The sequence below is a fragment of the Accipiter gentilis genome, chromosome 7, assembly GCF_929443795.1.
Source record: "Accipiter gentilis chromosome 7, bAccGen1.1, whole genome shotgun sequence".
Taxonomy (NCBI): Eukaryota; Metazoa; Chordata; class Aves; order Accipitriformes; family Accipitridae; genus Astur; species Astur gentilis.
In genome coordinates this window covers 14,915,405-16,033,784 of record NC_064886.1, presented here as the reverse complement: position 1 = coordinate 16,033,784, position 1,118,380 = coordinate 14,915,405, and the positions used below count along the sequence as shown (strand labels likewise).

Sequence of the window (1,118,380 nt, the reverse complement as noted above, 5' to 3'; positions counted from 1 at the left end):
CTGTAGTATTTAGGCAACATCAGAGGAATTGGGGCAATATTGAGCTGCATTTCTTTGCCATGTTGCAGAAAGGGAAAGAAAAGTCTGGATAAGAGGCTCGTGTGCACTGAGCGGTTCTGCTGCTGAAGTTTTATGATGAATATTTCTGCCCTGTTTCTGTTTTGTATATATGCATTTTTAATGCCCTCTGTTTGATCTGTTTACTGCCTGCTTCGACAGGTGACATGGGAACAGAAATCACCAATATTCCCTGGGGAGGCTCACTCAATGCCTGATGGGTTACAGGGTCCAGCAGGCAAAACTCGGGGGATTTTTCCCTTCTCTTCCCGATCCTCATCCCAAACCCTGCCGGGACGGGGGGAACCAGCAGAGGGAGGGGATGGAGCAGCAACATGCTGCTTGTCCAGGGGTGTCTGGATGGACGGTGGGGTGCAGGGGGCAGAGCACTGGAAGCCAGCTGGGGTGCAGGAGGCAACCCCCTCCCCACTGCTCTACCCCCCCAAAACAGCCCCCAGGACAGCGTGGGTCTGCGGGGGGCTCGTGGGGTGCAGGAGTTGATGGGGGAACCAGCCTCCGCTGGGCGAGACGCAGACAGCTCTCCCACACAGAGCTCCATCTCAGAGCTGGCATTAATAATTCCTCTTTCAAATCAGTATAACAGAGCGTTTGCCAGATCTTATCTGACAGAGAACACGGCGGGCTGACACGAACCTGGGGGAGAGGCTGGCAGCGGCTCGGTGCACAGATTAACAAAACAGGCGACGGGGAGCGGACACAGGCCCCCACTGCAGGGCTCATGCCGCATGCAGGCGCAGGGGAAACAATGCTCTTTCAGCTGCCTTTTTTTTTGCACAGATACTTCCCCCCCCACTTAAAGAGCCATTTGGCCTCTTCAGGGACAAATTAAAGGGGGAAACCCACAGAGAGCATCTTTGGAAGATCTCCCATATGAGAGGCTCGGAGCACCATGCTCCCACCTCAGTCGCTGGCCCCAGCCGCGCATCCCCATGCCCCTCCACTCCCGGCTGCTTTCCTGCAGTCCCAAATTCAATGCTGGGGATCAGGAATATACACTAGGAAGCGACTGCTTACTGAAAAGTCCTGGGATCCTTCCTGCTCCATGTGACGAGCTTGAGCATGTAGTGGGGGTATTTGTATGTAAACCAGGTTTTTTATTAAATAGGCAAACAGCTACAGGGACGAACTCAAATATTAGGTTTCCCAAGCTGTCATTATAATGATGATTTAACCCAAGGTTATGTACCAAGTCATCACTTTTTTTTTTGGAAAGCTGTTTGCAGTAATAATAGATGGGCTTGCAAAATCCAGCCACGAAAATTAGTGAGGAGCATCCCCACTCCAGCATGGCCTGGGAGCATCACATCGCCGGACCGAGGGGCAACAGTATGGCGCTGGGTCCTGGGGGGGACACAGGCTGCCCAGCTCCCCCCTGTCCCATGCACGTTGACCCACTCTGTCCCCAAACCCGTCCTGGGGTCCTGTCCCAGCAGCACCAGCTGCTTCTCGCCCCACTTCTTCAGCTGCCCCAAACCCTGAGCCCAAAAAGCATCAGTGGCTGCTGGCTGCAGGGTTCACCCCATTCCCCCTGTCCCCCAAACAGATTCTGGGCTCCTACTCTGCCTCTGCTACTTCTGCGTGTCCCCCTCACCTCCCTGAGCAGCTGTCTGTCTGTCTGCCCTGTCAATCCCATCTGTCCTATCTGACTGCTAACAGGAACCCTGCGATCTTTCAGCAGGTAATTAAATACTGTGTAACATGAGCAAGGGGAGCCTCAAAGCCTTCCTCCCCTGCAGCCTCCTTGGTCACAGCGTCTTCCAAGGCTATGGACTGTGCACAGGTTTTGTGGGGAAATAAACTATGTGGATGGTCCCTGCAGGCAGCTCAGCACCGGGAGCAGCCCCAGGCTCAGCCATGGCACACGGTACAGCCCAGGGACAGGGCATTGCTCCCTGGGCAAGTAGCTGGTGCTGCGCAGCCTGCCAGTCCCCAGCCCCGAGGAGATGCAAAGACACTTGCAGCTGGGTGCTGAGTGCCCAGGACCCTGTGTTATTGAGAGCAGCACCCAACAGGTGGCAGTCACCAATCTGCCATTAATTTCCCTTATAATCCCCATCTCCCTGCTGTGTTCCCCTTCTGGGTTCAGGCTGGACACCCTTTATTTTCAGGATAAATCCCCCCACCCCTCTGCACCCCACTTTTAGCAGACCGGATCTGCAGCATCTCCCGCAACCCTAGCAAGGATGGGCACCTCCCTGGCCCGGTGTGGGGGACAAGTATGCCCCAGCACACACCATTTGGCAGCACCAAAATTGCAGCCAAACGCACCAGATCCATCAGCATCCCTATCCCGGGGAGATGCAGGCAGCGCTGGGCAGGGATGCTGCAGGCAGTACCTCGTCCTTCTGCTCCCATGTAATGGGAGAGGAGCATACCGACAGCTCCATGGGGTGCAGGTGCTCCCCTCTCTCCCCATCATGCCACGCTAACGACGCTATGCAGATCAAGGTAGATCAGCCAGACAGTGCGGGGGGCAGAGGGGATGCCTGATAATCCGTCTGAAATCGAGCTCCCACCATAGCGTCTGCTATTATCCGCGGCATTCCCGCAGCTCAGGGTTGCAGCTCAATTACTGGGGCTTTGTGATTTGGTTTATATCTGTGTCTGGCATGATCTGCTGCTGACGGGATCCTGTAAATAGCTCTGTGCCTTTTCCTGGGAGCTGCCTCTGCACTTTTTTTTCCATTTTTTTGTCTTTTTAAAAAAAGCCATAAATAAATATCTCAGCCTTTGCGGGCACCTGTGAGCAGACTCTCAATTGCCAGTGTGCCGGCTCCTGCACAAAACTGCCCCACGCATCGCGTGGGCTGGGACCCCCAGGGACCCTCTGAAATGCCCCTGGTGCCACTGGGGACTGCCTGAACCCGGCTCCAGGGATCAGCTCTGCTCTGGCTCCCGGCGCAGGTGGAGGACTCGGTTGTTCCTTGCTTTCCTGGGAGTGAGAGGCTATGGGTGACATGGAGAAACCAACACATAAATAACCGTGACACCGGTGTCATAGTCAAGAAGCCCAAACAGTGAAGGAACTCCCAAATTAACTGTGCATGAAATTGGATAGAGACGGTGGCTTGGCTCATCCTTCACTGCAGAGATTTGTGTGCGTTGGCAGAGTCTCCCACCGGCAATGGGCTTGCTGCCTGGTCGGGAAGAGACAAAATCTTCCCATAGGACCGACTGATCACACCAGGGAGCAGCCATCAATGGAGCCAGTCTTCGGGTTCACCTGGATCCAGGAGGGGACAGCAAGTCCTCCTCCAGCACTGCAGTGCCCAGCCCATGGACCTGGTCCCCAGTGCCACCCAGGCACTTTGCAAGGAGCTGCTGGGACTCACGGCCCCAAGCATCAAATCGCTCTGCAAAATGTACCACATGAAACGTGCCCATCAAAGTGGGGTTTGTTCAAAAGACACTTCAAATGAATCTTTCCCTCTTTTTTCTCCCAGTTTTCCATGTCGGTGACCCCATGCACTAGCCCAATCCCTACCCTGGCAGGTGGCCCTGGGTCTGGATCACTTTTAGAAGACATGCGAGACTTCCAGCTTCATTGAGGTTGAGATATTCAAACCCCTCTTATGAAGACAATTCCCAGGGCCTCTCTGGGTACAAAGTGCTCACAACAGTTAAAAACATATTGTGCTAGTACCAATATACTTTAGGACTTTAACATGAGTAGCTATATGCATACATAGGACATAGGAAGAGAGTCACCAGTTTTGTCATAGCAGGTATCATCCACGGCACGTGCTCACTCAGCCACCCATCTTGGGAGCCTGGCAGTGGATGTGCCTTCCCAGACACAGCCTCCACCCAATCTCCCCATAACGATGTCTCTGGAAATGGCATGAATGGCCTTGTCAGGCCAGGCAATGCACAGATTAGACAGGAATGCCCTGAAATATTTTCTTAAATATTTCAATGCAATCATCTTTGCAACCGCAAAGAAAGATTAAGGGCGGTTGTATCTTCTCCACGTGCACAGAGCAGTGTTCTCCAACACCTGCCAGCCCCCAGGCAGCAAGACAAGTCAAAGAATACACTATAGGAAAGCGTTGGACTATGCTCATCCCACACCAGGGGCCACTGCAAGGGTGGCCACCATCATAGTGATGGGCATGGGCAACACCAGAGGACTATGGCCCTCCTGCAGGCATCCAGGTTGAGTTTAGAGGACTGTCATCTCCTTCTCAGTCATTGAAGACATCTTGGAGAAGCTCCTGTGAACGATGCTGGAGTGGCCTGTCTCCTCACTGAGGGCATTCACCAGTCTGGAAAGGATGGTGACCTTAAACTTCTTAAAGTCCTGGCCCATGAAGACATAGAGGACCGGGTTCATGCAGCTGTTGGAGGCAGCAAGCGCTGTGGTTATGGGGATGCTGATCTCAAACACTGAGCGTGGGATCATGTCGGGCTCTGTTTCTAGGAGGTTCAGCAGGTGGTAGGGGCTCCAGCAAAGGAAGAAGGTAACTATAATGGTGATGATGATCTTGAAAGGCTTTTTGGACTTGGCAAGGCGGTTTCGACGCAAGTTGAAGACAATGGCGATGTAGCAGAAAGTGATGATGGTTATGGGAAGGATGTATCCGGCGAGGAACCTGGTGATGTTCACCGTTCGGTGCCTCATTAGTGCCAGGGCTTGGTAAGACTTATTCCTGGAGAGGGAGAAGTTGCTAAAACAAATCACGGAGTTGCGGGCTTGTGCTGTGTCTCGGAAGACAAGAGATGGGCAGCTCATAATGATGCCAACGGTCCAGATAATGAAGCAAACTAAATATGCTAGGTTGGTCGACCGATGGTTTTGAGACCAGACAGGAAAAACCACTGACACATAGCGATCGAAGCTGATGGTGGTGAGCAGAAGGACACTGGTGTACATGTTGAGGATGAGGAGGAATGAGTTCAACTTGCACATGACTGTCCCAAAGATCCAGTTGTACCGCATAGCCGTGTAAGCAATGTTTATGGGCAGGAAGATGTTGAAGAGGAAGTCGGCGACAGCCAGGTTGAGGAACCAGATGGCATTGACTGACTTCTTCATCTTCAGAGTTATGATTGCGATGACAAGACCATTCCCCAGGATGCCCAACACACAGGACACGCTGTAGATGATGACAGAGAGGATCCTCGCAATGTCTTTCGGTTCGTAGGATGGGTCTGTCCACACGCTGCTGGTCTCCTCATAGGTGTAATCTGGGTAGTCGCTGTAGTTATCAACATCATCCAAGTAGTTGGACAAATTGGAAAGCGCCATTGTCTGTAAAAAAAACTACAGCCTGGTCAGTCCCGGGCTCTCCGGCCAGTGATGTTTCTCTGTGTGTTTCTGCTGAGCAAACAGATGGTGTTAATCACAGTGAGCACAGCCTGCCGGAGGGATGCCAGCCCTGCAACGTGCATGGGCACGAGGGGCCATGGAGAGAGGGGACAGAGCACGCAGGTACGGGGGATCCCATGGGGACCCCTCCGCTGGCCCCAGGGGAAGATGCTCCCGTGGTTCCTCCCTGGATTTTCACCCCCCGACCAAGAGAGATCAGCTCCCTGAGCCACAGGACGTGATTCAGTCCCTCATCTCCACCAGGATGTGGCTGTAGCCTCATCCTGCAAAAAATGTCTTTTACACGCCTACCTCCAGGGGAAAAACTAGGATGATGCTTATTAACAGCTCATTAACAGCTTTGAGACCTTCCAATCTGCAAAATATTATGGCTCTTCTCTTTTTTATTCCTGAGCACCCAGCAAATTGGACTAAAAATCCAGCAAGCAGCTCACCACATACCCCACCGATGCCAGGCACCTGGCCTGGTGAAAGTGGCATTTACACCGTCTCACCTCTCCTCTCCGGTGCGGCCGCCGTGCTCCCGGCGCAGCTGGATGCCTGGCAGGATGGGGGGAGAGGTGGTGGTTCAGCGTCCCACAGCACAAAGGCAGCTCCCTCCACGCAGGTCTAGGGACGGAGCTATAATATTAAAGCTGAGATCAAACAAAGGCCTTTCACCCTCGGATGTGGGGTTAAGGGAGGAAAGAGAGACTCAGCCGCTGCCATGATTTAACCCTGTGCAGCCTCCCTGGCAGGCTGGTGCTGCCCCACGCCTTGAGGGGGCTGTGTTGGCCTGGGGACCCCCTCCGCCACAAATCTGGTGAAGTTGGGGTCCTGTCATGATCCCAGCAGTTTTTGGGATAACCCAGTCCAGAAATCCTGTAATGTACACTCGGTACAAGCACCTGCCGCGAGCCAGCATCAGTAGGTAGATGCAAAGAACCCTACAATCAAGCCCACAGCAATGTTATTATAAACAATTAAAGCCATAAATATGGTGAGGTGCCTGGACTCTCATACGGTTATTCCTCTGATTAAATCAGTGCCCTGCATGTTTTAAAATGTTAATTGTGGTAACTAACAGCGTCATTTCCCACAATCAGAAGCCGGTCTCCACCAGCCACTTAAAGCCCTGTGTTAAATGGGTTCAACCACTGCCCATGAACAGTCACAGTGGGTTAAAGCCAAGAGCCACCCCAGCCAATTAGCAAAGCGTGAGCACGCTGGAGCGAGCCGTGGCAAGAGGGGCGAGATCTATGTGAGCCCCGGCATGGGACATCGCATCCAACCTTGTCCCTGCGGGAAGGATGTGGTTCTGCCCATCCAGGCTGGACTCTCCTGTCTTCAGGCATTTCAGCTCCAAGGTCCCCGTGCTTTGAAATCCCCATGGTGTTTGTGTTGTAACCTATTGTTTCTCCCTGGGCTTTTCCTCTGGTTCCTTCCTGCAATTGCTGCTGCTCCCATTGCTGCAGAGTCCCCAGCCGGTGGCTTAAATCACAGCCCCATTGCCTCCCCGCCTTGCCGAGCTCCAGGAGACAATAAGCAGCCAGAATAAATAAGGTTTTAGCGCAAAGCTTGTGAATTAGTTTGAGCTGGAAGGAGGCCTTGCCCCAGCAAAACCTTGATCATCAAAAGCATGAATTAAAGTTGATGATCCGGTGGCAGTAACAGTATCAGCAGAACTGGCTCTTATAGCGCTGACTGTTAATGTTCCTGGGTAATGAGCCATCCTGACCGCTGCCTTTACGGACCAGCAGTTTTCATGTCATCACCTTTCCAAAGGCAAAGCTGCAGAAAGGTGAAGGAGCCCAGAGTGCCGTGTCCATCCCACCCTACCCCACTGCATCCCATTCCACCACATCCCATCCCATCCCACCACACTACCCTTGGCCAGAGAGCCCCAAAGCTCCTGGAACTTGCTCTGCCACTGAGGAGAAACCCCCCAGAAATGCCACCCACCTGCCATTTCCACCCTGGTGTCACCCATGGGGTGAGTGAGGGACCCCCAGGGATGGACCATTGCCCCTCATCACCATGAGGTCAGCCAGACCCCGGGTTCATTACAGCACCCGGGGCGGGCAGGAGGGATTCCTGCAGCTTTACAGGCTCCTGTCCAATTGTGCCCACTTCTATATTTTTAATGTAAAATCTCCTCTTTATTATTATTTTTTAATCACTGAGTCCAGTGAGTACAATGACATTCAGCTTGACATTTCAAAGCTGTATTTAATGGATTATTTATTTGAATTGTGTGTTTATTTTGCTGTCATCCTCCCTTCACTTTTTTTTTTTGTTTGTTTGTTTTAACATTTGCCCTTCTCAAGACAGACAAACAAGGCAGGTGATGTAAAAGAACCCCCCCAGACCTCTACCAGGTTGGGCAGCGGGGTGGCCCTGGTCCTTGCTTGGGATGAGGGGGGTGAGGATGGCTGGAGAGCAACAGGAGCAGCAGGGTTCTACTTCCCCATGGGGTTTGGCAGATGATGGGTTTGTTTCCAGGGCTCATGCAGAGCTATCACAAACCCCAAGGCAGCAGACAGGCAGCTGCTGAACCTGCTGTGAACCTCCCAGGATGGCTCTGGGCACCAGGCGTGAGATAGGCACCAGGAGCTGAAGCCCAGATCCACTGGAAAATCATCCAGCAAATTCCCACCTGCATCCCCAAAACCCTCTCAAAAATGGAGTCTCTGAGGGGTGGCTGTGTGAAACCTCCCCATTTCTCACTGCAAAAACCCCCAAAGTTTGGGGGGGGAAAAAAAAAAGCCACATAATAATCATAAGGGTGTTTCAATGTTCCTCTCTGGGTTGAAAATACCAGGCTCGAGCCAAAACCACTTTGCTCTCCATTCGGTCTATTCATCTCTGTCCTCCTACCTCAACAAAAATGAGCACAGGATCTACCCAAAATAACCTTTTAGTCCAGCCAGCCACCGACAGCCCCATCATTCCCGCAGCTGTATTTGTCTTGGTACCCAGGGAAGGCTGAGTCCGGCCCGTGGGCGCTGGGGTGGGATTCCCAACGGGCGGCTCGCACATCGGCAGCATCCCAGTGCGCACCGGGGGAGGATGAGGTCAGGGATGTTGTTCTTGGGAAGGCAACAGGAAGCGGAGAGAACAGCAGAAAATGTTCAAATCAAGCTTTTCTGGGCAAAAGCTCTTCCGTGGCCAGCCCAGACAGGCGGGGGACGGATGTGACTGGGGCTGTGGGGAAATGGGGGGAGCTTGGCTGGATCTGTACGCCAGGGATGCAGACATGCCCAAGGAGGGCAGGGGATGCTCAGCCCCCCCCAGCAGCGGGTACCGCCCGGGCACGGGTGCTGCCCAAGCTCTCAGCTGCCTGTACCAGGCATTTACAGAGACAGGCAGGCTGCCAGCACTGCCTTCTGCCTCCCCCTGATGCCTGCGGGCAATGCTTTTACTGGAGGTATTGATACAGGTGGTGGTGGGGGGGGAAATCAAATAAAATCAAATAAAATAAGCAGACCAGCTTTTAAGCACACAAGATCCTGCCTGAGCTGTCAAAGTGCATCGTGCTTTTACCCGCATGATGCTATGAAACTGGGCTGGGACCAGTGTGTGTGCCTCTGCAGGGGTCCCCACAAGCACTCCCCCAGCACTGGGGAAACTGGGGGTGCCCTTGGGTTAGTGCTTGTCCTCCCACAGCACCCGCTGGGTGCTAAGGGTGCAAGGGACATCCAGGGGCAGGACAGAGAAACTCCCCTGGGAAGCAGGCGGATGACATGGGTGGTCTCTGCTCACCACTGCCAGCTCCTGTGCTCTGTGCCCCTGCCTGCACCACTGCCTGCACAGCTGCTGCCGCCCCCAGGCAGCTGCTCTTCCTTTTTTGCATTTGAGCATTTCCCCTCCTTCCCAGCAGTGGTTTCCGAGGTCCCATGTGCACCCCAAACTCAAACCCACTTCCTCCGGCATGCGTGGGAGGAAGGCAGCCAGGCTGCCCACGCGGTGCAGGCAGCCCCAGCACAGCCCTGCTCCATGAGAGATGGCAATTGCAGGCAGATGTTTTGGGGAAAACACATGGTTGCTCTTCTGAAGAGCCTTGAGAAGGGCACGGGGCGACGCAGCATCTTGATGTCCCCCTTGACCTGCTAGCACCAGTCCCCTCTGAGCCCTGTCGCAGCCCTGGATTTCCCCCCCGCCCTATGGCAGACGCTGGTCCTAGTCCCGTGGGTGCTTATTGCTCTGGTTGAGCTCGAGTGCCACCCTGCAGGCTGGATCCTGAGCACAGCGAGCTCCCATTGCTGTCAGTGGGAACATGCCCTAGGGAATACGGATGCATGCCCCATCCTAAGCTGGCACCTGAGGCCACCCCATCCGTCCCTCTGGCAGCCACATTTTTCCAGCCTGGGGTTACATGGGAGGGACGTCCCTGCTGGGATGCAGCGTCCAGTCCCATGTGGGGGATTGCCAGCACTTGGTGGGGCGGGGGTAAGAAGAAAAAAGGCATGGGAAAGCAGCTCTGGGTACCAATTCCCCCTTATTTTAGCCAGCAATTGCCATGGCAACAGCTGCTGCAGGGAGAGATGCTGCACAGCATCCTGGTCCCCAGAAGGATGCCCGGGGATGGAGCCTCAGGGTAAATTGGCCACCAACAACGTGCCCATCAAAAGAGAGCTTAGACCACAACACTCCAAAACCCCGAGCCCTGGCCTGCCCAAAAGCTGCTCCTTGGCCACGGTCCCAGCCCTGCTGCCCATCCCTGAACCCTCTGTCCAGCTCCATCTGGCTGAGAAGGGGACTGGGAAGGGGACAGGGATGCAGGATGCCACAGGAGAGGCAGCAGCATGCTGGGCATCCACAACAGCCTGACGCCGAGCACCCGGGCTCCTGCCAGTGAGAATTCAGGCTGGCAGCTCCCCCAGAACTCCTCCAAGTCACCAGCAGCAGCAGACCTCCAAGGCAAAGGGAGGGGGCAAAGCCAGTCCCCACAGGGGAGACTGAGGCACCGAGCTCTGCCCCAAGGCTGGCTGCAGGACGGACAGGCAGCCTGAGCCTTACCTGCTTCCATGGCACTCAGACACATCCCTGCTTCACTGCCGCAGAGCCTCCTCGCTCCATCGGGACCCCCATGCCTGGCAGCCTTCGGCACCCCTGGCTGCTCCCCGCATAGCAGTTAAGGCTTTGTCCCCCGCCCATGTGAATGAGAAAAAAAAGGAATAGCTGGAAAAGGCAGCCTTAAAAAAGCTGGCTGTGCCCAGGGTGGGACAGAATAACAGCATGAGTCAGTGTTTATCTGGGCAGAGCCGGCCAGGCTGCGCAGGACAGGACGGGTCGGGATGGGATGGGTCTCCCTGAGCTGCCCCCAGCCATGGTGTGGGGTCACCCGATGGTGAGCGTGCCCCAATCCAGCCAGAAACTGGTGCTTAACCTCTAAATGCAGGTCATGCAAGGCTCTTACCAGGGTGAAACTCCAACAGGAGCCGGGCAAAGGAACCTGTCCTTCCCTGGCACAAAGTGCCCAGGTTGTCCAGAACCACCCCGTTAGTAAAAGTCCAGCCCTTTGCTCCCCGTCCTTTCTGTTCTTGTGAATGGTTGAGTATTAAAGGGGAAAATCTTGGGCGTTTGTACCTACACAGGCAAAGATTTTCTTTAAAAAGGACAGTTTGTGTTTCTGTGCTGCTTAAGATGACTGGAGCTGCTTCCAAGCTAATAAAAGTTCTTTCATCTCCTCTTCTCTCCTTTTTTTTTTTTTTTTTTTTTTTTTTTTTATATATAGTTTGCTATTAATCCTAGGGTATCCTGGCACTTTGCAGGCAATAAAAAGGCCAATAAAACTCCCTTTTTGTGAGCATCCTCCCTGCTGCATCGCACCAGCCCAGGCGGGTAGGGTAGGGCATGAAACGCAGTGATCCCAGGGGATTTTCAAACCATTTAGGGCTCCAGGACCTGCCTCAGCCCAGCGAGGATGTCCCTAACTATGGCCCGGGCTTTAGCACAGCAGCTTGGGGACAAAGCCAGCACACATCTTGGGGACACTGTGTAGAGGCGAAAGGCAGCAGCTCGCATACCACCTGCGGGGCTGCTCTGGCTGCTCTCAACCGTTCAGGATTTTGAGGGTACGAAGAGGAAGGAAACCAAGAAAAAGGAAATAGGTCTGTCCCTCCTGCTGCCGGAGGGACGGATGTGACCGTGCCAGGGATGGGGGACGGTTGGGTCCGGCAGAGCTCAACCCCCACCAAGTGAGAAAGTCACCCCGGATCCCCAAGAGCATCCTCCAGCCTCCGGCTTGCAGCTGCGTGCCGCGCTTCCAGCTGCATGCTGATCAGTACAGCGAAGAAAAGCCCCCTGTTCTCCCTGTCCTCACCGAGGTGACACGGCCATGCTATAAGGACATTCCCCATTCCCACCCCCCCAAATTCACACCCAGTTCCTCTCCTTTCCCTGCAGCTTTCCCACATTGCAAAGCCACTGCGGGGGCTCCCATCACCGCAGGCTGCAAACCCCACCTCCAAAAGAGCTGGGGAATTTATGGAAAATTAGAAAAAATAGGGGTTTGGGCATAGGACGGCAGGCGGCAGTGACCTCTGGGGTCCCAACGTGCAGCACATGTTGGGACCCCAGAGGTCACCACCCCCCGCCATCCTATGCCATGTCAAAACCCAAACCTACTTTATAATAACAGGGGAACAAAAAACCTCAACTGGTTGCAAATCCCTTGAGCAAAGCAATGATTTCCAGCCAGCTGCAGCCAAATCCTCCCTCCCAAATATATATAAAAATAAACTCATATGTATATAAACCCAGAGGTATTTACCTGAGCTTGATAAATCCCCAGGGGTTTTGAGCACACGGAGGCTGGATTACACATCTCTGCTTCTTCTATTACCTCCTTAGGGCTGGCATGCAAATGACCCTGGGGTTATGTCATTTTGGCATCTGAGCGGAGGATGCCGTGGATATTGCTGAGCTTTCTCCCCCCAAGGAGGACGCCCACGTATTGCCGATGGAAGGACGAGAAAAAAAACACAAAACTGCAGCCGGTGGCATAAACCAGCTGCTGGGCTCGGCGCGGGGACGGGCAGTGCCTGGGAAGGGGGAAGCGATCTCGGCAGCAGGATGTGGGGGACTTTGGGTAGAGGCGCTTTCTTGCACGGTTCAGCTGGACACGGAGAGGGAACGGGGCAGCTGACTGCCCTCGGTGCTGTGTCCTATCCGCCACGGCCCCTGAACTGCCCGCAGCCGGCTCAGGAGTCCCACAGGACCCCTTGGGTAGGCTTTGGTCATCCCTCGCTGGTGCAAAAAAATCCATGGTCTTGTAGCTCCTGGTGATGGGAGAGCATAGCCAAAGAGTCCCCTGCGATCTGGGATGGGGCACCTCCACCCCGGGCTGGCCCACAGGACTCCCACGTCCCTGCCCCACCACCTGGGATGCTCCTGGCCTCGCACACGCAGGAGAAGGGTAACCCAAAGCCGTCCCTGGGGTGCGTGGCAGAAGGGAAGCGTGTGTCCCCCTTACCATGCTGTCCCCTCCGGCACGCTCACCCAGTCCTGCCTGTTCCCAGCTGTTCGTTCAGCTGTGCCCCACATGCCGAGGTGGATCTGGATCTGGTAGCGAGTTCCCGGCGATGAATCAGCCCATCCTGGTTTGCACCGGGACCCCAAGCAGAGGGGCAGCAGCCAAGTGCCAGCCTGGCTTCGGCCCTGTGCCTGCAAGTAGGTGGCAGTTGCCCGCGGCATGCATGGTGCGTCCGGTGATCCAGCGCGGGCTGAGCCTGGACAGCCGCAAACCTCTGCCCCGAGCCAGGGAAGCCCATCCAGAGGGAGATACACACAAAAAAATACATGCACATGCAGTGGCTGGACAAAAATCTGGCACTGCGCACCTGTGCCGGGAGCATCACGTTCAATGGGAGCCAGCAGTGAGCTTGGGGCAGAGCCCTCACCTGCTCACCATCACCAATATTGGTGTGTTTTCTGGCTCTCAAGCCACGCACAAAGAAGAATTTCCTCAGAGCTGGCGGAACCGCAACTGGAAAACTGCCACCCAGCTGTGACCCAGGGGACAGTGGGCAATGCCCAGTGAGGAACGGTGCCTCTGGGAAGCTTGTGCCGACCACCATAGCCCTCGCAGGTGGGGACATTAACCCTCATCGCATGTGGCCAAGCTCCCGCAGGAGCTGAAAAAGAGGAATTGGAGCCCAGACCAATGTCCGCCTTTGCACAACGCCATGTTGCAACATCGCCCGCAGCTGAATCAGGAGGAAACTTGATGCACCCGGATCAGCAGGTCCAGCCCGGAGAAAGGAGAAGAGACGCAAAATGTCCAGACATCTGCACTGAGTGGGGGCGTGCCAACCCAGGCGGCTGGTGACCAACATGCTAGTGTCCCGCTTCCAGGGGCTTGCGGGACCCCTGGGATGGGGCAGCAGCTCCACAGGGTGCTGGGTGCCAGCCAAGCTGCATAGTATGCTATGCTTGTGGCATTTGTGGCGTGCGACAGGTCCCCAGTGGGATGCAAACCCTTTGCACCCCAATGTGCCCGGGTGAAGCAGTCCCCTCACAGCAGCGGTAAATGCAGTTCACTCCCCAAAGCAATAAAAACCACGAGAAACATGGTCCTGGCTGGAGCGCGTTGCATGGGCTGGCTCTACCCCATCACTCTGCCGGCAGGACCCATCCTGCCCTCTCCCAGAGTAACACACCCCAGTGCCCCCAGTATCCCTCTCTCGAGCCTTCCAGTGACCTTTCCAAATACCTCATGCAGTGCCACGCTCTCCCACTGCTCCATGCTGGGAAGGACGATGTCGGGGTACCAGCGACCGGTGAGGAAGAGGAGCTGCTCAGCCCAACCCCAGTGCTGAAGGCTCACCGGACACGAGCAGGCTTTCATCCCCGTGCAGACCCCTGTGCAGCGGGGCCAGGCGCAGGCACAGTGCCGATCACCGCTGGTTTTAAGGGCGAGGGGAGGGGGAAGGAGTCGCAGCAGCATCCATCGCCGGGGTTTCTTGGCAGCACGATGCTCTGCGAGCAACAGCTGGGAGAGGGTGTGACGCCGGGAGCTGGGAACGCTGGCCCAGATCCTGCCGCGACCCAGCACGAGGAAGCAACAAGCTGCTTCCCAAGGGCCCTCCTTTCCTGTCCCGTCCCCCCCCCCCCCAGCTGGGAGCACACAGCCCTAACGAGAGCTAACGAAGGCTCCGGAGTGATGCCGGCCCCGGCTGGGGAGCCCAAAAGGAGGCAGGTGGCTGCCAGCCACCCCACCGCACTGTCTCCACCCTGGGTCACCCGCTGTCCTCTACTCCTTCCCCCCCCCAAACCGCCCCCAACTCCTTCCAAGACGTTGAGTCACTTCCCTTCGTCAAATCTGGCTCCCAAATGCCGTCGCTGCTGCTCAGGGGCTGGTTTCCCCGGTGGCTTTCATTACCATCAGGATGCAGCAGCTGCTTCCAGGCAGCACCCCCAGCCCCAGCTCCCCAGCCCATGGCAGGGCTCTGGGGTAGCAGCTCCATCACCACCGCCCAGCCCCATTAACACATGCAAAAAAAGTCTTTTTGGGGGGTGCCGGCGGGGTTGTGAGAGGCACTGGATTCCCCCAGGCAGGAGGGACAGGCAAGGCTGGACACAGGGGTGGGGTTCGGGGGGAGCCTGGCTCCCCAGCCCCAAATGGGGAGGAGACCGGGAGGTTTTCTAAGGCAGCCCCCGGTATGGGAGCGCTGACCCCCCCATCCATGCAGAGCAGGAGGTTCGGATAACTCCACGCTTGATGTGGCACCAAGAAAATCCCTTTCTTCCCCACATAGCTCCCGTGTTAGCCCCGGCCACCCCAGGCCCACCGTTTAACCTAGCCAGGATAAGAACCAGCACAGGATTTGGGTCCCTGCAGTTTGGGTGCCAAGGCATCGCCTCGGAAGCACAAGGAGCTTTGGGGGCGATGGCCCCGTTTTACTCTCCTCCTGCCAGCAGGACGCAGCCCGGCAAAGGAGCAGGATTCGCCCCATCAGGACACACCAGCGCTGGCTCAAGCAGCACTGGCACTGCCCTGGGTTTGCCACCAGCTACTTCACCCATCTCCGTAGCAGAAAGGGTGTTCATACATGAAGGGTAATTAATTAGGGTTAATTAATTATCCTCAGCTGTAAAGACAGCCCGCAAAGCATCCTGCAGACCAAGCCAGCAAGGGGGGAAAAATAACCGCAAACTAATGTTATGTCCTTCAGTATGCCTGGAGTCAAACAGTGTGACTGCAGACCAGCTCCTGGATGAGGCCTGAAAAGATGCACGGTCCAGGCAGTGCCGGGCGGCATGCAGCCCATGCATGGGACAGGCAGCGTGGTGGGAGCCAGGGGCTCTGAAAAACCACTACAGGTGGGGCTGAGGATGTTTGGCCACGGATGCTCCTGCATGTGGCCTTGCCAAGGGCTGACGTCAGGGCACAGCGCCGCAGGGATGCCGTGCTGCAATGACAGACAGCCTGGCAGCACCGAGGGGTCCCTTAGAGCTGAGGTTCCTCCAGCTTTGCTGACCCCACAGCACTGGGGAGGGAGCTGAGCCATGTGCCTGGGCAGGATCAGTCCATCCCCTTGCCACTGAGTCCTTTCCCAGGCACCTGCCATTTCCACTGGGCAAGGCAGGATGCAGAATCCTACTCGCACACACTTATTCCTGTGCTTAGCAAGGCAGTGAAGTTAAAAACACGCTGACTTGGGATAAAATGTCATATCCCGAGCGTTTGTCCTGCGCTGCGGTTTGGGGTTTCCCTCTGAGGCGCGCAGCATAGCCTGCTCAGCAAACCACTGCAAACAGCAGTGGACAAACACCCCATTCCCAGGGATGGTGACTGTGCAGAAACACCATGGCATTGCAGGAACAGCCATGGGGAACAGCTCGATGTACCGGCACGGGGCTGGCAGCTCCTGCGGCGATGCTGAGCACCAAAGCCAGCGGAGACTTTGGCATCCGTCACGTCCCTGGCAAACACACCGAGTGCCACCCACACTGAGCAAAGCAATTATAGCTATAAATTCAGTGATATCAGGAACTGCTTGATTTGGACTTATTATAAACCCGCAAACACTTCCTTGCTGAACCAGGGTGAAAGGACCAAGCCCAGCAGATCTGACCCAGCCAGTGTGGGTGCTGACACTCCTCTCCTCTCCTGTGCGGGTGGTGGGAACCCGCCTGAGTCATCCCGAAGCAGATGTCACACTTAATGTGGAAGAAATTGCATGAAGCTTTTCCCTCTCCAGGGGAGCTTTCTCCGTTATTCAGAAGCAATTTCTCTCGCCCCGGCCAGAGCCATAGAGAAAAACCACATGAAATGGCTGGAAAGGGAGCTGGGTTCGGCTGTGAGGACACAACACGGGGCTCCCACCATATTTCCGAGACCCAAACCCTGCCCCGTTTCAGGGCTGGGTTTATCCCCACAGATAACCGTTGTCCTGCCTTTCCCACGGGCGGGCTGTGGGGAGCTCACCCCTCCTGCTCTTGGCTTCACGACCCACTGCGGTAATGAGCTACGTATCCCATTACTGCCTTGCAATTCAAGTGGAAATGAAAACTCATTGCACAAATAAAAAGCCCACATACAGGATGTCAAATAGACTGCTCGCTTTCCCTGTTTCGCTGATTTGATACAATCACGGGAAAAACAGTCCCAACCTTGTGCAACTCAGGGCTTATAAATAGCAACGTGGCACGGGAACCCAGCAGGACTCTGCACAGCCATGTCTGTGCTGGGACAACGCTGCCGAAACCCACTGCAGTCCCACGGCTGTAAACGGTGCTGCTGGTTGTGGGAGGTACCGTGTGGCATTGCATCCCACCGCTGGGATGGGCAGGACAGGGCCAGCCCGGCCAGGACATCCCTGCACCGGTGGCGGGATGTAAGGCTTGCCCACAGAGCTGCTGTTTCAGCCCCAAACCACCCGCCCGGTACCGCTGCCCGCAGTACTCCTGGCACCTTCCACACCTCCATCTGACTCCAATTTTGCAGCATTTTTTCCCCAGGCTGTGCCTCCCTCTGCAGAGCACTGTCAGGTACTCAAGCCATGCTCAGAAACATGAGTGGCACATGCAGGAGAGCAATGCACACTCATGGGGCTGGGGTATGGCTCCAGCATTGCCCTTTGTTCCCCCACCCTGGCACCTGAAAAAACCCACCCTTTGCAAAGCAGGGCTGATACAACAGGTTGCAAATGTTCCTGGTGCACAGCTCTGCTGCCAGCAGGACCCTGCCCCATTGACACCCCCGTGCATTGGCCACCACCGACCCGCTTTCATCCCAAAACAGGCTGAGAAGGTGCCGCGGGGGCAGGATGACAGCTCACCCCTGGGGAGAGTGGCTGAGCCAGGGGAGTGATGGATGCACCCACACTGGGCGATTTATGGGTGGTTTCTGATTTGTGCAGGAGCTGTCAAGGGCCACCAACAGCTCCAGGTGCAGGGATGAGGGATTGCTGAGCACTGGAACCTCATTTTATTTTTAAATGCCAGCCCAGGACATCCTTTCCAGCATTATCAATTCACTTGTTTCTTGCCTTCAAGCCCCCAGCAGGTGACAGACAGGATGTCACCCGGACTGGTATTTATGAGCAGACGTAGCTCTTTGCATCAAATCCCAGCTGAGGTCTTGGGGGGGTTCCCTTTGAGGCACGGGGAGCACTCAGATCTAGCAGCACTCTGGGATCTGTCTCTCCTCGCCAACAATCACTTTCTGTCCCCAAGAGAGCAAGAAAAGTTTGTGATGAGCAGATGCTGTTGCTCAGCAGGAACCATCAACCAGCCTCACGCCTTTTCCGTGGGAGACCCTGCCTCTGCCCAGACCTACATGGGAGCGGGTGAGAGCAAGAGTTTCCTACATGTTTCCACCGAAGAAAATTATTTGGAGCAGTAAAACCCAAGGGGGAATAGCAATTCCTTTTGTAAATGGAGAGTCGAGGACCAGCACCAGGCTCCTGCACACAGTGCTTCATTCCCCTGGGCTCGTTAGAGGCTCAGTGCACTGAATAAGCTCCAGCGGGAATTAGGGGACATTGCAGGCGAGATGAAAAGCAGGAGATGAAACATCCTCAGCATGACAGGGCACCCTGCCTCGGGCTCCCTGCCTGCAGCCACAGGCAGAGCTTCCCCAATTCGGGTGCGGGTGACCCAGCCCCGCTCACACCCGCCGGCCTCTGACTTCTGCCAAGGAAGCAATTAGTAACAAGCAGGTCATCGAAACGCGAGCCAAGCTCACCTCATCTGTCCCCAGGGGCAGAGCTAAAGGCTTTGGTGTGTCCACACTGGGCATCCACACAGCTTTAGTCTGCTTTTCTCTCTCCTGCAGCTTGATACGTTACAAAACCATGGGACTGGTTTGGGTTTTGCTTTTTGCCTGCCCTGTACGTACCGTAGCTGCCCTGCAGGCAAGCAATGACAGGGGCACAGGTTGGTGGCCCTGGCTGGCACATCCCTGGAGGCAGCGCAGGCTCTTGCCCCATTGCCTCCTGCAGAGCCCTGCTCGGGGCACATCTCCTCTGTGCCAGAGACACGCTTCATCTCTCACAGAATGAAATCTTCCTTTGGCAACCACCCCAACCTGCTTTTGGCCCGTCTCTGCGGGCACTGCTCTTCCAGCGCTCAGAAACTACACCCCACCCCAAACAGTGACATGCCCAATAGCCCTTTGGTGAGGAACTGGAAAAACAAACTGAGATCCTGGCTGAAGCTGATATTTGGGGACAGTCCCACTATTCCCAGGCTCAAACATGCAACAGGTTTCCCTGGGAGCCTCCCCGTACAGGCATCCCCCAGAAGTTCATACCTAGAGCTCATGGTCCAGGATGAGGAATCACCAGCAGCATCTGACCCAGCAAAGCTCCTTGGGTCACAGCCTTGAGGATGCTCAGGGTCCCCACCGCAGCCCCAGGCTCACAGCCCAGCTCCAGCTCAGGGGCTTTGTGTAGAGCCAAAAGCCTCAACCCAGCTCCATTTCACCTTTGCTTTACAGGGGACATTCAGGGACGGTCTCTCCTACCTGGTTTCCAATTCAGCATCTCCAATTTGCCTCCAGCCCCGCAACTTGGGGGGCAACCACGGTGGTCACAGCCCCCATCCCCAGCAAAGGCGGTGTGAGCCCCCACCACAGCATCCCTGCAGAGGGTTGTCCCAGGAGGGCAGCAGCTCCCCCCCATCCCCAGCTGAGCACCAACCTCTGGACTAACTTCATCACAGGGCACAACCAGTGCTGGCAAGGTCATGCCCCCTTTTTATTGAGGTTGCAGGGTTAATTAGCACATGCTGGGGCTTTCCAGGGAGATGAATTTCTGAGGGTACAAAAGAATTACTCCCCAGGCTGCAGCTGAGCTGCCAGGGGATTTGCCTTCAACCAGCCCAGCCTGGGGAGAAAAAACCTATTTAGTGCCATTTTAAATTTCACACCTCAGCCCCTGGATTTTTAAGGCTGGTCTCACTGAAAAGACACAGGCCCTGGGGTGTATCCAAAAACCATCACCCCGGCCATGGGTTTCTTTGCCTTTCTCTGGGGAGGGCTGCTCTGATGTCTTGTACCAGGGTTGAGCTGGTGTTGCATGGATGAGGGAGACTTTCCTCCCCCCTTGCTGGCATTGTGTCCAAGACCTCTCTTGGTCAATATGGAAGAAGTTAAACCAAAAAAAGACTGATGAGTTGGCGGAGGAGGAAAGCAAGATGGAGAGGCACACGTGCACAGTGCTCATCTCTTTAAGATATCTGGCTAAAAAGCACCTGAGCACCGAGCAGTGCCGGTTCCCACTGGTGGGTGCCGAGGAGGAGTCTGGGCAGACACGTTTTATCCCCATGGCAGGGTACGCTGGATACAGCCGTGCCTGAGGATGGAGCAGCACAGGGAGAATTTGGGTTACACACATAGATGTTACATGTTATTGCTGAGCAGAGGCAACCACACAGATTAGGCAGCAACGGCGGGTGGACCCACAGTCTGCTCCCAGGGAGGTGCCTCCACGCTGGCATCATCACAGCACGGCAGCTTCATCGTCTCGGCGCGGCAGTTTCATCGTCCCAGCACGGCAGCTTCATCATCCCGGCACGGCACCTACATCGTCCTGGCAGAGCATCTTTATCCACCCCAGGCTCCTGGAGCCACCCCGCAGCCCAAAACCATGCCACGAGAGCGGGGCATTTCTGTTATCTCAGAGCAGCTGGAGAAATAAAATTCTTTTTATTTGTCTTCTCAAAGTTATTTTTATTTCTTGTCTCTGGACGGCATTTCCCCAGAGGCTTTCTAGTCCGCTTGCTGTAAATCTAGTGCCTCTCAGTGATGCTGAGACACCTCTGAGCTCTGAAATACTCTGCTCCCCCCAAGGAGATGGTCCCACTGCTGGATGGCTTTTTCGAGCCCATTTGTCATTTAAATTCTCTCTCATGCTTCTAATCTCTGGAAATTTAATGTCATGGCCATAAGCTGTAGTAAAGACACAGCTGATCCACCCTTAATAAATCCTGAGCTGTGGGAGATGCTTCAGGATAAACCTTCAGCCGCGGAGACTCGTGAGCTCCCAGGTCGGTGTGTGGATGGGCATCAGGGTAGGAGATCTCCATCATGCCCATCCGCAGGACAAGGTTCCAAGGTTAAAAACATGAACATCTTAATGTGACACATTTTTAAAGAGGTTTTTTAATTCCCCTTCCGGGTTCCCTTTTCTTTTTTACAGCACAACTGAAATTAAGAAACTGTGATTAAAACCCCTTGCAGCAGAAAGGCAATCCCTGTGCCAGGGAACGGGTCTGGTTCTGGCTGGATTTCATTAATAAAGGGGAAAATGCCGTTATTTTCTTTTCCACCAAGGAAAGAGAGGTGGCAGGCGCTGGTAGGTCCTGTGAGCCCTTCATCCCATCCGCCAGCCATACGGATGCAGCGGGGATCACAAAATGAGGCCACCAAGTAAGGGATTAAAACAACAACAGTTTTGGCTCCTTTCAGCGAGTTACGTATCAGTTCCTACCACCTCCATCAATTAATTTGAATTCCCCGCAGGATCCTCTCCATGTGTTTTGTTGTACAAGATTAATGGTGAATGTAAAATTACATTTGTCACCTTGGGACATCACTATAAATCTGCAAAAAGCCCCAACAAGCACTTCCCCATAAATATTCAGAGCCTGAGCGTACGGCCAAATCCTTTGGGATTCACACTTGCAAATGGGTTTCTCTGGGGCCCTTTGCATGCCGTTACAGTGCAGCAAACTCCTCCATGCTCCATCTCCTCCTGGAAGGCGGTTTGGAAACATGAGGGCCAGAAAGATGAATTTCTAAGTCCAGTGCTGCTCCTTCATTTCATGGTCTTTAGCTAATTTGAAGGATTTTCATCCCCCCAGCTGTTCAGCAGGGGCAGGAGGGAATGTGTCCAAGGCTTGCTATGGGCAGAGCAAGCTGGCACACGGGGGATGCTGTGCATGTCCGTGTGCTTACATTATCCTTAAAACAGATTTGTGTCCAGGCAGCTTCTGATATCAGCTCAGGTCTTCTCCCCATCTGCGCCCCCATTTTATCCCCAAATTGTTAATTTTGCCAGAACTGAGTGTTTTCTCTGGGCGCCGTGTTGCCCTGAAACAATTTCCCATGGAAAATGTGCCATTCATCTCTTTTTCTCCCCCCCAGAGTAGTTTTTTTTAACATGACATCTTTTGTGGGAAACCAATTCAGGCCAGGTCCGCTTGCATCTGCATCTCAGAAGATAAAAAAACCCCACAAGCTCTGGGTTTGGAAAATGGAAGACTCGGGCACTTGAGATCGTGCAAAGCTTAGCTGGACTTCAGTGGGTGCAAAGACGTGGCTCGGTGTCAGCATCCCTGCCCTCTCCCAAGGTCCTCACGCTCTTCATTTGGTGGCACAGTGGTCACCAACCCCTGGCCCTGGGGGAATTTAGGATGGAGAGGGGTTAAACGCAGCCCTGCCAGCTCTTTGGGATTGGATGCCGAGCATCTCCCTCGGAAGAGCGATGATGCTGACAGGTCTTCCATGGCTTGCGTTAGCTATGAAACTGCTGAAGCTTAATATAGGCTCATCTTTCGTGCTACACTTCAGCATCACCCTAAAAATCCTCAGGTTGTGCTTCTCCCACAGCCGGTGTCCCATGTGTGGGGACTGCAGCGGACAGATACAAAATACAGATAGAGGTGAGTATTCCTGTAATCTCACAGCCAAAATAGAACCATCGATGTGACACAGCTGAGAAACCCCTCGGGAAATACCCAATTATTTAAGGCACCAGCTGGATTTGTCTTAATAACAGCAAAGGGCTTCAACTTCCCAAACACTGATAAGAAAACCTTCTTTCTTCTTTATGTTTTGTTTTGTTGGTTTTTTGTTTTTTTTTTTTTTTTTAATCAATAAAACCAGTTTTCCTCGCAATTAATTTCTGGGCAATGGCCACTGCACGGAGCAAGGCTTTGCAGAGACAACTGTTTTGGAGGTTAGCTGGTGCTCTCCAACTTTGCCAACGGCCCCATCCTGCTTCCCATCACCAGCAGGCAGTGGGGACAGGCACGGGGGCTGCCAGGCATCGGGCATCGGGCTGGGAAGCGGCACAGCCACTGCTTCATTGCAGGAAGGCTCAGCATCCCTGCCAGGTTCCAGCCACTCCGGCTGCCGGCTCCAAGCAAGCAATGCCATTTTCGGTCTCGTTTTGGCCGGGGAGGTGGCCTTAGTGCAGGTCCCCGGGGCTCCGCTCCCCCCACACTGTTAAAAATAACAGCAAAATATGTTCTATTCCTGAGCCCATGCCAGCAGTGGGACTGTTTCCGAAGCGATGAGAGAGTCTCTAGGCAGTGCCGGCAGAGCCGTGGGGATACCTGTGCCCTCGCCGGGATCCCCTCGCAGCTTCTTCCTGCAGCCAGAAGCAGCTCGGGCATCCTGATGTCCAAAGCTCAGCCACATGCTGGATGCAATCCTCCCCTGGGACTGGCACAAGGGACAGAAGCCTGCTCCTGAAATGCACCTGTTACCTGAGAATTATTTAGAAAAATAAATAAATTTGGGGATCTATCAAAAGGGATTAATTAGTGCTGTTGATGGAAGCCAGATCCAGAATTTGCCTTGGAAAGAAAACAAATCAGAGCCCAAAAGGGAGCACGGGGAGGGAAAGCCGTGCCGCAGAGCTGCACGCAAATGTTCCGTGTCACATTATACAGAATTAATGCTTCAGCTTGTCTGTGCAGATGAAAAGGCTTTAACCTAAAGAATCAATTAAGTTTCCTTGCAGACAGCCTAATCTAACCCTGGGGGGACTTTGGGGGGAACGGAACCCCTCGCCTCTCTTGATGGCAGCTTGTAAATCCCTGCCTTGTTACAGCTCGGATCTTGGAAGCACCAGGAGCCGTTTGCCGCAGCTCCAGCCAGGTACAGAGTCAACTCCATCCAGGTGGAAACCACAGCCGAGAAATAAAATAATCATCTATTTATTACTCAGGAGATTTAAGATGAGGAAGAGGAAGCATGTGGCCACTGTCACCTTTACTGGCTTTGGCTGTCAGTGTCCTCTTCTGGCTGGAGCACTCTGGCATCTCCTGTCTGTCTGTCTGTCTGTCCAGACCGCTCCAACATTGTCCGTCCCTCTGGACCGCTCTGAACCCACTCGGAATCACCCTCCTGGCTGTGCACCCAACACTGGCTGTCTGTCCGTCCGTCCATCCACCCATCCATCCATCCATCTGTCCCGACCAGATCCAACACCAGCCAGCCATCCGTCTGTCTGGAGCAGACAGGACAGGGCAACACAAGCAGCACCGGAGCCCCTTTCCCTGCATCCCAGAGGCTTGCGTGCCCATTTACAGCCCAGCTGGAAGACACGGCTCTTCCCCCTCTGACTCAGGGTGATGGTTTGAAACATTTTTTATGATCTCAGACAGCTGCATCCTGCGCTGAAAAAGCATCTTCAGGATTGCCCGGAACCAGCTGATCCCGCAGCGCCTGTAAACCTGGCACAGTAATAAGAGGCAAGAGCATCCCTGCCATTGAGGCACCACAGGGAGTGGGACAGGGTGGCCGCGAGCAGCAGGACACCCTGCCACTCACAGCACATGCTTGCAGAGCAGCAGCAAATAATGAATAATGTATTTTTAATTATGGGAAAATAATCATTTCAGCTTTGTTCCCAGATGCGCAGCTCATTCGGAGCATGGCATCACCCCAGGAACCTGGGGGGTGCCTGGGATGCACCTCCTGGCCGAGGCTGGGTCAGGACTGAGCCCTGGGCCAAGTGGGGGACTGGAGGGGCAGGAGGGTGGCGAGCAGGGCTGGCAGCCCCCGGGAGCAGGACCAAAAAGAGTCACCTCTGCCACTCGCAGTTATTTAACACCCACCAGCCAGCAATCACCGCTGGGTAGGACACACCGCGTGGTGATGTCTGGGGCACGGGTCACCATGGTTGTGGCAGCTCCTGGGGGACATGGAGGTGATGGCCGCAGCCTGGCTAGCTCTGCACACACACATGTGATGAGTTGAGGAGGTCTCAGCTCAGACCCACAAGTCTTTCACCCTTACGGGTCTCGCAGTGAGTGGCAGCAAGATGGGGACATCCCCCCATCCTGATGGTGATGCTCCTTCAAGGTGGGTTTGCTCGCCTAGTGCTGGCCCCCCCAAGGCCATGATGGGACTGTGTGACCTGGGAGTGGGCAAATGTGAATTTTCAAGGGTTAAAGTAGGTGTAAAGCGGGCATAAAGCAGGCAGCCGGCACACCTACTCTGCTCACCCACTGCCATGGACAGTGCGTGCTCTTGCCAGTAACAGTCAGGCTAAATATGCATCAAGCCTGTGCCATGATGACAAGGGGATGTCACACAAAACATTCATAAATTAACAACTTGCTCAGATACTTGAGAGTTTATCGATGAGCTAATGGATATACCAGCTCATAACTGCACTGGTGACACACTGGTGACACTCTGGGCTCGCCATCCCTCACTGGAAGGTGCTCAGCATCATTTCATCCAATCCTATGAGGGATTTCTCTCCATGTAAGAGACCGATATGAAGGCAAAAGAACCCAGCTTTGACTTTAATAGAAGCAAAAACCCCTCTGCTAATTTTATCTCTGAGGCAGGCTATCATTAACATGTCATTATTCTTCAGAAAATTTTGATCCTGCCCAGCCCAAGACACATAAAGTCTCCATAAACTCCAGCGTGTGATTTATGGCTTGGCATCAAGGGACTGGAGTGAAGTAATTCAGTCCTGTCACTTTTTGTTCCTTTTTAAAGGCATGCCACAATTAATGTTTACCCGCTGTGAGACCTGCAGTAAAAGTGGCATCTGCCAGGTGGGAAAATCACCATTTTCATTTGACAGAGATGCATTCATCATAAATGCATCCCCCAGCAGAGCGGGAAAGCCCCCCAGCACGGGTGAGGACCAAGTCCGGGAGCCCCTGGCTGCGATGCAGGCAGGGACGGGCAGCTCTGGCAGCGGCTCCCACAGACCACCCCAATGGGGAAGTGACATTTTCAGGGCTTTTCTCCCCAATTTCTTCCTGTGTAGGGCCCCAGCAGCTGAGCAGCAGCACCGAAGTGCAGGCGTGGGGTGGGCGACGTCAGGATTGCTGCCACCTTCTTGCTGGTGCCTGCAAATTAAATTGGCCACTGGGATAATTCCTGAGGGCTTGGGCTCCCTTCATCCTCCCCCCCATCTCTTTTTGTGACGCCAGGACGGGGCGGTGGCAGGGAGGCTGTTGACAGTGCTGCCGAGTTAATTGGGAGCAAGAGGGACAGCGTGGTTAAAGCATGGTTTTAATCAGGCTGTGAGCATCTCCTGCCAGGGAATCACCAGGGTTGCATGCCGCAGCCCCCGATTGCAAACGGCATCTCGGCTCCTCTCCTGCCTGTCCTCGGCCAAGCGGAGCCACACCCTGGGGACAGCATGGGGACCCGTGGGACCCTCACCCACCACCCGTACGGGCTCCATGAGGAGGATGAAGGAAGGGTACCGGACAGGGATGAGCCCCGTGCCCAGGCTGGCTCTGAGCGGCACGGGGAGTGGCTCCTCTGGAGGATGCGCAGGTTCGGTTTTGGTTGCTCTGTTTTTTCTCATCAAACCTATGTCCCAGCTGGGGCCTGAAATGCCCCCGATGAGGTTTCGAAGTCCCCGGCTTCTGCATACCTGCTTTGGTCCCCAAAGCCCCAGACCCCAGCACTGGAGCCAGAGGTTCGGAGTGGCTCCTCTCAGTCCCAGCTGGCAAACCAACAGCTCCAGGCTCCCCATGCCAAGAAAAACCCATCCCTCCTCCGAGGAGATCGCTCCTTAACAGACAGATCCTGAACAGATCGCTCCTGTTCCGCCACCGCCCCAGGACGCTGCTAATCCCGCTGGCACCAGGGCTGCCCTGATCCTGCCTCGCTCCCCCAGTGTAAATCCAGAGCGGCTCTGCCGGGCTCTCGGCATACCAGGACCGCTCCTGCCACAGACTTTTACTCTCAAATCTGTGTGCATTAAAGGAGGAGCAAGGGAAGAAGCAGGGCCACCTGGGGAGCAGCAGGACCATCATTGCTCATGTTTTATCCCCTGCAAAAGGGATATTTTCTGTCTTTGTTCTTTTATTCCCCAGCAGAATCTATTCCCATCCTGCCAACCCCCTGGCCCAGCCGGGAGAGCTCCTCTCATCCACCCACTGTCAAATCCTCATTTTAATTACATGCCCTGCCAAGAGGTCTTCTGCAATTACCCAGCTATAATTTCCTGCAGCCACGTGTTCTCCGGAGCCTGGGAATCTCCCAGCCGGCAGCCCAGTGCTGGGCAAAGGGCCGCTCGCCTTGTCCTGCTCACACCTTCACAGCTGGGTAGAAAATTAGCAGAGATGATGTCAAGAGCTGGGCTCTTGCGATTTTTGCCCCATCCCTTGTTAGAGCCAGAGGAGGTTTTTGCCCATGGCTGCAGGGTTGGAAGCATGAGGTTTGCACTGTGCAACGTGCTCGCTTTTAATTAACCTGCAGATGCATCTGCATCACATCTTTTATCCAGGAGGCGAGGGATGAGGTGTAATTACCTGCTGCGGGCAGGTAGGAGCCCCTGTAAAACAAACCTCTCTGGCCACGCCGGGGACCAGGAGAGAAACCACTGAGCACCGATGCCAGCCCTGGCTTTTTATTGGATTTTTCTTCTCTTCCTCTGCAGGGAGGGACCTCCAGCTTCCCACCACCTCGCTTACACCCCACGGTGGAGGCAGAGGTGATCCGACAAGCCTAAGCCCCCCCATATCATAGCTTGGAAAATGCAATGCCAACGCCTGGCTTTGTCTGCAAAGAGACCGGAGCTGGGCAAAACAGCAGGAGAGAAAAATGGGGGATCAAGGGAGGTGCCAGGCTGGCAGAAGCAGAGCGTGGCTGGGCAGGCATCGGTGGCAGCTCCAGCCTGGCACGGGGGTCCCACCGTGGCTGCACCATGCTGGGGTGACAACCGGCCCCGCTGCACCACATCAGGCTGGCTGCCGGCCCCCCCAGAGCCCCCCGCTTGCTCCAGCCCCAGCATGGCAGTGGGGCCAGGCAGCCAAGCACTTATATCATTTATAAGGGCCTTGGCAGCACACCAGGAGAGCCAATCAAGTGGTGTGGTTTTGCATATTAATGAAATCTCATAAATTATACATACTGCACCAAACAGAGCTGGTGATAGCTGCTGGAACACCAACAGCATAAATGGTCTATTTAAATTACTTCCATTTTGCCTTTTTTTTTTTTTTTTTTTTACCTTGGAAGAAAGGGCTCTAACCTGAGCCCTCTGAGTATGAGGTATTAAACCACAGCAGTGAATAACAGGAGCTACATTTACTGTCTCCATTATCGACTGGGGCCGAAAATGGGAACCCCATATATAACTTTATTGCTTAGGTTCATGGTTGCCTAAAAATATGGTTTATGGGGGATGTATGGTCAAAGAAAAGGTACCTCCTGCCAGCCTGCCACAATCAGCATCAGCACGGCCCTTCCTGAGGCTGGGGCACCTCCCCAGGCAGGATCAGCCCCCTCCACGTGTCCTAAGAGCATCTGGAGCCTGGATGGATGGGTGGCGGTGAGGTGTCCCTGCACCCATCATCCCAGCCTGTGCACATCGGGTGCTGAGCAGGGCAACCCTGCTGCAGATATATTGAGCTGATATTATTTATCTGTATTTTTATGTATATATAAATGGCTGGAATTTTAGTTTGAAAATGTCATTACAGGTAAGGCAGAGGACATCATGGCTCCCTCTGACACTGCTGCTTAGAGAAAAGGTATTTCATAAACTGCTCACCTGAGATCCAGCAGAGATGTGCCAGGTGCCCTCGGGGACTGACTCCGGCCACGCAGCATCACCACACTGGTGCTGGCCCTGGCAGACACGGTGGCCATGGGCACCTCGCCGAGACACCGCTCCTCAGGGAGCACGGGGCTTATCAGCCACTCACCCCAGGCAATACCACACTCAAGAGCCCTCATCACAAGTTGTAATTATCTCCTGAGCGCTTTTCCTTGCAGAGCTGCTGTTTATTTGCTATGGCTGGTAGTCTCCGGTGGGGAGAAATATTATTCCTCAGCCCAAAAGTGCCCTCCCTGCGGTACCAAGTGAAGGAACACCTGAAATTTCAGCTGGAGCAGACTTTGAGGTGGCTGCATCCTCATCTCCCAGCATTGGGGTAGCAGGGTGGACTATGGTGAGGGGTAAGTGTACCAGCCCCACAGCATTGCTACCAGCCCTATGGTATAAATGCATGGAGCAATTATAGAGAAACAAGGGATGCGGGGGGTGAGACATCATCTTATCTGAACCTCTACGGCCCTCCTTGCAGCACCTTCAGGGACCATCTCTCAGAGCAGCCCTGTCCTGATTTCCATCTTGCAGGGTGCAACCCATCAGCAGATTAAAGACCCTGCTTCCTCGCTTCTGTTGAGGGGCTGCAGCACACCCAGCCCCTGCAGAGCCTTCAGGAGGGGGAATTTCGGGAGCAGCTGAAAGCACCGGCATCGCATCCATGTGGCAGCGCCGGTGCCGAGATTGCTGCAGATCCAACAGTGGAGGTCATGGACCTGCTCCAGGGCAGCTGAAAAGCTGCTTTCTACCAGCTGTAACAGTAAGGCTGGCCTGGCCCTTCTCTGGAGATGAGGAACAGCATCAATACTGGTTATCTGCCTTGGAAAGGGAACACCAAACCTCCCTGCCACCCCAGGAGACCAAACAAGCCCAGTGAGGCTCCTCCAGGCTGAACCACGCAGCCCAAAGGGCCTGTGCCACCTAGTCCTGGTACCCTTGGTGGGGTTTGGGGGGTTAAAACTCCACCCCAGAGCATGTGGGATGGGGTCAGTGGAGCCAGCTGGACCCAGGCTGTGGGTCTCGTGTATCGCCGCTGCACCCCATCACCCCGGGACCACGGGGATGAGCAACTGGCCGTGCCGATATGCCCAAGGGCAGTGAAGGGTGGCAGCCCGGCGATGTCTGTTCTGGCTCTCAAATGCATGGGGAAGGAGCAAGCTGGGCAGGAAGGTCTGACCCTGTACCCCCCTGCAACGGGGAACATCCCCTGTCACAGGGAGCACACCTTTCTATTTATAAGCAGATTTACTTTAATCACCCCTCGCCTAGCCAGACAGCCCTGGCATCACTAACGGGGATGGATACGGCACTCTCCCAAAGGATGCGGTGTGACGTGCCATGGCTGCGGTGCCATTCTCATCTCCTGTGACTAACAACGCTCCCAACGCCGCTGAAGCGGCTGCTCCGGCACCGCACCGGTGGGCAATGGTGGCTCGGCAAAGGGGTCTGGAAAGACGCTGGCTACGTCACCCCAGCCAGACCCAGGGAACGTGCCGCTGGGCGCAGGCAGAGCCGGGCAGCACGGCCACACTCACCCCTCCCCACTCTTGGCCTTTCCCAAAATGGCAGGAAATCCTCAGCAAATTGCTGCTGGGGTTTTAGAAACAGGCCACATCAAGGGGCCGCAAAGGTATTTTGAAATAACCAGCCCCAGGATGGGGGAAGCGGAGTCAGCAGCAGTGATGCTGCAGAGCAGGAGTTGGGCTGGGGACCATCCCCCAGGCGTGAGCCCCCTGCCCACATCCACGCTGACAGAGGGAACCAGCTCTGCTGAGTTTGCAGGAACTTCAGTATTTGCAGACTGTTGCCTTTTCAAATTTTCCTTTAAATAGCACCAAAACCATCCCGCCCTCCCCCCTGTCCTCGTGGAGGTGATGGTTTCCCTCTCCCGTGGATGTCTTCACTATTAATTATGGACCTCAATAAATAAATCTGCCATGAGCATCGCTTCCCTCCCGTGCCGGCTTCCCCACGGCCGGCGCAGGGGCTGAGCCAGGCTCCTTCCCTATGGCTCCGGGCAGCTTGGCTCCAGCTTTGGTGGGAGAAGAGCTGAGTCAAGTAATTTGGATCCTTTGCAAAGCTGGAGGGATCAACCACCTTCCCCCAGGCTTTGCTGGAGGGGCCGGCAATTTAATTCTTGGTAATTTAATTAGGTTTGCCTCTGCTTTATGTCCCGTGACACAGAGACATAATGAAATTTTTAAAATGCAGTAATTTTACACCAAAGGGTTATTAATACTCCAGCACTCACTAGGAAGAGAAAGTGAAATGATCAGGAGTGGGCTGCTCTCATTTTGGGTGGATTTCAGAGCTTTTCAGGTTCCTGACCCCTCATGTCTTCCCCAGCTGGCAGCTCCTGGCCAAGACCCAGGAGGTGACGGGGACGGCCTGAACCCAGCAGTGAGGGAAGGCTACTTCTTGTCCACGTATTTTTTTAATCTCCAGCTCCTTCAGAAATCACCCAACCATGCCCACACAATACGAAAAAAAAAATAATAATAAGAAAATCTAATAAGATTTCAAATTGCCTTCTCCTGAATTCAAATTGCTTCATATATTATGTTCATGATAACTCCCGCACTCCCCATTTTCCTCTGGTCTTTTCTTCATATAAGACAAATTCCTGTGCTAATGAATTCCTGATTTTTATTTACTAAATGTTGCAGAGGAAATCCTCATTATTTGTGCCTCGGTCAGCCTGGAGCAGACACAGAAGGTCCCCGCCACAGCACCCGCCCCGATGGAGTATGAAGCTCACGTACAGCTGCTCCGCATGCTGCCGTCGAGAAGGATTCAGTAATTGAAAAGACCTTATAAATCAATAGAACTAAATTGAAAACTCAGGCAGGACTCCACATAATTCACCCGCTCTCCTGTTAAGACTTCTCTTTACTTTTTTGGGGAAAAAAAAGGTTGGTAAAGGGGAACCTGGGGTACACCGGCTCAATGCTGCTTCCGCAGCACATCTGGCCGGGGAGATGCTGTGCGAGCAATTAATCCCACGCGGAGATCATCTGAATGTCAGGCGACCTCTGATTTATTCCCCTGTCCTTCAAGCAGAGGAATAAATTCCAGCCGCAGGGCCGAGTGAGGGCGGTGAGCTGCTTTTATCACTAGCAGGGAGCACAAACCCGCGCGGGTCTTTTGAAGCTGCCTTCAAGGAGGAACGATGGGGCCGTAATTCCCGAGGGAGAAGTAAAGCATTTTCCATTTTCATCCTCGAGTGCTTTACCCATGTGCCAGGGCATCCGCCATCCTCCGCCCAGCATCTCCCCAACCCCAGCGAAGCCCCGGGACCACTGGTGAGCAGTCGGTGCGGAGCTTCTGCTAAATAATTTGCCAGGCACAGAAAACAGCGAACTAAGGGGATTTAGGGGAAGAAGAACAAGCAGTCGGATGTAATCAGACCCAATTAGCAGATGGGTCAATTAAGCACTGGCCAAGCCCAGTGCTAGAGAGAAGGGCAGGTTGGCAGGAGGAGGAGAGGTGATGGAATCATCGGCACAGGCAGGGGACGGGCTGTGGTCCCCAAGGCCCGGCGATGCAGGGGAGCACAGCATGGTGCGGGCACAAAGCCGGCAGCTCCAGTGCTGGGCGCAGGTGCTGCTTGCTCAGAGGAGCCCGGTGCTGACGCCTCGCTCGTCCTCCATCGCTTCTTCTGGAAATTTTCACCAAGAACGGTTTAAATGAGTCATTTATCAATTAAATGTGTCATTTTGCCAGGCAAATTAAAATCTGTCCTCTTGTTTAATTAATAGGGCAGCTTTATATTCGACAAATTAGGGAGACTCTTGATGAGCTAATTTGTTAATTAATGGAAGCCTGGAGGCTCTTGTTTCATTAGATGTTGGCAAATCCTTTAATCTGAAGTATTGCTCCTCCTTCAGGACCCCCCATCTCTCCCGCTCATGGGCTCAGACCCCAAAACGGCCCTGGCAGCGCCGCTCACCATGGGAGAGCTCCCGGCACAGTCCTGGCCTCCCTGCAACAGGATTTGCGGCAGCGGCTCAGCATCAGCGTATTCTCCTTCGGGAGAATTTATGTCCACTGTCAAGGAAGAGCGTGAGATCGCCACAGCTGAGCTGCCGTCTGCCGCTGCTGAACAAAGTCCAAACCTGTCTCCAGGAAGGAAAGAGGGAAAAAAATTTTAAAAAAGGAAAGAAAAGCTTCTGAACCAGTTCAGAGTGAAAATTTCACTTTCTTTATTTTTTAAGACAAAGCTCCCTGCGTGCAGAGTTAATGAGTTAATTTACTTTAATAAGGGGGTTATGGTCCAGGGGGACTGTGCTGTGGATAGCGGGGTGTAAAGTAGTGATGATGCTGCTGGTGGGTGGAGGACCCTGGCAGACCCATCCACCGAGGGTCCCTGCATGTCTTAGGGGACCCAGCTCGTGCCAGCGTGAGGCCAGCCCATGCCCAGCAGTGCCCACCTTGCCGATGGCCAAAACCCACAGCTGGCAGCTCAGAGCAGAGTCCAGCCATCTACACCCAGATCGCCGCCACAGGAGCCTTTGTGGCAAATAAATCCTCCAGATATATCCGAGCTCCTCAGGTCAGCCCTTTCCCCCATCCAGGGTGGCAATAGGCACAGCCAACCCCAGCAACCCCATCCCACTGCTTCCAGTACAAACCAGGAGGACGGTGGTGAGGCTGGGTAGGCACCACTGACCTGCTCCAAAGGATGCCACGGCAAGAGGGATTGCACCAACCCCAGGGCAGGCAGACCCAAGCAAGCATGTTGGAACCAAAACCTCACCAAGAGCAGGACCAGTAACACCAGTAAGAGCAGCATGGCGGGAGGCACACCCTCACTGACCTGTGTGGAAAAACACAACATGTGCCTTGTGATAAATATCTCATTACGGCTGTTCTTCTTTTATACGGCACGGTACTACAAATCCTACTTTATGTTAAAAAAACTAAGTACTGTGATCTCCTGAGCTTGCACTATGGACCATTTTCCCCCAAACCAGATTAACCCGCAGCCCAAAGGAATAGTTCCTTCATTTATTTTTAGATATCAGTGCCTGCTGCGCTAGCCATCACGTTATCAAGTAAATATGGGAAGCCAGACGACTGCCAGCAGAGACGCACCCAGAGACTCTGTTATCTTTGTTTTTAATGGACTGTCAGTTCCTGGGATGAATTTACTTTCAGCCTTTAAAAAGAAACACCAGCTTCACTTTATACTGCATAAGTTTGCCAAGTTTCCAGCTTTCACTGAAACTTTGCTGTAGCAGGCCCGCACTGGGCAGAGAGCACCTCGAGAGAGGGCACAGCTCCCTCAGACTGAGAAAGCAGCAAGAAAAAAGAAAATCACATGGAATGGCAAATGCCTGTTACAGTTTCCACAAATACTTGGCAAAAAAAAAAATTTTTGCTGTTCAAGCCAACCCTGTTTGAGTGCCTTTTGCACAAGGGCACTGATGGTTTGCGCTCTGGTACTCCACCACTTATGCCTGCGTGCTGACTGGCTGCCGTGGTCAACAAGGACAGGCAAGCTGAAGCTCAAGCTGGGTAAAAGCAGGCTTGTATCTGGAGTTATTTTCATTAATCACAGATTAACTGAGGTTGGAAGGGACCTTGGCCTGAGCCTTTGCTCAAAGCAGAGCCAGCCTCCCAGTACATCAGGCAGCTCAGGACCTTCTCCAGGTGAGCTCCGAGGATCCCCAAGGACGGAGATTCCCACACACACACCGCAAAAGGCTTTTTCCTTTTTTTTTTTGCCCAGTGGAGCATCCCCGCCTGCCATCTACCTTTTGCCTTTCACTCTGCACCTCCAAGAAGAGCCTGGCTCCATTTTCTCTACCACCCCACTCCCGGGGGACCACAGCATCTTCAGGAGGGAGATTTATCACTGTGCGTGATGGAGCAGGACACAGCATTGCACAGCTTCCCACTCTTCCCCTGGGCCATCGCAGGCTGCCAAAGCCAGGGCAGTCCCTCGGGCTTTTTCACCTGCCCCGATGGGTCTGTGGGAGCCCCGAGCCCGACAGCTCTGCCCCTCCATGCGGCTCGATGAGCTCCTGAGATCAAAGGTGTCACCAGAAAACTGCTGCCTGATCCTCATTTATTCAGTAAAAGAATCGCCTGTGTTTGGGGATGAAGTGCCATCAGTTATTTTTCCCCTCTATTTTCTAAGACTCCAGCCTCAGATCAATAAATTAATTCAAAATCATCTAACGAGCACTCAGCCTGTAATTTATTTTTCATGTGTTAATCCAATTCCTTCCGAACGTTATGCCTTTGGGACCCTCACAAATTAGGAAGCTATTCAAGACACTTCCCCGACATTACTTAGGCAGAAAACAACATTAGACCAAAAATAATAATAATGCCAAGCTCTTTCTAAAGACGGTTTTCAGAGACCCAAAACATGTTTCATTTCATTTGATCCTCTGCTTTCTCTATTTACTGATGCACCCTGGGGCCCATCCCCAAGCAGTTCACTTCAGCCTTTAATAACCACTATAAAATGAGTCTTGCCAAAAGCCTTGATCTAATGTGGCTTTTATTGTGATCCAAAATAATGCTTATCGGGGGAACAGCTCCTGCATTAGCTGTCACAAGCCCATAAAATACACACGGATTTCAATCCAGGGCTTGCAATGGCTTCTAATTCCTGCTTGCATCGTGGTGACTCTCACTTAGGTTTGGAAAGCGAAGCAGACTCCAGGAAACATGAAGAGCTGATTCCAGGCTATTTTAAGCTTAAAAACAAGAAATACCACAGCTTCTCCAACGAGTCCAGAAGCCAAGAGCTGCCCAAACTCAGGGCTTTGTCAGGAAAATCAAAACTGAAACGGGAAAGGGGCAGGACGGCAGGAGGGTGGGAGGTCAGTGCAGTTTGAGGCCATGCTTTGTCCCCGCCTGCCCCCAGCACAGCCAGCCCCATGGACCGCATACTGCCAGCTCTGACTCTGCCAATGCCCCTCTCAAGCCCGTGAAGTCATTTTAATCAGACACTAAGGTGCTAAATTACATTTCTCCAGCCTCAATCTCCAGGCACAGGCCTGGCCCTGCTGAGCTTTCCCCTGCCGAGCACATTTTAAGCAGCTTCCCAAAGAAAACCGCACTCAGGGGCAGCAGCGAGGGATGCTCCGCACAGACGGGCAGCACCCAGGGAACCCCAGCTCTGTTCTCCAGGACTGTCAGGCGCAGGCAACTCAGCCGACACAGGGACATCTCCCTAATTCCTGCTGGAGCGCAACCGCCAAACACTTTTACTAAGGCTGGTGCATCTTCTGGGGGATTTCACCCTGGTCCAGCTCTGTGCACCCAGCGAGTGTCCCCTCTGCTGACACAGAGTGCATTTCCCACCCTCTGCCATGGTTCCCGACACATTCTATGCCCCAGCTGCATGGTCCTTCAGAGAAACTTCAATAGCAACACTTCAAAGTGTGTCTCTCTCTTCTCCAACAAGAAGAGGTACTTTTCAGAGCTGTGTCTTTGTTCCATTTAAGCGGCAGGTTGTGCTGGGAGCGGGAGAGAGGGAAACAGATGCTTTTCCCTCGTGGTTTGCATAATGGATTTCTCCTTCCACTTACTAATGCGGTGCACTTGGCCTAAAAAGAAAAAAAAAACTTGCCGTAATATTTACAAGCTAATTAGGCAGAGGACTGACTCGAACATCACTGGAATACCAGAAAAGAGCCGGTTGGGCTGGAAGGGCTTTAGCTGATTTTCCTTGGAAATTAAAACTGCAACAGGCTACTGCTGGCTCCAGCAGGGAGCTGGAGCTGTCCGCTGGGACCTCAGAGCTCAGCCCTGCTCCCAACCTGAGCAGATTTTGAATTTCTGTGCCATGGGATTAGAGAAAAATTAAAGCTATGCTTGAAAGAAGTAACAATTGCCTTCTATTTATATTTAGCAGCACTGCCTTGTACAAACCTCAGCCAAAATGCCATTGCCAATAACACAAATTTTACAGTACATAAAACTCTGTGCACCAAGGGGGGAAAAATGCAACACAGAATCGCTTGCTCCTTCCACACATCTCTTCATAGCATTGCTATTTTCTGCCCTGCCAGACCTTGGCCCCGCATGTCTGAGGCTCAGCAAGCCACAATGGGTCCCAGGAGCAAGGGATGGAGGCGTCTCTGCAGCCCCGAGGAGGTCTCTCCCCGCTGCGCTGATTTACCGTGTGGCAGGCGGTGGGAGTGCTCTGTGCCAGCAGATCATCATCCCCACCGTCACCCCGGTTATCCATCAGCCAGCAGCTCGCTTTCAGAGTGCTTGTCCCCCGTGACTCAGGAATTATAGATCTACCCAGCAAAGTCGCAGGGAAATAATTGGTTTTTTGCTGCTCAGCCCTCTGAAATTCAAGGAGAAAATGAGATTTTGCTTGCTTGCTTTAGATCATGGGGTTTTCTTCCCTGCTGTGCTTATTTCAAAACCCCCACTCCTCCCGTTCGGCTGCCAAACAAGTGCAGGGAGCTACCAACGGCATGACAACGGATGCCCCTGGGTCTGGGGGATCAGCCTGTCAGCTGGCTGCCAGCATGGCTCAGCACTGGGGAAAGCTTTGATGAGCCCAAGGGGGAAATTTCAATCCCACTTCGGACCAAAACTTATGAGATGGTGCCCACAGAGAGGTGGATTTGCAAAGCTTCGCGACTTCAAACACGGATTTAAATAGCGCCTGGACAAGAACCACATTCCAGACAAATAGAGATGTTCCACTGGATACATTTAATCTCATTAACCCAGGAGCTGTTTGTGAGTTTTTGTTCAATCGTGGCAGAGCAGGGAACCAGCCGCAGCAGCAGTTACGTGCAGAAGCCGGCAGGGAAGCTGCATTCAAACACAGCTGAGATTAACCTGTCTGCTTTTACTGCCCCCCCAAGCAGCAAAACCACTGCGAAATAAATTACCCCTAGCAAATTAGTGTTTCTCTGGAATGAGGCAAGCTCTCAGAAGGGCTGACTCCTCGGGCAGGCAATGCTCAGCATGGCCCGGCGGCCGCTTCTGCGGAGTCTGGGTCACAGTGCTGCCCACGGTGGGAGCACACAGCCACATGTGGCTTCGTGCATAATACAGCAACGATTTATTGGCTCTCCTGCTCTGCAATTCTTGCCCTGCCAGCCTCCCCTCCTCCTGAAGAAGAGCGAAGCAAGGACAAGGGAAGGAGCTGGAAAAGGGTTTTGATTTCAGAGAACGGGGGAAGATGGAAAGCGCAGGGGCAGCTCCAGCGCTGCAGAAAGCAGGATTTACAGCCCTCTGCCACAGCCTTTCACACCCATATTGCACCTCCACCCAGTCCAATTTAATTGAATTGATTTCTTCGAATGAGCAGCCACCTGAGCCAAGGGCCTTATCTTTTGAGTGACAGCACTAATAAACACCAGCAAAGAGGAGGTGTGCATGACCCTGCTGCAACCTGGGTGTGACGAAGGCACAACCCATCTCTGCTAGAACTTGCTCTCCCTCCACAAACAAGATTTACCGCTCTGTGACTCCCCCGGGCCTTTGCTGGTGCCAATGTGCAGCTCCCCTACCACGTCCCTTTGGCCCTACCCAGGTGCTACGCAGATGCCAGGGCTCTGACCCCAAGTCGCTTGGAAGCACTGAGCCACGGAGACTCTTCAAAGCCAGATCTGGCTCCTTGGCCAGCAAAAGGCAAACCCGGGAGCTTGGTGGCATCCTGCAAGGGCCGAGCGCGGCAGGGACAGGCTAGAGCTCCCCCTGAACCCTGCCGACACTGAAGAGCTGGCAGAAGCCCTTCAGCTCCCCTCTTGGCCATGCTGGGGAGGCTAAAGCAAGAAGATCTTCAGCAGCATTACAGCCTTTGCAAATGGCTTCTGTGCATGAGCTGCAGGCCTGCTGCCTTTCCTGCTCCTGCCTGATTCCTTATCCACTCTCTAGATGTCTTGCCTGCTAAAAAAAGACGCCTTAAAGCAAAAAAAGAACCCAAAACAAACCAACCCCAAACTCCATTCCAGATGGTCTGGAGGAAAACTCATATCATTTGCCAAAAAACTAGGATTTTGCTTTCTCAGTCCTGAATTTCAAGCTCAGAAAGGTCAGACCTCCCATAGAGACAACTGCAGTGCGCTCTACTCTTTTCTCATCACTAGATTCTCAAGGTTTGCAATTCCAACTCATTACACAAACCCGAGACTACTGTGCTCTTGTCAAACCCACTCCCTGCTTCTGCTTTCTGCCTCTTTTAAAGCAGAGACCACATACCCTGGGCATGCAAGGAGGCTGGGGCTGCAGCAGGGCACTCCATGCTAGCTGAATTCTGCCCCAGCTTCTCGGCTGTATGACCAGAGTCTGTCCTCTCACCACCCCAGGCTTCACCTGCCCCACCTGAAAGGAGAAGGAGACACATCCCAAGGAGTTGGTTAGCTGATGTCTGAATGATGCCAAGACCTTTGGTGCAGAACATGAGAAAAGAGCAAGTCACGTGCTCTCTTCAACTTCAGCATTACTGAATCTCGGTCATGCTGGAGGGACCCCACTGGGATGCATCTTGGCCAGCCCAGTCTCACCCGTCTGTTTCCAGCAACTCCGTGCTAGCATCCCCCTTCTCTGCTGTCTGGATCTGAACTCCTCTTCAGCACATGAACAAACCCAAGCCATTTTGGCCTGCATAAGAGTAACTGCTTGCAGGAGCTCTGCTCCAGGGCCACGGCTGGATGAATGCCTTCTCAGCACTTGCTTCTTGAGATTCAGAGTATTTTTCACTTCTCTGCCAACTGGAAATACTCAAGAACCTCCTTTCAGGTGCTTCACCTGCATTCCTGGATCCTCCAAACACTACTTGGGTGGAGAGCTGAATCAGAAATGACATCTCACAAACATCAAACACTCTGCCAGATGCTTTTGTCATCTTCTTCCGAAGCCAGGCACCATGAGCACAGTGTACTGGAAGGCCAGTCCACCAGCTCATTTACATTGAAGGAAACAGCTCCTACAAAGTGTTTACAACATCCATCCAGCATTTTCTCTGCTCTTATAATACCAGTAAACAGCCCTGTTAGATATGAAACAAGTCACTGGTTCAGCTTTAGCAGCTGCTGTGTTATTTTGACCTCTTGTACATCAGTCTTACCTGCTGCCTCATCCCTGAGCCCCAAGACAGCTCTGGCAGGGCACACTGATCTCAGGGACAGAGAGGTGGGAATGCTATGAGCTGCAGGACCTGCTACTCCAGGGCTCCCCGTGCCTGAGAAATTATGTCTGCATTCCCTGAGCATAGACAAGGTCTAAGAGCAATTTCCCCACCATACCCCATGGTGGGCACAGCTCGTTTCCCTCTCAAACACTTTGCACAAGAGGTAAACAAGAAAAGACCAAAGAGAAAATGAAATAAATAGTGCAACCCAGTTCTGAAGCTGGCTTCACGCTTTGAGGACAAGCAAAGGCTTAGAAGTAACTTTTGCACACTCGGGGGAAGCTGATCAAAGAGGCGCTGGCTGGAAGGAGCCCATTTATGGTTGGCGTTGTGTGATACCCGAGTACGCTGCCAAGCGTGCCACGGCAGTAAGGGTTAGGGGAGCTTCTCATGGCAGATCACTGCTGGGAAGAGCCCAGCAGAAAGGCATGCTTGAAATGCAAGGGATGTTCCTCAATGGCTAGGCACGCCCCAGAGGATCCTCAGCTCTGGTGTTAAACCATTTACAAAAGATCGCAAAGAACTGCTCCAATTGTTCATCCTGGTGAAATACAGGGAAAATAAACTTTTAGAAATCAAAGGCTAATGCATGAAGCAGATGTGCCAGCAATGATAAGGCAAAGCAAGGCTTTTAGAAACCAAATTTCAGCTTTGCACAGATTAGACATTAAAATGAACTCACTTAATTTCATGCCATATGCAAATCTTTACCAGCTGTCCGCTCTCTAGTCACTAGAGACTAAATGTAATAACTAAATGAGAAGAAAAACGCAGTGAAGATTGGGTTCTGCAGAAGCCTAGTTATTAGCAGGTTCATGGTCTGGGAAGTCAGGGAGCCTGCCCAGCCTGCTGCCCACGGCTGGTGAGGCACATAACCCAAATGCCAGCAGGAGCCTCAATTAAACATCTGCAAATAAAGTAACTGTAAAAGATGAGGCTACTACTTACTCCTGACATTCAAGGGTTCCCAGGCAGGCTGCTGTTTTCTGCACGATCTGACTGTCACTAATTTGGTAGCTGGACTAACGCGTGACCCAGCACTCCCAGAGCAGAGGCCAGGTAATCACCAGGCATCTTCCCAGACCACAGCTCAATGGGACAGCAAAGGGACACCTCCATCCTCAGGCTTTTCTCTTCCTTGGTAGCCCTGGATCTATGACACACATATGCCATCAGCCAGAAGTCCATGAATGCAGAGCAAGGAGAAACATTCCTGTTTCCCTCTAGAGTAAGAAGCCCTTGAATGCTGATCCCCACCAAAGTAGAGAGCATCGTCCTGGCTCACACTCGTACTGAGCACACAGCTATGCCATGCAGCACTGCTGGCCAAACTACAGCTCCATTCCCGAAGGAGCTGCACTGAATTATGACCCAGCATTGGCCATTTACCGAAACATTCAGCAAGCATCAGCTCCACTGAAGTAATTCCACAGAGCTCTTAGCTCTTGCCTGAAGCCATTTGCCATGTCTAGAAGAAATGGCAATCTTATAATTGCTTCCAAAATGGAAAAAGCTCTGAGAAAAGGGAGGCACCTCACCGCTTTGTGGGAAGGCACGGTGCTGGCCTAGCCAGCAAAAGCAACAGATGTGCCACCGCTTTCAGGACCTGAACTGCATCCAGCTGCCAACACCATGGGCTGGGGTTTAGGCTCACCTGGCAGTAGCTGATCATCAGCTACAAACAGCACAGGTGTAAGCCGCAGCTTCTGGACATGAGTGAGAGGCAGGCAAGGAAGCCGCAGCAAGGGAGGGCAGAGAGCCGGAGCTCAGCCTGACAATTGCTCACCACTGGAGAGCTGCAGGGAGGGGGTGGCACGCAGAGGGGTGCAGGCGTGAGATTCAGGTACCAGAAAGCAGGTAACAGGTTGGCTACGAGGCAAGAAACGATAACAAGAGTGCTTCATCGGAAAGGCTTCCTTTCGGCTAAGACAGCATGTGGGTTTAGACAAATCACCTGAGCTGACAGACAAGGCATGAGCCCAGATATGCGTGCCCTAGCTGCACTGTATTTATTTCCACACCACCTGCATTTGATTCCTGGGGAAAGGCACAGCTCTGTGCTGCTCTGCCAGCACGCTGCACCCACATCCCGCAGGATGAGGTTGGGATGGAGCCAGCACAGGAGCATCAGCACACCACACTTAGCTTTTCCCATCCCTTCACCCAGCCCAAACAGGAGCCTGCAGCAGCCCACCCCAGTATCACCCCTTTTGGGAACAGGCAGCCAGTAGTGAGGGCTCAGGAACAGATGGGGCAAGCCCAGCATGGTGCCAGGGCTCCACTGGCATCGGCAGAGAAGAGCTGCATGCGTACAGCGCAGCAAGGAGCTTCCACGCGATGCCGAGAGCTTGCGAAAGCAGCTCATGGTGCTTGCCCTACATACCAGTGCAGAAAGAGATTTACACACAGCTCCTGTTCCAGCTCAGCCTCTTCCTGTTGAAAGCCATAAAGCCCAACAGAGGAGATTTAACACTCCATCTCCAAAGTAATTAAATCCAGCCATATAAAGTGAAATGTTTAACAACTTTGAGTTTTGCACAGCGCTGGAGGAACCTGATAAAGATGGAGTTACACTGCTGGTAATAAACAGGGGCTGTTCTCTCCACCATTACTGGCAGGGGGGAGAGAGGAGTCTGAGTTTTAATTTGGAGGAATTTCAGAGGATGCATTTTATTTAGCAGCATGCAGGAAAATTAACAGAGCACCATGGAAAGCTGTGAACTACACATGCTCTTTCTCCGTATTTCCAAGAGGGGAGGGCTCTCCAGTCAGCGACTGAGCTGTGCTGAGAACAGCACAGATTGCTTTGCAAATCCGTTTCCTCCAACTCTTGCCTTGTTTCTGAGTGTAGGTGCTGAGAACACAGTTGTGCAGAGTTCCTGAGTTCAGAACTCTACATCAATGTTACTAACCATAGAGGTGCTTTATAAAGGATCATCCACTTGCTTTGGTTTGAATTTTTAACAATCAGCACATATAAAGAGCCATTTGACTATCCCAGGCTCCAGGAGCCCTTGGAAACTTAGATCCATGGGGAAGCAAAGCCAGAGTGGTCAGCAGTTACCAAGGGCTCTGCTCCAGAGCCCCTGCTTTGCTTCCTGGGATTTAGGAACTTAAATAGCTCTTGAACACTGCATTCAGGTAGCACCTCCATTATCAAGCACTGCTCAGGGCAGTCCCAGCTGAGCAGAGACCCTCGCAGGCAGTCCACACCAATCAAAAGACTAAAATGTTGGAAATCAGCCCAGGACCAGGACATGCTGGCCTCCAGCACCCAGCTCAGGCTCACGCACAGCCCCCTGAGCATCCCCCAGCACTTCTGCCAGGACACACCGGTGCCTCCCCAGCATCCCTGCACTGGCTGAAGTTGCCATGGTGACTGAGTATCATCCCCTCTCCTGGTAACTTTAAGGAAAAATGTCCCCCTGTTCAGCAGCACCCATGGCCCTCCATAGCATGTGGCTGTCCCTAGACCACCTGCTCTCAGATTCTGCCTCTCCCCTGGCCGCATCCTGCACCCAGGGCTCTGGCAGGCAGCAGAAGGGCAGCCTGGTCCCCCAGGACAAAGCGGGCAGGATGGGGACAGCTGCCTGTGAGGAAGCACCTCCACCTGGATGACACTGCTGGCTCCATTCTCCAGCTGCCAGGAGCCTCCTGCAGCTGAACATCACCAAGAAAAAAAATAATAAAGACAAGATCAATGAGGATCTAGTCATCCCCAGATCTAATCAGGGTGGGTTTTTTAAATTAAGTCCAAGAAGGGAAGAGCTTAAGGGCATCTAAGACTAGAAGAGGATCTCTGAGCTTAGTGCCCGTGGCCTCTAGGGCCACCACTGCCTCCATCCCCACTACAGCCGATGGCATTGGCATCTCCCTGGGCACACACACAGGCCCCCAGAGACCCCAATAGTGCCAGCCTCGTGCTCCCCACCTGTGGAAAGGACCATCTTCAGCCAAGTCTGTCCCACTGTTGCATTAGCAAGAAGTGCCACCTCCAAGTCTGACAAGCTGTTGCCTTGCCCTCCCAAATCTGTGCGGGGACACCTGCTAAGCTCTGACAGCTGTCAGTACCTTAGCAGGGGGCGAGCTGAGAATATTACAGGGTAAAATAGCTCCTTTTGTAATCTGCTCCTACAAAACACCTACCTTCTTGCCTGTTTTAGCCCTCCTTGTCCTAGATTACAAGCCCTGGAGGCAGCAAATGTGCAGAGTTCTAACTATTAAATGATGCATCTTGCAAATGTCTTCCCAGTAAGCATGCCTGCTGGAAAAGAAGTCTCTGCTGTGGCACAGACAGCTCTCCACCCTTCTCTGCCAGGCTGCACTGCAAGCACTGCCCTGATCCGACTGCTCCTCTGGCACCTGGAGAGGATCAGGAAGTTGTTTTAATGCCTGCATGGCTATTGGGAAGCTGCTCATCCTTGTGCCGTGTCCTAAGCAGGTTTCCATGCTCCTCGATACCCTGCCAGAAACCAGTGTGCCAGGAGGACGGACGGTGCCTACGCAGACTTTGACACTCTTAACAAGTATCGCTTTTGTTGCATTTTTAGCTGAACACCCCCCCAGCCCTGCTTCACTCAGCCAGAGGAGGAGGGAGGTAAAACCACAAGATTAACTGAGCATCTTATCCCAGAAGGCCTCATTATCCCAGGAGGTCTCCACTGCCTCCTGGAATCAATTACATGGACTGGAGTTGGGGATACCTGGCACTTCACAGGATCAAAACCCAGAGAGGAGACCGTGGGAGGCAATTTCCCTTCTGTTATTGACATGCAAATCATCGCTGCAGTAGCTCATGGGTTTAATATATTTCCAGATTGCCTGGCGTGGAGTCACATTAGTCAAGTATATGTGGCAGTTAGTCCAAAATTACTCTTATTATAGAGTCAGCATTTCCACCTCAGCTTCAAGGACAGGCTGGAGATGAGCATGCAGCCACTTGCCTTACCCCTCCCCCAGGTCCGCTCTGGGGCAGGACTCCCACAGAGTTTGGGGACTGCGAGTAAATGGCCAAGAAGTCCCTCATGAGGCTTGGTGCTAGAAACAGACTGAGGTCCCTGAGAATCGTCCTCTTCAACCTTGGGAACATGTATGACTGAAGCTTTCTATAGCCCTCAACTTCTGTAAAGCTGACGTTTCTTACCCCAAGGCAGGACAGCCAGCAAGAACAGGAACTGCCGTGAGAAACAGTGTTCTGTACCACAAAATATGTTGGGTTTTTCCAAGATTTTTCAGGTTTTCTGAAAAATTCATTCTCCATCGGTCCCAGCACCATGACTAAAAACTCTTCATGAATACTGGAACAGGGATGTGTTCCAGGCGCTGCCATTTCCACCTCTGATCCTGCCTGGGGACGGTATCAGCCCAGCAGTATTCACTGCTCCCTTTGGATGTTTTTCTCCTGTGCCCCACTGCCTTCCAGACCTTCAAACCAGCAGCAATGCACTGCTGATTGGAAAACTGTGCTGACCACAAGTGCAATAATGAAAGAGCTTTTCTTCCACATAGATGGGACTCCTTATTCCCTTCTTCCCTCTAAATTGCATTCCTCATTATACCCAGACATTGCAGAAGGGCTTTTCTTGGGACCTGCTGGTTGAAACAGGCTTACTGGTCTGATGTTAGAACAGCTCTGTCCCAGCTTAGCTGAAATAACGTTGTGCTCAGCTGCAGTATTGCTTTGAAAGTTATCCTTTTGTCCATTTATTCCCAGTGCCGCAAACCAATCTGTCGGAGAAGCTCGTTCCTCATTATTCCTTAAGAGAGCCAACAAAGCCCTCTGTTCCTGCACCCTCTCAGAGCTTTGTTTTCAGCTATCTATTCAGTCTTCTGTTTGTGCTTCTCAATGTTTGCATTAAGAGCTTTAAATCGTTCACTTAGCCTTGAACTCCCTCACTTAGTGAGGTTTGCAGCTAGAAGAAGTAATCACCACAGTGCAATCTAGCTCTTGCTTTTTGCTTACCCTTCTATTTTCTCTTTAATTAAAAATCCCTTTGGTCTTTGCACTGCTTACTAGCACTTGGATCCAGGACATGGTTTCCATTTGCCTTGCAAACAGTGCAGCAGAGAATGTCAAAACCATTTTTCACAACAACCTTGCTTTGACCTGGGTGACAGCTTTACCACCAGGCATTTGATCTCTTACTTGCCCATCTGTTCATTGATTAAAATCCCACACTTCAATATGCAATTCTGTCTCTGAATCCAGTAGCTTCTCTTGACAAGACCCTCATACAGACAAGGAGCCTTTCCCAAGTGACACTCCTCAAGCAGATCACTGCCTCCTCATTGCCTCAGTTTAACCCAACAACTCAAGGGCAACCCATTGCCAGCAAGCCCAACGACACTGCCCAAGAGCACAGGAAATAAAAGAGATGAAACCTGCACTGGAGGGGGACAAAAACAGACCACCAGGACCCCCAGCATGGCAAGGCTCACGGGGATGCTGAGCCTGCAGCGCTCTACCTCCAGCCGCTCTGGAGACTTGAGGCTGGCAGGGGAGGACAGAGAAGTCCTCTCTTTTGCAAAGATTTTTTTTTTTCCTTTTAACCTGCCACCCCGGAAAGTCAGAAAGAAACAACACTAACGTTTCTGCCTTATCACATCTTCCAAATGTATGTCAGGTAAGATTATTACAGGGATCAGCCTTAACAGGCACCGTCAGACACAGCACTGTGCAAGCTTCAGAGAAACACAAGGTCTGTGCCGTCAGCCACTGTTACACCTCATCAGCAATAGATCCCCAAAACCTCCTTAGTGCACAGAAAGGTGATTTTTATCCCAGTACAAACAGTTCCAAAAGGAAGCCTGAGCCTTACTTAACCTTAAAATATATTTTTCATAATCACTGCCTCTAAAGGCAGAACGTATAAAGGTCCACGAGAGAGACTGCAGCATGCTGGGAGGTTTCTACAGTGCAGCGAAATGAGTCAGTGCCATCTACCGGCTGCAGGGACCCGTCCACTTGCACACTCACCGGATTCAGACTCAAATATTAAGAAGAATCAACTTCTTACACGTCTTCTCCAGTGACACAACCATAATGCTTCCAGCGTCCCCCTGCAACGCTGTAACCAACGACACCGTTTCAAATGCAAATTCTCCCAAGAGCTTAAGGGTCCAGATCAGAGCCCTTTGGCACAACCGTGGCTCCAGACATGTCCATGTCCAACCATACAGAGAGCTGCTAGGGAGGCCCAGCGGGCTAATCCAGGGCTACAGCTCCAGCGTTTCACAGCCCTACTCTTTCCTGTCATCTACACTGGGATCTCCCTTCGCTATCCCTGACAAAATCATAAATAATTGTGACATATGATGTACTGGCAATGGCAACCCTTGAGCTGGCCCAGATCCACGCTGAGGAAGAGCTTTGGAAATGCCAAGTATCAGCAGTACTGCTGGCATCCCCGAGGGACAGCGTGGCACGGTCAGTTTCTAGCACAGCAGTCACAAAGAAGTACCACTCCAAGGCTACTGAGAGCCATCAAATCCAGGATGAGATGCCAGGCATTCCTGGCTATCAGTGTTGCTCTCCTCTGTTGGATCAGATTTAATAGGTGAACAGATTCTAAATGAGCTTCTCACCATTTTTAAAAGGAAAATATATCATCGTTCCATAATTATTCCAAAATTAGCCTTGGGTGCCACATCACTGGCACTGAGGAAAATACACATTTCTGTCAAAGCTTCCTCTTGAAGGGCAGATAGATTTGCTCATCCTTCAAATGCTAATTATCCCCCAAACTTCTCTTTCAGCATTAATGGGCTCTGGCAGGTTCCAAATGGCTGGAGGACATGTAATTTTGTGCTGCAGGAATCGCCTTGGGCTCCGTTTGCTGCTGAGTGCTCTCAGAGCTGAGGTGCCGTCAGTCTCTTTTTAGGGACGCTGGTTGAACTGAGTTTGTCAAGCTGCTTATGTCAATCCCAGTAAAATCAATAAATATCTGAGAGAGCCCCAACACTGAGAGAGTGGTTACTGCCTTTCCCAATGAAAATGAGCAAGAAAAGGAAGACTGTCTCTGGAAACCCCCATGTAATGCAACATCATTTGCAGAGGAAGCAGAACAGTGTAGGAGCAGCACAAAGCTAACCTGGATCAGGATGTTGTGCACAGACAGCATCCATACTATGGGACAGCAAGCCCCATACTGTGCTCTTACTTAAGCACTGGCAGCATGTTCCTTGATCATTCAGGCACAAAGGCGGCTTGTCCTCATTGTTGGAAGTCCCCCATGCAAAGAGACCACTGAACCAGCAGCTCCTCTGAAAGGTTTGGTTTCAAGTCACTGTTTATGAAAGGGACCCTTGGTGTATTCCCAACAGGCATGAAGGAAACATTGCAAGGCTGTGAGGAACAGTAGCCAAGGAGCAGAGAATACTGCATGCTCAAAACGTTAGGAGGGATTTCAGAGCTGGCTCCCCTCCAAGGCTTTGCAGCCTGTGCAGAGGCAGACACATGAGCAGGCATTAGGGCCTATTTTGGGGCAGGCATATTTCGGGCCTGAATTCCTCTTCCCGAACGCAGTACTTGCCTTTCTTGAACTTCACATTTAAGAACATCTGTTCATTTTACTAAAATAATTTAAATTTGCTCCTTTTTCTTCCTAAGGTCTTGCCAACAAACCCAACCCGGTACCACAAGCAAGTTTTAGACATGTTCTTTACACCTTCACCCCAGCCAGTGGTGTAACAGTAAGCAAAAGCAGAAAGGACACATGCTGGTAAAACCTCCCCCTGCAACACCCCACAGTGAGAGGAGCCATCGCAGCTAAAGAACATTTAAAGAACACATGGTTAAAAGACCATGCTGCACAGAAGCGTGGTGTGCACCGTCTGCAGAGAAGCAATCCAGGCCATCATCTTTAGCGTTCCGCTGGGCACATCGTGCAGCAGAGCTCCAAACTCTCACAACCCAAGAGCTGTGTTTACTGCACCTGCTTTTTCACTATTGTCAGCTACAAAGAAGAAAAAGAGCTTAAATTGCCACAATTTATTTCTGACAAACCAGGTTATTTTTCCCTGCCAGTGATGATTTGCTGTGTAAGCATATGGTAGAAAACTGTCTTACCAGATACTGAAATCTGAGTTACCTGCAATTCCCTAAACCAGTCTCTTTTCCCTTCCTTATGCTAAAGAGCGGGAATGGGGAGAGACTTGACAAAAGGTGAAGCAAAAGTGCAGAGCACCAAGGTACATTGCTGCCTTAAGGGGAAAAAAAAAAAAAAAAAAAAAAAAAAGAGTATTTTTCCAGAAAGGCCAGGAATCAGTGACAGAAAAGGGTTTTTTTTAGCATGCCAATAAACAAGCTGTGAGCACTGAGGACGGTTTGCTGTCCTCCCCACGCCACCGCACCCCAACAGAGCCCCGCTGGGGAAAGCTCCTGGCCACCCCCAAGAGAAGGCCACACCAGCCAGGTGCCACCTCCCGGCCCTGCCCCGAGCCTGAGGAAAGCGACGGGCAGCCCGCTGCCTGCTAGGCCGCGGCCGTCGCATAGCAACTGGGGGCGGGCTCCCCAGTCCTTAACTAGTCGAGTGGGCCCGCCCCCTCCTCTATCTTCCCTTCTCATTGGCTGCTCCTCCTATGATCGGCGTGAACGCTCACCACTTGTCACCCTCCACGAGCCTCTCCGGCGTCGGGGGTGTGGTGCTACCCGGAAGACACCACAGGAAGCCGAGGGCAGGAAGGGGGGGCGGAACACAAGAGAGAGGGATCCGCTGCGAGCGCCAATAGGAAAGGAGAAGAAGAGCGGTTCAGCCAATGGCAGGGCGCGGAGAGCGGGGTCCCTGGGGCGGGGCTATTGTAGCCGGCAGCCGGCGGCTCCTGGAGGCGGCAAAGGTGACGGGGGGACCCGGGGCGGGGGAGGAACCTGAGGGCGAGGGGGACCCCGGCCTGAGGGGAGGCTGGGGGCTGCGGGGACCCGGGCCGAGGTGGGCCCGGTGGTGAGGAGGATGCCGGCCTGAGGGGAGACTGGGGCCGGGGGAGGGGGGGAGGAACAGGGGGTCCTGGACAGGGAGGAGCTGGGGGTGAGGGGGGCCAGGCTGGGGAGGGAGACGTGCGGAGGGAACGGTGCTGGAGGAGGAGCGGCGGCTGAAGGGGAACAGGGGGGCCTGGGGGCGGATTTCCACACCGGGAGGACGCGCAGGAGCCTGGAGCCTTTGCCTTCAGGGGTCGCAGGGCTGGAGGAGGGCTGGGAGCTGGGGGAGGGAGGAGGTGGGTAGCTGCGCCATACATGTAGGGGACAGAGCTCCTTCAATACCTGCAGAGCCCGGTGCCCGCGCTGCTTATGGGCATCAATGTCTCCTCCTGCTGCCGCTGTCACATTAACATGTAGTGGATCCCATAAGGATTTGCGTTACGCCGAACACTGTGCGCACCCTGCCCTGATGTGCTTAGAGGTGGCAGGGAAAGGTGGGTGCTTGGGATAACTCCTAACAGCTGTGACAGAAACCCAGAGGACGTATGCACAAGTCCACGCAGGTGCCATGTCTCCAGCACCACGCTTGCCCCATCACGTGGAGCTCTGGCTAAAGCTGTTTCTCTTCCCAGGTCGGAGCAGTGGGAAAGGAGATGTTCCTTGTGTCTGCGCTGGAAGCAGGATGAATCTCATGTCTATGGCGACAGATCCCGAGTTGAAATGGATAACCCTGTGGGTCCGAATCAGGTGGGCGGCCGTGCTTGTGCTCCTTCTGGGCTCGCTCGTGATGCTGCTGCTCCCGTTGGCTGCTGTGGAAGACCAGTGCCACGCAGTGCTCAAAGGACTCTCCTTCCTGAAAAGTAAACTGGGTGCGGGCTCCTCAGGGGTCACCAGATACACAGGACAAACAACTGGGCTGAGCGTGACCTCCAATGGTCTGGAGCTGCTGGTGCTGAAAGGCAAAGCTTCCCCAGGTAAGAGTGTCCCCAGGGCAGGTGCAGGGGAACAGCTGATTCTCTGTATAATAACAACCCACATCTAGAGATCTGTTCCCCCCCTACCTGATGATGTCCTGTACCCCATAATGGTAACGAACTCTCACTGCCCAACTACAAATTAACATCAGCTGTAAACAACCCAGAGGTCAGACATGCCATAGCCAGCCTGACTGGATTCCATTGCCCTGCACCACAGAAGGGCGATGTGCTGGTGTTCTCTCAGTGCTGCTTTGCCTCTCAGAAGTTTTTCCTCATGATTTCAGTACTAATAAGTTATGTTAAGGTAACTGGAATACAGAGTATACTTAATACACAGTAACCTGGGGTACACGACATTAATCCTGAAATCCTGGCTGTCATAGAACTGCCTTTCTGGCAATGACAGGCTGCAGTCATTGCCTTTATTGGCCAGGATGTTAATTTGGAAGACAGTCAAAGGAATCATTACTATTCCAGCACTGTATCTTTGTTCGCTTTAAAGCTGTTATTGCTGGGAAGGTGTTTGATAGTTCAGTGAAAAAACGGATAGAAGTGCTGCAAGCAGCTGTGGGCTGTGCTGCTAGCAAGAGAACTGGCATTATTGCCAAGAGAATGTATTTAATACTCTGTGTCCCCCCCACATAAAGCAGCCTGGTGGCTGAAGCGAGTTTTGCCGGGATGGCTATACGCCTGTGGCCAGCTTGAGCCATGCTGCTCACAGATTATCCCTCACCAAGCTTCCTGCCAGGAACAGCTCTGCTGCCACGTACTCAGCCTGTAAACGTGGCATAAGCCTCTGCGCTTGTAGCCCAGCAAAGGCTGGAATACAAGTTCTCTGTTACAGTTCTGACAGACTGACTGGCTTTATTTAATTTTTTATCAGTGAACAGTGATGGTCTCCAGAGGTCTTCAGTAAAACTCACTACCCTGTTATCTAACTGTTATTGTTGCATTTCAGAAGTGAAGTTAGAAGCCAAAGCAGCTCTGAATCAAGCCCTCGAAATGAAGCGCCAAGGAAAGCGGGAGAAGGCGCACAAACTCTTTGTGTATGCCCTCAAAATGGACCCTGATTATGTGGATGCCCTGAATGAATTTGGTATCTTTTCTGAAGAGGAAAAAGACATTCTTCAAGCTGACTATTTGTACTCTAAAGCACTAACCATTTCACCCTGCAACGAGAAGGCTTTGATCAATCGGGACCGGACGCTACCTTTAGTTGAAGAGATAGATCAGAGGTATTTTAGCATTATTGACAGCAAAGTTAAAAAAGTGATGGCAATCCCCAAAGGCAATTCTGCCCTGCGCCGAGTGATGGAAGAGTCCTATTATCACCACATCTACCACACGGTTGCTATTGAAGGAAACACTCTGACGCTGTCAGAAATACGACACATCATTGAGACCAGATATGCTGTTCCTGGAAAAAGCTTAGTGGAGCAGAATGAAGTGATTGGCATGCATGCAGCCTTGAAATATGTCAATACCACGCTGGTATCACGGATAGGCTCTGTAACCATCAGCGACATCTTGGAGATACACCGGAGAGTACTGGGCTATGCTGACCCGGTGGAGGCAGGACGGTTCAGGACTACTCAGGTGTTTGTAGGACATCACATACCACCACATCCCCAAGACGTTGAGAAACAGATGCAGGAGTTTGTGCAGTGGATTAACTCAGAAGATGCCATGAGCTTGCACCCTGTGGAATTTGCTGCGTTAGCCCACTACAAGTTGGTTTACATCCATCCATTCGTAGATGGCAACGGAAGGACCTCGCGCCTGTTAATGAACCTCATACTAATGCAGGCAGGCTACCCGCCCATCACAATCCGCAAGGAGCAACGGGCCGAGTATTACCATGTCTTAGAAGTAGCCAACGAGGGCGATGTAAGGCCTTTCATACGCTTTATTGCTAAGTGTACTGAGACAACTCTAGACATGTTGCTCATTGCCACCACAGAATACTCCGTGGGCTTACCTGAAGCAGATGGCAGCACTGCTGGATGCAAACAAACTATCCCTGTCAAGACCTGAGGGTTGCGGACATTCAGGAGCCAGTGAACACATGGGAGAAGAGAACGCCAAGCCACTCAGTATTCCTGCTGGGAAATAACTCAACAGGAGGTGTCACTTTTTAGCATTTCATTTATTTAAAGTGTCTTACATTGGATTAAATTAATATAATTTATATACATAATGCCAAGTTGAAATGTGAACTGTTGATGTTGATTGTGCACTATAACTTGCTTGTGCTACTGGAAGGAGGTGGGGAGAGGTGGCAGAGGGGCTCAACAAGCTCAAGCAGAATTTAGTTTCTCCTTAAAATTAAGCTTTGAGAAGCCACTTCAATCACAACCCTTCACCTAGTCAGTCAGCTGCATCGTCTTACCTTGTTAAGGAGCTGCTAGGCAAGACAAAGACTTTAATGAGTTGTTGCTTTTGCGTTACCTCTTACCTGTTCAAAAAACCCAACAAACCACCAACCCCCAAAACGCAACCCTTGCAGTAACAGCACTTTCCCAGCTATATTAATCAGACTCTTTCCTGTCAGTCATACAAGTCTGACAGTACTGATCAGGAAGGAGGCTAAACTCCAGTTCAGCAAAGGCATCTCTCCCCTCCCACTCCTGTTTTCGGTAGCACTGTGCATGTTTGGTTTCAGTTGCCTTTTTTAGGGTGAGTTTTGTAGAACAAGTGGGAAGTATTTGGTTTAAGATTACAGATGATGTGACTGAACAAGAGAAGAAATGCTCTCTGACTTATTTCACTGAACTGCAGGGTGCTTTTGCTGTACTTCAGACAGAAGGACTACCTAGCATTGAGGCTTTGCCTCAGAGCCCAGGAAACCCTGGGAAACTGCAACTGTCCTTATACATTTCAGTTCAGGGTTTGAAAAGAACTTGCTTCTGCAAAGCTGTAGGCAGGAAAGGTTATTATACATAACTATGGGACAATTATCAATTTATTATTTATCAATTGTGCCAATGTGTTACCAAAAACTTCAGTTTCTTCAATCTACACAAGAGAACTTTTCACAATTAATTACTAGGTCATGTTATTACTGTGATAAACGCATCAAGAATCCCATGAAGCCCTTTGTGCTGCAGTGGCAGTTAGTATAGTACCTGAAAGCTACTGTGCAATTCAAAACAGCACACTTTATCTTTGTTTTTAAGGTAAAAGCACCTGCAGCCTAACATAGAATAGCTCACTACACCCCTGCTTGGCAGTTGTGCAACAGCGTAATTGATCCCAACAAACATCTCTAAGGTCAGAAAACTTCCATTCAATCCAGTTTAGAGTGCTGTGAAGCTTAAACCCTTTGCAAAACAGCATAAGCTATTAGACTGTTCCAGGCCAGTGTTAAGGTTCTTCCCTTCTAACTCTCTCTACTTGCAAGGTAGCCAGGGCACATTTTATACAAGCAGACAATAGGACAAGACCGGGAGTTCTCTATATGCTACAGCACCACTCCATGCTTATGTACCAATTACTGCTGACAGGGAAAGCAAACAATAAATGAGGAAGGTTGTTCTGTCCTTACAAAGTGTGCTTATATTTGTAGTGCAAGGTGAATATAAATAAAATCTGCACTTTAGAGCTCAGGGCGGGGGGTGGGAAATGTTATTTTAGTAACAGATTAATAAACTATTTTAATATTAAAAGTCTTTGTTTGGAATAGGCTGTTCTCAAAACACTCTGCTGCAGTGAACTAAAAAGGTGTCATAGCTCAGTTTGTGGAGTAGCAAGTTACACAGTGCACATCCTGGCTCCCTCAGCTGCCTGCAACTGTACTGCAGCGTGAGGTGTTACAGAAGGTTCCAAAGCAGCAAGTCCAACCCCAGCAGCCAAAGGAAGCTTAAGTGTCAGCCTTAGCATTCCCACCTCACAAATCAAAGCTTCTTATTGAAGTGTTATTAGAATGTTTCTAAGCTGATTTTGAGATACAATCCCACTGTATCATCAGGATAATACTGGATGGCTAGCCAAAGAGGCTGCACACCATACAGTGACAAAGCACCAACAGAACTTGCTCCCTTGCTGTATCACCGCAGCTGCCAATGTTACATGGTTCAATCATTTCAAAAGTAAAGCCAAGTCAAGTTAGCACAGAATGTAAGCACTGAATATAGTGTTTATTTGCAGCAGTACTTGTGTTGTACAAGTGAACTTGGTACTGGGGTCCCCCCTCACATTTGGCCCCTGCATGTGTTGACTTCTAGAGTTAGCGTCAGTTTTAGTCAGACAAGCAGTAATATTTCTGTCAAGATCACATACCAGATTATTTTAAAGTCTGAGGTGATTACTGAAGTGGTTCCAGGCTATTCGTACTAGATGGAATGAGCCACTTAAAGGTATGCAAGTGACACCATGTATCTTAGTGCACCTGAGAGGGGAGGTACATCCGTATTACCCAGCTGCCAAAGGTTAAGTGCAGTTCCAACACCCACATTTAAACAAAAGCAACAGTATTTATAGAAAACCTTTGAGAACTTGAGTTTAATAAACCAAGAAACATCAGCTTGCACTTCACATTTGTACAAAACCATACAGAAACCACCTGCAAAAAGACATGAGAGCTAGCTAGCAAAAACAGCAACAAAAAAAAAAAAAAATGGTCCTCAGCAACAACATGTACAGCTTATGGGAAACAAAAATTACCAGTTCTAAGTACTATCTCATGACACTTAAAAATAATAATTTGAATGTCTTTTACAAATACACAATATAAAAAACAGGTCAACTCGAACAGAACATTAACTGCTGAATACATATATATGTGTATTTGTGTATATACATATACACACATATGTATAGAAACTCTCCCAATACTAAAATAGGCCATTGTGGTGAAGTTACTAGCATCTGCCATTTAACTCTTAATGGAAGGAGATGAATGTCCCTGCGTGCGTGTGTTTGGGTGTAAAATGGGTTCATTATCAGAGAGAATGACTGCATCACAATCTGAACTGACCAGTGGAGCTTGACAAGGTTATCACTAGGCTTTCACATTGCATCTCATTCATTAATGAAAGAGAAATATTTATAAAGTATTCTTAAAACTTGATGTGGCACCCAACCTGTACAGGAAAAATTTTCCCCCCTCGTTACCCTCAATATGAGGGATCATATAACGCCATTTTACCAGAACATAGTTTAACTCTTTGCTCTTAGAAACAGAGGAGAAAAATCTGGATTTGTACCATCCTACACTGATCTCGATGAATGCAGTAGTCCAGAACATTATTTACACACGATTGTGACTGGCGTTCTCTCCTTGCTAGCATAAGGACACAACATGGCTTCCATAAAGGCATTTCACATTTTACCAGACCTGCTGATTGCAGACTTTTTGCTCACTTTTTCAGTAGCATCTTGGCAAAATCAGCATTGGACATCTTTTTAGGCTCCTCAGGGGGTTCCGATGAAGTTGCTGGTGAGTTCTGGACCATCCCATTCTCAGCCTTAGCCACAGGATTACTCTGACGCTGTAACGCACGCGGCATCATTGAAAGCTGTGTCCTTCCCTTTCCTCGCCTAGAGAACAAAAAGTGACATTTAAAAATATCCCAGTGCTCTTTGAACACACTGTTGTAGCTTAGGGAAACACAAAGGACTTTGTTCACTATGAAGAACACTCATTTAAATGTTATTTCTGTCATTTGTTTCAGTAATAAGTAGTGCAAAGCTTTCAATGGGTGCCCTTTGAAACAGTATACCCAAGTCCTGGCAGAAAACAACTGCCCAACAGTCCCCAGAAACTGAAGCTCTGTTTTTATCTACAGGGCACATGCAATACAACACCAATGCAATGCAAAGCAGCAGGAGCACTCTAAAAAGCAGCCCTAATGCTCACTGCAAACAACAGCTGGTTCTCCAGAATGAGAGGACATGGAAGTTATTGGTGCTTAGGTGCTAACATCAGATCCAACGGGATGTCCAATGGCTGATACTTTCAGTCACTACAGACCTGTTTCTGTCGTGAAAGAAGAAAAATCTGCTTTTCCTCATCAATCCAGCAACCCAATATTTTTTTATGGTTCAGCACCTTTTAAATGTTCTCTCACGTTCTAGAGAAGATTCCTACATTCTAGTGTATAAAGAAACCCAGTGTTTCCTTTTTAAGCATTGCCAAGCAGTCTTCCTCACCAATACTTACGCTCCATAAACCTGTCGTGGTACGGCAAATTGCGAGGCTCTGCCCGCCTCAGGCTTGTCTGGCAGTTTTCGGAGAGGTGGGTTACTGATCGCCACTTTGATGACATGTTCCTTCACTGTCAAGCCATCCATTTTCAGCACAGCCTGTGAGGCCTGAGCTTCATTTTCATATTCCACATAGGCCAGGCCCTAAATAAGGAAAAGAGGTAACCTACATTAGTTTTAGTGCTTCTATGTCTGCATGACTGCTTTTGCAAATAATTTGGCCAGCTGCTAAGAAAATCATACAGAAAGCAGACCTAAACATGGCTCAGAGTCCCAGTACTCCTTAGCTGGAAAAGAAATTCTTATTGACAAATCTACAACCTGCACTTCTTGACTCTTATTCATGACGCCCTAATTTGTGGAAGATGTATTAAAAAGAAGAAAAAAGCCACAAAAACAACAACAAAAACCCCAAAACAACAAAAAACCCAAGATACCAGTAAAGTAAATATAACAAACTACCATGTCAGTGGCGAGTCTTCCCTTTGAGATATATATTACATATATATCCATGCTGAATCTGGTATTGAACAGATTTGGATTCATAGTGGAACAGAAGATAAATCAATCTGTAGAGCTAGAACAGAAAGCTAGAACAGAAAAATATATACACACTCTCCTGTGATTTTTCACTAAGCTACAACTAAGGAATCAAGTTGCCAACATAGGGCCATCATGGCCACCTTGGTTTCAAGAGTAGTAAAACCCATCTTAAGCAGCTCCACCAAAACTGACAGGCCCCATCTCCAAAGAGACTGGCTTTGCTGCCCTGAGAACAGGGACTGGTGACAAAAGCGTTCTTTGCAGGAATTTGTGCAGTAACAGCTGCTAACCGCACCGCTGCTGGTGCGCCTTCGGTAACTGGGTCTTATTTCCAGCAAACAGACAAAAGGGCAGCCCCCAGCATCTGCTACAGCAGGCTCCTACAGCAAGTACACTAGATGGGAGGCATCACCTCTCAGTTCTGTTATTGTTATTCTTCTAAATAACATTCAAACCCTTAAACTGTATTTTTGGATTATCCCACAGGAAATACAGATATTATTTTTCTTGTACTTCAGATTCAAAGTACATTTATTTGTGGTTTAGACAGAATCCCAGCTGAAACTAAGCTCAGAACGTGGACTGCAAGACTTGGGGTACACGACAGCGCTCGTTACAAGGTATGCATGCAACAGGAACTGTACTTGAGATACTGCCTAAAGCAAGAAAATAGATCAACCCCAGGATGGCACCTGTTAGAAGTGCCCAACATTCAGATATGGCTGAGGTGTCAGGTAGAATTTTTGGCAGAGCAGCAGCTGGTTTAAAGTCTCTTATTTAACAACGAGTCATTTATTCCAGGATGGAAATAATGAGCCCTGTCAGAGAGACTTGCTTCTTTTCTCACTGGCATATCTATTATTGCAGCAGGTATTATGAACAATAGCCTCAAGAAACTGAAGAGAGGGAGGAAGGGACTCAGTTATACCAGATGAACTCTGTCTAATCAGTTACTTTCAAAACAAATATTCTTTGCAGACTTACTAACATCTATTTTTACTATACTGACAGTGCTGTAAACATCTTCCCCTCCATCCCCTTTATATCACACATACTCCTTGTGCAATTTAAGAAGTATTTTGGAAAAATTCTTCTTCCTCTCCTACTTCTTATTTGTTAGCACAAAGGCACACTGTGCTATATAAATCCAAGCATTTCTACAAGTTTTAATGCAAAGCCAGGTTGGCAACTTTTAAATACAAAACCTACTTTTTGTATCCAAACTTCATGAAGAGCTTCTTTTTAATTTCAAGAAATTCTTTGAAGAGTGGATTAAGGATGCCTACCTTGGGTTTTCCAGCTCGGTTGGTGACCAGCCGAATGTCTTTCACATTCCCATGTGCTTTACACACATCTTCCAGCTCTTCCTTAGTGCAGGAAAATGGCAAACCAGATATGAACAGTTTATGTTTCTCCAGTGTAGTGCTATACCTGAACACCTGAAGAAACAAGGCAGCTGTTAGTTCACAAACCAGTCAGAGACTCCAAGGATTTTAATCTATTACACCCCCAAAAGGTTATCAGAGTACTTCATATTTGCATGATCCAAAACTACCTTAAAGCCATGAGTAGTATCTTGAAAAATATTTGCATATAGACACAGGCACACACTAAGGACTTGCAAGTAAATGCTTCTAAACATCTATGTCTCCTTTACAACGAAGGCAGCCATTGATAACTTCTTCTTGCTCAGTTGTCACCATCTGAACATTAAGTTTTTCTGTACAAAAACTCCATAATGCAGGAAACCACTGATTACACAACTGATGTCTAGTACAGATCATTAACAAGAATGAGTGGGTTGTGTAACAAATGCCCACAGCTGTATGACTCAACCAAAAAAAGTACTTCACAGACCGAGATGCTTAGGTAAGAATCTGGGTACATCACACCGTTAACAAGGTGCTCAGATTAGCAGATTTCTGCAAATCTTGGAGTAAGCTAATGTCAGTCCTGGTTTATGGCAAAGTAACATAAGACGCAAGAACTCCCAGAAAACAGTTTTACTGCTAAGACATAAAATTACCATTCCAAAATAGCACAACATGAATTCATTAGATGCAAGCACTCTGGAAGCAACATACTCTGGAAGCTTTCCTATGCAGTCCCACTGTTCAACCTATTACTTGAAAGCATAAAAGTTTACCTTAAAGTCTGGATTCTTGTTCTTGTCAACACATGGAGAAACAAACATTGGTCTTCCCTCCACAACTTTACGATCCAAGCCAAGAGCTTGGAGAGCAGATTTTTCTTCCTTAAATTCTACATAGCAGTAGCCCCGGAAAATCCCCTTGTTGCTGAACACTGGACGGATTTCTGCTACCTCCCCACAGCTCTCAAAGAGCTCTTTCAGTTTCACTTCAGGATCTGCCATGTTGTAGGAAAGGTTGCTGACAAAGACAGTAACATTATCTTTACTGCTGTCATGTAAAACTTTGGGGATGTCTTTTCGACTGGTAGATGCCTTTTCCTTCTGGTTTGCTGGGCAATCTGGCTTTTCAGGTCCACTTCTTCCAAACAACCCAGTTTCTACCTCCATGTCTTCTTCAGGAAGTACGCCATCACCATCTCCCTTGTGTCTCTTGCTGGGCTGCTCTGCCGATTAATGAAATGGAAAGCCTTACTAGAAAAAAAATTACACTATGTCCTTCAGCACTGAAATTATGCCGTCCTCTATTATTACCACTACAGAGTTTGGAAATGGCATGTGAAACCACAAATACAGTGACAGGTATTAAAGACACAAAATAAAAATCTGCCTCAGGTTTTTAAGAACAAGTAACAACAGATTATTTGACCAAGACAGCAAATATTTAGATGAAAGCAACAGGGATATTTTTTCCTTTTTTCTGTCAATTACAACTACCAATTCATGTTCTTTCTCTTTGTCTAATGGGAAAAGTAAGAAACACAAAAACGTAAGAGCTCTCAAAACTCCCAGGGGCAGCAATCTATTAAAATCTTCTGTTACCATCCCTTCCAAGAGACTGCTACAATACTGAATTACCTAATTTAGACACATGCCTCAGCATCATTCAACAAGTCAGGAAAATGACTTTTTTTTTTTTTAAACAAAGAAGAAGAAAGCCAAAATCACTATTACTCGGAAATACAAAAAGCCCTATAGAAGTTCTTATAAACATATACTTCTGCTGATCAAAAACCATTTAGTCTTGCTTTCATTTCACTACCACAAAGATCTAGGAGAAAGAGAGCCTGAATAGATGGCAGCAATAAACATACCACTTCCTCACTGTCTCTAACAGAAGGGAGACAACCAATAACCCTGTTGCCATAGGTGTGAAGTTTGGCTTTTTTTTTTACCTTCTTCTTCTTGTCCCCATTCACCCTCATCATCATCATCTGCTTTGCGCTTGTCTCCAATCCTGTTTTTTTTAGCCTTTTTGGAAGCTTTCTTTTCTGCTCGAGCCTGCTTTCGTTGTTCAGCTTTCTCCTCCTCCTGCTTTGCCAGAGCAGCTTCTTTCTCAGCAGCCTACAAATATGCAAGATATTTTTTTTTCTAGTGACTGCAGATTGCAGAGCATCTTCTAGAGTACTGAACCTGGAGGGGTTTCTCCTACGGTACATTAAACACAGCGCTAATGGGATCATCATTTAAAGCACTTCTCAACTGTTTGCTCTTACAGCTTTCCCAGAGTGCACATTATTACTCTTGTATCTGTCCAAGGGTCAAAAGGTAAAAGATAGAAGAGTATCAAAAGAGGTTAACCATAGACTAAAATCAATATTTCTAAGGCTTTAAGACAATTCAGGCTTATCTATGGGAATCAACATTAGAAAACTGACATTCAGACAAGCATAATCTTAATATAGGTATTTCCTATAAACTGCTTAAATAATTCACAGAGTTCTGACCTTTGCTCTTTGTTCATTAACTCGAGCCAATCTGTTTTCTGTTTTTTGAACAGCTGCATCCCAGTCTTCCAATGTTCCTAAAGGATGAAAAAAAGCCTTGTATTTAGCTTTCCCATAATTTGAAAATACAATTCTGGAAAAATAAGAGTCAATGAGTTCATGGAACTTGCTCTTAACATTAACCATTACACATGAAAATTCTAAATATAATGAGTAGCCTTCAAAGAAAAAGAAAACAAAAACTAAGCAGAGCAGAAACCTCTCATTTATAATATGACACTCCAAAAAGGCAGGGAAAACCCCAGTAATTTCAGCAGGCTCCAAGTCAGGCCTGAAAAGAAGAAAAAAAGGAAAGAGCTGCTTGTGTACATTACAGCAGTGAAAAGAAAATAAGCCTTCACCAGAACACAAAACACTAGATCAAAATTCACTCTGTATCATTGTACACTAACTGGACTGGGTAAAACAAGATGACATGTAGTGAGTTACCTTCTATTCTCTCCAGTGTGAGCAGCACCTCACAGACGTGCTCTGGATAGTCACTTGTGCACTGCACAGCGCGATGCAAGGCCTTCCTGCAGTGCTGAGTATCACCGTGAGCTCTGCAGTAGGGAAACCATGGCAGTAAGGAGCAAATCCTCCACATCAAGATTACAAGACAGGACACTTAACTACATTCTATGCAAATGTTTTTCCTCCTTCCCCAGCAAACTTGCACTACACATTGTTGCTGTAATACTTCTGAAATATACTGCAGAGCTTCTGCAAGAAGCTCAAAAGCATACTATAAACCCGTATGAAGTATACCCATACTAAGTATCTAAGTCTTGTCTCACACAGAGAGGAAACTAAAAAGCTAATTAACTCTTCCAGCCAGCCAAGCTCTTACCTTTCTAGGTTGTAATACTCCAGCCACATGTTAGCGTATTTGGCATTCCCTTTAGTCATAATGTTGTCCCAGAGTTCTCTGGCTTTCTGCATGTTGTTACATAAGCGGGCCTGAAACACAGCATCCAAAGCACTCAGTATAATTTAGGATTATTTGTTCAACGCCATTACTCCCCAGCCTCCCCCCAACCCCCAAAACAAGAAACCACCAAAGATGATGCACACAGCCCCAGAAAGACAGATCTTCTCCTTAGAGCAATCAAAGCGAACACCTAACGCAATCCTACGACTGAATAATACTTCCCTGCCCACCTGTTACATCAATCTTGGTTTCTGGCTCCCACACACATTTCATTTTGGTCATTATAAAAAAAAAAAAAATTAGATAGTTGCTTCTAAACTTTTCCTCATCAGAGGACTTAAACACAAACCAAACCCAGTTCTCAGTCTAGAAGTTTTTAGGAAATGGAGCAGGGAGAAGTGCTTAGGAAAGGGCACAGGGGAAGAGGGGAAATGGATTAAGACACCCAAGGTGGGATTCACCTGATCTAAATGTAGAGGTACATGAGTACACTAGACAGCTGACTTATTAGAACTGCTTTAGCATAAGCTGAATCACACCTGGATGTATCCACTTTCTCCCTCCACTAAGTAGACAGAAAGGGAAAGTAATTAATTCAGATTCAGGCCCACATTGTTCAGGAGGATTACAATGCCCAAGACTTTGGCAATCCATCCCATGCATTATGCCCAGAAAAATTATAGCACAAAAGTAACATGACTAATCCTGATTTGTATGAGCCTGTGGCAAAGGAAGGAAAAATAAAACATCCACTCGCAGGCAGTGACTGCACCAGCACACTGATACCTGTACTAGTTCGAAACTAGTTAGCATAGGCAGCACTAAACTAGGCAGGATTCAAGGCAGTTCACAGACTTAGCGTGCAGTTCCAAGCCACTGTGGCTAGCCTGATAACCAAGTTACTACTCACAAATTTCTGTGCCATACTGCAGTCACAGCAGTACAAACATGCTAACAATCCTGACCACCTTCTCACAGAGAATGCTGTTTCTTTCCTGGGATGTTGTGCTTTCAGTCTGAATCTATACTACATGCTTGACCAGTCCAGACACAGGAGTGGAAAAAAGAAAGATACACTCATTGAAGCTACCCAGAGGAAATGCCAAAGTACAAGAGAATTGCATTCTGTACTTGGAACGTTAAAATGATCAATTTCCTCTAGTCTAGCAATTTAAATACACCAGATAGAAACATCACCTCAACTCTTGCCCAGTTCTGCATGATGGTGCAGGATGGATCTCCACTCTCACTGAATCCTGGGAATAAAAATAAGTACTGTTTGTGAATGGCTCTTGGAAATAAAGCGTTTACTAAACAAGTTTTACATTGTAGATGAAATGTTTATCTGTAGCTTTCTTAAAATGTGAGACCCTTGAAGACAAGTTAAATGTTGTGTAGAAAACTGGTCTTATAAAAAAATATTTTGAAGAAGAGAAAACAATATATCAGATGATTTAACTTACTCTCTTCTACTTCTTGTTTCAAGTACTCCACAGCACGTGCAAATGCAGACCGCAGCTCTTCTAGTTCTTTACTTGAGTCTTTAGAAGAAAGCAAGAATTGCCTTAGAATAATTTAATTTTCATCTCCTGTCCACTACAACCTCTCCCTAACACCCAGTTATTTTACTGGGAAGTGGGGGAATAAAAAAAAAAAAAGCCAAAATTTATTACTTCAGTAAAACTCACTACATGCATAATAAAAAAAATCAAGTACCTAAAATATAAGCCAGGGCATTTTTGCAAAAGCACAATCTATTCTGTCAGCAAGGAGCTGCTTTAAACCAAGTTCATATATTTTATAGACACTAACTGGCCAGAAAGTAGTTTTTGTGAAAGATAAGAAACTACTGTTATTTTTTTTAAAAAGTAATGCCACTGCTTCAGAGAGGTACATAGAAAACAGTTCAACTATTTATTCACACATATACCATATATACCTTGTGTAAAATCCACCCTCCTTCGTAGGTAATCAAGATATGCCTGCCAGATTTCTACGTAGTCCGTTGCCTGAATAAAACCTGCATTCAGAGCTTTTTCAAACATTTCTGAAAGAAAACAGGGAAAACACCCACACAAACATATTTACTTTTCAGATATTGACAAAATTAGCACGTTACAGTGTACAGCACAAAAGTATAGACACCTTACATTTCTAGGAAGACAGGAAAACACACGAAATCCTACATATAGTAAATTGGTTTAGAAAGTGAATTTAGAAGCCAGTTTAATTCTGTAATGTTCATGCAAGGTTGTTCATTGGTTGTTCAGAATTGAAGCTGCTCAGCAAAAGCAGCTTTGCCCTAGAAGCACACTACTGTACACTTCATCAGCTTTAAGATTGTTGCAGCAGGATGAAAACAAATCCTACAAGTCACCATTTGTCACACATTACTCAGAGTGCAGAAAGCAGTTCTGTACTGTAAAGAAGCTTTGCTGAGATGGTCTTTCTTTACCAGAAATAATGCCGTGATCAACTCTATGCCTCTCCATTGCCAAAAGGTATCTAATCCACAGTCCAACCGTCCAGGGACAGTTCCTAACAGCACGGTCATGAGCAGACAAGACCAATTCTTTCACTTTCAGCTGCCGGTCCTGAAATAACCATACAACAAAGTTTTAAGTTCCTGGTAGCCAGAGAGACCATCCGAGACAAATACAAGTTTACAAGGAGCCAACACCTTAAAAAGAGTACTTTCATTTTATATTTGAAAAACTAAGACAAGATGGGTATTTTAAATTCTGTATTCCTAAAAACCCAGTGAACACCTTCAAATCAGAAAGAATATGCTCAGGAGCAACACAAACAAGAACTCCACACCACATCCAGTCTGCAATACCTAACTGTCTGCTTTTAACCAAGCCAGTTAGGTATTTTCTGCCAATGAGATAAATATAATAAAGGCACCGAGTAAATTCCCAACTGTTCTTAGTACGTTAAGAAAAGGGAAGGAAAGGATACAAGAAAGAGGGTGCACACATAGTCTACTCAGGCAGTCGCTGTTCCACCCGCAACCTGCTGTCTTGGGCTGATAAGATAAAGAGACAATGGAGCAACTCAGCCTAGATAGGCCTCCTGTAGAGAGTTACACTGATCTCTTAATAGATTGCCCTTCGGTCCACAGATAAAGCCCTGCCTCTCAAGTTCAATACGATTTTCAAACTGCATGAACTAGCCCACATGTAAATATAAAGTAAACATCTGGGTTTGTTTCAGCTTGTTGGTAAATTAAGTTTTTTGTTCTCCACCATGAAACATTCTAGAGAGCACTGGCAACCCTCAAACAGGCATTTTCATTAATTTATCTGTGCCTCCTGAAGGACAGGCAGGCTCCCCAGTGATTCAGACAGCACTGAACTGCTTTGCCTACAACAGCTACAAGAAAAGGAGGGGCATCCTCAGAAGCAATGCCTCGCTACCAGAGACAATGCCAGGGCTTACAGTACAGCTGGTTACACCTAGTCAACCCTTTGCCAGACAGCACAAACCTTGATGCCCACCCCCAGTTTAATTCTGCAGAGAAAACACACAGCTAGAGAAAAAAGTGAGGAAATACTCACTTGATCAATAAACACACCACTGAAAACAGAAAGAAACCAAAAGGTGAAGTGAAAATCAGTTTCTGAAGAATTTAAAGCTAAGGGACAGGACTGAGTTAGAACTTACTGGTCATTTGTTTGTTAGCTGCCAAGATTAAAAAACCAAAAACAACCACATGCACACACAGGAAAATAAAACCTCAAACATCTGGTTTTTTCCTTACCAAATATTGGTTGTAGCGCGCCCAAAGATCTGGCACAAGGCAGTTCTCAGCCAAAGCCCTCTCATAGATCAACTGAATGCGAGCTGGATCACCTGCTTTCATTTCAAAATCAATATAAGCTTGATATTCTGCTAGCTTTGGTGTTTCAGCACCCAGCTACAAAACAAACAGGGATACAAAAAAATTAAAGTCGTCTAAATAAAGCACAATTCTAACAGTTCAATTGTTACTCAGAGTAGGTCTCACAAAATTTCAGACAAGAGCTTAGCCTCTAAGTATCAACAGCTTTTGATTTTCACATATCTCTGAATATCGCCCTGGTTCTTAAGCCATTCAGATCCCTACTTTTTATTCCTCTTAGCCCAGCATACTCCTCAATGCTGGAGGAAACAGCCAGAGTACTCATGTGCACCTTAGGGTGGCCCGACACAGTCAACAGATTCAATAGTTTCCAGTATACCCAGTTGTGAGGCTTCTTGCCATTGCTCACAGCTGAAAGAGTCACCTAGTAATACTCAGCTGCTTTATCTCTGTGACTAGGGAAAAAAAAAAAAAAAAAGGAGGTGGGGGGAAAATCACCCCAAAGCAATTAACTCTTAGTTTTGAAGCAAGGTATAAGTAACAGCATTACCAGTGCCTCTTCGTATGGTTTACACTTCTCCAATTGCTGTAGAGCTTTTTTGTAATTCTTTATTATTGTTTCTGGTATTGGATCTTCTGACCATTCCTCATATTCAGCATATGAAGCCTCCATATCTATTAAAACAAGCATGAAACACCATCAATAATGCACTTATGGGACTAAATAATCAGATTTCAAGCTATGTTTGATTCTAACACATATTTGTATTTTTATTTACGCTTTCGATCTTAACTGTCACACTACTGCATGCTTAAAGGGTTCAGACGCTTCATCTTATACAGTGCACTACGACACAAATTCAGGGCAAGTTATATTAAAGCTACCCATTTGGATTTAGAAAACTAAAGTGGCAAGATTCTCCCAAGGCTTTAAAGAAAAGACAAGAAGCCAAATTCTTTCAATATGCAAATTAAGTCAAAGAACTGTACTTAACTTTCTCCTATAAGCAAAGCAGCAAGAAAAGGGACTCAAGAAAAGGCACTCAAGGAGTTTAAAGTATGAGGTAGATATGGCAGGATTCTAACAACACAGCTGTCAGCATGTACTACTCCGTACCAACCAAGGTTCTTATGTAGTGATCATCACAGCTGAACTCCTAGTTCCTAATGGTCATGTTTTGTGCTCATTACTTGTTCTTAAATAGCATCAAATTATGTAATGAAGAAACAGATAAACCAAGTTTCAATGAGTAATAATATTTCTGAACAAAAGAGATCTGTGCATTATTCAAGAGGCCCTAAAGGCAGGCAAATGTCACTGATTAAAGAATACACAAGTACTACAGCTACAGTTTGTGTGGCTCTACCAAAAGAATAATCACAACTAATGCCTGGATCACCGTAACACGGCTTATCTGTGCCATCTCTCCAAGTGCACCAGCTCTTACCTAACAGCGGGATCCCCAGCTGGCGCCTGAACAGCGTGTGGATCTTCTCAAGCTGGCTGCAGAGCATCTGCTGCTGCTCAGGAGATGGAACGCTGCCAGGAGCCGGCTACAAACAAAAGGATTGAAATTTAATCAGTTCCCTCAAGCCCGAGCTGATGAACATGATGGCATATTTTTTTCTGAGTTGGGGGATCTGGGCTCCAAATGACTACATGATCCTTGAAGAACAGACACAGCCAACTTGTATTTCAGGTCACTGCTGTGAAAGCTGAAACTTGGAAATTGCTAGACTCAGAAGCTGGATGACTGTGAAAAGCATTCCTCACTGAAAGCTGACACATGCACAGGGAAATGATAACCTGAAAAAAAAGTAAGCAGCATGCGATCGTGCCATTTCACAAACCCACTGGGCTGCCAAATGGTTTTTCAATAAATCCCTGGTGGGTGCACAGATGATTTAAAACTTCCAGCTTTCTGTTTGTGAATGAAAGGCTGTTCTCCCATTACTCCTTTGTTACAAGCATTTCATAGAATGGGGTTGGAAGGGACCTCTAAAGATCATCTAGTTCCACCCCCTCCCTACCATGGGCAGGGACATCTTTTTAACTTCCATATCTTATGTAATAAGCTACAAAAAATAAAATTAAATGTTCACATTCTGGCTATCTTGTAAAAGGTACCTTTCATGGATGTCAAACTGCATGTTCCAGGGATAATACACTATCATCCAAAAGTCACAAGAAGTGTGAAATAATGAATGATTTAAAAGCTGAAGTAGAAAACAGTCTAGAAATGTAAACAGGACTATGTTGCAAAAATATTCACTGGCAAGAACATCATTTAATAATGAAGCTACTCAATTTAAAGCTATTCTTGCCAGTTCAAGCTAAAGCAACAGAGTTAAACTTTGCTTCTGGAGATGAGATTTTTTGATCTTATTTAAACACAAATCCATTACTCTATCAGCTAAATACATAGAATGTTTTTCCCAGACCAAAAGGCTCAGTTTCTACAGCTGAAAAGAAACAACTGTGTGACACCACAGCCTCTTTTCTCAGAAGAGACTGATGAAGGGGTAGCACAAGATGACTTCAGAAACTACACTACAACTTATTTCTTACAAGAGACCAGGAGACTGGCCTTACCTGTGCCGTTTCCAGTATGGCGTTCTCAAACTCGCGGTATGCTTCCCATAAAGCTGTTCCTTTCGTCACATGCAGTCCAACTGCAGTTAATGCTCTCTCAAATATTGAGCGAACTTTCTCAATTCCTCCTTCCTGACCAATGCCACCAATGGAATACTGGGCATATTCCAACCAAATTTCAGGACCTTAACAAAAGTTATGAGAAACAGATGACCTAATCCTCTCAAAAATAAAAAAGGCAACTCTCTGCTTCCCAAACACCGTATTTGCTGCATATAATTAGACCAACACAGGACAATTTTCTTTACCATTCAATGTACTAAAGAAAAGTTAAAATATTTTATTCCATGCACTTGGTTCAGCACCAGCAGCTAACAGTTTTCTTCTGAAATAAGTCATTCTTGTGGTTGTTACTGACACCAACCATATGCCACCTCTGGTATACAAGCTACATCAGAGATGCATCAAGACGTCCTAACAGCAACTTCACTTTTCTCGAGCACACATGCAGAGCTCGGACCACAAAGCTGTTGCACTCCTACATAACTCAGATTGAAGTAGGTCCTTTTCCTGTTTCCAGACTCCTATACTCACCTGTTCAGCAACTGCTTAAGCAGCATACCTATGAAGGTGAGGAGGAGGTGCCAGAATAGTGTTAGCTGCCTGGCACCTCTCCCACCAATAGCAGTCTCTGACCAAATTAGGTTCAGGGACCCCCAGTAGAGACTATCCAATGAATGGATGTTAGATTGCACATCTCAGGCTCCAGAAATTGTCCTGCCAAACCCCAAGTGCAATCCACCCAGCAGATCCAGAGGATGCCTCCTCTTAGTTCTTCACCTCTCCATTCCTCCTTCCTGAACGATCACCAACACCCTGCGAGGCCAGCTATGCCGGTGCTGTAATATGACATTTTGTATATAGCTTCTGCAAGGGATTTGCCTCAATGTTACCAAGCCCTCTGCTTCTTCAGGTTTCATGTTTTCAGCACCTCACCACAATACTCGAAGGGCATGCAGTTACTCTCTGTTTTAAGCTAAAAGTTTTAAGCTACAGCTGCAGGCAGGTCCTGACAAACGGAGACACAAGACACCACGCACTTCCCTCACTTTTAACGAGGATGATCAGGGCCCAGTACCACAGCACGGCTAGGGTTACCTACTTCACAGGGTTTCAGGAATGCTGTCTCCCAGACAGTAATTACAAACTGTTCCTAAAGAGCTGTCACATAGCGGAAGTGGCAGCAAAAAGACCATGCTAACTAACACAGAAGGCAGGAGTAGAAATCAGCCTCTTAAAAGCATTCACTTTCCTCAAAGAAAGAGCTAAAGAACCCATAACGGGTAATAGAGAAAGCATTCACTAAGTGAGCACAATACCTGCTGCTCTTAGAAACTAGAGAAGTGCAAAATATGCGTTTAAAAGTTCTTACATTTGCTTAGAAGATCTTAAAGACTGCAGTAGCTCTTAAAGCATTGCCTTTGAATGGCCTTAACTCCAATGCTTCAGAAAAACTGAAAATTACTTCACAATAACATTTTTGGTCCAATTTCTGCATTATATCAGAAGGAAGAAACCTTCCTAGAAAAAGAAAGCCATAAACTGAATGCAACACAATTAATTTTATAGCATACATTAACAACTTACAGATGTAGTCTTTCACAGCTCTCTCAAACAGTTCATAAACTTTCTCTCGCTCAGAGCTTTCAGAAGCCATTTTTATCTCATCCTTCAACCAGTCCAGCCAAATTTCTGAAAGGAAGAAGTTTAGAACACATCACCAATGTTCAGAAAGAATAAGTTAAATCCACTTGTTGAATTTTTTGTGAGAGTTTTTAATAACAATCTTAAAAATGGGGAGAGGGGCAATGGAGAGAAGACAGCAATTTTAGCCTCCACAACTACTCACAATTAATTTAAAAGTTTATTATAGACCTTTTCAAATTGGTACTAAACAAGACCACTTATATTAAAGAGAGCAGAAGGTGCAAGCAGCAATTTATCAGTACCTTGGGCAGAGGATCAGTATGTACCAGTAACCAAAGAGGCATCCAGAGGTACACCCTTCCTCGTGCTTTTACAAGAAACCGTAAATGGCTTTAGAGACTGCAAGTTTCCACATACATATTAGGAAACCTTCCCTTGCCAAGGCTAAAAGCACAGTGGCAGAGCAGCCTCTGCAATATTTACACTGCCTCTATGTTATGAATAAAAAAGAAACACCCACTTCAAGGGCTACCTTTAACTTCCACCAACATCGTATTTTTTTGCTGCTTGACTGTGAAATTAAACTTTTGGCAGGAGTTTGGGCTCTGAGTCACATTCACTGACTAAGTGACTGCAGCCTTTTCAGTGCTGCCATCCCACAGCTGTACGTTACCAGTCCTACAGCAAAGGCAGCACAAGCAAACATACGCCTGTCCCTGGGCTACAGCAGGTTGCGTCCTGGCAGCAACTCACCCAGCTAACAGACAGACAGACAGACAGACAGACTGGAGTAGGTCAGCACACACAAACACCCCCTACCACCAGTTCCAAGCTACCACAGCAGCCTCTGGCAGAGGACAGGACAGTGCAGTCACAGGTGGCAAGAACTCAAATTCCTGCAACAGGCTCACTACCCTGCATCTGGCAGATGCCAAGCTCAATGCTGGCCATTAACACCAGCAGCATTCAGAGTTGAAGAAGTCCCAAATCTGTTCTTTCAGGTTTCTCTGGACTGCAACAATGTTGTTGAAGCCTGGCACAAACATATTATTTCACTACTGAAACAACAGTATTTTACATGGATGATGGTTAAGCTGTATCAGCTGCAACGTGAGGAGAAGATGCTCCATACCTTCAGTAAGTGGAAAGAGCTCACTCATCTTCTGACGAGCTCTCCTGAGCTTGACCAGCTCTCCCTCCTGGCGGAGCAGCTTTATCAGATCCAAGTGACAGTTATAATCAAAAGCATTGATAGAAAGCTTTAAAAAAAAAAAAAAAAAAATTTTTTTTTAAAAGCACTGTTGAGTGATGGACATGAAGAAATCAGAAAACGTTTAGCAAAACAGAAACCTGATACTCTCTTTCGGGGCATACAAATCTCATAATGTGTTCATATAGCCCAAACACCACCTACCTCCCTACACAGTTGCACCGAACTTCACTGTTGTTTGCAAGATGCCTTCAGGTCACAAGCAAACATTTATAAAAAACACTTCCAAGTTTAACTGAGCTTTGAAGTTAAGCTTAGAGCTTAGCTTATGCCTCTAAGCTCTAAAGGTTACTGCTCAGCAGTGCAAATACCAACACCAGCAGTACAGCAGCTACCAGCTGCAGAAACAGACCCAAGAGTACAAAATGAAGAAAGCCTTTTTTAACAGAGCCAAATGTGTTTTGATTTCTTCAAAAGCAATTAAAAAAACCCAGACAGCTAACTGAGTTTTTTTTTTCCAATGACTGCAAACTGTCCCCTAGGGCTCTCCTCTCCAATCTCCCCCTCAAAAAACCACCCAAGCCCAACCAAAACACTTAGTTTCCACTTAAGACTCCAAACATTCACATCTTGACAGTTCCCAGTGTCAAACTACAGGAGCAGTCACACTGTTGGGTTTTTTTTCCAATTACCGCTATAGCTATTCCAGCAGGCAGTCACAAAAAGAAAGACCCTACTAAGGTCGGGTCTCCACGAGGAGAGGCCTTGGTTCTCCGGGACGAGCCTTCCCCGGAGCCCCGGGGCCGACGCGTCTCTCATAGCAACGCGGGCGGGCCACCGGCGCAGGGCTCGGCCCGGCCTCCAACGCCACCTCCCCCTGGTTAAGGGTTTGGACCGGGCGGAGGCCGCGGTGCTGCCCCACCACCTCCTCCTCCTCCTCCCCACGCCGCCGCCGGCCCAGCCGGGCCCCACCTGCTCCTCCAGCCGCTGGATCTCGGCCTCATTCTCCTTCTCCTCATCTTCTCCGTCACCAGACGATTCCGAGTCTCCCTCATCCTCTGAGTCGCCCCCCGACTCGGGGTCACCCTCCGGCAGCTGCTTCTCCTCCTCCTCCTCCGCCGCCGCCACCGCAGCCGCCTCAGCTCCCGCCGCCGCCATCTTATGCAGCTCCCTTCACAGCCAGCCGCGCTCCGCCGGCCGATGGGGTTGTCCCCGCGGCGCCTGTCCCTCCGCCGCGCACTGCCGCCGGGCGAGCGCTGCGAGAAGAGGAGCGAGCCGCCTCCCGCAGCACCCCGCGCTCGGCTACGCACCGAGGCCGCGCTGCGGTGAGGGCCGCCGGGGCCGGACCCCTTGCCTTCTCGGTTAAGGCGCAGGCGGCGTCGGGGGCACCTCGGGACCAGGTCCTCAGGGGGCCTCCGAGGAGGGCCGGGCCGTGCGCGGCACCGCCCGCCCGCCATATTGAGTGTGGCCGCCGCACATGCGCCGGCTATCGCGATAAAAACGGCGTCGTGGCTGGAAACAGCGTTTATTGATCGCTTTAGCGACAGCGCGAAGCTTTTTCCGCCAGGCGGCCTTCAGCCCTCGCCTCCTTTTCACGGCGAACCCCGCCGCGCCCGGGGTAAAACGTGGGCGCCTGGCAGCGCCAGGCCTGAGGCAGCGCGGGGGGCGTGGCCTTCCGCGCGAGACTTAAAAAAAAAAAAAAAAAAAAAAAAAGGCGGTGCAGCTCCGCCTACTCCCGCCAGGCTCAAGATGGCGGCGCTGAGGGCGGCAGGGGCGGCTCTGCTGCGGCCCGGGCGGGGGGAGGCGGCCATCAGGCTGGGCTACCACAAGAAGGTGAGGGGCTGCGGGAAGGGATGGGAAGGGATATAGGCACGGTGCTCGTTAGTGACGCGATGCCCTCGTAGGTGGTGGATCACTACGAAAACCCGCGCAACGTCGGTTCCCTCGACCGCAACGCCAAGAACGTGGGTACCGGCCTGGTGGGCGCCCCGGCCTGCGGCGACGTCATGAAGCTGCAGGTGACCTTGGGGACCCGCTGACACCGGGGACGGGGTAGGTGGGGGGGATCGCCTGGGGCTGTTGCGAGGCCCAAACTCGTCCCCTTCCCCTTAGGGGTGCAGCGCGGCCTTTCCTTCTCACAACCCCCCCTGAAATGTCCCCTGGGGCCCGGGCGGGCTTGTCCCGAGGGTGTGGTGGGCCCCAGGGCCCTGCCTGGCCCTGAGAAGGTGATTCTGGGGTGCCTGGTAGAGCTGAGCCAGCCACTGAGGTGCTGCCAACGCTCTCGCAGGTGGAAGTGGACGAGAACGGGAGGATTGTTGATGCCCGTTTCAAAACCTTTGGCTGCGGATCAGCGATCGCATCGAGTTCGCTGGCGACGGAGTGGGTCAAGGGGAAAACGGTAAGGGTCCCCGCCGGGATCAGAGGTGACACCATGGAAAGCCTTCAAAGCTTTGAACCTGCTTGTGTTCTCTGTTGGGACTGTGTAGGAAACAGTAGTCTAAGAATCCCAGTACTGACTTTTTGCAGCGCGGTACAGTGATGCAGAAAGCAGCGACTGTCAACGCTGTTAGTGGCCTGACTTCTAGGGCAATAGTTGCCTTTTCCAAGAATCTGTTAATCTGTAGGGAAGTACTTTGTGTTTTATGCAACAAATGAAAACACGTTGATCCCAGATTCTGGAAGAAAGCTTAATTATGGAGAATCTTTAGGTCACTTAGATCTCTCTTTCTGCCAAACAAGCAATGTGCTTCTGTATTATGATAGAAGATAAGCAGCCTTAGAGCAGCCCATCCAATAACACTCAGTCTGTAACACTGGTATGCTTTGGTTTGTTCCCACCACTGCTCAGTCTGAGACATTCCTTAATTCTGCCATCCTTTACTGCCCCTGGCAGTTGAGACGTTCTTCCGTGTGGATTCTCTTGGCTCTGAAAGCACTCTTAGTAAATGCCTTTGTAGTCCGTGTTGTACTTCATGTGACCGGTGACTATGTACTAACTGCATTTCAGGTTGATGAAGCGTTGAAAATCAAGAACACTGATATCGCCAAAGAACTCTGCCTTCCTCCAGTCAAACTGCACTGCTCTAGTAAGTAAAGGACTAAACGATGAAAGTTAAAACACAAGCTTGTATTTGAGAGGGAGGCTTCTGGGAATAGCATAGATGCTTCTGAATGTTGTTTTCCAAATAAAGTTTCTGCACAAGGAACAGCTAAGGTTAGCCCACAAGAAAAACTTGCTTATGTCCAGGTTTTGGGGTTATTTTAAGAGATTTCAAATCTCTTTCATCTCTTGGATTCCGTAGCTCAGCAGACTGATAAGTGTTCAGATTCTGACATTCTACTTCTGAGACGCTGGCTGGTGCTACCTGCAGTGGTGGTCACTGGTGACTGGTCTTGTTTTTACAGCATCTTTTGTCCTAAATTACTTTTAGCTGTCCTTGAAATACTTGTTTTGTTTGTAGTGCTGGCTGAAGACGCAATCAAGGCTGCCTTGGCTGATTACAAGTTGAAGCAGGATCCAAACAAAGAAGAGTCAGAGAAGAAAGCAAACAATGCCTAAAGTGACTGTAAAGCTTGTTCTCATTCCACTTAAATTTGCAGTGCAATTATTCTAGCTATTAGTAGGATCCGGCGCACTACTAAATGAAGCTGTAAGATACGCACAACTTGCGCACAATGTGTCACTGTTCATGTGTGTACAGCCACTCTTGTAGTGCTTACATGACTGGGATGTGGGTATTCCAGCAGCCTGTGTCCTGTCACGACTGTGTTTGAAATGTTTGAGTGAAGAAGACTGTTCAACTGCAGAGAACTTGGTGACTTCTCTTTGGGGAGAAAATCCTGCTGTTCTGGTCCTGGAAGGGCTGCACTTTTTTTGGAAGATGTATAGTTTTGCCTAATATTTTACAGAATTTAGTGGGAAACATTGCCTTGGTCTTAATGTTTATGTAGGAACTGCAGATCAGTCTGTGTAACAATGCAGTATACAAATGTGGGGCAGCACATCTGCCTGCAAACTTCGGCTGTGTCAGAGTTTCATTTTGCAACCTTTGTGCGAGTTCTTCTTCTGCGGGTTGCTGGGACGCTCCGGCAGGCACTAGAGGGCACTGACAATAAATACACTGCTGGGACACCAGCAAGTAGCAGCTGGGTGTCACTGCTCCAGGAAGCGCAGACCCAAGCTAGCAGGGCTTGATTCTGCTGGCATCCAATCATTACTAATGCTTGCTTGCTTGCTTTTTTTTTTTTTTTTTTTTTTTTTTTTTGAAGCTCCCATTAGAGGAACAATCTTAATTTTGGAGTGTCTTCTATAAGAATGGAACCCTTGGGATTGGCCAAGTACTCTGTTAAAAGAGAGTAAATGGACCCTCGGGCTTGAACCCAGGAGGGCAATAGCATAGCCAGGGTGCAGAGCTGAGGGGAAGCTCCTAAGGGAGCAGGGGTCAGTCTGTGCCCTCTGCAGATGATGCCTCTGCACCCTGCCGGGCACAGTTCAGATGAGCTTTGCAGGGAGAACGGGTCATGGGGAGAGCGTCACTGATGCTCACCTGCTCGAGGATTTGCACGCTGAGTGTGAGCTGGCTCCCTGGGAGCTGGGGGCACGCCAGCGTTTGAAAATGAAATGTTTTGCGGTTTGGCTTACCCTCCGTGCTCCAGGCCACTGTGCTCTCCTGTGCCCTCTGGTGGTTGCTCTTTCCCAGGGGAGTATTTCCATAGATTTCCAAAACAAACACAAAACACATTTGAAAACTTTGCCTTCTCTTAAGATTTTAAACCACCCCAAGAAACCTTACTTGCCTTCTTTCATACCTAGGGTGTTTTAAAAACATTAAAAACCTCATTTAAAAATTATGTAGCTTGTTCTGATGTATCTGTCCATGTTCGTTGGTGGTGTTTTTTTTTTTTTTAAATGCAGAGCAGGCCAAGTGTGGTTGCTGCTGTGGTTTGTTGCTTGCAAGACAGCTGTGGCAGTACCTCAGCTCAGCACCGCCCTGCATGCCGGCTGCTGGCCCTCGGCATGGCCCCTGTCTCCTGCCACCTTCCTGCAGCGAGGAATGTGCCTCGCTCCCTAGGAATGGTCCTGCGGTTTCCCAGATTAAAAAAAAATTAAAAAATCAGGGAAACTTCAGACCCCATGTCCACTTTGGGGCAGCATCAGCTCCTTGTGCTTGTGAGAGCCCCTCGATGAAAAGCAAGAGGGAAATAAAAAAAAGCCAGCATGCTCTTCCAAGGGGAGAGGTTGTCCTGATGCAGGGACATGGGGATGCATCCCTACCTGCCGCACAGCTGGGACAAAATGTGGGGTTGCAGGGGTGTGGGGATGCAAGGATATGGGGATGTGTTGCTTTCCAGGCAGAAAAGCCTCTTTTGTCTTGCAGGTTTGCCTGCTATCCCTGCCAGGCACAGCTACGTCCCAGTGCAGAGGCATGCGGCAGCAGTGCAGCCCGCCCCCCCCCCCCCCCCCCCCCCCCGCCCTTGGCTGCAGGCTGCAAGATAAAAGTTTCCCCGAAATGGCGTGTTGGTGTACAGATTTTGTGGACGATAAGCGCGTCCCCCGGCTCCCAGGGTTTCACCCACGCAGACAACCTTCACCCCGAAGCACCGCCAGGCCGGCTGCGCCTGCCAGATTCTGGGGTCATGCATGGACCCCACAGGGCTGAAGCTGAAATCGGCTCTGCACCCCAACAGCAGCGTGATGCAGGGAGGGCCCTGAAGGAGGAAAAAGTTGTGGGGACTGTGCCTCGGCCATCCCACAAGCTGCAGAAATAGACAGGAGAGGAGATCTGCATAGGAAATGTCTTTATTACTAGCTGAAGGAGTTAAGAAAATAAGGCAAAAGTCCAGCTGGGCTCTGGGCTGCCCTCAGGTCACGGCTTTGGGACGGAAAAATGGAAGGGTGGGTCCTTGCCCCTAAATCCTCTTCCCTTCTCCCATTAGCTGGGCAAGGATGGACAAGGTCATCCTGTCCTCGGTGGCTGCAGCAATCAGCAAAGCCAGCCCATGGTGCCCAAGGTCATAGCGAGCTCCTGCCCCGCTCCCCCGGGAGGGGGGGGGGGGGCAACTGCACAGACACACACCCCCAGCCATGGTCCCATGCCTCTGCCCAGAGGGATGCAGCTCCTGGCCAGACAGACCAGAATGCTGCTAATTAATAAAATAACATTTGGAAGAAAGCTGGTGACAGGTGGCAGAGAGCAAGGGCTGCCTGACACAGCACTGGGGGGGGCCAGAGCCAGAGCTGGGGGGGGAATGCACCCACCCAGTGCCCAGGGGGTGGGAAAAGCCCCTTGGGCAGCTGAAGCGGTGGGGCTGACGGTAACTCCGGCACTGTGGAAAAATACTGCCTGCCAAAAAAAAGTCATGGCTTTGCCACGGCATCCCGCCGATGCAAGGGTCAGTGGGCCCTGGGGGCGGGGGGAGTCTTGGGTGTGGAGCGGGGGGGGCCTTCATCAGGGCTTTCTTGAGCCGCCACGTACGTATGGAGCAACAAACCACCACGTCCATCGCGTGTCCGCGGGGCGTCCCCTGAGCCGGCGGCTACCGGAGCTCACCAGGGACCGGGTCCCTGCCCTAGACACTGGGGGGGGCCGGGGAGCCATCCTGGGCTGCATTGGGGGCCCCCTCTCCCCGTGCTCCCGTTGCACCCACTGCTTCCTCAGCACCTGCATTTTGGGGAGGGGGCTCGGCAGATTGCTCATCGCCTAACTTTTTGCTTCCTTCCTCCTCCTCCTCCTCCTCGGCAGGGGGTTTCTGCTCCCCCCGGGTCCCGTTGGCCAGCGGTGCCTTGGGGGGGGATTTGAGGTTCTGGGCAGCCGCGAGGATGTCTGCCTGCAGCTGCCGGCTGCAGTCGAGGGGCTCCTCGGCGCTGGGGTCAGGGGCTTTCTCGGGCACCTCACTAAAAGCCCGGGCCCCCCCAGCCTTGTCTCGCTGGTCCACGTACTTCTTCTTGGGGAAGGAGGAGGGGTAGTAGGCGGATGCCTTGTGCTTCTGCCGGACGATGACGGCGGCGCAGATGATGAAGAGGAGGACGAAGGCCAGCGAGCCCACCACCACCACCAGCAGCATGTATTCCTTGAAGAAGTCCACCAGCCCATCCAGCATGCCGCCCGGTGCCGAGCTGTTGGTGACTGTGGTCCCCGCCGCGTCCCCCAACGTCGGGCCGGTCCCCGGCGTCACGCGGTGGATGGGTGGCGCGGCCGAGACCTCCTCACCGTCCCCGCTGCCCCCGCTGTCGGCCAGCACCGCAGCGTGCCGGGGTGCTGCTGAGCGCACCGGGGCCACCAGCAGCAGCAGCAGCAGCAGCAGCCACATGCCCGTTGCCAGCCGTACCGCCATGTCCCCTGGGGCTCGTGCACGGCGGCCTGCAGGATGCAGAGGGGAGAGCAAAACGTTAACAACCCGATGGAGCAAGACCCCCGAGCCCTGCCACAAGCAAAGCCCCATGGTGCACCCACCCCAAGCCCTGCATGCCGTTCCAGCACAGAGGGACAAGCACAAGCGTTGAACAACCGACGGTTAGTTCAGGCGCTCGCTTGTTCACCCGGCTGAATTTGCTTAAGAAAAGCAAAACACAGCTCTGGTTTCCTTGCCCCGACACTGAGCAAGGGTCTGCGTTTATTTTGCAACGGCGCACTGCAAAAAATAGATGGAAACCAGCTGAATCAAATTGCTCAAGCCTGGGGGATGCTGTGTGCACGCGAGGAGACCGGGGCTGCTGCCAACAACTGGCTTCAGACAACGGTCATTTGGCTGATTAGAAAATTCCTGAAAAATTGAGGTTTCCAGTGGAAACTTTGACACAGGCGACGCTGCCGAGGGGCCGGCCCCCGGCACAAGCGGCATTTCCCAACCGCTTGTCCCGGCACGGACCGTTACAAACGATTCCCAGCTTGAACATGGCTAAAAATAGGTTGGCAGCAGAATTTCACCCTGGTGCTGCTGCGGCGGCCAAGCAGTGCCGGGACGGGGCATGGGACAACCCCTCCCCAAAAGTCTTTGTAAAGGGGCAGCCCTGGAGCTGGGTGCAGTGAACAGGGGGGGTCCTGGCTGCCTGAGCATCCCCAGTGAAGGGTGAAGGCCAGGTCCATTCCCTTGCTGTGCCACTCTGTGCCAGATGGGGCTGGATCTGCCCCTCACCGGCAGCCACAGCCCACAGCACATTGTAGGACACGGCATGAGCGTTTCCCATCCCCGCGCACAGCCCAAACCTATGAGCTGGGGCAAGCCCCCCGCAGGCTCCTCACCCCCGTGGGGTTCTGGAGCAGGGTGTGACAGTCCCCAGCACGTCGCAGCACATTCCTGGGGGATGGCAGTGAGCTTTTGGTCGTGCCATGCCACGTAACGCCATCAAGCCATTCCCAGAGCTCTCCCCTCAGCACGGCCCTATGGGAAGGTCTCAGGAACCAGCTCCCCTGGTCCTGGTCTGTCAGGGGGGACCCCCCCCCAGGACAATTCCCCCAACCTTGGGCCCCCCAAATCCCATCCGCTTCCCATTTTCTGCCCCCAACAAACCCAACCCAGCAGCGCTGCAAGACGGGAGGAACTCCAGCAGCGGGACTTGGCTTTCAGGCTCCTTCCCAGCTGCAAAATCTGGTTTGCATTAAACCAGAGCAAACAAACGGCGGCAGAGGCGGGAGGTGCCCCCGGACCCCCAGACCCCCCAACCCTCCCAGCTCACCACAGGCGTCGCTGCTGCCATGGGCTCTGGGCTCGCTGCAGTAACAGCGGCACTGCCAAGACAAGGGGTTTTGGGGGGCTGGGACAAGCCCCTTCATCCTCCCCCTCTGCTGCCTTCACCACAGAGAGGGGCCTCTCGGCTGTGGCGGGGAGACAGGTCCCGGGGAAGGTGAAGGGATTAATTTGCCATTAGCAAGCGGAGCTGATGAGCAGCCACGGCCGTGGAGGGGCTGACGGAAGCCCAAATCAGTGCCAAGAGCAGAGCCTGTTGCCACAGCCATTGTCAGCCCTCCATCCCCATCCCCACCCTATTCCATCCCCATCCTCACCCACCCCCAGACCCACAGTACGTCCCCAGCTCCGGCTTGGCCAGATGCAAGCGAACCCTGCTCCGCTTCCCTCCGCTCCCCAAATGCTTGGGAAATTCAGGATTTTGATGTTGTCCAAGCGCAGCATCCTCCCAACCATGCCCAGGCACACGGCTGCATGGCCGGCTCCATCCCACTTCCCACTGCGGGGACCATGCCCAGTCCTTGCCGCAGCACCCCCAGCCACAGGGCAGCCTGCGCCCTGCTCGGGAGCCACCCCAAAATTGGGGGAGCAGGCTGGCATTGCCGGCGGGATCCTCACCTCGCCTGCAGCCGCCGCGTCGGCAGGAGGGAGCCGGGACGACGGGATCTGTCCCGTACACCTCACCTCCTTGCGCCTCTTTCTGCTGCTTGCTGGGACGGAGCCTCCTCCTTCTCCTCCTCCTCCTCCTCCTCCTCCTCCTTCTCCTCCTCCTGCGCCGCAGCCAGGGACCAGCTTGTTCTCATTAGGGCTGGTTTGGGGAGGGAGTGTGGGAGGCCGGTGAGGGGCAGGCGGCCCCCGGCCCCCTCCCAGCTGAGATCCAGCTGGGGGCTGGGGGGCCTTCCTGGCCTCTTGCCCTGACAGCAAAGGGGGGGAAACCTGGTGCCCCCCATCATCCCAGCAGTGCTGCTGGAAGGGGCCACTTTTTGGGGTGCAAGTGGGGAAGGGGGGTGTCACAAGGGAGGGTTTTTGCAAAGGTACTTTATCCACGAGGGCAAAGGTGTTTTTATGCACGAGGGCAAAGGTATAAACCCTGTCCCCTGGCCAAGTAGCTGAGCCACCATGGTGGGACAGTGGTGCTGGCACCCCAAAAATGCCTCCGGGTGATGCCATGCCAGGAGCAAGCATGGCCTCCACCCAGCTGCATTTTTCTCTGCTCCTGGGCCCCCCCATCATGTCAGCCCAGGGCCAGATCCAGCCCAACCCCTGGGCACAGGCATGAGACAGTGGAGCACAGCCACTGAGGCCAAGCAGCACCCAGGGTCCGAAGGGGACAGTGAGGGTTTCAGGCTTGATGCCCCAGCATTACTGGGGGCTGGCAGCATAAGTGTGGGGGCAAACAGGGCTTGGGACCCCCCACCTTGATTTCAGGAGACCGTTTCCTAAACATCCCAGCCTGGAAATGCTCCGGCACAGGTACCTCTGCCTCGGGGTACAGGCGGGGGTACAGAAAACCACTCCTGCGGTTCCCCAGGCCAGTGTGGCAGCAGCAGCCATGCAGCTCCCCAGGGTACAGTCTCCAGGACGGGGGTCCCAGCCCCCCCGCAGTCCCCTCCGCCTGGGCTGAAGTTGCTCAAGAGGCTGCAGCCGCCGGCGGGTGACCTCATCCTCTTGCTATTCGCCTCTACTCCTCCCCAGGGACCCGGCCAGATCTCCCCCCAAAAAGCCATCGCCAATGCCCAGGGACTGCGACCACCACGGGGCTGGGGTGAGGGTGCCTGTCCCCATCGCTGCTGGCACCAGGAAGCCAGAGGGGAACCGGCGCCATTTAGGTTTCTCCCGGCGTCACCGAATGTAATCGTGGCTCCCAGAAATAACGGGTCCGTCCGTCTGTCTGCAGCCGGCGGCTCCGTGCAGCTGCTGGGGCGGCTTTTCCTGGCCTTAAACAATCAGTGCTGAAATCTTAGAGGGGAAGGGGGAAAGGCAAGGGGAGGCCCGGGGGTTGCGAGGGCGGCCGCGCTGCTGAGGCAAGCCAGCCTGGAGGAGCGCCAGCGGCATCCGGACTCGCTCCTGCAGCCCAGATGGGGATGGGGCTGTGATTCCCCGCTGTGGGCCCAGTGATGCTGGCTTTGGGCTGAGACTCCTTGTCTAGGGTCCCCATCCCTCCCTGGCCAGGGTCGCCATCCCTCCCTGCCCAAGGTCCCCATCCCATCCTGGACAGGGTCCCCATCCCTCCCTGGCCAGCGTCCCCACCCTTCCCCAGTTGTGGTCCCCACAGCCCCCAGTCAGGGTCCCCATCCCTGCCCTGGGCTCTTCCCAGCGCAGCGGAGGCATGGGGACAGGCAGCCCCCGGTGCCAGCACACACCGGCCATTACGATGCTGTTTTTGCCTGCGGCTGGGGAGGGCTCGGCCCCTCGGCACTGGGCAGGGCTGTGGTGCCCGGGCCCCGCTTTGTAATTTGGGGCAGCTGGAACGTTTGGACCCACAGGGCTCGGCTCAGCGGCACAGCCGGCCCGAGGTAACCTGCAATTTGAGACATTTCGGCCCTGCTCTGCTTGTAATTTGCTTCACTGGGCTGCACTTTGCTGCGCCAGCAAAATACCCAGTGGGGACTGATCCTGCAGAGCTGCATCATGGTGTGCAGAGCACCATGCATACAGCACCGTGCCACACACAGCACTGTGCAAAGTACCGTGCTCAGCATCATGCGCAGCACCCTGCACAGCATCGTGTACGGCCACATGCCACACACAGCCCCGCGCACCTCATGCTGCCAATCCCACTGCACGGCATGAAGGCTTGCCGGGGTGGCATGGCCTGAGGATCCTGCTGTGACACCGCGCTGGCTTCCTGCAGATTCCTCTGCCGTGAGCTGGGAGATGGCAGCCCGACAGGACCTGCTGACTATGCCAAATAGGGCGATTCCCAGCTCCTGGCAGCCAGCTCGTGCTTTGGTGGTGGAGGAAAGTTCATCCTCGCTGGGCTCCTGCTCCGGAGCGGCAGGCGCAGGACTGGACAAGGACGGGAACAATCCCTCCAACCTGCACCCATCTGCCTTTTTGGGACCTGCTGAGCCTCATCCTCACCTGGACCGGGGGGACGAGCCACTGTGGGGTAAAGCCGGATGATGGGAGCATCCCTTTGCCTCTGAGAGAAATTGGGGCTGGGGATGACAGTGGTTGCTGCGGGCTCCCATTCCCCAGCCTGGCCCCAACGGCCCAGAGGCACATAAACCTTCGTTATGGCTAAGCCATGAACTCCTGCGGCTGCTTTTTGGTATGCAGGGCGCTGTCATCTGCATGCATGAGGACACAGTGGGGTCAGATCAGGGTGGCATCACTGGAGAGCCCACTGCTGGGGCGTGCCATCCGGGGACCAGCCACCCCCACCGGCTCCATATCCCGTCACCCATGCTGACTCACCCATAAACATTTACATTTGCAGGAGGGAGCAGGGCTGGCAAGGCTGCTCGGCCCCAGATGGAAAATATCCGAAGCAGAGCATTTATGTAAACAGGCAGTGGGGCTGGGGCGGCCAGGGTGCAGGTGAGCGGCCACGCTGCCAACCCACCCGTGGGACAGTCACCCCCGAAAGCAGCTTTCAAGGCAGCTGCGCACCCAGGGCTCAGCTCGAGGACAAGACGGCACAGTGATGCCTCGAGCCTGTGCCGAAATGCTTCGCTGCCCAAGTGTGTGCTGCAAATGTGGAGGGCGGCATAAGCTGCGTTGTGGGATGGGGATGGGGCTGCTGAATCTGGCAGGGTGTGTGTGGGGGGGGATGTGGGGGATAGGGACACTGAGTCTGGTGGGGCAGGGATTGGGATTGAGCTATGGGGACACCGAGCCCAACTGGGGCAGGGATGGGGATATGGGGTCAGGGATGCTGACCCTGGCCAGGCCAGGGATGGGGATGGAGAGATGGGGATGCTGAGCCTGGCCCGGGCAGGGATGGGAATGTGGGGACACCGAGCCTGGCAGGGCAGAGACAGTCCTGGGCCATTTCTTCTTCCTCGGGTGGCTCCCCAGGGCTGGGAACAGGGAAGGGGTCAGTCTGGCGGCTCGAGGGGTGAACGACACCTGCACACCAGGGAGAGGTGGGACCTGGGAGTGAACCTGAGCCCCCTTCAGTCCCCGGGGTACAGGCAAGCTGGTGGGACCCTCGGTGGCAGCTCATGGCTTTGCTTTCCCCATCCCTCCCAGCCCCAGCCAGAAGCACGGAGGGACAGCCTGGGCCGATGCTGCCCTACGAGGCCGAGAGCCTGCGACCACCATTTGCCCACCTGGGAGGAGCCCTGGGCACACCAGCAGTGCACAGGACCACCCCGACGGGCAGTGACAGTGCCGGAGTCGTCCCATCACCTCGCTGTAGGTGACCGCAGGGCAGGAACACGTTACGCCACGAGCACACCCGTTCCCGTCCCTCCACCCCCCGGCATTTCCGCCCCAGCACCGCCACCCTTTCCGCTCCCACACCGTGGCACGAGGCCGAGCCCACGTGGGGAGGGGATCCTGGGGGCTGTGGTCCCCAAATTCCCCCCCGGGACCTGGCCCCCTGCCTCGGCCACAGGTTTCGTTTCTGCTCCCCTCCAGGGGGCGTGGGGCTGCTGCTGGGGGAGGAGGATGGAGAAGTGAAATTTTGGCAGGGGGATGTGGGCAGGTGGTGGAGTGGGAAGGTGGCCGCGGGGGCTGGCAGGCACCATACCCACCATGAAGAGACCACCATGTCCAGGTAACACTTTAATGGGATCAGCCTTGAGGGCTGAGCTCGCCCCGGGAGAAAGCAGCTCCCCATCACGCCAGTCCAAGTGAAAACACGAACCCAAGGGGATGGGGGTCCCCTGCCCACGGTTCCACACGCGGCAGCACCGGGGACTGGGCACCATGCCCATGGTGCAGCCGCTGGCCCCCCCGGTGCTCTGAGATGCAGAACCCCATCCTCATGGCTCAGGAGTGCTCTGGCAGGAAGCTGCTGAGAGTCAGATTGTCACCATCAGCCTCGCAGCCACCATCGAGCAGCAGCTTCGACCGCCGGGCCGGGCCGGGCTTGGAGCCATTGGTGGTCACCTCGCCATCAGGCAGCAGGGAGGAGATGCAGACCATCTCGGTGTGGCTGAGCCGGCGGTGGGCCGTCCGTGCCCGCCGCCAGAGCAGGGCACCCAGCACCCCTGTGCACACCATGAAGGTGGCGGCCACCAGCGCCAGCAGCAGGATGGCCAGCAGGCACTTGCCCATCACCCTGCTAGGGTCCCAGGAGACTGGGACTGTGGTCCCCTCAAGCTTCGTGTCCCAAGGGGCTGAACGAGTCGGTGGGGGGGGGGGGGGCCAGCTTTCTTGACTTTCTTGTAACCCGTGGTGGTGGGGCTGAGGGCTGCAGGGGTCACTGAGCACTGTCCCACGGAGGAGCTGCTGTCCGTGCCACCTGTCACTGTCCCTTCCTTGCCGGGTGACATGAGCTGGCTGGGGACGGTGGTGATGCTCATTTGGGGTGCTGCCTGTGTGCCAGGCTCTGCTGGCGGCGCAGAGGTCAGCAGCAGGTCGGGTTCGGGGGAATCGGTCTCGTCCAGGGGATCGGCCGTGGTTGGCACCGCAAGTGCCTGGTGCAGGCCGGCATTGGTGCCGGGTGCTGGTGGAGGTGCAGAGCTCAGCAGCAGGTCAGGCTCAGGGGAATCGGTCTCGTCCAGGGGATCGGCCGTGGTTGGCACCGCAAGTGCCCGGTGCAGGCTGGCATTGGTGCCGGGTGCTGGTGGTGGTGCAGAGCTCAGCAGGAGGTCGGGCTCAGGGGAATCGGTCTCGTCCAGGGGGTCGGCCGTGGTCGGCACGAGTGCTCGGTGCAGGCTGGCATTGGTGCTGGGTGCTGATGGTGGCACAGAGCCCAGCAGCAGGTCGGGCTCGGGGGAATCAGTCTCATTGCTGCTGGGCATCGTGGTGGCAGTGTGGCTGTGCCCCGGTGTGGCAGCGGGGGTGCTAGGCTGCTGCCCACCCTCAGCCCTTTTCCTGCGGGAGAGCAGTGGGGGCTCAGCCTGCACTTGCCTGGCCACCCCCCAGACCCACTGCACTCCACGGTGCTGCCCCAGCTCTGGCGCTGGCACAGCCCCACACGCCTGCAGGGTGCTCAGCACCAGCACCAGCATCACCAGCATGGCCCAGCCCAGCGCCATGGGACCTGTGGTGGGGAACAGAGGGGAGCAGATGAAATTGGGGCCCTGCTGCCTGCGGAAGGAGGCTGAGTTTCATCGTTCAGGCTGGCAGTGGCCCCAGGGAGGAATCACACATGAGCGAAACATCCTCCTCCCTTCCCAGAGAGGGGCCCTGTGGTTTGGGGGCCTGGAGGATGTGAACACTGACCTCCTCCAGCCGTGGCTGACAGAACCGAGCTTCCTCCACCTGCAGGAGCTCGGCCCCCGCCAGCTCCGCTTGTGAAGAAAGTTTTGAAAAGGAAGTTGAGTGTCTGGAAATGGGAAACGAGCCGCAATGGAGGCGGCTGCTGCGGGATGGGCAGTTGCAGGATGACTCCCCATGCAGAAATGAAACCACAGGGATATCGCACACCCTTCAATCACCCCCCCGAACCCAGGGTGCCCGTCCTCCCACTCCACCAGCCGGGGTGGTGCGGAGCTCCCAGGCTGAGGACACCATGCGCCTCTGCATCTGCGCCGGAGTGGGAGGAGAGGCAAACCTGCCCCAAATCCACACTAAATCTCCCCCCCACTACATCTGTCGAGCACCAATACCCACCCCCCAGCAGCCCTGGTGGGCAGAGGCCAGCGAGGTCCCTGTGGCTCCGCACCCAACAGCATCCAAATGCCAATCAATGCTCCCTCAGCACCCAGCATCCCCAAGAGGCTCCGACATCCCCAAAGCACCTACCCGCCTCCTAAACCTCACCAGGGACCATCACTGCACAGAGGGTGGCAACCCCCCAGGGACCCGCACGTGCCCCAAGGGGGACCCCAAGCATCCCGTTTGTACCCACAGCATCCTTGGGGCTGAGCCCCGATGCGGCACACTCGCCGACCCCCCTCCAGGGCTCACCTCTGCCAGGGGATGCTGCGGGACCCCGAGCTGCAGCACCGGCGGGCATCACCAGCGAGGGCCCGGCTGTGCCAGTATGGGGGCACGAGGGGCAGCCCCGGGGCTGGGCAACTGCTGAAACCCAAGGGGCGTCGCGGGCCGCCCTCTGCCTGCGCCTCCTGCCTGGGCGGTAAAGGAAAGGCGGGCACGGAAGAGCGGCTGTGGTTTCAGAGAACCCGACGGGGGAAGGACGTCATGCCATGAGCGGGGCCACTGCAGGTCGGGGGCTGCATGCACTCACCAGCGAGGGGGGCCGGGATGTGAGGTGTACCCCAAAAAGGGAACTCCTGCCCCTCTCTGGTGTGCTTGGCACCCCATGGGAGCCCACCCTGCTGGCTCAGCCCCACTGGCGGCTCCGCTGAGCTGTGTGATGGGGGCTCACACCACCCCGAAAGCAGAAGTGATGGCAAACACGGTGCCAGGGCCACCAGCCCTCCCAGGCACAGTGTGGCTACAGACGGGATGGGGGGGCAGATCATGGTGCCCCAAGAGGAGGCACAGAGGTACCCCAACACCAGGAAGCAGCATTTGCATGCAAGGATGAGGAAGAGGAGGAGGGTGAGGGCCTGGCTTGATGCATTTGCAGAGCCCTCGTGCTGGGGCCCTTCTCCCAGTACTAACATCCCCAGGACAGCAGCCTGCGGCCAAGGGAACTCTCGGGGGCCTGCAGGGGGCACCGGGCATCGTCCCAGCTGCATGGTGCTGCACCAGCTGGGCAGTACCCCACCCTAACCACAAGCACCGGCACAGCAGCACGCAGGAGGTGCAGCCGCAGGAAGGGTGCTGCAAGAGCACATCCGCAGCAAACACCCTGCGGTTGCTGCCGGGGGCCGTAAACAGCCCCACCGCCTCCCCCCACCCCCTGCAATAGGACCCTGAACCCTCCCTGTGCTGCAGGCTGGATTCACTGCATCCCTTCTCAAAATCTCCTGGCCGTGGGGGGTGGAAGAGGGTCCCAGTTCCTGCCACCCCCAGATCACTTGTGGGAAAACAGGCACAGAAAATGGGGGTTCAGGTCCGTGGGAGCAGCTGCGGCGGAGGGATGAGCATCTCCGGGGATGGGTCCAGGGCGTGCATGGGTGGCCAGGGAGCATCACCTCTCCGAGAGTATCCCTGTCCCATCCCCTGGCACAGTTGGGCCTTTGGGGTTGTGCCGGGGTCGGCGTGTACCAGAGGCAGCTGAAGGCGGTTGTGAGATGCCAGGTAAAACACCGTGGCCCCGGGGAGGCTCTTAAACCTGGATGGGGACCGAGCAATGCCATTTCCAGCCTGGGCTTTCTTTACTGTTGCAGGCTTTCCTGCGCCCTTGAAGCTGGTTTCAGCTGGGGAAGAGCAGAACAAGTCATCCGTGTCCCCCCCCCCCCCCCGCCCCCAGCTCCACAGCAGCCCCCAGCTGGTGCCATTCCTTTCTGAAACCAAAATCACACCCATCTCAGCTACCCTGAGACCCCCCCAGCAAGTCCATGCCATTGAGTCCCACATCCAGACAAGCTCTTGGGCTCACTTGCGGGGAAATCGCCAGCAAGTCCACATGCAACCCTGGGGATGAGCCCTGGCTCTCCCGCGACAGAGCAGAGGAGAGTGGAGGAGTCCCAGAGGACAGAACCCGCTCAGCCCCAACCCCACACGCTCAGGTTTCTGTCCCTGTGGTTAAGGATAGTGCCATCATTTAATAACCTGGTTATTGATAAAACCCGAAGCACAGGTGCTAGCGGGCAGTGGTGGGTGCAGGATGCAGAGAGTCAAAGAAAAAGCAAACCAGAGGAAGTTTATAATCAATGACTTTTATCTTTTGAAAATGGAAGCAAATATTTGGACAGATACTATGGCCGCTCTATAAGAGCGCATCTTTCAGGACTTCGCTGGTTCTCTTCTGGGATATCACGGCTACAAAAAGCTTCAGGCACTGACTCCGGTTGAGCCTGGCTAGGCATCAGTTCATTTAAATAAAATACAGGCTATAAACTAAAAAGCAGGGCGGCCTTTCCTCCGCCCTCCTCAGACTGTCTACCACACACCGATCTCCTCTGGGCATTTCAATCCAGCATCTCAGAATACTTATTTCCCTCCAATTAGAAAAAACAAAAGGTCCCCAAGCACACAACCCTGAAGTCACACGTACAAATCAGCACAGAGATCACCGTTTGGGGGAGCATCACGTTTGGTTTTGTTTTCCCAAAAAAAAAAGAAAAAAAAAAAGGTAATTAAAAATACACATCATCTCAGGCATTTACTGCAATACAAAAACATCACCGAACATTCAAATAACCTGGAGTGTCTGGACTGTGAATCCAGCATCAGTGGTCACAGACACAGGGCAGGGGACACTCATCCATCCCTCCTGCTGTGCTCGCCACTTAAAACAAAGAAAACCCACTTTTATGAAGCTTTCATGCTATGCAATTATAACACATCCTCTGTCTCTTTGCTTCCCATTCTCATGCCTCTCCAGCTACGTCGCCTGGCCGTCCTGACAGTGTGGTTTCACCTTCATACACACAGACATCCCTCCAGAACAGAGAATCCTTAATCTGTAAGTTCTGAACATGCAAACACTGGAAAAAATGGAGAATTTGAGGATTTCTAGCTAACCTAATGAAAAAAAAACAAACCAAAACAATAAAAAGATCACTTCAGCCTGGACGAAGGGACATGTCCCCCCGCTGAGCGGCAGCTGCCGATGCCCTGGGCAGGGGGACGCTGCTCTGGTGCATCAGGTCCCAAGCACACAGACGTGCACACACACCGGGGATGCAGTGAGCTGCTTCAGGGATCAATCCCCAGCTGGGACAGGTAGCAAGGCTCCTCAGCCCATTGCTCTCGGCACCCGATAGCCTTTGCCCACCTTTGGATTCGACAAGAGTTGCCGATGTTTCCCCGGTACTGCGGGGACGGGCTGTGTTGGGATGGGCAGCACCAATCCAGTCTGGCACAGCTTGCTGGGGTGGCACAGATCCCATTCACACTGCAGGGACACAGCCTGCGAGCAGGGACCTGTGTCTGCCCCATCCCCAACACAGGCAGCCCCCCCCTCGCAGGGAAGACCCCACCTGAGCAGAGGTTTGCCGAGCTGAGGCATCCAAGAAGTTCCATGAGGAGCTCGCAAGCCTGGCATGCTCACAGGGTCTCTCCCCTGAGGATCTCAAAGGACCGTGTGAGAAACCAGTTCTCCAAACTGGGATCAAAACCACCTTCCCCAGTCCCTTCCACTCTAAAGGCCTGGGAGTGAAGGGGGTCTGGGTATAGAGGTCACTCATCTGATCCAGGAACAAATAATTTCCTGCAAAGTTTTACAGCCGGGTGGGGTGATGAGGCAGGAATGATGGAGAGGAAAAAAAAAAACTTATAAAAAATAACGGAGGCATTTTGTTTCGGGAGACCCGTCATGATAAAGTCACCTAGCTGCTGCTAATGCCGCTTTGGAAGCAGAGTCTAAATTTCTAACATTAGCGCTAATGTGAGGGGCCAGAGAACTGCAAGCTCGCAGATTTCAAAAGCTTCTTAAAGTCAATGAGCTAAAGAGCGCGGTGGTGCAGCTCTAGTGCAGTAACAAGTATTTACAGCAATGCACACAGCTGAAATGGACACCACGGAGAACCTGGTGACTGCAAATGTCCCATGGCTTGCATCTCCTATGGCACACCTTCAATGCTGTACTCCATGGATAAATGTAAAAACATCTCCTGCATGAAAGTAACTTCTGCCTCAAAATAAAAAAAAACCAAAACCAAAACAGTAAGTACATGCCCATTTGGACATGGCTAGAGGAATCCAAAACATGAGACTATTTTAAAAGGATAACATGATGCTAGTTTAAAAGTTCTTCAGGGTGTAAAAAGGGAAGAGGCATTTTGTGGCATGGATCACCTTGTTCAGAACTATGGTTTTTTCCTTTAAACTGTCAGACAGTGGTGATGGGGGGACATGTTAGGGAGGCAGGAAAGGCAGCTTGTACTATCTCTGAGGGGTCTCAGCAGCAGCCTCAGCCACACTGCAAAGGAAATGGATCTGATTGTTCGAAATTGAAGATTTATACAAAATAGCTTGTTTTGTTCTCTGAACAGTATAAACACCCACCACGCACACACACACACACACGCACGCAGTGCTGTCCCTTTAAATTTAAAACACAAATACTGCAAAGTGGCAAATAAGAAAAATAAAAAGCAACTTCTTTTTTTTGGCAACTTTAAAAAATGGTTAAGAACAATGTGGCATTGGTCCCTAAATCTAGAAAAAGATATTTGGGCACAACATTGAAAGTCAGAATGGATTTTTTTCAAGAATTCATAACATCTGGAAAAAAAAAAAAGACTGTAAAAGTAGCACTTATTCTTTTTGACTTGTTTGACACAGTCACATAAATTCATTAAAACATCAGGAAAAAAAATCTTTCACTAAAAAGCTTGGCTTTTAATCATCAGCTCTTGTTGACGTGAATTTAGGAGAACAGGAAAGCTCGTACTGGAATGCTGCACGCTGCTGCTTGCTGAACTGGGGAACTGGAATGTGCCTGGGCCGGCAGCGGGGCCAGCGCTGCTCGCCCCGCTCAGTCCGCGATCTTTGCCATCTGCTGCTCCAGCTTGGAAATGCGCTCGTCTTGGTTGGTGATCGTGTCTTTTATAGATTTCAGCTCTTTCAAAATCTCATCCAATTTGGCTTCATTTTGCTGGAAGACAAGACAAGACATGTATTTGTTAGGAGAGCTGGCGGGATGAGCTCTGCAGGTGGGAGTTTTCAAAGGAAGGGGCTCCTCTGAATGGGATTCTTGCAAGCCGTAAGCACACCATGGTGCACAGGCAAGCAGGGTGAGTGTGTGCCACACACCTGGCACAGGCACTGTGGCGGTTGTGATGTGCAGGGCATGCACCAGCACTTCCAGTGGCAGCAGTGCAAGCTTCAAGGACGTACTGAACCAATATCTGCTCTTTAACAGCATTTAAGGACCTACTGGACCGACAAGCTGTCACTTCCACATCTCTGCGTATTACTATACCACGCATGAGCTACAGCCCCCAATTAGGGACTTGTACAACCTCCTTCTGGACTTGCATAGTCTGAGGTTTGTTTATCCCACTGTCTGGGCTGGGTTTTACACAAGAGGTGCACAGAAGCTCTCCCAGGCAGGTGGGTGGCTGGACCAACAAGCCAAGCTTCCCTTTGTGTCACAGTTCCCAGTAATCTCCCACAGCTGCAGAAACCTTGCCTGGAACACCATAACTCAAGTGCCACCTCAACTCCAGGTCATCCACCAGCACCCAAGTCCCAGTGTACTTGAGTCATATGTGCTTGAGCTTTGTTATAACTATTTCTGAAGATGCAGCACCCTGGTAATCACGTCTCAGGCCACCATCCCCAAAAGCTCGTGGATTTTACTCACAGTGTTTGAGGCATCAGCTGCTTTCTTTGGAGCATTTATGAGATCACTTTTCTTGTTTGCGGCAGGCTTGTTGTCCAGTATGTTCTTCTTGACCACCTTGAGATCCCTGTTCTTGCCTGGAATGTACCCATGCTTCAAGGAGATGAGAAGGGGATCGGCATTCTTCCCCTCAAACCACTCCTCTGCTTCCAGAGCTGCTTCTGGGCCAGCTGTATCAGGGTACAGGTCATCTTGGAAAAGGTCCGACTGCAAGCCAGAAGAGATGAATTGGTGAAGTACTTTGGGGCTGGAAGGCACGAGCTGGCTTCAAACCATATAACCAGGAGGTAGTGCTCACCTTTCGAGGAACCGTCATGATGATGGGCTCACATTTCCTCTCATGAAGTTTGAAGAACCTTTCAAAGAAAAAGAAAAGGTGTGACTTAGATGCGAGGACAGCCAACATGCCATGCAAAGGAGGCCTCGGTTCTGCTGCTCGTGCACAGCAGCATACTGGGAGTCAGAGGCAATGGAAAATGAGCAACCCTAAGGAGTCACAGCCGGGCTGCACTAGCACTTGCAGGGCCCTGCAAGGGCTGAAGGAAACCACCTCGGTGTGTGCAAAGCTCTCCTCTTAGGTACGGGGTGTCTTCAGAGGGTCACACTTTGGCCAGGAAAGGCTGTCAGTGAGGAACAGCCCACTGCTCAGACCCCTGAGACAAGCACCCCACCAGTGATTTACATGTACACACTAGCCAGCCTTCTGCTCACCGCTCACACGTCTCTCCACATTCCGGTTACCCCTTGCAGTCCCACTTTGGGCCAGTGCCACAAACTCCCAACGTCCTCAGCCTGGCGACCAGACACTGCTGCTGAAATATTCCATGTGCTTGAGGCAAGTGCAGGCTCTGCTCCCCTTCAGGGGCTCCTGCTTTCAGTAATAATCAGAGGAGCGTCAAAAGGCTTCAGGGGCAACATCCAGCATGTTCCCTACCAGCGGTGTGCCAGGAGCCATTGCACTGACACAAACCTGCTTTCCTGAGGTGCCTTCTTCCTTTGCTGTGTTTTCTGAATCACAGCTGCACTCTACTCACTGCACTGCTGCTTTAATTACTCTCTGAATTCCTGAAACCAGCTTCCAACCCACTTGCTGCGTACAAGCTGGAGACTGATATCAGACTTAGGCACCCAAAGTTTATCATCGATGTGTTGACAGCATAGGCGGGAACCAACCTGATGCTACGTTTTCTGCAGACAATTTATTCTGCTAGGTATCACTCATTCATTTAAAACAGACTCAGCTTAAGTTCCAGCACATTCTCAGGTTATATCATCTTATGCCCAGCAGAAGTATCGCTTCATGTCGCAGGTCCTAGCGAACGCTGCAGAAGCAATAGCGTGGCAGAGAGACCTTTCCAACGGCAGGGTCCTACACTCAGCAGCAGGACTTTCCATTTCTGAATGGCCAAGCTCGTGACGGGGTGACTTGCTAAGATGACACCACCCTCCCTGACAGCCTCTCTCCTTACCTGGCAATCTCACACTTGTTCACATCAAGGCCCCTCTTTGGCATGAACCCCATGCCCCTCTGCGGCTCTTTGCTGCTGAAGGTGTTGAGGTAGTGAACATAGGGGGATTCATCCGTGATCTCAAAGTAGCGAATGCTGCTGTCTCCCTGCAAGAAATGAAAGGAGGACCACTCCAGAGGCTGGAGGGACCAGCACACCCTGTGCCCGTGTGCCTGCTCCCTGCTGGTGTAGGCAGCCATTGGTCTAGCCCGATAGCTTTTCCTTCCACGAATGGCGCCACAGAGCAATGCACGGTTTATAGTTATTTTTTTTCAGGCTAAAACTTCCACTGCTTGCCAGTCGAGTATGCCTCATCTCAGGCTGCTTACAGCAGTTGCTATCAGACAGCACACTGCTGCGCTCTTGCTATCCATATGGCATCAGCAAAACTACCATAAAGCAGATCCTTACTGTAACCCAAGTACATCAGCTGAATGGTTTCTCAGCAATAAGTGCTGTTCTTCAAAATACTGAGGTACAGTGACCTGAGCTCATGCTTCAAGACTGGGGATGTCAACTTCCACATCTCCTCTTCTGAAAAAGCTAAACTTTCTGCCACAGTCAGGCAGAAAGGCTACAAACCAGTTTCTCTTTGATTCCAGGCAATTCTACTACAATAGCATCTCTGAAACAGCAGAAGAGGTAGCAGATATAAACCAAGTATTTCTCATTAGCTGTTTACAAAGATGGGATTCTTGAATGCACTTGTATGGATCCTCCTTCATAATTTCTCGTTCATCTTGTCTCTGGCTCCTATTTGTAGGAAGTCCAAAGCTGTGGCATTAGAAGCAGGCACTTTAAAGCACTTAATGCCTACAAATTGCTTTTAAAAAGGAGGACGTGATTCCAGTTTTCCATTAGTTAACCCTGCAACATTACAGTGAGTGCTGTTACATGCTCCATCATCTTCAAGCACAAGGTGGATAACATCTAAAATGTACCTTCCTCCCACACTAATGTACAACCATTTGGATCAACACCAACAAGAGATGTTCTGATTACGGTATCTGACTTGTTGCATTATGAGCAGCTTTACCTAAGTAAATCGATCTCAAAGAAACATCCAGTTACATAGCAGACCTTCACAGGGCAGACTTCACAGGTTCTCTGTATGGTCCTGCAGAGTGAGGATCAAACTGATTTCAGAGCAGCCTGATTGCTAATGTTTTGGTTCTACCTTTCTCAATTGAGACACTTGGGGAACATTTCACAGGCGTCGCTCATTTGAAAGGAGTCTCCTGCTAAACACACCCAGTCATTCCAAAAGCTTCTCTTTACCTTGCCACACAAGTAAATAATGTTGGTATCTGGATCGTAGAATGGCAGCAGGACCCCATTGCTGGTGTCCATCTCATGAAGGGCTATTGGCTCCTCCATGTTTTTCTGGAAAGAAAAAAATACCAGTGATGTTAATGAAGAATGAAAAAGCTCATGTTAATGTAGGATCTAAATTATTAACAGTTCTTTGTAGCTAGTGAACACGCAGCGGTGTCTTCACCACCCTGAAGGATCTGTGTGTTACAACAACAAATGATGTAAATGTTCACAAGCTTATTCATTCCCCAAGGACATTTTAATCACAAAATACAATAAAAGCAGGACCCCCAAAAATTTACACAGTCAAGGGAAAGATGTGACATAGTCCTGTTAATGAGTGCCTTGTGCCAGTGTGATGGGATTGCTGCTGTCTTGCTCTGCACATATAACGTACAGAATGAAGTGACTTTCACACAGCCACTCTGCTCTCTGTGTACATCTTCTCGGGCACTTCAAACGTGCAACTGTCAGCTTCGTCACTACTCTTGGTAAAGTGGGGATTGGTACAAGAGAACTCATTTCCTTTACTGAGTGAACATCCAGCCTAAGTAATGGCAATACCTTCTGGCTCAGGAAGTCTGTGTAGGAGCAGGCAGTAGATGGAAGAGGGAATATGCTCAATATATGAACTATGAATTTAGTGGGTGACTGCAGATTTGGGCTAGTAACTCAATGGACATTACAACAGCAAAGTAGTAATGGGACAGGAACCTACTGGATTCCAAAGGGCAAGCTGCCGTTCACTCATGCGGCTGAAGCCAGTTGTGAAGATATTTCCATCAGCGAGGAAAATGGCTCGCATAGGCCGGGCTCCCTCGTGGGTTTTCTCTTTCTCCTGAAAAAGAGATTGACAGATTAGCCTCTAGCAAGGAATAGGAAGCCCACCTGGTGGTGGCTTCTCTTCTAGCTGCACAGAATCCCTGGCAGAACACACTACTCCTCCACACAGGATGCCAACTACATGGAGCAACATTCAACTACCTTTGCCTGATGCTTGAGGGAAGAAACCAATTACTAAACTACAAAAGAAGTGGTCATTCCTGGCTCCTTTCAGCTTTGCCTATCAGACTCTTGCAAGGTTGAAGGAAGACTTCTTTGCAAGCTACAACACATATGCAGGCTGCTAAATCTCCACATTGCATACACAACTTTGGAACTGTAATTATACAGAAAGATTAGATGTGGCATTACACTCCTGCAGGTTTTAAAACTGAGCCCTAAACCCCTAGTTCAAACACTAATCCCAATAAACCCAGACAAATCCTTCAACCGCTAACATCCCTCCTGTAACTTTTTCCTTACTTTGAAAAACATGACTAAACATGGTATATATACTAAGCAAGAAGGTTCTTTGTCTATATGCTCTTGCTAACTCTCTGCTGGAGTGAAACCCAGTTGCTTCTTTAATTAGCATGCAAACTTACAGCAACAATTTCTTGTTTCCTGGGGTCAATAACTCGAACTTTTTTGTCTTTGGAAGCTGTACAGATTAGGCTGCCATTGCGATTCCAGCTCACATTGTAAATCATATCCACATGCATGTCATCCAAGTTTATGAGGGCTTCACCTGTTCCCACATTCCAGATGATGATTGCATTATCACAACCTAAAAAAGAAAACAGCGGCTAAAGTTACAACACTGGTGTATACAGAAAAAAAAACCACCCAGCAGCAGGGAACAAGGAATTAAATCTGCTGCAGCTCCAAAGCCTCAGATGCTGACTCTTAGACATGCTCAGTGCCCCACCATGTATGTGGAGCCCCAGGCAGCACATCCTCACTCAAATACAGGCTCACAGTGGGGACCAAGCAGCCAGAGAAGGCACAGAAGTCCTCCCTTGAAAGCATCGAGCACCTTCTCAGAGGTGCTGTAGCTGTCCCAAACAAAGGCAGTTTATGTGGGAGTATTTGGACACTGCTAGTGCAGCTGGGCACGACCCCAGCCAACATGCTGCCTGCAGGCATGGGGCAAGCAGGAGGGACAGGAGAGGTCCCCAGCAGAGAAGAAGCTGAAGGGAAAAGCAGGAGGTACTGGTACAGCTGAGGGAGGTCTGTGAGAGCGTGCCCTGGCCACTGCTACTGCAGGAGCTTTGTGCAGGAGCTCCTGGGTCTTGCATCAACTGCAGGACCACAGAGCAAGAGACACCAAGGGCAGAGAGGTGATGTTCTTACAACTCTATATGTGAGAATACCGGCTGGCAGCCAGCCATTGCCTTCTCAGCTCAGAGAGATTTGCGGCAGAATAAGTAAAAGTGGCACGGATGGAAAATAGGCAAGTAACAGCAGGAGAAACAGCAGAAGAGGAAAAAGAATGGCAGGCAGCAAAAGCTGAGGTCAGCAGTTTCACAAGAACTACAACCAGCAGCAGAGAAGGTTTTATTCAAGGACTGGACAGCAAGAAGACAAAGAATAAAGCCTAAGATAAGATGACAGCAAAATAAAGAACAGGATTGGAGGACCAGGTAAGGGAAGGAAAGCACAATGTATGACTGAGCCATTTCTCCTAAGCCTCCAGAGGGGTGAAAACATGTAATGAAGCAGAAGATAACAATCATTCTGACCTCCCAAAGGGCATGAAAGACACCCAAAATCAGTTTGTTGTCACTAGGAGGAACCCTGGAGACTGCAATGACCTGACAGCATCCCTTCTCCTCTGTGTTTCCTGAGTAATCTTGGCCGGACAGCCTGGACACACACATCTTGTTGCTTGTACAGGAGTCTGAGGAAGCTACCTAAGAAAAATCACCTTCTCCTTTTGTATGTTCTCACACTGAGTTTCATTAAATTAACTGCCACAAGGCCTGCAACTCCAAGCATTTTTGGGGAAACCAGATCAAAACCAAACTGGTACCTCAGAAGGCATTTATATCAACAGAAAACACACAGCGCATCTGACAGTCCAACTGAAAGGACTGGCTTCTTTTATTGGCCTCCAACCTAAAGGTCATGCTATGAAAGCCTCAGACCATGCTAATGGATAATGACTTATTCATTTTATTTCCATAATGATGTGACTGTTTTTCAGTGGTCAAAAGACTCTCATTGCATAGACCATACCAATCAAGGAGACAATTTTGAAAATGCTGAAAATGAAAGCTTGTGGAAAGAACAGCTAGACTCTGAGATACCTTGCAAGGATCAGCGAAAAGGACAAACAGTTGGGCCTTTTATAAAAGTATATGAAAACAGGGATGTGGAGAGTGCAGATGTAAATAGTTATCAGCGGGTGAAACTTGCAGATCAAATAAAGTCTGGAACAATTTTAATACTGTAATTCATGCCTCCAGACAATTTCCTGGTTCTTGTCCCTGTAAACTGAAGATAATAAAAGGTCAAGATAAGGAGGGGGCTGTGAGCCACGTGTCCCAGCGTTCCCAGGCACTGCCATTAGTCTTGTGATTCACCAGCCCTAAGCAGCCAGGAGAGGAAAGAAGGAAAAGGAGTCAACAAGCTTTTCTAGAAAAATATCTGGTGTGCAAGCAAAACGCAAGGGAGAGATGCTTGTTGACCCCATGGCCCTGATGCACCACTGTACCTGCACTGAGCAGCACGTTGCGTGCCGTCGGATGCCAAGCCACAATGCCGACTCTCTTGGAATGGCCTTCTAACACTACCACTGGCTCTGTCAGGGACAGGGTGAGTCCGTTCTCAGGAATCTGCCACACCTGGAAAGGGAAAAGGAAAGATGGTTAGCCAAGGGCCATCCCCCCTGAAGAGCACGTTACTTGTTTGGTTCCAGCATCCTGCACCGTGCCACAGCAGAAGTTCAAGCTGCCACTTCTCGATATAAACAGGAAGAGAGAATCAGGGAGGGAATCGTTCCCAGCCACCAATAAACCTTCAGCTGATCTGTGCGTAACATCCTTCCTAGCTCATGCTGCCAGCACATAACCACCAGTTCCTTATGCTGCAAACACCCTGTTATTGCTGCGTTCAGAGAACCATTCGTCTCAGATGCTGCCTAAGATGGATTAAAAAAATTTGCCTTGCAGCTCAAATTCCATCTGAACAAGCTGCTGTCTTTTCAAATTATGCTTGTCCATTGGAGGGACAATACTGCTGCTATACTGGTGCCTGCTTTTTATTTCTTTAGAAATACTGGCAATTAGTTTTCACATTATGTTTAGAGCCTCCTTTCAGATGCCATTGAACTAAGGAAGAGCAGTTTGGTCCTGGCAAAGGTTAAAACAATGCAAGTTAGCATTGCAGAAACTACCTTTGAATGCAGCGAACTGCCTGTTTGCTTCTTGCGTGCTCAGTTACACAACCCTTCTGTTGCAAGCGTCTTCAGGAAAGTGCCATCAAGAGAAGGAACAGACCCCCAAGGATTGCAGAGCACCGGAACTCCAGCCATGGAGTCAGAGCAGGTTTACACACTGAAGAAGGCAGCTTCTGCAACTGGCAGGGACCAGGGACTGGAGAGACAAAACCCATCACCCCATGCCCCAAGGCAGGATCAGTCCTACAAAACTATTCCTGCAATTCAGCACTGGACAATCATCCTTGAACTGAATTTGACCTACATATAGCGTATTAAAAAATTAAAATAGAAAGCCCATCAGTAAGCAATTATAGCTACCTCTAGATAGGTGGCAGCATTAGAGCACATTTGCTTCGCCTTCTATTGTTTGCTTTTTCTGGAGTTAGAGAATAGGTCTGGCCAGACCCTGCCCACGATGCCCAAGCAAGCTGTCAGAGCCAGCAGATGCGAGCTGAGCGGATTTCGGAAGCGAGGCAGACAGACATGTGTAAGGGCAACATGGATTTTTGCACTAATCCCAGTTTCTGCCTTCTCACAGGGATGGCAGCTGCTCAAATAAAAACGTCTGAGATGCAAAAATTCTCAGCGTGTACCAGCTTACCTCTAAATAGCCCTAAAATGATTTCGCTTTTCACCGATGCAGCTCTTGGTGCTGTCCCTCCCAGCACCCTCAGCATCCCAGGAGGAATGACCTGCGACGGGCACACGACCTCAGCAAAGAATTTCTCTGTGAGGGTTGCAAATCCCTCTTTCTCTTTCTGCCTGATAGAACAGGGCTAGCAACAAGATGACATAAACCGAGGCTTTTACCAGCAATCACATTTTAAAAATTGGGTTGCAAACTGGAGGCGCTCAGCTTGGAGAAGCAGAATGTCGTCCTGTTCACATTCAATTCCACACCAGTTTTGCTGGTGACTGCAGCCACAGCATGCTCTCAGATGACTGTGCTGAAACACAACACACCTTGCGAACTGCAACAAATCATTTCACCTGCTCATTACACAATAAAACTGGGTTACAAAGCTTTTAATTTTTATAGAAGCAGCTTTCTTCTTGCCAGTCAGGGAGTAACAACCTGACAATAGCAACAGTTTAAAAGATGTCTGCTGACAGGGGAACTTTCATGTCAGTCTGCTAAAACCAGTACCTGCACTTGATGTCATAACTGTATGCAGGTCTCTCAAATGAACCACCTCCAAACCCCCCGCAACTGTAAGCACTGATGCAATGCTGCAGAAAACAGGTATTACCGAAACCCAGTAAGAAAGCTGGAAAGAGAACATGAGAGCTGGAAGACCCCAGCAGAAAAGGCAATGCAGGAGAGCCAGGGGCTCTGGAAGCAGAGGTACGGGAGGTGCCCAGCAGAGCATTAGGTGACACTGGTGCAGGGGTAGAGGATGCTCAACACGAGCAGCTTGGGTCTGACAGCTCTCCCCGGCAGGCAGATGCTGGGGCACAGCTGACGTGGGGATGAAAAAGAAAAAAACCCAGCAAAAACACTTCTCCACTAAATGAAAAGGCCACGACAGCCAAGACTGACCTATGCAAGTATATGTTACACGGAGGATTAAGCAGGGAGCCAGAGAGTCTTCAGGAGCCCTTAAAAAAGGCAAGCCGTGATGAACACAGCCTTTTCTTCCCGAGAGAAATGGTGTGATAAAGTGGCCTGTCCCAACTCATTCAGCCTCATTCTCTTTGGGGAAGAAGCTTTGAAAATGGAATTTATTCACAAAGAGACCCAGGAGCAGCACAACCTTTTGGACCAAGCATGAGCTGCTGACAAGCCATGCAGGGACAGCAGCAGCAAGGTCAGAGCAGTTGCTACACCTGCAGCTGCAGGCAACCTTCCTCCCTGTTGACAGGCAGCTGGAGCAAGGGGACCAGGTCCCCAAGATCCCCGTTTCTCTTTTGCACTGTCTCAGCTGGGAACAGCGCAGGGATCCTTCTGTGCAAGCGCAGCTTTGTAGCAAAGTAACTTGCATGCCAAAAAAACTCCAGGACACATTTAAAAGCGAGCCAGCGAGTGCATGGGGTGGGAGAGGAAAGGGAGGCATTAGAGGCAAAATACCAAGGAAAAGGATTTTTTAAAAGCCTCTGGAAGACAGACAGACTTTTTTCTTTAAGGGAAAGGCCCTATAGTTTACAGCAGCTGCAGACCTGTGTAATCCTCAACAGATTACAGAAACTATTGACCTAATAATCCTGCTTGGTATTGCAAAAGAAAAAAAAAAAAAAAAAAAAAAAAAGCTAAGAGTGTGAAAGGTCAGGGTATGCTCCCAAGCGACCTGGCCCACTCATTCCTGCATAGGGTGGGGTGCCGGTCTTCAGCGTGGGATGAAATTAGAGTCACAGGGCAAAATTAAGGAACTTTGGCTTTAGATGCAGGACTCAGCCTGCTGAAGGTGAGGACTCAGGATGAGGACACAAAGGAAACCTTAAAATACTGCAAGATTAACTGGACATCAGTAACCATTTGTCAACTCTCCCACTTGTGGGGCTTTTGGGGTGGTGGGGGTTTTTTTTGTTTCATGGGGGGGGGTTAAGTTAACATGGCTGGTTTGTTTGTGATCGAGGAAGTGAAGTCACGCCACGGTGGTGTAGAGGTTTGGGTCTCAGAGGAAGAGCGGGAGGGAAAGGTTTTGCACAAACAGCATGTGAGAAAGAAAACAAAGCGAACTTTTTCAGCACTTTTTTTTATACCCTTTAAAGAGAATCAAAAACTGTCTCTTTTGGCTCTGCACCAACCTGCAGAGAAGATTAAGTCAATTTCTAGAAACAACATCAATTCCTATATTCAAATTACATAAGGAAACAAATGAGTTTGAGCCCTGGGTTTTATCTACCTCCCTGCTCTTGTATTGCTGCAGGAAAAGTCAATTTAGTACATCCATTTTTTGTACTTGTAAGACCTTCTCCACAGCTAGCTGGTCCTGGTTCATCCTGTCCTGGTACCATGTATTAACTGTCTGCTAACAGGTTGGTGTCCCAGGTCTTTGCAAGGGCTCTGGTTTAATTTTTAAAACAATTTGCTCAATAAAATGAACTCTACTCTGGCTATTACATGCCAACTCATTAGTATTCATCTTCTGATGAAGCAAATTTTCTGTATCTGAGAAAGGCCCTCTGATAGCATCTACAAGCCTTTATACAATCACATTTTCCAGCTGAATTAAAAAACCTGCAGTACATTACAGTGATTCAGCTCAATATCAAGCGTGTATATTTAAGTAATTCCTTATTTGTTGGCACAAGATAACAATTCTTCAAAGAGAACACCAGAAGAGGCCACAGAAGGTATCTGCATGCCATAGTGTTTTAAAGGAAATCTTTCTGAGAAGAACTCAGAGCAGAGGAGATGGGGACTCCCTGTCCTGCTCTTCTGCAAAAGATGAGAGAAATTCAGCAACAAACAAGCAAATGGGGCAGAGAGGCTGCTGCCATTACCTACATCGCACCGCTTGTCTGATTAAGGCTCCTGTGTTACACTGGATGTATGAAATGGGCCACATTCTGGAGAACTGAGAACAAGGCACAAAGAGGAAATACTTCAACACTTGCAGATGACAAGTATGTCATTATATCTCAAACCACTTCAAGCGATTTGTATTTGCCAACTCAAAAGGAATCTCTTGGCTTCACACTCCAACTGGCAAAGCCAGAAGGAGACAGAGGCCAACGCGTGCCCCGAGGAATACCCAGCGTGGGACGAAGGAAGAGCGTTCGCTCCTCCACGAGCCTACGCTCCCATAGAGAAGAAAGTGGGCCGTGTTCTGGAGGGGTCCATTCTACTCTTCCCTCTGCTGGGATCAGTCATGTGCTTATACCCACTGGCACCGTTAACTGCACAAAGGTGGTCTTGCAAGGGTGAGCTGTCCCAAGCATTGCCCCCCACTGCCTTTTTCTTCTCTACCTCCAGATAATTTCTGAATGCATCAGATGTGACAGCAAAATTAAGGAGCATATCCCCTGAAACTGTCAGACCATGTGCCTTTCATCAGAAAAATCTTGATGCAGCTACAAACAGTTAAGCCTCTAAGGCTGTCCAAGCTACAAAGCCCAGCAGTATCAGAGAAAGATGTCTTCTTTCCCAGTCCCTTATTGCAACCCCTAGGTCTAAGGATCTCAGAGGTTCAAGGTTTATATGCAGTTCACATTTCTACCTTCTACAATTCTGAGGTTTTATTTACATGAAAATGCTTCTAGCTTTTGAAGGGGCCAAGTTAACCTTCCTAGTGCAACGCAAAGGCTGCAGGCAGTTCAAAGTTATGGCTGTAGGAAATCAGCCCTCATCATCCCAGAGACATTGGTTAGATAGCATCTCAAAGCCATGCTCTGTCCCTCAACAGGTATCTAGTTGACGTTGATGAAATCTTTTGTGGCGGAGGGTAAGGTCCTAAATCCTTGAGTGCCAAGGCACAGATGGTCTTTAAAAACATAAGGTATTTTTTTAAAAGCAGCTGGCACTTCTGTGGAAAGCCACGTGATTTCCTCTACCACATCACTTTTTCTCATTTCACATGGGCTAATGAAGAGTATAGAGCTGATGAACAGCCACATATCCTTTAAAGTAAGATGAGTTTATTCAGTGACAGGCTGTTCAGGAAGCAGGACTCCAAAACCTTTATTGAATAAAAGCAAAGAAAACAGGATGCTAAATTACCCGTTCCACGACAGAAAAGCAGTTAAAAATGGGAAGGCTCATTAGCTCATGGAGTTTGTTTCCAAATAGTCCGGGCCATGGTTGTTCCTGACATACTCTAGCTCTGTCCAGCCCAGTTAACAGCTGTCCCAAATGATTTGGGATACATCATTTCCCATCAGAAGTTATGTGATACTTAACAGGAGATTTGACTTAAGTCTTTAGCTAGTCCACTTTGCTTTCTTCATTGCTACTACTGGCACTCAGCTTCACTGCATTTTAAACTTCCAGCTAACACGGACCTAACATCTTCCAAATCATGAGTTGTGTATGCTTGTTCCTTCAAGCGCAGCAAGGACTCACTTATTTCACCCTCCCAGCTGCTTGCTGCCTTCCACTCAAGACATGGTCACACAAACAGGTACCATACACGAACACGAGTGTGCAAACTCACAGCCAGCTACACCACAGTGCCTGTCTACATGTGTGTTGCCTCCAGGGACAGAGGGGAACCTCACCCCCTGTATCAGTGTGTGTGGATAAGCAGCAACCGCAGAGCAGACAACCTACTGTGAACCCACACCCCGCGGAGCTTGTTTGTGCAGTTATAGGCTCAGATTCTCGCAGACAGTTTGTGTCTACATTAGGAGCGTTTGGACAACGTGTAATTGAACACTGTTGGTTTTTCTACATAATTCAGTCCCCCTGGAGCCTCACAACATACTTCTCATTGCACTTGGATTAGAGACTTATTTTGCCTCCAAGAAGGCAGCTATAGACCTTAGCTTTGCCCACTTCTGTTGATGCTCATGTTTCGGAAACCTTTCCTTGCTACTCGCAGCCCTTCTGGATCCTGGTTTCTGGAGGAACATTCCTCCATCCTTCAAAGCTTAGTTCTAGCCCAGTAGTGAATGTTGCAAACACAGAAGCTTGTTGTTTTGTTTAATATTAAATATAGTACATTTTGTTAACATGCTTCAGCTTCCAAGACTGAGAGATCACAGGCAAGAGCTGTCCCAGGATAAGCCTCTTGGGATGAATCCCCTCCCAAACATTTTAACGATGAACAGAAGCAAAGGAATTTATCTGACATGATCTATAATAAGATTTCAATATAACATTCAGCCTACAGCATTTCTAAATATGGCCAAAGATCACTGAAGTTATTTGGCATTATTTCATCTTACAAGGATTTTCTTTCACTTATTCTGCTGTGTTTGCATACACAGGATTCCACATCCATCATGAAGCAAGGTCGTCTAATTGTTCAGCAGGCTCTGATTGAGGTAAAATAGGTCTCAGGATCAAGGTTGGCAGGTGCAGAATTTGGATTATTTTTTATTTATTTATTAAAAATCCCCTTTTGACATCTACTTACAACCTGTAGATACAGGAAAAAATTAAAGGGTCACCCTTAAATCAAGGGCTGAAGAAATTCTGAAACCTGATGATGGGCTTGTTCCCCCCCAGTCCCCACCTCTTCGCAACAAACACCACTGCATCCATTAGGATGTTTGAGGTGAGGAACGACCTCTGTCTTCTGCAAAGCACTACAAATCAAAACATCTCACCACTGACAGGCACTCTTTCTTCTCTTTCCTCTTCCCAAACATCAGACAAATCCCCAGGGGAAGGAAAAATGGAAGAGCAATTGAAGACAAAGCCAGGAAGACACAGGCCAAGTCTGTTACACGAAGTGCCATCTCAGTGCTGAAGAGATTCTTCTCAGAAGTCTGAGGTTGCACCTTCTCAAACAGTAATGTGAGAATAAAGTACCAATTGTGAGAGTCCAAATCCTGTTGTTTTGCAGGCAATAAAGCTCGCTTCTATTTTTGCTCCAATTTTTAGCTAGGTCCTGCAGCCAACAAAGCATCATTTTGTAAGCCAAGACAAAATGTGCAGAATGCCCATGACCACTCTCACATCAGCAAGGACTCTATCCTTGGTATCAGAACAGGAGATATCTTCATAAATACAAGTGTCACTTGCAGCAGCATTTTGAGCATGAAGCAAACCCCACCGCGCAAGACAAATTTAATACTCTTACCATGACGGTGCAGTCCTCAGAGCCACTGGCGATGACTTGGTCATTATGAGGACACCAGTCTATGTCCAGCACCGGTCCTGTGTGGCCACACACTGTTGGGTAGGACTTGTCAATTCTGCCTGTCTGAAGGGGGGAAACAAGAAAGGGAGCTGTAATACACAGCCAGCACAGAGCACATCTCAGAGCGGAGGAAGATGCTTCCCAATTCTCTGTTAACTCTTCAAGGATTCACAATTTCATGAAATTTGAATCATCTCATGTATCGGTAGAAGAAACAAACCAGCAACTCTCTTCTTCAGCACCAACTAGCTAGAAACTCCCAACAGTGCAAGAAAAGGCTTCAGACATTCAGCACAGGAGGGCTTTGCTGCCCCTTGGATGCAGGGACGCTTTGCTGCCCATATCTCAGCATTTGCTGTGACACCATCCCTTTGTCTGTCCCCAACATTTTGGGAAAAGGGCTCTGCTTGACCAGTAAAGCTCTGTTTTTGTCTGTGCTTCACAACGGTGACCAGCAACAGCTAAAGATAACCAAGCTAAAATTTTAATTGAAGGGTGTTGCTGGTCATTGAATTTACTAAGTCTGCTTGTTTTCATCATAGAAGTATTTTGTTTAGATCGAAAGTTTTTAGGACACAGTTGTGCAGAGTAAAATACCGTTTTCAGGAATAAATACTGCTGACGCAGACCGCCACAGCCACCCCCCGCCCCGACCCATACCTGCCTCTCTATGGCCAGAGGACCATGGCCACCAGCACGCTGCCAAAGTCAAGCTCACTACACAGATAAACTTTCCAAGAAAACAAGCTGAGATGTTCCCACTTAACTGAGACAAATCTAGCAATGCCAACACAGTTGTTGCAGACACCAACTTTGGCAACTGGGTCTACATTTTGCTGATGGAGCCCCTTCCTATCCTGAAGCAACTGACCCCTTCAAGCTGCTGATGCACCAAATACCCTCTGTATGAAAGGAAATAAAAATCACTCTAGCTAATCATCATTATCGCTCTTGGTCAAGTCTTGCACACAAGGGAAGCAAGTGGCAGGATGAGCAGCAGACTCCTGCTCCTCCAGGGCCAGAACCTGGGTCCCACTCTGAGGGGTTTTGTTTCCAGGGAATGCCGCAATGGCCTTTTCATGAGCGTTGGGAGAAGACAGACAGGAAGGAGAGGTCTGGGATGGGGTCATCTTCTTTCATGTTTAGACATGCAGAAGAAATGGTTGGCATTTCACTTCTGCCATTCGGTGGTAACATTCCCCAACCTTGGAGGTGACACCTCTTAATATATGCCTCCTACCCATCTCCATGCAGAAGGCTGTTCCTATTCAGCGTTGTCTTACATACAAAGAAACAGAATAATGCTGGATACTGGCTTTTGAAGACTACTGACCTGAAGACCTCTACTAGCAACAAAACAAGATACAGATCCAAACAGACTTAAGTTACAGAAACAAAACAACCATTATTTCCTAAATGGCCAAATTTAGGTTTCAAAAAAACACTGACTCAAATGCTTTTGAAATTACTAAAAGTGAAAGTGCTGTAGATGAAAAGCCATAAACCAGACATTCAAAAATTAAAGTCTGTGTAATCCCTCTTGGATGCCATAACGTGAAATAGGATTTAAAAAATTAATACATCCAACTGACATGTATAGTCCATCCATTTTAATTTATCTAATTAAAAAAAGAACCATCCAGAGCATATGCACACAAATGTATTTCAGAAGTCACATTACAAGCTAAATACAAATATAGACCTAAATGAAAATAAAAAATACGACTAATACCACGAGATGTCAGTGACTACCTGTTCTTGCTCCTAGGCAGGGCTCAGAGTAATCCTTGAAGAGGAGCCTATGGTAATTATTTGCAGGCTGCACGACTGCTTGTCAGTTTAGTTTAGAGTTTTTACAGTAATTTATTACTGGGGGGGGGAGGGGGGTGGGAATTCAATTTGAACAAATTAAACCACAAACTTCACCTTTCAGTTTTGATCACGATGAACCTGAACAGCATGAGCAGCAGCAGCCAACTGCCTGTGACAGCCAGCTGACCACAGGGACCAGGCAACCCCACCGCCTGCTTTTGATCACCTAAAACGGAGCTCATTTTTTAAACCAGCTATCTTGTACTTCCATTAGCTCACTAAACGGCAGTGCTCTGAAGGCAGCTAGAAAAACAAGACGACGGAGGCTCCGTGTGAGCCCGTGCTAAGAGGGAGCTCCCACTGCCTGAAAGCAGAAGGGACCAGCGCAGCCACAGGCTTCCAGCTCCCACGGGGGGGCAAGTCCTCTTCCCTTGGCAGGCAAAGCAGCAAGCTGGAGTAAAGCTCAGTCTTGTCACCAAGCTAGAATAAAACTCGGTCTTGTCATCAAGCTGAGGAACTTGAGATGGATGCACAGGTGCAGCTGTTTTGGACAAGGACAGCATGCATTTCTTGGGCCAGAGCCATCTGGATCAAGAAGAAATTGCAGATGCACAAAGGGGAAGTTAAACCAAACTGAGCAGAAATATCTTTGCACCATGGTACAGGTAAATATATGCTTATCTGCATCATCTGTAAAGTGCACCCTTTTCCTGCCTGGATGTGGCTAGTGACATACGAAAACCATTTCTAACAAGGGAACAGACAGAGTAAGGATGGGGAAAATGAGATGTTATTTAGCAGCAGTGTGGGGGATGCAATAACTTCAAGCATATTTATTCACAAAAAATTTACAAAACCAAGCAAGCACAGTACAAACAAGAGAAGGAGATGTCACACTGCTTGCAAACACAGCAGCTCCCCAAGGTCTGGCAGAGGAAGACAATGCCAGGGGAGATGCACAGCCCAGCAGCACCAACTTCTACACTTGGGCATGGCACTACTGTACGAGAGGACCAACTCAGCTGCTCACTAGGGTCCACGAAGAATAGTGTCAAAACAGCAAAATGAGAATAAATAAGGAAGTAAATGGACAGAAGGGCTTACTGGCCAAAAGGCTGCAGCGCTGCTCAAAGCTGCAGTTCGGCTAGGAGAAGTCCCACCACTTTCAGAGAAGCTACTGACTTGTGGTCAGAGACACAAAACTGTCTTCGCAGGGCAGAGGAAACAACGGTGCTTTCCTGAACACATAAGAAAGAGCAAGAGCTCTCCTCAGCAACGCTTCTAAATGCACTTCATCTGCTCCACTTTAAAAAACCAACACTTTTATTAGAAAGCATAATAACCCTTCAAAGGGGATTGAACGGGCTGCCGAAGGACAACCACCCATGTCACCACCCCAGGGTCTGACCCAGCACACCTTCCCCTCAACCACCCAGCAGGGTGAGAAATGAGTAGTTTTTTTAACTCAAATGTGTTACTTCACCACCTCTCTAAGCCAGTTTTGCAAATACCAGCCATGCAGGCTACGCCGCAGGCTTCCTCCTCCCAGCAGCTCTCCCCTCTCCGGAGTAGGGGACTCCTATTCCTGGCATTGTGCGCAATTAGCTGTGCACAGAAGAGCTTTAAAAACAATATTTGGAGGACTTTGCCAAAAGGGAAAGACCAGGAAGCCTGCAGTAGGGTATTAAAAAAACGCCAGCTTGTAAAATTACCAAATCCAATCTTTCTAAATACAATTCCCTCTAAAATAGATGCCTCTGCCACAAGAACACCATGAGGTTTGCAACTTTGCTGCCAAATGGGTGTGTTTTCATGTTACCGTAATACTCCCAGGTTTGGGGATTTATTTATTTTTAAAATGTAATCTTTTAATTAGTTAAGGATTTAAAATAAATCTCAAGTGCTGATACACAGCTTAAAATTAACTCGGTACGACTTCAAGAAATTAAATCCTTCTCATAATCCATTACGACTCTGGTTGAGCAACACATCACAGTAACAGCTTTTGAAACTTGGAGTTGTATTTTATAAGAAGTTAGCCAAAAAGGTGAACTTGAGGATTACTATTAATATGCTGGATGGCATTGACTAGAAGCACACTCAATATTAGGGTCCTTCAGCAGGTGGTAAGCTGACCTTACCAAATGGAATTCATTTAGTGATTTCACATATCCCAGATCAGAAAAAAAGGACAGATGAGAAGAAAGAAACCAATTGTCATTAAATCCAGAAGGGACAGGTAAGTGGCACAGGAAAACTGTTCCTAAAAGCAGTAGCTTTATGAATTAATTTGACTGTCTTACAATTGCGTCTCTGCCAGAAAAGGGCAATTGGTTGCAGGAAACAGCTCATGGATATGGATTATGGTAAAAATATCACTAGGAACAGCTGCTTCCCCCAACCCATAGTTGTACTCATTAAGATCACCATTTAAAATAGGGAAGTGGCATCAAGTTGCACAAGCGAAAGCAATTCCCCCACCCTTACTTTGCAGAAGTTTGAGGAAGGAAACCAGGTCACAACTGTAAAGTCTGAAATACAAACTGACTAGTACCTTTTCTCTGTTAAGAGAAAAATACTCCTTTTTTTCTTAGCCAAATTGTGCCTTTTCCTTACAACAAACTCAAGTTTCACAAAGTCCAGTCGAGTGAGGTTTAATGTGCTCTGGCTGCTGAACCTCCACCTCTGGTTGCAGCAGCTGGTCATGCAGGAGGCAGTTGGGAAAAAAAACTGCAGAAGGATGTAACGAAAGTGCATTGCACTCTCGTGACCATGACAAATAGACATTAGTCACCCAGCAAACCAATCAAGGCATCCATAACTAATTTGGAAGATTATGACTCCCAAAACGTCTCCTGTAATGCCATCCAATAAGAGACTTTTAGGCATTCATAACTACATACTGCTTTCAAACTAGACCACTACAAACATTGCTTGTGCCCTCCAAAAAACCCTCAGCAGTGCTCCTGTTCTCATTTTATCACCTTGACAGCTGCAGGGCTGTGACATTACAGTAGACATTACAGGCTGCTACAGAATGGAGACAAAGGTCCTTGTTCCGGAGTGCCCAGACCTAAATGGATGCACAAAGAGAAGGGAAGAAAAACGCGGTGACAGACAGGAATCCTGCACAAAGCCAACCCTGCCTGAGCAGCGAGAGCAGGGCTTTGAAAACCACGGCACTGCGTGGCCCCAGCAGATTTGGCATCGCAACTCAAAGCACAGTTTGGAGGGTTTCAGGCATGTGGGCAGCTGGGTGGAGCAGGCAGCAATGGTGAGGTTCATCTCCCACTGCTGGGAGAGGAGCTGCAGCAGCTGGGGGACTCCATCCTTTACAGCGGGTGCTTGCAGCTGACCAGAGAACAGAGACGTAAGAGCTGGTTGCAACTGCAGGATGCTTTACACTGGAAAAGGGAATGTTTTTCTGCAGAATCCTTCACAGAATTAGTTGCAACAATCAGCTACTCACATGCTGGCTTTAAAAAAGGAAAAAAACCAACACAAACCACCCCCCCAAAACCCAACCCGAACTGCCAACTCCTATCACTCGGAGCTGGGTGTGCAGCACAGCTCCAGCATTTCAGCTAATGTCCATCCCCATTTCTAAAGGAAAGCTCTAAACACATTTCAAAATCAAATTTCAGACTCAGCTAACTTTCAGCTGAGGAAGCCCTTCGGGCAGAAGATGCAGAGATTCAAAACAAAGAGACCTGTTGCCCAGAAATTACATTAAAATTAACAAGCTACAGAGTTGCTCTTTTGTTCCATCCCTAAAGTATGATTTCAAAAGCAGTCAATTCCCCGTACTACCTTTCCAACTGAAGGAAAACTAATCCGTGTCCTAAAAGTTTAGGGTTCTGGGATAAAGTGGTAAAACCCAGCTGCAGTTCAGGGGGCAGTGGAAGACAAGCACCCATCCAGAACGGGCAGAGCTGCTGGGCAAGGAGGCAGTGCCCAAAAAGGATCCATGGGGAATAACAGCCTCGTGTCGCCCAAACACACTCATCCTCAAGAGCTGGGGACAATCCAGGACTCCAGCACCGTCCACAGCAAAACAAACTGGGACCAGTAAAAATGCAGACGGGAAGGAGGAGACAGAAGAAAGTCTGGACAGATCCCAGGAAAGAAGGTGTTCTGTTCCAACCATTTCTGTTGAACTCATTTTGTCCCTGGACTTCCAAGATCTCAGTTTAGTTGGAAGTTTTAAACAGCTAAACCAGGATTTTACTCTCCATTTCAGGCCCACCTGCAGCCCTGCTCTAAGTGTGCATCTATGTATGGTTTGCGTATGTATGTTTGTATCCTACACAAACCAGTGACATTACACCATGGAGACAACAACTCAGAAATTCATGCTGCTGGCAGAGCAACATTATTTTTCATCTGAATATTGGACAAATACACAACTTCTGAGGACGTACTCCACTCCTTACACTCCGTTTTAACCACTGCATACAGACAGGAAGGCAGACCTTGATCATGCGTAGTGCTCTCCAAGCGCAACAATCTCTTTTTCATACCTGCTTGCAGACAAAACTATCAAGCACATCTTCCATTTTCATTATTGGACAAAGACTTAAAACTGCAACAATATCTGTACAAACCATTGGTTGACCATAAGGCAGGGGACAGGATTTGCTGCTTGCTTTCCTAGAGAAGTGAGATTTATTAGCCACACTGCCTGCCCTCTCTTTCCTAGTACACTAGAATCTGATGATCCATTGGAATCAAACTGACAGTGATAAATATAAACCTTGGGGTTTTTTTTAAATCAGCTTTAGAGAAAAATCTAAGGTGAAATAAAAGAAAGAAATCCAAATTAGTGCCCCATTAGGGAAGGTGCAGTTATAACTCAAGCCCACATCCCTCCCGAGTGGCACAGGCACCCCAGTTGGGCTAGTGAGGCACCCATGGGAGGTGTGCACGTGTTGATGGGCCAAGAGAGAAAGGATGTGTAGGGGAGCTGGGGAACATTTCCTCTAGGCAGAGTGGATATAGGAAAAATCTGCAAGAAACCAGGTTTTAGCAGTTCCACTAGTCACAAGATAACTCAGATCTTTAAAAACCACCAATGTCTTGCTTTTTTATTCAGTTGTTGCAGAGTTGTCTTGAATTTTAATCGCCTCCACCCAACATTCAAAACTAATTGGAGCTGCGTGGAAGTCTGACCAAAATTTAAGGGGAAATATCCCTTCCTAGTCTTCAACCTTGCCAACTTCTCTCACAGGGACACTGCTATGAATAAGACCCACAGCACTAGTACCGACAGGGGCTCCATGGCAGCCAAAGTCAAGACAACAGCAACTCATTTTAATTCACATTCTTCCATCCACACTCCACCTAAAATTGCTGGAAGGGCTCAATGAACCCATCACAGCAGTACCTCCTTATTTTATTTTACACACAATTTAGAAAAGGATGATTTTTTTTTTCCCAGTCCTTCCTGGAGGAATGAGAATCTGGAACAGCTGATTAACAACTTACATATGCCATGGTTGAACAGTAAGGCATGTCACTTGCAGAACAACATATTCCTTCAAGAAGATCATTCCTGAGGTGTGCACTCACCCACCCACGCGCTAATTGCCTCTCAGGGCACCCATCTGATCACAGCTTCTGTAGGAATGCTGCCTATGTAAAGGGAACGCAATATGAAGTCAGGCACACAAATGGAAAATCTAATAAAAGGTATATCCAAAGGGGACTGAATAAGCCTCTTCTAAAGGCCTTACATAACATGATTTTCAGCTGAAGGCATCTTTCTAGATGAACTGAAACAAAAAGGAGCCCTTTGCAGCAGCTTTCTTCTTTGCAGATACAAACAGCGAAGATTTTTCAAGGAGGGGGAAAAAAAATAATTGCATTCAGTTCTGCTGTAACGTAGACCCAGCATCAGAACCATGCCCTAAACCCAGGTATTTGCATGTCACTTCCCCAACACAACAAGAAACCCAGAAAATTTTCATCTGGGCTGTAAAACAGGGATCACCCATGGAGTTGGGCAGGTAGATCCCCCACAACCCCTCTCCTTTGACAGCAGAGGCAGGGAGATCTCTGTCCTGCTGTTTCAATTGTCATCTGAAGGAACACGAGCACACTGACCACTGCACAGCAAGGAGCACAGCCCTTCCTAAGAGCATCCCAGAGGATAACCCGCAGTCCTGAGTTCATTCTGCTGGAATGATGCATGGAAACAAAGACGACGAGCCCACCACCACCTGAACACCAAGCAACCTGCCCCATCCAGGCTGAGCACGGGAGGGCTGCAAGGGCCGACTCTCAGCCCTTGCACGCCACTGTTGTGAAAGCACCGACCTGCCAGCTGAGCTGGGCACTGAGAGCCACCGAGCACACACCCATTCTGCTCCTACCGGAGATCTCCACAGAATGCGAGCAGGAGAATCGCTTCTTCCCTTACCTGCCTGCCTCTTCCTTAATTCCCTAACAACAGCGACCGTTTACCATGCTGGAGGTGATCGTCATCTAATCTAGCAGCAAAGGCTGAGGCACGCACCACTTGACTGAAGAGTTTTATCCCGGGGTTCCTTCCCCATGCACCCGCTTTTTTGCCTGGGATAAGGCTCAAAGAAAACCAACTCTAGAAGCCTGCAAGCTTCCAGTTTAATGGCAATATTCTACACTAACGCTTTGCTCGGTACCAGTCAGCCCGTAGTTCAGAATAAACACGCAAGTTTTTGGTGTTTTGCCCTGGTGTGTACAGTTAATGGTGATACGCTTGACTCTCTTATCGCCTACACACCATCAACTGATACACGTTACAGCTTTTTAAAAATATGTAGTTCATTCCAAACAGAGGCCATCTCTCTGCAGACCAACCAACCTGTGGGAATTGCAATTTTCAGCAACTCAGACGGTGGCCGTGGCTATTGCTGGAGCATGGGAATGGCGAGTTCCTGGCAAAGACCCTGCACATGTGCATGCAAGAAAACAGGAAGTTCAGACAAAGCGTTTCCACTGCCAGCACGCCCGGCTCAGCTGCACCAGCCCCGGCTGCTGCTCCGCACCGGGCTCTGCGGGGAGCACCGGGGGATGGAGGAAGGGAGGACGCAGCCCCCTGCGTCTCCGCACACCTCTCCACCGGGGCCTGCCGGAGGGAGCCTCCCCACCGCCTCCGTGCGCCCCGGCGGGGGCAGGCAGCGGAGGAGCGGCGCGGTTGGGAGCGCAGCCGCGGAAAGGGGCAGGTCGACGGGCGCGGCGGGGCCGCGGCGGCGCAGGGGTTAATGGCCGCGCACTTGCCGCGCCGCGTCCCCGCCCCCACCAATCAGAGCGGCGGCGGCCGGCGGCCCCGAGCGCTGCCATGACCATATAAGGTAAAAAGCCGCGGCCGCCGCAGTGCCGCTGCGGCGGGAACGGCTGCGGGCGGGCGGGCGCGCGCCCCGGGGCGGGCGGGGCGGGGAACCCCGGCGTTCTCCTCCCCAGCACATGGGTGGCTCGGTGCGGGGTCCCGGGGAGCTCATCCCGCCCCAAAAAAACCACACACGGACCCCGCCCCGCCCCTCCCGACCCCCAGCCGCTGCCCACGGCCGGGGAGGGAGCCGGGAGCCGCCCGCCTGGCAGCAAAAACCCGCCGCCACAACAGCAAAAACACAATATTACTGAAACTTGGCAAGGAAAAAGACATTTAAAATGAGTAAAAACTGCTTTTCTGGGATTACACGGGCCCTTTGAAGCGCAGGCTCAGCTCACCGCTCACGGAAGGTCAAGCCACATTCTAAGTAATTCAGAGTGACCCGCACAGTGCTGGATTTGAGCGGACACGATACAATTAAGTTCTAGGAGGGCCATTTTCCCTGTAGACTCTGGCAGCCTCCTGAAGGCTCTGAAATGCAGCAAGTGTATTTTTATGGCTTAATTTTAAAATCATACCAAACCCATGTTTTAAAATTGACCCCCTTTTTATCATCCCCCCCTCCCCCCCCCCCCCCCATAACAGCAAGGGTTTTGCTGTGGGAACTCGATGAATACCTCTGCTAAACGGGCTCAAACAGAAATCAAAATTTTAGGGTGTTGAAGGAACTGAAGGAACAATTTCATCAGCCGAGGCTATAAAAATAAATGAGGAACATAGGAACTGGTTAGAGCAAAGCCAGCAACATGTTGCATTGCAAAAGAACGTGTCAGGCTGGGGGGTTCAGGAACAGAGTACTTCAAGGTTTGCATGAAACCTTCTCATATGTGAATATTAAATAGCTGTATAAAACAGGACAGGAACATCATTGAGGGCACAAATGCAATGACAAATACAGAGGAGGGCAGGAGGAATAACTGAATAAACGTAAAAAACCCCAAACATAAGATGGCACTTAAAAATTCAAAAGGCCAGATCACTCAGAATTAGCAAGAATTTCTGCCAGGGACTGAGAAAACACTGGGAAGTGAGAGAAAAAGAGGGATGCGCATCCTCTGCCATCGGCATTTGATTGTGCCATGATGCAACACGAGTGCAACTGCGTGCCGGGTTGAGCAAGGAATTTCTAATCGAGATCTGTGCCATCGTGCGTGGCTTGGGGAAGAGCAGGACACGTGGCCTTAAGATGACCGCAAACCAGAATATTTGCAAAGGGCTGTTAATAAGATAGCAAAATGGAGAGCTATTTAAAGGAGGCTAAGGGTTTGGCTTGCTTCGCTTAGCACAACTGAGGCATAAGTGAGAACTCGCTGCCTCTGTTCCTGCAATGCACTCGCCATGTGGGATGCTATATTCAATTCTGGTCACTATTTCTATATATAAACAGGGCAGATCTGCAAATGGAGCTAGGAAAAAAAGGACAGGGCTGATGACAGACTGAGGACATCTTAAGTGTATAGTTAAGAGAAACTTGAGGGTCACAAAGAAAATAATGTTACAGAAAAAGACTTTCATCACAAGAATTTGCTGGTTAAGCATCAGAAAGGGAGATGAGAGCACCGCCCTCCAACAAGGGTAAAAGAAAGATGCTCTGCAATTTTTTCCATGCTGTATCAGGGGTCAACAGGAATTTATTTCAGTCTGAGACACTGCTCCTGCTCATTTGCGTGCTTTTATACCACAGCATTATAAGAGGTACTGCCAGGAAGGCTTCTGTACCCATCTTCTCAGCCTCCTTCCAAACCTTTGATCCGACCGTTCTCATGGCTGACGGACAGGAACCCAACTTTTCCGCATATTTTGCAAAGCACACCCCTGGGGTTCTACAAATAAATTCAAAGTGTAAGGGAAAGTAGTAGAATGTAGATATGGGCTCACTGAAAGATTATTTATTGGAGACTTAGCAGCATTTTGCACAGTAGATAATATAAGGGGTGTTTCCCTGCCCATGATCAGATGAAGCCCCTCTCCTCGGTATGTCAGGTACTAGGGGATAACAAGATCTGGCTGAAGTATAATAAAGCCTAGACACAGCCTTGTGATCTGGGAGAACTGTGGGACACCTGCGGTGGTACTTGGAGGAGCTGTTTTCTTACCGAGATTATTCTTGTCTTATACCGTACAGAGAAAGAGTAACTGAAGGGGCTGGCAGCAGTCTAGACCAGCTGAGATGCCAGGGCCACGAGGCCCATGGAAATGCCTTTCTTGGAACCAGCTCGCTCCTTTGCATCCATCTGATACAGGGCTGCAAGAAGTAGTTAGGTTCAGGTGCATTCCTGAATTAAGAGACACTCGAAGAGCTCAGAAAGCCAAATCCCCGACAGCGCAAAAACCTGACCACTGCTATCATAAATAAAGAGTATTAGGAGTATGATTCATGAGGGGTATGAGTCTATGTAAAAACTTCTGCCATAAAAAATTGGCTCAGATTAGTCAAGCAAACCACTTATTTACTGTGTTTCATGTACAGGAAGCATTACACTGATTACAGAGACATTAAATGGATTCTTACATGGCACTACTGAGCAGCATTTGTCACAACACGGCAGAGACTTCACAGCCTTAATGTTATTCATAAACAAATGCCGAAATGACAACAAAGCTGAGCATGTCATAGCGAGAAACTTTCAAAAAGCACTTACCTTATGCAAAGGCAGCACCAAGAACGCTCCGCCACCGCTAGCATCTACAATTATTGCAACAAATCGGGGGTTTACTGCACAAAAGGAGCTATCCCAAGTAACACGGGAAACGCGGATGTCGTCGTAACACTGATCATTTTTCACCGCTTGGCCAAACACGTGCCGAAATTTGCTCTGTCGTACCACTCGCCTCATTGTGTCTGCAGAGAAGAGGAACGTCAAAAGAAGGAGATCAGTTACAGATGCAGGGACCTCCTGCTTGCCCAGAAGATGCCTGCCAAGGACCTCCACGGGACAGGACCCTCTCGCCTGCACCATCACCCAGCTTCCAGCAACACAGAAATACGGTTTCACTCACTGTTCCTGCACCTTGCTTTAGACCTGCTAAGTTCTCAGCCAGTTTTGCCTTTTGTTTTGGTTTTTAATAAAGTTTCAGGCTGTCTTGCACCAAACACAACTGAACTGCACTTCCAAGGGTGTTTTACAGAAAGAATTTGCCGGTTAAACATCAGTTTTCCCATTGTAAATGTATTCTCTTATTGCGGTAAAGGAAGTTCCTAATCCTAAAAGCAGTTTTTAGACCAAGTCTCCACATATTTTCGGGGATAAATCTGGTCTTGGGTTGAACTTGTTTACTTTCAAGTCAGACAGGGTCTAGAAGATGTAAATAAAAATGCAAGCTCTCAAAATCTGGTGTTCCTGTGAAATGGTTCCACATGTTCACTAGCTTCCATTTCTTTCTTCTAACTCCAAAATCTCACTAAAAAAATAATAAAATTAGTTTCCTAGGCAGAAAGGAGTAATGGAAACAAGCTAATGACTCAAATTAACTTAGTGTGTCTGTAGCACTTCTTCTCTTGAGAAAAATAATTTTCAAGAAGGCTTGAGTTAGAATAGAGGGAAAGAGACTGGGGTGGAAAATTCCAGCACTCGAGCCCTGGAAGAAGACACAGGCACAACACCACATACGAACACCAACCCTGGAAGACAGCGACTGTCCTGCCCTCCACACATGCAGCCTTACGGAGCCCTTGCATCTGGGAAGGACTTTTCCCGCCATACAAGATTTTCTCCCTCAATCAGTGCTCGCAGGAGAACAAGAAGCCTCCATACAGCATCTTGCTTTTACATATGAGAAAAGTATTTCTGCCCCAGTCTCTAGGGAAAGCAAAAAAAAAAAAATTTAAAAAAATAAAAATAAGCAGAGTCCACCTCCTATCTCGCCTCCCAGTAGGTCCCCAAGCACATGCAGAGGCTGGGAAAAACTGCTCAGCTTCACAGAGCTTCTTTCTCCAGACCCACCAGCCTGAAGCTCTCAAGTGAGAGACTCCAAATATGGCTTGAGCACAACTCCCTCTACACAGCCTGTCTGCAGCAAAAGTGATAAAAGGTTGTACGTCTGTCTCTAACTGCAAAGGCTTTGCATGAAACTGTAGCGAAAAAGAGACTTCAGAATGATGGGTGTTTTGTAGTCTTGGAGGTTTAAAAAAAAAACCACAAACCAGCAACAAAAAGCTGAGTAACTAGAGGAAAGCACTCATCAAAGATGGCAAATAAGCAGTCACATAATATGTCTGAAGAGTAGAAAAATGTTACAATTAACCTAACAGACAGCTATCAAGTGCAACACTTCAGTTTCCACATAGATAAGAAAAAAGATAATCAGAGTATTTGTCTTCCACCAGCTCCCCCCAGCCATGTCCAGCTGAAGCATTTGGGAATTGGCACTGGCCATCTCCACAGCAGCTCCGTCTCCAGCCTGGGCAGCTGCTGCTGACACAGACCCGCTGCTGAGGTGCAAGTGCCATCAGTGTCACCGGTGTGATGGTAAGAGCAAAGCCCAGACCAAGGGGCACAGTCAGCAAGTTACCTGTTCAGGGAAGAGCCAGCTTCTCTGCAGACACAGCTAATAAATGCACCAATTATGGGGTATCTATCCCCGGGTGTGGGGTGGAGGCCACCGACAGCTTTCATACGGGACAAGCAGATGGCAATGGCTTTCAGCCACCGATGACCTGAAGCCTGCGAGCTGGTGACACAGGCGCGAAGGGCTCTGCGTTTATTTCCAGCCATTGAGAGTAGGTGGGTTTTCTCCGCAGCAGTTCTCATGGTACCATTTCCATACTGATGTCCTGTTAAATCTCCCCAATTAACTCTTGTCTTTTCAAAGCTACAGAAGTGCCACAAACACCATTTTATTAAGAACTCACGCAGCTGACGAAAAAACAGGTGTAGTTTTTAAGTGCAAGATTTTGTGAATGCCTGGGCGCTTAAGAGGTCCACGTGAAAAAAGCTATATATAAATTAGTAACGATTACTATCATATTATAGATGAACTTAGGCTTCCTCTGTACTTAACATGTTAACAGAATTGCATAATACAGTTTCTGCCAACTATTTCACTCACAGCACAAATAAAAGGCCTGTTCCACGCTGGACACGCCTGGTGACACCGCAGCGTAATGGGAAGTCATAAACCAGGAGCTGCTCTCCAGCTCCAGCCAAGTACATACGTACTCCAGGTAAGAGTGCAAAATCCAGACACGGGTTTCTTCCTACACTCATAATGCACAGCAACACCCTGAGAGTTCACATTCCGCTCTACAACTGGATGGAGTAGGGCAGACAGTACCTTTCATGCAATTGGACTGTGAAATATTAGGAGCAAACCATTATGCAGAGGAGACAGATAATTAGTCACCTGGCAGTGAAGTGCACCCATTTTTGGGGGGGGAAAAAATGCAACTGCTCCGCTCGCAATGCAGTGCAGGTTTTTGTTTTGTTTTCAGGCAAAGGAAGAGATTAAGTTATCCAAAATGGATGGGAGAAACTCTGCCGAAGCAGATGGCACAGCGTGCCTCGAGGTGGAGCGCTGCCAACGCAGGCGGCTTGGTGGGCTCGCCAGGGATCCGCGCGTGGCCGTCCCCAGCGGGGAGGGTGGGTGGGTGAGGCAGGGCACAGCTCCATCCAGGGGCACCAGCCCCAGTCCCTGGGTGGATTCAGAGCATGTTCCCAGCCGAGCCCCAGCCCCACTGAATCACGCTCAAAGAAAACGTGAATTTCGACTCAAAGATCCCCGAAAGACAAGAAACACGCCGTACTATCGAGCTGCCTGAGGCCCAATTAAGATACATCATAAAAAAATGCAGTTCCACACCCAGTTACTAATTTATCTAGACTCATTCAGAGACCTGTCAGACATTTTCATCCCGAGAGGGCTCCTCCCAGCCGTAAGCTGTTTGGGCACTGCACGGCAGGCAGGGCTCCGCTGCCCAGACTTTTGCATCCACAGCTTCAACTCCTGCAGCCGGCGGCGTGCAGGAGCAGCATCACCCCCTTCCTCCCAGCCAGCTCCATCCCTCACTGGCAGAAGAGATGACACCAGGCCACCCTGAAGAAGCAGGGGTGTTCTTGCAAAGCCCAACGTGCTGCAACACCGCAGGAAGCTTGCAAACAGCTTGGCCCTTTCCCTCTTGAAAGCACACCTTGCAGCAAAACCCTACTCGCTCATCTGCCTGGGGTGCGTAACTCATCTACGAGAAGGGAAAAGTCCCCTGCTTTACGCACAGTCAATTTTCGTGACTGTTCACCCACTGGCAATGTTCCCACCCCACTGTGCATCAAGATTAAAATCTGATGGTTTAGAAGAAGGTAAAGCAAAGGCTTAAACCTGCCTTGCTGAGTTAACCCACAACAAATTGCCCGGTGTCAATGTATCCTATGCCCAGGGGTTTTGCAATTTGTCCACTTTAATGCTGGGAATGTGGATATGATAGTTAAGAAGGATTATTTGTATAGCTTGGATAATCATATCTTTCTTTCTCTTGATCAATACCAGAACACCACATACACACAAAAAAAAATGCTTATCTCAAATATCAGATACTGGGAGGTCTGCCACCCCTTCCACTCTAATGGAAGAGAAACACCCTTTATCCTATGGTGAAATTCTACTACTTTATTTCCCTCATTTTTACCATTTGATGGAAAGGGTAATTTTTTTGTTTTCTATAAATGACTTTTAAAAAATGCAAAGAGTCAGATGTATCCAAAAATATCCTTATTTGTTCCAAACAGATTTGATCAAGCACACCTTCGCTGCCCTCTTCCCCACCTACAGCTCATCATCCTTAGCAGGAACTCTCTGATGAACACATGGTGAGCAGCCTCCAAGTCCTCATTTCCATAGCAAAGGGAGTGATTCTTGGCGTTGGATCACAGCCATTTTGATCTGGCTGCTCTCCAGAGAGGAGGAGGGGGGGGGGGGGGGGGGGCGGAATGTGCAGGCTGCAGTTCTGAAGAGCAGCGACTGTGGATCTTGCAGCACACGACAGAAAGGGAGCAGGTGAAAAACAAGCCAGGGTTAGCTTGATCCTGAGCACTAGAAAAAAGTCATCTTCTCCCTACGCCAGCCTCTTGTTAAAATGTGAAGGGCATTTAGCATCCTCATTTGTTTCTCAATACCGCAGTGCAAAAGATCCCCTCCTCCACTATCTGCAAAAAAACCACAGCTGAATTTGGTTGCCACAGATTCTCTCAGCAGGGCCATGTGTGGCCATCAGTGGAGACAAGCTGCAGGCAGGAGCTCCCAGGTTGGCCACTTGTAGGATTGCCAGGTGAGACACCAACATCTGAAATGATTCACCATAAGGAAAGACTGATTCAGCCTCTATCACACATGCAAAAGCGTGATCTGGCCCCTTGGGAAGTGACTTTGGAAATACCCGAGAGGGCAAGCAAGAGCATCCATGGTTAATGGGGCTGTGCTAGGGATTTACGCTTAGGAAGTAGACTTGGAGCAAGAGTTTTCAAAAAGGAAGTTAATTAGATCATTGTCTGTGCTGTTAAATCTTAGCTACAGAGCTGGAACGATCTCCATACACTTGCTAGACAGGAAATATTTTCTTTTTTTTTTTTTGTAAAGTACAAATTTGGAGGATTTAAAACCTCACAACTAGGAGTTGAAAGGAGTTTAAATTTTGCCAGAGTTACAGCCCTCAGCAAAATTAAAACAGAAGCGTTAGACACCCTGCAAAGACCACTACAATAGAAGTGCTGACAGATCTACGACTGCGCTGATCTCCTGGATCCTGCTCCGCGACACACCGCATCTTACACATCCTGGTGGGGACATAGGGAAGAGCCTTCAAAACTCTTCTTCCCCCCCAAATGTCAAGTGACTTTCAGCTGAATTTTACCAAACATTTAACTTTGTCTCCTACTTGTCTATGCCTGCCGTACAGCTCAGCCACTGGCCTTTGTGTCAGTGTTTAAAAGGACCTTAGAAATGTAGGATGCCGTCAGCTGTGCTTGCACAGTGATACTTTTCATTCCATTTCTTTCTGATCTCCCATCATGATGTGTCACAAGAGTTACCATGAGTTTGCCCATTTTCCTGTTTATAAAGGATTTATCTGTCTCAAGAATCCAACAGATGTATTTCTGTGGCTTCGGAGGGTTTTCAGCCTGCTTATGCAAGAGGAAATGCATCCTGCTAGGGAACACTTACAGGAAAACCCCCCACTAATGGCAAAATCCTGCTCAGCCCATGTGATTGTGATCCCTTCTGGAAAGGGAGACATTTGAAATAAAAGGCTAGTTTAAGTCACAGGCAGCCAGGGAGCGAGGAGATACAAATCCACTGGACAGGGACAATGGCACTTACAAAAGGGTGGTACTTGGGACTGGAAAGGCTCTTCCTTAGGTGGAAAATGTCAAGGTAAGTTGCATCTGCTGATGGTGAGCCCCCAAACTCTGAATTAGAGCCTTATTGAAGAGGTTGGATACACTTCAATGGCAGCTTTGGAATAAATGTACAGTCTCAGGTAACTATTAACAAATGAGAAACTGGTAAGGAGAAAAAAAAATCCAGATACACTATAGGCAATGCCACCAGCACTGCTTACAAATGATGGTTAATACCAGGGGGCACCTGCCTCATTTGTTATGGGTTGGGCAGGGTACTGGGGCCAGTAGGAAGAGGGGACAATCCCACCGGTGAAACCGCAAGACAGGAGAGCCCATGCCACAGGTGCCTGATGTGGGAAACTCCAGAGGCTTCTCGAGTACCCAGGCATTGACTGCGCAGCCCAAGGGCTTTCCGAACACCTCGGCTGAGACGCTTGGGCCTCATCTGCAAAAGCAATGAGTGCTCAGAGCTGAAATCTTTTTTTTAAAAAAAAAGTATGTTATAATCATAAGCCAATCATCAGGCCATGGATGTTTCAACCTGAGGCCTAAGCAGAGAAAACACCTACCCTCAGAGCAGGGCTGAGCCACATCTGCAAAGCAGTTGGCCATCACGGAGATAAGCACCAGAGAAGAGCCCACAAGGAATCTAGTAATTCACTCTTCAGAGCACTTTGAACATCACATGGTAGATAAGGTACAGAGCCGCATATGGAATGGAAGATGTAAGCATTCAGAGGTTTTCAAGCCATAAAAAGACCACCATGCCATCGCACCTCCTGCTCCGCACAGGCAAGGCAGACTCCATCTCACCGTCGCGGCCATCACTGCGTGACCAACAGAGCAAGGGGCTGGTGGAGCAGGGACTGAGCTAACAGCCATGTGAAAAAGGGAACAAATACTACCCAGGTTATTTCCTAAGTGCTCACTTCTGGCATTTCTTAACTTCAGAGCACTTGGCTGTGCAACCTCCTTGGGTTCTCTGTAACCCATATGTGTGCACACCACATTGTACTCAAGCACACACACACATACATGTGCCTGTGGACATACACTGCCTTGTGCTTTGTCTAGTTGCACACATATTCCACAAAAATATTTTACAGCCTTAGCATACTGCACAGGACAGCGTCTTACAAATGTCTCAGAAGACTCACTGATCTAGAAGAAAAGTCTGCCAGATCATTTTAAGGACAGCATTTTTGAGAACACCTTTGGCAGAGGAAGGAAAGCGAGACATATCTATGGGGGAAGCAAGCAGGCAAGCATTTGCTGCCGGCTCCACCAGTTGAGCCATGCAGAGAGCAAGGAGAGTGAAGACCATCCGTTCTTTGAAACCAAATGAGCACAGACTGACAAGCCCCAAAGGAGCAAGCTAACCCCACGGGAGGCCACGGCGAGCACGTGTTCTACAGAGAGTCACAAGTGGCATTAGACCACAGAAGCAAATTGCCACCATTGTCATGGTGGAGAACCAGTATGGCACCAGCAAGGCTAAAGGAGGACTTCATCTCCTTCTCCAAGTACCAAGGGAATCAATGAATTCAGTCTCGTGATATTAAGTCTTGCAATATTTGGGCAACGTAGGAAGTGGGGTGTGGAGGGTGTGTGGGGGGAATCACACGGCCACAAAAATTTCAGCTCTCCCTACGACTTCACATGAAACCTCTGACAGAAAAAAGGAACAGCCATGAATACCTTGATGCAGTCCTCTACTTTTAAACATAATGCTATTCCCTCTATGGTATACCATTTCAAATCAATCCATATTAAGTCCATTGCTGACAGAACTTTTGTTTTCAGATGTTCAGCATTATTTAAACCAAGGGTGAACACTACTACAGATGGTCACAATTCCAAAATACATCATATTTGTGCACAGATTGTTTTCAGTCTTTGGTTACTTTAGTCTAGGTTGAGCAAGACCCTGCCATCTGATTTCACTTCATTTTAAAGACAAAAAGCTGGAATATGAACTTAATACTGAAATTTCCAGCTGTTATACCACTGGCGAGATTCTATTTTGGGATGGGAACCTAAACCACAAACTACCAGGGAATTCGATTATATCTCAACTGGGGAGCCTCGCACATTCAAAAATGTAACACAACCCAAACTTAAAATAAGCTGAAATTGCTATTCTGGACAAAGTGCAAGGTGTTGGTTCTAACCTGTGAAATACTTGATATGATTCTGTTTTTCAGAGCTGTACCCTGAAACAATCATACTAAGACCATTATAATATGAAGAACTCTAAGTGCCTATAATGCATAAACCTTCTAGGCATCATGAAGAAGCACATGTTATTTCCTAAGTGTTTACCCTGTGCATGGCTGTCTCAAGTGCGCATCTCCCATGCTGTGGCTGACACTCCTTTCACGTGCACATAGGGATGCAATGGATATTTTCACTTAAAAGATTTCCAGGAATGCAATTGATCTTCTTGGGGGTTCTTACTGCTCATACCATTTTGTAGCTTGTATCTTTATGGTCTAACATTACATCATTTACCATAATTTACAGGGACAAAAGGACACCACAGTTGAAAGTCATTACCCCAAACAGAGAGCACTGTCTGTCTTCATTTAATCTGTGTCATCTACCATAAAGCTAGAACAGTGAACACACACAAAAATCATTACACAAAATAATTTATCAGGAGGCCATAATGGGATGGGTAACCAGCAAAGAGAAACACTGCAGCAGTTACAGAAACCGTGGATCTGAAATGGCGAGGCAGCTGAGGAGCATGAATGGGTGCCAGAGCAACAACCTCCAAACCAACTTCCTTTTTTGGGTTTACATCTTTTATAGCACCTTTTGTCGGTTGGCACTAAAGCTGCCTACCTCGTAGGCAGCAATGTGTGACGTATTTGAATGATAGCAATTTAACACACACTGGGCAAAAAAGGTCAGCAAAAATGAAAACAGAAGGCAGAGGAGAGCAAAGGGGGGGGGGGGGGGCGGGAAGCACTGATACCCAGGACAAAACCTCAGAGAGGCAAAAGAATACATGGGGGAAAGAGGACTAGGGTACCTGTGGATTAAGCATCCCAGATACCAGAGCGCATCTCCACATTTCAGCTTCCAGTTTTGCTGCCACTGGAGACAGAGTTACACAGTTGGTGGGCACCAAACAAGCTTTACAGGGTAAGGAAAGGGAATCTTTGCACTGGAGTAGACAGACTCCCACCTTAAGACACCACCGACCACAGAAGGCCATAGCCTTTCATAAGCTCCCCACCAAGAGCTTTCATTCTCCTCTACTTTCTCCACTGGAATAAACACCAGCGATGCTTCTTTGCACACTGTATCCTCATCCACTGCCAAGAGACAGAGCAATATACTTCCAGAGCTGAACAACAGCCCTATGAACTTCAGCCAGAGACATTACACCAGCATGATGGAAGATGCTACTTACACCCCTGGGGACTGACTGCATCACCCCCACAGTAAAAGCAGCACATGCCACAGAGAGGAAAGCAACAGGGCTTCAGACCACACTTTGACCCCGAGGAAAACATGAGACAGAGAGCACAACCCCCTGTGTAGAGCTGCAAGTCAGCAAGCCTGTTACAACAGCCAAGCGCCAGGATTCCAGTTAAGAGAAGTATGCAGATAAAATGCTTTCTCCATAGAGCTGACCTAGTTCTCTTATCAGTGCAACCGAGCTAACAAGGAAGTATCAATCTGCTCAGTGCTGCTACCCCAATTTGCTGAATTCTTCAGCTCTCTTGAAGGTTACATGCAGGCTTCTTCCAGACCATATTCCTGAGACAGTCGCAAGCTTGCCTTTTTTGGGTTCGGTTTTTTGTTTTTGTTTTTTTTTAAACCTAATTTTGGGAGAAATCTTACTACCAGCTAAGGATGGTAGTTACGAATGGAGAAAGAGCACTTCCCCAGCATGGCTTCATTAATTTCTCACCAAATCACCACTAGGTCCCACCTTTCCCAACTAACCAGCTAAGGCATAAGCGCCTTTTCCTAACATGACAGAGTGCTAACAGTGGAAAACAACTGTATTTTCTCCTACAACTTGAAGCAATCAAGTGTGCCCAGATGAAATAAAGGGCAAACATAAGCCTTTCTATGTGTGTGATAGAGGAGCTCACCAGTAGCCACTAGACCTGAAACTCAACTCCCAATACAGGATGTATTCTGCCCTCTTCCATGATGAGCTTAAGCTAGAAGTCAAGCAGAAAGCAGTACCCAGGTGCTGGGAGCCTAAAGCACAGAAAGAATAACATGCAGATTTCCCATTCTGCAAAAGTCAAGAAGTGCAGACATGAAGGCAATTTGATTAACATAGTATTTTCTAAGGTAAGCACATTTCCTGTTAAACTCCAGTTGCTTTAAGACATTATTGGAAACATTACACTGATTCTCCTTGCCTACAGTTAATTGGAACATTCCTTAAAAAAATGACAAGAAGATTTATGAAATGGAGAAATCTCCAAAGGACTTGATAAACTGTTTTCTATTCCTCCTCAATTACAACATGCTATGGTATCCACAGGAAGAAACTATAAATGTTACAGATGTTTTAAGGAGATAAATGGTCTCATAGATAAAAGGTCGCAGGTCCCAGTTCTTTATGGGTGCTGTAGCATTACAGCCTGAGACCCACCATCAGGAAACCAGGACCTGCAGAAAGCCCTCCGCTATAAACACAGAGTTAGCTGGGACACAAATTCCTCGCAACTTAGAAATAAAGCAGAAACAACAGATCAGCACAACCGAGGCTCACAAATAGACCAGCCAAGTGTGAGTCAGACTGACCAAGTGAGGATGCAGCATTCTCCAGATGGCCCTGCGTGACCACAAAGGCTCCGCTGGTCTGCTGGATGGAGCACAACACCCAGACCTGCCGGGAGCCCGCTGAGAAGACACTGCTGCCTCAGAGGATGTGAGCAGAGAGGAGCAGGATGGCCAAGCGTAACGGCAGTGCCTCTTGGACCAGCACTGCTGCCATACACCGCTGTCGTGGTGTCTTAGGTTTGTTTCCAGCCCTGTAATGGCAAATGTGATATGCCAGAGACCTGGACAGTATCACAGTTAGACTGGAGTTACAGCACAGATCAGTGTGGTCCATCACACTGCAATTTTGAATGGAGACACTCTACTTCAAAAAGTAGTGATGGGTTTGGTTAGCATACCCTAAGGAACATTTTCATCCAAATGCTAGCTAAATCGAAGCCCAATTTCGCAGCTTTCACTTCTCAAGCTACGCAGTAACACCCACCCAACAGGTGAGGCACTCGTGTTGAACTGCTTTTGATGTTCTCAAAATAAAACCAACAATGGTTAATTGTCAAAGACAAGACAGTATCTTCAGCACAGAAGAACACAGAAGGTTCAAACTGGACAACGCAAACACATTTCAGATTTTAACGCTGTACAAATAAGCTGCAAAATGAATCTCAATTCTCACAGTTGGAACTGGCGTGTTTCTCCAGATTTCCATTTGCTGTCCTGCCAGCTTTTCTGGCCAAGCAGCCTATAATTCAAAGAGTACCATTGTCATTCTGTCCCATTTCCGTAACATGCAATTTGAAATCAGGGCTGGGGGAGGGAGGAAGGGACTGGGGGAGGCTAAAACTCAAATCCAGATAGTTCAATCCGCTAACTTGATTTTAAATCCCTATCTTGTGGTACCAATTACAGCCCCTCAAACATCTGTTTTAGCAAAGGGTTCCAAGTTCAAACACATTTCCTCTGTCCTACAGATGTTCTTTGTCGCTGATCCGTTTCAGGCCAAGGCTGCTGTCCTGTGCTGCGGCAGAGCCCCAGCTGCCGCACACTGTAGCTAAGAGGGCAGCAGCCTGGGCAAGCTGGTGTCAAGCCACGAGTGCAACACAGAGCACGTTTCTCACCTCTCTAGGCAGGTGAGGAAAAAAAAATTACTTAGGAAAGCTTATTTAGTTTAGTAAGTAGCTCTAATAAACATTCCTGCTACACTATGAAGAAAGATTTCAGATGCAAGAAGGAAAAACACTTTCCTACACCCACAGGCTCCCTGTGCCAAGGACGAGGCGTGTACCTGCTGTCTGTGGCACCCCCAGCACCCCCCCAGCAGCTCTCTGCCTACCTGATGGGGAGAATCGCACCATGATACATGCTGGGTGAAGGCTGATTTCTGGGGAAGGGACCTGCAGCTGGCTGCTCTCAGCTGGGGAACTTGTTTTCGGTTAGAGGCATGAAGAATTACAGCCCGTGTTTGATGACCTTTAAACTTTACTTACCTGTTGGCTTGACAGTCATGTTACTGCACGTGCAACCCACACTTCCAGCCCTTTGAGAGTCCCTGTGGCATTTACAGCAATTCTGGAGGAGACCAGCCAAAACAACAGGCAGTATTACGCTGAGATAAGCCCCAGCTGGTTTTCATGTGATCTTTCATAGTGCTTAAGAATTCCCCCAGTAGACCAGACAATCAATGTGGCAAGCACTGCATATAAAGAACAAAAAGATAACCTTTACCCCCAAAGAAACATCAGGGAGCAAAGTGGAGAGTATAGAGATAACACAAATGCATCCAAAGCATGGTGAAACAGGAGGCGAAACCAGGGTAGCCCACCTTTAAACAACTGCACCTTAAAACATCATGCAGAACTTTAACAAATTGCTCCAGAAAGCAGCAGTGGCCAGGAAAAAAAAGATGCTGGAAGGCACAACGACACTCAGCTAGAAGCGTTTCTTGCCTACACTTCACGCTGTGCTAAAGCAGAAGTATATATTGCTGAACTACGTCTGGCAACTCATGTTTGCCTAAGCTGGCTCAGAATTTTTTCCTGCCTTGCAAACTGATCTCAGCAGATCCAAAAAAATGAAAATAAACCTTAAAAAAAAAATCACTGAAAACTCAAAAAATTTAATACACCTCCTGTTCTGAACAAGACAGCTTTGTGCCAATTTACTCCAACCTCCAAGATACACTATAATTAATATAAGTACTGCAGTAAGAAATTAACAGTTGAAAAGCTAAGTGTAAGAATGGCCATTTATACACTCACACACAGATCACATCATGTGTGCTGGTGCAAAAAAACGGAACCACCTGTAAAACAAGTACACTTAGTATTATATGCTAGAAGTATTCCCAGCCTTGTACCTCCAAGACCCTGAGCAAAACGTTTAACCTCACATTTCCAACTTGAAAACAAGGATATCAATCTGTTTCGCTCAGGTAACTGCAAGAAACAACTGTAATGCTGACTGGTCACTGTATGATGAAAAATGCCAAGTAAATGCCAAGCACATACCCCGAGTCAGTTGGGCATTCAAGATTCCAGCATGAACTAATAAACTGTGGTTTTAAAGTATTTAAAGCAAAAAGGGGGTGGAGGGGTGTAAAAAAGGCAATTTCAAGAGGTAATACTAGCACTGAGCCGAGACCCTCACCACGGAGCCTTTGCTGATGACTATCTTCCGTATCAAGTGATCATCTGCCCAGCACTGCCAGTTTGCCCAGCTCCCAAGGGACAGAGTGCTTACTATGGCTTGAATTTGTTATTGCCTGCTAATCCCTGGTGGTGCTAATTACACTCATTATCAGTTTGTCTGATTGGGCCTGACGCATGTCCAATATCAAAATGTGCAGTACCCTAGGATGTCAAGTCCCTATCAGATTTGCAAGGCAAGGGGATGCTTCATAGTGTGATGTTTCAATACAGCAGGTTTATACATTTATGTGAGATAAACAATGGATTTTCAAGGACTCCAGAACACAGTCTCTATAGCAACTATATGCAGAACTAGGGGGATGGAGGGTGAGGGAGGGGAAGTTCCCACATTTCTAAATACTCTGACCAGAGTGATTTGAAGTTCATTTTCCAGGGACTACTTACACCAGGAACACCAGGTGAAATGTATTGCCTAGTTTCATACATGGATGCAAACATGGTCTAGTTCTAGGCACACCACTCTCCTCTAGTTTTAAGACATCTGCTTAGGCGTATTTGATAAGACTGCAGAAATGGTTGCCTTAATATTCAGCTAAGAAGAACTGTACATAGATTACATATATGCTTGTACACACATAGCTACAAAGATGCTACGGCCAGCTAAGATTTGGAGAGCCACAGGGAAACCACGATCCTGCCTAAGGGGAACACTTGGCCCTAAGCGCAGCTCAGCAACACTCCAGATGAAAGCTGCGAGCTCATCTCGACATGCCTGACTGCATCAGGCTGAACCTTAATCACTTTAAGTCAGATCCTACCACTGTTTTCATTTTACTTCCATTGCTTTTCAAATTAAACTATTAAAAGGGAAAACAAGAATAACCTAATTATGATGGATTGAGAGGTCCAGCTCAATGTCAGAGCCACTATAACTGATCCATCCACATCCAGCTTCTCCCACTGAGAGCCAGACCTCAAAGGAGTCATTACATGCTCATAGCAAAAAGCATATTATGTATCATTTTCTGTTATCATCAACAAAATTTGGATAAGACAAAGCAAATAACGTTGAAGCAGCAAAGTGATAGTGCTGAATAAACGCTATTATCCTTTCTCCAATGCAGGTGATTCTACCTTGGTATCTAACTCATTAACAAAGAAGAAAAGCAAAGAAGAAAATGGTGAAAGAGCCCATGTTTTAATTTGTCACCTCTAAACCAAGGAGAGCTCTTCTACTGATGAGCATCATGAGAGCAACAGCAGGCTGGCAGCCTTCGAAAGAACAATATGGGGTTTTTTTCCCCTTAGGAGGCAGCAGCAGATACCATTTTCATTATTCCTCTGTCAACTTCCTTGCTAGTTCCTGACCTACAGAGCAGTTACGAAGGTGTCTGCTGTAAAGAGATGACATCTGTCTTATTGGCATGAAGAACTGCATGGCTGAGGTGTAAAGGAAAATTATCTATTTGCCAACAGTCACCTTCTACTTTATAGCTACATCATTATCTCCACATCCAGCCACTAAAAATTCGGATCAGATATGTATCCACTACACAAACCCATACTGGCACATACACAACTAATGGTTGGTAATACAACTAATGGCTGGTATATTCTGTGAGGAACCTCTCCAGACAGTTTGCTCCTCCGAGGACCATCAGTGCCAGACTTGGCATCAGAGAATCCTCCAGCGCAAAGCCAGACCTGCTGCCAGCGGGACCTCTTGGGCTCATCACTGCTATGTCGAGAAGCCGAATAATTCTAGGGTCACCCTGGCATTTTACGTGCCTAAAGCCATCATCTAAAAACACCTGCAAAGTCATGTACCAAACAGTTATAACCTCAAAAAGAAACAAATAATCCATTTTTAGTATACTCACATAAGGAAAAAGTAGAACAAAGCAATCCTACTAGCAAATAGAAAGAAAGGGCCCAATAACTGATTCCCAGCTATACTGGTATATTCAACACATCCAGAATAATCAACTTCCAGCGCTAGCTTTCCTGAGTCACTTCAGCTAACCTAAATCTTTTTGCCTTAGTTTTGACTTGGCGTTCACCCCAGCAGCACCACCGCCACCACCTGCATTTGTGCATATCGTGACAAAAAAAATACCAGTTCATGTCCTGTCAGCTTAAAGCCACCGACAATCTGACTTTTCACATGTGGCTATATAACCAGGGTGACTATAAACTGAAGCTGTAAGCAGTTTCTAATCAGACTAATTTCAGAGTAAACAACCAGAATATAAGCAGACCAAAAATATTAGGTGGGGGAGACTACAGGGAAAGAGCTAGAAGAGAACACTGACATTTAATTCTTGTTCATATGCCCTGTAAAGGCTTAAACTGGGGCACTTCAAATCCTCAGTGAGTTTCTGTTCAACACATCCTGAAAGAAGGACTGAGATTATCACAAAAGCCTCAGTAAAACACAATCAAAACAAACAAACCCATACTTTAAAAGTCAAGTGAAAATCTGCCTGTGAGTTTGCCTAAAAGGACATTCCTAGCCCTGGGAGTGGTGCGCTGATGACCTCACCAAGCTGCAAACTCAGGCCAGGAAGTGTTTTGCTCATGTCTTCAAAATAGGAAGCTGGCATCCAAGTTATGGCCCTCGGAATCGATAATCAAATTAAAACCAATAACATAAATTCTCTTAACGATCAAAACGCAACGCTGTGCTTTAATGAGCCATTTTATGAAGCCGTCATTAAAGTCTAATATTAAACTTGAACATGATGCATGGAACAGTTACTGAGGGCAGATCTCTCCGCATCCTTTGCTGCATCACTCAGGAAAGCTGATATTTTACCCTTCTGTGCATTCCTTCTCATTGCCATTAAACTGAATCTCTGCCTTTTGCTTGGAGTGAATCCCAGAAGTGACAGATGCAATAAGCATGAAGATTTAACTTGAAAAAGTCCAATGATGTCTGAAAAGGCAGCTCACTAGAAGACAGAGTAATGCCAACATAGAGACACACAAATGCTGATTAAAGCAATCTGTATAAAAGGCTACAAGTGCCCACTGAAAAATTACTATTATGAAGTGCTATATTAAAACAAACACAAAGCAAATGCTCCCTGACATGTACCCGAGTGTGCCAGGTCTTACTATGGCTACTGAAAATACTAAAAACATATATACACAAAATAAATATGCATTAACTTGACTGCAACACTATCTGATCTTCTACCTTTGTGTACACAGCCTTTAACAAACATGAATATTAGCTGCAATAAAATGTCTCAGTGAGTGCACAGCCATCTGTTTTTTCCCCTTGAGCAGAAAAGATGATTCAATGCTTGTTATTCAAATGAAAATCGCATATACCCTCTCCTGCTTCACGCACAAGATACCCGCTGTTTTCTCTAGCCATCGCACATTCAGCACATATGAACACGCTTCTGACAGGATGGACTGTGCCAGTTCACACCATTTTCCCACACTTCCAGCAGGCACAGAGCTTCTCTCCTGCATGTGCTTAGAGCCGCGCATGAGGAGAAAGGATAGTGGCAAGTAGTTTGGATACAGCCTAGCCTAAAATTAAACCAGAATCGGTATCGGCAAACTGAAAAATCAGCCACAGCCTAGTATATTCAAAATGTCACTCTTTCATTTTGCTAACATCCTTGGTCTTGCTTACACTAATCCACACACACACATCTGCGTGAATAGGCTGAATAGACATGCTCAAACAAACGTGTACAGGACTGAAACTACAGCTATTAAAAAACCCACGATGCTAATGCGTATCAGTTATCTTTAACAATAAAACTGCATCAATCAGTTTTACTTTTGTTTCCAGTCAGCTTTCAGTCCTTTTTTTTTTTTTTTTTTTTTTTCAGACCTGTCTCCTGTGCAGTCACAGCATCACATTGTCTAGCCGGGGTACTACAGCTGAACGTTTGTGCGGTTGCATGTCGGGCATCTTTCCCTCTATCCTGAGTGGAGAAGCAGCTAATTTGACAAAGCACGGGTAAGTACTAACCTTTAAATTCTGGCCTTTGAGACACTGCTGTTAAAACAACGTGGCTTTCTGCATAGAAAACCAAAGCCCAGGAACATGTCATACAACCCAGGACTTTACACATCTCCCGAGCAGACTCAGAAGAGCCATTAATAACGGCGTGACATGCACCGTAAAAAAAAAAAAAACCCACAAAAAAACCAACAACCAACTAAACCCTCCAGTCATCTTTTGTCCTCTGCAACATTACAGGGTGGCAGCGGGGACGCGGGGGCGGGGGGACACGCAGGCACCCGGTGCCATCGAGCTGCTGCTGCATCACCGTAAGAAAAAAAAAGGAAAAAACCTGCCGAACAAAAGAAAAAACACCCCCCCACCCGTCCCCTCCTCGCAGAAGGCGGCCGGGGCTGGCAGCGGGCATCAGGTGTGCGGGGCGCAGGGGCTGCCCCAGGCGCGGCGGGAGAGCCCGGCCCCGGCCCGCCCCGGGCATGCCCCGCCGGCGGACCTGCGAGCCGCCGCCGGATGCCGGGGCCCGCGGCGACCCTGAGCCGCTCCGCTACCTAATAAGGAGGAGAACGGGGGAGAAACCCCGGGCCGAGCGCCGGGGCGGGGAGGGCGCTTCCCCTCACAGGCCCCGGCGCTGACAGCGGCCGCCGCCTCAGGAAGGGCTCGGCGGTAGCGGCCGGCCCCGCGCGGTAAGAGCCCGCCCGGCCGGACCCCCGCCCTGCCCTGCCCTGCCCTGCCCGGCGCCCTACCGCGGGCACCGCCGCCTCCCCGCGGCGGGCCGCCCGCCGCCTCGCCTCGCCTTCCCGCCCCGCCAGCTGCCAGCCGCCGCGCCGCAGGGCGCCGTTCCGCTCCCCGGTTCCTCCCTCCCTTCCCCCCCGCCCCCGTGCCGCGCACCGCGATCCACCAGCCGCCGCCTCCCCGCGTCCGCTCCTCAGCCCGGCGGAGCCGCCTCCTCCGCCAGCCGCTACCGCCGCCGCCGCCGCCCGACTGACCGCCGCGCTGGGCGGGGGCGGGCAGCGCCGGCGCGAGGCCCCGCCTCTTTGCGACCACGCCCCCGCCCGCCCGCGGCGGGCTACGCCCCCTCGTGAGGTGCCTCGCCTTCCTCTCCCGCCTCGCTCGGCGGAGAGCGGGGGCGGCGAGGTGAGTGGCGGCCCTTCTAGCCAATGGCGGCGCGGCGCTCGCTGCCACGCGTGGTGGCGCGCCCTCTCTCTCTCTTCCGCCCTCCCTCCCCTCAGCCGGCCGGTGTGAGGCGCGGGGCCCGGCAGCCACCCCTCGGCGGCGGTGGGGGAGAGACCCTGCCTGAGGGGGGCCGGGCCCGCCCTCCGGCCCCCTCCCCCCGCCGGTCCCCTCCCCGCTCCCCTCCCCGGCCCCGGCGGGGCCGCGGCAGCCCGGTTCCCCTCAGCCCCTTGCCGGCTCGGCGCCCCGCGGTGACCCCCGCTGCTCCCCAGCCTGCCTCAGGCCTCTTCCCTCGCAGCCCCAGCTGCGACTCCCTGCCGGGATGGGACTCTCGTCCTGTGCTTTAGGTAGCCAGGGTGCGAGCAAAGGTGGGGATGTACTGGCAAAAGGACAGGGAGGGTTGGTGGCTCTACGGCAACAAAACCCAAAATTGCGAGTGCTGATGAGATGAGTGAGGCACAATCCCGCGGCTGTGGTTCCTGGTGAGCCGGCGGCCACGCGGGGCACAGCCAGAGCCTGCTGTCAGCAAACGCAACCCTGAAGAGAACCAACGGTTCTGCAAGAAAAGCAATGCTGAAGAGAACCAAGCGTTCAGCAAAAAAAAGCAACACTGAAGAGAACCAACCGTTCTGCAAGAAAAGCAACACTGAAGAGAGCCAACCGTTCTGCAAGAACACTGAAGAGAATCAACCGTTCTGCAAGAAAAGCAACACTGAAGAGAACCAACCGTTCTGCAAGAAAAATGACGCTGAAGAGAACCAACCGTTCTGCAAGAAAAATGACGCTGAAGAGAACCAACCGTTCTGCAAGAAAAACAACTGTGTCACCTCGTTTTGTCATGCCGATTTGCTGGGGCCCGTTGCTGCCATGGAAAACGGCACTGCCAGCAAGACAGTGACAAAAGGAGAGCTTAAGCCCCTGCTAAAAATCACACTTTAATGAGAAGCGCAGGACAGTAGCTTGAAACCAGAGATTCTCCCCATTGCGCTAAAAGTAAAGCTGCTTTTGGGGATGCTGGCTTATGTGGTTGTAAAGAGGGGTTTTTTTATCTCTGCTGTTCAATGAAAGAGGCTAACAGTTATTAATACGGTACACAGTAAACAGTAAGAAGGTGAGTACCTGTGCAGCAAATACCTCAAGGCACGCAGGGTAATACTGCTCTCAATGGCTGCGTGTGTCTGTTCCTCCAGGGGACTTGAAGAGCGGATGAATGATGCTAGATCAGTGCCCACGTTGCACAGTGTTTACCATACATGGCCAAAACCAAAAGCTAGTCTAGCTTCCCTATACGCTTTGGCCAATATTTGCAAATTCATTTGCATGTGGTTAGGTGCTTAAGGGACCTAATTCTTCAGGGGACCAACACACTCGTAACTCCCCTCATAATCCTTCAGAATTTGGAGAAATATGTGTGTTGTGATGAGCTGAGCTGAGCTGAGAAGCCTCCTCTTCCCCGGTGAAACTGCGACAGGACTGTGGACTACGCCCTGTTAAGTGATAGCTGGGTGTTAAAACATGCGGAAAGCCTCACAGAGATAGATTTGTCCTGGTTTTGCTGGTGATTACAGCTGATGGAAACATCAGATGCCACAGTAGCTACAAATTAAACAAACCAATGTTATCCAACATCTGTTAAACTTTGACACTAGTTTAACCACTGATTCAATAAGCAGGAAAGTCTCTCCTACATACTGAGCAACACCTTGATTAAAAAATTATACACCCAAAGATTAGAGTTGCAAGCCTGCATCCTTGCCACGCACTGCCCACGGCACCAATTACCGTGAAATTAATACCTTCCTTCTGAAAGCCAGCCCAGCACACTTACTCTCCACCCTCCTCCCTCAAACAATCTCTTTAAAGCTAGAAAAGAAGAAGAAAATGAAAGCAGTTTGGCAGCCTCGGAGCAGACCCGCAGGTAATCTGTAGTTTAGTGGGTTTAGACTGTGATTCATATTTTCCACATAGGTACGTGACTTGCTGAAGGTCACACAATGAGTCAGTGATAGAACTGAGTGTCTTGACTGCCAGTCCCACAGCCATTAATTTATTAGGAGTCTTGAACCTGTGCATGTGGCTTAAAACTTTATAAAAAACTATTAATACAAGCATATAAAATCATACTTTAAAATATACATATGTGTAGCTCCTTCTAGCTCAAAACAGTGGGCAATCTTGAAATGATATTTTAATCATGTACCAGGTGGTGCTTTACCCTGGATTGAAAAACAACAGCAAAGGCAGCAGTACCCAGCACTACCCAACAGCTTGGAAGAGAAATCAAGGAAGATTTTTGGCATTCATCTAAAAAGAGAGCGGTGCACAGAGGACACAAAGTTAAATTTGTCCTGGGAAACCTGATTGAAACCTAATCCTCTCAGTAACTGCCACCTGAATGGTTGGTTCCTGGTTCATGTTGTCACTGCAGGGATGGATACACCTGCAGCACAGCTTGCTCGTCATGGCCTTGGAACAGTCACTAGGGTTGGACTCGAAAGGGAATGATACCTGTTGAATTTACACTAGCACTTCCTTAAACATTTGGGTGGAAATGCTCCAAAGATCACTCAGATCCTGACTTGGATTAGTGAGCCATTTAGATCACAACAGCTCACTGTACAAGGTGATGAAGAAATGACATGAAGAAATTTCAGGCTGAAGTCTTCAACAATGGAAGGAATGGCTAAGGTTTTACACATGCTTTTTGGTTCCACTGTAAACAGTTAATCTTCATCACTTCAGCTGAATAAAATCATTCTAACAAACAGTACTTAAATTATAGCCAGAGTGATGTAAGCCTAACAACTTGTCAAACTATATCGCAAATTCTAATTTTTGTAAAGGAAAATATCCTATTACCAAATTATTGCAGCTACAAGTAACCATACAACAAAATTTGTCCTTCTATTTTATCAGTACCAACATGCCTGATTATTAAATCTTGCAGAAAAGATTCAGAATTTATTCAAAAATAGGTTTCACTAGTTTTATCCATCCCACATAGTTTACCCTCCACTACATCGATGCACGATTGCTGCAGTCTATCTCACAGCCTTTATACGGAACAGCACTGTGTCTACAGACTCCACCTCTGAAACTTATGTCAGCAGCTATATTTAGCTTGCTTGCAAATATGCATCAATTCCATCACTGCAATAAATCATGCTGGTTTGTTCCTACAATGATCTTGACATGCCTTACAAGTAATGCATTCGGTATACCCCACAGCCTTCCTTGTTATTAGAAAAGGTAAAGAAAGATACAAACACCTGAGGCACCTCTTTCTATGAGAAATGTTGATGGCTTCTTTGGCCTTCACTGATATTATGCAATTTGGCTTGGAGTCTCTGAGCAATCTTCGATGGACGGCAGCCGAGTCATTCAGAACCAGTAAAGTCACTTGAGGGATGAATTTGCCTCGAACATTTCAATTTGCTTAAATCCTCACTGCTAAGTATATTCTGAATGAAGGAAAACGGCTTACAGAGGGTTTAGAGAGATCAGCACTTTAAAGTCCTGTTATTTTGCAGCTTAACTTTTAAGTCATGCAAAATATGCCAGACATGACAGTTTGTGTTTCGGAGCTTGGGTTTGCAGCTATTCAAGTTATACAACTTTTGAAGGACATTTGTGTCCACTATTTATCTATTTATTTCTGGAAGCCTTTTGATTTATTATTATATTTAAATAACTTTACAGGAAGCACTAGGTTCTCCCACCTGAAAGTTGCACGTTTTTATATTTCTTCTTCTATGGCTCTGGCAATTTATAAATGGAAAGCCAGACTGAGCAGCGTTGAGAAGAGGTGCTCCCATTGGAATCGGTGATGTGATCTTAGGTTTCATTTATCATTACTGAAACGTAGTGCTTTTTTTATGCAGGGTAATCTGAACTGATTGCAATGAAAAGAAAAAACACCAGGCCATTTTCCATGCGTGGGATAGCATTAGATTTACTCTTTCTGCCTTGTTTTCTCAGTGTCCATTGGGCACATATCGAGTGGCAAGGGTAACTTTATTAAACTGCTTACAAGCCTGATTTTTAAGGGACATTTCAACGATCATCAAATGTTGAGCAGCTGCCAAGACAGAATTGCACTAACAGCGACCACGTAACAGCTCTTGATTATGGCTAATCAATTCTGTCTCTTGGACGGGATTATGTGGTCTGCCCAGGGAAGTGTTGCCCTGTGCTGATCTGTTCCCCAGATCCAGCAAAGGGTTTGGCTGGAGAGAGAGGGAGCGCAAAATCCATTCTGTTTGGCTTTATTCAATCCTTGGCCAGAAAGGGGAGCTGTAGAATTATGGAATGAAGATAAGGAGAGCAATATGTTCGATCAGATTTTTAAAATAACAGCCAGGAAGGGAGAAGTGTACAAGAGTGTATCAGAGCATGTGGACAAGGAGGAAAGAGGAGGATGTGAATTAAAGCAGAGGGTTAGGCATCATCACCCCTTAGATTTATTCCCAGATCTGTCCCACCTTTCTGCATGCCAATGAATGAGTCCCTGCGCTACTTCCAGACCCGGTAAATTGGGCTGAAATCGCAAGCCCCCTCCCCAAAGGGTAATGAAAGTCCGCTGCAGTGAGCGAGCACTTGTGATGACATTGTTTGTGTGCTGCTTGGAATGGATGGAAGATGCCAGAGATTGATAAGTAATAATAAGTGAACATTAGGTCAGGGTGGGCATTAATAATTTATGCTATTGTTATTAATGATTTACAATACCTTGCATAAAGCACATTTATTACTACATATACACACTCTCATGCATGTTATTTGCAGTAATACAGATGTCATACACATCCCTACCAACTCATCTATAGGAAAGGCATAGAAATACATGCTGCCTGCAGCTTTTACAGCAAAAGGAAATATCTACACTAATTTCAAGCTAGCCTGTTTCCTCCTGTGTTTTCCTTCTCCATCATTGTACAGGATCGTGAAATACACTTTTCTTTCTTTTTTTCCCATTTTTGTGATGAAGGGGAGGTGGTCCCACTACCTAACTAAAATGTTGGGACACCAAGTAAAAATGAAGCAATTAGTTGCAACAGATGGGGTTTTCTCTGTTGCCATCTCCACTACACCAGACGATGAACTAGGAAGAGCGAGACAAGAAAGCAGAACACAAAAAAAAAAAAAAGAAAAAAGCAAGCTGTATTTTATTTACAACATGAATATCCTGGGATTGACACTTCCTATCATTCTGAATAGCAGAAAAAAACCAGCCAGGAACCACGTAAGGAGCAGGGGCTTTGAGCAGTGAGCAGTAACATGAGGCTAGGCGCTGTGATTCCTGCAGTACTCCATGTTACACTTATCACGTATCCTAGTCTCGTCCTCATTATTCAACCAGTTTTGAATCCTTTTGCCATCCTGTTCTGTTTCTCTCCCTGCTGCCTAGGATCAAGTTGGACCAAAGGTGCTGGAAAAATCAGAGGTATGAGAAATGGTAAATATACGTGAGATGTTTGTGTTTGGTTAGGCAGTATATGGTTTGGGAAGATACGTGTTTAGAAACAGATTTTAAAAAACCCCAATGGACTATGTCACGGATATAGCAAAATGAGAAGCTATTCCTACTCTCCTTTACTGCAACATTTTCACAGTTCAGCACTGAAATAGATTGTCTTGACCCTCCCTCCTTGTTTCTCCTGAAGAACAAGTAGGTAAACATCTGTCAGGAGTGATTTAGCTGTAGCCAGTATTGCCTTAGGGATGCAGCAGGATTTCTTGCAGTCCCTTCTCAACCCCTTCCTCTGTAAGATCACCTATTGCATCCACCTGCTCCTACTGTTCCCCGCAAAGGATGCATGCCTCATTGCTGATGAAAACTTCCCTCTGTCTGACCTGGCTGATGAAAACACGCCATATCAACTGTACCATTTAATCAGACAAATCTCCTGCTCGAGGAGGAGTAGAGAGGCTGCATATATCCAGGCACCCTGATAATGCCAGTACTAGCACTGCTTCAGGTACAGAGCCCAAGTCTGTCAGATGGCAGGGAGTTTGCAGTGACAAATATTTCACAACCCTATTTTTTTACATCGTGAGAATGATGGTGTGTCTTCAGATGCTTCCTGAGAGGCTAGGATCTGTTTTTCATCGCTCTAGGCTTTTTGTTACGCTGACACACACATACAAACTCTGTGGCAATATTCATATTCTGACTTGGTTTTGTGACTTCAGTGAATGAAAGTAGTTGACAGCACAATGTTCCAAGCACGGTGGGATAATCACACTTATTTTTTTAAGTAAACGTGCTGTTTGATTCAAAGCTAGCATAAATTCCCTGTGCCTTTACACATTTATTTTCCCTTATAAGGAAATCCACAATCACAGATTGTCAATAAACAGAAGATGTAAGTTAACCAGCCTGGGTCTGATATGCCCTTGTAGGATCCAAACTTTCAAACATTCATTTCTAATCTCTCCGTATTTCTGTATAACTGCTGTTTTACCAGAAAAATTTCAACAAAGTTCATTTATCCATAGTTTTTCAGTGAAAGGGTTTCCAAGTTGATGTCGTTCTCCTGAAAGCCTTATTCGGCTAAGTCACAGTGCAGGAGAAAAAGAACCTAAGGAAAATAATGCCTCCTTTCTATGCCATAATTAAAATAAAATTATATCGGCTCATGTAGTGCCTAGAGAGGCAGAGGCAAATAATCCCACATGGCAGTGGGAGAAAGTGTCATATGGGCGCTTCTGCACTGTATCTGTTCGGGAAAAAGCAGTATAGGAGTACTGGATATTATACTTACTTATATACAGGAGAGTCTTAAAAAGCAAATCTCTTTCTCACAAAGCAGTTTCACTGCAAGAAGTACTTTTACCAAGCGGACAGTAGACATGAATCAATGCCCGATTTTTGTACTGCCTCGTTACGACCATAGATCGCTAGACATGCCCTGAGCGCATCCCACCTGTTGCTCGGCCAGGACAAGGTAGCTATTTTCTGAAAAGCCTCACGACCGCCATGTTCCCACCTCCCCTCACCCTGCAGTGTGCTCCAGATCCACCCTGGCCCACAGAACCACGAGGCAGAGCCAGGATCTGCCAGCCTGCCCGCGGCAGAGCCATCACACCTCACCTTTTCTGGCAGTGCTGGCCGGTGGCGTCGCTGCCTTCCCCTCTGACGGCTTGGGTTTTTCGAAGGTTTTCTTTGCGTCGGCAACTTTAAGCACTTTCTCATCCTCCTGACTCTTCCTCCCCTTCCGCTCCGGCTCCTCCGAGCCCCCTCCTCCTGCAGTCCTGCCTCCAGTTCGCTGCTCCGCGCCTGCAGCTGCCCACTGCTCCTTGGCAGGCTTCGCTGCATCGCTGCGGGGCTCCAGCAGAGCCTCCGTCATTGCCACAGTCTTGCTCATACTCAAAGCCAGGCTCTCTTTGCTGTGGGACCTGACAGGAGGGGCCGGTGGGGTTTTCTTCTCGCTGTATGAATCGAGTATCCCTGCATCTGCTTCACCTCCGAGCTGTTCCCTGTTCTCAAGGAGCTGGCTGCTGCTCTGTCTCAAAAGCTTTCCAGCATCTCTAGCCACCGAAACATAATTTGCAACCCCAGAGACCATTCTCTCAAGGCTCTTCGCTACCCGCTTGTCTGGCTCGGGCTTCCTGGCCAGATCCTCCTCACCGTTCTGGCTGTTCTGGCAAAGGTCTGGAGTGCCGTCAGGCTGGAGGGCAAAGCTTGCTGCCTGCCTGAAGCTTTCAGCTGCTTTGCCGCTTTCTCTGGGGACGTAGGAAACAGATGTTGTTGCCTCCTGTTTGCTTTGCAAAATGTAATCCATGAGCATGGCATTTCGCTCGAAGCTATCTGACCTGATGGGGACACTCGGCTTGTTTCCCTCCGAGGGAGAGTTCAGGGTCAGTTTATTCACTTGTCTGTTCTCTGCACTGCTTTCAGAGTCCGAACGGCTTATCTGTCTCCTCAGGACTCCTTGGAAAGCATTGAGCCTGTTTAGGCTCGGACTTGCCGCCTTCCCATCCCCTGGGTAGCCCTCCTGACTCACAGGTACCTTGTGCTCTGTGCCTTCCCACTCCTCCTCAGGTTCTGCTTCTGCCTCTTCGATCAGGCGCCTGTACTCGCTCTCCTCCAGCCTGTACACCACTGGCTTCACCGTCCTGCCCGTGCCCGCTCGCCTGTGCCCAACCTCCGCTTCGTACACCTTCAGAGGGGCTTCTCCCTCCTCCCCTCTCCTGCACCCTTTTGTCACAGGGTGGTCTTCCAAGCATGGGTCCCCTGCCAGCCCCCGCTGCCCTCTCTGCCCGCTGCTGCTCATCTCTGACTTCTTGGCAGGAGTTCGTGTGTCGCTCCCAGGGTCAGGAAGGTCCCCCCTCTCCAGCCGATGCCGCAGGCCCTCCTGGCCAAGTTGCAGCAGGGTATAATCCTCGCATGTCCCTGCAGAGGCTCTCCGGGAAGTAGCGCAGTCTCCCCCCTTCGCCTTACTTGTGTCATCCTGTAAATATCCATAGTATTGCCAGGTGGGGGTTTCCATGGCCAGGAGCTCAGTCACTGTAATTCCTGGTCCAAATGCTTTGAAAATGGCCAGCCAAGATTTCTTCCCACCTTGGGTCTCAGCAGACTTTCAGCACCGCCTTCTCCTTCCTCCGCTACTGGGAGAGACGGAGGCAGCTTGGAAGCCTCCGTGCCTGGGTCATGTGAATTGGCATTTTTTAGCCTCATGGCCAGCAGAGATGAAAATGCATGTCGGTGTGGTGGAGCCCATCCTCTGCGGCAGGGCAGGACGCTCTCTCCTAACACAACAGCTGTCAGAGCTGATGCTACGCTGGTCCCTACCCAAATATATCCCACCTGAATAACTGTAAAAGCACCCCCCAGCTTCTAATTTGCTGGTCCGTAGCACTTTACGGGCAGGACTTGCTACCCATCTGCATCTTTCTTCAGGGACTCTCCTCTTTTCCCCAACCTGCTGCAGCAATAACTCCCTACGGTCCCATGCAGCAATCCTCCCTGGCTTCCCTCCGATCTCACTGCTTCCAGAGCGATTTATTGCCAGGTCATCTGCTGCGGCTTGTCTGGGCAGGATCACCTCCGTCAGCTCCTCTGTGGGTTTCACGGAGAGCTTGGAAACCCGCATCTGTGCCCCTGGCACTCTTCCCTGCCTCCCTGCCCTGCGCCCGACGGACACAAAGCGTCTCCCCCAGCACTCCTTCCTTGGAAGCAGAGCACAGCATTGGTCTGCGTCCCAGTGTTTTGGGGAGAGATACCGCCTGCACAGAGCACACAGGGCAGAGACGGATCGGCTGGAATGATCTGTGGGAATATATTATTGCTAAGGGAATGGCTGTGACACAAAAAAGACCACTCGAGATAGAGAAGCCCGACAGCAGCCTCAGACAAGTTTCCCTTAGGAGACTCCAAAACATAAGTTAACAAAAATCCCTATTAACGCTCTGGGCATTTCTCTAAACAATCCTCCGAGCAGAAAGTTCCTCCCTTTGGATAATCCTTCTGCCAAACGGGCTCCTGTAAACTCTCTGGAAGGAGGGGGAGCAGGAGAGCTGGAGGGCTCAAATCCATTTATACACAGCCGGGATGCCTGGCATTGCAGCGAACCGCAGCGGCTGCCATGGCTCCCACCCGAGCAGCTCTTCCCCAGCGCTTTGCCTTTTATGGTGCACGAGGTGCTGGCTGCCTGATCCCGATCCCGGGAATCATCCCGAAGCGGGATGCGGGAAAACACCTAAATGGTCCCTAAAGAGGCGCAGGCAGCGGCACAGCCTCCGCAGGCACCTCCGCAGTGACGGGGCTGAGTCAGGTGCTGCTTCCCAGCAGGGGCTGAGTTACCCCACTGTCAGCCCAAAGAGTTTGCAAAGAGCTCCCAGCAACCTGCCCATCGACCCCAGGCTAAAGGCATCCTGCTGACACTCGGTGGGCCAGAAAATCCTGCTGGAGCCTCATCCAGAGCCCCCAGGGACCCCAGCAGCCCTCTGAGCACAGCCAATGCTCTCACATGGGTCGTGCAGCTGACACCTGGGCCACGGTCTCTCGTGATGCCACCACCTCGTCCCCTGCTCCACGAGCCAGCTCAGGAGCGAGTGCTGGCTACCATCAAGGGGAAGGAGCAAGGGATGACGGTTATCCCAGCCCTTATCAGCCCAGGAGCCAGCCAGGCCCCCTTGCAAGGGATAGTTTTTTATCAATGCACATTGCAGAGCTGCTCTGCAGCGAGACAAAACACCATTTGTTACCACTGGAAGTTTTAAATCCCCACTGAGGCTGCCCAAAACAAACACAACCGCTTCCCAGCAGGACTGGGGCCGGCAGCCAGGCTCCTGAGCCGAGCAAGGAGCAGACGATATTCCCTGCAGGCACTGGCAGTAGGGGGGAACCTTGCAGCACCGATCCCACCAGGTACTGAAATGCTGCAGCAAGATTTGCTGACTGTTGTGCGAGTGACGAATTTTAAAGCCAAGTCACCTCTCCGTGGGATAAACTCACCAGCCTGAGGCATGCTTGACATTGGCACGATGACCTGATCAATAACTTGGGGTTTTTTCCCTTGAGCCAACGCCCTTGGTTCCCCATTCCAAAGCCAAATACATCCTAGGTTTCTCACAAACTGTCATGATTTGGAGATATCATCCTGATTTTTTTGGCCTGCCCCGTGTGGGTGTCAGAGCCCAGGGCTGGTGTGGAAGCTGCGCAGCTGGGTCATTGGACCTGGGTTTGCCCTACCCTGCTCTACAGTGTTTTGCATCACTTTCCTGTGAGCTGCTTATTAAACACTCAGGAAAGTCTGACATGGGAGCAATGTGGTTTCTGCTGCTGAACCGTCTGCATAAAAGGAAATGGCAGCTGCTGCAGTGTCGCCACTGCAGCGTTGCCGCTGCTGCCCCCGTCCTTCAAACCAGAGAGGAAGAGACTTTTAGGGAATATGCAACGCCCAGGGTGAGGGCCGAGGCTGGAGCAAACCTGACCGGCTCATCAGCTGCTCCCCAGCTGAGCAGCTCCCCTGGCTGAAGCAGCAGAGCTGCCGCTATCAATACAAAATGCATGTGTGTGTATGTGCACACACAGAGAGCACCTGCCACTGCATGTATTCCAAACAGCAGCACATTTACAATGTCTGGATGGACAGGGAGCCTCGCCGGCAGCGCAGCTTGGCCTGCGCCTGCTGCAGCCCTGCATCCACTGCCCCTCCATCCATCGCAGGAACCAGCTCGTCTCACGTAGGCAACGTAGGCAGTGCCCACTCTCAGCTTCTGCTTAGAAAAATATTTACATTTCTACCCCTTTAGAGCCAGCATGGCTGTCCAGCCACAACCCAGTGTAAAGTGACACAGAGGCATCACCCTGGGCTGCAGGCGGCTGAGACCCACTGCCAGAGCAACAGCTTCTCCTCTTTGCTGCGGCAGGCTGCTGGTGTTGAAGTGCAGCAGTGGCCCCCCCTTTGCATCCCTCCTGTTGCTTCTCTGTGCGTATCACTTTGTTCACTAAAACCAGCCTCACTCACCTGCCAAACCTGATCTTTTCCCCCAATAACATCATTATAATATCTGCTCACCACCCCTGCGGTCACCCAACCCCAACATGAAACAGAGAAACGCTGGTAGGGAACCACCCTCCTCCCATCAAGGGCAAAGAATGGAGTCAGAGGGTCTTCAAGGAGATCTGCTCCTTTCCAATTACTGCTCGGTACCACTTGCAGGCTCCTCCACTGGGCAAGTGAGGCAATGGATCTGGTCAGACCTCGCAACTTCCCACTGCCCTGGGTCCCAACCAGGAGGGCACCCAGTGCCAGGCTGCCCCTGCCATGATCTGCCCGCAGAGGCTTCATGCTCAGGCATCTCCTTTCACCAGTGAGGCTATAAATAAACCCTCTGACGGTCGTCGGAGAGAACGTGTCTTGCTCCAGATGTTGCCTGTCTTTGCCATAGCAACATCACAACAGGATGTAACATTCGGCCATAACAAGAACCGCTCCGTAAAGAACCAACTTTCAATCATAACAAGAACAAAAAGACACACAAACTCACCGGCAGTCACAGGGCACCCTCTGGCCATTCCACAGTCCTGTCTCGTGGTGCCTCTCTGACGTATAAGCTCTTACATGCAGCTCTTGAGATGCAAACCTGCACACAGCTACGGTGGGGAGATCTCCATCTTTGGGAAGCCGCAGGGAGTGGGGCACGTTGTCCTGTGAAGCAGCCAAGCATTGGCTAAGGGACAGACTCTGTCCCAAGGACCTCAAAAGCATGACGCAGCAGAAAGCTGTTGTCTCCCCAAACCAGAGGTCTGGTGTGTGGGAGCCTCTGGGGCTCAGCACGGAGCTTCCAGCTCTGCTGTGGCTCAGCACTGGAGAGAGTTAACCCCCAGGGTGTAAAAGTCGTATACACACACGCACACTCGCTCCCGTTGTTTTCCTTTGTGTGTCATCATATAAGCATGTCTGGGCAACCCTCGGAAGGCCTTGACACCCAGCCAAGTGCTCCGTGCCGGGGCGACTCAGCCTGGGGGTCTCTGTCCTTGATCAGGGGAGTGTCAGATGCCAGTTCCAGCTCCTGATGCTGCAGCTCCCGCAGCAGGTACCTGCTCACGCAGCAGCAGACCAGCTCAGCACCCTGCTCCCGTGTCTGGGAGAAGAGCTGCATTTCCACCAGAGATGCTCTGAGGTGTAAGGAGAAGACCAAAACCCTCACAAACCCATTCCAGGGAGCCCAGGCCTCTGCCCTCCGTCATTTGCAGATTATTTTCCCAGCTGGTGAACTGCTGTCCATGCGCAAGACCCTGTGAGTGCTGCCCAGAAATGTGTCGGTGACACGAAGCAGCATCAGCCAGCACATGCCACGTGTGACCCCGGTGTAAGACTCAGCTGCAGGGTGAAAGGAAGATGTTCCCCAGCTCCTTGCTCTCACACAGCGTATGGCTGCACCCTTACCACACCGGAATCAAACCCAGCCTCTGCTAAGGCCACAGTAGGACTTAAGTCACTTAATTCACCCTGAGTTTGTGGCCCAAGCTCCGTGCGCATGAGGAGTTGGCAAACGAGCATTGTGAAGTTAGCCGCAAGTGCCGGTTCCTGCCCAGGTCCGGCCGTCTGGATCCGGTGAGAGTGTCACAGCCCCTTGGGGCAGCCAGGCTGACCGCCAGGGCAGGGAGGGCAGGCAGTAAATCATGCTTTGCTGCGCTCAACTGATGGGTGACAGACAGCTGCCACCTCCAAGCCGAATCAACCCCCAAAAACCCTAAAAAGCAAGTATTTCTGGTGGGGGTTAATGACTCGTTAAGGCAATTAGCAAGTGTGCCAAAGCTGGAGAGCCATCCCCAGCCTGTGCTTTGCTACCCTGCCAAGGTAAACACTGACATGTTCCTCCCTGAAGCAGCCTTGAGAGTGAGAACAATCCCAGGCATAACAAGACTCCTCGCAGGCACACGAGACAGATGCTCGCCATTTGCCTTTAAAGGCAAAATTTTGTGAAAGCCCAGGAAGGGCTGGTCCCACCTCGGGGGGATCGTGGGGCAGCAGCAAGATGGGCTCAGGGCAGAAGAGCCACATCCCAGGATTTAGCTCCCTGGCTTTCACTCAGGGGCTTTGCTCTTTGGAGGAGGCTGTAGCACAGGTCTGTGGGAATTAAAAAGCCCACATCGCTGCGGTAGCACCAAGCCCCTCTCCAAATAAGTACTTTTCCGTGCCCCGTGCAGGGAGGGCTCAGCACGGCGCAGGCATTGCTTTCACACGCACGACCGCTCCACTGCCAACGTCCGCTTGGTGCCGGGGAACGCTCCCAAAAGGTGAGCAGCTTCTCCTTAAACCCAGCCTGAGGCCTCCGAAAAGAGGCTAGGCGGAGAATTACAGATTTCAGTTCTACTCCTACCTCCAGGAATTATGCATATTTCTCTTTCTTTCCCTTTTCCCCTTAAAAAACCTGCAAGTGAGTCCATGCTACAGCTCAGGTGTGTTTCTGCAGTGCTCACCCTCCTGGCAGGGCAGCTGAAATGCGTCCAGTGCTGCAAGGACGCAGTGAGAGGGACAAAGGCATCTCCTGGTCTGGCTTTTAGGGGTGGCAGAAAACAGCCAGGACCCAAAAACCAGGGAAGCGCAGCCAGGACAGACGGGAAGAAATAACACGGGGCAGGGGGCTGTGGGAGCCAGGCAGCGGCTGCTGCTCCAATGATACACGCCCATCGCCTCCTTTTCTTTCTGGCCCCTCCCGGCTAGTGGGGCCTGCTCCCCATGGCCGGGCTGATCCTTCCCCACTTCCACAAATGCTGCAAAGCACATTTGTAAAAGGAAAACAAAAAAAGTTTATTTTTCTCACGAGAAGCACATAAAATATACAGTACATTTTTACAAACGAAAGTAAAAAAAAGTGCATTATGCATCCCCTACCGCGAACGTACAGTACAAAAGATACCGCATATTTAAATATAAAACCAGAATTAAGAAATACCATGAAATAAAAGGAACATTGTTATCATAAGAGTACAGCAATGCACTGGAATAGCTACACGTTACTCACTCACCCCTCCTCTCCGGCTCTGTGGTCACAGTCTAGGAGCCGGCTCCCCAGCAAAGAGCTGGCGATGCCAGCAAGGGGGACAGCGGGACACGACCGAACCAAACACCACCTTCACGGAAAGGACAACCAGGACGACGGCTATTGCTATCGCACAGACCGACAAAGCCTGGACTGGAAATAAGGTGCCAGTTTTGTGCATTTTGGGTTTTCTGGCAGAACGGGACTGGGTTTGGATTCACACCCAGCAATCCGCTGAGCAAAGCGCAGCCGGCTGTTGATGAGACGTCTCCCTGGACACCCCCTGTCCGCGTTTCTGCAGCAATGCATAGATAAATGGGGGCACCAGGAGCTGCAGCCGGCACAGTGGCGTCTCAGCGCAGCCCTTTTGGTTTTGCCATATATAGAGCAGAAGGGAAGTGGTTAGCAGCGCTGAGCTCAGTGGGGCCGGGAGGTCAATATGTAGAAGTAGTAACGGTCTCACTGCCATCGGAAACACCAAAAGCACCAAGAAAAAAAAAAGAAAAAAAAAAGAACAGCAAACAGCAGAGTTTAACAGCTCAGCATAAATACACAGTATTTGTAAACTATTATTAAGGCACTCAATTGTAAAAGAACAATTACAATACGTGGGAGAGGACAAACACATCTACCTTCTCATGCAACAAATCTAATGAAGTCTGCAAGCATCATAGGTTTGGCTACAAAACCCTTCAAAATGGCACACTAGTGCTTCTAGCACACATTGGCTTTGAGACCGACTCCCACTAAACCCTGCCTCTATCCCGACAGTGTCATGATGACGCAGTGATGGAGCCCGATGAGTGAAGCGGTGAGGTTGGTCCAGCGAGAGCCGAGTCCAAGCAACATGCAAGGGGAAGGCAGTCAGTGCTGAGCTACGCCCCGGGAAAGCAGTGGTTCGTATGCAGCAGAACTTGGCAGGCACTCAAGAAAACAGGAAGGAAACATATATGTTTGCTTGCATCAGTTAATGGAATTTTTCTGAATTTATTCAAATCTGATGCCCCCACTTCTTCCCTTGGCCGGGCAGCAATGGGAAGTGTCTGCAGCGCCGAGAAAGGTGCCGGTGTAACATACAGCGGAGAAAGATAATCGTGCAAAAGGCCCTTGCAAGGCGAGGCTGACGATCAAACTGTGCTGGGATCAAACCTGAGCGCAGTGCTGCGAGGGCAGAGGCTTGCTGGGCAGGAAGCACAACGGACCTCCCAGGCAGCTGCCCCCAGCCCTGCAGGCATCAAACAGCCCCAGGGCCTCCTGTGTGCAGCTCCCCCCCCCCCCCGCCCCCTCCCATCGCCTGCCCCCTTTCATAAATCAGAACCTGGGTGTAAACAAGGGTAGTAAAGATGATACAGGAAATATAGGAAATTTATTGCAGTAGATGTGGATGTGCACATGCACCCATGGTATGCTGACGTCTGGTAGAGTATTTCAGTCCTACTCAGAACACGACCCAGCATTTTCTCAGCCCTAAAAAACAAAGACTTGTGCACGTTTTCCAGGGTCCCCTCATGCAGCAGCTTTTGCTTCAAACCAGCTTTCATGGGTGAAACAGGAAGTGTGCCTTAAGCTAAAAATGTACATCAAATTTAAGACTCTTTAAGGAGGGACATTTAGTTACTGATTGCCAGTCCCTACAATTCCTCACACCTAATATAAAAATGTGGGGTCTTACGCTTAAGGAAAAGGGCATTTGGGACAGCAAAACACATGGCTCCCTTTCTCAAGACAGTGGATTTTTGATTAATACAGACTCTGAGAACAATTGCTTGCAGCCCTGCTCTCTCCCCCACCTCAGGGAGGGGAATTTTTAAGAATGGCTTTCAATGGAGATCTTAAAATGTGGGCAAGCTTGCACTCACAGCCTGGTTCCTAAATCAGCAAATCCATCCCTTTGCCATCACTGTCCCCCGAGGTCTGTTCTGACCCCCAAACCTGCTTCAATATAGTACCCCAAAGGCACAAGCAGCCAGCACGGTTTCAGATGGGACTCAAAGCACCAAGGTTTGGAGCACGTCCCCTCCACGCTTCTCAAGGTCTTCCCTCCTGACTTGGCCAGGTACTGCACAGAGCAGTTCTTGATCTGGCTGGCTGTCCAAAATATTCTAAGAAAATGTGCATTTCATATATCATCAATGAACTGCTGCTTTTCAAGCATTTCCCACAGCAGGACAGCAAGAGGAAGAGAACACGGTAACACTGGTTTGAGACTGGTGCCCGAGAGCCAGCCTCTGGCGTGGGAAGGGACACGCTTCCTCGGCTACGATTGCTGCAGAGCGTGCAGCACCACAGGGACCTCACCAAGGGAGAGCACGGGCAGCCCCCAGCTTCCTCCCTGCAGGTCATGCCAGCTTTCCTCCGAAAGGAGATATCACCCATACCTTCAATATCCCTCTCCCTTTGGGGAGAGCCCGTATTTCTGTTTGACAGCTCATCCTGAAGGATGCACACATGGCCCTGAGAGCAGGATTTATGCTTCCGTCGCTGCTGGCAGGAGGCTGGTGCAACCCTGCAAGAGCTGGGACACGTACACCCGGGCTCCCTGCTCTTGGGCCACCCAGCCTGCTGACACCCAGCATAAATAAACCCCTGGACTTTGCCAACAGCTTCACAGGCTGCTGGCAAACCAAGGACGCAGGAACCGTTCTACCAAAACTAACAGCAATAATCAGAAAAGACACACGTTCACCTATTGCCTACTGGGATTTCAAATGCGTGGGGACACCAGGAGAGCCATGCCTCCTCAGCTGTCTCGCCGGCATGGCGTGTCACCAACAGTCTGATGAAGAAGAGTCCCCAACGCAGGATCCACAACACCAACACAGCGTCACACAAAGCTTCACTAGGGTCCACAGTCACTTACTGGCCAGGCTCGTCATTAGTACTGGGACATTACAAACCACAACGACAGCAAAAACACCCAAAGAACACGACGCCTCTCCACATGAGCGTAAGCCTGCAACAGCGATACAGTCTGGGCGTCACTCCGGCACCAACATGAGACTATGACAATTCACCCGGTTACGCAGCGAAGACGGACTAACGCCAGCAGGTCACACAGTCAACACGAACACAGCTTGATACTCCTTCACTTCACAGCTAAGTCACTCGGTGCGGTAAAGCCTCTGTCTCCATTCTCCTCCAGGCCTTTGCAGTTAACATTAAGGGAATACCTTCAAACAACGGTTAGTATTGTGGGGAAAGTCTTTTTTTAAAAAAAACCCAAGCAAACAACAAACCAAGACAAAAAGTCAGCAAGAACAGAGGTAGTGTTCATGTCACCATTTTAAGGATTTTTCCACAAGTGCCCTGTTTTAACTACAGACTTGTGTTTGTTCTGTAAAAAAAAAAAAAGTCATGACTAATCGTTTTGTTGAGTCATTGAAACAAAGTATTTCAGCATTTTATATATAGATAGATAAATAGATACAAATATCTATCTATATATACACACATACACAAAAACACATTATTATACTTGGCAAACAGTACTAGAAATAGCATCCTGCAGGACAACAGGCAATTCACACACAAAGTCCTCTTCTAAGCCATGCAATACATTTTATTTTCCCTTGTGCCATTCATCATGACCCATTATGTTTTTTTTCCTTCCCACTTAGAGTACAAGAAGGGGAAGAGGTGGCATCAGATGAACTACTGCAAGTCAGGTGATAAAACTGCATCGGTGCAATGAATAAATGCTGTAAAAACCCCCAAATCCACCTCCCTCCCCCCCAGAAGGCATCAACTTTTGCCCATCCAAAGTGTGTTCTTCAAGCTTCCAACTGCTGGCTTTGCTGCCAGTTTGGAGGTGACATCTGCACTCCTCAGCGTGGATTGTGGCTCACAGAGCACGGAAGACTCGCTTGAAACAGCCTCTTTTGAGTCTGTTATGGTTGATACATCCATGTCAGTTGATAAGTCCTCAGAGGACAAGTTAAGACATCCTAGCTTGGCGAGAGAATTGGACCTTTTCAGAGGAGAAGACACAGTCAAGCCAGCCAGCCGCAACCTGGTCTCGATTTCCTGAGTTCGCTGCTTCACCAGGCCGGGCTTGCCCCGCACGCTGTGGATACTGTCGCTGCTGGAGCTACGTGTCAGGTTGGAGCTCCGAGAGGAGGAGGGAGTGTAGCAGATGGTCTTCAGGAAGTCCTTGGTGAAACTGCTCGTGTGCTCCAACCGACACATCACAGGCGTGGAAGTTTTCTGAGAGATCCCCTCCAAGATGCGTTTCACCTCTAACTTCTCCACATCGTTTTCTGCATCTTCAGGTATCAACGGTGCTGGTCCCAGAAGAGGTACAAGGCTGTGATGTGAAATCAAATCCTCACTTTCCTCCACAATACCGGAGCCGACTCTGCTCAAGGAGCTCTCTCTGAGCAGCGATGAGGCATCTGAGGGCAGGCTTTTCAACCGCTCCAGCTCTTTGGTATGCTTCCTAACCAAGCCTGCTTTCTGCAACTGAATAAGAGACTCCTGATGCTGCATCAAGTAACTGTTTGCACTTGGCTTTTCCAAGTCTTTGCTGAACAACAAGTACTTCAGATCCTTGGTAGGTTTGTTGTCTTTTCTGGCTAGAGACTCTTCTTTTACCACTTCTGTGTTAAGGAAGCTCTTGTCACAGTGCGAGTTTCTCCTGGGCAGCAGAGTTTTGACTGGGGTTTTTGGTACATCTTTTCCTTTCTCCAAAATGCTGCAGTGTTGATCAAGTGATTTGCAAGTGCTGGCGTCCAAAGTATCAGTTCTGGCCGACAGAGGAAGCGGAGCCTTGTTATTTTTAGTTCTGATTGCTTCCTCCGAGTGTGCCTTGCTGGGCAGGTGGTCCGCCAAGTTGGAATTGATGTGGGAGAGGAGGGCTGGTTGTGTGCAGATGGTGGTGCTGCGACGCGGAGTGCCGGGGTTCAACTTTTCGCACTGGTCCCCAAAGGGGTCAGGGGACAAACTGGCCGAGGAATACATGCAGTCAGCGCAAGACTGATAGGAAGGCTTGACCTTACTGAGGATCCCAAATACAGCATCATGCTGCAAAAAAGAAAACAGGTATAGATAAATGTGCACAGAACAGGACACCAGCAATCAGCAGAGCGAGAGGCACACACTGCAGGATATATTTACAGCCAAGCAGATTTGAAACAAAACCCATTTCCACTTCTCTTAAGGCCCTGCAGCAGGTACAAAAGCCATGTACTTTCTCAGCAGACAGTATCGTCAACGGAAGAATGAATACCTACCGTTTAAAGCGATGGTCATGCAAGCAAGTTGCCCAAAGCAGTTTACAGGGCACTCACATGTGTGTGCTCTCTCTCTGGCATCTAAATCCATAGCTTGGGCAAGCAAAGACATGTTCAGAAGCACTTCGAAAAGGAAGAAGCTCATCATGGAATGAAAGGCTTTATCCAAGTCAAATGAAACTGTGCTATGAAGATGAGAAGAGCAGTTTCACTTGCAGTAGAGTCAGCCATGCTAATCACCTACATTTCAACTCCATACGCACCTCAAAATCCTCTGGGCAACTCCTTTTGCTGTTGTTGTTATTCAAGTTCTCTCTATTAAGCCTGCTTTCCTCCTTGTGCATGGACAAACGCCGCTTCCACTTCTCCATTGGATTTTCATCCCTGACACTGTCCTCCCCTCGGTCCCCGGGGCCCAGCACTATCCTTCCCTTCCGGGGGCTGAAGTCCAGTTTCTTCTTCACCTCCTTCTCGCAGAAACTGCTCAGCTCTGCCAGCGGCTCTGCTGTCTCCAGGGCTTTCGCTGTCTCCAGCAGCCTTCCCTCTGAAGGTGCAGGTGAAGGCTGTCCCACCAGCGAGGCAGTGCGCTCTGCAAGCGCATCGCGCTCCAGCTCCTCCACGTGGAAAAAGCCCTCCTTGCCACTGGGAATCTTGTTCTCCATCAGCGTGTCCGAGAGGCGACGGAAGCAGTAATTAAACCCCACAGACACTTCTGTGCTGCCGCGGTTGTCCAGGTATGCCGACTGCGAAGGCGTGTCCAGGTCAGCCAGGCGGTTTTCTAGGTCAATGTCTAAGCTCTCAAGTAAAAAATCGCCTGACCCAGTGGTACCGTCTGTGTTCTGGGGTAGGTTGCTCTCTGCCTGCTGCTTCCACAGCTTGTTGTGGCGCTGCTTGCTGGGGGAATGGACAAAGACACAAGTGACTACTGTTGAACTGTAGGATGCTCAGTTCCAGGAACGTCCCTCCCTCTCCACAACCCAGAACTGAAATGCTGACCGCTGGGTTCAGCCCTGCGGTCCCACTTGGACAAAACCATCTTTAGCATCAGGGTTTTGTCCCTCCCGCCTGCCCACGCCAGAGTGTCTTTGGCCCAGCAGACTCACAGCAGTGCCCTGCACTGCACCCATGATGGGAACAGCCCTTGGGAGGAGTCCCTCAGGGCAGAGGGGCACAGAGCCCCCCCATCAGAACAAAACACTCTGAACCAACATCTCTGCACATCTCATGGCACAGTTCCTGCTGAATCAGAGTGAAAAATTTCCCCCCTCTTCCCTCAGTAGAGCCCAGGCCAAGCAGAGCATGCAGAAACCCTTATTAGATACTACAGCACTTGCAACGACAAAGACTTGTGATTGGCATGGTCACCCAGAACTGCAAATGATTTGCCTCCAACCCTGCCTGAGCTCAGTTCTGCCTCATAAAACAAGAACAATGTTTTGCTGAACAGTACTGGCTGCTGAGAAATACAAACATGCTTCCCAAACGCAGAGAACCCTCACTGAATTAAACCAGAGCAGATCTCCCTAGAAGACAGCTAATTTCCATCCAGGGAGGCCTGGCATAGAAAAGGTTTAGAAAAAACACAATTAGCCCAGGCTTCTGCATCTGCCCTTCTAAAGAGGACCCTTCAGACTACAGCACCATGCTGCCAGCATCTTTGAGCATGACATGCATGTGTGCAAGACATTGGCAGAAGAACCTATTGCCTGAACAGAACTCCAAGGAGATTAATATTTTGTGATACAAAAACACGAGCAGTTGCCTACAATTAGCTCCTTTACTTCCTGCAAGTCACCTTTCCCTTCATCCTGTCACCTTACCTCGCATCTAAAATGCCTTCATATTCCAAAAGCTGTCTCATGAAGCCTGCATTTGGTCTTGCAATGCTGCGTTTTTGCTTCACATAATTATAGGCCTTTTCCAGTGACCAGCCAAATTCCTTCATTGCATAAGCTATAACAGTAGATGCTGACCGGCTCACACCCATTTTGCAGTGCACCAGGCACTTGGAGTGATTCTTCCTGCAGGACAAACAGGAAAATACATCTCATCTTTCTGTTTATGGTATCTGTTGTTACCGTTTTACATGGTGGAGGGACAGCACTTTGTCCCCCTGAGCACCGTAACACCATGGCTCAGCAGGTGAGAAACATTTTGGATTAAGGGGGCCATGAGAAGAATCTCTCTCCAGAAACGCTGGGAGTTAGAGAAGGGCAGCCTCAATCATGCTGCCATTTCAGAGACCACCATGAAGCCTCCTGCCTGCCTGCCTCAGTCTTCGGATACAGGGATAAGCAGGAACAACCCGAGTGTAAAAGCCCAGCAGAGTTTGACGGGCTCAGTCACCATCTCTTGTCTGCAGAGACAGCTGGGGCTAGTCCAACACAGACATGTTGGACTATTTCCAGAACTTCTTGAGAAGAGGAAATGTCCTCGTTTCCTTTTGGAAGTAAAACAAAATAATAAAAAATGTCACAGGCTAGGAACAGGTTAATGCCAGTATAGGAAGAGACAAGGTATGGGGAATTTCCAGGGACGCAGAAAACTCCTGGCAAAAGCAGTAAAGCAAAAGCCCTGTTGCCTCCTTCAGTGGTGGTGCAGTTTCAGGGAGGGCTCAGCTCCACGCTGGATGAAACCCGCAGGGCAGTGTCAGACCCCATGGCATGGATGTGCTCTCACACTAAGTCACGTCTCCCAGCCCACTTACTTGGCCTTGTTTATAAAGTGGTACGCCTCATTCCAGTGAGCCAGGAGGTCTGTTGTCTCCTCGTCATACACTCTGATATTGTGATATGCGAACAAACCGGGGAAAAAATTATCAATTTCCCTGGTCACATTCAAAATGTAGTCGATGCTGTGGAGAACAAAAAGAAAAATGAAGCTGAACTGCCATGGTCATGAAAGGGAACTGACACACATTGTGAAGTCCGTGAAATCTGACACAAACACGAGCTGTAAGATTTTATCTAGAGCCCTAATCCTGAACCCCTGGGACACCCGGTGACACAGGTCATGCACACGACATGCAGGGCCTGTCCGTTCACCCATCTCTCGCCACTGGCGTATCCCATTCAAAGCATCAAAAGACCTTGAGGTCTCGTGAGTACACCAGGAAGAAGTTTATTTTCTCCTGTCTGCCAAGCCTTTGTAACCCAATCAGAAACTCCTCGCTGTGTGCCATGAACAGCTTCTAGGGCGCGAAAGAAAAAAAGTGCATCAGCTGCAAGTGATTCATTTGGGCAAGAGGTGGGAACAGACCCCAGGAATCACAATTTTCAACTGCAGGCTTTAGCTGCAAAGCTGTCCTTTTCTCCTCTTTCTGACCAAAAATATGGAACAAGAGTCATGTGGTATCTCTCGATTCCTGCCAAAGATTACAGCAGGGATTACAATGTACCTGGAGAGAACGAACGTCCATATTGATTTATTACCTCCTATCATTCAGACAAATCAAGAACACAGGATATTTGTTTCAGAATCTGTCCAGCTTTGACCTTTAGACATTGCACGTCAAGATGCCTTCCCTGTAGGTCTGAAGTATTAATGCACTGGTTGATTTACTTGTTCAAAGATGTTTAGACATCTGTTCTCAAGGACTCCAAATTAAACATTTTTAGTCATGCTGTTGAGCAATATTTTTCAGTTTCTCACATCAAGGTTGGTGTATGCCTTGGGCAAGCAGCAAATATTTATATGCAAAATTCTCACTCGTCCAAAAAGCGTGAAAGTAAATCAAGACAAGAAGTGGTGCGGTGATGAGAGCGTGGTGAAAGACAGCCCTGCAGCTGCCTGTCTGGGCAGGTGAGATGGAGATTGCTCATCCACAGGAAGTTCTGCTCCATTTAGATAGAGTATTTTCCTAAGCTTAGTGCCGTAATATTTGCTCTTCTGCAGCCTGCAGGAATTCACACATGACACAACAATATGTATGGCCGTTTCACGCTCAGCTGCTACACATTGTGAGGGTTTCTGAGATCTTGATGTACTTCACAAACAAGAAGCTTTGTTATTTTCACTCTACATGTTATTGACAGAAATGAGGTAGGAAAGATTTCTCGACCAAGGTCTTGATGGTAAGTTACCCACATCACTAGGAATGGGCCCAAACTCATCTTTACAGTCTACAAACGTCTCATGTCACCGCAAGAGATCTGAATGTAAGTTAAAGGCAAACGACTGGAGGTTTCAGAGTCTAAGGCTGGTGTTTGAAAGGTGCTGTACTCACCCCGAGCCCTGCAGCTCCTCGAGATTGGAGGCATTCCACTCGGACCCCTGCAACAGCCACAAAACACACATTTCAAAGGAGCCCAAGAGCCTCCCTGTTTCCTAAGTTCTGCAATACTCCAGCCTCAGCAATCTTCCTTAGCTGCTGACTAAAATATTGATAATAGCCTCTGAAACAGGAATATGGCACCAGGGCAACCAGCGCTGCAGCTCAGCACAAAGATGTCCTGTCCTGAACAGGCAGAGACATCCTCATCTAAGGAGATAGTTCTAGGCCAGTGTGTGACTGAGCACATCCCAAATCACTGGCCCCGGCCACTCTGACTTTTTAAACAGAGATAAGTTGTGCAGGGGAAGAAAACAATTATGTGTAGCATGACTGGGATCACAGGTATATGAAAAGTGAGGCAAATCCTGAAAGGTATGGGGGTGGTTACACCTTGTATGCCCCCCATATCTGCAAAACAGAAAGCTAAAAACGGTTTAAAAAGCCGGTTTTGCCCTCAAACATGAGCACTTCCTCTGACTCTGTCCAGAACAAAAAAAACCCAAAAAACCAAACCAAAACAAAAAAACCCAAGCATAATGGGCACAAATGTGTTCATCTCAAGCAAGTCTTTGTTCTGCCTGGTCTTGCTTGGAGTACCATCTAGTGGCAAAAGTTTAGACAAAACACATACCGTTCCTCGCTTCTGCACCAAGTGCATATCACCTTTAGCCTTATTCTTTACATAGCTCTGGCCATGCCTACAGAAAGAACTTCATAGGCTCAGTCGACAAAAAACGATACGGTGACCCTAATCAGAGTCAAAGAGCAAATGGCTGTCACATCGGGGCAGCATCCACAGCTAGATCTTTGTTTGTCATAAAACAAAATCTCCATTGCTAGAAATAGAAAATGAATGTGCATAGACAGAAGTTGAGCTATGCCATGGTATGTCCTGAAACAGGATCAACCTGCCAGGAAAGAACCCTGTCAAGTCCCCAAAACAAGAACACAGCTAGAAAAAAAGGTTTCTCTACTGCAGGCTTTTACAAGCAATATGGGTCCTGGAGTAAAGTCTGCACAAAGGGTGGGATAGCAGGCTGTACCTCTTGGCTCATGCTGCACAAGTCAGCCTTGACACCAAATCCAGCTTCTGCTAAGCCCAGTGACTTGTCAGATTGCTCCCACTGAGCCTCCTGCTATTCAGGAGCTCCTAACACAGCAGCTTACCAGATATAAATGATCAAAAATCAGAGACGGTTTGTCCATCTGACCCAGGATAAGCAGCATTTCATTGTCTATAAATTCCTTGAATTCCTTCAAGTTGCAATTCATATGTTTCTCCAGCTCATTTCGTATCTGCAGAGCAGAAAACAAAGGATACCACCTAGAATCATGTCTGTCCAATAGAAACATTTGTTGGCACTCCTTTGTAAAACACTTTTTCTGTACTTCATTAAAAACAGCAAGAGGGATTTGACTTTTTGGAGACAAGGTATCTCACTACATGGCATCTCTCCAAGTATCCTAGGTCCTCAAATTTAAGATCTGTGAATAAAGCTTCAGATAACACCCGAGTTAAAAAAAATGTATTTTGGCGACCTGCTTCTTAAAAATAACTGGAGAGATAAAAAAACAAGACCTTGGAGAGCAGCTAACAAAAAAAAAAGTGAAACCCATTAGAAGCAAGGAGTGAATAATGGCAGCAGCATTGGTGGAGAGAGAGATTTCCAGTACTCTCCCATTTTAAAACACCAGGGCACAGACCTACAGTCCTCTTGCTGCACGTCAGCTTCAGGAAGGTGCAATGCAAAGCAGCACAACTTTGTTTAACCCAGCATGGAAAACGGTTACAGCAAATCAAAGCATCTTGACTGCACCAAGGGTTAAGAACACGTACACAGACAGACAAGTTCTCAGCTTACGCCTACAACTTGTAATGCTGCTGTTACACAGGAATGTATCCGAACACTTCAGTGCTAAGCTTTAGGAAGGAAAGCCCTGCATGTTTATAGCCTCCCTTGAAAAACAAACGAAAACCCAACCCAAAAAGAACTATTTCCATTTGCCCTGAGTATGTCTGCACTGCAGCTGGATGTATTTACACCAGCCTGGGATGGATCCAAACTAGCTTTAGCCTTGACTTGTGATTTTCCATCCATAAACTCACTAGCAAAATGTTGTCTGCAGGCCCCTCTGACATTTGTTCAGGAACAAAGAAAAAACCTTAAAATGAAGCCGACAGGAGAAAGGAAGGCACATACTGTGCTCTGCGCTGTCCATGAGCAAGTGAAGATCAGGACACTAACAGCTGCAAGGTCTTCAGCCACCAACTGCATCTTCTGAGTGCTGCCTTGTGTAATTCACAGGGATGCAGAGGAATAAGTGTCTGCAAATTCATTGCTTGGACAGGCCTCCATGTGCTACAACCAGCTGTAATGCAGGCATCACCTCTGATGCCACTTTTTTGGCAAAGAACCAGGCACTATGTGCTTGAAAGTCACATACTTGTTACTAAGGTCTTGAAAAATGCACTCTGATTTTGGTATTACTCTGATTTCCCTGCTGGGGAAACAGAGGTATAGCAAAGCCAAAGAGCAGAGCCTTTACAGAACAGTTGGAAACACAAACTCAAAGCCAATGACAACTAGTCATATGGTGTCTCCATCAGTGCAGCACTCTCTGGAAAAGAAGTCTAGCAGAAAGAATAAGATAGCAGGATTTTTTTTATTTACCTCCTTAGAAGTCACATTTTCCAGGTCTTTGCTCATCATGATGCTCCGGAGTTTGGCTTTAATGAGCCGTTCTGTTCGTTCTCTTTCAGTTGGCCTGAAAAGGAAAAGGAGAGGATGTTTCCAAGCTGGCAGCAAATGTACGGTGCAACTCATACTGTACAGAGGAGTGGTAGTAAAGACTTGTATTAAAAGCAATTTTTATGAGAATAACCAAAGAAAAACATTTTGAGACATTTATGAAGAGGAAGGAAATGAACCACTGGAGGAAGAAAAGGGAGAGGGGGAGATTTCTCTTGTGAGCCAAACCAACTTTTTCTAATAAAATTCAGAACTGACTTGTCAACAAACAGGGCTGGAGAGTCGGGGCGGGTGGACTCCAGGTCCTGCATTGCATTCCACTCATTGATGCAGCTCTGGTCGGAGCTGATGCAGCTTTCGTAGTATGTGGCCCAGACCAAGGCCATCCCACCTGGGAAATAGTTGTACCTTCTTGCAACTTCACAGGCTTTATGGAGGATCTGTAAAGCAGACCTGCAAGTTTGGAGAACAAATTTGTGCAGATGTGAGAAGCAGAAACAGACAGAGCAGGATCCAAATGATTTTCACAGAGGAAAAGATTTTTCAGCATTGTTTATTACAGTTTGCTTTTTGAGAGCAGCAGATGTATTGTATCAGAGTTCAAAGAGGGCACAAACTACACCTTGGAGGCCTTCTCAAGAGCTGGTCCAAGGCAGAGGCTGAAATCTTCTCCTGATTAACAGGCAAGCACAAGGCACAAGTCTCTCTGGGATCTAATCATTAGCTAACTTGTAAAGCCAGACCGAAGAAAAACAAAGAACATGGACAATTTTCAAACCACCTTCAGCAAGGAGTCAAACACATATTTACCAGCATTCTTGGCCCCTGACATGCTCCAGGGACAAGGCCCAGATTGGGTCATTTGTTTTTGCAAATTCTAGCATTACTTTTTCTTTCCTTCCCTCCTCTTTTTTTTTTTTCTTTTTTTCTTTTTTTAAGGCTCTACTCCGAAGATGTCATAGTACTGAATACATTAACCACATCTAAGGTTGCCAATAGGAGGGGCCAAGTTCAAAACTGACAGAAACAAGAGTTTCATTTGTTTCTGTACAAAATCATCCCTAGCATGACACCCTTCTCTACATCTGTATTTTTTCCCTATCAGATGCTGCACGGACAGGGATCTCTCAAGGCTCCAACAGGAGCCAGCAAACTGCCCAGACTGAAAGAGATCCATTTGTTCTGTGTGGGGCTGGGTAGCAGCCTCTTCAAGAAGGAATTTGCTGGCATAGCTGCTGCTGATTCAGCCACCTCTGCTTCAGTGTTTTGGAATCCCTGCACACGGGAGGGGTGACAGGAGCTGAAAGGTGAACAGGCACCCGGGGCGGCATGGAAAGTTTCCGAGTGGCAGGATCCCCAGACTGGCCCCACTAATGAGGCAGAACACGGGGAATGCCATCAGATTGGCAGTGGGTCCCGAGACTCCTCCCTCAGCCAGTTAGAAAAATATGCAGAGAGAAGAAAGACTGGGTTTGCAGCCTGATGAATTGAAGTTGGTCTTTCATATTTCATCATCTCACTAGTGCCATTTCCCTTATGTTGAAGAGCACATAGCTGCTCTGAACAGAAGCAGAAGTTCCTGTTTTCGGGTCAGTATTCTCACAGTCCCTATATAGTACTGCTACCTGCTGACACAGGGAAGCAGCATCTCTGTTGCAGCTCACTAAATACCAATTATGGAGAATGCTAAAATGCAGTTTGTTTATTTATTTTTAATTTACTCAAAGAAATGACAGTTTCTTTCTCAGTAAAGCTAATTAACACACATACCACATGGCTTGCACCGACACTGGCTTGAAGATGTGCATTCTCCCTGCAGTGCTCACGCTGAAGCCACTAACAAAGAGAGGGAAAAAACCCCAGTCAGAACCTGCTCTTCTCTGCATCATGGGCTGCATTCTACAAACAGCTACTGCAAGGCAGCTATAGGAGCACTCACAGTCAAAAAGAATGAGGGATTAGAATTTGTATCACCAATTTTCCAACATCCTCCCAATAAGAACAGCAAGCAGACACCCTTCCCAGTGTAGGCTGCCAGGGATGGGAGCTCCACCCCTCAAGTGGGATTTCAGAGAACATTCACTGGATATCACAGGTTCCACCAAGCAGTTTGAGGGCAGCAAGGCAAAAACTCACTGTCTGAGTCAGAGGACTGCAGCCGTGAATCCAAAATTGGAACTTCATTTGCAAGGTGACAGAGAATCTCTCCTAGAGCAGCCCCCAAGTAGGGAAGGACATTCACATTTATCCTTTTAATGTGGTTTCTTACCCATCACCATCAAGATGGATTTTAGTATCACTCCACAGACGAAGAACCATTCCTATAGTGCAGCTTTTACTGGAAGAAAGATTGTTATACAGGATGTTAAATATAGGCCACAATGTGGTCACGCCAATATCCTAAATTATTAATACTCTTTAATTTTTAAAATCCTCAAGTCTTGTTCTAGTAATTCCTAGTAATGTCTTAGGCCACCAAATGCGTAACACACAAGGAGACGGACAGCTGAAGTCTAAAGGTCTACTCTGATATTAGCATGCTGATCGCTTCACAGGACTGGAGAAACATCAAAGAAACAAGAATCAAAATTACCAGCTCTTCTCCCCCCTCCAGAGCCTGCCAGAAAGCACTGCAGTATTTGCCCCATCATCTTTCCTGCTCTCTCACCCTCATAAGCTCAGTGCAAGGTAGTTTCTAACAGGACATAAAAGCAGATCACGGCGATCTGGCTGCAGAGATTCAGCTCACTAAATCGAGGCAGAAAGCAAGCCTTGGTAGGTGGCAGAGCAGCCGCCTGCCCTTTCCAAAGAGGACCCAAGGGGCCTTTCAAAGGACTGCATGTTCGATTTTCGCTTCATCACTCTGGCTGGTAGAAAAGACAAAAACGGATTTTATGAGTTTACCTAACCCAAAAGAACACTTTCATTTCAGAGACGCAATCTGGCAAGAAAACCATACTATAATGGAAGCCAGTTACTTTCAACTAGTAAATAATTAAGCTACTGAGATATTAAAGTTTTAAAGGAAACTGGGATGCATTCAGCAACAGCCAGTTAGCAAAGAACTTAGGTTTTGTTTTGTTCTTTTCCTTTCTTTTTTAAGCCTTCAGCTTCTTTCTACAGCGGATCAAAGGATTTGACAGGCCAGTTTGAACACACATGTGGACAATTTGCGCTTTTAGAGCTTTGCGAGAAAAAATGGTTTTTATTAAACACATGTAAAAGGAATAAAACCCACAAAAGCGCCTGACTAGTCAAACTGTCAGCAGTCAGAACACTTACAGCCCCAACACAGAGCCATGGAGTCACTCAATAAAGTTGTTAATGCCAACTGACTTCCTTTATGCGTGAGACTTACCCTTAATTAACAAAAACTTTGGCTTTCAGGGGAGATAGCGATTAAAGTGGCAGCCAACCTTACAGTTAGAATGGATTTGCCATAACTTTTCCATCTTTCCTCTTGTCTCACATCAATAATCACCAGGAGCAAATTATCACAAAGTTGTTTCAGATTTGAAGATGACATAGCAAACGTTCACTGCTGTTGCACACTAAGTGTGCCATAAGGAAATGCTACATTAGAATTTCCTCCGTAACACTAACAGCAGTAATTTATCAGCAGATACAAGAGGCAGCATCAAAGCCAATGACAATAACCTTATTAGGAAGGCATGGCTAGGAGTTTCCCTACAGGTCTCACTGCAGTGCAGAAGCTCTCCCCTTCCACTTCTAGCCATGGAAACAACCACTAAGGTTTTCCAAAAAGAAAACAAAAGTCATACTGGCTGCACCAGTACAACATGGCAGCCTGCTATATCATCGGAGAACAGAACCAACAGTCTGGAAGCTCTGACTTAGCTCCAGCTCTGCCAAACCAGCCCTGTCTCTCCAAGCCAAGAGCTTTTCTGCCTCATTTACTCACCTAGAACTGGAGTAATGTGAGAGGGTCTGTGATAACAAAATATTTTATTTGCCTTTCAAAATATTATGTGGTCTTATCAGTTAGACAAAAGAAACAGCTCATTACTGACACATTTGTTTATTGGTTTTGGAGGAACTTTTGCAGTATTGTTTTTTGATGTTATTTGGCAACAAAGCTACCCCCCAAAAACCAGCTCCATTGCATCATACCATCAACAGATTTAAGTCTGGTGGATAGAATAAGTTCCAGTTCCAGTTTTGCAAATGTGTCTGCAAGAGCATTTTGTAGTGAGCAGACAGCAAACTACCACAGAAGAAGTAGATGCCACAGCCCTACAGATGGATTAAATGCTTTGCCCACAATTGCCCAGAGAGCCCAGAGATCCAAGAAAAGGGAAAGCTTTCTAGAACAAAAATAACCCCCTCTCCCTCATAACTGGTCAGAAGACTCAACACATGTCCCTTCTCTTGCTAGAATTTGCAGATACATGTAAACCAACTGCTTGGGGACAGTTTGGTGTTGACAGGCTTTCCAGAGAACCCAGCCTGCCTGATTTCAAAGCCCAGCCTTGCCTTAGACATACCTTTCCTTGCTGGAGAAATCCACACCCAGCAGAATATTCTCTTCTGTATCCTGTCGTCCGCTGCTGTATACAACCACCATGTATCGGACTCGGTCTGTCCACACACTTTCCAAACGGACAGCCTAGAGAAAGGTCATCAAGCTCTGCAAAGTAGCTTTTGGATAATTATGACTTCAATTGCTGCCTAATATTTTTTTTTAAGGTGTAATTGTGCCCAAAAGCTTTATTTAGCTGTGGTATGAAAGACACAGAGAAAGACGGCCCATCTTCCAGCAAGGCTAATTGCCAGTTTGACTTGGCATCAGGCAGGGAGAAGATTAGCCTAGATTACCTGCTCCAGTTTGGAGAAATACTACAAAATGTAACCTAAAGATTTGTTACAAAGAGGTTCAACTAGAAAGTTGGTAAAAACATTGGTCATGCATAGAACTGAAAACAGAGGCAGGCTCAGTGGATTCTTCCACTCACAAGCCTTCACTGAAATATGTTAAGTCATGCTGGAGGGGATGACTGACATAGACTTTTCTGCAGGGACTTTTATAGCCTCTGCAGATTTCTTTAAAAGAAAACCCAGCCCCATTTGGATGCAATTTCAAGACTGACTTAAGAGTGTCCACTAGCATCGGCAAGGTCCTGTCTCTTTTCCGGTATTAGTGTTTGTCAGCTGACTGGAAAATTAAATCTAACAAAACAAACACACTTCAGACAGATCAGTTTCCTGACCCAACTCGTTACCTGGATGTAAGGACCAGGGCAAAAGGAGTGGACAGGAGAACGGTGTAGGGCTGACAACCAGCACAGAGCGAAGCTGACTCTGAAACCTAGGATTTGCCAATGCTTTTCGTAAAACCCTACAGGTCTGTTTCAAATGCCTCCAACAGAAAGAAGGGCAGAAAAATCCATCTTTTCTTACCAGTTTGATCCTATCCTCACAGCGAAGGAGGTTGATCATCACCTGGAGGTGTTGGGGCAAATCACCTGGAGAGAAAGCAGAGAAAAAAAATCAGAAAGGGTCTCAACACTTGCTGCACTAAGAATGGGCAGAGTCTTGACCTTTAATGAAACTGGATGTTACTAAGTCAAAAAATACCATTTAAGGGAGGCCAATTAACTTTGCTGTCCCAGAGAATACTAACAGAAGTGAGCTTCTTGGATGAGTGTTATCTGGCTGTGTGAGAACTTGACCTTACGGTATTCAGAAGCCACCAAATATATTGAGACCATGTGTGACTGGCACAAATGATGATACTCTTCCTGTTACAGCATCTTAGAGAAGACAGAAAGATATGGGCATTAAGGACAGGGGAGGCAGAAGTAGGAACAACAACTCTGATTAAAAAAAATGGAACAAAGGAGAAAAGAAAAACTTTAACTTGTGAAACACACATAGCATCGTGGGATCAGCCCCACTGGCCTTATGAAGGGTATATCTGAACGCAAGACATTTCTGAGGAAGAAGAGCTGCAAGAGTGGCCTGGTTTGGGTGATGGATTGCTTCCACCTCAAACAAAGTGCTGTTCATGCAACAAGTCCCCTAGGCTCTAGAGCAGTGGGTACATTTCTGTTTGGTGAAAGCAAGTGAAAGGAACAAGGTATCTACAAGAAAACAAAACAAGTTCACATCTAATAACTCTGTAATGCACTTATAACTTTCCATACAAGATAAAATGCCTTTGTAGGATGTTTGCTGGGTATATGAAATTGCTGACAATTAAAGAAACCCAAAGCCAAGCTTGGCATTCAAACACCCTCTTTGTGCTTGGAGTGTTTACTAAGCAGCAGACACACAGTACCACACTGTGCCTTTCCCACATGCTACTGCTCTCAAAATGCCCTGATGATCTTATTTCTTCTTTCCTAGTAATCACTTATTCCAAAACTGTCAAAACCAGAAGGCATAAAAACACTGGGTAAGTAGAATCCACTTTCCTGAACACCCTATCTGCTTATCAATCCTTACTTACGCTCACCATACAACTCCCTACCCTTTCTTCCCACCAGTCTGGCACACTGGAGGGGACTGGGGGAAGAAGGACAGTCTGTTCTTAAACTGTGACAAACTCTTACAGGCCAGATAGTGATAAGTTAGCTGAAAAGGGGATTTTCCTGAAACCAGGAAAGGGGATATAAGGAGCTAAGAAACACACGTCTGTCCAGAGACCCAAATCCTGTTAAAACGTTCCTTTCTTACCGGCAACATCAAACAAACCCAGCAACAGGTAGTTTCAAAAGAACAAATGCTGTCAGCTGGCACTGAAAGTCCCAAACTTCAGATTATTGGGGGCTGGGAAAGCACTCAGAGAAATGTCCCTGCCATGCTGAATCAGGACCTCGATAACTACAGAAGAGGTGCTAGAGCCCTGTGACTCAGCCCATCCAATCTTCCTCCCCACAGGCCAAAGGGGAAGGCCAAGACCAAATCACTGAAGCACAAGTGACACTCCTTCATCTGCAGCTGTGGAAAACAGGGATACATATTCAGCACAGACCTTCTGGCTCAGCAGGCTTCCCTGCCTAAAGAATGCCATGCTGAATGCCGTAATGTCTGCAGAGAATAAATTTCTACTCCAGTTCTGAGATAATGACAAAAGTTTAAACAAAGACTCAATAATCATATGTTCCCATTCGAATCAAGTGGGCTGAAAACCTGGTTTTACTCAGCAGGTTGTACAAGGCCCACTATGACAGTTAGAGGAGTCATCCACCCACCCACGCATGCTATTAGCCTGTCCACATGGACAGGATGAGCAGCAAAGCAAGAAGGAAAAAGAATTTCAGTAGGTGATTTAATCCACTACCTGCATGTTTGTGAGGATGCTGGAGACTTCGCTGGCCCTGGGAGCTGTTTCCTTGTTGTAAGAAAAGGGCTGCACCTTTCACCATGAAAAAGCTCTCGCTTAGGCTAGAAAACAAACGACAGAGGAAGTCAACTGAAAGGAAATATCAGCAAAGTGCATGCTCAGGACTGTACGCCTAGGGAAGGAAGGGCTTCCCCTCACTAAAACATAGTAGGATTTTGCCATGAGAAGCTGTTCCCAAAGTTTGATCCTGCCACTTGCATGGCATGGCTCCAGGATTATTCATGGATTATTCATGTGTCATTTTCCACCAATATTTTATTATTTGGCCATTGCAGGAGATACTTGCCTGAGCTGTCATGGGCTGGAAATGACTTTATCATTTGATTATCATATTCTGCAACTTAAAACAGTAGAGGGTAAGACTTTTTACAGGCTTATAGACCTGTAAAATGACTGAAGATCAGGTTCCGAGTCAATCAGTTTCTACCAATTTCAGTTCCTGAGATTTCTTTGGAATGCAAAAACAAGAACATGCAACTATAAACTGCCTGCAGATTTAAAGAGGAAAGGAGGGGCAGACAAAACCCACGCATCACAAGAGAAAGGAAACTCCACTGAAACCTCAGGGGAAAAAACAACCGACACAATAGCAAAGATTTTGCTTTGCTCTGGCTAGATACAGCCATCCTGCAAAATACTACTGATAAGAAGGCAGGTCGCAGTGTGTGCAAATACATAACGATACTTCCACAGAGTCAACTGACATACAGGCCCCAGAACACAACTGAAAAGAAGGCTGAACAAAATCAGTAGTTACAGTAAGCACCAGCACAAGCCTAATTACATAGTACCATAATGCACTTGCGAGCATTTTAGAAATAGACTTGGACATAAGCGGCAAAGTTAGCATTTCCCACAAGGCTGAAAATCAACATCTACTAAGCTACCTTTTAGTTGCCACAGTAACTGCTTACACTGCATTTCCTACACCGCTCAAAACATCACAAGAGACATTCCTTGTTACAAAGCCCAATTTTCTGCCGCCCTACACTTCCAAACATAGATCATCATTAATTACTGTCTGCTATCTACTAAATATAAATGCTCCATTATGAGGTTGCACTACACGGGAGTTACTTACGCTAGAGAAAGTGATCCCACAGGAGTTACTACTCCCAGTACTCATCTATTCTGTACTTTATCTGGGGTCTTTGCCTTTGGGCAGAAGTGAGCACTAATGCTCCATTCTACCTTAGTGTTTTTGTGAAGACAGACATGAATTTCATGTCTTTTCAGCTTTTGCTGCAAGTTCAGCTTTTTCCTTCCCTGAGAACACAGCCAAGGTTCCCAGGCAAAGCTTCCTTATTTTTCAACTGAATCTTCAAGGTGCAAAATTCCAAGAAAAATCTGGATCAGTTTAAATTTGATATTTCAGCTGCTTTTAAAAAGTGAACTAAAATTTTCGCCTAACTTCCAGGCTCCACAAGTCATATATCAGATCAATAAAATGCCAGCAGGACAACTGCACTCCAATTAAAACAAGCTTTTCTCCATTTACACTCCCACAGTATTCTAGCACTCACCACTCACTTCGCTAGCAAGTTGTGTCTGAACAGGAGCCATGCAGAGTTTGCTTGTGATCCGAAACGCCAGCTCTGTTCTGCCTGGCACACAGGCTAATGGCAAGAACTTCTGCAGATGGGAATTTGGTTCATTCCATAAGTGAGCCAGGAAGAGTCTTGTTTCCTTTGCACACCAGATCTCACAGGAAAGCGTTAAAAAAGGCCAGACATTACACAAAAGCAGCGACACCAACACCACGTATAGGATATTCAGCTAGATACTAGCTTCACGCATACTCATCTTTTTTCAGCAAGAGGAAGGGAATGGCTAGGTAACTAACACACACAGAGACAGTTCACAGTATTCCTGTCCCAAGAATTTTGGGAAACATTTCTTTAGGAAAGTGAAAAAATATCCCAAAGGATATTCTTTTATCCCTAATAAAGTACTGCCTGAGATTTCTACAGCAGGAAAACCCTTGGAAGAGACAGAGCTCCTTCCCAAAGGCATTGGTAACTCCTGCTCCGATGGTTCATCTCACCTGACGTTCTCCTCTCTTGCATCCAGGAAATCTTTTACAATAAAGCAGAATGTTGCCAGTTGCAAGCAAAGGAGAAAGCTGCGTTGCACGAGCAGAAAGTGATTGCAGGAAAAGGACGACCCACATAGCAAAATTTTTGTCACCATGTATTCATCTGCATGGAAACGAACTGGAAAGCTAAGCCAAAGAACCTGTTAAGAACAAGATTTCTTTTTTAATTTAAATGTTTGTTTCCTAAACTGCACACTAACCTTACAAAGCACGGTTTGCCATGACTCGAACTGCCTGTACCTCCCCAGCACTACCCGCGCTCCCCGATTTCCACATTAGCTCCCATTTCCATACAACCAGCACGGTGCTGTACAGAGGTAACACATCCAACTGCCTCTCTGCAAAAGCTATTTTACACCATAACAAAACAGCAACATTACCCAACACTGTCCCTTATCTCCGCTCTAGGAACGCTTTTTGGTCTCAGTCACTTCATACAACTGCTCTAAAAAGACAGTTAACAAAATAAAAGGGAGAAAAAGGCAAGGCACAATATTCCAACCCAGTTTTAGAAACCCCTTTTAAATCCTGCGGTTCCTGTAAACAACTAAAACTCCAGCCTTTTTTAAAAAATCTCCTAAAGAACAGAGAAATCCTATCATTAAAGAATATCCCCAACTTTTGACCCTCAGCAGCAGTGATAAATGCTCTAGTAAGCAGCATTTGTTAGCAGCATAAAAACGAGTGGCTTATACATACTAATTTGGACTGGTTTTCTTTGAACAGCAGAAGCATTGTGCTGGCCCAAGAGTCAGACAGAAGTCAGTAAATTCAAAAAGATTCATAACTAGCTGTAAAACTCACATCCTTTTGCTTCTAAACCCATAAAAAAGAAAAGAAAATAAGGAAAAGAAAAGGTTGACCGTATATTCTGTGCGGAGCAGAGAAATCGTGTCTGTTGATGCTACCCAGGAACTGGATGACTTTTACAGAACACTGTGTCTTCCACTGATATCCTGGCTTGAAAAAGCACTTGTCCTAACATATCCTGATGAAAGAGGGCCATTCAAGAGGGGAAAAAACCAGCTGAGGCTCGTCTAATCATTCCCTCCTCCAGACTTGTTTGTTTGCTTCCTCCCGCATGCTCTGAAGGCAACGCAGCGCCTATCAGCAACCACAAAGTGAAGCAGCCCGTCGCTGTAGAAAGTCAGGACTAGATAAAAAGCATCGTATCTACTAATACCTGTTTGTTTCTTTACAATTAAACCACTGCATGCCACCACTGTAATATACATATGACAAAGGCATCAGCTGTCAAATTAAAATACTTCTTCACTTACTGTACAGCTACCACGGTTTGATTTTCGGAGTGACTCACAAGTTACTGAGCTACTGAATGAGGAAGTCTTTCAGGTGGCTTGGAATTTATTTCTTAGGAGCCAGCTACAACCAAATTCACTGAAGACTTGTTTCTTACAGACCCCTGACTAGTTCTTTCTCTAGGCTTAAACCATAATGACATACTCACGTTTCACCAGTACCACTAGGCTAACCAAGGGGAAAAGCAGCTTTCTGTTCAATTTTCACCCAGCCCAACTGGCATGCACAACAGAAACCACCCATTCCCTGGATGCCCTTCCAGGAATCCTGACCAGCACAGCTACTTTACAGGAGTTACTCCAGGCTCTCAAATAAACACAGAGCCCACGAGTTTTTTCACAGCCCCAGGACCCGGGTGCTCCCGGGTGCTCCAGTACAGCTGCAGACCAGTCCTCCTTCCACTCCATAACCTCAGCTTACCAAACCAATGGCATTAACCCCCTAAGACAGGTAAAAACCTATGCTTACAAGCATCTGGGAAATGCCAAGAGTATCAGCAGGAGGGTACAGACAGCTACAGTGCTTTGCTGTCCATAAAGCTGGGGTCCTTCTGCACCCATAGGGATGGCACCCAGTGGCTGGCAAGGAGAGGGTACTTAATGGCCACAGCACCGCTGGGAGCAGGCTCCAGTGCCTCTTGCTTCACTGTCCCCTGCTCCATCCGTTGGCTCCACGCTGCTCAACTTGAAAAGGAAATATTTCTTCCCCTTTGGGAAAGCTCCAGAAGAGCGTGGCTGCAACACACATCAATTACATTTCAAGTTGCTTAAGAACACAATAGGCAGTGCCTTTTAAACGTTACAAAATGCCACCCCTTGAGTCCACAAATGCCAATAACCAATCTGTTAAAAATACTGCGTTTTGGAACAAGAGACAGAGCTGCTCGTGTTACTGGACAGAGCGAGCTGGAAGCCAGCTGCCAGTCGCAGAACAATTTTCCCTAAGCTGTTTGCTTTGCCATTGTGGCTCAGGCTGTGGCACATCCCAGGAAGAAACCTTGTATGCCTCGGGTATTCGAGTTCCCTGGTTTAATGGGAAATCTCATATAAGACGTAATCATCTTGCAGGATACAAGAAAACAATCTACTAATGTATCTTACAGCTACATAACTCATCTCAAAATAAATATCCATACACAGAAGTTAGTAGAGAGAAAACCACTTTCCCTGGGAAGACACAGCCAAGCCTGAGGTTGATTCAACAGTCTCTTGCTAGTCTAAGAATTAAAAAATAGTATAACACTAAAAGAGGCAGAACACAGAAACATCAGAGTTTGCATCTGGCCAGGTATCCCTGCTGCTCCCAGAACTGCCATGGGATCACTCGGTGCATGGCATGCCAAAGGAGCCTGGCTTATCACCACACCCGCAATGACCCTCGGTATTTCTGGGGCAACAATGAACTTGTTCTCTTTGTGTTTGCTGCTGATCACAACTGAGCAGCCCATTCAGTGCAAGTGCTGTTCAGATCTGCTTGCTTACAGCTCTACTCTTAGAGCATACTTTAGTGCTGAGTTCATGTAGTGAACAAGAGCAGGCTTCCACTCTGCCTGGCTTCGCTTTGCATTTTCCCCAGGGATATGGACAGCCACGCACAGCCAGAGGCAGGTCCAAGGGCAGGGAGCTCAGGGAGGAGTGAGGGGAGCTGCTCCTCGCACACCCAGGCACAGACTGTCCTCAGGAGCAGCCCAGCACCACCTGAGGACCAAAGCATGTGTACCTCATGGGTCTCAAAAGCTTGCTTCAGCTAATATTCGGAGCTCACCTCTGCCTGGCCGTTACATTGAAGTTATATCCTGCTCTCCCAAAGACATATTTCAGATGCCCTTTCAAGATACGTGCTCCACCTGAAGCTTTCTCTGTTTCTATTTAACCTTTCATCTTGAGCAAATCTCACGTTGTTGACCTGTCATGTGCTTGTGCAGCTTGGGCGCAGAGCTCTATGTTCCAGAAAAGCTCTGCAATGAAGCCTGCCCAGGCACATCATGCTCTCCGGGCACTAAATCTCTGTCAAATTAAGTTTCTTAATTTCCCCCTCATTAATGGAACAAAACGTACACGTGGTGCGGAGGCAGAGAAGGTCATCTATCCATCAGGGCTGAGCCAAAACACTCAGGGGACAGCCACGGCCTCTGGGCTCATCTGACAGCAGACTGCCCAGGCAGCAGCGTTGGAGCAGGATCATGCCCTCACCTGAGCATCCAGCAATGCCATGGTTAGGAGCAGGCACGCTTATCCTGCCTTTCCTACCCACTGCATGCAGACCTCTCCCCATGCCCAAAGGAGCTGCCCTCCTGCAACCAGGTCTGTGTTTTGGGTAAAAACCCCCAAACCAAAACAATATTCGCTTCTCTCAAAATTGGTCACAATTTTACAAAGGCATGAACGTGGTAGTACCTCCCGCTTCCTTGGGTTTTATGGCATCTTCTGCTCAAAACGTTTCCAAACTGATGAGGTGAGGAAAAAACAGGCGCCTCAAGCTCCACAAAATTAAACACACTTCCCTTTTCCACAGCTCCTTTGATAAGGAGGAAGAGAACAGATTTCCCCCCCACCCCTTTTCTTCCCCACTGTTTTCTGCTCAGTCTGGAAAAAGCCCAGCCATCTCAAGGCAATTAAGCAAGAACACAAAACACAACCCCAGAGAGTGGGCTTCTCCGGTGCACCTCTCTGCCACAGCTCGGGGACCGAGCCAGTCCTGTCGGATGCTCCCGCAGCCTGGCCAGGCCCTTGACGTGCCAGAGGGTGGATTTTAAGACAGGGCACTGCTGTGGCGAGCCAGAAGGCCATCACGCAGTCATACCGAAATAGCAACATAAACTAAACTGGAAACGAGCACATCAAATAGAAAGGAAGATGTGGGGAGAGAAATAGCAGGAAGACAAGACGGCAGCTGCGCGGCCCCTGCTTCCCAAGCCAAGCTGACAATTAAAGCACGCTGAATGCTTGCTTTGGCTTGATAGGAGGCACATCAGATAACACTTCCTGACCAAGAAAGGGGCCTTCAGAAGGGGTCTGAGCAACACAAAACAAGGGAAAAATGAACTTCAAAGCTACTCCCTCACATGCTACTGTAGGACCTGAGAAAGAGAAATGGGAACCTTTAAAAGCAGCAACAGCAGGTCATTTCTCATGCTTTTAAAAAAAGTACTTAGTGTGTTTCCAAGTGGCTTTTGCTCTGTTTCACACACCAATCACGCAGAGTCCAGTGCCACAGAAAGATTAAATGAAACGTAAAGGAATCACCTTTACAAATATACCCAAGAATATCACCACAACCATCCCTGCTTAACTCAACATGGAGCAGGTTGCCACGCAGAGAGACAAGCAAAGCACTCCCCATGGAAAGTCCCAGTTTCAACACATGCAATGCTGTTTTAAAACAAAGTGCTATCGCATACGCACATAGACTTTGTGATATGCTGATAAACTGACCTGGGATCAGAATTGCAGGTGCCCAACACACCTGCTAAAGTCAACAAGAGCTGCTAGCATCACTTTGATTGCGGTGCTCTACCTCTGCCAAAATCTCTGCAGCTATCTTCAGGGTAACTTTTGGAAATGTTTGCCTTCTGAAATACTATTTTATTACCAAAAATGCAAGGCAGGAGAGCTCTTTCCATACTCATGGCTATGTTAGGGTGCAGCTTTGATGGGCTATAAAAAGCCATCACTCTCAGACTTCCTGAGCTGAAGACAAGTTACTCCAAGAAGAAACCCAAAACGTAAGCTGTGAACCACAGCAAGGTCTGATGTTCCTTTAGACACACGGAGAACATCTCCCCTTCCTCAGACACAATAGAGGCACCATCACACAATGCCAAAAGTTGCTTGCAAGTGGGTCAGGCAGCAGCCCCCACTGAGGGGGGTGTGTTGTAATGCCTCCCTGCAGGGGAAAACGTCTCCCCATCTATTTCAAAGCAGAGCGAGATGGTCAGGCAGGCAGGCAGGAAGACCCGGCAGGCTTCGCTCTCAAAAGGGGAGTCTGAGCATGCATTGTTCAGCTGAAAGGCGTGGGCCACATCCACAACGCAAGAATGCTAAGAAGGGTTGGAGACACTGCAGGCCATTCACAGCGCCAGATACAAACGCTCCTCGAGCACAAAGACAAAAAAGAAAAAAATGAAATCAATCATGAAGCCCACAAAAGCTAATTTCCTAACATAAATAGACTGCTGATGATGTGCCTCCAGCCGCTCCCGCACACCGGGTGAGTGATGCATCGGGCTTGAGCAGCGATCGCCCCAGCTCCTCACGGAGCTGAACTGGGGCAGCCGTGTGTACCCCACGCTGGGGTGGCACACAGCTCCGAGGGCAAAGCACGACCCAGGCTGTGCCTGCAGGCAACGCAGGAGCAGCTCTGATAAACCATCCAAGAGAAAGGGCAGGAAGAGGGAAGCAAACAAATTAGCAGGATTGTTCCCTGTTCCAGCAGACTTGTGCAAAATAAGTTAGCAGAACAGCTCCCAAATGGCCAGGAAAGAAAATTCTAGGAATCCCTAGTACTTGGATGGTGAAAAGCCAAATAAAATAAGAGATTGTTTCACAAGCAAAAAGAAATCCTTTTTGCTCATCCCATTAATCGCAGAGTTCAAAAAGGCACGAGGCTGATCACAGCACCATCCAGCTATGTGATGTGCTTGGAACGGTTTGAATCGCAACGAGCATTTCTGAGATTCCCACTGAAACATGATGTCATTTTTGTGATAGCCGCTGTCTCAGGAGGCCAGGGCCAGATCCTCTCCGAACCCCAGCCTGCATGACTGCCCATTCAATTGCTATAAAGAAACCTTTCTCTCACTCTTAGGAGAGGAGTATTAACCCTACAGAGACTCCCAGCATCCATGTCCCCAGCATGTGCCTGCGGACTGACCCCAGCCCTCTGCGGCATCCCCACGACCGCCCACCCTGCGGTGAGGGCTGAGCAATACTTCTCCATAAAGCTACACGGAGTGGCTCACGCTTGCCTAGGCTCAGGGACTCAAAGGGCAAGGCTAGGGAAGGTGGCAACCAACACAGGAAAGCACAAGAGGCATATACAGAGGTCCCAGCATTAGCAACAACATGGTTTTCCAGCCTAGTGCACCCTCTGCCATGCAGCATCCTGGTGGTCTGAGGGAAGCTGGCTATTCCCAAAACACTGGCTCCTTTCTCTGCCCACATTAAAAGACGCAAAAGACAGCCTCTGTTTTCCTACAAGTCGCTTTTTTTGGCTGTTGTTGTTACCATGTTATTGCCATAGCTGTTCTGTGACCACAGTTGGGGAGGAGGACAGACCACAAGCCTGGGAGTGCCAGGAAGGTGTCTCAGAGCCATGGTCCAAGCTAAAGGAGAGGTGGGATGACGCCGGCCCCCAGGGTCCTGCCATGGAGGGCACATCAAAGGCAAAGCCTCATGCCCACACTCCTGGGCAGGAGCCGATCCTGCTCCCATCCTCCTCCCCAGCCAAGCTGTCGGCACATCGGCCGATCCTCCTGCATTCCTCCCGTCAACTCATTGTTTTAATCCTTTAAACTATTTTACTAAGTCACCCCACTTCACCCACTCAGCAGTGTCTCCCGGAGACAGGCCAGAGAAACAAGTGGAAACTCTCCAACGGCGCCACTGAAAAAAAGAAAAGGAAGGTGAATAACAGTTTCAAGGATCAAGAAAGCAGCTTCCAAGCGGTGTGCGTGAAGGTCAGCCAGGACACAGACAACAGCACAGGCAGGATGACTGAGAACCCTACAGGCAGTGGGGGCATAGCAACCCAAAAAATAGCTTAGCTGCTGGGTTTCAGAATGACTCCAAAAAAGGCAGCAGAGACCAGGGAGTACTTGACACATTGGTAATGTGTAAAAACAAAATAAAATAAATCTAGATGGATCATGTGGAGTAAAAGCAGAGTGAGAAAAGTTCTAGCTCAACCCTGACACCCCCTCTAGTGTTTAGCTAGACCGCAGCCTGCCTTCCCAGCTGCCCAAAGGGTACACAGCCAGCACCCCAGAAATAGGGATACTGCCAGCCAGAGGCACAGCTACCTCAAGACAGAAAACTGTTGGTAAAAACCTCAGGATTATCCTTCTTTTTCCCCTCCACTCCAAACTCATATTTTACAATCAGAATCAGTACTGCAGAGAGAAGCAGACATCCATAGTCCAAGAAGTTTTACAGGGCTGGGAGGGAGATGCCCACACACAGGCACGCTGCGAGCAGCCCCACAAGCAGCAGGTCTCCACAGGGATGCCAGTGTTGGATGTGACCGTTTGGAAGTCAGACAGGGCAAACAAGCAACCTGGCAGCTTTCCCGAAAATCTGAAAGGGACATTTTGTCCCATTCCCTGCATTTGGATGCCTTGGCCCCCAGTGCTAAGCCCCAGAGGTTTTCTGCCCAGCGGTCAGCAGCACACCGCCACAGATCCCCCAGCAGCTGCCTTCACTAGTGATTCTTGCAGTAAGGATTTCTTCAAGAAACATAGGTGAGCTGGTGTGGTTTTGGCATGTTTGTGAGTTTGGAGAGTCCCTCTGCACTGGGTCTCTGTGCTAATGAGATAAGCGTCAGGCACACACTCCGGGTCCTACAAGAAATGTTATGTCAGTACTGGGACTTTGGGGAAGGGTTTGGTGCAACGAGCAATACCTTGACATACCAATGGCGAGGAGCTGCTGAGGTGGGTACAAACACACAGCACACCAGCTGCTCCGCTGGCATGGTTTGTGTTCCTGCTCCTGTCCCAGGAAGGACACAGGGAAACCTACCCCTCTTGTGGCAAAAGATAACCCTTTGCACTGGCTGCAAGGGGAAGATGTCTGTGCACACGAGCAGCTCCAGCAAAGCCGTTAACCACTGTCAGTTCACACCCTGGTTATGGACATTTATACCTCACATTACACAGAGCTGATGCACAGCTGTCCAGGCTGCACAAGCTCAACACCGCTGACTTCTGCCTGAACTGCAACTCCAAAAACTTTCAGAGAGGGAATGCAAGCTCTGAAGAGTCCTTCTGATCCTAGATAAACCTAAACAACTAATGGATACAGTTTGCATCCTAATCCATTTGAGGCTGGGCTTACTTTTGGCTTATTTTGCTTTCTGATTTTTTTGTGTAGCAGTAAAGTGATTCTGCATCAGGGATTCAAATGCTGCAGAGGGATACATAAATGTTTGGGAAATAAAAAACTCAACACTCTCTTCATTAAAAGTAAAGCTGTGAAGAATGCTATGAAGGCATTCTGTCCATTTCATGCTCTCCAAAAACATCTTAAGAGCATTTGTCAGGCAGACCACAGCTCTGATTTGTATGAGAAATCCCTGACTCGCAGATCTTGGCAACCGATTATCAAAGATTAAGGCATTTAAAAATCAAGAGGCATTTGGAACCAAAATATTTTTCTGACCCGGCTCTAACACCTAAATAAACAGTAACCACACTGGCCTTTTACAGAAAAAAAAATGTTCAGTGCAAAGCCAGTACTATTGATAACAGGGGCAGTTGTTCTGGTTTTTGCCAAACTGCTGCGGTTTCATGAAAAAAAAAAAAAAAAAAAAGGGGGGGGGGGGGGCAGGATTTATATATAATTCCAGAAAGGGTCTGCTCACCACATCTTCAAACTAGCAGGCCTCCTCCTGTTACTTTACCTACCTCCAAGTAAACTCCTCATTGCTCAACTTCAAGTCAGCAACAGTTTCCTGGAAAGGCCAGATCTGAAATAAGTGTCAAGTAAGAGCATGCTTCCTCGGCTCCATGGTCTTTGAATGTCCCACCACAAAATGTAAAGGCCTAATTATATCTCCATCGGCTTCCACAGCCACACCTACGGGCCAGAAAGCTACTGAGGGTCACAAGCCTGTGAATTTGCCTCCCCATTGTATGGAGCACGCTAAGGCAGGATGCTGCAGCCTTGCCAGGATGTGATTCAGCGTCCTGTTTTGAACAGTTAATAAAGTCAGCAACTTCTGCCCCAAGATCTCCCACCAAAAAACTGGGAGACAATAAATACTGCAGCGAGCTGGATTTGTCAAGTATGCAATGAGCTACTGTCCCCACAAATAAATCCTCAAGACAGCAGCCCCAGTGTACCCCCAGCCCCGTGTGCCTTCCCAGTACCATAAACACGGCCACTCAAAGCTGCGGATACAAGCCATTCACTCAATGCTGCCTCCAGAAAAACAGGCTCATAAATCCCTAAAAAAAGTTAAAGATCAACGTGTTAATAATAGTTATTGTATATTGTATTTTAATGCACCAAAAAAGTGTAACATATAAACATCCCCAGTTGTGGCAGGCACTCAGTGCAGCACAGAAGGAGAGCTGTGCTGAGCAAACACACAGCTGCACAGAGAAGAGCCTGAACAGCAGGCTGGAATTGCATTCGCTCTTCGAGTTTCCATACTGCAGAAGCCAGCCTTAGCACCATCGAGGAATCTGGTTCATTACAGTGATTTTAATCAAGCAGCCTCCTTCTAATGAGTCCTGTGGTGTGTGCCAGAATCATAGAACCCTTTAGGTTGGAAAAGACCTTTAAGATCATGGAGTCCAACCGTTAACCTAACACTGCCAAGTCCACCACTAAACCATGTCCTTAAGCACCACATCTACATGTCTTTTAAATCCCTTCAGGGACAGTGACTCAACCTCTTCCCTGGGCAGCCTGTTCCAGTGCTTGACAACTCTTTCAGTGAAGAGATTTTTCCTAATACCCAATCTAAACCTGATGATGCTCTGTAAAGAGTTTTTCTGCAGCAATTACTCATCCTGTTGATCATGGAGCTGCAAAGGCAGTTTTCATCAGCCTGAGGGCTCCAACTAATTCCTGCAGTGAACGCAAAACCAAGTCAGACCAATGCCCAGTGTAACTCCACTACCTTCAAAAGAGAAAATTACCTTACTTCATTAAACTACAACAAAAAAGCAGTAACTAAAGGAATTGTAGAGCTGGTTATCAAACCAGCATGGCGGAGCATGTTTGTTCCCGACTAGGTGATCACACAAAACACAAAGGCAAGTAAGTGAGGTGGAAAGCCAGGGGGACTTGGTGCCTTCTACACATCACAAACAGCCACAGGTTCCTCAGAGCTCAAAAGCTGTATGACTCTTACAACTGAAAGCTTTTAATGCTGAATAAAACCAAACAGACCTAACGCTTTACTCTGAGTGTTTCAGAAGATGAGCTAATAGTCATCTGCCAGGCTGCAGATGGGAGAAAGGGGCTCGGGAACATTAAGTAACTTGGCAAGGTACACAGGATGGCATCAGCAGAGAGGGAGACCTCCAGTCTCCACTTCTTCCTCTACCACTTCTCTATTCAGCAGGGCATTGGATGCTCCAGGCAGCACTCTCAACACAGGTTCTCCACTTCACTCTCGGCTGTGGCCATGCAGCATGTAGAGAAGCAGCAGAGCAGCATATACCATTAAAAGACTCTGCAAACGTATACAAGTCTGATCCTGAAAACCCTTACCTTCCACAGCTGCTCTTGCCAGCTCTTAAAACTGGGTTTAGTGGTGCCAAGCAAGAACAGTTCTTTCCATAATGATCTTCAGGCCTGATCAGAGGCTGGAGACAACTAACTCCCAGGCTTTTCTGCAGCAGTTTGACCTCCATCCCTCTGCAGAAAGTGCCTGAAAACACTCACCTGGCCCTGTTTCTGACCACATTGAGGCTGTGATTGGAAAGCCAATAATGGCAAAGACTACAGAATGACTAGCTAAACAAACTTATTTGTGTTTGTAATTAAAACCAGTCATTATCTTGCTGCTTTTGCCAACCGCATCTGAGAAACAGCCAACACTCACAACACGACCAGCTTTGTAAAACATCTCCTTTGACTTGGTGCTGAAGAGCCAACCAACAGTGGTGAGTGATGAAAATCAATCGGGTTGCACCAAGAAGCAGCATAGGAAAAATTGCACATAACCCATTCTCCCAGAGCAGTCTGCTTGAAAAGAGCTCAGCACTGCTCTCAGTCTCCCCCGCACTTGATACCATCTTCTTTGAGGTTGCTCTGAGCTAAAAGAGCACAACATGGCTCTGTGATAAGTTGGCAGGTACTGTGCACACAAGGCTCATGTTGAACTCAGTGGACCCTGATCTTGTAAAACTTGAGGTTGTGCTTAACTCTAAGCTAATGCATACTCCCATGGACTTGATGTAACCATGCCAGCAGTTTTATTAAGATTTGGGTGAGATGTCTCAAGGTCCTGTAGGTGTACTGCATCATTAGAAAAAAAAAGGGATCAAGCCACAACATCCCATGGCTGATTGGCATTCAGGAAGGAAGATTTCAGCAGACACAGATAATGCAGAGAAACAGACCATGCAAGCTGTTGTCTGCACCAGCTGCACCAAGCCTGACTGGGCTGTTACATCTGAGTCTGTGCTCTTACTTTTTCTTCTGCTATGAATCTTTACCCATCGGAGAGCAAAACAGACTCCTGGCTGTCTTCTGGAAACAGTGTGGATGTTACCTTATTAAGGCTTCTGCAAAATTTTTGGTAAGTGAGAGAAAAGGAAGTCTTTAAAGCACATTAATGTCTAAGAAAACGCAGATAGCAACAGTATCTTTAAAAGAAAAGCTGAACCTAGAACACGTTCCCTCAGTCTATTTTAGAGTAGAACGTGTTTCTGGGAGAAAACAGAAACAAAGGCATTTTGGAATGACAGAAACCATAAGGAAGGTCTGCTGCTTTTAGACCAGAGAGCAGCAAGACATGCAGCTGGTTATAAAACCATGATACAGACCCATTCCTCCAAGAAAGAAAATCAGATAGCTCACATAACCAGATCCAACTATGCAGTCTCGAATGAAAATCCTGAAATTTTTTTGAATGAATGAAAATAATCTGTTCAGCAAGCAGATGAGCAAGTTATGTCATAAATGTGTAATAGCACATTCATCCTGTACCGATGAAACGCAGTTTGAGCTGGCAGCAAGATGGGGTCTTGTTTCCAACAACCCTCCCTTTTTCTAACCATTAGGATCTTTGAGGTCTGCAAAGTCAGGCAGTGGACTGCTGACCCCTGCACTCAGGGCACATGTGACAAAACACAGCTGTCACCTAAGTCTCCAACAAGGCTAGACCAGGATTTAAAGATTCACAAATATCATCATAGCCTGTTCCTGCAGTTTTTTCAGAGGAGACCTGAATTCAGCTGTTGGAGAAGCAGCACAATGAAGTTGAACAATTCTGCCACCCCATGGGCACCGGGTAAAGTCTCAGCGAATTGATCTGGAGCAGCTGCTGGCAGGAAGGAGACAGGATCTACCCACCTTCCTGCGAGAGAAGCTTCATTTATCATCTACGCTGTGTCCACACTTGCGCCACACATTTTCGTCAGTCCTTGGCGGTGTTTCCTTTTGAGTACAGCAAAGGATCTGCACAAGAGCCATTCTGTTCTTGAGGTCTATCTAGTAATTTAATTACCAGATTCTTATCCTGAAAATTGTGTACAGAAGAGCAGCCCCAAGAGACAGAAGGACAGAGGAAGCTCTTGGGATCTCAGTATCTCAAGTCAGTGCTGCAGCATTTTTCAGTGGCCAGCAGAAAAGTATCAGCCTTTAAGCCCAGTCTCACTACATCCACCCCCAGGATTGCTCTGGCCAGTGATGGATGCACATGCCTGGCTTGCAAAAAGGCCAGACAGACCAAAGGTAGCCACAAAACCAACGATGTCCCAGCGATTTATCTGTACATTCTCATTGAGTTCATTTGTAATGAAGAGGGATAAAGTTTTATTTCCTCTTTCAGCACAAGAACCAAATACACAAAAGAAGAGGCTATCATACTGCTTGGTTAAGTATTTTATATTTTTAATGCAACTAAAAAAGCACAAGAATTAAGGATGCATTGCTATTCATGACTTCAGTGGGCTCCTGCTTGAGCCCTGAATTGCACAATATGCCCATGACCAAGCTGGGAGCAGAACCAGGAATCCTGAATTTTGCTTTAACCAATATAAAATGCATTCCCCCAAAAATAAACTAACAAATTACATTACAAACTGCCACTAAATGCCCGCACACCAGAGACCACACAGCAACCAAATATACAATACTTCTGACCCACGTGCTTGCAAGCAGGACAGCCACCAAATGCCAGGCTTCCCAGAGTGGGCTGCAGTCATGACAAATCCCCTGGGGGACACAGAAATGGCAAGGCCTGACACTTTCCTACTCCGTAAAGAAGCACCTTTGCTTTTCTGCTCTCTGAGTTCACTTGCAGGGTAAAGACAGTCTATGCCCTAACATCCACTTGCTGCTCCCAAAACCAAAAGGTTAACCAGACTTCCAATCAACTCCACTTTGTCCTACTCTCAGTCTGTCACACTGAGACAGAAAACCCACTGCCACCAGCATCTCAGTTTTATATCTTTGCAATAATAAGTCTCAAAGCATAAAACAGGATGGAAACGACGAGATCGAACTCCAAGCAGCAGCACGAGTGGCTTTGCTCTTACCTAAACCCTGGATAATTAAAGTAGGAAGTAGTAACAAGGAGAAGAGACCAAGCCTGCTGAACCACTGTTTGTGTTTTTACACTTTATCTCTCAGATTGCAGTTTACAGGTTAGAGGGTAAGAGCTGTCTGCAACAGCTGGGTTTAGATTGAACAATCCACATAATTACTCAGAGCCCCATCAGGCCAGGGTCCCACCAAACTAGCTTTATCATTACTACTTCTGATCTCTGCACAATGTCAGCCAGAGAAGCTTGTCTCTTCTCCAGCGGGATATTTCAGCCCTTTCCTCCACCCCACCGTATGAAGAAAGTGGCTCTACACAACCCCAAATATCGAAGGAATCAAATTCCTGATGGTTAATACCCAGGAACGAGCAGAGCTCTCCCCTACCCACCCTAGAAGCATACCCCCCTTCCCAACCCAAAGCCCCAGCCTCAGAGCAGCAGCAGCAGAGAAAGAGACGCTGCGATAACAGTTAAGTGCTGTGGCCAGAGCTGACGTGCAATTTTCCAGTTTCTTCCCACCAGGAAAAAAAACACAAACCTTCTTTTATGCCTGCAGTTCATTAAACGCTCGTCTCAAAACTAAACTGATAAGAGAGAGAGCATCCCCAGTGTTTAGCTCTCTGCAGACCATGCAGTCCCCTCCAGGCAAGTGTACATGCTCCAGTCCTGAGTGGGATCAGGACTCAGCTACACAGCAGACAATTAACAACAGTGGAAACAATGCTTAGAGCCAAATAGCCCTGCTTACCTCACATTTAATTTACGCTCTTCATCACTGCCAACCTCCAGCTGAGGGGAGAAAATAAAGATACAGAGAAAGTTACATGCTGGTTGTTTCCATAATGCAACTTTAAAAAAAAATCCCCACACTTTTTAAAACCATCCCTGCAACAACAGGTTTTGAGTGGTTCTTTTCCGCGGGGTTTTCTCTTTCTGGTGCCAGGGATAATGAGACTCCCTGGCCATGTATGCCATCAGCACCCAGTGCCGGGTGACAAAGGGGCTCACGGGGATTTTAAAGCTATTAGGTCCTAATCCTGCAAGCTGGTCCTAGAGCGCAGATCAGTTTGAAGATCGCCAACCTCGACGTCACCAAGAGTGCACACACATCACTCCCACTGAGCACACACGTGAGAGCAGAACCTGTCCCAAGCAAAAGGCTGCTAACGAAGAGCTGGGCACAAATTAATGCTGTAATTCAGTGTGCAGCAACAGCACAAGTGCCCTCCAGTGGATGCAGCCAAAACTGCCCAGCTGGAACTGCCCCAGCCTCCAGCACCCGAACTCCAACCTGGAACTGACGTGCAGCCCCTTTGCCATCTCGGAGCTGCCACCTCGCCAATGAGGCCACCTCCACCTGGATGCTGGTAGATGATGTGTCCCGAGGCTAGGACGATGCCCGCCTGGTTGCTCAGTCATCCACAAGTCCTATGTCTGCTGCCTTCCTGATAAAGACACTGCTTGACGGCAGGCATGTATTAAAATGGCCACTTTTTCACCAGGCACTGGTGGAAAGTCCTCCTGGAAGCAAATCTGGCTGCCCAGGTGACATTACTGGCCTTTACACTTTAGTTACTCTCCTTAAAACAGAAGCGTGCTAGCTGACTTCAGCTTACTTTCAGAGAGAAACAATTTCACATAGCCGTGCTTTCCAGCCACCCCCTTCAACTTCTCTATTAGCTTCTGGATAAAATTTCATATTAAAGAAAAACAGAGTTGGGACTAATTGCATCCAGAGCTATCCCCAAAAAAAGGGCTCAAAGATAATTCTCATCCTTTGGTTCCGTGTAAGCAGACAGAAGAAAAAGGGCCAGGAGCATTCCCTCAGAGGGCAAGGTTGCACTGGAGAGATGGTTCGGACCCAAGAAGCAAAGCAGGGACCTTACCCATTGCCCTGCAATAGGAAAACCTTCAAACCTGCAACACACCAGAGCCTAGTGAAGCTGGAGTGACACTTCTAAGAAATCATGCTCCGTCAGCGCTAACACTGAGGGAACATTTTTTATTTACTACAACATTGCTTAAAACCCACATCAAATAAGGCCACCGTAAGGGTTACTTGTTTCCGGGTCATTTTGTAGAAGTCAAAATAAGCAAATAGTTTCACGTAAAATGTTCAAGCTTGAAGTTTTGTGTGCACGTAGGACCTGGGGTGTTCCCCACCACCCCAAGTTGAGACTCAGGAGGCCAGAGCGCACAGGAGCTGCTCTGTTTACAATCTGCAAGAACCAAGTAATGCCAGGAAAAAAAACCCAAATGCAACTGCACAGGCCGGATATTAGAAATATAGCCATTTGGAGGAAAAAAAGATACACAAAGCCCATCCAAAATGACTGCAGCTGATGGCAAGAAACATACCATCGCTATTTTTAGTCTGTTTACACTGTGCAGTGGCAGCGCAGAGCCAGTCTGGCCAGGGCAGCAGGCAGAGCCCCAGGAACACCCCAAGCCCCAGTGCCCCCTACCAGCAGATCCCTCCAGCCCTGGGAAGGTCTGGCAGGTTTTTGGTCTTTCTAAGGTCACCCTCCTGCTTGTTTGGGTCTGTCACATAGCAACAAGGGGGAGAAAAACTTTTTTATTTTTTAAACAAATATGACTGTGAAGTCACGAGTGTCATCAGCTGAGGCTTGGAGCAGAGCTGGCCCCCAAATCTGCTATGGGCTCATCTTTTGCAGAAGCTGACTTGCTTTCAAAGTCGACTCTCCTAGTATTTTCTATTAAAAAGCCACAGTAAACCCAAAACAAGGCAGAACACTCAGCGTTGTTGCTGTCTGCCTTGTTTTGGTCAGAGCATCCCTCTGAGCTGGCAGGTTTTACGATGCACCATGCACGAGATGTCGTGGAGCCGCTGCTGCTCACCAGTGCCACCGATGCCACCACAGCACAGACACCAGTGCCGGGGCCAGACCTCCACCAGCTGCATCCACACCCCTCCCTGGGGACTGTGCAGAGCGCTGCCGGGCTTGAAGGACCTGGTGTGGAGCGGGAGGTGGTGTGGAAGGGAGATGGCAGTGGAGCTAACAAGTGAAGTGCATGCAAGTTTGCAAGTGTGTATGGACTACTTTCTCCTAAGAATTTACGGCATGCTACGTTAATGCAGCAGCAAGGCTCTCACAGGCAGCAGCAACCATTTTACAAATTCCTTCAGGCTCATGAGTTGAGAGGCTGCAGCAGCTTATTCACACTTAGCAAGGACATATGGTCATCATTTTCCATTAAAAAAAAATCTTCTAAAAATTATTCATATAGACTAAAAGCCCCAAAGAGCCCTGATTTTCCTTGTGAGAAAGATCGTAAAAGATCAGGGACCACACTGGCCCTTTTTGATGGGATTTTTCTTTGAAATTAACTTTGTAAAAACAACACGCTGAATTTGGAAAGGGATGGTTTATAGTTTTATGGTATTTCATTCCAGAAGGGACCATTCAAACAGAATGGGAGCTGATGTCTTCCTCCAGGAGCCATTGAAGTATACCTGAGCCACGGATGCTAGTGGCAGAAGTGCCCTGCCATGGACAATGCTAGGCAGCAAGTTTGGGGCAGCATTTTTGAGAGGGAAAGGGAGAATCATATGGTCACCTCACTGAAAAAATAATAACCAACACAGAGCTCCTACACAATGCATGCCTAATGCAGATGTACATGGTAAGGTGAGAGGCATATTGCTTGGACTCCTCTCCCACCTGCACCAGTTAAATCCAGACTAATTCCACTGCCTGCAACAAGGTTATAGCTCATTTACATCTGTATAGATCAGGTGGCCTCTAGGTCTTGTTTAAGACTCTGTCTAAACCAGAACCCAACAAAATTCCTTCTGAAAAATGCTCAGAAAAGCACAAATCTTGTCTCCAAGTTTCTCAATGAAAACAGCGCGGTCCAAACACTGGGTCCCTGCAGCCTCAGGAGCCCAAACCACATCAGAGGGATCTATGGCAAAACAGTCAGCAAAAGGAAGGGATGAGTCACATCTCCAGTGAGGGCCCTGCAAAGGGAACTCCTGCGGCCCCTCTGGGTGAGGGAGAACCTGTGAGCCTTGCGGCACCCGTCCCCCTCCCACCTACCCCCCCTCGGACCAGCTAATCGGGGGAGTCACAGGGACCTGACAGGTGACAAATAGGATTGTTTACCTGGCAGGAGCAGGGACAGAGGAAGCCAAGGGCAGGGAGCATCAAAGGAAAGGGAGGGGGAGGAGAGGGATGCACAGGGAGGATATGCAGGGAAACACCAGGCTTGCCTTTGGGAGTCACAAAAGAGATGGGTTAGGAGGAAAAAAGGGATGCGCAGGGAAGAAGAAAAAGAAACTGGAGGGTGCAGCCGTGTTTGGATGGTGCATGGGAGCTGCGGTGAGGGAAGACAGAAGCCCAAGGGGAGCAGAGGCAGGAGAAGGTGTTTGTGGGGTACAAGAGCAAAGGGGGCATGCAGCAGAGCTGGGACACGCAGGGTGCCTGTCCCGGCAGGGCAGGGATGCATGGAGCAGAGCATTACAGGGGCAGCAGGTTAAGCAGCACATACAGGACCCCGGAGCAGCAGAGCTGGGAGGGAAGAAGAGGGCAGCAGCATGGTGCAGGCTGCGCTGCAGCGAGGAGTGGCAGCAGACAGTGCAGCACGGGGATGTCACGCAGGTATGGGGTAGAGCGGGACGGGAGCTGCTCTGTCGGCAGAGAACTGACCACAGCTGCCTCGGGAAAGGGCTAGCGTGAGCTCCCCGTGGGGCAGAAGCTGCAGCAGGCATGGGGAAAGGCAGTGCCATTGCAGCACAGGCTGCACAGGGATGGAGGGGTAACGCAGGGGAAAAAGCGGAGCATCCCTGGGGCAGGAGGTGGTGGTGGCTGTGGGGCGTCAGGGAGGGAGAAGGTATGGGGCCAAGGGGCCAGCAAATACAGCTGCTCCACAAAGACAGGCCCAGCACGCTGCCCAGGGATTTACCTGGCAGAGAAGAGCAAACCAGTAGCCCAAGCTAGTGCTGGGTGAGGGCTGGAGCAGGGGACAGCCATGGGGAAAACAGGGCTGCATGTGGGTGCGAGGAGGGGATGGCCACCACGCAGCGGGGCAGAGCAGGGAGACGGCTAGACGGTCCGAGGCCTGATCCAGCCTGGCAGCGTCACAGGGCTGGGGGCTGAGGCAGAGCAGGGCTGGGCAGGGGAAGGGACTGGGATGGCCGGGGGGCTTCGAGGGGCTGACCTGAGGCCAGGAAAGGCTGCGGGGGGGATGGGCAAGGGGCTGCGAGGGGCCAGGGTGTCTGTGAGGGGATGAAGGCAGGGGGCCAGTGGCTACAGGGAGCCGTGAGGCTGGGGACCGTGAGGGGCCAGGGCCTGTGAGGCGATGGAGCCAGGGGCTGGGGGATGCGGGGGGGCTGTGAGGGGCCAGGGCCGTGAGGCGCTGCGGGCCGCGGCCGATGCGCGGGGCCCAGCCGAGGCGCTGAGGGGCCGCGTCCCGTCCCGTCCCGCCCCGCTCCCCGTTGCCGTCCTCCCCCCGCCGCCGGGGCCTGCTCTGCCCTCCGCCGCCCGGCTCGCCTCACCTCGCTGGTGCTGGCCGAAGAGGCGGCGCTGGGGGTCGGCGAACGCTGCAGCGTGACCAGCGCCATGGCGGCGGCAACGGTAGCGGCGGGGACACGGTTATCAACGGTGGTTGCGGGGCTCCGGCCGCCTCCACCGCCCCGGCGGCTGCGCAGCCCGCCCGGCCGCCCCGCCGCGGGGAGGGGCGAGGGCGCTGCGGCGGCGGGGGCGGCCCCGGGGCGGGACGGGGCGGTGCTTTCACCGGGGCCCGGTGGCAGCACCGGGCCCGGCAGGGCCCGGGGACCCCCGGGCTGGGCTGGGTGAGGCGGTCGCGGCCGTCGCCGTGGGTCACCCCACCGCACCGGGCGGGGGTGCAGCACCTCGGCACGGGTAGGGGGGGAGGGGGGATTGTCGCGGTCCACAGAGCCCCCAAAAGTGTCGGTAGGGCCTGAGCTTCAGCCCTAAAGGACCTGAACAGCGGCTTCGAGGTGCGGCAGGCGGGAGCATCCTGCAAACCGGACCGAAGAAAGTGCGAGGGGTCAGCGGTGCCAAAAGCAAGAGGCAGACGAGTAATGGGGTAATTAGTATAAGAGGCTTTGCTGATTGTATGTAAAGCCCTTAATAATTCAGGCCGTTGGGTGACTGCCTTTACCCCTCTGGCCCTGCCAGGCTGCAAAAGGGAGCTGTGGGAAAGCACCCCGGGGTCCGAGGGCCTGGATGCTCGGGGCTTGGCTGCCATCAGCCCCAGCGGCTTTCTTCTCCTGACCACATCCCTGGGAGGATGCGACCATGGGACTGATGGACGAGCATCCTCCTTCATGGCATCTGGAGTGGGATCCCAAGCTGTGGCTTCGCCAGCTGCCCACCCTGGGGAGCTGGCTGGGCTGCCTGGATGGGGTCAGTCCCTGGCTGGTGCTGCTGCTCCTGCCCAGGGTGCGGGAGGCAGGACGGCAGCCCCCACGCAACCATGCTCATGGTCGGAGAGGTGTGCAGGTGTTCTGCCACCATAAAGCATTAAAGGTACCAGGTGCTTAAACCCTATGACCTTCAGACTTAGCCCTCCCATGCCATCCCTATTGACCTCTCGGGATAAAGGATCCTTCTGCTCAGGCTGGCATTCGCCTGCTGTGCTGTTCCTCTGCCTTTGGTGGGACCAAATTCCCGTTGCCTGTGGTGGGTTGTGCTGCGTGGCTTAAACCCTGGGCTCAAGACTCCAGAGATGTGTCTGCAACTTGACGCTGTGGGAGATGAGTTCCCATTTATTTTAGCCTTATTACCTCTTTTATAAAAGCTTTAGGCATGGTAAAATCCCTAATTGTAGCAACTCTGCCCAAACACCACTTGTGGTTCCAGGGCTGATTCTGCTGCTGCTAATAGTATCCGCACCAACAGAAACCTGGCTTTTCAGCCCAGAACCCCAAATTGTGGTTTTTTTGAAGGCAGGGGCAGCTTAGAAACAAGAAACAAAGCTGTCTGACCCCTGGGAGGGGAAAGGTGAACAACACAGCTCCTGGGGTCTATCAGGAGGGAGGCAATGCCATTTCTTTCTTACCACATGAAAATCGACATTGAGGCATCCGGTTTTCCCAGATCCTGCAGGAACCCAGTGGCTGGGGAGTCCCATCCCCACGTCCCCATCCACCAGGACTCTTCAGGGCAGCCAGCAGTCACCATGGTGACAAGTGTCAATGATGGCGTTTTGCCACAGACCGTGGTGACCCCCTTTTCTTTTCAGAGGAGCAGCTCTGAGGCTGGCTGCCAGTGGCACATGGGATTCAGCGTGAAGGACTCCACCTCCCCAGGTCCGGAGCAAAGACTTTGGCCCCATTGCCTGGGGGCGGGCTGCAATCCCACTGCCCTTGGCACTTAGACCTTGCACCGCGGGCGGTTTGCTGGGTGGTAAACAAGCCGCCCTGAGAAAGTGGCTCTGTTGAAGTCTCTGAAAACTGCGACAGCTGCCCCGAGGACCACACACTCTGCAGGTAAGCTGGTGAAAAACATGTGTTTCTTGTTATTTATTGACCAGTGAGGCAGATACCTCCTTGGCTGGTGCTGCAGGGACAGCCTGGGGCACATCCCCATGGCTGCAGGTAGGGGAGGCAGCCCCAGTTCTTGCCGGCCGTGGTTTATAAAACCACAGCAGATGGGAAGCAAGTGTGGCTCTCCCGCTGCTCTCAATGCTTCACTGTCCCGATGACTCATCCCTCCATCACACCAAATGTCAGTCCCGCTGCGGGCTGCCTTTCGCAGCAGAGATGCTGCACTTCACCTTATCCAAATAAAACTATGGGTTAAAATTTACTTGTGCTGCCCAGAATGGGGCATGCTGGTGGCATGAGAATGAGGGATGCTGCTGGCATCCCTCCTCCTACCCACACACTGGCAGCTGAGCAGGCAGGGATGTGACCCAGGCCGAGGTGATGCACACCATTGTACCCCCAAGCCCTTCCCTGAGTTGGTCCTTGGCCACTCTCTGCCCAGATGGTGACCACAGCACTTTTTCCAGGCTGCAAGGCAGGAAAGCTGCGTCAAGAGGCAAGAGCCAGGCGACCGAGGGGGGGCTGCAGACCCTCTTTGTGGCCAGTGTTTACAAACAATGGTTCTCCCAGCTGATGCCAGGAAGGGTTTAGGGTGGTGGTCTAGCCGCCTTCAGGTGCAGGCAGCCCTGAGAGCAATAGTGGCGTGAGGAGCCGGCCTTGCATTTATCGCATCTGGCATTGCTTCCTGGAAAACACCTGTTGTTTCCCATTTCTTTTATCTGTGCCCACCTCTTTCATCTCCAGCCTGTGCCAGAAGCTGGGGAGAATTAGGAGCACCTGGGAGGAGGGCTGGGTCCCTGGGCACGGAGGGCTCACACTGTCCTGTGGGAGACAGTGTGAGTGGGTGGGTACTCCCACCTCTCCCCAGCTGCTCGTCCTCAGCGTGCTGGCTGGTGGGAGGGAGAAGAGGATGCCGATGGCTGTGCCACTCTGTCCCATGCTGCTGCAGGGCACGAAGCAACCACAGCTCTTTCTGCCAGGTGGAGGAGCACAGCTGTGTGTAGCTGAGCTGCTGCTTTTCTGCTTGCCAGCGGCTACAGCGTGCCCAAGGGTAGAGCCAGGGATGCCACCCCAAGCGCAAGGGCTGCGAGCAATGGAGAAATGTTGCCCTGCCACCGTGGCAAACTACGCACCCCCTCATCCGTGATTTCAGTGCCTGGTCAGCGCAGGCAAGTGTTGAAGAGGACTTGGGAGGCTCTACAAGAAATGTAAACAAATGCCCCAAGAGCAGCTCAGCTATGTTCCAGCAGCAGAGCTGATGCCCTCCCTCCTGGGAAGCCCCAGCTTGTCCAAGCAGCTCCCCAGCCCTGGCACTGCCCTTCAAGCATTTCTCCCCCTGCAGAGAGCCAGAGCCATGCGCGTGGCCATCATCGGGGCCGGGGTGATTGGCCTCTCGACCGCCCTGTGCATGCACGAGCAGTACCACAGCCTGGTGCCCTCCCTGGAGATGGAGGTCTACGCAGACCGCTACACGCCCTACACCACCAGCGACGGGGCAGCCGGCTTGTGGCAGCCCTACCTGAGCGATCACAGCAACCTGCGGGAGACGTAAGGAGGAGGAGGAGGAGGCTGGTGCCACGTCCCCACCAGCGTGCCCATCAGTGTACGAGGGGCTGAGCTGCATGGGCACAGCTCCATGGGGCTGGCAGAGCCACCACTCTCCTGTTTTTGTCGCAGGGTCTGGAATAAAGAGACATTCGATTACCTCCTTGGGCACCTGGGCTCACCGGCAGCAAAGGAAATGGGACTTTTCCTAATTTCTGGCTACAACCTGTTTACGCAGCCGGTGCCGGTAAGGAGCAAGTCACAGCCAGGGCTGGGAAGGGCTCCAGCTCGGAGGCTGCCCGGGGGTGGGCAGGGTTGTACTTCTTCCCAGACGATGCTCTGAATGTTTCCAAATCCTTCCAAGTTTGTCTTGTGACAGTTTGCCCAGGACACGGTGTTTTCTGTGCCCCCAATGCAATATCAGTATGAAGCGAGGGCTGAGCCCTCCGAGGGTGGGAGCCAGCAGAGCCTTGCCAGCTGTGGTGTCCTGCAGCTGCACACCCACCCGCGCTCCTTTGGGGTGGGCTGTCGTGCATCCCCCCGGCTTCTCTCCCACGATGGCACAGTGATTGGGGTTCATTAATGATCTTGGACCTTTTTCCCTACTGCAGGACCCGTCTTGGAAGAACATTGTCCTGGGATTTAGGAACTTGACACCAAAAGAGCTGGAACTCTTCCCTGGTTATAGGTATTTTTCAGTCTGTTTTCCAGACAGTCACTGATGTGCTTTCCCCCAGGCAAGAAAGGTATGGCTGGACGCTCCCAGGCACCTCCCTGTCGAGGGGCAGCGAGGATGAGAAACCATGGGTGCAGAAGTGGCCTTGCTTCGTTACAGCCACTTATCTTAAAATAAGTAGGAAACACCTCAAACAAACCAATAAAGCAGCAGCCCAGCATATAAGCCATTCCAGCCCCTCTCTAACTTCACCAGGTATTGTCAAACTGGGGGAAGAAAATCAGCAGAAGGTATTTTATACTGTAAACAGAGGGAAAAAGTCATGCACTTATTGTGCAAGGGGGAATTGGAGTCCCGGAGCTTCAGCAGCCATCAGGAGTGCCAGGGCAGGAGGCAGCTGCTTGTGTTGCAGGTCCTTATGGCTTCCTCTCCCTGTCTGGTTTCAGCTACGGCTGGTTCAACACGGCGCTGATGCTGGAGTGCAGGAACTATCTGCCGTGGCTCACCAACAGGTGAGTGCAGAGCTGCCACGGCACTGGGGCTGAGGCTGTGCCAGCATGGGAGAGCTGCTGCTCCCCCCAGTTTCTCTGGCCGGCAGAACACGGGAGGTAGGTGTGGATTTTCGGCCCGCAAATCAGGTGTTACCCCGGATCCTTCTCTCATGCCAAGTTGGTGCCTGACTTTAGGCCTCACTGATTTTAGGCGACCACCCCATGTCCTGCTGCACTTCTGACCTGCTCAGCTTGAAAATGCAGCAGCGAGGGCACGGCGGGATGAGACGAAGGAGAGGGTAGGCAGGGATGCATCCTTGGGAAGCGGGGAAAAGGGTCTGGAATTCTTGCTTATTGCCTCAGTGGGGTAACAGACTCCCCACTTTAATAGTTAGCCCAGGAGTGTATTTGTGCATGACAAAAATGCAAGTAATGGGATACTTAGAGCTGCATCTGAGTGGTTTCAGCTATGGGAGTATTTGTGGCTTGGTTTTGTTCTTGCCATTTCTAATGTGGAGCAGGTACCCTATCCACAGCAGAAGACCGGGGTTCTGACTCAGGGCTTAGCAGGACCGATCACCATCAGTAGCTCTGGGCCATTACGGAAATGAGCTAATGACTGGAGACTGTTAGGAACCACCAAGAAGACCACGGCTGTTTATTACAAGAGGCAACAAGCCGTACCTACACTGGGTATCAATTACAGGCGCTAATTTGAATGGTACATTTGCTTTTAATTTGCTGGTAACAAATGAACTCATTCTTCCCAGATTAACGCAGAGAGGAGTGAAGTTTTTCCATAAGAAAGTTGAATCTTTCCAGGAGGTGAGTGGTGATGTCGAGCCGGGGCAGAGCGGGGCAGCAGGCACAGCCCTGTCCTGGCATGGAGAAGCAGTAACCAGCACGTATGGGCTGCTCTGGGATGTCTCTTGGCATGAATGATGGGCCAAGGGACGGTGGCAAGACTACACCAAGATCTAGGAAACAAATTCTACCAGGAAAGATAAAGGCTTTTGGGCATCAAGAGGTGGCTGAGAGGGGCTAGGGTAGCGCATTTGGCCGGCACTGACCAAAGATGCAGCCAAGCATCAGCAGTACAGCTTTCCCTTAAACTGCAAACATTATCCTTGCCTGCACACATGGGGTCTCTGCGGGAGCTGTGCTGGGGAAGCTATGCCCTGGATCCGGCCCTTATGGTTTATTCATTAGCAGACTGTTGGACCGAATACTTGGCTTGGCTTTGGTGCAGGAATCTCATGCCCCCCATGGGTAGTGCCCTCAGAAGCATCACTGTGTGTGCACTGCTCACCATGCCGCATCTGTCTCTCATTAGATGTTTGCCCAGGGCGTGGATGTTGTAATAAACTGTAGTGGGGTTCGTGCGGGGGAGCTGCAGCCTGACCCAGAGCTACAGCCCGGCCGTGGACAGATCATAAAGGTGAGGTGGGTGCAGGGCTTGTGTTCCCCTTTTTTTTTCCGGAGGAGTCATTCATTAGCCACCTTATGAGATACGGCCTCTGGGGCAAATCACGGGCTTGTGGTCAGGACCCTCGCTGGGATCAGGTCCTGATTCCCAGCAAATGTTGATCATGTAAAACTCTCACGTGTGTGGAGGCCAGAGCAGAAAACCTGGATCCCATTCCTGGTTCAGCTGTGCGGATACCCTGAGTCTCCATCCTGTTTCTTCATTGGGTGGCCAGAGGCATAATGCTAATAATAAAAAGACATGAAATCCTTGGGAGAAGAGGATGATTATTTGGGGTAACAGACTCAGGCCAGTAGGAAGCTCCTCTGCTTGCCTGCCTGCCCTCCCATCTCCCTGTCTTCCCATGGCAGCCGTGCAGGGAAGCCAGCACCGTGGTGTACATAGAGTCTGAGCAGAAGGGAGGGCACCATGTGTGGACCCCCAGGGTCCGTGTTCGCCGAGCTGCCCGTATCCCTCCTGCTGCCTCCCTGAGCTGGGACCCCGCTCTCCAGCTCTCCCTGACCCTCTCCCCTTCATCTCCCAGGTCCTGGCCCCATGGGTGAAGCATTTCATCATCACTCACGACATTGAATCTGGTATCTACAACTCGCCATACGTCATACCAGGGTAGGTGACAGCAGGCGAGGCAGGGTCTGTCTGGCGTTAGTGATGCTCTGCTATCAGCGCTCCAGAACACCAGCTGCTGACATATGCCCTGCAGCAGCCCTGTTGCAGCAGCCCAGGCTGGGCTTCATACCTGGCCTGATGATGCTTTTATTTGCCATGCGGGAGGAGAGCAGAAGGACATGGACAGGAAAAGTGAGGGAGCTCCCGCCATGGGCACAGAGAGTGCGAGCTCCCTGCGCGGACCCTGGCTCGGCACTCGGACACGTGGGGGGCTCTGGGGCTGGTCCTGGGCTCCTGAGCTCTTGGATCAGGTAGCACCAGGGGGCTTCAATGTCCCTGGTCCTGTGCTTTTCCAAGGAGCAAATCCCACCAAAGTAAAAAGCCAGTCCTGGCCAGGTCCTCGAAAGAGCCAAACACTGACAGTGGGGCAAATATTTTGGGCAAGATCTTTTGTCTTCATGTTTGTATCCATCTTTTTTATCAATGATGTTGACAAAACTGTTGTACAGCAGGTCATTGTGGGGAAACGGCACTTCTGATTCATGCTCCCATTAAAACTGGTGGCAGGAATCCTTTTTTACTTTAATAAAAGTCTACCCTAAAAAGCTCAGCCTTCCCACCACAGTTATGCTGAGCTGTGCTTGCAGCTGTTGGTGAGACGTCTCTTGGGGGTGTCCCATTCAGTTTAGCACCCACACAGTGTTCCTTGCCACCTCCCTGCAAGGACCAAGGAGGAATCCCAGGGGAAAATCTTATTTCTGTGTCCCCATAGGGATGAGGAGGGCTGAAATGAGATCCTGGCCCCAAATGCACCATCTCTGAAGCTCAGCAAGCGGCAGTGGCTGTGCCCGGGCAGAGCCCAGCTTCCAGCACTTATCTTGCACTTTCCACCTGCTTCCCACCAGCAGCTTTCTTAGGGGAGTTGGGATCTATTTGGGATGGCAGCATATGCATGTACCCAGGGAGCTAAATTGCAAGATAAATAAATACATCTGCTGTTCATCCCACCTCTGTTTCCTCCTGAGAGCAGCTATCTACCCTGCTTTGGCAATGGAGAGGGTTCTTTAAGCTGTAACTTGAATGCTGCATTTCTGGCCGTTCCTATTGTGCTAATATTTCAGGATTAGGCAATAAGCCATTATGTAAATAGGAACTTTGAATGCTTACAGCCCCCAAGCAAAATATTCCAAGTGATTTCTGATCACAGTCCCAGCTACATATGCATTCCTCTCCCTGTGTTTATTTTAGCTTGAGCTGTCATAGCTGGGCACCAGGCTGGCTCTCAAAGGAAGCAGCCGGGGCCAGCACTCACGCATGGAGTTCACAACTTCCATGCTGGAGAGATTGGCCCTGGGGGCTCTCCTCCCGCATGCCCTGGCGTGCAGCCCTTTTGTCTTTGTGCTTGCCAGGGTTTGAGAAAGGTTTTAGAAGGGTCCAGCAGGTACAGACACCCCCAGCTCCCCCCAGCCTTAACCTGTCTCCTGTCCTCTCTTAGTCGCAGGTGTTTGGGGGGGGCAGCAGCAGCAATCTGTTTCTTTGTGTTCCCCACCGGCAACATCCTGTTCCTTCCAACTCTCTTCCCCAGCCAGGCAGGAGCAGACCTGTTTGACAGAAGATGAAATTAGCTGTTTGGTTTGCCCAGGCAAGGGCCTTTGGGGTGCTGATAGTATTTAATGAATGACTTGCTCATGAGCAGACATGCAGGCACTGCTCTCTTGCCTGCTTGGCATGACAGTTTCTCTGGCAGGAATAAGTTGCGGGCTCAGGGCGTAGCAGGATCCATACATTACACATGGAGTCCGTCTGTGTGATGGCCCAGCAAGGGACGGCTGGGGACACTCACCACTATGCATCTCCTTTGGCTTTTGGTGCAGGAGTGAGTTCACGGTCTTGGGAGGGATCTATCAGCACGGCAACTGGAACGAAGAAAACAGCGCCCAGGATCACAAAACCATCTGGGAGAACTGCTGCAGGCTGCTCCCTGCTCTCCAGGTGGGCCACAGGGATGGGCACTAAGGACAAACCGCAAAATCTGAATCTTTATATGAGTAAAACGCGGCGCCTGCCTTCAGCGGGCCAGGAAAGCTGAGGGGTTTCGGCAAAGTTACTATTGCTTATGCAGTGTCAGCTGCCACGCCAAGAAATGCACCAGGGATGGGTGAAGTGTGCACATAGAGTAACCCTGGGCTTTTTGTGTGCAGCCCACAGCAGCATGTAGCACTCAGCAAGAGGGTAAAATGTGGGGGGGTGGTGGCACGGCTCAGTGTTTGTGTGTGCCTGGCCACATTCATTGTGCACGTCTCGGGCTCTGTACGCCTGGCTGATTGACAGACAGGGTCTGGGGCTGGCATTACTTTTGAGACAAGGTTTGTAGGAAAAAGTAATTACTCATATAGCTGGTAAAAAATTAGAACAAAAGCTTTGGGAGGTCCCAGCCCTTTGGTTGTGGTGTGTTTCCCCCACCGCCCCGTCTTTTGGCGCTGCTGCATTAGAGAAAGGCTGGTGTGTGGTGAGGCTGGTTTGTATCCACTCCTGATGCTGCCATTGCACCCTGGATTAGCAGGAAAGGCAGCACAGGGCTTTGGCACAGCAGTTTGCCTCTGCTGCAGGCTGGTGATGTGTGGGCTGTGATCCAAAATTGTTCTGCCCAGTCGCCCCTTGCAGCATCACAGGAGCCAGTGCAGCAGCAGGGATGGGGCAGCTTCTGTCCCCGGTCATTGCAAGAGCCCTCATCTCACATATCGCTTAGTGCGGTGATGTTTGGCTGCTGTAAATTGGAGAAATGCTGTGCAGGTGCTTGATGTGCTTTTACTTTCAGAAAGCAAAGATCGTAGAGGAGTGGAGCGGCTTGAGACCAGCGCGTACCTGCGTTCGCTTGGAGCGAGAGACTGTCCACCATGGCCATTTCCAGGCAGAGGTACTGTGCACAGCCCCTGGATGCCGAGTGCCATTAACCACTGTGCTAATTGTGCATCAGTCACTGTGACCTTGGCAGTGCAACACCAACATCCAGCTAATGCTGGCAGTCTTCAGCCTGCAGCCGCACTGCCCTGCATTCATCAGTCTTCACTCTGTCTCCCCTCTAATAATGGGTGAATCTCTGAGCCAGTTACAGCCCGATGTCAGAGATAAGTGTCAGAGATATTAAGTTTTAATGGATTTTATGGGGAGAGTGGGCAGGGAGCGCTCCTGCTGAAGGAAAACCTGCAGCTGGCGCTTAGTGCTTAATAGACACCAAAAAAAACCATATGGGAGAAAAATGCTGGCATGAGCTCTGCTGCTCCCAGAGCCACATGAGACACATGCAAACCATCTTTTGGTGTCAGCATTTAAAGTAGTGCGGTTTTCTGCTGGGAGTCCATAAGTGTACAGCCCTTGTGCATGCAAACTTCATGTCTCCATTTAATAAAACCCAATATGCAGTTTTTAATAAAATGCTCAGGGCCTCCAGCGCTGACACCAGGTTGTTGGTGCAAAAGATTGGACACCTTGAGACTTCCTCCAGTTCGAAGCTCAGCAGCAGCACAAAATGAAACATGGTGAAAGCCCAGAGGGACACTGGGGGAGCTGTACCTGCTGTGGGGCTCTGGAAAATTCAGCTGCCTCTGTGTAGGTAAAGCTAGGTGTCTAGTGTAAAACTTCCCCAAGGCAATGGCTCTTTAAATTGCCTTGCGCTGCTAATATATCTTTTAAGAGAAAGGAGACGAGGGATGGCACAAGTTTCAGTGTGCCATCTGTTCTCGGACCCTCAGCACAGCACCTTGTCATGTAGGACCACATCACTCCTTAGCGCTGTCACCTGAACGCTCATCAGCAGACCTGCAGAGGGAATCCTTGATTTGATTGCATGCATATGTCTCTGTACAGCTTGGAAGAAGAGATTAAAGCTCCAAAGGGGATGGCAACTGCAAAATGTAATTAAATGTAATGAAAATATATTCAATTTTTAGCTGGAGAGCCTTGGAAAGAAATTGGTGTATTTAGGCAAAGCCCAGAGCACAGTTCATAGCAATGCTGTATTTGAATTAATTTATGGATCACTATGTTCCTTTATCAGAACATCATATCGGCACTGCCTTGGCATAGGAGAGGTATAGCTATTGATCCCAGCGATGAGTCAGGCTCCTGCTGAAGCAAAGTAGTTTACCTTGGCAGGAACAAACACTAGGTAGGATGTAACATGTTGTGCTCTGAGGACCATGGCTGCGAGCCCTGCTGCTGCATTTTGGGGTGCAGAGGGTGCTCTGGGATCCCTCTGAACTACGTGGAGCTTCTTCTGCCTCTCCAGTGGCTTTTGGAAGGAGGGAAAGAGCAGCGGGTTGCTGAGCCATGTGCCAGGAGCTCTCAGATCCCAGCCTCTATTGTGGCTCCTTGGTGCCTTTAGCCCTGGAGGGATCCAGTGCAGCTTTCCCAGCCCTGATCCCTTCTCTTCTTCCCCAGGTGATACACAACTATGGCCATGGAGGGTTTGGGATCACCATCCACTGGGGCTGTGCCATGGCAGCAGCCAGGCTCTTTGGGAGCATCCTCCAGGAGAAGCAGCTGGCCAGTCCGCCGCAGCCCCGCTTGTGAGTTGCCTGCTCACCTGGGATTATCACGACAGCAGTAGCTTAGAAGTCACAGCAGAAAGATGCAAATAACACATACACATGGGATGTCTGACCCTCCCACCAGCTCCAACACTGGTTTGTAGTGTCTCATTTTCAGGTTGCTGCCAGTTCTGTTGCTGCTATTTGCCAGACGGCTGAGTTCCCTCCACCCCGGCCTTGCACAACCTACCTAGAGGAAGTGCTTTAAAGTACGGACTGATTATCTGTGGCAAAGTGCACTTCTGGCCCCAGGGATCAGTCTGCAAAGGGCAGGCAGGGTTCAGCTGAAATCTTGACGGTGCTGCAGTTCATCTGCACGATGGGACAGGATCTGAAACTGAGCTGGTGCCACCTGAGGTCTTTACTGACTGCTCCAACAACCAGCATGTAATTAGATTTGCAAGCTTCCCCCAGGAGGCAAAAGCTCCTTAGTAGGAAGAAGCTCTGAAGCTCCCAGGGAAGTAACAATAGTTCTAAAAGCACGTGCTTCAGTTACAATAGCTTTTCTTATGTACATGCCAGGACAAAGCACGGGTCTACAGCACCTGGTTAGTGTATCTGGCAATAGACAGCAGCAGTTGCCTAAAATGGGCTTTCCAAATGATGTTTTTAGCAACAAAAGCAACATGTTCCAGCCCTGTGTACTTGCCAGCCAGACTCTATATATAGCAGAGAGCATACGCAAAAGAGCTGTTCTTGTCCCTAAAACTCCCACGGGCCCTTCAGTTTCTCATTTCCTCCAGCCATGAGACATGGCTGGCATAGCAGCTCTGAGAGAGGAGATGACGTGGGGTAGGTTGTGCCTCCCAAAGGAGTTGGGGACAGCTCCCAGGAGGTTATGACTTTTTGGGGGTGTTCAGTGGTGCTGCTGGGGACCCAATGCACTGAAGATACAGTTTGGCCGATTTTTCCATGCCATGCATCTTTCCTGCTCTAAAAACCATCATCACAGACAAGGCACTGAATGGTAAAGAAGCATTAGCCTCAAATCCAAAGGCTAGTGGTTGTCCCGAGCCCAGCACACTGTGCCTGGCTCACTCTCCTCTGCGGATCCGCCAACTGTTTCTTACTCATCTGTGATGCAGCTTCTCTCTCCCTCTGATTCCATGTGCCAGAAATAGCTCATCAACCTGGTTTGTGATGTACCAGGCAGCTGCATCTAGTGAAAGAGAGATGCTGCAGTGCAGCTGGGCTCATTTTACCTTCTGGGCACACATGGATTTAAAACAGTCCCGTGAAAAGTGCATGTTTCCTGGCTACAGCCTGGCACCAGAGTTTTTCCCTGGTGAAAGACCCATCTCCTGACATGCTGCTTCAGTTTCACCAAGGAAAAGAGAAACTTGTGAAGGCTTTGTAGGAAGTGATGAGCACTCAGTGCTGCTAGAGATGGTCCGTGCACAGGAGATGTGCTGCCTCATGGGTACCTACGAGACTGGTCTCATTTTCAGGAGTGCTATGGAGGTTACTGTGCCAGCACAGCCGTGGCCCTGGGAGACCTTCCAGCGACCTCATTTTCCACTGAACACTATGTGACCGTTGTGTACTTCTCTGGCTTACACACCCTGAGCAGTCAGAAAGCTCTGATGAGCTTTGCTGAGTGCATCTGCTAATTGTCTGCCCTTTTACAAAAGCAGCAATGGTTACTCTCACTGTAAGGGCCAGAATTTCTCAGCAGCTGCTGCCCTGTCCCTTTCCCTTCCTCTCCTCCCTTTGTAAAGGTGCGGGAGGGTTGTGTTTGCCTCTGCTACGACACCTGCAGTGCTGGCAAAGTGACGTTGCATGGGATTTCTCATGCCTGTGACACTGGAGACCAAGGCAACAACTTGCTGTCAAAGGCACCAGTGAGAGCAGGTCCTGAAGTTCCTCTGGCCACGATTTTGGCCTGGTGCTCCTCCCATCCTTGCAAAGTATAAACCACCTGATGATAGCTGTGGTCATTTGTGCTTTCTGATTGTTGCTCAACTGCAGAACGTAATCGCTTAGGCCAGCCCCGTCCAGCTGCTGCGGCAGCAGAGGTGACGGAGAACTCTGTTAGCTGCTATGGAGCTGTGGCAGAGGTTAGGGCACACCGGTGTCCATCCTCAGAAGGCAGCAGAGAGTGGGTGTGTGTTAAAGAGCCTGCTGTTGTCTGGTAGCAGAGGTACCTCTGCAGTATGCTTAAAAAACAAAGGCAGACATAGGAAAATTAGGAGCCCCTGTCATGTCCAGTCTGTCTGTCAAAAGGGTTTCCCACTTTATCTGGCAGCTCACCTGATATATTGCAGCCACACTCAAAGGGGTATAATCAAGAAAGGGACAGGAAAAAAGAAAACAATAGCTGGAGAAAATTTACCATTGATTAATGCTAAAGCTAATGGCCTGTGATGCTACTTCAGAAGAAGCCATTCAGTGAAATAGCATCCGCTTGATTTCACTTATTCCAAATATGAGATATTGAGGACCATAGTCTCCTCCCATTTGTACTGCTGTAGATCCAAAACCACTTACCTGATTTCTGAAGAGCTACCCTGGATTAGCAGAGGTGTAGGAAATCATTCTATAGCTTGCAATAAGCAGTTGACTCTTCTGATCTTAGAGCCTACAGGAGCAGCTGTCCTGTGATCTTACACGACCGCTTAGAAAACAAACAGAAATGATTAGATGTGTAATTTTATTTGCGGTCTAATTTTGCTTATTTTCTAAAAGGCCACAATCTAATATGTGTGCACAATAAAGGTAATATTCAAATATCTCATGTGTGATGCTTTCTCTTCTTAATGATGGCATGGAGAGGGCCTCAAATGCTAATTCCATAGAAACATCCCAGTAGATCATCATTCCATGTCTCCCCACACATTTTTCCTGAACACTTCATCCTGCAGGAGGAAGAGCTGTCATTCTACATTCTCAGCAGACAAATGAACTGAAATACCATTGTGTGAAATTACGTGGTTACCTACGTGTTGTTGCTAACAGCCCCCGGCCCATTAAGAACTCACACTCCCGCACAGAAATGTTTGGGACAGTCTCATGTAGCTCAGCTGATCACTCCATTTTGAGACTAGGAAAGGTATTTTACACTGTTGGCAGCCACAGTGGCAGACACACTGTGAGACAGGAGAGTCATGAGATTGAAGTTCACTTTTGTGGCAAGGGTAAGGTGAGAGGGAGTCAGTGGGATGGCTGGAGAGCTGCTGCACATACTTTCTTGACAAGCACAAACCGCCATCTCCAGCAGCCGGCATCAGCACATTTTACAAACTCGCTGTTCTCAACAACGATTGCCTGTGACACAGAACAAAGCTGGAAATACATCAAGTATCAGTAAAGTTATCCTCTGTAAGCAAACAGCAGCTCTGGCATTCTGGAAAACAGAATGAGCTTTAGAAATGCCTGAGGATGCCAAAAAGTTCACAGAAAACACAGAAGACTGAATATTGTCCCTAAGTATTGCTTCCACAATACAAACCCTTCCATAATTACCAACCGTTTCCATTCCCAGAAATAAGACTCTTCATTCCAGTGGACTGTCAACAGCTGCACAAGCTGCAAGAAGGAAGATGAATGCACACGGAGATGAGAACAGACTGTATGAGCACGCAAAGTATTTGCAGATCATTAGTCATTTTGACTCAGACATGAACAACCTTATGTTTGTAAATTACTGGACATCAAAATAAGAATATCATTTAAAGGGTAGAGGAGCACAGTCAGGGTTATGTACTTAATAATATTTTATAAAAACAAGATATGTAAAAGAAAAGTTTACATTAAAAAGTAAATAAATAGAAGGAACCTTCCCTGCCCCAACGTCCAGACACATGCTAAACCACTTCCTCCCAACCGGCCTTTGTGATCTGCAATCACATATTGCAGCATTAAAGGCACTGCTAGAAATTACCCATAGGCAAGAAGCAAAACTGACTGGTTTTTATTGTCTAAACTGAATTAAATGCAAAAAGCAACTACAGATCTTAAGATAATTTAAAAAATATTTAGCTGTCATTATCTATGAGGTTACTTATAATGCAAACCTGAATCTTGTGACTTTTACGTCCAAATACACAAAACACACACACCACGAGTCAGATCTGCAAAGTGCTGAGCCCTTGCATATTCAGCTGAGTCCACAGAGCAGCATGTATCTCAAATCTCTGAACATCAAGACAAAACCCGGTGAAGTTACTGACTCTTCGTAAAAGTCCCATAAAACAGTTGAAAGCATTTTTACTGAAAAAACTATTTATTTATTTAACATAAAATGTCTAGTGTGGAATTAAACTATCCAGTGTTGCATCAGTAACATAGGAACAAAAGGAGTATTTTACAACAAGCTTGATAATACACAAAGTTTTTAAACATTAAAATGTATCCAGCTTAGAAACTGTACATTCAAACACAGGAAAACATTCAATGTTCTTTCGGCAAGCATTTAGGAATAATAAATCATTCCATCAAAGCACACTTGGAGAATTATTTTTCCCACAACAGCTTTGCACATTAATATATTGGACAGTTAGCAAATCTCTGAATCCCACAATTCTGTTTGCTCTCGATTTTAATTCAAAATTATCTCACTTTATTGTTGTAAATGAACTAGCTATATTAATTCTTTCATCCGTGAAAAATACTTGCCAGTGTGTAAAACAATCTTTGGAAGCTTATTATATACATCAATGATGTTGCCATATTAACAAAATATGACTTGTGATTATTTATAGGCTATTGTGTATCAACCCAAATGTTCTTCAGTTTTTCAGTGAACAATCTAAAATGTCTTTCCATTATTAATAATATGCAAGGACTTGCAAAACCTGAACTTCTCTTCTGTTTCTTCAGTGCCCAATAGGCTCCTACTGATTTCAGTGAGGTAGGATCAGCTGTGGCGCGCTCCTACCTGTCTTCCTCTATTCAGCTGATCCAAAGCCCACAAATATCCATGGGAGACTCTCCCACCTACTTCAGTGAGCTTTGGATCATGCTTTAGGCATCACTGTCTCTAAATCAAAGACCCAGACTATGAAGATGTCTCAGCAGGACCAATCTTGGCATTTGTATCATTATGTACATTGTCAATGCAGAATTCATAAAAAGTGAAAAGCAAAAATGCCTTTGATTTTTTTTTTAATACTGTAAAAGTCACAGGTTAAAACTGAACTACTCAACAGCATCAAAAGGTTTCACATTACCTATAAATCTTTACCTGGGAAATATTTTATCTGAAGTATACATATGTGCAAATCTATGAGATATATATACTTCACCTAAACCACTCTGAATGCACACTTTGAAGGCCGTTGCAATGCAGTCCTTTAAAACTGTTGAATATTGGCTCAGAAAAATGAAGTGATATGTGAACATTAAGACTGGAAAAGTAGAATTTTAACTAAAGGCGCCTGTAAGGTGGCATTCCTTCAGGCCACGGATGTCATGCATTTTATGTTCTTTCTCATCTCTAATGCAGACTGACACCCTGCTGAATTCTCCTGGAGGCCATCCAGTTTTGGGGTGTACACCTAACTGTAAACACAGCTAATGGGAAGCCCACACGGCAAGAGACACATAAGCATCTGGATGTGCCCCTGTCAGGTGTGGACTGGCATGCTCTCAAGTGCCTTCACCAGCAGGAAGAAGAAGATGATAGTCAGAACTTTCATTAAAGGGTGAACGGTCCATACTATACAAAGGCAAAGCAGGTTTTCTAGCTCACTGGTCACACGCATGGTCTAATATCTGATCTAAAACCATCCAGGAACTGTGTCCTCACTGCCAGTGTCCTGTCCGTCTCTCACACATCAGAGGGACAGTCCAAGGGAAACAAGTTCGTCTCTCTCTCTACTTTGAGGCAGGTCTGAGCTACCCCAGTTGCATAGTGCATCAGGGAGAATTATCCAACTACAGCCTGACAGAAGGAGGTAAAAACAAATTATTTGCACCGGTTGTCAGTGCCATGAGAGCCCTGTCTGTTTACTGGGGATCGATCAACTGGAACTTGAGCTTGCTGGAGATGGAGCACCCAGGATACAGAGACAGCAGAGACAGAGATAACTGAACCAGCACACAGCAACAGCCACTGAAAGAAACAGTGTGTTTCTATGTCATCACCCACATCTAAAGTGGGATCCCCTGTGACCTGAATTGCATTTTCATATTACTGTGAAAAGGAAAGTTTCCTGTTCAGACCAACCACTTCTGGAGTCTTTCATTGCAGTTACCATCATCAAGTGGTAAATGAATGGACAGAGACATTTTGGCGCCATGTCAAACTTTACCTTTTCTCAGCAGAAAATACCCACACACAGAATATCAGTAACCTCTTTGGCCTTTTCTTATTAGTCTGAGTTTCCTCAGTTTCTTTAAGGAATTATCCACTTCTAATTTTCCTTCAGTGCTATAAACAAACAGCCTAACATGTCTTGGAGCATTATACTGCACTACAGTGCTGTAAAACCCTAAGTGAAAGCTGAACCCCAACTGTGTTCACTTGTATTGCACCCAAACATGGACTCAGTGACCTAGTCTTGCCCCACAGAAAAGGGGCCTGGTTCCCAGAATACTTAAAATATTCTATTGTGCAAAAATTTGTTGCACACTTACCTATGTTTACGTGAGACAATTGACCACACATACTATAAAAATGTATTGCTTCCCACAGCCTAGTGATTAGCATTTAGTCTATCTCACTTACATTTGGTTGTGTGTGTTCCATAGTCTGGAATCCTGAAAATAAACTGAGACATGGATGAGACACATCTCAGCTTCCTCATGCATTTCCTCGCTGCACATCCACAGACTCTGAAATCTGACTTCCTGCATAGTGACAGATTTCTGACAAACAAGACAAACTTATCCTCACCTGAACTCTGTTACATTCTCTGACAAGAGCAGAATCATCAGCCTCGAGGAGCGACATCTGAAGGAGTGAAGTTCCTCATCTAAGGATGATTGCAGTTCGGCTCTTCCCATGATTTTTGTTCGTTTACAACATGATGCCAGCTACATTCCTTTGTCACCAGCTTGATGTTAGAGTCAATGTACAATCAGCAGCTATCGAGAAGTTCTGCCCAGCTGTCAGGAGGCCAGCTTCTGTTGGGAGACACTTGAAAGCAGCTCCATCCAAACTGCTACACACAGCTGTTCAGACTGAGGCATTTTTATCAAAGGTTTTGGCTACACCACCACAAGAACATACTTAGGCAAATCGAGCAGAAACATACCTGGACCCATGCAGAAAACCACAGCGTGCATCTCCACACACAAAGAGACACCAGTACAGCTGAAGCAGTCTTCACCAAGCAACAGACAGAGCGCTCAATGTTTCTGGCAATGTTAGAGAAGTCAAATTCTGCTCCAAACCATGAGGATTTATGTTTCTTATGTAAGACTACATCTCTGCAACAAATACCACTCCTCACTGACTCAAACTACCTGCCTTGGATGGTAGAAATGTTCAGAAAACTGTTTCCAAGCAATCAGTCAGTCCCTATTAATTCTCAAGGAACAGAACCCATAAGCAAGGGAACTAGAAAGCATTGGTTGGTTTGCCGTTATCACATTTTGTTGTCGTTGTTGTTGATGGCTAAAAAGTGCAAGGCAGGCATCTAATTCATAAAACCTATTCTGTAGTGTATGGAATCCACCATGTGCTATGCCAGGTACACAATAAATATTAATCTTTTGGTTTTAGGCATCAAGAGTACATTATTTTAATTACAGCTTATACTGAGTTGCATTCAGTTAGCTATTTGCTTGACACGGGACATTTTAAGCTGAATAGCTGACCATGCAAGCACAACAGACTTAAGAAAAACTCCTCTTGCTAAACTTCAAATCATATCTGGATCAAATGCCTCTCAAGACAGAAGTAAAATTTTTATGTGTGTGAGCAAAGAGCAGCAGAGACACAATTTGCTTAGGTGCAACCCAAAAGTTCCTGCAGTTTGACACGTGACATTGGCAGTGACAGTATGGTCAGCTTTCTATGCTTCAGGGTTGGATTTTTTGTGAAAGAGATCTTGCTCATATAATTCATTCTTTCAGCAGGTTTTCATGTCCTATCATTCCTGTGATCCAGAGTTTGACCTGGTGACCCCTGGGGAATGAGATCCTCTGCCAACCATCTCCTGTCCCCATTCTCTGTGGCTGGACTCCTGTAAGCCACGACCTTTCGTTTCAATGGGCAAGAAGCAGGAAGCCACAGCAGCCAGCATGCAACATCCACTGTAAACCACCAGTGTTAAATAGACGGAAGATTCCAACATAACCTGCAGAAAAAAGGCAGAAAATACAAAATAGTACCCCTGAGCCTTATCACAGAAAGAAACACAAATACTAATGTACTAGTAGAAATTTTAATTACAGTATTGGAAAAAATGTTTAACGTGCACTGCTGCATGCTTTCTTTCCTCAGTGATGACACATAGCTATTAGACACTGACAAAACAGTCTGGATTACAAGCACCACGAGGTGATGCTGCCCTTACGTATTAGACAGGACTTAAGCAAATCACAAGTTTTCTACCTAACCCTCTGCAGAGCCACTGCTTCTGACACTGTCTTCTGAGTCCTGTCCCTGCAGAGCCTGGCTCCCCTAAACTCCCTGCCTAGCTCTTTCCACATACCCTGGAGGGTTGTAGCCCCCAGCACCTTAGCCTGGGATCTCAAGAGAAAGGCGGAATTGCACCATGCACAGAAAGTCCCTGCCTCTCACAAATCTCATCTCCAGGCAGTGGCTTCCAAGGTGTCCTTCCATCCATCCAGCAGCCTGCTTCTTGGTTATCTATCCCCCAACATAGGGAGCTCTGGAGCAAGAGGTAAATTCAGAGATGAGCCTGAACTCTGCTCAAGGAACAGGCAACAACAACCCTCCTTCAACACATCATGCACAGATTGCCCTTGGTTTGGCCCTTACAGCAGAAAAGCAGGTTCTCCACCACCTTCCTGTGCCTTCAGTCTCAGGAGAAGGGATTTTACCTGTGCAATGAACGGGGTTATGAGGGCTCCCACTCTGGCCATTCCACTGCATGTTCCCAGGCCCAAAGCACGCGTGGCTGTCGGATAAACCTGTGAACAAAGCATCAACCCATTAATGGTAGTGGGAAGCTCTCTTCCCTCCAGTCTCCTAAATCAATGGAAATTAGTAAGTGGTACTACAGCAAGTTCTGTTAGACAATGACAATGAGATCATCAACTCATATCTGGGGTAAGGTCCATTGTGAAGAGGTCATAAAAATGACTTTCCCACCATGTTCTCACTCCCCTTAAATATTCTCATTACAAAAACAACCTCCTTACCTCAGGAGTGTAAACATAAGCAGCCTGAAATCCTCCTGAAATAAAAGCTCTTGCAATGAAGAGCAGCACAGTAAGAACATTTCTGTGAGAATAAAAAGGAGAGCAGTGTTTGGGATTGTTCTGTACAATCTGTTTGTTTAACTTGGAGGCAAGTGCAATAAAAATGCTAAATTTGTTAGAACGATTTCTTTTGTTTTTTAATGAACCCTTTGTATTTTTTCTGGACCTTTAATGTAACAATGATGCCAAACAATCTGCATTCCCACAATCACATCAGTCTTCTAAGTGTATTTGTTCTAACTGACAGCTGTGGCCTGTTGAAATAAGCAGTGAATGCCTAAGCTTATCTAAATAAGAAAAATATATTCCACATTATGAATGGTGCTAACAAAAAAATGGCACACGTGAGAAGGAAATAAGAGTGCAGCTTTCCTGTTTAAAAGACATGAACCTATGTAAAACCTGGATATTTGCAGCTTTGTAAGGTTTCTTCTTACAAGGTTTCTGTACTGTAAGGTTTTGTACAGTGCTTGAAAACGTTTAAATTCAGAGTTCTCCTCTGGTTGTTAGGTCATTTCCTTGTTCGTCAGCCCCAAGGTACAGAAATTGTCACATGCACGTGGCATGAAGGCCAGATGCAGTCAGAGGCAGACTCTCAGAGCTCAGCTGGAAATTTGGTACTGTTAAGATTCAAGGGTAGAGCTGCCAACTGAGTTGTTACCTGGAAACTCTGCATGAAGGACAGATACTGAACAATACAAAAATGTGGAAGTTCTTTTGAAAATTGGGCCCCATGTATCTGCAATGCCACCATCAAGCTGCACCAGCCACTCTGTATACAACCTCAAGGTTGTGCCAGTCTGTGTCTATTGCTTCTCATGTAACTGTGCCATAGCACTGAGACCACCAAGAGCCCATGACAAGTGAAGCAGTCAGAGCATCTGAATGGGAGGCAGAGACTGGGCTTGGCTGTGAAGCACTGCCCTGGTACAATCAGCCTGGGGAAACATAGGTATTGAATGGCAGAGAGCAGTACATGAACCAGCTACCGAGGCTCATGACATCAGATCTGATTTTAAAAATTGTCCAGTGGTTACCTCCTACTCAGACATAAGCTCTTATTTTCCCCTTTGGATTGCTCTGTCTGCAAAATTATAGTGAAGGATTTCTCCTCTCCTGCTTCTATTAGTTTCCTTCCAAAATCTGGTGAGAAAACCTAACACCATCCTTAATTCTTTCTCCAGTTGAGCACGATCATCTCATGACTTTTCAAACCACCACTTACAGTTCTCCTGCCATAATCAAGAGAGAACATGGATGAATCAGATATACCAGTTGTTCACCGTGTTTTACTTACCTTCCAACGCAGAGAAACAGCAAAAGACTGCAAAACGAGAAGACCAGAAAGGACAGGGCCATGGTTTTCTTGCGACCTATCCGATCAATAATCCATAGTGTTACTAACACACCTGTAGAAGGAGACAAGTTGACTGTTGGGAATTGAGCAAAGGTGCAGGCTGTAGCAGCTAGCTTTTAAAATAGGCTGGGTTATTTAGATTTGAAATTTTGTTCTCTTTTTCTTTAAAATACTTTGCTGACAGAGGCATCAGCTAGGGGTGTAGAATAGATTGCCCCAGCCACTTGTGCCGCATGAAAACAGAAGCTCTGTGCCCCAGCTGGTGAGTCTTGCTCCATGTTCACTACCCCACTGGTCCACACATCCACATGCCCACAAACTCAGGGGCTACACGCTGATGTAGGTGTGAGCAATCAACTCTGACATCTGTTAACCACTGATTATAGCAGTGGTTACCAATGTGAATGCTAAAAATGCCTGCCTTATGTGTCATTGGAGTATCTTTTGTTCAACTTCTGACTATTGTTCCCTGCTAATCTTCCTACTGCTAGATTTAAGGGCTCTTTAGAACTTAGTATTTTCTTTCCATTGCATTATTTCTATGCTTCCATCACATTATTTTTCACCTGCTCTTTGACAAAGGAAATAGATCAAGCTTTGTAAGTCTCACAGTGTTAAAGATTCTCTCTTATGCAACTTTTCCAGATCCTTTCAAGAGCTGAGGTATACCAAGTGTGGAGATTATTCAAGCATCAGAGTTGCCAGTGTCATATTCAGAGTTATCCCTGTCAATATTTCTTACTCCTACCTTAGTATGTGTCAGGATCAAATCAGTCCTACCAGCTATAGCATCAGTCCAAGAGTACATACTCTCTCTTCTGTCCACTGACATCCTTCCCAGAATGACTGTTACGCAGGACAGTCATCCTATTAGGTAGCAAATATGCATATTTATCAGTCACAGACTTATAACTTTTTACCAATTAAATGGCTTCTCTTTGAGCATTTGTCCCTGCAACTGTAATCTAGAACAGTGAAAATAACCTGACCACTGCCTCACAGTATTATTTCAAACTATTAATACTGAGAGACCATCTTCTACACTTGAAGAAACAATGGCTATTACACACCAAATATCTTGCTTGTCCTAAGTCAGACTGTTCATTGAAATTCACTGAAATTGTCTGAAAATCCTGACTGAGGCTGGACACAGAGCTTTAGGAAGCAAGTTCTCCATTGATTCACTCTACCCACCATCCTTTTAAAATAGTTCTGGAAAGTCATTTATGGATAAAAGTTCAAGTGATTCTGCCCCTTTGATTTAATTGTTACTCTTCCTCTGAATACCTAATATGTTGCTTGGGCCATTATAGCTTCACAAAGCAATTACTAGTGATTTTATCTGTAGTGATCACATGGGCAGTGAAGAGAGCTACACCTACTGTGTGTACTGCATATATCAAGTAGTCCAAGCAAGGAGCTCCAGAGCTGCAGGAAATACATTGGCATTAGGCCAGACAGAAGAGCCCATTCCAATCACACTGAGCCACTGGCCCTGAAGAACTGTTGCTTCTTATTGGCACTTACCAGGGAATTCTGACAGGGTTGTCCAGAGCAGGTCAGTGTAGTCTTCCTCTGTCAGATACTCACAGGTCAGGCTGCACTTTGCTTTAACTTCTTGTCTTCTACTGGATACTGTGGGAGGAAAAAGAAAAAAACAAGTATTTAATATATTTTAAGTAATCTCTTCTCTGCTTACCTTCCTTTACTCCTGCAATTTCTTTATCACTCTTACTGCTGAAACTGATAGAAGGGATGTACTGAAAATACCGTGCCACACAGCAGGTATGTTCTACCTGGAAGATACAGCTGAAACTGAACAGTTTATAATCTTATTTGTGGCACGATGTCTTACCTCGGCAACCATCACTATCAGAATGAAAACTTACACTTCCCTATCAGCTGTACAGGCTTAGTTATTTTTCAGTCTAGGGCTCATAACAGTGAACAGGATTAACATCAATAATTCAGTTTCTCCCTACATAAACTGGTATACTAACACTTCATCTATACTTTGAGAAGACTGAATAATACTGTGCCTTTGTAAAAACAAGTATTTTTAAAGGATGCATGCTCCTTTGTGGAGGCTAACCAGAGTTAGACCTCTCAAATAGCTAATAGACTGTTGTACAAGCTCGGGACCTATGCCTTCTCCCAATACTACCCATCCTCTTTCTATAATTTTCCAACTATCAGTTTCCACTAATTACAAGTGTTCTGAATACATGCATGCCTCCCCTGTGGAATCAAACTTTTCAAGTGTGGTCAAAGCACTTTTTTTTTTAAACACAAAAAGCTGCAAGAAAAAGGGTGATTGTTTTGCAACATTATCTTTTTTCTCAGCAGGTCTTCACATCTTGAGAACTTGGTAGCTCCACAGCAGCAGCAGTTATCTCTATCTAACTAATTAGGCCTGTCAAATCTGGAAACTACATTTATTCAATCACTTTTTTCTCAAGAAGAACAGATATTTTTTCTAAGAGGTCTCCCTTGAAGGTTGTCTTGCTGTTTTACATTTTGGGCTCAGAGACACTGCAGGACCTCTCTGCATTGTGCAGAAGATGAGGAACAGTCTATTAGAAATGTTTAAAATAAGTAACCCTTTAAGTGGATGCCTTAAAATTCAGGCTGGCAGCCACAGTCCTTTCCAAATAATAGCAGAAGGTGATCTAATAAAAGATATTCCACCACTTAACAGGGTATATTTAAAAAAGAAAAAATGGATTAGTACTCACTGCTGCAGACGTCTCCCGCTTGGAAGAACTCTGTAGTTAATAAAACTAACCCATAATATGAAAAAGCATTGGAAAACCTGCAAGGAAGAAAATGAGAGAGGAAGTCTCAGCTGGTCAAACCTATATAGTAAACAACATGAATCAAAATTGAAACCACTGTGTGAGGACTTCCACTAAGTGCTACCTCAAAGCTATTTCCTATCAGCATTTAGAAAATGAAAGGGCAATTAGATTGAGAATGCTAGTGATTGGGTGGTTTAATATATTACAAATCAATACAGGCTGGGGTATTTTTTGAGCAGGAAGTTGATGTATTTTAGTGATACTGTAAACCACCTCCATTAAAAACCATTTAGAATTCTGCAGGCACTGAGCCATTTGTATTTCCTCTTACCATATAAACCAGAGCAACAATGTGGTCCATCTAAAATGAGGCGTAAAAAGGTCCCTCATTTTTCCTCGGTCTTCCTGTTGAAAACAAGCAGAAGTCAGATGATAGGGCACTCACAGGTCCTGGGCTGGAAGATGCAGAGCAACAAGGGGTAATACAAGACACAGTACTATGTACTCAGGTTATCTCATGATGAGCGTTTGCTTTCAGTTGAGGGCTCTTCGGGTTGTAGGAGCCACACTGGAGCTGGGTTCCAAGTACAGAATTCCTCTGCCAAGGGGAATTCTCCAGGAGCATAATGTTACCAAAACCAGTTCATGCACAGGGCACACTACTCCTCCACAAGGAAGGTGAGGATCTGTCAGAACAAGGTGGAGCTGGAAAGAGGTAGAGCATAACTTTGCCGATCCACATCTGGCCCACAGCCAGCTCCTGTAAATTAGAGCAGCCCTTCAGGGCTACTGATCTAGGTTGAGGTACTGAGGAACTACAAGCAGCCCTCCTGCAAGCAGACTCCTTTTAAGCTGCCTGGTTCTTAGAGAGTGAGTGGAGGGCTCAGCCCATACTCTTGTGGTGAGGGAAAAGTACTTTCCCACCCCACCCTGAAAACAAAACCATCCAAAACTTGGAGAGTGTTTCTGCACAGCCCATCAAAATTACCCTGACTGAACAAAGCATTTGTGAAATGCACGGGAGCTCAAATCCTCATTGATCCAGACCTTAGAAAATCAAACCTCCATCTCTGATTAGTAAGATGCTGTCATTACCAACAGGCTCCTGCCTAGCTTTACAATTTTGCTCTTGTTCAAATCCACAGGTCTCCCTCTGCTGTCCTTCCTTGCTGGCTAACTTTGTAACTTTCTTTTCTTATAAAAATCTGCTCTTTGTTCTGTAAATGCAGAGCTGCTTTATATGTTGACAGGAGTGTTGAAAAGTTGGCCATATAAAGCTGAAATGAAAAACAATCCAATGCAATTCATACAGTAATATGCAGCTCAGGCTGAATTACTCCGTGCATTAGGACTGAATAGGAGCTTGCAACTTTCCCACTCCAGAAAATCAGGATTAGGTTAAAAATGAGGTACAGCTAAAGAGTCAAATTCCATGTTGTCTCATGAGTTTAGATTTGGGAATTCTGATCTGAGTTCTTCGGTAGCCTCAAGGTTTGATTTTCTTTAATAATAGGGTCTCAGAGTGAGGTTAAATAACATTAATGCCCACTTTAAAGGTCCTTTTCACTTTCAGGATTTCCATGTAAATAAAAATGAGAAACTAACTCCTCCTCACTGTGAAAGAGGCATATATGACCATCTCTCACATTTTTTTATTACTGGTTGAGATATTAAAATTAACATTATTTGCTTATAAAATTAAATATGAATGTAGCACAGTTTCATTGTATCTCACATTATTAATGTGCCTGTTACCTGTACATACCTGTCTGGAAATAATTAATTTTCCCAGAGGCATTGGAGCTCCATTTTCTGTTGCTATCCGCTTTAAAGTGGCAATTGCTTTTTCTTGATTTCCAGATAATACATCATATCTGGCACTTTCTGGCAGCCACTAAGAGAGCAAAGCAGATCACACACACAATGATGTCAGAAAGACAGCAATAAACAAACTGGGGATTTTCTTTGTGGGCTTACAGTGGGAAATCTCAGTGACTCCGGCAGACTACTCACACAAAAAAGGATTACAGAACTGATCTTTAACAATTCAGAGAACCATCTTTCTGCCAAACGTCAAACTCCTCATTAGGCTTTAAGAAACTGCAAAACCCTACTTTCATGATAAAGTCAGAACTCCAGTCTAAAATCTTTCCCTTCTGTCACCTTGGTTTTATTCTTGAGAAATGTTAGGCATTTTTGCAGGTTCTTTACATTATACCTTATCAGTAGGAAAGGCAAGGTATCCAGGGCAGATAACAAGATGCTCTAGGCATTCAAAAATTTGCATTTTTAAGCTCCTTTTAAAACAAAGCATGTTAGCACCTGTATAACTGGAGGCATTTCTGAAAAACAATGTCAGTGGCTAAGGAATAATAATTGCTGCTAAACAACCTGACAAGGACATGTATCTTTGAGAAGACTGAATGATTGGCAAATATATTACCTAATAGTGCACTGAAGCTCAGGTTTAATTCATATACATCTTATTTTAGAATTTGACCTGCACAGATTTTACCCCTGATTTGAGTGGATTTTTTAAGTAAGTGGACAGTAATTATAAAAGTTATGATTATGACAAAATAATTTGCAAATCTAAAGAGCAATCAGGGAAATAGCAACAGCTTTTAATAAAATGTTGATTCCACTGAGCTTAGTTGAAACAAAGTCATTAAATTGGAGAGTTTTCCAGGCCTGATTTGGTTTCACAAAATTCCAGCCCACCATTGTCCTCCAGCAATTACAGTCACATAAACACAGCTCTCACTGGAATGTTTTTACTAGCACCCTGTTGAAACAACAGTATTTTTGTCATTATTTCAGACATTTCAAAGAAGACATGAACAGAGAGCTTAAAACTGTCATGATTTCCTTCAATCAGGTCACAGAATCAGGTGGAGAAGTGCTAGATTGATGGAACACACATTCATCTTTGAAAGAATACCTACAAAACATAGGACAGCGAAGAGCAAAAGTGGGAGGGCAGAAAGAATGAGAAGCCACCGCCAGCCAAGAGTGGGCATCACCAACACTGCTAGGAGGACTTCAAACACAGTCCCTATGGCCCAAAAGACCTGCCAAAGGGAAAACAAACAGTCACAAATGAGAATAAGAGTGCTGTTAAGGCCTCCTTCTTTGTGACATTCCAAGATGCGCTCTCTAGGGACAGCTGGAGAGAGAAATGCCAAAGACATTTCAAATATGCACCACTGTATCGAAATAGAGTCCAGACATTTTAAGGGGATTTGTTTAAATGTTGCAGAAGCTAAAATGTTCATTTCTGAAACCCTAGCATTGCCTTTCTCTAGACACTCATGTTTAACTGTAGGTAGCTTCTCATAAGGAATAGACTCATCACATGGTGTTTCTTAAGCAAAATGGCTATTAATGTATCTGTCTATGAGTATTATTCCCAGCTACCACCATGAGATTTATGGTATTTGTTTTCCTTACCAAAGCCACAGAGTTTGGCCTGTAGATGAAAGAAGGAATTGATACCTTCTTAGCAAATAATGGAGCTGGCATCCTCTTGCATATCCTACCCATGCAGGATTATTCTCCTTTAGATTATGAATCTGCTTAGCTCATTATTTAACACTCAGAATATATTTCTAACCTAGGGTTGCTTAGAGGCAGCCAAACTGTGGCAGAACAAGAGTGACACAGAAGGGAGTAATTCATCTACTGAACACTATTTAATCCACTGAACGTAGGACTAGCCAGCAGATACCTTAGAAGACTCGTTTTGCATTGAGAAGCTGTTTCCATTTGGTGAGGTATTGCACAAGGATGCTCCTCCCAAACTGACTGGTGCAGACAAGTAATAGTACTGTTTTCTGACCCTTCAACCATCCACTAAAGGGCTGCAAATTTTGCCTTAAAGTATTTATAAGGCAAAATTCTGCTCTCTGTGACTTTGATACATTTGGATTGAATATGGGGAGCTGAATTTAGCCCTGCATTTACTGAACAGCCAGTTCTCCACTATCCATTACTGAGTTGTAGATTAATTTCACCATGAAATTAGGTGACATCCAAATGCCCCACCGTGTGCTAACAGCAGTAACTTATGCAGCACTGGATGCAAGTTAATTTGCAAAAAGGCATATTCAACAAAAAGAGTGGAGCATTACATGAATGCTTCATGCTGCTTTTGGACCTGAGCTAGTACCAGTGTATAAGGTTAACCTCAGCTCCACACTAACTTGGACAATCAAGATTTGACTGCTGCTATGTGTGAGATTTCTTGTCAGTAGGACTGAATGGATGTAACCAACAGCAGAGTTTGTCCCTCTAGGCACCAGTATGCATAGCTACACTGCTCACCTCTATTAATAAAATGCATTTTGCTCTGGCTTTCATTGGAAGGAATTCAGCATATAAGGTTACCCTGTAAAGAGTGAACATTGAGAAAAATGTCATGTTAGCACATTAAGAAAAATGCTACGTTAGCACAATGACAGAGGTTCAAACATTTTGTTTGCCTTTTATTAAAATTGCCAAACCCATAGTACCAATGCAAAACCCTTCCTAGCTCTCAGAGTCAGCAAGACTGTGGACACTGGTTCAGACTCCCCTTTCTACATCAGAACAAAACCCCTTTAGTTCATTATTGCAATGGAGGACAGAATTTGCTCTGTTCATGTGATTTTGTAACCCTGCAGTTGTTAGCTAAATGTAGCAGTTCTTGATATGTATGTTTTCTCAACCCTGCTCTGGACTGGGACAGGCATTATGCCCATTATTTTCAGTGTGGTCCATCAGCATTCAATGCAAACTCTTGCTGGGTAAAGTATTTCTTCAGGGCTTCACAACTGGCTCAGAGAATTTCATACCAGTCTACTCTGCCAAGTTTCAATTCTCCAAGAGGTGAATACTTTCAAGGTCTGATCCTGGTACTGGTATAAAATAATTTGCATTCTTTTATTGTGGGAATTCAAAAAGAAATCATCTAACTCTGCAGAGTCTTTGTTTCATGACTGTGCCAAAGAGTAGTGGTACAGCTTCTCTGTGAGTATTTCCTGAGGATGAACACAAGGGCCAGCAGCCAGTCAAGGCTCTCTCGTCTTCTTCAAACCATCTGGTAAGACTTGTTGTTCTTTTCTCCTACTCTGTTTGCATTCCATTGACTCATCCTGTTTCTGCCTCTAAACTCCTTAGGCTTTCTTTGATGTTTGTGACAAAACTCCTACTAATTTGACAAATGGCGGATTGATCTCTAAGTAGCTTCCCAGAACTCAGTTCATCGAAGTACAAAGTTGCACACAATATTATATTAAATCAGTGATTAAGAGGAGAAGGAAGTAAAATCACACAATGAAATGTAGAGCCGTCCCCTATATATCGCAGCAGAAAACAGGAGCTGATTAATGCTGTACAGAACTGTTTTCTTAAGAGAATACTCCATATCTTTGCAAGTCTGGATGTTGGCACTGTGAATGAATAGTCATACTCAGCATTAGATAATATCTCACAGAAAATTCCCAGAGGAGGCCACAGATTCTCAGGTGCAGCTCCTACTTAAGTATAGACAGAGGGATATCTGCTATAGTCAGTTAATTTATTATTGCTGGATGCTTTCTTTTTAATAGCACCTTTCTTAGAAATTTCTCTCTCATACCCATTACAGAATATACAATTAAAAAGATACCCATGTCATTCCACTGAAATTCAGCCACTCATATCCAAAGTTACATAGCCTACTTAAGGATATTAGAAAAAAGCTACTTTTCCTGCTTCATACATATTTACTCCTCTGTCAAAGGAATCACTATTAGGGTTGGAACAACAAACAGACTCAGCAGCAATGGAATTCACTCTGAGTTCTGTAACCGGCTCTTCTTTGTCTCTCATTAAGTCACATAGCCTTTGTGCATTATCCACCCCTCTGTAAAATGGCGCTAGCTGTGCTGTAGCTGTTCTGCTGGGGCTCTGTGGAACATCATTAATATGTATTTGCAGTACAAGGCATTATTAACTCTGATGCTTTGTCTTTCTTGTTCTCCTGCCTCATTCCAGTTGTGTTCAGTTGGAACTGCATGGCAGAAACTGCCTCACTGTTGGTCAATACACAGCAGGCTAAGGACTTTTCAATTTTACATACACTTTACGCTTTTGTACAGCTTCCAAAGGTGGGCAGGAAAGCAGTAAAAGAAAATTAATAATACTGTGATATTCCATCTCAGCGCTCAATCTTTTATCTGGGAATGGCAATAGAAAAGACAGGATATTGACTGGCCTTGTGAAGAAGTCTATGAGCCATCAATCAAAGTTAGACTCTGACTACTCCGAAATAGCACCTCCATGGGGCAAAATATCAATTATTAATAAGGATAAAAGACTACTCAGAGAAAGAATGGCTATATTCTTCCCTTTACATTTTTAATTAAAAGCCTAGAGCAGAGTTATTTATTCCAGGTGGAAAATTTAGAGACCCCCCTCTCCAGTGAATGGAATGACACATTAATATCCTGATGCTACCTTCTTATTAGGCATGTGTCTGAGCCATCAATATATCTTCAGTGCTCCAGGTTTAGGCTGTGTGGTTTTGGAACTTCAACTCAGGTTCAGATGTGAAAGTTCAGGCTCTAACTGAACAATAATCTGCAGTTTTACCATCAGGAGTCTGAGCTCAGCTCTGCCTCTAAATGCTAGCATTTAGGTCATGACCTATCTTGCAACAAGACCATGCCGTCCCTTATGGACTCTGCCAATACAATCTAGCAATGCAGTGTTTAGGCACAGCTACAAAATGTTGTCTGTTGTGTTTTACCCACTTCTAGGTGGGCTCTTTGGGCCTCTCATTTTCACCAGGGTTTACCTGAGGGAATGAGAGAAGCTTAAAAGGCCTTAAGGCATATAACATATTACATTTAGGAGCCCAGCTTGTTCACACAGAAGTCATTGTAAATCTGATTCACCTCAGTGATGTATTAGGCATCTTCAAAGCCTTCTCAGAGTTCAATATATAAGCTCCAAAATACTTAGGAAAAAAAAAGCGTTTGGGACAACAGAACAGAAGCATGTCTTCAATTTGACATAAGCATATTTTTTTAAAATAAATAGAAAAGAGAAAGTTTGGATTTGTGAATATTTACTTACGACTGAGGCACTCCTCCAATCCCAAAGCCCACCAGGCCCCTCAGCACCAAGATCCAGCTATACACTGGTGCAAAACCACTGAGGATCCCATAATAGAGCGTCCACAACACGCTGATCTTTAGGCCCTGTATTTAACAAACAAGCATGAGGAAAAGAAAGTCTGTGCTGTAACACAAATTAACAAAATGTAAAGTAGAGCTTCAAACTTCTTTTATTTCATGGGAGGTCACTTCTGGCTCTGCTTAATTCTGCTTCACACATCTGGAGTATGACATTTGTGAACATCATGCACTGAAACATCCACACTGTAGAACTATTATTCTAGTAGGAGCTGAACACTTACTGTTTTTCTCCCGTACTGGTCTGAAATGTTTCCCCAGAGGGTGGAGCTGGACATCATTCCCACAAACACCACCTATGAAACACCAGAAAAAAATCTTCCCCTTAACAGCAAGACAAGTGAAAATTTCTGTGTGACAGCAAAAAGAACACAACTTCACAGTGAAACTAGAAAATTTCAGCTGTAACAACAGAGCAAAATGTCCAGGTGTTCTAGGTATAACTCTTTTGCAGTAGAGACTATTCAAGATAATTATTCATATAGTGGGATTTTTCAAAAGTCACTCAGCGTTAGCCTAACTTCCCTTCCATTGAACTGAAAGGGAACTTGCTATTGCCTGGGAATGGGGATGAGTGTCAGCAGACTGTTCAAGCCAAGGTCTCTCAGGTTCTTGCAGTGGTGGGCCCATTTTCAGTAGTTGCCTTGCTTTTGTTGAGGTCGGGAATCTAAACACAACATAAATAAACTGAATCTCTGCCAGGATACTTGTCATCACCTCACCCTTATCTTACCTGTTAATTTGTTAACTACTGCATTAGATCAGTGCTGAATATTTTTGAGCTTTTGATAAATGTAAGAAAATGAATTATAAGAAATGACTGAAGAGCACAATTTGCCACTGAATGGAAATCATTGTCTTGTTTCTGGGTGGGTTTTTTTTTTCTGAAGGGTTTTCATAACCCACAAAAAAATTCTTCATCTGCTTCACAGATGAAAAGGCCCAACTGAGAGTTTCATAGCATTACTGAGGGGACAAGCAAGTGAAGACAGGAGCAAGTGCCTGGGTTGGAGAGGGGAAGAAACTAGGCACCCCTCAAGTCAGCTTTGCAATTAAAAGATCCCTCCAGTGACAAACCAGTCTGACACTGGAACATGCACTCTCTTACTACACACATTGTGAGTCCAGCCCTGGAAGATGCTGAGTTCTCCAGTTCCAATGAATATATTCATGAATAAAAGCTGAGTAATGTTGCTTGAGGTCTGCAAGACAGAGCTGTTCTAGGAGCCCCGTGCTGATGCAGTACTTCTCAGCCAGCTCACCTCCAGTCTCCTATTGCCATTCTCAGCAGGTTGTCTCAGATTTGAATGGAGATAAAATTAGATCTTACAACTTTAGAAAAGTCTGAAAAAAGACTGAGGTGTCAACTATATTGTACCTTCTTCAGAGGTGACACCAAAAAGTATAGTTTATTCTGTAGGTGGAGAGAGAAATGAAATCCTGCCCAGTAAATGTAATGGCAAAACGCAAGCATGTTTCCCCCATCAGTGCATTAAAACCATAGGAAGTTTGTCTGCGAAAGAAGTGCATATTCAAGCAATAAGTGGGGTAAGAAGCAGTTCTGTTTATCAAAGCTTTTGTCTGATGTCCACTGACCCCTTCTTCTGATTTTGCTCACCAATAATAAAATTTTGCTGAGCTGAAAGAAGGAACAAGACCCTCCTTCAGATGGGCTGGCTGCATTCAGGTATGGGAAAGGACATAATCTTAACTGACTTAAATCTACTGAGCATTTTGACCAGTTTACACAACAACACAAACGACATCAAAAGCTAAAGGAAAAAGAAATGTAGGAGTTAAAGTGCATGCCATACAACAGTGGGATATGCTGAGAGAAGGGTCCCAAAACTAGTTGTCTTATCCCTAAAGGCACTGCATGTTTCCAACATCATAGCACCATACATAGAAGTGGTATAAGAGCTCTGCTTGCAAAGATCACTGGATGATCCACCTTGAAAAGTGATTGCTTGCTCTCTCTCATGGTTCCCAGTCTGTCTTTGTACAAGCAAGCTTAAATGTGGTGAAAGAGAAAGATTTCCAAGGAAGACAGTAAAAATTGACCAATTCTTTTTTTCAGTTAATCAAATGGTTTGAATTTTAGGATGAGTCTGAGTCAATTCATATATTTTCCTGGAAATTACATGAAACTTTGAACCTGAAAATATCAAAATTTCCTCAGTTCTCACTGAGTTTCATTTCTTCAAGCTCTGGCTTTCAAAAAAGACTCCTATATCCTTCCGAGCCAAAGGCAATCTGTAAAGGCCATGAACAGATTTAACTTTGGTATATAAAGCATAACATCTGAACAACAATGAGTGGAAAAACCTTACAGAATACAGGAGCTGCCAGTTATTTTTTCCTACCGATGTGAGCAATGCAACCTGCCAGCTTGGTAATCGCCACTCACAATGAAGCTGAGGAGCTAGGATACTTAAAATCATCATTTCCATAGCATCTGCCATCTAGAAGGGGAAAAAAGAAACAAAAATAAACAACTGCCTGAAAATTAGGTTGACATAGCAGTCAGAAATATACCTTCTTGAAATTAACCTTGTTTCTGTTCTGTGCCATTCCCACTCTGTAGGTGAAACAAAACAGTTATGTTTGCAAGGTATAGTGGATGTACACAGTGTAGAGAAAAATGCAACAGGTGCACTTTTAAACTAATTTCTGATTGTCATAATGTTTAGTAACACTGGCAGAGAGAGGATTCAAAGAACCAAATCAAAAGTTATCGGTGGGTGATTTCAAGGAGGCTTGTCTGGTCAGTCATCCAGGTTCGTTCACTTCCATATTGCATATTACAGGGATGAGCTTTCAACTCCTTTACACACAGATTCAGTCAGAACTGTTTATTACTTTATAAATTACTCCCTTTCTCCCTTACACACTACTTCTGGATTTGTGTCAAATATACTGATAGATCATCTGTAGACCAAATTCCACTACTGACTTAGGATCTAAACCACATACATAAATGATAGCTGGTAAATACAGGCTCCAGATATCATACCCTAAAATACACCACAGTAGATGTAACATATAGTGCTTCAGAAATAGCAGAAAAAGTGAAAACAAAGCCTGTCTTTCTGTTCTTCATATCAAGGTTAAAATTAGAAGTACCGGGTCGCTGTTTACCTGAAACTGAGATTACAATAATACTAATACAGAAAACAGAGACTGTAGCTAATGGGATGAATATGGTAAAATCACTGCATGAAAACTGACATCTGCTTCTGCAGGAATAGCCTAGTATCCTTTCCATTTGAAACAAGCATTTGAAGTAGAGAATCAAAATGATTTTTCAAACCCTGATTTATAAGAACTTCAGAGACAGAGAAATCAACCAGTTATTCATTATCCCCACATAACAAGTTTGAGTTCACCTGACATTTCAGAATTTCAAGTAAAATTCCTTCTTTATTATACAATTATCTGTTTGGAGACTTTTTGTTGACAGAGAATGGCTATATTATTTGAAATCACTGAGATTCTCTGATGATCATGCAATTGACATTGATAACAATTACTTGCCCATGCTAATCCAGTAATAACAGAGAGCTTCCACTGGAACTTTCCAAATCCAATGGCTTCCACCGCATCTTCCACCATGAAAGTATCTAGAAAGAAAACAATACTAGTGCAGAAGTATACTCCTTTCCTAGTAAGAGCCATCCCTTGAGGCAGCATTTTCTGTGAATGCAATTACTTATCAACTGGGTAATCTACTGAGATCTAAAATATGTAACAGAAAGCTACTTAGCTTTTATACAGTTCCTACTCAGAAAAATCTCTGTGTTCTTCCGGAATTGTGCTAAAGCCAAAATAATTCTAAATATTCCTAGAACATTTTATTCACATAGAAGTATATCAGTGTAGCACCAATGACTCCAGCACACATTCAGCCTATTACTCCTGGGAGTGACTCCACCAGCCACTGAATTGCAGCTTCCTCTGGTGAGAAGTATATGAGCTGTTCAACAGCACATAGCAATACTATGCAAGTGATGGAAAGTACAGGAGAATATTTTATTGCATGGAGAGTCAAACTGTAATTATTTGAATTGAGAATTTGTCCAAGACATGTATCTTAAAACATATTTTCATTAAAAATGCTGACAGTTCTTGTTTCCCACATATTATCATGACCTTATTACTTTGTTCTATCTGAAGAAGCTGAGATACCTCAAATTCCTTTGCTCAAGTGCAAAATGAAATATACAACAAAAATAAATTTTGATACTCGAGTTGTTTAAATCAATTAAAGTCTCAAAGTTTTAAGACTTCCAGCACTTTAAAAAGTACTTTTGCCAAAGAAAAGCTTTATCTAGCTAAGAGTTGGACATCCTCACAAAGCAAAAGACAGAAACACAAACCAAAAGGAAATCAAACAAAATCTAACTGATAAAACAAAGCAGAGGTGTCATAAGACCCCAGTTTGTGACTTTAACTCAGGCATTTGATGTGATGGCACTGAAGCTCAGCATATTGTGCTGTTGCATCACTTGCACTTTTTTGGGCGATGTGCCAACTGAAATTCTACATATATCTGCAGACTCGCACTGGTGCACTGAATCTTTTGAGAAACTCACTGAGCTCACTCCATGGTATTCTGGCTTCCTATTGCATCAATATGTTAATAAATAAGTCCCTGGGAAAACAGTCATCCTACAAAATTTTAGTATGCCTTGTGCTGAGACAAAAACAACACTTCTCGTATCTTCTAAATTGGTGTTGCCTTCAGGGCAGTCAGCACTTCTCTGCTAGGCAGAAAGCAGAGGCTGGGATGTACATTCCTTTTGTCTCTCTTGTCCTCTAGGTGAGGAGGAGACAGGAACACTGCAGAGGCTTCATGCTCAGCCTTGAAGGCGAGCCACGTGTAACTGCTCCAGTAAACTAGGCGAAGTTTTAGTAGCACTGGTCAGTTCTAAAGGAAACTAAGTTAAACCTCCTGTATGAAATAGGTGGTGACAACTAGATACCCAACTCCTTAAAAGGGTCTATTACTGGTAATACAAAACCAAACACATAAAGTATCCCTCAGAGAATAAGGTAACTATATCATGATTTTCAGGTGTAACATAATTTGCCTGTGTTATTGTTTCCTTCTTTTATCTGGGGATCTTTAGCTTCTCTAAACCCAGTGTATTCAGCCCGCTTGCAACATGACTGAAATGAAGAGGCCACACCTTTCTCCTTACAGGAAAATAAGAAACCTACTCACCATCAGTTGGGTTGGCAAATTCTTTTGGCACTGCAGCTCCATCCTCTAGCTCAATAGGCTCTAGCTCTGTCCGAACACCCTCAATCTGAATTTCATGTTCTCCTGAAATGACATCCTCATCTGACCTTGAACTTTCCCCAGTGCGGCGAAACTTGACCACCCTAAGAATACAGAGACAAGGATTAATACTTTGGTGAGGCTTTTTGAGGTCAAAGCTGTGTTTGGTTAGTCTTGAAGCCCTATTTGGTCAAACAGCAGCAAGGTTTCTCCCCACCCTACTGTCTCCATTTCACATTCACAGAGAATGCTGTGACTTTTATTTATATCTGCTTTTAGATATGTTATCCTCTTGGTGGCTACTGGCTTTGGAAAAACAGCAGAGCATATTGCTATGTGATAGAGTTATCATTTTTGTAGAAGGAATATAGTTACTATGCTAACTATAAAGTTATAAAAACATACAGGTTATAAAAATGTGATGAAATGATACATATTTAATGATAACCATGTTTTGTGCGCCTAGACTTTTATTGCAAATTAGACATAGCTGTGTCATTGAATGTCAGGTGTTTTGACCTTGTAGGAAGAGCCCAAATTCAATTTTTCACATTGTTTTCATAAGAATGATTTGTGTCTTAGGAGAAGCAGAACTCCTGAAATATGTCAGATTTTTAAGCATTACTTAGTGAAGTAAGATTCATATGACAATTCAGTGAATTGACTGATTTTCTTCCATTATGGTGATGATTCTGTGACTATAAATATGACTGCTTTCATCTCTTGTCTTAAAGTCTTTAATATTATGTAATTAATTAAAAACCTGTATTTTAAGAAACTATTTGATTTCCAATACTTGGTTCATCTGTGCATTTTTTGAATCTCTTAGGTAATGAGGAGGGACAGAATAAGAAAGTGAATGAAATTATACTTCTTTTTTCATTAAGTCCAAGTCAAAACTGAAGAGTGTACCTGCCTGCCAGTTATAACCCTGGCATACGAGATGATGATTGTCACATGAGTGTCATGCTCACAGCTGTCTGCATTTTATATAATTTCTGGCACTAGCTGAGAGATAATCATCTAATCTCTGCAGCAAGGCCACGGAGAGAGTAAGACCTGAAAACAGAACTTTGCTAAGTTGACACAACTTTCATGTTTTGGTTAGAGTGATTTTGTGCAATGCTTCATGTATATAGTCAAGGTCCATTTTCCATTAATTAAGTTTCCTGTGACCAAACAAAGATTTTGGAACAGATCTACCATATTTAATGTAACAAATTTCTCAAGCTTCCTTCACTTTACCTGCAACATCAGCGTAAATTTTTCACCTTGGCAACTGACAATGTCTTGGACTTCAGTGAAATAGTTTTTTTGGAATGGATTAAATTAGTCTTGCTACTATCTGTTCTGACTTCCAATACCTTAATTTTACAATAAAGATTAGCAGAGAGCCTCTTGCACTTCAGTTTAATCCTTTGTTTTAAGGGTCAGCAAAACTAAACTATCAGCATCCTTGCCAACTGCAGCTGCAGCAAACTGACATGCATGTGTGACATTTCTAAAGGTGATCTGGAAGACTTTTCAAATTTGGCAAGACCTCAACTCTTATTTTCTCTTACAAGTGCTGATGACACAATCAATACTTAATATAAGGGCAAAATGATGAGGAATCTACAAAACTCCTGTAAATGGATTTTAGTCCAATGGTGGACAAGAGGATGGAGGAATGAACATCTCAGTCACCCATGGGTTTTTTTACAAAGAGAGAAATCCTGCGCATGACCAGCCATTCAGTCCAGCTCAGGATTTCACTGTGGCAGAAACATAAAGCAGAGGGATACAAAAAATTATTATTTTGTTTTCTCACAGTCCTGGCACTTAAATTATTTCCCTAACCACATCCCATCTGGGGAATTGCACATATTCACTAATGATATTCTGGCAGTAACCTGGAGAAAGAGAGAGAGAAGTACAGTGACCATTTTGTGAGGTTGTCACTCATCTTTGGGACTGCTTTGCAAGCTGTTGAGGCATTTTGGGATGATTTTTTCAGGTAAAGAGGGCATTCCAAGATCTGTGTGGGGCAAATATTCCCTGTACTACTTTAGTAATGCTTTCATCTACAGCAGGAAACTGAAAACTTTTCTCTGGCCTTTATGTCTTGGCAGACAAACAACAGTCACAAATTTTGTTTTCTAAGATAACATTTTAAGATCTTAAACATAAGAACACAGAACAAAACCCCAAGCTTCTTTGAAATGAACAAGAAAACTACACTGACTGCAGTGAAACTAGGGTTTATCTCACATTCTGATTCAGGGTATGCAGAGAATCCTTCACTCAGTTATAAGAGAAGACAAACAAACCAATCAAACTCGTCTGAATTCAGGTTCATATTTAGTTCCATTGAGAAACTCAATTCTAGATTTTCTTCATCTGATTGTTTTTTTCACCTCAATACAACTATCTTGGTTTGAATTTTCTTTTGCCGACCCTATAGGACAAACAAAAGTAAGTAATACTCTCACGTTAAAATTGTCACTGAAGATATAATCCTCCTATGACCTGCAAAATATACACCCTCAGCAAACAAACACTGAAATTTGTATGCCCATGAGATTACTTTATTATTACAAAGGGCAATTAATATCAAAGTACCATTCGTATCTTATTTAAAAAGGCTTTACAAACACCTGGTTTAACTATACAGGAAGTAAACTTTTATGTTTGTATTTTTTTAAAGGAAGACTATTACTATAACTTCAGCAGCCTCAAAGCCTGATGCAAAGTTCATTGAAGTATATGGACACCTTTTCCCTAGATTTCAGGAGGTCTAAAGTGCCATTCCTCCACAGGATTATGACTGAAAACCATTCATACAAACTATGCTGGTAACTGTTCAGCATCCTAGTAAGCCACAGGCAAAAATAAACTTGCCAATAAAATCCTTCCTGACTTTAAAGTACATGATCACAACCCCCCTGTATTACTGTTTCTTATTTTGTAGTATTTGTTGAAGTAGACTTTCAGAACTGACCATTTTGGAGATGATGGATCCAGATGCTATGCAAAGGCAGTGACTGATCTGAAAATTGTAAATACTTCAATGGCAATCTGAGTAGAGAGCTATCTGCCCACTTTCCTCATCATAGGAAATAAAAAAATATGTTTATGATTTAGGAACCTATGATACAAATTGACATAAATGAAGAAAAAAACCACACAGTGATATTTACTGTTCCATACTTGCAAAATTCTTCACAGCTGAGACATCTCAGAGAACTGCATTTGTTTGCAAGATCTCACAGCACCAAATATGTCTAATTAGACCTACACTGAAAGGTACTTTAGAACATTTTTCTGTGTTTTGTTTGGTTGGTTTTGTTGTTTTTGTGTTGTTTTTTTTAAAAAAAAAAAGATTGGGAAAAATGGCCTAATGAAATCATGTCTTATTCTTTTTCCTGACCAGCTGAATGCATCCGAACTAAGTATTTGAAAATAACTGGAGTTCATGTCCATTTTTCCAACTTATTAGAAATGTCATGGGACAGTTTGCTCTGTCATTGACATAAGCTCATTAATATTCAAAATCAACTTTAAGCATTTATTCCCTGCCTTGCAGAGTCAATGATTTATAAACAGGAATATGTTCCAAAGCACCCAATAATGGAGCATTAGGAGAAATGGACTTGTTTTTAAAGGAAACATTTTGCATTCATGAAAAGGAAAGGAAATACTGATGTTAAAAGGCAGCAATGCTTTTAACACCTTTTTGCACAGATCCAGCAACCACATCACAACAGCAAAGAGTTCCTCACAAATAACAGCATTTTCCTCGCGCAGCAGTGTTTGCTTCTCCAAAACACACAGTTAGCAGATATTGATGGTACTCACTGCAAACACACCTTTGCAAAAAAGGTTCTGATCTGCAATCAGTTCGCGGCACGAAGGAGGAAGCCGAGGAAGATGCCTTCCCTAGCACAACGTTATTTACAGATGCAATCCGCCTTGCAAATGCAATAGTAATGCTTCCTCTCAAAAAATCTTTTGGCACTTCCACAGTTTTATTCCACCCCTCCTTTATTTCTACCACCATCAAGTTCATGCAAAAAATAAAAATTGAGCGAATTTATATAACAAATGGATCCCTGCATGCCCCCAGGATGCTGAACCCAGGCAGCTATACAAGGAAAATGGCCTGCTTCCCAGGGCCTAAGACACTTCCTAGAAATAATTCCCTTAAAAATCACCAGGATTCACAATATCCCTCCAGCCCGTTGAGGAGAAATCCTGCGCATCCCCGCTCCCCTATCGGTGCTACTCACGGCAGCTGTCTCAGCTGGAATAAATCATCCTCCATTGCCGGGCTGCCTCTGCAGGAGCTGCTCTCATCGCTCTCGCATGGCGGGGATGGCTGGAGCTGCGGGCGGGCGGGCAGGCAGGCAGGCAGGCGCGGCGGCTGGACAGCTCCGGTGGCGGCCGGCAGCCCGTACCGAGCGGCACGGGAACGGCTCGGCACGGCTCGGCTCGGCTCGGCTCGGCGGGGCGGGCAGAGGCGGCGGGGCGGCCGCGGCCCGCGGCTCCCTCCCCTTCCCGTCCCTGCTCTGGGGGTGCTACCTGCCAGCCTGGCCAGGACCGGGGCTCGGCTCCCCTGCCACTGGCGGTCCGCCTCCCCTCGGGGATCAGTGGTCGATGGATGACCGGTCTCCCGGCAGGGTGCAGCCTCGGGGAATATCACGGACTAGGCGAAAAGGAAGCGGAGAGGATGGAGACATCCACAAGGAAAGCCAAGGCCAGTTGGGTTAGGTGCCTCCGCTCCCCGGAGGAGAGCAAAGGGTCTTCTGGGGACCACGACACCAGCCTGCCGAGCGGCAGGACCACGCAATTTTGGCAGAAAATTACATTATTACAGTGAACAGGAACCCAAGGACAGTTCCTGTACGTGATCTCTTGTAGCGACCTGGTAGGGCTTCCGAGTGGGCGCTCCTCAGGCACAGAATGAGATTAGTTTGTCAAACTAATCCCAGTTACTTACCTGAAAAAATACACTGTCACCCTGACACATCCATCCCGGCAGGTCTTCTCCTTCTGTTGGAAAAGATGGTTTATTTGTGCATATGCCTGCACATACAGAAGAATCCTTTGCAGAGAAAGGCCTGCAGGAGAAAACGAAGAGGAAATACATGCTAGGAAGATGAGTAGGAGACATTCAACATGATTAGAATTTAAAACACGTTTGACAAATTGGAAAAATGGCCTGACATCAACAAGACAATTTCAAATGAAGACAGGTGAAAAGTGCTACAGTGACGAAGAAGAATTCAGTTGTACAAATTCAGGTCAGGGAACAACAGGTGACGCAAGAGGCTTGGCCTTAGCTATGACAAATCAAACATGCTTCAGTTTGTGGATGGGAGTTGTTCAACTATCACACAGATTTAGTCTAGGACACTAAGTATTAGAAATCTTAACAGGTTTTAGTATTTATACGAAAGGACTTGCAGCTGACCTAGCTAGGGTTTCAGCTTCCCTAAAAATAGTGACAATAATTGTTTAATGAAGTATTTGTGCCAAGGAGTGGAAATCAGATGCCTACACATAGGCACTGGCTCCATTTTAGGTAGCTGCGTATCTCCTGCAGCCTCCAGCTGCAGATTTTGCACAGGACTGGATGGTTGATCACACAGGACCAAGTGGATATCTCAGGCACCTTAGGGCTCTCCTGCATGGGTCAAGATGTCTGTGCTTAGGCAACTAAAAACTACCCTAGAAGTGTGATAAAACCCAATTTTAATTGCATGAAATGCATGTGTGTTCTTTAATATATATTCTCAAAAACATTTTAAAAAAAGACTTTTTCAAAGAACAAGTTTTAAGAACGTGTTCAGGATGTGTTTGCTATCCCGCTCTGCTCTCTGTTCTCTGTCACCTCTCTTGCCATTTTCTGCTTATCCTTCACAGACACACAGATTTCCATGCACAACACAACTCTTCAGTTCGTGCACCCTTTTACTTGTCTTTGAATTGGGTGGTGACGTGTTCTGGCTGAAGAATGGCATTGTTCCAGCTGTTTGTTACCATAAAGGAGCTGAGCAGTTTATTTGGAATGAAAGGCAGCCTGGCCCATCGCAATTAAAAAATGAAAGGCCTCAGTAGATAAAACTGGTCTACCAACACCCTCCTGGTTTGCAAGATTTATGTTTCTTCTTCAGAAAATGTGGGTTAAAGAAACCATAGTTCAATGCTTTATCTGATCAGATCAGAGAAGTCTGTTCTTTTTCACTGGGTAAAATACTGTAGATAAAGTCAGTACAATGGGAGGAGTTATTGAACTGAAACTTCCAGAGGAAAGCAGTCATTGCAGGCTTTTATCAGGGCGGTCTTGGCGGAGCTTATCCACAAAACACAAGTTCACAGACACTCTGGGTTGCTTCTCCCCCAAACTAGCTAGAAAATGGCATTTTCCAAGCAGAGTTCATTGCATACGTTCATACATAAGCAACAACTTTCTTTTTAGAATACAGCAGCTATATTACTTTTTTACTAAATAAGGTCCAATTTTCCAGTAAGTTAAGGGTGTAAGTTTGGGTCCTCTGAGCACACTGGTTCCTTTGTCTCACGTATTTAATGTGTATGAGACAGCTATGAGAATGGTATGTTGCACACTTACACTGCAGCTGTCAGGATGACTTTATTTCTTCACATCCTTCTGCTCTTCTGCCTGTCGCTCCCCTGTTTCTCTCAGCCTCTTGCTATCTACTCTCCTACTCTCCAGACTGCTCTCCTCTTAAGAACAGCCTTCTGGCACACGCAGAGCCATGTCAGGTGAACAAGGACTCGTCCAGAAAGACACACAGGGTGTACCAGTGTCGTTGTTTAACCCCAGCCAGCAACGAAGCACCACGTAGCTGCTCACTTGCTTCCCCCCCACCCAGGGGGAGAGAATCAGAAGGACAAAGGTAAAACTCATAGGGTGAGATAAGAACAGTTTAATAGAACAGAAAGGAAGAAACTAATAAAGATAATAACAACAATAATAAAATGGCAATACTAATAAAAGAATTGGAATACACAAAACAAGTGATGCACAATGCAATTGGTCACCGCTTGCCAACCGACACCCAGTTAGTTCCCAAGTGATCCCCCGCCTCAGCCCCACTCCCCCCAGTTTATATACTGGGCATGACGTCACATGGTATGGAATACCCCGTTGGCCACTTTGGGTCCTGTCTGTGTCCCCTCCCAACTTCTTGTGCCCCTCCAACCTTCTTGCTGGCTGGGCATAAGAAGCTGAAAAATCCTTGACTTGGTCTAAACACTACTTAGCAACCACTGAAAACATCAGTGTGTTCCCAACATTCTTCTCATACTGAACTCGAAAACGTAGCACTGTACCAGCTACTAGGAAGACAGTTAACTCTATCCCAGCCGAAACCAGGACAAACAGTCACTTCGCTAACAAAGGTTGTTAGAATCGGTGTGGGGAGGTGTGAAGCGGGAGCCTGTTACCTGCCAGGCCCACAGACGCGATCAGCAGCTGCCATCTCGAGGTGCTCTCAAACCCTGCAAGTGCCAGTCATTCTGCCTGCAAGCGCTGCTGGGCGCTTCCTTTCCTGGCACCGGCGTGAAGTACTCCTTTCTCTAACCAATCCCCAAAATGCATTAGTAAAACCAAAACCTAACAGCACTAGGTGGAGAGCAAACGGAGCGGGCCCCTCAAATACCAGTGCCCGGTTCAGGTACAGAGGGAGAGGGGCGTCAAGGCAGGACGGCGCAGCCTCGGGGCTGGCATGTGCTATGCGGCGATGCGAGCCGTTCTCCCTCCGCGGGGTTTGGACTCTTTCACAGATTCATAGAACCCTTTAGGTTGGAAAAGACCTTTAAGATCATCGAGTCCAACCGTCAACCTGACACTGCCAAGTCCACCGCTAAACCGTGTCCTCAAGCACCACATCTACGCGTCTTTTAAATCCCCCCCAGGGACGGTGACTCAACCCCTTCCCTGGCAGCCCGTTCCAGCGCTTGACAACCCCTTCGGTGAAGAGATTTGTCCTAATGCCCAATCCAAACCTCCCCTGGCGCCGCTTGAGCTTGCGGGGTTTAAGTGTCCCACCTCCTCCCTACAGCTTTGAGACACGCCCCCCCCCCCCCCAGCCGGCGTTCCCTCAGGGGGGCTGCCGGGCAGCGTGCAGCGCGGGAAGCGCTCTCCGTTACACCCGCCTTCCCCGGCCTTGCCCGGTTGACGGGCCGGCCCGCAGCAAGGCCGGTGCCCGCCTCCACCGCGGCCTTAGCGACCGGCCGCCCGCCGCCGCCCGTTGCTAGGGGCGGTCCGCGCTCTAACCGGGCACCCCGCGCCACTTCCGGCGCTCCGCCGCCCCGTCCGCCGCGCCGCCCTGCCCGCCGGGCCCTGGTTCCGGCGCGGGGGGGGGGGGGGGGGGGGTTGCGGGATGCTGCCCGGCGGTACCGCGGAGGCGGACGGGGCGGTTCGGCGGTTGCTGCGGGCCGGAGCGGCGGCCAGGTCAGCGGCGGGGGGGACACGGGCGGGCCCGGGCGGCGTGGCGGGGCCAGCGGGCCGAGGCCGGTCTTTCTCCCCCGAGCCGGGCACCGAGCACCGCGAGCGACAGCGGGAGGAGGGCGTTAAAACACGCGGGAGCCGTGCGAACCTCCTGGGCGTCCACCGCCTCCCCGCCACACACACCCCGCGTCCGTGGGTCTCACCTGCAGGCAGAGGTAGAGACTCCCCGGCTGCGGTTTCTGTTTTTGTTATAGTTTTGGGGTTTTTTTCCTTCCCCGTTTCAGGTATAAAGTGATGAAGAACTGGGGCGTTATCGGGGGGGTCGCCGCCGCTCTGGCGGCGGGGATGTACGTGCTGTGGGGTCCCATCACCGAGAGGAAGAGGCGCAGGAAAGGTAAGGAGGGCGGGAGGGCAGGGAAAACACGGGAAAAGCGCCCCAAAAGTCAATTCCGGCGTGCCAGAGGGCTCTCCGGGATTGTTGGAAACACGCCTGCTTCTGTCGTTCTATTATGAGCTGCAGTAAATTATCTTCTCTTGCTAAAGACAAACGTTTGGTCACTGTCCTGTTTAGAAACGTAACAAATTCAAAAAACCAGGCATTGACTTTCATAGTAACTGTATCAATTGACATTTTTCTAAAATTGTAACTCGTCAGACGTGGTTTTGTGTCCTGTGACAAGTTCATTACTGAACTGCTGCGGATAACGCGCTTTATTTTATTGTGCATTTTGGAATGCAAAAGAAATGTGTTCTTATTGACAATTAGTACAAAAGAGGTGAAAGACTCTTGCTAAGCAGAGTTGCACAGAAACATCTCTTATTAATCCTTGGCAAGCCAGCTCTTTTCCTGAGCAAAAGAGAAAGCTTCACCAAACCAAGCTGAAGCATGCAGCAGTGCAGCTGTGACCTCATGGGCTCCTGGAAACTTGCACAATAAGGGACTCCTACACTATATATTGTAACCAAGAATTTTACAGTTTGTACAGTAACTTGGAGATAATCCTGAGCCTTAGTGTTGTGGATAGAAATCTGTTCCTGTCCAGGAAAAAAGAGTATTTTTCAAGGAACATTTTAAAAGATTTTACAGGGGCGTAAGTCTCAGAGACCACCATGTATATAAACACTTTACAGGATGCTGTAGCAGGGTCTTCTAGTTTTCATGGGGAGTAAGTACCAAATAAAGGCAAATAATTTAATTTTAATATAATTTTAAAACCTAACACAACACTTATGACTGAAAATACTCAGGTTTTCCTAGACTTTATGGTGTAAACTCTTATACTTCTATTTGTAGGGCTTGTACCTGGCCTTCTTAACTTGGGAAACACCTGTTTCATGAACTCTTTGCTGCAAGGCTTATCTTCCTGTCCATCTTTCATAAAGTGGCTGGAGGAATTTACAGCACAATACAAGACAGACCAGAACCAGTCCACTGAGCATCAATACTTGTCAGTCACTTTGCTGCATCTCCTAAGAGGTACTTTAACATTTTCATGTTGCGATAAACTAACAAGAAAATATTTAGCATAAATGTTATTGTTTCTAGCCTCCTTTCCTAAAGAAAGGAAGCTCATATGGCCTTGTACTCTTCTCTCTTTACTTTCCCTCTACTAACTTTGAATTTATCGGCCAAGTTCAACCAATTTTCACAGAGGGGTAGAGATCCAAAAGGTATTAAGTTACTGTATCGAGCCTGAACAGCACAAGGCCCAGCTGCATACGTCCCCAAAACTGTTTGTTTCTTGGCCAAGAGCTGAAAGGTTTCAGGTTTTGTTTGACTCGCCTGGCAATCAAGAAGCAGCCAACACAGCATTGTGCACGTTGCTCTGAAGAAGCCGTTTGCCAGCAGGTTGAACAAATCTGAGGTAGAGGGCAACAGGGGTGCTGAAAATGTGGTTACGGCACCCATTGTCACAGGCTTTAGTGCATTTGCTGTTCACAGAGTATTAACGGTTAAAGCAGTAAGAAAATGGACTCGGTAAAATTGAAGAAATAGGAAAATACTATCTCAAGTAGATGGGCACTCAGAATTCTCTATAAAAGAAAATTAATGCATAAAATAATTTAAGCATTTTTGCCAAACTTACTATTTTCCCAAAAATATGCACTATTAAATGAGATACTTTGTATGATGTTGGATGGAAATGGTAAAGCCTCTAAGCCCAATTTGGTAACCCATTTCAGACTTGCCCCTGTGCTAATTTCATGTACCAGTTACATCCTATTTAAACACTCAAAGTGTTTAAGCAATCTGTTGGCTCTCCTTGGCTTTCCTCACAGGGCTTTGTTTTAAAGGAAATCCATTGGAAGTTCTGCCATCTCAGGATGGTGTTCATACTAAAATTATGCCAGTTAAGCATGTACATTTAACTGATGTTAAGGATGATGGGACATTAATACTGGGGTTTCTGTGACATGTAAAGTACCAGTTTTTACCCAATCCACCAGTAAAAATGTGTCTTTCCAGACGGTGTTTATATTATTTATTCTCTCTGTATCAGTGGAGAAACCTTTCAGGTTGCGATGAGGAGAATGTATGCAGTTAGCCTGAGTCAGATGAGAATGGTAATTAATACATAGTAGTTTGACTGTCATTGTCTACCTGTCTTAATCAAGAGTAACTCTGCTGTAATCAATTATATGATGCTTAAGTAACACACAGTCTAAAATAAACAGATTTGTGTTCTAACTATTCTTTGTGGCTCCTTCTAACATTTTTAAATGTGATGTCTCTAGCTTTATCCTGTCAAGAGGTAACAGAAGATGATGTCCTGGATGCAAGCTGCCTGTTAGAAGTTTTAAGAACGTATAGGTGGCAGATCTCATCATTTGAAGAGCAGGTGATTACAGAATTCAATTAGACTGCCTGATACACACCTCAGTGCTTAGATATGGAATAACAGAAAGTTGAAGCTATGGTACTAATAACCCTGAGTGTCAAATCTGAATCTTCGCTGTAGCAGAAAGTTTGCTTTAAAACGTGAAGGAAAACAACCATGCGATTGATGAATGGTGTTTTCAGTTTGCTTAGATACTCATCATGGAAACCCTGGCTGCTTCAAAACCTTATACTTAATTACCTTCAGATTTGGTACAATGGAGCCAGTAATATTAAAATAGAAGAGATACAGCCCTAACTTCGCTATAGATAATGGGTCTGTGCTAATGTGCCACGCTGCTTCAAGGGATGGACTCTACTTGACTAACATTTCCAAATATAGTTACGTGTAACACACAAGATTTCTAATTCTTGTTTTCAGTATTTTCAGCCCCTAAGTAAGTGCAGCTGGCTGATGAGCTCCACCAATTGTCTCACTCAGAAAATATGGTTCTATCTTTTATATTTCAGAGCCAAAGCAAACACCAGAGATTTCAATTATGCTTTTATTGAAATCATGGAAAGCAGGCCTTTGTGCACTCATTTTTCTTTTTTCCTCCAAGTATTTTAGTATCTTTTGAGTTTGCATGGCCCAGAATTTTTTTCATAATATGCACTGTTATCAAGTTCAGCTTTATAGAAAAAGGTTTTTGGGCAAAACTGCAACAGATGCACAAATGGTTACTCTTAATACACAAGGTGGGCTCTAAGCAGTAATTTTTCCTTTCATTTTCCACTACAATGATGTAGTCATATGTGTATCAGTACTCCTGGTGTATGTTTTGATGTCTGTTGTTTTCGCTTCCTCTAAGTCTTATTTCTCTATTTAATAGGATGCTCATGAACTATTTCACGTCCTTACCTCTTCATTAGAAGATGAACGGGATCGTCAGCCACGTGTGACACATTTGTTCGACGTGCATTCACTGGAGGTGACTTCTTTACCAATGTTACTTCATTATCAGAAGTTTCTGTAGTCTGCCTAGATTCCTAAGTGTGTCAGGTATAAAGTGTCTGTTTAGAAACTGAAGATATTTTCATTATGTTTACAAAACCATTCTTCAGTACTCTTGAGAGAAACAAATCAATAGGCCAGGCAATCTAAAGAATAAAAAATGTTTTTTTGTACGGAAATGTATTTGAATTTATAGTGATCCCACTTTTGTGAGGGCTCTTGCATTCCTAAATCTGTGGAATACAGGGATTGAAATAGTAGCACAGAACAGTAGTCCATCTAAGCAGTTACTCTCATCTGTAAGAGCTGACACATGAAAGAGATTTGAAAACTGCAAAATGGTCATTTATGGAATAGTCCATTTGGAGGTGAAATATATCTTATCCTCCAGTTTAGTGGTAAACTTCATGCAGATGGAAAGTTTCTATCTCTTTTTCTCTAAAATATATATAAAAGGTTTATAAAATGTTATGCTTTTATTTTAGTACTCTGAGGCAGAGAATTCTGCAGATTAATTATTTTATTAAAAGTGTTGTCTTTGTCAATTATAAATTTGTTGCGTCCCAGGTTTTTTGGCCTTCCTCAAATATAAAGAGACACTAAAACTCCCACAGTTGTTCTAATGTCAGAAAAGCGTATTAGGGATGAAATAAGAACATATTTAATACTTAATGGTTTCTAAGGTAGGGTTAATGATATCTTTTTATCTTCCTCTGTAGCAGCCAGAAATAACCCAAAAGCAAATAAGCTGCAGAACAAGAGGTATACTTTTTTCCATTCTGAAATATGAATATTCATAGTGTAGTCACTTTGTTTATTAAGGGGATAATATTAATTGATCTTTGTTTGTATTGGACTGAAATATATCTCTTCAGCTGTAAAAAAACCTGTTAATTATTTGTCAGTGGGACACAACATGTTTTAGAGCAGTTACTTTTGTTACTGTGGTCCAAAAATGTGGAACTGTAGTGATGAACACAGATGTACTGAAAAAAACCAAAAAGAATAATTTCAGCTTTATGTTTCAGGGTCTCTTCCCCCTGTGTCAAATCACTGGAAATCTCAGCATCCTTTTCACGGAAGGCTGACCAGCAACATGGTTTGCAAACACTGTGAACACCAGGTATAAGAATGTGTGTCTGGTAATATATGTATACATGAAAACAGATGTCCAACACTCAGAGCGCATTCTGATACCATCATCCCTTGTTTCTGATATAGCTGGTTTAAGCTCCAAAGGTTTGCAGGGCTGACAGCTTAGACTGTTACTTTTTCGGGTACTTATTATGGCATTGGTGATGAACAAGAATGTATCACTAAAAGTACTGAATAAAACTAAGTGTGTTCCACTTTGTGGGGATAATAACTGTCTTATCAGACAGACTAATAGCTGTCTTATTATATTTAGTATTCATTACCACAGCTATCATATACTGAAAATCCACTCACATGGGTAGCGTTTTAGGATGAGCTATTCATTCAGCACACAGTATTGGGATTGCACATGCAAAGCCAAATTAAGTTGCAGTCCAGTTATCCAGAGTAAGGAGATGAAGATAACCTGGATAAAGAAAAAAATAAAGTAAGTAAATCTCATTTGTAGATCAAACTGCAGGAGTACGTTTAGTACTTTTTCTTTTCAAAACCTTGCAAACAAATTTAAGTGAGTAGGGCAGCTTCAGCAGAAAGGGGCTAAGTAGCACCTTGTATACCTAGTGTTCCTTAGCACTGCGGTTGGGAAAGCGTGTGTTTTTGACCCTATTCCACCAGGTAATTGTGGACAGCAGAGGGCACGTGTTCATCTCGTGTGAGGCTGGTTTGGGGTTTCTTTTTGACCATCATAAATTTTAGCTCACTGGATATGTGAAATATTTTCTTGCAGAGTCCTGTGAGGTATGATACTTTTGACAGTCTCTCACTGAGTATTCCAGCAGCTGTGTGGGTACGTATCCCTCACTGACACATGATCCAGCCAGTCTGCCTCTTGACTCGTTGTCATAGCTATACCTTCACTAGTGTCTTTCTAAGATGCTACAGCCTAAGCGTAAATGAGTAGCTACAGTTTATTTTCCTGCCTTTTTATAAATGATCCTGTTGTGCCAATATAGTACCTTACCACTAATGTGTTGGTGCAAATTACCAATTAGTACAACAAGCATAACTTTGTTAACACCAATAGAATTTTCTGTTTCTCCTGGGGGAGTGTTTGCTCCTTTCTGTGTAATTTGAACAGACCAGATTGTATCCTGAGGGCCGTTTCTGGCAGTCTTGGAAGGAGACCTTTGGGTGCGCTGTCTCTGTGGTGATAATACACAAGTTACCCAATACAAGATTTTGCATCAAGTGATTTCAACTGGAAATTGTTTCTGTTTCTTTTTGTCTCTCTGAAAAACTTTGAATGACAAAACATTGTAGATTTTTGGGGAAAAATGTGCAGGACGTTTTTGAACTATACCGGTTTGTTACTTAATGTCTGCTAGCGATTTGTCTTTCCAGACAAGTAGCAACTACTTGCAATTATGGAAACTCTGACTGGCACCTATAGAATACACTCCTGGACAGCTAGGATTGGGATTTGGACACATCTTCTGCTATTTGTGTTTTATTTTATACCATCATTGAAGATTATGCCCTTCATACTTGGCAATATGTAGTAGAGTCTACAAGGAAGTATAGGAAGGAGTGCCTAAATTCAACTAAATGCTGTACTTCTCCTATGTAGAAGGTCTGAGTGCATAAAGTGACCCATGAAGTGCTGGAACTTTAGAGAAAAATAGTAACAGGGCCAGGAATCTGTAGTTTAAAACCCCACTAAAGGAGTCACACAGGGAGTCACAGCTATTGTTCTTTTCTACAGGCTGCAATGTTTTCCCTGTTTAATCGAGGCAAAGGAAGAATCCTCATAGTTAGTTACATTATCAGCGTTCTATACTCAAAGCCACTTAACCAGTTTTCTCAAGAAACAAGTCTGCAGTTCTGTATTTTTTATGAAAGAAATTATGAAAAATCCTTTCACAAAATTAAGTGGTATGCACCCTGAAATTACTGCAAATAATTTTTTTTTTCGTACTAAGGGTCATCCTATGACACTGGACCACTGCCTCCATCATTTCATCTCCTCTGAATCTGTGAAGGATGTTGTATGTGACAACTGCACTAAAGTATGTAATTTTAATTTACATAACCTCCTAGATTAGTTTTATGCCTGCTGACAGAATTATTGCTTCAGTTTTCTACTCCTTCCTTTGTGACTTCAGGAAAGCCTCTAGCTTGCCTGGGATTTCTTACATTTAAAATGGAGTTCTTATCTCACAGAGTATTTTGAAGCTTTATTTATTACTAGTATTACAAAATTTACAAATATTTTCTTCTATAATTACTCGGTATTATTTAGATAGTATTTGGGACAATTTTTTTGTTCTGGTATTTTAAACAGTATTTTACAGTTGCCTGTAATTTGATGATATCACAGAGCCGAAGTGGCTCATATGAAAACCAACAGAAATGGCATATGACTACACATAAACCTGGAGATTGAGCTTGTTCTGTAAATGCTCATTTCTGCTTGATTTTGGTTTAGAATTCTGATCCATTAGGATAGGACAAAATTTTTTAAGAAAGTTCCTAGAAAACTGTAGGTGTAACTAATATACTGAGCATAGTTCTAGATAGACAATTCCTTTTGTCTGCAATGTGCAGACCTGTACTATCATGTGTAATCTGATACAGCAGGTAATCGAATGTCCTTTTTATTCCCCCCCCTCCCCCTTTGATTTCAGATTCAGGCAGAAGGGACTCTGAATGGACAGAGCATAGAAAACCAGAGAACAACATTTGTTAAGCAATTGAAGTTAGGAAAGGTGAGGCAAGCTAACCGACCAAATTTATTTTTAAATCCTATTATACAGTCATTTCTTTCTTTGATCTCTTTGCTTGATGACCACTTCTTGGTATTAGACTGCTTTAATATTTTACTTGAAAAAGTAAGCTCATTTGCCGAATATTTGTAGGCACTGAGGCCTCAATTCAGTCACACTCTATAGCTGGAAGAATGTGAGTATTCTACTGTTATTCAGCAAGACATTTAAATGTGAGTTTGGCTCAGTGGCAGTTCGTATGTTTTGCATGAGTTCTTGATTTCCTTGCTAAGTGAAGGGATTCGTATATACAGTGTTTGTAGCACCTTTAGCAATTGCATATTTCAAAGAAATTAAGATGTTCTAAATATAGCTGGTTTAAACAAGTTAATATGGTACTAAACATCAGGTGTAATTTCTATGAGAAGCTCTTATTTTTTGCTCTGTGATCATGTAATGCAGAGGACAACAGGGCACTGGTCCGTAATTAAGAGCCTCAGGTGCCATTAATAATAATGTGCACTTATTGATAGAGCTTAACTCTGGCATGACTTTGAATGTCAGATATTTATAACTACTTGACCTTTTTTCCCCTGGTACTCTGACTGTGCAAAGCCATTACTTACTGAGTATTAGCAAATGTCTTACAACAACTCACTCCAACATATTCCGATCCTCATTTCTACTTCGCAGATCCACAAGCTAGATGAGACTGACAGGTGAGCTTTTTAGGAACACGCATGTATTTTTATTGATTTTTCTTCCATTTGGAGAAAACAATTAACATTAGCTATCTATCCTACTGCCTAGTGAGTGAGCAGTAGTGGCGTTATCAGAAATCTCAAGAGAGCTGTGAGTTAGTGTCACGTCCTAGGGATACTATGGCCAATAAGCTTACATGTAGATAAAGTAGCACATAAGGGAAGAGTTCAGTGATGCATTTATTTATCCACTAGACTTACCAGTTCTGTTATTATGCTTTTAACTTGAACAGCTGTTTCTCTTAATTTAAAAATGTATTTTGACTCTCCTTTTCTATGGAATATTGCTGAAGCTCCCTCAGTGTTTGTGTATCCATCTGCAAAGACTGAGCTGGTCAAACCAAGGCACTCCTCTGAAACGTCACGAACACGTACAGTTCAATGAGTTCCTGATCATGGACATCTACAAATACCGCATTCCTGTTCATAAATCAAGCCAGAATGAGCTGAATCAGAGACACTCTGAAGAGACAACACCTGGAACAAAGGATGGTATAGCAGTTAAACCTTCAGGTACTTATTTTGAAAATAAAATCTATTTGGTATTTCTATGTTTCAGTGATAAAACATTCTAATCTGCAGAATGAACACAAGAGCACTATCTTTATTTGGATCTATGCAAAGAGGACAGGTAGAAATCCCTTTCCCAGCAAGCATTAGGATACCCTGTTCCAAGTTTACAGTTCAGTTTTGATAATTTAATTTGATACTACTAAAAAACCGTTGCAAACAAACAAAAAAATCCCAGATAGCATAGAACTCACATGTCTTATGTCCAAAGGATGAAGGAATGTTAAACTTGGGAAGTCCTAGGGATTATATTGTTAGTGATCTCTTCTAAGGCTTCAGGACAAGCATAGAAAGAATGCTGGGAATGGTGACTTCTTAAAAAACAATTAGAAAATCTAGCTGTAGTAGGTATGTCATTTCAGCAGCTCAGTATTCTATTTAGTTGGGATTTTGCAAACATGGTCATTTTCATGTTTGTGTCACGTAAAAACAATTACCACTGTCTTTGGATATTACCCTCCACTGCATCTCTTAAGGGATTATAATATGTAATGAATTAAAATAAGTAAAATACCTTCATATTCTGTGATGAAAGGTACTGCAGGAACAGAAGCACTGTTGTTAGCAATACTAACAGTAGCATTGAGTTAAATTACTGAATGTCTACTTTCTCTTGCAGGTGCAGAACAGCCATCTGGTACTAAACCGGTCTTTATGAACGGTGCCTGCCCCTCTTCATTTTTAATGTCCTCGGGAACTCTTCCACTTGCTGCATTCCCTGAATGCAGGTAAGTTAAAGATTTGTACCCTATCTTATAACTTCGGTCCCTTCAAATTATGTCTTCCTTTATTCTGTCTTTATTGTGAGGCTGCATAGTCACAGAATCTAACATCTAAATTAGCTCCTGTGCAGAATTTTTTTGCTTTTCTCTTGGCCGGTTTTTAGTGGTTGTCTTTGGCTCCATTTCTCTCCTAGAAAAGGGAGTAGAACCTATTACAAGCAAAACTCAAAATCTCTTTTCTCTGGATCGTGGTCCAGTAAATCATCCTTCTGAATAGCCATAATCTTATTCTTGCTGTTTTTCTCTAGCCCTTTGTTTCATTTTTACCTCTTACTCTGATTTTAAAACTATTGCAAGAAATCCGTAGACCTCTTATAGATTTTTTTCAAACATTGAAGAAGCTTGATTTAAGTTGCAGCTGACATGATTCTACTTAGTAAATCAGCCTTGATGCTTCTCCTGATAATCTGTTTTCTTGGCCTTTGAGAAAGTTCACTTATTTTCATGCTGGTGACAAATGTATAGTTAGTTCCGTACCACTTCTTCTATCTGCCATTGCGTATTTGCCCCATGGGGAAGACAATTCCCACAATCACTGTGTGAAATAAGAAGCCTGGAACCATTTCGTGCCAAATGCTTGTTATGAAGACAGTTGCAGAGGAAATCCTTGAAAGTGGGTCCATCATTGTGTGTTACCTGCTGCAATTTTACCTCTTTTCAGTTGAAAGCACATTCTTCCAGAATAGCTTTTCTGTCCATTAGCAGTGCTTTAAAATACTGGCACATTGGTAGGTTTGATGGAAAATGCTGTTGCAAAATTCAGTCAGTTATGCTGTACAAAATGGCAGTAGCCCTCTGTAGCATAAACTTGTAAAGTAAATGGTTCAGTTTTCTCAATAACAGACCAAGGCAGCACTGCAGCAAAGATTTGCTATACTGAAAAGTAATTGCAAGGCAGTGTGTCTCTTATGGAGGCATCTATTTGCTCTAATAAGAAATTGCAACTGAAGACAAAGCAAGTGGGGCTGCTTCCGGTATATGTGTGATCCACAAGGGCTGCTGACCCTTTCCTTTTTCTCATTTGTCCTTCAGTTCCCCTGTATACCTTTACCGTCTGATGGCAGTTGTAGTTCATCATGGAGACATGCATTCTGGACACTTTGTGACTTACCGCCGCTCTCCACCTTCTCCTAAGAACCCACTCTCTGTCAGCAGTCAGTGGCTATGGATTTCTGATGACACCGTTCGCAAAGCTAGTTTGCAGGAAGTCCTTTCTTCTAGTGCTTACTTGCTTTTTTATGAGCGCATTCACTCGAGGGTACAGCACCAAAGCTTGGAGTTAAGGGTTGAAGAGTGATTAAGAGAGCAGAAGAAGGATGAAAACTGACAAAATTCCTCTAATGAGATCTACGTTGCATCTCCTGTCTGTTATGCAAATAACCCACCACAGGCCCTTTAACGTTCCCCTCCCTCTATGGCAATGGCTGGCTCCTGCTGGGAGTTGTGTTTTGTACCAAAATTACGCTACCCAAAGTTGGTCTGCTAATGTTGTGCAGTCCAAAGTAAACCTGTATTAGAGAAGCATTTATTCTGTTAGGTAGTAATTTCGTCAACATCACAGCTCTGAAACAGACAATTCAAACAGACTTCGCTGTATTCCATATTCTGACATGGCTGTAAATTTTCAAAGGGAGATGCTTAATCCCATACATTTCACTGCAGACATTTCTGAACACGGGAGCCCCAAAAGCAGTTGATGCGAAGCTACTGTTATCAAAGGCAATGATTTAAGAAACAAAAGTGCCTTGAGCTTATTTGAATAGTGACATTACCATTGTCTGAGTCCACTGCATGTCAGTTGCGTTCTGATAAATGTCTCAAGATGATGGGATGAACTACTAATGGAGTCAGGTTTCTCTCGACAGCCCAGCTAATCAATAAAGTAAGGCATCTCTACATAGCGTGCACGATCCAAAAAACTACTTCCCTGTTCATGTAATTTTCCCAATATTTTATTTTTTTATACATCATAGAAGTACTTCTGCTGATTGAAAATGCAGTTTCCCTTTTCCAGGAGAAAAGATAATTTTTTTTATCTATTAAGATCCAAGACCCTGGTATATTGCTCTCTATCTCTGGAATATAGCTGAAATCAAGAGACAGAAGTGTTTGCTAGCAATCGGTATTGTAATTTCCTTTGACACTATGGAACTGTTGAATACAGTTGCTTGTAGCATCAACTACAACTTCTAATGCTGTGATTTCAAGGCTACTGTAATTGGTGTTCTAGACTTGCCCTTCCTATTTTAATGCTGAAAACTGCCATTTCTCATCAGCCATTCAGATACATGCTGTCTGGCTTGCAATTGAGCTTTAGAGCTTGTACCGGTTGTGATTGTTAGCTGAGATGTATAGCAACACAAACATCCTTGTCAAGTTAGAGCATAAACAATTGAATTAGGACTGGTGGGCACTTAATTGTCTTGTGAAGTAGTCCAGCAGTCTGAAAAGACTGGTGTCACTGCATTAGATACACAGATTGCCACATAAACAGAAATGTGCTTTGCTGCTCTAGATTGTTTGATGTGTCAAAAAAAAATATCCCAAAGCACGGAGGTGGAAGCAGCAAAAATTATCCTTCTGACTACTTTTAAATTACTAGGAATATAGTATGTAGGCTATTTTTAGCTCTTTTCTATCCTTATAAGCTTGGAAGAGAAAAAGACTAATTCATCAGACAAGCTTTTTCAGTGTAAAACAGCAACTAAGTTTTCAAATGGTAACAACTGTCTTAATAGGGTTTTTTTAGGGCAACTTTGTACCTCATACATTCATATTGCTGCACAAAGCTCATAGGCATTCAGAGGCTTAAAACCAGCCAAAATAAGAGTGGTAATGGATGTATATGCAAAACTATTTACACAACTCATCATTCCAGAGTATGGATCTCAATTCCTGCTCCAAGTAATGCTCATAGTGCATAAAATAGTCTTTATAAATCTACTGACATACCAGTTCCTGAGAAGTCTCCCTGTCTGTGCTAGGCTAGCAGTAGCATGGTTTTAACCTTTCTATTTTAAGTTATGGGATAACAAGAACATCCCCCCCCCCCCCCCAAAAAAAAAAAAAAAAAAAAAACCAAAACAAAAAACCAAACTAGAAGAGTGCAAAATGCCAAAAATGCCCTGGCCATTGAACTAAGACCTAACTGACTTGCAGAAGGTGAAAGCCCTTCATTCTGGGCAGCACAGGTGTGCAGTAGGAGCTCTTTAAAGCAGTGGTGGGTGTCACCTAAGGAAAAACACCATGCAAAGCATCTAGCTCCAGCAGGTCTACCATTTGTACCTCAGAACTTCAAAACATTTCCACTGCCAGCAGTGTATATTCTGCAATACCTATTCTCAACAGGGTCTGTTTAGAGTTTTTAACTGAATTTTTGAGAAGTTCATCTGAACAGGTCACTTTGTTTAGAAAGCAGTAATGCTGGAGGTGGATCAGAACATACATACACAAGGGACTAAGTCTTAAACTCATCATCTTGCAACAGGGACATGAAGCCACGTTACTGCATGCTTGCGTGTTCAATATATTTTTCTTTGGTATAGAGCTGCTTTCCAACAGGGGCCAGTTTGATGAGAATGAAAGCACAGTCGCTGTATGACATTGATAAAGTGCTCAGTTTCACTCAGCTGCAGATTTACTCTGAAAGCTTCCTCAAGGGCTATAAAGATGAGGGTTGAGTAGTCAGCATTTGTTCTAGCTTTCACTGTTGGGAAGGAGTAGATGGTCTTGGCTTAGCCCTCAGTGTGAGGAAGGGAGCAAGTATCAGCATCTCAGTCCCAGGTCCTGAGCTGTGAGCAAAGAGCTCTGTAGAAGTTTGCCACCCAACCCTCACCTTTTGAAGTCACTGGGCTCTGTGCAGGCACATGAGGCTCATCAAATGCTGTTACTTGTTACTCGCAAGCTTCCATGGTGGAGAAGGTGTTAATAAAACGTAAAAGTTCAAAAAACATCAGATAAGACCTCCAAGATGACATCTCTGTGTTTGGATTATTCTTGTCTTATTTTGTGCATTATTTAAAAATGTATATTATAGTCAAACCACTGCACTGCTGTTTGAAGTTGCATTTTCACTTCAGGGTATTTTTGTAACTGTACAGTAGCAATAAAAGAACAAACTTATTAGAAAAAGTAGCTGTTCACATGTGGTAATGTGTTGAAACAAAGACCAAGCTATAAGCCAAACTGCATTTGTTATATTTGATAGAAGCAGCACCTCACATTCTCTGGATGAAAAGCATTCATGCAGAGGCTCTTCACACTTCATTTTCTGGTAGTGCAGCGGGTGGGAAGTACCAACTCCAAATTGTCTAAACAGACGTTAATTCTGTAGCCCTAACAGACCTACCGCTGAAGGATAGAGCCCATCACTAATTCAGATGCTTGTAGCCTGGTTACACAAGGATCAGTTCACATTCTTGCTCAGTACTTGCCATCGCTTGATTCTGCAAGACCCGTTGGTGGCTTTGGACAGTCTTTCCTCATTTCGGTAGGATTAACTGTCAGCGTGAAATGTGATGGCTTTCAGGTAGCCAGAATGGAATCCCTAGGAATAATTATTTAGAAAATCAGACACTCTCAGAAGTTATAGCCTTTCATGCTGTGTTGTCCATATAAATGGTCCAACCTAGTCTTTCCCCAAAAGGTCATCTTATGGTTCCTGGTTTCTGTACAAAGGACCCAAGGAAGAAGAGGCCCTCTCCCTGTGCAGTAGCACCTCGTGCTTCCTCCTGCCCCACCACACTACTGACTGAAAGAACCCAGTCTCCCATGTCAGCAGAGGAGGTAGAGCACCAGAGAAACATACGCAGACAAAAGTCGTAGAGACTGTAAAACATGCAGCCAGCCATGTTGCACTCACTATATTAATCTCTTAGCACTCCTCTTTTTCATGTCAGTCTTATTTGTGTTTTATTTTTTTAAAAAACCAAGCAAACCATAGCTCATTGACAGAGCATACAAGAAAGTGTCACCTATTGAATAGTACCAGCTTCCAGGCTCCCTCCAAATGATTACATTTTGTACTTTATGGTATTTATAAACTATTTCACCACTATCTCAAGGATATAGAGTATTTTGATCTTTTTGGAAAACTAGCTAGATTACGATCAGTTGAGAACAAACTTCATCCCGAGCAAAACAAGGGTATTGCTCATTAAAAATGTGTCAGCAGGACTACAGCAACATGTTGCGGAGAAAAAGTATTCTTGGTATTTAAGATCAGTAGTCGCAGTCTTTATTAGCAAGTTACCAAGTATGCTATCTCCTCTCCTGGTTTGATTTGTTCATCTTGTACCTTGGATCATCAAAGACAGTGTTTGAATGAGAAATTGACTGTTACGTTGGGGAAGAAAGCTTCTATTTTCAGAGTCAAAAGACCTGGTGCTTGATTGCTGAGTATTTCACTTCTTGGCTATAGTCATCACTTTCCGAAATGTGAGGTTGATTCTTGGGGCAAGTACTCTCTTGCGGATAGGCAGGCTGTGGTACCAATACACATTGGTGGGGTACTTCATCATCAGCAGGCTACCATGGGCTAGCTGCAGTTTGATGGGCTTAATGTGGCGCATTGCATTTTTCCCTCTGGAATCACAGTGCCTGAAAACAAAGTCCCTGCAAGCTCCAAAGGACACAGATGCAATAGGACTGCGTGGAACCAGTTCTCTCTCATCATCTCGATGTTCACCTATGTGGTCCCCACCATCTTTATATCTGTACACAAAACAGATTAATTAGTTCTTCTACCAATCCAGTTAAATGAATGTAAACAACTTGTCAGCGATCTGTCAACAGAGTTGTGCAAGCAATTTTTCATTTGAACAAGTTGCTTGATGCAATTGGAAATCAGACATACCTGTTAATGAGAACAAAATTAAAAGTATGTCCTGTGTCCAAAGTGATGCGGTCTCTGATACGATTGAGAACTGGGATCCATGGCTTTGGAGAAAAGGTAACGCCCGAGTAAGTGTATGTTAACTCAGGGTCTCCGTAGGTTACCTGCTTCCTTGGAATGTCATGCCATCTGCCAAACACGTGCAATTTCGTCATGTCACCTGTTCAAACAAGAGATGAGAAGGATCAAAACCAACTCTGTATTACCTCTGCAGTTCACAGTTCCAACAATCTTGATTTGGAGCTTCAGAGAAGCTCCAGTGGGACAACTGAAACGACGATGCTGATGACAACCCAAAAGTTGTTCAAGTGTTTCTGTCTCAACAAAGTACTTAACTCTCAAGTCTGACACGGCTTTACTATCCCCCTTGAATGTGATGAACAGGACTAGCAGCCCCATCGTACTCTGTTGTTGAATTAATGTGACTGGGGATATCTCGTATAGTACATCAACCAACAAATCCCTGTCACCATTCCAGGATCACCCCAGTTCTTCTCTTAAAACCTGAATGAAACCACTTGACACATGCTTCAAGCTAAGCAAAACTTAACCCTGCAGGATCAGACCTGTGCTTGTTTGCTTCTCGGGGCCAGATTTTGCAAACGCCAGGCGCCTGCAGAAACCTCTCCACCACCTGGCTGCCACCTCTGCCCAGGCCACGGGAATCATTCTGGGACTCGTCTTGGGCAGGCCGGGCAGGGAAACACTTCACCGGGCAGGGGCACGGGGGGCGTCCGTGGCACCCGGAGCTGAAACCGGCTCCCCGGACGGCCGTTACCTTCGAAGTACTCCACCTCCTCTTCCAGCTGCTGGAAGATCTCGTCAGCCTCAGCCTTGCCGAAGAGGAGCCGGTAGTCGCAGCTCAGGCCCTCCGCGCGGATCTCCTGCCAGGGGGACTGCCCTGAGGCGGGCTCCTCCGCCCGCGGCCTCTTCCCGCCGCCGCCGCCGCCCCCCGTCTCCCCGGGAGGCCGTTTAACCACGTATTTGTCCATCGGCCCCCGCTCGGAGGCACCGACAGCGGCGGGGAGCTGTGGGGGATGCCCGTCTCAACGCGGGCGCCTCCTCCCGGCAGCGAGACCGGGCGGTAACGAGAACCACCCTCCCTGAGGGAGCGCGGCGACGGCGCCAACCCCCGGGTCCCCCAGCGGCCGCGGAGGGAGGGGGGAGTGCGGGGCGGACGCGCATGCGCCAGGGAGGGCTGTGGGCCCCCCTTCCCCCTTCCTCTGGCTCCGCCCCGCGCACGCGCGCGCTCTTGGCGCCAAACTCCCGTCCCGCCCGCCCACCTACCCACCAGTTCGCGCGGGTACCGCTGCCGCCCCTCACCGCTGCCCCTCGCCCGCTCCGCCGCCATGATCGGGCAGAAGACGTTGCACTCCTTCTTCAGCGCCGCGCCGGTAAAGAAGCGCGGCCGCTCGCCGGAGCCGGGCGGCGATGCTGAGGTAGCGAGCTGGGAGCTGGGGGGCCAGCGGTCCTGGAGGGGGGAAGAGGGGACTTGGCGGTCGGGAGGGCGGCGGCTGTGGAGGGGGGTCTCGCAGCGTTGGTGGCCGTTGGGGCGCGCGGCGCTGGCGGCCGTTGGCGGGAGGGGGGAGTTGGGAGACCACGCGCCGCGAGGCCATTTCCAAAAACCCCGCGCTCTTGGCACGCCTGGCTGACCTGCCAATCGAGGCCACGCTCCGCCGCCGTCCAATAGGCGCTGAGGGCCGCCGTTTCGTCAAGGTTGCTAGGCTGAGAGCCTCTCCGCCGGCTGTGGCAGACCAATAGGGAGGAGCGGGCCCTTTTTCCCGTTGACCAATAGAGAGCGGGAGTTTGGGCTAACTGCTTGTGGGCGGGTCCCGCTTGGCTCGGCGGCCAATGGGGAGGGGCCCGCTGTTGTTTTTCCGCGAAATACCCGCATGGGGCGCGGCCGCCCCGCGGAGGGCGGTGCGTCGTGTCGTGCCGTGCCTGGCCGGGGCTATGGGGGCCGCTCGGCTCCAGCTGCTCGGCCTGCGGCTGGGCCGCGGCGTCCCCCGCCTGCTCTGCAGCCGCCTCTCGGCTCGCCATTTCCAGGTCAGCGCCGCGAAGAAAGCGAAGGCGGCGGGAGATGAGGCGGGCCAGGCCTCGCCTCTGAGCCCGGAACAGGTGGAGCGGATCCGTAAGAACAAGGAGGCGGCGTTGCAGCGGCTGGCCGAGAGGAACGTGCCCGCGGGTTTCGGGGAGAGCTGGCGGCGGCAGCTGGCCGGGGAGTTCTCGAAGCCCTACTTCGTGGAGGTGAGTGAGGCGGGTCTGTCCTGCACGGCGGGGCTGCTCAGCCACTGCTCCGCGGGCTGAATTTCCTCCTTTTCCCGCCCCCCCCCCCCCGCCCCCCCCGCAGCTGATGGCGTTCGTAGCAGAAGAGAGGAAACGCTACACGGTCTATCCACCCCCCGACCAGGTCTTCACCTGGACGCAGATGTGTGACATCAAGGATGTGAGTAGAGCTTGCAGGTGCTCGGGGAGGGTTGGGGGAGGTCTCTGCAGCTGCTGGTGCCTTTAAAATGATGAAAACGCGGGGTGGGATGCACACAGGCCTTCATCTCCGAAGCATCAATCCCATGGAGGGCAGATGCTGCTGTTGTTTTGTGTAATTTGGCAATCCTGGCACCTCTCATCTCTCGTACTGAAATGTGGTTTTATTGTTTTATTACCCTCACTGGCCACAGAATTTCCTTTAAAACTTTAGTTGGACTTTTGACTGTATTTCCAGCGCTGCCAACTTAATATAGCGCTTGATTTTTTGATCTCGTACATCTCCTGGTTTTTTAATTGATCTGTAATGAACTATAATTTTTAAAAAACTGACAGAGTCTAATGTAATCCCCTTGCCAATAAGCTGTGTCAAAATATCACAGCGAGTGTGGTGTAAAACTAAAATGTGAGGAAATTTACTTGGAAAATACCTTCACAAGGTGTTTTATTGTGGTGCTCTGAAAATGTTGGTCTTCTGCAATCAAAATATCTTCATAATGCTAGCAGCAAAGCTGTGGTGATGTTAGTCCTTAGTGTTAGGTGGGGACCATGTTCTTCAACTTGTTTATAATGAGAAGTCAGTGATTTAACTTCAGTTCCTGGTGTTGCCGAAAAACTCGGAATAAAGAACTTATCAACACCAATTTAGTGTAGATAAGCAGACACTTCTTTATTGACGGCCGGGTGCGCGGGTGAGTCCTCTCACGAACCACGCACACCGAACACCAAAATCATACACCTTATATTAAACTTATTCATTCATATTCATTAGATTTCCAAAAAATGTTATACATATTCATTAAATTTCTGGGAAGTTATTAGCATATGTTAATGTCCTTTACGCATGCGCATTGAAGGTCTCTGGTGGTCTTCTATAGCCCTCTGGTGGTCTTCCACAGTCTTCCTCACTTTGTCCGATAGTTGACCTCTTAGGTGATTCTGCGCAGTACAACTTTCGCCATCATATATTTGATTACATAAAATACATTCAATGTTAATTCCCAAATTTAACCTTTTCAATGATTGGTCCTCAATCACGTCACTTTATTAATATTCTTATACTAAGACACTCATTGGCTGATTTCACCTGGTTCCACTACCTGTAATGTTGACCAAAGTGGGGTTTCATGTAACAGAACTAAGGTCCATAACGATCTCTCTCTCGGTCTCCTAAAACAAAACACTACAAAGCTAACAAATCAGTCAAAGTTTCTATGGTTAACTAATTTTAAACAATACTTATTCTTTTATTATTGTGCACAACACATCTTGTATGTTCCTAAATTTCTTATGACTATACTGTTGTTATAATCTACTCAAAATCACCTTAAATCTCAAACTTGTTTAACTAAAATATATATATTTTATTACTTGTTATCTAAATCCTAAATGTTCCTACTAAATGATTTTGGCCAATTCCTCCGGCCTTGGTACAGGGTTATACAGAGGATTTCACAGCAGCTGTTGGTTGTTGGTTAAATATATGAAATGCCATAAAAATATATAATTCTATATTCCTATTAAAATTAAATATGATTAATTCTAATAATAACAAATCAATAATAAATCAGTAACATTTCCCCTAAATCAGTAACACTGGGGTTTGGTGTTTTGGGTTTGTTTGGCTGGGTTTTTTTTCTGCCTTTATGTTTGTTTTAGGATAAAGCTCACTTATAAGCTTTTTTTTTTAATTCTCTCCTCTTTTGGGGAATAATACTGATTATAATTCAGTGCTAACAAAGGCCTGCTTTCAGGTAAAGGTTGTCATTTTGGGACAAGATCCATATCATGGACCTAATCAAGCTCATGGGCTCTGTTTCAGTGTCCAGAAGCCTGTTCCACCTCCCCCCAGGTATGACAGCACTCAATTTGCAAAATTCCTTTTGTTTACAAATTATTTGCAGTCCTGTGTTACTCACAGCTGTGAGCCAGATAACTGATACGAAGTGTGTTGTGATGACTTAAATTTGGGTTGTCTAGAAAAAACATTACTGCGAAATTATGGATAATGCTATATAGTTTGGTGGTATCCTGAAGAGCATGCTGGATGTAAATTTGCATTTTCAGTTGTGCTGAGACCTTCTTATGCTTCTAGCTAGACACACAAAGGGGAGTCCTTGTTGCCCTGCTTCTACAAATGGTTTTATTAGCTTAAATGATAAGATTAAAATCAATACCCTTCTTGCTTAGTGTAAGTGCAGTAAGTGGTGCTGGTTGCTCTTATCTTTAAACATGGACATTAAAAAACTTCTGATGGTTTTTGTTTGCAGTTTAGAAAATATTTACAAAGAACTATCTACAGATATTGAGGATTTCACTCATCCTGGTCATGGTGATCTAACTGGCTGGGCCAAGCAAGGTGAGTTAATAGGCAATCTAGTAATGTGTCCGCTGTAGGTCATAAAAATCTGATCTAGAAGACACATCCATGGTTGGAAACAGTCCATCCGTAAAAGAACAAATAAATTCTGAGTGCCTGTTGCTTTGCAGGTGCCTTAGAATGCAAATTTAATTTATCACTTCTCAGGGGAAGCAGGAAAAAGCAGTTAACACTTGACTTTTGTTTCATCCTCTGCGTATCTGCTTTGTTTGCTAGGAGTGCTCCTACTCAACGCTGTCCTCACGGTGCGAGCTCACCAGGCCACTTCCCATAAGGAGAGAGGCTGGGAGCAGTTCACGGACGTGGTGGTGTCCTGGCTCAACAAGAACTTGCATGGGGTCGTCTTCATGCTGTGGGGAGCCTATGCCCAGAAGAAAGGCAGCTCCATTGACAGGGTACAGGTTACTCTCTTCGTCATCTCTTCCCTCTCGCTAATTTTTTTCTTCACTTGGGTGGACACTAGAGGGCACTTTCCTTACAGAATCGGGGTTTTCTCCCTGCTTGAACTCTGCAGTCAAATTTAGTTGCCGTTCTGTTCCAGTTTAGCCTTTGCCAGAGTTAAGCAACAAAAGTGGAGCAAGTGTAACCTTCTGTTGTCAGAAAAGCATCCAGTTGAGGACAGCACTGTTTTTTCTAGGAAAAGGCTCATGAATAAGTATAAAATTTGATGTTAGGATCACAGCAATTGAAAAATGGCCAGGGTATTACTGCTGCTTTACATATTCCATCCTCCTCTGCTCAGTGGGATAAAAGTCTTGGTCCTCATGGTGAGTTCTTTAGGTGCTCAGGCTGGTGGCTGAGGTGTAGAGAGGAAATCACACCTGCTTGGTCAGGGCAGAAGCAGCCAGCCTTGTCCAGGGAACTGAAAGCATGCAAATCTTAACGAGCGGTTTCCTCCAATGCTTTACAGAAACGCCACCACGTCCTGCAGACAGTCCATCCCTCGCCTTTCTCCGTCAACAGAGGGTTTTTTGGCTGTCGGCATTTCTCAAAGACGAATGAACTGCTCAAGAAATCTGGAAAGAAGCCCATTGACTGGCGAGCACTCTGAGCTGCGTGCAGAACCTGGTGGGGTCTAATGGTTGGAAGCAGCCCCTGTTTCAGGGGTTGTCTCGTTTCTGAAAGACTTTTGCTGACCTGAGAATTACTCTTCAGATGTTGATCGAGGAGCAAATGACCAAAATTTCAGAGATGTTCTATTTTTTTTAAAATGTTTTTAAAAGAGTATATTGGAGTGTTAGATAGATAACTTCTCTGCTGTTTGAACAAGTTTCAGCCTAGTTTGATGCAAAGAAAAAAACCACCAGAGTTCTGTATTAATTTGTGTTCGTTGTTGTAGTGGGAATATATTTTCAGGCTCTTGTGAGGGGATGTCAGTTTTTATAGGTGAAGATGTTCAGCTTTTGTAAATACTCTGCTGTGCCTCCTCCTGCTTTGCCTCCTACTGTGCAAATCCAGATTTCATATTTGGGGTGTGTGGAGCTGACTCGATGGGAGAAAAGGAAGATGCTTTTGTTTTCAGCTTTTTGCTACAGATTACAAGATTTATTAGAAATATGGCCTCTTGGGACTGGAAAGACGGTATGCTGTCAGAAGTGTTACTTGGTATATCCGTACTCTGAAGATTTCAGGATAAATCTCCCCAGCAGCTGAGGGGAGACTGCGACTGAGATGCTCTGAGCTTTTTGTTGGCATTTAGAGAAGCAAACCATAAGTTTTTAGATTCTTACTGGATGTGTTAATCACTTGGATGACAGGTGAGCTGTGATGGCCATGAACTTTGTGGTACCTGCCAGTGGCAGCAGCGAAGGTTTGTTTGTCAAGATCTGCCAATTGATGGGCTGATGGTTGCAAATTATTTAAGATCTTTTAAGATCTGAAAACAGGGAGTTTTGTGCTTTGCCTTCATAGGAGGAAATCGAGGTTTCTAGCCACTGTTGAAAATAACTGTTGGGACTTCAGGATGAAGATGAGGTTGGACTTTGCACATCTGGGTTTCCAGTCCATCTTTGACTTTGTAATTCCTTTAATGGGAGTGAAGTGCCTTGTTCGTTTGGAAATTACATCAGGTTTTATAGAATACCCCTGTAAACTTTTCTTTGGTATTTGCTCCAATAGGTAACACTAGTACAAGGGAAGTTTACACTTTCTGTGGCTGTGTTGTATTTTGGTTGATTGGTTTTGTTTCTGTCCTCCTAGTTTGTTTTTTAAATAAAAATTACTTTGTTTATGTTGCGGCGTGATGTTGTATGGGTAGGAACAATGCAGGGAGGGAGGGGTGCCTGAGGTGAGGCCCTGGCTCTGCAATGAGTGCTGGTCTGGGGTGGGGGTGGGGGGGGGGTGGGGGCTGCAGGGGTGTCCCTGCTCCCTGCTGGGGAGGCAAAGCCGCAGGTGCGGGAGCTTGTCCTTCTCCTTGTCCCCATGACCAGGCACAGAGCCAGGGCACTTCTGTCCCCCAAGGATCGGGTGTCCTGGCTGGCCGTGACCAGGCTCCCCTCCCTGCCCCACCACCACCCTGGCTTTCCACTCAAAGTTTTCCAGGCACATTAAGAGGGAAATATTTCTGCTTGACGTTACTGTCACGTGCAAGAATGCAACAGTAATGCGACCGTGAGAGTCAGGGGACTTGGGGGGCCGGGGCACATGCTCCCCCCCCACGGCGTGGCTCTCGCCCTGAAGCCTGGCACCGCGCCGGCTTTTTTGGCTCGACGTGGACAGAGTGACTGGCTGAGATAAGCGTGACCAGGAGTCGCGGTACGGGCAGGCGCAGCCGGCGTTTGTCCCTGCCGGGGTGGAGAGAGGGGGGAACCCACGGAGCTCGGCACCTATGGTGAGTGGCCCTTTCCCTCAGGAAGGGGCCTGGGCTGAGGGGAGCGTGGCAGGGCTGTGGTGGTTTTCCCTCACGACCACCTGTGGCTTTTACTGCCTGTAGAGATTTGGGGTTTTGGTTTAAGGGCCCCCTGATCTGTGAGGAGCTGGGGCAGTGGTTGGCGGGGCAGCCTCACTGCTATCCTTAGGATGCTGTGAGGAGCTGGGGAGGCGAGGGGCCATTTCAGCCCCCTTGGTGCCATGTGAAGGCAGAGCAGAGCTCTGTATGTGTGTCTGTGTGTCCCGTCCTGTCCCCGCCCCCCCCGCTCCAAGCTGCTCCTGTTTTGGGCAGTAAAAATAGCTCCAGCTGAGCCTTCAGGTGGCCTGACTGAGCTGGAGGGGGGTCTGGCTGGGTGTTGTGGGGGGCTGCTGTGTGGGGTGTAGTGGGGAAGAGGCCTTGGTGTTTTCGGGGGCAGCTCCCGTGACCCCAGACTGGCTGATTGGTGTCCTCCCTGACAGAGTGTTTCTGTGCCTCTCCCCAGGGCAGGTGAATGCTGCTGGCTGCCCTGTTCTTGCAGGTGCTGGTGTGGCTCATCTGGGCCAAAATGTCCAGCCCTCAGCCCAGGGAGGAGGAGAAGCCGGAGCAGACCCCAGCAGAGCAGCTGGCTGCTCCCAGCAAAGCCAAGCCACCAGCACGGGCAAGCCCCCCGGCCCCCAACCCACCACCGCGGGCCAGCAAGGCTGCGGCAGGGGACCAGGAGCAGATCGTGGTGTACAACCCTGCCGCTCTCCGCCGGCCGGCCCTGGCCAAATTTGTGCTGGGCTCCTTCGAGGACAACTCCTCCGATGACGAGCTGGTGGCTGCAGCTTTTAGGGTGGGCAGACGGTGCAGCCTGGCCGGGGCGGGAGGCACCGACACCGAGACCCCTGCTGTGACCACCTTGCTGGAGCCCGCTGCCGGCATGAGGTATGACACGTGGGGTCGGGAGCAGTGGTGGTCCAAAGATGCCCCATTTGGGGTGGGCATATAACTTGTTGTGGGTGCATTTCTCAGGGACCCTGTTGCTAAAATTGGGGTGCATGTGCGTGTTTCTCGAAGCCCCAAACTGATGCCCCTGTCCTGCCTCTTTGGGCTAGGTGCTGCATGAAAACCCCTGATAATAAGGTTAATGGCAGCACACCAGGAGGAGCAGACACGCCCAAGTGCTCTGTGTGACAGCAGTGCCACATGCACAACTGCAGCAAGGACTGGGGCAGGGGTTGCTCCGTTACAGTGATTTTGGATGTCAAAGAACAGGGTGGAAAGTGCTGTTAGTGTGCACGGCACTCCTTCAAACGCAATCCCCAGAGCTGCAGCCAAATTGCCCAATTGTTTCTGTTTTCTCACAGCTTCCTCTCATTTTGCTGCTTCTCTCTGTCCTTGCACTACCTCCTGGTGCTGGGAAAGGCTGTGCTGATGCACACAGGCACAGGCTGCGGCTGTGGTTGGCACAGTAGAGGGGTAGATCAGGGAACAGGGATTTTCTTGTGTGACAAGACAAGATTGGGGTTGCTTGTGGTGGTGAGCGTGCGGATGGGCAGCAGTGGGTGCTGCTGGTGTTTTCCCTGCACTCGCTGTTCTTCTGGGTGCACATTTTGTGCATGACCATTGCTGGAGGCATTTCATGGCATGTGTGTAAACCCGTAAGTGGAGCTGAGCCTTTTGACAGGGCACCTGCATGTGCAAATGTTGCCTTCTGCCCCCAGGGCTGGAACCTGCTCCTGCTGCCACCTGTACTTTCCTTCTGCTATGGCGGGGGATGTTTACACGCTCCTGCTATTGCACATGGGGAAACAGAGCATCCTGGGAGGAGTGGGGTATGTGGAGTGTTCCTGAGCTGCTCCTGCCCTTCCTCTGCCCTTGCAACTATTGCAGATAAATTATTCAAGGCAGAAAAGTAGCTCTTCGGTAGTTCGTTTTGCGATGAGTTGATAAAAGTGGATGAGCTTTGTTCTGTGGGTAGCTTCACAGTGCCTTTTGCCCAGCGCTGGCAGGGCTGTGGGGCAGCTCGGTGCTGCCTGCTGGCTTGTGCAGAGCAGCTTCCCATGCGAGCACAGCTGACAGCCATTATAAATAACTGGAAACAAAGCGCAGCTGCCTAGCTCCTCCTGGCTGCTCTGCTCCAGGTTAAAAATAAAAGACCTTTGGCTATGGGGACATGTTATGAAACTTGACAGCCCAGCAGTGTCTTCTTGCCTAGCTGGGGTTTTGGGCAGTTTCATGCACCGTGCTGCTGGTGGGAAATCGCTGCTGCTCATCTGGGCTTGGAGTTTCCTTATGTGGCTGCCTGAGTCATGTTGTAGACGTGGTTGGTGCAGTTTGCAGGATGGGATGGGTGTGCTGGCACAGGCTTCGTGGTGGAGTTCAGGGTTGTGGAGGGAGGTGGGCAGTGCGGCTGGCCCTGGGAGAGCAGCAGAGCTGCTGAGCAGCACGGGGGATGTGCCAGAGTGCGATAAACCCAGCACTGCTGGGTGCTGCAGTGCTCCAGCTACTTGGAAAAATACCCTGAGTGCATGGAGAGATTGGGACACTTCCCAACCTCCTAGGGGGTTTTGACACATTTCCCCTTAAAATAAATATGCCAAGTGCTACTCGTGTGATATCTGCTCATTTGGGGGGTCCTTCTTCCTTTGCTTATTTATAGCTCATCCATGGAATAACAATCAACAGTTCAAAATCTGGCTGAGTTATGAGAGGGCAAGGTGAATCTGCTAATTAAAATAGAAAGTTGCTTAAAACTCTGGGCAGAGCTGCAGGAAGGCATGAGCCTGGCAGCCAGGGAGGTCCCTGCCTGCCCGTGATGGGCTGCCGGCACTGCCAGAGCCTCCTGTGCCCGCTGCCACCGTGCCAGGAGATGGGAGGCGTGAGGGCTGCCTGATAGTGCTGCTGGGGTTGGAACCCTGTGGAGGGGCTGGCCCGGCCATCCTGCTGCCAGCGCAGCCCACTCTGACCTGCCAGCTTTGGGGATGCATGATGGCCTGTGAAACAGGGAATAGACTCTGGAGGGCATGGAAGTGCCTTCAGTGGAAAAACATGGTAAGGGTGACTCTGGCCAGCAGTGTGGTGAGCTTGGGAAGGTGTTTTGAGGTTGTGGAGCAGGCAGTGCGGGCAGGATGGAGCCTGATCTGGCAAGGAGCTGCGGCTGCTGCTGTTGCAGGTTGTGCAAGAGCAAATTCCCAAGGCAGCTGCTGGGAGTGGTGCATCCTGCTCTTTGCAAGGTTTCTTGCACAGCGCTGCCTGCTCTTTGCTCCCCCTTAGGTGACCCCTCGTGCAGCTTGAGGTGGTCTTGTAGGGGCACCTCCAGCCGCACCCCTCAGAGACCTTGTGCTCATGCCATGGGATTTAGAGGCAGCAATCCTGCTTGCCTTGCACAGATGCTGGGGAAGGGATGCTCTGTGCCATCCCCTGTATGTGTTCCTACCACCCAGCCGGGCTGCTCCAGGCTTCGTCCAGGGATGTGGGTGATAGATACACCTCTGCAATGGGACTTGGTGTGAACCAGGAGCTGCAGGGGCTTTGCAGCAGACTTCGACTGCTGCAAAGGGGCATTTGTGTGTGTAACGATCCTAGCAGGGCAGGGGGGCTGTTTGTGGAACCTCTGTTCGCCCCAAATTGCTTGCCCCATATAACTCAGTCAAAAGTACTTTTCCTCTGCGGTGTTACAGCGCGTGTTAAATGTCCCTGGAGAGATCCCAATGCATGACAGGTATCTGGTAGTGAGGAAGGTGAATCCCAATGTTCCCTGTGTGTGTCAGCAGGGTGAAGGGTTTTATTGCTTTCCTTGGAAGAAACTGTGGCGGGGACACAGTCTGGTCTCCAGTGCCCGCTGCTGCAGGCTGCTGGGCTCTCTGCAGATCCAACCTCCAGGGAAGCCAGATCCGGCAGTGGCACGAGTCGTGCCTGGCAAAGGTTTGCTCGTGCAACTGCAGGCTTGCTGACGGCCATCACATCCTGCCGCAGGCCTAGCATGTCCGGGCTGCACCTGGCGAAGAGGGGCCGTGAGCACAGGAAAATGGATCTGCAACGGGACTTCACTGTCGCTTCACCGGCAGAGTTCGTCACCCGCTTCGGGGGCAACCGTGTCATCGAGAAGGTCTTTCCCGTGCTCCCCTGCCTTTGCCTGGGTGGTGGGACGTTGCTTTTCATGGCAGCATCCTCGAGTGTTGCCTAAGACTCCTGTGCCCACCAGGCTCAGACCAATGGCAGCCTGGGGCAGCCCAGAGCTGTTCATCCCCCAGCTTCACCCACCCTCATGGGCTGGAAACCCTCCCAATGCTGCCCTTGCATGGCAACTGCTTGCAGCAGCTTTGCATGGCTGGCACAAATGAAGGCCAAAGTCCTGTCCTTTGTTAGCCCCAGTGCCAGGCACCAAAGCTGCTGTTAAGGAGCCTCCTGCTCCACCAGCATGTACAACTGGCTGTTGCAAAGTGCCCATGTTAGCACAGCTGCCCTGCTTTGCTCACCACCTGTGCCCAGCCCTCACCTCCATGCTGCCATCCCTCGGGGTCATGTGCCCAGCCCCATGCCCCAGCAGCAAGGAGAGGTTTCAGCCAGACACCCTGCTTCCCCGTCCCACCAGGTCCTCATCGCCAACAATGGCATTGCTGCTGTGAAGTGCATGCGCTCCATCCGCCGGTGGGCCTACGAGATGTTCCGAAACGAGCGTGCCATTCGTTTCGTGGTCATGGTGACCCCTGAAGACCTCAAGGCTAATGCAGGTAATTCCTAAAAGCATCCCAGTGAGAGATGTTCCCCGCCCTGGGGCTGAGCCAGAGCAGCCCTTTCCTTCTCTCTGCACTGCTGCTGGGTACCATGGGGGGCTCTGCACAGCCCAGTGTCACACACTTTCCTCCTGTGCAGCCAGATCCAGGAGTAAATAATTCCCGTCCACCCCACCCCACCCACCCCCTAACCTCCCCAGGATGGAGAATTTGGGGAGAAGGTGCAAGGCGCACCATGCAAGTGAGATGTGGCTCAGGGGACTGGCTCCCACTGCTGCCATGTGCTGTCTTTCAGAGTACATCAAAATGGCAGATCACTACGTGCCTGTCCCCGGGGGGGCCAACAACAACAACTACGCCAACGTGGAGCTGATCGTGGACATTTCCAAACGGATCCCGGTCCAGGTAGCAGCCACTCGCGGGCCTCCCATCTCTTTGTCGAGGGAAGCAGGTGGGGACGAAGGGGCACTCAGAAATGGGGTGACATCCCTCTGTGCAGAGGAGGCAGGCATGATGCTGTGGGTGATGGGAGGATGCCAGCACAGGGAGGTAACAGCTCACACTGCTCCTTCTCTTGTGCCAGGCGGTGTGGGCTGGCTGGGGACATGCCTCAGAAAACCCCAAGCTGCCAGAGCTGCTGCAGAAAAATGGGATAGCTTTCCTAGGTAAGGTCTCGCTGCCTTCCCTGTGCCAGCGGGAGCAGTGGGCATTGGGCTAGTGTGTGTGTGCACGCTTGCTCCTTAGGGACACTGCTGGTCAAAGCCCGTTTCGTGTGTCTGGCACGTCCACCCTGTGGTGTGGCAGTCCTCAGGCCAGCTTCCTGGAACTGTCCCAGGAATCCTGCTGTTTTCTGGGTTTTCCCTGTAACGCTTACGATGATGCAGCATTTATGGAGGAACGTTGAGTGGGACCAGACCTTGTAGTCTGCCCAGCCAGAGGACAGCCCAGGCACCCACTTGGAGAAGGATCAAGCTCCATCCTGAACCGGGCAGTGGGTTTGGGGGTGTTACCCACGTCCCTACTCTTTGCAGAAGGGCTGATGGTGCAAGCTCAGTGGGGAGCAGCTTTCTGCAGCATCCGTGTGATGGGGACAGGCTGGCTGGCAAGGCTGGCCCAGCTCACCCCTTCCCTTCCTGTTCGAAGGTCCCCCCCGCAATGCCATGTGGGCACTGGGGGACAAAGTCGCCTCCACCATTGTGGCTCAGACGGTCCAGATCCCCACGCTGCCGTGGAGCGGGAGTGGTAAGAGACTCCTCCCCAGCCCTGCACACCCTCCCTGCTCCCCCATTTCTCTCCTCCCTGCCCTCCTTCTCCCCCAAAGCAAGCGCCAGGGTTGGGGTCCCTGGCCCATCTGGCTGCAGAATGGCTCCAGATATCGGGGACTGCGCTGCAGCTGAGCAGCTGCTGGTTCAGGCTCAGGGGTGTTTGGAGATGGGGGTGCCTGGAAACAGGGGAAATAGCATGTGCCAACATGGGGGTCCTCGGCTCCCTGGGCACAGCCAGCATGCTACCCCAGCCATTCCACCCTGGTGGTGACTGTAGCCTTGGCTGTGCCCACAGGTCTGGTGGCCCAGTGGTCCGAGGAGGACCAGAAGCATCGGCAGATGATCAGCATCCCCCTCGAGACGTACAAACAGGGCTGTGTGAAGGACGTGGAGGAAGGCCTGGAGGTAAAGCTGAGCCCACGGGCAGCTGCTTGTCTCCCATCCACCATTATTTCTGTTCAGAGCTTGCATGCCCTGGGCCTTTTGGCCTCCCAGCACGTGTGACAGCAATGCAAGGATGTTTCAGCAGCAGTTCATCCCTCTGCATGGATGCGGCTTCGGGCAATCCTGCTTGGGGATGCATGGGGCTGGGGCAGCGGGGACTGTGGGGGTGATGGGTTGGGGTCCAGAGCACTTCAGTGACCCCAGTCCTTGTCCCCCCTCAGGTGGCCAAGAGGATTGGCTACCCACTGATGATCAAGGCAGCAGAAGGAGGTGGGGGCAAAGGCATCCGAAAAGTGGAGGCAGCGGAGGAATTTGGCACCTGCTTCCGGCAGGTGAGAAGTGCCCAGAGCCCCCATCATCATCCCATCTTGGGGCATGCAGCAGGGTCCTGCTCACACTCTAGGCATCTTGTGCTTCCCACCTGGGCTCGCCACAGGATCTGCTTCCGTCCTGGGATGAATTTGGGGGGTGATGCCAGAGCATGACCCTCTCCCTCACCGCAGGTGCAGGCAGAAGCACCTGGGTCCCCTGTCTTCCTGATGAAGTTGGCGCAGCACGCGCGGCACCTGGAGGTGCAGGTGCTGGCTGATGAGTATGGCAATGCCATCTCCCTCTTTGGCCGTGACTGTTCCATCCAGCGCCGGCACCAGAAGATCATCGAGGAGGCACCCACCACCATTGCGGCACCCTCTGTCACCGAGGTGATGGAGCAGGTGGGTGGCCCTGGTCTTAGGACAGTACAAAGTTTTAGTGAGAAACTGGTTTGATCCTTGCTGGGTTTATTGTGGGTTTTGGCACCTGAAGCTTCTAAGGAAGGGAGGGACCCCACAGTCTGAGAGGGGACCCCCAGCCCTGCTTGTCTTCTTGGGTCCATGCAAGGAAACTGCTGCCATTTTGCTTGGGAGACCCTGACTCTGCTGCAGTGAACAGAGGGTCATTACTCTCCATGGTGATTTCGCCCTCTCCTGCAGTGCGCGGTCCGCCTGGCCCAGACGGTTGGCTACGTGAGCACGGGCACCGTTGAGTACCTCTACAGCAAGGATGGGAGCTTCCACTTCCTTGAGCTAAACCCGCGCCTGCAGGTGGAGCACCCTTGCACAGAGATGATCGCGGATGTCAACCTCCCTGCTGCCCAGCTGCAGGTACCTGAGTGCACACAGGTGACTTTGCGAGGTGTGTTAGGTGAAGCAATTTTGTAATTTAGGGAGAAGTGCTAGGCTGGAGCCTGGCAGAGGGAAGCTGCCCCACATAACAGCATGTAGGGTGCAGGCGGAAGCAATGTAGCATTCCTCCTTCGCTTCTGCTGGGAGCAGCTGCCTGCAGCATGATGCCTCTTCCCCTTGCTCTTCATTCAGACTACCTGTCGATGTCTCCCAGTTGTAATTTTGATGCTAAGTCTTGTTCTGGCAACTGAAGTCCTCATTTCTCATGCAGATTGCAATGGGCATCCCCTTGCACAGGATAAAAGACATCCGGGTGCTGTATGGGGAGAGCCCCTGGGGCGATACACCCATCTGCTTCCACAGCCCCACCAACACCCCCGTGCCTAGGGGCCACGTCATTGCTGCCCGGATCACCAGTGAGAACCCCGAGGAGGTGAGCCGGGAGATGGACTCTAGTGCACTGGCCCTGCATGTGGGGACAGGGTTGTACGGGGCACAGTCCTCCTCAGCTGGACAATGTTCATGGGCATTGAAGCCATGGGATCGGTGAGATCCGCGTGCAGACTGATAAATGGCACAGGGATTCCCCTTCCCTGTTTACTCTGCATGAGTCTCAAACCTGGTTTCTCCATGTCTTCTGCTCTGTCTTCACCCAGGGTTTCAAGCCCAGCTCGGGGACAGTGCAGGAGCTGAACTTCCGCAGCAGCAAGAACGTTTGGGGGTACTTCAGTGTGGCGGCGGCTGGGGGGCTGCACGAATTCGCCGATTCGCAGTTTGGGCACTGCTTCTCGTGGGGAGAGAACCGGGAGGAAGCCATCTCGTGAGTCCAGTGGGTTGGTGTGGAGAGCAGGTGTCCCCGGGAAGATTCGCAATTGATGCATGAGCTGGAAAAAGTGGCATTTATCCTAGATAACCAGAATGGTGCCACTGTGCTGAGCAGATTGTTTGTGCTGCAGAGACTGGCCAAAGCCAAAGTTTTTGGACTGTGGTGGTGCTACGGCCCCAGTTTATCAATGTGATCCTTAAAGGCACATTGTAGTGATCTGCTAAGCACATGCTTAGTGCCACTGAACAGCAATGGGCATTCAGTAATTGAGCAAAATTTAATGAGTCTGTCTTGGGTATTTAAGTGTTTCATTAAGTCAGTGCTGACTGTGGGGCTGTTTCATCCAGGCATGAGGGCGCCCAGGGCTCGGGAACTCATCACTCTGGTCTCTGTGGTTCCCAGTTTTCTCTGCTGAAAGCCAAGCACCACCTCATCGGTCATTAATGGAGGGTTTTGCTCCCTAAAAGGAACATGGTGGTTGCCCTGAAAGAGCTGTCTATCCGTGGGGATTTCCGGACCACAGTAGAGTATCTGATTAAGCTGCTGGAGACAGAGAGGTTCCAGAACAATGAAATAGACACTGGTTGGCTGGACCATCTGATCGCCGAGAAAGTGCAGGTGGGGGAGACTGGCCACCCTGGGGTCACCGCTCCCCTTCTGGTGTAAGACCCAAACCCTGTTATTTTTGCCCACCCCCCCAGGCAGAGAAGCCAGACACAATGCTGGGTGTCATCTGCGGTGCCCTGAACGTCGCGGATGCCGCCTTCAGAACGTGCATGAGCGAGTTCCTGCACTCGCTGGAGAGGTACGGAGTGGGGGCTGCCTCACGGGGACTCGGCCATGCCATGGGCACAGGGGTTACAGGCATTGCATGTCCTAAAGGGCTGTTCCTGGCAGCCCATGTGGCTCCTGCAATCATGGAGGCCTGAGTTTTTCTCTCTCTGGGCCATCTTCCTTCCCCCTTTTGCTGCAAAAGCTTTGCAAATCTGGAGGCAGTGCCTGTGGCACTGCAACAGCCTGGGAAAAAGGGTACCTGCTGTGACTCACAGCTCTGGCTTCTCAGCTATCACTTTGTCTGGAGAGGGGAAAAAGTTTCACATGTTTGGGAAAATGTCTTTCAAGGGAAAGTGGCTTGGCTGAACGCAGCTTGCTTTTGTTTTTGCACTTGAATGTCAAGGTTATTCCTCTGGCCTTGGAAGACGCCCGGGGCTCTCCCCCGCGTCTTTATCTGAACATGTTTTGCTGGTGTCTGGCCTGCCTCCTGATGCATTTTTTTACAAGGTGCTCATGTAGGTCATTTAAAGCAGATGCTTGTTCCCTCCGGTCACCTTCACACCCTCCTGCAGTCAGCTCAGAGGCCGCATGGCCTGACGCCAGCAGCACCGCTGACATCTTGCACACTTGGCTCCTCGCTGGCATGCAAGGCAAGCAATACTTGTGGTGCCAGACCCATCCCTTGTGTTTCAGGGGGCAGGTGCTGCCAGCAGCCTCCTTGCTGAACATCGTCAACGTGGAGCTCATCTATGAGGGCATGAAGTATGTTCTCCAGGTGAGGGCTGGGCCGTGCTCTCCCAAACTGGCCATGGCACTTCTCACGGGGACAGGGACGTGTGCTCCTGTCCTGAAGGCAAAAGATGCAATAAATACAAGGTTGTCCTTTAAAAATGTGCAACATAAAAATGAGGTTAATAACCTCATTTTAACTAGACAGACATTTTCATACATCCTTTTGCCCCAAGTTTAATAAAGTATCTCCTTTTCTTGCTTTTAAACCCAATTGAACTTCGTGCAAAAACTCCCTACTTGCAATGAAAGCAGCAGGTGAGCCGTGAGTTAACTGAGCTCCAGGCTGCGAGTTGAACCAGCTCTTTGGTGCAGCCTGAGGTTTCTGCCTCCTGCCCTCCCCAGCACAGCCCCTTCCCATGGCAGCATGCTGCTCCTGCACTGACCCTTGCAACAAGCATGGGGAGATGTTCCTCACCCCCCACCATACCCCCAAGGCTGTTGCACACATTTCAGGGGGTTGCACTGAGGCCTCTCCCTGGCTGCTGCCCACAGGTTGCCCGCCAGTCCCTGACGACGTACGTCATCATCATGAACCACACTCACATAGAGATAGATGTGCACCGGCTGAACGACGGCGGGCTGCTGCTCTCCTATGATGGCAACAGCTACACCACCTACATGAAGGAGGAGATTGACAGGTACTTCTTCACTGGGCCCCCACTGGCCCTCCCCGCTGAACGGCAGCCGGTTGGTGAGACCTTTCCCTCTACTTAAGATACCGCATCACCATCGGCAACAAAACATGCGACTTTGAGAAGGAGAAGGACCCGACGGTGCTGCGTTCACCCTCCGCAGGGAAGCTGCTGCAGTACAGGGTGGAGGACGGTGGCCACGTGGCTGAGGGGAATGTTGTTGCGGAGATCGAGGTGAGTTTTGCAGAAGAGTCTTGGAGGGCCTCTGTTCCTGCAGTGCTGGTGGATGGCAAAAATGAAACCCAACAACGCTTGAGGCGCTCTGCAGTGTGCGGGTGCTGCTTGCTCGGTGACTGTTTCACCCATCCTCGCCCAGGTGATGAAGATCATCATGACGCTGGCGGTGGAGGAGGCTGGGCAAGTGCACTACATCAAGCGGCCGGGCGCGCTGCTGGAGGCGGGCTGTGTCATAGCCCGGCTTGAGCTGGATGATCCCACCAAAGTGAAACCCGTGAGTCTGCTGGGGGCTGGCCATGCTGCTGTTCCCTCCTGTCTGCTCCCAAACAGCATCCTGCAGGGCATCGGGGATACTCACTGGGGGACATATGGAGGAGCTGCCCTGACTGGGGCATCAGCAGGGATGTGTCCTCACGCTGGCACAGGGTGGCACTCACATGGCCATGCTGCATCCCCTAGCCAGCTGCGCTGGGGCTCAAGTGGCTGCTCTGCGTGCCATGGTGTTGCTCTGCGTAAGCATCCCATGCATGCTTACTTAGTGTGCAGAAGCTTACATGCAATTTTTTGTGTATCTATAGCACTCTGTCTACATCTCCAATTTTTCTGCATTGTTTACATGTTGGGGCACTGGCAGAGACATGAAGCTGAATGTTAGGTGCTTCCTCTGTATCTAACCAAAAGCAGATGCTGGAGGGGTTGTGCGGTTTCTCTGGGGCAGCTGCAGTTCTTGTGGGGGTCCTTCCCATGTCAGCAAGGACCAGGGCCAGCCCACCTCTCTCTGCTCCCTCCAGGCACAGCCATACACAGGGGGCCTCCCAGCCCAGCAGACCCTTCCCATCACTGGCGAGAAGCAGCACCAGGTTCTCCGCAAAGCGTTGGACAATCTTAACAATGTCATGAATGGGTACTGCCTGCCCGAGCCCTACTTCAGCAACAAGGTGGGTGCTGGGAGGCGAAGGTGGTCCAGGTGTCCTGCCCCATTGCCTCATGTTGCTGTGATGGCAAGACAGGCAGTGCCAGTGGGTGCAGGCAGCACCAGCTTCTGCTCCCTGCAGGTGAAGGAGTGGGTGGCACAGCTGATGAAGACCCTGCGGGACCCCTCCCTGCCCCTCCTGGAGCTGCAGGACATCATGACAAGCATTTCGGGAAGAATCCCCCTGTCCGTGGAGAAGTCGATCCGGAAAGTGATGGCACAGTATGCCAGCAACATCACCTCTGTGCTCTGCAGCTTCCCCAGCCAGCAGGTGAGTGGTGCAGGGGCTGCACTCCCCAGCTTGACCTTCGCTTCCTTTCTAGCTAGAGCTAGTTAGGAGTTTCTGCCTGAATTTGTCCTGCCAAGAGATGTTATTAAATGAGCGAGGGAAACATTCGTGGGTTTATGCTTGTGTTTTTATGCTTGCGTTTTTGTATTTATTTGTCACTTTGCATTTTTCACCTTGGGGGAAAAAACCCCCCACAACAAACGAAAGGCTCTGCATACAACAGCACTGTCCCCAGGCAAGCCAGGGAGCTGGCAGCCCTGCAGCCATGCTGGCCCCAAGCTGCACTGGACCCTGTGCCCTCTCCATGCAGATCGCCAATGTGCTGGACACCCACGCGGCCACGCTGCAGAAGAAGGCTGAGCGGGAGGTCTTCTTTATGAACACGCAGAGCTTGGTGCAGCTGGTGCAGAGGTGAGCCCTGCACTGTCTGTGACACCCCCTCCCCCATCCTCGGTCCACCACCATCCCCCTCCAGCTTTGCAGCATGCTGGGCGCTGTGCTCCTCAGGTACCGCAGCGGCATCGGGGGCTACATGAAGGCAGTGGTGCTGGACCTGCTAAGACGCTACCTGCAAGTGGAGACACAGTTCCAACATGGTGAGGGCTCGGGGGCTCTCCAGAGAGGTCTGTGGGACTCTCTGGGGGGTCTGCAGGGCTCACCATGCTCTGCCCTGCAGCTCACTATGACAAGTGTGTCATCAGCTTGCGGGAGCAGTGCAAACCTGACATGAACCCCGTGCTGGAGAGCATCTTCTCTCATGCCCAGGTGGCACAGAAGAACCTGCTGGTGACCATGTTAATTGTGAGTACAGCCCACACCCCAAAACACCAGAAGTAAAGGCTGGCAGCAGGGAAAAGCCCATAAGCTGAGGCAAGCTCTGCATCGTTGCAGGATGGGACGCAGCTGTGGGTGGCTGTCACAGCCCTGTGCTTTCCCCTTAAAAGCAGGCGGACAGCTGAGAAACCCCTTTTTTTCTGTTTAATACATTCCCAGGGTTTGGATTTTGCATTCAGGTGTCCATTCCTGCCTTGTTAGGGGGACTTTATCTCCCCTCTGTAGCATTGCATTGCATTGCTGCACTTGGTTCAAAGAGCAGCATTTTGCCCATTTTAGTGCTTCGGGTCTTGTCCCTATTGCCTGTGTGGGGCTGGGGGTGTGGGGTGAAGCCACCCCACAGCGAGGGCCCTCAGCCGAACCATAGTGGTGCGTGCATTGCAGGATCAGCTGTGTGGCCGTGACCCCACGCTGACGGACGAGCTGACGGCCATCCTCCGTGAGCTGACGCAGCTCAGCAAGACCGAGCACTCCAAAGTGGCGCTGAGAGCCCGGCAGGTCAGTGAGTGCCATGCTGTGCTGTCTGCATCCCTGTCCCTATCCCTGTCCCCGTCCCCTGTGCTCCCAGCCACCTCTCCTCTTGCAGGTGCTCATTGCCTCTCACCTGCCCTCCTATGAGCTGCGGTACAACCAGGTGGAGTCCATCTTCCTCTCCGCTATCAACATGTACGGACATGAGTACTGCCCTGAAAACCTGAAGGTTGGGAATCACGCAGTTTTCCACAGAGGGAATTTGGCTTTCGGGTGACTTTGTGGAGGAGGTCTGGCTGCAAGTGGCTTAGCCTTAAAAATAGCCAAAAAAGCAATCAAAGCCTTGCTGCAGTGTCTGTGCCTGTGCAGACCAGAGGAGAGGGTGCACCCTGTTTCTGCCAGTCCCCATCCCCTGCTCCTCACCCCATTTGGTGGGGGACTGACATGTGGATCCACATCTGGGTCTGGCAGTGTCCCCATGGTGGACTGGGTGTCCCATGGCACCCCAGTGGCCAGTCCTGCCCAGCCCCACATTGAGGGACTCTTCTGGAACGTGCATCCCCCATCCTGTGATGGGGCGAGGGGTTCCCACTTCATACTTGCCCTAAATTTTGCTTTCTCCCTTTCTCTTTCAGAAACTGATCCTCTCAGAAACCACCATCTTTGACGTGCTTCCCGTCTTCTTCTACCATACCAACCAGGTGGTGCGCATGGCGGCACTGGAGGTGAGGGCTGGGGGGGTCATGGGGGGCACATGAGCTCTGGCAGGTGGCATGGATATGTGTGGTGGTGGCAGGGTCATGGTGGTACCTCCTGCCACTCCCCTTCCCAGGTGTACGTGCGGCGCGGGTACCTTGCCTACGAACTGAACAGCCTGCAGCACCGGCAGCTCTCGGATGGCACCTGCCTGGTGGAGTTCCAGTTTGTGCTGCCCTCCTCTCACCCAAACAGGTATGGAGGCCTCTGCACGCCCATCCTGTTCCCCCTGCACATGGTCCTTTTTGCAAAGCTGTTGGGCTTGTATCATCTTCTCCATGCAAGACCCTTAGAGGGAACTGCCCACCGTGCTCTCCCTTTGCCAGTGGAGCAAGATGAGCCCTCTCTGGGTCAGGGTCCCATGTGGGATCTGCGTGGTCCCTGTTGGACCCAGGAGAGGTGCCTCCACTCATGGCTGATGGCTTCCTTGCTCCCCCATGCAGGATGTCTGTCCCCATCAGCATCTCCAACCCTGACCTGGCCAGGCACAGCACTGAGCTCTTCATGGACAGTGGCTTTTGTCCTTTGAGCCAGCGGATGGGAGCTATGGTGGCCTTCAACAGATTTGAAGACTTCACAAGGTAGGGGTGCAGGACACACCTGCCTGGTCATGCATGTGCCTTTTGAGTGCCGCTGCAATCGTTAGAGAGCAAAAAGGGGGTGGAAGAGCCAAAGCTGGCAGCTGCTGGACAGCACTTAGGGCAGCTCCTGTTCCTCCTGCAGCCGGTGGTTGGGGCTGGGTATTTTCAGTAAGACAGTTAACTTGTGCGGTCATGACATGTCTTTTGGGGGCATGTGGAGCCTGGGGGAAGCTTGTCTGGCACAGGTTAAGCATCTGCACATTAACATAGCAGTGTTCAGAGCTGTATTTCATGAGCTGTGGCTTAGCTGTGGGCTGGTGGAGCCAGGCTGAGCCAGTGCATGCCCCTGGCTGCTGCGCTGGTACCTGCATTTGTGCCACAGCAGGTCCCTGGCGCTGTGCCCTTCAGGCAGGTGGTGGGCACAATGTTCTGACATGTCACCCCATCCCCACCATTTGGGCAGGAACTTTGATGAAGTGATCTCGTGCTTTGCCAACTCGCCTTCGGAGAGTGAGCTCTTCAGTGAGGCACGAGCCAGTGTCTACGAGGAGGAGGATGCCAAGGTGGGCACGATGCCATTGCTGTCCCCCCCCAGGTGGTGCTGGCATGGCAGTGGTGCTGCTGGTCAGGGTTGACTGGGGAGTTTTGTTGCCAGAATGTCCATGAGGAGCCGATCCATATCCTCAACATCGCGCTCCGCTGGGCTGACCACATGGAAGACGAGAAGCTGGTGCCCATCTTCAGAGCCTTTGCCCAGTCCAAGGTCTGTTTCTGGGGCTGGATCCCCTTTCTGTGGACCCTGCAAGCCAGGGCACCATATCCCAAGGCACTGCTTCATCCCCATGCAGTGCTCCCAAAATGTTGCACCCCATGGCAGCCACTTGGGTTTTGTTTGCTCCCTCACTGAAGATGTTTAAGCTCTCATGACTGGTGGAGCCTTCTGTTTCTGTGTAGAAAAACATCCTCGTCAACTGTGGTCTCCGAAGAATCACGTTTCTCATCGCCCAGCAGGTGAGTGCAAACCGAGCTGCCGACAGGCAGAGTGACTTTAAACACATTGTGCTTCCACCTCCCTAAAATACCTAGAAACATCTCTCAGTACCTTATAGACATAGCGTCACATGATGGATGTACCTACTGTGCATCGGGAGCTGGGAATTAATTAATGAGGGATTCAATGAGTGATTTATCTCCTGTATTATCCTTTATGCCACTAATGTCTCCAGTAACACATGGTTCCTGCATGGCCACTCCATAGCTTTAAGTTGCCTTTAAAAGGTGTTGATTACTCCAAGCTTTTTTCCCTTTGGGGGAGAAGGAAGCTTGCAAGATTTTTTCTTTTTAATGAATTCACTGAAAATTGGAAAAATCCTCTGCATGCCAGGATTATTCACATTGAGATCTCTCTCCCCTTTGCTCTAGAGAGAATTCCCGAAGTTTTTCACATTCAGAGCCAGGGACGAGGTAAGAGCCGCGGTTAGAGCAGAACCCATCCAGCACTGCCTGACTGTCCGCTCACTTACCCCTCCATGCTGCACCAGTTTGCAGAGGACCGCATCTACCGGCACCTGGAGCCAGCGCTTGCCTTCCAGCTGGAGTTGAGCCGCATGCGCAACTTTGACCTGACGGCCATTCCATGTGCCAACCACAAAATGCATCTCTACTTGGGGGCTGCCAAAGTGCAGGCGGGCGCTGAGGCCACTGACTACCGCTTCTTCATCCGCGCCATCGTGCGCCACTCGGATCTCATCACCAAGGCAAGGCACCACCGGGTCCCCTGGGTGTATGGGTAGAGGTGGGCACATTTCAGGTGCAGGGGTTGCTCCGGCTGCCCCTGAGATGCCCAGTGCGCTGCAGGAGGCTTCCTTCGAGTACCTGCAGAATGAGGGTGAGCGTCTGCTCCTGGAGGCAATGGACGCGCTGGAGGTGGCCTTCAGCAAAACTGCCGTCCGCACTGACTGCAACCACATCTTCCTCAACTTTGTTCCGAAAGTCATCATGGACCCCTCCAAGGTGTGTTTCTTGGTGTCTTGCTTCCTGCTGTCAGCACGTTGCTGATCTGGGGATGGAGGCTGCATCATCCCCCATGCTCGGTACCACTGCATGGAGGGGAAACCACCCCCCACGCTGGCTGTCAGACTTGGTCCCATCCAGTGCCCACCCAACCCTGGATGGCGGATGGATTTGGCAGCCCCAGAGGCTCCTGCAACTTAATTTCTGTGTCAGACCTTCACTGTGGGCTGTTTTCTGGGGAGGTGCTGAGATTTCATGATTTGCAATGATCAGGGATTTTTGTACAGACTTGGACAAGCAGGCAGTTCATGGGAGGGCACGAGGCTGAGTACCAGGCCCTTCCCCCAGGCAGTGTGTGGTCTGAAGGAGTGGGGCTGTGTCTGTTCAAGAGGCTGTGGGGCACCGTCTTTCCCTCTCCCCAGTGGGGAGGTTGGACGGCAGCACCAGCCCCCAGGGATGGAGGCATGGAGAGAGGGAAGGGGCTTGCTCAAATCAAATCTGAAATGACTGTTTGGGGTGGAGATGCAACATGGCTGCTCTAGCCTTGGCATCGCGTGCTCAAGGACAGTGCTGTTCCTGGGGCCGTGGACCCATCTGTGTGCTGTCCCACACTCAGATTGAGGAGTCGGTACGGTCCATGGTGATGCGCTACGGCAGCCGCCTCTGGAAGCTGCGTGTCCTGCAGGCTGAGGTGAAGATCAACATTCGCCTGACGCCCACTGCCACTGCCATCCCCATCCGCCTTGTCCTGGCCACTGAGTCTGGCTACTACCTGGATATCAGCCTCTACAAGGAAGTGAGGGATCCCAGCACCGGCAGCGTGAGTAACCGCAGGCAGCAGCTGCAAGTGGGAACCCAACCATGACTGCTTAAGCAGCTATCGGCTATAGAGAAACTTTGGGGTGGTTTCTGCAAAAATCTTTATGCACCTGCGATGCTGGTCTGTTCCAGAGCCCCTGGGACTGTACAGGAGCATTCCCAGGGCTGGCCTGGTTTCACTCCCCTCTGTGCTGCATCCAGTTGGGCACCTCGGGGTGATGCTTTGCTCCAAAATGGTGTTGAGCCCCAGGGGTGTTGCTGGTGCATAGTCAGGCAGGTTTTGGTCTGGGAGGTGAAGGTCAGCGTTAGGGTGTTACTGGTACTTGCAGCACAGCAGTGTTGCACTCTGTCCCCTCAATAGCAAAGAGTGGGGTGGAAAATCATGTTGTTTGGTCGAGTGGAGCCACAGGCACAAGCATCTTGGCCAGGCAAAGCTCAGCAGTGCTCCAGCCGTGCGGGGCTCTTGCAGCTTAGCATTGCAGAGAGGACTCGCCTGCACATCCAGGGAAGGCAGCCAATGCTCTGCCCTTCTCTCCAGATCATGCTTCAGTCATATGGGGACAAGCAAGGGCTGCAGCACGGGATGCTGATCAACACTCCCTACGTCACCAAGGACCTGCTTCAGGCCAAGCGGTTCCAGGCGCAGTCCTTGGGCACCACCTATGTGTATGACTTCCCAGAGATGATCAGGCAGGTCAGTCTGGCTGAGCAGGAGGCTCCAAATTACGGTGTTTGGTTTTCTTCCCCACCCTCCCCAGATACTCCCATCTGGGGAAAAGACTCCTCTCCCCTGAGCTGGCAAATGAGAAGAAGAAAAGAGCCCAAGCCCCAACACTTTTGATTATATGAAGCGTTTCTAAACTGATTCCTAGCTCTTGCAAATTGCCATAGTTGCACTCATGGAGGATGTTTACCAGAAAGCCACATGCAAGGAGGTCTGCAGCAGCGTGGGGGCTCTAACAGGAAGTTTTGCTCACCCCAAGTCCCAGCCTGCTGCAGGAGTGTGCGTCTGTGCTCGGCAATAGCCTCAGAGCTGCTGCAGTCCAGTGCTTTCAGCTCATCCTGTGTGCGGTGTCTCTGCAGGCTCTCTTCAAGCTGTGGGGCTCCTCGGATCTGCACCCCAAGGATGTCCTGACATACACTGAGCTGGTGCTGGACTCGCAGGGACACCTGGTGCAGATGAACAGGGTCCCTGGAGGGAATGAGGTAGCAGGGGATGATTGGGGAATGGGACAAGAGAAGAGGGGTGGAGGGAAGCTGTGCTGTGGCACGTGGGAATGGCTGTTGGTTTCCCCATTCTGGCTGTGTTTAAAGCCCAGGGGATGCTCCTCAAGCAAGCTTTCTATTTGTCGGCTAATGCAGTAACCAGCTCTGACCCCATTTCTCTGGAGGAGCCTGCCCTGCGACCTTGTGCTGTTTTGGGCAGGTGGGGATGGTTGCTTTCAAAATGAAGCTCAAGACCCCCGAGTATCCAGAAGGCCGGGATATAGTGCTCATTTGCAATGACATCACACACAAGATTGGCTCCTTTGGCCCAGAGGAGGACCTGGTCTTCTTGCGGTCCTCTGAGCTGGCGCGGGCCGAAGGCATTCCCCGCATCTACATTGCCGCCAACAGCGGCGCCCGCATCGGCTTTGCCGACGAGATAAAGCACACGTTCCAGGTGGCCTGGGTGGACCCTGCAGACCCCTACAAGGTGTGTGGGCACCTCCCCTCCTGCCATCACAACAAAGAACAGAGGACTTATTTGGGAAAGGAAGGACCAGAGCTAAACTGGGACATAAAACTGCGGGATCAATGCTGGGGAGTGAGCACACACCTGCACCCAGTGCCACAGGGGCAGTTCCCTTCACTTTCCCCAGTGGGGTGGAGATAAAGGTGCCAGTGCTGGCATGGCTGCTTTGTCCAGCCGTGGTCCCTGAGCCACTGTTGATGTACGGAGTGGGTTTGGGTTGGGTTTGGAGAGGGGCCGTGTCCCACGTGAGCGTGTGCATGGAGGGGGGGATCCACAAATCATCCTCCTCCTCTTTATTTGCAGGGGTTCAAGTACCTGTACCTGACTCCCCAGGACTACACGAGGATCAGCACCATGAACTCAGTGCACTGTGAGCACGTGGAGGAAGGGGGCGAGTCCAGGTGAGCCCTGCTATTCCACAGGGTGCACAGAGCCACCCCAAGCCCTGCCCTACATCCCCACCAGGATGCACCTCCCATGTCCTGACTCAGCATCCTGCTAAACACATCACGAAAGTGAGTGCTTCCCTCTGTTCTGCCCACACCACCGTGGCTCTGCTTTCCCTGCAGGTATGTCCTCAAGGACATCATTGGGAAAGACAATGGATTTGGGGTGGAAAACCTGAGAGCCGCCGGCACCATCGCTGGGGAGTCCTCTCGTGCTTACGACGAAATAGTGACCATCAGCATGGTACAGCTGTGGGACCTTCCCCTGCTCCACTCCTCACCTCTCTCCTACTTGCTTTTATGGTCACCCTGGGGGGAATAATACGATGCAATAAGCAACCTGGTGCAACCCGACTGTGCAGACCCCTGCAGAGCATCATTCTCCTGGTGCTCGCGGACTGTGCTGCAGCCCTTTCTCTCCAGTAACCTCACGTGTCCTTGTGTGTTTGCCCAGGTGACCTGTCGTGCCATCGGGATCGGTGCGTACCTGGTAAGGCTGGGCCAGCGCGTCATCCAAGTGGAGAATTCCCACATCATCCTCACTGGCGTCACGGCTCTCAATAAGGTACTGTGCTCCAGCTGTGTGTCCTCCCCTGGCACTGTCCCTCACACCACTACATGCGTGGGCTCCTTCTCTGTCCCATGGAAAATGTGGCAGTTCCCTGCACATCACCTCATGGGACCTGTTGGGAGGAGTTGCAGGGGAACTGCAACTGTGCTCATCTCACTGAGAATTGAGGGAATGGCACCCTGCAGCTATTTGGTATTGTTTTAGAGGCCAGTTCATGATGCATCACTCCTGGGGCAGGGTGGGATGGCAGAGCTGCTATGGGGACTGTTCAGCTCCGGTCCCAGGGGCAGGACCCATCTCTGGGCAGAATCATACTGGTTTGAGCTGATTTGAGACCTGCTTAGCTAAACTGATGCACTGGTCTAAAGCAGGATCCCTTTGCTTTAACATCAGCCTGGTAGACAGAGGTGGAAATTCAACCTCAAACCAGAGGGGATGTGCCTGTACAGAGGTTTGACTGAACAGAGTAAGGAGGAGCAACTCCTGTGTTAGCAGAGACTGATCTGTGTTCCTGTTAATAATTCTGGCTAGGTGTTGGGACGTGAAGTTTACACATCCAATAACCAGCTGGGAGGCGTGCAGATCATGCATAATAACGGTGTTTCCCATGTCACCGTCCCGGATGACTTTGAGGGGGTCTACACTATCCTGCAGTGGCTCTCGTACATACCCAAGGTAGGAGGGTGCTGCAGGATGGCGGTGTGGGGTGTTACCCTATACCTGGCTGGTGACCTGCCCTTCGGGGCTCTCTCTTGCAGGATAACCGGAGCCCAGTGCCCATCACTGCCATAAGTGACCCCATTGAAAGAGAAATTGATTTTGTCCCTTCTAAAGTCCCCTACGATCCCAGGTGGATGCTGGCAGGGAGACCCCATCCAAGTAAGTGAGGGCAACCCGAGACCTCAGCAGCAACGCTCCCAAACATCTTGTAGGTGCAGACCCCTCGTACTGGTGCAGAAGCTGCTTTTTGCTGTGGGTTGGTGCACAGGGAGCCCTTCAGTGCTCACTGTTGTGCCACTCCACTTTTTCCTGTGTTCTACAGCTCTCAAGGGGACCTGGCAGAGTGGCTTCTTTGACCAAGGCAGCTTCCTGGAGATCATGAGGCCGTGGGCTCAGACAGTTGTGGTTGGCAGAGCGAGGTACGGCTGGGAGCAGGGGATGGAGCCCCGGGGCAGAGAGTGATGTGGGGAGGCTGCATGCACAATCAAGCACACTCAAGCCCAGGCCATGGCACTGCTTTTGGGATGGTGATGGGAAGAACCTTTCTGCTGGGGCTGGGGTGCAGCATGGAGAGGAACTGGCCTCTGCTGAGGCCACCCTGCCTCACTGCAGGCTGGGAGGTCTCCCGGTTGGTGTCATCGCTGTTGAGACCCGCACCGTGGAGGTGACAGTACCAGCGGACCCTGCCAACCCGGACTCGGAGGCGAAGGTGTGTGGGGAGACCTTAGTGCAGCCAGGAGGAGGCTGGAAGGGAGAGCAGGGAAAAAGCTTAGTGTAATCCTTTGGCATGTCTTGATTTTCCTTAAAGACTGGTGAAATCAAGGGCTCTTGGTCAGTTTGTTTTCTTCCAGCTCATGCACACCACATGGCACCAACCTGCCAGCGTGGTGTGCCAGGAAGTACCAGCACCAGTCTCAGCACTGTTGCCTGCCATCTTTTGCAGATAATCCAGCAGGCCGGGCAGGTCTGGTTTCCAGATTCTGCTTTTAAAACGGCCCAGGCTATTCGGGACTTCAACCGGGAGCATCTCCCGCTGATGATCTTCGCCAACTGGCGAGGCTTCTCCAGCGGCATGAAAGGTACCCGTGCGTGGGGTGCCCAGATCCCCGTGAAATGACATACAGCCAGCACTCCTGCCACCCCATGGGGTCCTGGGATGACCCAGCCTACCAGGGTCCTGCCCATACCACTCCAGGATGTGGGATTGGGGTGGGGAGGTGATGGGGCATTGCCAGGACCCAGGTTCCAGGGCTTGGTGGCTTCCTGCTGGGCTGGTTTTGGGGTGCTTGTTTGGTCTCTCCAATGGAGAAAGGTGGCTTTGGGCAGCTAGGAGAAGGCAAGGGGCAATAGCCTGGCCCACGGCAGTCGGGGTTCCCAGCCACTGAGTCCCTTTGGCTTTCAGACATGTACGACCAAATGCTGAAGTTCGGCGCCTTCATTGTCGATAGCCTCCGGGATTTTAAGCAGCCTGTCCTAGTCTACATTCCACCACACGCGGAGCTGCGGGGAGGCTCCTGGGTGGTCATCGACTCCACCATCAACCCCCTCTACGTGGAGCTCTACGCAGACAGGGAGAGCAGGTCAGCATCCAAAACACATGTGCATCCTCTGTAGCCTGTGTGTGGAGAAATGAGAGCTGGCTCATGGGGTCTGCAGAGTCATAGTCCCACTGGCAGAGACCTCCGGTCGCTTGAGATTTGTATTTTTTACTCTTTAGTTAATCAAACCCATCAGCTAAAAGTTCCAAGGTTCTTACAGAGTAGTGTGGCAGGTGTCTCCTTAGGGATGGCCTCCTGCATCTAGCGAAGGCTCTGGGAGAGTAAAACATGGTTCTGAGGGTTAGGAGGCCTTTTCTCTAACCTGAATTAATGCAAGCTGTAAGGAGTGGGAGAATAGACAAGAATCCCAGACTGGAAACAAAACCCTTTTAGGTTTTGTCTCTCCCTAATTCTTAGAAGAGAGAGTTTCCTGGACCTCTTGTTCCAGGATTTATTCTCTCATGCAGACCAGTCCCTGCTTTACCAAACTTTCCTTCCAGGGGAGGCATTTTGGAGCCTGGAGGAACAGTGGAGATCAAGTTCAGAAAGAAAGATTTGGTGAAGACCATGAGAAGGATTGATACGGTTTATGCCAAGCTTGCTGAGCAGCTGGGTAAGGGAGGTGTTTTGGCTTGTGGGCATTGGTAGCAGTAAGTCAAAGCATGAGGCTCAAACACCATGGTGGCAATCATCAGGAAATCCTTTAGTGTTCCTCTGTGAAAACTTTTTATGGCTTTTCTGATGGCGGAGCCTGCCAAGTGGATGTGGTGGTACTTTAAAACACCTGTCCTGCGGGGTCCATAAATGGTGCTGGACTTTTTTCCCATGCTTTGAGATGAAGAATATCAATGGCCATGCTGAATCAGTACCTAATGAGATGACACATAGTCATTACAGATCTGCACAGAGGCTGCCTTTAATGCACTGGGTCTCCCTTCACCCTGTGATCGGCTCCTGCCTGCAGTGGATGGTGGGGCTGTGTTGGGAGGTCTTTGTCCTCACACCCCTCTACCCCGCTAAAACACGGTCCCACAAAGTCCTTGCAAATGTCACCTCCCACCTCTCTTGCAACAGGCACTGAACACAGTGCAGCCCCTTCAGGACCATGGCCTTCTGTGGCTGGGCTCTGGGCAAAACAAAGGGACATGACACTGGGTGCCCTGTTTTGTGCCAGAGGTGGCTGCTGTAGGAGCACAGATGGAGCCCGGAGCCCAGGCCCCACGGTGGCCTGTGGACCCCATGAGGGGCGGTGGGTGTGCTACTCAGCATGGTGTGTCCTGCAGGGACCCCTGAGCTGTCTGAGGCGCAGCGCAGGGAACTGGAGAAGCAGCTCAAGGCCCGGGAGGAGCTCCTCCTGCCCATGTACTACCAGGTGGCCGTGCACTTCGCCGACCTACACGACACACCAGGCCGCATGCAGGAGAAAGGAGTCATCATGGTGAGCCAGGGCATCGGTGGGAAGGGGCTTGGCCAGGGGGTATTGCAGTGGCAGCACGAAAACAGGAGGCAAAGTCCCCTCCTGGGGGTCTGGGCTGCAGCTCAATGTGCCATTCCTGCCCTGCCCAGCAGAGCTGCCTTCAAATTCACTGCTGCAAGCTGTGAGTGAGCAGTTGCTGCACATCAGCTCTTCTTCTTTCTGCAAAGGCAAACCTGGGCTGTGTCCCCATTTCTGCAGGACATCCTGGAGTGGAAGAATGCCCGCTCCTTCCTCTACTGGCGGCTGCGCCGGCTGCTGCTGGAGGAGGTGGTGAAGGTGGAGGTCCTGAAGGCGAACAGTGAGCTGAGCCACATCCACATCCAGTCCATGCTGCGGCGCTGGTTTATGGAGACGGAAGGAGCTGCGAAGGTACCTCCACCTCCGGCTTCCTGAGGCATCCCTGCGGCCACAGGCGTCCCAAGGGCTGTCACACTGCTCTCCCATCACTCAGCCATTTCATTGGTGCCTCTCTGAGGGTTTAAATGTGTGATGGGAATTACTGTTTTGCAGCCTGTGCCAGGGTGGGTGGGCGAGCAGCCCTGAGGCTGGGGCTGTCTCTTCAAATTGGGTGACCTCAGATGGATGCTGGTGCTCAGTGGTAGCAAGGTGGTCCCCAAATAAACATTTTCTACAATCAGATAGTGCTTCCCAGGGCAGAAATGAGATGTGGGGTCTTTGCACTTGAGCTGCTCTCAAATGCAAGTGCCATGACACACACATCGCCATGTCAGTCCTGTGCTTGCTGAGGTGGGAAATGAGGGCATGCAAAGGAAAGATGTTTTACTTTAACTTTTTGCATTTTAAACAGCCCATGAAGGTTTCCTGAGTTTCAATTTCCAGGCTGAACCTTTTACCCAGTAGCTGTTACATGGGAGCAGGGGAGTGTGCTATGCCATGCTGTGCTGTATGTGTAGGACTGAGAAGAAAAATCCCATTGCCTAGTTTTGGCATGGGAGGAAAAAGCCCAAGGCCACAGCAGAAAGGAGAGGCTCAGACTGTGCAGGTAGCAGGATCCTCACCTCACGGTGCTGCTCTCCCCAGGGCTACCTCTGGGACAACAACCAGGTGGTGGTGGAGTGGCTGGAGAAGCACATGCAAGAGGACGATGGCACCCAGTCGGCCATCCGGGAGAACATCAAGTACTTGAAGCGGGACTACGTGCTCAAGCACATCCAGAGGTAAGTGGTTGTGGGAGCTGGGATGCAAAGGGTAATGTTGTCCCCTGGGTTGGGGACAGCAGGTGGTGGAGACGAGGTGGTTCTTCCTTCAGCCTCCAAGGCAGTTGCCCTCTCCCATCTGCCTTGCAGCTTGGTCCAAGCCAACCCCGAGGTGGCCATGGACTGCATCATCCAGATGGCTCAGCACATCACCCGTGCGCAGAAGGCCCAGGTCGCCCATCTCCTGTCAACAGTGGATAATGATGGCCTATCTTGAGCCAGTGGCCGGTGGCGTGCAGGGCAGTTGCCGCGGGGCAGGAGAGGCACCAGGACATGCCGCTGCTCAGATGCCAGACCTCACGTCCTCACCTGGTTCTTCAGCCCTTGAACTGAAGCCTTGGACTCTTACCTGTGTGCCTAAATAAAGGATGCCAGTGTTTGTATTTTAAGATGAAGATGGTCTTGCCATCCATGCAGAGTTCTCTCTGGTGTTAGGGGTGTTCATTAGAGGGGCAGCTTGGCAGAAGATAAACAAGTCCTAAGCCAAGTCTGGAGTCTGAAACTGGTGCAGAAGTTGGTTTTAAAAAGAATCTAAAATATTTTACTCTGTTTTAGCTGCAAGCCCTGGCCTTAGTCTTTAAAACAAACCCCAGTGTCAGACACGTCTCGTGAGACTGGATGGAGCTGGAAGTACAAACCGACTGGTCCAGGCACCACAGGGGAGTGGGACAAAGGAGAAGGTCTCCATACAGCCCTGTTGAGGCTGACCAGGCACCAGCACAAGGAAATGTAACCCTGCTTAAGCAGCAGTCTCAAACTGATGTTGTAAAATAAACTCAAGAACTCTGAGGAGCAGTTTGTCTCATCCTTCCCCTTGTTGGTGAGTGATATAGCTGTGACTATAAGTACTGACGGCCCAGAAAAGACAACAGTGAGCTGTGCTGGGAGCTGTTACAGCAGGAACTTCAACAGATCCACCATGGTTTGACTGACCCAACTGTTCCTCTCACCTGTCTCGTGTCCTTTCTGGCTCTGGCCACAGCTCCTTCAGGGGTTTTCAGCCTGTGGCTCCTGTGGAGGATGGAGAGGAGGGAGGACACGGCTCTGGGTGCTCCTGCCCTAGCGACCCGCTTCCTCTGCTGAAGCACAGGGTGAGCCATGGTGAGCTCTTTGCCTGCTCGGACCCATACCTTGCTTCTCAGGTGGCCTTTAATCAGTTTGGTTCATGGAAGGGAAATTTGAATGTCTTTTCCAGTGCCTTTGGCTGTGTGGGTGCACCATTTCACCAGCACAGGTTTAGCTTTGGCTTGCAAATGAGGAGGCATGACGGTGATGGAAGGTGGGCTGCCTGGTTCGAGTGCAGTGCTGGTATTGCTGTGGTGTGGAGGTGTCGGACACCTCCTTGGTCATGCCTGGGCTGAGGAGTCCCACCAGAGTCTGCGGGGAGGTCTCCCTGTCCTGGGGGCAGGGGTGGAAAGGGTGTTACGAGATGCTTTCTGGGTTGAAAGGTATCACTGCACTTTGTCAGGGAAGGGGGGGTGCTGGTGCTTGCCATAGGGGAGCCAAACCACCACCAATAAAATGACCACAGTTCTCAAGCAAGTTTTCCTGACCTCTCTTTCTTTTGTCATTGTATAAATGCGGTGGAGCTGAGAAGGGGCCGGTGCCTCTGCAGCCCCCTTCCTGCAGCACTGAAACTGCTTTAGTAGAGAGCAGCTCGTAGCATCCTCCTGTGAATGCCTGTCCCTAAACCAGAGCTCTTCCACGCATTTAGCTACAGGATTTTCAGGAATAGGTTGACAGCATGGAGGAACAGTTCATACAGTAAATACCTGTAAACTCTATTCTCCTGGAGGATTTGAGCCAGGGACAAACTCTCCATTTGGACATAGTATTATGTCTGTAAAGGCAATGAAGCCTGGGGAAAGCTGCTCTTTTGGAGATAAGCCCTTGCTTCCACTTGCAGATGGGCGTACACGTGTTCTGTCCATGGAATGAGATGCTTTTCTGTTAGTGGTGACATGTAAGCAAGTCTTCGAGTCAAGAGAAGGCCCCACTCCTCAGCATGCTCAGACACCGCGGCTGGAGTCAAACATGTCTGAGCTTTGTCCGTTTGTCACCATCCATAAGTTGCATGAAACTATTTCCTCATTGGGTTGGATTTCCAGTAGCAAATGCCTCGGAATTACTGTTTAATGCTGAGCTACAGCATGCCATCTGGCAGGGGCTTGCCTGATACTAGAGTAGGTATAGTGCAGCACATCTAGAATGACCCAGGCTTAGTGCTAAGAAATATTTATTTAAAAAAATTAAGATATCATAGATGACACCAGTCACAGCAAATTATCATTAATCACATTTGTTCTTGAACAATAAATTATGACGTGGAGCATCATGCCCTTTTGGAAGAGATTGCTGTTGACATACGCAGTGGGACAGACACAGGCACAGATATTTTCTAGCCCCTGATCTTCACAACAGTGATTTTCAGGCAAGAAGGTGCCCCGCTGGGGCGGCTCCAGTGTCCTGCACCCTCCGGGTTCTCAGTACGTGGACTGGTGTGGGAGAGAGGGGCCTGTGAGCACGTGGATACAATACCAGGAAAGGACAGACTGGGAAATTCTATTAATGCACAGGAACAGGCAAATCACAAGATATAAATATTACTTCATGGTCACAGAGGTATAAGTAAACTAAATGCTAAATTCCAACATACAGTTTGCTTTTTATATTTTCAGATGTTTCATCACGTTTTTTGCAATGTATGTTACCAAGTATAAATCAGGGCTTGAAAATTTAAAAAAAGCTAGGTTAGAATCAATTTTACTTGGTTAATTAGGAAAGAAAGGCTATTGTGAATTGGTATGGTACAGTTACAATATTTGGTCTCTGAATTTTCTTTAAAAAAACATGAGTTTCACAGTATCAAAAGTGCTTATTTAAAAGAAATGTAGTGTAGCAACAGTGACTAAAATTGTTGAATTTTTGATTATGAATAATTTAGTGGATGTAAAACAGGTTACTGCAGCATTTTAAAAAAATTGAACAGTGCTCAGTTTACATAATTTTTTTCTCTTCATAACAATAAATATAAATAAATTTACAAATAGTAATACTGCCTAGCACAAGAATAGACAGAAGCACAATACACAAGACTATAAACAAATCTAATCTTCTTTTAAAAATCCTAAAAATAGGTACAATTCCTAAAATCTTCTAGCCAGCGATCAGTTTAATAATTCAGCAGTACCACTTCCTTCATGGGCTAAGGACTTTGCTTTTAAACCTAGATGTAACAGCTGTCTGCTGCAGGTTTGACTTTTCATTTTTAGTATTTTTGCTCCATTTTTCCTACCTCATAACAATAAATTAACAACAGTTATGTCAGAACAGTGTTAGTGGTGCAAGTGTCTCCATAAACTGCCTGTGGTCTTTGTTCAATGGCAATAGTTATTTGGCAATTTAAGAAAAAAAGGGATGATACATCCCTTGGACTCCAACTTGGTGTTGACCAGCCCGTTGACTTGTATTGGCTTCTGCGTAGGTGGTGACCCAACAGCGTCCGCATGTAAGTCCAGGTCACAGTGTCAATTAAATGTGTTTACCTTAACCGGACTATTCTCAGCTCAGTTACATTCTAGTGAAAGTTCTTGCTGACTGATGCCTTCCAGGCCCTTCTTAAGAGCTCACCAGTCCTGCAACACAAGTCTCCGTGCCCATTCCTCAGTCTTGCCTTGGGTGAAAGTGGTTCTACTAGCAACAGGTTGATTTGTTTTGGCATCACATGCTGTGTCTCAGTAAATAGCCATCACGTTCCACATGTCTGCAGAAGGAGCTCTTTTATTGCTTTCAGGTCGGATTTTAACAGTTGGGAGAAACTGGCCCCTGAGTCAGAGGTCCATGGAACGGTGCAAAACTCAGAGCAGAGCGATGGGTTTGTTGCCTTGGGTGTTCATGTACTGAGCTGCCGCTACGTTGTCCAGTGTCGTGTAAGTGGTATAAAGGCCGGTGACCTGCAAGTCTGAGAAGGAGTGATCGCTGCCACTGGAGACAGGGGTGAGGCCAGGGGTGCCCAGGTCACAGTCTGAGAGGTGGAGCGGGGAGTTGCTGAAGGCACCCAAGGTATCAAGGCTGAAGCTGTCGTCTTTCATTTCCTCCCATATGTTACCTTTAAAAGATTAAATTCTGGTCACAGCAACACATCCAACCCACCCAGGCACTGTGTGTAGGGGTCAGTCCATAACTAAAGGGCTTTACCCACTGCTTAGGACCACTGCTGCTTGCAGATGGTACTACTTGTAGGTCAAAGGCAGTAAGAGTGTCTGTTCCTCCCTAAATCCTCTGGTTCCAGTAGGAGTCCAGACCTTTCCGGGCAGCATCTATCTGCCATGTGCTGACCAGAAACCCAGGGGTCACACTAGGCATCGCCACCAGCCAGGGAAGTTCTCCGTTTACAGAGGTGGAAAACCAAGGCACAAGCAGAGCTACGGTTTCCCATGGGCAGAGAGGTGTGGTGTCCCAGATCCAGCTAGCTGGACATCCCTGCTTACATCTACTGCAGTGCCTACACTTGAACCATGGAAGGTGGTTTGCTGTCCCATCTAGCACAGGGCAGAAATGCACCAAGGAAGGCCAGGGAAGTCACGCTGCAGAGGTCAGCACCCAGCACGTTTTCAGCTCAGTTACATCCCACCCCAGAGCATCCCAATGAGGACCCTGGTTATATGTTCAGTGACTATGTAGTCATATAAACCATGCTGTCCCCTACCCCAGCTTCCTTCTCCCATACCTTGCAACGCAAAATCCATAATGCTTGGGTCAAGAGCATCCACCTCGGTGTTCATGTCTGCTGTCATGTTCAGGAAGTCCGGAGGTGCACGTCCCATGGGATGGTGGGGAAGAGGGCTGTGGCTCATGTCAGGCAGAGTATGGAGAGGAGGCGTTTGTGCTGGTGCTGGTGAGTCGGGGGCGATGCGAGCCTGGGTCTGGATCTGGTGATGCAGGGGGATGGACTGCAGTGAGAGCGTCATGATCGGCTGAGGCTGCAGCTGGGAGATGGAGATTCGGCCTTGGGCTGCTGCCATGTGGTTCAGGGTGGAGACCTCAGACTCTGCCTGTTTGCTGGCCCGCCTGCAGTTCTCAGGTCTGTCAGTGATCAGCTTGTCTAGCTCCTCTGCATGAGCAATACCCATTCCCAGGGAAGAGAAGAGACAGTTTAACCCGTTTGTTCAAGCAGGGCCCAGCCAAAACATTTCACAAGTGAGCACAGCCACAGGCTTTTGCCATAAAACTGAACAGGCAGCGTCTGTCACCATACGAGATGCAGCACAGAAGGCAGGCTTTGACTGTGCAGAGAGCAAAGAAATGCCATCTACTTCCCTACCCTTAGCCCCTACCCTAGTCAACCCCCATGGCTACCCCTAACTGAGCTAAAGAAATGATCACGTGAGACTTATACACAGCAACCAAGCCACCACTGATGGCAGCTGGCCCACAGTTGCAGAACGAATCATCCTCAGCAGGTCTCCTGCTCATAGGGATACTCTGAATTCTGCCTGTATCTCAAATAAGATTTGTATGAGAAACTCCTGATGGTTTCAATGGCACTTTTGTTTTTAAGCAAAGGAGAACGGAATATCAATGATTGTATGTTAAAGATTTTGCAGTGAAAAACTCCAGTTGATTTTGCCCATACTGAGCTCCTGAAAGCTTCAAAAACCTGTGTCTTTATAAAAAAGAATGCAAAGTTTTAGTAAAGGGAGAGTTTTGCAGAGGAGCAGGCAAAAAGCTGCATTAAAATGTGACACTATAAATACTAACACTGGAGGCAGCATAACTCCTCAGAAGGTCTTGGATGTGCTAGATAGGTTAGCATGGGGGAAAAAGACAATCCACTTTAAGGTGGGGACCAATTTGCACTGAGGCCCTCCAAAAATAGCTGTCAGTTCAGTTACGTCCTCCCGCTGTAGTGTATCGCCCTGTCATACAACCTCAGGGCAGCAGCAATTACTTCATTCAGTGCAGAGCACGGGGTATTCCAGCTGAGCAGCTCAGAGGAAGAGGCCGTTGCAAGGTGTGAGAGCTCTGCACTAGCCAGCTCTGTTCCATATAACTTATTTCTTAAGATTCATGCATTCCTGGCCAAATAGCCATTTTTTCCCCTTGCCTCTCATACACATAGTAAAAGCGTAATATAAGCCCTACCTGGGTTAGCCATGCTCCTGTGAATAGCAGCTAAATCCTTCCGCTTCCACTTCTGCATCTCCTCTTCCATCTTGTCGATCTTGGCAGGATTGAGAGCCCACAGGCACCCTTTGCGAGAGGTGCCACTCATCTTGTTCTCCACCTTCTCAAAACACTTATTCAGAGACAGGTTGTGGCGCACAGAGTTCTTCCAGCCATCAGGGGCTGTCTGAAAGATGCAGAAGGATGTTAGTGAAATAAGCCATGAACAAAGTATTTGTGATGTTCTACTTCAAGTGTACGCATACCCTGAAGTAGGGAAAGTGCTCCTTCATGAAGCTGTAGATCTCGCTCACTGGGAGACTGCCTGTCTTGCTGTTCTTCAGTGCCATTGCAATCAAACAACTACAGGACAGAGAAAGACAGGAAATAACAGATTGCCTATACTTAGCCATCGTGCCTTCTTCTGGTCTAGCAATCTCGGACCCATCTCTTAAGACACAAACAGCTGGCTGATCACGGGATTACCATTCTCAAGCGCTCAGAAGTCACCCTGTGATCCTGCAGATTTTACTCCTCTGTGCTATTACTCTACCTTTATGCTGATCTCCAGGAACTAGTTTGCTTGTTCATTCCTGCTACCCTTCAGAGGCAGCTTCCACAGAATTCCTGGGCGGATGACAGGATTTTTGTTCCCTTCAAAAGGAATCAAACACTCTCGTGCTACCACACCTACAGTGTTACAGTCATCCCAATGCAGGCTGTAGGCAATACACTATTCTGCTCTCTACTCACCTATACGAATAGATCGGCTTGGGGTAATGCTTTGGATGCAGTTCTTGGGCAGAGTGAGGAGCCAGGCGTGGCTGAGAATAGTGTGGCTGAGTCCCATAGGATGTGTTGTAGATTGCTGCTGGGTTACACTGTATACAGAAGGAAAAGAAGGAAAATGTTGGATGCAAAATGTCAGTGGGTATGTAGGATTAGGGATATTTTATTGTTTTTCTTTTAAAAGAGTTCTAGACATGATCTTGGCAGGTACTTCAAGAGACAAATGACAAGCAAATAACAGTACCTGTTGTGTGTTCTGTGCTAGGGCAAACACTTGCTGTGAATGAGGAGGAGGAAAGAGTTGTTGCTGTGTTTGCAAACCAGGAGATGGCTGCCCACCTACTGCATACTGGCTCATCTGCTGAGATAAAGATAACAGACGTGTCAGTCTTGAAATTACCGACATCTTTTCCTAAGAACTGTTGCAATAATAAGCCATCGAGGCTTGCTCTTACATTTGCTCCGTGTGTTGAAATAGAATTCAGTCCCAGGATTCCCTGTGGCAGGCTGGCCTGGACATGAATCATTGCTCCAGGTGCTCCTGTCGAGTGCATATTGCTTGCCACAGGACCTATTTTGGAGAAAGCAAAGGCAATGAATGTTCGCATGAAAGTACACTTCAGAAAAGAGAGCTGACATTTATTTTTAATAGATGCAGTTGAACACAGCTAAGCTCTGGAGTGGATAATCACACCTCTCTGTGGTTTTCCATCCCAAAAGAACCTAGAGCATTTCACAAATTGCAAAGATGACATCAGCCGCTTCTAAAACTTGTTATACAGGGAATGAAAGATGACAGCTGTTTAACTGTCCACAGTGGTGTAACAGACACAGTATCTTACAAAAGGAAAAAAAACATATTCAGCACTATCTGTGCTCCAGAAGGATTTCTGCTCTAAAGCAAGCAAGATGATACACTGAGCTCTCTCAATAGAATGCCTTAGGGAACAAGTGTGTTTACCTAAAAGATGTTCACAAAGGAAAGAAAGGCATTCAGTGAACATATGCTGTAAGTCTGTGTGAAGCAAACAGGTATGGGGTAAAAGAGGTAGTCTTAATTTTATCGATGTTGAAACAAACAAGACTAATTACCTAATTTCAAAGCTGTTGAAAACCTCTGAAATGCAAGTCTTAAATACCTTGGCTCATGTTCACATAACAAGGCACCAGCAACTACACTGAGCAGAAAAGCCAATTGGATCCTGAGATCTCTGTTGCCACTGCTAGGGCACTGTGCCTCTTGAAATGAAGGAAATGTATCAGCAATAGCCTTATTGGAAGACAACAGGCTCCAGGTCTTCTGACAGGAAGTGAAATGTAATGCATTTAAAAGGAATCTACTAATAGGAAAGCTACCCTGTGTGGGGCAAAGAAAGGAGGCAGCAGGCTGTGTCGTTTAAATCGCAGTTATTTAACATCCTAACAGTTTACCTGTCTGTTGTAGCATTGCATTCTGGGCACCAAGGCTAAAATCCATTCTTCCACTGGCCATCTGTTGTAACCGAGGAACATCAACAGACGTCAGCCACGACAAGGACTGTAAGTCACTGGGGAGGTCATCTTCACTCAGCTGAGAAGGGTCAGAAGCTAAGAGTCTGCAAAATAGCATGAAAGGTTAGCAGAGAGTGGAGATGCTGCTACACTGTCCCTGGTAAGAGGGGAGATGACTGGGATGTTGAAGCTCACGTAGGTCAGTGGGGAAAACTTGTCAGGCTGGAATTCCGTTTGCAGAACTCAGATGCGACCTTTGGTTTCATAGCTGGCTGGTTACTGCTGCCCTTTACCTATTCACGTGGTCCTTCATATGATTTGAAACATTTTGGTTAAGAAAACTTCTTGTGCAGTATTTGTAGGGGAAGAAGGCATAAGAACCCGGAAGAGAAACTGCCTAGAAACAAAACCAAAGCTGATTCATTATTTTCATATTTGTCAGAAATTTGCACTCGTTGGCCTTGATGTAGAAGGAACCTGTCGGGACTTTTAACCTGACAATTTTGCATTAACCTTGAAATCCAGCGACCAGCCAGCCTTGGAAGGAGTTCCTGTGCTTCGCTCCTCAAGGACCTGTGTATGCTGCTGGCTGGAACACCTGGAGAGATCTTTTCCCAGCCACTGCATCCCATTGGTGGGGACAGATCAGCGGAGAGTTGCTGCATAAACAAAACTTTACAGATTGATCTCTTCCATTCAGATACATGAAGTTATTGATACTTAACAAGGAACCATGAAGCATATGAAACAATTTCTTAGGCAGTTTTTGACACACTAAATGATCAGAAGGAAAAACCAGTGACTGGATGTACAACACCACCCAGCCTGCCTGTAGCTGACAAAACCGAGGTGTAATGATGACAGGCTGCTTTTGGTATAAAGCTCTGTTTTTGATACATTCTGCATGCTCCATCCCACCCGGTTTGTTTTGCTTCTGATAGAGTGCATGGTACAAAACTGAAATATTGGAATATATTTACAGTGCTCAAAAATTCCTGTGTGGTCAAAACTCCAGGTAAAGTCAAATGAAGGGCTAAACTACTTTTATTTCTGTTAAACAATATTGAAGAATTCATGGGTATCTTGAGGAATAAAGCAGCAATTAGAACATGTCAGGAAGTTATCATTAGATACGCAGGGTAAATCCAAAGGGATTCAGATCCAGGAAAACATCTTTCTCTTTCAGAAGAACATAGTTTAGTTGGATGTAGTTGATTTTGCTTTCAAAACAAAGGCTTTAAAGAGCTCTCTCATAAAGATGTTAAAGCCAGCTGTGTGGTACTAATGCGTGTTCATTGCCAAATGACAACGCAGAAACCTTAAATAAATCTGGTCTCTTGCTGAAGCATCTTTTATGTTTTACACGATTCTAAATCAGCTTAAAAGAACAAGGCAGAGCTCTAGTGCCTGGCTGCCCAGGAGCTTTCAGCTCCTCTATTCATGATTTCCAGAAACACGTATCAAAGTTCCCTAAACTATTATCTGGGAGATCTTTAAAGCAGAATGTAATGTATTTGTTTGTAAAAAGATTTTGAAAAGAAGAAAAGGAAAAAAACCCAACACCTGACCAGAAGCCAAAAGCTCAAATCCTGGCCAAAAAACATCTTCAAATCTCTCTCCCAGCCTACCCTGTTTTCTTTCTCCTACTGTAGTTATAGTGCAATAATTAGCATTGCCATGGTTACTGCTGTTCAGTTATTTTGTGAGGCCTGGGACTTAAATACATAAAAAGACTATCAGGTGACGGCTCTCCCGGCCTGGAGATTGGCTGGATTGGAAGTAAACAAGAGCATTAAATGATTTGAAAACTGGGCAGGCTCATGTCGTTTGCAACAGTTGGGCCCATTCATGGGAAGCTGATAACCCATTGTGCCGCCAACGACTGCTGCCCGGTGGCACGTGGCCTCGATTGTTTTTGAGATTCTTGCTTAATTGTTCCCCCCCCCCCTCTTTTTTACAAACTTCACATTAATCTGGCTGAATGACAGCCGACACACAACACACATGCACATGCCATCTGGCACCCCGGTCCCTGCCAGTCCTCTCAGACAAGTCAGCTCCTTCAACAAATAACGGGGTCAGATGGGCGGCGAGGGTCAGCACCCACTGCACACGCCTCCTGTCAGGCAATGAATCCACCACATGCCCTCGCTGCTCCTCCGCATGGGACGAGCATCTCTGCGCCAGAGGACCGTGGGAGTCGCAGTGGTGCTCAGCAGCCTTCCCGGCTTTAGCTTTTTGGGAAACAAAGGCCCCTGCTTCACACTCACCCTAGGTGCACTCATCCTGGTGCTCTTTCTAGTTGTGGGAATGACTGGCGATGCCCTGGGTGTGGTTGGATGCCATCAGAAGCTTGAACCACAATTCTCCTACTTGCCAGTTAACATCGCGCAGCGTACCTCTCTCAGCATCCTTGTGGTGCAGACCCACGCAGCTCCCTGCCTCTCGCACTAATGCTGTGGATCCAAACGAGGGCAAGGAAGGTGACCGAACTTTTAAGTTGGCATAACATCCATTAGGCTCTATTTTAAACAGATACAAAGATGCGATAATATCTAATAACTAGACAAGTGTGCAAGCCAGCTCTTTTTCCAAGGCAAAGACATTTCCTTCCCTTCCCCATCCTAGTATGGCAGGGCTGTTTGAATTTGAGTTTACAGTTCTTTTAAAATCACCTCTGGCTATTCACTTACATTTTATCTTTTTTTTAATGGATTTGTTGGTTGTTCAGAATAACTGTTTTCATTAACAGTGGGGGGAAAAGTATATTTAATCAGAATAAAATATTTCACATTTAAGGATTATTCTTCAGGTTGCCTTCAAAACCAATGTTGAAATTTCATATGTCTTACAGAAGGTGAAACTGCTTTAAGTATGCCCATCGCTGTCTGACTGAGGTGTTTTAAATGCCCAGATATATTCTGCAGCATAAAACCAGTTTATCTCACAGTACACAGGCTCAACGCGTGTCCTGCTTTTAGTGAAAAAATGCTAATCTAACTGCCTCTGGAAAGAGAGCTATGCATAGTAATACCTAACACTTTAATCTCATAGGGTTCAATCTTTCTGACCTGAAAAATTGCCTGTGCCAAGCCAACCACAAATACATAAGTACGTACTGTAATATCGTGTGTACTTTGATTCTGTTCCCCTCCACCACCCTTTTCATCTCACGTTTGAGTGTAAACTTCAGGAGTCAGAGATCCTGTCTTTAGATGGGTGTTCACAGCCCCTGGCACAATGGGGCACTGTAGTAAAAGCAGCCATTTCCTTTCAATGCATGTAAATGAGATAAATAGTGATACGCTGTAATTAATGCACACTACTGAAAATGTCTCCAGCTGCACATTCCCCAGGGCTGGTTGGTATAGACGATGAACTACTAAACCCCTATGAAGAAAAGGTTACAGTCACACCAAATGTGTTGCAAACATGATATTATTTTTAAAGGTGTGGTGAAATAATGCAACTCTACTTATACCCCTCTCCTTTCAGACCTCTGCAGGAAAACACCCTTCTGTTTCTATGTGTTTCTAGCCTAGAAAGGCACCTGCATTAGTAAGAATCCACATGATGATGAGGATTTAAGCCCCAGTTCTCCTCTATGTATCAGAGGATGCTGGCCTCCTGTGAAAAGTGCTCTGAGAGCTATGGTAGGTATGATACAGAAATGCTCAGTGGTAGCATTAATCTTTGCTATCTGCTCTATCATGTGCTGCCCAAAATATTTATCCAATCAGGACAATAGATCTTGGCCACCAGCCAGCCTGCACAAAGTTTACTTTTCCAGAATCAGGAAAAATACCCCTTGGAATAAAACCCCTTTCCAGATCTCTTGATACTGAGCTCCAGACCTTCCTGCCTGCAGTAACAGACAAATTGCACTCCTGCATTGGTTGCACATCTGACAAAGCTCACTAAAGCCTGTCAGCAGTGCAAAATCATGTTAGATGTACCTAAAGATATCTCTACTTCCCCCCCTCCCCCGCCATCAAGTACATCCTGCAGGCACAACAGCTAGCAGGATGGAATGAAATTCATTCCTGGCATAACTTTGTGGGAATCTGCAACTAACATCAGAGTTGAATTTGAATCTATATTCATAGATCTAACTTTACCACCTTCCTCACGTTGAGCTGTTCTAATGAGCTGGATCTAAGGTAGTTCATCACCACAGAAACCGCTGTCAAAGTGAACTATCCACTTCTACATTTGCAAATGCCATAGTATGGTGAACTTGTCACTGGAGACTATAGGGACCATCTCTTCAACATCATTCTAGAATAGTCTGTCAAACAAGTTTGTTAAGACTAAAGGAAAGCTTGGCAATGACAAGCATACTTTAAGATGTTTTATCTCCAGATAGTTTAGCCAATAACTGGGGATTCCCGTTTATGATTTGGTACGCAGTTACGTATTTCTATGCATACTGCACCATTCGCACTGCATTGGACTCTGCTTGTTTGTTCTGGACTCTGTCCCTAAAAGGTATAAGCACTCAAACTGGTTGATGTTGTAGGGCAAATCCAATGCTACAGGTTCTCTCAAAGGGATTAGTGTGCGGTGGCAACTCATCATTGCCTCCATTCTAAACAAAGTCAGACCAAACCATTTTGGTTGCATTTGGCATATTCACCTTCAACCATAGTTTTAAGATGTCTTTCACTCGATGGACAATTTTTATTACCATTGCCAGCACTGACATCTGAGCTTTTTGCCTATGCTTAAGTAATACAAATAGAAGCAATCAGGGCTGATAGCTTCTTAATTAGCTGTTTGCAATGGTTTATCCAGTGGGAGTGAAAATTGAACACAACAAGTCCTAAGAAAACTTCTTCTTGAAGTGGTGATGAGAAACTGTTTTCTTTTGTCTGGGATTACATTATGTACTCAGTGCAAGTACAGTGATTTCTCATATGTAAGCTGAACAAGGAAAATATTTATGTTTTGTGACTCTTCAGCTGTCTCCATGGTGAGGAGTATTGTCCATTTTATTGAAGGAGTCAACTTCACTGTCTCCTTTTGCTCCTTACTCCATCTGCTCTGCTACTTTCCTCTATGCACTTCTCTTCCCACCTTTCTCCCTTACAGGCGCTTTTCCCTGCAACAGGTTCTGTTTTCCGCACTCAAAACAACCTGCCTCTCTCATCCCTGTTCCTGCACCAGCTCCTCTCCTGCTTCAGCCAGCAGCTCTCACTGCCGCTTTCTGTCTGCAATTATTCTTTGCCTCTTGAAGGCACACCACCCATCCAGTCCCAAACCACCAGGCCGCCTTTCTCTCCTCCCTGTCTTCAAGTTCTTTGAGTAATTTATGGCCTTGCTGGACTTAAGAACAGAAATTAGGCAGCTTTCCAGGGACAACCAGAAAGTCCCTCCTCAGCTTCAGCTCAAGAAACTTTGGATTATAGGAGCCAAAACTAGTAAGGAAAAAGCAAATAACATGATTACCCTGTCAGATGTTGCTGTTCTCCTTTTCTTACACCGTGGTTCAGAAGATGATTCTCCAAAAAACTTCTGCAAAGGCACTTAGTGCTAACAGGACAGGCTATAGATGTGCTCCTGGAGACTTTTATACATTTCAGCTCTGAGTTTCATAATGCCTCATTACATCATTTTGGTATGAGATGAAGGGAAACTGAATTACAAGTGACCTACGTGATTTGCTTAAGCCTAAGAGGAAGTTAGCAGCAATGTCAGCACTGAACTCCCAGCCACTTGCTCCCTGCTGTGCTTTACCCACATAACCATCCCAAGGTTCAGATTTGCTAAATGCAGCCAGTATCTGACTCTGCGACCTGTTTTGCTAAAAAAAGAACAAACAAACAAACAAAACCCAAACCTGTGACTAGTGTCAAAATAGGCTTCTCCTTGATGCAAAAATGTGTTGAAGTACCATGCACTACAGGAATGTTTTCTGTTAAAACCAGGAGCATTGTCCACCTGGGAAGCTATTTTTCCCTTTGACATTGCTTCAGCTGCTATTTATTAGCATTGAACTGATCTATCTGCCTGGGATCTTGTGTAGTTATTTACTTCAGTGTAAAGGGAATATAAAATACACTACCTTTTGTTTTGCACTGTTGTAAGAACTTGTCTCAAGTGCATTAATTGCTGCTGCTGTCATGCAGTAATTCTGCTTTCCGCATGTACAAGGTTTTTTAAATGGGTAAAATAAGAGCGGTGTGCCATGAGCATCTGAGATCTCACAGGAATGCTGAAAAAGTCCAAATTCCTTTTCTGCTTCCTTGTTTTGAACAAGGGGTCAAGTGCCTTTTTTGAGGTGAGGTATGAACTCTGTTCTGGTTTCACTGGAGGCAGATGAGCTTGAGAAGCCTGCAAGACATCACCTGGGTACAGACCAGTCTTTCCCATCTCTGCCTGCAACTGCAAGACAATTTGAGGAGCAAGGGCCACAATTTTTTTATTAATACAGATTAGCACATTTCAGGAACTGCATAGGAAACAGTTGAGCTAATCCACTTAAATCAATCCACAGTGGCCTGAGTTTAACTGATTCCTAGGAGGTTTCTCACATTTTTTTGAAAGAATGAAGCAACTACTGTGATGAAATTCCTCCGACACATCGAGTCATTATCTCACTCCCTATCAGACACACATGGTGTCAAGGGAATGGATGCTGACATTTTCTTCAGGAACAATTACGGTTTTGTTAGTTATGCATTTGTAACCTTTTGTCTGCAGAAATTTCCTTCATGCAAACTCCCAGACTCCATCCATCCCCAGTGGTGACTGTCAGGAGGCCTGAGCTGTAGCTTGCTCTCCAGAAACCAAAGTGCAAAACCAGATATGAGACTACCACTTAGGAGACCTCAAATGTTCTGTGTGTCATAAAGACTTTCCACCTTTTTCACCACTGTAAGGCAGTCACATCCGGAATGTATGGAATACAGCAGTTGCATGTTTATGTGTCTGTGCTTCTTAATTGATTTTATGCTAAAAACTATGCTAGCATAAATTACTAAAACAAAAATTTAATCAGACTATCTAATGAGCCAATGAATATAGACCCTTTTTTTAAGAACCAAGGGGACAATTAAAATGGGGTGAAGGAGGATATAGTCTATTAATATGTTGAATGATTAGTGATTGAGTAACAACTTTTTATCAAAAAGATATCTATTTAAAACTGAATTTCTGCTTAACATGTATAGAGAATGCATTGCAAGGCCTTCAAAATGCCATATAAGGCTTCTATCAGCTGGAAACACATAGTAATATAAAGAAATAGAAACATGGTCCCTACACAAAATATTGAGCTGCAAGTTAATTTATCTTATTGATCTTGGGTTAGCTTTACATCTTAAGTAATGTTATTTCTTTAAATAGAATTGCACATTTTAGTTATTTCTTTCAAAATATAAATGCCACATTGTTACCTAGAGTGATGATTTGATTCCTTAAGTTGGATTTTCACATATGCTAAGTAATCCATAGCAAGTCATTCTTTGTCTCCCTTCTAATGGCCTGGTTTTCATAGCATGATTTATTATATGATATGTAATAAACCACACATAACTGTACCTAGTTTGGGAATGGGATAGTCCCTGAGAAAAATAAGCATGCTGCTGCATTTGAAAACCAAAAATGTTGAATTAAGATAATACCAAGTTTTATCTGGGAGAGAACTTACAGGTCTGTAAGTGTTTTTGCAGTCTTAGTCCAGGCCCACCTTGGCCTCTCATCTGCCTCCCTGGGGCTTCTGTTGCTCAAGCTCTGCCTATTAAATCTCATTCTGCACTTGTGTACATCACAGTAGGTCTTTTACTTCTTTTGCACTGGTTATGCATGTTAAATCAAACTAGACTGCAAAAAGATAGACTGCAGATTTCAATTAAAAATATTGCTTGAAGACCACAGCATTCAGGAGCTGAAGAACCTTGTTTCTCAGAGACCAGCTCCAAGCCCACTGAAGACCATGGGAGCTCTCCACTAAATTAGTAGTCTTTGAGTTGCCTCCTATAATTTACATAGTTTTGTGCTGAAATGACCACAAGCACACCACTGCATAGTAAACTTGTAGTCTGCCTATTGCTTTGATTTAAATATAAAAATATTTACACTGAAACATATGTTAGATTATTAATTATAATTAACAAGAATAAAGTGTTAGGGGTTAAAAAACCCCAGTGTGTTACAAGTCTCTAGTTTTAGTCCCTGAAATGTAAAATGAAATCATTAGAAATATATGTCACTACTACAATTATGAAAATATTGAGTTTAGTGGTATTTTCTCTGGGAGAGTGAGAGGCATCTGCTAATATTAAGTATTACTTTGCATTGGCAGCCAGGCAGTGACAGTGCCATAAAAACATAGGCATCAGAGAAGATAAGACGGCCCTTAATCATTCCTGGACAGTAGGACATTTTATATCCCACAGCTGCATCACTGGAAAAGATACTTGTCTAAAATCATTTTACTGTGGTGCAAATAGTCCCTGGACTTTGCACAGCAGTCTAATCCTCATCACTACTCTATGTGCTACAACAAATTTACTATAGATGCTTTGGATCCACAGAATTCAAAGACCTGCTAAAATCAGGGATTTTTTTTTTTTTTCTCATCCATTTAAAAAAGGAAAAAAAAAAAAAAGAAAAAAATTCCCATTGTTTCAAACTGCAAGCATAAGCTGCATGAAAACTTATCAATATTTGCTGATTTGATCCCCTGCTTACATGCCCACACACTCCCCTCCCTTTTCAGTGTTTCCTCCTGCACACTTGCAGGAAAGGCTGGTCTCCTCCAAGTCCAACTGTCCCATTGAAAGATTCCAAGTGAGACAGAAGAGTATTCTCAGCACAGCCCCAGCCTCCCACTCACTAATTGGAGGCCATTCCCCATTTTGTGGAGCCTTGATGCTCCCCCATGGAGAACTCAGGACTGTGGGTTCCAGTCTTGGACTGTGGTGACAGCAGGAGAGTAAACAGAGCTGATAGAATTTGACAGGTCTATTCTTTTCTTAAAATCATTCAGTCTAAAAGATTTTCTTTTACATAATCCAAAGTGTTTTCTCATGAAGTAGGACAAATACTGCTCTGCATTTATGGTGCAGTTCAGATTTTATGCATTTTTATCAGAATTTGCCACTACTAAATGAGGTCAAATAATTCATTTTAAAGCTGCATTAAAGAAATCCCAAGTGGGTTAAAAACTTTAGACAACTGGGATCTTTGAGTTCAAAATGTTTAACAGACAATCTAAAGTAGTTTTTAAAAGCAGATGACTTCTGAATAAAAGAAGAAACTCTTACAATTCCTTTACTGGCAGTAAGATAAATCCTATCTTTCTCCCCCCAAAAGAGTGTTTTTTCTGCAGCTATGAGTTAAAGAATAGTTCCCTCCATAAAGACAGTCTTTGTTAAGGTGGTACATTCTTCAGGGCACTGAAGATACAGACTTAAATATAAGTACCCAGAAGTCTCTCTCATACATACCCTTCGTTAAATACTGAATAATTTCTTTACAAATATTTACATAGCCAACAAAAATGCCTAGAGCAAATAGTGCTTTAATAAACAGCAAAACAGAGTTCCACAAACCTTTTTCCACAGTGGCTTCAGAGAGTATAACAAATCACTTGTTGAGCTGCAAGAGGCTGCAGTGCAGTGTTTGCATTTTGAATAGAGAGAGGCTGATAGAAGAATACCTGCGGCAGACCACTTTTACCCATAGAAAAGGGTGAAAACACCCTCAGGCTGGGAGGAAGGAGATAGTCTCTCACTCCTCATTTTAAAAAAAGATATATTTTTTTTTTTTTTTTTTTTTTTTCACTGTGAGAACTGGATCGTGTTCTGCTATTCTGTATTTCTTGGAACTTTGCATCATGTGACAAGATGTAACCTAACTTAACCCAGTGCACTGTAATTCATGCAGAACTATCCCATGACTTCTAACAATACTTTTGAACAATAAATGGGTGCGTAGAGTTATAGGTAAATTATCAAAGGCTGTTGACAAATCCAGGTTTGTTCCCACCGATATTAGAAGACCTTTGACATGTCAGTGCTTTGGAGTACTACATAAGTACTTGTTTTAATAAAAAGCTCTTCTAGTGTCTATTGCACTTGATTTAGTCTCTCCATGACTGCTTCATAACAATGCAAAATGTGATCTGAAAGGGAACTTTTAAGCAATTATTATTTAACAAGAATATCCTTCTCTGGCAACACTCATACAGTAGGGAGAGTATAATGGAAGATCAACCCAAGGCTTTGAAGGTGTATTTATCAAACATAGTTTAGTATCAAAATACTTTAAACAGGAACTCTTCTAAACGTAATGCATTGTAACCCCTCACCACCTTACAAATCTACTTTACAGTGGAGAAAAAAATGCAGTTAACTCTTTTTAAAAAAAAAAAAGTTTATTTCTATATGCGAAGGTTTTTTCTTTTAGGAAATAATGGGAAAACAACATCCGTTAGCAGGCTGTGACAGTGCAGTGCGTATTTTTGAAATCAATAAACGCCTCACCTGTACTCCTGTGAAGGGTGGTGATTTTGCCCTGAATTCCTAATGATTCCTGACATTATGGACGGGATATCACTTTCTATCATCTCCTTGGCAAAAGACAAGAAAACAGAAAGAAGCCGTTCAGGCAGCAGTAGCTATCCAGCACTTCAGCAGCGGGCAGAAGACAACAAAACCCCAGCCGAAACCCAGGACTATAGGAAAGTAAAGCCCAACTTATATTATCTTTACCTCCGGGTGCACTGGTTTTATTTGGGCCAGGCAATGGAGTAAAAGGTTTTACGGGGGGGACGGACGGACGGACGACCACAACGACACGGGACACACGGACACCAAACAACCAACCACCCCAAAAAAGCAGCTCAGAATGGGAACCTTGCCCCTGATGGAGGGAGCATCAATGGACCGTGGGCACGGTGGGGCGGTTCGGATGTCAGAGGGCTGTCGGTACCGGGAGCACCGGAGTCAGCCGGGGGAACACTCCCTCCTCGGGGCTGCTCTTAAACTCCCATAAAAGCATCCGCGTAGCATTTATGAAAAGCAAGCTGCGGTAACGTCCAATGGTCTAAGTACGTCCAGGCTGCCCCCCGAGGAAGAGAGGAGGGAGCCCGGCGGGAACCGAGCCCCGGTGCCCACGGAGCCGCCCCGAGGGCTCTCCCGAGCCCTTGGCGGCGGCAGCCAAGGAGGATCCCCGCGTCCCGCCGCCCCGACACCCCGCACCCCGGCCTGCCCGCACCTCCCGGCCGAGCGCTGCTTGCTCCTTCCACAAACCTGGCGGGCCGGGGCCCGGGGGCCCGGCCGGAGCTCCGCGGCTGCGGCCCGGCGCGGCGGGGTCTCCCTCTGAGGGGGGGGGGGGGGGTTGCGGGGAAAGGGGTGGGGGTGGGGGGACGGGGGCGGGCTGGAGCTGGCCCTGAGGGGGATGGAGCCGGCGGTGGCGGCTCGGAGCCGCGGCGAGTCGGCGGCGGGGCCGGGCTCCAGCCCGTTTTTAAATTTCCCTCTCAGGAGCTGTCCAGCCTGGAGCATGCGCGGCCGGGGGCCGCCCGCAGGGTCAGGGCCGGGGCAGGGCCGGGGGAACGCGGCGTTTTCCCGTCAACCGCCGCAGCGCTGCGCCAACCCCCCCCCCCCCCCAGGCCCGCCCTGCTAGCGCCCGGGGGACCTGGCCATGGGGAGGGCGAAGGGGTTGGGCAGGGGAATTTGAAAGAAAAAGAACCAAAAAAAAAAAAAAATCCCACCCCCAAAAACCAAACAGCCCAACTTCTTGCAACTTTCCCGAGAGAGGAAGGGGGAGGGGGACCCACCCAGCGCGTTCAAACGGGCACCGGCCGTTTGAGCGGGGCGGCGGGAATAAATGTGTGAGGGGGAGCGGGGCGGGGGCCGCTCTGGGGACCGCCGTGGCCCCGGCGGAGAGCCGCCCGCCCGCCCGCCGGAGCTGGGGCGGCACCTCGGAGGGAGCTTGCGCCGGTCCCCGGTGTCCGCAGACCCCGCTGCCCCACACGGTTCGCGGCGGGAAAGGGTGAGCAGGCAGCGCCTGGGTCCGCCTCTCCCCGCCCGCCGCCGGCGCTCGCTTTCCCCGCCGCTGATCCCGCCGTGCCTGGGTCCGGCCTCCAGTCCCTGCCCCTCCGCGGGAAGATGCCCGGGAGCGGCCGGTAGACCTTCTCTCAGGCGGGCCCGGCGGCGGGCAGCGCCCGGGGGGAGGGAGCCGGGGCAGCCGCGGGTGCAGGCGGGGAGGCTCCGTGCCGCCCGTCCCGCCGCCTCCTCAGCGGCGAGGGGCTGCGACGCTGGGGTGTGAGGAAACCGGCCCAGCGCTGGCTGCCGGGACGGGGGTGCGGGGGAGAAGATGGCTTCCCGTGTGGGGAGCGGGGAGCAGGGACCTGGACCTGCCGGGGGGTGAGGAGGGAGCGTGTGCCTGCCCCCGTGGAGAGGGGACGGCTCTCCCCGTGGGCCTGCGGCCTGGGAGGCGAGAGGGCTTTCCCCGTTGCGGGGTGGGCAGAGACTGAGAGGAAGCGTTCCTCTCCCTGGCAGGGCTGGAGGGCACCCGTGGGGACGGAGGGTGGTGGTGCTAGGAGTGCCAGGCGGCCAGGAGGGCCCTGGGTGGTCTGGAGACCAGGCCACAGGGTGCCTTGTAGGCGTGGGCACCTTGCTTCAGCTAATTTAATACATAAAACATAAATAGGAAATAGAAGAATTCATTCTGACGGCAATACTTTTACATCCTCTTTCACCAGAGGCTTTTTAAGTGCGGTGCACCCCTCAGATAGCGAAGTCTGACAGCAAAGGCCTGAGGTCAGGACAGCGTTACCTCCCTGTACCCGATAGATGGGCGTGAAACAGCCGAACCAAGGTCCAGCCCTGTGCCGGCGGAGGGTCAGCCCCAGAGACTATTGGCCTGGACTTGCTGGGTCTTTTCTGGAGTCCAGGCTTTTCTTCCCGTAAGCCCATCATCAAAACAGGTGCCAGCTTTACTTGTCATGAAAGGTGACGTTTATGCAGAAGCAGTCCAAAATCAGTGATGAAACCAGGTCATTTGGACTCTGCATAGCAAAGCATAAATGTGGAAATACTTTCAATATACTTGCAGCATGAAAACCCAGAAGACTCATGAGAAATTTATTTCCTTGTGCTTGACAGTTTACCACACGGTATAGAGGGAATGAAATGTGAAGACAGAGGAGATCTTTTCTTCTGCTCTTAATGAGAATCTGTTCACTTCAATGAGCATCAAATCTTTCTCCGTTAATTACTGTCAATAGAAATGGAGAGTAATCAATACTTCTCAGCATCAAGGCCTATACCAGGCACATATGGAGAACCAAAAAAGCAGAATAAAAGAAAAAGTCATAGTACTGCTAGAGCCTAAGGCGTAGAGTTTGCACAGTTGCGAGTGTTCCCTTAATTACAGTGGTATATCGTGCTGCTTTTATAACTTATTACAAGGTCATCTCATAGTTGTTATATACTTACCTCATAACTCAAAAAACCGCTTTTTTAAAAAAATGCATTCCTGTAGCTTAATATTTGCAGGAGGGGTAAAGATAAAACACGGCATTTCTTTTATTAGACTTTCTTGGAATCTGCTCAAGCCATTGTGTTGAACTTTTCGCTTGACTGGTTTCCTTGTAGCAATACATTCAGTGCACAAATTCGCTTCTCTTATTCAGGTGATTTGCATACCTCCTGCTTGGAACGGCCAGATTATAACAGGTAAGGAGTAGAAGGGTGACTTATACCCGTCTTGCTCACTAGGGGAGCTTAAACTGAAATGTGAAGGGATAAAGAGCTTAGTTCTCCAAACACTTAGAAGAGTACATAGCAAGTTGCAACAAGGAAAGTTCTGGTTAAATATTACAAAGCAAGTTTTCACAATGAGGGTAGCCCAAGATTGCAGCGGGGCACAGAGGGGTGGTGAGTCCCTGCTCTTGGAGATACTCAGAATTTGACTGGACAGAGCTCTGAGCAAATGGATCTGCTTTGGTCCTGCTTTGAGCAGAGGTTTAGAGCACAGACCTCGAAGGTCCCTTCCAACCTAAATTACCCTGTGATTCCATAACGGTGGCATGTACTACTCCTTGGGAAACATGCACATGAATATTTGCAGGCTGGGATTTTTGTGACTGCTGAGCAGAGCAGGTGGTGGAGTCTGCCAGTTACCAGGTGAAACACTGTTAAAATTATCAAACAGTTTTAAAAGCAGGGTTTCCTTAATAAGCAGCTGGCCTTAGAAGTTATGAATGTTTTTGCTGTTACTTACATATATTTTTCAGAAATTCTTTGACTGTTTTGTGTTATGTCAGCTCAAAGTTTGAATGCAGGTAAGCCATAAATTGATGACTGGATTTAGAGAGATTGCCTGTAGCCAGTTTTTCCTTGGTTTAGGTGTTTTCTCAGCAGTTAGTGTTACACGAGAGACATTATGCTGCCTAAGAGAATAGCATGAAAAGGGATATCAGTGAGTATTATTTTCTTATATACATTAGCTGGGTTCCTTTTCGTTATTTAAAATGAGAGAATACAAGCTATGGACAATTGCTGTTTTCATTTACAGTCTTGTCTAAGTTAAAGAATAGGGCAAGTTCACCTGATGCAACTGAAATTATTTTTACAGTGAATATTGGCAGAGAAATGTGTATTAGAAATTGGATTAATAGAAATACCTATCTCATTTACTTTGGCGGCATATAAAATCACATATAGCCTTTAAAATAACGTAAAGTTCCGCAAATAAATTATTCCTTTCTTTGGAGTAAATAGTTTGTAGCAAATAATGCAGTAAAACAACAGAGACGAAAGAGGGATTTGCTTTGTAAAGGCACTGACTTTCTTCTGTGTGAATTTCTCCTAAAATTATCTTGCATTTCTATAGACTATCGTTTAAAATGTAGTAGCTTCCTTTGAATGATGAACTGAATTCAATTTGCTACCAGCTGAGGTCATCATAAAACAAGTTTGTTTTATTTTCCATGCTCTCAAGTGTGCTTTAGGAGACAAGTAAAAAAAAAAGGGCAAGGGAGAGTTGAGGAACCCTCAAAAGCAGAGACCTATGAGAACTCTGTAAAGACTTTGATGACCTCTGTGTTACCATCTAGTTGGGCTGTAAAATCAAAATATTTCCACCAACTCAGTCCAATTTGGCCTGGGACTTATGGTTTCAATGTTTTTGCTTTGTTTCACCCAGCATGGCTGAAAAGCAGCTTCATATTAACTCATCATCTTTTTTGTAAAAGGACATTAGCGTATCCTGACCCTCAATCTTCTTATTCCTCGCTTGGCATGTGTTATGATGGTTTTCATCTTTTTTCAGCTGAGTATCTAAAATGCGTGGGGAAAATAATGATGTGAATTAAGATCAGTGCCCTCTATTTAGTGAAATGTGGTACTTCTAAAAGCGGTTAGTGCTTCTTAAAAAGGAATAATTTCCTTGCACACTTCAAGCCAGCTTTGTTTTATGTGAAAGAGTGGATTCTTTAGCTCTTCCTTTATTTACCCTGTGTCTTTACAATTCATCCCTCCATTCCCCTCAGTACAGAAGTGAAATATTCTGTTTACATTTTAAACTGCAACTTCATCATGCAAATTCTCAGTCCCTGAACAAGATGGGAAGTACGTTATACTTCATCCCCCTACCAGTGCACAGATTCTAAGTTTGTGTTTGTGTTCTTTCCCTCAGAAATAAAAAGCAGCTATTTCAATTACCCAAAGGTTCTTTTCCTGAGACATGTGCATTCATATCTGAATGAAACTAATGTGCAAGTGGATTCTGTACAACACATTTTAAATACGGAAAACTTTACAAGCTTCCTCCTTTTATTACAATGCAAAAGCACTGACCGTTTTTTTATTTTAGAATACTGTATCGTAACAAATTATACTTAAAAATCATTTAGTGTGAAATTGCAGATTAATCCCATAGGGATGGGGTTTTAGCACTCGTCTAGCCACTTGGGAGCATACAGATGGTGAATCTGAGTTTTACAAAAGGCACAATCACTGATTACATGCATGGATGTAACGGACAAAAAGGCCTTCCTCATGGCTAAGGTAAGAAAAATACACTGGAGGTCCTAGTGCCTGGCTTGTTCAGAATTTTTACATTTTAAAAATGCCTTTACTGTTGAAAAGTTCCATAATATGTATCACAAAGAAAGGGAACCCTGCTTTTTACTCCCTTTAGGATCCCATTTTTACTTTCTAAGGCAATTGCTACTTTTCTTGTTATTGTTTTGTTTTATTGCAACTTTAGGCAACAAATGGTGATTCCTTTAGGAGTTTGGCAGCTTCTAACTATCACTGTCCTTGTTACTAAAACTAATGCCTGCTGTTCTCTATTCAGCAGGGAGAAAGTTGTCTTGCTCTGCCTGAAGTGCTGGTAGTCTGGCCTTTAAGAAATGAATCTTCATTGAATCCTCATGAAGATGATATTGGTGCCCTGTATAGCCATGAAGTTACAACCACCATCGGACCTACTCACTAATTTTAATGTAAAATTATTAATACTTGGGAACAAAATCCATCATACTGTGTAATCCATCATAGTGTGTCCAGATTCATTAGGGTAAGGTGTGTCATCAGAAGGAGAAGCTTCTTTGCTGGTATCCCAGCTTAATTTTTCTATGGGTTAAGATGCAGTTTTTAGACTGCAGTGTTACTGAATAATTCTGAAGTTTAGAAGAAAAAAAATTAGTTGGGGGTAGCTGCTCTGTCTACCTCAACTGTATCATTATACTTACATGTATCTTAGAATTTCTCTAAAATACTCAACAAAACTATGTATTTGATATATAATTTGAGGCTGAAACCATCTCACTTTGCAGAGTGCCCAGATAAATGGGCCTGGGGCTTTTAAATGCCCCTGTAACACAAATAATACAGAGCCGTTACAATATGCGCTTTAAGAGCTGGCAGAAACACAAAAACAGACCCACTAGGACACACAAAGCCTGACAATTTGTTTATAATTTAGCCACTTAAACCTAAGCATAGCACAATTTTATCTTTGTGAGTGGTCTACAAGAATATTTTGCCTTGATACATGTCTATTTTGGGGCAAAACATAGTTTATAGATAGTGTAATTGTACAGTGCAATGGTTATTATATACAATATTATGAAGCAAGTGTTGCGACAAGAGGATTCTGGTTGCCTGGCATGTTTTCCACCCCTTCAAATGTCCAACATAATTGCCCTTATCACAGGCTGTTAGCAGATTTTAACCCTCAAAATTTCATTAACGAGAAAGTGATCTCTGAGAAATGTACTTTTAGTGTATTTTTACTTAGCCTCCAGCAAAATAGTTACTTTCAGAAGTACAGTGCCTAATACAAGATTGTAGAAACGAGAAAAATTGGGACTGAAGCTAAAATTGCTTCCTTGAACCATTGTGTTGTCTATAGATATTGTGCCATGTAGGAAAATTAGTGTCAGCATGTGCAGAAGGTAATATCCCCTTCTTAAAGCATGTAGGTCTAAAAGGTTGGAATAAAAACTTATTGTCACCCTGAATTTTTAATGTCCTAAATTTAGACAGTAAAGTTAGAACAAATCCTTGTACTATGTCAGCATAGTATTAATGGTTTTATTTTGCATTTTGGGGTTAAAATGTATACTTTTAAAATTATCTTTTTTTTCCAAACACAGAAGGAAATCAATATGCCGCTGGCTGATGGATATAATTTACAATGTACTTTGTCATTGAAAGAGACTATTTCAGCAACAGACCATGCTGCAGACAAAATCATCAGTTTTGATCTCTTTATTGCTCTTTTGTGGACTGTGGTTTATTTAGAGCTGAAGAAGAATACTGCAGAGAATCATGTGTAGGTCTCACCTATTTCTTCACCGTAGTAATGAGCTTTTCCTGAACTAGTCCTGATTGTTTTCAGCAAATCTCCATGGGTTGTATTGTGCAGATAATGACCATGAATGCTTTTATCTATACCTATGCTTACATAAAGTTTTTCCTTTTTGTAGATGAAAAGTTAGGAAAGAAGAAAAAAGCAGCTACCTGCTTTCAGCTTTGGCTAAATATACAACTTTTTGTCACAGAAGCAATGAATGTTGTCTACGTAAGTACTTTGGGAATTTTGGCTCTGAGAGTCTATTCCTTACCTCAGTTGGAGGCACAGCTGAATCTTCAGCCCTTGAAAAACTAAATCAGTTGCTTCACACAGTGATGGACACCTGGAGCATAAATGATAGCATCAGAAAGAGCCCAGTCTGATCCACCTTGCTTCCCAGCAACGCTGCTGGAATGTCTAACCTTGACAGAGTGGAATTAAGTTTGCCTGGTATGCTACATGCTGAGCCGCACAGAGAGACAGGCATCATCTGAAGACCCCAGTGTGGCGACATACAAACTGATACTTTTACATAGAAATGTAGTGACAAGACAACAGCTAGAAAAAGGGAAAGTCTAGTTTGGGATTTAAAATTTTGCAGAACTCATATTTTCTTGATCACATTAAGTTTATTAACCATGAGTAGTAATACTCAAGCAGAGTACTCTTTAAGGTTTCTGGAGAAAAATATTAATAACAAATACATAATTTTTTCTTGGTTTCTATTTCTGCAATATTTTCATTATATACACTGACACATTTTATCTCAAATAAAAAGTAACACCCGTAGGATGTCAGGGTAATAGTCTAAATGTGGAAAGCCCAAATACAGTATGATAAAGGGCTTTCATAATTTGTGACAGAACAATTGATTTCCATTTTCTTCCTAGCTTCTGTAAATCTTAGGTGAATATGTAACTAGTTTTATGCGTGTATCATAGCTCATAAAAGTAAATCTACTTTCCTGCCAGTCATTCAAGGACGTCGGGTGTTTTGTGGGATTCCTGATTCTGTGTGAGTATTTGCATAACTATAACTTTACAGGTGGAAGTATCCTGCAGAAACTAACACTGTGATAATTCCTTTGAAGTCAGTGGCACTATCCACATGAGCGAAGATAAGCATGGACATATTTTTCTAAGGATCTAAGACTGAAAATTTAAGACCCCTTCTTTTAATAAGACCATCATCAAATTAACATAATCAAGAAGTAGTCAGTTCTATTATGAACAGCTTCTGTAGCAGGTATCCTGCTACCTCAGCATTTCTTTTCTAAACAATATCACAATTTAGATGAGTGTTGTTTCATGTTTTCATGACACAGAAATCTAATTAAACCATTTCTGCACCTTCCCTGACCAAAATTCTTAATTTCAGTAATTAGAAGACACCACAGTACAGACATGCTGTTTCATCAGACTTTAGGCTACGAGACTTAAAACTAACATTTTCAAAAGCATTTCATGGTTTGAAAGAATGGTCAATTAACCTTCAGTTTCCTGAGGGGAACCCTGCAAAGAACTGTCAACAGTTCAGTTTAGAGAGATTTGTCCAGTGACCTACAAGGCCACTAAGTTCACGAATGCATGTAACAGTGTCATCATAGATTTGTTTCCTGGGTTACTATCACAAGAGAATAAACCAATTGTTTGGCAGTTTCTGCTACAGTATATAGGTGACCAACGGAATGGTGGGAAGTGCCCCAGTGCTACGATGCCCTCCAGTATAGCCTGTTCAAAACTAGAACCGCTCAACAGGAAAAAAAATCTTCAGTATCTTCAGGATGAATTATGTGTCTCTCTCTTCCTTCCCTAAGGTTCTTTTTTTTTTTTTTTTTTTTTTTTTTAAGTTGGGGCCGGGGGGAATTCATCGACTGCCTGCTGAGTTTCTTTGTATTTCAAATTGTCTTCAAATGGCAGTGTAAGATAAATGTCTGATTATTCTAGTGGTGACAGTCTTCAGATTTAAGTGATAGCAACATCTCACTTTTTATTCCAAACTAAGGGCATTCTGTGGAGCAATAGAAATTGATTCAGGAGATGCACCTGCTGAAGAAAGGCATACCCATTCTGAGCCCTTTAAGAAAGATTACACCGTCAAGCTACAGTGAGCTGATTTTATTGTGAAATTGAAAAGAAACCAATGGTCTAGTCCTGGCCGTTGAAGTAAAAAGAATCTCTGGTTTCATGAGGGAGGCGGAACTAGCCATAAATAAAATTTTCTTCTATGTAGGATTTGATACATGGAAACTGAAATCTAGCAGTTGGCATTTGGCTTTCCTTTTACTTCAGTGCTATATAAACACAGGATTGTAGCACGATTTTGCAAGCTGCATGGAGAAGTGATTTTTTTTTTTTTTTTTTTCTTTTACTCAGCATCAGAATGTTATCCCTGGCCAACTTGGCAAACGGAAGTTTGATGTATTCATTCTCTTCTTTACTGGTTGCCAGTTGTGTGGATTATTTCAGTGCTTTGCTACGCATGACTTTGAACACCATGTATCTTTCTGTGAAGCTAAGTATCTAATTTAAAATACCAGGCAATTCTAAACTATGACACTGTGCCATTGGGTGGAATGAAAATAGTTCAGTGTCATGTGAACATGGAATTCCTACATTAAATCTGATTTTCCCAGCTTTTGTCATTTTGTCATACCCTTAGGGCTTTCACAAGTATTGTCAGGGTTGTTGCTTCACGATTGTGACTGTGTATAGCACAGTTTAAAACACTTCAGTCGATCCTCTGTGATGCTCCAAACTTAAAATTTTAATATGTGAAGTAATAGGGAGGGTTTGTTTAAGCATTGTTTTGAATGCACATCTGTATCTTTGGTTAAGATTTTATTCATCATAGTGTGCACTGTTGTCCAAAGTAGTTCAGTTTATTACAGGGGGCTCTGATTAGAATACATATAGTCATAGTTTACCCATTAACATAGGAATGTAGCAAAAAAAAAGACTTCTTTAAACTGAAAAATATTTACATTTTAGTGTTCCCTAAAACCTAAGAAATTTCACAATGTTTACAGAATGTCTTCTAGTGTGTAATATTAGGGTTTCATTACCTTCCTTTTAAGTTATGATTTTAAAAAATCTAGTCCAAATGCCTTTTCTCATTATCTTTTTCATTTTTTCATTGTCTCCCTTGAATATTGAGAACTGATGTCAAAGGTGGTTCTTATTCCCTCCAAATACATATAGCAGAGGGTCATTTTTGAGCAGCTGAGGGAATCGGATAATTCGTGCAACAATTAATATATTCAATAATGCTTTTGGGGGGCTAAAATACACATATATATATATACACACACACATGCAGGTGTATGAGTACAAGGCCACAGAGATCCCTCTAAGTTGTTATCTTCCACAGTCAACACTTCATGTAAATATGGATATGTACACGTATCCACTCATACACCTGAATTCCCACCAGAGACACACAGCTGTGCATCCTAAGAGCAGGTTTTGTACTGAGTGCAGGTGATACCTGCTACAAATAACAGAATTCTCCAAAACCTCAGTGCTTCTGTTTTCCAAAGTGCTGCGTGACATGAGCTGGGTATCCTTCAGACTAGAGGAAATATGTACAATTTAATATTAGTTTTTTAAAACTATCATTTCTAAGGATTGTAATTGAAATCTACGCCCTGTTCTTCTGAGTGTTACACAGATGCAGAGATAGTCATGGCTCATGCTCCAAAGACCCTCTTGCCTATGTTGATTCCCATGTGAGTATAGCCATTGAGTAGCAAACAGATGTATGGGTCAAGTCAAGTAGGTTGTCACCCAGAGCCTGGGCTGACTGCCTCTCAGTGCTTTCAACCAAGGGAAGACACTGGAGGAAGGGAATAACATTGGTCCTTTGTATTGCCTATGCTGTATTTTAGCAATGACGTGTTTGTGTTGTTCTAACGTGGCCATGGAGAGTCCCCTTGTGAGGTTCTTCGCGTACAAGAAGGGAAGTATGAAGAAAAACAATGGGTCAAATTATAAACTTGCACATTCCTTCAGAATAAGTCACACTGGGGAGAAGCTCAAATGCTCAGCTGTTCTTTCTTTCCTCAGAAATCACAGAGAACAGATTTAAAATGCAAAGCATGACTTTGCAGGCCTGTACGTGTAAGGGGGGAGGGGAGCAGAGGATAAAATGCCATCGGCGGCACGTTGCACGAGCATCGTTAGACATTGAGAAAGATATCATTAGATTAAAAAAGTGTCTTCACAGAGAAACAAAAGGCGAGCCAAGGCATGGCGCGTCAGGATTGCCCAACGCGAACTTCAGAGTCATTGCTGTTGACAATAGATGCGCAGGCAAGCTTTGCCTGGGAGAGGTTACCAATTCCAGGCAGGGTCCAAGTGGTGCTAACAGACACTGACTGTCATTCTAGCCGAATAAACAGTCAACAGGGCTCCACATCTCCCTCTCAGTTCAAGATTAATTACTCATCTAAAATGACAGCTACTGTCTAGTGCCTAAAAGTTGTCAGGCGCCGTATCGCCCATTCATGTTTCTTCAAGGACAAATGGTTTCCTTTCTCTTGGGTGCATTTCTGAATCTGTCTGACTGTTCTATTACATCTTTGAAAGTGCTTAGCCAAAGCTGACAAATTTTTCCTATTTTTATTGCTGAGGCTGAATAGGAGGTAATCTGTTCATCATATGTAATGTCTATCAAGACAGCTAGGTTTCTTAATACATTCAAATTATCTCTCCTGGATTTATTTTTTATAACACTTATGTAAAATAAAAGCTCAGTGATTTTGCTACAGTCTTTGGAGCATTACCTAAGAAAAATATTGATCCTGCTAAACTCCTGAAAACTGGCACTGGAATATGAAGTTGGGCACTTACTTTTCTAGTTTTTCTTTTGTCTTGTCAAATAGGTTTAACCTTTATGCATTATATATTTTGTTGGTTTAGAATGGGAAGTTTAATGGTTAGATGAATTGCAGTATATGTGCATGTAACAGAAGAAAGAATCTGTTGGGGTTATTCATGTGCTTTTGGATTTGATTTACTTCCTACTTCCTTATTTAATAACTAGGTTCCTTAAGACTCCTTAAGCTTGAATGACCCATGTTTTGTTGCCGGGTCTATTCCGATGACCCCTGCCAAGACCCCTGCCCCAGTTCGTCTATCAGACAAAAATGAATCTATTCCAGGAGCTATCAGTTCCCATTATCTCTAATTGAGCCTGACAGTTGGAGACAGGCCTCATTATTTTTAATTGGGCCCTATAGTTCTAGAGTTAAATTAAACACAATTTAATGCAGATAGCTCATATACATTGGTATGACAGAGTCAAATTGTATTTTAAGTTTAATGAAACAACAGTTTTTGGTTCCAGGCTTTGCTTTTACATAGTTTTACTGCTTTGAGCTCTGTGTTATTTAAAACTTGCCTGTTGCATGATGACACATACATTGATTAGAATCTGGCCTGATCATGCACCTGTTGAACCTTTTCACTATATAGACTTTCATACTGAAAATCATAATGTAGGCATAAGGTGGTAATGAACAGCTCTTTATTCTTTAATAACCTCAGGCTGTCTGTGATAGATTCATACGCAATGGTTAAGGTAGTTTTAAACAGATTTGCAGTCACTATGTAGTCATTCAAATATAAGAAACGCCTGAAAGTTTTCCCAAAACTCCTGAGTGGAAGTTTTACTGAGAATTTAAAAATGAAAATACCTCTGTATACCTCAACAAGAGCATTTTTACTGCTTCATAACAGAGCATTTGGCCTTTTTCTGTCATGAAGTGAACATTTTTGTCACTATCAGGTGGTGCTTTTCTGTAAAGACACCCCTGAATAAAGAAGGAATTGAACCATGCTGTTACACAGGTGCATGTTGCTTTAAATATTATGAATGATCATGTACTGAATTTTCATTGGGAAGGAACATACCAAGCCATGCTGATGGAGGAGCAAGTCTCACCATCCTTACTCTAGTAGTCTTCAGTCATACAAGAGTTTGTAAAATCATTCTCTGTGCTCTTTCTTTGCAGCATGTAGTGAGTCAACAGTGGGCTGCAAGACAAAGTCAATTTTTATTGAATCTTCAGCTTTGCCAGAGTTATTGAAGCAGGCAATCCATCAACGATACTACTCTTTGGATTAAAGATCGTGGAACCAAGTTTCCTAATTACAGACGGCTTTGATTAAATATTAGATTTTTCAGATGCAAGATTCCCTTTACACAGGTAAGGTTAACAGATAGTTCTTTCAAAGGACATTTTCTTTAATATATTTGCATTGGCTGTAGCTCCCTCTTCAGCTTTGCTTGAAGGTCGAATAAATAAACTACACCACTTCTCTAATAAGATGCGACACACATAATCAAACTGGACATTTTTTTACAAAATGTGTGTTTAGCAATCCAAGACACGTATCCTTCTGTTTGGAACGGCAGGAACTCTAGCCTTCTTAAGAGCTCAAACAGCTTGTATTTAGTAACTATACATTGTGTGTTTAATTAACAGATGCTTAATCATGGAAATTGTATGTCATCAAGCCTATAGGCTAAGATTGTCCTGGAGAAAAAGAACAAGGACTACCCAATGTTTATATAGTCACCATACCTTTCTAACTGCTTTCCTTGGCCTGTGTGTAGGCATCCTTTCCAGACCAAAAGTCAGTTATTCCTTACTTCTCCTAGCTGCCTCAAAAGTTTCTTCTGAACAATGTTACACCTGCAGCATAGAGTAACATCTGGATGAATACTTTGTTGTCTCTTACACTGGACTGAATCTCAAGCATTTTTTCCCTGCATTGATTTTGTTTGAGCAATGGTGCCATCACAGATGAAAGGTCTGCTCTACCTTCGTTCTTCCTATGGGGAGTATCACTTGCAGCTGGTAGATACCATTTGACTCCCCACCCCAATTTATTAGTTTGCAAGGATGCTCTTTATATTTTAGAGCAACAGTAGGGAATATTGTCCATGATGAAAGACTAATAGGAATCTCAGGTACTATTGGTGTGACACACTTCTTCTATCTGCAGCTCTCCAGGGAATCCTCCTCCACTCCAGTGCCACACACTGTGTTCCCAAACTCCAGTGTCACTGCATTCTAATGTCCATCACCCTTGTATGCACTTCCAGCATGTTCAGTTCCTTCTCTCCCAGGACAGGGCAGGGCTTCTCTAACTCGCTGCATGGGTAGGGTAGCCACATGGCGCAGAGCTCCTCAAACCATGCTGTCTTCCTCCCCACGCAATTCAGTGAGGTCAGTGATGGGAAGGTGGAGGAGGAGTAGCTCAGGCGGGTGGGGAAACTGTGCTATGGGTGAGAGGAATGGATGTTAGCAAGGAGAGAAACCAGTGCTAGAAAGAGGAAGGGAAGAGTCAGACCAGAAGCTTGCAGGACACAAGTCAGTGACAGTGTTCAGGCTGTAGGACAGGATTTCCTTTACCCTGTTGTACAGAGAAAATGAGGAGGGGGGGGGAACGATATAATTTCTCCCCAAAATATTTTTTATTGAAGTAAAAATAATTACCAAAAGTAGTATTTGTTTTTTACTCCAACTTGAAGGTATGTCTGATAGCATCTCTGGAATTAACTTTTCATGCCTGCATTCAGTATGCACATGCTACTTTAGACATAGCTAAATGCATGAGCTTCTCGGCTCTTCTACTCATTAGGTATTTTTGTTAGCTTTAGCTTGGCCAGCAGAAAAACCCTCTTTTCCTAGCACTGCAGGAGGTCCCTGCTGTGACAGGCTAAAATACCAAAAGATACAAGGGGTCTGTCATATGCTGTTGTCCTTTTGATTGAACTTGGAGAGAAAAGGCTTTTGTATAGCTTGTGGCCAGTTAGCCAGCACACTCCTAATATTATAGGCACAGATTTAGTGACCTGCATGAGAAGTGAGATTGAAATAGATTTACTACAGCTTTACAAGCCCCTAGAAAAACCTTGTGTCTGTGTTTGGGATTTTTAATGGCTTCCTCATACATTAGCATTTGGGCAGTGCACAACAATTTATGTCTGAATATTCACAGCAACCATGCAAGGCAGAGGAAGTATTGTTAGTCATATTTTACAGATGGGGAAGTGAAGCTTTGAGGGTGTATTTATGTGATGATAGAGTACACTGCTATGGAAAGATTGAGATAAGGTGGACCTAAGTGGTTTGGATTCTGGAAAGCAGGCTAGTTTCTAGGTTTTTTATACACATGCTTGATTTGTACAGCATTATCATGTGTGCAGTAAGCATTTTCTGGGTAAATTCACACTAGAGGCTTGCGGCCAAGCAGAGCTGCATCCAGGTGTCACAAATCCTGACCCTCCCTATCAGTCCTCCTTCTGAGCAGACATAAGCTCCCTAGATCATTTATTAAATCATTATAAATGTATTTATCATTCCCAGTTATTATCGGAACATATTTGAAAATCAAAACTTGCCAGTCTGTTTAAGCCACCTGGTTTTGTTTCTGTCATCATGAAACTATGTCTTGCATGTTGAGCCCTTCTGCAGATGCCAGGTGGGAGAGCTTGTGCACAGCAGTTCACACCAGAGCCACTGGCTCCCGAGCTGACATGCGTAGAGCCGGCAGAGAGCTTCCAAGGATGAAAGACACCTTCTCCGGGAGCATAATGACCCCTTTCAGCTACAGAGCTAAAATGCTTCAAGTGTCGCCCTCTCTGTTGTTAGCACAAGAACAAAGTTAACAAAAATATTACTTCCATATTTGTTGTACTAATTAACTTCTGTGTGTTCCGGTATTCCCGTCAGGTCACAACATCGCTTGCTCAGTAAATTTCTGTCTGAATGTTTTCCAGTTTAGGGTGAAACTTGAAATCCTTATTCTAAGAAATTCCTCCCTATTTCAAGAGCAAGCAGAAGGATATGCTCATTTTAAAAGAAGTAAGAGAGAAGAACAAAGGTTTATTGGATTGCATGGCCCAATGAAAAAAGTGTAGACAACATTTTGTCAGACATTATTTTTTCTGGGTTTTTTTTCCCCAGAATGCCAAATCCACAAGAAGACCATGAGACCCAGGCCATGGGAAGGTGGATTTTCCTCTTCCAAATACAATTCTGAGTGATGCCAGTAAAAATTCAAATGTAAAACAAGTCCCATTTTACAGGTAGGAAAACCAAGGCATTCAGTGAATGTTCAGTAGTATGTATCACATTTGCATGATTTCTCATTTGCCTTGTGAAGATGAACTTCTAAATGGGATACGTTCATGATTCCATGGCTTGCACAACACCACCTTGTTACTACGTAAGGTTCATGGATTGTCATGGCCGTGCTGGATCGATATTAAAGAATTGTAAGAAAAAAAGGCTTCTGTTTGTAACAGTCTCTTTTCAGCAGGGTTTTAAAGCTTAAGGCGTGCTGACTATCAGAGGGACTGCCCTGGCTCTGTCAAGTAGTCACGTGTACAGATGGCATATCTCCTGCTCAGCAGTGCCAAAATTGCTGTCTGGGCCTTAGATGCAACACAAAAATAATGTATTCTGATCTTAAAGTGACAGAAGAAGAGTCTTTGCATCTTGAAATGTTTGGTCTCGTGTAACTGTACTATTACTGAAGTGCAGTGTGGTTTGGAGAGCCTCACAGAGAGCAGGTTGCGGTTTTACTGTATTTTACCAGGATCAAATTATCTCCTGTTCCCTCTGGGGTTTTTTTGTCTGCTTTGTTTGTTTCCTCTCAACTGGCTTGAGAAAGAATGTGGGTTATAAACAAAAGATGTCGAGGATTTAATTTAGCTCGTCAAAAAATATTCTTTTCAAATGGTAAAACTGAGGCTGAAAGAGAGGTCTGAGCTGCTGGCTTGAAAGGAGAGGACTTTTTCTCAGTGCTGTTTAGCCGTCACCGGCCCCAGCAGTGATGAGAGAAACTCAGGTCTAAGCTGATGACTCTGTCCCATGCTACCTGCTGACACAGCACCGGTATTGTACCTTGTCTGCTAGCCTGCTTTCTTCTTTAAATAATATATACAGGAAAGGCCCATATAATTCACTGGTTAGCTTGCAGTTACATGGAGAACAGATTAAAAAGGAAAATGAAAGTATTCTGGGATTTTTAACAGAGCAGTAGAGCAGTCCTATTTATTACTTGGGATGTTTGGAATTAATGAGTTCAGGGATGAATAATTGATAAGCATTTTAACACAAGCAAGAATTCAATTAAATATGAACAAGAGGAGGCTGGGCACGCGGTAAAGAATTTCTCTTTCCCTTTTGACTGCAAACAATCCTTTCGGATCTGGTCACTGAAGACAACTGGCAATGAAATGGGTGTGTGAAAGAGGAGGAAACCAGATATTATGTTACTTAAAAGTCATTCATCATGTCAAAGGAAGGCAGGAATCTGAACTCCTGAAATAAACAACCACTAAAGGTGATCTCTCTACACAAAGTACTGCGGCATGAAGCCACTTCCAACCACTAAAATATTCCTTCTGTAATTAGGCCAGGTACCCAAGTGCTGTGCTTGCAGTGTGTCCGGGGAAGAACAGGACACATTAAAATGATTTCCTGGGTGAGGCACCTCTGTGAACTATCTGTAGAAATGAACTTACTGCTCTGTTGTGCAGATGGGAATGCAATGCAGTAGTTTCATCACCAAAGTGGGTGCTGGAATAAAGCAGGATTCTGGGTTAAATTCTCACGCCTGAGTTGCAAAGAGTGTTTAAAGAGCCTCATTCTGCCCATCGTAGCACTTTGACTCCAAATACAATTGTCATATTGCATTTGTCAGCAAAGAATATTATTTCCTTCTATCTTTTAATTCCATGCTTGTTTTCTTCCTACTCTGTGTGAAACAATTCCTCAGCATTCCCTGCTGAGAATGGATGGCATGAAAAGATCTGCTCGGTATTTTATCTGGTGGCAACTTGAAAGTTGTAACTGTCTGAAAAAGTAGCAGTGCTTTTGTTGGTGGGCAAGGTAACAGCACCATAATGCATCAAACAGTCCAGGCCAGTTTACTGAAAATATACTGCCTTATCTGTGTAAAAAGCCAGTGACTTTGGGATAAGGATGGGCGCAAAAGCTTCTGTCAGCAAAATAAGTGATTGCGAGGGATCAATATAGCACTCACTTCTGAGAGTTTGATGGGGCATGAGCATGCTTTGGTTTTCCATCTCTTATAACATTCGGTGATACACTCAAGTCCACTCTGATGGCTAGCCCTACATAAACTACTGAATTTTCCTCAGTGTGTCTGCCCTGAGGTGAATAATACACGTTATATGGTTCTCATCTATGTATTATACTGTCAAATTATATTAATTTTTTAATTTTCCTCTCCCTTTCCTAGAACGTGCCTAAGATCTAAACTGAGTGTTGCAGTGTTTATCAGCATTTCCTATAACTCAAGTGTACACAGAAGCTACACAAGTTAGTCTATGGGACTGTTAGCCTGAACCTTTGCTGCTGTTCAGTTTTCTGATGAAAGTTCGTTCTGCATGGCTATGCACTCTGCTGCTTTGTTGTGGTTCACAGACACCCACATAAATATGCACAGGCACTTTAGATGCACCACACGATATGTAATGGGGAATGAATTGCTAGATAAATCTTGAAAGAATTTAATAAATGTTTTCTCAGTCTTTCTCTTTGTTTAAGCAGCTGTAGAAATCGCTTGAAGCTCGAGGCCTAATTTTTCATCAGCTAATGTGCATGGGACTGAGTGTGAGGATGGTGCAGCTAGGATGCCAGCAGAGGTAGGACTGCCTCTCCTCAGATCTGGTTACAACACGTCAGGACCCTGTAGAAGAAAAAGGGAGAACACAATATGTGAGTGTGAGAGTTGAGTACTCATTCATTATAACATTGTTTGGATTTTGTTTTCTTTAGGGTAAGTCTGCACCCACACCTGTGCCCTGTCACAGTGCACAGTCAGGTGGAGAGATCACAGAGGTTGCGGCAATGCAGGAAAGCTGGTAAAATTTAGTATGTGAGTTGGAATCACGTTAAAGATTAATGTGTAGTCTTAGCATCCGTTCCTCCTTTGTAGGATATCTGCACTTTTAATTTTTAAGCATGTCTTAGCCTCAGCTTGGGAAGAGAGATACTATAACCAAGAGAATATACATTATTAACTTTAAAGCTTCCAGCTCGAATCAGCTTGTACAGCCTCTAACATTCCAGTTTCTGAACAAGCAGATGAGCACCCACCATCCAGTCTGCAGCACTGGCATGGTCCTGGATTGGGCTGAATCCAGGGGCAGTTTTAAAACAGCAGATGGATGCACTCACTTATTTTGGTAGTTCGTAATTAACATATAATGCTTATACTGACTCATCAAAGATCCCTGGTCCCTGCAATGTAATCTCAAGGAAGATACAGTTTCTAGTTCTTATCTTGGAAAAGCAGCCACTAAGTGTATGCAAGCACCATAGGACAAAGTCCCTGACTCACACAGTAAATTATTAATGGTACTGTATTCGGGCGAGAACGTAGTCTCCTAGCTAGGTGCACAGTGTTACGAAGAACCTTAAACAAGTTCAAAGCACCTTTTGAATGGTTTAGCTGGAATAATTGTTAACAGCTGACTTTAACAGCATTCAAGATGGATACCCAGGTAACTTTAATTCTTAGTGGCTATAGTGATAGATGTATTAGCAACTAGCTAGAGATGTAGTTCCGTATGACATTTCTATTAACCGCATTAGTAAATATTGAGTAGTGCATTTCCATAGGCTAGATGATGGTATAATGATTTTGAAATAATATTTTTATAAAGCACACAACTGATATAATTCAGTCACAAATACCTAGACCCATTTAAAAAACTTCATGGTGCAAAAGTGTGTGTTGCGTTTAGCCTGGACAATACGCCTTCAGCAGTAAGAACGACTTTTATCCTCGATACCTGTGTATTTCTAAATGTTCGCTTTCCATCTCTGCTGGCTAATTTAATTTAGTGGACTTTGACAAAGAAACTTCTTGGAAGCTGTGACTGGGGTGACATCTCACTTGCATGATAATGAAGTCTTGACAGAGAAGATGACAGATGGAACTCCAGGATCAAATCAGCTACTTTTTTCCAAGAAGATATTAAAATTCAATTGTTTTAGAACACCTCTTGCAATTAAGGTGCAGGTTTCTCCATGTCTGCTGATGACTTTCCCGTGCCATAGACTGTAGCAAAACTTCCAGGGGAAATTTTGTAAGACCTTCGTAGCAGTACTGCGTGACTAACACAGACTGTTTTCTTATATAGTCCAGTTTAGTCTTTCTAAATGCTTAGGAAGTTCTGAAGCTGGCCTGTTTGGACAGTGGTCACAGTCTTGGTGTGGCACTCTGCCTCTGGAATCTCCATCAAGTCTCATCACAAAACCTGGTGGCTGTTTTTGTGGGACAGACATCCAGGTAACCTTAACATTCTTGGTCCAGAGCTGACTTGTAGGTGAATGAATGACATGGTGAAATTCTTGATCTACTTGGCAAACATTCCACATGCTGCAAAGTAACTTGGTTAATCCTCCATTTATTTATTGAGCATCAGTGTGCTGAGACCTGCTCAAAGGAAAAGTGGTTCCTTTGCACCTCCTTTTCTCCTCTTCCCCACAGAAAATTGTTGTCTGTGTTTGGGAGGGACAACAGAGTTCACTCTCACGTTGCCTTTCACGAAGGTCAGTTGTGCAGCAGAGCTGGTGTCCTCAGAGGAACCGCAGTTGAAAAGCTTCGCAGAGAGCTGCTCCATCAAGTGATTGGGCTGGAGAGAGCCAGCTCGGCACATAAGGAGAGGGAGGCCCTTGCAGAATGGGGGGGGTTGAAGTAAGGAGTGACACTGAGTCACTGGGGAGAGGTGCTGAAGCAAAGGTGGTCAGCTGTGAGCAGCAGCGGCAGCACAGAGCAGAGGGAGCAGAGGTGGGAGCCAGACTGGAGCTCTGCAGCTGGCACTGCGACGACCAAATGACAGAGCTTGATGCCGAAGCCAAAGAGAAGTAAGCAAATTATTCCAAAATAGAAGGTGACAGAGGCAGAATGTAGTAGAGCATGAGCTGCATGTACTGAGCCAGAGAGAGAAAAACAGTGACCAAAGGCAAAAGAGGATTTAATTTTTAATTAGCCATAATTAATTCCTTCCACATCTTATGTCTGGTGATAACCCAGAGTGAAAGGAAGTAACAGTGGTGTTGCTTCGATGTGTCATAGTACCAGAGAGGCAGATAAAGGGATCTATTTCAGCAAGCTGAAGTACTGACTGCTGAACTCGGAGGTGATGTGGGTGTCTGGCCGCGCAGTGATCCTGTTAAATCTATTGGAGTTTTGCTTATTGCAACACCAAAGGGTTTTCTACTTTGCATGCAATTTTCAGTGTTGCTACTCGATAGTGCATGGTCTAGCTGAATCAGAGACAGCAGACAACCTCATTCAGTGATCCAAACTCAAGCATAAAGATAACGGTAGTCCATGGGATGTGATAGGTACCTTGCCGTTGAGGCTTTAAACTGATATAGGAATGAGAGAATTTCTTTTTAATAACAGTTGTAGAAGGCTTAAAAATAATTCCTCCTGAGGAAAAAAAAGTATTTTATTTTATCCAATTTAAAAAAAAATAATCATTTTTATCTTTCCCTTTTAATGTATATTTGTTTGACAGATCCAGACTTATTGGCAGTTTTTAGTAGCTGGGGGCTTTTGCAACTTTGCTGTGAAAGTTTTCCTTCCCACTGTTATAGTACGTGACGGATTTTTGACATAAATGACAGTTATCAGACAAAAAAATACCCCAAATGTGCAAAGGAAAACTCATTTACCCTTGTCAGATAACCCCATGCAGCTTCTTTGGCCTTACTGATGTCAAGCCTGCTTCTTCTTCATTCATCCACCCAGGAAAAATGAGCCAGGACCTGCGTTTCTCATTTCAAAAAACCCAAAGCAGCATTACCCTGCTACTTCTCGACTTGTCCTTTTGAAGGTCAGCTTTAAAGACCATAAAATCAGCACAGTAATCCTAATAGGATCCATGAGTAATTCCTCAGGCAATAGCCTTTGTGTATCCTCACCCCGTGTTTCACCAACTCTCATGTTGTGACAGTGCTCGGGTGTCCCCAGGACCTCTTGGCATGCCACCGGCTCCTTGTTCCCGGAACAGTTTATTAACTGGCCATAATCCACCAGGCACAGGAGCAACGTCCTCCTGCTTGCTAAGCATTGAACACTGGATTTGCAAAAATGCTGCAAAGCATAGAGGAATTTCTCCTAGTTAAAATCAAGCTTGCTTTCCTCTCTGTCTGGTAGCAAGGGGCACTGGGCTCGCTGCTCCGTCTGGGCTCGGGCAACGCAGGGCTCTTGGGGAGCAGGGGGGGACGTGGCCACCTGCCATGGAAATGGAGATTTTACAAACATAATGAAAGGCAAAACAAAGAAAACATTACCTGCAACGTGAGCTGCTGAGAAGCAAACAGCAACTCACATATGGTTCGAGTTTGGCATGGCCTTTATTTTTACCCTTAGACAGGACTCCGTATCTAGTTATTTAGTGTATTAATGACATGAGACAGAATTACAGCAAATGGGCCCAGCACATTCATTACTGCGATAATTGTTGTTGTCTCCTCCGAGGCTGGAGAGCCAAGCACTGCACAGAGCCCTAAACGTGAGCAGACCAACGGCTGCAGGTGGAATGCAAGAGCAGTTCCTGGCTTTTCCTTTCTCCCCACTTATGCTTTTCTTCCATGTCCTCTCTTTGCTCACCACCTAGCAGAAAGGAGATACTGAGTTTGATTGCTGGGGTAATTTTCATTCACTGTAAATAGTCCTCTGTAAGAAGAGGAATTCTTACAGGAAAGACTTATGGGTTCGTAAAGGCGACACATTCTTTTCCTCCAGCCCCCCCCTCTGTTTTATTTTATATGTAAAACATTTACTTCTAAATCACTGTAGTTATTTCTACTACCTCAAATAACATTCAGCTTGAAGTATAAAAACCAACATAAATAATGTATAAAGCTACTTATGTCCTTGTATGAAACTCTTTAAAAGAAAGTTGTTCATTTTAGATAGATTTAATTTTCAAGGTGAGGATAATAGTAACACTTCCGGATTCAGATGTGCACCTAAATCCAAGAATTTCATATCATCTCCTGATATGCACTATAGTAAAATATAAAAGTATCTGCTGATATATTGGTCTTACATTTGTTAGCCTGCAATTATGTTACTATCTAATTTGTGAAAGCAATTACCTATACTGTTTGGTGAGGGTTTGTTTTTGAATAATTCACGCATTATCTACAAAAATTTGCTTGTAGCAGAATATACAATTCTATATATTCTTTCTTCTTTTATCCTTGTTAAGCACAAATAAAATAATTTCATATAGAAAACATCATGTTTTATTCGTCAATACTGCTAGTATATTAAACCAAAACTTCCTTTCTTCTTTCCTGTGAGAGGAAAAATACAGAGGTTTTACAGCAATTGCACCACAGTGGTTATTCTGTTAAGGATTAAGTCTAAGAAGTGATTAACATTTTACTGCTCCTTCAAAACATGTCTCTTCACTTACCTGTTTTACCTATTTTAACAGGTTTTCCCTGTTTCAGGTGATTAATTTTCCCTGTGTCAGCCACTCACTAGCCTTTTAACCATAAGAGCAAACAGCTGAGTCACCCCTGCCTCCAGCCCGCTCTGTTGTGGCAATATCATATAGAGAATGGGTAGTTTTGTGTTTCAGAAGGTGGGGGGAATTTATTTTTTCTCTTTCCTGCTTGACTTGCTGTAGGCTACCTTTTTGTAGCAATATGGAAGACGTGGGGGCAAGTTCAGAGCTCTTTGTAAGGTTTTGTGCTAACGTGTGCTTTAAAATGAGAATTTCTGGTTTAATGAGGAGGGATAACTGTCTTGGTAAACTGGTACCTGACTTGCACGGTGTGGGTGGCAATGATTTTCTTTCTCCTTGAAGGACAAGAGGTAGAACCGTTTCCGGGGTGGTTTGGAGAGAATGGTGTGACCAAAGAAGGAGGGAAGGAGCTGACTTTCAGCTGCTTGAAGAAAAGACCACCACCTTTTGTACTTGCTGTGGAGTAAAAATAACTTGGATGCCCTAAGAAGGATCACTGTGCTTCTTCCTTGTCCTTCTTCTCTGTTACTGTTACAGGTCAACAGAGTAGCTTGCCTTTTCTCTCACTTGGTTTTAGAGCTGCAGGTAGTGATGGAAGTTCCTCACAGGTACTATGACCAGACCCTTCCTACCCTCAGAAATAGCTTTTGTGTGCTGTAAAGTATCATGAGGAGTAGAAAAGGGACATCTTCTGAAGTTAAGACCCGATCTTTCCTTTACATATACTTCCTCTGTATTAAGTCTCACCAGACTGTTTGCTGCTTAATGCTGCAGGTGACTGCAAAAGCAAATCTGGTCTGTTAACCCCTCTGTCAGACTGGTTGGCTGGTGGGGTGCAGGAGGCTCTCTTGGGACTTTAGGTGGTACTTTCCGGAATGAAGCAGTTATGCGGCCTATTGATAATGTCTTTGTGCTTAACTTCTGAATGTTGGTGCTGGTTAGTGAAGTGCTTTGTGCGCAAGGGAGTCCGGGAAAACTAAAACAATGAGGAAGGTCTGATGAAGATGTTTTCTAGATCAATTTAAAGGAGGTTTGCTATTTACTCCCAAGAATGTTCCCTGCTCCATTGTGGCTGCATCTCCAGGCTCTGTTGAAGTATTACGCTTCCCAGTAAATTTGCAACCAGGTAATGAGTCTGTGCTTGCAGCCTCTTCGGATGCACCCTCTGAGTTCCTCCTATGTGCGTGCAAAACTGCAGTCTTGGCATCTGATGCTATTTCAAGCCTGACAAACCAGGCACAGAGCAAGTGCATGTTCTAAATTAATGTGAACGTTTGGGTGACCTTTGCTATAATTCCTGTGAATTAGACCTTGTGTTGCAGCCTTTTCAAGTTACTGTTGCAGCCTTTTCAAGTTACTGTTGCAGCCTCTGCAAGTTACTGTTTTGTAGTCTATCAAAGCAGCCTGTGATTTTTTGGAGGGGGCTATTGTGCAGAGGTAAAGACTGGCTTTTGCTATGGTAACTTGAGTTGCAATCTTGTTTTGGACAGCAATTTGTTGTCCCAGACATCATTCATCTTGTCTGCTTTCAATTTTGACACTGACTTGTCACCTCCCCCGAGAGGAGTGATTTCACAGGCCAGCTTCTCTTTACTTTCAGATGTCCAAAGGATTTTATCATCGGGGTTTGTGTTGGAACATTTCTATGGGAAATGTGATACCAATACTTTATCTGTGGCCTTCTTGCTGAGTCCAGAACTGTGCATTCTCTCTTCGGACTGTCCTGAAGACTTGTAAATACCATGATGGTGTGTTCACTCATGTTTCAGTAAAACTTAGCACTGCACTGAGGGGTCATGAGTTTTTGCCTTTTTTTTTTTTTTTTTTTTTTTTTTTTTCCTATCTGGAATTCTAGCCTAAGATTGAAGATTTGTGATTGTGAAAACCAGAATGTTCAAACTGTGAAAAGTTGGTTTTCTAGATTTCTGTGCAGCTGGTGCAGATCTGCAACCTGACTGGAGGGCTGGACCTCCTGCCTACAATGCCCCGTGGCTAGGAGAGGTTTCTCTATCTCCCTTTCTTCTGCCAAGCAAAAGTAACAGTGTGCTTGCTCTGAGCAGCCAAAGTCCTGGTTGAGACCAAGCAAGCAATAATTGTAAATACAGAGGGACTGCAACCTAATCCAGGCAGAGGAATACCTGTTGCATCTTCCCTGTAGCTTGGTTGGGGTTTTGTTGTTGGGGTTTTTTTTAAATTTTCCAGGGGTGGCCCTGTCCTGCTGTGTGTTCTCTGCAGTTACCAGAGCAAAATCAAGGTCCGAGCGGTGCTCTGGTCAACACAGAAGGCACCTTAGCAAGGTGTCTCTTGCTTTTCATCTGCAAGCCTTTTGATTATGTTAACTTATTGCTGTTTAATGCTACTCTCCTGGTAACATGTGGACTGTCAGATGCTCAAGGACTGTCCTTCTCTTTCCTAGAAGTTGGATAAATCTGCTCTCCCTTATTTCCAGAAGCTTTAACTCTGAATGTTGGCTTTCCAGCTAGAAATCCTGAGCTCTGTTAGCTAGGGAATACATTTTATGGAGCTTATCAGCAATTTGTGCTTTCTAATAAGATGTCCTGTTCTGCAATTAATAAAGATTCAGGATTCATTAAGGAGCTGTCTCTGGTCCAGCAGCAGTGGTAAATCTAAGCATGTCAGTGCTGAAGAAAACTCTGGCATTTGTATCTAAAAAGCAATGACTGAGAGAGTATTTAAATATCTGTGTTCTGGCCTGACGGGATTTGTAACTGGATTTTATATGGTCTTGAATTTCCCAAGTGAGGTGTGATTGCTGTTGCTTTCCTCGCTCATAAAGCTAGTGTGTCTGGGGTGCAGGGGCAAAAACAGAGTTTCAGGCAGCATCTCTGCTGCATGCAAAGCAAGCTGATAAAGCAAAAGGATCTTTCCTAGCAGTTGTTATGGCTTTGTCAATTAAAAGGTTATAATGAAATGTTTTACGCTTTAGGTCAGGTGCCTGAATGCATTGGTGCCTGCTGACAGCGCTGTAACCTGGGAGCAGTGGTGCCAACTGGAATCCCAGAGATGAACGGGGAATTTTGGGGTGAGGAGGGCTTTTTTTTTTACTAACCTGGTCCAGAAAAGCAGGCTCAGTGGCACCAACCCAAAATCTGAGCTGCTCATATTAACCTGACAGGCAATTGTTTTATTAAAGCTGACGTGCTGAATGGGACTCTTTTTAATTATATTCTTTACCTGTCTCATTGTGTTAAAGTGGGGAAAGGGGAAGGGGGTGGTGGGGGGGGAGGAGTGAGCAGGGTGAGCGATGGCAGGTGGAACCGAACATCAGCACCGGTTTCATGCCTTGAACTGCCCGGCACAGCCGATGTAGACCCCATGTAACAAGAAAGAGTTGCTAAGAACAAATCTCTATTGTTCCCTGTCATCTTTAAATGAGTGTCAAAGTAGGCAGGGGGGCTTTGACCGTTAACCGCACAATTTAGCCTGCCCGTTGTGTCCGGCAGCCCCCACCGCCTTGGAGTTTCTCAGATGAGAAAAGGCGGCCTCAACCCCTTATAAATGGGCCAACTCTTCTCCTTTGTGTGCAGACTGCCCAGTGTGAAATCTGCAGTGACGTTAAATGTTTTCTAATGAATAATTACTGAAAGGAAATGTAGGAATATATGTGTAATGGATTGTAGCGCATTAAAATGTTTTATTTTGGGCACAAAAATGTTGTCCTTCACCAGCGCTGCGATTGTTTCAGGAAGCCTTTTGTGGGGGTTTGATTCTCAATGGATTATCTGTGAGTGCTCGCATTTCAAATAGAAATCAAAAGGGTCCTTTGGCAAACTAATGTTTTTCAAAATGGCAGCCATGAAGCCCATTTAGTATTTAAAGTTTGGGTTTTAAAGAAATGTTTGAACTCTGGAGATTTTCTCACTTTTTTTCTTTCTTTTGATTTATGAAAGTGAAGTGGTTCACCTCGACCTCTCTTCTATTGAGAAAGACAGACAGTCACCCTTTAACAAGTCTATAGCAGACTATGCCCTGGAGACAGACAAGAGGCCTTAAGAACTGTTGGCATTTCCCTAGGCTGTTGATTAACCTTAAACCCCTCTTACTCTGTATTCTTTTGAAAAGAAATTAGGTTACAATGTGTAAATTTTTCCGCAGTATAATTGTATTTATGAATTCTCTTGCCTTGAAAAATGTGTACAGTAGTGCAAGATGGCCCAGGTTTCTTGTCACAGACCCAAGATGTCCCTTTTCCATGGTGCTGCTGCTGCATTTCCGAGCACAGTCAATATATAGCATTTCAGTGTCATTATAAACGTGGAAGAGATTTCCAGAGATATAGGGGCCGGTCTCATGGAAATGTCTAAAAATCATCTCATCTTTTTGTTGGCTTTGCTACAATTGGACAACCGTAACTTGGTCACTTGATGGCGATCTGGTCGGCTTTAATCTGTTTTGTGTGTGGCTCTGGTTTATCTGCAAATTACTCTGAATAGATTAATTCTTACAAGCCACGCCAAAGTTTCCACAGTAGGAGGAAAGTGTTTCCCCATCACCCTGGGCTCACTGTTGTTCTTGGGCGGTGACATATTGCTCCAAGTCCTATTGCCAAGCATATAGCTCTTTGATGGTCTGAATTCTCTTTGGGGATGAAGGGACAGGGTCCTGGCTCCTCCTGGAGCAGACACTGTGCAGGCAGCTGCCTGTAGCCCTGTTCCAGCAGCCCTGCAGCATGCTGTAATCTTGACCTTGAGGTCACTGCCAGAGTTGAAGGAAGAGACATGATTGCTGGGACCTGTCTGTGCTGTCCCGCTGACCTTGCCAAGCAGGCTCTTGCAGAACATCTTTCTTTACCGCTTTTTACGGTCAAGCACTGTCACTGCCCTTTTGGCCAAATTCTCTTGAGACCCTTAGGTGGAGGAAGGTGGAGCAGAGCCTAAGGGGTTTCCTTGTTGTAATCCTTGCAGTGCCACCATCCAGTTTTCAGGACTCTTAATGAGCAAATTCCTGTTGCACACAAGGGGTGCGGGGACTGGGTCAAGGAGCGCTGCCTCTTGCAGTAAATGAGTATTTCCAAAACAGAGCTCTGATGGTTCTAAAGGAATCTGCATTAACAAGGTTGCTCCAAGCTCATCTGTCCTGAGCAAGTCTGAGGCTCTCATGTCTATTTTAAATCCTGTGCCTACTTTAAATCAGATGGCTCAGAGATGTCTGCTTAGTGCACTACATTTCTGTGGCACAAGTTTTATTTGCTTGTATCTCAGGGGTGTAACAATAGAAAAACAGGCAAAAAGGTCATAAATGTTTGGTATCATAGCAGATTTCCTAGGATGCCAGCTAGAAACAGAGCTGAACAAATAGACTGAACTGTGCTTTAAGATTGCTATGCCCAGTGTTAGATAAAGCTCTAGGTTTTGGAGGGGGAAGCTTTTTTGCAGAGATCATAACGCAAGTATGCTCTTGTTGGTAAGAATTATCTTTTCATTACCAAAAGCTGCTTCCATTGGGAAATGGATGGTTCTGTTAAACAGGTGTTTCCTTCCAGTTCTCTATGGAAATATAAATTGAGGGGGGGGGGGGTGATTTTTGAATATTCTTCTTCATAATCACTATTTATTAGCTGAGGATAAGTCAGAAATGCCTTTGCCCAAATCAGCTTCCCGGATCCTACTGTTTGCCTGTTTTCCTCAACAACTCTGAGCAACGACGTAAGCTACCTTAACTTCTTTGTGTTGTTGTAAGACCAGGTACAGGTATTTTGTGGTGCAGGAAGGGTTCTTCCTCTTCTGTAGACCACGACCTTGCTATGAGTTTCTTTAGGAGGGCACCTTTGTTAGTCAGTGAGGTTGGACTTGAGTGTGAAGCTTCTTAAATACGGAGCTTTTTACAGGATTGAAAACATCATCTGGAGGGTGGTTGAACAGAACTGAGAGGTCACTTGCTGCTGCTCCTAGATCACTGGCTACCCAAATGGAGGGGTTTTATTCTGTTGACAGTTGTTTATGCAGAGAAGCAAACACAGGAAAATATTTGTTGTTGTTGTCTTTGACAGCCGGGCAGAGGGGGAGAAAGAGCTGGCACCGTGTGGGAGTCGGTGGCAGTTGGAGTCCAACCCGAGAAAGTCATTTTTGGAGGGGAGAAACTGTCTGTTGGATAATCCGTGGAAACTTCAAACTGGAAATTAAAATGGGTTTTGCAGTGACCTCTAGTGGGAAGTCAGGCTGGGAGCTGCAGGAAGGGGCTGAGGAGCCTGTTCAGGGGTGATGTATTTTGTGCCTGGATTTGCTCAAATTACCCATCAGAAAGGTTAGAGTCCATTGCTTCATCTTCAGACTCGGACCTCAGTGTTTCGGCGCGATCTTAAAAATCTCATCAAGTGGTGCTGTCGGCATAAAACTCATCACAGCTTGAGTGCTGACAGCATGTTGGATAATTCATTAAACGAGGAGGATGTTAGCATCCCTACCCAAGGAGGGACACATGATACTTGGTGTCAGTGGGCCCTCACTTCAGCCCTGTTAACTCTTTATGGAAGAAGCGTGGGTTGGAGAAGTTGACAGGAGATGCTGCGGCCAGGGGGGTGCAGGTAAAGCAGGAGGCATGTGTGACATAAACCCACTTCTGAATGGGTAGGGTGGTGGTAAGGAAATCCAGCATCTCTGGTGGGTTGGGATGGTTTAGGGGGGTGCGGAGGATCCCTGAGAAGACTTTTCTGCTGTTCTTATGGGAATCGGTGGCCTTATGGGTGGCCAGGGTACATCTGGAGTCTGGTGGCTTGTGTGGCATTTTGCTATAGATAAGGGTGCTTGCCTGACCAGGTGGGTAAGAGGCTACTTGAAAGACAGGCTGGGTGAGATGGTGCCCACCTGAGGCTCTCACCTCATATTTGTATTTGTATGGGTAGCATGTAGCATGGTTTGTTTGGGTTTTTCTAGTGCTTCCAAAATAGCAGTGGCATCATAACAGATCCTCCTCTTCCCCTATACATTAATCTCTTCTATGGCATTAAACCAAAGAAACAGCAACAATTAACTTTGGAGCCTGTTTAAAAACAGAGTTCTGAGCCTCTGGCAAAGCTAAGTAATTTTGCAAAGTTGCTTTCTTTAAAAAAAAAAAAAAAAAGTTGTTTTTCTAACTGTTCCTTGCCGAGTCTTGTTTGTTTGTTACAAACTGGTACAAACTTTGTCAAAGAAACTAGTCTGTTGCTTCTGACCTTAATTTAGGCCTTTTTCAAGAGCTGCACATCTCATGAATTTGTGTTGTGATCCATTGCAGCTCCTCGTAGTTTCAATGTTGATAGTCAAATCCCTGTGGGAAAAGAAAAAGCCCTCATTGTAGCAAGGAAGAGATTTTCTGATAGGAGCTTGTGTCTCAGTAGGCAAGAAGGAAATCTCCTGACTCTTAAGTGATGAGGAAAGGAAAATAATCCTTTAAAAAGAGCACTCTCTTGCTGGGGTAATGCACACTGATGAGTCGGGGCGGGGGGGTGTATCTCTTACTGATGATGATACCAGGTAAGCACAAAAACTTTTAGTAAACTTCCAGAAATGGGGTGGGAGACAGAGTGGCAAATGGTACTGTGACAATAAAATTGCCTGACCTCAGCAACAGCAAAATACTGAGAAAATCTGAGCACAAAGTAGCCCAGAAAAGAGTTCAGGAATTTTGTCTAACAGGGAACAGTGTCACTTACCAATTAACATACGAGTGGGAGAATTAGGTTAAGGAAACTTGATCGGGTAGATGGCCACAGTGGTTTCAGGCTTAATCTTTCATGCTTCCCAGCTTGGAGAGAAGGTAAAAATCTCTTGTCCAGCTTGTCCCGAGTGCTTTCTCAGAAGGACAAATCCACCTTAAGTTGTTTATAGTCCATCTTTCTAGTGAAATGATGAACTCTAACCTCGTCAGGCAGCTGCTGTGCTATGACCAAACCAGAGTGGAAAAAATGAGTATCAACTGGTTGGGGTTTTTTTGGGGGGGAGGGAGGGGGGAATGAGGAGAAAGAGTTCAGACTGTGATGCGGTTTGAGATCTATATGCCTTAGGGCAATCTCAATTTAAAATTTTCAGTTTAAATTTTTTGGCCTGGTCCAGGATATCTGTAGAGCAAGGTTTCAGGGCATTATTAATTTGATTAATACTGTGTGTATATTTTGAGAGTGAAGCTGTTCACATATTCTTTTTGCTTGTAGCAATTCTGCCAAAAAAAGGCTTTACCCTGGGAGAAAAATCAGGTTATTTCTTACTCGGACTGTCAAAGGTAACTTGAAACAACTGAGAGCTGAAAGAAAACAGTCGAGACAGACAGGAGGCTTCATATGCCATAAGCCCTGAAAGAGGTGGTATGGGATAGTCCAGATGAGACTGCTTCTCCTGTATAGCACATTGATGTGTGGCAGTTAGACACCACGGGCGTATACATGTATCTAGAAATGTCTAGACAGGGCTAATTCAGGATGTAATAGCTCTGGAGTGTTGGTGCTGGTCTGGTACTAGAGGCTGCTGACTCAGCAGTTGCTGCGTGTGCCAGGGGTAGGTATCTTGATGGCTTGCTAGAGAGAAGCACTGACTGTGCACGGAGCAGAGGGGGTATCGGGGAGGTATTGCTCCTGCAGCCAGGCCAAAGCCTCTGCTTAAAAAATGGATTTGTAATTAAATTCAAAGACAACTAGGACGTGCTTGAGTTTGAGAACTCATTCAACAGCCTTGGCTTCATAGGTTTGATTGCTTTTAATTCTCTGTCACTGGATACTGATTTACTACAGCCTGAACATGCTTGATTTGAGAGATGCACATCTTTACTGGTCTGGGGTGATGGTAGATTCTTTCTGGTTTTGACCTGGAGGTAACAAACAGCTGCTCTGTTAAGCCTGGTAAGACCTGACCAAGCTAGGTGAGTGTTGAAGAAGGGTGCGTGCCCTCCCAGCCTGGGTAGGGGCTGGGCTCCAAGCTCAGCTGCCCTTGTAGCAAAGATCAAGATAGTCAAGATGTCTAAGACAAAAGTTTCCCTGCTAAATGGTGAAGAAGGTATTAGGGCAAAAGAAATAATAAATATCTAGTTCTGAAATCTGGCACTTTGTTTATGAAATGTATACTTGTGTATGTTAGATAAAAATAGTAACCTCGCAGCAACTTATGTGGAGCAGATAAAGTGGTTTTAGAGGGGAAAAACCCCACCTATCTTTTGGTAACAAGAAATCTGTAGATTGCACTGCCAAATAATACTGAATACTACTCGGATGGGATAGACACTTAACAAAAATGATTACTCTTGGTAATTTGCACTACAGCTGCCCATCTGTCTCATTTGCAATATAGTGAAGTTACAAGATTGCTAAAAACATTTGCAGAATAGATTTTTCTATTTGGATATTACCATGGTAACTATGCTTAATACAAAACCAGGTATGACTGAATGTTTTGTCATCTGTGTTAGTCCAGAACAGAGAGACTGAAATGATTACTACTATCCCACTTAATACTGCACTCTGAAAAGCTATTCTGTCAAGTCTTCCAATGATTTTGCAAAGCTATAATAATCTTTTTGGGAGATGTCATGACTACCAGGGTGACTTGTGGTGGGGGAACATCGGCACTAGCAAGTATTGAACAGGCTACTTGGTTTAGAGGCAAGTAGTCAGCATGAAAGTAGTAGTGACTGTGACTAGTGGTTTGAGTATCTCTTAGGTTCTTGAAGTTTGTAGAATCAAATTAAATGTTTAATAGGACAATGAATAAGAGAGATTTTATTTTTTTCCCTGACTCATTCTTGCCTACATAAGTAGTGGGGTCTGTACAGGTATCGATTTGAGAAGCTAAGTCATCCTTTATGTTGTCTTCCAAACTGATGGGACCTGAGCTAAGGACAAGAAGAACAAACGGATAAGATACATCATGTGCAGAGGAGGAAAAAGAAAAGTTTATTAATATTAGAAGGAAAAAATGTAGGTATCTTTCTGGCAGAAGAAAGAAGTAGTCGCAGTCACATTATGCCATGGCTCAGGAGAAATGAGGAATACTATTGCCTGCCAACCTAGAGCTGGTAACACAGACATTTGGAGGCAGTGGGTATAAAAGGCAAAAAAGTAATTAGTCATGTATAAAGTTAGTGCAGGTGTGATTTATTTATTTTTAAACTATGATAGGATTTAAATAGTATGCTCTCAGAATATCTTTCTCTCTGGAGTATTGTGGTAATGTTACTGCTGAATGTAAATCTCAAAGCTCAGATCACTCTTTCAATGCGAAAAGCAGATGAATGTAAAGAATAGGCTGTACTAAAAATGAGACTAACATTAAAATTCCTGTTTAAGAGCTGACTCTTCTGAGCCTCCCTCAGTCATAAAGAATATTGTGCAGTTGGGTCCTTTGCTCTTCATTTTAGTGAAATCCCACTTCTAAATCCACCAAGCCTTAGTGTCCAAAGTGCTGTTGTCTTCCACCAGTGCTATGCAGGCTCATCCCAAAAGCCTACTGCCAGAGTCAGGGTTTGCCAAAGCTTAGCAGAAACATTTTTCATTGTGCCTATTTACAATTTGTAAAGCTTCTGCTTTAAAAAAAAAAAAAAAAGGGGGGGGGGGGGGAGTGATGTGGCACTGCATAAACAGGCCATCGCTGTCCTTTTAGTGCTTGTTCAAAATCTTACACACAATCGCACAATATTCTTGAGCAGCGGAGCAGCAAAATGTAAAAAACCCCAATGTCATGAAGGGCAATATGAGAATAGTGAAAGTGCTGGGCTTATGTGCATGTCCCTGAGTCTGAGGAGCTGCTGTGTGCATTCAGCTGATGGCTGCTCAGCCAGCTTCTCTCCCCTAATTTGCAAACCCCGGGAACCCAAAAAGGTAAGCTGCTCAAAATATATTAACTTAATTTCTGTTGTAAGGGAAATATTTTATGCATTAGGGTAGGAGTTCTTCTCTAAACTGTGTCATCCCAGTGTCTTTAAATAAAAAATAAAAAACCCAAACCCCCCAAAGACCTATCAACCTACTAAATGGCACACTTATTATTGTAGAATAAAGAATATCCTGTTTGCCTATTTGCTAGCATGAAATTACCAACTTGATTTAATTAAATAAACATGCAATTTATTCTTTTCTGGGAAACAAGAGCTTGATCCTCAGCAGTGAGTATTTTCAGTATAAAGTCAATTTCCACGATAAAGAATGGGAAGTGGAGCATGCAAAAGAATTCTGTTTTGTCAGTGACATCCTTTTTGCCTCCTTCAGCCTTTTGAGGAAGAGGTAGTGTGTGTGCTAGTAAAGGTTTAACTGTTTCTCCAGATTGCCATTTGATTAGTTTTATCAGCTTGGTGGCCTCACCGCTGCCTGCCCAGGTCTCTTGCTGGTGTGTAGGGACATCTGCTGCCCAACTCAGAAAGTTGACTTCCATCTGCTCGCAGAAGGCACAACAAATAATGAAGCAGTCTTTGCAGAGTAATATTGTAGGATTAATCTTTTTTCCCTAAAGGTCAAGTTCAATGCAGCCTTTTCCAGAGATTCTCCATTTTCATAGTTATATCTGTATAAAGTAGTTGGAGGCAGTGTAGAAACTAACAGTTTGTCTGGTATCTTCGACCATTAACTTCCAACTTTGTGCTTGCAACTGCTTGGTCTAGACTGAGTTAATGAAGTGTCCCAGATCATAACTGCATCTTTGGAGTTAGGTTTGTCTCAAACAACTGTTATGTTAGTGAAGGCTGCCTGGAAACTTTGGTCTTCCTCTTGGATCACAGTAGTGAGTCTCAGACATCTTGACTGTAAAGCAGTTGGATGGCAAACTCACCTGGTATGAAATTGCCATCTTTGGGGAAGGTGTCAGTAGCAGCTTGGATAATAATCTCCTGGCATTACCCATGCAAGGTTGATTTGGTGCTGGGGTATGGGGAAGGACTTGCTGACCCTTAGGGCCTCTAATTGGTGTCTCCTAAATCTGTTTCATACAACCTTTGTGTTGTAGAAGGAAGTGGAAGATAACACCGATGCAAACATGGAAGGGGCTCTGATAGCCCGGGACAGAGTTGGAGTGCAGGACTTTGTTCTCCTGGACTCCCATACCAGTGAGACTGCTTTCCTGAACAATCTTCGCAAGAGATACCAAGAGAACCTCATCTATGTAAGTGCTGGTCATGTGGATTCATGTAGCCTATGGCAGATGAAATGTCTTTAAGTGTGGCGTGTGTGTGTGTATATATATATATATATATATATAAAAAATTAAAAAATTGTTGCCCATCTAGATGGGATGCAAGCTAAAACTGCAGGGGCAGGAGGCACTATCAATACAGAGAATACTCTCCCAGTTTTGGTTTCATTGTGCTCTGAGGCAAACCTTGTTAAATGTTAGTAGTACCCAGCAGAGTGATCACCCAGTAGTAGTCTGTCTGCTTTAGCTGATGAAAATAATAGTCTCAGCCTGCTCAGAGTTGCCTTACAAAGATCCAAAGTGTTTCACTTTCCTATTCCCTTGCTATCTTTGAAGGCCAGGCAGTGCTGAACATGGTATTTCACTTGACTGAGAAGTGCTGAGTACTTTGTGGTGCAAGCTAAGATGACTTCACAGCCATGTCCATTTTCTCAGCTGCCTTGAGGTTATACATTGGCTTACAGCAGTGGCAAGTAGTATCTAAACATGTCCTTTGTCAAATGAGGACTGATATTTGTATAACACTAATGGAAAGAAAAGAAGGTAGAACAAGGCATTTTGATGTTCTGAAAATGTATACAAATAAGGGAGAATGTAATGTGTCCTGAAATGTGTTATTTGATCACCTTTCACAGTCAAGAAGGATTTTTTTTCTATTGATCAGTTATCTGTGGAATAGACAACCTACGTGGCTTTCCTTCACAGCATTAATTATTGGTCATTTCCAGAGATTTTTGTGAAACAGAGCTGGGATAGTAAATGCATTATTATGTTAACTTGAAGTAGGAAAAAAAAAAATCCCATGAGCGTCTTGAGATATTAAGACTTTGTACATGAAATGTAAGGTTTTAAGCTTGCTGTCTTTGTTCAACTCTTAACTGGGTAGTTTTGGAAGAAGTTGGTATTAACTTTGAAATAGCGATGCCTGTGGAGGGTGTTTTTGTGTTGTTCCCCACCCCACACACACACACACACCCCCCCCAACAATTTCTGTACCATCTTTTCCAGTTGTTCTTGAATAATGTCCTGATGTACTTGACTCCTCTTTTGGGATCTGTCACTGTAGTGATGGAACAGGTTTCCTACCTGTTTGCATTCTTTTCTCACTGCAGACATATATTGGTACTCTTCTTGTATCTGTCAACCCTTACAAAGAGCTGGATATCTACACAGTGACGCAGATGCAGCTTTATCGAGGGGTAAACTTTTTTGAACTGCCACCACATCTGTAAGTAGAACTCTTAGGACTTCAGTTTATGTCAATAAACTGGGTTTTTTCTGTAATGCTCTGTAGTAGCAACAAGGATGTGTATCTGCAGTCACTAGGTCCAGTGAATGCTGATATTCTTATCTTCCTATAGGTAAGGATGTCTTCTAGCTGACTGAGAATAAAAGGGGAACAAAAGGATTGCAGAAGTGATGTTGGAGAAACTGCAGGAGAAGGGTTATCTTGAAGATAACTGTCCAGACTAGTGCTCAATGTGTCTTCCTCATTACATATGGTCTAACCACTGCCTGACTGTGTCCATGTGCAAGTCAACATCTTTTTCCTTCCATTGCCCAAAACACTCTGGCCATCTTTCCTTGTCCTTTGAGGCCCCATGTCAGTGCAGGCAACCACAGGACTAGCACAGTGTTCATGCACAGCCTCCACTTGGACTTCCCAGGACGGGAAGAAATCCAAACTTCTGAACTCTGAGCTGAAATTTTTTTGATGGTTGGAAGTTGTTGGGTGGTTTGCTGAGTAGGTTTTTCTTTTTTCTTTTTTCTTTTCCTTCCTGAAGTGGCAAATTGGTGAAAGCTCCACTATTGGTTATCTTTGTCTCTATCAGCACAAGCCTAGATCTTCCCTTTACTGGAATCAAAACTGGCTCCTCTGCTTTGGAAGAGGGAGTCCCTGCTGCGTATAAACTGTATTCACCAGGAATACATGCAGCTTATATAAATCCTACAGCAACAGTTGGGAAAAAGATCAAGCCCTATCTGTCCCTCAAATACAGACTGGGTTTTTACTACGAGACCTCGACTCAGTCTCATGTTTCGAGCTGTGCTTTCCCATCATGTCTAATACTTGTATTGTTAGATGAGGAGAAAGTACTTCTGAAAAACCTTTGATACTCTGCCTCCCATTGCCATTTCTAATGGATGCTTCTTCTTGGAATACTTCTTGTGATCCTTGTTCAGATATGCCATAGCTGACAATGCCTACCGGGTGATGTGCAGTGAGTACAACAACCATTTCATCCTCATCTCTGGGGAGAGCGGAGCTGGGAAGACAGAAGCATCCAAGAAGATCTTGCAGTATTATGCGGTAACCTGTCCAACTACAGAGCAGCTGCAGATTGTTCGTGATCGTCTGCTACTTTCCAATCCTGTTCTGGAGGTAAAAACTAAATAAAGGTGCAAAATGCCAGAGTTGGCATAGATGGCCTCACTACACAACACTTTCATGCAAATCTACACATCTGCATCCAGGAATGGCCTCCTGTTTTACATGACTTCACGCCTGCATACATAACATAAATAATAAAACACATTCAACTTCTTGACAGCACAACCTCTGAAAGAATGCTTGGGATTTAATATCACTCAATGTTTAGAAATTTAAACTTGGGTTTTATAGTGGAGGATAGCTGAAATCTGGGAGTACAAGGAAACTGTACACTGTACAACAGTTCCTTGTGGCTTCAGTTACAGGTTGTACAAGAAAGAGTGATAATTTGTTCAGCTGAATTCTACATTACAGCTAGGAAAATACATTAGTTTGTATTTCTTTAATCCCACTAAATTCAGTAGTAGGACTCAGCTGATGTCGCAAATCTTTGTTACTGGAACTTTGTCCTAGCTGGTGGTCACGTTCTCAGTAAGATAAAAGGTGACTTAATTTATCTTTTTACTCATAGGCTTTTGGAAATGCAAAAACTCTGCGTAATGACAACTCTAGTAGATTTGGGAAATACATGGATATCCAATTTGATTTTAAGGTGAGAACAAACTTAATGGACTGCTATTAAAACAAGCTGTATCAGTGAACCTCCTGGACCCTGACCAGGCAGCATAGGATTTATTAAGACTTACACTGCAAATTTCTGACCCTGTTTTTACAGGCGTTGCATTTTGCTAGTAAAGTGACTAGTTATACATCCTGAAAGCTTATATAGGATATTACTGGCAATGCTGCCAGTGCTCAGAAAGCTAATAAAGTTTGTTGTAAAGCACAAGTTATGCTAGAAGGACAGCAAACTCTTTAGATACAGCTTGTACTGTAGTTGGATACTAACTCTTAAACACAAGATGGCAGATAAGTAACAGCAGTAACATGCTTCTCCTGACACTGCTCCTTGTTCCTAGGTGTGGAGGAACAGCCATCACAATGATGTTATTTGTAACTGTTGGTGTTGATCTGACTGCTTTGTTCTGCCAGGGAGAGCCAGTGGGAGGGCACATCCTCAGTTACCTCATTGAGAAATCCAGAGTTGTCCACCAAAATCATGGAGAAAGGAATTTCCATATTTTCTACCAGTTATTAGAGGGTGGAGACAAGGATCTTCTTTGCTGGCTTGGGCTGGAGCGCAACCCCCAAAAGTATGCATATCTCATCCAGGTCGGTGAGAACTTGTCCCGCTCTCTGTGTCTTACATCTCAAACTGTAGGGATTACAAATGCAGCTTTCCTCACTTACAAGTGTGCTGCTGAGCTGCTAAGAGAACCTGCTGTGAATCACGTTATAGCAAAACTCGCAGGCAGGGTGGCTGCAAATGTATTTGCCCTGAGGCTGTCTTATACTGTTCTACGCTGGGTGCTTTTGTAGCAGGAACTGTTCTAGCTGTGCTGGACTAAAGATGCATGTGACAAGTGGCTTATAAGGGATAATATCTCTTATTGAATCAGCTGATAATAGTTGTAGGGGCAGAAACAAGCTTTTGGGCAATGTGGCCCAGTGACAGCAAAGCCATCAGAGTTTTAAAGTCACTTACACAATTAGTAAGAATCCTGGTGAATTCCCCATGCTCTGTATTCTGCAGAGTACTGTCTGCAAGTTACACTTTGTATGAAGGCATCTCTTCTGAGGCTCCTGTGTCAGAACCTGGTATAAAATGAGTTTCTTGGGATTTATGGACCTCATATTATAGACGTCCATGGGTATGGTTATGCAGGATACAGCTCACTTCGTGTTAATGCTCTGTTTCCTTTTTTCCTTGGTAGTGAAGAGTACTTGGGCAGAAGATATTATTAGCATAAAAATGGAAGATGGCTGTAAGCTCAAGCTCTTCACAAGACTTAGCCATTTCATGGTAATCACTATCCAAGCTCAATGCTTTAAGTTATCTGAAGCTTTAAGTATAATCTGAAAGATCTGATCACATGAGCCACTTCCAGGATTAGCAGGAGTGAAATAAACTTGCTAGCTAGTTGCAGGCTGCATCTATACAGGTTGAAGGAACTGGAAATGAAAGCAGTATGCCCACTAGTATGCTATGTTTGTTGCTGATAATAAAATTGCTTTGCCAATTAATTGTACTAATTCATCTTTCTTTGACTGTATAGGGTCGATGTGCCAAAGTGTTTTCTATTAATGACAAGAATGACTGGAAAATAGTCCGCAAAGCTTTTTCTATCATTGACTTTACTGAAAAAGATATAGAGGTATGCATGTTAAAAGGGACTGAGCCTACCAAAGGGAGTTTAAGGAAAGACAGCAGCATACTCCTTATTTAAAAGTGATGGAAGAAGTCTTGCTTGGGAGAGGTGTCAAGGATGGAATAGGACATCATTTTGGGGGGTTTGAGGGAGTGGGTGGGTGAAGAGCTATATCTTGGTACAGCATGATGGTGACTGGTGGTAGCATATCTCTGAAGCAGGTTGTCTGACTCTCCTCCTTCAGCCCAGCTAATATTCTGTTTATTGGCATGTGTAGGAAAGATTAGTACCATCCCATTGAGCTGTGGGAACCTTTTTTCTAATGCTATATCTCTTGTTATTAGCATCTCTTTGGAATTGTCGCTAGTGTCCTGCACCTTGGGAATATTCAGTTTGAAGAAGATAGCAATGGACATGCCATCATTCGTGATGGCACACAGATCAAATGGATTTCGAAGGTATCTCGCTCTTCCCAGATAGTGTCAGTATTGCAAGTGCTATGAAGAAAGCCATAACCTTGCTGTGTTTTCCTCTTAAAGAAAAAAAAAAAAATCTCTTCCCAAAAGCAGGAGGACTGCTATATAAATACCTAGCTCTTGCTATAAATTATTGCAAATTGTAGGGCCCCTTTTTTCTACAGCAGAGTAACAGCATGCTTGGATGAGTGTCAGCATCTCTCTGAAACTTCCTTGCTTATTGTTGCCCAAAGATGAGTATACCTGAGATCTACCAAGGCTGACATCCCCCTGAAATGAATGGGAATGGACTGGGGGTTATGCCCTACTGATCACACGATACTGCTTATTTAAGCAGTCTCCTCCTGGCCATACTCTGAGTGCAAGTATTTCTTTCTCTGCAGCTACTGGGTGTGCACTTGTCCATTCTGCAGGAAGCTCTCACCCATCGGAAAATCGAAGCCAGATCTGAAGAGGTATCAACTAGTCCTGTGTTACCCCAGGCAGCTGGGAGCCACCCCAGCTGTGGTCATAATGGATGAGGAGCTCTGTTCTTAGCAGTGTTACAGTAAAACCAGATCATTCTGGCTGTCCCTCTCCTCCTCTGTATCACCTTCCTCTTTTAGCCCAAGATGTTAAATAAAAACATATTCCCAGTATTAGAGTTCTACTGCTGAACAAGGTAGTAAGTATGAAAAAGCTAGGAACGGGGACTTGCAGGCAGCCCCGTGTTTGGCTCAAACAATTTCCTTTTGTTTAGTCCCTGGAGTGCTGCCTGGGAAACTGGGCTGCATAAACAGAGAAAAGCACTGGGAAAAAACTGTTCTTTGAGCATTTTGTACCAAGTTTAATAAAATAAAACTAAAAGGAAGTTGGAATACTCCTCCCCACTTGTCTAAATTAGTACTCTCCAAAACAAGGTATCACAGTCCTGCTGGCTTGTGGCCATGCACCAGAGTGAAGTAACACTGATGGTAAATAGAGCTGTAGGCAGCTACAGTTCAGATAGGCTGAGCACTGTGCTGTGGTATACAACAACATGGCTGGTTCTCCAAGCCACAAGTGTGAACTGGCTTTGTAGAACTTTGCTCTGATCATCTGTGGTATTTATCATCCCTGGCATATCTTTATTTTTAGGTGCTAAGCCCATTGAATGTGGATCTGGCATTCTACGCTCGAGATGCAGTAGCAAAGGCGATTTATGGACGAACTTTCACTTGGCTAGTCAACAAAATTAATGGCTCTCTAGCCAACAAGGTTGGTTTCTTTTCTAGTGTCCTCCTAGACACTGAGTGCTCCTAACACACTTAGAGTTTCTCCAGTAAGGCCCTACAGCACTCATCACCAAATTTCTTGGATGCTTGATAATTGGCGTAGAGGCATCCCATGGCACTGACTTGGAAAACTGTTGAGTTAGGTGTGGAAGGTGGTGTGTTAAATAGTTTTAGCAGTTCATTACCTGCTTTAAAGTGACTAGTGCCTTAGCATGCAACACAAAGCTCTCAAAGAGAGTTTAAAATTTAGGTGAAAGAAACAATGTGAAACATGCAGGGAAGAAGCATCAGCTGAAGCAACAATTAGAGAGCAATGGTGTCTTTATAGGATTCAACTCGGAAAACAGTTATCGGCCTGCTGGATATCTATGGCTTTGAAGTGCTGGACACAAACAGGTAAAAGCAGTTCCTGAGGCTTGGGGTAATATGTCCTCGTGCTGGTGGGGACGCGTGCTGAAGTCCTACGTGGCTTCTTGAGTGTAGCCTTATCCCAGCAAAGCAAGCTACCGGTGACTGCAAAATCTGAGTGCAGTGGGTTAGTTCAACGCCCTGGTGAAAGCTTTAGCTTGGACTGCCTGCCTGGGTTTGAGCCATTGGTGCAAGAGTATGGGAGGAATGTATGGGTTGGATCTGTATAGAAGTGGGTGGTTTGGCTTGAAAGCAGTAGGTAGTGGTGGGAGAAGTAAAACTGTCCATGAAATAAACAAACACTATGCTCATTTAATCACTCTGAAGCTTTGAGCAGTTCTGCATTAATTACTGCAATGAGAAGCTCCAGCAGCTGTTGATTGAGATGACCTTGAAAGCAGAGCAGGAGGAATATGAACTGGAAGGAATAGAGGTAACTTATTATTTTCCCCCTCCCTTTTTTCTTTTAACTGCCATTACACTGAATGCTTTTGATTATCAATGAAGAAGGCATCCTGTCTTTTTCTCTTTTTTTTTGTTTGTTTTTTTTTTTTTTTTTTTTTAGTTTGAGTTGCTCACATGCAAAGTATAAGATAGCCATGGGCCTCATTCTGTAACACTTCTTGCAGTGTAATTTAGCCTAGACTTAATTTACATCATCTAAGAAAGGAGTAGGACATTCCCCAAAACTCAGGAGGTCAGCAGTGACAATGACCTTGTAGAGCAGAGGAGCTCCAACAGTGCAGACACTGGACAATGGAGTGCATTAATATACAGAAGAGGATGTTCTGGGCTGCTGAAAGCAGGAAGACTGTAGTGTGGGGTGATAGATTACTGTGCTGTCACTCTTTACCCAGCAGCTTGGCTGGTCCTAATTTCCTACATTGATCTTTACTGGGATTGGAGCCTGGCTCCAAAGAACTTAAAAACTGCAAGGAAAAGAGCTTCCTCTAAAACTTTTCTTCTTTTTTCTTTTCCCTCTTATTTCCAGTGGGAACCAATTCCGTATTTTAATAACAAGATCATCTGCGACCTGGTTGAGCAGAAGCATAAAGGAATAATCTCCATTCTGGTAAGAACAGAGTTTATGCTTCTTAAATTAAAATGCCTGCCTCTGCCCTACTGCAATGGTCCATAATTGTATTTTTTCCTCTAAGTATGTGATGGGTCTGCATTATTCCAAATGTAAACAGACAGACCTTGTAAACAAAGACCCAGAAGATTAAAGTAGAGGATCTCCTTGCTAGAGAGCTGTGGGTTTTAAAGGAGGTATGCTGCTTCCACAGCAACTCTGAGTGCTTGACAAGGCAGACCTAGGCCATTCTCTCCATTTTTTTGCCTGGAGACACCGAGACATAGAAGAAAAGTACCTGCAGCAACCTGGCTGGCTATAGTCAGCAACAGGGATGGGACGCAGGCTTCTTCTGAGTACTGTTAGGGAGCCTGCAGAACACCAGGAGTGCTTCTCTTGCTGCTTTTGTTTAAATGAACTACAAATAGTAAAGAATGATGCAAGGCATTGCCAAATTTGGAAGAAAAAGCCAGATTTTACTTAACTTGATTTATCTTGACAGTAAACAAAGCCCAATTTAACTAGGAAATTGCTTGTATAAAATAGAACTCATCCGAGATTGTAACCAAGCCCTTTGGTTTTGCATAACAAAGTTGTACTAAACGTTAGCTAAGAGGGAGTAGTCTGTTCAGAGCAGTGTTTGATCTGGTGTCTGCTGTTCCAGGATGAAGAATGCTTACGACCTGGTGAAGCGACTGATTTGAGCTTCTTGGAAAAGCTGGAAGAGAAAGTAGGAGATCATGCCCACTTCGTGACGTATGCATTTATGCTCTGTATCCTATCACAGAGGAAACTCTTCCTGTCTCTTACCCATAACAGAGTATTGGGGAGGGGACAACATTTGCTTTGTACCAAAGAAAATCAAACAACCCATCCACTGTCTAACGCTGGTAGAGTGTGACCTGGGGTATTTGGGAGGGGTGGGGGAGATTCCTGTGTCTTTACTAGTGTGTTGCTGATCTTTGAGTCTGGTTTCATTCCACGCTAAAATTAGGGAGTAAAGATTAGATGGCTTTGACCCCTGATTTTAGTACGTGATGGTTAGATGGCTTTGGACCACATTGACTCCGGGGAAAGCTGAAGAAGAGGACCCCAATGCCCTAGTCCGTGAGGGGTACATAATTATTTAAGTCCATCTTGATATGTGTGAGCTTTGAGTACGAAGAGGAAAGAAACATGCTCCTACTCGGATCTCCCAGATGGGTGGCATTTTGGTTAATACTCGATTTGTTGTATTTTCGGATTCAGTTTTGATGGCAGATGAACACGTTGGCGCTGGGCTGTTCTGGCACTTCCCAGCAGAAGCCTACTGAAGGGGTTTGACAAATCATCAATTCAGAGTCATGCTGCTGAATTGTCACTGTTTCTACATCTTTGAAGTTAGTTGCAGCCAAGTGGAAAATTTGTAGCCAACTTCCTTGTCACCACAATGCACCTTAATACTGTTCTGCCTGATTAAAAGCTTTAAATAGGAGTGCTAGAGCTACTTAAATGGAATCTGTACTTGGCGATACTCTTGAAGGAAATTTTGATGTACCAATGTGCTGTTGTGACACACAAGTCTGCTGTTAGTGACTGCTTACAAAGCTGAAACTTAAACTGTTAAGTTGCTCTTTTTTTCTCTTCTCCCTCCCCCCAGGAGTCCTTGCTTTCTAAAATGTTCCTGCTATTCTTGAAAATTTTGATTCCTCCTTTGTATTTGGGTTCTTGTGCTAAGGCAAAATGTCTCAACCCTACCCCCTTGTTTTTTACTTTGAAACTGAGGAAGCTGGTGATCTTTTTCTCATGTCGGCAATGAGAATGTATTTAAATGAAATTTTAATACTTCTGGAAAGGGTGATCGTTGACAAATGGCAATGGGTAGGTCACAGATATTTTGAGTTTATGGTAGCTTACTTCCATTCTTCAGCACTGAATTTTTCTGTTAGCTGTTCAGAATGGACAGATCGATGATGATTTGATTATGGGCCATAACTGTATAGGCAGAGCCATGTTGATAGAACAGACATTAGACTCCCAGCTCTCCTACAGCTGCTTTTTGTGCAGGTGACTTTCTACAAGCTGAGGAAGTCTCTTTGCTGCTTTTTCTCTTTTTTTGTGGTTGTTTTTTTTGTTTTGGTTCGGTTTTGTTTCTTTTTTGTTTTTTTCCCTGCAGTCGCAAACTTGCAGACCAGAAAACACGGAAATCCATTGACTGGGTAGATTTCCGCCTCCTTCACTACGCGGGAGAAGTCACTTATTGTGCTGTTGGTGAGTGTGAACAAAGTGCCAGTCTAGAAGTTACCTGAGCTTTTAAGCCAATGCAATAGATAACAACTTGATGCAAAGATGATTTATAAAATATTTGCCCTCTGAAGGTACTGTTACTTGAATGTCTTAACCATGAATGCAGTGTGAATCTTGAGGATATAAATTTCCAGATTTTGTGTTAAAGTGTGTAGCCTTCAAAAAGAATTAAGTGGGGTTTTTTTGTCTTCAGGATTTCTGGAGAAGAATAATGATCTCCTGTACAGAAACCTGAAAGAGGTAAGAACAAAAAAGGGTCTTAAGTTACCTTGCTTGAAGCGGAGATGGTTTGCGGAAGATGTATTTAATCTCTGTAGCAAACAAGAACATATATTTCTCCTTAGCAATGTTCTTTAGGCACCTCCATGCTCATCCTTACAGCTGTGCTGCTCGGGCTTAGAAGCATCACAGTAGGAATAGCACACCTGCTAAATAAGGCAGCTTTTCACTTACCCTGTTTCAGGTGCTGTGCAACTCTAAAAATGGCATCATTAGAGACTGCTTTTTACTGTCAGAGCTAGACAACAGGAGGAGACCAGAGACTGTAAGTTTCATCTTTAGTCTTAACTTTGAACATAAACTCAACTTCCCAAGACTTGATTTAACCACTGATCCAGTCCTTAGCCCTGAATTCAGTGGATTATTTTTTTTTGCTGGTGTTATGTTCCTGCTAGCTTCCTGGTAGCTGAACAGTGATGTTGCTGAGACAGCAGCTAGCAAAGTGACATATCTTAATGTTATTATTAATGTATCCTTTTAAAATGAGCCCCGTGCCTAGCATCCAACAGTAGTTAGTTTCCGAAGGGCTACCTTGCGTGTCCAGCTGTATGGCAGGAATTCAAATGTTCCAGCTAAACACTCTGGGTAACTTGTGATTGACTATGCTTCAAAAACTTTGTGGTACTAATGCGTATGTCAGCCTTTTACTTAAAATTTTAAGATGGGTGCAGGGAATGGGTTGATTTTGATTATTGCAGTGATGAGTTCCAAAACTAAAAGTTCTTTCAATGTCATCTTAGGTTGCAACCCAGTTCAAAAACAGTCTGATGAGCCTTATAGAAATCCTGATGTCCAAGGAGCCTTCTTATGTCCGATGCATTAAACCAAATGAGAACAAGGAGCCTGGTAAGGCATTGGGCTGAAGACACAGTTGAGAGAAAGGAATGAAGTGAGGGAGACTTTAGCTTGTACCTAGGTACAGCATATATATATATGCTGTATATATGATCTGTGTGTGTGTGTATATATATATATATAAATATGAAAACCTTAGTTAAGCTGGCAGCAAAGTCATCACCTTGGATAATTGGATTTGATTCCTTCCTTATTTGTCCCAATACAAGGACAAGAGAGGAGCTCCTGCAGACAGTGAATGTGTGTTCTTACCACAGGGAAGTTTGACGATTATCTGATCCGACATCAGGTGAAATACCTGGGCCTGATGGAGCACTTGCGGGTGAGACGAGCTGGCTTCGCCTATCGGCGGAAGTATGAACTCTTCCTGCAAAGGTAAGTGGAACTGTTTTTCCCTCTAGCCAGGTAAACTTGCCCTCCCACGAGGGCTGCAGAGCAAGGTTTGTTTAAATGTCAAGTCCCAGTGACAGGAGATGTGGAGGTGTCAGCAGACACTCTTCGCATCAAAGATAACCTTTGTTTGTGTCTCTTGTCTGTATCAATTTTGATCTGCTTTGGCACTTTCTACCTTGAATAAAGCAGTAGGAATTTGGGGGGGGGGGGGGAGAGTTTCAGGAAGGGGTTCCTCAAATATCAAGTCTCTTGTGTTGATGTCTTGCTGATTTTTCAGGTATAAATCCCTCTGTCCAGCTACCTGGCCCCATTGGCATGGGCCAGCAGCTGAGGGTGTGGAGAGGCTCATCAAGCATATTGGTTACAAGCCTGAGGAATACAAATTAGGAAGGTAAATTTTCTTTCTCTGGCTGTGAGCTCTGCTGCTCAGCTGCATGGTGCTTGCCATGTTTGATCCTCTGTCTTGTCTGTGACTGCAAGCCACAATGTGGCCCTTCCCAGAGAGCTGCAAGATGTAGTGGTGGGAACAGAGCCCTTTAGTTTGGCTCTTGCTTGACCATGTGAACTGGGCAGACCTGGGTTTGCAAATCTGACGACTTCTGATTAGTGACTTTTGTAAAACAGGCCAAAGTAACCTCACCCCAAAGGTATACAATGCACAGGAGCAAGGAGACAGGTAAAAATCCCAGATGCATAAATTTCCTCTTTATTTTTTAGCTTCCTGTTCCCATGGAAGCTTGAATCCAGCTGAGTTTCTTCCATCTCTGGGTTAGGGCAGATGGGCTGACTTGCTTCAGCTCCAGGTCTCCCTACATGCTTGGGCAGCCAGAGGCAACTTGCCTGTCTTGGGCTTGGGTTCTTTTCTTAACTGCCTTTTGCAACCAGTCCTGAACCACAACCTTGTCCTCCTTGCTAAAGACAAGGCATGGGACAAGGCAGGGCTCTCTAATGTCACCTTCAACCTGTGGCTATCAGAATCCATGAATTAAAGTCTAGGGTAGTAGCTAAGACAAGGAAACCTGTTTTCACTGGGTTCAGCTGCTTATCCTGAACTCCACAGCTCCTGGGAAATTTGCAGGGATCCCAGCACTGAGAATTACAAGTCATGTAAAGGCAGAGGTCTCCACACTGCACCTTCCAGGGCACCTGGGACCTTGTGCAGTAACTGTTATTTTGCTTCCTTCCCTTTCCCTGCCACCCTTTACCAAGTCCTTTGCACCCTTTCAGGATGTGCCAGCTGCACAAATGAAGAGTGGTTATGGAAGGAGATGTAACTTGTCAGCATTACAGCTAGTTGGAGGACTCTGAGCCTGTTTAGGGCAGCTGAAACGATGGTGAATAAGCTGTTCACGGTCTCTTTTTCAGAACCAAAATATTCATTCGGTTCCCAAAGACTCTGTTTGCTACTGAAGACGCATTTGAATTCAGAAAGCACCTGTTAGGTATGGTTCCAGTTCCCTTTATCTACGTATAGACTAAGAAGCGGAGCCTCGGTGATCTGTGTTTCTGGGTTCCAGGTTCATGCAGCAGATGCACCATGGTGAGAGCTCAGACCCCTGGTCTGTGTAGCTCTGCAGAGTCCAAGGAAAACTTAGTAATCTTTTTCCAGGGTGGGGAGAATCACTGACTATATAGCTTGAATTCTAGGTACGTATCTGCATTAGAGTTCCTCAGTCCTACTAGTACCTGTTGGTCCATGTCTAGATGCACTAGGTACCTTTCCCCTGAGATTGGGATACCGCCTGTCTCATCCTAGTGTTACCTGTTTGTACCTGCTTGAAATGCATAAATGCATGGGCCTGCCTAAGGGCACATTTACCTGCACAGGTGACTTTTGGTCCTGTTGGTGATAGTGGCACCTTTGTTCCTTGGTGATAGTGCAAACCCTCCTGTGCCCTGGCACGTGGTGTCTGATGGCTGGGAGCACAGCTCCTGAACGTTGTGATCCTGTAGATATGAGCAATGTCTCTTTTTTTTTTTTTTTTTTTTTGCCAGTTTCAAGACTACAGGCCAAATATAAAGGATGCCTTGGAAAGAGAGAGTACAAGAAGAAGAGAGAAGCAGGTATGAGCTCTGGAATAGAGGACTCTCTTCTTGGGTCTATGCTTTCTAGTAGGAGTTGTAGCTTTGGGAGGTCATGAATCCATGTTGCTGCAGATAGCACTCATGGCTTTACTTGCAGGGCTGTGGGTGTTGGGGTCAGATGCAGGTGGCAGCTGTATGAAGAGCATTCACAGAGGTCTGTTCATCTCCTCCCACCATGTGCAGCTCTTGGTGTCACCAGGCTGTGGGAGCAGCCCTGTGCAGCAGCAGCACCCTCTGCAGTGCATGGGGAGGTGTTCTGGGATACTGAGGGAATTGCTCATGAACTGCCAGGGTAAAAACAAATCCTCTTATCCCAGTGGACAGGTTGATAAATTATGCTGCAGGCTCAAAGGCTGGCTTTCTAAGATGAGCTGCTTGCTGTGTGCAGTGCATCACTGCCTTGATGTTGAGCTCTACAGTGCAGGTAGTGCTGGATCAACCAGTTACGACCGAGAAGAAAATGTTCTCAGCTTCTTACTATAAAGATCAGCTGATGGGAAGAGCTGCAAAAGAGCCAGTTATAACTTCTGCTGTGTGAGTTTAAAGGATAGTACGGCACAGGACCTCTGATACCAATACAAGGACCTGATTAATTCTTGCAGCTATCAAGCTGGAGGCTTGTTGGCGAGGAGCGCTGGCACGGAAGGAGGCCAAGAAGAGGACGTGGGCAGTTCAGATAATCAGGAAGTAACTGTCACTGCGTGGTGGTTGTGGGGAGCATTTTGGGTGGTGGGTCACAACCTGATGATGGTCTGGGGACAATGAGTCCAGAGTACTGACAGAGTGAGTCAAAACCATCTCCTTCACACCTATTTCTAAGCTACTGTTGTAGTTAGGAGGACAGTTGCCAGGTGGGGTTGATCAGAAATGCCTGTCACCTCTTCAGGAATTTTCTGACTTGCCCCAGTTTCTGTTGCTCTGCTAGTTTATATGGGTACAAGGGATCTCCAAGCTAATCCATTGTGTGCCTGTCTGTTCTCTTCACATACTGTCCTCCACCTCCACTCCCTTAAATCCAGCTTCTAAATACTGCATTGGAAGTAGTGCTGATGTTCCTTTTTAACTCCAAAGTACTGTATTTTTTGTCAACAAAACTTAGAAAAAAATGATGATGTTTGGAATATTATAAAGCTTAAGATTTCCGTTGCTGTAACACAGGTGATAGCGTACCTGAGTTAACATCAATGATCTGTTAGCCTGTTGTGTGCCTTCTGCAACTTGCCTTTCATTTCCATTGATTTCTGAAGGTAACATGTAAGTTCTGGTTTGGATATGTTCTGTAGATTCATAAATGGCTTCATCAATCGGAAGAAACCCCTTTGCCCAGAGAACATGGAATTTGTGCAGCTTGTGCAGTACAACTACTTGATGAAGCTCAGAGACCACATTCCAAAAAACGTCTTGGACAAGAGCTGGCTCCAACCTCCTTCCATCCTGGAAGAGGTGAGGGTTGCTGCAGGCTTTGGGAGAGGTGAAGATGACTTCTGTTCTGTGGTTGCTTGTGTTCATACTTCGTGCAGGAAAAGAGCAGTGATCTGCTGGCTTGTCCTCTGTTCAGGTGTGATGGCAGAGCCTTTGGAAGACCCTGAGATCCTCTGGTTTTTGGGGAGGATGGGAGTGGGAGGAATGGCACTGTTTATGTTTCCAAGGGAGAGAAGGGAGCTCTGTGCTGTTGTTTTAAGCAATAGAAAGGAAGATGCACTGACAGGAAAGTGAACTCATGAGCCCTATTTTAGATAAAATTCCAGAATGTGTTAAGCTTGCAGCACAGATAGACCTGTAGCCTTTCATCTTATTTGGGCTTTGGCAGGACAGGTAGCCTCAGTGTGTGAATTGGACAAACTTTAATTGCTTCCAGCAGAACTCTTATTTAAAAACAGCTGCTGACATTTGTTATGGTCCCTTTGATCCTGCCTGTAGCCTGGCTGGGGACCAGAGCAGATCACTTCTGTGCCGGCTGCCCTCAGTGGGTGAGGGGGGCCCAGGAAGTTAGAAAGCTCAGGTGGAAGGTAAGGTGAAGAGCAATGCTAATGGCACACAACCTGCACAGTGCCAGTGCCACAGTCTCGTCTGGGGGTGGTGGGTGGTGTTTGCTGCTTGTACTAGCTCTAGGTGTTCCGTGTCCTTCAGCTGCTGCTGGGCATTAACCCTTCTCTGGTAGCAAAGCTCTTTGGTAGGTTGGTCTCTAGGCTGGGGGAGCTCAAATGGAGTTGTTACTAGATGTTAAAAACAGCTTGCACCAGGCAAGTATTTGTTAGGACTGCAGTGGGAGCTGTTTGCACAACTTCACTACTTTTTTTTTTTTTTTCTTTTCTTTTCTTGGAATGTAGACATCTGAGATGCTACAGAAAATCTGCATTAGGAGCCTAGTAAGGAAATACTGCCGAGGTGTTACTGCTGAGAGGAAAGTGCAGGTAACTAATATGTGGAACGCAAGTGTGCAAGTTAAAACATGTTCCATACATGTGATGTCTGCTCTTTGTGAACTGTCTAAAAACCAGACTGCACCTTCTGACATATCACTGCTCCTCTCACTGAGTGACCATTCCTGAGCCTGGAGTCTGGTGTTTGTTTCAGTGGGCCTTGCAATCCACAGTGCACTTCTACATACACGTGGGTCTTAATCTTATGGCATTAGAACTGCACTTCATATAACTAGAAAAGATCCATAAATAAGAACAATTTGTAGGACTGATTAGTCCCTACTACCCCTTTATTTGGTGTAATACAGGAATAACCTAATGATGTTAGAAGAAATGCAGCACGAGTCAGGTAGATTCTGCTTGAGTGAGAGGATGATATTGTGCAGTAATGGTGCCTACATTATAACTGCTGATGTTACTGATGGAGAAACTCTAAGAGGTTAAAAGCTGTTCCTTCTTGTAACAGTTACAGCAAAAAGTGGTAGCGAGTGCTATTTTCAGAGGGAAGAAGGAGGGCTACCTGCAGAGCATAAACCAGCCTTTCATGGACACCCGACTAAGTGAGTACACAACAGACCCCTGAAGGACTTGGCCATGTGCTCCTTGCTCAGGAAAGTTCTGTTTGAGAAAACAGATTCAGTTTCTAAGAGAAACTCCCATCTGATTAGAGGCATTATGACCTGCTGTGTTTGGGCCCTACCATTTGAATTCCCTTGTACTGTCGTGTCTAGTGACACTAAATGTGGCAATCAATCTTGCCAGGCTTTGTTCTCAAACTGGGGGTACCTGGAATCCTTCTTGGGATAGAGAGCCCTAAACCCATGCAAAATCCCCTGTGGGCTGGGATGGATCAGGACACACTCTCGCTGTGCTGGATGGAGCAGGGAGGCTGAGTGGAGATGTTGCAGTGCAGCATCGCCAGCTGTGGGGATCCAGTCCCAGGGAGTGGAGCTGCTGGGAAGGAGAGATGTGAACCTTGGGAATCCACATAGTCTGTCTTAAGCACGTAAAAGGCGTGAGAAGAAAGCCCTAGTAGTGCATTGGCAGGGTGAGGGATCTGGGAGACTGGGTAGGGTGCAGTGGTGTGTGGGTGAAATGCTGGGGTCGTTACTGGAAGCTCCCAGAGAGTTTCAGCTGGACCACTGTGCAGAAGGGAAAGAACGCTCTGGGTGGTTCTCGGCACAAGTCCTTCTGTGCCAGGGCCTGAACCAGAACTGGCCCAAGAACAGCCAGTAACCCCCAGTGCCAATTACTTGTCAGGCAGGAAGGGTCACTGAGATGGGTTTAGGAGTAGCTGGAAGTGAACACCCTCAGCTGAGAAGGGAGTGTACCAAGGGGACAAGGACTAATGGGATGAAGACAATTAATGCAGCTCTCTGGTGTTTTGCTGGTGGGAGTGGTGGCTGTCTGTCACCTACACTCAATTTATCTTTCTGGTTTGCTCCTCAGAAGAGAATGATGTAAACCCCAAAGTACTGCAGCTCATCCATGGGGAAAAGATCAAGGTAAGGGAAGAACAGCTGGAGCTCAGCAGCCCTCAGACCAGCTGTGTTGGAGTCCTGGAACTGGTCTGTCACACAGACAGGGCTATCTGTGATGCCTGAGGCTGTCTTGCAGCCATGCCTATGTGGCAGGGCAGACTGATGGGTAGCAGTGTAGCGAGTATTTCCTTGCTTTTAAATTGGAGACAGGTCTCAAAATGCACCTAGACAAAAATTACTTAAGATTCCTTTTAATAAAATCTTAAAAAGCATCGTTAACCCTATTTGGGCAGGAGAAGTGCAGGTGTCTGCACTGTACTTCCCATGGTTATGGCATAGAGGGCACAGGTGAACCATCTTTTTCAAAGCATGCTTCTGTCATCTGAATTTCCAAGTATAAAGAAACTAGATTGTTATAAGCAGAGGTTGACCACAGCTGTTGTGAGCTGGGATCTGCAGCTCCACGGTGCAGTGCTGCTCCTTGCTGAACTGCTTCCAGTGCAGGACCCTGGGGTAGTGAGAAATGCTGATACCAACTCGTTGTTTTCAGTATGTGACCCCCGTGATAAAATATGATAGGAACGGGTTCAAAGCACGAGACCGGCTACTTGTTCTGACCCAGTCCTCTGCGTATGTGGTGGAAATGGCCAAGATCAAGCAGAAAATAGACTACGCCACTCTGAAAGGTAATGGTGGAAGTCAGTGTGGGACTTCCCTTTCTGCCAGTGACCCTGGGGGTGGAAAGATGAACTGCTGAACCTTGACCTTTCAAAGCTGTTTGAAGAAACTATCTACCTGAGAACAGTTTTTCCCTGGGGGATGGATAAAGGGTCTGTGTGTCGGCATGGAATCATAGAATCATTTAGGCTGGAAATAGACCTTCAAGATCGAGTCCAACCATCATCCATGCCCACTAAACCATGTTATGGAGTACCCTGTCTACGTGCTTTTTGAATACCTCCAGGGATGGTGACTCAACCACTTCCCTGGGCAGCCTATTCCAATATCTGACAACCCTCTCAGTAAGGAAATATTTCCTAATATCCAACCTAAATCTCCCTTGCTGCAACTTGAGGCCATTTCCTCTTCTCCTATCTCCAGCCACCTGACAGAAGAGACCAGCACCCACCTCACTACAACCTCCTTGCAGGTAGTTGCAGAGAGCGATAAGGTCTCCCCTCAGCCTCCTTTTCCCCAGGCTAAACAACCTCAGTTCCCTCAGCCGCTCCTCATAAGACTTGATCTCCAGACCCTTCACCAGCTTTGCTGCCCTTCTCTGGACACGCTCCAGCACCTCAGTGTCTTTCCTGTAGTGAGGGGCCCAAAACTGAACACAGGACTCGAGGTGCGGCCTCACCAGTGCTGAGTACAGGGGAACAACCACCTCCCTGCTCCTGCCGGCCACACTATTTCTGATACAGGCCAGGATGCCATTGGCCTTCTTGGCCACCTGGGCACACTGCTGGCTCATATTCAGCCGGCTGTCCACCAGCATGCCCAGGTCTTTCTCCGCCGGGCAGCTTTCCAGCCACTCTTCCCCAAGCTTGTAGCGCTGCATGGGGTTGCTGTGACCAAAGTGCAGGAGCCAGCACTTGGCCTTGTTGAACTTCATATGATTGGCCTCAGCCCATCAATCCAGCCTGTCCAGGTCTCTCTGTAGAGCCTCCCTACCCTCACAAGCATGCAGTTCCTTGAAGTATAGATTATGAGTAAGAGGACACAGTTCTTTGAAATACTTAAATGCAGGTGGACATCACTTTCTGCTGAAACAGAGGGGAGGAAAAAAAAACCCCACCACTTTCCTACCCCATTTTGTAGATATTTGTTTAATCCTGCTATTGTCTGAACTACATTCCAGGGGTAGAATGTATACTTTCTCCCTCCTCCCTTACCAAAACAAAGGTAGCATGGAGAGGTATGGAGCAAACAACTAATGTGCTGTGTTTAAAATAACCCCTGTTGGAAATGCGTTACGGACAAGTGGGTGACAGATAAAGTGACCTTCGGAAGGTATTTTGAAAACTTAGATTAATTCTTCGAAGTAGTAGCTTTGCATTTTGCTCAAAGCAGGAGGATATACTTAGTAAGGTACAAAGCCCTCCTTCGGGAACATGTCTGGGCCAGAGTTGCTGCCCCTGTGGGACTAACACCCTACTGCTGGGAAGGTGATGATGGTGGTGTGGAACCGTCTTAGGTAGTTTTTCCTCTAACTCTTGGATTTTTTTTATTTTTTATTTTTAAGGTATTTCCACCAGTAACCTGAGCGATGGGATTGTAGTCATTCATGTGCCCGAGGACAACAAACAGAAGGTAGAAAGTTGTAATGTAGATATTGTGAGCTTGTGGTTTCAAGCAAGGTCTTGTAGCTGGCAATTGTAATACCTCCCTATGAAATACTGGGATTACACAATTACTGATGCTTACTAATTCTGTAATCAGCTAGACCTTTACATTCTTGCTGTCCCACCATGAAAGCTTTCACCTTCCTTTCTTTAGAGCCAAAGTTGCTATATATCCTAAATGGTCCCTGGCAGGTATGTTCAATGAACCAAAATTGTACATGACTTGTAATTGCTGTGTAGTTATCAGTCTCTTCTGCACAGCAGTCACGACTCTAGCATTAGAAAGGAGTTTCTCTGAATGCCCAGCTGCTGTGTGGCTTGCATGCTGGGGCGATGCCAGCTGACTTTATGCCTTTTTTTTGTTTTGTTTTGTTTCCAGGGAGATGTGATACTTCAGTGTGAGCATATCTTTGAGACAGTCACTAAACTCTGCATGTTGGCCAATAAGCAAAACCTTGTTAAAGTTGTGCAGGGAAGGTAAGGAAGGAAGTTGAATGGGTAGTATTGTGCAGGCTGTAATTTATGAAGAACGTCCTTCAAAAACTTTTAGGCCTGGACCTACTTAGGTCAAAACTATTAACACCACCCCGGCAGACAGTGCCCTCAGCTGATGAGGTCTGTTGCAGTAGTACAGTTGTTTTCATGGCTTCCTTTCATAGGCCCAGGGGAAACAAGATGGGATGCACTGGAACAAGAAAATATATTAAAAATCACTACAATCTTTTCCCCGCGCTAATGAAGCTTGCTTCCATGATGGTTGTGGTTGCACGTTGCTAGGTGTGCTACTCTGCTCTAAGAGTTGCCCATGACCCATCCGCCTAAAACGCAAGTTTGTTTATAGGTGGCTGTACTTTAAAAACACTTTTTTCAGGCTTCTGCTGATGTGACCTGGGCGTGAGGTTGTGGGTTTAGTGGTTTCACAGTGGATCTCATTAGCGCCAGCTCTGAGGAAAGCCTGCTGGGCTGAGCCTGTGGGTCACTTCAGGATAAATGCTCCTCTCCCTCAAAGATTGAAAAGTCCCTGAAATGTGATTGCTGAGCACAGAAACCTTGTCAGTCACGCCACCAAGCTAATGGCAGGTGGATGCAGTCTGTCTCTCAAATCTCTATATGAATTGAAACTGGCATATGAAACCTGTACTTCTGCTCCAGCTTTTCTCTCTGGCCTTTGCATTTCAATTGTAATTAGATTCTGTGCATTCAGTGGTTTTTCTCCAGGTCAGATCTGCTTATCTTCTAGTACTTAATTGCGCCAAGAAAATTCAAATGCCTGGACCAGGCTGGCATGCTCCATTCATCAAACCCTTCTGGGTTGTGTGGTATAATGCAATTGTTTAGGAAATTTACCTAAGCTGGAGGGCTCTGATCTTCTAATCTAACGAGATTTGCCAAGGGAACAGAAATAAATGGGGCTTAGAGCAAAGCTTATTGTGAGGAAAGCATTTAATGAGTAATTCTGTCTGTATTTGCAGTCTTCAGTTTCGCATTGGCTCTGGGAAGGAAGGGACAATGGTGTTTACGGTTGGGCAGGAACCTCAGGTCTTCAAAGCCAAAAATGGGCAACTAACAGTGGTAAGGCCTCATCTAAACACTGGGAATATGACTTGTGCTTTCTCCTTTTGATGCCCAACCCCTGCAGAGAGCACAGCTAAGTTCTAGCAAGGGCCCTTTATGTGGGTTCAGGAGAACTTCATTTCTGTTACAGAGCAGAGGTGCACAATGTAACTACCCAGTCAGTATTTACCTACCCAAGATAATGCATAACAGATGGTCACTGCTGTGTTGGGAGTTGCAGCTATGCACCTTGCACACAAATTCTCACTGCTACTTGCTCTCTCAAGCTAGCATGGGGAGAGGGAGCAAGGCTCTCTCCTGGCTTGGTTGTTCAGAGAATTAGCCCGAGCCCAAGTCCAAGGTGCACCTGCAAAATGAGGACTCAGGTGAAGTTTGCCACCTCTTGTTGCCTCCCTTGACCAAGCTATTTCTGAAATTGGTTGGGGACGGAGGGACAGCATTTCTTGTCATCCAAGCAGGTTATCTGAGAAGGAAGGATCTGTCTGATCCAGTGGCAGTCTTGGCAGAACTGCCACTGAAGAGAGAATGAGAACAAATTCTGGCTCTGTCACTAGCTATGAAAAACAAGGGAGCTTTGCTTCTGTCCTTGCTCATGGTCAGGCAGGGAGGTGTGCTAAACCTCAGCTCACAGCTGCGAGGCAGTAAATGGCAAGTGTGGCTGGAGGAACAAGAAAAGATGTGGGTCTTTGCTGCTTCATGGGTGAGTTTAGCATGTTTCGTTACTGTTAGCTGACAGCTCCAAGGAAGAATTACAGGCTGAGGTGTAATATCCTCAGGGCACTGGTTAGCTGTCCTTGCAGTCCGGAGATGAAGGCAGATGTCTTTATATGCCAGTAGTTGAAACAGAAACAACACAACCTCTTTTCCCACAGGCAGGACACCTCAAGGATGTAACATTTGTACTTGATTTAATGACTTCTTCCTTTTCTCATCCCAGGTGTCAACCCCGGCGAAATCTTGATGAGAAACAGTTCCTGTTCCTGGTCACTGTCTTGGCTAGGAACAGAAAGGAGCCTGCAGGATGAGACCAGCACTCGTGTGTCCCCTGGAATCTGTGATCCCATAGGGCTGCTATGTGATTTCAAAGTTTGCTTGCATCTTTTAGGCTCTTTTTTATAGATTAAAACTATTCAACTATGGCTGAATAAATTCTGTTATGTTGCTGTAACATTCCAGTGAGCACAGATGCTCACTACATAGTCACAGGGAAATGTTTAAACCAAAAGTTGTAGCTCCACATGTAAACTGTCTGTGTCTGTGCCGAGTCAGTAAGAGCTGAGAGCTCTGAGCAGTTGGGAAGGATTAAAATAAAAGCAAAAAGGCTTCTCTAGCTGTACTTTGAGTCACAACTCACCAAGAGAACTGCATCAAGTGCAGATCAATGAACTATGGTCTGAAAACACCTTTTCTATTGGGCAGACTGGCAAAGCCTTTAAAACCAGCAGCTAGTCCTTTGGCATGTGGAGAGAGGGTTAAATGTAGCAGTAGCGGTGGTGCTGATACTTTTGTTGGCTATCAGCATATGAAGCTGTTCATCTGGAAATATCAGTAAGCTGCTTTCTTGTCTACTCTGACATGGGGGAAGATCTTTATTTTTAGAGTAATGCTGTCCTGGTTCTCTCTGTGCAGCAGCTATGCATGGTGCAGTGGAAGCAAAACCATAAAAGATTACCAAAATGCCCCCTCTTAAAGAGGGATGTGCTAGCTTGGTGCAATCCAGTTCAGAAGAAACCAGTCTCCTGCTGGTGAAGCACCTTCATCTCTACCCACAGAGCTGAGACTCTGCTCACTCCAGAGTGTGGTAGGTGCTGCTGTTCCCTTGAGGAGTATTAGGGCAGCTACAAGGGAAGGGAGTGGAAGATGGGAATTCTCTGCTGCCTCCTGCCTGGAAGCTGCAGCTGTACAGCCACTCTCTGTGTTCATAGTGCTTACTCTGCTGCCTCATGTTGAGGCAAACTTGCGTAGCTCTGGCTTGCTTTGGCTAGGCTGCAGCTACAGCTTGAAGATCCTCAACTTGCTGCCTTTAAGTGTGGGGGTCTGCAGAGTCCTTACAGCCAGATCACTGGTGTCTCTGCCATGAACAGCACCAGGAAGTAAAACTAACAACCGGGGGGAGGATGAGGCCTGGTATTTCTTCCTGAAAGTTCCTTCCAGCTCCATACATCACAAGGACAGCATGCTTCAAACAAGTAATAAAGTGACTTGCATGTAAATATGAAATAACTTCTAATTTATTGTGTTATATTTAAAAAAAAAAGTACATATTGCAAACATCAATCATACACTGAAATCCAGCTTAAGCTTTTCTTGTGCATAAGTATAAAGGGGGAGGGAATGATTGTACAGAACAGATGAATTTGTTGCTATTGTCCACAAAACAGAACAACTCCATTAAGACTGAAAGGTTCTACCTACCCTGTGCTCTAAGGTAAGGCTGGAGCTTCCAAAAGGGCTCTAACCAGGGGCTGTCCTGCAGCAGGTGGAGCTCAGGGTGGGATCCAAAACCTGCCTTATGTAAATACAGGAGCAGCTGTTTTGGTGCTACAGCTACACTGATACAAGTGGGAGTAAACACCCTGATGGGGAGCTTTAACCCAGGGGCTGGTGGTCACTCTTGCCTCTACTGTGCGGCCCTAACTGGGTTACAAGCTGGAGATTTTAGTCCAGCTTTTCTGCGTTATACTGATGGACAAAATCACTTCCACAGGATTTTAGTCAGCTCTACTCAGCTATACTGTCACTATTAGTGTCTGGGGTGGGGTGCTGGATAATCAAAGCATTAACCCTGTTAATATGAGGCAGGACTAGATAACCTAAAGAGCTGCTTGTGACCAGGACAGCTGCCCTGTACCTCACCTGAAAGCTGGGGAGGCAAAACCATTTACTGTAAAAAGGCTCAAGAGCTGAGAGCATTTGTGCAATGGCTTTAATAAAGTCCCTCTCTGCAGATCAAGGACAAGTGGCCAGTAGGTAAAGGATGTTCTAACACAACAGCAGTACATCTTTACTATACAGCTACAGCACACAGAGGGTTAAGTCAGAAGTGTGTTAAGGCAGAGTCTGCCTATAAATGCAGTAACAAAACTTAAACTTACTCAAACTCTCCTGGAGTGACTTACTAAACCAATAGCTACATAAACCACTGTACAAAGATTAAAAATAATCATCCCCTGTTTTTCAAGAACTTAGTTTGCAAAACCTGAAAGAGGAAATCCTGAAGCCAGTTAAGAATCTATTTACAGAGAAGTTAATCACATAGATGTGATCTGTCAGGTGCTTAGCACTGGTGTCAACACATGTCACCTCCTGGAGCTGAACCTGCTCTTACACCACAGGACGTGACTGGATTTTGTCTGAGCAGCCAGAGCTGGGTTGCTGGAGTCTCCCCTGCACTGTATGGGGAAAAGAGGTACTTCAGCACAGCTGAGGATGAAGATGGCCTCTCCCTCCTATCTCACAGGAGAGAGCCAGCTCTCTAGCATTAATGAAGTGAGCAGGGTTTGCCGCAGGACTACCACCATATTCTACAGTCATTGGCTGGTGTTTCCTTTTTACCCACTGATGGCTGGCAGGAGGACAGTGGGACTGCTGAGATGTGGGAGTTAGTTAGTTAGACCAAATGGCTTTACACAGTGCAGAGTCTAGACCCCTTCAAGGGCAGTAGGTCTGCTACAGATGCTCAGAAACCCATAAACAGCCCAGCCCATGCCAGGAAGTGTCAAAGTACACAGTGCTGGAGAAACACAGCAATTCAGAGGACTTTCCTTCCACACTCCCTGACTTATCACATAAGGAAGGTAAGAAGGGAGAGGCACTGGGTCCTTCACAATGACAATCTGCACTATGGACTTTCTACAAAGTGTGTTGCAAACACAAGTAAGTACAGCTTAAAATAGAACCCTGTAACCGTCAGGACATCACTGAAGCTGCTGAACTACAGGATAACTGTTTGCTGTTGAGCTCTTACTTATAAATCAGTAACTAAAGAAGAAAGAGTAGAGGAGACAGGTACAACAACCCCATCTGCCACAGACACCAGCTGTCTGTAACAGGAAAAAAAGTCTTTGGTTACTAGAAAGATGACCTCAGCCTACCTTTGAAATCTTTTTAGCTTTACTTGATGACCCAAAATTGTACCACTGAGCAAACATTTAATGCTTTACGTTAGCCTCTATGGACAAGCTACACATAGTTTGGACTGTAACTGCTACGTCAAATAGAAGCATTGGAGTAACGTAGCTGGTGATGCTGGCAACAACACCTTTGGTTTTTAAAATGTTAACATGCCATTAACAGCCCTGAGCTAGAAGCAGGAATCCTTGCAGCAGGAAGTTGGGCAAAAGCAAATAACCACCTCACTGATGAAGATGTCTGGCCACTAAGGCCAGCACTAGATATTCCAGATGAAGGGTCAAAAAAATCTCTAGAATGGGCCACAGCACTCTGGTGTCTGCCAAGGTGCCAGCCTGATTGCAAGTTTAAGACTTCCTACATCAGGTTTCTCTCCTTCTCAGGATTTGTTACATTAACCAGCTGTGGTTCTTCTCATTATCCTTTAGCATCCAGAACTACTGAATAATACACGATCTTCCACTATAATTGTTACTTGACTCCACAACAGGCAACAAGAGATGAGGAGGTAGATAAAATATTCATTTATAATAGAAAAGTACTCTTAGAAAGCTAGACTACAGAGGTCTTCTCTACACAACATTTTAGCTCTGCCATTTCACACACAGCTGCCATTTCTGAAAAGACTTGGAATATGCTCAGGATGAAGTCAAACAAGGAATAACTGCCTCTGGGCCACTGTCTACTCTTCTTCCCTGTGGTACTCCCGTTGCCCTCGCTCAAAGCAAGACAATGCTCCTGTATTGGTTACAGAGCCGAACTATGGCTGCTGGCCTCCTACCTACACTAGGCTGGCATAGAGCGTTTGAACCTGCAATGACTATTGCTTTACCTCTAGTAAAGAAAGCACAGCTTACCAACCTGCCATCTGATGGAAATAAACTCCCCCCAGCTGAGACCCAGGGTCAGGCAGAAGTTCTAAGCTCTAACTGGTAGCAACACCACCCTAAGGAAAAGCAAACACATATAATTTGCTCCTGATCCTCCTTTTGGAGGAATTTTAACATCTTCCACCCTTGAACTGCATGGATAAAGCAGGGGTGGGTCTCCACAGTTCAGTGCTGTAGAAGCTCCACTGAACCTTTTGAGGAGGTCCTGAGAGCTCTAGGAAGCCACAGCCAGCCGCCTGGCCAGCCAAGCCCAAGCAGCATCTCCTGCTCCGTCCCAACGTTCCAAGGGCTCTCTCTGCCCCCCAGCACTACAGGAAATCTAGTCAGCACATGTCATTTGTCCTTCTGGGAGTCACACCAAGGCACTCCTGAGCTACCAACCCTATCGCCTGCCGGCCTGGAAGAAAGGGAGCTCTGCAGTAGCTCTGGTGTGTTTACATCACTGCATTTCTCCCACATCTGAACACCTAGGAGGAGACAGGGTCATTGAGTGCCCGGAGGGAAGGTGTATGGCTGACTGACCTTTTTGTTTGTTTTTTTCTTTTGTTTTGTTTTTAAAGTGCAGGATAATTACTAAAGCCAAAGGAAGCCAGCCCTCTTCCTCTCTAGCCACAAAATAGCAGACAAGAGTGCTAAAAATTCAGGGCATTTCTCCAGATGCTCAATAGGTCCTTACAGTATCTATTGTATGCCCAGTAACCTTATTTATTCTTGTCCTAGAACTACCGCATTTAAATACCCCAAATAATCTAGTTTGTTACAAAACGTAATTTACAGATTTTGATGAACAGAAGTTAAACCGCCTGGTCCTCTGCTGCAGATAATCGATCAGACGAAGGGCAGCACCTCCCAGACAGAGCTGCGCAGTCTGCTGCTGTCGCTTGGCTCACTGATGCAGATGGGCCCTGTCATCTGGACGTTTAATATGAATTCTTCGCACGCGTTCAATGCGCTCTCGCTCCTCATCCTCATCTAAGTGATGGGAGCGGCCAGCTGCCCCTCCTGTAGCTTCCAAGAGCGCGTTGTCGGGTCCCCTCCCATCCTGGGACTCGTACAGCAGAATGTTCAGTGTCTCCTCGTAAATGCGGGCTTCTGGGAACTCCACCTGCCGCCCCCAAGAGAAACAAGGTCACTCTCACCTATTGCCAGTCACTGCAGGCACCAGGTTACCTCATTTTTAATTCCTGCTACACTTTTGTTTTTAAAATTTCTTAATTGCACTCTAGCCACAAAAATCCTTCCTAGCACAATCTTTTCTGTTTTATTATTTGCTTTCAACCAAATTTTTCTTTTTGGCACTGGCCTGCCCTCACACTGATTTCTCCTGGGAAAGGTAAGAAGGCACAGGGAAGGCCTGCCATTGCTCACCAGGATCTGTCTTTACACAGGGGCGTAAACCAAACTTGGTTAAATGCGCAAGTTTGTCTAAAGATAAAGAACTGGACTGAACTTGCATTATGGAATATCACAATTGCCCTGTGTGAAGTGCCACAGCCAAGCAGTCCCCGCCCTAACGAACCCACAGGATGAGCTCCACTGTGCTGCTCCCACTTTGAATGGCATTGATTATTCTATAGAGATGCTAAACAATGAAAGGAGTGTTCAAAATGGAACAGATGTCAGGATGCCAGTCTGACAGCAGCTGGGCCCATTGCTGGAAGCATTCAGGGGTTTACTCGTACCTTTGTCTGTTTTTTCTCAGTAGCATAAACAATGGAAGTGCAACAGACTTCGGCAATCTTCCGCCCCTGCCCATAAAAAGACCAGCAGCAGATCTCATCTCCAATCACATCTTTTATAAAGAGCACTCTCCCATTAAACCTCAAGGACAGCTTATCGAATAGCTCAATGTTCTTCAGCATGTTGTCATCAGAGTTGCTGTGAGAGATGAAGGAAGGCAGCAGTCATGTTAAGGTAATTAAGACAGCACACAGAATAGAAGGGGGTTCAGGCATTTACAGGCCCGTACGCCTAGTTTCCTTTGACTTACTGTGTCTCTACCAAGGTAGTGTTTACAGTTGGTATCCAGGACTGCAGTGGATAACTCATTTGACTAGTACAAGCAGGAAAACCTGCTGCTGAAGAAGCAGTAATACGACATCAACAGTACTGTGAATAATACTGTCCCAGGCCATTTAATTTGTGTACAACATTCTATCACCCAAATTCCTAAGCTCAAGCTCAGCACCAGCTGGATGGAAACAGCATTATGTCATGAAACATACAGAGACATAAGGAAAGGGGGACAAGGTCCCAGACGATGATTTTACCACTTACTGAGAACACTGCACCATAGAACGCTTCCTGTATTCAATTAATGTGCTGTAGCTCACGGGGACTGCAGGCCAGCAGTTGGCCAGGAGTCTCTGCCAGCTGCACCTAGGTATTAGAGGAACCCCTCTGCCACAGAAATGGCACACGCTTCGCCTTCCATTGATGACGGTAGGATCCCCTCTGACTCAAGTTTGAAATTAATTGGGAAAAAAATGAGTGCATGCCAGCACCAATCTGTCATTGCTTCTGAGTGAAAAAAAAGCAAATGCTTATCATGGATTTTAGTCTATGAGAAACTTCAAAGTCCAGCTGAAGTCATTTACCTGGTGTAGGAATATTTGTTGTTGCTTCTGTTATACAGCAATTTCACAGCTGGCTGTAAAAAACAAACCACAGATCAGTTAACAGGAAGTGCAGTAAGAGCTGGAATCTCAGCTCAGTCCAAGACCCCACAGCAGAGAAGCTGCAATAGGTACATGACACCATCAGGCCCAAGCCCAGTGGGATTTTGCTGTTGTCGTTACTATTGTTGCTGCAAAACTGTCATGCACAGGTCAGCAATGGGCTGCAATCCCTTCTGACCCTTTCTGTGGCTAGATCATCATCTGTTCTCACTCACTCTCTGCCTTTTTGCCAAGGTTAATCTTTATCACCAGCCTCCTCCCCTCTACCTGCCACATTGAGCAGGCTTCCAGAAACAGGAGTCATTGGTTCACTTTAGCTAAAGAAAGCATCTGTCATTAATAACCAGAGTGGATGAATAAATGGGAGATCTAACAGCCCTGAGGATCTGCTCAATCAGCCTGGTACTGCCCATGCCCTCTATTTTAATATCTTAAGTGAAGAAATACATGGCCAGGCCCAGCCTGAGCAACATCTGACTTTTAATTCAGAAGAAATGTTTAGTCTGCTGTAGATTTTCAGTGCTTTGCCGCTCAACAGTTGGAAATTCATGTCTTTTAGGGTAAGCAAGCCCATTGTTGATAACTAAAGACCATTTTCTAACAATACTTGGTCAAGGTCCCATGCAAGCCTGGGGCAGCAGGCCAGCGCCTTCCCAAGCCATGGCACAGCCCAGCCTCTCTTACCTTGTTAGAAGTGGCTATAAGTTTTTGCTCTTCTTTGGAAGATGTGATGACTGGTACCTTGCAGAATGGTTCATATGCATCTTTGTTCTGCTGAAACAAGAATCAAACAGCAGCTGAATGTAAATAGGCCTTAGGGCACCCTCATATTAACTGGGAAGGTCTGCATATTCTGCACTGAAGAGTTCAGCGTGCAATCCGTCCCTACAGCACACTGAGTAGCTGTTACTGGTCCACACTCTGAACCAGGCTGGCACTCCAGCTACCAGGCAGCATTCCTCTGGGACAACCCGAGATGCTCATTTCTGCTCTCTACCACTCTGCAAACACAGGGACTCGATGGTATGTACCAATTTAAATGGCAGGATGTGGAATATGGCTTCACTCAAACAGGACACCAGTAACAATGGCTTCAAACCAAAGCCAAGCACCTCAGAGGAAAACAAAGAATAAAACGGGACTCCCAGCAGCCTGTGGCTACTGTGGATAGAAGAAGCTGCTCTGGTCTGGCCAAAGGACCTACCCCATTCTGGTCAATGGTGGAAGTATTAACTTTTGTCTCAAAGCTCACACTGATGACAGATCATTTCACCATGTAAGACCCTGACAGCAGCAGAGAACACTGCAGAGAAGCCAGGCTGCTGCTCCTTGCACACTCGCAGGGGTCAGTGGAGGGAAACTGAGCTACTGTTTATCCCTCACTGTAACTGGGTAGCACTAAATGTTGAGAATAATTCCATACCTTTTTCTGGATGTGACCAGACTCCAGCAGATCAATGACATGAAGTATTTCAATTTAATCCCAGCCTCAAAAAGGCACCAAGTGGAGGCTAGCAGAAAATCTTGCTCTGCCCAGATGCTGCTTCCCACCCAGAGCAGCCTCACCTTTTTGACCCCTCATTGCAGCCAGAGTAACCTGACTCCTCCTTAGCTCTACGACCTACCTGCAAGGCTGCTTGGCACTCGTCCACCAGCCCCTGGACCAGGTAGTACTTTGCTTCAGCCAACAACTCTTCTATCTCCCTGCGGCTCTCAGGGAGCGGCACAGCCCCATCGCGCAGGTAGTTCAGTATTGTCCCAAAATGTTTTCCACAGCGGTCGATCAGGATCCAGCCTAGGGACAGAAGATGACCACAGTACAGGAGAAGCAGAGGCAAACATGGCAAAAGGCCTTGACACTGGCCTGGGACTGCTGTACCAAGCAGGTTCCTGCCAAAAGACACTAACTCCAGTTTCTTGCTTGAGCTGGCGAGCAGACCTGCAGAAAGCACAGGCAATTTATTGTCTCCTGCGTTTCAAGTGCAGAGTATTTGGGAGTAAGGCAGGAAGCTCCCTTGTTTCTCATAGTTCCCCAGTTACTGACAAATGATGAACTGAAACGGAGAAATGAAGACTTCTCATTCTCAAACCAGCCAGCTCTGTTCTACCTCTACTCCCGAAGCCTTGACACATTATTTTCCTCCCTTCTATCTTAGGGCCCTGTTACATATATGTGTGGCTGTTTCTTACAGGTAGCTTACCAGAGCCAACCAGACTTGACCGTCTAAAGGTTGTTGCACCTGAACACAACAAGGGGACCTGCTGTGATCCAGTAGATGTGCAAAAAGGTCGACAAGAAAAGGGCAGCACAGACTTGGCAGTGTCATGGGAAACACTGTTTCAGTCTCTATATTCCTAAAGTGCATTCATTTGGTAGAACAAAGTAGTTGCTAATACAGTGTCTTAAACTGCCGAAAGACATGACACGACAGCATGCGTAAGCAGAATGTAATGTACAGCCCCTGCCCTGGAGCTCACCAGCACTGCTATGTACTGACAACGGTGTGAAGAAAAGAAAGCAGAGCTACAACCAAAATGCTTTCCAGTTAGCAGGCGATCAAAGGATCTGCACTTCACCTCTTGTTGCTGGTCTGTTGCCTGAATCAGGCTGGACCCTGAGAAATGTTAGGCAATATTGAGACTCGAGTTTCCATAAATGAACAGATGGCCACTCTTACAGGCTGCAGCTCAGGAATGCAGCGAGGAAACGTTTGTGGGGAAGGAGTCATATTTTGGACAAATAAGGAAAGTAGGTTAAAGCAGACCCTGTATGTTCTGCATGAATGGAATCACTAGTAAAGTCTGAACATTTGGTTCAATTTGGAAAGTGAACACAGCCCTTTCATGCTGTTCTGTGGAAAACTGAGACACTCTCCAGCAGTTTACTACAGGCTTTCCATCTCCCTCGTTACCCTGCTGTCTACATAAAACACAACGTGTGCTCACAATTGTAATTTTACAGACTGTAATAACAAACGAGAAAGCTGGAGGCAGGAGAACTAGCGACAGAGAAATCAAAGAACAAAAGACTGATCCAGGCTAATGAATACAGTATACCTAACCAACCAGAGCAGAAAAAAAGCCCATTTGTCAATGCAGAGGTATATAAAGCAAGATCTCCCATTTTAAAGCAAAGAGGGAGCGCAAGACATGATAATAAACAAGGACATACATATTCCACAAATGCAGCCATTGACAGAGTTTACTAGCGTACACCAACATGTAGGGAGGTAAAGGGCAGGCTGAGAGCAGAATTAGATCCCCAAACTTCTTTGTTATCATGTCCCCTGTGATTCCCTCTGTAGGCTGTAAAAATCTCCTGCAACTTTATGTTTACAGATGGTGAAACCAAAGCAGAATTGCTCATTTTCATGGGGGGTGGGGGGGAGGGGTGGGGAGTGGAATGAGAAAATATTTCAAGCAGCATTGCAAAATACAAGTGACTGCTAAAATAGCTTTCAAAAAACCTTCTGTTTTAACCAAACAGCCAAGCATACAGCCAAAGCCAGATGACTCACAGGAAAGCGACCCTGCTGCCACTCAGTCACGCCTGTGCAGAGCCTAAGAAGTGGGTTTCAGCTGTAGTCTTTTAAAGCTATTTTTTAATTGCAGTGTTACAAAAATGCCCTGTGATCCATTTACTGATGTAGGAATACATAATCCATGAACTGTATGTACACACACTAGACTTTTAGGAAATTATCTTTTGTTTTACCAGAAGTCTTAAGGACAACATCCAAACACTCAAACTAAACCAGACTACATTTTCTGACTAAGCCTTGACAGATGAAATAGTAGCCTGACTGCTGCTCAACAGTCTTACTAGCAGCTGAATGAAAAACACGCATCTTGATCAACTGGTTAACAGCAGTGGGGAGTGAGGAAAAAAAAACACACTGCAGAAAGGAAAATTGGAAACAGATGGATGCACCTGGAAAACTCACATCCTTCTATCTGCTCATTATCATAAAAATAAAATTTTCAAAATATGCTGATTTGCTACAGTTCATGAACAATTTCTAAGCCAAAAATAATCATCTGCCACCCACTGCCAGAGAACTCCAATCTTTTCTCCTACTGCCCAACTAGCAGCATGTTGTAATTGTTAAGCTTTGAGAAAGAGCTGGGGAGATGGTGCTGGGGTCAGAAGAATGCATCTAAACGAAGAGGAGGACCCCGCGTGACACATTCCACAGACGTTTAAAAACTTTACTCCTTCCAGTTTCTCTGCAAGCCTGGCTTCTTCTTCTAAGAAACACTTTGTTTTGTGCCAGATTTTGGGTGTGACCAATTAGCAGTATTTTGAAGAATTTCAGATAAAAAGAGTTTCCTTTAGCAGCTATAATGTTATTGTCCCAGTTTCCAGCATCACGCCAGGCAAGGGGAGATAAAGCAAGAACTACTGCAATGGGAGTGTCTCAGTTACAACATACAGGAAGTATCAAATTCCTATTAAAACACAAACTGGCTAAATGGAACAATCCCACACAGACACTGTGGGATTCACAGCAAAATAAACTTCTGATTTTATGTCTCAAGCATATTTTAGCAGATTAAACTCCAGTTACCCTCATATTAGCAGTAATATTGTCAGCTGCTCTCCAGCAAAAAGTACCTGCACCTACATGGACTCTGAGCCTTGGGAACGTGATGTACCAGCCCTCCTGTGGTACCTACCCAGGAAGCCAGGAGGAAGCACTGAGACCATGCCAGGGTGGGCTTCCAAAATTAATTTGGAATTGCCAACCCATTTCCAAACTGAAGGACTTGGGAAGTCTCGAATTATCAAATTTTGTGAACCACAGAACAGCTTTAGGGAGGGACAGGAGGATGCTTTTGGAGTTGCCTGAAGCTTAGCAGCAAGGGGAAAGGTCTTCAGTGAACTGGTTCACAACTTTTCCACCAGAACACCCCCTCTAGTCTTCCCACTAATGGTGCCGATTACCATTTGACGGGGCTTTTTTTCAGTTTGACCCAAAGGCTAGCTTTTTTATGCAACCTGCACAGCCCATGAGAGGTACCCAGAGAGCCTTTGATCTGGAGCCCACCAACTACAGTGCTGATGTCACGGCTTTACAGCAGCTGAAACTTGTACAAGACATGGTATAACACCCGGAACAATGCAGCTTTTTTTCCCCAGCTTAAATATGAGGACTTCCAGCTAAAACAGGAATATTCCGATAATTAGGTTGTAATTTTTACAATTTTTTCCTCCAAACCCAGTCCAGGTCCTATCTCAAGTAAGCTTATCACAAGAGCCCTACTAAATCCATCACTTGTTCCACACGACCTCTAAATATAGACTATTCTAAAGCACTCAAAACTAAGTCCAATCATCTAACCACGTACTACATTATATGTATTACATTACAGCAAGTTCAAACAGAATTTTCAAATAATTAACTAGTCATAAGAAAGGTGTTTTGAACCTTTAGGCTCAGGGATGTGGTAGCTATTGTTAAAGACAAGGTATCCAAGTCCATAAACATAGTTATGGGCAAAACATACGTGCACAATAGAAAGCTGTGCTTACAATTAAGCACATTGTGGCACTCCCACAAAGCGAGAACGCTGACATAAAACTATGCTACCAGTGCAGTTATAACAAACACATTTTAGCTATATTCTTAATTTAAACATAAATGTTTTAAAGAATCTCAGCAGAAGATAAAATCAACGTATCTGGTAAAGAAGTGAAATATTTGAGCGCTGCTCCTTTAGAAGACTGTAGTTTGACATACAGCACATTCCTTCTTTCCAGACACATTTAATGTGGAGAGACCCATTTGCTAGCTCTCTCCTTTTATTATCAATAAAACTATAGCAAATTTTCTAAAAATTTTGCAACTGGTTTTATTTTAGTGAAGCCAACAATCAATACTCTCGCAAGAAAATAGTTTCATTTAAAAAATTGGCTTTTAGCTCATAAACCTTCCCCCCCAGATCTTCAGAGCAAATTTTATACTTATATTTGAGGTAAGGAAACAAGATGAGGGAACTGCCTTCTGAGCTTCCAAGTAAATATGCCAGTCCTGACTCATAGTTTCTTAGTCACTATCCCCACCATTTTCCATATGCTTAAGAGCTTTAGCATTAGTATTTCAAAAGAAAAAGATAGCCTGTGCTATCTGGGCCTGAGAGGAGCCTCGGGACTTCTTACCGTCCTTTTGTTGTTCAGGCAACTATTCAAGTCATATGTGTCTTGTTCCACATCTTTTCTCAGTCGTACAAGTTACGAGTTTTAACACTAATAAAATGTAGACATATCTGGGCCTGTGACTAGATGTTCCTCTCTGTTCTCTAATATTTTTCTCTAACCCCTTCTGACCTATTTTCGCTGAAAAGGAAGGAAGCCGGTGTGAGGGACACGGGGAGCAGCCCCTTACCTTCACTGTCTGTGAGGACTTCCATTCGGCCACTGAACATGGCCTTCAGCATGGTGTCCTGCTTGGTCAGGGTCTGCATGGTGGTGTAGTAGAGGGCACCGCCAATGTTCAGCTTGACATACTTGGAGCTCGGACTCGTCCCTTTGAAGGAGGTCGTGCGAGTCGCAGCCGCCGGCACCGCTGAGCTCACCACACTTTCTCCCGACATCTCTTCCTGCAAGCAAGGAGTTACCAGTTAGACTTACAGTTCCACTGCATGTCACCCAACTTTACGTTACCATCTGTTGTTTTACACAGAAGTAGTCATAGATGTGCTGGGCACTATCAGCCTCAGCTCCACTCTGTCTCTTTCCAAAGTTGTCGAGCATTTTAGATGTTTAACTTCATCTTCCTTCTGACAGTGACATAAACCAGCCAAAGAACATAAATCAACTCAGCCAGCAAAGAAGCCTGTGAATGTTGAGCAGTGTTTTACACTGTAAAAGCCAATACTTTCCCACAAAAACTGTGTTCATTTCTTTCACAACTTCTAAAGCTTAAGCTCTTACTTCATCCATAATCTGGTATGTAATTGGACAATTCCCAATAGACAGAGCTTAAGCGGATGATTTCTGTGTGTTAAAATGCAGACTATCCACAGATTTTCTTGAGGCTTTTTTTCCTTAAAGCACATGTGGCTCTATAGAGAGCACACACAAGCTTCCCATTCTCTTGCCTGCCCTCCCACATTTCTCAGCACACCAAAACCCAGCGTCCAACATCCTCCACTACCTCTGCGTGTAGTCCCCAGACACAGTGGACTCCAGTCAGCTAACGAGGTCACACGCTGTAACAGGAACATGTTAGCTTAGCACTGCAAATGCTCTGAGAGCTGCTAACGATAAATCCTTAATCAAGCTGCGTCCCTGCGGTTAACTGTTTTGCCTCACAACGCCCTGCCATCTCAGGCAGACCCAGGTCCTACAGTTTTCAGAGCACACTGGCTGACTACTGCACTGAATGATTTTTGCTCCGCTGCCATGAAAGGCAGAACTATCGGATGGCAAATCTGAACGGAGCTGTAGTTAGGTGTCCATGCTGGGTTTCACAAGGTGAAGAAGCAGGATGGGCAGAGATGGCCGCAGCGGACTATTCTCTCTGACACGGAGCCTACCCAGGGCAAAGGCACCAGCCTCAGCCCCAGCTCTGGCTCCCTCCAGCAGCTGAACATGCCCACAGCTCGGCCAGGAATCGTGCCCAGGCTCCCAGAGCGGGATCCTGCGCTGCAGCATGACCCAGCGCACCAGGGCCGCAGCCCAGCACCCTGCCACCCGACATGACAGAGAGCCGCGGGGCTGCTCCCCGAGACCCCCAGGCCTGCCCTACCCAAACCACACCAGCCTCTGCCCAAGAGCCAGCCTGGGAGGACCCGACCCTGCCCGCACACACGAAAATCAGACGGCGGGCACCCCGACTTTTGGGAGCCAGATCCCACCCAGGAGCCCTGTACCTGCTCCCCGCTAAGACCACACCACCTCCCCCTCCCCCCATTCGGGGGCTGGACCACCCCCACACCCCTCAACCTCCCCGCCCTTCCCAGCTCCTCCTCTCTGGGGACTCAAACCACCCCCACTCCTCGTGCACCCCACCCTGAGGGCCGGATCCCCAAATCTTGTCTCACCCCAGGCCAGCGCCGCCCCACCCCCCGTGGAAGGACCCCCACCCTCGCCCCCCAACCGCAGCTGACCAGCCAGCCGCCCGCGCCCGCGCCCGTCCCCAGACACCCCCAGGCCCCCCACCCCCGCGGCCCAGAGCCCCGCCGCCTCACCATGAACGGCGCAGCGCAGCCCCACGGACCGAGCGAGCGGGAGCGCCGGGGCGGGGGGAACTTCCGCCCCTCTGGTGTCACTTCTGCCGCGGCCCGGGTGCGCCACCAAACCCTTCCGATGTTCCGCTCGGTCTCCCCGCGAGGTGCCGCGCTGCACTCCCGCCTCCGGCCCGACCCGACCTATCCGGCGGCAACGAGATCCGGAGCCGGCTTCCCTTTCTCCCCTCAGCCGAGCGGAGCCGGCGGGCGACCGAGAGAACGAGCGGGCGGAACGACAGCGGCAGCGCGAGTTGCCGGCCGGAGCCAGAGCGCGGACACGGGAATACGAGGCGGGGGCTGCCGGGCAACCGGGCTCAGGGCTTCGGCCTCGCGGGCGACGGATCTGGCCCGGCGCCGCCCGGCCCGGCCCGGCCCGGCCTGGCCTGGTCTGGTCTCGCCTCGCCTCCGTTGGCGGTGTAGGCGACGGCGGGGCGAGGGTGAGGGCCTGGGCCTGGGGGGGCGGTGGCGGTGGCGGTGGCTGTGGCTCCCGGGGCCCGGTGGGCAGGGTGCTGTGAGATGGGCATGTGGGGCTGGGGCTGGGGCTGGGGCTGGGGGGGGGCGGGCTATCTCTGCTAGGTGCTTTGCTAGTGGTTTGGGCAAGTCCCAAAGTGTTGGAGGCCATTTCTGGGACTGTGAGTCCCCACTGGTGGAGTGGGAAACACTCGCTCTGGGGTGGTCGCTGCTCAAGTCTCGCTGGTTCCCAGGGCCCTGGCATGCTTGAGGATGGCCTTTGCTTTTGTCACACATCGAATTGTTTCTTCCCCGGTCTGAAGTGTGAGGAGCTAGCTGTGTCAGTGATCACAGCTAAGCGGTGGTGCTGCTTCTCCTCTCCTGAAGCTTTTTTGACTTTATGTTTTCTTGAGGATGTAGTGAGAGGTAAGTCTGGTCAAAAGCACTTAGAACTGCAAAGGTAAAGACTAAATCCCCAAATCATCTGCAGGTAATGTGCTTATCTGTGCAGGAGCTGCCTGAAACCAGTGGATGAGGATCATGTTTGTGTATAAATGATTATCATACACTTCATTATCAGACACTTCTTTTGAAGAAGTAAGCCCTCAGGTGAGTTCATTGTCAAGTATTTATAAAGCTGTTGTTGACTCTGTGCATTTTGTCTTGTTGCGTGGCAATAAATTAGCTTCCAGCATCCCTTGTGCCCTTTTCTTCATTTCCTTGCCTATAGAATTGTTCTTCTGTGTTATCTGAAAACAAGAAAATGGAAACAGCCAAGACTGCAAAGGGGAGCTGGACTGCAGGGAGTGGAATGCAATGACAGCACACTGATTTTTTTTATTTTTTTTTTTTTCCTCCTAATGTCTACTTGCCTGCATTAGATTGCAGACGTTGCTGGGATGATTCTGGTATCAGTGTTTTTGTGTTCTTACAGCCCCATTGACAAGTACCTTTGGCTTTGCCTAGGCTGTACTTTGCACACACTTCTTTCTATGTTGCTGGGCACTCCCGTTCCCCTACTGAAATGTCGGGTGCAGGTAGTCCGTTCAGAAATAATGTAAAGAATTACCCTTGTGTTTTGTTCACTCTGCTCCTAGTTTTCTAGGTGTTTGCTGCAATGATTCTTTGTTTCCTTAAATTTACGTTTTGGTAGGTTGTAAAAATGTTCAGTGCAAGCCAGTCCTCCAAAGCCCAGTTCCTCGACAAAGCACGCCAGGCTCGGGAGGAGCGGAGGGAGCTGAAGGAGAGGGAGCGTGCTGCAGTCCAGGTCCAAGCTTTGATCAGGAGATTTCTCTGTCGATGCCGCCTGCAGAGGGAGATAAGGTGTGTGAAATTCTACCTTCTGTGCTTTGCTCTTCTCTGGAGACGTGTGTTTGATTTTTCAACTACCGATGCTCATTTTTCTCACTTTGGTAGGAGAGAAGTGGAGGATTTCTTTGGGACAAATGAATCTGGCTCAAGTAAAAGAAGTGCTCTTTCTGTCTTCAGAATTGCTAGGAAACTGCTGTTTGTATTTAATCATAAAGAGGACAAAGAGGTAAGGTTGCTACTCTGACATGCTTTTCTTCTTTTGAGGACATACTTTAACATGTAAAATGTGTTTAATTAGTTATCTAGTGATCCTGTAGATTCCTGCAATATATTTTGGCTTCAGATATGTGATCTCTGTCTCCTAGTCCCTCTTGGGGAGATCTGCTTCTAGGAATGAAATAGAAGAACCCTTGAATTTTTTAGTAGCGGTTCTGTATTCAGGGCATAGTTTAACAAATGTTTTTCCTGGTGACCATGCCAACTTTAGTAACTGAGCAGTGCCTTATGATTTTGTCAGCTGCATCCATCAGTTCCCTAGGCAGGTATGCTGTGGCAAGCTCACAAAGAGCTATCACGGCAGAGTGTGGTGTACAGGCTGTTTGTATCGCAACTTCTCTGACCACGCTCTGAATTTGCGGTTTCAGAGTAAAGCCCTTTGCTGTAGTGTCTATGAAATGATGATGTTTGCCCCAGGAAACTGCAAAGGCTAATTATAAGGAAAACAATTGGAAAATGAAGGGCTATATTTAAATTGCAGCAGCAGTGGGTGACTTTTTTTTTTAATCTCTGTTCCATCAAACTCCTCATCTTCTGATGATGATGGTGCAAGTATTGCAAATGTAGTTTTCTGTATGTACAGCATCAAAAAAAAAAAGAGTGTATATTACATACAGATTTTTCAAGCAGTGGGATCAATTCGAAGTTCTGCATTACAGTAATTGGGTGCCTTGCTGAAATATGTCTGTTCTACTTCCTCTTCTCCTTCCCCTTCCAGCAGCAAGTAAGTCCCTTGCTGGGCTGAGGACTAGACTGGGCTCATTTCCACTTTTATTTCTGGACACCACTCTCAGTCGGGATAACCACAGCAGCAATTCTGTAGCTCAGAATGGCTTTATAACTTGCAAGCGTGTGGCAAATAAAACTGGACTGAAATAATAATGGAGTTGTGGATGTGATTGGCAAGTTCTGCTAAGAGCCATGATGGTTGGGAGTTTGGAACACACTGCTGCACTCCTTAGCATTAAGCTGTTCTAGCTGAACCCCAACAGGAAGATGCTTTTCCTGGCTTCAGCCAAGTGCTGCTGAGGGAGGCAGTTTAGAAGGGAAGGCTGAGAAATTCTTCCTTTTTATGAGCACTGTGTTCAGGGAGGGAACTCTTCTGCATAGCTGTAGCATGACCTGTAGATGCACTCTCAGGAAGGGAGCTGTTGGCATTGTCTGTAGGGAATTTTGGAACATTTGTTGTTTTGATACGGAGGTATCTTGCTCCCTCTGCTGAGCTGTTCCTAGTGCTTTTCCAGAATAGCCCTTCCTGTAGTTAGAACTAATGCCACCTTTTTTTTTTTTTTCCGCAGAGATTTGAAAAGTTGTGCCGTTGTATTCTTAATAGTATGGATGTTGAGAATGAGCCCAAGGTCAGCAGGATGGGTTTTTTTTGTTTGGGGGTGGGAGGGTTGTTTGGTTTTTTGATTCTATGTGTGGGGATTTAGGTTGGTGATTTTTTGAACTTTAGCTTTCAAAAGCCCCTGAACACTGTAGAGATTCCATGGTGAAAGTTTGAACAAGTCCTTTAGTATTCCTCTGGTATTTTTACTCTGTATCCAGCTATAGGAGTTAAAGGGCAATTTCTTTCTGTGGTGGGTGATATGCTTTGATCAGTGAATTCTGGGGGGAGAAATAACTTGGTTCTGCTGCTGGGTTCAGTAGGACACTGAGGAGGTTGTTTTGTTACAAAGCTTCCTGGTAATGTATTCTGCCAATCTGTAGCACAAATACTGACCACTGCTCCCATTTGTATCCTGCCTTCCTCAGGTGTGGTATGTGTCACTGGCACTCTCCAAGGACCTTACACTCTTATGGATCAAACAGATCAAGGATATTTTGTGGTTTTGCTGTGAATTTCTCAAGCAGCTTAAGGTAAGGAACATTGTCTTTGTGTTTTGTCTCCCTGCATTTAACAGTTCTGTAGCTTGGCACAAAGCTAATTTGATTTATTAACACTGGTGTTTATTATCGCAGCCTGACATCTTACAAGACTCCAGACTGGTCAATTTGCACCTCACAATGCTTGTCACCTTCACAGATACTTCTACATGGAAAATCCTTCGGGGAAAAGGTTGGTGCATCCAATTCAATACTTTAAGCCACTGATCTGGGATTTGCTATTAAAATCCACTGAATGCTGTTTCTGCTCATTTTCTTCTTCCTATGCTTACCACAAAGATTCATTGTGCTTCTGTGCTTGCACAAAGCATAGAATGGGCAGCAAGGATTCCTTGAGATTAGACAGGCTATTTCCCTTAGAACAGCAACAGTTACAACATTTTTATAATGCTCCAAAATCTCACACACAAGAAGTGTTCAGAGGGTGATGGAATGTGGTTTTAGCTCTGGGTTTTTGTAGAAAATACCCGTAGAAAAAGTGGACAAGTATCGTGAGGAAATATGACTCTTATACCTTAAACAAGACTTGATGTGAAACGCTGCTGAAATGGTGGGTTTGCATATAAGGGTAAGGACTTTGTGCAGGAAGGGCTTATGAACTGACAAACTGTTTTATAGTGTGTAAGGAAGTAAAGAGTGGAGCTGTGATGCTGATTTAGTAACATCAGTGTTCTAACCCGGAAGGTGAAACCCTGAGGCCTGCCATGAACCACATCTGTGCAAACATCATGGGACATCTAAATCAGAAGGGATTTTATTCTGTGCTGCAGGTCAGTCTCGGGCTGATACAGTTATGTCTTCACTTTATTCAAAACAAGCCCCAGTCCTGCACTGTGGGCCTTGTTCTGAGGAAGCTTTTATGATCTCTGTGATGGTGTGTCAGGGAGAAGCTGTTTGTGGAACACTGGTGATTTGCACGTGGGCATATTTTTCTTCAAAGCACTTGAGATCAAATACACCATCTCCTTTTTTGTCACTATTGCTGAATGTAAATCCTACTTAATCGTCTTGTAATGAGATGGACAGGAAGGGCTCTTGAATATTTTTTTCCAAACTTTGCTGATACCCTTTTGTATGGATCTTGTTTGTTTACTGTTCTGAAGGGGAAAGGAATTGATATAGTTTTTCTTAATCTTTTAAATGAGAACGATATTACCAGGCACCTATGAGCCTTGCCTGTTAATTTTAAAAGGCCTGGGAACCCTGTGAGAAAGAAGTACTGAAGAGTCTCTGATTTGATTGCAGTTTCTCTGTTATGCCATTATTAACCTGAAGCACTTCTAGTTCTGACTTGTAGTAACTGGGTTTTAGGTTGCTTTGGTGGTGTTCTTTTTCTCTGCTCTGAAAATAAACATAATGTCTTTCAGGAGTAATCACAATCTTTTTCTGAGTACTTCAGGAGGTTTGGGGGTTTTATTTTTTTTTTTTTTTATTCCAGATTTTGCTAACTAATGGCTTGGCAAGATCCAGACCTTCCCTGTCCAAAGGCTCTTTAACTGCCATCTTCTCTCTTGCACTGCGGTAAGCCAGCCAGAGCTGCTTGGGATGATACGCAGCCAAATTTATCTTTATTGTGTTTTTTGAAGACTCTCATTCTGCCAGTCTTTTTGTGCCATTGAGAGTATCACCCTCATAAAAGGAGCTGCTTTAGGCAAGTAGCTCACTTTCCTGTCATCCTTTTTCAGATCAGAATGCTCTTGAGTCAGTAATGAGTGTTAGTATGAGGCTAGGCTTTGGAGAGCAATTCCAGTTCAGAGTACGGTATCTGTATGTCTTTCTGTTAAACCATCAGAAGGGGTTGGAGTTTTCTGAACAAGTATGGTTGTGCCTCTTCACGATGAACTGCTGATGCAGATATACCTGTTAGTCAATTTGCAGGGGCAAAGTTTGTCCCTGAAACAAGTTGGGTACAGGTCTTTCTAATGGTTCAGTCTTCCCCTTAAAGATAAGGGAAATATGCTGTTACCCTGACCTCATCTCTACAGAGCTGATGTCTCTTCACTTTGGAAATCTGCTGCTAGTAATGAGCATTCTTTTAAGACTTCAGTGGTTAATTGTGTACCACTGCCCTTCTGTAGCTGTCACTGCTGGGATGATGAAGTTGTGGTGTTCAGTAGAGTAGCAGTGGATGCCCTTGAATACGTCACCTAACTTCTCACTAAGAAAAACAGCTATGGCAGCAGGGAGAAGGGGAACTTAGGAGATGAACCATATAACCCTTATAGTGCTCTGGGAGGCATTGATGTGCTGTGTGAAAATACATTATGCTGTGAACTGTTTAGCTTATATTCCTTTGTGTCATGAGCAATTTTGTGAGCTTGCTGTGATAACAGAAGTGTAAGTGAATGTTCTTTTTTCCAGTGATGCTTCTTGATGAGGGTAGAATCAACCACCAGTTCTGGATGGCTCGGTTAAAGATTGCCTCTTACTTTGCTAGGTCAGGTTTCTTACACTGAAGTATTTTTCCCTCTGTAGCCCTGTGGTTGCTGCGCAGTTTTCAGACAATCTGTTGAGGTCGTTTCTGATCCATATTATGTCTGTGCCTGCTATAATGACTCATCTTGCTACTCTAACACCTGAGGTAAGTGGGTGATGCAATAGTACCAAAAATCCACTGAATGTCACATAAGGCCACTTGTTATTTCATTTTATCAGCTCTTGGAACAGAGCATTGGCATTTCTGTCTTTGCCAGCTTCAACACTGTTGTGGAAGTGTTGATCCTTAAACTCTCCAGATACTCTGGGTTTCTAATACCACATAAGTTATTAACACCAGTGGGATGATGGGCTGAACTGCCCTAAAATAAATAAATAAATAAAGTAAAAATAAAGGCATATGTGACACAGCTTGAATTTTTGCATGTCCTTATTCTTGATTTCTGTAACCATAGACAGAGCCAAAGCAGAAATCAGTCTTGCATGGCAGAGAATCTGTGATGGTAACTAGTAGGTTGTCCACTAATCTAATTTAATTTGACTGCTCCTCTGTGTAGCTTGGTGCAGACAGGCAAGTTTTGTGCCAAATGGGCATTCTGTGTTCTTGCAGACAGGCAGTTGCAAAGGTCTGTCTACAACTAGAACATGGCCTATTCGTCTGCAAGGTTTTTTATTTCGTAGACCACCTTCATGTCAAACACTTTCTTCAGTGCAACGGTCTCAACTTGCTGCTTTATTTGGAAAGAAAATACAATTCAAATTGCTGATGCTGGATCAGGTGTTGTTCTCTGTGATGCTTCTCAGCCTCACTGGCAGTTAAATTCTGTCTTTCAGCGTCTGGCAGTGATAGAATCTCATGATCTTTTCCGCAAGTTCATCCTATTTTTAAGTCGTGAAGCACAATGCCGAGATGTCTGTGTGTGCTTAGAAGGAAGTCACACTCTTTGTTTGCTAGGTAAGCACCTGTTATGCTTCTTTTTTTACTGTGGATGGAAGAGAGTCTTGAGTCAGATCTTCTTTCTCCTTGGGTCAGAGCTGCCTCCAACTCATAATTTTTTTATCCTTATTTAGTTAGTTTCTGAATAATAACTGAAATATATTTCGGGATATTGCAAACATGGTTTAAGGCCCTTGCAAATGGAGGAGGGGTCAGAGACTTCCTTTTGTATACATGTCATCATGCCTCAGCTGTGAAGTATTATCTCTGCTAGCTTTTCACTTGGACTCTAAGAAAGTCTTGTAGCATAACAGATTTGAATCTAGCTTCCTTAAAGAGACATGCTACTGAGATATTTAAATTCGCATTTCTGTAAAAGTAACAAGAGGAACAGTTGGAACTCTGGAATAACCATGGATTGTCTGTAGCTTATAGTACTTTGTAGAAGGTGTTGGTGGGATAGAGATGAGAAGGTGGCCAAAGTGATATGCCACCTTAGTGGTTGATGTGTGCTGGAAAAGGCTTGCTGCAAGGTAGCCTCTAATAGTCATTCTTCACAGAAGTCCTCTCCTGGACTTGAAAATGGGTCTGAGTTCATTTAGTCTATTATGTCTGTAATCACTGTCCCACAGCATCTGTTCCTCTTTTAAGTCTTGCTGTGCTGGTCATTCCACCAGGTAATCTTGTGTACCTGGGCTCCCTGAATGATAAAGTTCTTGAGGAGGAGACAGCTCATTTTGTGGGTGTGCTCATTCACATGCTCTCCTACTGCCAGAAGTATGTTTCACAAAAGAAATCCAACCTCACCCACTGGCATCCTGTTCTGGGCTGGTTTTCACAGACTGTGGATTATGGGTAAGTGAGGAGGACCTTATGGTGACAGCTGATTAAGCCTTTCTCTTTATTTTTTCCTTTTTTGTTTTTTTTAATGCTGCAGTGTGTTTTATATATTGAGATGAACAGTGTGACCCTATTCAGAATAACTTCTCAGATATTTTAGGCTGTATCTGCACAATATAAATTGCTGCATTTATATACAGACTGTTACATGAGGAAATGCATTTAGTGTAGTTAGACTGGTAAACAGTGGCCATACTGGTACCCTCAATACAGGACCTGTATATCGGCTCTTCCTATGAGGACCATCTGTAGGGTGGGTGCATACTCCATTTTGACTATGAACTAAATGTATCAAAGTATCACTGGTGTTTTATTCCAACCTGCCTTCTTAAATGTCTCTCTGACTTGTCTTTTAGATTGAATGAGTCCATGCCTCTGCTGACAAAGCAACTGCAGCATCTCTGGGGAGTCCATATGATCCGCATCCTCTTCAGTGATGTGCTCAGCAAGAAATTGCTGGAGAATCAGGAAATAGCTCAGCTGCCAACACAGCCAGTTTCCCCTCAGAACAGCCTTCCTATGAAGAGTCAGTTCTGGAGGGTTGCTTTTTTTGTGTCTCTGTGTGTATGTGTGTACATGTGTCTTTCTCTCTCACAGACTCACTGGACTTTGACTTTTCCACTTATGCTAAAAGCTTTGAGTAATTACTTGGCAGCAGCTGCTGCTGTTTAGGTGGAGATATGGTCTCTCCTATTTTGCAATTCCTGCTCAGAATGCCTCTGTGACCTGGGGCAAGTCTCTTTCTTTGGTGCTGTGAAAATATTTGCTTATTTTAGCAGGTTTTTTTCATTGTTTCTCAAGTAGCCGAAGTGCTTACTGCATAAATTAGTAGTTTCCAAGGCAAGATGGGAGGCCAGCTTCCCAGGTGAAAAGCAAGGTGAAGCTCATGGACTTGTGATGTGTGGCGATTCTGCAGAAGAGTTGGAATTTGGAATAAGATAGCTGTAATCTAGCTATTTTCTAGCTGCTACTGATAGTACTAGATCCTGTAGTCATTAGTAACTGCAGTTCTGGCAGGGTTTTAAGCTCTAGACTAATGTCCCCACTGAAATACGCTTCTGCATTGCTAGCAGCTAGGCAGTGTTCTGCCAGAAAAGTCCACCAACACCTACTGTCTGTCGAGTGACCCCATCTGCTAAAATCTGCTTTATCGCAGGGCTGCCAGGTGGCTGAGAATGAGAAATGGTTTCAAATAGCACTTCTCATGTGCTTCTCTGTCACCAGATCTTTTCAAGAGAGCTTTCCAGAAGTCTGCATCTGTCCGCAACATTCTCAAGCCTGTTGGAGGCAAGCGAGTGGACTCAGCAGAAGTGCAGAAGGTGTGCAGTATTTGCGTCCTGTACCAGACCACGCTTACAACGCTAACACAGATCCGCCTACAGATACTCACAGGTCAGGGCACATCTGTGCTTTTCAAATAACTTAAAATGTGGAGGAGAAAATAGATTTTTCTTATTAAATTCTGTTGACTTGTTGGTAGTTTTATTACTGACAACAGTTTATTGACTGGCTGGGTGGAAGGCTTGTTCCATCCTGAATCATACATCTGATCAATAACATTCATCACTTCTTTATCAAGCATTAACTCTCCAGAATACAAATTGAGGCAAGTTTTCCTATAATGAAACCTTGCTTACTCCATATCAAACTTGAGACTGAGTCAGTGTTTTCGAGAAGCCTAGCAATATTAATCTTTATGTGGTGGAAATGTTGAATGCTTTCATACATCTTAAGAACAAATTACCTGTCTTAGGAATGGATGGAGGAAGAGATAAGCACTGTTTTGGTCTAGTGGCTAGAGCAGAGGAATGAGTCCAGAGCCTTGGATGCTTTGTTTGTGGCTATAGTGGTGACCACAGGTACAGCCCTGTTCTCTGTGTTCTCATCTCTAAGATGGTTGTAATGGTGACTGGATCACAGGAATAAATTCATTTCAGAAGTTGCAAAATAATTAGCGGGAAAGAGCTTCAGATGTGCAAACGATTAATGCCTCGTTAAAAGCTTTTTTTCTGCTTTCCTGATGATTGTACATCTCCTGTTAATGCAGACAGGCTTCGGAGCCAAATGTGATGTTTATGTTTCTTTCAAGTAAAGTGTTGCTTTGCGAAAGGATCTTTCAGCTCCAAGTCATGTTTGTTGCTCTGAGCCTGCATGAATGAGCAGGCAGAACAGGCTTTACTGAGTGTGTTTTATATTTTTTCCATTGCTAGGCCTCACTTACCTGGATGATCTGTTGCCCAAATTATGGGCTTTTATCTGTGAGCTGGGACCACAGGGTGGGTTAAAACTCTTCTTGGAGTGCTTGAATAATGATACGGAGGAATCCAAGAGGCTACTGGCCATGTTGATGCTCTTCTGTGACTGCTCCCGCCACCTTATCACGTAGGTAGCAAGCAGAGGGTGCTCTCTAGATTTGTAACACGAAGCTGTTGTGTTCCTTAAGTTTCAAGAGGAATAGTTAAGGTATTGCTGCTTTTGCATAAAGATAACTAGGCGGAGTAAAGCAACAAGTTTTTCAGATAGAGCCCTGAGAAATAAAAGACATCAAAAGGACTTTCCTGCTCAGCCGCATGCAGCTGTCTGAACTGGTGGCAATATACTACAGCACTGGCTAGGGAGGGGAAGGAAACATTTCTTCTGCTTCTTATGGACAACAATTGTGTTAGTCCAAAGCAAACACTTTGATGAGTCGAGATAAGCTTTGAGGAAAAATGTTACAATACTCCTGCAAGAAAGCTCCCCAGCTTATATGCTTCTGTTTGCAACTCCTTTGCTGTCTTGCTCATAGACTTACACAACACAAAGGATGGGAGAGGGGGTGGAAAATTGCCCTTGCTGGTCAGTAGAGACAGTTTTCTTAGCTTGAATGATGAAAAAGTTTTCTTGGGGATGAGGGCATAGATCCTTTTAACTATGAAGTACTGGCTTTGCTTGTTTCTTGGACATTTCATACTGTTTTTCTGTTAGGATCAGATATTGATCAAAATCAATAAATAAGGTTTAGTTGTTTATGACGTCAGAACCTCATGGGTGTCAGTTGTCATAGAAATAAGAGCTGCTGCTAAAGGATAATGTGCCTTTATGAAAATTTCAAAAGGTAATTAAATTTACACTTGTGCATTTGCATTCGTTTTCTCTGATAGGATTCTTGATGATATAGAAGTCTACGAAGAGCAGATTTCATTCAAACTGGAAGAGCTTGTTACCATCTCATCTTTTCTGAATTCCTTTGTATTTAAGATGATCTGGGATGGAATTGTAGGTAAGTACTTTTTTGAGTTGATGTTACTATTAGAACAACAAATGGCATTAATTTTGGAATTTGAAGCTTCAGCTAATTATTATTTGCACAGAAAACCCATACTACATTGTGTGGCATGAGAATATGTCCCAGTCTTTTGGTGTCCAGATGCCACTGTTGTGCTTGGAACCAAATACAGTGCACTCTTCTATTTACAATAAGAATTTGTGTAACAGACACGATGGGCATGTTGGTTTTTACCAGAGATAGAGTTTAGCATGACTGGGCTGTGTACTGGACAAGAATAATATAGTGCATTCACAAAGCAGAGCAGGCTTGCTAGGGTCTCCATAGCTATCTAGTGTTGATCTATATGCTGGTATAATATGGTACAGCTCAATTCTGCTAAGTAGATCAGATAGTCCATTTCGGTTGTGATGGCTCAGTTGGAGCTGGGTCAGATGGCTTTGAGGTGGCTAAGAGTTTTTTCACTTTGATCAAAGAAGAGACTGTCTGTCATCTGGGAGGCACAAAATCTCTTCCTTCCCTCTGAAGGCAGTGGAGGTTAGGAGAAATACACCTGTCCTATTAGTGTGGGGCAGATGATCAACATGTTGCTCTTGGACACTCCTGTTACCTAGGGTGCCTGGACATTGCTGCTTTGTTCCTTTTGTTCAGAGAATGCCAGAGGGGAGACCCTGGAGCTGTTTCATTCTGTCCATGGCTGGCTCATGGTCTTATATGAAAGGGACTGCCGCAGGCGTTTTGCTCCTGAGGATCACTGGTTACGCAAGTAAGTGTCCAGCTCGAGGCAAGGATTGTGTGCAGCTGTGTGCTTGTCCCAGTGCACCAGCTCCCCTGTGGGTGGCTGTTTTGGGATCCCTTACTTTAAATAGAGTGCCTGTGTCTCTACCTGTGAGATTAAGGTCAGAACTGCTCCCTATGTTTGCATTTAAGGATGCCCCTCCTATTGTGCTTCTCTTCTGCGATGTAAGGATTAGCTGCTGCTCATGGAGGGTGATGCTTTGAAAACTGACTGGGCACCTAATGGCTTGAGTGTCTCTGGCCTTCTTAGATGTGTACTCCTGAGCACTTAAGTTGTCTTTGAAATCATTACAGGTTTCCTCTCTCTCCTACCCCCATCTATTTACCACACCTGGGCATTTCTCGGGGATCTCTGAATCTGTGCCTTTCTTTGTAAAGGGACCTCAAACCCAGTGTGCTCTTCCAGGAGCTGGACAAGGACAAGAAACGAGCCCAGCTGCTCCTGCAATACATCCCGCATGTCATTCCCCACAAGAATGTGAGTGGGACAGGGGCAGAGGATGGAGGCTGAAAAGCCAGTGACCTGGATGGCCTGGGATGGAAGGGACATGCATCTTAAGCATTTTGTGACATGGAGCTTGTGATTGAAATGCCAGTTGAACAGAAGTCTTCTCCCCAACCCCCCAAATCACCCCAATGTATTTGCTCTAAACTTTCTTAATTTCTCTCATTGAGAGAGAGCTTATTTGTGTGGGCAGCTGCATAGAGTCATCCAGCAGTGCATGATGTGGCTTTGGAGAAAAAAAGCAGTGTGTTTTTGCAGGTAGAAAATCTGCAGAGATGACATATTTTTTTATGTGGTGATAGGAAAGGTGCTTTTGTTTTCAGTATTGTCAGTGCCCTGTCCCTCCCAAAGCAGAGCTTCAAGTATTTCTCTGCCCCACCAGGGAGCAAGGAGGTAAATCCCACTATTTCTAGTGAGTAGATGACAGTGGCATTGTTGGGCCTAGCTGGGAACAGGACAACCAAGAGCTAGTTCTGGGTGTGCATCAGGAACATCTGAAAGCCCTGCTGCACTGGAGGATAAGGATCCTTGTGGATGAAAACTTATATCTGTTTTCTTTTTAAGAGGGTGCTGCTTTTCCGAAACATGGTTACAAAGGAGAAGGAGAAGCTTGGGCTGGTTGAAACTAGCTCTGCATCACCTCATGTCACACACATCACTATCCGCCGCTCACGTATGCTGGAGGTGAGTGACCTGGTGTATTGGCTTTGTGTGGCAAGGTTTTGGTAGCGGGGGGGCTACAGGGGTGGTTGCTGTAAGAAGCTGCTGGAAGCTTCCCCTGTGTTCGAGAGAGAGCCTGTACCAGCCGGCTCTAAGACAGACCTGCCACCGGCCAAGGACGAGCCAATCGGTGATAGTGGTAACGCCTCTGTGATAACATTTTTAAGAAGGAAAAAAAAAAGTTAGGACAGATGGAAACGCAGCTGGAGAGAGGAGTGAGAACATGTAAGAGAAACAAGCCTGTGGACACCAAGGTCAGTGAAGAAGGAGGGGGAGGAGATGCTCCAGGCACCAGAGCGGAGATTCCCCTGCAGCCTGTGGTGAAGACCATGGGTGAGGCAGGCTGTCCCCCTGCAGTCCATGGAGGTCCACGCTGTAGCAGATCTCCACCTGCAGCCCATGGAGAACCCCACGCTGGAGCAGGTGGGTTCCTGAAGGAGGCTGTGACCCCGTGAGAACCCCGCGCTGGAGCAGGCTCCTGGCAGGACCTGTGGATCTGTGGAGAGAGGAGCCCACGGAGCAGGTTTTCTGGCAGGACTTGTGACTCCGTGGGGGACCCACGCTGGAGCAGTGTGCTCCTGAAGGACTGCACACCGTGGAAAGTACCCATGCTGGAGCAGTTCGTGAAGAACTGCAGCCCGTGGGAAGGACCCACGTTGGAGAAGTTCATGGAGGACTGTCTCCCGTGGGTGGGACCCCATGCTGGAGCAGGGGAAGAGTGTGATGAGTCCTCCCCCTGAGGAGGATGAAGCGGCAGAAAATAATGTGTGATGAAATGACCGTAAACCCCATCCCCATCCCCCTGTGCTGCTAGGGGGAGCGTGGTAGAGAATCCGGGAGTTTGTGCCCGGGAAGAAGGGAGGGCTGGAGGGAAGGTGTTCTGAGATTTGGTTTTATTTCTCATTAACCTGCTCTGGTTGATTTGTAATAAATTGAGTTAATTTTCCCCAAGCTGAGTCTGTTTTGCCCGTGATGGTAATTGGTGAGTGATCTCTCCTGTCCTTATCTTGACTCACAAGCTCTTTGTTATATTTTCTCTCCCCTGTCCAGCTGAGGAGGGGGAGTGATAGAACAGCTTTGGTGGGCACCTGGCATCCAGCCAGGGTTAACCCATCTCACCTAGCTTGCAGAAGCCAACCAACAAGCCAGTAACTTGGCCTGACAAGAATGTGGGGTGTGAATATGTTTTTACCTTCTCTGTGGGTGCTGAGGGACCCAGTGCCAGTTCTGGCTGCTTTTGTATGAAGTGATGATACAGAAAAATTCTGGACCTTAGTTCAGTTCAGACTGCTACAAACCTGCAGTTTAGACTGGGAAAAATGCTGGTCTTTTCGAACACAAAATTCAATGACAAATGCATATTTCTGTGGTGTATCTGTCTCCGTGTCTCTGCTGCATGTCTGTGTGGGTGTTTCCTGTGTCTCCCTGTATCATTGTCCTCTGGCTCTTCTGGTCTTTGTAGGATGGGTATGAACAGCTACGGCAGCTTTCCCAGAATGCCATGAAGGGAGTGATCAGAGTGAAGTTTGTGAATGATTTGGGAGTTGATGAGGCTGGTATTGATCAAGATGGCGTCTTCAAAGAGTTTCTGGAAGAGATAATAAAAAAAGTGTTTGACCCTGCACTCAACTTGTTCAAGGTATGACACAGGGCTGCAGATGCTGACCGTGATGACCCATTGCAAACAGAAACAGATTGGCTCACTGTGCTGTTATCTCTGTTTGTGTGCAGACAACCAGTGGTGATGAGAGGCTGTATCCATCCCCAACATCCTACATTCATGAGAACTACCTACAGCTCTTCGAGTTTGTGGGGAAGATGCTTGGGAAGGCTGTATATGAGGTGAGCCCAAAGTACCATATTAGGGTATTGTCACTGTTGATATAGCACTGTTCAGATGTAGTTCTGTGGTGGTGCCCCTTGCCTTTGAGAGCATCTGTCATGTGCTTGGGGAGGTGTTGCTGAAGAAGTGAGTTTAAAGAAATGACTTGGATAAAGATACTGATGGTGGAGCAGTCTGGCACTTCTTCAAGCATGTATTAAAAATAATCTTGGAGGTAAAACCTGGGACATACTTTGATTATTATTCTTGGTGCTGGGGACACTAGCTGGAATAGTCTGTTATTTTGGTGTTACACCTTACAAGCATCCATTTGTTGATACCTTACTTAAAGGGACATGTGGCTAAAAGGAGGATGTAATGACAGAATGACCCTTTCCATGTAAGGTAGTTCTTTTAAAGGAAACATGGAGTTCTGCTGTTGCCTTTTTGCACCTGATTGCTCCACTAATTGATGGATTTTAAGAGGATGTGGTTTTCTTAGCTGATTTCAATGTCTTGCATCTTTGCACTTGTTCCACAACATACGATCATTGGTAACCAAAGATGTTGAACAAAACAAGTATGCAACAGGACCTTACCTGTGCATTCTTGTTGTCTGTAGGGAATAGTTGTGGATGTACCATTTGCTTCCTTCTTTTTGAGTCAGCTACTTGGGCACCACCACAGTGTCTTCTACAGCTCCGTAGATGAACTTCCCTCCTTGGACTCTGAGTTCTATAAAAATCTCACTTCAATTAAGGTTTGAGCATTACTTTTCCTGTTGTTCAACTCCCTTATCGCTGGCTGCTGCTAGAAATACTAGATTTGCAAATGCCTTTGGGGTACTGTTCATCTTTAAAAACACCCTGGAAGTAACTGGTGATTCTGAAGCAGGTTGGCAGGCAGCTCTCCTGTGTTTTTACTGGGGCAAGCAGGGATGAGAAAGGGGTCTGAAGGTGTAAACCTGGAACTGGCAATCGGGAAATCCCAAGTTTTAGTCTCAGCTCTTGTGCAGTCTCCCCATAACCTAGAGCAACTCATGTATTTGTTATGCTTTGGTGCCTCATGCCTGCTGGGGATCACTTAGTGGGAGAGTAATACAAAAACGCAGAACTGCTGTTCCTGCTGGTAAACACTGATCTTCTTTCCCTTTCTCTGTTGTTCCTCTAGCGTTATGATGGTGATATCAGTGACTTGGGCTTAACGCTGTCCTATGATGAAGATGTGATGGGTCAGGTATGTTTTTATTCAATGACTGTGTTGTACCTTATCTCTGCTTTGTTCCAAACATCCTCCTCATGCTAAGTGGTGATGAGCAGAGTTCTATACACTGATAGTCAGAGTCCACAGCTCTGGCTCAGGCTGTCCCTATTTCTCCTGGTTAGATCCTGACTGCTCTGCACAGGAGTGTCTCCCTCACTTGTCTGGCTGATGCTACCAGGAAGAACCTTTGAAGCACTGAGAGGGGTCCTGAGGATTGTTGCCCACTGCTGTGTGAAAGCCTGTGGTGCCAGAAGTGGCAGATTGTGAATATAAGCAGTTGGCAGCAGAACTAGGTTTTGATTCGTGAGCAAAGGTGTCCTAGCTTTATTAGTGTCCTTAGCGCAGAGAAATACACCTGCAGTTGGACTTGCCAGCAGAAGACAGCTATTATTCTGTTGAGCTTTCTGAGAGCTGGTCTTCAGCATCTAAAAGTCAGGCAGTCTGTTGAAGCTCACACTATGCAGAGTGCTTTTTACTCTGGTACTTGTGTTTCTGGATATGTCAGGTGGATGCTCTGTGTGGCCCCTCTGAACAAGAATCCTGAGGGGACTGACTAGTAAATGACCTTGTGTTTGATTGTGGTTAGGACTTAGCTCTGCTCTCCTTTTACAAACAAAAAAAATGCCTGTGCTGTGAAAAGCTGGCCCAGCTTCAGAGATTCTCTGAGCTCAGGCATAGGATTCTGTGGCTTCATTCAATATTTAGCTGTGGGCAGAGAACAGCTTTTTCCACAAAAATGGTTGCCTTAAATTTTTCCAGTGCCAGGATTTTTTAGTTGAAAAACATTGTTTTGTGCTTTCCGTGCATCACTGATTTTCCCCTCTTTTTAAAAAGAAGAATCTGTGTGCGTAGGGAGGAATTCCTTTTCTTTAAATGTAGCAGTTTCTGTCAGAGAAACTTGCAGTGTGTCAGGAGATCTCTTGGCCTTGAGAAGAAAAGGCTGTTTGTCAGTCCCTTATGAAGGCTTGAAGGTACTCGGTTGCACTTGAGCCCTGGGTTCTGTGATGCTGTGTGCATAGCTGGAAAATATGGATAGATAAGATAAAACTGCCTTCGCTGTCTGTGTATGCTGTTGTTGCTGCAAATTCTGTGGGGAGACCCCAGCTAGTGCTAAGCCTGGGCACTGTTAGCAGTGTTGATCCAGTGGCTCGGAGCTCAGAGACCACTAAGTCATGGAGTGTTTATCTGGGGCAGCTTGTCCTTGAGACCTTTGCATGCTGCAGTTTCTTATTCCTAAGCTGGCTAAGTTTGGACCTAGTTTGCATGCATCTGATAGCAGAAATAGCAGTGTAAATGCACCTGCAAAGCTGCAAGGGTGAATGGGAAGACAGCTAAGTATTGATACAGCCCTTCTCTGCATGAGTGAGAGGTTGTATCCACTGCGCAGTGGGCTGAACACCTTGCTGCTGCCTCAGTATTGCTGAGGTTTCAGCTTTGGCGTTTTTCCCACCTGAAAAATAAAGATAGGAAATGGCATATGACAGCCCAGCAGTAAGAGACTGAAGGCTGCAGCACTCAAAACTTCAAAATAAACCAGGGCACTCCTGTTTTTCTTGTGCTTTGGCCACGCTGAAGCAGACAGGTGGGGTAGCTCTGTGGTTCTTGAATGAACTTGTGTGTCCCTGCTAGGTACGGCCCTGTGTTGGGCACAGAGGAGCTGAGCTCGTTCCCTGTGCTGGGCTCCCGTCTGACCTTGGAAGTCACCTGGAACTGAAGCACAGAGGCCACTGTAATATGTGAATAATGACTTTCTGCCTCTTGGCATTGGTGCAAAGATGAATCATGTCTCTGTTGCTCTAGCAAGCACCCAGAGGGTCCCTGCCACTGTCTCTGAGCAGTGCTGTGAGCTGAGCCCCAGGCCCTGGCCTGGCAGGGCAGGGAGGAGATGCCTCCCAGCTGTCTCACTTTCTGAGTGCTCTCCGCTTCATGTATTGAGTGCCCAGCTTGAGGGACAGTGAACTCCAGGGAGCTCTGTCACTCAGGTGGCCCCAGATGAGACCTGTGGAGCAGATAGCTTTGGATCGTGCTGTTAGACTGAGCTATGCAAAGGCTCTGAGCTTGTTCAGCCTCTGGATTCTGGGATTGTGACAGTCCCCCAGGGCTCTTTGAATTGATTTGTGTGCGGCTCAGCAGTGATGGATCAGACTAGAGAGGAGGCTTCCTCAAAGAAGGGCTGGCTCCACCGGTGGGAGAATCGGAGTTCCCTACTGTTCAATTACTATGTTAATAGTTAAGTGAAACTGGTTCAAGGCAGAAGCAGGATTATTACTTAAATTTTAAAACCTACTGTTTTATTGTAAAAATAAATGTTTTATGGGGAGGTAACAGCTTAGCATGGCATTTCTTTCCATTGTGGTTCCAGGCAGTAATTAGCAATACAATCATTTCTTCCCTCAGCTTGTTTGCCATGAACTTGTTCCTGGAGGGAAGACCATTCCTGTTACCAATGAAAATAAGTAAGTACAGCAATTAGATTTTTAAGGTCGCCACTGCAAAATACTTTATTCTACTTCCTTGGGCTTGCATCTGGAATGAATTGAGATAGATTGGAGTAGAAGGAGCACATAAATATCTTAATAGAATTTACTGGTTACAGTTCATCGGCAGAAATTGTATTAAATTTGATTTGCAAAATAAAAATTGACAATTTACTTCTTGAAACAGCGCTTCTGAGGTCAAAGGCACACAGTCTGTGAGATTCTGCAGGATTTAATGATGGTGATAGATACAGACAGATGGATTCAAAGCAATTCAGGCACACAGTCGTGAACATAGAGGGCACAGATGCTCAAAGACACCTTGGAGCAGACAGATCTTCTCAGAATGATAACATGTGGCAGTTGTATAAAGCACTGTTCTTCAGAAGAGACAGTGGTGAATTCAAATGTAGTCGACAGTCCTACTTTAGACACAGGAAATCAGAGGAGACACCGAGCCCTGTAGCTATTTTCACAGATAACCGGCTTTTAGATAGTTATCGTAAATGTCAACTCTGGAGCCTGAAAACCAAACCCACCTTTTTGTTCCCTTCATATTTTTTTTTTCTTCTCTATACCTTTCAGTGATCATAAAAGGATAAAATATCTATTAAGTAGGTGTGTGTTTGAACTGGTAATCTGGGGGTTGTTCTCTTTAATGGCAAGTGAAAGCTGGATCCTACCTGAGGATTTGTCTTTGTTAGTCGTGCTTTGCAATCTGATGTTCCCAGTCTTTTCCCTTCTTGAGCTCCAACCAGGGAGTTTGCATTTGAAAGGATCTTTCTCTGGCTTGTCAGAAGTCAGCTCAGGGAGAAAGTTGAAAGTCTGTGTATGTTGCTCTACTCACAGCAGAAACTTTGAAGTTTTTGTGTAGATGTGCACACAAATTGGTAGTTGGGAGGGAGCAGGAGAAGCATTGTAAGTGGAAGCAATCTAGAAACAGTTCTGTCTATTAATGGTGGAGTGACGTTACCTAGCTGAAGACGCAGTCAATGTGATTGTGGTGGTGTCTGCCTGGGACCTGATGAAGAATAATCAGCAAGCTCAGTTGTTTTGACTGCTGGTGAGAAGAGGAAGCCTGATGGTGTCTCCCTTTAATAAACAGTGGACCTCTTCCATACTCCTGGGATGAAGGTGGAAATCTAACAAGTGTTTTTTGGTGTGTTGATTCTCCAGCCATGGGTTTTGGTGCAGGTGGCATCAGAGCCCAGACAGTTGTTTTTAAACCTAGAGAGATACCTGTGGCTGGGGATCTGAACCTTTAAAGAGGAGTTGGACATGTGCTCCCCTCTGTGATCTGCTGTCCGGCCAAGGTTAAACAAGTGGTTATTAGAGCCGGCTAGTCCCTGGGTTGGGAAGGAGCTCTAAGAAATGCGCAGACAGTCCTAGAAACAGGAGGTGGGGGGAGCAAAGTCTGAGCAGAACAACAGCTCTTTCTGCTTAAATAAAGAGCAGAGCCCTGGAGGGGAAAGTATAACGCATCTCTAGGCAGTGCTAGTCCCTTTTGGGCTGGAGAGACAGGTCAGCAGCCTTGTTCATGCACTGGCTAGATGGGTGTACCTTGTTGCTCTGCTCCCTCACTGCCACCTTCCCTGTCACACACAGGATCAGCTACATCCATCTCATGGCTCACTTCCGGATGCACACACAAATCAAGAGTCAGACAGCAGCACTCATCAGTGGATTCAGGTCGATCATTAAGCCTGAATGGATTCGTATGTTTTCTGCACCAGAGTTGCAGCGGCTGATCTCCGGTGACAATGCTGAGATTGACCTCGAGGATTTAAAGTAAGTGAGCAAATTGGTCTGCTGGTCTTCTCACTCAGCAGACCAAGCCATTTTATTATATAGCTATTTGGAGGTTTGCAGGAGACTGACTCTTTCACAACTTTCTGCCCCTCCTGATTGAAATTTGAGGAGCAGACTGAAACAAACGGAGCTGAAGAAAGTGTTCCTTAAAGCTAATTTGGACAAAGTACTAATGAGTGGGAAGGGTCCTTTCTTCCACTGGTTTCTGAGAGCAGAATTTCTCTCTGCCCTTCCCTTTTATCTGGTCAAGTGCCCCATACACATTGGTGGGGACTCAGTACTGGCAGTGTCTGCTGCTGCAGTGAACCCTGACTCGTGGCAGGTATTGATCCTTCCCGCACTCGTCAGCTGGCAGCTGTGACCCTCCTGCTGCAGTGGGACACAAGTGTGTCGCAACATTTCTCTCCCCAGAAAACACACGGTGTACTATGGGGGCTTCCATGGGAGTCACCGGGTCATTATCTGGCTGTGGGACATCCTAGCCAATGACTTCAGCCCTGAGGAGAGAGCCATGTTTCTCAAGGTAAATGCAGACATTTCAGCCCAGCCTGCAATTTGGGGTGGTTGGGCTGGTGCTGTTCTCCTCCAGGTAGCTGGGTGCTTTCAACGCTAATAGGAGTACCAGAATGCTTGACACCTTAAAATCTGCACCATGCTCCCCAGCAGAGAGGCAGCCATGGAAGCAGAGTTTCTATAAATGCTCTTGTGTCACCATGAATAGTCTTGCATAGATGGCAGTTTTCAAAGGCTAGCAGAACTGTGCACTAAAGCTCAGCAGTATTGTACTGGGGGGTGCTCAAATGCCAGTCCAAGCAGCTGTCTGCTCTGACTGCATTAGCCACATGTATGTTATAGCCAGGCTGCTCGCACTGCTGCTGTCTTTCACTGTCCGTCACTTTTTCAGTTTGTTACCAGCTGCTCCAGGCCTCCACTTCTGGGCTTTGCCTACCTCAAGCCTCCTTTTTCCATCCGCTGCGTGGAAGTCTCTGATGATCAGGTAGGCACCCTGCTTGCTTGTGTCTTATGCATTGCATGCCAGGCTTGTGGCAGGCCTCCTTCCCTGCCCAGCTTCCTCATCTCTGACCAGAAAACTCTAAGGCATAAAGATATATGCTCTATAGGGCAAGGCGAAAACAACCTTACACTAATGGGATGCATATGGGTGGCTACACCTACCTCCTCCCACACACAGCAGCACATGGGCTCTTACTGCCTGTCTCCAGGGTTCTGTTTTCTCCTTGGGACCTTCCTGTACCTCTGATCCTGTTCCCCTGTGCACCCTGTGAAGGGACCCTGCATGTGTAATGGCAGTTGCAGTTACAAGAGGAGCATCTTTCTAGCTGTTGTGGGGGCCAGGGCTTTGAGGTTTGACTGTCCCTGCTCCCCGCAGACGGGCTTTGTGTTAGACCTCTGCCCTGTGTATAGGCACCCTGCTTGAAAGAAGCACAGCAGAGAAGTGCAAGGGTGATGCATTTCTGCCCTGTTCCAGGACACCGGTGACACACTGGGCAGTGTGCTACGGGGCTTCTTCACAATCCGCAAGAAAGAGCCAGGCGGGCGTCTCCCAACCTCCTCTACGTGTTTCAACCTCCTCAAGCTTCCCAACTACAGCAAGAAGAGCATCCTGCGGGAGAAGCTGCGCTATGCGATCAGCATGAACACTGGCTTCGAGCTGTCCTAGTTGCCATGACCCTGGATTCCACAATGGGGGCTCTCAGAGCTGCTGACTGCTGCTGGAGGTGGAGGCCTTCATGCACAGAGGGTGGATCAGCTCCATGGGAGCTGACTGCTCACTCGAGGGCTGGAGAGATGCAGCTGATAATAGAGGTTTACAGGGAAGAGCTTCTGGGCTAGACAGGGCTGGCTCTTCTTGGGCATTTCTCCAGGATGAAGGAGGTGATGGGCCTGACCCAATACACTTCACTTGACACCCACATAAATCATCTTTAAAAGCAAACCCCAGGGGAGCATAAAAGGAACATTAAAAGTGCCAGTCAGATTAGTGACTGTAATACACTCCAGCAGGCTCTGCAGTCTGGGCAGCTGCTGCTGTGGGAGTGTTTCTTTTTCCTTTCCCAGGAGATGGTCCAGTTTCTTGCTGGGTGGAAGTCAGTCTGTGGGAAGCTGCACAAAGGCAGAAACATAACAGAGCCCACAAGGAGATGAGCATGAGGCTGCAGCGATGGATGTGCCACAAATGGGCACTGTTTACTCAGGACAGGTACTGCATGAGGGCTTCCTGATGCCCTTGCTCTGTGCAAGGCCCTTGCATTTGTTTTGGAGAATGAACCACTCGCCTAGACTCGAGAAGCAGTGGGTTAAATGCAAGCAGATGGACCCCGCCATTCTCAGGAAGGCTTCAGAGTGCTGTAGGTTGAGCTCAAGCAGCAGGCATGGGGGTCAGCGTGCTGAGCCAGCTGTGCCTCTGCCAAGCTCTTCCCAGAGCCTGTGCTTTGGACGAAAGGGGTTGTTGTCTGAATTTGCTCAGGAGCAGAAAAGGTTTAATTTTATTTAGTGTCCAGAGGACAGGAGCTGGCACACAGCTCGGGCAGCCCTCACTCCCCAGCACAGTACTCAAGTGGGGCAGGTGCCCCCTGCACTGTCTGGAAGGGGAATGTGTTGAGCTGCCGAGAGCCCTCTGGAAACCTCCGCTGGCAAAATTCCTCTTACTTGGATAGAAGTTTCACTTTTTTTGCAGGCCCTTTTGTTAGGGAGATGTGCCGTTTTGAACCAGGACTTGGCCTCTGCATAACAGGCACATTTGCTTTGTTGCCAAACTGTTTATTTTGGTCGCTTTGTCTCTTTCTGGCCTTATTTTTAACAGTTGATGTTTGCCTGTAGCAGGCAGCTTTTTCAGGTTGTTCTGAAAGGTGGGGTGTGCACATGTGTGTGTGTTGGGAAGGTGTACACCCTTCCTGCCATTTCTACTGAAGTCCAGAGCCTGATTTGTGAAGTGTGTCTGCAGCTTCCCAGCCTTGGTCCCTCGTGCTGCTGCATGTCCTGCCTCGGCCAGGTGAGAGGAGAGACTGCCGTCTCTTGGGCTGCACTGGGTTTCTAGCACAAAGGAAAGCCATGTGTGTTCTCCTGTTTGGGACAGGATTAAAAACCAGTCACTTTCTTCCCTTCCCCTGTTGCTGCTCACTAATAAAAGAAGCTCCCACAGAGGTTGCTAGTATCTCCCCTGGACTTCCTTCCCCCTCCTTACCTTCCTGCAGCACTGGTGACCCTCACCCTGCACTCTGGCCCCTCTGCACTGTATGGACAGATCGGCTTGGAGCCTTGCTGCACAGGTCAGCTCACAGCAGCTGCTCCAGTGCAAGACTGCCATACCCTACCTCATCCTCTGGCTTGCCTTGGTTCATCTTGTGGAGATTCGCATCCCCAGGCGTGCTCAGCATAGCAGAGGTCTCTGCACAGAGAAGGCTCCCTGGGCATTTTGAAAGACCCTCTTAACCATGATATGTTGCACATTTCAAACAGACCAGAAAATAAGTTGGCACTGCTCAACCAAGAGTATAGAGATGGCCTTTGTTTCATCTTTCTCTTCTGTCTTGCTTCAGCTGGTTTTCAGAGAAGTAACCCTTTTTTTAGAACCAATGCCTGGAAATGCATCTGGAAAGCAACGTCAGGATCCTTTTTCTATGTCAACTCAGTAATATGAAACAGGAGTGATCGGAAGTGTTAGGACAGGAATGTCTGCATTCAGAGGATTCAAGATACTGGACTGTGAGTCCAGAGAAATCAAAGATGATAGTAAATTTTTTTTTTTTCATAGAGTATTTCAGCATTAACCAGTTGCTGACTGTGTAGTTGAGAGGTTTAGGCACTGACTTGTACCAATCATAGTTTAAAATATCACACAAGATCTCTTTTTTTCTTCTAGGGAAATGCAGTGTGTCTAAATAGAGCACAATGATTGTTCAATGAAGTGAGTTGTTGAACACAATGAAATAAAATCTTTGCTCCCCTTTTTTCCTTCATTCCTCAGGAGTACAGTTCCTAGAAAAGATCTTAATGCAGACTTAGCTAGGTCCCTCCAAACCTGGAAATATTGCACTATGACACACTACATCCAATTTTGTAGCTAGCATATAAAAAGTCTAGTGAATGCCCTGGTGGCTGTGTGTGCAACAACAATATTTCTCTTGAGTAGCTGATTTCTGTATGACTGGGAGGTTTTAATACATTTTTACCTGAGCAGAAGGCTGCAAATGTGTATCAGTCCCTGCCTGCACTGCTGTATTCTGCACGGGTGTTCTTTGTAGGGCAGGGATGATTTTGCCATGGGAGATTAATGACTATTTTTTCTATAGAAGACTTGCTGCTGTGGAGACCTTGGTTACATCCTTTGTATCAGAAATGCAGGGAAGAGAAAAATAAACCTGGTATCAGTAAGATGACTGGATGTCTCCCTTTCCTTAGGGGCAGGGAAACCACTGGGTGCAATGCTTCTGCTCAGAGCACACAGCAGAGGGGAGAGCAGTGCTTTGGGGTACTGGTACCTCTGCCAGAAGGCTGCAAGGCAAGGGATGGAGGCTGCTGGTCACTTGGAAATCCCTTTTGCTAGGCTGGTTCCTGGTGCGTGTGCTTGGGTGCCCCTGAGAGATGGGCTCCTTGGGGCGCTACGGATGGGGTGATAAGAGTATTTCTGAGCCTGAAGGGACCTGGCAGTGTTGTTTGCAGCAGGATTTGTCTTGGAATATGCTTGAAGAAGTGCTACTTGGTCCTGCAGGGTGCTGTGACTTCTTTGGTACCTTCATGAGAGTATAGGTGCTCCTTGGATTAAGGGGGTGGTGAGCCTGGCCCAGGGCAGGTGCTGGGGTGAGCAGTGCTCTATGCACATCTCTGGTCACCTGGGAATGGTGGCTGGGGCTACTGGTGGAGAGGCAACCGGACTGGAAAGCCAAGCAAGATCCCCCAGTGCAGAAGAGCAAGACAGCACACGTCTCTCTGCTCAGTGCAGATGCCCCATTGGGTGAGTGTTCTTTTCCAGGAGCCCTGCTGCAGGCAGAAGCTGGAGGTTGGTGGCAAAGCTGTCTGCCCTTGCAGGCTCTGCTGTGAGTGCTGGAGCGGGGTTTGGATGGCCAGCAGGGCCAACTGTCTGGATCTTTGCACCAAGGAATCTTCTTGGTTTGGGGAAGGAGAAGAGTCATAGGGAGATGTGGGTTTGGGGGGCAAGGCTGCGCTTTGTATTTTCAAAGCTGCCCTAAGGACCAGCTGCTGTGAGCCGACATGGGGTTTGTTGTTAATAGTATTATAATAACCTAGGCATTGCGTTTCTCCCCTCGCCTGGCTCTGAGAGCATCCTTGTAGGAGCGAGGAGCTGTGCCTGTTGCTGCTGCTCCACCTTCTTCCTGAGTTCAGGTTTGGTTCATGGCAGCATAGCCCTTTGCTGACCGGCTCGGAGCCGCACCACAGCCTTCGCTGCCCGATCTCGCCATGCCACGCTCGCCCTGGGTCTGTGGTGTTCAGGGCCAGCCCTGTGGGAGCTCAGGCTTTGCTGGGGAGAGGGAGCTCGGTGGGAGTGAGGGAGAGGGCTCCCAGTCAGTGTGCAAGCGCCATTGTTTTGACACAGAGGCATATGGCGCCATCAGAAACAGCAAAAAGAAACCCCACAGCAGATGCTGCCAAGGCAGAAAGCTGGCAGCAAACAGCCAGGCCTGCAAAATGCCTGCTTTGCCATCGCCGTGTGGTGGGCCAGCACAGCACGATCTTGCTGGGGCTGGCTCTGTGCATTCCACTGCGCCATGGGGCTGACTGAAGGTGAAGCCTGACCATGGCTGAGGCACTTGGACCATGCACACGCTGGGCGCTGCTGGGAGTGATCACCAGAGGCTGGTGCTCCCTCAGCGGCGGTGCTGGCGGGGAACGGTGCTGGGGTGTCCCAACTGTGCCATGCCGTCAGGCCCTGGCCACTGCCGGTGTGTTTTGGGAGCTGACAGCTCTTCTTGCTGCTCCTCTTTTGCTCCCACAGACTGTCCCAAGCCCCTGACTCACAAGACAGACTAGTAATCCCTCCAGTGTTTTGCACAGCCTCTTGGCCCATGTTCTGTGCTGGGGCTGGTTGCAGGTTCGGGCAGAGAGGGAAGAGGATATGCTGTGCTCTGGTCTCCACATCCCTGAGTAGAATGAGATAAGGTATTCCTGCAGCTTATTTTTGTGTTTGCCCACATTGACTGAGACATGCAGCAGCTCCTGCAGCGCATTAGTGACCTGACTGGGTGATGGAGTGCTCAGACCTACGTGTCACTGGCTTGGCACTGCTGCCTCCTGGGTGAGTGGTACTTAGCTGGCTGTTCAGAAATGCGCTTTTGTGGCTGTTTCTAAGGTCAAGTTCTTCGATACTGACTGCAGCTTCACCCTGGAGTGGTTTGAGCACTGGCTATGGCGCTCTGCCTATCCATGCATGCCCTGTGGAGCAGCTGTAGCGTGGACGGGGCACAGAGGTGGGCATTTTATGCCAGGTTGCAGCAGAGATAGAGCTGAGGGACCAAGACAGCCCTTTCGTCAATGCAAACAGGCTGAATCTGCTTGTCTGATGCAGGGATGGTGGCTCTTACCCTGGGGTGCCATAACCATACACCTCCCCTTTTCTAGCCAGGTCTTGCCTTGCTGTAGCACAAGGTGTTTGGGCAGGAAGCGTTTTTCTTTGACCACTTCCAGGCAAAAATGGGCATTTCGGGGGCCTGCAACTGCAGAGGACTTGACCTGATGGCAGATGTGGTCCCTCCTGGTCCTCCAGCTTGAGAGGAGTAGTGCAGGACTGCTGCTGGCTCCCCAATTGCTGGGGCCATGCACCCCAAAACTCACCCTTCAGATGCAGCACCATGCCAAGCCCCGGGCTGGGTTGGGGCCAGCGCATCCTGTCGAGGTGGAGGCACCTGCGTACTAGTCCTTCCTTCTGTGCATTAGCAGAGGAAACGCTGCCTTGTATAAATTTACATATGACTTGGCAAAATGTACGTTTGTGTCATTTCTGCAAGAGCAGCAGCCGGCTCTGCTGCTTACACATTGTGGCGGTAATAGAGGTGCTTGAGTTATAGCGAAACTTATTTCATTTTACAGCTCCTACAGCGTTAACAGATGTACAGGCGTCTGATCCAATCATGCAGGAAGAGATTTTGGGGCCAGTTCTTCCAGTTTTGACAGTGTGTAAGCTAGGAGCAGCCATACATTTTACAAACAAGAATAAACGACCCTTGGCAACATATGTCTGTGCTGGCAGCTCCAACGTAATCATAAATAAGGAACCCTGCTAGGCAGGAATGTATCTGGGCTCTGCATACGGTCAGTACGGACAAAGCATCTGCCTTCCTCCCATTATATTAATGAGGTGCAGGCACTGGAATCCCTATGCTGTACAGTTGGATTTGCTGGGTGGGGACAAAGGACTTGGAAAAACAAATGCTAACCTAGAGCAACAGAGCTTTATTTGTTTTAAAACCTGTATTTCATTTTAGTGACACTTCAGTCCTTCCCGCTGTCTTGCCAGGCTCTCGTGCATTACTGCACGCTGCTCTGTGATCATTAGCAGATGCCAGCTCGGCCACGCTAGAACTTCTTTGCTGAAATCGGTGCACAAGATCCCTGCTTCAGCCCGTGTGTCCCCTCCCGCACTGCTCTCTGCTCCCAGCCCAGTGCAGAGGACGCACTGGGGCCTGAGGACCCAAGCCTTGCTGCAGCTTCATGGCCAGTGGCTCTCCTGCGTACCTCGGGGACAGCATTCAGGACAAAAAGGTCCTTTTTGTACAGCCAAGTGCTGTATGACGAGGTGGCGAAGCAGAGGACAAACACTGCGTGCTGTGAACTCTCCAAGGGCCAAAGCGTGGCCCCTGCGGAGTTCTGCTCTGCTCTGCTGAGCTGCAGTACCCCATGGGGCTGGGACCATGCTCAGCCTGATCTATGCTTACTCCTAAATTCAAGCCCTGGCCCGCTGTGCCTGCTTAACTGAAACAACAGTGTCACCCCAGACATCAGCCTCCCTCTGCTTCAGCCCTGCAGAAACAATTACACAGACATCTTTGGGTAGAAAGGGAGAGGGGGGGGAGCTGGAAGCTGAGTGCACCCTAATAAATTTAATCTCTACATCATGTTAAAAGTGTAGTAGCTAAATTTATTTCTCCTTGCAATCAAAACAATACTTGCTTTGGTCCCAAAACAGTAGTGAGATTTCTTCCCCCCAGCTGGAAAAAAAGAAAATACTATAAATCCATCCCAGAGCTGATTTATATAGCATTCATGAAGAATTTATATTGCAAAGAATTTTATTCAATTAAACTTGAAAAGCCTCTAGATTCCTAAGGTTCAATAGTGATCACTGAGACAGAGCTATCATAAAACTGGATGGCCTGTCTGGAGCAGGCATTGAGAAAATGTCTGATGTGACATTGCAGCTGACGGTACAGTCCAAATCAAGAGCATTTGTCATTGGGATGTGTTACAGGCTAAGGCTTGGAAAATTACTCTGTGAAAAATGTGCATTAACAATAGCCATGAAATATCTGTTTAAAAAAAAAAAAAGGGTGAGTAATGAGACAGCGGTATCTATTAGCACTGGGCATTCTTCACTCTGACCCCACTCTGATTAAAAAGTTAACACAAAAGCCAGAGACTCTTTCGGGAAGCAAGTTTAAGGTTGTTTCTACTTAAATAATTGAACAGAGGAAGCTGCATGACTGACTGAAAAGCTCCTGCCACTAAAAGAGGCACCCTTGGTGCAGGACAAGCACCCTTAATGTGTAATCACCTCACTGCCCACAGGTTTCCATGATGCTCCTCCATACAAGGAGGGGAAGACTTAAATCACCATGTCTGACGTGTATTCTTCCCAATTACATTTCCAAGCTTTAAGTGTCTTGGACTTAACTGTAAAACTGTAATTGTCTGTATTCTCTATACAACGTGGGTAGCAAGGCGTTAACTCATTCAGCTGGCTGTAATGCACTTGTTTACATACCGAGTATGGTTTTTTGGCAGTCTTCAGTCCATCACGAAGCTGGCACAGAGGATGTCTTCTCTGTTGAAGTACTGCATTCTGCTATCGTGATGTTTGCGGCCAGATTCTCCAAGCCCTAGGACATGCTCTAGTCTAGTCTGCTGAGGGCTCCGTGAGAGTGACACTCCCGAGGTCAACGCAGACATTAACGTGTGTGAGATGTGCAGCCCTTTGGGTGTTAGCCTCTCTCTTCCAACTCTAGCTGTCAGCTGAGGAGGCACCGGGCCCCTGCTACTCATCACAGCCCCTTTATCTGCAAACTTAGTGACTTAAGTGGTCCCCAGTAGAGATACTCAAACTAAACAAGGGCTCTTCTCCGTCAGCTGGTACCTGCAGCCAGAGGGGGATGCTGTGACCAAATTCAGGGGGGTCTGTGTGCTCAGAGGGGCAGCTCCACGTGCAGTTAACCCCAGCTACCTAAACGCAGTTTAGAATCATCAAATCATCTTGCCTGCACATGACCTGTAGGCTTTGGCCCTTCCTCCTTTAATCCCTCTATCTTGCATGAGCTCCTTTCCTGGCAGAGGATGCACTAGATTGTCAGCACAGAGACATTCTTCACATGCATAAAGAGAGGCAGCGAGAGCCAAAGAATTCTTAGTGCATTCCTGTAAATCTACACAGCTCAGCTTCAGCCAGGGCTGATGGATTGAAAGCAACTTAAAAAAAGGCACGCTGGGCTCAGTATTAAAAGTATGACAGTTAAGGGCCCTTTGGTACAAGTAAATCACATTTATTATTTCAAAGCTTGTGGACAGAGTTCCTGAATCTCTACACAGTTGCTGTTCGGTACGAGCATTATGACTTACAAAGAGAAGCTGATTGTTTTCCCTTCTTCATTCCTCAGAGTCCTGTCAAAGCCTTTCCACAGCACCTGCCACTGCCCAGGGAAATTAAGACATCTCTAAAAATCAGCTGTAGTTCTTTGAAGTCTCCTGCCTCAACTCCAACCCCAGGCAAACAGTAACTCTGATGCCATCACCACGGTTTTATACAAGGGGTATTTGGATAAGGCCCAGTGAACAGAACAGCTGTGTTCCTCACAGTATTTATGAACAAGGTCCTAGTTATTTAAGCTGGAAGTTCTTGGCAGCTCACATTTCCAATCCAGACTTGTTCTCTTTCCCTTCCTCGATGGAGGAAAGCAGTCTGCTGGATTTAACTTCCAATGATCACGGAAAACAAACCTCCCAGTTACAGTCCAGGCTTTACATATATTTTCTCTTCCTTCCCTTCCTTCATTGCAGCGTAACGTGCCAAAACGAAGAGGTAGTCGCTCAGTCTGGAAACCAAGGGAAAAGCAGTGAAACCACTTCTCACATCAGGTGCGTTTTTATCCAGCAATGCACAACTACAAAGCAAGGCACATTTGATTAGAGCACAAGAACTGCAGGTAAAGGAAGGCAAAGAGAGACCACATGAGAAGTGATATCCAAAATGGCCTTCAGTAAGAAAGGTGACTGCTCCCTCAGCACCGCAGCAGTGTCTGTAAACATACAGGCCTCGCAAGAAGACTTTTTAACAAGCTGCTTGTTGAAACTTCAAAGATCTTATTCTAGAAGGGAAGCTTCTTGAGAGGTAAAACCCCACAGTTTTATCCCAAGACTAAGCGAACACCACCAAGCACACTTCAGTAGTACAGAGCAAGGGTTTGGGATTTTATTTTTTCTACCTGTTTAAATATTTGGCCACGTTTGGATCTGCTTCCCCTGCTTGTACTAAAGGAACCACGCTAGAAAAAGAAAAGGAAAATTTTAATGTATTTAACTTTCTAGCTCTGAATGCCCAAAGGACTGCGATTTGCTGCAGCACCAACTTTCACACCCCAACCTCACCTGGAGTCCCTATTCTAACTCCCCACAGCACGTGTGAACACAGTTTCCTTCCCCAAGAGGAATGTGTGGTGGCTAAATGATGCAACTAATTTTTGTAAGTGTTCTGGAGGACTGCAGCTCCAGTCCTCTAAAGGATGCTCATCAGTGCTATCACTGAACAATGGCAGCAATTTGCAGGATCGTTATCCTTTTCTGCAGGTAAACAGGGACCCCTCTTTTGTTGAGGGAACAGAGCTGTTCCTTGCCTCCTGACTGGTGTACAGCCCTCTTCCTAGCTTTCTTTTGACAAGAAACCACTGACTGTGATGTTAGTTTTTTGAAGATCACGCTGCTCCAGTGTATCTTGTCAAAGCAGCAATCTTCACAGCAGAGCGCATCCACAAAAATGTCTTCCTGCACATCAGTGGCTTCAGTGAAGAACCCCCAGCAACTCAGAACTGCTGATGAGCAGGTTCAGGCTAACACAAGAAACTCTGCATGGAAGCGATTTACATAATGAGCAGACAAGAATTTTCTTCTACAGACCTTACCAGGGGGAGTTTTCATCTCAAATAGAGAAGTGGGACAAGGTAGGTGTGGGCAGGAACATCTTAAGCCACTGAAAGCTTCCCTGGATCTCACACCTGCCAGTGCCCCAGCTTCCATGTGTGCTAGCCTACAAAATACAATTAGCAAACCAGATATGAGCTGAACACGTAGATGCAGCTCAGCATAAACCTGTTTGTTCTTTCTGAAGTTCTTAGCTCAGATGACCCAGTTCAGGGGATGGAAGAGAGACTGCTTTTTGCTGACCACACTCCTGGAATTTGACTAATACAAACATACAGAGTTTGACTGAGGCTCTAGCTGAGTGCAATACAGCTATGGCTGATTGCTCCGACTGCAAAGATTTGCTATCATTGTAGCATTCTGATCACCTTTTATCAATTTTATTCTGTTACACTATAGCCAACACTCACCACCTTTCAGCTCTGCGGCAGACAGCTCGAGAAAAATGGAGAGCAGCACTGCTTTTACCTCCTGACTGAAACAACAATGAAACAGCGCATCAATGTCTGCTAACAACAGATATAGCCATCCACCTTATTGTATAACTGCAGCAAAGCTTATCACATCTCACACACACATGCAACTGAAGCCAATGTTATGGATAGGCAACTGGGAAGATATCTGAATGGAGTAGGATGTGGAAATTTAACTCAACCGGGTCCTTCTCTTTGCTTTTCTTTTGGTACTTGTCCATGCAAATAATGGCCTCACAACCTGTTTTCTCACGGCAACTGGTAGAGCAGATTTACCCTAACAAAGCTTTCTCCAGTCAGTGAGAGGCATAAGCAGTACCTACTGGCAAGATGAAAGTTCTGAGTGGAGGAAGCTGCTCTGAGTAACTGTCAATCCATTGCTCCAGCTCCAGAACTGGCTTCTCACTAAAAGATGTTCGTTCTACAGAGGGAAAAGAAGACTCAACTAAAAGAAATGCAGAAGTGATTCAGTCTACAGATAGAGCTCTACTTTCACATTTCTTGGATCCATGGGTCCTAAGAAAGCATGCCAGAAAAATCCTCTTGCTAGAGCAGGGCTGGCTCCCCATTCAGCAGCCGTGGCTAGGTGTCAGTGTCAGAGCAGTGCCTCAGGCCAGCTTACAGCACTTGAGTCACACAAACGCAGCATGCAGCAGCTCGTGGGACTGTGTGTGACTTCCTCGGCAGAGCAGCCCTTAGGCAGCTCTAACTGCCACATACCAGAACAGCGTCGCCAGCACCCCTCTAGAAGGACAGCTGTGATTCAAGAACTGTTATCCCAGAAAAGGTACTGTGGGGCTTACTCAAGTGAGCCTCCCTGGCTGAGGAGAGAGGCGTCGCGATGTTGGAGCCCACATCCTGCAGCATACACTGGACCTAGATGTGGCAATCAGGACAAAAATAAGAAGCGCTTTCATTAACCAGCCTTTGATGCTCCGGTACAACTGCAGCAAGCTCTGGGAGGCGACAGCTGGTTGCACTGATTAAAGAAGATCCTACCCTTGTTGTTCATCATCCCCCAGCCTACTGGCAGGGGGGATCAGATAAGTGCTCCCTAATTGCTTTATGAGAAGCCAGATTAGCGCATGTACTTGTTTTCACTGGCACATTAAACCACCCTGGCTGACTTTGCAGAAAGCAGACTGGGGCGTGCTCACATAATCCCTTTGCTGGTAGGACACCGAACCAATAACGTCTGGAAGAAAGGCAGTGACAAACAGCTGCAGACAGCACTGGCTTGATGTCACATCCACTTCCAAGAGGGGCATCTCTCCGCAGGCCGGGATACTTGAGAGGCAGTCTGGTAAAGCTTTTTAAAATCTCTGCTTAGCTCCTTCTGCGTTCTTGTGCAGAGCGAAGCTAATTAGCAAGGCTCACAGACTGCCACAGCAGGACCTGTCTCCCACCATTGTGCCCACGTGGTTACTTTGTCCTGATTTCAAATCTGAGGCTATGTGACAACAAGACTTGCGTCCATAACCACGTACAGTAACAGGTCTGAATAAATCTAGAGATATGTTTGTCTGCCCATAACTAATCACGTGAACTACCGGTTTCCTTCTTGGTTAAAGAAATTTACTTCTTAGAGAATAATCAAGGGCCAGCATCTTAAGTCTTTATTTATTTTAATACCAAATTTATTAAATTCCTGTGTGTCAGTGGGAGTACTGTGTCTAAAATTAAAGGGTTTAAGAATATGTTTCAACAGCGCAGATGAAGTGACTGCACTTCATTATCATTAATGATTGATAAAGTGAGGGTTATCATCAATACTCACTTTGTGAAGTTGTTCAACAAATGTGTGGCCCTTTTCACTCACAAATTCACCAGCAAGCCTAAGTTAAAAAGAAAAGAGTTAGATGGAAATGAAAAAAATTACCACGATTGTGCATATACATTTTTCCATATGAAAAACACAGAATTTGGACACTCCTGGCTGTACCCTCCAGAGGAATTTGGTCCACAGTGTATCCCTTTCCCTCCTGCTGGGTGGTGGGGCTGGGAGAGCCGTTCTTGACGGGAGAGGATGCCCAGAAGACTTGCACAGAAGGGGGTTGGGATGGTGTCACTAGGCCTTTGGTGTGTAGAGGGCCTGGGTTTGGCCTGCCCAGGGCCAGAGCTCCCTGGGCTGGCGACCACGTCCCTGGTCAGCACGGCCACCTTGGCAGGACATGGCTGGGCCTCCACGGCCCCTCCGCCCGGCAGCGGGAGGGGCTCCTGGGGCAGGGGCTTACCCGATGGCCGAGCTCAGTTCGTCGGTGGCTCCCAGGGCTTCGAAGATGCGGTCGGCCTTCGGCCTCCGCTCCCCGGTGAAGGTGCTGGAGAAGCCTTTGGAAAAGGCCCAGGGCAGGCACTCAGAGGCCGGGCCCGGCGCAGCGAGGATCGGGCCGGGCTCTACCCCGCGCTCACCTCGGTTCCCGCCGCCCTCCCGGACATTACCTGCATCTCCCGTCCTCGTGTAGATCTTCGGGGTCCGGTCGCTGCGGGAGCCGCCGTCGGGGCTGCGGAAGGCACAGGCTGTGAGAGAAGGCGCGGGCTCCTACCCCACCCGGCCCCCGGCTCATCCCCGCGCTCACCTGCCCTCCCCGCTTCGCTGTTGCCGCCGCCCCGCCGCCCCCAGCAGCCCCCGCAGGTCCCGGAGCGCCGCCGCCGCCGCCCGCCGCAGCATCCCTCCCGGCCGCCGTAGCCGCCGGCCGCCACCGCCCCCTGACCCTCCGCGGCCGCCGTCCCTCCCTTCGCCCACGCGCGCCGTCACCCCAGCGCCGCACCACTCCGCGCCGCCGCCTTCCGATTGGCCTTCCCGAGGTCCCGCCTCCGCGAGGATCCCGGCTATTGGCTCGAGAGCGAGGAGGGCGGGGCGGGGCGCCGCTCCTACTGGTGAGCGGGAGTGTCGGTCCGCGCGGTTAGAGTTGGGCGGCTGAGGTAGCCGTGAGAGGCCGCGTCCTGCTGTGGGAGATGTGGGAGCGGAGCCTGGTGCTGTCCGCCCCGGGGAAGGTGATCCTCCACGGGGAGCACGCCGTGGTGCACGGCAAGGTAAGGAGCCTGCTGCCGCCCGTGGAGGGGCTCCGGTCCGGCTCACCTGCCCCTGACGCCGCATCTCCTCGCCCGCAGGTTGCCCTGGCCGTGGCGCTGAACCTGAGGACCTTCCTCCGGCTGAGGCCCTGCGCTGAGGGCAAGGTGTGTGTCCGCCTGCCCGGCGTCGGCGTCGTGAGGAGCTGGGACACCTCCAGCCTCCAGGCCCTGCGGAGCGGGGTTGCAGGCAAGCACTGGGAGGAAGGAACCGCTCTCCGTGCGTCGTGTGGGGCTCTCAGTCCTGCTCGGCGACTTCTGCCCGGTGTCTGTGCAGGGACCCCCGCGGGGGGGGTTATTTGTTCCCCCTGCAGAGTGTTGCTGGGCCTTGTTGTCTATGACCACGCTCAGTGTGTGTTTGACTAAAGTGTCCCTGCGCAGTCCCAGCTCAGGCACCTGCAGTCCCTCTGTGTGCCTCTTGTGACCTGCCTGGTGCTCTGGTATCTGTGAGTGGCCCTCGCCGTGGCTGTGTCCTCCTGTTTCAGGTTCCCAGGGGCTTGTTCTAGTGCTGCTGTAGCTCAGGCAGTCTTCTAATACATAGAGGAGCTAGCCAGGGACCATGTCCAGGTGTATTACTGAAGGGGGACCACAGAGGAGTCTCTCTGAAGTTGGTCCGAATTGAGGGCCCTCGGGGAGGGCAGGGATACAGACCCAGTTTTCCTGCCTCTCTGCCCCATGCCAGCCCTCACTGGAATTTCTGCAGCATCTTGTACTGGATGGAGCCCCTGACTGGTGGTTGTGCCGTTTCCTTCCAGAGGACCTAGTGTGAACTCCTGTGATCCTCATGAGCACCGTTTGCTTAGCGGAGGGCAGAACAAAGTCTGCTGAGTCAGAGCATTGCTGACCTCTGTCAGTGCTGACCAAAAGTTCTCTTACGCTGATGCCTGCTCCTGGCCATTCAGAATCCAGACTCGTGTGAAATGCATCAGAATATCCATGTTCTTTAATAAACAGTTCATGACTTGCCAAGTTCTACACAGTGATGGATGGGTGCACTGCAAAGTGTAGGCAAGGAGACAGTTGCTGTAATGCAGCACAGGTGTGGGGTGTGGAAACACTGGGTTTTCGGAGTGGCTGGTGGAGATTTTGCATTTATTTTGTCATGAATCCTTAGGTAGAAAGTTTGTAGGTGAAATCTGAAATTGGCTCAATCTGTTTCTGCCTACTATAACAGGAGATGTTGTTCTTGTAAATACTGCTTTCAAGTTTAACAATTCCCTGGTTACTAAGTGTTTAAATTCTCCCCTGCTTGCTTCCATAGCTGACTTTGATGAATCTAAGTCCCCCAGCGTAGAACAGCTGCATACACTGAAAGAGTTTGCTGGAATTGCTGCCGGAGCCTCAGCTCCCGAGAGCCTTGCCATTCTTGCCTTTCTTTATATGTGCCTGGCTATTTCGGCTAAGTATGGGTAAGGCTATCTTCCTGCCCCAAAATAAACATGCTGTCTTGAGTGTTGTTCACCATTAATTGCTTCTACAAGGTCATGGGGAGAAAAAAAATCTTTGAGGCAAAACAAGGAATTACAAGGAATCTCACTTCATTTAGGTTCTGAGCACCTCAGGAGACACCCTTCAGACCTGAGCTGTTTGGGTGAGGTACCTCAGGCAGGTGGGCTGGGAATCATCTGCTGTCATTTAGGCATCTAGCTTTGAGGTGCTTAAGAGCTGTTCATCCCACCATTCCTGCACAGTCAACAGAAGCAGGCAGACATCCCTCCCTTCAGCACGCAGCTCAGTTCATCCTGGCTTAGGTTAGAAAAACTGCTACAGAGTTGAGCTGTGAATTCATTGTCTGAGCTAAGTGTGATCCCTCCTGTGGGCTAAATCTCCCTGAAAAGATGGGAACTTGGGGTAACCACAGCTCGGGGCTGTTCAGTTTCTAAACCTGACAAACACTGTGGATGATACTGGTGTAAGTTACTGCACAGGTGCTCAGGGCAATGTCTGATACAGGACTGCTTACTATTTTAAACCAAGTCAGAACCTGACTTCAGTATTAATAGCAAAGGAATAAAGTTAAAGAATCATGATGTGATAGCACTGGGGCTGTCATCAGCCTGCTCTGAAACCATCAGTTCATAGTTCACATCACTCACCAGCCAGTGAAAAGCTCTTGGGTTTGATATTAGGGTCTGTAACACAACCCCGGATGCATTCAGTGGAGAAAAGGGGCACGTGGGCACGAGTATGTGTGTCTTTCGTCTTCCCCATCAGCTTGTCACTCCACTGGGATGTAACTATGCAGCTAGGAATTTGGGATATTTATGCTTTATTAGAAATATGTTTAAAATCACGTTTACAACAATCTTTGAAGGGTCTCTTTATGGTGCTACTCAAGTATTTAGTTACTAAGTGCCCCTGCTAGCAGCTTGACAAGCTGTGCTAATCATAGATCCAATTCAGCAAGGCTTTGTTCTAGTACAATGGCTTAGCAAGGCTACTCAGCTGTGCTAACTGAGCACTCATGAAGCCCGTGTGTGTATGCATGTGCTGATGTTGCCAGTTTTCAACCAGCTTTTCTTGTGATCCGTCCTAATTGGCATCTTTTTGCCTTTGAAATGTTGTCTTAAGATGGAATTCAAGGTTGTTGTGTTACATCCTGCGTGTTTGTGTTTCAGAGATGTTCCGAATGTGGACATACTGGTGTGGTCTGAGCTGCCCACGGGAGCTGGGCTGGGTTCAAGTGCCGCCTATGCTGTTTGCTTGGCGGCAGCCCTGCTGACGGCGTGCAGAGCCATCTCCTGCCCTCTGAAGGAGGGAGAGTCCACAGCCAGGTAACGCAGTGGGGAAGCCTCCCTGCTTTGGATGCACGGCCCCGGGCAGCTCTGCTTTCTGTGCCTCTGTCTTTCCTTTTACCTGCACAAATTCTGGCACTGGCACCTCTCTTGGTCTCTCTGGCTGACTCCTGGGCTGTGGCCACAGCAGCGGCACCCTGAGTGCCTGGCTCCTTTCCCTTCCTCTCCTATCGCTGCCCAGTGTTGCCAGCAGCAGAGGCATGCCCTGTCCCAGGGCTCCAAGCTGTGAATTACACGTTTACAATTCGCTTCTCCCAATAAAAGCAACTGAATGCAAGGACTTTGTAAAACTTGCACCATTTCCCTTGTCTAGTGTAAGATATACATACTTAAAAAAAAAAAAAAAGCTTTATTTGGCCAAGAAAATAAAGCACACACTTTAATGTGGTGAATTATTTTAACCTCTATTTCTTCTCTGTCCCTGAGCATCTTCCAGGTTTTGCGTTGAGTCCTCAAGGAGTCGAGCATCCTGTCTGGTTTTTCTACATTTTCACATGAATTTTTTTTCTGCATGTGGTACACTTCCTCCTGATCTCCTGCCTGAGTTTCCCCTTTATCAGTGCCTGGTGAAAAGGGGTTTCTTTCCTTCTGCCCTTGGGTTGCTTTCCCTTGGAGTTCAGTCTTGAAAAACTGGTCTGCTCTGCTGTGTGTCTGAGGAGGCTCTGTTTAAAGATGCATATCACAGCTGGAGTGGCAGAACCCTCTATTGTGTGCTGGGTGCCAGGTGCAACCTTTTATGGTTGGCTTCTGCGGATTTTGTGTGGGACTGAAAGTGAGACAGCAAGAGGGGGTGACTGTGCTCTGCTTCAGAAACAGAGTTTGCAGCCTGATCTAGAAACACGTTCCTAGGGCAGAACAATTTGTACGCCATGCTCAGGCAAATCTCCCAAATAGTCTCATGGCATGAGAAATGAAAGGCCAGTTCCAAACCAGGCAGCAAGGATGTCTTCATTCCCTGCTTGTGCTTCTTAGCTTCAGCTTGAATACAGCGTAATATTTTTTTTCTTCCAGCTGGCATGCAGAGGGGTAAGTGAGAGATGGGGGTGTCAGACTTCAGAAGGTTTTTGCTTAACATCGCAAGAAAAGAACAGCGTGATATAATGACTCCTGTGTAGAGAAGAATCGCAGCTTCTGAAAGAGGATTAAAAACAAGTGGTTTACAGCAAACTGCGCTTCTATTTTGAGTAGCGGTGGTGTGAGCTGTTTTCCTGAATGCTTCACAGATTAAATATTGGCAAGTGAAATGAAAGGTGTGTGGAGATGGATAAAGACATTCAGCTGAGGTGCAAGGAAGCAGGGAGTTAAAGGAAGCAGCTTCCAGATAGCAGGTGGCTCTCAGAATTTCTGCCTTGCCTTAGCAGTGGTCAGTGACTGTTCTCATTATTTCATGTAAGACTGTTTGCTTTTCCAAAATCCATGTTTGTGCCTCTGCTTCATCATGCAATACCTATTCTGGGCCCCATATTCTAAAAACCTGTCGAATGCACGTTCCTGCTGCATCAAACACCAGCTCTGATCTCGGCAGAACATCACTGGTGCTGGGATATCTGATACTGCTGTGCATTAGGCCATCTGAACAGTGGCTTGGAACATGCACTGTGTGTCTGGACTGCAGAGCAGGCAGTGCTGTGTTGCAGGGAAAGAGTCAGAGATGTGTATTTGCGTGCCTGTGCGAGTTGAAGTGTGTTACAGCAGGGTGCAGGAGGGCTAGCTGGCTCCCTGTGGGCACTGAGCTTCCCTTGGGGTGCCAGGGTTTGAGACAGTCCTTCACCATGGAGTGAGTGAGTGGGTTTGAAATAGACTGGGGAGTGGTGAAGCTGCAGCCAGCAATTGCTTTTTAACTGGCAGCTCTGCGTTTGCTTTTTGTATTGCTACAGCCCATTAATTAGTATGTTCAGTCAGGGGCCTTGATCCTTGCTGAGTCTGACCCAGCACCAAACTCTTTGTGCCAGCATTTAAACTCTCAAAGCACTTAGCAATTTATGTGACTGCTTTTAAGACAACGGCAAGAGCTGGTTTTGTGTTTTTAGCATAACACCTTCTGGATCTGTTTGGTTCCCGTCTGTGCTCTAAGTGCCAGCACCCAGTGTAGCTTGAAGTGTTAGGAGTTAATCCCTAAAAACCAAAGTCTTTGCTGGAGGTGGTGGTGTTAGAACTGATTTACTTTTTGACCCAATTTGTGAGGCTTCTGCAGCTGAGCAGCTGGCAATTAGAGGCTGAAGCTGCACATTTGAAATGCAACTTTTACTATTCTGTTCTCACATTGTGCCTTCTGCGTCTATAAATACACTGTTCTGCCTGTTGGTGAGCAGGATCTCAGGCCAAGATGTGTGGTAACACACAGTGTCAGGGAGGTGGGGATAAGTCTGGACTAGCATTCGGTTACATGTGATCTTTGCTAGGCCAGGGCTAGGATATTCTCCCTGAATCTGCTCCTTCCCTTGCTGCTGGCCTGCAGCAGGAGCACTGGGTAGTGGTTGTGCCCTTTGTGCTGTCTCTGTCTGTGGAGCAGTGCCAGTTCCCCTCGTGGGCTGGACGTGTTTCTGCACACTGCCAGTCAGAAAAGTGCTGAGTGCCAGTTAGGTGCTGGAAACGGCGATGCCTGCTCTCTGCTGAAAGAACACAGTGTGCAGAGGGGTTTTGCGATGCCGGGGCTTCCCACAGCAACTGGGTGCCTTGTATGCTTCCCACTGCTTTTGTATCTCCTGTGGCCTCTGGTGCCTGTCTCTGTCCACATGTGCTGGTTTCAGTTGTGTATTGGAGTCATTTACTTGCCTTTCAGGTGGACAGAAGAAGAGCTGACTTTGATTAACAGTTGGGCCTTCCAAGGGGAGCGGGTGATCCATGGCAATCCGTCGGGTGTGGATAATGCTGTTGGCACCTGGGGTATGTATGTGTTTGCTGCTCCGCGGCACTGAATATGGGCGCTGAGGAGAGGCTGACAGGTTGGCAGAGCAGCAGACATGTTTCCATTATCCGCTGCAGTGTGCATCAGCTGTGGGAAGGTGGTGAGCAGATGCCACAGGTTGCATTTCTGCAAACAGTAAGGCTTGGCTGGGGTTGCTGCAGGGACACTGGATGGAGCAGGTTGCCCCACTGCACTGAGGTGCAGCAAAGGGAACAGAAACTCTCAAATTCGGTCTCCATTTTGACCTGAGTAGAGGGAATCCTTTCCTGTCTCACTTTGCCCCATCTGTAAGCTGGGACTGGAGCCAGCTGGGCTGTTGGGAGACTTGCTGCAGTAACACCAGAGATTGTCCCCCAGGCAAATGCTGTGGGGCAGAGACCCTGTTGCAAATAACGGATATTTAAACATTCTGGTGTGAACAAAGAAACCTAATCCTGTTGCAAGGATAATGCAGTAGAAAATGCAGTTGGACAGCTGTCATTTAGTTTCAATTAGCAGAGACTTCCAAGTGTTTTGGAAGTGTCCTTCAAGACTTTTAATAATCTTTCTAATGAGACCTAATCGCAATGCCTCTGTAAAAGTAGGAGCCAAGTGAGACATTCCTTCTGGACAATGAAATTCCATGCTGAAGGACGGCTGCTGACATGAGTGCACACATTCAGTCCAGTTTGAAACCTGCATGCTTGGCTTTGCCCCAGGGAATCACTGCTTGATTCTTTTTTTCAGTAAAGATTTAATGCTGGCCAAACTCTTTGCCTTTTAAAAAATATTAATGTGATACCAGACTAGTGGAGAGCAAAGAGAAAGGCATTGGGTTAACTACGTCCAGCCAGACCCTCTCATTAAGTCAGCAGGGTTAGGCAGATTCATGCTGTCTGAGAACATGGTTCATTTAGCTGGTGTTTCTTGCAATTACTGTCATATGCTCTGGGTGAGGTTCTAAAGATGAAAGACCTTCTGCCTCTTGCGACACTGTGTTATCTCTCAGCTCACTGTGTACTGAGACAATGCATGTATTTTACTTTAGGTGGAGCCCTGAGATACCAATCAGGAAAAATCACACCATTAAAGAGGTAAATTTTGAGTTTAAAAATAACACTTGCATACGGTGGGTGGAATATGTCAAAGAGGCATTGGGTGGATCTTGTAGGATATAAGATTGATGGGAGATCGCTAACAGCATGGTGGAAGGACTTTGTAGCCAGATTTTGCCATGGGTGTGGGTAGCTTGAGTGTTGTCTTGGTTTGGAGTGGATGGGAACAGTGAATTGTTTGGTCATTATCTGACATTAGATGAACACAGCACAAAGGATCAATATTAATTTCATGGCATCATGGGCAGCAGGAACGGATCTGCTCCTGGCAGCAAATGACATTGCGGGGAGGGGGAACTTTTTGCTTACCTGGTGGTAGGACTGTGTGAAAACCAAGCTGCATTGACAAATCCATGTCCAGATCCTGCATGTTACCTCTGCCTCCTGCCAATGAAGTATAATCTGACTCCATTAAAATCTTTCACAGTGCATGAAATTGCTCTATTAGCAGTTAATGGCTACTGCTGGCTAGTCTCGTAGATAGTATTTCAAAGGAAAAATTTTGCTTGAAAAACATGGATTTCAGTAAATACGTTACAGTCCTATTTATAGCACTAGTACAGTTGTTCCTTGTATCTAAGAGGAGCAAGCCTCAACCCAACCAGCACTTAAGCACCTGATTAACTTTATTTAAAACTAATGGGACTCTTATCTTGGGTGTCTTGCACAAATAGGCCTTTCAAGGCAGAATGAACTGTAGCTTTCTGGGCCGTGGGAGCGGCTGCTGGGGGACTGTGAAGGAAAGAGGCAAGGAGGTGTCTCTTGTTACTTCCAGGGTGCCGATGCTGAGGATCTTGCTGACCAACACAAAAGTGCCTCGAAGCACCAAGGTTCTGGTGGCTGGTGTCAAGGAGAAGATTCTGAAGGTGCGGCGCCTGCCTGGTTGCGGGGTTGGGGATGTGTGCTGGTGTAGGGTGGGGAGATAACCCTCAGGAGCTCAGATCTGCTCGTATGGGACTGCGGGTTTCACGGGGATCTCCTGGGAGGTCCGTCCTGTGGTCACTGCATTCCTGTCTGCTGCTAGCTAAGGCCTAGCTGCCCTGGGAATGGGGGTTCAGCTCACCTCCTCCCTTTCTCCAGCATTAACAGGGCTTGCCACAAAAATCACTGGTTTGCAACCATGAAAAGAATAGTTCCTTCCTCTGACCTGTTTCCCTCTGTTCCTCCATTTTCTGCAGGTGGGAGCAACTTACTATTGCCCTGCTCTGCAGTGGGTTTTTCTGTGAATGAGTAGCCCCAAATGGGATGAGGAATTGTCCAGCTCAGAGAGACTGGGGCCTGTTTTATCACAGTGGTGTTAGAAGACTAGCAAGCAGTCTTCTCACATCTTGCCTTCCCCCCCTTCTCAGTTCCCTGCTATAATGAACCCGGTGTTGGACTCCATTGATGCAATTTCTCAGGAGTGCCAAAGTGTTCTGGAAGCGATGCCTGCAAATCCATCACCAGAGTATTACCCTGTGCTGGAGGTAAGGGGCTTGTTCGCCAGTATTTTTAGACACTGTTACTGTTGAACATCAAAATGTCATTTAAAGAACATTAGGTCTAAGAAAAAATTTGATAGCAGGAAATGTTCAGTTCTGAGTGAAACCATGCTCTGTGTGTGCTGCTTTTAGTGCCTTTCTTGGAGCCAAGGGACAGAAAATGCTGCTGGTGTCTCTCCACAGCGGTGCACAGGGAGGGAGAGAGTGAGCCTGGTGCTTTGTGGACCTGTAGCTCTGGAGGTTTTGCTTCCCTTTGCTAAGAAACGTGGAGTGACTTCAGGCCGAAACGCCACCTCCCTGCGCCGTGGGCCAGCCATGCTCATTCTGGCAGTCACTGCCTGTGAAGCAACTGCTTTGTCATTGCCAAGGCTGGAGTGAAGAGCAGAGTGTCCAGGAGCCACTGGTTTGTGATGGGAGCTGGCTCATAACCAGTCCATTGCTCTGCGCTCATCCTGGCTCTAGAAAATAACAGACAGAGTTGTGCCCAGAGCTGACCTGACATTGATGCATGAGGTGCATACAAAGATCTGTGTTTGTCTTGGCTTTGTTCAAAGTAGGAGAGGCTGCTGTGGTGGGGGGAAGCATGCTTTCAAGTGGAAGAAGTTTTTTGCAGTGCTGAGAGAGCTGTAATACTGATTCATACAACCGTGGGGTAAGGATGTGTGGCAGTCTCCCAGCTGAGGCAAACCTCGCCTGGCCCTGGGTGCCAAGTGACTTGGATGGTCAAGAACCACTTGGTGCCAGTGGTGCAGTTCCTTGTTGGCATCTGGATCCCGCTTCTCGGCTCTCCCGTGAGGATCTCTGCCTGTCCTTGCTTTTGCTGGTAGGTTGTCCCCTCCACAAGCATGAGCATGCTCCAGAGGTACAGGAGAGGGCTCTGGGGTAGGACAGAGAGCTGCTCTCCCAGCTCAACTTGTGGCAGCAGTGTAGGGCCACTCTTTGAGCAGATGGTTGGTACAGCCTTCTCCTCTTTGCTTCAGGCTGTGTTGCACCTCACTGCATGTGGGTGAGCTGCTGTTGGGACTGCAGCAAGCACAGGAGGGTTTCCCATGGGATTCATAGTGGAGTCCTTCTCCCTTCGCACCAAGAGGCTGGTGGGTTTCTGTGCCCATCTGGGTGGGGTGACCCTAATGAGGGCTGAGCTGGCATCGGCTGGGGAAGATCTGGAGTCTGTTTGCAGCGCAACTTCAGACAGCTCCTCTCCACCTTAATGCATTATTGCTCAGACTGTCAGAAGTATTGGGAGATGGAGAAGAGGAGGGCTAATTGGAAGTGTGCTTTGAGATCCTCATGTGAAAGATGCCAAAGCAGCCTTGTATACAATGCCTGGGAAGCAGCACTGCAGTGAGTGGGTTTCTGTCTTGAATCTGTTGTTTTGTCTTGTGCTTGAATTGCCCACAGAGGCACAGTTGATTATATGCAGCATATATATATATATATGGCTGTTTCTGAAATGTGCAGTTCTGGACAGCATTGTATCTGAACCATTGAACTAGTCTACTGTGTCATAAGCTGTCATCCGATTCCTGGCAGATTTTGGATCAGGGGATGACAGGTGTCTTGGATCATCATAGACAGTGCTGTGCCCTCACTCAGGCATATAAAGAGGCCTCTAGATGGACGTCTGTCCAAAGTAGCACAGAACTCGTGATATATGCACTCTGCATGCAACTGGCTAATTCATCTCCTCACATTTGTTTAAACGCAGTACAGAAATGCTCTGGAGGTGGGGGGAGAGGGATTCTTTCTGCATCGTCCCTTCCTGTGTGGTGTTGGCAGGAGACCCGTGCAGAGCTGAGGGAGGGTGATGTGACTGACACCTGCCACGCTGTAGCGTGGCTTCCCCTGCTCCCTGTACGCAGCTTTCCTGCTGGCTCACCGTGAGCTGCAGGTGGGGAAGCGCTTGGTGGCACCAGCTGGAGGAGGGAACACCGGGCTCCTGTTAGGGAGCCTCTCTGGGACTGGTTCCATCTCAGCTGGCTCTCTGCTTGTGATACCCACTGGGACAGCGATGGGAACAGCTGACACACACTGGGGAGATGATCAAGTCGTGGTGTCAGACCAGCGTTGCTGAGAACAAGCTTCCTCCTCTGATGGTGCTGATGAGCTGGGAGGGGATTGCGGTGCTTGGAGGCCTGGTGTCAGTTCCTGGCCCTGCTCCAGGCTTGCTCTGAGAGCGGGCCAAGCCCTTCCCTCTGTTCCTTAATTCCTCACCTCGAGTACTGGGAGGCGAGAAGCTGTAACACCCATCTCTGTGTGGCATTGTCCATCACTTGGGCCATTTGGCCTGTGCTGCCATGGCAGCTTTCTCCAGGAGCAGCAGGGTTTGTGGCTGGCTGGGATAGCGTAGCAGAGATGCGCTCGCAGCTCACCAGAGCTGGGCAGCTCTGCTTGGAGGCGGCCTTGCTTGGAGAGTGGCTTGCGCTGCTCTTCCCTGAAGGGAGGACCCTCTCGAACCCACTTGAGCCGGGTGCCAGATTCCCAGCGTGGTGCTGTTGAGAGGCCTCTTGGCTTGCAGCCCAGGCCCTGCCCATGAGGAGAGAGAAGTGCTGCACAATGCAAACAAGGGGAGGTAACTCCACGTCGCCTCTCCAGCAATGCCGTTTCAGACTTGCCTGTGTCAGAAGTCCCCTGGATTTGGTTATGCTGGATAGATTGCAGAGCTGGGCAGGGTGACAGCCAGGAATGGGAGATGCTGGCTTAGTGCCCTTCCCACGGCCAGAGAGGCGGCTTGCACAGTCTCCTGCTCAACACTCATGTGACAGGGGAGAGGTGAAGCAGTTGGGAGGCATCGGGGAGCTCTGATTTAGTGTCTGAAATAAATGCCTGCTGGCAGCTTGCCATGATCAGGATTTTCTCAGGAGGTCCAGAAGTTGTTGTACCGCTGTCACTGTGGTGGGCAGCAGCAGCGCAAGTCATGAGGGGGACAGGGATGGATGAGCAGTCCAGGGCTCAGACTCTGACCTTGACCTTGCCGCCCAGTGCTGCTGGGCCCTGAGACTTGTGGGTGGCCGAAGTCCCTGCAGAAATGAGATTGGGGCGGGGAAGGCAAGGCAGCTCCCCTGCATCTTGCTGGGGAGGGAGCCACAGCTGTGAAGAGCCTATGTCACCATGCACGCCAATCTCATGTTTGTGCGGTTGCTTTTAGGAACTCTTTGATATAAACCAACACCACTTAAATGTGATCGGAGTCGGCCATCCCTCCCTGGACAGGCTGTGCCGGGTCACAGCATCCCACGGCCTGCATAGCAAGCTGACTGGGGCTGGTGGGGGCGGCTGTGGCATCACCCTGCTGAGACCAGGTCAGTAACCCTCTGCTTGCTCTGGGCATCCTTCCCCCATTCCACATGGCCCTGCCAGTGGGGTCAGGTCTGGAAGCAGAGGGATATGATACTAGCCCTCACGTGGCTGTGGTGGGATGTGAAGCCATGTCACGAGTGTGGGATGGTGTATAGCAGAGCTGCCTGGCAGTGTAGTTTGCAGTGTTTCATACAGGGGAGATTCAGTGTGTTAATTTATGTGTGTCAGATCTTCAGGGCATTGGCCCTGTTCCAGGGGGGCATGTGTTTAAACACGCAATGGCCTGTTTCAGTCTCCCTGCAGTGGCCTAGCTGACTAACTGGCTGCTCTTGCCTTCCTCTTGGCAGACACATCCCCGCTGGTCATGGAAGCAGCCAAGCGAGACTTATGTGCCTGTGGATTTGAATGCTGGGAGACCAATATCGGGGCCCCTGGGGTGACCCTGCACTCCTCCTCGTCTTTAAATGCTGAAGTGCTGCACGCGCTCTCTGAGAGTTAAGCTTCTGCCTCTGGCAAGACTTGAGCTCTTGGCACCATGTCCTCAGAGCGACAGCTGTGTGTGCCCTGATGCCTGGAAACTTCTCTCCTGGTCTCCTGTATGGCTGAGGGCCTCTAGACATGGGTGTGGAGCCAGTTTCAGGCCTGGTGTCACTGGGAGCAGGGGCTGCAATGAGGACCTGGGAGCAACTGTTCACGCTTGGGCTAGGTGGGAGTTTGACCCAGGCTCTCAAAATCCTGTTTTGAATTTACTTACTCAACTGCTGTGCTAATCCCAAGGGGCAGGAGAAGAGGGTCTTGGCTGGATTCCAGTGCATATAATGACACTTTGCTTGGTTCTGCTGCTTCAGATGCATGTGATGTCTCTTCCCTTCTCCCCTGGCGTCCTGCAAGGGTGGGCAGCGGGGGCTGGCAAGGTGGATGTGCAGAGCGCTTTGACATTTCTGGGTGAAAAGCATCTTGGCAGCTCAGGGCTTGACACTCGGGTCTCCGTTTCTCCTGGACTGAGATTCACGGTGGAGAGAAAACCTTTAAATACAGCTCTTACCTGCTACTAATTAAGAGATGGATAATTAAAATGAAAGATATAGCACAATTCCAGTGAAATTATCACTGTTATCACTCTTTCCCATAATCTCTGCCCGGGCTGACAAGCAGGGTCCCATAGACAGACGCTGGTTTTTGTTCATGTGCTCGAGGTCTGGTTCAAACAGCAACCGTCACCTGCAAGGAGGGTGGCTAAAAGCAAGGGCAGTCTTAAAATTTCTACTTGCAATAGCTGTTCTAGGATCTCTCACACTTCAGCCTTAAACGAGCATGCCCTTGATCTTGCCTGTTGCTGGATATGTAAAACATGGCACTGCCGGGGCAGGGGGAGACTGGGGGTGGAGGGGGGGTCAGTGACAGAGCAAACAAATTTGTTTTAATTTGAAGTAATTGGCTTTAGGTAGAGAAGAAAAAAAAAAACAAAACAAAAAAACAAAAAAAACAAATCACCTCCTCAAAAGCTGACCATAAGTTGCAATTGGCAAACTGTAAAAGCTAAATGCATTTAAACTTATTACGCAAATGTAAATGCAGTTTCTACTTCTGAAATTTTAATGAGTTGTACCGTGGAACTAAAGGCAATTGGCAGGTAAGTGTCTGAAGCTGGAGTATCTTGAAGTAATAAGCTGACTCTTAGCGATCGTGGTCTCTTCAGTACCTGCCAAAGAGAGTTTTATCATTGTTCTGTTTGTCTGGTATAGTTTTTTTAAGTGTACGTCTGTTCAAGAATTGCTTCATTCAAAGCTGAGTAATAAATTGGCAGAGGTGGGGAAGCTTGCCTTTCACTGCAGGAATGAAAAATCAAGTGTGAGAAGTTGAGATGTACTAGCTCTAAAATCCTGGCATCATGATGACCAGCTTTAGTTCACTGATCAGATGTAAAACTGTCTCTGGTTTTAATAAATTGATGTTTTTTTAATGTGCAAAGTGTTCTTTGATAATTATGCTGGAAACAAAAGGAAAAAAGTACCTTACGCTGCTTCAATAAAAACATGTTTCAGATGCTGGGTTTCTACATGTCTAATTACAATTCCAATTTGCATCCAAGAACAGCTTTACACTAATCACAAGTCAGAAAGCCTGATAAATTATTTACCATTTTCTAATACAGTGTAATCAATGTGAGTATCTGGAAGCGTGTTGACTCTATCAGCGTTTAAATGTGTCTGTAGTTTGTGTTGGTTAGCACAAAGAAATGCCAAATTCAGTGCAAAGAAACTTAGCTTCAAAACAACATGTCTGGGGTTGATCCTCATTAAATGCTTTCCTTGGAAGACGGCCTTGCAATCAAGCTACGAGTGCTGGAGGAGCACAGATGAAAAGAAGGGAATAAAAATTTTGATTTGCTGGTTTAAATCATAATTAAAATTGGTGATTCACATAGACCAACTGACCATCTTGGTGCGGGGGCCTCTTCTTACCGCTTGTGTCCTTCACTGAACAGCCGAGCACGTTGAGTGTGTTTTGGTTTGTTTTCATCTCCTAGCTGTGGCAGGGCAGTAGCTGGAGGCTCGGCTCTACCCAGAACACGTGCTGCAGGATTCTGTGACTGGGGACGCTTTTGCCTGCAAACTTTCAGCCTTCTCTTGCCGGCCTCTGCTTTGTTTGTGGGTGTGATGGAAGCACAGAAGCGCCACACAGAAAGACGGTGGCCGAGCCTTGCAGCCGAGATGTGCGAGCGATCTGAATTGTGGTGGGGTGCGGTGTTGTGGCACACTTGGTGGGTGCAAGCTCCTCTTCCCAGGAAGGCTCTGGCTGCTTGTGGAGGTTTCCTCCAACCTCTGCTCGTCCTGCTCTGCTCCCTGCTGGAGCGGAGATGGGCGATGTTCCCAGGCTGAGTGAGGGTTTCTGGCAGCAAGTGCCCCATCCTTGGCACAGCTGCACAGGAGAGTGACCCTGGGCTGGGGTCTCTGAGACGGCCCTGCTCCACGCTGCCCATGGCCCAGGGTGATGTGGGCAGCAGCAACACTGCTGGGCAGGATGCTGCCTGCCCTGATGCCGAGGCTTTGCCAGAGCTGGGCTCTGCCTTCCCTATGCCGCAGGGACCAGAACTGCCAAAGTCAGCAGCTGGAGCCAGTCCCAATTTGTTAGAAGTAAGCACGGATTTCACACCCATCTGCGAGCATGGGAGCACCCGCTCCCTCCTTTCCGTATTCCTCCCTCCCTAGCTCCATCAGAGCCTTCACAGGGGCCTTACTACGGCCGTGATAACTGGAGGGACATTTGGCATGTACCCGACCCCAACTTTTGTACAGGAATTGCTTCTTCGGTTGTACCAACTTGCATCCACCTCCTGCGATTCCTTGATCTTTGCGCGTCCGCTCTGCAGTGGGGATGTGGGGGATACAGGGGACCTCATCCCTGCGCCTTGAGCAGCCGTGGGCAGCAGGAGCGGCTGCTCCCCAGGACTCTCATGCTCCGTGGGGGCACAGTGGGTGCAGAAGGGGGCACAGCCTTGTCTCTCCCTGCAGTTTGTTGCTTTGGGAGCAAAACCAAAGCACAAATAAAGCCCGGCAAGTGTGTTCTCCCCATAGAGTCATCCCTTCCTCTCCCCTGGCCACATCACAAACACACAAGTGCTTTCCCGTCTGCGCTGCCCTGTCTCCTCTCTCCAGTCTCGTTTTACGGATGTGCAGCGGAGCAGCGATTGCTGCTGAAGGATTAGCCTGGTAATTTGGCTAATTTTTCTTGAGCTTCATTTTTCACATTATGAGCTTTGCAGAAAGACTAACGATCTTGGGTTTGCCTCTAATAGCTAGCGCAGGAATGGGGAGGGGAAGCTGCGCTCCATCCTTTTGCAAAAAAAAAAAAAAAAAAAGGATGCATAGGGGAGCGTGCCAGCTGCCTGGCCAGGCTGGCATGGGTGAGCATGGGGCTGCAGGCCGGCAGCGCCGGGGATGACGGGGGGCTTTCCTCTGCTGGGGGACACTGGTGTTTCTTGCCAGCAAGAAGAAAAACGCTGTATTAAAAAAAAACCTTTCAGAACCCTTCCTTTTCCTTCATTGCCTGTGGATGCTGTCAGTGCACGGGGCAGCATCGCCGCCGCGGTGTCTGCAGCGAGTGGGCAGCACTGGGGTGTCTCAGACCACGCCGTTCGGTGCCTGTCAGGGCCCGGTGGGTGCTGCCCATCCCCTGCCAGGCACAGATGGTATTTTTTATTATTTTTTTTCAAATCCATGTCAGCAGTGGCTTCTTTCTGCTCCGGTGAATAGATGCTGAAGAGGCAGTGACATTATTTGAAGTAATGGAGAGAACAGAAAAAGGGTCAGTGAGAGAGAGGAAATGTCAGTGCGCAGCCACAGGGAAGGGGGCTGCTCGGAACCCTCGGGGCTCCCCGACGCTCCCGGGGTCCCTCCTGGGGCCAGGGTGGGGATTGGGGCCACGGACACCCCCCCCCCCCACGGCTGGCAGGGCTCAACGCTGTGTGTTGCGTGCTTGGCTCTGCACAGGGAGCCTGGAGGGCTCGGGCATCTGGGGGTCCCCCCTGGGGCTGGGGGTGCTCCAGCTGGGTGCTGCCCCATGCCCCCAGCGGCTCCCGGACGAGCTGGGACCTCCCCGGCACCATTTCAAGGGTGATTTGCAGATCTTGCATCTGCCGCTGCAGAAGGGCTCCCCTTGCCCTCTGCCACCCCAGCACCGGGGATTTGGGGGCTCCCTCCTTCCCAGGGTCTGTCCAGGGCTCAGCACCGAGCATGCGGGGTGTCCAGCTGGGCCCCAGCGAGGCAAGCGCCCGCGGGGAGCCCGTCCCCCCCGTCTCTCCCTTCTCTCTCCCCTCCCGGCACGCTGAAGGTTTTGAAAGTTAAGTATTACCGTCTGCTTTGTTGTTGCCTAACTACGACAGACAAATTGAGAACTAGTTGTCAAAATGTCAGTGCACAACAAATCAACATTCAAAATGAGTCTCAGCGCTATGTGGTGTATAATTAAAAAAAAATCCTTTTTAGAAATTTCAGCAAGCGTTGGCTCCGCTTTATATTTGTCTGTGTGATTAATAAAGGCAGCTAATTTTCAGACTTTAAAAACAGCTAGAAAATAGCTCCTAATTACATATTAGGTTCCAAGCGGCCCCCGCTGAGCGAGGCTGGTATTGGTGGGCCAGAGAATTTGGCAGGGGCTTAATTACATTCTGAGCATCATCTAATTTTAGTTAAATGTAATGTAATCAGCAGCAGATGTCTGAAATAAAATATGAATTATGAATATGATGAAATTTCATTCTTGAATAAAAAAGTAATTTGCTATTTAGTTCATTAAAGTCGCAGAGGTTTATTAGGGAGCAGGTATACGGTGCGGCTGGGTTGTGTGTTAAAATGATATTTCAGAGAGAGTAGGAAATTGCATTAAAGGTGCTAAAATATTCCGCCAGGACGATGCGCCGGTTGGGAATTAACATTTACAAAAATAACAGAGCCCCTGGGCTGCCGCCAGCCCCCGCTGCCGACAATTGGCTCCAGAGCTTCTCATTTACGCAAGGTGACGTCCTGCGTCCCAGGATGGTCCCTGGGACCCGCTCCTGCTGTCCTGCCCCAGGTATCCTGAGGCACATTCAGGCTTGCTGCCCTGATGAGCTCAGCCGTTTTCCCCTTTATTTAGGGGAGGAGGCTCTGGTGGGGACGAGAGCCCCTGGCGTGTCCCCAGTGCAGGCGTCCCCCTGCCACGCTGGTGTGGGGCCATCGAGTCGGGCTCCGTACGCCTTTTTCCAGCTTGGCCAGGAGAGCGAAGCATCAATTTGCCTGTTGGCTCCGGGGCCGCCGCGGCAGATCCCCGTGGGATGCCGTCGCCTGGACGTCTCTCCCCGCAGCATCCTCTGCAGTTTCAGCTCTGAAGTTTAAATTGCTTTTCTCTATTCTTTGGTGGCCCGGCCTGACAGATAAGCATCTTCTGGAGAGGGAGAAAGATGGCATGTTCATTATTTCCTTGTATTACAGATGCTGTCATTTTAATCCCTCCTGCATGCTGGGAGAAAGGCTGTGGCTGGGCACCGGCTTAGAGTCCTGCCCGCTTCCCACATGTGGTCTCCAGAGAAAACCCCGCGGCCAATTCCTCCTGCACGCAGCAGTCAAGCACGGAGGAAAGCCCTGCTCACCGCAGCACGCCGACAGCAGCAGGCAGCATCCCTGACTGCCGGGTCCCGGCGGTTCCAGCGTGCTCGGCTCGGGCGATGCTCGGTGGTGAGCACCGGTCCCGGTGCCGGCGCAGACGCTTGCGGCGCAGCTGGGCTGCCACACTCGCTCGCGTGGGTTAGCAGTCCTCCCTCTTCTATTCATCAAGGGCATGACAGCTAAAATTCATTTGAAGATGAAGAAAGTGCCGGCTAATCCTTTCTGTGAGACAGTGATAGACTAGCGGCTCGGGAAGAATTGCACAGCAGTAATGAAATTAGGCTAAAACTGCTGGCGGATAGCAGATAATTGCCCTTGTCTGTCACGAGGAATAACATCTCCCAAATCCAACACAATGATTGTTAAAGTTGCAGGAATTTATTTTATTTATTTTATCGTTTTGGGTTTGGCTTTCCAAAGGCCTTTCCCGGAAAAAAACCCATGAGCAGGAGCTGCGTCCTTGCCTCCCGCCTTCCTTGGGTGCTTCCGCCGCCTCCACCGCTGCAACTCCTTAGCCTTGACAAAGCCGGCGCACACGCACCATCGCCGTGACGCCGAGGATGCCCCGACACGGGACCCTGCTGGGGGGCTGTTCCCGGGGAGCAGGAGATGAACCATCCGGCATGCTGTGCTGCTGCTTGGCGCCGGCACCGTGGCTTTGGAGGCACGGGGAGTCAGTGGTGGTGCTGCTGTCGGTCCATCCCCGGCTCCGGCTGGCCTCACGGGCAGGACCCCCTGCTTTCCAGGGGGGGATCCGTCCCTCGATGCCAGGGTCCTGCCTGGCCCTGCCTGGCCCAGCAGGACCCGGCTGTACGGTGCCAGCACTGGTGCTGGGGTGGATGCCAGTGCCGGGGTGGCCATGCAAGCCCCAGCGCCTCAGGAGGGCTGACCACCAGCCATTTATTTTGTAATTTATGGGGGGCGGCAGGCAGCACAGCGCGGGTGAGTGAGTGCACTGGCCGGCGACTGCGATGTTTTATACGCGAGGGCTGGCACGGGTAATTTACTGCGGACGGCAATAACATATTTCACTTTCCGTCTCCCAGATGAAGATTACTTGTGTTTGAAAGTGCCTGAACACACACTCAATTCTGCTTAAACGCTCGCAGCCAGCCGAGCGCGGATCGTCCCCAGCGGCGTGGCTGGCTCAGCCCTGCGATGGGGTGGCACAGGGATGAGGACGGGGACAGAGATGGGGACAGGCTGGACCGTCATCCGTGCACCCATTGGAGATGCCTGTGGCACTGGGGAAACCCACCTGCAAGCACCCGGCACGGCAGCTGGATATATTCAATGCACCTTCCCTGACATTTAATCCGGCTGGGTGAGGAGCTCTGTGGCATTTCCAAGCGGGGCTCGGGAAAGGTCAGGAGGTGGAAAAGCTTGACAGGGTCGGTGCTCTCATCTCGCCCCGCGGCTCCTCCAGATCCCCCCGGGCAGCTGCGGCACAGACATCGCATCAGCTTGTCGTGGTTTAACCCCAGCCAGCAACTAAGCACCATGCAGCCGCTCACTCACTCCCCCCCATCCAGTGGGATGGGGGAGAAAAAGAAGCAAAACCCGCCAGTTGAGATAAGAAACGGTTTAATAGAACAGAGAAGAAGAAACTAATAATGATAATGATAACACTAATAAAATGACAACAGCAATAATAAAAGGATTGGAATGTACAAATGATGCGCAGGGCAATTGCTCACCACCCGCCGACCAACACCCAGCTAGTCCCCGAGCGGCGATTCCCCGCCCCCACTTCCCTGTTCCTATACTAAATGGGACATCCCATGGTATGGAATACCCTGTTGGCCACTTTGGGTCAGGTGCCCTGGCTCTGTCCTGTGCCAACTTCTTGTGCCCCTCCAGCTTTCTCGCTGGCTGGGCATGAAAAGCTGAAAAATCCTTGGCTATAGTCTAAACACTACTGAGCAACAACTGAAAACATCAGTGTTATCAACATTCTTCTCATACTGAACTCAAAACATAGCACTGTACCAGCTACTAGGAAGACAGTTAACTCTATCCCAGCTGAAACCAGGACAAGCTGAATATCGGCTGCCAATGACCAGCACGCTGGGAAGTGACGTGTGCTGTCCCGGGGATGCCTAAGCCACCTGAGAAATGGGTGGGCATGTACAGAGCGGGGTTCACGTCTGCAACTCTGAAAACAGCCCTGCGAGAGGTGAGGTGCGGAGGTCAGGAGCTGGGGCTGCGGCTGGAGGTGGGAGCAGGGAGCTGGCTGGCAGCTTGGCAAGTGGTCGGTGGAGTTGTAAAGTGCTCTGTCCCTGATGCGGCAGGAACAGCTATAATGCTCACTCTCGGTCTGTTTTTTTTTAATTAGCAGGACTAACATCCAGCTGGGTGCAGAGGATGAGGGGCTCAGAGCAATTGGGGGGGAACCTGTGGCGGGGCCGCGCTGCTGGGGCCATGGGACCGTGCAGATCCCGGCTGCCCCCAGCTCACCGCCATGGCTCAGCTTTGTTCGGTGGCAGCCTGGTTTGGGCACGATGCTGCCGGCACAGAGCTGGGACCGGTGCTGCTAGGGAGCAGAGGGAGCCAGCACGGCTGGTGGGACGCGGCCGTGGGCATCCTCCCATGTGGGGGATGCTCCAATGAAGACTGAAAGAGTAATGCTCGCTCCATGGGCTTTTTAAACCCTGCTTCTCTCTCTCCTCCTGATGTTGACCCTGTTCATTGCCTCCTCCCCTCGTGGTGTGCACATCTGCCAGCAAAACGTCTGGCAGCTCCCCGGGTGAGGAGGGGTGTGCTGTGCCCCAAAATAACGAGGAGGATATGACGTTCGCTTCAGCCTCCAAAAGCAAAACGTAGGTTGTGGTGCCGATGCCAAGGTGTGAGCAGAGAAGATGGGGAGCCCACGCAGGGCCAGACCCCATCCAGCTCCCGCTGCCCTTGCCAACAGCCCTGGGCAGGCTCCGGCTGTGGGCACAGCTGTGGTGTTGGTGCTGAGACCCCCAAGGCTGTGCCGGCCTTGCTGAGCCCCCCCCAGCACCCCCGGACCCCGCAGAGGGGGATGCCGGGACCAGGGCTGCGGTGCTCTGCGCACTGGCCTGGGAGCTGCCACTGCTCCTGCCAGCGCCGGCGCGTCTCTCCAGCGCTCCCCGGCACCACGCTTCCGTTAATGGATGCTAATGTGTCACCCAGCCCATTTGTCTTCATTTGGTGCCAGCCAGCGGCACGCGGGGATGCAGCCAGGGCTGGGCACGCAGCCCTGCCGCCCGCACCGCACCGCTCCCGGCACGGCTCAGCCCGTCCCGGCACCGACACCGGGATGTTGGTGCTGGTGTGACTGGTGCAACCAAAACTGGCCAGTGATGCCTGGCCCATTCCCGTGTGTGCATCCCAGGGAGCATTCCCCAGTCACTTTGCAGGCTGCCAGCCTGAGACCCCGGCAGGGCCGGGGGGACCTGCGGGTGAACCCCATCATCTGCCGCGCAGCCTGCACCTCTCTGTGCCACAGTGCCTGCCGAGCCGCTGTCCCAGTGTCCCCACGCCAGCACCGGTGGGATTTCGGTCTGGATCTGAGACGGGGAGTGGGGAACATCGAGCTCTTGTGGTTCTGGGCTCGTGGGATTAAATGGGAGCTGGGCATGGATTTTGGGGCACAGCAAGGCTGGGATGGGACAAGCTGACCCAGAGGCTCCCGTCAGCTCCCTGCAGTCACCAGTGATCACCCATGGCCACCGGTCATCCTGTGCTTGAGGGGGACCACGATGCTGCTGCCGCATCCTGCCAGATTCCAGGATGGAGCCTCTCCACTGGAGCTGCTGGTGGGTAATTTCTGATTAAGGATTACTGTACCATCGGCTTCAGTTTGATTGCAGATGTTTTTAATTATATCGTATAAGATCGTATTATGTAATTGCATTTATCTGATTGAAGCCTTAATTGTAGGATTTCATAATGGTATGACTGGGTAAATATACCATTGCGTCTGTTGTCCCCCAATGAAAATTAGGTGCTTCATGTCTTTATTGCATTATCCTGGAGAGGAGTTTAAATTGGGAAGAAAGAAATTAGGAGAGAGAGAAGAAAGGAAAGATGAGTTTGTCCTCCCAGTCCCAGCGAGCGTGGTCCCCTTCCCGGCATGGGGACACACGGGAGGTGCCACGGCACCCGGGCTCTGCTCTCTGCTAGCTGGAGCTGCCGGCGGCTGCCGGAGCACCGGCTCCTGCCCAAGCATCGCCTCCGGCCGGGCATCCCTGCCCAGCAGCCGGGGCGGGCAGAGCAGGAACCACTGAACTGCCCTTCACCTCCATGCTGAGGTGCAGCCGCCTGGGTTTCCTGTGGTGATTTTTTTGCAAGATCGATCTTGCAATTATCGTTTGGTTAACGGCGGCTAGTACAATACACTAAGGGCGATTACAATTAAAGAGCAGGAGGCTGGGGAGGCGCTGGGCCATCGCCTCGCAAGGTGGAAGCTGCAATTACACCTGATGGAAGAACCCTGACACGTTCCCCGTTAGCAGGAGCATCCTCGGAGCACAGCCGGCCCTGGGGTCCGTCGGCCTTTAATAAGCAGGTGAGGGAAGGCAGCCCAGTGACTGCCGAGGGGTGCTGGGGCCGGAGGGCAGCGGGTGCCGTTGTAACCAGGAGCACCGTCGCGGTGCCTGTGCAGCCGCCCGCTGCAGCCCTGCTGCTGCCTTCCAGCTGCTTTTAAAAGAATCTTTTTTTTAAGGAGTGGAAAGATGCACTTATGCAAAATTAATATTTCCATTAACAACGGTGTGCAGCAAAATAATTGGAAAGCCCTCCACCTTAATTGCAGGCCACACGGTTCCCGAGGAAAGTGCTAACAAAGTGCTTGCGAGGGGCTCATTAGTGTGGCGAGGGGGGGAATTCGAGGGCTCTGAGCCCCGGCGCGCTTGGTGCACCTCCCACCATCGCGGGGTCCCTCATCTTTGCGCCTCCCTGCAGCAATTAAAGGGAGGTTCAGGTTTTTGTCGGAGCCTTTTTTCCGGCCGTAATCCGCAACATGTGGTTTGCACGGAGCCTCCTGGCTAATGGGTTTAGGATTACGGGAATATGCACAAATCCAGCGTCTCGCTGTCACTCTGCTCGGCGCAGTAAGGTGATTTCATTAGGATTTAGGTTTAGAGAAAAGTCTCTCTCTCTCTCTCTCTCTCTCTTAATATTATTTTTATTCAATTACATCAGCAATTCATGAAACTTCAAAGACGTTTCATCAGCACAACCCAAATGCTGCCGGATTGCGCGCTTGAAAGAGGGGAAGAGAAAGAAAACATAAGCTGCTGCTTTAATGGAATTACTGAAAGGGGCTTTTTAATTAAAAACAAAGGTTGGGGATGAGGTCTATCCATAATTTAGTGCTGCTGGATGTAATATCTGCTGGTGGTTTAATTTTAATAAATGTATGTATTATTAACGGTGCGATCTATATTTTCCAAGCCAGAGGAAGGCCCAGCTGTCCCCGCAGGTACGGCTGTCAATATTTGCGCCAAGGGGCTGGGCGAGGGGATGCTCGGCGGCTGTGGGGCAGGGGACAGGGACAGGGATGCCCCCGTTGACCCCCTGCTGCCGCACCATGCGCTGGAGCCATCGCAACCCTAATGCCTTAATTACCAGCTAGCACCGGCATGGATTATTTAGCATGACTCCATCCCCTTTTTTTGATGATTTCCTCTTAATTAGCATTTATTAATGAGATGTGACCTCGTCCGGCATGCTGGTTCCTTGCCACCATCTGCCGGGAGGATGCCCATCCCACCCCAGCGTGGGACAGGGATGTCCCTAAGGCCAAGGGCAGCCGGGCGGTGGCTGGGGAGGGGACGCTGGCACGGACTGCTGCCCGGATGCCGCTCTCACAGGGACGGCCATGGCTGGGGTCCTCATCCCTGCACCGCTGCGGTGGGGTAGCACCCACCACCCCCCCCCGCCATCCCCTCTGCCAGCCGACGCGTGCTAATAAAAACAAATTAACTTGTATAAGCATTAATTTTCCAGCATCCATCCATCCCGGCCTCATTACAATGGCGATCCCAGGAGCCGGGGGTTTGGGCATATTGTAATGAGGCGCATGCGGTAGTAAAAGTCCTTCTAATAGGATTTATTTACTGTAATTGTGATTCGAGGCACAGTGCCATCGCCCGGCGAGCCGGCGGGGCCAAGGAGGAAGGGGCATCGCCACCGCTCCGCGGTGAGGCTGGCAAACTGCTGTAGCTGAGGCGGGGGGTAGGCTCCCAGGGAGATCTGGGGGGGGGCTGGGGGAGGACCGGGGGTCCCACCGGCCCTGGGGCATGGGACAGGGGCCATCCCTGCAGAGCCACCACCCCCTGTCCCTCATTCCAGCTGAGATTTCCCAGAGGACGAACACCGGCGCAGTGATGCCAAACTGAACGAGAGCCCAAATCGGTTGGTTTTTCCCCCCAGAAGCCAGGAGGGTGCTGCAAGGAGGGATGTGGGATGGAGGAAGAGTGGTGCTAACGAGGTGCTGATTGACTTCCCTGCAAGACTAAATATTGGGGCGCGGCAGCCGTCGTCTGAGCCCTGTTAAACCTCCCCAGTCCCATGGACGGGATTTACATGAAGCTGCAGTCCTCCCCCCCCAGTTGTCGTCCTCCCCCCCACCGCCACGGATTCATCCTGTCGGAGGGCGGCTCACCTGTGATTTCATTAACGGAGAGGTGAAAGGGGAGAAATACAATTCGAATGAGATAATTAAAAACTCAGATTAGCAATTACAGGCGGCGCTGTGGGCTGCCGGTGGGCGCTGCCAAGGGCTGCGGAGGGGAGCGCCCGTCCCACTGCCCCCATCTTTCCTGCGCCCGCCGCCATCCTCACCGCGAACCGCCCCAGCACGCGCCATCGCAGCCGCTTGTCCCATGCTGGTGGCCGGCGGCAGGGACTGCTCAGAGCCCCCCAAGGCCAGAGGGATGCTCCTTCCCCAAGCATCCCGCTGGGAGCTGCCGGGCGGGTTGTGTCACCGTGTGTTGGTAGGGTAGGGCGTCACCCGTCACATTTCAGGATTTCCCGCCGGAGCCGGGCTGCAAGAGCCACTTTTGTGGCACGCGGCTCTCCCCCCGGAGCCTTGCACGGCACACCTCTGTCCTCCTGAGCAGAGGCAGCTCGGAGATTTGGGAGGCGAGAGCTGCTGCGTGGCCAGAGGGATGCTCGGGCGGTGCCGAGGCTGCCGCTTTCGCATGCGGTTTGGCTGCCCGGCGGACGCGGTGCCGGCACGTGCCAAGGAGCAAAGCCCAGACCTCACCGGGTCCGATCCCACTGCCGGGGCCCGCAGTGGCGTCTCCTCTCGCGCACTGGCATCTCCGTTCCCACACCGGCACTCAGCCCAGGCACTTGTAATGCACTTTGGCTACTGGAGGTACCCAAACCTGCTCAGGAGTCCCCGGAGGAGGGAGAGGAGCCGGGAGAGCTTTCCTTTCTCTCACACTTCGTTATTGTTGCTAAGGAAACCTCTTCCCAGGATCTCGCCTGGAACATGTCTGCCTCGGCGGGGCCACACATCCATCTCACCGAAACTGCCCTGAAAGCCGGAGCCGGCACAGACAAAGGCCGGGATGGAGGCGGGAGGCTGCACAGGGGCCACCGCCGCAGCGGCAGCACCGTGGCCCTGCTTTGAACCACGGCCGGGCCCCGGCGGGGGCCCAGCTGCCACAGCCGGCTGGGCAGGGATGCGCCTTAGAGAAAAGTTGACAGGGATTGTTATAGAAGAAAAATAAATGAAAATAAAAATAAAAACATAAAAATAAAAATCCCCTAACCACCCCCAGCTTCAGCTAGCAGCAGGACGAGGAGTTTGCAGCCGTGTCCTCGGGCACATGGCTCCAAAGGCTGGCACAGCAGCAAGGGTGAGCGTGGCCACTGTGCTGGCCGGGGCGGCTTGTCCCCCTCTCATTTCACCCTGTCACTAATTTTAGTCCCTGGCTTATGGAGGGGGCTGATGCTTACGGCCGTGGGGCGAGCACGGGGGCACAGCCCTGCCCCTGTGTGTCCCCCGCCCCCAGCTAATGCTTCCCACTGTAGCAAGACGAGTTCCCATCGTTAGGAATGGGCGACTCGTGCATTGATTTGTAGCTTCCTTTTGATGCAGCAAGAATTTATTCCTCGGGAAAGTGCTTTCTATAGCCATCAAAGGCTTATTGATGGTGTTGAACTTGCTCACTGCCCTCTGAATTGCAGTCGGCCCCCCAGTGCGGTACGGTACCCATTGGGGGGGGACCAGGGCACCCCGCTTTTGGCATAGCGATGCAGCCGGGCTCACCTGATGTAACGACTGCTGGGAATTGGCTGCTGGGCTTTGGGAAAACTGTTAACGGGGCCGGCATGGCTGTTGTGCAAACCATCAGCGACGTGGTGGACCTGTGGACCTGGCACCCATCAAACCCAGTGCCACACCGGCACCGATATGAGCTCGCGGCACGCGTGCCTCCGTCCCTTGTCATGCAGCTGGTTGCAGTCGTTCGTGCCACCGGCTCGTCACACATCCCACACATCTCGGCAAGACCCACGCAGGCCGGGAGCAGTGTTCAAGCACAACTCCCACGTGGGAGCTGCCGGGAACCGCTGGTGCCCTGTGTGCCGGTGGCCCCCCGCCCCCTTCTCTGGGGATACTCCCAGAGCCCTGGGGGTGCCTGGCCTCGGCAGGGTCCCTTCTCCCCTCCTGCCCTCCTGCCACAGGACTGGGTGGCCCCAGTAGAGCGAAGGCACCCATGGCAGTGCGAACCCCTAGCCTGGCGGTTGGGGGCCACGGCAGCGCCCAGCGGCAGCACCGTGTCCTCCAAAGCGCCGCGCTGCGGAGGGGCCTTTTGTCTCACCCGTGCCAAGCCGCTATCTCCTCTTCTCCTCCTCTCTATTTTTTTCCCTGCATTCCTCATTAAAGAAGACTACAGATTTCCCAGCCTGTCTCCTGGTTTTATATTGAAAAGGCTAAATGATATGCTGACACCTTAATTATACCCCATTGTCACAATGTAGCATGGAAGTGGTGTGAGTGATATGAGAAGAAAGGGCTGCAGCGTGCGTGGCAGCTCCTTTGATTTGCAGTGGCAGGTTGGGAACGACACAAACGGGGGCTCGCGCCAGCATCACCCCCACGCGCGGCATCTGCAGCCCAACTGTCCCACCGGCCGCCGGCATGCCCAGCCCCACCACCGGCGATCTGGCATCACGCGTGCCTGAGGACGGGTGGATTTGGGAGACGGGGAGGGTGAGGGGTGGTGACACCGGCATGGGGACCCTTCCAAGGCTAAGTGATGTGACCAAGGCCAGGTGGCATGGGTGGCCCCAGCCCTCCTGGCCACCCTGCCCGTCCCCACTCCGTCCCCTGCCCTGGGCTGCTCTACCGGCCGAGGGCACAGGAGGTTTCAGGCCGCGGCTGCCAGGAGCGGCGAGGCTCCGTCTTTGGCAGAGACCCCAGCCAGGCAGAAATGTGCCAATTAAGCAATTGCTCCTGATTAGCAGGGGCTGGGGGAATTCATTGTGCCGGGAGAGCATCGCCCTTTGCTACACGCCGTGTTTTTACAATCAGCATCGTCCGAGTCGCGGCAGTGCGGGCACCCGGCCATCCCCACGGCCGGCGGCTCCGTGCCTGGTGCCAGCTTCCACCGTCACCAAGGGACTGGCAGGTGGTGGTGGTGGCACACCGTGCCTGGTTACAAATAACCTCTGCACTCCCCCCCCTTCCTGGAAGTTTGGAGATGTTTAAGTATCTCCAGTGCCTATTGTCACCACTGTCATGGGCTCGGCGGCTCTCCGGCTCATCCTGGGCTTGCCTTTGCCTTCTCAGCAGCCGGGTGCATCGCCTCAGGGGTCTTGGGGCCCTCGAGGCTGGGTTGGGGTGCAGACAGGGTCAGGCCATGCCTCTGCAGGTGCCAACATGTGTGGGACCCTCCAGCTCTGCGGGACCCCCAGAGGAGCAGCCTCCTGCCCCAGGGTGCACTGGCCATACCCTGGGTGCTTGTACTTACCTGGTGGGAGGGTGCGGGTGACACCCCTGTCCCCTGCGAGCTCTCGCTGTCCCCCTTCCCCACCACAACTGGGGGGACAGGCGTGGCTTGCCACAGCTCCCATGGTTTGGGCCACGCTTCCCCCTCCTCCTCCTCTTCCTCCTCCTTGTGCTGCTGCTCATCAGAAATCCATGCTCCCGTTCACTGGGTTACACATTTAAAAAACCTCCACTCACCGACCCCCACTGCTTTCCTGCCAGGTAGGGCGAGGGGACGGACAGCGTTCCCCAAGCGGCACAGTGCAGGTGTCCTGTGCTCTGCAGGGACAGCGGTGCCACCAGCACCCCCCCCCCCCCGAACTCCGGCCACCCCAAATACCCACTTCGGCACCTGGCAAAGCCAGCAGGCGCGGGTGCACGGGGCCGGGACAGCCCGCCGTCATGGTGAGAGCACCTGGCAGGGACGATGACAGTGGCAGCAGTGGCACATGGGCAGCCTCGGTGGCATGCGGCCAGTCCCCTGTCCCGTCCCACATGCGCCGAGGCTGGGAAAGAGGAGAGGGAACAGCCACGAAATGTTTTCCATTAACAAAATGTTACCTTTTAAAATGACATGATGTGGGAACGAGACATCAAACAGCCAGACGGATTGCCCGACTGAGAGGCACTTTTCCATATGCATTCAGCAAATGCATTTGTTTTTGAAAATGAAGTCCCGGGGGAGCGCAGGCGCGGAGCGGGGAACTTGTTCAAACAATTGTAAATGCCTTTGTACGATAAACAGCGGAGTCAGCGTCGCAGAGCTGCTTGCACTCTGACAGGGTAGCATTGCAGAGCCGACGGGCGACGACATACAGCAGCGGCACGCTGGATCCCGGGCACCGCGAGGCTGGCGGCTTTCCTGGCGTGCCCCGTGTCCCAGCTTCCTATCCCTGCTCCGTGTCCCTGCCCCATGTCCCAACTCCCTGTCCTGCCCGGTATCCTAGCTCTGTGTCCTTGCCCCATGTCCCTGCCTCATGTCCCAGCCCAGCAGACATTAGTGGCTCAAGCCGGTCACTGCAGAGCAAAGGGGGAATATGGGTCCCAACTCGATGTGCCATGCTTGACCATGCTGTGCCATGCCATGCTGTGCCATGATGCGGGCACCCATGCCTTCCAGGGCAGTGGGTGCAAACTGGGGGGGCTTCAGGTGGGGACAGACCAGAGCCGCAGCTCTGAAGGAGCCAGGAGCCAATTTACATGCAAATGTCCTTATTAATCAAGGACAAGAGGAGGAATGAGCAGAAAATACCAAATGCAAGGGCAGAGAGTTTTTTTACACCGGATGCTTTTCAAAGTTGCTAATGAGGCATCAGCAGCTCTTTTCATAGCCAGATTATTTGCTGTCTGAATTCTCCAGCAATCCCGCCTCCTCCTGGGGCTGGGGCTGGGGCTCCCTCCACTCTCCAGCATCATCCAGCCCAGCCAGGTCCCTCGTCCCAGCATGTCCCCAGCCACAGCCCGGCTGAAACACCAGCAGTGGGAGGAAAACCAGAGCAGGGACACAGCAGCACTAGTTGCAACGAGAATGATAAAAGCATCCAGTCGGTAGCGCCTGGGCCAAGCCTGGAGCCCTTTGCCATGGCATGTGAGGACGTGCTCCCACTTGCTCTGTCCTGCCCTGGGGCCGCTGTCCCCAGCTGCCCTCCCCGAGGCTCAGCCACGACATGCCTGCACAGAGGGATGTGCCCGTCTCCATCACTCTTGCAAGATTGCTTTGTCGTCTTCTTCCACTGGCAAGAGGGCCCAGGAACCCTCCAGAAATGGCTTAGCCACTCAGAAAGACGCTGTCTTCATCTTCGTGCGTTTATCCTTGTGTCCCCATGCTGCTCAGCTCAGGACGGGGACCCTGAGGGGGGATGTGGGGCTGAGCCACCTCCGCTCCTGCTGTGGCCACCCCACTCCAGGGGCTCTTCCCACTTGCCAGCAGCCCTGACCCGCTCCCACCGTGTTTATTCCAGCACAGGGCTTTGTCTGCTGCCCTTAATCTGATTTTGTGCAGTTTAGCGCAGGAACACTGCCCTGCAAAGGGGAGCCTTGGGAGAGGAGGGGGAGAGCGCGCGAGGGGGGGGTTCAAGGGGGGTCTTAGAGGCCCTGCTGCAGGGCCCACCAGGGGGAAATGTCAGTGGGTGCTTTGAGAAGGACCCCCGGGGCCATTTTCCCAATCTGGTTGACTTTCTTGGTTTCCACCCTGTGATAGAAGGACTGAGAAACTGGGAAGCAAAGTGGGATTACAGGGCAGCCGCGCTCCCTGAGCCATCCCTGTGGTCCCCACAGCCCACCCATGTCCCACTGAGGGACCCCAACCAGCATGTCCCTGGTGGGTGACTATGAGCCTGGCCCTGCTCCCAGCCCCAGAGGGGGATTTGCCACCTGTGAAGGCAAGAAGGATGCTGGCACCAGGCTGAAATGAGTCCCTCGATCTCCCTGACCTGGGGCTGCCACCAGGTCCCTGGGCAGTGGGACGCTCTGGGATGCCCAGAGCAGCAGGATGCTCGGGGACATCAAGGGCACCTGAGGCCAGAGCACCCACCTGGCAATTGCAGGACTGGAGGGATGGCACCGCATGCAGAGGCTGGTGTGGGTATGGGCAGCGTACTGGCAGGCTCTGCCTACACTGGCGGTCCCCTCCTTGCCATGCTAGGCCAGTCCCGTGCTCAGGTGCCCGAGCAAACCCAGGAGCCGGGATTTCATGGCTAAAAAGTTGGCCCTGCTTCATGTCCATCAGTGGCTGCTTTTCCTGCCCAGCCCTGCTGCAAAGCAGAGCCAGAATTAAAAAATACTAATAAAACACAAAAGTAGTCAAAATAAAATAGACTTGTTACAATGAACCCAACCTGAACAAACAAACACTGCCATGATTCAATTAATGAAGCAGTTAAGCATATAATATTGTTAAGCAAAGCAAAACAGCCTTTTGATATGTTAATCATACTTGTGCCTGGCAAAAATCACTGAAAGCAAAGAAATCTGGGCCCCCACTTTGCGGGGGTGGTGGTGACACAGGGGCAGCAGCCGGCAGGCATGGGGAGCAGGGTTGGGGTCCCTGGGACGCCGGCATTGCCCTGCAACCGGGTGGCAGGATGGGGAAGGAGTGGGGTGGGAGGGGGCCGGTGCGGACCTGTGTGCCGCCGCTCACCTTTGCATGTCAAACACGTTCCTGGTTTTATTTCAATTTCATTTAACCAAGGCAATTTCTAAGTAGCCCTGGGACTGCGGCTGGCAGCACTGGCTGCAGCCATTTCTCTTGAATTTTATACAAAATGTTCTCCCAGTGGGAAACAACCAATATCGGAGATCTTGGGCAAAACCTGCCCCTGGCTTCAGCCACAAAAATAAAATAAAACAGGAGGCATGCAGAGCAGTGGCAGGTGAGGTCCCCGAGATCGGCTGTGGGCTGGAGCATCAAGGGGCCATTTCAGCCTCTATGGGTCCTTTGGGTGAGCGCTGGAGCTGGCATCTCCCTGGGGCATTCCCACCTATTCCTTCTCAGTCCCATCAGGAATCTCCGTCCGGAGAGTGGAAGAGAAGGCTGGTGGGACCGCGGGGCTGCACGGAGGGCAGGGACTGTCCCTCTCCCCAGGGAAAGCTGCTGCGGACTCAGCCCTGTAGCAGCCACCAGAGAAGCCACTGCCTGATCTCTGTGGGCGCAGTGGTGAGGAGGGCTGATCCCCTCTATTTAGCTCCCCCAGAAATGTGATTTATTTGCACCCACCTCAGCGGGATCTCGGCCCCAGCACCCACCACCCCATGGGAAGAGCTGGCAGCGCCCCTGGTCCCCGCAGCACCCGCGGGGACAGCGCCGGTGCCTCCCGCACCCAACCCCGGGGACAAGTGTGCCCGGCGGGGTCCTGGGGATGGTGGCATCCCCCAGCCGCCCCGAGGCACAGCGTGGCGGTTGGCCCCCAGCGTACACTGCGGCCCGCTGCAGATAGTGCCATAAATCACGGTGACACCTCCTCGGGGCAGGACGGGGGCGATGACAGGGACCATCCATCTGCGTGTCACCCGTGCTGAACTGCCGGGGCAGAAACGGGGGTGGGAGGGGGCGGCGGTGGCATCCACGGCAGCCCCTTGGCTGGCAGCACCGCGAGGTCGAGACCCTTGGGATGACGGAGGTGGGAGTGGGGGTTTTTCCCCCCTGGAAGCGATGGGGAAGCTCCGCAGGCAGCAGCACGCCCAGGAGCCCAGGAGTGCGGGAGCCAGATCCTGGCCCGGGAGGCCCCGGGCATCGCTCGCTCCTGCTGTCGGAGCAGCAAAACAAAAAGGCTGCCAGGTGCCGGGCTGGAAAAATTGCTATCAGAGTCAACAGAAAGTTTATTCAAATCACTCTTACCGCAAATTGTCTCTGGAAATGAACTTGAAAGCAGTTCTGGAGCAATTCACTGGTTTAGCAGAAGCCAAAAGCGTGGGTTAACGGGGCTCAAACAGATCCCATGGGAATTGTGAATCCCTCCGAGGGGGCCTGGTGGGTGCTGCTCAGTCATCATGACGCCTTCCCTTTACCCTCCCAGCGGCAGAAATTGAATAATTGATGTAATTTGAATAACGCTAGGATTCGTAACGATATTGAAATGTAAAGATAAAAAGGAATGTAATCAAAAGCTGATGGCAAACAGTTGTTACTATGCACTTGGGGCAGGCGCGCCGCAAGGAGCGTGCCAGTGACGGGCACACTGAGAGCGGCGTTAATGAGCAGGAGAGGGGAGGCAGCACCAGAGTCAGGAATAAGATGCAATGTTTCCACCCGACTCAGCAGAGCCGGCACTGAAAGGGGGGAATTATTTAAATGCAAAATCATTATCATCCCAAATCGTATCCAGAGGAATTGATTGCTTTGCTCAGGCACTTGGTGGAGCGAGGGAGAGGGGCTCGACGCTGCGTCGGCCGCCCACCCCACTTCTTGCCAACTGCCCCAGCCCTGCCCCAGCCACACTTATCCTGCTGTGGGGCTCTTTGGCAGAGCTGCACCAGCGGAGGGGTCCCCCGGCCGGCGGCTGCCTGCTCCAGCCCTGGTGCGGCGCTCCACTGTGCCCCACGGCCGCCCTGCCAGAGCCCGCAGCCGTGCCGCCAGCAGCCCCTCTTGCAGGTGCCTTGCTCCTCTGCGGGGGTTGTCTTGTTCTGCAGATTTAGGGGATTTGGGGCAGAGTTTTTTATGTTTTTTCTTTTTTTTTGATAAAACCCAGCAGCACACCTTGCTAACACCAAGGAGGAGAGGAACCTACCATGGCTCCCATCACACCGCTGCAGCACCCACCACGCTGCCACAACACCGATCACCCACCACACTGCCGCAGCTCCCATCACACCGCCGCGGCTCCCATCACACCACCACAGCACCCATCACATCACCACGGGACCCATCGCATCACCACGGCACCCATCGCACCACCATGGCACCCATCACACCTCCACAGCACCCATCACACTACCACCTCCCGACACCCAGCGACCGCTGCCAGGGGCTGTTTTTTGAGAAGCAAACTGATTCTCCATCTGTAGCACCACGGCAGCGGCAGCTGAGCTCCTGCCCTGCATCGAACAAAGTTTGCTGAATAATTTCCCCTGTGAATTGCACTGAGTTTCACAATAAATTCTTCCCAGGGTGTCTGCAAAGCCGATGTCCCCCGCTCCCGCTGCATCCCCAGGCCCCCCCAAAGATGCTCTCTTGGAGCAGGTGGCAAAGGAGCAGCATCCCCTTGGAAAAAGCCAAGGCAGGATATTTTCCCAGCTATAAGTATTTGCCCTCACATCCCTCTGTGCCCTTCTGCCCCGGCTGGGCTGCAGCTCTGGTGCCTCGTGACAGCGGCGCGGGTCTGGAGCACACCCGGCTCAGCAGTGGCGATGACAGTGCTGCTCCCGCTTACGGCTGCATTTAATCCCCTCGTGATAAATAACAGCATAAAAGACTTTCTGAAGTTCTCAAAGCCGCGTTTGCCGAGCAGCCTCCAGGCACTGTTTGTGAAGAGAAGTTATTAAATTGATTTTTTTTTTTTTCCCTTTACATGCCCAATGAACATTAAAATTAAAGTTCTGCTTAGTCTCCCCCTGGGGCAAGGAGGGGCCGTGGTTCAGCGGAGGCGTGCCCACGTGCCGGCACCACGCGTGGAAACTGGAGCAGCTCTGCCATGCTGGAAGGCTGATCCCAGCATCACCATGGTGTGTGGGATGGAGATCGGTGTGGCTGGAGAGGGGGTACCTCAGTCCCACATGCTGGGGGGGCTCCTGGGACCAGCGAGTGCCCAGGAGAGGGGACCGGGAGCATCACAGGCCAGGTGGGGGGGGGCCGATGGATGCCGGGAGGAGGCACAGGTCCCAGTCCGGGATCAACCACCCCCAGTGCATCCGGTGGCCTGAGCTGGTGCCAGGCTGAGCATCCCCCCACACATCTGGCATGGGGGCACATTTGGGTGCTGCTCAGGGCAGGTTTTACAGCACCACAATTGTCGGCAAACCTGCCGGCTGTGCAGGGTGGTGAGGGGTGATGGCAAGGAGGTGACAGCCCCCTCGTCCTGCCGGGGACACGGTCCTGGGGCTTGGGCTCGGGAGGGTCAGGAAGAGGCTCCCCATGGCCCCCCCTTCCTCCTCCTCCTCAGCACCATCACTTCTCCTCCCGCTCCAGCCCCAAGGACTGGAATCATTGCCTAATTTAGAAAAATGACGGGGAGACAGTTTTCCACTGACACAGTCACTACTGAAAATTTACTTCAAGGTTCATTGTTGGCAATGTCAAAAGTGATGAAAACCAATAAAAAGAACCAGCACAGCATGAATGTCTGGGTGACAGCGCACGGGGGGGGGCCGCCCCAGCCCCCTCGCCGCAGCCTGAGCCTGTACAGATAAAAGGTAATTGAAATGTTAGTTCCATTAATATTTCAGCGTGCCCCATATCTGACAGCCGCGCTCCTCACGCTCTCCCAAGCCCTGTCTCTTTAGCTCCCTGGCTGCTGGGGGAGGAGGTTTCCCACAGTCCCAGCCCAGCATGGGTGTCGGCGAGGGTGGGTGACACAGGGGGTGTCCCCAAGCGGCACTGGAGCGGGGTCCCCGGCACCGGCACGTGATGCTCATCGCCTCCCACGGTGCAGCTGGGCTCAGCCCTGGTCCTGCAAGAGCTTGGGGTCACCCTGGCATCAGGCCCGGTGTCGGGTTGGAAATGGGCAGCGTCGCCCACCTTGTGTCGCGCACCGGCATGTCACGCACACCGCACACCAGCACACCGCACACGGTGCACCGGCACATCACACACCGTGCACTGGCACATCTCACACCGCACACCGGCACATCACACAGCAGCACATCGCACATCGCACACCGGCACGTCACACACCGTGCACCGGCACATTGCACACCGTGCCGACACCCCCCGCATCCGGCGGAGCTTTTCATCTCTCTCTGCGCCTGCCTCGCCGCATCCTCATCTATATCAAAGCATCAGGCAAATTAAATTGTTTGCAAAGTACTGTCTGCGCGTCTGTTTTATTCCTGCTTTGGGAAAACACGACGCTGCCGAGCCGCCGCGGCTGTGCCATTTTGTTGAGTTTTCCCTGTAATGCCTGTTCAAAGCGTCGCCGCCGGCCCCACGCTCCTGCCTGCCTCCTGCCATCAGGCTAAGTGCTGCCGCACCGCTGCCTGCCGTGAGCATCAAAGGCAATGTCTGATCCCCCCGTCCCCCCCAGCACACCCCTGACAGGGAACATGGGGAGGGCCTGGCTCAGGGACCCTGCTGGGGAATGGAGTTGGGGGTTTACATGGTTGCCCTTTGGTCTGAAGGCCGGAGATGGGGAGGACAGGGGCGGGGGGGGAGCGTGCGGGCGAGGCGCCCGCTCTGGGAGACAGAGCCGAGGGGCCCTCCTGGGTCCCAGGGGAGAGGGAGGAGGATGCTGTTTTGGGAGCCACAGGGTGTCGGCCAGCCCTGGTTTGGACACCCGTAGGTGACACTGGCTGGTGTCACCCTGGCTGAGCCAGAGCAATTTGGAGATCCCGAAAGGGCCCCTCGGGATGCTGGTGGTCGCGCCCTCCCCAGACCCAGCTGCCGTCACAGCCCAGGGTCTCACACCGTCCTGGCCGCAAAAGCAAACAAACAAAATAAACTCTCGCCACCAGATTGCTTCCCATAAATCCTCCGCTCCCTGCCGTGCTCCGGAAAAAGCCCTTTTTCTTCTCCATTGACCGGCGGTGGCTGGAAACCGCTGCGTCCCAGAGCCCAGGCATGGAGCCGCTCGCCCCAGCAGGGATGTTTGTCACTGTCCTGTGGAGCTGGGGCAGTAGCGGCAGGGAAAGGGCGGACGGCAAGTCGCCTTTTATTGAATTTGAGCTCTTCCCCTGCTGTTTTTTCTCCCTTTCTCACTTTTATGGCAAAGAATTGGATTTAACTTGATTTTTTTTATCTGGCGGTGAAGCCAGCCTGCCTGCAGCGCTGCCATCCCAGCCCAGCAGCACCCAGGGTGGCCGCAGGGTGATGGGCAATGCCTGCATCCAGCCCTTGCCACGGCTCTTGCTGCGGGCACCTCCCCGCTGGGGGCTGGGGAGATTATTTGTGTTAGCAAAAAAGCAGATTAAAAGCCGAGAGAGCAATTCGTTGCTGCTGAATTGCTAACGCGCTGTGTGCAGCGGGATCTGCTGCAGTTGTCTTGGTCCTGAGCCACAGTAATTGTATTCTATGAAATATTTATTCATTTTCATTTCGATTTCATTTCCAACATGTATTTCCTATAAAATGATGTGGGGGAAAAAAAAAAAAAAATCGCCCTGGATGCATTTATCATCATCACAGGTTCCTTCCCAAACCTTCCCCGAAGTGGCACCGCCGGGCAGGACCACACAAGCTGCCAGATCGGGTTTTTCTAAAAACTTTAAATGCCATTTTTCATTCTGCCGGCAGCCCACTGGGGACCTGAGTGGTGCGGGACCCACCGGAGCTGGGCTCCCGGCCCTCCTCCCCGGCCCCCGGGAATCGCATGGCACCAAGTGAAGTACCCCTGTGCACAGTAAAATACCCCTATGCGTGATAAAATACCCCTATGTAGAGTAAAATATCCCCATGCACGGTAAAACGCCCCTAGGCAGACTAAAATACCCCTATGCACAGTAAAATACACCTAAACCCGCTGCAGACCCCAGGCTGGCTGTCAGGGCACGGTGCCCGAGGGCATTTCGGACCCTGTGCCTGCCCGGCATCACGGGGAGGCTGGCACCCGCCGGCCACCACATGTGTCCACCCACCCTCAGGACTGTAAATTTAAGGTGATGACCGTATAATCTCTGTCACAATCTATGTAAAACTCTTACCCCAGTTATTATTTCCAGGCTGATCATATACGCCATCTGATAAACAGTTGATTACTTCTCCTCCCAGCCCCGTGCCCAATTTGCATACAATAAATATCGCCCTCGGAAGCGTGCAGGGGAGAGCTGAACCTCGGCTCATGCTTTATTTATGAGAAATAAACACGAGATCAAGTTTGCATAATCAACACATATTTAATTTGTGAGCTCTTCCACTCGGGTCTCTGGCTGTAATCAGGCTCCGTGTGCTCGTCTGACAATCAGGTTGAAAATATCTTCATTAAGTGGCTGTCAGGTTTCGGAGCCAACGTTCAATTGCCGATGGCAAAACGCGCGGTGCCCAGCCGGGCTGCGAGTCCCGAAATGCTGCAGCGGGATGGGGCATGGCCGGGGAGCGCGACACCCTCTCTTCTCACCAGTTTCACACATGGCTCCCGAGAAGTTCCCTTTACTGCCTGTAAAACAGATTTTTACTTTACTATAATTTGTCGATCTTAGCTTCCTTGTGCATGCTAATATATGCAAAAAAACACTGGGGCTCCTATTAAAATGCCATGAAAATCTAATGAAATTAATGTTGGCAACAAATATTACCTAATGGAAAAGCCTCCGGGAAAAAAAAAAAAAAAGAGTGCAAATATATATTTGCACATATTTAAAGGACTCTGTCAAGTAGTTTAGCTTCACAGTTTAGATTTTATTAAAAAGGAGGGGGAGGAAGCACAGAGCATTTACCAAGCCCAACACAAGCGGAAAGGCTTTCATGAATTATACTTTTAATTTCAATGAAAACTGTTGCTAATATAATTGAGACCCTCTCAGTTGTGCTGGATGCTCAGGTAGAGGTGGGAGCTGAGCCATGGAGGAAAGGTGAGCCAGGCATGCCGCATCACGTCCAGCCAGCATCGTGTCCACCAAGCATCGCAACTGGCGAGCATTGAGCCCGGAGAATGTCCTGGCCAGGGAGCATCAAGTCCAGCAAACAGCCTGTCCGGTGAGCATTGCATCCAGCAAGCATCCTGCCAGGTGAGCATCCCATTTGCCATGCATTGCATCCGGGGAACGTCGCATCCAGTGACCATCCTGTCCGGAGAGCATCCCATCAAGCAAGCGTCCTGTCCGGTGAGCATTGCGTCCGGCGAGCATCCCATCTGGTGAGCATCCCATCCGCCAGGCCTTGCATCAGCCATCCATCAAGTATCACATCCAGGGACAATTGCATCCAGGGAACATCCCGCCTGGAGCAGCATGTCCGGCGAGCACCGCATCCAGGGAGCACCAGATCCAGTGAGCATCCTGTGCTGGGGATGCAGGACGGGGCAGGAGCCAGGCCAGAGCTGGCAGCGACTGCCGACCCGTCACCGCGGCCATGTACCGCTCGTGGGGGATTTCAGCCTTGGCTTGGTCCCACGGCACAGCTGACGCTCTCCTTGGCCTCCCGTTCCGGGGGGTTACCAGCCCGCAGTGAGGTGGCGTCCACCCAAAGCCCAGCCGAAGCAAGCTGGCCACTGCCCACCGCCGAGCCGGCCAGCGCGCGCCGCTTTCAAACACCATCAATAATTCACTCTCGTTTCTAACCTTCGTGGCAGCACAGCCCGGCGCGGGAGCCGGCTTTGTGCTCAATTAGGTGGCAGAGCAGGGAAATTTGGCGCATCTGCCTTTTAGCATCCTCTTAGCCGAAGGGGCACCTTGCACAGCCTGAGCTGCATGTTAATTAATGGGCTCGGCTGGGTGCAGGGTGCAGGGTGCGGGGTGCCAGGCACCACGCTGCTGCCCCAGCCGCCGGCTGCTGCCAGCCACCCCAACACGGCTGCTCCGCTGCTCACCGCAGGGACCAGCAGCACTGAAGCCTCCCTGGGGAAGGGACACCCAATTATATGTGTTTATTAACTTACGTGTTAATACTCTAAAGCCACCCGGCAATGACAGCTTATTATAAGCTTATCTCTCACAGAAGGCTACTCCTCGTCGGCAATTACAACAGCTGCTATTAATTCCTCTTTAAAGGAGCCCTGGCAGGTAATATCTGCCCCTAAATTTAAGATTTGCAAAAAACCCTGAGACCTTAGTGCAAATATTCCCATTAATTATTTTACTTTTGGGTTTTGGAGTTTTTTTTCAATTTGCTGTAGACATGGTGCATTTCTCCTTCAGGCTCACCACCAGCTTTCAGATGGCTTTGAAAGTCTCTGTAAAGACGTGTCCTTGCCAAAAAATCGGGGATGAACCCCATCCTGCCCCATGGAGGGGTGAGAGCTGCCCTCTCCTGGCATCCAGTGAGGTCCTGGGCAGGGGCTGTGCCTGGGGGGGGGTGATGGAGACCCATTGCTGACGACTGAAAAACACCAGCTTGGCTGACGGATACGAGTTTGGGGGGCCTGGATGATGCCCCCTCCTTGTCCCCATCACCGCAGTTCAACCCACAGGACTCCGGGCATCTCCTCTGCCAGTGGGACAGGGCAGGAGGGGACAGTCCCTGTGGCACCCGTGCCCCACCGCATCGCCAATTGCTGCTCCACTGACTGCGGCGAGCAGTAATAATAGATTTTATGATCCATAAAAGCCATCTTTAATGCTTAAGAGCTTGTATCTGTGGTGTAATGGCATTAAAACGCTACTGGCGGGCAGCCATCCCGCCTGCCAAGGCGAGGGCCTGCCTGCCTGCCGGATTTTTCCCGCCGTGTTGCTATTTCACCCACAAAAAACAGACCGAACACGACAAGAGGAAAATCTGTCGTGACGCCTCCAGTGTGGCATGGCCACTTGGCTGGTGGGATTGCGGTGGCTGAGCCCCGGCACACTGAAGATACACGTGCTGGGGACATGGTGCCACACCACCCTGGCACAGGGACAGCCAGCTACCAAGCCATGTCCCCAGGAAGGCACGGCCGAGGGCTTCGACGCCGTCCTCGGTTCCGCACGGCAGTGCCACGGGGATGGAGATGGGGACGAGGATCCAGCACGGTCACCTGATGGCTCGTGGCATGGCAGGGCATTGGGGTGCACAAGGGGCAGGGCTCCATCCCCAGATTGTGCCTTGGGGGTCAGACAAACCTTGGGTTTGGGGTGGGAAAGAAATGCCACGTGAAATAAGGCTAAATTGGGCAAATGCACTTGGGCCACCCTGTCCCAGTCCCTGTGCCCGTCCCCATCCCCGTCCCTGCTGCTCCCTGGAAATTTGGAGGCTGATCCCTGCTCCCACCCCTCCTGCCCGTCCATGATTAACTTTCTCTTTAATCTCCCTAATCTCCATGACTTTTACGGCACTGACTCCCAGGCACAGCCCCGGCACCGGATGGCACAGCCCTGGCACAGCCTCACCACCGTACGGCACAGCCACAGGAGCCCCAGTGAGCCTCTGGGGGCAGAAAAATATCAAATTTCCCAAACTGGATTTGCAGCCCTGGCTTCACATCCAGGAGGGAGACAGGCATGCCCCGTTAAGCCGTAGATGCAAAAACCATCTGGCAGCACCGACAGGCCGGTGTCTGCCCCTGCCCGGTGCTCGTGGCCATGTCATGGCCACCACCATGGCCACGGCCATGGCCATGCATGCTGAGCTGGCCCAGGGCATGCTGCCCTGCAGAGAAAGCACACAAGTGGGGTGGCATTTAAGTGCCCAAAAGAAAACCGTGTGGGAGGGGGCCACTTCGACACCAGGGGCACGTGGGCATTTGTACTGGAAAACAATCCAGAAAAAAAACTGTTTCAGGTCAAACAAACTCATCGTGTTTGCTCTGAAATACGAATATTTGGGATTTCCTTCTTTTTTTCCAAGTTAAGCCTTTGCAAAAGCCTTCCCATAGATATGCGTGTGTGTGTATATATATATATACATAAATATGAAACTCTGTTTTTATACTTATATAAAAAGGAAGTTTATTTTCAACCATCAGCATGTCCAGAAAAAAAAGCAGCAAAATTTTACCTGGGAAGCATCAGGACAAAAAGCTTTGAGCCCCAGGAGCCATCTTCCCCTAGACCCCAGCCCAGAGCCTCTTTGCCTCCCCCAGTCTCCCCTGGGCAGGGGTTCACTGTTCATTTTGAAAACCAATATCCCCCCCTTTGCCCATCTCTCTTCCCAAGTCCAAAATAGCTCCAGCGATATCCGCTCGGCTCTTCCAGAAAGGATTGTTCAATATTTCTCTGCGAGCTGTGGGATGTCTGATGTTAGTGAGCACATTAAACAGGGGTATAAATTTGTAATGAGAGCCCTGAAATGAATGGTGCTTATCATTTATGGATGGAATAATTAAAGATACTGTACTTGGAGGTTTTACATGGTCCTGTAAATCGTCATCCATGGAAATAGGGGAATAAGTGGAATTGAAACAGCTTCAATCTGGGCAGTTGAGGCAGCCTCTCAGTGCGCCCAGGGCCGTGGGACCCCAGAGGATGCCACCACCAGCGGTGGCTGTGGGGATGTCCCATTCCCACCCATAGTCCCCCTTCTTGGCTCCCAGAGAGAGTGAGCCCAGGCTGTCAGGATTTGGAGATTTAAGCTTTTTCGATGACTTTCCTGCCCTCGGAAATCACCCACTGGCACCAGCCCCAGGGCTCCCACCTGCTGCTTGGCCCTGGTGCAGGGCTGTGCCGTGTCCGGGTATGGCATGGCAAGGCACAGCACAGGGTGCTGCCAGCCAGCGGGTGCTGCTCTGCTCTGGGCATCCCAGGGCTTTTGGGGGGTTTCCTTGCGGGTGCCCCCCCAAGGTCCACGCACAGCCCAGCCGCAGGCCATTCCTAGGCACATGGGGCTGCAGGGGGGTCTGGACATGGGGCACCCTGTGCCATGGGGCAGTGGGTGAAGGGGGGGCACCCAGCCTACCCAAGCACTCCCATGACGCCCCAGTGCACCCCAGAGGGCAGAACCACCTCTCCCAACACTACATCCTCCGTCCTATTTTAACTCCGATCATCTAAAATACTGTAACTATGGCAACCGCTGCAGGTGAGACTCATTACAGTTAATCCTCTAATTACTAACTACCTCTTCAATCAGTTGTAATTACTTTGGGGACACAGTTAACCTCTCATTAGAAACGCATGGCCACGTTTTACCAAAAGCACAAACAGTGACATGCCTGGTAATTTAGCACCGCAGCACTCAAGGCCACTCTCTGTCTTTTATGCCGGCACAATCTCATCCCTGTCATTAACCAGGAATGGTTGTCATGACAATTAATCATTCAATCCCTCATCAGCAACTTTTGCCAAATGTCACCCTGCTCTTGATCAAATGAGAAGGGAAAATTAAATGAATCAATTCAGCACCCTGGCATTTGTGCCTATTTTTTGGGGGAGGTGCTGGTGGGTAAGTTGGAGATTACCCAGCAGCCGGGCTGTCCCGCTCTGCCCACATGCCGGAGGCCTGGGGCACCTGTCCCAGGGCTGGGGGACACCTGGTGCCCTCCAAGGAGGCCCCCCAAGTCTGGGGATCACCCTGCACCCCTCAGGACTCCCTGACCTGACAGTTCAGCCCCTGGGACCATCGGGCCATCGGCAGCCCCGGGCCATCACCAGCTCCTGCCACGGCCACCCTGATGTGCCATCCCCAGATGTGGTGTCCCCAGATGTGCAGCAGTGGTGGCTCAGCCAGCCAGGTTAAGGCTGGTGACCTCCAGAGCAGAGCAGAGCGCTCGCTCCTCTGCCGTGCCCCAATTTTGCAAACAATCCTCTCTCTGATCATTTTCCTTTTAAACCTGTAATTAGCTGGAGTCATTTGCTGCATGCAAATCCCAGCCCTTAATTGCTGGCGCTAACCTTGAACAGCGCTGGGGCTCCCGGTGGCACAGCCCCAGCCCTAGCCCCAACCCCAACCCCATAGCCATGCCTGATCCCCCCTGCAGCCCCCAGCCCGGGCCTTGGGCTTGCATGGGGTCAGGGGGCTGCCGGGGCTCTTGGTCCCACAAAAAAGGTGTTGGGGGTCTCAGTGCTGGTGACGGGCTCGGCACCATCCTGCTGACCCCTGGGAGAGGTCATGGAGCACTGTGGTGCAGCACGAGCCCCCAAAGATATCCTGCCGTGATGTGGCACCGCTCTGCTCGGGGCTTCATTTATAATTCCTGGGGGTTGATCCAGACCAGCCTGCTATAGGAAAAGCAGCGGAGTGCTTGCTGGGCTGCATGGACTCTGGGGAGATGGAGTTGGGTGCCGTGCATTGGAGTGGCTGGGCATCCGTGCAGCTGTGCATTGGCGCAGCTGTGCACGGGGATGGCCAAATTTCAAGGCAAATCCAGATCAGTCCTGGGGGCTGTGTGCTGGCAGAGGTTGGCTGCTGGCAACCCAGGGCACCCCAAGGCCACGGCTCATCCCAGAGGGGCGTTGACCACTGTGGAGAGCGCGGCATAGTCTTTGGAGAGGGATGCACCCATGATCCGCAGAGCCCTGCGATGGGAGGGGAGGCTGCGGCAGGCTGGGCAGGGCTGACTCCGTCCCCCAGCCATTGCCAGGGAAGGGGGAAGTTTCGCTGCGACTCAATTATAGCAGATTGTAAAATCACATTAGGAAAGTTGGCATTTAAAGCTTGATGCGTTTGGACAGTGTGTCTCTCCCCGGCTCGGGGAAATCGATTATCCGTCAGAGGGCCGAGCGGACTGGGGCACGCTGCTCACACCGCGCACACCGCGCACGATGCGTGCCTTCCACCAGCAACCGGGGCCAGGCAGACGGGGACCCCCGGCTGGGGCAGGAGCTGGGGCCAGGGCTGGGGGGTCCCCCGGGGCACCCGGCTCCAGCATCCCCCGGGGCAGGGCAGGGCAGGGGAGAGGTGCCCGTCCCAGGGCAGGCGGATGCCCGTGTCCCCGTGCTGGAGAGCGGGAGGCCGGGGGGGTCCCACGGGGCTGCTCCCATCCCCCCCGCGGCAGCAAGCAGCACGGCTCAGCGCTTTTTTATTTAATAGCCTTGATTGTGAATTCCCGTCCTGTTTGCTCACACGTGCGTGGCTCAGCTCCCGCTCCCGCCCGGGAAAGCCCATCTGCTGCCAAAAACCCCCAGCACTGACACCGGCACCCACCTCCCTCAGTGCTGCCGGGTCCATGCCAGGGCCAGGACCATGCTCGCTCCCCAGACTGGTGCGGGGTGGGTGACACCATTCAGCATCACCTCCTTGGGATGACATGGAAAGTGTCACTTTGCCTTGGACTCACTTCTTTCTGCTCCACGTCCCACCACCCTCCTGGCACCTCGATGCAGCCAGGATCCAGCCCCAGTGTGGTGCAGGTGGGGACATGTGGCTCCGGGGGACTTGCTGTTATATTGGGGTGTTCTCTGAGGGCCCCTCTGACGGGCCAAATTCCCCCTGGGCACAGGAAGAGTACTGGCCGCCTCCGGCACAGCTCCAGGCACAGTCGGCAATGCCAGGCTGTGCTGGGTTCCAGCGTCGCCCATCCTGCCCTGGCTGTCCCAGCTACCCAGTGAGCCCCTGATTAATTCCCTGAAACCTGCAGTGCGCAAATGAGTAATAATACCAGCAAACGCTAATTGGTGAGCTGCGTCCTGACAAATTGATTTGCCGGCACGATTGCGTGGCGGGGCTGTGTTAACATTGCACACCCGGCCGGCCCCGTGCCCACCATGCAGGGGGGTCACGCTGGCCGGCCGGGCACAGATCCGGGAGCCGCAGGGTCTGACGGCTCCTTCCTTGCCCGCTCCTGCCTGCACCGGGGTGGCCAGAGACTGTGGGTGAAGCCAGAGCAGCACCCAAAGCCCCGTGACTTTGCCCTGCTTGGGCTCAGGGGCTGCTGGTCTCCGGAGAGCATGAGTCTCCAACCATGGGAGCGCCAGGCATGGGGGGAAGGAGCCTGGCTCCAGGTATGCTCCAAGGGCTGCCAGTAGCCAGCACCACCACGACGCTCCTGTGCCTCTGGCTCCTACCAGAAGAGACCCAGAGGGAGCCAGGATGGTGCAGCCAGGCTCAGTCTCAGCACCTGAGGGGGGGATGAGTGGGAACAGTCCCTGCAGGGATGGGGACGGTCAGAGAGGGCATTGGGACAGGCAGTGGCTAGGATCCAGCACCTCTCCTGAGCCCTGGGTGACATCCCCTGGGACGGCAGCAAACCTCTCCAAATCTGCCCTTGCCCTCCCAGTTCCTCACGGCAGGCAGAAGGAGCCTGGGGAGAAGCTCCAACGCCCAGGCAATGGTGGGGCAGAACCAGCTCCTGCCTCCCCGCAGCTCTGCCTGAGCCCCTCCATCACAGGGCTGGGGTCCCTGCCCTCCTGGCAATGTCAGGAAAGGGACCACCCTGTTCTCAGGTGGTTTTTGGGGGAGAGGGGCTGCCTGGAGCAGGAAGCCAGGGGGTTAGAGCAGGGATGGGACCCAATGGGAGCCACAGGACTGCATGGGGGACACAGGCAGCCCCCAGCCCCCCGACCTCAGCAGGATCCAGGGAGGGGGCTCAAGTGGGATCAGCAAGGATGGAAACCTGGGAAGGAGCATCGGTCCCCACCACCCTAGCTCGCCCCGGCTCCGGCACCCATGTGGCTCGGCCAACCTCACCAGTGACTTGTTGCTGCCGAGCTCGGCAGGCAGGAGCTGGGTAGGAGCCCAGGGCTGTGCTGCTGCCGCTCGCTCTTGTCAATTCTTTATGGCGCTGCATCTTTAATAGCTTTACAGAGCCCATTTAATGTGCTCCGAGACATGAAGTGCTGTCTAATCAGCACATTTAGGAGAATTGCCCACATCCTGGTCTCGCTGCCATAAAACAGTGCCCACAGAAGCATCTGTAATTAATGCTTTTTTTCGCTCGCTCCCTCTCTCTCCCACTGAATCAATTTATAAAGCGTGGACTTCCTCTGCTCTGGAGCTTTTAGGCTGTTTTACTCCGGCATCCGAGGTGACTAGGCAGCGCTCGTCAATTAAGCAGCTGTGTATAATGGATGCTTCAGAGTAAAAAACACAGTCTGATTCCCAGAAATGATCAATGCGCATTTTTCTCACAAAAAACACAGGCTCACACGTACCCACTGGGCTCTGCTCACCCTCCTGGGGCTGAGCGAGGCCACCAAAAAGGAAAGGCGGTGGGGTTGGAAAAGAGCTTCTCTTTTCTCCTGCCTTTGGAAGGGAAAAGATAAAATAGGCTGAGAATTAGGGACGGAGCTAATTACTGCCACCTGCCTGGGCAAGGACCTGCCTGGGCAAGGACCTGCCTGCTGTCACTTGGAGTGGGTGTGAGGTCCCTAGGGAAGTCACCAACCCCAAATTGGGGGTCCTGGGCTGGGGGGAGTGTGTCAATGTGGCCATGGATGATGAGTTGGAATGTGCTGGGACCCCCGGGGGCATTCTATGCGGTATGGCCCCCAGCATCCTGGCTGGGGGTCTCCAGGAAAGTTTACAGGTTTTATTGTGTGAGCCGGAGGTGGCTGCTAATTGGGAACAAGGAAATAAAAAGGGAGAGAAAGTGGGGCTGGGGCGGGGCTGGGCCAGCAGGGAAGGGCCAGCAGCCCCCGCTGTGTCCCCCACTCCGTTTTGGGAGACTTCAAAGCCTCCCGGCGCACAAAGGCGGCTGCCTTTGCTCTTTGGCCATGCAGATCAAAGCCCCATCGCGGGGAGGGCACCTGCCAGTGCTCAGAAAGCTCAGCGATATGTGATGCTGTATGGCCCCCGGCCCCTCAAGCTCCCAGTGATGCCCAGCACAAGCCGGCATTGCCGCTTCCTCCCTATTCCCACTACCATGGGATGCAACAGTAGCTGAGCCCTCCTGCACCCCATCCCGGCCATTAGCCTGCTGCAGGTGTCCCCATGTACCCCTAGCATCCTCCCTGCGTCCCAGTGCCTGGTGCCGGCTCCGGCTCCCTTCATCCCATGAGACCTGCTGCCCAAAGCAGGGCACTGAGCACCATCGTATCCATGGTGGCTGGTGCCACCATGGGGGCTCAGGAGTGGGAAGTCACCCCAGGGTGACAGTATGGGGTCAGGAGCAGTTTCCCCCAAGCAAGGGCAGCCATGGGCTCCGGCAGTGCCACCGGCACCCAGCCCCGAGCCACCCTGCCTGCTCCCCTCGGGTGGCGGCGGCTGATGGTAACCTGCTCCAAAATGGAAAACTCATAATGGTGTTTAAATTGTTTTTAAGCAAAGCCTAATTGGGACCATACACCTGGGCATCGTGCTAGTTTCCAAGCAATAATTGGCCTTGTAAAGTGGAGGGGGTGGTGCGGTCGGGCTGGGAGCAGGGTGCCGCCAGAGGTGGTGTGGTCAAGCCAATCCACCGGGCTCAGGAGCCCCTGGCTGGGAGCCCCACCGGACTCTCGGCTCCAGCAAGCTCGTATCAAGTTATCCTGGAACAAGAAGGCTCTTGCCCACAAGGGTTGTGGCTTTTCCGTGAGGGATTTCAGGGCCAGTTCCACGTGAAGCCCTGCTCGGGGTCACGCAGCACCTGATTTGCACAGTCTCAGCAGCACACAAAGGCGGAGCAGCGCCGGCGGTGACGGATGCGCTGGCTCGGTCGCCGAGGCTCGGTTTCTTCCTCCCCAGCCCGCTGCGGCTCATGCGGTGAGGATGGTCCCATGGCAGCACTCGCAGCCCGAGCGGGGCTGGGGATGTCTGATGCTGCTGGTTGGGCTCTCAGAGAAAAACAAGGTGCTGCAGAGAAGATGACTTTTGAAAAAAAAAAAAAACAAAACCAGGAGAAAAATCCTGGTTTAAATCAGTTATCTGCCTTAGAGGCAATAGGCTTGGGAACACCCTGCTGAGGACGTGGGCAGGTTTCAGTGCCAGGTAGCAGGGACAGCAAAGGAAACGGAGCCCGAGGCTGGGACGGCACAGATGGATGGCAGAGCCACAGCACCGCTGGCCGAGACATCTGATTTCTCTTTCTCCTTGCAATGTTCTGGCCGATGGCCGTGATGAATCTTTTTATTTCTCTCCTGCAAAAATATCGATTTCAATCATTATCACTGTGCCTCCCCAGGGCTCTCGCAGCCTCGTGCCTGCGTCGTCCTGCCAAGACCCCGAGCGGGGCCAGGCAGCGTCCCACAGGGACAGGACAAGCATTTTGGTACCGTGGCTCAGCGGTGCCCTCGGCATCCCTGTCACATTATCCCTGGCACTCAGCAAGCCTGTGCCAAAGCAGGGACAAAACACCAGTGGTCCAAACTGGACCATCTTTGGGCAAGCATCTCTCCTGTGGGTGGGAGACGGGGTGCTGGGGAGGGGGCTGTGGGGTTGGGGACACCCCCTCAGCATGACCATAGCTCCCCCATCTCTCCCCCTAAGCGCTCCCAGCCAAGAGAGATGGTTTCCCACTCCTTTCACTTTGTTTCCGACTTCACCCTAATAAATCCTCCTGGGAGTCAAAAACCCCTCACAAACTTCACTGGGAAAACCCAGGGAGACAGCAAGGCCACGGATCAATCCTGGTCCTGCACTGCTCCTGTGCCTGCCCCCGCTGACCTCTGCTGCAGTGGGGCTGCCAGTGTCTCTGCCTCCCTCTGTGGCTGAACCGCTATAACCGTATTTATGGCCATGGGCTGGAATATATCATGCGGGGACGGAGCCGCTCGTACACTCTATACATCTCCATTAATCTTCCCCGGGCACTGCGGGTCATTGGGTCCCGCTCCTTGGGAAGGGACCCCCTGACTCCGGGGGGAGAAGGGGTCGCAACCCTGCTGGGGAGGAGATGGGGCAGGACGAGCAGAACCTGGTGCCGTGGCGGCTACGGTGCCAGGGCCAAGCTGGCTCCTGCCCATCACTTTGCCAGCACGGTTCTCGCCCGGTTGTGGCACGATGCTGCCTTGCCAGAGGTCACGGCTCAGCTGTAATACCTCCCAAAGCCTGAATGTGTTTGCCTGCGGCAGTCTGCCGAAAATTAATATGCAGAGTGGGGGGATCCTTCCCCCCGGTGCAGGTGCCACAGCGGGAGCCGTCTGAGTGAGGGGAACATAAACCCGAGCTGAGCGCGCTGCCACGGGAGCGGTGCAGGAGACGATGCTCTTATCAGAGCAGCGACACCGACAACCGGGCTTTATACATTTTTAATAAACCATTTTAAATTCTTGACTGTCAGGAGGATTGAATCAGGTGCTTCCCTGGCTGAAAGACTGAGGGGCTGTACCGGCTCTCCCAGCAGCCCAGCACTGCTGCCGACGGGGTGCACAGGGCCTCCGGTTCCACCGCATGGCATCACTTGGGGCCACCGGGCAGTGCCGCGGTGGGCTCGGGAATCATTCACCTTCCTCTTCCCCCCTGGTCAGTGCCCTCCACCATGCCGGGGCCACCAACAGCCCGGCAGAGCCATGGCGAGCCAGGAGCAGCACAGGGGAGAGGGGGAACTTGCTGAAACAAGCAAATTACAATGATTCCCCTTTTCCAAATGTCAGCAGATTTGGAGGGGAAAGAAGCAAATAAGTTAAAGGTGAAGATCTCCCAGGAATCTCCAGCTCGCTCCAATTTTGCTCCCAGAGCCCGGCTTCCAGTCCAGCTGCCCACAGACATGCACTCCCCGCGGGCTGCCCCCCTCGGCAGAGACCCCCCTGTAATCCAGGTTGACAGCACACGCCAGCACCGCTCCACAAATGCAATTAAGCATCGTAATCGAGTCGTTTGGGGGAGAAGGAAACTAGTTACAGAGCAACGGAAGGGAAATAATAAATCTGTGCAGGAGGCAGGTATGTAACACCACACGCAAGGGATGGGGCAGGAGCAAAGCCAGAAGCAGCATCACACCTGGCCCTGATCATCTCCTGTTTCCAGGAGCCTGTCATTCACAAAGCCAAAAGGTTTCGGCCAAGGAGTCGGTGAATCCCCCTGCGATGGAGCTCTGACCCTCTGCCAAAGGAGGAGGCACCCCGGGCTCCGTGGGTCTGTGCAGGCTGAAAGGTGCCCTGGGGACCATCGGGGAGGAGGTGAAGTCCACTGGAGAGGGGGACAGTACCCAGCTGGAGGTGGCCGTGGCTGCCAACCCCTCTCTGGCAGCGATGCCTTTGCTGTTCTGCGATGGCCGGGGTGCTGCCCACCGTGGGTCCTCTCTGCAGCTGAAGCCTTGGGGACCCCCCAGACCCCCTGTCAGCTATGCTCCCCCCCAGCCCAGCAATGCTGCTGAGCACTCCTGCACAAAAAGGCTTCAAAACGGCCCCATGCCGGATATTAAATGTTCCCAGGTGAGATAAAACCAAATCACCTGTCAGTCAGCCCTGTATCTCTCGTGGCATCAGAGGCTTGTGACTAATAGGGCTGGAAAACGCACCACAGACTGGAATCTGCTCTTCCTTGTGCTTCCATCCCCGCTCACAAGGGCTTTCGCCCAAGCTTTTGAGTAAGGTTGAATTTTTCACAAAATACAGATGGGGAAGAAAGAAAAAGGCATGGGATCTGCTCCGTCGCTGGCAGGAGACCGAGTGCGGGGACAACAGAGACTGAGGACACTGTGACCCCACGATGCTCCCTGGCTGCTGCTGGGATGCAGAGCTGGTGCAGGGTCATGTCGGGGCACCCTTGGGGCTGCTGCTTTGTCGTGCCCCGGCCCCAGGAGTGCATGGGTGTTTCTTACACCCCCGTAGCACGAGTGCTGTGATGTCCCCTCGGTGCTTTTACAGGGTGGGAAGGGTGTGGGGGGCTCTCACAGGAAGCCTGACTCTGCTACTTGTCTCGGAGCTGGGAAGACCCTGGGGGAAGTCGCAGGAGCGATGATCCATCATGTGCCAGTGACCCGGACGGGGATATTTTTAAGCAGGGAATAAAAATAGACTCTGGCTGACAGTGAGCACTTGCTCCCGGCATCGCTGTCAATGGGGCTGGGGGCTGTGCTGGGGGTGGGGGGCAGGGTGCACCCCAGCCCCTCACACCCCAGCGAGCCCACCATGAGCTCTGCACAGTTATCCCCCTGCCACGGACAGTTGGTCCCAGCTTGCTCTTAGGGTGGCCCTAGTGTCACTATCCGCACCCTGGGGATCATCTCCGTGCCCAGGCAACCCCCCCTGCCCCAAAACACCAGGTTGTGCTGGGCTGCTGATGCCCCCATAGAAAACGCTCTGCCTAATGTATGGCTGCCTGTGAGATAATGCAGGCTGCCGCTGGCCCCAGGACCTGACTGAAACAGAGATTTGTTTCAGCTGAATAACTTGCTGAATCTATAAATAAACTGGGGGCTGGGGGAAGCAACCACAGAGCACAGGATCTTCTGCCTTCCTGACCTCTGCAGCACCCAAGGCAGCTGGTCCCGAATATTGCCCAGCTCCACGCCTCCACCACCACCCATGGCAGTGTCACCCACGGCAGTGTCACCCACGGGGACAGCGAGGAGGATGCTCCTGCAACACTGCTCCTTGCCCAAACGGGAGCTTTTTGTGGCCAGACCGGCCGCCTGCCCTCCGTGCCCTCCGGCTCTGGCTCTCCCAGGCTGGCCCTGGCACTAGGGGCGCTTCTGGCCCCGGGGACCCTGGCAAGGGCCCTATGGGACCAGTTTCTCACCTCGGGCTTCCCAGTGGGCAACCTCCGCTTTCACACTGGTGAGATTTGGGATCCAGGAGTGAACCCATGCGCTGGTACAGGGCGAGGGGCAGCAGATCCTCCATGCCGCTGCAGCAGCTCGGAGAGACCCCCACTCCTGCCTTCCTTCCTCCTCCTCCTGCCGCTTCACGCCTGGCTGCCCGTGGCCGTCTCACTCCACTCCCTGCTCTCTCCATTTGCTTTCCCAACAGATGTTGGTGTCTCTCCTCTAATGAGCATTTTAACGCCGGAATCTCTCTCGCCCCCTTGACTGGGAAGCAAAAAGCTTGACATCTCCCATCAGCATCAAAGTCACTCGCCCAAACACCCCGCACCCCACCACGGCTGCCGGCGCCGCGCTTCCTCCGCACCCGCAGCCTGGTGTTGCCGGAGTCACCGTGGCACAGTGCCGGCACTGCCGCGAAGGTGCTTGCCGTGTTGATGTCCCCCACGTGCCCTGTCCTTGCCTGCACAGAGCTGCCTCTCCAGACCACCCATCCCAGCGGTGTCCCTTGGGGAGCCGCATTTGGAAACAGCTGGGAGCTGGGGAAAACCTCACGGGATCTGCGGTGGAATGGGGACCAGGGTTGTTAGCTGACAACCAGCCACGGGAAGCACCCATCTGCGTGCCGACACCTTTGTTAGCACCAATAAACCCTCAGCCCAGCGGGTGGGCATCCCCTCTGTCCCTCGCCGGGCTGGGCTGTGCCGGGCTGTGCCCTGGTGATACTAATTATGGGCAGGAGCTGGCGGGGGGGCGAAGGCACCATCTCCCCGCCGTGTCCTTCAGCATCTCTTTGTGTCCCCGTTGCCAACACAGGAGGGCTGCGAGCAGGGCAGGAGGCAGCGATCCCAAATATTGATGCCGGCCCCGATCAATGCTATCTCCTTTTTCCATGCCTATGAGCTCATTGATTTTTTTTTGTTGTTACCTCTCTGTTTATGTAATGTCTGAACTTTGCACAACTGAACCGTTTAATGTGCAGAAAAGAGCCCTGTTGCCATGAAAACGGACCTGCAAATGACAGCACGAATGCGGAGATATCCCTGTTTTATTGGGCCATACTGAATGTATTTTAACCTTGATAAGTCAATAACTTTTCGTACAAAAGAAACGAAAGCAGCTACGGCTTTCAGAGCCTTGAACGCATTTAAAGCGGAGAGTAATGGCCCGGTTTTAATCCCCTGGAAATCTTTCTCATTCTGAGGGCCAGTCATTTCTAGAGCAGACTGACATTTTGGTCAAAGAATTACAGCGTGCATTTGTCAGGATGAGAGATGAAAACGCTCAGCACTCCGGATTGCTAGCACCGGTCAAAAATAATGATATTAAATTAAAGGGACACCGTCATCTTAAAGATCAGTGGTTACAGTCCCACGTTTCTCCGCTTTGCAAGGGCAATGGTGAGCAGCCGGCATGGAAAACTTTGGGTGGGCTCCCCGGTGCCGCAAGGGAAGGACTTCCTCGCCGCCACCCTGGATCCAGCCGATGCATTATTTATTTGTGCTAAAGCAGATCGACTTTTAAAAATCTCTCTCCTCCAGCAGCAAAGGCTGCCCGCTTCCTTTTTGCAATTCAATCCCTCTGGATGTGGAAGCAGAGCCGGTCTCACTTTGCAGAGCTCATTCATTAGCAGATTAAGGCTCTCCTTGTGTTCCCAACATCGCTGGGTGAAATTTATGTTCCGGCAAAGTATTCACGGGTTCCCTGAATCACAAAAGTGTTTCTCCTCTGTAAAGTCTTAAAAAAAAAAAAAAAAAGATGTAAATGGGGAGGCCAGAACTGCTTAATAGTATCTTCTTGAAGGCAGTGCCAAAACACCCACCTTTTGAAATTTGCTATTTCAAGATGGATCTCTTCCCCAGCAAAAATGCCATCACCCTTTCAAGTCCTTGTGAGCGACTTCAGGTGGTTAAAACATTTTCTGAGAAGAATGAGGGCTTCTTTTTTTTGTGCCAAATAAAAAGCAATCTTTCTTCCTGACTTACTAATAGCTTTGATTAAATTATCTTTGAAAAATCTAAGTGCTGTTCACAAATCTATAATGGTTTTATTCTTATCGCTGGCCTATATTGCGACACAGAAAGCAGATAAATAAGCTGCAGAGAACGTACAAAGCTGCACAAGAACCTGCCAGATATATGAGCTAAAAATGTTTGAACTGAAACAAATGAATAGTATGAATAGCCCTGCTCAGAGAGGGAATTTATTCAATATAATGTATTTTCATAGGGAGGATAATATGTATTATAATTACACAGAGGAATCGCTCTCCTGAAAGCATATCTAGCTATTATTTTAATTTCTCAACCTTCAGCGTTTGCTGGATCAGAAGTTGTGACTGGAGCACCTTCACATGTTTGGAGATACTGAGTGTCCCGAAACGGCTCCTGGGGTGCAGCTCTCCTCCCGCACACCCAAGGTCGCGGACACCTGGGGAGCCGCCGGGGCCTCCCTGGACAAAGGAGATGGAAAGGCCCCGAGAAGAAGCCAAACCACCCCAAAACTCCTCAAAGCTCAGTGCAGCAAGGCAGGAGCCAGGGAGGGGGGAGACCTGGGGTGAGCCCCAGGGGCACACGCTGGGCTGCCTGGTGGGCGTTGGGCAGTAGTGAGCTGCGTAGGCTCCTCGGTGTCATTATGGGCAAGAGTGAACGGGCTGCTCCTCCAAGCCCCCTCTGTCCGCAGATGCTCACACTCTCACAGCCTGTGGCAGGGGTACGCTGGATTTGGGGAAGGAATAAAGGACTCCAGGAGCGGTGCTGATGAACTCCAGGAACGGTGGCTATAGCCATCGCCGTGCCGGTCACCAGCTCTCCGGAGAGCGCCAGCTGTCCGGTGGTGAACTCCAGCCAAGGTTTCGTCCCCTGTTTGCCGGAGCTGTGGCACCCCGGGGTGGGGCGGCGCGGAGGAGCCGTCCCCGTGCCCTCGAGGGCCGTCGGAGAAATCCGCGGCCCCGCCGAGCCCACCCCGCCGGGGGGGACCCCGCTCCGGCGTCGGGACTACAACTCCCATCGGGCCCCGCGGCGCCGAGCGCCGGGTACGGCGCGGCGGCGACGCGCGGTGCGCGCCGGGAAACGCAGTCCCTCGCCTTACGCCTGCCCGAGCCTCCTGCCGGCGTCCGGTTCGAATTTTCCCGCGAAAGGGGCGCGTGTTGCCGGGCCGGCCCCGCCCCCTCCCCGCAGGACGCGCGGCGGCGTCCCCTTGGTAACGCGCCGGGGGCGGGGCCGAGCCGCGTGCGGCCGCCGGGCCCCGCGCGGGGCGCTCAGTGTCGCCGCAGCCGCGCACCGGGCGGGAGGCAGCACCGAGGGGCCGCGCCCCGCCGCCGCCATGGAGCGCTGAGCCGCGGCCGCCCCCGGCCCGCCAGCCCCCCTTTACCCCCCCCCCCCATCCCATCCCCTCCCATCCCATCCCACCCCACCCCCCCGGCCGGCCGCCGCCGCTGCTGCGCCACGGGCCGGCGGGCACCGATCGCCGCCGCACAAAGGAACCGGAGGAGCCGCGGTGTGATGCCCCCGGGGATCCCCGCGCCGCCTGAGCCCGTCTGCGCCGGGTTCATTTTATTTTAATTTTTTTTTTTTTTTTTTTTTTTCCCCCCGGATATTTTTCTCTTCTTCCCGCCCCGGGGGGGGGGCAGAGCGCCGGGAGCCGCCGCACGCTGGCCGCGTACGGGGCGGGGCGGGCCGCCGGCGGGGCGCGGGGCCGGGCGGGCGCCGCCGCTGCTGCTGTGCGGCCCGGGGGGGGCGGCCCGGCGCGCCCCGCACCGCAGCGGCCGGAGCCGGCCCGAATCCAGCTCTGACGGTAACGGGGGGCCGGCGGCGGCGGGCACCGGGGAGGGGGTTACCGGCGCGGGGAGGGAGGGGGGGGGTGGTGCGGGGAGGGAGAAAGGGGACACACACACAACGGGGGGGGCTCCGGTTCCCGGGGCGCACCAGGAGGAGGCGGCGCCGCCGCCGCAGCGCGGTGCCCGGCGGTGCCCGGCTCGCCCCGGCCGCGCAGCCGCGGGGAAGGCACGGTGGGCGCGGAGCCGCCGCCGCCGCCGCCGCCGCTTGGGTAACCGGCTCGGCCGTCGCTACCGGAGAGGAACGGGAACAACTTTTTTTTATATTTTTTTATTTATTTATTTTTATGGCTTTTTGGGTCGCCTGACTCGTTAAGTGGAAATAAAATATCCACGGGTGCCTCCACGAGGAAAGCTGAGACACTTCCAGCGTGAGCCGTCCCTCAGCTGCTGCTGCTTTTTCTGCCGACCCCGGCTGCCCCTTTTCGCCTGGAAAAACACACACACACAAAAAAAAACCCAAAAAACCCCCCCAAAAAAGGTTTTTTCTCCTCCACCCGGAGCCGGCTGGGGAATGAAGGCAGCGGGGAAGCGCCCGACCCCGCAGGGACACCCGAGCGGGTGGTGGCAGAGCCAGGACACCCGCAATGGACCCAGCGCTGGTGTGGATACCGCCGGTCACAAAGGCGAGGAGAGGAAAAAGGAACCACCCTGCGATGGTTTTATTTCAGAGCCCATCTCCCTTGCTGCCTCCCGTGGTGTCAGGTAGCTCTGCTGGAGGAGAACCGTCTGCGGGCAAAACGCATCTCCCGAAACGAGCTCCGCTGCGGAGGGAGCATCCCTGTGGCATCTTCTGGACCGTCGGCCCTGGGAATACGATTCGCCGGGGACGAGGCGTCGTGCTCCCTGAGAGCTCATGGGCAGCACGGCTGAGCATCCGCCCAGGCTGCAACCGGCTCTGACCGGGGACGAGCGGGCTGTGCCGCTTCTCCAGCTCGGTCCCCGGCAGAAAATGAGGTGTTCCTGGTGCCGGCGGTGGTGGCTCAGCCCCAGCATCCAAATCCAGCTCCGGGGAGAGCCGTCAGATCATGGGAGTTTAATGGCTGGAGAGGCAGGGCCTGGACGCAGAGAGCCAGCAGCGGCAGCTCGGCACGGCTCGCTGCAGGGCACCGCTGCACCGGGTGAAACCGCGGCACGGCTCCGGCCCTGCAGGTTTATTTCTGAGGAGGGGCAGCGGCAAAGTTTTACAGCCACACTCGGTGTTTTCCGAGGGATGAATTTGCTTGGTATCGGGCAGCGGTGGTTTGTCTGGTTCTGGTTGTCGGGGCGCAGATGTCTCTGTAGGGAGTTTTTTTGATATGTGTGTGTGTGTGTGTATGTGTGTGTGTGTATATATATATGTGCATCCTCCTGCTAGGGACGCTGTCGTTCAGAGGCTGCAGGCAGCTTGCCTGGGTGGGCGATGTGCTTTCGTGGAGGGCAGAGGGCTAAGGGCGCATGGCTGCGGGGGCAGAGCCATGTGGCCCCTCTCTCAATAAGGAGTGTCCCGTGTCTCGATGAGGCTGATTTTGTGGGATTTGGCAGTTTTAGACATTCCCGTGCCCCTGCTGTGGGCTTTTAGTGTCTGGCGTGCCGGGAACGTGCCGCTGCTCGCTGGTCCGGGTGCTCGCGCACGCCCGTGCCGCTCGGCAGGATCCTGGCTGGCAAAGCCTTCGCACGTGGGCTCCGGTGCCAGGGGGTAAGGTGGGAAACATCCCTGGCAGAGAGTACCCGGCATCCCAGGCCCATGGGAGAGACTTTTCTTATTAAGAATCCTTAAAACTTTCAGGAGTGGATTTTCAGGTGCCAACAGCTGCTGGGGCGAGCCGCGGTGTGAGCCGTGTGCCGTTGGGTCAGGCTGCCTCGAAGCCGTAGCGGAAGGAGAGGGAAGCTCTCACTGCCGTGCCTTCCTCTGACCTTGTATGTAGAGCAGGGGAAGAGAAAGCCGTTCCCCGGCTGCAGGAGCCTGGCTTGTTTTCCTGGCTTTAGGAACAGTTTTCCTGCTGGCTGAGTGGGTCGGTACCGGTGGGGCATGTTCTCTGTGCTGGAGCTGCGCGGGCTGCGAGATGGGCCTCGTTTCGGCTGACCGGATCATTAAAAATTGAAACATCTGGGTGTGAATATTTATCCCCAGGCTGGAGCAGAGAAGCCCAGGGAGGGAGGAGGTGGGGTGGCTGCTCTGGGCTGTGCCCTAGAGGACAGAGCCCCTCCGGGGAGGCCAGGTCACCTCATTTTTTAAGCCCCTCTGGTTGTCTGGCTTGTTTAAGCCTGAAACACACATCCATCCCTGAGCAGGCAGCGGAGGAGCCTGTTCCCTCCTGGTGCTGTTTTTTAATTGCAGGTTGCTGCCTTGCTCGGGGAAGGACTCCAGCTCCCAGGGCCGAGGGTCTCCCGGGTCCCATGACCCCGCAGTGGTGGTCTGCACCGAGTAGGGTGCTCCGCACCCACCGCCATCCGTGCAGGATTAGTGCTGGGCGTTTGCACCCCTGCCGGGCGGCAGAGTTAATTTTTGCCCAAAGCAGGTTTCCTGCGCGGCCTGAACTTGCGCAGGGAAAATCTAGGGTGAAGCCGGGCAGCCCCGCTCCCCTCTCCGGCCTGATCCTGGCCCACCTGCGGCACAGGGAGCTACGGCCTCGTAAATATTCGGTGAGAGCCAGCCCACCCTGCCATCCTCCTGCTACCTGGGTACCGAGGGCAGGGATGCGGGTCCCACCCTTGAGCGTGATGGGTGCCGGGGCGACGGGCTTGGTGGTGGGAGCCTCGTGGCCCCACGGCTCCTTTTGGGGACAGAGCGGGTCGGGTCGTCTTTTCCTGGCGGGATGAGGTTCCTTTGCTGGTGGTGTCTGATGCTCGGACGGGGGTGAGGCCGTGCGCGGTGACCCCGCCAAGGGTGGCTGGTGCTGCCCGCAGGGATGCTGCAGCTGGCGGGGTGGGCCGGGGGGGGCTGCACCTGCCGGGACCCCGCTCCCAGCCCCGCCGGCATCTGTGCCGCCGCATGTCCGTCTGCAGCGGGTGCACGCATGCAAAAATAAGACATTTCTTCTTTCTCTTCTCCCTGCGCATTCCTCAAAAAGCTAATATTCATGAAAGGTAATTCAATCAAACCGCGATGCCTATCAGCTAATGCAGCAAAGCTGGCGCAGGGGTGAGAATGGGAGCCAGGAACACAAAAGCCCTGTTTTATTACCTCCTGCTTGCCTGAGAATTGCTTTTCTCCCTCGAGTGAGCCGGCTAAAGCTGGCTTTATTATGTTAACCTATTTGCGTGTCAAGAGCTATTGTGCCTCTCTTTATCTGTGTTTGTATTTGCTCGATGCAGGGAATAAAAGGACGAGGCGAAAATGGATGGCTGGTCAGTGCTTTGCACTCTGGGGGCACTGATTGGTTGCTAAGTGATTTGCATCCCCGGTAATCGCTTTTATCTCGGAAGGATGTCGTGTATAATTATAAGCCTACTGACATCTTTTGAAATCTGCCTAATGGGTGTTTTTAATTTACATGGGAAGCAGGGGCTATTTGTGTTGCTCTGATTACAGGTTGTGCGAGTATATGGTTTAAAATACAGATATTTCCATAGGCGTGGGGGACCGTGAGTGATGAGGCTGTGATTTTTGGCGAGTCCCTGCTCTCCCAGGGACAGGTGGAAGAGCAGAAGTCACCGTGCCTGAGTTTGGGGTTTAATCTCTTAGCCCACCGCGCAGCCTGGGCTGCTGCTGGACTGCGTGCTTGAACCGTGCATTGGCTGTTCCTATAGCCAGCCCATGAAATAAAACAAGAGGTGGGCGCCTGGCTGCTGCGAGCCGGACCCGACTGCGCTGGCTGTGGCTGTTTACCCCCAGGAGCTCCCCTCCAAAGCCTGGGACCAGGCGTGGGGGGGGCACATGCCACTGAGCCCCTGGTCCAGGCATCCGTGCAAGCGCGGGGACTGATGGTGCTGATCTGGGCGGCATGGGGAGCTGGCTGTGCCAGCTTGGGGGAGCCTGGGCTCTGCGGTTCCCCACGCAGCCCTCCATGCAGAGGGTGCTTCGCTGGGCTGAGGGGTAAATATTTAACCGGTGCCCAGTGCTCCGGCTGAGCTCTGCCAAGTCGCGGTTCTCAGGAGCTGTGCGATCCTGTGTCTTTATTAGAGCTGCAGCTGGTGCGTTTGCACGGCCGCAGCGGAGCTGCTGCGTTCGCTTACGGCAAATAAAGCTCCTGATCACCTGCGGTCCCGCTGCCAGCCACGGGCACCCGCACCCGGTGGGCTCCTGAGCGCGAGGTGCACCGGAGCCCGCTGAGGTGTTAATGGGGTTTGGAGCGTGCTCCTGGTGTTGGGGGCATCGGCAGTGCCGTGGGCACATCTCTCAGGCAGGCAGTGGGATGTGGGTGCTCCGAGACCGTCCCGGGGGTGGTTGGGCACGAAGGAGCCCTGGTACGCAAAGCAGTCTGGCAGGAGCATGGTGCCGTGGCAGCAGTGCGTTCGGCTTTCCTGCTTTCCACCTCCATGCTGGTAAATCATGGCAGTGCCTTAGGGGCTGCTGGGGAAGGGCAGAGGTCTGAGGTGGAGGTTGCAGTGAGACGAGGGGTGTTGGGGTCCCTCCTGGGACTGGGACATCTCTCAAACACGCAGGGGTCCTGGCATGAGGTTGGTGCTCGTGATGGGTGCGGGGCTGGGCTCCATCTGCAGCAGGTGCTGGGCTGGGTTGAGGGTGCAGGGCAGGTCCCAGGGGCAGGTTACCTGTATGGGCAGCTCAGGCCAGCTGCCTTCCTCCTCCTCTTTCAGGAAAGACAAAACTTGAGCTGCAAGCACACCCAAGCACGCGCCCCAGCTCCCTCTGGCCGCGTGCGAGGCGACCCCATCGATTTGCAGGGCTGCAGAGGTGGTTTCATGGCAAACGGCACCGTGGGCAGCGCTGCGCTGTGCCATGCCGGCTGGGATGCTGGGCCGGTGGGAAACGTGAGGCCCGGGAAAAGTCAATACGATGGGGGCAAGTACTGGACCCCGTGCCTCAGGGTGCTGCACCCTCCTGTGTGGGCAGCTCCATCCCGTCCACCTCGTCCCGGCTGGCGGGAGTGCGGGCGCCGCTATTTATGGCTGGCTGTAAACAAACTCCCAATGAAAGAAAGTTAATGACCTGAGACTGACGGGAGCCTGCTGGGAATTTTTATAGCCCCTGGGACTTCTTTCGCTAAAGAGAGAATACATCAGCGTTTTAACCCAAAACGGCAAGCCGTGCGGTGCAGGGGCTGGGGGACAGCCCCAATGTGGGGAGGCATTTTGCAGAGACTGGCCCTGGGTGAGGAGGGGGGTTTTGGTGGGGGGACCTAGCTCTCCACCCTGTCCCCATTGCCCTGCGTGGGACCAGGGTGAGCAGTCCCCTCCTCGCCCCGGCGAGGGGACGCACGTCCCAGAGTCGGGGGCTCTCCAAGGCTTTCGCCATCTGCCTCTTGTAGGTCATCTCTGCCATGCTCCAGGCTAGAGCGAGGGCTGGCTTAGCGTCCCTGGTAACCGCACACTAATAAAGCCTTAATACCCTGCAGTGGGGAGATTTTGCTGTCAGAGATAAATATTCTTATTGCTTTCGAATTCAGCCTTGGTAGCACAATAAGGGTGCTGGGGGGGATATGGGAACGGTGCAGTGTGGGGTGCTCTGCAGTCCCACTGGTGTTCCCTGCCCACTCCTGCCTGCCTGCCCGGCTGTCGTTTTTAATATTGCATCCTGGCTAATTGCAGGGTATGAATATTGGTGCTCTCGGGGGCCGGGATGGTGAGCATGGTGCAGGGTGCCCCGCTCACTCCGCTCACCGCCTGCTCCCTTCGCCACTGTCTCACACGCGCAGCCTCCGTCTGCACGCAACGCTTGATTTACCGAGAAGAGCTGGCAGTTAAACCTGACAAATTGAAGGCGGTTTTAAGTGGTTCAGGTTAATTAATAGTCAGGGAAGTATCAATTTTTTAAGGGATGCTCTTGGCTCGCAGGGAGAACTGGAGCTTGACTTTCTCTTTGGAAAGTAACACTGTCTGCGTGGGTCCCCCCAGGCGGGGGGATGGAGCTGGGCTTGGTGCTGAGCTCAGTGGCGTCGCTCTTTGGTGTCTGACCCACGGCCTTGTATTTCTGCTTAAATTTCTCACCCTGCGCTACTGGTGCTGAGGAAGGCACCGGGACAGGGAGGGATGGGGCCATCCCAGGTGGCTGCGGTGCCAAAGCCCTGCTGCTTGTCTCAGTGCTTGTTGGTCGTCCAGTTATCCCCTCTCATTTTGCGATGATGGGCTCTGTGCCGTGGCAGCAGCACCGTAGCGTACAGCCGTGCTGCTCTGGTAACCGGAGCACTTTGGCCATAGCCACCTGTAGTGGTGCAGCCGGGTGGCCGTGGCGTCCTTGCTCCCGTGGGGGACCCACAGGTGAGCACCAGCTTTAACGGGACCGTTGGGCTCCATCCTGGGCTGGGACTGGGAGCTGACATGGATGAACTGGAGCAGCATCCACTCCCCTCGGTTCATGCGCACGTGACCCAGACGCTCACATCTGCTCACATCTGCCAAGCTAGGGCCGTGGGAATGCCGGCCAGGGTTCAGATTTTTAAAAAATCATAATGAAAGAAGCTTGAACTTCCCTTTAAGAAGGAGAGGTAGAAAAGCAGCAGTGACCGGTCTCCGGGCACGTGCAGCACAGAAAGCCTCCGAGCTGCGTATGATAAAGACCCAATGGTACGGGGACCCGAGCGGCATCTGCAGTGGTCTCGGTGCACCAGTGCCATGGGGAGAGGCAGAGGTGGGCACCTCCGGGCTCTTGCTCGGGGCCATGTCCCAGGTTGGGTCCCAGAGCAGCACAAAGCCTTCGCGGGCCACGTGCTCCATCTTTCTCAGCGCAGACTGGGTTGTGGGTGGAAGTGGTGGTTTTTCAGCAGCCCTAATGCTTGGGAATGTGAGAGATTAAGGTTAGTGACCATTTTTTAACTCAATAAAGGGGAAGACAAGCTGGAGTCTGCAGTCCAGAGATATAATTAGTTCGCAGCAGTGGTGCTTTCTTGATTTAGCTTCAGAGAGCAGAACAAGACAAGGATGTTATACCCAATTAGCAATAACATACAGTCTGAGCCTCGCTAGGTGAGATAACAAGCCATTTTTATAGCTCTTCTTTACGGACTTTTTTTTTTTTTGGTAAGGGGGGGAAGGAGGAGAGGGACCGAGTCTTTATTTCTTTTCATCTGGGGACAATTATTAGTGAGCTCAGAAAGCCCAAAGCTGAGTCATACGTTGGCCAACACAGATGATCAAAAAAAAAAAAAAAAAAAAAAAGGAAAGCTGAAACAGCGTGGAGCTGGGCTGAGGCCGTCTGTCCGTCCGTCCTGGCGGGCTGCATGGTGGCCCTGGGGGAACCAGGGGGAGGCTGGGCGGGTGCCGGCCGTGTCCTGGCAAGGGCACGGGCAAGGGCCACCCACGCACCATGGATGTGTCCTATCTGCCGCTGCGAGGGTTTACGGCACGTGGACTGGCACCGCCGCTTGCTGCCCAGAGGGGCCCGGTGCGCATGGGGCGGCCGGCAGCCGTGTACCCCGGCGGGTGTGCCTGTCCCCCTGAGCTGTGTCCCCAGCGAGGTGACCCCCAGCCATGTCCTCTGCACAGCACCGGTCAGATGCCAGCTGCCTGCCGTCTGCCAGCGCCGTGTTCCCACTTTATATTGCGGATCGATGGCCATTGATTTTTCCTCCCATGTAAACCTGGATGGGTTGGGGCTGTGGAGGGTTTTCGTACACGTCTGGCTCTCGCTTTCCCGCAGCCACGGTCGGAGCATCCCATGCTGGTCTCCGCAGCCCACCCACCCTCTCCTGCGCCTCTGGGCAGTGGTGAAACTCGAGGACATCCAAAAAACCAGCCTTGTAAAAAGTCTAGAAAACTCAGGTTTCATTAATCAGCTTTTAGTAGTGGGCTCTGCTGTTTATGTGGGTTATTTGCCAGCTGCTCTCCCCTCTCCTCGCCTCCCGGGGCAGCACCCCCAGCCCCTCCTGCGGCACCCGGTGAGGACGTGATTCTGGGAGCTGGTGAGGCGCCCATGGGAGCAGGGTGGCCCAGTGCTTCCCTTCGGGCACGGCCAGTGTAGGACATCCCTGGGGAGACCTCTGCCCCAGAGGGGCTTCAGGGTGGGGGACATTCTCCCTCCTGATGTTCCGTGTCCCTCCCCACAGCCACCTCTCTCCCATGGGCAGAGCCGGGGCAGGAGCTGCTCTCCCCCCGGGAGGGCAGGGGGCTGCTGTCCCCTCCCCTGTCCTTTCCGTCCCCTTGCCAGAGAGTTTTACAGGATGACGGGCAGCGTCCCACCCCCGGGGGGGCTCTGGACACATGGGAACCCTGGAGTCCATCCCGCCGCACCCCCAGCCCACCCTGGGGAGCATCTCCCCTTGCACACGCAGAGCTGATGGGGACAGCCCGGCTCTCGTCCCCACCGGGAAAAGCTGCAGAGCCGCTCTCCGGACTATTAACGCCCCACAATGATCATCAGCTCTCGTCGTAATCATTAAGACTATTAGAAAGAAATGTTGGCTTGCAGCTAATGTCAGACTTTCCGTTCTGCTTTGCAAACGCACACAATTAATGCCAATCAGCCGGGGGAGGCAGCCAGCTCGCAATCACGGCTGCTCCGGCGCGGCTGTCAGCTCTTGCCATCCCAGCTTGTACATTTTCATACAATTGCTATAAACATCTGAGGGAAACTCTGCGTTCTTCGGCAGGCGCGGGTATTGTTCTCTGTTCCTTTTAATTACTCGGCATTCAGCAGCTCATCCGGCCTCCGATCGGTGGGGGAAAGCAGGGCTTTGTAAAACAAATATATAAATCTTGAGAGATGCCTTATTTTCCCCATTCGGTGGCTGCGTTAGGTTATCTGCAGCTAAATAGGAGAAGCCCGTTTAATTTTTCTTTGGCTTTCTCTTCTTTTCCACCCCCTCTGTGTTGCTTTCTACTTGCGGGGACAGGGGCTGGTCCCTCTTCCCCAGGGAACCCCAAAAGCAGGGCGAGCTCGGGAGAAGCGGGGGGAGAGCCGGAATTACTTGACCGGATGGTGGTATAATCCTTGTTACAAAGTACACATCAATTATAAGAATTCCTACAGTAATCTTAGAAATCTATCTTTTCTGCTGAACCAGCTCATTAAAGAGCACCATTCATTTCCATCTCTCCGGGTGAGAAGGGTTTAAATCTCCAGAGCTTTGTATTACAAAATAGACTTAGGGTGATGGACTCTTGTTAAATATTAAAGGAAAGAAGTTGATTTTTAAATTTTTTTTTTTTTTCCTTTTCCCCCCTCTTTTCCCCCAGACTGGTGGCACAGACGAATTGTAACGTAAGGCGGCGAGGGTGGGGGGGCTGGGAGGGCCCCCGCCGTGAATAGCTTCCCCATCTGTCGGGGCGACGCGGGGCTACGCTCAATGGGTGCCTTTGAGGACCCCACGCCTCCCCTCGCCCGGGCACCCCGGCCAGCGCTGGCGGAGGAGGGAGGGAGGTTTCCCTGGGCCGTCCTGGCAAGCCCCTGAGCCTGCGCCGGACCCAGCCGCCGGCACAGGCAGAGCTTTTGTCCGCCGGCGGGGCAGCGGCCGGCCGCGGGACGAAGGACGGGCACAGAGCCCCTTTGTGTGCAGCTGCACCCTGAGGCGAGCAGGGGCAGCGGCGATGGGGAGCAGGGTGCGGGGCTGGGGAGCGGGACCTGGGGATGGAAAGCGGCGGCCGGCCGGGGTCGAGGGCGTCGCGGGGCGATGTGTGCGCTGCCGCGGAGGCTCTGTGCAAACACGTTAATTTGTTTTCTTTCTTGCCTCGCCTTTCAGGGTAATTGGTTGCATTTGAAGCCTTTGTGAAAGCCTTTGATTATAGTAATTTCAGCAGCGCGATCTACCCTGGATTCCTTCGTCGGATTCTTTCACAGCTCAGGCGCTCGGGGCTGTAATTACCGAGCGGCGTGCGCCTGGCTGCCGCGCATGGTGCAGCCGGACGGGCAGCTGGCCGGCCCGGGCACCGCGGTGCTGCCGCAATAACCGCGGGAGCCCCAGGCCCCCTGTCACTGCGGGGGCGGCGAGCCCTCAGGATGGGGCAGGAGGAGCCGTGCTGGCGAGCTTTGGTCTCTGCGGTGTCGAGTTTGTTGGGTCTTGGCTGGGGACGTGGGTGCTGCACACACCCAGGGGTTGGACACCCGTGCTGGGCTGGGCTCCCGGCTCCTGGGGGTCCAGGGTGCTTTCAGTTGCTCTGGAGGTCTCCCTGGAACCGCTTGGCTTTTCTGCTGGTTTGATCCCGCGTGTCTGCTGGGGCTGGGACCAAATGCCCGTGAACATGCGGCTCTCGCTGCCGGGGACGATGGGCAGCTCGGTGGGCTCGGCCCCTCTCCCTCCTCCCCCCATCCACGTGTGGGACGGAGGCATGGCATGACCGTGTCGGATGAGCGAGGTTTCTCTTCGAGGGGCTGGGCAAAAGTCTACCTGTAGGCAGATCCTGCCCGCACGCTGCGCCCCGGCCCTGCCGGGACCCCGGTGCACGCAGCCAGGGTCGGGCTCTGCCAAAAACACCGAAGGCACCCGAGCGGGGCCCTGACCTTTGCTAACAGGGCCACTCCCCCCCTCCCCGCTCCTGGCATTCCGTTCCCAGTCCCACGTAATGACCTTCTCTGCAGTGGCGTGCCAGCATCTGCCACTTCCAATTACCCACGCCTGCTCAGCGCCACAGCCTCTCCTCGCCCAGCGGCGGCACGGGGATTTCTTCCTCCCCGGCAGGATGGCAGCGGGTCAGGGGGACGTTACACCGGGGTCCCCCAACCTCCCGGTGCGGGGACCCTCAAGGACCCACTGGTGCTGCCCAGGGCTCCGGCTGCCCTGCCCCAGGGCACTGGAGACGCTTGGGTTTCTAGAATCATTATTAACCTGTTTGAGAGCCGTTCCCGCTCACAGCTAAAATAGATCTTTAATCTCTGCCCAAAATAGCTCATTTGATGAGAGGCCTCCTTAAAGCTGACACATAAATTTAACCAGGCCGCCCGAGCCCTGCGTGAGGATGTCTGCAAATGCTCAACAGCACTCAAATTGTTTTTTTTTAATTCCATCATTATGGACACATCTGATACCTTATTTCTTCCATCGGGTCATTTGTACTGGTCGAGAGGCAATTTGCTCCGGGCTGTAGCAGCCGTGCCCCCATCCCAGCCTCCCCGGCCCCACTGGCGAGCAAAAGGATATTTTGGGGTATTTTTTGATGTTGATTTTCTTGAACAGTTTGAGGGGTTTCTCTTTGGAGCCACTGGGGGAGCAGAAACCTCGGCTCTGGGTGGGATGGGAGAGACATTTCCTCGTTGCTGCCTTAAGATACCAGCAGCGAGGGGAGGCTCTGTCTGGGTTCCAGCGTGGGCTCGCAGCCCTCGCTGCCTGCACCGGTGCCGCTCGATCGCTGGCAGCGTGCCGTCACTGGTGAACTCCATGCCATTCCGGTGTCACAGCAGCCCTGAAAAGGCACCGCCCCACTGGCAGTGGGGCAGCGAAATGTTTCCTCCATAAGTAAAGGCAGGCGCTGGGGGAGTGGGAAATGGGGATGCTCACTGTGTCGGAGCGGCAGTTGCCCCCCAGGTTGGGGCTGAGATAGGGGTGCGGGCAGTGCCTGGCCCTCCCTGTCCCCGCATGCCTCATGATGTCCCCAGCACTGGAGGGGACCGTCCCATCCCCATGCAGGGTGCACTCGGGAGAGACTTGTGCACCCACATCTCCATTGGGATATGCACCCTCTCCTCTGTCGGGTTTTCCCTGCAGGCTCCGTCTCCCAGGGTGGGGGATGATGGAGAAGTTGGGAGGCGACGGACCCCCCCCCCCCCCCCGAGCGCGCAGCTGAGCAAGGTCCAGCCGCCAGGGTCGGACCCTCAAGCCGAGGGTGCAGTTTTGCTCAGCGCCAGCCGGGTCCTGGGCTCGCCCCGGGCACCTTCCCCGAGTCTCTGCAGGGCCCAGGCTGGGAGAAGCTGCTCAGCCAGTGCGGGTCGCTTCTCCAGCAGTCCCCGCTCCCCCACCACCCCAGCGAGATCCCGAGCGGCAAAATAATCACTTCCAGCATCATTATCCATCGCAAACCCCAGCTTCCAATTTTAATCAGAGGAGCTGGTGTTGCTTTAAGATCTGCGGGTTTTAAAGATCACAAGAGGGGTTAGAGAAAATTACCCTTGACTCTTACATGCTAATGTAATCTCTAACCAGATCTGCAGCACTGCAGCTAAAATTGCTTTTTAGATTAACATTTAATTATTAACAGGGCCCCCTGAAAGGCCTGGGGCTGGAGTGCGCGGAGGGGAGCGGATTAGCCGGGTGGGATGGAGTGGCGGCCGGGCGAGGGGAAGGTCGTGGCGCGGCCGGCGGCACTGCGCCGTGCTTTATTGCAGCCCTCGGCACGGCGGCGTCAAACTTTCTGCTTTATTTTATCTGGTGCTCCCCATGATTTACGGCGGGGTGACCTTTCCTGCGCTCGCCCGTTGCAGGACTGAGCTGCGGCGTCGCTCGCCGAGCACCATGTCGCCTCCACCGCCTTGGCCAGGGGACCATAAATCTGCTGCTGGATGGGAGATGGGCACAAGCTGGCATGGCAGCTGCCTGCACCGCCGTGGTGCCAGGTGGCAGCACCAGCCGAAATCCTGCTCACTCCCCTGTGAGCGTGGAGGGGAAGCCTTCTTCCCCTGGCACCTCCTCATCCTCACAGGAGGGATGCCATCTGACGGGAAAACACTCTCTGGGGGGCATGGTGTCAGCAGCTATGCCAGGGCTGCTTCGGGGGTAGCACCAATGTTGCCGGGGCCGCAGGGAACGGGAGCTCCCCAGTGGGACGGTGGGTTTCTCCTTCATCCCACCATGGACAGACGAGGGCCGCGGGCGTCCCTGGTCATGGCAGGTAGCCCCAATACCACGGCAGGTGGATTTGTTGTACTCGGCACGCCGGGGACCAGCGAGGGCTTTTGCTTAATTTATCAGTGCTGCCGGCTTGCGAGGGTTGCTGCCAGCCTTGGCCTCGCTCCCGCGCTGTCCGTCTGTCTGGCGCTGTCAGAAGCCTCTTGCGCCTCTCTTAGCTGGGGTGACCCGGTTACCTCCTGTCCTTGTGCCGAACCCAGCGCTGTCTTTTAATAGCCGGGGGGGGGGACACACGGTGGCATGACTCGAACAGCTTTGCAGCATCCCTCTTCCTGCCCCGCTTCCTCTCCCAACCCCGAAAACGCCCTTTTTATGGGCTTGCACCCCAGGCCGCCCTGATAGCACCCAGGGAAGGATGCACACACGATGCACCGGAGCCCGGATGGTGACGGAGACCTTGGCCCTTGCTTTTCCCAGTGAGAGAGCGGCTCCTGCCCAACCTGCTGCCCGGGGCTGCCCCTGCCCTCCCCTCCCGTCTCGTGCTGCCAGGCCAGCAGCACGGACCCAGTTCAGGCTGAGACTTTTAAAGTTCCCTTTCCCCCCCTGCCACCGCTCCCCCCGTCACATTTTCTTTTATCTAAATCCTCGCCTGCGAAAGCCTCTATCGACAGCTGCGCTGGCCTTATCTCGCCGGAGGGACCTTCACGGGGCTCTCGGAGGAGATAAGCCCGACTTATCAGCCGCTGATGTCAGAGGAGGTGCCAAACCCTCCCGTCACGGGGGTTTTAGACATAGAGGGTGTTGGGTTTTTTTTATTAAAGTCACAAAGACCTTGGGCTTATAAATAGTGCGATGTAGAGATAGGGCTTCAAAATTAGCTGGCCTGGGGTGCGGAGCGGGAAGGAGTGAGTTGGAGAGGGGCTGGGGAAGGATGGAGGGGGATGATGCCAGGGCTGGGGAGCGGTGCCGTGGGATGCAGGGTTGGGGCTCCTGGGGGACCCTGCTCCGGGTGTCCACAAGGGACCGTACTTTGGATGTCCCCAAGGGACCCTGATCCTGGCATTTCCGAGGGACCCCGCTCCTGGCATCCCTGAGAGCGGGACGCTCTCGCCACGTGCCACTGTGCCGGCTGTGCCGCTGGCAGCATGGCGGCGGGGCCGTTGGTGCAGGCTGGGCAGAGGCCGTGCAGACTCGGGGTGGTTTGGCAAAACTGCTGAGTGTTGTCTTTCCTGCCATGAAAGAGCCAGAGCAGCTTGAACTAAATCGGATCCTGCTGATTGGAATTAGTTCAAATGCAGATGGAGCTAACTAAGCCGGCGCTAAGCGTTCGGACAGCCCAGCGCCCAATTCCCATCAGCTGATTCAGGGGCTTTTCTGAGCGGCATTAACGAAATGCCACCGCGGCACAGATGCCCATTGTGCCGGGCCGCCCACCCTCTCGCCTACGGGCACTTTAGGGGGTTGGGGGGTGCCCGGCAGGGTGCTGGGACGGAGGGACGGTGTCACGGCGCGTGCGGCACTGGGGCCCTCGTGGTTATGAAGCGTGCCCGTGAAGGTGGGGAGAAGCGCAGTGTAGCTGTCGGAAAAATCATCTCCACTACGTGACACTGGGAGATGGCAAAACTGGGGTCTGAATGGTGGCTTTATTTAGTTTGGCATGTGGCTGCCGTGGCTCTCCCGGCTGATGCCGATGATGCTCCTGCTGTGCACGGCTGAGGTCAGGACGTCTCTGGGAGGATGCTGGGCTGTGCGGGGGTGCGTGGCGGGGCCCGGAGAGCAGTGGTGGGGAAGAGCACCCGTGCCATCATGGGGGTGGCCCCAGGAGACCTGCACTGTGGGGTCCCCAGAGCCAAGGACACCCACAGCCAGCATACCCCCCCCCCCTTCCCTGGGGGCTTCCAGAGGGACTGGAGCTGCATCCTCGCCCTCGCTCCTCTTGGCACCAGGGTTTGGTACCCCACCAGCGGCCTCATCCTGCCCCGTGGCAGCAGGTTGGCCTCTCCGCTCGCCCTGTGCCACCTCCTCCCCGGGTGCTCTCTCCTTGCTCTCGGCCCCCTCCTCCCCGGGGACCAGCAGGGACCCGACGCGCATCTGGCAGCGGCACCGAGCCGCCCGCGAAGCCCGTGTCTGGGGCACGGGGACTGGGACACGGGGCAGCGTCCCGGTGAGGAGCCGGACTCGCTGCAGGGGAGGAGGTGACGTCCGCCCGCTAATCGGCCAGATGGTGAGACCCGGCGGGACGCCGGCCCCGAGGTCACCGCGTAGGTGAGGCTCAGGTACGGCGGGAGCCAGTACCGGGTGCAGCCATCCCCCGCGTGGCCGTGGGTGCCCCGACCCGGGTCCACCCTGCGGGGATGGGGTCAGCGCAGCGGCTCTCCGGCACGGGTGCAGCCGCCGCCGAAGCCGGGCGGTGGGTGTGCGCCGGCGCGTGCCGGGGGAGCCGAGGCGCGCTGGGAGCGGGGCTGCGTAATGAACCCCGAGTCCCGGCGGGGAGAGGCGAGCTCCCTGGCAGTCAAGTGCGCTCAGCCTCTGAATAAGAAGCACTTCATTCTCTTTTCAAACTGTATAATTTCTGCCTGATTGTAATGGCATATTTTAAAATTACCAGAAATCGAAGCCAGAAAATGGATACGGCTGCTTTTACTGCGAGCTGCGTTAACAAAGGATATGTAATGCATGAAATAAAAACACCTCCCTGCCCCCCTCCTTTTTTTTTTAAGACAGTAATAGGAGAAAATTGGTTTTGAAACTGAATAAAAGTCCCTTTCAGAGGAAATCATTTCTTTCAGGGTACCTTTGCTGAAAGTAAAATAGTGAATAATGAAAGGTGGTTACATGATTGTCTTTCATTTAGAGAGCGCGAGGACAGATGGAATCTGGGAGAAATGCACGATTGGAATAATTGCATGGTAACAAGGCGCTTGTTGTGAAATTAGTATCTTAAGAAAGTAGTGAAAAAGGCTTTTACTCATGAATACTTCATTATTAGGAGAAAACAGCACAATTTGGGTTCTCCAGACACCTGCTTGGTATTAGATGACTTCCTCCTCCCCTCCTGCTCCTCACACCTTTTGCTAATGAGTCTCTCCCTTGCCCCCAGTTTGCAGCAGGGGGGACGGGGTGAGACCCCCAGCCCCCTCGGGCAGAGCCCGGCCACGGCACTGACACCCCACATGGGTCCCACCGCCACTGCCAGCCATCCAGCCTGGGGACGAGCCCAAAGCCTGGGACCCCCCTGCCCAGTGGAGGGGGGCACGGGGCAGGAGCGAGCGGCAAGCGCGCGGGTACCGACGTCTGTGTGCCTGCAGTGGCTGCAAAAGCGCGTTTTGAAGGGTGACATTTAAACCAGCGGAGCAAGGAGAGCCCCGGTCACAGCTCGGGGAGCGTCCGTCCGTGCTTTGCTGCCCGGCGGGTGATGGTCACAGGCTCTGCCAGCGTGTGCCTGAGGCCACTGCAAGGCTCCCCTGCGTGCTGGCCCCGGCACCACGCACCAACGCCGGGGCGTGCAGGAAACATCCCGTCTGCTGGATGGCTGCAGGAGGAGATGGTTCCCCGGCGATGAAGCGATGTACCCAGCCGTGCCACCCAGCCGTCAGTAAATGTTCAGCCGGGAGAGCAGTGGCTCAGAAGCTGCGACGCTGGAGGATGGGCACCGCTGCCTGCTTTTCTGCTGCTCCTGCCCACGTCTCCCTGCCCTTTCCGAGCTGGAATATCACTCCCCACGCCAGCCGGAGCAGTGGGAGGGTGTCAGCAGCAACTGGTTATAATTCATGCCCTCCGCGGCGGCTCGTGAAGGATGTACAATTAGCAGAGCGGTGGCGGCGATGACTTTGGCCTGACCCCTCCAGCTTTTGTCGAGCAGATTTTGATGCCAGCTGGGAGCTGGCGACAGATCCCAGGACCCCGAGCAGGATTTTAACGCTGTCTTTCCCCAGCCTTGGCCAGAGCCGGCAGGGTTGCTCTCTGCCGGGAGGCGCCGGCTGGCACGCCGGCAGAGCTGTCTGGCGCTGCCAGGAGTGCGGTGCTGGAGGGATGCCCTGGCTCTGCCCCGTTCCTGGCGGCAAGGGCGGAAAGCTTTGCAAGAAGCGCAAATCATCCACTGAGACCTTCAGATTTACTTTATATACATTCATACTTATTTAAGGCTTTCCCAGTTATTTATGTATCTCCAAAGGAGCAAAGGGCTCTGAGCAGCGTGCATGCCCGTGGTCAGTGCGGGGAGCTCCTGCCTCCAGCTCCTCCGCCCGGCAAGCAGCTGGGTGGGCAGGAGGATGGCGGGCAGCGGGGCGGGCAGGTCCCCTCGCCTCACCGGCATGTCTCTTCTCTCGGCAGGGCGCTGGCCGGCGGCGGGGGCGGCGCTGCCCGCCGGCAGACCCGGACCATGCTGGCCTGCCTGCAGAGGACCCAGAACCCCCCAGCCCAGCACCTCGCCTGCCCCAACAAGGCGCTGGAGCCGCGCAAGTGTAAGTGCCCGGGGAGGGGGGGGGAGGTTCGCGCCCGCTTTGATGCTGCTTCCCTTATTGAAAAAGACATTTATTTAACCGATAATTAAAAAGAGCAGGAGAAGCGGGGAGGAGGGAGGGAGGAAGGAGACAAGATAAGCAAATTAAATTGGGTTGCTCTGGTTGATAAGTCGAACTTCAGAAAATGTTGCAGAGCTGTCTGGGAGGCGCGGCGGCAGCAGAGGATGCTGCCGTCATCTGCTCCGTGGCCCCCCAAACCTCCCCGGCCCTTCCCCCCCTAATTACTTTCCCCGTTTTGCTGCAGCTCGCCTTCCCCAGGAGCTGGCCTTTCAGATAAGCTGTAAACTAGTTACATTAAAATGGGATCCAAAAGGTCACTCCAGTAAAGCACCTGTCTCTCCCAGCCTTTGTCTCTCAATCCAAACCGTGATTAAATGTATATTTAATGAGCCTGCTTTAGGCAGGCGTGTTTGACCTCCCCGGCTGGGAAAGACGCATTAAGATTCTCAAGTGATGAATGTGTGTTTTAAAGAGGGGAGTGGATATTTTTCTGCTGGTCTCAGTTGGATTTTTAAACATTGCCGGCTGAAGACAAATCAGCTGCTAAAGCTCTGCTTGTTAGTCTGCGACAGCCCCCGGGCATTTGTTTAATGATCTGTATTTTCCCCGAGACGTTTTTTCCCCTCTACCTGGGTACCCCGACACAGCCGCGTGAGCCGGGCGCAGGGTTTGGGTGATGCTCGGCCACCCTGGGGTCCCCCAGCATCGCTCCGGCAGGGCATGGGTCACACTGGCAGCCAGGAGGGTTATTTGTTTGGGTGAAGCTCCCCAAGCTCCGGCGCAGCATCGCTGCAGGGAGCGATGCACCCAGGCTGGAGGCAGGGTGATGGGCACCCACACGTCCCAGCGTTGCAGGTGGGGAAGCACTTGCGTGTGCATCCAGCGGTCGCAGGGGCAGTCAGGATCGATGCTCCCCGAGCTGTTTGCCCCTGAGTACCCATTGGGGTGTCAGCTTTTGGGGGTCTCGGTGAGTCTGCAAAGCAGGTGGGTGCGTGCGTGGTCCCCTCACGTGCTTGCGCTGCATCAGAGCTCGCGGTGCCGCTGCGGTCTCCTTCTTAGCGTCTGGAAGGAAAACGGATGTTGCTCTTGTAAAATTATTCCTAATCCGTCACGCCTGAGCAGCACACGGCAGCGCAGGGCTGGCACGAGGGTCCGGCTCCCAGCACGCCTCGTTGCCGCCGGCTAATTAGCTCAGCTGTGCCCACACGGTCTGAGACCTGTGGGCAGGCTAAGCCTGGCAGGGTTTTCTGGAGACCAACGGTGTTTGGCACTGGGCATCTCTGTGTTGAGCCCAGCGTGGTGTCTTCTGAGGTCAGGATATGCCCGCCCATCCCCGCTGCATTCCCCGGTTGCAGCTCAGAGCCGGGGACCATCTTGGCTCATAGGGATGCTGAGGAACAGCACCCTGGGGACGGGGCCCAGGAGCACCCTCCTGCCGGGAGGGGGGTGCTGGTGCTCCCCAGCGTTTCCCACCCTGCCATAGACGATGCTAAAATGAGGTTTGGGGAGCAGGAGCCCGTACGTGGTGTCACCACGTGGCAAGGCACCCGTCGGTGGGGAGAGCTGCTCTTGGGTGCAACCACCCACGTCCTCGGAGGGTCCCAGCCCCAGGGTGCAGGGGGGTCCTGACCCATGCCGGTGGGTTGCAGAGGTCTGACGCCAAGCCGGACCCAGGCAGGTGCAGGGGACTAGGGTACTGGGGTTTTTGGCTGATCGTGCCCCATCCCTCAGGGCAGGACCACGCTTGCCCGAGTTCTCTGATGTTTGTCCCCCAACCGGGGCGCATGCCCTGGGGCGGGCAGTGCATGGCGGCGCTGGCTGAGCTCCCCAGCCGGACCCCTGTGCCACGCTCACCGCCGGCTGCCGCCAGCCAGGTCACCTTAATCAAAGTTTAGCTGCCCGTTTGTTTCCGCTCATTATGGGCAAGTCCAGTGCATCTCGCTCCTCTCTACCTCCTGCTAGTGCAAATTAAATTGCAGGTGACATCCAGGGCCACGCATCTGGTTTGGAATACGATTTTCTCTTCTTTATTTATGGCACCTGCGGTAAGCGCGGCGCAGAGGGGCCGGTGAGCCGGCGCACAGGGCCGAGCCTCCTGCCGCCTCCTAAACGCCTGCGTAGGTAATCGACAAAGATAGCGTTCTCTTAAAACGAGGCACAATTTAGAAGTGCCTCTGATTACTTAATTTGCTCCTGAGTATCTCAGTAATTATCTTTATGGGTCTTATTTCTGTCCTCTGGCATTGTTTCTGTCGATATTAAATGAGTCTGGCTCTCAGCACATTGGCCGTCTGGCCCAGCACCACTGTGAAATCCTATTATCCTGCCCGTGCTGCTGATTAATTTTTGTATTAATTTCACATAAAAGGTGAGCTGACTAATTTTCCTGCCCGTGCTGGGAGCTGACGGCCCCGGTGCCTTCACCCCCTGGTTCTGCCCCTTGGCTCTCCTGCTAATTACTGTCCCCCCGACTTGGTGCCCCATGCACCGGTGTGGCCGCATCCCAGCGGGCTCGGTGCATCCCACAAAACCCATCCGGTTAAATGCTGCAGGTGACTGCCGCGGTGCTCGCTGTTGCCAGCTCATGGCAGCAGCCAGTTTCCCTTGCCAGTAATCCCAGAGCTGCATCGCGGGCACCGGCCCGGCATGGCGGCATTGCATCCTCAAGGAGGATGCAGGAGGCAGCAGGAGGGTGCCCGGAGCCCTGCCAGCTCTGCCTGTGTCTGCCCGCCTCCAGCCGAGGAGCAGGAGCCTGCGGAGAAGCAGCATCCTCAGGAAAATATCACGTCCAATTAACTCCAGCAGCCTGGTCCCTTTTGATTTTATTCTGCACGCATTACAGGAATCCTGAGCTTTATTTAAATTATAAATCAAATAATACCACTCTCAGCTTGGCCAAACTCTTTGCTGCTCTTGCTCTCTGCCGTAATGTAACGGTGGCTTATATTTAATTAAATGTTACTTTCTATGTGCCCTCCTTCAGCCCGCACTGCTCTGCCATCAGCCTGGGGCTGGGCGTGCGGCTGGGGGGTGCAGGATGCATGCTCCTCTAAGGGGGTGGGATCCATATGGAGCTGGGAGTTACGGGGAGCTCCCTGAGCTCCCCCCGTGCTAACATCACGTTTCGCCATGCGAGCATCAGCCACCCCCTCTCACCGCCTGCATCCTTCTGGCAGGGCTGGATCTGGAGCCCAGCCCCGCTGTGGCCTTGTGCTGGGGGTCCCATGGGACCTCGGGCCCCATGGGGATGGTGTAAGAAACAAGAAATGGCTCTTGGGGACTGGCGTGAGCTCTCCCAGGGCTCCGGCTGGGTTATTAAAACACTAATGAGAGGTGATGGCCAGGGCTCAGAGAGCAGCAAAGCACCGGGGACCCGGCTCCAGGGTCACCCACAGCTCTCCCCACTCGCCCGTGGGGACTCTCATCAGTGATAAAACTGTTTAATTGCATATGGGATAAAGCCCCATTTAATGGCTTCTCGTTACCCAATTCTACTTATTCCAAGGGCATTTTCATTAAAGTAGCTGCAGCAAGGCTCTGCTTTTGTACACACCCATAAAATATCATTTTAATTTCATGAGGGGTTACACATGAGTGAAATAAGATTAATTCTTTCATTTTCAGTTTCTGGAAGGGATCGGTTAATGATGGTGCTGTGTATTTATATACGTGCCATAAAAAGGAGTTCAATTAACTGCCGTGCCCAAAATGTGCTGTTGACTTGCACTTTCCCTGCCAGGAAACGCTGCAAAACCACTTTTCGATCGGTCACGTGCGCGGTGGGAGATGGTTGGGTGCAGGGGAGCTGCTTGGTGCTGGGGCAGCCTCTCCGGGTGTGACTGTCTCCCACCAGGTCAGAGCCCTGGTCGTTGGGTGGGTTTCACTGGTAACGCCCCGGCACATGAGGGCGTTTTGCTTTGTGTCCAAACTTTCCAAGACTGCACCGATCCATCAGCCACAGAGCAGGTTCCTGGGCACCAGCAGGGCCACGCAGGGCCGTAGACCCGGGGACGGGGCACCCGCTCCCCACAGCCTGCGCCGGGGGTGCCCCCTCTGCTCCCCCTTGGCAGGGATGGGGTGCCGTGGGTGCCAGCAGCCATGCACGGCATGCAAAGCCCATGTCTTAAGATGAATCAAATACTAATTTACTGTTGATGATAGAGCAGAGGGGCTGGGGAACGGCTGGGCTGAGCTGCGGGGCTGCCAGCTGCGGTGGTGTCCCTCCCGGTCCTGAGCTCCCCTCGGCGGCTGTGTGGTGGGACAGCATTGGGGCAGCATCAGTGCTGTGCTAGGGCAGTGTTGGGTGGCATAGAGGTGGCATCGAGGCAGCATCATGGTGGTGTTGGGGTGGCATCTGGGTGTCGTAAGGGTGGAATTGGGGCAGTTTTGGGGTGACGCTGGGGTAGCATCAGGATGGCATTGGGACAGCATTGGAGTGGCGCTGGGATGACATTGGGATAGTATCGGGGTGGCATTGGGGTGGCATCAGGGTTTGCATTGGGATGGCATCAGGGTGGCATCGGAGCAGCAGTGGCGTGGCACCAGGGCATCCTTATGGCCGCGATGCTGCCCTCCCCGCGTGCCTCCTGCTCAGCGCCGTTTGCCTTTGCCGCGCCGGTGGACGCGGTGGCACAGTGCAGGGCGGCGCGCGGCGCTAATACCTCGTGGAGGAGACAAATGGGAAGTGACACGTGTGTGTGTAGACGGGTATTTGTGGTGACGCTTTGACTGCAGATAATAAAGTGCTCGCCCTGAGGTGATCCAATTCAGCAGCCGCCTCGGCAGAGCCGCGCGCCGTCGAGGGGGAGAAGAAAGGGGAGGAAAAAAGGCCCGTCTGAAATGACATGTCAGCCTAAAAAGGGAACGTGTTAACGGATGAATATCTGGGGATGGCGAAGCCCGGCGCTTCCCTTTGTGCTTTGTCATGAATTTTGTTGTCTTTGCAGATTACGGCTCCTGCACGGCTGCCGCGCGGGGTTTGCCACCTACGGTTATTCAGATGGATTTCTCCCGCTATTATTTCTGTAGTTGGTTTTAATTTAAGCCCCCGAAGCAGGGCCGCGTTTGTCTCTCTGCTCCTCGCGCCGAGGATGCTCTGCCAGAGGATGCTTTTGTCCTGGCTCCACGCCGGGGGCTGGGATGCGGGAGGGTCCCGCAATGGGGGGTTCTGCAATGGGGGGTCCTGCAACGGAGGGTTCTGCAGAGGGGACACGGCACTTTATGGGCGGCCGTGGTGGTGCTGAGGGTGCCGGTCATGGGTGGCTGCCATCCCTCGCCAGGGCTGTGCTCACAGGGGGCCGGGGACGGTGCCGGTGCCTGGGCCCCCCACCGCATACACCATGGCGCAGTGGCCTCTGCGCCACCCATCCTGGGGACACAGTCACCATAGAAACCACCGCACTTCACAGGGTGGGAAAGCCGGCGCAATGTGACAGCAGCCCAACCTGCCTGGTGCGGAGCGAGCGGCGTGGTGGGGGGCAGTGCCGGCAGCCCCCTCTGCCCGGCTGCACCCTGAAAACAGCTCGGGGGACGTGTGGCACCCGCGCTGGCTGCTGCTGCTGCTCTCAGCAGGGCCAGGGGCTGCACGCTCCCGTGCCCTCCCTGGGGTCACCCTGGGTCTGGGCAGGACAGCATCCCCCAGCGACCCCCCTCGGGCTCCACCTGGGACCCCCTGAGCTTTGCCCTGCTCTTGGCAGGGGGTCGCCAGCTCCAGCACCCTGCTCCGTGGCCCCGGCTGTGCCGTGCGGGCAGGGTCTGCCCTCCGGCCCTGCGGAGCGGGCAGGGGGGTCCTGCCAGGAGCTGCTGCCTGTGGGGCCGGGGCAGCCGGTTCCTGCCCAGGCAGCTTTGCCACCTGAGGCTTGGACCCAATCTTCAGAGCTTTTATTGATTTGTCAAATGTACAAGGTTTTGTTTGTTTTCTTCCAAGTGTTTTCTAAATATTGAGGTTTCTTCCAAGTGTTTTGCAAATATTTAGGGTTTAGCTCTTCCCAAATCTGCTCCTAGTGTTGCAGGCAGAGAAGAAGAGGATTTTTGATGCTTTTTGAAGCTTCAAAGACATTGGGATCTCCTTGCTATGAGGGGAACAGGGAGCCTGGTCCCAGAGCCAGGAGATGAGATCTCGTCTCTTGCAGAGTTTAATTCATTTGGAGGCTGCAGCACTATTATTTTTTAATAAGAGCTATTGGCACGCCAGTCACTGACTGGGTGCTTAGGTCCCCCAGTGTCTCCTCCTGTCTCTGCCTGGCGCTCTCAGCATCGCTTCCCTTCCCACCCCCTCCTGCCCCTGGGCAATTAAAAATCCTGCCTAATTGCTGCCCCTTTGCCCCACAGGCTTGGAGCAGGAGGGAAACACGAGCTCAGCGCTGGAAAGACCAGCGCTTTCCTGTAAGAGGAGCAGGGCAGGATAGGGAGGGATGGGGAGGGTGGGTGACATCTGGCAGGGTGCTTGGGGCAGGGCAGGGTGACCCCCAGGAAATGCCCCTTCCCGGGGTGAATGTGACGACGGGACCAGGACAGAGCAGCCGGGGCTTCGCATTGAGGTTCAGAGCAGAAAACCTCGGCCGTTCCTCCGGAATGGTTGCCCGAGCGGCAGGCACGGTGCTGGCCTCTGCAGCTTGCCCGAGCATCCCTGGCAAACCCGCCTGGGCACGCCTGAGCCCACCTGCGGTGCCGAGCCATGACCCTGCCCGGGCGCAGGTTGCCGCTGTGAGGACAGACCTGACCGGAGCGGGGCTGCCAGCCGGGTACCTGGCATGTTGCGGTACAGGGAGGACGAGCTGGCCTCGGCTCGGCCGTGCTGGCATCAGGAAGCAGCCTGCCGCTCCGCAGGTCCCAGCACAGACAGACCGGATCCCCAGTGCCAGGCTGGTCCCGCTGGGTGGCTCTCCCCATCTCACCCTCCCCGGGATGGGGTTACCCCCGAAATGGGGTGTCTTACTGCTGGTCACCCTTTGTGGCAGAGCAGCCGGGATGTGCCTGCGCGTTGACCAGCGCTGTGCTGTGGCAGGAGGAGCACGGCGGCCCCGGCAGCCCTGGCAGCAGCTCTGCTTCTGTCTGAAAAAGGGGTGAAAAGTGTTTTCCTTTGGGGCTGCAGGGAACTGAGGCCCGAGCGAGGCGCCAGGTAGCTTCCAGCCACAGCTTCGCCTTCGGCAGCTTTATAAAGATTTACCTCTGAGATTACTTATTTCATTTGTTGCAAAATATTTTAGTGCTTTCGATGTGTAAAAATAAGGTTTGTCCCATCTTATCTCATCTCGCAGAGGAGCAAAGGAATGGAGGGGAGGGAGTGAGGCAGTGCACGTCTTTCGTGCCAGCTGTTAACTGGTTAGGTGCCATGTGCTGCTGCCACCGTATCCCCACTCAGCTTGTCTCCGCTGAGTCCTTGCTCAGGGCTGCAGTGTTGCCGGCGCTGATCTCCGGGATGTACCCCCCATGCACCCCAACATCCCGCTCACGGTCCCCTTCCAGAGTGGGACAGCCACCCAGGGAGCGCAGCATCTCCTGCAGCATCATGGCCTGAAAATTAAAGCCATAAATTGCCAGTGCATGCGCTCGCCTTCCTCCATGGAAGAGGGGGCCCAGCCAGGGATGCTGCGGCCAGCACCAGGCCAGGGGACACCCAGGGCAGCTGGGCTGTGGGACCAACATGGAGCATCCTTCCTGGTGCCGAGTATCCTTCCTGTCCTTCTTCGTCCTGAGCATCCTTCCCGGTACTGAGCTTTCTTCCTGGTGCTGAGCATCCTTCCCAGCACTGAGCATCCTTCCTGGTACCGAGCATCCTTTCTGGTGCTGCGCATCCTTTCTGGTGCTGAGCATCCTTCCTGGCACTGATCATCCTTCCTAGTACTGAGCATCCTTCCTGGTCACAAACATCCTTCCCAGTGTCAAGCATCCTTCCCAGTGTCAAGCATCCTTCCTGATGATGGGCATCCTTCCCAGTGCTGAGCACCCTTCCTGGTGCTGAGCATCTTCCCTGGCGTCATTTTGATCCCACAACTGCTTTAACTGAGCAGACACTGATTGCCAGAGCCCCGATGCTGCCCGTCCTGTGCCATCACTGAGCTCCTCGGGTGCCAAATTGTTCGCCTGACTGACAGCTGAGCAGCCCAGACAGGTCTATTATTTCTATGGGGCCCAGGCCCCGCGGGCCTGCAATTTAGGTCTGCGCTATTAACCCTGCCTTGTTCTCCACTTTGTAACCGCTTTAGTGCCTTTAAAAGTGTACAGTTAAAATCAGGGTTAATTAGGGGCCCGGCAGCTGGGCTTCATCGGCGCCCATTGTGTCCCAGCGGAGCCGGGGCCAGGGCCGGGGGTAATTGGGGACTGTTGTGGGTTTGTGTCGGCCGACTCCTGCGCCGCACAAGCCCCGGATCGTCAGCCTCCGGTTAGCCTTGGTCTCTCCTGCCGCAAGGATGGCTTCAGTTAGCTTCCCTCCCCTCCTTTCTTCCCATCTTTTCTTCTTCCCCAGCCCTTGTGGGCTGTGGCTGCAGCCAAGCACAGTGTGGGGGACCCTGGGGATGCTGGGCATGCGGGGGATGCCAGGGATGCGGGGGATGCTGGGGATGTGGGGGATGCAGGAGCTGCAGGGGATGCTGGGGATGCAGGCGATGTGGGGGACGCAGGAGCTGCAGGGGACACGGGGGTTGCTGGGGATGCAGGGGATGCCGGCAGCGGGTGCATATGCTGGGGGAGCCTTTTGGGGGGTTTCTCAAGGCAGCCCCCGACCCCTGTCTGCCCCTCGTGCAGCTGCCCCCCATCCCTGTCGGACATTTTGCAGAGACCTGGCTGCTCTGGGCATGGCTCCCCGACCCATAAACCGAGATTTATTCTGGATGGCGGCACCGGTGGGGTCTGGGATTTACATCTGTGTCTCGAACCAGGTTTGGTGGCCAATTTGCTAAAGTAAAAAGTTGTTTAGCTGGAGGCGTAATCTTATAAGCCTGTGCTGCCATTATAATGGCTTCTCGTTTCTGCCTGGCTTTCCAATAATGCTTTGAGCAGAAGCTCGGAGTAATATAAAAAGCCATCGGATTATTACTGCGGGCGATGCATTTTCCATTTACAGTAATAAAATACTGAAGAAACAAAACAATTTAAAATTCCAATAAAATTCAAACCAAATCTTTGGCTGCTGAGCAGATTCAATTATTTAGCTGTTATTGAGTGCAGGCTGGAAAAATAGAGCAGGTCAGGGAGGGAGGGGGAGTCCAGAGCTGGGAGTGTGCCGGCCGTATCCCGTGGGAATGCCAGTGAGGGAGGGAGGGAGCCAGGAGCTGGCGAAGCATCTTCTGAGAGAAGCGGCTGTTGATGGGTTCCTGTCCCCAGGCTGGCGTGCTGCTGGCAGCTGGATTTGGTTTAGGGGTGGCGAGAGCTGGGGCTGCTTGTGGCGGCGAGCCTGGCTGAGCCTGCCCGCGTGTCGGCAGTCGGCAGCCGGCAGAGGTAAACCACACCGGCCAGGGGTCCACGGCGCATCCCACCCGGTCCTGGCTTGATGGCTCCAATGGTTCAAGTTTAAGAGGAGGGGGGCAAAGCCAGCAGCGAGCGGCTGGTGTCAGGGCTGCCTGCGCCTGACGGGTGACGGCGGTGGTTCAGGAGAGTTTGCATCTCGCAGTAATTACAGCCCGTTAGAAAGCAGTAATTACTGCGGAGAGGGGGAGCGGTGGAGCCGCACAGCCGCCAGCGTGCCGGGAGCCGCCGGGAAATCGGTCGCTCTGTAATTTTCCTGGCGGGGGTTTGGTGCGTCACCCTGATATGTGACAACACACCGAATTGGTGGCTTGTCACATCCAACCCGGCTGGCACGAAGAGGCGACAAAGGCGGCTCCTGGCTCTCCCCAGGCCAGCTCGGGGTCGGCCACGGCACTCCCCAGGCATGCGCTGGCACCGGGGCTCGCGGGTGGGATGCCCTTGGCCAAGCTCGGCTCACCCGAGCTGGCAGCTCTGCCTGTCCCGCAGCAGCGGGCAGCTCCAGGGGGGTGCATGGACCGTCCCAGAAGCGTCACCCGCAGCCCCGGTGCTCAGGCACGGGGTTTTGGTGACTCGCGCCGGGCAGCCGCGGTGCCCACAGGCGATGCTGCCTCCCTCCCTCCAGCAATGGCCCCTTTTTTTATTATTTTTGCTTGTAAAGGAGTGTTTCCGTGGAAAGGGCTCATTAGGGATTCTGCAAGTGTCACCAGCTAATTAGTGTCATGTTAATTGAGTATTCACGATGCTGCCACCTCCAAGGACAGCAGTACCGGCATGAAGGGGAATGCAGATGTGCACGGCTCGTGGTGCCAGCGGCCCGTGGTGCCGGGCAGCGTGCCGTGCCATGCCGTGCCACCGGGGTCCCGCTCGCAGGCCCCTGTGCCCGCCGACTCACGGGGTGCCCGTGCCCAGCGGCGCCCAGCATGCACGCTCACGTGCACCCGTGCAGCTCCCTGGCTGCTCTGCAGGTGCCACCGGGGCTCGGGAGCTTTATGGAGGTTGGATGGTCGATGCCCGGGATGTGCCCGGCGAGGCTGGCAGCATATCCCGGGATGTCACGCGCCTGCACATGTCCCGCCATAGGGACCTGATGATGCCATGCCTCCTGTCTCCTGGCAGCTACACTAAATCCTACTCAAAGGCCCTGGTTTTAATTGGCTTAATATACTCATTAATAACAATGTCTATTTAAGACACCTGTAAAAAGCCCATAACATTAGCTTAATGGGAGGAATGGCTGGTGAACGCTCTGCCGTTCTGCCTGTTAAATTACTGCTGCACCGCTTGGATGGAGAGGACGGAGAGCGGCCACGGCCTCGCTCCTATGTCTGCCTGAACATCACGCTGCTGCCTGGGGAGTGACATGGAGTCCTGCAGCTGGCAGTGCCCCAACCTCCCCCTGAATCCTGGTTTCAACATTGTGCCTGGTTCCTCCAGGCATGCCTGTGCATGCAGGCAGGCGCGGGCACTGCGCCGAAGCATCTCTCAGAGCAGGATTGAGCCAGGCGTTGCAGAGCATTTTAACGACTTTGTTAGGTGTGCTGAATGCATCCAATGGCACAGCTCTTTCGCAGTGACTTTGCCACCCGGCCCACAGTGGCATCAGGAATTGCTGGTCCTGGTGGCATCTGGAGCAAAGTGGTCCCCAGCATCCCTGCGGGGATGCCGGGTGCCTGCCGTCCCCTTCCCCAGGGTGCTGTGGGGCTGCGCTGCCTGGGAGCCTCCAAAATTGCCCAGGGAGGGCTGGGGCTCCTCAGTGGGGGGGTGCCAGCCCCAAACCCCCCCGATTTGACCATCTCTCCCTTACAAAACCTGGCTCCAGGCAGACGCCGGGGCTGGCGTTCCCACAGTGCTGCAGGTGTCCATCCCCTGGCAGAGCCAGGGGTTTTGGGACCAGCTCAGGAGCAAACATCGTCCCCAGTGTGCTGGCGTGTATATGCATGTGCCTCTGTGTGTGTGTGTGTGTATGTGTGTGTGTGTGTGTGTGGAGATTTTAAACACCTAATTTATTCCATCTATTAGATAGATTTTGTAGATTTAATCATTTTCACAGTTGGTGGCTCATTGGATACTCAAGATAAACTCCAAATGAAAGTATAATGGGTACGACAAATGAGTTTTCACACCAGAATGGCAGAAACTTGCCTGGGAAAGAGTTTGAAAGGAACAAAAATATATACATATATAATTTTTTTTCTGCAGTGGCTTTTGCTGACTCCAGTAGGTTACCACAGTTAATTTCACCAGTTTTGTTCATCTGTAAAATTGCATAAAAGTGACATTTTTGTGCTCATTATAGGAACTGCTGATTTATGGCTGGTAAATGCAATGCTTTTCCATTTTTGGTGAGGTTCTCGTAGCAGCGCAAAGCACCCATGAAATTGCTTGTATAATGTAGTTTAAATCCAATCTCGGAGAAAGATTCCCCCGTTGGGTAAAGTGACATTTCCATTCTCCACACTGAGTTTATTTTAGGCCACTTACAAGTGACTCCGTCAGCGGGAGGGGGCAGGTTGGTGCCGTGACCTGGTTTCTGCCAGCAGCGGGTGGGAGCCGGGGCCGGGGGGGAGGCGCTGGGGGCACCGGGTCCCCCTCCTCCCAGCAGCACCGGATTCACCCTACGCTTTGCTCCCGCAGGTGAGACGGTGGCACCCATGCATTCCCCGCGCTACCCCAGCCCTGCCGAGCTGGACGCCTACGCACAGAAGGTGGCCAACAGCCCGCTGACCATCAAGATCTTCCCCACCAACATCAGGGTCCCCCAGCACAAGCACCTTAACCGGACGGTCAACGGCTACGACACCACGGGGCAGCGCTACAGCCCCTACCCCCTGCACGCCGGCGGCTACCAGGGTCTCCTGGCCATCGTCAAAGCCTCCGGTAAAAGCGTGGTGAAGAACTCGGAGGGGAAGCGGACTAAGCTTTCGCCCGCCCAGGTCGGCGTCGCTCCCTACCCCGTGTCAAGCACTTTAGCTCAAGGTCCCTCCTGCGCCGGGCAGCTGAGCTACCACGGCAGCCAGAAGCAGCTGGAGGGTCCCGTGCCCCCCAACGTGACGGTGGCGGCCTCCGTGCTGCCGCTGGCGGGCAGGAGCCTGGCCCTGCCGCCATCCAACCTGCCCTCCATCCAGAGCATCATCTACCAGATCAATCAGCAGTGTCAGGCGCAGGGCGCCCAGCCGGGCTGCCCGGCCGTCGTGGCCGCCAACCCCAGCCCGGCCAAGCACGGCGCCTTCCCCGGCGCCACCGCCTACACCGGCGCCGTCCTGCCGGAGTGCCGCAAGGGCACCGAGCTGGCGCTGGGCTCCAACCCGGCCGCGGCCCTGGGACCCAAGGCGGGCGTCTACCCCGAGGGCATGGACTACCTGGTCTGGCAGCAGAAGCAGCAGCAGCAGCACCTGCGAATGTACAGCGGGGGCAGCGGTGGCGGGGGGGCCCTCAGCAAGTCCCCCGAGACGTGCGCAGGGGCTTCGCGCCCCTACGCCCTGGGCGGCGGAGCCGAGAAGGTGAGCTCGTCCCCCTTGAACTGCATGCACGGCAACTTCTCGGTGGGGCAGTACTTCGCCCCTCCCTGGAACAGCATCTTGGTGACCCCCAACAGCGACTGTTACAACCCGCCGGAGCTGGGGGCCGGGCCCCGCGAGCTGGGGGTGCCCCCCGCCGAGGGGCTGCCCAGCAAGACGCTCTGCAATACCTCCATCCTCAGCAGCAGCCTCCAGTCCCTGGAGTATCTCATCAACGACATCCACCCGCCCTGCATCAAGGAGCAGATGCTGGGCAAGGGCTACGAGACCGTGTCTGTGCCAAGGCTCTTGGACCACCAGCACGCCCACATCCGCCTGCCCGTCTACAGATAAGGAACCGATGCTGCTTTTCCCAAACCCAGGGGCGAGGACTTTGGCGCGAGCCGTGCTCCCCTCCGGCACCATGCGGGTACCGGACCGTGGCAGCGAGGAGGGCGGGGGGACGGGGAGGGGGACATGGGGTCTGCTGCCAAAAGGGCTCCCGGGACACTGGCGTTTCACTGGGGTCCCCAGACTGGATACACCCGCAACCCGCCGGAAGCCGAGGACGAAGGACCGCTTGTCTATATAGCTCAGAAATCATTTTATCTCCACGAATGTGAACAGGGAATCGCTACGAGTTGCTGCTATCCAGGGAGAGGAGGCTCCGCTCCGGGCGCCCGGCCGGATCCGTGCGGGGCAGAGCCCTGTGCCGCGGCCGGCCGAGAGGCTTGCTGGCAGCCGGTGCCAGCCCGGCAGCCAGCCGGTGCGCGGTGGCCGCAGGGAGCTCGCGCCTGACCTGTAGCTGAAGTCCGTAACTTGCACTGCTTTGATTAAAGCTAATAATTGGGGACAGTCTGGAGGCTATTTAAGAAAAACACTTGAAAACTTGAACAGATTTTTTTTTTTTAATATTTTTTTTTTTTTTTTAGTTGACTAGGCTGTACATCTACGTGTTGGCTGCTACAGAGTCTCCTCCCGCCCCTCTTCCTCCTCCTCCTCCTCTTCTCGCCCGGTCCCGCGTTGGCCACCGGCTCCTATTCCCACTCAACCGGGAGGTTTGGTGGCCCCATGCCAGGCGCCCAGCAGGACCCCCGGCCCCTCTCCCTTCCCGTGGCACCCCCGGGAACCTGCCCAGGTCTCACATTTCCAGGCTGTTTTGGTTTTTTTTTTTTTCTCCCCTTATTGTCAGTTCTACCTTGGTTCTGGGTTAGAGGCAACCATGGTTCCCGGGGCGCTGACATCCCTCCTTTTTTCTCCTTTTTTTTTTTTTAAAAAAAAACGGTTCCAAAATGGTCATTACGGTCCGTTATTCACTATGTGTAATTCTGTGTTTAATAGATTTATTCATTTAAAAAAGGCTCCGCACCACAAAATACAAAGTGTTTTGATGTTTAAAGGAAAAAAAAAGAAAACTACCCCAATGAAACCCAAGGTGATTGTGCTCGGAAAAGAGGTACTGTATCCCTGAAAGGCCTGTTCAAGCACTAAGTGCATTTACAAATCTCTGAGAATGTTTTTTTTTTATACTAAAATTGACCATTATATTCTACTGTGAGAAGTGCTGGCTGCACTATATTGTTTTAAAAATGAGAGAAAACAAATGAAAAAAAAAAAAAAACCAAAAAAACACAAAACCCGCAAGCCGTGTGTCCGGATGGTGTTTTTCCCAAAGTAAAACCAGGATATCGCTGGATATGTGCTCTGGAGTCTCTTTGCTTTGCTGTGGCCACCCCTGGGCTCCCCTCCACCCCAGCTGGGACCCCCCCCAGCCCCTCGCTCCCTGCCTTCCTCCCACAGATTTTTAGGGCATGGAGGAGCACCTATAAATAACCTGCTAACGACACTGAGCCATTAATCCCGCGTGGCACCACCAAAGGGTGGCCGGGCGAGGTGGGTGCACGTGGGCCAAATCCCCAGGGATTAGGGCTGCGGCCCTGTGTGCACCCACGGGATGCTCGCCTCTCGCAGCCCCGAGGGCCCAGTGATGGGTGCTGGGGGTCGGGTACCCCATCCCCATCCCAGCACCTGCAGCTGGCACCGGTGCGGTGCTGGCATCTCCCCTGCCATCCATCATCTGCGGCGAGTTTGCTACCGATTATCCCCCCAGCAGGAGGGTTCCTGGTGCCGGGACAGGATAGGGGGGTCTCCGGCAGCCCCGCCCTGGCTGGGAGGGGGCTGATCTCCCCTAACCCCAACCACCCCCCTTGCTCTGCCCCGGCAGCAGCTTCCCGGCCCGAACAAAGAGCCGGTTGCATTAGGATAATAGTATTAAATCCCAAATAGCTCTGGGCGGAGGGCACGTCTCCCCGGCCCCCGCGTCCCGCGGCGGTGACATATGGCGCGCCGTTATCCTGGCCGGGGAGGGGGCTGAGGGCGGTGGGGGGCTCGGCTGCCCGCTCGCACCCCTGCCCACAGCTGCCTGCGACCCCCGGCATGGCTGCGAGGGCACAGGCAGCGATTGCTTTATTTTCCACTTATCCACCTGCAGAATTCAGATCATTTTTCAACCGGTTCCTGCCCACCCTTGCCCATGGCCAGCGCTGGCTGCGGGACCGGTCCCGGCAGAAACCCACGGCAGGTTGCAGGTGTAGTGCTGCCCACGGCCAGGCACCCGGCAGTGTGGAGAGGCCACGACCCACCAGCCTGAGCTGCGTGTGGTGGGGGGGACACCCAAAACACACCATGGCCGTGGACGTGAACTGGGGGCAGAGGGCTGGTTTGTCAGGGGCAAAGCTTTATTATTATTCTTTTTTGCCTTTTTGCTGCTCCCCCCCGCCCAGGTCTGCCAGGGATGAGAACAGGGATGGGGGAACAGGGATGGGGGGACAGGGATGGGGACAGGGACACAGCCGCGCAGCCACATGCCCGGAGCTGCCCCGTGGCCACAGCTGCACCCGGGGAGCGTGGCTCCATTTGTCTCATTCGCGCTCTTGCCATAACCATGGTGCGTGTGGTTCTGCCGATATTTATGGCATGCCAGGAGAGGACCGCTCTGTCACCAGCAGTGAGCGGCATGACAGCCCATCCAGGGAACAAAGAGAAATTGGGACAAAAGGAAATTTTCACGGAGGTTAATGTTACTGGGGGGGTGGGGGTGGGATGCCATTGCCTGTCTACGCGTTAAAATTAGATCGGCTGGAGGAAGATATTTGCTTAGATCTTTGTCATTAAAATATGCCACATCAAAAGAAACGTGAGGCTGAAGCACGGCAGTGCTGGTGGGTCCCTCTGTGCTGGGCACAGGGTGGCGGTGCCAGCTGCGGCCCCTCTGTGGGGGTCCCCCCTGCATTGGGGGCTACCAAAGTGGGGGGACCCTACCGAGGCCAGGGCTGCCTGGTGCAAAGAGCCCCGCTGGGGGCCCCAGGAGAAACTTTGCTCCGTTACCGGTGCTCCTTGGAGGGGGGGGATTCATTAGCGCTGCCTCCATCATATTTCCCACATTGCCATAAATCAGGGCAAACGGCTGGAAGCGACGGCGCGATCCATCTTGCCAGTCTCAAAGTCATTACATTTCATTAGGAGGTGCGCGGGGTTTTTATTATTTAGCAGGTTAATTCTCCCCTCAGATAGCTCTCTCTTGGAGGAGGATTTCACTGTGCACGGGAGGACTTCAAATGCATAATCCAAAATAAACGGGTCCCTCCTTGGTGGGCACCTGCCTCCATCCAGGGCTGCCACAATGCCGGCTCCGGTGGGCGCAGGTGAGTCCCTGGGGACCCGACACGCGTGTGGACACCGGCTGGAGATGGGGCAAGGACCCCCGAGATGCATCCCAGCACTCAGGGCAAAGCCACCACGCCCCATAGCCCTCCCACGCCCCTGCAGGGCGCAGCACCCCACGAGTGCTGCAGGAACGCAGCGGGGGGAATTGATCCCATTTCTGGTCTGCAAATATCTTCCTATTAAAATAATAATAATTTCTAAGGTAGGTGTGCATAAGGCTGATATTAAACTTAGCGGCCACCTTTGCTGCTTGAAAGTGAGGAGAAGAGACAGGCAGTATAAATTGCATGGCTGCAAAAAGACTTAAAAAAACCCATCTCTCATTTTGATTGATATTAGCTTCACAAATTAAGCTTTAGATTTATCTAAAAATAAATTTGCTTCCGCGCTCCGCATTCTGGATGACAAGTGCTTTTCTCTTCCTTTTGTTGGGTTTGTCATCGCTGGCAGGGCGGCGGCGTGGGGTGGGGGGGTGGGAGGGGGCCGCACCGAAGCACCCCCAGCCCGCCAGCCCCCCAGGATGCCCCCCACCTCCGTCGCCATGCCTGAAGGCAGAGGGTGCAATAGCTCAGGGCTTAGGAGAGCAGGGTATAAAAGGGCCAAATGCAAGTCCTGCAGCCCCGAAGGCGGCAGAAGCATCTCATGCCGGGATGTCACCGTCGTGGCTGTGGTATCCCCATCCCCACTGAGCCACCATGGGGTCTAGCATGATAGCACAGGGTGCTAGGGGACGCCGATGTCTGCCTTTCCTGCATCCCAACCACTTTAAACCCTGCTCACGCACGGCCCCTCAGCTTTGGGACATTAGAATTTGCACGGGAGGGAAAAAAAAAACGGTTTATTACCAATTACGCCGGAAAATCGCGTCTCTGGCACTGTAGCCGGGGGCAGCTGCGGCACAGAGCCCACCTCTGGCACACTAGGCGGCGGAGCCCCGTGCCGGGGCTCGCCCAGCTGGTCCGCACTGCCCGGCCAGCGCTGGCCACCGTGTACCTGGTGGGCCCTGGCCGCCCAGCCGGGCAAAAGCAAAGTTCATCATTTTCAAATAACAGCTGGCGTGAAAGCAGGAGCCAGCTCAGGTCCTCATTCGATTATGCAGCGTGAGCCGAGAGCTGAAACCTCAGCCTCTCCTAAGTAGTGATAATGAAACTTATTCATTCCCTCACCCTGGGGAAATACTTAAACCACAATATGAGAGATATATGTAAATCACATTTAAACGGAGACAGTGCAGTTAAAGCTAACGGCAAGTAATCAAGTTGGAAGAAGTGTCCCCTTTTCTGCTATATCATTTGCTTAGCGAGCTGGGCTGCCTCCAAGGCCTTGGCCAGCGTCCCTGCCACCGAGTCACTGTGCCACCATGCCATCGCGCCTCCCCAGTCAGTCCTTCAGACCTACGTACACAATGCCCAGCTGCAAAAGGAAACTACGCCGTTGCAGATGGCTGCGAGGGGAGATGAGCAGAAAAGGAGCAACACGGTTAAAGAGGTGCGACGGGATGGGATGGGGATTGGGGGGGGATGGGATGGGGATCGGAGGGAATGGGATGGGATGGGGATTGGAGGGGATGGGATGGGGAAAGGGACGGGATGGGGAAAGGGATGGGATGCGATGGAGATGGGGATGGGGATGGGAAGCATCCTGCCCAGGCAGCACTGCCCGTCCCGCTGCCCGTCCAGCCGGGAGTTCATCCTGCACCAGCCGGGCAGCCGCCGGCCCCCCCGCTTCACCCCCATTCCCTGCCCGACAGCAGGACATCGCAAGGGCAGCCAGCAGGAGCAGGACACCGGCCTCATCCCTCGGACCCGCATCCCGCAGGCCGGTCCCCACCCGAGGACGGGGCGAGGGGTGCGCAGGGACACCCGGGCGGGTGCCCAGCTCGGCCGCAGACCCTCGGTTCGCCCCCGGTCCGGCTGCCCCCAGCCCGGGGCTGCCCAGCCCCACAGCCTGCCCGGCCGGACGCGGGGGCAGGAGCCCGGCGGGGCCCGGCCCCGGGTTCCCTCCTGCCTGCCGGGGCCGGATCCGGCATTGCGCGGTGTGTGGTGCCCTCCAGTGGAACAGCGGCCCCGACGGGATGCGGTCGGGCACCGCCGGCCCTACGCCGTGGGCCCTGCACCGCTGCCCTGCACCGCTGCCCTGCACCGTAGCCATGCGCTGCAGCTGAGCACCATCCCCCTGCACGACAGCCCTGCACCACAGCCATCTAGCAGCGCTGCAGCTGAGCACCATCCCCCTGCACGACAGCCCTGCACCACAGCCATCTAGCAGAGCTGTGCGCCGCAGCTGTGCATCATACCCACGTACTGCAGCCATGCAACGGCAGCTGCGCGTTGCTGGCCACGCACCTCCGGATGAGCGCAGGGCTGCCAGGGCCGGGCTCTCCCATCTCCCAGGCAGAGCAGCCAAGGCCAGGAGGGTGACCCCGGGTGCTGCAGCCAGCCACGACCCCATCCGCTGCTCGGTGCAGTCCTGCCCGTCTGCAGGCACACGGTGCTCTGCCCAGGGTCCCGTGGGCTTCTGCCCGCTCCGTACCATCACAGTGCCCTGCCAGGTTGGCAGCAGGCTCCAGGCGGCACAGGGCACCGCGGCAGGGTCCGTCTGCAGAGGAGCATGAGCTCAGTGTGTCGGGTGGCCTTCCACCATGGCACAGGGAGCAGCGAGCTCCCGCCTCCCTCCCAGAGACCTGCCTGCTGCGACGCTCTCCCAGCTGGAATCAGTCAATGCCAGGAGAAGGCAGCGGCGGCAGGCCAGTCTTTATTGCTAAATAAATAGTCGTATAAATCTTGTGCAAAAACATGTAGCAAAAACCATTGGCCTTTGTGGGTGGAGGGGGCCATGCTCCCTGCACCCTGCCCGCGGCAGAGGTTCCCAGCCTGGTACAGCCGACAGCCCCTGTGTGGCAAAGCGAAGCGGCAGCACTGGAGCTCACCCGAGTGAGCCGGAGACTGCCAGGGCAGAGCCAGGACCCCCCATCCAGGCTGGACACCCGCCGGGACAGCAGCTGCTGGAGGGACAGAGGCTGCGTGAATCCCTGAGGAGCAGACAAGCACCATCCAGCCTAGTCCGTGATCCTGCTGGCTGTGCCGGGGCCGTGCCGGGGCCGTGCCGGGGCTGTGCCAGGGGCCCGGGCAAAGTCCATCGGCTCCCAGCACCGCTATGCTAGAGAGGGGAGCTTGGGGCCTGGCCGTGCCGCCGCTCCCGCATCTCCGCCGTCCCCATGGTCCCCAGCGGCACCACCACCTCCTCCGGCTGGCAGCTCTTGTTGAGCTCCACCACGCGTGGCACCACCGTCGACCAGCGATCTGCAGAGATGGCAGGAATTTGTCAGAGCCAGGAGCCTGTGGCTGCTCCCACCTTGCTGGTCAGCCGTGTGCCACCCAGGCCCCAAAGCAAATCTGCTCTTGGGGCTCATCAGAGGCTGCAAGCAGCATCCCAAGGGATGCTCCCAGCCCACAGCACTGTGCCTACCTCTCCGCAGCCGGCCCACGGTGTGGGAGAAGCCATAGTACTGGTACGTGTCGCTCTTGCCTGGGTCCTCGCTGATGATGCCCAGGTTCTGGTTCCAGTGGGACCAGTTCACCTCGTCCACCCTGCAGGGAAGGTCAGACCCAGAAGGGCTGCACGGAGCGGCTGGGTGCCAGAGCGTTAGCTCCTGCATCCTTGTGCCATCCCACCACTGGTAATACCACCTGGCTCCAGATTAGTACAAACTACCTAGCAAACGAAAGCACGGCACCATCACCCTGAAATGCTGCTCGCTGCAGTGGGAGAGGCTCAGCTGCACCCGGTCCCCAGCTCCTGAGGGTGCCTGCCTTTACCTGAAGCACCAGCGGCGGTCAGGCGTCCCATCGGTGCCCTTCCCCACAGTGACCATCTCCCCCGAGCGGAAGGCTCTCCGCAGGAACACAGGGAAGGAGCGTTCGATGTCCAGGATGGTGGTGGCCCACTGTCGGGGACATCAGGGACCCCTCAGCCGCTTGGGAAAGCAGGCATGGGAGTCCCTTGCCCAGGTGGTGCTGCTTTGATGGAACTTGGAGTGCTGCGGTGCTGCAGCCCCTCCCTGGCACAGGCAGCCCTGGGGTGGTACCTGCAGCTTCCAGATGTGCTTGCTCTCCTTGGAGACTTGGCCCACAGTCTCACCCATGAGAGCGATGAGCATGTTGAGGAGGAGCACAAAGGTGAGGATGATGTAGGTGACAAGGAGGATGATGAAGACACCAGGGTACTTGGCACTCTCAAGCATCTCCAGGTCGCCCATGCCAATGGTGAGCTTAAAGAGGTCGAGCAGGAAGGTGCTGAAGGTCTGGCTGTCCCGGCAGGAGGGGTAGGTGGGCACCGTGCAGTTGGACTGCTCCTCGCCACAGGAATCACTGCTGGGACACGGGTTGAGGAGGGACACCAGAGCTGGGGGAGGAGGGACAGGGATGGCGAGTCCGTGGAGGCAGCAGCAAGAATGGGGTTCACAACGGGCCCCCACACGGCTCCACGCTGGCCAAGCCCCTCTCCACCGCAGGAGGAGGCAAAGGCTGAGCCTGCAGATGGGTAGGGTGGAGCAAGGGCTCTGCAGACCTCTGCCCTTTCATGCCGTGCCATGCCGTGCCGTGCTGCAGGGCTTGTCCTTCCCCTGAGCCCCAGCTTGCCAGTCAGGCGCCTACCTGACGCATAGCCGATCATGAAGAGCAAGTAGACCAGGAGGAAGCGGAAAAGGTCTTTGAAGAGGATCTGCAAGTGATGTAGAGTGCGGTGAGACGTGCTCAACCACAGTGCCCAGCTGTGTGCCCAGGCACCATGGCCGAGCCATGCCGCGGAGATGGTCGGGCTGAGAGCAGGGCATTGGTGAGCCACAAGAAACCCTAAAGAAAGCATGGAGGACCCTCCTTTTGGGCCACACATCCACAGGAGGACCAGCCCTGCTGGGGAAGGAGAAGACCCCGACCCCACCAGACCTTCTGGATCATGATGCTGTAGGTCCCCGTCAGCTTGAGCCCCCGGGTGAAGTACAGCGCATTCATCCAGCCCAGGACCAGCGCAAAGACCATGACAGCCAGGTACGCCTCGATGCCACCCAGGTACAGCCCCGCCGCGACGATCACCAGCACCGAGTAGATGAAGCTGGAGGAGAGCCGGGGTCAGACCCTGCACCCACAGCCATCATCGGCTACTGCCCCTTGCAAGCCCAGGGGTGCTGTGGCTCGGGGAGGCCACAGGGGTTCCCCACGTACTAGAGCAGCTGGAAGGAGCCATCTATGAAGAAGGAGTTCACGCCTGGGCACTTCTTCATGAACAGATCTTTGATCTGGAGGAGAGAAGGAGAGGTTGGGGGGGTCAGGGGAGCAAGCCCCTTCACAGCAGGGTCCCGGTGTCCTGGAGGCATCACGGCAGGGGCTGATGCCTCAGGACATGGGGCTGTCGCCCTCGAGTCACTCCTTGCATGGAGGCCAGGAGGGCTCGACTGTCCCACGGGAGGACCCCCCCGCCTTGCCACACTGACGTTTGTGAAGAAGAAGAGGATGCCGGTGAGAAGGGTGATGATCTCCCCAGCCAGGCGCAGGTAGTCGACAGTGGTGATGTACGGGTAGGGGGGCTGCGGGTAAAGGACAAAGCTGAGCTGCTCCACCATCCCAGGGCAGGCAGGGCTGCTTGGGGCAGAGACCCAGCAAACCCCCCCTGCCAGGAGTCGCTGGCCCATGGGGCTGCGCCACGGTGACACGGGACTCACGGGGCCTTCCATGGGGCGGTAGTAGGCGACAAGGGTGAAGATGACCATGGCGCAGAGGTAGGAGACCACACTGATGTAGAAGGAGACGGCCCCGAACTTGCGCCACTTGTCACGCAGCAGCTCGTTGATGGGCTCCACAGCCAACATCTCATGGCGGTTCTGGTGGGACACGGGTGCTGTCAGCGGGGACCCAGCCCCATGGTCCTCCCAGTCCCCCACCGCCCCGCTCCCTGCACTGCGCACCTCAATCTTGCTGTTGTAGACAAGGATCTCCAGCACGGACACCTCTTCCCCGCAGGTGTCCAGCGAGGAGAGGTCGTAGAGGGAGGAGTAGACAGGGCCATACGCCCAGTCCTTAAACTTCCGCGAGAGGTGCCGGGCGTCCTCGTCCGTGATCTCCCGTCGGATGATGTGCTGGAAGATCTACCGGAGGGAGGACCACTCGCCCGTGGGCAAACCCCCATCTGGCTCCCGCCTGCTCGGGACACCCTGCTCTCCTCCCACCCCAACCTAGGCAGCTCCCCTTCCACCGCTGCACACCCCAACCCACCCCCCCTGCACTCCACGGGGGCCTGGGGTGCTCCTGGGGTGCAGGGACGCTGTCGCAGCAGGCAGGCAGTCCCTCAGGATGCTGCAGCTTTTGCATTTTTAACGACCCTTCTGCCCGCACCACTGGAGGATGAGGGCAAGTCAGGGGAAAAGACAGGATGTACCAAGAGCCTGGGGTTAATTAGGGAAAGGTTAATTAGCCAGGTTAATAGGCTGCACATGCAGGTTTCTAGTATCATCTGCAGAGGGAAGCCGTGCTGCTTGCTGCTGTCAGGGACGTGCACCGAGTGCGACAATGCTCAGCCAAGAGCTGACGGGGGCGGCACGGCAGACGGATTGCAGCTCAGGGGGGTCACCGTACCCCAATCTTGCCGGTCTTGGCAGCCATCATGAGGGGGGAGAGGCCATCGTTGTTGAGCAGCGCCTCCAGGTTGGTGTCAGGGAAGAGCTTGGCACACTTGACGAGGAGCAGGTCGTACATCTTGGTGACGAACTTGGTGTTCTCGCGGGTGTTGTCGGCGATAGCGACCAGGGCGTGCAGCACGGTATTGCCACGAGAGTCCTGGCGCCGCAGGTCCGCCTGCTTGTGCCCGTTCTCCGTCAGGTAGTGCACAATGTGGGGCTGGTTGGTGCAGGCAGCCAGCGAGAGGGGCAGCTCGCCTGCAGGGACAGCACGCTGTCGGGACCCAGCCTGTCACCGGGGCATCCCTGGGGTGCAGGCGGTGCCCCCCAAACAACCCGCCGGCTCCCTCCTTACTCACCAAAGTAGAAGTAGCCACCCTCGTCCTTGGGCTGGAAGAAGCGGCCACGGGCCTGGGCATGCACATCTGCTCCCTTCTCCACCAGCAGCTCCACGTAGTGCTTGCAGCGGCGCTCGATGGCGATGTGCAGGGCTGTCTGACCTGCGCCGCCGGCACCTGTCAGCCCCCCGTCTCGCCCCACGACTTCCCCCAGGTCTCTGGCCTTCCCAGGGTACCTGCTGCTGCAGTTGCCAAGCCCCCCTGGAACTCCTCGGCCTCCCTAGGGTCCTCGCTGCTTTGATCCCCAACCTGCCAAAATCCTCCATCCTCCCCAGGGTCCCTGCTGCTCCGGTCCCCAAACCTCCCTGAGGTCCCCCATGCCCGGGCAGGTCTAGCAGCACCCCCATGCCCCCCTACCTCGGTAGTAGACATCCCTGAAGGGCGAGTTGATGAACTCCCGCATGTTGCCCGTCTTCTCGGCGATGTCGAGGAGGAGGGGGATGGTGTCATTCCTGCCCCCGCTCAGGTTGAGCAGCGCCTTGGGCAGGCAGGTCTTCCCCGTGGAGGGCTCTGGGAGCAGAGGGTGCTGAGGGGGGGCCGGGGCGAGCCCACCAGGCTATGGGGGTGCCCAGCCCTGCACCCCTGCACTCCCTGGTCAAACCTCCAGCTCCCCCCGGGCGCCGCACATCGCAGCCTCCCCGTGCCAGGGCTATGCATCACCATTTCTGAGGGGACACGGGGACCACTGGTGGCATGGCACAGCCCCAGTCCCAGAGCAGAACCAGCCCCAGGTGCTCACCTCGAAACTCCTCATCCGTCAGGCGCTTCTTGTGGGTGAGGAGGAAGGAGAGGAGCCCGTCCAGGCCAGCTGGGGACCCCCGGGAGACGATGTCGAAAAGGATGGGTCTGTTGAAGACCTTGAGGACGGGGGGTGGGTTGGGAGCCGGCGCCTTCATGCCCGGCGCCTGCTTCCTGCAGGAGAAGCACCAGCACTGGGGTCCGGAGCCGCTGCCTCAGTTTCCCACCCATGCAATGAGCTTGAGGGTGCTTAGCTGCCACAGAGGGGCATGGGCAGCCGGGGGCACCCCCCAGCCAGGGTCGCCCACGGGGCCGCAGCAGCCTCCCCACCCACAGCAGTCCAGTTCTCCCAGCATCCCACCTCCCAGTATTGCCCACAGGGGCTGGTGGGCATCTTGCCAGCTCCCAGCTGGGTGCTGCAATATTTTGGGCCCCCAGCCGTGCCCCTCCCAGCAGGGACGGGCCTCCAGTTCAGTCACGCTCCAGCGCCGTGGGCAAAGCCAGACCGGTCGGAGCAGTTGGCGGCAGCGGGACAACCGGCCAGCTCCGGGCACCGGGAATGGGGGGGGGGAGGAGGATGGATGTCAGTTGCCCCAGCCAGGGGTCTCTGGGGCAGGGGGCACGTGGGGCATCCCGGCCCCCTCCACCCACCTGCATCCCTGCCCACCCAAGGGACCTAGCCAGGCTGCACCCCTGGGGTGAGGACAGTGGCAGGGGGACACGGCGGCCGCCCCAGGTGCCCGGCACAGAGGGGCATTGTGTGGCCGGCCGCGGGCTGCCCCCCCCGGCTCCGGTTTCCTGGCGCGGGGAGGGTGGAGGCCCTCCTGAAAAGCCCTTTCATGCCGGGGAGCCAGACGTCCGCACCGGCCAGGGGAGCGGCTGGGCGCACAGAGCCTCTTTCACGGCACCGGCAAAGGGGGAAGGGGAGCCACGCTCTCGGCCCCACGGCACAGCGGGGCTGCGGACCCACGCCGTGGTGTGGCATAGGACACCGTGGCACGGCACGGGGCAGCGTGGCGCAGCCCAGCGCTGCCACTGGGCCTGGCTGGGAGCTGTTGTCTGTGTATGGCACCCCCTGCCCAAAGCACCCCAAAGGACCACCCAGAGAGCCACGAGGGGTCTGTCCCCATCCACAGCTTCCGAGTATCCCCATACCCGTCATGTTGCATCCAGCGTGCCCGGGGTGCCCCCCCACCCCATCGCTCCCTGCCAGCACCGGGGTGCACAGGCATCGCCGTACTCACTCCGCAACCCTCCTGCGCCAGCGCTTGTTCTCGCTGGGGTGATGGCGGTAGGTGCCATAGTCAAAGAGGGAGTCCATGGGGGCTTTCTTGGGTGCGGGGACCACAGCCGACTCATAGATAGTAGCCTCCAGCAGCTCCATGGGCTTCGGGGCACCTTTCCGGAAAGCCCCGTGGAATTTCATGCGGAGGTTTTGCTTTCCATCCGCAGCACCGGGGGGGCCCCGGGCTGCCTCGGCAGAGGATGGGGTGTCCTCGCTTTCGAACAGGTTGGCCAGCGAGGAGAGAGGGAAGGAGTCATTCTGGAGAGAACCGTCATCCCCCGGCCCCTCACCGGCATCACTGCCAGCAGCGCGTGGGGGGTCTTCGGCATCTGCCATGCTCCCTGGCCAGGGGGACAGGCACGAGCAGCCTGCCTGTGTGGCTGCAACCCCCAGCTCTTTCCACGAGAGCAGGAGACCTGGCAGAGGAAAACCCAATGTCATCCCCAAATAACCCCTGTCCCTCCCCATCCTCTCCCACAGGGCACCGTGCCCCCCCGTGGGAGCAGATCCCACGCCAACCCCAGCAGCTGTTGGGGCCAGCGAGACCCCCTGCAGCCCAGGGTCTCCCAGCTGCTCCTGCCTGCCCTGACTCTCCTCGGTGCCCACCTACCCAGCCGTGGGGACCCCTCACCTCTGCAGAGGCCCCACCGGCTGTGGTGCTGCCGGCTTCAAAGCGCAGCTGTAATGGGCAAGGGCGAGCCCAGCCCCGCTGCCTCTCCCCACTGCGGTCAGCTTGGGTGCAGCCCAGGACAGGGCACAGAGCAGACCCTGTGTGCTCCGATCTGCCGCCCAAGGAAAGAAAACATTCCTGGGATACACCCTGCTCCCAGAGAAGGGCCCAGAGGCAGTGAGGAGCTGCCGCCGCAGCGGGGCTGGGAGCAGGGCTGGGCTGGTCCTCGATGCCCCACCACTCCTGCAGCCTTGGGGGGCTCGGTGGGATCTGGCTGTGGGAGCCAGTGGTGCCGGCACGGCCACGCTGGGCACCAGGGAGGGGACGGACGCAGCATGGGGAGGTCACAGCCTGTGGGTGCTGCCTGGCGGGAGCAGCAGTTAGGACAAGAAATTATGGGTTTAGGTTAGCCAGAGGAAACGGGGCTGCAGGAGAGCCACGCTACCAGCACGGACAGCAAAGGACTGCACCATGGCACGGGAACCGCCGCGTCCTGCCTGCCAGCTCCCTCTGGGCAGGCGGTGCTGGCAGGGGCACGGACAGGCAGGTGAGTGACCCTGGGTTGTCCCCCAGCCCTGCTTTCCACCAAAACACACCCACAAAACACAGCAGTGTTAAGGCTCTGCCCAGCTCCTGCCTCGGGGGAGCTCAGCCCTCCCTGCGGGTCCCGGGACAGAAAAAGCAGCCGGGAAACGTATCATTTGCTGCTGGGCTGCAGCTTTGTACAACGAGCCATAATGGCAGGCTGGGCCCTCCCGGGACGGGCAGGGATATCTGTCGGATAACGTGCTTCTAATTAGGCAGCGTGTCCCACAGCTGCCCATGGCAGCCCCATGGCAGGGGCCCACGATGCTCCCAGGGACATGGGGGGGATGAGGGTTGCAAGCGGCCCCGAAATCCTGCAGCAGTGGGGGGATCCCAGGCAGCAGTCCCCTCCTCCCTGCTGCCCTGGGGGACACCCAGCAGGGACAGTGCAGCCCCGGGGAGACACAGGGCGAGCCGCAGAGCCGACACCGTTTCTCCTCTTTGCTGACTTTCCTGCCATCGCCCTCTCTGCAAGAAATTCCACAAGCACCTGCCAAAGCCCGCAGGTCCCACACCCCGACCCCGGGCAAACACGGGCCCTTGCACGGCCATGTTTGTCCTTGGACAACAGAGAAGAGGGGACTGCCAAGCACGCTGAGCCTGCGGGCTGCGCAAGGGGACGGAGCGTTGGACCCCTCTGAGCTGCATTGGAAATCCCAGCCCCAGACAGGCACAGCTTTAGGGAAAAGCCCAAACATGGTGCAGGCTGCCACATGTGGCTGGAACCCAGGGCAGAGCCAGGGAGCCGCCGGCACGGGACATGGTTCCCCGTAGGAAGCAGCTGAGGACATTGGCGGGGGGACTCGGCCGGGCAGCAGGCAGCCCCGGGGATGCCCAGGGAGACACGGGGCAGAAGTGAGGGGACAAGCGGAAAGGGCGGGTGGGACCGGCAGCCGGCGCTGCCGCCAGGGACCGGGGCAGGAAGCTCACGTCAGAAACGACGGGCTCGCTGGCTGGTGCCATCAGCCTGGGTGCTCCCATGGGTCCAGCTGCTGCCAGGAAAGGTGCTGTCAATGGGGTTTTATTTGGCTTGTTCGTTATTTGGGTTTTTTATTTTTCAGACTTCCTCACCCCATGGAATAAATGAGTCGGCACACTTCGCCACGCGCTGAGGCATGCCTCTGGCTCTCCCACCCAACGCAAACCCTCCCGCCCGCTCCCCCACGTGTGCTCCCACCTCTCCCCAGCCTTCCACCAAGTTACCTCCCAGCCAGACCAGTATCCCCAGTTAGTCTCCCACTCCAGCCCACCGTGGGGGCACGGACACCGGCACCAACACTGGGATGTGCAGGGGCATGCCCTGGGCGGGTGGCAGGAAGGATACCCCATTAGCAGGTGGTTAAAGTGTTCCTCAAACTAAAGCGCGAAGGGCTCTGGGTAAGAATGAATCACTGAAACCACATCGCAGTGTTCATGTCCAGCCCCGGTGGAAACGCTCATCCGGAGTGAACCAGCCACCTTCCAAAATAAACCGCACCACCGGGACCGCGCTCACCTGGGCGAGAGCCGTGAACTCCCCGTGCTCCAAGGGATGACTTTCAGAGCCGTTGGTGACCCCCTCCTCAAAGCTCCCCGTGGGAGCGCGAACGCACCCGGCCCCTCACCCTCGGAGCAGTGAGACCCCAAACTGGCCAGACAGGTCAGGACCCCACAGCGCCAGGGGGGCTGCACCCTGCCTGGCCCACCTCGGCCTGCCGCCCTGCCCTCGCCCCGGGGGTTCCATCCTCCCCCAGTCCCCGTGTCCCACCCCGGGGCTCCATCCTGCCCCGGTCTCCCTGTCCTACCCCGGGGCTCCATCCTGCCCCGGTCCCCGTGTCCCGCCCCGGTACCTGCGTCCCGGCCCCCGCCACGGTCGTGCCGCCCCCCGTTTTTGCGGGACCCCACGTCCCGTCCCCCCCCCCCACCCCCCCGGCTGCCCGCTCCGCTCCCGGCCCGTACCGCGGCACGTCCCGCGAAGGGTCCCGCAGGCTCCGGCGCCGGGGAGTCGCCGCGGGGCCCGTCCCGGAGAACGGCCCCTCCCCGGTCCGGCACCGGGGGCGGGAGGCACCGGGACCCGCCTGCGGGAGCGGCCCCCGCCCGCCCCCTCCGCTCCGCTCCGCTCCTGTCGGCACCCGGGCACCGGCACGGCCCGGAGCAGCCCCGGAAAGCCCTCCCCGAAACAGGCCCCCCCCCCCCCGAACAGCCCCCCCCAAACACCCTCCTTGAAACACCCTCCCTGAAACAGCCTCCCCCGCCCCAGGAACAACCTCAAAACGTTCTCCCAAAACAGCCGCCCCACAAACAGCCCTCCAGAACAACCTGCCTGAGACAGACCCTCCAGGAACAGCCCCCCGAAAGACCCTCCTCAAAACACCCTCCCCAGAACAACATCCCTGAAACAGCCCCCCCCAGGAACAGTCCCCCAAAACAGCCTCCCTGAAACAGCCCCCCAGGTACAACCTCAAAACACTCTCCCCAAAATAGCCCCCCTAGGAACAACCCCCTGAAAGACCCTCCCCAAAACACCCTCCCCAGAACATCCCTGAAACAGCCCCCCCAGGAACAGTCCCCCAAAACAGCCTCCCTGAAACAGCCCCCCAGGTACAACCTCAAAACATTCTCCCCAAATAGCCCCCCCAGGAACAGCCCCCCAAAAGACCCTCCCCAAAACAGCCCCCTGAAACACCATCCCTGAAACACCCTCCCTGAAACAGCCCCCCCCCAGGAAGAGCCCCAAAACAGCCCCTACCAGGAACAGCCCCGACAGTCTCCCCAAAACAATCCCTCCCCAAAACAAGCCCCCCAGAACAACCTCCCTGAAACGGCCCCCCCAGGGAAGAGCCCCCCAAACTCTCCTGTAAACAGTCCCCCCCAGGAAAAGCCCCCCAAATCTCCCTCCCTGAAACAGCCCTCCAGGAACAAGCCCTGAAACACCCTCCCTGAAGCAGCCCCGAAAACTGTCCTGAAAACAGCTCCCCCCGCCCCCCCCCCCCCAGTACAGGCCCCAAAACACTCTCCCTGAAACAGCCCCCCAGGAACAAGCCCCAAAACAGCTGCCCAGGCCGAGGTTACTGTGAGTTTTTATTAAATTTTGCTTCCTTGCCCCGCCAACATGGGTCTCTGCAGCACTGTAAGGCAGTTGGTGAACAAGGCAACACGTGCTCCCACAAACACCGTGTCAGGACAGTCCCCCCGGCTTCGGCTGGTGCAGCCGTCCCAGCAGAGGGGACTCACTCCCACGCAGGTGCTGGAGGAACTGGGGGTCACTGGGGAAAATCATCAGCTCCTCTGCCACGGGCACCATTGGCATCATTCAGGAACTTTCTTACTCAGGTGCCGATCGGGTGCCTGTCAGCACGCTGCGGGTACCAGGCGCAGCGCAGCCGAGGGTGCAGCGGTGCAGTCCAAGAGTCAAGGCAGCATCAGCGGGACACTGCCGCCAGCCGCACTTCATTCCCTGTACCGCAGTAGACGCGAACCCGGTGGTTAGGACTAGGAACACTTGTTTTTCCTCTTTAGTACAAAAGCTTGAGAAATCCTACAATAACATGGGGTACAATTGTTTTATTGCCATATTCTCAATAGAAAATGAATTATTTTTTTTTCTTTTTTAAGAAAACAGGTTATCCACTGCAGATCCAGAGGAGAATCAAAGTCGCCTGACAGCCAGGAGCAGCCCTGGCTGCCTCAGTGATTAAGACACAGGTAGCACCCGTCACACCTTATTTCAGCCCTGCCAGTCCCGTGCAAGCCTTAGGCTTTGTAGCTCAGCTCGGCGTTCATCTTTGTGTACATCTCATAAATCGCATCCAGGATGGGAGTGACCCTCGAGAGAAACTGATGAATCTTCTCTATGCTTTCCTCCTCTTTGACGTCTTTACCTTTCTCTAATGCCTTCAGCAAATCTGATTTGTACGGAAGAGCATAGACTGAGCCCTGTAAAACAGAGGAAGAAGCTGTAAGGCTCCCAACAAACTCAAAGTCCTCCCCATTCCGCACGCAGGACCTGGTTTGGGTTGTTCCTGTGCACCTCTGAGCACTCAGGAACAACCTTGGGGATGGTGGCTGGAGAAGCCACCCTCAGAGAAGCAGGGATGTGCAGAGAGCGTCCCCAGGAAATACTGCTCAAAATAGATCAGCAGCTTCCCATGTTTCCATGTTCCTCTAAAGCACATCACTTCTCGGGGCAACTAACAGAGCAACTGGGCTTAAAGAAAGGCTGCTTTCCTCCATGGAGACGGGAACACTCACCATGAACAGCTTCTGCAGCATCCAGCCGTGGTATTTCTTCAGCGCGATCTCGTAAGCCTTCAAGGCATTCACCCGGATGAGGTTCGGATGCTCCTCGTCCCGCTCGCCATCGGAAATGCTCTGCAGCAACACCAGCATGAACTTCAGGCCCCTGCGAGAAGAGCGGAGATGATGGGGGGGTGGGGAAGGGGATGCTGCTTGCCAGCCTCCAGCAAAGCACCCCCAAGCCTGATACATATCCAGGCTCCTCCCCAAAGCCCACAGCCCTGGCAGCACACCCCCCATGGCAGAGCTGATGCCTGCCCCTGCATATTCCTGCTCCCCAAAATGCAGCACCCCATGCTATCCCAGCCAGACCCAGCCCGAAGGGACCAGCCAGATCCATGCTCTCCGCAGCAGGCTCTGGCCAGCGTTCAACGAGCTCCCCACGTGCCAGGACACAGCCCGGAGCACCAACATCATGAGTCACCTTTTCAACCACATCAGCGCCAGCGTCGCCCCCGTCTTGGGCCAGGCTGAGCCGTGCATCTCCTTCTCCACCTCCAGGATGTTCTGCAGCGTTTTGAACTTGGCAGGGTTGGAGTCGTAAACCGCCCGGATTTTCTGAGGGTAGACAAGGCAGGGTTGGCTCCCGGGAGCTGCCGGGTAGAGTGGCAGTGGGCGGCACCGGAGAGCAGCTGGACTGGAGCTTACAGCTGCGGCGTGGGGAAAACGTGGTGCCTGCAGCGAGCACCGCGGCCACTAAACGGTGCTTTTGCCAGGGAACCCCGTTAACAAACACGCGACTGAGATGAGCTGCCGCTGAGCCTGAAAGCCCCCATGGGAAGAAAAGCCCTTTTAAAGGCCTCCGGGTCTTGCCTCTCCAATCCCACAGCATCTCTGCCTGGGGGTTCACCCCCGGCCCGAGCCCACCTGCGTCCCTTCCTACCTTGATATTTCCAGTCAGGTCTGCTTTGACTGGTGAGTAGACGATGGGAGTCCCCAGGCAATCTGTGGAAACATGGAGAGAGGACTATTAGTCTTTAGGGGACACGGGAGACACGGCAAAGTCCCGAGCTGTAAACAACAGGTTTTTAACTGCAGCCAAGACACCGAGACATGCACCAGCAAAGGGCTCCTCAGGCTTCGCACATGGCCCCGCCAGCGACCCTCTGACCCCCCGGCTCCAGGACACGGTCCCGCTGTGATGGTCCGGAGTGACACGACGGACACAGGACCCTCTCTGCCCATGTCCTGCCCGTTTGAGCCCTGCCACGCCGCCATCACACAATAGCTGACATTGTGGATGGCAGCGGGATGGCGCAGGCGTCGTGACACGAGGGTGGCCGGGACGGCATGCACCCACGGTCCTGGCAGCGCCTGCTCCGTCCCTGACACGGGGTGAGAGGTGGCGGGTGGGATCCGTAGGCCAGCTGGGAGCTGCCCACCCCGGAGCGATGCCTCCGGCCGGGGCGTACCGGGGGAAGGCGTCCAGGCCCTGGCGTCGGGATGTTTCCCAACGGGGGTTGCTCGGCGGGTTTGACAGGACCGTGATGCAACCCCGGTCCCGCCACGCTGCTTCCCCGGGAGGGCACGAGGCACCGGGGGGGGGGGGGGGAAGGGGGGGCGGGAAGCAGCCGGGCCCGGGGCTGAGCACCGACCGGGGGTCCAGGACCGGGGATGGGGGGACGACCCAGAACCGGGAGACCCCTAAGACTGGGGTGGGGCTAGCCGGACCGGCGGGACCCGAGGCCCTCTGCCCGCAGACGGTCACAGCCGGCCGCGGCGGCGGGGCCGGTACCGGGCCGGGCCCTGCCGCAGCTCCCGCCCCCGCAGACGGCCGGACCGGGCTCACCGAAAAAGGGCGGTAGGTGCGCCACAGCCTCCAGGAAGGGCAGCGTCTCGATCTGCTTATCGGCCGGCAGCGGCTTGAACTCGTGCTCCAGCAGCAGCGCCATGGCCCGGCCCGGCCCGGCCCGGCCCTCACCGCTCCGCACCGGGACCCAAACCGGGACCCGCACCGGGACCGGCCCCACCGCCCGACCTGGCAGCGCGCTTCCCCCGCGCCCCGCCCCCGCCGCTCCGACCAATGACCGTGCACCGCCCACCCGCCCCACTGCCAATCGGGGCGCGGCGGCGGGCCTAGAGGGGCGGGGCGACGGTGTTGAGGGGCGGGGCTTTGTTCCCCTCAGAGTCTCCTCAGGCCCGGGGCCGGTTCCCTCTTCAGCCCCCTCGCCCGGGCCCGGCCGGTTTGGGCGCCCGCCTGCCCTCACCTCACCCCGGTTCATCCCCCGCTCCGGCCTGCTCCGGGCCTCACGGGCGCCTGCAGGCCCTGCCCCGGTAGCGGCGGGGCAGGGGGGAGGGAAATCGGATCTTCCCCCACCGCAGTTCGTTCCTCCCCTGGCCGGGTGCAGTATTCCTGGCTGGTGGTTGTTAATTATTTAGGGGAGATAAATTTTTCATCTGGAGCAGATGGTTCGGTTAGCGGGGCCTTGGCCTGCGCTGGGAAAACAACCCAGCCCAAAGCTGAACGTGGGAGTGATTAATTAGTGATTAATTTTAAAGGACACTGAGCTCTGTCCAGGCAGGGTGAGCTCACCCTGCAGTGGGAGAGGGAACGGGGATGTTGGGGTGTGGGGAGGGGATTTGCCCGTGGCAGAGCCCCAAATCCGGTGTTTTTACCAGCTATTCTGGAAAAACGGGTTGTGGGGCGATACCGATCTTTGGCTCACGCAGAAGGTGCCGGCACAAGGCCGAGGCTGGGAGCTGCGCGTCACCGGTGGTGGCACATGCGGGGGTGGGGGGGCCTCCGGCTGCCACCTCTGCCAAGCTGGTGCCGGCTGTGCCCGTACCTGGTGTCCCTGGGTGCTTGGCACATGCTGGGTCAGCCAGGAGCCGGCCCGGTCGGGGTTTGGCACGGGATGAGCTTCCGCAGGCAGTGCCAGGCCGGTGTTGCTGCTGAGGCTTCCAGAAATGGGAATCTTTAACCCACCTGAGGTATTTACAGCGCAATAAAGACTTGAGCTGTCGCTGGGAACTTTAACCCAGCACAACATGTGCCAGCACCGGCCCGGCTGCCCCCACAAACCGCCCCCCCCAGCTCAGCTAACCGATTCTTCGCGTCCCGCCACCGTCCGGGCCTCGGACAGGGCATGGAGGTAACGTGGCAGCAGAAGCTGTTCCACCGGGCCGGCTTGCCCCGGGGTGTGAGCCTGCGGGGAGCTTGCCTTTTGCCTTTTCTCTTTTGCCTTTCCCTCTCGCCTTTTGCCTCTTGCCTTTCCCCCTTCCTTTCCCCCTTCCTTTCCCCCTTCCTTTCCCCCTTCCTTTCCCCCTTCCTTTCCCCCTTTCCCGCGAAGCTCCTCCCGGCCTGTCCCTCGCCGGCTCCCGTAGAGGCCGCCGGCGTTGCCGTGGCGCCGGGCAGCGGCCGTTGCGGGGACGGGAGGAGGCGGCGGGCGGGCGAGCGATGGCGCTGTGGCGGGCGGCTCGGGGCCGGGCCCGGGCCCCGGAGCGCTGGGCCGCCGAGCGGCGGCGGGAGCTGGAGGCGCGGAGCCGGCAGCAGTGGGAGCGGGCCAGCCGCTCCTTCGCCCGGGCCGCCATTTGCTGCTCCAGGCAGGCGCGGTGGAGCGCGCCGCGGGCCCCGCCGCCCAGGTAGGGGCCGGGCTCCGGGGCGGGGATGGGGGTGGCCGGGCCCCGGGGGTCTTCCCCTGACCCGCCGGGTGTGTCGCAGCCCGGCGGCGGTGCGACGGGAGGCGGAGGAAGCGGCGGAGCGGCTGGAGCAGCGGCGGGCGCGGCTGCGGCGGCTGCTCGGCGAGGAGCGGGAGGCGCTGGCGGCGGAGCTGTGGGAGCTGCGGCGGGAGCGCGGGCCGGAGCCCGCCGGGATGCGGCGGCGGAGCCAGGAGCTGCGAGCCGGCCGGGAGGAGCGGAGGGGGAAGGTGAGGGGGGGGCGGCGGCGGCGGAGAGGCCTCTCCGCGGCCCCGGCCCTTGGCGGTCCGGGCAGGCGCGGCGCCGGGAGAGGCCCCGCAGCCCCGGGGTTCGTTCCCCACTTCTCCCGGTGAAGGAGCGCTCGTTCGGCCCTCCCGGCCCGTTACCGCCGCTCCCTCGCTGTGGGCGCGCGAACGGGACTTGCTGGGGGCCGGAGAGAAGTGCCCCGGGCTGCGGTTTTCAGCGCTCGGTGTCCTTAACTAGCGGCTGCCTTGGGAGGGCTGGGTGCCTTGGGTCCTTCTGTGCTCTGACATCATGCCACTCTCCTGTCTCCAGGTCGCTGAGCAGCTGCTCTGTGAGCACTGGAAGAAAAACAACGCTGAGCTCCAGGAGGTGATGCTACTTGCTTTGTTAGTCCCCGACGCCTTGCATTTATGAAGCCAGTTTTTAACTCGAAAGCCGTTGTGTGTCTGCTGTTGTCATTCACCTTGAATCACAGCAATCGTCCTAAGTTCTGATAAGCAAAAGGCAAAGAAGTAAAATAGCTCAACTGTGTAAGAAGTCCCCCCAAAACTGGTATTTTTCAAAAACAGTCAGAAATCTCTTCTGACTCAGAGCAGATTTTCAGTTCCCATGATGTAAATATCTCAGGTGCTTTTTAAAGCTGTACCTGCCGTGTCCGTGGCACTTCCTTATTCTTTACTCCACCAACCTGCTGCTCTAGCCACCACAGCCCTGGTTTCAGTGTCACTGTAGTGTTTTCCCAGAACTGGCGTGTGACATTGACCCTCAGCTTGGGACCTGGTGGGCACCGAGGACACCCAAAAAAACCCACCACTGCAGAGGCAGATCCTGCTGGGACTTAAGGGCTACAGCTGGGCCAGATGGTGCTCCAGAGAGTCCAGTAGACCCTGGGGGACTGGGGAGCCTCTGCTGCTAATGGTATCTGTTGTCATCTACAGATGGAGTCGGAGCTGCACAGGAAGCACGTGATGGAGGCTTGGGGTGATCAGCTAATGCAAAAGAACAAGGTACGCTGGGGTAGCCCTGGTGTTACTGGTCACTAGGGCAGACTCCTGAAGCACATGAGCAGGTGGAAGTGTGACACTGTGTGCCTTTTGATCTGGCTGGCAGACAGCCTGCTTCCTGTACAGGCAGGGCTCAGGTGTGGAAGGAATAGGAAGGAGTTGGCTGTTTGTTCGTTTTCTCACACCAGTCTCGTACCAAAAATAACGACAGGTTGCTGCGCTGGTTCCTGTAGCGATGGAGAGTTCTGGTGTCCGCAGAACGACAGGAGCTGCTAACAGGAAGGATGCTTTTAATGAAGAGCATCGTTCCTGTCTAACAAGTACACGCTATCCGTCTCTTAGAAAATCCAGTGCTATCTGTTGAACGGATCTGTTGCAGGATTCAGTGTGGCACTGGGCGCTCGTCTAAGAGTGACCTGCAGTGCAGAGCCGGTGCAAAGCTGCAAGAGCTCAGTATTTGAATACGAACCTACTAGATACAGGAATATAGTGATTTTGATGTGAAAGAATAATAAAGGCCTTCAAATACAGGTGTCAGAGTTAACTAAAACAATAATCTAGGTTGTAATAGGAAAATCTGAGTCTATTTGTGAGACCGCCTGTGCTTTGCACCAGACCTGTGCAGAGTCCTGTGAAGGATGGGTATAGACTGATAACGATTTTCGGGCAGTGATCAACAGATAGTTTGGCTTTGTCCTTGTGTTCCTTCCTAGCGTATTTTGTTCCATATATTCTCAATAGGTGTCAGCTTGCAGGAGTTTGATTTGTGGATTTCCTGAGCCCAAGGCTGGTTTTTTGGGTTAGCCTAACCTTAAATGCCATGTTTTCTTTCGGCTTGGAAAGCAAGAAGCAGCTGAACTCAAAGAGAAAAAACGTTACGAAAACGAATATGAAATTGCGCGAAGGGACGCACTGGAAAGAATGAGACAAGAGGAAGAGAAGCGTCAGCTGGAAGAGAAGAAGCAAGCGGAGGCGTTGCTTCAACAAATAGAAGAACTGAAATTACAGGAGACAGAGGTAATCTTTAGCTTCTCCTCATTTGAGAAGGAAGTTCATTGTTTCTTGTGGAAATAAAGCAACACTGACCTGACCTCTCCCCTCCAGGTTTCCACTAGATTAAATCTGGAACAAAGTTAGCTGTGACGTAATTTCTGTGTAGCAATGTAGACCTCTCCCTTGAACACTGGCATACTGACTGCATTCCAGTTGCTTTTGTTTGCTTCTCTTGAAATGTGAGCACCTTTTTGTGCTGCACCAGATGAGAAACAGGTCTGTAGAAACTTCTAAGTGTGACAGGTTCAGGTCAAAGGCTTTGCCAGCTGGAGCTCCTTACAGTGTCTCTGGAGCTGTGAGCTCCTGAGCCACGAATGAAATGAACATGGAATATTTACTGCAGCGAGAATTTTGACCACTTGCAGAGGAGCAGAATGGGGTACAAACTCCGGTACAAAGGCTCTCTCTGGGATGTTCTGGCTCTCTGACGTACCCTTTCTTGGTGGTTGTTTTTCCTGTTCAGGCAACAAAGCTGAAAAAAGAACAAGAGAATTTATTAAAGCAGCAGTGGGAGCTGGAGGACTTGGAAGAAGAAAGGAAACAAATGGAAGAGCACCGGAAGAAGAAAGAGCTTGGGTATGAGATCAAGTGTAGCTCATTTCAGCGGGGCTTTGACAGAATCTGTTCCTACATCCATGATAGTTCTTGCGGCATGAGGGGATATTTCAGATAGTGGTGGGTTGTAAGTATTTGGTTTTTGACAGAAGCGGCCAGAACAGCCAACAAGCAAATGCATTGGTGCCGTTACTTCTTTTTGTTCACATTTGCGGTAGCAGGTACCCCTGTTGTCTGCAAGTTACGTTGTCATAGGTGTACCTTCTTGAGTGCTGGTGTATAATAACGTAGGGCTTTAGAGTCAGTTTGAATGTGTTCTTTTTTTTTTCCCCCTCCTTCAGTCGCTTTTTGAGGCATCAGTGTGATATCCAGTTAAAGAGACGATCCCAGCAGATACAAGAGGAGCTGGTAAGAGGAAGTACCCCTTGATTTATATGTTACAGATATTGTGCACTGAAGAAACTTGTTCTTTGTGTTTCATTTATGTGTCTGCCTCTGATGTGTACAGATAATTAATTAGGAAGCCCCTTCCAGCTTTTGAACAGGGCTGGAGCGCAGAGTCATGGGGAAGCCAGCAGACCGAGTGTCTCGCTGAGCGCACCCTTGACACTACATCACCAATAATTTGTAGGGAATAGCCCGGCACACAGGCTGGAAGCCTGTTGGATAGTTGTTAATCTTGTGTTTTTTCTCAAGGAGAAAGACAGGCAAATCTTATTGGCCCTCCTTGAGAAAGAAGATGAGGATCAGCGCCCCCAGTCTGCACTACGAGAACGAGCTGTTGTGGATGTTGCCTGGATGAAACATGTCATTGAGGAACAGCTCCAGTTAGAAAAGGAGAGGGAGGCAGAGCTGCAGACTATTTTTAGGTGAGTCTGCTCACCTCTGAATGTCATCTAAAGAGACTGTACATGCTGAATGTTCCTGCCCGGTTGGCAAAGCTCCATTCGTGTTTGTTAAATAGGCTTTGAGAGTGGATGTTAGAAAGTGGTGTCTGGTTGGCCTTGCAGTTGTAGAAGCGCTGCAGTTGAAGTAAGCTCTGCCTCTTTGTTCCGTGTGCCGAGTACCCCGCTAGGCGGTCAGCGTGCCAGTACGCAGACAGAGCCGAAGCTTTTCTGCCAGGACAGAATCAAAAGCTGAGGGTGTTTTTCAGCTACCTCAGCCCAAGACCTAGTCCTTAATTTCTGTTACATTAGCTCTAATGCAACAGCTTTAATAAAAAAAAAAAAAAAAAGTAGTAATGCAGAGATGGCAAGAATTACCTTTTAGTTGTAAGTGCATTGTAACCAACTTTCAATGATTCTGCATTACCGCTGTGGACGGGCTTAGTGACTCCAAAACCTGCGTATTATTTCCTTGTGTATCTTGGAGCTTGTAGATAAAAGCTGCCTCAGGTTCCACGTTCAGGTTCACCTTTCACTCTCCCCAGCACAGAGAGCGTCTTCGCTGGTGGCAGGACAGTGCGTGCTACCGTCAAATTTTAGTTAAAGGTTTTGTTGCGGAGGGAAGATTTGCAAAATCTTCGGCTTTTCCAGCAATGCCCTTAACTACCCACCCCCCAGGTGAAGTAGTATCCTTGCTAAGAGGCAAGCTTCCTCCCGAGGCCGTTCTGTGCCTGGGGCAGATGGGCACATCCAAGAAGTCTTGCTACAGGCCAGTGCTCCCTTTGGCCTCTTACCTCCTGCTGCTCCGTGACAGAGATCGGAGTGGTTCTCTGAAATAGGCACAGGTGGGGTGGGCATGCTAGCTGCCTGGGAACAAATGTGAAGGGAAACTGGAGTGCTCCTCTAAAGCACTCCTCTATGCCCATAGAGTATATAGGTGGGGTTTTTTAACTGTCAGTAGTAACCTTAGAGATAATTCTTTCTTTCTCCTTTAGAGAAGAAGCTAAAAAAGTGTGGGAAAAGAGAGAAGAAGAATGGGAAAGAGAGAAGGTGGCCAGAGATCGCCTGATGAATGAGGTGATGCCCTTTTCTGATGAAGTGTCTCTCCTGGTTCGATGAAGCCATTGTTCCAGCTGTGACCCTCCACCCTCCCAGGGGGGTTACAGCCTTCACTACCCAGGGCAGAATTTTTCTGCTTGTCTGATACATTTTCTGAGAACTGTTTAACCATCTGCACCGGAATTTCCCCAGTTCTGCTTCAAAGGCTGGCCCCTTTGACTTACCTTCTCCCTTAATCCTCTCACTTCACGAAGGTCCTTGCAGGCAGACAGCGCCAGATCCAAGAGAAGATGGAGTTAAACAGACAAGCCCAAAAAAAGTCTATAAAGTATCGAGAGCAGCTGATTAAAGAACTTGAAGAGGCTAAAGAACTGACTAGGCGAGAGAAGGAGCAGGAGGAACTGAAGGCAGCTGGCAGGCAGGAGCTGGAGGCACAGGTACAGCACACTTTCCAGATACGTGCCCAGCTGCTGAAGGTGCCCAATCTTGCCCTAACAGCCTCATCTTCTCTGTGCCCAGCTGACACCGTGCCACTTGCAAGAACGGGAAGAGCAGCAGCACCAGAGGGAGGAGGAAGAGGAGAGATCAGCCCGGCAGCCCTGCAAGGAATTGGTGCGGCAGGAGGCCGAGTGTGTGGCTGAGCAAGGGTATCGCAGCAGGGTAGGTAGCAGCATGAAGAGGAAGCCCGTACATGCAGGTCGTTGTTTCTGATCTGCACCTTGGTTGCCACACAGTACCAGGGCAGAACACTGAGCCTGTTCCTTTTTCTAACAGAGGTCTATAGTTCTCTCTTATAATTTGTTGGGGTTTTTTTTGCTGATATTGATGCTTTAAGTCCCCATTTTAAAACAAACTTCTGAGGCAGACTTGTTGCTACTGCCTCAAATGTTACTCTAATTATTTTTAGCATTACCAGCGGCATTAACACAACTGGTACAGTGCATCTCAGCTGCTCAGTGTCTTTCCGTCTTCTGTTGTGCTTTGCCTAGCTCTAAAAACAAAGCTGAATTTGAGTAACCCTACTGAAACCGTGTGCCTAGCAGATTGTATTTTTCATACTAAACTGTGAGGTACTCTGGAAGGTAACTCACCTCTGTCATGTATTAGACAGTAAATCAGAGAAAGCTGGAAAGAGGTGTTAGTGCCTTGAACGTATCAACTCTTAAATGTTACTGATGCTTTTTCTTGGAGGATACGCTGTGCTCTCCAACGTACCTCCTTCACACGTGCAGAAAGTTAATTCTAGAGCCCATGACATAGTTACGGTCTTTGTTTTGACCCTCTTAGCTCTACAGTCACCCAAAAGCAGCATGGACCTGAGGATTCCTGTCCTTTGCACCCGAGGAATGAGCATCAAATGCAGCTGCCACCTACAGAAAGAAAATTTTGAAGCGTCAAGCTTCATACGCTTTTCAGCATTTAACTCCTGAAATGACAGTGGCTTTGGAATAGCCTACAATGACACAGAGACTCAACTTAGTACCCTTCTGAAAATACTTAGCTGTGGCTTAGCTGAACACAAGAGCAAATTCCTACTGGCTTCAAGAATGTGGAGGTGTGAGCATCCTTGGCAGATGGAACTGCTTCACTCGCTCAGGGATTGCGATGACCTATTTCAGTGTGTGGTCACACAGCCAACAAGGGGGCCCTTGGGACCTGAACTGTAAAAGAATTGGTGCCTCCTGTGGAACATGAACTGTGAACCACTACATGCTGCGTTAAGTGTCAGACTCCTAAACCTCTGAGCAGCAGGACATGCCCAGAGGCCCAGCTGGCTTTTAGGAGTTAATTCCTAACACATACTGCAAATCGGTAAGATAGATAATGTGTGCTGCAGCAGTAATTCCTAACACATCCCATTCCTCTCCAGAAGGTGCTGAAGACTTCATTAAACGTTGCTTTTCACTTGTTTTATAAATAATGAATAACTGCAACCTGAACAACCATTTGTTTCTTTACATGAGCGAACTACTGCAACAACAGGAGGGGAGTTTTAGTTGATTATTGCCAGCAACTGCAGCTTAAAATATCAGTCCATGCACCTTCAGCTCTCGTCACGGGGCTGTTACCAAGATGGGTGCCACCTCAGCACCGTAGGCTTTACTTAACCGTAGAAACCTTCTCCAGGATCTTTTCTGTACAAAACCAGCAGTCAAATAACCATAACAAGTTTGCACACTGAAAGGGTTTTAGCATTTTATAGTAATACTGTAAACAAAAGATTAAGTCAAAATATTGTACAGATAGAACAACACTGATAAATACAAGTTTTGGAAAAAGGCAAAAGTTTTTTTACTTTCCTATGCAGCATTTTGTAAAGAAAGAGCAACTTTGTTCATAGGGGAAAAAAAGGAGATCTAGTCATAAAACCAAAAAAACCCATCTTTGTTATTTCAGGTATTATGCTGTATGATCCAAGGATTAATCTACGTACTACTTCTTAGCTCCACTGTTGGTTTGAACCACTGTGCCTGTTTCTGAAGAGAGCTGATGCAGGTCATCAGCATATGCTCGGACCACTTCTGTTTTACTGGGGATGCCAGAAAAGGGCCACTCTTGCATCACAGGCACCGTTGTTCTGGAGCGATGACAGCGTGACCATAATCAACCTAGAACAAACCTTTGTTCGGAGATGGGGGAATTGACCAGAAATGCTGTTGAAGTGACAAAGCAGGAAATCAGTTACAGGTTGGCCATGGTTTTATAGCTAGGCCTTCCAACAAGCTAAATGGTTGATTTTAGAAAATCTGGAGCTAGTGTAGCTGGAACAAGGGCGTGCAGTTATCAAAGCATCCGCTTGTTTTTGCACAGAGGCAAGTTTAAACAACTGGTAACTTACAAGCTAACTCAGCATTACCCTGGTTTGGAAATGGGGTAAGATATGTTAAAGAAAAAGCATACAATGGCATCCTGAGAGATGTAAAAATACCATCTGCTGCCTTTCAATGATGCTAATTTAAGGAAAAGTTCCTAGAAGATTATCAATGTATTTAATTGCCAGTAGCAAAATTTTGAAGTAGGTTTTACAAATGTCTTCTGCAGTTCTAATCCCAGCCTGTCTGCATTACCATGAGTTTAGAGACAGTTCTGGAATTCCAAAGTGCAGAAAGGAACTAAAAAAACCCACGAAGAACATTAATTTACTGGGTTGTCATCTACTCTCCATTCCTTCCCTCCCACAAACTTGTGCTACTTTAGAAAGGGCGTTAATTACAACATACAGGAATTGAACAGGCTTATGGCACTTAGTGTTTATATACACATACAAACACACTATGATTTGAGAAGGAACCAACCACTGAGCTTCAGTTCGGTTGTTCACCTAAATATGGCAGTTTTTCACCAGAAAGCCTTGAAGAGTGTGTGGTTTTGGCAGACCCATTTGTGGAACAGCAGACAGCCGTTTCCAAGTCAAAGGTTTCTGTGAAAACTGTCTAAATGTTCACCTCAGCTGCTGCCACGTGACAGCCACTGCAGTTCCCCAACTTCACTCTTAACTACAAGACCACCTGAAGCGGCCGCCTGCTGAACTGCCATGGCCAGCTCCTTGAAAATGACAACACGCTTCCAACTGGGGGACAGGTAGAGGCAAATATTAGTGATTTCCCCCCCCACCATGGAATTTAGAGTCCCCAGAAAACTCTCACTTTTGAAATTGTGGACAGACACATATTTTTGCAAGTTTTGTGAACCGTTATGAATGAAAAAACGTGACACACATTGACATTTGCTACCCATCCACCCTCCTGACAGGCAGCCTAGCATGAGTTACTCCATATGTAGCTTGTGAAAGATTTGCGAAAAACTTACTAGATACAAGAAATCTTTTCACATTTGGATATGTTGAGGTACAGAGGTTATATGCTATGGCAGACACAGCTGCTTTTGCACTGGCACTCTTCTAAATTCCTTTTTTTTTTTTTAATTTATCACAAATCTTTAGTGAAATTGCATCTTGAGTTACTGAGCAATGCTGCTGCAAACAAGATGGTGCCTTAAAGACAGTAAAATTCTGGAGGAAACTTAAGAATGAATTATTAAATCGGAAACAAAGGATAATATTTTAACCACTAATGCCCTAAAGTAACATCAAACATATATATTAATGGCATAGTGACAACTAAAAGAAATAACTATTAAGTATCAAATTCCTTCCAAAACAGATAAAGTGACAAAGACCTTGTGTAGTTACATGTAATAAGCTCGGATGCCCACAACTACTATTGTTTTAGCAGACTAAAAACATATTATTGCACAATAGTTGATATTGGAACAGATAATATTCGGCTTGTGCTCCATTATCAGGACTACAACCTTCTTCCTGCTGGTTAGCCATTATGGTCCTGGAGCCTTCAGAGCCTGTTTCGCTGCAGGTTTCTCAGTCAGTGGCATCACGGCACGTGAGGCTCCAGGATGGACACACCAGAGGCAAGATTCTGCCCTCTGATATGTGCAGCTGACTTCAGTGGGAGTTTTGCAAGCAATATCTGAAAGCAGAACGTGACCCCAAGGAAACATCTAGCAAGAGCTTGATACGAGGCTGGTACGCGGTACTGGCTCAACAGCTATTTGCAACATGCTATTTATCTGTAACTAAACTGGCAACACAGGCACAAAATAAGGCAGTGGGTTAAATTAATCATAAAATTGTTAGAAAACATGCAAAAATAATACTGAGTTTTAAAAAATGTTTCTTGCCCCTTTAGTTTTTCTCATAAAAATTTGAATAGTTCCACACCTATATGAAATCCAACCTTTAAAAAACAAGACTAAAAAGCCAAGTGTGACTCAGTTGTTGTTCTCTTTGGTTGTGATGGTAACCAGCTGTTTAGCGGCCTTGGCAATGTCGTAGGCGCACTGGATAACTTGCTGTGTGACCAACTGGATGTCTGTCGTAGGGCACGTCTCCACAGGAAGGGTTTTTTTGCACTCGGATTGGAGTCTGTAGGCACTAGATGTCAGCAGACGTAAAGAAGTCCTTACCAGTTCAGATTTGGGTTTCTGGGAGAGGAAAGTAGAAGTTGAACTTGACAGAACAACAAAACCATTTCAGGGTCACTTTTAATTAGCCAGTAGTGTTCTTTAATACAAAACTTCTGCTGCTAGGGCCCTGCTTTCTGCATAGACTTCTCTGTGCTGTAAGTAGATGTTGTAAGCCATCACTGCTGCAGAGACATGGTGTAGGGGCAGGTGAAACATGTCCCTGGAATTTCTCCTCTCTCATCTTGGGGAGGTTTCAAACTGCTGCCAGGCAGTACACAGGGAACACTGTTTTCATGCTCTCATTTAGGAAGTTACTCATACAAATTTTCTAGTGCCCGTTTACTGCTACCCAGCCCACGTCCTGACTGACATCAGAGTAGAGCACGTACAAGACAATCAGTTCGGGCAGGCGCAACAGCAGTAGGTTTTCCTTGCAGTTTTACAGAGGTAGATATGACATTACAAAAACTCAATCATTGAGATTTCACTCCCTAAACTTGCTGTGAAGAAACAGATCGCTTTGGTAGATGGGTTACAGATCCAAACATACCTGCAAGTAAGAAATCCAAGCAATGGCACTCAAATGGAAACTTGGGGGTGATGGCTCTAGCAAAATTCCTGTATAACCACATGACTCCTCAAGCAAGTAGCCTCCAGTTTTGGAGGAACTGTGTGCAATTCTTAGAGTTTTAAGTTCAAGAGCAAAATTAAAGACCTGGATTCATACATTAGCCCTTCCCAATTGGCTTGCTAATAAATACAAAGGATGCAAGATGTGACAACTGCCTAGTCATTTCTCCTTACCTTTGGCTTTTGGTTTTCATTTACTGAAAGGAAATCTACTAACGAGGAATGAGGCCAAAAACATAATGCTGGAAGGTACTTACTTTTGGGAACAAGGCTGCCATTTCTGTTACTGCCACATGTATTCTCTCGGAGCATGGTATATAGCTGCACAAAGATGCAATGTATTATTCATTATGTAAAGACTCCTCTTGGATTTCACTAGTCAGTGGCTATTCTTCTGCAAACAACTGAGTAACAAAAACCCCATATATATTCTAGAAGTATCTTTGTAGGCTGCACTGAAGTCAACTGAAGTAGCTAGAGCAATGCACAATATGGTGACTTTTAGTGTCTCCTCAGCATTCCCCAGCACACTGCAGCACAAGTTTGTATATAACTATGCGACTTCAGAAAAAGTAAGAACTTAAAAAATAATTTTGTACTATTGGTTTTCATTATTCTTCAATCAAAGGTTGTTTGAAGGAATAACTGTCCACACCTATTATACCAAGCATTGTCACTAAAAGTCTCAATTTGTATGCAATTATGGAAACATGTCTATGAACATTAACTGCACATTAATTTATACACTCGCATTTCCTAACCTCTCCCTCCTGCCTGACTACTCAAATGCTAGAATTCGTCTCCAAATTGTACAGAAAATTGCTCAGCTCGTTTTCTCTTTGGTGTATGCACAATGACATATTGTTACATGTGGGAAAGCATGCCCAAGCAAACTGGTTCATGTAAGCCAGGCACAAAGTAAAGTAAGATTTTGCAGTTTGAAAATATTTAAACAAAATCCAGTGATACAGAGGTGCTTTGGAAAAACAGCAACTTTCTTTGCTCAGTGCAGTGTTGACAATCAAAAGCAGATTTAAAAAAAACCCACTTTGTGTGTGGAATCTGAGTAAGTTTAACTTGCTGCCATTTTAGGGAAATCTCTATCCATTTGTTTTCAAAGAACTTTTTCTCCATAAGGCAAAAGACTGTAAAACCAGATTACTAGAAGTTTTTAAACTGCTAAGGATCTAAGCAGCTAAAAATATCCAGTAATCTCTGAAGAAAGGTTACAAAAACCCGAAGGTGTTTCAATTGATTTTATGTTTCAGAGTTGAATTTTGGCCATCCAAACTCTTAAAAATAATCTGACAGCAAAGTGTTGATATTTATAGGACTGTCTTGTCTGCACCTCTGAAGCAATGCAATTTTCCTGCACTTTTCCATGTGTTAAGTTACAAAGTAGAAGCCTTTAAAAAACCACTTTGTATTTAAGTTACCAAAATACAGTAAACCCAAAAAACTGTATTGAAAACACTTGGCAGCAAGACCTGAAGGTCTGACCTCCCTAAGCTTTTAACCCATGGGTTTCTCAGCTACTCTGAGTGATCTCTGTAACAAATACATGCCTCTCTGCGTCCACAGCGGGGCTGGAAGCTTTAGTCTGTTGCAGAGATGCACACTGAGGACACACCTTGATTCCAAGGAGATTAATTTCCATCTTTGTATCAGTTCATTCTCAGTTGAAGCCAGGAATGCAGCACTATGCATGCATTTCCCCCTTTCTCAGTTTCACAAACTGGAAGGTTAGACACCTGAGAATGGGGTATGCCAAACTTCCAGTACAGAATCATACCTTGGTTTTTTGGTAAAGTTTAACTAAAACATCACATGAAGGTAGCTTAAGAACACCAAGATGCCTTCTCAGATTAATTTATACACAGTAAACGGACAATGCACGATTCTGATACAGCAGCTTACAGATACATGCATCTTCAAACTACCAACTACTTTCACAGTGTGTGAGTTTTAGGCTAAATATTCAGTAATTCTGTTGAGTAAGCTAATAAAATAAAGGCAGATTCCATTAATCTTCAGATTTCACTTCTGAATTATATACCAAATGAAAATTGGTCTGTTCAAAATAGATTTTAAAACTATTGCCATAAGCTGCTGTGAAGCGCTGTGTTAGCGTGGTTTGTCAAAAGTCTAATTTCAGAAGACTTGTTTTTGTGCTTCAAAGGCTCAATGTTAGCATAAGTTAGTTAACACAATTCAATCTTAACCAAGAGAATCCCAAAAATCACAAAGCAACAGCATTCAAGAAAAATATTCAGTGTCTGTAGATTATGGTAGATCATTGCCCTTTCAAGCAAAAAAAAACAAAACAAAAAAACAACAAAAAAACAAAACCCAAAACCCCAACCCCCCCAGTCATTACTTATGCAGTCATCTTGCAATACCAAAGGTGCAAAAATAGGTCACTTGCAAATGCACTGAGAAAGAAGCAACACACTGGGGTCATTCTGGCAATGCAGGAAAATTGCTTTAAAAAGGAGTATTTCCCTATGTCTCAAATCACATGAGTTCTTCCAAATAAACTAAAAGTGGAGAGAAGTTTCCAAGTTCATTGTAATTCCTATTCTGCTATTGAGTTAACAATTAATTTGCTCCCTGCAAACCACACCGAACAGCACCTCACCTCACTAAAAAGCCAGTTTGCTGATTAAACCCTTCACTAACAAGGCAGAGAAAGCACTAGGAATAACTTGAAAGAAAGAGACCAAGATTAATGACACATATTTCATATGTTCTCTAGTTTAGCTGCAAAGTTTACAGCGTATCTTGGAGGAATGGCTTTATTTTATAAACACTCACTGTAAGCTCATGAAATAAGCTGACACATTTGTTGAGTTTATGCACTTTCCAGTAAGACATCAGGAAGATATTCAAGTAGTGACAGCTTGGAAAAAAGAATCCATCTTTAGCAGTAACTTGTGGTAACCTCTTCCTCCAACCCTGGTTATCTGTCACTGACAGTAACACCTGGGGCTAGAACTTGGCAAGTTCTGTTTTAAAGAACACCTCACTCAAATTTTATTTTTATTTTAGGCATTAATAAACAATATTTTGGTCAGGTTGGAAGATACTGTATAAACACACATCTTTTTTTTCATTGATTCAAGATACCAGTTATCTCATTTGACACACCAGCTGTATAAACAGTTGAGGGCCTAAGCTGTCAGGTGTGAAAGTTGCATGCTGGGAACCATGAAACTTCTGCTACTTTTGCGACAGCGCACAGAAGCAGCAACCACATGTTGTGCTGTTAGTTGTCATAATTTATCATCTCAATGAACAATAAACAGAACAGAGACAGGAGAATCTTTTACACTAGAGATAGTTAAACTTCCAGGCTGTGATTCTGTTCCCAATTAAATCACTACTGGAAGCTTCGACTGAATGGGTAATATCACAGGTTCACAACTCTCTGTACTAGCTATCTGCAGGTCCATTACTGTCCGAAGCATTTCATGCATAGCCTTCAACGACCCCTGTGCAGGTGGTGCATGAGGGAAAGAGGCAGCAGAGAGAAAGAGAAAGGACACTGTGCCTGGGAGGCAGGGACAGAGGCCAGAGTACCAGGAGGCAGGACTGGGCTGCTGGATGTTCAGAGGCTGCAGGGGAGCTCTCTCAGCCCAGGGAACTGGCGTGCTGAAGCAGCCGAGGCTATGTCTGAGCTTGAGCGTGCCCGCACGCTCTAATGGTTTACTTGGCCAGTTGAGCACAGGAAAAGGAATGGAAGAAAACAAGAAAAAAAAAAAAAGGTGTTTCATTAATAGATGATATTCTTGCATCATTTTATTACTCTCTCATTATCTATGCTGCACGTGATTTTCATCCACAAGGTTCCCATCACTAGCTTGGAAGATGTATTATTATATCCCAAAGTATCTCCTTCTGTTAAGGAAGCATTCCCCTATTGCAAGAAGACAATGCTGGAACAAGCCTACTCCATCTCCTGCATGCCCCAGGCCATGCAGTTCTCAGCCCGCTGAGACAAAGCCAGGGAATAGGAAAACAAAGAACAGCAGCTTCATAGTTCAGTGTTTTGCAAGATTATACTCATGTAACTACTGGCACACACCCCACTCCACACATGGTACAGAAGAGAAAACAAAAAAGTACATAACAGGTTGTTCAACAACCTATTCAATTTAACAGCGAAAGCCAGGTAGGCTGCATTATTTCTTTCAATGATTTTTTTAAAAAATATAATTCAAATACCGTAAACTGATATTCATAAAAACCAAACTCATGTAAAGCTTCTCTTACTGTTGCTTCTCTGTGAGAAACAAGCAACAAGGGATTGCAGTGGAAAAGGTTACAGGCAAGGGCAACGAGCTCAGCACAAACACGTTAGAACTCACTATTGAGCATGACAAGGAGAGGCTGCACGCTGTCCCTTCTAAAAATAGGAAAGTAAGAGAAGGAAAAAACACAGAACAAAAGTGGCCCTGTTGTGCACTTCTCTGAGCAAGGCAGGAAGAGAGGGCTGAACATAAATTGCCAGCCGCTTCTCACAGGCGAAGACAGGCACAGAACTTGGGACAGGAGGCAGAATGTGAAACCTGCCAGTCTGCAAAGTTCAGGTCTTATGGAGAGCAAGGCTGTTCCAGAACTAAAGCATGTTCATACCTGGGAAGATGTAACTCTTATTCACAGCTTTCTAAAAGACCTGTGCAGTAACACCACCTGATGATCAGTCAAGGGCAGTATCACTTTTACGCACTTAGGGCTATTCTGGAAATTAATTGTTCAGTTGGGACAGAAGTTCCAGAGGGAGTTGAAGCTGCGCACTACCTGATGTACTGATCAACAATCTCCTGCTTACTCAGCTAGGTCTGTGTCTAAACCCAATAGCTCAAAACAGCTTTTGCTGGTACGTTATCTGTACTGATATTTCAGTAGAAAAGTCAAATTGCCTAGGCAATATTTTCCTGAAACAAGACTTGGGGCTACTATCACACTTCTGCGGGGTGTCCTTACCTGAGGACGCAGAGGCCCAAAGATCTAAGGAGAAACTTACGCCAAGTTCCCTGCAACATATTTGATTTTTATCCAAAACACCATTCATTTTGCAGCAGGGCTTGACAAGCGCTTTGCTCCCCAGCGCTCCCTATCCCCGTGCCAGTTGTGGGCAGGGCAGACAGGTGACAGGCAGCACTGCAGCCAGAACTCACTCGCAGGGGGCTGCGCCAGCTTTTTGGATGGGAGTGTGCGTGTTCCCACTGCTTGTGTGGTCACTCATCGCCACTCATCTTGGTGCACTAGATCCAGTGTACCAGGAAACGCCACAGACCTACATGTTTTGTAGGTGTGAAATCTGCGTCTCCAGTGTTAACACAGGGGGTGGTGGCTGTACTTCTGAAAACACCTGAAGAATCTTGTTCATTTTCTCACAAACTCTGGAATTTTTCTGGCACTCACACCTTACCTGTCATGCTTGTTCTCTTGCGCTGCTCGCAGCAGCTCCTGAATATTCTTAGTGATCTGCTCAGTTTTCCGAATCACATCTTCTGTGCTGGGCAAACTGGAGCTGGGGGCTGTGTCAGCATCTTCAGGGATGGATCCCTCCCCCTGCCAAAGGACACTCCTTTGCCGGCCCTTCCTGCCTGACCTGCAAAGGAACAAAGCAGAGGTTGGCCCTGTGGAACCAAACTGGCTGCTTCACGCAACTCCCCATCTTCCAACAGCGCAGAGCTGTGTTGTCAGCTCTGCATCACCACAGCACCTACCCTGTCTCCTCCAGCTCCAGAGGGGTGGTGGGGTTATCATAGTCGCTCTCAGACACGCTGCTCTGCTTCTCCAGCTTTGAAGCCTGCAACCAACACAGATCTATTTCAGCGTTGTGCAGGAAAGAAGAGTCCCTAGCTGTGCCAGCACCGTGTCCTGCGTACCCGGGCTTCCTCTTTAGCGCAACGGCCCCTGCACCAGACGCTGCCCTGAAGCCCAGTGTGTCCCCACGCCCTGCGCTGTGTTCCTGCTGTCAGTGGGTAGCTGCGGCCCTGGGTGATGCTGGCACGGCACAGCCCCGCCAGACCCAAAGTGGGGCTGCGGAAAGGCCGCAGCACGGCATCCTTCCCCTGCTGCTGAAACTGCTGTGTGGGAACACAGGGGGAGGCCCAGAGGGGAGCAGAGGCCAAACAGAGAGGGCAGGACCACCAGGGAGAAAGAGGCCAGACCAAGAGCAGGAGGCCCACAGCAGACTGGAGGCCAGACACAGCATGGGAGGCTGAACACAGAGTGGAAACCAAACTGAGCATGGGAGGCTGAATAGAGAACTGAGGCCCAATACAACATGTGAGGCTGAACCGAGTGTAGAAGGCCCATGGCAGAGTAGGAGGCTGGACAGAGCGTGGGAGGGTTGTGACAAGAGTAGAGGCCAAATCAAGCATGGGGGTCTGACCACAGAGCAGAGGCTGACCCAGGCATGGGAAGCCCACTGTAGAATGGGAGACCAAAACGAGGGTAGAGGACTGTTGCAATGGGAAAGCCAAAATAAAGACAGGAGACCAAAATGATGGTGGGAGGCCCATCGCAGAGTGGAGGCCAAACTGCGGGTAGAAGACCAAAGGGCACGTAGAAAGCCGAACCAACGAGACTTGGAGCTGACTAGAGGCTGAAACAGGGGCGGGAGGCCAGAACGGGGAGAGTCAAAGCCCATCGCAAATTGGAGGCTGAAACTGGGGTGGGAGGACGAAATAGGGAGAGTTGAGTCCCACTGAACACTTGAGACCAATACAAGGTTGGGAGGCCAAATAACTGAGAGTTGTGGCCCATAGGAGTGCATAGGATGAAACAAGGGTGAGAGGCCTAACCATCAGGAGTAGAGAGCCACTGAGTAATGGGCGTCAAAAGGAGGGTGGGATGCCAATTCCAAAGTGGAAGCCAAAACGAGGGCAGGAGGTACACAAGGAAGCGAAGGCTGGACCAAGAGTTGCAGGCCCATTGCCAAGCAGGAGGCTGATCCAACTGAGAAGCTGAAGCCAGGGTGAAGGCTGAATGAAGAGTGGGATAACAAAATGAGCTTGGAGGCCAAATCTACAGCAGAGGCCGAACCCAGAGCGAAGGCCTGCAACTGAGTGGGAGGCCAAACCGAGAGTAGGAGGCACACAGCGCAGTGGGGACTGAACTGAGCCTGAGACTCTGACCTCAGAATGGAGGTCTGCCACAGAGTAGGAGGCCAAACCTAGACTGGGAGGTACACGAGGAAGGTGAGGTCAAACCTAGTGGGAGGACCATGACAGAGGGAAGGCCAAAGAGTTGGAGGCTGAACCAAGCATGGGAGGCCCAGCTGCTGAGTGCTGCTCCAGAGGGCAGAGGCCTAGAGGCCCAGTATTTTCCCCTTCCCCCTTCATGTGGCATTCCCTTGGGAGAGACGCAGTGACTGTGTCCACACCAGGAACCGGAGTGCCGCCCATTCCCTGCCTCTGAACACATGCGCTTCTTCCCAGGTGCAGTGGCAGAATGCTCACCACCTCCTAACCCTATACAGACCAGTTCTGCAACTCCCAGTAAAGCACCCAATCCATGGGCAAAGATGATGCTCCATTTTTTTCCCTCCTAAACTCCTTTTCAACTTATGTTGTTTTTACTCTCTCAGAAGGCTGCCAACACAAATAAGCATACTTACACTATGACAGCTCAAGAGTGCTCTCTCTGCAGATCCTAACATACAGCAAAAGTTTCAAATCAGACTTTCAGATAGACAGCTAGGCTTCCTTCTCTGACCTAGTTTAGCCTTCTTGGATATTTTATGCCCAGGCAATACAACATCCTGGAGGGTTATGCTATGAATACCTACTGTCAGGCTGATCTCTGCAGTTCACGTGAATTAGCAGTTTGAAGTCCCCGAGGAACACTCCCATCCTCAGCCAGGCCCCAGGATCACCACACGTCTACCTATTCTACTCTTAAAAATTGCAAAGCTCATCAGAAGTGCCTACTACAGCTCATCCATTTGCAAGTATCAGTGTCACTCTACATACATATCAGCCTCTGCATCAGCTCCTGCCTTAGTCACAGACACTGCTCATGTAATAGGGTCCCTTGCAATCCCTGCTGAAGAACGAGCCGTCAAGCTTTACAGAAGCTCTTAAGTCAAGATGAAGGAATCTCAGGTGTTAAGACTGTAAGGGACACCTTCAATTTGCATCCCAGATCCATACACTTTGGAAATAATATTTCTACCTCGAGGACAAAACAAAAATGTGACTAGGAACTGGTTTTCATTGCTTAAGATCCAGTACATTTGTTAAACACTCATCTAATGTTAAAACCAACAATTAACTCTGAAGCACCTGGAGTAGGAACACTTTCCGTCCACTTTAAAGTTACTCTGCACAGAAGGAAAAAACAAGCATTTTTTGAAAGCTCACTTCTCAGGATAGCTAGTAAAGATCAATTCTAGAAGTGACACATATTTTGAAGATCCGAAACTACAATATGTAGGGTCTGACCCTTCCCCTCTCCCAGACGTACAAAGGAGAACAGTACGATTAGTGGCAAAGCTGTACGCTATGGTCAGAAATACAGACAACGATGAATTACGAGAATAGGATACTATGGAATCAGTAATATAGTATAGTAATGGAATAAGTGTACAACAAAAACTAACAAACAAAACCTCTGCAAGTTTCTAGTACTACACAGTACTGATTTCAGCTGCAGCCAAACCTAGATTCACACTTGAACAAGCAGGATATTTCCTCCTAAGTTTTATCATCTAGCCCTACCTGCAAATCTAATATTTTCTTGACTGATATGTCCAAACACTGTACAGTCAAAATAAAACAGGGACACAAGAATTTAAAAAGCAGATTCTGTATCCCAGCAGGAAGAGGCCAGAGTATGACCATTCAACATCTAAACCCACAAACCTGTCTTTTTTGAAAAATTTAGTATTATATAGTAAAATTTGATTAGAGACACTGCAATGCTTGCCCAAGAAATGGAATGAGACAGTACTGATTTCATTATATTAACCACACAGAAATAGCAGTGCAAGAAGAGAGGACTTTTCTTGAAAGATCTTTTCAAAATCAGTTAAGTCTTACAAAGAAATACAAATACTTCTCTCTCAAGTTTACTCTCAGAAAGCCTTGTTTTAACACAGAAATAAGCAAAGTCGAAGTCTTGAATATGTGATACCACAAAATGGGTATAAGCTACTCATTATTTCCTACAAAATGAGACACAGACATCTAAAAACAGCCCAAAGGACCTTGTATCAATATTTGCCTCAAAGTTAAAGAGGTTTAGTCAGAGCAAGACCTCGAAATGTAATCAACTCATTCTGATGATGGAGGGTACTTTCTGCAAGCAGCGCAAGCTGGTAGCTCAGGCTGGCCGAACAGCAGCATAAAAGCTATGGGTGTTCATCTTCAGCATTCATTAGTCTGTGACACATGAAGATGTACCTGCTCAGGGTCCATTACTTCAGTCACAGCCCCTTCACAGCCAAAAATGGATGTTATTCTAGAGCTGCAAATCCAACGTGCTTTTCCCTTTTTTTTGAATATGTAACTTGCCATTAGTTCAAGGATCCTAAATAAAACATAGTCTAAAAAGAAGCTGTCACAGACTAGACTATCAAACTGTTTGCCTTGCTAAATATGTCCTTTTGCAAGGTGGCATTTTATGCTCACTTCTAGCAGGCTAATTTGAATAAGACTAAATTTAAGGTGACCCACTACAAAAAGAGAACAGTGTTTAAAAAAAGTTTAAGAAGCTGGACAAGGCTTCTTCAAATAGCTAATAGCTCACCTATCAGGCCAGAGCAAAGACAGTGTCTTTGGAATAACATAAGCTTATAGAATGCATTTAACGTTTCTTGGTAACATTGCAATTTTTTCCCCTAGAGTCAGTACTGTAGCTAACAACCCTAAGAACAAAGCTTTGTAGATACTGATGGAACACCAATACAAGCTTCCTTTATATACTCTCAGTGTCTTTAATCTTGCTCTGAAAGGAGTCTTGCTAAAAAAAATTCCCACGCCCATTCAGTCTTTTACCTATCAAGGCCAGCAGAAGGCAGGCTAGCTGATACTAAATGTATCGGTGGGCAATATGAATGGCCATCTGTTTGGATGCTTAAAGAACTCACTTCAAACAAACTAATGAACATCTGTAAGATAAACGGTCAATCAGTACCAATTTCATTTGGTGCAAACTGACAGCCCTCAAAGAAAGCAGGCTTTAAAGCCAGGACCCAGTGAGCTTTTCAAATGCCTCATGCAATGCATTTTAGTCAGTAGGAAGAGTTATATATTGGCTTATGAAATATCAGTGAGTGCCTGCCAAATTACTTTCCAAACAGCAACCAACCTGTCTTCTGGCTGTTTTCAGTGTTATGCAGTCAAACAAGTGATCTGGAGTAACTGTGCATGGTGTTAAATGCTAAAGATTTTAGCCATTGTGAAGTTAGAGAAGAGGCAAGTATCCACAGCATGTGGCAGAAGAAATGGAAAGTGATGAAATACTGCTTCATGCAAGCATGAAGGCTAGTCAGCATAAACGGGGAGAAGACAGAGGCATAATGGCTTCTAGGGAGACTGCCACCTCCTCCAGGTAAAAGACCAATTGGGAAGGTACTTAACCCTTCGTGTGCTTTCATCCCTTGACCAGGAAAGCGTGGAGGGGAAGGAAGGTAGAGATGAAGAGGAGGTCACAAACGCACTCCTCCCGATCTAAAAATGGGAAAGAGAAAAACACTCGGGAAAACCAAAAACAAAACACAAATAAATTCTTAACTGAAATAAAGGAACATTCTTAAAACCATGGAGATGACATAAAGCAAGAATGATTTTGAGAATTTGGCTAAGCCTGAGTGGACTTAATTCTTTCAAAATACAATTGACTTCATGTTAATTCTAATATTGATATTCCAGAGGTGCTAAATTCCACAGAGAGTAAAATACATTCACCACAATACCAAATAACTAACTTCATGTAACAAATCAATGCTTCAGAACCGCTACTTCTATCCAAATTTCAAACTAAGTGACCAAAGGACCTATACAAAGCACTGTGATGTTTTGCAAACATTGCCACATACAGAAGAATTCTGACATTTCTTGCTGCCAGAACTGCCTTTGTTATCAACATGTCAATATAATTTAAAATGATCCAGACTTCATAGTTTAAAGTTCTTAATTTAATTGAAGGCAGGGAAAAACCCAGCACACAAATTTCTCTGCTGATTCCCTGGTGCACTCAACTGTCTTCTTCGGAATGTGCATGGAACATTTGCCGTCCCTCATGCCAGGCAAAGGAACCCATTAACTCCCAAATATATTTTAAAAAGCTTAATTGTTTATCTGGAAGGAAATACAAGATAGTGCCACCAACAGGGAAACATATTGAAACGAATCCACAAATGTTAAATATGTGCCTAAAAAATACCATCCTGTATTCCTGCCCACAGGGCAATCTTAAAAAGATGCAGTAAAAAATTAACTTTAATAAGCACTAGTGTGTGTTGGGTCACTTATCCGAAGTGCGAACACATCAGTGCAGAATTCTTGTGGCTTAATACAGAACTCACTCTCCACTATCAGCACATCATACAGGAATATACTAAACCAGAAGAATTTGTTCAACTAACAGCTCTAAACTATCTTCAGCCTCCAGTTCCAAACTCAGAATAAGAAATCGGTGGCCTAGTGAAAATTTAGCTTCAAGTTTATTTTATTTTTGAAAGGTGGTTCTGAAGTTCCACAAATTGGCACATGCCTGTGTATCTCAAGAAAGAAATCCATGAACTTTACCTACCTTCTTGGAATACTATTTCCACCCCCCACTCCTGGTTTTCAAACAGCCACACATTGATATTTGGCATATATACTGTGATTAAAAGAAACAGCTGAGCAGAAGCCAAAAACTCCGTTTACATATTCCAAAATTGTTATAGCTTTTACTTTTCAAAACATCGAGCTCCTGCAGACATGTTAATACAGCAAACATTAACAATTCTTACAGTTCAAATTCACTCTGAAGCTGACAGTTGAGCAGCTTTGGTAAATGAGCGTAGTTGGAATAGACAGAAAAGCTGAACATAAGAAGAAATGCAGAAGCATCAGCAGTTCTACTTACATGTGGAGGGAAAGGCTGCAGTCTTGTTATGCTTTCTTCTGGGTATGTGACCTCTCCCATGGGGAGGTAGGGTTTCTGACCTGATCCAGTCTCATACATGGACATGGGTCTGCTACCCCGTGCAGATGGTCGCCGCTTTAAAGAAGAATTGTTGGCAGGGTCTGTGTATTCAGAACCAGTTTGGACCTGATATATATTGGTTGTAGCCTGTCTTCTGAGGTTGGTATTTTCACTCTGTAGCGTTTGAAGCTGAAAGAAATGTTTAGCAGTGGGACTTTGTTTTTCTAATAGCAAGCGTCAAAAGCAAACTGACTATACAATATACGCTTGTCAGCTTTACTAGTAAATCCAGTTACTAGTAGCTAGGGTTTGATTTCTTTTTCTAAATCTACTTGACTTGCTTAGTATAAGCATAGAAGCATCTATGTTCCAGATCTGGAAATATATATGTGCTGATTTCCAGCACTTTTTGCTCAGATGCAAACTGAATTAGATCTTAAAATTGCCTGTTGTAGTTAAACAACACACAATCCATTTCTTCCAGACTGGCTGTACTGGCACACGAATTGTGTAATATAATGAGGTTGTGGGGGGAAGGACTGCCAACAAAACAGTTTTTCAAGCAAAGTGATCCATTTCAGCAGTCAATACAAGAACTTAAGAGGACTTTAACATAAGGCCCATGAAATCTGAAGATACCAGCACTACAGCACAGACACCAGAGGCAGCGCAAAGAAAACTAAAGCTTGCTCTGCAAAGCAAGAAGAGAGTTTAGCTTATGAAAATTAAGTATCAGCTACTGCTTTCTAAAAAAGCCAACAAGAAATAATTTTAAAGTTTTTATTATTATGTATTTGATAGATAGTAAAAAAGCAACAATTCTGATATTTTTTTTTTGTGGAGTTACTCAGAGTAAGTTTGCTATATTAACACATCATAAAGAAAAGATGTAAAAAAGTCAGCATCAGCAGTTCTCTAACGATAATTGAGTATAGTATTTCAAACAGCTGATGGCCTTTTAAACAGGAAATTGCATATTTACTACTTGCATTTATTCTGCATCATATGAACCTTCAAGAGCATTCTCTATCAAAAAAATCCTATTTTGCCTGGAGCACTTCCCAGAACCCTAAATAGAATGTGCAGACTTCTAACAAGGTAACTCATTCCTTTTCTCCCCACTTTGTGTGCTCTGTAGTAAGATGCATCAAGTCTTAAGATTTGAGAATCACCCAGGAGCCAAGCTGCCCCCTTAAAAGTTTGACATTAGAGGCAATTAAATATCAACTTCATAGCCTCCTTCTTCCAAACTTCTTCCACATTGTATAAATGTGCTTTTGGTGCAGTTTTAGCCAACAGCTAATGTAAATTCAGGCCAAACTCTTAACCACCTATAAGCACCTAAAAAAAATCCGCAAGCATAAAAAATTAACTTTTTCCATTGGAATGCCCATTAAACTAATGGAATTTTTGTTTAGGAAGAATCTACTCTGAAGTAGCATTCATCAAGTACAGCTTTGCCTCTTTTAATTAGCTGCTTTTGCTTAGTAATTGCCATGCAAAAGATTAGATACACAGTTGCCTAATAAGGTGATACATAAAGTAGACAGACCTTTTTAGTTTATGACCTTCTAAGCCCTTGCTTAGAAAACAAAAAACAACAACAAAAAAGAGACTCCTAAATGACATCTACTGCATTGGAATTGCTGAAGTAGTACAAATATATTGGTGTCATGACACAAATAACCCAGCAGAGAATTCCCATATTGTAGTGAAGTTCCCAGTAGCCTAGAGCTAAGACAGCTGTTATATCCCTTCCTCCCATGCTGCATTCTGCACTGGCACACAGCTTTATCGATTCTTCACCAATCCAAAGCCACTAAACATGAAGATAAAGAAGCCCCATAGTTATATACATTATCAGAACATAAAATTAGTGCAACTCATCTCCAAGGTGAGTGAGCCCTGGATATGCCATCTTTCAAAACAAGTTCAACTGCAGCACAGCAATGATCTCTCTTCTGCTATACCATATAAATATACTAAAGTCTCATTAATTCCTACGCCCTAAAGACTTTTTTTTCCCCCCCTAGACATCATCTAGTTAAAGAAACTCAGTGTAAGTGAAAAGTTAATTCAATAGATGCAGGGAAGTGCTTAACCAGTACAAGCTGCTAAAAGACCACGGAAACACCCTGAGATCTCTTACTATTCACCATTCCAATAGATCTGAAAGGCTTAATACAGTTGTAACAGAAGGATGGTACTTAACAGACAAAGATATTTGAATCCACTGAATTAGCTTGGCTTCAGATGCTAGCTCAACAATTCCCACCACTCTCCAAAGCATCAGCCTCTTTGCCCCAAAACAACAGGGAAAATCTCTCAGCACAGGTTCACCTCTGCAGAAGCACAGCTGGAACACCTTTCTCTACAGAGAGAGAACACTTCTGCAGCACATACTGTAAGTCTTGCAGTATTGTAATTATTTGGAAAAGAGGATTTTTAACACTAGGCAAAGAATTTGAGGAAGCAGCCAGCCTTTTCTAGGCTAGCATGACACACAGGATAGTGAACTCAATACAGATATAAATTCTCCTCTACCCCGCAAAAATCTCAATTTACCAGAACACTAGCAAAGCATTCAACAAATTGTTGATTTGTTTATATAAAGATTAGAAGGCCTGGCTTCCAAACTGGGGTTTAGGAGCTTTAAATTCAGGATTTTCGCAAAAAAATGTTCAGTTTTCTGTTTGCATATGACTACCTATACATAGTAACTCATATTGTAAATGAGATATCTCTGCCTTATCCTTGTCTAGACAAAACCCACATTGAAGGTTTAAAGCAGTAATTGAGTTTACCACTATATCCTATATGTGCTATTTCCCAGAGATTCAAATGCAAGCAAACAAATAAATCTTGGCCTCCTGGTATATGAGAACTTTATATGGTATTGCCACATTTCAGATTATTTTCTACTGCCAAACTGGATTGGGATTTTAATTTCCCTTCATTCCAAGCTAGGCTTATTAATGGAAAAAACCCCAGCATATTTACCAGAAAAGTTGCAATTTCATTATATAGATATGTGCACACACATAAGGTGTGTGCTAGCACTTACTTCCTCATTGTTGAAAACTGCTTATCTTGAAGCAAGACAGCAAAAACACACAAGACTTGTAACAACTGTCTTGTCACTTGGAAAACTTATGTCCAAGTGAACTAAGCAGATCATCATCTCCACAAAAAAAAAAAATATTCAAAGCATGTGTTGCAAACATACATTTATAGTCTCATATCCAATGCCAAGGCAGTTCCATTTTAAAATAAGTATTCTCACTATCCTAATATTGGGTTATTGCATCTTCAGTTTCAGCAGTTTTATTCCAGTCAACTTAAAATACAGCAAGAGATGAAGGGGTTACACTGTTGTGCCTGTTACCTTTTTCTGCATGATTCTCAGCTCATCACTCAAGTTGATGTTCACTTTCATTAACTGCTGAATCTTTACCTCAGAAGCCACCAATGCATTTTTAACTTGCATATATTCTTGGGCTGTCACTGGTCCATCTGATAAGTCTGAATCCAGGCTCTATAACCAGTAAGAGAACAATACTTAGACCATTGAGAAACAGATTACCAAAAGAAAACAAGACAATGAGATTTCAACAGCTTTTCAGTGTACTTACTTTAAAGGAATCATGGTTCAAATTAAGTTCAAATTAATAAGATCCATTAAAATAATTTTAGTGTAATATAAAATAAATTTGATGTCAATCAATGCTTAGCTCCTCTATGCACAAAAACATTTGTCTCAGCATTTCAGTGACAATACTGTTTCAGAAACAATACTGTTTCACAAGGATTTTTTTAAAATATGCAATAAGGAACTGGAAAGTCATAAAAGACAGATTACTAAATATCCAGTGTGCATATTACCAGGGAAGATGAAACTAGAAGTACTAGGTTTACTGCCCCTCTTTCACCATGCTGCATTATTTTCAGGAACGGTTTAAAACACTCTAATCACTATTGGTCGCCTGTAAACATTTCTTCAGTAGGAAGCAGTTTGTGAAATACCATGGAATCACTGATTAAGAGTGTTTTGGTAGATCCAATTATTTAATCTAAGCAATTAGATCTATATCTTCACTCCAGACATGCACAGTGGCACACATTACTTTTCTAGAGGAGCATTTTATTTACAATGAAAATTCCTGAAATCCGAACACGTAACTTTGTTAAAGTTCATAGACTGAGAGATGATTCTGAAATGAATTTGAAAATTAATTAGAATATTCATTTTCTGATTGTTTACACCTGTTAAATCCCCTCACAAGGGGCAAGACTGACTGCAGATTAACTATATGAATAAAATTTGGTGTGTGTGTAAATACTGCAAACCTACCTTCTGTCTGTTTGATTTAGCTGCATTTGTTTCCAGATCTGTGTCTTCATCTGAAGCAACGCTGTCATAATCAGGCTGGTCATTATCCTGACTTTCACTACTATGTTGATTGCTGATTGATTTGAGTATCAGCTCCACATTTTCTGTGATCAACATACACCATTTAAAAACATACTAGTCAGTTTGGAGAAGAAAGAGAAGTGCATAATTTAAAGTAATTTAAAAAATAAATAAATCAGAAAATATTTTCATCCAGAGAGACAATACAAGACATGCCATAATAAAGTACCATTTGACTAGCCCAGTTCAAAAAAATTAATTTAGATCTGCCTAATAGGTATGGATTATTACTGTCCAAAATGTCCAAGTTTTATGGTTTTGTCTTTTCATTTCTTCTAAGTGTTTAGGCAAGTTAAAATAAGTGGTGAGAAACATGCTTTAACAACTTCATAAAATTTACATAAGGGGGAAAAAACCCAACAGACTACACTGAACAAATGCACGTCAACATTCAAATGAAAAATATAGAGGAAAAATTGAAAGTTAGAATAGATTTTTTGTATTTTCTCTCCAGAGGGAAAACTAGTGTTCAAATCTTGTTCCATACCATCAAGGCTAGAACTATGGCTCTGTCTGGTTGTTGGCATAGATATTTGTATTCTTCGGCATCTATTGCACTCAATAAATACAGAAAGTAAACATTTTTAGGTGAATTAGCAATAAGCTCAAGAGCATCTAAATTACAGCAAAGTCCTGCATATATAGAGCAGCCAGGACAGCCAGCATCTAAAACACTGACATTATCCTAGCTGCCTATCAAAAGTACCACCACTCTAAAACTGTACAGGAGCATTCTGGAAAATTTTACCAAGTTATCATAAAAGTCACACCGAGCATAAAAAGATGTTCCTGAATTGCACAAATTCCGCTTAATTTAATTGTATTACAAATACCAACCTTAACAGACAAATCTCCTGTATTTGGGCATTATTTTGGTGGCCTAATGCATGTTGTCAATAGCCTGCTACCCACATGATTTGTTCTTTTCATTTATAAAAACAGTATAAATCTCTTTCTTCATTCATATAGTACTTTTGAATGAGGCTATGATATCAATTAAACTACCAAAGAATTTCATATAGAAGAGGTGACAACCAAAAGTATATTCACCTTTTGAACCAGTGAGAGGATTCCCCTGTTGTCTTCTTTTGGCATCACTTAAGATATCTATAACTAGCGTAGCAAATTCATGAGCATTAAATCGAGCCAGTTTCTGTCTTCCCTAAATTACAGAATAACGCAGGAAAAAAGTATATTGCATATTAGATGAACAGCAGAGTTCCCAGGTAAAACTAAGACTATAGCACTTGCAGTGAGTTGATTGTTCAATTACATGTATTGCGAAAAGTGTGATTTAAGTTATCAAGCTGCACACTCCAGGGCAGAGGAAATGTGAAGCTATTTTAGCCTCTTTAGAAGTAGATGCAACTCTTCTACAGTAGTGAAGTACAGTAAAACAGTATTACTTAGAATACCTGGCCTATTAAATAAAAATAGTTTTACAGTATTAAGAAGATTGCATACCTGATTCCTGGTTGAGGAATATTCAGGATTTACAGGAAGAAAAGGGACCACTGTAGTCTCTGTCACAAGAGTACTATGATTCTGAGTAGCAAGCCAGACTGCTCAGGGAAGAAGAAAAAAAAAAAAAAAGAAAAAAAAGAGGGAATAACCTTCCTGTACTATTTGACAGTGTTTCTCATCAAAGAATAAAAGACCACAATTTCAAACATACACAATCAATTCAAAGGAACGCTTTTTTCCCTAGAGGGTTCTCTACTTCATAAAAACACAAGATTTTTTCAACTAACATCACCTTCAGACAATGCAAGATAAAGAAACTACTATTATCAGCAATTACGGAATACAAAAGTACTTCAAACAGAACATATGCTTGCAGTAGTATCTTGTACATAATGTAACAATTCAAATTTATTTTATACATATTTCACAAAGCCTCATTCACCTGCATCTGTTTCCCTCCTGTCAACTTCATCATACACATCCATGGCAAGTTCTTCAAATAAGTGGTTGCTTAGCTAAGGGTAGAAGAGAATAATTACAGCTTGAAAAGAAACGAAACCTAATAAGACCTCTATAACATAGAAAATATAAGAGCACAACTCTACTCTCACTTGGCTGCTCTTCAGCCTATACAGTTGCTTGTTCCTCAGCCTGCATAGTAAAGTAATCTATTAAGCAGATATATACGACTGCCTGATTGCTAGATACGGAGACAACAATACTGTTCTACAATTTTCCTTTACTGGTTAATGGATTTTTCTCCTCTCCTATCTGATCAAAAACACCTTGTGTATTTGGGGTGAAGCAGACCTACTCTGAGAATTAGGTATCCAAATGCCACTGTAGATTTGGGCTTAAGTGAACACTGAAGACTAAGAAAACGTTTGCTTGTTTCAAACTCTGCTGCTACAGTAGATGCTTCAAGAGAGATACTTGCATTATAAAGAAGTGAGCTGTCAGATGATCAGACATGAAACTAAGATGTCACAGGGCTTTGTGGATATTTCACTTACTGAAGTACAGTGCATTAACATTAGTAATGGGTAGACTTGATAACTAACTGTGTAAGCAAGCCTGAATAGATAGCTCATCTTCCTTCTCTGGCACAAGCTGTACTAAAAAGGGTGAAAAACGTAACACTTTCTAGGGTGATTAGCAGGAAAACCAGTCCTGCTTTTTCCAGAGTTTGAGTGCCATTCTTAACCAAAGAGCAAGTGCCATCATTCTTGAACCCAGGTAAAGCCAGTATGTTTACTTGTGTACTGGATGTGGCCGCGGTGGAATTAAGTTTCTTCATAGTAGCCCGCATGATGCTTGCTGTGTTTTGAATTTGTGACTCAAGCAGCGCAGATAACACTACCTAGTTTTCGGTGCCACTGAACAGTGCTTGCATAACAACAAGGCATTCTCTTTTTTCCCCCCACTCTGCCCACCCCACCACCCAGCAGCAAGTAGGCTCAGTCAGGGTTGGCATGAAGCTGGGAGGAGACCCAGCCAGGACAGCTGATATGAATCTGCCACAGGGATATTCCATACCATACCATGGCATGCTCAGCAATAAAATCTGGTGTAGAGGAAGAGATAGTTTGGTTTTTGGCTTTCAAGATGGCTTTTCAGAGACTACCTGGGCAGTCTGTAGTAGTCTGCCTGTAGGAGGTGCTGAGCAATTTCATTTGCTTCACTTGTTTTTCTTCTCTTCACCTATTAAACTGCCTTTATCTCAACCTATGGGTTTTCTCGCTTTTGCTCTTCCTATGCTCTCCCCAGTCATGCTGGGGTGGACTGTGTTGGTGCTGGGCTGCTGGCCAGGGTCAACCCACCATAACTTGCAAAAATACAATGCAGGAACCCACCTACTTCTAGCTAGCAATGCATTTAAAGTAACCACTAACAGCATGTTAACAGCAGAAAGCCAGTTCTAAAGTAGGATTCACATTTGGTTTGTATTGATTGCTATCTGAATACCAGTTCTACACAGGCTGGCTTGCTTAGCTGGAATTTTCATGACCACTAGCATTACCTTTAGAGAAAAATGGACATTGTTAAACAGAAGAGTATCACCAGGTTTGTTCCTCCCCTAACCGCAAGATTTTTATCCTTTGATACAATTCGCTTCAGCTAAAAGCTTTAAGTAGAGGGAAAACATATTCCCACTCTAACTTGTACAATGATTTGGTTACCAACACTATAAGTGAGCTGGCATTACTATCAACTAATTAGCAGACAGTAATGCACTATTCTGGCTTTGCAGAAAGTTAAAGGCAAAGTAACATTTAACATACAGATTTATATAAAATACATGAGAACAAGACAAACAACAAAATTTAAGGTTCTGAACTGGGGAGACAGAACTAGAGAAACTACTCCAAATAAGACCAACATCTCCATAATGGATTTGTCATCATCTCTGCTCCTCCATTTCTGCCTATTTTCATGTTCTTCTCCAGACTTTTAACTTGCTACAGAGTTGACATTTATTTATGCAGGAATTAATAGCAGCTGAAACCAGCTTGAAAGATGAAGTGCAGTTTGCCATGTCTAGACAAAGAAGTTTTACTTACAGACTGAAGCTTCTTCTTAGCTGCTTTTGCAAGTTCTGATAAATCTAGACTGCTATGAAAACAAAAAGTGATCATTACATCTACAGCATTTAATAGCTTGTTTAAACACAAATTCTATGTTTCAATAATTCAATTATTAAAATTTCACTTTTATTTGAAAGTCCTTGATCTTTTATTATTTTTAATACAGTTTTTAACACATTGATCTTACTAATATTGCTAATACACCAATTAGTATATTCTTAAGCTTTTCTGAACAACCATCTTACATATAAAACAAAAGAATCCCAAAAATCCTTTGGAATGTGAATACCCACATTTGCATAGCTCAAGAAGCAGTCAAGTTGTAGTGCAACAAAATGCTTTCTGTAAAGAATCAAAACAATACGATCATTCTGACCAAAACTTGAGTCCACATGAAACACACAGGATTTTTTCCACTGGACTGTGCAGGAGGTAGGTGACCATAGGCTGGCAAATGGCTACATCAATAGGGCCATGCTTAAAATTATTCTGTACCGATTAGTAAACAATCTCTTCCACTAGTTTCCAGTGTTCAACATGAGGCACAAGATGAAAATTGTGCAGTTCAACAGAATTTATTCTAAAAGCCACAGATCAGGAAGCTGACAAATTTTGAGTCCATATTTGTATCACCCAGAAGACTCCTCTGACCTAAAAGGATGGAAAGGCTCAAATAAAACTGCTGTACGATTAACTGACATCACAGAGAGTTTGTGTAAGCAGTCACCTAGACAAGGGAAAAAAAAGAAAAAAAAAAAAAAAAAGACCTGCAGAGGACATCAGGCAGAGGCAGGACAGCCAGGTTGTACTGCAGGCTCTGCAATCTGAGCAGCATCTTTGAACAAGTAATTTTCTCTGCATGTCAACTTCCTTCTCTGTGTAATGAGGCAAATGGTACTTACTGTGCTCTGCAAAATATTTTGCACTGAAAATACACAGTACTTTATCCAATAGCTAAACACAGCATATCTAAAAAAATTACAGATGATAACACTAAGTATTTTACCAATTATTATAGTTTCTATAATTATTTTATTACAGTTTTTCATAGAAATTTTGCAAGCAATAAGTTGAACAGTAGTTTACTTACAGCCGTCTTATTTCCAATTGCATAGCAATAAAAGAAAAATAGGGACTTATGATTAATATTTGATGTTTTACACAAATATGATTTCATTGACCATAGCCAAAAGTTAAAAGCATTCAGATGATCAAAATTACAAATATTTTCAGAGAAAAATGCAGCTTTCTTGCAGGTATTAGTTTCAAAATGCTGTGCCAGGAGACTAACTCAACTGTTCCTTACATTATTTACAAAAATCTGTTTCCCAGGAATCCCCATGTGCGTTCCCTTAAGATAATTGTCTCACCTTCCCCCCGCACTTTAACAAATACAGTAAAGTTCTATAATTTTCTGATTTTGCTTAAATGACAATATTCTTTCTAGGGGAAAAAAGCTTGCAAGATTGATAAAGGCACACACTAAAAAGTTAGAACGACAACAAGCTTAAAAGTTGTTTCAGAAAGGAAAGGAAACTCAGTTATTAGGGTTTTTTTTTTATTTTGATGTTTTCAGACATGCTGTGGAATCAGCAACTTACCTGTCTGCCATCTGAGGTATAACAAAGTGCTGTCCATTTTTATGCTCTAGAGTTGGAAACAAATTGCACTTTAATAGGTTGTTACTAGAATATAGTTTTCAATGTTGTCACGGTATATAGCTAAAAGACAGAGTAATGAGAAACCCAAGAATATATGCAACAGGCAAACATAGAATCATTTATCTTGCATGCAATTACTCAATTTCCAATTACAGGAATCTAGCAAGTCTTCAAAGAAAGTTCCTACCACAATTTCCTGGTGTTACCAAAGATTCCAGTTAAGGCTTATCAACTGTATTAACGTTCCATTAAAAAAAAAAAAAGTTCTAATATAGGTGTCTTTATGGTACCTAATGGCTAAAAACTTTTAAGCGTGCTTGTGTTCAAAAGGTACCCACTTAATTGAATACTCCCCTGCTTTTGCATTTCAATGTGAAGAAACTACTCAGACCGAGTTTCTACAATATCTCCTGGAGACTATTCAACATTCACAAAATCTGTATTTTCCCTGCAATTCATTCCTTGAAGTTAAACAGTACTCATCTGATCTTACACATAGGTTTCTCCACACTTTGAGGGGTATTCCATTTACAGAACACTATTTGTAGAAAAACAGAAAGAAACTTAATTTTTAATTTAGGTATACTTAAAATCCTGCAGTTTTATCTGAATTTTAAATGCATTATCACTAATTTTACATCTTATACTTTCTTCAGTTCTTCCTATATAAATTCATGCAATGTTAGAATATTTGAAATGCATATAAAAAGTGTAGTAACACCGACACAAACATTATATACCAGAGTTTGAACTGTCCTATAATTAACACTGAAAGATCTCGGAGTGTAGTTTTTCCTACTTACCTGGTTTCCTGCCACAGAGATAGAAAGCTAACCTGTCTGTCAGTTCATACTGAATTTCCACCAGGCGCTCTGCCAGTTCATGATGCCCACCTTGTCTGGTTTACACACACACACACACACACACAAAAGTTAGATTAGTTACTCATTTCAAGACATATAAAATATTAAAAAATGGTCAGAGAAACAGCTTTAGTTTAGCAACTGTTCAACAATGCACATGTTTGAGCGTATCAACACAGCATAGACCAACAGCAGGATTTTCAACAGTATCTTCCAGTGGGCAAAAAAAACCCCTAGATAAACTTTTATGAACTTCCCAAATGAGCCAGTCAAAACTCTGAAAACCTTTGCCTACTGCTTTGCTGTAGAAAAAAACAAACAGGTTATATAGGCTATTTTGAATACATTATTTACAATTTTCTAGACAGTTCATGAGGTCACACTGCAAACTCGCCCAACTTCACATTTGCCTAATAACATTGAGAAATGGAAATATTCTGGCATATTGTCTTCTGCAACCAAGTGAACTTACACAGTCATCAGATTCCATTCATGGCCTCAATTCAAAAGGAATCAGAGCAATGAGGATGCTTCATTTACACAAATGTGCAGCTTTTAGTTGATCAGTAATGTCCAATTTTGCATATAAACACAAAAAACCTTCAATGCTGTGCTGCAAATCTTGCAGTGCCTCGTTACTGCCCAACTAATCAGCAGAGACATTCATGTTTAATCTTTCTTGACATGAATATTGTGGGCCCTTCAGAAACCTAGAGCCCTTCTAAAGATAGGCTTTCCTGAGGGTGCAGTTCTGCAACTGGATGCGCCTAACAGTTCACTGCCACTAAAAAGCCTGGTTCTACCCCCTGCTCCCTGACCCATGTGTGCAGTCCAGCCCTTTCTTTCCTACAGCCATTCCCTAGTTAATCTGCACTCCTGGAGTCTACTCAGCTTGCTGAGCTTGCAGAAACTCTTCTCCTCAGATTACTTTTCTGTGAGCTGCTAGATTGGCACAGCCTGTTTCATTGGGATCACAACTGTTGTCTCAAGCATCCACAAGAATACAGGCTATGAAATTATGAAAATGCTTATTTATACTCTTTATGCATTTGCTCTTTCTGGAAAAAGTACCTACTAGCATTTAACAGTCAAATTATTTTCAGGACAGAAACATATCTAAGCAGGTTCATCATGTGGTTTAGGAACATCAGTTAATATATGAGCATCGCATATGTCAGAGCCTTCTACCTTGCATAGTCAACTGGAGTTTTTCCATTGGAATCTTGCGTGCCAGGATCAGCACCATAAACGGCTAGTAATTCTGCCTGTAAAGTCTGTCCTGCCTTAGCAGCAACATGGAGTGGGGTGTTTCCTTTCTCCTACAAGTTATTAAGAAAAACATCTACTTAATCAACAGGTCTGAGTAGAAGATTAAAATATAATGTGTATCAGCTGAAATCAGTATAAATACTATGAACTGTAAGAATTGATTGTATATCAAAATAATGAAAAAAGTGTTCATACAGGATGAAAGAAGTTGGCTTGAGCTCCTAAGGAGAGTAATCGCAAACACGTCTCCAGATTCCCTGTCCTTACACTGGAATGGAGTTGCTGAAAAAGAAGCGGGATTGTACTTAATACAGCAGCAATAACTGTGATCCAGCATTTGTTTTTTCAGCCATGCTTTTAGAAACATGTAAGAATTCTTGCTACAGCCGTTTTCTGTAAATGTTTTTCTCCAGGTTAACCTAAATTGATGCCTCTTAACCATCCACATCTCCGGTATCTACATATATATTACCAAAAAACAGTGGCTTCAAGTTGAAGTCAAGGTGAATTTGTTTATGTAGTAGTGCTGAAGAACAGCAACAGTTATCTCAAGTCAGAAGCAACCAATTTAATTCAGTCAGATATCACTGTTCTGTTACACAAAAGTCATAGTTTCTGCAGGCCGCCAGAAAAAAACATACTAACCTTACTAAGATCTTTGGCAGTAACACTGTCATCTTCACGGCATGGCAAGCGATGAACAAATGCTAACATTTGATATTTAGCTCTAATGAATTCTGCTTTATTGGGACTGTAAAGAGAAACCCAAGCAACAGAAGGGAAAGAAAATAAATATTAGTGCTTTCACAATAATACAGATGCTCTAGAAAAAGGAAAATTCACAAGTGAAGACTGCATTAGACTTTGCATGCTACTAGTAGCAAAGTTCGACATGGAAAAATATTTTCATTAACAAAACAACACAGTGCAGACTGTCTAACTATACAAAGCATACTTTTGTTACAAACATCAAAATATCTGCAGACTGTAGGATGTAGTGTATATTTCTTAGAAGTAAACATTGAACTTAATTATGCCAATTTAAGACCTATACTTAATATATGCATTTATTTACATTTTAAAATGAAGCACCATATTAATGACAGAAATCTCTCAATTTTTAATTCATCAGCCAAACTCCTTCTCATTAGCAGCATTCAGCTAACTGAAGCATATGTCATGAGAATTAAGTCTTTTGAGTCAAGTACAAGTAAAGGTTCTCACTACTCAAAGCTAGAGGTCAGGAATCTATAGTTCAGAGAATTCAACCAATGTATTTCCATTTTTGCAATAATTTTGAAGAAAAATCAATCACTGGAAATTTTTTTTAAAATAAAAAAGGTAAAAGGTGAGTGAACAACTGACTAGTTTACTCCTGTTCTCTTCCCGCAACAAAATATACACAGGTTCCCACAGACACCTTGCTGTCTCTGTTACTGCTGAATAAAATAATCACGCTTCTACAAAAACAAAAAATTCTGTAATTTTCCACTTACTGCACTTTATCCTGTGGGCTAGCTTTGCGCCTTCCGCTCATAACAGAGGCAGGGTCCAGCAACGAATGTTCCCATATGGAGTTAGCACCATTACTATACAGTGTCTCAACCATCTGAAATCCAAAATGTATACAACCAGGCAGTAAAGAGATTTTGCTGCTAGCTGCACAGACTGACTATCAAATATCTGTAATTATTTTCAACCAGACAGCGAGCCAACAGAGATTCATATTCTATGTGCCAGCATCCATAACATACTGTGGTATAAGAACCAGGCACATGCGGAATGTAATAAGAACCGCCTTAAAATTCTTTACTCTTCCCAACAGCAGCTCTACTGAAGAGGGGCTTGCTATAGATTGAAAATTTAGGTTGAAGCAGATGCATTGCAGAAGTCTGAAAGAAAAGTTGACGGTGACCTTCCAAAACAAAGGTATCAAATTAAAAAGGCATAGACAATTCTGATTTTAGTGGTCCATCATAGCAAAACAAGAGAAATAAAAGCAGACTAACTTAGAAAAAGAAAGCTTAAAAGGACCAGCCCCTCTCAAACAAAAACTTAGTGATTTAAATTCCATAAAAAGTGTTAAAAAAAAAAATGTATCTAGTTTTAATGAAGGAAGACACAGTTTTACTTTTTACCTGCAGCAGTGTTGGAGGCCATGGTGTATGCTTGAGATGTCTCACTTGAGAGATATGACGCCCCAAACTTCGATGAACGCTGCAACACTCATCACAGATCAGAATCCCTCTGTTTATAGATGCCCAACATGGATCTGAAAAAGAATACGTTAATTACAGCACAGAAGGCAATATGACCTTGTATTTCAAACACCGAGACTAAAATGAGGAGCCCTGCCTTCTAACCTTAGCTTTACCGCTTAGCCATTGTATGAGCTTGTGAATGTTACAGCCTTGCTGGGCCACTAGATGCTGAGGAAATAACAGCCCTTACACTTGCTGGGGAGGTAGGAGTCCTAGGACAGCAAGGAGACCTGCTGTGGAAACTCTGAAACAAGCCCCACTGTTTGCAGTTCTTCCTATGAAAATACTTTCTTTGCAAGTGTAACAGAACACTAAATTTATTACCTTCTTGAAGTGCTTACCTGTCATTTAGTGGAGTCCTACAAAAATAATTCTAACAATAGTACCTACCTCCTCTTCTGAAAAACTCAAAAGTCTATAAACAAAATAGCAATCGTGCTTTTTCACATAGTACTCAGTCTTCAGTTCTATATTAGTAAAATTTCTTAAAATTTCCACATTAAATAGTAAAAACACTCAAGAGTGTCAGAGTGAAAAAAAAAAAAAGATATATATGTGTCAAGGTAAACACTCAGTAAAATCAAAAACTATCAAGCAAATTAACTTCAACTCTGAACAGATCCAAATTGAAACCATCTTATAAGCAAACCAGAAAGACAACTGATGGAAGGTGAAGTAAATAATATATACTAGCTATTATGTAGCTTCAAACATCACAAAGTATAAAACTGAGGAGTGTTATATCAGACTGCAACTGAATATATACAAAAGAGGACATTAAACTGAGGTCCCTCTACCACTCTTAGCTCAGTCTTCAGAAGACACTCCAGTTTTGTCAGTGACACATGAAACTCAACGTGCTAAGAACCCTGCAGTAACAGGCAACTGAGCAGCAAGACAGATCTTCAGATCTAGCACATCCCAGGAAAAAGAAAAAGGAATTCAATATTCTCTTTTGTTTTGGAAAATTCTTCTTAATTTCAAATCCAGAGATCAGTTTGAGGCCAAATAGAGTACAACACAAGGCTGGTATCTGATGCGAGAACTTCTGCATGCTGTCAGAATACATCTAAGCAATTGTGCATCATAAAAAAGTCTTCTCTGACCCATGCAATAAACTTACTGAATCCCTGAAACATGAGATCTGATCACAGTTGTGGTTTTTAAGCAGAGTTGATGTATGTGTGCTGAAGGCAATGTAGGCAAACCTGTTCGAACCACAGGCCATGAGGGATGGGAGCATCTATTCACAGATGATAACTATCACAGCCCAGAGCCAAATTAAAGCATATGTTTTAGGAAAAAAAACTAACCTAATTTAAAAAACAAATTAATAACAAGCACACAACCTCCTTATTAAATCATTCCATTATTTTAACAACTTTAACCTCTAAGAAGGAAAAAAATAACAATGAAATGAGAGGCATTAGCACTAACCTAACGACCCAAGATTAGAGGCAGCCTTCCAGATTAACTAGTCTAGTCCCTTTTCATTAGACAACCTTATCACATACTCATTCATAAACTAACAGGATTCTTCTGAAAGCCATTACATTTCTTGTTTCAATCACTAGTTAAAGGCTGCTGTGAGCCTCACTCTGTTTTGACTAAAGAGTCATCAGGTTTTTTTTTCTTTACATCCACCTCAATACCTAATTTAATGGGCTCCAAACAATTGCCGTTTTAGCCATGATAAAGTCAGCTACTGTTTATTTGGTGATTTCATAGCAGAAACAGGGTTTTAAAATTCTTCTGAAGAAAAAAGCTGAGACCTTGCTTATAATTTCAGCTTGTACATTCTATTTAAAAGAAATCACACTGATGCAAGAGTCCACGTTTACGTAGAATCTGTCAAAAACTGGCACCCTTGGAAATGTGGATGGTGTGATGCAAAAAAAGACAATAAAAGAAAAATAAAAGGAAAGACAACAGATGGATTTGGCAAGGGAACTGAAAAGTTCAGCACAATGGGCAAAGAGAAAGCTCTTTGCTCCTAGAGAGCGTTGGGGAGGCCAGAGAGAAGACCGGCAGTGGCTCAGGCCCCAGTTTAGGAGCCTAAATGATACGGAACACAGCAGATTTGACAGCATGCCTGGTGGAGAGTGGACTAATCAAAAAGCGGCCAGAAGTTGAGCACTGCAACCCATTTTCTGAGTCACGCTTGTTTAACTGAGTTTTTTCAATGAAACTGCACAACTATTTATAGCCCCTCAATTCAATTAATACCTGGCTTAGTACCGTGTACTTCTTCCCAAGTAACAGGTGGGCACAGGAAAGGGAGAAGGAACAGTGTTACACAGTCGAAAGAAACAGAGAGAGCTGTCAGGTTATGGGAAAATTGGTATTTCAGGTTTAAATTTAATTTAATGAAGTGTCTGTGCTGGAATTTATTTCAATTATTTTTAAAAGAGATCCAATTATGGACACAATCAAAATACGCTTAAGCCGATACCAAAATACAACAGGGGAGAAGCTAGAAAGATAGGTCAAATCTGTTTTCAGGAACATGGCAGAGTGATTCAAAACAGGAAGTGTGTGATAAAGACAAGCCTGAACTGTGAGTTTGAAAAGCGAGCTCCTGCCCGAGAATAGGAAGTGTACCAGAAAAGTACACGTAAAATCACCTCATGTAAGAGAAAACTATTCATACTTTGCCAAAGAAACAAAGTGTATACTGAAGTTCAAGGGGCAACTACTGATTATTACAGCAGTCAGGCATTCTGCACTTGCTACACCTGATCTGGGTGAAAAGGCTGCTTAAATTAAGACTTCTTCATATATATGAGTAACCCAGCAAATTTCTTCACCAAGATCAAGTAAATATCTGACAATGCTATAACATCACGACACAACAAAATAAAAGGCCAGCTTACAAGATTACCCTAGTAGTAATTCTGACACACTGCATAGTCCTGACGAGCTTAACGAATAGGAACACAATAACACAACTTTATCTCAGAGTCGTAACACCACTGATGTTTAAAAGCACAGACATGCTACCTTGTAGAAGATAGGGACAACTGCCTACGTAAGATACACACGCTCTATTTATTGTGAAAACAAAACTATATGAAGATAAAAGTAACTCCCCGGGAGTTAATTTGGGATTTTTTATTTTTTCTTTTTAAACAGAAGTCCTATTTTATAAAAGTTGTTATCCCCTCTCCCACATCATATCTTCTGGCCATTCAAATGTTATCTACATTACAGTATTTTAATTAATTTCAGTATCTACATAAGTAACTATATTGGAAGAACCAGCACAGAACACAAACAACAAAAACAACATAACTCTGCGAAGGAAAGACAATAAATACATACAGTTGCTCAAAAAAAAAGTGAACTGGACAGTTTTAAACATAAGAACAGCAAAACCACAGACGGTCAGAAAAGGAGATGCAACCAACTTTCTAAAAACAAGATATGTTTCAATAAACTCCCAAACTTATCTGCAGTGTAAGGCATACAACATGCCTGTCAGCACAGAACCTATGCTGCTCACTGATCATTTCCAATCCGAGTCTATCAGACAGCTCAGAACACCCTTTCTTTGGAAGTCTGGGGTACCTACACCCAAACCCACACTGTGGGGCCAGTCATACACCTAACAAGTCTAAATTTTACTTCCCCCCCGACCCTCGGAATAAGGGAGGTCTCCAAAGCCAGTCCCACTCTCATCTTCCCAAGTCCCCTAAAACAGCCACCGTCCCTTACATTTCCAGCCTACACCCTTCCTCCCACCTTTTAGCTCCCTGACTGGAAGACTTCTTTGAGTGAGCCTTCCTCCTTCCGAAGCTGAGAAGTTTCAGATTTACTTGTACCCAGAGCGTGGTCGCTGCCCACGGCCCGTTCGTTCCCCGAAGCTCTGGCCCCTCAGCGCGGACCCGGGGCTGACACGAAAGGCCAGCGGGGAGACACAGCCGGGCTCCTAGGGCGACCTGTCCGTACGCTTTTCAACTAAAATTACAGCAAACCGAAGAGAGGATTGGGCGCACCACCGCTCGCTACGAAAACGGGTCCTTCAGAAAAAGCCCGATAGGGACAAAACCGCTAAAAACGCCTCCAAACCCAGCAAAACCGGCTCCCCGCCGATGAGGGGCCGCTACAAGGTGGTGACACCCCCCAGCACAGCACCGGCAGCACCGCCTTCCCCCCGCCCCGGGCAGCCGGGGCCGCTCCCGGGGGGCGGCCCGCTGACAGGAGCACCCCCCCCCCCCCCCGGGGTACCCGACTCGGCGGCCGCGGCCACTGCGGGCCCGGCGGAGCCCCTGCGCAGCCCGCCCCTCACGGCCGCCACCTGCCCGCGCCCCCTCAGCGCCTGAGGCGGGGGGGGGGGCGGGAAACGCCGCTGCCCGGTCTGAGGAGAGGGGGATGGGCTCGCCCGGCCGCTGGGGTGCCTTCGCCTCGGCCCCGGCCGCCGGCGGTGCCTTACCCTGGGCGCTGCAGTCGGCGCAGACCTCGCTGCTCCTCAGGCGCTTCGACATGGTGCGCGGCGGCGGGACCGGGCGCTTCCTGCCGCGCTAACGGGTCCCCGCCGCCAGCCCGCGCCAGGCGGCCGAGCCGAGGCGGCAGCGCGCAGGCGCACGGTAACGCCACCCGCTCCGCCACCGGCGCTATTCACCAAGCTGCGTACGCCAGCGCCGGGCTGCGTCCCGCAGGGCAACGGCGGGTGGTGCGAGGCGGGTCCGGGTCGCCATGTTCGCTCCTGGCAAAAGGGCGGCAGTCAGCCTAGGCGAGGCTGTGGCCGCGGCGGGGTCGGCCACGTTTGTCCCTGGCAGACGCCTGCCTCGGGCTGCGCTCTGGCTTCATAGAAGCGTTGCGCTTCTGCGGGGAAGCGCAGAGACCTCCCGTAAGTGACTGCGCCGGCCTGCTCGCTGTCCCCTCCCGACTAGGGCAGAGGGGGAGCTGGGAGAAACGGTTTCGGGCGCTTGGCCCCGCAGGCTGGCGGAAGAGGCTGCTCTCCACCAAGCCGTGCCCTCACCAACCATGGCGGCGGCGGCAGGGCGGACGAAACCAATGCTCGGTGGAGGGAGGGGGGGAGCAGCCAGAGCTGAGCGCCTCGTCCGGCCCAACGCCGCGCTACCGGCCCTCCGCGCGGAGGGCGATAGGGCAGCTCGCGGAAGGGATGTTCCATCTCCCCGCCCGCGCGGGGGCAGGGTGGGCGGAGAGCAGCAACTTCCTTTTTCCGTGGCCTCGCCGGTGGCGGCAGGCTGAGGGGCTCTGAGGAGGAGCGTCCGCCCCCCCCCCCCCCGCACCTGCCGCGCTGTGGTCCGTCCTGGCCGCTGCCCTGGAGAGACAGGAAGGAGGGGGGCGGGGCGAGGTGGAGGTCGGGGGTAGCCGGGTGTGTGGGGTTGGGGGGGGGGGGCGGCCAGGAGCAGGGGAGACCCTCAGGAGTGAAGGGGCTGAAGGGAGCAGGAGGCCCTCAACAGTGTGGGGCTGTGGGTGGGCTGGCAGGGGACTCCCCCGAGTGTGGGGCTGAGGGGGGTACCAGGAGCAGAGAGGACCCTCTGTAGTGTGGGGTTGAGGGGGGGTGCCCAAGAGCAGGGGACCCCCAGGAGTGGGATTTTGCATGGGGCACCCCTTGGAGCGGGGTGAAGGGTTTGTAGGGGGTTGTGGCCCAGTGTTCCCCCCCACCACCTGGGGCAGGTGGGTGCCAGGAGAGAGGGGAAGGTTAAGGGGTGAGAGCTTGAGTATTCTGGGGTCTCCAAAGTAAAGAGAGGGGGGAACAGTGAGGGTAGGCACCCTGCTTCCCTGGCTCCTGCAGGTGTGTGGCATGATGAGTTCCCCTGGCAGGGCCAGCAGTGCGTTTCCCCTGCACGTCCTGGTCTGGAATAATGACTACAGGCGCCTGGACGAGGAGCTGCAGGACAAGGTAACTGGGACACCCGGGCCATAGAGGGGCTGTTGTGGGGCTGTTGGCCTCAAAAGAGCTTGTGGCATGGTACAGGACTTGGTGCCCCTCGCTTACTGCCTTTCTAGAGAGAAGTAACCTGGATGGTACTGCCAGGTCTGTTTGCTGGGCTTGTGGGATTGCTGCTCTTCTTTCTCTTTACCTATTTATTTGTGGTTGCGGGAGTGATGTAAGAAGGCATAGGAATATACTTTTTGTTGTGTAAGATGTTAAACATTGACTGTAAAGCTGTGCTCAGAGCATTCAAATGTGGGTTGCAGAGTAGCTCTTTAGAAAGTATTAGGAGTCACTGAAACAGATCAGGAAGAGCAGATGTGATGGACATTAATTTTTTTTCTGTGCCAGAAAAGCAATAAATACTGCTTACCTTAATGGGATGTCAACATGCAGAAAAAGTGGCTGCTGCTGCCCAAGATTAAACCAGCCTTTAGCTTGCTGAGGACCAGCACTTACAGCTTCGTTGCTGTCCAAGACCATGGGGGCAGCATTTTTATACTGGCTGGAATGTTTTCAGCATCTCTGGTAAAAAAATGGATCATTGTTTCATGCTGTGGAGTAGAAAAATACAAAGCTGTTCCCTCTCTGTGATGGCTAAGTGAGAAATGGTAATGACGTAAGGAAATGGTCTGAAAAGCTGCAGCAGAGCTCGGCAGCAAACATCCTTCTTGCTGAGATGCTATGTAGAAGCTCTGACATTTGCTAGTGTGGAGTATAGTTTGCAGAAGCAGAGCATATTAATTACATTATACCTGACACCACAAGTATATGAGCCAAAGATCAGCTGTGCCACCTCCTGACTAGTGGCTGTCATCTGCAATTCTAACGGTACACCACAATTTACTAATGCTTGCTTAGAGCATGCTCCTGTCCTATTTTTAGGAGAATCTTTGGAATGCAGTTACTTTTTATCTAATTCATGTGATCTTATTCCTTAACAAAATCTTTAACCTTACTGGCACGTTGCTTCTGTATATTTGTTTCAATAAAGTTCTTGCCTGTGAAAGTTTGCCATTAAATAAGGATCATTCTGCTTCTTGTTAGTCTGAGACTGCAGTTCACACCTGTGAAGTGCTGCTTCCTGCCTCAAATGCTTTATACTGTAAGGAAACAAGCAACATGTTAAGATGGAATATGTCTGTCTCTTACTTCCTTTATCTGCTTTTAAATAACTTCTTTTTTTAAAGTATTCCAAAGATATGTTTCCTCCTGCTTCCCAGGGATAAGCTTCTTGCTGTCGGAGGGTGCGTGAGGGAATGAAAAGACACTAGCCAGCTGCACTTGGTATGGCAAATGACAGGTAGAATGTGTGGTTACCGGTTAACAGCAGCAAAGACAATTGGGAGGGTCGCCTTAGAGTCCTTTACCTGTTGGTGCAGTAGGCATTGGAGCTGTAGGAAGTGGGGAAACAAATTAATTGGTATTCCACCACAGAAGTGAAAAGGGAATGCTTTAAAATGAAGCTTTCCTTACTCTGTGTGTGATCTTTCCAACTTAATGCTGTCAGATAACCGTGTTAACTTGCATAATAACTTTCCTTTCTTATTCCGCTATTGACTTTCCACTTTTCCTTTAGTTATAGATGCTCTTCTGTTTCAAATCTCTAAGCTAATAGTGAAAAATATGTAAGGTATGAGTATGTTGTGCTTGCATGTTTTGGATGTTTATGCCTGTGTAGTTTTTTTCTTTCTTTTTTTTTTTTTTAGTGACTTGTACAACATGCACTCACTCTTCATTGTGCTGTGTGTGTGTCAGTCAAATGGATGCTTTGTAAAATACCATTTGCTTCTATACTTTCAAAAAGTGTTATACAGAATCAGTGTTGTATGCCCTGTTACTTTTTTTTTTTCCTTCTCCCCATTACGTTGTATAATGTTAAATGCTCTATTGGTCTCTCAGGCTGTTGACTGGCCATGGTGCAATGCACACAGTCTAGAATTCCCATCTTCTCCTGAAAGAGACCCCTTCTGAAAGGAGATGGAAGGGGAAATAATTATCGAAAAAGAAACAAGAAGCATTACCAAGAACTCAGTCATGTCTTACAGTGATACCCGTTCCTACCATGTCGGTTTTATAGGCCCTGTTCTGCTCCTCCTTTTATTTCAGTGGGGAAGGGCAGGACAGTAGTGTTTGAAAACTGAGTCGGCTGTGCACCACAGGCTGATACATGGGAACACTTAGGGAATATTGACCCCTGGATTACCACTGACAAGCTTTGTTTATATAAACTCTTCTCAGTGTGCTCTCATTAGTTGCATTTGATAGGACAGCTTCAGCATTATTTTTCTCTCGGATACTCAACAGGATGTTGATCAGCGTGATCCACGAGGCCGGACCTTGTTGCACCTTGCTGTTTCCTTGGGTTATATAGAATCTGCCAAAGTCCTTCTTCAGCACAAGGCAGATGTAACTAAAGAGAATGCACAGGGATGGACAGGTAAAGATAATCTGGAAAACAGAAGTCATGTGTTAATACTTTTCAGTTGCAGATGCTGTATTTTGACTGCTTTTATATTATGTATTTTGCTCAGAAAGCAAACTGAAACTACCTTGTGTCTGGATTTCTTTCAGTTTTACATGAGGCTGTCAGTACCGGAGATCCAGAAATGGTACAAATGATTCTGCAGCATCGGGACTACCAGCAGACCTCTATGACACTTGGAGGAGTTCCTGAATTACTCCAAAAGATTAATGAGGTAATTATTTAGTTTAAACCTCTTACTCCAGACAGCAGTTCTCATTCAAGTACTTCAGTTAAGTAAACTGGAATCAGATGGGCAATTGTGTTCTTCATTTCAACTTGCATATTCCATAGCGTGGTGGGAGATGGAGACTTTTTCCTTGACTTGACTTTGAAATCCTTAGTCATGAACTCCCAACACTGGACACTGAATCTTGAAGGTGTTACTGCTCCTATAGTAAAATAAGGAAGAATAGCTCATCAGAAAGCAGTAGTGGTAGGCCAATGACTTTTATGTTTGTTAGTTTCAATTTCGTTTTTTTAACATTCATTTATCATGTCTTGAGTTCTATTCTTTTTTTGCTTTCCTTTATCTAAAATGTTCACGAGAAATGCTGTGCTGAATGTTAGAATAAAACTATTTAATGAGGTATTCATAAAGTATTTTCCTTCTCCAGACTCCTGACTTTTATGTGGAAATGAAATGGGAGTTCACTAGCTGGGGTAAGAATCCTGGTCACTGCTACCTCTTCTAAACTGTAGACAAAGGGACTTGCTTATGTAAAAATGTCACGAAGGATATGCAGACAAATATCTGCTCCCCAGAATATTTATCTCTTCACCTCTCAGAATAACCTCTTATATTTCTGTTGCACAGTTATGCTTTGTTTCCTGTTTATTTGGTTTATTTTTTGGGGTTTGTTTGTTTGTTTTTTTAACGGAGAGTGTAGCCGTTGTGAGAATTGCTGAAGACTTCTTGGGATTTTGTTTACCTTGGTTGATGACTAAGACAGTGATATATGTCTTATACATAGATGCACAGACTACTTGGGAACTACCTCCTTTTCTTCTAAAGGAATGAACGCTAGGCCTTAGAGTTGACTTAATTTTCCAAACAGCTAACTATTAGATTGCTAAGAGGTGGGGTTTATGCCATTTCACGTCTTTTAGTCTGAACTAATGTCTTCTTCCTTTTTATGTTCATCTTTAATTTAAAGTTGGTGGGTTCTGTCCCTAGGCTGATTGTTCTTAAAGCTAAAGATCAGTATCTCACCTCCTCAGGAATAATGATTGTAGTACTGCGCAATCCTGTGTCAGGGATATAGCTTCTGCTTGAGTTCAGACTTCCTGTGTGCTTAGTCTATTTAATATTTTCTATTTACATTTTTCTCTTTTTTTTTTTTTTTTTTTTTTTTTTTTATAGTCCCACTGGTTTCTAGAGTTTGTCCAAGTGATGTCTGCCGCATCTGGAAAAGTGGTGCCAAGCTGCGTGTTGATATCACCTTACTGGGCTTTGAAAATATGAGCTGGGAGAGAGGAAGGCGTAGTTTGATTTTCAAGGGAGAAGGTAAATATTTTATCACGTCTGCACCATTGATCACCAAATACTATGAGAGCCACAATGAGAAATCCCGATTTTGCACAAAAAGACCTGTTGAGGCTGAGTACTAAATTTTATAAAAGTTTTATACATACATTCTGTGACTGTCTCCTAGAGATACTGTTTTGTGGTTTAACGTAATGGCTTAATATCTTTCCTTTGAGTAAATCTGAGGTCAAAATTTGGTAATAGGGCTAAAATTTTACTTCAGCCTTTTACTTAGTTTCCCCCCTTCTGTTCTCCTGCCCCCTCAATAATTTTAGATACAGTTCCAAATTTGATCTCAGCTGAGTGCAAAATACAGTGAATTAGCGTCCACCCTGATTTGACATACAGTTTCTCATTTTGGTATACTGTTGCTAAGGTTTTTTAGACTGAGGTGTACCATTTCCAACAGATACTGGAGGTTGGGCAGAACTAATTGAGATCAATCATGATGATAAGTTTGTTACAACGGAGCGTTTTGAGATTTCCCAACACATGAAGCGTTTGACATTGGGATCTATGACACCAAAAAGAAAAGATGTGGAAAGACGCCTTACATCTCCAATTATTAATACGTGCCTTGATACAAAAAATATTGCTTTTGAAAGGTAAGATACAAAGTTTCTCTTAGCAAATACACACTTCAAGAGTATAGATGGTCATACCTGCAATAAAGCTTTAAAGACAAACTCTCAAAAGCCCTGGTAATAAAAACTTTTAGGGCTAGATCTGAAATAACTTTAAACTTCACACACCAATAGGTAAATAAATTTGACTTGGTTAGCTTGCCACTATTGCTTGGCAAAAACTTTCCAGTTGAAAGAATTGATTTGCAGAAAACTTCCAGTTTATCATATTAGTAAGATCCATGTTAATGTCTAATTACAAGTCTGCATTTCACCCAAATCTGTATGTATAGTGCTGAAACTAATGGGCAAGAACTTGGTGTCTTGTAGCTAAGTAAGTGAAATGTCACATTAATGCTTTAAAAAAAAATACGTGTATAGTGTGTCTTTCCACAGACGCACGTTTGTCTTCCTTGTTTATTACAAATGTTTATCTAGGTATCTGTCAGCTTGGTTCAAACAATCCTTTTTATGAAGCTCCTTTTGGAGTGCTCTGTGATGCAGTAAACTACCCCCATGATCATACAAAACAAGTGTTTTCAAAGCAAGCTGTATAATTCCGGCATCTTTCTCCTGAATATTTAGTACCCTTTCAAAGCTACCCAGAACTAGTCCCTGTGATGTTCACTGAGCCTTAGTAACTGCAGCATCTACACATCCAGAAAATAAGATTTCTTAGACAGAATTATTCCTACTATCCAGTTCCCCAAATTGCAGTGACAGGTTACTTTTGAAATTAAACTGTGTGTTAAAAGCTGCCATGCCCAGGCTGTTGGACAAAATAATTCGGTGAGTTTTTAGGCTGTCTTCTGTGGCTCAGGTATCCACATCTCAGTCTAAAATCTCTGAGCCTTTGTGCTTGGGCCATGGACTGAATAAGAACAGAAACAGTGTGACTTCCTCGGCCCTCCTGTGATCGGTGTGGGTGAGGACAGGTTGACCTGTGCTTTTGTCTGGGGTAAATAATCAAAGAAGCTATCAAATGTTGTTTCAAAACAATTTTAGAAAAAAATGGGCTGGGGATTGTGTAGAAATGCAACTGTATAGATGCTTGTGGTGTTCACTTTTTGTCAGAACCACATCTGGATTCTGGGTATGGAGGACAGAGAAAGCAGAAGGTGTAAATGGTTATGAAGCAAAGGTAAAGCCCATTCTATTCTATTAAGAGATCTTATAACTAACTGAAGTCGGGTTGTGTTTTGCCTTTATTTCCTAAATATTTCAGGTCTTAAAACTTCCAATTGAGAGCTTTTTGTGTTGCCAGCAGAACTGGGCAGGAGTGAGGAGCTTCAGGGCTGCCAAGCTTGTGGGAGGGATGGGGCCTGTACGCAGGAACATCAGCAGGGGCTTTAGGGGAGAGGGAGGATCAAAGCATTTCAGGAGAAGAGGGGCAAAAGATTCAGCATAACTGCTAGAACTCCCTTCCATCCAAAAACTGGAGTTTAACTAGTTCTTGAATAGTCAATTCTTTCGCTGTCTAAAAAACGAGGAACCCGTTGGTGAAGTGCCTTGAGCACTCTCTAGTAACACTATTGCTGGGAAATAACAGCCTCCTGCTGCCATGAGTTGCATCATGAATTCAAGTAATGAAAGACTGCTGGTAAATTAAAGACCCTGACCATGCTCGTGAGTCATAACAGTTGCTCAGATTTGTTCCATGTGACACTGTTTTTGTCTTCCATTTCACTTTGGTGAAATATTTTTGAAGATGGCTTTACAGCCTTACCATGTTAGGAATTCAAGTTAAGAATCAAAAGAATTAACTACCCTGATTCATAAGTCTGTGTTTACTCCAGGTTTTGGAATTTGTGCAATAAATCACATCTTGTAGTTTCATTTAACAGAAGAATAAATGCTGAATAGCTTTCGACATTTATATGAAGGCTTTTCCTGGTAGGAGTGCAGGACTGTTCAGTTGGATGTGGGGTTCATTAGTGTTCCTGCAGAATTAAACTATCACTAAATTTCATTCGGAAGGTCTTACAAGTGACCTCTGTTTAGGAATAGCATTATCTGACTTTCCCTCCCTGTTGTCTCTTAAAATCTCTGCCCAGGTGGGGATTCTTTCCAGCAGGCTTGGAAATGTCTGTCTAGTTTTGAGGTTGGTTTGGTTAGTTAGGAAAGCGTATTTAAAAGTGTAAATGTGCATTCCAGGAACTTGGTTGAAAGACTGACTTCTGTTGTCATCAAAACTGATGACCAGACTCCTTTGCCATTCTTTTGGCACAGGATGCTTGCAAGATTAATGCTGTCTGGAGAGAATATGATGTATGATTTGCAAGGTTTCTTATTTTATCAACTTGCCCAGCAGGTGGCATGTAGATTCAGCCTTAGCATAGGTCTGTCAAGATTATATTATGTAAGATTTCCATTATACCAAAGTGAATAGAAAAATCGAAGTGCAGCATTTCCTATTGATCACCTGTATGTTAAAAATTAAGATCTTTGTCCATGAGAGGCAGATCCATGCTGATTTATTCTGTCTTTAGATTTGTGTACATGGTGTTTTACTAGAGAGAACTCTATTTTTTAACTTGTGATGCTTTTTGGGTTTTGTCCGTGTAATTTTTTTTTTTTTTAAAGGTATACATTGCAAACAATGTGAATGTGGTCACAAAAATCCGAACGGAACATTTAACAGAAGAGGAGAAGAAAAGATATAAAGGTAGTTTTCCTGTAGGAAACTGGAAATAAGTAGAACCTTTTGGCTCTCTGATGCCTTCTCTGCATGACTGCAGAAGAACTGGGCAGGTAGACAAGGGAAATACTTTTCTTGCTGACTTCACCCTGCTTTACTTTCACATGTTGTGTGTCTGAGGTAGCTCATTACTTGACTCCTAACCTACAAATGAACCAGTATTTATCCTAGCTGTATTAAGAGGAAATAAGAGCCCTTCAAAACTGTTAAAAGTTTATTGAAAGTTAAAAGGCTGCACTTTTCCATGCTTTTTCCTGCTCTGGAATGTATTCATGCATTTACTTTGCTTTGGCCGTGATTACAAGATTCATGTAGGCTTTGTTTGCTCGGACTTTTTGTTTTGTTTTGGTCCACTAATTTTTTTCTAGTATTTAAACTAGAGTAAAGGGTGACCAGCCAGTAACTTTGTATGGAAACACTGCCCTTCATTGGCCTACTTTGTGGGCCCGGGAGGAGAGGCACTGTGAATAATAAAGCTATCTCCTAATGATAGAAACCACTGAAAAATCTTTTCCTCTATTCTTTGTATTGTACCAGTTTTATACTGTCAGCTTTAGGTCCTGGGCTTGCCTGGTAGAGCTTACAGAAAGTATGAACGGCTTACTTCACTTTGGGTTAGAAGCCTTGCTTTTTAGCCTGGTGTGTATGTAAATTTTACTGCTAATTGATAGTAATAGATTTTTCTGGTTTTTCCCTCCTGTTATCTGAAGCTGACAGGAACCCTCTGGAATCATTTCTGGGTACAGTGGAGCATGAGTATGGTGCACAGGTGAGTGTCTTTGACATTGAAAGAGGTCACTGCAGCACAGAGATCTGTACTGGTAGGAATTCTAGGTGTGTGGAATCGCCTCTTGTTTCCTTAGTTTGGCAGCAATGATGAGGTTTAAGTTTTCCCTGAGAATGTTTTTGTTTTTAAGCGGTCAAATGTTCTGTATGGATAGCAGGTACCTCCTTCTGAACACTCCTATGAAAAAGACATAGAATCCATTAGCACAGCAATAGCTGGGTTGTGAGCAGAGGCAGTAAATCTGAGCAAGCACAGATCTTCGTGGCAACCCACCAGTAATCTGGGAAGACATGTCCACAGACCTGCAGGAACCTCAGTTGGGAGACGGTGCTAGCATAGTGATTATCAGGCAAAGATATGATGAGAGGAAGAAGTGACATGTTAGCACGCTGCTCTTCAGCAACTCGGAGGAAAACCGTATATCCTCTGCTGTTCTGAAATGTGTTGATAATGATTTCAGTATGGCTTTAGAAACTCCCTTGCATCTGTATACACTTAAGTACAGTAGATAATAGATTTGCCAACTGCTGGCTCTGTATCAGGATGGCATTGCAGATCTTGCACAGATCTAGAGATTTTTGTTTCAAATACCTCATCAAAGTTTTGCCTTTAATAAAGGATTTGGAGCTGTAGCTTGTGTGTGCATTTCTGGTTGGTTTCTAGCTTTAAAGTATTTAAGTAGATTTTTCCTGTCTCTAAAATACTTGGAGATTTTTAACCTCAATAGAAAGCAGTCTAAATATGTGTGCTTGTATTTATGGCTATGTCTTGCTGGTGTCTAAAATAGAGTGTGAGTTACTTCACAAGAGGTAACTTAAAAGTTTCTTGTAGTAGCCGCTGTGTATTTGTTCCATACTTTCCCCACCCCCACCCCCCTTCTCTTTCCTTATAGAGTACAACCAAGACAACAGAGTATGCTGCAAGTAACAATCCTACTGCTATTACTCTGGAGGAATACTTTGACCCAGAATTTGATTTGAAAGGTAGAGACATAGGAAGACCGAAAGAAGTCACCATTCGAACACAGAAGTGAGAAATGAAATTTTAACTGTTTCTAGTTTGTCTATTCCCAGTTATCTAATCTCTGGAAACCATTTTTACAAACACCCAGTGTGGTTTTCCCCCAGCTCTCAAAATTAATCAGAAGAGAGATCTTGAAGTATTCAGCTATAGTCTAATTCTTCATCCACTAAGCCAAAGAAAATGTTTGGACTAGTGCTGTAGCTTGTTAGTAACCTCCTGTGCTTTGCCTTTGGTCTGACCAGGAATGTGGTTCAGTTCCTCAGAGCAGTAACTGTTCTGACTCTTTGAAATGTATGAAGCAGGTGACAATGCTGTGTGTTTTGCTTTGCATCTGTTCCTAAACTGTAAACTTAGGATGGTTTTATGCAACTTTCTCTTTAAGATTTAAAGCAACCTTGTGGATGAGTGAAGAGTTTCCCTTGTCTCTTATGGAACAAGTCACTCCAATCATTGATCTGATGGCCAGAACTAGTGCTCATTTTGCCAGACTTAGGGATTTCATCACTCTGGAATTTCCACCAGGATTTCCTGTCAAAATTGGTAATAGTTAGCATTTTTTTATTGTAGCATCTTCTTCATTTACACTCTCTCTATTGGTTTTGCAGCATATATTTACAAAAATCATGTCAGTTTTTTACTAATCATCTCACTGATATCTAGAGCCGAGAACCCAGACATACATTGTCTTGTACATCTGGGGTCATTGAATCCAAATTCTGAATGACCAGTACAGAAGTATAATTTTAAAGACAGTATCATTTCAGTAAGAATGAGCTGTTGCTAGCCCTTTCCTCTTAGCTTCAATGCCTTAGATAAGAGATTTAGAGAGACAGTGAGAATGACTAAGGGCAACTTCTTGGTGAAGTGAGTTACTATATACTTTGTCATTATGGGATGCTGCTTGTGGAATATATTCAATAAATGTGTATGGGTTTGATGTGGCTGTAGATGCAGAAGTGAATGAGAGAGTTCTCTTTTTGACAGAAATCTTGCACTCCTTCTTGCAGAAATTCCCCTATTCCATGTGCTGAATGCCCGAATTACATTTGAAAATGTCAACGGCTGCAGGACAGCTGACAAAACATCATCACAAATGGTTGGAGGTGCACAGTGTGATTCAGGTAAGGGGTAGAAAGATGCAGTGATCGCACCTGTTTACATTTCTGTCAGTGTAATGCACAGAAGAGAGAAATGGGTTAACTGCAGAGAATGAAACATTCACAGGGGAGAGGAAGCTGCAGGGCATTAGAGCTGATCTGGGGTGTGTGATACTGATCATACAGACCCATTCTGCCCCTTCCATGCCTGCCAGACTGACTAAACTGAGCTCTAACAAGTTTTCCCAAGTATTTTGAGGTCTAAATTCTGGTGCTAGCTATTGCTATGGGAAGCGGAATATAAAATTGCTGTAAGTGACAGCTAAGTCTGCATGCCCTTTCAGAAAAGAGTGGATTACATTTGAGCACAATGCTCATGACTGCATATATCCAGTGATACTCTGTCCTATGATCTGTTGCAGACCCATTCATTAGGAATAATCTCAGAAAAGCCACTGTGGTATTCATCTTTTGCAACCTTCCCCACCCCCCCTGTCTGGTTTTGTCACAGCTCAGCCACCTTAGCGCTCTGCTGCACACTGGTTTTATTTGTATGACTTGCCAGCATCCTAAAGAAAGACCCTGCATTCTGTCTTACTGCTGTGCTTGTTTGCCACAGCAGTCTTTCAGAGCCTGTTGGTATATTTAGCCAGGTGGTTTATCTGAATTTTTGGAGTGAACTTAATAATGCATAAACATTCTTCAGAATTTTTTAATTCACAAGTTGTAAAAATATACTATGTCATGTTTGTAAGTATATTTGGCTTCTGTAGGTGCTAATTTTGAGGTTGACCAGTCAGTGTTTGAGATCCCCAAATCTTACCACATCCAAGATGACGGTAGGAACATACACGTGCAGGATGAAGATAACGAGATCATGCAGTTTGCTATTCAACAGAGTTTGTTGGAATCCGGTGGAAATCAAGTAAGTGTGCTGTAATCTGTGCAGTGCAGATGTGACAGTTTTGATAAGGACTATGCAGTGATAGCTGCATCTCTGAATTAAACCAATGTAGGACCTATTTTTCTAATAACCTCAGAAGAGAAAAATATAATAATGTATTTCAGAAGAAATAAGAGTGATTTAAGAGTTACCTTTCAGTGAGTTGCACTGCAGATCTGTTAACTGCTGTGGAATTGTCTGTCTTTCCCCTTTTCTAGGAAGTGGGGGTGCATTCCAATGGAGCAGTTGCATATTCACAGGACTTCAATATACAGTATCAGAGGTAACTAATTTTTTCCACGTTAAGCCATGCAGTGACAGAGCAAAAATACTTCCAACAGTAGCATGAAGCAATTTTGCAGGTTTTTTTGTGTATGTAGGTAGCAGATGCAGAGAACTCAAGGTCTCCTTTCCTGTGCTGCTTCTAACTTTTGCTTTTCCAAGAAGCAAGGACTCTAAACTAGGCCTCCCTGGCTTATATAGTGTAGCTCTTTAGCTCAGCTGTGGGACTGGTCTGCGCACATGACAGATTCTTTACCCAACAAATAAACACAGTCCTTCTGCTCTTAAAAACTGTGAATTTGGTTGAATGTTTGTTTATTAGATGCTGTACACTTCAGAGTAGGTCTTCTTTCTTTTCAAAATCATTATATAATCCTTAAAAACTTAGCAACATATAGTTAATGAACCCTTGAGAATATGCTCTGGTATCTGTGGGGTCTTCCTGCAGTTAAGTCCAAAGAAATCTTTGTGCACACGAAGAACTGCATCCTTTTCGTTCTTTTGTATGTGGAAAATCATGTTACCCTTGAACCAGGTGAGAATGCTTTTAGAAGCCCATTGAAAATGTAACTGTTAGTACATATGAAAGATTCTGAGGAACCTTCAAAGAACAGGTTTTACACTGGGAATTTTATGGATGTTAGAACAATTGCTCTCTTATCCTGAAAACTGCTTTCTGCTCTCTGGGGAGAGATTTTCAGCTTTGCAGTTAGAAAACAGTTGCTAGGAAGGATTGTTGCAGGAAATGTGAAATAGGCTCTGTCTCTCTTACTTATTGAAGTTCTTTTTCTCCTTCAGGGCACTGCAGGAGAGCTATCTAACAAGCTCAGGTAACTCACACTGCAGCACCCCTAGTGAACCTTCCAGTTTTGAAAAAGACTTGCAGCTTGCCATGGAGTTGTCTGTCCGAGAGCAGGAGGAACGGGAGAAGCAACGTCGTGAAGAGGAAGATGCAGAGCTTCAGCAAGTTTTACAGCTTTCTCTTGTGGAAAAATAACTCCTTAGCCATCTTCTGAAATAAGGATGACCAAATCTGCATAAAACTGAAGGCTTTCAGAGCTATCGGTCTGAAGACCACTCCTGGATGCTTAAGTAAACATTTCACCTGCCTTCTAAGTTGGCATTATCAGCTAGAAAAAGCTGATTCATTTTTGTTTGAGGGAGTTTCAGATCACGGTACTCTGCATTTGGCTCCCCAACCATGTGGTCTTAGGTTTGAAGGAAAAGTTTTTATATAAACATATTTATTGAAGAGCAGATAGAAATTTTGCTTAGCATCAGGATATAGGATTGCAGTAAAGCTTGAAAACTTGATTTATGGGGAATTCAGGAGGGAAACATCATTACTTACCAAAGAAATACTCATCTGCTTAGTCATTTCTGAATAATCCAAAGCCATTGTCTGTTTTGTCCAGTCATTACATGGAAGAGTATCTATATGCATATACACACATAGGATAGTGCTTCATGCTGACAGATTCTGTTAGTTTTGTTTATTTGTGATTATCTCTTCTCTAGTTACTGGTATTTTATCATGTGCTCCTGCTTAAGAGGGATAATTTTATACTTGAACAGCTAATCCAAGCTCAAGATTAAACTAGTGCTTTCTGAAAAAGGACAAGTAGCCAGTAGAATTTTAGATCCTAAAATGGGACCATCTGTCTAGTAAAGTAGCAGTTTCTGCAGTGATTCAAAACCAGCTAGTTCCCATAGTCAGAGGGCAGCAAGAAAATAAGCGATAGATACAGGTGCTTCTTTGCGATCACTTGGTGTGTGTGCATGAGTGCGAGCCTGTGTGTGGGTGCTAAATTCAAATAGGAAAAAAAAAATCAGGTGAAATTTTAATGTATACTTACTGAAAGATAAGTTTTAATTCTGTCATCTGAAAGGGAAATGTGTGTTGCTTTTTAAAATTCAAATGCTCATCCTTCATGTGAATACATATATTTTTTTATCTGAATATTTTTATTGATTTTAAAACAAGCCAATATGACTACACTCATAAAAATGGTATTGTAACAATTTGCAAGTATGTTTTAACTAGCTTTCCTCAGGTCTTTCGTCATACAATATATTTGTAGCTTTTTATCTGCACTTCTGTCGGTGTTTACAGTACTTACACTGTGACTCTCAAGTGCACTCCACAAGTATGCAATGTATATCCACGGGAAAGCCTTACAGTAGTTAAAAGTGAGCAATATTCCTCTGTTCTGGCTGGCAGAAGCATGAAGATCCTCTGGTACATATGGTCTGATCTTGCTACCTAATCCTGCACTTGTTCCTTGGGCAAAACAGGGCAGTTCTGTGTGACCAACTATTAACCAGTATAAAATCACTATAACATTGACTTGATCATAAGCAGTGAGGTGGTTGATAACTTGGAATCCTATTTTCAACCAATAATCCATTGTTCTACATAGCAAATGATTAAAATTCCTTCAGTGTACACTAGAACTGGTATATCTGCACTGTTTTTGTTTAATGATACAGCTTGCATCCCTAAATAGCTTATTTGGTGTTTGCAGGAATGTTGACTTTCTTGCACAGTGGCAGTGCATCTTTCTTTGAAAAGGGGATTACTGTGACTTTCACAGTTGAAAAAAAGGGAATAAGCCTTGCATTAAGCTCTTGACGAAGTTGCGAGGTAGGAGATGAAACTGTGGTTTTTTTCCTCCAGCGGAAATAAAGAGTGCTGTTGCCTTTATAAAACCATCTGTCTGACACTGTGGATTTTTTTTCTATTAAGCATTTCAAAGGTTATGCGGTGGGGGAAATATCTTTTTTTTTAAAGCTGTCTCGTTCTCTGTTTTTTATATTGTAAACTAAAGAATATAGACAGTTTCAATTCAAGTTTTGTTATGCTGCTGCTTCTTAGTCTGGGACTGTAAAAAAAAAATCTGTGGTGGGCCTTTGGGTTGTTTTGGTTGGTTGGTGGTTGTTTTTTTTCTTTCTGTGACATTTGCATCACTCCATCTAAACTAGAAGGCCCAGCTTCCCTGAAGCAAGTGCTGCTTATTTTTTTAAACCCTAGCTGACATCTTACACTATGTGGATAAAAAGTATCCTCTGCTCCTCTGTGTGTGCCGGAAGAAAAAAACAAAAGATACTGCACGATGTTACACTACACACAGGAGTGTGTTTTTCTGAGGTGGTAACTGGAGTCTTTAATAGTTATCCTTATCTGCCTTTTTGTTGCATTTTTGTACATTAAAGGTGACATTATCATCTATCAAGGATAGTTCTGGTTTACTCTGAAATCCCTGGAAACATTTTTCTGACATTTTCAGCCAACCTTTGAGTCTCCTTGTTCTGAAAACGGGGATCTGTACAATACAGACAGTTCTAAGGCAATGAAAGGCAGGGTGGTGGCAGGACTTCAGTGCTCTGCATTAGTTTCTGTGTGTACCTTCTTGTAACAGCAGCAAAGGATTGCATAGTACATGTAATACTAGAATTGAGACTGCTATATAAAAGCTGCGTCCAACTTCTCTTTCCAAGAAAGTTTGAGGCTTATGTAGGAAGGGAGAAGCTCAGATTTACAAATAGCTGTAGTTTGTTCTAAAACTATAACTAGCTTCTTAAATTCTTTAAATTGATGCTGTTTCCATAGTGTCACTGCTATTTGTATCTGTTCCTGAAAGTGAGGCTAAGCAGGGGAAGTTTTTTGTGCTTTTGGAATATTTTTTCAAGTAGGTAGGCTATGTACAACAATAATCCATGATGTGCTTAATTTGGAAATCCTTACGCTACTTCGGCTGACTTTAGATTCAAAATAGTCTTCATAACTGAGTTAACTGAACTTTTCCTGTTAAAGTCTGCTGGGGACTACACTACGCTTGCAGGCTGAGCTTTCATTTTCAGTTTACTGTTAACAGTTCCTTGCTAATTAACATTCATGAAAACAGGGGCTTCACCCAGCTGTTAATATCACACTGCTGTCCTGCCCCTGTTCCCTTGCCATTGAAAGGGGGTAAGAACTGTAAGATTATTGGAGGTGGGAAATGGGACTGCCTCATCCCTTCATACAGCTGACTTAATAACAAACAGAACATCCATGAATAAATAAGAGAGTCCTGGGTTGTTTACTTAGCTTTTTATTTGTACAAAGGGACATAGCAGGGAGTGAAGAATGAACGCAAACAAGAATGCTGCTCCCAGGAACTCGGAGCTGTAGCTGCAAGCTACAGAATCCACCCTCCTGTGAACAGCACCCACCTATAGGCCAAGTTTTATATCAGATGAAGGGCTAAGAAAAATCAGTGATAACAGGGCCAGTAATCAAAATGAAAAGGACCAGAAAGCAATAGAAGAGTGTTACCTTGCTTCCTCACTTCTGTTTCACTTAGATTAGCAACTAGATCTGTTCTAGGCCAGCCTCCTACTGTCACTTTACTAATAGAGCAGCAGCAAAGAAAATCCCCCATTGCAATGAGAGTGGTCAGTGTCCTTTAAAACAGAGTGAACAGAAAACATGTCAGATGCAGCATAACATTTTAGAGAACGAGTCAACACAATTCTTCTAGAAGTTAAGTTTTAAAACACTAAATAAATTACTAGCCAAACATCCCTATGTTAAATACCAAAGTAATACTTAATAAGCAAAATCCAGTTACTACTCATAGCAGTGCAACACAAAATAGCAGCATTCATATGCAAGTGTGATTTCAGTGTAAACCCTTGAATTCATTACTGAAAATGCATAGAACAGGTCTGTCCGGAGCTTAAACACAACGAACTTCCAGAGAGCCTGAGCCCAGCAGTCTCGAGCATCTGCCTGGCTTGCAGACTTTTGGAGGCTCCTGTTTCCAGTAGGACAATAACCTGCTCGGGAGCACAAATCCACCTGCAAAGAGAGGAGTGCTCAGCACAAGCTGGAAACCCTCGCCCACTCCCCAGTTTGGAACAGGTTCAGCATGGCAGTTTTGGTGCAAGACTTCTTGGGGTTACCCAAGAGTTAAAGCAAATAACATGAGGAATGACAAGCCTGTCCCTGAACAGCTACACCAGATCTGTTCATGCTTCAGTATTTCTGCTCCAAGGTAAGCACGTACCAGACCCCCACAGCTGCAGTAGGTGGCTGAGCTTTTGCCTTTGGACTGTATTTGAAGGCTGTACTACAAACCCTCAAGATTCAGCATTCAAGCAAGGAACCAAATTAATCAGAAAGCAAAACTAGATATGGTGTAATCAAGTGCGTGGGCCTGCTCGTCAGACGGCGATGTCGGTAGCCTGGCTTGGTTCTTGTGCCGACCTGGAGGTTTGGTTCCCCGGGCACTGATTGGAATGGGCATCACGGCTGGTCGAGCTCCCCACAGCCTCCCCAGGCTCCAGGTACACACCCCCCCCCGGGATGCTCTTGAGTGCATCGTGTCGGATCAGCCTCGCTGAAACACTGCGTTTTGGGAGGAAGGTGTGTTGCTACAGACCCTGCTCAAACCCAACCGGGTTTGCTGCGGAAGCATTCCCGGGAGGTCCAGGGGTCAAGTTTGCGGAGGACTGGGGTGTGATTTCCAGCACCCGGCCATACTGTCATCGAAAGTGACGTCACGATGGAGCCGCCGATGTCGCGTGGATGAAGAACCATTCCCGATGGAGCCACGCAATGTTGCGTGGATGAAGAGCCGTGCCTGCAACATCGGGGTGTCCCCGGTCGCGGGCGGGGGAGGTGGTGGGACGGCTGGGTGCCAGGTGGGAGAACCAGGCGGGACCAGCAGCACTTCTCCACGACGGACCCGCCGGGTCCCGCTCGGTTACCGCCGCCGGACCGGCTTGTAGACGCAGACGGCCATGAGGATGATGGTGAGCAGCAGGGCGCTGAGGATGCTGCCCAGCAGCACTGCGGGAGGAGGGAGGAAGGCAGGTTAGGATTTGAAGGCGCCCCCCACGACACTTCCCCCAAATCAGCTTTAAAAAAACCAAAATAACAACAACAACAACAAAACCAAACAAACACTGAAAAACAAGCAGAAAGGTGCCCGCCGCCCTGCCGCTCCTTACCCAGGTTCTGCTTCTGCAGCACGGCGTAGGGCCGGCTGCGCTCCCCCGGGCCCGGGGCTAGCAGGGCCAGCGCCGCCAGCGCCCAGCCCCGCACCGCCGCCAGCACCATCGCCGACCGACAGACCGACCGACCGACCGACGGACGAACCCCAGCCTTTGTGCGCCCGGCCCGGCCCTTCCTCTTCCTGCCGCCCCGCCCCCCCGGCAGGGCCCGCCCCCCCCGGGTCAGCCATCCGCGGGGGGGGACCCAGGTGCCCGCCCCGGGGCGGGGGGGGTCCCTCCAGCCCTGTGTTCCCCCCCAGTCCCGTGTCCCTCCCCCAGCCCCGCGCTCCCCCCAGCCCTGCCGTCCCCCCCAGCCCCGTGTCCCTCCCCCAGCCCCGTGCGTGTCCATCCCCCCAGCCCCGTGCCCCCCCCCCCCCCCCCAGCTCTCCCCTGTGGTGTTCTGCAATCACCCTGAAGGAGAGCGGGAGCCGCCGAGGGGGGCAGTGGGGGGTCCCCGCCGCAGCCCGGCACACGGCTGAGATGCCGGCTGGGAGCTGCCGCTTTGCCTGCGCCGAGGTGAGCGTGGGTGCTGGAAAGTGTTTCGTGGGCCCAGCTAAGCGCTGAGAAATGGTGAGGCCGCGTCGGAAGGGAAGCGACGTTACTGGGAAGCCGCGACAGGCGGCAGGTGGCTGGTTCACACCAGCGCCAGGGCTGCTTCACCCTGATCCCGATATTTGTTTGTGAAACGAGATCTGTGAAGGTCTTTTCTTCTTCAGATGCCAGAGCCCGCCACTTCTCTCGCCCCCCATCCTCCTGGCTCAGCAGAGCTCCCGCATGGCAGGGCCAGAGCCCGGACGAGGCAGCAGGAGGGACCAGCCTGCCCCGCTGCAGCAGCGTGGTCCCGGCAGCCACCCGAGGGGCCACGCAGTTTCTCTACTGGACTTTTTTCTGCTCTTTGCAACAGGAAAAGGTGTCCGTGTGTCAGGACAGCGGCAGCCCCCCTCCCCCTCCGCCTCCCCCAGCCCAGCCCCGTGCTCTCAGCGACACCACGGCGCTTCGTGAACGCAGCACGGCGAGCTCCGGCTCCTCTCCCTCCTCTGATCTAACAATTGATATCGGCTTTATTTTCCACGTCACTCACGGCACAGCTAAAGGCATGCACTGCTCACGCCGAACAGGTTTGCGCAGCAAGGTCGCGAGCATCTCTAAGCGAGGCGTGCTCACGGCTTGTACCGTCGGACTGCCGTCTCTCTGCAGCTGCGCCTCCGTCTTCACAGGGAGTCGGGGTTCACCTCCAAACCGGAGGAGTTTGGCCCCTTTGCTTCCAGCCCACGGGACTCAGCGGAGGGTCCCGTTCTCCCTGCTGTGGATCAGAGGTTTTTCCTGCCCGCAGCGAGAACGGGGTCCGGTTTGCCAGCACGTGGCTGGTGGTGCTGCTTCCGCTGAGATGCCAGGACACGACGGGAGCTGGCGGCCGGGGAGGTGCCGCCAGCATGTGCAGCCTCTGGGGGAGGGCTACAGGACAGGTGACATGCACACTGTGTCTGCTCGGGGGTCTCGTGGTTTTTTCTCCGGCCAGATGCAGACGGCGAGGCGCTGGAGGGTGTAAGCAGGCAGGAGAAAAAGGTAATGGGTTTCCTTCCCGCACCGGGGCCTGGTGCCACGGGCAGAGCTGCCTGCCCTGACTTGCCAAAGCCATCCCCGCCGAGACCTTGCTCGCTGTGGGGCCGTGGCCGTGTCAGCCTGCAGCAGACTGCAGTGGGCAGGAGGTGTCCTGAGAGGACGGGGACGGTCTCCTGCCTCCAGGGCCATTGTGGATGTAGCCCCACTGCCTCCTGGCCCCACCAAAATCACAGCTTCAGAAATATGATTTAAAATGATCAGGCCATCAGCCATGTCCTTCTGAGCCCTTTTCCAGGCAGCTCTCCAGGTGTGATTTAATTGCCACGTGTACGAAGATGGTCAGGTGGCATCAACCATCTGTCCAGCTCCCCAGCCCTGGTCTTGGGCTGACCCACGTGGGGGTCCTTGCCCAGTCCCAGCCCGTGCATGGGCCGCCGGGTCACCCACCCTGCTCCTCACCTGCTTGAGAGACCCTGGTGTCCAGACGAGCTTGTACACCATGTAGAAGGGGATGCAGATGAAGGATGATGCTTCTATGAGGTACCCCACTGAGATGCTCCACTCGGGGTACTGGTAGTCGAAGAGCGTCAGAGGTGGCTGGTCCAGGAGGGAGCTGATAACTATGAACTGTAACAACGAAGCGGAGGTCGTTAGGGAAGGATGCTCATGGGGCCAGGCTATGGCAGGACATGCCCCACTGCCTGTCACAAGCAGCACAGGGCTGTACAGCCCACAAAACCCATGCGCACAGAACATGGGTGGCCAGAAAAGCTCTTTTGGGATGGCCGAGCATCCCTGGCAGATGAGCCCGTTGGTTCCCCATGGAGAGCCAATCAGCTGTGACATCTCCCCAGCCCTGGCACTGACCCGGCTCATCCCGAGGTTAACACCGCCCGCGTCCCACTGCCACCGCTGCTTTCCTAACTGCAAAAGGCCAGCATGGATGTTGCAGTGACATTTCCCAGACTGTCAGCCCTCGCTAGGCGTGGGCTGGGAGGTCTTCGCCTAACAAACCCCACAGAGCCGGTGGCCTGCGAAGGCTGCACGTCCGCGTGCTGAAATGAAATCATTTGCTGTCTGCTTTGATTATAATACTTCTCTCTTAATAACCTGGGCAAAGCCCTTAGAGCTGTAATTAATCCTCACAAGGCCTCTTCTCCTACAGATCCAGTGAGATTAGACCCCTGTGCCTTTGCAGACGGCAGCCTTTGAAGTGCCGGGGAAGCTGGCATTTCAAAGGGGACAGATCCAGCCTGGCACGCAGCACCGCAGTGCCATGAGAGACGCAGCCGTGGCTGGCCGTACCAGCACGAGCGTGGGACGCCACAGACCAGGAGGATGAAACAAGGCTGCATTTGCGCCCGTGTGAGCACCCAGCTGCCAGCTCCCAGCTTTGCCTGGAGCTGCAGAAGAGGCTGGAAAATGTACTCCCAGCTCGCTTTTCTGGTGAAACCCACTGTCCCAGGGGCTGCAGGCAGCTTGTCATTGCCCATGGCTGGAGCAGCAGCATAGGGAGCCAGCAGGGAGGGCTGGCATGAGGTCCTACAGCCCTGGCCAGGACCCTGGTCCACCCTCCTGGCAGCTTGTTCACCCCATGCAAGCGAGAGGGGAGTAATCAGTGGCACAGGTTCCCAGAGAGCTGGGCAGCAGCAGCAGCAGCTGGCAAGGGAAGAGCAGCTCCCCTGCGGGGTCTTCAGAGGGAGGCTGACGGCCTGGTCTTTATTTCGGACTGTAGATACTCACCGCCAACAAGGCAGGGCTGACGGCCACCCAGCACACCTTCCAGAACATCCCCGGAGTGAAGCCCAGCATGGCTTTCACATCGTGGGAGAACCTCTGTATCCCTGCCGGAGGAGAAAGCCGTCACGGCCCCAGAGACCCGTGGAGGATGTGGGTACAGGGACGTGGACATGATGCCCTCTGTGCCCCATCCCAGCCTTGCCAGGAGTCATCACATACATGCTTCTTCCCCCAAACCCCTGGGCATTTACTCAGGTACCTAAGGTTAAATACCCCTGTAGGTGCCTGTGGGATGTTTTTCATAACAGAGGCAGTTTCTTACCATAAAACCAGGAGACAGCTATCGTTTCCAGTAGCACCACCGCCAGGATTGAGCAGCCAGCACCGAACTCCTCCAGCAGCTTCACCACATAGGCTCCCCCCTGGAACAGCACAACAGAGGGGAGGGTGGCTGCAGACCCCGTGGGGGTGAGGAGCAGGTCTTCAGCAAAGTCCTGTGCCAGGGGTTGTTGGAGAAACAAGTAGGTGTGTGGTGGGGACGGGAGTGGAGCGGTGCCCAGTGGTACTCACGTAGGTGAGGGTGCTCAGGGAGCCCAGGAAACAGACTGTGATGAGGCCGAGGACGAAGAGCTCCCGTCGCCCGGCCAGGACCTGAGGGTACTCGTCCATCACGGCCGTGATCACAGCCTCCAAGCCCCCAAACTGCAAAGGAAATGCCAGTATGAGGCAGAGAAAGGAGTTGTGGGGCTAGTCCCATTCTTGGAGAAAACCTGCTCCCTGCAAGCTTCCATCTGCCCGTGAGCAGAGTGGTGACATCCCATCTTATCCCCTCCCTCCAGGGTGTCCATCCCCTCCGATGGGCTTTGGGGGAGGCCAGCTCAGACCCACTGGAGATGATGGTGCAGCGCTCCCTCTGTCCCCACGCTCAGAGAGCTCGGGCAGGCAGCTCTCCTTCCCGAGGCCATAGCTCCCTTGTCACCCTGCTATTCCCCATGGGACACAGCCAGCCATTCCCAGTCCCTCGCACTCAATGGAGTACCCTACCGTGCTGTCCAGCCCCAGTGTTATCATCATCAGGAAGAATATGATGGCGAAGAAGGTGGATCCCACCATATTGGCAATTGCTTCGGGGTAGGTGATAAAAAGGAGGCTCGGCCCTAGGAAGGGACACTGGTTTGGTTTGCCATTCCCCAGCTGCTCTGGCACAGTCCTAGGTGCTGGCAGCAGTGGTAATGCGCGTGGGGAGGATGCCCCAAAGCCGGAGCAGCTGTGCCTGGCCCTGGCTGAGATACAGGGGCCAGACACCTCGCTGTCCTCCGCTCCTGGGAACTGCTCCCAGGCACAAGCCCCCGTGCCCCGGCAGACCCCAGGGCCAGCCATCACACCATCCCCCCTCAGCCGCGATGGGCACACAGAGCCCAAGGGGAGCTGGTCACCGCCGGGCCAGGATGGAGCAGTCGTGCTGGAGGGAGGCGAACCTTTGTCTCTCGCGACATCCTCCACCTCCACGTCCCTCATCTCGGCCATGTAGCCCAGCACGGTGAAGATGACGAAGCCCGAGAGGAAGCTGGTGAGGCAGTTCACGGTGCTGGTGATGAGCGCGTCCCTGGAAAGCAGAAAGCAGGGAGATGTGTCCTGCAGCAGAACCCCCCCCCTCCAGTTCAGCGCTTACCCCAGCCTGGCTGCTCTGGTCACCTGTACTCCCACTGGTTCCCTCTCCTGGCCCCACATACCAAAACCATCAGTAAAACGGGGAAAGATGCTCAGCCTGCAGCCACAGGGTGCAGGAGCTGTTTGGATGTGGCTCCGCTGCAGCCATGCCTGGTGCAGCCCCCGTGCCTGCCGGGACCCATGGCTGTGGGAGCTCACCGGTAGCAGTTGTTGTGGAAATGGTTGTAACTGGCCAAAGCAAGGAGGACACCAAATCCAGGACCCAAGGAGAAGAAAATCTGTGCAGCAGCATCAACCCAAACCTGGCAGGAGAAGCAACAGTCAGGCTGGAGAATGAGAAGACAGGAGGTCCTTGAGACTGGGAGGTGCCCCGTGGCATGCCCACCCCATGGCACAGGGATGGGGTCTGTGTTGGCACATGCTGCCAAACCTCCCCTTTTGCCTGCCTCATCCCCCTATGAGATGTCCTGGGAGCAGGGGAGCTGCTGTGGGACAGAGGGAGGTAATTTCCACCCTGAGATCCTGTAGCAGCAGAATTAAGCAACGGCATCTGTGCTTACTCATACTCATGCCTGGAGTGGGAATGAAGTCGAGGGGAGCCCCAAAATCCCCATGCCCAAGTTTGGCGCCAGCAGTGCAACCCTGATTACCTTTAATGAGAATTCTCAAGTGCTGCCTGGTAATTACCCACAGGAAGCCTATTGTCAGGCGGGGGGGTGGGGGGGGAAAGAACAAGACACAAACAAAACCCAGCAGCAATGAGATGGGTGATTCAATTATAGATTTACATTTCCAAGAGCCTGTCCAGGGTGCCTTGTTTCTGCAGGAACAAGGGCCCCATCGCCCTGCGGCTCCAGCGGTGGGACCAGATGTGGGCAGGGATGGGTGTGTGTCCCGGGGAGGGGGTCTGGGTGCTGCCATCCCTGGGGTGGGGGGCAGCCAGAGCCGGGGCAGCACGTCCTGCTGCGCACTCACCGCGGTGCTCAGGAGCTTGCCCCAGTCCGGGCGCAGGTAGAAGATGACCCCCCTCCAGGCGCCGGGCAGGGTGGCCCCCCGGACCAGCAGGACAAGGAGGACGACATAGGGCAGCGTGGCCGTCACCCACACCACCTGGAGAGAGGCAGCTGTCAGCCTGCAGCACCGGCAGGGCTGCTCCACCAAGCACCCAAAAATGCCTGTGTCGGGCACGGCTGGCTTGCTCGTGCCTGCCTGGGGTGGCCGAGGGGTAGGGGTGTGGGGAGGAGGCAATATCCCATGTTTAAGCAGCCAGGGGAGATGCAAGACCTCACCAGGGCTCGGTCCCTCCTGCCTGAGCCTGGCTGTAGAGGGGATGCTTGTGTGCCAGGCTGCGAGCTCCCATGTGCCCACGGCTCCGGCATTTCTGTGCCTGGGAAGGGCTGGTGCTGGAGCCCTCTTTCTTACCTTCCCGGAGGTTTTCACCCCTTTCCACAGGCTGAAGTAGACAATGGTAAAGATGAGGAAGAGGCAGAGGAGCAGCTGCCAGCGGACGCCCCCCACGTCATACAGACCCCCAGACTTCTGGATCTCCAGGACCTTCCTCCTGTGGGCAGGGACCCCCGTGGCCGGGGAGGGTGTCTCAGGCTGGCACGGTGCTGCTGGGTCTCCCCTTGCAGGCAGCCGGGCAGCGGGCTCAGCCCTGGCCAGGCAGTCCCACGCTCACCTCTCCCCCAGCACACCAAGAACAGGGACGATGAGCTCCCCAAGAGCATCCTCGCGTCAGAGCCTGCTTCCAGGCACCCCGGTCCTGCTCCCCGTGCAGCAGACCCGAGTTCCTCCACAGGAATGTCCCCCAGCTTAAACACACCATGCACATACGTGCACTTACGTATAAAACTCTTCAGCAGGGGACCTGGAGAAGTTGGTCCAGGTCACATTGCTTCTCCCAAAGTAGTTGGTGCAGGCCGGTGTGTTCCAGGGGTTGTCGCAGCTCGCCCAGGGCAGGGTGCCCGAGAAGGACGAGTAGAAGTAGTAGAGAGCCCAGGCAATGATGGTGTTGTAGTAGAAGGAGACGTACAGGCCAATGATGCAAATAGCAAAGCCGATGCCTGGGGAAAGAGGGGGCCAGACTCAGCAGCCCACGTGGGTCCAGCCCTCTCTCTGGCCCCTGGAACGTGGCTGCGGGGACCTGCATGGCCCCGCTCACCAACACTGCATGGCCCCAAGTCCTCAGCGGTGGCCTGGGGCTGTGGGGGCTCTTACCTTTAAAGATGGGGCAGATGCGCTTCCAGATGGGGATGGCGCCCGTCCTGTGGAACTGCCCCAGGGCCAGCTCCATGTAGAAGAGGGGCACCCCTCCGAAAACAGCCATCAGTGTGTATGGGATGAGAAAGGCTCCTGTGGGGCGAGGAGCAGAGCAGCAGTGACCACCACGGCCCTGCGCCGGCCGGCAAACACAGGCAGGCTGCGGGTTGGGGGATGCCACTGCCGTCCCTCCCAGAGCTGCAGAGATGTGTCACAGAGGAGCATGGATGAGGGATTTGGGCGCGTGTTTGTAAGATGCTTTGCAAACTATCTGTTCAGAGGGGCTCATGGGTGTCAGGACCTCGGTTGGTGTGCCAGCTTTCCGGGCTGCTGCGTCAGTCCCCACTGCCATCCCAGCCTTCACTGGGGAGGGATCATTTGGCTGGGATGGTACAAAGAGCAATACAAACCATCAGGGTGCAGAGGACAGGGCACCAAGCACCTACCAGGTCTAGAAGAATTTTGGAGAAAATCCTGCTGAATATGCACGGTCACCCCAAGACACAAATAATTAATGCTGTAATCTGCATTATTCATAACAATGTCATCTTTACCAGGGCTACACTTGTACCCCATGGAGGTTTTGGAACTGGAGCTGCTCTCTGCGCTCGTCAGAATAGCCCTGTTGGGATTAGTTAATTTAACCCCCACGGCTCCTCTCTCCGAGAGCCCTCCACGCACTCCACCCTCAACCCCTCAAGGGTTTCTCTTCTAGGAACATCTCCAGCTGATGGGTAAGCCCACCACCAGCCCAGATCAGCACTCCTGCTCTGCGTGGACCATGGCTGTCCTTTCCAAGAGCTGCTGTTTGAACTCCTCACCCTCCTGTGTGCATGGTGGGGTGAGGAAAGCATCTGCCTGAACCACATCAATGAAGAATGGCTAAAGTTTGCTCCCAGTCCCATAGGAGTAAATCACAAATAACTGCGCTTCAGTGTGGGCACCTGGGATCCATGTTTTAGCCTTGAGTATGGTACTAATTATCTCCTTCTAATTTTCCCAAGCATTAGAGGACGTTACCCAAATGCCGACTTTGGCAATTAAATCCACTGTGCATTTGCAAACAGCACAAAATTTTCATTCCTCATTTTTAATTTTCATGCAAGGGTTTTTTTCTACCCTGCTCTATTTAAAGCAATTCATTTAAATGTCATTTACTCAAGGTTTTTTTCTTCGTGGAGCTTTTGTATCTTAACTTTCTGTTGATCGCTCACAGGATTGAACACCCTGAGCCCTGTGTGGCATGGGGCTGAGCGTCCCGGGGAGCTGGGGCTGCTCTGTGGGGTCCAGCACTGCCGGCGGCATGGCTGGGATCTGCGGCAGGTGGCTGGGATGCTTGCGAGGATTATTTTAAAACATGAGCCATCAGAAAGGGTTGCTTAAGTCACAAGATCTTAAAGGGTATGCACCTCCCACCCCAAATTTACAGATTCTTAATCTTTTTATGCAGTTTGGACCAAGCTTATTTTCTCTTTGTGACCCTAGAGCTGCTAACGCACCTCTAATCATGCTGGAGAAGGAGTGAATGACACCAGGGAAGGAGCGAAGGGAGTAGGATTTTGAATGAAGAAAGACACAAAAAAGAAAAAAGACAGGTGTCAGGAGAAGTTGGGTCAGTCTCTAAACCGCCCTGTCCAGAGAGGAGCAGCTAGAGACAAAGAAAGAAAAGAAATAGCGAGTTTTTCAGCATTGGAAAGATGAAAAACAGATTTCTTTTCTCCAAAAGAAGATTTAAATAATCTAGTGGTGTCCTTACCCCCTCCGTTTTGGTAGCAGATGTAAGGGAACCGCCAGACGTTGCCCAGATCGACGGCGAATCCGATGACCGAGAGGAGGAAATCCATTTTTTTGCTCCACTTGTCCCTGGGGTGGCTTTGGGGCCCTGGGGGCGCGGGGCTGGCCATGGGATCCAGGTGGGGGGCCGTGACTTGCCGGGGAGGGCTGGCGGTGGGTGCCGGGCAGGACTGCTCTGCCATCCTGCCGCCCTGGTAAATCCTGCAGGATTCAGGCTGAGTAACTTGGGGAAGGGAAGGATTTTTCTGTTGCTGATGACAGATCCGAGGAGGGGAGGGTCAGGCTGACTGCGCTTCCCCACCTCCCGCTGGAAACCCACAGCACCGAGAGCAGCCGGCAGAGAAACCCATCCTCTGATCAAAGGCAGGAGGGGGGAGAGCAGTTTTCCGAGCGCAGGGCTGAGGACCAGCCTCACCGCATGGGTTTCTGTCCCCTATGCTCCCTGGGTCTGCACTCGGGCGGGTGCAATTTGGGGTTGGGGTGGGGTTAGTGAAAGGGAACTGTATTTGCACACAGAGGTGGTGGTCCCTCCTAACAAATAGATATTTCTTTCTCCTTGGTGTATTTTGCAATTACTGCTCTGCGAATGATGACACCAGACCCACCAAAGGCAGATGACCGCTCATTCTTGCAGGAGAAGCAAGTGGCACCCGGAAATTTCCCCCTGGCTGGGAGGCAAGTGCAGAACACAAACCCAACCGGCACTCACTGGGAGCCCACCAGACCCTTGTGGGCCGGGGGCATCTCTGTACACTGCCGGGAGCCACAGAGCTGCCCAGTTTAAGTCATCCCGCATTGCCCCGTCTGTCCTCATGGACTTGCTGGGTCTTTCTGTAGCGCAGGGGTGTGAGTTGTTGCCACTCAGAAGTGAAGTAATTTTTGCAGCTCAGATATGACCAGGGAGGGGATGGCAGTATACCGAAAGCCATTGTTCTCTTCAGTTTGACAGTTAAACAGCAAATTTCATTGCAAATGAAATGTGGCTGTGAAGGCTTACAGCTGGGGAAGGTCCCTGCATCTCACCCCCAGCTGCAACACGGGGGCTGCTGCCGAGCTGTGGACACATATTTAGCTAACGGTCACAAGAGCATTCCAGACACCTTTAGAAGGCCTTGAACAGAATAAACAAGAAGACAAAAATAGAGAGATGCCAATTAGAAGAACACAGGTGCGCATTCCACGATAAAGGGAACTTGGCACAAACAACCTCAATTTTGCAGTTTATCTTGACCAATTAGACTGAGACAAGTTTCGCATGTTTTAGTTAGTATAACCAATTATGTCTTATGTTTATGCGCATGTACAGTGTTGATATAACCAATCATTAAGTGTAACTAGGCGCGTGGACAGTGCGTGAATAATGTGTGTAACCAATAGTAAAATAGCTAAGCGCATGTACAGATGTAACCAATGTATAAAATGATGTCTGATGCTCTAGTAAAGGGTCTTCAACTATGATCATATTGATCTGTCATTGAGTCCATGATTATGCTCCCGCACCGAGCGAGCCTTTGCCGGGAGCCACCGGGTGCTCCCAGGGCTCCAGGATGCTCCAGCACCAGCATTTGCAGGCACCCTCATCTTTAATTAAAAGAAACTACAGAAGAGATCAAACCAGGAGCTGCCGTTCTTAGGTTAGCAGGTTGCTGTGACGACGTGACGCAGCTGCCCGGCGTCTGCTCAGTACGGGAAACCTCTGGACACTGTTAATCCTTCAGGCACATGCATGGAGACCTGTTAGAAATGTCCAGTTAAAAACACTTCTCTTTCTTTTTTTTTTTTTTTTTTTTTTGTGTGTGTGTGTCTGATCCTGGCTGCCTGGGCTGTTGGATGGGAGCAGCTCAGGGGGCTGATGCCAGTGCCCGGTCAGACGTGCCAGTGCCCGGTCAGACGTCCCAGTGCTCTGGGTGGCTGCGGCAAGGCGGCAGGAGAGGTTGTGCCTCGGTGGGTTTAGTCCAGGCTGTGGTGGCACAGTCACCCCAGGGCTCTGCCAGGGAGCATCAGCCCACCAGCTCCTCGCCTGCACAGCGTGAGCATGAGAGTCCTGGGAACAGGATTTCTTTTGTCTTAACTAGCTATCCCTCCTTGCCCTCCTGCATTTGGCTGCCCCGCCTGTCCCCCCCTTGCTGTGTACCCCCAGGTGTTCCCTGACCCAGAGCAGTGGATTCCCAAACTGGGGTGCCCAGCCTGGAGCTGCCCCCTCCCAGTGGGCAGTGATGGGTGATGGATCTGCTCTTGCCACCCGCCAGCAGGCTGCACTCGGCATAGCTTCTCCCTCTCTGCTTGTGAAATCATCATTCGTTTTAACACCTCTCATTTGAAAATGCAACAATTTTCTGCTTGGGGTTATACGAGGAGGGACGGATTACAGGTCTTTGCACGAGCTTTTCTCTGAGCCAAGGGGTTTAGTTGGAGGGTGTCATGCTGATTCCACATACTGGTCCCTGCACTGGGTGGGGAGCGAGTGGAGGTTGGGGGGTGCCCGTCAGATCCAGGCAGAGCCCCCCTGCTCCGTGAGCACGGATGCACGTGGCCTTGCCGGGCTTTGCCGGTGCGGCTCTCTGCCAAGCTGAGGCCTGGCACACAGGTAAGGGATGATTAATCTCCTGCGGGTTTATATGGGATTTGTGTCACTCCTGGGGCCTCGCAAAGCCGTGAATTTCAGTTGCAGGCCTTGTAATACGGGTGCGGGCACAGCCGTCGGAAATTAGAGACAAGGCTGTACTCAACTGCTGGGGCTGCGGGGGGCTGGCAGAGGGGCTGCAGTTGTCCCTTGCTTAGGGATGAAGGGGAGAAATCCCTGCTGCTGGTCTGGTCTGTCTGAGGAGGCTGCTGGGGGGAGCAAGGTTTAATCCCCACCGACCAAGGACCATTTTAAGAGCATAAATGGCAGAACAGAGACAGCTGGTGCCATAGCAACTGTAAAAAAAACAATCGCTCTTTCTCTGTAGCTGACCCTTCTCTTCTCCGGGTAGTTTACATGGAATGGCTTGGTGTGCCGAGTATGGAGACCCTCCTGCACCCCGGCCCTGCTCCCTGCTCAGGAAGCCTCAGCAGATGGGCTCAGAGACTCTCCCAGCCCAGACGGGAGGAGCCGGCTACGCTGGTGGGGGGGTGAGAGGTGGTCTGCAGTGGTCTGCAGTGGTCTGCGGTGGTCTGCGGTGGTCTGTGGGGAGCAGGTCCCCCCACAGCATCCCTCAGTGTGGGGTGACGGGCTGACACCACTTTCCGGGTGTGAAGCAGCAGCTGTTCAAACACTGGCATCTTTTTAAAACTAAGCTACTTGCTCTCCTGAAGAGCCTCTCCTTTTCTGCACGTTGATCTTTTAAATTTTATGAGGTGGGCTTTGTACTTGCACCTTGGGCAGATCTGGGCATGGAGAAACGGCACTAGCCAGGCATGGCTATAGCTATTCCCAGAATAGCTCCAAACCAGAGCTGCATGGTGGTTTTGCAACACAGGTATGTGCAGCCTGCACCTTGCCATCTGAAAGCTCCCTATGCTGAGGCACCGACCAGTATCAGTTTCCCACCCCGCCAATGCTGCTCCGCTCCAGCCAAGCCGATGTGCCACGCTGTCAGTTCGATGCTGCTGCTGCCGTTCCAGCAGCTACCATCCCTGACAGATATCCCCCCCGGGGTCCTCACTGGCGAATGAGCCGCAAATGTACCCGGCGTTCCCATCCCGCTCGTCCAGCTCCCACCTTCTCCTTGGGTGCCCGATTGCCCACCCGTGCCGCTGCCCACTGCCTCTCCGCTCTGCCCTGCTGATAGGGCTGCCTCTTCCCCAGCATTGGGTCAGGGATGCTGCTGTCAAGTCAATGAGGAAAGAGCTTTGAAATCTCAATTTATTTTTTTTTCAGAAGCTGCAAGCTGGAAAAGCCATTGCAGGTTCTCAGGGCTGCCGGAGAGGGGAGGAAGGCAGAGGGAGAGGTGTCTTTGGGAGATGGTTTTCATTGCAAGGAGTTGCACTCCCCAGACTCGGCTCCGGTGTCTTGGGACCCTGCGAGCAACCAAGCTCCCAGCGGGATCCCGGCTCGGTGACCCTCTGGAGAGATGAGTTTTGCCCAGAGTTTTGTTTATTCTGGTCACAGTTTTCCAGCCCCTGTGTAAGGGGCTGTGTGTGTTGCTCCAGCCCGGCCCATCAGCTGTACCGCGTGGGGCTCTGTGTGCTCATCAGTCACATGCCAGACAGGGGTGTTTTCTGGGTAAAATATTGTTATTTTGCCAATTGTAGCCAAATATTTTTGTCCATCCTCTGACATTCGATTAGAAGCATTTCAGAGGAGGCTTTGGAGACTACGTGGCATTTGATATAATACACAGCTGAAGTCAGGAGTGCTGGATCTGAGCATTCACTTTGGCCCATGACGAGGAAGGGGCAGCCGGCAGGCAGCTACGACAGGGGTCTCTGCCTTCGCTTTACTGCAGCTCGTGCTCTGAAAGCAGCTGGTCCCCTGCACGTCAGCCATCATGCTGTCTAAATACCTGCAACATCACGGTCAGATGTATTCTGTGTGCTCCCTTCATCAGTTTACTTTTGCTCTTTCTGGTTATTTTCTTTACTCAAAGCACAAATCACTTTAGATTTAAAATGTAGAGTTTTAATCTAGCTCAAATCAGATTTAAATTTGAATTTCCATCGAGTTAGAAGCTGTTTCTAAACAGTATGATTATTTGATTAGCAGATTGCTTTTATCCTACCTGCTCCATCCATGCAATGAAATGCAGAGGAGTGAATTGTGGTCTTAACTATCCTGTTTAAGCCACAGAGGCAGCAGTGGGAAGTTTAATTTAATTAGCATGATACTCAAAGATGTAACTTAATCACATTAAGTATAGCTCAACGTGCTCTCATTTAAGCTCTTCAGACTTCAGAAAACAGGGGCCAATCATCTCCCACCCATCTTTAATCCAGGAAGAAGCAGAATTTTCCAAGGAAAAGGAACCAGCAAGGCTTATGAAGAGCTTGTCCCTGTGCTTGTTTAAGCTAATTTCTCCCCAAAGGAAGGTCATAAATTAGTAATAGCTCCCACCCCCTGTATAGCACCGTTGCTCCTGGGAAGAAAGCAGCCAGGCAGATCACGCGTTGTCCCTCTCAAATGGCCTAAGCATTGCCTTGCTTGGTACACGGTCCAACAGCAGTGCCGGCACCACCCACCACCTGAACCTCGCTGGGTTCGTTTGGCGCGTGGATGCTGCCCACCCCGTATTAGTTAGCCTGGAGTATTGCAGAGAGATTGACAGGCCTGAAGATTGTACAAAACCAGCACGGTTCATTAACAGGAATCGAAATGATCTTCTTGCTCCTCAGGGCTTCCTTCTGCCAGCGCTGTGCATTTGAGCCAAGCTCACCAGGTGGTCATCGCTCCCCCGAGCTCAGCAGAGCCCACGAGGACTGTGGGTCCCCTCGGCATCACCCCTCAGACACATCCTGCTGGCACGGGCACGGGGGGAACCAGGCGGCACTTGTCAGAGCACAAACACTACGGCAGAGCTGCCAAGGTGTTCTGGGTGCCGTAAAAGTTGCTTGGGCTCATCTTGGCCCTTAAAATAAGTGGGGTTGGTGTGTTGGGAAAAGTCCTAAAAGAGTTGTTTTGGCTCAGCTTGGACAGACTCATTTTCCTGATTGAGGTGCTAACTGCAGAATTCCTGCCAGTCAAGAGGCAGGCCAATGTCTCCAACATCATTTTCACAACAGCAAAAGTGAGAAACAGGCAGGAGAAACTCGCCTGCCTGTCCGAGGCCAAGTTCAAATCTTTGTCAGGCAGCCCAGGCTCTCTTGGCTGGCAGATGCTGTTGGTTTAAGTCAGACAGTCTCATCCTGGGCTGGAGAAGCTTTACAGAGACCAGAGCCGTGCAAGGTGCTGTGTGTGACATGTCCGTGCTGTGCCCTGGCTCCTCGGGAACCTGGCACCTTTTCTGTTTCAACATCGGCATGCATGCAGAGCCACAGCTCTACGCTGTCCCAGCGACAGCTCAGTGGCAGGGGAGCGAGTAGGCTGTCTCTGCCCCTGGTAATTGGATTGATATCTGATGGTGCTCCTACACGGTGTTTTATGAGGCCATGATGCCTTTATTATGATTGTTTATTAGCCTGTCTTAATTGCCCGTTCAAGACTGTAGGACCCACAGTCATCAATAAATGATAGGCAGGATGGCAGAGCAGCAGAGCTCAGTAGGAGCCGTGCGGGCTGACTGTGAGCACAACCTGAGTCCTGGCTGGCTGTGTGGCTCTCAGGTCAGACCTGAGAAGCCCTGGTCTCCTGCCTCAGCACCTTTGGTCCTTCTCCTCCCACAGCCCTTTTGGAGGAAGGGGACCCCATCCGCAGGGCTCTCCACAGCCAGACTCCCGGTGCAGGCTGCTAGGTGGATGCAATGGTGACACCTGGTGAGACCAGCCAGCTGGGCTCGCTGCCTCAGGGGTCCGCAGCTGGTGGTCATGGGGAGCAGAGCCGCAGCCATATGTACAAACCAGGGGCGCAATCCCCAACCGTGGGACACAAAGTCCTGTGTCACTCACGGGGGGGCCCAGCCTGAGGCCAGGGGTGATTCCCCGGGCTGAGATTGGAATCCTGAGCATCAACACTCAGTGACTGCAGAAGGGAGTTGTGACTCCCACCAGCGGCACCCAGAGCTGCCCAGGCTAGATTCCCACAGATCCCAGAATTTTTCTGGGATCCGTCTGATTCAACAATAACTCACCCCTAAGCAAGCTGGCCCCGTTGCCGCAGCTCAGTAACATTTGTGCCGCCACCACCTCTGTTAACAAGGTACTTGGCAAGCAAATAAATGGGGAAAAGCAAATACCATACAAGGAAATAGGTTTTCTCTACAACGCATATGGCACAGGTATTCTCCTGGCCCCTGTGCCAGAGATGAAGTACAGAAAGGGCCAAATTCTGGTTAATCCTGAGTCCAGAGCTCCCTCCTGTTCTCCTGGCAGACAAATGCCCAGGCGGCAGGGGGGAGCCACTGGGATGGATGGTCCCCGCTGTCTTCAGGGCCACCGAGCACCAGCATGGAGCGAAAGGCAGCCGCTCGGATGCAGCGCAGCTGCTGGTACGGCAGAGGAGCCGTGCCTGGCGCTGCAGGGGCTGGCGGGTCACTGAGGGGGACTGGGAATTTCTAACGGGACAGGATTGAGTGCCGGGATCAAGTCCCTTTCCCAAGAGATGGCAGTGAGGGCCAGCTGTGGCTGTGTTGGTGACCGGCGGCCACGTGCCGGCGTGGAGCGTGGCCGGGCACTGCTGACCCTCGCTCTAATGCGGTTTGTAGTTATTGGAAACTGGACTGCAAAGGAGCCGGGATCCTGTTTCTATGGAAATGTCCTGGAACAGCAAACGAGGGAACAGAAAAACAGAAGAAGAGACGTTAATGGCAGCTGCTCGGCAGGCCTTTCTCTGGAGGGGTTTGTGATTTTGACAGGAGGCACCTCGAGTCTCCCGTGAAGGGGTCCCCTCAGCCTGTTATTGCCTTCCCGGCGTGGAAGAGCACCCGGGATGGAGCCTGGATGGTGCGTGGCCGTGAGGACGGTGTCACTTCGCACCTCCCAGGAACTCCCGGAGCTCCAACCCTCCCCCCCCCCCGAACCCCCAAAAGTACGCCCCCTCTGCAGGGACACATGGAGGGCTCGCCCTGGCTGCGGCCTGCGTCCCCCCCCCGGTATCACCCAGCCCCGCGGGTCGCCATCCCCGGGGCACCTCAGGGCACCTCGGCCTCAGGTCGGGGGGTGCTGGGGCTTGGCTTGGGGGGGGGCGGGGTGGTGTCCCAGTTGGGGGGTGTGCCTGGTACTGGTGAACCCCTGGGAGCTGGGCTCCCGGTTGCGGTCCCCGCTGAGGGGCCGGGCCTAGTTGGGGTCGTCGTGTCCCGTCCCCCCCGCCGAGTGCCAAGGCCCGGCTGAGGCCCCCCCGAGGGTACCGGCACCGGTTGGGGTCCGTCGTGTCCCCCCCGCCGAGGGCCGCTGGTTGCCGGGGTTGCCCGTGCCCCGGCGGCGCGAGCGCGGATTGGCGGCGGCGGCGGCCCCACCCCGGCGGGCGCGGGTGGGCGGTGCGGGCCCGGTGGGCCCGGCCCGGCGCGGCCCGGCCCCGCGGAGCGGCCGCGCCGTCAGTCTGCTGCCGGCGCTGCGGAGAGGAGGAGGGCGGCCATGGCGGCGGCCCCGGCGGGTAGAGCGGGCGGTGGGGCCGGGGGCGCTGGGCGGCGGGGCCGAGACCGGGACCGGGACCGGGCTAACGAGCCTCTCCCCCTTCTCCCCACAGAGGCGGAGACCCGGCAGCGGCTGCTGCGAACCGTCAAGAAGGAGGTGGGTGCCGGACCGCGGCGGCCCCCGTCCCCGTCTTCCCCCCCACACCCCTCGGTTCCCTGTGGCGGCTCGGTGACCCTCCCCGGCCCGCGGTGATGGGCGTCTGAGGCGGGACCCTCCCCGGAGGGGAGCCCCGGCCCCGGGCTCGTCTGCCCGCAGTATCCCCCTGGCTCCTGCCGCTGCTGCTGCAGCGAATTTAACAGCCTCCCCCTCCCCCAAAAAAGCCCCCCGACCCTGAGCAGGGCTACGGGTCGGAGCGTGAGCCCACCCCGGGCGGTGTGGGCTCCAGCCGCCAGGCAAACCTGGGCAGGTGGAGGAGCATCCCTCCGCAGCAGCACCGGCGAATTTCGGCACCCCAGTGTCCTGTATCTTTTTAAAATCAGCTTTCCCTGGTGGCAGAGCCGCTCTCACAAGTTGTGATTTTCCGCAGGGAAAAAGGGGCGACTCCCGGTGCTGCTCACCTTGGGAGCTGAGATGGGACGAACCCCTCGTTGCAGCAAAGTGTTTTTTGGTGGGGCGAGAGGCAGCCGGGTGTTGGAGGGCCAGCCAGCCAAGAAAATGGGGAACCTGCACATGTGCGTTTGTGTCTCTAGTGCAAATCGATGGCATTTTACATCTGGTCTCCCTTCTCGGACATCTTTAACTCTATTAGTTTATACTGTGTGTTATGCTGAGCTGCCTCAAGCTCCTCTTGTCTGTGCAGAGCTTAGTGTTTATAACGTGTGTAGCATTAACACAGTGAGCTGACGGTAGATCTAGACAGGGAGCTGAGAGTCTCGCTGCTTCTGCCACGTAGTTTGTGTGTTGCTTGTGCGGGGAGATGGGCTCCGTGGGCCAGCAGGGCTGGCTGAGCCACCCATCTATGGCTGCCAAGTCTGAAGTAGCTGAATGTCGTGGGACCCGCTGCAGGGGAACCTGGACTTGCTCTCTGCCATGTGGTGGAGCGCTGGATTGCTGGGAGCTGTTGTCCTCTCCTGCCTGTGGTCTGTCCCTGTAGGTCACCTCCCCTGGGATTTTGGAGGGTGTGATGCGTGGTGTTTTGCTTCTGGACTTAAGGGCATCTTGATATCCAGCTTACAGGCTCCAGGAAGTGGAACATCCCCGCTGGAGACACTCTTTGGAGTAGGGTGAAGAAGACCTGTGGGTGGTAGGTAGGTCTGGGGAGGGTGACAGCGCAGTGTGTTTGGCTGTTCATCCAGACCACTTCCCGCTTTTAATCCTGTGCTGGGTGTGGTGGTAAGGAATACTACTTGTTCCCTTGGCAACAGCTATTAAACCAGAAAAAGGGTATGACATTTATTTAGCATTGTGGATAAAGCTGACATCTCATTATTACTGTCTGTCTGCGACTCCTGAGCGGAGAGAGACAAAACAGCAGGCTGTGTGTCGACTGCCGCTGCAGGTTGGGAGGCGAGGATTGCCCATCAGTGTGCTGGTTAAACCACTCAGCCAGCAGATGGGAGCTTCCTTCTGGAGATCACTGTGGCCTCTGCGGGCTGTCACTGCACCCAAGCATCTTCTGTGCTGGTGTACAGTACTAGGCTTCTGTCCCTTTGCTCTCCCTCCAGGGGCTGTGTGCTTGGAGGAAGTGCAGCTTGTGTCTAAGGGAGGAGAGCTGAGGGTTGTGACATGCCCTTCTGCTGGCTTTTTGTAAAATAAACATAGCGTACGAGGGGTTGGTGAATGCAAGTAAAGATTGAAGGAGAGAGGTGGTGTACGGGGAAAGCCCTTCTGCCCTGGTGAAACACCACCAGCCAATGCATCATGGTGCCATGACATAGGTGTTTGACACAGTCTGGTATCTCTCCAGCAGCCCTTTAGCAAGGGCAGTGCTGACGCAGAGCAGAGATTTTTTTTTTTTCTGGTGGTCTCATCATTCTGGGCTCTGCCTCAGGACATTGGTGTGGATGTGGGTTCTTTGCCTGCACAGGCACTTTCCTTCAGGTTTCTCCCAGCTCAGTGCCTGCTGGAAGCAGTGAGACATGGTAGGGGCCTTGGTCTAGCGAGGTGGGGCTGCCTGTGCACAGCCACACAGGTGGGGGAATTCCATGTCAGACCCATGTTCTGCCCTTTCTCCACCTGGGCTTTGCTCTGTTAGGATTTAAAAAAACCTGGGGAAACACGATCCCATTGGTTATGTAGTTAATTATTTAGCAACATCCCTGAAATTGGGAGCTGGTGGGGCATTCTTTTGCCTGTTGCTCCCTGCTCACTAGGCCATTTTGCTCATGCTTTTGTTTTTAATTCCTCTCCTAGACTGCCTTCAGGTTAAGTTGGGAGCTTGTACAGACTCCCAAGGAGTGGTAGAAATGGCCAACTGCAGAAATCTCTCTCTTCTCCCCCCCTCGAATTTTTACCTTTCACAAACCTGCATATTCTCATTTCATTAGACCATGTCTGGTTTTGCTTCGGCCATGGCTCTGTGTGATCTGCTGTGGTCCTCAAGTGCAGGTGAACACCACTGAGACTGGCGATGGCCATGGATCATACTTGGGAAGCCACGCCACGTCTGTCATCCTAGTGTGATAACTGAATGAATAAAATATGGTGAAGACGAGGCCTGATTAGAGAAGGTAGAGAAACAGTAAATTGACATTACCCAAAGCACCACAATGAGCAAATGGACTTCGATATTTGGTTGTTGCCATGGTTAATGCATTTTTATTTTTAAGTAGTCCTGTTCTGCAGTAGATTTACAGGCTGAAATGAGTTGTGCTACCACCGTCTTTTTCCTCTCCCCCCTGTCCCCCCCCATATAGTCATAACAAATCAAACTAATCCTGAAAGCTGCGAAGTTGACTATTTGTTGGCGGACTGCAAGGGAAGGAGTGGAAGTATGACTTTCTGAGGAATCCTGTTTCCTGTTATGCAGGATAAGAAGCATAACCAAATCTTCTCTGACTTTTTTTTTTTTTGAGTTTTTATCAGATGCAATGAGGCTTCTTTAAAAACCAGAGCCTGAAATATCCAGGTTTAAACGGGTGTTGGATTTTCAACTAAAAATACTCTTTGTGCAACCCATGCTCCTCCCCTTCTTTTGCAGGTTTCATTTTTAATAGAGGAGAATCCTGTGGTATGTTTTTGACTACCTCTAGGTAATTGCAGTGCATACAAGAATAGGTGGGGAAGCAGGTGTTACCCGTGAAACACAGGCTGTACTACACTGTGCCTGGAAAATCAGTTGTGTGAAAAGCTGAATGGAATATGAAAGTAAACAGTTGTCTTGCTTATTCTTCTGCACAAATTTAGTTTATATTTAACCTGCCACTCAGCGAGTAGCTTTAAGTCTTTTACTCGTCAATAACTGCTGTGCCTGTATTGAACATTTTGCTGCCTGTTCTTAGAATTTTTTAAAAAACTGTTGTTGACTGACCAAAGCCTGCTCGCTTGCTGATGTCCCACGGTCTTCTATGGGATACATTTTTTACTTTTTAATAGCTTGAATGGTTGTCACTATGGAGCTGTTGACTAATTCCATCATCATATATCATAGGGACAGCAGTCAGTCTCTCTTCCTCCCACCCTTTAAATGATGTGCCCCCGCTATGCAGCCATATTGTCTAGTTTGTGGCTAAGTAACACAGAATGACTGTTAAGAGCGATATTTTTGCAGCTTGGGTTTGTTTTTCTGGAGCGTGTATGTATGCCTGTGGTTCCAAAATATCAGATTGCGGGTGTCAATGCCAGCTATTTCATTCTGGATTGGTAGAAAATTGTAAATTAATTCAATGTTATTAGGATTTGAAAAATTAATGTTGATAGCTTTAAATGTTCTCAAGGCCAATTTAAAAAAAAAAGGCCTTTGTGTAGCTGTCAAAACTGTTCAGGCAAAATGAAGATGAGGATGATAAGCTGCAGGTTTGTAATGAAAGCTGCTATTTGCAGAGGGACTTTCTGATGCCTCTTAAGCACCCAGGTCAGCCTTTTTCAAATGTTCCTATATCAAAAGTAAACAGACAGCTTTAATGCAGCATTTCTCGATTGCCTGCATCGACCTCTTCTGAAAAGAGTATTACTAATCACTGGGGACCATTTTCTCTCCTTTTGAAGATAAAAGCAGTGGTGTGCAGAAGTGCTCTCATACTCCAGAACCCCCTGGCTTGATCTCTCATACCCAGAAAAGGTTTCGTGCTGCTTTCCTCCTTCCTTCTCAGCGTACAGGGAGACAAGATCTGTATGCCAGAGGAGCCTCCTTCCTCCCCACCCAGCTTCTCCTCTCTGCTGCCAAAATGTCATCCTCTTCTCCTTGTGGCGTCCTGGCTGTCGCCATGGAAATACCTGTTTTTGCACAGATTCAGGACTTCAAAGCAATTCGGGGCTGGAAGTTGCACTTGGTTTCAGTGCGAGTAGTGTCAATCTTTGCCATGTTTGTTAATTGAATCCAAAACGCTTGTCAGCGTAACATTTAGCACCTTGGAAAACAGAAGCTTTGTGGTTTGATGGGTGCAGAACAAAACAGGGTAAAGCTTTGAGATCAGGCATTGAAAACAGAGAAATGACTAAAGTTTTTTCCTGAAATGTTGCAGTGTCTTTATTGAGCATCTCACAGCTAGCAGTACCAGCAGTGCCAACAGATGGCATGGAAGTTTGTGTTTGACAAGCACAACAGGAATAGAACCAGCTATAACATGAATTTAACTGATCTTAAATTAGTGTTGTATGTATGGATTTTTGGCCAAAAGTTGATGCCCTATGAAGAAAGTCTGGTGCAAAATACTGTCAGCAAATATACATCACTGGGATCATTCCTGTTTCCCCCAAGGTACAATGTTGCATTATGGACCCTTCTGTTTATTGTCTTCTTTTCCAGCAAACTGTCCAAATATTCAGAGTTAATGCATATAACCACCTTCTTCCTCCTTACCCCCCCAAGGAGGCTCAGCCCAGTTCCCAGCTGTGAGTACACATGGTTCCTGTGGAACGTCTGAAAGTCCCACATGTCACGTGGATGATACCTCAGCTGCAGAAGGTGCTATGTTTTGTTTAGTAAGTGATGATAAATAATTAAATAAGCCTTTTATAAAAGCCAAAGGTCTCAGTTGGTAGGATTGCGATAAATGTTTCTGTGGCAGCAAGAATATGGAGCTACCAAATGGCTTTAAAGGCAAGTGCATGTAAAGTGCATGGTGCCATTGGAGCTGACCCTGTGCTGTCCTCCCACGAGAAGGCCATGTTCTCGGTGGTCCATCAAAATGGCTGGTGAGAGTCCTTGAAGTCTCTTGTGTACATAGCGCATGTACTCTGAAGCTGGCAGTGTTTTAACTGATTGGAGCACAATTAATTGGAATTACTTAGTGGTCAGCTAGTAAACTTAGGTAAGCGGCAGAGCTTGGCTGCAACTTGTGATGGTGCTGGAAAAGTCTGTCTGGCACCTGCTTTTGGAATAATCAGGGTGTTTGTTGCTGGAAAGATAAGAAACTGTATGTTGTAACACTGAGTTTGATAATGTGAATTTTATAAACAAGTCTGCTAAAAAAGGATGTTGTAGCAGCAAGGCAGGCAATAGGCAGACATTTCATTTTCAAAAGAGAAGATAAGTCTGGTTTGTGAAAGGTATTGGACTGAGAAGCTCCACTTTAGCTGAAAAAATGGCTTTTAACTGCAGCACAGGTGGTGTGATTGAATGTACTGTTTTTTCTATCCACCATCCCCAGCATGCTGTGCCCCACAGAGATTTCTGTGGGCACTGGAGTGGACAGTCCAGAAGTGGAGGACTTGGGGTTTAGGGTAATGTCTTTGTGTCCTAGAGCTGAACAGAGATGCTGCACTTGCTTTGCCTTGGGAGACTGAACCAGCTTTGGTACAGGCCAACCTAAGAGCTGGAGGAAAAAAAACAGCCTCGTGTTTCTGCGGGGAAACGTTAACTAAGTGACCTGGTGGCAAAGCCCTGCAGTGTGACTGCTGGAGCTGCGGTGCAAGGGAATCATGTTTGTCCTTGCAAATACAAACATACCTAGGACAGTCCTAATATTGCATCTGCTTCACTAAGTGATCCTTTAGCATTTTATAATACCTGAGAAATGATAATACTGTACTGCTACGTGGACAAGTCTTGCACAGTGTATGGGAAACTGTTTCCTGTGGAGCTTAACCAGAGCTTATTCCTGGAAAGAGACCTTGATTCAGAGAAGCAATTAAAGAAATGCTCAGATTACATCAAGGAGTGCCCACGTGGACTTGTTGCACCAAAACTGACACGTAAAATGGGATTTTTAAGTGCTAGAATTAACTTCCAACACGTAGTCAAAGCAGCACTTAGACTGAAATGAAAATGAGAAAACACCAGCTCATAAAAGAATTTGAAAAGCGGACATACAAAAGCAAACCAAGTTTAAAGCCTACATCATCAGTGTGGGGTTTTGGGGGGGGGTGTCTGGGTTTTTTTTGTCTGTTTCTTTAGTTTGGGGTTTTTTTTAACATATAGAAGAGCAGATTAAACAAGTTCATGGAAAAGAAATGCACTGAGATTTAGTGAAGAGACTTGAATGACAAGTGACAGTTGTAGATCCAGAAGACAATGCTTGTTTGTGCTGGACGCTTATTAGGATGCTCTTTCTTGGGATAGGAGTCATCTTCCTGCAGTCTGTTAGAAAGAGATGGGAAGGGGGAGGGATTTCCAAGGCTGCTCCTGTATCTGCTGGGGTTTTTCAGAGCTGTTGCAGTGCTGCTGGTGAGCAGACTAGTTTTGTCTGGCACCGTGATGGTTGGTGCTTGGTTGCCCTCCTAGGCAAGATGGAGACTGAGAAGATCTAGGCAGTGCAGGTTCCTGGCTCTGGTGTTGCATCATCTCATCCCACCCAAATCCTTGACATCCCATGCAGAGGTGGGTGCTCAGAGATAGCAGAAGACATCTTAATTTCCACTATATTTTTTACTGTAAGTCTTTTGTTTTCAGGATGCAGGTTACATGAACATTCAGCAGAAGGTCTTACAGTTTCTGACCAAACCAGATTGATAGCAGTTTCTAAAACCATACTTTTGCAAAGACCAACTCAATCACTGGAGGTGTTTATTGTATTGTAGCTTTTACTTATATGAAGTGACTCTCTTTGTGGAAAGTCCCACTACAAGGACTGAAGTCAGACCTGGTTCTGCTCTCCCATTGCTCTGGCCCTACATGCTTCAGTGTCTGGCTGCTTTGCCCCTTTGGAGGGGGACAAAAGAGTCTGAGCACCCGGCTGTCGGCCTCACTGCTCAGTTACCTGTGTGTCTCCGTACCAGAGGCTGTCTGCCAGGGTCCTGTCTTGGGGACCCGTGAGGCTGGGTATAGCAAACAGGCCCATGCCTGGGAGTGTCACCGCAGCTGTATTGCACAGAGCTTGCTGTTCTGCAGCCCTTCTGGCAAAGTGACCAAGCTTCACCTTGAAACAGGACTCGGAAAAGGATCAAGCTGGGCACTCCGTTTGCATCTGGCTTGCTATAAACAATTCCACAGAGTTACAAACATGGCCAAATATGTGGGAGATGCTGCGCTTCAATACAGATGCCTTAATAACCCGCGAAAGGCTTTGCAAGAAGCGTGGCAGAGGAAATTGTGACTGTAAACATCTGGAGTACAGGTTGTATGGTGACTTGCCTGGAAACATCCAGTCAGGTAAAACAGAGTTGTGAGTCAATATTGCCTTAGACTAATTAAACCCAGAGTTATTGGTTTACGCCTGATCTCTGCACCTCGGTGGTTATTGTAACTGCTGTAATATTTGGCTTGCTCCACCAATGTAAATGACAGCTGGGACTGGGTACGGTTATGAAGCTCTATTTATGGGCAAGTTGGACTTTGCGATGAACCGTAACCCTGGGAATTTTGGAGCAGAGAGATCTAAGCCTGCATCTCTCATTGGGGTCTGGGGACTGTTGGGTAGTTAAGGTTTTGTTTTCATTTATTTTTGAAGCGGGGGTGGGAGGAAGCAGCGTGTCAAACAAAATTTTAATAGCAACATTTTGGCTGCGATGGAGCTGCCCAGGCCCAAGGGAGCCAAAGGAGAGGCTGAGACCTCTGGGATCCGGAGCCTCACTGGAGGTATGGGGGTGCAAGCTCAAATCCCTGGTCTGAAGTGGGTGCGCTGGGATTCCTGATGCCCCGGATTCATGGAATAACCCAAGGACTCTTCTCATTGCCTGTGGCTCTTGGATCCAGGCTTGGAGAAGGAACAAAGAGGAAAAAAATTTGTTTTCCTTGTAATTCAGACATGCACGTGAAACAAAGAAGGACTAGCTTACTTGTTCACAAGTCAGTGAGTCAGACAGTAATGTCAAGACTAGCCTGTCTTTTGTTGTGTTTCTGGAACTGCAATTGATACTGTTGGGTTTGTATGGACACCTTGTTGTGGGGTGTCCCTATGACCCTGCTGTCCCAGAGCAGGGGGTGACTTGTCCTGTGCTCACAGCTGGAGCCAGGAGAAATGTTTTTATTTTTGTGGAATATTTTATGATATTCCTCTTGAGTTTACCTACACCTGAATTATTAGTTGCTGTTTTAATTTCCTTTCTAATAAAAGAAGAGCAAACATCTCATTTTGCTTAGACTGGCTTTAGATAAAGAGTGGGCAGCTTCATTTATTGAGATTGTTCTGGCTACAATATGAGAATTAGCATTAAAATGCTGGAATGCAGCATATTTAGAGGCTGTTCAAGTCATCTCTATGGAGTGAGCCAAACGTGGGTTAGGTGGTGTTCTCCATCCCCGCAGTGTCACAAACCCACTTCGCTTTCAGGAGAGGATCCAGGAGCACTGTGGCGGATGGCTGCTGCTGCAGTGTTTGTGGTTCCAGCTGGCTGTGGAGGGGCTGGGGTCCGGGTGGGAGAGGCCTTCGGGATCTGCAGACAACAGCATAGGAGACCTGTCGAGAGTTTTGGGGTTCTCTGGATTGGAGCTGTCCTACAGATAGATGCCAGCCATGTCCATTTATGGGCAAATGTAAGACTGTTTTGTTTGAAAACTTTCTCATTTGTTTGAAAACTTTCTTGGTATAACACTTGTTTTCTGTTACGAGACTGTATCTATCTGTCTGGCCCCTACCTATTGGGGCTTTGTAGTTGTTGTAGAGCTGCTTCGGTTCTGCTCTAGCACTTCATGTCGGGTGAGTGCCCTTGTTGTAATGCCCTTTCCATTTCTGTTTCTTTAGATATCTTTGATTTATTTTGTTTAGTGTGATAACCTCCGTCAATACAGTGTTGTTTGTTTTGGTTTTTTTTCTTGAAATGAGTAATTTTCCACTAAACTGCGTCTCTTGGAAGGTTTTTTTGTGTGCCTTGAGAGTGCAGGTTGTTTGTGCTGTGTTGGCACCAAGATGCCCAGTCAGAGCCGGAGTCCCGCTGTGCTGGTTGCTCCACAGGCACTGGATAAGCAGATGGTCGGTGCCCCACAGAAGGCAGTCCTGTGGTAGGTGTGACTGCAGGCTTTGCATCAGAGCAGTGAGATGACGGCTTGCGTGGAAGGTGGCTGACAAATATTTGAATATACTGCTTAAATTTGAATACGTTCCTAATTTCATCAGAAGCTGGTAACTATGTAGCTATGTGCATTGATGCTCAAATGTATTTTGAGGGGATTAAAATACGCGCAATACCAGTGTTGCTGTGAGAGTACATTTTATATCTGTGTGTTCATCGTTTTCTAGTAGATTAGTTGCATATGTGAGAGGGAAGTGCCCATGACCCGCTGACGGAGGAAGCTCAGCCCGGCCAGGTGAGGGCCATAAGCCATCTGGATGAAGACAACTCAACCTGCTGGGAGAGACTAATTTTGGGGAATCCCTGAGGGCCTCAAGGCATGCATTGCTGGACCTTTTTGCCAGGGCTGCGACAAGGGCCTGATTGGTGATGGTTCTTGGGCTGTTCAGGGTTTCAAAAGCAGGGATTGGCATGTTTTTGTTGGACATTTGTAATGTCAGGTGGACGAAAAGGAGGAACTCTGTTTTGGCGTGCACCTGGGCACTGGTTGCTGCTGGACAATAAGTGTGTGCTGTTTCCCATCTCTAATTCACCACTGCAGCCCAGGTCAAGGGATATGTCTCGGTATAATGCAGCAAATGGAAGAGGGGGACTCCTTTCCTGTTGCTGGGACTTGCTCTGTCCCTGTTTCTGTTTCACAGTGGTCCTTCTGTTGTTAAAGTTTAAAATACAACACTGCTGGAGCCGTGAAGCCTGAGGATTGCAGCTGCCCCCTTCTGTGATGCTCAGCATGTGGCAACAGTACAAGGGGTAAAACTATGCGTGGGGTGTAATGAAATGAAGGGCCTGCTAACCTCACCTGGCCTTGCCTTGCAGGAAGGTGCCCTGATAGGGGACAGCTGCAGTTTTGGGGCCACTTGCCACAATAAAGCACTGAGGTAGAGGAGGAATATTTTTTTTGTGGGTCTCTGGAAGTGGAGACCTCTGCACCTGGGGTGTTCCAGCAGCTGTAGTCACTGCTCTGAGCAAAGAGTTGGGATGCAGGAGCTGCAGGAGCTGTATTGTGCTGTGCCAAGGTGAATTTCCAGCACTCTGAGCCACCTCCAGTCCCAAGATCCATCTTGGTGATGTTCCCTACTGCGAGTTCCTGACTCATTGTCAGCTCATCTGAGTGCTGGGATACAGGTGAAATCACTGTCCAAGTCCTGCTCCCGCCGAGTTCACAAGCAGGCTCTGTTAATCAGCCAGCATGTTGGAGCAGAGCGGTGCTGGAAGCTGACCTGATTGTTTTGACATGCAGAGATGCTTTTGGCTTTAGATATGACTTTTTTTGTTAATCCATATTTGTAAAATGATTTCCTTTATTGAGCTGCTGTCAGCTGTGCCTGAACGACCTTGATTAAATCTTTCAAAGGAGTTTAATTCCCCAAATGATGCCATTAAAGGTCTCTTATACATATAAGGTTTGCTTGGTCAAGTCTTGACCTGCTGTTTTTTCCTCCTCCCGGTGCCTTTAGAGAGAATATCTTGATAAGCAGAGCCTCTCTTACACCCACATCTCTGCACTCTGAACCCTTTCCCCTGCGTTTTCTGAAACTAAAAGAGTGAAAAGCAAGATGTTACAGAGGCACTAGAAGATGAGATCCAGGCATGCTGGCAGCTCTGCACTTAAAAAGAAGAACAGTTAGGAACTGAACGTTTAAGGGCCAAACATTCAGCTGGACTTTTGCTGATTTCAGCAGGATTAGGGAGGGTGACAGCTGGGGATGGAAGTCACTGGGTGCTCCAAGCAGGGTGGGGCAGCCTGGCTGTAAGAGGCACAGCACCTTGGGAGCAGGACAGCTGGGGTCTGCCTGGAAAGGCTGCAGTGTTGACACCAGGGCTGTGGGGTGATGGGGGGGACAGGCAGAGGGATGGGAGATCCTATGGTCTGCTGGTATGAGCTGGCAGAGCTTTGCCGGTGAGGCTGTGGTGGGCATGGTGTCGAGGAAGCAGTGTGGCTGGAGGATGGCAGCTGGCAGAGCTATGGTGGTTCATGGGGCCATCAGTCTAGGGCTGCCTACTTCATTAATAACACCTACTTCTCCAGCACTTTCTGAGCAAGGCTCAAACCTCCCTGAGCACTAAACTCCACATCTCTTGTGTGCAGCTCCTGCATCCTACAGAGGTGTGGGGGCAAATGGAGGTGATGTTGCTTCAGAGCCAAGGCAGTTCTCACCTGCTCTGCATTCCCCGCTCTGCTCTGCCCTGATCGCAGGACCGTATTCCCCCACATAATCCAGCTTTAAGGGCATTTCACGCAGAATCCCACACTGAAAGTCGGAGCACCCTGAGCAGTATTCTCCCAACTTGTGGGCACTGGGAGAAGTTGTCTCTGAGTACAGTAACTGAACCGTTACTGTTTAGCAGCAGCATGTGTTCAGATGCTCCTTTCGCTGTCCTCCTTGTAGACAATAACTGAGTTCAGCACATCAGCAAGGTAGCTCCCAGGAGCACTGGGAGACACGGCGGGAGGACAGCGTATTTCCAACAGGAGACATTCAGCGAGGCGTGGGACAGTCTGCTGGCAACCTGTGTTGGAAGCTGATCATTAGAAATAGGCAGTCAAGGCACTTAAAAATCCTCTCCTTTGATAAGCGACTCAAGTTTGTAACCTGCAGTTGCTGTTGTAGGGTTGGAACAAAGTTTGGCCTAGCCCAGTTTTCTAGCTCCAAAATACCAAGCAAACAACGTGGTCTGCATGGGAAGATGGGCTGGAGAGCTGAGAGCTGGCTCAGGTACATCTGTTGAGGCTGCAGGCACCGTGGGCAATGCTCTGTGTCCAAAGGGTGAGGGCGAGCCCTACAGAATAATCCTGTTCTGTCTGAGCTGCTAAAGCTGAGCCATGGGGAACCAGTCTCACAGCAGTGTGTTGTGCCTGCTGGCTCTGAGGGCATGTGTAACAGACAGCTTTAATGCACAATGAGTTCATTAGCACTTCTTTACACGGTGATCCTGCCATATCTCCGAAACAGGTCTGAGGGGTCTGTACGCTACAAAAGGGATGCTCTCGGTGAGAGAGGGAAAGCTGGGCCGTGTCAGTGCTGGCAGCGACAGGTACTAGTGGAAGAGCAGTAGTGCTTGGGGTACTTGGATTTCTTGCTCTGGTAGTCCTTGACTCCTCAGGCTCCTCTAAGCTACTGCTGTGGAGTAGCTAGGCAGTCCTGGGAGCTTCTCCAAAGCTGGAATCTGTTCCCTGCAGCCTGCTTACCTGGCAGGTCTGACCTCCCATCTTGTGTATGCAAAAATTACGCTCCTAATTTATGTGGGTTCCTATTTATTTTCTTCTCCTAATCGTGCCCCTGATATGCAACCTATATGGCAGCTTCCTTTTGATTAATTGCACTGAAATGAGTGCCAGAAATGTGTCATGAGCAGTACAGACTCAGTCACTTGGAGGGCAGGGCTGATTGCATTGCTATGCAAATAGCATTCCTGGGCACATTTGGTGCCAGGTGTTCATTGACTTTGGCATCAACAGATAGCTACAGTCATTTGGGACAGCTATGTCACATGAAATTTGTCAAATCCCCAGAAAATGAAGAACATAACAATACTGTAAAAGCACTGAATATAAGATTTGGTTACCTTTATTAAGATGTCTTTTATCTAAATGATGCTTGATTCCCACAGTTAATTCTCTGCTCATAGTTTTTCTTACTCTGAAGTTTCTCAAAAACAGAACAACCCTTTTTTTCTTTTTATAGCTGACTTTTTTAAATAGCTGGTGATGCTCAACAAGCAAAGATGCAGTGATACTCTGTGAGACCTGTTGAGCTGTTTGAGGCAGTTAGAGAACTCAGAGAGCAGAAGAGGTTTCCTTATAGACGCAAAGCAAGCAGAGCACCTCATGCCGACTCCACCGTGGGTCTCCTCACTCTGGTCTATGGTTGAAATTCAACATTTTCTCTAACTAGACCTCTGTTCAACAGGTGAAGCAGATCATGGAGGAGGCGGTGACGAGGAAGTTTGTGCATGAGGACAGCAGCCACATCATCTCTTTCTGTGGTGAGTCTCTGGTGGCGACATGTTGACATGAATTGGGGGGCTGGAGCACCCTCTTCATGTTGACCCTTCCCTGCCAGTGCAGGAACTGTGGTAGGCATGCTCCAGCTCTGGGGCTGGGGAGGTGGTTAGTGCCTGAGGATGAGTTGTTCTGGCAGCGGTCTGAGTCCCTGAGGCCTTTGCTCTGGGCTTGAAATATATTGAGGTGTGTCAAAAGAGGGAGGGATGTTGGCAGTGTATATAGTCACTTAAGAAATACTAGAAATAATCTCTTAATTCCCTTGAGAATTGATGCAACAGAAGGTCTGTCAAGTCCAAATATTTCTTTGCTATTATGGAATAGGAATTTATGAAAGGGAGTCTTCAGTCTGCCTGAGTGCAGGAGCAGAGAGGCTGAAGGCTGCTAAGGAATTTTAAATGGAGTTTGTGGAAGATCTGCTGTGATATTGTGCTGGTTTCCAGCTTGTTTTCTGGCAGCTGTGCTTTTCACTTAACCTGCTTTTTTCACCTATTTTTTTTCTACTGGTGTGACAATTTTGTAAACGTGGAAGTGTTTCAGAATGGATCCATCAAAATCTTGGCAAAGCTGTTTTTAAAAATCTCCCTGAAGAGCTGTTGGACTGTGTGTGCCATACATGCTGGGGCAACTCTGGGAGAGAACTGTGGAGCAGGAAAGGACGAGTGTTTGTATCTCAGAGGTAGCGTGGAGCAGGAGAGAGCAGCCTTGTGACAAGTGCCACCAGGAACAAGTTTGAGGTCAGGTCTCAGCACCCTGCCTGGTGCAGAGCTCGGCAGGTCAGCGCATCCTGGGAGGAGCATTCAGGGCAGCCCGCCAGCTCCCGTGGAGCAGCACGGTTTGTGGCAGCCCAAACTGCGACTGTGATGCAGTAATGTGCGGTGTGGCTGGCAAGCTTGTTTGGCAGCAGTGCCCAGGCTCCTCTCAGAAGCTGCACTGCACGAGAGAAGGTTTCTGGGGGCTGGACCAGCCCACAGAGCGGTGCTAATGGCCCAACATGTTGGCTTGCCACCTCTTCTCTGACAGATGAAAACAGAATTTTGCCCTTTAATAGGATCACTGCTGCTCATCAGGGGAGTCTTTGCAATAAAGGTGGTAAAATGAGATTATTTCTATTCTTTTGGCCCTTCTGTGCAGCTTTGGTCACCTGTCCAAACTGGAGAATAAGTGTCTGCCTGGACAATGCCCAGGTAAAACAGCTTTTTTCAGCAGTTTCAGCTGTCCAGTCTGCCAAGTGCTACCAGGGTCAGTGTTTGCAAAAGTACGGAGACCTGACTGGTGGACTGGGGGGTGTTTGATGAATTTCAAACCTAGGCAGAAACCAATTAGTCTTACTCTGTTGATAACAGGGTGAGCACTTCAGGCTGTTGGATCGGTGAGGTGGTTGTAGCCCTGGCTGTGGAACAGGCCCTTTGTGCTAGGTGCTGCATGGATAAGAAAACTCCTTGGCCCGTTGGAGGTGCAGGTGGGATGGAGCTGGAGCCAGATGGGGGCCTCAAGGAAACAAAGGGACAGCATTAATTAGAGATGTGAGCTGTGATTTCTGTGCCCTGTCAGCCCTGTCAGTCTCAAGTGTTTACCCACTCACCCAGAGCTCAAGAGCATGCTTTGGCAAGGCGCCTGGTGCCCTCCATCTGCCTCTATCCCCTCACTAGCAGCTGTCTGAGAGTAGGATACTGGTTTGGGGAGACACCAGTGACCACTACGGAAGAAGAGCAAGTCCCTTGCTGTCCTGCAGCTTTGTAGTTGGCTTGCACAATGGTGGTTTTCCCAGGTGCTTTAGTTTTTGAATCTGTTTATAGGCCCTTCCCTTGGCAGTGTTATATAGAGCAGCAGTCAGCTTTGCAATGGACTGTTCTGCCAGACTCCTGCCAGATGCAGTGATTCTCCCTCCAGGTACTGCTCTCGGGGATGTGGATGTAAAAGCTGTTGCTGCTGGTCACTGACAGCACTGGGCAAATGATGGAGGTAGTTTGCTGAAGGTGGCTTGCTGCGGGCTAGTGATTCTTCTGTGTCTTACCCTGTTGTGCCTCTCCTCTTGCACATGTGAGATGAAGCTCCATCCACCAAAATCAGTGGAATTTCCCTCCTTGGGATGCTCCTTGAATTTTGCAAGAAAAGGTTCCTACACTGGACTCCTGATGGAAGTGGTTGGAGTTCCCTCTGCCCGCTGACGCCCAGGGCAGGATGTCTTGTCCTACAGCACAGCATCTGTCCCTGCTCGGAAGGGGCTTTTGGGGAGTGTGGCATGCGTGCCTGTGCCCCTGGCATGGGTAGAGGTTCCATCTGCAAGGTGGGTGCTGCCCTTTCTCCTGGCTCAGTCTGATCTCACACACTCACTGGCCGTGCACCGCTGTGGAGGAAGCTGTGCTTCCCCTGTGGTTTAGCAGGCTGCGGTGCTTGCCCACTGCCCTCTCCATTTCACACATTTCTACTGAGAAGACAGACAGGAGGCATCATCGTAGCTCCGCTGGAAGAAGCTGTGCTCCCTCTCTGCCCACTCACCAATTTTGCAGCCCTGGTGCCTGTGCTATCCCCCACGTGCCGGCTCTCCCTGCTCCCGGCTGCCATGGTAGCGTCTATGGTAACATGCAGAGCGATAGCTGAGCAGGCAGGCTGCAACGCTGGTGGCTGCAGAGCTGGAGACTGGGCCCAGTGATGCCGTGTTGTGGAGGTGGTGGTGTGGGCTCCCTTGGCCTGAGCCTTCCTAATAGCCACGGCCTTCCTGCTCGTCGTGGTCCTGGAGGTCTGTGTGGAATCCCTGGGGACACCACTGTGCAGAGCTTGGCCTCTGCAACATGCCAGGCTGGTCCTGGAGCAGGTCTCGGGCACCTCCTTGTCCCTTGCTGCCATGCAGTGGTGAACCCCTGAGACCAGGGACCTTCCCAGGCCAGCAGTTGCCTCTGCAGAGCACTTGATGGCAGAAGCAACCTGTACTCCTTTCTGGAGGGCACAGAGCTGCTGACAAACCTTCCCTGCTTTCTGCAGAGAAGCTGTGTTAAGAGAAGGAGGCTGGCTGTCCCCTGCAAGCAGTTTCTTTAAAGGGCAAACCAAGAAACTTCCCTGTCATCCTGTGGCTCAGCCGTGGGACTGAAGGTGCCAGGAACCTCTCTGCTGCTCTGCTCTGACACCACGAGCCCTGGCTTCCAGGTAAGGGGGGTGGCAGCCTGTTCTGTTTGCAGCCTGATCTGCTTGCTGTGCCTGTCGCTCTCAGCAGAGATGTTTGCTGAGTTACAGTCAGCTGCGCTTCCAGCACGCCCAGGCTGGGGCCATGTGGCTGCTGCTGAGCAAATGCAGCAGACAGCGTGTGGAGGGGGAGCGGCATTCCTCAATTTACAGATAGCTGAAGGGCAGCTTGCTAATTTGGAGGCTGGGAAGAAAATGACAGAAGTAGGTAAAAACTAGCTTTTGAAGAAGTTGCTCCAAGAAGGCTCGTGCAGTGCTGTCGCCACTGAATAAGGCCGTAGCATCCATAGGTACAGGCACAAAAAAGAAAGAGAAGGGAGCTGTGAGGAGGTCTCCTTCTCTGCTTTGGAGAGCAAAGGGGCTGCCTTCTTCCTTTTCTCCTGGGCCCTCGTATAAAAGACATGCAGATGCTTGTTTCAGGCCTGTGCGCCTTTATACGCTGTCGACCGAATGGCATCGAAAGAGCAGAACAGACTTCAAGGTGTGACTCATTCTCTGCTTTTCTGTGCAGCACGAGGCTTCGCAGCCTGGAATTATTTATAGCCTCCTGCAACACAGAGCTGAGGCATCCAGGCACGAAGGGCTTGTTGGTTCCTTCTGTCTTCTTAACGATGCTGCTGCACTTTCACTGGCTTCTGGTGTCTACACCTTCTGGTCTGTCTGCTGTTGCGCTCTCCTTTGAATGATATGCGCACCTTCCTCAGTGTTGTGACTATCCATGAGCCGGGTGAGCTCATAAATAACCTCTTTTCCTGACAAGCAGAGCATGCTGCTGCAAGCCTGGCTCTGGCTAGGCAGAGCTGCCCTTTTCTCTGGGGAGAGCCGCCTTCCTCACAGAGCCTTCCTCACTGAGCCCTCCTCGTCCTCTGCGTAGCCAGCGTACCGCAAACCCTTTCTGATGAAACCAGTGGTCTGGCAGGAAAGGGCAGCTGCTCCCAGCTGCCCTGTTTTGCCTGCAAGGGAAGGGTTTGAAGCAGACAAACGCGAGTTGGCATCTGTCACGTTCATGCTGCCCTGGGAGGCTGATGGAGAGCTGGCGGCAGGGCTGGGGGCCTGCGTGAGCCAAGAGGCTTGTTGTCCACATCAGTGCCGAGACTGCCTTCGTTCTCAACCCCTGAGTGGTTTGAATTGTGCCAGGCCAGAGCACTCTGAGGATCTCAGAAATATCTTTAGTCTTTTGCCAGGAATCAAAATTCCCACCTTACCTGGGTGTAGCTGCGTGGAGACCCTGCACCGTGTGTCTCTGCTATAGATTATATCCTTAGGGATGGGGAGAGTCTCTTCGAAGCATCTGTTTGCAGTGGTGACAGTAGGCAAGTTATGATCTGGGCTTAAAAAATCATAAGGTTAAAAAAGAAACTACCATTACCCCTGCATTTAGTGTGGACAAGGTGCTCTTGGTTTGTGTGCTCAAGCCTCAGCCCTTGGGAGAGCACAGGGAGTTTTTCCTATGGAGACTGCACATTTGGGTGTGGTTTTGCCAGCAGGAGTAGTGTTTTGGAGACGTTCAAGCTACAGTTTTGAGGACAGATGCTGATGACTGCTCCGTCTTGCTGGAGCGTGCTGGGAGGCTTTTCAGCAGTCTGGGTTTTCTCCCGTGTGCTGCTCCCTAGCTGGCAGGGAGGTGTGATGCACTGGCCGTGACGTGAGCAAAGCAATCTGCTGCTCTTCTGCACGAGCATGAGTGCTCTCACTCATCTGCTGGAAATTCAGAGTGGAACCGATGGCACATTGAGCATCTGGTGCCCAACAGAAGTTGTCTGTCGGGGTGCTGTGAGCCGCGGTGGCCCCTCAGCTGGGCTGCTTCACACAGCCCTGTGCTTGCCCAGGTGGGGTGTCATCTCCTGGCAGTCCAGGGCCCAGCAGAGGAAGAGGGTGCCTTGTTTGCTAAGGCATGTTGGTGGGCAGCGGAGGCAGACCTCATCTGCCTGCCCCAGGCTTGCTTGCATGACTTGTCTCTGGCGTACAAGGGTGGGTGTGAGTCACAGAGGGGCTTTTTGGGCTCGTCTTGCTTGCCTCCTGCTACCATGTGCAGCTGGCAGAAAACTGGGCCCTGATAAGTTGCTTTGGGCAGCATACATTGATTTGACAGCTGATGGCCTGGCAGAGCTGGGAGTGCCACAAATCCAGCGCTGCTCTTGCACCATGTCCAGCAGCTCCGGTGCCCAGCTGTACCAGGTGAGCGTTGGAGCCCAGCCAGGCTAGCTCTTGCTGCAAAGAGCTGGAGATGGCTGCTTGAGAACAGTGAAATCCCCCAAAATACAAGTTGGAGGAGAGGGTGATGGTGCCCTGCCTAGTGCTGGCAGCAGACACTGGGGCTGAAGTCCAGCTCCATCGGTAGAGAGCTGGCATGGGCAGTGTGGTCCCACAGAGATCTTGCCCTCGGTTCCGTCTCAGTGGAGAGGGAGTACTTGTCCCCAGGTTTTGAAGGTGCTGCTGTGATTTCTTGTTCAGCTGTGTGTTGGCATAACCTTACATTCCCAAAACAAAGCTGTGGCTTTTCTGCTTGCCATTCCACTCCAGCTAGCTCCTGGCCTCACTTGACTGGGGTTGACTCCACTGTGGGAGGTTAGCAGCAGAGATCTGCCTGAGCTTTTGGGATATGCCTGCTCCATGGCTGGACACTCTAAAATGGGCATGACTGGATGCAGTCTCAGGCAGGTAGGGTTGTTTGTGTCTGTCACTTGTATTTCAGCCTTGGAGCACAGAACAAATGAATGAAGGGATGTGGGGTGGGATGAGTTGAGTGTGTGAGGGAGGGGCGGGTCTTCTTGCATTTGGTCCCAAAGCCATGAAGCAGTCTGATCTTACTTTGCAGCTGCAAATAATCCTCTGGGACAGGTAGGAAGACCTGTCGTGCATGGGCCATGCTATTTGCAGCATGTCTGGCCTTCAGGAGGGTTTGTGTAGGGCTTTAAAAACTAGGTATCCATCCAGTGGCTCTGAATGGCTGGTATTGGGTGAGCAGGACTCTGTCTGGCCCAAATGTGTTGCTTTTCTGCTGTTAGCACAGGACGTGTCTTGCAGCACCTCAGATGCTGCACACCTGCCCTGCCTGCTTGGTGGTGAATTTGGGCATAGCACTAAGAAGGGCAGAGCTAAAGAGAGTCTCTCTCAGACCTGGGAGCTGATGTTGATGGGTCTGCACGAAATATCTTTTAAAATGTCTCCATAGAGTTGTTCAGCTGTAGGAAAAAAATGCCCTTCCAAGCGAGAGGCAAGCTTGGAAGCAAGAGAAGCAAGCAGCTGGGCGGCTGCAGGGAAGGTTCAGCACGGCTGGCTCTGCAGCGTTGGGTTCCTGGGGAAGGCGGGGTGCCAGTGTGCCAGAAAGCTTGTTGTCAGACCCAGATCAATAGCCCGCAGAACTGTGGGTCCGTGTAATTTTCCAGTGCTTTGATCAGCCTGTTTAATAAGTCTGTGTTTGACACTAGACATCCATCCTGAGCCCTCCCAGGGGACTCTGGCAAACAGATTGCCAGTGGAGCCTGTACGTGTGCACATCTTTCTGTCTCCCATCGCCAGCAGAGCTGGCTACCCGCTTGCTGCGTACCTGGGCAGGGAGCCTGGCAGGAGAGGGCAGGCGGCTGGTGCTTTCTGGGCACTCACTGTGGTTTGGTGAGTGCCTGATGCTGCCTTTTGGCAGACCCCAGTGCAGCAAGTTAGGCGAAGCCTTGCACGGGGACTTAACTGCTGAGTACCAGCTGCCAGGAGCCAACTGAGTCACCACTGAGCTGGGAGGGTCTCCGAAGCCAGACTGAGCTGCTGGCATTGCCTGTGGTTTATCCCCAGGTTCTCTATTGCATTTAGGTTTGTCAGGAGAACGTTTGTGTGGACGGTGAGATTTTTTGTGAAAAAATTGCGCCGTTTCCTCTGCTGCTTTAGGAGTCCTCAGTGTACCTGCTTCTCACTCCGGAGCTTTCTCCTTCTCACTTGGACCATCCCAGCACAGGGGGCCAGGGGGCAAAATCTCCTGTTCCATCCCTCAGACTGGGCCGAAGGGAAAACTTCAGGGAGTTTTTTGGTTTCTCTATGATCTGCAAGAAACCTGCGAGGAGAATGTCAGCCTGTTTATCTGCATAGCCAAACAATTATCCTACCTGGAGAAGATGCAGCACGCTTGCTTGTTAGTTGTTGCATGTCTGATGAGGACATTTTCCTGAAGGCCAGGTGGGGATGTTCTCTGTCTTAAAATATATTGTCTGAGAAGTTTTACATCCCATCCTTCCATCTAGCCCATTGGTTAATGATGGTGGCTGGACTGATCAGCACACTGGAGAGAAAGGAGAGGGACTTGTGTGCTGAGCTTGCAGAGGGATCCCAAGTCTGGTGTGCTGTTGGCAGTGCCCTCCCCAGTGACACTGCAGAAGCCTGCTCTCTGTCCCAGGCTTGGCTGGGGCTGCTGGCCCCATAGACAGTCTGGTCACCTGAAATGGTTTCAGGCCCCTTTAACCAGGGGAGCAGAGCCAGATGCATCACTGTGCGGTGTACAGCCACACTTAGGCTCCAAGCTGTTAAACTACAGATAAACTGTTTACTCCCACAGGCTTAACCTGAGTGACTCTGTATGAGCAGGCTGTTGGCAGCTCCTGACCCATGCGATTACTGCCACGCCATGAGCTGGTCACTACTCTGCTGGGAAAATCACCGCTCTGCTAACAGCAATCGTGCTGGCACAGACCTGGAAGCAGGATGCAACCTCCGTGCATGCTGAGATTTCCCTGCGTTAGCATCAATTTGTTTGCGTTCAGGGTATCATGTAGTGGAGCTGGATCCTGGCACTTTCAGAACAAAGGGCTGTGAGCAAAGCGGTCCAATTCTTTTCTCCCGCTCTGTTTTTATGAATGAGCAAAGTGCCTTGATAAATCCTAATCCAGGCTGCTAGCTTGGCACGTCAGCGCAGACTGCTCACTGTTGGTGGCACAGAGGTACCATCTCTGTGGTCCAAAAGCTGCACGTTCCCATTTTATCGCCAGTCTAGTAAGGTCTCTTTAGGCTGTTGGTTGGTCAGATAAGTCAGTCCAAGACAAGTTAGTCTCCCTGACCAGTCCCTCTCAGGTGATTTCAGGGAGACCCTGGATCTACTTTAGCAGGCTCAAGTTAACTTTCCTTTGAAGTTCTTGCATCTTGGCACACCCACAGTTCATGTTTACTTCCGTCAAGCTAGTCGTTTTGTTCAGATTAGCCGAACTTCTAATAGACTTCACCAGCCTCAATTTTTCTTCTGTTTTGCAAAACTAATATTGTACCTCTACACAGTCAGCAGAACTGATGACTCTGCAGTCAGAAAAACCGTACCACTGTCTGCTGCTTTGGGTCAAAAGACATCTCTGTTCCCTAATCTCTCTGCCTAGGCAGAAGTAGAACATGGCGCTGGTTTCCTCTTGGGAAGCATTTCTGATGTGGAGTCAGGTCATGGATGCAGCAGAAGACCGTCTGTTGTGATGTGAGCTCCGAGTTTGCCTGCTGCTTCAGTAACAGCTTTGCTTTGTTGCAGCTGCTGTGGAAGCCTGTGTGTTGTACGGCTTGAAGCGGAGGGCAGCAGGATTCCTGCGCAGCAACAAGATAGCAGCTCTGTTTATGAAGGTGGGAAAGAGCTTTCCTCTGGCAGAGGAGCTTTGCAAGAAAGTGCAAGACCTGGAGCAGCTCATTGAGAATGCGTAAGGCACCAGCATTGCTATTATCCCACAGGTCACTCATGTTTTGGTGTGGGTCTGTAGTTTGGGTGTGGCTGTGGATCGCAATGCCCAACTTGAGCCTCTACAGAAGGAATTGCTTTTTCAGTGGAGCAGAGTCCTGTCCTGGGCTTTTGATACCTTGACTGAACTGGTTGCTCTTCTAGGAGACTGTGAGTTGCGATTGTGGTTTAAGCTAGGATGGACGAGTTCTTACTTCCTCTGCCCCTTGTCTCAGGGACAGCTCAGCGTGTTTGCTCCTGAACTGTCACAGTTTATGGACCAGTGCACTAAGCCAACTGGAACCAAACTTGGTCTGCCTCAATGTGCAGGGCTTGAACCTGCATTAATTCAACTCCTGTTTGAGAGTGGCTTACTCATCCTTGGACAGGAACCAGGGAGATGGATGGAGCAGCTACCTGGGGGCAGGAATCTTTATGTTGTCCTAAGATAAGCTGCTTTGCTTGTGAACTGCTGTCCTCAGGCACCAGTGGAAAAGGTGTGTGGGTTGGAGGACTGCTGAGGCAGAGGCTTGTTTTAGGGTGCCTTTACAGTGGGAAGCTGATGTAGTGAATTCATTTTTCACATGTAAATGTGTGCCTTCTGGAGTAGGGGGTGGAATACATGAAGGCAACAGTCTCCAGAGCCCTGTCCCCATGCGGTTCCCTGGGCATTCCCCAGCCACCACAGTCAGCACCACTGAAATCCTGGCCTCATGGCCCCACAAGGTGCCATGAGTGCCCTAGGCTCCTGCAGTTCTCAGTGATGAGCCAGTGATGTTGTTGTCTTTTGCTTTGTACCTCTAAAGACGAAATCAAGTCCAGGGCATCCCGGAGAATGTGCGTAAGATGCCGAAGCTGCCCAACCTGTCTCCTCAAGCCATCAAGCACCTCTGGATCCGCACAGCCCTCTTTGAAAAGGTCTTGGATAAAATCGTGCATTACTTGGTAGAAAACAGCAGGTGAGTGCTGGCACAGGCCAACCATTTGCCTGTCCCAACTCACTGCCAGCATCTGCCCCTTTCGATGGTGCTGGAGGTGTTCCTAGCTGAGCTGTGTCCAAGTGGGCCAGAGAAGTCCCTGCATGGGACAGGCCAGCTTTGTCACTCTGTGCCTATCACGGGGACTCTGACTGATTGCCTGCTGCTGGTGGCCACCATACACTCCCTAAAATAAAGACAGGCCACACTTGCTCTGCTGACGGCTGGGTTGTCAGGGACTGCATTGTCCTTGCTCTTGACTTCTGGAAACTGCATGCTGAGATGTCCTGTCCTGGTAAGGTGTCATCTACAGTCCTGGGGATGCTTTGTTAGGAGATGGTGGTGCTTTCACTGTGCTGCAGGAGGGCATCAATTCCCCAGGAATTTCATGGCTAGCAGAAACAGCCTGTTAAGGGCTTCTTGCCCTTTTACCATCAAGGAGCGATAGAGAAGGAGAAGGGCATTACAGTGATTTAAACTACTGTCTCTATCATTTTGTAGTCCCAAGGGGTTGAAATGCTACAGCATTCTGCTTTCTTTTATTTTTTTCTAGTAAGTATTATGAGAAAGAAGCTCTCCTGATGGATCCTGTGGATGGGCCAATTCTTGCATCCTTATTGGGTAACACTTTCCTCTTACCCTACTTTGATAGCTTGCTTTCCAAACCTGTGTTCCCAGTTCTGTGATCCGGGATGTGAAATGCAGTTGTTTCCTAGTAAGAACTTCAGAAAACTTAATAACCCTGGACAGGTAGCCCTGTGGCTGCTGAGCAGTGCATACAGGTGGACAGTTGCAAGGCTGAGCTTGAGGGTTTCCTTTCCTTGCACAGGCTTCAATAATGCTGATGGGCATAAACCAGGGCTGAAGCCAGGATCTGGGAAGCAGTGCAGTGCTGCAACGCAGGGCTTGGTATGGACGTGACCAGGCAGGCAGTGTGTTATTGCTCACTGCCAAGGCCAGCTAACCCCTCTGAATTATTTGCTGCTGTTACACAATGCAGCAATACATGGTGAGCCTGGTGCTTGCTGTCTGCTGTCCTACCACCCCTGCTCTGAGGTGCTGGGCTCTGGGGATCAGAGAGGTGACCACAGTCATTGGAACAACTCCGATGACTTCCTTGTGTTTACGATTTTCTTCTCTGTGCAGTGGGGCCTTGTGCACTAGAGTACACAAAGATGAAGACTGCTGACCACTTCTGGACAGACCCCTCAGCTGACGAGCTGGTTCAGAGGCACCGGATCCACAGCTCACACTGTCGCCAGGACTCGCCCACCAAGCGCCCGGCGCTCTGTGTGAGTAGGGGGATGACCAGGCTGGGAGTGTGACGGCCCCTCACAGTGCTCCTCCTGGGGTGCACAGGCAGCGCTCACCAGGGCTTGAGGCTCCATCTGCTTGAAAAGTGCAGTTACTTGAAGTCTTCAAGACAGAAATGCTGGGAAAAAGGGCTGGGAAGACTGCTGGACCAATGCGGCACTGTGTCATGGGGTCTCTGCCTTTTGAGAACTTTGTGTGAACGAAAAGCAAAGGCAGCTGAAGTCTGTCCTGTTTATTGCAAACAAAGCACACTCCTGGGACTTCTCTAAGTACAGAATCGAGCTTGGCCAGAGCCAGGAATCCTCTTAGAGAGCACAGGGGGCAAGATTTCTAGTAGTGACTTTCTTAAGTGTATAAGTGAAGAGGGAATGAGCTTTCAAGAGAAGCTTTTTGAAAGCAAGAGGCATCTGTGCTCACCTCACGTTTGTAGGTGGATCTCTTCCAGATTCAGAAAAGGCATTCAAGTGGCAGTATGGATGACCGGCCATCGCTGTCTGCCAGGGACTATGTGGAGTCACTGCACCAGAATTCCCGAGCCACGCTCCTCTATGGCAAGAACAATGTCCTGGTGCAGCCAGTAAGTACCTGCTGGGGCATCTGGGCTTTAAAATGCAGCTCTGCTCCCTGCTGGGTAATTCTGTCCCAGGTTGCTCTTTGATGAAGAAAAGCACAGTCTCATTTTTAATCTGGGAAGGCAGTGACTGGTGGTATGGATCCTCCCAGTGGAATGGAAGAGCTCTGCTTCTGCCTGAGTAGAAACAGGCTCCTCTCCCTGCCCTCTCTTGACCAGAGGCCACAAAATGCCTCCTTTTGTCCCTTCCTGCTTACTGTAGTCAAATAAATGAAGTGCAAACTGCTTAGGTGGAGCTGTTAAGTTTGCCTCAGCTGGGCAACTGCTCTCGGTCCTTCTCCAACCTGGGGAGGTGTCCTGTTGTCTCTGCTGGGAGGTTTTGCAAGGCTACTGTGGGTTTCTCACTGTTGGCAAGTGGATGGGCTCAGGGGCAGCAGGCAGGGCTGTGTTAAGGTCCTGGACTGTGCTCCAGGGCATGGCTCAGCCTCGGGTAGCCTGAGGTGGTGCTTCATGCTTCTGGCGTCTTCCAGCCTGCTCTCACCATCTCTCTCTCTCTGTGTTTCTCTTCTCAAGCGAGATGACATGGAGGCGATCCCGGGATATCTGTCCCTTCACCAGACTGCTGATATCATGGCACTGAAGTGGACTCCCAACCAGCTGATGAACGGCTCTGTGGGCGATCTGGACTACGAGAGGAGGTGACTGGCTCTGAGTGTGCCCTAGCATAGGGCAGAGGGGAGGCAAATGTTCCCCTGGTTCAGAGTTTGGATCTGGTGTCCAAGGCCATCAGTGAGTGACTGCAGAGCAAAACAATCATCCTGGAGTCAGTAACAGGGGAAGGGTTGGGGAAGGAGGCCTGAGGTGGTGGGAGAGGTGGGCTGCAGGAGATAGTGTGAGATGCTGTGCTATTGCTCATCTCTGCTGGGAAGTGTTCAGCAAAGGAACTGGGGGTGCTTGTTCTGAAAGATGCAGAGTGGTTTCATTTATTGCCCTCAGGGATTTTCTCAGGAGAATGCCCTCTCTATACCCTACACAGTGCTTTCAGGTTTATTGTGATTATTTTAGTCTGGGGAACTGAGAAGCTCATAAACACAGGAAGAGTATTGGCAGAGAGGGGGAACATGAGCAGTTCCCAGATAATCATACCTGGGTAACAGAGTGTGTGCCATTTTGTAGTGCTGTTTCGGTGCAGTCTGCAGCTGGCCCTGCGTGCAGATATTCAAAGTCCCTTGGATTTAACAGAGTCCCTGGAGCTTGTTCCTCCAGGTGGCCTGAAGTCTGCTTAGTTTGTTTGACAAGGTGTATTGCCATGCCCTTTTGCCTGGGATTGCCTTATGGACTGCTGGCATTTCTCTTGATAGCTGCAATCCTTTTAATAAACTACAGAATCATGCCAGGTCCCAATTTGCCTGAGAAATTAAACAAAGCAAACAAAATCCCTTTCCACCAGCTAACGCTTCAGGAAAGCTGGAGTGTTTAGGACACTGATTCTTTGTCCTAGGGTAAAGATCTTCTTCAGCAAAACTTGTTCTCAGTTTTGTTTATTTGCAGTTGTAGTTTTTTGGGGTTTGTTTACCTGTGTTCTTTTCATCTCCTTTCTTCTTGGCCCTTGGGCCATTCCATTATGCCTGGTACCCTGCCCCTAAAATGCTATTTTCATCTCTACACTACTTTTCTGAGTTCTTGACTTGGGCGTCAGCCTAAGCTCTAAAACTTCCCAGTGTCAAGATGTGACCAAGGAAGAGAGGAGTCAGATGGCAAAGTAAGTATGAATCTTCAAGGAATGACTCTCACACACCCCTTCCCGTCCTTAACTGTCTTCATGAGCCATTTTATCAGGCCTTTATTTTAATTGCTATTTTTGTGAAGTGGCAGATAATGCTGCTCAAAATCTGGAAATTCACTTTGTTGAAAAGAAGTAGGATGTTATTAAATGCTGACAACCTCAGTGCTTTTGCTAGGCTCTCCATAGAAAGGAAACCCTGCGTGAGACCACATGTCTCCTGGAGACACCCCCTTCCCTGACTTCCTCCTGGCATCTCTCTGGCCTTCTACCCTGCCTGGTGACCAGAAGCTCTCCAGCATTTTCTAGATTTGCTAGGTCACCTTGAGGTGCCGTTGCTAAGGGAGCACAGTTCTCAAACAGAAGCAACTGAGACTAAATCTATTTTCAGCTTTGAAAAAACCCACAAGTTACGAGGGTTTATTTCCCCCCCCTTGGGGACAGGAGCTCAGCAGAGCAGCAGCCCAGGCTTGGACTGCACTGCGCGTTCCCTTGGGGCTCCAGGGCTGCTCCTACCAGGTTCATGGTGTTCTCCTAGCACTGCAGCAGGGCAGGGAGTCCTTTCCGTGGTGCCCAGAGGTGAGTGCTCAGCTCTGCAGGGCTCCACATCACTGGCAATTGCCAGGATCCATGGGCACATTGTCCGTATCTGGGAACAATGTGAGGACAGAGAAACAGCCCGGGCCAGGTGGGACTGGACTTGCCCTGCGAGCTGTAGTGGCTGGGACAGTTACTGGTTCGGGAGGGATGTTGTCACTTGCTTAGGTTGGCTTCATGGCAGTTGCACTGCTGCTGGGACCTCATCCTTTCTGTTGCTTCCCCTGGTGCCAGGATAGCTGGAGGCAGGATCTGGAGCTGATGTGAATAGAAGCAGAGCCTTTTGCATCCCTGAAGCTCATGACTTCCTCTCTTTCTCTGTTCCAGTGTGTACTGGGACTATGCCATGACTATTCGCCTGGAGGAGATTGTCTATTTGCACTGTCACCAGCAAGGTAAGGCCAGAGTGGGGGGCTGCTGGAGGGTGTTATCACCCTGACATTTGCTTCATTACATCTTTGGGGAGTGCCCCTATGGGGATGTTCTGATTCAGCTCCAAGGCAGATGTCCAGAGCTCTGGGTGGTCACTACTATGTAAGTCCTTCTAGGAAAACCTTTAAACCAACTCCTGGCTGTAGTGCTTGGCTGGGGAATGCTCTCTGCAGAGCAATGCTCTGTGGTTTTCACGGGTGTGATCTCCCAGGCAAGCCTTCTCCAGAGCCCCAGACTTGTAGTGGACTTAGAGAAGAACCCAAACAAGGAAAAAAGTTTTGGGTTTTTTTTGGTTTTTTTTTTTTCCTTCCCTATACCAGAAAGACAATTCCCTGAGTTTTCTTTCCTGCCCTCTGCATTTTTGACTGGTAATGTTTCCCACATTCATGTCTGTGTCTTCTCTGTTGTCACTATTGCTAATAGTAGACAGTGGTGGAACTGTTGTCTTGGTGAGCCAGGATGGGATTCAGAGACCCCCGCTGCGGTTCCCCAGAGGAGGGCACTTACTGCAGTTCCTGTCCTGCCTGGAGAATGGCCTCTTGCCCCATGGGCAGCTGGATCCACCCCTCTGGTCTCAGCGGGGAAAGGTAAGCACCCCAAGATTGGGCTTGTTCCTGAGCCCACAGCACTGCGGGTTCTTGCAGGTGTTCCCTTGTGGAGTATCTCAGAGCAGAGCCGATGGGGAGGACTCTTCTGCCTGATGTTAGCGGCTGCTGCATTTTAAACAATCCTCCTCCCTAACCTAAGAACCAAGATGGGCTTGAAACATGGCAGCTTGGTTTAGCTTGTGGCCTTGACCAGCTAAACAGACCCTTCTGGGCAAATCAGGAGGGAGGTGGTATGGGAGTGCTGGCCATGAGGCAGGTTTGGTTCTCATGGACCTGGCTGTGCTGCATGGGTTATACATACCCTGTGCACAAACAGGGTTATATATTCACCACGTAATTGAAAGTTTAATCCAACGGCTACTCCAGCACAGGGAATGTGCAAACGTCATCTGGGCTGAAGAAGCACCTGTTCTTGTTAGGCAGGAGTTTGGCAAGCGAGGCAGTGACCACGCTGGCCTGCGTGGTCAGGCGTGGGGTGGCTTGTGAAGAGCAGGTTTTGTTCACCTAGGGGAAGGTGTTTCCCAAGCTGAGGAAGCGAAGTCCCCAGGGCTCCTCCGAGTCTGCATCCGACAAGGAAGATGATGAAGCCACAGATTACGTTTTCAGAATAATCTACCCAGGGACACAGTCTGAATTTGGTGAGTGCGTTGGCAGAGAGTGTTTCAGGTGGGTTATCACGGGGTGCATGAGCAGCCAGGGACGTAGCCTTGACAGGGACATGGCAATTCGCACCAAGAAATGGTTCCAGAGAAATGGGCTTTGCTTGTAACAGTACTGCCTTTTATTCAATGTCATGTGTGGGTTGGGTTTTTTTTGTTTTGTTTAACCTTTCACTAGCTACCGAGTCCTTAATTTCTGCAGCTGCACAACAGGTCACGACTGCCTTAGTGGTTGGAAAAAAAATTCTTGCGCATAATTTCAGTAGTAAGGTTCACTTTGGTCATGTTCCTTAGGGATCACTTCTCACCATCACAAGCCTCCAGGACTGATTCTTCTCTTGCTGTCACCAAGCCAACCCAGCAAGTGCTGCATTAAATCCAGCTATGTTCCTTCAGCATTGCTTCTGCAGCACAAAGAGCCTGCACCCTTCTCTGTGTACTGCCAGGCTTGACCCATGTGTCTTTGCTCCCTAGCTCACAGGGCAAAGGAGAGGATGCTGATGGATTCACCAAACCACAAATCTCTCTTAATGCCTGGTTGTGAATGCTCTGAACAATGTGTTTGGCTGAAGTCACTGTATGTTTGTCCTCACTCTTCTGTGGGATACTAAGAACAATTTTTTTGACATCTGGGAACATTGTAGATGACCTAGAGTACTGTGTTCAGCTCTGGGGCCCCCAATGTAAGAAAGACATGGACCTGCTTGAGCAGGTCCAGGGGAGGGCCATGAAGATGATCAGAGGGCTGGAGCACCTCTCCTGTGAAGACAGGCTGAGAGAGTTGGGGTTGTTCAGCCTGAAGAAGAGAAGGCTCTGGGCAGACCTTAGAGCAGTCTTCCAGTACTTAAAGGGGACCTACAGGAAAGCCAGAGAGGGACTTTTTACAAGGGCATGTAGAGATAGGACAAGGGGTAATGGTTTTAAACTGAAAGAGGGGAGATTTAGATAAGATATTAGGGAAAAATTCCTTACTGTGAGGGTGGTGAGGCACTGGAACAGGTTGCCCAGAGAGGATGTGGATGTCCCGTCCCTGGAAGTGTTGAAGGCCAGGTTGGATGGGGCTTTGAGCAACCTGGTCTAGTGGAAAGTGTCCCTGCCCATGGCTGGGGGGTTGCAACTAGATGATCTTTAAGGTCCCTTCCAACCCACACCATTGTATGATTCTATGATAAGGGGGAAACCCAAGAGTGTAATAGAAGACTCATAGAGTGCTTTTAAAAAGCTATGAAATTTGATCAAAACTTGTTCCTATATTCTTGAGGCTAGAAGGGGGCAATTGCATCTCCTGTGACTCCTTCATAACATCCGTTAAGATTATACTTAATTCTTCCTGCCTTTAGCTGACTAACACAATTCAGTGAGTCAGATAAAAATCTGATTGAGGCTAAAACAGCAGGTAGAGATGCTCCTTTCTGTAGCTTCCTTTTGATCTACCCCTTAATTCCATGCTGGGGGCCAAATTTTCTGTGAAATGAATTGCTGCAATCTCCTCAGCTGGCATCATCAAAGTCTGTGCGGTTCCTGTGGACCTGCCCAGAGGGGGGCTGAACTGCGTCAGTTTGTTCTTCTCTACAGATTCTTCCTTTCTCCCTTTTCATTTGTGCCCTTGTCCTCTCTCTGTGTCTCTAGTTACCATTAATGGTAATTTTCATCCATTCCTTGTGTCTGTGATCTCCATCACTGCTATGAGAGGGAAGATCGCGAGGACTTCAGCTGCAAGCAAGATGGTGGTGATTCCTAAATGGTTTCCGAGTCTTCCCATCACGTCCCGACCTCCCCTTGCCGCTCTGGGGGCCACTCGGCATCGGTGTAATGCGGCTGTCCTTTGTGTCTGGTTCTGCTGCTTGCCTGTGTTGTCACTTGACAATTCCTGCAGAGGTGTCCCCTGTCACTGCTGACTGTCACTGACCCATCAGCACCTGCTCAATATGAGGGAAATAGGAATATTTCAACATTTTTCTTGCTAGTATCAATATCACAAGCAGGGAGAGTCAGTGAGACCAAGGGCAAGTGAGGAAGCCTGCTCCCAGCTGGAAGCTGGAATTTCTACCACGATTTAATTTCCAAGGAGGAGCAGATAGAATTATTCTCCATTAATCTTTTTCTGTATCCTGCAGTTCACCTTCATCATCATGGCCTTGTCCTAGGGAGGCCCAAGACCGAAGGGCAGGGGCCATTCCAGGCCAGGCAGCAGCCAAGCTGCTCAGCATGGGGGCTGCTTGCCTCTCAGGGCTGCACATTCCCCTTGCACTGGCCCTGCACCTGGCCAGTTTACAGGGCGGTACCTGAGCAAGATCCGAGGCTGTTGCAGTAACACTTTGGAGTTTAAGCAGGGATTTAGCAAGTGACAACATGAAGAGCTACTTGCTCCTGCTGTTCCTCTCAACCTCTTCATCAAAGTCTTTACCTCCTGTCTTGTGATTTGGATGCTCCCTTCTTTCCCTGAATCTTGGCTGGGATCCTTATGTTGGAGAGATGGGGGCTTTTTCTTTCCGGTGATCCACCCTGGAGCAACGGTTGATTTCAGTCATGTTATTTCTCATCTGTCTGACAGTCTGCTGCAGCCCCTTTTCTCCAGTCTCTCTGGATTGGGCTTTTGTTTTCTGCATTGATTGGCACGCAGCAGTTTAAGATTAGCTTGCTGAAGGCACCGTAGTTAATTAGCAGATGGTTTTCTTTCACTCTCTCTCATCAATGCTCTTTGTTTCCTTTCCTTTCTCCTGAGCTCACCAGTGCTGGTGCTGTGATTACCTGGTGTGGGTCCTCCCTGGTTGCTGGAGTCTCCTTGGGAAGAATGTGGGATGCTGCATTTGCTAGTCAAAGCTCTCATCTCTGTTGACCCCCCCTGGGCTCACCTGACTCCAGGGGCAGTGCCAGACAGTAGCTGATGCTCCTCTCTCTGCCCTCCTACAGTGCCCCAGGACCTGATGGACACACCGGGTGCTGGTCTGCCTCCCATGTGGCAACCCAGCACTCGCAAGTCCTCCTGTTCCTCCTGCTCTCAGAGTGGCTCCTCTGACGGTGGGCCATCCAACGGCTGCAGCCACGAAAGGTATGACGGCTCTACTGCTGCTTGCTTTGAGAAACACAGGTAAAATAAAACAAAGGTTACAAGTGAAAGTCCAGCTGAATGGCTCAACTAGAGCAATTATGGTGCAAGTGATGTCTCCAGCCTCACACTCAGCTCGGTTGTCTAAGGACCATTTGCAGGTGCAAGTGGGATGTGTTCAGGCTGAAGTGAGGCTTGTCCCCTCATCTGGGACATCTCAGCTGCTCTGTGGCCATGTCCTGGCAGCAAGAATTGCTGCTCTCGAGCTGAGCAGAGGTCCCATGGTGCACCTCTGAAGGCAAAGCTGGCACAGTCAGATCAAAGCAGGGGCTGAGGGAATGCGTTGGAGCATTTCCTCTCCTCACTTCCGATATGTTTTTATTGGCAGAGCTCCGCTGAAGCTCCTGTGTGACAATATGAAGTACCAAATCCTCTCCCGGGCCTTCTATGGCTGTGAGTACTTGTCACATCCATGATGCCTTGAGATGTCTGATGGGCAAGGGATAAGGTTCTGGGCTCTGGGCTAGGAGTGGTGCTGAGGCAGTAGGGCAGTGGCCAAGGGTACTGGGACCAGTCTGTTGCATGCAGGCCCCTATTTACACATGCTCAGGATTGGGAACAAACATCTGAACTCTGATCCTCCGACTTCAAGCCCAGCGAGCAGCAGTGGTGGTGGTACAACAGGATGAGATACTGACCTGTCGTCCCAGTAGACTCCCTGCTTTGCTGCTTAGGCTGGATGTGGCTTCAGAGGGTCTCCTTCAGGGACCAGATTCACCAGAGATTTCTCCTGCACTTCATCCTCATGGCTCCCCGAGTTCCTTGGCTGAATGTTTGCTTCTGCCTGATGCAGGGCTGGCCTATTGCAGACACCTCTCCACGGTGCGAACCCACCTGTCTGCATTGGTTCACCACAACATCGTGTCTCCTGATGTGCCCTGCAATGCCAGCTCAGGACTGACTGTGGACATATGGCAGAGATACCTGCAGGACAGCACGGTAGGGCCAAGACCCTTGGGATATGCCAGTTGTGGTGGGCTTGAGATGTCCAGGGCAGCGTCACTTAAGTGGTCATAGCATGGTAAGGTACAGCAAATTGAGAAGTTCACTGAGAAGTCACACAGCCTGCCCCAGGCTGCACATAGCCTGGGGCTTCTAATCCTTGACATGTGGAAGCTGGGGAATGAAGGCTGCTCCTTTTAGCACGCTTCTGTTCAGAGCCTGACTGCAGCAGTGTCTGTCACCCTGAGTACTGTGGTCTTGAGGGGGGTCCCAGCATGCTGTTACAGCAGAATAGCTGGAGAGCTGTGACCACTGAGCGCTGCAGTCCTGATGTGTTGCCAGGGCTCAGAGGCACAGCAGTGACCTTGAGTGACTTTGGGCCACTTTCTGGCTGTGGTGAGCCAATGTTTCCCAAAATATCTGTCTGCAGGGGCCTCTGGCTGCACTTAAGCCCAAGTGGAGATCTGAGAGAGCATCTGCAATGAATGGGCAGCAAGTTTGCGGGTGGTCAGCATCTGGGCAGCACTCTGGGTGCTGAAAGGCAGCATGGCTGGGCTGGGGTTGCCCTTGCATCTGCCAGCTGATGGGCTGTGGTCCTGGCTGCATCTGTGTGCTTACTCAGAGCTATTCCCACAGAGTTACGAGGACCAGGAGCTGCTGCGGCTGATCTACTATGGTGGGATCCAGCACGAGATCAGGAAGACTGTCTGGCCCTTCCTTTTGGGCCATTATCAGTTTGGGATGACGGAGGCAGAAAGGAAGGAGGTTGGTATGGGTGTGCTGCCAGCTCAGCAGCCTGCTGTAGTGCATTGATGTGCCCTGGATATTTCACAGCTTAAAGTGTCTATGCCAGCTGGAGTCCACCCTGTGAACCCCACTGGGTGTCGTCGTGTCCCCTTTGTACTGCGGCTGTAGATAGGAGGTGGGAGAAAGACTCAGAGAAGCAGGAATTGATAGGACCAAGCTCAATGCTCCCCTGTGCAGCTGCTGGCTGCTTATGTTCAGTGCCCTGCACACCTCTGCAAGGCAGGCAGGAGATGGATAGTCATTCTTCTGTCCTAATTTTTGCAAGGTTTTGTGAGTCAGGCTCTGGCTGGCACTGTGTAGGAGATAGGTGACTTTATGTCCCATCTAGCCAGAGTTAATACAAGCATGCATTTCTCTGTGCAGGGCTGCTTGGGGGATGCAGGAGGTGCTGGGCTTTTCAGGGGACAGCCGTTCAAAGACCCTCTGTCTCTTAAACGCTGCAGGCTGACGACCAGATCCGCACCTGCTATGAGCACACCATGGCGGAGTGGCTGGGCTGTGAGGCCATTGTCCGGCAGCGGGAGAAAGAGTCACACGCAGCAGCTCTGGCCAAATGCTCCTCCGGGGCCAGTCTGGATTCCCACATTCAGAGAATGATGCACAGGGACTCGACGATCAGCAGTGAGGTGAGGGTGGGGGGGTTCAGGGAGGGCTGTGCCCAGCTCGACTCCGTGTTGGCCTGTGCTACAGGGAGGGATGGAGACACAGCTCTTGCTCACCCTCCTTCCCTGACGTCTGCCTGCCTCTGTGCCTTGTTGCTCACTGTAATCCACGCAAGTTAGGACTAGAGCTTTCTTACCTGTTTTCTTTCGTCTGGTCTTCCAGAATGTTTAGAAATAGGGAGCGAGCATCTCCTGCGGTACAACCCCAGTTTCCATACTGTGTGGTACTGCACTGACTGAGAGGTTTTGGTCTGCAGCCTGAGTGATGTATTGGAGGTCTAACAAACTGGCTTTGGTTCTTGCAGCCACAGTATCCGCAGTGGCACTGAACAGCTCTGCATCTGTGACCCTGGGTAGGGGTGCTGGGCCCAGAGGGCCTGAAAGCCAGGGGCAGCTGGGAGAGGGCAGGGGGTCCTGGCAGAGGGCAGTGGGTCAGCCAGGATGCCAGAATTCATTTGTGGAGCTGCGTGTCCAAACCAAGAGGCTCTCACCAGTCCTGTGAAATTTTCCTTGTGGGTATTTCTGGAGAACAAGAAGTATTCGCTACCTGGTTTGCACACAGGTACAAACTGGTGCGCATCAGGATTAGCTCCATGGAAGTCAGTGTTGAAGTAGGGGGAGGGAGGAGGACCATGTTTCTGGCACTGAGGGGCTGTGAAACAGGTCAGTTGGTGGCTTGGCTCCCTCTTCATCAGCTGCTCAGCACAGAAGCAGCCTGGGCCGCTGCCTGTGGGCAGGAGGAGCGGGTTGGCTCTAGGACTGGCTGTGAAGGAGCCTCCAGGGCTTGGGGCAGCCTTGGTACACCGTGCCATTGTGGGACAGATCTGGGACAGAGCGGGGCCCTGGCACGCAGCTCCACGGGACTGGCTTTTAGCAGTGCAGTGAGGAGTTAGATCCACAGCCCAAACCAAAGGGTGTGGAGGGAAAAGCCTGTTAAAGGAAGGGCAGTCCTGGGAACAGAGTCCAGGGAGTGTTTCTGTGTGGGTTTTGTCCTTGGAGAACAGCACGGCAGAGTGAGCGGTGCTGGGTTATCTGACCTCGCGCTGCTACAGCAGAGGTGAATGGAGGCCAAACCGAAAAGGGCTGGTAAGTGCAGCACTGGAGACTTCATCTGGTTTCCTCTGGGGAGTTTGTGTGGGTGCTTTTGGAAAGAGATGAGCTCAGCCCCAACTATGCAGGCTACGTGTGTGTACAGAGAGGGAGAGATGAAGGGAAGGCAAGTCTGAACCGGGGTCTTTGTGAAAGAGCTGGATGACAGAGGTCTTGCAGGGGATGAGTGGAGGTGGGCTGCATGGTCGGTGCTGCTGAAGCCCCAGGAATCATTCCACATCTTCGCTGTGGTTCTTTTGTATCCATGCCTGCCTGTTCTGGGAACATGAGAGGGGAGCTGGCAGAGTCAATACATGCAAAGGTTTACCCTTTTCCCATCTCATCCTGAAATTTCCTGTTGTAAAATGCTTCCATGGTAATGGAGGAAAACTGTCGCCCTTCCTCTATCCATCAGAGCCCTGCCTAGCAAACACCCACAATACTAGGGTGGGGACAACTCCTGCTGCTGTTCTGAAAGTGCTGTGTTTTCTTAAAACCGTATTGTTTGTGTGTGATGTCATTGCAATGCTCTGTACATCCCAACTTGGGTGCAGTGTGAGTGGCTGCAGGCTCCCGTGCTACAACAAGCCTGGCGTAGGGGCGATTCAGATAACACGGAGAACTTGCTCTTTAGTGAAGGCTCCTTGTTCAGAGGGAATCCACGAGGCAGAGCTCTGAACTGGTTGCTGCAAAGCCTGATGCTTCCTTCTGTGCTTGAACTGGAAGTCAGAAAAAGGTGCTGTTGACTTTTAGAGGGGCTGCCTTGACTGAGTCTGGCTTGAAACATCAATATTTGTCCTTTAAGAAAAGGAAAAAAAACATTAATATGCTTGGAGGGATTGTTTTATAGCCTGTGACTTCATCGTTTATGTAAACTAAGATGGGCTGAGCTGCATTGCTGCCAAATTAGGACAGAGATTTGTAGAAATTTGCACTCCAGGGAGACAGCGTGACCTCTCTGAAGGCCAGAAGAGAGCAGTTTCTTTCAGACCCAAACATACTGTGTTTGAACAACTGGATTGGCCTGGGACTTTGTTTTTTGTCATCTTCTCCTGCAGTAAATGTCAGCGGCAGGCTGAGGCAGGGTGCTACGCTGTGTGACAAATCTGCACGACAGAGGTGATGTGATGTGAACATCTTTCATGGGTCAAATATAAGAATTTATTGGATGCCTTTTCTGCTTGTTCTTTACATGCAGATGTGCCCACCTCTGATAGTGTGGCATGAGCCTCCCCCCCACTCCAGACACCATGCTTTTTGCCTTTTCACTGGCCGTTTCCCTCTCTCTTGCAGTCTTCGCAGAGCTGCAGCTCAGGCCAACAGAATCATGCCCGGCTGCAGAGCGACTCCAGCTCCAGCACGCAGGTGAGCAGCAGCGCTTTGTCCCCTCTTGCTTGTTCAGACACCAGCCACCCAACGGCATACAGCTCCCTGCCCTGGCTTGGGCGGATCACTAGTCAATAGCCATAATGATTTCTGGCAAACAGAAGCGGTAGCTGGAGGAGGTAAATGACTTGCAAACCTGCCTCTGGAGCCACTAAGGTCAGAACTGTGCACTGCTTGGCGGTGTTTAATATTCACCAGCCTGCTCTGCCCAGGCTCAAAGGACCAACCCCTGTGTGGTCTTCACACTTGAGGGACCTTGGCTGCTCCGTATGTTAGTAACCATGTGTTTAACCAACCTGTTTAAATGACATTCTGCCCAATATATTATGCTAAGTAAAGTGTAGTCCTTTGGAGCAGGGACTGTGGGCTCCGAGCTGCGCAAATAACTGAGCACTGACCTGCCAAATCCAGGCAGGGGAAACTAAAGGCTGAGGACTGTGCCCAGAAATTCCTCCAAGAGTCTAGTTAAAATGGGACAGAGAGCTAGATGCTCAGGCTGAAGTCGTCTCTGGCTATAAAGATGTGGTGCCACAGCCAGGCAGAGCACTAGTAAGTTAAAATGCCCTCAAGTCCTCTGAGCTTTCTTCCACTGGTTGCTTGTATAAGCCCTGCACATATAGACCAGTTCTTTCTCCCTCCCCTCTGTTGGGAACATGGGCATTATGTCCCTAAGAGCTGCAGTTAAACCGCTGAATGCAGCTCTTGGGGACATAATGTCCGTGTTCCCAACAGTTTGCTGAATTCAGGGGGTTTGCTTGCTCTCACATGGTGCTCTGCTCGTGCTTTGCAGGTGTTTGAATCTGTTGATGAAGTGGAACAGACTGAAGCAGATGTTCAGCTGGAAGATGGCAAACAAAGCAAGATCCCCAATGGGATGGTTCCCAATGGCATGTGTTCCCCTGATTCTGGCCACCCCTCTTCCCAGAACTTCTCCATCGCCTCGGGATTCTCAGAGCGCAGCTTCAGCAATGAGGACAGTGCCCTGGAAACCAACAAATCCTCAGCTAGCTCTCAGGGAAAGGTTGGTGGGTCTGACATGCCAGGTCCACAGGACCTGGATGGTGCCCAGCAGGAGGAGAAGCTGCAGGGCCAAGACAGCCTGGAAGGTGAATTTCCCACTGGTGGAAGCGTGGACTTTGTTCCCGTGGGTGAGAGCTCGGCAAGGGTCCTGCGTGATCGTGACGTTGTGGCCCTGACTGTGGTAGAGAGCTGGGCAGACAGCGAAGCTGAAAAGCAAAGCTTGGTGGAGAGTGAAGATAATCTCTCCGAGGAGCCAGAGATGGAGAGTTTGTACCCGCAGCTGGATTCTCTGGCTGTAGCTGATCTGGCCAACAGTGAAGCGTCTGCTGTCTCCTCGACCGGTGTCACCTACTCTGTAAGTATGGACTTGTTCACTGAATGGGTTTCTTCCTGGGTGCCTCACTATTTACCTGCATTTGCCCCGTGCTAATCATGCAGTTGGGTGTACAGGGGCTCTCCACCTTTCACCCAAACTCTGACCTGTCACTCCATTGCCCTTGCAACTTTCTTTTTTGTTTCTATTTAAAAACAAATGGGCTTTGCTTTTGTTTTGGGCAGCCAGAGCTACTGGACATGTACACAGTGAACCTGCACCGCATTGAGAAGGACGTGCAGCGGTGCGATCGCAACTACTGGTACTTCACCCCTGCCAACCTGGAGAAACTCCGCAACATCATGTGCAGGTGGGAGCTGCGGGGGTCAGGGTGGGGGCCTGCCAGCCCTCCGTGTGATGGGAGCAGGCTCCTGACGCTGGTGGCTGGTTTTCCTGAATTCACCTTGAGGCTGCAGCCTCAAACTTTGTTCTGGTTACTGAGTTTTGCCTCCTTGATTTCCTCCCCCAAATCCCCTCATCATCCCAGAACTGGGGCCACAGGTCCAAGGACCTCACGGTTACCAGACCGAGGAGTCCAGCCGTCCTGCCTTGTGCTGCTCTGCCCCGTGACTGCCGTGTGTCTGGGTTGTTGGCCAACGCAGAGGGCTCCCTGGGGCTGCCCAGGCATGCTGCCCCGTGGTCTGAACTCAGCGCAGCCCACCTGCTCTCTGGAATATGTCTGGAAAATGTTTTAATGAGGATCAGCCTGCAGAGCTGTAGTGCTAATGAGGAAGTGCCTGAAGCGACCGAGTGGTTAATGCCTACCCAAGAACCCAGGAGACAGCAATACCTGGGTGCGTTTCTGATTTTCTTTGCTTAGTCCCTGTGACTAAGAGGTTGCTGTGTGACATTCATGGGCTCAGATGAGCTCCAGCTCAGCAGCTGTGGCTGCTTCAGGGCAGCGAAGGCTAAAATATTATTACTCATCTTGCAAATATGAAGAGAAGGTGCTATTTCATTAAAGCTGTCACTTTATCGAACAGCCAGAGTTGGAGATCTCTGCTGAGATGAGACCTACAATACGGCAGATTTTGGAAAACTAGTGGGCAGGATGGAAAAGATTATTCCCTTGTGCCAGCAGTGGATCCGAGTCCTCTCTGAACACATTTTGACTCGCTACCAAATATGGGAAGATATCTCTGCAGGGCTGGTTGCTTCCTGGGAGACTGGGTCCAGTGAGGCGAAGCAGGCAGTATCATGCAGAGAGCGCCAAGAGGATGAATTGAGGGGGAAGGGTGAGAATGAGAGATAAATTGACAAACTCATATCAGTCTCTGCCCTTTGACCAACCACCTTCCCCTTGCTGTGCAAAAGCAAAAATTATTTCACTTTTCCTTGCACTGATTTCCATGCAATGGCCATGGCATAGCCCTGGATCAACATTGCAGGGTGTTGATCCAGGGCTGTGCCGTGCATGGCTTACCTGCAAGTCATGGCGGGAACTTAATCATTTACAGGCAGGCTGCAGAGGAATGGAGCACAGGTGTAACAGAACAAACAGGTCTGATTTGCCCTGCCTGCTGCTGAGCATTGGTGGCAGCATGTAGGAAATGCCAGCATCCCAGGAACAGAGGCAGGCAGGCCAAGCGAGGTGGCAGGCTGTGGCACTCGTGTGGCATGGGAAAGACTCACGGGCCACCTTTCTTTCTCTCTCACACAGCTACATCTGGCAGCACATTGAGATTGGCTATGTGCAGGGGATGTGTGACCTGCTAGCCCCTCTCCTGGTCATCCTGGATGATGGTGAGTGGGTGCTCTCCTGCGCTGTCCCCACACTTTTGTGGGAGTGTATGGGGGGATCTGCTGGGCTGGTGGTAGCCCTTTGAAGTGGGAGGGTCCCGTGTTCAGAGATGTGGAGCAGCTGGTGGCAGGATCGCATTTGTACTTGATGGTCTCTGACTCCTGGGAGCTCAACCTGGGGTCAGCATGTACTTTTTGCAGCATGAGCTGTCTTTCCGAGGCCAGTCCCTGCTGTGTGTCCCTGACACCATGTGCGGAGCAGGGAGGGATATTCCTGCTGTGGGTGGATGGTGGGGTGTGGTGATGCGGGTGCAGATGCGGGTGCAGATGCAGCAGTGTCTGTGCAACCAAGCAGTGGCTGTCTCTATTCCCTGCACAGAGGCTCTGGCTTTCAGCTGTTTCACCGAGCTTATGAAGAGGATGAATCAGAACTTCCCCCACGGAGGAGCCATGGACACCCACTTTGCCAACATGAGATCTCTGATCCAGGTGGGGGAGTCCTGGCACAGGTTCGGCAGCCTCTCAAACCGGAAGGGTAAAGCCGTTCTTGGGATGGGTGTCTCAGAGGGGCTGAGAGGAGCTTTCAGTGGTGGGAAGTAGGAGGGAGAGCAGGGGGCCGTAAAGACAGCCTGGGATTAACGTGTGCCAGGATTGCAAAGGAGGGAGAAGCTGGGAGGAAGATGGTGTGGTAGGAGAGCAGTGAGAATGGAGGAAGGCAGACAGAGGAATGGCTGGTGCCTCTGGTGTGTGCTGCTGAGTTTCCTTTTGCTTTTCTTGGCAGATTCTGGACTCTGAGCTCTTCGAGCTGATGCACCAGAATGGTGATTACACTCATTTCTACTTCTGCTACCGATGGTTTCTCCTGGACTTCAAGAGAGGTGTGTGCTGGGAGGGAGGCAGCTGAGACCAGAAAATGGGGAGCGAAGGCAAGGTCTGCCAAGCTTCCATGCTTCTCGACACACTCTGCAACTTCAGTTGTTTGAACTTAACTTTTTACCATGTGTTCCTGTTTTGATTTTCCCTGGTAGATTTGTGGCTGACTTCTCTGTCTCGATACAGAACCTGTTGTTCCAGAGCTGCTGGTGAGCCTCCACCGGATTTGTGTCCTGAAGCCTCTGCCACCTGCTGCAGGCCAGAATATTTGTCTCTACTTACTTATTGCTTCCAATTGGAACAGGTTCTTGTGAGAAGAAACCACCCAGCTTGTCTTCCCAGTGCTGCTGTGAACTCTGTGAGTCAGGATGATTGTAAACCTGTGGCTGGTGTAGTAACTGCTGGGCTTTTTCTTCTGTTAACAGAGCTGGTGTATGATGACGTGTTTGCCGTCTGGGAGACCATCTGGGCAGCTGCGCGTGTTTCCTCTGCACACTATGTGCTCTTCATAGCCCTGGCTTTGGTGGAAATGTACCGGGACATAATCTTGGAGAACAACATGGATTTTACAGACATCATCAAGTTTTTCAACGGTACAGCTTGTGTTCTCTTGGGCTGAATTTGTGGCAGCTGCTCAGATGTAGGCAGCTCATGTCTGTCTGACTAGAGGGAGTCATATCTGGGCTATACTGGTAAATGTTTAAAATAAACAGAGCAGTGTATGGTTGTGTGATGCTGATACTTGGAACGCGATGGTAATGAGACCCCTTGCCCCTGAACAGTCAGGCTCTGAGGGGTTCTGGTGTGGTGCCTGGGGGAAGCCACCCTGCCACCCTGGCAACAGCCCACCTTGCTGTGCTTGAAGGGAGCTGTGAGTGTAGGTTGTGCTTCCTGCTGGCTGTAATCATCCCAAGATGAGTTGGTTAATGATGGCTCTTCAGAGTAAGGTGTCTCTGTGATGGATAGTACTTGGGAACTTGGGCAGGAGTTTGCAGCTTCAGCTCCTGCCTGGAGCTCGGCTGAGAAGCACAGAGCTGTGAGGCTGGGGTTTCTCCTCGAGATGCCAAGCTGCTTGGGTCTAGCCTGTTTGTTGGGTTCCTTCTGTCTATGTTCCAGAAATGGCTGAGCGGCACAACACCAAGCAGATCCTGAAGCTGGCTCGGGACCTTGTCTATAAAGTCCAGACTCTGATCGAGAACAAATGAAGGACACGGGGAAGACGAGGCATCCAGACAAAGAGTCGGGACTCCCCTTCAATGCTTCCTCCCCTTCTCCTTTTTCTCGAAGTGCCACACCTGTGAAAATAAGGTAGTTGGACACATGCTGCTATCTAAACTGGAAGTACCCTTAGCTCTCCAAGTGCTGTGTTCAGTGTTAGGTCCAGGGGCCCCGGCTCAGATCTTCGCAGCCTTCTTCAGTGACTTAACCAAAGATCTGTACAATTGCATTTTATTGCTAAGGACTTGCTTTGGAAGCAGGACTCAGGCAGTCGCTTCCTCGCCTTGCTGCAGCAGAAGGTCAGCGAGTGTGGTTACCACCACAACTGCCGAGGCAGTTGCCAGCATCCCAGGTCAGAACTCGGAGTCTGGGAGGGCAGAGCTGCCAGCCCTCCTCGGGGCTGACTCAGGCTCAACAGCCTTTGTTGCAAGGAAATAAAGCTGCTTCCTTGGACAGCTGTTACCCTGTGGCACGGGGAAGCCAGCCAGCCCTGCAAGCCTGGGCAATACAGGGATGCTGCTAGTACTCAGTTTCTTACTAACATTACGAGGTTCTGCCAGTAACAGAGAGGGACTTTGATCACAGAAATTCCTCTTCTTTTGATCTTGTCCCTTGATGCATAGCATCCCCTTTAGTATTTTTTTAGGGCTCTGTTCTCTCCCTGGGATTTTGACATTGTTTGTTACTACAATATCTGAGCACACGAGAGTTTCAGCTCTGGATGGATTTTCAGAAGAGCTCCAAATTCAGCATTGGGTTTTTCTTTCAAAATCCAGCTTCTGTAAAGCTCTCTGAACACTGGAAAATCTGGTCCTAACCTCCTCTGGGAACTCTAGACTTGATGTTTTCTTACCTGCCTTACTCTAGCTGCTTGTGTTAGGAGTCTGGTCTCCCTGTCGTTCCTCTGTAACCCTGTTAGGGGAGAGCTCCTTGGAAGGCAAGTCAGAGCTCCTGACTTCGGTGACTGTCCTGACTTTCCCTCTGAAGGTGCCTTCCTCTATTAATTAAAAGACCAGCTGCTCAAAGCTAGACAGTGCAAACAATCCCCTTGGTGCCTGCAGGTTTTCTGTGTGCTTCTGGGGCTGGCTGCAAAGCCCCCTAAGTCCACTGAAAGTCTCCAGTTAGGTCTTGGTGGGCTTCTTTCACATGCCTGTGAAGAGGAAAATAACCCAAGGTCCCTGAGTGGTCTGCTTTTGGAAGATGCACTTCTGTGGCCACTTTTCCTGCAGTGGCTCTCCAGCGTTGCAGCCCCTGGAGCACACTGCATGAAGTGCCTCTCCAGCACTACCAGCGTGAGAGCTGAGCTGCTGTGTCATGCTAAGGCTGTGCTACGGAGGGTTTGGATTCATTTTTCAACTCAGGTAAAAACAATAAAGGAAAAGGAGAGGTATAGGTTATTGGTAGGTCTAGTTCAGCCAGGGAGGGCTTTGTCATGGCCACAGAAGGCTGCCTTGAATGTGTGCTTTCAGCAGCCAGGAAGACGCTGCCTTGTAGCTCTCTATAAGGGTACTTTCTCTCAAGTTTTGCTGCAAAAATTTGTGTTCCCCCTCCATGCAATGTGTGATGTATGTGTGCTCTCCTCCTCCCCTCTGCAAGATAAGGCCCTGCTCTTCTCTTGCTGTTGGAGTGCTGCTCACCAGAAGGGAAAAGGGGCCCTTCCCTTCTTCTGTGGAACATCTGTCTATGCTGACTGTGTTTTGTATTTACTTGTGGCATGTGTCAGATGTTGCTTGCAGAAAAAAAGGCAGATGTAAATCAGCAGAAGAGAAGACTGCTGCTTCGGAAAAGTTCTGCAGAGCGTGGTGAAGCGGTTTGCAGTTTCTGAGCAAATCAGCTAGTCTTTCTGCAGTAGTGGGACATGGAGGTTGCAGGTAGAAAAACAAGGGAACAGTAGTGCATCCTGAACCCTTTGGGGAAGAGGACTGCAGCAGGGGGTGAGAGCAATGGGAAGCCTTTCATTTCTCATAATCCCAACAAGCAAATGTGTACCACTAATCTAGGAAATTCTTTGAATTTCTGCATTAAATCTCCAAAGAGTGCTTGGTCTATAGTAGCAGAGGAAACAAAGGCATTTGAGCTTCAAATCTGCCGGTTCCTGCATGAATCTTTCATCGTTCCCCAAAGCAGAGCGAAAAGCTTGTGCCCTCCCTACCAGGCTGTTCCTGTTCCCTCTAGGTCCTAGGACAGGTAATAGTCTGTCTGCATCACATTCTCCAAAGGGAAAGTGCTCTCTCCTCCCCTTTCTGAAGGACAAGAACCAACAGGTCAACTTAAATACAGTCTTATCAAGCAATGTTGCTGACACTTTATCTTTCAAGCTTCTGTTTTTCTTTCATTGGTTTTTAAGCAAAAACAGCCAAGAAATTCTGCACAATATTTGCTGTCTGTATTAACTGAGAGTGTCTTTGGGCCGCTCAATAGCAGTGTTTTTTGAATAACTTCTGGGGGCAAAAGGTATTTATTTATTGATTGTACATTACTGTGTGTCCTTGTATACTGAAGTATGTGAGTGTGCATTGTTATGCAAATGGAGATATATCTTTTCAATGTTCTTTACAATATCTTGTAAATGTTTACCAGAAAATTGTGTCTATATATAATATATATATACAGTATAGAGAGAATATATGTGAATTAAGTGAGTTATTTTTTGAGAGGTGGGGAGAAGAAATCTTTTGCTTCTAAGAACTGTGTGGTTTCTATAGCACCTATTCCATGATGTGCCAATCTGTCGCTGTCCCTGTACTGTGAGAATTGTTCTGGTATGGCAACAGGAAGCTCAGAGCAGAACCACCATCATGACCTCAGCTTGGCTTGATTTTAGTTCAGCCTTTACAACTGGAAAAGAAGAAAAAAAGGAGAAAAAACCCATAATAATAAAAAAAGCTTTATTCCAGCTATGGCGCTGAGTAGAGTCCACAGGAGCAGACCCTTGCTCGAGCTGTGCAGGGTTTTGTGCTTGCCCTGGGATTGGCTTGGGTAAGAACAGTTGCAGAGTTGAGGCTTGGTATGGGTTGCAAAGAAATGGGATAGTCCAAAGAATATGGTGTGTCATTTAAATTAGGACTAAAGTCATTCTCCTTTGCAGCTGGTCGTACCATTTTGTTAGGAAGGGAGTAGCACATGACCCATACAGAGTACCTGTGGAGCTCATCCGCTCTCCTAACTAGCGCTCATCCAGACTAGCTCTGCTGCAGGCAGTGCCCCCCAATTCGTACAAAAGCCAGCGAAGACCATCTGCTCCCGAATACTCCTGTGAGACCTCGAGTCTGAATGTGGAGGTCCAGCTTTGTGTTCCCATGCAGATCTGAGACAGGACACGTGAACAGTTTCCAGGCCCTTCGCTGGTGGACGGCGCTGTTCCCCGGCTGCCCATCCTGCCAGACCCTCGCCATGCTGCCAGCACAGGAGCAGGCAGGACAGCAGCTGTGGGAGGTCAGAAATAGGCTGTGTGCGATAGTCCCTGTGCTCTGCCCTTCCACAGCCCCTGTCCACATGTGGTCCCAGCTCAGTTTTGAGCATCTCATTAGAAGCTGCAATGAGTAGCAGCCGTGCTCCCTCCGGGGAAGCTGCTGTATGACCGGCAGGTTTATGTGCTTGTGGAGACCCAGAGTGAAACACCAGCAGGAGTCTGGGGCTCAAGATCTATTCAATGGTTAAAAGCTACTAAAATTTAAGCAAAGGTTTTTGTTGTGCTGCTGTTCATAGGCCGCCTCCTGCCTCAGCCTCTCCTGCCTGGTTCTGCCCCCTTTGCTAGATTGCCCTGAGATAAAAGCATTATTCTGAGTTTCCAACAGCGTGAATCCTTGTGGCCCTGTGAGATGGCACAGATCTCTCCCAGCTGTGCAGCCAGAGGATCGCCTGTTTACCGTGGAGGGAGAAGCCTGTCGCAGGGGAACGCTTGCCCATATACAGTAATCTTGTCTGGCTCCTTGGGGGAGAGGAATGTCTCATCCCAGCAGCTCTGTGCAGCTGAAATCCACCCTGTGCAATGGCATTACAAGCCAGGGACTATCTTTAGCCTGCTGCTGTTCGCTCTGTGGGATCAGGGGCTCGAGCTGCTGTGCCTTCTGACTTGAAACTGCTGCATCCTTCCTCTGGGTGCAGTGAGGTTTGCATCCCCCCAGCCAGTGTTCCCTGCTCCCAGGTTGCTCCAGAGCTGAGCCTGAGTGAAGGACGGACTCCACGGGTTGAGCTGTTCAACTCGTGTTGCACCCGCACTGAGCATCCGCAGAGGTGTGGGGTTTTTGCTTTATCTTTTGTTAAAGCTGCTCAGCTTGCAGATAATCTCGGTATGTTTAAATACAGTGAATGTTTGTGTCCTGGCCCCGTGTTCCCCCAAGGGAGTTACTAATGGATTCTCTTTCTGCATTTGAGCTTTCTGATTTTTTTCTTTGCTGATGCAACCTACCAAATAACTCTTGGTACCTATCCCTTTTAGTGTTACTCATGTAAACATTTTAGAAGTTGTCTTTGTTCCTAAATGTATGATTTTTATAGGAGGTTTTTTTCGTACTGTGTTGAGTCCCTGAATTGCTTTGCTATTAACATTTTTCATGAAGACTGAGAGGGTTTTTTGCATGGGAGCTTCTTGTTGCCACCCTGTTCTGTGCTCATCCAGCCTCTTACATTTTGAACATCCCTTAAACTATCCAAATATACCTTTTATTGTAACTAGAACCTGCAGTAGAAATGCAGGTATCCGCAATCATCGTCACTGACAAGTAAAAAAAACAGATCAAGAGAAGTGACTAATTCGTGATATGGTAGCTTGGAATCGCACTTCTGCTGGGAACCCATCCATGGGCAAGCTGAGCCCATCCCTAAATCCCACCTTGGAGACACAGGCCTTCTGGCAGGCTGGTGGCAAAGAACAATTTATGGGATGAGATTCTTATTCTTTCTTCTTTATTTATTTGTTTACTTATTTTAGACTGGCTGGCTAGTTTTCCTCCTTTCCCCATTCATTTTGAGTAGCTGGCTAATTCTCTGCACTGGGAGCCACTGTGGCAAACAGCCCTCAAAATAGGTATAGGACCAGTTTCAGGATTCTCTTCGCATAAGTTTGCTTTTAAAAATACTTGTACTATCTTGAATTGCTGCTCTCTACTGTGTCATTGCTGTTCAGCTAGTGGTAGCCTCTGAGCCCGTTCATCAGTGGGGCCAAAATGATTGTCATTTCCTCAAAACATCTGTCAAATATTTTTCACTCAGTTTGGGAATTTTCACAAGTACCAAACAGTTCTGGGCACGTTTTCAGCATTTTACTCTCTCATGAGCACAAATTGATAGTGAAAGAGCACAAATTACAGATGAAGTGACAATTTTTTAGCAATATGGAAGGGTTGTAACTTTCACCAGAACCAGTTTTCAGAAATTATTACAAAAGTCTTCAGATACCCTGAAGTAGATAAAATGCCACTTACTATTGCCTACTATTTCAGGCGCTCTGACGGTCTTCAGTCAAGGTCATTATCCTTGTTGCCTGCCCTGAAGTAAACATGTATTGCTGATTAAGGCACCTGAAGTCTTTGTGGTCCCCAGTCACACCACGTTTATGTTTTATAGTGGCAGCGTGGGCCAAAGTTAAGGCTGTTGTCGTGCCATAGCTGTGTGTTTCTACAGCTTAGAGTGTTTGGATTTCTTCTAAACTTTGTCGGAATCCTGAATTTCCCAGAGAATGTATGTTGTTGGAATAGCCATAGAAGTCTTTTAATATGTGTCTAATTATAGATCAGTGACAAGCATATTCAACCTTAAATTCCCATTTTGTAGTTTAGTAACTTCCTTTTTTAAATTGATTTTGCACACGGAGACTGAGCATGGAGCCCAGAGACGGAGCTGCAGGTGACAGCCTCTGGTCCATGGCTGGGCACGATGGCTCCTTGAGCTGCTGGCTCATGGAGGGTCCATGGCCCTATCAGCTCCGGCGCCAGTCCAGCACACAGAGCCATGTCTGGAGCAGGCGGGTTGTGTCCCAGCCTCTGCCCCACCAGACAGGTCTGCTGCTGTCCTCCGCAGAGACTCTCAGGTCTTCTGGACATGTCACCACTTTCCTCTGCCCAGCAAGAGCAGCCATCTCCCGTGCCCTTGGTGGGGGTGAGAGCTTCTGAGGAGCTCAGCATGCGGCAGGGGATGGACATTAATTGCTGCTTGAAGTGGGAGATGGTTAGGAGGATGGCCACTTTTCATAAACTTTTTTGTAAGGGGTTAAAAGCACCTTTTTTTTTTTTTTTTTTTTTAAATCGATGCTAAATTTTAAACTATGCACAAGATCTCAAAAAGTACATGGAAGTTGTAAGAATCGGTGTTGCTTCACTGATAGGGAGGTAAAGTATTGAAAATCCCAATACTGGACACTGAGATACTAAAAATTTCATTTTCATGACTACATAAGAAGATCTACTTAAATTCTCAGAAATTCTGTCTCTTCTTGGAGAGTAATTCCCAGGAGCCAGGGAAGGAAAAAGCTGTTTTTCACAAACAGAATTAATGAAAACCTTTGTTGAAAAATCCAACTCACATGTAACCTTAGACCCATGATTGTCACTTCCCTATCCCTAGTGCTAAGGTATGTTCTGGAGAGCTTGGCAGGGTGAGTGGGTGATGCTGGGCTGTCACCCTGCTGCAGCTATCATGGAGACAACAGGTACCATCCCAAACTCTGTGGGACACGGGATTACCTCTCAACAGCAGGGATATGAATGTATCTGATGTACTGGCATTAGACTTTTATGTTGCCCTACACCGAATTGCTGCTTTTCTATGTTGGATGCCATTTTGGTCTCTGGGAGTTGCTCTATCCGAGCTTAATGAGCACTATAGCTTTTAATAGATTTGTAGAAGTGCTGCTAATGTTCTTAGATTATTTGAATTCCACACTGTGGTATAATATCTGTTTTATATTATTTTATCCATGCTTTTGTTTTTTATGTAAACTGTTCCTTATTGTTGTTCAGAAAGAAAAATTAAAGCTCTATTCTCTATGGTTAATGTATTTTCAAATCAATAAAATCCTGGTTGTTCTTTATGGCTGCAGAGTCCCTGGTAAGACAGCAAACGTGGACTACCCCAAAAAGGCAGCACTGACGCAGCTTCAGAAATGCTGCTTCCGAGAGCACTGGGGGTTATCTGTGCTGCGCCCAAAAATGCTTTCGTCTCTGGGGGAGCAGTGGGATGCTCATGTGCTTTTACCCTTGTTTTGAGGACAGACTTCTGCTTCTCTCCTCAGAATACCCACTCCTTGTTGCTAGAAAAACTGCTACTCATTTTTAATGAGCACTCAAAGCCACAGCAAAACAACTGGGCTGGTATCAACTTTGGTCTGGAAAAAGCTGCTCTCATTGCTGAGCGCATGTCGGTAAATGCTCACTGGTGCCATTAATGAAACAGTAATTCCAATGAAGTTAATCTGCACCAAGCTATTTTTGTGCTCTCTAAGCTGCTGACAAGGAATTTTTCCAAGTAAGAATCAGTGCGTGGCCTGAGATCTTCTAGAGCAGAATCTTTCGGTTGCCCTTCTCCCGCTTCCAGCACTTCTATAGTGGGGAACGCACTTCTATTTTCTGAAAGTTGCGGATAGCTCTGTGCAGCGCTGTGACTCCTGGTCAGTTTATTTTGTGCTCCGTAGCAGCTTCTCTTATTTCCTCGCAGCGCTGGCAAGGGGGAGGCCTGAGATCTAATGGTGCCTCTTGGGTACAAGTGAATCGGGGAGGAGATCGTCCCGGGGCGGGCAGAGGCGTGCTGGTTTCATCCCCGCTGGGTGCTGTGGAACTGCGGTGTGCGCAGCCCTGCAGGCAGCAGCTGCAGCTGGGGTACGGGCAGCTCGGCTGGAGACCTGCCTGTATTTTGGCAGAGGTCCCTCAGCACCCGGAGTCCGGGGGGAGAGAGGCGACAAGGGTCCTGGGCTGCAGGCTGGCTTGTGCAGGGGAGTCCAGGCATGGTCGTAGGGAGCGGGATGGGGAATGGCTGAGGAGAGCGTTTGAGAAGCTTGGCTGCCTGCTGCGGTTTGGCAGAGCTCTGGGTCTCTCTGGCCGTGTGGGTGACACCAGGCTCCCCACGGTGCTGAGGGTTGTGTGTGCCTTGCCCAAGCGTCTCCTTTCCAAAATAACTCCAAAGAGAATGCTACGGCTGCCGGGAGCTGCCTGTCAGCAGGGCCAGATGCTCCTCAGTATCCCGTTAGTCCCAGCCTCTGGCAGGGCAGATGGTCTGGGGCAGAGCTGCTGCTCCTTCAGCCCCAGGGGAATGGCCGGAGGCTCCTGGTTCTGCCTTCAGCCCCCCAGTCATGCTGGCGTGACCAGCTGCACCGTGGTCATCCGTGCTCCCATCCCAGCACACAGGGCTGCAGTCTGCTCCACTTGCTCGCCAGCCGAGTCACCTGTCTGGGGCCAGGGCGAAGTTTTACCAAGATGCTGAGAATCACCGCGCCTGGGATGGGGGAGCTGAAACGAGCTGGGCCCGAGGGGGAGGCAGGAGTGCCGTGCTAATGAATTGGAGGAGTTGGAGAAGTGCTGGGGAAGGCCCCCACCATGGTGCTGGGCCAGCACATGTTCTGCCACAGCCCAGCCCTGCTCCGCGGCTGGGGACCCTGGGCATGGAGCGAGCGGCAGTGTGGCCGGCCGGAGGGTGGGCAGGGGTTGCAGTGGGCAGGGGAACTGGGGGTTGTAACCGGGCTGGGGAGATGCAACCCAGTGCTGGGAACCTGCAGCCCTCTGCATCCTACTGTCCTGAGCTTGCTGGGGGTGGCTCTTCCCCACGACTGCCCTTTCTCAAACTTAGACGCCGCAGCAGCTCTGCAAGTGTCAAGTCCTGTTCTCGGAGCCGGTCCTTCGCTCCGCAGGAGGTGGAGAACAGCTTAGCTCTGCAGAGCCGAGGGCTGGGTCCGAGGATCCCGGAGGGATGGAGGCAGCCAGGTGAGAAGCACGGACCCCAGGATTCCCAGCAGCCAGCGCGATGATGTTAGAACTGTGTTTTTGAGGAGATTTGTATTTTCCCATCACTCCCAGCTTCTAGAGCCCTCCTTTGCTCTTGCCAAGTCCCTCCTCTCCCAGGGACACCTCTGTCACCTCTTCTCCCTTTTGCACTTCTCCCCTCTTGCCCTGTCGCAGTGCTTGTTTTGATCTGCGCTGTGGTCCTCGCTCTCCCCGATCGCATCTCTCGGCCTCCTCGGTCCAGCCAGTGCGTGGCTTTGCTGCCTGACCCTGTCCCTCCCCGGGCAGATGCTGTGTGTCACCACCACCCTTCCTATTGCTGTATCCCCCCTGGTAGTGTGGAGAATTTAAGCTGATGACTGTTAAGGTGAAATAGAGCACTGAAAGACGAGGAAAAAGGCTGTCAATCACCAGGGAATGGCCGGGCTGGATCCTGGGCTGCTGGGCGAAGGGAGTGAATGGCACCAACGTACAGCTGATGGAAAGATGGCAGAGGGCCCCGGCGCAAGGGCAGGTCGTGGCCATGGGGCAGCCCATAGCTGGAACGTGATGGTGATTTTTTATATCTGCTTGTGATCCTCTGCTAACACAGACCAGGTGTGTGGAAGGCAAGGGAGTGCTCTCTGTAATAGTGCGTAAAATGACCTTGGACTTGATCTCATTAGCTTGCCTTGATATTTCTTGCATCTATCTCTAGACCTTTAAACTGGTAGCAATATGACAGGCTGCGGTGCCTTTCTCGCTGCAGGTAAGTAAGTGGGTAACAGGAGTGACAAGTTTTTCATTAAAAAATGCAAGGAGGATGAGAGGAGAGCGGGAGGACAAGCCGCTCATGGGTCCCTGCCTGGGCTCAGGGCCGGCATTTGTCATCCCTGCAGACTCCAGAAGGTCTTTCGGTGTTCGCAGAGGCTTCCAGTGCTCCCCGGGGAGGGTGTTGCACATGGGAGCGGGGAAGAAGTGAACCCTGATCTCGGGAGTGCTTGGTGCCATCAGCAACCTTTTAATGATGTTGTGCTTGTCGGTTCCTGCGCTCACACTGGGAAGGCAGAACAGATTTGCATCAGCCTGAATGTCATGTTTTAAACAGCAGCAACCAAGTTTAAATGCATTTCTAAAAATGGGATAGGAGTGAAAGCAAGATCGGATGCTAGCTGCAGATTCCTGCCTCTACATACTTAGAAGAGGCTTAATTAAATAAAACCTGGTATTTAATTAATCCTTAATATGTTTGCTTCTTGGGGCATGTTTGCTCTAATGGCACAGCACCGGTTTTTAGTGCAGGCTAATTGACTGCCAGGGAGCTCACAGTTAAAAACTTCAAAAGGGGGATGAAGGCACTCCCCAAATACGCATAGTTTGCAAAATGTCAGGGTGGGATTCAACCAGCCCTTGCAAATGTGTTAATTACCTGATATTAATTGGCAATCTAATCACTACAGGCCTGGTCCCCAACGTGCAAAAGCAGAAATGCTCTGCATTCATGGTGTGGAAAGAATGGCAAAAATCCTGCTCTTTAGATGGAGAAAAGTAAATGATCCTGGAAGTGAATTTCATTAATTTTTAACTTGGGATACTTTCTCACAAAAGCAGATATCCTGAGGTTGTGCTTTGAAAAGCACTTACGTTGGTACAGCCACTGAAATTTCCATCAGAATTGCCACCCCCATGCAGCGGAGGAGACAACAGCCTGCAAAGCGGCTCCTGAACGGGTAGCCACTTTCTAGCCATTGCAGGAAGAGGACCTGTTCCCGATGTCGTGCACCAGGCTGCAAACAAGAGCACAGGAGATGCTTCATCATCAGCTGGTGTCGGAGGGTGGTAGCCGCTCTGAGGGCAGGAGGAATGGTGGCAGCCCCGGTATTTTCTGTGGTCCATTTTGATCCTCTGCTGCATGAGCCTGAGCCCTTAGGTTGCCTGTGCAAATGCAGCAACTGCAGCTGACAAACCAGTTTTACGTGGCACATGCCCAGAGCAGCCCAAGGTGGTGGCTGTGTCTGATGGGGGGTGAGGGGCAGCCGAGGGGCTGCGTTGGTAAGTCTGGCAGCGCGGCTGCCAGCGCTTGTCCTAACACACCCTCCCTGCAACGTTGCGGCACATGGCAGCTGCGCAGCACCTCAGCCGTGGCTGCAGCGGCCAGGAGGGATCGGGTGTATTTATAGCACGTTGTTAACATGCATGAATGAACATGTTAAATCTCAGCACAAAGTACTTCTAGTCTAGACACCTACTTCTGCTAAGGTCTGCTCTGTCCTGTTAACACCTCTAGATACGTCTGACTTGTTAAGGTGTTCTAACACGTATTTCAGAGATGCCTGTTTTCTAAGGAAAATAAAGCCAGTATACAAAGGCTTACCCACAACTGAGTGTAACAATACCTGGGCAAATCCTCTGGAGAGCCCCATTTTGCACCAGTACAGCATGGTTTGCCCAGGCACCACTAACTTACCCTGATGCCAGGGTAAGTTGCACTAGCACAAACTGTGCTTGGGTCCCTACCCTGCCCAGCAGTGCCGAGAGCCAGAGGTCTGTGCAATGGGGATGGGCTTTGCCAGCCAGGGATTTGGAGTCTCCTTTTGCTAGATTTGTGTGCGGTGGCTGTGATGGAGCAACTCGTATTATGGTATTTCAATGGGCTGTGGATGTGGACTTTCTACAAGGACATGTAGTGACAGGACAAGGGGTAATGGCTTTAAATTGAAAGAGCGTAGATTTAGCTTAGCTGTAAGGAAGTTCTTCACTGGAACAGGTTGCCCAGAGAGGCTGTGGATGCTCCATCCCTGGAAGTGTTCAAGGCCAGGTTGGATAGAGCTTTGAGCAACCTGGTCTAGTGGAAGGTGTCCCTGCCCATGGCTGGGGGGTCGGAACTAGATGATCTTTAAGGTCCCTGCCAACCCGAACCATTCTATGATCTACCTCACAGCCATGAAAAACAAGCTCAGATACAGGATACAAAAGAGCAGGGATGTGTTAAGCTGTTTGTTCAGCATAGGGAGGTAGAGTGCTTTTTCCTTGAGCATTTCTCAGAAAGTGAAAGCATTTCTGCAAGACTTTTAGCAGCTGCATTAGAATGACATGTAAGCGTTCACGATATTTATCAGAAAGCTCTCAACTATGATAATGCACAAATTGAGATCATCTATGCTGGTTTAGACAGAAGTAAGCGTATTTTCCGAGTAGCTTTCAGGAGTTCAGGGAGGCTGTTTGGGAGCAAGATGCTGTCGTCACTGTGAGGGGGCTCAGGGTTCGGCACATGGTCTCTGCTTTAGTGACTGAGCTGGCCTTTGGGTGGACAAGCTTATTGGAGCTTTTATTAGTTCAGCAAATGGAACAAAGATACTCGCCTTTATCACTTTGACTAACAATGTGTTGTTGTTGGCTGAGTTACAGGAGCGAGAGCTGAAATCTGAGTCACTCTTCTGCTTGGGAAAACAAAAACAGACTCCCAGGAAATCTGCTTTCCTTTGTTCTCCCCACAAGTCCCCCCAGGTCTGACCATGTGCCGTTTGCTGATAGCACAGGGCGGGCCTCTGACCGGGATGGGTGCTGTGTCCTCGCCCAAATCGGTGGAGGCAAAACCCGCCAGAGATTATATAATCAGCAAAAATTCCACACCCACTGATTTTTCACTCTGATGCAATCAAACCTCCACTACAGTGCAATCTAACAACTCCTTCCTACTGAAGAGCATTATACATACAAATTTGATGCTCAATTATCCTTGTTTTTTTGACAAGGATTTCTGGCTACAGCTGCTTTCAGCAGCCTAGGTTTGACGACCTCTGCCTTGATGAATTTCTCCTTTCTGGAGGAAGAAGTATTTTGTGGATACTGAAAGTATAATGCTGAGGCACCGTGCACCCACCGGAGGGGTGATGTCCTTTCCAGGCCTGCAGCCAGGGCTGCTCAGCACCCCGGCAGAGCTCAACCTTCGCAAGGGCACGGATGACAAAGTGATCCGACTGACATTGGACTGTGTGTTTTACAGACTCTTTTCTTTAAATCGGGACTCTCTCCTGCGTTCCTTCTCCCAGCCCTGCTCCCGTTTAAATCAGGGTCAAACTTGGGGGCAGCAGAGGAAGCAATGGGGGGACCCGTGGCGTGTGGGATTTTTATCAGGAAGGCTGTGCCAGGGCTGTGCCCTCTGCTGTGGTCTGAGCCGGGCACTTGGTGCTCTCTGTGTAGCTCTGCACTGATTTTCATGGTGAATGAACATGAAGAGGTGGGAAAGGAGCTTTTAAGGACCCCTGCCGTGGTGGTGATGGGGAGTAGGAGGATTTTCTGCTTTCCTTTTTGCAGATTATCTGTAGTCAGCAGTGGAGCACCTTCCTGCACTACTTAATGCCTGAGATGTGCAGGGAGCTCCTGGCCGGTTCCTCCTGGTGCCTTATCCTTCACCGATATTTTTGGCTTTCATGGGAGCACTTACTTCATGGAGAGCTGCAAGACAGGACACTGAAGTGCTTCACTGCTTAGGGCCAGGGCATTTCAAACCCACGTGGGCCTGGGAAGAGCAGATGCTTGTTCCCCAGATCCAGATGAAGTGTTTTTGCATACATCTCCACCTCTTCATAACAAGAGCAACTTGCTCAGCGGGAAGAGATGGATATTGTTAATGGCTGGAACAAAGGAGGGAATCTTGCCATTGCACCCGGTGAAGTCAGGCAGAGCCTGGCTGCCCTTACGGCAGAGGTGACGCAGGAGCAGACTTTTGTCCCCGCGGAGGCGGCAGGCCAGCTGCTGTTATGAAGCAGCAATGGTCTTAGCCTGGGATCTCCCCACTGGCTTCTGCGGCCTGACCTCAGGTTTGCAGGAGTGTAACACAGGGGTTTGGCAGTAGCTCCATGTGGCATATGCAATTAACCCATTTCTCCACTATAGGGCACTGACAGACTATACGAGAGGAACCAGATCACTGGAGCAGCCCCGCTGGTGCACACATTTGCTGTTATTCATTATTGCTGTTATTGTTTTATGCAATTCTTAGTTTAATTCTGAAAAGGTCCCACCCTGGAAGTTAATTGTATGGTAGAGAGCAGAAACAGTGGCATTACCCATCTGAAAAGCGGAGCTGCTGGTAAACTGGTGCATCAGCCTGGCAGAGCCTTCTGTTGGTTTGATAGCATGGAATGTTTGTGTTTAAAAAATGGAAACTTCTCATAGATAAGGGGCCTGTCAATTTTTTCTGAGTATAAGCATTCCTTCACTGTATATTGCTTGCATATGATCGCACTGACGGTTCTGGTGAAATCATAAACCAAAGGGTCAAAGCTCAAATGTCTGTGTGAGATGGGTCTGGCAGTGTCTGTTTGCTATTGCCATCCACACCGCAGGGTGGAATTACAGCTCTAATTTATATACATGGGGTGATAGAACAGGACTGTGCATTTAACTCTGCCCCTAGATTGCAGTTAACTCTAGTCCAACAGTTGCTGATAAACGCAGTGGGAGAAAGGTTCACACGGTCTCAGGTGGGGAGAGAGCACAGGGGAAGAAACCCTTCCTGGAGCCAGGGCTGTGCCGCGCGTTGTCCTGCGCTTGCCCAAGGGAGCCACAGTGGTGGGGTGGTGGTGTGTGACAGTGGGGTGGCAGCTCTCCTGCCTGGTGCCAGAGCTGGGGTGCAAGGACTGAGCATGGCGGCCGGTGGGGTACCCGGCTCCCCGCAGCAGTACTGCAGGTCCCACGGTTCCCCGCTCTGTGCTGGACCCGTGCTACAGACATGCTCTTTCCCACACGGCTGGGATGTCCCCAGGGCAACAGGGGCTGAGTGAGGGTGAGGATACGGCCCCTCCAGCTTTGCACTGGAGGCTCGTCGAGACCAGGCCTGCTCTGTGCCACTGAATCTACCCTGCAGCTCTGCAATCCCGCAGGTGCAGCTGCTGCTTCTGGCCTGCCAGGGCTTGAAGCATAGAGAGTTTTTGTGGCTACTTTGAAGCTCCCAGGTCTCATCTCCCCAGGCATTTGCAAAGGCACACGCTGAGGTTCCTCCTCAGACAGTGGGAAACGAGGCAGCAGCTTCTTGGGAACGCGTCTGCTCTTCCTGAAGTTGTCCATTGGAATGCAGCCTCCCAGAGGCCATGTAGCCTGCAGAGCCTGGCTTGGCCAGTTCTCTCATCTCTGGCTGTGTCGCTGCATATAAGTGTTTTTGTGGAGGGTGCTGCCATTAGAGTGGCTCCTGAATAACTGATCAGAAGATTTCATTGTTTCACATTACTTGCTGAAAGCCCCATGTGCAAGAGAGCAGGGGTTCCCAAGCCATGGATGGAACAAGAACCACTTCAAAGAGGTGTAAGAAGCAGTAACACCCTCTTTGCAGAGACACTGATCCGAGCCACGGATCACACACTCTTCCGTATGGGCACGTACCATTCACCAGCAACAGCCTGAGCTGCAGGGTGGGTGCTGGCACAGAGGTGACTCCTGCCAGGGAGGGGTGCTGGGGGGGATAGGTGGATGAGTGGATGGGTTATGTCTCGGTTTCTGGAAAAGAGAAAGGCAAATGAGTCATGGATTTGGGATCCCTTTGTGTTTGCGTGTGTGGTGAAGATAAAAGGATTGCTAAGGTGGGGAAAACACATATATTATCCTGATTTGGGAGCAAGGGGGGTCTGTGGGAAAGGGATCTTAATTTAAATGGGATGTGGGCGTATACAACAAGGGTGGAGACAGAGGAGGTGAGGCACGCTCGTTTATTCCTGCAGCTGTTGCAGAGCTGGATGCTTTTGCTGCTGAAACCCCATCCACGCACCTGCTAAGAAGGAGCGACTGTGCACCTGTATAGCTAAGGCATGCCAAGAAGCATCAGTCACCTCCCTTGTGCAGTTCGGGAACGGGTCACAAAGAGATCAATCAGCTTGATTTGCTCAGGACCCCCAATGTCTGCAAAAGAGGCGAGATTTGAACTGGCTCCCTCGAGGGCTGGTTAATGGTGGATTAGCAAGTTCCCCACTGATGGCAGGGACGTGGGACCTGCATGCTGCCTGACCTCTCAAGGTCCTGCTAAGAGCTGGGCTGAGGATGTGGAGCTGCCTTCTCCCTTGTGCCACAGCATTAGCGCTCCTGGCCAGCCGCTGCAAGCCGGGCCCTCCTTTCTCTGCTGGCCGCAATGTGGGCACTGCCTGCTGGCCATGAGTCACGAGCCTCCGCACCGGCCCTGCCTCAGAAGCTGACTTTGGACTCCTCCGTCACAGAAAACCACACCTTTCGTAAAGACAAAAAGCAGCATTTGGAGCACGTGAATTACTACAACCGTGGCACGGCCTTAGAGATGGCGGAGGGGCCGCCGAGGTGCCCATACGCACGTTCAGTGACTCAGGCGTCATTCCTCACGGGGGGGGGGGGGGGGGGGGGGGGGGAGGCGTGTGTCAGGCTGAGGAGAAATGCTCCCTACCTGAGGAGAACCGCTCCACAGTCTGAGGAGAAATGCTCCCCTTCTGAGGAGATGCGCTCCCTGGACTGGGCTCCTATGCCTTCCAGGCTGCCACTTGAGCATGCTGCAAAGGCTGCGGCCGCTGCTCTGGCAGGGGTAGCGGGGAGGCTCTCACAGGGCCTGTGAGGTCCCTCACAGGGTCGCCGTGAACCACGGTTCATGCCTGAACCACAGTGGCAGAAAGCTCACCCGAAAGGGCCACCCCTGCCCGGGGACCCTCTCACCGAGGGCCTGCCCGCGGAGGGTGAAAGGCCCGGGGGGCCAGCTGCGGAAGGCTGGGTGAAGGGAGAGGGGGCTGCGCTGTCCTTAGGGGAGGAGGAAGGGCAGCAGCAGAGCGCTGCGACGTGCCGAGGGGCGACTGCCCGCATCCGGGCCCTCTCCCTCGGGGGCCGGAGCAGGGAGGGGGGGGAAGGATTGGCGCCGCGGGCCAGGGCCAGGGCCGGGACGCGAACCCGCGTCCTCCACCCCTCCAGCGCCGCGCCCGGGGCCACGGGGGAGCAGGTGGAGGGGGAGGAGCCACCCGTGAAGGGCCGCCGGGCTGCGCGCGCGAGGCCCCGCCCACCCCGGCGGAGCCGCGCGGTCGCCATGGCAACAGAGGCGCTTCCCGCGGGGCCGGGCCGGGCTGCGCGCGCGCCGCGGCCGGCGGCTCCTGGCGCCGGGGCGAAGGGCCGGGCCCGCCCCGCGGCGCGACGGAGCCGGCGGCGACCGCAGCCCGGGACGCGGCGGGACCGGGGCGGGGCACCCCTGCGCGACCCTCCCTACCTCTCCCTCCCGCGGCCTTTCCGTTGCCCCTGGCAGCCCCTCGCCCCCGGGGATCGCGGGGGGAGCGGCCCCCGCTCCGCCCCGTCCCGCTCCGCCCCCGGGTGGGGGTGTCCGGCCGTACCCGGCCGCCGTTTACCTCAGCTGGGCAGGCCGCTGGGTTCCGTCGCAACGGAGAAGTTGCTAACTAAGTTTCAGCACGGCCGAACCAGCTCCCGTCCCGCCTCGGCTCCCCTGAGGGACGAGCCGGTACCTAGTCAGGGTAAGTGCGGGTGGTGGGCCCCCGGTGAGGGGCGCGGAACCGCGCTGGTGGCGGCGGGACAAAGGCGGCCCAGCCCGGTGAGGCACCGGGCGGGTCCGGTTCACTCACCCTGAGGGGAGCACCGCCTCGGGCTTCCCCCCCCCCCCCCCCCCCGCGCTCCCCCCGGCCGGCTCTGAGGGCTTTGCCCTCAGAGCCGGCCGGGGGGAAGGCGGGGGGGGGGAGCCCGAGGCGGCTCTGCCGTGCTGCTCCGGGGTCCCCGGCACCGGGGAGGGAGGGTACGGATACCCGGGGATCCTAGGGACAAACTCGCCCAGGGCTCGGTGTCCGTGGGGGTCCGGCACGGTGGTGTCGGGATCGCCTCGCTGCTTGTTTTTCACTGCGTCAGAGCCAAGGGCGAGGGGAGAAGTTGGGTCCTCGTGTGTGTGTGTGCTCCGAGTTAGAAACGGGGGGGGGAAAAAAAAAAAAAAGCCCTTCGCGCTTTTAATTTAGTGTCTGTGTGCGGTTATAGGTAGTTTTTCCTGGTGATTTGGATGGCTCGTGGGTATAATGTTCTGCTGGCGAGCACTGCAGATTAGAGCCTTATTTTGTAATCCAAGATGATTTTTGTAAGCACTGCAATTATCTGTTCCCCTCTGGATTAGTGATGATAATGTGCTTGGCATTCTTACATGTACAAATAAAGATGCTCCCCCCCCCCGAAGAGTTTACAGCCATGCCGACTAGTGCTTGGGTTAACAGCAGTCTGAAGAAGGGACACGGGCGTTTCAGAAGTGTGGTATGTGAGTTTTTTATGCCTTCGACTTTAGAAAGTGTATCTGCTCACTAGAGTTAGTTTTAAGTGCCAGTTTAAGGTCATCATGCTGGATCTTTTTAATTGCGGATGCACATACCTTTGCTTGTTGGCATAACAGCCAGTGCATGTGTAGATGTTTTTATTTTGGAAGCATGTCTGACGTTTGGGTGGGCAGTTTTGTATTGCTTTCTTGTGTTATGCAACTGATTTGTCCATTTTCTTCCTAACTCCAAATGTAGGCAATTTAGGTGTGGATGGAGGGATGTGGAGTTCTGCTTATGGGTGGAAATAGCTGATCCAAAAGATCACATGGAGGTCAGTTCCCATTTCCCTGAATTTGCATGGAGTTCTGTGCTTAGATCTGGGGGGGAGCAAAATCGGGATTCTGAAGAGGTGAAGCTAATCTGCGAAACCCCTTTATTTCCGGTGTGCTGTTGCATCGAGTCGTCTAAAAAGCTTTGCCTTCTTGAGTCTGTTTGCGGCATTGCTACTGTTCTTGACTTTTTCTGGTCTGAAGGTAGGAGATTAATCTTGTGGATTCAGGTAGTGACTTGACTTCTATTTCTGTGGCATAATCCATGTGATTTTGATTTGTGTGTAAGGAATGGGATTAAGGGAAACCACACTTGACAGATGGCTGAGCTCTTCTATACTATTATGAGATATCGTAACCTTTTATTATACCTACAGAGTTGATTCTTCAGAGTTTAGTAATATAATTCTATTCAAGATAAAGTATTGCGTGATAAAATACTGGTACTGCATTAAAGGAATTGCAGCATATAGCAATTGATATTTTGTCAAAACTGGTGCTTTATTCCATTGTGGTAATTGCAGGCAATTTTCATGGTAGGCTGAAGAGGTAAACTATGTTTCCAGGGTAACTGTGAAGTTGTTTAGCTCCTTCAGAGGTACTTTTTGCCAGAATTGAAGGTTGTTGGTATTTTCTTTTTCCTTGTCTCCCTCGCATAAATTAGAAGACTTTGCATCTTTTCAACGACCGCATGAAAAAATTATTTTTCTTTGTTTTCCTGTGCCATTTTTAGGGTGTGGTAGGGAAACAGACAATGTATGGCAGAAATGCTAATAAAGTTGCCTGGCAGCTTAATCAGGTAAAAAGTTTTTCCAAAATTTTTTTCAAGAATTTATAAACTTTTTTTCTTTTTTTTTTTTTTTGGGGGGTGTGTGTGTGTGTGTGTAGGATTTTCTTCACTGTATGCTATGCCTTTTTACGTAAAAGTTGTCAAGGATATTTATTAGCAAGTAAATCTATAAAGCCTTTCTACTTTAGAATAATTAGAGAGGTAGAAATCCTATTTAAATAGAAGACATAGCCTGTAATTCACTTTTGATAGGTGTATAGTTTGTTGAAAATACACTGATAAACTTTAGTCTGTTCTCTTTCAGATGATGCTCTGAACTAATTCTAAGCTAAATGTTTCTTTTCCAATAAATATAAGACAGAACGAAGTGACTCTAGAGTGTCACAGTATGGAAATTCCCTAAAAGATGTAAAAATCAAGGACTGTTTTCTAATTCAAATACTGGTGTTTGTCATTTTTTACTATCTCATTTTATGTATGGTAGCAAACGAGGTGAATGTCACCAATCCAAGGTTTGTGCTTGTGCTGCAGTTCTAGACGCTGCCTATCTTATGGCTAGAGGAGAAAGGGCAGAGAATCCACCTATCCTCACCTGGGCTCTTAACTGACTAGATACCAATGTATTAGGAAAATTTTAATGTCTGATGATTCAACAATTTATTACCTCTCATGATTGCCTTACAAAGAGCTATGTGTAGTGATGATTGTGTTGTTTGGTGGTTGTTTTGTTTTTTTTTTTTTTTAATACAGTTTCCAAACATCTGTAGCACTGTCATCTTGGATGCTAATTGAGCCTCTTGTGTGACTGCAGGCTCCTCTGACAGTAGTAATATGCTTCCTGGATACCTCATTTCTCCCAAAGGGAAAAAAAAAAAACCAAACCAGTTATGACTTGGAAATAGATTTTATTGAAAGAAAGAATTTGAGACTCTAAGACCTATGTTTGAAAAGTTTGCTAGCCCTTACTGCTCCATAGACTGGAGGTAAAATTTGGACCACGTGTGAAAGGAGGAAGGTCTGATCAGCAGGTCCCAGGTGGGAGGTGGATGGAGAGCTCGGGTATTCCACCTCCTGGGATTCTTTGCATGGCTCTGTGATTTTTGCTTGGGTGTTGTCCTGGACTCTGCTCCATTCAGTGCTTCTGTTTCTCTGGCTACTAGATAATTTTGAAACCAGTCCTGTCACCTCCCTTCTCTTTCACACGTGCTTGGTTACTGTAAAGTAAAAAATGAGCTTGCTTTCCTTGGTGAAGAATGTGTCGCTGCATTTGCTGCCTAGTCCTTTCCTCGGGATTAGTCTTTGTTTGATCTTTGGTCATGGAGCTTTCTCTCTTCTGTTAGGTTTTACAAGTATCCTCAGAATCAAGATGATAGAACTCCTGGTGATTTTTCTCCTGCCCTTGAGCTTTTAAATAGTGGTGAGAAAACTTCCTGTAGTCTGGAAAATTTCAGTATAGCGGTGCTTGTGGGGAATACTCTGCAGATCAGGGGCACAGGACTGGGGATCATACTTCAGAGGATTACTCTAAGCATGTCAGTTAGGGATATGGTACAGTTGTGGCTGCAGAAAACTCTCTCACACCTTTGGCTGCTCATGTGTTCAAAAATTATACTGTTTTCTTACTGGGGAGTCTCATATATCAAGAATTTTCTCTAAGACTTGGTATGTTTTCTCGAATTGATATTCCACAGGAATTGATAACTTGGCACTGCTCACTAGCCAGGGGAAGTTTCCTTTGGCAAATGAGTTTGTCATGCTGAGTAGGGTGCTGTGTAGTAATTTAAAAATTCGACTAGTAAAAGGGGGGTGTGTGTGCATGCATGTCTAAATGCAAGTTTTGAATGTTCTGCATCCAGTTACATGTCATGTCATTGTTCTTATTTTCAAGCTATTTCTTCTTGCAGGATGTTTTTCTGCATGAGGATACAAATAATGCTAGTTGGAAGTCTTTCTTTCACAGATTGGTGAATTTACATGATAATGTTTGTTGTAGGGAGGTATTTAATGTCTTAGCTTTTCTGCTAATTTATGTTATTAATTTATTTCTTAAGGCAGGCGCAGCCTTTTGGGGCTCCTTGCTTGATTCTTAAGTAGCAGACAGCTTTTGGGAGGAAAGTACTATGTCTATTCAGTACTTTAAAGAGACTTTGATGGAATAGGAGATCATACTGTATTCAGTGGGCTGTTTGTAAAAGTGAGACTGAAGTAAACTACTTAATCCTGCAGGCCCAGGCATGAAGCTTGCAGTGATGCTGTGAGCACAATCTGTATCACTTCTTTGTGCTTGATGCATGAGGGTGACTAGAACCTGAGAATGTTGCAATGTTTTAGGTGTGTTTTTTGTTTTGTATGTAGGAAGCGCCCCAAGACAACATATGGAAAAAGCCACAAACTTTTTGCTTTTGCCTCAGAAATCTATTTAAATGAAGACTCCCTGGCTGCAGTAGTAGCCTTTGCAGTGTAAACCACTGCGTGCTTGTCTTGCGTTTGTAGCCAGAGACTGGAATAATAGCGTCAGGAGAGCTGTGGAATTCCCTCTGTAGCAAACTACTCTTGAATCCTAATCGCAACCTTCTGAACGACCACAGACCTGGTAGATTTAACAGTTTAACTGAAAGGCATCATGCTTGATAAATTCTAGATGCAGCTGAACGTACAGACTTTTGCTAAACAAGTACAGTGATTTGCTCTTGGGTTGCCCATATACATGCTTCCAGTGAGATGTGACTGTAAGGATCCAATTCTGAGGAGGTACTTGCTGGATTGAAAGAGGTGAAAAAAGTTGCTTTCTTTCCTTGATTGACTTTCAGTAAGTTTGAAGGGCATACGTAAACTTCTTTCTGAACTCTTAGTCCTTTCTCTTGAAACTGTGTTCTAGTAATACTTTAAAAAAAAAAAAAAAAGTAGTAACAAATGAAAAACATAGCAAGTCAATCACTGTTTGCTTTGAGTGGCCTTCTGTGGGTGGTTTCATGCACAGTGGACTTCCCACATCTTAGGTTCTGTTAAGTGGCAGGAAAAGCAAATTCTTGAGAAAACCTGGGTATTGAGTTTTGGCTTAATATGCTAAATTTAGTATGATCACTATTCTATCTTTTTGCAGCTATTGATTAAAAAAAATCAGTAATGTTTCTCTTTTCTCATGGCTGGATGTCAGTTTACGCTAGTATGACCTGAACATCTGATCAGAAAGGGATATGTAGGTCTACTGGATGATGATTTTCCTCCGGCCTAGGCTTAAATAATCTAGACTTTTAAGTAGACTTTCATAAACAGTTTAATCTTTATATTCTTTTCTCAGATCAAGGTGGCTTATTTTCTTGCTTCTCACTGTCTTTGCTTTGTTCTGGAAATACGTAATGTTGGAGCTTCTGCAGGCAAAAAAGCCTTCAAACAACTGTCCAAACTGTTTGGGCTTATTTTTCAATGCATCTGTATAAATAAGAGATTGTTAATACATATTTTCACAGTTCCTGAATACCTTACGATTATGTTGAAACAATGGGAGATGAATTTTCTTTTTATACTCTTCATCTCTACAAAACATGCTTGAGGAGAGGAAATGAATTTTTTCTTAGGCTGTTGTGATTGTGGTGATGCAATTTGAGCAGTCTAGGACTACAGAGGGTTATTATCTGAAACATTGCTTGGTTTTGTTTTGAGTCATGTCCCATGAACATGCACTTACTCATTGGGGGGGAAATCTAGGCTCCTTTAAAGCTGTTCATTAAAAGTTCTTATCAGAATTAAGTGCCAAAACTTTCAGGTTTGGGCTATAATAAAGCTGTTGCATGCCTGAAAGAAGACAAGTGTTGGTCTTGCAGCAGTGTGAGAACTGAAAGCTTCTTACTATTGTAGTAATTACGAGTCAGGATGGTCATTAGCCTGCTGTAACAAGTAGAAAAAGATAACCAAACCTTCAGCAATTGAATTGTTATCTACACAGTTTTCACTTGGAGGGAAAAAGCATGCCTGTGCGTTCCAGCAGTTTCTTCAAAGAGTGTATGTATCCAGCATACGAATGGCTGTAGCTTTGGTGTAATTTTTATTTGTCTTATTTTACAGAATTAGCACAAGCTTTAATGTGGGGTAGTAGGAGTTTTAAGTCTTTTTTTCCAGGTCAAAATACCCCTTTAATTTGGTTGGGGGCTGGGGAGAGAATTGCCATGAGCCGAGTGGCCTCTTAACTCCAGCTACAGGCTTGACCCAGTTACAGTTCGGCAGCGAAGTCTGCAGAGCTCTGGCATCGCTGGGAAGCGCGTGTGCTCTTTGAGCTAGGCCAGCCCAGGAACAGACAACTTTAACTTTGCTGCAGAAGCAGCGCTTGGATGCAAATAAGATGGATGGCAAAAATAGGAGAAAAAGACATTAGATGCATTTTGTTGTTTACATCTAAAATACATAGGTTTGGCACATTGGAGAAGAGGTGAAGAAGTGAAGATGTTAATGCTTTATTTTGTTAGCTTTTCTTTAATTCTAGTAGTTAAAAACAATTTTACCCTTTGTAGTTTCTAAGGGTCAAAAGCTGCCAGTATTTTAGTGAAATGCATGAAAATACGAGTGTTTGTGTGTGCTTTTGCTGATGCAAACAGTGTTGTTGCCATACACGTCAGTCCCTTCTGTTTATATTTTCATAGTGACTTTTTTCTGGTCTTAGTATTGGTTAAATACATGCTTTCTGTGCCTTTGAACAAGTAATAGTAATAAATGTCAAGTTCTAAAACTTGTTGTTCCTACTGTTGTAAAACTAAGATGATCTTTATTTTACAGCGTTGATGAGAATTTGAAAGACATAAATAGGAATGGAATTTAAATTTGTCTTTATTATGCTCTTTTAATGAGCTCAGACTTCAGCTTAGATTAAGTCTGGCCGCTTTTTCAATTCAGCCATAGTATCAGTAACTCTTGCTAGGGAGCGAGTTGTGCCAAAATTTAAGAGGGATGTTTATCTGCTGCAAGTATGTTCAACCATACAAGGCTTTCAATGGACAAAGCTGTCTCATCCGTAACGAAAGCATTTGGCCCAGCAAAGCCATGATACATTTTAAACAGGGTTGGAATTTTTGGCCACCATAATTGTGTTTGATATTTCATGAGAACACTCAGAATTCTTCATTGAACAAAATGAGCACAGATGCCTTTCTAAAATGGGTATTTATGCTAAAGTTGTGCAGCTCAGCTGGCTCGTTCCTTTACTTAGAGACCTTACAAGAAATGTCATTTTTATTATTTGTTGTCAAACAGTGCTCTGACTGTATTGACACTACTAAATGTCAGATATTAGTATAATCTGCCCTTAGACTGTTTTAAGCAACATGATGGCTGCAGACTTACCTAAATATCATCCTATTCTTGCAGTACGCATGTACAAATGATACAGGGTTTTTCTTTTGCATGTTTGAGCCTGCAATAACAGTTATGTCCAAGAAAATAGATAGCCTGATTTATGCAAATAATATTAAGTATTTCTAAACCATGTTTGAATTTATGTCTCTTGTAATTCTTACTAGTCATCATAATGTTCAGTTTACGTTCTTCACAAAATGAATATTAAAAAAAAAAATATCACTGCAGCTCTCTGGTTACTGCTTGCAAAGGAGAGATTAAATGAATTGATTTGATTACAGTAGTGTTTCTAGTACAACTTCAGATTTTTTTGTTACTCTCCTAAGTACAGTTTTATGTACTAGGAAAGAGATGCTCACTTTTGCTGCGTGGTTGTGTGAGGCTGCAGGAGAGGTTTCCGCATGTCTGACGTGTTCTCACTAAACTTGACAGGGCAACGGATGTTTTCTTGACTTCTTCCTTATTATAGTTGAATCACAGTACGCGTGGGAAAGACTCATCAATAGTTACAGATCAGCATTTCAAGAAGGTCAGGGAAACTGATTTCTGCATGGTGAGCATTATGTTAATTCAGTTGTTAAACATATTGGAATTGCGCTTCCTTTTGCTTCTGCAGTGCTTGCAGATTCCATCAGAGCCTTTGCTCTGCGCTTGGAGTACAGAGGGTTAGTTTTGGACAGGGAGAAGCTTTCTTGTATGCTGTATTGTAATCGCATGCAAGAAACGTGTCTGCAGATCTCAGTTTGAATTGAGTTCTTTGCGCGAAGGACTTGCTTTAAATAGTGTTACTGTCATGTTGGTGCTTATGTGTGAAAATGAAATCTAAGGAGATGATACCAGGATAGAAAGGTTGAAGCCTTGTTTAGGATGAAATACATATTTTCCTCTCCTGAAGGCATTTTTATATTGGGATAAAAGGCTAGGGTAGACTAGCAGCTGTAATGATTGAATTCATTGTTTATGTGCGTGCAAAAATGAAATGAGAGTGTGTACCAAAGCAGATGTGTAACTTCGGCCCCATTACTGACACCTCTTACAAACAATACTAAGCCTTTTCTCTCATATTTGGTCTTGAATACTAGGAATGTTGTATTACTATTTTTTCCTAACCAGTATGTGTAGTATCTTTAGAGATTATTGGTGATGCGTTAAAGCGTATGTGATACAAGTGTAAAGTAATGATTACAGTGTTTCATGTTTGTTGATATTGGACTGTTGCACACAATGTAAAAAGTAGCTAATTTTGAATCCAGGTTTTTTTGTACTGTAGATTTATGGTTAACTGAGATGGTTTTTGCACAAGCTTGGTTCTGTAAGGAGCAGGTAGTATGTTTTTCAAATTGTCTCAAAGTCTTGGCTCAGGTCCATTGAGTTTTTTTTTTTGTTGTTGTTTTTTTTTTTTTTTTTTTTTAAATGTAACAGGTTTAATCCCAGATTAGTACACTTTCAAAATGCTGTCTTTATAGGTGCTGAAAATGGTTACTTTGAGGTTAAAGATCTTGCCATCTTTTCTGTTTCACCTTGGTTCTAGAAGTGATTGTGCTCTTATGTCTGTTATGTCCTTTCTAAAAACACTGGAAAGTTGAACTTGCTGGTATTGCTGCTGATGAATTAAAAGCATCATTATAGCTCGGGACAGTTGGAGCCTTCCCACAAGTTCTCAGGGCAGGGTGACTTCTGCTTTCCTGCCTACCTCCTGCTCAGGGCTGCTGTAGCCTGGATTTTTCTTACTGCTTTAAAAGCTTAATAAACTATGGCCTGCTCCATTTTCTGCTTATGTTGGCTCCTTCAAATACTGTGAGGCAGCTCTGTTCTGGAGATCTGCATCTTGGCATCCTGTTAATTACACTGGTTCCACCAGGACTCAGTTGCTGATGGGAGCGCGGAAAAAGCCTGTGAATATGGGAGGGGCACCTAAACCCAGCACTTTGAGAACGTCTTCAGGAGTGTGGAGAAGGAGGTAATGAAGCAGACGGCAGGTTAGCATCTGGAGAGCTTTAAAACTGCTAACAGCACACGTTGGAAGGCAAAGGAAGCCATTTGGACACTTGGTGGTGTGGCAGCTTCCTGCTCAGCTGCTCTGGCCTGGGGTGTCAGTCCAAGTCCCTGGCATTGCTCTGAGTGTGATGGCTGCTGGCAGTGCTTGATGGGCTCTGGTTGTGGAACTGATTGATGTGTTTGAGACCAGGGGTAGTAACTGCTAATGAATCAGAGAGTCGATACCTGAACTGGTCTTCAAAGAGTAGCTAGAGAATGTACTGTTGGCCAGATTCAATGGCTCTGCTCTCGATTACATCTGGAGAGTGTGCAGTTTTGGTCAGGTAGATCTCTTCTCCCATCCTGTGTATCTGATTTTGTTCACCCTGGTTTTTATCACCTTGGCTCTTGAACCTGAAGACTTCTGGGGAGGGGAACTCACATTGATCAGTGTGATTCCTGGGCTCCAAAATATGCCTATGTCAGCTATTCGTTATTACCCTGCCTTAAAATGTAGGTGATCTCTTTGTTGCTCCATGTATTCTTTGACAGTGTGTGCATTTTTTATTAAAGTGTTTTTATGTTACTCTTTTATCTTCATTTTGATGTGTTAAAGTGTTTGTGGCTTCTGTGCTTAAAACTTACCAGAAAGTTTTAAAAAAACACTGTTCACTTGTGGTTAAAAATTCATTTTTGTGCTAAAGCTTGTGAATGTTGTTTAAGCAGCCACTTAACACTTTCCTTCGCCTCCCCTCCATGCCCCTGTTAGCGTGGCGTGCTGAACATGGGGGTGTGTTCCACACAAGTGTTTGTTCACAGCTAGGCACTTCCAGGTTCTCAGTGCTTCCACGGTTTGGATTTCAGTGCTGGTTTTTTCATGCTTCTACTAGCATTTTTTTTTTTCTTCTTCCACCCCCCTCAAGAAAAAATATTAACATTTTATGTGTCTGAACTGTTGCCCTTCAATTAATAGGCAATTTTGCCCTTTCTGTGCTTTCTCAAACATATGGGGAGATGGAGGGGATTGCTTTGTAGTCATAAAACTTCTAGATAGTGTGTTGACCAATAATGCATTATAGGCCTTGATTTTGCAGAATAACATCATGTTTCTAAAGAACAAGGTAGTAAACAATGGCTAATGTGCATGTGCAGGCTTTGTGCTGTCAGAGTTCTCTGCTTAAACATGCTTTTGTTCAGAAATGGGAAGAAATACAGTGTCACTGCTTTGATTTGTTACAGCCATACACAAACCTCTGATGCTCTGTTCAATTTGTATCGCGTTGAAGCAAGAGGAAACACTTTTGTGGATTGCTGATAACACTAACCTGCTAGCAGGTAACAAGTTTACATACAAATTAGCAAAAACAGCCAGTGTCTCTGAAATGGGTAGTTGCATTGGTGGGGGAAAAAACCCTTAGACTATCTCCTGCATATGTGAAAAGCTAGATGTGACCACTGAAGGAAAAATTTGAGCCTTATCATCAAGGTAGCAGCAGGAGCTCCTCTAGCACATGAAACATTCTTGACATAGCAGCTTTTTTATGGGTATGCAGCTTGGGGCAGATTATTGACGCCTGACAGGAGTCAGCACCCTGCTGCAGTAACGTATCCTGCCCAAATGAATGCTGTGTTGAGTATACAAGGAAGAGATCAAAGAGCTGTCTGAAAATTGTTAACAACCTGAGAGGCAAAAAGATTAATTTCAAAGTGTGTAATTGTTTTTCAGAGCAGGGGATGACATAAGGGATTTTGGCTCATAGAATGATAAATGCCACCAAGTATTTTGCTTTTATAACAATATTTTATTTGACTCAAAATAGATCCACCCATCTCTTGCTAGTCTAGTAATTTTTTCAATATTTATGGGACATGGGAAATTGTAAATCTGATGGTCGCGTCCATTTGAATTTGTGTGAGTTTTAATGGCTCCATCTGTATACTGAAAAGCATAACTAGAGTAAAATTAATCCAGTTTAAGATCGTTAATAATTTGCTTGTTCAAAATTGGGTCATCTTTTATGTAAAGCATTTGAATTGCTGCTATAGGAGCAAGAGTTTGGGCAAAGGAGGATTTTATCACATAACCTACCCTGCATAATAAAAAATGTGCTGGGTAAAACAGCTGAGACCAGTATTTTCCATCCTGTGTGGTGTTGGCCCACCAGAACTGGTGGTGAAGTTGGATTTTCAACGTGGGCAGGCTGTTGTTGAGTGCACTGGAAAATTTCCCCCAGAGTTGATGCCAATGACATGTAAACTCAAATCCAATTTCAATTCTACTATTCCCTCCATTTTGCCTTAAGTATTTCTAGGTTATGGGGACCACGCATAAAAAAGGGTCAGTCATAAAAACTCCTCTGTATTCACATGTCTGAGAGAGTTGTGTTGGGATCTGCTCCTGCTGGTGCACAAAAGGAAGCTTGTCAGTGAAGCTGGGGTTTGTCTTGGCAGTGCCAGTCAGCCCTGTGCCTGCAGACCCCAGCACTCAGGACGGAGGTGCTTCCCCCTTTCTAGGCAATTCAGTATTATATGCGCTGCCGCTGTTGTTATTGTCAGCTGTTAAGAACGTTGTTAGTCAAAATTTGCTAGATAGTGCCTATGGCTTTTTTTTAATGTTTGTACCCAGCATGCTTAGTTGCATCCTGTGGTAATTCTGAGCTGAATCTTGGAGAAGCAAAGCTTGGTGCAAGGCGTTGTTGTGGTGTCAGCACCTGGTGTCACTGCTGGCAGTACCTTTGAAAGCTGCTCTGTGGGACCACCTGCCTGCCTTGGCATGTGAATGGGGGGAAGTAAGAACTTGTGTTGTTTATTAATGCTAATTCTGTCAGCCTGTTGTCATAGTGTTTGTCTTTTCCAATGGTAACAGTGAGATGTCATTATTGTCCACTTCAGATAGGTGCTGCCATGGTGCAGCTTTGTGGCAAGCTTGTTCTTTAAGACAAAGGTGGCTACAACTTAGAGGAACAGGCTTAGAAGTTGTTCATTTGTTCATGGAACAGAATAATCCGTTCCTGGGAATCATCTGGTCCAACCCCTTGTTTAGAGCAGGGCCAGTTCAGAGTGTCTTTCTCCCATTACGCTGCAGTTCATTTCTAGGGTAGTGCTTGGGACAAGTATTTTGGGCTTTAGTATGGTTGCTTGTTGACCAAGCTAGACTACATGCTTCTGTTATGACTAACACAAATATTTGAAAGGCAGAATGGTGGACTGAATGGAGAAATTGCTGCTAGACAGTATTGGCTGTCTGTATTGAAAGAAAATGTGTAGTTAGGAGCGAAATCCAAAGCTGTTGAACACAAAGCTTCTTAGTGTATGATTTTTTTTAAAGAAACAAGTGGAAAATCGGCCAGTGAAGACATCAAATGGTATAGCTGTAAGAGCTGGAGCAGAACATAAACATTTGTAACAAGATTAGGCAATGACAAATTTCTTTTTAGCTAGGTGAAAGCTTAGAAACAGCATAATCTATTAGAGCATCTTTGCTCTAAGTATTTTGTCTGTAGGTGGCATGTGCTATTCGTGAATGAATCTTTTAGCTAGTGATTGTGCAGCTTCAGAATCTGTCCTTCAAGACAAGTACAGGTATAAAACTAATACAGTGTAAATCCTCTTTCTTTTTGCAGAAGCAAAGGAATCTTAATGCTTACACCTCAAATACAGATGTTAGTCATACCCGCGCCCTTGTAATGTGTGCAGAACTGGGGCTGTGGTGGTTACACAGCTCTTCACCTTCTTGCGGCACTGAGCAGGTACTGGCCTGTACGTGGGTCTCTGCACCTCTGCTTCATTGCATAGAGGGATGATGTTCTCCCCGTTGCCTGGCAGGTCTGGCTCTGCTCCGCCCTATGAGCAAACTGCATTTTCCCCAAAGACATTTTCCCAGGGTCAGTTCGAAGTCGCTGTTTAATAATTGTTGGCAGTGGTTGTATAGTGGCCTGAGACAGCTGGCTTTGAACCTTCATGGTGAGAACAAATCCTGAGGATTAAAACAGGAGGAAAGCTGTCTTCCTTATGGAAACTCTGCAGTTTAGCTTTGCCCAGGTGTTCTGTCTTGGAGAAGATGCACACATATATATACACACATATTTAATATTTACTCTGTCGTGATTCTTTTTGGTCTTCTGTCACATCACTGTTTCCTTTGTCCTCCATTTTATGGGTTCAGGTTTTCTTCAGATGATTAAACTGTTGAAGTGATCTCCTAGCAATGTTGAATGTAGTGCTCTAAGGCCAGTAGCCTCAGGTTTTCTTAAAGTCTTGATGAAACTCCTTTTGTTCTTTTCTCCATATGGCAATACCTTAATCCCTTTCTCAGCAATCAGATGAACATATAAAAGACATAGCATTTATAAATTAGTAGTGGTGATTCCAAGTCAGTCACAGAACAATGAGAACTGGCTATAACTTCTGAAGGTGGTTTACTGGGCCAGGCTACAAATGCGTTTTCCAGCGCTGGAAATCCTGTTAGAATTTGAAGAGGAAGATCAGAGGATTATGGGCTTTGTCCTTTCTTACAGTCCCTTCTGACACAAAAGCACCTGCCATGCATAAAGGCAAGCAGGAAATGTCTTCTCACATCATGCTATTTCTGTAATATAGTGACCTTCAGAAGCTCAGTTTCTATGAAGTGATCTGTTCGCTCTGATTCCTTCCTGGGTGCAGAGGGTGATGTGTCAGGTTTATTTCTGAAGGCTTCATAGCCTTTGCTTGCAAGCAGTAGTTCTGTGAAGGCACTTGCCTATTTTTGTAACCAGTAGGTGGATTTTTTTTTAATAAATCAAAGCCCACAGATCTGTTTGACTTGATACTTTGACTTGCATGCCACTTCAGGTCAGAAGCAGACCCATCTCTCATGGGTAATTGGAGTGTTGCACCTTTTCCAGTTCTCATTAGCTTTGCTTGTTTCCGTGGTGGCTGGCAAGCTTTGCAAGGTGTTTCGCTGCAGAGATTTTCTGAGTAGTATTTTAACATTGCATTTGCTCCGTGAATTAAAGAGCTTCAATGTCAGTGTCCATGTCGTGTTCACCAATGTCCTGGAAAGAAGCGGTCCCAATAATATCATTGCTGTTTATAAAGTCTGAAGGCAATGAGCGAAACAGAAAACGCAGTGGTGATACCTGTGTCCTGTCAGCTCTGAGATCAGAGACAGTTAGCCTTTGTCTTTCCTTTCTGCCAAGAGGACAAGAAGTATGCACAATTACAGTAAATATTTCCAGGTGTGGGTGGTCTCTCAGCTCCTTTTACTGTTGAAACATGGTACTGAACATGGTATTCTGTAGGGGAGTATCAAATGGAAGAATGCCAAACTTTTTTTTTTCAGTCCTGTATTTCTGCCTGTGCTGCAGACAGCTGGCTCATCCATCTCCTTACTCTCCTTCAGCTGCGTCCATGGTGTGCCTGCCAAATGAGAGCATTCACACTCAAAGCTGGAGCCTCTAGAGAAAATGCAGCCCTGCCTCGCCTCTGTGGGCTTCAGCTAGAAAAGGATGGTCAAAAGTGCCACCTGCTCGAGGTCAGAGGGATCAGTAGCTACTTGATGTATTTCTGAAGCAATAATGAACCAAATTTCACCTCTTGAAAAGCAAGGTCATGGAGACCATACACTCAAAGGAGGTATAAATAAACTAATATGTGATTAATTTCATTATATTTGTGATGTACAGTGTAAGAATACAAAAGCAATAGCTGGGGTTTTAACCCTGTTCCTTTAGAATCTGTGCAGAAAAACTCATTCTAATAAAAATTTATTTTAAATATAGTTAAAAGTGAAGTTAAGCTTCCTGCAACAAGATGACTGTGGTGTTCCTACAAATGAACCAGGAGGAAGCTTTATAATGATTCTGAAAATGTTTGAGAAGAAATTTTAGTTTCCAATTAAAGTATCCACCCACCGCTGTGTCAGGGATATAACCCCGCTGACCTTTGGGAACTGCCAATAGAATAGAGTTCTACCTGAAACAACTGAACATATTCGTCTAAGAGCCTTAGTTTGACTTCTTTTTCTGTATTCAGTTCCATAGTCAATTTTTCTTGCTTGTAGCCAAACCTGATCATTAATATTTCATCTGGCATGCAACGCAACTGTTTCTGGAATGTCTTTTTTTCATGCTAAATGGCATATAATGGGGGGAAGTTATTTGCAGGTCTTGTTTGTGGGTGAAACGCATTTATGAGGATGAAACCTAAAAGAATATTAACAGGAGTTGAAGCTGACGGCAAAAGCAAATGTTTGATGATGTAAGCAAACAAAATAGCGCTTTCTGAGGCTTGCTGGGAATACCAACCTTCTGCACAAACATGCTTTTAGCTTGACTTCAGCCTTATCCAGTAATTTGTGTTGTTCCTGCTCAATGTCATCCTCTGTTGGCAGAAATCAAGATTTTGCTTTTGTTCTCTATTTCAACTGCCAAAAGAATTGGACTTTCTGAAAATACCCACCCACTAATGAGCCGGGTGGAATCCCTCATGCTGAATGCTAGCTGGAAATAAAAGATGACTCACTCAGGAGGGTGAGGATTCACAGCATCTGCTACCAAAAAATGATGATTCGCCAACATTTCAAAGCATTTTTCCTTTGGTTAGGGTTTGTTCTAGCTCGGTCTCACGAGAGTTTTGAAACAAATTAGACACTCTGTGAAACTCGGAAGGGAAAAGAGTTTACTCTGAAACTGTCAATGGAAGGGTTGTGGAGAATGAAATTATGGAAGAATGAGATATAATGAGGTAGTTGTACAGGTCAGAGGAAATGCCTAACGTGCTCTTTCAGTCTGTGTGCTCTTGATGGATCTCCCTCTTGAAGAGGACACACTGGCAATGTGTATGAAGACGAAAAACCCTAACCAAGAGTCTGGTTTTGACAAAGTTTATCTTGACAGAGGAGTAGTTGTCCTTAATTGCTTATAGAACAGTGGTAATTGCCCCCAAAACTCAGAGTGCAGAAATTTTTGGAGGCCTTTGCAGTGTTAAAATCCCTGAAAATGGGTAATTGATAATAAATGTGATGGCCATGCAGGGGAAACTATGGTCACAGTTGATGTTTGGAAGGATCTGGTTTTGCTGGGAAGAATAATAGATTCTTCCTTTAAAACCATTTGGTGAAGAGCGTTTTGTTGGGCAGGAAGTGTGATGAGCGCTATGTCCATCAGTGCTGCATGATGGAAACTGGGCTGCCTGAGGGGAAAGAGCAACAGAACAAGCAGGCTGATAATCCAGAATCTAACTGGACCTTTTAAAGGGTGAAATTCTGAAACTGTTTTCTAGAAATAACTGGAGGCAAACCCCTCTAGTTCCTGGTCTGTTCCACCCCCCTGCCTTTTGTTTCTCAACAGAGTGTAGACACATTGCTGGACAGACAAGGACCAGGGGTGTTACTGCTCACTAGTGGTGACTGATTTTTTTTTTTTTTAGACTAATCCTTAATAATTACTTTTTATATGTGACACACATTGTTATGAAAACTCTATAGGACTGACAGCTGCAGAAGTAGACAATTACATATAATTTTTTTCACAAGTCATTCCCTCCAGACCGATCTTTGTCTCACAAATTCAAGGAGATTTGGAGGACGACTACCCCTGCCCCACAGATGTTGCAGCGCATTCTGTCTCAGTTACGGAGAGTTGCGTTTTGCTGTTGAATCCGATTTTAACATAAGTTAATGTGTTTTCTTGAATGCTTGTCTCGACTGTCCTGCTACACCAAGAAAGTAATCTTAGATTTATGTTGTCCATTATATGGACACGCAAGTGTATTTAACATCAAATTTTTGGTTTGCTATAAATGTTTTTGCCTCTGTGGGGCCAGTTTGAATTACTGAAGCTACTTGCTTGTGGTGCCTTATAATTTGTTACCCTTCTAACTACCTTACCTTTGTAACGTGGATATTAAAATATAAGGTGTAAAATTTTCACTCTAGTACGGAGGTGGCAGCACATAATCAAAAGGATTGTTGATAATACCTTTGTACTTTAGTGCATGTCTAGATCTCAGTGAAGTTCTAACAAGTGATGATAGTTAGCAAATGTACTGGCAATAGCAATTAGAGATTTACAAGTGCTTGTAAATGCTGCTATTTATAGGATGGGCACTTTATATAACAAAATGCTAATCTTTTTCTGCAGTGGGAGAAAATGTCAGAGTGGAGTATTTCATCTTTGTGATGGTACTGGACTATAATATCCAAAAGAACAGTACTTTGTACTTTTTTAAAAAAACCAAACAAACCTGAAAGGCTTCAAATAGGCTTGCACTTGGGGAATGGAGAAAGAATATTTTAAATTTTGCAATGCTTTGGAATATTGGTATTAAAGATCTATGGAGCCTTGCAGGTCATATCTGTCTTGTGAGATTTGGAATATGTATTTTTAGTTCTCAACCTGTTAATTTTGATTATTGAGAAGCAGAACAAGCGCCTTGTTCTACTGAACTTCTCACTGTGAGTCTGGGTAAAGATCATTTAAATGCATTGTATTACCTGTTCTTACTTTGTGAATAAATTTGTCCAGGGATATTTTTAAAAATTAGAGCCAGTAGGACAGTATTTTTGTTAATCTTTCTCTCTAAGAGACCCTGTATGTCCTCTTAAATACAACTGATGGATCCCATTTCAGTGAATGACGGTACTAATAATGCGAATCAGGCTTAAATCCAAGAATAGAAAAAGCCTTTGTTTTCCTGAATTAGTTGCATCTACTTAGTTATGAAAGTTTCAGAAAAGGTTTTTCTTTCTTTTTGTGTTATTTTGGTTGTGCTGTAGTAAGTCTTATGTTCTTGAGAGTATTCATACACATGGTTAAGTTACTCTTTTCTTCATACGTGCACATTAAGTGATAGGATCTGCTCTGTTAATTCTTATTTAATCCAATCAGCAACTCTCCAAGTGTTGTAGGAAACAGCAGAAGGATGATTGCTTAGGATAACTGATACGAATTGCTGTAGACTGATGCCAATATGTGGTCAGTGAGGAAAGGAAGAAAACAAAAAAGAAGTTTTTCTTTTTAAAGACTGAAACACTTAAGACAATGGGGAAGTCTTTTGTAGAAGGAATGAAATAAATCTTATATTGTTTTGTGTCTGTGCAGCGTATATGGTCATTACACTTGTTTTCAGTAGCACCTGTGGCTTGCTATAGCAATGAAAACCTGCAGGACAGATGAATATATAGTCGTTGGCAAAGCTATGTTTTCAGAAGGTGCTAATATATGTAGTTACAAAAATCTCTTCCTGTATTTACACAGTAGGAGTAATTTTTTTTATACTGGTAGCAGATTTGCTGGCAAAGTTGTGTCTAAAGAAGGAAAATCTTGTGTTTATTTGGTAGTTTTCTACTGGAGTATTCTTAGTATAAACAGAAACGGATAGTCACTGTTGGAGCCATGCTTTCTGCTTGTTTTCAATTTTATAAACTATTTTTGGTGTGTGGGTTTTTGTTTTTTTGTTTGTTTGTTTTTTTAATAGCAGAGATGTTTTTCTCTGTGGAATTCTTATGCTTTCTATCCTTACAAAAGACAGATGGACTTGTTTATCTGCTATGAGGTTCAGGGACAGATTATAGATTATTTTGCTTTGTGTCATTTAAAACATTCTTATTTATGAGCAAGGAGGTTGGCAATAATCACGTGATTCATGGTGGAAAAATTATCTGCAGGCTGCTGCTCCTGTTGTCCTAATAGGCTTAAAGGAATTACCACTGATGTAAATAATAGTTCTGTGTGCTGCTGGTGGGCAAGGCAGGGCAGGCAAATGCTAAATATAAAGGGTGTGTTTTGGGTAAAGCCTTTCTCTTATGATTTTTGCAAAAACAACACTGAAGTGAATAATCTATTTTGATTTCTAATGAGCAATGTTAATGATCTTTGTAAAGATAGATTGTTTAATTAAAAATACAAACAATACCTCAAGACATTAAGATTTTAAGACTCAGTTTGAGCCTGGAGTGGTGTTTGCATGTGCATCTGTAACACCCTGTAGTGGTTCAGCTTTGCCTAGGAAAAATCACAGTTGCAGTTGTTTTGAAGCTGAGGAAGAAGAGCAGCAGGTGAAGAACCAGGCCTTCGTGTTCCATTCTTTCCACTAAAAGCAGGAAGATTTTAAAAAGATATTTCAGTGCCATTTATTATTCCATTTGTGCATGCAGAATGTACCCCAGAACAGCCCAGGGGATCTTGACTGAAGCTTAGGGAGCACAAAGAAAAATAGTGCCCAGAAAAGGTGACAACGTGACTTGGGTGCTTTGCTGAATGGAGTGGGGACATGTAGAGGATGCTGTGGCAGCGTGGGACAGCGCAGCTGGTGTGGCCACGGCAGCATGTGCAACTTGGCCGACTGTCCCTCAACTGAGGCAGGTCAGGGAAGGGAAGAACATATTATAGCTGATGATGAGGGATTCACAATTGTAATAATACAATTAGAGTGGTAATACTAAATATTAATAGCATCTAAAATTCTCGTGCGATATAATTTACAGCTGATTTTTTAAAATTGCCCCAAATTTTGTTCATTGCCAACTTGACTAGATTCTATTTTATTGCACATTTATCTAAACCAAGGTGTGTATTTCAAAACGGAGACACAATGTCTGGTGGATGTTATATGTGGCATTGATAACATGATTTGCCTTTTATCAATTGTACAGCTTTTTGAAATTCTAGGAGCTTTATAATTTTCAAAATTGGGTGATATTTTTTCCCCCAAGTATTTTGTTTTCCTTTTTTGAAAACTTGTCTGTTTTGGGCCACATATCTGTTGTATGGTATCTGAGCAATAAGAAATTAAACCCGAACACTGACTTCACTAGATCATGTAGGAAAAAAGCTGTAAAGCTGAAGTGTAGTGTAACAAAACTAAGGAACAAATATCATCAGAGTGGGTAAATTGTGGTTTAGGAATGTTGGCTGGAGAAACGAGTTGTACGCTGTTAGCAAGGATTATGTCCTGCATTGTATACTCGCTGCCTTGCGTTCCGTTGAGGATCAAGTTTTATTCCATTTAAGAAGCTCTGTACCCCCTCCTTCTTTTCCAAAGAAAAAGCACTACAGAATGATAGGAGCAAACGTATTCTCAAATACTGCAAGACATGCTATTTTTACAGCTTAATTTTTTGCTTTGTGGCATTTCCTGTTAGCATTGCCCTTATTTCAGCAAGTGTTACTATTTTACTTTTAGAGCGTAACTGCTTTTCACAAAACCTTTGCATCCTTGGAATGTGAGAGTATTTTAATCGGATTTTGATGATGTTTCTTAGAATAAGGAGTGGGAGATGGAGGAAGATTTCATTAAGATCTGTAAGATTGTGGAAGGGACGGATTGATTCTGATAAGCTGATTGGGTTAGTGACCATTTTGGAAAGGAGAGGTCATGGACTCGAAGGGGACTGGCATAGTGTGGAAGTAGTTGAGGCAGAATTTCAAGTGGATTGAAAGATGAAAGGGTACAGGCAAGGTGAACAGAGGTCATTAGCCTGCCTGAGAGAGGAAGGCCTAAATGCAAGGGACAAAAATAAATCTCTGCAATTTATGGTGCCAGTGTGGTGTTAGTGTGTTCAAGGGAAGCTGAAGGTGAAGTAACCATTTTTCCAGGCTGCAGACTCAGGAAGGCAATATTCTGGGGTTTTTTAATATTCATATGCAGGGGGCTCCATTTTGCACACAAACTACAAATAGGCATATTAGTAAGGTAAATATGCACCAAAATAGATCAGGAGAGAGGAGTCCAAAGACTGCCCAAACGTAGACAAGAGGGTAGCAGCACAAAATTGAGCCCCTGAGTGAAAGACTATGAAATACAGTACAAATTTCCTGAAAATTAAGAGTATGACAGCTTTTAAAGGGGAAAAAAAAAAAGAAAAAAAAAAAAAAAGGTGCATCTAACCTTACATAGCCACCTGCATCTGCTACAAAGTTTAAATATACTTTTTATTAGGAAAAAATCAGGTTACTTCTTGTTGCTGGTATTCTAATTACTGCTGGTTTTCCCTCATCTCTGCAGTAAGAATATAATTAAAGCCAAAGCTAATCTCCTGCTTTTGTTGGTGAGATACTGGAAAAACTGCTTTGTCATGGTAAAAGTCATATTTTGATTGAAAATCAGCCGTTTGAAGGTCAGCTTCTCAGGTAGCACTTCACATACTGTTGTCACAGGAGATTTACAATAGAAAGTAAATTACAGTAATTGAGATTACAGTAATACAGAGTGCTCTGTTTAACCAGTGATTGACAACACTTGAATTTGCAAACAGTATAGTACTCATTGAAATGTGATTTTTAGCTATGTTCAAATTTGGTCCGTCTATTGTGCAGACCAAGTTATTTACCCTTCACCTTTCAGTTACACCTTTCAGGCTTTAGGTGATAATTTCTTCTTGATTCTTTAATAACTGTCTGAAAAATAAACATTCTTTTGCTTTATACAGTTAAATCAGGTGATTTTATACTTCAAAATGGGAGCCAGCTTTTTTCCTCAAAATGCTCAGGATTTTTGTCTCATGTGGTATATTACCTGTGTAGATCTGGGTATGTGCCACACTTGAGTCTGAACACTCTTTGTTTATTTGCAGGAGAGGTCTGATCAGTGTTGCTGAAGTGATCGCTTTCCCCTGTTCTGAATGTCATCTTGGCGACTGAGATCTTGTTTTCACTATGAGAAGTGAATCGGGTTGTACAGATTGGTTGCAGCAGAAAATGCAAATTATGGTAAGTGGTAGCAAAGCTTTTAGAGTTTTGTAGATTATGCGTTTCTTTCTGTTGTTTAATTGTAGGCCTTAGCTAATAGATAACAGGTAACACTTTCAGTCACACCAATCTTGATATTTTTTGATAGTTTGAAAGTACGTACTCAATGAGTCTGGCCAGCTATTTATATTGTAAAAAGGAGTTGATGTTTGTATGTTAACATTGAGATGTCTGCTTCAGAAAAGACGTTAATTTCTTTATTTTTAAGTATCTGGGTTTTGTGATGTATTCTTTGGTTGTTAGGTGTAATCAATGAATAATGGTGTTTCTTGCTACTTTTTGAGAGGAGGAGGAACAGTATGTCTTTCATTATATGATAGACTCTGTAAACAGCATATCTGAAAGGCACCTTAATCTGAGTTTAGCAACCTTGTGAATTTAAATTAGAATGATGTTATTTGATGTTCATGCTGACTTTACATCAATACTTGAATTTTCTTTGTTTTTTTGCAGATTCTTTTTCCTTGTTGGATTTTTTCAATTCTGTTGAATGCATAATTAAAACTATGGCAACAAGAGTAGAAATAAATTCTACTTTGGCGTCTTTGACGACAGTACCTGACTTAAATGAAATCAGAAATGAGGATAAATCACAGCGTGTGTACTTAAGTGTGCTTTCAGATGCAAGTAACAAGACAAAGGAGGCTTCAACATCACTAACTCTTGAAGAGAAGAACAAGTTTGGGAGTACTTTGAGATCTGCAACAATGCCGTCACTAGGATCAAGGCCAAGACTTTTCCCAAAGCCTTTTTCTAAAGAGAAATCTTCAGATAGTTTTACGAATGTAAAACCACCTATTCCGGCTTTCAGATCAAGTAGTCTTATTAGAAAGGCCACTGAAGAAACATCATCTGTTAAGGTATTAAGTGGAAATGTTCCTCCATTAGTAGATCAGAAAGTAATTGAAGATGAAAATAAGGCTGGCAGTGAAGTAGTCACAAACATGACTTTCTACACAGGTCCCAGTGCGAATACTGTCATTCTTTTTGAGACAGCAGGCACAGAGCAATCAAAGATAAGCCTGGCCCAAGAAAAAAGGGCTGCTGATGACCACAGAGTATTTAGTACTATGCAAACAAAAGAGCTTCAGTGCAACATGAAGCTGGAGAAACCATCTCAGCCATCTGAGACATCCAGGAATCCTGAAGGGTCTCTTCATAGGCAGATATCGCTTTCCTCCAGTCTTAGACCAGTCTCTTGGAACTCCCTCAAAACTGGTGAAAAAAAAGATGCTTGTGAAGTTCATCCAGGGGAGAAAAACAATGATGATGCAAATAATATCTACAGTAAAGGTGATTTCTCTATTGATATGCAGCAAAGGCCAAAACATAGACCAGTATCTGCTATTTTTCTGGAATCACTACGAGATCAAAAGCATCGTACTGTGGAAGCTTCTGAGGAAGAATCTCCTACAGAGAAATCCTGGGTTAGAAAACCAAGGCCTTTGTCCATGGACCTGACAGCTAAGTTTGAACATAAAGATCTTTCTTCTTGCAAGAAGACTTGTTCATCTCATGAAAGCAAGGAGAATGTATCAGTAATTTCTTTTACTGATGTTGGCTGTCACGATCAGTCTGAAATGGGGCCAAAAACTGAAGAAACTGAGTTTAATAAAGGCAGTTCTTCTAAAACAAATTTGAAGTGCAGTAGTCAGGACATTGGCATCCTAAATAATGGAAAATACATATGGGAAACAAAGCTTAAATCTAAAAGTGAACAAATTGAGACAAAACCAGAAATAACGACTAGCTTGCATAGCTCTGAAAGAAGCCATGAAACCACTAGTGAAAGCAGAACTAATAAAGGGGGGAAAAGACCAGATCAGAAGGAGACATACATGTTTCTAGGCTGTGAAAGCCCTGCAGCTTCCTCAGAAAAAGAGAATAATGTTGTAAGAGGTAGTGTTAAAAAACACATTAGTTTGTTTACTTCAGAAAATCCCAGTACCTCAATGGATACAGAGCTTCTCCCATCAGCTGCTGAGAAGGAAAACAGATGTGTTAACATCCAACAGAGAATCAAAGAACTGACAACAGAAAATACTGATGTTAAGCCAGGAAATCTACGCAGGTCACTTCAATCACGACCACTTTCTGCGGACTTAACAAAGATGTAGGTTGCAGAGAAATTCTATTTAATCCTCTTAACTTCATCACATTCAGTAAAACTTGCTCTCTCGGTACAATAACTGATCATTTTGGTTCTACTAAATGTAATTATTCTTTATACTGTTATTCTTGAGCCCTGTCCTGGTTTCAGCTGGGATAGAGTTAACTGTCTTCCTAGTAGCTGGTACAGTGCTATGTTTTGAGTTCAGTATGTGAAGAATGTTGATAACACTGATGTTTTTAGTTGTTGCTCAGTATTGTTTAGACTATAGTCAAGGATTTTTCAGCTTTTCATGCCCAGCCAGCGAGAAAGCTGGAGGGGCACAAGAAGCTGGCACAGGACAGAGCCAGGGCACCTGACCCAAACTGGCCAACAGGGTATTCCATACCATGGGACGTCCCATCTAGTATAGGAATGGGGAAGTAGGGGGGTGGGAATCGCCGCTCGGGGACTAGCTGGTTGTTGATTGACGGGGTGGTGAGCAATTGCACTGCACATCATTTGTACATTCCAATCCTTTTATTACTACTATTGTCATTTTATTAGTGTTATCATTATTAGTTTCTTCTTTTCTGTTCTATTAAACCGTTCTTATCTCAACCCAGGAGTTTTACTTTTTTTTCCCGATTTTGTCCCCCATCCCACTGGATGGGGGGGAGTGAGTGAGCGGCTGCGTGATGCTTAGTTGCTGGCTGGGGTTAAACCACGACAAGCCCCTTTCCCACCTTTTCTTACCTCAAAAAAAAAAAAAAGAAAACTTAATGAAATATGCCCTGACAACAGCTGCCCCCCCCAAATGCTGTCAATATTGTTGCCTTTGCATTTTACTGTAACTGTATAACTATTATTAAAATTTAATGCACTTTGAAATCTTGAGGTGAGCATTGTAGACTGCAAACTTATATATTTGTGAGAAAGCAAAAGAATGGTTACCATGTCTTTGACAGTGGTATAGAGTATCAGGTTTTCTGCCAGGCAGGAATCTTATTTTGCTGTCATATTAAAACCTAAAGATCTATGATGTCTACCCTGCCTAAGCTGTGGCAATGAGCAGTGTTGTTAGAGTAATACAAGATCTGCTAATTGTTGCATGAAAAAAAAAAATCTTGTCCAGTAAAAAGAGATTTGGTCCAAGGTAAAATGTATTCTCTCAGTATAAAGTTGGGTAATTGATTATTCAAAATCATAAACATTTGTTTGTGACATGAATGAGAGAGCACTTTTTGCACTTCGCAACATTATCTGAGGCCATAGTGCAGGGCCTGGTACTAGTCTGGATAGTTCATGTTCTGTATGTGATGACAAAGGAATAAGGAAAGAAGGATAATGGTTTTTGGTAGTGTAAAGGAAGTGTGGTTTGCACAATGAAAGCAACAGATGTTTGGCTAACAGGACCTGCTTTATGAACAGTAGAATAGTAGAATTTTTCAGCAAATGTTGGTCTTTTAACATTGTGATCAAAAAAAAAAAAGGAAAGAAATTTAACCGAGGCATGAGAGTGTTAGTGTCTCTTTCACTATACCTCTATATATCTCTAAATCTTATACTATACAACAAGCTGCATAACTAACTGTTTTTTTGGGAAACAACAATCCTTTGATCTAGATAGAATTATACCACCAAATACAGTTACTTACTATGAAATAGTGATATTTCTCCTTTAAGAAATACAATGCATTGGATAATTTCTATCAGTCTGCTTTGGTAGGAAGTGTACCTGCTAACCAACTAACTGGACTAAAAGAAGTAACAGAAGTCTTTTGTCTTAGGTTTTCAAGTCCGACATCAAGCAGTGAAGCAAAGCCTGAGAAACCTGCTGAAACTAGAAACGACTCTATCAATGAAATGCAAGAAAATCAAAAAGTAAGAAAATGGCATCAGCTGATGTAGTCTCTTGCTGGGATTGCATTTAGAAGGCAGAGAGCACTGTCCTGTATCCTGTGTGTCTTTATCAATCAATGATTTAAGATGGGTATTGAGAGTATTAAGAATTACATAATCCTAATAGGTTTACTTGTTTAAGTCTATCTTTAGGACATGCTGATAAAGTATGGGAGTATCATGTCTGAGTTTTTAAAAGTTAAATATACATGCTGTTAAATGCATGCAGTGGTATAAAGTGAAAAGTATTTTATATACTATTCTAAAGGGACTTTTAAAGCATGAAAACCCATAGTGAATCAACTATGGCTGTTGTGGTTTTGTGCAGTGATTATCCTTTATTTTCTCTAAGCATAGCATTAGTGTAGTGTATTTCTACATCTAAGTCACAACTCCTTATTAAATACAAGCTGTATGTTCACATCAATCTCCTAGATAACATTTAACTTGGAAGTTTTGACAATAAAGTATTATACAGAAAGTTCTGATTTGTTGTAAAAGCTATTAGGTTGTCTTTGTTTCTAAGGTACAATTCGGTGTTGCAAAACATAACTTCTCTCCTGACACTTCTTAATATTGGTGATTTAATGTAGTTTTAAGGGTATTTCTTGTGAGTTCTCATGGCTGTGCTTTTTTCCTGTCTGGGTTTAAGATAAGAAGGTATGATAAGGAAAGTAGCAGCTAGACACAAAGTTTTTGTAGTTTAATATAATTTTAAAGAAGGTCAATTTGGTTTAAAAAGAAAATCTTTCATTCATGGAAGTGCTGTTTTCAGAATCTGACCATGAAGTAGAATTAAAAAAATTCCTTTGAATTCCTAGAAGAATGTATATTATATTTTAAAATCTTTATTTATAAATGTCTTTAGTGTTAATTTTCTGACATTCTTGAGCTTTTTTTTTTTTGAAGAGAATCTTAAATCAATTCCGTTTTAAATTTTGAAACTTGAAGATTGAACTCTTGTAGGACTGGGGAGTATTCTGTGGTTCTGTTTATTATCTGCATGCTGTGTGTTTTCAACAAATGTTATTAAAAATAACAGCTTTCAGGATGCTAGGTGTATTTCCTGCAAGTAGATAACGGTAAAGAAATGGCAATAAATATTAATTCCTGCTTTCTCTTTTTACTTCAGGTCAGCCTTAACCTTCTTCTTAGCTGAGCAGCTCCAGCTGATATTTACTCAGATCCTCATGTTCCTTACAGTTACTGACCATGTAACTATTTAGTTAGTGAACAGCTATATTTGAAAGACAGTTTTGACAAAATACAGTGGTTTTGGTGTCTCCCAGGAGTTTAGACTTCTGAAGGTGGCTACATCCCTGGGGTGCTGTTCTATGCTTTGCTTTTGAACTTGAATTTCTGTAGGGCTTGCAGCATAAATGTTCCTAAGTGTTTCTGTGGTAGCTGAGGTTATGAACTTCCTGCAATTTTGTACTATTTTTGCATGTGTTGCCTTCTCTGGAGTACGATGTGGGTATAAATTCATTGCAGATTAAAATGTCTTGTGAAATCTGAGCCCAGGAACTGAGAGTAGTGCATCTCATGTATCAACACTTCATACATTTTTCCTTTTTTGTATTAAAAGTAAAAATCAAGCTATGAGATAATTTTGTTATAATCAAGGTTCGGGAGCTAGAGCTACACAGTTGCTTAGATTACCTTAGTCTCAGTGGATTTTGTGTTCAGAGAACATGGATGTATTTAACTTGGGCAGGCTGTGCTGCACAGAGTAGGTGCAAGTAAGTTTTAAAATAAACTTTATTACACATTTTTAAAATGAACCATCTTAACTGTTGGATTTTCTTGTTCCAGAGTAAGGAGATCAAGCTTGCATATGGCACAGATTTCATGGAAGCACATGCTACTGGGAACCCTTGGAAACCCCGGCAGATTTTAAAAATAACAAATAAATCTGATCAGGTAGAGAGGAAAGGAAGCTTCCTTGGAGATGGTCAGCATTCTTCTCAGCAAAGTGAAAATTCTGTCTCATTCACAAGCAACTTGGAAAAAAAATTAAAACCAACCACACTTGTGGAAAAGACCTACATTAAAACTGTCCGAGCCACCATGTTTGACCATAATGTTCAGAGGCATAATGTTGCTGCTGATCATCCTGGAACTGATTCTGCACTGAAAATGAGTAATGAGCTTGAGGCAAAGCATGATGTGGTGACTTCGGGGCACAACAGACGATCATGGATGGGAGAAGTGGACGAAACCACTAGTGTAAAGAAGGAGTATCACAAGCAGTCCGATTCATCAAAACATACAACAGATGTAGAAAAAAGTGGAAAACCAGCTTGTTCAAGTGAAGACAAGAAAATGACTCCAGGAATTCTCTTGGAAAAATCTTTGGTTGAGAAAAATGAAAAAGCCACTCCTAAAAATGTAGACGACTCTCTAATTTACCAAAGAATAGAGCCGAGATATGAAGTCTTTCAGACATGTGGTGAAAGAGCTCTTAGTGAAGCCATTACAATGGCTCCTGAAAAAAAGGCCATGACACTCAGAACTAGAAAATCATCTGTGAAAGAGAATAAAAATGATGAGGATATTTTACACACTGGTCAGTCAGCTAGGGCAAATAGTAAAACTCTCTACTTGAAAGAAGATAACATTATTTCAGAAGCTAGAGACGCAAAAGTTTTTACAAGCAAGTCTGTGTTGAGAGAACCTAATGATCTTTTCTCCAGTGAATGCACTTTACCTGAACAGAAGAAAGACTCTGATAAAACTGAAACTGATCCAGTATTAATAGCTGAGAAAATACCTTATTCTACAAACAAAAGTAAATGTTTGGGAATGAATGAAAAAGTAAACAAACTACATTCTGAAATTAAAAATAAGAGTGAAATCTCTTCCATGGATAAAGCAGAGAGGTCTAATATGATGAAATGCTCTTCTGAGAAAAGGGGTTTTAGATCAGGTGGGGCAGACAGCTATGAATTCAGAACCAACTTTGATCATGAAGTTATTTCAACGAGTGTAAATAAACATGGGACCCAGTCTGCTTCAGTGCTTTCAAGTGGACAATTTTGTAAATCTTCCAGTAGCCACCATCCAGATACAAAAGTACTAACCATTAATAAAGAGGAATCTAGGGCCTTTGGTTTAAGGAAAGGTCTAGACTTAAATTGCAAAGAACAAGACTTCAACTTAGATAGTACAGCTTATGAAAACAGTGAAAAAATCAGAGTAATAGATCCAGAAGAAAAAGTAAGGAGAACCAGAAGTAGTGTTTCTGACTTGAAGATTTCTGAAAGGTGGAGAAGGAGGACCTTGCCTCAGGATTCTATCAAGATGGAAGAAGTCGTCTGGCTCACTCCTGAAAATATCAAAAGGCTGAGTCGGACAGATTCATTGCAATTGAATGAAAGCTCAGTTAAAAAGAGAAGCAAAAAAAGCAAAGAAGGGCTGGAAGGGAATGAGGCAAACCAAACTGTTCTTGGCAGTCCTGATGATTATTTGAAAAATCAGCGTTCTGCCTTTGAGCCAAAGGCAACTTACTTTGCAGTGACTTACCAGACTGCTGGTAACAAAAAAGAGAAAAGCTTTGTTGGTACTCCTAGTGCAAGTGAAACTAATAAAATTTCTAGCTCAAGTGAGGGAGCAGTAATTAATCTGGACCCTGGTTTTTCTGGAAGGTCCAAACCTTTATTGCAGCAACCAAATAAAAATTTCATGAGTACAACTTGTAGAGAAGACTCACGGGAAGTGCACATTAACAAGGATTGGGTCAAAGAAGACAAAGATGATATCTTTTCCAAAAACATTGCATTTGGTAATTTTCATGTATCTAGGAAAGATAACCACCAGTATCGTGAAAGAGGTCTGGATCATTCTAAAGAGAAAATTATAGATGTTGATGCTTTCCTGTTAAAACAGGATCTGGAAAATACAGCTCAAACTGATATCAAAAGTGGCAAAAGAAAAGTCTCCTCTTACCATGAACCCAGATCCCCCATGCATTTTGCACAGTTACATAAAGACAGTGAACTAATCCCCCAGAAAAGGAATGAAAATAATTATGATTTACCTGAAAGGAAGGCTGAGGATGGTTACAGATCCCAAATTCTTGATATTGACGCGCTTATGGCAGAATATAAAGAAGAATCAGTGAAGGCCAGTAATGTTCAAGACAAGCTCTCTGGAGATCACAGCTCACTTAGTAGGGAGAAATCAAAGAACAAAAGAAATGTGTCAGATAGGATGACTTCTTCCTATAGCTGGAAAGTGTGGAAGGGAACAGATCGTTGTTCTGTTAATAACAAACAAGGTGACTGTGCAGAAGAGTACCACAGGCCAGAGGAATTAATTCTAAATGAAAAGAGCAAAGAGAAACTGGAATCATGTAGCCCTGAATTTGATAAACAAAAGTCCAAAGACAGAAAGTTCAGCCCTCCTTACTGGGGAAATCCTAGCAGCTTGCTTTCAGATAAGTTTGTAAATTCACCTGTGGAGTTCACTAGGAAGAAAACTTTCATCGTTGATGAGGATGAAGAAGTGAACTTAACTTCCAGGAATCAAAGTTCAAAATCTGTAATTGATAAGGTACAGCCTATAAATGCAGTTGGTACAGACCAAATGTGGGAAGTTAGTTTTGCTTCCAAGTTGTCCATAAAGGGAGATGATGGCCTCTTACAGAAGAAGTTGGTCACAAAAGAACAGTTCTTGCAGGTGTCTCCAGAAGGTGATTGGAGCAAAAATGTAGCAAGGAGCTGTATAACAAGGAACAAAGACAATGCAGATAAGATGACGTGTGAGAATGACTCTTCCAATGTGAAAAGTAAAACTGATTGGAAGAGCTATACAACTGGTTTAGGAAGTGCACCCACAGATTTAAGACGATCCTATTCAGAAAAGAGCCACCAAGGAAAAGACAATCTACCACTTATGCAAGAATTAAGGGGAAGAAAGGATCCATACCGATCCAGGCAAAGCTTCCTGTTGGAAAGTGTGGATAATGGGTGGAAACACAAGATGTCATCTCAGTCAGAATCATTCTTCCATGAGGATAAAAAGGTATTACCAAATGGTATCTAAGTGTTTCCTATAACTAAAATTGAAAATAAACAGAAGCTTTTATTATGTCTCTCTACCGCTTTTCAGTGATAGCTGTGACTTTGCAGCAAGGGAGCAGATACATACTTTTCAATAGAGTTCATTTCCTTTTGGGTTGTATTTTCTTGAGGAATTTGTATTGTACTAGCTGACTAGATTTTTGTTTCAAGTGTATAAATATTTATTGATGTTTCCATGGAGAGCTTGAAAAAGCTTTAAAATGTGGGCATGTTCTTTTATTAATACTATGAACCTAGGATGTTAAATTGTTAACTCTGCAATGTTATAATTATTTGAAAAGAAGTAGTTTGGGTTTATTTTATGAGTCGTCAACAGTGCTCTTTGTGGAGTTTGAGGGGTTTTTTTGTTGCTTTTTTTTTTTTCTGAAGGAAGCAAATTTATTTTGTCACTGGGTGAATGGCCCTCATTTGTATGTGAAACTTCACTGCTGGCAGTGACTTTGGTGAAATGCAGGTGATTTCCCTTAACACCATGACAGTTAATGCATTAATGCATAGCCAGTTGGACATTGTTGGCTATAATGTTTTTCCATTTTGCATATTCAGCTTTGGACTTCCTCTGTTTTGTTTTTTTTTTTTTTTTCCAAAAGGGCATTTTATATACATACGTCTGTGTATGCATGTATATGTAACAACATACATAACTTTATTTTAACAGGCTTCTAGGAAAGAGTGGACCAAGCAGAGTTCAGACAAAGCAGCCGGAACAGACTTCTCATTGGTTTCTACTCGGAGAAGCCGCCACAGTTTTTATAAGGACAGAAGGACAGATAACGGGATGGTATGTTATTTTGGAGGAGGTTCTTGGGCAGGGGCTAGGGGAGAGATATGAGAAATGCAGTTTGGCTTACTCCATTCAGCACTGTTATCGGTTTTGCAAATAGCTGTGAAAGAAAGGATGTGTGTGCCTAGCAGAAGCAGCAGATGCACTTTCTGTGGAGTTTAACTGCCAGAGAACGCTTCTCCCTGGGATTCTACCACACTGGTCTATGCCAAATTTGCATACACAAAGCATTAGCCATGCAGCGTGTTCATTTTTCTTTCTAAGCAAAGAATTTTCATCCTGAACTCTTAAGATGGGTCTAGATCATTATGCTTTTTGGTTTTTTTTCTCAGCTTAGGTAATGAAAATTGGTTAGATTCCAGAAAATCTTTTATGGAAAATTGTGCAGACAAATAGAACTGTATCATAGCCTGAAAAATTACTTTAATTTTCTTTCTGTAGGGAACACACAGAGAACTAATTATGTGAAGAATCACAGCTGACATTTTTGGTAGTCTGATTTGTCTCTAATATGCATACTTTTGGGGTAATTTCCCACTTAAAATTGTTGGGTGATGTTCTCCCAAGTTGCAGAAGGCTGTTCTGACTTTAGCCCACAGATGAATTTTGTGTTGGGAAGTAGCATCCTATGTCCAGATGCTGTTCTAAAATACAAAGCAAAGATCTGGATCTTCCCAAAGGTATATAATAAATGAAATATCAAAATTTTCTGTGGAAAATAAAGGATTTGAAAACTGCACCAACAGCACAGAACTCTATACTTCTAAGAGACATTGCTGCTGCCACTCAAATGCTTCCTTACTGGAAGAACTTGTTTTGAACCACTGCAGTGCTGTGGGTTTTGTGTTTTGTTCTGTGGGTTGGGTTTTTTTTTTGTTGGTTTTTTTTTTTGTTTTTATTTTTATTTAACCTTGTGCGTGGAAACAGATTTTATACACTGGAATAATATTGTAGTCACATCAAAGTGCGCTCTTTTATAACTCTATGCATACATATTTGAAGTTTTTGAAAATCTGGATGTCCCACATCTTTTCAAAACTCTTCCACTTGTATGGAAAAGGGGTGACTGAAAGATGTTGCCATACTAACCGTCCCAAGGGCAAATCTCATTTGTCCTCGTAGTCTGCTAGCACACTCATGTGGTGACTGTATGTACTGCCCTCTGCATACATCCTGGTTTTGTAATTGATCATACTGCTATTTACAGCCCTTTACTAGAGAATAGACAAAAAAGAAAAGGAACTGATTTCTTTTTTTCTCTTCTAGTGAAGAAAAAGAAAACAGCCAAAGCTATAAGGATTTTGTAAACAAGTTTCCTCATAGGAGTTTTGGAAACAGGCTCACGTTGTTCCAATTCTAGTCTTAAAACTTCATCGAAGGTATCCAAGGGCTGATATCCCTTGTCTTTCCCATTTGTAGCATAGACTTCAGGTTGAATGCTCATCTTAGGGGAAGTTTGGGTTATTTACAGAATTGGCAGTTATCATTCAATCCCTAGAAGTTGGTTTATGCCATCAGTTTACAGTGCAAATATGTAAAGGTGTCATTGACAAGGTAGAATATGTGGGAGAAAAGTGCTTACAGAAATAGTGCTGGGATACTTGAACTATTCAGATAGTGTACTCAGATAAATACAACTGTTATTCTCCAACTTGGTTGTTAAGTGTGAGGTTACTCAGAATAAACCTTTGACTTCGTCAAGTGTAGCCTGATACCGGAAAGGAAGGCTGTCAACCCCACTAGAAGAGAAAACTTGCATGTCCAGCATCCACTGGAATTCAGTAGGATCCGAGTGCTTTAGTCCTTTGTATTGCTTTGAAAAGCTTAATCGTGGTGTATTTGTTGTTCTGCAGTGCCATGGTAGCAAAAAGGGCAGTCTGGCCTTCGTGCATATAAATTGTGAGTGAGCAGGTGCAGAGAAGTAATTTTTACATGCTTTTGGGAGGTGGAAAACTCTCCATACTCTCATGTTTTCCAAAGCCTTACATAGATATTGCAGAAGATTATGTAAAACTGAACCATTTCTTCTGGCACCAAGGTTAATAGCTTTGTTTTCATTTGGAGAAAATACAAAGACTTTTGCTGTGCAGTCGCTGTTCTCATCAGTATGTTTCAATACTTCCCTCTGGTGGAGAGACACATTGTAGTTGAGTTCAAGGGATGCGAGAGGTCAAGAGAGATTCACAGGAGAATCACAGTTAAGTGACATATTTCCTCTGAATTTGAATGCAGTCTGTATTTTGCTTAGTACACCTTTAAAAGAGTATTAGAAAAAAACAAAACTGCTGCTGTTTTGTTTGAACGGTTTCTAGTCTGTCTGTCTAGTTGTGAAGTTATTTGCTTCTTCTTGTGGCATAGTGACAAAAAATATGCTACAGTACATATTGCCGGTCACTCAAGATATTGTTACCTTTCTAATGAGACTGTAGTGCTCAAAGTGATAAGTTGCAAATTTTAATGTAGAATAAAAGATCCACTTTCATTTACCTTCATTACTAAAGTAGTGTAATGAGCTGTCCTGTATTATTTTGATATTTAACAAACCAACTTAAATTAATATGTATTTGTTGCATTATTTCCCATCTGCCTATGATAATAAACAACTACTTGAATGAAATTTTCCAGGACAGCTAATGAACTAGATTCTTAGGGATGAACACAATTGTAAATGGATGCAAGGTGCAATAGTATGATTTTACTTCTGGAGAAGTAATTTCTTTGTGATTATATTCTAGGGAATGTACTTCCAATGATGTTATTTTTCAAAACATTATTTAGGACTTTTTTGAAATCAAGCCTTACAATATACAATTGATGATATGGGATTGGTGGTTGAAACTGTGAAGGATGATACTCTTGAGATTTCACACTCATCTAGACTGCATTTTTTTAGCTATTTTGAGTTTGTATTGCTTAAAAACAGAGTAACGCTTTTTATAAAGATTCCAGTGTCGTTGGTAGACTATCATTGTCTGTGTTTTTACTATGGGTGGTACTTTGTCTTTTACAAAGAAAATCTTCAGTGCTTTAAGTATTACAAGGCTGGTAAAGTATCACAGCATTCAAGAGGTGGTGTTCCTGGTGGAAAGGAAAGGTGTTCTGTACTTACAGCAGCAGCTTCCTGACTTCACCACCTTCGAAGACTGTGGTGAATTAATGACTGTGAACGTATCATACTACCAGTGGTTTATAAGCTGGAGTTTGAGGAAGAATTGGGCTACAACATCTCTATGTACTTTAAAAAAAATAATAATGTCTTCTACAACTTGAAAAGGTGGTTTCTCTCCTCATGAATAACAGAAATACCACAGTTTGGAACTGTTCCCTTATTTATTTGGGCTGTTCCAGAATAGAGGATAATGAAGTCTGGATTTTAATGTGATGGTCTTTGAGACTGCGGAGGTGTCATGCTTTAAAACCTTCAAACTGAGAAGATCTTTGAAGACTGACAGATTTCTTGGAATATATTTTTCTCTGAGGTCAGTAGCACTATACATCTTGTGTACTGGAGAAGGTGTTATGATCTGTAAAACTATTCCTGCTACTTTGTAGTTAGATGTTTCAGTATTCTCTTGGCTGCCTTTTGTTGAGATGTTCAGAAAGTGACTTGCGCAGCAGGAGTCAGCCAGATAGCTGTGTTAGGATGGGAGATGGACTTCTGCTTTCTGGGGTGCATGAGTGACAAAGACACAAATTCACCTTTAAGGCAAATTCTTCTAATTTATGATTTCTGTGTGAATATTTTGGCCTTTCTTTCTGATTCTTGGAGGTTAGAATAAGTTTATGATTGTAAACTTTGTTGTTAGTGTTTTTTTAACAAGTGACTGACTGTGTTATAAATATTACTGCTAATTGTAGCTTAGTGCTTAAAGGTTCTATTCCAACATAAGATTTTTTTCCTTTCCCTTTTCACTCTTTGATGTAGCCTGATTCTAGTAAAGAAGGAAATAGTTTCAGATTTAAAGGTATTCACCTAACAGAGAATTAAGGAAAATAATAGAATTTATGTGAATAAATAACTTCCTGTTTGCTTTGCTAGAGCTAACAGTATCAAGAAGACAAAACTTTTCCCTGCCCATTTAAAAATATTTACTCCTTCATTAAGTAGAATACTCTGTCTGTTGTGGTTTAGCCCTGCCTGAATCATAGTATAGGTATAAAAATAAAGTTGTTCTTATGTTTGCTGTGGACAACTGGGATTATAGCTCACAGAATTAGCTGCAAATCTCCTGGACTCTCTAGCAGGCAGAGAGCTCATCTGCATGGCTTAGTGCCTTAGACTGTTGTAGGGGTCTTTTCCTTTAGACCTTGAATGCAACATTCGCAGAGGGACTGTGAGCCTCTGTTGTAACTATCTGTAAACTAAAAATGCTCTCTGGTTTTGTAGCTTGTTGTGAGACTTCAGGTTGTTATGCACCCTGTGCTCCCTTAGAAGGCACTATAACTGCAGCGTGCTATAGTAAACCACTTGAATTTCAGAAGATGTTTTTGAGTATTGTCTTTCATAAATTATAATCATTCCATCACAGCTGACACAAGTCTTTAATTTCTCTGATGTTCGGTCACAATCCTCAATTCCTGATTAAGTCATCAGGACTGATAGGAGTCTTATGAATTAAAAACTGTAGAATGTGTGATGCAACTCATTCCCCAAATAGAAGTAACTGCGCTTGCTCTGTTGAGCTGAAAGGATTGTGACTTCATTTGGAAACAGAGCAGCTTTAATGCAACTATGGTTTATAACCAAAATTGCTGCTTTGTGTAGTTAAAACGGAGCACTCTGGTACTAGAACTGGTGTAGGCATGAATTATTTTGAAGCCTCTGGTTATACATTTTATTATTTTATATTAAACTTTGGGGTTTTGTCCTTTGGCGAGGAAAATCTGGTATCCATAATGCTGTCCATATAAAGATGCACTTATTTGAGACTGTGGTGTGTGGGTGGAGAAGGATTTGTTTAAGAAAATCATGAGCTGTCTCTTAAAAATATTTTGGAAATGAACTGCAGGGGAGAGAGGATAAATATTTTATAAACATGTGCAGATGAATTTATAGTTTGGCATGTCACAGTTCACCAGTGTTTCCAGTTCTGCCCATCACAGGTGTCTCTCCTGCCCATTGAAAAGTAAGCCTTCTCATCTTCTGATTGTGTAAAGCCTCTAATATTGCAGCTTCACTCCTTCCCAGATGTAAACAGATGTACTAAAAAACCCCATCATGTGTGAATTGTTCTGTTAGCCTAAAAACTGAACCTGCCTGGAAGAAATCAAAAGAATTTGTCAGCTCTATGAGATCTTATAGGTAACCATTAGAAAAGTGGAGGTATTGTTCTTAAAGAACCAGAAGCAAAATTGCAAGCAAAGGAATTGTGGAGTCCTGGAAGCTGTTTTGTGTCACCTTTGTGTTGTCCCTGCCCAGGAAAGGTGAGAGTCTGAGTGCTGCATCAGGGGGAAAGGCAGTCGGGGTCCTCCCTTGACTGGCTCCTGTCACTTGTCTTTCCTTTTCCCATCAAAAAAAGGACATAGGTCAAAAAAGAAGGAACAGATAGAAATGTTACAATTCCAGTTTTTGCTCTTCACAAAATACCTACCACTGTTTGGTCGTTTAGCTCTGCTTCCGATTTCTAACAGCCCAGAGGAGGATGACCCAGTGTTGGTTAATAACTCGGTTTGCCCAGGCTTTCTTCCTTTTTTGGTAGTATTCGTTTGCTGGGAACATTCCAGTGGTATATAAAAAGACACTTTGTTGTGTCTATTTCTTCTCGTTCCCAAAAGATGTTTTTATATTAAAAGCAGGAGCTTTTCTTTTGTGTGTGGTTTTTTTTCTTTTTCTTGTATGTTACCGAAAAATAAGGTCAGCCAGCAACCCCGACAACTCTGGTGGCATTAATAGCGTTTCATAATCCAGCCTACAAAACCGAGTGGGTTTAGAAGCTTCTCTTTCCTTCCAGATGAAGGGCTTTTTAGTGCGAAACCCCAAGTACTATTATTAATTCTAGACTAACACGTTACGGATTACCGACATGGGAGAAGTCTGAGCAGTTAGATGCTAAATAACAAGTGGTTAAGTCACATGGTGCCGGTAGCTCAGCTACTGCTTATAAGTAGCCACAGCATCTGTTAAAGGCACAGAGCTCAGCATGGTGACGTGGAGCTGTGTAAACAGACACTGTACATTATTCATGTTGCTTTTAATTGCTCCGGTCTGCTTTTAACTTCTGCTGGAGCCGGGGAAGAGTGGGGAGGCTGACTCTAACGAAGATGGTTTTTTGTTAACTTTGTTCTTTGGAAAATGGAGTATTATTACTGTCCACGTTTGCTGAAGTTGCTGCAATATTTGTGGGTAAGTGTACTCTTTAATGTAATTGCACCTACCAAGTTGGATGTTTTTAACTGTTTTCAGAAATCCTGAGAATGTTCATGTGTAGCGATGGTTTTACTTTGCAGTTTCTTTCTGATCTTTCTGAATAGTAACATTAAACTTGGGATTTATTTAGGGTGAGAAAGGCTATTTTATCTTTAATCCTCATTTAAAATGAGGAGACTGCAGATTACTTGAATGTGCCTCAGAAAACCCTCTTATTAATTGGAATTTCTTCCTTGTTTATGTGTAACCATAGGAGTTGTAGTTTTGCATACTGCATATTGGAAATATTCTTCCCCATTTGTTTAAAAGCTATCCTTGGACTCCGGAGACTGCTGCTTCCAGAAGTACTCCTCCTCCTGCTGCTAGCTAGAGCTGCTGCCTGCTATTTAAGTAAAATGGCCAGTACTAATGGCTTTAGAAGTGTGTATTTTTACAATTCCTTACTTATTTTTAATTTGACTCTGTTAATAGGTTTCACTTGTCTCGGTGAGCACTTCCTCTTCAAACAATCCTTAGGGCCCTCTTCAGTGAAAAGCTCTTTTTAACAGTCTTTCTTTACTGTGCTAGTCTGCCAGCTTTGGAGGGTTACTTTTGCATAGTGATTGGTATTTGATATTTTCACATTTATAAAAGATGAATTTGATTTTTAAAGCCTTTACAAATAGATGCTGTATTACTTTGAACCCAATTACTTAATGTTTTAATGTCTTCTGTACTAATCAAGTATCAGTTTGCATTTGTTTGTGGTATTGTCTGCATGAATCTAGCAATTTTTCAGCTGTAAATTCAGCATGTAATCAGCAATGACACTTTAAACCTTTTAATGTTAGCTGTTTGCTAGGCACATTTTAAAACCATAGCAAAGAGTTGGCTTCCCTCATTTAACATTTAATTGTACAATCCTTGCCTTGTATGTGCTTTCATCAGTAGTGAGATGAGATTGCCTACTGTAAATTTTTTGCAGCAGGGAGAGAAAAATACTACTTGAAGAACTGGGCATTTTCTTAAAAATCTTTTCCTGTCAGAGACTAGTATTATAAAACATGGAAGTCTTTGGACATTTCTTATTTTTTATTTTTTTTTAATTTGATTAGCTAGATTTTTAAGAGGCAAGCTTTCTTTAAATTGTACATTAAAAAATTAGCACGATGCATCAGATTTTAGTATGATGAGGGTGCGAATGTTCTTCATGTAAAGAGAAGTGTGAAAGAGATCTCTGAATGCTTTTGCTTTCACATCTATCTGGTGATTTTCCATAAGGCAAGGAAAAAAACCTCTAAAACAAAACAAACTTTTTGCTCAGTCCAGAAGGTCACTGGGATGGTATCTACAATTTGCAGTTTTAGTCTGTAACAGAACAGGTATGTTAGATTTTCCGTGTGTATATGCTCTTTTAGAGGCCTTGAAGTATTTCTTAGGCATTTTCATTAGTGTACACTCTCCTGCTGTGTTGCAAGAAAATATTGGAAGGACAATTGTGATATTCATATTAAGTATATATATATATATATATATATATATATATATAAAAAAGAAGTTTTAAGGGAAAAGCACAGCTGTGCCTTTTGACACTTTCTGTGTTGATGTTACAGCTGAAGGCTACTAAGGAGATATTTATCAGTTCTGTCTATTTATAATCAGGAGTAACCAGAGATGTTGGGGTTAGTTGACAAGCCTTGTATTATTTAATCTGTTTTGGGGAGCTAAGATACTTAATTCATTAAGTAGACATACTTGAAGAAGCTGTAACTCTTAATTAAAAAATATTATAATGAAAATCCATTTTTAAAGCTACTATTTTGAGTTATTGATAGGTTGTATCTCTTCTGCTGTGTATTTGTTTTACTCCTATGCAGTGGTGGAGTTTGACATCAGTGGACCCACTCAGTGCCATCTATCTGCTAATTACTTGCTGATTCCTCTTCTGATCTTCGAATAGGATATATATTATTGTGATGTGTAGGAAAGTTGTCAAAAGAAATCCTCATAGTATTTTCTGAGCACAGCATAGTTTGTGGTCTGCCTAAGTATGTGAAATTATAGCTGGCCACCAAGAGGTCTGTGTCCTGTGGTCATGGGTGTTGAGTGACAGCTCTAAATTTCTGAAAAGTGGTCTTTGTGTCTGGCAAAATGTTTTGTTCAGTAGGTTGTATTAGATGCAGGCAGAGTTCTGTCTAGAAATGCGACCATGAGCTCCCTTTTAAATTTGAGTTGTAATAATGAGAAGAGCAAGTTTATCAAACCTGGATCATTTGCACTCTTAATGAGGCATGCTGCAGGACTCTGAAATACTGCAGCTTGCTCTTGGTTGTTGTCGTCTTTAGTGTGATGCATTACACTGAAACAGGGATTCCTGAGCAGCAGGTTCCTAGAGTAGACTGAGCATTGAACTTTTTGATGACAGAAGATGGACTAACGAGAGCTACTGAGAGCTATAGCTGCAACTGTACCAACTAGTGAAAAAAGAAAAGAAAAATAAAAGAGGAAAGCCAAGAGGGTTGATTGAGCCTTGCAGATGGCTACATAAGGCTTTTATGAGTCTTTTGGATGGCTGTTCAAGAATCCAGAAGTTCCTAGCTGGTGTGATAACACAGTCTGGTTTTGGTCATTAGTTGATGTTTCTTTGATGGGGGAAGAGCAGGACTCTTAAACACCTGTCTGTGTTTGGTTCACTCTCCGTAAATTGTCTCTTTGTACTACAAATGTGCTCATTGTTGGGAGAAATTTCTCAGAAGCTTGTGGTTTTGTGACTCCAGCAATGTATCAGTCCTTTGATTCTAACCATTCAGGTTATAGGTGGTGTGAGATAACCTGGATGGCATACAACTGAGTTTTTGCTGGTAGTAGGGGTAAAAGGGTCCAGGCTGCCTTTTAGGTCTGTCTGCAGCTCTTGCTAGGGCTGCCTGTGGTTTTCCTGCCTTAGCCTGTGTTTTCCAGTAGGCTGCTGGTGGTGCTCCTCTTCCTGGTGTTTTCAGGGCTGGCTCTTCACCATCGAGCTGATGTCAGTACTGATTACTCTTGCTGCCTTTTCCATCAACCTGCAATCCAAACTTACTGAGTTGCTTTCAGTCATATTTTCAGTTACAAACTGTACTTATTATTTGGTCCCCTTCAAGTCAAACGCTCAGATAAGCATAAAGCAGAGCACTGCGCACTAATCGCCAAATGCGTTGTGGTCATCTGTAGTTGAGCGGCTGAAATTCAGACTGAATCATTGCTCTCTGTATTCTGTATCATCACTTCCTTCTCTGCCCTGCCATGTACCTTCCTCCTATCTGTGATCTTTTCATCATCTTTAATTGGTTAATTTTTGTAATTTTGTATTCAAGTGCCCGTGTTTCAGTGACCATGTGCTATATTTGTTATATTTGAGTATTTTCCGGGGTACATGGGGTATTCATCATCCCTTTTCCAGCTGGTGAGGAGCTTTGCTGCAGCTGAAACAAGACATCTTTAGGTCTGACTTGCATAAGAAGTCATTTAAGTGCAGCTCAATAGTCTTGTTGTCCAGCTGCTTGCATCAGTCACACTGTCAAGCTGGTCAGCATGCCAGGTATGCAGCCACAGTAATGAGGTTTCCTGTTACTTTGTAATGCCCTTTGTCCAATAACCAGCGTTTTTGGCTTGCTTGTGGTCACAGCTACTAGTGGAGCGCTCTCGGTTCTGTTCCTGTCCTTAGCCATCTCAAAGTTGTGAGCAATTGTTGCTCTGCCCCAGGGCATTTTGTGGGATGCTGCAATTTTGATGATGTAATCTCTTTTTTGATGTATCCAAGGCTACTGTAGGAGCACACTGATAAACAATGATCTGTGTCACAAGTACAACCAGGTAACATAAGCCAGCTTGGTGAGTGGAGGCCAGACTTCTTGCAGTGGGGGCAGAGCTGGCAAGAGATAGGAAAGCTCTGGATCTATTCCAGGATAGGTGCTGAAGGAAAAGAATAGGAGCTCTGACTGATTCTGAACAGGCGCTGCAGTGCTTGTGGGGAGAGAAGGGTTGGTGTCAGGATGCAAACTGTGCAATTTTTAGTACCTTGGTCAGGAACTAGCTGTGACTTTGGTGGTTGCTTCTGCTAAGCCACCTTTAGAATGGTCCTGGCTGGTTTGATGGTTAGTGAGGGACCCGGCTCAGAGTGCTGGCTGGGCCTCCAACTGTGCTGCTGTGGTATCAGAGACAATCAACAATCAAAATCCTGGGGCTTGATGGAGAGCTGTGTGATTGCTGTTCAATGCAGGGACAGATAAAGTCAGTAGATGAGAGAAGACAGCTGGAAAAGCTGAGAGCAGCCACCAGTGCACCCCAGTGCACTGGGTGCACCATACACCAGTGCAGTGTATGAGAGTGCACTGTGATCTCTAGTGAAGATGTGGTCTTTCTCCTGACAGCTAGATGTTGGCTTGGTCTGGATCCCCCCACAGTGTGTGTGGTAGATGCACAAATCCTGATGCCTCATAAAATGGATAGTTTCATTAGTTTCAACTCAGTGTGACAGGAAAAGCATCTGGGGCAGGTGGGTTCCTGAAGATGCCTTGAAAACATGAAAGCATTATAGGTATGGTCTAAGAGTGGTCATGGCTCCACTTTAACAAAATGAAGGTCCAAAAAGCCTGTGGGAGCCCAGTGTCCTGTTAGGAGCAGAGAATCTCTCATAAATCTTGTAGCTGTGTTATACATACGTAATAATGTGTTACACAGTTGAAATGCAAATGGGTTCCAGTTTCATTGCTCAGTTTTGGCCTTCTGGTGTGGATGATGATGGTGAGTCTCCGCAGCATGCTAGGTACCATTCTTGATGACCTGTTTCTTCTCAGTCTGGCACTTGTCTTTGTTCAAATAGCAAACAAATGCTACATCCTGAAAGCATCCAAAAGAAAATGGCATATTTTAAATAAAGTGTTACCCTGCAGCACTGTGACAGTTTAAAAAGACCTTATTCTTTATAGACAGTCATTAAATAATAATTACAAAATCCAAAGAAAATTGAGGTATTTAAGAAGTAAGATCTAAAGTTTGTTTTGACGAGATTTTAGTTGCTGCCTTTTAAAAGTGGTTTTGATACCTCTTTATCAGGTGACTCCAAAGGAAGTGGCAGCTCGTTAATAACCATGCTGTCGTGGCATGTCATTGCAGCAGCATTTTGATGGGCAATGGAAGGAAACCTTAATCATCGGTCTGTGTGCTACGGGTAATGGTTATCGCTGCTTTAAGGGAGGGAAGGCATTCTGTGTTGGTGTTGTGTGGCTTCCCTTTGTGCGTGCTGCCTGGGGATTTCCTGTCGACAGTGCTGCTATTCTGTTATGGCGTTTACTTTTGATGATGGGACAATCGCATTTCAGGCATACATTTTTTCCAAAGGCTTAAAAATCCCTCACACCCAGGTAGTGTCTGAGGTGTGTCTGCTGTGCTGATGTCAGCAGCTAAATCTTCGTTTCAAATAATCTGAGTACACGAAGCCCTGTTGCAGGGCATTTTCCTAATTCCTGAATGCTGCTGTAGAGGAGGAATTCTAACTTTTGTGTCATTGCTAAGAGCAGCAGACAAAATAAACCTGGCCAAGGAAGCCCATTCTCCGCAGGAACGCGAGAGAGTGCTGTTCAGCCGTGGGAGGCCGGCGTGCTGGCCGGAGGCCACTCATCCTTGCACAGCTTCAGAGCTCGCACAAGGAAACAGAGCAGAATACAAGATAGTTTGTTTTAAGTAGGTGTGGTATTAAGTTTAATATACCATAAAATGCTTTTATGAAATAGTGCATTCTAGGTTAACTCAGTGCAATAAGGTTTGCATTCAGTAAGATGTAACCATTTGTAGACCTGGTAATTTTTTTTGTAATGACCGTGTCATTCCGGGCTCAGAGCAGCTGGAGCTGGGGGTCTGTCTGCCCCTGCCCCCCTCCCCTTTAATTTGAGTCTGAAGTAGGGAGTATGCTTCTGATACAAGGCTAAAGTGGATTGTTAAACCTCATTTATACATACAAAGCAGAGGTAACTTCACTGCCTCCCTACTAATATTTTGATCTAAAGTTGTTTTGACTCAGTTCCTGCTTTCCCATGCTGTTGTCCATGTCGCTAATGCTGGGAGACAGCCAAGTTCCCACTATTGTTCCTGTTCTTTCAGCAGTCGTGAGTTGTTCATACAGCCTGTGTGTGTTTACTGTACTGAAAGGAAACGGCATTTTAGAGAGCAACTTGAGCATGGTGGAAGTAGTCCTTTGTAGTGGACTTTCCTCAAGATATGACAGGACTCTGTGCTGCAGTGCAAAGCTGCTCTTTACAAGTAACTTAAGGTAAATCTTAAGTCTGAATGAAGTTTGGAAAAAATGTACTATTTGGTTTAGTGATTCACGGTTGAGGCTAATAAATACCTGCCACATTAAGGAAGGCAGTATAGATTATTTGCTAACCACAGTGCATATTTGGCAAGTTTTGATTGCTGGGGTTGGAGATTGCAGATGTTGGATGAGACTGGATTTACTTCTGGATTTGTTCCATAATTCAGCAGTATGTCACAGTTCAGGGCAGGAAATACAGCAAATATAGTTGAGAATGCAGAAGGAATTTTAGCAAATCATTGTTTTAGCTCCACAAAGATCCAGACCTTGCAGGAAATAACACACTTAATCTAAAAAATGTAAATGAAGGCCACGCCTGTAACAATGACCCTGATAAGCAATTTAAGATGTAGTCTTCTGCAGTGTTCGGGAGTATTCTGGTACCAAGGCACTGCTCTGGGCTCCAGAAAAGCGTCTTGGCTGGCTGTAGCTCAGTGCAAGCATGGAGTCGGCTGGCTTGTGGTACCTCACCAGTGCACTGACCATGTCCTGGGGGACATGGGAGCATTGGGCTGTTGTGTGGCTGGGCTGTGCAGCCGCCCTCCTGTCAGGTGACATCGGGCTGACGTGCTGTGCATGGGAGGAGGAGGAGGAGGCAGTAAGAGCAAAGAGTCCAAGAAATAATGGAATCACGTATGCATGCAGTTTTACACAGCAATGGCAAATAAAAATAAAAATGCCATGTTGCAAGATAAAATGGATGAAGGACGTATTGTATAAACTTATACCTGCTATTTGTTCTACTTACTGTGATCAAGAAGTGGCTACTGTAAATGAAAGATGCATGGAATAGTGTTTTGTAGGGAGAAAATGGAAAGAACAATCAGGCACTCAGTGCTTCCCAGCTGTGCAGTGGGAAGGTGGTTTAGACAGTTGTTAGGCAGTATGTGATTAAGCTGAGAACAGCTGAAATGATTTAAGATGCAGTTTTACCTTCCAGCTTCTTCTTACTACTCTTTGAAGAAGGAAATCCCTTGCACAAAAAAGCATGCTCTTCCTTTGGAGTGCTCTCTGAATTCTGAAAGTCAGATTTGAACCTTCATTAGTTGGAGATTACCTGAGCACCCTCTATGAGAAAGAGAAATACTACCAGTTTCTGCAGCCAGATGGTAATGAAAAGTTCTGTATTTTATCTCTTTGAAAAGGATGACAGAAATGCACTATTTAAGAAATAGTAAACTTGGCATTTACTGACTGATTTAAGAGAGTAGTGTGTTTTGGACGAAATTTAGATTGGATATTAGGAAATATTTCATTACTGAAAGGGTTGTCGGGCATTGGAACACGCTGCCCAGGGAAGTGGTTGAGTCACCATCCCTGGAGGTATTCAAAAAGTGCGTAGACAAGGCACTTCAGGACATGGTTTAGTGGGCATGGTTGGTGGTTGGACTTGATGGTCTTAAAGGTCCTTTCCAACCTAAATGATTCTATGATTCTATGAAATCTGTTCAGAGAACATATCATTCCCCAGTATAGCACGCAGTCTGTCTGTCACTTCTTGAAATTGGGTTGCCTGTGTTTGCTGTGTCGTGAATTGTCCATGCTCCCTGACGCTTGGGAGCACGCTGAAATGGACCCTGACTTTAGGTGTAGTGTTACCAAGCAACACCTAAAAATTGTGAGGTTTGAGGAGACATTTTCTGACTGCTAGACCCGGCTTAATGTAATGTGTGTGGGCCAAATCCTGCTTCCTCAAAAGCTCTGCTGTGCACAAGAGAAGAACTCTTCTTGCATAAGGGGATTCCTGCTGTTACAGGGTGGGGATGACAAACCCCATCCAGCCTACGTACCAGGGCTGACTGCCTCTGAAAAGTGAGATGCTGGCTGAACTGTAATGCTACAAAACTGCTCAGACAGCATTTAGTGAGATGAATCAGAATTTTGTGGTGAAATTTTAAGGTGATGGAATGAAATTGGTGAATCTGGCATTATCCCTGAAGTTGGATTTTGATGTCTTTGCAGAAGGGTGTTGGTGAGGAGGGGTTTGGATGACTGCCCATATGCAGGTCTGAATTGATGGTAAAACTTTATATCAAAGAGAAGAAAACACTTTGAATGTCTCTTCATATCGGATTGTCCTTTCTCATTTGCACGTAATTTGACTCGCTCTTAAGGGAACAAGAGATTTCCCAACCTTTCTTCCTGTTACTGTTTTGAGCAGAAGTAGCATGTTCCCATGCTTGTTTTCTTCCACTTCACTTACCCTCTTTGCCCTGTGAGAAAAGTTTAATAGGTATTTAGGAGGTATTTTAGGCCACATTCTGACCTCAAGAAGTCTCTGTTAAAGGTGTTTGGCATTTACCTGTGCTTAACGTGTGAGTGTCCGTTGGATCAAGTGATGGAGAAATAACCATTCCTATGTTGGACTTAATATAAGAGCCCTGGCTATGGTACAGCTTTGTTTTGCCTCCCTGGTGCAAGGAGATCCTTTGCAGGCTGAGGCTTTTGTCCTGTGGCTGCCTGGCATGCTGGGGAGATTCCCTAACTGAAGATTGGGACCTTGGGGAAAAATGAATCAGTCGCCTGTTGAGATCGTGTGTTTGATCAAAACAACAGAACTGCTCCTGAGAACACTTGGGCACATTTGCAGGGAGCATGTGGTGTTCAGCCTACTTTGTATCTGTTTACATGCTCATATTTTCATTTCACTTTGCAAATAGCTTCCTTTTCTTACGGATAAGTTTCACATTGTGTTTCTTGTTGCCATTAGGTATCTCCCCTACTGTAAGATAGCTCCTGGTTTTCCATAGCATCATTCTTGGGTGATACAAAGGCTAACGCTTAGCTCATTGCTAAGCTTGTAGCTAATTTGTTTGTAGCTTTCAGCCCACATTCGAGGGAATGTCTAGTGTCTGTATGGTAATGTTTATCAACAAAAAACTTTCATCATCTGGATTTTTATTTGTATAAATGGAAAAAAACTGTAACTATCCATCTTCTGCTTGGCTTGATGCTTTTGATGTAAACAAATGTAAAGAAAATGTTTTTAGTACTTTCCAGAATATTTGTGCTGTAGGAATTTCCTGTTTCTGTTTTGTTTTTCAGTTTTTCCTCCTCCATTGAGATGGAAGGGAAGTGCTGAATGATTATGTACGTGGGCTTTCAAACAACACAGTATATTTTTAGCTTGTTTCCTCAGCTTTAACGTTGATAGCTTTGTTTTATACTGAAACAATTCAAGGTACAAAAGCTATGCATGTTCAGGATGTTTAACTGGGCCTTTCTCAAGTTCAAGAGGAACATAGTTTGGGGGACAAAAGAATTAATATTTTCCGAAAAACTGTTTTGGCACTCTAGTTGTTGCAATTATTACTAGTAATTGTATTTAAACTTAAATTGTTTCAAAACTTAGATTAAAAGTTCTGTTTCACAATTACCTTTACTTACAGATTTTTTTATTAATCTTGGAATAATTACATGCTACTGTAAAAGTGCGCAGAATTTTGTACAGAGGAGTGGATGACTGGCTTTCTACTTTGATTACAAATGAAATGGGAAACTGCAGTTTTTCACTGATCCCATCAATGATGACCATGGTAGTAGGAAGGTAAAATTATTTTGGCAGGTACAAAGAAGTATCTGGAGTGTTCAGTCAAGGAAATTATTAATGTGTTTTCTTCTATCACATGTGTAGTTCTGGAAGGAAAACAAGGAATGCAAATTTTTTTTTTTTCCCCTTCTTACCTGGTTTCTCTACTATTGGTTAATTTGGAGGAAAACACAGCTTTCAAGTGCATTTGGAACTTAATAAGACTCAGTCTGTGCCTCTGCTTCCTCCTGTTCTTGCCCCTTCTGTTATCATTTTTTGATTCAAATCTGTAAGAAGTATTGTACTCAAATGTGATTTTTCTTAAATGAGAACGTAAGGTACAGAATTTTATCTTACCGAGGTGATAGTGCTGTGAATTTTTTGTTGTTTTGTTATTGTTACAATGTACATGAGTGTTACATACCCTTTACAGAAACAGTAAGGCAAATGTACCCTCAAAGATTCATAATCTGAAGAATGGATGTAAGCCACATGATATGATGAAACATGTTGGGAAAGGTGGTGGTAGCAGAGGCGGGGGATGTGGATGAGAGCTTATGAAAGTGGGTAGAGAGTGCATGGCAGCTGGGGACCAAGTGTTCCTAGTGAGAAGAGTCAGGCTATGGGGTGGACTCGCAGGCAGATTAGATGCGTTTTGTATCTGACCTTCTTTAGCAAACATTGCAAAATGTTTCTCTGTGATAAAAAGCTTCATTTCATATGCGCTAAGATGCTTCTTGCGTGAGAGGGAAAAAGATGATGTCCCAGCAAAATTTCTAATCTTTTTCTTGTCTTGTTTGAAGTGTGTGGATGTCTGTGTGTTTCAAATTAATTGTTCTGACTAGGTCACTCTATTTTTTCAAAAAGATTGAAGAAGAAAAGATGTTAGAAGTGGTAGCTCTTTGTATGTAAAAATGGTTTGGAACCTTGCACACGGAAGTTTAATCAGCTGCACACATAACACTTCAACAGCTTTTTGCTGTTTTCACAGTGTTATGTTGGACAATTCTCATTGTGTGCTGTGGAGAATGTTTGATTTGTCAGAAGATGTGGGTGAGGTGGGAATCCATCTTCAGGCATAAGCTTCACCTTTAATAAATAAATTACTACTAGGTAGGTATGAGACGTTTACCCCTTTAATGTTCCTGCCACCTTGTTGGGGTTATAGAATGTCAAGGACGTCCCTCATACTTGCTTCCAAGTCCTCTAATTCTCTTTAGAGCCTGCCATTTTAACCTTTACTTCCTGAGCACCAGATGCATTTTTCTTCTTGTTTTCATGCTTCTGACTCCAAGTCACTCTTAACACAGATGAATGTATACAGAGCAAGAAGGTTGGAGTACCAACAATCAAGACAAATCATACAAAATAGGGTGAAAAAAAATTTCTTTCTGCTCCCCATACAGGCGATATGCTGCTTGCAGAGATCTTTGGAAACAAACCTCACATTCTGTAGTGGGGGAGAAGGGAAAGAGGAGTTGGACTGCAGGCAAGGAAGGGAGGCCCTGTCCAATGTAAGCTCTGTTTTTACCAACCCTGAGTGTTGGATCCTCTTGGCAGCAGTGTTCAACCCGTGCCAAGCCTGAGGAACAGTGTGTCTGCTTTCTCTATGTACATTGCTCTGGGAACAGTTCATACCTGTTCCTTCACCTGCCAGGAATGTTCCACTGATGCTGCAAGGTGACAGTTGTACGTGGGGAGTGTGGGTGTTTTGTTACACTTTTTTTTTTTTTTTTTTTTTTTTTTAATTCAACCCCATTTTGTCCTCCCTGTAGTCTAACCAGGTCTCTTTCTGTGTGAGACCTGGAGAAAGGATATATTTTTCTTGTTTTGTCTTTCCTTGTTCCTTTTTATTGTCCTCTCTTAGCTGATATTCAAGAATATATATCCAGTGACTATGAGCTATTTGGTTGTTCATGAAACCTTGGCAGAGTGTATTAATTTATATTGGAGAAGTGGCAAAACCTGTGCCCTAGGTCTGCAGGGAGGTTGCTAGTTTCCTCCCTGAAGTCACTCTCTGTGGCAGGGAATGTTCTTATTGCTTTTCTGCCTCTGCATGAGGGGACTCTCTTGGGCTTGCTGTAAAACATGATTATTTTTATAATGCTGTTTGTGCTTTGAGAGGATTGTCAGGTTAGCACACAGCAAGGCAGAGAATAAAGCTTTCCTGTACCTCCTGTGCCTGGAGTTGGGCTGTTCTGGATCATTGTTTTCTCCTCACCCTGGACCTCTCAGCTGGAGTAGGCAGGATAGCGTGATGGCTGTCAAGTGAGTTCAGCTCTGTTATTTACCAAATAAAAGTATAATACCGCAGGTGAACTTCAAGAATGATGTAGTTGTGGAATAAGGATGTGCAGCGTGTGGGTGCTATCATTTCTGTTTGCAATGGATGGCTGTCAAAGTGATTCAGTCTTCTAGAGCTTGCACTGCTACCATTCTGTTAGACTGCGGGGTAGAAGATGAGACCATGATGAGTATTTGTCCTAACGTGACATGGACTGTGTGGACACTTGTGTACTAGGGAATGTGATGTCTTCAAAGGAACACAAATTAGTTTCTTAGCAGAAGTTGTCCTGAAGCAAATTTGACTGGATGATAAACAAAGAATTCTTGTGACCTATTACAGATCAGATGAGACTCAGATTTCAGAGGCAAATTGCCGAGACAGTTTTATTACATAGGCCTTTTTGCAGTTATGGTGCATAAGTGTCAAGAAATTTCATTTTGCTCTTCAATCTGGAGGAATAAATTAAAGTATTTGTCTGCAAAGCCACTGGCACTGAATTTCAAAATGTAATTGTTTTGCCACGATTGAAATGCATTACTTTAAGAAATTAGTATTACTCTGAGGTTATTACCACCTCTGTTTAAAATAAAGATTTTAAAAATAGCCATGGGCTACATTGAGATACTTTATGAAGTACTTTAGCACCTTTCTTTAAAAACCTCCTGTATTAATGTGTGCTTGTGCAAACTTTCCAAACATTGATCCAGAACCTGTTGCTACTGCTCTTTCTTGCCCACTAGTTTGTGAGGCCTCTGTGAGCTTTTTAAAATAAACTAAGAAAAAAGTCTGAAAATGGAACTTCAGTCTCTTTTGTAGTTGGCTATGCGTATGAGGTGAATGCCTTTAATGTCAAGTTCTATGCAACTTATCTTAAATTCTGAATAAGTATAAATTAAAACTGTATACGTGAGTTTAATTTGCTCAGTTTCAGTAGGAAACAAAAGTAGGAGTAGAAAACAAATATGTAGTGTAAATATTGAGATATCCAGTGTTTCAGGTGACAAAAGAGATTTCACTCTATATAGACACTGTACAAAGTCCTTGTGCTGAAACACTCCTTCCATTCAACTATTGTTTCTCCCTTTTTTCCTTTCTTTCTTCTGACCGTAGACTGCTTACAGTATTGTGGCAGGTGAAACAGTCTAGGCACCTGAATGAATTGTATTTGTCGTACTGCCATGAAAAAGAAAAAAAACCCAAAGAAACCAGATAAAACCACAAAGCCCTTTCATCTTTGGCTGTGTTAAGTTTCATGGGGAATCTTGGATTTGAGGAATGGGAAAGCTAGGTACTGCAAATGGGAAAACGGATGGAATAAGAAGCAAACTTACCTTAATGATTGGCTTAATGATGAGTCCAGGTCATGTCAGTTACTTTGTGAAGGTATCTGTGATACTGTGTAAAAATCAGAGGGGAAGCGAGGTTTTTGTTGTGTTCAGAGTACCTGTGCAGCAGTGTTTGGTTTTGTTGGGGCCCGTGTCATAAATTTGTTCCAGTATGGGCATACTAGGTACCTGCATCACAGCTGATGATGCCCAGTGTGTTGGAAACATATGGGGAAGGTGTGAGTCTGAAGGATGTTAAGCTATAGACAAGGTGCCTAGCCTGCTGCAAATTGTTGCCTGGGCTGCTGGCTTCGAGATAGAGACGGATGCTGTGGTGTGAATCGTATTACCTCTTTCTCCTCTCTCAGAACTGACCTTGACTGGACCAAGGGATTTATTTCTATTTCCCCTAGACGATGCGTGTCGCAGCAATCTTCTGCACCCATGCACCAAGCAGCTTGTTATGGTTTTGAAATTATGGTAGGTTTTGAACTCTGTCAAGTGTAAACAGATACAGGAGCCCGAGCAATTCCAGTCTTTTGTTCATGGAACTAAATGTAAGTCTTTTGTTTAACTTAAGTTCTGTGTTAATTTTATTTTCATTTTTTTAAAGCTTAAATGAAGAAGATTGCTATGTGCTATGAATAAAGATCAAAATTAAAGACTTTGTGCAGTAAGACTGCTCTATGAACAGTTGTGACAGCTCACTGACAGTAACAGAGGAAGTGCCTTTAATTCTGTAAGTCTGACTTATTGCCAGTGAAGTGAGATTTAACCTGGCAGACAAACTTAGACAGTTTTTACCCATAAATCTGATAACCTGATTGAAACTTGCCTGTTTTTCAGATTTCCCCAAATCCAGTTATTCTGCAAAATGTACCCAGGGGATCTGTCTTTCTTCTCAGTGTAATAGCAAATAATTTTGAAGATAAAGGGGGACGTGAGAACTGGCAAGTAGATAGGAGCATTTTAAAGAAACCAGCTTGATAAACAGTTTTGGTTTTTGTATGTGGAAAGCAAAACATACTATATCTGCCCAGGCTCTTACCAAATTATGTGTTTTCCCAAGACTGTTTTAAAGCAGTTCAGTTGGTCTTGGTTTGGAATGAAAGAAAAAAAACAAAACCCTTTGTTCCAGCTGTTAGGCTTTTGTGTTTCTGCCAGATGTGCAGCTAGGGCCCTGCTGATGGGCCAGGGTGATGGGGTGACTAGGCAACGGTTTGTAGGGGGAGCAGGACTGTTGTGAACTGGCAGGTCATTGGGAAGCCTTGAGAATATTACTTGGCATTTCAGATGACTGAGTACTAAAGTGTTTCTTTATTACTTTAAATGAGAATTTGAAGGTGATGTAGTAAAAGCTTTTATTATGGGGTGTTACATGTAAGAAATTCAGCCTGTAGTTAGGAATGCTTGCTAGTCCCTCTTTGAACATGACAATTCAGATGGCAAATAGAGAATACAGAGGCAAAAATAGGGAGCATATAAAAAAAAAAATAAATTGTTTCGTAGTGTCTGAGGAACCCAAGAATTGAGTGTGGAGCTGTGCAAGTAAGCTCAGCACAGTGCTGCGTCTTTAAATAGTCCATAATGTCAAACACAACAGGTTAAATTAAGTTCTCTTACTAATGAAACAGAAAGAGAGTCAGTGTGGAATGCAAGACCAGAACAGCCTTACAAGGGCAGGCTTTGCTCCTCGATGGTTGCTGAAGACTGAGCGTAATTGAGATGGACAGACTAAGATGCCCGAGATGGAATTGAAACTGTCATGATCTTTGCAAGTACTTGGTCATGATATTTGTTTGTATGTGGAATGATGACTTGCAGCAAACACTTAAATTCATGGATTATTAATAATTGCTAACAAGCGGAGCGATGGGGTGTGAGGCAGGTAAGCATCAGGAGAATGGGTTTCTGACTGGGGGTTCCACAAGGGAAAAGCAGAGACTTTGTTTTTGCAGTTAGTTTAAACTAATGTTGCCCATCCTTCTCTGTCACATCTGCTTTGCTGATGAAGGATTATTCAGGGATCCAGTCTAGGTGAAAACTAATCCCCAATATCCTTTTGATAGGTCTTCAGCTGGATTGCCTTCCCAGTTCCATGCACGCTAGTGCTGCCAGAAGGGAAGTGGTGGTGGTGGGACTCAGCCATTGCTAAAGATCCTGTGGACTTGAATGGCTCACGCTCATTATGAGGCTGTGCTGCAAGTTCCACCTGCCTCTCATGGTGTGTGTATTATGCGCTGTGCTACACGCAGGCCTGTTTTTAATTTGACTTTCCAACCCTATATAGTCATTAGCATAATTATATGTATTTGAGAACAGGTAAAGCTCAAAATGAGCTGAAAGAAGCTTTTGGAAAGTATAATGTAACCATAAAATTCTGTTTTTCTACTGAATAAGGGGAAAAAATAGGAATTGTTACTTCTTTGTGCAGGATTGTATTTTTGAGTTGTAGGTGGAGTAGATGTTAACAGTAAAAGTATCCAGCAATGTTTGAATAATGAGGTCCCATTTGCTACTGTGGTAATTAGTCATGCAGTACTGGTTAGCAATGTGTGTTCTCTGTTTTCTAAAACTGCAGACCCTTGACGGATCCAGGGTGGCTGAAGTGTGAGATAATCACTAGTATTTTTCAAGGGCAGAAGATCATCTTGTGCTGTTCTTGTTCAGAAACAAACCCTTAGTCAGCCAGAAAGACTGCTGGACTGACGTGGCTGGGAGACAATTATAGAACATCTGTATGGTTTGAGCTATGTTCTGTAGGCTGATGGTTATAAAAAGATACGTGGATTCACTAGAAAAGAAGTAAATAGAGCCCATGTGTAACCCACATGCTGTTATTTAATTAAAATACAGTTGTGAGCTTTTGCCAGCTGGGAAGTTTGTGTGGAGTGCTATAGAGCATGATATTCTGGGGGGCCTTAGAAAAGAAATACAGAGAACAAGTTGGTGTGCTCCTTGGGGAGCCCAGGCTTTCTTAGTCCGTTGTGTGCACGCCCACAGGCAGGAGATCTTGTCTGTGGCAGCGTGCTCTTTGAAATCGGTACTCTTCTATGGCTAGTGTAGTCCTTAATGTATTGCGAAGTTCATTTATGTCTTTTAAAATGATTTTTAATAGTGGCTTATGTTTTTCATACAGGTGAAATCTCACTTGAATCAGAAAAGCCCCAAAACATGATTTGCTACTCAGTTTCTTACAGCTTTTGAAAACTCTACAAGAAAGACTTTTCAAGTCTTTTCCAGCTTTGGTTGGCTGATGTAACAGGGTCCTCTGAGGTTTTGGTGGATTATTTTACTTACCAGAATAGAAGAGAGAGAAGCAGTCCATTTTAATAAAGTAGGATGATAACCCTCCTCACACACACACACACTCTGCGCGGATCAAGGCAGAGGTCAGCGTATTATGCTTTTGATGGGGGGGGGGTGTGAAAATGAAAAAATGTGAACTAATCTATTCAGTCCTTGGAGTGTCCAGTGAGGGGTATTTCTGAAGATGTTTCTTCTATGTAATTGCTATGCAGATGCATTTTAAAAAAAGCAATATTCCTACAAATTTTCTTAACAATTAATTTTTTTTCAGACCTCAGTTATGTTTAGGGATTTTCTAAGGAAGCTAAGTTTGACTGCATAGTCTGTCAAGACTCCTGGCAGCTGCTGCTGAACTTGGCCAGTTTTGGTATGGAGCTGAAGCAGGAAAACATGTAGTCACTTACTGCATTTCAGCTGAAAGGGTGGAAAAATCTTCATCCATTTGAATTTGATGGTGAAAGTGCATCTGATTATCTTCTAAAATGTTTTGCCATGATGTTAATTGAAGTGTAAATCTAAGCAACAATTTAGAGGCTGAGTATATCTACCTAGCAGTATGTTCAAGTGGTAGCCAGAAGATACTAAATTTAGTACTGCAGAAAGATTCGAATCAGCAGTTTTACAATCTTCTAAGGATGAAAATGGTAAATTGGGCATAACATCTCACTCTTTTTAGGGGAGGTCTAATAAAAAAATGGAATATATTCTCTAGTGAATTTTCGGATCCTTCAAGTCACATACATGTGTGATAAGTTCTCGCAGCAAGCTGTAAGAAAGCCGCCTTCTGTGGATCTTGGGTTGAACGTGATTGTGCATCTCCTCCCGTTTTGTGACAGGCGATATACCAGAAGGTTGGTTAAATTTGAGTTTTGCTCTGCCTATCCTGTTTAGGTGAAGGGACTGCTGACTAACTTGCATGGCAGCTACAGTCCAGAGCTGTCTGATTGCTGTTTTGAGGGGCTACTGAATCAGACAGAGCCTGAAACCATCTAAAATAGCAAAGTGCCTTGTGAAGAATCAGCAAGCACAGAGCTGCACTTGTAAATGCATGGATGTTTGAAATATAGAGCTTAGATTACACAGCATAAAAATGTGTAGTAAGTCTTAATTTCAACCTTGGATGCAGGATCTCCATTGTTCATGAAGCATTATCCGTAACTGTGTCAGAATAAATTTAATATTTTTTTCTATTTCTTTAAAAGTTTAAGAAACACCCAGCTCTTGGGGCATCTAATGAAAGTATGTCTTTCCATTTCTGTACAAAAAGAACTGTGTGAGGAAAAAAGGTTTTTCTCTGTTGGTTGGATTCCCTTTTAACCTTGAGGATTTTTATTAGACTGCTAATTTGGGAATGTTCAAAACAAATATAGTATATTCAGAAATGAAGAATAGGATATGAAATGCTACATTTTGTCACCAAAGTTTTTCTTGGAGATAAGTTACAGGTTGGTGGAGTTCAACTCTTAAAAACAGTGCTTAAAAGGCAAGACACCCCATTTCTTCAGAGCATCTTATGCCTGTGTGGGTGTTTGTAAGTAACATTTCTGATAGAATAAAACTTTACGCGAGAACCATTTCATAAAATTATCTAGAAATTTTTCATTCCATTAAATCTCTTCCTGAACAGTTTAGAGGAGGAGAGGATGATGCAAGACCACGGTACTTTGTATGGCAAATTAAGCAACAGCAACCTCCCCCCCCCCGCCCCCCCCTTGAATAAACAAGAAGGCGAGCAGCTTTCAACATGCCTTTCTTACCTTCATACCTGTATATCTCTTTCCTCTCAGTTCTGAACTAGTCGCGTCTTGACGTTGGACACCTACTTATGTTTGTTGATTTAGAACCTTAGCTTTTATTTCTGTTGTCCTCCCAAATGAGCTGTTTTGCGTTGCCGGTGACATGGGACTGCTCAGTGGTACCTGCGTTTGTCTGTTACCCCCCACCCGTTTCGGGCTTTGCAGTGGCGGTACCGACCCTGTGGTCTCCCAGCTGCTGGGGAGGGAGCAGAGCTGGGGAACGACAGTGAGCTCTTGCTTACAGAAGTTATCAGTGTATGAAAGTGGGGACCCCCTCCCCCCCCCCCCCCCTACAAATGGTCAGACCTGTTCAGCTTTGTTTTGAGCTTCTGGCTTAATCATTAGCTTGCACTGATATCATAGTTACTGACTTGAAAGTACCTTGCTTGAGTTTGTAGATCGCCTAATGAAACGGTTATATGCGATGGCGCTGCCCGAGTACACACACCATCAAAGAACAGGCATGGGGTGCAGGGTTTGTCCTAACCTGCCCCGACCGAATAGGAAGCCTTCTGGTGTCCGTGTAAAACATTCCCTGGCAGAGATGTTGCTCTTGTTTTCCCAAGGAAGGGTTAAAATCAGTAAGTACACGTGACATATGCAAACTATGAATCATTCCAATAGATCTGTGCGACTCCTGCCTGCTTAGGCAGCAAGCAGATGCTGTTCCCTTGGTTGCCGTGGCAACCCTGCCTGTACTATAATAAAGCCCAGCCCAGATCCTTCCTTAGGCAGACCTCTGCGGCTGTTGCACCTAGCTCATTGTTTCCTCCCCGGAGCAGAGGCAAGGCAGGGACAGAGAGGAGGGAAGGGGATACCAGAGGCAGCTTTCGCCTGCCTGTGACCTCTTGCGCCTTGTTCGGGGAGCGCTCGGAGCACGGCAGACCTTGCTTGTGGGACTGAGACGGGCTTGCGAGCAGCTGTGATGGCCAGCAGCTTCTTCCGAGTGCGTCTCCAGATTGTATAAGGAGAGGAGCTGGCGTGTGCAGCGGCTTTAATAGGCAGGGGGAAAGTCTCCGCTGGCGACTGGTACAGCGGTTTACCATTCCCTGCTACATTCCTCTGTTATGAAGCCCCCCTTGAAGCAGGGAAGCTGATGTCATTCAGAAGATCTTTTGGCAGGCTCTGAGCGGCCAGCAAGTCCGGTCTTGAAGGCAGCAGGCTGGACACGGTTCCCCTTCAGTTTGACTGTGCCTCGTGAGCTTGTGGGCTGCGTTTCTGGAAGGGAAAATCTCGAGGATGGTTCTGAAGACGGGAAGACCGGTGAGGAGGGGATTCTGCTGACGCTGATGCCTTCCTGCAGAGTTTTTGGGGAAGAAAATAATCTGGATTTATTGTTCAGAAGATCTAATCGTTTTACTTCTAAATGGATTGTATAGGAGCATCAGAACTTTGTTTAATGTACTGTTACCTGAAAAGCTGCCGAGCCAGAAGAATGCGATTTTTTTTATCCTTCTGATATTTACAGCAAAACAAAAACTTGGCTTAAAAAGGGAGTTGCTTTTCTGGGTCTGAAATGAGACAGTAAGAGACTAATTCTGTGCTTGTAAATGGACTAATTTCAAATGACTGTTAGGATTTAAACCTTGATTTCTCTCTTTAACATGGCTGAATTAAACATATTTTGATGGAACTCTGGAAATCTGATTGTAAGTAGGAAAAGTCTTTTATTTTTTCCTACTTGACAAATACCAGCCTCCAACCTCACATGTCTTTTAAGTACAGAAATATGCTCATATAGTGTACTGCTCTTTACTGTAGCTGAAAATAATTTATAAGTGGAATCTTTTTTGCAAAATAAAATCAGGGTTAAGTTGAATATATCTTACAGTAATTGCTACTGAGTATTGATTTCTCATTTCTGCTGGAAAAATGGATTACCTTGGAGACAAGCTGACAGTGGCACAAACTCACATGACCCAGTGGATGGGTACAGTGCGGAGATCCTTACAGGAAGCACTAAATTTAGTCACTACTGCGGTTGCTCATGAGCGGACTAGTGGGGAAGGTGGAAGCAGGACTCCCTTCAAGCGAACCTCCTCCTTCAGGCACTTTGCATCCCGGAGCAGAGAGTCCTTCCGAAGGTTTTCAGTGCGGAGTCAGCAGAGGTTTTCCTCTTTGAGGAAGAGGCAGACCAGTTCAGAGCCACCTGAGCTTGTAAGCTATACACCTTTTTGAGACTCTTGAGGTAGATAATGCAATGCAAAAAACTTGGTTTTCTTGCAGCATTTTATCCAATGACGAAACCTCTATTGTGTCTGCTTTTCAATGTAAAAATAGCCCCCGAAACACTTCCCGGTAGTGGTGTCTGTCTGTCTGCTCCTAGCTGGTTTCTTTCTCCAGCACGGGTAAATATTTTCATTTGCCAGGAAACAGAGTTAATCGAGGTTTGGGAGTGGGGAAAAATGTTGTTGATCTTCTTTTTTAAAGCAACACAGTAAGGTAGGACAAATATTTGTCTAACATTAGAAAAAAAAAAGTCTGAAACTGCACTTGCGTTGGTCATTTCAATGCCACAGGTCAGCATGACTTTGAATGTACATCAATATTGGTAATTTTTCAGTAAAAAATGCCTGAAGCTAAATTTGTAAAAATAGTTGAGCGCTGTCACTCTGCAGTCAATGGTAAATGATCACTATTGTCTCCTTTTATTGAAAAAGAAGAGTTTTTTCTTAGTATAATTGCTACTTTGTCATGAAATAGGAGTTACATGACCAGCATGACTTGTGAGGGTTGTAGTGGGGCGGAGGCAGGGTGTAATTTCATGAGAGCGAAGGAAAGGTGAAGAGCCCTCAGTTTACCACACTGGGTGCCACGCAGAGCCCCCCACCCCTCCCTTTTCCATCAAATACTTTTCCTAGTTTCTGGGTTATTTTCAGGAAGGGTTGTCTGCATTAAATGGCATGGCAAAGCAGTGGAGGAAGCGCCAGTTGTGTAGAGAGGAGCCCCTTCCCGGGTGGAAGGGGTGCAGGCTCTTGCAGCTGGGCCAGGGTCTGACATGCTCCTTGCAGCCATTATTCGACACCCCCCCTGTTTCTAGTTCCAACAAATACTGCAAAGCAGCAATGTTTTTAGGTTATAGTGTGTTAAAAGGTAAATGAATCCTGTTTCTTCTATATTGTTTCATGGAGAGGAACCTGAACTGGTGATTTGAGTTGTACCTGAAGCTGATAATTTAAGACTGACATTTGAACTATGGGAACTGGGTGTACTGTGGTTGACTTGCATGGAATCGGGACCAAAGCCTTAACCAGTATGTGGGTAAATCCTGAACAGCTTGGTCTCTGACGTGGCTAAAATGTTGGGGTTTTTGTTTTTTGGGCTGTTTTGTTTGTTTCTTTGTTTTTTTAAATAAAATAGGTATTTGTTGTAAAGTATAAATACATGAAGTTCTGATGTGGCCTCAGAGGTTTGTTCACTGAAGGATTGAAGGTAAAGTTGCGTTCCTTGGGCAGGTGTGGTGTTTGTGTACGGGCTATTTCCAGTGCTTTTTATCAGTTATGGTTATAGCATTTTTGTCCTAGCTTGCTATTCATCTCCTGTTTGGCTGTACTGGAAAAGAAAATATTGTCAAGTGAGCACAAAAGAATGAAGAGGAAAATATTTGGTAACCACTGTTACGATGTTAGCATGGTGAAGTTCTGTTGGTTTCTTTTTTAAGCTGATATTTTAGATTTATTAGAATAATCTGAATAAAAAACTTGTTTAAAAGAAGTGAAGACTGAAAAATGGAAATGTGGAACCTGCAGAGGACAACTGTACTACTTTCCTTACACTACACTGCTTACAGAGCAGAAATCGTGAGACACGGGATGACCTTGTCACTTAATTCACTGGTGACAGCTACTGGAGCTGCTGTTCCTCTGTTTCAGCAGTAATTTTGCATGTGCTTGGCTTTATGCATGAATTCGGTTTAACTTGTACTCAACTCCTGTGCTCAAACTTCAGGTCTTGGCGCTTGTGAAAGTTCATAGTTTGTGCCATTGCATCTTCCACAGACCAACTTGTGAACACGGACCTTGAGCTATTATTTTTTTATCTGGCTGGAACAGGGTCCTGGTTTTACGTAGTCCTTGGAGCTACTGACATTTTTCTACAGAACAACTATGGAATTAGCATAAAGCACATAATTCCTAACAAACTGACTTCTTTATTGTTTTAGGGATGTACTGTAGAATAGTCACTCAGTGCTGATAGTTCAGCAATGCAGTTTTTAAACAAGGAGCAGCCAGGTTCTCCGGCTTGTGAGCTACCTGCTGCCGTGTGCCTGACACAGCGAGGGCTGGTCACATTCAGCTCCCATCTCTGCTGTCACTGCTGGCTGCTGGCTGAGAACTTAGCATTGGACAAGACCGAGAAACTTGTCAAAACTCAAGTCAATTTAAAATAGCGTGCGTAAACTTGCTGCTGAGCTTGAAGATAGTGGAGGTGTGAGAGTGCATTCCGCTGCATCGATGTAGCTGTCCGTTTGTCCTCTCTCATGACTTTGGTGGACTTTCAGATTGAATAAGCAAGGGAAATAATAGGTTACAGTTTGTATGGATCTCCTGTCAATGCTTCAGGTATCTTCTAGAGGAATTAAGAGTATTGTATTTAAAGTATTCATCCATTTATTTGGATATCTGTGACTTTAAAAAAATGCTTAGGCTCACAAATTGTCTTAATTAAGTTGCAATCCTATGTTTATAGCAGCTTTTATGGCAAAGGGCTGATGCTGTGCATGCTGTCTGCTGGATCCCACAGTGGGAAAACTTGGGGCTGTTCCACAGGTCTGACATAGGTGCAGTTCTCAATTTTTTTAAATGTGGGGAAACCTAGCAGGTTGGCACCTTATTAGTAACATATTTTAGCTAGGAACTACTGCAAGCTATGTAGCTGGGAAAGGGCTCATGGATATTGCATTTTTTTAGGGGCTGTAAGAGAGATTTTTGTCCACTACAGAGGAGCTTTAGGATTGGAGTGAAAGGGATTTGACGTAACTGGTTACTTCCTTGCTGGAGGTCATAAGAGTAGGAATCAGGCTGCAAGAGAGAGGAAATAATTTTCTTTTCAAACACTTCTCTTTAACAGCTCAAGGATTGCGTATTTGCTTTGTTTTTCTGTTCATACCTTGTCATGTTTTCCTATTCGATGTCTGGTAGGGCTGACTTCCTGACCCAACTCGGTTTCTGATGCTCGGTGTTTCTCTCTAGCGCCGCAGAGAGGAGGTTCTGCAGCAGATTCTTCAGGAAGGGAGGCTGGGTGGATATAACTTTTTTAAATTGTAATCCTCTAGCTTTTCTATGGGAACCAGACTTTGTACACAGGACATTGTGAATTTAATTTGTACCTTATAAAATCTATTTTCCGCTTTTTCTTTTTCTTTCTTTTTTTTTTTTTTTTAATTTAAATCCATATGCCTTAAATTACACCTAGATAAATAAATGTCTAACACAGGGCAATCTGATTCTGAATCTAGAGAAAGTACAGCCATGTTTTTAGGAATTGCTTAAAAGCTAGGACAATCAAGGGATAAAATGAGCCTGAGAGCTAAAACTAATTTATCTTGTGGTTCTCAAACCAGCAGCTGATCAGTCAGGATTTAATATATGCAAATCTGCAAATCATAAACAAGAGTGCAAGAAGAGTTTTTATTTTAAATAGCTTTTCTGGTATACTCAACAGACACTGTTTAGAAAAAGATTTTTTTCTTTTTTAATTATTATTTTTCCCTGTAGTACTCCTATTAATTTCTTCGTTGAAACGGAATACTCTGTCAATTGTCCTGCGTTCGTTCATAGCACAAACCCCTGAGCACACTGTTTTTCTCATTGATTGCTGTTTCCCAGCAAGCTTTTCCTTCCTCTCTTTCGCCTTGTCGTAGTCTGTTCATATAGCCCTGTCTTCAGAGCTAGTTATCTGTCCTTTTTGTTTCTACTGAAAATGAATGCAACTGGTCTGAGATTATTTTCTACAAATACATGTAATACAGCGTTCTCATATTTAATTTAAGGAAAAAAGGTGTCACCATGGGCTGAAGAACCTTACTGGCTGCTGAAACCAAGGATGTCTGGGCCTTGCTATTGCAGGTCATGTGTACTGGAAACTGTCTGCACATAATGACACAGGACCAATTTTAATTGCATCATTATTCTGGCATATAAGTATCAGATCTGGGAATCTGTAGTTGAGCTCGCAGAAGTTATAACTTTACAGTGAAACCTTTTAAATGGAAGCTGATTTTTCTCCCAGACATTTTTATTTGAGGCTTTTTTCCATTTTTCATCTTGCATCATCAGCTTAGTGTCTTTGTTGTAATAGGAGCAGACATACTTTCATTAAACATTGCCTCTGTTTTAATCATGGTAATATCAGTCCTGTTTCTATTATAGGTATGATATCTGGTTTCATGGCCAATGCCATTAGTTCTAGATCTCTTAAGTTTCTCGCCATACAATAAAAACAGGGTGGGTGTTTAATACCCTTAGTTCCTTAGCTATCCCCTTACACCACTGAAAAAGCGTGGCATTTTGTTTCTTTGTAAGATGTTTAACTACCTCCAGACTGCTAGCATGAACAACAAAGCTGTGGAAAACCTCAGAGGTGTTTCAGATTCTTTGGGAGAGGAATTTGAAATAAACCAGAAATTATTAATTCTGTGGCTGTACTTAATTGTGTTTTGCTTTCTGCTGTAATGGTCAGTTGATGAAAATGCTCTTTTTCATTTAAGCTTGATCTGACAGCATCAGTTACTTTGTTTGGATTCAGTTTTAATTCAGTTCCAAAATAAAGATGGAAATTTAGTGTTTTGTTTGACTGCATGAGTCCCAGATGTGCTGGGAGGGTGCTTAGTCCTTCAGAGGGTTTTTGTTGCATCCTGCAGCCCTTTCACTATCATCCGCTCTGCTAGAGGTTGAAATTCCCATCTTGTTTTTGTTTTTTTTTTTTTTTAAATCTTCACAGATGTTTCTTTTTAAGCCAATATAAGCCTCGGCAGTCAGCTTATTTCTTGGGAAAGTTGGTGGGCTATGACTTTTTCCATTTGAGTAGGATCTGTCTCTGGCACTGAAGAGCAGGTGAGGGATCAAGAGGAGCGCTGTTAAAACCTGGTTTGAATTATACATATGCCATTCACCTGCACATTGCCTGAGATTGTATCTCTGCTTTTAAAAGAGCATTGATTAGTACGATCTGTTTTGATTTTACCAAAGGTCTGTCTGCAAATATTTGTCCTTGATGGTGAGCATCCTTCAACAAACTGTAAAAAGAAATTAATACAAGTTGGCAGTTTTATTCTGAGCTTGGCTATTTTGATATAGAACCTACAACAAATAGTTGCTGAACTATTTTGCCCTAATATTCACTGAAAGCACAATGAATTGCTCTCAGAAATATTTGTTTTGTACCGTCAGTGAATGGAATTTTATCCTTAAATTTCCAGAGACCTGTTATGGTGGCGTGAAGCATGTTTACAGAAAGCCCGCTTTTAAAAATGGGTTGTTTGTCTTGTTTCAGGGTGGGGGAGAGGAGTGAAGCTGTTCAGTTTAATTAACGAAGATACAAGGGCCAATGCTGAAACAGTTCATGCTTTTTCATTCTTAATAACTTTTCTTTGGTTTAACAGGCCATGAACATAGCTGGCAGCATAAATCTGGGCCATGAAACTCTAGTGATGGGTATTTAGTAGACTGCCTTTGTTGTTCCCTTGTTATTTTGACAGGAATAATCACTTAGATGACTTTACTCTGTGATTTTACTTAGGCTGGCTGCAAGGAGTTGATTTTTACCATGTTCTTAAAGCAGAAGAAAAGAACAAATATATTTAGATCTGGTCACTTTGTGCTCATTCACCCTGCTTGCTTGTTTTTTTGTGTGTTTTTGTTTGTTTGTTGTTTTTTTTTTTCTAAAGCACTAAGTGGTAGGAGTTTTCAGAGGGAAATAAATTATGTTTAAACAAAACCTTCACTGAACACAACTGTTAACAGTGGCAATCCGTTTTACTGAAATTTTGTAACATTGTGATAGTTTCAGGAAATACTAGTGGTGTTTCATTAGTTTGTGTGTGTATTTTGACTGCTCTCTTCTAAAACATCTTCTAAGTTGTCTGAGATTTTTGTTTAAACGAGCAGTGCACAGTTTCCAAAGTCTGTGTGTTTGTTATTCACTTGTTGTCAAGAAATCCTATCACTTTCTATACATCTTTAAATCTAGACTTTAAACTAAAGAGCACTTTTCCCCAGGAATGTTTGTTTGAAGTTTAACTTGTGTCTTATGTGGAAAAACATTAACTGGGCAGAAGAGCTGTGAAATAAAGTATTTCAAGTAGGAGGTGTTGATTTCAAGTATATAGCTTTTCAAAAAAAGCAAATATATTCACTTCCTAGCATAACAGAATAAAATTGTCTTGTTCTGGCTTGTATCTTTTGCAATGTTGAAGATGAGGGATCCTGTTCAACTCTTAGTGCCAACTTTCATTAATGCTGATGAGAGCTGCGTATGCCCTCTGGGAGAGAGTGAATTCCTCAGACTCTGAGGTAGGACAGCACTATTTTGCTCAAAATGGTCCTGATGGACAGGCTGGCATGCCTTTGGCTCTGATCCTACTTTGTTTGGTTTCTTGGGGTTTAATTTCTTTTTAGCTTGACTGCCTGAGGCTGAAAAGAAAATTTAATATGTTGATATAGGAGGGATTTTAAAGATGTTTCCAACTATCTCCTCTAGTCTGCTTTGGTTTTCTACTTTCCCACTTCTCGGAGGAAGCACTGTCATGGCTCACTCAGCCCTAGCAAGGTATATATTTAGAATTTGGTTCTTGTCTGCTTTTTGTACCTCAAGTCAACCTCTGCTCTGTCTTCAGCCTTGCGCTGAAACCACATGATATGTGCGTGGTGAGTGTTCACGCAAGTTATAGCAGCTCTATTTTCAGGGTATAAAAAATGACACACTCTAAAATGTCTTTGAATCCTCAATGGACCGAGGAGGTTAACTTCACTGAGAGTCACTGCAAAAGCAGTGTGTAGATTTCGTTGCACAATGGTAGTCAGATTCCTGGCAAAATGAACTTCATCTGGATTAATTTGGCCACATTCTCTGTTGTGGCCAGAGTCAGCTCCAGGTAGACTCTGGGTCTCTCTTTGGTGCTGCTGCCTTTCAAATTGCAAGTCTCTCAGCTGGACCTGGCTCCTGGGAGGCACGGCAGAGCTGGGGCTTATGAGAGAAAGATCCATTAATGGAGGAGAAGCAATTAGCTAAAGACTGGCAAGCAGGGGAAGTAATTTCTATGTCTAAAAGGTGTGGAAAATGCAGGGGTTTGGAGAGCTGTGATGGTATTCAGCCTCTTGGGAGTTCCAAGTTTAGGCTGAAAACGTGTTGCTGGGAACATGCTTTTTGAACTTGAGTAAATCTTGCTGGCTGTGATTTCCTCTGGCTCTTTTGTCACTGTGTGCAGAGAATGTTTTTGTGCTGGTGTGGCAAGGAGGGTCCCTGTCAGCTCTGTGCTAAGTCGCTTTTCAAATAATTTGTGGTGTTTAGGTCTGTTGCACGGTTTGGGTGTTTTGATTAAGGTGGAAATATTTTTACTGTAGCACGAGGCTATGGTAAAAATACATGTTTCAAAGGGATATACATTAAATACAATGGATTTAGTTTTGTTTCAATCCAACTCAAATACAGTACTGAAGCAAAGAGTTTTGCTTCTAGGGTTAAGGGTGGCTTTCCTATCAGCAAGGCTGTAGGACTAGTGGTGAGAACTGTTGTGGGTGTAGTATAAAGCTTTTTAAGGGAGAACAGCCGTGCTAACAGTGAACATGGGCTTATAGCAGCTTGGTATGTTCTCTGCCCTCTCCACCCAGTTACTCTCAGGTACCAGCCGTTCACAACTTACTCTTGGCATTTGCTCCCTTGGGTTAGGGGCTGGAAGGGTCGACTGCCTATCCCCTTATTTCTGCAGACATAGATCTGCTTTTTTGCAATACCTGCTGTGCCTTTCCAGGGAGAAGGGGTTGGGATTCAGGCCTGTGCATCAAGCTGGGAAGCTATGAAAAGGTGGAGAATTAAACCAGTCACCCCCCAAAACCAACCTGTGTTTCGTAAGGTAAATGCTGTCAGCTTTCAACATTAGAGATATAACTGGTTGTTGCTTGTCATATCCCAGTGGAAGAGGTAGAGAAAACACATATGGCTGAGACAGCCCTGGGTTGCATAGCAACAGTGAGGAGGTAATGGCTGATATCATTTATGAGAATGTTTTATACTGTGGGACTCCACTGCACTTGGAAATATTAAATATTTTAAAACTGAAAGGGATTTTGAGTAGAGCGGCGTGGATCCTTAGGATGTAACAGTGCTAAATATGTTGTGTGAGTGCTTTCGGACACAGGCTGGGGCAGTTGGAGCACACTTGTGTCTCCCCGCGTGTGTGCTCATGCACCCCTGCAGCGGCAGCGGCTGCGGTCTGCCACGTTAAACCTCTCCAGCCCAGGAGGTTGCTGGGGCCGGCGGGATGTTCCTCGTGAGCAGGCACCAAGGCTGCTCACTGCAGTCTCCTTATCTGCTGGCAGCAGTGAGGATGACCTATATAATAATGTAAAGGCCTTGAGGTTTTGAGATTGATTAATTCAATTAGTTTTGTCACTGCTCTTAGGCTTGGGCTCCAGCGTTTGTAAAGTGCTTCCTTGGTTTGAAGATACTGTGCTGAATACTGTATTTGAGAGGGCTGAAGAAGTTGTCCTCATATATTGATCCCTGTGGGTGGAGCCTGCACTGGAGGTCTCTTAACTTTCCTCATCAGTGAGGTCAGAAAGAAAATGTGCAATTCCTGGAACTGTTTATCTGTCACTGCAGCATGGAGGGTGGGGTGGGAGGCAGAAGGTGCTGCCTTCTGCCTGGGACATTACACTAGGGCAGTTACTGCTTTCAACAATATATTTAAACACCGAGTTGGTAAATCTTCTCGCCTGATTGCTAGGACCTAACTGGAGCATTGGTCTTGAACCATGACTTACTCCTTGTGGGCAGCACTAATTCGCCGGATAGTAAGTATATACGGAAATCCTAGGATGGTGATTCCACAAAGTTAGACTTTCCACTTGCTGTATTGGCATTTGGATACTTACAAAGAAAAAAATATATGGGTTGTGAAATGTATAGTTTCTAAAGTCCTCTTATTATGGTGGGGGATTTTTTGTTTGTTTTGTTTTGGTTGGTTGGTTTTGATATGGTGTTATGTTCTTGATAATTCTGTTAGTGGTCCAAAATATATACTTTACCTTTTAGTAATAATCCTTAGAATCATTACAATAACTGGAGAATAATTCAGGTTAGAAAGGACCTCTGGAGGTCATCTAGTCCAGTATCCTGTTCAAAGCAGAGTCAACTATAAAATAGTAGAATAAAATTTTAATAGAATAATGTGTATTGCCGTCTTCCTGGTGTATTGCAGGGGAACGATTGGGACGGTTTTCCAGATTTTTAAGGACCTGTAAACTCTCCTTAAGTGTGGTGTCACACTTAAGGGGCAGGGGAGTTCTGAATATGGGCAATTTGACCAAACTTCTGACTTCTTTTGATTAAAAAAAAAAAGGAGACAGGGAAAAAAAAAAAAAGAGCTTTTCAAGAAATTAGCAAAAAATTTTCTCTTTGAGTTTTGTACTAACAAGGCAGATGGTCAAATTTTCATTCCATTGTGCAATTGCCTATTCATATTCAATTTATACCAGTAGATTTTAACTTCTAATTTTTTGCACTTCAAGCTGTGGGGTGTCACTTTGGCTGTCTGATGTCTTGGTCTCTTTTGCAAACAAAGATATTTTTGAAACTGTCTGTGCAGATTCTGACTCATGAGGTCTCTTTCAACTGATATTCCTCATATGCCAGGTCTTTATTTCACACCAGTGCAAAAGAGTTTTTCACATAAATGTATGCATTCATTCTTAGTTACGGTTAATTTTTGTGCTGGTAGGACCAATATTGTGCGTGCATCATTTTCAGGAACTGGAAATTGCAGGAGTAATCAGCCCTGGACTATTGCCAAACCCAGCTTAATTCCAAGGGAGTACTGAAAGAGGCATAATCATAATGTCTCGTTTTAGAAGAACTAGAGGCAAATCACTATACAACTCGGCTGTTTTATTTCATGTGAAAATTAAGTTGATTTTTTTCCTGGCTACGGGTATAAGAATTATGAAGTTAAAGATCAAAGCATGGAGAATTATGGCATTTGACTACTGTATCAAGAGTAGTATTTATTTGATTGAGGAGATTTTTCTGTGATTATAAATAAACCCAAATTAGGAATTTTCTTATCTTGTGCACTAAGACGACACCAGACTCCTCTTTTACTGACTTTTCCTTTGAAATGTGTTTTTACTGTATCGTGAATATTGTTTATCGAGGAAATGGCTGTATCTGGCCTAGCCTCACGTGTTGTCTGCCACCTCCTTCAACTTTGGTTTCTTCTTCCAAGGAATGAATAGAGAGAATGGATCACACATATCAGCACAAGTTTGTTGAGTTAATAATGTGTAGTTGTCTCTTACAGAAAAAAAGGTTTCTGTTCAGAGCAGATCTGTTCTTAAGAGCAACAGAAGTCAAAGCTGGATGTGTCAGTTCTTTATCTTGCAGGATCTCTTGTTCTGTGGAGCTGAGACATTAAAAAAAAAAAGAAAAGAAAATATTATTTTCATGCATCTGAAGAAATAAGCTTTAAATCAGGATTTAGGCTAGGGAACAAAGTATGAAGCAGAAACTGGTCATGTTTGAGAGCAGGATGTCACAAAGTATTTCCTTCTTTCTCCTCCCATTACTGGGTAAAAACTGGCTTTAGTGCACCTTATTGTGCCACTGGATGTGTTGCAAGTACTGCTAGGCAATATGAAGGGTGCTTCGATCTGTCTGCTATGGTTTTATGTAAATTAATGTGATATAGGGCACTGTGGGATGTGTGATATAATGGGCTTGTGACAGACCTGAAAATTGTCACTCTAGTACGTTCAGTGAGTCTTATATTATTTTCCCAATCTGTCATATGTTTCAAAGCTTTCGATTTGTAATCCTGGTTTGTTCTTCATTCATGCTCTTTGTCTGTAACACCAAGTTGTTCCAAGTAAAATGTTAGTGCCAGAAAATGCAAATGTATCTGTATGATCTAATTTGAGTTGCTGGTGTCTAAAAGGATCTCAGCCATAAAACTTAATGTTATATATGTATAGTTTTCAGAATTTGTATTATTTTGACTGATATTTAAAAACCCAAAAGTTTTTAATAGCAACTACTAAGTGCTATCCAGAGAGCATGAAGGCTGAAAGAGGATGCAAGTAGAGAAAATTATCCTTTTTTGTGTTGGTTTTTTTTTTTTTAAACTAGCTTCTACTGTTTTTTAAAAATAAGCTTACAGTTAACTGAGAGTAAACATTTTGAAAACAAAGGGAATGAATTTTTCCAGGCACCTCCAAGGTCCTGATGCCCAGTGCTTCTGTATTACCAGATTGCCTTGAGTCTTTCTGGAGTGCGGTGAAGATGATGCAAAACAGATCTTCAAAAGAATGGCTAAAACTCATCATTCTTGTGCTTGCCAATAGTCACATACTGGAAAGAATAATCTTTGTGGTTTGTTGTCACTTCCTTCTTCAACACACGCCATCTCCTCCAAGCTGCACAGGCTATAAATTGCTTTTCTGCATCACCCTCGGTCCTCCCAGCTGATGCCTCCTCCACAAGCTGGGGAGAGGATTGGCTCCTCTTACCTCTCCCTATTTTGGCCATAGCTGGTACCTTTTTCATCTCAGCTAGCTGGCCAGGTTATTGTACCTCAATAAATTCTCTGCGGTTCTTCTCAGCTGGTAGAAGCCAGAGCCTTTAAATAGATTAGGCCTAAGGAGTGAATTAAGCTTGAAAGAATGCTTATTTTTTCCAACTTAATCATTTGGCCTATCAAAAAGTATAGGTTGAAAGGAATCATCATGGAAAGATGTACAGTCTTCTTCAGAAACAAGTAGCTTCCTCCAGAAGGAAGCAAAATGCAATAACGTTACTCAATATAACAAAGTAATCTCTTATAATTTGGACTGTTTTATTCCTTACATTTAGACTTTTCAGTTTGTTTTATTGAATTTAAGTTCACAATGTCTACAGAAGTAGTAATGTTACTTCTTTTTCAGGCTTTTTTTTGTTTTAGCATAGAGAATTGCTATCTGAGTGTTAATTGTGTCATTTTGTTTATAAAACCGCATCTCAAAGTTCAAATATATGTAATATCAAGTAAAATGTTGCCCAAAACTGAGGAATATGAGCTGATCAGTTTGACAGCAGTGTAAAATTTTATTAAGAGTTACTGAGCCTTCAGATGAGCGATATGTTTGCATCTAAATTTCTTTGCCGTCACTGCCAAAATGGTATTATCTGGGTTGTGCATGCTTTCTCCTTAAAACCATCACATTTGTGATAACACAACACTTTTTGTAAACAATGTCTCCTACATGCAATAAAACAAAGTTGCTTTTCTGCTGCTCCCATTCCTGTTTCTAAGCTTTTTAGACTACGTTTCTAGCTAGAAACAATGTGAGTAATTGCAAGTAATACAGTCTATACCATGCATAGAGATGTGCTTTAGTCGTAGCTGCTGGAAAATACTGGCTTCCAAAAAAAAAAAAAGGTAACGTGCTTGTGTCTGGTCATCTTCTGTTTGTGGCAGCAAGCGTTACCCTGGGGTATCAGGCAAGGGCTGTGGAGGTGAGTGTGCTGCCACTAAGACTGCCAAATGCTGCAGTTACAGTGCTTAATATGGATCAACTTTTTCTATGCAGGATGTGGCAAAAGCTGATAAATACTCTGTACATATTGATTACAAAAATGCGGTAACTTGTAATGTGAGATTGAGATTGGAAAAAAATTCTTAACAAGCATCAGGTTGGAAAAAACCCTGAACTAGCATGCACAGTAGGGAGGAAAACGAGAATAATGATTTGCATTTGTTAGTGCCTTTCCTAGAAGTGAATCAACTTGCCAAAGGTTTTGTGGCCACCAAGTGACAGCAGAAGGCTGAGCCCAGGAGTGTTAGCTTAGCGCCCGGTGCAAAGCATGAAATCATGAAGCTACAGAGGGAATTTGTGGAAAGCAGAACGTATGCCCAAGCCAAGTGGGAGGAAATGCCCTGTGGTTTCTAAGAAATACAAACCTATGTCCCCTGCCACTCACCTAGCTGTTAGAAGAAGTGTATGCCTCACGGTTGAAAGCTTGTACCTGGAATGGACTGAAAAATCTAAGAACTCAGATTGCCTCTGGGAGTACATGTATATGTCTATATATAAGTGAATTATTAGGCTGTGGGATCATCTGGAAGATGAAAAGCAGGAAACTTCTGTTTCTTGTAACTCACAAACTGAGCCCCTCTTTTACTTGAGTATTACAAACTGAGAATTTTACTTTGTCTAGTAATGGTGCATTGTAATAGTTGGAATAAATGATGGAGCCTTTTTTTGTTTTATTTCACTCAGCATTAAAATAGATCACTTTGTCAGCAGCCAAGAATATGATAGAACTAGAGAATGGCAATGGCCAGTAGTACGTTTGGGGAAATAAGCAACTTGTTTACAAAAGATGCAAGCATTGTAGGACTTCTTCAGTAGTCAAGTATCAGTACTGCTGAATTACCCTTAATGTCAATATTTTTATAGTCTTAAGGCAGCATTCTTTAGGTTTACAAAATTAAGGACACAAGAAAACATGCAACCTCTTATTTTCTGATAATATTAAGAAACCCCATTTCATTGAATATGGTTGTTACTTTGTGCGTGCTGCCTAAAGTGAAATAGATGCGTTGGTAGTTTCCACCAGCGTGTTCTGCTAGGTGGGTTTTGAGAGGGTGGGTGGGTATTGTTTCTTTTTTTTAAAGAGAGAAAAAGCTTAGGACAGGTGGAAAACAATGTAATCTGCTGTCAGATGAGATCTTCATAAACGAAGTTGACGTGGCGCTGAAAGCCATACTTGCATTTGTTCAGGATAACGAATGCGAAAGGGGCCAACATTTAATTGCCTATGCACAGTGTATTAATTTCAGTAACTACCTAACTTCAGTGTGTAACTCAATACCACTGCAAAACAAAAGGTTCCACAGTGCTATATTCTGAAGCGTATTAACGTTGGTCTGCTGCAAATCTAGGGTGCCAGCAGCAGCAGCTGACCCGCTTCTCTCCCCTGAAAGGGAAGGGCCCTTAGATGCACTGTTTCCCTCTTATGAAAGTAGCAGATCTATGAAATAAAAATACTTAGGAAATAGGAAGTCAGAGTAGAACACATCAAAACCACCATGGTCTGTCCTTCTACGTTGTACATTGTGTTTGAACTTCGCATTAACACACATCAATTTATCAAAAGCTTTCTAGTGTCTGGCATTATGCTTATTTATTTATTTATTTATTTATGCATTTTATTTTGAATGTCTTCCAAAGAAAGAGCTGAAAAAAAAAAAGGAAAAAAAAAAAAAAAGTCTTTATATTAAACCCAGGAAAAGAGCAGTAGAGTTGATGTTTCCCTTGTACGCTTGGGGAGATTAAATGCAGTCCCCAGCAGAATTCTTTGTGTTTGTATAGCTGCTTCTAAAAATTTTGTGCAACCTGAGATAAGAATAATGTTAAAGCAATATGATGTTACTAAATTCAGGGAGTCAGTTCTGGCCCCTAGAACTAGTTATTTGCCCAGGAAAACAGTGATTATTTTATAGAGAAGCGTTGCTCTGAGTTCATAGCTGTTTTCTATGTTTAAATTTATTCCCAGTTTTGTGTTGACCAAATTGGATTGGTAGATTCAAAAACACTATTGCAGATAAAATCTGTTAATCATTTGGCCAAGGGCTAAGGGAATGCTGAAATGTTTCCATTGTTTCATTGCAGGATCAGCTGAAGCAGTGCTTCTCCAGACAGCCCCCGGGAGCAAAGGACACAGACACGCTTGTGCAGGAGCCCGACAGCCAGTATGGCACCTGGAATGAGCAGAGGCACAGTGGGGACAGGTAAGGGTGAGCAAGGTCCCCTCTACCATGCGTGCAAGCTTTTCCTTAGCTGAGTAAGAGAAGAAACCATTGGTTTGGGTGTGTATATGTGCACATGTGTGTACATGTATGGTTTTTCTGAAGTTGGATGCTCAGTTTCAGTGACTATATAGTTTCTTTAGTCTATAGGTGAAGAAATATTTCTTTAACATCTGCAAGTTGCAATAAGGTTTGAAATATAAACCCCATCCTTCAGTGAGAATGCAGTATCGCCACTTTTATAAGCAGTGACAAAAACTGCTTGGACTGGAATAAATTTAATAAGTCTGCTAGTGAGTGAAACACAAGTTAGATGTTATTTTCTAGTGCTAAAATGGTAGAAAGAAGATATGGGAAAAACGTTTTTTCTCAATAAGTACACCAAATGGCTTTGGCTAGATTAGTCTAGGTAGTAAAACTTCTTTTATGCTTTGTATTTATGTGTTTCTAATTATAATTAGAAATGTACATTTTCACATTTAGAAACTGATTACCTGCTTGTGTGATACGTGCCTCTGATGGGTAGAACTAGGGTTCTGGGAAGATTTTGCTAAAAGTGTGTGGTTTCCTCCCACTCAGGTAGGTAAGGAAGTATCTTAGACAGGGTATACTAACAGTTTTGGGGTTTGTTTTATTTCTTTTGTAAATTTGGTCTCTCCTATACCAATTACCATTGCTTTAAAAGCTGTGCTACCAGGTAGGCTGAACGGCAAAATCCATTTGAAACTGGTGCTCTGAACACCAGGCACCTGCTCCGATAGCAGGATGACGTGTGGTGCACATCTTAATGTGCCCTGATAAACCTTGGGGTGCAATCTCCACATCTCACTAACTCTGAAGCATTTTAGTGAGGTGAAGTGGAGGATGAAATGGAATATCAGTTGAATGAAAGCTGGTATTACTGCTTCTTTTCTGCTATTAAAATGATTTGATGAAATAAACCTAGAGCATTAAAGTGTGAGGTTTTGTTTATAATTTACACCTGTTGTGTAAATTATAGCTTAATCTACACTGTTTGAGCCAATATCCTATCTGCTCAGTGTAGTATGAAAATAGCATTTTGTCTGGTTATTTTTAATGCTATACTTGTTGAGATCTTATAGTAGACATTAATGTCTATTACATTTGGTGTGTTCTACACTTGAGAACTGTGTGTTATAAATATTTTATTGCTTATGAAATCAGGGTAGCTTTCAGCTTGAGGTTCAGTGAGCTAAGTGACGTGTCAATGGTGACATCCAAGTCTTCAGTAAAATTAACTTTGATTTCAGTATGTTATACACATTTTCTGAAATCAGTTTCTTAATAAAGGTGCTTGTCTTGGCTCCAAAACAGACAGCATCTGAATGTTATTTCAAACCTGGAGGGTTCTTCTGATTAGAAAAGTTCCACCTAAAAATCCTGGTTTATTGAAGTATTGAACTCAATCCCCATGTCCTGGAATTTTGTTTCCGCTGTAAGAAATGTTTAGGTTTTTCTTTTTTTTTTTTTTACAGGGTAATGATGACTCTGTAGTGACTTTTCAGCATTTTGCCATGCCCTTGCTCTGCTTTAGCTTGACTTATGGTTGGTTCATAGTGGGAGTATTACTGGTGTATTAATTCAAGCACTTGGAGAGGAATGAGAGTAATGTACTTTTAAATATTACATTAATAATGGAAATCTTCCTGGAATATACTGAAACTGCATTTTGTTTGCAGTTTATTTTTTATGAAGTAGAAGGCCTCTGCCAGGACAAGTGCAAATGTTCTCCTCCTCTTGCCATTGGTGTTTGGAGCACGTCTCTGCATTCAGCCCTTGCCTTGTCATCTCCTCCTCTGCTTGGCCCAGAGGCAGGAACTTGGGGACTTTGATAATTCAGCTTTCCTGTTTTGCCTGGCTCACTTCCCTTAGACTTTATATCCTGCCAGCTGTACGGCCCGTGGTGTTGCATTCCTCACGCACCCCGATATGCTCTCCTGGCTGGCATTCAGCCATAAGCCGAACCCACAGCTGAGAGAACACCGGGGGAATGGGTACCATGACCTGAGTCCTGGGAGAGCATCTGGGGAGCAAACAGGGAACACCGTGACAGCAGGGACAAAACAACATCACCCACCTGCTGCTGCTGTGTTGGAGGAACTTGCAGTTTCTGGCATTTTCCAGTATTTGAGTTGTGGAGTGATTATTTTAGCCCCTTTAGGAGTGTTTCATTAATGCATCTGTGAATGAACTCATTTTCTCTGAGAAGGGAAGGGAATTTAAAATAAAAAGCTGTGACTACGTGGCAACAGGATAAACATGGTCCTTTGACTAGATAAGCTTTCAGGAAGGTGGAGAAAGGATCATTTTCAACTAGAACTTAGTCACTGCTGGAATAAGCGTAAGGGGTTGGTCGCAATGGGCTTTGGCAAATAACTTCTTAGAAAGGAAGGAGATGGTTTAATTTGGAGGTGTTACTGGATTTTTCTTAGCTTATCTAAAAGATTTTATTTTTATTTTTTCTCAAGTGCTTTAGTAATCTTTTCCAGGTTGGCATCGTAGAAAAATCCTACTTTTAGATCAGAACAGTCTTCATAAGGAAAAATTATTCCCTTTTACAGAAAAGGAACCCTGGTTTTAGGTGATGGATCTATACAGCTCTGACTTCATAAGATTTTAGCTATTCGTTTCTTCAGATCTTCGAAGCTAGGCTACAACGAAGTTTGAGAAAAGAAAACTCACTACAGGGTATCAGCTACCTGTAACAGATGGGAATCTGCAGTTAAAGAATATAAAAGGGCATTTTTAAATGGACATCATTTCTTCTTGATGCCCTAGGCAAACAGTCAGAGCTGCCTTTTGATTCTAACTCTTCAGCAGCGCAGGATTCCTTTACTTTTTGACTTCTCATTTCGCATGATGAAGCAACACATTCTTTATGGCCTCTTAGCACTGTCGTGCTAAAACTGATTAAATTTAATTGCAATTGAAAGTGAAGATTGATCTTAGTTTATTGCATATTTGTGATAACCATTCTGCTGATATTTTTGTGCACTACACGATGGGTAATTTTGCAGAGAAGCAGGTCTGTATAAGGCACCTGTTGAACATCATTGGTAGCTTATGGATATGCTCGTAAAACTTGAAATCTTAATGAAGTAATAGAAGAAGATGCATAATGCATCTCAGTAGTGAGAACTGAAAACATTTTAAATTTCAATATTTCACCATTATTCTGAAGGGAATTTTCCCCCTAGTTTGTAGCTCAGATGGAAAGAATCCACTGTGCATAAGAGTGTTTGTACTCAAGTCAACCTTGCCGCGTTTGGTGATTAGCTGTGCCACAGTGTTTATTGTGTAAGGATGCTATAATTGTGCAAGAACTCTGCAGGAGAATCCATTAGAAAGGCCTGTGAATTAGAAACCACCAATCAGTGTAAATTCATCTGTGTTTCTGCCATTGCTTACTCTCAAATATTTCAATTTTAAAAACTGCACTGAGTTGTATTAGCTGAAGCCCTAGAAGGCAGAAGGGAAGAGGCTTTCTGAAGATGTGCAAATCAGACAGGATCCTTTTAATATACATTTTAATTTCCATGAAAAGTGGTAAGCCTGCAGATTGTCTTCCGTCTCCACGTTTTTCCATATTCTAGTGGATCTAAAGCCTAACACTGCAGATACCAAATATCATTTGAAGCAAAAATACTAGACAAAAACTTCCTCCTGGAGCTCATTAGTACCATTTCTTAATTATCCTGGGGCCCACTGCTGAAGGAGGGAAGAAGCATTCACTCTGCTCGTGTGCTGGAAATCCTCTGTGCAGTGTTCACTCTGCCAGACTGGAAATTATATCATGTACTGCTGCTTGATAGAAAGTTGTTATTCAACACTAGACTCCTGAGTGTTTTCCTCCCAAGATGGCTATCACTGTAGACTTTACCAAATACTTAGGTCTATTGTTTAAAAAGTGAGCGTATATTCATACACATGTGTTCAGATTTGTTTGGTTGAGCTAGATGCTTGCTCAAGAAAAGGTGCTTAGTGACAAAAGACTCTTGTTAAGCAGAGGAAAAAAACCTGAACTCCTTAAGTACTTCAGGTTTTGTTTTTTAAACTAGAAACTCCTAAAATAGAAGCAAGACAGTCCTATTTTACTGACAGTAAAGTCTTACTGTGTTTCTTACAAGCTCCTGCTGCTTAAAGGAGTACTCCAACCTATGTGACAAAGGGAGACACATAACTGTATAGAGCTTTCAGGCCTGACACTACAACTCATTTCTGGTAGTCTAGGCAAAGGGAAGATTTCTAGGAATACACTGGGAGGATCACACACCGCTGGGGTGCAGGTCCTGCCGCCCTCGGTGCACTCCCCGTGGCACCCCAAAAACCTCTGCTCGTATTGCCCTGCCTGAGGGTGCCACCTGCTGCCCGCTGCTCCCTTCAGCGTTCGCTAGCATCCATGGAAGAGAAAAACCTCTGGCTGGCTGGATGGGCAGCTCTCTCCGAAATACATCCTGAACTAAGAGAGAAGCTCTTTAGGAGAATGGTTGGTTCAGAGAACCACTTCCGCAGTTGGGTGGGCATCTCACAGGTTAGTTTCCATGCTACGAATGTGCATAGTGGAGGAGCATAGGATGTTTGTCCCTGCTGCCATCCCCAGTCCAGAGGCACTGGCTCAGCCTCTCCCCTGCAGAGCTTTCTGGAGTGATTTCCAGCCCTCTTCTTGCCCCTTTCCAGTCCCCTTCCCTGCTAGTTCACTCTCTGCATGTTTTAACGTCACCCACTCTGAAGCCAGCAGACCTCCTGCCTGGCAGGAGTGAATCGATGAGCCTGTAGCACTTCTCTGTGATCACATTGTTGCTTAAAAACTGCTAAACTTCCCAATAGGATCCAATCCACCTAAACTAGCAATGTCCTCTCTCCTCTTTCACATCTTGGCAATTAGGGTTCACTGGGTTACTGTTGTTTGTGTTCCTTGTCTCTTACAGACCAAAACTAGAGGCAATAAGAGAAACAAAATCTAATACAGCTCAAGTGGAGGAGCTGTTATCTCAGGATAGCACCAAGAGACCCTTCTTTCTGTCAGAACATAAGGGATGCAATTTTTTAAAATCCAATATCTATTAGCGTGTAAAAATTGCACCCCAAAAATGTTTAAGTCCTCTGGGCTGCTAAAGATGCTTCAGTTTCCTTGGAGTCATGTGAAATGGAAATGACTCACACCTGCTGCTGGGTGTGCATGGAGCACAAACTGTGTTGTAGGAGCTGCCATGGTGGCTGAGGTCATTCCCAGTACACTCACATTTTCTTCAGTTCCAGACGTGTATACACAGCCTTCTTGTGATTTCAGAAAGTGTGCATACAGCTTATATATCTATGGTAGATATATATAATACATAATACTATATTAATAACAGATGAATATGAATTAAATTAAAATAAATATAAATATACTTTTGAGATACCTATATATATAAAAAAACCAGTGCCCTCCTAGGGAAAAGATGGCAACATGAACAACGGATGTGCTTTAAGGTGTGTTCTTGAAAGGGCTGCAAGTAATTTGTAGTGTCCTGCAGGAATCCCCTTGCAGTAAAAAAGTATTTATTGTTTTGTATTTATAAGCATTTATATGTATTTAAGAGAGTTTTGGATGAACAAGAAAAATCTTTTAACAGTTGCTCTTTGTCTGTGGCCTGTAAACAAGGTATTACTCTTCACAATGTTTTAAAATGTATACAGTGCCAAAGCGTAAGGTCTGCTGCTGTTATATATCAAATGGGCAAATTTAAGCAGATTTTAAGCAGCTCGTTATTTCCCTCATCTCATTTGCCTGTATGTATTTGAAGGGGCCTTTGTGCTGGGGAAAAGAAACCCCAAGCAATAAAACCATGTTACAATCAAATTATTGCCATTTATCTGCATACTTGCATTACTCAATACACTGTAAATTCAAGTGGGTAAAAAGCTGCGAAAACACAAGTGATTCACACCCTTGTGGCTGGTACCTGCTGCCTCCAAAGATGCCTTTGTTACTTCTAGCTGCAGTTTCAGTTCTACCTTTATTTATCATCTGCTGAATATGTGTGATCCAAGCAATGCTTGCATGTATTTGTTTACCCTGAAGTCTCATATATTTCATTTTAATTTGCAGCTTTGTGCCTGAATCTCCTTCCTCAGAAAATGATGTCATTTCGACGAGAAAGCAACCTCCAAATAGCCACCCATCTTCACTGTCCTCTCAAACAGAACCTGCCTCCCTGGTTGATCACCATGACTTCTCAAAAGACCAAAGGAGCACAAGTTTGGACCGTTCCAGCACTGACATGGACTCTACTGATGGGACTGACTTACCTCCTCCGGGAGACACCTACCCTGATGAAAAGGCCGCCGATTTCTCTTTCATTGATGTAAGTTACCATAATGAGAAACAGAAGTTCTCCTTCTATGTTAACTGTATTGTTACCCGTGTTAATCACTGCAAAGCGGTATCTTCTGGACACTTTGCACTTGATCCTCTTCTGCGTTTTCTTTATCACATTGAATTTTCCCAGCTGATTTCCTGCCTGAAAAGTTTAAGATCAAAGCTACAAAGTTCTTCTAGTTCCTGTAATGCTTAGGTTCTGAGAGATTCCAAAAAGCTATTGGCCTCGGATAATGTCTGCCAGTGGCTTAATAAAGTTGCTGTTTCTCTTTCTGCTCCTCAGTGAGCTGTAACAGAAGAGTTAGATGGCTCTGTGAACTTTGGAAACATAATTAAATAACACAAATAGCTAGTGACTGCTATGCTATAAGCCATGCAGATTTAAGGCTATAGAGACATTTGCCAATATTTTTCTTATTTACAATTGGTCTCTTTCTGTAGGAGCTTGCAGTTGCATTTTTAAGGATTTTTTTCATACTTAAGAATCTTGCAGCTAGTATAAGAACAGTAATTTCTGGTCATACACAGATGAGGTTTAGTGTTCTTTGAAAGCACTAACACAAGTGTAGTTTTTCACTATAGCACCTAGGAAGTACTACTTTTTCTTTAGTAGAGTTGGTGCACCTTTTTTTAATTATATCTAATGGCAGATATATTGGTAAAATTCCCAACTTAAATGGATCATGCAGCTGCTAGGAAGGTCTCAGATACATTGCCTTGCCTGTCGAAGTGCCATAACGCCTTCTGAATTGAGGAGTAGACTGCTCTGCAAAACGTAGGAAGGATCCAAGCAGGTTTGTGGCGGAGGCAGTTTGGTCTGGTGCACCAAAATTGACTGTTAAAATCACAGCTGCTTCCTGCGTAGGCTGTTCGAAAGTGCCTCCAGCCAGCTCCGTTCTCCTCTGGTGGTGTTGCTGTCTATGAGGAACTGCAGAAACCTATGTTTTGCCAAAGTGGGTGCTGCTCTCATTTTCCAGCCCACTCCAGCTCTGAAGCAGTGGCCATGTTTGGTGGTCTGTTGCTTTGAGATCCCTAACTGTATGTGCCTTGGCCATAGTGTCAGTTAATAATCCTTTGGCAGGATATCCCAAGTGCATTTTTTTGCTCTGTAAAGGAAATGTTAGTAGCCCAGAGCAGGGCAGACAGCACTTTGTCTGTCAGTGGTTCTGCAGGTAGTGGAGATGGTCCTGTATTGTGCCATTCCCTGGACAGCTAAAGGTGTCTCTTTAAAACATTAATAGCTTCAAGTACAGCTGACAATATGCTGTTTTAATGAATAGTTTATTCCTGACGTGAAATCTCTTGAAAAGACATAAAACCACATCTTCCGAAGGACAATAGGAGGCTCAGTGATGTTTGCTGATTACAGGCAAGTCTCTAACAACAAATTGCTTTGAATAAATAAATAAATTACACCACCTTCTTTTGCTCTGTAAATGTTATTGCCTAACCGTCATGCACAGAGATGGTTGTATTTGAAATGACTGATCACAGAAACTTTCTGAATGCCGTGACACTTAACTTGCAGTCTCCTGGTTGCTGGTGAGTGGCTTGAAATTTCTGGGGATGGCAACCTGTCAGAACAATGAAATTGCAGCGCTCTACTACAAGAGAATTCTGTGTAGTTGCTCGTTTTAGATCCCAGTCGTCTTATTGGCTTTCAGCTGTTACCAGCTAGCAAGGCCTGTATTCTTAAAACACTCTAGGCACCAAAATCCTATTTATTGCAGTTATTTCTTTATTAATTTAGTGAAAATAATTTATGTAGATCAGACATCCACAGCCAAGAGAGATCAAAGAACCAGCATTGCACCCAGTTAGCCACAGTGTAGCATACCCTCATCGTAAATTCTTTTTAATATAGTTTTAAGTAACTACAAGAATAATAATCAGACAAATACATATAGTTTTATTAAACTGAATGGGTTAATGCATTAAACGAGGTTGGGAAATAGTTATGGAGGGGATGACTTTTATTTTCAGGCTGGTTGAAAGTAAAGGCTTTGTTTCTTTTTATAGCAAACCACTATTCTGGACTCCAGTGCGCTGAAAACTCGTGTACAGCTCAGCAAAAAGAGACGCCGTCGGGCTCCTATTTCACACTCTCTTAGAAGAAGCAGAGGGCTGGAGTTTGAAAATAGATTTTCTTTGATGGAAGAACCAGATAATACCTGGATGTTTAAAGATTCCACAGGTATCCTTCAACTATCTGAAATAATTAGTCATAATCAACTACGGTGGGTTGACCCTGGCTGGATGCCAGGTGCCCACCAAAGCTGCTCTATCACTCCCCTCCTCAGCTGGACAAGGGAGAGAAATATAACAAAAGGCTTGTGGGTTGAGATAAGGACAGGGAGAGATCACTCACCAGTTACCATCATGGGCAAAACAGATTTGACTTGGGGAGATTAGTTTTATTTATTACCAATGCAATCAGAGTAGGGTAATGAGAAATAAACCAAAATCTTAAAACACCTTTCCCCCCTCCCCTTTCTTCCTGGGCACAACTTCACTTTCTAATTCTCTACCTCCTCCCCTCCAGCGGTGCAGGGGGACAGGGAATGGGGGTTGCAGTCAGTTTGTCACACCTTGTCTCTGCCACTCCTTTCTCCTCAGGGGGAGGACTCCTCACTTTTCCCCTGCTCCGGCGTGGGGTCCCTCCCACAGGAGAATGTGTGATCAAACTGATCTCTTCTGTAGTCTCCCAGTCAGTGGAAAGACCGTTATCTGTGTGGTGGTTGCTTTGGTACAAGTCTAACAGACCTAAAATATTTTGAAGGCTTACCTTGATAAGAAATGCTGTACTGGAAGCTGGAGTGTAATTATCAACTAAGTATCCAGTGCATGTAAAGGTGACCACACCATTGCATCTTTCCCTGTAGTATGCAGACTTCTGCTACTCAGCCTCTTTGTATCAAAGCCCTGCTTTGAGCAGGGGGTAGACCAGATAACCTTCAGATGTCTCTTCCAGTCTAAATTAATCTCACATTCTGTGATCAACTGAGATGTTTAGAAGCAGCAACATTCATTAAATTAGGAGTACCTTCTGCTCCCTCATCTCTGTCAGCAAGAAATCTTTCTATTGCCGAGTACTTTCTCTATAGAAGCACTGAATTCAGTCCTGTGGTGTGTTAATACCACTCTTAATACATTTTTGAATGGAAGGAGAGATCTAGAACAAGGTATAGATGAAAAGCGTGATGACTAATGGGTTCCCCCCCCCCCCCCCCCCCGCTTTTTTTTTTCTTTTAAACAATTAATTAGAAGAGAAGAAAACTATGCAACAGGAAGATTCCGACGAGGAAGACAAGATACAGCATACTGCGAGATCGTCTTCTGTACAAGCTCAGAGACTTCCCATATTTCCAGGAATGGACCACTCTGTTCTCAAGGTGAACATAGGCAGAACACATGAGATGAGAGTTAAAGTGGTTCAGTATCTGCAAATGCTCTCTATGAAGAGAACTAGGAAATTTTGCTGAAGATGACAATGTTGTTTGGGTGTGGGGTGGGGTGTGTGATGTGTAGAAAAACCACGCAGTTATCTTTCTCACTTGTAACTGTTGGCTAGAACTATTAAGTGATTTGGAAAAAAATTAGCTTCACAATAGCAAACATGCTTTCAAAACTGCATAGATTTATAAGGCATCCCTTCAGTAATTTCAGGTGTGGATTTTTTAGTTTTTATAAATCTTGAGTGATTTGTTTTGTATTCCAAGAAAAGTCTGAATGCTGGCTTAAAAAGGAGCCCTTTTCTTTATTTTTACGTTTAGGCCCAACTGCGGAAAAGACAAGAGTCTGAGAGTCCTGGTGAAATAAATTCTGCTCAGCTGTTCAAATCCCCTAAACCGCAACTGCCGCTTGGAACTCCTGGTAGCAGACTGCTGCCCTCCAGTGTAGAGAAGGAGGACAGGTGAGAGACTTCCACCAGTGTCAGAAAGATGTTAATACTCATTTTGGTGGGAGAAAAAAATAATTAAGTAGGATTCTCAAGGCTGTAGGGGAAATTGTATATTTCCTTTTTTTGGTTTTGTAATGAGTTTTCATAATTAAAGACTAAAGAGTACTTTTTTTATATCTTAGGTCAGAAGAAAAGTCTCCTCAGTGGCTGAAGGAGCTGAAATCAAAGAAGAGACAGAGCCATTATGAGAATCAGGTTTGAAAAGGTACCTTCCAACAGAAAGAGGGGCTTTTCTAAGTGGAAGTATGCAGTGATAAAGACACACACGGAAAATGTTTCCTTAATGAGTCAGTATAACAACTCTGTGAGCATAAACATTGAAGCAGACTTACTGTGAAGCGTGCACCCAGGAATGTGAAGTGATTCTGTGTTGAGGCAGAGCAGTTTTCATAGAAGTGAAGTTTTCATCCACAGGTGATAATTTCACTGATTCTCTGCACATAATTTTATTTTAACAACACTCGGTCTGTTTGTGCTGCGATTTTCATCAAGCAAGAATGAGTCTTGTCACTGAATAACTGAGGCTTGCACACATTTTGAAAACCTTGGGGTGTGTTGTTTCAGCAGTATTCTGGGCAGCTCTTGAGCATTTAGTGCATTAAATAGGACGAGACCAAGATGACGCTACAACAGTAATATGCATTTGTGGGAGGTTTCCTGTTACAGACATTGAGGGGTCTGACTGCTTTCTTGACCATGTCATACCATTCCTTCAATTGCTTCTGTTTTTTCCTTCCAGATAGTGATTCTAACTAGAAGAAGATAAAGAAGTTTAACAGAAGCCTTAACTCATCTGAACCTAAAATTCACTTGTCATGTTGCTGCTGTTTGCTTCCTGCCTCAACTGCTATGTGCATGGTGCCTTCCTGTTTTGTGGAGAAAGCTGCTTAATATTCATAGTCAAATACAAAGCTGTATCTTTTCAGATATGGGAGGAGGGTCACTTTAGACCTGCCTGGAAGAAGAACCAGTGGTTCATAGTTAGCACTTCAGAAAGTCTTGAAAGATTGTAATATTTGATCTAGGAGTGCTGTGCACCAGAAAAGTCCCCTCACTGTTGAACAAAGACTACGTTTCTTCGTAGGTGTTCAGCAACTCAAAAGTATGACTTTTGGTAGACATGTCAGGTGTAAGGCTGGGCTTTGTGTTTGTTTATGAAAATAACAATTTTAATCAAATTTATCTTTTTTTGTGAAAAAATAGTAAACTCCTATTTAGAATGAAGTTTGTGGAAGGTGAGAGTGAAAGAACAAATTATGTTTACTGCCATATCGAAAAAGGAAACTTGATTATTTTTTGTAAAATGTATTTTTGATTGGCTTATATTTACACGTGATCTGCTGACCTAGCAGATAAATATAATTTTTAGATGAACAACATGTTAACTTTTGTCACTCTTGAAATGGTATATTCTGTGTTTTGTCAGCATGTGGAATAATTGCTTCATTGGAATGTCTTTCCTAAAAAGGATCAAGCAATAATGTCAACCAGTTCTCTTTAAAAAAAAAAAAAAAAAAAAAAAAAAAAAAATTGTAAATACTGTTTTTATAACAAAAAAGGAAGGGAAGAGGGAGGATGTTACACTCATATCAGGGTTCCAGTTAATTGTTGAATGTCACTTTAATAGCAGTTTGGATAGTCCCACTTCATATTTTTATTTGTTAATCTGTAAATACCAGGTTTAAGTTTTTATTTTTATGCTGATTTTGTGGGATAACCTAAATGTGATCTTCAGTTTCTCAGTTGATTTACTTTTCTTCTTTTGGTAAGACCAATGTTATAATAGTGGTATAGATATCTCATAACACGGGTGTGATGAATATCACTAATATCTTAAATATGTTAATATCTTTGAATACAGATTCTGAAATATGAACCAAGATGTCCATTTAAGACATACTTTATTTCTTTCCCCAAATAAGTGCTCTTTTCAGTAAACCTTTAAAAATGTAGCCCAACGAGGGAGGTTATTCTGCCATGTCGGTATGCCTCACGACTTGACTAAGAAAGCAGCAATGTGGGAAAACAAAGTGAGATGGGAGCGTTCTCCTTCCCTGGTGCCCTCCTGTAGCGTGGGGCTGGGCAGAGCCTGCCACGGTAGAAGCGCCAGCGGTCCTTGTGCCGGGTGGGTCAGCGTGGCAGCAGTGGGGCTGGAGCAGGAGCAGATGCTGCTCCTCGCATTGCACTTCCCGTGTCCTGCTGATGGGCTTCTCTCGATATTAAAGCACCAGCACTTGAACTCATTTTGCTTTTTTTTTTTTTTTTTTTTTTTTTTTTTTTTTTTTTTAAAATGATCAGCGTTTCGGAAAGCTTGATTTACGTGGGGTTACCACAATGGTGCATCTGCTAGCCAGAGTGGCATGCCTGGTCTGCTGTCTATCAAGCTTGTAGCTGCCAAAACCATGTGCCAACTCTTCTCATGGAGGAGTCACAGATGAGGTGATTTTTAGTCCCAGTCTGCTCGTAGGAAATAACAGCAGTATGTCAGAAGACAAGTCCCATATGCGCATCTCTCTCCCAGATTTAGTTCCGATAGCAGCTCCCTGTGCTTAATGGAGATGCAACGAATACTTTTCTCTTATGTGAAAAATCTTTACTTGCTGCTTTGCCCTATTTCACATCAGAGCTGTTGCTGCCGTTACAGTTTTACAGCCTCTTCTGCTACCAATCAAGAAATGATCACCCAAGATCTCTGCCAAGCATTTCATTCTGTGTGGCTATTAACCCTGGGCGATGGGAGATGGGCTTCCACTTGAATGCAGTTGACCAGACTGTTAAAGAGCTCCTCTTAGCTAATTTGAAAATGTTGCACATATTTTCTTCTTCCCTTTTCTTTAGATGATGGTGGAAAAGGTGACTCTTTAAGATAAGCTTTGCATATGTGTCTGTTGGGATTATTTTTTTTATGGCAGCACTCAAGGGTACCATCAGTTGTACACCATGTGCGAGACACACACGCTTCAGCCAGCCCTGAGCAGCAGCGTTTGCAGGTGTGAGAGAAGAATGACGATTGCTTTTCTTACTGTTACTCAGATGAAGTGGGGCTTACCTTAAACAGTATCTAGAAATTGGTAAATTCCCCCAGCTTACAAGAATATTTACACAGGCATGATTTTTGAATTCAGCAGGTTGACAGCGTTGCATTACCAATAGTTGGAGGATATACTGGTTTTTTGGTCTCACAAATGAAGGCCAGAGATTCTTAACTGCAGTGTTTGCTCTGTGTTTGAGGAAACTGAGGGGATTAATACTAGGTTTCCACAAAGCCCTTTGAATGTGTATGCATTTCCACATCTGCTTGGACAATGCACTGAAACTTACTGTATTTAGTAGTTTAACCTACTACTGAGAAATGTTTAATGCTTAAATGTCTAATTAAAAAGCATCTTTAGAATGTTGTTGAATGGGAAAGTGTTTTTTCTGTTTTATCGTTTCTTTATATTGTACATGGATTAAATATCTACTTCCTTCTCTTCAGGTTACCATTATGTAATAAAAGATACATAAATATGTTATTACTTCTTAAATGATAGACCATACTGTAATACACTTTATATAATTCTATATTTTAAATCCAAATAATGCTGCTTGAATTTCTTAAGCTTTTACTTTTGTTGCCACATACTTATTTTTTGCTGTTAATACGAGATGGGAGTGAGCTCTTAGCTTCAGCACTTTCTTCAGGTATGCTTTTTCATTAAATACTGGAACCTGCCTTGGAGCACGTTTCAACTCTTGTCCTAACGGTGTCTGAGTAGTAACAAACATGATGGAGATGCTGGCGCTCCCTATGGAGTGCAGAGCCGTCATCCCTTCCATTACAGCTTCTCAGCTTTTTTTGCTTGCTTAAAAAGCTGCATCAGTAGAGTAGTTTGTTGTGTTTTTTTTAAAAGTGGAAGTACGTGGTTTGTGGAATTTAGAAATACTTCTTTTCTGATTGCACTTCTCCTGTTATTACCAGGAATCCTCCCTTCATTTTAGTTTGTCAGTTGGGGATTTACACAGCCATTCTGTTTCTTTTTATTGGAATCCCCAGTTGTGGATTTCTTCCTTCTTATTTTTCTGTTTGCAAATTCACCTTTTTAAGATCTGTGTAGCTTTAATTTGAGTCCTTAGCTGTTCAGAGTCTTGCTGCTTTGGTTTTACTTCCTGTAGAGAAAGAGGCAACGTTTCTGTTCTTCAGACTTTGAAGTCTGGAACCTTTATAAAAAGTGGCCCTGTAGGAATTCACCCCCACACACCTTTTTGCTTGCAAAAAGGTTTGTTTCACTCTGTTACTTGTTTGTAAACAGTTATTGGCAAACTCTTAAATGTACCCTGGGTCACATTTATAAACGCAAAGTGTTAATTGGCCATTTTGTCTGGCACACTAGCATCAGTTAGTTTATAACCTTTAATACGTGTGCAAACACACTGAAATATGCCTCCTGTCCTAGGTATTAAACTGATGTGGTTTGATATTAACGTGATAAATGGAGAGCTGATACACCAAAACAGCTTAGTGGGGATCAGGGCAGTTCTAAGACAAATATCATATAAATAGTTTAAATACAGTGCTTTAAAAGTCTGTGCTTCAGTAAAAGGCACTTCCGCCTCTAACGCCTTTTTCTCCTTACTGTGAAAAAACCCTGGTGCTGATACTACAGTATTATTGCCCTTAGTATTCCTGCGTGTAGGAAGCGAGAGAACTTTGGCAGACATTTAACTGGATCCTCGGGAGCCAGAGGAACTGCATATCCAGAACTCCCGTGGTCCCAGCCCACATCTGCTCTGTGTGTGTGGTACCCGCAATGCGGTCAGAGTGAATCCGCGGAGGAGAGCAGGATTGCCAGCAGGGAGTAGGCTGTGTCTGGTTTGTGAAAAATTGTAAAGTCAGCTGAATGTGGTATTTTGGGAGATGGCAGCATGTTGCACACGTGGTGTGGTGGAAGGGGTTTGCTGATCCCTTACTGCAGATACCCAACTTTGAACAGTAAAACCACGCTTTCTCCTGGGATGGTTTGTTGTGCTGGGAGGTGGGGTGGGTGTTTCAGCATGCTGCCATGCAGTGTGGCTCTCCCACAGAAGGTGCATCCAGGTACAGAAGCTCCTGGAGCCGTGTTTTCAGCCCTGTTACTGCAGTTGTCAAGCCAGCCACGGCGAATGAAACAAACTGTTCCAGTAAGAGCATAGTGTTGTTGCCATAACTGTGCTCGGACGAAGAAGATGCTGTTGGCCAGAGATCGCCATCTTCCCCTTCCTGAAGGACACTTGTGCAAGCCCGTCACGTAGATGCAGCAAAGCAGCCTGCAGCCCAGGCCGGGTCCCAAGGTGTGAAGGGTGCGTTGGATAAGTCGCCCCAGCCACTGCCTCTGGGGTGAGTGCCAGAGGTGGAGGTCTTGCTGTCCTCAAATAGAAATGTTGTGATGGAAAAGCATGTTTGTTTTCTCATTAACTTGAGGTCTGCACTCATGAGCGCTATCGGTTGTTGTTTTTCGTAGATCTTCATGTGAATTAGAGGAACAAAGGTGGGCTTTTTGGGAGGACAGGGCTTTTGGGGCAGAAACTAGCCTTCCGTGGAGCTTTACCTTGGATTTGGGGATACGGTGTTCTGAGGCCTGTCAGCTGGGGCCGCAGCAGTGTCCAGGAACCTCTGGTCCAGCCTAGTTTTGCCTGCACTGGTACGCGTGGAGGGTGAATGGTGGGCGTCCTTTCTGAGGGGGTGCTAGATGGAGCGGGTCGCGGCGAGCACTGTTCCTCAGTATGCTTGGCCGTCCATCTCCCCTCTCCCCCTCCTGTGGCCATCCTCTTCGCTCAGAGTGTTCTTGCAAAATTACATCTGAAATGACTTTTGGTTCCTCTGGTGGGACTGGAGAAGGAGAGAAAAAGGTCTAATGGGGTTTTCCATATTAATCATGATGGTATCAAGCCTGTTTTTAAAGGACTTATTGTATAGATTAAAATTTTATGTCATCCCACATAGCCTTATAGAATATGTAAATATGGGTCACACAATAAATATATTGTGCTACAGAAAATATTTTGCACTACGTAGTTTCCTAAGTAATAAAGATATTCTGGCTGTTGTGTATTGTACTGTACAATTCCCATTCAAGTTTAGCTTTACCAGATACTAAGAAAAAAGCCTATTTTCTAACACTATACTGTAAGCATTTCTCAAAGGGATTTAAGAGGCTGACAGCAAAAGGAAATTGAGTTCTGTTAGGAAGACAAATCTATGAGAGCTAGTGCCCCTTCTGTCATGTTTCTGCAATTGCCTTATCAATGTGCAAACTGTGAGTTTGGGAAAGGAACATGCAAGCTCTTGAGTTTGGTAAAGGAACATTCACAGGCACTGCAGCGACTACAGTGCGAAGTGGAATGGGGACGCTGGCAAGGAACGGACTGGTAAGAAAAATGCTGTATGTCTCATCTGTTGAAAACAGATGCTATCGTGTTTGGCAAAAGAGACAAATTAATCCATTCCATGCTCTCCTTTGAGTCCCCCCTTCTGTACAGAAGTGATTATCTATTTCACAGCCAAGCGGTTTCATATTCAAAGAAAAGATACAAATGCGAAAAGGAACTGCAATAAAACCGGACTGTATCAAACCACTTTCCATGCAGGGGTCTCTGTAGGTACCAAATGTTGTTTGACTAGTGACAACAAATGCTACTACTGAGCCTCACTGCACCGCCAGTTGCACTTCATGTTTAGCGTCGCATTGCTAAGACCCTTATCCCACCCGCCTCGACTCATTGTCGGAGCTGTGCAGCGTCCTGCAGCCGGGCTCTGACGGGGAAAGCCAATCTCCTTTGGAGGTGATTTGTCTTATCCCTCATCAGTGAAAAAGAGTCTGTTGGAGCGCAGTGCTATGCCAGACCCTGTGTGGATCGTCTCTGTTGTACCAGGCTTGGTGCAGACCCCCCGGAGGCTGAGCCTCCCCAGGAAAGCCACCTGTGTGGCCGTACATAGGTGATGGGATGGGATGAAGAGCCTTGCCATAAGCAGCTAATGTGTGGTATGATACAGCAAACTGCAGCAGAGAGCTCCATCTGGGCACTGTCGTGGATGGGACGATTTTCTGGCAATCTCCCAATTAGGCAAACTTCAGGTTTGTCTAGCCTGGCCAAGTGGAGTAGCTTTTTGGCAATTTTAGTAGATGTTTCATGTGTGGTTCTTAGTTTCAAGATGAGATGCTGTCCTGGTTTTGGCTGGGATAGAGTTAATTTTCTTCCTAGTAGCTGGTACAGTGCTATGTCTTGGGTTCAGTATGAGAAGAATGTTGATAACACTGATGTTTTCAGTTGTTGCTAAGTAGTGTTTAGACCGAGTCAAGGATTTTTCAGCTTCTCATGCCCAGCCAGCGAGAAGGCTGGAGGGGCACAAGAAGCTGGGAGGGGACACAGCCGGGACAGCTGACCCCAACTGGCCGAAGGGCTATTCCATACCATGGGACGTCATGCCCAGTATATAAACTGGGGGGGAATTGGCCTGGGGCGGGGATCACCGCTCGGGATCTAACTGGGCATCAGTCAGCAAGTGGTGAGCAATTGCATTGTGCATCACTTGTTTTGTGTGTTCCAGTCCTTTTATTATTATTGTCGGTTTATATGACTCTTGTTGCTATCGTTACTGGTTTCTTCCTTTCTGTTCTGTTGGCCCGTTCTTGTCTCAACCCATGAGTTTTATCTTTTTCCTTCCGATTCTCTTCCACTGGCGGCGGGGGGGGGAGTGAGCGAGCGGCTGCGTGGTGCTCCATTGCTGGCAGACACGCTCAGAGCAGGTAGAAAACCCTGCAAGAGCAACAGTAAATGGAGATGTGTGCAGTTGAACGTAGTTTAGTGTTCCCTGAAGAAGAGGGAATTGGGCCCACTACCAGCAAAGTAAAACGCTCACAGCTTGGCATCTGGTGTGGGAAGGCTGAGGTCGTTGTCGTCCCCCGCCGTTAGATCCTGCTTTACCTGCAAAGACGGATGAACCCAACTTGGCTCCCAAAAGGCCCTGTTACACACCCCGGGGCAGTGCGCGTGCAGGCATGCTCTCGGCAAACATGCAGGGTGGGCGGATGGACTAGGGTGCAAAGAAGGAAAAGGGGCTGGAAGCAAATGACCCCCACCAGGAAGGTTAAAGCTGAAGGAAGAACCCAAATCTTGAGTGCCAGCCCTGCTCTCTGGTACCAGCTGTCCCCTGCTTCCCTGCTGTGTTTCCAGCAGAGCTCCCAGGAGCTGACACCGACCCCGTGTCTCATCTTGCGTTTGAGCCCAAACAAGCTGTAAATATTTTGCACGGGTTTTTTTTTGCTTTGCGTTGGGCTTGGTTTCTAGGCTAAACCCTCCTGTTAACTGCTGATGGGAGAGTTTTCCAGAGAAGCTGGCAAGAAGCAGCGTGAACGTGCTGATGTGAATTTCGACGTTAATCTTCTGTAAATCGAGTGGCACATTTTTAAGGGACGGCCGGGAGAAATCTGAATAACGTTTCCATAGCACGCTGCGAGCCCGCGCTATTGAGATGAAATCTCATGGATGGAATTCAGTAGACGCAGCTGCTGTATCAGCGTCCAAATAATGTGCTGTTCTGTTCAGAAGCAACCCATAAATAGCAGGGCCGCCTGCGCCGGCCGGCAGAGCGGAACCACGCCGGGAGAGGTAGCGGCGGCACTGCTTGGACTGGAAGGGGCTTTAAAAAAGAATTAGCATGTCTGAGTCGAGCTCTCGCTATAGCGAATGTTTTGCTAATGCTTGGCGAGAAGTGATGCTGCAGGGTTTTGATGAAGGACGCCGGTCAAACTTGGTTTCTTTTATTCGTTTCCTATTAACCTCTCGACAACCCCTTGCGTTAGCATGGCGAGAGCAGGCGGGGGAGGCGTGTTCGGCCAGGGTTTCCTATTCGAGTAGGAACTTTGTGAGATGTTCCTGGAGAGTGAGGAGGGGGCTCTTGCTGCTGTCCTACCAGCCAACTGCCTGGGGGTCTGATGCCCGCCTGGGACGCTGGGCTGTGGGAGAAAGGGGGAGCTGCCAGATTTACATTAGTGGGGAAAGATGTCAGCAGCTGGAAGCTGAAACCTGACAAATTCCTGCTGGAAACAAAGGACAGGCTTTTAGACACGAATTTAATGAGGAACCTGGGGAACTGGCCAGGGTCAGAGAGGGATCCTGTGTCACTTGGAAGATGGCTTGGTTCTGTCATGGGCTCTCTGGCCCCACGGTGATGCCTGGGTGAGGATGCAGGGCCCACGTGCAGGAGAGAGAGGACGATGGATAACGGAATGCTTCCTTTTAGCCTGGACATCCCTGGGGATTTACAGCTGCTGCGTTCGGGTAGAACTGTGTTAACTTTTGCTACCTGTTCCCATGCCAGCTTCATCTTTTCTATTTTATTAAGCACTTCATAATTTAAAGGCTGATACCTCACATAAAAGTGATGCTGTTATAACCTCTTACAATTTGGGTTTTCCAGGCACAATGACTGAGCAGCAAAGTCCCCCTGAGCAGATGGCGACTGGGGAGGGTGCTGGCGAGCGAGGTGGCAATTACAAGGTATACTGGGGGCAACTGGTTACAGATGGACTTTGGGTGATGCAATGCTGTAGGTCACTGTGCGTTGCAGGGTGCAAGGCTGGTACCGGTGTCAAAGTGCTGCAGGTTGCACTGGGGAAGCAGACGGTCTCCGGCTCTCCTAATGCAGCGGCACATTAGTGTCATTGCTCTGATAAATCTGTTCCTCACCCACCGAGCTGAGCTGTGCAGGGCTGCGGGCCGGGGAGGGAGGCTTCGTCCAGGGGATTTGCTGCTGCCTGGCAGGAGGAGACGCTGCTTGCTGCGTTTGTGGCTGCCAAGTACATTTGCCTGCCGGTCTGGTGTGCAGCTGCGCAGCATTTTAATTCAGGAGATGAAAGTATCCCGTCACGGTGGGGATCGCCTGTTGGTTTGAGCAGTGAAACTCCCTGGGTGTTTTTTTAGGTTGTAATTCTTATGCTCGTAGGTTGGTTAGAGGTAAATCAGCTGTGGGTGTTACAATGGCTGCAGCTCATCCTGCAGCTTGGGAAGCTGGCTCCCGGCCGGGGAAGGCTGGAGGTGGGAGCAGATCCTGCAAATGGGGTAAAGAGGTGCTGGGAGCTTGGGCCGCTTATTGCTTTGGGATGGAAAGAAGTTCCTGAGGACTAAGGGTGTCACCTCCATCCCTTGACACCCCCCCATCACGTGGTGTCTGTAGGAGGCTCTGTTCTTGTCCCGGGCACAGGGGTTTCAGCTGGGACCCCTTTAGGGCAGGGGCTGGGGGGTGCCTGGCCACACTTGTGTGCAGCCTGGCTGCCCTGCTGACCCTCCTGGTCCCCAAGTTGTGCCAGGCACCCTGGGCCCTGCTCCCTGCTGTGCTCTGGCCACTGGTACTGGCTTGAACTTGTCCTGCAGCTCAACCTCGAAGCTTTGCTGAGAGCAGGGGGTCCTCTGGAGGTGTTGTAGTCTCTGCACCTGGCAGGGCTTAGAGGAAAACACCGAAAAACGAGTTTGTTACGTGAGGTGAATGAGGTGAAGCCAGGGGAATGAATGGATCTGGAGGGAGCAGTGAGAAGGAAAGGACGGGCCGCGACCAGGCTGGGGTCGGGAGACCACAGCCCACTGCCCTGGAGGTCTCTTAGCACAAACCCTCTGCGTTTTCACTGCTGTGTTTTCAGCCTGTCATGGACAAAATACCAGCCCATGTTTTACCGAGCAAATGTCTTTGGCTGTGGAGCGAAGCCTGGGAGCTGTCTGTCGGGGCAGAGGCACGTGGCAGGATCCAGCCCTGCCGCTGGAGAGGAGCGACGTCAGGGCAGTGGGAATGGAGGGGACGTGGCTGGAGCACTTTGCTCTGCTGCTGCTTGCATTTGCCAAGGCGGGGTCCTGCACCAAGTGCAGGGCGCTTCCCCCCAACGTGGCTGCAGCAGCAGCAGCAGCCGACGGCATCTCTCCCCACTTTAGATCACAATCTACGAGCTGGAGAACTTCCAGGGGAAGAAGTGTGAGCTGACGGAGGAGCTCCCTAACATCACTGAGAAAGAGCTGGAGAAGGTGGGCTCCATCCAGGTGGAGTCTGGCCCGTAAGTCCAGGGTGCGGAGGATGGACAAGCCCTGGGGTGAGGGGGTAGGGGGCAGGGAAAGCATCCCCCACCTCCCGCTCACGGGCAACAGCAGCACTGCCTCGTGCTGGGGTGCTCCCCCCGTGCGCGGGTGGCTGTGCCGTCCCCGACCCTCTGGTCCCGCAGGTGGCTGGGCTTCGAGCGGCAAGCATTCGCCGGCGAGCAGTTTGTGCTGGAGAAGGGCGACTACCCACGCTGGGACTCCTGGTCCAACAGCCACAACAGCGACAGCCTGATGTCCATCCGTCCCCTCCAGATCGTGAGTAGCAGCTGTGTTGGGGTGTCTCTGCCTCCAGGGACAAGCAGCACGGCCACAGCAATGGGGACTGCCAGGCTGGGAGGGTCTCAGGGGGGCAGGGGGCATGCAGGGCAGGGCAGTCCCTGACCCATGCTTTCCCCCAGGACAGCCCTGACCACAAGATCCATCTCTTTGAGAACGCGGGCTACACTGGGCGAAAGATGGAGATCGTGGATGATGACGTCCCCAGCCTCTGGGCCCATGGCTTCCAGGACCGCGTGGCCAGCGTCAGGGCCCTGAATGGAACGTAAGGACGGTGGCACCGGGGACATGCAGGGACGTCCCAACGGGGTCCCATCTTGTGGCACCGTGGTTGGTCCCCACCGGGGTGGTGGCAGAGATGCCTGGCACAGCCCCTGCAGCAGGGACAGGGCAGCTGTGCCCACGATGCTGCTCGTGCCCATCATGTCCCTTGCTCCCTCCCCACTGCCACCCTTTCCCTGGCCTGCAGGGAGTGAAGGGGACCGAGGCGGTGTCATTTGGGCTGTGTGACAGCTCCTCACCCTGACCCAGGGCTCTGCTGGGCACCGCTGCAGGAGCGGTGGAGCCATGGCCCCTTCTGTGCCCTGGGCTCTCCAACCCCTCCTGGCACGATGACGTTTCCCACTCGGGCTCTGCAGCTGCAGCCTCATTGCAGTGGCACTTGCTGCTGCTGATGGAGCAGCGGCCCGGGGCAGCTCTGCAGAGCATCACATGGCTGCGGTGGGCAGAGGCACCGGCACAGCCTCTGGGGTGGTATGGGGATGCTGCCCTCCCGCTCTGGGCAAGGGGAGACGTGCCTACTGGGGGTGAGGGGCTGCGGCCAGGCAGCTGGAGCTGACCCCGGGGCACTGCTGAGCGCTGCCTCCGTCCCCTGCAGGTGGGTGGGCTACGAGTACCCGGGGTACCGGGGCCGCCAGCACGTCTTCGAGAAAGGCGAGTACCGCCACTGGAACGAGTGGGACGCCAACCAGCCCCTCATCCAGTCCGTGCGCCGTGTGCGGGACCAGCAGTGGCACCAGCGGGGCTGCTTCGAGAACAGCTGAGGGATGCCCCGGCCCCCCACTGCCCCCGCTGCCGACCATGCTGGGGACCGGCTGACGTGATGTCGCCGGCTGATGCCGTGACGTTGGTGTTTTTTTGTGCAAAAACCTTAATAAAGCTCTGAGCTGGAGGCTGCTGGGGGCCTGCCCGGTCCTGGGCTGGGGTCGTGCTTGTGTGGGGGTTGCAGTGAGTGGAGCTGTGGTCTGGGTATGGTGGGACATGGATGGGTGCCATGGCAGTTGCCCCCAGCATCTCCTGTGCTGAGCAGAAATGGGGAAAGAGCGAGTATTTGCAGTGTTATGTAAAGGTTGCAGCTTTCAAAAAATAACTCCCCGTGGTACCGTGGCATGGTGCTGGCATGGCCAGCATGAGGAGGCGAGCCCGGGGACAGCTCAGCCCTGGGGAAGGTGGTCTCAGGGCATCTGCCGAGGGTTTTTCCCATGATTGTGTCCCTTCTTAAAGCCTGTCCCTGGGCCCGGGGAGCTCTGCTTGTGGCTCCTTCCCTACTTTCCTAAGCCCTGCCTGCTCTGCTGCGGAACGGCATCCAGCCCAAAGGGCATGGTGGTGCCTAGGGGGTCCTGGGGGACACGGGGAGCCTCAGGGCCCATGGGGCTGGGGTGGCCCCAGGAGCAGCGGGGATGGGGAAAACAGTCATCCCTGGGTGGTGCCAGGCCTTGTGCACCCCAAAGGGGGACTCACCTCGCAGGGTGAGGGCTGTGCCCGGCCCCAGCACCCTGCAGGGCCCCCAACCCAGCCCCGAGCAAGCTTCCCACCACCACCCAGGGATGTTGCTCCCTGGGGATGATCTCTGACACGTGGGGCAGCCGTTCTGGTCGCAAAGGCAGCGGTGAGAGCCTCCTCTGGGCCACGTACACTGAGGGTGCCGGTGGGGAGCTGGGCATCCCAGCTTTGAGCAACCTCAGCTGTGCAGGCAGAGCCCTGCCGCGGGGACACAGCGGCTGCATTTGGGGACCACCCGAGGCTGGTGGCAGAGCTAGGAGGTGTGCTCAAGGCTGCCTGAGCACTTCGTGACGGGCACCAAACAGCTGCTTCAGAGCTTTTCTTTCTGGGCCTGGGTTGGCAGCTATTAAAGGAGATTGCATGGCCCTGAGCAGCAAAAGCTGCTTCCAGCACAGTCCACGGGGCTGCCAGGGTCCTGGGTGGCCACAGCTGCCTGGGGCTGCCTGCGGCATCGTCACTGCCCACGGCTGAGATGAGTGAAAACCGGCCCGGCAGAGCTAAGAGGAGGCAATCGCAGCCCGGCAGGAGCCATGCTGAGCACCGTGTCTGCCACTCGCTGGGGCGCGCGAGGGGCCGGGATGTGCCGGATGGAAGCCGTGGGGATGCACGTGCCCTGCGCTGGGACCTGGGGCAGGTCCATGGGGGTCCTGGCCCAGGCACCTCTATGAATTAGCCCAGGGAGATGGGGAGGGCGGTGGATGGATCCCTCTGCGGTGCTGCAGCTGGAGGCACGGGGAATGAAGGATGGTGGCAAGACTGGGACACTTGTAGGCACTTGCTCACAAACCCGACCTGCCAAAACCTGTCTGTGGCATGCCGTGAATTCTTGCAGAGCCACATAGTCGCCTGTGGCCCCCGCAGCCCCATGAGGCCCCATCGCCCACAGCCGGGGCACCTGCAGACCGTGGGGACCGACCCCTCTCCGTGTCACTGCCAGGGGAGGCTCAGGTCGCAATATGGCAGAGGTGACCCTGCGGGAGCCATCCTGGGTGCTGGGGCTGGGAGGGTGGCCAGAGGTGCCGTTGGGGGGGCTGTAGCATGTTGGCACGGACACGGCTGGTGGCACATCTGCTGCGGGACCCCCATGAAATGTTGCATGCAGGAGAGAGCTGGTCTGGGCCACGTTGATGCTGTGTGACACTTGTTGGGGTGACAAGGGGGATCCCACTTCTGCAGGGGCCAAGAGGGGGCTGTGGGTGCTGCATAGCACCCAGGGAGTCTGATAGATTTTTGTCATCCCACCCCACTGCAAAACTCACTTTGCTGAAGCTAAAATCAGCCCACGGTCCTGATGTGTTCTCCCAGGTCAGCCGGCAGCAAGATGCCAGCGAAGGGGTTTTGCTGCTGTCCTTAACCCCCAGCTCGGCCCTGGGTGGGTGCTGCCCAGGCCGGGCACAGGCCGGGTATGGGGACACGTCCCAGGATGCGAGCTCCCACTGCTGACCTCAGCTTTGTCCTGGTGTGATGGAGGGACCTCCGTGCTGCTGTTCCTGCTGCCCTGTGGGGCTGGGACACTTCTCAGGGACCTCAGACGGGTGGGGGGATAATGGAGAAGGAGCCCAACACCTGGCACCCAGGTGCCCCCACGCTCAGGCTGAGGATGCTGCCTGGAACTGACCCACTGCATCGTGCCACCAGGACCAGATCCTGCTCCTGGCCATCCCCGAAGCGCCGGGTCAGCCACGGGAGACGTCAGCGGGAGGGGGGTCCCGTGGCATCCCCAGGCCCGGGAGCCTCGCAGGGTCCTTCTGCGGCAGCACCGGCATCGACACTGGCACCGGCAGCGGGGTGCGGACGCTCCCTTGCTGGGGATGCAGACGGGCAAAGCCAGACGTTTACCAGTTATTTGAAGGCTCGTTTTATCGCGCATGGAAAGAGCCAACTTCAGCAGTTTTCAGCAGTTCCAGCGGCGGGGCGGCTCGCTGGTTTGTTGGAGGGATAAAGTCTCTGGCTCCAAAACTCCTGAAGCAGGGCTGGCGGGCGCTTTGTTTGCAAGGGCCGGTCTGGGTCTTGGCATGCATTCGGCTGATGCATGCAAACTCCAAATCTCCTTGCCAACAAACCCAACAAAGCGGGTGACTCGAATGTGAAAGCTAATGAAATAACTCTCCGACTTGGTGTTTGGGGAGACAAAGGCTGCGGCTGATCAGCTGACCTTGGTTTTCATTGGGTTTTAATCCAGCATTCTCGCTTTGAATCATGCTTTAACTATTTTGTAAATAGTTTTGGCACCATTCTTCTGCGGCTCGGTATAAATTCCACCTCTCGGCCCCAGCCCTTCACTGGCTCAAGCGGGTACTGGTATAACTGGTAAGACTTTTTCTATTTATTGTGTTCTTTTTTGTCATTGCCTCCTCCCGACCCCCGGTGCCGGAGCTCCCTTCCGCAACGCCGGGCAGAGGTGTGGAGGTGGCAGTGGGATGCGGGCATGCTGGCCGGGGGTGAGCTGCAGGGACGGTCCTGTCCCTGCAGCCCAAACCAGGTGGCCAGCTCTGGAGTACTGCCGTCTGCCTGTGGCTCGGTTTTTGTTTTATTGGGAATGAGCCATTTTCACCTGCTTTGGAGCCTGCTCAGATATTGGGGGTCCCACTGGGCCTGAGAACGAGGGTCCTTCGTAGGGGCGGCTGTGCCAGGCAGAGCCAGGAGGGCTTGGCACCGGCGACCCTGCACAAGTACATGCACATGCCTGTGCATGGCCGGGGCTGGCGGTGGGAGCCCCGGTGCTTCTCCCCATCACCCCATTCAGGCACTTGCAGGACAGGGACTCCTCAGCTGTCACTTGCTGGGCAGGGACAGTAGGAAAAGCCTTGGCTGCAGGGGCTGGGCTCCCCCGGGAATGACTCGGGAATGGCCTGGCCTCGTGGGTCCCCTCGCTCCCGGCTGGAGACCCTTTGCAGGTTCCACCATGGGTGATGCTGCCCTAGGACTATCGCCTGGGCTCCTCCATGAGCCTGGGGAGGTTTGTGGTGCTGAGCAGCCCGAAGCAGGGACTGGGCCTAGAGAACCCAGCCTGCGCCCGCCCTACTGCAAGCCCCAGCCCCGGCACCCCTCTCCCTTTTCTGGGCAACTCAGCAGCATGCAGCAGCCAGCGGCTGAGCGCCGGGCAGGCTGTGGAGCACGGACGTGGGGCACGGACACGGGGCTGTAAGCGCAGTCCCGAGTGCATCCTCAATTGCAGCTTTTAACCTTCTGAGTTTTCCTCCCAAGGCAGCGGACAACCCAGCTTATAATGGCTTCCGAGCACCAAATGCCAGCCTCCAAGCAGCAGCAAGCCAGCTCCAAGGTCAGTGTGTGGCTTCTCTGCTCTGCGGCAGGGCCTGTGCACCCTCAGCCTCACCGAGCGCCCAAATTATCCCCCCAGTACTCCAGCCACGCTAGGAGCAGCTGAGCTGCCACCACGCAGCCCCTCACCAGCACCCCGCAGTGTTACCGGCTGGTGCTGACCGTCGCCGGCTGTGGCGCCGAGCCGTTCGCAGAGGGATGAGGGGACCGGGAGGAGGGTGGGAGATGCATAGGAATTTGCAGGCATCCCACGGCCCCAGTACAGGCAGAAGCGGGTGGGAACGGATCAACTCCTAATCTCCCGCCACCTCTGCAGACACAGCAGATCTGCCCCCGCCACCCCACTGACCCATGAAATCTGTGCTGAGCTGGCGGCTCTCAGCCCCCCCGGGCTGCCCCAGTGCCTCCCCCGTGTGTGCTGGGTGCCCTGCTCGCTGTGTCCCGCCAGCAGCCGCGATGCTCGAGGCAGACCCTGGGTAGCTCAGCGGTTTGAAGTCTGGTGTGAGCGCAGGCATCCCTCTGCAAGCAGCACCAGGGTGCTGGGCTGGCGCTGGCAGGGACTCGCAGGCATCCAGGAGCAAGAGCTGTGTGCTCAGAGGGATGGAAATGTTGGTTCGTGCTTGCAGGCTGGTTAAAAGCCACTGACGTGCAGGTTTTGGGGGGCAGCACGAGGTCTGGGCTGCAGCAGATGTGGGGCTGGGCTGAGCCAGTGGTTGGGGACAGCGTGTGCCCCCCACGTCGTGGTGCCGGTGGTGGCGTGCCCCATTCTGAGGTCCCCGCTCTCTTTCAGATTGCCATCTTTGAGCAGGAGAACTTCCAGGGTCGCTGCCATGAGCTCAGCGGTGCCTGCCCCAACCTGAAGGAAGCCGGCGTGGACAAAGTGGGCTCCATCCTCGTGCACTCCGGACCGTATGTGCCGGGGGGGTGCTGGGAGGTTCACGGTGGTGCGTGGGAGGGAGGCAGGGGCTGGGATGTGGAGGGGATCGCCCCATTGCCGGCACGTGCGCTGCACCCTGGATTTCATGTGGCCGATGCTGCTGCACTGCTTCCCCACCTCACCCCAGTGGGTGCCCAGTGCCAGTGGGCAAACAGGGGGTGACTGGGTCCCCTGGGCGGGCTGGTATCCCCCAACCCTGCTCGGTGAGAGGGGAGCTAGCACAGATCGCAAGGTCGCCCCCAGTTTGGTTTCCTTCCTTTTGAGAGCAGGGACAGGCAGGGATGGCAGCCTCTCTGCAGTGCGCGGCGCTGCCGGCGGCACCTCCTCTCCCCATCCGCCTGCTGAGCCCTGTGCGTGCTCTCGGAGCGGGGCTCTGCTCCCCAGGCTGGGGGCTCTGGGCAATGGGGACACCCTGAAAAGTGCCTGGGAAAGCGCCAGGGTGGGTTCCCTGCCTGCACCCCACGGCTGGCAGGGCGCTGCACCCAGAAACAACAGGGCAGCTGTGGAGTGCCCTGGCAGGAGCGCAGCCCCACGGGGGCTGCGTGGGTGATCCCATCCTTCTGCGGGTTCCCAGGGACCAAGGATGGGTGGCCACCACGTCGAAGCATCCACACCGGCAAGTCCTGCGGTGCCGTCGCCAGCAGAGAGCTGGGACTGGCTGTGCCGGGCCCTGCGCGTGGGACGGAGGCATTGCTCCGCAGGCAGGGCTGCCCGCTCCCATCCTGGCACTGCTGCCGGCACCTCACCAGGCACCGTAGTGCTCATTTCCATTTTCCAACAGGGAGCAGAGGGGCCTGTGCCCTGCTGGGGGGGCACGGCTGGGGGCTCAGCCTGGGGGCGTTTGCGGGGGTCGGTGCTGGAGTGCGGGTCCCTGTGCTGCTGCCCCGTCTGAAGCTCGTCCCCTGCTCTCTTCCAGCTGGGTGGGCTACGAGCAGGCAAGCTGCAAAGGGGAGCAGTTTGTGTTTGAGAAGGGGGAGTACCCCCGCTGGGACTCCTGGACCAACAGCCGGAGAAGCGACAGCATCACTTCCCTGAGACCCATCAAAGTGGTGAGAGCACCCAGACAGCCACTACCCACCCGCCAGACCAAGGTCTGCAGCCAGAAGTCTTCCCCAGCCTTCCCCCGCCCTCCCCAGCCCCGCGGGCGGAGGGGCACCCCCTCCTGCGCACCCTCGCCCCAGCCCTCGGGGCCCAGGGAGCCGGTGGGGGGGTCAGAGGGAGCGCGGGGACGGGGGCAGTGGTAGGTGACCCCAAGAGCGAGGACGTCTGCTGGTAAGTCTGGCAGTGCCCACGCAGGCGCCGGCTCTCTGAGCTGGATGGGGGATGCAGAGCACCCCTGGCATCAGTCGGAGTGGTGGCACACAGTGCTGGTCCCTCGCCTCGGTTTCCCCACAGCCCTGGGCTTTGCCCCCCCCTCCCCCCCCCCCGCCCAGCCCTGGGTGCTGGTGGCCACTGACGCCCTATTTCTGCTCTCCCCGCTGCAGGACAGCCAGGAGCACAAGATCGTGCTGTACGAAAACCCCAGCTTCACTGGCAAGAAGATCGAAATCATAGACGACGATGTGCCCAGCTTCCATGCGCACGGCTACCAGGAGAAGGTCTCATCTGTGCGGGTGCAGAGTGGCACGTGAGTACCAGGGACGGTGGGACTCTGGTGATGCCGGAGCATCGCACGGCTGAGGAGCCTCAGCTGTGCCGTGGTACGGGCGATGGTGTGGTGCGTGACCCGTGCGCTTGCCTTGGCAGGTGGGTGGGATACCAGTACCCTGGCTACCGGGGCTACCAGTACCTGTTTGAAAAGGGGGACTACAAGGACAGCTCAGATTTCGGCGCTCAGCACCCCCAGATCCAGTCGGTTAGGCGCATCCGGGACATGCAGTGGCACCAGCGTGGCGCCTACCACCCCACCAACTAGAGCTCCCGGCCCGTGCCGGGGTGCGGGGAGCAGAGCAAGCTTTCCCCCGGCCGCCGCTGTCCCCCCACGGCCTCGCCTCCCGCCTCCCTCCGTGTGATGCACACCGCTGCCAAAGCAACTGAATAAAGCTTGGAGTTTCAAAGTCCTGGCTCTGGCCCCTTCATTCCTGGGGGGGGGGGGGGTGTGGGTGGGTTGCAGAGGGACCCCACCAGCGGTATGCCCGTCCTGACCGCGTGGTCCTGGGTGGGGAGGGGGAGCCCACTGCCGCACCTCCGATGCTCTCAGTGCCGCCCTCCTCCCCCTTCATCGCCAGCGGCATCGCCGTGTTCACCGGCCGGCGCTGGTAGGCCACCAAACCGCCCACAGGGAGGTGAGCTGGGGGCTCAGCAGCAGGGACAGGAGCTGCTCACCTCCTCCACGGCCAGCACCCCTGGGTGGCCGGCCCGACTACCATGGCTGCGCGGCTCAGCCCTGTCCTGGGGTGCACGGGCAAGGGCGAGCGTCTCCTCCGCAGCCACGCATCCCGCTGTTGCTGGCAAAAGTGTCCCTGAAGCACCGTGGTGCCAGGGCGGATGCAATGATGGCTGGGGGGGTTTGCCATCTCAGTCAGGACTCCTCCAAGCCAGATAATTGCTTTAGTTATTAGACATTGTAAGCTTTAATTAGCAATAATGCTTTAATTTAGCATTAATAATGCTAATGAATGCTTGAATTATTTGCATCGTAAGTCGAGCAAGGGAAGCTGTGGAACACCAGCTCCCGCAGAGGAACCGCAGACTCACCCGGCCTGGCCCGGGGCACGGGGCAGTGGTGGAGATGGCAGTGGAGGCTGCTGGGCCAGCCTGGTCCCCGCCACCGGCAGGATGCGGCCGCGGTGACGGCAGCTGCTGTGTGTCACCGCAGCCTTGCGGGCGAGGGGCAGCTGCGGGCGTGCGGGGGCCGGGGGTCTGCATGGGTGCCAGGTGGTGGGACACCCCGGCCATCCCCGCGCTGGCTCTTGCTGCGGCTCCCGGGAAGCTGGGACCTGCCTGCAGCTGCTTGGCTGCGGTGTTTTGGCATGAACACCAGAAAAACATGGAATCACAGGGAGACGGGGATGCAGCCCCTGCCTTCGTCGGCTTCCACGCACACCGCCCCGGTTGACGGTGTTTTGCCCCCTGAATCCTCTGCATTTCAGAGCCTTTTCCACTGTGCTCAGGATGACTGAGCCCGGTATAAATCACCGGTTTGGCACGGCCCAGCTCCACGGGGCGATAATCTGAATTAATCATCTGCCAAATGTTGCTGTGAAATGTCAGCTCCTCGGCGAGTCATGCTTTGGCAGTGTGTTGCCGCGTCGCCTCGACCGAGCCGCTTCCCTGCAAAAATCTGCGCGTTTCCCTCAACAGGGAAAATTCAGAATGATCCCAGACCTGAAAATTTCTCATGAAAAATGGGGTTTTAAAGGACGCAGTGACACACACCCTGCTGTGCTGCTGATGGGCGAGCTCTGCCTGGTCTGGGCATCTGCCTGTGAATCATCGGTGGGAAATGGCATCTTCTGTGGGTGCAAAATCAGCGATGAGGGGGAGAGCAGAGACCCGCAGTCCTCGCAGCTGGGGACCAGGGCAGCCCCCACAGGGACCGCGGAGCCGGCTGTGAGCAGCAGGGAGGCTCTGGGGGGGAAAAAGCACTGAAAGGAGAAAAAGAAAATGTGAATGAGCCCGGGGGTGGCTCATCTGGGACCTGTCGGGGGAATTTCCTCATCTGGTGGCTGGGTGCGCTCAGGTGGGTGCCCTCAGGTCACCTCGACGCAGCTTTAGTTCTGCTGAGGTGGGTTTTTCCACTCTCTGACCCCAGGCTGCTCCCTGGGGCATCAGAAGCCACCGCGCTGCCCCAGGTGCCCAGGCAAGGGGACTCAGCAGTGGCCCGATCCCCCCCCGCCCCCTCCCCGGGATCCTGCCTGGCCCCATCACCTCCCCAGGAGGGCACTCCTGGTTGCTGGCTCAAGGTTTTCGTGGCCTGAGCCAGAGGTGGGAAGAAATGCAGCAGCCACAGCACGAGCAGGACCTGACCCCCAGCTGGGGGCTTTGCACTGGTGGGTGGGCTGCACCCCGCTTGCCGCAGGGCAACGGCAGTGCACTGGAGCGGGCGGTTTCTGCAGGGGCTCACGTAGGGGAGACGTGTTTGCCTGACTGAGCGAGGGCTTCTGTTATGTGGCAGCTCCTCCTGCTCTGACTCACAGTTGCTCATCAGTCGCCCCAGCCCCAAAACCTGCCCTCGCCGAAGGAAGTCACGTCCCGGCCTGCGAAAGGTGCTGCCAGGTGTCATCCCCGGCACAGCCAGCGCCTCCACACACAGCTGTCCTTGACCGGCTGGATTGGTGCCGGGATAGAGCACCACGTTGCCCGCTGCCCACCTAACCCCCGCTGCCCGCGGAGGGACCCCGATCTGCAAGGACGGCAGCTGGACGGCCACGCGGCTCCGTTGTTCCCCGTGCCACGGGGCACCGCAGCTGCTGGCTGGGACTGAGCGTGGACTTGCTGCTGGCAGGTCCCCAGGTCTCCTCTCGGGTGGGAGCAGCGTTATTCCCTGGTCAGCCTCCCAGCATCACTGCTGTTCCCAACTGCTACGGGCAGGGAGAACTCTGGAGAGACCCGCTTCCCCATCTGGTTGCATTTTTAAGTGGACACAGATAACAAATGCGAAGCCATCTGCCTGGTAATACAGGCAGCCCTGGCAGGGTGGGCAGATCTCCCAGTCTTCCCAGAGGATGGTCTCGGCTGGGAGAGGCAAAGAGCTGGGTCTGGTCCGGGGAAGGCGAGCAGAGACTTACCGCATGGTGTCACCCAGTGCCACCAGGGCAGAGCCGGGACTCTGGTCTCATGCCACCCTGTGCCAAAGGCCGAGGTGGGAGCCGTCGGATGCTGGCGCATGGTCAGGACCTGATGGGGCTCTGGCTGCCACCCTGGCCGTGGCACCCACCCTGGCTGCGGGAGCAGGGAAAGCCGGGGTTCGGCTCTCGGGGAAGCAATGCTGCAGGCACCGCTGTGAGCTGCAGAGCCCTCCTGGTGCTCCTCTCACAGTGATTGCTTTTCAGCCTCTTATGGCTTTCCCTGAGGTTTGGATCCAGCACCCAGGAGCGTGGGGCTGGAGAAGGCAGCGTGGGCTGCTCGCTCCGGCTCGGTGTCCCTCTCTGGGATGTTTCCTCCTTCCAGCTCAGCTTTTCCCTTCTCCTTCTAGAGAAACTGTAGAAATGGTAGGACCTGGAGGGGGAGCAGAACATCGAGACTCAGAGGCTGTTTCGCTCAGCAGACAGCCAAACAGCAAGAGCCACTGATCGGCACTTGAAGCCAAACAAACCGAGCCGAGGAGTGAGGGCTGCGTTTGAGGGTGCAGGCGATTAATCTGTGCAAGAAGCACCCTTGACTTTGGGGAGATTCGCTACCATGGGAAACACCACTGCCAAACCGAGTGTTTCGGGAGACATGGTCACCCAAAAGGCACAGCTCCTTGGCGTGGCTGAGCAAACGCCATCTCTGGCTCAGAGAGAAATGTGCTGGGAAATGTTATTTTTTTTATTTAGTTTTTTTTAAAAAAAAATTATTCAGAAGCACAAGATCACCTCCGTCCCACGTGAGCTGCGGAGATGCCATCTGGCATGCCGCTATCCTGCCGCTCACCGCCTGCCCCCGGCCCTGGCACGGCCGCCCGCCGCAGCGGCTGGGTGCCCCCGGCCAGCCCAAGCTGTGGCTCTTGGACCATCTCCCTTGCCGCTGCCCACCAAGCCTCACTGCTGGTGGGGCTGCGGGGGGGAACAGCGGGTGCTGCCACCGGCGGTAGCTGGTGATATTTCAGCGGTCCCACGGCTCTGCCGGCGGGTGGGTGGTTTTGCTGTCATGCCAATAGATGCGAGAGCTAAAGCTGTTCTCCAGACTGCAAAGTCTTTTTTTTTTTTTCACCCAGCAAATACTGGGGACGGTTCGGGGGGGGGAGGGGGTCAAACCCCACCGCCACCAGCCACGCTGGGCTTCAGCCCCCTCAGGTGGCCCTTCAGCACCTGTGGTGGCCGGGACACGTTCGGTGCTGGCGGGAGCTGCTGGTGCCATTGGGTGGCGGGGGTCCCCTGGGACCCTCTGCAGGTTAATCCCCCCCACCAGGCACCGGGAGCCCGGGCTGTGCCGCAGGCCGGGGGCAGGAACAGGTCCTGCCTGCAGGGGAAAGGGCAGCAGCAATTTGCCACGGAGTAATTCATGCCAGAATAAAACTAATGCAAACCCCTGGCTAAATTGCATCTGAGATTTAGGTGCCTTTTTCTTCCTATTTTGTTTTTCAGCTTGAGCATCGGCCATTGTCCATCCTTGGAACGTGCCTTCATGGGGACCGTGTCCGATGCGGGATGAGCTGGCTGGTGAGGAGGAAGCAAATGCAATGAAAAGAGATGTGAAAGCGCCTGTGTGCTCACACTGACTTTCCTTCGCCTTCCTGCGGTGCCCGCCGAGCCCAGTGGCGGCAGCTGGGTGAATCCCCCTTCTTGCGCAAGGTGCCGAGGCCCTGAGAGACATGCCAAGGTCGGGGAAATCATTGGCTAAGAAGGAATAGTCTTGAAAAACATGAAATGTTTATTCGTAGTTTTAGTGGTGTGAGTTCTATCTTATCTGCAGCCTGGATACTTTGGGTATTGCATGCGCCTTGCCAACTGTTAGGGGTTTACCGCGGGTTTCACAGATTTTTTGTCCTTTGAAAATTATTGTTATTGTTATGTTTAATTCTCTGGCTTCTGGAGCCATGCAGTTACATGATATTCTTAGCTTTGACTTTTTTTTATTTCTTTAAATTGAATTGAGCCTCTAGCCTCATGTTTGTGCATACACGCACAGACCCTAGCCACAAATACTAAAGGCTTAAGAAAGGAAGGAACAATAAGCAGGAACCCAGCATATATTATTCAAGTCTTGTGGTTTTCAGGGCAGATTTGTGATTTATCAAGCTCAGCTTTGGCATTTGGAGCAGGAAAGTAATCTCAACTCTGATTAATGCGAAAGCTGGGACGAGAGTGAAATAACCCAGCGTGAGCTCCCCAGCCGAGAGAGGAGCCTCTCCCCACTTCGGCGAGGGACGCCGGGTTCCTGCTGTCCCTTGGGCAATGGGGAGCAGCCGGGCTGGATGCTGAGCTCCCAACGGCTGCTGCCACCTTGTTTTCCTCCTCTTCTGATTGGAGAAAACATCTGGGGAGAAAAAGCAGCTGCTGCGAGCGAGGGGACCTGCTGCGAGGCAGGTCCCTGCTGGGAGCTGGGGGAGGATGGAGGGGCCAGGGGGCACACCGGGTGCTGGCACTGTGCTGTGCAGAGAGCAGAACACTCTGGCTTGGCCTTCCTTTTTAAAATCACCTCTGTTTATAGTGACCAGTTTTTCATACTCATATATGAAGGGGGGTGGGGGGTGTTCAAGTAATTTTTCCATTTCAGGCTCTGAATGCTGCAGCCAAACACAGGATTAGAAGTGGAAAGGAACTAAGCTGGGACTGATGGCTGCTGGATGCTGGCTCAGGACCCGTTAGCATCGCTGGACTGGTGCCAGCCCTGAGTACGGCTTCTCCCACCTTACAGGGGGCCCTGCGGGTCAGTGGAGGAGATCTCTTGTTTTTATAGGCAGAGGTAATACCAGGTCCTGTCCAGCAACTGTTAAGACAAATGCACCTTGGTCACCTCATGGTACCTGGGGCTCTGTGCTGCGCTGGGAGCAGATGACCGGAGCTGATGGATGCTCTTGTCCAGAATGCCAGGCTCCCATTTGCTTGTTTTTGTTCCTAACATTAAGGCGAAGAGGGAGAAAAAGGAACGAAAGAAAGCTTCACAGCTTCCTAGGATTCTTGCAGCAAGTAAAACTCCTGTCCAGTTGAAATGCTAATTAAGAAACATCACTTCTTCAAAGGCCAGAATTGGAAATAGCCACACGGAGACGTAATGGGATTAAAATGTATCAGGGGATTATAGCAGCAGTAAGGACTCAGCGATGCTGCTCCTGCCCCATGCACTACAATCAGTTGCTCGGTGTGTTTTTCCCAATGCTTGATTATGAAACGCTCAGGACAAAACCCAAACGCTTTAATAATATGAAAAGGCAAATGTATGTGCCGGGAAATAACGAGTCGGCTGCAGCCGAGGGTGAGGAGGCTCCTGCGCACAGCTGCAGCACTCAGCCCCTGTCCCCCCCAGCGTGGGGGCTGCAGCTGCCCTTGTGCCGTACTCTGCTGCGGGACGGGGCTTTGCATTGAACAGCTTTACCCAAACACATCTGAAAAAGAAAATGTTGTCTTTCCCTCTGGGCGAGCAGCCAGGGCAGCCCCAATTGCTTCCTCGTCCCACCGCAGCCGGCAATTAAACCCAGGGATCGCCAGCAAACGTGGCGTGACCCATCCATTGTACCTCCGGACTCCAAGCTGCCATCAGCGCGGCCGCCTTTGTACAGAAAACAGCAGCTCGAGGTGGGTAATTGGAATATGAGCAGCCAACACCATTATATAATTTAAGGCTGTAAAACCCAGTGGCGGGGTCTCGCTTTCAATGTCAACACGAAAGGCAAAGAAACTGTTTGCAGTGATGTGAACTCCTGGGCAGCAGAAGTGCCAATTAGGAAACATCTGTTCCTCATAGTCCAGGCGGACTACGAGCAGGCACATGGCAACATAATGGGATTAAAATATATCACCGGATTATGTTAGTGCTGCAAAGATCAGCTGCTGTGGATGTTCTTACGAAATCACGGAAAAAATGAAAAACAAATTTCTCTCTTCAGGACGGACATAACCTTTTTTTTCCTTTTTTTTTTTTTTTAATTTCTTAATTTGTATTTTACGTAATGTGCAGGAAGTGGTGCCATACCTTTTCTCTCTACGGTTCAGTTCATCTAAAAAGACAGCCTGCGCTGAGCTGAGTTTAAGCAATTTTAGATGAAATGGCCACGTGAGCAGCTGGTCCCTCCTGGTCCCCGGGCGCTGCCTGCGTGGCTGTGGCTGCATGGCGGGAGGCTGCAGCCTGTCAGAATTGGCTTTACCCAGGTGCCTGGGGGTATGAAATGGTGGCTGTCCCCTCTGCCACCTCTGTGCAGCCTCTGCTCCCACTGGTGGGGCTGGAAGGTGCTGCGTGAGCAGGATTCGGTCCCTGGGGTTGAGCAGTGCCTTGTATGCAAGAGGCAGGGGTCCAGCAGCGGTGGGAGGCTCGTGCAGGAGCAGGGCCACGTCTGTGAGCATCTCTGGGCTGCAGTGGCTAGAAGCTCTTCCCCTCAGGCTGTATCCTCCACTTGTAACGTTTCACGGGTAGAAAAACACTGAGCGAAGCATTAGGAAAGAAGAAATTCAAGGTAGGGAGAGAAAGATGATCAGAGCAAGAGAAACCGACATTATATCCCATGTCCCCCCCCGCCCAGCTGGCAGCAGTCAGCTCCCCTGCCCCATCCTGCACATGGGGGTCCCCCGCCGCTGGGACCCCGAGTGCAGCTCGGCTGGTTCGGGGGTCCCCGTCCCTCCCGCACCACAGCCGACCCACCACGAAAGGGGTTTGCCCAGCATCAAGCAGCGATTTCCAGCCATCAGACACTGCAAACGCAGCAGACAATAGGGACATTCTTCAGAAAACCATACAAATAACACATAAACGTGCACACTATTTTGGGATGCTCAAACGCTCTAAGGCAAATGTCATTTATATGTAACATCCATTTAGGGAGCCGAGCAATGTAGTCGTGCATCATAAGGAGGGAACCGCTCTCTTAGCAACCTTCCCATCGCATGACGTCTTCCCTCTGCAGGACGGGATTGCTCCTTCAACAGCCAGGAGAACAAAATGCTGCTCGCAGCTGCCATAAGAGGCATTTTTAATTGAGACACACCAGCTCCCATTAACATCAAACTCTTGATTCGGGCTTGTGCCCCAAGTTAGACCCCCGGCAGCCTTTGTGCTATGAGAGGTGGTTTGGGTCCTGCTAGCTCTGGCTTACACCAGCACATTCACGTGCTGCCTTCCTGACGGCTTCCTCTGCTCTTCTATGGGTGGAAAGAAGCTGGGGCACGGCGGGGAGGGGGGGAACAGAGCCCTTTCGTTTTGAGACTGAGAGGGAGAACTGTGATTTCAGTTCCCACCAAGAGCTGCTGAGCGCTGCGATGGCTGATGGCAAAGGCAGCAGCATCGGTTATGAGAAGCGCAGCTATAAAACCCTCCTGGCATTTTGTTCATGAAAAGCATCTTCAGAGAAGCAGATTGAAAACCAGCCCCTGCTCTCTGCTGGTGCCGCTCGTGCCACGGCAGATTTTGGCTGCGATGTGCCACGCGTGGTGGCGAGTGGGTACAGGGGTGTGCTGGGTGCACTGGGTGTGCTGGGTGCTCTGGGTGCAGGCTGGCAGGAGGATGGCGGCAGGGAGGGAGAGGACGGCTGTATCGCATGAAGTGGGAGTGTCTGTCCTGGCTTACTCCAAGGTTTCCGATGATAAGCAATTAAGGGAGAGAGATTTACAGAAGATTAAGTCAGAAGGCAAAGTCCATTATCTGCCGAGATGAGGTCCGAAGGAAGAGGCTGTGCTGAATGGGGAATTAGGATGCTTTAACTGTTAAAGTCCCTTTCGACACTGATCTGGTATCTGAAGGACAGCAGCTCTCCTCCCGCGGAGATGGTGGTCACTGCAAGGATGCTGGCATGGGAACCACAGCAGGTCCACGCGCTGCCTTTCCATTGCCACTGTCATGGCATTTTGGTACCTGAATTAGCCCTGATTCTCTTATAACAGCCTAGCTGCATGAGAAATGTGAGCATATGCGATAGCAGCGCTTGGTTTAAGCACTCTGTACACCTGTTGTGTGCAATGTGCCTGCCATGCTGTAGCTCTCACACAGCGAAAGCAACGTGAAAGGTGTTATTTGCTGAGTTTGTGATGCATGCGCCTACACAACAGTAATTAATATCTTGCATTTTCCTGTATGTGGTTTAGAGGCATTAGGTCCTCCTCTGCCCTGCCCAAGCAGAAAGGAGCTCATTGCTTTTAGTGTTTAATTGAAAGAAGTATCTTTTCTGCATGCCATCTGGGTTTGATTTGTTCTTAGTGCAGTGCAGGGTAATGACTGCTTCTTTTAGAGGACAAACTAAATTGTCCTGGAGGAGAGGTGCTTTTCACCAATGCCACCTGTCAAGCTGAGCTAAAGATGCTAAATCCATGTGAATGTATTTTAGCAGAAAGATGCTTTTGAGGTCACTGACAGTTTATTCACTGTGCTTTTTTGATGTGCAAATCTCTCTGTAAGTTGTCCCTTTCCCTCCCATGCAGGCTGTCTTCAGGATGCTGCAGCTATCTGCCTGGATGTGCCCATGGGCCCCATCCATGGAGAGTCCTGCCGCTGGCTCCCCTGCGCCCCTGGGCAGGGCGGCCTCATTGGAACCGTGTTGCGTCAGCTATGAAATGAAGATAATTTACTGGTTTGCTTTACAAGGGCACCAAGAGAGTAGATTAATTGTTTGGCATATGGGCACTGCAGATAGGATGGGTTATGGTCCTGCAAATCCTCTGCTTCATTGCTGTGCACAGTGCAGCAGGAGCACAGCTTTGCTCCGTGGCGATTGTGGGCTCCTTTACCCCGTGGACCTTTCCTGTGGCATCGCTCCTGACAAGGGGGCCATGGACTTGGGTGTCCAGCGTGAGAGCGGAACCAGCATCCCGGGGACGGCATGGCTGGTGGCTCTGGTGGCCTCACTCCTGGCATGCAAAGGGCAACCTGATCTCCAGCATCCATGCGTGGGGCAATGACGCAGCCGTCGCTGCCTGCCAGAGGCACCCGCTGCCACACATACCTTTGGTGTCTGGATTAAACCTGGCACCTAGAGCCTGAAAATCTGCTTAAGAGAAAGCTGACATAATTTTGTGTGTTCTCAGGGCATGGGCTGCAGAGCAGAAGCAGATCCCTCCCTGCTCTCCTGCTAATCCGAGGCAGGTGCTGATGGACGGTGCACCCATGGGCTTTACCCACAGCTGATAACAGCGGGATGCCCCTTCGCACCATCCTACAGCCAACAAGAGAAAAATCCTTCTATGGGATGATGTCAGGTGCCCGCAGATGGGCAGCAGATGTCCTCAAAATGGCCAGCCCACCCACAGCCCCTGGCCCTTCCCTGCAGCAGGAAGGTCCCTGGCCCTTTGCCTCGTTAGTCCCTGGGGGGGGGTGCAGGACCAGAGCCACACTGCACGGTCTTGCTCCCTGCTGGCTCCTTCCCCGGTACGAATGATTTCCCGAGCATCCCCTTGCCCTGCCGCCAGCACCAGTCCCTTGGTGACCCTGCAGTGAGCTGGCCCCCCCGCTTTGCCAGCTCATCAGCTTGCTGGGGTGCTCCTTCCCCGCGCTCCGTGTCAGTCCTGGGGATGTTTGCTGCAAAATCGGGGAGTTTTGGGGGAAGGCAGCACACTTGCCTGTGCTGGTGGCTTTCTGGCACAGCAGCACTGTGCAGCTCCTCTGGGACCTGGGCACTACTGACAACAAAGTGATCGCTGTCATCTCCTACCAAACTGGAGAAGGCAGTAATTAAGGCTGCTGAGCACACACTTCTTCCAAAATTACCTCATTTATTCAGAGAATCAGATGCTGCAGTCCTTCATGGCTTCTCGCAAGGCTTGGATCTTGTGGGATGCGTGGCTATTAATAGGAACAAATCTTTCCCCTTCTCCTCCAGGCTAAAGGGAGAAGAATTCAAACAAGGGCCCCTTTGATGTGATGGAAGTACAAATAAACTCCATGCCATTTTGTTCCCAAGCTGGCAATGCATTCCTGTCTCTTCACCCTGTGTTTCTGGCAGGGTTTGGTTGCGTGAGGGCTTGGATCCGCAGCACCTGGGGTGCCCCGGAGCAGGGCAGTCAAGGCAGAGGAGCAGCCTGCGGCACCACAGCACCGTCATGGGACATGGAAAGCACCAGGTTGGTTCTGTTTTGCAGAGAGAGTTGTTTTCTCCCACTGATACAGAGAGTGATGCAGCCAAGTAGAAAAATGAACAGTGTAATGGCTGGCTTAGGCAGAACGGCATGATTTCCCTTCTGATTTCCTGAGCAGCCTCGGAGGGAGGACTTTTCCCACGTAGATTTTAAACACAACACCCAGGTAAGGGGAAGGAGGGCTGGGACACAGGCAGCGAGGAGCAGGAGGCTGGGGCAGCCTGGCTTTCCCCTGTGCCTTGCTTTCTCCATCCTCAGCTGACGGAGATGAGCCACCTTCCACCCCTCTTTATTTGTGGGTGTGATGACCGGTGCTGCAGGCAGAAGGCATCCCTTCCTGACGGCCAGAAGGCTCCTGCCTCCAGCAAGATGTCAGTGGATGAGCAGCGAGGCCAAGCCAGCAGCACCCGGGGCTGTGTGCGCCGGGGGGATGCTAAGCCGCACGCCTCGTCTCCGCTCTGCCCAGAGCAAGCCCGAGCTGCCAGGCTGGCAGAAAGGGGACATCCCGACTGCAGTGCTGCTGCAGGCACGTCTGCTGGCACGGGAGCTCCACACCCCAGTCCCGGGCGAGACGTTGACGCCCGGCTCTCGGTGCCACGTAGGTTCTGGTGTCAGAGCGCGGCAGAATTGTCCCTGTGCTCGTCGGGCACCGGGGATGCGCCGGCTCAGGGGTGGCTCGGCCGTGGGGGACCATGACTTTGGCTTCTGCCATCATGCACCTTCCCACTGACGCTGCTGTCGTCTGCGGTGACATCAGGCACCCAGGGCCAGCTCGGAGACCAGACATGTAATATTGGATTTGGGTGAATAATCAGCCAGGGCAGCAAATGCCAATTTGTGTGCAAATAGACTTGGAGTATGAAAAGCCAGGGAAGAGAAATAACTAGAAAGCATTTCCCACATAACTAGAATTGTTTCCAGGGAGCATATTTGAAAGGTTTTCTAGCAGGCTGGCTTGGCTGGCTTGTTGCAGGCAGCCTTGCTGGCACTCCGGGGGAATTTCAGTGCAGCGGCACTGGAGCCCCGCACCCTCCGGCTGCCAATCTGCTCCCACCGCGCCTGGTGCATTCGGCATCGCCCCAGGGTGCCACCGTCTGGAGCGAGCCCCGCGCCCTCCCACTGCCTGCCAGAGTTAATTGCGTCCTTCTAATATACTCCTGCAACAGCCAGCATAACCGCCCTGGAGATGAGGGCTTTTATTTTCAGCACTGTGCGATTTACCTTCCATAAGATGTTGTGACAGAATCTGAATTAGCTTGTGCCATTTCAATATCTGCACAGTTGTCATTTTTTCTCCTTCTATCCCTCAAAATTTACAGCTAAATTAGTCAATTATTGATTTTTTTTTTTTCCTTTATCAAGTTACATTCAAGCCAGACCGTGGTACAGTGATGCTCAATGGTTCCCTCTTGACAACTGTTTGTCTAATCCATCTGTACAAGGAAAATGCTTCTTTAATGCCAGCTGATATTAGCTCTCCTATATAGTGCTGAAGGGGGACTTTTTTTAAGGCTTTAAGACATTTGCTGTTACAGTCCTCATTGGGTTTATTTGCTTTAAACTGTAACAACATACTCTGTTGTTTTTCAATGAGGGAGTTCTTGAAGATAGGTCAGTTCTGAGCTGGGCAAAGGCAAGCATGGGCAGAAGGACGCAGGGAAGGTCCTCTGTGACCCCAGGAGGGGGGGGTCTGCGAGGGTCTCTGCCCACCACTCCTGGCTCTCGTCAGGAACTTCTAACCCCATGGACAGGGCTGCAACGAGCCTCTCCAGCAAGGTCTGAGCGAGATGTTATGTCCAGATTGTGGTTGAGCTGTAAGGACAATCGAGGGTGGAGATTTAGGTGTAAAAATGGCTCGAAATTCTCCTTGTTCCCCTCCTGCCCCATGACAATTCGTGCAGAGCAGCCCCACTTGCAGAGGAACACAGGGTGAGTGCAAGTGGCACCAGGTGATGCTGCTTAAGGAGCAGAATCAGGGCTGGGGATTAATCTAGGTCCCCAGGTCTGCCTTTCTCCTGCAGCAGTAACAGTGGGCGGTTTAGTACCATCAGTGTCGTTCCTGTGCCTCTGCTGGTTACCCCGGCTGGGCTGGTTTTGGCACGGTGATGCCAGCTCTGCAGCCCCAGCTCATCCAGCAGCTGCTTTGCACTGGGATGCTGCTCCTGCGCTTTTTACGCTTGCGCTGGCCAGGTCAGAGGAATGCTTCTTTTTTTAGATGTGTGCATGGTGGGGAAGAAAGCTGTTTCATCAACATACTCAGTTTTAGTAAAAACCCTGCGTGTACTGCGAAGAGGTCACAGCCAGCTCTGGCGGCAGTGTGAGCAGCGAGCTGCGGGCTGTAGGGACAGCAAAAATACAGCCCCTGGAAGGGACCGACGGCTTTGTGCAGCAGAGGGTGCGTGTCACAGCTGGGAGGGAGAGGTTTTCTAGCACCCATGTTTTCAAGGAAAAGCTTTATTTCTTTTCCATGCCAGTGGAGCTAGCAGTGGTCATTCAGGTGCTAAGATCATTCTTACATTTGACCTTGCATCTTTCAGCACACAAATGTCCCTGTTAACTCTCCATTTACAGCTCCAGTATAAGTAAATAAATAAATAGTCTTTAATAACCATTCTTCCTAGTCAATAATTTGGCTCAGCCCATAAGGCTTTGATTTGAACCCTCTGCTGGGAAGCCACTCAGATGACTTCTGGTTCTCAATATAAGCAAACAAGTGGGATCTCCTGCTGCGGAGAATCCAGCACAGGGAGCGCTGTGATTTCGGTCAGGCCACCGGTCCCTGAGGACCCCTCAGGTCCTCGACCCGATCATAGCACACCCTTTCCATGACAGGTGTATGCCAACCTGTCTCACCACCAGCATCGCATCGCCCTGCGTCTTTGGAGATGAGCGAGAGCTGGCTTTCCCATCCCTTAGGCTGGGTTTTTCCCATTCAGCTGGAGGACAAAACCAAAACCGATGAAGTTATTCACAAAACAAAACAACCCCGGAGGGATCCATGGCATGGTAGTAGCTGCTCAGGTGTGCCTTCTGTTTTGGCTTTTCTCTCTGTCTTGTTGGAGCTGTTCCCTGTTATTTGTTGGGCAGGGGAAGCGCTGATTTCACTGCTCAGCAGTGGAGATACCTGTGGGACCGGTGGGAAATCGCACCCCAGCTCCTGGTCGGAGCTGCAGAAGAGGGAGCCAAACCAAGACAGGCAGGGAACCAAAGCTCCATTTCTCTCTGTGCAATTTCACTATCGATTCACACCTGAGCCTGAGAAACCCTTCCTGTCTGGCCAGCGTTCTCCTGCAGGAAACTTTGGTGTCTGTGAACGGGCACCTACTATCAATTTTAATTTGTCTTTAAAAACTCTGTATTTTCTTCACAACATTCAGTGTTTTTTCATCTGTGCTTCACTGAAAAGAAATGAAGGGCCAAAAATAGTAGAGAGCATCTTAAAAATCTAGAGTCATTCCAGGGGAGGGAACAGTGTGCTTCTTTAAAGAGAGAAAGAGAGTAACCTTCTCTTTTTTAAAAAAAAGTCTCTTTGTGAGTTAGAACTGCTTAAATTTGACCACTTTGTATTCAGCCATTTTCCAAAATATCTTAATAAGGCAGGAATTCCTGCACATGACAATTTGTTTACGCTTTGGAGAAAGTTCATTTTTAAATCACTGTGTAGAGGAAAAGATGGCTGATAACTCAGCTCATGTCTCTTACCTCTTGCTGGCCCCGAGTTGCCCACTAGCTGATGCTGGGACTGGAATATTTTTATTATCCAAAATGACAAAATCACTCATGTACATAACTTTGGACCTGCAGATTAGCTTTGTGAAATTAGTTGTTCAAGGTTTCAAAAGTTATCGCTTGAGCTGTGAGGTTTAGGTGATTTGGTCCGATTGCCTGGTCAGCCAAATGTCCAGATGAAGGGCTCAACGCGCAATAATCCAGAAGAGAAATGTCATCTCTATGAACAGACCTGAAAACACTGTTTCTGTGAGTAACCCCCAAAGTAAAATTCTTCCTTTGGACAGTAATCCCAAAACCAACAAGAAAATGTGTCCCTCGGAGCCTGTCAGCTCCTGGTAGCTCACCTGAAGAGCAGGCAGGATTTCACCTGGCTTCTGTCAAACTGGGAGAGACTGGAAAGAGGGTGGAACCAACTGGGATGCCTCTTTTTTTTGGGTTGCCTTACGACTTTACCTGACATCCATAGTATGTTAAAAGATTTGTAGGGCTCCAGGTACATGATGAGCCTCCCCAGCTTGTGATACATGCTGGTACATAAACCATCAGAACCATCAGTGCAGCAGCTCATCTGCAATGGGGCGTTTGGACTCAGTCACAAAATAGATGTTTACTATTGCTATTAATGACTATTAATGGCTAATAAAGACAGCTATACTGCCAAAGTGTCAGCCCAGCCGGTGGCTAAAGGGACCAGCTCACTGAGACTGTGCAGGCTGGGAATACAGGACGCAAATGTGCTACAAATGCACTAGTAGGAAAAAAACGTCTGGGGTTGTGGTGGGTTGCACGCCAGCAGGATCTGAATTGCAGCATTTCACAGAGTTGTCCTACTCCTGTTCAAAAGCCAGGATCTCCACTTATGACAGATACAGAATAGAATATTGTCTTGCAGCCCAGACAGTACATGACATTAGTAGCTGTTAGCCTGTTATGGAAGAGGATTATAACTGGAATTAGTGCTGATGTACGTGGACCGTTCTTTGGGGGAGAAAAGAAGGAATTTGCAGAGGATCCTTTCTGGCTTCTTTATATTCCCCACTGAATGGGCAGTACAACACGTCGGAGTGGTTTTCGCTGGTGTCCAGCTGTGCCTTGGCGTAAGGGCACTCCCGAACGCCCAGCAGGATACGTGCTGTGCTGGATGCTTGGAGGGCTGCGGTCTGCTTGGCAGCACCAGAGACAGGCACTGGGGTTTTGGAAGATATTTTTTTCTTCCAGCAGCCTCACTTCATAATTTGGGCAAGCGCAATGTGTTTGTCTTTCCAGTCCAGTGTTGCACAGAAGCCACCTGCAAGAACTGAAAGCCCTCTGGGGTGGAGCGTGGGCAGGATGGGTCCCTGCGTTGCTCATTGAACACACATGGGCTGTTTGGCAAGCCCATGAATGTCAGGCTGGAGGCTCCCACAGATGTCGAGCTGAGTTGGATCAAGCCCACAGCAAATCCATCATAAACCATCAGCTCCTGTACCAGGGTGCTGTTCGCCTTTGGGGAGCCAGTGCGGTTGAACCAGAGCGGCAGGAGGGCCAGATGTCTTTGGTGCCATCAATATTGGCCCACCAAAGCAAATGTAGCCACATAAATCAACATCTGCCCAGGATTCGGGCCCCAGTTTTTATGAGATGATCTGTACTAGAGAATGTCCTGTGTGGCTAGCAATCAAATTAGCCAGAAGAATGCATTCTGATGTTGCCATCATCTGAATTAGATTCGTTATTTCTTCACAATTTATTTTGATAAAAAATACTGCTAAAATCATTTCAGTCAATTTTGAAGGAACACATATTTCCTCCTGGAGGATTAAGCCAAGCCAGGAGTCCAGCCAGGCGCTGCCACTGCACAGAGCAGAGAGGACAAGATTTCCTGCTGTCCTCAGCGCAGCCTCCCCGACCTGCTGTCCCTGTGATAGACTATGAGACTCTTCTAAATTGTCCCCGTGGGACCATTTATAAGTTTAAAAAAATCGCAGGAGACTCTGAGAGCACACCTGGGGCACATCTGCCCAGCTCTCGGGCAGCCATGGAGAAAACATGGATAAGGAGGTGGCAGCCTGGCAAAGCACGGACTGAGGAAGGAGACGGCAACAGCACATTTCTATGTGGCGTGTCAGTTTAAGAAAATGTGCCCAGGAAAATGTCTGAAAGATATTTTTATTCTAGTGGTGAGACAAATAGTGTAATGCAATTGCAAACTGAAGGACCCATACCTCTTGTGGCTGTGTTTTCTCATGCAAGACTTAAGACATTGCATGACTTTCAACTCTGCTCTTACCTCTATCCCCAGAGGACATTATTATTACTAGTCAGACTATTCAAGTACAAATGTTTGATGGTGAATAATATTTTTGAGAATTTAATTGCCATTTGTTTCCTAATTAAAACTTAGCCTCATCACCATGTCAGCTAGTTACAAAAAAGAATGTGATGATGATAAACTACATTGAGTGCTTTACCTATCAGAGAAAGTTGAAGTACCTTCATTAAGAGCATTCAGGAGAAAGCTGGAGGAATTTGTAGACATGCAGAGGAGCCATCACGTTTCTCCAGGAGGGCAGAGCTGCAGCGCTCATCCCCCTCCTGAGATTCAGGGTGCCTAATGCAACGGCACTGCGAAGGCAGAGGCTGTCTTCTGTAAAATTGCTCCTTCTGGAATAGTCAGTGAATAAAAGCAGCAGCAGAAATGGCCATTAATTACTCTATTTGTTTTCCATATTGCCTCTCACTGCTTATTAGCATAGCACTAAGGAGATGGGATGCGATGTCAGACTCTGTGCGGATGCTGCGGAGGAATGCCCGTGTGCTTGGCCGGGCTGTGCCTCCCGCCCGGCTCCGCACCGTGTGTGTGGGGAGAGGGCCCAAAGCCACCCTGGAGCCCAGCAGATCGGAGAAGCCCACCAGGCAAAGGGGATAGCATGAGGCTGTTTCCTTGGGACGCCGGGCTAAAAACATCCCTCGCCGCCACGTCCCGCACGGCCGAGCGTGGGAGCGGTGGCTCTCTGCACCTTCTTGTCTCTGCTCTAGGGCAAGATCGGGAAAACGCAGCAGTGAGGAGGGTTTACGCTGCCTAAATTTTACTAAGAATAGTTTGCATTTATTTCTCTCTTACTGTCCTCTGGGCACTTTACCGTTGCTTACTAATGAATCCTCATGCAACCTCATTAAGTAGGAGCTGCTGCTCCGGTGCTTTACCCTTGGGTAACCCTGCGCTTTAGGGAGAGGAGCTCAGTGGAGGTCAGCGTGGGGAAGGGATTTCTGCCCTCTCCTTCCAGCCAAGCACACAGTTGCACCCCAGGTAATACTGCCAGAAGTAGAAGAAGCAGCAAAATGCAAACTCTCTGCTTGGCTATTAGACAAACAAGCCACGGAGATCAGATCCCGTCGGGATCCATCACCAATAAATATATTATCCTCTACCAGTGCTGCTGAGGAGGAGCAAGGAATGCAGCGGGTTTCTGGCCGTTGGCTTGCTCTCTCTGTAGACAGCAGCATCCCATGGAGGGAACTGAGCTAAACACTGCTTAATGCTCTTAATCTCAAACTATGTGCATTCCTGTTAATGTATTAGAAATATTTAAAAAATAGCATTTAATAATCTTTTATGTGAACATTCCCCTTAAGAGGTATATTGCTAGCATTAGCCATGCATAGCAGCAGATATCTTATTTGTTATCAGATTTGCCACAGGTCTGAGGGCAGCAGGACGAATCTGCCTCCATCCTGGCGTGCCATTTTGCACCATTATCTTGATGGCACGGTATTAGTATGGGATGCACCAATAAATCTACTTTCGACTCGTTACTCTCTGTAATATCATCTGTCATCCTGTGAAGCAGAGCAGTGCAAAATTAAACATTTAAATCTTATACAGATGGTAGGAGAAACTCACTCCTTGGAAGGAAGGAACACCAGAGAGGAGGCAGGGTTTCTTGGCTCTGCAATGGATGCACGCAAACCCCTGTGTGCTCAAGCCCAGACAGGCCTTGAGACATGCTTAAATTGATTGAACAGTATCAGTCAGCATTCACAGAAATGTCAGGAGATACTTAAATGCACTCAGAGCCTGCGTGAGTGTATCATATTCTGACCTCTGCTAACCCTAGCATTGATTAACTGAGGGTTTCCTTTACCTAAGGGAATAAACACACACGCACAGACCACTGTTTATAAACACACACAATTACTACATACAAACACTGAAACCAACAGACAATGCATAAAACACCACACACAAAAAAAGCCCCCTCCCCCCCCCCCCCCCCCGGCACAATACAGACAAACACTAAACCTGGGATACAAACAACTGCTAAGAAAAGCTGCAGACTTGCACTTGGGGAATTGAACTTCCCTGCAGCGGCTGCTAGCACTACCTGTTCTGCTTGCTTCAGCTTCAGGAAAAAAATCAGGTTTGCTTCCACTCCGTAATTAAAAAAATGCCCATCCAACCGACCTTCAAAACCTCTGAATATAAAACTGCAAAATGCGTGAGTTTTACACGCTGCTAGAGGTAACAATTAATAAAGAGACCCCCCCTGCCCCCATGCTGGTGCAGCACAGCTCCCGCTGGGTCTAAGAAGGGAAGTTTGAACTGTGGTAGCCAGCAGCGCGCCTACCTCGCCAGCTAGCGCTCAGGGGTGGCTGCGGGGTCACGCCACCACCGCTGACTGCACTGCAAATGCACTTTTTTAAACAAGCGGTGAAGAGAACGCTTTTTCTTATATGCCACCGCTAGTTTGGTTCCAGGTGCTGCTGCCACGCCAGCTAGCACCAATGGAAGCATGACAGCAGAAAGAACAAGTTTCTTAACTGGGTTTCTGTATTAGCCATCACCAAACGTGACTTCCTAGAAATTGTCACCAAGAATGCCTTTGAAGTGTACATTACAATAATATCCAGACAATAATGGTGAAAACATGGCACAGGAATAAAAAGGAGAGCATTATGAATCCTAAGTGGCATTTTTGTGGCCATTATAGCTATCATCACCACTGTAAAGTCATTTCAATGTTTTAGAAAACAAAAAGGCCTTCTTTGGCGAGGCAGCACTAGGCGGGGAGTAATGGGTTTCTGTTTGCTTTCTCCTCCCCTCGGTGCAGTTGCATTGTGATGGTGGTATTTAGCAACACTATCAGGTCAGCGCTGATCACAACCTCCCTGCAGTGCCGTTGCTTCTTCTGCACGTTCACATTTCAGGAAAGGAAAACCCGTTCTCTCCATGGAAATATCTGAGTGGTGAAGGACAGAGGGGCTGCAGGAGCTGCAACTTAGCTGTCACCTTGGAAAAGCCAGCAAAATGCACGTGTCTGCTCCCTCTAACCACGCTAAGGACGTTGTAAGAGTGACAAATGCTTACTCCTGGTTAAACAAATTAGAATATTCCTTACAATAGTGGAGCCAAACAGGTTTGGACCCATCATTAGACAACGCCAGCCTTTCTCATCAAAACTCAAAACATTTTAGAACTCTAAAATGATTCCACAGGCAAGGCGCAGACCATGGGTTTTGCCGTAGGTGGTAGAGGAGTGCACTACCGCACAGGGCATCATGTATGCTCATGTATTTACAACTAATTAGACAGTAATGCTGCAAGCATCGATGAGGGTGCACAGCTGTATGTGCCTGGATGGCTTCACGGACAGCAATGGGACCCCTCCCGTGCGGAGGATTGAGGAAGAACGCTCTGCCAGGCTGGGGGAGAGGTACCATCGAAAGCATCCACAGTCACCACACCTGGGTGCGATGATGCTCCCGTCGCCACCCTGGCAAAAGCAGAGCCCATGCAGAGGTGCTGAAATAAGCCCAGCCCACAAGCCAGACTCAGCGTTCGCTGCCAGCCCGGTGGATCTATGAAAAAAAAAATACCCCTTTCCATCTCGTAGCTCCGCTCGGTGAAAACTTTAAACAGGGCCGGTGGGAAACTTTACACTGAACTTCCAAGAAGAAGGTGCCCCCGGTCCTCCTCTGCTCCTTTCCACCTCTCGCCTGAACACCCCGAGCCTCAGCACTGCTCTGGGGTGATTGGGAACTTCACCGGCAGAGGAGAAACCTTCCCCAATGGATCTGTTCCGGTGAAAAGTGTTGGTTTAAATTAACATTTTCAACAAAAAGCGGGTTCTCAGACAGTTCATAATGAGCCGCATGGTGAAATCCTCCCAGCTGTATACTCTACCTAGCTTTAATCAGATCATTAACTTTCATAAAGATGTAGGAAGGAGGAGTGGCGGCACTTGAAAAGAGCTCAAAACAAGCTGAGTTTTAAACTTCAGACTTGTCATTGATTTAGCCTTTCATTGAGCCAATTATTTATGACATATTTGATGAAATTCAGAAAAGAAAGAACTTGAAATCTGCATAAGTGCTTGGCTGCAGTGGAGCTACTACTACATTTTTAACGAGGAATACGACCGAGGAGCTCTGCCGGGAGCCCCTCGGTGCCCCAGGGTGCGCGGGAGCACCCAGACGGCAGACTGGCACAGCCAGCCCTCGGCTTTCAGCGCGCAGCCTTGTTTTGCACCGGTATTTGCCAGCACAAGGATTCCAACGAGCAGTAACGGAGTGTCACACACACGCATTTATTCGTATCCCGTTCTCCTTACGCACATCACGTTTCGATAAACTGCGAGGAAATTAATTTTAAAGACGGGCGCCGAGGCTCAGAAGCGGGCAGGCCATCGCGCTCCTCGGCTGGCAGCACCCCAGGCCCGTTGCTGCGTGGGGCCGGCGATGGCTTTGGCCTCCCCCCGACCTCCCCCGATGCCAGCGGGGCCGAGGCGTGGGGGTCCCGGGGGAGCACCCGCATCCCCCAAACCACGCCTGGCATAAACAAACGAGGCCCCTGCGCTCGCCTCCTTGCTCGCTTAAGAGACATAAACTCGCAGCTCCAGGGGCTTCGCTCTCTGCCTCCCCCCGCCCCCGGCAGCAGCATCGGGAGCCGGCCCCGGCCTCCCCGCCTCCCCGGGGCCGGCGGCCTGCCGCCCTCTCGCCCTCGCTCCCCTGCGGCGGGATGGGGGGGGGGTTGATGCGGGGGACAACGACGACGACGCGGAAGCCCCTCGGGGCCGGGCGGACCCCGGCGGCTGCCGCCGCTTCCCCGGGATCCCCGCGGGCGTCCCCGGCGGCTCCCCCCGCGCCGGCCCCGCCGCCGCCGCGGAATCCAGGTCCGGATTTTTGCAGGCGCCGCCGCGCCGCAGCCCCTAACGCCACCGGGCAGCCCCTGCGGCCGCACCGCCCGCTCGTGGCCGCCGAGCCCCGCGGGTGTACTCGGACCTGCCCGCCCCCGCGCTGCGGGGGCCGCGTAGGCTGCCCTTGCCGCCGCCATGGGCCCGGCGGGGGCGGCCGGGCGCTGAGGGGCCGCGCGGGCGGGGGGCGCTGCGGCCCGGCCCGGCCCGGTGGGAGGCGGCGCACGGCCGCGGAGGGGAAGGGCAGGGGAGCGGGGGGGGGGGGGGGGGTGGTGGTTTCCCGCCCGCCCGCCCCGGCGCCCCCCCCGGGGCTGAGGGCGCGCAGGGCCGGCGGCGGGCCCCGGGCGCGGAGGGCGGGGAGGCGGCCGCTGCCCCCCCCCCCCCCCCCCGCTCTCACACACACACGCACACGCGCACCCGGGAGGCGCTCGGCGGCACCGGCGGAGGGGGAGCTGCTGCCGCCGCCGTCGCCGCCCGCCTCGCCCGCCCTCCCGCCGCCAGTCGTTCCCCCCGCCCGCCCGCCTCGGGGGCGGCTGCCCCCGGCGGAGCCTCCATCTGCAGCCCGGCGGCGGGAGCGGGAACATGGCGGACCTGGAGGCGGTGCTGGCCGATGTCAGCTACCTGATGGCGATGGAGAAGAGCAAGAGCACCCCGGCGGCCAGGGCCAGCAAGAAGATCACCCTGCCCGAGCCCAGGTACGGCCCGGCCCGGGAGTCCCGGCCCCTGCCCGGCGGCCTCCCCGCTCCCGGTGTGTCCGTGTTCCCCCCCCTCCCCTCCGCCCGTCCTCCAGCGCCGGCACCGCGGTGCTGAACATAACGGTCTGGTAGCGGCCGGCCCTCTCGCCCTGCCCGGGCACCCTGCGGCCTCCGGCGGGAGCGGGCGGCGCGGCGCCCGGGGGTTGCGGCCGGAGCAAGTAGCGGGGGTCGAGTGGGACGCGTTGGTTCGGAACAACTTCTGCAGGCGTTTCTCGGTAGGTGAGAGATGCGTAGAAGCCCGCTTCTCCCGGGGTGGGGGGTGGGGGGCAAAAACCCCAAACCCCGCGGTTCGGGTGTTTATTTGATCCTGAACTTGATGCTTCATCCAGCGGGTGAGGAATTCGTTAAGTTTCGAGCTAAATAAAGCGGTAAACCCAAACTGAATCATTCTCACTGTTTTATTCTGCAGAGCTGTTTTTTTGGTTTGGTTTTTTTTTTTTTTTTTTTTTGGTGATGCTTCTTGAGGTTTGACAACAGAGCAGGGAGATGCGGGGAGGGAGGACAGACTTGGGAGAGAGGTGTTCTCTTAGCAAGCAGCTCACGGAGCAGAGGTGGTGTACAGCAATGAACTAGTGCAGGTCTCGGTCTTGGGGCCGGCTCTGTCGCTGTGGGCTTCCACGGGTCTCGCCGGGTGAGCAGACGGGTGCCTCGGCATAGCTGAGGTCGTTTTCTTGGGATTCAGTGGTAAAAGCGGCTCTTCTTCTGAACGACAGCCCCTGGTTATGCATGTGTTATAAAATCACCTGAGCATCGCTTACTGATTTATTGCTGAAATTAAAAGTGAGCTTTCCCTCTCTTTCATGGCTCTGTCTGTATATATTTAAAATGAAGATTTAGCCAGCAAACGACATACTGCAACAGACAAAAATCTAACCCAAAATTTACTGCAAAACGTGTAGGCAGTTTGCAAGCCTACTGGTGGCCTAGCCTAGCTGTCTGCTGTGAACGAGAGATCACTGAAGCCCTCTTCTCGCTGCTTCACTCATTTTTCTGCCTTTATGCCTGAATTCTGGGTAGCACAGGAAGGTTGCAGAGCAGGGGAAGGCGAGGGGCAAGGGGGTGCGCAGCCCACGTTAATCCCCCTTGCAGAGGCAGTGAAACCTCAGATAAAGAAGTTAAGCAGTTGTTTTTAAGGTCTGGTGGAGGATGGCTTGCTGGACAGATGAAGGTGCCTGTTTTTCTCCTGGTATGTGTAAATGCTTATAAAGATAATATCCATCAAATTTTGCCTACGCTGTTAACCTGAGGTACTGTGTGCTTTACTGGGAGTGCTGGAAGCTTTACATTTATCGGTTATGTCTGTTCCCGTCCTTGGCATCAGTGACGTGCAGTGGTGCTCCCTTGTTTGCAACAGGGACGTGACCCCTCTGGGGAGGTGAAAGGTGGGAGCGCGGAGGATGTGCAGGGGAGGACTCCTTCCAACGCCCTGAGAAATAACAGCACCCTTGGCGCTTGTGGGGAGGCTTGAAAGCTGCCGCCCAGACCCACATCCCCTTGTGCACAGTGCGGCGCAAGCCTCGCAGCACAGCATGAGGCCTGAAGAACCTGCGGTGTACTGCTGTCCTTCGCCGGGATTGGCGTTTTGTCGGTGTTTTGGTAGTTTCTGAGAGCTCGGGGAGATGGTTCACCAGCCTTTGGCTCCGCAGGGTGGGAGATGGCAGCCAGGTGCAAGAGGAAGTTTCTCAGAGTAGCAGGAAAGGTGAAGGGTTAGGTGGCTGAAATGCCTCGCTCCTAGAGCTGCATGTGGAAGAACCTGTTTGCAGATTGCATGAAATAGTAAAGGAAAAAGATTGTTTGCCATCCCCCCCGGACTGTTGTGCTCTGAAGAAGGTGAGAAGCCTTAATCGAGGGAGAAGTTTGCAGCTGTAAGTGGTGCCGGGGTGCCATGGGGTTGGGGACCTGTAAGACAGCTCAGCAGATGAATGAGAGGAAGCGTGGACATAAATGAGAACAGAGACTTACCTAAGCCTGGGACCACAAACGGCTCTAGATTGCTTGAAATGACTGAACCTCTCAGCTTCTAACTGAAACCAGGGATTTCCTCATACAGTAGGAAATTGTGACCGTTATTCTGGTGTCAGATGTCTTCGTGCTGGTTTCTGGTTGGGTTTTTTTGATCCCTCTCATTAAAACAGGCATGGTGTGTTGGGTATACTTAAATATTCTGTATCACTGGCAAAGTGATTCATTTAAAATTATATAAATCGGCTAGTTAAGTGCAGGTTGATATAGTAACAGTAAAAAAAACCAAAACAACACACAAAGTCCCCTCTTATATGAGTTTGAAATCAAACAATTTTTCCAAATAATTTTTTTGTTATTTCTCTGCGTGTGTGTGAGAGCAGCTCCTTGGAGGAGCGTGAGCACAGCTTTGTAAAGCCGGGCTGTGAGCAGCCATCGTTGTGTTCGGCTCCTGGCTGTCATTGGGACAGATAGCAGGAAGGTCACTGGAATATCGCATCGACGCTTGAAAATAAATGTCTCTGCCTTATTGCAGCTCTCTTCTCGCAGGAATGCGTTCGATGTCAGTTTATCTCCGGCGGGCAACCACTGCCCAGCCACAGCGTCCTGTGCTGCTGACATTATCTCCTCAAGAAATATTACAAAGGTTTTACCCCCCTATTACAGTTTGTCTCTTTGCTGAAGCCTGGTACACCTGTTGGCACCGTTTTATCTTTCTGAGATAAGACTGACACTAAATGAAGTAAATGAGTTTACTGTAATGCAAATTTGAGGGGGCTTCCTGTTTACAAGGAAATAGCTGTAGTGGAGGCAGAATAAATTCCAAGGCTGCAGGCCAAGGCTTAGCAGCAAATAAACTAGGAGGGTGAAGAGTTTATTGGCCGTGGGGCTGATTATTGCTGGGTTTATACGAAGCATCCTCAGACTGTTTTTGTACCGAAATTGTTAAATATCACAGTTTGGGAAGAAAGAGGACAGAAAACGCTAATGAGACAAGTGTGCCTGAGGAAGAGGCTTAGTGTGTTTTTGTTTTTTTAAAACACCAAAACAACAACCCTTCTTCTATCCTCTGTCATCTGCTTTTCCTTCCCTTCTGCGTTTCCTCCTTTCATTCCCAAGAGCCTTGCCAAGAACTGGGAAAGCTACGACATCTTTTAATTTTACGTTGTTTCTTAAAAGCCTGTTTTGTGGGTAGATATGCATGGGTGGACAGAAGGGCTGTCAAAGGCAGAATGACCTGCAGAAATACGACCTAAAATCGGAAACAAGACATATGTGTTGAAATATGAGCAAATATGAAACCTGAATCTTCTACAGAATTACTGTCAAGTATTTTGAGTTTGGGGGGAAAGGAGTAAATTAACTGCACTCTTAATTTTTTAGGTTATTCAGCAGACTTCTGAAGTTTTTCGCTTTTCCATGTAAATTTTAGATTTCCCTTCTTTTGGTCAAAGGGAGTGGAAGAACACTATATACCAACAGCTCCTTCTGTTTTGAGTAAAGGATTTGCATCATGTGAAGTTGAGAAAAGTAGCCCAGGAGATCAGGTAACTGGCATCACAGAGGGTGCAGGGCTTGCAGAGGGCTTGCATACACAGCACTGCTGTCCTCACACTGGCTGCAGCCATCCTTGCCGGGAAAGTTAACATTAAAGCTTCCTTACTGTAAACATCACGTAAGCTTAGAGTGCTTTTGGTGTACAAATACCAAGAGCATGGTAACAAAACATAGCATGCATCTCTCCAGGCTTCTCTCGCACTTCTCTTGCTGCAGTTGTAGATGTTTCTCCTCTCATCTTTCTTTTTCTAACCTGCTTATTTCAGTAATTACCTCTCTTTCAAGCTGATTCTTATTTTTCTCCCAACCTTTTTCTTTGGTCTCCTACCTTTCTCTGAATTCTTCCCCTCTGCAGGGAGAAAAGGCATGTTTCACTCACTGTTCTTTCTTTAAAAAATCACACTTTTAACATGACATTTTTCCTCAGTTACCATCCCACCTTCACTTTACCTCTAGAGGTGAAGACTAATGCATTGGTACCCCAGCTGCTTCTCGCCAGGGCATGTTAATCTGTGATGCGCTGTTTGCTTTCTTACCTAGTATTCAAACTAACTTGTTTAAAACTCTAATTGAGGTGCATTGAATGCACAGAGGTTGGTTTTCCTTTTCCAATTCCATCCTGAGCTGTTTGTGATTTGCTTTCTTCCCGTTACAGTGCTGAATATTGGTGAAACCCAAACAGCATCTCCCACTAGGACTTAAGCATTATTACTCTATCCTCTATTGGTTCTGTTTTTTCAATTTTGTTCTCTTGGCATTACTATACTCTTTCTCTGAATTTCAGTTGTTTCTTTGAAGTACCTTTCAGTGTGTTCTTGTACTTCTTGAAACTTCTGTAATATCTCTAAGTTACAGGTTAAAACTCCTCTGTCTCTCTGCTGTCAGTCGTGGCTACTTTTGACAGTACTTTCTCTGGCTTTGTTTAACGCCGCCTTGTGCTTATTCATTTAGAGTGCTGTCTCTAAGAAAATTTTCCTGACAATTGTTTGTATAATTTTCATTTTGTTGCTATTACGCTCATGTCATCCCTTTGCATCTTTCTAGGTGCTTCTTTGTCTCTGGTGCTTCATGCATACTGTTCAGTTTTGGGCTTCTGCAGGTGGCACTTACCTCACCGAACATCTCTTGCTCAGTGTCACGGTACTGAAAACTACTGCAGCTGGCTGGTGCTGCCGGCTTCTGTCACTCCCCTACGTGAGTTGAGAGGCACTGCCTGCTTTGGTCTGTGCTGTGCATTGCTGTCAGGTCTATAGAACTCCTCCACTGCATCCCTCATTAAAACACTTTTGTTGTGAAGCTTATGGAGTTAGACTGTGATTTATCTGCCAGTGCTTGGTGTATTGATGCAGTCTTTGTCATGTTTACTGATGGTGTTTCCTGTCTGTCTCCCTCTATCCGTTTGCATTCGCTTGTCTCCGATAGCAAGTGTGGGACCTGGAATGCCTTTTTATGGTGTTGGTCCGCGGCACAGCAGAGCAGGGTCTAACAAGGTCTCATTGGTGACGTTAATACCAAAACCCCTACTGTATATGCAGGTTGTTTAGAGAATGTAGTGGCTCCAGGAAGCCTTGTGCTGTATTATGCTTCTTCCTTGCTGTCTGAATGCAGATGGTAGAAATCGTCTAAAAGTACTGTTTTCCTGTTTTCAGAAAAAAGACGGGCCCAGATTTTGCAAAGGCTTATCCATTTACTGGGTTTTGCACAGAAACGGTGCCAATGAGGGCAGAATTAAATAGGAGATGATACGGAGGATTAAGGATCTAGTGGTTAATTCGGATGAATTTGTGTCAAGGTAACTTTAGCTCTGTAAGGTGGTGGTACTTTATTGAAGCTTGCTCCATCTGCTTGTAGCAGTAATGACTGTACACTGTTTTAGTAGAACTTCTTAAGGTTGGCTGTCTAAAATTGCAAAACAGTTTAGGCTTTTGTTTGACATTTAAAATTTTGTTGGTGTGAAGTGAGATTGTTTCTTGGTATTTTTATACCATTTCCAGGACTTACTAAAAATTGAATTGAAAAATTTGAATAAGAAATGAAAACCAGCATGCAGGAGCAGGACACTCAAACTGTTCAAAATGGTTTCCTTGACATGTAATTTGTGAAGCTACAGAAGGAAAAAGGATTCTAAATGAAATGGTTTTATAAACTAATTTATCATTTTGCATCTATGCTGTATCTTGCTGTTTGAGTTGAATGTTTAGCAAAGAATAAAGGAAGTAAACCTTGGTGAGAGCTAACGATGGCTGAATATGTGGCGTACACCAGACAAGTATTCTGAGAAGTAGGATAAGTGCTGTAGGTGAACCTGAAGTACGTGTGTGTTGGAGGCAAGCAGTATGGATTTGTACTTTTCAAGGTCAGAGTGTCCCCGTTAAACAGAGCTTCTCATAGTTCACTGGGCACTTTCTTGAAGCAGGTAGCAAGCTACTTGAACAGATGCATTCCACGTTACTGTACTTCCTAAAGCATTGCCATCTAGTAGGTGCAACTAATATTTCTGAGATGGTGGATGCCTTCTCATTTCAGTGAGACAGCAGAGCATATGCCCATTTTTCCAGTGCTAAAAATACCTGCGATAAGTGCTTTTGAGACACTTGAGCATGTCGTGTGTCCCCCTGCCCCCTAAGCCATAGGGCTGTTCTGCCGTCCAGCGGCATATCCAGAGAGCAGTGTGAGTGCACTGCGCTTGCCCATCATGCTTGTCTTGTGTCCTAGACTATCCCTCTTATTTTTTATTTCCTTACTTACGTATTAAATTATTACTGCTGATTATGGTGAAGAAAGCCATCGTTTATTTAGTTTAGTGCAATTCATAGTAATGTATATGTTTCAAAGGTTAGTTTACCTGTTCAGGAATGATGCAGTATGTAGACTGAAGCTTATCTTATATATCATGTTGCTTGGGTGAAAAGGCATTCTTGAATATTCATATGGTAACTGTTTGAGGAGGGGAAATAAATGTGTTTTTTGCTGAACTAGCATTATGAGAAAGACTGAACATTTGTATGTTTCTTGTGGAATAGCTTGGTCCTGCTCAGGGTGAGCAAAGGTGACAGAACAGTTAAAAACTCAGTTTTGTTTAGAAATTCAGCCTCCTAACTTTGCTGTCAATAGCAGTGTGTGGTTGAGAAGGTAGTAAAAAGATGGCTTTCTCAAAATAGTTTAGTATACATACGGAATGCTAGGGCTGCTAACAAAGCGTACTTGCCTTTTATCTTAAATTAGCTTTGTACTACAGTACTTTCTTAGGAAAAATGCATGCTTTAGGGATGGACTGTCAGTGTAGGAGCCTGTATAGGAGGGCTCCCACTTGCTGCGGATGCTGCTCTCTGCACCAGTTGGGTGTTCCCTCCCTTGGGAATTCAGGTCATTATTTGTTGTAACTGCAGTGTCTGATACCTTAATAAAAGACAGGCCTGTACAGAAGTGCATGGGAAGATGAAGGGCCTGTTGCAAAGATCTTGCAGCTTTCCTAGGCAAGAAATGAGAGTCTGGAAGAAGGGCACTGTTGTTGCCTGTATTGTACAGATCAGAAGCCATTTAGAAAATAAATGATGTACCTTTGCTGACACAGGACGTTTGGCAGAGGCAGGAGTTGAAGTTAGATATTCTGAGCTTCAGAAAAGCAGTGGAAGCTTAGAGGATGAGCATAGAGTACTTGGAGCATCTCTGGGCATGGGAAAGAGAGATCTGGCCTTCAGAGAGATGTTCCAATTAGTTCTCCTGTGGGGATGCTATAAGGCTGAAGCTTATGTTTTGAAACATAGACCTTCCCTTGGGCGTCATTACCTTAATTAAGAAAAAAGGTAAACGAGGGTGATCTGGGAAGAGATCAGCGTGCAGTCTTCTGTTACTGTGCTAAAAACAGAGGGATGTTTCTAGGGCTGTTTTGGGGAAAGCTTCTGTAACGTGATGTTGCATTATAGGCGTAATGCATCTGTGCGATCCTGTGCGGGGCCGGGGAGCTGGTGCCCGGTGCGGACGGGCTGTGGGTGCTGTGGGACTTGCCTGGAGCAGCGGCCAGGGCTGGGTGCATCAACAAGAGAGAGTTCAGCTGAGCTGCAACACACAGAGCACGCTTGGTGTTTCTGGTGGGAGATGTGTACAGGCAGATTTGTCTTTTCAGCAAAAGTAATAAACTTTATAGCTGTTACTCCTTTTATAGGTACGATTGCTTTTTGATGCCTGGACTTTCTCATGTGAAATGTTTTCAGCAAAACACTGCAACTATAACATCAGGAAATGAATGTATGCAGCTCTTCATTTCTGTTCTGGTGAAATCATGTGGAATGGCCTGGTTTAATCTTCTTGTCAATAATAGCTTTTTTTTTCTTCTTCTTCTTCTTTTTATTTTTTTTTTTTTGGTAATTAATAAAATTAGAAAAAAGCCTATCAGGAGCCGTCAGGTCCAGGTGCATAAGCCAAAGAACATAATTTAATTGAACTAAATTGACGTAAAAGCAGCACTTTCTAGCTTTAGAAAATACAGCTGTTTTCCGCAGAAAGAGCTTCACCCCATGCTTACTAGTTTCTCCAAGAAAATCATTCAAATACTGAATAAACACCTATCTAAATATGCCTTGCATAAATAAATAAAAATTTCTGAGAGTGTCAGGAGAAACCGCTTCCATATAGAAACCCCCCAGTCTCCTTCCAGTGTGCCGGGAATTTGTCCCGTCAGCATATGTCATGTCCTATTGAGAAAGGAACTGGGGAAAGGGCAGATTTTTCAGGATCTGGTAGAGCTGTGCAAATCAAAGCCTTCGTTAAACGCCGACAGAATTTCAGTCCAGCTGATGCAGCCTGTTTGCGATACACCGAACCAGACAAGTACCAGCTGTGCTCCGACATCCCTGTGCTTTGCTGCAGCCTTGGGGGACTCCCCGGGGATGCACGTTGCAGAAGCTCTGTACGGAGCTGGGAACGGATGGGTGCTCGTCACCCACGAGGAGCTGCTACCTCTGCTTAAGGTACAGGTGAGAAAAGAGCTCCCAGTAGCTTCCACATCCTCCTAGGAAACTAAAAAGCACTGGGGATCTAATCAAATACTCAATGCTCCCAACCTTAGAGGATGACACCCCTCTGCCAAGGGGCTGAGCGCAGAATGCAGCCTGCGCTTGACAGCTCTACGGGTGCTTCTTGGCTGCTATTCTGTTTATTATGCTTCTGTCTTGACTTCAGAAGGGAAAGCAAGCTCAGTGATATACCAGTCTCGGTTAAACTGAACTTTAAATGAAAAGGTGACAAAATGTGGGTAGGCGTTTTACTCTTGAGGCCGCAAGTATCTGGTAAAATAAGCCTGGCTGTGCCGTGGGCAGAACTGGTCAGGAAGGAGTTTGGTTCGGGCGGCTGTGGTTTGCTGGCTACACTTAGAGTTTTGGCTTTCATGGCTTCGATTCCCCACCCTCAGTGGAATCGAATTCCCCACCCTTATCCTCGGTGGGTTATAAGGATAGCCAAGGTAGTGCCTCTGGGGTGACTTTCCTTTCTGAGCCTTCTCATCATTCACTGTTTTTCTTAAGTCACCAGCCTGGCTTCCCCATGTCTTCCCCATCACATTCTGTTCATTTTCACCTTTAAGCGATTCTGTGTCTCTGTGCATCAGTCCTCTGATTTATTTATTTATTTATTTATTTATTTTTTACCCTAGTTTTGTCAATCTTCTCCCCAAATTGTTTTAATGATTATGGTTACTTTGTTCACATCTCACTTACTTCTGGGACCTTAAAATAACTGCCAGGTTAAAACGCACGATGAGAAGCAAAAAAATCAAAGACGACAATTTTACACTTCTTTTTTTGTTTTGCTTTAGGAGAGTCGCTGCTGTGGTGTTTGGGATGCAAGGCTCTGGAGGGATGCTTGTCTATTCAAAGGGGATTGTTCCTCTGGGGGAGAAAAAAATAACAGGAACTTTTCTGTAGTTTTAACTTGTTGTTTAAAAGAGTTCTGAGAAGATCTGATTCTTAGGCCAAATATTTCTTAACAGTTTTCACTTTTGATCAATCTTGCATTGCTAAACCTTTTAAATGCACTTTAATAAAGAAGAAAAAAACCCGTTGTGGCTGTAATGTGTGTGTGCCATTCTGCCATTGCTTTGAATTGTCCTTGTTGACCCTGTCACGCTTTCAGTTCAAAGGCTTTGGGGCAGGATCTTTGGTCCAATTTTAGCAACTTTATGATGGATTTGGATAGTGCAAATAAACATGTAAGTCTCTTTAAAATTGCATCCTGAGACTATAAATGAATAAATAAATCACAGGCAAATGTAGTGTGTTTCAGTCAATGTTGGCTGTAGTTCTTGGTAACTTAGTTACAGTTTTAAAGAAAGTTCTAAACATTTTATAGATATGGAAAGATTAAAAGAAATTGGCATGTCTTCAGTAATTTTGTATTTGTTTTAAAAAAAATATACAATTGATGAAATACTTAATTGCAGTAGGAGCAAGGAGATGTGATTTTGCTCTGATTTCTCTTTCTTGTTATTTCTCAGTAGCAGCATTTTGGTGGAAGGGCAAGTCCTTGACATTACAGTTCAGTGTAATTATTCCTGAAAAATTCATGTACTTAGAATCTTTTATATTAGTTTCAGATTTCAGGAATGATAATACAAATGATCCTCAAGGAACGTGAGGATAGTGCGTATTTTGAAATCGTAGCTACATAGCTATTGCTTTTGGCTACCTTGTTCTAAACTTTTCGCCATTAATATAATTTGCATAAGTGAAGCTACTTTGTCTTCTGGATGAGATGCATGCACCGGAGGGGGGTTGTGGGAAAGTGTTGCTGAGCTTTAATCCCTTCCATCGCAAGTAGGGTTCTTGGGTGGAATATGCTATTAATCATCGTTGACAATTATAAGAGCGTTAGTTTGCTGCAGTGAAATGACTTGGCAGTGGGCTTAGTGTAAACTTTAGAGGGTGTGCAGAGGGGATGTGCTGTACTTATGGAGAGAGCTGAAAGTTAGGTTTCACTCATTGCTACTTTATTTGTCAGCTGATGAGACTAAGAGTAGAATGAGCATGTGCACTAATTAGTGTAGCACCAGTGATCACTTTTAGTTCTCTATTAAATAATGGAGTCAATTGGATGTTGCATTGCTGTTGGGTATTCTAGTAATATTATAGGATGCTCAAAATGAAAAGAAAAAAGGAACATTTTTTTTCCATGTTATTTTGTTGTTGTCCAAAAATGTTTTTTCACAGTCTTCTAATGATTTGTTTCCTCTTCAGATATGGAATTTTACAAGTAATAGATAGATTAGATGGTCTAATGGTCCTTTCTGGCTTTATATGCTGGGAATTTACTTTGCCCCATTAATTGCTCTAACAAAAGTTGCTGTGTGTAAAATACCTTTTACAGCATCTGAGAACAAACTCCTTTGGGGAAGTATTGACTTCTGCTGAACTTTGAACTGGGTACAAGTCTGAGAGGAAGCAAAATGAAATTGATTGAATGGTTTGTGATGTGTTCGCTATTTTTTACCTCTTGTATAGGAGGGAAACTAATTCTTTTTTATTGGTTGCAGCAAATGTCTGTCCGTTGCTTTCACCCCCAAAGTGGAGCATTAAGCTGACCTGGGGGCTGTGATCCAGTGACTCATTGCAGTTTACACATCTCATTCAAGGGGAGTTTTCTGTTCAGCTGGAAAGGTACTTCATGCCAGTGATGAACATGTTACAAGAAAATAATAGCATCATTGGTAATCAGTCACACAGATTTATGCTTTATGTCGAGGTGTTTCCTTCTCCCTGTCACCTTGTGTTAGGTGACTTGTTTTCTTTCCTACTCTGCAAAACCTCAGTAAAAATACTTGTAAGGAGAAACTATATTACTAATGACGCAGTGGTACTATTATATGTTGGACTTCCAGATTTCCTTCGCGTTTGAAAATGGGTCTAAGCAGGCTTAGTTATTTACTGACTGCAGCAAGCTCAGGTCTTTGTTGGCTTTGTGAGGCTTCCCTGTGTGTGTGGGCTGGTGCATTTGTGCAGATTGAGAAGGCAAAGGAGAAGGTAGAAATGAAAGCTAGATTGGATTAGTGGACATGATAAATACGGTGCAGAAAGCAAGGTGAGAACAGGCTGAGAGAGGGATTTGCAAAGGGGGAATAGGGAGTGATGGCAAGAAGGAAGAGGAGAAAGCCAACAAGAATAAATGGAAGCTGACTGTCTGGTGTGGAAACGGGATGCTCAAAGTGCAGAGAGCAGGAAGGCGGTGAGGGTCAGTGCAAAAGGTTGGCAGTCAAAGGCAGTGGTAATTTACTTGCTGAGTATCTAGCATTTTCTTGAAATAATTATTAGCGTTTGAATAGGTTTTGGACATGCCAGGAGCCATCAGGAGCTTAGTGTGCTGGGTGCAGGATACACACATAGCAGAAGGATGATGCCTGCCCTGACAACAAAGAGGAGGAAAAAAAGGAATACAGCTTTATTTTACAGACTGGGGATCTGAGGCAGAAAATGTTTATGACTTGCCCAGGATGATACAGGAAGTGTTGGCAGAGTTAAATACTGAACTCTGCTCTCCTCAGGCCAGTCTCTGTAAAGCTGCCATTTCATTCTTGTTTTGTTTTTCTGTTCTCCTTTTCCTGTTTCAGCTTATAGGTGAATATATATTAGTGAGTGTAATTGTGCATTCTTAATGTAGGGATGATTCTTCAATGCTTGTGATAAGGCCAAACATTTTTTTTTTTCTTCAAGCTGTGGTGTGCATGTGTGCATCTGTACAGTAGATAATATCCCACAAATCTGAGCTCTTATTGATTTATAAGAAAAAATAATGTGCTTTCATGATAAATAATTAAAAGCTCCTTTAAGAGACAGTAGTAAGTAGGCCAGTGGGAAGTAGCTTCTTGATCTAGTTCCAACAGTAAGAGTATGTATACGTATACATACCATTGTGTCTTTCTTTACCCTTTGCATTTCCTAGGTGCAAGATGCTTTCAAAAGAACTCCTGCATAATTTAGTATAACAAACCTGTGGGGACAAAATCTGTGCATCTTGGAAATTAATAGCAGAACTTCTAGGAAATGTCAAGATGAATGCTGTTTATTTTATTCTCCTCCGTAATTTCTAGTTTCTGCATACGCCCGCATCTGTTGCGGTTGTGCTCCCGGCTGCCTGTACTGACTTGGGCTGCCCAGTGGACTGACTGTCCCGTGGGCTCCGGTGGCTGTCCTACAGGCTGTGCGGTTGCAGATCCAGTCATACACCCAGCAGAAGTTTAATTCCTTCTGATAGGTATGCTTATCCTTGGAGTCACAGAATATTACTGATCTGTTATGGGGGCGAAGCAGCAGGAGTAGCAGCTATTGCTGTGGGCAGTGGTGTGTGGTTCTGGCTGGACAGATCCTGGCTCTGGGGTGAGCTCCCTCTCTTAGGGACCTCCTGGGTTGCTGCTTCTGGGGTCGCTTGCCGGAGAGGGAGGATTGCAGATGAGTGGTGTTCTTGCCATACACACGTCCTTTTCTGTGTTAAGAAGAACATAATGTGTTCTCTTCTTAGTTTTTCAGAAGGCGTGTTTTCAAGTAGACATTTTCCGCCTGTACCGACCTTGGCACTGCAACTGTTGTCTGTGTCCTGTCAGACTGCATGCCACCATGCATGCTTGTAGACAGTGAGAGCTTTTTAATTACAGAATGTGTTTTAACCTTGTAGGTTTCTTTTCAGTGGATTTCTTTGATCAAGTTGGAAAGACCAGGATGCTGGCTATAGTAACTAGAGCTTCAAGATGCAGCATAAAGCTCCTTTTAGCAGATTCTTCAGCTCATGCTTGTAATAAACCCCTTTTCTGGGGAGCTGGAAGAGCCAAGCAGGTTAGAGCAACCTGTGCTGTTCACAAAGTTTATAGTTTGAAGACGATGCAGATAGATAGTCATCTTTCTGCCTGCTGCTGGGCAGGCAGCGCGCTCTGAGCTGCTTCACAAGCCTGGTGGTTTTGTTCCACTCTTTCTTTAAGGGCAGCTTCTTCTGTGGGGCTGCAAGAGATGAGCCCGCTGAGCGCCCATGGCCCTGCTGCAGCACCCTGCTGCCCACAGCCCTCAGCATCAGCATGGGCTGGCACTGTTTGTGTTGCCAGGGACGGAGATGCTCGTCTTACTTGCAATAAAAAACTCTCCCAAAACTTCTTTACTGTGTCACTGCTATGTTAGCTCTCTCTGCCTGGCCTTGGCACAGGTGCTGCTGTGTCCCTGGTCACGGGGCAAGGGGCTGCACTGTTCTTCCAGGTACCTGCTTAAATTTGGCCCCGATTAAACCAGCAAAGAGGTATCCAGAGTCCAAACTGTAATTCTCACAAAATTTTAAGCCTGACTTTTGATTTCCCCTAAATATACTTGTCGTGTTACTTCAGTTGACTTCTGGTATGTGGACAGCAAACTGAGAGTTTCTGAATTTTTTGTTGTTTGCTATTTTCTTCCTCTCTGAAATAAAAAAAATATATGGACAGAAAGTTTTGCTGTGGTACAGTTGGATATGCTTTTGTTTCTGAAGTCTCCCTGGATTTCATTTTTAGCCAGCTTTTGTTTCTGCTTATTTTGAGTGTTGCTATTAAGGTAGATCATGCTGTGAACTGAGATGAACTTATGCAAGAAGTCCACTTCTCACATAAGTGCATTGTTTGCGCTGAAAGCATATTTGGATATGAAAAGCTTTTTAGAAATGGCTACTTTTCTGTGAAATGCATCTTTTAATCCCAGATTGCTTATGTGTAGGGCAACTAATGATTCAATATACAAAGGCAGAGAAGGAGGCTTCCTTCCTGTTTGTGGAATGTGCTAGGCTGCGTTTTAAAATTTTCCATCCTTCTGAAGGATATATGGATTCTGCTCCGTTTCTTTTGAACTCAGCAGGATTTTTACCTTTAACTTTCATGTGAGCATTAGAAGTTGATTGTTCTGGGTAGTCATAATCCACTTCATGTAATTTGTTCCTATTTATTCATATGGATAGAGACATGATTTTGAAGGGGTGGAAGTCTGTTGTTTAGAAGCTGGAATGCAGTGTGGACTCCCGTAGCCTGTGATCATTTTACAGATTTGTTCAGATTCTGTAGCTGCAAAAACATTTTGTTCTTTTGACATGTTATCCATCAGACCAGAAGTACTGGATGTCAAGGGAGAGGAGGAGAAGCACTGGAGTGATTTGTGCGTTACACAATCAGAGTGTTTTCCTGGACACTTCAGTCATACGTTAAATTTTTCATTATCTTCTCCCATTGTCTAGACTAAGATATGTTTATGTAATTTCTTGCAGTGCACTTGTTAGAGCAGAGGAAAGCTTTCTTGATGTCATTATTATTAAAAAGGCTTATTATGTTACTAATGGTCTAGTGGTCAGTGGGAACGGGACATTGCCGATGAGTGCTCCAAGGGCAGGCACTGTGATGGGCAGCGCTGGTGGCCTCGGGTCAACCAGGAGGCCGTGGAGAAGGAAGTTTGTGGTCTCTGGTGATGCATACCATGTTCATTTGTAAGTGGTCCTCCTGTAAGCATGGAGACAAGGGGGAAGGTCTGGTTGGGAGAAGAAGGATGCAGAGGGAAGGAGCCCATGGGCGGGTGGAGCTGCAGGGCTCTCCTAAACCTTCCTGGGCTGATGGCTGTCGTGTGCCTCTGGCCATCCCCCCAGTCCAACCGCTCTGCTCCACGGCCGAGTGCTGCCAGGGGAAGCCGTACGGCTTTTGCTGCCCGTGTTCACCAGTACGTGCCGGCATCAGTACAACCGGTGGTGTTTTGCCATCAGTGTGCTAACATTTTATGGATTTAAGAGAAGAATTAAGTTTTATGGTCACCATTTTAAACACGTTGTGCTTGGATGTTTATTTTTAAAAATCTACCCATAGAACAGGCAGCCAAACTTGGCAATTCTGTCAATTATGTGATAAATTTTATTTTAGTACCTTGCTTTTCCCAGGTACAGAACATGATCTCTATTTACTGCTTCCTCTTCGTTTGAAATCAGTATTTTATTTAGGTTGTTAAAATACACAGAGAGTAGACCTAGTTTTTAATGAACAAATAAAAAGACTAGCAAGTTCTTCACTGAATAATTTATAATCTCAAACCTGATTAACAACATTTAGCTCTCCCAATTCTTGTTTAACTTGACGTGGTGGTTAGCCTCTGGAGTTCTCGCTTTGGATCACAGTGTTCGTAGATCTGTGTTCCATGTGAGGCTTTGAGACACACATAAAAACTATTAATAGAATAATCTCCTAGATTGGGGTTTAGGGCCTTCAAGCTAATTTCTTGGCTTTCATTACAGACTTTTTTTCTGGTCAAGTCATTCAGACTTCATGCCTCAGGTCCTCATCTGAGGAGGAGGAGCGCAAATACTTTCCTCTGTCAAAGACGGTGGAAGAGATATTTGTTAATATTTGTGAGGTTTTTCAGAAGCTCTGGTGATGGGGTCCTTGTAAGCACATGAGAGTGGATGGTCTCAGCCCTTCACAGGACTGACTGAGATCTGCAGCTTTTTTGGGCAGGGCTCTGCTGCTGATGGCGACCCAAAACTGCACAAGTACCTGTTCATTTTTTTCCTGATGTGAAGTAGTTCAGAGTCCACATTTTACAAGGATTAGGTGCTCAGTCTTACTTCTGCAGAGACGTGAGTGATATTTAACCATCTTGTTTAGGGCATGAGTACTTTGTACAGGGTATTTGTGGTTATTTTTATAAAAATAAGTAGTACCTATGAAAATATCAATTTAAAAATTGGAAACAGAAAAAGTCAAGTGGAATTTTGACTTAATCCTGTGACTATATAGTTGTTTTACCAGGTCACAATACTGCTGGGCTACACTGATTTTAAAATTTATGTACTTGTATTGTTGCCCGTATGAAATTTTTATAGGCATTATATTAAAATGAATATTGAGGTTACTTGACAAATAAAGGAAATCTTTGTTAATGTGGTTTAAATGAGTGATTGTGACATTATAAATTAGGCAAAGTAGATGTTAAGTGCACTGCAGCCAAGCTAGGGGCCTAATGGAGCTTATATTGGCTCATTTTCTAAATGATATATGGCAATTGCAGTGTTAACAGCCTGATGTAGCTTTGATTGATTTGTACATTTATTTCACAAGGTGCAAGCTAGAACCTGATGCAAGAGTAAAGAAACAAAGCGATGACCAGAATGTGCCCTGGGAAGTGCTGTGACCCCAGGGCTCAGCTCGCCCGAGGCAAGGCCAGTCCAGGGCTCCACCTGATATTGCCTGTGTGCTTCTGCCTGCGGTCTCTGTTTTTGAGGAAAACCACCCAGCCTTTGGTGCTCCAGCTCCCGGTGGCAGCCCCGTGCTACCCTTCCATTCAACCCGCAGATATCTAAATGGGATAACCCTGCCCTGGGCAAACCCAGGGAAAGCCTGGGAGCTCTCCTTGAAACTATTGTGCTCTTGCTTCTGTAGTGGCATACAGCAAAGGGAACTATGTGCACTCACTGATGGCTTTTTTTTCCAATTCATGCTCAGTTGTGGCATTTTCAAACCTTATTAGATAAGTATGGATTCTTGAAGGGGAATTCTAGCAACATCACGCTGTGTGGTGTAGGCTATTGATAGAGAATCATAGAACTGTTTAGGTTGGAAAAGACCTTTAAGATCGAGTCCAACCATAAACCTAACACTGCCAAGTCCACCACTAAACCATGTCCCTAAGTGCCACATCTACATGTCTTTTAAATACCTCCAGGAATAGTGCCTCAACCACTTCCCTGGGCAGCCTGTTCTAATGCTTGATGACTCTTTTGATGAAGAAATTTTTCCTAATACCCAAACTAAACCTTCCCTGATGCAACTTGAGGCTGTTCCCTCTTGTCCTATCGCTTGTTACTTGGGAGAAGAGACTGACACCTGCCTTGCTACAGCCTCCTTTCAGGTAGTTGTAAGGAGCAGTAATGTCTCCCCTCAGCATCCATTTCTCCAGGCTAAACAGTTTCCTCAGCCGGTCCTCATAGGACTTGTGCTGCAGGCCCCTCACCAACTTGGTTGCCCTTCTCTGGACACGCTCCAGCACCTCCATGTCTTTCCTGTAGCGAGGGGCCCAAAACCGAACACAGGACTCGAGGTGCGGCCTCACCAGTGCTGAGTACAGGGGAACAACCACCTCCCTGCTCCTGCCGGCCACACTATTTCTGATACAGGCCAGGATGCCATTGGCCTTCTTGGCCACCTGGGCACACTGCTGGCTCATATTCAGCCGGCTGTCCACCAGCATGCCCAGGTCTTTCTCTGCCAGGCAGCTTTCCAGCCACTCTCCCCCAAGCCTGTAGCGGTGCATGGGGTTGCTGTGACCAAAGTGCAGGACCCAGCACTTGGCCTTGTTGAACTGTAATACAGCTGCCCTGGGCCCATCGATCCAGCCTGTCCAGATCCCTCCATAGAACCTTCCTACCCTCCAGCAGATCAACACTCCTGCCCAACTTGGTGTCATCTGCAAACATACTGAGGATGCAATTGATCCCCTCGTCCAGATCATTGATAAAGATATTAAACAGAACTATGTTAAGCTTGAAGTGTAAAAATTATCTCTTCTGCACTGAATAAGTACTAATAGTGCTAATATTCTACACTGGATAATATTAATATTTACAGTGGGGGAAAAGTGATGTTTCTTGTGTACCTCAAGCTCTAAGAACCTGAAAAAAAAACCCCAACCCTTTAGAAAAATCACAGTATTGAGTCTGCAAGGCTAATTTCAGGCTAGTACGGTGATGTCTGGAAAGGTATTTATAGGTGAAGACTGAATTTTCATAAAATAATTTGCAATGTTGAATTCTGTGAATTCAGCGATCTCTCAGTGTTTGTGACTTGACTACAGGCCAGTTGCTGTTAGTGGCTGTAGTCCTCTGAACTCCCATGGTCTTTAGATAGAGCAGCAGACTGCCTGTCATGCTGTGAGTTGATGCAATAGATGGGCAGTGGTATCTCATTTTGCATGAGTCTTTTACGTTGATGGTTCATTTTAGTGATCCTTTTCTCCAAAGTATGTTAAAGGTCTGGTTTAAAATAAGCAGTTTCAAGTAACTCTTCTTTTTTTTTTTTTCTTTTTTTTTTCTTCTTTTTTTTCTTTCAGTATCCGCAGTGTTATGCAGAAATACCTTGAGGAAAGGGGTGAATTAACCTTTGACAAGATCTTTCATCAGAAAATTGGTAAGTCATATTTCAATAAAATGTTACTCATGTAAATATTTTTCAGATTGTCTTGCCTGCCCCTTCTCTGTAATGACTGATGAAAAATCAGAGCTGTAGATGGTCTGAAGAACACTGGAATATGGGCAGGACTTAGTAAAAAAAAAAAGATCTTCAATAAAATGAAATGTTGCAAAAGGGAAGAAGATGAAGCAAGGCAACCTGTCAACTTCATGTTCTGGAAAACTACTGGGAAAATAATTAAGTTATTTGGAAACATCAAGGAGAAAATTATATTACTTGGTATGGGCTTGTCAACAATATAATGTGTTGCATCAGTTAAACTTTTTTTTTCTCTGCAGGGGTAATAAGCCTTGTTGATAAGGGAGCCGTAGTAGAAAAGATAACCATATGTATTGTTTTGACTGTCTGACATCATGTTCTTGGCTAGCAACACAGGCAGATGTGGCCTGGGTGAAACTGCTGTGTGCAGGGGGTGAAACTGTTGGGAAAATTGACTTGAGGAACAGTTAATCAGTGCTTCCGTATGAACATGGAAGGATGTATCCGGGGAGTTTACACAAGAGCGTCAGAGATCAGTTACTATGCAGCGTTTTAGTTAACAGTGTGAATGCTGGGATGAAGATCCTCTGTATTCTGCCTGCGTGCTGAGAAAGTCTGTAACCACACCGAGGACAAGGACAGAATTAAAAAAGATCTTCATAAACTAGAGGAGGGGAAAAAATGCAGTGCTTCTCAGTCAAAACAAGTAGTGTCCTCTACACAAATACAGTGTGGAGAACCACTGATCAGGTAGACATTTTTAATTGATTTGGCTGTTATAGTGAGCTGTAGGTTGTATTGTCTCAGCTAGATCACACGACTAAATATAAAATCAGGATTGTAGCCAGTGAGGCATGTGAGGTAATCCTCTTTTGGCAGAATACTGTGTCTATCCTGGCACTGGACTACAAAATATACATGAACCTGCTGGAAAGAGCCCAGAAAAGAGCAGTGGGAATGAGCAGACCTTACGTAGCGGTCTGCTAAATGTGACCTACAAGGAAGTACTGAAATAGGGTGTTATGTAGGCCATGAAAGAGAGAAGTGAGGTTGAACAGTCTTCAAAACCAGAAAAGTTGTTGCAGAAATTGATGAGGTTAGTCAGTTTTCCACAGGCTTAACATGTCAATTAAAAAAATTCTGGACATGAATACAAACATTTTAGTAGTAGGATGGGTAGTAAAGCAGGGGAATGGATTTCATGAGGGGCTTGTGAAATCTTTGTCCAGTAGATTTGAGGAGTGGGTTAGCATATGTCTGCTAAGATAGTACAGCTAGCTGCTCTTGTCTTGCAAAATGGGGACAAAACCATAAAATGGGCTGGGAAGACTTGAGGAGATCAATGGCTCTGTTCCTGTCTGAAATACACCGAGACTGTAATTAACAGTGGAAGCAAACGCCCAAGAACAAAGTGCCGCTGTGCCTTGTTTCCTAGGGAAGGTGGTCCAATAGGGGAATCTTTGGGCTGGTTGAGCTTTAGCTGGTCTCCCTTCCTGGCTGGAACAGAAATGTCCAGCCTTCCCGGTTGCCTGGAAATGTGCAGCTCAGTAGGTGTGAGAATATTCTGGAGTGGGAGTTTTAAGTATTGCCAGATTAAGATAAATAGTATTCTTGTAAGAGTATCACAGATTGTCATTAATGGATTTAATAGCTTTTTACAAAGAGGGTTGTGGAAACACCAGTCTACAGTATGTGTTCATAGAAGTGTCATGGACCTTTCCCTTGTATTACAGTAGTTGAAATGTAATCTGTATCTTTGTGCATAAAAACTGTGGATTTTTATTCTGGCCAAAAATATTACACTGTAAATGCATAGGTACCTTGTTTGCTTGTGCTAACTTCTTTCAGTATGTGCTTCAGTTTAGATGTCTGTGTTGAATCATTAATATTTTGCTATAGCATGGTAGTTGCAAAATAAGTGGAATTTTAAGCAACCAAACACAAGCCAACTTTAACTGTTTGATTCTGTTTGGTGGCAATGAAATAAAGAAGTCCTCCCCTCTACCCCCCTTTAAAAAAAAAAGTCAAACAGAACAGCTTATATATAATGGATATTTGTATTTATGTAATTGAATACTTTTCATTAATAGTTGATTCCAAAGAACAGTGAAGAATGTTGCAGTTATTTTGATAAGTTTTAGCAACTATAATTAGGTAACTGTAACCTTGGAAGGATTATATCTTTCTCCCCCCCCCCCCCCCCCCCCCCCCCCCCGCCATGTTGGTAGCCATCAGATCTGGATTTTAGACCCCAGAGTTTCACTAACCTATTAGTTTCTTGCCCAGATCTTGAGATGTGTAGTTCACAGATGTGTGGAGAGGTTTTATCCTCCTCTTGCCTTGGTACAGTCATAGCAGTACTTGCCCTCTGTCACCCGGAAATGAGGTCTTCTGTGACCACTTTGCTGGAGTTTCAGTTACTTCTGAAGCTGGTTTCTTCTGAAGTAGGATTTAGAATGGAAGAAAAAAAAGATTAAAGATAAAACATGACTGTTTTTAACAGAAGACTTTGGAAAATATTGTATGTCCTTACTGTGGTTGTTCATTTAAATTTTATTGCGTTTTCTAGCTCGTTCTTTGCCATTAAATTAGTTCTGTTTCCAGACATCAGCATAATTGCTTGTGGTAAAGTACCTTCAATTTTAGGCAAGCATTCTGCAAAAGGCTGTGAAAATAAATATGGTGAGGTAGTTAAAAGTCTAATCACCTCTTTGCTCCTGTTGTTATCTCTTTGTATGGCGGGGGTGTGGAGAGACTGCAGCTAAGGCTGGACCTGTGCGTGCAGGTCTGGGGCAGATGCCCCATGGGACACAGCTCCTACACAGAGGAGTTTAAATCAGCCCAGGTCAAAGGAGTCTCTGATGATGAGCTGTAATTCTGCTGGTTCATCCCCTTGCTGCTGGCTCTTCCTGTGCCTTTATTTTCTCAGTTAAAGAGCTGTCTAGTATAGAGTGCTTTATCCTTATATACTAACTATACAACTGCATCAAGCTACCTATTTGTTCCTTTGGCAAGTGATGTAGACCAGGATTGTTAAGGTTTGTTCGTTTTTGTTTTTTTTTTCCAGACCACAATTCTTTCTTGCAGCTCCAGGTCATTGTTTTTTTGTTTTTCAGTATCCTTCTTTCAAATGTAAAAAACAGGGCTTTGATCAGTCGTCTGATACAAGTCTTTCCAGTGTCGTATATGGAGTTGTTCCTGTTGGATGTTTTCCTCTGAGTACGTCTAATTATGGTGCTGGTCTTATCAGCTGCAAGTATTTATTCTTAATGAGGCCTTAAATCCTTTTAGGATCAGTGCTTTCCACATCCCACTGTAAAATATTGGCTCAAATTCCCTCCCTGCCACCTCCCACAGGTGTGCAGCTGCAGGGAATCGCAGGGGCAGCTTGGGCTCGGAAACCAAAACCTTTGCTCTGCCCTTTAGGAATAAGAGCAGGAAAGTCCATCAGCGAGCAGCATGGCAGCGGCCTGTCTGGGGATGAAAATGGCCTGGAGGCTTCATAAGAGTTGCATAAACAAGTGTCTGTCCTCTATTTACATCTTTTTCTTTGTGAAGGCAAACAGGTTGCTCTCATCTCTTGAAGACGGCACGTCTGTCTGCAGGAGTGATGCTCCAGAATGATCTTGAACTCTCTAAGAATCACCTAATGAGTCAGAGGACATGAAGATAATAGAGCCACCCAGAAAAATGCTCTGGCAGCGCTTAATAGCCCAGCAGCCGGCTGTTCCTACAGAAGCTGCTTCCTCCACAGCAGAAGCTTCATGGGGGAAGTACAGCATGTCTCAAAGCGGAGTGCGTAACCACCTTTAGCTAGTTTTCTTTTTACCACATCCTGTTTGCTACAACACCAGATTATGTGTTTGCTTTAGAAAAAGAGACATTTTCTGGTATCCCAATATCTATAATTTACACGTGGAATCCACTCTGCTTCTTGACTGTGTTAGGATTGCACGTGGAGTTCTTGTGCTCCCTTGCGCTGCAGAGTGGGCACGCTTGTAAAAATGCTGCATTCAGAGGGCAGTTTTGAAATGAGTTGTAATGTGCGTAGCTGCTGGGCGGATTGGGGTCTGCTGCAGCAAGTATAACTGCCAAGTGTTAAAGGGAGTGAATTAGGTCATAATATTACTTTAGAACAGGATTATCATGGTTATTAAAGTTAAATGCTTTGGAGCAAACTTGTTGCCAGTTATAGTTCAGTGACTCTTACGTCTGACACTGGACTTTCTGACAAATTGCATCTACCTGTTAGGCAGTGAATAAAGTTGGCTTAGAAATTCTGGGATGTGACGGTAAAGCATCCTGCAACTTCAGGTCCTGGCTTAGGTTTGGCCTTGGGTTCTCTGGTGACTGTTTGGAAGCTGGTGGAACATGGCTGTTCGTCTATACTCTTCTCAGTTTCTCTTCTGTTACACAGACCCGTTGGGTTTGGGTCTCTGGGAAAGATGAGACAGAACATATTTTAGCTGTTTCAGCAGCTGGTCATACTGCAATATAAGCTTTTCATCTTGCCTAGTAAGTAACTTGCATTTTTTTTCCCCTGACACTGGATCTAATTTCTGTTTTATTTTCTTGAAATGTAACACTTGTAAAAAGAACCAATTAAAAAAACTTGTAGTTGATGTAATGAATTACAAACATTTTTTTTTTTCCTATTTACCATCCACTTTTGTATAGTGAGGAACGATCTTTCTGGGGTGATTCATTTAACTGTCTTTTATATCCTCTTAAATCAGCAGGCTCCAAGTTGGAGGTCTTCCCAGCCAGGGTGAGCATTTTGCCATCTGTATCAGTGCTTCTTCCTACACACGCATGTCTTGTGAGGGGCTCTCTTGCTTCTTTTCTGGTAGTTTTTTAGCTGAGTTTCCAGAGCAAATGAGTGTTTGGTCTATTTTGTAGTTCCTTCTGCACAGACAACCTAAAACTGTGGGGAGGGACTTTTCTGCCTGCCCTCTGCCGTTAGAGGGAAACACGCTCCTGACCGTTCTGGCTGCTGTTTCCTCCAGCTTTGTCAGGGACAACTTTCTGTTGAAAAAAAACCAACCCCAAATCTAGGGTGAGAACAGCTAAAGAGTTTTTTTTAGGGCAATGAATCATGCTTTCTGTTGCTTGTTTCTCTAGTTATGGACCCATTATTTTTCATTATTTCAGAATTTTGATGCTAATCATTAGATGGATCTTGAGTTAAAATCGGTTGAGAAAAACATTCTTGCTCTTCCTCTTTCTGTTGCCAGTGTGGTAGCACTGCACTCCCCGAGATACCTAAAAATAACAGGCTGGGAAAAGTACCTCCCTAGAGCATTATTTAAGCTATTGTTTAATTTAAGCATAAGATCTATGTGCTGTTGGCTTTCTGAACTAATTAAATAGTCCTCTGAGGAAATAACAATGAAAGCAATAAAATTTGGTTGGGAGTAAAGAAAAGCACCTGGGGTTTTGGCTATTAAATGAGCAGGGGATGACAAAATTAGTAGATCTTGCTTCTAGTCATTTCTAGCCACTTGTGACAACTCTGGAGCTGCAGGCTTGCCTGCACCATCAGGGAAGGACATCTGAGCGGAGGGGGCGGGGGGGGTCTTGCCAGCGGCATGTCCCCCTCCCTGTGCTCCAAAGGAGGACAGTGGCGAGTAGGAGGGGCTGCACAAAAACCCATGCTAAGTGTCTTTGAAAACTGAGAGTATTTTTAGAGCCAAAGTCACCTAGGGGCGTACATTAGCTACTGATCTAAGACTTTAATGATTGCAAGTGTCACAGCCTTGGACTTCTTTCTTAAGAGCATTCATGAGACTTGTAGCACTGCGATAATTTTACTCTGTTCTGGTATGTTGATGTTAAATAATGTGCAGCCATATGATAGGGAAAATAGTTACTTGCTGGGCAGGTTTTCTGTAAAAGCAAGAGGGCAGGTTGTTTGTTCAATTGGTTTTATTCTGGGGTTCCTTTTCTGACCTGGGGAAGACAGCCACCATGCAGAAGTAGACACCAACAAAATTAGGAAGTAACTATACAAAAAAAGAATTATATTTAAAAGACTGTTAGAAGACTGATCTTCTTCTTTCTCATGTTACTTCTTATATTCAATTCAAGTTTAGACTACAGCTTGGATTGTGGATAGTCTGCAGGAGGCCTTCATGAATCTGTTGAACCCATGCTTTCCTTGCACGGCTCGTATGATCAGTTAAAAACAACACAAAACCCAAACCACAAGAAGATGTCGGACACCGTGTGATTGTAAACCGAAACAGAAACTACTGTTGTAAGACATTTCACAGTGGAGCTCCACTTGTATCAAACTGGCGTGTGGACAGTGAAAGAGAGAAAATACTCACTTAGAGCCTTCTTATAAAACTCAGTCTGTTTTGCTGTATGCAGTTTTTTTTATCAAATTAGTGTTAGGTTTAAGATCTACTTTTTATGTCATAATTTAAATGTTACTGGAAGCTGCATTTCTTTCAACGAACTTCTGTTTTGTGGTAAAATAATTGTGTTACTTGCACGAATTACATTGAAGATAATTTAGAGGGATGTTAACAAAGCTTCCTGCTGTAGATTTTATGTGTGTTTTACCTGCAAGCAGTTTTAAGGAGCTGTCTGTCTTGTGTGTCAGGGACAAATGGTATCCAAAGCCACTATAAAAAATGCATGTATTCATTTTGGTTTTTTTTCTGATCATAAATAATTGAGCATTTATTTGTTGGGATGCAACCTGATATGCTCCCATGCCTGTCTTTGTGGAGGGGTTGAAGATACTTGGTTGTGTGATTTCCCAGTGGAGTTGCAGATTAAGTCTGAGCTTTAAAATAGGAAAAAAATATATCCTATCATCTGGAACTTCACATAACGGATAAGGGACACATTCTGGTATATATTAGCATCTATATACAATATAGTTCTTGGAAGATTTAAGTCACAGGGAAAAATAGTCTTTATCTCAGCAGAGCAGTGTAATTATACAGTTTTTGGGTTAGATTGTCAGGAATTCCAGGCAGACTGGAAATTTTGAACTCCAGAATTAGTACTATAGGAGAGAAAATGAGCAAGATAGATAATGGATAAAATATATATATAGATAACAAATTATAAATTATTTGAATGACATTTTACTTGGATGTTTCCACGTTTAAGTTTTCAACAAACATACATACCAGACAGTAAACACCAAGCTGGTCATACACCGCTGGCAGTGACTTTGTTCTGTACATTTCATAGGTTCGTTTGTTTTTCCCCAGGAAGCACGTAAGTAAACTCATTCCTTTCAAACAAGATGGGCCCTCAGTGATTTGTTCAGTCATCCTGCAGCTGCACACCTGAGGCTTCGGCAGCGGTCCCCTGCAGCGGCGAGTCTCCGGCCTTTCCTTCCAGCTCTGTCTGCAGCGGCTTTGCTGGTGTGCAGGGAAGATGGCAGCTGGCTGTGTGCAGGTGCGGTGAGGGGAGCTGAAGAGGAGGACAGGGCAGCCAGCCTCAGGCTTTCTGCCTGGGGACTGTCGAGGGACAGCCGTTACCAGCATGCCGCTGGTGCTGTGGTGGCTTCCAAAAGGTCTTTGCGCAGGTCCTGCGCGTGGGCCGGAGGACAGCTGGGCTCCAGAGTTAGGTCCTACTGCTAGGTGAGCTGTTTGTTAGCCTTTGTGGCTTGCCAGGTCTACTACCAGCTACCAAGGAGGGGTTGCAAAGACAAGTTTGGAAAGCTTCGACCTAAAATGTTATAAACCCATCTTTATTGAGTACAGAGTGACTTCCATACCAAAGGTAGTGTCTTCTAGCTGCTCTTACTCACTTGAGCTTTCTTAGCCCATTTCTGATGTTTGTACTTGGGTATAAACAGTGATGGTGTGCAACCTTGATCCCCACCCCCCCCATCAATTTCTCAGTCAATCCAAAACAGTTGCACTCCCATGGAGTCTTTATCAATGTGCCTTGAAACATTTCACAGACCAATTAAGCATCCGAACACCACTGTGAAATAGGTAAATATTAGTTTTCCATGTCTGTAACGTGGCATAATAAAAACTTTAATGAGATTTACCTGCATAGCTCTGTACTACTAATAAAGCAGATTCTCTGGTCCTGCCAGTTCTACTCATTTATCTCAGTGGGATAACTCATTAGTAACAAGAGAAAAGCTCAGAAACCAGGAGAAGAGTAAGTAGAATCTAAATTACTGAAGCTGTTAAGTCTTCTAACTTTGAGCAGTGCTTTTAAGAGACAGAGCAGTTAGAAAATCACAGAGCAGAGAAGGTGGGAGAGCTCTGGCTATCAGTTCTCTCATGAATTCATTTGTAGAGCAGAGAATAGACATGGATATTTACCATAAGCCTTTTGGATGCTTGTATTGTTCTATACCAATGTCTGTCCCATAAAAGAACGATGCATAATACAACTTGCAACACCCCCCCCCCCCCCCCGCCCAGGGAATTGGTCCAGATTTGTGAGGTTCTTGCTGCAGAATGTCGCTTGGTGCACTGTCAGGAGGTGATTAATGCACACCATCAGACCTCCGAATCTTCAAACTCTGTAGCGGAACAGAGCAATAACCTTATAGGGTAGTTGTTCCTCTCTTTCCTGGCCTCTTTCCACTGACAGCATTTTGTCCAGCCAGTGCCTCTATAATATTCTGCTCTCAAATGTGTGCATGTCTGCAGTGGTTGGATAGGTAGATTCAGAAATACGCAAACCACTTTCTTAATGTTTCTAGATACTTCTGTTAATTTCTTTGATTAAAAGGGGAAGGAGTCTGAAGAGAAGCAGAACTATTTGTTTCTGAACCTCCATCTCTCAGCAGCTTTCTTAGAATGAACCAGAGGAAGGCTTTAAAATTCATGTAGGAGAATCGCTGTTGTTTTAGTGGTTTTCTTCCTCTTTAACTAAGTGCTGTATGTATTTACTTACTGGATACTACTGTTTTTGTGTTTTGATTTTAACCACAGTGCAACAGTCTTCCCAGATGCTATTGCAGAACAGTTTGGTTCTTTTCAGTGGTGAAGATACTGAACAGTACTTGCTAAGGTGAATACTGGCATCAGAGACTTGAGAATGCCCTTCTGTTGTGAAATTATTCCATGTCTTCATTAAAGGATCCTGTCACCTCGCTGTCCCCCAAGAAGAAACACACATAGATCTAGTGCCTTTCTAAGAAATAGAAATAAACCTTCCAGTGTACTTTGTGTGTTAAATAATTCATAACAGTGAACGGTTCATAGCTTAGAGCATGTCAAAAGAAATACTGTGCTTTTCAATAATAAAGGGACATTGGCTTGCATTATGTAAGTAATTTTAAAAAGTTGTATGATGGAAAATAACAACTGTCATGCCCTGCACAGGGGCTGAATATTTGTGACATGGGGCGATACAACAAATAACAACCAACCATCATGACATTTTTAAGCTGCTAATACTTGTTAGCTTGCTAATAGCTTGCTAGTAGCTGCTAATACCACTTGCAAAAGCAGTGGGAGTTTCTTCTACTTAAAAGTGAAAAAAGAACAAAACCCCTTGTGCTGTGTATTTCTTGCTGAACTTTAGCGAAGGAATTTAATCGTGTTCTTTGCAGTAACTGATTGAAATGAAATGCTTCAATTCTGTGTTTAGTTGTCCTTTTAAAAAACAATGTTTTTACTTATCTTTGTTTAGTGATATTAGTCCTTCATCTTGTAGAGGTACTTTTTCTTATGTACAACCCCGTTTTTTCTTTCATCTTTGTTATGTTGAATACCTTTGATACTCAACTTTAGTTGACTGGAATTCTGCATGTTAAGGGAGACCAGAGGATGAAAGATACATGCTAAGTGTGGTTCAGATACAAGTTTTCCCCATTCTTTTCTTTTTGTGGCTTTAAAATATGATTTATTGCATATTCAATATTCAGAGGTGTATTTCATGAGGATATTAAGGTGATACGTGGTGGGGCTTTTTTTGAGGCAAAGATCCGGTGGCAATTGCAGTGGGTGAAGCACAGACATCACATTTTTTTTAAATGATTTACAGCTGCGTGTTAAAAATAGAACACATTCTTCTTTTCCTTAGAAATCCTTTTATCATTTGAATTGGTGTGCCACCACTTGACATCTTGACAGCTGCTGGTCCTACCCTTTGAAAGTGCTGAACTCCCGGCTGCTGTCAGAGGATGTGGAAGGGTGTCTACCATGTGCCTTCTTGTTTGAAATGGAGACTCTGTAATCCACCTCGAGTATTTTGCTCCAGACTGCTCTTCTGGTCTTGAAGCAGAATAATAATTGAATGCTCTCAGTAAGTCAGTAAATTAGCTGCTTAGGATCTTCTACCTTGTAAGCCTATATTGAGGTTTGACACAGAATCTGTGAATACTCCTCCATCATGTCTGAAACGTGTGCTGGAGGAGCAGTACAGCTCTTCTGCTCCTGTTGCTGCAAGAGTTCAAGGCATGCACAGGTCTAGCATTTGGGAAGATGGCTGACTAAGTTTTAACAAGTGTTAGTGATTTCACTGGGTGAAAAGCTAATGGAAAATATGCCTGGAAATAAAGATTTTCTTTGAAGACACTTGAAACCTTTTAGCCAAAGTTTATTTTTATATAATGATTTATAGACGTCATTAAACAAGCTACCTGGCAACTTACAGACTAATTTTGAGCTCAGTTTGATTCTGTTCTAGGGAAATTGTTCTGCGCTCCTCACCATTGTATGCAAGTCCTGACTTGTGAAATATAATTTGTTCTTTTACCCTGATTTTTATGCACAGAGGTATGTTTTAATTTGTTATGATGTATTATTTTTAATAAAAAGTGAATGTACATTAGGCTCTATTAGGGAAAATAGGATAAGGACAAATAGCTCATAATTGGAAAGAAAAGTAGTGAAATCTGTGGTGCCTTCTGGGCTGTGAGGATTTTTGTGGCTTTGTACTTAGCCAAAGCTGTGATTCCTACGCAGATGAGTTTTCCCTGGTAGTAGCAAGTCTCTTTGTTCCTGAACAAGGAAATCTGTGGTTGTCTCAATTCTGGAGCTTTTAGGTGGTCTTAATTATCCTGTGCTATGGCAACTGAGTGTGTGTACCATACAGAGCAAGATTTTGAACTTGACTGGATATTCTGTAACACCTGCACGCTGGTTCAAATTACAATTTTTGTATGGTTTAATAACAGACCTCTACCCCTAACTTTTTATGTCTAAGACCCAGATCTGTTATTCGTACCAATGGTGGGCTCATTACATCCCTTGAGACAAATAAAATAAAATGGAATAAAACACGAAATGGCACATGGGGAAGAATGGTAGTTTTCCAGCATAAAAGCCAAACGTGATCCTCTGTTTATGGTCCTGGCTCCGTGTTGTATGGAGGCTATGGACCACGCTGGAGAAGGGCTCGTGGGTATCGCACAGTGGATCTGCACCGTCTGGTTGAGGGGTAGCAAAGCCTTGCCTCCAGGTGAGAGCCGTTTCATATGGTTAAAACAACCAACAACTGGGTTTAAACAGAAACACACAATAATTTCACTGCGGTGTGTGCTGTTAGGGCGTGCTGTCCCGCGGTTTCCTGGCCAGTTCTGCACAAGAGGCTTTTTTGGGGACGAGGCGTCCGTGATAACACCCCGAATAGATGTCCCTCTGGTTACGCTCTGCTGACTTCTTTATGCTGTTGTCCAAATTCAGCCAAATAAGAAAGATAGGGGAGGTCTTGGAGGGACTTAGGACAGAGTCCTTGAAGCGCCCTAAATGAGGAAAAATCCTTGTGTCGCAGGCTTTGCAGAACAGACGCCAGCACACGTTCCCCAGCAGCCTGATACGGGGAAGGTTGTGCTGAAGCTTTGTCTGCCTGGGAGTCGGAGCTGTTAGCCGCAGCCGGCGGGAAACGAGCCTGGACTGATTCTGGTGCAGATGTCGCTACTTATTTGTTTGTCATTATTCCGTATTTATACACAGCATGTTTAGTCAGGATTTGGAAACAGCTTGATATTTTTGTTTTCTAATTTGCTATTTTGCCTACTAGAAAGAGTCTACATCAGCATTTTGGACCACATTCAGGTCGTGCTGTAAATAGATGCAGCTTCCTTTCAATCAGTGACATTGTGAATACTTATATCAGGGTTAAATGTGTCTATTTTTAGCTCTGCTGTCTTACCTAGTCACTTCTGTTTGTTTTAATAAGATTTTTATTTACTCCTGTTAAAAGGGTATTTGAGTCAGATACTAATAAAATTCCAGTTAGAATTAGATAAGTAGTTTTCTCCAAGGTTTGTTTTATTACAAAGTTACTCATTAATTTTTTATTATTATTATTCCGTGCTCTCGGTTAATTGACATTCTCATGAAGATCAGGATACGGCCTCGTGAATGCAGAAGTGACCTTTAGACGGCAGGAGAAGGCAGAAGGCCAACACTCGCCCCTCTGGCTGGCTGGCTGGCAGCGTGGCTCTGGTGAGAGTTGGCAGAGCCGTCCCAGCTGAGAGTGGCTCAACGCCTGCCGAACCCGCTGGTGGGGCAATGCATCCTGCTTTAGTAACACTAGTAGCAGGGCAGGAAGATTACAAGTAACTAACTGTAAAATGAGAAGGCAGCTTTAATCCCTGCAAGTGGAAAGGGCAACGTTTCTTTATTAAAACTGTAAGAGAAGGGTTCTGCAGTGCAGGTTTTATTTCTTTTTTTAAAAAGACTCTGCTAACAAACAGGCAGCTTTTAAATATGCTGTGTCTTGGCAAAGCAGTGCCTGGTTCAATAGTGCGGTGCAGTCCTGTTTTGGGGGGGGCTTCAGGTGGACCCTCGCTTGTGCCAGGGTGGGTGCAGCCCACGGGTATTGCTCTTGCTGCAGAGCCTAGGGTGGCTGCTAAGAAGCGCTGGGCTTGCATCAAACCAAGGCAACTGGAGAGATGTGAATTCAGAATTTCATAGATGGAGTGTGTTAAATGGATGAATGTGCCAGCTGGGATAGCCTGGGAAGAGCTGCGGGCTCGTGGGGGACAGGCACCTAGCCATGGGTACCCGCCGGCCACTATGTGGGAGAAGGGTGGCATGGGCAGCATGGAAACCTTGCGTGGAAGTGAGAAGTGATGAAGGCTTGCTTTGGAGTAATAAAATAGTATAATCCATAATCAGCTTGAAACACGGTGTCAGTGGCCAGGCCAGGTCTGGCAGAAGTGTGTAGGCTGGTCACCAGCTGCGTTTCTGTTCTCTGCCCGAGCCTGACAGTAAGAAGTGCTGAATTCAGGAAAGAAAAAGCAGGCCTTATTAATTCAGGGGTGGGGTGAGGGGTTGCCGTTGATTTAAGAGTCAGGATTTCATGCAAAATTTCTGAAATCATGTTAGAAAAATGTAATTACTTGAAATAAATATTGAAGTAAAAATTATGTTCTTTTTTAAAAGAGATGGGTTAGCTTAATTCCTCTCCTTGTCCCCTCCAAGCTTGTGAAATGGACATTGTCTGGTTGGGGATGAACTCTGGGAATGGCTGGATTACTCGAGCAGGTGCAGGCTTTCTTGCCCGAGTCCCCTGGTACTTGGCTGCTCTCCACATCTCCCCATCCATACCTCGTTGTGAGTATCCAGTTAAGACTGAGCTGCAAACCTCAAGGGTCTTCTTTATCCCTCCTTGAAAGACATTTTGTCTTGGTAATTAGAGTTAGTGCAATTAATGGCATTTGGCAAAATTAGCTGTACAGAATTGTCCATAAAAAGATAATGGGAAAAAAATATTATCTAGAGACTGGGAAGGAAGAGGCTTGGAGCTAGGTGCTGTCTTGCACTCACATATATGTATTATTGACACCATCCGTCACTTTGGTGTTACCAGAAAAAGCTTTTAAAAAATATTTTTCTTTTCCCTTAAAAACTAGTGATCTGGTTGTTGCAGAAATTACATAGTATAGAAGAAGAAATCTTTAAAGCAAAAGCTGTCAGCATCTTTATTTCATAAATAATTGCTGGTTCCTTTTATCTGTTACTTAACGCTATCATTTTTTTAATTCCTGCTTTCTGTCCTTGGTTTTATTTTTCGGTGTGTAGTTAACTGCTTATTATGCTTTTCGTCAGTTCTCCTTGAACTTCTTGAGACTACTGTCACTTATTCAATGCTGCATCTGTCAATTAGTTTTGCTATTATCTGAGAGCTACAGTTTCTGGCTAATATTTTTTCACTCTAAGGACATCAGTAAAAAGATTTCCTTTATGCTGCAGTGGAAGTGCAGAATCTGTTGATAGAATGGGAGGTCGAAACAGAAACACTTCCAGTATGGTGAACATTAAGGTCTAATTGGATTTGTTTGAATTCAGGACAGTGGAAAGATTTGAAGTGGGCTGATAACCTGGGGACGTGGATCGTATGGTCAGGCAAGCTGCAAATGCAAGATGAGGGAGGGGTAGTATGTTTGCATTTGCAGTTGTGCTGTAAAAGAGCTAATGGTTTAAGGACAATCAGTCCAAAAAAAAAAAAGATAAAAATCAGGGAATAGGACTTCTTAAATGAAGAATTTACCCACAAAATCTTTTGAATTTTTCTTGATACTTAGGACTTTTAGATCTTTTCGAGCAATACTCTTGACTGGGTGGTGGAGCTTCTCCTTCTGTTTTCCTCCACTGTAAATCTTTAGTGAAGTAATTACGAGTCGCTAAAACCCACTCTCATCACTTGGCAATCTGTTTTTGTTTCTTGGCTTCCCCAAAGATTTTTCCGTAACATCTCTGTCCTCCAGGCTCTGCCAGAGTCTCTTACAGTCCCCAGATCCTTCTTCACTCTTTGTCCCTAACCATCAGCCTCTAATCGATCATCCCTGGAAATAAAGCTTTCCTGCAGGCCTTCCCTCTTCCTGGCATGGTGGCAACGATTCACCTCCTCCAGCCGCTTCCCAGCGCGGCTGTGGGACGCAGCCATTCTTCAGCCAGCCGACATCGAACCCGCGCAGGGGAGCAGCTCTCTGTCCAGGCAGGGCGAGGAGGGATGCGTTTTGCTGCCTGTCTGACATCACTGTCCTTTTGACAGAGAAAACACCTGAGTTGGCACCCTTTCTCCCTGTTTTCATGAGACAAGTGAAAAAAAAAGACCCTCATTAATCGTGAGATTATCAATTAATTAAAAAAACCTCCATCACTCAGCTTATCCTTCCCCAGATACAGCCTGCTGAAGAAGAAGGTTGTGCTGACACCCACAAATTTTTCTCTGATGTCTGTGTTGCTAATTTTAAGAGCAGCACTCTGGGTTGCCAAATGCTAGCCAAGCATTAGGACGTACTTAAAAACTCTGACAGAATCTGATTCTTGTCGCTCACTTGTAAACTGTCATAGTCAGGAGGAGGTTCATCTGCTGGGCGCAGCGAGAGGGCAGCAGTACCTGGACCCCTTCGCCGGAGGCTGCTGGCCCAGCTCCGGCACAGGACGAGCAATCGCTTTGTTCATTGCCGCTGCAGAAGCAGTAACGAATTCTGCAGCTGCCTATTCACTTTCGGTTCTAAAGTATTTTTCCAGTGCTGAAGCCACCAGACAGTATTTCAGTGACCGGTGCAGGCACTGTCCCATAGTGGTTACAAATGTATTCCTGAAGGTATTCAAAATACATAGGTTCCGCTTGTAAGGTTTGGATCTGTACTAGCAGTCACGTGGAAAACTTGTAGGATGAAATAGCCCAGTACTTATTTGCAGAGCAGTGCAATGTGTCTAGCGTTCTGAACTGTTGCTTGGAAAGCGTATGGTACATAATCCTTCTTATGGTTTGGTTAGAGCATATCTTTTAAAAACTAATACTAGAACCCTTTCTGTCAAGGGAAGTTGGTCCATGTGAAATCCTGGGGTTTTTGATGACTATGTAAGCTGCACGTGTGTATGCAGTATATCTTAATATAATGCTCCCAGTCCATAGGTTCTTCAAAGGGAAGTTGAAATACCTATTTTTATTTCAACTTAACTGGTATCAAACAGCATTTCTTAACAGGGAATGCATTTTTTTTCTTCTGAAAAGACAAAGGTGAACAGTTGATGAAAGCTGAGGCTCTTAATTTATGTGTTAAACAGACCCCAAGTGTTAGAATAATATTCTTCTTGGATGCTACTGAACCTTTTCAAGTGTATTTTTTTTCCGCTCTTGCAACTTGTAAAAATTACAACAAAAAAGAGATCTTAACCATTTTTCTGGCTACAAGAGAATTTCCATGTGACCTCCTGCCGTAACAAAGTGGGCCGTACCCAGGGTGAGGAGCGGGACCAGCCCCAGTGCACAGTGCCCACCTGCTGGGGCCGAGGGGATGCCCCGTCTCCCACCGTCCTCTCCCCACTGCCCTGCCGCGCATCAGGGTGCTGCGGAGCTGGAAGAACCACTGTACGGTTTTGTCTACAACAGGCTTGCAGATATCTTGGGTGTCCCACTAGTGAATAATTAATTACAACGTTGGTAACTTCATGGAGAAGAGATGTTTCGTGCTGTAATTTATTTTACTGCAGTCTTTTTTAATAGTTGCTTTTTTTATCGTACACTTTAAAATGCTACTGTAATAATTCTACTCATCTTCACTGGAACCTGACTAACAGCATTTTCTCAGTATTAGTTCATATGGCTGTAACTTATTATGACTATATTAACCATCTGTAAAAGTTTCTGACTTCTTGTTTTGGATGTCTCTAGTTTTTTGCATAGCGATGCAGTTTAAAAGAGAGACTTGGTGAGAAGTGGGCTGTATAACGCAGGCAGCATAAGCCTGCTATTGTTCCTTGTTCTCTGGTCTTGTGAACCTTTTCTTTCTCTGCGATAATTAAATTAAAAAGTTTGGAAAATATTAAACAGGGCTAAAATGTTTGGCATGGCATTGTTGAAAATTTGTGTTGGTGTATTTTCACACTCCTCCCACAGTTGTCTTTGTGGTGGTTTTTTTGTTGTTGTTGTTTGTGGGTTTTTTTGGTAAAGAGCCAGTAGCTGGGACCACGCCAGGGATTTTTCTTTCACTGCATTCATTGCTGTTTGTGCCACTTCAATCTCTTAATTACATGACTGTAATCTCCTTTGGTTCATTGTCCAAATAAAAGTTCAGTCAATTCAGCATTATTTTGCTCAGTGCTGCTGCTTTTTCGATCATGTGTAAAATAAGAGTTAATGAATTAGGTTCAGGTCCATAAGTGGCAGGTTTTGTTCTCAAAACCGGGTTTGTGCCACGTTTGCTGCTCAGGCAGTAAATGCAAGAGAAAGTGTGCTCTCCGGAGGTGCAGTTTGTCAGCGACTTTGGGTGGTTTTGGCTGGGTTTTGGCAGCAGTGGGGACAATTTGTGACTTGCTCGGGGTGCCTGCTTGGAGAGAGCACTCGTGTCCCTTGCTGTGACAGGGTGACTCTTGGTTCGATGGCTGGCTGGGAACTCTGTCGTTCGTATCTGGCATGGGGATCACAGGAGCTGCTCCGGTGCTTTGCTCCTGTCTCCTCTGCAATAAGGGAGGACAACTTACTAAGAATATTTCCAGTAAAATAGCAACTAAGACAAGCCTTTAAAAAAAAAAAGAGAAAGACAAAAAGCACTCTAATTGCAGATTGCTTTTAAGGAATAGAAAACTTGGGGTTGGTTTCTTTGTTTGTTTTCAAAAAAAGCACATTTGTTTATAAAATATTTCAAGAATGATTCTTTTTGTTGAGAATAATTAGCAAGTTTGGAGAATCTCATAAGAGAATCTCTTAATTAGATTTCTGTCCTTATTTAGCAAACAAAACCCAGTTTCTATAATCTTCAAAATATCATCCTAATCAGCTAAATGAATCAAGCAAAGTATAGGAGTTATCTGGTCATAATCCCTTTTCTGGTATTCTGACTGTAGGCAAATAAATCCAGGGCACCCCAGGAAAACAAGCTCTTCCAATAGAAATTTTAACTTGGAATCCAGATAGAGCTAGGGGGGCTACCAAGAAGCTGATAAGTGTTTCCGTTATATAGAAATTAAAGCTTTTGTTTGCCTGATTAGCATTGCTTTGTCCACTGCGACTAATGGGTTTGCTTCTGAGTAGTTGGTGGGTTTTTTTTCCTTATTTAGGTCTTTGATAAAATCAGATGATAGTGAGTTGAAAGGACATGTTCATAACTGACAGTTAAATGCTCTCTTGTACACACTACAAAGAAATTACTATGCGGCACATGAAGTGGGTTTTGCGTCTTTTTTTAAAGATAGTATACTCTGGAAAACATGAGATGTCGTAGGTGGTTGTATTATTTCTTAGTTGAGCACACAGTGATGTGCTACTTTTTTTGGTAGTATAATTTTGCTGTAAGTTCAAATTACAGCTACATTTTAGTTAAAAAAAAAAAAAAGAGGTCTTTTATATATATGTATATATTATTTTATTTTTTTAAGTTGAAAAGGGGTGTTTTATATCTTGATGTGCTGCCCTGCTGGGAGAGGAGTCGAGCAGGGGAGCAGGATGGAGTGGGACCCAGGCAGCGCCAGCTCTCGGGTTAGCTGCTCTGCCTTCTCTTGTTGGCTTTGTTACTTTGGTTTACACTTTTGTGGTCTTACCTCCAAAAGTTGGGTGGGATTTCAGTAAGTATGCAGTAACTCTAAATAAGGAAAGTTATTGCCTGCTGCAAGGAACTGAAATCAGGTTCATTTACAGCTCTAAGGGGCTTGCAGGTAACCCAGACAGTCAGCTGGGACAACAGATACCTATGTAGAGCACAAGGGTAGCAGGTACCAGCTCAGGTGGATTTAAAGGCAGTACTTCCATGAGATGAATCTTGCAACGATGTGTTAAAATGCTTATAATGGAAAATACTCCTCAGCAGGCTGCAGAGGTCATGCTTTTAAATTACTTGTAGAGGAACTGTGAAGATCCTGATGTAATTTACTGTGCTATAAAACTTCTTGGAGGTTACATTAAACAGTATATCTAAAATTGGAATGCAGAAGAGGTTGCTTTTTATCGACAAGAAGTAGGTAAATCTATTTCAAGAAAGCAAAACATGTGAATAGTATCTAGTTTTTACTCTGAAAAAAGAAACAAAATCTGATCCGTGAAGAGGAATGGGTTATTTCAGTGTGTTATGTAAACATCTCATAAAATTCTCAGCAGGTAGAAATTGGAATATGCTTAATATACCTATGGGAGGTGAGTGAGGTTTATGATCCTTTCTGTTCAGAATGCTGTAGAGCCACTTGATAATCAGTATTGCTAAGCCTTGGCAATTAGGGATACTTACACAGGTATGTGTAATCCATGATGTTACCCGAGTGGTTTTGTATCCCTTTTTATCATAGTAATGATATGGTTTTTTCTGATTTTTTTTTTTTTTTTTTTTTTTTTTTTTTACTTTGCAGGATTTCTGCTTTTTAAAGACTATTGCATGAATGAGATTGATGAAGCTGTCCCTCAACTGAAGTTTTATGAAGAGGTGAGTGGCCATTGATGGAGTTTGGGGAGTGAGGCTGAGGAATGCTGTCCCTCTAGTTCTCAGGTGGGAATGCTAAGAGGGAAGGAGAGGTGTGCAAGGGTACATGTTGTTCTGAGTCATTGCAACTTCGTAGTGGAATGGTTGGTTCATAAGAGACAATATTTTATATAGTAACGATTGCATCTCAAAGGGACAATACTATCATTTTAAACAAGTTCAAGAGACTTTTAAAAATAGCAATGTAACTCTAATCAAGTTGGTAATTTGGTACAGCGCTCTCATAGCATGTTTTATGAGAGTAGTATAGGTAATTTTTTTGTCCTCTTACTGGGCAAATACTTCAGGTTTAGAAAATGGAATATTTGCAGGAAAAACCTTCTTAGTTCAACTTCTAACAGTGCTTTTATTTGCCTATACTAAAACTGTGTCTTTTTATTAAATATAAGGTAACAACGTATTTTAAAAGATACTGTTACAGTTTTTGTCCTTCAAGAGTTAAGTATGTTTAGTTTTAAGGCATAATGTGTTGAAAACAAAGCAATGGCAGAGAGTTACCTGAGCAGCCACTTTTAACCAAATGTTCGTTCACCGTATTCATGTGGAAAATACTGAGAGGGTGATGGAAGGGGAAAGAATACTAATAGAGATGAAAATAGATTTAGGTTTATTAATATTTTCTATCATAAGTCACACTCTTTGACTATGGTTCATTTGAAATACTCATACAAAATGAGCTGGACTTAGGTTCATTTCAGTGTCTACTTGTTAAATACCTCTGATTCCTGAAGTTAAACCAGGTGTGTTCTTGAGAAATGGGATAAGCTTTTGATCTTCACTTGTGAAGACGATGATAAATCTTAGTTCTGCTACAAAATAGAGATGAAGTTAAAGAAGTAACATTTGCCTGCTCTCAGTGGAACTATAACAGTGGATTCCTTCCTTCAAAAAGACCTGAAATCAAAACCAGTGCTTTATTATTATTATAGCTGATGTGGGACATGGATTCATATCTATTGCCCATAGTGAAGATTTTCCTTAAAGGCAGAAGGCCTAAAATAAGCCAATTTGTCTTATAGTGTCCCAAAAAGCAAAAGCAGAAAACCGAGCATGGTTCTCTGATGCAGCTTGCTTGTTTGTCCCGGGCATGGCTGGCAGCTGGTGCTGGGGGACTCACAGCCAGCTCTGGCTCGGCTCCATGTTGCCCACTGGAGAAGGCGGCATCTCTGGTCCTCCGCATCCCTTGCCTCGCTCCCTGAAGCTTTCCTTGTGCCCTCTGTGCTTCAGTGAGATGCCCAAACACTGCACCTTCAGTCCTGGGCACCTCCTGCTCTGTACACCCACCCAGACAGAGAACGATGCCCTGTTGTCTGTAGCTGATTTTGAGCAGCTGCCTGGGCTTGTAGAAAAGGAGGTGCAACTGAAGTTACCGGTCTTTGGATCACACTCTCAAATGCTTCGTGCCTTTCTCTAACATCCTTTTACCTGGAGAAGAGACAACAGAGTACAGATGTCCGTGGCACTGCCCGAGGGATGTAAGGACAGCGGAGGCTGGTGCTAGCCTCAGGGATTTCTTGGGAGTCACTGTGGCAGGGTTGCAGAAAAGCCCTGTTGCGTGCTGCCGCTGGGTAAGAGGATCCTCTGGAGAGGGATGCGAGAGGTGGCTTTAGATCAATAACATCAGCTGTACTCCATTGTCATGAGATAATCAACAAGGAAGGTAAAGGACATCGTGCTCAAGGCAGGCATGCATCCAGAGGGATGAGTATTTCAGAAGAGCGTGGATGGAGCACACCGTGTCCTTCCCCAGCCCTCCTTTGTCAGCACTTCTGCAAGGACCGCTCAGGAAACTCGATGAGTCTTATTGCTCCATTCATTCCTTGTTATATTTGTGACACTCTAAATATAAAACTGTAGTTAATCCTATCATAGGTGCTGGCTCAGTTAAAACATGCACACGTGCTTTTAAAATGCAGCCTGTATTGCTCAGTATTAATTAGAAATGCAGCCTGAGATAACCTTTTGTCTGGGTTACTCTTAAGCTGCTGATTTAAAATTTTTCTTGCTAGTGAGCTAACAGCACAAAATAGGCTAAGCTGGTTATCAGTTTGGAGATAAATCCTTAGCCATATACAGTTCACCCACTCAAATTAGATACTCACTGTCAATAAAGAAGAATCTTTTTCTATCGTTTCCATCTTCTTATATACTGAAGATGTCACTGTCATAAGTAATCAAAAAGGCATGCTGTAACAGATTGTTTAGGAAGATATTTTTAGCTGCCACTTTATCTCTGAAACAATTTGAAATTGTATTTTTAGGTTATTAGCAAAGTGTTGCCTAAAAAGAATTTAAATGCTTTGTCATGTACTTTTCGAACAATCCCATTAAAGATATTTAAAGAGAGGTTCTTTGTGTTTTCTTCTGTGACATACCGGATTCAGCAGCTTTTCTTTTTTTTATATATTTGATTTACTTACTGCATTTATTACATGTAGAATAATTTGAGTACATTGCTACATTAAAAGTCGCTTGATGTAGAAGGGCTCCGTACTCCAGGGATTTCATATTACTGCAGCTTAAGTCACGATCAAGCATTTAACTGGATGAGTGATTCATCCAGATCAGTTTCAAAAAAAAAAAACAAAAAAAAAACCAAAAAGAACTTCTAGGCGCTTGAAAACTAATGCATTATGATTTCAATCTTTGAAAAGATACTTTGTCAGACACTTTTCTTGAGGTGAGCTGAATTTTGCCAGGCAGGCATTGAAATACGTGATGACATAGTCCATTATCTCTGGGTCACAAGCAATACTGCAGAAACTGCTGCTAGCAGAGATGGGTTATGTTTATAAATGGTGACGCTCTTAGCTCTGCTTATCGCTGTATTTTTTTGGCTTGGTACAGTAATGTTCTATTTAATAAACATGTAAAACTAGCTTATGAGTCTGTCAAGCATGCATGTTAAATGTGATCATAGTAGAGATGTCTCAGCACATCACCTGTGTGTTGAGAGGCGTCAGGCAGCATGTTCGGGAGGGCGTTCTCCTGCTGGGGGGGGGAGCAGGCTGAGCGCCCCAGGAATATATCACCAATGGGGACTTTTGTCACCTGCTGTCCTTTTCTCTAAACCTTTACAAAACGAAAGGACTTTGGTTAAAAAGCCCACTGTAGAGGCAGGTGGGAGAGACTGACCTGGTGCCAGTGTGGCTGGGGGGGGCTGTTGCAAGAGACCCCTCGGCTCTGGGTGTGGAGTTAGGTGTTTTAAAAAAACAAATACTGAAGGGCAGGAGGTTGCATTCAAGTAAGGCAATATGATATGCAACAGGCTTTCTCTTGTACTTCTAATTATTTTGTGGCATTGCATTAATTAAAAAATGTTTCTTTGGCAAAGATGTTTTGAATCATTTTAATTATAAATTGGTACCAAGGGGGAAGTAGTCACAGATGGCAAATTGTGGTGGAACTGTTGCCTTATCATAGTCAGCAAACAAGAGGACTACAGCTAGAAAAACACCGAGTTTAATTACGGTGTTCCACCTTCAAAGATAGATTGGTCTGGGTTTGTCATGTGGAGACCTGCTGAAGAGCTGGGAAGTACGGGCTCATTCTGTAAAAGGAGCAGCCTCTAAATGAAGAAAAAAAAATTATGTTGTGGATTAGAGGCAAAACACATGTTTTTAAAACCTTTACTTTTAAAAGTCCTCAAAATGTGCTTTCTGTTAGCCCCGGTGCTGCTCTTGCTGTGAAAGCATGGCTGGCAGGAACAGTGGAGCCCTGCTTTTTGTCCCTGGGGTCCCAGCCAGTGTGTTCTTCTGCCTCAGAAGGAGAGGAGATGCTGTGGTACATCGTTTGTGCAGGGTTTATTCTGTAGGCTGAAAGTACAGACAGTCCTGATATGGCCTGTTCCTTCTCAAGCAGGCACTGAGTGAGATGCAGCTGGGTCTTATTCTGCTTTGGTTTTCTTGAGGCAGTGTAGGGGTCCGGAGCAAGTCAGCACACTGACATTTAGTTAGATCCTGGGACCTCACAGGCTGATGCTGGAAACGTGCAGCCAGTCAGAGCTGAATCTTCTCCCTAAAGAACTTGTATGGGTATTTTACATTCTGTTGTTCCTGGAAGAACTCTTTCTCGAAATACACTCCAACGGACCCTTGGACTTGGTGAGGTTTTTTTTTTTCCTGGAACTGATTTTCTGGTTTTGTTCTGTAAATAAACCGTATGGGATTGCTGTTTCTTCACCTGGAACACGCTGACCTCCTATATCACATCTGAAGAAATTTGATATATTTTGTGAAACTGTCTCTCTAGCCACCTTTAGGATTCAAATTCAACATTTAGCTGAACCATGTGAACATTTTGAAATGTGCTTTACATTCTTGCTTGGACACCTGTACTTAATGTGCTGTAATTGCCCTGGCGCAGAAGGCTTGGGCGCTGTGCTGGCAGCCGAGGGCTGACGCTCGGTGATGCTTGTGCTGCCTGTATAATATTACAACTCTTCTGCTAGCCCCGGGAGCTTGGAAAAGGGCACGTGTCGGTGTGCTGTGGATAGTCCAGAGCATCGAGTGAAATAATCTGAGGAGAGGTCAATGCCCTCTTGAGTGTTAGAGGAGCGAGGTCAGTGCTCTCCATCTGTGAGCTGAGCAGAGGGGAAGAAAACCTTCAGAAACGTTGCTGTGCACGTTTGCTCATCTCGCTCTCTCTGCATGGTCCTGTCCTCTCACGAAGTTGGCTTCTGCCTGCCCCTGCACAGGTTCATGCTCTGGCAAATGGTAGCTGGAAAACATGCTGCTTCAGCTCAGTCCTTTTCAGACTTTAGAAAACAAAGCTTTGTCGCAATTTTAAGGAAATCGGTTTCCTTGCATAAAAATTCTAAGACAAGAGGGAAACCTAAGGTCAGCTGTAACTGTGGTCTTGCAGGTGTTTTTTCTTTAAGTCTTAATGAAGGAAATAACAAAGTAAAATAAAACTTCAGCCAAAGTCTTGTTTTTACCAAATGAGTGAAAAATCTTTAGAAATGTGCTCATCTAATGGATCCTTCTCTCTTGCATTGCAGATAAAAGAATACGAGAAACTAGATTCTGAGGATGAGCGTCTGACCCGAAGTCGGCAGATTTATGACACGTACATAATGAAGGAGCTCCTGTCCTGTTCACATGTGTGTATCATCCAAATTCTATGCTGCTCTTTACCTTAACTGGAGTAGCTTGACAGCAGTGATAATTCAAAATAACTGCTATCTCATTCAGAGAACAATTAAGACTATTGCTGAAGGAATTGTTACTACAAATACTTGTAGTGCTGTGGATTTCCATTTGAAGTCCAAGGGAGTAGGTGTGGCTGAATTCAGCATGAGTGCAGTTTGTGTGCATATATATATACATGCACACGTATACCTACATTAACCAGCCCCCCCCGCCCAACCCAGCAACAACCCTGCCCCCAAAAACTCAAAGAAATGTGAGCTGCCAGGGGCTCTGTGGGACAATTTGGATGTTCAACTTTGGTGTCTCTGAAAGCTCAGAGTAAAGATGGAGATTTTTTTCTAAAACTGATCACACAAGGATTTTTTTATTATTATTTTTATTTTGTTTGGTTGTAAAGCAGTCTTTCACACCATACTAGAGACAGTACACTTTTTAGCTGCAGTATGTTAAGTTAAAGGCATGAAGTTTTGGTCCATTGATCTGTATTTAACAGCTTCATTTGCTCTTATTTTAAAGAAGAATTTGCAGTGTGTCTTACCCTAGTGGTGTGGTTCTTTGGATGAAGGGTTTAAGCAATTTTTTTGTTAAGCATGCATTATTGGCTCTGTAGTGGTAAGAAGTCCATGCCTGCTTCTCTGGAGCTGTCCCCGTATGTGGGATTTTTCATGAATTTGTTAAAGGAGCATCATCTAGCCCTTTTATCTTCACCTTTCTCCTCCTCATCTTCCCCTCTCCTGCCTTCCTGCTTCAGAATAATTGTTTTACTGTATCATTCTGGATGTTTCACAGTAATACACTTTAGGGGAAGCCATATTGCATTAATTCTGAGGTATGTGTATTTTTCATATGGTTAAATGAACAACAGTGCTGTAGACCTTAAATGAAACTTCTTATAATTCCAACTGTTTGAAATCTTTTTTTCTTTTTTTTTTCAAAAGCCTTTCTCAAAACAAGCTGTAGATCATGTACAAACACATTTAGCCAAGAAACAAGTACCAGCCAGCCTTTTTCAGGTGAGGTTAAGACAGTCTGAATGTTCAAGTTTTCTTCACTTATTTGACAGTAAGTGACTTTGTACATATTATTTAAGGAGACAGGACAAAATGTTACTGGTACATATTCTCCACTGTAATAGTGATACTAGAATGCTCTTCTAAGTCAAATAACAATTACAAATTAGTATTCTTATTTAAAATATTTTAAAGCATATTTATGAAAGCAAACTATACCATGGTATATGAACAGAATAGTTTTTAAATTTATGTAATTTTAAGCCATGAAATTGTTTAGAGTAAATCACTGTACATCAGGAAGATACACATCCTGTCAGGATAAACCAGTTTGCATAGTGGGGAAATTGCCTTGATGTTTCAGTAATGTGAAATCTTTGGAAACATTTTTCCTTTTTCTTTAATTTTAACATATATTAATTCCTAGTTGTTGATGGCATGGAATTAAGCATTTGTACCATCTCACATGTTTTTGTGTCTCTCCACAAGAAAAAATCCAATTGAAAGTTACCTATCCAAACAGGAGCTTCTGCACCATTAAAATGTGCCTTTTTTAAACCTTCTAAAATTCTGAATTATTAAAAGAAAGTATAGGATTTGCCTGTCCTTCATTTGAATATAAAAATAAATGTTATCCTGGCTCATTTGCACAATGGTACATCTTTTGTGTTGTTATTTACTTTAGAAAATAAAGAGATGAGAAGTGAAATATTTATTGTATTGTTACAGCTCTAATATACGTTGATACAAGACAAGAAATTCAGATCTATGCTAACTTTTATAGCTAGGTGCATTAAACCAGTCTGGTTTTGCACATAATGAACCTCATCAATCATGGGAGTGTTTGTAAGCTTAAATTCTTTGATGTAAATCTTATGTATTTTTATATATTGCAAAAATGTGAAGATTGCCCCTGCTTGCTTTTTCTTACTGCTCAGTGAACTGTTTTTAATGTTGCAATTAGGTGAACTGACAAACTGATAACCACATTGCTTGAGTTATATCTCACCGCTAATTGGCTTGGGATTTGAGATCGCTGCGTGCCATCACACATCAAGAGAAAGTATTTCTCTAGAAAAAGTCACTGGTTAATTGAAGGTGCTGTTTTCTTACTAAGGACAGAGAGGAGAGAAGCACCAAAAAGATGAAGCGTGGCAGCAGCTCTGGGAAGTACAGGCTCCACAGGAGTGACCATTTATTCTGTTTAAATATATTTGAAAAAAGAACTGTACTGTGATTGTTTTGCCAAACTTGCTGTCCATAGACAGGTGCTTTACACAGGTTTTGTACAGCCTCCCCAAGGGAAACATTTAAGGTTTTCTAGCTTAGGAAAATATTTTATGTTTGTCTTCAGGGCACCTGCTCAGATTCTGAAACCTAAATGAAGCTTAAATGTTTCATTGCGCCTTCTTCAAGGAAAACACAGTAAATGCTGTTATTATATAGGGCCAACGCGAGTTATATGTAATCAGTAGTATTGCGTAATCAGTTTATTGTATGCTTAAATACTAATTGTGTTTCTTAACCCTTTTTAGCCATATATAGAAGAAATTTGTGATAGTCTCCGAGGGAAAATATTTCAAAAATTTATGGAAAGGTATGAACATGACATATTATCTGAACTTTCTACCTAATGTAGCAGGAAGCCAGGTCTCTTAAGTATTGCTGTAAAATAAGCCTGAAAATGTTTAGTAAGATTCGCTTAATTAATAGTGTATTATCAGCAAGCTTCTGCAAATGACTAGCTTTGTTGTATATCATGATTAACGTCAGGATGTATGAGTGGAAGAGTTGTAAAGATGATGGATTTTTCTGTTGCTCCGTGTAGCAGTAGTAACAGATTGCAGTTTGATCTTAAACGTTTAAAAATGCAGAACTATGTTCTTGTGGGATGTTCTCATGAGTAACCATCTCTTGTGTGTGACTGAAAGACGCAGTCATTCTGGTTTGTATCTGGACACCTTGCAATTAAGCAGAAAAGGTCTAGTAAAGAATTCAAGGCATAGACCTATTCATAGCCAGTTCAGCTGAGCAACCCTCTTAACCTTAGTGGAGCTGCTCTTATGTGCAGGGTCTGTGAAATATGGCTCTCATCCAATGACAGCCAAATATACTGTGTAAAATGGTATGGTGGTGTTCTGCAGTCACACAGAAATAGTTGTAAAAATGCCGCCACAGAACTATCGTTTCTTACTCTGAAAATAAACACTTAATGAGAAACTTTTTTTTTTTTGGCAACAGCTTGTGGCATTATTGATGTTTTTCCTATTTTAAGATAAAATGAATTTAAAATGTTCCTTGGAGTATATGGAGGTTCATTAGCATAAACCAGGCTGCCTCTGTTCTCTCATAATTATTTTTCTCTTTATGTAATTTAAATGTTTGTTAGTTCCAAACTTAGTTGTTTTTAAAAATGAAAAGCCATCTGAAAGAGAGATGTGAGGACATACTGAGCACTTAAAATTGCAGGGATAAGGTTATCTGATATCTTTCTCTTATAAGGATGTAAAATATTAAGTGTGCACTGCCTGGTAATTGTTTTTCTTGGCGGGGGTAAGATTACAGTTGTTTGAAAGGAAGGCTATCATTTACTAAATATCACAACACGCCCTAGCGCAAACTTTATTTTAAATATCAGAGTCTTGACATTTCCTGTAATACTTTACACAGTAGTCTCAGACAACTTTTAAACTTTTTTTCTACAGTGACAAGTTTACTAGATTTTGTCAATGGAAAAACGTAGAACTAAATATTCATGTAAGTACTTACAAGTGTATTTATCTTGTCAAAGGCTGATACAGGAAAGAAAATGTTCAGTTTTGAATGCTGCTTCTGAAAAGGCCTTATTAAAGAGTACGGTGAATGTTACTGATCTGCTCTTCTTAGACATACAGTCCTAGTGATTCCTTTCTGGATGTCTCTTCTGTCCATCTTGAGTTAATAGCTTTTCGATTTTTGTAATAGCTGAAAGAAATTGAACTGCCAGATTTGCTGCTCTTTAACAGCCCCAGACACCGTCTGTCTCTTTTTTTCCCCACTACAGTTCTGACGTTGTCCCCAGCACCCCTTACCTCAGCCTCTGCTCTTGTCCCTCTGCACTGCTCTGTTACAACTTTGTCTGTAAAAATAGCCCTCCTCTCTGCCGACTGCATTATGAATGAGACTGTCAGTCTTTGGCAACAACAGTCTCATTCGTCTCGTTTGTGCTTCAGACTGTAGTGCTTGCAAGTACATTGAAATACAAACAGTAAGGGGCTCCTTTTTCCAAAACAATAAATGCTATATAAATTTATAGTAGTTAAGTATCTTAACACATTAATAGATTACTTAGATGTTTTTACAGTAAGTTTTTTAATGCTGAAAATGAAGTCTGGTTTTGTTTTGTTTTTTTTACATTTACAGCTGACCATGAATGATTTTAGTGTACATAGAATAATAGGAAGAGGGGGATTTGGTGAAGTGTATGGTTGCAGAAAAGCAGACACTGGAAAAATGTGAGTATATACCCACTGTATTGTAGAGGTAACTGTAAACTCTGAACCAGTAAGGAAATCCTTCCACTCATTTCTTACAAAATCACTGGAAAGCAGCGTCACATTACTGTGTAGTTCTTTGTAATTAAATTTTATCCCAAGAGGTTCTGATTTCTGGATCATCTTTAAGCTTAGTTTGATATTTGATCCTGTTACGTGCCATGCAGTGGGGCTTCAGTCTAGCAGAGCTCTTAAGCACACCCTTCATTTAAATGGTTTTGTCAAAATTAATGGAAACTGCACATGTGTTTAAAATTAAGTTTGTGCTTAAACGATTTCCTGGATCAGAGCCTGACAGTGCTGAACAATGTTCTTGTGCAAACTGTGGTGATTGTGTGAGGTGTTACTTCTCATCTGCTGAAGGTTGCTGTTCTCGCAACAAAGCACATCACGTAGCTGGTGCTGACATAGGTTTGAAGGATGACATAGGAATATGACCTTAGTGCTGTTCAATCTGTAGGGTTGTGCCTGGGCAGATTCTGAATATGGTATTCCAGATCTGTGTAACTGCATATGTTTCTGCCCTGATGAGCGCATTTCACTGGCAAAAGCAGTGGTCCTTGCTTACATTTGGAAGTATACAGTTCCAGTGTTGAACTTCTGTTTAACAGGGCTCTCAGTGGCAACTCCAAGGTCAACACTGTGTGGTTTTTTTCCTTTTTCTGGTCTTAACCATTCACGCACTTCTCCTGATCATCAGATTTCAATTTCTAGGCATAATTCTCCCGTTATGTTCTGTTTTGAATATCTGGGCATTGATTTAACAAATTGTTCTCAATATTTATTTATTTACATCCCACCCTGCCCCTTTCATCTTGCTTTTCTCCTAACAATTTTAGTCCAGGGACCATCCTTAAACATTTCTCTTCTAAGTAAGCATGGCATGTTTGAAGTGCCAAGTCTCTGCGGTTACAGCTGGCTTCACTGGCAATTGTGTGTGCTTGGCATCCTTGATAATAATAAACTTCTGAGCTATTAACAAGGGGAATACATCTTAATGTTGCTATCATGCTTGGTATTTTTGCAGTGACTTCAAGTATTTATATTAATACAGTTACTAACAGTACTGTCTTTATTCTCGCTTTGGTACATTTTTGTCCATGTACAATTCGTTAATTTGTCCATGTACAAAAATAAACATTTTATTTAGCTTGAGCCACACTAAGTAGGCATCCACCCTGAAGAGGTAGTTCTCAGATTCCCAGTCGTTTTCATGTCTTGAGTTTTGCTCTGGCAGGAGGTGGATAAACCTTGAGACTAGCAAGTGAAGCAAAGGACAGTTTTTATCAGATATAAATAAAGGGAAGTGAAATGTGGGAAAACCAACCTTTTTCAAATTCAAAATAAAACTTTAGATTAGGTTCAGTTTCTGGGTAGAGGTTTGGTTTAGTTCTTTCTTAATCCAAACCTGTTTACCCATCCTTAATCCAGATCCCGTCCACTCTAGATGGCTGCCTCTGCTGCACTTACTGCCTGCAAGGAGCTTGGGAAGCCACCCCTCCAAGGTAAATGCCATCGGTGTTTCACTAACCCACAAAGATACACCTGAGGCTTCTTTCACATCACCTCCTTCAAGGACATCTAAATAGGGGCTAGAAGCACAATGCAGAAAGCAGTCCAAAGGGGGAGGGATAGCAGTGCTTTTTGAGCATGCAACTCGATATAAGAATGAGAGATGTGATTTCGATCAGCCTTAAACGGCCCCAGTCATTCGCTTTGATCAGTGATGTCAGAGCATAAATAAAGGGTAGCGTGTGAAATGTTATTTATAGTCATCATTTGCAGATTCCTCAGCAAGAGCACGTGCTGTGAATATATTCCTTGTTTTGGAAACTTAAAATTCCAGTATGTTCATGCTCACTCTTCCCCCACTCACAACACATGCATGGCAAGGAATGACGTGGCTTTTTTAGGGAGTGTAAAGAGAAGGTGATACGAGGCCCTGTTTCTGTACAGAGCTGTCACAGTGTAGGCAGTTGATTAGCATTGATGCAGTGCTGTAACATGGTGTTTTCCTGAGCGTATTTTAAAACCAGTGGCCTAAAAATCCATGGCTGCCCATGTCTAGAAATCTTCTATGGAGGAACACACATGTCCTTCTCAGCTGTTCTCTAATAGCAGGATCACCTAATGTCTTGAAAAAATATCCAGACTACATTATATCCTACTCTTGTTTGATGGTTGGTAGGGTAACATTCTTTTTTTGAGCAAAATTTTATTAATTTGTGTAATACAGATGGTAGAAGATTAAAATAAGCTTTCTTGTGTATATCTGACCCTTTTTTGAGCAGAAAGAAAACATAAAAAAACCCCATATATAAAACAGCCTGTGTTCAAGATATTACTTTCCTGGTAGAGTTGAAACTGTTAGAATTAAATGGAACTATAATAGGGTCTCTGTTATTTAATTCATACTGCAAATCCTTGCTTGCAGATATTGAAAAATGGACGTATGATATGTAATTCTTATATCATTGTGGTTGTTTGGACACAGAATTATTTGTTAAATTACATTTCTCTGTTAGGAGGCTTTTGTTGAAAATGTTTAATTCTGTGAGATTTTGGAGGTTTTTTTGTTTAGTCATGTAATGATGTTTTTAGTACCAGGTTTAAGTCTTCAGAGAGCTTGCTTACAGGACACTGTAAATATGCATGGCATAACTGCTAGTGAATAATACTGAGTATAGGAGGAAATTTTTTCTGGTGCTTTTTCTGAATGGTTAATATTTTCAGGTATGCAATGAAATGTTTAGATAAGAAGAGAATCAAGATGAAGCAAGGAGAAACATTAGCCTTAAATGAAAGAATTATGCTGTCCCTTGTCAGTACAGGAGTAAGTATCATTGGTTTGTTTTTTTTTTTTTTCCCCTATAATATAAAAGCTGTTACATATAATACATATTCCATCAATTCAATTGGTGACATGCAAAAGTTAAACCTCCCTGGATCCTTCCCCCTGATTCTAGCAATGTGTCTGAAATAAGAATGGAAAAGCAAGCTAGCTTTTCAGTTTGGGTGCTTACAGAAATGAGCATCTCGGCTAAAGAGGCTTGAAGAGGTTCGTATTTCTTAAGTAATTCATTCTCTCCCCACCTACGCCCCGCTTCAGATTTTTTAAATATTCCTTTTTCACGTACTTATATTTGAAACTTTTCCAAAACACTATTCTGTCTTGTAAAAAAAAATTCCTTTTCTGCTATAGTTAGGTAGTACTTTTGTAGAATATAAGGTGCTATTTCAAAGAAAAACTTCAGTTACCTGTTTGTCCTCCCTTTCCTGTGACTCTGATACTAGCTTATCCAATTTCTCCATTTTATTTTTTTTAATGTACTTTAGCTGTGCACCTATTAAGGTGTACCAAGTAAGTCTGCCATCTAGCAAACAAAACTATTTAAAGTAGGAGTATCACTAACGTGCGTAAAAACCAACCCGACTGGCGTTTTTTTCTCCAGACTGTGTCTTGTTACCTGTGGAAGAGAAGTTTGGCAGTGGCCGCAGTATGTTGCGCTCAGATAGCTTCAGAGCAGGCTGTGAAGTGCCAGAGCCTTCTGAGTATGCTGGCCTCATTAAACAAAACTTGAAATTGGCTCGTATCACCATGGTTACAGGTGATGCTGGTAAAAAGGCTAATTTTCCTTATGACTATTGTGGTGTATGAATTAAACATTCAGTTTGCAGCTCAGTGTAAACACATCCCCTTTTCCCAGCGCAGTTAAAGCATGAGAAGGAATTGTGTGATTTTGTTCTAGGTTTGTACAACAGGTGTGCAAATAGCAGCATATCTGCTGTGCAGGAGGATTACTGCTTTGGCTTACAAAATGGCAGAGAGCAAATACTGTGCTGTATTCTCAGAGACAAGATCTATATCTTGCAGCGTTTAGGTAAATCCTGGGTTTGGTTTTGCATTACCCAGCTGATTTCTTTTTAAAAAAATGTCACTTGTGGTGCAGTTAGCATCACTATGTCCTTTAAGTGCACATGTAGCATCCTTCCTGTCTTCTTTTGTTCAGGGAACCCATCAGTCTGATAGGACTTCAAGATGGGCTGTCTTCTGCCAGCAGGTAGTCTGGGACTTTGCACTGCATTGCCCGTAGATGCAGCTGCTGGAGAACTGCCCTTGCTCTGGTGGCTCTTGTCTTCTGCAAACCTGGCTTTAAAAATGGAGATGCGTTTTTTAGGTCTTGCATATAAATACAGAATTATAATTGCTAAACAGTGGCCCTTTATTGTCAAGTGAAAACATTGTGAATCAGACAACACTTGGTGCTTTTCAGCCTCACCATAGGCATGAGGTGTACTCTTGTGCAGATTGACGGAACAGGAAAGCTGATTGCAATTTCGGCCCTAGAAGATTAGCTTTTGAACTTTTCTTCTTACCTATCAGATCATTTCCCTCTGCTGTTAGAAATATCCCGGTAAGGTAAATCCTAATCCAGAAACTAGGGAAGCTACGCATCAAAGTGTCATCATAAGGTTGAACAACTTCTCATTGCAAAGCTCCAAAGGAAGTATGAGGTATTTTTTCTTGTGCCTTTCATTGAAAACTCCTCCCCTGCCACAGCCTTTCTTTGGAGAAGGGCAGGCATGCACTGAAATTAAAAGTCAAGGAATTGCTTTTAACACAGAATTGCATTCACATTTGGCTTAAATATAAAGATAGACAAAGGACTGGAAAGTATTTCTTTGTTCTTTTATCTGGGAAATTAACAATTGGGATTTATCAGTTAGACTTTTTAATCAAGTTAACTGTTTTCACCAAAGGTAAGTTGTGGCATGTGCAGAAGTGTCAGGAGTCTTGAGAGCCAGTGGGGTGAAGTTCTGTAGTGGAGACTAGACAAGAAATCTAGGCGACCTAGTAATAGTTGTTCTGTTAACTTTAATTTGTGATTTCTTGCTCCAGTACTGAATGTGAATTTTCATGTCTTAACGATTCGAAAAGAAAATTGTTCACAAGGCTGCTAATGGTGGAGCTAGTTTTCTTACATGACAGCGCATAGCTAGTCATTTAGCAACAGAAAAGCAAGGCAAACCATTTGGGTTTTTTTATTAAGGATTATCAGCTCATTAGAGTGTAACTTCTTTAGATTCTCACAGATTTGAGAGAGAATTTGAAAAGAGAGATTTTTTACAAAATGCTATCCATTCAGGTTAGATACACCTGCTGTTGCAAGAGATACTGGAGTGTTTTGAATATGCAGAATTAAATAGGTTTGAAAGTGGTAGAATAAGGTAATTCATTTCATTCCTGAATATAAGCATTTAGGTTTGAATGGCACGTGCCTTCTCCAATGACAGGATTTATGTGCTGCCCGGAACAAAATGGAACTCGGAAGTTCATCATAGTACAATTAGTCATTTAACTGGGGATCCAGATGTCCCTGCAAAATGCATAATAACAGCTGTGCAGATTACACATACGTTTGTGTAATCATTTCTGTTAATCCACCTAAAATTTTGGCATTCACAACTACTTCTTGAATAGGGAGCTCCCAAATTCGAGTACATCATGGCCGCGTTGTGAAAATAGCTTTTTACGGTAACATTTTGAATCAGCACAGCTCAGAACTATGACAGTCACCTCTACAGAGCACAGGGAACTGCCTGGATTGGCCTAATAATACAAAATGAGGGCTCTGCATTGCTCGGCTTCTCCATTGGTGTATTTGCTTTCTCACTGACTGTTGGTGTACCATGGACAAACTGTTGCTGAGGTTTCTGTTTCCTCTTCTGCAAGATACAGGTCCTGACTTCCTCTCCCACAGAGATGTTCATTCTGGAGGCTGGAAATGCATTTTGAAATTCTTAGACGATAGCATAGTAGGGAAAATACTTTACTTTCCGTTAAAAGAAAAAAAAATATTGTTTTCTGTAATAGCCATATTTGCCTAACATTCAAAAACTGGAACATTGAAATCACCGAGACCATCGCTGCTGATGGACTGTATAAAACCAATCTGCCAAAAGGTGCTGTTTGTGGAAGGGAGTGCTTATTTAATAAATCTTTTCCCGGTGGGTTGGAGTTGGTTATTCTGGCAGACCGGTGCAAGACCAGGGGTCTTGCATGGCTGTGGCTCCATTCTACTGTGTCTTCTAGTTCTCCTGTTCTGAAAAAACTAGGCAGTTAAGCTGTTGTACTCCGCTCTTTTTGAGATAATTTGACTAAATACTGGATTCAAGATTCCCCCAAGGGATGATAAATATAAGGTACGGCAAAAGTGGCCAGGCTGAATAATAAAACATCCGAGATAAATAATCAAGGTTGGTGGTTTTTTTGAGAAGAACAGGTATGTTGTTTTCATGTGTAATGAGATTTGTAGGAGTCTCGATTTTGCTCAAAAAATCGCATCTGTTCCCCAATCTTGATTGTCACTTAAGGGAACATCTGTTGAAATGGCAGATAATAGCTCAATGTTTCAAGCATTGACTTGCACATCTTTCTGAGACCTGTCAGGACAGAGCTACTCTTTAGTTAAAAATGCTATGCAGCTGTGTTACACTATAAACATGTTTTTTACCTGTTTGCTGTCATTTCTACAGCCATGCTCTAAAGCCAGGTGCTCGGGTTACAGGAAAAAGTCAGAAGCAAAGTTTTCCTTCTGAAGCAATTGTTAGTGTGCTAATGTCTTTAAAATGTCTACAATTTTTTATAGTTACTCTAATTTTTTTTCCCTTCCCTGTGATTTATTACCAGAAATTTATCTTCTATAACTTTTTTGACTTAATCCAGGATTGCTTGGATGTAAGGAACTGTTTCCAAACTATTCTTAATTCACACATTGTTGTCTCTCTTGGGAAATCTGCTTTATTGCTTTGTTTCATTTAAAAAAATGACCTATAGGGTTTTTTTATTTTTATGCTGAAAAATACTCTTTTGCAGCAGTTTTTGTGTCAGAAAGATATCACAGTACTACAATTTCTTCTCTCTGTTAAACAGTGAGAAGGTAGTGATTAAAGTAGGAAGGCTCACACAAAACCGGATTATGCATCACATTTACATTTGCAGATTTCTTTTCTTTTAAAAAATGAGATCCGTAAAAATATAGGCATACTATGTTCTGGTATAGAAACACTCTTTTCTTTTTCTCTGTGGTATTTAAATGCTAACACTAAATCCTTCTGGGCAATTAGACAGCTCTAAGGTTTTAGGAAGCCTGCTTGGGGACACTTCTGAATTATCCAATTGATTCAGAAAATTAAGTTAATTCTACTAAAGCTTTTGCTCTGAAGTTAAGCGGTAACTACAATAGTCTGCAGTTACAAGCAACGCAAAGTTTAAAACAAGAGGTAGTACCTTTTGTTCCTGGCCTATAGTCTCCTTATTTCTAGGACCACTTAGCAATTAGGCGTTTTTCATGCATGTTTTCTGGAGGGCGTTTCAAACACGTGCCCACCTTCTGCAGGGTTGCATTTGGAATTAGTATTTGCACAGGGAACACTAAAATACAGTTAGGTTTGAACATTACAGCAGGGTCAGCCCACGTGGTGTGCGAATCACTGGGGATTACAGTCAGGTATATAAAGCTTTTTATTTCAACCTTACGTGGTTTTATGGAAGGATGAACCAACTTGAACTGTCCCGGCCGGCCGGTGAGGATGGTGTCACCATCCCCTCCCTTTCCGGCTCGGCAGGGCCAGCGAGGCGGCACCCCGAGCCGGGTGCCGCGACCCCCACGCTCCCCAAGGCCGCTGTGTTTTGCTGCTTCTAAATTGGGAAGGAAACGAGTTCCTGTTAGAGATTCCCAGAGCTTTCACTATCAATACTGCAATAATTAGCACATTGTTTAAGTCACGTTAGGTCACATTCGTGCTTCCTGCGTGGTGTCCTGACTCGTCAGCAGTTCGGCTTGCCTTAGCTCGTCTTCCTGTCGGCCTCCGTGCTCTGGGGTCAGGCCGTCGTCTGTCAGTGTTACGGTGCAGGCCCGTCTCTTTCAGCAGCACAGCCGGGCCTTCCGTCCTCGTTGTAGACTAACCGAATGGCCCCGGGTTCACATGGCTTTGGAGAAGGGGTCGATGATGTAATGGCCGCCCCCTATTAATGAGTCACTTGCATCCAACATAGGCCTAATGAAGAGAGGGAGGTCTGCCGACTTCCTGCTGTGGCGTCTTTTCAAGTGCCTTCGTTACAGAGGTACCAGCACGCTGAACAGATCTTTGGCGGTAAAGAGGTGTTCTTCCAGCTGTATTTTTTTTATGGCTGCTTGTCTTAAACTATGTGTGTGAGTGAAGGTTAAAGCGCATCAAGAGGTGGAAATGTAACCCATCCCTGCGCGTGGCTGCTCTGCAGTGGCGTTCTTAAACCTGCACCCATCATACTTGTTTTCTGGACTTTGCATAATCCAGACCTTGCTCTTCTTGCTTCCCGTGCGTTGCATACACATCGGAGTCGTGACTTCCTTCCTAGTGTATTTATGTTCCTTTTAATCATCTGTTGCAAATGCTGCTGGAGAGCTGAAGGGCAGCAGCGGGTGGCAGAATGCCTCGCTGTCACCTCTGTGCAGCTCTGCAGGGTGAGTTCAGTGGCGTGGACAGGGTGTTACCAGTGTAGTTGCATTTAAAGTATAGGTGAGAATAAAACCTGCTTTCCTTGGAGATTTTGTACGTGATGTGGCTCAGATTCTCGGTCAGTGTTCTGACAGCTGAACGTTTCTATCCTTTACACTTGATGAGAACAGCTCTATTTTTTTCTGAGCTGGCCTAAAGCTTGTTAGCTTTAATGTATCTTTCATGTAAGTCCAGTGCAAACTTGGGTGAATATTTTTAGAATATTTCTAACTGCTGTAGTTGCAAGTCCTTAGAACATAGTGATGCTACCTGCATATTTTAAGCCTTTGGCTCCTCATAGCTTTTTTTTTTTTTTTTTTTTTTTGTATTGAAATGAGATAGCAAAATCTAAGATCTCTATACTGTAAGTGAAACATCAGAATATGTAGATTAGTACACAAATTGCTTTAGAAAATTATTACAAATATTGGCCAATATCATAGGAAAAATATCACATGTGTTTTTAGCTTCTCTAGTGCTTCGCTTATTGCCTGAGATGAACTCTTTGCTCCTTTCTTTCTAGGACTGTCCTTTTATAGTGTGTATGACCTATGCCTTCCACACCCCTGACAAACTCTGTTTCATTCTGGACCTGATGAATGGTAAGCAAGGCTCATGCAGATGATGATAATATTACAGAAATATTGGCAGGAGAACTTGCTGAGATCATAAAGAGAATGAGGGAAAAATAATCTGCAGTGTGAAGCATCGGCCTGCGAGAAGGAGGGGTACACTGATCTAAACCAGGGAATGTATAGAACAGACTGGAAAATCTCTGTTACCTTATAACATTAATGCATTTAAATAAAGATATCAGAGATACTAGGCTGGAAGCTTAAGGAAATGATGGTCATGTGGAGAAATGTGTGAGGAGATCAGGGACACAGCTTTCAGAATAAAAATAAAAGGGCTACTATAAAGAGCTCTGCAAAGAAAATTGATGGGGGAAGCATTCCTCAAAGGAAAGAAAATATACCTAGAAGCCTTAGCGTAACTCTTGTGAGAACACAGAGAGAGAGAAGTTGGCAAAGCTAAGAGAGAGAAGGTACTGCAGTGCCCTTCATTTGCTGAGGATGCTGAGCACTTGTGGGACTTAGACTTGAACTCTGACTGTGGCCCTGCAGTAGGCACCTAAAGATGTTGGACACATTTGCATATACTGTGTTGGAAAGCCAGAAATGTAATTGAGAAATAGAGCTCATATCATGTGAGTAATAGAGACTGGCTTTGCTGTTTTACAAGTGAAGATTCTCATTAAAGTCTAAGCTGTGGGTCAAACTCAAGTAACTAGTTGATTATTTTAAATCTGTAGCTTGATCAGAAACAGCTTTCTAGGAATATTCACAGTTTGACGTATCGATGGTGTGGATTAGCTCGCAGAGTGACTTTGTATTGTGTCTGTTCTTTGTTTAGGAAAGTGTGAAAACATCCCCAGCATGAATATTTGAATATTTTGGCCCAAATGACCTTTCAGGGTCCCTCCCAACCTGGGCTGTTCTATGTGTTAATTTATTCAGTTCTCCAGAAACCTGTGTATGTGACTGCATTTTACTTGCTGTGGAAATACACTTTACATTAAGACTCAGTTGCTGGATTAGTTGCTAGATGCAAATGTGTATGAAGTAAACGTATTTTTAAAATGGACTTTCAGATGGATCAAATTTCTTCATTAACTTTCTCAGGTATTTTGTCCCCATATGTACTTGCAGAGTGTAGGTCTGGGTCTCTGTGTGCTCCACAGGTTGTAAGAACCTACAAATGCTATGCTGTTCCCCATGACGTCATGCTGTCTGCCTGTGAGGCAAGATTTTACTGTTCTTTTAATTGCATCTCAATTCTTCTAACTTTAGGAGGAGATTTGCACTACCACCTCTCCCAGCATGGAGTGTTTTCTGAAAAAGAAATGAGGTTTTATGCTACTGAAATCATCCTGGGTTTAGAACACATGCACAATCGCTTTGTTGTGTACAGAGACCTAAAGGTAATCGTTAACACAGTGACCGCATTCACACAGGTGGTTGTTAGATAGCATCAAATAATCCAGATGTACTGATAAGTTAAATGAATTATCTTACCTGAAACCTTTTCTTGGGAAGAATACAGATTATTTGTTAATCTTTGGCTGATTTTTCTAGTAATTTTTCAAAATAGTTCTAACCTGTAATAGTTCTAATCCAGTTTAACTGGCCTGGGACATGCTTCCTTGGGGTCAGAATAAATCCTGTGCAGTGTTACTCATCTCAGTGATGCTATTAAATTAGAGAGTGTGCTATATTTCTGTGAGTGTTCTATATTTCTGAGAGCCCTGAAAGAGGAATTGTGTGATGGGAGACTAATAGGAAGACAGTTGCTCGGGGATGTTTCACTGACAATTGGGCAGTTGAGGACTGCTCCGAGATGGGTGTCCATGAGCCAAGTGACAACAAAAGCAGGAAAAAAGTCTGCACAGAGAGCTCAGAGTGTAGATTGCAAATAAAGGATGTAAGAGCTACACACGGCCTTCTGTGAAAGAACCAGAAGCAATATGGACTTGAGGCCAAAACGGGTTTATTCTTCCATGTGCTTTCTGTTTCAAACCTTGCCTGTTTTTTCTCTTCTGTTATTCTTCAGTATTTCATAATCTGTGGAGTTGATGGTAGTGTTCCATTAGAATGTAGATTTTGTCTAGAAAGTGTCTGTTTTGTCAGAGGGTGTTGATGTTTGAGGATGAGTTACTGTGTTCTGAGAATTTGTAGTTCTGTCAGCTGAAAAATACCAAGCAGTAACCTTTCTGTGTCCATGGATTTCTAGCCTGCAAATATCTTGTTGGATGAACATGGGCATGTGAGGATATCAGACCTTGGGCTGGCTTGTGATTTTTCCAAAAAGAAGCCACATGCTAGTGTGTAAGTATTATGTATGGGAGCTTTGCTGCACATACAATTATTGCCAAGTAAGTCCTTTATGTGCCTTTATAATTTAACTTTGCCTAAAGGAAAAAAATAACACTTGTGGGGCACAGGCTTGCTTTATAGCACAGCTAAGCTGGATACTCTAATAAGGTTTTTCAGTCTCCTATTTCTGTTTTCCTGCACAGTTGTAGCAGCTGATGTGTAGGCATGGCTGGAAGATGACACATTATTTCGAGGTGATTCACTGTTAGAGAAGACAAGAACCTGACTGAGTTTAAGTACCAGATTGTTTTAATTGTCCTAAATGGATAATTAAATATTCCAAAACTGACTAAAAACCAGGATTTCTTGTGTCTTTCTCCTTCTGGAGGCAAATTATGTTCCTTTCTGCCTCTTGGCATCAGGTCGTAACTGGGATCTGAATTTCTTGGGTTGTGTGTGGTTTCCACATCTTAGCTGGCATGTTTTGTTCTTAGGTTCTCATTTGCCCTGATTTAGTCTCAGAATTTATGCAAAAAGGAAAGCTTCATCCTGTCATATCTTAAAAGATTTGCAATTCAGTAGCTTCTTGAAAAAGTTCATACGTTCCAATTACATCAAGGGTAAAACCAATACATGGCGACTGCTTTGTAGTGGTGACCAGTGATGACTTCTGGAGGAGGTGTCCTGTTGTTAAATCTAGCACATGGGTGTTAGGCACAAGGAGACGCATGAAACCCATCGAGAGAGCAGAAGCCAGCTCTGCTCACCCTGTTTGTGGGGTTGTGGGTAAGAGCAGGTCTTGGGCTTGCAGAGCACAGGGCTGGAGTGATCTGGCCTGAAATATCAGCAGCCCTGACTGTGTCCTGATATCTGTCTTTCCTGTAAACTGAGTGGACAGAATACGCAACCTTTCCACCTCTCTTTTGTGTTCCACTCTTAGACAGAAGGCTACCTACTGACCCCTGTACTGCTGCTGCTAAATCTCACTGTAGCTGCTTCAGTTTCCCTAATCATTTCTGTTGTTCTGTTGTTTATGTTTTGAGTATTTCCTCAGTAGATATACACAAACAAAACATGCATATTTATTTGTAGCCAAAGAAAAAGCAAAATAAAATCATGTTTAAAATTAATTCTGTTTAAATTAGACTATCTTATTGAGAAAACACTGGTTTTTAATTATTACTTATTTTTTTCAGTCATAGTTTTAGTTGTAATCAAGATTTTGTCCCTTTCTGCTTCTCAGAGGTACCCACGGATACATGGCTCCCGAGGTGCTCCAGAAGGGAACAGCGTACGATAGCAGTGCAGACTGGTTCTCGTTAGGCTGCATGCTTTTCAAGCTTCTAAGAGGGTGAGTGAAGTTTCATGTCCCCTGTGCTTTTTTTTTTTTTAGCCTGGGCATCGTCGTTGTCTGTCCCTTGAAATACTAATATGTAATGTATTACATATTATCTAAAATGATATCTTACTGCCATCTCTGCAACTTAGACCATGTCTGCGCATAAGACTAAACCAGGCTTTTTTTGTTTCCAAAACAAACAAAACACAAGCCCTGCTTCCTTTAGTAGCTACAGGTGTGAGGCAGGCAGTGTGGAAGGCAGCAGCTCTATCCACTCTTTTGATTTCTACTGATAGGCAATTTGTTAATCTCTTGGCAATTGTTAGTGTTTTAAATAGTATGACGTTATTCATTGCTTAAATACACTAGCAGCCCTGTTAAATTATGGGCTTCATTTTATGCTTAAAATCTGCTGTTGTGGTGAAGTTCTTTGCTGCACTGTTCCCTTTTTACATGATACTGAGTTTTCCCTTCTGTAGTGTTTGGGTAAGTTACAATGTGTGGATGCTTCCATTTGCTGAATCTGGCCTGTTACCATGTTGGTGTGCAAAAGTATATGAAAATTACAGCTTTGTCAACTGTCACCTTCTCAGTAAACTTATGTGGCTATGTAGAAGTTACTAAGACTGCAGGATTTATCTGAACAGTCAAAAAACAGTGATTGGCAAGTATTTGTTGAAAATAGCATCCTCAGTGTTAATGGCAAAACAGAAAAAAATCTTTAAAGTTTTTCAGAGTGCTTCTCTGTAAAGATTGATCATTAGTTAGATCATCCTGTGTCCTCACACATAATTAATTATGAGCTCTTACGTCTATCCCAGACACTGTACAAAGGAAGGTAAGCATGTGGCTTCTGAATTGAACTATAGAGCTGTATCAGTTTAATATTAATTGTTCACAAAATAGGCTGAATGTAAGTGTGCAAATAAAGAAAGAAACAGAGTTTAAATTGCCAAAAAAAAGTGTTTCTAAGTACAGACAGCATCATGCAGCTGGGAGCAGTACTCTGTCTCTGTAATCACTCATTGAAGAATTCTGTAGGTAGCAAGACACACAGTGGTTTGGGTTTGCTGGGAGGAGAGAAGAGAGCATCTTTCACACACAGGACCACTGTGGACTCCTCGTCTTTTCTTTTGAGACCCTTTCCTTTTGAGTCACTTGGGCACAGAGGATTAGGGCATCTGACTGACTCTGGCATGGTTCCTCCTTCGGAGGATTGAAGTTGTGTGATGAAAGAACTAGCATCTGGGGGCAAATCCAGTCATTTACCACAGAAACTCAGACTTGCAGGGCAGGAAGATCTCAGTCTTTGTGGGCTGTGATTCTTCCTGATGGAGATGTGGGGGGTGCTATTGGTGGTCGGCCAGAAGCCAAAGCATTAGTCATTGTGAACTATCATTCCTCATCTGTTCTGAAGCCAATTAAACAACTCGCATCCCAAAACAAGGGTTGGGCACATGGTGCCATTTCTTGGTGTTTAGTAAATTTAGTCTGGCATAAAATCTGCCCATAAGTCCCCAGTGAACCATTTGCTTCCCTGATCTACTCAGAGCCTCATTGGCAAAGTATGTGAGACTGTATGTTAGCGATTTACTCTTCCCTTCTTACCTGTCATGGTTAAAAATGGAAAAATGGAAGTCCTAGTCTGTCCATCAGATCCGTTCATCAGAAACGCTTTTGAGGATAAAAGGGAAATAAGTCTTGATTAGCAGGTCCCCAGTTGAAACAAGCTAGTACATGCTGCCATGTGGCAAGACAAAATGCTTTACATTAATAAATATCTAATAAATAGCTAATTAGTGTATTGATAACATTTTCATTTTGAAAAATGTCATTCCTTCAAGGCTTTGAAGAAAACTAAGAAACAGGGAATACATCCTAAATCTAATTTAAAAAAAAAATCTCATACTAAAATGTTTCTGCTTTCTTTCATGCTGTTAAGTACTGCATGGTAAATTAGTAATATTTTAAGGTCTTCTATAGCTAAAAGGAAAAATTCAAACTCAAAACAGAATTTTAAAGCTGGAAAGGTATAAAGCTGATAATTTACCAGATATCATCAAATATCTTCCCAGTCACTAATGCTGTGGTATCTGTGATTACCTTCTGTTTCATCTACTTACTTTAAGGTCTTGCTTCATTCTTCCCATATAGATGAATGGTAAGTTCTGTAGGTCATACTCAATGTCTGTATATAGCTCAATGTTTTTAAATATCTGTGTTGTGGTAGCTGTTCAGGGTGTTCTTTTTAGATGGAACTGTTCTGGTTTTTGGGAGACATAGATGTAATAGGTAAGGCATTTGAAACACCGTCTTTAAGGAGGGATCACTGCATTTAAGAATAAACTAACCTTCTCTGTACTTTTATATGGAGTTACTAGATCAGATTTCCCTGAGTTTGGTAATCCTCAGGGATGTCTGTGTGTAGTCTTTAAAGAAATGTTGAATGTTTGCTTTTCTCTGAATTTGATTTTGATGTCCGCCACATGCAATTGTACTGAAAACAGAAAGGATAAACTTTCTTGCAAAGTGGTGGGGCTCTTTGTAGTAAGAAGAAAAACCCCCAAAGTTGTAAGAGAGCATGCTAGTGTGTAAAGTCTCATTTTTCATTGTAAATGCTAAATGTTTTACTACTTGTTCTATTGTTCTGCAGGACAGGATTGATGAGGTGGAAGAATGGGACTAACAGGATGCTACACTCTTTCCTGGGGTTGCCACAGCTGAAATAACCTGATATGTTATGGCTTTATATTTATTAGTGCATTTTCTTATTTCTACAGTCACAGTCCTTTCAGACAGCACAAAACCAAAGATAAGCATGAGATCGACCGGATGACACTCACCGTGGTAAGGATCCTGGTGACAGTTGTGGTTACATTCCTCTTGTTTAGTAAACTCCCATTTCCTCTAAAAACTGGAACTTACATAGCCTACTTTCTGAGAAAGCTGTATTTACACATGCAAGAGTTCTTTACAAACACTATCAAAGAAAAGCTACTCTCTTATATGGGGAGAGCAGATCACACTACTTCTATAATTAAATGTCTCTTTTTGTACTTCTTTTTTTTCATAGAATGTGGAGCTACCAGATTCATTTTCTCCTGAACTGAAGTCCCTTTTGGAAGGGCTCCTACAACGTGATGTTAGCAAGAGACTTGGATGCCAAGGAAGAAGGTAGGTGTAGTCTTCTCCTTGGACCACAGCCTTTAAAAATTTCCACTTCTCTGTAAATGAATGAATTAATTTCAAGTAAAAATCTGCTTCCTGTTGTGGTGATTATAATTTTGGAAAGAGAACATTAAAAAGTGCTCTTGAGTGGTATTACATTTCAGCTTCCTTTGGTTTGGACAAATTTTTGGACAATTTCAGTCATTAAAGACTTCCCCTGAGTTCTCTGCGGTCATGCTTACATTGGGTGGTGTTCATACTTTTCATCCCTGTGTTGTTTTTATGTTTTTGCTTGATCTGTTTTGGCATGAAGTCATATTACTTGACTCAGACGTACTGATAGCTAAAATTTATTGCATATACTGTATCTATAATGATATGAGCGTATTACACACAAAAAATCCCAATCCCAAAACTACCAAGCACAGAAAGCTATGAATATGTGCTTCATTTTGGGTTACCTCTATTTCCAGATGTACCTATTTCATTTCATGATTCTCAGGAAAAGGGCATGTTTTTGTTCACTGAATACAAACCACTCCTTGCTCCTGCCAAGCTTACCTTGCTTATAGCTGTTCACTGAAATTGTTGTTATCACCTATTTAAAAAGCCAGTGTGTGCCTCCTGTGAGACTAGGAGATAAAACTATGAGAGGAGTTAATAACTGTTGAGAAACCATCGGCAATGTGCGATAACAGTTAATTGTTAGTCACACCTGAGACTGGGACTGGCTGTAATTCCAGTGAGATACTCAGAGGGGCTTTTGTCATGCAGCCCTCTATGGTAATGACCTGAGACTGCTTTTTAGCCTTGGGCCTGTCAAGAATACTTCCTTATTTTGCCATAAAATATTAGAATTAGTGTATGGGATCTGACAACAGACGAGTATTGTTTGTTGTTTGAAATGATGGAATACCATAGCAAAACAAGAGTGATTGCTTGCCAGACCTGCAGCACTATTTCCAGCATTTCCACATGAAAGTCTTCTCTTCTGGTGTGTACTTAGGAAGACTTCTTTTTTTTGTTTTGTTTTCTGGAAAAAAGAGCATTTTGCCAATGTTTTCAAGTGATAGAAATGTGACCTTTGAAGGCTTTATTTTTCTCAAATACATTTGAAAAGCCCCTTCATTTTGTTGACTTCAGTTACTTTTATTTTTACAGTGCACAAGAAGTAAAAGAACATCCTTTCTTCAAAGGCATTGATTGGCAGCAAGTGTATTTACAAAAGGTAAAGGATTAAGATAGTAACCTTAGCTTACTTGGTAAAGTAGTAGAAGGAAAATTAGCCTACCCAGATAATGGACAGAAGACTTCAGGGTTCCAGCCCCCAGCACATGTACTCACTTGCACAAATATGTGGAGGATTGTTGATGAAAACTGCTGTATATTCATTACTACAAGTCTTCCTGATTAGTAGTACTGAATTAATTGCTTTTTCAGGGTAAAATGACTGCGTGGTTTCTTCTGCTCTAAACTATAGGGGTTTTCCCCAAAATTTTTGGAGGAGCATTTATTAAAGGAGTGGAGAACAACTTTGCACTGAAGTTTAATTTCAAGGGATGTACTTTTGCAGGGTCATGTGTAATTTGTGCAAAAAATAAAAAGGCTCTATATAGCTACAGGATGGATTTAAGTACTGTGCGTTAATTTGTCTTTAATTGTGCTGCTTTCAATTTCTAGTATCCTCCACCATTGATTCCTCCCCGGGGAGAAGTAAATGCAGCAGATGCTTTTGATATTGGGTCATTTGATGAAGAGGACACTAAAGGCATTAAGGTATACAACTTTAAATGATAGGTAGAAAATGCACTGTGACTTCTGTGCTTAACTTTTCATGTGTGTGTGCCATTCCTTTGCTTCTGGGACTACTGAATGTGCAAGGAATTGCTTTTAAGTTTGGAAACTTAATCCAGGCTGTTACGAAAGAGGTGGCTTGGGCTGATTGGCTGGTTTGTTGTTGCTTGCCAAGTCCTTATGTTTTATTTTTTTAGATTGACTGAAATCTACCTTCCTATCAAAAGTTTTATATGATAAAGCAAATATTTCAAATGGTCAGACAACCTCTGGGAAATCCTCAGATTTTCAAGAATACTTAATGGTTTGTAGTTTTGAGAATTGTAATTTGTTTCTGGTAGCTTGGATAAACTGAACTAAACCTTATTTTAATAATGTTACCTCATAGTCAGAGAGTGCAGTGGAAAACTCTTAAAAATGACAAACTGTATATTAATGGTAGCAACTTTGTAAGTTAGAAAAGTGATAAAAGAAACTTTCAGGTTCTGGTATTATCCAAAACCTACTGAAAACAACATAAAGGAAAAAATGAGAAGTTAAAGCTGCTGGCCCATTTCTGACTTGCATGGAGGTGGTGTGATGTACTCTGCGTATTCCTCCCCTCTTCTGAAGATTCCCTCGTACTTTGAGACAGTAGGGGAATCAGTGCTTGTCTTGGGTCTTGTCCCGTTCATTATTTTTATCACACCCTTCTTCAGTAGAGGAAACTTTATCCTTGTTATTACAGAAGTGAGTCAGGAGAGAAACTAATTGCTCTAAACTTTATAAGCAAAAAAACATGCTAAGTACTCACTGTGCCTAAAAAGGAACTTTTGTGTCAGTGTCACCTGCTGTAATTACAGAAGTTGGCACAGAAAAGATTTTACGTGTTTGAAGAGAAATGCAGAGAACCCAAGATGTTCTTTATCCCAGAAAACGCCACATCTTCAGCATCAGTGTTAGTCTAACAGGATTCCAGTTTCCTGCAGTTCTGGAGTACTATAATTTGGAGGAACGTTTTGCAAAGAAAACCCAAGTGGTCTTTTTATTTATTGAGGGTATCAGATATTCTCAGAAAGGCCTGTAAATCGTATAGCCAGATCACTTCCATGTAATCTTTGTTCAGGCTGCCTATAAGATAAATTTATTCTTGGTCATGAGTCAGTGAGGGATATCATGTACAGCTTTTTTGCTCTGCACTTTTACTGGGATGTCACAGTCTCTTAGAAGGGAGTGAATAATTTGTACCTCTGAGTCAGCTGCAGTCAGAGCTTCCATTAAGGTGTCAGGAGCTGTCTCTGCCCCTGAGGATGCCAGTTTTGAGTGTCTTGCTCTCGTCTGTTGCTCCTGAGGATTATATTTACACTGCACAGTGTCCTGTGACACCAAGAAGAACACGTGTTCTTTGAGGTTACAAACTGGAAAGCCAACGGTGGATGACCATGGCTTTCCCCTCTTACTTGGATGCCGTAAGGAGTCCCTGTAAGCCACTTACACAGAATTGCAGGGAAGTCTTCTGCCTTCAGATCCAGTGTGTATTTTCATGCTGTGATATGGCTACGGATCTCTGAAAAGGAGGAGACTGTCTCTCCTGGGAACGTCTGGCCTGGCTGCAGAAGGAGAATTGAGCGAGGCTTTCATGTCCTGCTCCTGCAACTGCTGCTTGCGGCAGGGGCGGCTGGAGTCACTGGGTTTGCTCTGAGCAGCAGCGTGCCTGCGTGCCCTTGGGTCGGGATCTGCGTTCCCCGGGCACTCTGCTGCAGTGAGGAGTGGACCCAGCCCTGCCCGCTGTCATATAGTTCAGTCTAGTGGGCTTACTGCTGCCTTAACACGGCAAAGGATGCCTCTTGGTCTTGGTCTCTGAAAGAAAGGTCTAGTTTCTCTACTGATTGACAGAAACTGAAGCAGCAGAGGAGTGGCTGTGGAGAGTTTTAAACTCATCCCCAAATTAAAACCTTTAATAAAGTCGCAGAGAAAACATTGATCGCTTTTTGTACTGCATCAAAGTGCCTTGTGGCTAAACCAGAGTATGGCTGTGTCAAACAACAAATGGTTCTTCCTGAAGATCCAGTAATTTTAGTTTCCTGTAGTTAAGGATTAGGGGAGAAAAGAATCTATATAACAAGCAAATTAAGGTCTGCAGCATGCATTGCTGAATTTTGAAGGTTAATTATTAAGAATGTAAAATTAAGCGTGGAAGCATGGAAGGCATCGTTGTGTAAAAGATACCTTTTCATTTATTCATGGAAGTTTTGTGCTGAGAAATTTCTTAACGCAATTAGACATTTTGTTAACATTGATTATGCAACGAAGTTAAGAATACCGCTGCTTACATTTAAGTAATTATTTAAATATAAAGTCAAGAGCACATTATGGGACAATATTGATTAAGGTTTTTAGAGCTATCAAACCAAACAAGTTTTTGAACAGGTGGCCTGTTCTCTGTATATAAATGAATACCTTTGCTTAAATTAGTATCTGTGTCTTCTCTTGTTTGCACCTGTTTGTTCTGGTAAGGTTAGAGTTCAATACATCTTTTAAAATAATACTGTTATATGGGTAACTTAACTATTGGAGATAAGAATAGTAAAAGTTATTAAAATGTTGGGTTTTTATGTTGTTTTTTCTCTTGCAAGTTGCTTGATAGTGACCAGGAATTATATAAGAACTTCCCTCTGGTAATATCGGAGCGTTGGCAGCAAGAAGTAGCAGAAACTGTTTATGATGCAGTAAATGCAGACACAGATAAAATTGAGGCCAGAAAAAGGGCTAAAAATAAGCAGCTTGGCCACGAGGAAGGTAATCTGTCAAATACACTTCTCTCCATCTTTTGCTGCTAGATAGTAATTCATGTGTGTGAAGTTTCACACAACAGACTCTCACATTACTGTCATTCACCAGTAATTGTTAGAATTCATTTAGTCAGTATCATGTTTCTTAAGACTTTTCGTAATGTTTTGAAATGCTGTATGATGACATAATGTTTTGGAAAATCTTTTGTACTCTCTTTTAAAGATTATCATGTACAGCCTTTCACCATTTGTGGTCTATGCTCAGAAAAGAGTATGTGGGATTTAATTTTATGACAGAGGAGCCAAGAAAGAAAACAGAAGGTCCTTTACAGCAAACTTCACTTGTTTGCATGAGGATGTTGCGTCACAAACTCTGAACTTTGGATAGCAATATACAGTTCTTTTAACAGTATAATAAGATACATTTTTATGAACCAAATCCTGTTCTTGGTTACTCCACTGCAGCCACATCAGCTCATGTAATTAAGGCGGAATTGGCTGTGTGTGTGCGCCTGTGCACATAGAAGCACTGTTGCAAGCCTGGTGAAGGCACATTGAGTCACATCGTGTTCGGGACTGTGTCCTTTCTCAACATAGCACATTTGCAGCATGCTTTTAGGCAGTACCTTGTTTTACATACTAATGTCTCCTCTTGTTCCAGATTATGCACTTGGGAAGGATTGTATTATGCATGGATACATGCTGAAATTGGGGAACCCGTTTTTGACTCAGTGGCAACGTCGTTACTTTTATCTCTTCCCAAACCGACTTGAATGGCGAGGAGAAGGAGAGTCGCGGGTAAGTGAGGTTACTCTAGAGAGCAGCAGCTTCTAAGGGCATGGAAGGCAGGTGGATGTTGAGGCAAATCTGAGAACCCATACTCGGGCGTACCTCCCGTGAAAGTAGAGTTTTGTCCAAGTAAATGACCAGTGGATTTGAGTAACTTATCTTAAGTATCACTTTAGTTAATGGGTAGCTATGCTGCACTGAGGAAACATAAAGTTGACTTGAGAAACCTGTTTACTTTGTTTTGTTATGTTTTTAAAGGAATTTGGTAGTTCATGGTGCTGTTTTTCATTTAGGACCTCTGGACTATTTATACAAAAAAACATAAACTGGTAAGGTCATAAATGCTATAGCATTTTATTTCAAAGAAAATGCTATAGTAACTTTAGTTTAGTCCAGCTGTGATGATGTGCTAGGCAGATCATTTGTATATTTAGTTAAGTAAGGTTTTGGAATTTCAAAACATTGTTGTCCTCTTACAGTCTATAGGGAAAGGTTTTCTGCAAACTGCTGTGTACATTTGCTTCTTTGTAAGTATATAGTGCTTAAATATTCCCTTTCAGCTCTTTGAAACAGTAAGATTGTCCTTTTAGTAGCAGTAATACTTGGAAAATACATAAAATCATATGCAGTTCTCTTGAGGGAAAATAGTGAATATTTTGTTTGTAGACACACCTATTTGTAGATTCTTATTTCATGCTGTCATTACTGGCTTTCTCAGCTTGTATTTTGTTGTCTCTGTTGAAGCAACCAAGCCCCTTGCTAAATCTCTTACCTTATAATCTATCTTTAGTTCATGACCCAGTCTTCAGAAATAAAGAAATGTTTGTGTAATGACTGTTAATGTTCATAACTTAATTTATGTGGGTAGTCCAGAAAAATTAGATAGTGGCTTTATTTGATGGGCAATAGGTTTTTTTCGAATCATGTCTCTGCTTTTTTGCAAATGCTACAGCAAAACCTACTGACAATGGAACAAATAGTATCTGTTGAAGAAACACAGATTAAAGATAAGAAATGCATCTTACTGAGAATTAAAGGAGGAAAACAGTTTGTCCTACAGTGTGAGGTGAGGTGCTTGTTTTTCAATAACTGTTAATCAGATTGGTTTGCATATGATAAAACAATTGAAAAGTTTTTTTAGGTCCTCTGTTACGTATTAACTAAGGGTACTTTAAGAAGCAAAGCTGAACCTAAGCAAAACCAGGGAGCTTTTATCATGCTTGAATTTTGAAAGCAGGAAACCTGCAGCTGTGCCAGTTTCTGTCATGGATTTCAATGGTATTTGGGCCAAAATGTGTTCAGTTTAATAAATAGCTAAAAATTTCAAAACTTCTCAACCTACATGGGCTTCAAAGGCCTTATTGGCTCGTGTCTCACTGCAGTTATTTGATGGTAGCTAATGTGTTTGCGAGGGAGGAAGTACACAAGTCCTCAAAACGTTTTGACCAGCCATAGTTGCTGCTGCCTTGCCTGGCTTCAGCGGGGTGATGGAGAAGCAAAGGGCTGCGCATTTTCAATATCCAAAGTTACTCATTCCTTCGGAAAATTAAAATGAGTTGCTTGAAGTGCTATCTAAGAGAGAAGACGCTATTGGCAGTTTACTATGAAGTGCCAAACTACTTCTCTATCTCTTTCAGAGTGACCCAGAATTTGTTCAGTGGAAAAAAGAGCTGACAGAAGCTTTTACTGAGGCACAGAGGTTGCTGCGTCGGGCTCCAAAGTTTCTCAATAAATCTCGCTCAACAGTTGTAGAGCTTTCAAAACCACCGCTCAGCCACAGGAATAGCAATGGTCTGTAGGAGAAACAGAGAACAAAGTTCACTTAGGGCAAGCTACTTCGTGAACAGGCTGAGTTTCACAGAATCCTTATGAATTACTTTGTGCAATCCTGGATGCAGGATGTGCTTAGAAGAGGAAGAATTAGATGTTTACAGCATGGGATAATGTCAGAACTCTGTCTCTGGAGGTTGTGAAGACTGGAACAATGGCAAGTGAATTCATGCTCCTGGCAGTGGTGGAAATGACCAAGCGTAGAGGCTGCATATTGCTCCCATGCATTCCCGCACCCTGGCGGTGTCTAAACCGTGGTCCGTTACCCTAGAACTACTGATGGAAGGAAGATACTGTTTTCTCTGCAATACCCTTGCTTGGTGCATACCAGGCCTGGAGACTGAAATGGTTACTGCTGGCTAGGATTACACTTGTGTGTGTGATACCGACAAACCCCTCAGCTGTGGAAGGAGCTGCAGACTTGCCGTGTTGGATAACCTTTAATCTGTCGTTTTGCCATGTTCTTTCCGACCATTACTGCTGACTTTATAATAACCTTTCTCCATACTGCTGATGATCAACAGTGTGACTCTTATGCACTTCAAAGTACTGAATTCTTACTGTCCTGTGGTTTAAATGTTATTGCTACTTCATGGAAACATTGAACTCAAATTATTCACTTGGTTTGTTGTACTCACTAATAGTAGCTACCACCATTTTGCTTCTTCTACGTATATGCAGTACTATAACTGACGCAATAGAGTAATAATTGGTGAAGAGGAATTTATGGTAGCTTCATCTAGTGCTCTGTTGTATAAATTGACTATTTCAGCACAGTTTTTAAAGAGCAGATTCCTTTTGACAAGTTTACAGTGAACATAAAGACAGTTCTTTTCCATTTCAGGTCAACTGCACTTTTTAAAAATTAAAAAGGAATTATTCAAATCCAATGCATTCTAGTGCATGTACTGGGTTAAAATGTCTGGGTATCTCGGTACGTATTCTGGATCACTCTTCAGTTATGGGACTTGTGGATCCTTCTCTGTTGTACACAAAAACATGAAGCAAGTGTGTTCTCATAGCGTAGATATCCCAGACTTTCACTGTAGCTCAGCTCAGGAGGTTCGTGCACACATCACATGGCTTGGCTTGCAAAAGGATTTTTAATTTTCTTTTCTAGAGAGTTCAAACTGTCCACATTGAAAACAGTCTGAGAATACTGAGGATGGAACTGACAAAACAAGCTGATCAAATGCCAGACATACTAATTCTACTTGAGACATCAGTCATGTCATGTGGAAACTCTTGCTAAAGTAAAGATATAATCTCTTAATTGTTAGACAACTTTAAGCATGTGAAGTCAGTCTTTCCCTGGTTATTGTGATGTTTTGCAAGAGATAGGTCAGGGCTTAATTTAAGCTTTTTTCTGATTCAGTAAACACCTTAAAAAACATTTTCTGCCTAAGCACGGTGGTACAACTCTCATGGTTCCTAAAGACGATGGGAATTGCATCTCCGTAAATGGGAGCAGAGGTTGCACCAACAGCTTATTCTGTCCACCTGGTGCACACAGTTTGTCTAGCTTGTGTTGCTAACAGATAACCACAGAGTTCTAGACCTGTTTCTTTGTAGAAAAGTACAAATGGGCAAAACCAGGAAATTATTTTGAAAGTGTTTGTTTGTCCTGGACACACTTGTAATAAAATTGGATGTATTTGCTTCTAGAAGTGGGAGTGGCTTAACTTTGCATAGCACATGCTTTCACAACTGCATGAACTCTGTCTTGTCATCTGGTGCAGCATTAAAGAAAAAGTGCATTTTAGAAAATACCCCCTGTGAGTCAGGTCATATCTTTTAATGATTTTTTTCCCCATTTATTTTTCAAATTATTCTGTATAAAGAGTACCAGCTTCTCTGTCATTCTTATTGGTAAGTGATGTTTAGCATCCTCTCTAGAGTACTGTGGTATTTACTGAGGTTTGGAATAGAAAATGTCTCATCTTCCTGGTGCTGACTATGCACTGGATGTTGTTAAGCTTCTCCTACAATACCATGCAATGCTCTTATTTTTCTTCTTGATTTGGAAAAAACCCTCAGATTGTGATAAAAACTGTTCTTCGTTCTCATGTCACTTGTTCGTACTTTCTTAGTTCATGACCAGTTCCATTTTTCTCTTTTAGTTGTTTTCCATGGTTGCTTTTTACGCTACATCCTTGTTGGCAGAGTTTGCAGTTTCTGATGCAACATACCATAGATTCTGGACGCTGGTGTCTATGAGAAAGGGAGGGACAGATCTGCTGTTGGGAAATTGTGCCTGAAAACGATAGATTTTATATGAAATGAAGGCTATGTATTGACTTAGGGAAATATGCATATTTTGAAGTGTAACAGAATTGGGATAGGCCTAGAACCATGCTCATTAGCATGGTCCTTAATTGCCTCATCCGGGGACACGGCAGCTGAACTGTGCCGTCGGTCAGCACTGCTTGCCAATGTCAGATGGGAGCAGAATAGTAGAAGATTTGTTTTTCTTAGTCAACTGATTTATCGACAATTCATAAAAGCTTGATATTTGCATCTCACATATGACTGTGCTGTTAGGATAGAAGGAGATTACCGTAGCGAAAAACTTGCATATGCGTGGAGGAAGTTGGAATCCCAATAACAAGTGGAGTTCTGTGTGGAAGGGACTGGATCTGCTGGTGTGGAGGGAAAGCTGGAATTCTCCCCTTCAAAGCAAAATATCAGATACTGCTCTGAACTGATTGTTCCTGGTTTAGGTACCAGATTCTCTGAAGTTTTTTTTCTTGGACAAAGATTCTTGGTGGTGTTATTTTACATGAGGGTCTTTAGCTGTATGTGTAGAAAATCTTGCTGAACGCAGAGAACATAAGGCATGGCATTGCCTTTTACGCACTTTGACCACATTTGTAGGACAGGGGTATTTTTTGTTGGTTTTTTTTTTTTTTTTTAATGCGCAGGGAAGTAAAGATAAAAGAAATTACAGCTTCGGGCATCAACAGAGCTGAGTGAATGATTAAACACAGACTTTTAAACAAATTAACTGTAAGTCCGTTAAAAAAAAAATCAGCTGTACTGAAGATTTGAGCATGTACGGGAATTGTTTCTTATATTTCAAAATAGAGAATTACATGCCAGATAGAGCCATATTAAACGCTCCCCTGACACATCCACATGCCTTCAGTGCTGCAGGGATTATTTTCTAATTATTCTTTGTCTCTGACGTACAAGCTGACAAATGCAGTAAGACTAGATCCTGGAAAGCAAGTGCGTGAGTGACGTGATGGTAGAAATGGTAATTTCTGCAGGAGCTGGGCTTGGGGGTGGGGGAGTGCCACTGACTTTTAGGAGGGCTGCAGCCCTGTTCTGCTTTTCCTTTCCCTTTGCCTTTCCCTCCACTCTGAGGAAGGGTGACGTTTTTCATATGTGGGAGTTGCTGTACATTAATGTCTCACTTCAAGAATAGGGATACAGCAAATTCTAGTCAAAATCAGACTTTTGTGAATTGAAATTTAAGTGCAGGAGAAGCAAAGCACCAGTTATTCCTGCTGCAAGCAGAGTGTAACTGAGGAACCGTTTGGGGCTGGGCATGAGCTTGCCTGGTGCTGTAAAGTGTTCCATGGACACCGTGTCAGCTGAGGCGTCCTGTCATTGCGGGTATAAATTAGGCAATTTTTATTGTTCAAATTTATTTGGTAATTATTTGGCAAATTCATGAAACTGTTAACAGAACATTTGCTAATTTTATTGTTTTTTAATCCCTTCATCTAAGTGTAGGCTATCTGTTTTTTGAAGTGTAAAAGCTTCTTCGTAGTAGTTGCGTTTGAGCTTTATGTCTTCTCACTGGTCTAGCAAAGTCTACAGCTGCAGTCTCACAAGTTACTTCTCAAACCACTGCTGGGAGATAAGCCTTGCTGGTGTAAATATCGGAGCTGATCCAACTTGCATTGATGTTCCTGGTATGTTGCCCCCCGTTAGGCTTCAAAAACAGACTCTGAGCACACTCATGATTGATAGTTGGATGTGCGGATGGGAAACCTGGCAGGTAGGGACAGCGCTGCGCTTGCGGTGCAAGGGTGACGGCACACAGCTCCAGGAGATCCACCTCAGCTTAGTCGCATTTGAATTTTCCTTAATTTCAGCAACTTTCCGCAGCAAAAGTTTTTCTTCTCCTGCTTTTTCTGTTGAGGGAGAAAAAAAGGAAATAGGATCACCGGGTTGGTTTTGGTTTTACTATAAATGCAAGTGTTTGCATTCCAGTGCATAAATAATAGGAGACATTGTGTATTTGGTGCTAAAACCAAACCTGTTTATCCGAGTTGCGATCCTGTAAAGTGGATGCTGGTGATGTCCAGTAGAACTGCTTGAGATCTTGATTTTGCATGGCAGCGTTGCCACCATGAGAAGGGTCAAGGCCCTGATGTGAGTGATGACTTGCGTGTTAACGTTTTGTAGGTTTACAGTAAATTAGCTCATGAAAAGTGAAATACCTGGAGCTCTGTGTGTTGCTGTTTTCCTGGCAGCTGATCAGTTTTAGGACTGGATTGTTCTTTAATATCACGTACATATCTATGTACTGCAGATGTTCGCAATCGCACACTGGTTTCACTGTTCCCCACACAGCAGATGGCAATGATACAGTTACTTTAACTCTGAAATGCTCACACTCTAAATATATATGGAGGAAGGACTATTTTGAAGTGTACAGTAGAAAGGAAATAATTCTAGTTGTGTCGATTAATATGAGTCAATTCTACAAATTAAAGAAAAAATCTGAAAAGTGTATTTTGAAAAAGCATAGTATTGATTTTAATATTGTAAAAAAAAAAAGGAAAATATCTAACGTATACAGAGAACATATGTATATCCAAATGTCTGAAGAATTTCAAGATAATCTACTTTTGTTTTCTGTTGATTTCTATTCCATGGTGTACATATTGCGTGGATTGAACATTGGCTGTTTTAATACTATTGTTAAATTGTATTTTTATTTTGTGTTAAACTAATCACCACAGACTCAGCTTTATTTTGTTTATGTAAAGGTTGCTATGCTATGTAGGTATAAAACCAAGAATTCTATTTTAACAAAAAAGCATTTTATATTATTTATTAAATACATGTTTCTCCAACTTCTGACATTCCACAGAATTTCTGCTCCGTATATGTATAGAAATGGCAGTTCCTTTCAAGCAGGATCAGTCAGCTTTATTCTGTTTTTCATAATAAAGTTGAAATAGTTTCCATCAGTCTGTCCAGCTTACCCTTCTGTTATGAGCATAGTGACTTCCAGGCACTGTCAGGACCATCTTGGAGTGCAGTGGCTCGTGAATGCAGAAACATCTGAAAAACCCTTGCAAATAAAACCCTTAGTTCGATGTTTCTAAATTTCTCCTTTATTCCTCAGCATTCCAGAGAGCAAGCTTTTATTCACATGAGTCTGTGCTGGCTTAATGAGAATTAATGGCCTTAAAGTGGGGCAAGGAATCAGCTTGATATTTGAAAAAGCTCAGACATCAGCTCAGATATTTGCAAAGCTCTTTAATTCCAAGGTTAATGAGCGAGTGGACAGGAGAGCCCGGAGAGGCTGCAGAGTTTGGTTGCTGGTGCAGGTCTGCTCAGAGCGCTGGCTTACGTCGGGCTTGTTCTGGGGTAGGGCAGAGATGGCCTAACCGGCCTCGATGGTTGCAAAAACCTTTTTACTGGAAACGATTTTTGCTGTTTCAGGGTGATTACGTACTCTTCAAAAATAGGCTAGAGCCCGTGAAGACAGGAGAGGTGGAGTGTGGGGGAGCTGGGCGGCCAGGGCCCATGCCTGGCCTTGGCACAGGACCGTGCTCGTCACCTCCGTGCCACGGCCGAGGGGAGCGGGGACCCCCGGGACCCTGGCAGGGACTGTCCCCCCGGGGGTGTCGGGAAGGCGAACCTCATGAGCTGGCCTCTTGCTGCCAGCAACCGCGGGGCAGGCTGGCCAGGTGGGGAGCGGGGCTCAGCCGTGCTGCTGTCCTCTGCGGCATCGGCCCGCCGAGCTAGAGAGCCGGCGGGCTCGGCCTGCCTGCCAGAAGCCTTTGCTGGAGCGCTGCAACCGCTGGGCACATCTGTAGATAACCAAAGCAGGCACCTCCTTCCCGAGCAAGGCACAAAAATAGCCTGAAATTTGTCAGATAACTCGTTTGCTAAAAATAATTCCAGTTGCAATCGTGGCCTCTGCAGTTTGAGGAACACTCAAGGTATTAAAGCATGCGCTTTGAATTTCCACTGTGGTGGAGCATGAAGTACGTGCTCTTCAGGGCTTAACTGAATGACATCTCGAGGGTGAAATTTGGCTTTCGCTGGCCATGCCACCGAAGCCACCTCTTCTTGTTGAGATGCTGTCCGAAGCAGGGAGGGGACAGCTGCTTTTCCCCTGTAGTAGCTCTTGCCTTGTTTTCCATTTTCCCCTTCTCATGCCTGCCTGGTCATGTTTTGTTTCTGCGGCTGAAGAGTGAGCTGTAGTGTTGAGCCGCTCTGCCCAAGAGCACCCGGAGGGAGGGAGAGGCCAGCGGTGGGTGTGAAACCGCGCCGGTGCCGGTGGAATCGTGTTTTTTTGGCGTAATCCACCAGAAACGTGCCATGATTGGGATAGCGCTGAGCCCAGTGCTGCAAACCTGACACGTGCCCAAACAGGGATTCGTTAGAAAACCTGGGGATGGGATCAGAAACCTGGTTGTTTGTCCAGTGTCAGGATTTATCTGGGTTTGTGTATCTCGCTGTACTGCCAGGTGGGAAAAGGAGACGGACTAGGGGTAGATAGGGGCTTGCCTGGATGTGGGGCTGGGAGGAGGCTTTCCTGGCTGTAGCAGGCATCTTTTCCTTAAGGAAAGGGAGAGGTCAGAGAGCAGGTAAGATGGCAAATAAAAATGAGTCTGAAAAACAGAATAAAGCGAGAGCATCCTAGGAGAGGTATTTTTACGAGCACTGTTTCAGTGACTACATTTGGTCCTTGAAAAAAGGAGCAGATTCACATGAATAGCTACTAGTGATTTAAAGAAATATATTGAAAGAGAACCTGTTTTCAATGTGTAATTTAATGATGAGAAAAGCCAGTATCTGTAAATAACTTTAGATATTGTATCTATGAGAATCATTCTTTGTTTTATGTACTTGGCTCTTTTCATATTTATTGTGCGGAGGAGGGTGTGCCCCGTGCCGGTGTATGCTGCTGCACGTTCCAGTAGTACTTCTCACAGAGACTTATCTTCAGAGTTTACAGTCCTCGGCGATTTGTGACTGATGTGCCACACTTAGTTAATTCCGCCATTATTTTTTTAAAGGATTATTTTGGCACAGCTAAGCTGCTTCTGTGTGTTGGTCAGTACAACTGCTCTCATACGACGAGAACCCCAATAAAAACCGTCCTTTGCGTGTGTGCTGCCGCCTGGTTCTTTCGGTCTTGCCCGCCCCTTCCCACGCAGCCGGTGAGGCTGTGCCGGGCTGCCTGACCCCCTGCGCCCCGTTGCCCCTGGCTGCCCCGCACAGAGGTAAGTCCTTTGCTGGCTGGAGAAGCCGCCGTTCACGTGCACGGTGTTTGTTCGTGCTTTTTCCCACGGGTGGCTGCTGGGGGACGCGCTGGCTGTTTCCTGCCGATGGGATGGAGCCTGCTGCGGCGAGGAGGGCCTTGGAGGCGATCCTCATCCCGCTGTGCTGGAGCAGCGCAAAAAATGGCCCTGGCAGGGACTATGAGGTGTGTTACAGGTGATGAACAGTGGGTTTCTGAAGGCGCGGGAGGGACCCTGATGCTCGGCGCCAAGGGGCACCCCAGCAGTGACCACACAGCCAGGCTCCCCGTGGCTGTGGTCCCATCCCACGTGAAAGATCATCCAAAACCACGTCCTTGTGCCATTCCCACGTGGAAATGGGGTTTGGTGAGATGGCTGGGGCAAACCTCAGTCTCCTGCCAGGCAACTACAGACTAACAATCCCATTTCCTTTTTTATTAACAGAGCTTTTCCAGCTGTTGGTGCTGATGCCCTGGGCATGTCCCTGGAGCATTTTGGGAGATGCAGAGTGGAGGAGGGTGGGTTACATCTTTGCAGCTGGCCTTGGCCTGATCCTGCACCCCTGGCTGGGTGTTGAATGCTGGCGGTGGCTGCGCTGGGGCAGGTGGGACACAGGTCCTGCTTGTCGTGTGTGTGTGTGTGTGTGTGTCCCAGAGGGTCACCGTCTGCCCCGCGTGGTCACTCGATGGCCCCTCTGTGTGCTGTGTCCCTGGCAGAGCTGTGTAGGGAGGTGAGGCTGGGGATGGCAGTGCCAGGCACCCCCCCACCCCGGGGCAGGCAGGGCTGCCTGCTGCCTCCCCACCTGCCCCGGCTGGGCTGCCGGCTGCGTTGGCGTTAGCACCGCGGTGACTTCTTCTTTCCACCGACGGGAGGTTATTTTGAGCGCTGCTCTCGGGTCCCTCCCCAGCTCAGCCTCCCCCATCCCAGGGCTGAGGCTAGCAGGGGGGGAGCCGGGGTGCTCAAAGGAGCCCCGTGTCGAAGCTCTGACCTGCTACCACAGGGGACAGCTTGGGGTCCCCTCCTGCAGAGCAGAGCACCCCGGGCTGGCTCACGTCAACCTACAGCGGTTCCCCCGCTTCTGCGGGGCGCAAACGTGTGCACCCAGGAGGGCGCAAACACGCGTGCCGGGGAGGGCACGGGTGACACACGCATGTGCCGGGCGGTGCAGAGAGGCCAGGGAACGGGAGGGCCCTGCGATGCCATTGCCTCTCCCCAGCCGAGGCCCCGGTGCCACCGGCGTGGTTATTTTTAGCAGTGACATGTGTCACCTCAGCTGCCGCTGTGGCAGGGGGGCGGCGGGGGGAAGCACACGCTGCCCCGCTGCCGCCGCTTGCCCGCACGCCGCCTTCGCTCTCCGGCTCCCTGGGGGTCCCGCACCGGCGGCAGAGCCCGGTGCCAGCGTGGGCTGTCAGCCCCCCCGTGCCTGCAGCCCCCCACCCAGGTACGGGCGCTCTGGGGGGGGACTTCGGGGTGGGGGGCCGGGATCAGGGTCTGAAAGGAGCTTTTTGGGTGTGCTGGAAGCCAAACCGTGGGCCCCTCGGCAGGAAGGGCTATTTTTAGAAGGGAATGGATGGCGATAGTGGCAGCCCCGGCTCTGGAAGCGGCTTCCAGCCACCGGTGTGTGCCGGGAAGAGGTGCCTGGGAGGGTGCGATGGGAGCGGGGACGGGGATGGGGACAGTGCTCCCTGCCCTGTGCAGGAGGGCGATTTGGGGGTTACTCGGTGGCCTCGGCTCTTGGCACCCACCAGGATGGCAGCGGGTCCTGTGTGGCAGCAGGAGCGAGTCCCCGGCTAGCTTCTGTGTGGGGACCAGACCCAAACGGGGCTGCATCCTGCTCCCTGGGTGAAGGGAGCCAGAGTGGTGGTGATGGCGATCCCTGGCCCTTGTTCATGGCATGCTGTGTGCTGGGTCGAGGCATGTCCCGCTCTGTGCCTCAGTTTCCTCTTGTGCAGAGCAGGACTGAGGTTCCAGCTCCAGCTGGTGGGTGCAGGGTGCCCTGCCGCAGGGACGCTCCAGGCTCAGGGAGCGGCTCTGCTGTTCGGGGCTGGCTCTCCCCTGCGTCCTCAGAGCCCTGGCTGGGGGGACAGTGTGGGGGCAGTGCCGGTCCCCGACGGGAGCGAGGGCACGTGGCGCCTGGGGCTGCCGCCCGAGAAGGCAAGTGACATTCCTCAGCCGGCTCCTGGCCGCTCCCGGCGCTCCTGCCCTTTACTGTACAAGGAGATGTGGCTGCCGGCGCGAGCGGCAGGGCCAGATGAGCCCTGACCCGCTCGGTGCATGAATGATCTTGACAGGTGAAGCTGGGAGCAGCCCAAAATGGGGCACGGGCAGGCTCCCACGGCCACCTTGTGCCACTCAGGCCAGGGCAGTGGGGTCCCAGCACCACTCTGGTGCCACCGACACCCAGTACCACCACCTCCCCTCCAAATGACTGCCATACCACCCGTCCCCTCCGTGCCATGGCTGCCATGCCACACCTGGTGCCACGAGACTGGGGCTATGCCGGCCAAGGTCATGGTCTGTCGGCCCCGGCACAGCCTCTGGCATGGCCCCAGGGCCAGCGGGAGCCCCTGGCTAACTCTCTCCTCTTTCTCTGCCTCGTGCACCCGGTGCGACCCCGTGGCTCTCCGTACAGCACCATCCCACCTCCCTGCCGGCATGGCCATCTCCTCGCGCCTGGCGCTCTGGGAGCAGAAGGAAAGTCTCGGTCCAGGATGGCACCAGCAGTGTTTCGGGGCTGGATGTTCACAGGCTGCCCGGGGGCTCGGTGCCGGGTGGGGGGATGCACCGCAGCCAGCCTGCCGCACGCCCCTGGGGTCGGCGTCCCCTCGGCTCCCCACGCACGTTGCTCATGCTGTGTCCAACCCTGCCAGCTCCGGGCACCTTTGCAGGCTGAATGTTCTAGTTTGGGCGATTTTGCTGCTGTTCAAGGCGTGCAGTTCCCCGCAGGGCCGAGACTCGGGAGTCTGCAGGGCTTGGTGCTGGTGCTGCTGTGCAGTGGTGCGGCCGGGAAAGCCTTTTGCTGTGGGAGCTGTGGGAAGTGGGGCTGGGTTTCAGCTTGGGGCCTGGCATGGAGGGACCTGCAGGTCTGCATGTGGCCGTGGTGATGCCAGGAGGCACTTCTTGACTCGCTGCAGCTGGGATGGTTCCTCCCATGGCCATGCCGGAGCTGCTGGGTGTCGGGCAGAGCCAGCAGAACACGTGGGCTCCCCGCAGCACCCAGCCCTTGGCGGTGTGTGGAAACTTCGGAGCTTCTCTGTGGGGCTTTTCTTTGTGCTTTTTCTCCCACTCTCCACAGCACCCCTGAACCAGTCTGGTGCTCATGGGTGGCCCATGGCCTTGCTGGCAACCTGCAGGATGCCTGTGGCCAGCCCCACCAGCGGAGCGGGGTGCTGATGCTCTGCTGCTCATGCTGCTAACGTCCCCATGGGGCTGGCTTTGCCGGGGCTCCCGTCCCTATGCCATGTTCCGTAACCCAGCCTCTGCTCCTGCAAACAGATACGGGACGAGGACCGGGTGCCACCCCCATCTGCCCCCCCCCTGCTCCTGTCGGTCATCCCTGGGGGGTTCATCAAGCAGCTCGTGCGGGAGACCGAGAAGGAGGCGAAGGCGGCAAAACTGAAGAAGGAAACCAAGGTGAGTGTGAAAGAGGAGGTGAGTGGTGCTGAACCCTGCGCAGGGCTGGGGTGTCCTGCCTTGGTGCTGGCTGTCCCCAGCCCAGAGCAGTTCCTTGGGGGCCGGGGGGCTGCAGGGCCCCACGACGCCGGCCCCAGCCTGGAGCCTGAGGCTTTTTTTTGCACGAGTGGGGCTGGATGGCAAGGCTGGGGCTCGCAGCGTGCCGTCGGCCACAAGCCAGCTGCCAGCCTTGAGCAATTCATGCTGGAGACTTCATTAATGCAACTTGCCATTCCTGACTTGCTTAATTGGAAGGCGAGTAATTAAGCAGAGCATGAGGCTCTCCAGTTCAGCTCGCTGAGCACAGGAAGGGGAGTGTGCAGGGCGTCCCTGGGCACAGAACTGAGTGGTGACCCAGGACATGGGATGGGTCCCCAGGAAGGACGGGATTTGGCCAAGCAGGAGGGAGGAGGAGGAGGAGGAGGAGGAGGAGGAGGCGGAGGCGGATGCCGCCACCGAGTGCAACTGTGCAGCCAGGTCTAGGCAGCTACCCGCAGCCATCAGCCATGCCCAGAACGAGTGGGTCAGGGCTGGAGCTGTGTGTACTGCCAGGCTGTGCTCAGCACAGGCATCCCGCACCAGGCTGCGGCTCCTGGGGCCAGCGTCAGGTCTTTCACCCTGTCCCCCTCGGATCCGTCTCCTCTCCTTTGCTTGGCAGCCTACGGGAGAGGACAGCGAGGCCCAAGCCGGGGACGGCCCAGCTGCTGAAGGCAAGGTGGTCAGCAAGGGGCAGTCGCTGCAGAACGGGTTGCACGCGGAGGGGCAGGGGGGCGAAGGGGTCCTGGCCCCCCCACGCAAGGAGTCCCGGCCCAGGAAGGCTGCGCTGGGGGCCGTCCCCAGCAAAGGCCTATCCCCTGCGCCTGGCCCGGTAGTGGCTGTCCCCAAACCAGCAGAGACCCCTCGCTCAGAGGCTCCCAAGGCAGTGAAGCCATCGTGCCCTGAGAAGAGCCCCAGGGACCCCCACCCGAAGGGTGGCCCCCCGGCTCCAGCCCCAGCCCCCAGCAAGGACCTCCAGTGCTGCAGCAAAATCCCAGCGAAGGAGGGGGACGCACCCAAGTGGACAGGCCCCGAGAGCACCAAGGAGGAGGGGGCACCCCCAAGCCACAAGGAGCCCTCAGCCAAGGAGAGAGCCAAGAGGGAGCCGGGGCTGGCCAGGAAGGAGCCGGAGAAGATGAAGAAAGATGTCGAAGGTGGAAAGAAGGAGCCAAGGGAAATCAAAAATCCTAGAAAAACTGCAACCAAGTCAGAGGGGCTGAAGGGGGAGCCAGGAAGAATCCAAGAAAAGTCAGAAGATGTGGCAAAGGAGGTGGGGAAGGTGAAGGAAGAGCCAGGAGAGGGAAAAGAGACACCGGGAGAGAGCAAAGAGACAGGCGAGAGCACGGACAAAGAACAGGTAATGTGTCCGCAGACCTGCCAGGCTGTTACCCCATGTCTTGGGCCACTGATGCCATTTTTCTGGTTTCATGCAGCTCTTCGCGTTCGCGTAGGCTCGGCTGGGGCCCGGGGGAAGGTTCCCCCTGGGGCCGCCGAGGAGGGGCAGGGGTTCTGGCTGGAAGTGTTCTGTCCGTGGGGCAAATGCAGTTTTTCCAGCTCAGTTTTCCACTGGTTCCTGCACGATTCCCCTCTCTGCTCCCTGCAGGCTCCGAGGGATGTTTGGTACGAAGCGGAGAAGGTCTGGCTCATCCAGCAGGATGGATTCACGCTCGGTAACTTGCCTTCCTCTGCCCTCACTCTCCAGCACCGAAGATAAGAGGTGTCTTCAGCCTGGCTGTGTGTCGGGAGCAGGGTGGGCGCCGGGTGCTGTGCCAGCACTGTGCCGCGGCCATACCTCAGCGGGGCCATGGTTGGAGACGGCCCGTTGGCAGCTCCTCATGCCGCAGCTGGCTCTGCCCTGAGCTTCCTCGGCCGTGTCGCACTGGAGGGACTCATCGGCCTCTCGTTGCAGCCACGCAGCTGAAGCCAGACGTGGGGACGCCCGAGCTGCCGGCAGGGAGGGTGAGGGTGCGCCGGGAGGCGGATGGCAGCGTCACCGAGGTGGATGAGGACAGCGTGCAGCGGGTGAGCCCCCTCTTCGCTTTTGGCTGGCGTGGGGTTGGGAGCCCTGCCCTCGCCGCCTGGTGCATGGGAGTGCCCGGGCAGGATTAGACCCAGGCAACCCTGGCGCTCCAGCTGTCGTCCTGGACTGGATGAGTCTGGGGTGCCGGTGGGGTCCAGCACGACCCGTGCCGCGATGGCAGAGCTGGAGCGGGGGCTCTGGCTCTCTTCCTGCAGACTAACCCCCCCAGCCTGGATTACGCCGAGGACCTGGCTGCGCTGGTCAACCTTAACAAGTGCAGCGCCATGAACACGCTGCAGCAGCGCTACCAGGCCCGGCTGCCCTACACCCACGCCGGGCCCAGCCTCGTGGCCATCAGGCCCAGCTTCGCTGCCAGCAGCACCTCGGGGAAGGTGAGCGGGGAGACCTGGGGGGGGTGTGGGCCGGGATCTCCCGTGGGAAGCGGTCACCGACCCCCGTGGGGACAGCGGCGGAGGGCGCCGGGCGCTGCCGTGCCGGCAGATGGCACCGTGCGACCGTCACAGAGCGCGGCCGGGACACGCGGGGGGTGCTCGGGGCGGGGGATGCGCTGAGGACACTCGGGACCGGGGGCGCTCGGGCGCCGGGGATGCTCGGGGCCGGAGATGCTCGGGGTCCGGGATGCTCTGAGGTTACTCGGGGCTGGGATCATTCGGGGTCAGGGATGCTCGCAGCTGGGCACCGCTCCCAGCACAGAAGTTTTCCTGGTTTCCAGGAGAAAATCACTGCCTTGCTGTGACTGCACCCCCCAAGCAGTAGGGGAGGGGGGGAAGGGCTGGGGAGGGAACGGGCCCAGGGGTCTGTCTTGGCAGAGCTTTGGCTCACAGGCAAGCCGGAGTGGGTCCTGGTGCGGGTCCCCTGGGTCGGTCCCCAAACCTCTCTCTGGCGCTGGTACGGTGAGGCTAGGCTTGCAGTGCTGGGCAGCGTTTCCCCTTCCCCTGGGAATCTCGGGGGAGTTCTGCACCTTGGGGAGACACCATCACCCTGAGTGTGACGTGCCTTCAGGATTTTCTATACAAGAAGCCTGTTTTGGGATGTGCTCTCCCACTCTCTCCCTGCCCACAGGCGTTCAAGGGGAAGCGGGACAACATGCCCCCGCACATCTGCTCGGTGGCACAGAGAGCCTACAGGAACCTGCTGATGCAGCGGCAGGATCAGGCCATCGTGCCCATGGGGCGCAGCGGGGCTGGCAAGACCACGTGCTGCCAGAGCGCCCTGGAGTATCTGGTGGGCACGGCGGGCAGTGTGGACAGCACGGTCACAGGTACGGGGCCGGGCAGCCGCTGCAAGCTCAGAGCCCCGGCAGCGATGCAGCGAGCCCCGGCAGCATTGCACCAAGCACTGGCAGCGGGACTGCGGGGTGCTTGGCACTGGGCAGTCAGCACACAGAAAGTGTCCATGCAGGCTGGAGAGTGCGTGCTAATGCAAAGGTGATTCTGCTTCCCTCCAACGGCCTTCATTTGACCTGTTCCCACCCTGATTTGTGCCTCATTGGGGTGGCTCGGTGCGGCTGCGCAAGCGCAGCACAGGCCGGCGGGGCACGGGGCTGCAGCCCGGAGGCAGGCAAGCAGCGGGGCTGTGAGTGCCGCTGCCGCTTACCCATCCCAGACCCAACAGATCTGCTATTTTGATAAACACCCGAGTAAGCACCACAAGGGAATTACTTGCGTGCTTGGGGCAGCACTTTTCCCATCTGATCAAGTTACTGGTGACGTGAGAGGAAGCGCTGTTAAGCAATCAGTAGCTTCAGAGGGCAGGTTTGGATTTCGGAGGTCTGGGCGAGCTCCGGGCACACCATGCTCTTGAAAAGGGCTGATGAATGGCCTGGAGCAGGGTGGCATGTCCTCCCTGGCCAGCGCACATGTGCCCTTGTGGAGCAGGATGCTAATAACCCCATGCCCAGCTGGTGCCCTGGGTCCCTGTGCGCTGGGACAGAGCCCCGGGAGGAGCATGCAGAGGTGCAGCCAGGAGGAGAAGCTTCCTCCGGCGCCTCTTTGCAGCCCTGAGGCTGCACTGGTGCAGCGGTGGTAGGGTCTGGCTTTCTCCCAGCGAGCACCAGAGAGATGCAGGGCTGCAGCCATCTCAGGGTGGCTCAGGGGGCTGCTGGTGCTGGTTTTGCAGTGGAGAAGATCCAGGCGATGTTCACAGTCCTGGGAGCCTTTGGGTCAGTGACCACCGGCCACAGCAGCAGCTCCACGCGCTTCTCCATGGTCCTGTCACTGGATTTCAGTGCCACCGGCCGTATAACCGCAGCTCACCTCCAGGTACCCCATGGGCCCTGTCACCTGGGTGAGACGGGAGGGCTGTGGCTGAACCCAGGGGTTCTCAAGATGGGGGTGAACAGCCTCTGTGCCGCTTTCCGGCCAGGCTGAGGGCAAGAGGGGCGATGCTCTGCTCTGCTTCTCCTCCCGGACCAAAGGTACCCCAAATCACAGCTGAGCAGGAGCTCTGTCAGTAGTGTGGCAGGGTCCCCCACAGGCTATTGCCCCCTCTCCTGGCAGGGAGTGCAGAACAGCACTGGAATTAAATGTTTATGAGGAAATGTATAATTTAGCATTTCATTAGCAGCACCTTATGTGTCAGCCTTGAGCAGAAGCCTCTGAGGGCTTTTATCACCGTCAGGGCTGTTATGCAAAGGCACTTTAATCAGAGCTGTCTGTGCCCCCGGGGCTCGTCTGATGGAGAAGAGGGCTTGAGCCACTGTCTGCTGGGGGGAACACCAGGGCTTCCCATGGCTGCCCCATTGCTGCCCCTGCTCTGCCCCAGGCACCGGCAGGGAGCTGACGGCCAGCATGGCCATCCTTGTGCGAGAGCAGGAACGTGCCCCCGGGAACATTCACTTTCTGGACAACTAGTACCATCCTGGGATGGTCACGAGAGGATGGGACAGTCGGGGCGGGGGTGGGGGGGTGGGGCGGTCCCAGCCATGCAGGCACTTGTTCCTGGTGTCAGTGCTGGCACAGAACAGCCTCGATGAGGCTGGAGGCTCATCTAGGCTTGTCCCAAGCCCAGGCAATGGCTGATCCAGACACTGTAGCATCTTTGCTGGGGCCATCACATTGTCCAGACCTCTGGAGGCAGAGAGAGACCGTGGGTGTTGCACCCATGTGCTGAAATGTTGCCCCTTGGTGCATGCCTGAGGCACAATTTGGCTCTTGCTTGCATGCCCTGCGACATACAGCCCCAGGCTGGAGGAGCAGCCTCTGAAGCTAGCTATGGCCCTGCAAGGAGAAATCCAGTCCCTCCTTGACAGCTCCCAGTAGCATCTCCCTGTCTCTAGGTGCCACTGTCCCCTCTCTTCGCCGTGTGCCTGGATGCCCTGGCACACTGGCCACCCTGCCCACACCAAGGGGCTGTCCCTGCCTGCATGCTGGGGGCTGCCACTCATACCTGCCTCTGCTCCCTTCCCAGACCATGCTGCTGGAGAGGGGCCGCGTCGCCCAGCAGCCCAATGGAGAGAGCAGCTTCAACATCTTCCCCCTGATGCTGGCAGGGCTGGATGTGGCACACAGGTGGGTGTAGGGCTCCTGAAGCGCTGGGCAGCTCTGCTCCTCGCCTGGCTGCTCAGCTGATGGGTACTCCCATCGCCAAGGGGGTCCCCTGTGATTTATACTCAAGTTTGCTCTTGGATATAAGAGACCTCTCTGATAAGAAAGAGATTGTGAGAGTGATCACATTAGCGATGCTGCAGGGATATTTATACACTTATATATTAGAGATTTTCCAGGAAATGGGCATTTTCTGGTGCTTTTTTTGCCCCTTCACTAAAACTGAAATTGGGCTGATCAAATGAGGTAGAGGTCTCTCTCCCTGCTCACTTCTGGCTCTCCCCATAAGCTGTGCGCCTCTGGGTTGCACCAGGCGAAGGGGCCTGGCACATCTGCTGCCGGCTCCATCCCTCTACATGGGGCAGAGCCGCAGCAGCCTTTCCCATCAATGTCCCTCAGACATTGCCGTAAAGGGGCTCTGTGGTTGTTGGAGATGCTCCCCGAGGAGAGGGCAGGAGGCTTGGGGAGTGCTGGGGGCAGGCGAGGAGGGAGCTTCAGTCTCATTTTCTGTACCTACTTCCAGGACGGTGCTGCACTTGCACCAGGTGACTGAAAGCAACTCCTTTGGGATCAAGCCGTTTGTGAAGGTAGGGAGACATGCCAGCGCTGCGCGGCCCCCCGCAGCGGGATGCTGCAGTGCACCCCCTTTGTCACCCCTGGTTAGAGGACAAGTTGGGGTCCTTGGCTGCTGGGCAACTCGGGATGGTGCTGCCGTACCGGGTGCATGAAAGGAGAGAGCGAATGTTGGGGTATGAGGAAAAGTCTGCCCAAACAGCCTCCAACACCCTTCTGACAGCCTGGTGGGAGCAGGGGAGATGCCAGGCCCGGGGCTGCCGCTGCCTGGTGTCTGCGCTCAGGTTTTGGACACCCCCAGTCCACCCTGGGGACGGAACCTGCTGCTCTGTGGCCAACAACACCTGATGGTTTTTCCCTGTGGCAGCAGCTCCTGGGGGGCAAGCGCACCCTTTGGAGGGCCCAGAATGCAATTTTTAGGGGCTAAAAGTACTGCAGTTGATTTCCAGCACCAGCTCCTTATTAGTGTGAGCTGTTTGCAAAGACCAGGCAGATCGCTTACGAGCCAAAGCACTGGCATGAGTTGCAGCAATTTGCAGTTACATCATCTATTGATGAATTCAATATTCAATGTTCATTAGGGAGGACCTGCTCTGGTCCAGAGAGAGCAGCAGCTTTCATGGAGGGCACGGTGAGGTACCGTGGGTCCTCGCCTTGCTCATGCAGCAGCAGATTTGGGTTCAGAGATGGGGTTTTACCCTCCTTTCATAGCCCCCGATTCCTGTGTGTTCCCCATCCCAGCATGGAGGGGTTTCCCTCTGGGATGCAGAGGGTCAGCAGGAGCCAGGCAGCACTGGCTCTGAGCAGCATCTCTTCAGTCCAGGGAGTGTGAGCTCTGCAAAGGGGACAAGATGACCACTGTCCCCACCACCGCTTCTCCTTCCCAGCAATGTTCCCCGCAGTGCATGCATGTCCCTGGAAAGCTGGGCTTGGTTGTTTGGTTCAGCGTGGCACAGCAGGGTTGTCTGAGGAGAACCCAGGATGCTGGGGATGTGGATGTGGAAGGATGAATGGTCTAAAAGCTCCCCAGGGGATGAAATCCTGCACCAGAACTTGGCCTGGCTGAACAGGGATGTTGGTAGTACTTTGTTCACCTGCTCTGGAACCAGCCCAGAAGGAAAGCCAGAGTGGTGGCGTGCTGTGTCTGTGTTCAGTTGGAGTTACGGGAAATCTGTCAAATTTTCCTTTCTGAATGGTGCTCTGGATGCTGAGACTGAAGATCTAATTGGCGGCATCCCAGCCTACATCCCCACAGCCAGCGGGGATGGATAACCCCTGCAGGGACACCGGTGTCACAAGTGTTTAGGGTATTTGTTTGAGTCTGGAGAAATCGCAGACCTCAGCTCTGTTTTTTTATTAGTAGCCGCCCCGCAGGCCTCTGCAGGAGCTGGAATCCTTTAGTCGAGGCAGGCTGGTTCCTTGCCAGGATGGGGATGCTGCCCACTGGAACCCATGTGCAGTGTGTGGCCCTGGGGCTGCATGTGTCTGCACAAAATAGCCTCAGTTCAGGCAGAGAAAGCCCTGATCTCACTGTGGGGCTGCTTTTGCCAAAAAAATTTGCAGGTCTTGTGGACAGGGCTGCTGTGGTTGGAGATGGGCAGCTGAGGTCCTGCTGGTGGCTGGAAGGTGTTCAGCTGGCCCCAGCTCACCTGTGGGTGGGTGTATTTAGTGAGAAGATATAAAATGTCTATCTCCAGCTGCCGCTTAATGTAGTAAGCATCTGTAGACACCCCTCAAGTGGGAATTATGTAGTGTTGTACAAGGAGAAGATGTACTTAGGCTTGCTCCTAGCACCAGGCTCTTGAGGAACCTGGCAGGGGCTTCTCCCGCTGCTGTCAAACTGTTCCTAGGGTCCCTTATTGCCTTTTCCTTGCTGGCCACATGGCTTTTGTATGCCTTTTGCATTCCCCGCCCCCCCCTCCCCGCCCCGTGTATCTCTGTATGCCCCTGTCCCCAGTGCCTAGGATGCTCCGGCAGAGGCAGTGACATCTCCCTTCCCATCTCTTTCCATCTGCAGCCTGAGGAGAAGCAGAAAGCCTCAGTGGCATTTGCCCAGCTCCGGGCTGCCATGGGCACACTGGGCATCACGGCGGAGGAGCAGGCAGCCATCTGGCGCGTCTTAGCCGGCATCTACCACCTGGGAGCCGCCGGCGCCTGTAAAGGTAAAGGGGGCCCCTGCCTCTCCTTTCCTTATACCTCATCTTGGTGCCGGGGGTTAGAGGAGGGTGAGGAAGCACGTCCCAGCGACGCACAGTGCTTGGGCATGTTGCACACGGGGAGATGTGTGGGAGTGATGCTCGCCTGGAGGCTGTTGCACGGCCCGTGGCTCTGAGGTCTTCGTTGCCCGTGGAGGAGCTGCCTTGAGTTGGGTGATGCTGCACGCTGGCATCCTGCCCCGTGGGGGCTTCTGGAGAGGGTCCGTTCCCCAGTCGTGTGCGGACAGGATGGGGGCTGCAAGTCGTCACCTTGTGCCAGCTCTTTGGGAAGGACAGGGGTAGGTAACTTGTTTGTTGGCACATTGTCCCCAATGACACCGCGAAGGGACAGCTTCAGGTAGCAATAATTTTATCATCTCTTGAGTGCCTAATACAGTAACTGAATTATAATAGGATGAGTCTGGATGAAGATTGTATTTATAAAGACTTTGTTAATACAGGCATATAGAAATTGCCTTATCCCTTATAAATTATTTTAAGATGTTCTCTAACCCGTTTTAGAGACAGCCACATTGATTTACACACTTCAATTTATGAGAGCTGCATAAAGGCTGCTATAAACTAAGCCATAGACATTTATAAAAGTCTCTGCAACATGTCATAACACATCTTATGGTAATTTATGCCATTAATCATTTATTAATTATTTTAAAAGGATGAATGCTGTCATCACTTACAGTGAGTTCTCTTCCTCCTTCTCTCTGGTGTTCTCTTTCCCCATCCCCATCTCCCCTAATGCCCTTCCAACTTTTAAAAAATGACCCTGCTGTCTCAGGCTGAAGTGTGTGATAAGGCTTTTGGCAAAAAAAAAAAAAAAGTCCTTCTGCCATGAGAGTTTTCAGAAGAGCAGATTTTGGAGACGTGTCTCATTTTAAGAGTGACCAGCTGAAAGGCAGATGGAGGGACAATTACTGTGCTGGCCACAGAGGCTTTGCTGGGTGAGCTGAGCTGGTTTGCTCAAACTTACTGAATGTTCTGTCCCAAGCACTCTGTAAGTCAGTCTATAAGTGCATCGAGTGCTATATTCAAGAAATCTTGTCGCAATTATTTCAGCACAAATAGGAATGTTAATAGCGAGCCCAGGCAGGGCTGTGGCTTCAGAGCAGACTTGGGTACAGGATTAACAATCAGAGCATGTCTCAGCATCACTCGCTCTGGTATTGATTCCCCCATCGTGCGTCAACAAAAGGGGAGAAATGAAAGGAAATATGGATAAAAAATGGATCAAAGCTGGATGGAGCAAAAGTCTCAGTGGGGGCGATGACTCTTTTAATGTGGTTAAACCTGTCTCCTGATAGCCATCTCTTCCCTTCCCCTTTCATGCACTTTGAAGTTGTATATTCAAAATCCTTGCCTTGAAATCTCACCAAGGGGAGCCTCATCACTGGTTTTTCACTGGCATTCAGGAGTGCAGCCAGGCGCTGCAGCTGCCATCGCAGCCTCCACTGCCGCCATCCCTGACACTGTGGTCCCGGCATTGTGCTGCGCTCCAGCTGCTAGGCCCCAACACAGGTTAAATACAACTTTTTCTTCCTTCCACTGATGGCTATCATCTTGTCACAAATTCAGTTTGTCCAGGAATAAAACAGGAGGGAATAGCACCACGTCTCTCTGGCTGAGAGTGGAAAATACATTTGCAGCTAGAAAAACACCGAGAAGAAAAGGTTGAATTTCAAAAGCCTGTGCTGTCCTGGTGTCAGCGTTTCCCATTACCTTTGAAACATGTTAGCACGGCTCTTTTTGTGACAAAGCAGCCTAAAAGGCAGAGGCCAGTGGGGCATCCTAGGTACCCATTCACCTAAGTGCTTCCAGTCCCCTTTGTGGGCTGCAGAATATTACATATTTTCATTTATTCATTGCCTCTTTAACTGGGAAGGAGGTTTTGGGCACAGCTGGGGGTCGGCATTCAGCTTGCTCTCAAGCTGTCCATTTTGCTGACTGTTATAAAAATAAAGCATCGCGGCTCCCTGCTTTCTACGGGCTTCCCACCGCGCATCTTTAATAGAGGCGACTGGGTGCCGCTGGCGGGTGTGCGCCGTGGCCGGGAGCCAAGCGTGGCTACCCCCAACCCCCCTCCCCATGCACCAGCACAGCAGAGGCTGCTGCAAAACCGGTGGCCTGAACCCCATGGATGGAGGAAACCCATAAGGGCAGAAGTGCAGGAGTGGGGGCTGGAGCCGCTGCTCAGGCAGGGGAGGCTCCGAGCCCCCCCAAACCCTGTGAGGTTGGCAGTGCCAGGGCAGCAGCCTGTATCTGCTGCCCTCCCGCATCGCTGCGTCGCCCGGGCTGGTTCTGCGCAGCAGCGGCTCCAATGGCAGAGGGATGGGAGCCAGCAAGTAGCATGGGGTTGGTGCCCGAGCTGCTGGCAGCTGTGGGCTGCCACGGCCCAGGCTGCGTCCCGCACAGCCCCACCACTGCAGCATCGCACCCTTGGGAGGCAGGAGAAGGAACATCCCCATTTCGAACCCAGGAGATGGAGGCGTCCAGCGGTTTGTGAGATGGGCCTGGGTCATGCAGGGCTGGAGCAGAAGGAGGGGCTGAGCCCGGGGTCCCACGTGCCGGTGTGCAGTGCTCTGCCATGTCTCTCCAGGGTCTGCAGACAGGGCTGGGAGGAGCAGCAGGGATGAAACCCCCTTGAACACCCTTTTAGCTTTGTGAAGTGGCAAGTTTCCAGAAGGGCTGGAAGCCATTTAGCCAAGTACAGTAATGGGGACGTCCATCAAAATGTAAGAGGGAGAGGACCTGGCAGGATCCAACTGGCATTAATTATGCAGTTTCCTGAGTGTAGATGTCAATCAGGAATGGAGTCGGGTGACTTATTGCTTTCTCACCAGAGCTGAGAAAAAGCCTTAAACCTGCATTATTGCTGCTGTTTTACAGCCTCTGAGATATAGTGACCTTTCCTTAATTGATGTGAAAATGACAGTTTGTTCTTAGTTCCACCCAAGCTCAATGCCCAGATTTACTCAAACTTTTTATTGCTGCATGTAGCTAAAAGGAGGAGGAACAGCCTATCTGTAATTAGCATTGAGCCAGAGTTTCCCTTTTGTGACAAATATATCTGTCCCTGGGGTGGTCACTGTTGCAGAGGGAAAGATGCGCCAGTGGCTCCAGCGTGGTGGGAGGGTTGGAGCTGCGGTACTGCTGCCGGCACAGTCCAAGCCCGGTGCTCCGGCATCGCGTGGGCTGCCTTCAGGAGAGGAGCACAGAGGGGGCTGGGCACTAAATTGCATAAAGCAACATCACGAAGCCGTGTGCTGATCATTCCTCTTCCAGCAACTCCACCTTGCAATGCTCTCAGATACCTGCCCACAGAGCGTAAGCCTTTGCAGTTTGCCCTGTGTGTGGGGAGCCCACTGCAGCCCCTCCTTTCCCTGGGGGTCCTGCAAGTGCAGAGGACATGACTTTGCAAGGAAAACTCAGGCATCGTTGCTTGTGGCTTTGGTGCCACTTGCATGTCCTCCGGCACTGGCTGCGATGGCCTTGCTGGCATCGGAGGTGAAGAGGAGAGAGCAGGACCCAGCACGGGGACCCTCTGCCCCTGCTTTAGCTTAGCTTTTCTTTTGCAGAGCAGCTGTCCGGGGGCTGGTGCCTAACCGTGGCCTTGGGTGTAGTTAAATCACTGGCTTTGCCATAGCTCTGTGCTGCGGGTGAGCGAAAGGCCAGCTCACTCCTGCCGGGAAGGACTCTTCTGCTTTCCTGCATCGTTCATCAAAATGATTCTTGGAAAGGATTGCATTAGGGCTGGCCTCTTGATCTTGCCAATTTTTTTCTGTCTCTCTGTTAAAGCTTTTGCTCTTTGACACCTGGGTTTTCTTGCCATAGAGGGAAGTGCAGCTGATTTTTCATGTTTTGTTTTCGGTAGGATGGTGCCTTTCTGTGCTTCTTGAGTTGCAACCCTCAGGAGCAACAGTTTTGTCCTGGTGAAGCCTGATGGCTTCATGGGAAAGACCTTAACCAAGGCGACGTGGTCTCCAGGGGCTGGATCATAATGCAGTGACCATCCCGCCACAAGCCTCTGTACACTGGACAATGTCCTTAGGATTTCTTTTCCCTAGGCAAGAGGATTTAGGCAGAATGATGCGTCCCCACCCCGGGGCAGGGAGACCCCAGTTTGGAACGTGAATTGGGCAAAGCTTCATGGTCTGCTGCCTGGGTCTGCAAAATGAGGAGGTTTGCTGGAAATGGTGTTTTGAGCAGTTCAAGCCCTGTGCAGGGAATGGGGAGGAGATTCAGCCCTGCGGGCAGTGGGATGTTTGGGGGTCTGCACCCCAGTGCACCCCTACTCAGCGCAGGAGCTGGTTTTCTTCCATGTCTCAGCTGTGGTCTGGGGTTCAGAGCCAGGACAGCAGAAACAGAAAATGCCGGGAATAGCCAGAGTCCTAACTGGAGCCTGGCTGCTGCTGCCGGCTTGTCGGGGGGCTGGCTTGGGGGGCTGGTATCTGTTGACATTGCCTCTCCATCGTGGAGGTTTTTACGATCACCATCATGGCCCCTGGTCCTGGCGGGCTGTCTCCCTGCACACCGAGTTATGGCACTATCTGTTCCACGCTCTGACATCTTTATTACAAACAGTTGGGGAAATGCAGCCAGAATGGCAGATTTCTTTAATCATGCTATTACACAGCTCTTCCCTTTGTTATATATAGGCTTTAATATGTCATACATCAGGTAATGGGTCAACAGAGAATAGACTGGAGAATTTAGTGCAAGACAAATAAATTAACCATTCAAGCCAGGAGGAGCCTCCTCTCTCTCCCTGTCCCCTCCCAGGGTAACAAAGAGAAACAAATGGGCTTTTTTATTTGTCCCATTAATAGTGCAATTGTTTTAATGACAGAATAAGTGGAAGAAAAAGAGTAGGCTGACAAAGCGTGCCCCGTGCAGCTGGAGGGGGAGCTTGGGAAAGCAGGTGAACAGGGCTGCCGACCTGCACGCCTTGCACGGGAAGGGGGCTGGCGATGAGGCTGAGCTGCCCCGTCCCAGCATCAAGCCCATGGTGCAGCTCCCCTCTGCTCCCAGGCACCGCTGCTGTTGGCTCACAGGTACCAGCCCGGGCAGCAGCAGGGATGGGGACCAGGGCATGGTGTCCATCCCCTCCGGGCTTCCCTGCTGCTCCCCATGCTTGCCGAATTAAAATAAAAAATAGAAACCCAGCTGCTGCCCGGGCAGCATGCATGGGCGCGCAAGTGAGACAAAGCTGGTGCTGACTCTGTATTTTCCTACTGCTTCTCTTAAATATTAAATGGGCCGAAGTAATTACCTTTTAGGTGTTAAAGCCGGTGTGTTTTACAATGGTCACATTACACCCAGGAGGGCTGCATGCCGCTGCTGCTGTTTATATTTTATGAAGTGTGAAATGGTGCCCAGCATCTCCCAGGACAGGCTGCCGGGGGGCCAGCGGCTGCGGGGTGGGCAGATCCGCCGGCAAGCCACAGGCACAGCAGGCTTTGCAGAAGTGGCTGTGTGCCCCCAGACTCGCTGACTCAGTGCACGCCAGCTGCTTACAGCAAGGGTGCAATTTGGGGAGCACCGAACGGGTAAGGAGCATGTCTGGGGGTACCGACATGCTGGGCAGCATCGTGTCAGCCTCCAACACCATGTGCCAAGTCAGTCAGCGATTGCTTGGTTTTGTGGAGGTGTGAAACACGGAGCTGCTTCCCTCTGCTTGGCACGGCAGGACGTCTGCCACACTGGAGCAGCGTGATGGGGGCCACTGGTTTCCCCACTTGCAACTGCTCCGTCAGGAAGAGTTGCACTGCAGCCGGCTGGGCTGAGCGGAGCCCCTTGCTCATCTCGGGGCTGCTGGAGCAGCCAGCATGGGATGCTGGAGCAACTGGTGTGGGATGCTAGAGTGGGCAGCGCAGGATGCGGTATGTGGGAGCCCAGCCAACAGGGCAAGTCTGTGCAGCCCTGGCCCCGCAGCCCCTCCGCTCCCTGGCATGCAGCAGCAAGCGGAGATCTTCTGTCTGACGGGGATTAGCCTCTGTCCAGCCAGCTCAGATGAAAACAAGTGAAAACAAAATAAATCAAAGGCCGGATTGTTGAGGCAATTCCTCTGTCTGCTCCAGCACAGCCCTTGATGTTGGAGTCCTTCAGTCAGAAAAAAAAATAATGGGAAAAGATCAAAGGGGAAGGGAAAGGGGGGGGATGACTCTCATGGGTGTGCTGTGAAGCAGCCCCCCGGCCCTGGGGAATGTGGCCTTTATGCACCACCTCGGCTGGGAGTGGGGGACCCCATGGGGCTGGCCAGGATGTGACCATCTCCCCCTCTCCATCCCAAACCCTCTCCCCTGCCACCAGCCGCCTGCTGTATTTTAAGGGCTCATCTTAGCCATGAGCCCCTGGGCTGGCTCCTCATCCATCACCACCTAAAAGCGCTACTCTGAGGTCTCTGGGTGACTTTGTTCGTCTGCTCCTCCTGTTTCTGCTTGTCCCCCCGCGTTTCTGAGTGTGCGCTGGCCGGCTGCCTCCGCAGCACCTTTCCTTCCTGGATTTGTAAAAGGATTTATCCTGCAGGTTGCTTCCCTATTGATTTTAATCATTAAGCTGGAATTGCTCTTGCTGGATGTAAATAATTTGTGCCAGCTCTGTTTGCTGACAGCACTGGGAGGAGTGCTGCTCTCGGGCTGACGGGGACAGCAAACATTGCTGGGGCTGGGAAAGGTGATCTGGGATTTTGAGGGATTGGTTCGTAATCCCATCAGCTTTCATCAACACATCTGCTAGTTTGCTCCACTGAAGCTCTTAAAATGCACAACATTACTGATGCCGTGCTGGCAGCAGCAGCCTGGGTCAGTCGCATGGTCCACCTCGTTCCTGACTTGCTCTGAATTGCCTCAAACCATCTCCTTGGAGCAGGTCTCCTCTCTGCCTGGTCTCACTGGGCAGGTGGGATGCTCTGAGCACCTGGGGAGCACTATAGGAGGGAAAATAGGTTCAAAAGTATTGGTTTGAGATCCTTAAAGTTTTGAACTATCTTCTGACCGAAACAAAAAGGTCCTCTTACGCTAAATGATTGCCCAAGGGACATATCTGTCAAACTGTCTCGAGTCAGCCAGCCTTTAATATGATAAGTATCATGCAAAGCTGAGAAAATCCTTACAGCTGTTGTTAGCGGAAGCATGTGCGTAGGGAGGACGGCCCCACGTACTGCACACTGCGGGAGTGGGAGCTGAGCGGGCCACTGAGACCAGGTCCAGTGCCTCGAGAGAGACGCGGGACTCAACCCTGAAGGAGAAGGGATTGCAGGAGGCGGCAGATGGACTCTAAGGAGGAAAAAGCTTTTCAGTTCAGTTAGTGATGTTACGCAAATGGGCGGTGAGGTAATGCTAAAACTCTTTTTGGCAGCCATGCCTTCAAGGTGGAAATGTCTTTTGATGTGGGCTGATTTATAGCTGTTTTGCATCCTCATCTCAGCCAAGCATCCAAGCGCTGCTGGGGGGGCAGAGGCCCCCTCCCTGCCCACCAGCACAGCTCCTGCCTGCTTTGCCCAGGCCAGCTCTTTGCCCAAAGGGCATTTCCAGGCTGTGGTCTGCAGGGTGGTTGGTCTGAGCGGGTCGGCAAGGGCAGTGCGGCGTCTGAAACTGCCCCTTAGGGTTGCGAGGGAAGGGCTGATCCAGCAGTCTTGAGGGGATGGAAGGAAACTGGGGTGGACTGGTACAGCACCCACACATACACGCACCTTTCCACCCCATGCCGCAAACAGCAGTCCTTCTGGGGTTTGTTTTATTTTGATTTTGATTTTGGGGGATTGCATGTGGGAGCGGGCAGGGATGTTTGCCGGAGATGCTGAGCCTGCACCCGGGTCTGCTTGAGCTGGCTCTGCCTGAGGCTTTCGTGCCCCCCGCGTCCCCCTCCGCAGTTGGCAGGAAGCAGTTCATGAAGTTCGAGTGTGCGAACAACGCTGCAGAGGTGCTGGGCTGCGACGTGGAGGAGCTCACCACTGCTGTCTTCAAACACCACTTGAAGCAGATCCTGGCGCAGGTGGCGGCCCGGGGCCACCGGCTGCCCCCGGCAGAGGACAGCCCGGCAGGTACCGGGATGCTGCATCCCTTTTTCCTTTTTTGATGGGTGATAGGGAAATGCTGTGCTCTGCACTGCTCCGGACCCTACGTGGGGAGAAGATGGAGGGCGGGCTGCAGGGAGAGGCAATATGCCCTTTTCTTTCCAGGCAGTGAGGTCCATTTAAGTAAGTTCATGTTAATTAAATCATTAACTGTGCTCTGTCATGTAGCTGCCCTCAGCTCTACAGCTGACCCTGCCGGTTAGTCCTTAGGGACACGTGAAGATCAGGTGAATTCAGATAATGCCCCTGGCAGATAAGTGATGTGGCTTAAGTGCTGTGAGTGCTCTCCCTATAAACTGGGGGCAAAAAACCCCAAACCAGAAAGGCAGCAGGGTGAGCATCCTTCCCCCGTGCCCACAAATGCAGCTGTGCCAGTGTTGCGCTGTGTGTACCTGTGTCCTGGAAGGAGACCTGGATGGGGGTTGTGCTCCTGCTGGAAAACCTGCTGCTGAGCCACTGTAAACCTCATATTAACATATGGATATAATTCACAGAGGCAGATCCGGCATGCATGTGGCAGGGTTGGGTGTGAGATACCGCCTGGCTTTAAGGTCAGCCTTTCCATGCCCGACTCATCCTCAGTGGCAGAATTACAGCTGGGGCCCTGCAAGTTATTCTGATAAAAGCAAGAACTTGCAGAACTGGCCTTTAACATGGCAATAGTTTTATTTCTTAAATATATGGTAGGCAGGAGTCACTAGAGGAGCTGAAGGCAGGCAGGTGGATCCACACTGCTTGTGTAACTGGAGCGATGCCGTCCCTGGCGGGCAGAGGCTGGGCGCCGTGCGGGTTATCCTGCCCAGTGAGCGAGGGAATCCCTGCTACCGGCTCGGCTCCATGTGGGCTGAACTCAGCTGGAAATAAATGATATGGCTTTGCCTGCTCTTCTCTCTGCCTGTGCCAGGGCCGAAGATGACAGGCGTGGAGTGCGTGGAGGGGATGGCGTCGGGTCTCTATGAAGAGCTCTTTGCTGCGGTCGTCTCGCTGATCAACAGGTACGGAGCTGCTGGGCACCGCACTGGGGGTGTCTGTGGGCGACAGCTCCTTCTGCTGGGGCTGCTGAAGAGGAACCTTTCTGGGGGCTCTCCAGAGAAAGGCATAGAGCAGGCAACTGCTGCCGGCTGAAAAAAGAAAGTTATCTGAAAATCTCCATCCAGGTGAGCACACTGGCACTTGGGACCTTCCGTGGGCTGTCCGGCACCGGGGACGAAGGGCCCCGCGGAGCAGCAGCCTCCACGCATCTGGCTGTCGCATGGGACGGCACGTGTCCTGCCCCTCCTGCCAGTACGGGCGGCCTGGCAAGGAGACCCGGCACCAGCAGTGCCCAGCTGGCACCGCTTCTGCTGCAGCTGGTAAGCTGCCTGCCGGCAGGCAGCACCACGAGCAGACCTACCAAGCAGCGGAGAGCAGGGCATCGCGGCGCTGAGAGGAGCAGCCCGGCTTCCTATTAATAATAGATGTGACTTTGCAGACCGAAGCCAAGGTTACCAGTACGGGCAGAACAATAAACCAGTCAGGGAATCCCACAGCGAGCCCTGCAGATGCGGGGTAGGGGTCGCTTTGTGGTAAAAGCTTGACCACAGGAAAGGACTGAGGGTCAAGAGTGAGAGGGTCTGGCACCAGAGTAGCTGCCGAGGTGCCCTGGGAGGCTGCAGCTGTGTCCTGCTGCCGGGTACTGGTGTGGCCGAGCAGGCAGCACCTTTCTCTGCCCTGGGGGCTTGTCCTCACTCTGCTTATTTCCATCTGGAGAGTCAGGATGGGAAAGGACATCCTCTGTGGCCTGACGTATCTCTTTCTTCAGGCGGTGTAAATCCAAAATGATCTATTTGGATAAATGGAATAATTTAACACCGGGCTAAGGACCAGGTCCCCAGACTGTTCCATTTTCTCAGTTCTGATGTGCAACTCAGTTTGTTGAAGTCAGCATCCACATAAAAGCCAGTGCCCAAAATACTCTGTGTTGTTGCTGCAGGTTTATTTTAACCTGCGGTTACTTAACCTGCAGAATATTTTTATTGTAATTCCTAGCAACTACACTCCAAAGGGAAATTGCTGATGGTACTCAAAGGGCTGACAGAAGAGCAAAATGTTGCTGATTCTCCTGAATAACAGCATTAGCTCAGGATGTGTCCCAGGTCCCTTCTTCCCTTTAAAGGTAGCTTTGTTTTGCCTGGCTTTATTTTCCACACCAGCCTGCCAAAGCCTATTAAACCATTGCAACAATGATCCAGGTGAAGAGGCATGTTTCAGTGCAGTCATGAAAATCCTGTTTCCTCAGTGAGTTGATGGTGAACACGACTCTTTTCAACTCCGGCTGCAGGAGGTTGCTGCTATGAAATTCTGCCAGCGATTCATAAATATACTTTTGTTGCTTCGTTCAACCCTGTGCTTTCGTTGAGGTGCTGGCATGCTTGGTGGGGATTCTATCAAGGAGAAATGCATCTCCTTTAATCTCACCGAAGCAGCACCGGGCTGTCCTGCCAGCGGGGCTGCTGGGGAAAGGGCAGCCCTGCAGCTGGCGAAGCAGCACAATGCAATGGCAGTTTCAGAAATGCACACTAAAAACAATCTTAGAGGTTTCCCAGGGTGAGACTCCCCTGCTGTCCTTATCCAAAATGCTGGAAATGGCTGCAAGCAACATCTGAAGAAGTAAACAACATCTCTTTTTCTCCCAAGAACCCCCTTGATGTCTGCTTCTCAGACCACACATGTTAAGGGCTGTGGTTGCTGTTAGCAATTTCCTCGGGAGCTGAACTTCAGCAGCTTCCCCTGGAGAAATGCTGCAGACGACACGGTGCAGCATGGCAGCCGGGGCTTTGGACAATCCTGTTGTCCTCAGTGTTGGCATCACGTGCCAGTTTAGTAGCTTTTCAAATCAACTGGTTCATCAAACTTCATACATGTGGATGAAGACATAGTACTGTCAATAACCAGAGTGCCAGGATGGGGCCAAACGTGGGAAGGGTGGCATCTCATCCCACCCCACCGTTAAGCATCTCCCAGGTCAGGTCAGGAGCAGTCCGTGCCATGTGTCTCCATCCAGGCTGGGAGGAGATGCTCGGCTTGAGTAGATCAAAGAAGAGGTGGGTGAAGTGAAAGGGACAAGCAAAGGAACCGTGCCAGGAGGTGCGGGTGCTCCCTGACAGGAGACACTGGGAAAGGGGGAGACAGGGAGTGTTGGGCTGGCCACTGCTACATGGGATGGTGCCCACCCAGGGATGTGCGTGTTGGGGGGGTGAGGGAGTGTCACCTCCGAAGGGAGAGCTGAGGCACGTCTGTGGGTAAAACCTGGTGGTGTGTGCGGCTCTTTCCCCAGGTCTTTCTCCTCCCAGCACCTCTCCATGGCCTCCATTGCGGTGGTGGACACTCCTGGCTTTCACAACCCACGGCACCATCGAGGCGAGCGAGCGGCGACTTTTGAAGAGCTCTACCACAACTATGTGCACGAGCGGCTGCAGGCTCTCTTCTATGAGAAAACCTTTGTTGTGGAAATGGAGAGGTACAGAGAGGTGAGGAGCGAGGGCAGGGAGCAGCATCCTGGGGGGCAGCTTCCCAGCACCTGGGGATGGGGCTGCCTTCAACCCAGCAGGTCCCTGTGCCCTGCCATGGTGTGACCGAATAACACACTCAGCAGCTTTAACGGGAGTGGTGTTGCAGAAACTAGGGGTCTGTAGGGAACGGTAGCCTTGAGCCAGGTCTCTCTTCCCCCGCTGCCCCAGTCACAAATCTTCTTGGGTATTTCTGATGTGCCAGAGAAGCCAGGCTGTCTTGACATCTCTTTGGGCACGTTTGTTCCAGCTCAGGAAGCTTTGTGCCCTTCTGTTGGTGCCACTGGATTTTTCCTCAGGTGATGAATAATAGAGAATAGAAAGGAAAATGATAAATTGTTGCAGAAATAAGCTGCTGAAAAATCTACAAGCAGAGATGAACTTACTAGGCTTGCAGAAGTTACTTTAATACCTCTAGCCCTGGGAAAATAGTTGAATTCCCATGGCTTAATAGTCACACATCACTTGCGCCAGGTATGTATGTACATGCCCTTCACTAGTGATGAATATGTAGTTACTGGCCGAGCTTGAAATGGCAGGGGGCTCAGCAGGCTCGCCTTGCCTTGGCTTTGCTGCTGGCTGAGGACGGCTGCCCTGGTGCAAGACATTTCCCTGTGAGCCACGGGACTGCGACTGTGAGCCCGAGCCCCAGTGACCCATTTACTGCCAGAGCTGGATCACGCATGGTGGGGGGTGGTGGCACATGCCCTTAGTAAGAAAAAACTTGGGCCCAGCTGCTGCTTTCGGCTTCACCTGCGTGCTCGGGCTGCAAACCTGAATTCCTGAGCAAAATCTCACCATGTTACCATGGAGAGACATTAAAGCTACGGCTCTCACTGAACATCCCCAGTTCACATGTGTGCAAGAGCAAGCTGTGCTTACCCTGCCGCTCCCGGGGGGGGGGGGGGTCCCCACGCTCCAGGGCATGGCACGGGGGGTGTCGGGAGGGGGTGCTGGAGCTGCGGGTGGTGGGTGAGCCCTCCAGCTGGGGGCTCACAGCCTAAAGCCCTCTGTTGAGAAAGGGCAACAATGCCTGCAAGCTGCAGATTAAATAATTGATTGTTTTCTTGGTGCTTTCTTGTAAAGTCTTCGGTTATTATCACATCCATGATTTATGCAGCTTGTCTGACATCCGCAAAGTGCTGCAGAAGCCCGTTGGGCACGGTGGTCCCGACGGCCCTGCCGGTGGGGGCAGATGGGGCTGTGCCTCCGCGTCACGGCAGAGGTGTCTCCAGTGGCTGCTCCGCTTCTCCTGTGCCAGATCCCTGCAAAGCCAAGCGGGAGCAGGGCCCACACCACCTTCCTCCCCCTCCATGCAAACCTATCTCCACTTGGCTTTCAGATGCTATACCATGACTGAAGCAAGCTTTTAAATAATGTTTTCCAGGAAAATGTTGAGGTGTCTTTTGATCTTCCAGAGCGCTCTCCACTGGCCACGCTGTCCATCATCGACATGAGCTCCTCACAGGTAACCTGTCCCCGTGGCCACGGTGGGAGTTGGTTGCTCTGGCCATGCTTGAAGCATCCTCCTGCTCAGAAGAGTGAGGATTTCAGAGGCAGAGTGGGACCTCGCAGTGTGTTTTGCACAGAGCAGCCCAGGGTGTTGCAGGGGAGCGCACAGCATCAACCAGGACCTTTTGGGCTTTTTAAAATACAAGCACCCTTCTTGGTAAAGCCCTGCACCCTGGGCACCCCTCCCAGCCCTTTGGGACACTGTGTGACTGTGGAGGTCTCAAGGGTGATGTCCAGAGCTGGATCAGGCCAGGAGGGTTTCCTGACCCTGGTCTGGCTGGTCTGGGGCAGGGGACACAGTTGGGCAGAGGTGGTGGCAGCAGGATGGGAGGGCGGGGGGAGCAGGCTGGCACGGCTGTGGCTGGAGCCGGCAACCCACAGCCCTCCTGCCCCTTCCCCATCACTGAGGGCCATCTCCCTTTGGCAGTCGCAGGTGCTGCCCGGCAGCCCGGGGGACAATCGCAAAGGTTTGCTGTGGATCCTGGACGAGGAGGTGCTGATCCCAGGCTCTGGGGACGGCACTGCCTTCGAACGCCTGTGCTCCTACTTTGCAACGAAGGCACCTGACCAGGAGGGTAAGTTCGGCTCAGCTTGGCTGCCCACCCTGTGGCATTGCCATTTAGCTTTGGAAATCTAAGAAACCGTGTTGCACATTAAACAACTCACTGGGCTTTTCTTCTCGGGTGATTCTGGGGTGCCGTCGCTATTGCAGGGGATGGCTACATGCGCAGGTGTGAGCAGGCGCTGCACTTCGAGATCTCCCACCAGCTGGGCACGGACCCCGTGCGCTACGACCTCACGGGCTGGGTCAGCAAAGCCAAGCTCAACCTCTCAGCACAAAACGCCATCCAGGTGCTGCAGCGGTCCACGGTGTAAGTACAAGGGACGTGCCCCAGCACTGGCGGTCATCCCTGTGCCCGTGGGAGTGGGTTGGGGATGATGCTGCCATGAGCTGAGTTGCTCCAGCTGGGGCTGGAGATTGCAAACCTGCCCCAGCTTTGAGAAGCCCTTCATGGTGGGGAAGGCAGAGGGTTGTGTGAGCCATCCCAACAGAGAGGAGAGCACTCGCAGCCTCGCTGAGGTCAGAGGAGCTGCAGGCAGCCAGGGTGGGCAATGGCCTTGGTGCTGGCTGTACGGGGTCCCTGCCTGTCCCCCCACCTCCTGCCCAATGCACAGCCCAGGGGATGGAGCTGATCTGGCCTCTGGTGGGCAAGGAGAGGATGGGATCTCGAGTGGATCATCTCTGCGGGGCAGTCCCAGGCACCAGCTGACACTGGCATTGCGTTGCCCGAGTCCAGCTCTACCCAGGGGAAAAACTGCAGGAAAGCCAGAAAAACCCACAGCTTTCAACCCAGCTTTGTGAGAATCCTGAGAGTTTAGTTAAGGTGGGGGGAGCAGATGTCAAGTGATTTGACTTACAGCCATCCAGCCCCCAGGCTGACTGACAGCCAGATGTACATGTTGTGATCGCAGTAGACGCTACAGAGCAAGCTGGTGAATAATGCCGCGGTGAACAGCCTTCCATCAAAGCTGTCTGGGTTCTTTGAGTCAGCAGATCCATTCCATTGACGTTTCAGTGGGGGTCCCCTCCAGCAGGCGTGGGCAGTGCAGGGGACAAGGGGGCACCGAGGGGACCCTGTGACATCCTCGGCTCTGCAGTGCCACAGGGTTGGGTGTCTGGCGTGGGTCAGGGCTGCGAGATGTCACCGGCCAAGGGCAGCTCCCCGTGCAGCAACCTCACAGCTTTTCCCCACCGCTTCAAGGAATCTTGTAAACTAAATTGGAATTGAAATGTAATCGAGCTGCTGCAGATGTCTCCGCACACGGGATGATTTTAACCTTCTGCTTAACCACTCCCAGCTCATTCTGTTTGGGGCTTCAACTCAGGAAAGTTTTAACAGCAGTGAACAGCTCAGTGCCTGAACCAGAGAGGAACAGGGCAGGGGGGGCTGTCCCAGCACCCTGCTCTGCTCCACGGCCGGGTGCCCTGCAGCAGCACCAATGCTAAATTTGGGGTGCTGGGCATCGCATCACCATTGGAGGGGCTGGGAAGCAGAGGTTCCCCGGTGCTGGCACTGCTGCGGCCTCACCACCCTGTCCCGTTGCTCGCTCTGACAGAGACACCGTGAAGGAGCTGGTGTTGCCGCGCTCACGGGTGCCACTGGCCTGCCGCGCCGTGGCAGGGCTGGAGGGACACTCTCAGGCGGTTCTGCACCGCAATGGCTGCGTGAGGAAGACCTTTGCCAGCAGCTTCGCAGCCGTGAAGAAGAGGTCGGTGTGTGCTCAGCTCAAACTGCAGGCGGTGAGTGCAGGCACCGGGACCCTTGCGGCTGCGGGTCAGGGTGTTTGCAGCACTGTGTAGCCTGACCCCACATGAGATCCTGCCTTAGACACACTGCTCCCTAGTGGGGAGCCCCACACCCCCCACCCCCGGCAGGCACCTCCTGCGCCGCAGGGCTGGGAGTCACCAATGCGGTTCTGTGTCCCACAGGGCTCTTGACCCAGGATGCTGCTCTGGCTGCGGGTGGCCACAAGCCTCCTAAGCATTGCTGTCCCTCAGGGAAAGCATCCCAGGCAAACAAATCATAAAGCAGATTACACACGCACCTTGCTGTGCCACCGCTTAATCCTCTTAAGCTCTCAGACGAGTAGACTAGCCCTCTGTGGTGGGCACATGCTAAGCTTCCGCTGATCTCAGCCGTAATTAGGTGCCTAAAGTCTCTCGAGGAGATGAGGCTCTGTCTGCGTAGACTCCTTGGCCAGCCCAGTTTGCAGTACTGGCCGTCCCTGGCAAACCCCCACTCAGTAACCCTCAACCCTGGTAACTTTTTGTAGCCCATCAACCAAAAACATGGGATGTTAGGAGAAAGGGTCCCGCTCAGCTTCTGTGTCCTGCACCTCGGGCTCACCTCTCTGACCAAAGCTGTTTTTCCTAACACACACCTGAGCTTTGAGGGCTCTGAGGATGGCTCCTTTACCTGCCCAGACACCTGGCGGAGGGTGCACGGGGAGCGTTTCCCACCGCTACCACATACTGCCCCTTTGCCCTGCTCCATCCCCGCTGACCTCTGCTTGCCTGGCAGGACGCGCTCATGAACCTTCTCCGACGGTCCCAGCTGCACTTCGTCCACTGCTTTCTCCCGGGAGGGGGGTCGGAGGGGCCAGTTCCTCGGCCCCCCGCGCCGCCTAATGCAGCCCTGCGGCTGGACGTGCCGACCCTGCAAGCCCAACTGGAGGGGTCTCAGCTCCTGGATGCCCTGCGCCTCCACCGCGTCGGTACGCCCCAGCCCTCCACCACTGCCATGTGCTGGGCCAGCCCCACGTGCCGGTGCTGCCCTGCCAGCGGCTCAGCCTTCCATGCTTTGCTCATCATCTGCCTCTCACCAGCCCCACTTTCAGAAAGTCCCCGAGTTTTTAGTGCTCCTTTTTGCAGGGGTTCCCAACGCCTCTCCCGCCCCCAGCCTGCTGTGCTGCCGGGTGGCACAGCCCGAGCATGACGGCTGCGGCTCCAGCGGGGTTCCCATGCGTGCATCAGGCTGGACCTGCACCAACTGTGGTCACAATCCATGCCAGGGGGAGAGGGACCCCTGCAGGAGGCCCAGGGGCATCTCCTGCATGACATGAGGTGCTGGGATGGTGTCTGACCACTTCAAGCACATCTCCGCTGCTTCTCTGCTCCCTTTACCCTGCCCTTGTTGCAGGGATTTCTCTCCGCTAAGGGCAAGTCCCCTGGTCCCCACCACCTGCAATGCCTTTTGCTGTGCACAGGATGTGCCACCCTTCGCAGCAGCCCCCTCCCCACTGGTTCCCTTCCCAGTGTTTCGGTGCAGGCCACGTGCCCCTGGGCTGGCGTGGCCCCCAGCGATATCTGTCTCTCCCCAGGGTATGCGGATCGCCTGCTCCTGACCCAGTTCCGACGGCGCTTCCAGGTCCTGACTCCGGACGTCATGAAGAAATACACCTCTGCCTACGAGGTGCCAGATGAGAGCAAGGTGTGTGCTGGGCTGGCCTGGGGAGCAGGGGCTGAGAGCCCCATGTGGTGCCAGAGCTCTTCCAGCCCTCCCCAATGTGGTCAGGGCTTTCTTTGCGACGAGGAGCAATTCCTGGAGTTCCCTGCAGGCAGCCCCTGCACTGGCATTGCCTGTACACTGCGTGAGCCCAGCTGCCCTCTCTCCAAATGAACTGGGTCCTACCAGCATCCCCCTGCCCTGGGACAGGAGCTGCTTCCCAGTCCCTGCCTCACTCAGGCATTCGGTGTTGCTGGTATTATTCCTTTGGCTGCTGTAGGGTCAATAGCCGCAGGTCTGTGGGCTGCCAAGCTCCAGCATCTCCCAATGGCTGTGGGGGATGCTCCTTTGCTCTGTTGCTGCAGCCGCTACAGCTGGGAGCACACATCTGGAAAGCTGTTGAGGAGCTTTGGTAGCAAGGTTGTCAGTGCAGGTCCGGGGGTTTCTTAAACATGAGGCTGTCCTCAGGAACTAGGAATGAAGGAGAAAAACCACATTCAGCAAGGCTCAGGGTAGCACCCCAGCATTCGCAGTGCTGCTGAGAAATGGGTTTGGGAGTCTGCGGGGTCAGTCCATAGCTCTGGGCTCTGGGTGGTCGGAGCTCCCTAGCGATTATCAGGAGTGATCTGGCAGCGGTCCTGCATCCTGCATGAGTGCAGCCTCGTGCGGCGCTGGGTTGCAGGGGGTGGCTTTGCACCCTGCTCCTCCTTACCTTTCCCATGTGTGCCCGAGCATGGAGGGACACAGGTCCTCCAGTAACCTGGCAAAGCAGCCAAGCTCAGCTCTTCATCCTGGAGTTTCTCCCCCTGAGGACTGTTTCTGCAAAGGCAGTAAACATGCCTGGTGTGGGCTGCATTTGCCAACGTTATTGCACCGTGGAGAGGACTTGGAGAAATCAGCCTGGAAATGAAGCCTCTTATTGCTACTTTTTAATACTCAAGAGGAAATGCCTTTGAAAATCCTGCTTGCTGAGGGCTGTGCCTCGGTCCTCTGGTGCTCTGGCTGTGTGCCTGGTAGGTCTCATTTTGCAGGGCAGGGCACAAACTGTGGGACCGGAGGCATATGCAGAGGGCAGGATCTGTGCATTGCCCCATCCTTCACCCCAGCTCTCCCAAAAACCATCTGGCTGAGGACAAGCCAGGCAGCATTCCCAGGGACCCAACAGAGCAGGGAGCGCATGGAGGTTCCCCAGGGACAGGGCATCACTTGCTTTCAGACACCTGCAAAGCAGCATCCCAGGGTGGCCCCTCACCTCATCCCATGAAGCCTGAAAGCCAAAGGAGCTCGGGAATGAAGGTGGAGATTTGCCAGTTTTATTTGTTTCATAATAAATTTGTAGCAAAAACTGGGGAGAACTGCCCCTGCCCCCAGAACAGTGTATGAGTGAGCTGAGAAGCACTGAGAGCTGGGAAGAACTGAGAAGAGATGAATTAAACATGGGCACGTGCTCTGTTGTGCAAACTGCCAGCCAGTGTGTGCAAATTCAGTTAAGACCTCGGGATTTAATAAGACAAGTTTGACAGTCGGAAAAGGTCAATATTGTTATTAAATGCTGTAAGGAGGCAGAGGGTGCCTCGTCAGCAGCGTGTAAGCAGAGGATTTGAAAAATCCTATCCTCCCTGCCACACAGTTTTGTTAGCTGGAGGCTGCTTCCCAGTAAGCTGCATTAACTCGGCCGCTGGAGCACAAAAGATGCTTCTCCGTAGCGTGGGTGACAGTGCAGCAGTAACCTACCCCGTGCTTGCACCAGCCTCGCTGTTTTGAAGGGGATGGGATTGTCCCGCACAGCCCTGCGCCTGGCCCCAGTCCCAGCACTGCCGCGGGAGCGGGGCACAGCCGCAGCGCTGGTGCTTCCTCGCCTCCGGCACACGGTTTCATGCACTGTGGTGGTCCATCCCCCCATGCACTCGCGTCCTCCATCCCCGCCTCACCCCGGTACGTGCACGGAGGGCGAGGGGCCCAGTTCTGCTGCAGCAAGGTGCTCGGGGACCGGGGCAAAATATTTCTGACGTGGGTTTGTCCTTTGTGGAGGAGGTGTGCGAGGCTGCCAGAGGATGTTGTATGGAGTGAAGTGTTAGCGGAGGATTTCTGTTACAATTTCTGTAGCTCAGGGGTTTTCAAATCATCCGTTCATCCAGATAGTGTTTGCTGCCCTGGGGAAATGTATGGTATTGCTGGCTGTTACATTCTCATGTCGGTCCAAAGCTCAGAGTAATTGAGTTCAGACTTCTCCTACAGCTCGGGACTAATCTCCTGCTTGCCTCCCTGCAGGGGCTCAGCTCTGTGCCGTGGGTTCGTGGGGGAACTTGGTGCTTTCCCCCTCCTGCTTTTGGCTCCACGGGCTGAGCTGTTGGTGAGCCAGGCAGGAGGGGAGCACGGAGGGCTCGCAGCTGCACAGCGCAGTCGGAGCCTGGCTGGGCAGTGCTGGGATGGGGTCTTGCCTTCCCCTGAGTAGACTCCTTCCATGGCTTCCCATTGCATCAGGGTCCTTTCAGACCTGGGATGGCAGCAAAAGGGGGAAAATCTTGCACACAGCCACAGATCTCTGCTCCCCATCCTACCGAAAGCCTCCGGGGCAGAAAGCACTTTTCACACCAGGACTCCAGGGCTGGGGCAGCAGTTTCGGAGGCTTCTCTTGGGCTGGGCGTGGGGAGGAAGAAACAAGAGCACAGCTGGGTGCACCCTTACTCGGTGCCCATAAGGACCAGGGGTCTCTGTGCCCCATTTCAGCAGGCTCATACCAGGCTGTAAATGTTTTCTGAGCAATTCCATGATCTTCTCCTTCTCCGCAGGCTATAGAGGAGCTCTTCCAGGCGCTGGACCTGGAGAAGAAGAGCGTTGCCGTAGGACGCAGCCAGGTACGACAGCTCCGGTCTCTGCTTCCCAGTTGCTCTCAGTGCATATGGGCACAGCCAGCCCCGTGCCAGGTGCTGCCAGCTACCCAAAGCTTCCCAAACTGGAGAGAAAGCCTCTCCTCCACTGCTCCCCATGGCACCCAGGTGGGCTGGGAAACCAAGCCTCACCGAAAATCAAAGCAGAAGGCTCCTAACTCACATTTGAAAGCATTAACCTGGGTAAACCGTGTACCTAATTATCGGAATCCAGCCCCTCGTGGCATTTAAATTCCTAATTACCTTTGATGTCTCATGGGAGTAAATGGGGCTTGAGCAGCTCATCGTTTTGGTGGGCTGGGGTTAACACTCTGCTGAGCCAGGCACCTGCAGGTGCAAGAGTTGTCGCAGCAACAACATTTGAACTTAAATATGATAATCTCAAAGAAAAATTAATTTTGCATGCGTGCTTGCCTTCAGCTCTTGGAGTCTATAAAGAAAGAATTCATGAAACGGTTCTGTGGAGCAAAATAACTTTCTTTTATCCTGCACAGTGCAGTTTGCAATTATCTCTTCTATGAAACCCTTGTACTTAATCAATAGCGCGATAGCAGCTCCAGTCACATCTTGTTATAGAGGAGTTAGTTTTGCCATCGCTTTGAGCATTGATTTTGTACTAGCTTCTAAAACTTGCTGGCTTGTGAAGTTAATACAGACATTAATGAGACAATCAAATAGGTGGTGGAGCAATCATAGCATTATCTCAAGAAAGTGAGTTTCCTTGGAATTGTTCTTTGATTCAATTTGGCATCTTTAAAACGCAACTCTTTAAGTATGCCACCGGCTTCACAAGTGTAATTCAGTTTTTATTAAAGCTGTATTATGCAAATGGTGCACAATAGTCAGGCGCGATTGGTCCCATATCCCAAGAGCTTTGCCAGGCAATGACCGAGAGATACCTTACACTCTGAGAGATCAATACCAGGCTAAATTTGATGGCATCAGCAAATCTATATCGTTTATGAGGTGTTTCTGACAAGTTCACTTAAAGAAAATGATGTGGTTAATTTCGTTTTCCCTATTGTAAGCTGGCATCTTTGCTGTTATCTGTGTGTATCTTGTGTGTACGCTGTCAGAAATGCCGTTGCCAGCAGAGGTAACCCTGCTGTCCTTGCAGCAGGTGGGAAATGGGCAGCAGCCCAAGGGAAGAGTTTTGAGGACTTGCAGCTTCTTGTGATGGTTGGTGCCTATGTCAAAATGGAGGAGTGAGAGGAGGCAGGGACAGAGAGCAAATGCCAGCATGCACACAGGGAGAGGGCTAGATCCTGAAGGGCAATCCAGTCCCCAGGGAGTCAGTGGGACCGGGGCAGCCCCATACGCCCTGTTTCAGCGATGCCCAGGAGCAGGAGATGAAGGGGCAGATGGAAGGTGCTCTCCGGGATATGCAGCCATCCTGCTGCTGGGCTCGGGACGGAGACGGGACACAAGTCCCTCTTGCTGTCCCATGAATATCCCCAGAGAGGCTAGTGCCAGGGCCACCTTGGGTGCCTTCACAGCATGGGACAGCCAGGCATGTTGTCGGTTTGGACAAGTAGGGCTGGAGTTCCCTTCCAGCCCAGCATTTCGGGCTGGGCAGTGGTCACACTCACTGGTCCTGGCCAGTCCAATGACCTTCGGTCTCCTGCAGGTCTCGGGGGAGGCTGCCAGGTGTTAGCTTGAAACACATCCTACTGGCTGTGGGCAGGTTTCACACACTGTCCTGGGGGTGTTTAACCTCTCTTGCTTGCTGTCAGGTTTTCCTGAAGCCAGGGGTCATCTCCAGACTGGAGAAGCAACGTGATAAGCTGATAGCCCAGAAGATGCTCCTGCTCCAGGCTGCTTGCAAGGGCTTCCTCAGCCGTCAGAAGTTCAAGAGGTTGAAGGTACCCATCCAACAGGTCATGGATCACCTGCACCCACCACAGCGTGGGCTCTGGCTGCTGCAGATATGGCCCAGAGCATCCAAATTACAGCTCTTTTGAGCAGAGCAGGCTACTCCTTTGAAGGGTACCCACTTTGCCCTGCCCTGTGGGCAGCCATGAGATGCCATGCTGCCACCCCCTGTGGTGCAGAGCTCCTCTGCCACTTCATCCCTCTCCAGCCCAGTGCCCCAGCCTGGTCCTTCCCGGCAGGTTTGGTCATAGCTGGGTGAGGGACGCTGGCAGCTGTGTCTCCCTGCAGATCCAGCGCCTTGCCGTCCGCTGCATCCAGAAGAACCTGGTGGTCTTCCAGGCAGTCAGACACTGGCCCTGGTGGCAGCTCCTAAGCCGCGTGCGGCCCTTGCTCAGCATAAACCTCGTGGAGGAGCAGCTCCGTGCAAAAGAAGTATGCACCAAACGATGGGATGGGATGGGATGGGATGGGATGGGATGGGATGGGATGGGACGGGACGAGATGCTTTAGGGGCTCTGCCTGGTGTGTCGGTCAAATTGGAAGTCACTTCTGCCAGGGCAGAGATGATTTTCTGACCATCCAAAAGTCATCATCTGTTCTTAGCACTGCATTTTTTGCCCTGAATAATGTGTTTTGCAGAGCTGTGGAAGGAGGAATAACTCTCCTTCTTCCTTAGAGGGAAAGTAGCAAATGCACCATGTCCCCACAACCAAAGCCCCATCCCAGGGCCACGGCTGCCCCGCTGCCCTCCTCATGTCCCCACGAACTCCCTGGGGCTGGGTCTGGTAGGCTGAGCCCCTCGGGGACAGGTGCTCCATGTCAGTCTGTGGGACAACAGATGATAAGCAGCTAAATGCATCCTTGACGCAGGGGACTCTGCTGTGTGCTGGCTTTCACCTGTCTCCACTGGTGATGGGAGACATTAATGGGCATTTGCTGACCCGGGAAAGGCACCTTTTGTGCCTGTGTACCATCTGAGACCTGTGCTAAATTCTTAGTCTGTCTTCCTTGGCATCCTTCTCCTCCTCTTGCCTTAGTGAGGTTTTAGCAAGATGTTTTCAGGCTGGTTCTGACAAAATAAAAGCTACCTAAGCCTCATCTGTTTCTCTCTCTGAACCCGCCTGGGATCCATCAGGCCCCATCACCTGTTAACCTCTGTTTTTATCACAACTCTGCATGTTCTGCTTCTGCTCAGTGTTGAACATCAAAGCAGGACAAGGCTGCACCGAACAGCTCTTTCTGCTGTTACAGTCATGCTGCCTGAAAAAGAATCACAGAAAACAATGTGCCTTTGCAGCCACTCTGTGATAGCCTGCCAGGGCCCCAGGAATGCTCCATGAGCAAAATTCAGACATTTGGCTGTTCATCCCAGGCTTTTGAGGTTTGCTTCTTTCTCATAAAATGTGCTCTGTATGCACACCAAAGCTGACATTCCCTCCGATGAGATTCATGTCAGGAGCTGTAGTCCCGGCAATTTGCAGTGAGCAGCCTTCAAAGTTGCCTGGTAGATTTTATTAATAAGGCAGCGATGTCTCTCCCACTTATTTTTAACAGAAAACGAGATTTTCATAAATAAACTGAGGATGCTGGAGCTCTCCATGTGGTTATTTTTGCAATCTTCCCTAGGAGGAGCTGACGGCGCTGAGAAGGAAGCTGGACAAATCTGAGCAGGCATGCAGCGAGCTCAGGCAGACCACAGAGAAGCTGGAGAGCAAGGTAGAGCCCGAAAAAAGCCTCTGCTGCAGCCCTGCTTGGTCAAGTTGGAAATGAAGCCATATCAGGATTAATATGACCACCAATTACATGACCGCAGGAGGAGCGGTGATTGGCAGTGGGTTGGGCAGGAGGCAGCTGCCAAACTGCTGGCAGAGTGACCACAGCCAGAGGTGGTTCTCTGTTCAGGACCCTGATGGGCAGCAGTGCCTGACTGTGGCACCCAGGGCCAGCATCGCTGCAGGGTCCCTGCTGGGTGGGATCCTGCCTACCAGAGCAAGGGGTCCCCCCAAGGTCTGCACCCGGAGAGCAGCCCAGACGCCCTGAGAATGGGCTGTTCCCGGGGGTGTCCCCAGGGAGAGCCTCATGTCCCCTCCAGCAAGGACAGACGTCACCTCGCGCTGCCACTGATGTGGTGTACGAGGCTGAAAAGCAGCAGTGCGAATGTCATCCCTTCTGCTGACAAAAGGGTATAATTAGAATGGGAAATTACACACAGATCATGTTCTCATTACGCTCTCAGGACTGCAGGCTCGCCAACCTCTGCAGACACCAGAAGTGACTTAGTTTAATGGGACAAATGCTAATACCGAGGAGACAGTGCGCAGAAGCGTCCTGCCTGTCCCCTGGCTCTGAGCATGACCCCACCGTGTGTGGCGCTCAGGGGGTGGCAGCTGCCAGGGCAGCTGCTCAGCTGCCCCATTGCGTGTGTCAGAAAAGGGACATGGAGGCATGTTGGGGACCGTGTGTGTCCCCAGCCAGTTGCTGGTCCTACGCGGAGTCCCCCCTCAGATGCACGGGCTCCTGCGTGATTGCAGCTGGGGTTTCATTAAGCACCAGGAGGAGAAGGAGCTCCCAAATTTGCCCTAAATACCCTGGGTTTTCCCAGCTCGCTGGCCCACGGTGCTCACCCCTCGCAAGGGATGGCCAGGCTGTGGTCTAGGTGTAACGCTGCAGCTCTGGTTAATGGTGCCAACAGCCCCAAGGGCCAGGGACCCCCTTCTCAATGGGAAAGAGCTAAAGATGATTTAGCTTAAGCTCTCTGTTAAAAATGAAATCACAGCCATGAGGCTGGGACTGCTGAGCTAGGCTAACACCTCAGGACAGACCTAGAAAAATGCCAGCTCCCCAGGGAAAGAAAACTTATGGAGTTAACTTACGGAGTTAAACCTGTTGGACACCCTAAGGAGCTTGTGTAGCTTGCCTACAAAATGTGGAGTGCCTTAAAATGCTGTCAGATGGAGGAAAGGAATGTTGGAAGCCTGCATGTTCCTGCTGGTCCTGCTGCCTCTGCAGCCCCTTGCTTGGCCGGCTGAGCAGGATGGTCTGTGTTCACCTCTGCTTTGCAGAAAGTGGAATTAATCCTCTGGATTAATAATTCTCCCCTTCATTCATCTGCTTGTTGTTGCAAATGAAATTTAATGTTAATCAACTAGAATGGTGCAGAAATTTGATGGGCCCTGCCTGCAGCACAGTGCAGGCAGCACAGTGCAGGCAGCGTGCTGCTTGCAGCCGTAGCGGGCAGCTGCCTTGCCACAGGCAGCCATGCAAGGGGTACGGCCACGGGCTCCAGCAGTGGTTGCTCTTTGCTAGGCACTGCCAATGGGAGCCTGGTTTCCTACTGGTGACGCTGGTCGGTGATGCTGGGCACTTACCACATCCCCTAAGCATAGGCAGCTGCCAAATGAGAGCAGTCAGGATGCTTGGGTTGATGCGGGGTGGCTGGCCCCCCCTAAGCCGGCACGCACGGTGATGCCTAGACAGACTCTCTGTTGCACCCCCCAGATCATCGACCTGACGACGGAGCTGTCGGACGAGCGGTACAAGGGCGACATTGCCTGCCAAGTCCTGGATGGGGAGCGGGCAGAGAGGCTGCGGGGTGCCCGCGAGCTGCAGGAGCTGCAGGTAGGCAACCGTTGGGCCATGCCGGTGGCGGTGCTGCACTCTCGGCATGGCCTTGCTGGACCCAAGTGCCGTGGAGCCGGGTAGAGCTGCTCCCTTCCTTTCCCGGGTTTCCCCAGAGCAAACACGACCAAGTGCAGAAGAAACTGGAGTTGGTGGAAAAGCAGCTGGAAGAGGCCCAGCAGCTAGTTCAGCTGCGTGAGATGAAGATAAGCGGCTCTGGAGGAGGTAGGGGAGTCCCTTCAGGGGCCATGCATGCTCTGAGCATCCAGCCTGACCCGTGGGGCCAGCGCGGCTGCCCCAGCGGCACAGCAAAGCCTCTTGCAATGGGCAGAGGTTTGGTCCCCCTCCAAAGCGGTGCTGGCCCCCCAGCCCCTGGCCACCCCAGTGTGTTTTTGGCACTTTGTCGTTCTGCAATGCTTGTCCAGCCGGAGCTGGCAGTGACAGCTCAGTCGCGCAGAGCTTTCGCTCTTGGGGCTGGGGATGCAGGCAGGGATTCTGCCTAAGGGCACTGCTGGTGCTTGCTGGTGCTGCCCAGCACTCCCGGCAGCTCAAAGTGTGTTTGAAGCATGCTTTGAAGCGGTGAGGAGGCTGCTAAGACACACGTGGGATGGGATGAGTGTGCACACTTTGCCTAAGGCAGGGGTACATGTGCTAAGTGAGCTGGGGAAGCCCTGGGTGCACAAAGCAGAGCTGCGTCCTACGAGCTCGGTGCTGGCATTCAGGCCATATGACAGCCACGGTGCCATTGCGTATTTGCCTGTCCGACCCCGGCATGGCTGCTGGGGGCTGCTTAGGCCTGAGCACCCACCCACCCGTCACCTCCGGGTTTCTCTCCATTCGCAGAGGACGAGTGGCAAGTGCGCTTTGACTGTGCGCAGACGGAGATCGCCTTCCTGCGGAAGCGGCTGGTGCAGCTGGAGGAGCGGCTGGAGTCTGAGCTGGGCACCAGGACGGGGCTTGAGCAAAAGGCAAGTGCTCCCGGCCCTGGGCACGGGAGGGGACAGGGACTCCCCAGGGTCACTCTGTGGAGTGGGGCTCACTGCTGGAGCTGGTTGTCCTCTCCCTGCTCCTGCGGTGGGCAAAGCTTCACAGGGCTGAGGCTCAGAAATGCAGCCGCTTGCTGCTGATGCTCTCACTGACCAGGGGAAAATGGCTGTTTTCTGCTAGTTTGAGAATAAATACCCTGAAACTTCCTTCAAGTTTAAAAAGTCACTTTTGCACCAGAACATGGCAAAACTCAACCTTGGTCAGGTGTGAGTGTGAGCACAGGGTGGGAAGCTGCAGGGTGGGAAGGGGCTCAGTGGTGGGTCTTGGTGTTGATCTGGCTTTTGGATACTGGACTGCGTTGTGTTCACGCCATCTGTCCCGCAAAGAGCTGCTAATGTAAAGACAGCTAATGTAAAGAGCTGGCAGTTCCCGAGCTTTGCCGTCAGAAGGGAAAAAGCAAATGTGCCTGTGAGTCAGGTCACCTCCCATAAGGATAAAATAGAGAAACTAATATTATTCATGCTACACTAAAAAGTAATAAGAAAAGCAGCCCAGTCTTAGGAGCTTGGGTAAAACAAAACAGCCCATTTGCTTTCAGATAGTTAGTTTGGAATTACAGGCTTCATTAGTGCAAGATTTTAATTATTTAAAGTCATTCCTTAATGACTGGCAAGACCTCCACCAGTCTTGTCTGTGTGTCTGTCCCAAACATGATGCGACTCCATGGGGGATCCAGCTCATTTGGTCCAGGCGCTGCTTTTTGCAGGCATCTGCCCCTGGGGCAGCTTTGCTGACTCAGCAGGAGGACTGGGATCCTGCAGGCACACAAGAGGGTACCCGGAGCGTGAGGGGTCAGGGCACCTAAATCTGTCCTTGTTTGGTGAAAGATCTCCAGGTGAACCATCCCCTGGTGCCAGAGCGGGGCTGAACCCCCGTTGGGGAGCGGCTGTGGGGCTCGTGTGCCGTAGGGTCCCTTGGCCGCTCACCGCCACCTCTGCCCGCAGCTCGGTGAGGTGCAGGCAGCATGCGAGGCAGCCAAGAAGGTGTCCCAGCAGCTGCGGCGGCGGTGCAGGCGGCTGGCCTGCGAGCTGGAGGATGCGCGGGTGCTTGCCGAGAGCCAGCAGAGCCGCAGCCACGAGCTGGAGAAGAGGCAGAAGAAGTAAGGCTGGTGGGACTGCGTGGGAGGGCTGGGACTAATGGAGAGGGAGAGCAGGGGAAAGGGATGCTTAGGGTGGCTTCGGGTGAGGAGTTCCTGGAAGGGCTGCTAGTTTCATCTACGTCAACTGCTGGAGGTCGCACCAAGCTGGGAGGTTATTTTTACATCCCGTTACTGTGTGACCGTAACGCGCTTCCATAATAGAAATCACTCGCAATGCAACGCTTGGTGGCATTGCGGGGAGGGCTGCCTGGGGCTCCCGTGTTGCTGGGTGCCTGGGCACCCTTGTGCTGGGGTGTCCCAGGTATCGGTGTGCCCTTGGTGTGGGTGTGCCCATGCCGGGAGCGCTGCTGGCAAACTGCGCTCCTGGTCTGGAGGAGAGGAGCCCTGTAGCTAAGAAATGATCCCGAGTGTTTTACTGCTGCTCTTTGGTACCTGTGAAAGAAATAGATTTTCTGCCCCAAAATAGGATACCAAGACCAAGCAGGCACAGAAAACATGGGGAATTCACCATCCGCTTTCTTTATAATTTCTTTTAATTTACACTGTGTTGCCAGTGTTCCCTGCTTGCCTGTGCTGAGATACTGACTGTGGGCTGGGGTTTGGTCTCATGCAGAGATATGAAGGTGCTGAGAAGCTCCCAGGTTTATTGCTCCAAAGTGGCAACACTTCCTGAGCTGAAACCAAACCGTCGGTGCAGCAGAGTCCTGGCCAGCCCCAGGGACAGAGCTGCCTGCGGTGGCAGGGGGCAGAGGGCTGCTGCCCGCACACAGGCACTTTTTGGGGTGTTTTGGGTCCGTAGCAGCTGATAGCAGCGATTTTTTGAGCTCTGCTTTTGGCGACTGGCTGTGTGCACATCACTGCTGCGCCACACCGTCCGCTTCCCGCTGCTGGTACTTGTGCGGTGTAATTAGGGATTCACAAAATGATGGCAGCACTTTGCAGACAATAGGCTTTTTTTTTTTTTTTTTTTAAGTCCTCTCAAAAGCCCTTGGAAAGCCCAATGCCAGGAGAAGCAGCTTGCCACTGGCTGAGGCTGTCTCCCTGCCTGCCTTGGCGCAGCTCCCCCGGCCAGGAGGCAGCCTGCTCGGGAGAGGTAACGTGTGTTCCCCCTCCAGGTTTGACCTACAGTTAGCCCAGGCCCTGGGGGAGTCTGCCTTTGAGAAGAGCCTCCGTGAAAAAGTGTCTCATGAGAACACCAACATCCGATGGGAGATGGGCAAACTTCAGCAGAGCTTAGAGGTAAGAGGAAAATATCCCACTTTGCTGCATTATATCCAGTCTCAGGAACAGCTCTTAGAGCAGAGCCATTATCTTTGCAATTATAGCAAAGGCAATCAGGCACAAACCCAGCAACTTGATTCCAGTTTCTTTTAGTGCAGTTCAAGGATATGCCTGATGTATTTAAATAACATTACCCTCTACCAGAAGAAATGCTATCGCTTTTTACAAGTGATACCCATCCCATGGTTTAGCTAATGAGGCCCACCATCATTTTCATTAAAGTCACTTGTGCTCTTCTTCACACCTCTACCTGCTATCTCGCTTGCAAGAAACTGCAGGTCTGTGCCCCCACAAGATGGTGGTGCACCGGGTGCCCACCAAGGCCCCCGCAGGGGCAGGGGCAGGGGCAGGGGCACAGCGTGCTGGGGCTGGGGGGAAGCCACAAGGTTGCTGCCAGTCATCCCAGGCAGCGGGGGCTGCGGGGAACCCATGTGGGGGACAGCCTGTGGCAGGAGGAAGGTGAGGGCAGGAGTGAGTGAGCAAAACTGAGGGGGGAAAGGATTGTTCGGGGCTCATGGTGGGGATGGGGCTGCTGGTACAGGGAGGGGGCTGACCACTGCCTGCTGCTGCTCCAGGGTATTTTAATGGTGCATTTGGAAATGGTCTGGGTTTTAAGAGTGGGGTGTGAGTGCAAGCCCCCTCTCCTGCGTTTGGGGCTCAGCTGCTGACGCACTGCTCTGCCCCTGCCGAGCAGCAGAAGGAGGCGGAGGCGGCCAGCCTGACGCAGCGGGTGACCGTGCTGGCCGGCCGGGTGGAGGAGCTCAGCACCCCCAATGCCCTGGATGCCCGCGCCATGCCCGCGCTCAAGAAGCAGGTCTGGGACCTGGAGGCAAGTGCTGCTGAGCAGCGGAAAGAGCTGGAGCGGCAAACGGCCGCCGTCGATCACCTGGAGCAGGTAGCGTGGCCCCCACCGGGCTGGATGTGCTGGGGATGTTCATCCCCACGCGGGCATGTCAAGCCCGCACCAACACCATCCTCATCCCTCCGGAGTTGTGTGCAACTACCGGTGCATTTGTCTTTGGGTCTTTCAGCTCCACCAGAGGCTGGAGCTGGAGATAGAGCGGATGAAGCAGATCCACCAGAAGGAGCTGGAAGACAAGGATGAGGAGCTGGAGGATGTGCGGCAATCCTGCCAGAGGAGGGTAGGTTGGTGCCGGGTGGGGGAATGATGCTGGGTGCTCCACAGGGCTCCCACTGTCTGCAGTGCAGAGGAGGAGCCGTTCCCAGGGATCCTTCCTCCCCAGGGAGCAGCCAGGTGAGCGAGTGCCGCTTTCCTACCACCACCCCAGCATGAGCCCCGGTCGCAGCCCTGGGGTGCAAAATCAGGGTCTGGGTCAGGTGTGAGTCCCTGCTGTGCTGGAGGGGCTGTCGGGGACAGTGAGCGAGAGCCACGTGCAATGCAGCACACGGGCACGGTGCTCCCGGTAACACCAGTGTCATGCCAAAGGCACCAACTCCAGCCAGCCAGGGCTTCGTGTTTAGTGATAATGAACAGAAAATACCGTTTCAGCAAGGCCACGAGGTCAGTGGCATGCAAACACAAATTCCACTTTCTTCAAAATCCCCAGGATGTTTGATGCGATGCTGCGTGGTAGCAGTCAGTTCCCATTAGCCCTGGGGCATACCTGGCTGTTGATGGTGAATTAACATTGCTGAGGCTAGATGAAGCAGTCGGTGGGGCTTTGCATGTGCTATTTTAGGAAGGCAGGACAAGTGGGAAGGCAAAGGAGGCAGTCTCTGCTCCTCCTGCTCCTGTCAGCAGGTAGTTGTGCCCTAAGCCATAAAGCTCTGCGTGTCACGGGAGGCTGCCACCGTGCAAGCACTGCTGTTTCCCACCGTGCTGCCTTCCCACGGTGCTGCCCTTCTGCTGGATGGTGCAGCAACAGCTCACCGCTGCTCTCTCCCCCTCTCCACTGGCCATTTTTTGCTGAAGCTCTGGGCAGGTCATGAGAATGCATTGCTCAGGGCTCCTCCCGGGGTCCTCCTTGCCCTTCTGCACCTCTCTGTTTAATTGCCCTGTACAGGGAGCAAGGTACTGCCAGCAGCACTTAAAGGAGATGCCGTGCCTTGCGGCTGCTCTCAGCCAACAGGACGTTGTTCATCCTTTCTCTTCCTCACCCTGCGTGGCCTGAGTATTATTTTCCAAATGAGTAAATGGCAGAGGCACTCTGGAGAGCAATCGATATTTAACAGCCTGCTCCCATTTCCTTTTTAAACCCTGTTTCTGAGCAGCAGCTGGGGGGGCAGGAGGCGGCTGGGGCAGGGAGGGCGCCGGGGAACTGTGCCAGGGTCGCAGCCTGGCCCATCCACTCCTGCGGGCACGGCCACGCAGCTGCTTGCAAGGGGAGGAGCGGGCTGTGCAATGGGCTGGCTTGCTTTGTTAACGCATTTCCACCACCACCACTCCCAGCTGGGCTTGCTGGACCTCTCACAGCTGCACAGCAGAGCTCTGCGATGCCGCCCCGGGTCCGGTTCCCTCCTGCAATGTGCTTGCTGTTGTTGCAGCGCTGCGGGATGGCGATGCTTGAGCAGAGGCAAAGGCAGAGGGATGCAGGCTCCTGCGTGCAATGCTGGCTTTCAGGCTCCCTTTGCTCCCGGGAGCAGTACAAATCCTGCCTTTACGGCATGCTCTGCCCTGCGAGGCCACTGTCACCTCCTCACTGGTGGGGAGCTGGAGCAAGAAGTGTGCTGCCTGCCTGGTTCATGGTCATGGGATGCCTTGAGGAAACCTGGAGGGATTACCACTGGCCCCTCTCCTAGCTCGGCTGAATACCCTGTGTTACTGCTCCAGAGCTGCAGGGACAGCCCTCGGGGACCTCTGAGCATGCCTCGCAGGTGGGGTGGCTCAAAGAGCCCAGTGTGTCCCCAAAAGTCCTGCAGGCTCCTGGACTGCTTCCCCTTGCTCCTCCTGGCCAGGAGCAGTTGCGCTGCCTGGGGGTAGCAGTTGCTCCAGGGGACGGAGACCATTCCTGGTCTCCAGTGCCAGCTGCGGCGATGGGAGGCTTCAGCACCACCCTCTCCCGGGGGCTGCCCGGGTCCCCACTGTGGCGGTGGCTGTGCCCTGCCAGGATGTGGGGCTTTGGCAGGGAGCAGCTGGGCTCTGAGCATGGCTGGGGTTGTCTCCCCCTACACAGCTCCGGCAGCTGGAGATGCAGCTGGAACAGGAGTATGAGGAGAAGCAGATGGTGCTGCACGAGAAGCAAGACCTGGAAGGGCTCGTTGGCACCCTGTGCGAGCAGGTAAGAGGATGGTGCCCCGGTCTCCTTGCTGCTACCTCCTGACCAGCCAAACCGCTTTGCTGGCCGTGCCCTGGCTCAAAACACTGCCTGTGTGAAAAAGGGAGTGTGAATGCATGCATGTGTGTGGACAGGGCAACAGCTTGGTTGTTCATGCACGTGCAGCCGGCCGCAATGTCCTCCATCCCTCGCCTATTCCAAACAACACTCATCAGAGCAGCAGCATGTGCCGCAGCAGGCACTGGGTGCCAGGAGGGTTTCGGGACTGCAGGCATCATATAGGAGACAGCCAGTCCCCCTAAGGACCCATGGAGGGGAACCGTTTGCTTTTGTACAGGAGAATTATCTAAGTGGGGGAGGCATCTGCTTTTTGTTGGTATTTTCATGAGCGTCAAACTAACCAGGACTAACGTTGCAGCAGCTCCAACTGCCCAGAAAAGCAGTTCATCAGATTCTGCTCTTTACACAGGAATTCTATCCCAAACACATTTGTTGAACAAATCCTTTTTCACTCTCCAATGTGTCTGTGGCAGTGATTGAAGTGCACGTAATGGGAAAAGCACACACAGCTGCTCCCTGTTAAATTAGAAGGCGAGGGGCTGAACGCAGCCTCATTGAACAGCATTTATCGGCTTGGACATCACTTAGCGTCGCTGAGCAGCCAGGCCCAGAGGCTGTCTCGTGCACCAGCTCCTGCTGAAGGAGCTCTGGTGACCAAATGAGGTGCCAGCTGGCACTTCTCTGGGGCCACGGTGCTGCCGGGGCCAAGGATGGCATCAGTCTAGTGCCTTCAGAGTTGCCAACTTGGTGCTGCTGCACCCCAGGGCTCCCCAGAGCTCAGCCAGGCTGGGTTTGTGCTGATGCTTCCCAACCGCCCTGGCAGAGCCCCCGTTGCATTGCAACTCACCCCGCACGTGCAGGAGAGGAGGAACTGATTGTCTGGAGTTGCGGTAATTAAGCAGCGCATCCTCCAGCCATTAGCGCAAGCCGGCTGGATTTCACCCTTTCACCAGGCTTGGTGATTGCATGTGTTCATTAAACAGGATGAATCTGGGAGCTTTGCAACTCTGAAATGGTGGGCATATTTCAAGTAGGCACAAAATGGTCTGACGAGGCTTATCCATAACGTCCCCCCGGCTCCCAGCTTATAAAATGTTTTGGGAACTGTCAGAATAAATCTTGCTGTATAAAAGCAGGGTATTATTATAACTGCCTCTCAATCCCTCTTGTTCGGTGGAGTAGAACTAAGATGGATGAGGAGGCAGCAGGAGCTGCATGGAGCAAAGCCGGGGGGACTCTCAGGGAAAGGCACCTTCTCCTTCCCGGGACTGTCCCCAGGCACTGCCCGGGCAGTCCCTGGCCCCTGCCAAGAGGGGAAGAGGAGATGGCATAGTGGATCTGGGTATTGCTATAGTGTATGAGAAATATGACCGGAGCCTTGAAAGCAGCTGTTAAATGAAATCCCAGCTTCGTAACTTAAAAAAGCACTGGGCTGCAATGGTGGGAGGAGGCAGCGGTGGCTGCCGTACCTGCTGCTTCCAGCTACGATACAAAATCTATCCTCTGTGGCAGTGGGCAGACCCTGAGCTACGGGAGAATGGTGCTGAATGGCATCCAAGATACGGTCTGTAAGGACGGCAGGAATAACAGCAAATCTGCTCCGCTGCAGGGTTATTATAAATGCCGTCTGATTTACAGTGGACAGTGTGCTTCAGAGCAGTTTATTAAAAAAGAAAAAAAAAAGCCAACCCAGAAAACTAATTAAGGAAATGGAGATGCCAACGATTTCTGGTTCCAGCAAATGCCAGCCAGCTCTAAACCAGGTTACAAGGTCAAATCCGCACAATTAATTTTAGTCAGTGAACAGAAAACAGGAGAACGGATTTGAAACAAGAAGAGCTGTGGAAAACAGAATAAATAGAAAATTCTCTTTACTTCAATTAGTCTGAAATCAAGCACTGAAACCATGTCCCTGTTTATTTGGTGTTTTTCTAATTCTTTTATCCCTGTAACCATGGTTGCTCTCAGCTTGGGATGGGGGGGGAGTGTAGAGGGCTTTTTTAAAGTGTTTCCTACTTCCCTTCTTTAAAAGGCTTCAGGGTGATGTGGTGACTCCACACTGCCCAGGGGTGAGCCTCCAAAATCACCCAGCAGTTGTTTTCCACCAGCATTGCTGGGGATTCGTGCGCGAGAGATTGTTGCCTCCCGCACTGAAGGCGGCAGCATCGGTTACGTCCCTCTGCGGCTGACGGGGACTCCAGATGCTTTGCATTAGAGATGCGTAAATAACTCCTGAGGAAGCTTTTCTCATCAGCATTTCGCATTTTTTTCCCTTTCCCCTTTGGGCTGGCTTTCTCCTGCCTTTGTCACTCTTTTCCCCAAAGGGGCAGAAGGGTTTTTCTGGCTTTTTTTCTTTCATGCAATGACTTTTGCATTTTCTGTACCAGGTCTTGGCAGAGACACTGGACGTGCATCTTCTGGGTCTGACCCTCTCTGACCCTACCCCTCGGCCAGGGTGGTGTCCCAGGGCAGGTGACAGTGCCCGGTGGCCACGAGGACCGGGTGCTATGGCTCTGGAGACCCGCAGTGCCCACCTGTGCCCCCGGGTTGTGCGGCCGGGCTGTCCCTCTAGCCACAGGGATGGCTCACTGGGCAGTCACGTGGCTGATGGAGACCAGGGGTGGGCTAATGTTTTCAGAGGAACAGCTTTCCGGTGGGGAACAATTGTGGTGTTTTGGTGGAATCTGACAGTTTTGATGTTTATATAATTTATTTTCTCCCTTTTATTTAACTATTAAATTATTTTTATTTGATAAAGAGGGGAAAACTGTAATATTTATACATAGATATTTCATATTGTCTTGCGTCATGACTTCAGCATTACCAAAATATTTCCCTATTCCCAAATTTTGTGAGGAACGCCTTGGGGTGGGACAGAAAGGTCTGACGGTGGTTTTGCAGGGCGGCAGGGCTCAGGACACCCCCTCTCCCCTCCCCAGATTGGCCACCGCGACTTCGACGTGGAGAAGCGGCTGCGGCGGGACCTGCGGCGGACGCGTGCCCTGCTCGCCGATGTGCAGCTGCTGCTGGCAGCCCCTGGGGAGCCCAGTGCCAGCACCCAGGAGCTGGAGCGGCTGCGCAAGAAGGTAGGTGCTGTCAGACGAGCGGGAATCTCCCTGCTCCTTGGAGCATCATCACCCTTTACCTCGGCCGAGGGGAAGCTGCAAGAAATATTTGCAGATCGGGTTTTAATTGTGTGTGGGGCAAGCGGTGACCCCGTGCTGTACGAGCATTGTGACGCCCAGGCCAGGGTGAGAAGTGCTTCTTGTGCTGAGGATGGTCTCCCTGTAAGGAGCACTTCTCTGTAATTAAGCCAACACTGGTTAAGTATTTTTTCCTTTTTTTTTTTCCTGCAGCCCTGTTAATTACCTTCTGTTCAGCACGTTTTCTATCTGTCTAATAAGGAGCTCCAGCGGCGCTGGGTTCAGGACGTGTTGCCATAGGGATGCTGTAAGGCAGGAGTAGGGATTGCAGCGGGTTTGCCGTAGTTTCAGTGCAGTTCACAGCTGGCACTGAGTGACCCAGCGAGCGGCTGCAGACGGGTGCCACACTTGTGCCCACCGTGCCGGTGGCCAGGGACGGCCTCAGCCCTGGGGCAAGCTCAGGGTCTGCGGGGTGCCCTGCCACGGGACAGGGGTGGCATGGGGCTGTCCATCCGCAGGCTGGCCCTGCACATGCATCCTGCCATGTCGAACACCGGGGCTGAGCTAACGATGCTGGTCCTCCGAAACTGCTCAGTAATTAATCTGTACTGTACGTTTCCCCTGGAAACAAACTAATAGGGAGGCATGAGCGATTCCAACAACATACATATATAATTGAGATAATAGTTCTGCATAAATAACATCTGTGAGCAGCAGCTGTTCCCACCTGTGCCGAGGGAGAAGGGGAAGGTGAGCTCGGCCTGACGTGGCCGATGGAGCACCTGTGCTCCTGCTCATGCCCATGTCCGTGCCCATTCCCATACTCATGTCCCTGCCCGTGCCTGTGCCACTGACCTGGACAGCCAGGGCCGGGACGGCCATAGCCAGGGGCAGGCAGCAGGAATGGCCATCTTTTGGCATTCGTGCATCCTCTCTTACACGTTATTGAGCTAATGCTGTAACGCTACGCTTAACAATTAATCCCTCAGTATTTCCCAAATCCTGCTTGGGGGCTGGAAATGATGCACAGCCCCTGCCTTGCTCTTTCCCAACCCCCAGTGCTCTTAATGGGGCTGGGAGCTACGCTCAGCACTGGAGCTCACTGCAGTGGGCTGATGCCGGGATGCTTACACTGCCTGGGGAGTGTGGCCGTCCCGGTGGCATCCAGCCCGATCTTGCCAGGGGAATAATGCCTTGTTCCCTGAGCAACCCACTCCCCGCAGCGAGGCAGGCTCGTGCAGGAGGTTGCTTTCTCTTGCCTGTGGCTGCGGTGCCATACGGTCTGTCCCCTGCTCCTTCCCGGCTCCTGCAGTGGGTGGCCTCTGCCCACCTTGGAGGAGAGCAGAAAGCCTTAATATTGGGAATATTGAGTTTTTGCTGCGCCATCAACACCGAGATTCTGCGTGCATTAAAAATGCCTCATGATTATTCCGTCCTTTAAATTTAAACGATTTCTAATGGCATTCATGACGACTTTCGCAAAAGCCAATACATCCTACCACCAGCCCACAAACCACCACAAGAATAAAAACTTTGCTAAAATGCTACATTTCTGTTAATCAAAATCCATATGGCTAGAAGTATAGCATTGTTTCTTAATAAGGCTGAAGCATCCATTTTATGCAGGTATTTAACAGATGGTGTAGCACAGGAAACTAATGTTGTTCAGAAGTTCATACATTATGCATTTTTTTTTGGGGGGGGGGGAGAATTTCAATTTATTCTTCCCAAGTGGGAAAATTCCATCACATGAAGTGAAATGGAGGCTGGTATTTAATGAGAGGTCCTGGAGATGTGTTTCTCTCTGATTAAACTATCTGGACTTTTGGTGTAATTGTGGCAGGGGAAAGGCAGTCCCAGTGGCTGGTTGTGGACAGGGTCACTTATGGAGAAGCCCAAAGCTGGGCAGGTGGAAAAGCCCTTGGCCATAAAACCAGCAGTGAGTCCGATTGGCATCTTTAACACCTCCCAGCAGCTATCGCTCGGGTCATTTCGGTAACGGCTGCCTGAGCTTTATGCAAAACACAAAGGCTATTTTTCACCTGGTGGAAGAAAGGGGAACACAACGCGTGTTGCTGTGAGCGTGGCTCTGCAGATGTATGAATAGGCCAACTAGACAATCCATCAACACGGGCTGAGTTTGGACACGGGCACATCATTTTAAATAATGGTTTCACAGGATTCAAACTGCTAACTGTCTCTGTGCCAGAGCTTTATATTTCCCACAGTGAGCAGCTTCTGGTGGGCACTGTAGCTGGAGATGCAAAGATATCTGAGGTTGTTTCTTTCCATCTGTTCCTTGGTTCAGGCAGGGGTGACGGAAGGGCGCAGAGATGGAAACAGTGGTCCTGTGAGCAGAGATTTTCTCACCGAAGGAGTTAAAAATAGTGAGAAGGAGATGCAATTTAGGCAGGAAGGTGGAGGCTGAAGATTACAACCCCCCGATGTTTCCATGTGCACCAGAAAGGCCACTGCTCTGGCCCTGGGATGGAGAGGGAAAAGGTTTCCGTTGCTGCCGGCTGCAGTGGCAGCGTTTGGTCACCCTCCATGCGTGGCCAGCCCCTGGGGGCCGGTGTGCTGCGTCCCCCCCAAGCGCGGGGCTCTCCCTTACGGCGGGTGGGCGGCAAGGAAGGCGGGCAGCTGGGCAGGGCTGGGCAGCGGCCGTTCAGAGATCATACTGTGCCAGGTATATAAAAAGAATCATTGACTTTAAGGGAGAAACGCCTTCCATTTCCTCTGCAGATTAGGCACTGAGGAAGCAAATTACCTGCTCAACTTTTCCAAGTAGGTCTCAATCACACCAAACGGTTGAGGGAAATGAGCTGAGGATTGCTCCAGTTATAGTACTTCATAATCCCCCCCCCCCCCCCCCGCCACCTTTTTTGAGGGAGAGAGTTAAAAAAAGACAAGTAAACCTTGAGAAAATAGCCTAAAATGCTCAAACTCTCTCGTGGTGTGCAGTGGCTTCTGTTGCCCCTGGAAGCTCTGCATCCTCTGCAGGGGAACAGGGACCGGGCACGGGAACTGAGCAGCAAGCAGAGGGGTTTTGTTTTGGTTTTCGTAAGGAAAAGAAAGAAACCCAAGTGAGCAAGGGAAGGAACTGGATGTTCAGGTACAGCCTACGTAAACTCCTCCGTCCTGGCAGTGTGAGTTTTTGGGATGACGCTGCATCTTCCAGATGTTTGCAGCCCATTTAAGATCATTGTAGTCTTAATGGCTGAGCTATAAAAACCAAGAGCAAATTAGCATTTATAAATGTGATATTTCATGTATATTTGCAAATGCAATTTATGCCACATGAAAAGCCCATTTGCAAACTCTGAATCATGAATTGCTCTAATCAGAAATTACATGTAATTCACATAATTTTGCAAATTAATGATGCCGGCTCTACCTCACCACGGCAGTGCCAAGGCAGGGGGGGGATGTGCAGTTCGAGGCGCTTGCTTCGGCACTCAACAGGACAGTCAGTGGTGTTAGGATCCACAGTTAGGTGTGCCGGGAGCTGGCAAGGACGCCCTGCTGCACCAGCTGGGAAGGGAAAAGTTTTCACTGTAAACCAGGAGCAGACGGGCTGAAGAGCAGCACAGATTTTAAAAGGTCGAGTTTCCATGTGCATTAGCAGGGGAAAATACTCTGGGGGTGAAGTGTAAATAGACGTGGCTGTGTGGCAAGGGGAACAGCATAATCAGCACGTGGTTTCTGCTCCTTTAATGATGATCTCCCCCAATTTTTCCCAGTTGGAAGAGAGCGAAGCAAAGTGCGCAGAGGCCCAGAAGTCCCAGCAGACAGCGGCCCTGGAGCTGGAGACCTTACATACAGAGCTGGAGACCCTCAGCAGAAACAAGACCCTGGTGCGTTCGTGGAGAGGCAGCGGGACAGGGGAGGTGGGAGGGCAGCAGTGCAGTCCTACCTCCTTGTGTTTGAGAGCAATAATCAGCTTTTTTACTAAATCAGCACTAATCAGCGTATTTACTAAATCACCGAACATATTTACTAAGTCACTGAATGTATTTACTAAATCACCCAGCCTCTTTGGGAACAACAGCCCCCAGGTGGTTTAATGGATGGATGAAATTACTAGAAGGGCACAGCACGCTGTAGTCCCCCTCTGCAGATACGCGGGAGCTCTCTTTGCCTCTCCCGGTGGAAGCACGGGGTTGGAGGCTGGCGGCAGCGCATTCCCAATTGTCCGGACGGTGCTGTGCCGTGGGTCCCCCAAGGGATGTGCGAGCCAGCGGCCCTGTGGATCCTCCCGCAGGTGGACGAGCAGCTGTACCAGCTGCAGCACGAGAGAGCCGACCTCCTGAAACGCATCGATGAGGACCAGGAAGACCTGAACGAGCTCATGGAAAAGCACAAGGCTCTAATTGCCCAGGTAGGAGCCGGGGCAGTGGAGGCTGGACAGCATCTCCCTCCCTGGGACGGTGCTTGGGAAAACCTGCAGCCCGTCTGAGAGCAAGCGGGAGTCCCCATCGGTGCACAGCAGGGCAGGGACCCCAGGAAGCAGATGCTGTGATGAGAGGAAAGGATAGCTCACAGCTCCAGCTCCTCTCACCCGTAGTTTTGAGTCGTCTTTCAAGAGATATCTCGGCTTTTATTTCAATAGTTGGGAAATCCTATAGCATCCTCGTCTGGATCCTTTTCTATTCTTTCCTTCGCTGTTTTCTCATGCAGAGCTTAAAAAGTGCTGACAGACAGCCCTGGGGCTTTCTGCGCAATATCCAGACTAAGGCAGGCTCTCCCAAAGGATTGTACTTGGAGCTGAGGGACCCCAAGGCTCCCAGTGGAGCAGGGGTAGGCTGGCGAGACTGACAATTCACAGTCTGGTGCCCCTTGCAGTCGTGTTACAAAGCTGGGAGTCTGTATCTGAAAGGACCCTGAGGACAGAAATGACCTTGACAATATGGTTTCTTTCCTGATCTACAAATATTTGTTTCAAAAATGAAGAAAGTTGCATTGAGTCAGGAGAATTAAGCTCCTTCAGTCCAGTGCGGGAGTGACTCGCTGTTTTGGTGGCAGGAGGTGCAGGCATGAGCCAGCCTTCGGCACCATGCTCTTCACAGCGTGTGCCTGCTGCTCTGAGGCCTGGGGTCTGTTCCCACTGCTGCGCTTAATCTTTCCGCAGTCGGCAACGGATATTGCTCAGATCCGGGACCTGCAGACACAGGTGGAAGATGTGAAGAAAGAAAAGCAGAGCCTTCAGGAGAAGGTAATTCCTCCCCAGCCCATAGCACCCAGAGCTGAGAAGCGAGAGCCATCCAGGTATCCTCTGATGTCTGTGCCTGGTGCATCACCGGTGTCACTCATGGATGCCATGTTCTTGTCTGAAATTAGTCCAAGTATACACCGGTGGTACCAAGCCATTTCTCCTTTGTAAAACGGTCAGGTTCCTCCCCTCTTCCTGACGCGCTGTGCGTGCCTGAGAGCAGCATGGTGCAGAAGCCACTGCCTGCCTGCTGCATGCCCACAGCCCTGACCCTACGGGCAGGATGGGGCCAGGAAAGGCTGCGGGGCTCTGCCGGCAATGGTCTTGGGCTGGACAAAGCTTTCCCTGGCAAGGGTCTCGGGATGGAGAGCCTCACTTCTCTCTCCTCCCTTCCTGAGCTGCTGGTGCTGTGGCCAGCATGGGGCTGACCCTGGGGTGGGTGCTGGTGGGTGCTCCGCTGCCTCACCTCTGCGGCTGCACCGGCCCTCCTGGAGTGCATGGATTTAATTTTCAACACATGAGTAATCCCATTAATTTAAGTGCTTTACTGGAGCATAGCTAAGCTGCCCAGGAATCAGAAGCAGGACTTGCTCCCTCTGAGGTGGAGCAGGTGGTGATTTAGAGATAGGCCAGATAAAAGAAGACAAATTCCCGTAGTTCTAGGTCAAACACAAAACCTGAACCAAACTTGTGCCGGGATCACTAAAAGGGCAGTTTACTTTGGAGATCTCAGTGTAACGGCTGAAGAAACAGCTCAGTCCAGGCAGCTTTCCACACAGGGGGAAATTGTGAATTTTCACACCTGCTGTCCTCAAGGAGTCTGCGAGAAAAGAAAAGCAAAAGAGACCCAGACATGTATCATCTTGCCAGCATGTTTTTCATTCAAACATACATGTTCGTGCCATGCATTTACTGTGTGGTATTAACAGCAGGGAATCCTTCAGGAAACCAAAGGCAATGCTTTTCCATAGTGGCCTGTCACCTCAGGGGCCATGAGAAGTCCTTGGTGCATGTCACACCAAGGCGAGGGACAGGTGGGGGATCTGCAAAGGGACTGGGAGGTGTTTGCATGGGTCAGGGGCCAGGGAAGTGCTAACGCAGCCCATCCTCTCCCAGCTGCACGCAGCACAGGCAAGAGTGGCGCACCTGGAGCAGTGCCCAGCCGAGCGCTCCATCGTCAGTCGGCAGGAAGCCCGCATCCGTGACCTGGAGAGCCAGCTGGACTTCCAGGCTGTGCAGATGAAGCGCTTTGAGGTACCACCTTTTCCCCGCTCGCAGAGGGGATGCGGAGTCCCGGGGAGATGCAGCTTGCTTGGAAAAGGCTGGCGCAGTGATGCCACCGCCTTGGCTTTGGGGGAAGAAGCACCCGGGAAGGGGTGGGGAGGGACAGGGTGGGTCTTTGGCCAGCTCTCCTGTGCTTGTGGGCAGTCCATATAGTTCACGCCACTGCCATTATCTATACCTGCTTCACTGTGGTGGTTGTTGAAAGCCAACAGTGCTATAAACACCTGGAGGAATATATAGTCCTTGTGTCTGGACACAGAGCACGGTGTGTGCTGACTGCTTAGCCCATCTATCACAGCACCTTTCTGACAGGCATCCCTCTGCTCTGGCATCGTCCAGAAGCCAGGATGTCAGGCTCGATGGCAATATTTCACTGTTGCCGTTAATCAGCACATCTACTGGCACCCCACGGTATGTTTTTACTGTCGCTTTCCCCCGAGTCGTGCTGCCCAAACGAACCCAGCCTGGGGGCAAAGGAGAATGCTCTTGTGCCCCCAAAGCAGCAGCCGGCTCTGTGGGAGCCCTGGGGGATGTGATGTAGTCCTGGGGGATGGTGCTATGTGTTGTGGTGGGTGCAGAGGTGGGCGCAGGGATGGGCTGGGGACACCGGGGTCTGCACCCACTGCAGGCAGCTGCCGCCACTTGCAAGGCTTCAGGGTGATGCTTGATAATTAGAATAATAGTGACTGGCTCTGTGGTGTGAGTCGTGGAGGGAGTGCTGTCCACATCACTTGATGCTCCTGGAGAGCTTCGTAACTCCTCACCTCCATCTCCCTTGCTTCACCTCACACCCTCCTCCTCAGGTGCTGGTACTGCGCTTGCGAGACAGCATCATAAAGATGGGTGAGGAGCTGGAGAAGGCGGCCGAGTCAGAGGCGCGGGAGAAGGAGAGCACCAGGTACTACCAGAGGAGGATGGAGGAGATGAAGGCTGACATGGATGAGCTGGTGCAGAGGGAGCTGGAGTCCAGCCGTCGGCGTGTGGAGCTGGTAAGGGGGTGCTGCCCCCGCAGCTTGCATGGCCCCAGGGCCACGGGGAGGGGAGGGTTGCTGCTGCTGCTGCTGCTGCTGCTGCAGGTTACCCCTCTGTAACCTGCCAATTGGCATGAGGGTCCCAGAAAAGTAATTTTCTGTGTGGTGCTTTGTGTGCTCTGTGTTTGGAGATGGAGCTGGCCAATTTGCTTGTTAGCTGGCCCCCACGCAGGTAAGCCGTGTTTCCTGGGCTGCTCCCCCACAGCTGCCCTGGGTCTTGTTAATGTTGGGGTGTTGGTCTCGGCTTTGGCGAGCGGAGCTGGGGAGCGCTCGGAGCTGGGGAGCGCTCGGAGGGGTAGCGAATTACTTTTGCATCCCTCTGCAGCCCCAAACCATTGACCTGAAGCTGTTATCGAGGCACCTCGCGTTTCATTCCTCCGTGGCTGGGCTGGCAGCCTGGGCAGTCCCTCTTTTGTCCAGGGAAGTTTGTTCCAGGAAGGAGATCGCTTTGCCTGCTCGGCTCTAAGAAATGCTGAGAAGTTGCTCAGGTCATTCCTGCACCACCTTGTGCTGGTTTTCCTCGTGTCGGACAGAACCGCAGCGGTGCTGCGTGTTCCCCCGGTGCAGGGGAAATGCCCTGTCCTCCTGCCAGCCCGCCATGTGCCGAAAGCCGGTCGCATGGCTCGGTGTGCTGGGGCTCAGCCCAAGCGCCAGCTCCTTGCGGTGCTCCTGGCTTTGCCAAATAACCCCCGTGCGGCGCGGCGTCATCAGACAGTGCCAACAAGCAGCTAACCTGCTCTGCGTGTTCAAAGCCCCAACCAAATTTGGAGTACAGCGAAAACAGATTCACCTTCATTTTACAGTCTTTTACGAGCATCTCTTTTCATGTTGTTTTTTTCCAGTAAACAAAAGGAAAGCCTTGCTTCCAAGCAATAATTGAAAGATATTGCATTTCTGCTGGCAGCGGAGCCACATTAGAAGCAGTTATTTTATCAATAATCTTTTATTTAACAATCAAGGAGATTTCAGCATTTATTTTGCCCTGAGGCTGCCAGCCTTTCTGAAGGGAATGGTGCTTTAGTGTGAATTATTCCACAACCCCTGCCTGCACCGTGCACAGGCTTTGTCCTTGCTCTGCCAGCCTGAATCCTACGTGCTCACACATGGCTCTGGCTGCTGGGACATCCTCCCCCAGGGCACGAAACGAGTCTCCCCTCTAGGCTGGAGTTGTGCAGCCATCGATGCTCTTCAGAGTCATGAGATTTTAAAATGAGAGGCTCTGCTGGGTGCGCCCTGTGTGCCCACAGCCCCGGGCATGCTGGGCAGCATCCCGGGCAGCAGGGCTGCCTGCTGCGCTTGCAGCAACCCACCGCGGGGCCAGATCCTGCTGCTTTCCCTGTGGGCGCCAAGCGAGACACGGCTTCAGTTGCTATGATAACTGTGTGTTTATTGCAGCTTTGTTAGAAACGCGATGTTTTGGAACACAGATGCGCTGTCTGTTAGGATACGGGTGGGTTCTTTTAACCGTATTTTTGTATTTATGCATATATTTTTAGAAGCTTTTTGAATGTTTCATATGGGGACGTGAATGATGTGTATAGCAAGATACTTGGCCTTCGTATCACGCTTCTGTTCTCACAAATGAAATCTGCAAAAAGACTGAAAGGGATTTTAGAGGCACATCCCTGGAATATGTCACAAAAACCCATAAACAGACAAACTCACAAGCCAATACTGAGGGGTCTGGGTTTATCCGGACACCCAGACATTTGGGGTTATCTGGCATCTGCTGCAGCCGGGGCAGGAGGAAGGAGCCAGGCAAGGCCCGCAGTGTGTAAGCCCCTCCAGACACATCACATCAGCCCTGGGTTTCTCCCCACCACCATGAGGCGACTGGTCGGGGTGATGGTTCCGCGGGAACCAGGGCTCCATGAGCCCACTGTGGCATGGCCACGTTGGGAGCCAGGGGCTGCTGTGGCATTCCCTGGGAGCAGAGGCATTCCCCCAGATTATGTGTACTCTTAACAGCACTTAAATAAAACATCGCGGGAGAGCTGTGATCGCAGAGCCCAGCCGTGCTTGTCAAGAGGCTGGTGGAGAGCATCAATAGTTAATAGAAAGCCACTTACGGCTCTGCTCCTGTTAAATCCCCCATCAATTATAAATACTGCATGAATTATTCACTTAACATTACTTAAGTCATGGTCTGCACCTAACAAATTTTTTTTATATTTATTTAAATAAACAGTTGTGAGGTTGTGGACTTGCCACGCACTGTCAGGGTTTAAGTGATGCATTGAAGGGACAAATTCGTTGTACAGATTGGGTTAGAAATCCCATCTTGATTCCTAAGGGTCCTAAGAGCTGGTGCCTGTATATAAGGTATTTTATTCTCACAGCTCATATTTATCAGTGGCGGAGGCACTTGAAAATCCTGTCCCACCGTCCCCGCACCTTCAGCCAGGCTCAGGACAGCTATTTTCATCCCTCCCTCATTTTTGACCCAGCTTTGGGCAGTTGGGAGGCAGACTCATGCCATTCACGGGCAGCAGGGAAAATCCAGAAAGAAGCACGGATGGGAGCTGGAGAGCTGGCTGTCAGGCAGATGGCTCTGCCTTATGAATTTTGTAAGAAGAATGGGGTTTGAACACTTTCCAAGCCTGGTGCCATCGCAGCAAGGGAGGCATGTTTTCTAACGCCGGGGGTAGTACTTGGCCCTGGTTGTCTCTGTCTTTGCTCTGGTTGCATGTACTGGATTTCCTCCATGGAACTGTAGCTCCTCTTCCAATAAAATCTGGATCCCAGCCTGCAACAGCTCCTCGTTTCTCAGCTGCTATGCTGACACCTTGAGCTTGACAGGCTAGACCCAGCCGCCTGGTCTCCTTGGGCCACAGCAGAAACTGAGTCATAGCGAGAAGCGAGAGATAAATTTCCAACTCAGTCCTGGAGAGCTTAAAACAAGCTCTGGTCTCTTCACTCATCGTGTATGCAGGCGCGTTCATGCTTGTCCCGATATGAGAGTCCCCTGGTGCAGCTGCCTGCTGCGGTGCAGGGAAGGATGGAGCAGGGGCTGGGAGCAGGCGCGGGGCAGGGCTGTGTGGGGCAACGAGCTGCCGTCACTGTGGCTGGGACCAGCCACTGGCTGGGATTTCCCTCCTGAGGCTGCTGTTAGGGCAGGATGGTGCTGGGTGCTGGGCACGGCTCCTGGCTTCTGTGCTCTGGAGATGATGCTGGAGATGGGTAGATGGTGCATCGTGAGCATCAGGGAGGCAAGGGCGTGTTTGCAAGAGGCTTCATCTCAGCTGCTTTGGGTGTCCACAGCCATCACTAAAAGCCCTGGGCAGGGGCAGGGGTGCTGCATGAGGACCCTGTCCCATGCCTTGCCTTTATGGGGCTGTTTTCACAGAGCTTCTGGCAGAGCGTCTCCCTCCTTACCTGTGGGTTTGCCGCAGCAGAGGCAGAAGATGCGAGCTACTAACAAGCCAGGATGGACTAATTTGCATTTTAGACAGTAATTCTTTCAGTAGGTGCCAAGTAATAACTAAAAAGCTTAAAAAGGCTCATGTTTCTGTAAGGGGGTACCTACGGCTGTGCTGCCGGTGGCTGAACTGCCTGTACAGCTTGGATTTCACGGGAGAAATCAAGTGGCTGCCGGAGGCTGGGATGAGAGCTCTGTAGTGGGAGCTCAGCTGCAGGCAGGAGCCCCGGGGTCCCCCCTGCCCCGGGGAGCTGGGTGCCTCCCACCCGTGTGGGCTGCGCCGGGGCACCTTCCTGGGGTGCCCAGGGAAAAGCAGGGGCTGATCCTGCTGGGATGAAGCCCCAGCTGGCAGAGACGGGTGCCAGGGAGCCAGCCAGACTCGCTGCGTCTCCTCCAGCTGCCCTGTACAGACAGACAACTCCGCTAAACCCCCCGCGAGCCCCCGCCGCTGGGGCACACCGCCGGGGGAGCTTGCAGGCGCTATCCTAAAATCAGGTTTCTATAATGAAGCTGTGAAATTCATCAGCATAATAATTAACTTTTTTTACTGAAAACCGAAGTACAGGTGTGAAGATATTCTTCGCAAATTTTTTTTTTTAAAAAAGGTGAGAGTCACAGTGTAAACAACCTTTTTTTCTGGTTCTTATGAAGGCAGATCTCCCTTGTAATGCAGCAGCCCTGTTATTGCCACGCAATCCAGCATGCTGTAGCACATTATAGCCTGATCTCTGTTTTTTGTTTCATTGGTTTTTTGTGCCTTTTTTTTTTTTTTTTTCATTTGCAAGCTTTAAAGATTTTTTGGCTCTTTCAGTGAACTTGAGAAGTGAAGTGGGAGCTGTTTATGCCTCCAGCCGGGAATACCACACTCCCACCCAGGCAAACCTACAGCTCCCAGCAGGGTCCCAGCCAAACCCTCTGATGTCTCCGCAGCCCTTGGCCCCAGCACCGCCTGCTCCCGGTCTTTCCAAACTGCTCTTTTCTTTAAAAGCTAATGACTTTGACGAAGTGTAATGACAATTATCATCAAAGGGAGCCAGTCCTTAGAGGTGAGGTTGGGTGATGCAGGAGCTGCGGGTGAAAACTCGACCGTGTACACACTAATTAGGCCTGTTGTACAGCAGGCATGTGATTTCTTGTTTGCCATTAAAGAAGTAAATTCTTCAGGAAATCATCAGTGCTTGTGGCTGCTCACACCAATTATCGGTAACACCGGTGTTTGCGAGTGCAGAAAGAACCGCTTGCTCCGTCTCACTCCAGACTTCAACCATGGAAATTTTGTCACTCCAAACTTTCTGAAAACCTGCGAGTTAATTACTTAATTAAAAATAATAATGATTGATGAATACTGCAGGTGTACGCTAAATTATTCAAATAGAAGCAATCCAAATTGGACTAATTAGATTACACTTCACTTCGAGTGGATGGGAGCTTGCAAAGGTTATGTTGTGACAGCAGAACCACAAACAAAAATAAAAGACAGTGACGAGGACGTGGTGCTGGATGCTCTGCGGTGCCTGCCTTGGCATCCTTTAGAGTCCCATAAATTATTTCACTACTGTTTTTGCTCAGCTCTTTTTAACTTATCTTCAAATGCTTCTGAGACAAAATTAGGTGAAAAAGAAACTCTTAAGAAAAAGAGGTTTTAGAAATCCTTTTCCAGAGAAGCAATGAAAATGAAGCCAGGATGTGGAGACATGGGGGGGATGAAGGGGCAGGAGGTAGGGAGCTGCCAGCAGAGATGTCCCCTCTGCCCCTGTTTCCAGGTGGGTTCTGGCCAGGGGCTGAATCACCTCCAGCTGCCTGCTGGTGCCCCTCGCACGGCAGGCTGCCCAGGGCTGGAGCATCTTTTTCTGGCCGTTGGAAAAGGCTGCTCGCGAACCACAGGAGGAAGCCCCAGCGATGCTCGGGGAGACGGTGGGCAGTGGGGTCTTGCCTGCCGGCTGCGCAGGGACAGAGTGGGGCAGCCCCCCCCCCCAGGAGTGGGGAGCCCCCAGAGAGCTGCCAGCCCACGTCTCCTCCTGTCTTTGCTGGCTGTCCTTGCCTGGTGCAGAGCCCACGCTTGTCTTGACCTCTTCCTTCGCGGTGCTGGCTGCCTGCTGGGTGACAGCCTTGCTGCCATGCCGTGCTGGCAGTGGGGTGCCGGGGGGCTGTGTCCTCACCACCCCTCCCTCGGCTTTCTCTTGTCTGGGTACCCACGAAGTTGCAGCGATATTTCCCCTTCGCAGCAAATCTCTTCATTTCCAACCTGTCCTTGCAGTGAGAGTGGGTGGTGCTGTGAGAGGGGAGGGTGGTCTGGGGGCTGCAGGGGCTTTGGGCAAGACGGGTGCTGAGGGGCCGTATGAAATGCAGGGAAAAGCGGCTGGCAGGCCAGACCCGCTGCTGAGCACTCGGCTGTGATACTTGCAGTAGGAATTGATTTTTTTTTTTGCAGTTTAACTCATGTTGTCAGGGTCTTTCCAGCATGGATGTGCAGCAGCATCCTCCTGTGAGCTCCCCCGGGCGAGGGCAGGAGTCCGGACTGTGAGCACCAGCATCTCAGCATGGATTTGCTTTATGCTGACTGTTGCCAAGAGAGCTCCTGTCCCCCTTGTCTTGAGAGAGCCTTTAATTCAGGCTCCCTGTCAGCAGAAATTAACCTCAGCCTTCTAAAATAAATGCTTTTGACCTGCCAGCGGACCGGTGCCTTCGGGTTTTGGGAGCACTGTGCTCTGGGGCAATCTGTCTGCCTATACGCTGTGAATGGGAGAATCTAATTCGGAAATGTATGCAAAACCAGGCAGAGCGTATATTTTATTTATTGATTATAAAATATACATCAGCTGGAGGTTCTGAGCTGGTCAGGCTGGTTTCTGCTGTGTGTGACTGACTGGTTTGGTGGAAGGAGCCTGATCTGCCGGTGCCAATGGGGACTGGAGTTTAATGGCAGAAGTGCTCTCGGCCCCAGTTTGGGAAGCTTTCCCTGGGCTCACAGCTGGTGCCAGGTCCCTATCTCTCCCCAGGCTCCCCATGCCATGGCCGGGTGCATGGGCAGGTTTCTTGCTGGCCAGGAGGATGGACAGGGTAGGACTGCTTCAAACTGCTGCAAGGCAGGAGAGAAATTAGTGGAGCTTTTCAATGAAAAATCAACATACATGTGAAGCAAAGGACCGTTAGTTCCATCTCTGGTTTGTGGCAGTATCTGTAGCCCTTTCAGGAGCACCGGGGCTTCTTTCAAGTCTGGTATTTACTGCTTTGCAAGGGAGAAGGCAATGATCCTTGCTTCTCTGTGGGAGAAGTGTGCTTCCAAGGGCTGATGGGGACCCCTTTAGCAGGGCAGTCCTGCACCCAGACCCTTCCTGGCCAGCAGCTCTGGTGCTGGCCCCTGGCCTGGTGTCTGTGGGGTTCCCACTCTGAGCAAGCAGCACCCCCATCTGCGGGACACCTTTTGGGGAGGCACTGGGCTCCCACGGGGCAGCCCCAGCACTGCTCCTGGTGTGCCATGCGCTGGCAAGAGAAGCCCGGCTAAGGTGTACGTGTGTGGTTGGGGATGAAATCCCCCTGTGGATCAGTTTGACATGCAATGCATATTAGATCCCTGTGGAGGGTAAAAAGTAGCAGAAGAAATCTCATAAACAGTTGGAAAACTGGTGCCTTACTCCCCAGCATTGTGCAGTGTGAGGGCAGCTGCTCCAGCCTTCACCCCCTCCCCGATTAGGTAGAAAGGACTGACTCCTCTGGCAGTTGTTGCCTTATAAGCCCCATTCGTCAGTGTGGCTCCTCTGATTGCAGCTCCCCCAGCAATCCGGGTTCCCCAGCAGCAGCAGCACCAGCCGGAGCGTAGGGGCTCTGATAAGGGGCCATTAACAATGAATAACGCAGGCAAAATGACATGCAAGTCACCTTTCATCCCCCCAGGTCCAGCCGCAGTGTGCCGTATCGCTCTGGTCCCCAGCAGCCTCTTGTTCGGCATCGTATGTGGTCTCAAGTGTGGTGAAGGGCAGCGGCCGGCTGGCTCCAGCCGTGGCCACCAAGTCCCAATGTGCAGGGAAGCCGGGAAGGGGGAGAGCAGGTCCCTTTGTCCACGGGCGAGGTGGAGCTCTGCCGAGACTGGAGGTGCTGGTGGGGTGCAGTGAGGCCATCACCTGGTGCCTCTGCAGCCAGGTTTTTTCCTCGGCTCCTGGCTGGTGCCCAGGGTGGGGGAGGACGGGCTCATCCCCGGGGTCCAGAGGGACGGGGAGAGGGCACGGCTGTGGGTGCACCACCGCTCTCTCCGCTCTGTGTGGTGTTTCTCTCCCAGGCAGTGCCCCTGCTTCGGCAGAGCCACATGAGCAGGCGGGTCATGACTTTTCTCAATAAATACATTCTCCCCCTTTTTTCCCCCCTTTTCTGCTCAGAGAGAACAAAAAGCCAGCAACACTCGGCAGTTCATCCTCAGTGAGGATATAAAGCTCAGAGCAGTTACTGTATTAAAAGGGAAATGCTTCTTGCATTTACATTTAGATTGAAACAACGTGTGTCAAAGGTGTCTGATAGCTCCCTGGGATAGCAGTGGCCTGATGCTGGGACCATTCTTGTCAGTTTGCATTATGAAGATAGTTTTTTTGCATTTGAAATTTAATTATATTGACAGAATTATTCCCTTCCTTGAGATGATTGCATGGTACAGAGTAAAACATAAAGTGCCTCCGTGCACAAGATCCGGGATCGAGCGCTGGGACAGGTGGGACGTGGGGTTCACAGCTTCCTCCCCACCACAGCACTGTCATTGTGAGCACAGGGCTGATCGATGTAGCTGCTCTGTGGCTCTGTAAGCACAAGCCTTTCTATTTTGCACTGATTTGAGCCCAAAATGCTGAGCAGCACATTTACTCGGAGCATTTTCCCTTGCTCTGCCCCTGGCCTGGCCACAGCTCTGCTGGCCTCCTCCTCCTCCTTCTCTTCCTCACTGGCTGCAGCATCCTTGGGAGCTGCAGATGGGCTGAGCCCAAGCTGAAAGACAGGGCACAGAAATCGAGCAGTACTGTTTCTCTTCCCCACATCTTGCTGCAGATTTATATCGCCAGAATTCACTTTACAGCAATGCTTGAGCCCCGAGAGCTAAAATTCACTTTCTGCATAGGCTCGTGCAAGTCATTTGGCAGAGAGTGAGCATGGAGCAGCCACAGATTATTCTCTGAATGTGACTGCCGCTTTCCTCTGCATTCAGTCAGCCTAGGTACCTTGGGGCGATGGCGGTGGTGATAGTACCTCTGCTGGAAGGGGCCTGTTTTAACATCTGCTTGAGCAGTGTCAACTCTCATTAAGAAACAGGTATTTTCAGGCTTATGTTCAAATTGCCTCTTGGGTGGCTTGTGGGCAGGGGACCCCAAGGTCACCCACAGCGTGTAAAGCCCATGGCCGTGCAGTCCGCAAAATCACCCCGGTGCCCTGCGCAGCCCCCTCCAGAGGCTCCTGCCTGCCACACAGAGTGGGTGCCGCAGACCATGGGTGCCCAGGGACTGGGGCATCCCTGTGGGGGAGCCGGGCTGGAGACCCAGCTCAGCAGCATTAGCCCCATGGTGGTCCCGTTGCTTTCAGCCCACCCGCAGCTGTCCTGCAGAAGGCAGTGGGGTCCGGGGGGACCCCACCAGCTGGGGGGAACCCACCAGGCACTGGGACACGCTGTTTGCTGCTCTCACAGCTGCACCCAGGAGATTTCATTTGTCAGTGGCCAGAGGAAGGGGGGCCAGGGTGGCAGGAGGGGTGCACGCCACTGTGTGCCTGGCTGCCTCTCTGCCAGTCACTGTCAGGTTAATAATAGCAGAACAGAGGAAAGGAATTAAATGCAGCCACTGAACTATATTTAATTTGCGCCGTATCCTGGAGCCGAGAAACTGGTTCAGTAGAGACTCTTATCAGGCTGTTTGAAGGGTTGAGCTCTTTATCTAGCAGTTGTTTTACTGCCTGGTCTTGCAGTTGTATATAGCTGAATACAGGCACGTAGCCAGCCAAAGCTTGGGGTTTGCTCCCCTTGGGCTTTTCTCCTCTCGGAGGTCAGCGTTTCACTGTGTGCCCCTTCCTGAGCCCCTGGCCGCTTTGTGGGGCTGGCCCCGGCGTGGGGAGCATCTCTGTTGCCTGGGCAGTAGGCCATCCCCACGCGACTCGGAGCACTCCACAACAAAACAGGTCCTTTCCACCCTCTGCATTTGCCCCAGCTGGGAGGAAGGCAAAGGGCTCAGAAGCGCTGAGTTTCAGAAAGCTTCTTGGCAGCATTCAGGTTTTCACCAATACCAGCGCATTTCCAGAAGCAACTGTGATGCTGTGCAGCCTGAACTGGGATATTTCTTTGCATGTTTTTATGAACTGAAATGCTCTTCCCCCCGGGCCCGCGCACCCGGTGATCCCAGGGCTTTCATTATTTACTCTGACAGTCTGCCGGCTCCTGCGCTGCGGCCTGTCGCAGCCCGCGCTGCAAATCATCTCTCACCTTGTCACCACCGAGATGGCAATTTTACAGCTGGCAGCCTCAATCACGGTGAATTTGCAGCTCACGCTCACTCTCCTCCTCTCTCTGCCGTGTGACGGTTTAGAAAACAGCACAATGATTTCCTTCCTAGCTGAAAGGACTTGGAATCCGATGAGCATGGATGGTGGTGCTCAACCGCAGCGGGTGGGCAGTGTTGGGTTGGCATCCTCGGCACACCGCGAGGCCGCCTGTCCGTGGGTGATGCTGGGTCCATGGAGCCATCGGGTTGTGCCGCTCATCCAGCTTTTTGTCCCTGTAGTTGAAATTATGAATCGAGTTTCTGGTTTTTCTTATCAGCTCCAGCGGTTCTGAAAAGGGCTTTGCTTCCAAGCAGGCGCATGGTAGGTGTGAGTGGAGGAGCAGCCCCAAAAGGCCCAGGAGCATCCCCATGGTCTGTGCCCTGCTCTGTCCCTGGCAGGGACTTGGTGCGCTCACACCAGGTGCTTTTACATGTTCCACAGAGGGCGGGGGGGGGGGGGTGTTAATGTTTAATATCACATTTACTCATCTGGTATATTGGCGTAACATTTTGATTTAGCAGAGCGATACAGCAGTCTACTGAAATCGCGGCACGGGCACAATACAGCAACTGCGACATACGCCCGAGTCACTACATAGTCGCGATGCCCGTCCCCGGTCTCCATACCCTCACCGCCATGGTGCTGGGCATCCCCAGCTGTCAGGAAGGGAGGTGTGGGTTGAAGCCAGCTCAAGCCCATTTCTCTCTTCAAAGTTTGTTTTATTACTTGTCCAGGTTTTATTCTCTATGTTGGGCTAAGCCACATATATGCTTCCCCCACGCTGGTCCGGCTGGCTCAGGAAGATATTACTCTCTACTAATTATCTCTGGGAAGGATGTTTGTACAACCTGATGATGCCCCGGTGCAGCCATGTGCCTAAAACCAAGGTCACCCTCCCCTCCCCAGAGCTAAGTTGTTTCCGCTTGGGAATCGCTGGTGGCTCCTTACATTCTGCCCTGTACTCAGGATTTTTGGCTCATCTGCTCTGAGACTTTTTCCACTGTGGGAGGTATCGGTCGGTCCCAGAGGGGTTCAGCTTCATTTCCTTCTTTTCCTGTGTAAGATGAAGTTAGCATTTTACAATCCATTGCATGTGCAGCAGGGTGCAGCAGCAGGTAGCAAGCCCTGGCAGGGCACAGGGAGCACTGGGGTGGGGGGAGCTTTAGCAGACGCCTCGCTCGCCTGCTCCACAGTTCGGGGTGCCGTGTCAGGGTGCAGGCACTGACCCTGTGCCATCCACGCAGGAGCAGCAGCTGGCGGAGCTGGCGGCGGTGCGGCAGGTCTTGCAGGCTGACCTGGGGACCTCCATCCGGCGCATCGCCGATCTGCAGGTGGCCCTGGAGGAGCTGCGGTCCAGCGATGAGAGCGATGCTGAGAGGTAAGGCGAGGAGCGCCGGGGGCTGCGGGGGGCTGTGGGGGCTGCAGGGGGGCAGTCTCAGGTGCTTTGTAGTGGGGAAAGATGCTGCACTGTGCAAGGACGATGCCAGGGTGGCTGTAGCTGCACGTCTGCATCCTCACATGTTTTCACTGCAGCAGCACATGTTTGTGGACAAGGAACTTCATGTTAATGGAAGGTTTCATGAAAAAGTGTCACCCTTAAAATAGTACTGTGTGGTCTAGCTTAAAGTAAGCAAAAAGGGTGAAAATAGCCCCATTCACAGAGCAAGCTGCCGTCCCTCGCAGCATGGTGTGCTGCTGTGCGTCAGCAGGTGCCCCAGTGCTGGGTTTATTGATTGAAAATCCTGCACTTTGATCAGCCATGGGGGCTGGAGGAACCAGTAACGCTGTGTGGATTGGGTAGAGGATTTTACTAGAAAAAAATGGGAAAAAAATTCCAGTGAATTTTTCAGGTGTTATTTCTACAGCCCTCCAATTTTCCCCTCTGCTACACTGCTAAAGGGGCATTGTGACAAATGGAGACAAAATAGATAAATGCATTTAAAAAAAAAAAAAGCAGAGATGTGCTTGTCACCATGTGGTGAGAAGAGATTTTCTTTAAGTAGTGATTAAACCAGGGCAGGGTGAGATAGAAACCATAAGCTCAGAAATTCGCTCCTTCGTAAAACAAAAGTGATTTCCAATACAATTGACGCCTTAGTGGGAGGTGAGAAGTGCTTCCCTGCAGGGACGTCCACAGCTGCTCTGTGCAGGAAAAGTGGTGTATTTTGCTCCCTGCCCTTTGCCAGCGCAGGCATCCCAGAGGTGTTCTGTGAGTGTAAATGCAACAGACGCTGCAGCAGCACCCACCTCTGTGATGGGGGTGTGTGTACTCCTGTCCCTTTTGCAGCCCAAGGCCTGACTGGTGCAGGGAGCAGGTGAGGAAGACTTTAGCCATGCGGCGTGCTGGGAACAGCCCCACTGCTGCCATGGCTGCACCTCTGCTCGGGCCATCGGAGGCGTTACGTTAGCTGGGAAGGTTTTTTCTTGCACGGTGGCTTTGAGGAGGCTGCAGGAGCCATCGGCAGCGCCGCAGCTGACTCTCTCTTTTTGTCCCTTGCAGCGTGCAGACGGCGCAGGAGTCACTCTGCTCCAGGAGAGAGACGTGAGTGAGCCCTGGGGAGCTGCCGGCCGACGGGCAGGACCCTGCGCCTGGTTGTGTGATGGGTTATCGACCAGCAGCTGCCCGCAGCCTGCCGAGGGCAGCGCGCAGATGGGCTTTCAGATGCACTGGCTTTGTGTGCCCCTGTGCCCATCGAGCCGCTCGCTTTCCCTTTGAGCTCTGGCTGTTAAATCAGTGGGATGCTCTCACTCCTCCAGGCTACACTTTGAGAATATGAAGCTGATCTGTGGCTTTGAAGGAGAAGTGAGATCCTAGAGGATTTCATCCACTGCAGCTGGTCTGCAGGTTCCCGGCAGGTGGCAGGGGTAGCTCTGGCCCCGGGGGAGCCCAGGGATGCGTAGGGCACAGTGGGGTACCTGGGATCACACTGGCTCTGTCACTGCAGTTCCAGTCCTGGGGCGCTGCAGGCAGCAGCCCTGGGCAGATGTTTTCCTGCCCACCGGCTACAGGGCACTTACAAAAGCATGAGGGAAATAGTTAATGGCAGCAGCAATGGCACAAGGACCAGGTTGCCTGGACAGGTTTGTTTTATCCAGTCTGTGCCGGTGCCATAAAACAGCCAGAGCAGAGCGCACCAGCTGGAGCTGCCGTTGCTGGAGCCGTACGGAGCCCCTGGTCTGTGCCCAGCCTCACCCTCACACGTGCTCCAGGACACCTTCCCAGTGCCGCCGGCCCTCCTGCCTGCGCTCGCGGAGCTAACGGGGTCTCTCCTCTCCCTACAGGGACGCCTGCTCCAGCATCGGCTCCACGCTCAGTCTGGAGCCCGCAGAGAGCATCAAGTCCTGGCCGGGTTCATCCGTGGGCTGGTCCTCCCTGGCGGGTGCCAGCGTGGCCGGGAGCCTCTCAGCGCAGTCCGTCGGCAGCCGCAGCACCCAGGGCTCGAGGTAAGGGGGCCCCAGCCTGTCCCGGGCATGGCTGCCTCTGGCAGTGACAGACGTGCGGCTGCTCCCCTGGCACGGGGAGCTGCCACAGCTTTCCTCAAGGAAAACCGCTGGTGCTTGGTACCAGCTCCAGCATCTTGCAGATACACAGAGGGTAGAAAAATATCTTGCAGGAGCAAGCCATCACAAAGGTATTTAAAACCCGCCTGTATTTTTATTTAAAAAAAAAAAAAAAAAAAAAAGGTGCAAGAAGCAGAAGTAGGCTGCAGGCAGTGCTGGTTTCCTAGCATTCAGGTGCAGAAAAGTGGCAGCGGGCACCCTGCCCCGTCAGGGTGGCAAGGACAGCAGGCAGAGCTGTCAGCCCCAGCAGCGGCTCTCCCATCACAAGGGTCTGCATGGGCAGACACTGCAGCCCGGAGGCGGGTGCTGCCTGCTCTTCTGGCCGCTGCCTGCTGGCTGCCAGGGGCTGTGCCTGCTCGTGGCCCCTCAAATGGGGGAACACAACGTGGAGGTTGGACCCCATAACTCCCTCAGCAGAGCTGAGCATCCCAAACTGCTGCATATCCTCACAGGCTTCCACGTGCTCTCTTTGGCTTTTACTTTCCCGTGGGAAAAATAAAGTCACTCCTTACGGGTGACCGATCCCACGGCACACAGCGAGGAGCACCACAGTGGCACCGCTGCAATGCCTGCAGCTGCATGGGGACAGGGAAACCCCTGCGGTTCATCAGGGGGTGCTGCAGAAGCTGGCCTGGGGACAGTGGGCGCTTCAGCTCTGCTCCTTTCAGGACGTGCAGAAAGGAGTTCGGGGGGATTCATGGTATTTAAGGTCAAAACATCAAATCAAGGAAAGTAGTCGTTGCCACGCCAGGATCAGTGAAACGCTAGATGAAAGTCGCTACATCAAAAACATGCTTCAAGCAGTATAATATCCCTTGATGTATTCTCTAGAGATAATTTAAAGAGGCGATGCAGCCTATTTGCGGATTTGTATGCCATATGCTCGCCTTTTGCTGCTGAGGAAACAGTATGCATTTATACTGTTCTAATATAAAATATGTTAATTTTTGACGGTAATGCTAATGGGCTGTGAGGGAGTTGGAGAGTGGCCCAAGCACTCGCATGGCCAAACTGCCTCAGCTCGACTCCCGTGGAGCTGCCCTAAGGTGCTGAGCAGCAGGGCTGCCTGGGGCTTGGAGGGTGCCCAGGCGCCCAGCCGGAGTTGGAGCCACCTCACCGGGAGATCCTCCATCCCAGAGACAAACCCTCTGTTTTCCAGCCATCCCTGGCACCGCAGGGTCACAGACAAACCAGTTCTTTGTGTTTCATGTGTGAAACAATTGCATGGGTTGAGTTTTGTAAATCAGGGTCTGGTGGCTGCATCTCAGAAGGGAGGTTGTGGGGACAGGGAAGGGCGTCGGGTCTCCTCCGAGGCTTTGGAGAGCAGAGATGGAGCAGAGGTGGGAGCTTTGGGTGCTGGGGCCGGGAGCAGCACAGGGCCAAAGTGGCTCCAGAGAGCATCATCCCCACATAGGGAAGGTGGTTTCTCTATTTTGCATGCAGAGATCTGCAGAACGATAGCTTTGTAACAAACAAAAGCATGCTTTTTTGCATAACACATGATCTGTAACGTGATTGCCATGGGTCGCTGGTGGCAGGCAGCAGTGCACACAGGTGGAAGGACTGACCAGCTGAATTCAGGGTGGGCAGGGCTGGCAGTAGCCTTGCCTGCAGTCCTGGTGGGACCCCTGCCTGCAGCTTCTGACTCGGGGCCTCCCCACCGCACTACCGCACTGCTTTCCCAGGGATCGTGTATCGGGACATGCATCGCTATTTTCCCAGCTTTTCCCCCCATTCCTTCCAGAACCAGGGTGGGGGCCGGGCTGATGCTCAGCACAGCTTGCTGTGGCACCCACCGGCTCCCTGTTCATATGCAGGTCCATAGAGAGATGCTCTGAGCCGATAGAGTTTGATAGGGTTTGCAGACTGCCATTTCATTGCAGACATTAGTATTAAGCTCCCTGCTCAGATTCTGGTGATATCTGTCCCCACTGCATTCACCTGCTTTGTACAGTAAAATAACTATTGCCAGAATTAATTTTCTGAAGAGCAAGTCCCCTGCCAGCAGACACCTCGGGTATGTCGGAGAAGTTTGAAGTGGTCCATTGCTGATACAAGGCAGAGTTTAAGAGCAGCTGGGGCAAGGCTGGGACCTGCAGGGATGTGATGGATGGGAGCCTGGCTGAGCTCGCTGGGACCCCGCATCCCACCCCAGCACCCATCAGTAAAGTAATTCCTAAGTACTGCTTAGGAGTCTTTGGCCCACATGACCCAACTCGGATGATAAATGAATGGTAGCAAATCAGGAGTTATGGCTAATATCCTATTTCTGAGCTGAAATACACTGGATTTATAATAAAAGGGCAGGTATGTAGGCTGGACTGACCATGGCCATTGTGAGAGGCAATTTGTACCTAGACCTGGAAATAGTGTGACAGTCTGCCTCCGTCTTGGGGGTCATGAAGAGGCAAATTGCAAATCTTGGTGTCATAGCTGTGTTTGGCTTCAGCTAATCTAAGATGGAAATATTAGAGAGGAGGCTATATGAAATGCAAACAAACAGACGATGAGACTCGTAAGGTAATAAAAATGAGATCAGCGAAATGAGCTCTTCCTTATTAAGATTCCTTTGTCTTACACAAGCACCCAGTAATGAAAAATGAATCTTCCTAGCATTCGCTTCTCAGCACTACATATGGGATATTTGCTGAACAAACAGCTGCCAAAAGCCAGAGGAAAGCATAGAAGGCTGTTACCATCAGTAGTGTACAGGAATGAGAGATTTGATTAACGTTTCCTTTAATTCTTTGCTATTTAAATGCTTGTACAAAATGTTGGCCATCAGGGCTAAGCCTCAATAAATACAGCACATTGCAGAGCTGGAATAAACTATCAGGTTTTTTCTTAGGAAGCCATTTCAAAACTTTACGTATTTATTCTGTCCCTTGCCAGGCAGGTTGGGGCTGCATTGCGATGGAGGGGCTGATCCTGAGGTGCAGGCAGGGAACAGACCTGCAGCACAGGACCCTGCCCCTCGGTTCCTACATCCCATGGCACTGCGGCATCCGCAGCCCCAGCATCACCCTGGCATCCTTTCCCCTTCTGCTTCGGTTCACAAAATCAGGAGCCCAGGTCCCAAGGCTGGTGGGGATCCGACACATTTATTTTTAAACATTATCGTGTCAAAAGCAAATCATTATATGGGAAACTGGGAGCTCTTCTGTAGATGACGGCGTGACAAGAAAATCCTCTTCTGACAGAAATTAGGCCAGTATCTTTTCTCTCCCTGAAATGGAGTTGTCTTGGCTTTATTTATGAGCTACCAGGAAGAGCGTCAGAGCCACACTTTCAGCCCTGGTCATGTGTTGCAGTGCATGTGTGGATTTTATTGTATAAATTATTTCAACTAGCATAATTGTAATCATGTTAATTGCTATGTAATCTTCACTAATTATTGTTGTATGTCATTTGCTTTGGTGTGAATGGCATATTGCAGAACTCCGTATTGGCCTACAGATGCCTTCCGAGTTCTGCGTCAGGCCCTGCTTTTGCCTTTGGCTGGGGAAAATCATCTTCTCTGATGCCGAGGCAAGGAGCGTTGTTTTGCTTGGCGGCTGTTGCGTGCTCGTGGTCCTGTCTCCTGCAGCATCACCCACCACCGGGGCTGCCCAGGGCTCTCGAGGGTTATTCCAAGCCCTCGGAGTTATTGCCGGCACATCAGCCCTTAGCCTGCGATTTATGGACGAGCAGAGGATGTTGCAGGATGGGACGGGACCATCTCATGCTTGTGCCCTGCCTTGTGAGGAGGCTTGAGTATGGCCAAGAGAAGATTAGCCATGATTTTGGGGTGGGGGTTTTTTGGTAGCCATCAAGGTACAGTTAAAGAACAAATGATGAGGACGGGGTGCTGGTGCAGCGGTGTGGGGCGCAGCCGCAGTGGCACAGCTTGACTGGTGACAGGGGATGGCAGCCCAGGCTCCCCAGCCACGGCAGCCTGGCAGGACGCGGCAGCACCAGCTCCAGCCTCTGGGCTTGGTCCGTCAGAAACCTGTTGCATGGGAGAAATTACCTTGTGGTCCTCAGGCTCCTTTTGCGGCAAGTAATTAATTGAAACGGAGGTGTGATTTCAGTGCACCCGTGGCACGGGAGCAGGGGCTGCTGCCCTCGCGCGCGCTGGGGCACGCCGTGGCGGTGGCTGGTGCCGGGGTAGGCGACAGCTCAGAGCCGCCGTGGGAGGGTCTCCAGAGGTGGACAAAGCATGTTTTGACTTCCTAGGAGGGGAAGCAGTAATGGGTTTTGCTGGAAGGACCTGAGCATTTTAGATGCTGGAAAGCAAGAGGAAAAGCATCAAAAGCAGAGAAATCCCTGCAGTGTTTCCCCACCGCGCGGTGCCTTTTTGCTGCTAGTGTAATCCCCAAGGAGCTTTTGCATTTTCATTTAAAATCCAATCAAGCCCCGCATGCGCTCACCAGGCAGCTGATGCTACTCAGAGTTAACTCACCACGATCCTGGCACCGACCCGCCGGCATGGCACTCACCGACCACGGGCCGATGAGCCATGTCCGGAGAGATGTGGCTTCCCTGGGGGAACCAGCTCTTTCCCTGGCGTGTGCGGTTGGGTTTTGCTTAATGTATGCAATTAATAGGAACTGTTGGGAGGGACAAGGATGGATGGAGTGGTCTTGGGCTTCAAATCTTCTGCTGAAAACCAGGGCATGGAGAGCATGGGCAGGAGATGACCCATTACACAGAGGTCCCTGCTTGGATCCTGGGGGCTGTGGGGCCTCAGCAGCCGGACTTGTACTAGCCATAGGAGCTGGAGGAACAATCCCGTGTTTGCAGCTTTCAGTCCATTTCAGGCTCTAAAGATTTTCATAAAAATAGTAACTGTCCGTCATGCTGAACAGGACAATAAAGAGCAGCATGTAAACCGTCCGTGTTCACAGTCCATTAGTGTTTCTTACCTCTCCAGCTCACTTTTATCTCAGTCTTAAAAACCAAAGAAAAATATTGAAGCTGGCTGTTTAATTTATGAAAGCTGGTCATGCAGCAGTCAGTTTACAATATTATTTGGAAACGTAGAGAGTGATTGGAGCAATTTCCGTACAAATTCTCATGGAAGGATTACAGCAGCTATTTAGGTAAGATGCAATTTAGGATCTTAAAAACCAGCATTATCGAAATGTCTCAAACTATTAATCAGCTGTGACGCTTCAGCAACATCAGGTGCAGTGGCATGGGGTAGCCCTGGAGGTTGCTGCGTTTCAGGGAGACTAAATCTTTGGTTAACTCATTTTGCATTGAATAAGCAAACGGTTTGGGCTTGTTTTATGAGCTGCGGGCACGTGGCATGGCAGCGAGTGCCGGGGCCTGGCAGGTGCCCCTGTGCGCTGGGCTGTGCTGGCAGGCACAGGGGACCTACAGCTGCTCCGTTACCCCATTTCTTCTGCAATCGCTTGCATTTGCCAGCCGTGGAGTTTGTCTTCAGCCCATCTTGGCATGTAAATTATTTCACGGGTCAGCAGAGCCTGGTCCGAACGGGTCCCACGCGGTGGCTGGATGATGCGCTCTCACCCTGTTCCCATGGCAACCCCAGCATTCCCGGGGCAGGATGCTTCATTACCGGTGATGTAAAACTTGACCACTGCTCCCACACCTCGAAGCCTGCTGGCCTCCCAGAGATGTATTTATATTTAGGATCTGCCGCTTTACTCTTCGCTCTCTTTTTCCCTCCTCCTTTCTTTCTCAGACAAATTCACATTCTGGCAGCCTTCACATTAAGGCCAATTCCAGGTCCCCCTTGGCTGACCAATGCTGGGGGTATCTGCGAGTGGGGATAATCCACTGGTGATGCTGGAGCTGCCAGCACTGGGTGCAGCCTTTGTCAAAACGCATTGCTCGCAGGCGCCTACGCTCCCCGTCTCACCGGCAAGCGGCTGCGCGCGAGCAGCCTATAGATAGTAACTGGCTATCGTTGATCTAAAGTGATGTACTGAGGAGAGACACGGCGCAGCTCTGCTGAGCGCCTGCTTTGTTTCAGCCATGTCCTGGCAAAGAGGCCCTTTGCTTTTCCCTACAGTGGGACAGGCAGAAAATCCAGTTTTTCAGCCCTTCAAACCAATGGAGGTGCTTGGGGAGTGGGAGTAGTGTCACATCGGGGGCTTAGTGTCACCAGTGACGCCGAGCCCACTGGTGATTGCAGCCCCTCCCCATCTCCGTGCATCAGCTGCACAAGGAAGCGGCCAGGCTTGGTGCAGAGAAGCCCTTTCTGCAGCCTGCACGTGCCAGGGTCCAGCCGCTTGAGAGGGGCTTTGGCAGCTGAACGTGCACAGCATCAGCATCCCGTGGTGCCCAGGGAGATGCTCCCAAGCTCGTGTCCTAGCAGAGCGGGTGCTCAGTGCCATCGAATTCTTTGGGGAGGGAAAAGCAGGGTTTGGGGGAAGGCAGGACCATTCCCTGCTCCTGCCATGCTGCCACCATGTCCTTGTCCTGCTCAGCGAGTGGCCGCTGCAGGGGTGGGTATGGTGTCACCACAGTGTTCCCAGAGCAGCTCTTGCAGCCCTGTGGTGAGGAGCAGGAGTTAAATCAGGAAAACCAGCTGGCCGGCAAGGCTCCTCCCGGGCATCGTCTCCTGGCAGGCTGGCACCATGTGCTGGTCCCAGCAACAGACCTGCTGTGTGCTGCTCTGCTCTCAGCACAGAGGGGCATGCCATATTATTATTATTATTATTATTATTATTATTATTATTAGCAGCAGCAGCAGCAGCAGCAGCAGCAGCATCCTTTCTGCTGCCTCACATATGCACTCTGCACAAGCTGCAATCCTAGTAGCAAGAGCAACGTGCTGCCTCTGCTGAGCTGACACCGTTCCAAATCTGGCACCGTGTTCTGGCTAAACCAACCCTGCAGACTGTCCATCAGCCTGCCGGGTGAGGGCTGCGTTTTCTGGGGATGGTGTTCTGCTGTGACAGTGACCGGTGTGGCTCCTCTTCAGTGAGCAGAGGTGGAGCCCACACGGTTTCTGCATCAGTTCCTTGTTTGCAGGGTGAGATCCCATCCCCACACATCACTTCTGTCAGTCACTCTTCAACGAGCAGCCCCCAGCCAGGTGTTATTTGGCTCTTGCAGTTCACAGTCATTTCCCCCCCCCCAGCAGCAGCCTGGGCAATAACGTTAAGATGCATTTGGGGTGCTCTGCGAGCTGGTTTCATAAAATTTTAGTGAATAATCTTTGGCTTTGACAGAAATAAAATAAATCCTACTTATTGCTATAATCTGTGAAGAAGAAAGGACATTTGGAGGTATATGTTGGTTTGGTAGAGCTAAAGTCAGTCATGCCACACACCCTACACTGTGGATTTAGCCGGGTTGGCTGACCTAGAGTTATTTAAAACAAAATCTTTGGGCATTGCCCAACTGCTCAATGCAGCAGCAGGAGTTTATTCTGAGACTACCATGCCAACACCGGCTTTTCGCTGCTCAGCCTTGTCATTGCCGACTGATATTACAGTCACTGGAAATCCTGCAGCTTAAACTAACACCAGTATCTCTTGTTTAGGGTGAGCAGAGACACGAAGGAGCCAGCACCGAGCCGGCCGGCTTCTTCCCAGAGCGCTGCCAGGTCTGTCGATGCTGCGGATTTGGGGAGGATGGCGAGTCCCTTGCTCGGTGCTAGAAGACGGGCATACGGAAAACTCCCCGCAGACGAAGAGGAGCTGGAGAGCCCAAAAAAGCCTGTGGATAGGATAGGAGAGACGTCCCCGTTGGTGCTGCGGCGGGGGGGCTCCCCCGCCCCGGACCGGAGGTTCCCCAGCCCGCTGTCTCCGACGGTGCCGAGGAGGAGGGGGGTCTCTCCGTCAGCAGGGCCCGTGCCCAGCTCGTCGGCCGCTCTCTCCGAGTATGTGGAGGAGCTGCGGCGGCAGCGGGTAGCGGAGCGGGAGCAAGGGCACCCGGTGCTGGGTGACACCTCTCCCCTCCCTATTTACCGCACCACCGGTGCCGCAGGCCTGCGTCGTTGCAGGGCTTTCCCGGTGGCGGAGGATTCCCTGGGGAAGCTGGAGGGGAATCGGCCAGGGGAAGGTGAAGCAGCAGGCGCCAGCCTCATGCGCTCCTCCAGCCTGCGAAGCATGGCCTCGGAGCCAGCGGAGCCGGCACGCTCTCCAGTGCTGAAAAGAGCATCAAAGTTTGGCTCCTACGATTCCCTCCTGCAAACCCTCGACGGCTCCAGCCGCTGGCCAAGCTCTTCGGCTGCAGGGATGGAGGTGCTGGGCATGCCGCAGCCGAGCTGCTGGAGAAGGTACCTGGAGCCGTCGGTGGAAGATGTGGAGGTGGGAAGGGGCTCTGCGGGGCTCCTGAGCTCGCCATCCAGCGACGGGCTGGGCGAGGGGAAGGGGAGCGACCCCTTCAGCTGGCGAATACCCACCCTCAACTACGAGAGGAGAACCAACGTTGACTTCGACGACTTCCTCCCAGCCATTCGCAAATCTCGCTCCACCAGCAGCCTGGCCAAGCCCGGGAGGGACAGAAAGGATGGCCACCGGCCCCTCACTGTCCGCTTCGAGGACGAGGCCATAGCGGGCACCTCAGCATCCTCTGAGACGAAGGGCATGGCCAAGCGCAGCCCAGTCCCCCGGGAGGACCCCGGGGACCTCTCTGACTCCTCCTCATCCTCTGGCTCCCTCCTCTCCTCTCGGAGCGCTGACAGCATCAAGCGCCGGCCGCAGCCCCAGAGAGGGAACGGGGAGGGATGCAGCAGCAAAGCCGGCACCCAGAGCAGCGGGACGAGCCACCGGGCAGAGGCAGAAGGGAAGGAAGATGATGTCAACAGCATCATGAGGAAGTATCTGGGAAAAGACTAAGGTACCCAGGCTGAGCCACTGACCAGCACCAGCTCAGAGCAGTGGTGGCAGGTTTGCGGTGCTGGCCCCGGGCCGCTGGCCCTCCAGCCCACGCGGTCCCTGCACCGATGCCGTGGAGTGCGTGGGGACAGGGTGCCCCGGGGTGTGTGTGGCACCGGGCACCGGCCCCCCCCTTGCCCTCTCCTTGTCCTCTTCAGAGCTGCAAGGGGGTGGGCAATGGGGATGCTGCCCGTGCTGAGGACAGCCCCAGGGCTGGCTACGACACCAGCTCTGAGTCTGCGGAGGCCCCCTGGCCTCCTGGTTTCCCAAAAATAGTGTCCCGCAGCTCCTACCAAGCCACCCGGCAGACACATCCTCCCGAGCCCCGCTGAGCGTTCCTCCTGGTGCCCATGCTTGTTTAGTTAATTTGCAAATCGCTTTGGCTGGACACTGGAGGTCATCCCCTCCAGAGGAGGGGGGGTCCCACCTGGATCAGGCGTGCTTCCCCCAGTTAGCAACTGCCTCTGACAACCACTTGGATCCAATTTCTGTATTGCAACTGACACTTCAAGAATTAGGATTTATTACTACAATCCAGGTTTGAAAGCAAAATCCCTAATGAATGCGCCACAACTGTAATTAAGTGTTTAAAATAGATTAGAAAAACATTTTGTAAAACCATTGCCTTTAGACTAACTTATTGGATGTCAAGCTGTGACCAAATTGACTAAGCCAACACTAGAAGGGAGTGCGTGTTAATAAAACATTTCTTTCCAGGAAGCACAATTTGCATAATGAAACGTCCCACTTTCTGCAGACTTTGTTTCAATAAACTGCAGCAACTGGCCTCAGCACTGCACCAAGTGAGGAGCTGCAACCGGGCAATCTGCTTCCCCGCTTCTTTGGAAGAGCACCTGATAGGAAACAAGTAATTTAAACAGAGACTGAAAGTGGCTCCCCAAAAGTCATGGGATGGTTTTACAGATGATGAGACCTTTTTTTGTTTTTAAACATACCATGGTTTTTTCATGCTCCTGCCCTTTTTCCCATCACCGCAGCTTTGCTCAGGGCCAGCCATGGGGACGAGGGACTTTCTTATTCTCCTGCAGTCATTTGACTCAGGAGTTGGTGCTGTAATTAAAACCCAGTGGCTGCCATAGATGCCTGATAACATGCCATGCTGGCCAGGGGGAGGCCACGCTGTAAAGAGCTGGAGGAACACCAAACCCCCTTCTTTTTAACCCAGAAGGTGCAGCCCAGATGTCTCATCCCATGTAGCACTGCTCAAAAATCAGCTGAACAGCTGAAGGGTGCTTTTGGGTCTTGGTGTGGCACCCAGCAACAGCAGAGCTCGGAAGCTTTTATAATTCCATAGATAACTGAAGACAGATCCATACGTGCTTTTACAGCTTCTGCCTGTTTGGGACGTCTGGGCACATCTCACTGACATGCAAGGCAGTGCTGTGGTGTGTGTGGCGATGGGAGGCTATATTTGGATGTCTGCTTGGTTTTTACACAATAAAATATTTGCTTCTTTGACAGGAGCCTCTTCTTGTCTTTTCTTTCCCCACAGCGAGAGCAGGTCTGTGGAAGCGGCGCGGTGCAGAGTTGAGCGCTCCCCCCGCCAGCCCCCATGACTGGGGGCTTCTCACCCAAGACCCTCCAGCCTCCCCATCTCTCTGCACTCACAAAAATCTCTTTTTTTCAGCCTCAACCCTCTTTCCTAGAAGAAATCCAAGCTTCCTCATTTATCAGAGGTTTGTGGCAAAATTATACAGGTACATGAACAAATCTCTCCTTTCCATCAGTGATTTCTTAGTAATTTGCTCGACTGGGAAATTTGCACCAATTTGCACAACCTCATTGGACCCTCTGGGGCAGCCTCAGTGCAACGGTGGCTTGAAAAGGCAAATTGGGCAGTTTTCAGCATTTTGTTTTGCCTTTTGGATTCTTCACATTGATTTCTAATTTAAACCAAAGCCTTGCAGCAAGATGCATTTTCCTTGGCACAGACGAATGCAAGACCTCCGGATGTGGGTTCACATCAGCAGTTTGCTCGGCTGCCCGTAGGCTGTCAGCAGTTCCCAGCAATTCCTCGCTCCCAGCCAGCACCGCGCTGCCGGCAGCCTGGCAGGCAGGAGGCAGTTCTGCACAAGGTGACATTCCCTGCGCTTCCAGGTCTCTCTTTTGCAACGTGCGACTCATGCCAGAAGACAGCAAATGAAGAAATTACCCTCTAATTAGTTTAAAATTGGTCTTAGTAATGATTCTGCTATTTCTGGGAAAAAAAAGCAATGCATTTTGTAGTTCTTACATGTCTCAGCGCCACTGACCCAGCACACACCCGGCCATTCACCGCAGCCGGGTACATGAGTTTGGTGAGTGGTCAGATCCTGCCCCTTCCTGGCTGGCAAAGCTGCCGTTGGGTGCCCTGGCCGTGCCCGCAGCAGCGCGGTGCCGGTGCTGGTGCTGGGGAGATAACGCGGCTCTTGAGGACCGGGCTGGGTGGGTGACCCCAGTCTGTGCATCACCGTGGGGCCAGGACTTCCCATGCTTTGCCCTTGGCAGCGAGTCTTGCTCCCCAGATGGGTTTCATGTTCCTTTGGGCAGGGACTGGCATCTCCTGGGGCCAGATTCAGACCTCAACAGTGAGAAAAACTCCCCACACCAAGCCCCGGTGTGGCCCAGCCATAGGGATGGACTGTCCTTCATGCAAACCTTCCCTGCCCAGTCGCAGGCAGGTATCATTGCATGTACCACGAAGATGGCTTATTTCAGATGTTTATCCTGACACGCACTTCACTTTGGGAAGCGAGGGGCCAGCTTTCGTTTGCAGGGTCCCTGCAGGGTTGGTTGTTAGCTGTGTTTTCTCTGAGCACATTCAGTTCATAGAGCTCAGTGCAACTCCAGTAAGAAAGCATGTCTAGGGCTTGGGGCTTTTTAAATCTTCTTTTTCCCCTTCAAACTGGCAAGCTGCAGTGTGCTGTGCCACCATTGCAGTCCCTGCAATTTCACCAATTAAGTGAAAGGCATCTTGTCCCCAGTTCTCTCTGCACAAAGTATGCAACTCAAAGAAAAAAATAGTTTACAAAAATCCTGTCCTCCCTTCCGTGCTTTCAGATGAAAAAAAGAAAAAATCACAGATTGTGTCATTTGGAAGAGAGATCTTCATGGTCTGCTCTTCCAACTTGTCTGGAATTTTTTAATAACATTTTGAACAAACAGTTCAGGGAAAAATCTTACAAAGTGGCACCGGCAGAGCTGGGCACGAATGGGAACTTTTTCCCCATGAACTTCTCAGCCTGAGTGATGCTGAACCTGTCCTCGCCCTCCCACAAACCACCCTGCTCGGTGGAGTGCCTCGGGGGAGGCACTGCGGGAAGGGCTGTGAAAGGAAATTGTCTGCTTGGACAGGAGGTTCTGCCTGTCTCCTGCCTCCATGTGAGAAGCCGATGGGAGCAGGATTAGTGCTGACTGTCCTGGGGGCCGTCAGGGAGACCTGGCTTCAGACACGGGACAAGGAGGAAACCCCTGGAATCACTGGACGCTGCTACAGCTCTAACAAGCTCTTATGTGCAATTACATCCAGCGCTGATGGCATATTGAATCTGATCCTGACTGCTGGCCCCGATGGCAACTGGTTCATAAATGAAACTGGGGCCAGTGGCTCCGGGGTCGGGCGATGCTCTCGGAGCCTCCAGAGAAATAAAACAGCTGGGAAAAAAGATGCAATGCAACTGGGAACAGATCACCGCCCGCCTACTCCAGGGCTGCGAGCCGGGGGCTGCCTGCAGCCCCCCTGGCAGTGCCGGATGGTCACGGGTAGGGGCAAAAGCTGGGGAGTCCCAGCTGAGGCCACGAGGGGTGCGGGGGGTGGCCTGAGCGGGGGCTGCAGCGGGGGGACAAAACACACGGGGACTGGGGCGCAGGGTGGGGGAGAGCACCCACGGAGCTGCTCACTGCAAAGAATTTCTATATGCGTGTGCTGTTGGTAGGACTCTTGAGTTAATAGACCAAACGATCTGGGCAAGCCTATATAATCTGATTAAACTTCAGCGCGGCAGCAGCACAGGTGGGGCGGGAACGCCAGGATCCCGTGGCCCTGGGCAGCGAGCTCCCGCAGCACAGGCAGGAGGGGAGGCAGAGTGAGTTCATGCCATGGGAGGGATAGGAAACGTGGGGTTCAGGGCTGTAAGAAAGCAAACAGGACATGGATTGGGGGTGAAGGCGGATGAATGAGCAGGAAGAGCATTGCAGCATGGCTTCGTCCCGCAGCATCGCAGCTCAGTCGCCTCTCTGCTCCTTCTCTGCAGCACACAGTGCTGGGGGGACGTGCCAGTGCCTGCGAGGGTGTGGGGGCTGCAGGTAAGTGTTGTGTAATACACTCACTTCTTTTTTTTTCCTTTTGCTTTGCAGGACACAAAGGAAATTGCTCTGTCACTTGAAATGGCTTTGCACATCCTTTAACAACAAACCAGGGAAAAATGATGCTTGGACTGGAGCTTTTCAGGCTGAGTCCGGAGAATCGTTTGCCCTTGAAGCAGCCAGAGCAGGAGGAGAGCAATGCTCATGGGCGGCGAGAATGAGCCATCCATCAGCGCTGGCCGGCAATAAATACTGCACATGTACAGCATGGGGTGTGAAAATGCCTGTTCCCTGCCCACTCCCGAATGCACAGGAGACAAGTAACCGATGGCCAGGTCAGTCAAGTTTAGGACCGCGGCAGTTTATAGCCTGGAGTAGGAGGACAAGAGTTATTCTCTTCGCCCCTGTATTTTAGCCACATTTACCCGCTTTCAGCGCAAGAGATTTGTTGTTTGCTGCTGTGAGGGATGGCACTCATGGGAAGGAAAGTGCAGCTTTGGGAAGGGTGCTGTGCCTGTGGGGTTAGTTTTGCTGCCGAGATGCAAATGTTGCCAGCCCAGCTTGGGGCTGCCGCGCTCTGTGCCTTGCAGAGCGCATCCCCATGGGGATATCCATCTCACCCTTGGAGAAGGGAGCATGCTGCCAGTCCAGAGCCCTGCAGACAGTGGGTGTCCTTCACCCCAGTGTGCCTCAGAGCCTGGATTAGTCTGGTGCTGTGAGGATAAACTCCCCCAGCACCCCTGCAGCCGTGTGCCCATGGCAGCTGACTGCCTCCATCCCTCTCCGAGGAAGGCAGACACTGGGAAGGGGAAATGTCTGCACATCAGACGGAGAAGCACCAAGCAACCAAGGCTGCCAAGTTTCTAATTAGCATAATTAAAGCATGCTCTTTTCTTCCAATGAAAGTACTTTCAGAGAGGCTCCATCAGAGAAACGATCTCTGTAAAAAGCTCCTTCTTTTGCAAGATGCTCATCATTCAGTATTGAGTGTCCAAAGCCATCCTGCTGCTGTCTGCAGCGTTCGTGGAGCCTGGACCCGGCTGTTCTCGTACTGGCAGATGCTTTCTTTGGCACGTCACATCCGTAACTGATGGAGAATCAAATGCTGGAGCGGGTGAGCCGGGCAGGCTTCTGTGCTGCCTGGTACATGACACCAGGCCAGGCAATGCATGGTCCCTGATGCGGGGGGTACCGGGCCCGGTGGCCCCCCAGGCTCCCCATCATCCCCCCTGAACCACGATGCCTTTGCAGGAGCTGGGTGTCAGGGAGATGCTCTGTCCTCCCCTCCAATGCTCTCAGGGAAGTCAGAGAACTCCATTTATTATACTTCCAAGTTTATTAACTGGGTATGTAAGCCTCTTTTCAAACAAATAAGGTGTTTTTCCTGGTGCCTGCATCTGGAAACACTCCGCCGTGGTTTGTAACTCTGCTCAGTGGGATGGCAAGCACACAGCAGTGCCCACCCTCACCGCGTCCCTCCTGGGGAAGGGACCTGGCAGAGCAGCCGGGGCTTCTCCTGTGGGCTGGTGGCTCCGGCAGCTGGGAGGGGAGCGCGGAGCCTCCCCTCTGCCCGCGCAGGCAGGGCCAGGCAGCATTTGGCTCCCGCCCTGCATGTGACAGGATTCAATTTCACGCCTATTGGATGCAGGGAGTTAATACCCGATTGCTGACATGCATGGAGCCTCTCTGCCACTTAAATGTGTCCCTTCCAAAAGGGAGATATAATTGAAATTATTCTTCCTGCGGGCGGTTCAACAGGCGTGGAGGCTTCCTCTTGCTCTCCTCAATGTTTGCCATTGTGGCTGGTCTCGCGCCCCGGCAGCTCTGACAGCAGCCAAGCCCACCTCCGTTACAGCGATTTGCTGGTGACCTTCAAACAGGCTTGGGCTGGCGAATTTGCTCTGTAAAGAGGTGAGACAAGTCTTTGTCGGCATGGGAGAGCTGGGTGGAGAAGGAAAATCGCCTGGACTCACCAAAGCTGTGCAGCCTTGGCCAACCTCCCTCCTCCCTGCGCAGATGGAGAGCAGGGACCCTGCCCCTGTGCTGTGCAGCACCACTAAAGGTGACCCCAAGCCCCAGGTCCCTGCCAGGATCGGGACTGGCAATGCCCTACCCCTGCCCAATGTCTCCTCCCAGTGCTCAGTGCCCATCCCAGTGTGGGGGCTGGCGGGGAGGAAGGCTGCCGGGAGGCAACACCTTGGGCTTCTTGACGGTGGCAGGATTCACGCTCCCTGCCTGACTCCCCACTGCCCCCCTTTCTCCCCAGCTCAGGGCTGAGCAACTGCAGATTCAAGGCCATCTGTCAGACCTGGGGATTTGTTTCATCAGGCTGAATTTTATCCTTATTGAAGTCCCGCTAGGTTTCCTACATCAGCGCGAGCCAGCCCGCACCCTCCTGCTGTGCCGGTGACAGTTGCATGCCGTGCGCCGGCGAGCTCCCGGCAATCCCAGCGGAGCCGAGAGCGCTCCGGCTAATCTAGTGAATATTTAACTACACCGTACACACACGTGCCATTGCCTCATGCATGCTGAGTGGGCAGCAATCCGGAGGGCAATTCCCTAAAGCTGGGACAATGACCTGGAGAAAGAGCCAGTGTCTTTGGGCTGAGGCTCTGCTGGGCTTGGCTTAGGCTGGCGCTCCTGCCCACAGCCCCTCCATCTGCTGCGCAGCCTCCGCAGGACCTCCTGGGTTTAAAGCTGAAAGCTGAATAGCAAATTAGCAGAGGCTGTGGTAGGACTGCAGAGTACAAATTAAGAGAAAAAGGTGTATTTCAGCAACCCCCTTCCGTGGGCTCTGCCTGGGAGGCTAAGGTGGGCAGTGAGCAGGAGCAGGGCTGTCTCCACTCTGGACACTCGTGTGTCTCTGCATGGCTCCTGGTTTCTCACTCAAAAGGTCCAGAATGTGCATTTTATATATATTACATATGTTATGTATTTTTTATATATATATATATATGTATTATAAAGGAGTTTGATGTGTCATCAAATGACTGGTGCATTAGGAAAACACAGGATAATTATCCTCATTCTACTTTCCAGTTCTCGGTAAAGGGACTTTTGCTTGAACTGTTAGAATTGTTATAATTAATTTTTGTTCTCTTTTTTTTTGAGTGTAGTCCCATGCAGGACTTTCCCATGTGTATCTAGAGAGATGATTTTTACCACACCCTCACTAATGTCCACCCTTGCTTGTTAAACAAAATTGCTGCAAAACGAACACAATACCATTACATTTCACTGCGCAGCTGGCGATCATTTCTAATAATTTCTATTGTGCTAAATAATTTATACCGTGTGAAGACTGAGAGCAGGAGACAGTCCCTCCTCCGCTCGCCTGGGTGATGGAGAAGGAGCAGGGATGCCGCTGGGACTGCGGGCCAGGAGGACGTGAGGGATGCTGAGCACCTTGCTGGGGAGGCACCTCTGGCTGCCTGCCATAATCCAACCCTGGGTGTCTGGGACCGGCGCGGCGGTGGGGTGCAGGCACGAGGGCAGCACTGCTCCTGGGGACCCACCGGGGCAGCCCCAGGGAACGCTAACCTCAACACATTGGCCATGGCTCTTGGGGAAAAGCATTGTTTCTCTATGACTTGCTGTCAAGCTGCTCATCTGCGTTAAAAGTGATGAATTTCTTTGAATTCAAGTCCTGAAAGAACAGCGAGAGCTTAATTACAGTAAAAGGTCCTTGTGTTCGTGCAGCACATTGCAAAACAGCTGGGGAGAAAAGTTTCTACAATAGTAACCAACCCCCAGGCATTAAGGGACCTGGGGTGGGGGGGGTGGGGTTTAAAGGGGGAAAAAAAACCCAACAGCAGAAGAAAGTCACTAGTCTGAAGTTCATTCGCATTCCTATTGCAGAGCTTCAGCATTGGCAATAGAAATTCAACCCACCCAGCCATCACTTACAGGAACAACTGCAAAATCCAAAACTGGGGCAAACTGTTGATGCTGAAAATGCTTTTCAAAATTAATATTAATGTTCTTATCTGCTCATTGGAGGGGCCAAGGCACAATGACTGTACCTTGGGAAACAGGCCCCTCGGAGATGGCTGTAATCCTGGGGTTGTGAGAGGAGGCAATCACACTTCTGCCATTTTTTGCTGATGTCTTAGAAATAGCTCAAAGCCTTGTCTTTTTTGAGACGAAGGTCACCAAGTTTGATACCTGTCCATTGTACTTTCCAACAGCACAACCTTTGTCAGCTGCCGTCCTACAGGATAAAACCATTCTGCTTTGCCAAAGTTTCCCAGCAAAAGTGGGATTTCACTGGAACTTGCACACACAGAGCTGTACAAAAAAGCAGGGTGCAGGATAGACTGACAGCCTCTCCGGTGATCCCGGGCTTCTGCCGCCAAGGAGGGGTGCTGGCAAGGGAGAATGAGGTTTGCTCCCATGGCTGCTGGGGCAGGTTGGGGTGCCTGAGCAGGGGCTGGGGCTCGCAGCTGCCCACTGTCATTGGGACCACGGCAGCTTGTCTGAGCACAGGGACCTGGGGACCGCGGGCAGGGATCCAGGGAAACAGAGCTCCGTGCTGAAAACGTGAACATGTGCTTTACAGAAAGTGCCAAGAAAGCAACATTTGGAGGTTAAGAAATGGCAGAAAACAGACAGATTTTTTTCATGTGAAATTCAGTGAAATGATGACTGTGAGTTTCACAGAGTGCAAGCTGTGCTGCTTTGATAATTAATTAATATTTCAGAGGGCTTTGGGATCCTCAGATGAAAGGTGTCAAGTATTATTACCATGATAGATGGCCGATGACAAAGCAGGGGGTTGAAGGTGCACGGGAAGGGGAGCTGCGGGCTGTGCCGATGAGCCTCCCTCCCAACTAAGGTATGTCAAGGTGTGCATCCAGAAAAGACCTCAAGGGCTTCGCTCTGAGGTTCCTGCTCGCTGATCGAGCAGCTGGGCAGCGAGCCGGTGGCCGCTATCCCCAAGCGCTGTGAGCCAGTGGCCGGCAGCCCCAGTGGCTGCAATGCCAGGCTCCCCCCTCTGCTGCAAGGGAGGCACGGGGGCGGCTACCAGCTCTGCACCCTTCAAGCGTCTTTGCATTGACGTCGCCAGTTGTGGTTTTGAGCCCAAAACACCCCGCAAATTAAATTATTTATTCATATGAAATGTGCTTACAATTGCAAAAGGGATTCACTTAATTGAAAGTGCAGCCAGCATTTTAATAAAACTATAAAAGGGTGAAACGTACATAAATGGAAGAAAAGTGTTTAATCTCAGAGCTATCGCTTGATGTTAGTGAGCGCATTTAGCTTCCAATATAGCTAAGCAAATAATACTGAGATCCCATGAGCAAAGAGATATTTTTATCTTTTTGCACAAGCCCTAGGTTTAAATTTGACATTATAATTGTGAATTATGTTAGTTCATTACCATAGCTACAGAAAGCTTTGACCAGTTAGTGGATCGCATTACTAATGGCTGTCACAGGTTGGCTGTGCGTGTGTCAGCATGACAGTAATCCCTTGCATGCACACAAGGCTGCCATGCCCTGCGTGACACCACCGAGCCAGCACCAGCTGCACGAGGGACCGTGGGCACATTATGGGTAGAGGGTCAACACGGAAAATAGCCTCTACTTGTATTTAAGCCACTCAGATCATAGGAGATGGCAGCTATGTGACAAACACGGTGAATGAAGGGGGCTAATGGTCACCTGCCACTGCCCCCTGCAGCTCCCCAGGCAGTCCCGGGACGGACCCTGCACCCAGAGCTGGCTTGGAGGGTGAAGAAGGCTTCTGAGCACCCTTCAGTTTACATTTTACACCAGCCCAGGGTGCTCTGGTCTCACAGGGAAAGGACCTGGGAAGCCTCGGGACCTGCACTCATTTCCCAGCTGGAAGGTGCTGCCGTGGCTGCCCCAGGGAAATGTGGAAAGGGGCAAGGAGCTGCCAGTTCGGGCATTGAGGATGCTGCGGCGAGGCCATGCCCAGCCCTGCACAGCCTTGGGGGAATGCAGAACCCAAGAAAACATTTGCTTATAGAGCATCAGTGTCATGGTTTAACCCCAGCCAGCAACTAAGCACCATGCAGCTGCTCACTCACTTCCCCCCCCACCCAGTGGGATGGGGAACAAAATCGAGAAAAGAAGTAAAGCTCGTGGGTTGCGATAAGAACGGTTTAATAGAACAGAAAAGAAGAAACTAATAATGATAATGATAACACTAATAAAATGACAACAGCAATAATGAAAGGATTGTAATGTACAAATGATGCGCAGTGCCAATTGCTCACCACCCGCCGACCGACACCCAGCTAGTCCCCGAGCGGCGATTCCCCACCCCCACTTCCCAGTTCCTATACTAAACGGGATGTCCCATGGTATGGAATACCCTGTTGGCCACTTTGGGTCAGGTGCCCTGGCTCTGTCCTGTGCCAACTTCTTGTGCCCCTCCAGCTTTCTCGCTGGCTGGGCATGAGAAGCTGAAAAATCCTTGACTTTAGTCTAAACACTACTTAGCAACAACTGAAAACATCAGTGTTATCAACATTCTTCTCATACTGAACTCAAAACATAGCACCGTACCAGCTACTAGGAAGACAGTTAACTCTATCCCAGCTGAAACCAGGACAATCAGCACAGCCCAGTCCTGGAGCAGTCTCCTCGATAGCAGCACGACACCTACACCTCCCCGTGCACCAGAGCTGGGAGCAGCACCCTCCTGTGCTTCACAGGATGATGAGGCAAATTGAGCCCTGTGCTGGTCCACGTAGTCCCACGCCAGGTATAACGGGCAGCGCATCCTCTGTTCGGCAGCTCCCAACAGCCAATTAATCCTTTGTCTTGTTAATACCTCAGAGCAGCTTGTCTGGGCTGCGTGAGCCTGTCTGCTTCCCGATGAATAATACAGCACAGCGGGGAGGTTGCTCAGGAATTATGCGGTGATTATAATTAGTGTGGCAAGCAGAACACGGGGAAATGTGGGGCACGGAGGGGATGTTCTCTGGGAGTGGGGCGGGAGGATGGAGCCAGCGAGCTCTGCTTTGGCCCAGGCTGGTGCATCCACGGTGCACGCTGCTGCCTATTAATTAATAGCACCTGGCTCCACGTCAAGGACGAGGCCATTAATGCTGGAGGAATCGCTTCTGCCTAGCCCTGCAGTGATGCAACTGGGGGGTTTCCTGCCAGAAACCTCCTCTTCTTCCTTCAGCCATCCGATTGCAGAAGCCCTGGACACCCTGCACAGGACTTTGCTGCCTCCTCGAATGCTCCTGTCTGGAAAATGTCCCGTCCTGCTCCTCGGGCTGTGCTGAGCCTCCCAGAGCAGGGTTTGTTCCTGCCAGGGCAGGGCTGTGGGATGGGCACAGTGGTGGGGACAGCTGAGAGATCCCAGCTCTGGAGGGATCCCCATGCAGGTGCTGCGGGAGCGGCTCAGGCCGTGCTTCTGCATCCCAGAGTCGATTTCATAACCAGTGCTAATACTGCTAAATTACCCTAGCAAGAGAGTGCACGGAAGGGCGGGGAGAAGTTCTGGCTTTCACTTTTATAGAGATTAACGGAGAAACATGCAGAGCAATCCCCCAGCGGCCGTGGCCTCCTGCCCTCGGTGCAGCGCGATAGCTCTGCTGTGCCACGGCGCTATAAGGATGAGCAATTGCTGGGGGGACCCAGCAGCTCTCCCCCGGGGCTCCCCCACACGCTGCTTGCAGGGGTGGTGGTACCCCCACCTACACAGGGCACGACACAGGCTGTTCCTCTCAGCCCAGCGAGCAAATCCCTGGGGATTTCAGGCAGATTAGGAGCATTAGCAGCAGCTGGGCAGGGATGACCACTTTGACTTTGCAGGTCCAGGTCCTCCTGCTGCTCTCAAGGCCTTGGAAAACTTGTTACAGGACAACTTTTGGCTCCTGCTGCTGCTGGGCTTAGCCTAAATCCCCGTCCAGCAGTAAAGCTGCGGGAAAGGAGCTGCCAGCTTTGGGCTTCTGCACTGAAATCCCTCTCGGTGTGCACCGAGGCGGAGGCTGCAGCTCCAATCCCTGCCCCAGCCCAGGGATAAGGGGTCTGTGCATGGATCCTGGAAATCAGAGCAGGTTTTGCTGGGGGAAAACTCCCCTCCTTTCTGGGGAGGCAGCTGAGAGACATCCTGCACCAGTCACTGCCCTTCCCGACATCTCTGGCTTCAAACGCTCATCAGATCCCTCTCCCACAATACCTCCTGGCCTTGGCTTTACACTGGGGTTTGCTGTCACTACTTCCAATGGCAAAAATAAACAAAATCACTTTTAAGAGACATTAAACACACAAATTCTGTGAAAACTTAACAGATACCTAAATCTCACTTCTCGGTGAGTGCTGCCTACAGCCTGTGCATGGCACAGGGATGCAGCCGAAGAGGCACCGGAGGCCGGTGGTCTCTGTGCAAAGCCTAGTCTGGCTTCAGGAGCAGCAAGGACGGACAAGATCTGTTCAAACCAAATCCTCACATTTGGGTGCAGGGGCTTTGCGGGAGCATGTCCAGTGGTACCACACGGACATGGTGCTTCTACCAGACGTGCAGCTCCTGCCCCACACTGGGGAAAATGAGGCTCCCACCCCCATGTGAAGAGCTGAACCCGTAGCCCATTGCAGCTTTCCTGCTGTGGCCATAGAAGAGCAGACACTGCAGCGATGTGCAAAGAGAGCTGCTTTTGACCAAAGCGATCCTCTTCCCTGACATGGCCGAAGTTGACCAAAAACCGACCCCACACAGCACCTGCAATGGCAGCCGGCAGTAATTGGGATTGCAGGGAGTCCATCGGCTCTGCTCCGACTGCGTTGCTCAGCCACCTCTCTAAAACAAGCATGAGCATCTGCATGATACCCTTCTCTGCAGAGCATCCTTCCAGCACCGTCACCAATCCCCAGGGTTCCTGCATGGTGGTATGAGGCAGCAAGAGACAGTGAGATGGGGAATCTCTCAAATCTGGGATTCAAACTCTCTAGTTGGGGAGCTGCTGCTAACAGCCTGGTCTCCGAAACCGCATTTGTATTGCATGTTGTGTGGAGTTACTGTAACCAAGGAGATTGGAAACTCGGGGAAATGGCTAGTCCCGCTTATCGGGGGCTTTTCTTCATCTCTGCTATTGCACAGAATTGTGCTCAGTTTAATAAAGAGGTTAAAAACGGCGTAGACCTTTGCAGGGAGAGACTATTCTTCACAAGGTACGCTCAGCTGGCATCTGCTGATATAAAAAGATGGACAACTTAGAAAATCAGTGCAGCTAGTGCCTGAAATTCTCTGCACTCCTCTCGTCATAAAACTCACATCTGAATTGCAAAAATTACCAGGTAGTTTCCAAGCCTGCATGAGCTGGCATCGTGCCAAGGAAGGCACCTTGCACGGGCTGACAGCCCCATGCAGAGGTGCCCGGGCATTGGTTTGAAGGGCTGCACCCACGTGCTCTGCCAGCGGGGACCCCTCGGCCACATCCAGAGAGGAGAGAAGACACGGAGATACAGATCACCGGGAAACTCTGGGTGAATGCTGCACTGCAGACCCCACGGGCCCCGGCATCCCACCCCAGCCCCACAGCAAGGAGCTGCTCTTTCCCGTACGCAGGACAGAGCATTAATATATTCCTGCCTATTTTGGAGTCTGCTCCTGGGGAGGAAAGCCATTATTTAAACATTAATTCCTTGTGTGGGCTCTCCTGCAATAAAGCAGAAGTGCGGAGGTGTTGAAGGAATTACGTTTTTATCTAATCACAGAGTAATTACAGGACCATAGCTCTATGGAGTGGCTCTGATTGACTTTCCTGCCCAGATCAGGCCCAGCTCACAGGAAGGGCTGAGCTGTTTGACACCAAACACATGCAGGGACAACTTTGCATCAGGCATGGCCTCTGCAACTGTGCTGCAACAGCCCCTGCCAGAAGCATCCTGCGACCCCCTGGGGTCCCACACCCTGCCAGCCCCTGCCTGCACCCCCCCAGCTGCCGGCACTGCTGGAGGACCGCCAGCGTAGCCGAGGAGCAGCCGCTCATCAGGTTGCATATATATATATATATATGCACATATATACAGAGTCCTGCAAGGAGAGCCCCAGCTTGGATGGGGCTTGACTTCCAAGGTGGTTTCGCACAAGAGAGCTGCAGCCCCATTACACAGAGCAGACACCCTGGGGCTGCATCCAGACTGCTCTCTAACTTCAAATTTTGTACAGGGCACCATTTTACAAAAGGCACAGGAAATGCCCTGTGGGTGGCAAGTGTAAAAGCAGGGACACCGGCAGGACCAGCAGTCCCGGCTTTGCTGGGGATGAGGACAGTTCTGGGAAATGCCTCCTCTCCCCCGGCCCACGGCGGTGACTTGAAGCTTGTTTTGCCTTAAAGCTTCCACCAGTCTCATCAAAACATGGTTACACTGATTTTAAGGCCAGAGGGATTCTGCAGGCTCTGGGCTGACCTTCGAGCACAGGCAATTAAATTCCTCCAGTCACTGCTGGACAGAGCCCAGTCATTTGTGTTCGAGTAAAGCTTCTCGGAAAAAACATCCCGTCTTAATCTGAAAACTTCAAGAGATGGAGAAAGCACCACTTCCCCTTGATAATTTGTTCCAGTGGTTAATTACCCTCACTATTAGAAATGTGTCCTTTGTTCTAATTTAAATGTGTCTGGCTCCAGCTTCCAGTCGTTAGTTCTTGTTACGCTTTCCCCGTTAGATTAAAGGGCCCTTTCAGAGCCTGCTTTATCCCGGGGAAGGTTTTTGCACAGTGGATTCAAGGCACCTCTGGATCCCCCTTTTGCCAAACCACACGGACCATACTCCCCCCTCGCCTCTCATTTTTCCAGACCTCAAAGAATTTTCCTACCTCTTTTTATCCACCCCCTCCCATTTGCCCAAACCCCTCCTTAATTAACCGCAGCTCCCAGACCTGCCTGGAATATTCCCCTTGGTCCTGCAAGCATGGCAGGACCACGGCAAACCCACCCCCAGCCACATACCATGGTGGCGCTGGGGCTGTTTGCTCCAGCCCAGCACGTGCATTAGTAGCGTATCACAAAGTGCAGCCCTAAGAGTGCCTGACGAGTGGATTTTTTCCTACAGCCTCTAAATTATTTTCACATTTGATGTTTTCTGGGACGCAGCCTCCCAGTTTGTGAGCATGGCCTATATTTTCTGTCTCTAGATTGCAACATCACCTCGGATTATATTAAAATGTATTTTTTCTTGGATGGCAAGTTAATTTACCAAGTAACACAGATCCCCCTGCTCCCGCGGGGCACCAGCTCGCCAGCAGTGCCAGCAAATGCAGCTCTTCAGCTGCTTTCCAGCAGCACCCAAACCTTGCAGGAAGGCAACCGTGTCCGAGAACTCGAGTCATTTCTTAATCCCACAGATGTGCCCTCGGCACCTGCACCTCCGGCAGCAAGCCGCTCAGCTCCCGGGCGCTGCTGCCAGCGCTAATGGGTTTAGCATCGGGTCCCACGGCTTAAGCTTCTTAGCGGGAGTAATGCTGCATTTGCAGGGAGATCAGGGCAGTGCTCCTGCTCAGGGATTCCCGCTCCCACCCCCCTCAGCAAAGGCAGCCTGGGAAGCACCGGGGGAAATCCCTGCCCCGCTCACTCCTTGCGGCCCTCCCCATAGCTGTCGGCAGGGCCGCCACACCGGCACACGCCGGCAGACGAGGGGTGGCTGAGAGACTCTCGGAGGGAAGGTAGAGATGCGGGGGGGTGAGACCGTATCCCCCAGGGCTCTGGCGTGGCAACCAGAACAGACCAGTGAGGACCACCCTCATCCCAGGCCGGGCATGTGGCAGCACTGATCCAGCCTTGCTTGCAATCACGGGGTTGCAAGCCCGAGGTGTTCTCAGTAATTATGTCACCCCTAACGATGTCTCCAGTCAACTGCAGCGTCATTACCAGCTCAGCGCAGTGTGCGAGCAGGACAGCTCTGTTCCCTGCCTGCTGACACCAGCAGTCCAGCCCAGGGACCCAGCCCCCAGGGACACTGTTATCACAAGCACCGCATTGTTAGCACCGCATGGGCTAATTAATAGAGACTGTGTCACTCACCTAGTGCTAGCCTTAATGACCCCATCCTGGGGCCATCTGTCCCAGCCCAGACCTGGAGTCGTGCTCTCCGTTCTCATATTGTGTGGGATTTTGTGTCACCACCCAGTGAACTGCTCAGCACTGGGCTCCCCGTTCAGGTGGGTGGCTTTGACATTTGCGGGTATTCACCAGACAGCGGCCGTGGATGATTTCCAGGTCAGGGGACGCCCACAGAGACCTCGGCTGGGATTACTCATGGCTTGCTACTTGCGTTGTGCAAGTGGCATCACTCCTGCTTCCTGGCTGGCTGACAAACAAACAAGATGAGACCACGCAACACCTACCACAACACAGGAGGATGCGCGGGGAGGTGTTTCTTCAGCAATAAGGAAGATCTCTGGCAGTTTCTTTGAGCGAGACAGAGGCCAGTTTCCTCCTTCGACAAGACAGGTGCCGCTGCGGGAGGCAGGCTGGGGACCTCTGCCCTGCACGGGGGAGGTTCATAAATCATTGATGCCTTGCTCAGTCCTCCTCTCACCAGAGCCAGGTCCTTGTGGAAGTGCTCCGGGAGGGTCTTTGTAAACCTGCTCCTTCTCCTCAGAGGTGTTCCACAGTGGCATCAAGAAGTCATCAAGTAAATAAAGAGAAGACTCTTACTCACTGTTGCCCATGTGAATCATTGTTGGGCCTCACAAGGACATCAAAGGAAAATGCTCCATTTTCCTGGACCTTTTCATCCCCACTAAAAAAAGAAATCCTGGCTGTCCCCTCGCCCTTGCTCTCAGCTCTGCCGCCGGTGCTGAGCTGCCAAAACCCCAGCACGAGAAACCTTTGCCAAGCATCTGCAGCCAGTGCAGAAACACAGGATTAACTGTGCTTTCATCAGTCTCTGCTGCTTTTTTCTGCATGTCTTTTATTCTGCAAATGTATTTGCACACAGGGAAGAAGCACAGTGGGAAAGGCACCCTGAGCCGAGGAGAGACTGGCCAGAGGGGAGAAAACAGCATTTGCAGCAGCGAAGTGACCTGAACGCCATCGGCTCGGGGACCTGCTGCTCTCCTGCACAGCCCACGCAGCCAAGACTGGCTGGAGGGACAGCAGCGTTCTGGGGACTCAGATGGCTTCGAACGCCAGCAAAAGCCCTTGTTCATTGCTGCGAGGCAGCAAGTCGCAGCCCGTGCGCCGTGGGGAGCACGGCCCCCGGGAAGCGAGGGGCTGAAATGCTGCTTCAGGACCTGCAGCTTGTTACGAGGGGATTAAAGAAGCTCCTGGAGCGAAGCGCTCAGCACCAGGACTGAGCTGGAGTGACACACCTCGACCGGGGAACAGGCCACTGCTTTCAGCTGGCGTCCTGTTTGAAATAGCAGGCCAGCCTGCAGCCCTGCACAGCTTTTATGGCTGTACAAATGGGTAACGAGGGGTCTTGCCAGCAGCGTATCCCCAGTGTGACTCTGCCGGGCCAGTCCCCTCCGCAGACGTCTCTGTCCTTGTCTTCCAAGTGATGGCTTTAAAAACTGCCCTTCTTAAAGAGCCCGTCTGCCATCAGAGCGTGCCAGGCAGTGGCAGCAGCCGGCACCGAGCTCCTGCTGGGAGCGGGATGCGAGGCAGCACAGGCTGCATCCTCCACTGCCTCAGAGACCAGCAAACATCCACTGCTTGCTCCCATCACAGGGCACACGTGTTGCAGCATGACTGATGTTTGTTCCGTACCAACCCAGGAGCTGAAATAAATTGCGGCTATACAATGAAGAGGCACTTTATTGCTAAGGCATTAAGCAAAGCTAATGTAATCTGAACTGATATTGAATACAAATCCTTGACTGTGAGTCACCCTGCTTTTACATTGTGTTCTGTGGTGGAGGAGCGGCATGCCATCAGAAAGCCAGGCGTTAGAAAAAATAAGAAAGAAATACGCTTTTCTTTCTCCCTGTGAAAGACAGCTGCAATGATGGCCAAATCACCCAATCATTGCATTAATTAATAAGTATTTGGAACCTCCTGAGATTGATTGGATCATTATAACACCAAGCGAAGCCTAAAGAGAAAGAACTCCTTGGGGGAAGACAGTACTGATTTCATGTTCACTTTGGCTCTGCTCACTTGCAGAAAAAGCGTATCAAAGCTGAAGCAGTTTGGGACCCCACAGAGGGGAAGAGCCTGCATTTTTCCCGGAGAATTCATTCCCACAAGTGGCAGAAGTCTTTACAGCTGGCTCCTGTTCTTTCTGACTTAAGCCCAACATGGGGCCAAGTTGCTGTGCTGGGGCAGAGCTGCAGTGTAAGGACCTCGCACCTGCAGAGAACTGGGAAATCAGCAACGAGCCAGTCAGGATTGCTCTGCACTGGGGCTGGTGCACACCAGCCCTTCTCCTGCCCTGCACAGCGCTCCTGCCACACTGCTGCAATAACCCGTCCCCAGGGAACCACCGGTGCTCCCTTGCTGCTGCTTTCCCCCATGCATAAAGCCTGCTGCCCAGGCTGAGGGGCCAGGGGAGCTTTATTTTCCCCAGCCCAGCTCAGAGGCAGGCCCTCTCGCTCCACCCCTGAGACCAGAGCTGAGGAGCTGGGATCCTGCTCAGCAGAACATTTGTTTTGCACGAGATGATTACAGATGCCATGTTTGTGCATGATGCACAATTAACAACCACAATAGCGCTCCAGACTGATGGAGCATCGTTCATCTCTGGGTATGAATGCATTTTTGCAGACATTGATTAATCAAGCCCCGAAACACTCCTGCAAGGCAGGTGCTATCAATGCACAGTGTTAGGCGAAATTTAGAGTCAAGCATGGCCTTGTGCTGAGTTAGGAAATTTCTGCTGCTCACCATACCTGAGGTCAATACTAATGCAGTCCCCAATCCCACAGCCAGCAGGAGACTGAAAATCTTCCTTCTAATATGGCCAAGAACATCTCCCTGCTCAAGCTCTCGCTATCCCTTTAACTTTTTGTTTCAAGGCCAAGCAAACTTGAGTAAATCAAAATGGCGTCTCTGGTCCCCCAAGACCAAGAGCCCCAGAGCATCCAAGACAGGCAGGCAAAAGCCCAGCAGTGATGAAGGGCAGAGTCAATCTCCACTCAGAGGCCACTCGCACCCAGTCTCTGCAACCCCAGGCCCCTGCCAAAACCTGCATCCAGGCACCCCTGGGGACAGCCTGCTCATCCTCTACACCCCTACAGCAGCGATTCTTGAAGCGTGCCAAGAAAATAAACATGATCCCAGAAAGAAAAATCAAAATACCTCCCACTCATGTATTGGATCATCACCTTGTCAGATATCCACGCTGTGAGCACATGGGTATGAAATAACCATGAGTGTTTGAGCGCGGAGATGGCTCTCCAGCACAACGAGGTGTCATCCCTGGCTGCAGGCATGCTTCCAGCCCCGTGACATCCCTGGCTGCAGGCAAGCTTCCAGCCCCGTGACAGCCCCTGTGCAGCCCAGACCCCTGCAGCAGGTGGGTCTGCAGCAGCAGCCATGGCCAGCATGCCTTGCATGGCCAGCTGGTGAGTGGATATACAGCCACCAAGCCCAGCGCCGATGCCACCTGCATGCACCAAAGCTGTTCTGCATCGCAGGAGGCTGGGAGGGCAGCACTGGCTCGTGTTTCCAACTTGCCACTGCCCTAGTCAAGTCCTTTCACTTGCCTTGTGAGCATGGTCATGGATGAGCTGGGACCACCCTGCTTTGGATCACCTCACCAGTTCCTGCCAGGCATCAGAGCTGGAAACAAAGCACCGCGCTCAGCTGCAGCGAGACAGCGACCTGCCTGCAACCGGCACCTCCGAGCCCTGCGCCGCACCCCAGTCCCTGCCTGGCATCTCCTCCCAGTGCCCCACGGACCCCACGTGTGCGGAGGCCAGCGGTGCCTGCAAGCTGTGTTGCAGGTGTTGAACACGCCTGCTGTTTCCCCTGGCTTTGGGGAAGAAGGAATGAACCGTGCCTTGTGCTGCCAGCAAAGCCTATAGCAAAGGCAATAAGTCATCCGCTCCTCTCCCTCGCAGTGCACCCCTGTTTAATGAGACTATCCATCACCAGGATTTTTTTTAAGCTATCAGCATGGTTCAGGGTGAAAGACTCAGCCATCAGTCACAGGGATCCGTCAGTGTCTGAAGGCAAAGGCAGAGGCACCGACTGCTTCCCAGGGCCCAAGAGCAGAACTGCACTGAGCCGCCCTGAGCCCCTCACCTCTGCAGTTTAGGGTACAGCACAGTGCCTCATCCCACCAACAGCATGGCTGGTCCCAGAAAGGCGTCTGCTGCTATGCCATGGTGCTCAAAGCTTTCTGAGCAGAGACCACTAATCCAGACCCTGGGATGGGCCACCTTTCTGGCAGCGCTAGCGCTGTGAGGAAAGCTGTGTGCAGCAAAAAGCAGCCTCTGCCAGGGCCGTTCAAGGCTGCATACTGAAAAGGTCAGGCTGACATAGTGTAGTCTCTCGGTAAACGATCCCACAGTGGTACCAGACCTGTGCCATCCCTCAGCTTGTTTATCTTCTCTCTTGAAAAACATCACAGGAGGGGAAGCAGAGTATTTTGGAAATGGGAAGGCGCAAGGGCAGTGGGATGAAAGGGGGTGAAAGCAGATAGCAAGATGGGGATGGACCAGAAATACCTGGAAGGCTTGAACTGCAGAGAATCGGTCTAATATGTGAATAAGTGCATTTTCCACAGTGCCACAGGAGGACTGGCAGGTGCTGCCTGACCCGTGGCTTCTGCACCATAAAATCAATGCCATCCAGCACACACAGGCATTTCTGCTGGAAACCACTGTTGGTTCCGCCAGGAACCCTTCCTGGGTCTCGCTAACCCACCTCTGATCAACACCTACAGTTTGCAAATGGAATTAGAGCAGTGATGCATAAATTGAGATTTTTTTTCAGAGTGGAAAAGAGCTTATGAAAATGAAAAAATGCCAGGAATGACTGTTTTTTAAGGAGGTGTGGGACATGGCTGTGAGCCGAGAGGAAGCTTGCACAGAGTAGCATTGGTAGCAACACAGTTCTCTGGTGCAGAGCCTGGCACTGCACCCTAAAGACGACAGCCACAGGGACCACACGCCATTGTAAGTTCACGTGTAAATAGCAATTTGTTACAGCACACAAGCATCGCTCCATAACGTCCTTGAAGCACAGGCTCAGCAATCCCTGAAGAGATTTGTTCAACGGGCACTGAGTTTTGCAGAGTGCAGGAGCAGCCTTGGCCAGGGCATGGGGAGGTCCTGCCTGCCCCCATGCCAGCCTTTGCTTGTAAAAGCCAGTTAAGCAGTTGTGCAGCACGGCTGGTTTTGCATGAGAAACTGCAGCCCTGACCTCCTGAAAAGGCCCCCCCACCATCGGCAGTGCCCCAACATGGAGGGAACAGAGCCTGGCTCCGCTCACCAGCACTCACACCGGTGCAGCAGGGCTGGAGCACAAGCCTCTGGGCACATCCCAGCACAACAGGCGATGGCAGGACCAGCCTGAATGGCTGTGCTGCACCGAACCGCCTGTTCACAGCACCAGCTGCGGTGCAGAGCAATGGACCACATCGAGCCAGCACTTTCCTCGACATTCAGGGGTCCTGTGCAGCCCCTTTTGCCGACAGCTAGGCTTTGCAACGGCCACCGAGATGTTTCTCAAGGTGCTGGGGCACACAGCAGCCTTTGTACAAGAGGAGCACACCCAGAGGGAGAGCAGGAGAGGGCCCACCGGGAGCAGAGGCGTGCAGCCCCCTCCGTGCCTGCCCAGAGCTGAAGGCGTTCAGGGCAGCGATCCCCCATGCACTGCCCTCCCCTTCAGCCTTCTCATGCCATCGAGGCTTTTACCAGCTCCGGGAGGAATGGGAGTGGGACCCTGGAGCTAAGCCCAGAGGCAGCCCCTACCTCAGGCAGAAAGGCTCTTCGAGGATGTTGGAGAGCATCGTACATGGGCTTTTACACGCACAGAGGAGCTTTTGATGATCACAGAGGGCTTTGCAGGCACAGAACAGAGACGGCACTAAGTAGGGGCATGTACTCTGCACAAATCTGCCACCACATGTACAGAAAAGGAAACAAATGCAAAGGCTTTACAAAAAGTCTTAATTTTTGGAGAACCGTAAGAGAAAAACCACTGTCCATGGTTACAGACGTTACCTTATTGGTGTTACACACTCAAGCCCTTGGCTCCAGGCGTGAAGGCTTATACAGCTCATCCTCTCATCATCCTCAGAGCCAGGAAGCCACACATGCAGCTGGGGAAGGTCTCCACGGCTCAGGGCTGCGTGGCACTGGGCATGAGCCCAGTGATCGCCCCATCACACCCTGACGTGCAGGCAGGCCAACAAGCAACCTGCCAGGGCTGCGCCCTGTGAGCAGTCAGTGTTGTGAAATAACTCTTGCAATTCAAAGAACGACTGTAAGGAGTTCATTTCCCGATTTCGGTGACATCAGGGCACATCACACAAGTTCATACGTGATGGGGACACTTGCAGGTGTCTCTGTGCTCACACGCACAGTATACATAGATACATTCATACCGGCACACATTCAAGCTCTGCCCTTCTGGGTTCACATGTATCTGGCCTGTGTATCTATGCATAGCTTTACATCACAGGCTTACAGCTCTCCCTCCCCAGGTAATTATGGAAATGGTGATTACATCTAACTCTTGCAGAATTAGCACTTTACTTCAAACAGCAATGACTTCATCCCCAGACCCACAGCTTTCTGGGCGGGTGTCAGCAGAAGCCAGATCAATTTGTGACTGTCCCTGGCTATGGGCCATAGCCAGAATCAGATGGGCAGGTCCCAAGGCCCCAGCAGCTGTATGGCTCATCTGAGGGCCTGAGCTGCTGGGCAGTAATTCATTACTTGCTCAAAATAAGAGTTTGAGAGCCTGAGAGGAGGTTGCATGGAAGCATCTTTCAGTTTGGGAGAGGGGCACGCACCAGCACAGTTGAGGGGACAATGCTAATTAACACAAAATCATTACAACCCAGGGCATGCAGAGCTGAAGTCCCCCAGATGAGAGACTGAGCAGGCCACATTCATTCCAAATTTGAGCCTCTTTGAATGCACATCTTGCCTAATCCTCTCTGCCCACCCACCCATCTCCATCACTGCCGGGTCCAATCCTGCAGCGGCAAGTGGAGCCATCGCCCCCGGGAGCACCACCACCACCACCATCACTCTGGGATAGCCTGGAGAGGTGGCTCATCCTGGAGCCAACTTGTCTAGGGGCTGCCAGCCTCCCTCCTTCTGATCCTCCTGTGTAATAACACGCTGCCACACTTGACAGCTTCCCTTATCTGCTGCCAGGCTGATCAGTTCTGGCTGTAATTTCATGCTGTTATAAGCAATCACACTTGTAAAGCAAAAATCATGGCTGTGTTTCATAGCAGAGGATGTGAAGTCGGCTTTTAAATGCTGGAGAAATCCTGGCTGGCAGCTCCTCCCTCCATCCCCCCGCCAGCACAGGCTCGCCCCGGTGTCCCTGCAGCCGCTCCCTCCCTGCGCCTGCTCCTGCTGCACTCAGGCCCTCTTCCCCATCCCAATCCCTCGGGCTTTTGCCAAGACAGCAGCTTGCAGCACCCGTACCAGGGCACACAGAGATGCGCTCGGGAATGATCTTGGCACTCAGGCAGAAAGATGAACGACTCTGGGCAGCATCGGAGCTGCCGCGTGCTTTGCGTTCACTGCAGACCATGCGTGCAATCATTGCTGAACCCTGACTGAGCCCAGGGCAGCACACGGGCTCTAGCACAGCAAGAAGAACAAATATATTGAAAGTGTCGGTGCAAAACTTTGCTTTTATGGCAGGGGACTTAAACAGCACAGTGCTGCTTCCGTCCTGAGCCCTCACCAGCCTTTTGCTGGGTCTCAGATTAGTCCTTTTGCACAGGGATGCAAGGGACATGTCATTGGGATCAGAAACTACCCTCCCCTCAAAAACAAGCACTTCTCCCATGGGATTAATCTGACCTCGGAAAGGTGCTGCCTCATCTTCCTTGGGCTGGTGAGAGCAGCTGGGACCAGCCGGGACTGGGGCAGGCAGCAAGCGATCCTCCAGCTCCTGCTGCACCCGCTGCAGGGAGAAGATGGGATCCAGAACAGCTGATCAGAGCTATTTTTAGAAATAAGAGAGAGGTTTAAGACATTTGCAGCTGCCTTTTATAATAAGCCATTTGCAGAGGTGCCTATGGGGAGGGATCACCCCAGGGAGACAGCAGCAAACTGAAACCCCATGGCTCAGAGCTGGGCAGGAGAGCACCCTGTGCAGACCCCAGCCTGACATAAGCCCACCATGCCCCCGTGGGAAGCTGAGCACTTGCTGGGAGCAGTCCCATACTCCCCTGGGTGGTGGTTATAAGGGGGGAGCAGCCAGACCTGGGCACCCCAAGTTTGCTCCAGGGCCCTTCCCCACCCATGCTCAGCCCTCACATGGGCAGGACATGGGGGAGGCAGCCCAGGCTCCCACTCTGCCACACTGACCCTGGGGAGCCCAGCGTGCCGCGCTCCGTCATCTGCCGAGGGAGCAAAGACTCCAGTGAGCACATGAAGGTATTGCTGTAAAGCAGGGTGGGAAGCCTGGCTCTGCTGACAAGGCTTTCCTTTACTCCCTACCCTGCTGTGGGGAGCTGGGCTGGGTAAGCAAGGAAGCTGTGCTTTGGTACCCAACATCAGAAGAGCATGCAGGATTACAACCCCTAAGCCTAGGTATTTGCCGTTAGCAAAAAAAATCCTCTCACAAGCCAGCCCTTCTAGCACACAGCTCTGCACCATCCACACAGCATCAGACCTCCTCCACCCCAGCAACCTCCTAGGAGGTGCAGCCCTGGCCCTTTTTAATGGCTCCCAATAACAAGCCCCAGGTGGAAGCGAGCATCTCCAGCTGGGGTGTGTCCCTGACCTGCCCCTCAGCTCCAAAACTTCATGCTGTGCCAGTGCCGAGGAGCGGGTGGTGAGGCAGCGGCCACCCCGCAGGGGAGCTTCGGCAGTCACAGCCTGGTCCCGCTGCCGTTCCCCCACAGCCCTTTGCTGTGCACGTCTGCATCAGCCCCGGGGCTAACGCTGGTGTAGCTGAGTTATCCCCTGCATGCTCTGCACAGCACGGCACTGCGTCTGCTGCGGGGCAGATGCATGGTGCCTTCTAGGCACAGCATGCCATGGACCCACAAAACATCCCCAAGCGCAAGACACGGCGTGCAGCTCTGCTCCAGCTGGATGCGAGGCGTGCGGGGGCAGAGAGCTCCCCATTGCTCCCCACTGCAGAGTCTGAGGGAAAGAGCATGAATGATTCCTGCAGAGCCAATTATGCCTTGCACCACGTAGCGCAGCCCTGCGCAGACACCTTGTTAGACAGGCAGAGAATGTGTCGTGTGTTTCGGGAAGGAAACAAAACTCCTTATGGTGCTCTCCATCTGGGCTGAAAGGTTGCCTGGAAGGAAGGAAGGACAGCCAAGTGCGCAGGGCACCGTACCAGGGTGAGAAAAACCTGTTCCGCTTCCAGCCCAGCCCCCCAACATGGCTCTGCTTCCCGTCCCTCCGTATCGTGTGCTGCCATCCCCCACTGGTGTCGGGAAGAGGGTCTGGGAGCCACGGGCTCAGTGGGAAGGAACCACGCCATGGGTCTGCTAGCCAGGTATCACAGGGGAGAGGACGCGTCTGCTGAGGGCAGCCAGGAAAAGGATATCAGGCTGAGAAGTGATGCATCTCCTTTGGGCTCAGCAGGAGGGCAATGAGAGCAGCTCTGCTGAGCCATGGGGGCTCCCGGGGGGGGGGACGGGGGACGGGACACATGTTTCTCTGTCTGCAACTGGTGATTTTCAGCAACGAGTTGGGATATGGATGCTCCAGCCATATCTAGAAGGGACAGGCTGTAAATGCTTGAATTTAGTTCCAAGTTATCAAATAGCTTTGATGCCCTGATGGAGGACAGCCCCGCACCCATTCCACCCTGGTTTTCACTCTTGCATTTCTGAAGAGTTGGTACTGCGGCAAGGCAATGGAAAATCTTTTTAAAGAGAGGTAAGTCCCCAGTTGTGTCATTTAGCATAACACAGGACAGCTCCGGGAGGAAAAGGTTGTAGTAAGAGGTGAGATGCTCCATGGGCTTGTTAGCACGGCTGCCCCTCAGCTGGGTCCCGACACCCCATATCCAGCTGGGCTCAGCCCCTGCACGGGCACCCCAGCCAGCAGCAGAGCCTGGACGCCTTCCCCACCCGAACCCACCCTTCAGTGGCTGCCGAGGGGGTGATGGGTCTGCCAGGGAGCTGCAGCTTTTAGCAGCCCTCTTCCATGCCAGCCTGCCCAGCCTCCCAGCAAAGCATCTTGCAGACCCTCTCCTACCCCAGTGCCTGCCTGTGCCTCCCCAGCCCTGCTTTGGGGCTGCCAGGACAGGGTGATTTATTAGGGTGTCTGAAAGATGAACACCACGGAACCAATAAAGACTTTCCCCAGGTACTAAAACCACCCTGAACTTGGGGAATTTTCTCCTCCTGACAGAAACTGATGCAAAGGGGCATTTTCGGGCAGAAGAACATGCGGTTTCCATTCCCGCGTGCCCCGAGGGGAATTGCTGCTTTCCATCTTATTCATATTTATAAACCCGGACTTGGGCCCAGCCAGGCTCCTCGTTAGGAGGAGATTTACAATCTGTGCTAATAGCGAGGATCCTGCCAGGACTCCTCCAAACAGCAGCAGTTTATGTTGTGCCCAAAGCTTTCAAAGTAAACAGCTTATCTTGGGGCTGGAAGGATGTTGAGGAGTCAGTCAGCACTTCCCCTCTCCCAGCCATCCCCAGCAGCAGGTGAAAGAAGCCTTTGAAGGGTGGGGAAGAGCCAGCAGCGGCTCAGGGGACCCTCCTGAACTTCAGGTACTGCACCCCACTGCCTGCAGGCAGCAAGATGTTCAGAAAGGAATTTGTGATCGCAGTGTTGCTCGGAGCTGTGGGGCCGAGATTGGGATCAGGCTCAGGCTCAGGGGAACATTTGCAGCCACAGTCCAAGCAAATCAACAAAAGAGCCAATGAAATTCCCAACTTCTTCCTTCTCTCTGGTGCTTCTCACCCATGAGATTTTCACAACCTCATCCTCCATGTTCCCTAAGGAGCCTGGGCACCCCAGGCTCCCAGACCCCCATCCCTCCCCTGCCCTCCAGCTCTGGGGTTGAGCCCCACACTGGCATGGCCACGCCATTCAGGGCCTGCTGCGTCTCAGGAGAGGGATTATTGATCCACCAGCATCCTGCACTGTGGCAAAAATCTGCTGCAAGGTTTAATTAATTGATCAGTAAGTGCTCAGAGATCCCCAGATGAAAGAGCCGCATAATTACCGAGTATCATCCGGTGGCACTCAGAGTAATTGCGGTAACTACTGCTCGGGGTTAGCTCTCAAAGGCAGAACTACCTCAGTGTTTAATGTCACCCTCCGGTGTCAGACAATATTCTCTCTGTGCCGTACAGAAGGGACTGGAGAGCTTAGGCCTGGGAAATAAAAATCCTCCCTGCATCCCGCAGGATACTGGTCCTCGGGGAGAGGCTGGGGACAACGGGACGACGGTCCAGAGGGTGCAAAGCAAGGAGCTGCTCTTCAGCCTCCACACTCGAAGCAGGGACCTTTTGGATCACAGAATCATTCAGATTGGACAGGATCGCTTGAGATCTCCTGGTCCAGGCCTATCAGTAACCCCATCAATTGACCACTCATCACCAGGACCAAGGAAGCCCATCGAACATCTCGGGGTTTGGAGAGCAGCGCTGATGTGAAATGGTGCTCGTGCGAATGAAAGGACTCTCCTGCGGGGAAGCCCTTGGCAGGGCTGGTCCCCAGCACGCCTCAGGGACCCGGGGACCGAGGCTTTCCAGAGGAAGGCGCTGGAGCCTAAAAAACTGTGATTATGCAGAAACTCAGCTCCATGTGGGTTTCTCTGACAATTCCCAGCCTTATTTTAGATTTTTACAGTCTGTCATAAAAGCAGTTATAGTAAATTATTAGCCCTACATGTGGGCTGTCAGGAGGCTTCTTCCATTTTAAATCCCCCCCAATGTTGTTAACTCATTGCACTCAGCCAGGCCATGTGGACCACATCCCTCCAGCCCACAGGGGATAGGGGCTGCCATGCCCCTGTGTTCCGGCCCCCATGAGGCGTTTGGGGCTGGAGCCTCATCCCCCCGTGATCCCACTGGACTTACGGGCAGATAAACATTCCTGCAGGGAGAGGGAAACCTCAGGGGTGATTTCCTGAAAACAAGGGCTGCGCTTTGGAGGAGAGGTGGTGGTGCCGCACAGGTATCAGCAGGACGCCGTTATTCCTGGAAATATTTGAGATAGACATCCACTGCTGAGCTGCCCCAGAGCAGAGCTGGTTCTGCACGGTCAGTGGGCACTGTTCCCCAAAACACGGGGAAGAAAAGCAGCTGGGGCCATGCTGGTGCCGGGGACAATGCCGTGCCCTTGCCAAGCAGCAGCACCAGTAAAGAGCATCACCATTCACCACACTGCTAAGAGCATCACCGTTCGCAGCACCAGTAAGAACACCACCATTCCCCGCTTCAAGGGCACCTGCCCTAAGAGTGGCTGATGCCCGAGGCCAGACGCAGTCCCGGGATGATCTCTTTGCAGCTGAAGCTGCCGCATCCACTTGTTCCCCCCTAACTCCGCATGGTTCCTGTGTGAGGATCCTGTAAAAGACAGGTCCATGTAGGACGACATTAAGGTTTCCAGAGATGTATCCTCAACTTTACCTCTTCAGTCCCAGCTGGCAAGGATATAAAAGTGCAGAACAAATGCGATGGGCATTTTGTTTGAAGGGGCATCATCCACACCAGGACAGGCAGGCTCGGGAGCCAGCAAGCACGCAGGGAACCCAGGCTGAGTGCAGCACACCTTACCCCACGGAGCTTTGTCCAGGTATATAAAAACCTCTTGGGAGTCAAAAATAGTCCTCACTAAGTCATCCTAACAGCCAGGTCAGGGGAAAGCGAAACAGTATTTGCTTCTGCTGCCAAACAGAAAGCGAAAACTGATCTCTTGGGTGCTTGGGAAAGTTTTACAAATTTCACTGGTTTATTCTACTAACCCTGTGGCTGCTCCAGGGAGCTCAGCAGTCATGTCTGCAATAACATGACCTCCCTTTAACCCGCAAACACTGCTCCTTCCCCGCTCTCCCAGCTGCTCAGCAGCACAGAGCCCATCTCCCAGCCCTGCCTGAGCCGCAGCCTGAGCAGCTATGTGCTTTGGTGCAATCTGAGGACGAGAGGCCTGGGCAGGACATCTCCCCAAGGGCCAAAAGAGCTGAGCTGCCATTTAGAGCACTCATGTCATTCAGCTGACCATCGCAGCAGGCTCCTTGCTTTGCACAGTAATTAGCTGCAACTGGAAACTGCTTCCACAGCCCTGGTAGCAGGGTAGGAGCTGCGCGGAGATGCCAAGCTCTTCGGGCAAGGCACTGCAGAATGAATTACAAATGTCGCTTAAGGCCATTGTGTTTCCCTGATGGGCAACAAAACCCGCCGGGCTGGCAAGCAGCCGGAGCTGTGATCCCTGCTGCACCACCATGCTTTGTCTTGTTTGGTGTGGAGGGATGCCACTGCTGGGGACTGTCCCTTCAAAGGGCCTGCCCGTGCCCCCACACCCAGCCTTTCGCTCGCTCGGGGGCTTTGGCATTCCCAGCGCTTGCAGCAGGCTGTGGTACAAGGCTGATGTCACCCGGTCGTAAACCGCGGCCAGAGCCATCCCAGGGAGGTGCCTCGGTCCGTGCCTGATGAAACGAGGTGACTCACAGCGAGTGGGCAGTGGACGTGTGCCCATGCCAACACCAGCTAACATCCTTCCTCTGCAACGCTCCGCCGCCCCCTGCCTTGAAATATGCCTATGATAAAGCTGCACATGAGTAGAGCTGCAGGGTTTTATTAGCGGTGCTGCTGCAGACCCCCCTGGAGACTCCCGAGCCGTTGCCAGGTGCGGTGCAGCCTCCAGCAAGGGCAGCGCCGGGTTTTGGGCAGCCATCAGCAGGGGCTGCGTTGGAGGGTGGAAGCCGTTTCCTCCTGCAGCTAAATGAGGTTTGAGGACAGCCGAGCAGGACTGGCAGCGGGGGCAGTATCAATCGCCAGGTGGCCCCGGCAGCAGGGGCAGGGCCAGGAATGGGCTACCTGCACCAAGGACGTGCACAGAAACCCTGCACGTGGTTTCTCTGGGCTCACTGGAGAGGTTTGGCCACAGGGTAGGCCAAGGAGGGAGCCCTGAAGTTAAGCCAGGTTGAATCCGATTGCTCCTGCACACATGCAGCCTCAGGGCAATGACTACTCTCTTCCCACACGGAGTGATGTAGGCACAGAGGAGTTTAACATTGGCACAGAGCCCTTCCTCTGCTCTCTACGAAGAGCTTGTCCTCTTGTGGGACGTGCTTTATAAGGGAGAGAAGGAAAAATAATCTCTGCTGTTGCAGTTGTCACTATCATCAACGTGACAAGTGGAGCTACATGTCTGAAGAGACCTTCCTGCTCTGGGGCTTGTACGTACCGAGGGTTAAAAGCAAGCCTGCAGCCCGTGAAAGACCATTCCATGACAACTGCTTCTCTCTGCCAAGCATCTCAGAGCGTGGCCAAGAGCGTCATCTGAAAACACGTGGCTTTGTGCTAATTGTAACGGAGGCACCGGGAGACATAACGGGTTATCGGCGGCTGCACACCAGCCGGGGGGGGGCCTCCGGCTCTGCCTCCCGGGTGGCCAGCTGCCATCCCGCGTGGCACCACGGCCTTGCTCAACGTGCCTAGCAAAACAGCGTGTGCTTCTGTTCACAGGTGCAGGCATGGGCTCCTGCCCGTGGGTGCAGGCTACAGGCAGCACACGGGCAGGGCCACAGCTGGCAGTTGTTTGAACCTGTGAAGCGTGTGCCATGAAGAGGCAGCGAGAGGCAGGCCCTTTCGGACAGGCACGAGCACTGCTTGGAATGTGCCAGAGCTGCATGAAACAACGCTGGGTGCTTTCAGCTGAGGACCGTTCCCTGCACAAACATTTACCAAAAGCCCCCCGCCTGCCATCCCCTCTCCTTGCCAGCAGGCAGGGCACAGGGGTTAATGGGCAACATTACACATTAAACTAGGCATGAAGATTTGCATTTGTTGGAGAGAGAGATTTCCTTACTAGATGGTTTGTGTTTGCAGTACATTAGCTAATCTCATTTCAGCTTGCGCTACATCTCCCACCGTGCGAATGCACATGCACACACACTGCGATGCTGAAGCCCTGCCAGGGCCCCACACATGTTGTTTCCAGTCTGCCTACTCCTCCCTCCTCCCCAACCTCCCTCCTGCCTTTCCGAGTCGTGCCTGGATCCCCACAGAGTCCCCGGAGTGCCAATGCCTCCACAAACATGGAAGGACCATGGGGCCGGGGCCCTGTTGCTTTCACATGCTGGCTGCCGTGGCACGGTGCCGGAGCCGCCACGGTGGCAGAGCTGGGTTCCCCGCCCACCCTTCAGAATTGCTCAGAGCAAACCCCTGCACGGAGCTGTGGCCGGATCCTTCCGGGAGCACAGAGCCACGGGCCTGGCACCGAGGGACAAGTACCCCCGGGAGGAGCACCTGGATCCCATAATCAGCTGTATGAAGCACAGGGAACCAATGCTGGACCCTCCAGCCTCACCAAATCCCTGTTTGCAGGACTCTGAGTAGGTGCTGGGAGCCAAAGTACTGTTATTTCAGAGGAGGCATTTATATAGCAGCACTTAGTGACTGCTGGTAGGTTTATTACCAACCCCTCATCATACTGACACACTCAGCAGCATGAAGTTAGAGAAAGCCTTGATAATAGCTCTGCACAAGTGAAACGTTATTATTTTGCTAAGATCTCTGGGAATAAATAGGCCTGTATCCGTGTAAGCTCGCAGGGCTGCAGGACAGGCAGCGTATCCGCACCGTGGCTGGGGGTGGCAATGTGCATGGGACCTCCCAGCTCGAGACAAAGTGCAAGGGCTGACCCAGCCACAGCCACAGGGACTGTGTATTTTAGGGGCTTTTCCCTTAAAACAATGGAAAAGCATCCGCCCAAAGGCACTTTGCAGGCAGAGGGACAAGTCTGGAGGCAGTTAATGGCTTTCCACCTGCGGGAGCTGCAGAAACACTACCGACAAAACACTGGCTCTGCTGCCAAGCTCTTACAAGCTAATCAATTAAAGCATCACAGCTTGGAAGATGGGTCAGAGCAAAGCAGCACAGTATGGATTTTTTTCATGAAAAGAGCTTTAGAACAAATCCCCTTTTCCCCCACAAAGACAGAACCAGCCCCTGCAGAGAAAATGAGCCCCAGGGCACCGGGGAGTACCCACGGGTGGGCTGGGAGGGGACCGCTGCCTCCTTGGCAAGGCACGGCCACTCGCTGCAGGTTCATGCCACTGTCCTGCTCCCTGTGTCACCTGGTTCACAGGTGCTGGCTCCCTGGGTGATGCCCAAAGCATGGGAGATGCCGGTATGTCCCTGCTAGCCCATGGCTTTGCTGCTGGCCGAGGCACAGACCCCATCAGGAATGTAATGTGTGCAAGGGCTGCCGCTGCCTCTCTGCAATGCCGTGATTAAGTAAAGCACTGCTCCTTGCTCCAGCTGCAGGAGCTGCCGTCGCGACGGGGGTTTCTCCGACCTGAGTGATGCCAACAGCTTTTTGCTGCTGCAGAAGGACCCTTCAGTCGCTTGCACCTCTGAGTTCTTTCCACTGCTGCCCACAGCACAGCTCTCCCATGCCGAGGCCCTCTGTTTCATGGCACAGAATTTAGTGTTTGACTGGCTAAACTACATTTGGTTTAATAATTCATCCTGCACTGTGATCCAAGTTGCACGTCTCCACACAAGTTAACCAGCCCGCTAATCTCCTGCTTATAAATCTAATCACTAGTGATTTTATATTTACCTGCAGATCATAAGTGAGAATGTGAAGCAGTGACAGAGCTAAGCACCAGTTCTTAACAGACTCATTAATAATTCCTCCATTTGAAGATGATTCCTCATTGCTGTTCTCTGAGATCTGTCAATGAGCTGGTTCTTAACCCACTTAAGATGCACCGCACTGATACTGCATCATGCTGCTTTTCATGAGAATACTGCTTGATACCACATCAAATACAGTACAACAACCTGTAATAGCGATTCAGATACCTTTGTCCATCACGTGTAATCTCTTCTAAGATTACAATCAGCTGTCTGACAAAATCTGGTTTTCGTAATGCCATGGTTACTGGTGCTAATTGTAATCTGTTCTTTCCTTCTTTTTCCTATTTCCCTTATTTCACTATTTCTTTTCATCTACCCGTTGTCAGGCTGTGCTGCCCAGCAGCTGGGCTCACCTGCCTGGGTGCTGGTGCCGTGGTAGTGCTCGCCTGCTCTCTCCAGTCCCTCCGGCATCTCAGGGATTATTCCCAATCAGCATCACCGAGAGATGCTGATTGCATCAGCTCCTCAGAGAGTGCTTTTCAAGACTCCTGTGGGGAAATTATTTGGGCCAGATGGATTAAAAATATTTACCTCTGGTCAGTGGTCAGGGCCAAGTTCCGCAGGCTGCACCAAGCCAGTCCCACAAACACCTCGAGCCCTCCCTGGGGTGTTCCTGCCTGGCTTGAGATGCTCAGCATTGATGCTGTGCCTTCCTGCCCAGGGCCAAGGGACCCCAAAAAGCATGGGGAGACACTGGTGTAAGCAAGAGAGCCAGGACATCTTCCTGGAGACAGTTTAAATAGAGTACAGTAAGTGTAGAATAACACAGAGGCAAAGAAATAACTTTTTCTGGAGGCTGGTAGGATAGCAGTAAAGTCATGCTGCACTTTGCCTCACTTGAAAAAAAAGTTCTAACAAAACTTCTTTGTATTCTTCAAGGAAAATTTGCTAGATAGGACAACATAATTCTGTGCACTCATGAATTTACAAATTCAGTTTTCTGTATCAGTAACATTATCTGGCGCAGAGTAACTTACCTTGCAATTTATATGGGATGTGATGAGTAAATACCAGCAGTGTCCTGGCATGAATACCGATTTTGAAATGAATACAGAGAACGGAGGCCCAGGTAGGAAAGTCTCAACAGAACAGGTAAATTTTGGCAGCTGGCAGCGTGTGGAAGGCAGTTTTCTCTAGGCACTTGTAGAGATGGTCAGTATGGGCTGGCCATGGAGCTCAGACATGAAGTTCAGCTGCCGACTGCTCCTGCCTGCTTTGCCTGATGCAAATCCTGCCAGAACAAAAAACTGAAAATCACAACTAAAAAGTCTTTAAAAACTTTTGGACAGGACAGTGCAGCAGCGAGTTACGGATATGGCAACTGGACCAGCATTATTGCCTTGGTAAAGAGCCTGTTAACCATGGATCAGAGGGTGTTGGAAGAGCTGCAGTGCCTGAAGCTGGTGGGAGCCTCTCTGGGTGCTGCAATGAGGAGTTTTAGTTAATGAAGCTATGAATTATGCATAGAGGATAAAAAAATGTCCTGTTTTGTGGCTGGGGAATTAAGGTGCCATGAGCTCAGGTAAGTGCTCCCAAGCTTCATCCCTGCTGCGTGATGAGAGCCTTTGCTCTGACAACGGGATGGCTCCCTGGGATGTGCCACAGGGGCTCTGCAAAGCCGTGCTGTGACCAATCGCCCATGCAGGGGCATTGCATCCCATCGCTGAGGGATGCCGAGGTGGGGTGCAGAGGTGATGCTGCGGTTCACAGCCCCTCAGCCCTGGCCAGGTTCTTGGCCGAGGAGCAGCCTGGGGGCTGGGTCACCCAGCACCCTGGGCAGGCTGCCCTTCCCTCCCGCTCGGCAGGGACGCTGCTGCCTGTCATACCCACTGCAGGTTTGTTTCTCTCGGCCCCCTCCAAAGCCCAATGGGCAATAGCAAGCCTATTTTTGAGCTGTGCAAAGTCTTCTTCAGTTGACAAGGAACAAGGACTTCCCTCCTGAAAGGGCCCCCAGCTGTGCCCACGGGCACTTGCTCAAAGGGGCTGGAACGAAGCCTGGCCTCAGACTCAAACCCCCCATTCAGCACTGGCATTTGTAAGGCAGAGCAGGGAGGCAGCCTGCTCCGAAAGCCAAAGGCTGGAGTGGCTCTGCCATCTCAGAGGGACAAAGGCCTTTTCTGCCCTGGGACAATATTGCCACTCACCAGCAATGCCCCCCAGCCAGCGGAGCCTGGAGACCGCTCCTCAGAGCCACCATTCAGCTTCGCTACAGGAGATCTCAGCTTCCAAGTCTAAAGCCGAGGTTATTTTTCCGCTTCCTTCTGCCATTGAAGCCCCTATGGGCACTGCAGAGGAGGGGGTGAAAGCTTCCCAGGAAAGCTGCAGGGAGGAGGCTGGCCCCATATATGCACCAAGGGCTTGGGGTGGGGGGCAGGAGCCTGGGACCCCGTGCCTGACCTTGTGTGCCTTCACAGGAGCCCCCTTTGCACCAGAGAGCAGCTGTACCAGTCTGGGGTCCTAAACAGGAACCCTGGAGCGCTTTGGGGCAGCTGAGCATGGCTCTGGAGCCAGGACCCCCAGAGGTACCCCGGTTGTGGTCTGTCCTCACAGCACCTCCATCCCCCTGTCCCACCCAGGGCTGCCCTGCACCCCCCAGCACTGGGGCCTCAGTGCCCCACAAGCACCAGGAAAACCCATCCTGCTGCTGACCAACAGCATCTCTGCTCTGAGCCCCTGCCCTCTTTACACTGGCACTGGGGAAAGGGACCTGCACCCAACCTGCATTTAAGCCGCGAGATGCTCTTCAGGGAGGTTTCTGGTAGCTCAGGGTGGAGGTCTCAGCTCATCAGGAGAAACTGCTGTGCCCACACTAGGAAAGCTCCTTCCCACAGCACTGGAGGTGCTACTGTGGCCGCTCGCTCCTGGCACATGGTGCTGGAGCGCAGCTGATATGCGGGTTTGCTCTCTGCATCCCTGCTCAGCTGCAGCTGGTGCATCCTCCCCCCGACCTGGCACCACTGACCGGCAGCCGGCAGTGATGCTCCGGCCTGGGCTTGGGCAGGACCTGGTTGTCCTTGCAGGGGACACCCTCAGGGCTGGGAACGAGGGCCCAGAGATGTGTCACTGTCCATAAAATCACCAGGGGCAGCTAAGGGTTCCCAGCCTCCCAGCTGAGCTAGAGAGCTTCAGACCCAGGGAGTCAGCTCGTTAGCTCTTTTGCAGGCTGAGCACTCAGCGAGGTTCATGATATGGTTGGGGGACAGTAAAACCTGCAAGGATGCTGGCTCCCTTGCTGGCAGCACAGCAAACATCACTGGCGAACCCCCTGCAATCTCCCTGCCAGGACAGGAACAGCCAGCCTGGGGATGTGCAGAAATACAGACCATGTCTCTGCGTCGTCCCTGCTCCTGCACTTGCACGTTTCAGCACAGCAAACAACCCTGCAAGGTGCGTGCGCCGGTGCTGTGCCATGTGCCAGCCCGGTCTCTGCCCACCGACGTGGCAGCAGCTGTCTGGGAGGTGCTGGGGGGCTCCTATGGCCACAGGATTGGTCCCACCCCACTGTGGGGCAGATGCTGCAGGGCTACAGGATCCTTCCCACAAGGCAATGTGTCCAAGGGCTCGTTAGGGGATGTGCAGGCTGGAGAGAGCCCCCGGCTAGCATGGCTCCTGCCCAGCGAGGTGTAGGGAGCTGAGAGCGGGTGGCGATCGATAGGTGTAACTGCAGAGCAAATGCAGCAGCACTGGGCTGCTGCATCACCATCATGAAAATAAATGAGAGATTGATTTTCCGGGCAGTTTGGATCTCATGGATCTCACCAGCTGTGACAAGCGGAGTGCAGGCATGGCCAGCACGGCGGGGCTGACACCTCCCTGCGCTCCCATGCACCAAGGAGAGGGAGGCAGCTGTGAGGCAGCTGGAGACTCGGACACCCTGAAATGGGGGCAAAGCAGGTCTGAGTGGCTTCAGGCTCTCGCCGGCATTGCAGGGGACAGACCCCAGGCAGGGAGGCAGGGGAGGCTGGGGACACCAGGAGGGATGGGGAAGCGCGGTGCCCCGTGGTCCCCCCCGGGAGCCCCTGGCTCGCCGGCATCAGCCGCATCCCAAACCGTGGTGAGCGGCAATAGTCTGCTCACCAGAAAGGCACTGTCTTTCTTGTAACGTCTTATCTTCAAGCTTCTCTTGCTAAGTCACATCTGACTTAATTATGGTAATTAAGATTGACATTAATACAAGATTAAAATGTGAAATTAAAATTAGCTGTGAAACTTATCTGAATTTTTAGTGTGCTTATTGATTTTCTTCACTGTTAATCAAAGGTCTGAGGTAACTGCCGATGAACATGGCGCTAATTAGAGCAATGCCCACTAAAGTGGCCTCGGGAGACGCTTCTCTTTATTTCCTTTCCAATACCCCAAGTTTCTGACCACGCAAACACGTCCAGCCCTAAGCGCTGCCGAAGGAGAAATAAAGATTTCTCCTTTTCTTACATGCACCCCTGCGGCTGCCTACCCTGCCTGCTCCCACAGCCGCCGTCTCGCCCACTCCTGTCGGCAGTGCTCCCTGTATGCAGCAGGGTTGCACACGTGGTGATGCATGGCGATGCATGGTGATGCACAACGGTGCATGGCCATATGTGGTGCTGGAGGTGCCAGTCCAGCCGGAGGGGGCTTGGGGCAGCGGGTCCCAGCTGCGGGTAGGAGGGGCCTGGTGTTTTGGCAGGGGCAGCAGGACCTCGGTGACCTGGGGAGCACCGAGGCCACTGGCTCCCCTGCCGCGCACATCGCTGTTGTTCCTCAGACTGAAATTTCACAGGCCATTAGGCCTCGGCGCTGGCTGTGCAGGGAGGCTGCAGGAGGAAAATTATTCAGATCATCCTGTTACACACCAGCTACGGGGAGCGCATCCTGCGGTGCATCCCACCCCATCCCCCTGCATGCACTCCCTCCTCCCCACTGCCTCCCAGCTCACCCAAGTCTCCAACGAAGCTGCTGGAGGGGCGGGGGGACCCCAGCACTGCTGCGAGACCCCCAGGCTCGGTGAGCAGCGCCGTCCTCAGCAGCCGGTGAGCCCCCCCAAGTGCAGGCACTGTGGGCAGTCGGGAAACACACCCCAAGAGCCCCACCGTCTCTCGGCAGAGCAGTGACAAACCCCAGCTGGTGCTGGGCACGATGTCCCGGGCTGGTGGGGTGCTGCGCCAGTGGGGAGCTGGGCCCGGCTGCACTCCCGGCTGATGAGCTCAGGCTTGAGCTTAACTGTTCCCTCTCCATCGCTAACAACTTTTGCCACTTAGTGGGTATTTCTGCATTACAAATACAGCATTTGTTCTTTTTTTCCTGCCTGTTACCATGGCACTGGTGTTATTATCTGGCTATCTTAGGAGTTTACTACAATGCAGATGAACACAATAAAAATCACTCAAGGAAAACTGCTAAATGAGAGACAACTTTTATCTTTAATAACGGCAGGTCGGGAGGGAAGCCGGGAATGGAGCAGAGGGGGGACCAGAGCAGGCTGCGCTCGCTCTGCTGCAGATAGCTTTGTTAGACCAAATTAAACCTCCGAGCAAGCGAATCCCACTTTGTATATGAAAATGACAGTGTTAAATAATACACTGCACCTCTCAGTGATTTCTCTCCCCTTCTTATTTTGTCCTTCTCTTGCCTGCTGCCCAACTGCTCCCAGCTGGCAGCAGCTAGGAGTGACACAGGGAATGCAAATGACCCCGCTGCCCGCACAGCCGGCTTCACGCTCCTCAAAATCCCCAGGCTGCTGCTTCTCCTTGTGTCGGGTGGAGGAACTCTGCAGAGCCCAGCAGGGAAAAAGGCAGCAGGATCAGTCCCCATGTTTGGATGGTTTCTTGACTTGATGTGTTCTGCGTGGTGGCATTTGTAGTGATACCAGTACTTGATTATTGTTGCTGAGGTAACCGAATCAGTGTAATTGCTTTCTCAAAGGTAGCAGGGACTTCTCAGATGGCAGCATCAACAAACTGGCTATTTGGGGGAAAGACTGGCCTCGATCTTGTGGTGTCTGACACTCGTGTCGTGCTTCATGGCATTGTTCTGGCTATTTGACTTAACAGGCAGAGTGACCGGGAGGACCAGGCAGCTCGCACCAGGAGGTGATTTACAGTAAACATTTCAGGGTAGGATTTGGGATTTCAAGAGAACAAAGTCCTCCGTTCCTGTTCTTATCAAAGCCAGTGTAATTACTCTGTGTGCTCTGATGGGCTCAGGAGGGGCCTGCTGGAAGCTCTCTCAGTTTACTGCAGCTGCCGGTGGCCCAGGCGGGGGGATGGGCAGGACCAGACCAGGCAAAGAGTTCCTGGGAGCCTTCAGACCCATTGGCAGGAAGGTTGTGGAGCTCCGGGGCTGGGGCGCTGAGCAGGGACTGTCTGTGCGTTGCTTCTTTCGCTGCAGGGCTGAGGAAACTCCAGTGCTCCCCCGTGGCCAAGGTGCCAGCCCCACGTTACGGGGGCCCTGTGCATCTTCCCAGACCGTGAGCTCTCACATGCCCAGAGCCCATCGCCCCAGCGCACCTGGCTGGGCCGTGGCGTGCAGGTCCCCGCCAGCCTGACTTTGCTGGCTCCAGCAGCAGGACCAGACCCTGGTACACCCATGATCCCAAGGGGGGCACGGGGCCTGTATGAGCCCCCCCATAGCACCGCTGCCCTATTCACAGCCTGCTTTTGGGGAGCTCGAGGGGAGGGAAGGGGGGTAAGGCTGGGCTCGGGCAGGGAGGCTAGAGGGGCTTGGGGTGCCAAGAAGGGCCAGGGATGCTGACAGGGGTTTCGGGTGCTGAGGGGGGCTTGGGCTGCCGAGGGGAGTTTGGGATGCTGAGAGGGGCTTGGGGTGCTAGGGGGGGCTTGGGGACAAGGGGCCGTGAGATGCTACAAGAGACTGGGCACAGGCTGGGCGGGGGCCTGCAGTAGGGAGCGCTGCCCAGGCTGGGGGGCATTGCCGGGGGCAACGGAGCCGGGGGGAGCCGGGAGGAGCAGGGGGAAGGGAGGAAGCCGTGGGGAACCGGGGGGCCGGGGAGACTGAGGGGCCCCGGGGAAGAGCAGCGGGTCGGTGGGGCTGGGGCCAGCCGGGGGGGGGGGGGGGGGCCGGGGGAGCCGCGGGCGGGGCCGGAGCGCACGGCGCTGCGCGGGGGCCGGGGCGGCCGCGGCGCCCTCCCCCGCCGCTCGCTCCGCGCCGAGCCGAGCCGCGCCGCGCCGCGCCGCTCCGCGCCGAGCCGCGCCGCTCCTCTCCTCCGCCCTCCGCCGCGCCCGCTCCCCCGCGCCGGCTCCAGCTCCGGCGGCAGCCCCAGCCCCCGCCCCCGCCCCCGGCCCGGCCCCGCTCCGCTCGGAGCGGCTCCGCTCGGCTCCGCTCGGCTCGGCTCGGCTCGGCTCGGCTCGCAGCAGCGCGGAGGCTCCGCCGCGCCCGCCGCCGCCGCCGCACCATGCCGGGGCCCCGCGGGCTCTGCCTGCTCGCCCTGCTGCTGGGCAGCCCCGCGGCCCCGCGCCCAGGTAAGCGGGGCGGAGCGGGCCGGGGCTGCGGCGCGGAGCGGAGCGGGGGTCCTCGGGCACGGCTGCTGGGGCCCTGCGCCTCCCGGCCGGGGCGGGGGGGGGGGGGGGGGGGGGGGGGAGACGACGGGGGAGTGCGAGCGCTGCCGGGCAGGAGGCACCGGCCGGGGCCGAGGGGGGTGAGGAGGAATGCGGCCGTGACCGGGGAGGGGGCAGCCGGCCCGGGAGGGGCTGCTGGAACCGGCCGTGCCACCCGCGACCGGGGACACCCCCACACACACAGCTTCTGCTGCTCCCCGGGCAGGGCTGAAACTTCTGGCGTTGCTGGGGGAGCACTGCGCCGGCACCGGCAGCGGCAGCGGGAGCGGGGCCCGGCAGGACGGAGGCGGCTCAGCACCGCGGGGCGGACAGCTCCCGCCGCCGCCGCCCGGTCCTGCCGTGGCCGCTCGGGGCAGCCGCCTTCGAACGGGGAAGCATGGGCTAAGGGCGGCCGTGTCCTCCCGGGGAGCCGTGCCGGACCCTCTGCCTCCCTCCCGCAGGGAGAGCAGCGCGGTGTCCCCAGCCCCCCGGTGTCCCTAGCCCCTCCGGTGCCGGGTCCCTGCCGGTGTTCCCGTCCCGCCGGCTCGGGCACGCGGGGGCTGGCCGTGGGGTGGGGAGCGTTTAACCCAGGGGCTGCACGTTCATTCCACGTTTCACGTTTCCACGCAAATCCGGTCCCTCTCCCTTTCCCACCACCGTGATCACAGACCTAAGATTTGGCTTCGGGACCCGTTTGCGGGTGACTTGACAAAGTCATTGCAAACTAGCGCGGTCGCTTAAAGATCCCTAAACTGGTGCCTGCTCCTGGTCTCTCGTAACTGGAAGGCTGCGGGGACGAGGCAGCCGGGTTTTGGTGTGCTGCTGGCTGCGGTTACTAGTGCGGATTGGTCAGAGGGAGGACGGGAGAGGCCAGCGTCTGCCTGTGCTGCAGTGTTCGTGCAGGGCCTGGGAGGCTGACCTCAAGGGCCGATGGTGTGTTTTTAGCAAAGATTAACAGCTCCTGGTGTCCGGAGTGCTGTGCAATGCTGCCCGCCCGGCTTCGGTTTCTGTTCTCATGTTCAGATTGCATTAAAAGACTTTCACTTTTTGGTCTTAAACCCAGCTCTCCATCCAGGGATTATATTGCAGAATCCATCCTTCTTTCTGGGTAACAAAACAAAAATGGGCGCAGATTATGGCATTTTCTCTCTCACCGGCACAGTTTATGTTCTGTACATGCCCATACATATGAAGGAATCAGATCTGAAGTCCCTATCCACAATTGCTGGCATCCTGTTTCAGCATCAGAACAAACAGAAAGACACATTTCTCCAGTGTGTTACACAAACACTCTCGTCCAGGCTGCTGGTGAGCTGCTGCAGGGGTTGTGTGCATACAGCAATAGTCCTTGTGCCACCGTGGGGGGACTGGGGGGCTGGGCAAACAAACTGAGTGAGTGCAGGGCCCTGTACGGGGCTTACAGCTCTGCCGCTGCCTTGTGCCCTGGAGGCAGGAGGGCTGCCCCGGTCCCAAGCACCCGTTGGGAGGACCGGCAGGCAGCCCAGCTCCTCAGGAACAGGATTTAGCCCTTATGGTAGGCACAAGCTGTCATAAATCTCAGGGTACGAGAACAGAGCGTACTGAACTCCTCTTTCCTTGGCAGAGAGGGAGCTGATAAATAGTTGACCCTTTACAAGGTTTGGTGAATTATTGCTGTAAAATCCCAAACTCCTGCACATGCAGCCCTGGAGCCGGCGGCGGCGTGGCAGCTCTCCCCGTGCTAGGGGGGAGGCTTGTCACTTTGTTTGCAGGAGGTCACAGGGCCCAGATTAGCAAGCCCTGCTGTTCTCAAATTGTGAGGGGGAAGAGGATCAGACCCTGCCGAGAGATGGTTTGTTGTGCTCCATCTGCCTGCTCTTTTGGTTCGTTCTTTCAAGAAACAGCTAATTTCACATCACTTGCACCCATCAGTTGCTCAGCTGGTGGCTTTTTGGTGCTTTGCACTCGTGGAGCCATTTAGATCAACAGAGAGGAGGTGTGAAAGCCTCTCCTCTGGGCATCTGCTCCCCCCCCCCCCCCCCCCCCCCCCCCAGCACAGAGCACAGCAGCAGAGGCACGTCCCTTCACAAGGACTTGTGCCAGGAGGCTCCGGGCAGCAGCGGGCGAGGAGCGTGGTCATTGGCATAGGTATTTCTTTAGCATTGTGTGAATGCAGTGTCCATACACGAGGCGTGCAGGGCAGGCCACGTCCAGTCTGGTGGCTGCGGGTAGGGAAGGGTGGCAGCTCTGCCTGTGCTGTCTGCGCTGCCTGCGCTGCTCGGGTGGGCTCGGGCTGGGACTGGCGCTTGGCAAAGCCCAAGCGTTGGGGATGGTTGGGTACTGCTGGACCTCCTGGGAGACCCAGGGTTTCTAAATATATCCCCTTTGGTGTGGCGATGGCCATGCGGACCAGTGTCCACTAGAGGTTGTGATGAGACCAGCAAATCCTTCCTGGAGCAGAAATGCAATCCGAGGGGTGCGGAGCATTGGGCTCCTCTGTAGCCCCATCATCTGTGCTGCCCCTTCTTTTCTTCAAGGCGTCAGAGCACCTCTAGGCTAGTTGTCACAGCAGAACAGCAAGCCACAGAGATTCACTTGGTTTTGTGGTGAGTGCAGCACCGCGGGAGAATTTTTCCAGAAAGTCAGGTGTGTCCAGCAGCGATGAAAACGGAGCGTGAACTCGTCGAGAGCTGCAACAAGTGAGCGGTGTGCTCTTGTTGCAATCGACAGCACCCCGAGCGGTATCACCTCCAGCAATGAGATAACAGCACACAGTCAGGCAGCCAGCGGGCTGTGCGGCTGCAGATAACGAACAGGGAATGGAATTTGTCTGATGGGGAGGTATCAGAGGCCATAATAAATGTCTCCTCTTCCTCCTCTCCTCCTTAGCAGAAAGAACGGGGGAAGTCTAGATCAGTAGCAAATGAAATTGGTATTTCGTAGCCCTCTACTTCTCCTGTATTTTTGCCATTACAAATATATAAAGATGCTATTTAAAGTGTAGGTTTTGTGGACGTTATAGTGTCATAAATGTTTCCTTCTATACATTTTTAACTTCTCTTTCAGTGGGGAACTTGATACATGTATTTGGGGGCTGAAGAGGCAGGCTGTAGACCAGTTAAGCTAAATGTGCCCACTTGGCATACAGAATGCCACACAGAGGTCTTATAATCACAAACCATGTAAAAAGGGAAGCGCAGAACATACCAGTATGTGATCCATCCCTTGTAACTCTAAGTCAGATTCTGCTGGGTTCCGAAACTAGTAGATAATAAGTCACAGATGAGGTGGTGTGCACAGAGGTGTGGCCGGGCATCACTGGATGGGTAACGAGGGTGTTAAAACTGGCTGGTGTGAGAATGGTACGTCCTGCCCGAGGGCAGGGTTGTTCCTGCGGGTATTCAGGGTCAGAGCGAGCGCTTTGCCGCTTCGTTATCCCATTCTGTACAAACAGATTTTTTTTAAATGAAATGGGCTCTGTATGATTAAATAACACGCAGCTTTTGATCTAGACTACAAGCAGCCTCAGAAATCAGTGTATTTTACATCCTCTGTCATTGCAATGAGTACAGCCAGTTCCAGTGGGCTTTGAAAAAAAAAAAAAAACCCTAACCTTCTGTGAGCAATCCAAAAGTTATTTACTTGATGCGATTTTATTTTTCAAATATTTGAAAGTGGTTACTGAACAGTAAAATATGCTCCAAGGAAATCCTGTTACAAACCACAGGCTATATTTTAATTAGCATAACGTGCAGTTACATGGCTGGAACTGGAGCCTGCCAATAAATGTATCTTTCGGGAGTTCAAATAGATGTCTATAGAAAATACAGTGTGAGCACCGGCTTTCCAATTTTCCAGTCCATCAGGATGGATTTACACTCTTGTCAGGGGTATGAAATTGCTGAATTCAGTGGTGAGATAGTTCTGTGTCTTTAACCACTTGACTTGCCAGGCAGAGGGTGCTCTGTAAGGCAGGAATGTGTCCCTGCTTTGGTCCGAGGGACCCAGTGGGTTTGCGGGGGGATCACCCTGGCCCCCTGCCCCCCTTCAGGGCTTCAGCAGAGCGCATACCAGGATGAACCAGGCCGGTATCCAGCTCATCGCGCGGGGCAAGCTCCGGGGCCATTGGCGATACCCGACCATTCCCCTTCGTTAGCAGAGCAGCGTGAGGGGCCAAAGCCGATGTTTCCAGCAGACCACGGCTCAGGAGCAGAAACCCCAGGGTGCAACGGGTGCCAGCACCCATAGCAGTGGGGATGGGGACCTGCCATCCCTCCAGCCATAGCCTCGGGGCAGCGGCCGGGAGGAGTGTGTGCCCTCCTGGACAGGGGGGTTTAGGGGTGGCAGAGCAGGCAGGGCTGCAAACAAAAGCACTTCAAAGTCCTTGTGTTGGCCATGCTGGGCCAGGACCGATGTCCCTCGGGGAGGGCACAGGCAGAGCCCAGTGAAGCTGCTTTTCCACTGCTGCTTTCAGGGGGAGGTCGTGCATACGCTGGTTTAGCAAACCAGCCACAAGAACATGCCATGGGACTGCTGTCAAAGGGGTGCAGAAGGACCGGGAGCCCCCCTGCCCCCGCCAGCGGCACTGGCCATGCACGGGGCTTATTGTTACCTCTGCCGAATCGAAGGGAAGAGGTGTTTGGCAAAAGATGTGATTCAAAGAGAGAGAGAACGATCTTTGTCCTAAGGTAAAAACTCTGGACCCCAAGGAACCGGAGCTCTGTGATCCCAGGTGAAACCTGGGCTGTCTGACCTGGGCACAGCTCTGCAGCTCTGTGCTGCACGCTGCTGCCCTGTCGAGATGGAGAGCAAAGCACCGAGTGTCAGGAAGGCTCTGGGGAGGCTGCGGGGGGGGGGGGGTGGCGAGGGAGGATTTGGCGTCACTCTGACTCAGGTTGCTGTGGTTCAGCTGCTGCTCGTAACTGTCTTCCATGGCTTTCCGGAGCCCTTCCCAAAAGGACCTGCTTAACCAGATTGTTTTTCATGCTGATGCGCACGTGAACGGTGCCCAGATCAGATGCAGGGAGGAGACCCGCGCGATACAGGTACCTCAGCCGCTCTCGCTGCAGCCCCAGGTCCAACTCTCTGTCTGGTTAACTCAGTCTGCATGAGCCAGGATGATGTGAAGGAGAAATACTTTGCAGAAAGCAACCCTTTTCTGCTGAGGGGCTAAGGGAAGGTGTCCTTCATTTCAGAGGACAGGCCACCAGCTGCCTGTCTGTCTCGTTTCACAGCTTGTTAACAGACAACTTGTTAAGGATGTTCTTGCACCGCCCTGTGGGGCTGGTCCACTCCATCTGCATTCTGCTCCAGTGAAGATCTGCCTGCTGCAGCCTTGTCCTGGCAGGAGAGGAGAGCCCAGGACAGACGGACACATGCTTAGGGAGCTTCTGCAGCCCAGCCCTGAGCCCACGCATTTCAGCGGCTCTCCTGTGGAAAGCGGAGCAGCTGCGGCAGGATGGGTTGCTCGTCCACAGCTGTCCCCCGGAGCGATTGCTACAGCAGCTACACTGCTGGGAAGATGAAGGGGAATAAATGAACTCCTGATACTTGCAGCGACCCCCTTATCACTCAGCTCTGTTATGGCTCAGACTTCAACTGGAAGGATTTCAGAAATCAGAGGAGATCCATGAAGCTGGGCAGCTGGAGGAGCCAACCAGAGCTTGGGGTGGAAGAGGCAAAGCCGGGAAACAGCTACAGGAGGGGAGACTCATTTTTCATAATGGAGAGTGAAGCGTTATGGATTTCTAGCAGAGCCTACGGCATAGGCTTAATAAGCAAGTGCAAGTGTTGCTGATCTTCGACGTGAATCTGTAGCCGTGGTCCTTGTGGTTGGGGAGATGCTTAAGCAGTCATGGCCGATGCCCGTGTCCTGACACAGCTCGGTGCACCCTGGCAGCCCCAGGACACCCAAAAACCAGGGGTGTGGGTCATCAGCAAGGACATGCTGGGAACTTTAGAAGTTGGGGGCTGCAGCTGGTACAGACAGGGACCCCTTCCCCTGCGCTTTTGAGAAGACACTATTTCTGGCCCAATGTCTTTCTTAGATGACATGGATGTGGAATAACAAACCCTTTGAAGCATGTTGCTGTGAGTTAGCATCACGCCGTTAAAGCTGCTGGAGTTGCACTGATTTGTAAAAGCAGAGATCCAGCTGAGTGGCCCAGTCCTTGTCTGCATCCAGAGCCTGCAGGGGAGCGAGCAGGGGGAGCCTGAATTCGGCTGCATGGTCCTCCTGGGGTGGCTATCATCCCTGGCTGGCCAGATGCAAGGGTGGAGAGGGGGGTGACAGCCCCATGGCACGGGGGACCCTCTGCTGCTGTGGTCTGTCCCCATGGTGGCTGGGGGGGCTCGGGGCTGTGGGCACGCAGAGGTAATGCTGTCCCTGACTGGGAGACCTCCCCTTGCTCGGGGTGGGACTGTGTTCCTGGGGTGCTGAGAAGCTGCTTTCCCCTCTGTTCCTTCTTTTGTTTGCCAAAATTCACGGCTGTGGTGCAGCTGAGGCTGACATGCTCACTGTACGAGCAGAGAGCACAGCCCTGACTTAGCCGTTTTCTTTTTTTCTTTTTTCCTCCTTTTTTTTTCCCTGGGGAGATGCCAGCAAAGCAGCTGACCAAAAGGGACCTGAGTGCTGGCTGAATCTGGAGCTTTCCTGATGCGTAGCAAGGAAACTCCCCCTGGGTTCGCCAGGTCTGTGTTGTGCAGGGACAAGCACAGATTTGTCCAGCCCTTTCTCCCTTTTCCCAACCCCAGGATGCTATCGCCTGCGGTAGAAGGTGTTCAACCCCTGGAGAGCCCGACTGACTCCCCCAAGGGCAGGGCCAGGAGCTTTGCTCTGCATCCCCTCTGGCAGGGTTAAGGGGTGCAGAAAGAAAAAGGGCATTAGCACCCCAGGACAGATGGCTGCAGCCAGAAGGTACAAGGAAACTTTATGCAACCGAAAGCCAAGCTCCTGGCAGTGGGGAGGGAACGTATGAGCAGCCTGGCCACTAAACCGAGCTCTGAAGGTGTGATTCCAAATGCAAAGCTTTAGTCTGGGAGGGAAATTTTGGTGCCAAATGCAAAGGCATCCAAAAATTCAAGTGTGACAGAAGGAATATCTGTGGGGCTGATCCCAGAGGAGTGTAATCTGCTCAGCAAAAAGGATTTTCACGCCTCTGTCCATCTCACTCTCTTGGACGCTTGTGCATTATGCACCAAAGCAAGGAACTGAGGTGCCAGGAGTCGTGCTTAGGAGAGGAGGCTCTGCAGGGGTGACCCCAAAGAAGAGACAGCAAACATGGTCCCCAGGGCTGCCGGGGAAGTTCTGGTGATGTGTATCAGCCCATCAAGAAAGGAACTATTGTGGGGACCTGGCACTGCCATGGAGAGCTTGGGCAGAGCAGGCAGGTGCCGGTGGGAGCAATTCTGCTGCCGGTCCCCTCCGGGTAGGGAAGGCAAGGGGATGGCTGAGCCGGCTGGAGGGGTCTCCCACGAGGTCTTGTGGCAGTTGCTGGTGGGCTCAGTGTAGTTCTGTGAGCAAAGCAACAAACTGATGAAGATATTAATTAGTCTGAGCATGCAGGCACTAATTGAAACAGGAATAACATGCAGGGGGAGTGAGGGAATGTTCTGGAAACTGGTCAATTCGGGGTGAGTTCAGAGCTAGTCATAACAGCTGAAAATACTTAAAATTCAAGAGAGAATCTCCATCTGACTTTTTAGGGTGGATTAATGGAGCATGTCAACATTTTGTGGATGAGATCCTTCATCTCGGGTAGATTGGTGGCTGGGGGACAATACCAGAGGACATCACTTCTGATATCCCCTCCGCCGCCTTCCCACAGCCCTGCAGCTCTTCCCCCGACAATGGGGCTGCATGACGATACACGGGAATGGGGCTTGCGTTTTCTGATGGTGATTTAAATGCAATTTCTGTGAAAAATCAGGCTATTCCTCACGGTCCTAAACTTCCATCTGCAAAGACACCAAGTCCCTAAATTGAAAGACTACTTTCACATGAGCCCTAACAGCCTCCCAGGGCTGCCAGCACACCAGCAGCATCCCTGCCCACAGCGAGGAGCTCTGCAAATACAACAGAGCAGATGTCCACTTGGACATATCAGCCATCCTTTCCCCCATTGCGTGGGAAGGATTTACAATAAGAAAGGTAGCTGGTGCATTAAAACTGTGACCCAAGTGCTGCTTCGCTGTTAGTGGGGCAGGGGAGTGCACGGCTCTGTCAGCCCGGTACCCAGGCTGGCTTGGGGTGGGATGCATCGCTGCACTCCGGCCCCGAGAGCATCTTTAGAGATGTCAGACTATTCCCAACACTGTCAGGGTTAGTCAGCTCTGGTGCAGAGGGGACGGATCCTGGGGTAATGCTGCCCAAAACAGCCACTCACCTAGAAAGCCGCCCCAAAACCCGGCACCCCGAGATGTGGCAAACCTGGTTTCCAGAGCACACAGCCCCCATCAGACAACTTGGTTCCCTTCCCTCCTTATCATCCATCCAGATTATTCACGCAGCAGTTTTTAAATTGCTGTTGGACACTATATTTACATAAATATGTGAGCCAATGAGGTCTAAAACCCTGGTGAGCTCTAAATGGTGTATTAGGTTTTGGAAAGAGGATTTTATCAATTTACTGAGAGTACAAATCAACAGAGCAGAATTTACAAACCCATCAAAAAGCAAGGTGACAGTTTGGAATTAATCCTCTGCCCGAGGCACACGACGTACCTCCACAAACATCTTCCAGCATAAATATATTTGAGAAGTAGTGAAGGAAAATGTAACTTCTAATGCCTTTGTACAATGCCAGTGAAATGGCTGCAACGTCATCGGGGAGATGAATGGAGCTAATGTCATTGGGAAGGTGCTGCCGCCTCCCGCTTTATTTTTATCCAAGACTCAGTCCCCAGCCTGCGTTGAAATATTTCAATTTGTCTTTGTGCCAGAACTTCCCAAAAGGAAATTTCCCCAATAATCTCTCTTCCTCATTCATTCTTTAAAAAAAAAATAAATAATTAAATTTCGTTTCTCTGCACACACCCCCACAGCTTCGAGCAGCACTGGAGCCAGCATGTCACAGCCCCCAGGATCGGATGGTGTTGGTGGATAGCTGTGGCTTTGGGACAATAACTGGCATCGTCTGGGGCCATTTGTGCATTGATAGGTGAGGGGGTCAGGGGTTTCCTCAGGCTCGGTGGGATGCTCCAGGTGTCCACGCTCCCTGCCTTGGTCCCAGACCGGCAGCAGCACTGCTCTCCTCGGGGGAGCCGACCTTGCTGGTGTTCGCTGGGCAACGGCGCTGCTCCTTGCGTAAGGAGAGAAAAGAGCTTTTGGTCTCCAAAGTCAGCGCAGCACCTAAAAGGCACAGCAATTCCTGCTTCTCCTGGGCCTGTTGAACCACACGTCCCGCGAGAGGCGGCGCAGGAGCAGGATCCATGCAGCCGTCCCCTTGGTGAGGAACTGGGGCTGCTCTCCCAGAAGGGGTGTAGAGCTGACACTTAGATGAAATCAGTGAGGCAATTTCAATTAAAAGCAAACTTTTCAAGCTATCTAATCAAAAAATATAAAGGCTTCTTTTCAGCTTTTGTTTCCAGTACACAGAGGAGCCCGTGCCTGCCAGCGGTGAAATGGCTGTCTTTATTGTGTAGATGACTGTGAAGGACACAGGCTGTGTTCCTATTTAGGAAGGCATTGAGGCTTTCTTGGAATTCATTAGGAAAGGTAGGGAGGGAAGGGTGCAGCAAAACAAGAGCCCTTGCAGCTGCAGCCTAATGCTCTCCTGACAGTGACACAGGAGAGAATCAGCTGGCTCCCCCAGAGGCAAATCTTTTTAGTTTTTCCACTGCAAAATGTCTTTTACAACATCTAAATTCGAAAAGCATTTTCCATTTCTCTGGTTGGGGCTTATCTAGAGTCTGCAGTGAAAGGCAAGCTGTGCCACCAGTAACCCAGCAGCTTGCTCTCCAGCATCGCTGCAGTCCCAGACAGAAGCCACCACGTCTTCTCACCAGGACCCGTCTGGCATAGCCTGAACAGCTCTGCTAGATGTCAGCATCTGTGCATGTCTTCTACAGGCTTTTGCAGCTCTTGCATATGCCCCAAACTTGCATGGAACAGAGGTTTCGAGGCTCAGCGTGCCCACCAGCCTGCACACCAGCAGAGCAAGGGCAGAACCAGTTCGGGGCATTACCAGCACGGCAAAGGGACCGGGCAGTGCGGGCACCTCGCCTGCTCTGACAACGGAATCGCTGCCACTCCATTGCCCTCTGCAGCCGTGAGCCTCTGGCTGCTTCCGCGGGAGCCAAGCTAAGGCAGAACCAACAGTTCACTCTGCTTGCTGGTAACCCAGCAAGACATCCAATGTTTCCTGCAGGCTCAGGCACGGCACATGCCTCAGCATTACGCCTGGATCTGGGAAAAACATGCCAGTCTCGGGAATCAGCAAGATTGCCTGTTTGCAGCCCCAGCATTGCTGCATTGGCCTTCCATGCCATGAGGAGCCAGCTCTTACAAACCAAAGACATAAAACCAACGGAGCAGAAACACAGGCATGCCAATGAGAAGAGGGCGGTGCTGAGCTGCAGGCAGCTCCGGTCAGTCGGGCAATGCCAGGGGAGCAGCTGACGGTGAAACATGATGGGGACATGCTCTGCGATGTGAACTGCCCGGCTGCATCAGCAGGATGCAGCGCAGGGCGATTGCAACTCATTATCGCTCATTGGTACATTGTCACCCAACTGCACAAATTGAATTGAGTCATGGCAAATAAAGTCTCTTCGAGTGACTCAGATTATCTGAGCAGGCTTCCATGGGCAAGGGCTGTATTTTTCCACGTTTCCACTCCACATGCATCAAACTGGCCTCACAAGCAAAGTCTTAAATTATACAGCATTGCATCTTTGATCAAAACAAGAAACCTGGACAAATAGCAAAGGCAGAAGTCTGCTTAAAGTCAGGACTACGAGCCCAGAGTTAAAGCTGACCCTGAAGAAGGCATTCGGCTCCAAAAAATTCCTTCCCAAGGCCACCAGCACCGTTCCCAGCTACAGGCCAGAGCATTCTCTGATGGAAAATACATGTTGCAAGTTTATGTTGAACTTGCTGCTGCTCTTCCTGCTCCCATGAAACTGGCTGTTGTGCTTCTCACAAGCAAAGAGCCCTAACCCACGGCCTCCTGACTCCAGCCACTGCTCCAGCCTACACGGCGCCTTGCAGGTTCCTGCCAAGCACCCACAGCGACAGGCATAGGATGCAACCATCATTTCAGGGGGAGCGATGCCCACAGAGGTGCTGAGCCATCATGGGGCTGTTTGCAAGGGGCAGACGGTCGGGTCTGACCCTTGGCAGCCCTGCAGCCACTGCCTTCCCTCCCTGCCAGCTCAGGGCAGGACCTGGGGGGACCATCCCCACTCAGAGATGGCCCAGGTCCCCTTCAGCAGCAGCTGGTCCTTCCCTGAGCTTTTAATATTGTATGTCAAGAAGGCAATCCTTAAAACCAGATTTATTTCTCGGATGTGCCTATTTTAATCGTACTACACTGCTATCAAAAGTACATTAAAGATTACGATTACCCTGTAGGAACATAAACAATAGCAGCAGTAGAAAAAAAACTTATCCAAGTCAGATGACACACTGTTTTTTATAATTTGCTGATTCGTTACCTGCTGGGAAGAAGAGTCAGGTACTTTCTCAGTGCATTTCCCAATCAGCAGAGTGTGTCAAAAATAATAATATCGCCAGGAGACACGCACAGGCGCCAGCAATGACATGCGTGTTTTACAAGAATATACGAGGAACATCTGACAAAGCCCCCTCTCTGCACGCTGATTCAAATATCAAAGCTCTTCTGGAGAGGCTTGTTGAGTGCCGCTCCTCCCCGAGCCAGAGCGGCACGGTGGCTGCAGTGTCGCACGCTGCCAAAGCTGCTTTGATGGAAGCGGAAAAGCTGCAAACTGAAGAGCTGCCCCCGAGGCGAGCCTGATGCTCCCGCAGTGCAGCCAGGTCCAGCCCTGCACCCTGCTTCCCAGCACACCCACCCTGAGAGAGGGCTTGTGGTAGAAACACACTTCAAGGGCCAGCATTTAAGGGCTTTCTCATTTAACTCAATCCAGCTGTGATTAATGAACAAAACAGGCAATCATTTACATATTTGTAGGGTTTGATTTTTCTATTTAAGGAACTCTTAGGGGTGGGGGGAAGGTGATATTGCCTAGTCTCTTAAAAGGGAGGTGTGTTTCCATGCCCCTCCTCAGCACCCTTGTACCTGCTTCCATGGTGAAACACGGTGGAGGGGCAGCAAAGCCCCTGGGGAGGGCACAGCATGGGGTGGTTCACAGCATGCCTCACTGGGGTTGGGGAGGGAAAGGTGAGAGTGCCCTGAGCCTGGTGGGAGCCAGCTGGAGCCTCTGCGTGGGTGCAGGGGGGAGCGAGGCATCTCCACGCAGGGCAGGGTGCCCCGATGCGCGCAGGAGAGCAGCAGGGAGTTGCCTACAGCGAGCATCTGCTGCGAGGCACGACGGGAGAGGCAGAGACGTGGTCTCTGCTGCTTGCCACGGTCCAGCCAGAGGACCGAGTCCTCTTTGCTTATTTATGATATGCTTTTAGCCTTCTGCTTCTCCATCTTGGGGGAATACGGGGGTTCCCTGGGAGCAGAGGACCGGGTGCCCCACAGCTCGTCAGGCTCGTTAGCTGGGCGCAGCAGCCGTGCCCACCATCGCTGCCCGAGCAGCCTTCGTGCTCTCAACAAAGAGCCTGTCATCTTTGTTCCCAGTGTACTTGCACCTCCACAAAGACTATCATTATCCTTTCTGATATAATTAAGATCAATCAAACAGAATAATGGAGCAGAGGTCAAGGAAGGCTGTTACTTCCTCGGGCAACAAGGGGCTGCTTTCGTCAGAAATACCAGGGAGCCAGCTTAATTGTTCTAAATTTCAGAAATTACAAACGTGCCTTATAATTGCATGATCTCCCGCACTGGAGGGAGGAGGCACCCGAGAGAGGCTTTGTCTCGGAGCGTGCTGCCTGGCCCCACAGAGAGCTCTCACCCGGCAGGCACTGCACCCATAGAGCAGCACAGCTAAGTGAGCTTTCTTCAGGGTCCTATGGGTCGTGCCACCCATACCGGGCTGGTTGGAAACTCTCTGCCCTGTGTCGGCCCAGCCAGTGCTGTAAGGGTGAGGAGGGATGCGGAGGTTGCTGGAGCCGGGCAGGGGACCGGGCAGGGCTGGGGGCTGCATCCTACCTGGGAGTGAAGGTGCCGCTGCTCCTTGCCATGCCAGAGGACCGTGCTTCTCTCCTGACATCTTGACAGCTAATGAAAATATATTTGCTATCTGTATTAATTAAAATAAAGTGCAGCGGCTTGTCATTAGGCTCCGTGGGAGAAGCTGTACATAGGTTATCATCATCCAGCACGGCATAGTGCAGAAATGGAATTAGTTCTGCCAGGCCATCTTTAAAACACAATTCACTGATGACTGATAGAGCTGACAATTAATTATATAAAAAACAGTGCCGCTGGAAACGAAGGGAGGAGTGAGAGGAGCACCAGCAGCAGCCCAGCTGCCCTGCAATGATGGACCCGGGGTGGGCTGGGCACCCGTCCCAGGGTCTGGGACAGGACAGGGTGGCGAAGCCTGTGCCAGCCCCAAGCTGCTGCTCTGCCCCCAGCAGAAAGACTCCATTTTTATTGAGAATAATTAAAAAAAAAAATAAAAAATTGAATTTCATATTCCTTCAGCCAAATCTTGTCTGAAAACAGGTTCATTTCTGAAAAAGTAAGCCAGTGCATTCCACAGCATGGCGAGGCTGGATGCGCAGTGACGTGCCGGGCACTGTGCCTCCTGTACGGAGCTGAGCAGCAGCCTGTACCGGCTGACATGGGGAGCTGCCACGCTGCCAAACCCTGGAATTGTTTTAACATAATGAGGATCCGGCAGCTGACGTGCAGTTTATTGCTTTCTTTAGAAGGAAAATAGTAAGTAATGGAGGAGGTGACTGGCTGGCAAACTATCACGTCTGCCTGGCGGTGTTCTGGGCTGTTAAACGGCGTTTGGGAGCAGAACGTGTCCTGTCCCTCGGCCATGTGCGGTTTCGAGCTGTGATTGCTCCGCTTTGCCGGGGTGTGCCGGGCCGGCAGCCAGCGTGGGAACGGGGAGTGCCGGGCTTTGCCCTAGTTACTAACAGCCTCCGTGGCACAGACCGTCCCCATAATCGATGGAGTCCAATAACTGCAATAACCACAAACATCAGTAACCCAACACTTTTCCTGCCTTCCTGATTGCTAGCAGCGGGACTGTTCGCAATCTGTCAGGAATCATTAGACGCCAGAGCTACATAATTTCAGAGGAGTACAACAGGGTCTTTTCAAGGACACTATGCAGTTGCAGGCAGCAGGCGGGCAGGTTTCTGCATGGCCTCCATGAAGAAAGAAAATGCAAAGAAAAGCATTGCTTGGAAAAAAGTTTCTTCCCTCAGGGCAGCTCCTTTGGAGAGATGCAGGCTGCAACCTTCAGTGGGACATATCAACCCTGATGCCTGGCGCAACAAACTGACGGAGCAGGCAGAGCTGAAACCCCGCTTTGTCCCTGGGGAGGGAGAAACGGGCCATGCAGGGGGGCTGAGAGATGCAGGGGACAAAGGCACATCCTGGGCTACAAGGAAACCCCAGCCCTGTCCCCCTTCCCTCACCTTGAGCATCTTCAGCTCTGCAAGCTCTGCCCACCTCTCCCCAGTGCATGGTGTGATCACTGGGTGCTGCATCCCCGCAGTGGGAAAAGCCCAGTTCATTCATCGGGGAGAGTAGAAAATGGTGTGTACCACCATGCCAGGCTTCTCCTGCGCTGCCCTCATTGCTCTGAGGTACCTCTGCACCCCGGGAAGATGGCCACGACCTGATGGGCTTCAAATCCCGCACAGAGATCCCCCGGGGGATGCTTTTGGGGTACCCGTGGAAAAACCCATGGGACCCCAGCAGTGCCAGCTGCGTCCTCCCCTGCTGCTATGGGGGGAGGCAGCGATCTGACCCAAGGAGGCTGCCTGTGTCTGCTCTCTCAGGAGCTTGGACTAGAGGAACACTGTGATTCCTGTTACATCTTGCAAAAGAAATTCAAAGCATTGCCAAACAGCTTTGGCAAAAGGCAGCTCAGTTCTACCCCATGCCTTGCAGTCGATGCAGAAGCTGTGCCGTTAGCTCGGGCAGAAACCAAATCCTCCGGCTCCCCCAGCCTGAGGAGCGCAGGGCAGCGATGCTGCGGCACAAGCATGGAGCTGTTCTGGTCACCTGGATCTCTGGCATTATATTTTCATTTTGTATTTCCCATTCTGGAGTGGAAATCAAATCAAACCAAGCTGTGAACACACTCCAGACAGGTAGAACAACAGAAAGAGGTTTTGAATAGTCAGATAGTCCCATGGATGTGACTGCTTGGAAGTGAGACCATGAATGATTTATAGCCAGGCAGAGAAATAGTCATCTATTATAATTAGACTAAACTTTGTCTCTCCAGATGTTTTACGGCTCTGTATCTTGTAATTGTTTCCCAGCTGTCCCCAGATGCAGGGAGTTCTAGCTAAACCCAGTGGCTGATTGCATGTGCTGTTCTGCTCTGCTTGGCTGACCCCCCTGGCCCGGCGTGTGTCTTGGCCAAAGTAGGGACGGCACGGACACGAGCGCTGTGCCCCGCTGGGTTGCAGCTCAGCAGCGTGGGTGCTCAGGACCGAGGGACGCAATTCAGAGCCCACCGCGCTCCTGTAGAGCCCCTGGTTGGCACAGCAAAGGCTGCTCCCAGTGCTTGGGGACATCATCGGTGGATCGGGGAGAGGAGCTCTCAGGGGCAAAGCCCTTCTGCCCATGGCGTACTGACCTCCCCAGCCTGGTGGCAGCCCAGGGGGTCCCAGGCGGCAGGGATCGCCACGGCACTACGGTCAGGACTACAGACACAGAGGGCTCCTGGTTCGCGCCCTGTGAGCAACATTCCGCCTCATAGCAGAGCTGCTGAAACCCAGGGTGCAACCCTGCCGGGGCTGCTCCATCCCTGCTGGGGCTCCTGCAGCCCTGTGAGGGCTCCTGAGTCCCCTCCATCACCCAAGAGGCAGCGACAGGGCACAGCAGCCCTGCCAACACATTGGTTCATGCAGCGCAAGCATCGAGAGGTGCTGGCGTGACTTGGCAGGGGCAAAGCTGAGCACGGCCCGGCTGGGGCAGAAGCGGGCAGGAGCCCCTGGGCACAGCACGGGGCATGAGCTGCGTTTCACGGGGCTGACCTGCTCCCAAAGAGTTAATCATAGCACTCGCTTCTCAAGATCTGCTCCGCTGCATCTTAACAGTGATGGGAGATTAATTATTTTAGTCTCAGATAGCTGACTAGAATGGGCTTTTTGTATCTAAATTTACTCACTCTTTAGGAAGCCATTTAATTTTATACCCTGATATAGATGACTAGGCTGGATGATTGGTTGAGAAAGAAGGAACTTCTCTTCCCCCAGTTCAATTTGTATCCTGAAAAGCTGCCAAAATACTCAATTTCCTCTCCCCAGGTGGGCCCTGAGGAATGAGCATCCTGGCCACATAGCCCAGGAGAGCCACAGGATCGATTTGCCTTTGCTCCTTCACCCTCATGACAAACCCCCTCCAGAGCAGGGACACCCAGCGGGACATGGCAGCAGAGAACGGGAGGGAGCAGGGGCACGGCAGGTCTCCCCACCCTGGGGTGTCTGTGTTTGGCGCTGGCTGGGGCCAGCTTGGGGGTGCATCTGGCCAAGGTCAGAAGTTTGGCACCAGGGATTTACCAGGAAGACTAGAAAACTCTGTGGGAAACTTTCTATTTGCACCTAGTGAGGCTCAGCTTTCAAAAAAATGACTTACTCCTTGAAACCGCCCTGTTAATTCATTTCAGAGAGGCCTGTTTGCCTGTAACAAGGCAGAGACCATGTCTTTCTTACATTTGATATTATAAAAAACCACAATGAACTCAAATTAACATCTGCATCAAAGTACCGCTGTCTCTAATGGCTTTGCTCCCCTGCTCCGTGGTCCCCACCAGCCCGTGTATCTCTGCAGAAATATCAGGACAATTAATCACACCCAGCGGCTGGGGAGGCAGCAGCTGCGGTTCCGAGCCTGTACAAGTCAGCATGCAACGGTTCCTATTGCTTCCATGCTGTAAATCTCTTAACTGTTTTGGTGGTTGACAAGAAGCTCACCATGAGCCGGCAATGTGCGTTTGCAGCCCAGAAAGCCAACCGTATCCTGGGCTGCATCAAAAGCAGCATGACCAGCAGGTTCTGAGGGAGGGGATTCTGCCCCTCTGCTCTGCTCTGGTGAGGCACCACCTGCGGTACTGCATCCAGCTCTGGGGTCCCCAGCACAGGAAAGACGTGGACCTGCGTGAGCTGATCCTGAGGAGGGACACAAAGATGATCAGAGGGCTGGAGCACCTCTCCTATGTAGACAGGCTGAGAGAGTTGGGGTTGTTCAGCCTGGAGAAGAGGCAGCTCTGGGCAGACCTTAGAGCAGCCTTCCAGTACTTAAAGGGGGCCTACAGAAAAGCTGGAGAGGGACTTTTTACAAGGGCAGGTAGCGATAGGACAAGGGGTAATGGCTTTAAACTGAAAGAGGGTAGATTTAGATTAGCTGTAAGGAAGAAGTTCTTCACTGGAACAGGTTGCCCAGAGAGGTTGTGGATGCCCCATCCCTGGAAGTGTTCAAGGACAGTTGGATGTTCAAGTGTCGGATGGGGCTTTGAGCAACCTGGTCTAGTGGAAGGTGTCCCTGCCCATGGCTGGGGGGTTGGAACTAGATGGTCTTTAAGGTCCCTTCCAACCCAAACCATTCTATGATTCCTCTGCAATTGGATAAGCCTCTTTAATTCCTCTTCCTCATTAGCTGCTGCTGCTCCTCTTGCAGCAGAGCAGCAACCAAGCTCATGGGTGTTTGCATCCCTTTGGGAAGAAGCTGGTCATTTCCCAGCACAGGCTGGGTTTGTCCCTGGGGACCGGGGGGTCTGCCAGGGCTGCTCCATGCCTGGGGTGATGCTGGGGGGTGAGGGGTGCCGAGACACTGGTGCTCAGGGCACAGCAGGGCTGGGGCATCATGGGGACACAGGGACTCACAGGCAGTGGCTCCCAGAGCAAGGGGAAGCATTGGCAGGTCCCCCCAAAGCCGTGGGTGCAGCAAGTACCCACACAGAGCTGGCATGGCTGAAACAAACGCCTGAGAGTCAAAGTCTCATTGATTCCAGCTCCGTGAAACAGCACTGGGTAGGAAAATCCATTTTCCTTGTAGCTTGGAGAACTATGTAATTTCCAGGCATCTGTCAGGCCACTGCGAATCGCTAGAGCAGTTACAAGCTTCTCTGGAGCATGGAGGGGGAGAGGGTTGCAAGTTTAATTCCTGTATTCCTGGCGGCATCCTTGCTCCTGACCAAAGCAAATCAGACACAAGCGGTATGGATTCACCACTGAAGCGAGTTTTTAAAAGAGCATTTCATTGTCAGAATATTACCGCCGCCTGCAAGCAGTCCCTGCTGCAGAGCCCAAACCCACTGCTCCCACCCGTAACCAGAAACTCCCTCGTCCATGGCCAGTCCATGAGGCTTTTCCACCTGTCTCAGCCCAGAGCTAGGACCAAGTGTGGACGTGGGCATCTGCTGCCACCCAGGACCATGTCCCAGCCCAGCATTCCCTGCCAACGCAGCAGGTTCCCCCGAGCATCTTGCCAAGGCCCGCTCTGACCACAGGCAGCAGGCACCAGTGAAATGCTTTTCCTCTTGTTTGCCTTTACCGACAAAGGCAGGTTTCCCCTGGGCGCAGGAGTTGCAGCTGGGTGGGCAGTGGTAGGGAGAGCCTGGTCCTTCCTGGCCACAGCTCCTCTGGCTGGGCACTGCTGCCAGCATCCTCACCCAGTAATGAGGGGTTTCCATAGCAACCTTATTTGAGCATTGCTAGTGACACAGATGTAAATTTTAAAATGAAATATGCAGACCACAGTCCTATGAGCATAAATAAACCCTTGCACATGGCCAATTTAACAGCATTTTAAAGCAGTTCAGAAATTCCCCAGGGCCACAGGAGTCTCTGTGGCATTAGGAAATTCATGAAAATGGAAGGAAAAATGCCCTGACCCCATCCTGCCCTGGGAGCCCCAGTGCCTAGCTGGGTCCCCAGCTTGAGCCCAGCATGGCCCTGAGCTCCAGGGCAGAACCAAATCAACAAGGTAAGGTGCTAGTTACAACCCATGCTGCAGAAGGTGTGGCACTCGGGGACTGCACGGGAGGGATGTCCAGACACCCCCAGGAATGAGAGGCAGATAGGTCCTGAAGCTCCTTGACCTCTGCTGCAGGCTTCTCCTGAGCAAAGCCTGGGCATCTCTCTTCTTCTGAATTATCTGCCTATTAATTGCTCTTTGGGACAGCTATGGTGAAGACAGGCTGGCTGGCTCCATCCGCCGCAGCCAGCTGTGGAAAACCCCACACCCCAGAGCACCCCAGTGCTTATTTTTAAGAGCCACCTACTTTGCACAAGCATTGGGAATCACTGAAGGGCACTCTTAACTGCCCTTGAAGGTGTGATGTCCATGTCTTTCCGGCAATGGGGGCTGAGCACTGGAGTCTTGGCGCTTCCCCCACCGCTAGGCTGTCATCCCCACAAGGCAGAAGGACCCAGGGACCAGCACCCCTCCTGCATCCCTTGTACCACGCTGGGCAACAAACCATTGGAGAATTACTTTCTATTTTCTCCAACTGTGATACAAACATTTGGATGAAAGCCATCCACAAGCCTTCCCGCTCCTGCCTCACCAGCTGCAGGTGGCACAAAATCACCTTTACGCAGGAGAGCAGCTCAGAAACACCTGATGCAACAGGCAGATAATGCTCCGGCCACGTTTATCTGAGCTCCCACGTGGATGACTCACCAATGATCAGATTGCTACTATTTTATTTGCTTATAGGTTGACTGTCAGGATGCTCTTGCAGAAAACTTTTTTTCTTTTGGAAAAACTTAATTTGCTGAAATTGTAACAGCAGGAAACAGCAGGTTTTGAATCTCCTGTTTGGAGGCAGGCAGCCATCGAGTCTGTATAGGTCTGTTTTGACATTTTGAAAAATCAAAGGCTGTTTTGATTCAGGTTTTTCTGCTCTTCAAGATTTAAGGCAAAAATCTTTAAAAATCTGAAATCAAACCAAAGCATTTCTAGTCCATCACACTGGAGTATTTTGACGGACCCAACCTGCTTTTTTTCGGATCCTTGGTTCACACTCAAACCCCCTGTATTTTTCTCCCCAACAATGAAATCTGTACGGTGCATGCTGGAGATCAGCATGGGACAGAGATCCCAGGAGAGCACGACATGCCCATGGCCCCCACTGCCCCTTGCCACCCACGCAGCCCTCTACTGATATGGGGTTGCGTCAGAGACAGCCTCAACACGCCTCTTTTATCTTTTATTTTTACAGGGATCAGCCCTGTACGAACTCACAGAAGGAAGTTTTGGATTTAATTAGCAATGTGCGCCTTCCTGAGCAGAGGGCCAGGTTGGTGGGCAGCAGGAGAGCCAGGGCAGGAGCTCTGTGTGCCGGGCAGCGGCGAGGGCAGCGGCGAGGGCAGCGGCGAGGGCAGCGGCGAGGGCAGCGGCGAGGGCAGCGGCGAGGGCAGCGGCGAGGGCAGCGGCGCCTCTGCTGCCAGCCTCAGCCCCACGCACCCCTGCCTTTGCCTGCAGGCAGACGGCAAGCTCTCCTGACCAGGCATTGCTGCCCATGGGGGCACTCACGCTGCGGCAGGCGCAGCAGCCCTGTGCCAGCGTGATCCAGTTTCTCCCATTGCGGTAAATGGCAGCGCCTGCCGACCCTCCTTCATCGACCTGGCGGTAGTTGGTAATTCTGGGGGTTCAGCCTGCACCTTCGTCTGCTCGCACGCTGTCAAGAGCTTTAGATTACCTGTCTGCCTGCATGCACCGCAGGCATCAAGGAGATAAGGAAAGAAGACTCTATCTTTGGGAAGACAGATTTGGCCTAATCAAAGTGGCTGCAGGATCCCGACAGCCCGGGCTGCAGCAGAGGCTGCCGGGCTCCTTTGTTAATGGCAGAATCGGCACAGCAGCGGCAACAGCTTTGGTGGGTGGCTGCAACGCGGGGAGTGCTGGGGCAGGGGGGAGGCAAGCACCAGCCAGGGCATCCCAGGGCTGCCCCGGCTCCGTGCCGAGGGAGGACGTGGCTCCGTAAGACCTACCCGAGCTGCCTGGCCTTTGCATTTCACTTGTCTGAGCCCAGGAGTGGAGCAGCCTGTGCTCCAGAGCATATCCTTCACATCGCACCCGCGGTGCCGGCCAGCACGCGGAGGCAGTTATGCTCATTATGGCTATTGATTGCCCCGTTTCACCTGCCGATGGAGCCTACGACAAGGCTGAGATGAACCGTCTGTTGGGGTTCATTGCTCTGCTCAGTCCCTTCTCCTTGCTGCCTCGGTCCCCGCCGTGCCATCCATCTCACCCTTCAGAGGACCTCATTCAAGGCAGGGAACACAATGAAAGATTGAACTATACTCTGCAAATAAATCAAGGCAGCATCTTTTGAAAGAAAAGCTTCTTGCCTGTCCCCAGCTGGTTTGGAGGAGTAGCTCTGTCAGCACAAAGCATCCCTGAGCATGGGTTCTCCATACCAGGGCAGTGCCACATGCCGCTCCCAAGCACCTGCCCCACAAAGAGCCCCCTCCCCCGCCATGGTCAGCCACCCCCTTGCCTGACCTCACAACGATGCACAAGGGCTTGTGGTCTTCACAGTCATCCCTGCCATGGGCGCTGCAATGCGTCCCTGCTCCCGGGCAGCTGGCACATCCCCCCAGCAGTCCACCCCGGGGTGGGGGGGGAGACAGCAGATCTCAGCCACATCCCCTGCCTTCAAGGAAATCCTTACAGCTCCCTGCAGAGCAGGCTGAGCCTGCAGCCCTGCCCCTGGGAAGCCCTATGCATAAGCCAGCCTATCCACCTGGGCCCGGCTTTATTGCAGAGTGGAGTGGGTTCAGCTGCTCCCACAGACCCTTAAAGGGGGCTTGTTCCCAAGAACAGGGCACCTTCTAGAGCAGGGCACCCTCAGAGCTGGCACAGAGCTGAGGATGTGCAGAGGCTGGGGGGGGGGGGGGGGGCAGGATCAGCCCCCAGGGAGGGCTTGGGCCAGACGTCTGCAGCAGAAGCAGCTCCAGGCAGGATTAGCCAGTCCCAGCACACCGTCAATCCGCCTAAGCCCGTCATACAGGCAGAGCATGGGGGCTGAACGCCGCCATTAATAGCATCTGTATAAGCTTCTCAGGGTTTCTGCCATAATCAGATCGCTAAAACCTTCAGGATGGTAACTACTGAACTTGAGCAATCAAGCCACCATCCTCCGGCAGCCTGGGAACGTGTGCTTGCAGCGAGGCAGTGATAGCATCGGCATTAGTAATGGGAACCCGGCGATACAGCTACTCATGGTTTAGCTCTTTCAGGAGCACAGCAGCAAAATGAGTGCTTTATGATTATTTCAGCATCCTTTTATCAAGCATTTGCAGTTCCCTAATTCCTCTAAGCCCCTCTGGCTGAGATATTGGCAGTAATCAGATTTGCCTGGCTCTCTCCAGCCACGGCACCTCTGGAGCAGCATACGCGTGTCTGCCATTGTTGGCCACAAGACATGGTCCCGTCTCCCCAGGTGGGGCTGCGGGGGTGCTGGGGACCCTCTCTCTTGGGGATGAAGCTTTGGGGCTGGGGACGCCATGGCGTGTGGGTCTCTGCACCATGGGGGCCTGGGGCTGAGCCTCCCATGGAAACTACGTAGCTGTGCAGCGTGGCCCCAGGAAGGGATGTGGGGACTCAACGTGCTCCAGGGGCTGCTCTGCCAGCAAGGTGCCTGTGATGAGAGCCCCTGATTTTCCTGCGTGCTGGGGCTGAAGTTGTGGAGATGACAGTCGCTGGGGTAGTTTCTGAGGAGGTGGCTGCAGCCCCAGGCACCATCCCCAGGAGCTGAGCTAGCGGGCAGTAGCTCCTGCCCTGCCCTGAGCACATCCCTTTGGGGTGCAGGTGTCCCGCAGCCAAGGTCCCACCCGGATCCCGGTGTGGTACCATGCAGGCACCAGTCCTGCCAACCCAGCGCAGCCCCGTGGAGAGTCCCCAGCTGGCCCATCCCTGGGGACATCATGGGTCCCTGGGGCCATCCCAGGGCCTCGAGCGTGGGCAGGGACTGCAGCGGCATAGGCAAGGGGCTTTGCTGTCAGCTTCTCTTGACGCTTTGAACACTGCGCTTCCCATTCCCTGCTGCTCCACAAAGGCTTTTGGGGCTGGAACAAGCTCTTTGCTGTGCCCTTAATTGACAGTCCCTTGATTGCCAGGGGCTCCCTGCTGCAGGGGCAGCACAGGCACCGGCACAGCCACAGGTGCTGCTGGCGGGGAAGGTCTGACGGCACCATGGGTGTCAGTGTGGGTTTTTGTCTGTAAATTCAAGGTCCAGAAGCTGAAAGTCTCATCTTCTGCCATGCCGGTGCTGGGTCAAAGGCAGAGTCTGGGGGTGCCCCGTGTCCAGGAGCACAGCCGGGCTCCCCTTGGTGGGGACGTGGGGACACTGGCACTGCGGCCACTGGGCAGCGGCAAACTGCCTGAACGCACCGTGTCCCTGCCCTGTGCAAAACACAGCCAAGCTGCTTTTTGAGAGGGACCGCTGAAAAGCCAGTTTCACTTTTATGGAGAACAAGAGCTGATGGCATATGAAATTGTGGCAAAGGGGAGAGCTTGAGCTCACGTTTAATTAGTTTTCTTTTGTTCGCCTGGCCTTGCAATCTCATTCACTCTTTTGCTTAATACGTTACAGTTTGCTCAGTTAATGTGCCTGGGCTGTCATGGCAAATTCCAGGCCACAACCCAAATCTGTCGCTGCATGCTCACAGATCACGAGCAATAAGCAGATTTATTTCTGAGTAGCGGGAAAACAAAATTCTTCAAAAGAGTAAGAGAAAACTGTCCTAAATGGCAAAAAAAGGGCTGTTTGCACCTGAAAAAATATTGTCAGAACAATTAGTTATTCTTTGTATGGGCAGAAGGATTACATGGGTAACAGAGCACAGACCCCAGTTATGTTGGTCTTTGAGGTCATTAATTTTTCTTGCTCTGATGGCAAGTTTCAGAGAGGCATTTGTACTCATTTGTGTATATTTAAGGAAACTTTTGGTGCCAAGGGCCCTCTGTGAGCAGCTGACAGTGCTGCCCAGGTGGGCTGGTGGCTGGTGCCCTGCAAGCACCCAGGTCAGTGCTGGGTCTGGGTGAGGGGAGCTGCGTTGGCTGCCCCTGCCCTTGCCCTGCCTGCCCTGCCACCCTTCCCGCCCCGCTACCTCTCGAGAGCTCCGTGCCATCACCCCAGCCCTGGGGACTGGGGCTGTGTCCCCACTGCCAGCCCTGGCCGGCGCAGAGCCCGCATACTCCCACATGCAACACGGCGTGCTCAGCACCGGTGCCCTGCAGAGGAGCCAGCGCTTCCGACGGCGGCTAAGTATAAATCGTGGGGGAGTGAAAGCTGGTTGGAGACGTCCTCCCCGGAGCTGAGCTTCCTTCCTCGGTGTTTACATGCCGGTATCTAGGCAGATCCCAGAATAGACCTGAAGATGAGCTGTCGTGTTGCATTAAGATAGATCACTTGTGCTCCAAACTGTCCTGGACGTTTCTGTCCCACCTTGCAGGAGCAGCCGCCCATGCCAACGCCGCTGTGCAGAGTGCAGTGCCTCGGGTGCCACGCCGTGCCCAGCTGTGGGGGCCGCTTGCAGAAGCTTTTGTGGATTTAGAGAAGCCTTTCCAGTCTCGAACTGCCTGTGGAGTGCTCCTGATCAAGATACAAGATAAACCCCTTGTACATCTTGATAGCATTTTCTTCCTCTGGAGCTGGTTTAGCAGATTAGATCAAGGTCAAACGTGATCATTTCTCTTCCACCAGCTCAGTGTATCTGTATCAATGGCTTGTGCAGAACAGGATGGATTTGGGCAGCCAGGAAGGGTCCTACTCCACCTGCCCCGGCCCCAAGCTGAGCATCCCGTGGGGCCGGGGCGATGGCGGGGAGCATGGGCATCCTGCAGCACTGGGTGACTTTAAACAGCCTCGTCCCGTGCTGTGAGTGAGCAGCAGAGAGTAAGAGCCCGGCTATGAGAGCACCCCAAGCAACCGTCCCCTGCTGACAACATTTCCTGCCTGCCTTTTTGATAATATTTTTGCTACTGCAATTCAGAGTAAATCCACAGAATTTATTATAAATCACTGGTGGTTTATTTAGCACTCCAGTGGCATTAGGTGGCCAGGCTACAATCGCTGTGGTCCTGGGAGGGGAGAGAGGCTGCAGAGCTTCCAGCGATGAGTGCGAGCCGCAACCCCACCGTGCTCCTGGGCTGGCTCCCGGATAGAAATCCACCAAAGGTGTTTGGGCAATTTCAAATCTCATCTCTCACCATGACTACCCCATAGTCCTTGGAGGTGGGAGAATGGCTGTTTGCGTTCAGATGAGTATGGAAAGCATCTTACCAAAGCCCGCCCTTTACCCTACTCTCAAATATGGAAACCTACTGCAACCCTTCCTTAAGGATGAGGATACTTGGTTCTGCTTCTGCTGCTCTTTGCTTTTCCTAAAGCCTCGTCCACCCTGGAAAGGCCGTTGGCAGGAGAACTCACCTCTGCGGGCAGCAACAGCCCCTCCGTGTGTGGGGGTCTCTGCCCCCCTGGGAGGGAAGAGCTGATGGCTCCCTTCCCTTCCCGAGATGGGCACCAGGCACAAGTGAGTGGAAGAAAGCCAACCGAGCAGGGAGGGGAGCAGGCACCGGGCTGTGCTGGGGCCATGGGGGGTCGTGGGGCAGCACCGAGGCATGTGGGGTGTGAGCAGGGTCTGGCAGCGCCGGGGAGGCAGCAGGCAGGGCTGGCAGCCCGCATCTTGGGGACATGCTGGGGCACAGCTCCAGTTTGGGGGTGGCGATGCAATCTGGAGTTAAGCTTGTTAATCACTTCTTTTTCTGGTAATGTGGAATATGTCCTTATTAATCACCGATGCCAGGGCCCCCCTGTGCCTCCGTCTCCCCACTCCAGCCTGGCTGCATTCTTTGCTTCCCTGAAATACATACTTGCCCTTTACAAACTAAAGCATATTAAGTATCTCATTACGGAATCACTATACAGAGTGTTTTATTTCATGCTTTGTTAAGGACAGAATCGTTTAAATGCATCCTGGCAAAGGATCTAGTAAGAAATTAGTCAACTTGCTGAAAGCGTAAAATACGGTTTAACAGCAACATCCGTTAAGAATTAGAGTTCACATGACAAATAACCTGGGGATGCTGTTTTGCTGTTTCTGGTAATACACCACCTTTAAGGACTCAGGTTCCTGTAGGAACGCCCTGACTGTCCCACCGTGAGCTGGTATCCCACCGTGTCCCACCAGCCAGCGAGCCCCCTCCCCTTACCTCCCAGGGCCATGCTGCCTCTTCCTTGTCTGACAGCCCCATCTTCTCCTGTAATGGAGAAACCGTTTTGCTGCAGAGCACTAAAACCAATGAGCTGAGCTGCAGCCAGACCAGCGGCAGTGGGAGAGCAGCCGCCAGCCACCCATCCCGGGCTTGGGCTGGGAGAGGAAGCCTAAAGCGCGTGAGAGCCCTACAAAACTTGTCAGGGAAGGAGAGTTGATGCTGGCACTGCCCTGGGGACCAATTCCCCCCATCACCCCACAGCAGGATGCCCATGGCCCCGTGGCAGGATGCCCATGGAGGACAGGCTCAGCCCGGGGGTGGGATGGAGAGGGAAGCAGAGACGCTCAGAAATGAGTGGAGGTTGTGGGGGCTCCTGGGATGCCCCCTAGCAGTGTGCGTGGGGACACGAGGCACCCAGCCTCCCTGTGGGGAGCCGGGGGAGATTATTCAGAGCCGACACAAGTCGGTGGTTGCAGACTATGTGTGTGAAATGTCTCCTAATGTGCTAAGGGAATCAGCTAATGAATTTGCTGAACCACCACTAATTAAAGAATTAATTTTTTAAGTCACGGGAAATGTAACGGGAGAGGCCAGGAAGACCTCCATAGCCGGGACTGGCTTGCCTGTGGCTGGGCCCATGGCTCAACCGGCTGACAGCAGGACACAGCGACTTGGGATGGGCACAGGCAGGGCCCTGGGTGTCCCAGGGAGCTGGGGCTAAGGACCAGCGCAAGTAACAGCAGCCCATGCAAGGGCTCGAGGGGACAGAGGAGCAGGAGCAGCTCAGGGACTGTCCTGGCACAGCCCAGCGAGAGGAGAGGCGAGCCTGCCTGCAGCGGAGGGGAAGGCTCCTGCACTCCTGCCGTGCATTCACTGCACAGACCTGGACAAAAATACATCTCCAGCCTCAGACAAGCAGATCTTGGAAACTCCATCCTTCAGGCTAACTCTCCCAACATTTGCCTTTCCCTGTTATGTACCCTTATCTTTGGTTCTGGCCAGAAACCTCTTCGATTCTCCAAAAGATGGAGCAAAGTCAACTTTCAGCAGGCTGCTTGTGCCAGTCCCTCCTGCCCCGCAGGCAGCGGCTGCCCCATTAGCGGCTGGGGATATCCCCCATCCCACGGCGCATTCCCCAAGGCTGACGCTGGGCTGCTTTTGCTGCAGAGCGACCGTTTGGAGCAGTGACCACTGCTTATCCTTGCACAAGCTGCAGCAAGAATAACTGCTTGGTTATAAAGGGAGCTGGCAGGGACCACTGGGGCATTCAAGACTCTGCCACTCCGTTGCCACTGTGAGTCCCTTTTCTCCCTGGCACCTGTGGAGGTGACAGTGCTGGGGTCCCCGGTCCATCCAGGCGAGCGCTCGTACCTTAGAGTGTATAAGTCCGAGTCCTATAAAGCCGCTGATCCCGCATATCCAAATAACGCAGGGGCTGAGCGTTATGCATGCAAGTCACCTCCGAGTGAGCGCGCACCTCTGCAGAAAGCAGAGCGGGTACCCGAGTGTTTCCAGGATCAGCACTTAGATGTGTAATGAGAGGCAACAGCTGGATGGCACAAACACGCTGGGGGAGCCGCAGCGCGGCCAGGGATCATGAGCAGCATAACAAGCAGCCACGCTCTGCGGCGTCACCACCGAGGCGGGTTTAAGGTCTCCTACAACTTTCTTCTCCGTCAGGAGTCCTCCGTGCACAATACTGGGGAGGGTAGGGGGGAGCATGGCTGACGGTGGTGTTCATGTGCCCACGCAGGGCAGGAGGAGCACAGGGTCCCCCAGCCTGGGCAGCGCAGCGGAACAAAGCCAGGCACGCTTCAATGCTCGCCTGCTTTCCCATCCTCTGCCCAATTCTGCCCCAGCACTCATGCAATTGCCTGCAATGAGATTATGATTCTGTGCTTAGGGCTGAGGAGCTAAAGCAGCCCGTACCAGCAGAGCCCTTGTAAAACCACTGTTGTGCCAGAGCAGTGCTGTGCCGGCCTGCACCGCAGCATGCCCAGCACGGTGCTCGCCAGCTGTGCGGCAGCAAAACTAATGCTAAGGCATCAGAAGCAGAAGTTGAAAGGCATTAAAATCACAGCATGAGGTAAACGGCGGTTGGACTCCAGGGGAACGGTACTCCCCCACAGCAATCACTTGGCAGTGTCCCTGTGTTTCAGGTTTCACATCCAAAAGCTCCATTCTTGCTTTTCATTCCAGTCCTACTTTCATTAGTAGAATTTGAAACGCAAAAAATCAAGTGAAATTTAATGCAAGCGTTGTGCTTTTATTTAAAGTATCTGTAACACTTAATTGTAATGAAGTGCCCAGGGCAAGCCAGAGGTTTACCATGCTTTGCTGGAGTCTGCTTGGGAAAGTAATCCTGGCTGCTGCTCCAGTCCCCCATCCCACAGAAACCTGGCATCGTGGCGGGCACACATCCTGGCTGCCCCTGCAGGCATGTCACAGCAACTCAAACCACTTTTTGGAGCAGATCGGTGCCTTCGTTTGCTGTTGCAAAGGGGAGCACCTGCCCAGGCAGCCCCATGCCCAGCCGGGCGCCTGCCCACGCTGCGGGCAGAGACCCTGTCTTTTGGGGACTCAGGTTCCAAACCCTCCCGGGGGAGCTGAGGGGGCTGGAATTACAGTCTTTAAGTACGGCGCATTAAACACCTTCCCTGGCAACTGCTGTTTCCATGGAAAATGTTGACTCTCTGCCTCTTGGAGCTTTCTGCAGCATTTCGCAGAGCCGTGGCGCTGCTTACAGCTTATTTTACACCATGGACCGCAGCCCAATAAGGCCCGTTGGTGGTGAATAAATCTGTATTTCATGCAATTAAACTCCCTGGCTGAAGCGGTGGCGGTGTGGCTTTGATTACTCTTTCTTTCCCGCGCAATGCTTTGCCCAACACAAAAGGTTAGTGGCTGCCTAAGGAGAGACTTTGCAGAAGTGGGTAGTGTTTTGCCATGGGAGGCCGGAGGAAGCCAGTTAATCGGTGTCTGTTCCCCGCCAGGCAGCAGCGTGGGGAAGACAATGGGAAAGAGCTGCGGCCTAATCAGGCGCTTTGAAATAGGCATATTTGCTGATGACAATTGCAAAAATAAAGGCTTTTCACAGAGACCGAGCCAGAGCAACAAACTCAGCAGGAGTGAGTGAACCTCCCTGAACAAGTGACCTCTAGAAAAAGAGACCAAATAGCAGCTCTGAAACAGTGAGATAAGGCCACTGAGTTTCAACAGAAACCCAACTTTCGGAGTGCAGGCTCATTATTGCTTTCTCATAATCAGTCTGTTTGGGAGAGCGGCAGGCGTTCAATCAGCCGCAGCTCCCTGGGGGGCTGATTTTGTGCCGCCGGCACAGCTATAATTTCATGCCCAGAATTGCCCGAGTCCCACTTTTCCCCATTTTTTTGCAGACAGTGGATCAGGGGCAGCGCTGGTCCCCGCCAGCCCGGACCCTCTTGCTGCAGATGAGCTGGTGGACAAGACGGTTGGCAGAGCTGGGGAGCTCAGGCATGCCATGGGTTCGGCCAGCGGAGGCAGGGAGCTCGGGCACTCCACTGCCCTCAACCTGCTGCCGGCGGCGGAGGACGGTGCCGAGCCGGCGGCGGAGGAGACGACGCTGCTGGTGCGGACCCACATCCTGCCAACGCCCACCGCCGCCCCCGACGCTGATGCAAAACAAACTTTCCCTGTTAAGAAAAAGCCACCTACGCTAAAGCAAGTAAATACGGCAAGGAAGCACCCGAGGCCCAAGCCCACCCTGCCAGGGCCCCCCAGGGCTGCCTCCTCGGCCAGCCCGCTGGGGTCCGGGCTCCCTATCGCCTCCCAAGAACCGCGTGCACCAGCAGAGGCAGCAACCAGGTCAGGGGACGCGGAGCAGAGTCCCCCCGAGCTGCCCTGGGGGGGCTGGGCCACAACCAGCCACCCCACGCTGCAGATCTCCCCATCCACCCTGCCACCGGTGGTCCCTCGGCCCTTCCCCGACAGCACGGGTGATGCTGGCGAGGCTCCGACCGTGGCTCCTGCCGGTGCCACCATTAATTGGACAAACGGCATGGAGAGAGAGGTGCACGGCTCCACGTCAGAAGACAGCCAAGAAACAACCACATCCACCATCATCACCACCACCGTCATAACCACGGAGCCCACCCCAGGTAAGCCGCACCGCCCACGCAGGGCCAGGGAGCATGGGCACAGGGTTACGGCAGCTGACGGGGAGCAGCCCTGCGTGTGGTGCCGGCGGCACTGCCTGAGTCTGTGGGGCTGCCTAAAATCTTCTGCCCTTCAGCGGTGTTGGCCGCTGGAGCAGGAACCCGGGTGCTGGGTTTTAGGGTCATACCCAGGTGCGGGAGGGAGCTGCTGGGTGAGCCGTTCCCCCGGGGCGATCGCTGACGCACGTTCCCCCTAGTCCTCTGCAGCATGAGCTTCCACGACCCTGAGGGCTACATCGACTCCACGGACTACCCTCCGCTGCCTGCGCACAGCTACCTGGAGTGCACCTACAACGTCACCGTCTACACGGGCTATGGCGTCGAGCTCCAGGTGAGAAGCGTGTCTGGGGGGAGGGGATCACTATGGCCCGACACCCCTGCTCTGCAACAGCAAATGACGCAAAGCACCCACAGCCTTGGGCACAGCTGCCCTAGGCACCTGCACTTGCTTTAAAAAAACCCTCCCAGGGAGAAAAATAGATTTTTCTTAGGCCTTGTAATAAATAAACTGTACAAGGGAACTGGTGGATCCTGAACGTCAGTGATGATCAAAGCATTGAAATGCCACGCAATTAATTTAACAACGAGGCACTGGCAGGCAATTTGCAAAAAAAGGCACTAAGCCTTCGTGGGAAGGGGCGAAGCAGCAGCGCTGTCTCCAGTGCGGCCACCAGCCTTCTGCCCTCCCTCCCCAGCCTGCCAGGAGGTGTGCGGGCAGCCCTGAGGTGCGCGGGCAGCCCCAAGGCATCTGTGTGGGCAGCCCAAGCCCCCTCTCCAGCCAGCACTTGCTTTGGACGGGTTTCGACAAATGGCACCTACACCGAAGCAGGGCCACATCCCTGACAACCGAAGGATAAAACCCGCATGGACAAGCAGGCATTTTGCAGCAAACCCCAGCAGCAGCAAGTATGCATGCTGCAGCAGAGAGCCAGGGGTGAGTTTCTGCTGCTGTGACCTGGCACGAACAGGAGCATGGAGCGGCGGGCACGGCCAGCATGGGTGCAGCACACCGCATGCCAGGGCTGCCGCCGTGCCGGCACTGTGCAAACCCATCAGAACGGGGGGTCTGGCCCAGGCAGACGTGCATGGTCAGCTCTCCCCAAAACGCCACATCCCACTGTCCGGCAAGGCTGGGAGCAGGGCAGGGGCCTGGACAGGTTTCAGACACCATCAGTTCACGGTCTCCATGCTCTGGTGTGCAATCCTTTCTTGTTCTTGCATTTTCCCCATGTCACCATTCGCATCCAATTAAAATCCATTAACTTTTAATCTGTGTAATTAAGAATGTGCATTAAAAAGAGTAGTAGTTCCAGCGAGCTTGTTCCTGCCATCCCTCCGGCAGGCACAAGGGGCTGACCTCTGTGGCATGATGTGGAAACGTGCCCTGCTGCGGAGGTTGCCCTGCGAGCCGGCAGAGCACAGGGGTGAGCACTGGCATGTGTGTCTGTCTCAGACCCTTTTCCATGGCAGTAACTTTGTCTCCCCAAATCCACAGGGTGCTAAAGACAGGCTGCTCCGCTGTAAATTCGCTTCCGTCCATAATCCATCAGGTGACACCATTCCTGACCTCGCTCCATTGTAAACTGAGATTTTAATGGAGCATAAAATTAGCCTCTCCACCCCCCGAGCTTTGGATTTCACTTTGCTGATGCTTCTGAGCATTTCAGACAAATTAAATCACAACAGCAGGTCTGCGCTGGCTGAGCATGGCCTCATCTAGAGCCGGCTGAGCATGCACCATGCAGCCTGTCCGGCAACAGCTCCTGGGGTGGCTGAGATGCCCGTGGGCGGCCGGGCAGGACTGAGCCACTCCAGCCAGATAGGCACCGGTGGGAGCTGGAGGGGAATAGGCCCTGGGGCTGCAGGCAGCGGTGCTGAGTACCCCAGAGCTGCTGCCTGCAGCTGAGAGCAGCAAAGTGCCTGCCCGTGCCCTGCCCCAGGGTGGGCAACAGCTCAGCAAAGATTACGGAGGAGGGAAAGGGGCTGCCAGTCCCTGCCCTGCCGCCCCAGACGCTGCAGGGCCCCTCTGCAGGTGCCCACGGACGAGGACTGATGTGCTCCAGCATGGCAGCATCAGTGAATACCTGACTTGCCACTGCAGGCAGCGAGCTCTGCAGAAGGCTTTTTAACCATTTAGGCAGCAGCAGCGACATGAATTATGTCCCAAGAAAGCTAGAAACAGCACTTGTGGCAAGCAAGACAACAGATTTATCCACTCCTTAGTTTGCACAAAGGATGTCACACGTGATACATGCTGATGGAGAAGGCAGACAGTGCAGTGCAGAAACATTGTCCATGTTTGCATGCAAACCTGATTTTAAAATGACAAGTCTACCCTGGTCATCATCCCTGACCAGTGGGACTGGTGCAGAAAGCTCTAGTCCCACAGCTGGGACTTTTCCCCACCATCACAAACAGGCTTTGCTGTAAGGACCCACGCCCAGCTGCTCCCAACAAGCCTGCAAGACCATCACAAAAGACTGGCAGCCAAGGGAGCTGAATCTGGAGGCATCCCTGCACAAGCTGCCCCTGGCAGGGGGGAACAGCCAGCTGGCAGCCAGCCCCGAACGCAGCATCCCAGCCCCCAGCAGCATCCCAGCCCCTTGCCCCAGTGTTGGGGAAATGGGGCACAGCATGGCGGAAGGGCCAATAATCGTGGGGTTTGGGCTACCTCTAACCCTTGCCTCCCCTCCCAGGTGCCAGGACCCACAGCAGTGCACGGGGAGAGCATAGGGCCCCGGGGACCATCCCAGCGTCATGCCCCAGTTTCCCCACCTGTAAACCAAGACCAATGGCCTCATTCTGTGCTGCTCTCCAGCTTGCACTTTGGGGAGTAATTAGCACAGACATGCTGGAAGGTGGCAGTCCTAATTCTGTATTATTTCCTACCAGAAGGGCTGAGACTGGAGGTGACAGGGAGGACTGCTGGCTGCCAGGATGCTTCACAGGTCTGGGGCGGAGAGCAAGGGCTGCACTAGCTGGCACGAGGGGCTGACGGATGGCGGGTACAACTGCTCGTCTCCAATGTGTCAGCCTGGCTGGGGGCAATACCCATACCCGAGCCGGGTGGGACAGCCGTTACCTCCCCACTGCTCCCCCTTGTTTTGCCTGGTGCTGACGGAGTCTTTTCCATTGCTTTTTAATTATTTCACATGTACAAGCACTGCAAGCTTCAGTGGCTCTGAGGCTAATTACATCAGGCAGGTGCTGGAGTAACGCAGTGCAACTTCCTCAGCTGCCTCACCATGATGTGGGTAATTGGTTAACATTTAAGTGATTTGGATTTAATTCACAGCTCCTGTAATGGAGATAGGCAGAGAGAGATCTTGTCGGGTGAGGAGGAGTGGGGCTGAGCTCTCATGCCAGGATGGTGTGAGGCAGAAGAGATCCATGAGGGATTCCTTTTTTCACATGGGTTTGCTGGGGCTGAGCTGGGAGCTCTGGAGGCCAGACCTGCTCAGGGATGCTGGTTTGGGAGAAGCCAGGCTGGGCTGGGGAGCAGAGCTGTGCAGGTGCTGTATTGCTCTGTGGTGGGGTGGCCTGGGGAGCTGGGTCGGATGTGCTCTGCATGGAGCCTGGGCTGGTGCACTCCCCTGTCATGAGTGGTGTATGGTCTCAGCAGGTCCTGCTGGAGGCTGGACAGGAGGAAGGATGTCCTGGAGACCATGGGGAAAAGTGTCCCCCAGGTTTCAGCATGTGGCAAGGGGAGGGCAGAGCAAGTGATGGTGAAGCGCTGCCTGTTACCTCTGTGAATCTTGTTAAAGGCATCTGCAGGAGAAAATAGACACCCCTGGGACAAGAAGGTGCTGACCCTCAATACAGGGACCATGGGAGAGTGCAGTGGTGGCAGGAATGGCTGTGGCATTGCAGCCCTGCCCCAAAACAGAGACTGGGAGTGTAGAGCCCTGGGGCTGCTCCTGCAGGCTCTTGAAACCATTCAGGAGGCCACGAGGACCCTCCGCTTCTTTCCCTTGCAGCCTTTGGAGTCAGACCCTTGCTCACTGCAGAGGAAATCTGCCTTCGGCAAGGAGGAGGCACAAAGCCTGGATATCAGGCATGGTGTCAGGAAAGGCTGCCAGCAAACCTGCCTGGTGCTGGGGGGTGCCCAGGGCTACGTGGGAGCTCGGCGTCCCCGCTCAGCTCGCTGCTGGCAGCCCCCAGTGCCCCTTGCAGCATCCTGGAGAGAGCTGTGCCTCAGCCTGCCTGCCCCTGAGCCAGCTGGGTCGCACCATCACAGCCCTGGGAGCTGCGGAGCAGCCAGCCCTCCGAATGCTTAGTTAAATTATATTTATTTTTAAAATTCTTGAATCTTCTTGGCAGGAAATAGAATTTCCCTAAAGAGATTTTCTAGTGGGTGAGCAAGGCTGGCAGCCTGAATCAAGGATCCCTCCTGTCTTCCCAACAGACTCTTTAGGAGCTGACTTTGGTGCAGTCTTTGATTAAAGTAAGAACTCGTCCTCCCCAGCCCCTGGCAGGAACCCACACATATGGTCCCTCTCACAGCAGCTGACGGTCCCTGGCCTGTGGCCACTGCATCCGTCTGTACCTGCCATTTACTCCAGAGCGGACTGGGTCCTCTGAGGGTGCCTGCCTACCCAGCACTGGCATGGGGAACAGAGGGTCCTTTGCAATGACATCCCTGCTCTGGGCTCCCCTGAGCCTGGGTTTACAGGAGAGGGAAGCAGATGGTGGAGCCGAGCAGTGTCCCCACCCCACAGCATCCTGCAAAGGGCCAGGGAGGTGCCTCAGTGTTCATCAGCTCCCTCTCTTCTGCAGAGCTCTGCCTTCTTGAGGTGTTCCTCTGAAACCCCTTCCCAGCAGCAGATCTGAGAAAGGAGAGCAGAGCAGCTCAGCTGCAATCAGCTGCTCGGATGGCACCCCAGAACATTTCTCTTTCCAATTTGCCAGAGTGATTCCGTGCTAGATAGCATGCTCGATGCTAGTCATCACCAGAGGAAGCTAGCTGGGAGCAGGTTTGTCTTTGAGTGATTTCAGAACAAAATGTGTTAGAAACAACCTGGAAATGTCTTTGCAGTGATTCAGACAGAGCTTGGGAAGAAAAACTCTGCCCCAGTGGGAGCTGGGAGGAAGTGGTTAGCTTTGTACGTAGTCTGCTTAGCGTCCCTGGATCCTGCACTCCAAATAGTTCATCCCCAATAACATTTAATTCATTTCACTTAATAATAATTAGATCTGAGCCATGCTACCAGAGGCGATGTGTGCAGGCTGTGCTGGGGAGGTGTGGTTTTAGGACAAAACCTGGAGAACAAGAAATGACCTGGGGCAGGTCAGGGTCCAGGGCACGCATTTGGCCCATGTTTCTGATGTGCAGCGCCCTTGAGGACCGAGGACTGCTTTTCCCTGCAGTGAGGACCAGAGACTCTCTGCAGTGACCCAGCACCCTGCTGCAAAATAAGGCAATATCAGCTCCTCCTGGGTTAAAAGTGTGGGCTGGGGTGAACCCAGGCATGCTCTGACCCAGCCTGGGGCTGCTCAGCCCAGCCCTGCAGTGAGGACCAGGCTTTTCCAGGCACCGTTCAGGGCTTATGGACCTTTGGAGCAGGCAGGTAGTTACTTGATGGGGTTGAGGTCGTTTCTCCTGAGGAAATCTCACTTCTTCCAGCAGGTCAGAGAATGTCAAGTGCCACGGGTGGCTCTGTGTGTGGTACCAGTGGCCCTTGGAGCTGGGCACATCGCTGCCTCATGCACCAGGTGGGGGAGATGGGCACAGTTGTGGCAACAGCAACAAATCCTTCTAGTCACAACATCATTGGGAGCGCTTGCAATTATGGGCTAAGGCTGTGGTGTGTGCTAAATATAGAGCCCTGGTCCTCACATACTTAAGGAAACAAATGATCTGATGAGCATCTTTCTGCGGAAATATGAGCCCATTTATTAAGCTAAATGGACATGAAATGCAAATGTGGGGTTACTTTTCAGCTATTTCCAAATAATAATTAAAGCCTTTTGGGACTATTCATTAGACGCATTTGCCGTGTGACCCCCCCTTCCCCTCCGCTCCCCAGTGTGGATGAGGGATCCTGGGGAGGATCCCTGGTGCACGGGGTGGATGGTGAGTGCTGAGCCCTACAAAAGTACCCCAGTTTGATTTCAGACCTGTGCAGGACAGCCAAGCTCCAGCTGGGATTGGTGAACCCAGGCCATGGCCATGCTCTGTGCTGTGGTGTCTTGAGGTGCAGGTCTGCTCCCAGGGCTGATGTGGGTGGAGTTGGGTCCCCACCACTACCCTGACCAGCGACTCATGGTACCCCTCCATCTTCGTCCTGTCTAACCCTCACCGCCTTTACTCACCCACCCAAATCCCCAGTTTCAGTAGGGAAGTAGACGTGGGTGAACTTGTGCTGCACAGGAGCATCCAGCTTTGAAACGTGTCCCAAGTGAGCGGCTCTAGCTGCCTGCACCCACTGTCTGGGGGGATGGAGAAGGGGTCAGTGGTCATGGGGGTCTCTCAGGCTTGTGCAGGGCACAGACTGCTCCATCGCCACTGAACAAGGAGCTCCTGTCCCCAGTGAGCTGCCAGTGCTCAGAGCAGTGCGGAGGGAAGGAAGGTTGTGGTGGCGCAGTGCTCTGCAGCTGCGGGTGCTGTGCGTGTAGGGGGCTGGGACATGTCTGCTTTCCCAGCACCCTGCCAGGACCCCCACCTTCGCCCCTGCAGCTCACAGGTCTCTGCTCCCACCCAGGTGAAGAGCGTGAACCTGTCGGACGGGGAAGTGCTCTCCATCCGTGGGGTGGACGGCGATGCCCTGGTGATCCTGGCCAACCAGACCCTGCTTGTGGAGGGCCAGGTGATCCGCAGCCCCACCAACACCATCTCCGTCTACTTCCGCACCTTCCAGGATGAGGTGGTGGGGACTTTCCAGCTCCACTACCAGGGTGGGTGCCTCCCCGCCGCGGGCGTGCAAGAAGGGGTGGGACGGGGCATCAGTCCCGTGGGGCTCAGCCCCAGCAGGCGGCAGCGGGGGAAGGATGCTGGGTTCTGCCCTTGCAGACCAGCCGGGCTCCTGTTCCAATGAGTGCCTGTGCTCAGAGCATCGGCTGGGGTGGGGGTGAGCAGCAGCTCGTGTCGTGCCCCGGTCAGAGGGTTCAATGTGCACTGACATCCCGGTCTCCAGTGCTGGCTGTGCTCCTCACGCCCGCCTTGCCCTGTTTCTGTCCCCATGCAGCAGCTCTTCCTGCACAGACTTAGACTGCCAGTCTATTTTTTCCTTGAAGAGTTATAAAAAATAGATGAGTTCAAGCAAATTCTTTTTAAAATAGAAACTAGGTCTGGGGAAAAGCAGTAACAGGTAGAGAAGCTGCTAGCAGTGTGGTGGTTTGTCAGTGCTCTGCAGCCGGCACCCAGCAGCAGGGTCTATCTGTGGCACCATGGGCACATCCAGCATGTCCTCAGCACTCCCCCTCAACTGCGGCTTGACTTGGACCAAACAAGCCCTAAGCTCCGAAATGTGTGTGCTTGTTCCAGTGTTTATGCTGAGCTGCAACTTTCCACGGAGACCTGACTTTGGAGACGTCACCGTGATGGATCTGCACTCGGGTGGAATTGCTCATTTTCACTGTCACCTGGGCTATGAGCTGCAGGGTCCCAGGGTGCTTACGTGCATCAATGCATCGAGGCCACACTGGAGCAGCCCAGAGCCAATCTGCTCAGGTACGGTCCTTGTTAGTTAGCCTCAGTGCTATGAAAAACTAGGATCCCCAAAGAAAAAAAAATTGTGTTGCTTTCTTTGTGTTGCAAGTTGAATGCAGTCCTGGGAGTGAGTAAAAGCAGTGCTCCGCTGTGCGCACAGTGCAGCCTGAGGTGCTGCAGGTTTTCACATCAGTGGCAACAGAATCTGCCTCCTAATTAGGCAGGCAAGGAAAGGAAATCATAGACTTTATGTGTATGTGTGAGCATATAAATGTATGAATAAAACAAAGCAAAGCCAAGCCAGGCAGGAAGTTAATGAATTAAAGACAAGTGAGAAAAGGTGGGCAGGCATCAGCTCTCCACTGAGCGGAGTGCTTCATCCCCTTTGCTGTGCAGAAGCCCCAGGTGCAACTGTCTGCCTGCACTCTGTGCCTTGCCCTGGCACCTCGTCATCTCAGCAGGGCTGTGCTCTATGTTGGCAGCTCCCTGCGGCGGGACGGTCCACAATGCCACCATCGGCCGCGTCCTCTCACCCAGCTACACGGGGAACCAGTCGAGCAGCATGTACTGCGTGTGGGTGATTGGGGCCCCCCCGGGCCAGAAGCTGCACCTCCACTTTGAGAAGCTCCTGCTGACTGAGAAGGACAGGTGAGGCTCCGGGATCTGCTGGCCAGCAGCAAGGTCTGCGCTAAGCCCATTTCCCTGCACTCCCAGGACTGCGGAGGGCTTTGTTCTGCTCAGGGTGAGGAGCAGGGAGCTTTGCTGGGTGCAAAATATACCGAAGCTTGGAAGCTCCCAGCTGGTCTCAGCTCCCCCACATCACGCCTCCTGCCCTCCTGGTGCCCGGGCTGCGGGTGTCCCAGGAGGCAGCACCGACCCGAGCTCAGGGTGCAGGACGGAAGAGGCTGCCAGCTGGAGGATGGTGGGGATGGGGTCAGAGAAAGGTCCTGGTGCAGAAGAGGAAGTTTCTGATTTAGGCGTTCAAGCTCTCAGAAGGCACGACAGGTCTTGGAGCAAAGAGAGCTGCAAGAGGCAGGCGCAGAGTACCAGCCCCTGCTCTCCCAAGGCCCTGCGCTTCGTGCCAGGGGATCTTGCTGGTCTCCTGATCCTGCTAGCTGCAGGGTGATGCAGTGTGCTGCGTCACACCCGTCCTTTCTTCCCCCCAAATACCCAATGACCAGCACTGCTCAGCACCATGGCGCAAGAAGCTGCAAGTCCCACGCTATCCGCATACGTAACACAAAGCATATGCTTATGATGCTGATGCTTGTGTTTAAACAGCATTAACATTCAGTTTGGTAACAGGCAGTAAAGCAGGTTTATGGCTTGTAGTAAAATCAAAGAATAAAGCCCCTGTTTATGACACAGTAAAAGAGACTTATCTGGTTGGTGAAATTTTGTTTGCACCATTTCTTTAAAATGCCATATTCTGGGATCACCAGACAGCGGGTGCTGGCGAGAAGGGGGGGCCAGGTGATGCTCCGGGGGGGGCACGGGAACATTTCTCCCACGTAACGTGCCACGTTCTCCCATGCAGGATGGTGGTGTACAGCGGCGACACGAACCAGTCTGCCGTCCTCTATGACTCGATGCGTGCCGACAGCGTGCCCTTCGAAGGGGTGATCAGCGACGGCTCCTCCATCAGAATTGACTTCCTCGCAGAGGAGCCAGTGGCCGCCACGGCTTTCAACATTCGCTTCGAAGGTGATGTGCTCTCATTTTGGTAGCCCTGAGAGCAGCAGGCTGGCCTCAGCCAATGCTCCCAGGTCTCAGGATGTTTGGGCAATTAACAGAGAGACAGCTGCAGGTAGGGTCTCCGCTGCTCCTGGCATCCGCAGAGCCGGTGCTCCGCTGTGCCGCTGCCCCTGCATTGCTGTAGGTGCACAGGGCAACCCAAACTTTGCCTGGGGCTGGAGTAGCTTTGGGGAATACATTTGCCTAGCAAGAAATAGGAAAATAGCAGAATCCCATTTGCTCCAACAGAAAGGTTTGTTGCTAAGCAGAGTGTCCACGGGACATGTCTCCGGTGCCTGCCGTGGGGCAGCCCTGGGGCAGTGGATACTGTGTGCAGCCCCTCCAAACCCAGGCTGAAAAGGCCATCGGTGCCATGGGAATCACACAGCCTGCAGTGACGATCACCACCAAAGGCCCAGTCTGCCCCCTTCCTTCAGTCCCCATAGCATGGCACCACTGGACACCGAGCCCATGCCAACCACGGGGACAGGGGCTGTCCTGGCTCCTGGCCTCACTGTAGCACTTGCTCAGCTGGCTGCCTTCCTCCGGACCCGCCAGCAGCTCCTTCAGGGATGAGGTGCTGGGCAAGCCCCGGACAGCTCACACAGATTTGCTCCAGTTGTCATTTAAGTGCATCCTGCTGCCAGGATCAGTCCCACGGGAGCCCCATGCCTCTGAGCAAGCTCAATAATGTGCAATAATCCCAGGGGAGATTGCTCAGCAAATACAGCAATTGGCAACACAGCGAGTGCGTTACTGATGCTGTTACACAATAGAAGTGGGGTTTGGTTAAGCCTGCATGGCTCAAGACAGATAAACTGTTGTTAATCCTAATTGCCTGTAAAATATGCCATGGAAGAGGCCATCTGTGCACGGCGGGGATGGAGGGATGGGTTTCTAGCTGGGGACAGCAGCAGAGCCTGGGGGTCACCTAGTAAACCCCCTGAGCTGAGGGGGTGAGGAGCAGAGGAAGGCAGAGCTCCCCTCAGCCGGCCTCGTGCCCCTATGGCTAACGGGGTGTTTCTCTGCCAGCCTTCGAGCGGGGCCACTGCTACGAGCCCTACATCCAGAACGGGAACTTCACCACCTCTGACCCCACCTACAACCTGGGCACCACCGTGGAGTTCACGTGCGACCCTGGGCACTCCCTGGAGCAGGGCCCCGCCGTCATCGAGTGCGTCAACATGCGGGACCCGTACTGGAATGACACGGAGCCGCTGTGCCGAGGTCAGTCCCCGCACCGCGGGGTGATGCTGGGCGGTGGGTGCAAACACCGCTGGGAGCCCAGCTGAGCCCTGCCTGCCTCTCGCTCCTGCAGCCATGTGTGGGGGGGAGCTGACCGCCGTGGCCGGGGTGATCCTGTCCCCCAACTGGCCGGAGCCCTATGCGGAGGGGGAGGACTGCATCTGGAGGGTCCACGTCGGTGAGGAGAAGCGGCTCTTCCTAGACATTCAGCTGTGAGTAGTCCAGACCTTGGTGCCTGCCTCTGCCCCACCAGTGCTCATCCCACTTTGCTGCGGTATCGCCACTACCCTCGCCCCAGGGACCCACACCGTTTCCTTGTTCTCCCCCTCAGAGCTTTCCTAATCCCCTGTGATGTACTCAGCACCCACAGGGAGGTCCGGGGCAGTACCGAGTACCGCTCCCTGTGTTCAAAGCACTGTTACACCATCCGTTGCATTAGTTAATTGCTCCTGAGATGGCTTCTGAACTCCTCCAGAGTGAAGCCGCAGGGACCGGTGCCACATGCGGCCACGTGCAGCACGGAGTGACGCACAGCACCATCACAAGCTGGTTCATATGGGGCTAGGAAAGCCTAGGGGCATCCATGAGCTGGAAACCTCAGCTTAGCCTTTGGTCTGAATGTGATACAGGCACTAAGGGAAGGTGTGGGGCAGAGGGAGTCTCTGCCCAGACCTCGCTCCTGTGCCCTGCCTTCTTTCTCTTGTGGGACCAACGTGTCTTCACAAAATGCATCAGTTCCCCTCCCGACTGCCAGCCCGCTCCTGTGCCATTCAGCGACACGGCTCAGAAAGCCGCAGGGAGCAGAGCAGAGCTGCCCAGCGAGCCCTGGCTGGGCCCTCCAGGCACTGGCAGGCACAGCAGCGCTTGCTGCACACGCCAGGGGTCAGAGGGGTATGGGATTTGATGCCAGGCTAGGAGCCCTTGGCATCGTAATGCTGATGATGCAAAGGAAATCTCCTTGGATGCTGTTTTGGGTTTTCAAGAGGAGGGCGTGTTTCAAGTAAGGGCTTAGTCGTAAAGATTTTAAAGCTTTCTGTAAAATCACAAGTCAGAACTCTCAGTACACCTCTCTCAGCTTTGTGGGCGCTTGGGCTGAGCAGAACTGGAGGCCAAGCAACTTGAAGTCATCAAACATAAATGTCACTGGGAAAATCATGTTTGACAGAAAGCAGAGATTTACTACAAATGTCAGCTTGCCATGGGGATTAGCTGGGCGCCTTCCAAGAACATTCTTAATAAAACGTTTGGGGATCGGCTCGAGCGTCTCCAAACAAGGCTGAATCAGTCGGGCAGACGTGCAGGGTAGGGGTCCTGCAGCGACCGAGCATGTCCTGGGCCCTCAGGTACCGTGCACGCACAGCCGGCCAGATCCTGCCCGTCTGCAGGAGCGCAGGCCCGGCTGGGAAAGCGACTTCAGCCTCCAACCCGACGGAGACTCCTTCTGTGGGGCCGGGAGCATCCCGGTGCTCTCCCCCTGCCCCGCTCCCCCACGGCGAAGGGGAGATGCGGTGTCCCTGCCCCCAGCCCTCCCCCCTCCTGCGCAGCCCGGTAGCGGAGCGCTGGGTGCCGGCTGCGCTCCCCGGCACCCGTGAGCCTTTGCCGGCACGCAGGACGAGGCAGGGCAGCGAGCAGGGGAAGGCGCCGTCCGTGTCCATCCTTGGGGTTGAGGTGATCAGGTCGCCCACACTACCAGCCCCCGAGCAGGCAGCCGGCGGCTGCCGGGGCTGTAAGAGAAGGAGCCTGGCAGCACGTCTGGCAGCCCCGGAGCGATGCTTCCCCGAGCGAGGAGCGGGGAGAAGAGCCCCTCGTCCCCTCCCGCTCCAGGGGCAGCCGCAGCCCTGCTGCAGGCGCGGTGGTCGAAGGCTGCTGCCCGGTGCGGGCCCAGGCTCGGAGCGGGCTTTGCTGCCTGCCCGGCCTGATCCCAGCCCTCCGCGGCGGAGCCGCTCCGACTCCCCGCGCCATCCGCGGGCCGCCACTGCTCTCTGCTGGCCGAGGGGACTAGCGCGGCGGCGGCGCCGGGCCCGGGCGCTAGGCCGGGCCGGGCCGCTCCCGCCCGCCGGCTCCCGGGGAGGACCCGGCCCGCTGCCTTCCCAGAGCCGCAGCAAAATGGCGGGGGGGGGCGCTCCTTCGCGGTGGTCCCGGCCTTTTCCAGGCCGTGGGGCCGGGGCCGGGGAAGCGGGTGTCGGCCCGGGCTGGGGCTCCGGCCGCCCTGCCTCAGGGGTGACAGGCGAGGGGTCTCTCCTTCCTGAGGCTCCCGGAGCTCTCTCAGCGGGGAGGATGGAGCCGGGCTGAGTTGCGGGGTTGCCGTCTGAAAAGCAGCACTGCAGACCGGCTGGGGACAGGCCGGCGCTGGCCAGGGCTGCCTGGGGATGGGGACGGGACCAGGATGGCGACGGGGACAGGCAACGAGGCAGGTTCGCCGCGCTGCAGGTGCCAGGGCAGGGGCTCGCCTCGCTTGAGCCCGGCACCGTCACGTCTTGCCTGGGCTCCCTGCCCAAGGTGCTCCCTAACCAAGCTCTCCTTTCCAGCCTGAACCTCACCAACAGCGACATCCTCACCGTTTACGATGGGGACGAGCTCACCGCTCGAATCCTGGGGCAGTATGTCGGCAGCAGCGGTCCCCAGAAGCTCTACTCCTCCAGCCCCGACCTCACCATCCAGTTCCACTCCGACCCTGCCGGGCTCATCTTTGGGAAGGGGCAAGGATTCATCATGAACTACATAGGTAGGGAGGGCGGGGTGCTGGGCATATCCCCTGCCCTGCCACTCCAGTGCGGGTGGGGACCGCGACATGCAGCCAGACCACGTTGTCCAGGTGCTGGACTTGGAAGCGGGGAGAATTGCTGTGACACCAGCACTCCTCTCCACATCCCACCGAGCTGCACAAACCCCCAACCCCACTGCAGGTCTCTGTATCAGTCAGTTCTGGGGTATCCCTGTACATCTCCCCTCTTTCAGGCTGGTACTGCAGGAGGGCAGCAGCATTTTTGGTCCTTGTTAGCACTCGTCTGGCCCAGTGCAACTGCGGAGCAGAACAGGGAGAGAAAAATTGCAGGAAAAAAAGGGGTGGAGGATCCACATGCGCGCACACACACACACACTGTCAAGCACGAAGCTGATGGTACTTAGGCACTGCAGCAAGATGTCCTCCTAGGAGAGGTCAGTGAAGCCTGGATGGGCTCCTGAGGCTGGTGTTTCCAGCTCACAGCTCCTTGCTCTGGAGAGACTTAGACTGCATCTGGAGCCATCTGTTTGCATCATCCTTTGGTGCAGCCATGTCTGCCAGAAAAGGGTGGCTTATGCCCAAGGAAGGGACAAGGACTGGGAAGGGCACTTCTTCCCCACAGCTGCCTGCGGTCTCGCTGCCTACCTCTCCCCCTGCCTGTCTTCCCCGGCAGACTTCTTCCAAGCGTGTTTTCTTTCCACTGCTGATAGTCCCAGTTACAACGGAGAGCAAGCTGCAATGCAGATCACCTGCAAGGCTGCAGGTCCCCTCCTCGGTGCACTGCAGTAGACGCGGCCAAGCTCAGCTGTGGGCACAGCGCTTGGTGGGCATGGACACAGGGCTGGGGAGAGCAGGGTGGAATCCCCTCACCAGAGCAAACCAGCTGTGATGTGATTGCGGCATTTGCACCGCTCCTCTCTTGCGCCTGCAGCCAGAGCTGAGCCTGGTCTTCCCAGGTGGCTCTTTTTGTCCTGACCCCAGCAAAGACACTGCCCTGTTTTCATCAGCACAGCCCTCCACCTGCTCTTAGGGTCAGGGCTGAGGAGGCTTCAAAGAGCCCTCCTTACCCACTGCTGCCCCGCTGCCCCTTCCCTCTGCCCAGGGGATGCCACCTGTGGACTGGGCTGCTGGCTGTGGCCATGCCGTTTGCGGTGCTTGGGGCTGGAGAGTTCTCAGGGAGTGACAGGCACTCGGTGAAGAGCTGTGTGTCCACGTGCAGCGGCTCTGAGGAGGGCTGTGCCGCAGGGTCTTGCTTGGTGGGTGACAGCCAGCATCTCTCTTGGCTGCAGAGGTGTCCCGCAATGACTCCTGCTCCGACCTGCCCGAGATCCAGAATGGCTGGAAGACCACGTCACACACAGAGCTGGTGAGAGGGGCTAAGATCACCTACCAGTGTGACCCGGGCTACGACATCGTGGGGAGCGACACCCTCACCTGCCAGTGGGACCTCAGCTGGAGCAGTGACCCCCCCTTCTGTGAAAAGAGTAAGTGCCCCAAGCAATGTGCTGCTGTCCCCATTGCATCCCCATGACCTACACCACTTTGTAATGGCTGCCAGTCCCCACTGCTGTGCCAGGGCTCCCCACTCAGAGGGCCTCTTTTCCCCAGTTATGTACTGCACGGACCCTGGGGAGGTGGAGCACTCGACCCGCCTCATCTCCGACCCGGTGCTGCTGGTGGGGACCACAATTCAGTACACGTGCAACCCCGGCTTTGTGCTGGAGGGCAGCTCGCTGCTGACCTGCTACAGCCGCGAGACAGGGACACCCATCTGGACCTCGCGGCTCCCGCACTGTGTCTGTAAGTTTGGGCAGTTTCTCCTGCTCTCCCTGCACCTCGGCTCCTCTGCTCAGGGGTCCCAAGAAGCCCTTTTCTCTGGCTGAGACCTTCCCCAGCTGTGTGGGGTGGTGCAGAGCTTTGAGCTACCTGAAAGCGGGATGGGGTGAGACCTTAGGTGCTTCCCTGCTGCCGCCCAAGCTCCTTCTCTCCCTCGGCAGCCCAAGCCCTGGGGCTCACCCTGGGACATGTTCCCTTTCAGCTGAGGAGTCGCTGGCCTGCGACAATCCAGGACTGCCGGAAAACGGCTACCAAATACTTTATAAGCGCCTCTACTTGCCAGGAGAGTCCCTGACCTTCATGTGCTATGAGGGCTTTGAACTCATGGGGGAGGTTACCATCAAATGCATCCTGGGCCAGCCGTCCCACTGGAGCGGACCCCTGCCCATCTGCAAAGGTAACAGCGGGGGTGGTTGGGGGTTGCGGGGACAGCCAATGCCTCTGTCCCCAACCCGGGACAGCCAGGGGACCTTTGTCTGGCTGCAGACCCCCAGCAGTTCTCTAGCTGGGACCTAAACTCATCTGAGACCTGGGTGCTTTTCTGGATTTGTGCTGAGCAAGCTCTGCTGCCTCAGGGAGAGGGAGCAAACCCTCTGGCCACTGTGCTGGCAGTGTGGGGTATGCAGGACAGGCCTGGCCGCTCACTTGTTCTTCTTGCTTTGTGGCTTCCTGGAGCGGTTTGCCCAGGCTCAGCAGGGATGCTCTCCTCAGGCACCTGCTGAGATGGGAGAGAGCTCAGCCCCAGGAAACCCCCTAAGCACTGTTCTAAATAAGGTCTGGGTTTAGTGCGCTTTGTGGACACAGGAGGACCCTCCTGTTGCCACCAAGCTGCAAGGATGAATTGTTCTTAATTACTACTTAATGAGAATAAGTGGAGACTTTGTCTCTTGGGCAGTGGGGCTCTCTGGAGGGTACCACCACCCCAGGCAGAGCCGTCCTGCCAGTGTCTCGCTTGCCTGGCCCGCTCAGTCCCATGCATGCACTTACAGAGACCGAGATCTTATTGAAAGCCAAAAGTTTGCAGCGTGGCTTGGGACCAAACGGGGCAGGGAGACCCCAGGCCTGGGCTCCCCACACAGCCAACAGCTGCCAGCACCCAGTCAAACCCAGTTATGTACCAGTAACTCTCCATTTCTCTTCCAGTGAATCAGGACAGCTTTGAACATGCTCTGGAAGGTGAGTGACATGCATATGCTGGATGAGCCCTGTGCAGGGCCCTCAGCCAGAGCCTGTGTGGAGCCCAGGAGGAGGGAGGGGAGAAGCAGAGGCAGAGAGGGGATCACAAGGTGCTTGCAAATGCCAACATAATAGATCTTGTCCTTTTAGTAGCAGAAGCTGCTGCAGAGACATCGCTCGAGGGGGGAAATATGGCCTTAGCCATATTCATCCCAGTGCTGATCATCTCCTTGCTGCTGGGAGGAGCGTACATCTATCTCACAAGGTGGGACGTGCAGTCGGGCTGGGGGGCTGGCGGCAGAGCCCCATGGGGACGTGGCCAGGGCTGGCTCAGCATCGCCGTGCCCTTGCTGGCCACATGCCCCAGGCACAGTCCCGGGGAGCTGGGCACTGAGTTCCTGCTCTGGGGTCCCTTGGGTGCTGGCATGGAGCTGGGATTGGGGGGCATGTGGGAGGATGGGACTGGTCATGCTTTGCTTTGGGGTTGTGCCATGCAGCACAGTGACTCTTGTGTCTGCCCCGCAGGTGTCGGTACTACTCTAGCCTCCGCCTGCCCCTCATGTACTCCCACCCCTACAGCCAGATCACAGTAGAAACGGAGTTCGACAACCCAATTTACGAGACAGGGGTGAGTCCTGCTGCACCCATTCCTCCCTGGGGACCATCCTGATGGGGAAGCAGGGGTTTTGCCAGGCGTGCAGCAATAGCACAAGCCCAGCCATGCTGATGTGGGAGTGCTGAGTAACAGGGTGGGAGGCTCCATGCCTGCCGGTCGCTTCAAAGGGGCTGGGTGGGCTCCAGCAGGCAGGAGGAGGCAGAGGGGGTTGTGGGGTCCCAGCAGGGAGGGCACTGCTTCCCCTGGAGCAAAACGACCCCCGGGTCCTCTCTTGCCACCTGGGAATGGGAAGATTATCCTGAAATGCAGCTGCTGCCCTCAACTGGCTTTTCCTTCTTTTCAGGAAACAAGAGAATATGAAGTTTCAATATAAGGACAGTGGTAAGAGAGTCTTTGGCTGCGAACTTAATGTGCTCTCATAGAACTTCCTCAGTAACTAATCCAGAGACTACGTGGAGTTTGGTTGGACCCCTGGACCTGCTGTTGTCTTTCCTTTTGCCTCTTTATTGAAGATTTTACTGTTTTCTTCACTGTATTTATTCTATTTAAACTGCAATAGGTGTGCTGCAAAGACCTGGGCGCAGGCAGCAGCGGGAGCCAGGGCAGAGCCGGGTTCCGGTGAGGCCAGGGCAGCATGGGGGCACCCGCTGTCCCCCCCCACATAGCGGCGTGTCCCCCGGCACTGCCCACACACACGCAGGAGGATTTTTGCAGTTCTGATGTTGTTAAAAATTAAAAATGTCTCCATTGCAAGAGCCTGCAGTTGATTGCTGGGAGCTGAGAGAGGGGCAGGGTTTGCCACAGGGTCCCACCAGTGCTGCCAGCCCTCCCCGACCCACAGCTCCCAGCTCCCCTCACCCCGAGCAGGAGCTGCAGCCGGGGGCTTGGGGCCTCATGTGCCACCGGTGCAGGGACCATCCTTGCTGCGGGGAAGCGGAGCGTGGCTCAGGAAAGCTGCCAGACGGTGCAGAGCCCATGCTTGCCGCACCGGGGAGCACAGGATGGCCTGGCATGCATGAGGTACATGCCGCTTTCTTTTCCCACTTTGCTTTGGATGCTGGAGAGGCAGCGAGCCAGGACTTACAGCTCTACAGAGAAGCATTAACCAGTGACCCCCAGCAGGACACTGCCAGGGAGCCATGGGAAGCCCCCCTGCAGCAAAGGGGAGTTCCACAGCCGGTGCCTCTTTGCTCACGCCAGTTGTTCTTTACTAACACTTACCATGACCCTTGCCAGGAACACCCTGGTCCCGCTAATGGCCGGAGGTCACCCCTTGCACCCCAGTAGCATCTCAGGGTAAGCAGGACGGACTGGGCTCCCTGCCACCGCTCCCGCCAGCTGCAGAGCTCCGCTTCGCTGCAGGAGGGTCCTCTGTCTACCCCCCCGGTGTGTGGGCAGCTGTGCCGGCACAACACAGGGCAGAGATCGGGGCAGCAGAGCCCACCCGGCACCTGCTGCCCAGACCTCCGTGGGTCTGCAGCTCCCACCTGTAGCCCCTGGGACTGGCACCTCACTGGGGCTTGCAGCTGGGCAGGAGACGGAGAAGGGCAGGGGATGAAGGTGGAGGTTTATTAGGGAAGGAAATGCAGGCAGGCAGCGTGGCCAGGCTCCAGCGCAGGAGACCAGCCCGCAGGGAGCAGAACAGGAAGAAATCAGCCCATCAAAGCTGGTCCCACTCCAGGTGAACCCCAGTTTGAGCCTCAGCGTCCTCTCTGCTCCTTCGCTGCCTTCACCTTTGCGGACACAGACCCCAAAGGGCCATCTCCTCCCCGGGCCGCCCCTGCCACCAGGCTCCCAGCCAGGCCCTGTGGAGGGCAGCGAAGCCACCAATGTGTCCTTGGCTGCTGGTGTCTTTCTTTTGCCCTTGTAGAACAGCAATTGTAACCAGGAGAGGCTGGTTCAGTTTTGGGATGGTTAGTGCATCTCTGCAGTGTACAGCTGAGACTTAGGTTTTTTCCTTTAAAAACAATGAATGTGTGTTTGTAATTTGTAAAGGTTAAAAAAAAAAAAAAAAAGAAAAAAAAGAAGAAAAAAATGTGCCAAAAATGTACTAAGCATTTCATTTCCCTTCATACATGTCTGTTTTTATAAGAACAATGTGAAAATTGCTGGGATTAAATATTTTTGAACATGATAAATTACTTCCGTGGGAAGCTCTAGCATTCAGTATAACCTCAATACAAATTGTTCTGTATTTTTAAATGTCTGAAATAAGACTTGGTCCTGTGGTGTGGCCCGCTGCACAGGTGCGGGGGCTGCAGTGGTGCAAGAGAGGATGAGCGCTGGGCACATTGCGCGCCTCGCTGCAGGATGGTGGCCTGATGACTCTGGCTTGGCTCTGAATGTGGTTTCCAGGGGCCAGATCCTGCCCTGATGCAACCCCATAGTGTCTCCCTGCTCCCATAGGATGGAGCCTGCCGAGCCCTGCTGGGACATGGGGTGAGCTGGTACGGCCCTGGGGTCATCTCTCCTCTGTGAGATGCCCTGTGGGAGCCAGTGCCAGCTCCCCCTGCACAGTCCTGAACCCAGCCTCACCCCTTCCCCGAGAATCACCCATGCCAGCCCAGCCGCAGCGATGCCTCTTGGAGTGGGGGTCTGGGTCCTGCCCGGAGGCACTGGGACCCCAGTGGAGACCCAAGGCCCTGTCATGGAGGATGTGCAGAAGGTTTGGGGGAGTCCCTCTAGCACAGCCCCGCAGGGCAGGGGGCCTTCGGGGACCCATCCTGCCTGTGCTCTGCTTGCCCCGATGACCCATGACCATCACCTGGCAGCTCCCATGGGACATGTGCCAGCTGGGGCAGGGCAGCCCCCCAAATTCACAGTGAGAACTTGCTTCACCTGCCTCCAATATGGCTCCACACCAGCCGCATCTTGCGCTGCTGCACCGCACAGCAGAGGAGCACGGCTTGGCTCAGGGAAGATCTCAGCGCTGGGTGGGAAAAATCCTCCCGCTGCTGCCTGGGAGTCTCTCAGGGCTGAGCTGCTCCGGTGGGGACTCGTCTCTGCCCCCTGCCCGCAGGACATTTCCCCCTGAGCAGCCCTCCGGGAGCCAACTGGGCCCTGCCACATCCCTGGGGAGCAGAGAGTATGAAACGCATCAGGTGTGCGCAGGGCAGGGTCCTGCATGGGGGGGGGAGCCCCCGGGTGCCTGTGGGACGGCCCCGAGCACGGCCCCGCTTTGGGAGCACTGTGGCAGGACGGCAGCTGTCACTGGCTCACCGAGGAGCAGGACCACTGGGAAATCCCAGGTTAAATACCATTTCCCGATGCCTGCGGAGTCCCAGGTTTCCCTGGCAGCGGCAGTGGCAATGACTGGCAGGGACAGATGGGGTTGCACAGCCCACCCAGCGCCCTGGGAAACAGCCTCTCCTGGGGCATCCGCTGCCCTGCCAGGAAACCCGGGGCCTCTTGTGCATCCCTGCGCCTCCCCACACGAAACAATAAAATAATCCTGTGCTCTGCAAATGTGCTTTTAAAAAAGGTTGTGATATGGCATAAGATAATAGCTTTGTTTAGCAGCTGTCAGGCTAATGCACAGGGGAGTGAAGGAGCCAAGGCTCTGATGCAGAGCATTCCCGGGGGAGGAAGCTTGGGTTATTTTTGGACAGAGATTGCAAGAGAATTAAAATGAAGGAGGAAAAAAAAAAAAATCTTGATGCTGCCGTTCCTCCTCGGTGACGTAAAGCAGGAGCCAATCTCTGGCCTCGCGCTTTGTGCCGCGGATTAAGCTTTGTCTGGGCGCAGCAGCCACAGCCATCACGCACCTCTCCCCTGCCATGGGTGCGAGCGGGAGGATGCAGCGTGCTCGTGCCCCGGCAGTCACGTAGCCAAGGGACCCCTGCACCCACCCAGCCGGGCTTGGGGACGGAGCAGCTGGGACCCCTCACCTTCCTTCCAGCCACATTGCAGGACAGCGAGGCAGAGCATCCCTGCCCAGCCCCCAGGGATGCTCTGCCCCGGTGCGGGGGCTCGCACTCCCCCAGAGGATTTCATGCAGCTGTTTGGCTGGCTGCATTCCTGCACCTTCCCCCATCATGGGGTTATTTCTCAGCAGGAGCCAAAAGTAGCTTGGGGGGAGCCGTGCCAAGGATGGAGGGCTGGGACAGTGGCTGGCCCCCAGCCCCTCGCCTCTGGTAAGGGCTTTGCTCAGTGCCGGGAGGCAGGAACCGGCTGCGGGGTGCCCACAGTCACTGGTGTCAGTGGTGACAGAGCCCTGGGGCCAGTGCTGGCACCCTTCAGAGCAGAGCTGGAAAACAGCAGCAGGGTGGTATATGATTAAAGAGCTAAAAGTGGGGGGTTCAGGGCTAGGCTGGCAGCAGAGCAATGCCCAGAGGCAGAAATGCTAAGGGAGGGACACAGGGCTGAGTGATGAAGCCATGCTCAGAGGATCCTGCACATTTCCTGGGCATAAGCTGCTCTGGCAGGGACTCAGGCAACAGGAGCCTGCGTGGTGCAGGTCTCCTCGGCTCGAGGAGCACGGGGAGGTCCCCTCTGGGATCACTGTCCCAGCTCCAGCCTAGACGCTCTGGGAAATCCTGGCCCTGGCAGACCACAGGCTTAGTTTTGGCTGCAGCCCTGTCCTGGCAGCGGCTCAGGGAAGGACATGGGGCGGTATCTGCCCCAGGAGTGCATCTCTGGAAAAGCGAGAAGGAACCACTGGAGCCAGGAGGCTGCCACACAGACAGGGCTCCTGCCAGAGCGTCACTGGCAGAGCCGTGCCAAGAGCATCCCAGGGCTGTTCCCAGCCCTTCTGCCGTGGGAGGGTTCCTGTGCTGGCTCTTGCTGCCCGCTTGGCCCCTGCCAGACCCTTGCCATCCCTGCCTCAAGCCCAGCGACCCTTCCTGGTGCCCAGGTGCTGGCAGCAGGGCTGGGCTCACACCTCCATCCCACAGCCGCCCCGTGGCCGTAAGCAGCAGCGAGGCGGGAACTGCAGAGGCAGGGCTGCAGGGTGGGTGCTCGGGGTGCTCCCCGCAGGCTGGGGTCCTGCCTGCACTTCTCCAGGGGATCCCAGCTGAGCCATCCCAGCCCCAGAACCTGCCTGCCTGACTCACAGGAATGACATCTCCCCTGAGCTCCCCGGGCTGGGTGAATCACCTAGGCCAAACAAGAGGAGAGGAGTTGATAGGACAGAGGAGGGACCTGTGGACCACAAACCCAAGAGGAGGCTGGCAGCAAGATTAACTCTCATGGCATCCCTGTCAGCCCCTCAGAAGGGCACAGAGCAGAGGCATCGGGTCCCTGCACCCTCAGTGTGGGGCAGGCACGGGTGGTGCAGGACGTGTTGCAAGAAACCTCTGTGCTGCACACTGTGGGCTTAGTATTATTGGGGAAATGCACCTCAGGGAGTCAAGATGAGACCCCAGTCCTTCAGATCTCCAGTTCCTCCTCCTCTCCCCAGAGCTGTGGGAAAGCTGCGCAGCAGACCGGTTGCTGGAGCGGGTGCACTGCTGAGAAGGGGGTTGCTGCGCCGGAGGGTGAAGAGCACCAGGCGACACCCTAAAGGCAGAGGAAAGAAAGGGGCAGTTCCTCCCACAGAGAAGAGACGAGGAGCAGAGCTGAGGAGCAGGGCCTGGAGGGGCCCACAGGGAGCAGAGAGCAGAAGGCAGACGGAGGGGAGAAAGGATGGGAGAGTCCAGAGCCCAGCGCCAAGAGCCAGCAGACTCTGTGACTGCTGACAGAAGGATGCGCTGTCTGCCAAGAGCAGGCAGGAGGTGCGGAATGAGGCTAAGCTGGGTCTGGGAAAGAGCAGGAAGGAATAAACTCACCCTCCTTTCACCCTGCAGCACGCAACGCTGCCAGGGCCCTGCAGGAGCAAACTGCGGGGGGTGGGTGGGGGGGGCTGCATTGGGGAATGTGCTCCTGGGACCACAGGGAAACAGCAGGAGAAGGCAGGAGGCAAGAGACAGAAAACAAGGTGCATCTTAGGTCTGCAGTAGCTGGGGATGAGGTTGCTCTGGAGCAAGCACACACACCTGAGGGGCTGAGAAGAGCATCCCTTCTTTCACTTCTAAAACCCAGCTTGAGCTGTGATGGGGGGGAGGAGACGCAGGCTGGCTACCTGCTGCACCCAGGCACCGGATGGCAAAAACTGCAAAACAAAGCAGGGCTTCCCCCGCGCTGGCAGCAGTGACACACGTCCCACGCAGCTCCCTGTGGCACTCTGCCACAGGGCAGGGCAGCGCTGCCAGGGCTTTGCCTGCACCTGGGCTCTGCCTGCAGTCAGCTCAGCCCAGCAGCTTATCTGGCACTGGGGGAACTATGGAGGGAGGGCTGGACCACTGGGTCTCCTGGGGCCCCTAGATTTGACAGGATTCGCTTAGGTGAATGGGAAATGGACTGGGTAGGAAAAAAGCAAGCAAGCAGGAAGCAGAAAGGCTCAAGACAAAGTGTTTCTCCACCAGCACTTAAGAGTTGTTAAGGGGGACCACAAACTGCTAAAAATTTTACTTCCTCTACAGCCACCTCTACAGCCAACCGGCAAAGCTGGTCTCCTCTTTTCCATAGGGCCAAAGCCTGGATACATGCAAGGTCAGCTTAGAAAGGGAACGTTTTGTCAACCCCCTTGGGCTGGCTGAACTAGCTGGAGCCAAGCATGCGTGGGGCAGCTGCACTTACAGTCTGTCTGCTCCAAGTGCTGAGCTGCTGCTCTTAGACACGGCCATGGTCTGCTGGGGCTCTGCAGCTCCTGCACCCGCTGCCTGGGGGCTCTCAAAGGGAACTCCCAGGAGCTGAAACTGCCACAGCCCAGGAACCTCAGCCCCGACACTGCCCACAGCTGAGGGAGGAAGCGCCTCAGAGCAGCGGGAATGGGAACAGGAGACACCAGCAGACAGGTTGTCATTTACCAACCGAGACACCCTCCAAACTGGAGGGGCAGGAACTGGCTGTGAGCGGGGGGGGGGGGCTCATACACTTCTGCCACCCCTGGGAGTGCCCACATTGCTGGCGGCTGCCTCCCCAGGTGCCCCCAAACCCTCAGGCCAGCATCTCCTGCATCCCAGCAGCCAGCAACCCTGGGAACAGCCTCCCCCCATCCCAGGTGCTGCAGCACACCCTCACAGGCTTGCTGAGGCATCCCCTGGCTGCCTGCACCTTGGGCATTGCCTCCCTGGCTGCTCCTGTCCCCTGCATACCAGACGCATGCATCCTCGGGGACCAGCAACCCCTGCGTCCTGGGTGCTGCATCCCCAGGTGCCTGCACCCCTGCAGCAGTACTCCCTGCATCCCTGGGTGCCTGCATGCCCTGGAGCCAGCGTCCCGCACATCCCAACTGCTGCATCCCTAATAGTCTGTGTCCCTGGAGCCAGTAATCCTGTCTCCTGGGTGCCTGCTTCCCTGGGGCGCTCCCATCCCTGGGGCCAGCGACCCCGGGGCCAGCATCCCCTGCATCCCGACTGCTGCAGCCCCCAGCGCCTGTACCCTTGGAGCGGGCTTTCCCGGCACGTCCTCCTGCACTGGAGGCACCGGGAGGGTGGGGGGGTGCCTCTGCCTCTCCTGCACCCAGCTGCCGCAGCCCAAGACTCCCGTGACCCCCCAGGCCCGGGGTGCCCGCAGCCGGGATGAATGGATGCTCCCTCGGGGACCAGCACCCCCCCGCCTCCCAGCCGCTCCGTCCCCAGGACCCCCACCGCGAGCGCCGCAACCCCGCCGCTCCCGCCCAGCCGCCGGCTGCGCGGTGCGGGGGCGCGCCGCGCCGCGCCGCCCCGAGGCCGCGGCGAGGGGCGGGCGCGGGGGCGGGGGCCGGCCCGCAGCGGAGGGCGGGCGGACGGGCGGTGCCTCGCCCGGGGCCCGCAGGCTGCCGCCCCGGCGCGGTCCCCTCCTGCCCGGGCTGCTGGGAGTTGTGGTCCGCGGCGGCGGCGAGCGGAGAGGAGCGGAGGGGAGCGGAGCGGAGCGGCCCCGCACGGCCCCGGCCCGGGCAGCAGGTCGGTACCGCCGCGTCGCATCACCGCACCGCATCGTGGCGGGGGGGAGGGGGGGCGGCGGCGGGGCGGGGAGCCGTGCCCGCGGCCGGGGCGCGCAGCCCGGTTCCGGGGCAGCGGGGCTCGGCGTCGGCCGCGGCGGGTGGCAGCGCGGCGGCGGGTACCAGCGCCACGCCGGGTGGGGGACGTGACACCAGCGCGGCCGGCAGCGCTGCCGCCAGCCCGGCCGATGCAGCCACCCCGGGTGACACCAGCTGAGGCCGCCACCCCGGGTGACACCGTCACACCGGGCGAGACCAGCGGGCCGCCCGGGTGACACGGCCGCCGGGGTGGCACGCCGGAGGAGAGGGCGAAGCCAGCCTCCGCGGCTGCCTGGCCTCGCTCCAGCCCCGTAGTAGCAGCCGGCACCCAGCCTCGCCCCGACGCTCCCCATCCAGAAGAGGTTCCTCGTGCCGCTCCCGAAGGTGACGCCGCCTGTGCCGTGCCGAGGACGGTCCCGCCACGCGTCCTCGTCGCCGCGGGGCCCGCGGCCTGGGGATCCCGGCCGGGCTGAGCGAAACCTGCCTCCCCCGGGAGGTGCCGGGGGCCCCCGCGGAGCTGCCGAGATGCAACTTTCCGCTGCATCGAAGCCTCTCTGCCTTCATTATGTAACGCCGCTGCTGCCTGGCACGGTGCTCGCCTCCACGTCCTGCACAACTTCGGTGCAATGTGGAATTGATTTCCACTCTTCTCGACTGGCTCTGCTGTTTATTATTAGCTGACGAGCCTTTGCTTGGATCTCAGGCCAGGGGTGCTTTATGCAACTACCTGTCTCGGTGCATGGCCACGGTGCTGCCTGCAGCTGGGCTGGAAGGGTGACGGCACCGACCGGCCTGGTAGCAGGTCCCGGCCACGCAGCATCTGCCGGGAGCGGTGCCGCCGGCATTTGGGGCCCTGCTCTGCCGCTGTGCCGGCACAACCCCTGCGGAAGGTGGGTTTGGGCAGGTTTGCATCGGGGCTGCCTGTGCCGGTGCAGGAGGCGGCCGCTGGGCTGGATCCCTGCGGGAGGCTCTGCTTGAAGCATCCTGGTGCAGCCCAGGGCTCAGCAGCCCGTGGGCTCCCTGGCTGCAAGGTTCTGGGGCCAGGCGGGCTGCACGTGGGCACGGGGGCTTTAATCTCTTACTGCCCTGACGGTTTCCCCCTGATTTTCCCCCTTTGAGGTGTTGACGGCAGCCCCGGGGCAGCAGCGGGGCCGTGTTTGTGCTGTGCCACCCTCGCAGGGATGTGAGCAGCTGCAGGTCGGGGACCCCAAGGCTGTCGGACCCCCCAGCTCTGCCCCCGTTGTGCACTCGCTTTGTCAGTCGGCTTCTGAACGAGCCCGGTTGCTGCGCTGAGGCGGCTCCCTGCTCGCCTGTCAGGGCAAGAGCCACCCTGAATACAGATCACGGCAGGGCTCTGCCTGCCTTCCCGGGCGTGCTCTGGCACCACGGAGGAGCATGGGGGGATTGTGCCGGCCTCAGGGAACACCCCTGGGACCGGCTCTGTGGCTGCACACAGGGAACCGAGGCCTGGGCTGGAGAAGTCAGCGTGCCTGGAGCGATGCCAGCCGGTGGGGATGGAGGAAAGTTATCTTAAAATTCCCAGGGGGCTGTGACGTGCCACCTGGCTTGCAGATCCCGGGACAGGGCACGCAGGCAGCGTGCCACAAGGAAGTAGGATGGAGGGAGGTCGGCTGTGCGGACGTCCCTCCCCGGGGTGTAAAGCTGCCCGAAGCCTGTGTCCCCAGCCCTGCACAAGGCCCACAGCTGCAGGGTCAGGTGCCAGCCGAAGCTCCACCAGCTGAAGCACATCACCATCGCAATCAATAGGGAAATGCACATTCATTAACAGGCTGCAGGACCTTGGCAGGGAGGGCTGGGAAGTCTTTGGATGGCTTCCCTGGCTAATAAACCCATCCTCCTCTTTCAAGTCAGTGCTCTTACTGATGAGCTCCCACAGCATCTCCCTCCCCCTTACCTGTATCCTCCTTGCTTCACTCATCCCAGATGGAGAGCTGCTTGCCCTGCAGCTCCTGCCAGCCTGCATCCCCCTGCCCTGCCCGGGGCTGTGCAGCTGTTGACATGTCCAGGAGGTGCAGTCTGGGCACAGCACTAGCCCAGATGAATGGGGTGACAGCCCGTATCCTTCACTCTGCTTTCAGTGCTCCGGGACACATGTCCAGCCTGAGCATCTGCTTGGTGTGGAGACCCGACCTGCGGGCACTCCTGTTCAGCTGCTTTAAATACTGCACATCAGTAATTACAAGGCTCTCCTTTGGTGCTGGCAGCGTGCCGTAGGCTGGGGTAGCTCTCGGTGTGCTTCCCCACCTGGTTTGTTTCCCCTCCATTTCTCACCCATTGCCTTGCGTGCCCCTCTGCCCCCACTACCTCCTGCTCGGAGGTGCCCAGGGATGGAGTTTGGGGTGAGCAAACATCACTTGTGGTTGTGAGGAGTTGGAGCATCTTCTCTTTTCGCCTCCTTTCCCAAGAGCTGTGACAGTGAAGCAGGACAGAGCTGCCCAGAGGTCATTGAAGACAGCGGCCGCCAGTTGTGTAGTGGACTTGTCCCCTGCCCGGGGAGGGGGGAGGACAGGCTCTGCTTTTTGGGCTGGGCCTGCGGGGCGGTGCTGGGAGCCATTCAGCTCCTGTGACCTGCGAGCCAGTAACCTCTAGTTGGTGAAATCAAACAAGCCAACCTTGACCTGCCACCATCGCCGCTGTGCCCTCGCTGGGCTGGCTGAGCACTGGGCTCCTGTGTCCCTGGAGGGGAGAGCTGCTGGGCGGACTGAGGGCTGTCAGCTCAGTCTCTGGAGGGAGAGTCATTTCAGAGCATTTAGATCGAGAGGATAAACTGATGTGCTGCAAGATAGGGCTGTTAAGTGTCTATTTCCAGCTTTGCCCCCCTGCCTTATCAGCCAGATTTCAGACACGATAAGGCAGCAGTGGAGGAGAGAAATGGGGGGGGGGGGGGGAGAGCAGGAGGGGAGATGGTCGGGTCACTCAGGGGCAGCTTGAGCCAAGAGGCCTGGCTCTTCCCCCTTACCTTCCATTTGGGTATTTGTGGAAGATGCTGTTGGGAGGGGTGGGGGGTTTTCTCAGCATGGGATGATGTTGGGCTCCTGAGCTCCTCACCCATCACCCTCCCATGAGGAGCCGCTGCCCTGCGCATCCCCTGCATGCAGCCCCGGCTGCACCCTGGGCACTGACCCCCCGCAGGGACCCCAAGGGGAAACTGCTTCCCTAACGCCTCTGGGTTTCTTTCCCCAGAGCCTCCCTCCAGTGCTGCCTTTCAGGATGGCAGGCCCAGGAGCGACAGTGGGGACCCTCCAGGCACGTCGCTGCTGACCCCGGGTGCTGGGACCCCTGGGCAGCCTGGCCGCCTACCTCCCCGGAGCTGCCGGCTGCTGCTGCCGATGCAGAGCTCCTGGGCGTGCAAGGGGGACTCGAAGCTCCACTTCCCCATGGCAGCCCCTTCCTCCTGCGTCCCGGCCCAGCTGCATGGTGTGGGTGTCTCTGAGGACCACGAGGACTGACCGCCGGGCCCCCCTTCGCACACCCACCACCCGCTGCAACACCATGTCTTTGGAGTGGCTGATGGACTGGAGCTGGTCCCTGGATGGACTTCGGGATTTCATCGCCACTGGCATCCAATCTTTCCGGGACTGCGACGCCACCGCCCTGGCTGCCGTCGCCTGCCTCCTGGTCCTCTTCGTGTGGTACTGCTACCACGTGGGCCGGGAGCAGCCCCGCACCTACGCCACCGTGAACGCCCTGATGCAGAGCGCCGAGGCCAACGGCGTGCAGAACGGGTATGTCTACTGCCACTCGCCCGAGTGTGTGCGCTGCACGCACCACGACGGACTCAACCAGAAACTCTACCACAACCTGCAGGAGTACGCCAAGCGCTACTCCTGGTCCGGCATGGGCAGGATCCACAAGGGCATCCGTGAGCAGGGCCGCTACCTCAACAGCCGGCCGTCTATCCAGAAGCCAGAAGTCTTCTTCTTGCCGGATTTGCCAACCATGCCCTATTTCTCCCGGGACGCTCAAAAGCACGACGTGGAGTTGCTGGAGCGCAACTTCCAGACCATCCTGTGCGAGTTTGAGACCCTCTACAAAGCTTTCTCAAACTGCAGCCTCCCGCAAGGATGGAAAATGAACAGCACGCCCAGCGGGGAGTGGTTCACCTTCTACCTGGTGAACCAGGGCATGTGCGTGCCCAGGAACTGCAGGAGATGCCCACGGACGTACCGCTTGCTCGGGAGCCTTCGCACCTGCATTGGCAACAATGTTTTTGGGAATGCATGCATCTCCGTGCTGAGCCCGGGCACCGTCATCGCCGAGCACTACGGACCCACAAACATCCGCATCCGCTGCCATCTAGGTAAGTGCCCAGCAGGGTGGTTCATCCTGGCTGGGCGTCCCCGCCACGGGCGGTGCGGGGGGCTGCAGCCGTGCCTGGGCACGTGAGCCCAGAAAAGGCCTCTTGCATCCTGTGGTCTCTGAGTTCAGCCACTAATCGCAGCCCTGGGGCCGGCTTGGGTGCCTGCTCTGCTTTGGCCTGAGGGATGTTTGGGGGCTTTGGTGGCAGCAGCTTCCCGGCGGTCAGTGCCCCAGGGTGCCCAAACTCCCCAGGGTCCCCAGCTAAGCAGCAGGAGCATTTTGCCTCCTCCTGCTGACCTGGAGGCGTGGGATCTTGCCGGTGCAAGATACGGGGCTGATTTTGTGCAGGGTTCTCCGAATGACCCCCGCTCTGCAGGCAGCCCCACCGCCCATCACGGGATGCGGGGCAGCCTGGCATGCTGCTCCAGGGACCGAGCTGTCTCCCAGTGGCAGCCGCCCAGCAGCTCCCCCTCTCCTGGGATTTTGGGCGTTCTGTGCATGACACAGGCAGATGTGAGAGATGCTGCTTTGGTGCAAATCAGGGGTGGGGGGTCTCGGGGTATCCCCTCTGGCAGGGCGAGCGCTGGGCTGGTGGCACGGTGCTCCCCCACCCTGCGGGCACCCGGGATGGGGAGAGCCCACACGGCACAGATGGTCGGGACTCTGCCGCGCTGGAAGCGGCGCAGATCGTGCCGGGGGAGGCACCGCACGGGCCCTGCTGGCAAACACCAAACGTGCTTGTTCAGCCAACTCCTCTTGGGTAAACACACTCAGGCGGTGACTGGCCATTTATTTAGAATGGAAATCAGTCTTCAGAGCTGATCTGAGGAGCTTTCCAGGCCCGGGGAGCCAGGACCTTCCCTTGCTGGTGCCAGGAGGCAGCCCACCGCCCATCCGCCAGCTCTACCCTTTCTCTGGGACAAAGTGCTGGGGAGATGTGCTCTCCTTGCAAGGGGCTGAGAGTGGTTCCTGGGAGGGGGTCGGTGAGGTGAGGTCCAGGCTGGCTCAAATGGACCCTGCCCCAGCAGTGTGGAGCTGAGGCCAGCCCTGCAGCTGGAGCACGCCCACCCCAGGGAGATGAGTGATGCGGATCATTCCCTTGTCCTTCCATGTTTTCCAGCTCAATCTGCTCCGCGGCTGCTGGCCCTCCAGCCAGGACACAGCGCTGTGCCTGGGGTACACCGATAGGCTGCTCACGCACTCACCAACGTCCCTGCCTCGGTGCTGGGGACTTGGTTCTTGCTGTGCTCAGGGCACAGACGCATTTAAGAGCCAAACAGCCCTTTCAGGCCAGCTTGCTCTGAAAAGACAGAACAGCTGTCAGCATAGCTGAGTCGCTCTCTAGGATTTACCCCAACCCCGTTACTGCTCTGCTGAATGCACAGGGCCAAGCACAGGCACGAGCTCTGCCCCTCCAAGGGACAGGGCAGTGTTCCCCAGGGTGCGGATGTGATGGAAGGGGTGCGGGTGCAATGGAAGGTTTGCGTGCTGCTGGCCGCTGCCTCCCCCGGCTGCTCAGCCCCCCCTTTCCAGCTGGAGCGTCTCCAGCTGAGGCTGTTGTGCAGGGAAATGGCTTTGGGTTTTGTAGGCTTTGAAACACCCGTTAGAAAAGCAGAGCGGCTTTTTGCGCTTCCAGCTCTCGTGGGCACCTGGGAGTCCCTGCTGCGCTTGCTTGGTTTTGGCATTGCTGTGAGATCCGTTCTTGCTCGTTTGCTGCATCGTTACCATTTGCAAGCCACGTGAGCCCTGACCCCTTTCTCTGCCACGGCTGCATCCTCGGGGCAGGTTGACTCTGCACCAGCTCCAGCGGTCCCTGGCACTGTGGGGGGGTGACGTTCCTGCTGCAGGGGGTGATGGGATCGACCCTCATCAAACGGGCCTGACTTGCACTAGTATTTTAGGAAAAGACCCATTTTATTTCTAGGATTGTCCTCACTCGTGGCCTTCACAGAGCCTCTTCCCTATGAGGGTTTTGTGACCCTCCCGTGAATTTCTGTCCTTGCAAGCCACCGTGTGGCAGCATCTCGGGTGGGGGACTGAGTGGTAAGGCAGCTGTTGAGTGATGCAAGGTCAAATGGGGAGCTTGTGGCAGAGCCAGGAACTGAGCCCATTCCTTGAGTCCCAGTGCAGCATTTCCTCCTACCCCAGCCTTGCAGTGCACAGGGTAATCGCAGTGGAACTGGAGGAAGGAGAGGGCAAGATCTGCCTTTGGTCCTGAAGCTAGAAAATGCACCAGGAAACTGGTTTCCTATGTACACCCTGTGTTTGTGGGCTCTGGGGACTTGGCAGCTGTTCCAGATAGAAAAGAGAGTGCCCACCACTCTGAGCTTGTTGGGGTACAGCGAGCGACTGCAGGGGGGTACCCTGCAGCAGCTGGGGATGAGACGGGCAGGAGGGGAGTGGGCAAGGGAGCAGGCAGGAGCTGGGCTGCATCAGGCTCAGAGTTCAGCTTGCAAATGCAGTGCCAGCTTTGTGCACGTTTTGAACCCTGGACTCTGTCATGCGCTGAGCTCAGCGCAGTGTCTGCTGCTGCTGCTCTCTGGAGGGAAGCAACCCCTCGGCAGCAGCATGGAGCTCGCATGGAGCTCGCCATTTGCGTTTCAGGGCTGCTCCCTTGTTGCAGGGAGCACAGCACCGCCTGACCCTCCCTGTCCCCTCTCTTTGTGCCTGAAGGTCTGAAGACGCCCAGCAACTGCGAGCTGGTGGTGGGGGGCGAGCCTCAGTGCTGGGCTGAGGGCCGCTGCCTGCTCTTCGACGACTCCTTCCTGCACACGGCGTTTCACGAAGGTAAGCCCTACGTGCAGCTCGTGGGGCTTCGCGTTCTCATCTCACACTGCCACCAGTGCTGGGGGGCCAGGGAGGAGCGGGCAGGCAGGATGACTGTGCCCAGTCCCTTCTCCTGCCAAGGCGTCTGCAGGACTGGAGGCACCTGCATCCCGTGGGGGTTACGCCACTGCTGCCCTTGGCTTGCACCAGGGAGGGCAGTAGCCCTGTTCCTGGCACGGTGGGGCTCGCCTATCGTGCGTGTTCCATGCTGCTTCAGGGTGGTGGAGCACCCCAGTGCAGCCCCTGGAGTCCCCTCCGCAGCCTGCCCCAGGGCTTGCTCCCATCCTGACTTGCCTGCAGCCCTCCAGCATTGCCGCAGCACTGCCAGCCGGCACGGGGCCCGATGATCCTCTCCCTGCCACGGCAGCCAGCACAGAAAGGCTTCCCTCGTCCCCTAGAGCTTTGCAGGGCAGCTCCAGCTCCAATGCTGACAGCCTCAGCATCCTCTCGCCCTTGCTCGCGGCAGCACTGCTGGCTGCAGCGGCCCCATTGCAAGGCAGCAGCTCAGTGCTGACGTGCCAGAGGCACCTTTGTCTCTCATGCAGGGAGGAAAAGCTTCACGTCGGCCTGTTTTGTTGCCTCTCTCCATCGCTGACGGAGGCTGTTCCCCTTCAGCTCTCCTGGATTAACCGGCATTAGTCACTGATGGCATAAAAGCATCAAGCAGAGCTGTTTTACGCAGGGGAGCATGTGAAGAGAGTGGGAGAACAAAAGCTGTTGCTCCCACATCAACCCTGCTGTGGGATTGGGAAGCGCAGCTCAGTGCAGAGCCACGGGGCCAGGGAAGGCTGGAATATGCAGCAGCAGCTCCCTGCACAGCTCTGAGACGCAGCTGCAAAGGAGGGCGAGCTCAGCGTGGTGCCTGCCGCCCTGCAACAGGAGACCTTCAGGTCTGATTGCCCAAAGCGAACCTGGAGCCCTGGCAGGGAGGACCCTGCCTGGTGCTGGCTGCTGGAGGCACCGGGCTCCCAGTAAGCAGCAGTTCAGGTGTTTACTGGGGTTGCACTGGGCAGACGCCTCCCCTGTGCCCAGTGCAGCTGCAGGCTGGCCCTGCTACTGGTTGCACGCTCTGCTGGGGTGCAGGCTGCAGCCTCCCAGGGTGGAGCCCATCACCCATGCACCGGGGCGAGCACTGGTCTCTCCCATGGGAGCGTAGCCTCACCCCCTGGTTGCATCCCACCCAGGTTCCCCGGAGGACGGTCCCCGCGTGGTCTTCATGGTGGACCTGTGGCACCCCAACGTCGCTGCCGCAGAGCGCCAAGCCCTCGACTTCATCTTTGCCCCAGGACGATGACGGTGCTGCCCGGTGTCATGGGTTCGAGGGCAGCCGGCAGGCAGGCAGCCATGCTGGCTCAGCTCCACAGCGGGTCCAGCGCCGCACGTGGACGCCTGCCGCACTGGAAGCTTCCTCCCAGCACACGGCCTCGCGGTCCTCCCTCCCGGGGCTCTTGTAAATGGAAACTGTGACGTGTATCAACGCCCATCTCTCTCCTTCCATCGTTGGCTTCAGGGATTATTTTCCAACATGACAGCGCATCGCCTTCCTGCCGTGGTTAGCTGCAGCACCACTCTCGTATGTGTTATGTTGCTACTGTGTTTTGCGGTGTTCAGAAGTAGAGTAACAAAACCAAGGGTGTTTGTTTGAATGTAATAATGTAAAACTTCTCGTGGTCATCAGAAAAACAACACACACACACACACACACACACACACCAATCAGCAAACCAGCCAAACAGCCCAGCACTGTGCTCAGCCTGCCCCTGTCCTGGTTGCAGTCCCCAGATGGATGGACAGACACCAGGGGCTGCAGCGGGCACAACGCACCCCCTGGGCAGGGACTGCTCAGGCTGGGGCGGTGCAGGCAGGGCAGTGCTCTGCCCGCAGAGAGCTCTTGCACCACCAGCCCAGGGGCTCCCGCTTCCTCCCTCGCATGCCAGCAGGGCCCCGGCACGTGGCTCCCCAGCCCTCCTGCCACGAAAAACCTTTTTGCCACAGGGGCAGGGAGACGAGCAGGACGCTGGCTCCCTGGCTGCCCTCGCAGCTGCAGGTGCCCCCAGCCCCAGCAAGGCAGCAAGCCCAGGAGCGCCCTGACGTACACCCTGTCGAGGGGACAGCACGTGTTGAGCCCTGCTCTTTAATCTGACCAAGGGCGTTATCAATTACCAAATCCCCTCCTTGCTTTATCTGCAACCTTCGGTTTTCACAGCTCAAGCTGGGAAGCCCCTGCAGGGGCAGGGACACTGTTTGGGAATGCAGCGCAGGGCTTTTGTTTGTCTGTAAAACAAAGGCCAAGGAAGAAAGGAGGTCACGCTTCCTTCTGCTGCTCGATCTCCTTTCCTCGAGCCAGGGCAAGTGTACAGAGAGGCAGCTCACGCGTACCTGACAGCAAAGGAAAGGTTTCCAAAAGCAGGGGGTGTTTAATTCTGCAGCCCAAGGAACGAGCCCTCCACACCCAGGGACTCCTGCCGGCCCAGCAACCAACACACTTTTCCTGAAGTCACCCAGCATCCAGGGTTTGTTTGGGTGTTTCAGGGTACGGAGCTACCGTACAGTTTATAACATGCTACACGTGAAGCACAGCATGTCATGGATGCTCACCGCTGTCCTTGCGCCTCTGGTTAGGAAGCGGCTGCACCGGGCTCGGTGGCCTCGGCACTTGCCTCTGTGCCCTGCCCGGGAGGGAACGCAGCCCTGCTCCCCTACAATTTCTTTACAGATTTTTCAGTGATTAGATTGCAAGATAAGGCAGAGATTTCAAATACATCCGAGATATTTTTTACACCTGTCTTGTTACAGAATATCTGAAGTGCATGATTTCTACACGCATTGACTACCTGGAACCAGACCCTGAGGAAGCAGGCTGGCTTGGTAACTGTCTTAACAGTTTGGTAACATTCATACAGTGGATAAGCAAAGATTATCAATAAACAGTTGTGCTGAAAACAGAACGGGCTCTGCCTGCTGGTGTAACTAGTCCAGGGTCAAGCAAAACACTGAGGGGTTGGGTCCTGCTCACCCCAGCTGGCCCCAGCAGCTCAGCCAGCTGCTGGTCCAGAAAAACATGCTGGAGAAGCAGGAGGGGATGGGCCCAGGCTGAGTTTGCAAGTGATACGGTGTGCAAGGGTAGTGCTTTAAAATACCCACCCCTGTGGCACTTCTGTCCTGACCAGATACAGCCTCCCTGGCCTGGAGTTCACCCGCAGCCCACGCTGACAAGGAGCGCAGGGAATATCTGCTTTGCATCTCCCAGGATCTGCCATACCCCTCCAGTCCAGGCCCTGCAGAGCCAGGCAGCATGCAGAGCCCAGAGGTTACAGCAGTGCTGCCTGCGTCCAGGCTCCGCACCAGGGCCACCAGCCTGCCAGAGAGGCTTCAAACAAACCATTTTGGAAAATGCTTCCAGCTGCCTGCACTGACGCATCAAAGGCAGCAGGCAGCTTCAGGAGCAGCTCTCAGGCGGAGGGTGCTGGACTGCCACTCAATTCCTTCCCAACTGCCCAAAAGCCAGTGCCTGACATCACCCTGAGCACAGAGCCAGCTTGGCAATGCAAGAAATTGCCCCCCGGGAGGCCCCTGGCCCTCGTTAGCAGCACTCTCATGCACTCAGTCAGGACATAGCCCGTGCGGCAGCTGCTCCTCATCTTGTTATACTTGAAATGACCAGTTTTAAAATATCCTCTCTACAATGCAACCATTAAGTCAAGGGCCTGGAGCTCATTGCTGTACTACTCCAAGACAACCTTCCTCTTAACAATCAAAGGACAGAATTAGGTCTTGGTGGCCAGATGCAGTTCAAGAAGCAAAAGGGAATGAAGCCGCCCCAGCTGTTCCACTGCCAACAGATGGCAGAGCAGATTGTAGTGGAAGATTCCTGACGACAGCAGGCAAAAGCATCTATTCTGTGCTTTGCTGCTGTGCCAAAACTCCCTCCTGTCCCTCTCAGGCTTTTCCTTCAACTTCTTCATGTTTCCTGATAGAGCACACAACCACTTCCCAAAACACCCAGTTAGGAGACAGCAGGATCTTCCCTGGGGGAGCAGAGCAGTCTGGATCCGCCTCACAGCCCTGCCTGCTGTCTCGCTGCTCCTTCTGGCAGTCCGAGGCTTCCTTGCCTCCTGAGCATCACAGAGGGAACCTGGATCAGGGCTGCTGAGTGTGCAGAGGAGACAAACAGAGAAGCATCTAACAGAGGAAGCCTCTTCGGCTCAGCATGTCAGAGGAGCCCAGAGCATCACAAGAGGGCTAGAGCACACAACCATCTTTCCTTCTTGCCTTCTCCCACCACTTCATCCCTCACCTACATGATGCCTCTCTTTGCTGCACTCCAGAACCAAAGCAGCTTGTCCATAATTCAGGGAAGCAGTGCCTTACTCTGTGGCCCCTTTCATGCGGGTATCGCCAAGGCTGGAGGTCTCCTGGATGGCTGTAGCTCAGGCTTTCCAAGGAGGTTTCACATCTACACTGCCATTAGCTGACAGGCAACTGATAGTACTTTAGTGCAGAGTAGCATCACTGCTATAGTCCCCACGAGGAGGACAGCAGCAGCAGGGCGCAGTGCCATACAGCTCTCCTGCTGCTGAAACACCTCCTCAGCTGCCAGTGCTGGAAGCCAGATGGCAATCTGCCCAGCCACCCCCTGAGCGAGCAGCTGGCTCTTCCTCTGGAGTCCACTGAATTTCCTATTCAAGGTCTGCAGTGGAGCCCTGCAATGGCAGAGCTACCTTGGGCATTGGCAGAGGGGAACAAGAAGCTGTGACGATGGTGATTTTACTGTGTCCAGCTCCTGGGGGTGCCCTCCTAACACTGACACAACTCTGCTCACCATTTCACAGTAAAGCCCATAACACATCTACATTCCAAATCTTCTAAGACCCTAACAAGTAGCTACTTTTTGCAGAAGTGATGGAAGCAACAGGCACTGCCTGTTCAACCCCACTGTGCAGGAACTTGCCCTCAGCAGTGAGCTAACAGGTCACCCAACCCCAAACCCTCACACCAGGAATCACAAACATGACAACCAAGCAGTAAGCGGGATGCTGGCCGCTGACATAGTGCTTAGGTAAGTCTTGGAGACTTTTATTTTCACAGTCACAGTGATGTGTGTGTACATAACAGCAGCAGGCTTTGAAACACACAGCACAGTCAGACACAGGTATCCATCACTCGGGTCTAAGCAGCCGTCACCACCATCCCCCCCCCCCCCCAGACAGGCAGTGACAGGGGACACACCGTCTGCCTGAGCAGAAAGAGAACAGCTGCCGAGGGGCTACAAGGTCTCTTTGGTCCCATTAGCTTAAGGGGCTGTTACTTGCCTTTTTTGTCAACAGAATGTAGACAAATTGAGCAGCAAGAGCAAGGAGATGAAACAAGGTCCTCCAGCAGGAGCGAGGGAAGGAAGCAGAAGGCTGAGGAGCAGGCAGGAGGTGTAGTGCATTCATACCACCACCACAGCCCCTGTGAGAGGCTGGCAGGTTACAGCTGTGTTGGTGGGCAGCGGGGAAGGCAGTGCTGTGCTGCACAGTCACTGATCAGGCAGGCGTGGAGGGACAAGGATCTCTCAGATTCAGCTACGGTATAAAAACCTCCTGACAGCACCTGTAGGAGGATTAGGAGTTTTGCAGCACTTGTTCTATTCCAGTTAGTATGAGAACATGCAGGCTCTGTTAATCAAGGTAAGGCATTATGCCGTGGCAGGGGATCATTTCTATAGATTAAGAGATATAAACAAAGCCCAAGTCTGACCAGAGCAGGTTTAGGCACAGAACTCCAGGCCGAGACAGTGTCTGACTGACATCTCTGAAAGCCAGTACAGCCCAGTAGCCCAGTGTCTATGTAGCTTAGAGCAATAAGAGGTTTTACTTTAGGTGAAGGCACCCCAGGAGTCTCTACCTGTGATGGCAGAGCACCACGAATAGTCCTAGAGCCAATGTAAACCAAGCACCCCAACACAGCTATTTTCTATCTTCAGTCTTTGGTAAGTGCTAATGTCAACAATACCCTTCACTAGCACAAAATGTGCTGCAGGAACAGGGCAGTAAGAGTGCCCCTTCCTTGGGCCAAGGCAGGCTGGAGACCCCATAGATGTAGCACAGAGCCTCATGCCTCCTACGGAATAAATGGCTTTGAGACTTTACTTATTGGAGATGAACTAACTTTCAGCATGGGCTGAGACGTGTTGCCTCAGTGCATCAGTTCAAAGCAGGTTCACTCCATGCTTCAGCAACTTTTGCTTAGCCTTGCTTGGCAAGCTGAATGCACTGTCGTGAGGGTTGGGAACACCCGAGTTGCGGTGCGGAGCACCCAGCTGCTGGAAGTAGGTTTCCTGGACAGGGTTCCGGCAGGCGTACACGGCTGTGGAGGCGTTCCTAGCAGGGCAGAAGAGTAGGCAGTGGTCAGGATTTACAACTTTGTGCAAGATCCACTTCAACTCACCAGGCTGGGCATTGGGGTGCTTGCAGCACTGGACTCCCAGCTAATGAGAGGGACTTTTAGGTCTCTCTCAGCAGAGCAAAGGAACACAGAGCTAAAATGGGCACCCAAACCCTGCAATCCATTGCCAGAAGGCCACAGGAAACCAGACCCTCCTTCTCACGGGTCCTGGCATCCTAAAAGAAAAAGTGTCATATGCCTCATCCTCTGTGACTGACTCAGCAGCATTAACACCTATGCGTGTGGCCATCCTCTGAGAATTTCCCTTGCTGATAGACCAGCCCAGTACATCGAGAGCCAGTAGTTAAACACTCCTTGCGTCTAACACCCCTTCCTTTCTGGAGGAACCTATCTCACTGCCACTGCTGTCCATAAGCAAATCCCAGCACAGCACCCTTGCAGCAGGAATCATATGAGGTTATTTAGTCACACGTGTGATGAAGCTCAGACGATAGTCAGATACTGTAACCACGAAAGCTCAAGTCATTAATTAAAACCCACCATTCAGTATTTACCTGCAAGAGGGCTGGCAGGGAGCAAAGCAAAGGACTCTGTATTCCTCGATACGGAAAGAAGCAACTGATATGTTTGCTGACACCCTTGTGTGACAACTCTCCATAAAAGAAAGCAGTTTTAGTCATCTTGTTACTCAGTCTGATTCACACATGGAGTTGCTTTTTTTGGGGCAACACAGAATATGCCAGCTTAGCTGATATAGGATTTAAGGAACCAGTCAAACTAATGCTAAACAAGGAGCTCTCCAGCATTGAAGTGTATGATTCACATTCCCTTGGCAAGCTGTGTCAGAGAAGTGAAACAGTGTAATTCCCAGAAGCATCTTTATTTCATCATGTTTTGGACAAACAAGCACGGCCAAGCAAGCAGAATCTCTGCACACTCACATCATCACCATCCTCCCTGAGATCAGCTACAGGAATGGGGGGAGTGCTGTAGCACAAGATCAGCTTTAGCCACAGCTGTCTGGAAGGGCTCTGGCTGTGATAAGACCATCTTGCCTGGCGCATTACAATTGAGTTTGCCACGCACATTACAGTGTGTTTCCAACCCAACAAGCCGTGCAAGAAAACAAAATCTAGGTTGCCAATTCTGGGCGCCTTTGGCTCCCAGCCGAGACACAAATTTATTAGGAACAGCTATATTTAAAACTGCATCTTAGAACCTTATGGTGCCAGGAACCGGCAATACTCTAGCTAATTATATCTTAATCCAAACCTGCGGCACAACTCATTTTGCCTTCACTTCACTTGCCTTGGTGCCATCCTAGCCTCTCAACACCCAGATCACATTGCAGGCAGAATATTAAGTAGCCCATACTGGTGGGACTACAATACGTGCCAAACCTCAGCCAGGCTTAGAAAAGGGGTTCCCCCTTCTGCCTATTCTGTGTGCCACACAGCACTCCTGTGCCTGGAAGAGGAGGGAGTTATAAGCACACCTTACCTAATTATTATTTCTGAAGCAGTTGGAAGCTGGTTGAAGTCGGAGTGGATCAGCGTAGCAGCTCTCAGGAAGTGCCGATCCAGAGGGCCAGCAGTATGGGGCAGGTTGGCTGCAGAAGAGGAGTAAGGGGGGGGTGTTAACAGCCCACTCTACAGATGAGTGTGCCCCCACTTACTGAGCAGGAAAAGGCTGTGGACCTCTCCTACACACCCTGGATATCTACAGAACAGAGACTGGGTGACAGCCTAACCTCCAGCATCAGTTCAATGAGATTAATCAACAGCTTGCACCATGCTCAGCCATGCACAAACAAAAAGCCCAGTGTACCTTCCCACCCCACAGGGGTGGCAAGAAGGCCTGAGACCTGGGTTACCAAGAGTCACGGGGGTTTGTCTCTTTTCCTAAAGCACTTCTAAGACAGAGAGAGTTGGGACACTGCCTGTGAGGCTGCCAGAAAAAGGGAAACATTAGAATGAACTGAGGCAATACATGCATGGAGCTTTCTGCATGTTGATGGTCTACCCATCAATCCAGGGAAGCAGTCTCCAAACTGCTGGCTACTACCTGTTCCCAGTTCCTGCTTCTCGTAGCCAGAAAGGACTGACAAACACTCTATTGTACAGCAGGTCAAAAGGCATCACACCAGGGTGTAATGAATGAAGTTGGGGGGAGGGAAGGCGGGTGGGTTTGAAGAGGATGTTGAGTCTTGTCCTCTGATTTAGCCTTCAGCAGAAGCCCAAGTAACATCATTCCAAGCAAAGAGCCAGTGGCAGCTGCTCCATCTCCCAGCAGCCTCTGTCTCTCATCCAAAGTGATCAACAAGCCTTCAGCAGATTATAAACTCAGAAAACACAAAACCTCCTCAATAGGGCCTTATATCCAGGCTATTTTGTAAGACTTGGAGCAAGCAATGTTTCTGAAAAGTTGTCTAAAGCATGAGAAAAGGTTAGCATAAATCCTGTTCTCATTCCATCCTCTGAAGCGGCTGCTGTTCCAGAAGACAAAGGCTTACCTGTGAGTACGTTCTGAACGCAGTCATAGTGAGTGAAGCTGTAGGTTGTCTTGGCTGAGGATGAGGAGTCTTTGGGCAGAGTCTCCCTCAGATGAACCTCGAGGCCGTTTAGAGAAGCCAGACTGCTGTGGTACTGCAGACAGGGCAAAAAAAGGCAAGTGTTAAGAGTAGAAGCCCTGCTTCACCTAGGCTTCCAAGGAGGTACTGGAGGGAGCTTGGGTGACCGATGTCAATGACAGAGGGACTGGACCCTTCATGCTCTGCTGCTGCTGCCCAGGCTCCCCCCAGGAATGGCTGGGAAACCTGGGCACAGGGAAGCAGATGAGCCTCACAGCTTACAAGTCAGTGAGACGGGGACTCAGAAAAAGAGCACTCCAACCTGAAAATAAGCCATTAAACCACCTGATGCTATTAAGTACAAGAAAATGCAAGACTCCATTAATTTACCATCAAACATTACTCTCCAGGGCTCATTTTCACATCCTGGCCATGACTTTCAACTGCAGCAAGGAATATTCCTTTGCTTACCAGCCTTTATTACACCAGACAGTACAATACAGGATGCAGCTTTACACGCTTGGGCTGGATTTAATTGCCTGCAGCATTTCCCGCAGCACCCTCTCAACACATGAGTAAGTCTTCTAATGGGCACCCAGCCTCCGTGCTGAGCTTCTGGCCAGCTGCAGACTGCAGGCACTGGTCTATCACCAGAGGGGAAAAAAAGAAAAGCCAAGGAAATAGCCTCACCTGTGGGGTAACAACAGGCCTGGCACAGAGCAAAGGATTTACACAACAATGTACTAACATGAAAGCCAAGCTGTTTTGCTGACTGGACTTTCAGTAGCCAACTGCCCTGGCCATACTGAGGCTCCCAGGCAGCAGGCAGGGCTGAGGGACCCTCCGGCCATGCTGAGAAGATTAACTCCATAATCCTCCAGCCTGCCTGTGTGCTCTCCTCCGCCACAGAGAGGATCAAGTCTCCATTCAGCAGGATGGCAGAGCCTGGCCTACCCTTGACCTCCCTGGTCACGGAGCAGATTTTCTTTTCTGTGCAGTGAAATGAAGGGATAAGACCTAAAGACAGGCAGGAAGCGATCCTGAAAGCCTCCAAAGCCTCCTGCTCTGCAGGGAAAGCCTGTATTGGAAACTGCCATCCTAGATGGATGATTAGTACTGCCTGCTGTTCTCAGCTCCGCAAGTAGCATATTTTACCCTTCTTTGGTGTCATTCAGGGGCCTCAAAGCATTCAACAAACATTAATTATAACTAAGCTTTGACATCCCTGAGAGCCGAGGGTCATTTTTAATCTACAGATAAACAAAGGAACAGAAAAACTGAGGTTACGCCTCAAATCCACCATGATCCCAGCAGCGGAGCCCGTTTCTTACCTCCTTGAACAACACTCTTCCTCCTGGGATGACAGGACATGCAGTGCATCTCTCCTAAGAGATAACAAACACCTGCACCCAGAGGAAGGGTGCAGTCAGGAGAACCTAATCACAGTCAAAATCCAAGCTGTGTGAAAGTACAGTTTTGCTAAGATGAGATCCAAAGCAGGAGTACGCGAGATGGAAGCAGCATATTTGGGAAAAAGAGGAACGTGAATGGAACATGGCTTTGCCAAGCCCAGGGCAGTACATAAAGTAAAGTCAACCAAAATGTGGCGCACCAGCATCAGGCAGTTGATCTTGAGACTTAACGAACTGAATGACAAATTGAGCCAGGCTGGGCCCACTGCTGGACTTGACCAGGCATTTGATGGGAGGAGGACGTGCAATGTGTCACTAGCAGAGCTAACCTCCCCCCCCCCCCCCCCCCCCCCCGCCCCCAACAAGGCATTTCACACACTAGCCACATCCTTCAGATGCTCCTTCTCACAGCAGGTCAGACATGAAGCAGAGCAGAGGCTGGTTTCCAACCACAGGTGCTGCATGGGCTGCTGGGAACCACGCCGCCTCTGAACACATCAGGGCTGCACTGCCTGCCAGCTAGACCAGAGCTGCAACCAGAGGAAACCCAGAGAAGCTGAGGGTACCTGTGCAATAAGGATGACCTTCAGCTCTCAAGAGCATCAATTCCTACCTGCCTGCATCCCCCTCTCTCCCTGCAACCAGAGAAGACATGGTAGAGAGGAAGCCGTTGTGCAGCTGCCTGTTGGAATGAGCAGAAAGGGGACAGAGCCATGTGCCATGTCTGGCGCAAAATGCCAAGGCTGTACCTCCTGGCCTCTGCTGATTTTGCAGCAATTCTTTTCCTGATATGCCAATCCTCACATGCCATGCAGAGGTGGCATCCCCCTGCTTACGGGAGGAGGGGCTGTCACAGCCACAGCCTCTGAGTCCCAGAGCTCGAAAGGAAATGGAGTAACCTTGAGGCTCTGCTAATGCTGGGAGCCAGCATTAGTCTGAACTTCCCTCCACCTTCCAGTCTGACAGTTAAAGAAATTAGGTTGTTCCTATGGCAACTGGCATATCAAACAGGCCTCTGCAGCTTTGACTCAGCTCCCTGGTAGGAAAGCAGAGGCCAGGCAGCAGCTCTGCAGACGAATGCTTCACTGCGAAACGCCGGGGGCCAGCACGTCCTTCCCCCGCAGCCCCATTAGCTGCACCGTGCCACTTGGCAGGGAAGCCTGCGCACCGAAGCAAATCCCACAGCAGAGTAATTTGGGATTGCTCTGGTACAGCACCTATTCAGTGCCCAAATGGCACCCTTCACTCCGGCCCCTGGAGAGCAGTGCCAGGGAGAGCAGGCTGGGGACACAGACAGCCAGACTTTCACGTAGAAAGGAAATGCTTCAGGGACTCACTGCCAGACACGTGTCTCTGGTGCTTCCAGAGTGAGAAGCTGTGACATGCAAAGTGGAGGTTAAACAGAGAACAAACCCTGCTTTCCAAAAAGCACTGTGAAACTGACAGGGTTTCCCAGCAAATCCCAAATCCAGCACAGGCCTTTGGCAGCCTGCGGGGCTGTCTGACGGTCACACCTACACGTTCTGCTCCAGCGCTGGCACTGACAGACAACAACAGGCAACAGGAGTCGCCTGCGAGACAACGCTCTCACCTCTCAGGCTCACTGCCTGACGTTTGCAAACAACCTCCCACGTAGCTTTGGTTGTGGTGATGAACCCCAAGCCAAATGGCTTTGCCTTGCACAACACAGAGCAGGTGAGGAAAGAGATGGGAATAGCAATCCAACACTCCCTCTTCAGTTGTAACCCCTGTCCCCGCCACCACCACCAAGCAGCAGTGAGTGTATCTGCAGGTGTGGAAGAGCTTTCCCACTTACCACATCTTCAATGGAGCTCCGGTCCTCTCGGAGATGATCTTCAGCCAGCAGGGAGAGCAAAAGCCCCTTAATGCAGTGAACATACAAGCTCATCTTAACCGGTTTGCACTGTTTGCCTGACTCCACACCAGCCTGGGCTCCCAGGCTGTCCACCTGAGGCAGCCAGCCACTCTCCCCGCTCCTGGGACAGTGCGTGTTCTCTGCTGGGTCACTGAGCAGACTCTCCCGAAACTCTACAGCTGGCAGCTGACTCCTGCTTTGGAGCTCTGATTGTACAGCAGTGGCTGGACAATCCAAACCCTGCACATTGCCACCAGCTGCACTGCTGCTTTCTCTAGAGACACTATTTTGGCTCAGAGTCCCTTGCTCATCTTGTTCACTTGCCTTCCTTCTGCTCAACTCTTGGGCAGGAGAGCATATAGCTGGACTGCCACCGGCTGCATAACTTTGGAAACTGTGTTGCTCAGCATCATAGTCCACAAGAGATTTCCCCATGCTCTGACTCTCCTGCTCCTGGGTGTAAGGGTTTGGAAAGCAAAAACCTTCCAGATATGGACCTGTAGTTTGAGCATACTCAGAACTATGGAGTGTGGAAGGGCTTGGCAGCTGCTTCGTGTCTCTCTCTGATGGGAAAGATGCTTTTCTACTGAGCTCTGAGCTTTTGCTGTCTGGGCTGCTCAGTTTTGCAGTTGGAGAATTCTTTGTACTGGCTTCCATTTTGGGGAAGCCCTTCAAAGGACCTGTGTTTGCAAGGCTGCCTGATTGCACAGCATCTTCTGGTGCAGCTGTGCTTGAAGCTTGCTCAGGGGACTCCTGCACAGAGATATTATTCAGGTCTCCTGTCGATTCTGAAACTGCCTGGGAGCAGAGAGCATTCTTGTCTCCTCTAGGGCTTGCTGGGGACACAGATGACCTAGCGGGAGATGACAAGTTGATTAAACTACTGAGTAGGATCTGTTTGGAGTCATTACATACCTAGTAACGCTATCACCTCCTGGTAGTGTTCAATAGCTATGTATTCTCTGCTACAAAGAGCATCTACCTCAGAAAAGGATGGCTAAGGCCTAACACAGGTGAAAAGCGTGGGCCTCTTGCACTGCAGACTCCCAGGAACGTCACTGCCTTACAAAGCACAAAGGCAGCACTGTGAGCTGAGAAACAACAGAAGACCACAGTTGGGTCTCGGGAAACAGTTCTGCTTTGGGCTGCTTCACAACAGAGATATGGACACCACAAATTTTGTTCAGCCTGAAAGACCTCAGGCGGCTTTAACACCCTGTCCTGGGTTAAACCACAAGACAGCCAAATGACAGAGTTTGAGTTAGTATCAGAGAAAACACTAGCAATGGCTAGCGAGGACACAGCACCATATGTTAGCTCCCTTGCTGTCCAAGCCTCTCTGTGCATCAGATTGATTTCCTACCTAGTCATCCACTCCACTGGAAAGTCTCGGAGCATTGAGACTTCATCTTCCATTAGGAATACAGGGATGATACGGACACCGTGCGGCAGTGGAGAATCTGCAAGAGCAAAGGAGGTTTGAGGATTAAATTAACATGCCCCAGCATAAAAAACAGAAGCCAGACTCCATCAGCCCAAAGGCTTCTGCAGGAGGAGAAGGCATGCTATCATCCTGTATCCTGGGTCACCACAAACTGACCATATCTGACTAGGCAGCATTTTCCCATCCTCCTCATACACTTAATGCCTGACAGAGTTAAATTTTCCCTTAGCTGCTTCTGCCCCCCCCCCCCCCAAAACTGTGCTGGCAGAATATCTATAAACTGATGCTCAAAAACAACAACTGAAGGTTTGGACTGAAAGCATCAGCCATCTGTTTTCAGGGCTCCATCAGTGGCCAAGTAGGCACATGGGTAACTGGAATTAAAGCAGGCATGTTGGGAATCTGCAGAACTGACAATTAAACTCAAAAGAGCAAACTCCTTTGCTTAGCCAAAGGAAGGAACTAGTTCTGATTACACAACACCCACTGGCACATGCTGACTAGTGGCAGCAACACCCTCAGGGATATACTCCTGCATCCAGCAAGAGCTTTGACGTGAATCCCAGAGAACCAGCTCATGCTCTCACTGCAGAGAATGCAGCCCCAGAGGGCTGCCCATATGCTGCTGTTGTGCACTTGGCAACCAGTACTCTGCAGCTGGATGCTCACCAGGCTCCTGCTGCTCCTCACCTCCAGGCTCACTCTGAAAGAAAAGCCAAGAATCAGCTCTGTGGCATGACTCAACGCTTGCCACCGGTGCCACCAAGACACCTCTTCCAGCCTCCTCAGCCTCCCTGTGACTACAGCAGACCCCAAACCATCCCCTTCAGCAAATGCTGTGACTGGTTTACCATGCTGGGCCGTGATTTTTTCTTTAGGTAGCCCTTAAAGTCAAGGGGACTTCCCATGAGCCAAAATACACCTGAAAGCAAGGACAAATATACCACAATTTGCCATTACTGCCTGCTCAGGGCACAAAAGCTTGGTTCACTCAACCAGAGTAAGAGCAGAGGACTTCTTCATATCTGGCTCTTGATTGCTTTTTTGTAGATCTTGAACCATGTAAATAATTACTTTTGACAAGTTTTAATGCAAATGAAAATTGATCTATTTGTCACTTTCAGACATTCATTGTGTGTAAATTTAGCACTAAATACCTAAACTTGGGTAAAAAGCTAATCAAAACACCACATAGATGAGAACTCATGAATTCAGTAACTTAAAAGACCATACAAAAAGCAAATTCCTAGTGCAGAAGTCTTGAAAACTTACTCATTCATAACTAATAAAAGCTTTTAGCATCAGCATCAGTAATTGGCGTTCCCAGTAACAGCACATGTAAGCTCTATATGACACAAACTCCCACACCACATCCTTACAAGTGGGTATCTGCACACAGGGAACATGTTTAGCAACATACCTGGCCTGGAGACTCATTGCCTTGGAGAAGAACTTTGGCAGTGAGAGGAGGTGGCAGCTGGGTGCTCACAATCCTAAAAGGACAAAACAAAGTCATCCATGAGCAGAGTGTCATTTCCTGAAGCTCAGCCGTAGACTCCCGTCAGTCAGTGCATCAGGACAGGCAGAGCCAGCAGTACTACTCACACCAGACTGTTACTTTTACTCTGAGCAAAACTGACAGTGCTGCAGGGCCCTATTTCACAGCTGGGAGATCTCTGGGGGAGTCTCTAGGGTTCCACCGCATCCACCTCTCCTGGTCCTGCCAGACACTCTGCAAGGGTTGAAGGGCCAACCCCAGACATGGGCTGGAGCTAATACATCCCCACACAACAGGAACATAAGCTGGGTGACCATCAGGACTCTTGTTATCTTCTTTCCTTTGGGTCAGTTCCACTCCAAACTCAGGAAAACCGCCTGCTGGTATTTACTTTTGGCCAACAAATCTGTTTTTGCTGAGTCGAGACCTAAGACAGACCAATCCATACATGCTTCTTGCCACCCCATGGAGAGCTGTGGGCAGTGGAGAAGGTTCAGAAAGACTAGCACTCAAAGTACTGCAGCACAGGCCTCTTGGACAGAGTTTCCAAAGGTATTCTTGGTCTTTCCATTTACGTCTTGTTTTGATCCACATTCTGGAGATTCTCAAAAGACTCTGAAGAAGGGGAATTTTAACCCGGGCACAAAGCCCTTTGCAGTGTTGTAGTAAGATTCAGAGTTCAGAGAACTCTGATGACATTTGGTGAAAAAAAGATCTCTACCAGACAGACCAGCGATAGACACACATACACTGGTGATGGGCAGACGCGGGACAAGACTGCATTCTCAAGTCAGATGTCTGCTTCCACTACAACATGCTGCCAGCTTTAAGATGCTGCAGTGACTCATGCTCAGTGCCCTGCCTGCACATATGAGATCACTCCCTTAAAAATGCCTGGCCTGCCTCTGTCAGACCTGGAAAGATGCAGACATTGTGGCGTATTGCCAGTGCTCATAAAGGGTGTTACAGGAACAGTTTATGCCAAAGGAAGAAGGTGCTTAAATGTTACTGCCGAGAAATTCCCAGGATTCCCCACCTCCTGTCTCTCAAGGCCACCTTTGAGGCTTTTCTTGATGTCGTTCAGTGCCACATCTGCAGCATCTTCAGCTATGATTAATCTTCAGTTGAAAGAAGCCAGCATTTCTCATGGGAAATTCTGGCTCATCCTTCTGCGCACTGTCTATCAGTATAGACAGTGGTCCTGGCCAACAAGTCAGTCAAAAATACATACAGACACACACGTGCACTGTATTTGCAAGGCTGCAAAGAGAACACTAATGGGAAAGAGGAATATTCACACATCTTTTTCTTGATGACTTCCACCTAAAAAGCCTAAGAAGTTCAGTCTTCACATCCTGCTGAATATCATAAAGACAGCAGATTACTACTAAAGCCCAAACCTTTAATTTCTTCATGCTTCCATTTCTTCCACTGATAAACACAAATAACCATTCATCCTCTGTGAAATACACCAGCAGACAGGGATTACCTTGCCTGAAGCATTAATGTTCCTACCAATAACAAACAGCAGCTCTGTGTGTACAGCTAGTGCCCTTGCCCTGCTCCCTGGATGCACAGCCCTAGGAAGGGGCAGATTTAACTTGCAGTTTAACCCTTTAGGTAATGCCTTGTTACTTACAAGCCTTTGTAGAGAATGCAGCCTGCCAAGACATGGGGAGACCGCTGGCAAGTTTGCAGGATGAGAGCTGCTTTCAGTAAAAGCAGGGGGTCCACCTAGAAAGGGAGAACCACAAGAAGTTAGGCCAGAGAATCCTGGCAAATGCTCAATGCAGGAAATAAACACAAAACCATTGGCACTAAGGCAGCTCTAGAGCCAGACACTGCAGAGAAGAGGCTTTTACCTTGGTTTTGTCCAGATTCCAGAGAGAATTGAAGATTTTGTGGAGGTCACTGGTGTTTTTTTGGATATGTTCAATGTATCTGTCCCACTGCCTGCTCAGCTCCTCCCGAGAAAGTGCCTGTAGACAACAAAAATCCACACAGCTGTCACTGCACAGGCCTTAATGCATTCAGGACATTAGATGCAATCAGTCTGGGACAGTACCTATACATGGAAAATCTTGTGAAGTTAAGGAGGAAGATGATATCAAGAAGAAACTGCTTTAGACTGAACATCTAGGAAACTTAGTAGACACCCACACTACCTCAGTGCAATAAAGATGATGGGCCTGCACACTTTCCCAGGTCCCAATTCTTTGATGCGTGAGCTTGCTCTGGCCCTTGCAAGTATGAAGGCAGTGTAAGGGAACACGCCAGCACGCGTGTGCCCGGGCAGAGCTCAGCCAATATGGGAAGCGTTTAAGATCTCTTCCTAGGCAGAAACATCACGGCTGCTGATCTTAATTACCATGTATGCATGGTGCACAGGTCCATTGTAGAAGGTGAAGAGGCTGATCAGCTGCTCCAGAAACCGTCTACAGCTGATATCAGGGAGCTCAACGGCACAACCCAGAACCTTCAATACAGAAAGCCATGAACGCAGAATGTTTACAGACAAAACCCAGGCACAGCAGGTGAGAACAACTCTTATCGCTTTCAAATGAGCATCAAAGGCATGCAAGCAGTTCTGCAGCAGGCAAACATCCCCCAGATTCACAAGTCAGATGAAAAGGAAGAGCCCTGGCACAGACAGGATAAATAAATGCTATCAGAAATCCAGCGTTTTAGACACACTCCCTTCCCACGCTAGATGACCTAGCTCGGTGCTCTAATAGCTAAGAACATTTTCCTGAAACTAAGTACTTAAAAATAATCAAATTGTTTTATGTACAGCGATGAAGACGCTTCATTTAGTTTTTGAATTGCCAAGAGAAACAGAAGTGTCAGGTCTCCTGCCTCAGAGCGAGCCCAGTGAGCCTGAACAGCACTGCCTATTAAATAGGTCTGACTGGTCTCAACCCAGTTTCCAGGGGATGGTTTGGGGCATTTTCATCACGACTCTGCCGCACACTGCTCTTTATATACTAAATGTCTGTTGACACTGACAAAGCTTTGCAGCAGGGAATACTGAGGGTTAGAAGGAAAGAACAACTGGACTACCAAACAGGGAGACTAAGTCCTTATTAATAAGAACTGCAGCACATGTAATCCTGTTTCCAGCCATTGCCAGAAACCCAGGGATACATATGATGATGCAGAGCTCAATGCCTTACAGCCATTGCCAGGCACATCTTAAGAAAACACGTTGGGTGTGGACACACAAACAAGGTACATGTTCACAGGAACAGCTGACTGTCATGTGAACAGGAACAAGTGACTTCCATGACACACAGTTGCAAGCTGCAGTAAAGAAAATTTAAGTTACCTTGCAATGAAAAGTTGTGCATTGCAAGTTCCCACCCTAGCTCTCCCCAGGTCTATCTGTGTGCAGCCCATGCCCTGAAGAAAAAAAACAAAGAAAACAAAAAAAAAAAGCCCTCTGTTTGATACAGTAGTTCAGACTCTCTCACTGTTTTTGGTCTGTGACTGCCTCCACATCTCTTGAACTCACCCACAGATAGTCTCCATCCACTACAACTGCAAACTTGAGCTTCCTTAGGCGAATGAGACTTGGAGGAATTCCAGAAATCTCAGTCAAGCAGTGCACCACTCCAGCAATCTGTCCGCACAGCAGTTCCTGCTGGTCGGGGAGAGTCTGTCGAGGAAGGCAGGGAAGACAGACTTTTTTTCCACCCCCCTGCCTTTAAAAGGACTTGGGAAAGGAAAAAAATCACTACTGTATTCAGGTATTAATAAAAATTAATTATAACTTCAATTCAATTATAAGTCAAATGCAGCAGCACAGGCAAATTTCTAGGGAAAAAAATAATTGGATTGCTTTTTTACAGGCAGCACAAGAGCCTAGAGCTTATTTAGGGGAACTTTCATCCCTCGCGTGTATTTATTCACATCACCAGAACAGACCTGGACTCCACTGGATGACTCCACTGACCAGAACCCATAGTGAGGGAGCAGAGTGCAACACCACCATGCCCAGCTTCAGAAGCCCAAGGACTTCTGTACGCTGAGCCGGGTGGAACACCACTCCAATTCGCCTGGTTCTAGTTGCATGAGTTTTCTTTAAACTTTTTTGAATACTAAATAAGAATTAATCCAGACCTCCACCTGGAAGCCCGACCATTCCTGAACCAGAATATCAGCACTGACTCACAACACAGGCACTCTTTTACAGGCACTGAAATAAAAGCAGACATTACCTGAGAAGGATAAAAATAACAAATCCCGGCACTTGTAGGATCTCCCTCTTCCTTAACCTTTGAACCATCATAAAGGAAAAAGTAATTCCACCTAAAAAACCAAAATATTAGTAAAAACTATTGTATGTTTGAAAATTGTTACGTTTCTCCCTCTCCTTTCTATTATTTGAGGTAGACCAATAAAATGCTTATTACAAACGAAGAGAAACGTGGTTCTTACCCAATCACACCGAGTTCAGACACAAAAACAGCACTGAAAGGGTCCCATACTATTTGACCACTTTTGTGGGTTTGAGATAGATTCTACAACTCTGCAGCTGAGACACGAGGAAGGAGATATGGACTGGTGAGATATTCTCCTATCAGCGAGAATAATTATCATTAAGCACTAACCACACGCAGTCCAAACAGTTCCCACAACCTGCTGCTTTGGGGGGGGAAGCCTTGCCCTCCCCATAAAGGCGCGTTTACCGGGCACCGTTTACCACGCGGGACGGCCCGCGGCCCCCCGGGGAAGCGCCGCGGTCCCCGGCCGGGCAGGAGCGGCGCCGGTACGTCCTCGACGGCGTCCCCGGGGAGACGGACCCGTCCCCGGGGAGACGGACCGGGAGAGCCCCGCCGCCGCAGCGGGAGTCCCAGTGGAAGGGGCTCACCATGGCGCCGAGCCGGACTCCGGCGTGGCAGGGCGGGCCATCGGTGTCGGGGCTCCACGGCGGCCGCGCCAGGAGGAGCTGAGAGAGGAGCTAAGTCCCTCCGGCGGGGCCCCGCCGCCACCGGGGCTGAGCGGGCCGGACTTCCTGCCGCCGCTTCCGGGAGGCGGCCCGCCAGTCCCATGACAGCGGCACGTGACCGCCCGCGCTACGGCGGCCGGGCGGAGCGCATGGCGGCGGGCGGGTGGCACATGGCGGGCGGGGAGCGGCGGCGGCGGCGGCGGCGGGGCCGAGCGGGTGGGGAGGCGGCGGAGGGCAGCGCGGTGCTGCTGCGGAGGCTGCGGGAGGCGCGGTGAGGGCCCCGGCCCTGTGTTCCCTCCCTAACCCCCCACCGGGGCTGCCGGGCCCCGCTGACACTCCGCTCTCCCGGCAGGGACGATCTGCTGAGCTCCGGCTTCTGGGCGGCGAGCGCCGGTGCGTACGGAGAGAGGGGGGGGGGGGGGGGGGGGGGAGAACGGGCCGCCCCCCGCCGGGCCTGACGCCTCTCTCCGTGCCCGCAGGAGCCGTGCGGGCCCCGCTGAGCGGCGGCGCGGAGCCGCCCGCCCTCTGCGTCTGTTACGGCCTGGGGCGTTTCGGCGGCTGCCCCGCCGCCCGGCACCAGCTGGCCTTCCTGCTGCTGCTGCTGGAGGAGCTGGGGGTGAGGAGGGGGCGGGGGGGGGGTGAGAGGGGGGCTTCTCGCTCCCCCCCAGCCCCCGCCACCGCCGCCCCTCTCGCCGCAGGTGCCCCCCGACCGGTGTTCCCTGTTCGACCCCGTCTTCTCCGCCCAGGAGGCGGCCGCGCTGGGGGAACTGGGGCTGCGGCTCCTCCCGGACAACGAGGTGAGGACGGGGGAGGCAGCGGGGGACGGGGACCGAGGGGCTGGACCCCACTCCCTGGCCTGCTGCCGGCTGGCTTGGCCCCGGGAGGTTGGGGGTAGTTACCGTCTGGCCTCCGCTACCGGGGCTCGGTAGCAGGAAACGTTGGTTTACGCGCAGGAGGGGAAACACGGCATTGAGGGATCGGCCACGCTGTTTTACATGGTGCACTGCGGGAAAGCCTTGTACAACAACCTGCTGTGGAGGAACTGGTCTGAAGGGGCTCTGTCCAAAATGGTCATCATCGGGAACAGCTTTAAAGGAATGGAGGAAAGGTGGGTGCAGGCCAGCCAGGGAAGGGGTCTAGTGCCTCCAACAGCATTTTCCTCTCCTTGCTTCCTTTACTCCTTTTTTTCTATTGCTTCAGTGTTTTGCTCATTTTCACGTGGCAGTCATCAACCACCCCCTGCCTTTTCTGTCCCCCACCCCTCTTCAGAAAAGTTGTGTAACTTCACTGTGTCTAACGCTGGTTACCTTGTGTTATTCTAGAGTGTTGTCAGGAATATTGGAGAGAGATTATTCTTACATAGCAAAGGTAAGAGTCACTAGTTTTTTAACATTATTGTTTTGTGTTGACAAAGCACCTTCTAATGAGAAAGGTTATTTTTAAAACCTTTGTTCCTGGCCACTACAATGTAAAAATTAATCACTTTAGGATCATTCTACGTTGTCTGCAGAACACACTGCACACAGGGGTTTGTCTTAATGTAACACCATCCTCATCTTCACTGACCCTGAACTGAACTTTGCAGAAAAGTTCTTCTGCGTCATACAGTAAATTTTTCCCCAAATGCTCTTAAGGTCTTGAAAGGGACAGAGGAGGTGGCGCTCCCTGCTCACCCTCGCTACCTTGACACCTTTAACGACACCTCCGTCCACTGGTTTCCCTTGCATAAACTGAAGGAACTCGCCCCCGAGGTCTGGGACTTTGTGGAGGAGCCAACGTACCAAGACTGTGACGACTTGGAGATCATCAGAAAGGGCGACAGAGCTGACAGGTGCAGTCCTGTTGCCGCCGAGTCCTGACTGCTGTCAGCGGCGGGGGGGCTTGGGGCTGCCTCTCTTCCCACGGCAGCTTCTGCATAGCCAAGATGTAGCTGAAACACCGAGAGTGTCGTCGTGCTCCACCAAAAGTGGCGACACCTGAATGCTCGAGTATGATGGGATATTTTTGTATCTTAATTATTTAATAAAAGGTAAAGCTGTGCTTTGACTTATACTCACTCAACTACAGCAAACAAGTTTAACTAAAACCTGCCTTTTAAAGCATCCATACTGCATAATGATTGCTCTCTTGATCCTCTTCCCTTTCAGGAACAATTCAAAGCCTTTGCGTGTACTGTGTACACTTTGAAGTATCACGAAGGGGGAATTACTTGAGAGGGATTTGTAGTTGAAGGTATTGGTGTCTGGTTCCAAATGCAGGCTTATAAAAGCTTTCTTAGAGGCAGTGGCCTTCAGCTGTCCAGTGCCACTGAAAGCAGCTCTTTGTCTGTTCTGTGAAGAATCAGGTCATCTCCCTCTAGGGGGAAAAAAGCCTCTGTTTCCCTCCCTCACCTCTGTGTCCTGAACTGCTGCGGTCCCACAGCACAGGTTCTGTGAATTTGCTGGAAAAAAACAGCTCTGTTCCAGCTCTGCATTGACAGGCCAGAGGAAGCAGACAGGCACTGGGCTGAAGGAGCCACCGGCACACCCCAAGAGGGGTGGGACAAGTCCCAGCTGCGCACAGTAGAGAGGAGCCTGCTGTATGAGGGACACTCTTGAGACAGTAACTCACTGCCAGAGCAGAGCAGCAGGCAAGGAGAAGCTGTGACATCTCTGTCGCTGGAGACCTTTAGGACTTGGCTAGACCAGCCCTCGCTCGTCTGTTGGAGCAGAGAATCACCTCCTGTGGTCCCTTTTAACCTGCTGATAAACTGCTGTCACAGGCAGCAATTGCACAAGCGTCCAAACTGCTTGTTCCTCCCTTAGTGCTTCCACGCGTCATTTCATCTCCTGACACTGCCTGAACAGCTCTTCCAAGAAAAAAATCCCAGCATACAGCTAAAGTTTCACTCTATTTACAAATCTGTAACTTCTTTATTCTAAAACAGTTACACTAAAAATATTAGCAAAATGGTCTTCACAGTTCAAAGCAGAGGACTCACTTGGCCATGTCAATGAGACTCTGGAGAGAGGTTGGCACCCAAGTCTTTTCTCCTTGTACAAACACAACACCTCTGTCAATGTAAATGACAATCCGTCCAAATGTATACAACTGTTTTCCTTCGTGCCGCTTTCCAATCACAGGCATGAAAACAATGTTGTGCTCCTCTGCTTTTGTCTGAATTAGGTCCTTGAAGTTCATTGGCACAGAGCTGGCAGCCATGCCGATGCCACGCTGGGCCATGTTTTCAGCCTCCCGACGCTCCTGCATGGCTTCATACTGAAAGTCTTTCCTCCGCTCAGTGTGAGTAAGGTAGGCGATGTTCTCTCGAGCACCTGGCTGCATGTACCCACCTGTTTGGAGAGACAAAAGATGTGAAAACAAGGTCCCAGTCCCTTTCTGGTGGAAGGTCTATGGGTAAACTCCAGTCCAGGACACACACAGTAAAGTCAATGTTCTGAATCCTCCTTTACACATTCTAATTGATTAAGTTTTATGCTGTTAATGCTAATACAACATAGGCTAGCTAGGTGAATTTGAGAACTGCATCAGAAGCAACAGGATTTGATACAATCCCAAACTGTACCTGAGCATGCACAGGAGAGGAAGATGCTGCACTGCTACTGGCAAAGGGAAAATGTGAACAACAAAAAAACCCCCACTTCTGAAAATTCAAAACCTAGCCTGTGGTCTCCACTTGCTACTGCTGGGTTACAAACAGTGGCTATTGCAAAACTGGGCTGAGGATGGAGCAGCACCATACTGCAGGAAGCAGCATTGCATGAGGAGCACTTTCACTATCAGTCCCCAGTTCACTTTTTGGCCGCATGACTATAACACCAGAAATTTCTCAATAGGTGAATTCCTCTTTCTGCAACGCTTGCCTGTAGTTGTATCATTTTACCAAAAAAATAAACCTAACACTTAAAATGGGCCTCAAGGAATCCTCCATGTTTCTGATGCAGATTCTCCATTGTGTGGTACAGCAAGCAGGCAAGAGGAACGCATGAAAGGAGTTCTCCGTCTTGGAGGACAGGGCAAGTCTCACGCACTGCCTTCTCTTTTATACAGTTTAATTCCCAGCAAATTCCTAACAAAGTCTTTTAGGTGACAGGGAGAGGCATGTGGAAAGGGCACTGCTCTAAAGCTAAGGAGAAGAACCAGTATCTCACCATGAAGAAAAAAACCCCAACAAATTACAGCTTCGGAAGTCAATATCTTTAAATTATGGTCTCTCAGCAACTGACAAAATACACTATAATCAGGCAAGGCTGAAAGAGAATCAGTTGCTTAATGGCACAGGCAGCCAGTCACCAAAAACCTGTTTCTGCTTCAGTGCAGACAATTATTAAGTAGCCCCTTACAGGCATTATTTACGGACATAGCAAGGTAAAACTCACTTTGAATGTCACTGCTCATGGGAGCTGCTATAATGCTGATTAGCAGGGCCATGCCTAAATACAGACTCACAAGAACCAAACAATTCTGTACTGCCATCACAGTAAACAGATCCATCACCAGAAGCCACCTACCAACACTGGAAGAGACAGCCCGGTTCATGATATCAAGAGCTTCATTAAATTTGTCTTTGATTGATGGATGTGCTAACACTTGGTCTGAGAACATGGACTTCCAACCCAAGTACCACTTCGTAATCTCTTCGTAATTGGGGCTGTTACTAAGCCAAGAGCACAGCACCTGCAAAACAACATGACAGACCAAATGCAGAAGGACAGGTACATTTACAGAGGAGAGTCCTTATTACCACTTAGTTTATTACTGAGCTTTCAGTAAAAGAAAGGACTGTGACAGTCTTAGGAAACAGTCTGTTGTGATGTGTATGGAGCTATGAGAGGCAATCACCCCGTTTGGTAGTTAAACCATTTCAGCACTGGAGCAACAATTACTAGGCAGGAGTCACTACAACACTTCACAGTGAATCAAGCCTGTTTACTCAGCCCTTGACAGTTTCTCACCTGCAGCCACTTTGGGAAGAAGTGTTTCTCCAGCAACCCAACAAGACTGGAGACAGAAATCATCCCCTCCCAGTCAATCACCCAGTAGAAGGCATCCATGTGCTGCTGGTGAGGGTTTATGATAAGTTCGTTCAAACACATCCCTGGGAAAAGGGGGAGAAGAATTAGAAAAGAACTTGACTCACAGTTTTACCAGTGCCCTGACCTATTTCACCAGCAACACACCCGATTTGAGGAGCACCTGTTTTGCATGTTAGCCTGAGGGACATTCAGGATCTTTAAACTGTTTGGCTGATCCCGGCCACCAAAACAGTATGCTTCCATTTCCAGTGATTACTATTTGCTGCCAGAACTGAAACTTAAAACGTTCAACTGTTTTTTAGACTACAGAGCCTTTTAGCCAGTTTGCATGGTTGAAGGGTGAATTACAAAATCTCATGGTGAAAGCATTAGCATAGACCAAAGAATACAGGAGTAATAGAGAGACCTTTTATAGCTTGGTACTATCTGACAGCTATCAGATATTCCTGTCAGCTGAAGAACAGAGGAATCAGATGATTTAGAAAAATAAGACAGAAAACACTGAGAATACTCAGAGCACTCCCCCACATTTTCTAAAACATCTGAAAAAAAGGCATGGTACTAGTAGCAGAAAAGAAGATGCCAGCTTGGTCTAAACTTACTAATAATATTCTTTGAAGTAACACTAGCAACCATGTTAACACCTATCTTTTCTAGGTGCAAGGGGGAAGGTGGCAAAAAGCAGATTCCAGAAATTCAGCACTGTTTCATCTCACCTAGTTTAGGCACAATGTTTTTGACCATGAAAGCCTCCCATGACCCAGGTGTGAACACATCTTTCCAGGGCTGAAGGATAAGTTTGGCAGAGGAGTCACTGGGATGCCACTTCTGCAGTGCATTTGCCAGCTTATTTCGGATGGGAGAATATAGCGGCTCTAATCGTGCCTGCATCAGAGGAAGCCAGGGGTGGATCCACGAATGGATTGGGACTGTGTCTGTCAAAGGATTCCAGCTTTCAACCTTGAGGTAAAACAGAAGAGATTAAAATAAGCCCATCCATTAGCAGTAAGTCTTGCCAGATGCAAAAAGAGCCATAATGCAACCCCCTAACGCCTAAATGCATCAGCAGAGGCAGCAAAACGGTATTTTAGAAGTTCTAGTTGACTGAAATTCAAATACTGGTTCAGAGCATGGCTTCATTCTAACACAGCGCTCTCGTCTTACCTCCTTCTGTAGCTTGGGGTAGATGAGCTGATCCAGAATGTTATCCAGTATCCAAACAGGAACAACGTTTACCCAGCTATCCAAGAAATCCACCATCGACCCACAGTTCCTCGGTTGCCACTGAGCCACTATGTTTCTGACATATGGCATCCAGATTTCCCACATCAGTCTGGCGAGGGGGAGGGGGGGGCAAACAAAGTTAAACTTAAAGCTACAGCCCCAGACATAAATAAACCAAATGGTTACTGTTATTTAAAAGCTACTTCTTTTTATATAGCTGACAGCTGGATTTTAACAGACACATCAAGAGAATCATCTGGAAAGCACACTTCTATCTGTTCTTTTCCATCCATGAGGAAGGAGCACTTGAAGACGCTGCACAAAGCACATTTGCCCTTTACCTGTGAAAAGCATCTGTTGACAGGTCTTGCCCACTGTGTGATAACAGCTGATCATTTTCCAAAAGGCTCTTCCACTTGGCTATGATCTCTGTGCCATATGTACAGTCCTGGAAATGATAAGGCATAAGCGGCCTTTATCCTTTTTCATTAATTTCAGCTGCTATCTACAAAGAGCAGGCTGATGTTATGCTCAGCTACAGACAGCTTTCTCACCCACTCAAAAGGCAAGCCATGATTAGTAAAAGCCCCACAAGAGGAAAATCCCACTTTATGGATTTAACATACCTCTTGGGGGGCGGAAAGAGGATAGTCTGAGCATTTTCATGTGTACAGAGAGAATTCAGACTCTTACCTATCACAGCCGAAATGGCATTAAGAATAGACAGCACAGATCTGACTACTTGAAAGACAGACCTCTCCTGCTTTTGCCAAAAAAAAAAAAAAAAAAAAAAAAAAAAAAAAAAAAAAAAAAAAAAGACTAGAGACTTAGCTTTCATCTACTTTTTCTTCCCAACACCCATGAAAGGGGCTGATTTTAACCTTACAAGCTCCTAAACTGTTAACTGCTTTGCAGAACAGTAGCCTTCCGTCGTAGCAAATGTCTAAGAGTGGGTGCAGGGTGGGTCCATCTTTTTGCACACATTTATTTCACTCTGCCATGAACAGTGGGAGTCTTCTCTGGAACATTCTTCTCCCCTGCTAGGCAAGAGAAAGGAGCGTTTTCTCCCTCTCTCTCTCCAGACTGATAGGAATTTGGGACAAAAGGGCAGGGCATAGAGGAGGAAGTCAAGATAATAAAGACTACATAAGCAATCAAGTAAGAACCGCAGATAAATGAAACTAATACACACCTTGAGGGGATCCCAGTTCTTGAAGTAATCTTTCATGAGAGGATAGACTATTGCTACTGCCAGGTCTACCCTATCAGACATTCTGTACTCTTCATAGTACTTGTCTTGAAGCGTCTCAAAAATCTTTGCACATTCGTCCAAGGTTAAGGGATTTTCACAACTGGGCTGCATCCGTCTCTCACATTCTTCCACCATCCCCAGCACCTTGCTGAGATTGCTAATTGCCGTCTCCTCATGCAAAAGAACTTCAGACATCTTCTGGATCTCATGGGTCAGGTTGACAACCATGTCCCTCTCATACTGCAGCTGCCGGTCATTCTGGATGATCTCCTGCTCTGTGATGTCAATGAGAAGTTGCAAGTTGTGCTCCAGCTCAGGCAAGGCAAACCCCTGGGGCTTGGAGTCTTTGCCCAGTGGCTGCTGAGGACTGTCATCTGGGATATTGTGCTTGTGGCTAATTTGACTGTAGCTGTAATAAACCTTCTGCTCCCGGCCCGTCATGTCTATAACCTTCCAACAAACAAGAACAAATATTTCTTTAAAAAAAACCTGTATCTCATGTTTAAAAAAGGAGGAAATGCCTGACTCCGAATTGAAAACTGGGGATTTCCACGTTTCTTAATTACTCCAGGCTACCAATACACTCTGCTATTCTGAATGAGGTGACTGGGGATTGCATCCAAAAGGCCTACTCCTGACATGAAGAGTTAGAATGAATAAGAAAGAATTTGGAATCAGAGCCAGAAGAGTCTCCTCTTCTGACCTCAGTTTCACCATTTCGCTGAGTAATTCTACAAGCAGCGATGATGCAAGTAGTATACTATTCATTATTGCATGTAAGTCTTAGGTACTTTGACAGTTCCTTTAAAGACACATTAATTTTAAATGAATAATTTTATTAAGCATGTACAAGACAAATCCCCTACTGTCCCTTTTAGGTAGGAGATTGTTCAAACTATGTGTTTAATTGCACAATGCCAATAAGGACAACTGTGCTTTCAGAAGTGGATGAGCGTTTTATCTACAGCAAATGTGAAACAATTAAACTTAACTTGCAATTAAACACCTCCCCCCCCCCCGAAACCACCCACTTTTAAGCTAATTTGCATTTTTCTGAGGCCAAAGAACTTGCTTAAAAACAAATCCAATGTCCTAAGTGACACAGGGGTCTATTACATGACTCAGTCATGAGTTTGAGGACTTGATTTTCATGAGGATGCAGACAGCCAGTTCTTAGAACTGTTATTAAGGTTACCAATGGCTAAAACCCACTCACAATACCGAAGCAGACAAACTGCTTCCCAGAGATGCTACCTCTTAGGTTACCAACCTTACCTTGACTTGAGACAGCTCCTTCTGAGGGGCTGAAAGCTGCTTGTTGATCCTACCCTTGGCTTTCAGTTCCTCTACTGTCTTATAGCTGTATTTGGGCTTTTTCTTGCCTCCATTAGGATCCTTCCGCCACTGACTGAGCTCTTTTTGAAATTCCTAAAGAGCAACAAAGAGGAATTGTGGTCACTGCTATTTGTCATGCCCCCAAATTTGCCTCCATTTTCTACAGGAAAATAACCATCAGATCAAGGAAGAATGCTGTACAGCAAAATAACTGGGAAAGTGGTAAAGCGTAGTGACAAACTGGCTCAGATGCTGTGGTCCAGTCAACCACCCTATTCACAATTCTAGTAGTACATTTCTAGTCTTTTTTTTAATGTAAACAAAACACAAAGACTATTTACCTGGGGTGACTCTTTGAAAGTGGGGTTCTAGCAAGACTACTGGAACAAGTGAGCCAGAAACAACAAAAAGAACATTACGGTAACAAGAAAAACGTGTCTAAATGAAATTCACATGCTATGTCTTTAGCTTCTTATCTAAAATGAGCCCAAACACAGAAGCTGATACCAGAACTGAATTCTGTACATACAACACAACGGGGAAACAGACATACCAAGAATTATACAAATACCTCTTCAGCTTCTTCTTCCGAGTCCACAACAGGGAAGTCTTGCAAAGACTGGCTGGTTCTTTCAGAGCCGTATGCCCCCACAGCTCCTTTGCCTTTTCTCTGTTTTGCCTCAATCGGATTGATAATACCTAAGAAAGCAATAGTTAGATCAGAAAGAACAGTTTATTTACTGAGACAGAACAGTGAGTGTTTTTCTTACAGTACCCTAAGTTATCAAATCAGCACAAACATCCAGCCTCGTATTCTCCCTCTATTGCTATGGTATCTTCTACCACTTCACTAATTTTAGTGGCTATAAAAATCACTTAATTCCAGCACGCACCAAAAAAAACAAAGCAGAGTATTATTCACATCTGCATTTCACCACTTTTTTTTATTCTGTCATATAAAATAACATCTCCTTTTCTATGGGCTGACTGCCTTTGGAATTTATCTCCCTTTTTTCTTTCTCTTTTTCTCTTGCAAAAGAACAAAAAATTGGCCTACGGTAGTTTAAGTGCAATTGAATCTTATCATGAGGACCCAGATCACTTGCAAGAGATGCCAGAAAACAAGAATGAATTTGTAAGCGACCTGGAAATGGCAGTTCTTCAAAGAATCTGATCTCTTCTCCAAATCACTAGTTAACAATAAACAAACAGACACACAATCACAGTACCTTGAGCATTCTTCCCGAGACCTCTTCCGGGGACATAACCCATCTTCTGGAGAAGCTTCTGCCCAATTCCCTTAGTGTGTCTCTCCCAGCTGCCAAAATCCACGAAAGATTTTGTCCCCCCTACAAAGCCCTTCTGACTAGGCTTGAAATTACCACCCTGTTAAAACAAATAAACAAACAAAAAAGCCCACATGACCTTAAGGCATCATAATAATCAAGCTCTCTGTAATTTCACTCAAAAGGAAGTTTCTTCCCAGAAGTGATTCAGCTGTCATCACACTGCACAGCTCACTATGTCATGACTTGTGCATCCAAGTAAGCTGCCTGACATCTAAGGAGTTTCCTGAAATTCCTTAGATGGAAAAGGAAAGTACTGGCAAGCTTAGAGTGACAACCTGGCAGTTACTAGACTCCACCAAGGACTTTAGCTGAAGCTGCTTCCTGATTCTTTCTGTGTTTGGTAACTGAAAATAAGGGTTTGATTTTTAATCAATAACATGCCTAGATTTATCATACTATTCTGCAAGATTTAAAAAAAAAATAATAAATCTTTGAAAGGCAGCAAAGCACGGACATTCTTTTAATTTAACCTCAACTGACCAAAGGGAATATTATGGTAGACAAAAAGGCCCAAAATGACTCGTGTTCCCAAGGACACATAACTATACCTCAGAATGGCTAGATGACAGAGAAAACACCTCCCTTAACTGCACGCCATCGCATGTGGTTCTCTGGGTTTAATTATTTCTCCCTTTCTTTATTGCTCTATATTGTTTCCGCACCTTTGACTACAGCCTAGGTTTCATAAATACATGATGCAGAATTGAAAACTTCCTGGATAACTCACTGTTTTTAACTTCTTCGGCACAAACTCTTTAGGGATTTCCTCCTGCTTAACAGGCTTTTCATCTTCATCGGAGTCTTCTTCCGATGCATCCTCAGCCGCTGACTTTTTCAGCCCGGCGCTGATGAAGTTCACGGGGGCCGAGTAATCCCTGGAGCTACACCAAACCCAGACCTGTGAGCCAATTCTGTTCCGGCGGACCAGCCCGCCCCGTGGGCAGCCCCTCTCCCAGGCTGGGCTCTTCAGGAAGGCGTTTACAACCTGAAAACCTCCACCAGAAGGGGCAGCCACCCGAGCTCTGCCCACCCGGCTCCCCACGCCCGCCAAGTGCGGCACAACCGGGGCCTGGCCGAGAGGGACCGGCTCGGCCCGGGGGCCCCTTCCCTCCGTCCCCGGCCCGTACCGCTTGCCGCCGAAGCTGGGCCGCTCCTCGTCCGAGTCGCGCTCGGCCCACACGCCGTAGGTGGCCTCCTCCTTGCTCTGCCGGTGGCGCTGCCGGTGGGGGTTGAACTCGTTCTGCAGGTCCCAGTCCGACACCTCGAAGTTCTCCATCTCCACGCCATCTTCCCCGTCCGTACCGTACAGGTGCGACATCGACATGGCGCTCTGCGAGCACCCCCGGCCCACACACGGGGACCGCGGCCCAGCCCGGCCCCGCTCCTCCCGCCGATCCCAGTACGCCGCGGCCACCCGGAACGAAATCGTCTCCTTCCGGTAACGCGCTCCAGGCGCCGCTTGAGCCACGCCCACAACCGTAGAGCTGCTGGAAGGAGCGGCCCCGCTAGGGCCTCACGCACAGCAGCTCCTCTATGGTTTAGCGGCCCGGCCCCAGGCGCCCCGCGGTCTGCACTGGGGGGGGGGGGGGGGGGGGGCGGGCCTGAGGCCGGGCCCCCCCCCGGGAGCAGAGAAGGGAAGGCAGAGCCTGCGCTATTAAAACAACATTTTAATGGTGTGCAACAAAGGAAGGAGGCCGGGGGCGGGGGGGAGAGGTGGGCTCATATATTAACTCTGCAATAGCCTCTGTAAGTCACAGTGAAGGGCTGGGGGGGGGGGGGGGGGAGGGTGTCACTCGCACGACAAAGGCTCTACAAGGTCAGCACACCTATTTCTGACCCACGGATTAGAGAACAGCGTTACGAGACATTTAAACGCGATTTAACGAGTCCCACGGCCACGGCATAGACGATCTCCTCCCCACGCCGGCTGCGGTTTCCACAGATCCTTCGTCGGGAAAAGGCGGACGACGATGCGTAAAACGTTTGGCCTTTGCAAATAAATGCAAATACATTCCTCGTATAGCAGTCATTTTGGCAATAGTATTAGCAAGCAATATGCTTGGATAACCGATTTCCACTGGTGCCATTGCAAACTCTTCTTTGTTGGACAACAAAAGGCCAGTTGCAGCATTCTGGAAGAGAGGAACACACAGACTCAGGCGCAGGATCCGGTCATGCCAGCACAGCAGGTGCCCAACTAATGGTTTTGAAGTGGCCGTGACAGAAAAAAATAGCAAGAAAGAAACCGAGTCCCAGCTCCGGGACGATGGGCACACAACTTCTATTCTCACACAATGCTTCCGATTTTTTTTTTTTTTTTTGTAAGCACAATATACTGCTTTCACATAGAAACTAGTTTTTAAAGGGTCATTTTTAGTAAGAAAAATGACATTTTATGTTTCAGTGTAGAGGCTAGCTGAAAAGAGAGACGGAAAAACATCCAACATATCAACGCTTCTATCTGGAGCAGAAACCCAGGGGAGCAGCCTTGTTTTTCCAAACTGACAGCAGACGCGACTGCTTTATCTTCTCTTCCACGGGTCCACGGCACGTCCTAGAAGACAGCTGGGGAGCAGCTCAGCTCATCTACACATTTCCACATCCTGTTTCAATGCTCCCCACGGGGACAGTCAGTAATAACTCTCCCAAGTGGCTGATTTCGATTTTGCCGAAGTAAGCCGGTTTTCAAACCTCAGAAAAAGAATTTCTGACAAATCGTCTCACGTAACAGTATTGTTCTGAAAACCTACAGCAACTGTGAAGGGGATCATTTGCATAACGAGCGTGCCTGGAGCAGCCTGGCTAATCTACAGGCACAAGAAATTACACAAGCGAAATGCTACCCCCGGAGCAAAGCAGGCAGATTTGCCCGAGTCCCAGAATGAAGTACAAGGTCTTACCTGGAAATCATTAATTTTCTTAGTGAGAAGATGACGTGTTCTGAGTCACCTAGAATAACCCAGAAACAGAAGGGTCAGCTTTAAACCACCATCTGCAACTCAAAACATTCCTGCTGTGTTCCCAGCAGCAAGAAAAGGAAATGTTTAGGACGCGGAAAGCAGCACAAAGGCAGAGAACCAGCAGACAGGAGATGCTGCCACAAGACCGCAGCCTCTTGCTTCACTACCATTCACACAACACGAACCACCCTCGGCAGCCATCCGGGAACTGCCAGCAACACCTCTCGCAGTGAAAGCCACTCCACACTCACTTCACCAGCGGGCTTGCTTCCTCAGTCCAGGACTGGGCTCTGCATCTTCTTGCCCAACACTGGCGATGCAGCTCAATCCCCCTGCTTTCTTTAGGAGGCCACATGTTGAGCAGGTAAAACCTGGCACCTTTGATTGAAACATCAACACCAATCTACTGCATCTCCATACTGTGTAGGTAGCGCTTTCTGGAGAGTCAAGAAGTTGTCTTTTTTTTTTTTTTTTTAAAGGCTGTATGCATGTCCTGGTTTCAGCTAGAATAGAGTTAATTTTCTTCCTAGTAGCTGGTATAGCGGTTTTTTTGGGTTCAGTATGAGAAGAATGTTGATAACACACTGATGTTTTCAGTTGTTGCTAAGTAGTGTTTAGACCAAGTCAAGGATTTTTCAGCTTCTCATGCCCAGCCAGCAAGAAGGCTGGAGGGGCACAAGAAGTTGGGAGAGGACACAGCCAGGGCAGCTGACCCCAACTGGCCAAAGGGGAATTCCATACCATGTGACATCATGCCCGGTATATAAACTGGGGGGGGGGGGGGGAGGAAACGCCACTGGGGAACTAACTGGGCATTGGTTGGTGAGTGGTGAACAATTGCATTGTGCATCACTTGTATATTTCATCCCTTTTATTATTATTGTTATTTTAATATTGTTACTATTATCATTATTAGTTTCTTCCTTTCCATTCTATTAAACTGTTCTTTTCTCAACCCATGAGTTACTTTTTTTTTTCCCCGATTCTCTCCCCCATCCCACCAGGTGGGCGGGAATGAGTGAGCGGCTGCGTGGTGCTTAGTTGCTGGCTGGGGTTAAACCATGACAATGTGCAGTGGCTGTTGGCCTGTTCTGCATTACAAAAGATGGTTATTAATTGTTTTCAAGCACTGCTCTTTAGGGACGGAGCCCCATAGTGTATTTTTGACACCTGAACACAATCACACAAGAACTAGAAGACCTAGCTGTAACCTGTGTGTCAGACAAGCCACCCTTCCCTAAGGCAGGCAAGACCCATGGTAACAAAAACTTTATAAGTTTTGGAACAGAGAGCAAGGTAGAAAGTGTCTTAAAGTAAGAGAATGAAGAGCACAAGTTTCTGATGAGTGAGCTCCACTAAACTCCACAGCACAAAACCATACACACGAGCAGACCAGGAAGGAGGTGGCAGAGATGAATGAGCAGGGTCCTGAGGAGCACAGAATACACAGGACATCAACAACTAAAGTGTGGAGGGTGGGAGCGGTGCACAGCAGGAAGGACAGGCACATCATCCCCACGGATCATTTCCCACCCTTGGCTGCTCAGCCTGCAAATGCCCATAAGAGGGAGCAAGGAACCAGGCACCCAGGATTAACCAAACAGGGCAAAACCCTCAAAGGGACAGCAGACTCTTACCTGCAGATGACCTTTCAAATTGGCTGGCGTTTTATAATCCCCCTTTAAAACCTATGGAAAAGAGAAAGTTGGAGTGACCCTTCTGGGGTAGTGGCTCTATGAACATCAGCAAGTCCACCTCATTAACTGCGTCCTATGTCCCAGTATACCTGAATCAGCTGAAATTCCCTGATGGGCGTTTGTTCTACCTCATGGTGCTATACTGGGGCAAAAGCAGGAGGTTTCCTCCTCCTTGACTGTAAGGAAAGACAGGGAGCAGCATCCTGCAGGGGCAGGGAACCGACACAAGCAATTCTCTGGTCCTCCCTTAGCCTGGGGGGGGAGAGTATTTCGGTCTTTACCATCGTGCCAGTTCTCCAAATTCATCCCAAGAAGTACAGAAATGTCCATGTCAGAGACCCAGAGTCCCTAACCCTGCATAGGGCAGATGTTCACCCAAATCACCTGTGTCCTAGAACACCAGAGCACTCGGAGCATGGACCAGCTCAAGGGAAGCAATTCTGACCTTTCAGGTCAGTGCTGCTACTTGCCTGCCTGCCCACGAGCTGCACATAGTGCCACGGGGACTGGTCCCACCCGCAGGCATTCCCCTGCTCCCACCAGTGTGACAAAGGACACCCTGTCCCAGGGCACCATCAGGGTGAGCACATGCAAAGCTGGGGGGGCTGCAGAGTCCAGCCTCAGGCTGGGGAGGAGCCGATCCACCCCAAAACATAAGAAACTCCCTCCGTTTAATAACTGCTGTCTGTGGCTCTGCAGCTTCTTCCTTCCAGTTCTGCTCCAGGGACATGAGTCAATATTCTAAAAAAAATCTTCTGGTTTTGCCCAAATGCATTACGAGCCTCCAGTCGCATTCCCCACGGGACCGCAGGAGTGGCTGGCGAGCTCCCCACTGACACAGCACAGTCTGTGCGTCCCCCAGACCGGCATGTCTAGTGCGTACAGCTGTGCACCTAGATAAGATCAGCACGACTCCCACGCCTGGGTTCAAGAGCGCAGCTAGATCAGGGAGGGAGAGGTCAGTATCTGCCACAACAGAAGAAACGAACACCACCACGAAATCATAGGGAACGTCATCAGTTTGAGCCACGCCAGACTCAATCTACCGCACGCATCTGTTTTGAAATCATCTCGGTGTAACCGCGTGTCTGTCATTCCCAGCCTCCCAAAAGGAAGAGAGCATTTGTTTCACCCCTGCTCTTTCCAGATTTGGTTCAGCAGCCTCTTCTGCTCCAGAGGGCTCTGTGGGTGCAGAAACCCACAGCCCCACGTCAGCACTCCCCCCGCCCCGTGGCAGCGCCACAGGCAGACGGCAGCCGCACTCACTCTGTGCGTGTTGTTGACAACTAAGGGGTCGGGATGGCCGTAGTTGGGTGGGTTGGCGTAGGGGTCGTAGCCGAGCCTGGCAAGCATTGGTGCGATGTGGGCCATGTCCTGCAGCACATCCCCTGGGATGTGCCCGATCCATTTAGATAATGCCTCCATGTTCACCGGCTTGATAACCTGGTCTGTTGATCTTTCTATCCTGGGGAAAAATAATAAAGAAAAAAATAAAACAAGACACTAAAGTTGGATTTCACACATATACTGGGCTCAGACGGAAGAGCCTCCAGCTAGTGTTCACTGCCATCTCAGCGTTTTGCTTCCAATGCCCAAGACAGGCGTGCAGAACAAACGCTCAGCGCACAAACGCTGGGTCTGCCTGGGGCAGAGCTGGCGCGAGGCAGAGCGGGGCAGCCCTGGGGCAGACCCTTCCCGCTCACAGCCCTGCTCTGGGGGAGCAAATTCTGGCAGGGATTTCCACAGCCCCAGAGATTAGGTTCCTGTGTACGGGGGGGATCCGTCCTGCACCGGGTCAGGGTGTTAGCAGGACACCTCTGCTTATTACAGGAAAATAATGAGAGATGTGTGGTCTGTATCACAGATACACCACACGATCCCACTGAAAATCCAAAAACTTATCTGTTAAGTAATCTCAGAAAAATTTACTCTGAGCAAATAGTGCTGAAAGCCCTGGAGAAATCATCACGTCAGCCATCCAAGGTGCCTACATCTCCCTATCCTACACCACAGCTGCCTTCCTGGTTCGCCTGGGGTAAGGGCACTGGGACGTGCTCCCCGCCGGCCACGTTCCCTGCCCTCCAAGCCCCTCGAGGAGTGAGGACCTCTCAGGTACAGCCTCTGCACCCTGTGCTCAGTGAGATGCTGGCCCAGGGTGAGCAGCCACCTGCTCGGCTCCAGCCAAAGGAAACCACGCTCCGCACGGCACGGGTGATGCGGTATCCTAAGAGGGATGGATCTTTGCAGATCCTGAGCCTCATCAGAGCGTCCCAGTTACCGACAGCTACGGCACAGGCAATGCCACACAGCCTCCTATGGAAGAGTGTCTCAGGGCGGAGGGAAGCGGAGCCCGGCCACACACCCATGGCCGAAACAGAGAAACAGAGCAGCTGCGTGTCCACAGCTGCCCTCACCACTCGGGCACGAGCAATTTATACAGAGACTGCTTGTGTGGTTCCCTTACACCACTGATTAAATTTTGCTAAATTAGGCTTAAGCCTCCATTTAGGAAATAAAGAGGGTTAAAAGAGGAGAAGGTGGGAGAAGGCAAGCAGTGTCCTTGCACCCAGACACCTACAGCCAGCAAGGAAGGGGTGCTGGGGTGTGTCTCCACAGAACAGGTATTTCTTTTATTCTGCAATACCAGCACCAAACCTGGCAAGAATTGCCGCTCACCACTGAAAGCCATTCATTAGCAGCAAAACTAATCATGGTAAGGAGGTATTTGAGGACAGGTGTTGAAGAGAGGCATTAAAGAGCTCACATTTCAGAGCAAGCAGTTCTTTTCAAATTAGAGACCAAAATAATTTCTGCAGTGTCAAGACAGATGAATAAAGCAGTCACCTGTTCCTAAAATCCTCGCCTGACAAACTGCTCTGTTGGGTACAACAGATTGCTAGTATTCAAGCCATCTTTACTCAGAAGCACAAAACCTATGGCCACAAAACTGGATGTGCTGCCACTTCTGCCCCTGAAAAGCATGCATAAACACAAGTGATGTGTCTCTGCCCCCAGTTTTAGCCTTGATCTGCTTCAGGTAACAAAAATGCTCCTCGAAAAGCCAAGGCAGAAGCCGAGACACTCACTTGGAAAGTGACACCCCACCGGGCTTCCCTATCAGCTCCTCGTGGTGCAGCACCGTGTCGCTCCAGGAGATGTCCAAGAACTTCATGATGGCATGCATGGACTGCTCAGGGTGCAGCACCAGCTGCTCGTAGTAGACGGGCAGGCACCGGGACTGCCCGATCTCCAAGCACTGGGAGTACATCACCTCGATGGCTTTGTTCCACTTGGTCAGGCAGTCTCGGTAGCTGTTCAGGTCGAAGCCCGCGATCGTCACTTTCCGTGTGATCATGGAGTGGACTGAAGCCCGGCCATCTCGAACCATCAGGAGGAATTTGGAATTGGGGAACAGCCTGGACAGGTAGACAGAGGACTTCAGCGTGAAGGGGTCCTTGTTACACAAATACCTGGCTGGCTCGCCATGCTTGGCGATCACTTCCAGTATAAAGGCCTGCATAGCAGCATCCAAAACTTGGTCTGTCACCCCCGCTTCATCCAGACGCATCTTCTCTCGCCCCGATTTGGACCAGGCCTGCCGCATTGCCAGCACACGGGGGATGATGCGGGTCTCCTCTCCACAGCGCACCTCAGGGTGGGCATCAAGCATGGCTCTCATCAGTGTCGTGCCGCTCCGTGGGACACCACCAATGAATATCAGGGGCATCTCCTTGCTGTAACGATACTCAACGTGGTTGGAGTCCACCATGACCAGCTCCTCATTCTCGGGTCTCATCAGCCTGTGTCTCCTCTCACTCAAGACCTGCTGGCACTCCAGGACTTGCTGGCCAAGGTGCAGAGTCACCATCAGGGCGACCACTGAGCCCAACACCAGCAAAACCCTCCTCATGGTGACCCGCATCCTGTTCTCCTCTACACAGGCTGGTGACCACGCTTCAGCTTTCAGCTAGCAAGTGTTCAACCCAACGGGCATCTGCAAGAGAAACACAGCACGGTCAGAGGAGCAGGAGCCGCAATCCAGCCCGACGGCACCTCAGCGTCCAGCCTGGCTCCTTCAGGATGCTGACGCCATCCCAAGATTTCATAATCTCTTTCACTTATCAGCAACTTCCAGGCTAGGTGCCTTCTACCCATAAGGTAATTAAAGTCTGTCTCGGAGCACACCCAAAGAGATAATTTCTGGACTGTTCGTGTACCCAGAAACACTGGTTTACAGCTGAAGCAAAGCTCCGGGAACTTTTTGGAGAGAAAGGGCCATGCGTACCCAGTCAGTCCTCAAAAGAATCTTTACAGAGAGTCTGCTCCATCCGAGATGAAGCCCAAACCCTCTCTGCAGTTCTCCTTCCTTCCAAAACTGAGCTGAGCACACCACCGTCTTCTCACTTCTCTCAGCCACCTGTCTCCTTCCTACATTTTCTTTAGTTTCAACGTGCTGTTGCAGGGGAGGGGGAAAAGCTGAACCAAGAGAAAAACAAAAGCATCTCATGCAAATTTTAAGGGTCTGAGTCAGGAGAAGCAGTTACCCGTTACAATGAAACGCTTTAAGAAATTAAACCATACAAAGGCTAACAGGATCACACAGAGTCAGCATTAAATGGCCTTACTCTGGAGACTGACCTTACCTAAAAATCTTTGGAGACTTCATCTGGCAATAAGGCTTTTTGGGTTTTCTGTGTCTCAGTAGGATATCCAGCAGGAAGCCTGCAGTTTCTCCAAGTCTCCTGCTCTGCTGCCTGCCCTAGAGGGATTCCTGTGAACACTGGCACTGCTTCCCACGCCCTCCCCCCTTCTGCTCCATTTGCAAGCACAGGTTTTGCAATCCTCCCCTGGGCTCACCCAGGGATTTCAAGTTCTTTGTGATTATGTGGCTGGGGTGGGAGCTGAATGGAGTGGAAGGAACGGGACGTCCATGTGTTTTGTTTTACTGACAATCCAAAGAACTGCTTCAGAAAAACGTTTTCTCCTCTCAACTCTCTCCATGAAAGAGTAAATTTAGCAGTGGCCTGTGCAAAGCCCCTTGGCAGCAGGGAGCCAGGCAGCCTCCCTGCCCCTGCCCTACCTGCCAGCAGAACTGGCCCCACACTCGCTCTGTTCCCCTTCCAGCCCCTGACATCCCACTCCACCTACCCAGACTGGTGAAGCGCTGAGCTGCTCACCATCCACCCGCTCTGCTTTTATTCTGCTCAAACCATCGGATTAGCATGACACAGAGGCAGTGCCCCTCTGCCTGCCCAGGTATGTGTTTTCCCATCCCAGCAGCTAAGTAACATCACCACCAAAATTATTTTTAGCACCGTGGTTAACATCCTGGCCAACTGCTTAGTTAGCATACCAAGGTTAAACAGTTTCAAATGAATGCCCATATACCAGATAAAAGTCAAAAAGTCAAATGCTGGTCCATTTGTTTAGATGTAAATCAGCGGGAACAACAAACAGCTCTGGCATTTTTGCAGCACCAAGTGCAGAGTCAGACCCATTAAAAAGACAAGCGCTCCTCCGCTCCTTCCTGCTATCTTGATCTGCTTCAGTCATGTAAATGTACTCAAATGTTCACCCTAAAAATAATTGCAAATGCCGCAAGACCCATCTCAATGCACGGTAGTCAGGATTTAAGGCCAGCTGGAATAATTACGGCTATGCAGACCAAGGCAGGCTAATTACCAGGAAAGATCTGCAGTTTAAAAAGGAGTTTGTGAGCACAGAAGTGCTCTGTTCTTTGCAAAAAACGGCTTACAGTGAGCGTTTCCCACCGAGATGCTCCCAGCAGCTCCACCAGCTCTGCTCTGAGTGCCGCGGGGAGGGAACAAAGGGACTCGCTCAATGTGCTATGGGAAGCGGGAGGATGGCTGGGAGCCTGCGGTACCAGCCCCGCTCCGGCAGCACCCGGCAGGACAAACTGCCATGTCCCTGGGGATCATCCTGCCTGCCCGGCCAGGATGAACATGCAGCCCCCACCGCTGCTCATCCAATGCCACCAGCATGGGGAAGCTCTCGCCCCGCCGTGGGGCAGCAGGAGTGGCAGAGAGGCAGGTGGTGATGGCTGCCATCGGGGAGCACAGCTTCTCCCTCCCGCTGTGCTCCGGTCTCTCCCCACCGCTGCAGCACACCATTGCTCCTGCCAGCAGAACAGCCCCGCTCTGCCTCCTGCACGGGAGCCGCAGGCACTGGGAGGGCTGAAGCAGAACAAACTTCTCTGGTGGGATTACCCCAGTGTACCCAGGCGGGCTGAACAAGGATCCGCGAGCGTGCTTGGCAGCGGTCTGCTGAGCGACCGCAAACAATCCCGGCTTATTTTCAACTCTTTTCTGCAAGCCTCCACTAAGAATTTCCCCAAATTCTGGGGGCTTATTAGCCTACAAGAGAAGAAGGATGGATAATTTCCTTCACAGCAGATATTCTGGTGGAAAATATCATAGCATAATTAGGCAGCTCGGCTGTCTGATCAGAGATGACCTTCTTCTAGTCCTTCAGATGCCCAAGCTGGCTCTGAGAGCTCTCCACTCTAGCAGGAATTAGGGAGCTCTCAGGGGGCTTCTCTGGCACATCACAGCAGGGACTGAAAACCACTGCAGCTGGTGACGGGGAGCAGAAATCAAAGTGCCAGCAGCCAACCCCGGGCTGAAGCCCCCGAGTGCAGCTTGGACACTGCAGGACAGGGACAGCCAGGGGCTCAGTCCCCAACTGCCATCAGGGCAAGGCTGGTACTGAGAGCAGAGAGCGTGGGGAAAGATGGGAGCTGGTGGGGAAGTGACAGCAGAGCAGTGACAAACAAGGACACAAGAGCTCCTACAGGCAGAAAGTCTTCCTTATTTTGCATGCTGATCAGACATTAGTATAAACAAGGCTTAAACCCTTTCTTGTCAGCTTGCGAAAGCAATACAATATTAACAGGGCATCAGTGGCAGTGTGGACAGACCTATGAAATATTCACCATCCCACACCCAGCATCACAGGGGAATCAACTGCTCTGGCACATGCCATCCATATGTGCTTACCTTCCCTCGGTAAGTTCATTTTGCTGCTAGCCAAGCTTCATGCTGAAACACAGGTGGCCGCGAAAATACCTAATGGGGAAGAAAAGCCACAATGTCAATTTGTCTATTTATTGCAGACATCCGCATGCGCGGTGACGAACGACGCTCTCCTTCTCGGCACCTCTCCCTGCTGCACGCACCGCTCCTGCCCACAGCCTCCCACCAAGCCCAGGGGAAAGGTGGTCCCAGCAGAGCTGGTGCCCCCAAGCTCACGGTCAGCGCCAGCAGCCAGACGTGGCACACCTGCAACTCGGCCACCTGCCCAGAGGCACCGGCACTGCTCCACTGTGGTGGCATCGGCAGGGCTGAGCCAGAAGGAGAAGCCAAGGGAAGCGGGAAGGCGGCTACTCTTTTAGGAAATGAAGCCTCCTGGAAGGGAGAAGCCTAAGAGGGACAGGAGCAGCTGGGATGTTTAAAACCCAGGGGATGACAGTCCAAACGTGGCAAGTTTCCGTTGTACACAAGCAACCAGTACAACAGCCCATCCCAGAGCAAGCAGCTCCAGACTCACCTGCCGCAGGCTTTGGCACAAATGCTGAAATCAGGCAAAAGTGGGACTACGGTCAGAGTCCCCAAACCAGTAACAGCAAAAGGAGATGGGGCCCAGAGGACTCCCCAGCTCTGGCAGGTCATGCTCGTGCCTCCAGCGGGGTCACGGGATGCCAACCTCTGCATTAGGAGCTGCCCATGCTGCAGGGATCTCCCCAGCTCCAGCCCAAGGAACAAAGGTCTCTCCAGCCTCACCAACCCCGTCAGGTAGGCAATCAAAACCCCCACATCAGCCCAAATGCCAGGTCTCCCACAAGGACACAACACCTGCATCCACGAGGACTGCACCCCTCCCGGGGAGCCCAGTAGCTGCGTGCACCACCTCGGCTGAAGCTGTCCTGCAAGCGCAGAGCATCCCGGTGACAGCATGCCTGTGCAGGGGTCCTGCCCACGTCCTGCCAGCGGTACAGCAGCCGTGTCCCTCCAGGACACCCTCCTCCAGACACGGGAGGGCGGGAGCAGGGAGGACCTGTCCCAGCAGGGCTGCAGCTTTCCAAGTAAAGCTGCCATCTCGGGGTCTGTGCTGCAGCGGAGCATACCAAGAGGCCAGGACCCGGCAGGATGGCAGTCCGCTCCGAGGCTCGCAGCGTGTGCACAGGACCACAGGCTCGTCGTGGGGCTGCTGCACCTGGGCCCTTCCCTCAGTCAGCTCCCCCCGATACATGACGGCATCCTGGCCTCAGAGGCTGTTTCTGAGAACATTTCACGTACGGAAATGTAATTGTTATTCCAGACACCCAAGAGTCTCCTCCTCTCCTGCCCAGCTGCCATTGAACGTCACGCGGCCCCTCCACTTCAGCACTAATTAGAAAACAGAGGGAAACTCCACCCAGCACAAACTTTGCAAGAGCTTATCCGCAACGCATGCATCGCCCTCCTTCCCTGCGAGGTTTTCTGCTTGACCCTGGCCTGGCCTCCACTGACCACGGGATTTCAGGCCCAGACAAGGCTGCAGGTCCGCGAAGCAGCAGCTGCATCCCTGGGCGCGCTTCTGCAGTGCCACAAATGATCTGGGGCACGGAGCAGCGGCGGTTTAACAGCCCAGCCCGAGACACCCTGCTCCGGAAACGGCTCCTGCTCTTGCCCGTGCACACAGACACACACACGCTTGCAGACTTCCTTCCCGACGCTGCACAGCGTGCCAACGCGTGGCTGCTCCACCGGCCGGGCAGACGCCGTGGCCGACCGAGCACCAACTGACTGCAGCCTCCACGTCCTCCTTCACCTGCTGTTGTGAAACGGGTAAACCACCACCACTGCCAGAGAGCAGCCCCACGGTGTCCGTGCAGCCAGAGCAATGGAGCCGTGCACCATCTGTAGTGATGAAGCAACATCTCGGTCCTTTTTTTAAAGCAACGAAGTGTTACAAACAAACAGCAAAACCAGTTTCTACAAGAAGCTCCGTATGATCAAAAAATGCATTTTTCTTTAAACCATTCCCAGAAACAGTTGCTATTAGCTGTAACTTCCCCAAAAGACCTATGTGTGGCCTGGAAAATTTTAGCTCAAATGGTGGGTGCTTAATAAAAGGATGAGGAACTGCAGACGTCTTTGTGGCGGAAGAGCAGCAGAAGCTGTGGTGAGCAAGAAATATCCTAATGTATCTAGCTTGCATCTTTACAAATCAGCAAAATTTAATTACTTAATTGATAGCCTCCAGTTAATTCACAGGCCGCATGCAACACAAAAACAAACACAGCTTGCCTGAGGGTGACTGCTGACGTCCCAACCTGAGCTCAGACAAAGGACGCACCCAGAAGTGCCGTCACCACCGAAGGCAGTCCTGCTTCTCCTGGTCACTCCTGGTGGCAACTCATAATGTGCGTTTCAAAACGGCTGATGACTCCAAGGCATCTCTCCCTTTGCAGGACAGAGATGCTCACATCCTGAGGAGGCAGCAGCAAATAGGAGAGGGGTCAAACGAGCCCCGGGAGAGGAAAGCTGGGAAGAGCCGGCAGGGGCTGAGGGCGAGGAGCGGGAAGGGATGGGCTGCTGGCACGCAGATGCACGGGGTGTTTCTCCTTCTCAGTTTCAAAGCAGCCTGAGCAAAAGCCGGTCAACAAATTTTAAAACGTTCACCAAGAGGTCAACGAGCAGCCCTGGAAAGCAGCAAGCACGGAGCAAGCACCGATCTCTGCTTCCTGCTGCGTACCCACGGAGGCAGCCAAGGGGACGGCTGAGGTTCACCCAAGTGCAGCGTCAGCCACGTTGCACAACCCACGGCTTGCGCTCGTCCACCCCCAGCACAGCAAGGATCAATCCCCACAGGGACGGGAGCAGGGTCCAACGGACACTGCAGTTTGCTGTGCGCCCCAATCGATACTGCAGCCACTTGCAGTGGAATATGAGCTTTGTACCAAACTCCGCTAGAAGTGAGCAACGGCCTGAGGCTCCAGGAGGGGAGAAAAGAGCCCACTTTTAGGTGCATGAAATTAAGCTGTTGAACAGCACCTACAGCACTCACAAAAAAAAAAAAAAAAAAAAAAAAAAAAAAAAAAAAAGAAATTGCTTTCAGGCCACCAAGTGGTGAGAACAGCAACATTGACAGCAGAACAGTTTTTGCTTATTCAAGCTAAAGATGCACTGCAGGCCACAAACCCTGCAGGACTCAGAAGCCAATCGCAGTAAAAATACATGGATTTTAGACCACTTCGGGGTTATGTGTCCCTTTGAAAAACCCCCAAAAGAACAAACAGCACCATGGTTTGCATTTACACCGCTGACATCATTCCAAGTAAAATTGGAAGAAATAGTCAAAAAAATAAACTAGCAGAATCTGATGCCCTGAGGATTATGGCAGCACGCACCGGCTTCAAATACCGGCTTTCTTACTCAGAAAAGCCTGCGAGGTGGAAGCCCTGTGCCACACAGCACGTTCCCAGCCAAGCACCCCAGCACGCCATCCCCAGAGAGCCTGGCCAGGGATGCACACACAGTGCGCCAGCCCGCTTTAACAGGCTCTAAATCACATCAACAAAGAATCAACAGACATTTCACAGCACAAATGTACTATTTGTTTATTGCCTCGAGGCTGTTATGATTAGAAAAACATTTTATTATCCTGCTCAATGCTACAATGTTCCTGAAATTATAAAAATCCCACCAATTTACAGCATCTTCACTCTGCCCGCCTCTCATTCCAAGCACAGCAATGGCATTTTATCGTCCAGTGATGGAAACCACAGCATCCACTTCTGCCAACCTCTCTGTAAGGCAACAGCCTTTGTCTCAAACTGGCTTATTAATTATGAAACGCCCGAAGTGAAAGCTGCTGGCAGAAGGCGGTGATGGAGGCACCCACCCCAGTGACTTGGCACAAGCCACCATACCTACCACACCCCAGCAAAGCTCCAGCAAAGCCAGGAGTGGGGCTGGGAGGCACAGCTGCCACTGGAAGGACCAAGCTGAGTGATGGGGTACAGGTGGGGAAGGGAGACCCACCCGCCGGCCCGTGCCGTGGGCTGCGAGGGACAGGTGCCAGAGCAGGAGGGGTGTCTGTGACCCGCCACAGCGACGGATGGGGCCACCCGCCAGATCAGCTCAGTCTCCTCTTCGGAAGCGCTTGTGCTGAAACGGGACAGGAGCTCTGTGCTTCGGAGGGAGACTTCTGACTTTCAATCAACCCACAACTCCAATTCACAGAGCTTTACCTTTTCTTAATTACTCTGCAGTCGCTGCCTCAGGGGGACAAAGGCAAAGCCAGCGCGGATACCACTGCACAGAGGGTGACAGACAGACACACTCCTACCCTTACTCTCCTTGCACCATGACCAGTGGCCCTGCTGTCCCGCTCCCCACCCCAGAGTGGGAGAAGGAGGCTCTCGGGAAGCACGGAGCTGTTCCCCCACACCTTCCTGCTCCTCTGACCGGGGTCCCTCTAATTCCCACCCCTGGGCCCAGGGCAGGTCCCTGGGAACCCCATTGGAGAGGGCGAGGGGAGCTGGAGTTTGCAGCTTCCGTGTTAACTCGCCACGCTCGGTGCAAACATGACTCTTCCCTCCCAAAACTGAACAAAGATTCCCCGCATGAATGTGGATGGTCAGAGCCCACCACACAACAGGGAGAAAAAGAAGTCAGAGGAACTGCTAGAAAAAATACTAGGTATCTTCAAAAAAATATTTTTCCAAATCCACGTGCCAAACCATAAGTCTCAACAAGCTCCAGTCTTGCATGCACAAAGATCAAGATTTGCAAATAAAAGGTTGTTTCTGCAAGAGAAACCCCAAAACCTCAAATTTGCTTAAGAAACAAAATCAAAATATTTTATTTCCCCATGCAGCAACACCAGGCGTCCCCAAAGCTGCAGACACTCACTAAGGAGAGGGTAACGTGGACAGAGGGGCATGCTGCACAACCCCTTGGGCAGCGAGGTGAGGAAGAAATGCGGCTGTACCGCATCTCCCCGCACCCCTCTGCTTGTCCTTGCCCTGTTTCCTGCAGCTCCCGGTGAGGTGCAGTCCTTCGGGTACGCAGTGCTGAGCACACACCAGCCCCAGGACTTCCACCGCAGCCCAGCTGGGCTCAACACGTCAGCTGCCACAAGGGCAAGCGTTTGGCATTTTCACAAAGCCAGTAATTTTGGCTCAGAGGGGCTCAGCGCTGCCTAGCACTGACTTCAGAGATGTGTAAATACGTGGCCTCCCACTCGATACGGCGCAAAGCCCGTGTGCCTCCACAGCCCCCAGCGAGGACATGCAACAACCTCCCACCGAGCCCCAGCACGGGAAAAGCTCTTCTTGTGAAACTGTGGATGGAAGAAAAGGAAACGGGTCCTTCCGAGACGTGCTGCTCCATGCGCGGCGTGGCTGATCTGTAAGACAAATTAACCCTGAACAGCACATCCGAGTGCTTCACGGCTCGATTCCTGTCTTCAGAAGCCCAGCTGTAAGCTGTGGGTCCTCTGCTGCCACTTATATCTGCAAATGCTGGGCCACCGAGGGCTCCCTCTGCATACTGTCCTTCCTCTGCAAGTCACCCAGCCGCGGTGGCCCACAGGCAGCTGTGAGCACAGCTGCCCAGGAGAGCAGGGGGGCCGGGTGCTCTCCCACACCCGTTATAGCGTGTCCGGGCACAGCCACTGCCAGAACCGGTCACTCATGCCACAGGATCCACCCACAGCACAGAGCAGGAACAGGAGCACTGGAAAAAACCCAGCTGCTTCTCCCTGTCCCGCTACAGCAGCCGCAATTGCAGCGGCTCCGGAGCCGACGGTCATTTCTACATGGAGAAGCACCTCGACGCCGCAGCCACTTGCGGATTCCCTGGTCTCCATTTGAGCTCACTCACCTGGGAACGCGCAATGGGAACCAGCCGCTTGCTGAACTTCTGAGCGCTGCAGATTGAATAACCCTCAGCTGCTGTCAGTGGTTCTGGCTTGCAGACCCTGCAAGGGGGCTCGGGGCAGCTCCTCAACAGGCCTGCCGTACACTGCACAGCTCTTACTGGGCAGGGCCAGCCCCAGGCAGCGTTGCCAGCCCACGCTCCTGCCTGCACCCACACTGCGAGGCCAGCACGAAAGGATGGACTGGGGATGAAAAGGGGAAAAAAACCCCGTCGTTCTCCAGTAGACAGGATTTCTTTGGGGAGAATCCCTGCGATACTGGAGGCTGACAGGGGTTTAGGAGAACTGCACAGACTAAGGCTTGCAAAACTGTATGAAACAAAGCAGGCAGAGGACAACACGGCGAGCTTCTCCCACCAGCCTGCGCTCTCGCTGCCTGCGCTCGGAGGGCTGCGAAATCCAAAGTGAAACATGCTCTGCTGAGGCTTCCTAAACGCATCACAAATTTGTCAGAAGACACATCTGCACAGTGCCAAATAAAACCACCTGCTGGGCGTTTGTTTTCTCTCTCCAGAAACGTTCTCAACAGTCACTGCATTTTGTAGTGCTTCTGCCATCCCGCACATCCCCTGAAGGCTCAGCGTATCTGTAATGTAAACTGCCTTTGGAAGTATCTTCTTAAAATAGCGACAGAAATTACTAATACAGTTTTCAAAACCTACAGGCAGAGAACCGCAGTGGCACGAGCCTGCCCGTCCTTCTGGTGAGCTCACCAGCGAACCACATCCCGGAGAGACCTGCAGCAGCTCCCGCCTCCATGCCCCCAGCCTGCGACATCTCGCCAGTGCCAGTGCGGAGAGAGTAATTCTGCCTGTAGCCCCCTGCAGCAATGCCCCCCAATGCCAGCTGCAGCACCGGCTCCGGGTGATGCCAGGAAGGACCTGTGCAGGACAATGCGTGGCTGAGCCGCCACCACGGGACACAGTGTTGCTCGCCCCAGGGTGCCTGGAGCACGGTGGTGGCTGCCCAGTCTCAGCTGACAGGCCATCAGATGTTGAGGCATGGAAACTGGCTCTCATGGCCAGATCCTAGCAGCGACGCTCCAGTCTTCTGGGAAATGCGGAGCTGCGGGCAGCAGCCAGCTGCTGCTCCCCTGGAGAGCTGCACTGCCTGCTGAGCACGCACACAGGCACAGAAGCAACTCGCAGGAATGGAGAAAGCTCAGCGCTCTGGACCAAAACACCAAGCTGCTGGGAGGGTGTTCATCGGTGCACCAGCAAGATCCACCAGCCCCTTCCTCAAACTTCCCTCCTATGAGGGTTCACGCACAGACCGTGGGGCAGTTACAAAGGCCAGTGCTGGAAATCACCCCCCAATTTCAGGGGCTGCCTTCCCCGAGTGAGCACCCTGCAGACCCTTGGCTCTCTCTGCAGGCAGCACAGCACGCCTGTTCCTGCCAGGTACCACATGCAGGCAGCCACCAAGCATGAGCTGCAGTCAGGCACGCTATTACAAAACCCCATTTGGAGGAAACATTTGAACCGGCGTTGGCACTTGAAAAGCTCCCCACGAGCATGCTGCACTGTTCCCAGAAAAGCAACGTCAAATTTGGAAACCTGTTAGCACAAATCATTTTAATCTCTCCACTCACCCTTGCTTGGTACCTCCGAGCATGAAAGAGCAGCGCAGCTGTGCAAAGGGGAGACTCACCGCCCATATATTAAGTACAAGCAGCTGGTGGGGCCAGGCTGTGACTCGCAGAGGAAGACGTGTGAAGGGGTTTCAAGCTGCGAGATGATTTTTTGGACGGAGCCCGAGCATGCAAACAAACACAGCGAAGGACAGAACAAAGGCCCGCACGATGCAAACCATACCCTTCCCATGGAAGGCTGTGGCCCAGCTCATGCTGCGGGCAATGGGAATGCGCTGCCAGTAGTGCCAGGGACCGCGACTCTGGCCATGAGTCCCAAGGAACTCGAGCTTGCTACAGAAACAGCGTGGATCTCACGTCCCCACCGTGCAGCACCGCAGGGCAACGGCCCGGCGACAGGTGGGCAGAGCAGGGAGAGCTTTGGTGTTTTGGGTGGGCTACAGGGCACCAACGCAGCTGCTTGGGAGCCTGTCTGTGATCCCCCCCCGCCAAGGGACCCGCACCCCGTGGCCGCCCAGCAGAAGCTGCAGCTGCCCAGACCTCAGCTGCTGCCAAAATTTTTCATGCCAAAAGCTGAGGCTAACGCTGACCGAGCCCTCCGGGCGCAGCCTCTCACTGAGCGCTCGCTTGCCCAGGCCGCCGCGGCCCAGGCGGCCCCGCTCGCCCCGGCAGAGGAGAGACCCAACGCCGGGGTTCAGCCCCGGGTGCTGGGACGGATAGACAGCCCCGGTCCGTGGGTGACTCCTGTGGGGCATGGTGCCCGAGCCTGCCCTCAGCCCTACTGTCCCGTCCGGCGATGCGCGGGTGACGGGGGGCACGGCCTGGCGCTGGGCTCCCAAAGGGGTGCCGGGGAGACCGAGGGGTGAGGCGAGCGTGCCGGATGGCAGGAAAGAGGGAGAAAAAGGTACGTGGAGCACCCTGCGCCGAGCACCCTGCGCCGAGCACCCTGCACTCCGCACCGCCCGCTGTGCACCAAGCGCTAACCTCCGCGCACCGTGCGCTGCACGGCGTGCGGCTCGCAGCGCTCCGCGCACCGAGCATCCCCCGCCGCTCCGCGCACCGCTCGCCGCGCACCTTGCGCCGACCACCTTGCACGCCACCCACCGAGCGCTGCCCGCGCTGCTCCCAGCGCCCGCACCGCCCGCCGCTACCGAGCGCCGCCCGCCGCTGTCACCTGCCGGCCGGCGCCACGGTGGGGGGGACACACACCGTGCCGGAGCCGGTGCCGCTGACGGCACACGCAGCCCCCACCCCCCCGGGTACCCCCCCCCCCTCCACTCACCGGGGCCGCCGCCACCGGCCGCGAGCGGCGCGAGACGCGGCGACGTCACGCGCACGAGGGGCCGGGATCCCCGGTGCCGCCCCACTGCGCATGCGCCCCGCCGCCGGCGGGCGGCACCGGGCGCGGGCGGGAGGTGCGGGGGCGAGGAGCGGGGGGGGGGGAAGGGGTCACGCGTGTGCCCGCACCGCGTCGGGGCGGGGGGTACGTGTGTCTGCGTGTGCCCGGGACACGCTTGCGCTCCACGGGCAAGCCGGTGCCGGGACACGGCCGTGGCCGCGCAGCCGTGCCCCCTCCCGGGGCGGGGGTCCTCCGGGGCGGGGCCGCCCGCGCCAGCAGCAGTCACCCCCGGGCCCCAGCAACCCCTGGGGTACCGCTGGACCGGCAGCACTGCGATCACTGCGGTCGGCTCATTAATTAGCACAACGGGAGCACCGGGAAATGCTACCGAAGGTGCCAGCCGTGGGGGGACAGGGGGTGGGAAAGGGGGGAAGCGCCTGGGGGGGGATGGGACAGCGGCCGAGGGGAAAAAAACCTCCTTGAAAGTGAATTGGTCTTTGATTGACTGCAATTACTGCTGTTAATTATTTACCGCTCAGGTGAATACGCGGCTGCGTGCCGCTCACGGACTCGCCTCTTGGCTTGGGTACCCACGGCCTGGCCCCGTGAGCTCCCGCCCCTCAGGCACGGAGGGAGCCGGGAGCCCCCCGTGGTCCGGCCGCTCCCGGGGTGCCCTGAGCTCCCCCCCGACTCCACGCGGGCTGGAGGACCCTCCTGCCACCCCCTTTCCCATGCACGCTCCTGCTCTCACTGGGGTCTTCCTTCTCCCCGCTGCAGCCCTAGTGTGTGGGGGGGTGGGGTGTCCCCCAGGAAAATCACCCTCCACCACGTCCCACCCGGCTTCCAACACGAGACTCGAGCAGGACAGAAAAGCAGAGCCGATGCCGCGCATCCCACGGCCGCGCTCAGTGCACCACGGACTCCGGAGCAGCTCTAGTCTTCTGGTTTTTTTTAATTTGCCTCACAAGGTAGAGTACATCCAGGGAATGTGCAATGTACAAGGAAAGTGCTGAGCAGGCGAGCGCGAGGGGAGGCGGGGGTGCCCCACGGGGCCCGGGACTCGTAGCTAGCAGGCGGCACGCTCAGTCGGAGGGCGCGTCGGGGGTGACGAAGGTGCCCTTCTGGTCCCACTGCATGTCCCGGATGCGGCGGATGGACTGGATCTGGGGCTGGAAGGCAGACCACTCGTTCCAGTGTCGGAAGTCTCCGGTCTCAAAGAGGTACTGGTAGCCTCTGTAGCCAGGGTACTGGTACCCGACCCAGCTGCAGGGAAAGCAAACAGAGGGCACCTGAGCGGGGTCAGCCACTACAAGCAGCAGTGACATGGCCGGCACGCTCTTGGGAAGCCGGCGGAGCCCCCCTGCCTCCCGTGTGCTGGGTCCGATCCCCTGGGAGATGGGCTGCACCACCGAAAACAGCCGTGTGGTGCTTTCTGGCTGCCCGAGAGCCCCGTGTGGGTGCTCAGGATTGGCGGGCAGCGAGCTGGGGCACAGGGGAGGACAGGGAGCCTGGCAGGAGGCAGCTGCCGCCACGGCCCGGCTTACGTTCCACTGGGCACCTGCACGCTGCCCACGCGGTCGCAGAAGCCATAAGCCCAGAGGCTGGGCACGTCATCCTCCTGGATTTCCATCTTGTTGCCCTTGAAGTCAGCAGACTCATACAGGGAGATTTTGTGGTCCTCAGCCTCCTGGGGAAGACAGAGGGAAGGCGCTGGGTTGTGCGGCCAAAGCCCTGGAGCTTGCTGCAGCGAGGCATCGAGTGGCACGGATCCGGCTCTGGCCGGACCCACCTGGGTGCTTTCTGCTTCTGGACCACTCACCATTTTGATGGGACGCATGGACATGAAGCAGTCGCTCCGGTAGCTGCTAGACCAGGTGTCCCAGCGAGGGTACTCGCCCTTCTCCAGGATGAACATCTCCCCACGCATGTTGGCCTGCTCGTAGGCCACCCAGCTGGGGAGAAGGGGTAGGACAAGACAGCGGGTCAGATGCCAGCCAGCAGCTCCTCTCCCGCTCAGCCAGCCTGTGGGGCATGGGGGCCAGGCTCCCAGCACCCAAAAAGGCTGTGTGTGTCAGGAGTGGCCCCACCATCCTGCTTCCAACTTTCTCCCAGCCCAGGTGCTATGGCATGTGCAGAGCCGGCAGCTAAAGAGCTGGCAGGCTCTCGCCTGAGTGCCCGCTGGTACATGCGTCCAAGGCTGGCAGCAGACACCAGCGTGCTCATGGTGCTCCTCTTCCTCAGCCTGGGGACCAGCAGGGCCCCGAGGCAGCTGGTGAGCCCTGCACGCTGCGCACCAGAGACTCGTCCTTGCGTTATCTCAGGACTTTGTTTTACTTCTTGCACCACCGAGCCCGGGCCAGGCCTTCCCAGGCTGTCTAATGCTGGCATGCTTGCATGCTTCACTGCACCAGCTTCAGCCAGCTCTGGCATTCATCCCATTACCAGGGGGCGGGCGCCCAGGGCTTACTCAACTGCAGTGTCACCTCTTTAGCAATGCCATGAGGTCCTGCTGTGCTGAGAATGTCACAGGCTTAGGGCTCCAAAAACCCTCGGCACCAGAACAGCCCTGCATTTGCTGCTTCCCATTTCCCTGCAAAACAGAGCTATTTCTGCAGATGCCAACAGGTATTTTCCTAATGGCAGGAGATGTGTTCAAGAACCACAGGCGGTGCAACCTTACACTGACTTCTAAGGCTCAGCTTGGTTGGTTTTGCTTTTGTCTGTCCCTAAGTGGGCACTGAGTCTCAGCGGTGACTCTAAAGAAGACTGTGAGGGTTGAGGACCCCAATGGCACCAAAGTATTCTGTTCTCCAAGTTTCACCCTGTCTGTATCTCGTGCAGCTTCCCAGGACTTGCACCTGAGCTCCTTCAGGGCTGCTGTCCCCCTTTCATTTCAAGAAGAGTTGGATATTCTGGGTTCCTAATGTAAAAGTTGTCATCGGTGCCACATGGTGTCATTCGAGGTGACCACAGGTCACCTCAAGGCTGCCGTCAGGGCAAGCTGTGTCCTGTGCATCCTCCCCACAGCACTGCCAGCCCCCCCCCCCCCCCCCCCCCCCCAGTTGGCCTGCAGCCGCCAGGCTGCCTTCCCAGGCACGGCATTTCCAGCCAGGCATGGCTGCAGTGAGATGCTCTTTCAACATGAAGATCATCCGTCTGTTCAGCTATCTAGTTTGGCGATCATTTTTGTCCCTGCCTGTGCCGACTGTTCCCATGGCTTTCGGACCTTCCCAGCCCCTTTATCACTGCTCAGCTGCATGGGTGCAGGCAGGCATGGGGGGCTGCCTGCCTGCCCTCCCCTGCCTGTTCCAGCCTTGTCTCTGCAGCAGCCCTGGCCTGGGTGGCCACCAGCCTGGTCCAAGGCACCCGCCTTTTTTCACCTTGGCTTCTCTAAAATCTACAGGTCTCTTGCATTTCATTAACAGCGTCAGCAGATCTGATGGACACCTTTCCTTGGCCTTTGGCTTTGCCTCTAGTGCCCTTTGCTTTACAAATGCCCCTGGCATCCTTCCCACCTGCCCAGGCTGTCCTGCCCTCCTCGAAGGAGACCTGAGCTCCCCAGCTCTGCTCCTGGCACTGGCCCTCCTCTGCTCTCTGCCCACGCTGCAGGGAAATGCCCCTGCATGTCATGCTGCACCCAGGGCTGCTCCCCAGGACCGTGTTCCCACCTCCCCAGGGCATCCCAAGGGACACAGTCCCCTCTGTGGCTGGGGTCACTTACGGTCCAGAGGTGACGATGACACTGCGCACCCGGTCGAAGCCACGGTCCCCCAGGTTCAGGCACTCAGTGGTGAACTCCATCTGCCTGCCCTGGAAGTTCTCCTGCTCGAAGACGATGATCTGGGGGCAGGGGGAAAGGGTCGGACAGGGACAGGCACGCTCGGCGAGGGTAGGGCGGTGGTGCATGTCCCTGCATGGACCCTGCATGCACAAGCCCACAGCCCCACATGTCCCCCTCGGCTCTCCAAGGCTTCCTACAGCTTTTCAGGTCTGGTGCCCAGGCAAGCAGAGCTGGGCTCTGCGCATGAGCAGCCCTGTCCCAACACAGCCCGGACACAGGAAGGTCCTCTCCTGACAGCCTTCCCTGCTCCAAGACAGCCTCATCCTACCCCCAGTTTTACTGCTGCAAAGCCACATCTCTCTGTGCCCGTGCCCACATCAGGTCCCAACTGGGCTGGGAAGGAGCTGCTTTTCCAGGAGCTGCATCCATGCTGTGGCCTTCAGTGCCTGCCACGTGCCAATGTGTTGCCGGAGATGTCACATTGCTCACCCCTTGTCCACAGCCTCCCTGCAGCACTTCGGTGGCACGCTGCCCCAGTGTCGCCACAGCGTTTCAGTGCCAGCTCTGTCACTCGCAGCCTCCTCCATCCCCCTGCAGCACTGCAGGACCTCTGCATGCAGAGGGTGACCAGAGGGAGCAGGTGGCAGCACCCAACCCTGATGCCATGATGCAGGGGAGAGCATTTCCAAAGCCTGTGGTCCCCAACAAGCCGTCCCAGCCAAGCTGGCACCCAGAGCATTCCTCCTGCAGCAGCCCCACAAGCAGCTACTGGAATCCTGCACCTGGAGAGCTGCTGCCCAGGAGACACACAGTGGGGAGGGACGGCATTGTCCACGCTCTGGTCCTGCTCTCGAAGGAGGATACTTCCCCTGGGCTGCCTGCGCTCTCCTCCTGCTGACTGCCCCAGAGATGCTGCCACCGTCCCTCACCCCCGGACCGCGTCCCTGTGTGCGGGCAGCAGCGAGGCTTACCCTGAAGGCTTCTGTGGAGGGCTCCTCGCCCTTGCTGTTCGCCACAGGAGCAGGGTCGAGGGATGGAGTTGGCGCTGGGGCTGCCTTCTCCTTCTCCTCCGCAGCCTGGCCAGGAGCAGCGGGTTTTGTGGTCTCAGACATCGTGGTGTTGGGCTCAAGTCTGGGACAGGGCACCAGGCAGAGATGCCAGCAGCAGGTTAGAGGGCATGCATGGCTGTGGGTACCCACCACTTACCCTGGCCCTCACCCTGCCCTGGGGACAGTCGCATTGGGATGGAGGGCTCAGCAATGGGGTGCGTGGCTGGGGCCAGGAGAGGAGCTGCCAGGAGGTTCTCCAGGCAGGCACAGGCAGCTGGGTCCTGCCTTCACTAGAAGGACCACAGGAGGTCCTGGGTGCCCACAATCTCCTTCTGTCATCAGGAGCACCCTGCGCATGGTCCCACCTCTGCAGGGGTGCCCAAAGCAGTCCCAAACACTGGTGCCCAGCCGCTCCATGCTCTCCCTGCTTGGGCTGGGGTCTGACGCTGCACCAGGTGCTGGGGCCATCCCGCACGGGGTGTGCCTGAGAGCCCGGCTGGGCACTGGGGCGGCGTGTGAGGGGGTAGGAAGGGGACAGCCCAGTTTGCATGAAGCCCTCCGGTGGGTACCCTGCCCGTGGCCCCACGGGTGAGTGTCACCAGCGGCTGCCGGGGGAGCAGAGGGCAGCGGGATACTGAGCAGCGGGGTGCTCCCAGACGTGGTGGCCACAGCGGTGGTCACAGCTGAGACCCTGCATTTCCCTCTCCCCCCCTCGGGTCCGGCTGCAGCCCGGTGCCCGGGGACTTTGTCCTCTTACCTGGGCAGCTGCTGCTTCTTGTTGGAGTGAGCGGGCTTGTGTTTCGGGGCGCAGCGAAGCCCCCACTTTATAGCCTGGCAAGGGCAGACCCCCGGGCGGGCGCACAAAGGAACTGCCAGCTCATCAGTGTCTGCGCGGCCGCCCAGTCATCACATCCTGCAAAGCGCTGGGCGAGCTGGAAGCCTCTCCCCGGCCCCGTGCCCAGCTGCTGAACCCAGCACTTTCCTTTGTGCCCGCGGCACAACAGAAGACCTGACCGTGCCACTTTGCAGCGTGCGGCGGCACCCACTGCCCCGCGTGCGGCCGCCCCGACAGGGCATATATAGCCCTCGCGTGGCCTGGCCGGCACCGGCACGCTGCCCTCCCCTGCCCACTGCCCCTGGCACCGGACCTGCACGGGCATCCAGCTCCAGTGCGCTGCAGCCGGGGAGGATGCACCAGCCCCATGCCCCGCGGCTGCATGGTGCCCAGCCCTGTGGCTGCACTGTGCTCATTTCTCCCCTCTAAACACTAAATCTCTTGCTTTAAATGTCACTCCATACTGGCAAACACCTGAGTGTGCTGCCCTGAAGATGCAGGATGCAAGACTTATGTGTTTTGAAATGATTCAGGGTTGGGGTTTTTTTTCTAAATGAGGTATAATTGAAGCCGATACTTTCCAAACCATCTCAATCCCTGAAAATGGTGCCCTCCTTTGAGGGTGTCCCTGCTCACCGCATCCACTGGCATGGATGTTAGGTAGTTTTTAGCACATTTAACCTGTGCTGTGCTCATTCTATACCAGCCCTAGTTTTGCCATCACCACACTGCATGGTACCAAATCCCACATGGGGTTTTGGTGCATCAGTGCTGTCTCTGACCGACGGCAGGTGGAGGGGGCCGTGGGGTGGCTGGCCAGGGACACGCTGGGCACCGGTCCCTGCGGCAGCTCAGCCTGAGGTGCCACATCTCCTGCACCCCACAGCTATTCTCCGCACCAGGAGGAACCTTGGGGGGGATCTTCCCCTGACTCCCACCGAGCCCCCGATCAGCTGCCCCCCTGTTTGCCTGCTGTGATCCTGTTCATCGTGTAAATACCAGCACGCTTGTTTTCTCGCAGTCCTTTCCGATACCCCCAGCATCCAGCACCAGCACTTCTGGGCTGGCTCTTCATCACTGGCAGCAGTAAATCACCCAAGGCCACGTGTTCAGAAAGCTCAGAGCCCTCGGTTTTGCCATCACCTTTTGTTCCTCTCAAGTGTGAAGTGTCAACCAGCAGTGGTGGGATCCAGCTGCACCCTCTTGGCTATTGCCCCAAATCCCAAACAGAAAGCATTTATGGATCCCTTCTTCTTTTCCCGTGGTTTTGTGGCAGGCTCTGCCATGCCCGCAGGCATGGCCGAATGCAGGTGCTGCTGCTCCGTTTCCCCTGGGCACTCCCTGCAGTCTGGTCTCTCACCTTGACACTGGGCAGTTTTTTATGATTCACGGCTTTCAATTTGCATTCATTTTCGTGTTTGTTAGACAGATTTCTATTTTAAGCTGCATTCTCTTCCTCTCGGAGCCAGGGTGTGTGTGTGTGTGTGTTTAACCACCCTGCCTCGCCTGTGGCTCCTGGACGTTAATCAGCAGGTCTCACCCACCCCAAAGGTTCTGCTGCGCTGCTCCTGGCTCCACTTCCCCTCCCAGCTCCCAGTACCTTTGGACTTGGGCATTGGAGAATTGTGCTTGGAGGGACCAAGCTCTGCTCCTGACACCTGCTCTGCGCTGCTTTGGCTGTTACTCTGAGGACTTGGCAGCCCAGATGTGGTGTGCCCAGATGTGGTGAGATGGTGCTGTGGAAGGGCTGACAGCAGGGATCTGCCCTCGGTGGTCCCTCAGCCCCCGGACACAAAATCTCTGCCATCCCCAGTGAGCATCCCTGCCACTGGCTGCAGGCGCTTTGGAAAGCCCCGTGCTGCACCATCCATCCCGTCCCGCATCGGCCCCTCGCTGCACTGTCCTGCCCCGGCATGGAGGGGCATGTGGGATGCACAGCTCAAACACAGGAAAGAGTTGCCCAAGCCTCACCCCCGGTGCAGTTGACCCAGCTCGGCCCCAGCAGGCACAGACACAGGCGCATGCCCAACGCAAGGGGTTTGTTCTGCCCTGGTGAGTCCTGCTGCATGCGGAGCTCCCGCTGCTGCATCCTCTACCCGGTGCTGAGCGGCACCGTGAGTGCACCCAGCCACAGCCCAGGCTCCACAGGACCACGTCCCAGCACCAGAGCATGTCACAGAGAGCAAGCCAGCTGCAGTCACTGCACTGGTGGCTGGCAGCAAGCAGAGGTTAGGTCAAGCCACAGCGAGAGGCTGAGGGCAGCTTGTGCCAAAGGCACATTTTCTGGGGGCTGCAGGTGTCGGGGACAGCCAGCGCAGCCCCGCTGTGGCCAAGAGCAGCTGGCTGCATGCGAACCCCCGCCGGCTGCAGTGCTCACCTGCTCTGCCTTGCCTGTGGTGTCTGGGGCTGCCAGGGCTGCAGCTGCATGAAGGAGGATGCTCCAGCTCAGCCACCTGGCAGTTCCCTGGAAATGCTGTCCGGAAACACAGCATTACCTAGGAACACAGGTTTTGCCACCCCGCTCTACAGCCTCCTTTTGCTGCTGCCCCACTGCTCTTCCCTCTGACAGGCAAACTGTGTGGGTGCCTCTGCAAGGTGCTCAACCCTCGGAGCCCTGCACAAGCCCAGCATGACCCCGGGACGATTTGGGGGGGGGGGGGGGGGGGTGTCACCATGAGCAAAGCTTGAAGGTGTTTAGGTACCCAAAATGCAGATGCAGCGGGCTCTTTCCAGGTCCCTGTGCACAGAGGCAGGAGGCTGCTGCAGGACTCCCTAAGTCTTGATCTGCATCTTTAGTCCCTCTGACGTCTTTGCACACCTGCCCCTTGCTTTCCTGTGCCCCCACTCCCCACTTGTTATCATGCTCCATGGTTGCTGTGGGCTCAACCTGCAAAAGAGCTGCCCCAGCTTTCAGGGAGAGCTGCTCTGCCCTAGCAGGGAGAGCAAGCACTGCCACAAATGGAGATGCATCTTTTCTCCTACTTCCCAGAAATGTAGGTGAGAAAACCTCCCCGCACCCCCAGCGGAGGTACAGGGCAGGAGGAGCATTGCCAGAACTTGGGGGGGCACGGTCCCAGCCCAGTCCCATGCTGGTGCAGGGCACATGGCAGAAGTGCCGGCAGACACCTGGGGTGATGTCCCAGCTCCGGAGCTGTGGGGCTGGGGCTCAAAGCCTGTGCCCGGTGGGCCAGGGGAGCGGGAGCCACGGCGTCCCGGCTCATCAGCTTCTCTGCAGCGTCGCCTTTGTTCTGCCCGGTCCCTCCTCCCCGCCATGTGCTGAGTTAGGGGTTTCAGTAATGCTCTCCTGGGCTCTGTCTCTATCTGGAGGCTATAAAAACCCAGCCGGAGGGCTGCTGAACATGTCACCTCCCCAGGCACCAGCGCCTCACCCCAGGTAAGCACGGGAGTCTGGTGGCAGCTGCTCCTGCCCTGCATGGCTGGGCCCTGTGAGCAGAGCTGCCACTGGGACGTGTGGAGGATCCGAGGCCGCTGGCATGGCATGGCTGGGGGCTGCGGGGTTCTGCAGCCGGGGCGTGAGATGAGGGCAGCCGCTGGGGATGAGCTGCGGCACCGCTCTGCCGCCACCCACCTCGTCACGGTGGGGACGGTGGTAGGGGGATCAGGGGACATCGCTGGCCATGGCAGTGGGGCAGGGTGCTGCTCTCAGCGTGGGCATGCGGCCACCTCTGCAGTGCTCCTGGCTCAGCGCTGCCCTGTCTGCAGCCCCAGGCGCTGGCCCTGCCTGCGCGTGGCGAGCACGCCTGCAGACCTGCACAGGGCTGCCTGCGCCAGGGTTGCCTGCACAGGGGCTTTGGCGCAGGGATCTGCCTGCAGGAGAAGTCGTCTCCCTGGGCGAGGGCAGCCATGGGCAGCCCCATGCACGGGCAGGCAGCGTGCTCACCCCGCTGTGGTGCTGTGCCGTGCCGCGAGGACGGCTGCCAGGGCCACGGCTGCCCTGCCAAACACCTGGGCCTGCCGAGCCCCGGCCCATGCTCTGCGCCTGCTCCAGCATGGAGCAACCCCATCGCTGCCTCCCACGTCACCAGCAAAGGGACTTGCACAAGGTCCCGAGGGCAGTTTCATCTGGGCAGAGGCTGGAGCAAGCCCCGCTGAGCAGAGCAGAGCAGGTAGCTGCAGGCTCCTGCCTCCATCTGCCTGCATTGCCCATGCAACGCATGCCCTGAAGCCTGGTCCCGGGACGTGGCAGTCCCAGGGAAGGGCCAAGCCCCCAGCGCTGGGCTGGTGGGTCTGGCCAGGCTGCAGTGGCGAGGCCAGGCTCACAGGGGCTAGCGATGCACCAGCCCTGGGGTGGGCTTTAACGGTTCCATTCCTCTGTGCCCCAGCAGAGCCACCATGACCCACCGCTGCAGGAGATCCTCCGGCCTCTGGAAGGTACGGGAGCCTGGGGAGGACCGGTGACGCAGCCTGAGCCCCGTGAATGCCCCCGCATGGGGCTGCAGTGTCTGCTCGGGGCCTCTGCACCCCTGACTCCCTCCATCTTCCCCAGATTGTGGTATGGGATGAGGCTTTCTTCCAGGGCAAGAAGCACGAGTTCACTGCCGACTGCTACAGCACCCCGGAGCATGGCTTCAGCACCGTCCGCTCCTGCAAGATTGAGAGCGGGGCGTGAGTGGGGGTCACAGGGGGCTGCCACCCCACGGTGCTGTGGGACCCCACAGATGGAGGGGGGTTGGAGGATGGAGGTCTCCAGTGCTTTTTGCCACCCGAGCCACGGGGCTGCCTCCTCCAGGGAATGGCCTCGTCCCCATGGGGCACAGCGGGCTCTGCCCTGGCTGTGAGTGGGGTGGTGGATGCTGCGGGGGTTTCACCCCCCGTCCCACCCCCGGCAGGTGGGCAGGCTTCGAGCACTGCGGCTTCCAGGGGCAGCAGTTTGTGCTGGAGCGTGGCGAGTACCCATGCTGGGAGGCGTGGAGCGGCAGCAATGCCTACCACGTGGAGAGGATGTGCTCCTTCCGCCCCATCGCCTGTGCTGTGAGTGCCCCCACCCTGGCTCCCCGCTGTGGGACTGGCCCCCAGAGCCCACCGCCGGGCTGGTCCCTGGAGCCCACCGCTGGCCGTCGGCCGAAGGACCGGGCAGGGCAGCCATGCTGATGTTGTGCCCCTCTTGGTGGCAGGACCACGGGCGCAGCAGGCTGATGCTCTTCGAGCAGGAGAACTTCCAGGGCAGGCGGGGGGAGCTCAGCGACGACTGCCCCTCGCTGCCCGCCCTGGGCTGGGGCAGCAGCGCCGTGGGCTCCTTCCTTGTCCGCTCCGGCGCGTGAGTACCCTGGGGGCTTGCACCCTGCCAGGACCCAGCGCCGGGGGCACGCACCAGAGCTGAGGATGCTCTGGCAGCTGCCGGCACCCTGCCTGCTGCCCAGCGCCTGCAGCACAGGGTGCTTCATGGTGCTGCCAGCCCTGAGCTGCCGCCGCTCTCTGCTCTATCGCAGGTGGGTCTGCTCGCAGTACCCGGGGTACCGGGGCTTCCAGTACCTCCTGGAGAGCGACAGCCACGCGGGCGAGTACAAGCACGTGCGGGAGTGGGGCTCCCACGCACAGACGGGCCAGGTCCAGTCCATCCGCAGGGTCCAGCAGTGACCGCCAGTGCTGGAGCCACCATGCCGCCGGCCGCGCACCCTGGGCACTGTCTCTCCCGTGGGGTGGTGGGGGCAAAGCTCAATAAAGGCTCAGTTGTCCAAGGCGGCACACTGGCAGTTGGGGAGGGGGTGCCATGGGGCTGTGTGGCCAGGAGCGATGCCATGCCTGGCACGGGGGCTCTGCTGGGGCAAGGATAGGGTGGGGGCGAACAACCGTCCTTTTCTGCCCCTGCAGCCAGCACAGGCATCCACATGTCCCCGTCACAGGCAGGCGAAGCCCCTGCTCGGCTCACATACGGACCTGCAATGTGGTGCGATGGCCTGCCCTCAGCCCCGCTGCCAGCCCCCCGAGGAGCTGCGGGGGCCAAGGGCCAGAGCACAGTGGTCAGGCCCAGCGCAGGGGTGAGGAGCTGGGCACTGAGCCAGCAGGAGCAGCAGTGCAGCCCTTGCACAGCGCTGTGCATCCTGCCAGCGAGGACTGTGTCTGTCCTGTCCCTGCGCCAGCCCAGCTGCTGGCTCAGGGGCTTTGCAGCAACCACACATCCCTGCCGCCCCGCAGACTCCATCCACTCTGCCAGCACCTGCCAGGGACTGCGCTGCAGCTCCAGCAAGGCTGAGGAGGACACAGTGCAGCCATTGCTGAGCCTCAGCCTTGCTCGGGAGCTGGAAGGAGCTGCAGGATCCAGCAAGCTGCAGCTGCACGCTGTGCACCCGTCCCCACACCCGTTCACCCATCTCTGCACTCATGCACACGCCTGTACCCACACAGACACCCCTGCACCCACGCCGGCTCACAGGACCTGCCAGCCTCGCAGCACCTCCCATGCCCAGAGCAGAGCTGGCAGCCCAGGGCAGAGGCAGGCAAGTCCCTCTGCCCGCAGCGGTGCAGAGGACCAGGCCAAGCCTTCTGCTGGCCCTGGAGCAGCGAGGTGACACCGCGGGCCTGCAGCTCCACGTTTGCCCCAGCAGTGCAGTGGGAACAGGCAGGGCCTGCTCCTGCCTGCCTGGCCCTGGGCTGTGGCTGCAGGACACCTGGGGCAGAGAGAAGCTGTCGGCGGGCTGCTGATAAACCATCTTCCTCAGCTCATGAGAAAGCGGCCGTTAGCTGAAGCTGAAAATGTAACAGGGAAAGACTGGTCTGGAAAGATTTCTCATTTCAGAAGAGCTCTGGAGAAAAGGTTTGACGTGATGAAAATGTCCCATCCCTGACATTTGCAGCAGCAGGACCACCATCAGAGACAGTGCTCTCCAGGAAGGGATTCTCTCCTCAGGAAATCATAATTAAAAATGCAGAATAGAAGTAGAAACAAAAAGTTTTGGGATGGGCTGAGTGAAACCCTCCTGCTGCCCCAGGGCAAACCCGTCTGGGGCCACCTAGTCAGCGAGACCTGGAGGAGCAGAACTTCCCGGCCCCTCCATGGCCGCATCTGGCAGGGACCCCCGTCCTGGCCAGCCCACCCTGCCCCTGTCCAGCCCCAGAACCCCGGGGGGACACAGGGGGCCAGGAGTGGGGCCAGCACACAGCCAGGCATGGCGGGCAGCTGGCATTGGGACCAGTGGGCTCCCCGGGGACCCATCCAGGACCTGGAGAACAATGCAAGAGCCCAGCAGCTGCAAAACGCTGCAGAGGGCCCCCCCGGCAGCCCGCCGGCCCCCGGGCTGGGGGTCTGCCCTGCTGGGCATGGCCGGGCAGGGCGGCAGTGCTCCCGGTCCCCCCATGCGCTGGCACAGCGGCCATGGACGTGTCCCTCCCAGGCTGAGCTGGTCTTTCTGCCGTCCCACCCAGCACGGCCAGATCCTGTGCACCATGTCCCCAAGCGGTTTGCCCACAAATGCAGCCTGCCCAGCATCCCCTGCCCCTTGTCCCCAACCCCGCATCCCCTGTGCCACCCCATGGGTACGGGGTGCCCATGCCACCCCAAATGGCTGTGGGGAGCCCGTGCCACCATGGTGTCCTGGCAGGGAGGTGGGGACGGGGATGGTGGCCTTGGCGGTGGGGGCTGCAGAGGGGTGGGTGTCCCCGGGGGCTGCCGCAGCAGGGTGCGGTGAGGGGCGGCGGGCAGGCGGGATGCGGGGAAGGGGGGAGGGAAGGTGACTCGGCCGCGTTTCCAGCATTAAAATTTAATGGCAGTTGCAGCATCCTCCTGAGCCGTAGGTAGGGCCGGGCGGGCCCGGCGGGGGCTGCGGGGAGGAGGAGTTTGCATGGCAATATCTTGCTCAGGGATGCTCTCTGGAAAGCTCCAGCACAAAGAAGCTGCACGGCGGCCAGGAGCGTGCGGAGCCCGGCGGTCCCCGAGCCCACCCTCCCCTGGAAAGCAGGTAAAGCTGCCCTTAACGTTTCTCTCTGCTATTTCCCGGCTGGGAATGTGGCTCCTCTCCGGGCGCTGGTGGGGTCTGGGGGCGCAGGGGCGCCAGGAGGAGCCCCCCCCGCCTCGGGGCCTGAGGGACAGCCAGGAGCGGGCAGAGATGCCGCCCCGGGACACGGCGGGTCCTGCGGGCATCGCTCCCGGGAGGCTGCAGGGCCGGCCGCTCGGTCTCCAAAAAAATAATGCCCTCCCGACCCCCCAATATATTCTTATTCCCCCGCTATAAATAATTCCCACGCGAACCCATGCGCGATGGCAGGAGCCACCAACTCCTCCCAAGGGGTTCCAGGCCGGGGGCGGCCTGGGCCCCCCTGTCTTTGTTAGGGGCAGGAGCAGCAGCGCACCCGCAGCGTGCTCCCGGCCACACACCCGGCCTGGCGGGCAATGCCCGGTCTGGCCAGTGGCACCTGGGCAGCCTGGCTGCCGCTGGGCACGGTCTGCAGCCCCTGTACCAAAATTAATATTAACTGATGCACCACTTGTTTGTATTTTTTTTTCAGAAACCTCATCAAGAATAGGGCTCAAGACAGGTAAATGGATTCTTGCCTGATTTTCAATGCTCCTGGAAGGCAATGTAGCCAAAATGCTGGTATACTTCTTTGTCTTGAAACCACCATTTTCTCGTAAACCTGGTGATTTTAGGTAGGGGATTAGAGGAGAGGCTGGGCACCCCTCCAGCGCGCTTCAGCACAGCCCTTCCCCTGCAAAGAGTTAAACTGACAGATGCTACTCGGGTTCCTTTTGGGGAGCCATTTTCTCTCCCTCATTGTCTCACTGCCTGTTTTGTGTGCGAGTACATCCTGCCCCGGGGAGCCAGGAGGAGCCCAGAAATCATCAGCTTTTCAGTCGTTCCTGGGCTTGCAGGGAGACTTTCTCCTCCCACCTTCTCCCAGGGCTGCCCAGGCTGCCCAGCCCTGAGAGCTGCAGACAAAAGGGAGGCAGCGCCGGCACTGCTGCGGCAGCACCAGAGCCTGGGCTCTGCCGGAGCCCGGGCTCTGCCGAGTGGCAGTGAGGGATGGGCAGCGCTGGCAGGGCCGGGGCAGGGGCGCATGGGCCCCCCTGCTGGGAACCGGGGGGTCGGGGGTGCCCAGATGCTGCATCTCAGAGATTGCATCTCTGGGCATGGGCAGCAGAGCAGCCAGCACTGTGCCTGTGGTGCTGCAGGAGCACACGGGCATCTTGCGGCGATGGTGTGCCTGCTGTGCGCGGGCAGCTCGCCTGCTGCCTCACCTCCCTGCTCCTGCCTGCAGCGGAGATTGTGCTCCCCTCCATCTTCCTCCTCACTCGAGGGAGTTTTTAGCCCCTGTTTAACTCGGGTGCTCCTGGGTGGTCAGCCCTGGGGGCACCATACATGCCACCAACCCTGTGTGGCAGGGGCAGCTCGAGCTCACGGCTGGCAATTGCCGCTCGCCATGCACAAGATGAGTGTTCGGTTAAGTGCTGCCTGCACAAAATTGTTTTTCTCCCCGCTGCCTCCTGGGATGTGCGTCATCGCTGGGTGAGAGAGGCCATCCAGCAGCGGTCACCCCATGCAGGCACGTCCCCCCTTGCCCCACAACAGGCACCTCCTGCTCGGATCCAGGCAGGGAATCCATTTGCCAGATGCTCGATGGCATCTATGGTGCCTGACGCTGCCCACCCCCCCTGCCGAGCCTGAGCCCAGCCCCATGGCAGCTGGTTTGCAAATGCTGCCTGGACGTGCTGTCTCCGTGGGAGGGACTGTCCTGCAGGCAGCGCCTGCAACATGGGGTGACAATGAACCACAGGAAGCAATATAGCGGCTCCGCAGCTGAACTGCAGAGTCATCACGGCCCAGCTCCCCCGGGACCTGCTGCCATTGTGGCTTTTCCACACGGGCAGGGCAGGAGGAGGGCAGGCAGCGCAGGCTGGCTGCGGACACAGGCTAGCTGCTGGCGCCGGCTGCGTGCACCCACATCCCTGCGGATGTGGAGCAGCACCCACCATGGCACGGCTGTGACCGCTGGCTGCTCCGCTACAGCCAGCACCTGTGGCAAATGCAGGATCCAAGTGACACAGTTTAACTGCAGGGCAGTGGCAGAGGCAGTGGCAGAAGCAGAGGCAGTGGCAGAAGCGGCAGTGGCAGTGGCAGGCAGTCCTTGACCCTGGTGCAGGGAGTTGCAGCAGCAGACAGGGACGGACAGTTTGGGGCATTGCCACCATTTCTGGTGTGGTCCTTCCCGGTGCCCGCCATGCCTGGTGGTGGGTCTGGCTCCCCCCTAGGCTCTGCAAGGGGACAGGCACAGTGGGGAGAGGTGGCATTTCCTTGGGTAGTGGGTGACCCTGAGCAAGCGGTGGGCAGCCAAGCAGGGAGCAGGCCTCCACGTAGGGAGCAACAGCAAGTTCCCACGGGGACCACGGGCTGGAGTTCTCCGCCTCTGCCCTGCCTGCCTCTGCCCCTCTGCTGCCTGCAGCAGAGCCCAGCACCAGCCGCCTGCAAACTGCAGGAGCTGCTGTGAGCATCCAGGCACCAAGGGGCAGCGCTGGCTTTGGGGCGGCACCTGCAGGGCAGGGGACTCACCCGCTGCAGGAGGCAGCTGGGCATTGCCATGCTGCCCTAAGGCAGTGCCAGAACAGAGGTGTTAGTTTGCCTGAGCTGGGAAGACACCTGGGCTGGTCCCCTCTCCCCGGGGCAGCCCAGCATGCAGGAGGGGAAAGCTGTGCGGGGCAGGGTCAGCCACTGGCACGGCATGTCTACCTGCAGAGCTCTTACATCCCTATCCCACAGGATCTGGCCCCTTCCTTTGCCCCCAGCTTTGGGCAGTGCCCAGCCACCCTGCGGGGACCAGGAGCAGTGCCAGCAGCGGTGCGGTCCCAAGCAGAGGCTGCTGCCTCGGGGCTTTAAACCTGCAGGGATGGGGAGCCGCAGGTTCCAGGGCAGGGGAGCAGAGGGAGGCTCTGCCTGCATTCCTGCCTGCCCTGCCCTGCCCGGCCCTCCTGCCAGGCTCCCAGTAGCACGATGCATCCCCCACCAGCTCAGCTCAGCTTGGCTCTGCCTGGGGACGATGGCGCCGCATTGCTCTCCCTTGCTGCGTTGGTTGCTTTCTTTTGCAGCTGCTAATGACTGACCTGAGGTCTGTTCACACACAGTCCCCTGCGTGGCCTCCGCGGCGGAGCAGCCAGACAGGACGGGGGGACATTGCACAGGACTCGCGTAGCTGGTGACCACAGGTAGGACCCCCAAGGGGACATGGACAGTGCCAGCCCCGTGCTGGCTCCACCCCTCGTGACCCAGGAGGGCTCTGGGCAGCCAGGAGCCAGCCTTCCTCCCTGGGATCCCATCTCCTCACGGGCTGTCCCCGGGCTCTGGCTGGGTCCATGGGGTCACACTATCCCCAGGGTCACCTGCATCAGAGGATGTGTCCCCGACGCATGCCCAGCAGTGGGGAGGGGGCGGCTGCCGCGCTGCCTGGGGTCTCACAGCATCTCTGCTTCCCAGTGCCACCAGCCCCAGGGGCACAGCCCCAGCTCCCGCCCATCCAGACCGGCTGTGCCCGGAGGGGAGCCGGTGCTCAGGGAGCTGCCATCGCCGCCCATGCACGGATGCCAGAGCCGGGCCAGCCCCAGCAGAGCAACCCAGTGCCAGCTGCCATGGGCCGGAGCCACAAGCCCAGCCACCCCCAGGGGACACGGCTGAAGAGACGGCGGTGGTGACGTCTGAGGACACGGGTCTGCGTGTGCATGCGGTTTTCCTGCAAGGTGCTGGGGTCCCCTTCCCTCCTGCCACTCCATCCCAGCCAGACCCAGCACATGGGTCTCCCCGTGTGCCCTCCCCAGCAATGGGAAGGGCATGGGCAGGATGAAACCTGTTCCCTTCACTGAATGCAATGTAGGAGGAGAGAGAAGGGGAAGGGGAAAAGGAAAGGAAAGGGGAAGGGGATGGGAGTGGAGCTGTGCCAGCTCTTCAAGGAGACATGATAGCCAGAGCCCAAAGGGACCCTGGTTGTCCCCACTGATCCTACCTGTCCCTCTGCCCATCAGCAAAGTCCCAGTGCTTTCTGGTCTGAAAGTGCCCTGCACCCAGCAGGACCCTGCCTCTACTCTGCTTTGAGAAAATGCCTGGTTTGTGGAGCAGCCTGGAGCATGGGAAGGGACACGGGCAGCGCATCCTCCTCCCGAGGCACCTGTGGCATGGCCCCCATGGGGCCGTGCAGGGCCAACGGTGGCTCCATAAGCGGGTGCGACCATCGTCCCGCTGCCTGCCCCAGCAAGCGTCCCCTGAGCAGGCGGGAGGGCTGGGCGTGCAGTGGGGTGGGTGCTGAGGGCAGACACAGCACATGGCAGGCTTGTGGCAGGCGTTACAGCCCCTTGAAGTTCAAAACGGAGAAGCATCCTTATGGAGACCAGAGGGACCCAGTGCTGCAGGAGGAGGTGACCCAGAGGAACACAGGGCAGTGGGTGCCCTGGGTGCCCCTTCCCAGCCTTATTTCTCAGGGCATGGTTCAGAGCTGCTGCTCCTGCCGCCCCTTGGCAATCATCACTCCTCAGCTGCCCACTCCTGCAGGCAGCCCTGCGGAGAGGCAGTTTCTGATGGGGAGGGGATAAGCTATTGGGCACCTTTCCTTTGCCCCTGTTGTGGTTTTCCCTGCTGGACCTCCTCCCCCCTCCACAGGCAGTGGGAGCTTGGTGGAGACGCAGAGCAGCTGCCGCTGTCTCCGCAAAAGCCCTGCTCTTGCAGAGCTGCCCATAGCCTTGCCCCAGGCACCGCCAGCGAAGCTTTCGCCCCTTCCCTCTCTCTGCTTCTTCCAGCCCCTTTAGCATCCTTAACCCGGAGCCTTGCAATGCCATGTCACAGTCTGGCACTGCTGGGATTCTCTCTTCCCTGCAGCCCATCTCTCATCTTCACCGGTACCAGGGCTGGGAAACATGTGTTGCGTGGGGGCACACACTGCTTGGGGTGTTTTGTACCTCACCAGCGCGGGTGATAGGGGCAGATCCCTGCAAAGCATTTAATTCAGAAAGCAGGTTACATTACACAGGCTAAACCATCCACTAACATCTTCCCAAATTCAATCCAGTGGCAAAGCCCAAAAGTGCCTCCTGCTCTCCTGAGCCAGAGCCCCGCTGCTTCTGCAAGAACCAAGCAGACCAATCCCCAGGAAAGCGCTCCTCCGCCGGCTAGCCGGGGGGGGGGGCTAATGGGGACCGGCTCTGCATGCTGCCGCTGTGCTCCAATATTAACCTACTAACCCACCGGAACCCCTGCCACCCCCTCGGCGAGGGGTGCCGAGGGCTGCCGAAGCCCCTGGTGAATGGACTAACCCACTAACCGGCTCCAGCGCATGCCCTACTAACCGGCCTTGTCTCGCCTCCCACTAACCGCCGAGAGCCAGCGCTGTCTTTAAAGGGGAACGGAAAAGCTGGGTAAGTACGTTTGTAAGTGGCGGGTGTTGCTGCGTCGGTGACAGGCTGCATAGGCAGGGCCGGGCAGCCCAAGCCCCTGCAGCGGGCAGGAGAAGTGGCCGGGAGCCCCTGCCCCGCGCAGGCAGCCCTCGCCGGCACGAGGAGAGGGTTTCTCCCCGCACGCTGTGCCCGGGTCTGCCTGTGGAGTCTGTTGCTGACTAGGAGCCTAAAACGGTTTTATCAGCAGAAGCTTTTCAGTTCCTTTTTAAGCCAGTAGATCTCTGTTACTAACACATTCCTGAACTGAATTAAACAAACTAACCATTGCTGCTTTTCTCTTCATTTCTCTTCCAGTATGTATGTCCTCTAAGTCAGACCGATTGTGCCATGCTTCTGTTACTAACTGCCTGTACTAATCGTACCTGACTTGTTTCTCTATTGCTACTAACAAATACTCTTTGCACTTTAACTCTCGGATGCTATTCGCCATGACAAATGAACAGTGGCCTCCTTCGGGACTCTTGGTTGTTAACCTGCAGCAGCCCCATTTTCAGTGCTGCTGAGCATCTTTCTCTCCCATTCAGTGTGATGGAAAGGAAGATGCTCAGGCTGGGGGGGCTTTGAAAATTTCCCTATTGGCCTTCACTTTTCCAAGAAATCTCATGTGGCTAAACGAGGAAAAGAGGCTGAGTGGAAACAGGACAATGCAGAAACTGTTAATAACAATCGGTAATGGCCGCAAAGGTCCAGAAAAACCAGTCTGCAGAGAGATTCAGCCAAAAAGCGATGCTATTGCCATGAGCCCCACTGGAGTCCAGTCTCAGGGCTATTCTGGGGCCTCAGTTCACCCGTCATGGGGAATGGTCTCGTGCTGCTCCCTGCATCAGCACGTGGGCGCCGGGCAGCTTCAGGGCTCTCCCGGGCTCCTCTCTTCACTCCCTTTGTCTCTCCACAGTTTATCTTGTGACCCTGATGCATGTGGAAGCCGTTGCCGGCAGCGTGGTCCTGACTAACTGCACGGCGCCGAGGGCTGCGTGTAACCGCTGGGTTGGTACTTGCAGGGTCCCCCCCCCTGGCCACGAGCCGAACGGGCAGGAGCGAGCAGCGGGCATGGAGGGTGGCTCTGCTGCCAGCTGCCTGGCAGAGCCAGGGCACTGTCAGTCTGTGATGGGGCCACAGCCTGTGCTTTGCTTTCTGTCCATCTGTCAGTCAGACAAACGTCCCCAGCCTCTACAGGGATTCTGCTGGGGTTAAGGCTCCGGCATCTGGCCCATCTGTATGGATTTGGCACGCAAGCTAGTGATCTGTGGTAAGACACTGTCAGCAGTAGGTGCTGGCTGTACCGGCAGCAGTGCTGTGATGACCAGGGGGGCAGAAAGAAGCCCTGCGCACCAGGAGAGGACGGTGACCCTGTGCTGCTGGCCGGGACAGGGCTGGTTCATGAGGACATCCCAGACCGTGGCTGCTGGGGGGACACAGCAGTGGGGCAGCTACCTCAACCAAGGGTCAGGGCAGCTCTGTCCAGGGGGTGTACAGATCCAGAGAACATCCAGCTCTGGCTGCTCTCTCTTGGCTTTGGCTTGTGTTCACTAAGCCCTTGGCGAGGACCTCCCCCGATAACTCAATGTCGCTGGCCGGCTTCAGTGTCGCACGACAGCTGCTCTCCTGCCTGCTGTTGGAAGGCAACGCTGGAGCAGGGTTCCCTGGGTGGCAAGGTTCATCCCGCAATGCTACCCTCCTTCCTTTGGCATCCCCTCTCTGCACTGACCACAGCCTGGTCCTTCAGCTGGGGGGTCTTGCTGGGATCTCAAGCTGATGGGGCTCCCCTCCCCATCCAGCTCCATGGCTGCCCGACCTCCACCTTAACCCACTAACCACAAGCCTCCCTTTCCTCTGCACAGCTGGGGGATTTTTGGGCTGATGTTCCTATGTTTGATTGAAAGGTCAGGCAGGGTGCTGCTGCGGGCTGGGGACAGAGGGTGGAGCAGAGGCATGAGGAGAGGAACAGGGGCAGGAGGGCAAGCTGGGGTCTGGCAGGTTCAGGGCTCCTGCACAGGTCAGGAGCAACATGAGCATTGAGGTGGGGTTGTCAGAGCCCACGCATTGCGAGGGACTGCCCTCCCTACCCCCACAGATACCCCTTTCAGCTCCAGAGCAGCTTTCCAGCCAGCCCCATGCCCAGGGGGACCTTCCCAGGACCTGCCCCCCTGCAGAATGACCACTCCTGAACAGAGAGGGGCTGGGGGGTGGGGGTGAGAGAGTCCTCACCAAGCCAGGTTGCTCCTTTACTCTGCCCCAGCACCTCAGGGCTCCCTGCCCCAGCTCCCCATTTCCCTCGGCTAGGAGAGGAGTCAGTCAGTCTGTCTGTCCCCCTTTGCTGGTGCAGCCCGAGCTGTCTGAAGAGGGGAGGTGGCAGCGTAAACGGGGCACGATGTGCAGATTCCCCCTTTACCAGTTGCAGCGATGGCAGGTGTGGGGCCAGGTCACGCCAGCAGCGATGTGGGCAGAGATCCGGGGATGGCGCCTAGCCCTGGGGTGCACCGACCTGCCCAGGGCACGCCAGCCCGAGCTGGCCATGGCTGCCCCTGCTCTGCTGGGACCCTGGTGCCACCTCACACCCAGCGTGGTGGGAGCGGGCACGGCCGCGGTGGGGCTGGGTGCCGGAGCGGGGCTGAGCGCTGGCACGGGGCGAGGATGCTCTGGGGTAGGGGGGTCCTGGGGATGCCTCAGTGGTGCAAGTGGGAGTCCCGGGGGTCCCCACGGCCCCGAGGATGTCCCTACTGCCTGTAATGTCTGCTGTGAACATGGCAAGTGTGCAAACAGCCTGCAGTCTGGTGTCTTTGTGGGGTGTGGGGTGCTGGGGGAGCGGGCTGAGGATGGTCTGGGGGTGCCCCAGCTCCCATGTGCACCATACCATGGGGCACAGTGTGGGGTGCGTAGGAGCCGGGCCAGGCTGTTCTCCCCGCGGCCATCTCGGCATCCCGCTGAGCAGCCAGGGCCACCCGACGGGGTGTCGGGGCAGGAGAGGGACAGAACTGCCACGGTCCCTGGGTGCCAGGCGCGGGGGGGGGGGGGGGGGGGGAAGGGGCTTCGTCCCGCGGCAGCCGCGGCAGGGAGGGCGCAGGAG

At 49.6% G+C, this 1,118,380-nt stretch overlaps 42 protein-coding genes across 100 annotated transcripts; 22 read left to right on the top strand and 20 right to left on the bottom strand.

Annotated features, from left to right (window-relative positions):
* Window positions 1-3,669: 3,669 nt before the first annotated feature.
* On the bottom strand, window positions 3,670-14,369 carry CMKLR1 (chemerin chemokine-like receptor 1). Of its 5 annotated transcripts, none has more exons than XM_049806214.1 (3): window positions 14,091-14,369; window positions 5,902-6,028; window positions 3,670-5,329 (listed from the first exon to the last, which is right to left on the bottom strand). In XM_049806214.1, exons 1-3 carry the CDS (start codon window positions 14,105-14,107, stop codon window positions 4,241-4,243), a joined length of 1,233 nt encoding a protein of 410 aa, XP_049662171.1. In that variant the 5' UTR covers window positions 14,108-14,369; the 3' UTR covers window positions 3,670-4,240. The 5 variants fall into 5 exon arrangements, with proteins under 5 accessions (XP_049662171.1, XP_049662172.1, XP_049662176.1 ...); XM_049806215.1 differs by having other exon boundaries at window positions 14,103-14,369; XM_049806219.1 differs by lacking the exon at window positions 14,091-14,369 and adding an exon at window positions 12,162-12,217.
* A 35,204-nt stretch (window positions 14,370-49,573) lies between these two features.
* FICD (FIC domain protein adenylyltransferase) lies at window positions 49,574-54,673 on the top strand. Of its 2 annotated transcripts, none has more exons than XM_049806209.1 (3): window positions 49,574-49,615; window positions 50,327-50,668; window positions 51,630-54,673. In XM_049806209.1, the coding sequence occupies exons 2-3, from the start codon at window positions 50,377-50,379 to the stop codon at window positions 52,703-52,705; spliced, it is 1,368 nt and encodes a 455-aa protein (XP_049662166.1). In that variant the 5' UTR covers window positions 49,574-49,615; window positions 50,327-50,376; the 3' UTR covers window positions 52,706-54,673. The 2 variants fall into 2 exon arrangements, with proteins under 2 accessions (XP_049662166.1, XP_049662165.1); XM_049806208.1 differs by lacking the exon at window positions 49,574-49,615 and adding an exon at window positions 49,974-50,188.
* Window positions 54,674-55,152: 479 nt separating this feature from the next.
* Window positions 55,153-72,823, bottom strand: SART3 (spliceosome associated factor 3, U4/U6 recycling protein). Its single transcript, XM_049806196.1, has 19 exons — window positions 72,591-72,823; window positions 71,541-71,667; window positions 70,349-70,453; window positions 68,702-68,886; window positions 67,557-67,662; window positions 66,659-66,783; window positions 66,028-66,183; window positions 64,720-64,858; window positions 64,204-64,311; window positions 63,728-63,805; window positions 63,462-63,520; window positions 62,184-62,293; window positions 61,784-61,896; window positions 61,295-61,371; window positions 60,743-60,911; window positions 59,565-60,013; window positions 58,705-58,857; window positions 56,832-57,019; window positions 55,153-56,209 (listed from the first exon to the last, which is right to left on the bottom strand). Exons 1-19 carry the CDS (start codon window positions 72,774-72,776, stop codon window positions 56,029-56,031), a joined length of 2,814 nt encoding a protein of 937 aa, XP_049662153.1. The 5' UTR covers window positions 72,777-72,823; the 3' UTR covers window positions 55,153-56,028.
* A 516-nt stretch (window positions 72,824-73,339) lies between these two features.
* On the top strand, window positions 73,340-76,467 carry ISCU (iron-sulfur cluster assembly enzyme). Its single transcript, XM_049806222.1, has 5 exons — window positions 73,340-73,451; window positions 73,523-73,636; window positions 73,906-74,016; window positions 74,626-74,704; window positions 75,080-76,467. The coding sequence occupies exons 1-5, from the start codon at window positions 73,368-73,370 to the stop codon at window positions 75,175-75,177; spliced, it is 486 nt and encodes a 161-aa protein (XP_049662179.1). The 5' UTR covers window positions 73,340-73,367; the 3' UTR covers window positions 75,178-76,467.
* A 933-nt stretch (window positions 76,468-77,400) lies between these two features.
* TMEM119 (transmembrane protein 119) lies at window positions 77,401-81,053 on the bottom strand. Its single transcript, XM_049806221.1, has 2 exons — window positions 80,925-81,053; window positions 77,401-78,979 (listed from the first exon to the last, which is right to left on the bottom strand). Exon 2 carries the CDS (start codon window positions 78,951-78,953, stop codon window positions 78,189-78,191), a length of 765 nt encoding a protein of 254 aa, XP_049662178.1. The 5' UTR covers window positions 78,954-78,979; window positions 80,925-81,053; the 3' UTR covers window positions 77,401-78,188.
* Window positions 81,054-85,445: 4,392 nt separating this feature from the next.
* On the bottom strand, window positions 85,446-87,500 carry LOC126041023 (mucin-2-like). The gene is made up of 2 exons (XM_049806220.1): window positions 87,336-87,500; window positions 85,446-86,466 (listed from the first exon to the last, which is right to left on the bottom strand). The coding sequence occupies exons 1-2, from the start codon at window positions 87,382-87,384 to the stop codon at window positions 85,535-85,537; spliced, it is 981 nt and encodes a 326-aa protein (XP_049662177.1). The 5' UTR covers window positions 87,385-87,500; the 3' UTR covers window positions 85,446-85,534.
* A 1,638-nt stretch (window positions 87,501-89,138) lies between these two features.
* CORO1C (coronin 1C) lies at window positions 89,139-137,872 on the bottom strand. 4 transcript variants are annotated; one of them, XM_049806212.1, is made up of 11 exons: window positions 137,814-137,872; window positions 118,449-118,648; window positions 106,566-106,688; window positions 99,154-99,283; window positions 97,043-97,224; window positions 96,334-96,453; window positions 95,580-95,684; window positions 94,263-94,408; window positions 93,092-93,149; window positions 92,755-93,000; window positions 89,139-92,043 (listed from the first exon to the last, which is right to left on the bottom strand). In XM_049806212.1, the coding sequence occupies exons 2-11, from the start codon at window positions 118,641-118,643 to the stop codon at window positions 91,924-91,926; spliced, it is 1,425 nt and encodes a 474-aa protein (XP_049662169.1). In that variant the 5' UTR covers window positions 118,644-118,648; window positions 137,814-137,872; the 3' UTR covers window positions 89,139-91,923. The 4 variants fall into 4 exon arrangements, with proteins under 4 accessions (XP_049662169.1, XP_049662168.1, XP_049662167.1 ...); XM_049806211.1 differs by lacking the exon at window positions 137,814-137,872 and adding an exon at window positions 136,413-136,522; XM_049806210.1 differs by lacking the exon at window positions 137,814-137,872 and adding an exon at window positions 130,379-130,398.
* A 16,859-nt stretch (window positions 137,873-154,731) lies between these two features.
* SSH1 (slingshot protein phosphatase 1) lies at window positions 154,732-192,343 on the bottom strand. 12 transcript variants are annotated; one of them, XM_049805185.1, is made up of 15 exons: window positions 192,186-192,343; window positions 187,416-187,456; window positions 170,748-170,851; window positions 168,863-168,927; window positions 167,950-168,071; window positions 165,714-165,782; window positions 165,215-165,280; window positions 163,703-163,897; window positions 163,367-163,460; window positions 161,862-161,990; window positions 160,647-160,693; window positions 159,129-159,275; window positions 158,242-158,442; window positions 156,685-157,315; window positions 154,732-156,212 (listed from the first exon to the last, which is right to left on the bottom strand). In XM_049805185.1, exons 1-15 carry the CDS (start codon window positions 192,249-192,251, stop codon window positions 154,935-154,937), a joined length of 3,255 nt encoding a protein of 1,084 aa, XP_049661142.1. In that variant the 5' UTR covers window positions 192,252-192,343; the 3' UTR covers window positions 154,732-154,934. The 12 variants fall into 12 exon arrangements, with proteins under 12 accessions (XP_049661142.1, XP_049661151.1, XP_049661148.1 ...); XM_049805197.1 differs by lacking the exon at window positions 154,732-156,212 and adding an exon at window positions 156,424-156,606; XM_049805194.1 differs by lacking the exon at window positions 158,242-158,442.
* A 1,664-nt stretch (window positions 192,344-194,007) lies between these two features.
* DAO (D-amino acid oxidase) lies at window positions 194,008-206,303 on the top strand. Its single transcript, XM_049806582.1, has 11 exons — window positions 194,008-194,144; window positions 195,544-195,749; window positions 195,879-195,993; window positions 196,358-196,434; window positions 196,869-196,934; window positions 197,684-197,738; window positions 198,247-198,351; window positions 198,923-199,005; window positions 200,880-200,997; window positions 201,824-201,922; window positions 203,446-206,303. Exons 2-11 carry the CDS (start codon window positions 195,556-195,558, stop codon window positions 203,575-203,577), a joined length of 1,044 nt encoding a protein of 347 aa, XP_049662539.1. The 5' UTR covers window positions 194,008-194,144; window positions 195,544-195,555; the 3' UTR covers window positions 203,578-206,303.
* A 1,540-nt stretch (window positions 206,304-207,843) lies between these two features.
* On the bottom strand, window positions 207,844-471,307 carry SVOP (SV2 related protein). 3 transcript variants are annotated; one of them, XM_049806515.1, is made up of 17 exons: window positions 471,300-471,307; window positions 233,849-234,059; window positions 229,524-229,684; window positions 227,834-227,919; window positions 226,663-226,761; window positions 224,524-224,595; window positions 224,181-224,305; window positions 221,406-221,469; window positions 220,028-220,153; window positions 218,848-218,976; window positions 217,414-217,487; window positions 217,020-217,096; window positions 215,812-215,919; window positions 214,225-214,336; window positions 212,868-212,949; window positions 212,547-212,636; window positions 207,844-211,837 (listed from the first exon to the last, which is right to left on the bottom strand). In XM_049806515.1, exons 2-17 carry the CDS (start codon window positions 233,881-233,883, stop codon window positions 211,631-211,633), a joined length of 1,647 nt encoding a protein of 548 aa, XP_049662472.1. In that variant the 5' UTR covers window positions 233,884-234,059; window positions 471,300-471,307; the 3' UTR covers window positions 207,844-211,630. The 3 variants fall into 3 exon arrangements, with proteins under 3 accessions (XP_049662472.1, XP_049662470.1, XP_049662473.1); XM_049806513.1 differs by lacking the exon at window positions 471,300-471,307 and having other exon boundaries at window positions 233,849-234,533; XM_049806516.1 differs by lacking the exons at window positions 220,028-220,153; window positions 471,300-471,307 and having other exon boundaries at window positions 233,849-234,533.
* USP30 (ubiquitin specific peptidase 30) lies at window positions 237,908-250,890 on the top strand. 2 transcript variants are annotated; one of them, XM_049806520.1, is made up of 13 exons: window positions 237,908-238,041; window positions 238,323-238,432; window positions 239,333-239,515; window positions 240,775-240,878; window positions 241,750-241,848; window positions 242,594-242,633; window positions 242,900-242,994; window positions 243,754-243,813; window positions 244,946-245,032; window positions 245,651-245,731; window positions 246,783-247,002; window positions 247,679-247,787; window positions 248,874-250,890. In XM_049806520.1, exons 1-13 carry the CDS (start codon window positions 237,971-237,973, stop codon window positions 249,136-249,138), a joined length of 1,524 nt encoding a protein of 507 aa, XP_049662477.1. In that variant the 5' UTR covers window positions 237,908-237,970; the 3' UTR covers window positions 249,139-250,890. The 2 variants fall into 2 exon arrangements, with proteins under 2 accessions (XP_049662477.1, XP_049662476.1); XM_049806519.1 differs by having other exon boundaries at window positions 242,591-242,633.
* On the bottom strand, window positions 252,244-254,882 carry ALKBH2 (alkB homolog 2, alpha-ketoglutarate dependent dioxygenase). Of its 2 annotated transcripts, XR_007506775.1 has the most exons (4): window positions 254,513-254,882; window positions 253,696-253,894; window positions 253,138-253,553; window positions 252,244-252,387 (listed from the first exon to the last, which is right to left on the bottom strand). XR_007506775.1 is itself a non-coding variant. In XM_049806529.1 (3 exons), exons 1-3 carry the CDS (start codon window positions 254,724-254,726, stop codon window positions 253,244-253,246), a joined length of 723 nt encoding a protein of 240 aa, XP_049662486.1. In that variant the 5' UTR covers window positions 254,727-254,882; the 3' UTR covers window positions 252,740-253,243. The 2 variants fall into 2 exon arrangements, 1 of the variants encoding a protein (XP_049662486.1); XM_049806529.1 differs by lacking the exon at window positions 252,244-252,387 and having other exon boundaries at window positions 252,740-253,553.
* Window positions 255,649-260,812, top strand: UNG (uracil DNA glycosylase). The gene is made up of 6 exons (XM_049806526.1): window positions 255,649-255,981; window positions 256,085-256,180; window positions 257,973-258,070; window positions 258,489-258,577; window positions 258,815-258,993; window positions 259,509-260,812. The coding sequence occupies exons 1-6, from the start codon at window positions 255,688-255,690 to the stop codon at window positions 259,647-259,649; spliced, it is 897 nt and encodes a 298-aa protein (XP_049662483.1). The 5' UTR covers window positions 255,649-255,687; the 3' UTR covers window positions 259,650-260,812.
* Window positions 261,356-286,957, top strand: ACACB (acetyl-CoA carboxylase beta). The gene is made up of 53 exons (XM_049806509.1): window positions 261,356-261,428; window positions 261,949-262,373; window positions 265,407-265,539; window positions 266,026-266,164; window positions 266,463-266,572; window positions 266,751-266,832; window positions 267,311-267,409; window positions 267,728-267,837; window positions 268,098-268,208; window positions 268,380-268,589; window positions 268,848-269,018; window positions 269,311-269,472; window positions 269,696-269,859; window positions 270,333-270,483; window positions 270,567-270,670; window positions 271,333-271,414; window positions 271,924-272,069; window positions 272,147-272,297; window positions 272,440-272,574; window positions 273,092-273,238; window positions 273,356-273,544; window positions 273,873-273,973; window positions 274,070-274,158; window positions 274,239-274,363; window positions 274,781-274,894; window positions 274,983-275,096; window positions 275,503-275,592; window positions 275,700-275,818; window positions 276,067-276,204; window positions 276,668-276,767; window positions 276,860-276,967; window positions 277,159-277,215; window positions 277,627-277,668; window positions 277,746-277,961; window positions 278,062-278,217; window positions 278,834-279,037; window positions 279,575-279,730; window positions 280,120-280,242; window positions 280,463-280,732; window positions 281,075-281,172; window positions 281,341-281,461; window positions 281,672-281,782; window positions 282,320-282,463; window positions 282,547-282,667; window positions 282,831-282,927; window positions 283,121-283,217; window positions 283,452-283,587; window positions 283,911-284,088; window positions 284,547-284,659; window positions 285,330-285,484; window positions 285,722-285,892; window positions 286,565-286,701; window positions 286,831-286,957. The coding sequence occupies exons 2-53, from the start codon at window positions 261,958-261,960 to the stop codon at window positions 286,955-286,957; spliced, it is 7,140 nt and encodes a 2,379-aa protein (XP_049662466.1). The 5' UTR covers window positions 261,356-261,428; window positions 261,949-261,957.
* Window positions 290,424-305,758, bottom strand: FOXN4 (forkhead box N4). Of its 2 annotated transcripts, XM_049806522.1 has the most exons (10): window positions 305,676-305,758; window positions 302,106-302,115; window positions 295,126-295,273; window positions 294,150-294,265; window positions 293,939-294,052; window positions 293,659-293,786; window positions 293,172-293,268; window positions 292,885-293,092; window positions 291,470-291,853; window positions 290,424-290,848 (listed from the first exon to the last, which is right to left on the bottom strand). In XM_049806522.1, the coding sequence occupies exons 1-10, from the start codon at window positions 305,756-305,758 to the stop codon at window positions 290,598-290,600; spliced, it is 1,539 nt and encodes a 512-aa protein (XP_049662479.1). In that variant the 3' UTR covers window positions 290,424-290,597. The 2 variants fall into 2 exon arrangements, with proteins under 2 accessions (XP_049662479.1, XP_049662478.1); XM_049806521.1 differs by lacking the exon at window positions 302,106-302,115 and having other exon boundaries at window positions 295,126-295,289.
* Window positions 341,469-364,973, top strand: MYO1H (myosin IH). The gene is made up of 31 exons (XM_049806530.1): window positions 341,469-341,618; window positions 342,761-342,876; window positions 343,833-344,031; window positions 344,552-344,632; window positions 345,073-345,252; window positions 346,197-346,295; window positions 346,634-346,747; window positions 347,149-347,220; window positions 347,882-348,001; window positions 348,347-348,414; window positions 348,754-348,859; window positions 349,418-349,498; window positions 350,163-350,254; window positions 351,654-351,748; window positions 351,978-352,024; window positions 352,248-352,328; window positions 352,804-352,909; window positions 353,176-353,293; window positions 353,589-353,702; window positions 354,677-354,753; window positions 355,307-355,375; window positions 355,999-356,083; window positions 356,680-356,839; window positions 357,727-357,810; window positions 358,286-358,379; window positions 359,269-359,324; window positions 359,851-359,986; window positions 361,543-361,610; window positions 362,022-362,119; window positions 363,115-363,214; window positions 364,155-364,973. The coding sequence occupies exons 1-31, from the start codon at window positions 341,493-341,495 to the stop codon at window positions 364,176-364,178; spliced, it is 3,066 nt and encodes a 1,021-aa protein (XP_049662487.1). The 5' UTR covers window positions 341,469-341,492; the 3' UTR covers window positions 364,179-364,973.
* Window positions 365,437-379,183, bottom strand: KCTD10 (potassium channel tetramerization domain containing 10). Of its 2 annotated transcripts, none has more exons than XM_049806524.1 (7): window positions 379,110-379,183; window positions 377,303-377,516; window positions 372,542-372,711; window positions 371,601-371,690; window positions 370,836-370,888; window positions 369,921-370,116; window positions 365,437-369,343 (listed from the first exon to the last, which is right to left on the bottom strand). In XM_049806524.1, the coding sequence occupies exons 1-7, from the start codon at window positions 379,110-379,112 to the stop codon at window positions 369,125-369,127; spliced, it is 945 nt and encodes a 314-aa protein (XP_049662481.1). In that variant the 5' UTR covers window positions 379,113-379,183; the 3' UTR covers window positions 365,437-369,124. The 2 variants fall into 2 exon arrangements, with proteins under 2 accessions (XP_049662481.1, XP_049662482.1); XM_049806525.1 differs by having other exon boundaries at window positions 371,601-371,687.
* UBE3B (ubiquitin protein ligase E3B) lies at window positions 379,297-406,031 on the top strand. 3 transcript variants are annotated; one of them, XM_049806511.1, is made up of 29 exons: window positions 379,297-379,585; window positions 379,922-380,024; window positions 380,110-380,207; window positions 380,752-380,921; window positions 381,015-381,135; window positions 382,484-382,543; window positions 382,941-383,045; window positions 383,148-383,244; window positions 383,757-383,842; window positions 384,511-384,593; window positions 385,548-385,653; window positions 386,343-386,463; window positions 387,123-387,300; window positions 387,702-387,871; window positions 388,570-388,737; window positions 389,556-389,727; window positions 390,489-390,607; window positions 391,265-391,379; window positions 391,790-391,889; window positions 392,481-392,600; window positions 394,099-394,275; window positions 394,368-394,478; window positions 395,081-395,218; window positions 395,629-395,694; window positions 398,119-398,177; window positions 399,804-399,986; window positions 400,419-400,530; window positions 400,912-401,004; window positions 401,497-406,031. In XM_049806511.1, the coding sequence occupies exons 4-29, from the start codon at window positions 380,761-380,763 to the stop codon at window positions 401,686-401,688; spliced, it is 3,213 nt and encodes a 1,070-aa protein (XP_049662468.1). In that variant the 5' UTR covers window positions 379,297-379,585; window positions 379,922-380,024; window positions 380,110-380,207; window positions 380,752-380,760; the 3' UTR covers window positions 401,689-406,031. The 3 variants fall into 3 exon arrangements, with proteins under 3 accessions (XP_049662468.1, XP_049662467.1, XP_049662469.1); XM_049806510.1 differs by having other exon boundaries at window positions 379,853-380,024; XM_049806512.1 differs by lacking the exon at window positions 379,922-380,024.
* Window positions 408,292-414,582, bottom strand: MMAB (metabolism of cobalamin associated B). Of its 2 annotated transcripts, none has more exons than XM_049806527.1 (9): window positions 414,436-414,582; window positions 414,299-414,360; window positions 414,094-414,187; window positions 413,637-413,694; window positions 412,663-412,735; window positions 412,183-412,280; window positions 411,797-411,861; window positions 410,675-410,734; window positions 408,292-410,353 (listed from the first exon to the last, which is right to left on the bottom strand). In XM_049806527.1, the coding sequence occupies exons 1-9, from the start codon at window positions 414,525-414,527 to the stop codon at window positions 410,197-410,199; spliced, it is 759 nt and encodes a 252-aa protein (XP_049662484.1). In that variant the 5' UTR covers window positions 414,528-414,582; the 3' UTR covers window positions 408,292-410,196. The 2 variants fall into 2 exon arrangements, with proteins under 2 accessions (XP_049662484.1, XP_049662485.1); XM_049806528.1 differs by having other exon boundaries at window positions 408,301-410,284; window positions 414,436-414,580.
* On the top strand, window positions 414,778-427,876 carry MVK (mevalonate kinase). Its single transcript, XM_049806532.1, has 10 exons — window positions 414,778-414,892; window positions 414,971-415,118; window positions 416,190-416,337; window positions 417,547-417,702; window positions 420,506-420,609; window positions 421,659-421,704; window positions 422,501-422,591; window positions 423,075-423,191; window positions 426,355-426,508; window positions 426,854-427,876. Exons 1-10 carry the CDS (start codon window positions 414,815-414,817, stop codon window positions 427,003-427,005), a joined length of 1,194 nt encoding a protein of 397 aa, XP_049662489.1. The 5' UTR covers window positions 414,778-414,814; the 3' UTR covers window positions 427,006-427,876.
* FAM222A (family with sequence similarity 222 member A) lies at window positions 470,039-502,084 on the top strand. 2 transcript variants are annotated; one of them, XM_049806518.1, is made up of 3 exons: window positions 470,039-470,131; window positions 487,316-487,446; window positions 499,609-502,084. In XM_049806518.1, exons 2-3 carry the CDS (start codon window positions 487,365-487,367, stop codon window positions 500,823-500,825), a joined length of 1,299 nt encoding a protein of 432 aa, XP_049662475.1. In that variant the 5' UTR covers window positions 470,039-470,131; window positions 487,316-487,364; the 3' UTR covers window positions 500,826-502,084. The 2 variants fall into 2 exon arrangements, with proteins under 2 accessions (XP_049662475.1, XP_049662474.1); XM_049806517.1 differs by lacking the exon at window positions 470,039-470,131 and adding an exon at window positions 470,660-471,323.
* A 4,873-nt stretch (window positions 502,085-506,957) lies between these two features.
* TRPV4 (transient receptor potential cation channel subfamily V member 4) lies at window positions 506,958-516,547 on the bottom strand. The gene is made up of 16 exons (XM_049805405.1): window positions 516,482-516,547; window positions 513,248-513,704; window positions 512,005-512,177; window positions 511,623-511,775; window positions 511,227-511,367; window positions 510,827-511,125; window positions 510,160-510,339; window positions 509,917-510,075; window positions 509,689-509,781; window positions 509,420-509,493; window positions 509,144-509,309; window positions 508,853-508,919; window positions 508,285-508,601; window positions 508,016-508,143; window positions 507,666-507,787; window positions 506,958-507,499 (listed from the first exon to the last, which is right to left on the bottom strand). Exons 2-16 carry the CDS (start codon window positions 513,622-513,624, stop codon window positions 507,357-507,359), a joined length of 2,592 nt encoding a protein of 863 aa, XP_049661362.1. The 5' UTR covers window positions 513,625-513,704; window positions 516,482-516,547; the 3' UTR covers window positions 506,958-507,356.
* Window positions 516,548-517,601: 1,054 nt separating this feature from the next.
* On the bottom strand, window positions 517,602-520,804 carry GLTP (glycolipid transfer protein). The gene is made up of 5 exons (XM_049805572.1): window positions 520,608-520,804; window positions 519,702-519,763; window positions 519,243-519,376; window positions 518,774-518,924; window positions 517,602-518,458 (listed from the first exon to the last, which is right to left on the bottom strand). The coding sequence occupies exons 1-5, from the start codon at window positions 520,708-520,710 to the stop codon at window positions 518,276-518,278; spliced, it is 633 nt and encodes a 210-aa protein (XP_049661529.1). The 5' UTR covers window positions 520,711-520,804; the 3' UTR covers window positions 517,602-518,275.
* Window positions 520,805-522,209: 1,405 nt separating this feature from the next.
* Window positions 522,210-529,438, top strand: TCHP (trichoplein keratin filament binding). The gene is made up of 12 exons (XM_049807049.1): window positions 522,210-522,400; window positions 522,480-522,684; window positions 523,010-523,066; window positions 523,636-523,704; window positions 524,545-524,718; window positions 525,218-525,330; window positions 525,651-525,717; window positions 526,006-526,178; window positions 527,189-527,270; window positions 527,507-527,689; window positions 527,772-527,912; window positions 528,540-529,438. The coding sequence occupies exons 1-12, from the start codon at window positions 522,216-522,218 to the stop codon at window positions 528,570-528,572; spliced, it is 1,482 nt and encodes a 493-aa protein (XP_049663006.1). The 5' UTR covers window positions 522,210-522,215; the 3' UTR covers window positions 528,573-529,438.
* Window positions 529,439-531,075: 1,637 nt separating this feature from the next.
* Window positions 531,076-564,186, bottom strand: GIT2 (GIT ArfGAP 2). 5 transcript variants are annotated; one of them, XM_049807037.1, is made up of 20 exons: window positions 564,025-564,186; window positions 559,470-559,603; window positions 558,828-558,940; window positions 557,977-558,082; window positions 557,527-557,613; window positions 557,251-557,381; window positions 556,003-556,097; window positions 555,140-555,185; window positions 553,515-553,566; window positions 551,396-551,468; window positions 550,954-551,051; window positions 550,540-550,651; window positions 549,370-549,512; window positions 548,404-548,553; window positions 544,959-545,207; window positions 543,464-543,553; window positions 538,601-538,683; window positions 538,300-538,482; window positions 533,123-533,186; window positions 531,076-532,253 (listed from the first exon to the last, which is right to left on the bottom strand). In XM_049807037.1, the coding sequence occupies exons 1-20, from the start codon at window positions 564,074-564,076 to the stop codon at window positions 532,041-532,043; spliced, it is 2,274 nt and encodes a 757-aa protein (XP_049662994.1). In that variant the 5' UTR covers window positions 564,077-564,186; the 3' UTR covers window positions 531,076-532,040. The 5 variants fall into 5 exon arrangements, with proteins under 5 accessions (XP_049662994.1, XP_049662996.1, XP_049662997.1 ...); XM_049807039.1 differs by having other exon boundaries at window positions 553,515-553,563; XM_049807040.1 differs by lacking the exon at window positions 543,464-543,553.
* Window positions 564,187-564,291: 105 nt separating this feature from the next.
* Window positions 564,292-579,714, top strand: ANKRD13A (ankyrin repeat domain 13A). 6 transcript variants are annotated; one of them, XM_049807046.1, is made up of 17 exons: window positions 564,366-564,441; window positions 565,386-565,464; window positions 566,721-566,784; window positions 567,805-567,937; window positions 568,072-568,196; window positions 568,639-568,684; window positions 569,385-569,528; window positions 569,959-570,154; window positions 571,247-571,313; window positions 572,756-572,837; window positions 573,581-573,639; window positions 574,550-574,686; window positions 575,063-575,220; window positions 575,688-575,801; window positions 576,551-576,702; window positions 576,939-577,003; window positions 577,801-579,714. In XM_049807046.1, the coding sequence occupies exons 5-17, from the start codon at window positions 568,107-568,109 to the stop codon at window positions 577,997-577,999; spliced, it is 1,509 nt and encodes a 502-aa protein (XP_049663003.1). In that variant the 5' UTR covers window positions 564,366-564,441; window positions 565,386-565,464; window positions 566,721-566,784; window positions 567,805-567,937; window positions 568,072-568,106; the 3' UTR covers window positions 578,000-579,714. The 6 variants fall into 6 exon arrangements, with proteins under 6 accessions (XP_049663001.1, XP_049663003.1, XP_049663002.1 ...); XM_049807044.1 differs by lacking the exon at window positions 566,721-566,784 and having other exon boundaries at window positions 564,292-564,441; window positions 565,357-565,464; XM_049807045.1 differs by lacking the exons at window positions 564,366-564,441; window positions 566,721-566,784 and adding an exon at window positions 564,449-564,860 and having other exon boundaries at window positions 565,357-565,464.
* A 1,379-nt stretch (window positions 579,715-581,093) lies between these two features.
* On the bottom strand, window positions 581,094-583,141 carry C7H12orf76 (chromosome 7 C12orf76 homolog). The gene is made up of 2 exons (XM_049807050.1): window positions 583,000-583,141; window positions 581,094-582,838 (listed from the first exon to the last, which is right to left on the bottom strand). Exons 1-2 carry the CDS (start codon window positions 583,106-583,108, stop codon window positions 582,753-582,755), a joined length of 195 nt encoding a protein of 64 aa, XP_049663007.1. The 5' UTR covers window positions 583,109-583,141; the 3' UTR covers window positions 581,094-582,752.
* A 1,023-nt stretch (window positions 583,142-584,164) lies between these two features.
* On the bottom strand, window positions 584,165-592,121 carry LOC126040630 (sodium-dependent serotonin transporter-like). Its single transcript, XM_049805343.1, has 12 exons — window positions 592,034-592,121; window positions 590,236-590,370; window positions 589,862-590,081; window positions 589,438-589,576; window positions 588,991-589,125; window positions 588,214-588,317; window positions 587,389-587,950; window positions 586,915-587,046; window positions 586,667-586,766; window positions 586,348-586,448; window positions 585,064-585,231; window positions 584,165-584,577 (listed from the first exon to the last, which is right to left on the bottom strand). The coding sequence occupies exons 1-12, from the start codon at window positions 592,119-592,121 to the stop codon at window positions 584,497-584,499; spliced, it is 1,965 nt and encodes a 654-aa protein (XP_049661300.1). The 3' UTR covers window positions 584,165-584,496.
* Window positions 592,122-600,120: 7,999 nt separating this feature from the next.
* On the top strand, window positions 600,121-649,073 carry SGSM1 (small G protein signaling modulator 1). Of its 4 annotated transcripts, XM_049805983.1 has the most exons (26): window positions 600,121-600,235; window positions 600,329-600,372; window positions 613,737-613,812; window positions 622,506-622,668; window positions 623,492-623,644; window positions 624,216-624,283; window positions 624,809-624,954; window positions 625,422-625,553; window positions 626,121-626,245; window positions 628,255-628,322; window positions 628,783-628,946; window positions 629,476-629,605; window positions 631,256-631,435; window positions 632,540-632,678; window positions 633,064-633,128; window positions 633,529-633,674; window positions 634,314-634,442; window positions 634,928-635,110; window positions 637,529-637,600; window positions 638,412-638,996; window positions 639,200-639,324; window positions 640,675-640,757; window positions 641,134-641,243; window positions 641,536-641,632; window positions 642,053-642,220; window positions 642,744-649,073. In XM_049805983.1, the coding sequence occupies exons 1-26, from the start codon at window positions 600,217-600,219 to the stop codon at window positions 642,830-642,832; spliced, it is 3,459 nt and encodes a 1,152-aa protein (XP_049661940.1). In that variant the 5' UTR covers window positions 600,121-600,216; the 3' UTR covers window positions 642,833-649,073. The 4 variants fall into 4 exon arrangements, with proteins under 4 accessions (XP_049661940.1, XP_049661938.1, XP_049661936.1 ...); XM_049805981.1 differs by lacking the exon at window positions 631,256-631,435 and having other exon boundaries at window positions 628,786-628,946; XM_049805979.1 differs by lacking the exon at window positions 631,256-631,435.
* A 33,549-nt stretch (window positions 649,074-682,622) lies between these two features.
* Window positions 682,623-747,712, top strand: KIAA1671 (KIAA1671 ortholog). 4 transcript variants are annotated; one of them, XM_049804557.1, is made up of 11 exons: window positions 682,623-684,282; window positions 686,049-686,142; window positions 687,973-691,182; window positions 691,900-692,022; window positions 733,832-733,950; window positions 740,084-740,339; window positions 742,373-742,547; window positions 743,618-743,745; window positions 744,127-744,266; window positions 744,437-744,519; window positions 745,054-747,712. In XM_049804557.1, the coding sequence occupies exons 1-10, from the start codon at window positions 682,676-682,678 to the stop codon at window positions 744,513-744,515; spliced, it is 5,931 nt and encodes a 1,976-aa protein (XP_049660514.1). In that variant the 5' UTR covers window positions 682,623-682,675; the 3' UTR covers window positions 744,516-744,519; window positions 745,054-747,712. The 4 variants fall into 4 exon arrangements, with proteins under 4 accessions (XP_049660514.1, XP_049660516.1, XP_049660515.1 ...); XM_049804559.1 differs by lacking the exons at window positions 682,623-684,282; window positions 686,049-686,142; window positions 687,973-691,182; window positions 691,900-692,022 and adding an exon at window positions 698,177-698,368; XM_049804558.1 differs by lacking the exons at window positions 682,623-684,282; window positions 686,049-686,142; window positions 687,973-691,182; window positions 691,900-692,022 and adding an exon at window positions 718,824-719,123.
* Window positions 747,713-747,924: 212 nt separating this feature from the next.
* Window positions 747,925-763,701, top strand: LOC126040349 (beta-crystallin B3). Of its 2 annotated transcripts, XM_049804562.1 has the most exons (10): window positions 750,674-750,701; window positions 753,754-753,833; window positions 755,256-755,374; window positions 755,540-755,672; window positions 755,816-755,958; window positions 760,683-760,758; window positions 761,548-761,666; window positions 762,611-762,785; window positions 763,179-763,321; window positions 763,441-763,701. In XM_049804562.1, exons 2-10 carry the CDS (start codon window positions 753,759-753,761, stop codon window positions 763,607-763,609), a joined length of 1,152 nt encoding a protein of 383 aa, XP_049660519.1. In that variant the 5' UTR covers window positions 750,674-750,701; window positions 753,754-753,758; the 3' UTR covers window positions 763,610-763,701. The 2 variants fall into 2 exon arrangements, with proteins under 2 accessions (XP_049660520.1, XP_049660519.1); XM_049804563.1 differs by lacking the exons at window positions 750,674-750,701; window positions 760,683-760,758; window positions 761,548-761,666; ... (1 more) ...; window positions 763,179-763,321; window positions 763,441-763,701 and adding exons at window positions 747,925-749,670; window positions 756,571-756,891.
* A 22,046-nt stretch (window positions 763,702-785,747) lies between these two features.
* On the top strand, window positions 785,748-864,455 carry GRK3 (G protein-coupled receptor kinase 3). Of its 3 annotated transcripts, XM_049805504.1 has the most exons (23): window positions 786,108-786,153; window positions 789,608-789,722; window positions 804,804-804,880; window positions 824,161-824,234; window positions 829,291-829,392; window positions 830,380-830,454; window positions 831,987-832,048; window positions 833,157-833,208; window positions 833,854-833,945; window positions 836,718-836,817; window positions 843,049-843,127; window positions 844,376-844,506; window positions 845,316-845,410; window positions 846,642-846,749; window positions 849,518-849,584; window positions 849,811-849,911; window positions 851,067-851,133; window positions 851,586-851,681; window positions 854,315-854,477; window positions 855,132-855,268; window positions 855,553-855,588; window positions 856,212-856,325; window positions 856,897-864,455. In XM_049805504.1, the coding sequence occupies exons 3-23, from the start codon at window positions 804,817-804,819 to the stop codon at window positions 857,056-857,058; spliced, it is 1,977 nt and encodes a 658-aa protein (XP_049661461.1). In that variant the 5' UTR covers window positions 786,108-786,153; window positions 789,608-789,722; window positions 804,804-804,816; the 3' UTR covers window positions 857,059-864,455. The 3 variants fall into 3 exon arrangements, with proteins under 3 accessions (XP_049661459.1, XP_049661460.1, XP_049661461.1); XM_049805502.1 differs by lacking the exon at window positions 789,608-789,722 and having other exon boundaries at window positions 785,748-786,153; XM_049805503.1 differs by lacking the exons at window positions 789,608-789,722; window positions 855,553-855,588 and having other exon boundaries at window positions 785,748-786,153.
* A 1,326-nt stretch (window positions 864,456-865,781) lies between these two features.
* Window positions 865,782-942,163, top strand: MYO18B (myosin XVIIIB). Its single transcript, XM_049805307.1, has 42 exons — window positions 865,782-866,026; window positions 868,062-868,236; window positions 868,916-869,650; window positions 869,897-869,963; window positions 870,203-870,315; window positions 870,529-870,705; window positions 871,397-871,595; window positions 872,453-872,595; window positions 873,743-873,843; window positions 874,403-874,466; window positions 876,470-876,614; window positions 884,533-884,703; window positions 885,641-885,731; window positions 888,053-888,245; window positions 889,672-889,752; window positions 890,224-890,371; window positions 890,509-890,668; window positions 891,915-892,098; window positions 892,880-893,072; window positions 893,679-893,788; window positions 896,596-896,661; window positions 898,428-898,556; window positions 898,855-898,998; window positions 900,193-900,282; window positions 902,065-902,184; window positions 902,301-902,409; window positions 903,028-903,152; window positions 904,176-904,330; window positions 905,446-905,569; window positions 906,306-906,506; window positions 906,643-906,753; window positions 908,746-908,850; window positions 911,847-911,993; window positions 915,791-915,904; window positions 916,312-916,428; window positions 917,179-917,262; window positions 918,376-918,513; window positions 919,347-919,532; window positions 930,741-930,874; window positions 931,997-932,038; window positions 932,779-932,940; window positions 940,556-942,163. The coding sequence occupies exons 1-42, from the start codon at window positions 865,782-865,784 to the stop codon at window positions 941,853-941,855; spliced, it is 7,398 nt and encodes a 2,465-aa protein (XP_049661264.1). The 3' UTR covers window positions 941,856-942,163.
* A 40,108-nt stretch (window positions 942,164-982,271) lies between these two features.
* SEZ6L (seizure related 6 homolog like) lies at window positions 982,272-1,030,913 on the top strand. 2 transcript variants are annotated; one of them, XM_049806384.1, is made up of 17 exons: window positions 982,272-982,574; window positions 1,012,477-1,013,217; window positions 1,013,472-1,013,605; window positions 1,019,976-1,020,168; window positions 1,020,758-1,020,943; window positions 1,021,405-1,021,570; window positions 1,022,460-1,022,626; window positions 1,023,689-1,023,883; window positions 1,023,975-1,024,113; window positions 1,026,430-1,026,626; window positions 1,027,916-1,028,110; window positions 1,028,235-1,028,426; window positions 1,028,665-1,028,859; window positions 1,029,606-1,029,638; window positions 1,029,792-1,029,903; window positions 1,030,164-1,030,266; window positions 1,030,598-1,030,913. In XM_049806384.1, exons 1-17 carry the CDS (start codon window positions 982,508-982,510, stop codon window positions 1,030,625-1,030,627), a joined length of 3,045 nt encoding a protein of 1,014 aa, XP_049662341.1. In that variant the 5' UTR covers window positions 982,272-982,507; the 3' UTR covers window positions 1,030,628-1,030,913. The 2 variants fall into 2 exon arrangements, with proteins under 2 accessions (XP_049662341.1, XP_049662340.1); XM_049806383.1 differs by having other exon boundaries at window positions 982,273-982,574; window positions 1,029,789-1,029,903.
* A 7,120-nt stretch (window positions 1,030,914-1,038,033) lies between these two features.
* ASPHD2 (aspartate beta-hydroxylase domain containing 2) lies at window positions 1,038,034-1,050,364 on the top strand. The gene is made up of 4 exons (XM_049807024.1): window positions 1,038,034-1,038,176; window positions 1,041,458-1,042,574; window positions 1,045,247-1,045,360; window positions 1,046,584-1,050,364. Exons 2-4 carry the CDS (start codon window positions 1,041,689-1,041,691, stop codon window positions 1,046,691-1,046,693), a joined length of 1,110 nt encoding a protein of 369 aa, XP_049662981.1. The 5' UTR covers window positions 1,038,034-1,038,176; window positions 1,041,458-1,041,688; the 3' UTR covers window positions 1,046,694-1,050,364.
* Window positions 1,050,365-1,050,448: 84 nt separating this feature from the next.
* HPS4 (HPS4 biogenesis of lysosomal organelles complex 3 subunit 2) lies at window positions 1,050,449-1,065,617 on the bottom strand. 5 transcript variants are annotated; one of them, XM_049807013.1, is made up of 13 exons: window positions 1,065,459-1,065,617; window positions 1,064,806-1,064,896; window positions 1,064,100-1,064,243; window positions 1,062,957-1,063,064; window positions 1,062,451-1,062,567; window positions 1,062,228-1,062,322; window positions 1,060,511-1,060,583; window positions 1,059,760-1,059,793; window positions 1,059,010-1,059,106; window positions 1,057,587-1,058,499; window positions 1,054,302-1,054,434; window positions 1,053,290-1,053,398; window positions 1,050,449-1,051,764 (listed from the first exon to the last, which is right to left on the bottom strand). In XM_049807013.1, the coding sequence occupies exons 1-13, from the start codon at window positions 1,065,497-1,065,499 to the stop codon at window positions 1,051,593-1,051,595; spliced, it is 2,127 nt and encodes a 708-aa protein (XP_049662970.1). In that variant the 5' UTR covers window positions 1,065,500-1,065,617; the 3' UTR covers window positions 1,050,449-1,051,592. The 5 variants fall into 5 exon arrangements, 3 of the variants coding, with proteins under 3 accessions (XP_049662970.1, XP_049662971.1, XP_049662972.1); XM_049807014.1 differs by lacking the exons at window positions 1,064,806-1,064,896; window positions 1,065,459-1,065,617 and adding an exon at window positions 1,063,914-1,063,987 and having other exon boundaries at window positions 1,064,100-1,064,202; XR_007506831.1 differs by lacking the exons at window positions 1,050,449-1,051,764; window positions 1,053,290-1,053,398 and adding an exon at window positions 1,055,690-1,055,761 and having other exon boundaries at window positions 1,054,356-1,054,434.
* Window positions 1,065,618-1,065,637: 20 nt separating this feature from the next.
* Window positions 1,065,638-1,067,575, top strand: SRRD (SRR1 domain containing). The gene is made up of 7 exons (XM_049806891.1): window positions 1,065,638-1,065,807; window positions 1,065,889-1,065,929; window positions 1,066,016-1,066,152; window positions 1,066,205-1,066,333; window positions 1,066,466-1,066,644; window positions 1,066,859-1,066,904; window positions 1,067,171-1,067,575. Exons 1-7 carry the CDS (start codon window positions 1,065,638-1,065,640, stop codon window positions 1,067,393-1,067,395), a joined length of 927 nt encoding a protein of 308 aa, XP_049662848.1. The 3' UTR covers window positions 1,067,396-1,067,575.
* An 843-nt stretch (window positions 1,067,576-1,068,418) lies between these two features.
* Window positions 1,068,419-1,077,307, bottom strand: TFIP11 (tuftelin interacting protein 11). The gene is made up of 12 exons (XM_049807011.1): window positions 1,076,860-1,077,307; window positions 1,076,460-1,076,613; window positions 1,075,613-1,075,769; window positions 1,074,955-1,075,082; window positions 1,074,324-1,074,476; window positions 1,072,989-1,073,498; window positions 1,072,138-1,072,244; window positions 1,071,737-1,071,905; window positions 1,071,289-1,071,532; window positions 1,070,492-1,070,634; window positions 1,070,048-1,070,213; window positions 1,068,419-1,068,868 (listed from the first exon to the last, which is right to left on the bottom strand). Exons 1-12 carry the CDS (start codon window positions 1,077,054-1,077,056, stop codon window positions 1,068,513-1,068,515), a joined length of 2,484 nt encoding a protein of 827 aa, XP_049662968.1. The 5' UTR covers window positions 1,077,057-1,077,307; the 3' UTR covers window positions 1,068,419-1,068,512.
* Window positions 1,077,308-1,077,336: 29 nt separating this feature from the next.
* Window positions 1,077,337-1,096,281, bottom strand: TPST2 (tyrosylprotein sulfotransferase 2). Of its 7 annotated transcripts, none has more exons than XM_049807016.1 (7): window positions 1,096,208-1,096,281; window positions 1,087,406-1,087,474; window positions 1,083,476-1,084,383; window positions 1,081,656-1,081,854; window positions 1,080,330-1,080,380; window positions 1,078,633-1,078,681; window positions 1,077,337-1,077,864 (listed from the first exon to the last, which is right to left on the bottom strand). In XM_049807016.1, the coding sequence occupies exons 3-6, from the start codon at window positions 1,084,309-1,084,311 to the stop codon at window positions 1,078,652-1,078,654; spliced, it is 1,116 nt and encodes a 371-aa protein (XP_049662973.1). In that variant the 5' UTR covers window positions 1,084,312-1,084,383; window positions 1,087,406-1,087,474; window positions 1,096,208-1,096,281; the 3' UTR covers window positions 1,077,337-1,077,864; window positions 1,078,633-1,078,651. The 7 variants fall into 7 exon arrangements, with proteins under 7 accessions (XP_049662973.1, XP_049662974.1, XP_049662978.1 ...); XM_049807017.1 differs by lacking the exon at window positions 1,096,208-1,096,281 and adding an exon at window positions 1,096,030-1,096,172; XM_049807021.1 differs by lacking the exon at window positions 1,096,208-1,096,281 and adding an exon at window positions 1,089,747-1,095,179.
* Window positions 1,096,282-1,097,329: 1,048 nt separating this feature from the next.
* CRYBB1 (crystallin beta B1) lies at window positions 1,097,330-1,101,924 on the bottom strand. Its single transcript, XM_049807025.1, has 6 exons — window positions 1,101,852-1,101,924; window positions 1,101,017-1,101,176; window positions 1,099,986-1,100,104; window positions 1,098,084-1,098,216; window positions 1,097,809-1,097,951; window positions 1,097,330-1,097,527 (listed from the first exon to the last, which is right to left on the bottom strand). The coding sequence occupies exons 2-6, from the start codon at window positions 1,101,155-1,101,157 to the stop codon at window positions 1,097,347-1,097,349; spliced, it is 717 nt and encodes a 238-aa protein (XP_049662982.1). The 5' UTR covers window positions 1,101,158-1,101,176; window positions 1,101,852-1,101,924; the 3' UTR covers window positions 1,097,330-1,097,346.
* Window positions 1,101,925-1,106,282: 4,358 nt separating this feature from the next.
* CRYBA4 (crystallin beta A4) lies at window positions 1,106,283-1,107,527 on the top strand. The gene is made up of 5 exons (XM_049805780.1): window positions 1,106,283-1,106,321; window positions 1,106,437-1,106,555; window positions 1,106,780-1,106,921; window positions 1,107,065-1,107,207; window positions 1,107,380-1,107,527. Exons 1-5 carry the CDS (start codon window positions 1,106,283-1,106,285, stop codon window positions 1,107,525-1,107,527), a joined length of 591 nt encoding a protein of 196 aa, XP_049661737.1.
* A 305-nt stretch (window positions 1,107,528-1,107,832) lies between these two features.
* Window positions 1,107,833-1,118,093, top strand: LOC126041351 (uncharacterized). Its single transcript, XM_049806890.1, has 5 exons — window positions 1,107,833-1,108,387; window positions 1,109,682-1,109,845; window positions 1,110,393-1,110,422; window positions 1,113,001-1,113,081; window positions 1,113,350-1,118,093. The coding sequence occupies exons 1-5, from the start codon at window positions 1,107,833-1,107,835 to the stop codon at window positions 1,113,711-1,113,713; spliced, it is 1,194 nt and encodes a 397-aa protein (XP_049662847.1). The 3' UTR covers window positions 1,113,714-1,118,093.
* Window positions 1,118,094-1,118,380: the final 287 nt, after the last annotated feature.

What these genes read in the sequence shown, in the direction of transcription:
- CMKLR1 (XM_049806214.1), bottom strand. An exon ending in GGCCGCACCGGAGAGGAGAG is followed by an intron (nt 5,330 to 5,901) that starts GTGAGACGGTGT and finishes TTTTTTTTACAG; the next exon opens with ACAATGGCGCTTTCCAATTT.
- FICD (XM_049806208.1), top strand. Translation starts at nt 50,074, where the DNA reads ATGTCTCCTCCTGCTGCCGCTGTCACATTAACATGTAGTGGATCCCAT. An exon ending in CTTAGAGGTGGCAGGGAAAG is followed by an intron (nt 50,189 to 50,326) that starts GTGGGTGCTTGG and finishes TTCTCTTCCCAG; the next exon opens with GTCGGAGCAGTGGGAAAGGA. An exon ending in GAAAGGCAAAGCTTCCCCAG is followed by an intron (nt 50,669 to 51,629) that starts GTAAGAGTGTCC and finishes GTTGCATTTCAG; the next exon opens with AAGTGAAGTTAGAAGCCAAA.
- SART3 (XM_049806196.1), bottom strand. Translation starts at nt 72,776, where the DNA reads ATGGCGGCGGCGGGAGCTGAGGCGGCTGCGGTGGCGGCGGCGGAGGAG. An exon ending in TCCAGCGGCTGGAGGAGCAG is followed by an intron (nt 71,668 to 72,590) that starts GTGGGGCCCGGC and finishes TTTTTTTTAAAG; the next exon opens with CTTTCTATCAATGCTTTTGA. An exon ending in AACCATACGAAGAGGCACTG is followed by an intron (nt 66,184 to 66,658) that starts GTAATGCTGTTA and finishes TTTGTTTTGTAG; the next exon opens with CTGGGTGCTGAAACACCAAA.
- ISCU (XM_049806222.1), top strand. Translation starts at nt 73,368, where the DNA reads ATGGCGGCGCTGAGGGCGGCAGGGGCGGCTCTGCTGCGGCCCGGGCGG. An exon ending in GGCTGGGCTACCACAAGAAG is followed by an intron (nt 73,452 to 73,522) that starts GTGAGGGGCTGC and finishes ATGCCCTCGTAG; the next exon opens with GTGGTGGATCACTACGAAAA. An exon ending in AGTGGGTCAAGGGGAAAACG is followed by an intron (nt 74,017 to 74,625) that starts GTAAGGGTCCCC and finishes ACTGCATTTCAG; the next exon opens with GTTGATGAAGCGTTGAAAAT.
- TMEM119 (XM_049806221.1), bottom strand. Translation starts at nt 78,953, where the DNA reads ATGGCGGTACGGCTGGCAACGGGCATGTGGCTGCTGCTGCTGCTGCTG.
- LOC126041023 (XM_049806220.1), bottom strand. Translation starts at nt 87,384, where the DNA reads ATGCCCGCCGGTGCTGCAGCTCGGGGTCCCGCAGCATCCCCTGGCAGA. An exon ending in CGCAGCATCCCCTGGCAGAG is followed by an intron (nt 86,467 to 87,335) that starts GTGAGCCCTGGA and finishes TCCCCACCACAG; the next exon opens with GTCCCATGGCGCTGGGCTGG.
- CORO1C (XM_049806210.1), bottom strand. An exon ending in AGCTTGCCCTTTGGAATCCA is followed by an intron (nt 95,685 to 96,333) that starts GTAGGTTCCTGT and finishes TTTTCTTTCCAG; the next exon opens with AAAAACATGGAGGAGCCAAT. An exon ending in TCATGACGGTTCCTCGAAAG is followed by an intron (nt 93,001 to 93,091) that starts GTGAGCACTACC and finishes TCTGGCTTGCAG; the next exon opens with TCGGACCTTTTCCAAGATGA.
- SSH1 (XM_049805185.1), bottom strand. Translation starts at nt 192,251, where the DNA reads ATGGCGCTGGTCACGCTGCAGCGTTCGCCGACCCCCAGCGCCGCCTCT. An exon ending in CTTCGGCCAGCACCAGCGAG is followed by an intron (nt 187,457 to 192,185) that starts GTGAGGCGAGCC and finishes TTCTCCCCTCAG; the next exon opens with CTGGAGGTTGGCAGTGATGA. An exon ending in CACTTTATAAACAAGGCCAA is followed by an intron (nt 158,443 to 159,128) that starts GTAAGTGGGCTG and finishes TTTGTCCTGCAG; the next exon opens with GAAGAATCACTCCAAGTGCC.
- DAO (XM_049806582.1), top strand. Translation starts at nt 195,556, where the DNA reads ATGCGCGTGGCCATCATCGGGGCCGGGGTGATTGGCCTCTCGACCGCC. An exon ending in TCGCCATACGTCATACCAGG is followed by an intron (nt 199,006 to 200,879) that starts GTAGGTGACAGC and finishes CTTTTGGTGCAG; the next exon opens with GAGTGAGTTCACGGTCTTGG. An exon ending in ATGGCCATTTCCAGGCAGAG is followed by an intron (nt 201,923 to 203,445) that starts GTACTGTGCACA and finishes CTTCTTCCCCAG; the next exon opens with GTGATACACAACTATGGCCA.
- SVOP (XM_049806515.1), bottom strand. Translation starts at nt 233,883, where the DNA reads ATGGAGGATGATTTATTCCAGCTGAGACAGCTGCC. An exon ending in TTATTACTGGATTAGCATGG is followed by an intron (nt 226,762 to 227,833) that starts GCAAGTAATTGT and finishes TTCCCCTTCTAG; the next exon opens with ATGGCAGATGCTATGGAAAT. An exon ending in AGGTTGCATTGCTCACATCG is followed by an intron (nt 224,596 to 226,662) that starts GTAGGAAAAAAT and finishes GGTGTTTCATAG; the next exon opens with GTGGTGTTTGTGGGAATGAT.
- USP30 (XM_049806519.1), top strand. Translation starts at nt 237,971, where the DNA reads ATGCTGCCCGGCGGTACCGCGGAGGCGGACGGGGCGGTTCGGCGGTTG. An exon ending in TTTGCTGCATCTCCTAAGAG is followed by an intron (nt 239,516 to 240,774) that starts GTACTTTAACAT and finishes TGATGTCTCTAG; the next exon opens with CTTTATCCTGTCAAGAGGTA. An exon ending in AATAAGCTGCAGAACAAGAG is followed by an intron (nt 242,634 to 242,899) that starts GTATACTTTTTT and finishes TTTATGTTTCAG; the next exon opens with GGTCTCTTCCCCCTGTGTCA.
- ALKBH2 (XM_049806529.1), bottom strand. Translation starts at nt 254,726, where the DNA reads ATGGACAAATACGTGGTTAAACGGCCTCCCGGGGAGACGGGGGGCGGC. An exon ending in GGAGGTGGAGTACTTCGAAG is followed by an intron (nt 253,895 to 254,512) that starts GTAACGGCCGTC and finishes TTGTTTGAACAG; the next exon opens with GTGACATGACGAAATTGCAC. An exon ending in AATTTTGTTCTCATTAACAG is followed by an intron (nt 253,554 to 253,695) that starts GTATGTCTGATT and finishes TTTTGTGTACAG; the next exon opens with ATATAAAGATGGTGGGGACC.
- UNG (XM_049806526.1), top strand. Translation starts at nt 255,688, where the DNA reads ATGGGGGCCGCTCGGCTCCAGCTGCTCGGCCTGCGGCTGGGCCGCGGC. An exon ending in CGAAGCCCTACTTCGTGGAG is followed by an intron (nt 255,982 to 256,084) that starts GTGAGTGAGGCG and finishes CCCCCCCCGCAG; the next exon opens with CTGATGGCGTTCGTAGCAGA. An exon ending in AGATGTGTGACATCAAGGAT is followed by an intron (nt 256,181 to 257,972) that starts GTGAGTAGAGCT and finishes GCCTGCTTTCAG; the next exon opens with GTAAAGGTTGTCATTTTGGG.
- ACACB (XM_049806509.1), top strand. Translation starts at nt 261,958, where the DNA reads ATGCTGCTGGCTGCCCTGTTCTTGCAGGTGCTGGTGTGGCTCATCTGG. An exon ending in AGACCTCAAGGCTAATGCAG is followed by an intron (nt 266,165 to 266,462) that starts GTAATTCCTAAA and finishes GCTGTCTTTCAG; the next exon opens with AGTACATCAAAATGGCAGAT. An exon ending in GGAGACACAGTTCCAACATG is followed by an intron (nt 274,159 to 274,238) that starts GTGAGGGCTCGG and finishes TCTGCCCTGCAG; the next exon opens with CTCACTATGACAAGTGTGTC.
- FOXN4 (XM_049806521.1), bottom strand. Translation starts at nt 305,758, where the DNA reads ATGATAGAAAGTGATATCCCGTCCATAATGTCAGGAATCATTAGGAAT. An exon ending in AGCACTTTCCCTACTTCAGG is followed by an intron (nt 293,093 to 293,171) that starts GTATGCGTACAC and finishes TGCATCTTTCAG; the next exon opens with ACAGCCCCTGATGGCTGGAA. An exon ending in CAGGAGCATGGCTAACCCAG is followed by an intron (nt 291,854 to 292,884) that starts GTAGGGCTTATA and finishes TTGCTCATGCAG; the next exon opens with AGGAGCTAGACAAGCTGATC.
- MYO1H (XM_049806530.1), top strand. Translation starts at nt 341,493, where the DNA reads ATGGAAGGGGCTCTGATAGCCCGGGACAGAGTTGGAGTGCAGGACTTT. An exon ending in GCAGTTCAGATAATCAGGAA is followed by an intron (nt 356,084 to 356,679) that starts GTAACTGTCACT and finishes TATGTTCTGTAG; the next exon opens with ATTCATAAATGGCTTCATCA. An exon ending in AGACTACGCCACTCTGAAAG is followed by an intron (nt 359,987 to 361,542) that starts GTAATGGTGGAA and finishes TTTATTTTTAAG; the next exon opens with GTATTTCCACCAGTAACCTG.
- KCTD10 (XM_049806524.1), bottom strand. An exon ending in AGTGCCAAGCAGCCTTGCAG is followed by an intron (nt 371,691 to 372,541) that starts GTAGGTCGTAGA and finishes TTCTTGTTTCAG; the next exon opens with CAGAACAAAGATGCATATGA. An exon ending in CTGAGAAAAAACAGACAAAG is followed by an intron (nt 369,344 to 369,920) that starts GTACGAGTAAAC and finishes TGGGGGCGGCAG; the next exon opens with GTGGAGTTCCCAGAAGCCCG.
- UBE3B (XM_049806512.1), top strand. Translation starts at nt 380,761, where the DNA reads ATGTTCAGTGCAAGCCAGTCCTCCAAAGCCCAGTTCCTCGACAAAGCA. An exon ending in CCGCCTACAGATACTCACAG is followed by an intron (nt 388,738 to 389,555) that starts GTCAGGGCACAT and finishes TTCCATTGCTAG; the next exon opens with GCCTCACTTACCTGGATGAT. An exon ending in TTGGGAAGGCTGTATATGAG is followed by an intron (nt 394,479 to 395,080) that starts GTGAGCCCAAAG and finishes TGTTGTCTGTAG; the next exon opens with GGAATAGTTGTGGATGTACC.
- MMAB (XM_049806527.1), bottom strand. Translation starts at nt 414,527, where the DNA reads ATGCTGCGGCGGGCGGCGGCGGCGGCGCTCCGGGACCTGCGGGGGCTG. An exon ending in CAGCGAAGCGGGGAGGGCAG is followed by an intron (nt 414,361 to 414,435) that starts GTGAGCGCGGGG and finishes TGCCTTCCGCAG; the next exon opens with CCCCGACGGCGGCTCCCGCA. An exon ending in CACGAGGACGGGAGATGCAG is followed by an intron (nt 414,188 to 414,298) that starts GTAATGTCCGGG and finishes CCTTTTCCAAAG; the next exon opens with GCTTCTCCAGCACCTTCACC.
- MVK (XM_049806532.1), top strand. Translation starts at nt 414,815, where the DNA reads ATGTGGGAGCGGAGCCTGGTGCTGTCCGCCCCGGGGAAGGTGATCCTC. An exon ending in CCTGCGGAGCGGGGTTGCAG is followed by an intron (nt 415,119 to 416,189) that starts GCAAGCACTGGG and finishes TTGCTTCCATAG; the next exon opens with CTGACTTTGATGAATCTAAG. An exon ending in TCAAGGAGAAGATTCTGAAG is followed by an intron (nt 422,592 to 423,074) that starts GTGCGGCGCCTG and finishes CCCCCTTCTCAG; the next exon opens with TTCCCTGCTATAATGAACCC.
- FAM222A (XM_049806517.1), top strand. Translation starts at nt 471,028, where the DNA reads ATGGGCAGCACGGCTGAGCATCCGCCCAGGCTGCAACCGGCTCTGACC. An exon ending in GCACGGCTCCGGCCCTGCAG is followed by an intron (nt 471,324 to 487,315) that starts GTTTATTTCTGA and finishes TTCTCTCGGCAG; the next exon opens with GGCGCTGGCCGGCGGCGGGG. An exon ending in GGCGCTGGAGCCGCGCAAGT is followed by an intron (nt 487,447 to 499,608) that starts GTAAGTGCCCGG and finishes TTGCTCCCGCAG; the next exon opens with GTGAGACGGTGGCACCCATG.
- TRPV4 (XM_049805405.1), bottom strand. Translation starts at nt 513,624, where the DNA reads ATGGCAGATGCCGAAGACCCCCCACGCGCTGCTGGCAGTGATGCCGGT. An exon ending in TCTACAACAGCAAGATTGAG is followed by an intron (nt 510,076 to 510,159) that starts GTGCGCAGTGCA and finishes GTGTCCCACCAG; the next exon opens with AACCGCCATGAGATGTTGGC. An exon ending in ACAGCATCATGATCCAGAAG is followed by an intron (nt 508,920 to 509,143) that starts GTCTGGTGGGGT and finishes CATCACTTGCAG; the next exon opens with ATCCTCTTCAAAGACCTTTT.
- GLTP (XM_049805572.1), bottom strand. Translation starts at nt 520,710, where the DNA reads ATGGCGCTGCTGCTGGAGCACGAGTTCAAGCCGCTGCCGGCCGATAAG. An exon ending in ACCTGACTGGAAATATCAAG is followed by an intron (nt 519,377 to 519,701) that starts GTAGGAAGGGAC and finishes GTCTACCCTCAG; the next exon opens with AAAATCCGGGCGGTTTACGA. An exon ending in GCGCTGATGTGGTTGAAAAG is followed by an intron (nt 518,925 to 519,242) that starts GTGACTCATGAT and finishes CTCTTCTCGCAG; the next exon opens with GGGCCTGAAGTTCATGCTGG.
- TCHP (XM_049807049.1), top strand. Translation starts at nt 522,216, where the DNA reads ATGGCGCTGTGGCGGGCGGCTCGGGGCCGGGCCCGGGCCCCGGAGCGC. An exon ending in CGGAAGAAGAAAGAGCTTGG is followed by an intron (nt 525,331 to 525,650) that starts GTATGAGATCAA and finishes CCCCTCCTTCAG; the next exon opens with TCGCTTTTTGAGGCATCAGT. An exon ending in GAGCTGCAGACTATTTTTAG is followed by an intron (nt 526,179 to 527,188) that starts GTGAGTCTGCTC and finishes TTTCTCCTTTAG; the next exon opens with AGAAGAAGCTAAAAAAGTGT.
- GIT2 (XM_049807037.1), bottom strand. Translation starts at nt 564,076, where the DNA reads ATGTCGAAGCGCCTGAGGAGCAGCGAGGTCTGCGCCGACTGCAGCGCC. An exon ending in GGCCTCCAACACTGCTGCAG is followed by an intron (nt 558,941 to 559,469) that starts GTAAAAAGTAAA and finishes TTTGGATTTCAG; the next exon opens with ATGGTTGAGACACTGTATAG. An exon ending in CTGCCAAAGATCTTAGTAAG is followed by an intron (nt 557,614 to 557,976) that starts GTTAGTATGTTT and finishes CTTCTTTTTCAG; the next exon opens with CAACTCCATTCCAGTGTAAG.
- ANKRD13A (XM_049807044.1), top strand. Translation starts at nt 565,366, where the DNA reads ATGATGAGTTCCCCTGGCAGGGCCAGCAGTGCGTTTCCCCTGCACGTC. An exon ending in TAAATGGTTATGAAGCAAAG is followed by an intron (nt 571,314 to 572,755) that starts GTAAAGCCCATT and finishes TTTTTTTTAAAG; the next exon opens with GTATACATTGCAAACAATGT. An exon ending in GTCACCATTCGAACACAGAA is followed by an intron (nt 574,687 to 575,062) that starts GTGAGAAATGAA and finishes TTTCTCTTTAAG; the next exon opens with ATTTAAAGCAACCTTGTGGA.
- C7H12orf76 (XM_049807050.1), bottom strand. Translation starts at nt 583,108, where the DNA reads ATGGTGCTGGCGGCGGTGCGGGGCTGGGCGCTGGCGGCGCTGGCCCTG. An exon ending in GCTGCAGAAGCAGAACCTGG is followed by an intron (nt 582,839 to 582,999) that starts GTAAGGAGCGGC and finishes CTCCTCCCGCAG; the next exon opens with TGCTGCTGGGCAGCATCCTC.
- LOC126040630 (XM_049805343.1), bottom strand. Translation starts at nt 592,121, where the DNA reads ATGGATTTCCTCCTCTCGGTCATCGGATTCGCCGTCGATCTGGGCAAC. An exon ending in CATCTGCCCCATCTTTAAAG is followed by an intron (nt 590,082 to 590,235) that starts GTAAGAGCCCCC and finishes CTCTTTCCCCAG; the next exon opens with GCATCGGCTTTGCTATTTGC. An exon ending in CCCTGAGCACCCTCACCTAC is followed by an intron (nt 586,767 to 586,914) that starts GTGAGTACCACT and finishes GTGCTGTTCCAG; the next exon opens with GGGGGAGCCTATGTGGTGAA.
- SGSM1 (XM_049805983.1), top strand. An exon ending in AATTCTTGCATCCTTATTGG is followed by an intron (nt 624,284 to 624,808) that starts GTAACACTTTCC and finishes TTCTCTGTGCAG; the next exon opens with TGGGGCCTTGTGCACTAGAG. An exon ending in ACATGAGATCTCTGATCCAG is followed by an intron (nt 641,244 to 641,535) that starts GTGGGGGAGTCC and finishes TTTTCTTGGCAG; the next exon opens with ATTCTGGACTCTGAGCTCTT.
- KIAA1671 (XM_049804557.1), top strand. Translation starts at nt 682,676, where the DNA reads ATGGCAACAAGAGTAGAAATAAATTCTACTTTGGCGTCTTTGACGACA. An exon ending in AAATGCAAGAAAATCAAAAA is followed by an intron (nt 686,143 to 687,972) that starts GTAAGAAAATGG and finishes TTCTTGTTCCAG; the next exon opens with AGTAAGGAGATCAAGCTTGC. An exon ending in TCTTCCATGAGGATAAAAAG is followed by an intron (nt 691,183 to 691,899) that starts GTATTACCAAAT and finishes TTATTTTAACAG; the next exon opens with GCTTCTAGGAAAGAGTGGAC.
- LOC126040349 (XM_049804562.1), top strand. Translation starts at nt 753,759, where the DNA reads ATGACTGAGCAGCAAAGTCCCCCTGAGCAGATGGCGACTGGGGAGGGT. An exon ending in ATCCAGGTGGAGTCTGGCCC is followed by an intron (nt 755,375 to 755,539) that starts GTAAGTCCAGGG and finishes CTGGTCCCGCAG; the next exon opens with GTGGCTGGGCTTCGAGCGGC. An exon ending in AGCAGCAAGCCAGCTCCAAG is followed by an intron (nt 760,759 to 761,547) that starts GTCAGTGTGTGG and finishes GCTCTCTTTCAG; the next exon opens with ATTGCCATCTTTGAGCAGGA.
- GRK3 (XM_049805502.1), top strand. Translation starts at nt 786,041, where the DNA reads ATGGCGGACCTGGAGGCGGTGCTGGCCGATGTCAGCTACCTGATGGCG. An exon ending in AGCTCCTGTCCTGTTCACAT is followed by an intron (nt 829,393 to 830,379) that starts GTGTGTATCATC and finishes TTTTTTCAAAAG; the next exon opens with CCTTTCTCAAAACAAGCTGT. An exon ending in CTTTTCAAGCTTCTAAGAGG is followed by an intron (nt 846,750 to 849,517) that starts GTGAGTGAAGTT and finishes TTATTTCTACAG; the next exon opens with TCACAGTCCTTTCAGACAGC.
- MYO18B (XM_049805307.1), top strand. Translation starts at nt 865,782, where the DNA reads ATGCCATTGCCTCTCCCCAGCCGAGGCCCCGGTGCCACCGGCGTGGTT. An exon ending in CCGTCGATCACCTGGAGCAG is followed by an intron (nt 906,507 to 906,642) that starts GTAGCGTGGCCC and finishes TGGGTCTTTCAG; the next exon opens with CTCCACCAGAGGCTGGAGCT. An exon ending in ACAAGGCTCTAATTGCCCAG is followed by an intron (nt 916,429 to 917,178) that starts GTAGGAGCCGGG and finishes ATCTTTCCGCAG; the next exon opens with TCGGCAACGGATATTGCTCA.
- SEZ6L (XM_049806383.1), top strand. Translation starts at nt 982,508, where the DNA reads ATGCCGGGGCCCCGCGGGCTCTGCCTGCTCGCCCTGCTGCTGGGCAGC. An exon ending in TTTCCAGCTCCACTACCAGG is followed by an intron (nt 1,020,169 to 1,020,757) that starts GTGGGTGCCTCC and finishes TGCTTGTTCCAG; the next exon opens with TGTTTATGCTGAGCTGCAAC. An exon ending in CACGGAGCCGCTGTGCCGAG is followed by an intron (nt 1,023,884 to 1,023,974) that starts GTCAGTCCCCGC and finishes TCGCTCCTGCAG; the next exon opens with CCATGTGTGGGGGGGAGCTG.
- ASPHD2 (XM_049807024.1), top strand. Translation starts at nt 1,041,689, where the DNA reads ATGGTGTGGGTGTCTCTGAGGACCACGAGGACTGACCGCCGGGCCCCC. An exon ending in CCGCATCCGCTGCCATCTAG is followed by an intron (nt 1,042,575 to 1,045,246) that starts GTAAGTGCCCAG and finishes TTGTGCCTGAAG; the next exon opens with GTCTGAAGACGCCCAGCAAC. An exon ending in GCACACGGCGTTTCACGAAG is followed by an intron (nt 1,045,361 to 1,046,583) that starts GTAAGCCCTACG and finishes CATCCCACCCAG; the next exon opens with GTTCCCCGGAGGACGGTCCC.
- HPS4 (XM_049807013.1), bottom strand. Translation starts at nt 1,065,499, where the DNA reads ATGGCCCGCCCTGCCACGCCGGAGTCCGGCTCGGCGCCATG. An exon ending in CTGTGCACCATGCATACATG is followed by an intron (nt 1,062,568 to 1,062,956) that starts GTAATTAAGATC and finishes TGTTGTCTACAG; the next exon opens with GCACTTTCTCGGGAGGAGCT. An exon ending in GCAATGAGTCTCCAGGCCAG is followed by an intron (nt 1,059,794 to 1,060,510) that starts GTATGTTGCTAA and finishes CTTTTCTTTCAG; the next exon opens with AGTGAGCCTGGAGGTGAGGA.
- SRRD (XM_049806891.1), top strand. Translation starts at nt 1,065,638, where the DNA reads ATGACAGCGGCACGTGACCGCCCGCGCTACGGCGGCCGGGCGGAGCGC. An exon ending in CGGAGGCTGCGGGAGGCGCG is followed by an intron (nt 1,065,808 to 1,065,888) that starts GTGAGGGCCCCG and finishes CTCTCCCGGCAG; the next exon opens with GGACGATCTGCTGAGCTCCG. An exon ending in TTTAAAGGAATGGAGGAAAG is followed by an intron (nt 1,066,645 to 1,066,858) that starts GTGGGTGCAGGC and finishes GTGTTATTCTAG; the next exon opens with AGTGTTGTCAGGAATATTGG.
- TFIP11 (XM_049807011.1), bottom strand. Translation starts at nt 1,077,056, where the DNA reads ATGTCGATGTCGCACCTGTACGGTACGGACGGGGAAGATGGCGTGGAG. An exon ending in TCTCGGGAAGAATGCTCAAG is followed by an intron (nt 1,075,083 to 1,075,612) that starts GTACTGTGATTG and finishes TTGCTTTCTTAG; the next exon opens with GTATTATCAATCCGATTGAG. An exon ending in AGGAGCTGTCTCAAGTCAAG is followed by an intron (nt 1,073,499 to 1,074,323) that starts GTAAGGTTGGTA and finishes GTTTGTTGGAAG; the next exon opens with GTTATAGACATGACGGGCCG.
- TPST2 (XM_049807016.1), bottom strand. Translation starts at nt 1,084,311, where the DNA reads ATGCGGGTCACCATGAGGAGGGTTTTGCTGGTGTTGGGCTCAGTGGTC. An exon ending in GGTGGGGTGTCACTTTCCAA is followed by an intron (nt 1,081,855 to 1,083,475) that starts GTGAGTGTCTCG and finishes ATTTTTCCCCAG; the next exon opens with GATAGAAAGATCAACAGACC. An exon ending in ATTTGAAAGGTCATCTGCAG is followed by an intron (nt 1,078,682 to 1,080,329) that starts GTAAGAGTCTGC and finishes GGGTTATTCTAG; the next exon opens with GTGACTCAGAACACGTCATC.
- CRYBB1 (XM_049807025.1), bottom strand. Translation starts at nt 1,101,157, where the DNA reads ATGTCTGAGACCACAAAACCCGCTGCTCCTGGCCAGGCTGCGGAGGAG. An exon ending in GTCATCGTCACCTCTGGACC is followed by an intron (nt 1,098,217 to 1,099,985) that starts GTAAGTGACCCC and finishes CCTTCTCCCCAG; the next exon opens with CTGGGTGGCCTACGAGCAGG. An exon ending in GTGCAGGTGCCCAGTGGAAC is followed by an intron (nt 1,097,528 to 1,097,808) that starts GTAAGCCGGGCC and finishes CTTTCCCTGCAG; the next exon opens with CTGGGTCGGGTACCAGTACC.
- CRYBA4 (XM_049805780.1), top strand. Translation starts at nt 1,106,283, where the DNA reads ATGACCCACCGCTGCAGGAGATCCTCCGGCCTCTGGAAG. An exon ending in GATCCTCCGGCCTCTGGAAG is followed by an intron (nt 1,106,322 to 1,106,436) that starts GTACGGGAGCCT and finishes CATCTTCCCCAG; the next exon opens with ATTGTGGTATGGGATGAGGC. An exon ending in TGCAAGATTGAGAGCGGGGC is followed by an intron (nt 1,106,556 to 1,106,779) that starts GTGAGTGGGGGT and finishes CACCCCCGGCAG; the next exon opens with GTGGGCAGGCTTCGAGCACT.
- LOC126041351 (XM_049806890.1), top strand. Translation starts at nt 1,107,833, where the DNA reads ATGTGGTGCGATGGCCTGCCCTCAGCCCCGCTGCCAGCCCCCCGAGGA. An exon ending in CACCCTCCCCTGGAAAGCAG is followed by an intron (nt 1,109,846 to 1,110,392) that starts GTAAAGCTGCCC and finishes TTTTTTTTTCAG; the next exon opens with AAACCTCATCAAGAATAGGG. An exon ending in AAGAATAGGGCTCAAGACAG is followed by an intron (nt 1,110,423 to 1,113,000) that starts GTAAATGGATTC and finishes GTTCACACACAG; the next exon opens with TCCCCTGCGTGGCCTCCGCG.